Raw genomic sequence first — 1153433 nt, forward strand, 5'->3', positions numbered from 1 at the left:
GAGGCCACTGTTGAGAAAAAGAACATTTCCAGGGTTTTAGGACCCTCACAGGCTTTTCAGGTGGCACTAGTGGTAAAGAACCTGGCTGTCGATGCAGGAGACATAGAGAAACCGGTTTGATCCCAGGGTCAGGAAGATCCCCTGGAGGAGGGCATGGCAACCCATTCCAGTATTCTTGCCTGGGGAATCCCAAGGACAGAGGAGCCTGACTGGCTACAGTTCATGGGTTCACAAAGAATCAGACACTACTGAGCGACTTAGCACACAGCAACATAGGAACCTCGCCATGGTGAAAATTCTGTATGTTCTTATGAAGGAGAGCATTGCAAATTCCATATGAGAGACTTCCAAATGAGTTTTTGGAGCCCAGATCACTTTCAAATGGGAGCTTGCCATTAGAGCTCATACAAAATGGGCTGGAAACAACTCTGTCCCATCTTGGGTTTAAGCACTTTCTGTACAAATGCTCCAAACCTGGAACATTCTCTTGTACAAAATGGCTCTTTTAAACCTTTGCATGATATCTGCCAGCTTACCAAGCCTCCTTCTCTTACCGGGGAAGGATGTGTTCTCTAGACATTTCCACCCATTTCAATATCAACAGTATAAAAGCATAGTGATCCTCACTCCTAGATCTGAAAGGCTATGCTTTCTTGTCTTTTTTTTTTTTTTTTCACTAGTTTTTACACTAATTAGCTTTTGGCTAATAAAAGAATTTCTTACATTTTTCCATATTCATGTTATTGTTGTTTAGTCTGGCTCTTTTGCAACACCATGGACTGTAGTCCACCAGGCTCCTCTGTCCATGGGATTTCCCAGACAAGAGTACTAGAGTGGGTTGCCATTTCCTTTCCCAGGGCATCTTCCCAACCCAGGGATAGAACTGTGCATCTCCTGCATTGGCAGACAAATTCTTTACCACTGAGCCACCTGGGAAGCCTATTCTACCATATCACATATACCCAAACCTTAAAAGTAAGAAGAAACAGGGCATAGCATGGAGCTCATATGGAGATCCATGATAGCTCAGCCCAAGTAAGAATCTGTGTTATTACCCTTGTCCTGGATGCCTGGAGTACTATACGTGCTTAGTACAAATTTGCTGAAGGTTAAAGCATTTTCATCAATAAAGAAAGTGGATAGCAAAGGAAAACTATTTTTCACTTTACCTCCCCAAAACAACTGTACCGTGAGTTATTTTCTCCTCCATCGTCCAACCTACTTCCAGAAATAGCTTGCGCAGGAGGAATGTGACACCATCTCTAAGGGCCTGGAGCTAACAGAAGATCTGTGTCTCCTGGGTCAGCATCTTGGGAGGGGTTTACATACAGAAAAGCGACCAGGTCTTATTCCTGAGTGATGGGCTTTGATGTCTCCTACCATCCAGGGAGGCTCTGGGAGAAGTTAGCATCCACAAACACTGCCTGACCCCGTGCGTTTGTCCAGCTGCCACAGGTTGTTTCGGCCTCCCCGCTGGAGCCCAGCTGCTTCACACTGCCTTCGTGGTGTGCCCGACCTCACTCGCCAGGGCCATCAGTCTCTAAGTCCCAGCCTGTACTTCTCCCTACCCGCAACAACACCATCCACGATACCATTAAAAACTCAAGTCATGCAGCTAAATGCCAGCCTGCATTTATTTTCAGCACACACAGAAAAGACTCCCTTAAAAACAACACTGATAGTGTTAAAGAACATTTCTGTATTGCAACGTGCCCAGCTCTGTGCAGAAAGAGACCACTGCTGGCTCGTCTTTTGGAGGACCGGCACTTGAGTGATGCCTTTGGAAAGATGATGGATTTGCGCTGCTCCATCCCACTCCCAGCTTGCCTGGTCCCCCCTGTGACCAATGGCAGGCATTCGCGAGACAGCTGGCAGGGTGAGGGGTGCAGGCTGAGGCTGTGCTAGAGCTCACTGGCCTCTGCACGGATCAAAGACTCATTAGCATTGCTCTCACCAAACCAACTTATTGGCTCAGACAATCTGTATTGCTTCAAACCTTCAGACAGCTATAAAATTTATTTGTAGACGAGGCAGGGTTAGGAGGTGATTTTTGACAGGTCCCATATGAAGCAAAAGGTACACAATCCCAAAGGCATACATATTGTATGCATACGCTGTAATTCTAGTTTTGTGGCAAATACAAATTAATGATTATTTCCCAAAGTACAATAAAAAATAATGACTTGGGGTTATAAAATATGAAAAAGAGCCCACAAGGAAATTCAGAAAATATCTTGACCAGGAAGATCTGGTGACAAACTACTCAAAATATGACTTTATGGTTTATGATGTTTCAAGAATTTCCTGAAAGATTTATAAGACGGTAGAATGTGCAGTGTGGCAGTGCGTGTTGCCTAGGCTATTGGATGCTATTGTTTTGTGGCTCAATGGACAAAATGAAAGTGGAGAACCGAAAAGGCATTGAGTTCTAATTTAGATTGTACCCCTGACTAATTGTGTGGCTGACAGAAGTTATTTTATTCCTCTGTGTTCTAATTTTGCTGGAAATAAGATGGGAATTACAATAGCCAACTATTTACCTTTCAGGTAAACTGTGACAAGAATAATTTAAAAAAACGAATCGCCTCTTGCTGAAATACAAAGGCCTGCTACAAGATAATGAGATTTGCTTTTGATTATAAGGGAAACTTTATTGTTGATGTAAAAGACTTTGCATTTTGGCTCTGCAAGTTTGCCCATCCTGAGGATTCTCTGTGTAGGCTGTTCAGCCTGCTGGAAATAGCAAAGGTATCAACCTTTCTGCTGTTCGTTTTCCTTTTAAGAATCCTCTAGCTCCCATTACGTTATTGCTTGGAAGGAAAAGAAGGCAGCAGCCTGTTTTGCAGTGGGAGCCTGACGCTGTCTGGGTTCTCAGGTACTCAGAGCCCCAGGAGCCAGGCACAGACTCTTTGACTCCCACCCTCCACTGAGCCTCCAGCGGCAGCGGCGCCATGGAGCTGACTCCGCGGGACAAGCTGCTAGGCCCGTGGCCCCTGGAACTCCCATCCACCTGTCCACTTCATGGAGATATTAAGCTTGTGATGTCCCGATTCTTGGTTTTTATGGTGTCAAGTAAAGTAGCTGGGGAGAAAGAAAGAAGAACATTTAGTTAGATCCTCAAAAAGGAACTCACGGAACGTATATAGACATCTTTAAAAAAGAAAGATTTCAAAGCGTTTCGTGTTGCATGAAGAGCAAGCAGGAAACAGCTGTTGAGTGGAGGGGATAATGGATGGTGGGGCCTGTGAGCAGTGCAGAGGAGATGGCTCTGTGGTCCTGAGCAAGGGCGAGGATGCTCCTGCCAGGGAGAAAGGAGTGTGTCAGGGCAATAAATCAAGTCAGGGATTCCAACCATTGGGTTTGCAGTGAGGATTTGCTTCTCAGTGGGTTGCATTTTCTCACTAATAATTCTCTTCAGTGGAAAAGAGGGGAAAAAAAGAGAGAGAAACTTTAGGATCATTTATATCATGAACCAATTGGGGGTAAACACTGCTCATTTTAAAGTCGACCTCTGATGAAAGGCCTTCTGCCATTTCAGTCTTTGCTAAGCATTTGAATTCCCAACCACGCTACATTTGCCAGAAAATGGGTGTACAGTGTTTATATGACTTAAAGTTAACTTTAAAATTGGAGATGCTCACTCAATGAGTGCTTAGATGTTTTCTGAGCCTATATGCTTTAGATTCCACATCTTAGCATCTTTTATACAGTGGCTCCCTGTATCCTATTTTATGCAAATCAAATGGCTTGTCTACAAGCATATTAGCATTTGTAATAGTTTAAAATCTTTCATTCGAGTATATATAAATTAGATTTTTCAGATGCCCTGCCATGTATTCATACTTATTTATCCAAGGTTAAATTTCTATTAGACCAATAAGCCAGTTCATTTCTTAAATGATAATGAAATATGTATAAGGGTTTTCAGTGAACAACGTGCTTTCACATCCAGATTGAGCATGTTTTTAGTGTGGGGTTGATTTTTTTTATCCTATACATTTTTACTAAAAATAGTTTACCAAAAGCCAAGTCTGCTTTAATTTAATTATACTTTAAAAATCTATCATCTGCCAGCAATTAGTTACAGTAACATTAGAATTTGAAACTGTAGTCAGCAAAAGAGACATCCCCAAATTTAAAAAAATTCACCATCAGGATGCAGAAATGTGTCCATTTATTGGTCTTTTCACCTTCCTCTCCTGTGCTGGATATTTCACAGTTAATGGCAAAAGGGGAGGATTTGGAGGCAACCTGGTGCTTTGCGAGGTGGGGCGGAGGACTCTGCTGGGCGCCGTGGCATGACGGCTTCCTCTTGATGCTGATACAGAAAGAAGGGTCATAGCCATGCCAGGACAGCGACAGCAGGGGCAGCTGCCGCCCCCACTGGCACATGCCACTTGACTCAGTGCCTAAAGATAACAAAACAGAGCCATAGGAAAACAGAAGAATTCCATTAGCCGGAGCAGTCATCCTCCGGGAGGGGCGAGCAGGCTTCAACCTGCCAAAGTTCGATGAGTAATGAACGCGGCCCCAGAAAATTTATGGATTCCACCGTTTCCAACCACCCCACAAGGTTTTTCTATGCCTATCAGCAATTTTAAATGTATGCTTCTCTGTTGCCTCCTCCACTGCCATGCTGAATTGGCAATTTGGAAAGCCCCCCGAATCTCCCCTTTCTTGGAGGGACTGCTTTCCTCAGTGAAGAGAGCTGGTTTAGAGAAAAAGAGAGGAAAAGGGAAAAGGAATTAACGAAAGTAATAATGGCAGTGGGATGCAAAGCGAGAGAGGGTTTAAAACAATACAGTTAGTCTAGTGCAGAGCAAGGAAACAGAGAATAGGCAATAAGAATTGCACCTGCCTTCTTCCAGAGAGCTTCTTGGCTCATGCAGAGAAAAATATGTAAAAGGGAAGTCAAGATGTAGAAAGAAGAAAATCTTCCAAGCAAAGACAAGAATGACTTTGGCACTAAGATAAAAGTGTGAGGTACACAAAAGTCAAAAAATTTGAAGTACCATGGGAAACACCACCGGAAGTGACATCTAGATACCTAGATGTGTAAATTTGGAAGTCAAGGAACAATTTTTTTTTTAAGCATTCAAAAGGAATTTAAATCTTACTCTAAATTATTTGGCAATGTCATCTTTCAGTTACCTGAACTGGATAAGCACAACCTGGAAACCCTCAACTGTCTGCATAAGCACAACTATTTAATAATGCAGTTATTAATGCAGTTAATAATCTCTTTAAAGAAGGAAGAATTCTTGTTGACTTCAAGTTAGCATGAACTTCAATCCTTATTTTTTTGTAAAATCCCATTTTCTTTAGTTGGGTGTAGTATTTAAGAGTTTGGACTCTGGAGTCATACACATTTGAGTTCAGATGCTACCTCTGTGCTTCCTAGTTGTAGGAGTTATGGTTATCTAACTAGTTATGGTTATATAACTAGTCAGAGACAAGTTGCTTAAAATTTGTCTTATAACGGAGACCATGACAGTAACTTATTTATAAGATTGTCATGAGGATGAACTAAGACAATGGATAATTAATACAATAAGCACTTAATAAATCTTAGCTGTTTTATGATTATAATTTCCACTCTATATGAGGGGATATAAGATCTATCCATTAGTCCAAGTATGTTTCCATGTCATTTATTGCTATTATAAACTTATTTTCCTAGAAAGCTCAATAGTCTCTGCCTTTAAAATGGAAAGTATAGGGTGATGGGTTAGATGAGACAGAAGGGGAGGGAGAATTTGACCAGTTCAGGATTAGAGAGAGATAGGTTAATTTTCTTTGATATTTCCAACATGACCAAATAGAGCATATTTAGGCACAAAGTCATATATGCTTTATATGACTTTATATGTACTTATATTTGAACATCTTTTGTAATTATCCTAACATAAAATGGAAATCCATGACCACTTTCTATTTTATGTCTGTCTCTCAACACTGAGGTTCTAGTTTTTAAAATAATTCCACATGTGGCCTGTTAACTCAAACAAAGTATGAAATTTTCAAATTATTTTTAAAATATTGTTTAGCCCATATTACTTTCTAAAAAATAATACAAAAACAAGGTAGACAAAGAAAGTTGTAAAGCACACAGCCTAACTTTTGTGGGCCACCATCTCAGGGCAGCTCCAGATCAGCTGACTGCCCCCTGAGAATGGAGGTGAGCATGTTCGTGCTCAGTAGGGCCAGGGAAGCAGCGTCATGGAGTTAACAGTGGAAAGGAAGTTTTCTGTGGAATCAGGGACTTGGGCAAAGTGCAAGTGTTTTTAGTTGCTCAGTCGTGTCTGACTCCGCAACAGCTTGTACTGCAGCCCACCAGGCTACAATTTCCCAGGCCAGAATACTGGAGTGGGTACCCATTCCCTTCTCCAGGGGATCTTCCCCACTCAGTGACTGAACCCGGGTCTCCTGCACTGCAGGCGGATTCTTCACCATCTGAGGCACCGGGGAAGCCCAAGACTGGGGTAAACTAAGTGTAAACACCTGTGGGATAGGAAGCTGACTTCCCAGGTTAAATACGATCTTGAGCAAATCTGCTGGGTGAGTCTTAGGAAACAGGTTTGCAGTCTCCGTCTTACGTTTCTTTTAGAAAATGGCATGTAATGGCCCAGAGATTTCACTCATGATGCGGGAGCATGCTCCCTCTGTGTCCTTCAGGTACATCTTTCTTCCCCAGGACCGACCCTACCTCGCACCAGAAAGTTGACAAAAATCACAGCCCAAGATGGTATGACAGCAGCTTGATTAATAACGATTATCACAACAGATGGAAAACTGTAGAGAAAACCTTCCATAGAACGAGTCTTCCACAAAATCTCTTGATGAGACAGAAGGATGGTTAGCTTACACAGAATGATTCCTTACTTCACAAAATAAAACTGCTGAATTTCTACCCACCCCTTTTGATAATTTTCACAAAATTTCCAGTAACTTACGAGGCAGGCGTGTGCTACTTCTGAGGGCAGCAGGCCGCTGTGCACCTTTGGAAATGCCTCCCTTCGCCTGTGTGTCCCTGACAAAAAGTGACTACATGGGGCTTCTCTTCAGCAATTCATCTTCCCAGTGGGTCTGCACAACGTGGACCTCTGCTGCTGACAGAAAGTGAGTTTTACACCCATCACCAGAATGTTTCTTGATCATTTGGGCTTTTTTGCTTCATCCCTGCTTTTTGCTGTTTGCTGTTGTTTTCAGTGCAAATAGCCTCAGCAGACGCTAACCATTAATTCTGGAAAGCGGAGCCAGAGTCTCTTTTTCTATTCCTTCCCTCCCCGCATGACCTGGCTCAGCATGGGATAGGAAGGACCTGGGCCCTCCTCCTTCTGCCACTGCTGGAAAGAGAAAGGACAGAAGGCCCAGAAGGCCCCAGAGAACCAGCTTTGAGACAGAGGGACGGCAGCCCAGGCGGCAAGATGCGAGAAGGGCTCGCTCCTCTTTCCATCCGAAGAGCCTTCCAGAGCTGGGCAAGGATGCCAGTCTGCATCTGAGTCTGCAGACACTGCTCTGCGTTCCTTCTCCCAGACCAAGGGAAGTGCCCTCCAGCAACTCTGCTTAATTACCCGGTTCTTCCGAGAATCTAGAGAACTCCCTTAGTCGAGCAGTCCACAAATTGAGCCTGAATTGCCAGCAGATTCCTGTCAGGCAGACTATTCGGAGTATTAATTATACTACTAACATTCTGCCTCACTATTAAAGAACTGAATCGAAAGAATGCATTTGCTGCAAAACCTGAACTCAGGCGCCCTGTCAGAGAGGGGCTGCCAGTGGGAAAGATGGAGAGCCGCTGAGCTTTAAACTGCTCACCACCTGACAGTCCTGGGCAAGGACGATGGGGCTGAGCTGGGGACCAGAAGACCTGGATTCCAGCCTCTGCCCCCCCTCCTCACCTGCGCCGGGGGCAGGTCAGTCGTCTCTCTTCACTGTTTCCCTGACTGTCAAGTTTGAGGAAGGAATTCACGAGACTGGTACGAGAACACAGGAGATAACAAAGGTGAAACACCTTGTAAACTCTAAGGGGCTGCGCACAGCTAGGTCTTCATCCTTGGAGTGAAAACCTACAGGATGTAGGAAGTCCGGGAAAGAGGTACCCTCTCAGGCTCCGTCATCCCTTCTATAATTGGTGTCTGCTTACTGCGTCCCTCCGGGGCTGAGATTGTCAAGGAAGTCTGTGAAAAACAGGGCAATGGATTGTTGTTGTCATTATTCAGTCACTAAGTCAGGTCTGACTCATTGAGACCCCGTGAACTGCAGCATGCCAGGCCTCCCTGTGCCCTGCCATCTCCCGGAGTGATGGATATTTCACAGTAAATGAGGAAATGTTATGGTTCAGATTAGGTGTAGGAGTTTGGGAACCAGAGAGGCTGGGTTCAAAATCTTTCTCGGCTCCTTCCATGCAATGCTGGGCAATTTATTTAAATTCATTTAGCCTCCCCCGAGGGCTTCCCTGATAGCTCAGTTGGTAAGGAATCTGCCTATAGTGCAGGAGACCCTGGTTCGATTCCTGGGTGGGGAAGAGCCGCTGCAGAAGGGAAAGGCTACCCACTCCCATATTCTGACCTGGAGAATTCCATGGACTGTACAGCCCATGGGGTTACAAAGAGTTGGACATAACTGAGTCACTTTCACTTTCACTTTCAAGCCTCCCTTTCCTCAACTGTAAGATGAGGGATGATAAAGACATTGCCCCTCATGGAGTCATGGTGATGATTAAATGAGGGAATGCCTGTTGGTCATGGGGCACACACCTGGCACAGGGTCACAGTCAATAAATGTTACCCAGTCTTTGTCCTGTGGAGTCTGACTGCTCTGTTTGTAAATACAGTAGGCATTAGGTGAACTGGTAGTATTCGGTTATTTACTGAGCCACTTTTACAAGCCATCCAAGGCTCATCTCAAGTGCTACCACCATTGTAAAGCTCCTCTTGGTCCATTCCCAAGCCCTGCTCCCCAGCCTGTAGTAATCTCCGTGTTACGTTCAGGGCCAGCTTCGTGGGCATAGGACCTGTACAACTGGAAAGGGCCCCATGCTCACAAAGGCCCCTCACTTGGCTTAATGCTTGGTCTAATGTTGCTGCTGTCTTTTTGAGCAAGGAATCCTGTATTTTCTTCCTGAATTGGGCCTTAGAAGTTATACAGCTGGCCCTGGTTATATTTTGCTTTTGCCTTAATTCTGCCTTGAAAATTTTGTAATTTGCTGTTAACATGCCTTTAAGAAACACAGTCGATCCTTATTATTCATGGATTCCATAACTGCAAATTTGCCTACTCGATGAATTTATTTGTAATCCCAAATCCATACTCATAGCACTGGCCCAGTCATTCACAGACATGCATGAAGTGGCCCAACATAACACATTTCCAGCTGAAGTGGGACAGGGGACTCCCTGACTTCTTGTTTCAGCTCACACTGTAAGCAAGCACCCTTTTCTCACAGCCTATTTGGTGACATGTTTGTCTAATTTTTCTGATTTTTGTTGGTGATTCCACTGTTTAAAATGGCCCAAAAGGTGGTACTAGAGTGCTGTCTAGTGTCCTAAGAGCAAGAATGCTGTGATGTGCCTTTGTGGAGGAAAAATGTGCGTCAGACCAGCATCATTTAGGTGTAAGTTACAGTGTTGTTGGCCATGAGTTCAGTGTTAATAACTCAACAATAGCTATTAAATTAGGTGTCTTTGAGGCTTCCCCAGTGTCTCAGTGGTTTAAATAAAAAAAAAATCCACTTATAATGCAGGAGCTGCAGGAGACCAAGCTTTGATCCCTGGGTCGGGAAGAGCCCCCTGGGGAAGGAAATGGCGACCCACTCCAGTACTCTTGCCTAGGGAATCCCATGGACAGAGGAGCCTGTCAGGCTACAGTCCCTAGGGTCGCAAAGAGTCGGACACTATTGAAGCAGCTTATAATGTTTAATGGTGTCTTTAAACAAAAACACACATAAAACATGATTTTTGTATTGGCTGATGGACAAAAATGTTGTGACCAAAGGCTCACAAGAACCTGACCCTCTATTCCCTTTGGAGAAATGGTTCAGTATTCGCTTAATTCAGTTTTTGCTGTGGCTTTGTAGAATATAAGTACTGCTAATAAAGAGAATTGTCTCTAACTGATGCTTTTGAATTGTGGTGCTGTAGAAGACTCTTGAGAGTCCCTTGAACTGCAAAGAGATCAAACCAGTCAATCCTACAGGAAATCAATCCTGAATATTCATTGGGAAGACTGATACTGAAGCTGAAGCTCCAATACTTTGGCCGCCTGATGCAAAGAGCTGACTTATTGGAAAATACCTTCATGCTGGGAAAGATTAAGGGCAGGAGGAGAAGGGGACGACATAGGATGAGATGGTTGGATAGCATCATTGACTCAATGGACACAAGTTTGAGCAAACTCCAGGAGATAGTGAAGGGCAGGGAGGCCTGGCGTGCTGAAGTCCATGGGGTTGCAAAGAATAGGACACACTGAACAACAGAACAACATCACCCTTTAAAGTAAGTGACCCTATTTTATTCATTTTCTCATTTTCCATTGTCATGTTTGCCCTTCCCCCACCAGCGCCTAGTACAGTGGTATTCAAAAAAGCGAACTGAATTAAGTTATGGTCTTGACTTTGAAGAAACATTAACAGCCAATTGTCAACTCTGAGGTTTTACTGCTGGTCCCCTGTGAAATCAAATTCTCCTTGGGATATTGTGGTTACATGAAAGACTATCCCACGCAGTGAAAGTTATCAATTACTCTCAATTTTTTTCCTTGGTGAAATGAAAGAGTACAGCAGTGAATGATCATCGATGAAAACACCTAAATTCTTCATAATCTTCAGACAGAATATTGAGGACATAAACTTGAAATTTGTCAAGAAAGAAGTTGTCATAGAGTTCTAAAGGGATGCATAACAAAGTAAGGAGTTTCTATTCTCAGAAAAACAATTTTGGATATAGTGAACTGTTTATAAGAGATTAGCTGAAATAAATAAAGGGCTTTCCTGGTGGTCCAGATGGCAAAGAATCTGCCTGCAATGCAGGAGAACCAGGTTCAATCCCTGGGTTGGGAAGATTACCCTGGAGAAGGGAGTGGCTACCCACTCCAGTATTCTTGCTTATAGAATCTCATGGACAGATGAGCCTGGTGGGCTACAGTCCATGGGGTTGCAAAGAGTCATACATGAATGAGATTTAAGCTCACATACACAGCCGAAACAGACTGGCAAGAATGGCACACACTATTTGGTTAAAGACTTCTAGAATAAGTGATATAAGACCATCCCCATGGAAAAGAAATGCAAAAAAGCAAAATGGCTGTCTGGGGAGGCCTTACAAATAGCTGTGAAAAGAAGAGAGGCGAAAAGCCAAGGAGAAAAGGAAAGATATAAGCATCTGAATGCAGAGTTCCAAAGAATAGCAAGAAGAGATAAGAAAGCCTTCTTCAGCAATCAATGCAAAGAAATAGAGGAAAGCAACAGAATGGGAAAGACTAGAGCTCTCTTCAAGAAAATCAGAGATACCAAGGGAACATTTCATGCAAAGATGGGCTCGATAAAGGACAGAAATGGTATGGACCTAACAGAAGCAGAAGATATTAAGAAGGGGTGGCAAGAATACATGGAAGAACTGTACAAAAAAGATCTTCATGACCCAGATAATCATGATGATGTGATCACTAATCTCGAGCCAGACATCTTGGAATGTGAAGTCAAGTGGGCCTTAGAAAGCATCACTACAAACAAAGCCAGTGGAGGTGATGGAATTCCAGTTGAGCTGTTTCAAATCCTGAAAGATGATGCTGTGAAAGTGCTGCACTCAATATGCCAGCAAATTTGGAAACCTCAGCAGTGGCCACAGGACTGGAAAAGGTCAGTTTTCATTCCAATCCCAAAGAAAGGCAATGCAAAGAATGCTCAGACTACCGCATAATTGCACTCATCTCACATGCTAGTAAAGTCATGCTCAAAATTCTCCAAACCAGGCTTCAGCAATACGTGAACCGTGAATTCCCTGATGTTCAAGCTGGTTTTAGAAAAGGCAGAGGAACCAGAGATCAAATTGCCAACATCCGCTGGATCATGGGAAAAGCAAGAGAGTTCCAGAAAAACATCTATTTCTGCTTTATTGACTATGCCAAAGCCTTTGACTGTGTGGATCACAATCAACTGTGGAAAATTCTGAAAGAGATGGGAATACCAGACCACCTGACCTGCCTCTTGAGAAATCTGTATGCAGCTCAGGAAGCAACAGTTAGAACTGGACATGGAACAACAGACTGGTTCCAAATAGGAAAAGGAGTATGTCAAGGCTGTATATTGTCACCCTGCTTATTTAACTTCTATGCAGAGTACATCATGAGAAATGCTGGACGGGAAGAAGCACAAGCTGGAATCAAGATTGCCAGGAGAAATATCAATAACCTCAGATATGCAGATGACATCACCCTTATGGCAGAAAGTGAAGAGGAACTAAAAAGCCTCTTGATGAAAGGGAAAGAGGAGAGTGAAAAAGTTGGCTTAAAGCTCAACATTCAGAAAACGAAGATCATGGCATCCGGTCCCATCACTTCATGGAAAATAGATAGGGAAACAGTGGAAACAGTGTCAGACTTTATTTTTTGGGGCTCCAAAATCACTGCAGATGGTGACTGCAGCCATGAAATTAAAAGACACTTACTCCTTGGAAGAAAAGTTATGACCAACCTAGACAGCATATTCAAAAGCAGAGACATTACTTTGCCGACTAAGGTCCGTCTAGTCAAGGCTATGGTTTTTCCATAGTCGTGTATGGATGTGAGAGTTGGACTGTGAAGAAGGCTGAGCGCCGAAGAATTGATGCATTTGAACTGTGGTGTTGGAGAAGACTCTTGAGAGTCCCTTGGACTGCAAGGAGATCCAACCAGTCCATTCTGAAGGAGATCAGCCCTGGGTGTTCTTTGGAAGGAATGATGCTAAAGCTGAAACTCCAGTACTTTGGCCACCTCATGCGAAGAGTTGACTCATTGGAAAAGACTTTGATGCCAGGAGGGATTGGGGGCAGGAGGAGAAGGGGACGACCGAGGATGAGATGGCTGGATGGCATCACAGACTCGATGGACGTGAGTCTGAGTGAACTCCGGGAGATGGTGATGGACAGGGAGGCCTGGCGTGCTGCGATTCATGGGGCTGCAAAGAGTCGGACACGACTGAGTGACTGAACTGAACTGATATATTTATCAACTGTTTAAAGAAGATAAGGCTACTGGATTCTGTGTTGGGAGTGCCCTAGAGTCTGCAGAATGCAGAAGTGGATGAAATAATTTGCTTATTTGTCAATGAAGTATAAAGTGAAGTGGCTCAGTCATGTCCAACTCTTTGCGACCCCATGGACTGTAGCCTCCTGGGCTCCTCTGTCCATGGGATTTTCCAGGCAAAAATACTGGAGTGGGTTGCCATTTCCTTCTCCAGGGGATCTTCCCGACCCAGGGATCGAACCCAGGTCTCCCGCATTGTAGGCAGATGCTTTGATGCCTGAGCCACAAGGGAAGCCACTATCAATAGCATAATGGTAATAATGCCTGTTTTATCATAGATGAGCCCATCTCCAAATCTGAAAAACATGCATTTTCAATTGGCTGAGGCCAAAATCTTCTGATATCTATCCTGATTTTCCTTGGGAGGAAAACGATTTGACTTAACCATTTTATTCTTTGTGTTTGAAGAATAATGTGTATCTAAAGCAGTCAAAATAAGTCAACACCTGGTCCCGGGACCCAGTTACTGCTCCCACGCACCCCCTCCCATGCGCTCTGGGTTCTGGGCTCTTGACCCTGGCTGCTAGATCTGGCTCCTCACTTAAATCAGCCTTTCCTTCTTCAGAAGTATGTCCATAGTTTGATAGGCTGCTTCAGAAATAATCAGCACCGACCACTAAGTAAACAAGTATGGCTGAGACAGCCCTGCCCACAAGAAAGATGAGGTTCAGATTTGATTGATAAACTACCAGTGGAACAAGCATAGAAGCACAGCAGGTCATGAAGAAATTATTGATGTGTCCTGACAGTTGGTGAGCATAAGGTGTTAGACAATGTGCCTTTTGAAAAGAGGAATTAAAAGATCTTCACCACCTTTATGACATGTCTCTTTAGTAAACAGCAACAAGGTTACTTGAAATGAAAGTAAGGTGAGAAAGAGGAGGTTCCAGCTGAAGAGAAGAGTAGTCTGAAAGGCCTGGAAGGAAGATGTGAAACTATAAATAGCACACTTGGGTCAGAGTGCAGAGAGTGAAGTTAACTGTGAGAGGAGAGGAGGGAATAAAACCAGAGCCACCCACCATACAACCCAGCAATCCCACTCCTAGGCATATACCCCGAGGAAACCAAAATTGAAAAAGACACATGTATCCCATTGTTCATTGCAGCACCATACACAATAGCTAGAACATGGAAGCAACCTAGATGCCCATCAACAGAGAGAAAATTTGCAGTAAATGCGCACAATGGAATATTATTTAGCCATACTTAGCCATAAAAAGGAACACTTTTGAGTCAGTTCTAATGAGATAGATTAACCTAGAACCTATCATACAGAGTGAAGTAAGTCAGAAAGAGAAAGATAAATATTGGATTCTAATGCATATATACAGAATCTAGAAAAATGGTACTGAAGAATCTATTTACAGGGCAGCAATGGAGAACAGACATAGAAAGTAGACTTACGGACATGGGGGGAGGGGAGGCGAGGGTGAGATGGACTAAAAGAGTAACATGGAAACTTATATTACCATATGTGAAATAGACAGCCAACGGGAATTGGCTGTATGGCTCAGGAAACTCAAAGGGGTCTCTGTATCAACCCAGAGGGGTGGGATGGAGAGGGAGATGAGAGGGAGGTTCAAAAGGGAGGAGATACATGTATACCTATGGCTGATTCATGTTGAGGTTTGACAGAAAACAACAAAATTCTGTAAAGCAATTATCCTTCAATAAGAAAAAACAGCCCCAAGTTACTCGATTGAATCATATGATAAAGGCCCAAGAATTCAAGGAAGAGTATGCACTCCATCAGGCAGTGGGGACCCACTGAGCATCTTCCAGCAGGGGAATAAGTTACTGAGAAGTGCAACTAGAAAATAAGTGCAACAATGATGCATAGATGCTTGGAGAAATACAGGAACAGGGAGCGAGACCAGAGAGGAGGCTTTGGCAACAGCAGGGAGCAATGAGGAACATAGCTCTGGAGAAATGACATGGCAGAGTTTGAGTCTGTGGCCCTGGAGAAGGGGGCCCATGGAGGTGAGGGTAAACAGAGAGAAGGGGGATTGAAAGATGGAGATTGTGAGCCCCAGTGACTGGGAAACAGAGGTATTTGGTGAGTGAGGTGGATAGAAGGTTTTGGCATGTGTGTTTAAGATGCTGGAAGCAATTGAAAATTGGCAGAGTCTAGATATGACTTCATCTGAATTATATTTCAGATATTAATGCACCAACTGTTCTGACTTTATTTCTCTGTTACCCACCAGTATTTCTCCAAGAAAGTGTGTCCAGGCTTGATTTCTCAGACCTGAAGTAATCTAGGCAGAGTTTGGTCTTCCCAGGTGGCTCAGCAGTAAAGTATCCACCTGCGATGCAGGAGACCTGGGTCGGGAAGGTCCCCTGGAGAAGAGAATGGCTTCTCACTCCAGTTTTCTTCCCTGGAGAATCCCATGGAAAGAGGAGCCTGGTGGGCTACAGTCCATGGGATTACAAAAATGTCGGGCATGACAGTGACTGTACAACACCAACAACAGGCAGAGTTTAGCCTGGCTCTGATAACACATACTGGTGTGCATTAAAGATGATCTTTCCCCAAAAGACTCCTAGTGGAGAATGTAACATCTTTAAACTCAGGTTGCTTATAGAATTAGCAAAATCTTGGGCTTTTGTACCCCTTCCCCCAGTCCTTCAAATTAAATAATACAAACACACACATACACACACACACACACACACACACAATTGAGTTTCTATTATTCCAAGTCCAGTGCTAACATTGCAAAAGACAGATACAGAGGTGAATAAGATGCTGAGCTGTCTTCAGAGGAGCTTATGGTCTGGTGAAGACTCCAGTAGTTGGCTACATTGATGGTTACTGAGTACCACTATGCCCTGAATACCAGGTTTGGAAGGCGCTAAGAGGCAATGCTGCCTAATGGTTAAGCACGGATTGTGGTAGCTAATGTGTAGGCCCTGGAGCCTCCTTGCTTGCGTGTTAAGTCACTTCAGTTGTGTCTGACTCTTTGCGACACTATGGACCATAGCCCACAAGGCTCCTCTATCCATGGGATTCTCCAGACAAGAATATTGGAGAGGGTTACCATTCCCTCCACCAGGGGGGTCTTCCTGACCCCGTTAGCGGGACTCAAAGTCCTGCTGCAGTGTCTATGCATCGTGAGAACATCAACCAAAGTCTTAACCATCCCAGTACCTCTGTTTCCCTATTGTAAAATGGGAATAATTCCTTCACAGTGTTGTATGAAGATGAAATAAGTCAATAAATATAATATACCATTATGTGTTAAGAGCTCATACATGTTCCTAGCACATGATGAACACTCAATAAACCTTAGCTATTATTGTTAGACAGTGCTTTCATAAATACAATCTCATTTAATCCCTATGTTAGCTCTACAAAACTTGTATTATTTTTCCTATTCATGAATAAGGACCTCAATACTCAGGAAGAATAGCTGACTTGCCCCAGGCTGCCATTAAATGAAAGAGTTAGGGCATGAATCCAGGTAAGTCCACTGCTCATTCAACAATATTGCGATGCATCTTGTTACACGGTAGAGTGAATTAAAGAAGGATGGTATAAATCTCAACACGATTTAAAACCTTGAAACTGAAGACAAGTTTTAAGTGGCTGATAATGCAATAATCAATAATGATTATATCTGTTAGTATAATTTCCTAATTTAAGGTTATTCCACAAATAACCTTTTAACATCATTTGATTGTGATAATGAATTAGATTGACCAGGTATATTCCTCTTTGATTTCATGAACTATCCCTGGAGACATGGTTTATTGAAAAATTAACTCTTAATTTCCTAAGGGTATAACTAAGTTTGCTAAAATTAATAAATTGATGAATTTTAGAAAATGTCAAGTTACAATCAAGTGTCTGAAGGCCCTATATGAATGCTAACAATATATTTATATATATATATACATGTATTTATGTTTGTACGTATACATACCCATATATGTGGGCTTCCCTGGTAGCTCAGATGGCAAAGAATCTGCTTGCAATGCAGGAGACCCAGGTTTGATTCCTGAGGCAGGAGTATCCCCTGGAGAAGGAAATGGCAACTCCAGTATTCTTGTCTGGAGAAGTCCATGGACAGAGGAGCCTGGCAGGCTACAGTCCATGAGGTCAAAAAGAGTCAGACACGACTGAATGACTGACACATACTTATATGTACATATACATATGCATATACATTATATATATATACATATATACATATATACATATATACGCACACACACACAGAGGCACACAAGGTCAGTTATGAGGCTGCAAGGATGAGCTCTGTGTTGCACAAAATGAACCACACCATAGGGGTTGGCTGCTTCTTGCCCATGAAGCTGATGTGAAGAAGTCCAAGCTATGCTGACTTTCACTTGGGCTCTCTGTGGCACTTTTACATTCCTCCCTTAAGATTCTTTTCAAGCTCTACCTTACATTTGCCATCTGGTCAACCTCTGATGACTAAGCTTGCGTCAGTCTCCTGCTCAGGCCAAATTAGGTAAAATATTTGCCCGAAGTGGCCCCCAACCCACATAATCCAAAGAGAGAACATCAACCCTAGCCAAAAATGAAAGCCGGAGGTCAGTACAAAAAGAGTTGTACCAACTACCAAGGGAAAGAGACAAAGGGGAGACTACAAATGAAAAAGGGGAGAGAAATCTGAAATCAAAAAGATTCAGAATGGTTCAAGAGAATGGTGTGCTATGGAGAAACTATTTTTCACATGCAGGGGAATTCTGGTCTTATTCTTATTGGGTGCTAGCCTAGATCTGGACAAGAGAGTAGCTATTTTAACATATGTCTTCTCTACACTGAGCTGTCAGCCTTCTGATAGCATGATACGATGCGTATCTTGTCATTTTTGTATCTCCCATAGAGTCTGACATATGGCAGACACTTAGCAAGTATTTGTTGAATGAATTAAGGAATGAAGAACAGAGTTAATGATGTACTACCAGCACCACTACCTCAACCAGTAATAACACCCATCACTTTTGGGACATTTGCTATCTGCTAAAAATTGTGCTAAGTACTTGACATATGTATTTTTTAATTCTTACAAAACCTTATAAGGCAGATGCTATTCTTAACCCATTAGAGAAGTTATTTTTTCCAAAACTGCATACCTAACAAATGGCAGAAACAGCATACTAACCCAAGTCTGTTTGACACCTCAGTCCATGAACTTGATCACTCAATTATATTGTTATGGAACCCCACTTTTGTTTTACCTTGAATTGGATTCTAAAAGGTGAATAATCCCCTGTTTTTCCCTTCAACCTCCACTACTCAAACTGAGCTCTGTATTTTGGGGGCAAGTCTCCACCACTATACCCAATACAGTGTCAAATAGTTGTGTTTAGATGGCCATCTTGATAGAGAAACACTTATGTTCCCCTATGGTAAATAGCATAACACCTGGAATACAGTAAGTGTTAAATAAATGTTTATGGAGTTAAATAGCTATTGACTTCTGAATTAATGATGGTGATTAGAAGTCTATGTTTACTAGAAACCATTTTGATTTTGATCCATGGATTTCCTCATGGAGGGACCGAAAGGTCAAGAGATAAGACATACAAGGCTGTTTCAGCACCTCTCAGCAGCTTTCTTTGGGCCTGGATTCATTGCCTTCTTGGTTGAAATGTTAGCTCTCAACTTTGCTGAGATGTCAAGAGCAGTGATTTTAGGTGTAGGGCTGTCAATTGCCCCCACAAACTTACTTTTTAACTCAAAAGTGCCATCTGGCAGTGAGTGGAATGGGAAACCTGTCATGAGGAGTTCACAGGCCCTCTGGACCTCCAAGAAGGAGGGGCAGGGAGGCCATCAGAAACAGGCTACCCTGTTCCCAGCTTTAAAAATTAAAGTAGTAAAATAAAGGAAGAAATTTTAAGCTATAAAAAATGTAAAACTTTCAGTAAAAAATCAGCAGTAATAATGGGCTTCCCTGGTGGCTCAATGGTGAAGAATCCGCCTGCCAGTTCAGGAGACGTGGTTTTGATCCCTGGGTCAGGAAGATCCCCTGGAGAAGGAAATGGCAACCCACTCCAGTATTCTTGCCTGGGAAATTCCATGGACAGAGGAGTCTGGCAGGCTACAGTCCATGGGGTCTCAAAGAGTCAGACATGACTTAGCAACTAAACAACAACAACAATGATAATAAGAGCATCTGAGAGTAGTGGTTAGACAACATGGGCTTTGGAGTTAAACAAGCTTGTTTCCAATTCTAGTTCCTCACTCACTACCTGGGTTATATAGGGCAAGTAACAATCCTGAGCCTCAGTGTTCTTGTCTGTGCGTGTGTGCGAAGTTGCTTCTGTGGTGTCCAACTCTTTGCAACCCTATGGACTGTAGCCTGCCAGGTTCCTCTGTCCATGGGATTCTCCAGGCAAGAATACTGGAGTGGGTTGCCATGTCCTCCTCCAGGGGATCTTCTCAACCCAGGGATTGAACCATGGGTGTCTCTAATGTCCCCTGTATTGGCAGGCCGGTTCTTTATCAGTAGCACCACCTGGGAAGCCCTGTAAAGTGGTACCACTAAAGGCTACCTTATATGATACGCATTAGATTATATATGTGAAATATTTAAATCAGCACCTATTATATAGCAAAGGTCCAATAAAAGATAATTGTTATTCAAGCAGTTAAAACTCATTTATTTACTCAATAAATATCTATTTAGCACCTAGAGCATGCCAGGCACAATGCTTTACCCATCAACATAGAATGGTGAGTAAATACATATAGGGTGTGGGCTCTCACAGAGCTTCATGGAGAATTGTAAAAGTAGCCACAGACACTTTCCCTCCTTGTATCCACACTCCCACCGTGCCCTTTGAGTACCTTCCCTCTTTGATGCTAAACTTGGCCATATGACTTGTTTTGGCCAATGAAATGTTAGCCAACATGATACAAGCAGAATCTTGTAAAAACGCTTGTGCTTCATCCTATCTAGCTGCTCTTAGAACCCCTGTGATCACCACCATGTAAAGAAGCCCAAGCTAGTCTGCTGGATGTTGAGAGACATAGGCCAATTGTTGCTATCTCCTTGTATAACAGCTGCCAGCTTCTAAAGTGTGAGTGAGGCCATCCTAGGATCTTTGCCTCCCATTGACCCACCAACCAACCACAGGGAAACAGGAGTGCAGGCAGAAGTCAGCTGATCAGGAGCAGACCAGAAAAGCCACCCAGCCAGCTCATAGATTTGTGAGCTAAATAAATGGCAGTTGTTTCATTTTTTGTTCAAGTTTTTTTTTTTTTTTTAACATGGGCCATTTTTTAAGTCTCCATTGAGTCTGCCCTGGTGGTTCAGATGGTAAAGAATCCGCCTGCAGTGTGGGAGACCTGGGTTCAATCCCTGGGTTGGGACGATCCCCTGGAGGAGGGCATGGCAACCCATTCCAATATTCTTGCCTAGAGAATCCCCATGGACAGAGGAACCTGGAGGGCTATAGTCCATGAGGTTGCATAGAGTCAGATATGACTGAGCAACTAGGCGCACACACACACTGAATCTGCCATACCACCACCTCTGCTTTATATTTCTAGTTTTTGTTGTTGTTTTTTTCCTGAGAGGCATGGGGTATCCCAGCTCCCCCACACTGGGAGGCAAAGTCTCAACCACTGGACTGCCAGAGAATTCCCAGTGGCAGCTGTTTTAAACAGTTAAGTTTTAGGTTGGCCTCTTGTAGAGCCAGAGCTAACTGATACAAGTTTAGAGCCTAGTGCAGGGCTCACCAGACTTCTTCTGCAGAGGGTTAAATGGTCAATATTTTGGCTTTGCAAGCCACAGGTCATGATGGAAACTACTGAGCTCCACTATTATAACGCAAAACAAGCTACAAACAATATGTAAATAAGTAGTCACGCCTGATTTGGCCTGAGGGCTGTTGTTTGCTGTCCCCTGCATTGGAGAAGGAAACGGCAACCCACTCCAGTGTTCTTGCCTGAAGAATCCCAGGGACAGGGGGAGTCTGGTGGGCTGCCGTCCATGCGATTGCACAGAGTCGGACACAGCTGAAGCGACTTAGCAGCAGCAGCAGCAGCTCTAGCATAAGAAACATTATTCAAATAACCAAAAAATGAAATATGTGCATATAAACTGTGATAGTTAATGCGCAGCCAATGCTCATGATGCTATTAGAAAGGATAAGAACCTGTCCCAAGCTGGTCATTCATTTACAGGGTCTTGGATAGATTTCCCTAGAAGCAAACCCTGAGAAAGGATTTGAGTGTAACAGTCTATTTGGGAGGTTACCCCAGGGAGCATGGTAAGAGAGTAGAGACACATGACAAAGAAAAAAACCATTAGAAAGCCAGTTAATGGACAAGTTACTCCATTGGCCAGTGAGGTTTAGTCTGCTGGGGCCTCTGGGAGATGCCTTAGCTCACTGCAGAGTGAGGAAGCTGAGCTGCCTCTTCTCCAGCTCCCATCCATCAGTGTTGGAGGATGGTTCCTGGAGGGCTTCACTCTCCTATGTTCTGCCCTGCGAGAAGAGCATGTAGGCAGAGAGCAGCAGTTCACAGTTAAGAGTCTGACCTGATCTCGAGGCATGCCAAGGGCTGTTGGGGTGCTCCGAGAGCAACTACTGCAGAAGGCTTCTTGTGGGAGTCAGGTCTGAGCTGAATGCTGAAAGATAGGTAGGAATTACAGACAGAGATGCAACAGCTGAAGTGTAGATGCAAGGAAGGTCACCCAGGGAGGTGGCTACATAGAGAAATAAAAAGAAGCCTAAAACTAAGTGTTTAGGAAAACCTACATCAAACCAAGGAAGAGCCTAAAAGAACACATTAGTTTCTCAGGCTGTTGTAACAAAGTACTACAAACTTAGTGGCTTTAAACAGTAGAAATGTGCTCTCTCTTAGTTCTGTAGGCCAAAAGTCCAAAGTCAAGGTGTCAACAGGGGCATACTTTCTCTGAAGGCTCTAGAGGAGGGTCTCTCCTTGCCTTTTCCTAGCTTCTGGTGACTCCTGGCAATCCTTGGGTTTCCTTGTTTTGTGAAGGCATCACTAACATCTCTCTGCCTCCATCATCACATGGCTATCTTCCCTCTGTTCGTGTCTGGGTCCAAATTTCCCTCTTCGTACAAGGAATCAGGCTTTGGATTAGAAGCCACCCTAATGACTTCATTAATTTGATTACTTGTGTAAAGAACTTATTTCCCAATAAGCTCACATTCTGTGGAAGTTAAGACTTGAACATATCTTCTCAGGGGACATAATTCAACCTCAATAGAGACTGAAAAAAAAAAAAAAAAACAGCCATAGATAAGAAAACCTGAAGACAGCATTGTCATGGACACCTACCTTCCACTCAGAGTGGTGCTTTTAGTAAAAAAAAAAAAAGTATTTATTTATTTATTTATTTGGTTGTGCCAAGCTTTAGTCGTGGTATGTGAACTCTTAGCTGTAGCACGTGGGATCTAGTTTCATGGCAAGGGATGGAACCCAAGCCCCCTGTATCAGGAGCAGGGAATCCTCACCACTAGACCACCAGGGAAGTCCCTCAAAGCAGCGCTCTGAGGAGGAGGAAGTGATCATCATAAATGAAATTAAGACCATGCGTTGGATTTAGAAACGTGGACAATGTGGTTCTCACCAAGAAGCGATTCTGTGCAGAAAAAGAAGCATAACAGCAGTGAATATGAGGTGAGGAAATGGAACTAGTGAGCATTCAACTCTGTCAAGATGCTGGACAGTGAAAGGGAAGAAAGAGAGAGAAGCAAAGGTTTATGGGGTTGAGCGAGGATATTTTTTTAAGATGGCAGAGTTGGGAAAGACTTGGTTTTGAGGGAGGTGTTGAATGTGGAGTTAAGTGAAAGATGTTCAGTCATGTCTGACTCTTTGAAAGCCCATGGATTGTAGTCCAAGGAATTCTCCAGGCCAGTACTGGAGTGGGTAGCCTTTCCCTTCTCCAGGGGATCTTCCCAACCCAGGAATCAAACCCAGGTCTCCAGCATTGCAGGCAGGTTCTTTACCAGCTGAGCCACAAGGGAAGCCCAAGAATATTGGAGTGGGCAGCCTATCCCTTCTCCAGGCGATCTTCCCGACTCAGGAATCCAACCGAGGTCTCCTGCATTGCAGGTGGATTCTTTACCAACTGAGCTACCAGGGAAACCCAAGTGACCAGCAAAATGCAGGATCCTGAGGAGACAGAAAGGAACGGCTTCCTTGGATGAGCTTCTCTGTTGTAAGAGGCAGGAAGGACAAGCAGACGACAGCAGGTCCCACAGTGATTCCTCTGTGCTCTGTGCCCTTGTTCTTCCACTGAATGGTCCCATTTGCCAGTCTCAGGACGGCCACTTGGGAGCCACTACCACCAATCTGCCCCAGGGAGATCTGCGGTTCCACATTTTCCTAGTATTTCCCTTCCATTTGTGACCCTTTGTCAATGTTCATCAATAACTGTCTTTTGTGTCTACACAAAGTGAAAGAGTTAGTCACTTAGTCATATCCAACTCTTTGCGAGCCTGTGGACTGTAGCCTGCCAGCTCCTCTGTCCATGGAATTCTCCAGGCAAGAATACTGGAGTGGGTTGCCATTTCCTTTTCCAGCGGATCTTACTGACCCAGGGATCAAGCCCAGGTCTCCTGCATTACAGGCAGATTCTTTACTGTCTGAGCCACCAGGGATGCCCAGGCTCCATCTAAAAGGATTATCCTGAAAGGAGGGAGCATAAGGGTGTGGGGCTTTGGTAGATGCACGCATTGTTTATTCATCTTGAAAACAGCCTCAACAGGAAAGCAGGACAGCATCATCATCTTCACTTTACACAAGAGGAAACTTAACTCCGAAAAGTCAAGGATTTTAGAAAAGTTCACATGGATTTAAACCCTTCATCCTTAGGCATCTTGTTGGAGAATTTTCCACTACAAAGAGCTGCCTCCCTCCAAGTGACATCAATAGTGGTTTAGAAATTATATGAGAACAGGAATATCACAGCTTCCAGAAGGAAACAGAACATTTCTTTTCTCCAAGATTTGTAGAGTAACAGGAAATATTTACAGCCTTGTTTTCTTAGGAATAATGAAGCAAGCTGTTGTCTTGGGAAATAAATTTGCCTTCCTTGAGAAGGTCATACACCCAAATGACTCAGATGAAAATACACAAGAACTATTTTCCCATCATCTTAAAGCATCATCTCTCCAGTGAACATTAACTGAGCTCCTACTATGTGCCATGGATTGTTCTAGGGAGGTTGTTGCTGTTCAGTTGCTCAATCATGTCCGACTCTTTGTGACTCCATGGACTGCAACATGCCATGCTTCCCTGTCCTTTACCATCTCCCAGAGTTTGCTGAAACTCATGTCCATTGAGTCGGTGATGCCTTCCAACCATCTCGTCCTCTGTTGTCCCCTTCTCCTGCCTTCAATCTTTCCTAGCATCATGGTCTTTTCTAATGAGTCATCTCTTCACATCAGGTGGCCAAAGTATTGCAACTTCAGCTTCAGCATCAGTGCTTCCAATGAATATTCAGGGTTGATTTACTTTAGGATTGAATGGTTTGATCTCCTTGCTCTCCAAGGGACTCTCGAGTCTTCTCCAACACCACGGTTTGAGATGATATGGGGAGAATGGTGGGAGGGGGGTTCAGGATTGGGAACCCGTGGCAGATTCATGTCAATGTATGGCAAAACCAATACAGTATTGTAAAGTAAAAAAAAAAAGTAATAAAATAATGATAATTTTTAAAAAGCATCAATTCTTCAGTGTTCAACCTTTATGGTCCAACTCTCACATCCATACACGACTACTGGAAAAACCATAGGTTTGGCTATACAGGCCTTTGTTGGCAAAGCAATGACTCTGCTTTTTAATATGCTGTCTAGATTAGTCATAGCTTTTCTTCAAGGAGCAAGTGTCTTAATTTCATGGCTGCAGTCACCATCTGCAGTGACTTTGGGGCCCCCCCCCCCCCCAAATAAAGTCTCTCACTGTTTCCATTGTCTCCCTATTTGCCATGAAGTGATGGGACCAGATGCCATGATCTTCATTTTCTCAGTGTTGAGCTTTAAGCCAGCTTTTTCACTCTCCTCTTTCACCTTCATCAAGAGGCTCTTTAGTTCCTCTTCAGTTTCTCCCGTAATGGTGGTATCATCTGCATATCTGAGGATATTGATATTTCTCCAGGAAATCTTGATTCCATCTTGTGCTTCATCCAACCTGGCATTTCCCATAATATACTCTGCATATAAGTTAAATAAGCAGGGTGACAATATGCAGCCTCAATGTACTCCTTGCCCAATTTTGAACCAGTCCATTTGTTCTAGGGACTAAGGGATAAAAATGACTTGGGTATCATCTCTGTTCTCAAAGACCTCAGAATCCAGGGAATAGGCAGGCATGTATGTGGGCAGGCTACCCTGGTCATGAGGAGCAGTGAGCCCTAGAAATACACTCCAGCATTTGAAGAAAGGTGATATTTCAATGAAGTTGGTAGGATATAAATTTACCAGAATAGAGGGAAGGAGGAGAGTGGGCACCAAGAGATCAGACCAGAGGGACAGTAATAATAACAACAATAAAATACACTTGAGAGGCATTGCAGTTTACTAAACACTTTTAAATAATTTTTAAATTTAATCTTCACAGCAACCCTTTGAGAAGTAAACAGTAACACTCTTTCTCCCCACGCAGGTAGCTCTGGGAAATGAGCTCTCTAAACAGCAATATATTCAAAATGAGTAAAGAAATCTTCCCATATTATACTACAAATTCATTAGACTTGTCTTTCTGAGTTTCATTTGACAGGTATTGCTTAATTTGAGGGGTTCTAACTTATTATGTTTAGCCCAGGCAGTGCTCCACACTATTTTTTCTTAGAGGTTCTCGATTCTGCCAGCTAAGCTTTGAAAGTCGGTGGAAGCCTCAGATCCTTGCCTTCTCCACTTTCTGCTTCCTCAGTCAAACATGAGTTATCTTCCAAGACATAGCTGCAGTCCTTCCTGGTCTTTGTTAACTGATCACCAGCGTGAGCACCAAGAATTGACAACTTCAACTGGAAAACTCATTTAGGTGGAGTTCTAGGCAAATCTCCTAATGATGAACTTCCTTCTTAAGGAAGTGATTCATACACCACAGTTTATACATTCATCCATTCATTCAACAAATGTATGGAATGCCCGAGTTACACTGATGGACCTTGTAAAGGACTCAAGCAACAAGACATATATTTGGAGTCTGTTGAGAAGAATAGGGTGAGCATACAAGTAAATAACTAATGTGCAAGTCCAAGTGAGATAAGTGAGAAGACGGAGCTGGGATCATGTTCTTTCATTTCTTCAGCAATCACTTACTGATTCCCAGATACGAGTAAAGAACTATGACAGGTTCTCTCCCACATGTTACCTTATTTAATCTTCACAATAGGGAGATAGATGCTTTTAACTCTGTTTTATAGATGAGGAAACCAGGCTCTCCTTCCTTCCTTCCATGGAAGGGCTTCATGGAAGGAGTTTTCTGTTTCTCTGGGTTTGTTTTGGCTTTTTGTTTGTTTGTTTTTGCTTGTTTTGTTTATTGTTGGTGCTGTTGTTCAAGTTGGAGGTTTACCCATGATTTTAACATTTGAATCTAGGAGAATTTAACAGAAAGCTGAAGAAGCTTGACCTTCAAGGACCCAAGTTTTCATGAGATCTTTTCACAGACTCCTAGGAGGAGCCATAGACAAGTGTTCACGTTTTTGGAAGATTTGCCAATGTAATTTAGCATTATTCTTAAAGAGGGTGTCTCAAATGTGTGCCCTTCAGGTCCCACAAAATCTGGACACACCACAGCATTTAAAAACAGTATGAAGGGCTTGTGGAAAAAAAAAAAGGAAACTGTTGACAAATGCAGTGAGGTGGAGAAAGGTCAGGCACACGTGGGAGGAGTGTGTGTGGCCCTTTCTGGGCAGGGGCAATTCCAGGCAAGTCTAGAAAGGAAGAAATGATGGCTCCACCCAGCCCTGCATCTGCCCCCTCCTGCCCTCCTCTTGACAACAATGAAAGAGGGACCTCTCTTCCCCAGGGCCAGTCTCCACACCCAGGCTCAGAGTCCCTCCCCGACAACTTTCTCTGTGGAGCATTCCCCTCCCTCCAGGGTCTTCACCGGCCCCTGCTCCACTGGTCCCTTCCCAGTAGAATGTGCTCATGGTTCCTACCGAGGGAGGGAGAGAGAACGGAGGAAGGAAAGAAATACCTCTTTAAAAGGCTTTTCCTCTCCAAACTCAGTCCTTTCTTTTTCTCCCCATCCTTGGCCAACGTTCTTGACAGAAATCATCTTCACCTACTGTTTCCATTGTCTCAGCTCAGATGACGTCTCGGCCCACTGCAGTCTGGCTTCTCCCCCACCAGCACCAATTCCTCCTCGGTGGAAAGTGCTCCTGCCAAGCTCATCAACAACCTCCTTGCTGAGACAACAACAAGCGCGCGCTCTTTGGTGCTCATTTCCCTTGGCATTCTGACTCAGGACCAGCTCCCAGGCTTTCTTCCTGCCTCTGGGCCCCCTCCCTCTCCGCCTCTATGGCAGGTTCTCCTTCCCGAGTCCAGCCTTGAACAGTGCTCTTCTGCTTGCCTCCAGTCATGATAAATCTCTCTCCTCTGTGTCACAGGCCTTGACTCTCTGAAGCTGAACTCAGCATCTCACATCCCCATCCAGCCCTACCCAGACCTGAGAGCTGCCCGTCTGATACTCTGGCCCAGGCAAGGCACCATTGTCTATAAGCTGCCCAGGCCAGAAAGCCATGGAAGGGGCTTGTCGCCTACCTCTCTCTGACCCTGCACCTCAGATCATTGTGCAGACTGGCCCTTGGCATCTCAGATCATTCTCACCTTCGATCCCCTTCCATCTACCCCAATACCATGATTCTTGCCTGAATTCCTGGCTCTCCTCACCCCACTAGACCTCCATCCCCTTCCTCACAACCATTTCTCCAAACCACAGACAGAATAGACTTCGTAGAACGCAGATCTATTCACATTACTCTTTTGCTTACATCCCTCAGCAGCCTCCTGCTGCTCTCAGGACTGAGTCTGAACTCCACCAGGGTATTCAGACCTTTCACAGTGGGGATGCCATCTCCTGTCGCCACGTTCCTCTCATGGACTACAGCCCGACTGCACTGCTCATATTCTCTTACCTCTGGCTTTGCACTACCTACGCTCCCTCCATTTTCCTGCTCCACACACTCCCCAGCCTGGGGGTTACCTGACTCTCTCACATGCCTTCTTCCGGTGATGGCAAATGACTTTGGACAGGAAACCTTCACTGACCTCCTGGGACTGGATTAGCACTCAGGCTACGGAGTTCCACAGCACCTGGCTGGTGGACACCAGCACACTCTCAAATCCTTGGGAGAAGGCTCCAGGACTTTGTTCTTTTGTATCCACCGTGGTGAGCCCAGTGCCTGGCACATGGTGAAATAAATATGTGTTGAGGAGGTAATGAATGAAATGGTGGAGGGAGCTAGGTGCCCATGCGCACTGAGTGCCAGGTGGGGGAGTTTGGGTTTTATTTTGTGAGGCACCTGGGGCCAGTGCAGGGTTTGGAACAAGGGAGATTGATGACCTGACCTGTGCTTTAGGAAGTTCACTCTGATGGGTTAGTGGTTGGAGGCTTCATAACAACAGACGACTCCCAAAGCAAGAAGCCCAGTTCCCAAGGCCTTGAGAAGGTCCAGGCAGGAAGTAGCCAAGCATGCGCACAGACAGGGAGAGGGCAGCAAAGAGGAGAAACCATGCAAAGATCACATTAATGGACTCCATCAACTGATCAGCCTGGGGCTGAGGGAATCCGGGTGACCAGGTGACCTGAGACCTATTCTCTTTGTCCTCTGAAGTTTCAGGGTCTGAGACTTCATGTTTCTGCCCTAAACTCTTATATGTAGAGCAGACATTTGCACAGCATTGGGGTTTTATTGTGGGGATTCCCAGGTGGTGCTACTGGTGAAGAATTCACCTGCCAGTGCAGAAGACTTAAGAAACATGAGTTTGATCCCTAGGTTGGGAAGGTCCCCTGGAGGAGGGCATAGCAGCCCACTCCAGTATTCTTGCCTGGAGAATCCCATGGACAGAGGAGCCTGGTGGGTTACAGTCCAAAGAGTCACAAGAGTCAGACACGACTGAAGTGACTTAGCATGCATGCATGGGGTTTCATTGCTGTTTTTCTTGTTATTTATCCAAACTGAACTTGAATTGTGAAATAGACAATGGCTTGTACTGATGTCAGAGAGCATGCCCTCAGCATGCCCTCAGCCCTGCCTGGGCTGTAAAGATTGTCTATGGCAGAGGATTATGGGTTTGGCATTTTATTTTGCTTTTCGATCTTTCAATGCTCTGCTCAGCCCACCTCAGTGGAGCTGTCTCCCTGTTTACCTTTTCTAGGCAGTGGCAGTGGCCATCAGCATGTAGGCCCTAAGCCACAGCCAGAGCTAAGACAGACACCACCATGCCTCCCAGCAACTGGACGGCAGTCAGGAAGCCCCACAGCAGGCTTTCCATCAGGTGGAATTGGCAAGGAGCTCATGTCTTCTCCTCTGTTTCCCACCAAATGCAAACTTCAAGGCATAGGTTAATTTGAACATGAATTGTCATCATCCAGCACAGCCTTGCTGAGGTTTCCATGTTCAACAGATTCACCAAGCTCAGTATTCCTGAAGCACTTATTCCTGCTGGACAAGGCTATTACTGATGAAAGCAGGAAGGCTAAAGACAGCAATGTTTTCACTGAGTTCCACTGCCCTGTGTGTACTTACTGATCACAGCCCAGGACATGCGGGTCTATGATGTTGACAGTGGAGACTGTGGACCTGGAGGTCAGACCACCTGGAATCAAAGCCCAGCTTGGATTTACTGGTATCTGGACCTTGGTAAGTCATTCTCCTACACCTCAGTTTTCCCATCTGTGAAATGGAAGGGAAAAAAGTAACAATGTCCAGGGCTATTGCAAACAATATATGATACTATCTACATAAAGCACGTAGCATTCAGCACTTAGACAGTGACATTTGTCAACATGCTGACCCCTTCAGTAGAATAAATAATCCTATTGGCCATTGGATTCCCTTTCTGGGTCTTTTTGGTTCCCCATCCACAAGGGCTTCTTCTTATTATTATTTTTTTTAATTCATGAATTTATATTCCTTCTTAAAAAGAGCTTCCAAAATGTAATTGCTCCTAGAAGTGATTAGTAATAATATTTCTTTTCTAGTCTTTTTTTATGTTTGGAAAAATTGTGGTAAAATTACAAATATAAAATTTACCACTAGTGACTTTTAGTACATTTACAGTATTTTCAACGGTCACCACTCTCAAGCCCCAGAACATTTCATCACCCAGAAGGAAAGCCCATACACATTAGCCATTCATCACCCCCACTCCAGCGCCTGGTAACCACTAATCTGCTCTCCGTTTCTATGGATTCACTTATTCTGGGCATTTCATATTAAATGGAATGCTTCTTTTATTCCTAAGACAAAGTTTCAATTTCCCCTTGGAAGCAGTAAGTAAGCTCCTTCAGGCAGGGACTTTCGACTGCGAGTCTGTGGACAAGTTACCGAACATTCCTACATCTTGGTTTCCTCCCCTAGAAAGCAAGAATGACAATCACTGGACCCCCCTACCCCAGGGCCGTGTGAAGAATGAATGAGACAGCACATGAACTTGTGCACTGCCAGCAATCACTAATGCTATTTTTCATTTATTTTTATTGAAGGATAATTGCTTTACAGAATTTTGTTGCTTTCTGTCAAACCTCAAATGAATCAACCATAGCTATACATATATCCCCTCCTTTTAAACCTCCCTCCCATCTCCCATCCCATCCTACCCCTCTAGAGAGATACAGGGCCCCTGTTTGAGTTCCCTGAGCCATACAACAAATTCCCATTGGCTGTCGATTTTATATATGGTAATGTAAGTTTCCATGTTACTCTTTCTATACATCTCACCCTCTCCTCCCCCTCCCCATGTCCATAAGTCTGTTCTCTAAGTCTCCTTCTCCATTGCTGCCCTATAAATAAATTCTCCAGTACCATTTTTCTAGATTCCATATATATACATATGTTAGAATACAATATTTATCTTTTTCTTTCTGACTCACTTCACTCTGTATAATAGGCTCCAGGTTCATCCACCTTATCAGAACTGACTCAAAGGCATTCCTTTTTATGGCTGAGTAATATTCAATTCATGATGGTGTGATCACTCATCTAGAGCCAGACATGCTGGAATGTGAAGTCAAGTGGGCCTTAGAAAGCATCACTATGAACAAAGCTAGTGGAGGTGATGGAATTCCAGTAGAGCTATTTCAAATCCTGAAAGATGATGCTGTGAAGGTGCTGCACTCAATATGCCAGCAAATTTGGAAACCTCAGCAGTGGCCACAGGACTGGAAAAGGTCAGTTTTCATTCCAATCCCAAAGAAAGGCAATGCAAAAGAATGCTCAAACTACTGCACAATTGCACTCATCTCACATGCTAGTAAAGTCATGCTCAAAATTCTCCAAACCAGGCTTCAGCAATATGTGAACTGTGAAATTCCTGATATTCAAGCTGTTTTTAGAAAAGACAGAGGAACCAGAGATCAAATTGCCAACATCCGCTGGATCATGGAAAAAGCAAGAGAGTTCCAGAAAAACATCTATTTCTGCTTTATTGACTATGCCAAAGCCTTTGACTGTGTGGATCACAATCAACTGTGGAAAATTCTGAAAGAGATGGGAATACCAGACCACCTGACCTGCCTCTTGAGAAATCTGTATGCAGCTCAGGAAGCAACAGTTAGAACTGGCCATGGAACAACAGACTGGTTCCAAATAGGAAAAGAAGTACGTCAAGGCTGTATATTGTCACCCTGCTTATTTAACTTCTATGCAGAGTACATCATGAGAAATGCTGGACTGGAAGAAACAGAAGCTGGAATCAAGATTTCCGGGAGAAATATCAATAACCTCAGATATGCAGAGGACACCACCCTTATGGCAGAAAGTGAAGAGGAACTAAAAAGCCTCTTGATGAAAGGGAAAGAGGAGGGTGAAAAAGTTAGTCTAAAGCTCAACATTCAGAAAACGAAGATCACGGCATCTGGTCCCACCACTTCATGGGAAATAGATGGGGAAACAGTGGAAACAGTGTCAGACTTTATTTTGGGGGGCTCCAAAATCACTGCAGATGGTGACTGCAGCCATGAAATTAAAAGACGCTTACTCCTTGGAAGAAAAGGTAGGACCAACCTAGACAGCATATTCAAAAGCACAGACATTACTTTGCCGACTAAGGTCCGTCTAGTCAAGGCTATGGTTTTTCCAGTAGTCGTGTATGGATGTGAGAGTTGGACTGTGAAGAAGGCTGAGCGCCGAAGAATTGATGCGTTTGAACTGTGGTGTTGGAGAAGACTCTTGAGAGTCCCTTGGACTGCAAGGAGATCCAACCAGTCCATTCTGAAGGAGATCAGCCCTGGGTGTTCTTTGGAAGGAATGATGCTAAAGCTGAAACTCCAGTACTTTGGCCACCTCATGCAAAGAGTTGACTCATTGGAAAAGACTCTGATGCTGGGAGGGATTGGGGGCAGGAGGAGAAGGGGACTACAGAGGATGAGATGGCTGGATGGTATCACTGACTCTATGGACATGAATCTGAGTGAACTCCAGGAGTTGATGATGGACGGGGAGGCCTGGCGTGGTGTGATTCATGGGGTTGCAAAGAGTCGGACATGACTGAGCGACTGAACTGAACTGAATATTCAATTGTATACATGTACCACAACTTCTTCATTCATTGATCTGTTGATGAATATCTAGGTTGCTTCCATGTTCTAGCTATTGTAAATAATGCTGCAATGTACAATGGGATACATGTGTCTTTTTCAATTTTGGTTCCTCAGGGTATTTGCCTAGGAGTGGGATTGCTGGGTCATATGGTGGTTTTATTGCTAGTTTTTTAAGGAATCTCCATACCGTCTTCCATAGTAGCTGTATCAATTAACATTCCCACCAACAGTGAAAGAGTGTTCCCTTTTCCCCACATCCTCTCCAGCATTTATTGTTTGTAGACTTTCCAATGATGGCTATTCTGACCAGTGTGAGGTGATATCTCTTTGTAGTTTTGATTTGCATTTCTCTAATAATGAGCAATGTTGAGCATCTTTTCATGTGTTTGTTAGCCATCTGTATGTCTTCTTTGGAGAAATGTCTGCTTAAGTCTTTTTCCCACTTTTTGATTGGGTTGTTTGTTTTTCTGGCATTGAGTTGTATGAGCTGCTTGTATGTTTTGGAAATTAATCTTTTGTCAGTTGTTTCATTTGCTATTATTTTCTCCCACTCTGAGGATTGTCTTTTCACCTTGCTTGTAGTTTCCTTTGCTGTGCAAAAGCTTTTAAGTTTAATCAGGACCCACCTGTATACTTTTGTTTTTATTTCTGTTACTCTAGGAAGTGGGTCATAGAAGATCTTGCTTTGATTTATGTCACCAAGTGTTCTGCCTATGTTTTCCACTAACAGTTTTATAGTTTCTGGCCTACATTTAGGTCTTTAATCCATTTTGAGTTTATCATTGTGTATGGTGTTAAGAAGTGTTCTAATTTCATTCTTTTACATGTAGGTGTCCAGTTTTCCCAGCACCATTTATTGAAGAGGCTGTCTTTGCCCCATTGTATATTCTTGCCTCCTTTGTGAAAACTAAGGTACCCATAGGTGCATGATTTATTTCTGGGCTTTCTACCTTGTTCCATTGGTCTATATTTCTGTTTTTGTGCCAGTATCGTACTGTCTTGATGACTGTAACTTTGTAGTATAATCTGAAGTTAGGAAGGTTGATTCCTCCAGCTCCATTCTTCTTTCTCAAGACTGCTTTGGCTGTTCAGGGTCTTTTGTGTTTCCATATGAATTGCGAAATTTTTTGTTCTAGTTCTGTTACAAATGTCATTGGTAATTTGATAGGGATCACATTGAATCTGTAGATTACATTTGGCAGTATAGTCATTTTCACAATATGGATTCTTCCTATCCAGGAACACAGAATATCTCTCCATCAGTTTATGTTGTCTTTGATTTAGTTCATTAGTGTCTTATAATTTTCTGTGTACAGTCCTTTTGTCTCCTTAGGTAAGTTTATTCCTAGATATTTAATTCTTTTTGTTATAATGGTGAATGGATTGGTTTCTTAATTCCTCTTTCTGATTTTTCATTATTAGTATATAGAAATGCAAGTTATTTCTGTGTATTGATTTCGTATCCTGCAACTTTGATAAATTCACTGATTAGCTCTAGTGATTTTCTGATACTATCTTTAGGGTTTTCCATCAACAGTATCATGTCATCTGCAAACAGTGAGAGCTTTACTTCTTTTCTGATCTGGATTCCTTTTATTTCTTTTTCTTCTCTGATTGCTGTAGCTAGGACTTCCAGAACTATGTTGAATAATAGTGGTGAAAGTGGACACCCTTGTCTTGTTCCTGACCTTAGGGAGAATGCTTTCAGTTTTTCACCATTGAGAATAATGTTTGCTGTAGGCTTATCACATATGGCCTTTACTATGTTGAGGTAGGTTCCTTCTATGACCATTTTTTGAAGAGTTTGAATCATAAATGGATGCTGAATTTTGTCAAAGGCTTTTTCTGCATCTATTGAGATGATCATATGGTTTGGTTTTTATCTTTCAATTTGCTAATATAGTGTATCACATTGATTGATTTGCATATATTGAATAATCCTTGCATTCCTAGAATAAACCCAACTTGATCATAGTGTATGAGTTTTTGATGTGTTGCTGAATTCTATTTGCTAAAGTTTTGTTGAGGATTTTGCATCTATGTTCATCAGTGATATTGGCCTGTAGTTTTCTTTTTTGTGTTCTCTTTGTCTGGTTTTCATATCAGGGTTATTGTGGCCTCGTAGAATGAGTTTGTAAGTGTTCCTTCCTCTGCAACTTTTTAAAAGAATTTAGAAGGATAGGCATTAACTCTTCTTTAAATGTTTGACAGAATTCTCCTGTGAAGCCCTCTGGTCCTGGGATTTTGTTTTTTTGGGAGACTTTTTGTCACAGCTTCAATTTGAGTGCTTGTAATTGGGTTGTTCATAATTTCTGTTTCTTCCTGGTTCAGTCTTGGAAGATTGAACTCTTCTAAGAATCTGTCCATTTCTTCCAGGTTATCCCTTTTATTGCCATATAATTGTTCATAATAGTCTCTTATAATCCTTCATATTTCTGCATTGTCTGTTGTAATCTCTCCTTTTTCTTTTCTAATTTTGTTGATTTGATTCTTCTGTTTTTTTTCTTGATGAGTCTGGTGAAAGTTTTGTCAATTTTGTTTATCATCTCAAAGAACCAGCTTTTAGTTTTATTAGTCTTCACTATTGTTTCTTTCATTTCTTTTTCATTTATTTCTGCTCAGCTCTTTATGATCTCTTTCCTTCTACTATTTTTGGGATTTTTTGTTCTTCTTTTTCCAGTTGTTTTAGATGTAAAGTTAGGTTGTCTATTCAATGTTTTTATTCTTTCTTGTGGTAGGATTGTACTGCTATAAACTTCCCTCTTAGAACTGCTTTTGCTGCATCCCATAGGTTTTGAGTTGTGGTATTTTCATTGTCATTTGTTTCTAGAATCTTTTTTATTTCCCTTTTGATTTCTTCAGTAACCCGTTAGTTATTTAGAAATGTGTTGTTTAATCTCCATGTGTTTCTGCTTCTTACAGTTTTTTTTTCCTTGTAATTAATGTCTCATCTCATAACATTGTGGTCAGAGAAGATGCTTCATACGATTTCAATTTTGTTAAATTTATTGAGGTGTGATCTGTGACCCAAGATATGGCCTATCCTGGAGAATGTTCCACGTGCACTTGAGAAGTGCATTCTTCTGCATTTGGATGGAATGTTCTGAAGATATCAGTGAGATCCATCTCATCTAATGTATCATTTAAGACTTGTGTTTCCTTATTAATTTTCTGTTTTGATGATCTGTCCATTGGTGTGTGTGGGGTGTTAAAGTCTCCTACTATTATTGTGTTACTGTCAATTTCTCCTTTTATGTCTGTTAGTGTTGTCTAATGTATTGAGGTGCTCCTATGTTGGGTGCATAGATATTTACAATTGTTATGTCTTCCTCTTGGATTGATCCCTTGATCATTATGTAGCGTTATTCCTTATCTCTTGTAATCATCTTTATTTTAAGGTCTATTTCTGGAAGATCCCCTGGAGAAGGAAATGGCAACCGACTCCAGTATCCTTGCCTGGAGAATCCTATGGACAGAGGAGCCCGGAGGGCTACAGTTCACGGGGTCGCAAAGAGTCGGACACGACTGAGCAACTTTACTTTCACTTTCATTTTGTCTGATATGAGGATTGCTACTCCAGCCTTCTTTTGCTTCCCATTTGCATGAAATATATTTTTCGATCCTCTCACTTTCAGTCTCTCTGTGTCATTAGGTCTGAAGTGGGTTTCTTGAAGACAGCAAATATATGGGTCTTGTTTTTGTATCCATTCAGCTACTTTGTGTCTTTTGGTTGGAGCATTTAATCCATTTACATTTAAAGTAATTATTGACGTATCTGTTCCTATTGCCATTTTCTTAATTGTTTGAGGTTGATTTTGTAGATCTGTTTTCTTCTCTTTATTTCTTGACTATATTAGTCCCTTTAACATTTGTTGTAAAGCTGGTTTGGTGGTACTGAATTCTCTTAACTTTTGCTTGTCTGAAAAGCTTATTTCTCCATCCGTTTTGAATGAGATCCTTGCTGGGTACTGTAATCTTGATTATAGATTTTTCCCTTTCAATACTTTAAATGTATCCTGCCATTCCCTTCCGGCCTGCAGAGTTTCTGCTGAAAGATCAGTTGTTAAGCATATGTTGTATGTATGTTACTTGTTGTAACTTGCTGTAACATAACGTAACGTTGTATGTTACTTGTTGCTTCTCCCTTGTTGCTTTTAATATTCTTTCTTTGTGTTTAGTCTTTGCTAGCTTGATTAGTATGTGTCGTGATGTGTTTCTTCTTGGGTTTATCTTATATGGGACTCTTCCTGCCTCTTGGACTCGATTGACTATTTCCTTTTCCATGTTGGGAAAATTTTCAAATGTAATCTCTTCAAAAATTTTCTCATACCCTTTCTTTTTCTCTTCTTCTTCTGGGACTCCTATAATTTGAATGTTGGTACATTTGTTATTGTCCCAGAAGTCTCTGAGACTATCCTCAATTCTTTTTTTTCTTTTAACTTTATTCTGCACTTCAGAAGTTATTTCCAATATTTTATCTTGCAGCTCACTGACTCATTCTTCTGCTTCAGATATTCTGCTATTGATTCCTTCTAGAGTATTTTTAATTTCAGTAATTGTGTTGTTGGTCTCTGTATGTTTATTCTTTAATTCTTTAATTCTCCTAGGTCTTTGTTAATTGATTCTTGCATTTTGTCCATTTTGTTTTCAAGGTTTTTGATCACTTTACTATCATCATTCTGAATTCTTTTCCAGGTAGTTTTCTTATTTCTTCTTCATTTATTTGGACTTCTGTGTTTCTAGTTTGTTCCTTCATTAGTGTAGTATTTCTCTGCCTTTTCATAATTTTTTTTTTAACTTATTGTGATTGAGGTCTCCTTCTCCCAGGCTTCAAGGTTGAATTCTTTCCTCCTTTTGGTTTCTGCCCTCCTAAGTTGGTCCAGTGGTTTGTGTAAGCTTCATATAGGGTGATATTTGTGCTGAGCTTTTGTTTGTTTGTTTGTTTTCCCTCTGATGAGCAAGGCTGAGAGAGGTGGTAATCCTGTCTGCTGATGACTGGGTTTGTATTTTTGTTTTGTTTGTTGTTTATATGAGTCATCCTGCACAGGGTGCCACTGGTGGTCTTGTATTCAAGTGGGTGTGAGTTCTCACCATTTGATACTCCCAAACTGTGGAAAACTCTGAGAGAGATGGGAATACCAGACCACCTGACCTGCCTCTTGAGAAATCTGTATGCAGGTCAGGAAGCAACAGTTAGAACTGGACATGGAACAACAGACTGGTTCCAAATAGGAAAAGGAGTACATCAAGGCTGTATATTGTCACCCTGCTTATTTAACTTCTATGCAGAGCACACCATGAGAAATGCTGGGCTGGAAGAAACACAAGCTGGAATCAAGATTGCCTGGAGAAATATCAATAACCTCAGATATGCAGATGACACCACCCTTATGGCAGAAAATGAAGAGGAACTAAAAAGCCTCTTGATGAAAGGGAAAGAGGAGAGTGAAAAAGTTAGTCTAAAGCTCAACATTCAGAAAACGAAGATCACGGCATCTGGTCCCACCACTTCATGGGAAATAGATGGGGAAACAGTGGAAACAGTGTCAGACTTTATTTTGGGGGGCTCCAAAATCACTGCAGATGGTGACTGCAGCCATGAAATTAAAAGACGCTTACTCCTTGGAAGAAAAGGTAGGACCAACCTAGATAGCATATTCAAAAGCAGAGACATTACTTTGCCGACTAAGGTCCGTCTAGTCAAGGCTATGGTTTTTCCAGTAGTCGTGTATGGATGTGAGAGTTGGACTGTGAAGAAGGCTGAGCACCGAAGAATTGATGTGTTTGAACTGTGGTGTTGGAGAAGACTCTTGAGAGTCCCTTGGACTGCAAGGAGATCCAACCAGTCCATTCTGAAGGAGATCAACCCTGGGATTTCTTTGGAAGGAATGATGCTAAAGCTGAAACTCCAGTACTTTGGTCACCTCATGCGAAGAGTTGACTCATTGGAAAAGACTCTGATGCTGGGAGGGATTGGGGGCAGGAGGAGAAGGGGACTACAGAGGATGAGATGGCTGGATGGCATCACGGACTCAATGGATGTGAGTCTGAGTGAACTCCGGGAGTTGGTGATGGACAGGGAGGCCTAGTGTGCTGCGATTCATGGGGTCGCAAAGAGTGGGACACGACTGAGCGACTGAACTGGACTGAACTGAGGGTTAGTAGTCTAGGGTCTTGGAGTCAGTGCTCCCACTCCAAAGGCTCAGGGCTTGATCTCTGGTCAGGAACGAAGATTCCACAAGTGGTTTGTTATGGCATTAAGTGAGATTAAAACAAATACCCCAAGCCAAAGATGAACCCCAGACAAATGGTAGTTACAAAATCAGGCAAATAATAATTAAAACAATAGAAATACACATATACATATACACCCATGAGCAAAGTGAAAATAGTTCAACAAAAATAAATTACAGTAGATTGACCCAGTGAACAAAGTAAATCAAAAATTATATTTACCAGTTAAGAGCAAAACTAACTAAAGCATAAACTGGAAAACAAAACTGAAGCAAGGTGCCAATTGTTTAAACATCTATTCACTGTGCAAAGGGAAAAAAGAACATTAGGAAAAGCAAAGAAAGGAATAACTGTAGAAAAGATATAATAGGTTTTTGAAAAAATTTAAAATTAAAATTATAAAAAAGAAAAAAAAAGAAATAAAAAAGGGAAAAAATGAAAACTTCACAGAACTGCAAAAGCCCAGAGTAGAGGCAGAGGTTTATAACAACAATAAAAAGTGTGACTAAATATACACATATACATATACACCCATAAGCAAAACCAGGACAGTCCAACAAAAATAAAGTACCATAGATCGACCCAGCAAACAAAGGAAACCAAAAATTATATCTACCAGAACAAAACTAAACTAAAGCACAAGCTGGAAAACAAAACGAAAGCAAGGTGGCAATTGGGGGATAAAGTAAAGAAAATAAAACCAGCAAATATGTTGAAAGGAAAGGAAAGAAAGAATAGATATGCAAAGTTAAATAGAAGTAGATAAAGAAGATTTATATACATTCAAGATTAACTGCAAGGGGGAAAGAACAGTAGGAAAAGAAAACAAAGGAATAAATGTAGAAAAAATAACAATAGGTTTAAAAAAATTTTTAAGAGAAAAGAAAAATAAGGAAAACTCCACAGATGTGCACAAGCCCAACATAGAAGCAGAGGTTTACAACAGCAATAAAAAATGTGACTGAGGGGGAAAAAAAAGCTCAAAACCTTAATTGGATTTCATAGTGCCAAAAAAATTGACAACTACAACAGGGTGATGGGGGAAGAAAAAAGAAAAGAAAAAATAATGCAAAAGAATCTCTGCTAAGTCACTTCAGTCATGTCCGACTCTGTGCAACCCCGTAGACAGCAGCCCACCAGGCTCCCCCGTCCCTTGGATTCTCCAGACAAGAACGCTGGAGTGGGCTGCCATTTCCTTCTCCAATGCATGAGAGTGAAAAGTGAAAGTGAAGTCGCTCAGTCATGTCCAATTCTTGGCGACCCCATGGACTGCAGTCTACCAGGCTCCTGTGTCCATGGGATTTTTCCAGGCAAGAGTATTGAGAGCAAGTCAAAACATAAGAATAATAAATGTTTGTGTTTTGACTGTTGTGTTTTGCTGTCAGAGTCCTTTCCCTCACTGGGAGTCACAGTCCTCCTCACCTCCCTAGGATGCCCTCCAAAACTGTGCTCATCTCTGGACCTGCTGTGGGGGCAGCTCAGATTCTAATCTGGTCCTACTCCTGTGTTTTCTTGCCTCCAATGTCCGCAGCTATCAGAACTTATGTGTTTTCTTCTGTGCGAGCTCTCACTGACTTTTTATGTATTCCCTAGACACAGAGTCTGTCTAGTTGATTGTGTGGATTGAATCTGCAGCTTGTACAGCTGGTGGGAAGGTTCTGGGTCTTCTTCCTTAGCCACACTGCCCCTGGGTTTCAACTGTGGTTTTATTTCCACTTCTTCATGTGGGTCGCCTATTGGGGTTTGCTCCTGAGTCTGCCCTGGAGGGCTTGGGTTTGCCCCTGTGAGGGCCAGGTATGGAGGTGGTGCAGCTGCTTGGGTTGCAGGGGTTCTGGCAGCATCAGGTACTCAGGGGGGTTGGCGGCTAGGGCAGCAGGAACTATAGTGCTCTAGAAGGGTATGGCAACCAGTATTTGACAATACACTCCAGTATTCTTGTGTGGAGAACCCCCATCTCTGACAGAGAACCTGGCAGGCCACAGTCTACAGGGTCATAAAGAGTCGGACACAACCTTGAGCATGTAGATGCAAGACTTTTTTGCCTATGGCAGCTTTGCCCCAGTGAGAGTTGAGTGTGAAAGTGGTGCAGCCACTTGGCTTGTGGGGACGCTGGTGGCGCCAAGTGTGCAGGGACACGGCTGCCTCTGCTGCAGGAGTTATGGCCTTATCAGAATCTTTCTTTGAGCCTCTTAATAGCTGCCCATCAGAAGGCCTCTTTGGCCAGTCTTTCTCCACAGCTCTGCCCATTCAGGCACTTAGAAGGCTCCCTTGCCTGGGGTCCTTCTCTGTTGTTTGGTGTGTCATGGACATAGAAGGGCCCCCCTGGCTGGGGTCCTACTCTGTAGATGGGTGCATCAGTCACTTAAAGGAACACCCTAGGTGGGGTCCTGCAGGAGTTTCATGGGCCAGCCCCTCTATTGTTCAGCTGCCGATGCTGACATGTGGGGAGAGAGAGGCTATGGTGATGGCTCCACCCCCTACACGTGACTCAGCAGTATCACCTTGCTTCTAAGTCTGCCCAGCTTTCTTTCGCGGGCATTTCCCATCACAATCTCCTCCGTCACCTCCCCTCCATCTGTCTCTCTGCAGTCAACAGCATCCCTCGCCCTGGGATTGCTCCACACTCCCCAAACTCCAGCTCCCAGCCACTGGGCCTACCAGGGGACCCTCGTCCCTGTCTGGAGTATGTACAGCTGTGGCAAGGACAGTCTGATTCTCATTCCATTTAGGCTGCCGCAGCTCAGCTGTTTCACTTTCAGTCTTAAATGTTTCACGTTTGACTCAGACAGTTGCCCCGATGTGGGGACTGGACCCCTGCCTCAGTTCCCCCATCTGCAGAGGGCAGGTCCAGTCCTACTAATCCTCCTGTCTTTCCCCCTAGTTCCTTTGTCCTGTAGAGTTTTGCGTGGCTCTGTGCATTCGTTTCTTCTGGTGAGGTACTCCTGTCCTCTCTCAGCTGGTGTTCTGCGTGCACGTCTGGGTCTGAAGGTGTATTCTTAATGTATCCGTGGAGAGAGATGTTCTCCGCATCCACCTACTCCTCTGCCATCTTGTTCTTCCCTCACTAATGCTATTTTTACTCGCATGAGAAATGCAAGCTCTTTTGAAACAAATTGGAAAAGAGAGAGGTGTTGCTGTTGTTGTTTAGTCTCTAAGTCATGTCCGACTCTTTGCAACCCCGTAGACTGGAAGCACAGCACACTTCCCTGTACATCACCATCTCCTGGAGCTTGCTCAAATCCATGTCCATCGAGTCAATGATGCCATCCAACCATCTCATCCTCTGTCATCCCCTTCTCCTCCTGCCTTCAATCTTTCCCAGCATCAGGGTCTTTTCCAGTGAGTTGGCTCTTCCCATCAGGTGGCCAGAGTACTAGAACTTCAGCTTCAGCATCACTCCTTCAAATGAATATTCAGGACTGATTTCCTTTAGGATGGACTGGTTTGATCTCCTTGCTGTCCTAGGGACTCTCCAGAGTCTTCTCCAGCACCACAGTTTGAAAGCACCAATTCTTCGGCACTCAGCCTTCTCTACAGTTTCAACTCTCAAAACCATACTTGACTATTGGAAAAACCATAGCTTTGCCTATACAGACTTTTGTTAGCAAAGTGATGTTTCTACTTTTAAAACCATCCACATCCCCCCCCCCCCCCCCAGCAGTTAAAGTTCAGTGGCTACATCTTACCTTAGTGTGGGCAGTGGCTGCCCCAATAGCAGATGCTGGGGTAAGTGGACCTGAGCCTGCTTCTCTGCACTGTCATAACATGGGTGACCTTGGACAAGTCACTTAGCTCCTGTGAACCCAATTTCCTCATCTGTCACAATGAGGAAACCTCCACTGCAGGCGGCCGATGTGAGAAGCAAAAGAGATGTTCAGTGCCAAGGGCCTGACTCGTAGGAGGGCTTCAGCAGCCAAGGGCATGGTGTGGCCCCAGAGGAGGCAGCAAGTGAGGAGAGGACTCAGTTACAGGCACTCCACGCATCGGTCGGTGGTGTAGATCTGGGGAGTGGGGGGGCCAGAGGGGCGGTCAGAATCTGCAGAAGCAGAGACATGAGGAAGGATTGTAGAATGCAGGCAGGAGGCGGTGCTGAGCACTGCAGGGCTGGGGGCTGTTTCATTCCCTCCCTAACCTTCACACTCATCACTTGTATCCCTCCCTCCTGTTCACTCAGCGGCGGGCCCCTGTGGTCCCAGGAGAGCGGGCACTGGTTTAGCGCAGAGGATGCAGAAGTCATGAGTGGCAGGGACTGCAGCAGTAGTAAGGGCTGGGTTCATAGGGGGGGTTGCCGTGGGCCAGACACCCAGCCCACTGCCCTTTCCCACATCCTCCTGTACTCCAAGGGAGGGCGGGATGAGGGTGCTGCTGCTCTAACAGACCATGAGCACGGAGACAGAGACAGCAACGGGGCTGTCAAAGTGCTCAAGTGGAAGCACCCAGTCCCCACAGACCTTGTCTCTCCCAGCCACACCTCCTTGAAATCTGAGGAAGTAAAGCTTCTGAGAAGGGAACAAAGAAGGCCAACGCACAGACTTATGTTCAACTCAGAAAGACCCTAGAAAGTAATGGGCCAGTTCCCTCAGGTACTGGAACCTGCCATATGAAACTTCAAGTGCTGGGCCAAAGTCATATGCTTTTTTCAGAAAGCCAGAGCAAGGCCACTCCTGCTCAGAATGTGCCAAACTTCAATTAAACGTAAACTAATCCTTTAATGCAAAGCCAACTTGAAACAGGGCCAAGGTTGCTCACTGGGTTTCACCCATGTGGCACCAGGGAAGCCTAGCTCCTGGCAGAGGGTACATATAGATTGACTGTGGGCATTCCAGAGCATGTAAGCTGTTATAATAATTGCTCTGCAGTTTGCTCCATCAACGGATAGACGACTGCGCTCATTCGCAGCACTTCTATCAGCCACAGACGATTTGGGTAAAGCCGTCTCCTTTACTGTGTCGAGTAGCTCAGATGGCAGAAGGAACACCAGGCAAAACCAAGTTTCATCTCCACACTGCGAACCAGCTGTGTGGCCTTGGGCCAGTCACTTAACCTCTCTGGGTCTCAATTTCCATACTTGAGAGAGAGGGATTTGACTGAAAGAATCAAAGTTCCCTTCTGGCTCTAAATTCTCTTTTTTAGGACTTCTCATATTGACTTTTTGAATCAGCAAATGCCACCTAAAGAAGCTGTGGCAACATAGAGAACAAATGTATGGATACCAGGGGGGAGGGTATGGGAGATGAACTGGGAGACTGGGATTGATATATGCACTATGTATGGAGTAGATGACTATTGAGAACCTACTGTATAGCACAAGGAACTCTACCTGATGCTCTGTGATGACCTAAAGGGAAAGGAAATCCAAAAAAGACTGGATATATGTATACACGTAGCTGATTCACTTTTCTATACAGCAGAAAGTGACACAGCAGTGTAAAGCAATCATACTCCATTAAAATAAAATAAAGACTCTGTGGCTACATAACACTTCCAGACTGAGCAACAAACACCTCTGTCAGCAAGGCCTCATGCAACCCACTTCGGGTGTTCCTAAAACTGTGGTGGTAAGTCAGATGAATAAAAGCTGTATCATGAAAGTTCTAGAAGCACTCAAAATTAAAAAGACTAAAGAACTAAATTCATCTACAAAAGACAGAACATTTCTATAATGCCCCAAATTCCCTTGCATCTGTCTTTTAACTTGAATTTTTACGAAAGGATTTAATGGAATTTGAAGTCACCAGAACTGGGGTGGAACCCTGGTTCCTGAAGGGGTTACTCTCTGAACTTCAGTTTCCTTGTCTGTAAAATGAGTGTTTATACTTTTCTGGAAACACTGTTAGAGAGATTAGCAGGGATTTATATTGGTGATACAGAATCTGTTAAACATGAGGTGTCCATTAAATTCATTATTGTGCCAGTCCTAAAGCAAGACACATGCATGTGTATTTGTTTTTTTTTTTCCTCCCAAATCTCTTTTAGGTTTTTCAGGATAGGGGCAAATTTCTTCTCCTCCTTGGTAAAGCCCACAGTGTTTTGTATGATGCTGAGCAATATAAATGAATTAATCAGTTAATGAAATTATTCTTTGGTTCTTCCCTAAGATTTGGCCTTCTTTCCCAGAATTCATTTCTCCCTTCCTCTTTGAGATGGCAGACTTAAGGTCTCTCATAATATTTGCAAGTCTTAGAGTTGTCATTGTTCAATCGCTAAGTCATGTCCGACTCTTCTGCAACCCCGTGGACTGTAGCTCACCAGACTCCCCAGCCCATGGGATTTCCCAGGCAAGAATACTGGAGTGGGTTGCCATTTCCTTCAGGGGATCTTCTAATACTAATACTTCTAATACTAAGCAAGTATTTCAGGTCCCTTTTCAAGGGAGCTAAGACCACCATTTCATACCTTGTGCTGCTTAGGAAGGGCAAGCAAGAGAATATTTGTTGAAGGTTCCGGGACAGTGGAGAAGGTGGTCATGGGCTGGTCCCTGGGGAGAAGAGTTGCAGGTGGGGGGCCAGCTGCCCAGGAAGTAGATGGGGGAGAAGGGGGTGCAGCTGAAGCCTGGGGGAAGTCCCAGCAGGAAGGGGTGGTCAAGGAGGGGGAGAGGGGGGAATCCGAACATTTGGGGCATCCACGTGGTGTATGTTGTCATCTAGTCACCCCTCCACCACCAGAGCCCTGTGAAGTCAGTATATCATCTCTGTTTTTATTGAGGAGAAAACTTAAGCTCAGAGAAAATAAGAAACATAACAAAGGTGAAGAAGCTGGGGAGTGGAAGTGTTGGGATTTGAACCCAGGTTTGTGCATGTGGGCTGGTTGCTCAGTCGTGTCTCACTTCTTTATCACCCCATGGACTGACGCCCACCAGGCCCCTCTGTTCATGGGGTTTTTCAGGCAAGAATACTGGAATGGTTGCCATTTCCTTCTCCAGGGGATCTTCCCAATCTTCCCAACCCAGGGATTCAATGCAAGTCTCCTGTATCTCCTGTACTGGCAGGCAGGTTCTTTACCACTGAGCCACCTGGGAAAGCCCACTGATTAGCCAATTCCAAAGTCAACATTCCTTCCCTCTTCCAGCGCTGTCTCCTGGAGAAGACAGAGCATAACCGTGCACATTGTCCGTGAGGATCCCTCGGCCTCCATCCTACAGCCAATCAGTCCTCTTGACCTGCTCTCTTGAGTGGATCTAAGATCCATTGTCATCCCTTGCTCAGCCACTGCCTTAGCCCAGCTTCCCTCACTCTCACCTGAACCACAGCAAGTCTCCTGAAGAATGGCCACCAGCTTCAAACACACTGTGCACCCACAGCCCACTCCCAAGGAACAAGCAGTGGCTTTTCCAGAAAACAAATGGAAATATCACTGGTCTGCTCTAGGATGAATCTAGATGAATCTAGGACCTGGCTTTGCCAGTCAGTCCAGAGTATCCCTCCCTACTCCCCGCTCTGTACTGGACTGGATGGCACCACCGCCAAAAAAAAGATACCCCCGCATCCTAACACCCCGATCATGTAAATATTAACATCTTGACAGATGTAATCAAGTTAAGGATCCTGAGATGAGGAGATCAGCCTGGATTACCTAGGTGGGCCATAAACTCAAGGACAAGTGTCCTTATAAGAAGCACAAGAGACGAAGACACGGAGGTGGGGTAGAAAGCCATGTGCAAATAGAGGCAGAGACTGGAGATAGCCACAGGGAATGCCTGGAGCCAGCAGAGGCTGGACTTTAAGACTGAAGGAAGGAGTGAGGCCCCGCTGACATCTTGACTTTGGACTTCCAACCTTCAGAACTATGGAAGAATAAATTTCTGTGGTTTGAAGCCACTTCAGTTCATTTCAGTTCAGTCGCTCAGTCGTGTCTGACTCTTTGCGACCCCATGAATCGCAGCACGCCAGGCTCCCTGTCCATCACCAACTCCTGGAGTTCACTCAAACTCATGTCCATCGAGTCCGTGATGTCATCCAGCCATCTCATCCTCTGTCGTCCCTTTCTCCTCCTGCCCTCAATCCCTCCCGGCATCAGGGTCTGTTCCAGTGAGTCAGCTCTTTGCATGCAGAGGCCAGAGTAAAGCCACCTAGTTCATGGTAACTTGCTTTGGCTGCCCAGGGACAGTCATGTACTTTCCTCCATGGTACTCTAGTCATTTACTCACTGTCCTGAGAAAGAACTAACTAACGCTCCTGAAAGCCGCCTGGTTCTCTTTTTTGGCATTTTTACATGCTGATCCCTCTGCTCCAAACACTCTTCCACCCACTTATTGCATGACTAACTCACTTCTGCCGAAAACTCTTCTGCGACATGTCAGCCGGGCTGGATGGCCCTTACTGTGGGTTTCTACTCACCACACACGCCTCTTTTCATAGCATGTATGATAACTTCACCATAATTTTTTGTTTAGTTGTTCCATTAACCAGTAAGTTCCATGAAGGCAGGTGTACCCTCCCATACATAGTTGTCACTTCGTAAATATTTGCCCTGTCCCGTATCACTTTTTCTTTCCCTCCCTCACCCAACTCAAATTAGCCTTCCTAGGCAGGGACCCATGAATAGAAATTATCTCTATCCTTGGCTCCCTGGTACAGTCTTCCTCTCCTGTGTCTGGGCCCCTCAAGACTTTCTACAGTTCTACTTCCAGCTCTGGGAATGAAGAATTAATGCTTAAACTAATGCTCATAAAGTGGCTATACAGAGTCACTGGGAGTTCCTTGGTGGCCTAGTGGTTATGATTCTGGGCTTTCACTGCCAGTCCCTGGTTGGGGAACTGAGATCCCACAAGCTGTGGGGCATGGCAAAGAAAGCCCTTATCTGGCCCCAAGCCTGCCCAAGCATAGTACCCCCTTCCTTGGGTCACGGTGATTAGCTTGTAGATAAGCACGTAGTCTGGGTAAGGTTTGAGTTCTTTTCTAGAAAGTTAAACACAGATGTTCAGAGGATGCCATCCTCTTCCTTTTGGGGTCACTGGCTGGGACAAGGCCAGCTACCATCTTTGTTCATGTCCGATGCCCTCCATGTGAAGAAAGCCCATTTTCAGGTATAAAAACGGAAGTAAACGCAGGAGTGGGTGGGGAAGGAAAGAGAGCTGAATGTCATTGTCATCTGAGTCCTTGTGCCTGGTCATTCCCGAGGCCACCCCCAGACATCCTCAAATGTTAGTGAATTCCCTTCTTTTGTCAAGCTGGTCTGAGTTCCCTTCCTGTCACCTGAGACGGAAGTGGTCCTGCCAGATGCAATGTCCCTGCCGCCTGAAAGGTTCCATACCACCAGTCCACGCGGCCCTTCTAAGGGGGAGAGGCAGAAACTTCTGTTCGGGAGAGTGAATGCCTGCCCAAGTGTACAGCCACAACACGGCTCTGCCTGCCTTCAAAGTACAAACCCTTCTCCTATCCTTTCTTCCCAGGTGCCTTCACAGGCAGGCAGGAGGACAAGGTCAGGAAAGGCTGGAAATAAGATAATAATATCTTTGTCCATCCCCAAAGTTGCCCCAATGCAAGTCACAATAATTTGAGCAAAAAGAGCGACAACATAACCCAAGGTGCTCTAAAACACTCATATGACACACGAACAAGTCTATGACACCCTGAGTTAATTAGCCTTATGCCTCTCCATCTTGATCTTGAGGACCTAACTCTAACCAGAGGACCTAATTCAAACTCTGATTGTTTCGCATCTTTAGGGAGGAGGTATTGAGTACTCGGGGCTTCCCTGGTGGCTCGGATGGTAAAGAATCCACCTGCAATGCGAGAGATCTGGGTTTGACCCTGGATTGGGAAGATCCCCTGGAGGAGGGCATGGCAACCCACTCCAGTATTCTTGCCTGGAGAATCCCCATGGACAGAGTGACGAGCCATATGTCCAACCTAGGTCTGCCACTTAAAACAATCTGAATGTTTCTGCTACCTCAGGACGAGGAGTCATGTCTCCCTGGGGCTCACTCTTTCCTTCCAACAGGCAGATGGACCTCCCAGCTATGACACTGTGACAGGTGAAGCCCTGAAGCTTTGCTAGAAGACAACACCCAGGCCCAGAGGGCCTCATTCACAGTGGCCAATATTGCCCCCCACTTCCCCCGGCCCCGTTATGCTCTGCACCCATGGATTCCTGTGTCCCTGACTGAGAACACATGACTCTTGCCTACTGTAGAGCTCTTTGTTGCTCCACCTCTTTCCTACATCCTGAGCAAGGAGAAAGGGAGAAGCATCTTCTCTTTCCATTGGGCTCTGTTCCCCAATCCCACCCCCCACCCCCCATGGAACACCTGGATCACTGTTAAATGTCAATAGCTGAGAGGCAAGGCCAGCTAGGAGAAGGAGGCAGCAGAAGATGGGATGGTTAGATAACATCACTGACTCAATGGACATGAGTTTGAGCAAACTCCCTGAGATAGTGGTGGACAGAGGAGCCTGGCCTGCTGCAGTCCTTGGGGTCGAAAAGAATCAGACACAACTTAGTGACTAAACCACAACAAAGGCCAGCAATCAAGTTTTGCGGCCTCACCAGAATGAGTCAGGTAAGGATTTCATTAAAATATGTATGAACATGCTCCAAGATTACAAATGGTAGATAACTGGAGGGACATTAGGTGAATTAAGTTAAATGAAAATTAACTTGTGTTTTATAGTACTGTAAAAAGCATAGATTATTTCCTTTAACTACTTGACCATGGGTTAGACAGAAACTGATGTTAGACCATGAGAAAGAATATATCGTTCTCACTTGCAGATAAATAACATGTTTTCATCGTTTCCCTCTAATTTCAGTAGAGAAATGTAACGGGCCCTGTGATTTTGTCAGTTCAGCAGCAGCCTCATTTCAGGGAACTATCTCCCCGTCCCCCATGCCCTTGTCCTTCCCACAGTCTGTGCTCCCCATGTGCATACGGCCACCACAAGAGACTGCAGATTGGTGCAATGGGCGTGGCCTTGGCATAGCCCATTGGTCCAGCAGTGGGCACCCAACCTAAATAGGCCAATCAGAATTCTTCCCCAGGATCTGGGAACTGCAACTGACAAAAGAAGTCAGCCTTTCCCTGGGTGTCTGAAAATGAAGACATGTAAATGCAGAAGCAGTTGGCAGTCTTGTCCCACCATGTGGACTGAGGAATAGAAAATGCCAATCAGCAGAAAGAGTTCAGAGGCAAGAAAAGGAGAACAAATCCTGACAGCCTCTGAGCTCCCACTTCTTGCTGCTCCCAAGGCCTGTCCATATTCCTCTTTTGGATTTCATTGAATCCATGTAGCCTTATAATAAAATTCTTGCTTGGCTTAAACTAGCTTAAGTTGGATTTCTGTTCCTTGCAACCAAAGAGTTTTAACTAATATAAGAATGCAGTCCTATTTCAGTCTCACTTACATGCTAATCTTGAATTCCTTAACTGTTTTACTTTGTGACTTCAAGGATGAAAAAAATAAAAGTGAAAATATTTGAGTTAGACTCTGGTACAAATTAGTCCGCCATCATTCTCTTGGACTTTTTTTTTTTTTTTCCCCACACAACAGTCTGGTAGTGTTTTCCTCTGTACTGGAATGGATTAATTACAAGCTAGACACACAGGGGAATGAGTAGGTCAATGGTCTAGCTGTCAATGACAAAACATGGGATTTTTATGACAGTCACTAAGAATTTGGTCTTTCCTAATTTGAGTCCATTTGTGAGTACTGTGTGTTCTCTTCTGATGATCTTCCTAACTCAAATGACCTCTGATCTGTAGACCTATCATCAGTCCCCTTGGACACTCCAAATTTGGTGAACCATGCCCACAGCAATGGTCTGTGGTGGGGTCCTTCCTATGGAAGGCAGAATTAGCCTTTACAAGGCCTGTCCTAAGAAGGTGGCAGGGAGCTGTCCAATCAAGACTCTGTAGAGAAGCTGAACAAGCACAAAACCTCTCCAGGACTAACAGCAATGTTGCCTTAGCCAGGAGCCCTCAACGCTTGTGCACTGCTAGTTAAAATAACAAATGTCAACAACGAATCTGATACCATCCCCATTCACTTTCCCAAAGGTGTGTGTAGAACTAAAGAAGCTCTTGCCTGATATCTAACTAGGCTCTCTCAGGGTTCCCCTATGGAAAAAAAAAAAAAAAATTAGTCCCAAACCCACTGGGCTTGACCAAAGACAAGAGGCATGTGTCTGGCATGTGCGTGGGAAAGCATAACCTGATATTCAAAATCCAAAGGCAGGTGGAAGTGCTCACCAGCCTTGCCCATGCCGTCCCTTGTCTAAGTGGGTGTTCCTTGGACCACCATAAGCTTCAGAAACCTGAGTGGCAAATTAGTCACGTCTCTACTCTCATTGGGAAATATTTCCTTGTTATCCGTCCAAGTTTAATCAGCATTTCAGTTAAACAGGTTAAAAATGCCCGAGGAATTCAGAGCTGGAAAGAACCTCAGGGTCATTTGGCCAATAGTTTATTTTAAAGATGAAGAAAAAGAAGCCCAGAGAGATACAGTCACTTGTTTTTCAAGAAGCACAGCCAGGGAGCAGAGGGCTGGAGAGCAGCAGCGCATCAGCCCTGCCGGCTCCAGGCTCTGAGAACCGAACGCCTTCCGCATCGCGCTGCTCGCGGACCGCTCTGCACGCGCCCGAGGCCTAGATGGCCAAGAAAGCAAGGGCACCGCCTCTTCTAAATTCTCCAGGGAGAAAGTTCCAAGGCGCTGGGGGCCGGTGCGGAGGATTTTCAAAGGCCTGCGGCGGAGCCCTGCTCGCAGGGACACGGGCCAGATGTCCTCACGTCCCCTCTGCAGACGCTGGGGCTGCCTGCTGCAGTCCACCCCGCGCGGGCGCACGGCCGCCTCTGCTCCCGCAAGCCCCCGAGCAGCTTCGGAACACACCTAGGGATCCCGCCGGGCGGGCGGGTGGATGATGCAGGGGCGGCAGGATGGCTGCGAAGGTCAGTCGTCTCCCCTGCTGGCCGCCTTCCTTTCCTGGTCGCTCCCTGTGGCGGCGGAGAAAACAATGAACCTGCGGGGCAGACAGAAGACAGACTGACGCATCTACACACTCGGAAGAGAGGGTCCAATGGCTAAGCAGCTCGAGTGGGGTCGTGAGAAAACCGTGGGGTTTTCACAGAGCAGGTGGAGTTCACTGCAAATGTATAGGGTCTTGCCCATCACTGGAGATGGCACCTTTGTTCGGTTCTCAGAAGTGCAATTCCAGGGGCACTTTTTTTCCCCCCTGTAAAAGAGACTGTAAAAACAATATTAATTTGTTTAAGCTCAAGACGTGAAACAAACCGGATGCCATGCTTTCTCAGCTTTCTGAGTTAGTGATGACGGTGTAATTTAGCATCACCTGAAGCCAAAATTCACCTGAGTAGAATTAGGAATTGTCAGTGAATCCCCAACCACACTTCTAGAGATGAGTCTGATTCTTCTAGACACACACACACACACACACACACACACAGAGAAATAGTTATCAGTTTCCTTGGCCCTGATCTCCTATTGAACAATAGATATGTTCCCAGGACAATGTGGGGTTTGGTGCTTCTTTTGGTAGAAGAACTTATAGTATTTCTCCATCCCTATTATTCCCCTCTCTGTGTATGGTTTGTGTGTCAGCTGCTACCTGAACAGAGGTGGCAGTTTCATATAGGTTGGCTTAGAGAAGAAAACTGTTCTCACTCGGGTTCTATAAATTACTCATATTCTCACTTTAATATCAAGTATGATATGTATTAGAGTGCATGGTTTTGGCTAGAATCAATTTGGAAGGCTGTCAAATAAAAAACAAAATAGGAAAATAAATCCAAAGTAAAATTTATGACATGATTTTGCTCCCATTACATTCCACTTAACAAATGCATATGTTTTACAATATCTTTAATAATAATTATTAAACATAGTAAAATACTTCCAAACTTGGCTCATTGCATAATTGTACTTCGAGTGAAAAAAAAAATTATCTGAAGCCTTGTCAATATGCCACTTCCTCCTCCCCCAGCTTTTAACAGAAGCAGCCTCCAGTGGAATAATCCAAGCTGTGTTCAAGAAGTTGGCAAGTAGGTCCAATTAAATGTGGTTTTACTGTATTCTGGCGTTTGCATATCTTGTTTGCCAAGAAGTAATCTTTGACAAAAAAAAAAAAAAAAAGAATCTCTACTGGCCCAGACACAGCCTGGATGGTGCAATGCATCACATAACTTTACCCCATGACTAAGATAATCTTTTTTTTCTTAAATAGCTGTGGAAAACGTATCATATATCCATCATATTCCTATATGAATCACAAAACACCGTGCTTTATGGAGCCTGTTACATTTATACATGACAATCTGAAATTCATCTTAATAGCTCTGCTTATTTTAATTATTAAACTCAAAGGGGGTTACTTTCAGCCACCTGAGCTTGATGTATTTATTCAGGTGTGCTCCAGTTGGATTATCTGAATGAGGCTCCAAAGGACCCTATTGACTATGAAATGCCGGCTGGTCCAAGCTGCAGTCATCCATACTCACAAACCCAGGGACCTGAAACTCAGGGACAGGCATGCTCCTCTGAGTTTTGTTGGGCCGTTCTTTTGCTGATGTTTTATACACTCCCATGCCCTTATGGAGGCGCTGACTCTCGTAGTCCCTTCCAGCTAACCCACGCGCTACGTGAACCATCAGCCGTATCCAAAGTCCAGATGGAAAGCTGTCAACAAAGAGACTCCTTCCGCTCTGCCTACTGCATGATTCATCCCTGGCATGAAGACAGGCCGGAGATGGCCCCACCACCTTGATTCCCATAGGTGAGCCAGCCGAGGAGCACAGGTGCCCATTCCTCAGGTCAGCAGGGAGGGATCGGGTCTGAAAATGCCTCTGAACACACAACTTGGCCTTTGTTATCGACCGTCTCAAGCTCATTAAAAACACATGCAGAAATGGTTAAACAAAATCCTCTAAACCTTTTACAAAATTGCCAGTCTATTAGAAGGACTGAGCTCACAGCAAACTCTCCCTTCCAATGTGTGCAATGGAGCAGCTAATGTCCTTTGGACTCAAGTCTATGGCACCAAGCAGAGAGAGGTTGGGGGGGGGGGGGTTGTTTGTTTTTGGTTCTTGTTGTTGTTTTTTTTAACTTTTTTAAAACCAAACTCTTCAATAGTGCAACCCAAAGGACTGTTTTTACCAAACACGTACTGTTAAAGTCATCGCCTTGTAAAAAAAAAAAATCTACGAAAATTATAAACAGGGAGATCTGTGTCATTGTATCTGGGAGAGCAAGAAGGGAAAGAGAAGCAGATGACCGTGGCACGAATGCTTTTGTGAGTGGCACTGCATCAAAGAGCGAAGTGGACTCTCTGAATGGGGGTTTTGAAGCCTATTACGTGGAAAAGTTGGATTGTAAGCTTGATCTGGGCAATATTTACTCAAAGTCTTCTTATAAGGCACAGAGCACTGCATGCCAGCAAGTCGTGGATTTTCACCAGGTGCATCTTCCTCCTAACGGAAGTAGTCGCAAGGAGGCAGTTTGGCCACAGATTTGCAGTGTACCACAATGTGGCTCTAGCAACACAGAAAATAGCACATCAGGGATGTGAGGCCTGAGACTGAGATGCTCTGAGCTCTGATCTGGCGTGTGCCATCTTCTCCTGGTGAGATCAGTAAATCATTCAACTCTCTGGGGAAATCATTTCAATATGTGTGACTCCCTGGGGAGTTGTACTTGTTCCTTATCATTATATATATTAATCATGCTTTTTTAACATTTTATGATGCAAGATTAAATATAAGCTGAAGCTTTCAGTCTTGGTCTTTCCAGCCTTAAGAGAAAAATACATCTTCAGCTTAGGTTTTTAGATTAATCAGATAGAGAGTTGAAAGGGCTTGGGACATTCGTCCAAAGGAACCAAAAGTATGATGTAAGTTCTACGAGGGTTAGGGCATACCTACCTACCTGAGACTGTAGGATCTTTTTCATTCCTATGGTGCTTGGACTTTCACATATCATGTAGAACTTGCTTTCCTCAGGGCCTGCTTAAAACCAGAACAAAGTTGAGACTGTTAGTGACCAATGAACTTAAATCATAAAAATTCACATTTTAAAAACCCACATTGATAAGAAGGCTTTATGATAAGGAAACTTCACCTTGGCATAAAAAATTATAATCATTATAATAGTGAAGTCACTGCAAATGCATATAGCATATGTTTTTTGAGAGCTTAATACCTTTGCAAATTCATTTGCACACTATTCTAAGGAAGGAGATGATAAGGGTATTATTTTTCTGGTCTTTCTTACACATGGAGAAATCAGGGTGGGGCCAGTATAACTTCATTAACTTTCTCTTAAGCCTTCTTTCTCTAAAGCAGATGATACTGGGAGACAGGGGTGAAAAACATTCCAAGTAACCAAGGCCAGTTTTCAGATACGTGGGAAATTATTCAATTTTCCCCTTTCAGCAGCAAACAAGTTTTGAGGTTCCTGTCTGGCTGCCACCCTCTGTCGCGCATCCAGGTTTCTTCTCTTCCTCTTGCACATCCAGCAACAGTTCTGTCAGCCCTGCATTTACTAGCCTGCAAGTAGCAGCGCCGCGGTTGAACTGGTAACATGTTTGGGAACCTAAGCAACCCCTTTCATGACTGGGAGTAGAGAGGGAGGGTGTGTCAGTGGGAAGAATCCTGCCAGCGTCTCAGTTCTTGGGGAGCCCAAGGTAGAGGTGCCAAGACATGTCCTCCGCACTCTCAGGAGAGAGTGCTCTACTGTGATAATTTTCTGAATGGTTGATAGGATCTAAGTCAGGAAGAGAAATAGCATAATTCCAATCTTAGGTTCAACTTGTAACTATATATAGCAGACAATGGTAAGTGCAATCATGGTAAATATCTATTAACATATTGCAGTTACCATTTGGACATAACCAGAATGTTGAGATCAGATTCAGACTTGATCAAAGATGTGCCCTAAACAAGGAATTCAGCCTCCATGTGCCTCTAACGAGGAAAAAAATTTTAAAAACCCTCATGTCTAAAACGATAGATAACTATCGTTTTAGAATGTATGAAATGTATGGGGAATGTATGAAATGTTTGCAAAGTAGTCTGGACCCTCTTCCCTTCTCTTATGGCCTCACCTGGTACCTGCTCTTCCACTTTTAGGATAAACAAACTGGAAATCACTTTTGCCCTGTCCAGCTCTAAGTTTCTGTGATTTTTAGGAAGGACATGTGATACAGCAGTTTGTAAGGGGAGAATATCAGACACATAACGCAGGTCTTCAAATAATGGGCAATAATTGGGCCATTCTGGCCATTAGATTTTTGCAATTTGAATAACCAAATTAATTCATTATTTTAAAAGCAACCAGTCCAGAATGCAAATTTTAAAATTTAGGATACAGATGTAAGCTGGGAAATGTTTTTGTTTATACGACTTAAGAGTTATGTTATTTTAGGAGAGAGAAAAAATTATACATGTATCATTAAATAAGAATAACAATATGAGGATTGATTGCCTCATACTTTGAGGGCGTTGTTTGACTGACTTTTAAACAGAAACACTTCAATCATTTAAAATTCTTCCATGCTGGTCAAGCCTACAAACCGCCTGTATTTTGACTAAAGTATTATTTTTACTGCAAGATAAGCACCTTTACAAAGCAAATTAAATAGATGACAAACCCATCCTCCCTCCCCATTTTGCACATAAGTGACTCCAGTACTGCTTTGAGGCATCCCTCAAGTCAAATAACATAAATAGAATGTGAGAAATTACGTTTTCTAGACTTCACACTTAGTATGAAAAACAAAACTTCATTGTGCCTCAACATATCCTCTCATTTTTTTCTCTTAACCTAAGGATTTCATAGAGTTCAGTGTGGTTTATTACACTGAGCAACTGAAAATGCCTCAGCCCCTGGGTGCACAGGCTCTGACCTTGGATATATGTCTGTGGGTTGCTGGTGCAGAGAGGTAAATAGGGCCAACCTCATATGTAGTTTTCATTCAAATGTACTTCAATTTTTTCAAAATGGTAGAAATTCACACACAAAAACAACTTGGTTGAAAAAGGTCCATGGCAACGGTGTCCAAAATTACTCAATGCATAAAATTTGCCCTCTTATAATGAATAAAGGACACTGAGAAAAACAGAGCAGACTATAAAATATGAATTTTAGTTTGTATCTCAACAAAAATAAAAACCTAAAGGGTAGTCCATCTGCCAGCCTTTAGTTTCTTTTTCATTTATTCAATTGCAAGATCTTGGGGATACTGAAGAGACCTTAAATTCTGCAATAAAAGCATGTGTATAATGTCTATGCTTTGAATATAAACCTGTACCATTTCTCCCTCCTGTCACACTTAAGAGACCCTCTTTCTCAAAGGCAGTTAGTTATAGAAATAACCTTATAAATTATTTTCTTGGAATACGGCTTTATGCTCAAATTTCTTCTAGTCAATGAGGATTTTAAGTACACAGAGAAACAGCTATAAATGAGAAGAAATGGATTTTTTCCCCCTAAAAATGAATAGATGGCATAAACTTCTGTGGCTATGGTTCACAAACAATAAATGTTTTTCTTAAATGTTTTTAATTGTCTATTATTGTATCATTGTGCTTTTCTAAAACTTACCCAAATAGATACTCTAGGAAGCCTTGTTGCCTGTCTAGTAAACATGCAATAGGCATTTCAGCATTACCAAAGAGCTCGTTTGCACAACACAGTTCCAAATAAATGATCCACAAAAAAAGGTACATATGTACATACATATAATATGCATATAATTTTTCTGTGTTTAAGAGATTTAGATTAAAAGCTTAAATGCTCCTACTTTGATCACAGATCATTTCAGAGCAATAGACATATATAACTAAATGTCAGGGTGTTTTGTAATCCCCTCAAAGGTGAAGTGTACACTGAACCAGGGAATGATTTTTTTTTTAATGAGGTGAATATGCCCTTATTTACACATAGTTTCAAGTAATCTCTTTTAAAATTCTACATGGTTAAGTTTTATTCTCTTAAGCTCTTTCACATCAAAAGTTAGCTCTGATTTGTCACAGCACACATAAATAAGGTTACACTATTCTTTCAAGCTCAGTACCATTGTACTTACATGATTATGTATTCAAGCAACGAGTTACTATAGCCTATAAAAGTTTACAAATATTCAAATACATTTTTCACGTACCACTTCATATTAACTACAAATAAACTTTCTACAAATGTGAATATTTAGGCCAATATGTCTTTTTAAAAATTCCTATATAGTCATGTTAAGCATGCATGTTGACATTGAGTAAAAGCTACTTGATTTAATGATTAACTACAGAGATTATAATAAACTGTAAATAAATCACTTCCGTGAATGGACTCTCTATCTGTGTCACACGGCCTCTCAAAGCCACTCTAAATATCCTCACTGAAACTGTTACTGACTAATGTGCTACATTTTAAAGCCAAATTGGGTTTTTGCTCCTCTCATGCCAAACGAACTAGAGAGAATTGCCTCCTATAGCAAAATTCGAGCTCAACTGCAAACCCATTTCTGAAGACAATTAGAAAGGGTAGGGGGCAGGGACAAGAACCTGAAATTCAAGACAATTTTAGTTTTGACAGAATCATTTTGCAAACTACCCTTCACATAAACCCAGGGATCGTGATTAACAGTAAATGTTCGAATAGAACCAGGAAAGTCAACTAGTTTATTTCTCTCAAAAAAAATCAGCTTTCTTTCAGGTGCTTGAATATTTAGGATTCTATGAGCCTGAATTATCTAGACAATTACATCAACAAATTATTTAGTGTAAGCAGATACTTTTAATTGGGCTTAAAGGAGCAACTTTTCAAGTTTCATTTCTATGACCTCAGTTCCTTGTTACAATGTTTTATATATGGAGTTCAGTTTTTCACAAGGAATTACAAACACTAAGATTTTTAACCGATCAGTTTGCAAAATGTTGACAGTTTCACTTCTAAAATGTCTCTGTAAATAAACTAATATTTCTAAAAACCTTCGGTGTCATCAGTATGATCTGATTGCTTTAGCCCTCCTTTTATATTAAAAAAAATCTGAGTTGGGAAGGCTAGAAACATACAATGCTTCTGTCTACGTAACTACACTGACACAGTCAAAAGATAAGTGGTTCTACATTTTGGACCAAAGGATCACCTACAAAGATATTTTGCCATGTTTCAGCAGGTCAGAGTAGGACGTGTTTAACAAAAGGGACAAAATCCTATCAGTGTAATAAATTTGGGCTATTAGCCACAATGAAACTCCTAAAACTTTATTTGCTTTTAAAAAATAATTGCTTTCTTTTTAAAATAAAAATGGTATTATTTCTAGTGTTTTCATGTCAAATGACATTAAATAAAAGGATCGAGTCTTCCAGTCCAGGATTTCAAAATTCACACTTCCTCGATCACTGCGCCTTATTAGTAAGTTTCAAACATTTAAATAATTACAATGAAAATTTAGATCAGTATCTACAAATTAAAACTAAAATTTGAGTTTCCTATCCAGATGTATGTGAGTTTCCCTCATATTAGAAATGAAAGAATGTTTTAAGCTTTTATAAGAATAAAATGTAGTCATACAATAAATTTTGAGATGGTAAGATTCTTTTAAAAAATTCTTATCTGGTACAATAGGACTTTTAAAGTCAAGTTTTTATGTTTTGTGTTCTATTGATCAAACTTGGGAGATTCAAGATTCTTTAAGTTGTATTACTTCTGAGGTTAAGAAAACCGATTATTTCTTTAATAACAGTTCAAAATTTTTGTTTTACCTGGAAGAAAAGGAGTATTTCAGCCATTTTAATGTGAGCTATTATATAATTTTAATAAAATGTTCACCTTTTCCTAATCTTCCAATACTTGTTTGTAGATCATGTCTATTGGAAAAAAAAAAACTCTATTTGATTCACCTATTAATCTGATAGCATAATTAACTAGAAAGGAAATCCAAAACCAGTATCCTTAACACTGGATAGCTCTGGGATATTCCCTAGGGTACACCTTACACACAAAGCTGGGCCCACATTAATCTAGGGAATAATTATCTGAACGAAACAGATGTTTTCAAAAGTAAATGAAACCCCATATTTAAAGTATACTTATATGTCAGCCCAATGTCAAAGGTGAGATCAATTTGAATGGTTTCCAATGTGATTACATGACCAATTAATTTCCTTTTTTAAAAATGTAGTGAATGAACAACTGATTCCTTCACTTATCAAACATGGTGATTTGTGTAATTTGTCCATGTTGCAAGAAGTGTTTTAAGGAGTTACTTCTTCCAAATTTCATGTCAAAATACTTTTTGTAAGTGCATCCAGCTAAGTTTAAAATAATGCTCATTTAAAATTAGATGCTAGTCTGTGGAACTAAATTATAACTCTCAACATCTTCTGAAAGCTTCGAGACACTCTGACCAGATAGCATAGGAACTGAAGACACAGGTCCTACTCACCCTCCCACCCCGTAACTAACTGCCCAAGAAATTCAAATGTATATTCTCCTTTCATGTCAATGTTTGGTTGGTTAAAACCAAGTGAGTTTCATGTAACTGAAATCCTGTGTCAACCAAAATAAAAGGGAAAGGTAGGATCCCAAGTAGAATAATTACCGATGGTGCTTTATAATCTTTTGGGATTCCCATCCAAAGACAACAGGGAACTTACATATGGTACACTTTCAAGCTCCAGACCTTATATATTATTTCTATTGAAATTAAGAATATTAACCTTACTATGGGTCATTTAATATAAATGTATTTAATTTTGACAATAATCATGTAAAACTGTATTTTCATAGGTACCTTTAAGGATATCCTGGAAGAGTATGGACAATTATAGATTCCAGAATTTGTAAAAACTCTCAGGTTGGTGCCAGCCTTGCTCACACTTAAAGACAACTGGACCCTCAGCATGTGTGAGTTAGTGTTCTGTCGATTCTTTAGGTCAGCCAGCAAATGTTTCTCACCCTGACAAGACCCATCAGGCAAGCATGAAGCTGGGACGATCACAAAAATTAGGGAACAGTTTTTTAAATGGTTGCATGTACTTAATCACATTTTAAAGTTAAACCTTAAGAATTAAAACCTGAGAACTTTTGACTTCTCCCAGCAACAAAGAGGATGTATACAGCTATTCTTGAACAATCAAATGCCTGCTAATTCAATTGCCTAAAATTCCAGTCATTAGCCAAGCAGTTTTCCAAATTAAGACATCCGGTCTCCTACAATTTTCCACTTAAGCCAGAACATAGAAAAATAGATTTGACCAATCAACTTAAGATTACCCATGAAAATATGACTTATGGGGTATGGATTAGTAGTTGTACAGTGTATTATGAAAAATCTATGCTGCCATCTTCACGTTCCTGATCCAGGTTGTAGAAAATGGGTCACATTTTTTTAAATGTGCATTTAGTATCTTCTTAAATGACTAGAAGCAAAATGTCTGAACACTTCTATCTGAGTGATTTAAAGTAATCTAATAATTCATAAACTCTGAATAGAATTAATATTAAAAATAAAGATGCCATGTATGATACATATTTAGGATCTATATAGTACATAATCATAATTTTGAAAACACACAAAAATTCTCAGTTCATATAATTTATTGCAGTTAGCACACAGTTTAAAAATTCACCAACACACCAATAGTACAAAACTAAACAGCATTATAAGTTATTCCCCCCTCAGGAAAATAAAACATACTATGATTGTCAAAGCTAGATGTCAGTCTAAGTTTTAGAACAAAGGAAGAATGTGAAACTAATAAAAGGAAAAAGCAATCACTCACAATGACCACAAAAAGAAAATCCAAAAGAAAGTCCGTTTTCTCACAGACATTGATTGTCTTCTCTAAATTAATAAAAATTATCTTAACATAAACTGTACTTTAAAAAAACTAGAAACTCTTCAAGTAACTAAAGATAATGCTCCAAGGCCATTTTCACAGCTTTTTTTGTTTGTTTGTTTGCTTTAAATGCCATTACAGCCAAATTAACACACATTTGACCAAATATTTCCAAAACAGTCCAGCAACACACAATGGAGTTTTCCATTCAGTATCTTAAGCACAAAAATAGGCTATGTTTACAGTAGTTAAGGCGATCAAATTTTAAACAAAAGCAATTTAAAAAAAAAAAAAAGGGAAAAACAGCAAACGTTTTCCATGCTACTCCCATAGACCTTATTTGTAAGTGCAAGACAGGAAAACAAACACTGTGCAAAATGCTTTTGCCCTGCGTGCAGGTCATTAAAACCACACGTTGGGCTGCAGCCTCTGCTGCCGCGATACACATAGTCTACTAACCCCCTTCCCCGTGTCAATCAAGGCAGTCCAGTCCATTCAGCCTGGGGCTTTTTCAGTCCATAGAATCTTTTCATGAGTTGGGGGTGTGGGGGGGATGGGGGAGGGGATGGGGGGTAAGGGATGGAGGGAGGAAGGGAGGGGAAAGGAAGGAGAGAAAAAGAAAAGGGGAGGAAAAAAAAAAAAAGAATGACCTATTGTCAATTTGTGCAGTAGTTACTCTAAAAACGCTCAACTGGGTAAATGTGTACATCTAAACTTTGAGCTGGCCTGGGTTTTGTGCAATCAGAAGTTTTGTTATAAATGCACACTGCACATGCAGATCTTTAAGCCATTTGTAAACATTTATATTTTCCTTGTTATGTAGCGAAGTTATCAATTTGCAGCTTAAGTTTTTATTCAGCTTAACAGTTTCAACTTAAAGACAGTGGGAAAGTCAATTTAAATTATATAAAATAAAAATAAAAACAGTGCATTAACGTTCTTCATAACACCAGGGTTTTTTTTTTTTTCAAATGGTGCTATTTCTCTAAGGAAATTAAATAATTTTAAACTCACTCGTTAAAGTTATACAATGCAAACAAAGACAAAAAATATATTGAAACTCATGCATTTCTGTAGCGTTAATATTTACTTTTCAAGACTCAACTAAGAGCATCAACACAACCTGTCAAGTCCTTTGACACCCCCCCAGCCCATGTAATCAATTACAGTATACAATAACAGTAATTCACATTTTTCAACACACAGTTCAACACTGCTGAAGCTGCAATATCCTTTTTCATCCCAAGCAAACCTTCACAAAGACAGCGTCCCAGTGATCCCAGTGTACTTTCAGAATTTCTCTCATTGGGAACCGTCAGAAAACCAGAAGTTGCCACAGAAAGTTTTAAGTCAACTGCTTGTTTAAAAATAGATAATCCAGCATTTCAGAAATTTTCCATTTGGGTCTAAAAGCATTCAGGTTTCCAACAGCCAGAAAAGATTCATGCAATTTGAGACATATAAAGAGGCTAATAAAACTGGAGGGAATTTCTCCTTTTAAAAAAAAGAAAAAGTGGGAAAAAGGAGAGAGCTCAAAAGACACCGCAGTGCTGACAAAACAGACCCTATGAAAGCATTTTGTGATAGGACGATTTGTTTCAAAGGTTCTTATTGGCTTACTTCCCCTACCCCCTCGAAAGAAAGGAAGAAAAAAACACCTCTCTATTCTCCGACTTGCTCTAAAGTTTCTTTAATCAGGATGCTAAATTAGTGAGATTCTCATGCTATTCTAAAGTGCAAAAACAAGTTAATATCCCAACCTTTCAGTTCCAGGAAACGAGACTGCTTTTAGACCGTACCACAACTATATAGAGATCTATTTATATATAGGTATATATATATTATTTATATATATATATATAAAATTATTTCCAGAGTTCTTGAGAGCTATCTTCTAAGGTCCAGTCTCTGACCGCGGGCAGGCTCAGCGCCTCGCTTTTGACCGACAAGGAGTTCACCAACTCACAGTGGAACTTGCGGATGTGCCGGTACAGGTCCCCGGACTGCGTGAACCTGCGCTCACACCACTTGCAGGCGTGCGGCTTCTCGCGCGTGTGCACCACGGCGTGGCGGCTCAGGTTGTGCGAGTACTGGAAGCTCTTGCCGCACTGCGTGCACGTGTAGGGCTTCTCGCCCGAGTGAGTCCTCTCGTGGCGCTTCAGGGTGTACATGCAGGAGAATGTCTTCCCGCACAGCGAGCAGGTGGGCACGTTGACGTCGGCGGCCGGCTTGCTGCGCAGGCCGTCCTGCTCGCGGAAGTGCGTGCTCAGGTGGATCTGCAGGATGTGCGGGCTGGGGAAGACCTTGTTGCACAGGGGGCACATGAAGATCTGGCCGGCCGGGCTCAGGATGTTGGAGACATAGGGCAGCAGGCTGCTCTCCATGCCGCCCTCCACCTGGACCCGCTCGCTCTCGGGGGTCATCATCTCATCGTCGCTGGCTTTGTCCTCCCGCTCCAGCTCCCTCAGGACCGAGTCCTCCCTCAGAGGAGCCAGATGGGCCGGCTCATACTGTACCCTGTTATTAGTGCTCACACTCTCTTTCACAGTGCTATGTTCCATGTCATAGTCATTAGTGCCAACATCACTCTCATCACAGGAAGCCTCTTTCTCCACCTTCACCTGCACCAGGTTGCTTCTCAGCACGTCCTGTGAAGAGAAATAAGAGCTGTTCAGATTTTCAACTCCTGAAAGGCTGGACTTGACAGACAGGTCCAGCACACAGTCAACATCTGCCGAATCCCTCACGGAGGTGACAGACCTCTGGGACAAAGACTCTGTTGAGCTGCAGGGGCTGGCTACTGTTTTTCCAGCTGCTGTGGCGTGTGGCTCTGCCTCTCCGCCAGCCTGGGGGATGCCTGCTGAGTCCGAGGGCAATCGCATCCACATGTTCCCAGGCTCGGCCGCCAAGTCCCTTTTGCTGGGCAAGATGTTCAGTTTCTCATCTTCCCCTTCATCTTCATCACTGGGCAAATCGCCTGCCATGTGGCTGCTGCCATCCGAGAGGCTCTCGACTTTGTCCGAACAACTTGAAGCATCTTCTTCCTTTTTGGTGCTGTCTGCCTCCGTGGTGGCTTTCTCTTTCAGCTTCTTTTTGCAGACTTTGACAATGTCATACATGTGGAGATAACTGGCAGCTGCTAGCACGTCTTCAATGGGCAAGTCTTTGAACTGGAGTTTCCCTTCATACATGAATTCAAGCAGGAGAGCGAAGGCTGGGGCTGTAACAATGTCGCTGTTCAGATGAACAATGTCTCTTTTGTCCAGCTGGTCCTTGTAAAAGAGGTGGAAATACATGCTGCATGAAGCCAGTACAGCTCGGTGCGCTCGGAACTGGGCATCTCCCACCAGAACAGTGCAGTCACAAAGAAAACCCTGATGTCTCTGCTCGCTCAGACACTGCAGCAAATGTCTACTATGGTCTGGAAACTCCATACTGTCTTCATAACCTGGGAAGAGAGAAATTTCTCATGAGAGTCTGGTTAGGAACAACTTTTCAATGCTCTAGTCCCCACTTAAAAAAAAAAAATCAGCTTGGGCCTCGGAGGTACATGTCCCTGAATTTTAATCAGGCTTATGACCCAAGCACTACCAAATCACACATACACACACAAAACCAAGTGTGAGAAGAAAAATGTACGCTTTCGAAACTTCTTACTCCAGCCAAACAGTCTCTGATGCGTCTCCACCTTCCCTGAACTTTTAGTCAAGTTTTAAAAGTCTTCATTTCAATACAGTCTTACTGAGAGTACGAATTTAGGTCTCTTTCAGAAGAAATTTAACTAACTCTAATCATCAAATTATGTCCTACAAAACCTACAAAATAGTTTTATTCTCAAAGGGAACAACTCAAATAATGAACAAAGAAAAGTCGCAAACACATTCTGGAAGATTCAGAAAACTTGTTCAACCATCCTTTTTTATTACTTTTGATACCTGACTGCACTTAGAAAGCACGATTTAAACACACACATTTGGCTGAATCAAGGAAAAAAAAAAGAAATCGCATAATTAGTCCAGAAATCAGCAAACAACTTACTTTTAAAGTCAGAGTGTTAAAACAACAAAAGCCTTGTGTATAAAAACAGATGTTAATGCCTTAAGATTTGCAGGTATAGCACACATGTACGAGATCAGAAGGAACTACACGAACAGATGGAAAAGATCATCCTTACTATGAACAAATCCAAAATTTTTTTTATGAATTAAGAAAAGAAATGATTGTATTTCTTTGTAAAATCTGTACATTTAGAATATTAAAAACCAGAAGGGCTTTACTTAACTCTGAAAATTCTCATCTTAACTTTGATCTGTTGCATACCAAAATGAGTTCTATATTAAAATTAATACAAACTTTTAAGTAGAGGCATATTACATTTAAATGAAACTCAAAAGCTGTACAGGTTCGACATACCAAAAAAAGCCTTGCTAGTAAAAGAGAAACTATTTTTTTTTTTTACTCTGCCATACCTCAGTCAACAGAAAATACTTTGTTTCAACATAACTTGATATATTCTGTTTTCCCAATAGCCTTTATTCTTTCAAATGTGCATCGCTGCCCTTAGTTTCTGGTGAAAAAGGGTAAAATGGAGGGTGGGGAGACGCAGATGTACAAAGGGTCAAAATTCAACTGCAAAATTCAACTCCCTAAAAATAAAGAAAGCCCGACTTCCCCTTTCCTATGACTAGAACCAAGGTTCCACATCACCCAGCTCAAAAAGTGCATTTGGGGAATGGATACATATTAATTTAGTATTTAAAAATTACTCCCCTGCTGCTTCTACACTTTGCCCAAGATGGACTAAAACTTTCAGCCTAACCCAATACATTCTGCAAGATGCCACTGCTAGAATAAACCAAGATTTACAATACAATCACTTTAAGTGCCCCACAGCTAACATCAATCCTAATCCTTGAGAGGGCTAAAAATAAAGATTGGAGGGCAGCTCACAAGGTAGCCGTGATCAAATTAGGAGGCTGAGAGGACAGAGAGGGACGAAGAAGGAAGCTTATAAACATCTGATCCAGCTGACTGTGGCCATATGGCAGCTGCTGCCCAGATAAAGAGATTAAGAATAGAGGAGTGCGATTACAGCTGTCTGGCCAATTCAGGCAGCTCAAATCTACAAGTTCTAAATTAGTCGCTAACACAAAAACTCCTGCAAATAATTATCGTTATGCTGAAATAAAAGATCTCTTAAGTATATATTTGAGAGAGAAATGAGGAAACCAGTCAAACTATTCTCTTGGGGACAAAAGTTTTTTTTTTTTTTTTTTCTTTTAAAAAAAACCTTTGGTTTCAAAAGCACTACAGCTGTATGTTTCAGTGAGTAGTGCTGCTGAATGTTTTGAAGAATAAAGTTTCACAGTGGAATTAATTACACAACAATCTAGCTTCTTAACTAGAATAATCTTCTCATATAAGTTTGAATGCTGGATTCCAAACAGTTTACTGTTTCTCTCCCCCCCCACCCCGACTCCAAAAGCAAAAGGAATCTAAATAGCAGTGAACAACAACAAAAAAGCATTTTAATCCGAAGTGATCTCAAAAAGAAGTATTTCAAAGCCTTTCTTAACATCTCAAAACTTGAAATATTCTGTAAAGTTCTTTACCGCTCAAGCAAAATGGGATAAAAATTAAAACTAGACAAGCCCAAGACTTTCAATGCCAATAAGATGTTCATTTAATACTCAATTCCACATTTTACTCCTAAACTGGATTAGAAAAGTAATGTGATTTTTTTTTTAAATTAAATATACAAAACACCAAAACAGAAATATGCTCAATCTAATCTCTTGCTACTCCTACCTTTAGGACACATAAACCTGATTAAGTCTTTTCCTCTGAGTCTCGCTGGCTCCAGGTCTGTTACATCGGTGGAAAAAAAGCAGACTAAGAGAGACAGATGCAAAGTGGAGATGATGTTAGAGAGGAATGAGATACCTTCTCCACCACAGATCCGCACACACTAACTCCCTGTCTGTGTGTTAGAATAAAAGGCTGAGGGATGGCAGGCTGTCAGCTGCTCTGACATCATGTTCAGATGGAAATGCTACCTCCAGCTGTGCTCCTTTTAATGCCATATGCTACTCCTCTACACTCCTGCCACCAGCTTTTTCTTAGGAGAACTTTTCTCTTCTGTTAGTATAAACAAAATACTTCAAAGTCTCCCTTTTTTCCCCCCAAACTTTCTAACAGAAGAAATTGAAAAACTCAGCATATGGAGTTCTACTGTATTTATGGAATAGCAACACTTCTGTCTTAAGTTGGTGGACTGGCTTACATACTGACAGCACACTCTTGCCACGGTGCTATTCAGGAAATCCAGATTCACTTTTATTCAACTCCAACATTTAGTTTCAAAGGCAGCTTAGGGATATTTTTAAACCAACCCATTTGACATCTCCAGTCCCATTTCAACATTATTACGGCACTTTAATTTCTTTTTCTCTGCGGAGAGAATGGTATACATGTCTCAGGATGTTGGAAGACTATTCAGAACTATGACTTCAACCTGGTTCTCATTATTTCACCCTTACATAACTACTTATCTAAAACTACCTTCTCCGTAAAATTTCTCACACTGCCAGTTAATGCAAATTTCAACTCTCAGTATCGACAAGCTGAAACTGCACTTTCTGAAATCCTGGAAAGTACTTCAATGAGACAAATTAATGAACTGATAACCTGCTACAGCCACCTAAAATGAATGCTGCATCTGGGTATCTGATCCGACTTTCCCCTCAGAGCAGAACTTTGTCTTCCCCTTGATCTGTGTCCCATAACAATCTTTTTTTGGGTCACTCTGTAACATTCATGATCACAAGAAAACCTTTCAGGGAGAAAGGGGGAAGGGGTGGGGGAACCTAGGTCTAGCAAGTTAGTAAGTTTTTTAGCTACATGTGCGGGTCTTTTCGAATGGCTGATGAAATTGGAAAGCAACATGGGCTGGCCAGACCGGTGCCCTGAAAGGGGCTGCGACATCTGTGAATGTCAAATACGTCTGCACAGGCTCCTGTGGGGGTGAGGAACAGAAAAGGCTCTGGGGCCTGAGGCGCCAAGTGTCACAGTCCTGGTGATAACCACTCTGTTCTCATTAGAAAAACCATGGCCAAGAGTTAAAGAAAGAGTAACAAAGGCCAAGTTTCTCTCTCCCGTGCTTCTTGCTTTCCCAAAGTCACAAACCCAACTTTCTCTAACTTCGCGATGAATGACATAATTATGAATGCTTATTTCAGGAGGCACTCTTTGGAGATAAAATTCCTCAGCCACACCACCTATTCTGCACAAATGCCCTCGCCTCATTCCCATATATCAGACATTAATCACCCCATTTACCCAGTGGGGTGGTGGGGGGGGAGAGTGACAGTTTAATGAGTCCCGAGCACCGCAATGGGCCAGCGACTCCCACTCCACAAATCAACCTCTTTGCGCCTCGCAGCCGCAGGTCCGGAGAGGGTTTTGTGAGGCCGGGTTTTGTTTTTCAAGGAGGTGGGGGCAGGGGTGCGGAGCAGGGAGGCGGCGGGGGTGGGGGTGGGAAGCAATGCAAATTTTTACGTAGTTGGCTGTGCATAAAACACTAGGGGAAAGAGGAAGGTTAAACCACAGGGAAGGAGGTGGAGGGCGTAGAGCCGGTGCAGCAGGAAAACACCTTAAACAACAGACGAGAAAACAGACCCGGGTCACGGCAACAACAAAAGAAAAGTCGTAAGAAGCCGGGGGAGGGTGGCTGCTACCGCTTCCCTGCCGCCACGGCGAGAGCCCCCGGCAACTGCCCCGGCCCGGGAGGGGCCTCCCCGCGGGCGCCGCCGCAGCTGCAAGGGTCCCCGGAGCCGCGGCCGTCCCGGCGCCGTGCAGCTGCACCGCTCCCAAGCCCCCGCCCCGCGCCCCCCGCCCCCGAGAGGCGCCGCCGCAGCTGCACCGGCCGGAGCGCGCCCCGCGCCGCAGCTGCACCGGCCGCACCCCGCCCGACCCGCAGCTGCGGCGGCCCGGCCCCGCACCCGGCCCCTGCTGCGGCGGTGCCCCCCGCCACCCCTAGCTCCACCCGCACAAACTAACTCCACTCGCGGGGCCCGGTCGCCCTCCCGCCTGCCCGCACTGCCCCGCCGGCCGGGGCCGCACAGCCGGCGCCCCGCCCGCCAGGGCCCCGGGCGCGGAGGGGGCGCCGGGTCGGGGCCGGGGGCCGGCGCCGGGACTCACACGGAGCGGCCCTAAGTCACCGCGTCCCCGCCGCCGCCGTGTCCTCCGCCTCCCGGCCGCCGCTGCCGCCGCTGCCGGACTTGGTGGGCTTCCTCCTCCGCGGGCCCCCCCCTCCCTCCCTCCCGGCCCCCCCGCCCCCCAATCCCGGCTCCGTCGCCCGCTCCCCCTGCCCCCTCCCTCCCTCCCGCCCACCCCCTCTGGCAGTCGGAGGAGCGCGGCGGAGCGAAGAGGCCCCACTCTCAACGGCTCCCCATGGCAGCAGCCCAGCGGCGGCCGCAGCCTGCCAGACACAGCGAGGGAGCGAGCGAGCGCGGAGCGAGCGCGGAGCCCGGGCCGGGGGGCGGGCGGGGGGGGGCCAAGGGGGAGGGGCGGGGGACGCACCACGCACGCACGCGGCGGCGCCGGCCAGATGTTCCCCCCAACCACCCGCGCGCCTCCCTCCCTCCCGGCGCTGGGCTGCTGCGATTGACCGAAAGCGGCCGGACCGGGTTCCCCGCCCGCCTCCAGCACGCAGTCTCCTCCAATAGGAGGGCGGCTTTTCAGGAGGGCGGAGGCAGTGGCGGGCAATCGTCAGACTGGCAAGAGGGCCTAGCCAATGGGAAAGGCGAACTGAAGCTGCCGCTCGCGCGTGCCAATCGCAGACAGAAACTGTTGGGATGGGCGGGTCCGGGCGGGGCTGGTAGCAAGACGGTGCAGGCGGAGTCGTCGGGCGGGCGCAGCGCCGGTGGCGGCAGCGGCGCCCCTCTGGGGGACTTGGCCGTGAGAAAGTGAAAGGAGCCCGCGGGCGGCGGCGACAGCTGCGCTGGGAGGGGCTTGTTTCCAGGCTAGGAGGCCTCGCGCGCTCTGGGCAAGCGGAGCTAGCTTTTCGGTGTGCGCCTTGACAACCGTAAATACACTTTTAAGCGAAGTGGGGCTGGGCTGCTTGAAGTTACGGAGGTATCCGCGGAGGCAGGGCGCCCGGGACACACAGGACCTAAGTCCGGCATTAGGTGGCTTCCTCTACTCTGGCTGCTGTGGGTGGCGACGCCCAGGCCCTCGTGTCCAAGAGCGCAGAGGGTAGAACTAAGGGACGTCCTCGCTCCGTTTGGCGCTGCCCCGTCAGCAGGTGCAGGTGCGCGCCAGGCTCAGCGGACGCCACTGGCTCCGACGTGCAGTTTCTGAGCGTCATTCTCAGGGCATCTTGTCACAGGCACGGCAGAGCGCCTGTATTTCTCGCAGAACCCTCATGTCACGTGTATTGTACTGTTACAAGTAGCCATTCCCAAGTGACCAAATTCTAGAGAACTACAGTGAAAGTAATGCTTGTAGAAGCCATACCCTGATTTCTTAATTTGTACGTCTTCAAGCCACAAAATCAAATTACGGAGGGAAGATGTAAGACTGTTGGATCGTTTACTCCCTTCCTTCAAATAAATTTTTATTTGATTCCCATTCTTTGCAATTCTTTGCAATCTGTTCTTCACGGCCACCAAGAAAAGTAGAAACTTCAAGAAGTTGAAAATCTTCTTGAGGCAAGACTTACAAGTAAAAAGTTGAATAACAGGGCAGAAAATGGTTTACGAATGTAGAAAACTGCAGAGTGAGGAAGTTAGTACCCTTGTAATTGTCAAGGAAATGTGTTTATTCTTTGCTAACTGAACTGAGACTGGCAAGCCTGTTGCTAACCAACTTGCCAGGAGACCTTTCAACTGGGCAAAATGTGCTCTCACTTTGTTCCAGGTCAGATGGGTAAACCAAGTTGAAAGTATTGTTTAGGCAATCAGCCATTGAATTACTAATGAAGTAAAAAACAGGAGCACTCGGGATTCCTGAAGCTGAAATGCTATTGGAATATCCTATTAGAAACAATGGTGATATTCTCTACTCTTTCCTCAACCTTTCATGTGCCCATGAGATTGATAACTGAGGTCAAGGCCATTCTGTGACAACCAGAGTTTTTTATTCCATGAAATGTATTCTATTTGTGCTTTTGCTGACTTCTGGATCTTTTAGTCTGTTGACAAAAGGCCAAATTTCAGTTGACTTGTTAAAAGTTAGGGAGTTTATAAATATTCTTGATAAAGGAAATACACTCAAGAAAAAACAGGTGGAAAGAAGTACGTGCTTTGCCAACAAACTTGGGAAAAAATTGGAAAGAAATATTTGCGTTCTCAGAGTTGTTTCTCACCTACTGAAACTTTAAGGAAAGTAACATCTCTGGATAAAAAGACAAAGTAATTAATAGTGTCAACATATTAAATAATAAGTTCATGAGAAATTAGAACATTAAAATTATCCACAAAAAGTTTGGAAACTCAGCTCTGTAGCATGTAAAGTCACAACTCTTAACAAAAGCCTTTACAAAAGCCACCTACAAGGAGAATAATAGCCCCGGCGATGTGCAGGGGTGGACAATGATGCATGAAAAGTTATGAACATTGTTTTTTAGATATAAGAATCGTCACTAGGATCCATTTTGAGGGCTGAGGACATGTAGATTAAATAGAGATTTAAGGAAGCAAGTTTATAGACCCTCAGTTATTTAAAATATTTTCTAAATTCATGAATTGCATGAAATATTCATACACTCAATTAATAAAGCATTTCTGAAGTATTTATTGTGTTCAAGAAAGATACTCTGATGGGATACAGAAGACAACAAAAAAGCATGTGACACTTTCTCTCCTTAGGGTTTAAAATTAGTTGGGGAAAAAATGGCATACATGTGTAAAAATCAGAACCAATGGAAAAACTAAATAACAATATAATAAGATGTGAATGTCAGAGCTAAATGTGATATTAAATTTTTATAACTGTCTTGTCCCTGGTCTCTGATTGCTGTTGCATTTTCTCTGCCCTTTTTTTATGTTAAAAAAAAAATTTTAGGTGACATTTTTTGAAATGTCTTAAACACTGTAAAAATGATACTTGTAATCATGTTTGGAAAGTCATCAGCATATCAACTGTAAATAAATAGGACTGATTTCAGAGGTATCATAATACAGAGTGATAGCTATTTTTATTGGCCACCAATTGAAACCATAGAAGGTAAGTCACACTATAAAGCACCCTTTCAAGTAAGCCCCTCAAAGTAAGGGACTGTTTACTTCTATACAACAGGTTTAGCAAATTAGCAAGATACAGAGCTACTTGACAGAGTTAGAGAGCCAATAATCTTTTTTTTTTTCTCTCCCACAATGGAAAAAAAAGCAGAAAGTATATACAGTCTCTAAACTATTAGAAAAATATAAAATTGCTTCCCTCTGGGGGAATCCTAGTCCTGTACAATCCCAGTTAATCCACACTTTTCTGGGAGTCCTGAAATTCAAAGTAATACCAGTCAAGCTAACCACTTATGGTTAGACTTCTTGTCAGAGAAAAAGATGTTATGTTTTACTAACGTGCATCTTGACTGATAACAATTTAACACTCTCAAACATTAACATACCAAATAAAATTTAATTTGATGAGCAGCTCCATAAAGTGAATGTCTGATTTTTAAATGTGAACCACAGGTCAAATCTCTGGGCGGGGGGTGGGGGCGGGGGTATGTTCTTATTACACTTTGTGCAATAGGCCATGTTGAAAAGGTTATCTGTGAAGTTAATTTTTGAATATTGACTTTTTATAAGCTTCATGTATAATTGGAATTTTTTCTTAAAAAAAATAGGGAAGCAAGCATTAATAATAAAAGAACAGGTACTCCAACATGTAATGTTTTAAATATCAGAACTATAAAGTGTGACAAAATGTGGGTAGAAATTAACCTGGTTTGGAATCTAGAGAAAAAATACACTACAATGAAAAAGCTGTTGAAGCTTCTGTTAAGCCCACTTTCAATATCATAGTACATGTTAAACTCTGGTAACTTATTTCGAACCTCTCTCTCCTTCTGTCTCTCTTTTCTCTTCTTGCCTTTAGAAATGAACAGGTTGAAATGGCATAAAGAGAAGAGAAGACACAGGCACACCTGAGACGATGGTAAAAAAAAAAAAAAAAAAAAAGGAGAGATGAGCAAACTGCAATACTCACCACTATAATGAAATGAAGGAGCATATTCCCTAAAGCATAGTTTATATACATACACATAGATAAAATAATCCCTAGCACATTATATACCAAATCATTTCTTGGGCTACAGATTCTACAGTACTTAAATCTATTAAATTCCTGAACTATGATAAGTCATAAATAGGAGAGAATACATCCTGATTCTTAGCCCTAATAACAGAAATGTTATCAAAAACACTTGAGAAAACATCCTTAGCAGATTTACGCAGGGCGTTGGGAATAGACCCCCTATACTGGAAGCAGAGTTGAATTACACCAGTAATTCAAACCTGTTTGAGGTCTGTTAAATGGCAAAGAAGAACAAAAGATACAGCCTTCCCAGAACTGTTTTTCCTGTATAGCCAGTTTTCAGTTGCTTACTGTAAATCAGGGCTTTTACATGACCACCATAAATCCAGACAGCATAATGGCTGAAGGAGGCTGATAGCTCTGGCTTGGTTGAGACCAAGACTGGCCACTTCAGAGAACTTAGAAAGCAAGCAGAGTCACCCAAACCACAGCTCTTTCCCTCTTTCTCTCTCTCTCCCTCCATCCCTCCATTAAATACATTATGCCTTATGCATATATGGGAGGGAAAAGGCCTGTAGTGACACTTTTTGTAGTTCACTTAGTGCTAAAATGCATTCATTATTCTATTGGTATATGATCCCAGGTAGTGTTCCAACCCCAGGTTGGCTGTCTTCCTTCCTACACAGAATGCCTTCCTGCCATCCACTGATGTGAGCTCAGTCAGTTAAAAAGTACTTAAATACTATCCTAAACAAAATAAATTTGTATAGACAAGTCTACCACCCTTAAGAAAATCACACAGTTCCTCCAGAATCCAAATGTTAGAATTGTTCTATTGTTTTGGAAGTTATATTAATTAAAAGATGCATTCATTTTATCTGTGGATTTTTTAGATTTAATTTTAAAAAATAATCTGAAGAAACGACATTTCCAGATGAACAGATTCTGTTAAAGAAAGATTGAATGTGAACCCATGATATTCAGGCCCCATTTTTAAAATAACATAAATCTTTGAGTAGTGATTGTTCTCAAATTCTGTAAAATATGTATAAAGTGAGGTAATTTGTTTTTGTCAAAATTAAAGAATAAAACTTCCAGATGTTTAAATGTTCTTGATTATATTCAGTTGCTCAAATTTGGGTGCAAATGAACTCAGAAAAAGTGAAGTAAGAGAGATTACCAGAATTGGCACCATATGCCTACTAGATGACAAGTGTTGTGTTTCTGACCAAAAGACAGAAATTTCTGTCTGCATCCCAAAACAAGGATCAATTTTTCCTTCTTTTTAGGCCTGCTCCACCCTCAAAAGCAGAACATTCTTGGACTTGAAATTGGCAGAAAGAAAATGATATATCCAAATATTATTTACTGAGAACTGACAAATGCATAGGAGAAATATGGAGCTTCCCCCTTCCTATTTAGGACTTCATTATACATAAAAGTCATTCTGAAGCCCCTGGACAAAGATAGCATCTCATTTTTCATTCATGGCTAATAAGTGCATACAAACCCTATCAGAATAATATAAAATTGTCCTAATAAAACCCTTCCTTATAAAAGAATTCTTATGAACTTAACACAAAAGTCTTGATACATACCGAATTCAAACTATTCCTGGTAATAAGAGCAGACAGAAGGTTAAATCTCACTCCAGAAATTTACTTCGCCCTTAGCGATAACATGCAACTCAGGAAGTTACTTCCCTTACAAAGAACTAGCATTTATGCTTAAGACTAAAATGATTATTTTTAAAGTACCCATTTTACAATGCAAATGTGTATCTAAATTAAACTCAGCAGAAAAAAAAAAAAAAGCATTTTGAGTTGAAGCTGCAGTAATGACTTTATGGGAGACAATAGGAAAAGCAGTTCTTGAATATGAACTCAGAAACAGATTTCAAATTCCTTCAAGGTGTCTTAAAGATTTCTTTGTTCCTCTGACTCCATACCTTAATGTTTTGGTGCCTGTTTAACTGAGAACCCATTGCTCTGAAATTGTTTTAGAAAACTAAGGCAGTTCAGTAAGATCAGGGCAAAAGAAAAAAAGAGGGTAAAAACCTGACAGCTGATCTACTTGCCAAACCATGCCTTAGCACTTGGAACGTGGAACAGATGCAGGAACAGAGGCTTCGACTAAAGAAGAACAGCAATAAAAGTCTTTGTAACGAAGACACATGCACAGGAGAGCGTTTTTGACATAGACAAATGACAGACAAGCAATCTAAGGAACAATAACCTTAGAAAGGAGAGGCAGGATGTAAAAGGAAAGTGAGAAGCTGTGGTGGTGGAGAAGCATGATTGAAGAGAGGTAAAGAGAAGGAGCAGTCCCCACAGGAAGTGTGTGATACAGGCCTGGGCGGTGGAGATGGTGCCGGTGGAGGTGGGGGCAGCAGAAATGTGAATACAGCCAAGAGGTCAATATTTCTTCCTGGGCTCTGCTGATCCTATGCCACTATTATTTGTTAAATCATATCTTGCCCATTTTCCTTAAATAATGCTTTATGAAATATCTAGCCCCCAAAATAAAGAGGATAGAATACACTTGGCATTTAACTCTACAGATGTTGAAAGAAAGTATTAGTCACTCAGTCATGTCTGACTCTGTGCGACCCCTTTGGACTGTAGCCCACCAGTGTCCTCTGTCCATGGGATTTCCCAGGCGTGAATACTGGAGTGGGTTGCTATTTCCTTCTCCATGGGATTTTCTCGAGCCAGGGATCGAACCCAGGTCTCCTGTGTTGCAGGCAGATTCTTTACCATCTGAGCCACCAGGGAAGCCCAGACATTGAGCTGCTACAATCAAGGCAGCTGCATGTGTGTGTGTGTGTATGTGTGCACGCATGCTCATGCACCCTCATGTGCATCTAGATCATTGGTTTGGCCTGTTTTTCTGATGAGATACCTGCTTGGTATAAACAAAGTTTTCTTAATACAGGGTTAGAACTTCACAGCACTCTCATTACATAAATTTAGGTTGATCTTATTAAAAAAATTGTGGGAGTGCACAGACATTTCATTGAGAAATGCAACCTATTCATTAACCTAACTAATCATATTTCATTCATTCAACAGTCATAACATACATGGGGCCTGGTACTGGGCATATAAGCCCAGATAGAGCCCATATAAGACATCTGACCTGCATCATAACCAGGTGCAGAAATTAGCAATGGAAAAAAAGAGGGTTGAATGACTTCAACAAAGAAAAAAATTCTCATGATCTACGATACTGACTCTATTTTTGTTTACTATCTTCCTTGACGAGAACACCTCCAGGATGAGAACTTCTTCTATGACATTAATAACTGTACCTTCAAAGCACCTGGAATGGTAGTTGGCACATAATAAGAGTTCAAGAAAGATTTATAGGCAGGAAAGGAGGGATGGAGGGGACAAGGAAAGGAGGAAGGGAGAGATGGAAAGAAATGGCTTATAACTGCATTTTTCCAGAGGCTGGAGGAAATAATAGTGTTCAACTGTTCCCTTCAATGTCAGGAAAAGCTTGTTCCATGGACTACTGGGAAAATGTCCATTTACTTTCTTAGAAGTACACTAACCCAGTATAGAAATAACCCAGGTGGATATGGTAGACCTTACTCTTGGTAGAATCATCCAGCACATGTAAAGACTATTCCCTCTGTAAGGCATTTTAGAAGTGAGTTACTCCTCAACACATCTCTTCCAGACGTGGGATGTGTTGTAATTTTTGTTACTTGAAGGAGAATATTGATACAGAATGGCTTATCGAAGGCCTCAAATTAAGATGGACACATTGCAGGGCTAGTCATCAATTCCTTAGGTCACTTCTCTTCATTGAAACTAAAAGAAAAACCTCCCCTGTTTTTAAACAAATTTAAATCTACTAGCTTTGAAAAAATACAACCTATCAGGTCTTTCTCCTTAATGAAAAAGTCCATGATCCCAATTGAACCACACAGACAAGCTAAAAATATAAGGAACAAAGTTATTTCTGACTTTTCAAGGGTAACTTCAACTAAAGACACATGCCATTGGTGGATATAAATGAAGATGCTTCCAAGGAAGAGATATTTTCCCTTTTGGACATCCTATTAAGATGGTAGGGTCCTAATAACAGTAAATCTGGTGCAGAGATATCTATAAAACTGTTTATATGGGTGCATCCTGTGACTATGAAAGATACAAGATTATATTTTCATTTGCATGGTTTGCTGGCTTTTATTTGGCAGATACAATAACACAGGCTACGCAGAGCCCATAAAACAAAGTGAGAACAGCAGCTCGTTTGGTGGCAGAACGTAATAGTTATGGCTAAAGGGCTTACATAATTCATCTCAAACCCTTATGTCTATATTTACTGTTGTTTAAATGAAAATCAAGCTCTCATGGCCATAAGGAGGGATCTGGTTAGAAACTGGGTTGAGATCCTTTCTCCTTTCACAGCTTCTGAGACAATCAATCATCAACACTTAAAAACAGCTAGAGAAATATCCAAGAATAAGCAATAGGTTACCTAAGCACATTAGTACTTCATGTCTCCGATCCCGCTTCTCTAAACAACTCTAAAACTCCCACAGAATGAAAGTGAGTGGAGAGAGAGGCCCTGTTCTTTATCCTGACTCAGAACTCCTAGTTAGACTCAGGGAAGCCTCAGAGCAATTGTAAGCCATAAGAAATAATATTTAGCTTTCAGATGATGTTTAGTGCAAGATAATACTTTGTGGGGGAGGGGGCCCAGCAAAAGGAGGGCAATATAAAAGCAAGGTTGAGGCATGTGTTGTTTGATATTATTAAAAGTATCTCTATTAGATTACATTTCTAAAATAAGATTTTTAAATTCAGGATTTTTAATCACTTTACTCATGTTTTGTTGTAGGAATGAAAACTTTGGCTCTCAGTTGTGACTGCTCATTGCAAAAGACTGCAGATTTTTCTGTTTTGGGGAATGATGTTTGGATTTGTTCTTTTTTTAAATAGGATCTGAAATATAGTTTGTTAAAGAGAAGTTTTCACTATATTATCAAATGTATTTTAGATAAAATTTTAAAATATCAATGATTATCACACCAATTGAGTGAAAATGGAGCTATATGTCTTAGAACAGCTGTGTAAAATAACATTATAGCTTTGTTCTCTGCAGATCTCATAGAGGTAGTATATATAAATACTGATATGTACACATACATCTTATAGTGTTCATTATAATTACATGCCATCCAATTAGATAGAAATGATTAATATTTCTGGGTTATTGAAATATTTGTAATTTGTATTTGTAATTCTTGAAAATAAAAGAATTAACAATCATTTTAAGCAAATAGCTCACCTTCTCCATGTAAGTTGCAAAAGTATGAAAATAAATAAAAACATGTGGCCTAAATTTTATCCACCATGAGCAAGTAGCTATTTTTGAAACTGGGTTACTCCTCTTGATTTAAAAAATTCTTTGTTATTTTTAAATAAATTAATATGATTATTAAAAGTGATCAGGTCTCACTTTCCAGATTTGAAAATTTTATGCCATTTAGGATGTCACGACATATATACATGCACCAATCTGGAGGGGAAATATGAATTTTTTTAAGTTATTCTAAAACACTACTAAATGCAAGTAAATAATTCATCTTCTATGTAATAAGATAATTGATAGACTTAATCTTGCTTTGGTATAAGCCCACGCAGTTTGTGTGTGTGCGTGTGTGTATGTGTGCATGCACGCACACACATATGCACAAGCATAGATTTAATTGCATATTCTTCAAGTTTAATAGGAAACAACTACAAGGAAAAAAAGAAACATTAAAAACAAGTAAGATATTATACATTTTCATTTGAAGTTAAAATGTCATTGTCATAAATGTATTATAACCTTGTGTATTTACTCTTGTTGGGGAGATGTTTCATCACTAATCTACATTCACCTTTCAATCAGTGGATTTTCATGGCCTTCTAGTGGCTGCAGGGAAAATCTGACAAGTAGAAAGGAAAATAAGTGGTAAGCTAACCCTGATTAAGAGAATTTCAAAAAGAAAGAAAAGATCCAAAGGGGAGAAAAACAAAGGAGAATGGAGAAAACCAAATAAAATTGGGGAAAGTTTTAGGAATAAGACAATTATGCAAGTTTGTGGTTAATTCATTTTTCCCAATATATAATTTTTATTTGAAAAGTTATCCTTTATTATTTTAATCTAAAAGAAAATCTCCCTTTACTAAACTAAAAACAATCACTTAATGCTTGGTACACTAGCGTAGTCAAATTCTAAAATCTTGACAGCTAAAAGGGCTCTGCTGCTCTGGATTGCCACTCCACTGAGAGGTGTGTGGACTTCTGAAACAGGAGAGAAACGAGTAAGAACACAAAACAAAGTTTTCCATTGAAAGGCATTCCAGCATGAAGAAGCATCACTTTCTGAACTGCCTGTTATCAAGGCAACTAGATGTTAGTTTGGTCCAGATTTTGTTATCCTAGGTGGGTGAAAGGATTGATTTGTGCTTTTCTCCCATCTTCATGCTATATGCCTTCAAACTTCACCTCATCACAAATATTTTTCTTTTCAGTCTTTTATTTCTGAATTCTTAGAGCATATTATTATTATTATTTTTAGTATTGCAATCTCCAATAGTCCTTATTTTCACTCAAAATTACAATACAGGGGACTATGGCCAATGCTACACAGATGGCCAAACAGATAATAAAGACTCAGTTCATGAATAATATCCACTCAGAAAGAGGACAAAAGCAACAGGAAAAAAGAGCCCAAATTGGACAAAATGTGCGTGCTATATTTAAAAAAACACACACGCGGTCATTGTCAGAGATCATTAAGGGTGCCCTGTAGTTTTAATAATATGCCAGTGGCACCAATTTGATGTGACTGTTTGCTCTTATAGTCAATAAAAAAAGTCATAACTGCTATCAAATCTAAATTTAATTTATTTTCTACACAGCCTTTTCTGTTTTCCTTGTTTTTTTCTTTTATAACATTAACACTTTTTTTGTTAAAAAATGTGTGAAAGATTAATTTGTAGAATGAGGGGATCTGTGGGTGCACAGCACAGGACAGATGGCGTGGGTGGGACGTGACAGTGTTCGTCTGTGGCATCATTTTGTTGTTGCTATTGCAAGTGAGCAAAATACAGCTACCGCCACCACGATCATTTCTTGGAAGACCCTCTGATAAGGTGTGTTGCTTTTCTTCATGTCCAGGCCTGCCACGTGGGGACTCAGCCACTCTCTACCCTGTAATCAGCCTGCTCATGACCATTGTTAGTCAGCCTGAGAGCCCTGGAATGTTAAAATTGCATTTATATAGAATTCCAGGGCACTTTGGTATACAACAAAATGAAATACACTCTTTCTTGGTGAGCTGACTGTTTTGAAATGAGTTAATGATCTGTCTTCTCTGAGAGCCTGTATTGTAAACCCAAACACATGAGACTATAGATTTAGAAAAAGAACGATTTTTTCTTTTAAGGAGAAAATGTGTTTTGGTTGGGTTTTTTTTTTTTTTTTTTTTTGGTCCCAGTCTAAAATTCACACTCACACACAATTACATTCAAGGGGAGGGAAAAACTGTGCACATTTATAGTCAAAGTTCCGATTTTTATCTTGGAACAGCCCTAATTTACACATAAGTGTTGTAGGAGTTCACTATTGTAAAGGTTCTTATCGAAGAATAAAGCAATTACCACAGAAAATCACTGTCATATGGCACACACAGACATTCTGAGAAAAAGTAAAACTTTGAGAAGGAGGAAAAGGGGAATTCAGGACAGCATGTGGGAGGGAAGATGTGAGTTCTTTTTATGCACAAAGAGATCCATTAACAATATCTTTATCAGTTTCCTTCTTCCTTGTTAACTGAACCGACTTGCAATGCCCAGAATATGTGAATCTGATTGCAATTAAAAGATGGGGGAGTAAATAAGGGAGCGCAAAATGAACATGGTTGGTGGTTAATTCACGGTAAGACAAAATTTGCCTGAAGGAAAATGTTCACAAAACCTTTCCCTCAAACTAGTGCTTCTGTCAGAGGAAGGCAAAATGGTCCACAAAAGGAGGTTAGCAGCCATGGAGTGGAATGTGTCATTCTTCTGCAGTCATGAGGCTGCTTCAGACTTGAGATTAATGTATGCTGATGGGTAGGATACTGATATTCGTGTCATTTTATAGTATTATGTTATTTTCATAATTCAACTGCAAGCTTTCTCAGAGAGATTCCTCCACATCAGACAGCCCTCCACAAGTGCACTTCAGTTAGTGCAGTTAGCACTATGGGGTCAGGGATATGGGGAGGGGCCACAGTGGAGGCAGCATGACAGAGTGGTTACTAGTGTGGGGTTTGGGGGCAGACCATTTGCACCAGATGACTGGCTGCTCCTAGCTATGTAACTGTAACTAAGTTACTTTAATGTGTCCAAGCCTTAGTGTGTTTTAAAAACATGTAATAAGAACAGAGATAATAATAATAATACCATGTACCTTCACTATAGAGCTAGTGAGGGGATTAAAGAGATCTTTGTAAAGCATCTGGACGGTACCTGGCAGGCAGTTAATTAGTCCTCATTTCCTAGGAGTCCCTTTTTGGACTTTCCCAGCACACAAAACTTCAAATCTTTGGTGTGAAACATTTCTTCCTCTGTTTCATCAGGAGGTAGTAGGGAGGAAATAGAATTTTGGAATATACATGGGTGCATGGGGAATGAGGAAGAAGTGGATACAATTTGAAAACCAAATACACAGGGACTTCCCTGGCGGTCCTGTATAGTTAAGACTTCACCTTTCAGTGCAGGGGGTGCAGGTTTGATTCCTGGTCAGGACGCTAAAATCCCACATACCATGTAGCCAAAAAACCAAAACACAGAACAGAAGCAGTATTGTAACAAAGTCAATAAAAACTTAAAAATGGTATGCATTAAAAAAAAAAATCTTAAAAAAAAAACACAAATACACAGTGTTACATGGGGGAAGAGTGTCACCAATGTCACAGGAAATCCGGGGGAAATCTGGTGTGCGTGTCATATGCCTGTAAAATAGAGTACACAGAAAGGAAATGTGATGACAAAAGGTGTCTACTGCATATCGAATTTAAAGAGTTATCTATTTTATATGTATTTGTTCTGCCAGACTTTCTCCACGATTTAATACAGTATCCCACTCCAGTACTCTTGCCTGGAAAATCCCATTGGCGGAGGAGCCTGGTAGGCTGCAGTCCATGGGTCGCTAAGAGTCGGACGTGACTGAGTGACTTCACTTTCACTTTTCACTTTCATGCATTGGAGAAGGAAATGGCAACCCACTCTAGCGTTCTTGCCTTGAGAATCCCAGGAACAGGGGAGCCTGGTAGGCTGCCATCTATGGGGTCGCACAGAGTCGGACACGACTGAAGCGACTTAGCAGCAGTAGCAGCAGCAGTGGGCAATCTAGAAATGGAGGCCAGCAAGCTCTTGTTGTTCCCTCAAACACATGGACAGACATAGACTCAGAAGAGAGAGTTTCTACCCATAAATCAGTATCACAACAATAGCACTGCTGGTATTGAAACAACCGAAACAATTGCAGAGCTTGTTACTTTTATGTGCACGTAATTACTCATTCCAATGCATCTTTATACACAAACGTAAAGAATCCTCATTCCTCCGTTGTTGTCTGATGCAGTTATGTTTCTGTCCAAAATGTTGGAGAATAGTTAACTCACTGACTCCAGAGGAATTCTGATGTGCTGAGATTAGGGTGGAAATGATAAACTATATGAACCTCATATTCTTAAAATATATTGGAAAAATTATGCATATGTCCACAGATGTATATCTAGAATTGCATTTTGTGCAAGTCAATTCCTCCTTCCCAGTAAGAAGCTTGTACTTATTAAAGGTAGTAAAGATTTTTTGAGGTCTATCCCAATAGCTTGTTCTTCCTTTTTTCTTTAGCAATAAAACTCTCAACTTTTACTAGGTACATGGCAGCTCAAAATGAAAACTACACTTTCCAGCATCCTTTGCAGCTAAATCCATCTATGTGATAAGTTTGGGACAATGAAATATAAGTAGAAGTGTTTTGTGGCAGTTTATAAGAAGCCCCTTAGTCATTCTCTCTTCTGACCCCATTCTCCTTTGTCCCTTTCTATTGCTTGGAAAGTGGATGTGATGGCTGGCACTCAGGTTGATATAACGGGCCATGAAAATGAGAGCCACACTACAGGGAGGGTGTAGAGGTGAGCTGGAGAATCTTCTGAATTTAATGATTTGTTAAAGTAAGCATATCAGCCCATGACTGCTTACTTCTCAACTTTGTTTCTATAAGAGAGAAATCATGTTTATCTTGTCTAAGGTCTGGTTATTGAGAGTTTCTTCGCATGTAGCTGGATCTTATTCTCGCTGATGCTTTATGTATGCCTTTTCCTAAGGCACCATGGAAGGTAGGATGTATATTGAAAGAACCAATTCCCCAACTACATTGGCTTAATTTTTTAAAAGTTAATTTCTGACATACTAGGGTACTGTTGACTGGAGGGGTTGGAGGACAGACATGGAACCCCTGTTCCATGCAGGTATTCTGACGCCAAGGCTTTTTCTACCTTAACCACCAAAGCCTGTGCCATTGTGTATACATGATCTCCCTTGACTCAACAGATAGAAAGAGAGTGTGTAGGATCAGACATAGGAAATTTTTAATGGTATAAGCTTGGAGTGGCATTTGGCACGCTCACATTCCATTAGCCAGAACTCAAATGGTCCGAAACTAACTACAAGAGAGCCAGAAATGTAATGTATCTGTGTTCCCAGGAAGAAGAGAAGAAACAAGGGCACTAGCTCTGCCTTTACCTAAAACATACACAGAAAATAATATCCCCACTTTGGACTTACATTCTAGAGACCAAATTAAACAAGGACTGCACAGTTGCTTGTGTAGCAAAATATCCTTCAGAGGTCACTTTGATGCTGAAACATCTAACAGTCAAAGATGTCTTATTATGGAAGATGAGGTCCGCAAACAGTGAAGCTTCATTCACAAGCCCTGGCCACTACTGCTCTTTTGATTCCTTTTATTGAACTGAACTGAACTGATGGCTCTTTCTCCTTCCTTGTTCAAGTGCTTTTCTTCTGATGAGGGGGTAATTCTTTAACATCTATGGAAGACGTTAAGGAAAGTCTCCATAGCCTTTGTATTGCTGGGCAAAACAGTTAAACATGCATTTTAAGTGATGGTCTGGGAATATGATGCTGGAGATAACAATGGATCATTAAGACAGAGCCTCTTCATTTCCTCTTACACTGCTGTTGTATATTTTGTCGGCTTTGTGGTTATGTGCTAACTTGTGTAAAAAAAGATCATTTAGAATACTTTTAATATGATTAGACCCTCCAAAAACATACTGAGAGAGAGATGATAGATAGAGAAATAGGTAGATCGACAGGGCTAGGTGAGTGGGTGGGCAGATGAGTAGACAGATGAGTATGTGGGCAGATGAATAGATATACAGTAAAGAAAAAAAAATCTTTTTCCTTGCAAGATTAATCAAGATGGTTTTACTGAACCAACATTTTCCTCAAATTCTGGGTAATAATTATTTATGATAACCCATTTGAGGGAAATGGTTGGGATAAAGAATAATAGATTCAAGAGGAATAACGTCCAAGATTCCCTTTCTTCAGAATTACTAGTCGTGGCCTGCATAATGGGCTTCCAAAGGTGGCGCTAGTGATAAAGAACCTGCCTGGGTTCGATCCCTGGGTCCGGAAGAGCCCCTGGAGGGGGACATAGCAACCCACTCCAGTATTCTTGCCTGGAGAATCCCATGGACAGAGGAGCCTGGTGGGCTACAGTCCACGGGGTCTCACAGGGTCAGACACAACGGAAGTGACTTAACTTGCAAAGCCTGATTAATAGGAAAAGTTATTTTATTACACTTTATTTTGAAAATCCTTTAAAAAATTTATTCGAAGTTTGAAACTTCCTTTTCTAGAACTGCCCTCAAGATGTTATTACTATTAATCATTACTTCCTTTCATGGTTTGATTTTGTAGTTCAGCTCTCTTCCAGGGGTTGAGGCATTTGATAGGCAGAAAGTAAATTTTAGAGTATCTGTCTATTTCCCAGGTGACATATAAAGAAATTTTAATGGTTTGTTTTCTGGAAACATCAGGGTGAATTTTGAATTTTTGTGTTAACAGAAGAAATCTGAAGCATTGATGTTCATAGAGAATAAGACAGGAAATTGGTATAAAAATGCTTCTGTAAAACCAGGAAGTTAACTTTAAGTTAAAAATGAAAAGACTTTTTATCGATTTCTGCATCTTTCAGGGAAGCCCCAATTTAGGATTGTTGGATTTAGAATAACACATCTAACAAGCCCGGCACATAGTAGGCATGCAAATAGATTTTGAATGAATGTACAATGTATGAATGCCTCTGTCCCCAGAGTTCTAGGAGAATAGAGAAACAAGAGTTGGGGTAGTCTCCGCCTTCAGTGAGAAATGAGAGGACCTCCAAGGATACCCAGTCCTGCAAGCCCAGCAGGAAGCACTCCCAGATAAATGGGACTCCAGCGTCTCTAACATGATGCGGTGAGTCAAGTTTCTGGTGTGAATAGAGTGAGCATTCCACTCTTATCTACCACAAGGAAATCACCAAGCATTTGCCAAGGTTGTGTGGCTTATGGAAGGAGAGATTTCTCGGCTCTAAACCTCTGAGGTTTAGGAAAACCATCAGGAATTCTTCAGCCTTCCGGTTCTTTTTGGTGTGGAGCCAGAACTGAACTAATCCTTTTTCTCCCAAATCCTTTCCCACATATTCAGGTTTAAAAATCTGGCTACAGGCATAGGTCACTAATTCACAATGTTTAGTACTCATTAAACTATCTGGGGGCTTTTCCCAAAATACTGTCACCAGGGTTCTACCTCAGACTTACTTAGTCCAAATCTCCAAGAGGGTCTGGACATGAGATTTGGGTGTGTATGCCTTAAAAAAGCCTTCCCTGTTGAGTCTGTTACTTGTCAAAGACTGCAAAACCCTGGTCTGCCTCACCTCTGTAGTTACATGAAACTCAGCATTAATTGGGGTTTTGAATGCAATTGTCACAGCTTTTGGGCACCAGCTTGGTATACAAGGACTAAATCCATTTTCTTACTCATCAGTGGTTGTGATCATGAGCAAAATTCGAACCTTGTTGCACTCTCTACCTCCACCTATCAGGGGCATCTTCTTGTTGTACCATGTGTGAAACACTTACCACTTACCTATCTAACTCCTAACCATTTGGACTGCGTTCTTATGGACATATGAGCCCTAGAAAAAAGAAAGATTGAATACATCTTTCAATACATCTTTCAATAGTAGGTGAACTATTAACAATTATAAAACCATAACTGACAGTCTGGATACTCAAATTTAATACTATTAAAATAATTAATGCACTTCATCATATGTAAATAAGATACTAGAGTACGATGAAATATGATTTTCTTCATTTAGAAAATCAAGAAAGTAGATTATATCTAGTTAAGAGCAATCTGCTCTATAACCAAAGATACTTTCAAACAAGAAGCCAAAGTCTAAATAGTGGATTTTGATTATGAGAGTATCAAATAACTAAAAAAAAAGGGGGGGAGGGGGAATCTCCATCACCATTTTCCAGGATCCTTTTATTATTGCCAGCACTATAATAAACTGCAGAAAGAAAAGGAAAAGGACTACCTGGGATTATGTTGTAGGGCATTTTTTATTTAGCTTGCTGTCTTTTTGAAACACTGATTGCCATCTATTTTGAGTCTTTTGATATAAATCAGTTAAACTTGAATGAACAGAGTCTTCTTGTGTAGTTTGCCTTATCCTAATGACAAGAATGGAGTGTGCTTTTTTTCCCCTTCAATAGTTTATAAATAGTCCATAGAAAAGGGCCCATTACCTTCTTATACATACTAAGCTCGTTATTGAAAAATTACACCCCCTCAAACCTCCAGGCTTTTTTGCATCTAAAGAAAACTCTTTCATTTAAATACATATGGCAGGAAAAATCAGTAAATACTAATGTTCAAACCCCAAGGGGGCAGCCTGCACACAGATGAAAATATGACCAGGCATGTGTACAGTTTTTGTTGCATGGCACTAGGCTTCGAGGAGAAAACTAAAACCTGCATAAAAGATTTCACTTGGAGAAGTAAAAGAACCCTGTACTTGGGTATATCTAAGCTCATATGTAAACTCAAAAGAGTCGGTAGAAATCCAGGCATTGTTTCAAACCACAGCGTAAGATTAACTGTGCGTAAACCACAGCACATTTTTGCTAAATTCACATTTACTTAATAATACATATCACCAACTTTGCAGTCAGATGTCGAGGCAGCACAAAACAAGTGAATTTTAGGAGTCTAGCCAAGGGCCATTTGCTCATTCATGAGTGGGTTCTAAGAAGGCCAGAGCCAAAATAGCAAGACAGGCCTTTATCTGGGTAGTGGTTGCTGGGCCAAACCACCTCACAAGGCGAGTGCCGTCGACTGCATGGGAAACTAGATGAAAGACAATGTGTGGTTAACACAGGCCCATTACTAGGAGGAGAAAAACAACCACAAGTGTAAAGGCCGGTGGTGGTCAGAGCATTTTTATATTCAAAGAATGGCTTACAGATTGGTTTGGCTAAGACTTGGCTAAGGGGGCTAACCTGCAAAATTTATCTGAAGACTAATTTGTTTCTTAGGAAAGAGATTTAGGTAAGGGGCACACAACAGCAGCCATTACATCTAAAACTGAAATGCAATTTACTGAGTTCCTATTGTTTCATAACTGCTACCAGAGCAGCAAGACCATAGCATCCAGTTCTCATCAAGATGAATTATGGCAAGTCAGAAGCTATTTCAGGCTTATAAGACATTCTATAGCATGCCTTTTCAATGTGATGTAACTTGGGACTGCTGGGAAAGAGTAGCAATAAGAAATGCCGTGTGAAGTTATGTGGAGTGCCTCATTCATGCATTTATTGTTCAATAAAGCTTTGTTGACCTCTTTCCACAAGATGTGTACACACCCTGCCTTTTAGCCTATTTATTCATACTGTCATTGACAAATCACCATCATCATTGTCGTCGTGATGTAAACAAATAGTGCACACAACGACTACCGTTCCTTGAGTCCCCTGAAAGGGGAAGGGAGAAATATCTCCTTATACTTGTCATTGCTAGTTATTTTTGGATAATGATTCTTATTTCAGCGAGTGTAGCAGAAACAGGGTTGATGGCTGTTCTTAGGTGGAACCGTGTGACCAGTTCTGTCTGATCGGCTGTGAATATGTCACTTTTTTGTTGCTGTTGTTCAATCACTCAGTCATTTCTGACTCTTTGTGACCCCATGGACTGCAGCATGCCAGGCTTTCCTGTTCTTCACTATCTCCCGGAGTTTGCTCAAACTCATGTCCACTGAGTCGCTGATGCCATCCAACCGTCTCATCCTCTGTCGTGCCCTTCTCCTCCTGCCCTCAATCTTTCTCAGCACCAGGGTCTTTTCCAGTGAGTCAGCTCTTCGCATCAAGTGGCCAGAGTATTGGAGCTTCAGCTTCAGCATCAGTCCTTCCAATGAGTATTCAGGGTTGATTTCCTTTAGGTCACTCTTACAGGTTGAAACTCAGAAGCAGCCATGCTCAGTCCTCCAGCTGTCTTTTCTCTTACTCAGACAGTCAAGGAGGACTCACAAGGGGATGACAGAGATGCCAGAGCAGCCTTAATTGTCAAGCTATAGCATGTGAACAAACGCCTGAGAGGGTCATCCAGCCCACAGTGGACGTCCTGAGTGAGAAACAGACCTTTTTGAAATTAACTCTGTGTGACTTGGGGGCTGTTTTTCCCTGCAATATAACCCTCTAATAAATGTTTTGCCTAGGATTTAAATTTAGATGAGACAAGAAATCACTGACTCTGTAGAAATGAAAGGAACTTTATGGATTAATAATAGACTCACCTAGGGCAGATAGATCTCCCAAAGGAAAAATAACAATTTCTCCCTATGTGTTTTTCCTACCTTAATCAATCTCAGTCACACTGACACTTCCCAAGATGCTAGATTGTGACAACTGTTGTCTCCCTCATGCCTGGTGTCTTGGGCACCCAGATACCTCCAGGTATTCTAGCCTCAGTGTCTTCGTATCTCTTTTCATCTAAATTTAGTAGAGGTAATAGTGGGCTTTATGTGTGTGTTTGACTCTTTGCCACCCCACGGACTGTAGTTCACCAGGCTCCTCATGCATGGAATTCTCCAGGCAAGAATACTGGAGTGGTTAGCCATTCCCTTCTCCAGGGTATCGTCCCAACAAAGGGATCAAACTTGGGTCTCCAGCATTACAGGCAGATTCTTGACCATCTGAGCCACTAAGGAAGCCTGTACTGGGTTTTGGTAAGTGAAAATTTGTTGCTAAGGAATGAAGATAAATTAAGTTAAAATATATAGAATTAGATGGATTTGCTATTTATTTTTTAATATAATTTTACTTATTTTTGGCTGTGCTGGGTCTTTGTTGCTGTGAGGGCTTTTCTCTAGTTGCAGTGAGCAGAGGCTACTCTCCAGCTTGGTGCTTAGGCTTCTCGTGGTGGCTTCTCTTGTTGCATAGCATGGACTCCAGGCGTGTGGGACTTCGACAGTTGTAGTTTCAGCTCAGTAGCTGTGGCACACAGGCTTAGTTTCTCTGCAGCATGTGGGATCTTCCTAGACCAGGGATCAAATCTGTGTCTCCTGTAGTGGCCCATGGATTCTTTACCACTGAGCCACCGGAGAAGGCCTTGAGTATAGGTTCTTAATCAAAGTGTATTTGATCCTCCAAAGCATTGGTGAGACAGTTTTTGATCCTGTATCCTGAATCCATTTAGATGAAACCAACCTGAAACAGAAAAGGGCAGATCTGAAAGGCCTCATGACTTGGCCAGATGCTAGTTTTATTTATTCACCCCAAATTGTGACAACGTAAGACACGCTCCTTTCTATGGAACAATCATATTCCTTATGAAAAATATAATTTCAAGAGCAATAGTCTCCTTAATAATTAATTTGTGGTTTTAAAGCATTTTGTATGTTCCAAGTAATGACTATAGTATTGGGAACAATAATAGTCATCACCATATTTTAAGCCTATTCATACACAGAGGAGAGTAAGGAAGTTCTTTATAATGTAAATTATTCCTAAGCGCTCAAAATTCAGTTTACCCTTATAAACATTACTTAATTTGAAATTCTTCCATTGAGATATATAATTGTTGGGGCAACAAGCTCTATATTTAATTGATAATTCTTTCAGAATAAAACAATATTGAATCTTACTTTGGGTGAGAGAAAAGTGACCACAGATGGAAAATTAATACTTTCAGGGCATGGTTTAACACCCTGGAAGAAGCAAATCACATGTATTTCTTGTTAAAAAAATTAAATGCCTTTCTTCCTGTGTGTAATATGTTTTAACCCACTATAAGCCCAATATTTAAAGGGGACTGTGGTATAGTGGTTAAGACCATAGACTCTGAAGTTAAAGTAGGTTTTAATTCCTCTTTTGCCACTTAACTATCTGTGTGACTCTGACCAAGTTCTTTAACCCTCCAGCGCCTCATCCTAATTGTAAAATGCAGGTTATAATTGTCCCTACTTTAAAATGGTACCTGATATAGTACATGTAATTACAGGGTTTATTGAATAAAAGCGAATTCATAAACTAGCTGTGAAGTAGAAAAATGGTGAAAATTACCAATCCTTGGTTCTCTATAATAATCCAAATTTGAATGCAGAGAAGTTTCTCATGCTAACATCCGTAATGGCCATCAAAAAGCAAAACGGATAGCAACTGGCTGTTTGGAGAATTCAAATTCAGAGGACTCTCAGACTTTGGGTAATTATATAAGGGTGAATTATTCCCTCAAATATGCCAAAGTTGGACTCAAGACTTCCCAGGGCTAACAGGGGCTACTGGGACACTGGTGGAGGTGAACTCTAAGCCCAGCACGTGGGCTCGTGGGTCCTGGCATTGGGAGTGGAGGTCCACACTCACATACCTGCAGTTACAGAGTCCAGAAAGCTCTGACAACCAAACCTTGTCTATTTGCTTTTTAAATTAATTGATTGACTTTTGGCTGCACTGGGGTCTTCGTACCGTGCACGGGCTTTCTCTAGTTGCGGTTACAGGAGCTTCTCTCTGGTTGCAGAGCGTGGGCTTCTCACTGCTGTGGCTTCTCTTGTAGTGGAGCACAGGCCCTAGGCACAAGGGCTTCAGTGTTGTGGCTCTCAGACTCTAGAGCACAGGCTCAGTAGCTGTGGCACATAGGCATGTTCCTTCCAGATCAGGGATCGAACCCATGTCCCTTACACTGGCAGGTGGATTCTCAACCACTGGACCCCAGGGAAGTCCTGTTTGTGTTTAATAAGCGAAATGCAGAGTCACTTAGCATCAGAACTCATTCTGAATGAAGATGAGGCCCTTTGGAGTCTTTGTATATCCCTTAGTGTGAATCTTCACATGTTTCGCCACAGAAACAATAACACATCTTTTTATGGGTATTTCCCCAGACCTTGCTGAGATGTTATATTACTTATGCACTCTGTTATCTTCCTAAAATCTGAAAAGTCCTGAGTTCCAAGGATCTCAGGTAAGGGATATGGACCCAGACCTTCTCACTGGTGATGCTCTCAGTTTGAAATGGGCCATTCCCATACTACTATAGGCTCTCTCCAGTGCTGAGATGTGAGCACCGTGGGATCTTTTCTCTTGCTTCCTTAAAGCCAGAAGGTGGGAAAAACAATGAGAGAGAGTCTTTGACAAATTATTAAACTCACCCTGGAAGTCTTGTCTCCTGGAACTGATGCAGGGAGTTCTGCTGTAGAGGTTTACAAGGAGTGGCAGGATAAGGATCAGGACATAGAAAGCACAGATATCAGACCCAAGACACTCAGCAGCAGCAGCACTATACCCTCCTTAGGAGGCCATGAGCAGTGAGTCTGCCCAAAGGAGTAAAAGGGCCACTCCGGGGATGTGTTTGAGGGGAATATCAGCAAGACAAAGACCACACGGAGGACTAACAGAAAGGCTCCACTGCAACCCAAGCCTCCTTTGTGTTCCCATCCAATCACTCAGTTCTCCAGTCTTGAGACAGGCTGCGACCTGGGACCTGGACCCTTTGCTGCAGTGCTTATACCTGGACAAATAACTCCTCAAGCAACAAAACACAAAGAAACTATAAGAGACTAAAAATAACTGTGTTCATGCGCAATTGAGGCAAATTAATGGCAATAAGATACAAAAAGACCAAAAAAGCCCAACTGCCACTTCTGAAGAGCTGGGAGCAAAAACAGTGTCCAGAGTAGAAGTGCATGCCCCCTGCACTCAACAGCACCAAAGGGATGGGCAAACCACCCTAGCCACACCTCCAGCCTGAGTCCTGGACACACCCCACCCTCATCCCATATAAGGAACCAACTCACCCCCGCTTGGGGACAAAGCAAGGGAATCTGTTACTTGTTTTTGCTCCCTCCTGCTACAGCAGGGGTCCCAATAAAGCTTTGCCTGAATTCCTTGACTGGCCTCTTATCAATTTCTATTGGTGGAGGAAGGTCAAGAAACACAGTCAGTATCAAGGGCACATCTCAATTCAAGATCACTACATTTCAAGTACTCAGACTTTATTCTTTGGGGCTCCAAAATCACTGCAGATGATGACTGCAGCCATGAAAATAAAAGATGCTTGCTCCTTGGAAGAAAAGCTATGACAGCCGAGATAGCATACTAAAATGCAGAGACATGACTTTGCCGGCAAAGGTCCGTCTAGTCAAAGCTATGGTTTTTCCAGTAGTCATGTATGGTTGTAATAGTTGGGCTATAAAGAAAGCCGAGCACTGAAGAATTGATGCTTTTGAACTATGGTTTGGAGAAGACTCTTGATAGTCCCTTGGACTGCAAGGAGATCAAACCAGTCAATCCTAAGGGACATCAGTCATGAATATTCATTGGGAGGACTGATGCTGAAGCTGAAACTCCAATACTGTGGCCACCTGATGCGAAGAACTGACTCACTGGAAGACTCTGATGCAGGGAAAGATTGCAAGCAGGAGGAGAAGGGGATGACAGAGGATGAGATGGTTGGATGGCATCACCGACTCAATGGACATGAGTTTTAGCAAACTCCAGGAGTTGGTGACGGACCCGGAAGCCTGGCGTGCTGCAGTCCGTGGGGTCACAAAGAGTTGGGCTCAACTAAGGGACTGAAATGAGCTGAACTGACTGATAGTTGTAATGCTGTGTTAGTTTCTGCTGCTGCTAAGTTTCTGCTGTACAGCAAAAAGTGAATCATCAACTTCTATTTCCAAAAAGCCACTTTCCTTAGAAGTCATTTGGGCATTCAATAGTAATTTCTTTTCCCCTCTTCCATTATAGGAACTATTATTATATCACAATCTGAGAGATAGGGAAATTTAAGTCACAAAGCTAGAGATTCATCACAGATGCACTGTAAGACCATGGCAATGCAGGGGAGCCCACAACTCCTGAAAGACTGCCTTTCAGCTTTAGAAGCTAAGAGCAGAAAACCACAGACTAGCAGATTCATCCTCCTTTTTCCTCCTCTGGGTCTGTCCTTGGCTTCTGTTGGGTCTCCAATGTTTCAGTGGGCTCAGTGGGGCTTTTGTGCTTTTCTCTCCCTACTCTCTCTTCTAGCAATCGAATCTTTTCTCCAACCTTCAGCCTACCTCCCCAGCTGTCTGCTGGGGCTCACCTTCCCCTCCCAGCCCTGCCCACCTTTCTAGGTGCCCTCACCTGCTGCTCTGGGGCCATGGTCTCTATTAACGCAGAACCCCGATCTTCTTTGGTCTTGGGCCTCCCAGGCCTACATCCTGCCAGTCACCATGCCCTGCCAACTATAAGTTTAAAAGTAATTTCAAGACTTATACTGGAAATTTTGTGTTTATGTTTGTAAACACTATTCAAATGTCTGATAGAACTTAAAGGTCATAATATTAAAACTCCCAACTTACTAAGTGGAAAAAACTTTAAAATCATTGGAAGGTTTTGCTTGTCAAAGTCAGTAACTTGCTAGGTCAGGTGTTTAAAGTTGCTTAGAAAGAAAAATTAAATGCTAAATTGATTGCTGCATTTTAAGGCCAACTAATAGTTAATGTAAATGGCACTAATAGATTATGGGGAATAGTCCTTTCAACTTGAGTCAGCCAAAAACTAATTAAAGATGTCTCTTTTTATTTTATACAAGAGGTACTAAATCTATAAACAGAAGAACTAGATTTGTACCATAAACTTAAAGGCTTTAGGAAACTGGGCTTTTAAATGTGTAATTTTAGTAAGCTGAATGCTAATTTAACCCCCCAGGTCTATTGTGTTCCTTGAAGAGGACTGGCTAGGCAGCTTCTCAGCGCTCTAAGTATCTATGACAGTTCCCCACTGGGCCTCCACATGGCTGAGTTAATCAAAGAAGGCCTTGGTCAGGAAGTTTCCAGCGTGAATGATGGCTTGGTGATGCCACAGGGAGGAAAGGCAGGGGGCCAGTGGGGCAGGGAGGAGTGGGGAGTGGAGGAAGGTTGGCTATCCAAGCCCAACTCTCCTCAAACTTAAAGGGGGCTGGAGTCCAGAAAACTGAAATGAGCTTTATCAAAAGTGCCCTTTCCACACACACGGAGGCATGGCATTGCCCTCAGAGCTCTTCTGTGGGCACTGTCTCATCTGCGCTCAAGCACTTATTAGCTCCAACCTCACAGCTGTGGCCACTGAAGCTCTGTGAGGCTCAGAACATGCCATTTTTGTCCACTTGACCTGCTGTAACAAAAATATCACAGGCTTCCCTGGTGGCTCAGTACTAAAGAATCCGCCTGCAAGGCAGGAGATGCAGGTTCGATCCCTGTGTTGGGAAGATCCGCTGGAGAAGGAAATGGCAACCCACTTCAGTACTCTTGCCTGGGAAATCCCATAGACAGAGGAGCCTGGCAGGCTACAGTCCATGGGGTTGCAAAAATTTGGACACTACTTGGTGACTAAACAATAGCAACAAAAGCATCATAGCCTGGTGGTTTAACCAACAAGCACTTATGTCTCATGGTTTTGGAAGCTAGGACGTCTCAGGTCCTGGCAATGGCAGCTTTGGTGTCTGGTAAGAGCCCATTTTCTGACTCATGAATGGCCTTCTACTCACTGCATCCTCACATGGCGAAAGAGACAAGGGAGCTCTTTGGAGTCTGTTTTAAAGGGCATTCACTAATCCCACTTATGACGCTTCCACACTCATGATCTAAACATATCTGAAAGGCCTCATCTCAAGGCCCCCATCACATTGGGGATTAGGTTTTAACCTAAGAATTTTGGGGGAACAGAGCGTTCAGTCTATAGCATACACCCAAATCCCAGGATGGGGCAACAGAACCTGAACTAAGTTCTGTGCCTCCTGATTCCTTGTTCTAATGTCACCAGCACATTCCATGGTCTGTAGAATCAAACACAGACTTTAATGGAAAAGCAGAAGGGTCCAAACTAGCAAACTGAATAAATTCCTGAGCACATATTACATTGGTATCCTGAAATAAGGCCTGAAAAGTACTTGTCATAGCTTTAGTGCTTCTATTCAGTGAATGCGACTATTGTCTCTCTCACTGGATTCCATTTTAATGACACAGCACTGTCCCCAGCAGGAGACTGTCTGGTGAGTGCAAGTAGGGCCAACAGTATTTAAATCACATTAGACATCATAGACAGTACAAGACGGAAAGAGAATTCCCTAATTAAAATTTTGTTAGATGGCTGTCTTAACCATTATTAATTTTTATCAAAGCCAGGCTTCTGTAGCATGATTAAGGGCCACCAGTTTCTCAGACAAAATTCTTTTTGAGGGAAATGGGGGCGCACAGCACAGAGTAAAGGATATTCCTGATGCTTCATGAAATAAGAGGCAGAAAAGAAAATAAAGCAGGAAAACATTTAGTCTATTCATATTTTTGTTTGTCTCAAATCAGTTGTAATTAGGAGACAAAATAGAAATGTAATAAGTTAGACTCATTATCGGTTGTCATTGTATTCATTAAGTCATGTGTCCATTGTGCCTCTTTGATAGTAGTTAAACACAAGAACTGGAACAAGAGAGATGAATTGGGATTCTGGGAAAAGTTTTTTCTACCCCATAGAGCTAAACTTTGTCACTTATCTGAATGATTAAAAAACAATGTTAGATGTAGGGTTGTTAGAGTTAGCAAATAAAATACAGGACATTCAGTTAAATTTGAATTACAGATAATAAATGACTTTTTCAGTTAAAGTATATCCAAATTATTGCATGGAATGTAATGTAATATCAGAACATAGTATACTAAAAAGTCTTTAACAATTTTTATTGTTTGTGTTAAATTCAATTTTAACTGTGTATCCTGTATTTTATCTGGCAATCCTGATTGTGTAGTCATTGGGTTGTATATGCCATATATACATTTTTTTGAATTAGCACTCATAGAAAAAGAAAGAAAGAGAGCACAGGCAGTCTTCTTTAGTTCTCATTGCACAGCCAGGTGCAAAGATCCTTCTTAACCTTATGGAGTTCCCATCTTAGGGAAACAGAGTATGGAGAACCAGGGTTACCCTGTCAATATGCAGTGAAGCTAAGATCCAGACCCAGGTCTGCAGTAGTCCAAAGTCTGCACTTCGCCACGACTCTTCATTACTTGTCAGATGCCGAATTAATAATATAGGAAATCATTTTTAAAATTCTGATAAAATATATATAATAAAAAATTTACTTTACTTTTTAAGTATATAGTTCAGTTGTGCTGAGTACATTCACACTGGTGTGCAATCTTCAGAACTCCTCTCATCTTGCAAAAACAAAACTCTGTACCCAGTAAACAATACCTCATTTCTCTCTCCCCCTTCTCCTGGCAACCACAGTTCCCCTTTCTGTCTCTATAAATTTTCTTATTCTAAGTCTTTCCTGTAAATGGAATCGTAATAGTATTTGCCTTATTTCACTTAACATCATGTCCCCAGAATTCATCCATGTTGTAGCATGTGTGAGAATTTTCTTCCTTTTCAAGGCTGTATAATATCCCATTGCATGTTTATATCACATTTCTCTTATCTATTCATCTGTCACTGGACAGTTGGATTGCTTCTACCTTTCCTCTATTGCAAATAATACTCCTATGAACATGAGTGTACAAATATCTCTTTGAATCCCTGCTTTCAATTCTCTTTTATTCAGAAGTGAAGCTGCTGAATCACATGTTAATTCTATTTTAATTTTTTGAGGAACTGCCACAGTGTGTTCCACAATGGCTGCACCATTTTATATTCTCATCAAAAGTGTACAAGAGTTCCACTTTCTCCACATCCTCATCATCACTTGCTATTTTCTGGGGGTTTTGAGGCAATGGCACCCCACTCCAGTACTCTTGCCTGGAAAATCCCATGAACGGAGGAGCCTGGTGGGCTGCAGTCCATGGGGTCGCGAAGAGTCGAACACGACTGAGTGACTTCACTTTCACTTTTCACTTTCATGCACTGGAGAAGGAAATGGCAACCCACTCCAGGGTTCTTGCCTGGAGAATCCCAGGGACGGGGGAGCCTGGTGGGCTGCCGTTCCTGGGGTCACACAGAGTTGGACACGACTGAAGCGACTCAGCAGCAGTAGTAGCAGTTTGTTTGTTTGCTTGCTTTTTACAGCAGCCATCATAATGGATCTGAGGAACCACTGTTTTCTGTGTCCATGAAAAAAAGTCAAATGCAAACCATACAGTTTGATTTTCTAAAAGCTGATTTAACTATTTATTTTGTTGGAATCTGCAGGGACTATCTTACTGAGTTATTGGTTGTATTTGATACTATAATCTATGGTATCATCAGCTACTATAAATAATAACACCTAATGCACTGAGCCCCGACTGGAGGTCAGGCATTGTGTTGAGTGCCACACAACCATTCATGCCTCACAGCAACCCTGCCAGGTGGATACTCAATGTTGTCATTTCCATTAGACAGTTAAGGAAAAGGATGCTTAAAGAGCTTAAATATCTTGCTCAGTGTTATAAAGCCGTAAAGCTAAAATTTAAAGCCAAGTAATCTGACTCCTAGGGCTTCAGATGGTAAAGAATACACCCGCAGTGCAGGAGACTGGATTTCAACCCCTGGGTGGAGGAGATGCTTTGGAGTAGGAAATGGCAACCCACTGCAGTATTCTTGCCTGGGAAATCCCATGAGCAGAGGAACCTGGCAGGCTAGAGTCCATGGGGTCACAAAAGCGACTAAATAACAACAACAATCTGACTCCTACTTGAGCCTACCTTTTGGTGGATCTTGCTAAGAAAAACACCTTCCAAATCAAGTTGACACATTTGAGGAGGATTAAAAATTTGTTGACTAATGGGATCTTTCTAATATGACTCCTTTCAGAGACCTTTAAAGCTTCTTTTTAAAAAAATAGCTTTATTGAGATATAATTTACCTTTCATAAAATTCACCCATTTAAAGTGTACAACTCATTTTAGGACATTCACATATCTGTGTTACCATCATCATAGTCAGTTTTAGAGTATTTTTATAATCTTGTAAAGAAATTTTATACTTTTTAACCATCACCCTGTATCCTCCATTCCCTCCCAGCCCAAAGAAACCTCTAATCTCACTCTGTCTTGATTAATTTCCCTATTATGGACCTTCAAGTAAATGGGATCATGCAGTATGTGGTCTTTTGTCCATAGTTGCTTTCATTTAGCATAAAATGTTCTTGAGGTTTATTCATGTTGTAGCATGCATCAACGCTTCATTCCTTTTTATGGCCATGTTAAAATTCCATTGTATAAGTATACCACATTTTGTTTATTCATTTGTCCATTGATGGGCACCCACCTTTTGATTATTATGAATAATGCTGTTATAAACATTCAGGCACAAATTTTTGTGGGGACATGTTTTTGTTTCTCTTGGTTATATACCAAGGAGTAGAATTGCTGGGTCAGAGATTAAATTGCCAACATCCACTGGATCATCAAAAAAGCAAGAGAGTTCCAGAAAAACGTCTATTTCTGCTTTATTGACTATGCCAAAGCCTTTGACTGTGTGGATCACAACAAACTGTGGAAAATTCTGAAAGAGATGGGAATACCAGACCACCTGACCTGCCTCTTGAGAAACCTATATGTAGGTCAGGAAGCATAGAACAACATGGAACAACAGACTGGTTCCAAATAGGAAAAGGAGTACATCAAGGCTGTATATTGTCACCCTGCTTGTTTAACTTATATGCAGAGTACATCATGAGAAATGCTGGGCTGGAAGAAGCACAAGCTGGAATCAAGATTGCCGGGAGAAATATCAATAAGCTCAGATATGCAGATGATACCACCCTTATGGCAGAAAGTGAAGAGGAACTAAAAGCCTCTTGATGAAAGTGAAAGAGGACAGTGAAAGAGTTGGCTTAAAGCTCAACATTCAGAAAACGAAGATCATGGCATCTGGTCCCATCACTTCATGGGAAATAGATGGAGAAACAGCAGAAACAGTCAGACTTTATTTGGGGGGGGGGGCTCCAAAAGCACTGCAGATGGTGACTGCAGCCATGAAATTAAATGACGCTTACTCCTTGGAAGGAAAGTTGTGACCATTCTAGATAGCATATTGAAAAGCAGAGACGTTACTTTGCCAACAAAGGTCCGTCTAGTCAAGGCTATGGTTTTTCCTGTGGTCATGTATGGATGTGACAGTTGGACTGTGAAGAAAGCTGAGCACCAAAAAATTGATGCTTTTGAACTGTGGTGTTGGAGAAGACTCTTGAGAGTCCCTTGGACTGCAAGGAGATCCAACCAGTCCATTCTAAAGGAGATCAGTCCTGGATGTTCTTTGGAAGGACTGATGCTAAAGCTGAAACTCCAGTACTTTAGCCATTTCATGTGAAGAGTTGACTCATTGGAAAAGACTCTGATGCTGGGAGGGATTGGGGGCAGGAGGAGAAGGGGATGACAGAGGATGAGCTGGCTGGATGGCATCACCGACTCGATGTACATGAGTTTGAGTGAACTCCGGGAATTGGTGATGGACAGGGAGGCCTGGTGTGCTGCGATTCATGGGGTCGCAGAGAATCGGAATGACTGAGTGACTGAACTGAACTGATAGTAACTCTATATTTCAGTCACGTGAAGAAATGCCAGGCAGCTTTCCAAAGCAGCTGAACCATTTTATATTCCCACTAGCAGTATATAAAGTTCTGATTTTTCTACATCTTTCCAACACTTGTTATTGTCTGACTTTTTATTCTAGCCATCTTTATGGGTATGAAGTAGTATCTCAGGGTCATGATTTGCACTTCCCTGATGACTAATGTTGTAGAGCATCTTTTCAAGTGTATATTGACTATTTTTATATCCTCCTTGGAGAAATGTCTATTCAATCCTTTGCCCATTTTGAAATTGGATTGTTAGCCTTTTTATTATTAAACTATATGAGTTATTTATATACTCTAGATACAGATCACTTGATACAAATCAAATATGTGATTTTAATATTTTTTTCCATCTGTAGATTTTCTTCTCATTTTCTTGATGAGGTCCTTTGAGGCATAAAAGTTTTAAATTTTGATAAAGTCCAACTTATCTATTTTTTGTTGTTGTTACTTGTGCTTTTGGTGTTATATCTAAGAATCATTTGCCAAATCCAGAGTCATGAAGATTTCTTCTAAGAGTTTTATAGTTTAGTGCTTACATTTAGGTCTTGGATCTAGTTCTAGTTAATTTTTGTTACCTAATGTGAAGAAAATGTCCAATTTCATTCTTTTTCATGTGCCTATTCAGTTTTTCCAGCACCATTTGTTGAAAAGACTGTTTTTTCCTCATTGAAGAGCCTTGACATACTTGTTTAAAATCAGTTGACCAGAGATGTATGGATTATTTATGGACTTTCAGTTCTCTTCCATTGATCTATATGTCTATCCTTGAGCCAGTACTACACTGTCTTGATTACTGTTGCTTTGTAATAAGTTTTAAAATCAGGAAATGTGAGTCTTTCTACTTTCTCTGTATCAGAATTGTTTTAAGTATTCTAAGTCTCTTGCAATTCCACATAAATTCAGAATTAATTTGTCATTTTTGACAAAGAATTCAGCAAGATGTTGATAAAGATTTCTTTGAATCTACAGATTATTTTGAAGAATATTGTCATTTTAATATTAAGTCCTCTGATTCTTGAATATGGGGGATTTTCCCCATTAATTTAGATCTTTAATTTCTTTCAGATATGTTTTGTAATTTTCAGAGTATGAATTTTGCACTTTTTGTCAAATCTATTCCTAAGTATATTTATTCTCTTAAACACTATTGTGAATTAAATAATTTTCTTAATTGCATTTTTGGACTTTTTTGTCTGTTGCAAGTATATAGATATACAATTGATTTTTGTGTATTGATCTTGTATCCTACAACCTTGCTCAGTTTATTTGTTAGTTCTTTCAATTTATTCTTATTGTGGTCCACACGGTCAAAGGCTTTGGCATAGTCAATAAAGCAGAAGTAGATGTTTTTCTGTAACTCTCTGCTTTTCAATGATCCAATGGATGTTGGCAATTTGATCTCTCATTCCTCTGCCTTTTCTAAAACCAGCTTGGACATCTGGAAGTTCATGGTTCATGTACTGTTGAACCCTAGCTTGGAGAATTTTGAGCATTACTTTACTAGCATGTGAGATGAGTGCAATTGTGTGGTAGTTTGACCATTTTTTGGCATTGCCTTTCTTTGGGATTGGAATGAAAACTGACCTTTTCCAGTCCTGTGGCCACTGCTGAGTTTTCCAAATTTGCTAGCTTATTGAATGTAGCACTTTCACAGCATCATCTTTTAGGAATTGAAATAGCTCAACTGGAATTCTATCACCTCCACTAGCTTTGTTTATAGTGATGCTTCCTAAGGCCCCCTTGACTTCACATTCCAGGACATCTGGCTCTAGGCTGATGATCACACCATCATGATTATCTGGAATGTGAAGATCTTTTTTGTATAGTTCTTCTGTGTATTCTTGCCACCTCTTCTTAATATCTACTGTTATATCTAATATCTTCTGTTAGGTCCATACCATTTCTGTCCTTTATTGAGCCCATCTTTGCGTGAAATGTTCCCTTGGTATCTCTAATTTTCTTGAAGAGATCTCTAGACTTTCCCATTCTATTGTTTTCCTCTATTTCTAAGCATTGATCGCTGAGGAAAGCTTTCTTATCTCTCCTTGCTGTTCTTTGGAACTCTGCATTCAAATGGGTATATCTTTCCTTTTCTCCTTTGCCTTTTGCTTCTCTTCTATTCACAGCTATTTGTAAGGCCTTCTCAGACAACCGTTTTGCCTTTTTGCATTTCTTTTCCTTGGGGATGGTCTTGATCCCTGTCTCCTGTACAATGTCACGAACCTCTGTCCATAGTTCTGCAGGGACTCGGTCTATCAGATCTAATCCCTTAAATCTGTCACTTTCACTATAAAATCATAGGGGATTTGATTGAGATCATACTTGAATGGTCTAGTGGTTTTCCCTACTTTCTTAAATTCAAGTCTGAATTTGGCAATAGGGAATTCATGGTCTGCTCTGTAGTCAGCTCCTTGTCTGGGTTTTGCTGACTGTGTAGAACTTCTCCACCTTTGGCTGCAAAGAATATAATCAATCTGATTTTGGTATTGACTGTCTGGTGATGTCCATGTGTAGAGTCTTCTCTTGTGTTGTTGGAAGAGGATGTTTGCTATGACCAGTGGGTTCTCTTGGAAAAATTATATTGGCCTTTGCCCTGCTTCATTCTGTACTCCAAGGCCAAATTTGCCTGTTACTCCAGGTTTTTCTTGACTTCCTACTTTTGATTCCAATCCCTTATAATGAAAAGGACATCTTTTCTGGGTGTTAGTTCTAGAAGGTCTTGTAGGTCTTCATAGAACCATTCAACTTCAGCTTCTTCAGCATTACTAGTCAGGGCATAGACTTGGATTACTGTAATATTGAATGGTTTGCCTTGGAGACGAACAGAGATCATTCTGTCATTTTTGAGATTGCATCCAAGTACTGCATTTTGGACTCTTTTGTTGACCATGATGGCTACTCCATTTCTTCTAAGGGATTCTTGCCCACAGTAGTAGATATAATGGTCATCTGAGTTAAATTCACCCATTCCAGTCCATTTTAGTTTGCTGATTCCTAAAATGTTGATGTTCACTCTCACCATCTCCTGTTTGACCACCTCCAATTTGCCTTGATTCATGGACCTAACATTCCAGGTTCCTATGCAACATTGCTTTTTACAACATCAGACTGTACTTCCATCACCAGTCACACCCACAACTGGGTGTTGTTTTTGCTTTGGCTGTGTCTCTTCTTTCTTTCTGGAGTTATTTCTCCACTGATCTCCAGTAGCATATTGGGCACCTCCCTACCTGGGGAGTTCATCTTTCAGTGTCCTATCTTTTTGCCTTTTCACACTGTTCATGGGGGTTCAGTCGGACATGACTGAGCGACTGAACTGAACTGAACTACTGTTTACTCAGTTCAGTTACTTAGTCATGTCTGACTCTTTGCAACCCCATGGACTGAAGCATGCCAGGCTTCCCTGTCCATCACCAACTCCCAGAGCTTGCTAAAACTCATGTCCATAGTGTTGGTGATGCCATCCAACCATCCCATCCTCTGTCATCCCCTTCTCCTCCTGCCTTCAATCTTTGCCAGCATCAGCATCTTTTCCAGTAAGTCAGTTCTTCACATCATGTGGCCAAAGTATTGGAGTTTCAGCTTCAGCATCAGTCCTTCCAGTGAATATTCAGGACTGATTTCCTTTAGGATTGATTGGTTTGATCTCATTTCAGTCCAAGAGACTCTCAAGAGTCTTCTCCAACACCACAGTTCAAAAGCATCAATTCTTTGGTGCTCAGATTTCTTTATGGTCCAATTCTCACATCCATACATGACTATTGGAAAAACCATAGCTTTGACTAGATGGACCTTTGCCGGCAAAGTAATGTCTCTGCTTTTTAGTATACGGTCTCAGCTGGTCATAGCTTTTCTTCCAAGGAGCAAGCATCTTTCAATTTCATGGCTGCAGTCATCATCTGCAGTGATTTTGGAGCCCCCCAAAATAAAGTCTGTCACTGTTTCCACTATTTTTCCATCTATTGGCCATGAACTGATGGGACTAGATGTCATGATCTTAGTTTTTTGAATGTTGAGCTTTAAGCCAGCTTTTCACTCTCCTCTTTCACTTTCATCAAGAGGCTCTTTAGTTCCTCTTCGCTTTCTGCCATAAGGGTAGTGTCATCTGCATATCTGAGTTTACTGATATTTCTCCCAGCAGTCTTGATTCCAGCTTGTGCTTCATCCAGTCTGGTACTTTGCATGATGTACTCTGCATATAAGACAAATAAGCAGAGTGACAATATACAGCCTTGATGTACTACTTTCCTAATTTGGAACCAGTTTGTTGTTCCATGTCTGGTTCTAACCATTGCTTCTTGACCTGCATACAGATTTCTCAGGAGGCAGGTAAGGTGGTCTGATATTCCCATCTTTTTAAGAATTTTCCACAGTTTGTTGTGATCCACACAGTCAAAGGCTTTGGCGTAGTCAATAAAGCAGAAGTCGATGCTTTTCTGGAATTCTTTTGCTTTTTCTATGATCCAATGGATGTTGGCAATTTGATTTCTGGTTCTTCTGCCTTTTCTAAATCCAGCTTGAACATCTGGAAGGTCACGGTTCACATGCTGTTGATGCCTAGCTTGGAGAATTTTGAGCATTACTTTGATAGTGTGTGAGATGAGTGCAACTGCAGTATTTTGAACATTCTTTGGCGTTGCCTTTCTTTGGATTATGGGAGGTTTTTTGTTTATCTTTTCATGGATATTTTTGGATAAGAACTTTAAAGCTTCTTGATTTTATAGAAGAATCATTTACTTCATGAAATTTGCTTTAGAAAATAATTGAATGCCTTTGTAGACATGAGACCCAAAATCTATTGAAAAGGTGACAAAAATCTGAAAACCAACAATGCAAACTCTAAGATAAAAACTGATATGTCATGATGGAAGGTGCTCTCCTTTTGAGTAATATTAGGATTGAAGGTGCTGACTGCCATTTAGAAAAGGTAAAATTATGCTTCAAAGCAACACTATTCAATACAACGTCCTATGATAGGTGGAAATGTTTTATATCTGTCTTTTCCAAAATAGTAGGCCCTGGTCATATGTGAATGTTTAAATTTAAAATAATTAAATGAAACTTGAATTTCAGTTCCTCAGTCACACTAGCCACATTTCAAATGCTCATTAGCCATATATGTCTAATACTAGATACCACAAGTATAGAATATTTCCAGCAACACAGAAAGTTCTACTGGACAGAGTTGCTCTAGATTTCTCAGTAAAGCAACCACTAGGTATTTACAGTTGTGGACTGGAGGGAAATAAGACAGGAAAAAAAGATATTTCCACCTTTTTTTCCACTTTTATTTTTTCCCAGTTTTAAATGATTCATAAAAAGAGCAAATTCAGCATATGAGATGATCCAATTAATGTCTATTTCCATAATCATCACAGAGATGTTAGAAGAAAAAAGGAATTCACAGTTTAATGGTCCCTCTGTACTCTCTAAGAAAGATAGAAATGTGAATGAGAGAGTAAAAAGAGTTGTAAATTCTAGAGAAACATGAGGTTGAAAATCTAGTGTTAGCTTCAAGGAAAAGAGAAAAGTCAAAATCCATAGTGTTATAATACATCTTTGTGAAATCCTGCAGACTCTCACTGCAGTGTCTAAGACCTAGGTTCAAGTACAAATTCTGCATTTACAAGCGTGATTTTGGTAAGTTACCTAATCTCTCTGAGTTGAGGTTCTCTCTTCTGTAAAATGAGAAAAGTACTTAGATGTGCGTCTGACAGATAGTAAGCATCCAGTACACAATAACATTAATGTGTAGAGGGTGAGATACTGTACATAAGTATGATTTATGCTTAAAACTCTTGAAACGGCTTCTCATTGTTGTTATTCAGTCACTGTTGTTATTCAGTCCTGTCCAACTTTTTATGACCCCATGGACTATAGCACACCAGGTTTCCCTGTCCTTCACCATCTCCCAGACTTTGCCCAACCCAATGTCCTCAGTGTGGGCCACAGGGCATAAGTCTTGTCTGTATTTAATGCTCAAGTTTTCTCTCTCTGTGATCCCCCTAAGCATCAGCTTCATTAACCCATGCGGTGTGTATGTAGTTTTCCAAACACCATGTTGTTTTGTTTTTCTACAACTTGCTCGTGCCTTTCTGGGCTTCACATTTGGTACTAGTGGTAAAGAACCTGCCGGCCAATGCAGGAGATATAAGAGGCGTGAGTTCTATCCCTGAGTCAGGAAAATCCCCTGGAGAAGGAAATGGCAACCCACTCTAATATTCTTGCCTAAAGAACCCCAAGGACGGAGGAGCCTCACTGGCTACAGTCCATAGGGTCGCAAAGAGTCTGACAGCACTGAAGCGAGTGAGCATGCACGAATGCATGCCTTTTCTTCTGTTGGGAGCCCTCTCCAGTTTTCTTGGCAGGCCAACATGTATTAATCTTTTAGTACTCAAAGGGGTTGGGCTGGAGCCTTCTCCTATGGCCTTTCATTTCTTCTGTACCTACTGTTTTGATTGAAATTATCTGTTTAGGGGTCTGTCTCCACTGATAAGGAGAAAACATGATGTGTGTGATACCATGTTATGCTTTGAGGGCATAAGGAGAAATGACAAAATAATAGTCCCTGCCCCCAATTAAGAAGAATTTGAAAACAGGGAGTAATTATATCTCTAGTGAAAATCCCATGGACGGAGAAGCCAGGTAGGCTGCAGTCCATGGGGTCACGGAGAGTCGGACATGACTGAGCAACTTCAGCTTCACTTTTCACTATCATGCATTGGAGAAGGAAATGGCAACCCACTCCAGTGTTCTTGTCTGGAGAATTCCAGGGAAGGAGGAGCCTGATGGGCTGCCGTCTATGGGGTTGCACAGAGTCGGACACGACTGAAGCGACTTAACAACAGCAGCAGCAGCAGCAGCAGCAGCAGCAGCAGCAGCAGCAGCAGTCTCTTTCACTTCAAAACAGCACATTCTTAACAAATTGTTATTCAGTCCTGTCCAGCTTTTTATGACCCCATGGACTATAGCACACCAGGTTTCCCTGTCCTTAATCCCTGTGATTAAAAATGCCAAACCAGCCAGATTCTAACACATAGAGAAACAACAGCCTAGCCCAGTACCAAACTTCTTACCACGTGTTCTGGTGCGCATTTTAAAGGAGGAATTGGAGCTAAGGAGCAAAGGGAAGATGTTAGCTAGTGTCCCTCAGGCATGCTCCACCCTTTCAGTTTTCTCTAGCACTTTGTGAGGCCTCCAGTCTTCAGATACTTAGCATCGTTCTAGCTACCCAAGGGCTCCTGGCTCCCTCTCCATCACAATATCTTCTCCTTTCTGTTGAAATGATTTTATTAATAAGTTAATTCCTTTCTGATTAAGCAAAAATTAATTTAACATTTTATATCCTAAAATGTAGCCCATGTTCCTTTTTCCATAGCATCATCCTTCCTGCTACAGAAGTTCAAATGTAAAAATTTCCTCTCATATACAAATAAAGAGCTCTTGCTGTCTGGGATACACGGATGATGCTACCTCAGCTAGTGAATTACCCCCTTGCTCAGTACAGAAGCAAAATCTAGACGATAACAAATTTCTAGCAGAAGTATTCGAGAGTCCTGATGACTTAATCTGGTCACTGTAAAGTGAAACTGGTTAAAGACAAAAGCTTCTTGAAGAGGATTCAAGAGGAAATTTTAATGCTGGCAATAAAAATGGTCAGCTGTATAGAGAGACAAGGCTGTATGGAGATAGTTAGGTTGCTCCCTAATGACTGTAGCCACCTGATACCAACTTCTGGGTTGTTTGTTTATTTGTTTTCTAGTACACAGCCTCAGATAATCAGGAGCAGCAAGTGTGTGCCATGTTGGATAAAGATGCACAGCTCTTCCCCACCGCACTGTGAATGGCATGAAGGCAGGGCCTGGGCCTCAGCCCTCTCTGGACCTATGATGCCTAACATGTTTCTTCGCCCAGAGGAAGAATCCAGAACTTGTTGAATAGGAGAAGGAAAAAGCCCAGGAAGGAAGAATGATACAATAGAACCAAGAATTGTCTCAGGGCCAAAGATATTCACTACCCAAGGACTTATAAAGTTAGAAACAGTAAGTGGTATCATCCATGCCAACCAAATACAAATGGAATCTGATTGGTAAAAGGTGCATGCGTGCTCAGTTGCTAAGTCACATCCAACTCCTTGCGACCCCATGGACTGTAGCCCACCAGGCTTCTCTGTCCATGGACTTTTCTACTGGAGTGGGCTGCCATTTCCTCCTCCTCCTCCTTCTTGGCTCAGACGGTAAAGAATCTGCCTACAGTGCAGGAGACCTGGATTCATTCCCTGGTTCAAGGAGCCTGGAGAAGTGACTTTCACTTACTCACTCACCTCCAGGGTAAAAAGGTACAATAGTTGAATTAAATTGGTTTTACCAAAAGCTCCATTGTTACATTTAATTATCTCTTCAGAAGTTGCATAGACTATAGTACATTTTATTGGCTATAGAAGCAATTAACACTTATAATTAAAAAGGTTGTCATAACAACCCTTTTCCAGTTGTTCATAACTTTCTAAAATTACAGCCCTTTGTTTAGCATTTTCTCCATTTGCTATCAATCCAAAGGCAACTTTTGAAAATTTGAGAACAACTCTTCTGTTATTTTTAATCTAATAAAAATTAAATCATATTTTCCCTTTAAAATTCTAAATAGGAGTAAATTATAGAATCAAATATCTTCCCAAGGTGAAACAACAAGAATTTGAGTTTCAAGTTATGAAATATTAATGATTCACTTTTTCAGAATCTTCAAAAATACATTTTCTGTTACAAATTTTACTTTGCCTTTTGACACAGACCTAACAACATTTTCTCTCTGAACTATTCCAAGCTCTAAACTAGTGCTAAGTTGTGTTTTCTTTCAAGGAGGATATAATTTCATATTTAACCAGCACAGCATTTTCAGGCCTATCAATTAGGTCTGTTGAATGAATTATCACCCTTCTAGTTACAGTGTCTTACCTAGCAAAACTGCAGAATCAAACAGCAAGGCCCACACAAACGTTAGGGAAGCAAGCCAGGAAAGAAAAGGAAACTGGATGCTGAATGTTGAGAGCATCATTATTATTTGCTGTGCTTTGCATTAATAATTAGTATTCCTGCCTGGAGAGGAGATATTTCCAAACATGGACTTTGGCAATGATTACATTTGGAGTTTAATTTTGCCCCTTAATCTTTGTTGGCGGTGGCACTGAGCTTGCTCTTTTATGACTAGCTCTGAACAATAAAGTAACCATTTGAGAAGTCAAACGACAGGAGTGGTTTTTAGGAAACCAGCAGCCAAACTGATTCACCACATTGGCCTCCTTCCCAGGGATAAAGCAAGGCTAGGTAGTTGTGGTGGCGGTTGTCCTGGGTGAGAGCAGAATGGTAACACTCAGGATTCTCGACTGCATGGCTGGTCAAGCGAGTTAAAGAATGTCTAGGATGAGAGCAATAATGGAGGTGACCAGCCTAGAGCAAGCCCTGAATTAAGTTGGTACATTCAAAGTTGCCATAGAAACCCCGTCTGAATGTCCTCACTTCTGCAGAACTGATTTGATGGTTAAATGTTAATAAGCCTTCTTACATTGAATGATATATGAAATAGAAAACAGATGAATATGGACAAAAGAAAACATACCCTGATGTCTGAAATACTTAAGAATGGAATACCTCTCTAACACTGAGCTGTCCTTTTAAACCAAGGACCGAAGAAGAGGCAGCGTGGGGAGTCATGGCTGGGAGCTGTGGAGGAAAGCATTTCTGCCTTTGCGTCGAATGCTCAAATGCGGCACTCTGAAAGGCACTGCTGTAATTCAGCTACCCAGCTTGCACTTGAAGCCAAATGAAATGCAAACTTGCCTTTCAATAGCGAACCTCACTGAGGAAATGCCAGTTAGCGATGGTGAGAAGTTTCAGCTACTGTATTTTCACATATTCAGTTTTACCACTAAAAGTCCGTGAGAAAACATTTGGAGGCTCTTTAACGCTGGTTACATTATCAATTAATCCATAGTGTGTTTTAAATAAATATTTCTATTAAATGTAACAAAAACCAACATTTGTATCGCTTGCACCTAAATTATCATCATCATTGCCAAGCAGATGCGGATCGCAAGACGAGGCAGACAATCGGCACTGTAATTTGCCCAGTAACATTGTTTTAGATCTAATTAGTGCTTATGTGGATCCTTTACAAAAATGTGAAAACTGCACCAGGATGTAATTGTTTAATGAATTTAGTGCAAAGCACATCTGCATAAATTCCATTTTCGCTGAAAAAACTAAGTTGAACTGCTATTTGCTCCAGAGCCAAAACATTGTGAATTGTGCCCACTGTGCTTAAGCCCTGCTCTGCTGGCTTGGGTATTTCAAATAAATACTATGAAGTTAAAGCCTCCAGCTGCAGACCAACCCATCTGTAGATGTTTGTTATATTTGGCAGTATTGTAAATGATTGTGCCTTCCTGCTGGGGGAAAAAAAAAGAAGGGAAAAAAACAAGGTTCTGTCAGCAAAAAAAAAAAAAAAGGGGGGGGGGTTAAAGTTTGAAACATGCATCACCCAACAAAAGTGCAGTTTTGCGTCGGAGCCTAGTTTACCTAACAGTGAATTTTAAACACCTGCTCACATTGAGCCTATCATATAAGCTGAATAATATTTCTTTTCTCTCTTCTCCCCGACATTTAATTTCTGTCAAAATCACAGAAGATTAAATTGGACACAAGTTTGATGAAAGTGGAATTTGGGCCTTTCCTTTAAGTTTTCAGAGAGTTTGCTCTAACATCTACAAAAAGAGATGAGTTAGTCATGGATGTTTACGTGACTGGCTGGACAGGTAACACTGCCGTATGCGGGTGTTTTTGGGTTTCATATGTTTGGTTTCTGAGGTTTTGATTGCTTGTTTTATTTCTGTTGCTTTGGTGCAGCATAAGTGAACTGCCAAACCAAAGCTGTTTATTCTGTTAATATTAAATGACTCTTATACACAGGGGGGTGGGTACGGGATGGCAAGGCTGGGGAAAGGGCAGGCGAGAGATGTCTGGGCCTGAGTTAGAAGAATTTTGTCCAGTGTCAAACTACAAATGTCATTCACCTGAATGTTCCAACTTAAGGAGGGACAGCCCTGAAAATCTTACAATGTTCTGATTGAGCCAGCTATGTTTATGATGTTTTTGTTGGTTATCACTTGTAGCCAGTCTCAGGCTGTCTTAGCTTAGGGTTCCTCGGGAAACAGACTCCCAGGAGGCAGAGATGTGCCTGCAAGGAGTTTGTGGGGGTGCGTGGAAGGTGGGGGGCCCATACCTCAGGGAGTGGGGGAGGAATGAGACTGGGCAGAGGGGCTGACTTTGGGTGCAGTCACAACAGAGGCCTCAGCCAACTGCTTGGGGTGCTTGGAAGCTGGGGTGTCCCTTTAGTTGACTGAATTGAGGCAGGAGACCTCAGTTTCCATCCCCATCTCAGGCAGGCATCAGGATCAGGTGTGGGCTGCCCCTGGCGGGAGGCACAGGCCTGGGTGAGGCAACTCCCTTTGGCGGCATGGGGTTTGGGGAGTGGGAGGAGGGAGGTGGGGGTGTTGGGGGTGGGGGAGGGAGCTGAGGGGTTGGGGGGGTGGAGGGGAAGAGGGTGGTGGTTTCCAGGCACTGATTGCAGTCACTGCTCCTGGCGGCTGGAGAGATGAGTGCCTAGGCCCTGAGCAGGGACCTTGGTGGTGAATCAGCACGTGCACTCCTCACACCCTCGGGTCTGCATTCTGTAATATCTTCACTCCCTCTGGGAACCAGGCCTCCAGCAGTCCTATTGGTCTCTTTCTCTGCAGAAACTTCAAGAGGAAGGTGAGTGTGAGGGACAATAGCGGTAGTTGGTCTCCACCTGCCCTCGCTACCCACCCTGTGTTCCCCTCACTGTCAGCCGGCACCTCTGCCAGTGCAGACGGCTAACTGGTGACAACCACCTGCGCCCATGTTTTACCCCCTGCTCGCCCTGCACTTCTCAGGCTGTGCGTGCTGTGCGTGCCTACCGTCGGTATTTGCCAGGGGAGCACTCACACCACCATAGGTCACCTGGATGGTAAGCAAATTCTCCCCCGCTGTCCTGTGTGACAGCAACCCTTCCTCCCCTCGATGACGGGGTTGCTTTCGACCCTTTTCCTTGCCTGATAGTCTCCAGGCATGAAGATCCTGGAAAAGCCCGTGGCAGCGGTACCTTAACGTTTAGTGAGACTCTTGCTGTGCCCCCTGGTGGAAGCATTCCCTTCCTTCGAACCAAAACCTCTAACCCTGAAGAACCCAGCACAGAAGGGATTTGAGGTATCCATTTCCCAACTGGGCCACTGGGAGCTATTTCCTTTCTCTTTATGGTTCCTAGACCTGCATATCCTATCTGCAGGGGACACAATACCATATAACGGTCTTCGACTTAAGGCTCTAAAGTATGGTGTCTGTATTTAAAAGGAATTATCTCCAAGCCAGTGACTGCTCTTTTTACCTGCCAGTGCCATCTCTCTCCCACTCTAGGTGGGCACTTTGATGATGATGACTCAGTGATGTCTGACTCTTTGCAACCGCATAGACTGTTGCCCACCAGACCCCTCTGTCCCTGGGATTTCCCAGGCAAGAATACTGGAGTGGGTTGCCATTTCCTCCTCCAGCGGATCTTCCCGACCCAGGGATCAAGCCTGCATCTCTTATGTCTCCTACATTGGCAGGTGGATTCTTAACCACTGGGCCACCTGGAAGCCCCTGTGGACACATGGTCAGATGCTTCCTGCTGCCTCTCCTTTGCTGTAAAGTGGATTGTTTGGTCAAATGCAATAACCTATGGACACCCGTGTCAGTGGAACAAACACTCTGTAGACCTTCAGGCAGTGGCTTAGGCCTTGTAGGCAGAAAAACTAACCCATACTTGGATTATGTGTCAATTCTAATGAAGATAAATCACTTCCCCTTCTGGGTGGAAAAAGTACCATGTAACTAAGCTCCCAGTAAGTGGCAGTTTTGTCTCTCTGAGGGATGGTGCTCCGTCTAGGGCTCAGCATTTGTCTCTGTGGCTCACAGGTTGGACGCTTGGCAGTGGCAGTGACTGAGCCAGCCTTGATGAGTGAGATGCCCATGCTGCTGAGCCCATACATCGCCTCCATCCCTGAGGTGGTAGCTACTGTGTTTATGCACCAGCTGTGCCAGCCATTGATGCAGGTAGCTAGCATTGACCAGTGACTTATCTTCTTTTAGTCATTTAGGCCCTCCTCTGCAGTGAGCTGATAGGTGTGTTCGGATGGGCATTAAAAGGCGATACAAAGAACTTCACTGTTTGTCCTATTCCCATGCACACATCTTTCCCAGAGTCCTTGCCCCTGATGTTTCCTGTCTTGCTTCTGTCACGCCCCTGGCCTAGCCTTTATCATTGCTATGAGTCTCTGCAGGGGCTACTTCTTTTTCTTCAAAAGTAGATAATCCAGATGACTGTATCCAAAGCTCTTCTTATGATGGAGAATTTCCCCTTCTCTCTGCCTTTCAAGGCCGTTCCCAAGAGAAGCGATTATGCAACCACTGTCTGTTTTTGGCTTGCGTCCACAAGCTAACCTGACTCTTCCATACACTAAGCCTAGCCTGCCTCTTCCTTTCTCAGTTCACTGCTAAGGGCCCAGGGCCCAAGAAATTTTCATGGACATATCAGTGATCATCCCAGATGTGAGCTGAGGGAGAAAAGCTGGTGCGACAGTGGTGGGTGACATGAATGTCTGGGCCACCTGCCTGTGATTCTTCCTCCTGCCCACTTGCCTTGCTCATGTCTCATCCTGGATGCTCTACTTCTATCTTGTGATGAATTGCTCTGAGGTCTGCTGGGTCTTATGACTTGGTGGGTCCGACAGAACCCAGATTCTCATGGGTAGTTTTGGCCACATGGTCACTCAATATCCGATGGTTAGGCACTCCATCTCACCTGGGGCCCATTACCCTGCCAGGAGCTCTTTTTTCAAATGGTATATGATTCTCTGCTGCAGATGGCATGGCCTGGCTCCAGAACCCTAGGGTTCTACATTGTGAATCTCCTACTGGGCTTGTCATAAACTCCACATGGCATCTTTTTCCACCACAGATATCTCTAGTAGCAGAGGGTCTGCTAGTTATATGATCCAAGCAGCATCACAACCTAGACCTGACATAGAGCTCTTTCCTGACATGGGTCCCACTCTAAGCTTATGAGCCTTCCACATGAGTTGGTAAATATGTCAGAATAGCATGTTCAATGGGGGAAATACTGCCTTCAGAAACCAAAGAGGCTTACCAAGTGACAGACTTCCTTTTGGTGGAGGGAGGTACACAATGCAATCTCTCGTCCTTTACTAAATAGTCACGGTATGATGGGCTTTGGAATCCTCATATGCCCCACCCTCCGAGCACATGTTGGTTCCTGCAGCCTCTTCAGCATAGAGTCCCCTTTCTCACTCACCAGGCCGAACACTTCCCTGGTCAAGCTATGTTCTGACTTGGTCACAGCTGTTGACCTGCTAGGGAGCTGATATGGGGGTAGATCCTGAGGTAGGGAGTGGGGCGTAACTTGCCCTGCAAGGTGAGGACCTTTACACCATCCTCATGGAAATAGGAATCCTGTCTTTTAACAGGGAAGCAGGGGTCACTTCTGTGGGACCCGGGACTCAGGACAATCCAGGTGCTTTCAGGGTGCTTGAGTGAGCAACCCAGATGTCCAAATCTTAAGTCTCAAGTTCCCACTTCCTCTCAATCAGGGCCATGATTTGAGCCTAGCAAACTGAATAGGATTGAAAATCCCATCTTCTCTGAAGCTTCATTAACCTTATAATTAATTCCTGGATAAGATCCTCAGCTTTTTTTTTTTTTTTTTTTTGCTTCTGTTCTGACACACAGAGATAAGAACTCTTTACATGTTGTCAAGAAGGTCCTGTAACTCCCACACTTTGCCTTAAATTTGGGATTATTCACTCATAGCCTTTCGCTGTGTTTCTGCAGTATACTGGTAGCACTCAGCAAGAGCTGTTTGATGTCATCGAGCTTTTAATTACTACTTTCCCCGACACCGTAAACTTCTCAGACACCTGAGAACATCCTAACTCACCACTAGTAACTCCACTAGGCATACCAGGGGATTCTGGGTGATTTAATTCACAAATCCCATTTCGGAGTAGGTGCACTTATACCTGAGCTCCTCCAATGACTCAGCAGTAAAGAATTCGCCTGCCAGTGCAGAAGGCGCCGGAGATACAGGTTCAGTCCCTGGGTTGGGAAGATACCCTGGAGGAGGAAATGGCAACCTGCTCCAGTATTCTTGCCTGGCAAATTCCATGGACAGAGGAACCTGAAGGGCTGACTACCATCCATAGGGTCACAAAGAGTTGGACATTACTAAGTGACGGAGCATGCACTCACACTTACACCTGCATCCTGTTCTTAACTGTCTTAGGTCACATAATGCATTCTGAGACATAATGCATTCTGAGACAGGGATTGATGTGCATGGTTTATTAGAGAACCGAGGAATGATGCCTGGAAAGGGTGAGAGGGAAGCAGAATTCTTAGTCTCACCTGTTCCTTGGCAATCAAGCACCTACTGATTCTCAGCATTTCTCACTATTTTAAGTAATCCTTAAAAAAGGGTCTTCATCTCATATCCTTGGTGGAGATGACCCAGGCTCCTGTGGTCTTGAAGTGGATTCTAGTTGAGGTAGGGATCAGGTCACTCCCACCATCAGTGTTTTGTTCAAAACATTCTCCTTTCAAATCAGACAGGGTACAGGTGTCCCTACAGCTTCTCATTCCCATCTTCAAATACATACAGACACACACACACACACACACACACACACACACACACACACATGCACGCACACACACACCTCTCCCAGAACGAATCCCTTCAGGTATCATAAGATTCATGTCCACACCATTGCCTCTCTAGGGATTTGGGTAAGCAAGAGAAGCACAGAAGTCTCAGAAACGATCATTAGACAATCTTTGTTATGTGTTTGTTTTATTCTTTGTCTACATTGAGATAAAGGGGAGAAATAAGAGGTGGGGGGCTGAATGGAAGAAGCAGTTTTACCCCAGTGGCTTCCTGAAGTCCATATTCATTCACCAAATTTAGCTTACACTGTTTGGCAGACAATAGTATGGTTTTCAATGTCTTTCTCTGTTTTGTTTTTTGGGGGTTTTTTCTCCTCTTGAATAAAGTCTCCTATGAATGAAATGCTCTTTCTGAGGAGTATAACCTTCAAGCCTTGGTGAGTGCACGTCACCCTGGAACTCATGACTCTCTACAAGTGTTCTTGTAGGACCTATATCTTCAAGCCACTCTTATTCTCACTCTGATTTCCTACCTTTTCTTGGTTTTAGGAGAGATAGTAGCTGTGGTTTCTGTCAATGTTTGTTCTCCCTTGAATACATGAGACATTTATATATTTTATTTTTAAGGATTTTTCCCCAACTCACATTTGAAAAAAAGACTGTAGGACCCAGATATAATTATAATTATTTACAGATAATTATTTTATAACCTATTAGACACCATTTAGAAAATAGAGCATCTTAGTCACATTTACACCATTCGGAGACACTGATCTTGACAGGATGTGTTAGTAACAGGACTGAGACACTGGAAAGATATCTAGGGATTTTGATGGAGGACCTGTTACAAACAGGTCATTTACAATGTCATTTACATTTCTGATGAAAACCAGGGTGGGGAATATTTTTGCCTTATCACAGCTTATCAGGAAAGCACTGCATATTAGCGCCTCCAAACTAGTCCAGTGCAGGAAACAGAGCCAAGCCGTTTTCCCTGTTCTGTCTAATGGATGAATAGAGTTGTAGTTGAGTGGTAAAGCCATTCAATAGCCACTGAAAAGAAAAGAGGAAAACAATATACTTGCTGTTTAATATAGAATCCTTATAGACTACTCTTCAAATTACTTGCGCAAGTTGGAGAAATGGGCATACAACGAGAATGGGATTAAGAGGGACCAGAGTGGTGTATCCAGCCTGGGGAAACAGATATGGTCATTAGCTTTGCTTTCTCTTGTGAAGGAGCGTAGTCTATTTCTCAGCCTCTTCTTAGGGGCGGGAAGAGCCCAGCTAGTTAAGTGCTCCCACTAGGAGGTCTAGGGGGAGTATGGGTTCCTGTGGCCTCACTGATCATTTTGCGGCTTTCTCAGTGAGTGGCTCAGGAGCAGACATGTCACCCAGTTCTGGCCAGAGGCCTCCACTCTCCACACTTACAAAGAAGCATACTGAAAGCCAGTTCCTTCCTTCTGTCGGCTATTGTGTCTGCCTGCATCACAGCCATCTCACAGCTGTGAGACAGCCTCATGGAGGTCAGCGTATGTCAGGGAAGCAGAGCAGAAAGACACAACAAACCTGAGTTGCTGACGTGTCTGACCTGCTGAATTAGCCAACTCTGCACCATCCTACCTGTCCTCTTTTGCAGGTGAAATGACATTAAAAAAAAAAAAATACACTCTATTTTTTAGAACAGTTCTAGATTTGTGGAACAGTTGGGAAGATGGCAAAGAATTCCTATATATCCTATATATCCCCGTTTTCTCTGGTTTTAATAGCTTGTATCAGTGTAATACCTATGTTACAATTAAGAACCGACACTGATATAAGGTTACTAACTGAAGTCCGTAGTTTATTCAGATTTCTTTAGTTTTTACCTAATGTCTGTGTTGTATCCCAGGATCCCATCCAAGTCACCACATTACATTTTTTTTAAAGCTTTTCATTTTGTATTGGAGTATAACCTATTAATGATGTTGTGATAGTTTCAGGTGGACAGCAAAGGGATTTAGCCATACATATACATGTATCCATTCTCCTCCAAGCCCTGCTCCCATCCAGGCTGCCATATAATATTGAGCGGAGTTACCACATTACATTTTGTTGTCATGTCTCCTTAAGTTCCTCCTGGCTTTGACAGTTTCTCAGATTTTCCTGGGTTTTGGGTTTTAAGGATCTTGACAGTTTTGAGGAGTGCTGGTCAAGTATCTTGCAGGATGCCGCTCTATAGGGATTTTTCTGTTCTCATGATTATACTACACTTATAAATTTTGAGGGGAGGAAGACCACATGGGTAAAGCACTATTTTCATCACATCAATAGGACTTAACACTGTTGATACTAACCTTGACTCCTGTCTAGGGTCTCAAGTTTCTCTACTATAGATGTATAAATGTATTCCCCCACCCCTTTCCACACTGTCCTCTTTGGAAAGACATACTATGAGCAGCCCACACTTAAGAAGTGAGGAGTTAATGTTCCCATCGAGGGTGGAGTAATTACATAAATTATTTGGAATTCTTATGCACAGGAGATTTGTCTCTTCTCCCTCATCGTCTATTTATTTAATTAGTTATTTTTATCAGTATGGACTCATGATACTTATATTATACTTTGTGCTATAATCCAACACTATTTTGTTGCTCAAATTGTTCCAACTTTGGCCATTACAGGAGATAATACAGTTTTTCTATCTATATTCAAGTAGAGTTTCCAGAGGAAGGGGGTTGTATCCAAAAAAGTCATAACTGATATAACTTCTCAAAAGAAGGTCTTGCTAGATCGTAAGTTAACTGCATAGTTTTCTTAAAATGTTAACAAAGTATGCAGATAGGAACATTGCCGAAAAACTTCAAATTTACTTTTCTTTCTGTATTTCTTGGCTTGATTTAATTATTTTTAAAAAATCATACTGCTCAGGAAAAAAATACTGACCTTCTACTAACTGGCTGAGAGACATCATACAAACAGCGGTCAGATGAGTCATACCCAAAATTAACAATGCTATTGGACTCAGCCAGGTGGGTAGATACCAGCGGTAATGAACTACTTTTGTTGAAAAGAGTGAAATCACAGGAAAAGAGATATAATTCACTGAAAATACAGGTCAGCTAATATTTTAATATCTGACATCAGAATTTCTTTGCAGACCTTCCTATTTCTGATCCACGAGCCTGACAAGAGTTTCCCAGTGTATTAAAAGTGGAGGACAATATCTCACTACTGAAGCCACAGGGTTTATTTATAAAGATAAAAATAAAATGACAATTCCAAAGATGCTTTTAAAACCTTAAATACTAAATAAATTCAACCTGCAGTTATTCTGATACAGGTAACATCCAGTTATTCAAGTTAGTGGACTGACTAGGGGGATGGTATAGTTAAGAATATACCACTTCTTTAGTCCATTCACAGCACTGGAAACCTCATACACACTGTGCATTTTTTACAGTGGAGGTCAAATAAATGAATATCAAGAACAGGCGAGAAGAAACAAGTCAGGAAACAGCAGCGATGTGTGTGTGTCTGTGCGTGTCTGTGTCCATGGGTAGAAACAGAGATGAACCTATATCCAGCCTTACCTGGTGTTGGTGAGAGTGAAAGTCGTTCAGTTGTGTCCAACTCTCTTCGACCCCATGGACCATACAGTCCATGGAATTCTCCAGGCCAGAATACTGGAGTGGATAGCTCTTCCCATCTTCAGGGTATCTTCCCAACCCAGGGACCGAACTCAGGCCTCCCACATTGCAGCGGATTCTTTACCGCCTGCGGAGCTATCAGGGAAGCCCCCTGGTGTTGGTAGTGGCAGCAAAAGTGCTGGACTAATAGAGGCTGAAAGGACAGCAACAAGTGAAAAGAAGGGAGAATTGGACAGATGGAGACTAGAGTTCAGCTGCTTTTTTCCTTTCCAGCCTCAGCAGGCAGAGCACCGCTCTCCTAACCAGTGATTGTCGGGAGGCTTGTGGCAAAGTTCAGAGTCCAGGTGCATCTCTGGCTCCTGGAAACAGCTCTGGTCCCAGGGCCTGAAGTGGCCACAGGTTGGGGACGTGCTCTGCCCCTAGATAATTCACCAGTTTACTGCACAAGTCTGATCTGAGTACAGAGGGAGAGAGGGGAGAAGCAAACCCAGTGTAGTATAATCAGATGTTGATGAAAACAAATTGGTTAAAGGGTGGATATAACAAATTTCTAATAGCTTATGGGACATTTATAGGTTTGGGGGAGAAATGATCTTAAAAATTTTTAATAATTGACCATTTCAAAAATTGGAATATTTCACACTAAAATCTAGGTTTCTGGCTTCCCTTGAAAGTGTAAGACCTGGCAAATCTCATGCTGAATTCTCTCATGGGGACTCTTGGAGCTGAATGTTGTCAGCCTTCCCGCAGTCAGGTGTCTCTGCTTTCCCAGGGTCCCCATACAACTGCTATTGTTCCCAACCTATTCACCCATTTCAAATAGCTGCATGACTTCAGGTAGTATTTTGAGCTGACAAACCCCATTCTACCACAGAGGGGAAAAGAAACAGTGATGAGAGGTAAGAAAAAGAGATACTGAGAGACTTGACTAAGGGAACCAGGTTTACAGATATTGATTAAAGATTTTTGAGAAAGAATTTTGGGGAAATCCAAAAACTGCATTTCTGTGGTGTTAAAGCATAGCTACATAGAAAATGAATTAGACGTGCTTGATAAAGGAGGATTTAGTAAAGCACACATTTACAAAGTTTAATTTGGGTTCAAGACTATAACCCACTCCAGTATTCTTGCCCGGAGAATCCCATGGACAGAGGAGCCTGGTGGGTTACAGTCCCTGTGGTCAGGCATGACTGAGCAACTGATCGACAACAGGAATGCAACAGACTCCAAAACAACAACTCCTCCTAGTTTGAGATATTATTTTATATATTTTTTTAAAAAAAACTTTTAAAATTAGCCAGAAATCAGTTTCCTGTGCTCAGTTCAGCAGTAGATTCAAGCCAACTGGGTAGATTTTAATTTCTGAAAAAAGAAAGAATCTACTTGTTGTGTATCTCTTCATTCGAAGGGGAAAAAAAAAAAATTAAATTCCAGTCCTGGATATTAGAATTGTAAAAGAAAGAATGTAAAAGAGGTATCTAAGTAAAATAGCCCAATTTGATTTAAAATATTCCACATATTCCCTGAAAACTCTTAATATTTAGGAATAAAATCACTGCAAATGAACTGGAGCCACATGTGGCCAGAGAGGCTGACAGTGAAATCAGCAAGAAACTGCTTATTCAGCCTCTTCAAACAAAAATGAATTGTTCTGATGAATGAGGAGTCTTTAATGAATTACCATATGACATGCCAGTGATTTTTTTTTTCAATATCAAGCAGAGAAAGTTTTCATTTGTCTTTTGTTCTGCTACAGCTACTTAAAAATAATGGAAGGTCATGGCGGCTGAGACAACACTTGCCATTGTGGCCCTCCAGCGGCAGGATGTGCTTACACTGAGCCCAGGAGAAGGGGCGCGTGGGGTGAGGCGCCCCTCAGATCTCCAAGACCCTGCCTTGTTCTTGTTTTCTCTCCATGGAGATGAATGGAGGCATTTAATGAATCCACTGGATGGCATTTGGATACCAGCAGCGTTCACACATTCTACAGATGTAGCACAGTGATCAGTGGCCACATTTGAAACTCTAGTGCACAGGTCAGGGACAGCGGGTGAAAACTTGGGAGACGTCAAGGGAGAAGAAGGGTGACTGCTGGAGCCGGAGCTGTGGAGAAGAACAGGAGGGCACCTGAGAGCCCCAGCAGGGCCATCAAATAGAACCAAAGAACCATCACAAGCAAAGGTTTGGAGCTGGGATGGCAACCGTCAACCAAGCTGCCCAGCCAGGAGTTCCCGAGAGCTCGAGTGAGCCAGAGCTCAGTGTGGGCACGGCTCTGAGCAGACTCCCTGTGAGCATCCTCTCAGATTTGCCCTTGGGAAGGCTGCAAACCTGGCCCTTACTTAGTGCTCATGTGGACATTAGTGGGTTTTCCTTTCCTGTAGCAATTCCTCTCCCCACTCTCAGTCCATCTGAGTTTTGTGGGACTGGTCCCAGCCCAAACTCCTGAAGTGGTTTGTGAGCCAGGCCAATGGGAACACATGGGGCTCAATTCTAAGACTTTAACTGAAACTGTGGGAGAAGGGAAATTCTGCTGGATGTCCTGAGAAGGTGAGACAAGGTAAGGCCAAACCTACTGACAGTCATTTGCCACCATAAGCGGGTGCTTCCCTACAAGCAAACTGATGCACAGGAAAGGTCAGAGGGAGCTCCTAAGAGACCAGCGGAGCCCTACAGCCATCATACCCAACAACAAGCCCGAATTCCCGTCTCTGCTCCTGTCATTTTGAGTTGGAATTTCACTCATTTGCAACTAAGAGTCCTGAAAGTGTTGTGCACTCAGTCTTGCCCAACTCTTTGAGACCCCATGGACCTTAGCCTGCCAGGCTCCTCTGTCCATGGGATTCTCTAGGCAAGAATACTGGAGTGGATTGCCATTCCCTTCTCCGGGGGATCTTCCTGACCCAGGGATCGAACCCGAGTCCCCTGCATTACAGGCAGATTCTTTACCATCTGAGCCACCAGGGAAGCCCAACATGGTTTATCTTGAAGCTGTGGAGACCTAGCAGTGATTCAGGAAGCAGGGCTGGATAAAAGGAGGGAAATTAGTAGAGAGCTTGGGAGAAAGATGGAAACACACGTCACAGGTGCAAAACTGACATCTCAATGAGTCTGCATCGCTCTCTGTCAGATGTAATCTTCATGACCTAGTCCTTTATAAAACCCTTGCTCTGGATTTTATTATGTTGATAAAATCACTTTAAACCCATCAGGGTTTTTTTTCCCCAAACTTTAAACCTTTTATTTTGTATTGAGGTATACCCAAATAAAATCATGGCATCTGGTCCCATCACTTCATGGGAAATAGATGGGTAGACAGTGGAAACAGTGTCAGACTTTATTTTGGGGGGCTCCAAAATCACTGCAGATGGTGATTGCAGCCATGAAATTAAAAGATGCTTACTCCTTGGAAGAAAAGTTATGACCAATCTAGACAGCATATTGAAAAGCAGAGACATTACTTTGCCAACAAAGGTCCGTCTAGTCAAGGCTATGGTTTTTCCTGTGGTCATGTATGGATGTGACAGTTGGACTGTGAAGAAAGCTGAGCACCGAAGAATTGATGCGTTTGAACTGTGGTGTTGGAGAAGACTCTTGAGAGTCCCTTGGACTGCAAGGAGATCCAACCAGTCCATTCTAAAGGAGATCAGTCCTGGATGTTCTTTGGAAGGACTGATGCTAAAGCTGAAACTCCAGTACTTTAGCCATTTCATGTGAAGAGTTGACTCATTGGAAAAGACTCTGATGCTGGGAGGGATTGGGGGCAGGAGGAGAAGGGGACGACAGAGGATGAGATGGCTGGATGGCATCACCGACTCAATGGACGTGGGTTTGGGTGAACTCCGGGAGTTCATGATGGACAGGGAGGCCTGCTGCTGCTGCTAAGTCACTTCAGTCATGTCCGACTCTGTGACCCCATAGACAGCAGCCCACCAGGCTTCCCCATCCCTGGGATTCTCCAGGCAACAACACTGGAGTGGGTTGCCATTTCCTTCTCCAATGCATGAAAGTGAAAAGTGAAAGGGAAGTCGCTCAGTCGTGTCCGACTCTTCATGACCCCATGGACCACAGCCTACCAGGCTCCTCTGTCCATGGGATTTTCTAGGCAAGAGCACTGGAGTGGGGTGCCATTGCCTTCTCCTCTGGCATGCTGCAATTCATGGGGTCGCAAAGAGTCAGACACGACTGAGCAACTGAACTGAAACTGAGCTGATACCCAATTAACAATGCTGCGGTAGTTTCAGGTAAACGGCAAAGGGAGTCAACCATCCATGTACATGTATCCACTCCCCTTCAAACCTAAAACCCATGAGTTTTAGTAACAGACTTGCATGTTACAAAGGTTAATTAGAAACAGCCGTAATAGAATATAACATATTCACCACTTAGCCATGGATTATTTCTCATTCTTAGAAACTATGTAAGTAACCAGTTTGACATTGTAACTAATAAAATACAATGATTAATAAAAATTTAAAAGTTGTCAGGGACTTCCCTGCTCGTTCAGTGGCCAAGATTCCAGGCTCCCAAGGCAGAGGAGCAGGCAGGGTTCCATCCCTGGTCAGGGAACTAGATCCCACGTGCTGCAACTGAGTCCCCACCACATGCCACAATTAAAGATCTCAAGTGCTGCAACCAAGATTCAGTGCAGCCAAACAAACTCATAAGTAAAAGAAACTAAAAAGTTACCATATCATAAAAAACACTTGAATTGGACTTCAGAAATAGTATCTCTTTGTATCATTTTTTTAGATTTTGCATATAAATGATATCATATGATATTCCATTTTCTCCATCTGACTTACTTCACTCAGTATGACGATTTCTAGTTCCATCCACATTGCTGCAAACGGCACTATTTCATTGTTTTTAATGGCTGTGTAATAAGGAATACTTAGGGAATACGGAATTGACACACACATATTGCTGTATTCAAAATGAATAACCAATAAGGACCTACTGTACAGCACAGGGAATTCTGCTCAGTGTTAGTAACAACCTAAATGGGAAAAGAATTTGAAAAATAGATGCAAGTATATGTATAACTGAATCACTTTACTGTATACCTGAAGCTAACACAACATTGTTAATCAACTATGCTTCAATATAAAACAAAAAACTAAAAAGAAAGAACATGTTTAGTATCCCTTCATTTTTTATTTAAGACTATTACACACTGACTCCAGAGTGACTTGACCGTGTCACTCTTATTCTTAAATCCCTTCAGTACTTCTGATTGTCTCTAATTGCCAAAGTCTGCAGCGCTCCCCACCCCCGGCTCCTGCCTGCCTCTCTAGGCTCATCCTCTTCTGCTACCAGGCTGGAACTGACTCACCTTCACGCCTTGCATGTCTCGCGTTCTTCCCGTTTTCCTAGATATCACAAATCTTAACTTAGTTCTCCCTTTCTCATTCTCAGACAAGATAAACGGTCCCTGTGAATCCCTTTTCTCTCCCTACTGTGGCCGCACTTACGGAACTTTAAATTGCTTTTTCAATGTCGCCTTTCTCTACAGTCTGTAAAAATCCCCAAGGGCAGGACTGTACTTACGTTGTTTGTAGACTGAGTAAAGCAGATTGCTCTCCCTTATACGGGTGGGCCTCATCCAATCTGCTGAAGGCCTGAATTACACCATCAGCTCTCCTGGGTGATCAGCTCACTAACTGCAGATGGTGGAACCTCTCAGCATTCATAACAGCATGAGCCAGTTCCTAATAGCAGCTAGGTCAATGATAAGATAGATAGATGCATGTATGTGTGTGCTCACTCGTTTCCAACTCTAGTGACGCCATGGACTGTAGCCCGCCAGGCTCCTCTCTCCATGGGATTCTCCAGGCCAGAATACTGGAGTGGGTTGCCACTTCCTACTCCAGGGATCTTCCCAACCCAGGAACTGAATGCACATCTCCTGCGTAGGCAGGCAGGTTCTTTACCACTAGCACCACCTGGAAAGCCCAGATAGACAGATAATAAATAGATAGATAGATAACCTCCAGAGAACTTGAAGACACAAAGGAAGCCTGTTACCTCATAAATTGCAGTGACTGTGGAATTTTCCCATAAATTTTCCATTCATGAGGGCAAAGGTGCTGCTCTTACTTTCTGTTGGGACTTTCAGGCCATCATGAATTTTGGTGTGGGTAGCAGGAGAAGACAATGGCAACCCACTCCAGTATTCTTGCCTGGAAAATCCCATGGACGGAGGAGCCTGGTAGGCTGCAGTCCATGGGGTCGCATGGAGTCAGACACGACTGAAGCGACTTAGCAGCAGTAGCAGCAGCAGCTATAAGGAAAGATAATCACTGTATTTCACTTTGGAGCTAAGAATGCAGTCAATTGGAATGATAATAAGAGCAGGATCCAGCTCCCAAGGCGTAGGGTAAGGAGCCAGCAGGAAGCAAGTGATAAGACCTGGGGACGAGGACAGGGACAGGCCTGATCCTGGCCAGCCCTGGAGGGCAGGAGATGGCAACCCCAACTATGGCAAAGGCTTGGGGTCGAATTAAAAGCTCACAAGGGAGCACAGTTATGGCAACATCAGATTTCCTCAGTACAGAGAGCAGTTTCTAATATCCTGCCAAGCTGGGGTTACACAGTTCTGGGTTTGGATGCATCAGAGAATCTGGGAGTAAGGGGCAGTGGAGGACCAGAGGACAGGAGGGGACTGATAGACACTGAAGCAAAAAGGGACCTGCATTAGATGACAAAATTTGAGCTGCATTTCCTTCCCCATCTCCCACTAAATGTATAAATATAAACATAGAGACACATCTTTTGTGGAGAAAATACCATCTTTACTAAATCCCAGAAGAAATTCATCATGTTCCGAATACAAAAAAGCTTTAGACCAAGTTTATTCATAAAGTCTGAACATAGAGCATTAAGTGTTGACATATCAAAGGCATTCTTTAAGGGGATGGAGATATTACAATAGTAGAGCTTTTCTTTATGATTGTCTAATTTCACACAGAAATGGTACTCGGAGAAATAAATACCATTTCTCAAAGTGTAGCCTGTGGATTCCCTGGAAGGGATTTTTAGGAAATGTAGCTTCCCAAGTTGTACCCCCAAAACTACTGAGTCAGAATCTCTGGAAATGGGGCCAAAACATGTATTTAAACAGATTCCCCAGATGACTCTAATGTGCTGTAAAGTTTGTGCACAACAATGCCCCCAAGGACATAAACATGGTTATTAATCTGCCTCTTAAAGATCTGAAGCCTACAGTGCATCTTGGCAGCCCTGGTTTTCATTAATACTTGAATAGATTTCTGACCACAGCCTTAGGGCAAAGATTTGGGACTTTTGGTTAGAGTGAGAACTATATGCTTTAAAACCAGACATGAGGGAGCCAGACTTGTCTTTCTCTTGAGAAAGTTTGGGAATAAGATGTATATTTTCACCAAGGGAGAAGTCCAACCTCCTGCACAAGCTGGAAACCTTGGGAAGAGCCAGTGTCCCTGAGTGAAAAGCACAGATTCATCCTCAAGCACTTCACAGGTTCTTGGTCAGCATCTGCAAGGCACCTTGCAGAAGCGATGTCTGATGTCTTTACTACAATCTTTCTCACTTGGAGGGCACTTTCATCTCCATTGAGACAATAGGGAGTGAGTCCAGGACCGCTAGACCTCTGTCATTTATTGAGTCCTTACCTTCACCTTCAGTCACCAATCCTCACTGTAGGAAACATAGATCTCAGTTCAGTTCAGTTGTTCAGTCATGTCTGATTCTTTGTGATCCCATGAATTGCAGCACACCACGCCTCCCGGTCCATCACCAACTCCCAGAGTTCACTCAGACTCATGTCCATCGAGTCGGTGATGCCATCCAGCCATCTCATCCTCTGTCGTCCCCTTCTCCTCCTGCCCGCAATCCCTCCCAGCATCAGGGTCTTTTCCAATGAGTCAACTCTTTGCATGAAATGGCCAAAGTATTGGAGTTTCAGCTTCAGCATCAATCCTTCCAATGAACACCCAGGACTGGTCTCCTTCAGAATGGACTGGTTGGATCTCCTTGCAGTCCAAGGGACTCTCAAGAGTCTTCTCCAACACCAAAGTTCAAAAGCATCAATTCTTTGGCACTTAGCTTTCTTCACAGTCCAACTCTCACATTCACACATGACCACAGGAAAAACCATATCCTTGACTAGATGGACCTTTGTTGGCTAACTAATATCTCTGCTTTTTAATATGCTATCTAGGTTGGTCATAACTTTCTTTCCAAGGAGTAAGCATCTTTTAATTTCATGGCTGCAGTCACCATCTGCAATGATTTTGGAAACCACCCCCCCCCCAAAAAAAAGTCTAACACTGTTTCCACTGTTTCCCCATCTATTTCCCATGAAGTGATGGGACCATAGGCCATGATCTTTGTTTTCTGAATGTTGAGCTTTAAGCCAACTCTTTCACTCTCCTCTTTCACTTTCACCAAGAGGCTCTTTAGTTCCTCTTCACTCTCTGCCATAAGGGTGGTGTCATCTGAATATCCGAGGTTATTGATATTTCTCCAGCAATCTTGATTCCAGCTTCTGCTTTTTCCAGCCCAGCATTTCTCATGATGTACTCTGCACAGAAGTTAAATAAACAGGGTGACAATATATAGCCTTGACGTACTCCTTTTCCTATTTGGAATCAGTCTGTTGTTCCATGTCCAGTTCTCACTGTTGCTTCCTGACCTGCATATAGGTTTCTCAAGAGGCAGGTCAGGTGGTCTGTATTCCCATCTCTTTCAGAATTTTCCACAGTTTATTGTGATCCACACAGTCAAAGGCTTTGGCATAGTCAATAAAGCAGAAATAGATGTTTTTCTGGAACTCTCTTGCTTTTTCCATGATCAAGGGGATGTTGACAATTTGATCTCTGGTTCCTCTGCCTTTCCTAAAACCAGCTTGAACATCTGGAAGTTCACGGTTCACGTATTGCTGAAGCCTGGCTTGGAGAATTGTGAGCATGACTTTACTAGCATGTGAGATGAGTGCAATTGTGCAGTAGTTTGAGTATTCTTTGGCATTGCCTTTCTCTAGGCAATTTAAAATATGACATCCTGTGTGGCAGGTCCAGACCTGGTCACAGCCTCTGAGAGATCTTCACAATGTCTAGGGCCTCATGTATGAACAAAGGAGGGCATCACACATACGCAGACAGGACAAGAGACAGAGCATAAGGATAAAAAGTGTGGCTTGGGAAAGAGAGGTATAGTGATAAAGCCCTTTGGGAAGAAATCAATTAACTCTCAGTATCCATTTTCTCCTTTGCCTCTTAATAACAAAACTCTCCAAATTTTAGCTGAGCAATGGCTAGTCAGACAGAGATTTTATTTCCCCCACTTCCCTCACAACAGATGTGGTCATACGAACAGATTTTGACCAATAAGATGTGAGTGAAAGTAATGCCTGTAACTTTGGGGTTACATAATTAACAAGAAGCTGTTTGCCCTGTGTTGTGGATTCAATGTTTGTTTCCCCTCAAAGTTTCTCTGCGAAAGTCTTAACCCTCGTGTAATGATATTTGGAGGTAGGACCTTTGGGAGGTAATTACATTTAAATAAGGTCAGGAAGGTAGGGACCCATGATAAGATTACAGTCCTTGTGTGTGTGTGTGTGTGTGTGTGTGTGTGTGTTTGTTAGTTGCCCAGTCGTGTCCAACTCTTTGTGACCGCATGGACTGTAGCCCACCAGGCTCCTCTGTCCATGGAATTTTCCAGGCAGGAATACTGGAGTCGGTAGCCATTCCCTCCTCCAGGGGATCTTCCTGACCCAGGGATCAAATCCAGGTCTCCTGCATTGCAGGTGGACTCTTTGCTCTCTGAGCCACCCAGGGAGGCCCATTATAGCCCGTATAGGACAAAGAGAGAGAGAGAGACCAAAAGCTTGCTCTCTCTGCGATGTGAGGATTGAGCAAGATGGCCCTTCACAAGCCAGGAAGAGAGCCTTCCTCAGAACCTGATCCCACTAGCATTCTGATCTCAAAAGTGCCACCTCCTGACTGAGAGAGATGAATATCTATTGTTTAAGCTGCCCAGTCTGTAGTACATTGCCACAGCAGACCAAGCTGACTCTGCACTCTGCCTCCGCTTTTGCCTCTTCCCAAGGGTTGGAGCACTGTTGTGGCACTGATGAGCCAGTTCTGGTCATGTGGATGGGGGCAGACAACAAGAGAGAAGTGTCCTGGGTCACTGGGGTAACACTGTGGGTACATCTGGTCAGCACACCACGCTGGTTGCCCAGCCAGCTCAGACTTTTTCATGTAAAAGAGAAATAAATCTTCTACCTGATTTAGCCCTCTGTTTTTCATCTCTGCAAAAACAGTCAAGCCAATGTACCAACTAATTAAAAACAAAGTTTCAAGTGACTTTAATGAAAATTCACACAAATCCTTATCTGGTCTTTATCTGGAGCAGGCACTCACCATATTGTGAAAGGCAGCAATGGTCTCCAGATGATGGTCTATGGACTAGCTGCATCAGTATCAGCCAGCGAAGGATATTTTAGAAACTTGGAAGGGCTCTAACGTCTAACACCTATCATTTAATCTGGACGGTCTCCATGTGTGACTCCTGGTCTCAGGTATGTGTCGCTTTCTGTGTTCAACTCCTTTTGCCACAGGCTGCCCTTTAACACCCACATCTCCCCTTCTCCTCTGAGTTAGCACCAGCTGGAAGTCTTTTTTGTTCTGGCACACCGTCTTTGACTCCCTATCTGCTTCTCTGGGGAAGTACACACCTTTCCCAGGTGTGGGATCACAACCCCTTCAAATATGAGGCCCTCCTCCCACCAGCCTCAGCCTGCAGGAGCTCTGGCCAGAGCATCTTGTTCTCCTCCAAGCTGCCAGCTTCTCCACCAGGGAGAGGATGTGAACACGGAGGGGAATGTGACGAGAGCCTCCACCTGGCTGGGTGGCTTTCTGTTCTGCAATGGCAAGGGAGAACCAGCTGGCCTGGTTTATAAGTCCCAGAGAGTCAAGGCCAGATGGCTGGAGAAGGAAGCCTCCAGGAGCTTTTCCCACAGTGCCAGGCACATGCTACAGATGGCAGAGGCCCCCGTGTAGACCCTTAGGAAAGGAGCTGTCACCCATGGAAAGCTGAGCCCTGGAGCACTCTTAGTTACTTCCTTGAGTTGCTCTAGAGTACTTCTTGGAGAGGCCCTGGCAAAGTTCCCCAGGGAATCCCTCCAAGTCACTGGTTTCCTCAGAATCCCCTGGAGGGCTTGTTACAACACAGATGGCTGGGTCCCACCCCAGAGTTTCCTATTCATTAGTTCAGGGGTGGAGCTTGAGAATGTTTACATCTGACAAGTTCCAGGCGATGCCAAGGCTGCTGGTCCAGGGACCACACTCAGAAAGAACCGCTGCTCTAAGTGCCCGGTGCCCTGGGGACAAGGCAGCTGTGGGAACCTTTTATGCAGCTCATAGCCTGAGTAATTCTCTACAGCGTTGGAGAAAACACCAAAGGAGTGGGAAGGGCACCCACAACAAACGACAACACCATGTCATAGACTATGGAATCCAGCAGAACTCTTCTGGGTCTGACTGAGTGGCGCAGTAGTGAAAAATCTGCCTGCAATGCAGAAGACATGGGTTCAACCCCTGGGTCGGGAAGATACCCTGGACAAGGAAATGGCACCCCATTCTAGTATTCTTGCCTGGAAAATTCCATGAACAGAGGATCCTGGTGGGCTATGATCCATGGAGTTGCAAAGAGTCGGACACGACTGAGCGTATATGCATATCCATCCATCCTGTATTAGCTGTGTGACAGTATCACCAAACCTTCATATTCTTTTCTGTAAAAGTGGAGATACAAAATCCATTGATAGGATTGTTGAGAGGACTGTCTGCAGGGCCTGATTCAGGTACTCAACAGGCAGCCAGAAAATGATATTTAAGCCACTCCTTCAGTTTCCCACACTGTTCCCTAAACAGTTTCATGACATTTTTCAGAAACTCCTGAGGCCCTACACCCCGCCATGTGTGGATGGACTCCCTTCTTATTTCTGAGTCTCAAAATGCAGGGAAATGCTTACCCTTTCTTCTTTTACCCTGTAACATTCTCTAAATATTATTTTCCACTTTGATAGTTTTAGGTGGTCGCCTCACACACTAAACAGGGAGAATTAATTCCATTTTCTCGAAAATTACATACAGAGGGTATGTTTTCCAGGAAGATGGGCTTATAACTTTTCATTTACTCCTGGTTGGGAGTTTTAGTGATCCTTTCCAGCAATAAACTGAGAGGACAAGAAACAGCCAAAGTCTATAAAATTCTAGCCTCAATACTCCTGCATAGCTCCAAGCAGCTTGCCAGCATCCACCCCACCCTCAAATAAACCACTAAAACTTGGTCTCCTGCCTCTGCTGAGCTCTTGTCCCGAGGGTCTCCTGGTAATTATCACACTTCCCTTAGTTTCTTAAGAGTTGATTGTACAATTTATGGATTACCTGGTTGTTTTGCTTCTTCTTTTTCTTTTATTGGGAGCCGTTTCTTTCTTACCTCTTCAAAAACTAATAGAGTGTTTTGTACATGGTGGGACCAATAAAATATTGTCTGGCTGAATAAGGTTTTCTGCCTGCCTTTTCAACATTTTCCCATTCATAAGCTCCAGAGCAGTCAGAAAAAAAAAAAAAAAGGCGACAAAGGACACTCAAAACAGGCCATGCTTGTTAACCAACTCAGATGAATGTGTAGGGGAAGGGTTTACCTACAAAAGCCAGAAAGGCGAATGCCAGTGGCTTGGTAACCATATCAAAGAATTTCCCAAACTAAACCATCCAGGTTCTTCCCTTCCCACCATTGCTGGGGTGGGGCTTGGTAATTTCATGTCCCCTCCCAATTATTTTACCTAATGCCTTCCTTTGGTGGTCATCAACTAGTTTAGCAAACAGTTTTCTCCAGAGCATGACCCTGATAATGATGAGTCAGTCCTCTGTGGAGGTAGCCAAAGGGGTCAATGAAGGGACTATGGGGGGAATCAAAGGGTCTGTTAGCGGCATGAGGGGAGCAGAGGTAGCCAGAGCACATGGCTTGACTCTAAGCCTCGTAATTCAGGCTTAACTTCTTCCACTGTTTTCTCTCTCAGTGAATAATGGCACCATCATCTGTTTAGCTAATGAAGCTAGAAGTCTGGGAGTGATTTTGGCATCTCCCTCTCCCTAAAAAGCTCCCCACGGGACTTCCCTGGTGGTCCAGTGGTTAAGAATCTCCCTGCCAACTCAGGGGACTCAGGTTCAATACCTGGTCCAGGAAGATTCCACATGCCGCAGGGCAACTAAGCCCAAGTGCCATGACTACTGAGCCTGTGCTCTAGAGCCCGTGCTTCATAACAAGAGAAGCCACTGCAATGAGAAGCCTGTGCACCACACCTGGACAGTAGCTCCCAGTCACCGCAACTAGAGAAAGCCCAAGTACAGCAAGGAAGACCCAACTCCCCATATTCAATCTAGTATCATGTCCTATCAACGTAATTTTTTCTCTTAACTATCTATCTGTCCATTTCTCGTTACTTCTGTGCACCCAGTCCAAACCATTGCTTCTCATCTGGAAACTGATGGTCTCCCATCTGGCCTGTCTGCAGCCATGCCTGTCCCCTCCAATCTCTCCTTACGCTGCAGGGGAATGGACTTTCAACATGCTCAGATAGTACGTTACTTCAATTCTTAGAATCACTCAGTGACTTCCATTTGCTTTTAGGATAAAAACAAAACTATACCTGGCCGTGGGTGGTTTAGTCCCTGCCTACCTTTCCAGTCTTACATTTATACAATGCCTGCCATACAAGAGGCCCTCAACATTTGTTATGTAATGAATATGTCACGTCTAGCTGCTTGATCAAATGAATAAATCAGTGAGTGAATGGACAAATGAGTATGGCACCTTCCCCTTGCCTGCATGCTTAGTCGCTTCAGTTGTTCTCGACTCTTTTCGACCCTGTGGACTTTAACCCTCCAGGTTCCTCTGTCCATGGGATTCTCCAGGCAAGAATACTGGAGTGGGTTGCCATTTCCTTCTCCAGGGGATCTTCCCAATCCAGTGATCAAACTACATCTCTTATTTCTAGCGACACCTCTGTGTATGTGTGTGTGTGTGTGTGTGTGTGTGTGTGTGTATGTGTGCGTGCGCACGCAGTTGTATCCAATTCTTTGTGCCCCCGAGGACTGCAGCCCCTCAGGCTCCTCTGCCTTTGGGGATTCTCCAGGCAAGAAGATTGGAGTGGGTTGCTATTTCTCCTCCAGGGGATCTTCTCCACCCAGGGATTGAATCCAGGTCTCTTACATTTTTGCAGGCAGATTTTCTTTTTACCATCTGAGCCACCAGGGAAGCCCTTTAGGACTTTGAGAAATAATCTCTCTCTCCACCAGTGGAATCTTGACAGGGTCTTCATGCATCACAACAGACACAAGGTTCTAATTAAAAGTTAAGTTCTACTATGTTTTGGTGCTCTGGATCTTAATTTGCTTTACTCATCCTATACCTAACTCTAGGCTCCCCTTTCACAACACAATGAACTGTGAACAATTCTATCATCACATATGTTTATCTTGAACATAATATTATTTCTCAGAACTTATTAACTCAGCTCTTATGAATGCATTTTAACTAACTAGTATTAATTCATTTTCACTATGACTCCAGTGTCTCTCTATAGTTGCCTGTCCCTTGGGGCCACCCTTTTCTTCTTTCCATGTGAGCAGTTCCCATCTGGTCTGCCCTAGGATCACACACGGAGAAGAGATCCACACATAGACAAGGCCCTAAATTTTTCAGATGTCAGGGCCAGCAACCCTAGAGATACTAGTTCAATATCTCTTGGAAAGATCCTAGAACCCACATTTTAACTAGTTTCCAGATAATTTATTGTGCTACATCTGGGCCAAAACAACCCCAGTATCTGCCTAGGAGTCCCTCTGCTGATTCCCTGCTCTTGGCTCCATGTCTGCAGACCAGGATGCCAAACTTTCCACACCAGAGTCTAAAGGGATAGTCTACAGAAAGAGCCATCTCTCTGATATAGTATTTCTTGAACCGTCAAAGTGTCATTGAACAAAGTTTCTTGAGTAACATAGTCTAACTTTAGCACAGACCAGACTTTTTATAGAACAAGAATAGAACTCTTTCTTCAGACTCTATGTTCAATGTTATGAACTATATGATCAGTTTACACTTTAAAACTCTGGTTATCACTCACATAAAAGACTATCTTGTGAAGATATTAGCATCAAGTCTGGCACACAGTATTGCTGTTGTTCAGTTGCTCAGTCATGTCCGACTCTTTCAACCCCATGGACGCAAGAGCCCCCCAGGCTCCCCTGTCCATGGGATTTCCCAGGCAAGAATACTGGAGTGGGTTGCCATTTCAATAAATATGTTTTGAATGAAGAAATGATTCAAATGTATACTCCCCCTCCAAAACCCACCCTCTCCAATAGTTGTATTAATGGATTGCCTTTGAAAGCAGGGCTGGCAATTGCCCAGACAGATGTCCTTACAAGCATCTTCCCACTTTCTATATTTAGAAATTGAGAGCCAAACACCAACCAACTGAACCCTCTCAGAGTGGAGTTGTTGGTTGAACTCAGTATCTGGGCTTCTATTAAGATGAAATATTAATCAGACCATTGAGTTTTTAAATGATCTCTCTTTTGTAAACAAAGGCTATTAAAACACACTTAAATCCAAGGGCTTGCACATTTTATTCTGAATGCTCTACCAATCAAATGTCAGAATAGCCTTGATTTGAAGTCAAATTAATGTTTCTTTCATATTTTAAAGACAAGAGATAATACTTTAAGGCTGAAAAATGGCAAAGTAGCATGAGATGCTGACTCTCTCCCCTGAATCTAATCCTGTATGAAGACACCACAGAAGAGATGAAGAGGCTGAGATTGGAGGGCTACAAAGCTGAGCTCAAGAAGTACTAAGGGAGAAGTGTGGTCTGGAGGTAAAGGCCAGAGCCACCAGATACCTTCCTTTCTCTTATTCCCCTTCCCTTGTTTGCATTTGCCTGCGAAGATCATTTTGTGCAGCAATATTAAGACAGCACCTAGGAAAGGTAGAACTGGAGAGGAAACAGGAGGGCAGTGTCAGTGCCTGCCAGAACAGGAGACGGAATAAAGGCAGGCAGGCTGACTGGCAGGAGCCCACGCCTCTTCCCCTGTCGCCCACTCACAACCACTTTTCCTGGGACGGAAGTCCTTGGAGCTCCCTGGGGAACAGATGATATCTCAAGTAGGGAAAACAGGGAGTGGATGAGCAGGGATGCGATACAAGGGTCTGCTCACCTTCGGGAGCAGCCCCAACCCTCAAACCTAGACTAGCCTGGAAAGCACAGCAAGGTTTCCTCCCCTCCTCCAAGGCAAACCCTGGCAATCAATGCAGTTGAAAATCTCCATAGAAGAAAAGATAAACTCACAGAGAAACACAAAACAACTCTTTCCCAGGGAAGACAAATTTAATGGGAGAGACAGAACAAGAACTTAAAATGAGCAAAATTGAGAACCCTCAGAATTAAGGAGGGTATTGTACACCTGCAAGAGGAACAAGTGACTATTGTGTACGAGGAATGTTGTGTACAGAAAAATATAATTCTCCAAGTAAAATATTCAATGGGTAGATTAAATATCAGAAGGGATGCAGATGAAGAAAGATTTAATGAACTGGAAAATACAGGTCAAAGAACTCTCAAAGAAAGCATTAAGAAAAGAAAGAATAAGAGAAAAGTTAAAAGGCATGGAAGACAAAAGCAAGACTGTACCATTGACCTCTAAGGGAGAGAAGTAAACAAGGAGAAAAATATTTGGAGAAATACTTTGAACCTAAACATTTCTATTCAGTCAATTTTTATTTAAACATGAGTATAAAATGAAGCTATTCTGAAGCATACTTGGTCTAAGGAAAATTTATACCCCAGATATATGCCTCTCTACAAGACTTTTTAGGAAATAAACTTTAAGAAGGGAAATTAAGTGAGTCAGTTGAACTGAAGTGGATGAACCTAGAGCCTGTTATACGAAGTGAAGTAAATCAGAAACAGGAAAACAAACATATATTTACAACAAACTGTGGAAAATTCTGAGAGAGATGAGAATACCAGACCACCTGACCTGCCTCTTGAGAAACCTATATGCAGGTCAGGAAGCAACAGTTAGAACTGGACATGGAACAACAGACTGGTTCCAAATAGGAAAAGGAGTACGTCAAGGCTGTATATTGTCACTCTGCTTATTTAACTTATATGCAGAGTACATCATGAGAAACGCTGGGCTGGAAGAAACACAAGCTGGAATCAAGATTGCTGGAGAAATATCAATAACCTCAGATATGCAGATGACACCACCCTTATGGCAGAAAGTGAAGAGGAACTAAAGAGCCTCTTGGTGAAAGTGAAAGAAGAGAGCGAAAAAGTTGGCTTAAAGCTCAACATTCAGAAAACGAAGATCATGGCATCTGGTCCCATCACTTCATGGGAAATAGATGGGAAACAGTGGAAACAGTGTCAGACTTTATTTTTTGGGGCTCCAAAAGCACTGCAGATGGTGACTGCAGCCATGAAATTAAAAGACGCTTACTCCTTGGAAGAAAAGTTATGACCAACCCAGATAGCATATTGAAAAGCAGAGATATTAGTTAGCCAACAAAGGTCCATCTAGTCAAGAATATGATTTTTCTAGTGGTCATGTGTGAATGTGAGAGTTGGACTGTGAAGAAAGCTGAGTGCCAAAGAATTGATGCTTTTGAACTGTGGTGTTGGAGAAGACTCTTGAGAGTCCCTTGGACTACAAGGAGATCCAACCAGTCCATCCTAAAGGAGATCAGTCCTGGGTGTTCATTGGAAGGACTGATGCTGAAGCTGAAACTCCAATACTTTGGCCATTTCATGCAAAGAGTTGACTCATTGGAAAAGACTCTGATGCTGGGAGGGATTGGGGGCAGGAGGAGAAGGGGACGACAGAGGATGAGATGGCAGGATGGCATCACCGACTCAATGGACATGAGTCTGAGTGAACTCTGGGAGTTGGTGATGGACAGGGAGGCCTGGTGTCCTGCGATTCATGGGGTCACAAGGAGTCAGACACGACTGAGCGACTGAACTGACTGACTGACTGAATGCATATATATGGAATCTAAAAAAATGGTACTGACGAGCCTATTTGCTGGGCAGGAATAGAGACACAGACATAGAGAACAGACTTGTAGACACAGTGGGAGAAGGAGAGGATAGGATGAATTGAGAAAGTAGCATTGACTTATGTAACTACCATGTGTAAAACAGATAACTACAGGGAAGCTGCTGTGTAACATAGGGAGCCCAGCCTGGTACTCCATGATGACCTAGAGGGGTGGGATGGGAGGAGGGCTCAAGAGGGAGGGGATATATATTTAATTATGACTGATTCATGTTGTTGTACAGCAGAAACCAACACAACATTGTAAAGCAATTATCCTCCAGCTTAAATAAATAAATAAAGGGAGAAAAAGAAAAAGGAAAACTGCTCCAAAAAGAAGCAACAACACACTAGGAAATAAAAAGAAATGAAGTATTGATATATGATATGACAGGATTGAGCCTCGAAAACATGCTAAGTGAAAGACGTTAGTTTAGAAGGCCACATATTATATCCATTTATACAGAATGTTCAGTTCAGTTCAGTCGCTCAGTCGTGTCTGACTCTTTGCGACCCCATGAATCGCAGCAGGCCAGGCCTCCCTGTCCATCACCATCTCCCAGACCTCACTGAGACTCACGTCCATCGAGTCCGTGATGCCATCCAGCCATCTCATCCTCTGTCCTCCCCTTCTCCTCCTGCCCCCAATCCCTCCCAGCATCAGGGTCTTTTCCAGTGAGTCAACTCTTTGCATGAGGTGGCCAAAATACTGGAGTTTCAGCTTTAGCATCATTCCTTCCAAAGAAATCCCAAGGCTGGTCTCCTTCAGAATGGACTGGTTAGATCTCCTTGCAGTCCAAGGGACTCTCAAGAGTCTTCTCCAACACCACAGTTCAAAAGCATCGATTTTTCGGCACTCAGCCTTCTTCATAGTCCAACTCTCACATCCATACATGACTACTGGAAAAACCATATCCTTGACTAGACGGACCTTCATCGGCAGAGTAATATCTGTGCTTTTGAATATGCTATCTAGGTTGGTCCTACCTTTTCTTCCAAGGAGTAAGCATCTTTTAATTTCATGGCTGCAGTCACCATCTGCAGTGCTTTGGAGCTCCAAAAAATAAAGTCTGACACTGTTTCCACTGTTTCCCCATCTATTTCCCATGAAGTGATGGGACCAGATGCCATGATCTTCGTTTTCTGAATGTTGAGCTTTAAGCCAACTTTTTCACTCTCCTCTTTCACTTTCATCAAGAGGCTTTTTAGCTCCTCTTCACTTTCTGCCATAAGGGTGGTGTCATCTACATATCTGAGGTTATTGATATTTCTCCCGGCAATCTTGATTCCAGCTTGTGTTTCTTCCAGCCCAGCGTTTCTCATGATGTACTCAGCATGAGTGACAATAAGCAGAGTGACAATATACAGCCTTGACGTACTCCTTTTCCTATTTGGAACCAGTCTGTTGTTCCATGTCTAGTTTTAACTGTTGCTTCCTAACCTGCATATAGGTTTCTCAAGAGGCAGGTCAGGTAGTCTGGTATTCCCGTCTCTCTCAGAGTTTTCCACAGTTTATTGTGATCCACACAGTCAGAAAAGGAAAATTCACAGAAACAGAAGGCAAATTAGTGATTTCCAAGGGCTGAGGCAGGAGGTGAGGAGTGGCTACTAAGGGATATAGGGTTTCTTTCGGGGGCAATGAAAATATTTTGGATATGTAGTGGTGATAGTTGCACAATCTTGTGAATAAACCAAAAAAACACTGAATTGTACACTTTAAAGATAATTTTGAAATAAAAAAATGATACTAGGAAAGTTTTGATTTAACAAACAATGATCCACCTCCCTCGCCAAAAAATATCTGCACCATTTCAGACTTAAAACTTCAGACAATAGTAATGTGCCAGGAGAAGACGGTAGAGGAAGTTTTTTCCTTATTTGGGGGAAAGACATAAATATGCATGTGTGAAGCACTGATAGGGAAAAATACACATTAGAGGAAATATAACTAAAGCTTGGAGCAACTGCCAGAGAAATAACTATCTAGTGTCGTTGAGTTCATGCATTTGCAATACATATTCTTTTTTGATAAATTATTTTCCTCTTATATTTCCTTTTTATATTTAATAAATATATTTTACATAATTAAAACTTTTTTATCATCTATAGACTAAGTTATTTTATACTCATTTCCTCTGTTTTGAAAGTGTTAGTTTCTCAGTCATGTCCAACTCTTTGTGACGCCGTGGACTGTAGCCCATCAAGCTCCTCTGTCTGATGAGATTTTCCTGGCGAAAATACTGGAGTGGATTGCCACTTCCTTCTCCAGGGAGTCTTTCCGACCCAGGGATCGAACCCAGGTCTCCCGCATTGTGGGCAGTTTCTTTACTGTTTGAGCTATCTGAGAAGCCCGTTTATGTTTCTACATAAAATATATTTATAAAATCAGTTCATACTTATATTTAAAGTGCATTATACTGTGCACTTTAAAATTATATCAATAGATATATTTTCTATGAATTTCACAGCAAGGTTATTGGAGCATTACAAACTTGTTTTAAGAGCATTGTGTTTGATGGAGTTGAAGGTCAATTGCTCTAAACATCCTTGGGTATCACTTTATTAACTGATGTTTTTCTGTTTACTTTTTATTTGTTTGTTTCCCACCTCTACAAAGTAGGCATCACCATGCCTGGGCACATGGGAGATTTTGTGGATAACATTTGTCCCACCACATTCTCCCCCTATGGATACAGGGGCTAAAAAAGCTTCTTCGCAAAGCCAGGAGGTTCAATCCAGAGCCCACACAAAGTAAGAATAAGGGGATTGAAAGCGCTCTAATTCAAAGATCCCTGGCATGTTAGCTAGAGTCCTTCTATCAACTATTACAAGGAAAGCACAGCCCCCTCTACAAATTTACCAATATAGAGGGAACAGTTTTGGAACAAGTGGCTGCTTCAGGAGCTGTGGACCTTGCCAGCTTTTCACTTTGGATAGGATTTCCAGAAAAGCTTCTTCCCAGTAAGCCTGGTCCTTTTGTAGCAAAAGGCATATCAAGATCCCTCACCCCCACACCATCCATGCCAAAGTTCCACGAAAATCCTACTGAGAAGAAAAATAGATGGACACATGGAGGGGAAGGTTCTCAGATCAAGCCCAGTCTCTGGGGTGCTGAGTAACAGAACTTTATCAGCAACCCAAGGCCTGTAGAAGGCCACTTTGGTTACACAGGACAATAATAACTCATCCCTAGGGCTTGCCAAATGGGATGAACAAGAAAGCATACTCAAATGCCTATTGGCGTCTGGTGCACTGTCACAATCAATAAACAACTGAAACAGGGATGGAGAATGAATGTGTCCAGCCGCGTGTCTGACTCATGACCACCATTCAATAAAGGCAGCCCTTAGAGGGAGAGAAAAACAGAAGACCCGGGTTTGAAGGAAGAGTAGCAAGGAGTGCAAGGAACTTCTGAAGGTTTTCTACAATATCCATGAAATACACTTGTTAAAATAAATCCTTTGAGATAAACATCTTTATTTAATAAAATGATTCCTTGCTGATAAATGGGTCTTCCCTGGTGGCTCAGACAGTAAAAAATCTGCTTGCTATGTAGGAGACCTGGGTTTGAACCCTGGGTTGGGAAGATTCCCTAGAGAAAGACATAGCAACACGCTCCAGTATTCTTGCCTGGAGAAACCCATGGACAGAGGAGCCTGATGGGCTACAGTCCATGGGGTTGCAAAGAGTCAGACACAACTGAGTGACTAAGTCATTATCATTTCCTTGCAGATAAATTAATCCATAGATTTGCTTTTAAAAATTAAATATCTTTCAAAACAGCGTTCCCATATCACAAATTTATTTACACCCCACTTTCCCGAGCAAATCAATTGCTTTTACTGGGTCACATCTGTATTAATATTTTGAATATTTTAATAGTATTGAAAAGGTGAATGAGTGCTTGCTACTTCACTGGCGAAAAGTGAGGAGAAATTGGCTTAATCACCATAAGGGGCTTGTGTGCCCGTGGGTTTAGTCGCTTTAGTCGTGTCCAACTCTGCGACTCTGGAATGTAGCACGCCAGGCTCCTCTGTCCATGGGGACTCTCCAGTCAAGAATACTGGAGTAGGTTGCTATGCTCTCCTCCAGGGGATCTTCCCCACTAGGGGATTGAACCCATGTCTCTTACATCTCCTGCATTGGCAGGCGAGTGCTTAATACCACTAGCGCCACCTGGGAAGCCCAGGGGCTTAGTGTAGGCATGAGGAAAAGCATATTGAGGGCAACCAGGACCACAAAGAAATTCTCAGTTGACTTTGTTATGTGAATACCTTCACATAAATCATTAAAGGCACCACATAGACTTCTGACTTCAGTGGTCTATTTTGGAATCAAGTCAGTTAGTGGAGATCCCTTGTTATTGACAATTTCTATATTTTACAGAGTTACTTCCTATCTGGTTATTGCAAATTTGTAGATATGAAAGGACTCTGGTCATTTCATCAAAACTTATCATTTTCATAAATGGAATCTGAGACCCCAGGAAGTGGAGCTGATTTTTCAAAGGTGGCACAACCATATGATATTATTACTACACTTTTCTTCTCTTTCACTGCTGTTTCCCCAAGTCTTTATTTATTCAGTGACATCGACTGAAGTGACTTAGCAGCAGCAGCAGCAGCATACTCCACATTACATCCAAGTTCAACCCGAATACACTTCCTTTTCAAGTGTTCTTGGTCTGCATCAGTGAAACATTCCTTGGTGACTTTTCCGTTATACTTTGTTGCGATCTTAATCTTGCTGGGTGAGGGCTGTATGTCTTCCAATACTACCTTGAAGATAAAATATATTCAACATATTTAATAATAATATTCATGATATTCTGTTACAGTCATGAGGTGTTGCAGGTATAAACTATGACTTTTACCATTGAAATAATAATTTTTAGAAATGGAAAGAGTGGTGTGGGAAAATATTCTCACCACTGGTGAAAAATCACGTTTTCACAGGGTTGGCAAACAGGGAAATATTTGTAGTTTTGTCTCATATGTTTTGCTTTTTTTGGCAAAAGCAAAAGGCAGTTTTCTTTGCAATAAAAACGGCCTTTCGTTTTCGCCAATGCTTCACATCCATTTTTGCCAAGCAAAAAGCTGTTTTCCCAGGAGAAAACAGCTCAAGCTGAAATAAAAGTGAAGCACAATTTATAAAATTTCCCTCTTTGAAAACAAAAATCGCTCCACTAAATGCAAACACCACCTAAGGGGCCTTGCATGGAGAAAGATAACGGGAGTGCCGCGGTTAAAACACACATATAAACAAGCTTTCTAGTAGATACAAAACAAGTCCAAAGTCATATGGATGGAAGGTTTTAAATAGTGCCCAGAATTAACACTGAGAGTCTGGTCTTCACCTCTGTGATCCAAATGTGCCTCGAGAATGACTCCCACACTCCTGATTGGATCCATCTGTGCCATTACTCAGAATGGCTTCTATATTAATTACATCTTCCATCTTATTATCATATCATGATCCGTTTTGATACTTAACAAAATCATACAAATTAGGAGGAACAGGTATCTCTTCTTTATATATAAGTTCATCACACATTTAAAAGAGAGATGGGTGTATTGCTCAGATGATAGCCTAGATAAGTGGACTGAAGCTCGCTAGCATTTCTTTGCCAAGCTGATTAAGTGCCTGAACTAGAATCTAGGTGTTTGACTCTTTGTTTATGCTTTAGTCTGATGTGTTTTAAAATAAACTCTGATTATAAGTTCTGGATGTGGTCATGGAATTTGTTTTTATTTCTGCTCTATTTTGTTTGCTCTGCATTTTCCCAGGTGTGGTGATGTCTGGTATCCTTTGAAGTGTCATGGCATATTTGTCAGTGGGTCATCTCTGCTGTTAGAAAGACAAATTCATTAGAAAATTTTAGTTTTGAAAAAAATCAGAAGTTTCCAGGGCCATGCCAGTTGCATATAGATGATACAGCGACTGTCACCTTTACAGAAGTAGGACATTTATTACTTAGAGAAATTAAAAGATTGAAACCATTTTTCACTGACAGCTTTTTCTTGAGACTTAGCCTCTGGGGAAATATTTTTATTGAAGGTGTTCAAACAAAAGCTGTAATCAGATTGCAAAATGACCCTCAAGTTCTTAATTTGTTTAAAATAAGATTTCTTAATTCTAAACTTCCACACTTATCAGAACTATGAAGTTATAAACTTGTAGTTTCACTTTCAAATGGCCACAAAAGACAAGAATAAACATTTTACATAAACTCTAATTTATATGGAGACATTCAGGTAAATCTTGTTGGTGTGCCACAGACATATTTTCATTGTTCCCCCCTATCTATTCCAGTCCTATCTATCTTTTTTGAATAAGAGCTCAAGTCACATTTACTTTAAAAGCATCAGATTTTTGTAATCTTTCATCTTTTTCAATTCCTCTGTCATTATAGTTTGTGCTACAAATTTTACCATGATGTCACAGAATTGTACCCTTAAAAATGGTAAATTTTTATGATAAATGTTATGTGTAAATTTATCTCAAGAAAAAGTTCAGGGAAAAATACAATTTTATTTTAACCAAGATCATGTTTAAGTCTAAAGAGCTTGAAAAATAAAGCATTTTTAGTTATTGTTTCCTTAAAAATTTACCTCTTAATTGTATACTTCTTAGATTATTTACCATGTATACATTATTTATTATATCTTCCTAACTAGACTTATGGTAAGCTTCCTGAAAGCTTGAGTCATGTCCAAACATTTCTAAATTCTTCTCAAGACTAACAAGCATATTGTGACAGAGAAGATAGTAAGTCAATAACTAATGATTTATTAAGGAGGATTTTGTTGGATACATCTCAATTTGATGTTCTCTCAAAGTTTAAGTAAATATTGGGAAGCTTGTGAGCTCAGTCCCTCAGTCGTGTCCGACTCTTTGCAACCCCAAGGACTGCAGCCCACCAGGCTCCTCTGTCCGTGGGATTTCCCAGGCAAGAATACTGGAGTGGGTTGCCATTTCCTTTAACTAACCGTAGGGTGTGGTACCTTGGACAGCGCCTTGGCAAGTTGTATGCTTCAACAGTCATTTGATGAACTGAGTGGGCTATTTGATTAAGTGAGCCTCTAGAAAGCAAACAACTGAAAAATGAGAAATGGACAGGGGTGGAAGCAGCATGGCAGACAGCAGAACAGTGATGCTCAATTAGTGCATTAGTGCACTTTAGAAACCCCCAGGGCACCACTTGGAGGCTGTGGGCTTCCTGTCTCCTTGTACATCATGGGAGACTGGGGGCTCCCCAGGTTGTACATCAATCAGATGCTGGCAAGACATCTGGAGCAAGTCTGCTGATGCTGAGTCACCCTACCTGACAAGGGGAGAGGAGACTGGGCCAGCTCCAGCCATGAGGCGCTAACGTGTACACACTACTTGCCCTCCAGCAAGCACTGTGGGAAGGCCTTCAATTCAACACAGGCAGGATGGTGCCTGTCACCCTTCCCTCTCCAAAGTGAAAGTTAAGAAGCTGACATTTGTCAGAATGAACAAATACCTGCTGCCAGTAAATCGTGCCCTGAATAAGGGCACATAGAAAAAAGAGCATCTAGAGAGTTTGTGATAACAGCCAGGGGCTCTTGAGACTGAGTGCCTCCGAACACAAGCTTTCCGTCATACTGTGCATGACATTTTATTACAACCAGCTATACTCTTGCAAGAAGGGGATTCTGTGTTCATGATCCTGCTTTGCAGAGACAGAGGAAAGACCATGCAGGTTTCTTCCTGAGATACATCTTAAAGTCCCAGCCTTTTCTTTCTTCTTTCTCATATACAGCAGTTCATTTATATTCCACTGGGTTTCTGCACATAAAATTCATCTCTGTGTGGGTGGAAGTAGCCCCAACTTACTTCCGTGCTGTTCACAGAGTTATTTTCATTATTTTTACAAGACGTGCTATCTCTGTAACTCACTGTACTTGGAGAAACAGGTGTTAGACTCTGGCAGAGTAAACTCCAGTTGATTGCCTTAACTCACCCGTCGAGATCAGGGTAAACGTTATTTTCCATCACCCCTCATCACCTGCCTCTACCACGCAGCCTAGGTCTAAACCTTCAACAAGAAAACCAGTGACTTATAATTCAAGTTGTGCTCAATGCTCTCCATTCCCAGAACATAAACAGAAAATGTAAACTAATTTGCTGTATCGCATATCCCTTGCTGACATACTCACTCTGGCACCACACACGATCTGAAATGTAGTTCTGAGAGTCCACAGGTGAGGATTTGTTCTGGCTTTGGAAGAGTGAAAAGTGTCAGTTGCTCAGTCATGTCTGACTTTTTGTGATCCCATGGACTATAGCCTGCTAGGCTCCTTTGTCCATGAAATTCTCTAGGTAAGAATATGGGAGGGGAAGAGGGAGGTAATGTTTACTGAGTGCCTTCTATGTGCTAGACATTTTCACAGGTCTTATTTCATTGATTATGCTCACAATAGCTCTGAAAAGTGACTAATATTAGCCTCATCTTGTGGATGAGAAAGCTGAGGCAAAGAGAGGTTCAGAAACTTGCCAGCAGTCATGCAGCTAACAAGTGACAGAGCCAGGATTTAAGTCCAGGGTGGCCTCTTCCCAGGGTCCAAGTCCTTTCTGCTCTGCCGTGCTGTCTCTCTGAGTTAGCGCAGGTCCAGTGGGACGTGCGAGGCCATCAGGCACCATTTGGATGCAGCAAAGGAGAAAGCCAAGGGGACCCTGTTCAGACAGTCATAAATGCTCTCCTCTCTTCTCTGCACATAACGCAGGGACACTTGCAGGAAGAAGCAAGCCTCCCTTCCATCAAACCGCTTAGGAGCTTGCTGAGTACAGCAGGATCACAACACATTCTTTCCATCATGTTTCTCAGTCATCATAATGTACCATTAGCTAGCCTTCAGTTACTCCTTAATATCTGGCTCTGGGTTTCCTGTTTCCAGAGACAAGAGGGCTGTAAAAATCCTCCCTACCCAAAACCAAGGTCACAGATTGAAGAGCTTCAGAGCTCTTAGTCTCCACAGGCAGTGGAGCCAGCCTGTCCAAGTTCAAATATGGCTCTGCCACTTACTAGCTGATTAATTGGGGGCAAATTATTTCCCTTTTCTGTGTCTTGGTCTCTTCATATGTAAAACTGAAAATAATAACAGTACACATTACACAGGGTCGTGGTGCAGATATAATGAGGTAATAGACACACAGCATTTAGGTGATACCTGACCCTTAGAAAGGGCTTCTAGCTACTGCTGCCACGAAGGCAGATTTTTGCTTTGCCTGTGACAATGATCCTGGGAGAGATTTCCTTGCTTCCCCTAGAACCACGGCTTGGCTGACCGGGAGCCTTTATGAGAACCTAAGAGATGCAGTTCTTATTTTCTGCTTGATACACCTTGGAAGGAGGCCTGGGTTCCTTCTTTTGTACCCATAGATTTATTCCTCATTTCAGACTTCTGCTTGTTGGGAAAGGCAAGGGGCAGTGCTAGATGCCTTATGCTGGTAATGATCTTTAGTTTGGGAATGTAACCTACCTCACTTCTGATTGCTTACGAGTAATGGTGTCGGTTATCTCCAAAGAAGAAGATTTAGCTTTGGGACCAGGGACCAGACTTGGTCACTCAAGAGCTTTTGTATAGTAGAGTTTGTTTGTTTGTTTTAATTTATTTATTTTAATTGGAGGCTAATTACTTTACAATATTGTAGTGGTTTTTGCCATACATCGGGATGAATCAGCCATAGGTGTACACGTGTTCCCCATCCTGAACCCCCCTCCCACTTCCCTCCCATCCCATCCCTCAGGGTCATCCCAGTGCTCCAGCCCTGAGCACCTTGTCTCATGCATAGCAGAGTTTCGTTAAAGTGAAAAAGGGGCAGAGAAAGCTTCTGACGCAGACATGAGAAGGGGGACAGAGAGTGCCCCCATTGCTAGTCTAAGCGAGGGAGTTAAATACTTTCTTAATCGGTTATTACAATAAATCAAAAGAATGTCTCAAGGTTGTAAAGATCTTACCAGACCCACTCCCATAATTTACATTTTAAGATCACAGGATTAGCCTGAAGTTTTTCAGGAAGGAGAAACTGTCCTCAAGCAAGATGCATTGTTGTTATATAATCCTTCTCGCTGGTTCGCTCAGTTGCAGAGTCCTCAGTCGCTCAGTTGTGTCCAACTCTGAGACCACGTGGACTGTAGCCTACCAGGCTTCTCCATCCATGGGATTTTCCAGGCAAGAGTATTGGAGTGGGTTGCCATTTCCTTCTCCAAGGAGTTCTCCATATAATCCTTAGCACAGAGTTTAAACTGAGTTGTTTGTTGTATAATCATCAGTTCCAGGCTTAAAGAAAAAAACGTTTTATGTGACTAAGACTAAGGAATGTAGAGAAGAAAAAAAATGTTTGTCCTTTCCTCCTCCTTGAGAATTCCAGACCCCTTTCTCCTCTGGGGCCCCGGACTTCTTATCAACCTGCCTAGGAATGGACTCTCTCACTTCCTTTGCACTGGCATCTATTACAACATTCCATTTTATTTCAGCCCATTTCAGGCTGTGGTTGTGTCCTATGTCCCACAATAGTTTCAGAGGAGCCAAACGAATCACTGAAATGAAGGAGCTTGACTTCAAGAACCTTTCAGCCTGATCCTTTCATCAGTCTTCCAGTTTCCTTTACATCTACAAGAATGCCTTTCTGATGGTGGTACCCTAGCATCTGTGTATATATTAGAAGAGTTTGCTGATGTTGGCAACATTTATTATATCCTGATAGCTGTAGTTAAGAGGCATGCCTGAGCATATGTTAAGACAATCATTTTTAATGTTTCTTTTTTTCTCCATTTATACCAGTGAAAAGATTTGAAAATGTGTAATGAAATATTTCTGTAATATCTTGCCCAATATTTAAGAAACATTGACCCACCCTGATGGGCCAAGTGTTGTTCTCAGCACCAGAGGAAAATACAAGTCCTCTGTTCTCATGAAACATGCTTTCTAGGGAAGTAAACAGTCAATAAACAGGCACTAAACAATCGGGACAATGTCAGTAAAGTACTATGAAGAAAAAGGAAGAAGGGGCAGAGGAGGAGAAAGGAGAGGGGCAAAGAGGACCAGGTAATACAACAGAGAGTAAGTTACTAAGTGGTTAAGAATCCACCTGCCAATGCAGGAGATGTGGGTTCAATCCCTGGGTCAGGAAGATCCCCTGGAAAAAGGAAATGGCAATCCACTCCAGTATTCTTGCCTGGGAAATCCCATGGACAGAGGAGCCTGGCGGGCTGCAGACCCTGGGACCGCAAAGAGTCAGACACGACTTAGGGCTGAGCAGCAACAGCAAGTTGTAGAAAAGGTGACAGCGCCAGGGCTATCTGAGGTTGAGGATGAGAGAAAGTCCTTTCTAAAGTGGTGACACTTAAGTTGAGACCTAAAAGAGGAGAGCTAGCTACTTAGACTCGGAGGAAGGGTCTTCTAAGAAGAAGGAGCAGCAAGTGCAAAGTCCCCATGACAGAAAAGGACATGCTCCTCAAGCCACAGAAAGCATGCCATAAAGCAGGAAGAGAGCGGGTCAGCCTAAGAGTGCAGGTGTAGACAGGAACCAGAGCCGCAGGGCCTTGGGGACCATGATAAAGAGTTTGCATTTGACGGTGAAAGTACCTCTGGCATGCTAGGGGCTCGTACCGCACACTAGGCCCCACACAGAGATCTTTCCTTTGATCGGGCATACTCTTCCTCCAACTTTAACAGCCATTTGTTACACCAAATTTTTCAGCAGTGCTAAAGTAAAGAAGAAAAAGCATAGGAAGGAAGCAAGTTTCAGAGAAACTTTGCCAAATCTGGCATGGAAAGGGAAGAAAATAAATCTTTAGTCTGGGTGTGCCTGTGTTTAAAGCTGCAGTGGCTCTCATCTGGTCTGTTGCATAGCCTGGCCAGTGAACAGCAATTTAAGTTCCATTAGGTAACAGTTTCAATTGTTTTAAAGTAAATCACTGGTATCAGAAAGGGCAACGTTTATGTTATAAACCCATTCAAAATCCCAGACATAAGTCATCAATTAAATCAGATAAATAACATAGCTTTCTCCTGGTTCCTGAATCTGAACTTAAAATGAGATAAGAAAAGGGCAGCCAAATTCTTAGTTATGAGCCAAAAAGTCAGAATCCAGTGTTCAGGAAGAAAACCTAACATACAAGTGTAATGTAAATCCCTCAGATAAACTACATATTAAATGATGCTTCAGATAATTGCTCTGTAAAATTTGTTAGTTTAAGCATTAAAAGTTGTTGCACCATTAAGACAATATCTATTTCTTATAGAATGTTGTCCAAACTCTTATTTTAGAGAGCTAACCAAACAATATTTATAAAATTAATGTCATTTACTTTTAAGGCCTTTCCTTGTATTGTTTGCTTTAATTTATCTAAAGCTCTGCTCTGCTCTCTGTAACACTCAAAATACAAAGAATAAGAAAACCTTCTATAGCAAGGTCACATGAGAACTAGCACTCTCCTCACCACAGTGAACAGAAGGGAAACCCCTTGATTTAGGAATAAGAACTTCCTCTTAAATGACAGATTTAATTAAATAGCTAAATGGTAATAAAGCATTTGTCAGTGGACTATGTGATTACTTTGAAAGCAATATACTCCCCACATTCATTTTCTGGATGAGAATGTTAAGACTTACAACAGTTTAGGAAATAATATCCAGAACCATGCACTTTACAATCTCTAGCTGAGAGAAAGTCATCACACCTTCCTCTCTTTTTTGTAAAACGAATGCTATTCATTGTCCTTCCATGTATTTGAAGCCAGGAAGCAAAGATCTCCCCAGATTTAGAGAATAAAATCTCTTTTCTAACAGTTCCTCTTAGAATGGGCTCCAAAGTGCAAAATAAAAAATACAGCATACATCTCTTCTCCATATTTATATCTTCTTTATTTACATCAGAAGTGAATTTTAATTTAGGAAGCACAGTAACTTGTATTTAAAGAACAAATTAGCCTCATTAGCTAGTACAAAATGCTGCTCCTCCAGCAATCATTTCGAGATATTTTTTTAAAAATCAGATTAATCTCTCCTTTGCCTTTAGAACCCAATCTTCAGATGAAGGGACAACCTCCAGCCTTACATACAGAATATGGCAGATCAATTGTCGCTTTCAGTCACTGCCTTTGCAGATAACTAGGAGCACCCAAAAGGATGGAAAAGATAAGCCATCTGCCATAAGCACTTATGTAGGGAGTACACTAAAACCAGATTTAAAAACGATCACCTCTGAGTGGAACTTGGCAGAAGAACAGACATCCAGGGAATTTTCTAGGTTCTGACAGATGAGCAGGTCCACTCAAGTCTTCAGTACTGAAGGGTCACGGCCAGGGTAAATCTAGCCGCTTGGGAATGAAAAGTATGATCACAATGTAACTCATATTTTTCCAGCCGTGCCCTCCTTCTACTCTCCTAAAAAGTTACTTAAATAATCTCATAGCTGTTCTTCCCAAGAATTTTTCCTTCTTGTAAATGGCAGTCCTCCATTTTGTAGTATATACTTTTATGCTAATTACAATTTAATCATTCTTGACTCATAGGTAAAAGGCCCAGGAAAACACCCTTAAAGTAAGTTAAATGCTCCACTGTTGCTACTCTTGTAAGCCAGATCACACAGCCCGTTTTTCTCATAAATCAGCGGATCACTTGTGAATCACTGTTGTTGCTCTATGCTGATTTCCCTCTAGTTCCTCTATAGCTGTCTGCTCCCAGGAACACAATATTCCAGGTGTGTTTCTGTCAAATGCACTAAATTACACCACCTCTCCCTCGTGATGTGACGTCTCCACACACACAGCCCCAAATCACATTAGCTTCCATGGCATATTGCAAACATATCTCATTTGTTGTCCACTCTCTCTTGATCTCTCTGGAATTACTGTTTTCTGGATTTTTCCTCTCTTGCTGCTTACTTCTATAGCTTGTTTTTTTTCCCCTCCAAAGCACTGGGGTTATACCTGTCTGCCTTAATTCTCATTTTATGTGATCCTTTCTCATACTTTAACCTCTGAAACCTTGAGGAGCATTTCACTTTATTCACTCGAGTGTTTCCAGGGCTTCTTGATTTAATTTCAACTGTAAATATAATTAGCATGCTGTTTACATTTTTTTCTGGCTTATGAATGGACCTGCTTAGGGGAAAAAAAAAAAAAACATAGTGTTTGTAGATTTCCTCTACTAGCACCTCTCCTACTGGAACAGCCCCAGAAAGTGCAGTTCACTTTCTCCAGCTCAGGGCATGGCTGCTTCAGGCACTCTGCACCATTTTGACGGACTGCTGGGTCTCTCCACTCATCAGCCAGTTTGGAGCTAGAACAATTGCAAAAGACAGCAATTACTGAACGCAGTGTGTCATTGTGAAGATGGAGGTTGAGAGAAGGAAAAAGAAGAAATGGCCCAAAGCTAGAGTCAGATGATAAAAAAAAGAGACCTCAGCCCTACTGTGGGAGTGGGCATATTCAGGGGAACTCTGAAAAGCAAAGAGACTCCTAGGTTTGAGGAGGCAAAAGTGCAGACCTGCTTTTTCAGCAAGTATCCAGTTCATTTTGTGGTCTAGTCATGATTGCTGAATATCATGATTGCTTTCTGTTGTTGTTCTTACAGATTACAAGAGTTCCTTACAATGATGCTCTGATATTTAAACAATTACTCTTAAGTTACTTCCTTATGTCTTTAACTATTTTTTTTATCATTTAAATATATTTCACTTGGATTTTTAAAGTGAATACAATGACTGACTGGATCTTTTTTACAATGATCACAAACTGTAGAACTTTGAAGAGATGGTCAGTCATGGTGTCTTCTTTGGGCTCAGTAATTCTAAGTTCTTGAAATTTCCCTAACATAATTTTGGCAATTATCTCAAAAGCACCATATACCTTCTTCGTTACCAGTGAAAAGACCTAAAAATAAGACACTAATCAATGAGTGAGTACTGTGTCTCAACTTGAATGGTTACAGTGTTATCATAAAAACATCATAAGAAAAATAATATGTATCTCTATTTACATTTGAATTTAATTAGATTGATATACAATTTAATGTATGTTTTATTACAAGAGCCAGAGAACAAGAAAGGCAATTTTTTAAAACGTGTCGATGGAAGAAATCATGTCAAAAACTAGAGGAGTTTAATAAAGAAATTCTTCCCAGTGCAGGTTGGACATTCACCAGAAAGGAGAAAAAAAATGATCTAAAAGAATGGCTACCCGGAAAAACTTTTTCATATTTGGGGGCAGAAGGGAGAAAAATCTCATTAGAGGATCTGATGAATATTTGACAAAAGTCTTATACCTTATTCCTCTCCAACTTTTTTTCTGTCCTTGTAAAAGAAGGAAAAGGAAGAGGGGACCACATAAAAGTCCAGCTCTCTCTCAGCAAATACAAAAAGGAGGAAAAGGTTTTCAGATGGGAGATGTCCAAGAGAGAGATGAGAATTAGGAAGGCAGTCAAACGTCCTCTGGCAGGCAAACAGAAAATAGATTGTGAATCTTACTGGACCCCTGAAGGAGCATGCTCAAACTGGAAGTTTCCATAACACCTTGCACAGGGCTGCAATTTCACAGGCAGAAGGAAGTTAAATATTTTCTGTCTAAAGCAGAGTGCAATAACTCTAAATTGGATGTAGCAGGGATCCTGATTGCTGGCTTTGTCCTTTTCTGGTTGTGCAGCCCTGCTTAAGTCATTTGATCTCTCCCTGTATCAGCTTTCTCCTCTGTTCAAATATCCTCCCCCACAGGGTAGTAGTAATGATCAAATGAAATCATGGAAGTTAAACATCAAACTTTACACGGAAATTAGATGTTTTTCTTAAGGTTTCATAAAAACTGGAATGTTTTATTGTTACTAAGGGTGTTTATATTTACTGTTAACTGCTCCTGGAAAACATTCTGTTTTATATTCACTAGTCTTAGACCGGTAATATCAAAACTTTTTGTTTTCAAGCGGACCAAAAAACTAGATAAGAATTTAAAATTTTAGGGGCTTCACTGGTGGCTCAGTGGTAAAGAATCTGCCTGTCAATGCTGGAGATCCAGGAGATGTGGGTTTGATCCCTGGGTTGGGAAGATACACTGGAGGAGGGCATGGCAATCCACTCCAGTCTTTTTGCCTGGAGAATCTCATGAACAGAGGAGCTTGGTGGGCTACAGTCCACGGGATCACAAAGGGTTGGATGCAACTGAAGGGACTGAGCATGCACAATAAATGAATATCAAAGAATTTTTGCTAACAATTGAAGGACTCTCTGGAGATTGTACAAAGATAAAGATATATTGATAAATGAAAAGAAGCTTGAGAATAGATGAATACAGTCTAAAGGATCAAGAGTATATACACTATCTTCATTGCAGCACTATTTACAATAGCTAGGACTTGAAAGCAACCTAGACGTCCATCAACAAATGAACGGATAAAGAAGTTGTGGTACATATATTCAATGCAATATTACTCAGCCATAAAAAGTAATGCGTTTGAGTCGGTTCTAGTGAGGTGGATGAACCTAGAGCCTGTTATACAAAGTGGAGTCAGAGAAAAATAAATCTCTTATATTAATACATATATAATATATATTCCATATCAGTTTAGTTCAGTCATTCAGTCATGTCTGAATATTTGTGAACCCATGGACTGCAGCACTCCAGGATTCCCAGTCCATCACCAACTCCTGGAGCTTACTCAAACTCATGTCCATTGAGTCAGTGATGCCATCCAACCATCCCATTGTCTGTCAACCCCTTCTCTTCCGACCTTTAGTCTTTCCTAGCATCAGGGTCTTTTCCAGTGAGTCAGTTCTTCACATCAGGTGGCCAAAGTACTGGAGTTTCAGATTCACATCAGTCCTTCCAATGAATATTCAGGACTTATTTCCTTTAGGATGAACTGGTTGGATCTCCTTGCAGTCCGAGGGACTGTCAAGAGTTTTGTCCACCACCACAGTTCAAAGGCATCAATTCTTCGGCACTCAGCTTTTCTTTATTGTTCAACTTTCACATCCATACATGACTACTGGAGAAACCATAGCTTTGACTAGACGAATCTTTGTTGGCAAAGTAATATCTCTGCTTTTTAGTATGCTATTTAGGCTGGTCATAGCTTTTCTTCCAAGGAGCAAACGTCTTTTAATTTCATGGCTGCAATCACCATCTGCAGTGATTTTGGAGCCCAAAATAATAGTCTGTCACTGTTTCCATTTTTTCCCCATCTATTTGCCATGACGTGATGGGACTGGATGCCATGGTCTTAGTTTTCTGAATGTTGAGCTTTAAGCCGACTTTTTCACTCTCCTCTTTCACTTTCATCAAGAGGCTCATTAGTTCTTCTTTGCTTTCTGCCATAAGGGTGGTGTCATCTGCATATCTGAGGTTATTGATATTTCTCCCGGCAGTCTTGATCCCAGCTTGTGCTTCATCCAGCCCAGCGTATCACCTGATGTACTCTGCATATAAGTTAAATAAGCAGGGTGACAAAATACAGCCTTGATGTACTCCTTTCCCGATTTGGAACCAGTCTGTTGTTCCATACTCAATTCTAACTGTTGCTTCTTGACCTGCATACGGATTTCTCAAGAGGCAAGTAAGATGGTTTGGTATTCTCATCTCCTGAAGAATTTTGCACAGTTGTTGTGATCTACACAGTCAAAGGCTTTGGCGTGGTCAATAAAGAGGAAGTAGATGTTTTGCTGGCACTTTCTTGCTGTTTTGATGATCCAACAGATGTTGGCATTTTGATCTCTGGTTCCTCTGCCTTTTCTAAATCCACCTTGAACATCTGGAAGTTTACAGTTCATGTACGGTTAAAGCCTGGCTTGGAGAATTTTGAGCATCACTTTGCTAGCATGTGTGATGAGTCCAATTGTGCAGTAGTTTTAACATTCTTTGGCATGGCCTTTCTTTGGGATTGGAATGAAAACTGACCTTTTCCAGTCCTGTGGCCACTGCTGAGTTTTCCAAATTTTCTGGCATATTCAGTGCAGCACTTTCACAGAATCATCTTTTAGGATTTGAAATAGCTCAACTGATATTCCACCACCTCCATTAGCTTTGTAGTGATGCTTCCTAAGGCCTGCTTGACTTCACATTCCAGGATGCCTGGCTCTAGGTGAGTGATCACATCATTATGACTATCTGGGTCGTGAGGATCTTTTTTGTATAGTTCTTCTGTGTATTCTTGCCACCTCTTCTTAATATCTTCTGCTTCTGTTAGGTCCCTACCATTTCTGTCCTTAACTGAGCCCATCTTTGCATGAAATGTTCCTTTGGTAACTCTAATTTTCTTAAAGAGATCTCTAGCCTTTCCCATTCTGTTGTTTCCCTCTATTTCTTTGCATTGATTGCTGAGGAAGGCTTTCTTATCTCTCCTTACTATTCTTTGGAACTCTACATTAAAATGGGTATATCTTTCCTTTTCTCCTTTGCCTTTAGCTTCTCTTCTTTTCTCCACTATTTGTAAGGCCTCCTCTGACATTTTGCCATTTTGCACTTCTTTTTCTTGGGGATGTTCTTGATCACTGCCTCCTGTACAATGTCATGAACCTCCATCTTTAGTTCTTCAGGGGCTCTATCGGATCTAATCCCTTGAATCTGTTTGTCACTTCCACTGTACAATCTTAAGGGATTTGATTTAGGTCATAACTGAATGGTGCAGTGGTTTTCCCTACTTTCTTCAATTTAAGTCTGAATTTGGCAATAAGGAGTTCATGATCTCAGCCATAGTCACTCCCGGTCTTGTTTTTGTTGACTATATAGAGCTTCTCCATCTTTGGCCGCAAAGAATATAATCAATCTGATTTTGGTGTTGACCATCTGGTGATGTCCATGTGTAGAGTCTTCTCCTGTGTTATTGGAAGAGGATGTTTGCTATGACCAGCGGATTCTCTTTGCAAAACTCTATTAGCCTTTGCCCTGCTTCATTTGCACTCCAAGGCTAAACTTGCCTGTTACTCCAGGTATCTCTTGACTTCCTATTTTTGCATTCCAGTCCCCTATAATGAAAAGGACATCTTTTTGGGGGGTGTTAGCTCTAGAAAGTCTTGTAGGTCTTCATAGAACTGTTCAACTTCAGCTTCTTCAGCACTACTGGTTGGGGCATCTCTCTCTCTTTAGTTGCTAAGTGGTGTCTGACTCTTGTGATCCCATGGACTGTAGCCTGTCAGGCTCCTCTGTCCATGGGATTCTCCAGGCAAGAATATTGGTGTGGGTTGTCATTTCCTTCATAGACTTAGATTACTGTGGTTGAATGGTTTGCCTTGGAAACGAACACAGATCATTCTGTCATCTTTGAGATTGCACTCAATTGCAATTGGGTGCACTGCATTTCAGAATCTTTTGGTGACTATGAGGGCTACTCCATTTCTTCTAAGGGATTCTTTCCCACAGTAGTAGATATAATGGTCATTTGAATTAAATTCGCCCATTCCAGTCCATTTTAGTTCACTGATTCTTAAAATGTCTATGTTCACTCTTGCCATCTATTGTTTGACCACTTGCGATTTACCTTGATTCATGGACCTAACATTCCAGGTTCTTATGCAATATTGTTCTTTACAGCATTGAACTTTATTTCCATCACCAGTCACACCCACAACTGGGCTCCGTCTCTTCATTCTTTCTGGAGTTATTTCTCGATTCTTCTCCAGTAACATATTGGGCACCTACAGACCTGGGGAGTTCATCTTTCAGTGTCATAGCTTTTGGCCTCTTCATACTGTTCATGGGGTTCTCAAGGCAAGAATACTGAAGTGGTTTGCCATTCCCTTCTCCAGTGGACCACATTTTGTCAGAACTCTCCACCATGACCCATCCATTTTGGGTGGCCCTACACGGCATGGCTCATAGTTTCACTGAGTTAGACAAAGCTGTGCTCCGTGTTATCAGTTTGATTAGTTTTCTGTGATTGTGGTTTTCATTCTGTCTGCCCTCTGACAGATAAGGATAAGAGGGTTATGGGAGCGTCCTGATGGGAGATATTGTGGGGGAAACACAAATTATGAAATGTTCCAAAAACTTGAACCTGAGTCCAATCAAGCTTAGAGCTGTAAACACTAGTTTACAGGAAATACAAAGATAGAGGATACAAATTCAGGCTCAGAACATTCTAAAGACGATTGATCTCGTTTATCTCACTAATCAATGGAATGAAGAGGAGAGAATAAAACAAACTTAAGAGACATAATCAGAACCTTGTTTGGGTCCTTACTGGAATAAACTAACCACATGAACATATCCTTGGCATAAGCAGGAGACCTTAAAGAGACTAGAAATTAGACGATACTGAAGAAATAGCTATTACATGAGGGTCATTGTGTTAAAATTGACAATATTAGTAATTGTTAAGTCCGGGTAATGGGTACCTGAGATCTCAGTATTCTAGACTATTTACTTCTTTTGTATGGGTTATGTTTCTCATATTAAAACATTTTTTAAAAGGAAGTGATCCACACTTCAGTGAATTATTCCGCATAACACAATGATAGATACCAGCACAATAGTTTTGGGGACTAGACTGTAGCTTCTTGGCTGGTCTGAAAGTTCTAGATCACAAATCACTAAAAATAAGCTCATTTCTAAACTGCAATGAAAAAATAGCCCAACAGTCTCCATACAGACCTACTCTTGTGTTCCCCTCAAAAAAAAATTCCACTTAATTTTTATCTGTCTGTCCTTCTCTCCTTTCCCACTTCCAACAGACTGAGCAGAGTGGGTCATTATACAGACGTGTCATTGCATCTTGATCAGTAGAATACAGCCTTCTGTGATGGGGCTAGGGAGAGAAAACACTGTCTTCTCACAAAAAAACCTTGGTAGTGTACTTAGGGCAGCAGTTGATGCTCATGACCCCAGGGAGCAGCTGGGGCTGAGGTCTGGTTGGGGACATGTAGCTGATGCAAGAGGAAAATGAATGCAGGGAAAGTGGAAGAAGGTGATGGTTTAATATAAAAATTTCTCAATTCTTGACATTAATATATAATTTTCTCTGGAATTTCTGTTTAACATCCTAAATGGTTTTTTATTTTAGATGATTTGCTTTATTTTTGTTCACCACCGCTCCAACATAATGAATTTTTTTAAGCCTAGGAAAAAATATATATCCCAGGTTGCCATGTGCAGAAACAAGAAGCTGCCCCAGGGACAGAAGAGAGGCATAATGTAGAGCAACTGTTTGAAGGATGGAATGAAAGCAAGTGCTGATGTCTTGGAGTTAGAGAAGGAAAGGGATATTTACATAAGAGGAGACGCCAGTGAATTGGAAAGTTCAATGTGCTTAGAAATAGATAGTGGCTGGGACAATGATAGAGGAATCACACTGCTGCAGCAGATTGCATTTTTCATGTTTCATTTTCATTTAATTCCTGGGAAAGGCAGAGGCTCAAAAGAATGACTCATCCTCATCTTCATCTTTCAGAAAAACTTTTGCCGACCCCTCAAATGCCAAAGCCTGGAAAGACCCAGGCTTTTGAATTCAAAAATAAGTTGATCACTTTTCATAAAGCATTTACTGACTAAAAACAATGTTCATGTGAGTTTCAGCCACAAAAACCATCTTTTTTGTGTCTTGAAAGAAGAGTAAGCCCTCTTACCTCCTCTTCTATCTCTTCATTGCACTGTCACAAAAGCACAGTTAACAAATTAAGGTACTTCATCAGTTTTAATCAGAAACATCTTTTGTCATCTCAGTTGAAAAAATGAACTAAACGTAAGTGATAGAATTAAAGTTCTGAATAATAAGAATAGTTGAGTTGGGTTCAAAATGAGGTTATAACGAAGTAGAAGTAAAGGAGAAATTGAAATCAAACATTTAAACAAGTTTAAACAGTTTCTTTATTAAATATAGCTGCAATGTGCAGAACCATCTGGAAACAACAACATTATGTTTTAATGGTCAAGAACTTGACATCCAATGAGAAGTAAATAACCCTCATTGTAGTTTTCAAAAGTCTCAAAACACATATAAAGCAGTCACTGCATTATATTGATTATCAATAGAAGCTGATGACACTGATTTTTAGTTCAAGGTAAACTGGGAACCGAAAGGATTTTGGATTTACTTGAGGACACAGAGTGGATGCCATCCAACTAAACTTTTTCATCAATGGTTCACTTTGTGGGAAGGAAGTTGATTAAAATCTACGTGTCAAGTTTGAGGCTTTAGGGAGAACTGAGACCTGATGCTCTTTGTTTCTTCCTAGTAGAAAATTAGTGGTTAATTGGAAGGCAATCATTGATTTCTTAAAAAATTCTGAACATTGCTATTTCGTTTATTCAACATGAATTTAGATGTTCTCAACAAGAACATTCTATAAGAACTTATACTATGTTCAAGAAACTGTTCATATAGATTTAAGAACCCATTTCTTAACCCTTTGTTATTATTTTATAAGTAGATAACAGTTTGTGGCTTTCCCATAATAGGAACAGACCTTTGTTACAATAAAAATATTACAAGAGAACAGTGATTTCTAGCTACCAACAAACAAGTTGTTTTGTTCTCTCAACTTTTTAGCTGATATTAAATGTCATTACCCAAAAGATTCGACTATATTGTATTTTTAATTTGAGTCCAAATTATAGCATTTTAGATGAGATTAGAGCCAAGTCCCATTGGTATTTGAAAGTGGCAATATCATGATTTCTCCATATTATGTATTCCAGCATTTTTTTTTCTCCTTTCCCAACCTGTTCTGTAGACAGTTTTCCAATTCTGTACCATGTCTTCAAGTGTGATTCTGCAGGAAATTTCATATCATTGGGAAATAGTCATTATATTTCAGAAACAAATAACCCTCCAATTTGATAACAAATTTTGGTTTAAATGCAAAGTGCATTTTTATCTCCAAGAATTTGACCTTTATTTCTCACAAAGCTCCTATGAAGAAATTCCATTCATAAATTTTATCTATATCAGAACAACATTTTCTAATTGGCTCTTCTTTGAAATCTGTATTTATCAATTATGGCTTTCTCAGGGAAATTCTAATTTGAAAAAAAAAAGCTGCACATTCCACGCTTTAACAGTTGGAGGCGGATGTCCTTAAGGATGGGGGGGAAAAGTTCTTTTTTAAATGGCACATTTACTAATTATAAAATGCTCTTATCTCTCTGCAGCCAAAGCCAAAATGAACATGTGCCTTGTACTAAGAAATCCCAGGATTGTCACAACTTGTGCCAGCTGTTGAGGTTATGACACCTGTGCCAGCATCGCCAGCTCTGCCCACTGTCATCTGTTCCAACTGTTCCATCTGCACTGTTTGTACCAATTCTCCCATTTCTGCATCTGTACCTTCTGCAGAAACGTTTCCAACAATGCCAGCTGTGTCATTGGTGCCAAATATGCCAGATGTTCTATTTGTCCACCCTGGGCCAAATCAATGCAGTTTTGTGCTCATTAGTTTTAGCTGGTAGATTCTATTTTACAATTTTTTGATATGTATTTAGACTGAATCCAGGCAAAAATCGCCCTTACAATGATTTTTACATCCATCTATCCATCTTTTGCTGCCACAACTTTTTTATCTGACAGCATTCAAGTCGGTCCATGTCGTCTCGATCCTATTAAACCAGTTTGTGATAACCAGTTCAGCATTAATTGTGGTAGGGCCTTTCCCACACATGGTAAAGCCATGTAGAAGAAAATGTTGCAAAAGCCATGGAAAACAACAGTAAACTGGCAAAGTCATTAAAAAAGAATCAACTTCGTCCTGAGAAACAAATTGAGAATGCTCGAAAACCAATATGTTGTGCCGATTAGAGTCATCTGCGGCATAGTGTTCTATCAGGCTGCCTGTTAGTGCTCTTATAACTGACAGTTACACGTGCGGATTAATGTGAATGTCATACACTCCCAGTCTGTGGGTTCTGCTCTGCAGACTACTAACCAAGGGTACACATGGGTGGTAGGGCCAGAAATACTGCGCTTACTCCTTCCTGGTAGAACTAAGCAAGCTCAGGAGCTTGTCCTCTGACCAGAAGCTAGTTTCTCCTCCCTCTCTCGAAGGTCAGTCAGTTCTACCAGTACCAACAGAAACCATTCAATGAATAAGAATGCTCTTTCAGCTTTAAAGTTGAAAAAAGAAGTGTCTTCAAATTCACAAAATCATTATTCTGTATCACCACAAATCAAAAAGTAATGTTTTTCTCTTTTCCCATTCAGGAAAGCCTTTTTTAAGGAGCACAAACGCTCTATCTCTGAATGTTAACCCACGTTCGTGCCTCTCAAATCATTTTCGAGTGAGAAGGATGAGCCTAGATGTTGTCATTTGAAAACTGGTGCTTTACCAGAAATGTGAGGTCCAGATAACACGATGCTACCTCCTCTTTTTTCAGCCTGGATTATTTAACTCACACTTTGCAGCAATGAAAGTTCCATCTATGCACTAATGCTTGAAAGAATTAATGATGATGTTCTCGACAATGGAGATGTCAGTTCATGATTACCTCCAAATATGTATACACATGATGAGGTGCAGTGAGGAAATGTCCCAATAGATTTATTAGGTTTTCAGAATCCCTGCAGAAAAATACTAAGCTTTCATGGTGAATCACCAAATCATCCTAAAATAGAAGAATTTATCTAGGTCATAGGCTGAAAATCCTGGTGACATCATTTCTTCCCAAAGGTCTGGATACTAAGGCTCTTAGACCCACATGGACAATGGTGTCAGAGTAGGCCAGTGATCCTATAGTGGGAGACACCCTCCATTCCATAACATTTCTCCCTCCTAAGGTCACTGATTGTTTCTCAGTAGCTCAAGCCCTTCACACTTCTACCCAAATTTCACCTGTTTCTGACCTTTTCACTCTCTGCTGCTGCTGCTGCTAAGTCACTTCAGTCGTGTCCAGCTCTGTGTGACCCCATAGACAGTAGCCCACCGGGCTCCCCCGTCCCTGGGATTCTCCAGGCAAGAACACTGGAGTGGGTTGCCATTTCCTTCTCCAGTGCATGAAAGTGAAAGTGAAGTCCCTTAGTCGTGTCCGACTCCTAGGAACCCCATGGACTGCAGCCTACTCTCTACCTTTCCCTAATCATCTCTGAACATGGAAAGAAGGTTAAATAAACATCAATTAATAAGATAGTGGTTTTCTATCAAAATATGCCCTGTTCCTAGCTTGGGGGGATTCAGCTTAAATCCACTGACTCTACTTCTAGATATGCCGTAGACTTTTTTATTCTAATTTCCCATGTTACTAGACGCCAGCAGGGAACATCCTTAATTAGGATTAAAATAGTTTCATGACTCGTTGGGAGTGTACCCTGTACCTTCTCAGAACATTTTAATTAATATAACTTCTGCTCCCTGCTGACAAAGATGTTTCCGATGTTTTGGCCCAACATATTTACCACCTTCATTGATGTGAGTCATTGGAATACTCGGAGGAATCCTTAAACTTCATAGTTTCATGGAGAATAGAATGTTAGAAGTGCCAGATAGACATACACAGCTGAGAATATTTTCCACTATCTATCTGTCCTCTTTTTCATAAATTTTTAATACATGGCCATGAGAACACCCAGATTTGCAGATAGAGAATAGAAAATCATACATTTCAAGGTTCCAATGGTAAAGCAGAAAAAAGACCTGAATGATTCTAAAATTGGCTTTCATTGCATATAGCCTCCCCTTTAGGATGTTGTTTCTCTGGAATGAGTAAGTCACCCCAGAGAAGAATACTGCCCGTTAATCCTCTAGCCATTTGGAGTAAAAGAGTGTACTTCAGTCCTCTTAAGTTCCTTGGGTATTTTAACTACCTACATCTCAATCTCACTGTCCACACTTGCAAGTTTGAAAGGAGAATGGAAAGTCTTAACTATGTAGCTGTGTCATTGTCAGATGTATTAGCATAAGTATCGTTCTTTGAATCATAAGTATACTAGCAGTTGTTTGATCAGTATTTATGAAATATTACAAAAGATAGCAATTATGTACCCTGAGGTGCCATGGCTCAACTGATACTACTACCGGCATTTTCATCATTTTCTCACTCATTTCTACACTATGCAAGGGTAGAAAGAATAAATCACTGCACCAAATTAGGAATTTATAACTCACGAAGTTACTGAACCATCAAGCAGAAAGGAGCCGTAGAGATTCACTAATCCAATCAGAAAACAGAACCTCATAGATGAAGTAACATAACCAAACTCACACAGCTAATTAGTGGTGAAGTCAAGTCTAGAACAAACCTATTCCCAAGTTCCTCACCTGTAAAATGGAGATGTAAATGATAGCGTCTAACCCATAGAGGTGCTGTGAAGGTTAAATGCGTTAATGGGTAAAAAGCACTTAGAACAGGGTCTGAGAGATAGTAAACATCATCATTATCTTCACTAGAATGTTTGAGCCTGTATGATTTTTACTTCTCTAGGATCATACTTGTAGAAGACAGTGGCACCCCACTCCAGTACTCTTGCCTGGAGAATCCCATGGATGGAGGAGCCTGGTAGGCTGCAGTCCATGGGGTCGTTACGAGTAGGACACGACTGAGCAGCTTCACTTTCACTTTTCACTTTCATGCGTTGGAGAGGGAAATGGCAACCCACTCCAGTGTTCTTGCCTGGAGAATCCCAGGGACGGGGGAGCCTGGTGGGCTGCTGTCTATGGGGTCGCACAGAGTCGTACATGACTGACGTGTCTTAGCAGGATCATACTAACCAATCTTGCAAATCTCAGCAAGTCACACTTTTATCCTTGGCTACAAATCATCTTATTCCCATGTTTTTATTGGCTAACAAGTTTGTCTTAAGAAATAAACAGTTGTAAATGAGTCTGGAATTAAACAATGGCCCAACTACTTGATTTCTATATCTACCTTGTACTCAGTGCAGACACTCAGTCAATGCAAAGAAGTCTGAGATGCCCACGTTAATGGAAGGAAGAAAATCTATGATTAATCGAGACCAATAAATGACACAAAACAACATTATTTGGCTTGTGAGAGAAAGCACACTTTTAATCAGTAGCACGCTCACATATACTCATGGTGTTACTCTCTCGTTACCTCTTTTGTGCCAACCAAGGGCATGTGGGTCTTTGCCAGGCACTAGAAAGAATAAGGCCACAGGGATTCCAGAAAAAAATAGAGCAAATCTACTCCAAATACACTGCATTAACCATGTTGGGAAATTGGGAGAAGACAGAAAGGAAAGTATTGTAGTTACATAATAAAGCTAATGTCTCATATTTGTAAAATACTTTACCTTTCTCAGTTTTTTGTTGCTGTTCAGTGGCTAAGTCATATCCAACTCTTTGCAACTCTGTGGACTATAGCCCACCAGGCTCCTCTGTCCAGGGGATTTCCCATACAAGAATACTGGAGTGGGTTGCCATTTCCTTCTCCAGGGGATCTTCCCAACCCAGGGATCAAACCCATGTCTCCTGAACTGGCAGGCAGATTCTTTACCACTGAGCCACCGGGGAAGCCCACTCAGTTTTTTTACCATCATCTTGATTCTAGGCATCAGTATTTGGTGGCACATTAGAATCACCTGGGTGAAAAGGGTTTGAAAAATAGGCTGCCAGACCAATCGAAATAGAATCTCTTGAGGATGAAAATCATGCATCTTTTTCTGAGTCATCAGGCACCAGGATGGTTAAGAAACTAGTTTTATAAAGTTAGTTAGTACACATCCCCCTTCATTAAACTTTAAACACAAAATATTACTTCATTAGCAAGGTTTGAGGGAGAAGGCAATGGCACCCCACTCCAGTACTCTTCCCTGGAAAATCCCATGGGAGGAGCTTGGTAGGCTGCAGTCCATGGGGTTGCCAAGAGTCGGACACGAATGAGCGGCTTCACTTTGACTTTTCACTTTCATGCATTGGAGAAGGAAATGGCAACCCACTCCAGGGTTCTTGCCTGGAGAATCCCAGGGATGGGGGAGCCTGGTAGGCTGCCGTCTGTGGGGTCGCACAGAGTCGGACGCGACTGAAGCGACTTAGCAGCAAGGTTTGAATTAAGCTGGGCTAACTTTTCCTTTCTGGGCTTCTGTTTTCAGATTCATTTCTTGCCTATCTCAATCCATTTAAGCTGGACTGAATCACAAAGCCGGAGACAGAACATTAGCCCCTGAGTTTGCTCCATATGCTCCTGTAGGAGTTTGCCTCGTTGTTAACCTTGTTACAACTCAAGATCCATCATAACAAGTGTTGCAATGAGTGATGATACAGATGGAAGCGTGTTAGAGAGATAGGTCACAGCGCCGGTATTTAGTGCTATCACAAATATGCAGTGAAACCTCAACCTCATTCATAGTATCATAAGTACGAATCCACAGTGTGTGGGACATGCACTAGCCAGCGTTTCTCAAGCAAACTTTTCAAGTCATGTCTAAAACAGTCCATAGAACTTTTGTGCATCAAAGCAGAGTTTCCCAATCTGTGGTCAATGGTACACTTGTGTGCCCAGATGGCTCATGGGTGTGCCAAGACAGTGGCCCCTTTATCCTGGGGGTAGCCAGAGTTTCTACACTTGTCGTCTTCAGACATTGGCAGCCTCATCCCATTGGCCATGTGAATATTACCATTTTCTGCATGTGTCATACATGAAGAATGCTGGAGACCTCTGAATAGCACAAACCATGCACTGGGGCACTCTCTAGACAAATTTTTTTTTATTTATTTTCTTTAATATCCCAATTTTTTATTTTGGAAATTAATACAAAGCAGCTATCACCTATGACTATCATTTCGTAAAGGAAGGGGGATTGTTGAGCTGCGTGTTTCTAACATACTTTCATATTAAAGTATTTACATCATGCAAGGGAGTACAGTCCAAACTTATGGTACCAATAAAATATCAGGATACAGGATGCTTGGGGCTGGTGCACTGGGATGACCCAGAGGGATGATATGGGGAGGGAGGTAGGAGAGGGGTTCAGGATGGGGAACATGTGTATACCCATGGCAAATTCATGTTGATGTATGGCAAAACCAATACAATATTGTAAAGTAAAAATAAATAAATAAATAAATAAAGTGACTAGAAAAAAAAAGTCAAAAAAAAAGAAAAATTGAACCTTACTTTCTGATTTTTAGTTTGAAATATTTCAGTCCTATTAAAAAACTGAAATAATATCACAGTGAATATCCATATTCCCTTTACCCATTTTCACAAATTGTTTACATTTGGCCACATTTGCTTGGTTTCTTGACTTCCCAGTTGGCGCTGGTGATAAAGAACCCATCTCCCAATGCAGGAGACAAAAGAGACATAGGTCCAATCCCTGCGTCGGAAAGACCCCTGGAGGAGGGCATGACAACCTTCTCCTGTATTCTTGCCTGGAGAATCCCATGGACAGAGAAACCTGGCTGGTTATGGTCCACAGGGTTGCAAAGAGTTGGACATGACTGAAGTGACTTGGCATGCATGCTAACTTTTCTTCCTGTGGAACCATTTGAAAGTTGCAGATGCCATGACACTTCACCCCTAAATACTCTGTTATGCTCCTCTAAGAAGAAATTTTCCAAAACAACCACACTTTCTCCACAACCTCAGCTTAAGAACCATGGAAACTTCACGCTTGAGGCAGACCAGATGGTGCATGACTTTTTCAGAGTACGATTGGTAGATATGGTAGGTAGGCTTGATACCATTGTTCCACCTAAGAAAATAGCCTGAGTTCAATATCATCTAATAAGCAATTCATATTCAAATTTTCCCAGTTGTTTCCAAAATCTCCTTTATATAAAAAGACTTTTTTTTCCCCCTATCCAAGATTCAATCCTATCCCATACATTGCGTCTAATTGTTACATCTCTCTGGTATTTTTTAAATCTGGAACAATCCCCCCCACGATGTGTTTTTAAAAAGTTATTTGTTTTTCACTATGTTGACTCTTTTGAAGAATCCAGGCAGGTTGTCTTGTAGAATGTTCCATATTCTGGATTTGTCTGTTTACTCACACTTAGATTCAGTTAGAAAGGGCATTTTCAAACTCCTGAACATATACAAAAGATATAACCTAGACTAAGTGAATACATTGACCTTAAAGGAGAAACCCTCTTCACAGTCTCTATTTTAGTCTCCATGGAGTGTCAGTAACTTAGTTGCAGGATGGGACTTTCCACAGGCCAGCATTAGGTAACCATTATCCTATAGAATAAAAATGATTCCACTATAGGCCATCTGCCAACATATGGTACCACTGGGAAGAGATGCCGTGTCTTCAAAAGAGTGGCTTAAGGGTCCACTGAGGTTCACTTATAGGCTTTAGAGCAGTTGCTCATTCCAATAAAAGTGTTAGGCTGAAATGGTCTTATCTCAGCCCGGATATTCTCTGCGAAATATGCTGCAGCCCAACGTCTATTGAACAGTTAATAAAAAGAGATGAATTCAGCACCTACTGACCTGCAGAGGCGCCCCACACCGTACTGATGTTCCAGACCACCTAAGGTAGGGTTGGAGCCAGGCTGGCCTCACCCATCTGCCTGCTCCCTGAGCTAGCTTGGTGAACTCGCTTGGTGCCAGGAATGTCCCAAGTCTGCTGTGCCCCATCTGTTACAGAACTTTTCAGTCATGGATGATACAATAGAAGCTCACTCAAGCTTGAGCATCACCAACTCAATGGACATGAGTTTGAGCAAACTCCAGGAGATGGTGAAGGACAGGGAAGCCTGGGTACTGCAGTCCGTGGGGTCACAAAGACAGGGACACAGCTTAGTGATGGAACAACAAACAAGTTTGAGCAAAAAGTGCTACAGTGGGCACCTCGACTTTTATCAAGGCTTCCCCTAGTTATGCTGACTAGGATTATACTGTGTGACCACAGAGTCCAGGCCAGACCCCAGGCAGGGCCACTGTTTCCTCCTGGGGGCAGAGAATGCCTCCACTTACCAGGCCTTGTGGGGCTCTCCTCGCAGGGGAGCCATCTTTCACTCCATCGGGTGTTCCCCCTCCACCATACAAGGTGCATTGAGCATGGGAGCAGGGAGCTGCACTTGTTCCTCTCTTTGTGGCTGGGTGGTCCACTCCCCTCCCGAGTCCTCCAAGTCTAGCCCTCCCCTCCACCTGGGCCCAGGGGCATAGAACAGACGCAAGAGCACTGTGCACACAGTGTCACAAGGCCGATGCCAACTTGCTTCATTTTTTTTTTCTGCTTTCTGTAGTTTCTTTAATCAACTTATTTTCAAGTAGTCACATGCACAACATCCAAATTTAAAAGGTTAAAAAATAGTTGTTGTTGTTGTTTAGTCACTAAGTCATATCTGACTCTTTTGTGACCCCATGAACTGTAGTCCATCAGGCTCCTCTGTCCACGGGATTTCCCAGACAAGAATCCTGGAGTGGGCTGCCATTTCCTCCTCCAGGGGATCTTCCCAACCCAGGGACTGAACCCATGTCTCCTGCATCAGCAGGCGGGTTCTTTACCACTGAGCCATGGGTACACGGTAAAAAGCAAGTTCTCTATGGGCCTGCCCCTTCGATACCCAATTTTTTTTTTCAGAAGATGATTATTTCAAATATCTATCTGTCTAGATACATGCTATAAAATACACAGGTTAGAACATTTGTGTGTGTGCCTGTAAATACCACTTGTAAACATGTGTGTGTTTGCATGTATACATGTTTTGGTAGAACAGCATAGACACGGCCTTACATCTTTTCGCTTCACACTAGATTTTGGAGATTCTGCCACATCTGTGCATTTGGATCTGCCAATTATTTTCCGTAGCTGTATAATATTCTTTTGTATGCTTGCATCATCCTTCTTCTATCAATGTCAAGCCAATGTGTGTTCAGGTTGCTTTAATCTTTTGCTATCACAGACAATTCTGCCATGAAAAACTTTTTATGTGTGTCATTTCTTACAAGCACTAGTTGTATTAGTCATAGGATATTCCTGGAAGCTAAATTGCTGACTTAAAGTCCATGAACATTTTACATTTTGAAAAATATCTCACATTTTGAATGTTGTTGTTTTGTCTAGTTGCTAAGTCTTAGCTGACTTAGCGACCCCACGGAGTGTAATCTACCAGGCTCTTCTGTCCATGGGATTTCCCAGGCAAGAATTCTGGAGTGGGTTACCATTTCATTCTCCATGACCAGCTTACTTTAAATGGACACTCATCTGCTTCTAAAAAGGATTTGCCCATGACTTAAAATAACAAACTCTTCTTTCCTCAGTTACTCCGCTTCAGGCTGACTGCTCCAGCATCTGTTTCGGGCCATTCTAGAATTCGCTTCTTCCACATTACCTCGACTTAGGAACCACAGAGCCATCACTCTTGAGGCAGATCAGATGGTGTGTGCCTTTTCCAGGGAAGGGTTGGTAGATGTGGTAGGTAGGCTTGATATGGTGATCATTTAGACGGGAGCAGTGTCAGAGGGGAGAATCAGTTGCTCTAAAAGTTTCTAGCTTGACAACTCGAACTAACGGTTGCTGCTATTAAATAATAAAGAGTTCTGAGAGATTAGGTTCGGGATGGGGCAGATGAGCCAGTTATTCACCTATCTTTCACTTTACCTTTTACAGGTTAAAAAAATAGAGTCAAGATTGAGACTTAAATAAGTGGATAATTCTTGGGAATTCATTATACGAAAAGGTCAAATTTAGGGGAGCTTATTTTCTCAGATCCTACTGTAAGATTGTCCACTCTGCTATTTTATAATCAGCATTTGTATCTGTTTTAATAATGACTAACTTGGGGAAAATTAAAATAAAATATGGTTATAATATAAACCTTGAACAAAACACATGGTTTATTATTTCAACTGTGAGACAAGGAACCACCTGCAATCTAGTGATAGCCTGCCCTAACTTCCCACCTGATGAAACTTACAAACCACAAATTATAAACAATAAAACCATATCAAATGTCACCATCTTCTTTACAGAACATATGAAACCGTGGTCAAATCAAGGAGACACATTTGTTGGTGTCACTTACTTGAACTTGCATCCTTCACAGATTTCTCACACTGATCAGATTCCTTGTAGTGGAAATCCCCAAGTTATTAACAACACAGCAGCACAAGTCTGGGAGACTGAGTTCTGAATCTGTTATAATAAACAACATCGCACTCCTCTCTAGCCCACTCTTTAGGCTGTTTCACTGAAGCCCCAAAACTGAGACTTCTGGCTGCTGATCTCTGGAATTCTGTGCATCCCATGTGATAAGATGTTACTTATACAAGTCAACTTACCTGACTCAGAAATAAGCATAGGTATTCACAAGCCCTTCGAAGGCAAACACTGTATTAGAGACCCAACACCTAATATACGAGTGTCAGACAAGGAAGATGTATCAGGTCCTAGGGCTGCCACAATAAAGTACCACAAGCTGGATGGCTTGAAACAATATAAATGTGTTCTCTTACAGTTCTGGAGGCTTGCAGTTCCAATTCAAGGTGTCTGTACAGTTATGCTCCCTTAGAAGTTTCTAGAGGAGGATCTTTCCTTGCCTTTGTAGCTTCCAGGGGTTGCCAGCGACTTTGACATCCCTTGATTTGTGGCAGCACACCACCAATCCTGTCTTCGTTGTCTCAGGTGGTTCTTCTTGTGAGTCTGTGTGTCTATCCACACGTCCTTCTTCTTATAAGAACACCATGAGACTTCCCTGGTGGTCTAGTGGTTAAGAATCTCCCTTCCAATGCAGGGGATGTGGGTTCGATCCCTGGTCGGGGAACTAAATCCCACAGGCTGTGGGGCAACTAAGCCCATGCTTCACAAAAATAGAAGCCCAAAGACCCAGTGCAACAAAAAAACAAAGAAAAGAATACCAGTCATTGGTCTAGAGTCTGCCCCTAATCTAGTATGACCTCATCTTAACTTGATTACATTTGCCAAGACCCACTTTCTAAATAAGGTCACATTCACAGGTAACAAGGACTCAAAAACATTTTTTTTGGAAGACATAATTCATGACAGAAGGAAACTGCAGCTTTTTTACTTCTTTATAGTAAAAGAAGACAGAAATGGTTTTTCATAAACTCAGAATGCTACAAATTTTCTTAAGAAAAAAAATTTTAAGTTATATGTAATAGAGATTTTATTATAATTTTAAGATACACCCTAAAATTAAAATATATAAAAATCTAAAAATGTTATTAGCAGTATTTGATTTTATTTTGAACTTTTAACACAAGTCAAACGTGTTAATCAGATTGATGAAGACTTGCAGAGACAGAAACACCATATGGTGACACTTAGGTAGATAACTGTGCAGACACGAAAGTGGGAGTGAAAACAATTCTTTGGGCCCCCCAAGATTAGATATTGGCAGTAATGCTTTTAGCACCTCCAGAGATTATCAGTCATTTCCAACATGTGAGACTCCCATTGCAGAAACACAGCACCTAGAGTCAGAAACCCAAGGTTATACAGATATTTGCAATCTTGTGAACTGTCCTCATGTCAAGCCTGAGAAGTGCCTCATGTAACCAGACATTCGTTCTGGATGCCCAGACCAGATCTGTGATCTACATGAGCAAAGACAGCACTCCGAGCTGCTTTGAAAAGAATTACCATAGGTGTTAGCTTTCACACAATCACCTCTTTCAGCAAAACCAAATTGCTCTATCACCTTTCAATCTGGATCATCATGGTAAAATGCTTTCAAAGCAATTTGCAGTGTTTTGCATCTTGAGACCGCACCCTGCCTAGATAGTCACTTTTACAACCATCATTTTCTCACAGAGCTGAAAGGGTGAGGATTAGCCCCAGGATACTGGGATCTTGAACAAATGGATTTGTGTGTGTGTGTGTGTGTGTGTGTGTGTGTGTGTGTGTGTCATTGCTTCAGTCACATCCTACTCTTTGCAACCCCACGGACTGTAGCCCACCAGGCTCCTCCGTCCATGTGATTTTCCAGGCAAGAATACTTGAGTGGGTTGCCATGCCCTCCTCTAAAGGATCTTCCCAACCCAGGGATCGAATCCTTATAGCCCCTCTAAAATTGCAGGTATTGCTAGCCTTCAGACTTCCCCAGTGACTCAGGGGTAAAGAACCCACCTGCAGTGCAGGAGACACTGGAGATGTGAGTTCAATCCCTGGGTCAGGAACATCCCCCACAGAAGGGCATGGCAACCCACTCCAGTTTTCTTGCCTGGAGAATCCCATGGACAGAGGAACCTGGTAGGCTATAGTCCATAGGGTCGCAGAGTCGTACACACCTGAACACACACGCATGCTCAGTTCAGTTCAGTTCAGTCCAGTCGCTCAGTCGTGTCCACTCTTGGCAATACCGTGAATCGCAGCACGCCAGGCCGCCCTGTCCATCACCAGCTCCCGCTAATACACATATTACTGCAGGTCTAAAGGGAAACAGGATTGTCAGAAAGTGAATCTTTGTCAGTATCAAGTCAAGTCTGTCTTTGGCTTTCTCAAATCCAGCCTCACCATGCAGTTTTCCAGCAAGGTAGGGCTCAAGTTTAAATTGATGGTCACTTTTTCTGCCATTCATCTAGGATCCTGTGAAATATTTCCAATCTAGCTTATACCCAGCTGGGAGCAGGAAGAGACCAGCAATCACCTGGTCCCAGGCAGAAAATACTAAAGACTTGTGAGCCAAGCCTCCCAAGACATTGGTCATCACCTTGATTGGTCAGGTAGACTTTTTACAGGTTGCCTTCTTTTTTTTTTAATTTTTTTACTATTATTTTTTAAGTTAAATTTATTTATTTTAATTGGAGGTTAATTACTTTACAATATTGTATCGGTTTTGCCATACATCAACATGAATCCCTCACAGGTTCCCCATCCTGAACCCCCCTCCTACCTCCCTCCCCATACCATCCCTCTGGGTCAGACCAGTGGACCAGCCCCAAGCATCCTGTATCATGCATCGAACCTGGACTGGCGATTCGTTTCTTATATGATATTATACATGTTTCAATGCCATTTTCCCAAATCATCCCACCCTCTCCCTCTCCCACAGAGTCCAAAGGACTGTTCTATACATCTGTGTCTCTTTTGCTGTCTCGCATACAGGGTTATCGTCACCATCTTTCTAAATTCCATATATATGCGTTAGTATACTGTATTGCTGTTTCAGTCTTCTAATGGATATGCTAAGATTTCTTTATCCTATTGGATTTCCTGTGCCAGCTGGAGCCAGCATGTAAGATTCTCAACTTTTAAGCCACTCCTTGCTTTCTCCCAGCTCCTTCTTCCAAATACTCTGTGCACTGACTAGTACTAATTGTACTAAGTGTCTTTTCCCACTGGGTGAGGGGTCTCTTCCAGGCAGGGGTCCTCTCTTAGCCATCCTTGCCCCCCAGGGTCTAACTCAGTGTCTGGCACATAGTAAATACTCGAAGAGTTTTTCCTCAATGAGAAAATATTTCTAGAAAGACAAGTACATGAGGCCTGCCCTTACTATCTGAGTATAAATTCATTGAATTGAAGTTTATCAAAGTAGTTATTTCATAAGTTACTAAAGGCAGGAGATGTGATTTGGGTGCTTATGTTTGCATAGGGACAGCAGGATGATTGGAGTTAGACTTCAGGGACCTATTTAGGAAAAGTAAAGTTTTAACAGCAAATTCCAATTGTCAACAGGGTAGGATGAAGGACTGGGATGGGGTAACTAAGAGCTAGGGCTGCCTGAGAGCACTGAGGACTTTAGAAGGTAGGCAGAGAATTCAAGGCTAAGGAAGCGAGGGCCTGGACATAAGCATTTCTCCACTTTCCAAACTGACTTAAGGCTGTTCCTACTATTGTTCTTTCAAGCAGGTCAGTCTGGTTCAAGCATGAAGGGATTCAACATGCATTGTACTTTGTGGAGTCTAAGGTATACCTGTCACATACTAATTCCCAACAGTGATAACAAGCCCCTTCTATGGTTGAAGTTAATTTTAAGCCAAGGCCCTGAGTCAAGAGAGTATCCTGCTGTCTACAGTAGAGGAGACAGAAGACCCACTGCTTATACGGTTGGTATTCTCTCTTCATGAACATCAGCCGTGATTTTTCCAGCAGTCATGTATAGATGTGAGAGCTGGACCTAAAGAAGGCTGAGTGCCAAAGAATTGATGTTTTGAAACTGTGGTGCTGGTAAAGACTCCTGAGAGTCCCTTGTATAGCAAGGAGATTCAACCAGTCAATAATAAAGGAATTCAACACTGAATATTCATTGGAAGGACTGATGCCGAAGCTGAAGCTGCAATACTTGGGTCACCTGATGCAAAGAGCTCACTCACTGGAAAAGACCCTAATGCTGGGAAAGATTGAAGGCAGGAGAAGAAGAGGGGCGACAGAGGATGAGACGGTTGGATGGCATCATCAGCTCAATGGACTTGAGTTTGAGCAAACTCCAGGAGATGGTGAAGGACAGGGAAGCCTGGTGTGCTGCAGTCCCTGGGGTCACGAGTAAGCGACAAAACAACAACTTCAACCTGTCCCTGTGCAGAAGCCTATTGCGGTTTCATCCTGTAGCTTTTCTGACAGCTGACCCTGACTCACCTGCTTCTGTCTCCTCCCTCTCCCTCTCCCACAGCAGGGACTCAATGTAGGAGACAAGTCTGGTGTCTCTTTCCTTTGTTAAGTCAGACCCTAACTTGCATGAGGGGATGTGCACACAGGCAAAGGTGCCATGAAGTGAATACGGCTTAAAATTCAGGGCCTTTCTCTTGCCCATGTTTCTTCTGAGGCTCTTGGAGGGTTGTCAGAAATTTTGCATTTGTCTTTGTCAAATGTCTGTATGTGTGCACACGTACACACCCATACATACAGAGACTTATGTTCCTTAAACTTCGGGCGCCATACCAGGATCCTTCCCTGGTTTCACATGAAAGCCCTGCACAAGCACAGCCCTTCTCAGACGACTACACTCTCAGGCAGCCTGACTTGGCCCGGAAAATCCCATGCCCCAAATGCAATCCCTTAGGCTCTTCCTAGGTCTCTTCACCAACCACAGTCCTCCATGTCTCCCCATCTGTTCATCACAGATTACGACTTGTCTCTGATCTCTCTGAGCTTTTCTTGACCAGAATCTGGGGTTGTACAGATAAGAGCTTTGTCTCTGCCTTAGCTTAATTCTTTGTTTTTGTTTTTCCTAAGACTTTCCCTTTCTGGTCATTTTTCCGCTACTGAGAATACAGTTCTCTCCTGCTTGTAAAGGCACATGTCATGGTATAAAATAGAATTCTATTTGGCAGTAAAAATCACCCTACTGAAAGTCTTCATATAAAACTAGGAGCAGAATTCAAGGTCAGACAGATTTCCTGAGCATGTTTACTGCCCTTTGAAATAATAACTGGAATTAAATTCCAGATTACTAGTTAACTCCAGCTATTCGGTTAGTTCAGCTTCACTTGGGCATTTCTCCCTGCCCTTGGGTGATGTTAGAGAAGCAGCTCTCACAACCTCATCTCCTTAAAAAGCCTTCTTTAAATTCATCAAAGGAGCAAACTCTTTCCTGCCACAAAACATCTGAACCCACTTTTCACCTCAGCTCAAAGCACTCTTACCCACACTCATGAGTAGGCTAATTGCTTCTCATCCTTCATAACTCAGTAATAAAGATGACTGTATCTTCCGCAAGTCCACGGTCCCTCTCTCCTAGCACATTTTGCTTCCTTATCAGAAAATGGAATTCTGTGTTTGTTTACTTCTCTCTCTCTCTTTTTTTCCCTGTACCTTCCTTCAAGCTATAAGCTCCATGAAGGTAAACACCACGTCAGCGTTGTCTCTGCTGCATTTGTAGCACAAAACCCTGTCTGAAGACAGATGCCATTGTTACAGCAGGTTAGATCATCTAGCTTGTCCTGGCCTTTCTCACGGTCCAGACAAGAGAGCTATAGAACATTGTCCCAATCTCCTGGGAGAATTCTTCCAAAATGGCAGGAACCAGGGAAATCTGTTACTGTTACTGCCTCTCTTGGAGCTCAGGCGTTGTCCTCTGAGGTGTTACTGTGATGGGATGGTATACCCTGGGTCTCTCTTCTCTCCTGTCCGTGACTCCCCCAGTCAGCTGGCTCTCCTGTGCTCACTCGCTGACTCAGAAAGGGTGGCCCAGGAGCAATGAAAGGGCTTCCCTGGTGGATCAGTCTGCCTGCAATGAGGGAGACCAGGGTTCAATCCCTAGGTTGGGAAGATCCCCTGGGAAAGGAAATAGCAATCCACTACAGTATTCTTGCCTGGAGAATGCCATGGACAGAGGAGCCTGGTGGGCTACAGTCCATGGGGGGTGACAAGGAGTCAGACACGACTGAGTTACTAACACTTTCTCTTTCAGGAGTAATGAACTCCATATCACAACTGAATGGCCTCACCAAATTCCAGCTAGGACTTCCCTCCACTTAGGACCATGGAGTTTCAGGAGACACAGGCATTATTTATATAAGGCTCCCCCACAGCAGAGATGGTTGCCAATGGTCTGTTTCAAAAACAAGGATAGCTGCCCTGGGCCTGAGGGTGGGCTCTGGTGCTAAACAAGCTTTCTGGGATTCAGCCCCCTGCCCCTCCTGCGCTTTGTTACAGCTTTGAGCCACTCTTCCTCTGCAATAACTTCGGAGGTTCAGAGAGTCATCAGAAAGTTATATTGAATTCAAGGCAAGGCTTCACTTAGACCCAGAACTCAGGGATTTTCCCTTGGAATCCAGTATCTCAGATTTACACCTGGGTATGTTGGGAATGTAGTGGGATGGGGGTGGGTAGGAACAGGTTCAGAATATCAGCTTCTTCCATCAAGAATTTATAGTCTGATCAAATCTGAGTTAGTTTTGGCAAATATTAACTTAGAAATTGTCTGTTCTGCCCTTTACTTCTATTTATTTCTACAGAATGGGACAGTTATGTGGATGCTGACTGTGAATATCTCAGAAACTTTGTGGCAACTGCATCATATTTAGAGGTTCAGGGGTCAGCACAACTCTGTAGTCAACATGCCTGAAGATAACAATGGAGCTAGCTCAGCACGCCTCCACCCTGACGCCCCCTACCCAAAGTATCTGACAGGAAAAGCCACCAGCTAGAGCTCACATTTGAGGCAGAATGAAGCGCTGTGGGGAGTTCTGTCCTGCAGTCAGAGTACTGCAACCCAGAGGAGTTAGCAGAGCGGAGAGAGCAGGTGAGTGCAGCAGAGAGGGCTTTTGCAACTGCAAAAGAGGGCTTTCTTTGACTTCAGCATCTTACTGTGTTGTATTGCTGGTATCCAATGATTTTAGAAGATACATAATGACAAAAGATGCTATGAATTCAGTGGCATTTTTAAATGGATTTATGTCTAACAAAATCATACATAGAAGGACCTGCACACACTTTAAAAACATAATGTATGTATTCACCTAAGACACTCCACATTCAGTTTACATTCAATCTACATTCAGTCCACGATGGATACATGGACTCCTGAACCCTCGGAACATCTCCCGCCCTCTAGGCTTTACAATGCTCATCTTTCGACTGTCAGTCAAGACACAGTGTCAAATGGCCCAGACAGGAATCAACAGGGTTTGTTTAACAAATGACAAACCCAGGCAGTAGTCATACCCTTCAGAATCAGTAACTAGGTAGATTCTGAGACTGCTGACCAAATGCAGGGAGGCATGGATCAGAACCAGGGAGGAAGGAGCCTCATATGACATGAAGAACTCCATCCTGCAAACTAAGGCTCAGGGCAGGACTCTGCTTGGTAGAGACTATTGGAGATAGGGGCTGCTAGAACAAGGCAGACATCTGACAGGTGGAACATCACAGGATATTGGGGCGTGCAACAACTCTGGGGGCATACAAGAGGTCAGGACCTACCCTTGGGGCTGGTTGCCAGCAAAGGACATTGGCAAGTGTGAAAGTTAGCACATGTGGCATAGCAATGGTGTCCTCTGTCTGCAGGGCGCTTACTTCAGTTCTCAGAGGTATTGCATAGTAGATAGGGCTGAAATTGCAGATACATTCCTACTGTCAGCACTGGCTCAGGACTTGGGGCTGGACTGAGCCCGCCAGTTAAGACAACAGAACATTCAGCTGGACAGACCAAAGGAAATGGCTTCAGGAGCCACAATTCTCTGCTGACAAGCCTGAGAGAATGACAGAAACTCCCAGCCTCGTAAACCAGTATTGCCAGACTCAGAACACATCAGCACACTCTCCCCAAGATTCTGAGAACTCAAGTAAGTTATTTAGGAAAAACAGAGAGAGGTGGAATAATTTCTGAGTCTCCCCTCTTTTTTGCACTCCACATGCATAATTGCATTCGGTGGGGGAAAACATTAATACTTAGGGCCTCACTTCTAAAAAGAGAAAAACAAGAGTGAAACAGCTTTATGGGCAGAATCTTTGTGGGCTCCCTCGATTCAAATCCTTATTGTGATTCAGGAGCCAAAAGCTTTTCCACACCGCCCCCACAGCTCAGACTGAAGCTGCCTCTCCAGACTGGAAGAAACAGCTCCTAGAAACAGTCCCCAAGCCCTACAGAAACTGTTTCACATCTTTTGTCTAGGCATCAAAAACAGGATGATTAATGTAGATGGTGGTGATGCTTAAAAAAGGATTCCTGAGACCCAGGGATGTTATCTAACTGCAAGTGTCTCAAAAATGCTTTTCACAAGCCACAAAGCACTCTCCATCAAACACAGCCAACGGAGCAGCCACGAATGGCCAGGACAATAAATTGAGATGAGTAGTGCTCAGAATAGTAAAAAGTTCCAGGAATGGCCTAAAGTCAAAACAATGCATCGTGGTGGGGAGGGAATTCTACCCTGTGACTAACATTCATGGATGGTAATAAATAGAAACTTCAGAAAGAAGGAAAGAGCCCAACATAGGAACAGGGCAAGCACAGGGATGGTTGGGAGCCCCGTAAGGCTGTTGGGTGACACCCAATACCAACCCCACCTCAAAAGGATCATTTTTTAGCACGAGATGATTATAGTAAATTCAAGAGGAAATTTTCATAGGAAGCCTTAAATTTTCTTTCTGTTTTATGCTAGTTCAAATCCTTTGGAGGCAGCAAGGATCCCTACGTGGACTGAAGTTTCCACTTGGCTCATGTATCTTAAGGTAGGACCCTGACCCAAGCACCCCCTCTACAAACCAGATGGGGTAGCCTCCTCAAAGCATGAAGGAAAGCCTGTTTTCTGTCCTCTAGCCATTCACATCACAGGACACAGTTTCCATGGGCAGGAACAGGCATGCCTTCTTCTCTTCCAACTTAATCATCTCCCTCCGCAACACAGATATAGTTCATCCCCCATGTCACAGGCTGTAATAAACAGTAAGAAGAGCCGCATCAAGAGCTGGTCATTTACTGTCTCCCGATTGTGAGCTCCATGCCCTGTGCTACCCATGTGGCAGTCACTGCCTAAAGTTTTCCTGCATAAGAGATGCTTCCAGTTGTCTACACAACTCCTCCCTCCTTTCCTTCTAAGGGAAACCTGATTAAGCTCTCCCCCAAGATGCTTAAGCAATACATGAGACATTGACCCCGACACTATCTCCAGAGGTAGATGCTGATGTATGTAGGGTCGTAATGAATCATGGCAAGCCCATTCACCTTGCCGGAGAATGGCTCAGGAACACAGACAGAAACTCACAGCCTTCTTCTAGCAACTATTAGTAGTCTAGGGGTGCACGTGTGACCTAAGTTGGCGCAACCAGCATGACGGCAAGGTCTTCTGATTTATACTCTGTCCCTTTCCCTCTCCCTCCGTCATTCTCCCTCTCTCTCTGTCTTTCCCTCTGGGTGTGAATATGGAACCGCATTGCCCCTGTTGCTGCTAGGAAACCATTCTGAGAACAAAGCCAACACAGGGAGACAGGTTAGGTCAGGAATCACTGAGAAATGGAGCCAGAACTCTAATCTTAGAAGTCCTGGAGCCTTCCCACCTCAGGACTTCTTGCTGTGTGACACGATAAATGCCTTTATTATTTAAGTTAACTTGACTCAAATATTCTGTTCCTTGCAGCCAAAAACATCCTAACTGATATATCTGAAATAAAATTGTTTCATTTCTTTTGCTCCCATCCTGCCTCTCTTTTTTTTTTTTTTTTCTTTCCTTCCTTCCATTCTAAGGAGGCAGTCTAGCTCTCCTGCTCTTCTGGCTGTGTGGCTTTACTTAGCCAAATTCTTCACTCTCCCTGGTCTTCAGGGTCCTCATATTTAATGAAGGAGTTGGCTAGAAGGATCTGTAAGATCCCTTCAAACTCTAATATTATAGTACAAACATTAAACAGTATAATACCTCCACTAAAAAGACATGTCATATCAAGTACGTAAACCACTGAGTTCAGTTCAAACCAGTTTAAGCTTAAGGCGGAGAGTTGCCAAGACAATAAAAAAAAAGATGGCTTGAGAAGACATGAAGCAACCTCCCGTACACAGCAGGCTTCAAGTCAATGAACACAGAAGATCAATGAGGCGAACACCATGTACCCCTGAGAACGAACGAGGTGAAAATAAATTGACCACAAAATTGTATGTTCCCTTTTATACTCAGCCAAATATATTCTATATTCCCAGTCACTCTCTGTGCCTCCTGGCTCTGACAACCCCAAGAAGAGAAGGAGAAAGGGACTCAGTGCCTCATTCATGAGAAGGACAGCAGAAAGCGCTGGAATGATTGAAGAAAGAAGGAATTTTATATAGGCCCAGAGGCTCTGAGAGTCAATCTCTACAGCATTGTTTTCCTTCTATATTCACGTGGGTATTTCGTTCATTTTGAGTCTCCAGTTACTGTATACTGCATGGACCAAAGACTGTTTCAGTTCAGAGGAGATTTGCCCCAGTAAAGGGCTGTTTGGGAAGGCTTGCTGCCCCTATTAACCCATCGCCTCCAGCAAGACAGAGATGCAGTGAAGGTTAAAGGAACACACGTAATTGGGTAGCAGACTATTTGTGAGTAAGAGCAGGACAATACTATGCTTAAGGTTCCAGGGACAAGCGAGGCATTCTATGTTCCAGGGAGTGATGGTGGTGACATCCTGGGAGCAATGCCTTTGGAATCCAAGTCAGGAAAGGAAGAGGACACTATTTACACTGTTATTGAACCCCAACAGTGCAGACATGCCACCATTTAGCATGTATATGTGTGTTAATCGCTCAGTTGTGTCCAACTGTTTGTGATCCCATGGACTGTAGCCCAGCAGGCTCCTCTGTCCATGGAATTCTCCAGGGTGTCCAGGCTAACTCTCCAGAATACTGGAGTGGGTTCCCATTCCCTTTTCCAGGGGATCTTCCTGACCCAGAGATCAAACTCAGGTCTCCCACATTGTAGGCAGATTCTTTACCATCTGAGCTACTAGAGAAGCCCTCATTTAGCTTGGTCCTGGCATAAAAAGTTCCACGAATATTTATTGCATTGATAATTAAAAGGAGTAATATTACAACCAAGTCAATGAAGAAACTTTACAGCAACAAAGTACAGGAGAAATTGAACAAAGGGAGGAGCAGTTGGAATTGTACCCAGAAAGAAAAATGGATAGGCGACCAGTGTAGCAGAAAAGTGTCTACATTAGTGGTCATCAACCCTGATTGCACCTGCAGACATTGAAAAGTAACAGTCATGAGAAAAGGGAACCCTCTTACACTGTTGGTGGGAATGCAAACTAGTACAGCCACTATGGAGAACAGTGTGGAGATTCCTTAAAAAACTGGAAATAGAACTGTCTTATGACCCAGCAATCCCTCTGCTGGGCATACACACCATGGACTGCAGCCCACCAGATGCCCCTCTTCTGTAAGATTCTTCAGGCAAGAAAACTAGAGTGGATTGTCATTTCCTTTTCCAGGGGAACTTCCCGACCTGGAGATCAAACCTGGGTCTCCACACGGCAGGCAGACTCTTTCTCATCTAGCCACCAGGGGAAGCCCCAGACCAGGGATCAAACCTAGGTCCCCTGCATTGGAAGGTGGATTCTTAACCACTGGACCACAGGGGATTCCCAGTCCACAGGGTTTTGATGAGCAGTTGTGGGGTGCTTTTTACAGTATAAATGTGTGCTTTTGGCATACACACCACCACCTTCCCAAAGCACTCTCCTCCAGAACCTCAGTGGTTCCCCCACTTACTTGCAGGTTAAAAATCTGGGACAAATTAATGACTTTCTCATGCCTTCTTTTCCTTGCGATCATCAACAGCAGTGTCTCTTTACACTAAACCAAGTCTGAACTCCAAAAATGAAAATTAAAAATAAAAAAAATTCAGAAACTGAGTTGTGAGCACTTGCTTCAAAAGAAGAGTTCAGAAACAGACCAGTTCAGAGATTCCTTTCTTGGCTTCTCTGGTGGCTCAGATGGTAAAGAATCTGCCTGTAAGGCAGGAAACCCAGGTTCAATCCTTGGGTCAGGAAGATCCCCTGGAGGAGGAAATGGCTACTCACTCTAGTATCCTTGTCTGGGAAATCCCATGGACAGAGGAGCCTGGCAGGCTATAGTCCATAGGGTCGCAAAGAGGTGGACACAACTAAATGACTGAGCGCCCATGCAAAGACACATTAATAGGGAGAAAATGAGGGACTAGAGCAGAAGCCCTGGTTAAAGATCATTAGATTCTTGACTGACAGTCAGCTGAGCTGGGAGGAAACTAATCTCCCAGAGGCAGGCTCTCTTTAAGCTCATTAAAGTTTATTTTTAAATTACTTAAGTATTTTATCAGGTATATTAATTTCCTCCCAGAAGGAACTTGAGAAACACATCATGTGAGAAGTTCAATCTGGACTAGGTTTGGGACAATTTCTCATTTCCAGTGAAAATCTTACAATTCTCAGAGCATACTCCTCCTTTACAGCAAAAAAAAAAAAAAAAAAAAAAATCATCCTGGCACCATCCCTGGTGGATCAGTGGTAAAGAATCCACCTGCCAGTGCGGGAGACCCTGGTTCAATCCCTGGGTCAGGAGGATCCCACCTGCCTCGAGGCATCTAAGCCCAAACTCCACAACTATTGGGCTTACCTTGTAGTTCAGACAGTAAAGAATGTGCCTACAGTGCAGGAACAGAGGTTCAGTCCCTCAGTAGGGAAGATCCCCTGGAGAAAGGAATGGTCACCCACTCTTGCCTGGAGAATTCCATGGACAAAGGAGCCTGGTGGGCTATAGTCCATGGGGTCTCAAAGAGTCGGACATGACTGAGCGACTGAACTGAACTGATACAGGTAAGTGGTCCACGAGTCTTCTGCCTGGTGGTCTAAATTTTTTTTTTTTTTTTTTGCATACTGATGTTAATTGACAGCAAAATGCTTCCTTCCTCCAGCAGCACCAAAGACTGAGATGCTTCAACTCATTCCCAAACATGGCATTCCTTAGGAACAGCCTTAAAAAGACATTTAATAAATAAAGCAAGAGGGTATAGTAAGGAAAGTATGAAAGTGACAAGCATATTAGAGTTTTGCCTCTTCTAATCCCAAAGCACAAAACAAAGCTCAAGTCCTCCAAAATGTCTTCCACAGAAAGGTTACAAGAGGAATTGTCTGGCAGAGACTAGGTAATCCATACATGCTTTGTTTGAATGGACAGAGAAGCCTGGAGAGCTACAGTCCGTGGGGTCAGAAGAGTCAACATTTCTGAGCCGCTAACACATATACACACACAAATATACAAAACCAGGTTAGCTGATTTACCCTTCCACTGCAGTCATCAGTGTGCTTCCCAGGTGGGGCTCGTGGTAAAGAACCCACCTGCCAGTGCAGGCAGACCTGAGAGACATAGGTTTGATCCCTGAGTCAGGAAGATCCCCTGGAGGAGGGCATGGCAACCTGCTCCAGTATTCTTGCCTGGAGAATCCCATGGACAGAGGAGCCTGGCAGGCTATAGTCCATGGGGCCACAAAAAGCTGGACGTGACTGAAGCGACTTAGCACGCAAGCAGTCATTAGTAAAGACACATTTGGCAGGTAATGTGCAACCACAGTAAGACACTGCAAAGATTCTTACTCACCTGATTGGTCAGATGTCAAATCGAGGTTAGAACCCCAACTACTTTTAGTAGGAGTGCTCTACACATTACCTGTAAGCTTAGAGCAGAGATGTTTGGGTGGGGTGAGCCAGTAGGAGGGGTTGTGAACACCCACAGCATGGGGTGGGAGAGGCCACCTGCCCAGCCACACACTGTTCTGTCTCAGCCTGGCTCGGCCATACCGTTGGAGCTACTCCCTACTGCCCACAGCCTACAATCTCCTGCCCTACCCTTTATGTCCAGCTCAAGGGAATTTTAAGGTAAAAGGATCCACTGAAACACGTTACCGACTTATCTAATTGTGATGTGAAGAATCACACCACTCACAGGCCTTGAAATTGTTAAGCGAAGAACTTCATTCCTTACACACACACATCCCTTCTCTCTCTCCCACCCACCCAAACACAATAGTCCATTCCAGCATTCTGAATAACCAAAGTCTGCACTGAACCAAATGTGACCTGAACTCACACAGCTCCCAGCAACCAACTTTCACCTTCAGTATTTTAGTAGGCGGCATCATCGACTCAACGGACATGAGTGTGAGCAAGCTCCGGGAGATAGAGAAGGACAAGGAGGCCTGGCGTGCTGCATCCACGGGGTTCCAAAGAGTCGGACAGCACTGAGCGACTGAACAACAACAAATAGAAAGTCAGAGACCCAGTTCTAATCCCACTCCTGTTTGTAACTTCTCATCCTCCCATCTGTAAAATTATAGATAAGCCTGCTTTCCTGCTAAGATGAGCCATTGAAACGACTGCAGAAGAAACCAATCCCCTCAGATCAGAATCTGCGTGTTCAGAGAACTGAAGCGTGCGCTTGGAATTTTCTCTTTTGCACGCCTTCATCCACCTTTTTCACATAGTTTCCTTTAAACCTCCAGCTTCTCAACCCGGGTGCTGTGTAACCAGAGGGCGTAAGGCGAGCTCAAAGTGAGCGCCGCGCTCCGTCCCGCCCGCGCTGCGGGCGCAGGGAGGGCGCCTGGAGTCCGGGCTGCCCCACGGCTTCCCCCGCTCGCACCGTGGCGATCGCGGCAGGAACGAGAGGAAAGAGCCCCGGGTGACAGCCCCCCGTTATCAACCTCCCGCCCCCCTTGCACCAGCGGGGCCGTGTGATCCCCGCTTTGTGCCCTCGCCGCCGGGCACTGAGCCGTCTGTGACTCTGTCCCTTTGTGGGTCCCAGCCCCGCTCCTGAAGCCCCTTCGGGCGCCAGTGGCTGGGCGGGCGGCGGAGAGGCCGGCGCGCCCCTGGTCCACCCTCCCAGCCCGGGGGGGCGACGGGCTCCCAGGAGACGGAGGAAGTGGGCTGGCAGCATCCCGGGCCTGATGGAGAAGGGGGCTGGGGCCCGAGCCCGGACAGGAAAACACGTTGGGGGCCCCTTGAAAGTGAAAGTGGCTCTGCTTTTCAAAACAAACAACCAAAACCCACACCTAAATCCGTGCTGAGAGGGCCCCGGCGCGGGGGGAGGGAGGTGGGAGGGGCAGGAGGGTTACCATTCAGTTCAGTTCAGTTCGGTCGCTCAGTCGTGTCCGACACTTTGCGACCCCATGAATCGCAGCACGCCAGGCCTCCCTGTTCATCACCATACCATTAGCTCTCCTTTTCATTTTTACTGATTGCTCAAGATGAAAAGAATTGGTCCCAACATCCGGGGACAGGAGTAGAATAGGGGAGGTATGATTGAACTTTCTGCCCCGAGATGACTGTCGGTCTGTGACGTGCTGCAGGGTAAAATTTGGGCTTAAAAAAAAAAAAAAAAAAAGGCCTGTAGGAGAGAAAGGAAAAGTAAGAAATCCACAGGAGGGTAGAGAAAAACAACCAGGGAGTAAAAATGATAAACCATCAAGGAACACTCCCCATATAAAGTGCTCAAGCTCGGTCCATTATTTATTCTCACCAGAACTCCACCTGCCTAACATAGATAATGTCCTTATTCCCATTTTGCACATGAAGACACCAAAGCAAAGGGGCATTAAACACACTTTTGACTGAAAGGAGATTTGAGCCTGAGTCTGGCTCCAGAGCTGAAATGACCTTCCCTTAGCATTGTTCCTTTTCTATTTTGCAAAAACAGGCTAGTGGGCAGGGCCTGGAGAATTTACCTGGTTTTAGGCAAACTGTGACTCCAGATAGACAAATCACTTAATCTCTGAGTCCTAGTATTTTTCTCAGGAATGGTGACTTTTCAGGAATCTTGTGAAACTCAAATGAGATCATGTGTTTGCATATACATGCAAAATAGTGAAAGTGAAGTGAAAGTCTCTCAGTCATGTCCGACTTTTTGCCACCCCATGGACTGTATAGTCCATGGGCTTCTCCAGGCCAGAATACTGGAGTGGGTAGCCTTTCCCTTCTCCAGGGGATCTTCCCAACCCAGGGGTCAAACCCAGGTCTCCCCCACTGCAGGTGGATTCTTTACCAGCTGAGTCACAAGGGAAGCTCTTGCGAAATAGAAGGTACTTGAAAGTGAAAGTGTTGGTCACTCAGTCGTGTCCCACTCTTTGCCACCCCATGGACTGGATGACTCCCTGGACTATACTAAGCTCCTCTGTCCATGGAATTCTCTAGGCAAGAATACTGAAGTGGGTAGCTGTGCCTTCCTCCAGGAGATCTTCCCCACCTAGGGATGGAACCCAAGTCTCTTATGTCTCCTGCATTGGCAGGCAAGTTCTTTACTGTCTGAGCCACCAGGGAAGTACAGAAGGCAGTTAGAAAATGTAAAATAATTTCATATAGTCCTAGCCCATCCCTGGAGTAGAGGCCTTAAAAATATCTCCTGAGAAGGGTACCCGAGTGCATTCATTAGCTCTCCGAGGAACTTCTACATCCACAATTTGTTACACATTGAAAATGCCCCTCTTTCAAGTAGGCCTCCTTCCCCTCTGTGCTTGCTGTGCTAAGTCGGTTCAGTTGTGTCCGACTCTTTGCAGCCCCATGGACTGTGGCTCGTTAGGGCTCCTCTGTCCATGGGGATTCTCCAGGCAAGAATACTGGAGTGGGTTGCCATTTCTTTCTCCAGGGGATCTTCCTGATCCAGAAATCAAACCCAAGTCTCTTAAGTCTCCTGCATTGGCAAGTGGGTTCTTTACCACTAACGCTACCTGGGAAGCCCTCCTTCCCCTCTAATCCACTTCTTTGTTCAGTGTGTTGACTATACTACTGAATTTAGGTTGGTCCCCCCCACCCCCAGGTATTCCCTTGTAACTTAGAAATGAACTACTAAACATCATATGGACTGCAGGGCTTCTCTGGTGGCTCAGACGGTAAAGAATCTCCCTGCAATGTGGGAGACCTAGGTTAAATCCTTGGGTAGGAAAGAGCCTCTGGAGGAGAGCATGGCAACCCACTCCAGTATTCTTGCCTAGAGAATCCTCATGGACAGAGGAGCCTGGTTGGCTACAGACCACAGGGTCGCAAAGAGTCAGACATGACTGAGCGACTAAGCATAGCACATATGGACTCCATGGTTAATATCCTGGTTGGGAGTGGGGAGAAATCTGTTTTGTTTTTTTTTTAAGGGTTGGGCCTGAATTTAGGAAGCCACCAACTACCTCTTTATTCACTGCCTTGGTCTCACTTCCACAGCTACTGTGAGAGGGGGTGGGATTCTCAGGCTCACCCCTGCTTTTTAAAAAATTTTAATTTATTTTTAGTTGGAAGATAATTGCTTACAATTGTGTTGGTGTCTGCCATACATTAACATGAATCAGCCATAAGTATACACATATCCCCTCCCTCCTGAACCTTCCTCCCACCTGTCCCACCCCTTTAGGTTGTCACAGAGCACCGGGTTTGAGCTCCTTGCCTCATACAGAAAATTCCCACTGGCTATCTGTTTTACATATGATAATATATATGTTTCAGTGCTGCTCTCTCAATTCGTCCCACCCTCTCCTTCCCCACTGAGTCCACAAGTCAGTTCTCCATGTCCGCATTTCCATTGCTGCCCTGCAGATAGGTGCATCAGAACCATCTTTCTAAATTCCATATATATGCCTTAATATATGGTATTTGTTCTTCTCTTTCAGACTTATTTCACTCTGTATCATAGGTTCCAGGTTTATCCACCTCATTAGAACTGGCTCAAATGTGTTCCCTTTTATGGCCGAGTAATATTCCATTGTATACATGTACCACAACTTCTTTATCCATTCATCTGTCGATGGACATCCAGGTTGCTTCCATGTCTTAGCTATTGTAAGAAGTGCTTCGATGAACATTGGGGTACATGTGTCTTTTTCAATTATGGTTTCCTCAGTCACCCTTGCTTTTTAAAATGCTCTATGAGGCAGTGTCTGAGAAAAAGTCAGGAGAGCTCAGCAGAGATCCTTCAGAAAAGGAAAAAAGGAGCTAACACAGTTCTGTACATGGCTGGAACTGTAATTTCCAGAGTTCCATCTTGGCCACAGTTTGCTAGGGTGGCCATAACAATGGACCCTAGACTGAGTGGTTTCAACAACAGAAATTTGTTTTTATTCATTTACTTCAGAACGTTTAAGACCTGAAAGTTAGGAGGAAACTATATCTTTTTTAAAAGTAACATGCTGTTTACCACAAACATGTGAATTCTGAAAAGGAGAATATTTTACCTATCTCCTTTTGGATCTGAATGAGGAAACTCGCTTTCAAATTTGTCAGTCTTGCTAGCAGTGTCAGATTTTATGACCTGTATATCTCCATGCTATCTTGGATTATGGTCTTCCAGTACTATCCATGTTTTCTCTAGCTCTGATTTCTCTATTTATTTTTTCTCCCTTATACAATATATAGTATACAATATATAGTATAGATGCTCAATCCAACCCATTGTGGGATGGGGTAAGGAATATAAAAGAATGATTAATGAATTAATGTTTCCATAACTGTCTAACTGGAATCAATAATAAACATCACCCAAGAAGAGCTGCTTGTGCTGTGTGCCTGGCTGTTTTATTTGCCTGTGAAACACTGACTTACAAGTATGCAAGAAGAATTAATAATATAGCTGCTCTGGAGACCACCTGATGGAAGGGTCTTTAGAAAAGACTCTGATCCTGGGGAAGATTAAGGGCAGGAGAAGGGGATGACAGAGGATGAGATGGTTGGATGGCATCATCGACTCAGTGGACATGAGTTTGAGCTAACTCCGGGAGATAGTGAAGAACAGGGAAGCCTGGCATGCTGCAGTCCATGAAGTCACAGAGAGTCAGATAAGACTGAGCAACTGAACAACAACAGAGAAGTTTAAGCTACTTCTGAAGCAGAGAATTTATCAGTAAAACCACAGCAACCAAAATAGATAATATTTTTCTGACATCAAGAAACTGTCTAGCTCTTGATGTCTTCCCTCAACTCCTGCCCTACTCTGCTCCTTCCTCCCACCTCAGCCCAAGTGCTCCTGTGGCTTTATTTTCACAAGGTTTTTGTTGTTTGTTCCCCCACCCCACCCCATAACTGACAAATTTACCCCCGGGACTTTAAATCCAGAATAGCTAGTTGGCAAAGCAAAATCCAAATGGTCAGAAGCAACGATCATTATTAGATGCACTGAAGAGTCTGCTTTTGTCTCACAATGGAATACAAGAAAGTAAGGTATGGCTGTCCAAACATTTTCCATTAAGATGGCAGGAGATCAGACAGCACGAGGCTAGTGCCACCTGAAGCTAAATTATCACTTAATATACATAGTGAGCAGCTGATGTCCAGAAGTCAGCATCAAGCTTCTTGCTAACATGATGAGCAATGACCATCTGTCCCCACAAAGCCAGGCTGCGTGACCTTCAGTCGCAGGCGTTGCTAGCAGAGCTCTTTCCCATGATGAAGGATGAGAAAAAGAGCTGCTTTACTAATCTTCTGTTAGTAGCAACAATGACAAACAAAGTGCATTCCTATTTTTATTACATATTTTCTACTAAAAAAATAAAAAAAAATAAAGAATCAAAAGGAACCTGGACAGCAAGTTAAAGCTTAGAGATATGTGGTTCTCTTTTCTTAGAAGGAAGATATATGCATATAATTAATATGCAACCAAAGAGCAAAGCAGAGCACATGCATTCTATCAGAAATTCCCTCATGTTTTATTAATCTAAACTACACGAAAATATCTAGCTGGAACAAAAATCACAGCTCAAAACTTCAGGCCACTAAATCTCTATGACAAACAATAAGTCACTCTAAACTGTGACTATTGTTGCTGGAGAAAGTAAACAATAATCGAGATAGGTGAGAACAAATCACTACAAAGATATAACCTTGCCAGAGAGGGGTTTGTAATCTAGATTGACTCATTAAATCCTTATGTGAATTGAATGCATTCCCCCATTTGTCTCCAGCATTCTTTTCTGTGTCTGTCATCCAAGGGTTCGTTAGCATCATCAGAACAAAAAGAGAGAGGGGAAAAAAGTAAGCGGCTGCTTCTCAGTGGGAATCCATCAGTTGACAGAGAGTAAGATAACCATGTCCAAGATCAACAAAACCAGACATTATAAAATGTTTCTTTAAGCCTGAGTGGTTCTCACAATATCAAGCAAATATGTGTGCAGTGTGTTATTTTTGTAAAGAATTCCATCTTTCCATAACCTTTTGCTTAACTCTCAGGATTAAAAAAAAAAAAAGTTGTTGGTTGTTTTTTTTTAATGTAAGTCATTTCCTAAGAATTTGGCTTAATAGATCACTTAAAGGAATAGGAAACACATGAGAATTGTTGGTGTATTCCTCAGCATGGGTTAGAGCATGAGGAAAAAAGCAATCAGCCATGGCTCAATTGTTGGTCTCACAAGAGTCCGATGGGTGGGTGGTTTCAAGGAAGTTCAGCAGCTCAAAGGTGCCCTCAAGGACCCAAGCTCTTTCCATTCTTCTGTTCCAGTTATCCTCTATGTATCGGCTTTTCATTCTGGTATTTGTCAGCTAAAGTCCAAAGTTGGCTAGCAAAACTTCAGGTATCATGTTCCCTCACTGGCATCCCAGCAAAGAAGAAAAGGCAGAGGCACAAGTTTTGTCCTTTGTCTTTACTCAGGAAGGGAAGCCCTCGATAGATTTCCCATTGGATCTTACTGGTAGAACTGGGTCTCTTGTCTATTTGTAGATCAATCACTAGTGAAAATGAAAACAGGCCAATCATGATTCATGCCTTGAATGAAATCTATGATCAATACTTGCGATGGACAGGTGGGGGACGAGGTAGAGGCGAGAGCTAGGCAAATGGCTACTGGGAAAGCAAGGAACACAGTCTGTTCCAGTGGGCCAGATCCCAGCTTCCTCCCCATTCTCCAAAACCTCCATCAAGAAGGCCTTAGATCTCATCAAGAATGGCCTTTGAGACTTCCCAGGTGGTCCAATGGTTAAGCCTTCATCTTCCAGTGTAGGGGGTTCGATCCCTGATCAGGAAGCTAAGATCCCACATGTCTCAGAGTCAAAAAACCAAACCATAAAATAGAAGAAGCATTGTAACAAATTGAATAAAGACTTTTTAAAAAATGGTCCACATCAAAAAAAATCTTAAAAAAAAAAAAAAAGAAGAATGGCCCATGTAAAATAGCTGCAGAAAATCTGTTCCTTTCCTGTATTTCCAAGCATTTTCCTACTGTTTTCTATTCTTCTATTAGTATAGCTATATAATTTCTTTTCTCTGCCAGCATCTATCTGTCCCTCTTCTGTTTGTCTCTGAGCCTTCTCTCCTATCACTTCCCATGTCTGAATAGCCTTCCCCTTGTACATCTACTGATCCACATCTATTTCACTAAAAAAAAAACAAAAAAAAAAAAAACAAAAAAAAAAGACACAGGTATGGCGACTTGTAGTTCCTTTGTTCGGGTTTATACTGTTGAAGCTGTGACTTCAGTCTCCAGGATCAGGGCTGACAACAGCAAGGCAGCTTCCCTCAATGGCAACAGACATGAAGACCAAAGGCAGAGTTCAGGATTCACTGAGGGGTTTTGCTACTGGGCTGTACAGATCTGGTTACGAGTGTCCCTTGCTTGTTTATCTTCCATGACCAACTATTAGATGTGTGTAGTTGGGGAAGAAAACAAGTCTTCTTTGAAAGAATGGTTCCTGTCTGACTGTGTAGCCACCAACAGCTGCTTTCTGCCACCCCATGGCAGGACCCAGCTCTCCACCAGGTCTCCACGACAAACCTGACCTAAGGCAGGACAAACTCAGTCAGCTCTGCTTCACACTCTGTGGCTCTTGTTGCTTCTCCAGTCCTCATAGAACATTATCAGAAAACTGTCACTTTGCGGGGAGAAAAAAAAGACAGGAAGGAAGTCGTGTCTGTCAAAGGGAGACTTTCCTTGTAGGGAGAACAGCAGGATCTTGAAGCCTAGAGTTCTGTTCTCTGTGAATGCTCTGAGGACCAGCCTCACCACAGCCCACCCTGGCTTTGCTGGGGAAGATCAGGGGAGGCAGCTGTACTCCCTCCCCAAGGCCCAAATGACACCTCTCTCAGTTTCCTCTGGGTGTCCACTGCCACAGTGAGGCTGCAAGATATCAGTAAGGCTTTTCTAAAGAGGCAGAAAAAGGGGAAATAAACAGAAAGGATTACAACAGATGACTTAGATTACTACACATGTGGTTATTTGTTGCTTTTGGGGGGTCCACTTTCAGCCTGGCTCTAGGATCACTTTTGATATCAGAAGCCATCTGCTACCAAATGCAAGATGAGGGCTCTCTGGGGGGCCATAGGCCAAGAGCAACACAAGACTCTAAAGAAGTGCTTCTCAGCTGAGGGTGGTTTTGCACCACCACCACCCCGTCCCCAGGGACATTTGGCAATGCTAGAGCCATTTTTGGTCATTACAGCTGGAGTGGTGCTACTGACATCTCATAAGCAGAGGCCAGGGATGCTACTCAGACCCTGCCATGCACAGGACAGGCCTCACAGCAGAGAACCATCTGGCCCCAAATGGCAACAGTGCTGAGGCTGAGAAAACCTACCCTAGAGACAGACACTAGCCCACCTTCGCAGGAAAGCCTGGGAGACTGTGGCCCTGATTCTGCCACATTAGCTCCTCATCTCCCTGCAGGCTTATCAGGGAGGCAGAGGAGGTGCAAAGACTGTATTAGAAAGTAATTGGTGATTACTGCAGCTCATGGGCGAGGAAGGGAGTGCCTTCCCTTCACTTGAAGCCTGAGGAAGAGGAGATTTCAAGAAACCTATCCCACCAGCTTGATGTGGGTCCTCTGAAATTTAGGGGTAATGGGACCTGGCATCTGGCTTTTCTAGAGTAAAAAAAAAAAAAAAAGAAAATCTAAACAGAAGAGACTGACTCAGGCTGGCAGCAGGGCAAAGAGAGGACCAGCTGCACTGAGAGCAAGTTACACTTCTACCAACAGCAAAGAAGACCAGCCTGGGGTTGTCTGAAAAAAAAAAAAGATCCTGCTGACAACAACCTCCTGGCCTCTTCCTCTAGCACAGGGGTAAATGGCTAGAATCCCAGGGGATATGGCACACAAAAGGTGAATGGTAGGATGGGCACAATTCCCTGGGGCTGAAGAGAGAGCCACCACTTTCTCTCCCCCAGCAGAAAGTGAACACAGTGGAACACAGATTCATAAGAGCAGAGACAGCCTTGAATCTGCTCTTGTGCATTCCATTTTAATTGGGTGCTTGGCTATTGGTAATAAATGTAGATATATACTTTACAACAAATATTAATAATCTGACACTTGAGAACCAGTATCATCTCTTGAAGAGAGCTTTGACATGTATTCAAATCCTGGCTCTGCCACTTACTAACAGGGCCTTGCCCTTGTTGTTTCAGATTATTTATCGGTAAAAGAGTTCTACAGTTGTTATATGGGTTGATAAGCACTTTGCATAGAATAAGTGTTCAATAAACGGCAGACTTCTGTGCATGTTGGTGTGGCCTAAAATGGAGCCCAGGGAACCGCAAAACATAGAACTTTGCATTAACTCTGCCTGGGCTTTTATTGTAGGAAAAAATTATGAGACTCTGTTCCTGTTGCCAAACTAATGTACATGTCACTGTGCTTCCCAGGGCTACATGGATCTACTAGGATGCTTTCAGTTACAAGTACAGAAACCAAACTAAATGTACCTTAAACCAAACAGCATTTAGCATCTCACATAAGAAGACTATATAGGTAGAAGAGTTCTAGGGTTAATCTGCAACCTGATATATGCAACCAAGAATCTTTCTACTCTCCCATTCCCAGCCCTGTGGCTTTTGTTCTCAGGTTTATGGTTCTGGGGTCTTAAGAAAGCTGTAGTAGCTTACAGCATTTTCAGTTCAGTAAAGTTGCTCAGTTCCGACTCTTTGCGACCCCATCCATGGACTGCAGCACATCAGGCTTCCCTGTCCATCAGCAACCCCCAGAGCTTGCTCAAACTCCTGTCCATTGCATCGGTGATGCCAGCCAACCATCTCATCCTCTGTCATCCCCTTCTCTTCCCACCTTCAACCTTTCCCAGCATCAGGGTCTTTTCCAGTGAGTCAGTTCTTCGTATCAGGTGGCTAAACTATTGGAGTTTCAGCTTCAGCATCCATCCTTCCAATGAATATTCAGGACTGATTTCCTTTAGGATTGACTGGTTTGATATTCTTGCAGTCCAAGGGACTCTCAAGAGTCTTCTCCAGCACCACAGGCCAAAAGCATCAGTTCAGAGCACTTTACCCTTACACATTTTATTCAGTAACTTAAAGAGGTAGGAAAATGAGGACATTTCTTGGTGTTTTCTTTTGAAAAGCAAAAAACCCTGTTTCATAGAAGATCACTACTCAGAAATCTTCTTCTCACATTGAATTGGTTGCAGTTGTATCACACTCTCATGTTTAGCCAGTCACTGGCAAACAGAAATAAGCCCACCAGAAATGGGTCAGTACCGCTTCCCTGAGTACAAGGACAATGGAGAATAACGTAGACACACAACTGTGGTTGTTACATCACTCAAAATATTTCCAGGCGAAGACTCTGTGAGAGCCCCATCAATTATATTGCCCGTGCTGTGTAATAAATGTCTAGCATATTGTCTACATATAGCAATGGGGTGGGAAGGTGTGAGCTTGGAGTTTTTACCAGCAAATTGCCATTAGAAAAATTCATTTCATTCGTCTCTTTTAGGTTTCTGTCTCATTTGGCCAGATATATGTTGTTGCTGTTTTTTTAAGTAGTGACTTAATTGTTTTCATCAAAATGATATATGCTCATTACTTTTTCAAATGAGCAATACAGAAAAGTACAAAGCAAAAAGAGCGATAAATCATCCCCAAACCCACTGCCCAGAACTAACCACTGTTAACATTTGTTGATCGTAATTGAACACATCACTATGAATGTGAGATGGATTTGGAAATGGAGAGCTAGATAGAAATAATTGAATGAGGCTACATTGTACTTATTCTCTTAATAATTAAAAGTATTAAGTTTAATTTTACTTGATTTTAATCAGCAAGAAAAATAACTTGAAGTGAAACTTCTGAATTTTAGACAAGCATTTCTTGACCATAAGAGACATTATTTCCTAAAATATCTATGATTTTTTCAAACAGAGAATAAAATGTTTAAGAAGCTAGACTATTTTAATTTTTAAAATACAGGTTTTAGATAATAAAGATTGATAGGTGGAATCATTAACCTCCTCCCATCTCTATTCTTGAATTTCTATTGGTGATGATATTATTTTCATTTCGTCAAGTTTTGTGATGTCTTCACTCTGCTCAGTAACCATGATTCTGGGGCCAGAGGTTTGAACAGGTCTCCCCTTCTTCCTTCAGGACTTTGTGAAGCGAAGTGCCTTCAGGCAGAGCCTCCCACCCAGACTTCACCAGTTGGGCACACAGCCACCTCACTCACGTCCAGCTACAAACTGTCATTCCTTCCTCTGAGATTTTCTATACTACCCCTTTCTCCCTGACTAAGTCCTATCTATTCTTCAAAGACTATTTTAACTTCCACATCCCTAATATTTCACGACTTAATTTTTACCTTTTCTCTGAAGCCCTCGTAAATTTCTTGTCCATACCATTCATTTTATTGTGCATTCTTCTGCTTATTTTGATATCTATGTATCATTTCCTCAGGTAAATAATAAGCTCCTTGCAGGCAGGGACCAAATCTAATGTCGCATTTTTTGACCAGCAGGGTGCTGAGCTCTCAGTATATACCAAATAGATAACTATTCAGTTGAAAGAGCCACATACAGAGTAACACAAAAGCAAAAGACTCTGGTATAAAAAAACTTAAAAAGTACAGATATACTCCTGCTTGCTGATTACAGAAAGCAAATGGCTGCCAAGCTCCCGATACCCTTTGGGAGAACACACAGAAGTGCCATTTCCTGGCCTCTTGAACAATGATGATCCGTCACAGGAAACTATAAGTTGATTGAATTATTGTGAAGAAATTCAGAAATTATAATGCTGAAAGTTCTTGGTCAACGGAAGGATGGTATTTTCAATCTAGGAAAATCCATATTTATTCACTAACTTGACAAGTATTATTGAACAATTACTAGGTGCTAGATTCTGACATTGTTGAATTTGAAATATACGTGCTAGAGTTGGTGGTGTTGTGCCCGATATATACGGTCTCTGTCTGCAAGGAGAACAAGGGAGTGAAAAAGACAGACATTAAACAAAAAAGAAACAACATGGTGGGTAATTCAAAACAATTGCAAATGCTGACTGAGGGTGGGAACTAAGGGATCCAAAAGGCTTCCTGGAAGAAAGGCTTCAAAACCAAGAGCTGAAGAGGGAGTGCAAGTACCCTTAATTTAATTAGAAAAGCTCCACCTGGAAGTTTAGATTTAAGGACATCTTTGCATGCAGGTGTGGCATTAAATGTTAATACAGACAGAAGGACTGACTTCTTTAAACCTTAAGCAATGAATTAAGGATAACGAAGTGAAAATAACCAGAGGTGACGTGTTGCGTTAGTATCTGTCAGAAGGCTTGAAGTTTTAATTATGAAGCAGAAAATCAACCTCGAATATCTCCTTCGTTGAGAACATTAATAAATCCTTTCATTCTTTTATTTCAACACTCTATATCATTGGCTACCTACAAGGCTTAGAGGGTCAGTTGCTTATAATTCAGCTCTGTAAAATAAGTTTTCCCCAGAAGCATCTTGGAAGCTTTTTCTATGACCGCTAGTGTATGAAAAGCCTTTATGAATACATTTTAAGTGTTGTAGATGCAAAATAAATTTATTTATAAACAAACATTCACATATTAGTCTATTTTTTTTAAATAAGAAATTACCTATTATCTAAGTTTATAAAGGGAGATGGGAGGGAAGTTCAAAAGGGAGGGGATATATGTTATACCTATGGCTGATTCAGGTTGAGGTTTGACAGAAAACAAAATTCTGTAAAGCAATCATCCTTCAATAAAAAAATAAAAAATGACACTTTGTATATACTTTATATAGGTGCTTCACAAGCCCCATAAAAACAGGTATCTCTCATTATACTAACTAGATACATTCCAGCCCTGTGTGCAGGTTGTTGTTGCTGCATTACTGCTGTTGCTGTTGCTGTTGGAGTGGGGCCCTAAATCAAGTACTATGTGTTTTTCCCCCACTGATCTCTACTAGGGTAATAAAAATATCAGGCTAAAGGAACAAATAGAAATAAAAGCTTTCCACAGAGTTGTTACAGAAACAAATGGTTTAGCTACACATCACTGACCAAATAAGGTCTTTCTCACCTCTGCTCTACTTACACATGCTATTACATCAGTTTCAAACCACAATCTGCCCACCCCCCACCCCGAAGTCACTCTGCTTTAAATGAGATGGAAGGCTCAACTGACCCGCACAGAGTCAGCTAATGCACTTGCTAAATTTTATACAGGTTCCCTGCACACCCCACCTTCAGAAATTCTAATTCAGTAGGGAAGGGAATATGAATTTTTGGTCACCCCTCCCCAAGGCATTCCAAAGTAGACAAATTGGGGAACCATCCCAACTCCCTAAAGCAGGATCTCCATCACATTACTCTTCCCAGTCTTAACATAAGACTCAGAATATTGTAATCCTTCGTTTATGTTTGCGAAATGAATCAAACCTGCCGATCAGGAAAACTGCTTCACTATCCGTGAAGATGAAAGGCTAAAACGGGTTTGGTCCTTGGGGCACTCAGGTATCTGCTGGGAGCCTCCATGTTCCTCATCACAGATGACCTTGCATTCCTGCCCTGCAGCCCCACAGAAATGGCCCTTCTTCTAGAAGCCCTGGCTTTGGGCTCAATTCCCAGGTTGATCTTATCTCCTTTTGACCAGGAGTGGGGTTGCAACACTTAAACTTCACCAAAAATGCCTGAAATGGCAGACTTGAGATTCCAGGTCCTGAAACGTATCACATTTGAATGAAAGAGAAACACGTGTAATTTGGGTGGAGATTCTGAGTAAATTTTGATAGTGTTATACCAATAAATTTATCTCCTGATTTCCATAAACACCATAATCCAGTTGTCATTTTCTGAGAATTCACTGTTAAATGAGACTTGTATGGACAGTTAGGTACTAAAAATCTTCTGAAATCCAATAACAGGGAAGCAAAGGGGCTGCCTGAAGAAAGAAGAAATAGAGAGAGAGAGAGGACGGCGTAAACAAGAGCATTACTCTTTCCCAGAACGAAACGGGGTTTCGGTGGGCAGAAGGGCAGCGGCTGCTGCAAGGTTGTCTGTGAGGGGACAGTGTCCCTTCCGGAAAAAAAAAGAAAAATGTGAAAGCACCCCGAGGACGTAGCTGTTCAAGAATGCCCGCATCGTGATTCTTTATTTAACACTGCAGGGTTTAAGCCGGGCTGCGTACGCGCTCACAATATAAACAGGAAGGATTAGAGTGACCCCGCGTCCCGAAAGACTGCAGCAGTCCGGGAAAAGGCTCTGGTTACCTCGCGTCCCGAGCAGCCTGCCCCTGGATGACAAACATCCCGGATGCGGGCGTTCTTTTGTGGTTCATGGGAAAGGACGGCTAATCCGAGCGGCCCCGCGCGCTCGCACAGCGCCCATTCAGAGCGGCTCACAAAGCGCCCGAGCCCGCTCCGCGCCGCCGCCCCCGCGCCCCCGCGCCCCCGCGCGGAAGGGGGAGGCCCGGGAAAGCGCTGCAGGAAAGGGCTGCCTCTCCACGTCCTCCGCAGTGAGGCTTCGGCGGAAAGAGGAAAAGACTTGATCACGCTGGTCTTTTTCCTTGTTCCATCTGGGATTTACCCCCACTTTTTAAACCCTCCACCCTCTGTTCCCCTCTGCTTTTCCATCCTCTTGGTTCACTGAGCACTTTCAAAGCTCCAGGCTCTAAGAGCCCTACAGGAAGTGACTGATCTAACAATCATAATCGTCAAACACCACTGCGAGGCTGATCTGTTTTACCAATGAGGAAACTGAGGCACAGGGTAACCCTTGGGGGCGCTGCACGCGAAGTCGAATTTTCAGTATACATGTTCTTCATCACTTAAGTTACACGCTGCGGCGGCTGTCACTAGCGCAGAACTTTCTGTAACCTGCAACTGAGAGTCACCTTGACATAAACACATCTATGTTTCCATATCAACTGTCTCATTTGGAGAGAGCGAGGAGTTCACACGCCAGTCAAGTGGAGCAGATGAGGTGGGAGAAGCGGGAAAGACGGCTCACAGTTTTCACGAGCACAGCGCGACCGTGATGGGAGCTGCCTGGTTTCTGTAAAGGCGCAGGTTCAATGAAAGTGTCCACTTCCAGCTGCTCCAGCTTCTGCACTAAAGGGAATGGGAAAAGTCTGTCTCTCTAGGAAGGCGGCTTAAAAACCAAGCTGTAAAAACATGAACCCTCTGTCCCAGCCATGTTCAGTGAGATGGATGAAAGGAGGGTAGTCTACAGAGGTTTCTTGTTTGCTGACAAGTGATCTGTTTGTCATTCAGGAAAATGCCCGCGATAGTTAGCTATGTTCCTGGGAATCATTGAATAATTCAGAAAACAAAAAGGCGATGAATCAAGTTTACAAAGTCCAGCAGATTTATTAAGGTTTGGGGACATATTAATCAGAAAATTGTGCCGCATGGGTGGGGAGAAAGTTTCAACTTCACTAGTAATAAGAGAAATGAAATTAAACAGCAAAGAGATACTGAATTTTAACCTGCCCCTCCTTCCAAAAAATACCTAATGAGATAGAATGTGCCATCTTATGTACTGGTGGTGGGAGAGAAAATTGGAGTAAGCTTTTAAGAGATAATGTGGAAATGCTTAGCAGAAGCCTTTAAATATATGTATTTTTGATCTAGCAGTTCTAGTAACAGAGTTTAATCCTAAGGTAATAAATTTAAATATGCCAAATAATTTTAATAGAGGAAGACTCAAAACAGCACTCTTCAAAATAATGAAAGAATGGAAACAGATTTAGATGTCCATTAGTAGGGGACTGTTTAAATATGTTGCATAATCCATACAAAGGAAAACTGCTTATGAGGTATTGCTAAAAGCAAAAAAGCAGATGTTAAGAGTCTGCATATCACAAAGCCTTTTTTTGGGAAAAATTTTCTTTAGAAATATATCTGGGAGGGCATGCAAAACGTTAGTGCCCAATGATTGTGAATTTTATTTTCTGCTTTCTGTTTCTAATATATCTTTTTTTTTAAAAGATTTTTTTATGTGGACCATTTTTAAAGTCTTTATTGAATTTGTTACATTATTGTTTCTGTTTTCTATTTTTTGGCCACAAGGCATGTGGGATCCTACTCCTCGGCCAGGGATTGAACCTGCACCCCCAGCATTGGAAAGCAAAGTCTTAACTGTTGGACCACCAGAGAAGTCCCTGTTTCTAATATATCTTTAGCTACTATGCATTTTGAATAAGAAAGAAAAACAAAATGTTTATTTTTAAGAAAGAAAAACCAAATCTCTCTGTTTCCCCCATAATGATTAGATGAGGGCAACCTTTGAGTTCAAAGTGGGATAGTCTTCAATTTGGGTGAGTATACTCTTCAGGCTCTATGACTTTCATAATGGAACATATATCTTGCCACATGGGTGTCTGGTACCCAGGCATAAGGATGTCCTTCAATCAGCAACACAAAGTTCAGACATGGATCTTAGACTCTCATCAGGGAATTTAAGTGGAAAGTGATTGTTGTCTGATGCTTGACAAATGCGCATCCAGAAGCAGCGAAATTCAGAAAAGATCATCTAAGGAGCCTACTGTCCACTGCTGCTGTAGGTATCAGCACAGTACTACTCCACGCCAGTAAGACCATTAGCTCTGCACACAGACCTCATTAAATTAGTACTCTGCAGAAAAGCCTTTGCTGAGTTACGCTATCATGTTACACTCTTGGCTTTATGTTATCATATTACACCCCAGGCTTCTATCTGGGTTTAAAATGAAATGGTCATTTGATGGATTCTTTTTTTTTCAATCCTGCACTGCGGATGTTTTTCATGTCTCCGAATAGCTCTGTGTATTGACTCTCCTGATCAAATTCCTTCAGAGTAGTAGTGCTTAAACTGGCTCCCAGGAGATACTGAGCGGCTGAGGGACCACACATCTCTACCACTTTGGGACTCTGCTTTTCCTTACTCTGTCACAGATGCCAAATATAAGGCAGTTTCACCTCCTCCCAAAATTAACCTTCAGAAAAGAGGAATTCCTCTTACATATGTGCCCTTAAAAACTCTCCTATTACTGGGTATGAACCAATTATTTTTAGCCATAAAGTATTATTTAGGAAAGACAAAAAAAATGTAAAACAGATTTAAGTAGCTATTTCTGGAGGTATGACCTCACACTTAAAAGTTTATGGATGTCACTGAAATCAGCCTTTTAAAGATCATTTGTTAAAAAGAAAAAAAAATGTGATTGTGTTGTAAGATCACAAATACATACTACATTTGTTTCCTAGGACTGTTGTAACAAAGTGTCACAAACTGGTGACTTAAACAGAAATTGCTCACTCTTCTGGAGGCTAGAAATCTGAAACTAGGGTGTTGGTGGGCCATGCTTCACCTGAAGCCGTAGGGGGACCCTGCCCCGCCTCTGCTAGTTTCTGGCATTTGCTGGCAGGTTTTGGTTTTTTCCTGGCTTACACATGCAGCCGTCTGACCTCTGCCCCCATAGCCACATGGCTATCTTTTCCTTTTGTGTTTCTCCCCTGTTCTCCTTGGATATCGGATCGAGGGCATATTTTATTCCAATGTGACCGCATCTTAACTAATTACATCAACAAGGACCCTTTACTGAATAAAGTCACATTCTGAGGCACTAATGGTTAGAACATCAACCTGTCTTTTGGGGAGACTCAATTTAACCCACAATATATACCTACAGAACAAATTTTAAAAAAAAAACTATCTAGTGTTATGTAAATTATATTTGTGTCTTGAGATAAAGTTCCAGTGAAAGTCAGTGAAAATGTTAGCCACTCAGTCATGTCCTACTATTTGCAACCCCATGATCTGTAGCCCACCAGGCTCCTCTGTCGATGGGATTCTCCAGGCAAGAGTATTCGATTGGGTGACCATTCACTTCTCTCCTGGGGATCTTCCTGACCCAGGTATCAAACCTAGGTCTCCAGCATTGCAGGTGTATTCTTTACCATCTGAACTACAACCTATTGGTTCTGTTTTCGGGAGAACCCTAATATACACTGATATTAAACACAGAACATATTTGTGGTTGCCAGGGATGGGCAGTATAGGCCAAATGGGTGAAGGCGTCAAAAGTTAGGAACTCCCAGGTATAAAGTAAGTCATAGGGATGTAATATACATCATGGTGACTATATTTAATAATATTATATTGCATACTTGAACGTTGCTATGAGAGAAACTTTGAAAGTTTTTATGTAAGAAAAAGATTCTATAACCACATAGAATTCCATATAGAAATTCTATAACTATGTATGGTGATGCATGTTAACTAAACAATGTGGTGATAATTTTTCAATGTATACAGATATTGAATCGTTATGATGTATACCTAAAACTAATGTAATGTTTTAAGTCCATTCTATCTCAATTAAAAAGAAAGAAAATTGCCATTAATTCTGTTTAGAAGTGGAGAAAGTAATGCATTTGGGACAATAAGAGAGAAATAATAAGAGATTATGAAAAGAAGGGACAGTTAAATGAGGGATTTTTGGTAAACAATCCTTGGTGCCCCAAACTATTAATCTTTAGGATTCAGTGGTTGTTGCCTTCATTTGCACCTCCAGATGCTCACACAGCTTTCATTTTCACATCCTTCAGGTTGAAGCTCAAATATCTTCGACAGCGTATTTGACCACTTGTAACTTGTGTTTCCTGCAGGAGACCTGGGTTCGATCCCTGGGTTGGGAAGATCCCCTGGAGAAGGAAATGGCAACCCACTCCAGTACTCTTGCCTAGAAAATTCCATGGATGGAGAAGCCTGGTGGGCTACAGTCCATGGGGTCACAAAGAGTCGGACACGACTGAGCGACTTCACGACTTGTGTTTCCATGTATCTTGCTTGTTTCTTGTCTGTCTCCTCTTTAGATCATGAGCTCCTTGAGAGCAAGGATCTCATCTGTTCCATTTACTGTTGAATCCCCAGAGCCTGGATATGGACCACACAATAGATCAATAGCAGTGTATTGAAAGAATGAATATTCCATCAATGAATTAATATGTGGCTATTCTGAAGATTAACTGAAGTAGTGCAAATTCTTCCCTCAGCACTGTCTCATCACATGGAGAGTGCTCCATCACTTTTCCGCAGTGAGACTTCACTTTCTCACCTAAGATTGGTTTGACAAATGCATTCCCCTGATGGAACAAACTTAAAGTTGGAATTCAGTTTCAATCATGGGAAAAGACACTGTAGGCACAGATGAAAATCCCTTTGGGCCAAAGTAAAATAAATGCAGGATCAATTTATTAAAATAAATGTAGGCCAGAAACAGTACGGATTTTGGAGGGAGGTTGTCCTGCATTCAAGTCCTTGTTCTTTTCTTTCCCAGATTTGCAGGATGGCAATTTCTCCAAGGTCTTCAAGCCTCAGTGTTCTTAGCTGTACCCAAGGATAACAATATCTATATTATAGGTTGTGAGAGCCGAGTGACCTGGCAGACTGTCACTCACAGCAGAGCCCTCCACAGTATCATTTTCATTTGCCAAAGAAGCAAGTCCCATTTAAAAAGCAAGCACTTAGAGTAGCAAGTAACCTAATAGAGCTCCTCTTTTGCCTCATTTTTGAGATTTAATGTCAAGCATAATGATAAAGAATCCTCCTTTAATGCAGGAGCTGTCGGAGACTCGGATTCAATCCCTGAATCCAGAAAATCCCCTGGAGGAGACCATGGAAACCCACTCCAGTATTCTTGCCTGCAGAATCCCACGGACAGAGGAGCCTGGCGGGCTATAGTTCATGGAGTCCCAAAGAGTTGGACATGAATGAACCGACTTAGTACACAGGCACACACACAAGCATAATGAAGTTACTTGTTTTTTTCCCTAACCCACACTTCAATAGGCTATTGCAAGCAAGGAGAACTTACCAAGTATTTTTTAAAGCCATAATTTTTTCTTTCTTGCCAGCATTGCATTTGAATGCATCTTTTCCCCAGTAACCATGCTGACAAGGATTCATGTCTCTATTCAGCTTAGACTCCCACTGTTCTTTAAGGGTAATTTTCAAATATTTCTACACAAGTTGACATATATTTCCCATTGATAAATAATAGCCTCCATACTTTTACCACCTGCATACTATTTTGACAGATCACCACCCTGAAAAAGTTTTTGTGTTTAAGGAAAGTAATTTGTCTAAAGGAAGAGAATATTTTCAAACTACACTTCTAAAAATGTCAAATAACAGGAATAAAGGGGGGGAAATGAGCCTTGGAGTAAAAGAGATAGCAGCTGAGTAAAAGAAATCTCAAGATAAAAAGAATGGAAAAGATCAAGAGATAATACAAAAAGGAAACTAGGAATCTAAACATTGTTAAAAGTAGAAAGTGAAAGTAGAAAATGAAACTGTATTCTTATCCAGTTGTGAGTTTTAAATGCCATGACAATGTAGGTGAAAAGGAAAAGAGATATTTCAAACCAGTGACTTCACCTTTTGAAAAACTGTCTTTTTTTTTCTTTTAGAATTTAGGATACTGAGTACCACTTGCTAGAATGAATACACAGACACAAGTCTTTGTAGGTGGTTTTCCTTTAGTAAATTTAATGAAACTTATAACTTCAAATAAATAGAGATAAGAATCTGTATGTATGTGTTGTTTAAATATTAAGCTGAAATTAAAAATTCAATTATTCTGATGTATTCTCTTTTGGAGATTTTTTTAAAAACATAAATAATCTAAAAACCTCATTTAATGCTCTGAACACAAAAAGAAATTAAAATTTCTTTAAATTTAAAGCTTACCTACCTCCTTATAGCTCAATCATATTCTCAATAGCTGAGAATAATTTGAATTAGGCCATTGTCTTTCATGTTTGAATAGCATATGGTGTAGTCCAGAGCTTCACTCACAATTTTTGCCTCATGCCATCATTTAATTTTTTATATGAGTTAATAGGAGCTAACATATATTGTGTTAACATCTTCTGTGTTCTACATATTGGACAATAAACCCTTTATGTATATTCTTTCACCTGCTATAATTTTCATGTTAAACTTAAAAAGTTTGAGGCTTATGGAGAAGCCTCACTTGCCCAAAATCACCCAGGTTTCAAGTATGGATTTGGATTTGAGTCTCTGGTGAGGCCATCAAGGTATGTAACTACAGAAATAGAAACTGACTAGCTACCCACTCCAGTATTCATGGGCTTCCCTGGTGGTTCAGACAATAAAGAATCCGCCTGCAATGCAGGAGACCTGGGTTCCATCCCTGGGTTGGGAAGAACCCCTGGAGGAGAGCATGGCAACCCACTCTAGTATTCTTGCCTGGAGAAACCCCATGGTCAGAGGAGCCTGGTGGGCTACAGTCCGTGGGGTCCAAAGAGTCAGAAATGACTGAGTGACTAAGCAACTGAGCACACGTAGCTGGTTTTAGCAAAAAGAAAGGTTTGTTAAATGAATAATAGATTCCTTATAGAACTTCCAGGAGGGCTACAGAAACAACCATAGGAAAATGGACAAGAACAAGGGAAGTTATGCATCTGGCCAATTCTGCTGTGCTGTCTCATTATGTATGAGTCATAGTAACTTGCAGCCCCAACAGGGCCAGCACTGGGCACTATACATTGATGTCACCACCACCATTCTTAGAACTCTGGAAACTGTACGCTTCAGCTACCACTACTATCACCAGAAAGATATATACTTTTTTTGGATCACCAGATGCAATCAAAAGTCTGGGGCAGGTTAATCTAATTGACTGAGTCTAGGTCATGTGCCTTGGCCTCAACTGCAAGAAAGATTGAAATGTGAGTAGTCTGGCCCTTTTAGCACCAATAATGGGAGGCAGGCTACAACCTGCACCCAGATTCCTCCAGTGAGAAATTTCCTCCAAAGAGTAAAAGGGTCATTTCCTTTTTCTCATTAGTCAAGCATTTAACACAGCACTGACACTAAGCAGATAGATGTTCAATAAACATGTGTGAAATGAAGAAACAAAAGTATAATCCAGCTGTCTCTGAGAGAGGCTCAAGGAAGCACAATCAGTAGCTGATAACAGTATTGAAATGACCAAACAGGTAATCCTCACTCAACTGAAGCTCTGGGCAGTGAATGAGGAAAACTGGAGGCCCTACTTCAGAACATAAGACTGAAACTGATGAAGCTGGGACTGGGGTGCTTCTGTACTTCCTAGGTAAGAAATTTTCCTGGAAAAGAATGCCTGAAAGAGCCCCCAAATCCTCAGTACTGGTCACTATGTGCTGTGCTTAGTTGGTCAGTCGTGTCTGACCCTTTGCAACCCCATTGACTGTAGCCTCCCAGGCTCCTCTGTCCATGGGGATTTTCCAGGCAAGAATACTGGAGTGGGTTGTCATGCTCGCCTCCAGGGGATCTTCCCAACCCAGGAATCGAACTGGGGTCTCCTGCATGGCAGGCAGATTCTTTACCAGCTGAACTACCAGGGGACCCCACTTGTCACTATAGCTGTTGTCAACTAGGTCAGAAACAATTCACTTAAAAGTATGGAGAAAGCAGTCAGTGCTTGGTGTGTGCTACAGGCTTTACATGCATTATCTTGTGTAGTCCTGAGAACGCCCTGTGAAATAGCTACTGCTTGTAGTTCCATTTTACAGAAGACAAGAGGTAAGGCTTAGGGGAATTGCCTAAGGGTGCATAACCAGGAACTGGCAGAACCCGTCTTATTGATTCCAAACCTACCCCCTTAATAACTATGCAACAGGATACAACAGAAACTTAAACTGTAAAAACAGGTTATGGTGGAAGGCATTTCTGCTACAAAATTTACTCATTTCAGTGTCAACTTGTACCATTATTTCTTATTTCACATTTTTACAGAAGAAATCAGCCTACACTTGAGCTGGCTCCAGAGAGGGAAATAGAGGGCTGAGCTCGGTGCTCTCCAAGGTTCTGAAAGCCAGTGTTTGAAATTTAAAATGTAACTGCCAGAGTAAAGGTAGCATCATTTTATATTGGCTCTTCAATTTTTACACCCAGGGCAAAGCCATCTGTGAGCGGAGGAAAATGAAATAATTATGAAATTTAGGCAGTTCTTAAGAAACTAAAGTTTTCAACACACCCACATCCATTCACTAAAATTAAGGGATATGAACTCTGAAAACAGACTTCCTTTATACATTTTTGGCTTTCCTCCACAGTTATGAAAGTCAATCCATGCCAGCAATGTCGAAAATCACGATGGGAATTTTCTGAGTGCTGCAGTAAATATATTCTCTTGGTTATGCATCATCAGTCCTGGAACGTTGCTGAGGCCAGGGTAAGCATCTGGAACTGGAGTACCTGGTGGCATAGGCAAGAAACAGCCAGTGGGGTGAGGATCAGAGTCAGAATTGGCAGCAAGAGAGTCTGGAAGAAGAAAGGAAATCAAAAGGAAAGGAGGGGAGTAAAGATCTGAAATAAAGAGAAAAAAAAATCTGAAAGCTTGAATGGGGCCAGACAGAAAGGAGCTGAGGCTGTGGCCAGTGGCAAGTCGTGGCTTTCAATTCATGGGGAGAAAGGTATCATCTGCTCTCTCTTTACTCCTAATACCAACTGCAGTGATGCTGTTTCTTTCCAAGTCTTTCTACACAGCTCCACGGGGGTTGACATTGGGCTGGACTGACATCTGCTGCTACTTCTTGCTGCATTCTGTGCTATTTGGAGATACTCTATTGATATCATCCTTCATTGACCTTGCTTCACTCTGCCCCTCCCACCCCTCCTTCCGCTGTCCTATTTGTAGCAGCCGCTTTAGTCCACTAACAAGGGCTCATTTATCTATTGGTCCTGCTCTTGCTTTTGTTTCTCTTGTCTATTTGGAGTTTAGCTTTTTGATATAAAGCCAGTACAAATTCTCGCTTGTCCTTGAGAATCGGTTCAACATAACTGACTTGCTACAACCAGCAGGTAAAAGCCTAAGCTAATTCAACATTTCATAGTTGTCTGCTTAGCAGCGTAAAACTTTAGCTAAGCAAATAACCATTCTCCTTCACCGATATTGTCATCCTGCCCTTATAATCATGATCCCAAGCCACTGAGATGCAGAGACCACGTGTGTTTAGAATAAATAAATAAAAAGAACTGAGCTCCTGTCATATGGTTCTGGCTTGGACAGTTTGAACCCTGCCATTGCAGCTGAAGATGGGTTGCTGCTTACAGAATACTAATTGCTATTACTATTCTGAACCAATCTCTCTTGTGGAAGAAAAAAATACGAGAGAAAAGCTTAGTTTGGGTTGGTCACTCAAAATCATAAGCTGAGTTGGGAGAAATTCTATGTACCAAATATATATAGATATATATTCTATGTTTTATATATATACATTGTACAATAGATATACTGTGCATAGAAAATATATATACACACATACATTGTATGTACACAGAAAAAAAATGTACATATATATATATATATATCTCCAGGACTTTTTACTGAAATGCCATTGGGCTTGTACCAAGTCAGAAGTATCATGACTTTTTAGCTCTCATTTAATTTTTTGTGCTAACTTTGTCACAGCAGTCTGTCAACAATATTTACTGAGGGCTCGTATGTACACAGAATAGTAGAAGACTAGTCTTACTGTTTGTTTGAGTCTATTTAGATAGAACAAATTGATCTAAAAGTCTGTTTACCTGAGATTCACCATTGATCATGTATTCTTTGATGTGCCTTCTTTTTGTGGATTTAGCATCAGACGCTGTGTTGAAAACTTGAAAATAAGAGGAAGAGTATTAATCCATGGACTCAGATACAGGTTTTCCTGGTTTGGTGGGAAAGTTATGGATTTGGGATCAGAGGACCTAGGATCAAAACCTGGCCCTATTATTTACAAGGTCCTTGAACTTGGGCAAGTGACTTACTATTTTTGTTCCCTAGTTTCCCATCTCACAGGATTATCATAAGGAATAAGTGAGACTGTGATATGAACCAGCTTTGTAAACTGTAAAAAAAAAAACCTTACCACATAAGGGATTAGAAACTCTGATAATCTAACACAGTGACTATGAAATGTACAAGTTGTCAGGATTAAAGATCACATTTCAGAGGATAGCCACTCTATATTGTCAACCTATCCCCCCATGTACAAGTTAATACTGTTATTATAATAACTTCAAAATATGCTTCAATTTTCTCCTTCTAGGGTTTCATTCCATTGGATGAATTAAAACTGGAAACTTCACTAGTAGGGAATGGAAGTAATTTGGTTCAACAAAGCTCTTTTCATTTTAACAATATTCTTTATAATGTATGGTGAAGGGAACCATTAAAATCATTTTGAATATATCTGAAAGTGTCTCACCAAGAAATGAAGCAGTTCTAGACAGTTTCTGATTAGTTGCCTCCCCCCAGGCAACGGATGTCAAATGAGACCATTAGGGCAACTTTTAGACAGACGCAACCTCAATGAAGAGAGATCTGAGAGGCATTAGAGAGCATTCTAAGAACATTGTTTTCAGACGCATGTTCTTCAGGAGACAGTACCTTCCCTCTTTCTGGCAGTGATCTAGCAAAGGCTTAGTAAAATTACCAGGGAAGAACTGAGGAAGAGATTTGAATGCCAGCTGGAGTCTAGACTAGATCAGTAGTTCCTAGCTTAGGGTCACTACCCTTTTCCCAATATTTAGGGGGAAAAAGTCAATTATTACCATAATTTTACTTTCTTTAAAAAGGGATTATCTTCACATAAAAAAGTAAGATAGTTATAATTACAGAATAAAGAACAATCCTGCATTTCTTTTATTGAAAAACATTATTCTACTGTCCTTAGATTTTCCTTTTATTGCAAACCGAAAAAACTTCCCCTGCACCTAGCACCAGTTGTTGGGCCAAGTTTTGGTAGTGCTTTAGGAATCTGTTCAATCTTGAAATATTATGATCACAAAAACATACTAAAACAAAATTACTTATTATTCCTCAAGCACAAAATGATACTTTTTGGTCAGAGTGTGTGAGCAGCTATTTGTTATGCTATGGATAATTTCAAATTTTGAGAGCCTCTGCTATCATTTAGTTTTGATGAAAAATGGTTTGATACTTTGATCATTTAATTCTGGTTACTCCTCCTTATACAATGAATTCACTTAAATAGCTAACAGGAAAAGAGGAAGAGAAAAATAAACTAGACAAAAATCTATTGCAGATTTTTCTATTCTAAAGTTGCACAAGCTGTTCAGATATTGTAAAGGAGGACATTTGACATTTTCCCTCAGGTGGAAGGTTCAATTTCTCAGGACGTTGCACCAGTGATTTCAGTTGCTCTTTGCCAGGAGTGTGGGATTCATCTGCCGTTTTCTATTTCTATTAGCTGTGAGTTTCTCTGCATTCAAGTTCCATCTGAGAAGACTACTAAACTTAGCTCATTTCAAGGAGAACAACTCCCATTGGGAAGGTGTCACTGGCTAAAGCCTCATGACCCAGGTACCCGAGAAATACAAAGCTCGGCATTTTATTCATCATAAAAGAGAAAAATATGTTAAGATATCTGTCTTTATTTTTCTTAGCCATAATCAGATATTTACTAGACTGGACTATTTTACATGGAAGCTCAAGAATCAGGATAAATTGTTTTTTAACAGAACAAAGACTTTTTTTAAAAAAACAACTGATGTATTTCCCATAAATTGAATGAAAAAGATTGTGACTGTGCAAGAATATTTGCAATCACATGATATATAGCATTTTTCATTTAGTGTTTCAGATATTCTCTGCCTCAGAGAATAATTGTTTCTGTCCAAATCAAGTTTCCTTTTTTAAAGCTCCTGGAGGGACCAAGTTGATTTCCTGTCCTTATTTTCTCCCCATATCAGCCTATCCTGAACATCAGAAAATGTAGGATAATGAGTTCATGGAAAATTAACCCATACTACATTAATGCTCACACACGCATCTACTATTTGCTTGATGTGTACCCCATGCAAAGCACTGTGCTAAATTCTAGGATTACCAAAATGTAAAAAGAGTTCACAGGGGTCTAAGTTAGCACATATCAACCCAAAAGGGGTCAGGACAATGTTTCTCAAAAGAAAAGCTTTTTTTTTTTTAAACTACAATCCACTGTAAGAAGTCAACTTTTTATCCCGATCCTGTACTCATAAACACACATAGACACACCTTCGTGCACACACGTACAATCAATACTCAACTGAAATGAAATTTTCAGTTAAGTCAAACTTATCCTTTCTACATGTGACACACTGTAATATTTTCTGTTCCATTTCCTTTAATTTTTTTAAAGACTGATATGACTCACTAAACTGATTTCACAGCTCACTTGCTACAACCTGCATTTCAAAAAATAGTGGTCTGGGATAAGTCAGTATGCAGCTAATAATACCAAAAGAAGTTGTCAAGAAGTATATTGGAAATCAAAACAAGAGAAAGTACTAAAATAATATTAGAGTGTTTAGGCTGATGTACCTTAACAAAGATATTAACCACAGAAGCACATGAAACAGTCTTTGCCCTGGAAGTGATAAGCTTATATCTAATGAAGTATCATTTCACAAAGGGCATTAACTCAAGGGCAGTAAACCAAACACCTTGATTACACTGCAAGTGGTAGTAAATATAGAAAAAAAAATGAACAGCTAAACACTACTTGAATTTAATCTCTTGTTCTACATCTGCTTACACTTGCACACCACAAGCTATATCTTTAGCAGCCTAAAAAGAAGATGAAGGTGATGTAAATATCTGATACAGTGGTAGCTTTCAGACATTCAGCCCAATCTTGCTAGAAGCAGAAGAAAGAAAAATGAGATGTAAATATAATTTTTATTAAGTACACTTGGGAGACTCATTGATAAATTAGCTGACAAATGTCTAAAATACTAGTGCTTTGCTTCTCGGCATGGAACTGCCTGGTTACTTCATCTCAGTCTGCATCAGCTTACCTGTCTGAGGGTGCTCCTCAGATTGCTTTTCTTTCATTCTGAGTGCTCTCCTCAAGTGATCCATCCGTTTTCTTGCTTTGAACCTTCCCGAATGCACTGACTGGATAGTTACCCCAGACGTTCCCCAGACACAGTCAGCTGCCTATTGGGTCAATCAATCCAGGGGTCCAATAGATGCTTAAAAAGCAGACATATCTAAAGCCCAACTCCCTTCCTCCCTCGTGGCAAGTCAGTTTCTTCTCCTATGCTTTCCAATACACTAAATAGTGCTAGTTGGAAGCCACCCATTTCTACTAGGAGTCTTGTTTTCTCATGCCCCTAACCCAATCATTCAAGTCACCAAGTTCTGCCAGGTCTTCCTCCTCAATGTATATTTTAATTCACCCTTTCCTCATACACATTGCCTCTATCTTTGTGTTGGTCCTCACCATCTCTCACTGGTACAAAAGTTTTTAAGCTGATCTCCTATCTCTGGCCCAGGCCCTGTAGCACAGGCCCAGGAGAGGGACTTCTTAGCATCACTCTCTTCTCTAAGTAGTCTTAGAGTGACTGCCATGCTTACAGCACCCTTCTTGGAAGTTTCTTTAATCAAACTGTTTATGTGTTATACCACATCTCCACAGCTGAAGAAAGAAGTTGACCCAAAGGCAGCCAATTGCAAGTCTAGGAGGAGGTCCAGCATCAGAGTCTTGCCCAAACTGGGAAAGGGGGTGAGAGGTGGGAGTGGTCCACACTGGATTATAATTGGCTGCTATTCACATCCTCCCTCTTGGAGACAGGAGACTCACAGAGAGGCTGCGGACACACAGATGCACAGGGAAGCACCAGAACGAGCCTAAAGCCAGATGGGCAACAGGAGAGCACAGGCACCCAAGCACACAATATTGTTCTGATTTTCACAAGGTCTCGCTGTGCAATGGTTGACATGGTTACGTCTTCCCTACTTTCTCCACAAATCCCTCAATGGTCCCCCACGAACTAAGTGAAGTTCTATCACTTAAAACTTTGAAGAGCCTAAAACTGCTCATTTGCATCTTCTACGTGGCTGCAATGATTCTCCAAAATGAAATGTGAGGGCGCAGTCCTGCCTCACACCTCCTTATAGCTTCTCCTTCCATGCAGGAAAAATATTTCAAATCCTGAGCATATCAGGACATCCAGTCCTGCCTTTTCTACCTGGATCTCAGCTCTGCCTCCAAGCACAGGTGAATTCTCACCTACGCTGTGGTCTCTCATGCCCATGATGTCACAGACCCTCTTCCCTCTGTCTTGATCCCAGCAGGTAGATTTACTCATTTGTCAAGTCTCAGCTTCCACACCTTTCCTCAGGAACTCTTTTCCTTTCTCCCAGACAGTGCCTTCTATAAAAGCTCCATGAAAGCAATCATGAGCTGCACTGTTACCATGAACAAATCTGTATCTACTCTGTCCCCAGCTAGGATAGGGGGGCGGGGTGGGCAGGTAGGGTTTTATTTTGTAATTTCTGAAGGTGTTAGTTGCTCAGTCATGTCCTACTCTTTGCGACCCCATGGACTGTAGCCCACCAGGCTCCTCTGCCCATGGGATTCTCCAGGAAAGAATACTCTAGTGGGTTGCCATTCCCTTCTCCAGGGGATTTTCCCAACCCAGGAGTCAAACACAGGCCTCCTGCATTGCAGTCATATTCTTTACTGTCTGAGCCACCAGGGAAGCCCATTTGTAATTCCTAACAGTCTTTAATTATGTCCCTTACTAAGCAAATACTTATTGAGCCCCCTATGCAGACTCTGAAAATATACAATAAACCAAACAGGGGCAGACTTCATCATCTCAGAGTTTGGCAGGAAGATCAGCATTAAGTAGCAAAAGGCGGTGGTGTTGTGTCGAGAGTGAAACAGGGCACCATGGGAGGCGACAGCACTGGTGAGAAAGACTTCTCGACCTGGTGATATTCACAGGAGACCCCAGTAGGGAGCAGAGCTCCGTGGAAAGCGTTTTGCAGGAAGCAGAAAAGAGGGAAAGATAAAGGAAAATGTTAGAGGAAAAGGAGGCAGCGTATATAAACCAGTAAGGTAAGAGGAATCTTGGTGCATTCATAGAAAAAGGAAGTTCGCTGGAGGTCAGAGGGCCCACAGCCGGGGGCTGTAACCAGGTGGGAGTGGCCGCAGTGGTCAACTCACTGCGGCCTGTCTCAGTCGTGATATTAATGCAGCATTTTATCCTAAGTGCAGGGAAGGCTTTTAAGCAGGACATCAGATTCTATTTTTAATAACCAATTAGCCTGAGCATCAGTTACAGAAGAGAAGCAACAAGGTAAGTTGGAGGGCCATTAGAATAGCTTAGGTGAGCTATGGTGACAGTGGAGGTGAAAGAAGCGAATATAACTGGGAGATTAAGAGGGTGAATGGGACTTTACTGGTGGTCCAGTGATTAAGACTCTGCCTTCCAATGCAGGGGATACAGGTTTGATCCCTGGTCAGGGAGCTAAGATCACATAGGCTTTGGGGCCAAAAAAACACATATAACGTAAAACAGAAGCAATATTGTACCAAATCCAATAAAGACTTCAAAAATGGTCCACATTACAAAATCTTTAAAAAAAAAGGGGGGTGGGAGGGTGGTGAATGATGAGGACTTGGTGACTGATTCAGTGTAGGGGTGGTGGCTTTGTAATGTGTCAGCCTGAACTACCTTTCCTAGAATTCCTTTTCTTGTATGTGTCCTGTCCTGTGAGCTGTAAGAGACATCCTTGTGCGAGAGCTGGAAGAGGGAAGGTGTGAAACTGATTAAACAAGGAGGCCATTAGACTGAGGTGGCTCTAATGCTTTCATGATCGATATAAGCAAACCCAAATCTAAGCCTGTAAATGCCTCAAGGTTATGAAATCAAGACACTAAGGACAGCCAATCACAAACAGCCAAATAGGCCATGAGCCATAGCCAACCAAAAAATTGTCCTTTCTTTGCTTTCAGTGTTTTCTAATATCTTTCCCTGGGCTCCTGTTGGCAAAGTGTTCCTAATCACTGCCTGGTTAGAACTGATACATGCTCAAATACACTCTCAACATATTCGGTATGCCTCACTTTATCTTTTAGCAAAGTGAAGCAACAACCGTTTTGTAGATCACACACCTTGTCGTTTACCTGCAGGCTCATCACCTCATTGTGTGAGGCAGTGACTGCTCCACCCTCCCCTGGACACCCTTCAGCTCCTCCCACTCCTGGTCCAGCTATGGGTGGCAGCATGCTGGCTTGGGCAGATACCCATACCAACAAGGTCAGAGGTGATGAAATCTGATATGGGTTTCCGTATGTCCTAAGGGGCTCCATCTCGTCCTTCTGAGCTCCAGGTTGCTCTTATTCTTCCTTTACATTCATATCTCCTTCTTGGCTGCCCACTTCATAAACACTAAGCTCCAACATCAGAAGCAAAAAGAATATAGCCTTTCAAAGAGAGACTGAGGCTATGTGCTGTGCTAAGATGCTCAGTCGTGTCTGACTCTTGCAACCCAGTGGAGTGTAGCCTGCCAGGCTGCTCTGTCCATGGGGATTCTCCAGGCAAGAATACTGGAGTGAGTTGCCATGCCCTCCTCCAAGGGATTTTCCCAAACCCAGAGACTGAACCCAGGTCTTTCACATTGCAGGCATATTTTTTACCACCTGAGCCACCAGGGAAGCCCATAGAATATATGCATAATGGAATATTACTCAGCCACAAAAAAGAATGAAATAATGCCATTTGCAGCAATATGGACGGACCTCATGATTATCATACTAAGTCAGACAGAGACAAATACATGATATCACTTATACGTGGAATCTAAAAAAATTATACAACTGAACTTATTTATAGAACAGAAACAGACTCATAGTCACAGAGAACATGCTTGTAGTTGCCAAAATAGGGAGGGAGTGGGGGAAAGATGGATTGGGAGTTTGGGATTAGTGGATACAAACTAGTATATATAAGATGGTTAAACAACAAGGTCCAACAGTACAGCACAGGGAACTATATTCAGTATCTTATAATAACCTATAATGGAAAAGAATCTGAACAACTATAGACATATATATAAAAATATATAACTGAATCCCTTTACTATACACTAGAATCTAAGGCAACATGTATTTACTTCAATAAAAAATTCTATAATATAGACTATAATATAATAATTATTATATAATTTTTATTCTTAGTATATAGTTATATTTTAAAACATTGAATATTTGAGAAACTAATTTAGTGTTTCAGATCACAACAATAGCACTTACTTTGCTAGTTTATTGATAACCCAGCTGTCTAACAATTTTCATAATTTACTAGAACATATAAGTTTTATTGAGCCTACAAAAATTATATGAACTTTTATGTTTTATAAAGATAATATTCTTCTATCTAGCGCCAATTAGGCATTTGATATTCTTGGCGCATCCTCTCTCCACGCCACCAGATTAAGAGAACATAAGAATCTGCTTTTACAAATGTCCACTAAAGATCCCTCCTAAGAGATGTGCTCATGAAAATAAACAAATGGAATATGAAAAGAAGGAAAATATGTGTCTTAATTTCATTACATCCATTAACCTATTTTCATCATGTGTCTGGTATTAAATTTTTTAAAATTGTGTCCTGAATTATTTTAAATCTCAGGTTTTTGGACTACAGTTCTCCATTTTTCAAATGAGAGCAATAAGCCTAGCAACCTGTCCAAATTGTTATCTCTTTCAAAATGTGTTTGGTATTCTGAGGGGGTAGTATATACTTGGAGTTTCTGTCTTATTACAACAATGCTTTTGAGATTTCCTTTACTGAATAAATAGTTGCATGGTTTACATTTGTACATACCCACTTTCAATATCAGAATTCCAATATAAAAAGAACCCACCCCAAAGCTCTTTTAATAAATTTGAAGAATTCTGTATAATAAAAATCTTAAGCCTTAGATTTTTTCCCCCACAATCTTTTGTTAGTGAAAATGCTATACGGTCTCAACATCCTTTATAATAGACACTTAGTTCACACTCCCTGTTCTGCCTGAGTAGCTCAGTATTCAATTCTCATGTTTTCCAGGGAGAAAGAAATACTCAGAAGTTAAGTGACATGAGGTAACACAGAAAATGGCTGAGTCAAAACTAGAATTTATAATTTTTAATTCTAATACCCAGAGTATTCAAGTCATAGTCCTGAAAATTATTCTTTCCCAGTAATAAATGTCAACTTTACTATATATCTGAAGTGTAAAATGAAATCTGCTATAGAATTCCATTAACCATTTTAACTGGAAAATTGGAAACCACAATCCGGGAGGACATGAATATCAGAACTGTAGATAATCTTTTTACAAACTGCAAACAGCTTAATCAAACCAACAGGGCAGGTAAGGCAATTCTGTTATTTAATAACAATCCTCAGCTGTTTAAAATAACCATCTTAATAATCAATACCATGTTGAGACTTTCACCTAGCATTTATTTTAAGGAGCGTCTTGTTTTGAACAATCATTTTAAATCCTAGTAAACTGAAGAATTAATTAGCAAGCACTGAGGCTCAGCAAACTAATGCTTTAGTCTGTCCAACCATCTGCTCAGGAGCACCCTTCTCAAATCTTGGCATTACAGAGAATGGGGGAACGCAGAACTCTCAGTGCTTATGGTGGTAGACAAGTTGCTCCTCAGTACTTAACCATCCATCTTCCAAATAATCACGAACAAACCCATCTCAGGAATAAGCTCTTAAAAGTTCTGCCTCCTTTTGCACTTATGCTCAGAATGTCAGGGGCTTCTCCGGTGGCTCAGACAGTAAAGAATCTGCCTGCAATGCAGGAGATCCAGATTCAATTCTTGGGTCGGGAAGATTTCCTGAAGAAGGGAATGGCTACCCACTCCAGTATTTTGCATGGAGAATTCCATGGACAGAGGAGCCCATGGGGTCGCAGAGAGTTGGACACGACTGAGTGGCTAACACTTTCACTTTCACTTCTTCAGAGCATCAGGAAGGCCAACGTTTCTTTAAGGGTAAGGAACTGGTTAAAAATGACTTCAATACTCAATCAGTAATGTTCCTTTCAAAACAGGTACTGTAGGAAGTTCTAGTCTTAATCCAATGATTCTTCCATTCAGATCACTTTTTAAATTCCATTTTTTGGAATTTTGTTTTGCATATCCCCAAACAGTGGGAAGGGGCTTCCCTGGTGGCTCAGAGGTTAAAGTGTCTGCCTGCAATGTGGGAGACCGGGGTTCGATCCCTGGGTCGGGAAGATCCCCTGGAGAAGGAAATGGCAACCCACTCCAGTACTCTTGCCTGGAGAATCCCATGGAGGGAGGAGCCTGGTAGGCTACAATCCACAGGGTCGCAAAGAGTCTGACACGACTGAGTGACTTCACTTCACTTCAAACAGTGGGAAAGAATGCTAATCTCTTCAATATTGTTAGACATTTCCAGTAAAAGTTATATAATTATAAACCAAAGTCTATTTTATAGTTTTATAGTTTGTAAATTGACTCAGGAGGCTCAAAATTGGAGTTAAAAAAATTGGTTCAGGGATGGGCCCCAGACTCAAGTCTGAGACTCAATTCCAGGACTTCAGCTGAAACTGCTTTTTTTTTTTTAAAGGGTTATTAAGTTAAAATCATAAATCTGTAACTGCTAGGAACCATTATATGGGGAGATATTCCTGAGTATGAAGTCAGTGCAGAGTAAGGCAGAGCTGAAAGATGGAGAAAGAATCCTGATGACCTTTGAGCAGCTAGATCCAGCTCCACCCAAAGCCAGGCTCCTGGAGTTTTCAGTTATATGAGCCATTAATTCTTTTTTCTTTTTTTAAACCCACTTAAGTGTGTCTCCTTATGTAATGGATTCAGTCAAGAAAAAAAAAAAAAAAGAAATAAGAAATGTAACAGCTTATACATACATAAACATGTGACTTCTGTTCTGCCCACTTATGTCATTAGTTTTAGTTTGACATCTTTAATCGTGTATATTTCATTTTTCAATTTCATAGCTACACAAAGTATTTTTAATTTCAGGTCTACTTTACAAAACTGGAGACTCAGTGGTAGGGGTAGGGAGGAAAAGGTAGGTAATCATGAAGATATATCCAAGTCAGCAATGTTACCATCAGATGCTAAGAAAATTTAAACCAGAAATCAGCCTGACATCTTTTATCTTCCCTCTGTGTTATGGCCTTCCCTTTGCCAATCAAGTTAACAGCTCTTTGAGTCTTTCTGGCAGGATATTTCCTGGGCTATCATGAAAAAACACTCCTAGTCTATCATATCTCAGCACAGTAAGCCCATTGCAGGCTGTTTTTCTCTAAAAATCTGATCAATACATCTGTTTCCCCAGGGGTAGAGAAAGAACAAACAGCAAGTCCTGATAAAGCTTCTCTGGCATTGCTCATTTCCTCAAAGGCTATACATGGCACACACTTATTGCTTTCGTCCTTTGCTATTAATAAGACTTCTTGAGGAAACACTAAAAGCTCTAATTCCATCCAGATGCAAGCAGTATGCAGCACCAGCACCTCACCCCTGATGTTCTGGCAAAATTACCGAGCGCACTTCATGACTCATACAATCTTAAGCACCCCTTTCTGTCCTCAAGTGAGACCAGGAAATTTTGGAGCAGGTTGCTTTTTGGAAACTGACTTTTCAGCTACTGTAACTCATATCATGGCTCTGCAATATATTTTCTCTCCTCGCAGAGAAAAGTAGCTAGCATTAAAGAATTAGCTCTGGAGTTCAGTTCCACATTCTTAAAAGTCTCTCCAGTGCCACTCATTACAAACACGGAGCTTTTTCAAAAGATTTGCAAACAAGTCCTTTGCTCCAGATTCTGAAGTACCACCACTTCACACATTGTTGTTGTTGTTGTTTAGCTGCTAAGTAGTGTCCGACTCTTTTGCAACCCCATGGGTTGTAGCCGGTCACGCTCCTCTGCCCATGGGATTCTCCAGGCAAGATATACTGGAGTGGGTCGTCATTTCCGCCCGCAAGGGGATCTTCCCAACCTAGGAATGGAACCCTTGTCTCCTGTGTCTCCTGCATTGGCAGGCAGATTCTTTACCACTGAGAGAAGAGTCGAAAAAGCATTATTCTGTCAGGCTTGATGCAGAGAAATGAGCATGTGTCAGGCAGTGTCTTTTGTGTTGAACCAAATCCTCAAGATGCAATGCAATGATGAGCCTATGATTTCCATCTGTTCCTTTTTCGGCAGGAAACTGTCTCCTGGTGCCCAGCGGCTCAGTGAAACTTGCCCCCTGTCATTTCTCCCACTGTTCCATTTCACAGTCATATTCTGGAGGGGACGTGCTTCTGAGAGGCAAGAGCATTGGCAGCTTTACTAAAATTTCCAAGAAATGTATTCTGGGATATCTGTGATAGAAAGTTTAGGAACAACTATTTCAACCTTTGGAACGTCTTATATGAAGAGCTAACTACATCCCACTCCGCCTGCTCCAAGTAAGGCTACTTAAAGAGAAATAGCTATTCAGAGGTAAAATAAGTGTATGAGAAACTACTTCTTCTGCTTCAGAGTAATCACGGGCTATTTGAACAAGACTATGGACAGAGGAACCTGGTGGGATACAGTCCATAGGGTCAAAAAGAGTTGAACACGACTGAAGCGACTTAGCAGGAACACACACACACAGAGCTACCAGAAGGAGACAGAAACCCCTGGAAAGTTTGAAAAGGTCAGGGCTTTTCCAGAACAGCCTTTTCCCTACTAAGTATATTTTGAGGAGGGTAAGTAAGAGATGGGGAAAGGTAAAAGTTTTACTAAAAGATGTTGATACAAAATGTTCTTAAAGAAAGCATTGCTTAGTCAAAAAGCTGCTGCTGCTTCTTGAATTCATTTCAAATAAAGCTCTCGGTTTAAAAGCTTTGAAAGTCAACTATACATATCCCACGAATAGTTGGTTTGAGTTTCCTTTTGTCATTATATAATTTCCAACTTTGAGGAAAATAATAGTATTTATAGATAGCATTCATGAATTATGCAAATCAAAAATATAATAGACCTTTAGTTGCAATGTTCATATCACCACATACAGTGACTAATTTTTCAAATTAGTAAAGGAAGTTAGAACTGTGAGTCAGTGAGTGGATCACCCTAATGAATGAAAATAAAATTTATGCTTCTCCCAGATGGGCTGTATTTTATTTTAAAAATATTTATTAAGATTTATTAGTTTTGTGCTAAATTTTGTTAATAGTTATTCCCCATATGTGTTTCAACTATTCAGTATGTTATAGTGTTTCTACACGCACAATCTAATATTGAGTCAGAGAAGAAATGGACCTTAACAGATCATAACGATATGCAAACAGTACAGTATATTCTGATCCACTCAGTAGTACAGGTAGTTCACGAGCCTTGAGAACCATTTCAATATTTAACACAACCTTCAAGGCAGAAAAATAGTTCTGCACTCCTAATCTAATTACCAATGTGGTTGTTCAGTTGCTAAGTCGTGTGCAGCTCTTTGTGACACTACGGACTGTAGCCCACCAGGCTCCTCTGTCCATGGGATTTTCCAAGCAAGAATACTGGAGTAGGTTGCCATTTCCTTCTCCAGGGGATCATCCTAGTCCATGGATCGAACCCCTGTCTCCTGCTTTGGCAGGCGAATTCTTTACCAGTGAGCCAACAGGGAAGCCTAATTACCACCTAGGCTTCAACAATACGTGAACCGTGAACTTCCAGATGTTCAAGCTGGTTTTAGAAAAGGCAGGGGAACCAGAGATCAAATTGCCAACATCCGCTGGATCATGGAAAAAGCAAGAGAGTTCCAGAAAAACATCTATTTCTGCTTTATTGACTATGCCAAAGCCTTTGACTGTGTGGATCACAAGAAACTGTGGAAAATTCTGAAAGAGATGGGAATACAGACCACCTGACCTGCCTCTTGAGAAACCTATACGCAGGTCAGGAAGCAACAGTTAGAACTGGACATGGAACAACAGACTGGTTCCAAATAGGAAAAGGAGTACGTCAAGGCTGTATATTGTCATCCTGCTTATTTAACTTATATGCAGAGTACATCATGAGAAACGCTGGACTGGAAGAAACACGAGCTGGAATCAAGATTGCCGGGAGAAATATCAATAACCTCAGATATGTAGATGACACTACCCTTACGGCAGAAAGTGAAGAGGAGCTAAAAGCCTCTTGATGAAAGTGAAAGAGGAGAGTGAAAAAGTTGGCTTAAAGCTCAACATTCAGAAAACGAAGATCATGGCATCTGGTCCCATTACTTCATGGGAAATAGATGGGAAACAGTGGAAACAGTGTCAGACTTTATTTTTGGGGGCTCCAAAATCACTGCAGATGGTGACTGCAGCCATGAAATTGAAAGACACTTACTCCTTGGAAGGAAAGTTATGACCAACCTAGATAGCATATTGAAAAGCAGAGACATTAAAAAAAAAAAATAAAAAAATAAAAAAATAAAAAAAAAAAAAGAAAAGCAGAGACATTACTTTGCCAACAAAGGTCCATCTAGTCAAGGCTAGGGTTTTTCCAGTGGTCATGTATGGATGTGAGAGTTGGACTGTGAAGAAAGCTGAGCACCAAAGAATTAATGCTTTTGAACTGTGGTATTGGAGAAGGCTCTTGAGAGTCCCTTGGACTGCAAGGAGATCCAACCAGTCCATTCTGAAGGAGATCAACCCTGGGATTTCTTTGGAGGGAATGATGCTGAAGCTGAAACTCTAGTACTTTGGCCACCTCATGCAAAGAGTTGACTCATTAGAAAAGACTCTGATGCTGGGAGGGATTGAGGGCATGAGGAGAAGGGGATGACAGAGGATGAGATGGCTGGATGGCATCACTGACTCGATGGACGTGAGTCTGAGTGAACTTCAGGAGTCGGTGATGGACAGGAAGGCCTGGAGTGCTGCGATTCATGGGGTCGCAAAGAGTCGGACACGACTGAGCGACTGAACTAAACTGAAACTACTAAAACAGTGATGAAATCGTTTATATGTCTATTTTCTTAGACCTTGTCAAATTTTACACATAATTAGATTTGTGTAACCAGGTCTTGCTCTATGTAAAATAAATAATCGTATTGCAGACTGCGGCAAGTGTTTGACATATTTAAGCATTGTTTGTTTATTCAGCAAACATCCTGAAGCACCTACTATGTGCTGGCACTATTCTAGGTGCTATGATGACTAAAGAAAAAGGCACAGTCTCTGTGTTCAGGGAGGCCCATCTAGTATGAACTGACCATGAAGACAGATATAATACAGAAGCATCATGACACGGTTTGTAAAAGCATAAAAAATGGCTGCTGAGTGAACTGTGCACAAATTAGAAATTATAAAACTTTAGTTTCAAAGAGCTAAGATCAAGAGAAGGAACTGGGCTGAAGATAAATGTCCTTTATAGTAAAAATAAAAAAACAGGTAGCAAAAAAATATTATAACCAACATATGGAGATTAATAGCAACAATGTGGCCTCAATCTTTCTTGAAAAGTTGAGGTCTGAAGGGAAAGATGCTAAGAATCCATAGGGATTCATTTTAGTAGCAAAGCAGAGACTGAGAGCATTATAGTGTGTTCTATGAAGGAGTCTTCAGGGACTTAACACCAAAGTTCAGGAGCTATGTAAGAAGCCCAGGTAGGTTTAATACAAATCTAAGCAGATGAATAGTGAAATCAGAATAATAAAGTCACTTTTTAAATAGGGCAGCTGAGGACTGTAGCCTGGAAACCCTGTAATGACAACCTGGTTTAAAGTGATTGAAACAGCTAATGTTGCTGATTTTTGCTATATGCCAAGTACTCTATTAATTATTTTGAATGTGGTATTTTAGTTAATCCTCTCAACTACTTTAGGACATAGGAATCAAAATCACTACCATCTTACACATAAGGAAATTGAGAAGAAATTTGCATGTTCACACAGTTGGTAAGTGGAGAAAGAAGAATTCCAGGCCAGAGTAGATTGGACTCCAAAACCCAAAGGGCAAATGCAAGTCCTTTTTTAAGGTATAAGCAGCAGGTAGGTACCTGCCTCTGAGTAAAAAAGAGAGAAAATTGATAGTGGGTAGGAGAGTGAAAATGGAAGAGGAAGGAAAGTCATAAAGAGCAGACAGACAAAGAGCAGAGGCCAAATAAAGGAACAAAGCAAAAAATGTTGTCACTGAAGTAATTGTAGGGCTTCCCTGGTGACTCAAACAGTAAAGAATCTGCCTGCAATGCAAGAGACCCAGGTTTGACCCCTGAGTTGGGAAGACCCCCTCAAGAAGGAAATGGCTACCCATTTTTGCCTGGAGAATCCCATGGACAGAAAAGCCTGACAGGCTACAGTCCATGCAGTCGCAAAGAGTTGGACATGACTGAGCTGCTAAGCTTTCACTTTCTTTTTTTCACAATTACCTTATCCCACAACCAAACTCGCTTCAAAACGTTTACTGCAATCTGTAGTTTTCCTTCATTTTTAATCTTGATTAACTCCCACACTAGAAGGTCTGTTTTCCCATAATGTACATACAGCACAAAGCACTGCCCAGCACATAATCAGTGAGCAAGAATCACTTATTGAATTCATTAAATCAATCCATTAAGTCATAATTTTCAGAATTGGAGGCTAAGCTACCAGTAGGATTTTCCCCCATCAGCTAAGAATTATGTCTGCTCTTCTCTAACAAGAGAGACATTACTTGGAGCATAGTCTTTGTTTCTGCCCTTTGGCCAGTTAATTCTTACTTGCTCAGCGGTGAAGACTCAAGGACACATGGAAAGGAGGGGAGGAGGGGATCATGTATGGATCTCCTTGAGATCAAAGATGGATTTTTTTGATTAGTAGATTCTGTGCTACTTAAATTTGTCATGAAAGTCACTTTAGAGTTGCCTTCTTTGAAGAGGTAAGTTTTGTTGGAAGAGTATGTAGGAGAAAGGTGATATCAAATGCAGAAGAGGATTTCACTTCCACCATACAGGGCCATGTGGAGGCTCATGAGGAGGTGGTGGTATTCAGGGAGAGTGGGAGTGGTGAGCAGTGTGATTTGAGAGTGGAGGTAGCAAATGTGGGAAGAGGAGGAAATGACAGCACTTAGCTGAACAGTGGGCTTAACAATCTGGCAGTGAACAGGGAGCTAACAAGGCCCACCTGGAGCGGTTAGCGACAAAAAAGACATTTGTAGCTCACCAAGAAGACTTAATTGAGGAGAAAATAATATGATGTTTGGCTAGCATGAGACTCATGCTGTATCTTGGACCCAAGTTCTCTTGGAATTTTGAAGTGGGCAAGAAATGACTGACATGTTTGTGCTTCTGGACTGAAAACGTCTTTCTTTGGTGATATTTTAGCATCCATGCCAGCATCATTGTTATTTGCTCCATAGCGATTTTGTCTTGAGGTGCGTGTTTCTTAATGTGAGATGTTTTGTTACTACTATCTTCCTTATTAAAATTATTTTATTTTCTGCTTTGATAAACTTTTTGGCACAGATGTACTTTTTGATGCTAATCATAGATTTGTTCCTTTTCACTTTTTATTTTCAATCTTTTCTATGATAGTTCAACTTTGCTTGGTTATTCTTTTTGCTGTATGCTTACAGAAAACCTGTCTTCCGTTTTTAGTCATAAAGGATCTGTTCACCTTAGAGATTCCAACATGCTTTTTTTTTTTTTTTTTAAGCCTACAGTCCATCTGTTACCATCTCCTCTGATATTAAATTGTATTACCCTTTGTTGTTTCCTCCAACTTTTGGCAGAAGAGACTGTTTTCCAATAAGCCCACTTATCGCATATGACAAGAAATGTATCAAGTTTTTTATCAGCTTTCAATGTAGACGAATCATTAAGCATGCCCCCAAATGTTTAGATTTACCGTTTGTTTATGTCACTGATGCAGTGGGTAGGATGGGGGAGTTATCTACTGAACTATAACAAATTACCCCAAATTTAGCAGCTTTAAATGGCATATATTCATTATCTCACAGTTTCGGCGGGTTAGGAGTCTGGATCCAGTTTAGCTGGGCCTTCTCCTCAGGGTCTCACTAAGCTGCAATCAAGGTGTCGCCCAGGCTTCTTCCTTTCTGGAGCTCAAGGCCCTTCTCCAAGCTCTTGTGGTTCCTGGCAGAATTCCATCTCTTGCAGCTATAGGACTAACATCCACACCTTTGCTGGCTGTTAGCAGGGCTGCTTCATGTATAGTTCCTTGCCACGTGTCCCTCTCGCATGACAACTTTCACCTGTTCCAGGGCAGCAGGAGAGCCTCGCTCCATTCTGATAAGGCAGAGTCTTACACAACCTAAGGTAATCACAAGAGTGGCTATCCCCATCCCCTTTGTGACACATCACTTTCTCTGTGTCAGTAAGAACTATTCCTTTCAGTAGTAACGTGCGGCTTCTCCCTCTCCCCTCTGGGTTGGGTCACAAGAGGCCTATAAGAGATACAAGACTTCCATAACCATCGTCATTCTTTGGACTGAACTGTATCCCCCTAAAATCCTATGTCAAAGCCCTCATCCCTAAATGTGACCATACTTGGGGATAGGGATGAGGTCGTAAGTGTGGGGCCCTGATATAACATAACTAGCCTCCTTATGAGAACGGACCCAGAGAACATGTCCTCTCTCAGTCCCTCCCCCTTCTCTCTTTCCCATGTGAGGGCACAGCAAGGAAGTAGCCATCTGCAAGCTGGAAAAAGAGCTCCCACCAGGAACAAGTCCTGCAGGAAGCTTGAACTTACGGGCTCTAGAACTGGGAGAAAATAAATGTTTGTTGTTTAGGCCAACTAATCTATGGTATTCTTATTATGGCCGCCTGAGCAAACTAAAATGTGTCAGTAACAGGGCCAACCTCCCCCCACCTCAGTGGCAGTGGAGGCAGGTGGGGAGCAATATTGAGGCACAGCTGTTCCATCTAGTCCTGGGGCATCAGAAGAGGACTCATAGGAAGCCAGAACTCCCAATCCCACTCAGCGGTAATGAGAAATCCTTCCACCATAAAGTGAAAAAAAGAAAATAGAAAGTTTCAACAAAGGAGTTAAAAATCTTGGCAAAAAATAGGTAAGTAAGAAACAAATGGAGATTATCAAGCCAAAGAATATTACAACAAGTGGGAAAAAAGACTCCAGAGATGGAGTCAACAGTAAATCAGAGAGGACAGAGAAAAGAATCAGTGAACTTGAATGTAGAGTCATATAAATAATCAATCTGAACTGCTAGAAGACTATACTGAAAATTTTTCAAGTGAACAGAGCCTCAAAGATCTGTGAGACACTAAAAAAATATTTAGTATTCATATTATTCAAGTTCTGAAGAAGGAAAGAAAATGAGGATTTCCAACAATAATGCTGAAACATTTCCAAATTTTGGCAAAATACTTAAACCTACAGGAAGCTGAACAACCCCCAAACAAACAAACAGAACCCCCCCCCAAAAAAAAATCGGTGTAAAGACACTTGATAGTCAAGCTTTTGAAAACTAAAAGGAAATAAAAACTCTTGAAAGCAATGAGACAACGTTATGCATAGGAAAAAAAGCATTTTAAAAGACAGAGAATTCTCACGAGAAACCACGAAGGCATAAAAAGTGGCCTAATATTTTTCAAGCTGTGAAACCAAAATGCTATGCTTAGCAAAAATTTTCTTCTGGAAAGAAGGGAAAGGGACTTCCTTTGTGGCCCAGGGGTTAAGAATCTGCCTGCCAATGTAGCGGACATGGTTCGATCCCTGGCTTAGGAACTAAGATCCCACAAGCCACAGGGCAACAAAACCCGTGTGCCACAACTAGAGAAGTCTGCACGCCACAATAAATACCCATCACAGCCAAAAAAAGAAAAATACAAGAAATGAAGGGAAAATCAAAACATTTTCAGAATAAGGAAAATAAAAGAACTTGTCACAGGAAGATTTGCTCTAATAAATGGCTGAAGGAAGCTCTTTAAACAAAAGAAATGGTAAAAGAAAGAATATTAGAACTTCAGAAAGGAGGAATCATGGAAAGAGTAAAGATATGGTAAATATAATAGATTTTCCTTCTCCTTTTGGGTCTTCTAAATTATAGCTGATGGAAGAAGCTAAACTTATAACACTGCCTGACTTGTTTCTCAGTGTATGCAGAGGAAATATTTTAAAAAGTTACCGTATAAGGAATAAGAAATGTAAAGGGAAAGTAAGATTTCTACACTTCATTCAAACTAGTACAACGTCAAGACCAATAGGCCATGATAAATTATGTATATACAGTCCGACTTCCTATTTCACAGGTTATACATCTATGTCCTCCATTTTATATTAGGGACTTGAGCATCCACAAATTTTGATGCCTGTGAGGTTCTGGGACTGATATCTTATGGATGATGAGGGTGAATGTATATATAATGTAATACATAGTGCTGTGATGTGCTTAGTCACTCAGTTGTGTTTGACTCTTTGTGACCCCAAGGAGCCTGCCAGGCTCCTTTGTCCATGGGGATTCTCCAGGTAAGAACACTGGAGTGGGTTACCATGCCCTCTTCCAGGGGATCTTCCCAACCCAGGGACTGAACCCAGGTCTCCCTCATTGGTGGATTCTTTATGGTCTGAGCCACCAGGGAAGCCCATAGAGCAATCACTGAAAAAGCTACACGTAAAGATACATTTTTTTTCCCAGGTGACGCTAGTGGTAAAGAACCTGCATGTCAATGCAGGAGATGTAAGAGTCACAAGTTCAATCCCTGGTGGGGAAGATCCCCTGGAGGCGGGCATGGCAAATCACTCCAGCTGGACATGACTAAAGTAACCTAGCAGGCAAAGCGTCACTAAAAAATACTACAGATAAATCAAAATGGAATTCATTTGCAATAACCTGGATAGACCTTGAGGTTCTCATGCTAAGTGAAATAAGTCAGATGAAGCTAATCTCAAAAGGTCACATACTGCATAATTCCATTTATATAGCATTCTCAAAATGAAAAAAAATTGTCAAGATGGAGAACAGGTTAATGACTGACAGGGGTTATGAATGGTGGGATGGGATGTGTGTGACTATAAACAGCACAAAGGAGATCTTGGTGGTGATGGAATATCTCTGTTATCTTGATTGTGATGGTGGCTATACAGATCTATACATGGGATAAAATGACATACAAATATATAAGCATATTATGATAGTGTCAGTTTCCTGGTTTCGATATTGTACTATAATTATATAAGAGATAACCAGTGGGGAAAATTGGGTAAAGGATATAGTAGAGCTCCATGTATTGTTATTATACTGTACATATACATATAAACTTACTATATTGTGTATGTATAGACTCCTTGCTAGCAATTTGCTGTGACCCTGCAATTTTTCGAAATAAAAAGTTTTTTGTTTTTTTAAGATTATTTATTTTTGGCTGTGCTAGATCTTTGTTGCTGCATGCAGGCTTTGCCCTAGTTGTGGAGAGCAGGGGCTACTCTCCAGTGTGGTGCCCAGCTTTCTCATTGTGGTGGCTTCTCTGGTTTCACAGCCCAGGCTCTGGGGTGTGCAGGCTTCAGTTGCACATGGCTCAGTAGCTGTGGCTTGCAAGATAGTTACTCCATGGTATTTGGGATTTTAGGGACTGAACTTGAGTAACCTGCATTGGCAGGCAGATTCTCAACCACTGGACCACCAGGGAAGGCCCCAGATAAAAATTTTAAAAACTGAATATAGATGTGTGTGTGTTTGTGTATCTGTGGGTGTCTGCATGTGTGCATGCTCAGTCGTGTCTGACTCTTTGCAGCCCCATGGATAGCAGCCCACCAGGCTCCTCTGTCCATGGGATTTTCTAGGCAAAAATATTGGAGTGGTTGCCCTCCCCTTCTCCAGGGGATCTTCCCAACACAGGGATCAAACCCGTGTCTCCTGCATCGGCAGGCGGATTCTTCACAGCTGAGCCACCTGGGAATCGGCCCCTGTGTGTGTCTACTTCCTGGTAAAATAGCTGCATCTATCAGGTACTCTGTTTAGTTTGTTTCTTTTTTTAGCAAATTTTAAAGCCATTAACTTAGGATAAGAATATTTACATATTGCTGTTAAAATACCGAATCTATGTACTGGTGGCATGATCTTGAGTAAACTCCCTGAACTTTTTTTTAGTTGTAAAATTGGGATAATCATACTTACTTCACATGCCTACAGGATTTTTCCAAGGGTCAAATAAGGTTACATATGCAAAACCACTGAACCCTCTATCTGATAAATGACAGACACTCAAGAAGCAACTTCTTTCCTTCCTTCTTGCTTTCCTTTCACTTATTCCACTACTTTTTAAGTTTTTATTTCCAAGGGGGTTTCAATTACTATTCTTACTCCAATAGATGGATATATTTAAAATAAAAAATATGGATAAAAGAAATTAAAGACCTTTGTAGAAACAATGATTCCAAGTCCGAGACAAGAAATGACTGGAATATCTTTTTGTACCATAAAGTAAGAGAACTCTCAAGGACTAATAGGATCGTCTCAAAAAAGGAAAAAAAAAAAAACAAAAACACGGAAGCCTAATTGAAAGCACTTTCACTGGCTTAAAATGGCACCGATTGTGAAGGAAAAAAGATAGACTAAGATGATAGCAGCAGAGGCAACATAGTTTTAATCTCCCTAAATTCCTCTAAAAACGTAAAGGGCAACTATAATAGCAAAACAAAAGACCAATGGATAGTATCTACAATAAGTCCAAATGACCAGGTATTCCTATGATCCCTCAAGTACTCAACACCTTCAGCTACAAGGCTTGAGCAATATCAGCATTTGTGCTGGAGAAAAAGAGCATGGACAAATGAGCTTCTAATGGCTCTGGGACCAAGAACCCCCAAATCACCATGTGGTGATCACAACAAAGCATTAGCCAATCTGAGAGCAACAGCTGAAACTAGGAGGAGAAAAATTCATTGGTAAATTCAAGAGGATTGTGCTGTAATAAAGTCTGATGGAGCAGCCTGGGTCCAATAAGCTCTCAAAATTATTAAAACAGATCTCCTCTACAAGACATAGCCCCACCTGAGGACAAGCTGCTGAAAGGAGAATTCAAATGGAGCGAACTAAAAGGGCAAATAAAGAAAAAAGCCAGTTAAAAGTTAGGAGGGGGAGAAAGCAAGTTAGGAAACAAACAGCAGAAATTATTTTTAGTCACTTTGGGGAAAAAAAAATACAGAAGCAAGAAATCTAGAACTATAAAGCAAGAAAAAATCTTCTGCCCCTCTCCTGAATGGACAGGAAAGGTCATTTCATTTAAAAGTGAGCATCAGAAAAAAGATTATAGCTGACTGTCATACAAGTAATTATTATAAGAAATTATAAGAAAAAACAGAATGAGTAGAATAAGATTCTTACAGACCAAAAGAGTCATGACATGAAGAGTATAAAATTGAAAACTATAATTTTATACTTAAAAACTAAAAAATTAAAATGATAGAAATTATGTGAAAAAACATCTATCAGAATTAGAAAAATTCAGGAATCAAGTGATTGTTGAAAACAAATATTTAAAAAGACAGGTGAGGGAACTCAAGAAAGAATTTAAAAATATATATATTTTCCAAAACAAAGCTAGAATAACACACAATAGATAATGCTTTAAGAAAAGTAGAGTATGAAAAATAGAAAGCTTTGAAAAATAAAAAACAAATTAAGAAAAGAATCATGAAGACTTGAAAGAAACAGATATAGAAGATAGACCCAAAATGCCGACATACAAATGACAGGAAACCAAAGCAGTGAAAGAGAACAAATGTTACAACTTGTAACATTATAATATACTATAACAACCCTAAAAGACTATGCTGTGAAAGTGCTGCACTCAGTATGCCAGCAAATTTGGAAAACTCAGCAGTGGCCACAGGACTGGAAAAGGTCAGTTTTATTCCAATCCCAAAGAAGGACAATGCCAAAGAATATTCAAACTACCGTACAATTGTGCTCATTTCACATGCTAGCAAGGTAATGCTCAAAATCCTTCAAGCTAGGCTTCAACAGTATATGAACCAAGAACTTCCAGATGTACAAGTTGGATTTAGAAAAGGCAGAGGGACCAGAGATCAAATTGCCAACATCCATTGGATCATAGAAAAAGCAAGGGAATTCCAGAAAAACATCTGCTTCACTGACTATGCTAAAGCTTTTGACTGTGTGGATCACGACAAATGACGGAAAATACTTAAAGAGAGGGGAATATCAGACCACTTTACCTGCCTCCTGAGAAACCTGAATGCAAGTCAAGAAGCAACAGTTAGAACTGGACATGGAACAACAGACTGGTTCCAAACTGGGAAAGGAGTACATCAAGGCTGTATATTGTCACCCTGCTTATTTAATTTCCATGCAGAGTACATCATGCAAAATGCTGGGTTGGATAAAGCATAGGGTGGAATCAAGATTGCTGGAAGAAATATCAATAACCTCAGATATACAGGTGACACCACCCTAATGACAGGAAACGAAGAGGAACTAAAGAGCCTCTGGATGAAGGTGAAAGAAGGGAGTGAAAAAACTGGCTTAAAACCCAGCATTCAAAAAACTAAGATTATGGCATCCAGTGCCATCACTTCATGGCAAATATATGGGGAAACAATGGAAACAGTGACAGACTTTATTTTCTTGGACTCCAAAATCACTGTGGATGGTGACTGAAGGCATGAAATTAAAAGACAATTGTTCCTTGGAAGAAAAGCTATGACCAACCTAGACAGCATATTAAAAAGCAGAGATATCACTTGGCTGACAAAGGTCTGTCTAGTCAAAACTATGGTTTTTCTAGTAGTCATTTATTATGGATGTGAGAGTTGGACCATTAAGAAAGCTGAGTGCCAAAGAATTGATGCTTTTGAACTGTGGTGTTGAAGAAGACTCTTGAGAGTCCCTCAGACTGCAAGGAGATCAAATCAGTCAGTCCTAAAGGAAATTTTAATGTTCATTGGAAGGATTGATGTTGAATGAAGCTCCAATACTTTGGCCACCTTATGCAAAGAGCTGACTCACTGGAAAAGACCCCAATGCTGGGAAAGATTGAGGGCAAGAGGAGAAGGGGGCAACAGAGAATAAGACGGTTGGATGGCATCATCGACTCAATGGATATGAGTTTGAGCAAACTCCAGATGATGAAGGACAGGGAAGCCTGGCATGCTGCCGTTCAGGGGATCTCAGAGTCAGATACGACTGAGCAACTGAACTAAATCTGCATACGTGCGTATGTACTCGGTTGCTCCAGGCTTGTCTGACTCTGTGAGATGCTATGGACGGCAGCCTCAGTCCATGGAACTGGCCAGGCAAGAATACTGGAGTTGGTTGCCATGCCCTCCTGCAAGGGATCTTCCTGACCCAAGGATCAAACCTGCGTCTCCTGTGTCTCCTGCATTGCAGGCGGGTTCTTTAACCACTGAACCACCGGGGAAGCCCATATACTAAATCTACCTTGTATTAAAACTGTAAAAGTCATTTCTAAACCCTAAAGAAGAATTCAAGCAATAGAGATTCCACCTGTCATGGCTGCAATTTAGCAGAGAAATAGGACAAATATATTGGTGATTTAATACCACCATTATTATTCTCATTTCTAAACCAACATTGGTATAAGACTCTACAGCAGAGTATCCAAATTACGTTACCTACAGGAGATATCAAGTAACATACATGAGTGAAGGACTGTATCATGAAGGAGGAACCATGCCCCTTCTGATGCAGACAGCCATTTGCCCTATTCCAAGGGGTAAACATCATTCGAAAACAATGAGGTATAAATAATAAAGCGACAGTGGAGAAGAAAGAAGATACTAAAAATTCACAGGTAACAATTTTAAAAAAGACAGAATGAACAGAGGAACCAAAAAACTGACAATAAGAAAAAGTACAAAAAAAAAAAAAAAAGAAAAAGTATGGTGGTAATCTTAAACCCAACCATATGGATAATCATACAAACTTAAGTCAAAACTAGCAATTACCAAACTTGTAGCCTTAAGAAACTTTGCCCTAATAAAAGATTATTGAGGACTCCAGAGAGCTTTTATCCATGTGCGATACACACATACACACACATTATATATATAAAAAATCAAAAAATATTATATTTATATATAATACATATACCATGTAAAAATGCCATATTAGTTGCTAAAATTGAGAAATGTTTAACATATTTACATATTAACTCATCTAAAATAGCATAATGTGCTTTTATGATAGATAACTGTATTTTCTAAAACAAAGACAATAAGAAGAGTAACACTGTTTTACATTTTTGGAAACATCTTTAATGCTTGGCTTGACAGAAGGCAGTTGGATACTCTTGTTTTTACATTCACTCTTCTGTAATAGGTTCTTTTGGTTGATGTATATGAAGAAAATCTGGCCTCACATGGATATGTAGATGGAAAAGTTATGTTAATATCTTTTGCATATAATTGTAGACATTCATCTTTGATCCTACATCAAAACTCGAAAAGTGGTAGTTGCTTAAAAGTTATGGAAAATGAAGTCATTTCAATAAACTTTCACTGTCAAGTACATTAAAATCCCTTTGTCTATCTAGCACCTTGAATAGTTCTTTACCCACATACAATCATGTGTTAATCATTTGGAACATATTGGTTCACTGAGCTTTGCAAATGTTGGCACATTTCAATATACAACATTGCAAAACTTACAGTTGTTCATATCATTACTGATCTCATCTACTGGTAAACTATTAAGTTCACAGCGGCAAGTACAAGTTTTCCAAATTCTAACTTTTACTTGAAAGCATAAATGTTATTATCGGTTTAAAAAAAAAAAAAAAGGCAAAAAAACTTCAGTAGTCTTCCTTAACGTGATTGGATAGCTAGACTTATTTTGGGGAGAATTGCTGCCATATATTCAAGTTTGAATTACCATATTTTGTGAGTTGTTCTTTCAAGTAAAAACAGTGCTTTATTTAAAAAGTGCTGTTTGTTCACTTTGCAACTCAAACAATCCCACAAGTGCTTTTACTCAGGGCATCATATTTCAATATGTAGATGAAGTACCTTATATGTACTTTTAAACAATATATACTTAATAAAATTGATACTTTGTAGTCCTTGATAAAGGAGTTTCTAAGTGAAACTTTTTTTTTTCAAGTACATGCTGAATATCAATGACTGTACTGCATTTGATGCCACTGCCTTGATTCATGCTAAGGCAGTTCTACCCACTATGGTTTTTGCATAATCAATACAAATGTCCCATAGTGAACAAAACATCATCCTAGTATTATTATGAAAACCATTTTGATCCTACAGACACACCCTGAAAGGCCTTAAGTACCTCCAGGGGTCCATAGACTATACGTTGGTCTAAATTCTCCAATGAAAAGTCAGACAGTTTTCAGAATGGGTAAAAAAGCAAGACCAAACAATATGGTATCTAAAAAAAAACTAACACTCAAACACTGATCCTAAGACAGCTGGAGTGGGTATTCTTGCCTGGAGAATCCCATGGACAGAGGAGCCTGGCAGGCTACAGTCCACGGGATCGCAAGAGTTGGACATGACTTAATGACTAAACCACCATCAGACATCATGAAAAAGCATGAATAAAAGGGACATTTTATCATGGTATCAATTTGTCAAGAAGACATTATAGTCCTAAATATACACAAAGATACTAAAAATGTCCAGAAAAAGTGGCAGAACTAAGAGAAGAAATGAACAAATCCACAATTATATTTAGAAATTTCAGCACTCCCCCTCATCAATTGATAAAACAAATAGACTTCTAGTTTCCAGTTCTGTGTGCAAGGAACTTGACGTCACCACTCCATTTTAACAAGAAAAAACACTGAGGAGACTGAAAAATCAACAGCTTTTATTAGATCTATAAGAGTGGTAAGGATTTAGAGCAAGCCGCTGTTCCCAAAATTCGGGAGACAGTCAGAGTTACTGGAGCAGAGACGAAGGAGCAGAAACTGGCTTACGGATAGGGAAAGCTGAACTGTAACTGACAAGTTGCCAGATCCTCAGTGTGGGCAAATCTGGGGCTTAAAAACTTTAGGAAGACCCAGTCACATTGTAAAACATCATGAAATCAACCTCCAGGAGCTTGACCTAGTTCCCACAGTCAATATCAGGGAAAATCCTCTTGGGCTTCTAGCCGCGGGAGGAGAAAAGGAACCATTTTGAAATACATCAAACACTCCGTTCTCAACACGGTTTGCCCTCAGGGGAAACTAGTTAACCAGAGCCTAATCTGCTAGGGTTTTATCAGGGCTTAAGAGGCTCCCCTGGTGGCGCAGAGGTTAAAGCATCTGCCTGCAATGTGGGAGACCTGGGTTCGATCCCTGGGTCGGGAAGGTCCCCTGGAGAAGGAAATGGAAACCCACTCCAGTATTCTTGCCTGGAGAAGCCCATGGATGGAGGAGGTTGGTGGGCTACAGTCCGCGGGTCACAAAGAGTCAGACACGACTGAGTGACTTCACTTTCACTTTCAAGAGTCTGCCTGCAATGCAGGAGACCCCGGTTTGATCTCTGGGTCAGGAAGATCCCCTGGAGAAGGAAATGACAACCTACTCCAGTATGCTTACCTGGAAAATCCCATGGACAGAGGAGCCTGGTGGGCTATACCCCATAGGGTTGCAAAGACTAGGACACAACTGAGCAACTAACACAAACACATTATCAGAGCCAACCTGAGTTGGGAAGGGAAATACCCAACTCCAGCCCATGTTTAGACATTCTATCCAACCCAATGGGAGAAAGAAAAGCTGCGAAACACTTGTGAAGTTCACAGTCCAGAGTTGCAGACTCACTAAAAGACCGATATCTACTTATAGGACTATAAAACGCTTCCCCTCTCCTCATAATTCATCAGCACATTACCAAGCTGCCACTTCACAATTCCTTTCACCAGTACATCATGTTCCAAATACGAATGAAAAAATTACAAAGCATACTAAAAGGCCAAAAATACAATTTAAAGAAACAGAGCAATCATCAGAATCATACATGACAGGGATCTTAAAATTAGTCAATCAGAAATTTAAAACAACTGTGATTAATATGTTAATATGTTATAGATAAAGTAGACAGGACGCAAGAACAGATGGGCAATGTAAGCAGAAACATAGAAATTCTAAGAAAGAATCAAAAAGCAATGCTGGAGATAAACACTGTAATAGAAATAAACAATGCTTTTGATGGGCTTATTAGTAGATTAGACATAACTGAGGAAAGAATCTGAGCTTGAGAATATCAATAAAACAAGTAGATGGAAAATCTGTAAAGATGTAAGACTTGAACATTAGCAATAACACTGATTTAATTGACATTTATAAAGCACTATATCCAGCAACAGCAAAATATGCATTCTTCTCAAATTATTATGGAACATTCAACAAGATAGATTAATATACTGAATCAAAAGTCACTATTAGTCACTCAGTTGTGTCTGACTCATTGTAATTCCATGGACTGCAGCCTGACAAGCTCTTCTATCCATGAGACTTCCCAGGCAAGAACACTGAGGTGAGTTGCCATTTCCTCATCCAGGGAATCTTCCCAACCCCAGATTGAACACAGGTCTCCCGCATTGCAGGTAGACTCTTTCCTGTTTGAGCAACCAATTGTCAATACTTTTATAAGGACTATAAGCATACAAAGTGTGATCTCTACTCGTAATGGATTTAAATTGCAAATCAATGAAAAGATGTCTAGAAAATCCCCAAATATGTGGAAATTAAACAATATACATCTAAAGAAACCATGGTCAAAAAGAAAACTATGCAGAATTATAAAATATTTTGATGATAATGAAAATCTTTGTGACGCCTCTAAAGCAGTGCTTGCAGAGAAATGTAAACACTTGTTTTACAAAAAGAAAGGTCTAAATCAATAATTTACACTTACATTTTAAGAACTATAGTAATTAGAAGGAAATTATAATACCAGAAATCAATAAAATAGGAAACATGTAAGCATCAGAGAACTATTAAGATAAAAAATTACTTTTATGAAAAGATCAATAAAGTTAATAAATTTCTAGCTTTATTGATGAAAAAACAAGACTCAGATTATCAATATCAAGAACAAAGGAAAAGCTATGTCTATAAACCTACAGATATAAAAGAATATTATGATTAAATTTATGCCAATAATTTATATGAAATAGAAAAATTCATTAAAATTATATAAGCTGAAACTTACACAAGATGAAAGAGAAAATATGAATACTCCCATATCCATTAAACATATTGAATTTTTAAAAAAAACTCACAGAGAAAACTCCAGGCCCAAATAGCTTCACTGCTGAATTTTAATCGAACAGTTAAGACAGAAATAATACCAATTCTACAGAAGGAAACAGAGGAAAAGAAAATATTTTCTAATTCATTTTATGAGTAGTATAATATAACCCTGACAACCAAAATAAGTAATGCCACTTCTCCAAGAACTAGAACAAATAATTCTAAAATTTGTATGGAACCATATAAGACCCTGAAAAGCCAAAAGAATCTCAAGATAGAAGAGCTGAAGGTGCCATGCGCCCTGACTTCAGACCATCCTGCAAAGCTACAATAATCAAAACAGAATGGTACTGGCACATAGATCAACAGGACAGAATAGAGAGGCCAGAAATAAGCCTATGCACTTATGGTCAATTAATCTACTACTAAGGAGACATGAATATACAGTGGAGAAAAGACAGTCTCTTCAATAAGTGGTGCTGGGAAAACTAGACAGTTACATACAAAAGTGCATTTAGAACTTTTTATAACACCATATTGGAGAAGGCAATGGCAACCCACTCCATATGAAGATAAACTCAAGATGTATTAAAGACCTAAATCTAAGACTGAAAAGCATAAAGCTTCTAGGAGGAAAACACAGGCAGAACACTCTGACATAAATCATAGGAATATTTTTTGGGGGGGTCTGTCTTCTAAAACAAAAGAAACAAAGGCAAAAAGGAAATAAATGGAAATAGCTTTTGCACTGGAAAGGAAATCATTTACAAAATGAAAAGACAACCTGCTGAATGGGAGAAAATGTTTACAAATGATATGACCAATAGTCAACACATATAAACAGCTCATCCAACTCAATATCAAGAAAACAAGCCTTAAATGACAGGCAGAACTGAATAGACAATTTTCCCAAGAAGAAATGCAGATGACCGACAAGCATGTGAAAAGATGCTCAGCATTCTAGTTATGAGGGAAATGCAAATCAAAACCACAATGAGATATCACCTCACATGTGTCAGAATGGTTGTCATCAAAAGGAACACAACAACTGTGGCAAGGATGTGGAGAAAAGCAAATGCTCATACACTGTTGGTGGGAATGTAAATTGGTGCGGACTGTGGAAAATAGCATGGATTTCTCAAAAAACCTTTAAGAAAACTATCGTATGACCCAACAATTCCACACGTGGGTGTATTTCTAAAAAACCAATAAACAAAAACTGATTTGAAAAGATACATGCATCCCAGTTTTCACACAAGCATTATTTATAACTGTCAAGACATGAAAGCAGCCCAAGGGTCCCTCAACAGGTAAAGCAGATGCGGTACACAGACACACACACACACACACAGTGGGATACTACTCAGCCATGAAAGAAAACAATTGTGTCATTTGCAACACCGTGAATGGACTTGGAGGGTATTAAATGAAGTGAAATAAGTCAGACAAAGAAAGACAAATCCTGCATATCACTTATATGTAGAATCTAAAAATTGCAACAATCTAGTGAATATAACAAAAAGGAAGTGGGCTCACAGATAAAAGAGAACAAACTAGCGGTTACCAGTGGGCAGAGATAAGGGGGAGGGGCAGTATAGGGGGAGGGGATTAAAAAGTACAAACTACTATCAATAAAATAAGCTACTAGGATATGTTGAACAACACAGGGAATACAGCCAATATTTTATAATAACTATAAATGGAGTAAAACCTTTAAGAATTGTGAATCTTTATATTGTACCTGTAATATATAATATACATCAACTCTACTTCAATTTAAAAAAGATTACAAAAATACTACAGACCAATATCCTTATGAACAGAGATTCAAAGTTTTTCCTAAAAATTTAGAAATTAATTTCAGCTATATGTAAAAAGGTTGACACAATATGACCAAGTGGGATTTGTCCAAGAAATACAAGGTGAGTTTAACATTAAAAAAAATAAAATAAACAAATGTAATTCACCATATTAATAGAGCAAAGGTGAGAAGGCAAACAAGTACATCAATAGATGCAGAAAAAGCTTTCAACAAAGTTCACAGAAATTTATGATAAAAATTCTGAACAAACTAAGAATAGAAAGGAATTTTCTCAGTCTTATAAAGGGCAGCAATTAAAAACTTGTACCTAACATTTTCCTTAATAGAGAAATACTAAATTTTCCCCACAACCCACATCCTTTTACTACTTATATTTGATATTACAGTGAAAGTCCTAACCAGTATAATAAAGCAATAAAAAGAAATAAAAAGTATACAGGTTTGAATTAAAAAGTAATCTTTATGTATAGATGACATCATCATACACATATGGAGCTTACACAAAAGTTGTTAGAAATCAATAGGCTAATTTAGCAAAGTCCTAAGATACAAGGTCAATATGTAAATATCAATCATATCTCTGCATGCTAGCAACAAATAATCAAATTTATGAAAAAGAACCATTTATAATAATTTTGACGACCATGAAACATGTAAGGATAAAATTAACAAATATATGCAAGATTTGTACATTGAAATTTTTAAAAATTGTTGAGAAAAAATTTAAATACCTAAATCAGTGGTGAGATATGCCAGGTTTGTGAATGGAAATTCAGTGTTTTTAAGATGTTAATTCTCCACAACTTCATCTAGAGGTTCAACAAAATTCCAATCAAGAATCCAAAGTATTACTTTATTGGCAGGAATTGACAAGCTGACTCTAAAATTTTTATGTAAGAAATAACCTAGAATAGACAAGATAGTTTTTAAAAAGAGGAGCAATGTTCCTTCAAACTACTTGTTTTTGAAACTTACTAGTAAACTTTGGAGAAGGCAATGGCACCCCGCTCCAGTACTCTCGCCTGGAAAATCCCATGGACAGAGGAGCCTGGTAGGCTGCAGTCCATGGGGTCGCTAAGAGTCCGGTACGACTGAGCGACTTCACTTTCACTTTTCACTTTCATGCATTGGAGAAGGAAATGGCAACCCACTCCAGTGTTCTTGCCTGGAGAATCGCAGGGACGGGGGAGCCTGGTGGGCTGCCGTCTCTGGGGTCGCACAAAGTCGGACACAACTGAAGTGACTTAGCAGCAGCAGCAGCAGTAAACTACTATGATCAATAGAGTATGATGTTGACATAATTAAAGAATGTAAGTCAATGGTATAGAATAGAGAATTCAGAACTAAATGCACATGTATATGGACATGATTTTGCTGTTGAAAAGATAATAGACTTTTCAGCAAAAGATACTGGAATAACTAGATATCAATACTAGGAAAAGAATGAGCCTCAATCCTTGCCTCACATCATACACAAAAATTTTCCCCAAATAGCTCATAGACCTAGTTGCAATTGACAAAATTATAAAATGTTTAGAAGAAAACAGGAAGAAATTTTTGCAAAGATTTGTTAAATATCCTACATGAGACGCATAAAAATATTGACAAATTGGATTTCATCAAAATTAAGAAATTCTCCTCTTCAAAAAATATTGCTACAATATATAAAAATGGGGCTTCCCTGAGGCTCATCAGGCAGAGGATCTGCCTGTAATGCAGGAAACGTAGGAGATGCAGGTTCTATCCCTGGGTCCAGAAGATTATATAAAATAGATAAACAACAAGTATTTACTGTATAGCACAGGGAACAATATTCAACATCTTATAATAATGTATAGTTGAAAAGAATCTGAAAAATATATACATTATAAATATATATAACTGAATCATTTTGCTGTACACTTAAAACTAATATAATATTGTAAACCAACTATAATTCAATAAAAAATAAAAATAAAGAACACATTAAGAAAATAAAAGGAAGGCCACCAGCTGGAAAACAGTAGTGGAATTTCATATGTCTAACAGAGGATTTATACCCAGAATATGTAATGAACTTTACAACTTAATAACAAGAAGACAAACATTCTAATCAAAACAGAGAAATGATATAAGAAGACATTTCACAAAGGCAGATACATTCATAGCCAACAAATACATGAAAAGATGATCAACATCATTAAATTTAAACTAAAACCTCCATGAGATCACACAATACACTCCCTAGAATGGTAAAAATTAATATGACTGATAATATATTCTTTATTGGTGTGCATGTGGAGGAATTGGAATTCTCATACATTGCTAGTGGAAGTATAAAGATGGTACAATTGCTTTGGAAAAGTTTGGAGTTTTTTTTTTTTTTTAAATAAAGTTAAACATCTTATGCACACGACCCAGCTATTCCATTCCTAGATATTTACCAGAAAGAAATGAAAACATATGTCCATCCAAAGATTTATATAGGAATGTACACATTCATAACAGTCAAAATCTGGAAACAACTACAATATCAGTCAACAGATGAATAAACAAATCATGCTATAGCCGTACAATGGGTAATCATCTAGCCGTATTACAGGACAAACAATCAATATACTCAACATAGGTGATTCAAAAGCAATATGGTGAGCATAAGAAGCTGGATACAAAAGAGTGCATATTGTATCATTCCATTTATGTGAAATTCTAGAAAAGAGCATAACAAAGCAGTAATTACCGAAAGTAGATAGTTACCTGAGACGGCGGAAATGTGGTGGGGAGGCTGACCGCCAAGAGGCACAAAGGAAACTTGCACAGTGATGGAAATAATCTTTATTTTGACTATAGTGCTTGAAATGAAGTTGCTCAGTGGGGTCCAACTCTTTGCGACCCCATGGGCTGTAGCCTACCATGCTCCTCCATCCATGGGATTTTCCAGGCAAGAGTACTGGAGTGGGTAGCCATTTCCTTCTCCAGGGGATCTTCGTGACCCAGAGATCAAACCGGGGTCTCCTGCATTGTAGGCAGACGCTTTACCATCTGAGCCACCGGGGTGTAAGTCTCTTGAAACTGCAAACTTAAAACAGAGAATTGTATTTTATATAAATCATACTTGAATAAACTTGATAAAAAAAAAACTAGAAATTAAAAATTTAAAATACGACAGCTAGTTAAAACTTTTAGAATAGTACGTATATGAAAGTAAGGCGATACATCTGTAACCCAGAATTCTGCCCTGTAATTTACCAAGTACAGACTGACAAGTCCCTCTTGTCAACCATTGACGTTAAGTATCGTTGAGTTTTGAATAGCTCAGAGCTTAGGGGCATCCACCTTCCTCACAGTCAAAAATCCACATGTAACTTTATAGTTGGTCCTCCTAATCCGTGGTCCTGCATTCCAGAATTCAACCAACCACAGATCATGTAGTACTGCAGTATGTATTCAGTGAAAAAAAATCTGTGTATAAGTGGACTTGCCCAATTCACACGTGTTACTATCATCTTCATTTTACAGATTGCAAAATGGAAGTCTCATTACATATTTGCCCAATTTTACATGGCTGGTACATAGTAAAACTGCAACTCAAACCAAAATTCCAAGTCTTCAATCCTTTGTCCATATATATTAATATATATACATACATTTATTTGCAGGCTTTTCTAGAAGACTTACTAATAATCCTAAGCCTCTCCTTCCTTAATGCTCTGAAGAAATTAATAAGCAAGTGATCTCAAACTGCATATATTTGTTTCCTTTGTTGGACAAGAGCAGTCTTAGAATTGTACATGGTCAGCGTTCTCCCCTTGAGTTCTTTGTATTTACTGTCTTTGTAATGGTTCCTTGCATTAAAGCCTCTCCTCAATCCAAGTTTCTGTCTAGGTATTTCTTAATGATTTCCCTCGCTTTGCACTCCCAGGATTAGTCTTTTACACTTTATATCACATACTATTAACAAGCGTAACACGGCAGCCAAGGTTCTAACCTCCATATGTAACTAAAGGATAAAGAAGAATCAAATGTTATACAGTTAATTAATAGTTTATCTTCAGAACAAACTCTCCTTTTCCGTACTATCCATTGGAAGGTGGGTCACTGGAAAAGGAGTTACTTATAAAATGGCAAAATAATGCAAAATTATACTCATTAATAAGACAAATATAACAATTTATCTGTAAATTGTTATGCTCATAAATATGCATACACATATGTGCTGCAGATTTACTGAACTGAAAACAAACTTGGAACTCACTAAAAGATTATATTAAAGTTCTGAATATATTTCTCAGCTAGAAGTATTAATCAACCTAGAAGAAGTAAAAAAAAATCTTGATATAAAAAAAGCCAGGACACAAAACAAGTCTCAATAACTTTTAAAGAATTGAAATCATACAAAGTATGTTCCCATATTTTGGAGAATTAAGAAACAAACGTCTAAGAAAAACCAGAACACAAATAAAAATTATTTTGAACTAAAAGATTATGAAAAGATCACATCTCAAACACGATATACCACTAAAGAAGTCTTTAGAGAAAAGTGTATAGCCTTATACACATAACTAGAAAAAAAGAAAGGTTAGAAATGAATTACTTCATCATCGATCTCAAGAAGTTAGAATAAGAACCACGAAATAAAACTTGCAAAACACTAGGAGATAGAAAATTAGAAAGAGAGCAGCATCTAATGAATTTAAAATGTTGGTAAAATTGACAAACTTCTGGTAAGAATCAATCAAGAAAGAAACAGAAAAAAAAAAAAAAAACCCAGAAATGAAAAAGGTGACATTAGAGATTCTTCAGACATTAAAAAGAAAGTAAGACGGTATTGTCTTTAAAAACCTCATGTCATTAAATTTGGAAAGTTTAGATGAAAAAAAACTCCTTAAAAAATCATGATATATTCATATAGTGGAATCTATAAGAATGAAAAATACAGCTACTCACAACAATATGTATGGATTTTAAACACATAATACTGAGAATAAGGAGAAACTCAAACAAAACAATCTTAGTTGTGGATTGACAAATTGGAGGAAATAATGAAAACCAAGGAAATGATTACTCAGAAAGACAGGATAGTGTTTATTCTTGAGGGAGGAGGCTCCAGCTGGGGAAGCGCACACTGGATTTAAGGTTGCTGCTCATGGAATCTATACATATGCTTTAAGTACCTTCTGCAAAAACAGTGTTTCACAATTTTAAAAATTAAATTAATACATAATGAAAAAGAAAGTGCCATGAATACTCTTCATTTTGCACATATTAGTTCAATCTCTTTCTCTACTTCTCAAGAAAATATAGTATGTTGTACACTGACTATTAAAAAAAATACATTCTTTTCTGAGTGAAGCACTGAGCTGATTTTGTCTCCTCTTGGAACTAAAATTTTGATTGCTATAACAAGGTTGCTGCTGCTGCTTATTTGCCTCTGACTCTTTGTGACCCCATGGATACTGGAGTGGGTTGGCATGTCCTCCTCCAAGGAATCTTCCTGACCCAGAGATTGAACCCATGACTCCTGCATCTCCTGCATTGCAGGTGAATTCTTTACTGCTGGGGAAACCCTGTAACAAGGCTGCATATATCCTATGTGTATATTTATCTCAGCAGTCTTTTTAGTTAAGAATTTTTGAAAACAGTAATAGATTCAAATGTTGACTTAAGCAGATTTAAATAGTCCTATAAATATTGGGTTGGCAAAAAAGTTTGTTTGGTGTTTTCCATAAGCTGGCTCTAGTAGTGTTCAGTTGCCTTTAACTTCATTCAAAACAACTGTATTGTGACAACTGTCATAAAAGAGTGCTTAAAAAAAAAAACTTGTCAAAATTGGTGAATTTTTGTGTAGACATTTTAATATAGAAGACGGAAGAAAAAAGCAATATTTTTGGCATGGTATGTTTTATTATTTCAAGAAAGGTAAAAAATACAACTGAAATGCAGAAAAGGATTTGTGCAGTGTAGTTGCTGTGATGGACCCAAGGTGTCCAAAGTGGTTTGTGAAGTTTTGTGGTGGAGATTTCTTGCTGAATCCATGGTCAACGGTCTGGTAGTCCCAGTTGAAGTTGATAGCTATCAAGTTGAGATATTAATTGCGAAAAATCAATGTGGGAGATAGCCAACATACTCTAAATATCCAAATTAAGCTTTGAAAATCATTTGCACCAGCTTAGTTATGTTAATTGCTTGGATGTTTGGGTTGCACATAAATTAAGTGGGAAAAATCTTCTTTTTCTGATCATACTTCTGCATGTGATTCTCAACTTAAACATAACAAAAATGTTCCCTTTTTAAAAAACAAATTGTGATGGGAGATGAAAAGTGGATACTGTACAATAAAGTGGAATGCAACAGATTGTGGGACAAGCTAAAAGAAGCCCCACCAACCACACCAAAGGCCAATCTTCATCCAAAGAAGGTGATGATGTTGTGTTTATGGTGGGATCGGAAGGGAGTCCTCTATTATGACCTTCTTCTGGAAAACCAGATAATTAATTCCAACAAGTACTGCTCCCAATGAGCCCAACTGAAGGCAGCACTCGATGAAAATCATCCAGAATTACTCAAAAGAAAATGCATAATCTTCCATCAGGATACTACCAGATGCATATTTCTTTGATGACCAGGCAAAAACTGTTACAGCTTGGCTGGAAGATTCTGATTCATCTGCTATACTCACCAGACATTGCACCTTCGGATTTCCATTTATTTCAGTCTTACAATATTATTTTAGTGGAAAAAATTTCAATTCCCTCAAAGACTGTAAAAGGCACCTGGAACAGTTCTTTGCTCAAAAAGACAAAAAGTTTTGAGAAGACGGAATTATGAAGTTGCCTGAAAAAAATGGCAGAAGGTAGTGGAACAAAACAGTGAACACATTGTTCAGTAAAGTTCTTGCTGAAAAATGTGTCTTTTATTTTACTTAAAAATTGAAGGAACCTTTTGGCCTATCCAATATAGACAGAGTTTTGAGGTTAAATTTGGATTTTTCCTCACTAAGGAGCCAGGGAAAACTCTTAGTCAATAGTGCTAAACTAAGTTAGTTTTTAAGTACAATCCACATAACTCTTCTCTCTTTGTCAAAGTTCTGAGAATGCTCTTCTATTTCTCACACTCTTGTTGGACACCACTGCTCTGTTACTTGCTTAGGTTTGGGTCTTTATGACTCTCTGTGGGAAAGGCTTGCTATTTTTGTAACTGCTTAAAGTTCACTTATTTTAAAAATCTTTTTTGGCAGGAAAAGATAACTACTAACTGAGGGTTAGAAATGGTTTTCTATTGCATGTAAATGTGGTCACTTTGACACCCTGGCTCATTGTTATCCACCCCCTCTGGGCCTCCTACGTAACCTTTTTTTTTTTTTTTTCAATTTCTTATATTTTTTCCCTTTTTATGTTTTTTAAATTTTATAAACTTGACTTATTACACCGTGTGAATTTAAGGCATATAATGTGTTACTTTGATACATTTATATGCTGTAATATGCTCGCCCTTGTAGTAATATTTACCGCATTACATAAAGATAGTACAATATTGTTGTCTATATTCATTACACTGTGCACTAGATCTTTAGGACTTTTCTGCAAGTTTGTACCCTTAAATAATATTTGTCTTATCCCCCCATCCTCTAACCCCTAGGAATAAACATTTACTCTAATTTTTTTTTTCAGGTTTAACTTTTTTATTTCCACTGTGCTGCAGGCTCTACCATAGCATAATTCGACAACTTGAGACCTGTTTTCATGTGAAAAGTGTGGCTTCCTTGGTGGCTCAGATGGTAAAGAATCCACCTGCAATGCAGGAGGTTCAGGTTCAATCCCTGGATTGGAAAGATCCCTTGGAGAAAGGAATGGCTTACCCACTCCAGAATTCTTGTCTGGAAAGTCCCATGGAAAGAGGACACTGGCTAGCTATAGCTGGTGGGGCTGCAGAGAGTTAGACATGACTGAGCGACTGAACACACACACACAAGGTACTTAATGAGAAGCAGACTTACCTCCTGTTCTGTTTCCCACAGCTTGGGATATTCAATTAAGAATAATTGGCAATAGGATAATTATTTAATTTTTAATGACTTTCTTATGGTGATTTGGGTTGATAAGTAGCTTGTATATTTTAAGCAATTACCTCTTCCTATTTCTGAGGTTATATCATCATTTGAAAACACATTGGTCGAATTGGGAAAAGTACTCAGACGTAACCAGATTCAAATGCTGAATAGATGGGTTGACAAATGAGGACACTGTTACCAGTTTAATCCCCATATGGGCCAATTAGTTTCACATAGAGAAGAACTCTGTTCCAAAGCCACAGATTGCACCATTAACCCCAGTCAGCCGTCTCCAAATTGTGTGTCATTGATCACGAGAGGCCCAGGTATGAGTGTCAATAGCTCAGAGCAAACCCATCATCACCTCTGAGAGCAGAGCCATTCTGTTATCTTACACGTTCTTCACCTCACAGGTGAAGGAATATTACAGTAAGACAGAAAAGCTGAAGACCTCTCTGCTCCATTTCCCGCACTCCACAATCCTATTATAAAGGGTGAAAAATTACAACTGCATAGCTTCCATTTTGGTAAAAAATCATCATGCTTTAGAGGGAACTGGTAATAGCATTATTGATAAGCAATACAACTGGCAAGCAACAAACAGCTTGTGGATTCACTTCACCAATGACTAACTCCATGACTAAAGGTATCTTGGAAATCCTAACATTGACCCAAACAGAGAAGAAAAGCTAAATACATACTTTTCTGAAAACCTTGTTACTCCTGGTTAGTTTGTAGAGTAACAAAAACGAATATCAAAAGTACAATTATATCAAATACGAAATCTATCACATGTGACTCCTGAAACAGTCTAAAATGTAAAGGTTTGTTAATCTTGGATTTTTCTGGCAAGAATACTGAAGTGGGTGGCCATGCCTTCCTCGAGGGCATCTTCCCCACCTACGATCAAACCCATGTTTCCTGCATTGTAGGCAGATTCTTTACTGCTGAGCCACCCAGGAAACCCCTTGTTAATCTTACTCATCCTCAAAACAAACAAAATCTTACCTAATTTAATTCCTTGCTATGAAGAAAGTTTCAGAGCCATCCTTAACTTGGGACTAAGCCTGAAAAATTATCTCAAAAGGTAATTTGGGGTAAAATGGGGTCAAATTAAAGTAATTTTAGAATAGGCATTAATTAAAATAATGTCATCCTTACCATCACTTTGGCAAACCTATAATAGATGTTTTGATATGTGTATCCATTTAGCATACTTATCTTTTGGTAATAGAATGCAATTAAGTTAAAGATAAAACTGATTTTAGCAAAAAGCGGATGCAGTTCTACTTTGTAACAGCGCCAACATTCTTGGTTCTTCATGAACCTTTTGAATTAAGCCCAAAATTTAGAGGATAAAAAAACGATGATTTAAATCTAATGACTGGGAGCCTGGATAGATATCCTTTGTGAGTCATTTCTTCTCTTAGGTAGGAACTACTTTGCAAACAGGTTTGGAGTTCATGGACATTTTCTATCCTATGTTCCACATGATGTTTATTTTTCCCATTCCTTGTCATTCTTGCTGTTCCTTACCCTGCAAAGCCACCTGAACACTAGAAAAAAAATAAAGTTTCTTTATCACCGGTTTCAGAGAGTAAAATAACTCCTTTTTCTCCTCCTGAGTTTGGATCCCAACTGAAGAATGCATACAAAAGGTAGGTATTGGAGAAGAAAACAGCAACTTTACATTAGCACAAGTCAGAAATGTGCATTTAAGCCTGCAGACAAGTGAGCTTGCTCATAATTCACACCAGAACCAGAAAACCACAGGCTACATCGGGAGAGTAGTTCTCTGTTGGCACAAGGGGAGCAGGCATGCACCCCAAACACAAGGACCTGAGAATGGGTTAAGTGCCTGTAGGAAGTCTGGGGGGAATTCCTATGCGGGCATGAAGGAAGCAGGATTTGGCATAGTGAAGCACAGCACGACCACAATGCAGACTTCAGCTAATCCTCCGCGTGTGTGTGTGTGTGTGTGTGTGTGTGTGTGTGTTGCGGGGGGCAGGGGGTGGGTAGTGCTGTGCTGCGGGAGCAGTAGAGAGATCTGGGGATATGGATGGGCCTATAGGCTTGTTCTAAATTGAGGCAAGGGGCTAGCCCTTACATCCCAGACGGTAGTCATTGGGAAGGGAGTGTGATCTAGGATAAAGCTGCTCTCAGTAGAGGACAATTCCTAGGAAGGGGACTTAATTAAGAAGTGTCAATGACCAACATTCTGAGCAGCTGGAGAAATGTCTGCTTCAGTCCTCAAAGGAGGGGTTGCAGATCTGGGCATGGTGCCACTACAGTGTTGAAGGAACTCAATCAAATGCATGACATATACCGCCTTCTGTTCAAGGCACTAAAATGCAAGTTATGATTCAGTTTTCGTCCTACATGCATCCTACAAGTATTGCGCTTGGCCTTTCCTCCTCTATGTCATGGAGCACTGATGCCAGCAAAATTTCCCCACCTGTCTACAAAACTTTTTCTATCCATGCAAATACTTTCCATGTTCACTCTCATCTTGGAGAAGTATCTACCTTCCATTCAAGGTAGGTACTATTATCTTTATTCACCTCCCATATCCTTTTGAAACATTCTTCAATAATCCCCTCTTTCCTTCATTTTCAATCTCTCTCTCTCAATTAGCTCTTTTTTCCTTTTCCCATTTATATTGTCTGATTTCTCTCCTTCTTAAAAAAAGGAAGTCTCATCACCCTGGATCCCCTTCTGGCTATTATTTCACTTCTCTGTCCAACTTTTTGAAAAACATGAAATGATCTGACGGATCACTGGCTTCAGTGTAAAGCAGACCTCAGTGTGAGCCCCCGTTCTGCCCCTTGCTAGGCTAGAAGAATTTCTTAATTTTGTTTTGAAATTTGTCATTTATCTCTGAATTTACTTCATCACTTGTAATGTGGGAATGGCAATTCCTACTTAATGAAGTTGTAATGAAGGTTAAGATTAGAGTACGGTAGAATAGAAATGGTGGGTGTGAATTTAATTTCCCAAATTCAAGGGTTTCTAGAACGAACTATATTTCAATTTTGGGTCTCCATTAGGGTGAGTAATTAGAAACTTCCTTTCTGCCTGGGGTTGTCAAGAAGTCCTGGAGGAAAGGCACTGGGGAGACTGGCTTCCATGGTATCAGTTCACGAGAAGAGAAAGGGCTATTGGTCTTGGCTGTACACACTGGCATCCTCTGAGATGTCAGTTATCTCAATTGCCCTTTGCTGCTGAGCTATCCCTTAGTCCCCTCAGTGTCATTTGCTGATGTGCGGGAACTGCAGTGCTAATCTTACCTCATAGTTGAGCGTGGGGATCTCGTATGTCCTCTTAAACCTCAGAAATCCCGGTCACACAGGAATTGTGTTGCTGCCCAAGTTAAGCTGCGCACCTGGAAGCTCTGTGGGGACTGATCGCGTACATTAATCATAGGGACGAGACAACCCCTGGCCTTTCCATCCATCTGGAATCTCACAAGGAAAGAAACACAACTCCTGTCTTTGGAGTCCTGAAGACTGTCAGGTTATTTACTCATTTTCCCACTTGGGCTGGCCCTTCCCCAGAAACCCACCCATCTCCTCCTGCTAGCCTGAGGAGCATTTTAGAGGTGGCACAGTGAGTGAGGCCTTGTTCTAGGCATTGCATAGTCTCCCAAGCCTGCTGTTTAAAGCCCTAGAGTTTCCATTTCTGCCGAAAGGCTGCTGCTGCTGCTGTTGCTGCTGCTGCTGCTGCTGCTGTTGCTGCTGCTAAGTCACTTCAGTTGTGTCCGGCTCTGTGCAACCCCATAGACAGCAGCCTACCAGGCTCCTCTGTCCCTGGGATTCTCCAGGAAAGAACACTGGAGTGGGTTGCCATTTCCCTCTCCAAGGCATGAAAGTGAAAAGTGAAAGTGAAGTCACTCAGTCGTGTCCGACTCATAGGGACCCCATGGACTGCAGCCTACCAGGCTCCTCTGTTCGTGGGATTTTCCAGGCAAGAGTACTGGAGTGGGTTGCCATTTCCTTCTCCACAGAAACTAAAAAGCCAGGAAAGGATGCCTTTCCTTGTCAATCTGTTCTACCGTCTCTTTCCTGAGGCAATGATCTAGCACTGTAAATGTTGAGAAAGAGCTAGGGGAGTCATAACCCAGAAAACAAAGGTGAATATTTCAAAACAGCGTCCTGCTACACTTAAGCAAAATGCCAGAGGGGAACTTACTCAGTTCTCAGTTGTTGTTGTTGTTTAGTTGCTAAGTTGTGTCCGATTCTTTTGCAACCCCAGGGATTGTAGCCCGCTGGGCTTCTCTCTGTCCATGGAATTTTCCAGGCACAGAGCACTGGAGTGGATTGTCAGTTCCTTCTCCAGGGGATCTTCCCAACCCAGGAATTGAACCCTCACCTCCTGCACTGGCAGGCAGATTCTTTACCACTGAGCCACCAGGGAAGTCCAGCTCATAGTAGGTTTCAATAAATATTAGTATCTATTTCCACTACTCCACTATCCCCTCTTCCTCAATTGGCCATTTCCTCATTAACTCTTTGAAGCTATCATTCCCATTATACCATGAAATTGCTTCCATAAAAATAACCAATGATGTCCCAGTTGTAAAATTCAATAGAGACTTATCAAATTTTCTCTTTTATTTGCCCTTCCTTGACAGCATTTCCACTGGCAAATACATCTCCCTCCCCCTTGTCGAAACTTTCTCAACCTTGGCTTTTACAACTTCTGTTTCTCTCCTTACTCATTTGGCTATTTATTTTTCCCTCCGTTCTTTTTTTTTTTTTTTCTGCCCTCAAGAATTAGCGTTTGCCAAGGTTCACTTTTTAGGATCACACTGCTGCCTGCTGTCATTTACCCCATGCTCTGATGCAGACCCATAGCTTCAGACCAAGTCTTCTAGTCTGACCACCATATTTTCATATTCTCAAATGCCTCTAATATTAAATTAGCTAATTCCTACAGAGTGCTTAACACAATCATGTTAGCCACTGTATTTATTACCACATCTAACTGAAAGTCTGAAAAGTGTACATTAAATTTAATATTAAAAATGGTCCATTTTCTCTTCTCTCTCTCATAACCTTGCCTCTTAACAACCCTCCTCCCCAAAATAAGCACTAACAACCATAGTGTGTACATGCTCACACACACACAAACACACACACACACACACACACACACACACACACTCCTCATCCCAGGGCCAGGAGGGCAGAATTCTGGACATCATCCTTCATTCCTCTTTTTCATACTATCCCTTTGCCCACCATCTAATCACTCTGCCCTGATGGTTCTACATCAGAAATTAATCAGGAGATTCTTCTTTCTTCTACCTCTCCAGTGCTCTTACATAAATATAGACTCACGTTTTCTCATGATTATTCTTCAAGCCCAGCTCAAATGTTTTCATGTCACTGAAATTTTCCCTGCACCATTTTTTTCCCCCTTGGAGTTCCTGATGGTACCCTCTATTGCTTTTGTGTTCCTTTCACTGCCTGGAATGTTTCCTTCTGCCTTGTCAATTTCTGGACCTCATTTTATTTTACTTATTTTTTATTGTTTTGGTCAGGCTATGTGGCTTGTGGGAACTTAATTTTCTGACCAGGGATCAAACCTGGGCCTTTGGCAAAGAAATGCAGTCCAGTCCTATCCACTGGTCTGCCAAGGAATCCCTAACCTCATCTTAAAGCTCAATTAAAATGTCATTAACCTCTCTTTAGGAGAAGGCAATGGCACCCCACTCCAGTACTCTTGCCTGGAGAATCCCATGGATGGAGGAGCCTGGTGGGCTGCAGTCCATGGGGTCGCTAGGAGTCAGACATGACTGAGCGACTTCACTTTCATGCCTTGAACACCTATTAACCTCAATACATTTTTTTTTTTTTTTGGTAACAGCTGATAATTTTTTATACACCCCTATAGCTCGAATGGTAAAGAATCTGCCTGCTAGGCAGGAGATCAGGGTTCAGTCCCTGGGTTGGGAAGTTCCTTTGGAGAAGGGGATGGCAATCCACTCCGGTATTCTTGCCTGGAGAATTCCATGGACAGAGAAGCCTGGCGGGCTACAGTCTGTGGGGTCGCAAAGAGTTGGACACAACTGAATGGCTAACACACATGTAAGTAGGAAACAGCAGATATTTATCCTACAAAGAGAATATGCTTTTCAATAGGCATTTAAAACTGAAATTTTAACTGAGAGCCCCAAATACAAAAAAAAGAGAAGTGAGATTTCAAGTTAGGTAACTATTAAGAAGAAAATAATTCAAAACCTATTTTATAACTCAGATATTCTTGTTCACTTTAAGAATATCAAATAGTTGAGACAGAGGTGATCTGTGTATGGACTATACTGGGGAAGGTTGAACTCACCATCTCCAGTGGGGAAGGGATGGAGAATGCTTCTTCAGCTCATGCCAGAGGGGCAGCCATGGGCTTCCGTGGGATCAAGTGTAGAGCTTGGGATATGTTCATTCCCTGCATTGAGGGGATCCATCGAAACTGGGAATCAGGTTGCCCAACTGTTTCTATGGCAGAACTACAAGGGAGAGAATGGTCAACAGGTGAGTATTTCCCAAGGCCCAGATGAAGCACCACAGGAGAGAAGGAGTGGGCTGGAGCCATCTTGAGTCTGCCTAGGAGACCTCCGCAGAGGCTGGGAGGACCCCAACAGGGAGACTTCAATAGGGCTGAAGAAACTGAAGCTGAAGAGTGAGTAGGAATAGGCAGCTAAAAGAAAAGGTGCATTGCCCACATTGTAGGGGTTGCAGTTAGAGAAGTCTGGAAGAAACTCTCCAAAGAGCCCCTGGAGAGCCAACCTGAAACACAAACAGGTCATGGGCCGGTGATCTTCGTAGTCCTGTGCACACAGACTATGCTTGGTTTAATGCTCTTCTTTGCTCTTTTAAAATTCTTCATTCTTGTTCCACAGTGGCGCCAGAATTTCCGTTTTGCACTGGGTCCTGCAAGTCCTAGTGGGTAGGGGGGTTATGTATGTCAGGCCAAGAGAGTGCAAAACTGGATTACAACAGACAAGCTAGATAAGAACTGTTTTGCTCTTCACCCTGAGACTGCCTTGTGGGGTGCAAGAGGAAAACGAGATGGAGAAATAGAGAAGCAGAACTGTTTTTCCCATACAGGCTTTCAACCTAAAAAAAGGCTTGAATTCTAAATTAAATTCAGGGTTTTGATTAAAATCTAATTTTTGACTGAGAAGTATTTGCAACTGAGAGTGGCCATAGTTTTACTTAGGAACTAAAGGTGAATAGAAAAATTCTGATACTGAATTACCTCTTACCATAAAAAAAGCAAACTAGGATTATTTAATGAAATAGTGCAAATACAGCAATTGAAGGGCTTTGTAGTGGGTATAGATTTGAATCATTCCAGTTGATCCAGAAAGTATTTTCATTAGCAGAAGTTGTGTTTTAAAATAGATGGGGAAACTTTCTGGAACAGAACTGTATTTACATGAGATAACTAAGGAAGGGGTTGAGGTGATTACCTAGGTGAAGGTTGGGAATTTACTGTCATTATTTCACTGCTAGCTGTTGTGTTAAAAAGTTCAGTCCTCTCAAAGCAGGTTCTGAAACAGCTAAAAAGGCGCATCATCTCAGGAAGTCAAAATTATATCCTAAAATGAGGTTGTGGGATTAAAATATGGCATTATTGGTATTACTGCATACCTTTATTTAGCTGCCATCCGAATAATAATATGTATGCTCTTGCTTTGGAATCAGAACCTGGATTCTAGGTCAACGCCCCACAAGCAGTTATTTGATTGTGGTCAATAACTTTCTGTGGGCTCTCTTGATGGCTCAGTGGGTAAAGAATCTTCCTGTAATGCAGGTGAGACAGGAGATTTGGGTTCCATCCTTGGGTCAGGAAGATCCCTGAAGGGGGAAATGGTAACCCACTTCAGTATTCCCGCCTGAAAAATACCATGGACAGAGGAGCATGGCGGGTTACAATCCATGGGGTCACAGGGAGTCAGACACGACTGAGCGACCAAGTCCACACACACACCATGACACATATAAAAAAAATTAAAAACTTTGTGTTCAGACCCAAGGGTTCTTAAATATAAGTATTAGGTTGCTAACAGACTTAGCTGTCTAAGAGAGAGCATGATAATATCAATGCAAAAATTTTCATTCACCCTCTAGTAACATAGTAGGGAAAAAAAGTCTGCTAATAAAACAAGGGGGAGGTTTCCAGAGAACTTTAAGTATCCCCTTTGCACGTGGCATCAGATTAGTGACATACTTAACCCTCGGGTATTCTCATGTGTTACTAATCTAGCCCCATGTCTTATAAAGACAGTATCTGTGAAAAAGAGAAAAGACAATTAGTATTGATAACTATTGTAACTTACTCTTCTGCTACTTATACCTGGACTTAAACTATGCTCTTCTGAAAATTGCTCTATTATCATCTAGGATATTCATTAGTTATAGTTATAGACTTAGCATGGTTATTTCAGAAACCAACTGTGGCAGAGACTGGCTGGCTGTTCATCAAACCAATTTCTTTTTCTTTATGGGCTAGACTCCTTTTCATGGGTTGCCTTGTAGTTTGCTGGCTTTGGAGTGTTCTAGCCAGTGGAATGTGAATAGAATTGAAATGCACAAAACTTCTCTTGAGTGATCCTCCATGTTTTGCCCCTTTCAGCCAGCTTGCTGTCATGATTACGTGTTGAACATGTCATAACTCAAACATGGAAGAAACTTTATTCTTATAAATGCTTGCCCGCCATTCTGAACTTTACGTGGATGAGAAATACATTTCTACTGTTGTATGCAGGACAGATTTTCACATTTGTTTGTTTTACCAGTTAGTGTTAACAGATATATTTATGTTTATGGTAAAGGAATTTTAGCTTGCTGATCAGTCACTATGTTTTAGATACCATCTAATATTTCGTCACATTGAATTCTCATAATACGCTGTTGAAGTAGTTGTAACCATCCTTGCACCAACGAAGAAATTAAGGCTTAGAAGAGTTCAGAAACTTGCCTGAGACCTAAACTCTGCAGAGAGAGGATTTGAACTCAGATTTCCAAGTATGCAATGTGTGTTCATGATCTTTCCAACAAGCCATCCCAAGAGAAGAGTACAGCATAAACTGCACACAGGACACAGATTTATTTGTCCATCAAACATATTTTGTGCATACTGTGTGTCATGTTATATTCTAGATACTGGAGACAAGATATCTTTGTTATTAAAGCACAGAAACAGTAACTTAACTTTTGTTACCTGATGTCCTGCAATTCTCTATGTGCCTTCTAGTTTAAGTTACTCCCAAGCAATGCTTGGAGGAAGGCATGGCAATCCACTCCACTATTCTTGCCTGGAGAATCCCCATGGGCAGAGGAGCCTGGCGGGCTGCAATCCATGGGATTGCAAAGAGTCGGACAAGACTGAGCGACTAAGCACAAGCAACGGTAGAAGTACTAACAAATAGCTCTCAGTATCTTATTTACTCATTGACAGTCAAGAAGAGTAAATATTTTTCTTAAGATATATAAATAACTAGTATTGAGAGATGTTAGTTTTAAGAATTTCTGGCTTAGTAAAGAATGAGGGTATGTCTCTAAAATTTAGGAGGGATATTCCCATAGATAAACATACTCCTGTTGCCCATATTATTGGAAAGTGATGACAGTGAAGAGGAGAAATCTAGAAAACAGTCTATATGGAGTACCATCATCTCACAATCAGCAGATTCTCCAAAACTCACGATGGCACAGTCTAAGAGAAAGAACAATGCTAGTTAAATGACAGTGCTATAATCAATTCCTACGTAATAAAAGCTGACATGCTTTTATTACAGAAATGGATGAAACTACCATAGTAGAAGAACAAAACACAGAAGAAATAAAACTACAGCTTTTCAAATACATGAAGCCTAGGGTACATAATCCATGGCAGTTTATACAATATTTACTTGTATGTTGTAATCCGGTTAAGATTTAATCCAATCTGAAGAGACTGAGAAAAAATTTGAGGCAATATGGCTAGCTTTCCTCATAGCTCAGTTGTTAAAGAATCTGCCTGCAATGCAGGAGACCTGAGTTTGATTCCTGGGTCAGGAAGGTCCCCTGGAGAAGGAACTGGCAACCCACTGCAGTATTCTTGCCTAGAGAATCCCCATGGACAGAGGAGGCTGGCAGGCTACAGTCCACCGGGTTGCAAGAGTCGGACACAACTCAGCGACTAAACCACTTAGCGACTAAACCACCACCATGGCTCATAAGACAAATTTGATTCTCAGAAATATGTCGACGTTAAAACTGGAAATAAAATTGCAGTTGATCAGAGATATCTGGTAATTCAGAATATCACAAGTCTCAGAGTTAAGTATTTAACAGAGCTTTCAAAATACTCTTTTTAACACTGGTGTCATAGGGACTATTTTCTTATAAAGTGACTTGGGTTATTATAGAATAAAAATCTGACTCATTTTTGTTACTCTTAAGCAAGAAATTTTTAATGAAATCACTTTACCAGTAGGGACTGTTAGAGGTCTGATAATTACGGCAATAAATTATATACTTTTAATACACAGATAAGCTGAATAGAGAGGCTTCCCAGGTGGCTCAGTGGTAAAGAATCTGCCTGCCAAGGAGGGAGATGCAATTGAGAGATTCAGGTTCCATCCCTGAGTCAGGAAGCTCCTCTGGAGAAGAAAATGACAACCCAGTATTTTTCCCTGGAAAATTTTATGGACAGAAGAGCCTAAAGGATAGAGTGTATATTTATTATCAGTTCACCATGTGCTGGGAAATATGGGAAAAGGAGAAAGGAAGCAATTGGGGACTTTTACTTTTGGGTGGACTGTACATCTTAAAAAAGCATATTTTATTCTGAAACTGTCAAGTGTAGTGTTTCCTTTGCAAATGGAGAAAATTGATTTTAAAAGCCCTTTCTTTTCTTATTAGGTTAGGTTCCATACTCCTTCCTGTCCACAATCCCAATAGATGTGCCTTTCACAACAGATGTCGACACAGATGTATAAATACAACTCCCTATGTAAATACCAGGGGTATAGTGTAAAAGAATGATTACCAACCCAGTGTTGTCAGGAAATGGAAAAAGCACAGTAGGAAGTGCCCTTCAGAAGCAGTAAGTCTTCTACAGAAAGAGCCCAAAAGCACTACCAAGAACCTTGCATTGGAAGAAATAGCAGGTACATCAACAAGGCTAGAATTACATGGTGAAATGATATGATTTTTTCAAAGTGTTCCAGAAGCAACAATACGTGGTGTCAGAAAAAGTAAACTTTCATAACTTTCTGGAGTATGATGTATGGGTAAAAAAAAAAAAAGGCCATTTTGCGAAAAAACAAACAAAAAAACCCAAAACAAAACCATCTCCTTTATAAACATTCTCAGGAGCCATGAACTTCAAAAGAAAGCAATGCTGTCTTCGTAGTGAATGCAATACATCATGGCCTCCTCAAAGTCAATGAAAACTGTATACTATCTCTAAAAAATGTGAAATTTTAAGGTTGAATTACGATGCTACTGTAAGGTGTACACTATTATGTGGCGGTTACTGCTTACAGGAAGCGCTGGGATGGCTCTTCCGAGAGAGGTTCTAGGACTGGACAGTAAGGTCTCCCCTCTGTACTGACCCCAGAGGTGCAGAGGGGTGGGGTCGCTTCTCGCCCCGCTGCTAGTTTTCGGGGGCGCGCCCCTACAGGGAACGGCCCATCTCGGGGGCCTCAGGTCCCGGCCCTCTAGCTCCCGGCCCGACCCCCCCCGAGCTGCGGCGGGCGGGAGGAGAAGCCCCGGGCTCGGCTGCTCGCGGAGGGCAGAAGAGCCTCCACTCCCGGGCCTCGGGTGCCTGCCGCACGCCACGAGGGCGCGGGGGAAACCCACAACTTCCCGCCCAGGAACGACGCCCCGCTACTGGCTCCGGCTGGGGGGTGTTCTCGCGAGAGGAGAGGGGGCGCTGGCCGCCGCGGGCTCGGGGGCTCGGGGAAGCCCGCGGATGGGGGCCCGCGGGGAGGGGGCAGAGGCGGCGGGCCGGCTGGGGACGCGGGGAAGCCGCTCCCGCCAGTCGCCGTGCGCCAGCCCCTGACGTCAGGAGTTTTCCTCAAAGTCAACAACAAGCCCGCGGCGGCGGCGAGAGCTGATCGCGGCCGCCCCAGCGGGAGGAGGGGGCGGGGAGGCGGCGGCGGCCCCCCCACCCCCCAGCGGGGCGCGGCCCTAGAGGAGGCCGCAGACCCCCGACCCGCGCCTGGCCGCCAGGGCCTCTCAGAGCCTCCCCCCGCCGCCGCCTCGCCTCGCCGGCGCGAGCCGGCCCCCGCCCGAGCGGAGTTTTCTGGTGATGAATTGAATTTGTAGCCGAGATCCGATTCCCACGTAGAGTCTCCGCCCCCTCCCCCCCGCCGCCTCCCTCCTCCCGCCGCCGCCGCCGCCGCCGCCGCCGCCTCCCGCTCCAGCTCCGCGGCCCGGCCGGCTCCCTCCCTCCCTCCCCTGCAGCCCGCCGCCTGCCCTCCCGCCGGCCACACCGGGCTCCAGGGGGGCCAGAGGCTCTGCGGGGTGGGGGGAGGACAGGAGGGGAGGAGGAGGGAGGGGGACCCCCGAGTCGCCCCCTCTCCTCCCCCCGCCCCCCGGCTCCATCCTCCGCCGCCGCCCGAGCAGCTGCGGGGCCGCCGCCGCCGCCTTTGCAGGTAACAGCCACCGCCCCCCCACCCCCACCCCACTCTCGCCCTCTCCCCGCCGCGCCTGCACTCCCTCCGGGGCCCCCTTCGGGCGGGGATGGCGGTGGGTGAATGAGGTGGGGGCGTCCGGCTTGTCACCGCGCCGGGGGCGTGGGCGTGGGGCTGGATCGCCGGGGGCTGGGGTGAGGGATGCGGGTGCGGAGGCCGGGGATGCCCGGCGCGGGCGGACCGCACCCCTCACTTTGCGGGGGAAGCCGGGGCGGCGGTGCGCGGGGGCCGGGGAGGGTGTTCCCGGCCTAGCGGTGCGGTCCGGGTCTGGGCCGCCCTGGCCCGGCGCCTCCGGTCTCGCTCGCTCTGCGCCACTCTCGCTCCCGCCCCTCACCCTCCCCGCCGGCCGGCGGCGTGGGGAGGGGGCCCGGCTCGGCCTGGGGTGGCGGCGGGGTTATGTAACGCGGGGAGCGCCGGTGTCAGGGCGTTTGGGTGGGGGGAGGGGGCTGTCTGCGCGTGGGTGGGGGAAGGCAGGGATGCGACGGCTCCCCGGGGTCTTGTTCGCCACCCCACCCCCCCGCCGCCGCTGCCGCCGGCGCACAGGAAGAGACGGCGCTGGTGGGGTGGGGGGTGTGTGGGAGGTGGGGAACGTGCTTGTCTGTGTTTTTAATAGTAGTGGGTTTTGATCCGCTCGGGAGTTGTGTACTAAGAATAGAAATGTGCGGAAGATGCTGGCTTTGGCGGATCCAGTGATGCTGTCGCTGCTGGCGGCGGCGGCGGCTCTGGCTGCAAGTAAACAAACCAGCCTCTTCCTCGTCCACCTCCTCCTCCTGCGCATCGGTTTGCATCAGCCATGATGCTGGTGGGGCCGTTTTGAGCCCAGAGTTGAAGCGGAGCCGGTTGCTGTGTGCACCCAGACTCCTAGGCGGGGTCACCCCTTGTTTGGGATTTCCCGGGAATCTGCAGTTAGGCTCGATTGAATTTCTTTGGGGCCAGGGTTTCGATACCGGTATTTACTGTTTATCTTCTGAAAGTAAAGGAAATGCTTACCCATAAGTCAAGGCTGGGATACTCATGTTACTTGCATCAAAATAATGTTATGAAAGTGACACCAACACGTTCCACCAGTGTGGTAATTGATCGAAAGCCCAGTAGTTTGTAATTGATAACGTTTCCAAATAGAAATTCAACAGTGAAACCTATGTATCTGTAATAATTACTAGTGTTGATAAAACGTTCACTTTTTTAGTTCATCGTGACGCGAAAGAATGTGAAATAATGACTTTTTTTTGTAGTTAATACGTTGTCAGCTGTCTGACATCAATTTAGATGTATGTTTCATCTTTGGTAAAGTATGGTCTTATAATTAATATCTTTTAGTGCACTATAAATCATTAAACAACTGTTGGACTTTGGTTTTGGTGAAAAGTCATTAAATTAGGTTATAGATTGTTGGAAAACAGTTGAAAAAGCCGAAGGAGAAAGAATCCTATAAAGATGGTCTAGGAAACTCCTGTCTTCAGAACTTGTTATTGTGAAATATGTAAAAATGAATAAGAATATTCCAGGAGGTAGTTGTCTATAACGTGAAGACAACTTTTATTGGCGTATCTACTTACTAGTATTACTAGTTTTCCAAAGTATACGACAATGCACAATTATTTGTAAGGTATATGTCGGGACTGTAGGTGTTTTTTTTCTTCCGCCCATGCATAATCTAGACTTCGAAAGTTTACCAGTGAGACTGTATTTGACGGTCTGCTTTATGTTTTTCTCACTAAAGTTTACCCCACTATCTTTGGTTAGTTTGAGCTTTTAATTTTGTAGTGAGGAAAGTGGATATATCACATGATTGAGACAACATTGGAAGTTAGAGACCAATAAAGAGTTTTGGCTTTGTGTTTGTATTGTGTATTTGCAGTATGTAGTATGTTTTCTTAGAGTGTTTTAAAAATAATATCGTGTCTAAAGTCATTCTGGAAAAAAATTTACGAAACTATTACTTGTATTCATCTTGTCCCATACTCCTAGCCTTTCTGTAATGATTACTTTAGTGAATTGTTTTCCAACCTAAAATTAATTTTTACTTTGACTCTTGAAGTTGTGTGTTTAAAAATATTACTTTGGGTGTTTTTGTTTATGTGATTCTAATGGCTGTAAAGTATTTTAAATAAGATTTTCATTCATTCATTGAACAAGTACTGGAGTGTTGACTGTGTAGTAGGGACTGATTTGATCGAAAACTTTTACTACTTACATTTCATCCAGAAGATCACTACTATTAGTGAATTTGTTTTCAGAATCACTGCAAATCTAAACATGTTTTGGTTAAACATATGGAGCAAATGTACTTAGTATAGAGTCTTGTGAAAAGTAAGGATTTAAGGTTTTTTAAATTCTAGCTCTCTAAACATGAGACCTTCTTACAAAAAAACTCAATGGAAAATTTCAACTATTTAGGTTTCTTTAGAAAGAGGAACTGGTTTTACAAATTGATTTTGTGGAAGTTTAGAATTTACTTAAACTTTGCATAGTTTATGAAAAGATGGTTAGACTTTGTTGTTACAGCTTTTAGTACTAGACTTCACCCTTGTGAAGATAAGGCAGTTATTGTTAATGATGTGTTAATTGGATTTTTTAGCATGATTTGATAGGATCTAGTCTTTATACTGTGATTAAGTTTCAAGCACTAAAAAATACTTAATTTAGAACCATTAGCTTTGAATAACGTAAAATGCAGGGCATTTAATTTAGACCAAATCTGTCCTGTAGTTTGACTTGATTTTTATTTTTAATATAAAATATAATTAATGCACATGATCAATTTTTGTAGATTTGTATTTATTTAAATTACTTAAAATTTCTGTTTTCCCCTCTGGGTTTTAGAGTGTGCATCAGTGTTCTAAGTCTCGGTTTCATGCAGCATGTACTTTTCTGTAGTTTCCTGAATCATTTTATGATAACTTAAATATTTCATCATGGTCTTTTATGTGTGATAAGAGCTGGATTCAATTGAGAGTTAACAGGAGCCAGTGCCTTATGAGTGCTTACATGTTCCAGGCACTGTTTTATGTGCTTAACATGTATAAATGCATTTAATCATCTAATAGCTGGTTACACTTCTGAAAGAGATTTTCACAGGAGAAAACACTTTTCCTTGCATTGTAAAATTTTTGTTTCATTTGAACTTTCTTAGTTTTGAAACACTTCTTTTAGTGTTTTCCTAACCTGTTTATACCTATTATTAGAGTTCATAGTGACAATGATAAATTTCACTAATGTATTACAATAAAATTTACACAGAAATCAAGATAATATGATTTGATTATCATCTTATATCATGTCATATGTAAAAAAGACATATTGACTGATCCACAACATTTTTTTTCATTTTTTTCAAATGCCAAATTAAATGCCTCAGATGTTTACATGTTTCAGTCTAAGCACTATAGTCTTTGAACATGTAAACATTTCCTTTACCAGAAAATCTTCAAATAATAGTCAGTAGGTAAATAAATGTATGCTCCTTGACCTGTAGATTTCTTAGTTCTTTTTCTTTTCAATTCTCTGGTTATATTTGTTTATCACCAGTTACAGATATTGCACATTTTTATATGGGTATATGTTTCTAATATTCAGAGAGAAAAGTAAAAAAAAAAATACTGGAAGAAATAACTTAGAGATTTTCAAATGAGAATTTTTCTATATATTAATTGAAAAAGTCTCTGACTATATTTGGGAGTCTAGGGGATGAGAGAGGGAGAAAGATATTTTTGCCAGTATTGGCATTTAGTCCAAATTTTGTCTGAGTGAAATTGATGTTTGAATGTTTTATTAACCTTTTGAGGACTGGAACTGTGTATAATCAGGATACTGTCACCTGAGATGGCATCTATAAGTGAAATAGGTACTCAGTAGCTTTGAATCTGAAGAACTATAAATAAGAGCTGTTTACATCTAGTGCTACACTTTTGTTTTTATGGCTAAGGAAACTGAGGCACAGAGAATTAAAGGACCTTATACTCTGAGCGGGGCAGAGTTGGGAACAGGGACCCAAGTTTGCTACCCTGCCCTGTGCTCTTTCTAATGCACCACTGAGATGAACTTTGTTACAGGATTCCATACCTACTGGTTAATTCTCAGTTTAATCAGGAGTAAAATCTGTCAGGCTGATTAATGGCATTTTTGTGTGTGTGTTTGGGTGGGTGCTTTTTGTTTTATAATCAGGAAGGTTCCCAAGTCAGAATTTAGAAGGATTTTACATGTATATTAAAAAAATATGGCCAACCATGCAACTGCGATTCTTTTAGTAACAACCTTCATCCTGTCCATTGGTCATTATATAAGTGCTTTCATATAGAGACAAGCCACATTTTATATTAAAAATGTAGGGGTGACTTTGTCAGTAGCTTGTTCAGTGGTTTAGGAGAACCAAAGGAATTCAATAAGCATTTTCTTAGTTGTTTAAAATTAAAATATTGACTGTTTACCCAGTACAGGTTGCTGTTTTTAATTTGATTAATAATGGATATGTTGGTTGAAATGACACTCAAATGCCCTGAACAGGGATAAGGAAGAGGGCAGAAATGGTTTATGGTTTTGTATACATATTTCAAAGTTTATAAAGTTGATTATTAAGAATTGGCAATTTAAAATAACTGATATTTTGTGTGAAAGTTAGAAATCTTGCCTATGCTTATTCAGATATTTCCCCATAGTGTGAAACAGTGAAGATATCTATATAGAAAGAGTTTAAAGAAAATCCACAGAGTATATTATAATCTGAAAAGAAGAAAGGTATCCAAAGTATATAGTTTGTATTGTTCATTTCCCTATATGATATATTTTTAGCAGGATAGCAACTCATAAAAGGACAGACTGGTTTAGAGTTTTTTGAAAAGGACATCAGGTTACCTTGAATTTCCTTTCTACTCCAGTATTTTTCCTTTCCCTCTAATCCTTATGAATATTTCATGTAGTCTTATGTATTTATTACAGCATATATTAGTTTCACCTATTTCTTAGAATCAGTAAATACTATAGAAATATATTGTGGTTACCCTTGACCATCATTTGTTTTTCAAAGTAGAAACTTTCTATTGTGTTTGGACATCAATTCTTAATTAGTTTAATTTGGCTAGCATATCTAAAGTATATTAAAAATGTGGGTACAGAGCAAGTATATTCTGGATAGTATTAATTATATCCAAATGTATAGTAGCTTTAGGGCTTCTCTGATGGCTCAGTGAGTGAAGAATCCACTTGCGATGCAGGAGACACAGGAGATGCGGGTTCGATCCCTGGATCAGGAAGATCCTCTGCAGAAGGGAATGGGAACCCACTCCAGCATTCTTGCCTGGAGAATCCCATGCGGGCTACGGTCCATAGGGTCACAGAGAGTCGACATGACTGAGCATGCCCAAGCACAATGATATAGTAGTTTGTAGAAGGTTGTGTTACAACCTATTAACCTGTGAATTTTATTCTTTATAAAGAAGAATTGCTAGGGGTGCTTTTTAACTTTATGTTAACCTACTCTTTGTCTTCTGTTATAATCTGTGATGCAGTAGTTATATTTAATTTTTAATTTATTTGTAAACATCATGCTTTATTGGACTTCTGAAATAGTTATAGAAAAAATGTTCAGAACTATTCACAAACATTGCACATATTTTTGAGAGTTCATATTTTGTTACTTTATAGAAAGTATACCAAACTGATAGAAGACTTGAATTGCTTCTTGTTACTTGTCATTAATTTGTTATGGTAACTGTGAAGAAATAATGTTATCATTATTGGTTGGTTATGGTCTTAAGTTCAAAATTGTAGATGTGGTAACTACTGCACATATTCGTTTTTAGAGTTAATTGAGAAAATGTATGTGAAAGCACTTTGATAACAAATTATTATAGGTTTGGAAAACATTTTTAAAATATTCTGTTAATATTCTGTTTAGCTTGGCCCTTGTATACTCAGCTTCGTTCTTGTCACAGAGTAGATAATCAATACATATTTATTGGCTGAATAAACATAGGGGTGTGTGTTTATTATGTGTTATACACACACACACACACACACACAATTTCTTGAGTCTTTCCCAGCATTAGGGTCTTTTCCAGTGAGTCAGTTCTTTGCATCAGGTGGCCAAAATACTGGAGTTTCACCTTCAGCATCAATCCTTCCAATGATTATTAATGAAGAGGGAAGAAATTTATTATAACTTTAATCATTTTTATGTAGGTTCTTCTATAATGTTTAAGTTCAGGTTTGTTTTCATGGTGGCTTCATACCATTCTGTTTGTCAGCTTAGAATTTTAGCTTGCTTCATGTTAATTTGTTATCTAAAGCTGCATCTTTTTTCTTTCACTCATCCATCCATTCATTCATTTATTCCATATTTGTTAAGCATCTCTTATGTGCCAGGAAGCATCAAATTGCTTTACTAAATAATAATGCTATTGAATGAGATAAAAGATGTGAAAATGTTTTGTAAATTGTAGAATGAATTTAAAATATCATTATCAAAATCTCAGATAATTTTTTATGAAAATGCTTCTAGTATAACTATATGTGTAACTTCTGAATTGAATCTACCAAGAATTTTGAATGAAATTTTTCATAAGAATGGGAAAAATTAGATATGCAGTATGTTTAAAAGAAAAATAAGCCAAATTTTGTTGCAATAGCTCATTGGATAGAACAGATTGCTAGAGAGGTAGTTACTGTAAGAGGAGGTGAAGTTCACTCTACCTTAGGAAACAGATTACAAACCTAAAGTACAGCCCAGCATTTAGCAGATTAGTATTTTTAATAACATGTAAGACTTGAGTGGGAGAGCGTTTTGGACTTGGTGCAAGAGTGTTGCCAGTGCAGGGAAAGTAAATCAAAGAATATGGTGAAGTGCATGAGAGTCAGTAGCACTGGTTCTGTATTAAAGACAGGGTTTGTTTATATCTTATTGATCATAATTCTAGAGTAATATACCTTTAAAAGAGTTTTAAATTGTTTTTGAAGTATGTGTCATTATAGCCAGGAGAGACCCAGGAGCTGTGTTAAAGCTGAAAATTATGATTTTGGGTAGAAGCTGGTGGTAATATTTTAAGATGTAGTATGGATGAAGCCATGTGTGTATTGCCTGGGTTGACTGGCCCTGTTGAAGATGATAAATTTTGTCCTATTAATTTAATATACATTTAAAAAGTTTAACTATATAGGCAGTGGTAAACATCTTTATTTAGAAAACTCGTTTTGGGAAGCAATTTCTGTATAAAACTAAATTCATTAATTTGGGCTTGATCTGAGTATTTCAGTCTATTTTTTTGTCCTGATGAGGTTGTGCTAGTGGAAAGTGTGTGCCTGTTTCTGTCGTCTTGATTCTCATAAAGTAGCTGTGTGATGTTGGGCAAGATGCTTCATTTGTCTTGACTTCTTTTTTCTTAGCTGTGAAATGAAGGTGCCTTCTAGCTTAGAGTCTAACAATAAAATGTACACCTAAGAAAACAGAATCAATTTTGAATTTACTTTTGTTTTTCTAGTGTTTTATGTAAGGGTATGACAATGCAGATTATTCTAATAGGAAAATATTTATGTTTATTGATGTGTCTTATTTGTTTATTGCTAAGTGTTGGTCATAGATCTCTTCTTTTCCAATCCCAAGGATATTAAGATATGAATTTTCGTTTACCCAGAGTATGTAGTTTAATAGTTAGAAACCAAGGATCATTAATAGATGTGATGCCCCTTGTTATAAGTATGACCAAATAAGGTCTAAGTGCAGTTCTTCTAAAGACATCATTTTGCATTAGTGTCCCTAATATTTAACTTCCTTATACAGTTGACCCTTGACCAGTGCTGGGGTGGGGGAAGCGCCCCACCCCGAAGCGCCCCACCCCAACCCCAGTGTCAAAAATCTGCCTACTGCTATCTCTGCCTCAAAAACAAAGGAATTGATAAATGACTCATCCAGGGGCAGGAAGCTGACAGTTTGGATAAAATAAGGACTCTTAGTTGTTTTAATTCCACATATTGTGATCTCTAATTGAACACAAACTTTTCTTCACAGTTGGGTAACTTGAAGATCTGTAAAATGGAGATGGAAGTAGTATATTTTTTGAAAAAAATGTACATATAAGTGGACCTGCACAGTTCAAACCCATGTTGTTCAAGGGTTAATCGTAATTATTTATGTTGTATAAGGAGTTAACCCTTTCAGTTATCTAGCTCCATATTAAGTAGCCAGCTGGTCATGTTGAGTTCTTAAGGAAGTTATGGAAATCAAATTAAAATGATGTTTTGATTCTTTACCAAAAGCTTTTTTGTTTTTTTTTTTGCCTGTTTTTAATGGTGAAATCTGTCTTGTCTTGAATTATGTGGTCATTTCCTATGGCTGTTTGTCACACTGTGTTCCCTTGGATTTCAATGAATGTTACTAAAGGAAAAAAAAAGCCTTGTGTGTTCAAATAAGTTTAGGATTTGCTGAGATAAATAAGATTATACATGATATATTTTATACCTTTAATATGGTAATAGTGATGTTTCAAGAGAATGACATGGTTTATAGAATTTCCCAAACTTGTTTGACCAAATAATTTTTTTTTTTCTTCTTTTAACCCTCTTTTTCTTCTTATTTTTCTGGAATTTCCCTTTTATTCTGTCAGACATGTTTTGGAAAAATACACCAAGATTCTGATATTCCTTTTGACTTTGTGCAGTAGTTAGACGGGAATGATTTTGAGGACAGTCTTGGTCCAGCCTGACATGACAGGAGTGGTCTTCTGTTCAGCCACACAAACTTTGTCAGGCTCTCTTGAGAGAATGGTAGTCTTAATTCCTGACTGCTAAATGATTAGGCTCTGTAGTTAATGTGCATTGGAAAAAGAACTATAATTCATTTCAGTACTAGCTAGGAAGTCTAACCTTGAACTTATTCCTATGCACTATTTGTCAAAGTCATATTTTAGAAAATATTGGGTTGACCAGAAAATTTGTTTGGGTTTTTCCCTTAGATGTTACAGAAAAACTCAAACTTTTTGGCCAATCCAATAGTATAATCCTATACTCCATCCATTTTTTCTGGTTATCTAAAATGTATACCTTGGTTCCTGTATCATGTTTCTTGGTCCCTTTTTGTGGAGCTGCTTTAACTCAAATTATATCTTGACATTTTCCCTTTTAGATTGAGAGAGACAAGAACTAGCCTGTAAAACTCATTGCTGTATGTATGTGAGGATATTTTTGAGGACTTTTGTTTATTATACTACAAGGTCTCTTATAAAGATCCATGGGTTAAATTTCAGATTTTTGTCCCAGGAAAAATTTTCTTCTGAACAACATTTTTTCTTCTAAAAAATATTTATGGATACTGTAAATGATGAAACTGATTTTATTTCCTTATTTGCATTGCTTCCTAAAAGCTTCATGTTAAATTTGTGGTCCATCTTTCACAAATATGTAGATTTTTACCCTGGTGGCTTTTTATCTTTGCGAAAGTCAAAGAATGTGGGCTTCAGAATCAGATTGCGTTCAGATCTTGGTGCCACCATTCATTAGTTGTTTTTAAATCTGGGAATCAGCTTAATCTTTGTAAGCCTCAATTTCCCCATCTTCGAAATGTAATCGTGCCCTCATAGTGTTGCTGTGAAGATTACCAGGGAATAATTGATGTTGCAGTTCTTGACATGTCTTTAATACTCCATACTTTTTCCCACTTTCATATTCCCTGTGTTTCAATTCACCTACTTTAAAAAAAATTGATTTTATATTATTTATAATATTTTATGTATTGTAATCTACCTAAGATATTTCTTGGAACAAGGCAGAGTAAGCATACAGAAGTGTTGGTTTCTTAGCACATTGTTTTTTACATAAAATCTAGCAATTAAAAACTTTCACAATTGCTTTGCCATAACTATTTCAAAATTCACTGAGATTTTGAAACTAAACATAGGTGAAGATTTACTTTTAGTCTGTCTCACTTTCATTTTCTTCCCCTTTCACCTCAAACACCCATCATCAAGTCAATTTTCTGTACTCTTTGAGTAGATATGACAGTGGTTAAGATACATTTTTTTTTTTTGTTGAAACCTCTTAGGTTAAAAGTTTCGCTATCATTTGAAATCTGTCACAAGACCAGAGAAGTGCATTCATTGTAAAACTACTTAATAAATAGGTTCCGCAGTTTGAAGAGCTAGACTTTTATGTGAGGTCAGGTCAGTTGAAGACATTTACAAAGAATTAGTTGTTTGTTATTGCTATGTGAGTTGCAAGAATGGAAAAAAAAGAAATTCTTTCTTCAATACTTCCTTCCAGGCTGAGTCATCACTAGAGAGTGGGAAGGGCAGCAGCAGCAGCAGAGAATCCAAACCCCAAAGCTGGTATCACAAAGTACCGTTTCTCCAAGTTGGGGGCTCAGAGGGGAGCCATCATGAGCGATGTTACCATTGTGAAAGAAGGTTGGGTTCAGAAGAGGGGTAAGTGTTCAACAAAACTGAAAACAGTATGGTTGGTAAGTGTGCTAACACTTAGTTGTGTCCTGGAAGTCAGTATCTTTTTTTCTAATGTTGGAAACAAAGTAAACTGTGGCATACTATGTCCACTAAGATCTAGAAACCATATTTAACATGTGTTAGGAGTTTGCTTGTTATTTCGGAATTCTTTGTAATACTTGATTTTGATCATTTATAATCAAATTAAGAAGGTTTGGTTTATCTGGTATGTTGTGTGCACATATGTTACAGAAAGTTTGTGTTGTATTTTTCTGTATTGTCCACAGATTCTACAATCCAGAGAGATGTCTTTAGATGTCTAGAAAAATGTCTAACTTGTATTAAAGACAAGTAAATAAAAGTACTCAGTTACATTAAGCCATTTTTGGGTGGTGGCAGGGAAAAGGATTAAAGTAGTAGAGGCAGTATTCTCTCACAAACTCATGGATTCAGTAACCCTATAGTTAGATAAGTAAAGTCCTAAAGTAAAAGACCATTGTGCCCGCCCATGTATGTTTAATTTTGTATTTTAATTTTTCATGACCCACTTTTATTATTTTTTATTCACTCGTATTTTAGATAAATAATTCAAATGCATTATTATTGCTTTTTAATACTAAAAAAAGCCTCTTGAATGTAAAGCTTAGTTTATCCTCCATGAGATCACCTACTAATGAGGTTAATGTGCTTATTTTGAAATCTAGACTAGAGTTTAGACTGGTTGCCAGGCAACTACTGTTTATCCACATGGCCAAATTCAGTAGGATGAAGATGGCTCCATTTTCAGAGCTTTAACTTCTTGTATATCTGTTTTCTAGTTAAAGGTTTCCTCTTAATAATTTTGTAATTTTTAATATTCTTTGAAGCTTTGTAGTTACTATTTAGGCTTAAAAGATGTTGTCAGTAGTTAAATATGATTACATATTAATGAGTTTTTTAAAAATAAGCCTTACTGAGTTGTAATTTACGTATAATAAACTTCACCTGTTTTAAGTGATAAATTCTGCTAAATTTGTACACTAGTGTAACAAATGCTACAACCATGATGTGGAACATTCCTGTTATACCGGAAAGTTCCCTCATTCCCCTATGCAGTCAGTCTTCGTCCTTGAACCGTGGCAACCACTGATTTGCTGTTACTGTAATTCTGCTTTTCTGGAAATTCATATAGGTAGAATCATAACAATATGTAGTCCTTTGGGTCTGGTTACTTTTACGTAGTATAATACTTTACAGATCCATCTGTGTTGTTGTATATATCATTAGTTTATTCCTTTTTATTGTTGAGTAGTATATCACCATCTAGACATAACACAGTTTTTCTGTTTACCGGTTGGTGGGTTGTTTCGAGTCTTTGGCTGTTATGAATAAAGCTGCTGTGATCATTTGAGTACATATCTTTGTGTGATGTGTTTTCATTTTTCTTGAGTATTAACTTAAGAATGAGATTGCAGAGTCATATGGTAAGTATATGTTTAACTTTATAAAAACTGTTTCCCAAAGTGGCTATTTGTATTGTTAAAGTTTAATTTTTCCCATGTTATTCTCATAGTATAAATTTGGAAAGCATTTTCATATTTCAGTGCTGTATGAAAATTATTTAAAATTTTTTTAACTTGTCTGTTACATTTATATATTTTTTCCTTTTTTTGGATGGGGGGATGGCAAATCACTTAGACCTTTTGGAGTTTTATTTTATTAATCTCAAATATCTGCTCTCACAAGATAGTTGTGAGGGTTAAGTGAGTTAGTGGATGTGGATGTGTTCTGACAATTCTTAAGGTATTACTATCACCGCATTTTATCAAGGTATTAGGAGTGGTTCTTGAGTCTTATTTAATTGTGTCTTGTCTGAAATACTAAAATAGAAGTTTGGTATGTTGTGCATGGTGTACAGAATAAAGAAAAAATGAAAGTGAATTCTCAGTGTTTTTCCTGTATTGTTTAGTGAATACGATTGTAACGAGTGTGTGTGTGTGTGTGTTTATTTTGGGAAATAATGGTCATAGAAACATAAGAATTTGAGGTACACAAGGTATAGAATGAAAAGTAACTCTGACTCTTCCAACTAGTTTCTCGCTTTAGAGAGAACTTTTTTATTTTTAATTCTGCTGATTATTATCCCAGTTTTATATATAATATGCTAAACCTTATTTTTGGTAAATCTTAAGTAATCTACTATATCTTCATTGAGAAAAATAAAAAATTTTAACTTTTAATACTTATTTTCTCCCATCCGTTTTTTTAATTTTTTGGTGTTTGTGGTTAAACTTCTAGCTTTTGCACTACTAATTCTAGAAAGTTTTTAGACGTTGACTCTAAACTTGCCACTTTATAAGTTGAGAAAAAGTGATACCCCTCCCAATCTTTTCCTTTGAATTCCATATTCCCTTCCCATTTTATGTCAACTGTAACATTGATTTTATATTTTTAAGGTTTATAATAGTTGCTGCTTCTAAAAAGCAGTAATCTATATTATGATTATGTATATATTACTGCTAAACAAAGTAGTATGATGGGATCCTTAGAGAAGAGGTGGATTTTTGTACTCTATTGATATTCAGGATCATCCCATACTTTAGTTTGGCTTCTAGTATGGCATATCACTTTTTTCTGGATTTTCCAGTGACCACATTTCCCCCCTGTTGGTAGAAGAGCCGTCTTCATCATATCACTTGGTTATCAAGCTTTTTAATCATGCTATTTGTGGAAGTTCTAAGATAAACTGACTTTTCTGGGAATGATGCTTAGCTAGTGTCACATTATTTAATTGCATTCCTGGATAAATTCTTTGCTTTCTTAGCTCTCGTGTCTGTCTTCTTTTTGTTTTGGATTTATTTTCAGCTTTCTGGAGTATTTCCTGAAGTCACTTTTTCAGAAAGAATGTGTGTGGGTACTTGCCAACACCGTGTTTGAAATGTCCTTTTCATTTTTGCACCTGTACATGCCTTGGCTGGGTGTAAAATTAGGTTTAAAATAATTGTCCTTCAGCATTTTGAAGGTTGTGTTTCATTACCTTTTAGTAATGTTTTACTGATAAGAGATTTGATGCTATTATAGAACAGTATTTTTGTAGGTAACCTGATTTGTATTTTGGAAGCTTTTTGTGTTGATGCCTTTTTATCCTTGGCATTATAAAATTTGAAGAGGATGAGTATAGTCCTTTTAAATTTTTTCCGTAAAGCATTTGTTAGACCCTTTGAAAATGAGCTGTGTCTTTAGTTCTGAGAAATCTTCTGTATTTCTTTCATTATTTTTCCTTTCTATGTTCTTTGTGTTCTTTCCACATTGTTTCCCCTAGAACTTCCATACCAAAGTCTGTTTTAAAGTTTATTTTGTTTTACATCTCTTTGTTTCTTTTTGTCTATTTGTTCTGAGAGATTTTCTTGACTGTTCTATAACTCTTTATTGAATTACTTATCTCAGCTCAAGTTGAAGTTCAGCTTATCCCTCCAACTCTTTGCGACCCCATGGACTACAGTACATCAGGCCTTCCTGTCCATCACCAAATGTTGCTCAAACTCCTGTCCATTGAGTCGGTGATGCCATCCACCCATCTCATCCTCTGTCATCCCCTTCTCCTCCCACCTTCAATCTTTCCCAGCGTCAGGGTCTTTTCAGATGAGTCAGTTCTTTGCATCAGGTGGTCAAAGTATTGGAGTTTCAGCTTTAGCATCAGTCCTTCCGATGAATATTCAGGACTGATTTCCTTTAGGATGGACTGGTTGGCTCTCCTTGCAATCCAAGGGACTCTCAAGAGTCTTCTCCAACACCACAGTTCAAAAGTATCAATTCTTCAGCGCTCAGCTTGCTTTATAGTCCAAGTCAGCTATTACTTTATATTTCTGGGAATTTTGTCTCATTCATGGTCACTTGCTCTTATTTTATATATAAATATAATGCAAATTTTAATCTTAGGACACTAAGTAGGTTGTAAATTTTTTCTCCTCATCGAATAACTCTTCCAATTTGTTTATTCTGGTTCTTTTTGATGGTGGTAGTTGTTTCTTCAGGTGTCTGGTCATCCTTATTTGTCTGTATATACTTCTGAATTGAAGACCAGAATTACAGATAGTGCCCTCTCTTTTTACACAGTGGGGATTAGTGATGTTGGTGTTTAACTGTGCTCTTAAAAGGTTTAGTTGAAACATTAGAAAAAACCAAATTAGGCATATTTTTCTTCTACCCTTAATTTATTCATTTAGACATTTTCAGTGTTATCTTAATAATAATGTTTTGTTTTAGTCAGGCAAATGTCATGTAGTCTGTTGTTGTTTGGCTATATTTTGGTTCAGAGAATTTATTCTAAAGGATTGTTAGGATTTGCTGCTTGCTTATTACCCTGGGTAGATTATTATCACCTGAACTTCGGTGTACTCATTTGAAAATAAATGTGATCTGCCTTCTTTACCTTACAGTGTGATTGTAGGCATTACAAAATAATTTATTTAGAGGAGTGGTTTCAGACTCTTAAACTATAAATAGATATAGAAAAAGTTGTAATATAGTTCTTTCTTTGTCAGTCCCTTTTCTTAAGTTTGTATTTATGAATCAGTTATTAGCTCCTGTCCAGGTATAGTCTCATTGTATTTGTACTTTTTAATGTGAACAAGCTAATAAGCTAATATTGCTCTTTAGCTAATATCTTAGAATAGGGAAAGAAAGACTTAAAGGTAATTATTGATATTATGTAGGATAAATGCTTTTCTGACTGTGGCTATAAGTGATATATCAGTAGTGAAAACTTTTTTCCTCTACTTATCCAAAATCATGAGTATTGAGATAACACATTAATTTAGTATTGTTGGTGTTAGAAATTACAATGAAAGAAACATCAGTTGCAAACTGGAGTATTACCTGCATTTTCCTTCTTAGTGGTCCTAGGAGAGTACCTAGCAGTTTGGCTGCACATCAGAATAAGAGGTATTTGCATATATATCAGACACTTCTTAAATTACTTTTTCAAAGATCAGCCTGTGGGTATACTCTGGGTAACTTAAAATCTTTAAACTAGGTGTCAAAAGTTTTGCTTTCTTAGTTTCCATTACAGCTAGTAGTAATATTGGCTCTGAAGAAACTTAACTGTATTAATAAAATGGGAAATTTTAACCTGCTTAAAAGGTTTAAATTCTAGAAATATGTATATTTTAATAATGTTGCATAAGGGCTTATTGTAGTTTATAAAATTTTGTTTGGTTAATAGTACTGTTTCTTAAAAACTTAAATAGTCTATTAATGTGGAGAGCCAGTTCCTTTGATAGCAAGTTAAAATTTGTAATGTGTTTTTAGTCAATTCATCATCTTACTGTTCTGAAATTAGTACAAATATAAGAGGTCGTTTTAAAGCATTTTGATTGATGAAAATGCTGCATGATGTGTTAATTCCTTACACTTTTTGTTGTTTTAGTATCTAACAAATTGAACTTCATGTTATGTTCTGTGTGTGTAACCAGCTTGTGTTTTCAAAGAACTTTTTCCCTAGTTGCCTTGTGATTATTATAGTTTCCATTCAGGGATGTCCATTGTCCATAAACTGGGTACTTTGAATGATATTTGTCTTACACTGTATGAAATGGTTTGCGTAGATGAACTAGAATGTTAGTATTTGGTGATTCTTAGCTAAAACTTTATATGTTTATGAGTTTTTTTACAAAACAGCTTAATCCCCACTGTGCAAAGTATACCTCTGTAGCAAAGATTGTAAGATAGGTTATGGTTTAATGTGTGCTGTGATCTAGTTAATTTTAAGTTATTACAGAGAAAACAAAAGTGCCTTTTTGGGGGTGCTTTTCTAAGTCCAGGGGCCTTTCCTTCTCTTTTAATTTGTATATACTTATGTACATTTTGTTCATATCTTATTCACAAAGTGACTTTTGAAATAAATTATGAAGTGATTAAGAAAAGAGAAGACGACAGCATGATTTCCTGTTTACTAGTCAGTAGCAAGCATTTTCCATAGAGAGTGAAGAGCTGTGGTAGTGACTACATAAACCACATGGTAGATTAGAGAAGCTCACTTTGACTATTGACATTACAGGAGGAGCAGAAACATGGACAAGTTAAATTTATTTTCTAATTGCATTAAACTTGGAGATTTAATGTATCTACAGTGATGTGAGATTTGTTCTTCCTCTTGTTTCAGTGTGTTTGTTTTGAAAGTGTTAACCACGTCAACCAAATGGAGAGAAACCAAATGGAGAGAACGATTGGATAGTTCATACACATTCTAGAGTGTAAAATTGCTGTTACCTGCCTTCCCAATCCACAATTGAGTTTGTATATTGACTTTGTATTCTACAGTCTCATTAAATTCACTTTTTAATATTAGTTGACTTTAAAGGTTTTGTGTTGTTAGTCAAGTCATCTGCAAAGAGCTACAGTTCTGTTTCTCCCTTTCCAGGCTTTATGCCTTTAATTAATTTTTCTAGTCTTATTTCACTGGTTAGGACCTTTAGTACACTGTTGAGTGTAATTGGTGAGAGTGGACATTTTTGCCTTAATTCTTAAATTTCATATTAGCCTTAGGATTTCACTGCTTTTTTTTATTGAGTTGAGAAAGTTCCCTTCTATTCCTAGTTTGCTGAGAACTTTTATCATGAGTGGGTATTCAGTTTTTTCAAGAGATTTTCCAGCACCTGTTGAAATGACCATTTAACTTTTCTCATTACTGTTTTAATATGTTAATATGGCATACTACTTTGATTGCTGGAATAAACCCTTTTGGTCATGATGTACTGTCTTTAATATATTAACAATTTTGATTCACTAATATTTTGTTAAGGATCCTTTTATACATTTATCAAAATATTGATCTATAAAAGTTTTGCATAATAGTTATGCTAGACTAATAAAATAGGTTGAGAATCCCCTCCTTGATATTTGAAGGAATTTGCAAAAGATGAGTTTTATTTCTTCCTTATATGTTTGCTAAACTGCAGTCAGTGAAGCCATCTGGGTTGGAGCTTTTTAAAATAATACATTCAGTTTATTTAATAGATACAGGAATATTCAGATTTTGTTTCATCTTGTGAAGTTTGACTAAATTGTGTATTTTAAGGAATTTGTTCATTTTCTCTAAATTGATTTATTGTCTGTTAACCTGACTTTAGGATTTTCCTGGAGTTGATTTCTGTTGACAGCTCTTCTTCTTTGTCTGTGATTGTATTTTCTTGTTACTTCACATGTCTGATATATAGTTCATTGTGTTGATGTGTTATACAGACTCTTGATCTCTTATTTCCTACTGAAGACTGCTGCTTTTTGTTTTAATTGATACTTACCTCAATTTTATTGTTTCTTTACTTCATTTTCTCTGTTGTGAAAAGCAGTTAAAATCTCTGCTTTTTGCCTCAATATTTTGCTTTCTGTGTTTTGGCTCTTTTTTTTTTTTTAAATGCATGTATTATTCAGGGGTTAGCTAGAATTTGGGCAGAGTTTACATGTAGGTGTTGGGGCTCCTCCTCTGTGTCTTCCTGTCTTGTGGGGTATTCTCATTTTCTAGTCATGAAAAGTTTTTGGCAGCTCTGAGCTCCAATCTGACTCCTTTAAGCAACATGACTGTGATTTTTTGTCGAAGTTTTATCTACACTAATCTCAAGAAATGGAGGAGCCTCTCAAGCAACAAGTCATATAAAAATGTAAATCTCATCCAGTGCAGTCAATTCTCTTCTTTCAGGGGTAACTGTCCCCAGTTTCTGCTTGCTTTTGGTGCTTTCCACTGCCTTCAGATAGTTTTTATTTTAGTATTTTGTACAGGATTTATAACTTTTAAGTATGGGAAAGTTAGCTTAATATAAGTCACCCTACAGTCAATGAAAGTGGAACTCTGTTAGACGTATGTTTTAATTTATAGATGTAAAGTTTAAGCTTTGTAAGTCACTAAGTTTTGTTATTTGTTAATTTAATTACTCATAACAAATTAAGAGGAGTAGAAACTTCATCTATCTGTATAACTGAGGAAACTAATGGTTTAAACCATCTGAGCTCCAGTCACCTGGAAACATAGCTAAACCTTTTCTCCAGTAAATTTGTAGAATTTTAAACTAGAGGAGTCTTTGGAAGTTGTCTAGTCTTAACACCTGTTTATCTTGCAGTTTCAAGAACAGGTCAGTTTTGGAGTTGAGGCAGAGCAGGGCCAGTAGTGGAACCACTGTATTGCCAGTTTTATGATACTTCATATTTTGTTCCTTTCCTGTCACTTAGGAATATACTGGAGTTCTTTTTAAAAAAGCTATTATTAGTACTCGGTGAGGGAGTAGGTAAGAACTGTAGAACAGGAGGCTTTAAAAATCTCTAAGAATGGAAAAGGGAGTAGCTTCCATCTGTTGGAAACCTCATGTCCCTGTGGGGAGCGCAGGGACGCTGTCTCTGTTGAACTCACCTATGTTAGCTGCCTTGGGGAACTTGGCACTGATGTGATGGCCGTGCACCGACTACTGTATCTTCTTAAAGATATGTTTTTACTTATGCCGGTTTTTCTGCTTGGCATTTTCTTCCCTTCTGTCTTTGTTAGATATTTTGATTCTAATATCGTCCTGATGTTTTGCCCGATCACAGTCTTAGAGAGTGAGAATGACTTCTCTTGTCTCTAACACATTCCTGCCTTGTCTTGCTTTAGGCTTCTGATTGACTAGTTACTACATAGATACACTATTTTACCTTCTCCAAAATAAATTCCCTGAGGGCAGGACCCTTGTCCAGTACAACTACATTTCTTCCCCCGTAGGGTCTACCAGTACCTTGAACATAGCTCTTAATCTTTCTTTGACAAATGAATAAGGAAGAGGAAAAAACAATTCTAGATGTTCAAATATCAGTATGTCACAGATACCAGGGCTTAGAACTCAATTTGGGACAGCTGAGGCAGGGCAGGGAATACAGAATAGACAGTCACAGTTACGGAAGTAGCCTGTGCCTAGGATGTGCTTCCCAGGCGGCACAGTGGTAGAGTCTGCCTGCCAGTGCAGGAGACACAAGAGGTGAGGAGTCGATCCCTGGGTCACGTGGGGCCCCTGGAGTAGGAAACGGAACCTGCTCCAGTGTCTTGCCTGGAAAATTCCGTGGACAGAGGAGCTGCTCCCCCCGCCCCCCCACCCCTCACACGCACGCACCCTACACAAACACGTCCCCCCCACACACAGACACACACTCCTAGAATAGGATTTTGGGATTCCAGATCAGTTCATACATTAAATCATTGTATTGTGCTTTTGTGTATAGGGACTGCTGCTGCTGCTAAGTCACTTTAGTCGTGTCTAACTCTGTGTGACCCCGTAGATGATGGCAGCCCACCAGGCTCCCCAGTCCCTGGGATTCTCCAGGCAAGAACACTGGAGTGGGTTGCCATTTCCTTCTCCAATGCATGAAAGTGAAAAGTGAAAGTGAAGTAGCTCAGCTGTGTCTGACTCGTAGCGACCCCGTGGACTGCAGCCCACCAGCTTCCTCCATCCATGGGGTTTTCCAGGCAAGAGTACTGGAGTGGGTCGCCAGTGCCTTCTCCAGTATAGGGACTAATGGAGTAGAAATTAGAACTGACTGAATGGTTATTTCTGGCAGAGGTGGCTGGGAAGATCCCTCATAGTCCCAGAATAGGTGAGTATATAAGTTATCTTAACCAGGTAAGTGAGACACTGTAGTGAAAAATGCAGTAGTGATCACAGTTCTGAAAGATTTGTTCATATTAAGGTATAATTTTTGCTCTACTCATAGAACTGAGAAGTGCTTCCACATTCATGAAACTTAACTTTTCAAGCCTATGAGGAGAATCTTTTCTGATATGTTTCTGATGGATCATTTATTGAAACTAAAATCTCATTGTATAAGGCATAGCTGTTTCATTATGTAATAGCTCTGAGCACTAGTAGTCTTTATTTTGCCTTCCTGAGCAGTAAAAAAAAAACAAAGTTCTGTTTTCCCTGTGATAGGCCTTCAGATTGGAGAAGGAAATGGCAACCCACTCAAGTATTCTTGTCTGGGAAATCCTGTAAACAGGAGCTTGGCGGGCTACTGTCCATGGTGTTGGCAAAAGAACTTAAGGCAACAAATAAGGCCTTCAGATATTCAAGATCACTGTAATGTCTTCCCTAAAATCTTCTTTCTAAGCAAAAAGTTCTGTTCTCTTTAGTTTGTTTATTGTACGACGTGGCTTCTAGCTCTCTCGTGCATGATCTTCGGTGTCCTCTTACGGAGATATGTTTGTCCTGAAATGTGGTGTTATAGATGATCTTATTTGCAAAACAGAGACAGAGACACAGATGTGGAGAACAGATGGATGGATACCAAGGAGGAAGCAGAGGGTGAGACGAATTGGGAGATTGACACGAGTATATACACGCACGCACACACGCACGCGCGCGCACGCACACACACACACACACACACACTAGTATATACAAAGTAGATAAGTAATGGGACCCTGCTGTATAGCACAGGGAACTCTTACTCAGTACTCTGTGGTAACCTAAATGGAAAGACGATCCACCAAACGGGAAATATGTATACGTATGGCTGATTCACTTTATGTACAGCAGAAACTGACGCAGCAGTGTAAACAGCTATACTCCAATTAAAAACAAACAACAAAAGAGAGAGAATGTATTTTTTTCCCCATTGCTAGTTTGTAAACGTTTGTGTTGCCTCATGCCATGGCCATCATTGGGTATTATTTTGATTTTTAACCTTTTTATTGGTTATTTGTTTTATATATACTAGTGTGTATATGTCAATCCCAGTCTCTCCGTTTATCCCTCCTCCACCAACATTCCTCTTTTTTAGTTTTTGCCATTTTATTGCTGTCTTATTTTACATCTCTTTGTTACTGAGGTTTAAATTTGTTATTTCTTTTAGCCGTTCCTCCCCCCTCCCCCAATAAATTGCTTGTTCTTATCCTTAGTCAGTTTTTATATATGAAACTTGCATCTTTAGTCAAGTTCGTAAATGGTGTATATTATTTGTTTGTAAGGACATTTTATATATTCCGAATAGCATTATTTTGGTGATCTTTTTGTTGCTGCTGCAGATCTTTTCCTGATTCGTTTGTGCCTTTTAACTTTAGTTTTGTCATGTAAAGGTTTTTAACTGCTATGTATTCTATTAATACTGTATCAAGCTTTTTTTAAGGATGCCATTGAGGTCATACTTGGAAACTTTTGCTTGTTTTCTTTGAGCATCATTATGATTTTAAAAAATTGTGTTATAGAAGTAATATATGAGTTCTTTTTGTAAGAAGGCTAAAGCAACAGATAGAGTTGCACTATTATTTTTCTTCTCAGAAATATTGCTATCAAGTATGTTGTGCCAATATAAAGTCAGATTTTTTCCTCAAATATTTAAGAACCAGAAAGATACATGCCAAACTATAAGTAATATTTGTCTCGTCAAAAGGTTTGGATTCAAGGAATTGAGCAGGGCACAGGAATAGGGATAATGAAAAAAATGAGACCTTCTGTGCTTTATTCTGTATAAATATTTGAATCTTACTGTTTTGTCTCATTTTACATAAATGGTGTCATAGTCACTTAACAGCATGTCTTAGAGATTTGTTTATGTTGTTGCAACATGTAGTCAGAAAAGAATGACTCCTCTGACAGAACTTGCTTTTAGTGAACCTATTCTCATTCGTCTGCTTGTCTCACTGTCAAGTACTCTCATACTGTCAGCTTAGTCCAGTGGTTAAGAGAGTGGAGCTTCAAGTCTTTGCCTTGCCTTTTGCTAGTGGCTGTGGGTAAAATACTCAGCATGCCTAAATTTAGCATCTGTAAGATGGAGATGACAATAATTTCTCTCATACGGTGGTGGTGGTTTTGTCACTAAGTCACGTCTGAATCTTTGTGACCCAGTGGACTGTATAGTCCACCAGGCTCCGCTATCTGTAGGATTTTGTGGGGAAGAATACTGGAGTGGGTTGCTATTTCCTTCTCCAGGGAATCTTCCCGACCCAGGAGTCGAGCCTGCGTCTGCTGCACTGCAGGCAGGTTCCTTACTGCTGAGCTTCCAGAGGAACTCTGTGCTTAGTCTCTCTGTTGTGTCCTCATGTCTGACTCTTTGCAACCCCATGGACTGTAGCCCACCAGGCTCCTCTGTCCATGGGATTCTCCAGGCAAGAATACTGGAGTGGGTTGCCATGTCTTCCGCCAGGGGATCTTCCCAACCCAGGGATTGAACCCAGGTCTCCTGCATTGCAGGCAGATTCTTTACCGTCTGAGCCACAGGGAAGACCATATAAAACATCATAATGTCTGATTAGTTTTTATCACAGTACATGGGATATTCTAAGTAGTTAGTAAGCAATAGCTGCTATTATTATTATATATTATTACTATTATAGAATAGCTGCTATTATTAGTAATTTGTTATATGACATTGCTAAATTTGACATCAGTTTTACTGATATTTAATATTAAGCCTCACCCACTGTTTTCTTCTATAAAAACAATAAGGATCTTTGCCTGTACAAGGCTTTGTTTTGTTTTTAATACCTTTCTGATGCTCTGTATTTCTCAAAAATTATTGATGCTACCTGGAACTCAGTGATAACTATCTTCTCAGCACCTTTGGGCATTATAGAAGTGTGAAAGAGGAGTTCCTCAGTATACCTTTTCTGTTTGACCTGAATGTTGTGCTGCTCTCTTCCTCCATCTTTATCTTTTATCACTTTAAAGTTTCTGTTTATTTGTAACCATTTTTTAAAATTTGTTTTTCTGTATTTATTCTGTTATGATACTGCTGTCTTTTCACTTTTTCTAAATAGTGCTACAGCAACAAGTATAAACATTTTTTTCCTTCTGTACTCAGGAGTGGGTAAGGCCAAATGATAGGTGCATTTTAATCTTGTGGTTGACAAAAAATGTTTGTTATTTAAGAACACTAATTTCCTTTTTGTCCACATTTGCAAACTAAAACATTCTATCTAAAATTCATGTGTCAAGAGAGGCATAATTATATTTTTTAATGTTGTGATAGCAACAATTGATAAATGAAAATGAAAAAAGAAAGTAAAAGTTGGGAAAGAAGGTGAAGGGGAACAGTTTTTCTCCTTCATAGTGGGAAGTCAGTTGAAATCAAGAAAGAGAGCCATAATGCCAGAAGTGTTAAAAGCGGCTGTATTTCACAAGTAGAGTGGTGAGGGTGTGAGGTGTATGTATGAATGGGAGAAGAGACACTACTGTTTTTTAAATCTTAAGTACTTTCATATGTTACTGAATTATTATTACATTCTGCAGGTATTAATAGTAAACTGTATCCCACATGATCCTAGTTTATGAAGATAAAAAGCATAGTTTTATATATTGATATAGGTATAAAAATTGATTGGAAGGAAATATATACCACAGTGTTAAAAGTGGTTATCCCTGGGTAGTGTTTTTTTTCCCATCATTATATTTTTCTATATTTTATAAAATTTCTAAAGTGAGTTTATTACTTTTATAATCAGAAAAATATTAAGGGAAAATACATAGGACTGTCTGCATTTAATTTGTCATATCTGGCATCAGAATGACATTTTTATTTATATAAGTACTATAACTTTTTTAAATTAAAGAAGTTAGAGAACCATTTGGGAAGATCCCCTGGAAAAGGGAAAGGCTCCCCACTCCAGTATTCTGGCCTGGAGAATTCCATGGACAGTATAGTCCATGGAGTCACAAAGAGTCAGACACGCGACTTTCACTTTCAGTTTTCACTTTCATTTTCTCCATGTTTTAAATGTATTAGTAAGACAAGTATTCTGCTAAAAATAACAGAATAGATAGCCAAGAGTAACAAACAAAGACATGTTTATTTTTTCCCGTAAGACGGATAAAGGTCGGCAGGGACTGGTTGTTTATCAGATAAGGATAAAATCACCAAAGATTCCAGCTCTCTCTGCTTGTGCACCTTTAGCTTACTGGCTTTTCATTCCTACACTTGTTGATTCAAGCTTTCAAGATATCTTTCAGTCTCTAGTGGGAGGCGGCCAGGGTTAAGGGGACTGGGAAAAGATACTGCTTTAAAGAACCAACAGTGTGTGACGCAAAATGTTTTCTTTTATGTGTGTGTGTTTGTGTGTAGTTATAATGTCGGTACTGAAGTTCTTAGATTTCCGGCAGAAACAATTTCCAACCTTTGTACAGGTCAGATTGAAAGTTTGGCACGTAGCATTCTCTAAAATTTATCCCTGTTATTATTCTAAAGGATAGCTAATCTGTCTGTTTGTAGGACTTCTAGGCTTGTGCTCCCTTCTTAAAAAAGATAGTTTGTTATTCTGAGGTGATAGTGACTTAGGAAGTATGTTTGTAAAATGATCCTCATTTTTTTTTTTAATGATCCTCAGTTTGATTTGACTTTCCTTATAGAATCCAAATTTTAGTTTCCAGCCAGTTTTCTGAGGATTGTGAGTTTTTAGTGTATCAAATGAATTATATAAAGGTTTTCATTTTTGTTTTTGAGTCAGAGTATGCAGTGAAATTGGTAGTCACAGGTTTTATAGCTGATGATTCCAGCTCTTTTGTTGTTTAGTTGCTCAGTTGTGTCCAACACTTTTGAGACTCCATGGACTGTAGCCCGCCAGGTTCCTCTGTCTGTGGGATTTTCTAGGCAAAAATAAGTGAGTGAGTTGCCATTTCCTTCTCCAAGGGATCTTCCAGACCCAGGGATCGAGCCTGAGTCTCCTGCATTGCAGGTGAATTCTTTACCACTGAGCCACCTGGGAAGCCGATTTCCAACTCTACCATCTGGATCAGCTGAAAAGATCCAGATTACATCCTTCAAAATGTTAGGGGTTATATTTACTTGGATTTTTTCATCCATATATTTTACTGAATATTACTCCTTATTTTCTTACTCCTCTTGTGACTGACTTCTTAAAAATTTTTTTTAAATGCACGTTTATATAGCTTTCAGTGTTATATTTATGGCTTTCAGCATTAAAATGGTGCTGAATAAAAATACATTACTATCAAATTAGACTCATTTGTAAAAGTTTAGATCTTTATAGTTGTGTTTATCAATGAATTGATAAACTTATTTTTTTGGTTAATTTTTCTTAGCAGTTACCCACAGATACTTATTTATCCTCAAGCAATTTTTTGTTAGTCTAGAAAGCTGTTACTACTATATGCTTTTGAGGAGTGACAAATTCTTCTTGTAAAATAAATAAGCATATTTATTTCTAGTATTTGGATAACTAATATCTTTAATCAAATTAGAGAAATATTTTTTGGAGATTGGGAAGAATATGAAGATACAGGTCACCTGCCTTCATGGAGTTTACAAATTAGTAGGGGAAAGAGGCTCTTTAAGATGAGTCAGTTTCCTCATCTGTAACATGGCATCATATAGTTCTTCCCTACTTCATGAGAGTTGTGAGGATTAAGTGAGTTAAATCATGTAAAAGGCTTTGAACTATGCCAGGGACATAGTAAGTGCTTCCTAAATGTTAGCTGCTGTTACCATTGTTATTAACAAATAGAGATTTGCACAAAGTGCTTTGGGAGCACAGACTAGGTAGGCAAGATGGACTTCCGGAAAAGGGAGGAAGTGATAAAATTTGTACCTGAGGTCAGTTCCGCTTCATAGTTTCCTTGTTTATCATTGCCATTTGAGTGCCTAGTGGCATAGTCAGTCCTCAAAGGAAGAACTCAGAGAAGTTGCAACAGTGAACTTTTCTTAAAACATTTTAAACGTCCAGTTCAGTTCAGTCGCTCAGTCGTGTCTGACTCTTTGCAACCCCATGAATTGCAGCACGCCAGGCCTCCCTGTCATCACCATCTCCCGGAGTTCACTCAGACTCACGTCCATCGAGTCCGTGATGCCATCCAGCCATCTCATTCTCTGTCCTCCCCTTCTCCTCCTGCCCCCAATCCCTCCCAGCATCAGAGTCTTTTCCAGTGAGTCAACTCTTCGCATGAGGTGGCCAAAGTACTGGAGTTTCAGCTTCAGCATCATTCCCTCCAAAGAAATCCCAGGGCTGATCTCCTTCAGAATGGACTGGTTGGATCTCCTTGCAGTCCAAGGGACTCTTCAGAGTCTTCTCCAACACCACAGTTCAAAAGCATCAATTCTTCGGCGCTCAGCCTTCTTCACAGTCCAACTCTCACATCCATACATGACCACTTGAAAAACCATAGCCTTGACTAGATGGACCTTAGTCAGCAAAGTAATATCTCTGCTTTTGAATATACTATCTAGGTTGGTCATAACTTTTCTTCCAAGGAGTAAGCGTCTTTTAATTTCATGGCTGCAGTCACCATCTGCAGTGATTTTGGAGCCCCCCAAAATAAAGTCTGACACTGTTTCCACTGTTTCCCCATCTATTTCCCATGAAGTGATGGGACCGGATGCCATGATCTTCGTTTTCTGAATGTTGAGCTTTAAGCCAACTTCTTCACTCTCCTCTTTCACTTTCATCAAGAGGCGTTTTAGTTCCTCTTCAGTTTCTTTCATAAGGGTGGTGTCATCTACATATCTGAGGTTATTGATATTTCTCCCGGCAATCTTGATTCCAGCTTGTGCTTCTTCCAGTCCAGCGTTTCTCATGATGTACTCTGCATAGAAGTTAAATAAGCAGGGTGACAATATACAGCCTTGACGTACTCGTTTTCCTATTTGGAACCAGTCTGTTGTTCCATGTCCAGTTCTAACTGTTGCTTCCTGAGCTGCATACAGATTTCTCAAGAGGCAGGTGAGGTGGTCTGGTATTCCCATCTCTTTCAGAATTTTCCACAGTTTATTGTGAGCCACACAGTCAAAGGCTTTGCCATAGTCAATAAAGCAGAAGTAGATGTTTTTCTGGAACTCTCTTGCTTTTTCCATGATCCAGCGGATGTTGGCAATTTGATCTGTGGTTCCTCTACCTTTTCTAAAACCAGCTTGAACATCAGGGAATTCATGGTTCACGTATTGCTGAAGCCTGGCTTGGAGAATTTTGAGCATTACTTTATTAGCAGTAAAGGCAGGCAAATTTGGCCTTGGAATGCGGAATGAAGCAGGGCAAAGACAGAGTTTTGCCAAGAAAATGCACTGGTCATAGCAAACACAAGAGAACTCTACACATGGACATCACCAGATGGTCAACACCGAAATCAGATTGATTATATTCTTTGCAGCCAAAGATGGAGAAGCTCTATACAGTCAACAAAAACAAGACCAGGAGCTGACTGTGGCTCAGATCATGAACTCCTTATTACCAAATTCAGACTCAAATTGAAGAAAATAGGGAAAACCGCTGGACCATTCAGGTATGACCTAAATCAGATCCCTTATGATTTTACAGTGGAAGTGAGAAATAGATTTAAGGGCCTAGATCTGATAGATAGAGTGCCTGGTGAACTATGGAATGAGGTTCGTGACATTGTACAGGAGACAGGGATCAAGACCATCCCTATGGAAAAAAATGCAAAAAAGCAAAATGGCTGTCTGGGGAGGCCTTATAAATATCTGTGAAAAGAAGAGAGGTGAAAAGCAAAGGAGAAAAGGAAAAATATAAGCATCTGAATGCAGAGTTCCAAAGAATAGCAAGGAGAGATAAGAAAGCCTTCTTCAGCGATCAATGCAAAGAAATAGAGGAAAACAACAGAATGGGAAAGACGAGATCTCTTTAAGAAAATTAGAGGTACCAAGGGAACATTTCATGCAAAGATGGGCTCAATAAAGGACAGAAATGGTATGGATCTAACAGAAGCAGAAGATGTTAAAAAGAGGTGGCAAGAATACATGGAAGAACTGTACAAAAAAGATCTTCACGACCCAGATAATCATGATTATGTGATCACTAATCTAGAGCCAGACATCCTGGAATGTGAAGTCAAGTGGGCCTTAGAAAGCATCACTACAAACAAAGCTAGTGGAGGTGATGGAATTTCAGTTGAGCTGTTTCAAATCCTGAAAGATGATGCTGTGAAAGTGCTGCACTCAATATGCCAGCAAATTTGGAAAACTCAGCAGTGGCCACAGGACTGGAAAAGGTCAGTTTTCATTCCAATTCCAAAGAGAGGCAATGCAAAAGAATGCTCAAACTACTGCACAATTTTAAATGCGAAGTTGCTCAGTCGTGTCCGACTCTTTGCAAACCCATGAACTGTAGCCTACCAGGCTCCTCAGTCCATGGAATTTTCCAGACAAGAATACTGGAGTGGGTTGCCATTTCCTTCTCCAGGGGATCTTCCCAACCCAGGGATGGAACCCTGGTCTTCCACATTGTAGGCAGATGCTTTACCATAAATTGGAAAATGTAGTGTTAAAATTTGTCACCCAGTCTTCTATGCCTGACTTAGTCCTGGCATAGACTTTAGAGTATTTTTGCAAGTAAGTAAGTAATAGAGGATAATTTTAGAAATAGAAAAGCTATTATTTTCAACCAGGCTTTTGAAACAATCTGGGTTTTCAAATAGTTTAAGATAATGCTTTCTAGCAAGGACTTGAGATGCAAGAATCATATACTTCAGACTAGACTCATACAACAGACTAGACTCAAAACAACAGTGCTGTGTTGTTTTAGGTCAGTATAACAACATTGATTTTTATCTGCTGCTGTATAACAGATTACCCAACACTTGGTGGCTTAAAACAGTGATTTATTATTTGTCATGATTCTGTGGTTTGACTCAGTGGTTCTTCTGGTGATCTCAATTGGGGTCACTCATCTGGCTAGACTTAGAGTGTAACGAGGCAAAGCTGGAAAATCCCAGAAGGACTTGCTCCCGTATTTGGTTCCTTGGTGCTGAATGTTGAATGGGAGTACCTCAGTTCTCCTTCCTGTTGCCTTTTTTCAGCAGGACAGCCTGAACTTCAGAGCATGTGACTGGCTACTGAGAGTGAATACTGCCGGCCCTCCTAAAGGCTAGAACCAGAGCTGGCACAGCATTTCTTATAATTCATATTTTTGGTCAGACAAGTCAGAAGACTAGCTTGGATTCAAGAGGAAACAGAGTCCCGCTCTTGATGGAAAGAGTGGCAAAGGGTTTGTGGCCCCTTAATCTACAATAGATAGCGTCGTGCCTTTATTTTCATTGGGTGTTTGCTTTCTGCCCTCCCTAGTTATCCCTTACGTTTCTTTCTTTATGTTTTACCTTTTTCTGCTTTACTGATTTAGATTTCTGTTCTTTTGATGGTGTGGATTTTAGTTCTGCCTTTGTTTTTACTTTGCCTATATGTATTTCTTTTCTAGTTTTCTTTTAATATATCCTATGTTTTAACCTTCTCACTTTTCTTTGTCTTTTATCTTTAATTTTATGGAACTTAAATCTTTATTCCCACTGTGAGGCATAGGTGTGGTATTTGTGTTAGAGGAAGTGTTAGAAAAACACGGGGTGGACACGGGGGTGGTGTCCACCAGGTTATTTTATTGACAGTACGACACTGAATCTTTGGTTTAGGGATCTGGTGAAAGATGATGAGATAGCCGCTATTGATTGAGACAACTTTCAGCTTTTGATAATTACTACTGAGTTTTTATATGTTGTAAATATGGTTTCAACTGGTTACCCATAAAATTGTAGTGAAATTACAGATTTCTTAAGTTTTGTGATTTCAAATAGGTAAGATAAGCTGTTGATATGCTAGTTCAGAAAGCAGTTCAACCTGTGCATAACTTAAGTAAACTCAAAGCCTTTAAAAAATTTTTTTAGTAATACATTTTATTTAGCCTACATGTACAATGTGACATTTCAATGTGTGTCAATATGAAAAGTTATTAATAGTGTATTTTATATTCTTTTTCAATCTGAAGTCTTCAGAATGAGGTGTGTATTTTGTACTTTGAGAACCTCTCAGTTAATTCTGGTCACATTTCAAGTGCTCACTAGCCACGTGTGAGCACTGGATAGCATATTGGACAGTGAAGTCTTCCAGAGTCAAGTGGAGCCTTTTGACAACTACAGCTGTGGTCAGCATGTTGCCTGCAATCTCAGGAGTGATCCTGGTCCAGAACTGAGCTAAGCCCATCCTGCCCCATTGACATGGGACTGAAGTTTACTGTACTGGAAAAGCTAGCATTTGGGGTAATTTGTTACATAAAAATTGTACAGATTTTGGTATCACAGTGGTTTTATTTTGCCATAACAACTTAAAATGGAGGTCTGTCATTGGAACTCAGTGGTGGACACAAGCTAGAAAGATTTTGAGGCATCAGTGAAAGCCTGAAAAGCCAGATTAGACTGTTAGTAGAAGTTTGATGGCCTTTGAGAAGACTGTGGGTGAGAGCTTAGAGAAAAATGAGAAAAATGTCATCAGCAAATTGAGGAAGAGATTCTTGTTCCCTAGCGGCAGAAGTTTAGGAACTCTGTCACCTGCAGTAAAATAGGAAGTAGAAGAATATGTACAGTAAACTAGGTGATCTAGCTAAGGAGATTTTGTAAGCAGAACATTAAGGATACTCTTGGTTTCTTCTTGCTGCTTGTATATAAAATGTAAAAGGAGAGAGACCAATCAAAGAAGGTACTGTTAAACAGAAAGCATGTGTGAGTCTGAAAATTCGTAGCCTCTTCATTTGACCGGTGTTGCTAAAATGAGGAACATTCTGGAAAACAGCAAATCCAAAACACTCTCAGGAAAATATCTTCTACAAATGAAGCTGAGGATGTGACTTTAAAATCCTATAAAACCTCAGAAAGATCCAAGGTGTTGCCTCGAAGACCTCTTGAATCAAACAATAGGGTTTCTAAGAACATTTAGAGAGTTGTCCTCCAGCAGTCTTCAGCAGGGGCTCAAGAAACGAAAGAAGGGCTTGTCTTGAAGAGATTTATGGGTATGGCCTTGGTCTCACAATGGAGTAAACCAGAAGATTGTCAGGAGGCCCATGAAGTTTCTTCTCTCCGCTCTTCTTCCCTTTTACCTCTTTTTCTTCTAATGAGAATGAATCGGCACTGTCAGCATGAACTGGACTTGGGACAGAGATAGTGCACATGAAAAGCAGGCTTTGAGTCTCTGAACCTCTGCATGTAGGAAGCATGTTTGAGAAAACTACACGGCTGTCAACATGGGCTACCCTTTAAGGAAAAGAAAGCATGATTTGGAAAGCAGGACCAAGAGCCTGGAGGACAAAAACAGGCCTTGGATTCTGATCAGAAATTGACTCTATTGCCCTGGATTTCAGACTCCCCTTTACCTCCTGCTTTATCTGTTTCGAGCACCAGTGCTTTAGTAGTTTCCCTGTGCCTTTTGTGCCTTTGGTCCTGAGTTCCTGACCCACAGAAGCTGGAAGATGTGAAAGGTTTATTGTTATTTGAAAGCTTTAAGTTTTGTGGTAATCTGTTACTCAGTGATAGATAACTAATGCAGTGACAGGTTGAAATTGGAAGGCTGAGGAGAGGACCCCACCAGCATTTCAGGCAGTGGGAGTGAGGAAAACAGGAACACAGAGGGAGAATAAGACCTCTGATTTCAAAGGTCTTCATCGGTTAGAACCATGGACTGACTGCTTGTCACTGGAAAAGATGTAAAGTCAAGAATATTCATTAATGTGTGTTCTGTTAAATATTGGAGAAAGAAATTCTAATTATTGCTAAGAACTTGAACTTTATGTGTAAAATGGGGAAGAACTCTGCTTATTTTATGTGTAGTGTCACCGTTTGGCCCTGTTTCTTAGTAAGCAAGGTTGATTATATAGTGTATATTCTCAGAGGTCTCAGAGGTCAGAATTATTTGGTGTAAAAGTATTTAAGATAAATAAATGTAAGATAGAGTTGGGCTCTAAACTCAGCTCTTGTCAGTTTACTTTAAAATGACTGAAAAGAAGAGGAAATGACTTTGACTCTTCACTTGAAGATTTTGAAAATTTTCATTATGTACAAAAGCTAAAAGTTTTAATACAGAGCTAATAAGCATATAAATCTTTAGTGTTTCACCATATTTTCTTTATGTATTCCACCACCACCCCCAGCTTTGAGGTGCACTTGCTGAAACGTGTATATATTTGACGTGTACAATACAGTGTTTTGGTGTATGTATACATTATGGGCTTCCCATGTGGCTCTAGTGGTAAAGAACCTGCCTTGCCAGTGCAGGAGACATAAGAGATGAGGGCCAATCCCTGGGTTGGGAAGATCCCCTGGAGGAGGGCATGGCATCCCACTCCAGTGTTCTTGCCTGGAGAATCCCATGGACAGAGGAGCCTGGCAGGCTGCAGTCCAGTGGGTCTGAAAGAGTCAGACACGACTGAAATGACGTAGCATGTGGGCATACATTGTGAAATGATTGCCACAATTAAGCTGATTTAATATTGTCATTAACACTCATAGTTACAATGTTACTTTGGGGTTATTTTTTTTTGTTGTTGTTGTTGAATCATTTGAAAGCAAGATGCAGATTTTGGTCCATCCCTAAGTTCTGTTAGTCCAAATCTCCAAGAGTAAGGTTTTTATGGTTACCATTAATCCAACCAAGAAAAGTAATACATTGAATAATCACATCTAATATGGCAGTCCAGAAAAGCTTTTATAATTTTAAAAAATCTAGAATCTATATGGTATATTTGGTTATGTCTCTAGCCCATGCAGCCATGAAATTAAAAGACGCTTATTCTTTGGAAGAAAAGTTATGACCAACCTAGATAGCATATTCAAAAGCAGAGACATTACTTTGCTGACTAAGGTCCGTCTAGTCAAGGCTGTGGTTTTTCCTGTGGTCATGTATGGATATGAGAGTTGGACTGTGAAGAAGGCTGAGCGCCGAAGAATTGATGCTTTTGAACTGTGGTGTTGGAGAAGACTCTGGAGAGTCCCTTGGACTGCAAGGAGATCCAACCAGTCCATTCTGAAGGAGATCAGCCCTGGGATTTCTTTGGAAGGACTGATGCTAAAGCTGAAACTCCAGTACTTTGGCCCCGTCATGCGAAGAGTTGACTCATTGGAAAATACTCTGATGCTGGGAGGGATTGAGGGCAGGAAGAGAAGGGGAGGACAGAGGATGAGATGGCTGGATGGCATCACTGACTCGATGGACATGAGTCTGAGTGAACTCCGGGAGATGGTGATGGACAGGGAGGCCTGGCATGCTGCGATTCATGGGGTCGCAAAGAGTCGGACACGACTGAGCGACTGAACTGACTGAATGACTAGTCCATTTTATTCTGGAATAATAAAAATGTGACATTATATTGCTTTCTGTGATATTGAATCTGATTTTCTTTGAGGATTTTATGCCTCCAGTTGCCTCTGTAGAATGTTCCACATTCTGGATTTGTCTAAATTTTTGTTTATTAGTAGATCCAGGTTGATCCTTTTTTGGTGAAAATACTATATAGATGACGTATACTTGATCAAAAAAGTGACTTCTGGAACTCTTCACTATAAATATTTTTTTTCCATTTACAAACCTGTGTGGTCATAATTCTTAACAACCTTTCACTTTGGTTTTAAACTTCCATTGAGCCTGAATCAATTTTAACCTTGTGAATTGTAGGAAAATTCCTTTGAAATGGCCATATATAATTGATCCATGTTTGCAGTTCCCTGCAAAAAAAAAAAAGAAATGCCTTGTCACCACTGAAAGAATCCACTGTTTTTTCTTGTTAAAAATAAATATATTATTTGGACTGTGGATTTGAATGCATTTATTGTCTGAGTTCCATGTATGTTTATTTTCCATAATGAATAATTTTGAAAAGCTTTACCTTAAAACAATAAGTTAATAGATCTCTTAGGATAGTTTTAGAATTCCTAACAGTGAGGCTTATTGAACAGTTGTGTGATACTTTTTGAATACCAGGTACAGTATTAGGAATCACACCAGATAGTATAATGTATTTAACATTAAAAATGTAGCCCTCAAGTACTTACCAGAAAATTGAAAAGATAAGATACACATGCATGTAGAAGACTATTTACAGCAAGAAAGCATATATGCTGAATCACTGGAATAGTCAATAGATGATTTTTGTGTTCAGGAAACTGTCACTTTGAACTTTGACATGTGTACAAGCCGTGCAGGTATATGAAATGTCTTAGGATGTTGTTGACATTCTGAACCTGGATTTTTGAAACATGCTTTGCAATAATAATCTAGTGCCTACCGTATAATAGCAACCAAAGAAACAAAAAGAATAAAACATATCCATTGTCCTTGAAATTCTGTTGTGTGAGATGAAAAACACAGGGACCAATGCTACATAAGATCATAAAAAATGCTATAATAAAGGTATCTACTTAGTGCCAAGGTTGTATAGGAGAGAGAACTAGGAGTTCACATTGCTCCAGAGATGGATGTGTGACAGGAAAGTCTTTCCCAGAGTAAATGGCCTTTGAGTCTGGGAGGAAGTTTTTCGACTGAGAATGGAAGAGTATTCTAGGCAGTAGAAGATGGGCCCAAATACCCAGAGGCGTGATTGTGTGTGGCATATTTTAGAGCCTGGTGATACCATTTCAGGAAATTCAGAAATGGTTCTGATTTGGAAGAGATTGATAGAAGTGATTATTCAGCCTTTTTTGAGTTTAATTTTTTCACATACAGGAGAACAACACAGTTGAATTTTAATGTTACATGTACTTTTTCAGAAAGGTATATGGCAAGCAGTAGATTGAAGGATGAATCCAGGAAACACTTACTCTACCAACAGTTGAGGAATGAGAGGAAAAGGAGTCTTCCTTAGGAATGTACTAAAAGCATTTATTAGAAAGGAAGAAAGCTACAATAGTAATGTCATTAGAACAGATGAGATTTTACAAGAGGATGGTTAGTATCACATACAACAGAGTGTACAAAGGAAGTGACAATTTTTAAAAAGGCTGTTGGATTTGACAATCATTTTGTGAATTCAGTATCAGTGATTTGGGGAAGGGGATTGGAAGCCACTTTTCTTGGGGACAAAGGAGAGTGATTAATGCTTAAATACTGGGTTTAAACTATTTGGAAAATCTTACAGTGAAAAGTAGAGTAGCAACAGCACGCATACAATTTGGTCAAGAGAAACTGTTTTTAAAAGTTAGAGAAAGCCTGTACATACATGATGGCCGAGTGGAACATGCTAGTGGGACAGGAGATGCTACAGGTTGTCAGAGCATAATTGATGGAGCAAAGGGTTGGGAAGGGATGAAACACAGGAGAGAGGATTAGCTTTGGAAAGGAGGAGAGGCGAGCCTCCAGCTGATCCAGAGGGAATGAAGTGATCATGAAGGAAGAACAGAAAGGGAAGGCTATTAAGGGAGAGGATTGTGAAAAGGAACTGAGGTGATGCTACTACATTCTCTGTGAATTTGGGTAGAGCAAACATTTTGGTTTTTGAACTTTCTCTGTGATTTATGTATTCCAGGAGCATTGATGGATAAAGTACCCATCCAACATAACCTAAAGTTGGAGAGTGGCATGGCAGAAAACTAAAGGGCAAGGAGTAGACACCTGAGTTTTCTATCATTAGAAAAATTTTAGTACAAAGAAAATACTGAACATCAGAATGCTCTAATATTGTTTAAAAATGCAATCATTGTTTAAACCTTGTTTAGGAACATTAAATATTATTGTGTTAAAAAAAGCTTTGGTATATAAATTTCAAAGTATGTTTTATATTGATAAAACTATTAATCATTTTTAATTGTTTAAAATTTTGCTGCATTTTTTAAAAAAGGAGGACTTTTCTCTATGAGAATAATTAGGACTTCGCAGATTTTAAGCAACAGCAACTCAACACAAGCTTAAGCAGTGAAGGATAAATTTAGAAGAAGGGATGGATTTATTAGATTATGTAAATGAGGAATCCAGAATGGACCTATTTCAGTGATACCTGAATCCAGGAACCCTAGTGATGATGTCAAACATTCTTCTGCTCCATTCTGCTGTTTTCATCTGTAATGTTCTCATTTCCAAGCAGGATTCTGCTCTGTAGTGAGCATGTGGTTACTGGAAGCCTCAGGGCAATATCATGGCTCACTATTCAAAAGTAAGGTAGGCCTTTTCCCATCACCCATATAGCAGATACCAGAGTTCATCTAGATTGTGTCATTTTTCCATCCCTAATTATCACCGAAGCCAGGGATATATGTACTCTGAGCTTGGGTTGTGTAATCACCTCTTGAAGGAGGTCACAGTAACTATGAGTTAGAGGGATGGTGGCTCAAAAATTGGCACATTTCCTTCTATTTGTATGTATGTGTGTATCTGCCTGTTGGCTCTGTAACAAACCAAGTAGTTTAGTGAATGCCTTGTGTCAAATTTCTTAGGAAAGAATCAGCCTTTGATTATATAAATAAGTCTTAACAGCTTTTTTAGTTTATGATTTCATAAGAGATACTGTAGAAGCCTTTTCTTTTTTTTACAAGTAAAAGTGTTTTCTGTGGTGTGTATCACAATATTTTCAGGCCTTCACAAAAATGGGGCAGCCGTCCATGAGTTGACTTCAGTAGTAGTGGAAATAAACATCTTGTGATGCTGAAAAGAACTGGATGTGAGTCTCACAGAAGTCCCGAGTTTTAGTCTTAACACTTTCAGTAATCAATTCTGTGTAAATAACACACAAAACTACTTGACGCCACTGAGCCTGTAAAAATAGGTGAATTGGAGATCTTGTGAAGCTCTAAATTTCTTCTGCTTTTAATGGAATAATTCAGGTTATACAAAAATGTAAAATAGGAATCTTAGTATACTGTAAAGAAAATTAATGATTCTAGTTTTCACTTGGGTTAGATTTGGGTTTGAATTCAAACTCTTCTACTCACCAGCTATGTAAACTTGGACAAATTGCTAAACCTTGTCTCCTCATGTAAAGAATGGCAATAATAATAATAATAATACCTGATTTGAAGTTTAAGGATAGAAATCCATTTGATTTATGCCCAATAAAATTTTGATTAGTTTCTGTAAAGTTGCTTACAGCTCCAAAATTTGATATTTGGAATTATTTTTTGCTACGTGAATATTCATTTCTCCCATTATAACTTTAATAACTTTATCTAGGAAAATAATGTAAATTGCAAATGTATGGTTATAAATGTATGTTTATAACAGTTACGTTATGCCTGTGACATGCTTCCCTTTGAGCCATGTAGTGTAGAGAACTCACATGGACCCTTTCATAACAGAATTTGAACACTTAATTTAGTTATCTTGCCAAGAGTTAGGCTTAGTAGTAGATTGTATTGGAATATACCTCGTAAAGGGCAAATTATGATAGCAAAAATGGGACATACACATTTAAAAAAAAGAACATTCTGATTAGGCAGTTGGAAATGAGCTGTGGACTTGAGATCTAAGATTCCCGAAATCAAGCTAAATAGATATCACTCAAGACTGAACTGAACTGAACTGAAGCTTGTTGTAAACAGCCAAGGAACTAAAGTTCGTAAGTCCTTTATGCATAGTATTTTTCATATACATTAGTTACTACTATTGTTGTTTTTAGCTTCTAAGAGTACTTTTTCCTCATGATCAGCAAGCCATATTTAGTTGAGAGCAAAAGCAATGCAAAAATCCAGTGCCATTTTTATCTAAGAATTCTACTGGAACCTTCAATAGAAAAAAACAAACCCACAAAACTGAAGAAGTGCATCCAAAATCCCAAACTAGGATTTTATTTTTTTCTGATTTTGCTTTAGATTCCTGAAATAATTTTTCATGAGAAAATTTTTAATAATCTTCATTCAACAGATATTTATTTAGTACTCATTATGAGCTAGGTAGGGGCTTCCCAGGTGGCACTAGTGGTAAAGAACCTGCCTGCTGATACAGGAGATATAAGCGACACAGGTTCAATCCCTGGGTTGGGAAGATCCCCTGGAGAAGGGAATGGCTATCCACTCCAGTATTCTTGCCTGGGAAATCCTGTGGACAGAGGAGCCTGGTGGGGTCACAGTTCATGGGGTCACAAAGAGTCGGATATGACTGGAGTGACTTAGCATGCACACACATGGGCTAGATACTGAAGAAAATAACAGTGAGCATAGATAACATACTTTATTAAGAAAAGAGTGGCTTATTTAAATTTTATTTTATAATAGCTTTCTAGTTGCAAAATAAAATTAATTGCAACTATAAGATCAATTAAGGTGTTAGTACACCAGTGACTTTTAAGTAGTCTAGATAGTAAAGAAGCTTCTTCAACTTTGTTTAATTTGGTGTTTCTGAAACTTGTTACCTATTTTATCCCTTTTTCTCCCTTACTGAACCCAGTTTTGGAGATAATAGTATATTAGTAGGTTTGTTTAATTGGAAGTGAACAATATTAGGTTAACCGTGTGATGTTTGTAGGGCAGAAACGCATATCAGCATTTTATAGTTCATCTTATACTAATTGGACTGCTGTGTCCTGGTTCGGCTAGGACAGTTTCTGGTTTATGCCCTGTTGCTCCAGTGGTGTTATTTATAGTCTCTCAGAAGTGCCCTGGTTTGGATGATAAATTATATGGTGCCCCTCTAGCTGACACTTTTGAACCACTTAAATGCTAGACAGCATTCTAATCATTTGATATATATTAACTCAGTCCTCACGACAACCCTGTGAGGTTGGTACTGTATTATCTTTCTTTTTTAAAGATGAATAAGATGAGGTACAGAGGATTTTAAGATTACACACCTAGTAAGTGATGGGCTCAGAATTCAGATGCAGGCACACTGGTCCTAAGCACCAGCCATTATGCTTTGTTGTGACACAAGCATGCTCTGTGAAGATGCTTAAGGGAAGAGAGGGGAGGGCAGAGCTCTGGAGAATACTGCCAGTTAAAAGCAAGAAAAGGAATAGAAGCTTGGAGGTATGGCAGATAAGAGACTGAAAGGAAGTAACTTTAAGTCATACAAAACACAATTTGGTGAATTTGATTTATTTCCTCTAATTATCCTCATCCCCTTTTAACCAGAAAGAGATATGTTCCTTTTCATTGTTTAGTAAGTACACCAAAGTACTAGTCTGAGAATCTCAGGATTCTCATTCAAGAGGTCTTGTGTTGGGACCCAGAAACCAATTAGTTTAATTATCCATCAAATGCTTATTGACTGCTTTCCTAACATTTTCTTATGACCACAGTGTGTCAGTGATGTCAAAAGGTGATTCTGTTGCCTACTCTCTAATTGAAGGACAGAGATAATAAATAAGTAAATAAATAGAATAATTTAATCAGCAGTAAGTGCTACAAAGAAAGTAAATTATGGTATGTACTAGAGAGTTACCCTGGTAGGGGAGAGAGATGACTGCAGATCATGATCTTGGAAGGGATCTTTCAGGAAGTAACTTTTAAAACCTTGCTTTTAAAAAATTATATTTTAAAACAGTGGCAAAATCTACATAAGATAAAATTGACCATTATAAGCATACAGTTGAGTGGCATTAAGTGCATTCACATTGCTGTACAACTATAACCACTATCTATCTCCAGAACTTTTATGAAACTGAAACTTTGTACAGTTGGCCCCTTCCGTATCCAGAGGTCCATGTATTTGCCCAATTGCAGGCTGAAAATTTTTGGAAAAAAAAAGATTTCAGAAGGTTCCTAAAAGTAAAGCTTGAATTTGCCTTGTGGTGGCAGCTGTTTGCGTAGCATGTATGTTGTTTTAAATATTGTAAGTAATATGCAGATGATTTTAAATAAATGGGAGGGTGTGTATGGGTTGTATGCAAGTACTTTGTCATTTTATATAAGGGGTTGAACATCCGCAAACTTTGGTATCTGTGAGGGTCCTGGAACCCTGTGGATACCAAGGGAGGACTGTACTCTTTAAAACAGTAACTCCATTTCCCCCTGAATGACAGATACAGCAGGAATCAGAAGTAGCTGACTTTTTGAAATCAGAAAGCAGATGGACAGGCAGTAACTGATTAGCAGAAAGGAAAGCTTACAGTACCCGCAAGTGCACAATACGTGTAAGAGGTGTAATGCAGTTGACCCTTTAACAGCACGGGGGACCCGCAGGCAGTCACAGTTTCACAGGTAAGTTTACAATCTTGCCCTCCATATCTGGTGTTCTATATCCACATAGTCTACCAACTATGGGTCATGTAGTACAAAATGGATCTATGCAGTTCAGCTCATGTGATTCAAGGGTCATCTGTACGGTATCTCTCTGAAGCTCCCAAAAGGCTCAGCCTTGCGAAGCTCCAGACATTAAGAAAATCGAGATCAGAAGTGGAGAAGAAAACAGGGAGATTGGTCAGAAAATATGTATGCTTATAGGTGGAATCCTTAGGTTCTCTCCCTTTGTATCCTGTTGGTAAGTGACTCCCTTCACCACTAATCCTGGTCTCAGTAGACCAAGATATATTGTTTATAACATTGAAGAAGTACTTGCATTTTAAAACCAGGGGCAGTGGATGGCTGATTATTTAAAACAGGACCGTTAAGGGAAATCTGAATCCAAACTCTGAAACTCTTAACTTGGCTTCCCTTCGTCTATCCAGCTCATATTCTGCAGCTGTCTTCAGGTACTGGTAGCCTCACCCACAATAAATTCCATCTGTTGACAAGCCCTGTTCCCTCACATAGATCTTTCAGTTTTGTTTTTTCAGAACCTTATTCTTAACTATGAACTAATAATCCAAGACCATTGGACATTTGGGGAAAACCTCTATTAAAAAAAAAGGTCAAAATAAGCAAACAAGTTAAGAAGTGGAGGAGGGAAATGATACTTGGAGTATTGGGAGAAAACAGACACCATAGGGATCAAAAGAAAACCTTAAAAAAAAAAAATCCTCTAATAGTATTATCAGAGAAGATACGCATCTCTCTTCCCACTAAAATGATGGAGAAAATGAAAGAAAAATCCATGAGAATAAAGAGAGGGTAATGAGGGTGAAGAGAACTGGATGAAAGATGACAGCAGACAGAGGATATCCGCTGTTGGAAGCTGAGAACCTGATGCAGATTTAGCAGAACTGGAAAAGCAGAAACGTAGTCCTGTGGTATGGATAGTTGTGCAATTAGAAATCGGTCTTTCAGTTATGTCCTTTGCTTTATTTGCACTACTGGTTCTTATTTTTTGAGTAGGATACTCTCTCTTGATGGAAGCTGTTCATGGGTTAACCACCAGGGGAAAAATCAGAATTCTCAAAGTATAGTTTTTGTTTTCATGTGGTTCTCTTAAGTGGTCATGCATTGCACCCTTCTCCCTATTGTTTGTGAATCATAATTTTATAGGAATGGATAGCTGATGCTTTTTTGGGTGCCATTGACATGGGATTGAAAAGGATGCTCAAAAGAAAATACAAACAATATTCAGCTAAGAATGTGTTCTAAAGTTTGCTCATAAAGTAGTTATTTAAAACTTGGTACTTTCTTTTAAAATGATGTAATAAATGGTCATTAGGTTCTCAGACTAAACTTTAATCAACAATTAAATGGGCATTGGTGAGTGCTCCAGGAGACTGAACTGCTTTGTGTAATATTTTCCTACAAAAAATTATTTTTTTGTGGCTAAGGTGGCTATATGGATTTGGAATCATGAAGACTTGAATTCAAATCCTGCCTCTGCCATTTTTATGCTTTGTAACCTTGAATAAGTTATTGTTTCCTAATCTAAAAAGTGAAAGTGAAAGTGAAGTGGCTCAGTCCTGTCCCACTCTTTGTGACCCCATGGGCTGTAACCTGCCAGGCTCCTCCGTCCATGGGATTCTCCAGGCAAGACTACTGGAGTGGGTTGCCATTTCCTAATCTAAGTAGAATCTAAATCAGTAAAATGAGATTAATAATATACTGCTCAGAGGGTAGTTGTAATGATTCAATGAAATTAAAATAGATAACTCACTCAACCTAGTTCCTGGACCCTATAGAGTCAGTGAATATTAGTAGTTTCCTTCACTTTTCCCCTTCTGTGCTATGTAGTAGATGGAACATTAAGGAGGGACTTAAGGGAAGTGTGTGTCGAGTGAAGGTATATTAACATTTTTTAAAAAGAATTCCTATGTTTTTAAAATTTTGCCTTATTTATTTGCTACACATGTTTTCCTTGTCACTTGATATACTTGTTATTTTAATACTGTAGAAAGAGCATAGGAATGGGACTCAGGAAATCCAAGGTCTAGTCTGCTTCCTTACGGACTAGATGAATGATGGCTGTGTATGTTACTTCCCTGCTTTGGGTCTCATGTCTGATTTGAAAAGTGAAAGTGTTTTTTTATAAGATGACATCTAGAAATCTGTTTCTGCTCTAACATTATATGACCTTGTGATCTGTGAGGCTGAAGTTATCTTTTTTGCCACCTGTGTTTTATGGGGTGTTAAGGCTTGGGAAACGTGTTGTTGTAAACTCAATATAATGTGTTTGGAAGACTTGAGATTATTTGAAAGTAACCAGACTTATAGCTGATGTTTGGCTTTTTCTTTGGAAAATAGTTCTGGCTATGAAACCTATTTTTGATTGGAAATGTACCAGGAGTAGCCACTGTTTTTCTTCCTACAGAGATAAGTGATCTCTCTTAGTGCTGTTTACATGAAGCTATCGCCCTTATGTTTTTCAAAGTCATATGGATTTTACCATTGCTCTTGTAAACCCTTTCCTCCTGACAGTTGTGGACATTCTTATTCCTAGCATGATTTGGGAGATGTGTGTGTATGTGTGTGTTTTAAATTGTATTTAATGTTTGTTATGCTAATTTTAGTTCGGCTCCCACCCGAGGTTAGATCTTGTTTCCATGGTGTTTTTTTCATAGTCTGAATATATATATACTTCTGACTTTATATCTTTTTTTCCCAATTGGATTGAAAGCTCTTTAAGGGTAGTGACCACATTTTTTTTGCTGACTTTCATCTCTAATGTCTGGCACATAATTGACATTCAGGATGTATTTTTTGAGGAAATGAATAAATCCATGTTTCTCAACAAATATTAAATGAGTAGAAATATAGTGGTAAATAAAAACTCAAAATACTTAATAGAATTAACTGCAGCCTTTGCTCTTACAAAGCAGTGAATCTAAAAGGAAAGGAAAAAATCAAGGTGATTGTATAAATGACTTGTTATTGTTTGTGCAAGAACAGTGAACATTCCCTAGTACAGGAAGCAACTTTTAAAAACTGTTGGCAGAACTAAGAAGTCAGACTGTCCTTGACCCTTAGATCAAATGTTTTAGAGCCCAAGTTTCGTAAATCTTTGTCAGTTTGGAATAAACATTTTGACACAATGAAAGATTTATTCTGTAATTCTGGTCTTTATAAACAAAGAGGTTAACTAAATTTGCAGAAACAAAAAGCAAAAACTTTCTAATTTGTATTAGTTTCATTTTTAAAAAGTTCTTTTCCTTTCGAGTGCATAATACTGTAAAGGGAGGGCAGCTGTGTTAGTAGATAAACATGGTGATTCATTTGGCCCTGAGCTACCTAGTGAAGCCTGGAGGGGCCGTTTTGTTCTTTCCCCCACCCAGTGGCATAATGTTTTTCTTCCTCTTCTTCTTATTGTGGGAAGGGGACTGGAATAAGGGACTATTTAGCTTTACCTGATTTGATTAAGAGGTAAGGGGAAAGATTTCACTGATCACTTCTTTTTCTTCATCATTAGCATGCTATGCTGTACTCCTCAGTCTCCTAAGTCATATCTGACTTTTTGTGACCCCATGGACTGCGGCATACCTGGCTTCCCCGTCCTTCACCACCTCCTGGAATTTGCTCAGATTCCTGTCCATTGAGTCAGTGATGCTATCTAACCATCTCGTCCTCCGTTGCCCACTTCTCCTTTTGGCTTCAATCTTTACTAGCATCTGGGTCTTTTCTACTGAGTTGGCTCTTGGCATCAAATGGCCAAAGTATTGGAGCTTCAGCTTTAGCATTAGTCCTTACATGAATGAATATTTATGGTTGATTTTCTTTAGGATTGACTGGTTTGATCTCCTTGCTGTCCAAGGGACTCTCAGGAGTCTTCTCCAGCACCACAGTTCAAAAGCCTTAGTTCTCCGCTCAGCCATCTTTATGGTCTAATTCTCACATACTTAACTACTGGAAAAACCGTAGCTTTGACTGTGTGAACTTTTGTTGGCAAAATGATCTCTGCTTTTTAATATGCTGTGTAGGTTTGTCATGGCTTTCCTTCCAAGGAGCAGGCATCTTTTAATTTCATGGCTACAGTCACAGTCCACAGTGGGTTTGGAGCCCAAGAAAATAAAATCTGTCACTGTTTCCGCTTTTTCCCCTTCTATTTGCATAAAGCATATGCTTTTCATCCGGTGCACATACTTTACTGAGTATGTGGAATAATAGTTTGCTGTTGTATATTATTTCACAGTTTTTACAAAGCCCTTTTACTTGATGCTCTGTTTTGAATACTTTATTGTTATGAGTCAAAGGTGTCTTCAGGTGTGTTGAGGATGGACTTAAATTTGGAAGCAAAGTATACTTTTATCCAGTGGTATTGGGATAATATACTCATGATTAATTTATGGTAGAGATTTTATGAACTGTATGAAGAAATTTTATAAGAAACATAGGATGATCCTTCATATTTTTGAATATATTTTAGAAAACGACCAATGTATGTGACTTTTATATAAATCCTCTACGTAGTTGTGTATTTCAGCATACATTGTTTTCTGTGTGTTTCATATCACTTTCAATTCAGTTCAGTCGCTCAGTCGTGTCCAACTCTTTGTGACCCCATGAATCACAGCATGCCAGGCCTCTCTGTCCATCACCAACTCCTGGAGTTCACCCAAACTCATGTCCATTGAGTCGATGATGTCGTCCAGCCAGCTCATCCTCTGTCGTCCCCTTCTTCTGCCCCCAATCCCTCCCAGCATCAGAGTCTTTTTCCAATGAGTCAACTCTTCGCATGAGGTGGCCAAAGTATTGGAGTTTCAGCTTTAGCATCAGTCCTTCCAATGAACACCCAGCACTGATCTCCTTTAGAGTGGACTGGTAGGATCTCCTTGCAGTCCAAGGGACTCTTAAGAGTCTTCTCCAACACCACAGTTCAAAAGCATCAATTCTTCGGCACTCAGCTTTCTTCACAGTCCAACTCTCACATCCATACATGACCACTGGAAAAACCATAGCTTTGACTAGACGGACCTTTGTTGGCAAAGTAATGTTTCTGCTTTTGAATATGCTATCTAGGTTGGTCATAACTTTCCTTCTAAGGAGTAAGCGTCTTTTAATTTCATGGCTGCAGTCACCATCTGCAGTGATTTTGGAGCTCCAAAAAATAAAGTCTGACACTGTTTCCACTGTTTCCCCATCTATTTCCCATGAACTGATGGGACCAGATGCCATGATCTTCGTTTTCTGAATGTTGAGCTTTAAGCCAACTGTTTCACTCTCCTCTTTCACTTTCATCAAAAGGCTGTTTAGTTCCTCTTCACTTAGTGCAGGGATTCATTGCTGAGCTTTTCTTTTGTTTCTCTGTCCTTTTCATTTGATCTCTATGTCTGTTTTTGTGTCAGTACCATACTGTTTTGATGAGTGTGGCTTTATAGTGTAGTCCAAAGTCAGGGAGCCTGATTCCTCCAGCTCAGTTCTTCTTTCTCAAGATTGTTTTGGCTATTTAGGGTCTTTTGTGTTTCCATACAAAATTGAACATCATTTGTTCTAATTCTTTGAAAATTGCCATTGGTAATTTGATAGGGATTACATTGAATCTGTAGATTTCCTTGGATAATGTAATCTTTTTAACAATTATTGATTCTTCCAATCTGAAAACATGCTATCTTTCCCTGTGTTTGTGTCATCTTCAGTTTCTTTCACTAGTGTCTATAATGGGGGCATGGGTCTTTTGGCTCCTTAGGAAGATTTATTCCTAGCTATTTTTTTCTTTTGGATGTGATGGTAAATGGGATTGTTTCTTTCATTTCTCATTCTGATATTTCATTGTTAGGGTATAGAAATGCAACAGATTTCTGTATATTAATTTGTATCTTGCAACTTTACCTAATTTATTGATATGTTGTAGTGGGTTGCTTCTTGAGGATTTTCTATTGATATGCATAGTATTATGTCATCTGTAAACAGTGACAGTCTTACTTCTTTTCCAATTTGATTGATTATGTTTTTATACTCATCTGATTGCTGTGGCTAGGAATTCCAGGACTGTGTTGAATAAAAATGGCAAGAACAGTGTGTACATGTCAACCCCAAATTCCTTTTCCCCCTTCTTCCCCTCCCTGGTAAGCATAAGTTCATTCTCTAAATCTGTGAATTTGTTTCTGTATTGTAGATAAGATAATCTTTATCATTTTTTTAAAGATACTGCATGTAAGCAATATCATATGATACTTATTTTTCTCTGTTTGACTTACTTTACTTAAGATGATAATCCCCAGGTTCATCCATGTTGCTACAAATGGCATTCTTTCTTTCTTTTTAATAGCTGATTAACATTCCATTACATATACGTACCACATCTTTTTCCATTCCTCCGTTGATGGATATTTAGGTTGCTTCCTTCTTCAGTTTTGTTAATGTGGTATATTACATTGACTGATTTGCTGATATTGAAAAATTCTTGCATCCCTGGGACAAATGCAACTTGATCATGGTGTGTAATGTTTTAAAGGTACAATAAATTCTGTGCATGCGAAACTTCAAGTTGAGAACTTTCAAAATTGTGAACCTGTGTTCCATCAACATCAAGTGTGAGTGAAATTGCAGCTAGCTCTCCATTTTCTAATGCTGATGGTCCTTCACCTCTACCATCTCCCACCTCCTCTACTTCCTCTAGTCAGTAATTCTCCTTGCCTATTCACTTGATACCAGCCCCTGTGTGCCAGCTGTTGTACTGTGCTACTGTACTTTTCGAGGTATTGTACTGTAAGATTAAAAATGCTTTCTATATTTTTTGGTTTTGTTTTTATATACTATTTGGTTGAAAAACATTGTAAATCTATTATAGTACAGTACGGGATAACACATTGTGTTCGTTGGGTACCTAGGCCAGCTTTGTTGGACTTAGGAACAAATTGGACTTCCTTAACTATGTGCTCTCAGAACTGAACTCATTTGTGTGCAGTGGATTTGCTGTCTTGTTGGATTATGTTTGCCAGTATTTTGTTGAGAATTTTTGCATCTGTGTTCATTAGTGACGCTGACCTGTAATTTTCTTTTTCTGTGATATCTGGTTTTAGTATCAGGGTTATGATAGCTTCATGGAATGGGGGTAAAAGTTTTCCTTTTTCTGTGAATTTTTGGAATAGTTTCAGAAGGATAAGTGTTAATGCTTCTCTCAGTGTTTGGTAGAATTTACTTGTGAAGCCATCTGGTTCTGGACTTTTGTTAGGTGTTTTTAGATTACTGATTGAACTGTATTACTGGTAATTGATCTGTTCATATTTTCTGTTCCTTCCTGATTCATTCTTGGGAGAGTATACCTTTCTAATAATTTGTCCGTTTCTTCTAGATTGTCCATTTTATTGGTGTATAGTTGCTTGTAGTCGTCTCTTAATGGTCCTTTGTGTTTCTGTGGTGTCGTTTGTAGCTTCTCCTTTTTCATTTCTGCCTTGTTTGATGTGGGCTCACTCTCATTTTTTCTTAATGACTCTGGCTGAAGGTTTATTGGTACTGTTTGTCCTTTCAGAGAACTGGCTTTTGGTTTTGTTGATTTTTTCTGTTTTTGCAGTCTCCATTTCATTTATTTCTGCTCTTTATGATTTTTTTCCCTCCCTTTGGGTTTTGTTTTCCTTTCTCTAGTTGCTTCAGGTTAGGTTGTTTATTTGTGACTTCTCTTGTTTCCTGAGGTAAACTTGTATTACTATGAATGTTCTTAAAACTGCTTTTTCTGTGTCCCATTGGTTTTGGGTTGTTGTGTTTGTATTTGTATCTAGGTGTTTTGATTTCCTCTTTGATTTCTCCAATGACTCATTGGTTGTGTAGTAACGTACTGTTTAGCCTCCATGCATTTGTGGGTTTTTTTGCAGTTTTTTCTTGTTGATTTCTAGTCTTATAGTGTTGTGGTCAGGAAAGGTGCTTGATTTGATTACTGTTTCTTTAAAGCCACTACAGCTTGTTTTGTGGCCTAGTATGTGATCCATCCTAGAAAAAGTTCATGTGCAATTTAAAAGAATGTGTATTCTGCCGCTTTTGGGTTGTATGGTGTTTCTGGATATCAGTTAAGTCCATTTGGTTTACTGTGTTATCTAAATAGGTGGTTCCTTACCGTTTTTCTGTCTGGATGATCTGTCTACTGATATAAGTGGGGGTGTTAAAGTCTTTTACTATTATTGTATTATTGTTGATTTCTCCTTTTATGTCTGTTAATATTTCCCTCATATATTGAGATACTCCTATGTTGGGTGCATGTATATTTATAATTATTATATCTTCTTGGATTATCCCTTGGTCATCAAAGTGTCCATTTTGTTTATAATAATAATCTTTAATAGTCTTTGTCTCTTTAAAATAATAGTGTTTGTTTGAGAGTCTATTTTGTCTCATATGAGTGCTGCTGCTCCAGCTTTCTTTTGATTTCTCTTTGCCTGGAATACCTTTCTCCATCCTCTCACTTTTAGTCTCCGTGTTTCTAGATCTGAAGTGAGTCTTTTGTAGGGAGCACATATATGGGTCTTAATTTTGTATCCATTCAGCCAATCTGAATCTTTTGGCTAGAGCATTTAGTTCATTTACATTTAAGGTAGTTATCAATGTTGTGTTGGTTTCTGCCATACAACAACGTGACTCATCCATGAGTATACATATGTACCCTTCCTCTTGAGCCATTCTCCCACCCTGCCCCCTTCCCACCTCTCTTTGTTGTCACAGAGCACAAGGTTGACCTCCGTGTGTTATATAGTAACTTCCACTAGCTAGCTGTTTTACATAGAGTAACGTATATATTTCAGTGCTAGTCCGGATTCATCCCGTTCTCTCCTTCCCCTGCTGTGTCCACAGGTCTGTTTTCTCTGTCTGCATCTCTGTTCCTGCCCTGCAGATAGGTTCATCGGAACCGTTTTTCTAGATTCCACATTTATGAGTTACTATATGGTGTTTGTTCTTCTCTTTCTTACTTGCTTCAGTCTGTATAACAGGCTCTAGGTTCATCTGAAGTGGTTGCTCAGTCGTGTCCAACTCTTTGCGACCACATGGACTGTAGCCTACCAGGCTCCTCCATCCATGGGATTTTCCAGGCAAGAGTACTGGAGTGGGCTGCCATTTCCTTCTCTAGGGGATCTTCCCGACCCAGGAATCGAACCCAGGTCTCCCGCATTGTAGGCAGACGCTTTACCGTCTGAGCCACCAGGGAAGCGGAGCTAGGTTCACCTTCCTCAGTTCAACTGACTCGTTAGTTGTTTTGAATTTGTTTTTATAGGCCCCCCCCTTTCTTTTTTGTTCTCTTATGATTTGATGACTATCTGTAGTGTTATGTTTGGATTCCCTTTTCTTATATATATATATATATATATCTGTGATAGACTTTTGGTTTGCAGTTTGCATGAGGTTTTTGTATAGCAGTCTGTGTATATACATGGTTATCTTAAGTTACTCATCTCTCGCTTCCAAATGTATTTTAACAACCCTGCATTTGTACTCTTCTCCCCTAACAGTTGTTGTTTTTGACATTATATTTACATCTAATTGTTCTGTGTGTCCCTTATTATGGACAGAGATGATTTTAATACTTTTTCTCTTTTAACTTCCCTACTAGCTTTGTGTGTATCCTTGACTTCCTACCTTTACTGCATGTTTCCCTTTGAAAGTGAAAGTGAAGTCACTCAGTCGTGTCTGACTCTTTGTGACCCCAGGCAGGACTACTGGAGAGGGTTGCCATTTCCTTCTCCAGAGAATCTTCCCAACCCAGGGATCGAACCCAGGTCTCCCACATTGTAGGCAGATGCTTTACTGTCTGAGCCACCAGGGAAGCCTCATATTTCCTTTTAGTAGTGACATACTTCATGTCATAATTTTCTCATTTCTAGTTGTGGCCTTTTCTTTTTCGCCTAGGGAAGTTCCTTTAACATTTTGCTGTTAAGCTGGTTTGGTGGTGCTAAATTCCTACAGCTTACTTGTCTTCAAAGGTTTTGATTTCTTCATCGAATCTGAATGAGAGCCTTGCTGAGTAGAGCACTTGGTTGTTGGTATTCTCCTGGAATCATTCTAAATATATTGTGCCACTTTTTTTCTGGCCTGCAGTTTCTGCTGAAAAATCAGTTGGTAGCCTTTACAGCCTGGTTTATTTTTTTAGTGTTACGTTTTTAAGGTGTATTTATATTGATACATGGAGTTGTGATTTTTTTCATTTTCACTGCTATGTGGTTTTGCATGAATAAACCACCCTTTAAAAAACTGTTCTGTTGAAGAGCTTTAAGTGGTTGCCAATTTTTTCCCTATTACAAGCAGTAACAAATGTTTTTGTACATGCCCTGTGTATATGTGAAATTTTTATTGCAAGTAGAAAATTGCTAGATCTTAGGATAGATCCCCTGGAGAAGAAATAGGCTACTCACTCCAGTATTAATAGGCTTCCCTGGTGACTCAGATGGCAAAGAATCCACCTGCAGTGTGGGAGACCTGGGTTTGATCCTTGGGTTGGGAAGATCCTCTGGAGGAGGGCATGGCAATTCACTCCAGTATTCTTTACTGGAGAATCCCTATGGACAGAGGGATTCTCTGCCCCTGGTGGGCTATAGTCCATGGGGTTGCAGAGAGTCACACACGGCTGAGTGACTAAGCACAGCACAGCACAGGGTATGCTCAGCCTTCACCTTTACTAGATTTTCTATACTTTGTAAAGTTAGCATTTTATTTCCACCAGCAGTTTCCACCAAGACTAGTCATCTTGTCAAACATAATTTTTGTCATTCTGATGTATGAGAAATGGTATTTGGTATTTTAAATTTGATTTTTTCTGGTTATTAATGGCAGTCCTAGTTCTTTTTATATGTTAATTCCTGTTTTTCTTTTGAATTGCCTTTTCTACTCTTTGCTCCATCCCCCTTGTTCCTTTTGGTTTGTGGCTTGTCCTTCTAGTTGTTGTGTAGTAAAATTTTTTTGTACCAAAAATTTTCGTTTTCAATACAGATATATTTGACAATCTTTTACTTTATAATTTGCTCCTAGTATCATATTTAGGAAGTTCTTTTCCTACACTGAGGTTATAATAATAGTCTTTTTATTAATACACTGTTGCTCTATAACAAATTGGGGTTCCCTAGGTGGTGCTACTGGTAAAGAATCTGCCTGCCAATGCAGGAGACAGAAAAGATGCAGGTTCGATTCCTGGGTTGGGAATATCCCCGTGAATAGGAAATGCCACCCCACTCCAGTATTCTTCCCTGGAAAATTCCGTGGGCAGAGGAGCCTGGCAGGTTACAGTCCATCAGGCTGCAGAGAGTTGGGCACGACTGAATGACTGAGCACACATATACATACACATACTATAACAAATCACCAGCAAAACCTATTTGCCAAAAAGAATAAATATTTATTATTCCTTTTCACTTCTGAAGCAGTGTGTCTGGGTGATTCTGATCTTGGTCTCCTGTGAGATTGTAGTCAAGGTATCGGTCAGGGTTTCAGTCATCTGAAGGCTTAATTACACCTGGAGGACTTGCTTTTAAAGATAGCCTACTCAGATGGCCAGTGAGTTGGTGTAGGCTTTTGGTGGGAGGCCTCAGTTCCTCTTGATGTGATCCTTTACCAGGGTCACTTGAGAGTTATAATTTGGAGGCTGACTTTCCCTGCATGAGTGAGCCAGGAGATAACAGTGGGACTTAAGTCTTTTATGATCTATCCTTTGAAGTCACAGACATCACTCAGCTTGTTCTCTGTGGGAGGAGACTATACTGAGATTGGAACACCAAGGGGAGAGTATCACCAAAGGCTGTCCTGGAGCCTTGCTAGCAGAGTGTCTTGTGTGTGTGTTTAGTCACTTAGTTGTGTCCGACTCTTCGCAACCCCACGGACTGTGACCCACCAGGCTCCTTTCTCCATGGGGATTCTCCAGGAAAGAATACTGGGGTGGGTTTCCATGTTCTCCTCCAGGGGGTCTTCCCAACCCAGGTCTTTCTCATTGCAGGCCGATTCTTTACCGTCTGAGCTATCAGGGAAGCTCAGAGTGTCTTATGCTTTAAAATAAAATACCTAATAGTTATTTCACATTTAGGCTTTTTTTAAGTCTACCTTGAGGATGTTGTGGTGTATGTGTGTGTGTTTAGAAGGGGACCTAATCTTATTATTCTTCTAAAAGTATAGTAATTGTCTCATTTGTTGAATAATCCATCATATTGTTCTTTTTATATGTGGGTTTGTTCAGGGCTCTGTATTCTCTTTCAGCTTGTGTTTTATAATTCCTATGCCAATACCACTTTACAGTACCATAGATCAATACCGCCTGATCTAAGGCAAGTCTCAAACTCTTTACTCTTCTGATTGGCTTAGTTCTTGTCTCCAAAGGCTGTTAAGAGAGAAACTGTTGAGTAAATCCGTTTGACTTTTAGAATCAGATTCTATGAACATATCTTTTGGGATTTTACTTATTTTAAGGAATATAAACATATAATCCTTTTTTCATTATAAAAATAATAGTTGCTTAGTGAATATTTGTAAAATAAAGGTAAGCTGAAAAACTTCAAAAAAATAAAGTGTCCATAACCCCATCCTCCAAACATGGCCATTATTGTAGCATTAAGAATTTCTTAAGTATACATGTCGGTGTACGGCAAAAAGCACCACAATATTGAAAGGTAATTAGCCTCCAATTAAAATGAATAAATTAACTAAAAAATTAAATCTGTAACAAAAGACATCACATATTGGGAAAAATAAGGATTAACGCTGTTATTGTAGTGTGTGTCCATACAACATTAAGAAAAATATAAATAGAAAAATGGACAAAGAATATGAACAGGTGTTTGACAGAGGTGGATGTACAGAGAAATCCATACACTCTTTGCTCAAATGTTAATGTTTTTCCGCATTTGCATTGTTTTCCTTTTTTCTCTCCTCCTCCGTCTCATTTCCTCTCTGTCCCAGTGCTTTGTCCCTCATTCCACGTCGATATATTTATTAGAAATACTTAAAATATTTTAAAGATACTTAGGTTCAAATACATGTTTATTTTCTGAACCATTTGAGACATGATGACCCTTTTATTTTCTAAAACTAGAACACGATCTTACATAATTAAAGTGCAGTTATCAAAATGAAGAAACTAAGATTGACACAATGCTATTATCATCCAAATATTGCCAGTGATAATATTCATAGCCCTCCGTCTCCAGAAAATTCTTGGATCATTATGTAAGAGTCATGTGACTTCATGATGTTTAGTCATGCAGGGGAAGCACATGGTACTGATTTGTCCCAGTACTGGTGATGTTAACTTTGATCACTGGTTACAGTGGTGTCTACCAAGACTGTTCTCCATTGTAAGGTTTTTATTTTTCCCTCTGTAATTAAAAAGAATCTTGTGGTGTGATACTTTGTGACAGTATAAATATCTAGGTATTCCTCAAACTTTGGCCCACCAGTTTCAGAATTCAATTATGGCTCTTGTTTGGGTCAGCTATTTATGATATATGGTGATTTTCGAATTTACTGTTCCTTTTTCATTTTAATTGACTTTATTTCAGAAAACTTTTCTATTATGGGTGTGATTTTACTCAATGGATTATAGTCTTTTACTGTCATTATTAATTCTGAATTCTCAAATTATCCTAGATTTGGCCCATGTAAGCCCCCGAAAAGCTAGGTCTATATTATTTTGACATGTTCCCATCAATTTGTGAAGTCACAATAAAATATTCCAGGCTTATCATATAGTTTCCCAGGTCTGGAATCAACCATTTTCCCAAGGAGTTCTGATTCCTTTTCATGGGAAATAGTATTGTCTGTCTTTTATTCTTCATTACTGTTTGTTTTTATACTTTCTTGATTTGTTCTACTTCTCCATGACTTACCATACTGCTTTAATTAAGTTTTGTAGTTTAGTTATTTATTTAATTATTAGATCTCCCTGGTATATATTTCACCCTAGAGAAGAATCATCTGTTTTTACTTGTCCTCCAGAACCTCATAATTCTTGTTTTTTTCTTTTGACCTGTTTGATTATTTATCTCATGCTTCATCTGGATTCTTCTTCCTTGATTGTAATTTTAAAGGGTAGATTTCCCTAGGATCCTTCCTTCCCCTGAGGAACCAGTCAGTGTCATTGGTCATCTTTGTTGGTAGGAAATCTATACTAGTTCCTTCTCTCTAGGGACAGTTTGATAATATATATCAAAGTTACAGATTTATATTCCCATTTCAGAGAGAGTGTCCTTCAGGTATATTTTCACATTTTGTGATGATATATATACAGGGTTGTTCATACAGATGTTGTATGTAATAGCAAAAGATTTGGAGATTATCCACAATAATCTGAAAGAAAATCTTGTTATTGTTTTTCTTCCCTTTTCTGCTCATATATGTGTAAGGTTTGATTTTTTTTCGTATATGTCAACCAAAACAATATATTGTAATAGAGTGGAACAAAAGCTCAAATGTCCATAAATAGTGGATAGGTTAATGATGATGCCATAGTACAGTGGAACATTATGCAGTTGAAAAGGAATAGGAAGAATAATATTTACATGGGAAATCATGGGAAAATCACTGCAGTTAAAAAGAAAAAGAGTAAGATGCAGAACTTATATAGAGTACTTTCTGTGTAAAGGGGGGAAATAGATTGTGCAGTTTTATTTGCTCTGTTGGTATAAAGGAACTCTGGAAGGAAAAATAAGAAGCTAACAGTTTTCCCCAAGAAGAAGGATATGACCCAGGCAGGTCCCAGAGGTATGAAGAGACTCTTTACTATATATCTTTTTATCTGTTTGATTTTTGACATGTGAAAATACTACCTGTTGAATTCAGCTGTCTTCCAATGTAACTTAAACCTGGTTTTGGTGCAGTACAAATTCAGAGTTTTTACTAAACCACTGGCCCACAGCATAAAATGTTTTTCAGCACACTGTAAAGCCTTTTTCCTCTGTAGCTTTATACTTTGCCACTTCTGGCTCCATATTTTACACCCTGGCAACATTGAATGTCCTGTAGTTCTTACAAGTGGCACTGTTTCATAACTGTGTCTGTTTTACCTATGTCTCCTCATATTTATCATTGGAGAATCAGTTTGTTTTCTTCTCTGGAAAGCTGTTGTGCACCTTTGCAGGCTGAGTTAGGTAGTTGTGTAATACTCTGTGTTTGTCTAGTATTACCCTAACCATATTGCCTTTTAACGATTAGCTCCTTATATAGTACCCACACACAGAGACACAAAGATTTGCTTCGATTTTTTTTTTTCCTGATAACTCTGCATGTAGGGTAGAGGCCATCTCTCAGATGGCTTGTAGTCGTCAGTGGAGACCTTCATGCAGGAATGTAACTGACATATGACAGAGGGTAATGAATGAGACAACAGGCAAGATTGTACTTCCAGAGAAGTTCTTTTACAGGGGTCTTAAGATGCACCACAGTCCGGATGGAGACCTTGTAATAGGGCCTGTTCAAGAGCAGCAGATAATCAAGTATAGCTTCAGTGTAGAGGAATCATGACTCAAGGTGAATTGGGAAGGAAAGTTAAAAAAAAAAAAACAGGGACAGATTGTGAGAGGCCTAACATTCTAGTCTGAGGAATTTAAATAGTATCTTGTAGGCAGAGTAGGACTATCGAATGTTTTTGAACAAGGAGCCAATCTGATATATGTTTTAGGATTATTACTTTTATACTTTCTGTAGAGTGGTTTGAAAAAGGAAGCAATGAGAGATAGGGGCATCTGTTAGGATATTTTATACTGTAAACTACAGTGTTGAATATGGAATTGAAAAGCAACAGTCCCAGCTATATTTTCAAACTCTGTTTTTCTGTCCATCTAGTCCATTCAACTTAGAACAGTCTTTTATTTCAAAAGTGAGATTCTATTAATCTTTGGAGAGACAGGTTATATGTAATATCTACTAGTTACCTCTGAAAAATTCCCTCCAAATGTATTAACTGTACCCTGTTCTGACTGCATTTCACTTATTTATGACTTTTTATCCATACTCTGTCTCGTAGTAGTTGTCTTACTCACCCCTGAAATTGTTTCCTTCTGGAAACCTTTGGGTTACTTTATTTGACTTTATTCATCTAACACTTGTCATATTGTATTATTGTTGTTTGTTTCAGTAAACATTTCTTGGGTATCAAACCTGGAAGAATTCATACTTTTGGCAGTCCATATGTTATAATATATGATTAGATGTATGAGTTTTTTAGGGCCACTTTATTTTTATTTCTTGCACATAACATATTTGATGATACATATTATGAACTCAGTATTATGGAGATATCAGAGGAACAGTGTTAGTTAAAAGCCCAATTTACATCCTGGTTCTACCACTGTAGCCTGAGTCCTCTGTAGAGAAGTTATTTAGCCTATTTAAGCCATAGTTTTCTCAACTTAGGCTTCTCGGATAGCTCAGTTGGTAAAGAATCCACCTGCAATGCAGGAGACCCCAATTCAATTCCTGGTTGGGAAGATCTGCTGGAGAAGGGATAGGCTATACACTCCAGTATTCTTGGACTTTACTTGTGGCTCAGCTGGTAAAGAATCTGCCTGCAGTGTGGGAGACCTGGGTTGATCCCTGGGTTGGAAAGATCCCCTGGAGAAGGGAATGCCTACCCACTCCAGTATTCTGGCCTGGATAATTCCATGGACTATATAGTCCATGGGGTCGCAAAGTAAAATGGGAAATTGTCTTGGGCTGCCATGAAAAAATATCATAGACTGGGCAGCTTCAATGGCAGAAATCTATTTCTCACAGTTCTGGAGGCTATGAAGTATGAGTATAGTGTCACCATTTTTGGGTTCTGGTGAGAACTCTTCCTGGCTTGCAGGCAATACCTACCTTCTCCTTGTGTCTCACAGGTGGAAAGAGACAGGACAAACTCTCTGATGTCTCTTATAAGGGAACTAATTCCATCATGAGGTCTCCACCCTTGTGACCCTGTCTAAACTCAGTTTATTCCCAAAGACCTCATCACATTTGGGGTTAGGTTTTCAACATGAAGTTTTTGGGGGGGTAGTCTATCTTATGCAGTGGTTTTGAACATTAAATAATTAATGGAGAGCGTTTAGCACTGTGCTTCTAGCATAAAAGGTGATGTGTCTGTTCATTCTGTTGTCATCAGTATCATTTTGACTTGGCCTAATTTTACGTATTATGTAATGGAGGAAAACTAGAAATGGTGATTTTGCTCTTCATTGATGGAGAATATGTGATGGTATTAGTCATGAAGAGAAATGTAGGAAGAAGGGTAGGGTTGCAGGCTTGCTGATGAGAGGTGCTTTATTCACTCTATCAAGAGGCAAGGAGAAGAGGAGAAGAGGCAGGTTTATAGATGTAGCACAGAATACCAAGCGTAGAAGAAAAGAGAACCTTTAAAATTCTTTGTATGTGTATGACCTTTAAATACAGTTGTTAATTGTTTTTATTCAAATCTTTGTTTCTTTTCTCTGATTTCATTGATAAGGATAAATTTTTGTGTGAGCCCAGGAAGGCAGAAGTATCCTTTTTATCTTTATCCACAAATACCACTAAATTTGTTTTGCTGGATTTTCCAAAGTTCTGTTTCAAACATTTTGAATCTTTGACATATTTTGACAGTTTAGAATTGGGCTATAATCTCCTATCCTCTAGCTTGTGGGATTAACTTTTTCCTCTCTAAGTCAATGAATCAAGGGCTTATTAGCCTTTCTAGAACTATTAAGAATCTCTCAATCTTTCACCTTTGGCAATAATTGTCTCCACATTTACTTTATAGAGTCCCCTTTGGTGGAGCCCTCAGGTGGAGAGGAAGCACAGGATTCATAAGATGGCGGGCGGGTGAGTGACTGAGAATTTGGGCTGAAATTGGGAAAAAAAAAGTGGCAGTGGTTGCACCTTAATGACAGGAATGAGTTTGAAGTCTGAGTTGGGACATTACATTGTCTTGGTCAGGTCTGTAAAGAATGGAATGGTTTTAAGGTTTACTTTTTCAATACAAAGTTTATTAATGCTTTATATAGCATAGCTATCATGCCATATTGTATGATTTTATCAAACTTCACTCTGCGACTCAACACATAGTCAGCAGTTTGAGGGAACATAGAAATATTTATCCCAGACTACATCTTTTTTTGTGGTAGTAGTGGTTAAAAATACATCATTAAATTGTGGTTTGGGGCTTATCTTTTTTGTTTTAAAAACAGACATTTCACCTCTTAATAATATAACCTTGAGTTGGCATACTGGTTCACTGATGAATATATGAATTTTCTGTGAGTGTATGTAGTGGTATGTAGCTAGGTGAGGCTGACTGCACAATTTACAAAGGAGAAAAAGTTTGTTTCCAGGACCCTTTCACCGCTATTTGCTTACTCCTTCAGCCTCTGTGTTTAGTTGCAGGAGTTCTCCACAGGGCCTACACAGGCTGTCTTTGTTTCTTTTGTTTTTGTTTTCTTTCCTTTTATTTTTTGACAGGTCATCTTTGAAAGATTGAATAGCAGATTATTTTATGTTTAAATGAGGCTTTTGAAAATCCAAACAGAATTTCCTTATGATGAAACTAGAAACATTGACATCTATTAGGAGAAAGATTTTTAGTAAATAGAGTTTTTTGACTCTGCTTCTTGAGTCACACCCTGTTGCCAGGTAGGAATGGAATGGACACTGTTACAGATCTCAAACATGCTAGTGTCTGAGCATCCATGCTAGGTCTCTTAAATATTCGTTTGATCCTCACAGGGAGCTTGTGAGACAGGCATTCTGACTCACATTTTATAGTAGAGGTACTGAAAGAGGCACAGAGACGTGAAGTCACCTTCCTAAAGAGGTCGTAGTGGAGGCGCATCTTAGAATCACATCTTAGGGCTCTCAGACTCCAAACCTTTCACATTTACTAGAACACCAGTATTTGATGATCATTTTATCTTATTGCTTAACCTGTAGTTCTTTTTGGTGAACGTAAGATATCATGCACTCAAGAATTTCCTTTACATGCTTCTATAGGGATGGTTCCCATCTCCTCTGTATGTCACCATACTAGATCATGCTGCTTGTAGTGGACGAGTCTTGAACTTTTTGTGTGTTTCTTGCTAGGAGTATAAAATTGCCTTACTAGTAGAGATAGCTAGCAACTGCAGCATTCAGCGGTAAACGTATCAAGTTAGGTTTGTTTGTTTTCTAGCAGATTGGCCAGCTGTGACATTTGTATAGGGATGTATACATGAGAACTGAGTATATGTGTGACGTGTATGTGTGAACTGTAATGTTTGGGAATTATCACAGCAAGAATGAGTAAATTTCTTGTTACTGATGCTTTTGAACAGGTATATCAGGATTATAAAACATTTTAAAAATGTTCATTCAACAAAGCTTTATAAAGTGCTAGATTCTATACTGAACACAACACGAAAAACACATGGTTTCAACCCTCAATGCAATGATAGTTTACAAGGGAGACAAAGGTATGAGGTAACTATTAAGATACACTGTAGTCATTATCGTGATGGATATGTGTAGGACAAGGAGTGGGCATACCATGAAAGGTCAGGTTAACTGTAGTTTAAACTGAAGGCCAAATGTATTCTTGACTGCAAGACAATTCGTGGTCTGCTTATACATACTCCATACACAGCATTTGCACAGACAGCATTTTCCTTCCTTGTACCTGTACATGTAGTGTTAGACTTGAACACTTAAGTGTTTTCCTTTTACCTCAAATCATACATCCCCGCATATATCTTTCAGAAGGCTTCTCCTGTAATGGTTTCTTTGTTTTTCTTTATTTTTCTGTTCTACAGCTCCGAAAATTTCTCTGTTTTTTTTGGAAAGAGGCAGACTAATTTCTGGATAGTAACGGAAAGTTAACTTTATGATGATCACTCTCTTTCTGCATTCTTTACAGCACTTAGTAGTGAGTGAAGCATCACAGTGATGGTGGAAATGGTAAAGAGAGCAGGGTATTGGAACTAGTCACCTGATTGCTTTATAATTTTTACTGTCACACAAACAGTTTTCTTCTGCCTAAAATAATCTAAGGACTGAAAGTGTGACTAGCTGTGTTCTTGAGCTGAGAGTGAAATAGAGGACAGTCGCCTAGAGGGAAACACTGCATTCAGTGGTATATTAATTATTTCCTGCCCCATTTTGATTGCAAGGCTTTTTGGTGAATTATGCTTATGAAGCATTCCCCTATGATTAAGGATTAGGATACATACCTATCTCTGTCTCTAATATATGCTGGTTTTTATAGGCTGACACATTGGCATATGTTTAGGCAGTTCAGTTTAGTTGAGAAGCCACTTCCCATGGCATTATGGAAACAGCCCTGCACCAAAAGTTAGGAAAACTAAATTCTGATCCTGCCCCTGCCTCTTAAGTAATTTTTTTTCTCCTTTAATCTCATCAGGTAACCTCTCTTAGGTCTCAGTTTCTTGCTTTTTAAATACTGGGGTAGGATAATGCTCCTTAAGGTACTGTTCAGCTCACACTTTAATTACTTTATTGTTGACAAAAGGCTATTTATTCACCTACTAAATCTTTATTGCATGCTTCCATATTTCAGGTTCTGTGTTAGGTGCAGTCAAAGACACATGGAGGATAGACGTATGGTCAATGAGAGGGAATTGAGAGTTGAGAAGTAAACTTATACAACTATGGTAAATTTTTGACAATGGTAGCAAGACCATTCACTGCGGGAGGATAGTCTTCAACAAATGATGCTGGGAGAACTGGACTTTCACATACAGAAGAATCAGTTTAGATCCCCACTTCATACTGTATACAAAAAATAACTCAAAATTGATTAAAGACATAAACATGAAAGCTACAACTATATATCTCTTGGGCTTCCCTCATAGCTCAGTTGGTAAAGAATCTGCCTGCAATGCAGGAGACCCGGGTTCAATTCCTGGGTTGGGAAAATCCCCTGAAGAAGGAACTGGCAACCCATTCCAGTATTTCTCTCTGGAGAATTCCGTGGACAGAGGAGCTCGGCAGGCTACAGTCCATGAAGTCAAAAGAGTTGGACACAACTTAGCAACTAAACCATACATCTCTTAGAAGGAAATGAGTACATCTTTGTGATCCTGAGCTGGGCAATAGTTTTTTAGAATTGGTATCAAATTCACAAGCAACCAGTGAAAAACCGAAAAACTGGAACTCATCAAAATTAAAAACGTGTCAAATGACTGTCTTAAGAAAGTGAAAAGATGATCCACAGGATGGGGGAAAATATTTGAAAATCATATACCTGATAAAGCACCCAGAGTATATCAAGAATTTTTATAAATCATCTATAGTCCAAATTAAAAGTGGCCCAAAGATAGAAATTGACATTTTTTTCAAAGAAGATACACAAATGGCCGGTAATACATGACGAAATGCTCAACGTCAGTAGCCAGCAGAGAAATGCAAAATCATGGGAGATACCACTTCACACCCATTAGGATGACACTAGTCAAAAATATGGACAGTGAAAAGTGTTGGTGAGAATGTGAAGACATGTTAACCCTCATACCCTGCTTGTGGGTTTGTAAAATGGTGCAGCTGTTCTGGAAAACAGTTTGGCAGTTCCTTGAAAACTTAAACCGAGTTACTGTGTGACCCAGCAGTTTCATATCTAGGTATATACCCCAGAAAATTGAAATCATATGTTTATACAAAACTTGTCTATGAATGTTCATGGTAGCTTTATTCATAGAAGCCCCCAAAGTGGAAATAACCCAAAGTCCAGTAACTTACATGAATAAATAAAATGTGGGATAATCCATAAAATGGAATATTATTTAGTTGGAAAAGTAATGAAATACACATGCTATTACCATGGATATACCTTGAAAACCTTCTGCTAAGTGAAAAAAGTCAGATGCAAAAGGCCATGTATTATATGATTCCATTTATATGAGATGTCCAGAATGGGCAAATCCATAAAAGACAGAAAGCAGATTGTTAGGGCGAGGAGGAAGAGGGAATTGAGAGCTAAAGGCTGCTAATGGGTTCAGGCTTTCCCTTTTGGAAGATGAAAAAGTTCTGAAGTTAGTACTGATGGTTACACAACCTTGTGAATATACTAAAAACAAAACATGTATTCTTTAAAATGGTAATTTTTATGGTATATGAATTGTATCTCAATAATTTTTTTTTTTAAAGACATGATCCTTTCCTTCATGGTGCTAAAATGAACTGCTTAATATGATAGGGATAACAAAAGGTTCTGTGGGAGGCTACAGTATGACATTCTGTCCTGCTGTGTGGAGTTGGGGTCAGACTCCTGGAATAAGTAACATTGAAATGAACTGAAACTATTTGGATGGAAAAACTGGTACAGTGGAAATTAGGAAACAGGAAAGAATATATCAGAATTAATGACTTGAAGCAAATTTAGGTATAGTCTCCTCCCTCTGTCACTATGTAAGATTGTCACAGATCTTTTACCTTAAGTAATTTAATTATCCTGTAATATGTATTGTGAAAAAAATATCTTAACCTTCTGGAGGAAACAGGATTTATTTTTCATGATTTAATTCTAAATATTTAAAAATTTCAGTGTATAGCATTTTAAAATTTAAATTTTCATGAAATCAGAGCTAGATTCTGTAAGTTGTTCAAGCTGGATTTTGTCTCCGCTTTCCCTTTTATATATTTTATAAGCCAAGTTTCCAACCTTCCTCCATAAAAAATTGTATTTTCATTCCTTTTGACAGTCTGAGGTTAATTTCAGAACCTTGTAAAAATTATTTGTTGTGCGGTTGGGATGAATACAAATGTTTGTTTTTGTTTGCTCTTAGGTAGTAAAATATTTTTATTAAGAAGAAACTTTAAGCATGTACAAAAGGAGTAATAGTCACACCCATGCAATCAATACCAGCTTTAAAAATTTGCAACTCATAGCCAATTTTATTTTATTATACACTCACCTATTCCTTTACTTTCTAAATTATTTGGGAGCCGATCTCAGAAGTCACATCATTCTTTATGCATGTTCATGCATCTCTTAATGAAAAGAACTCTTTTCTTTTTAATATGTATTATTGAGACATTTTTAACTTGGAATGTTTTCATATGAAAATAAATTATTTGAAAGTTATCTGTTGCTGAAAATGAATAGTTAATTTTTACTCTTTTATACAGTGCTTTATTCACTTATATACAGTGTTCATTTCTTCTAATAAATAGTAGGCATGGTTCCAAAATCATAAAATTGATGGTATGAGAATGTGGTTCATAGTCTTTATGTTCCTTGTGGTGATTATTTATGATTAACTAGGGCTTAGAAATGATAAAACTTTTCTCTACAGCTGATGATGTCCTTTTTCCATATTCAGCGGGCTTTACTACTTTGCACAGAAGTGTGTATCATTTAACATGATGAGCTACCAGCCCTTGAGGAATGCACATCTTTAGGCCTCCTTGACGTTTGACTTTCTTGGTTCATGCCCGTATTGAAGTGTTCTTTTACTGGCACATTGTCTTTTGATTTCCACCACATGTGACTGTATCTCATCCCTACTCTGTTCTTAACCCTCTTTTATTCTCTCTGCAGACTCTCAGTTCTGCTGTCATGCTGTGCCGTGCCTACGTGCTTAGTTGTGTCCGACTCTTTGTGACCCTTTGGACTGTAGCCCGCCAGGCTCTTCTGTCAGTGGGGTTTTCCAGGCAGGAATATTGGAGCAGGTTGCCATTTCCTTCTCCAGGGGATCTTCCTGACCGAGGGATTGAACCCCCATCTCCTGTGTCTCCTGCACTGCAGGTGAATTTTGTACCTGCTGAGCCATCAAGGAGGCCCGTCCGTGGCTGTCAGGTTAACGTGACATTATTACTTACATTATGTATGTGTTCAGTTCAGTTGCTCAGTCGTGTCCGACTCTTTGCGACCCCATGAATCGCAGCACGACAGGCCTCCCTGTCCATCACCATCTCCCGGAGTTCACCCAAACTCACGTCCATTGAGTCGGTGATGCCATCCAGCCATCTTATCCTCTGTCATCCCTTTCTCCTCCTGCCCCCAATCCCTCCCAGCATCAGAGTCTTTTCCAATGAGTCAACTCTTTGCATGAGGTGGCCACAGTACTGGAGTTTCAGCTTTAGCATTATTCCTTCCAAAGAAATCCCAGGGCTGATTTCCTTTAGAATGGACTGGTTGGATCTCCTTGCAGTCCAAGGGACTCTCAAGAGTCTTCTGCAACACCACAGTTCAAAAGCATCAATTTTTTTGGCTCTCAGCTTTCTTCACAGTCCAACTCTCACATCCATACATGACCACTGGAAAAACCATAGCCTTGACTAGACGGACCTTTGTTGGCAAAGTAATGTCTCTGCTTTTCAATATGCTATCTCGGTTGGTCATAACTTTCCTTCCAAGGAGTAAGTGTCTTTTAATTTCATGGCTGCAGTCACCATCTGCAGTGATTTGGAGCCCCAAAAATAATGTCTGACAGTGTTTCCACTGTTTCCCATCTATTTCCCAGGAAGTGCTGGGACCAGATGCCATGATCTTCGTTTTCTGAATGTTGAGCTTTAAGCCAACCTTTTCACTCTTCTCTTGAGAAACATATATGCAGGTCAGGAAGCAACAGTTAGAACTGGACATGGAACAACAGACTGGTTCCAAATAGGAAAAGGAGTACATCAAGGCTGTATATTGGCACCCTGCTTATTTAACTTATATGCAGAGTATATCATGAGAAACACTGGGCTTGAAGAAGCACAAGCTGGAATCAAAATTGCCGGGAGAAATATCAATAACCTCAGATATGCAGATGACACCACCCTTATGGCAGAAAGTGAAGAGGAACTAAAAAGCCTCTTGATGAAAGTGAAAGAGGAGAGTGAAACATTTGGCTTAAAGCTCAACATTCAGAAAACGTATGTATTAGTGAATCACAAATATTTGCTACTAGTGAATGAAAACACCTATCTTTAATATTTTAGTTAATTATTTAAAATGTTCCCATGGATATATATCTTCCTCCTCTTTCAGTCTTCTGTGCACCTATTATCTTGTTCTGTTGGCTCTTCAAAATGTATGTTTTTTTGTATTTTCATTATTACCTATTCTATGCTGAACTACTTTTAGGTCATCTGAGTGCTCCTCTCTGTGATTCCATAAACCTTGTGTGTTCTCCATAGGCAGAGCAGTGTATGTTGCTCCTTTATTAGAGCTCAGGCTCTTTGGGGCTGAGATTGGATTTTATTTATGCTAGGACCATAGTACATGAGACACAGAAATATTCATTGTTAATTGAAATCTAATCTGTTTACCTACTGTATTCTAGCAATATCTACCTAAGGTCTAGTCTTAATACATCCTATGTAAAGTACTCCTTGAGAATCCAGTAAAAGTGGTACAGTCTCTATCAACGTGCCCTGTAAATATCTGTCATAGAACTTATTGAAATCTAAAATTATTGTTTATTTTCTTTTTTATTACTTTTCTCCCCCTTTGAATGTATTTCCTGTGATAGTAGGGACCATGACAGTTCCATACATTTTATGTATGTATTTTGACATAACATTGCACATGGTAGGACCTTAATAAATACTTAGCGAATACAAATGAATGTGCTTCCTCCTTGGTTGAGAGCAGTGTACTTATCCATAATACAAGTAATTTCACAACAATTATAAACCTTCGACTTGAATCTCTGTTTTATTGTTATTGGACTGATTGTCTTTTTCTTTTTTTTTTTTTTTTTTTGCCCCTCTGTGCTGTGAAGGATTGGGAAGCCTGGCATGCTGCAGTCCATGGAGTCAGAAACAGTTGGACAAGTCTTGAACAACAACTGTGTTGCTTGTAGGATCTTAGCTCCTTGACTAGGGATTGAACCCAGTAGTGAGAGCACCGGATCCTAACCACTAGGTTGCCAGGGGATTCCCAGACTAAACAGTACTTTCACTGGTGAAATGTCTGCTGCTGCTGCTGCTAAGTCGCTTCAGTTGTGTCCGACTCTGTGCGACCCCAGAGATGGCAGCCTACCAAGCTCTTCTGTCCCTGGGATTCTCCAGGCAAGAACATCGGAGTGGGTTGCCATTTCCTTCTCCAGCGCATGAGAGTGAAAAGTGAAGTTGCTCAATCGTGTCCGACTTCGTGATCCCATGGACTGCAGCCCACCAGGCTCCTGCATCCATGGGATTTTCCAAGCAAGAATACTGGAGTGGGGTGCCATTGAAATGTCTATTCAAACTCTTTTGCCAGATCTGAGATAGGTTCTGGGAATACAAAGATAAGTAAGAACTTTGTTCCTTACTTTTATGAGATTTTGGAATAAAGAGAAAGAAATGCTTAAATCCTCTTGAGGTCAAGGAAAGCTCCCTAGAGGACTTCTGATATCTCTAAGGTTTTTTAAGCTCAAAAATTGTATAATTCATAGGAGTCATTTTCCCTGGCAGTAGCAAAAAATTTCAGTAATCACTAAGAAAAGACTTATTGCTACCAGCAGGAAATTGTTGGCTGTTCCTATGGCTGCCCTCATTCTGATTGACTTGAATATTTATTTCGACCTAGAAGTAGTGACTTTGGAATTTAAATGTAGTTCCTTACTAGATAGAGATGATTTTTAGGTTATCCATTATTTTGCTAGCTGAGATAACTAAAAGGAGAATTCAGCATTGTTGTATGTAGCTTTACTGAACCCAGTGCAAGCTTTCCTTATTTGTGGTTGGTTTGATTTTTGTTTGGTTAACAAAGGAATTAGGAAATTACTTGCCCTTGCCACTATTAATACACCATTTTTTTGACTTATTTATACGACTAATTTATTTATTTTTGTTTTCTCTTTCATTCCTGTTAGAAGGTAAGCTCTGTGAAAACAGAATTTTTGTCTGTGGTGTTCATTGCTCTATAAATATTTGTGGAATGGGTACTTATGAAATCCATTGGTAGCCTTAATGGAGTAGTTTAAATAAAATAGTGGGGATGGAAACTGGTTTATATGGTTGAGGATAGCATGAACTGATAGTGATCTAAAAATCAAACAGGAATAGATTTTTTTTCTCCTTTTAAAACAGTTGATAAAGAATATTTATGAAAATTCCCTTCTTAGCCACTTTCTTTTTACTACTGATAGATTATAAAATCTATAAAATTAACATGTTCTATTAGATTTTTTTTGTAATTTATATATAAACTTTCTAATCACTTAATTCATTTATTACCATAAGTCATATGCCCTCAACTTGTTAAGACTTTTTAGATTTTTGAAAAAAATGAAAATTTTAGGTATTTTCTTCTTTAACCTAAACATAGATGTGAAGTGATGTATCGGTAAATAGTTTTAGAACTTAGATTAATTTTATTTTTTAAAGTTAACTAAGCAAATGTGTACCAAAAGTAAATATGTATATAAATGACTTTACATTATTCAGAATTGTAAAATTAGACATCTGTCTAATGAATGTGGTTCTGCATGTTGCTAAATAATTAATAGTAATTAAAAGGTTAAATATAAGCTGAAGAAAGCTTTGAATTTTGAAATGTTTGTAACAGCTAGTAATCTGACTGATGCAGACGTTTTTGTCAAAGTTGAAAAAGTTAGAGCTAATTAATTTCTTGGGAGACATATGATGGAATTGTAGGTGTGATAACATATTTGGGTAACATATGGTAGTTATGGGGCACCTTTCTAATGATTGAGCAGCCAGTTAAATATAGACTTTTTGGGTTGTTTTTCTTTTATTATCATTCTTTGTTAATGTGTATTTTTAAAGTAAGTTTGCTTTCTGGAAGTCAGTACTCAGGATTTAATGATTTATATTTAAAATATTATCATGAATACTTTTTTCTAAATTGACATATATTTAGTAAAAATTTTCCTTAAAAGTACAGCCATTTTTTTCCCCTCAGCATATGTATGTATTATATTTAACATGATTAAAGTAATCCAGAGTTTAGGGGATTATACTCTCAGTACACATTGTTTAACTCAGATTACCCTTGAATGAAGATTTCCCCCAAATATTTTATGGTTACTTTTGATATATTAATATAAACAGCACATATCTGGAGGAGGGCATGGTAACCCATTCCAGTATTCTTGCCTAGGGAATCTCCATAGACAGAGGAGCCCGGTGGACTACAGTCCATGGGGTCGCAAAGAGTTGGAGACGACTGAATGACTAAGCACAGCACAGCACATATAGATATGTGTTTTTTTACTTTAGCTGTGTTTTTCTCTCATAAGGATTCAGTGTTTGCATTTTGACTAATTTCCTTCCTTCCAGTCTTACTCTCTGAATACTGCTTGATTATGATAGCAGATTAAAAAAAGAACTAACCATTCTGTTACTAAAATAGTGTCTTACACCTTGGTAGAGGAAATTTTGAGTTAAGAATTTTGCAAATAGAGACAAGTAATGACTTAGAGATTTTTGTTTTCCCTCTTTTAAAAGTTGGATTTTTCCCAACATTTGTATGATTATAATCTAATGTCTAAATCTAAAATTTTCTATCATTCAGAAATCTGCAGAGTAAAACAAATTCAGGATGGAAATGCTTCTGTTGTGCTGCAGAGCCAGCCGCTGGAGAGTGTTCAAATTAATTTCTCTTGGTCTCAGTATTCTGCTGATTTGTTAGGTTAATGGAATGAAATATAAATGTGAAGGCTGTGCACTCTTTTTAAACTTTTTATTTTTTACTGGAGTATAGTCGATTAACAATGTTACGATAGTTTCAGAAGAATAGAGAAGGTACTCAGCCATATTCCCCCAAACTCCCTTCCCATCAGATGGTGATATAACATTGAACAAAGTTCCATGTGCTATACAATAAGTCCTTGTGGTTATCCATTTTAAATATAGCAGTCACACACAATTTTAAGAGACAACTAATAACTGGGTTCCTAAAACACTATGGTACTTCGGAGACAAAACTGTATGCATTAAAATCTATTTCCCAAGCGAGTTCCTTGGCAGTTGTCAACTAAGAAAAGATGCACGATGTGAGAGTTGCAAAAGTTTTATTTGGGGCAAAATGAGGCTGCAAGAGTTGACTCATTGCAAAAGACTCTGATGCTGGGAGGGATTGGGGGCAGGAGGAGAAGGGGACGACAGAGGATGAGATGGCTGGATGGCATCACCGACTCAATGGACGTGAGTCTGAGTAAACTCCGGGAGTTGGTGATGGACAGGGAGGCCTGGCGTGCTGTGATTCATGGGGTCGCAAAGAGTCAGACACCACTGAGCGACTGAACTGAACTGAACTGAGGCTGCAGCCTGGGAGATAGCACCTCAGATAGCTCTGAGACGCTGCTCCAAGGCTCTGCTTTTTTATGTCATCTGATACTAAATGAAAAGTGGTATTTGCATCTAAAATGAAACAAATTGAGAGGGAATATGATTTTAAACCTTAAAGGAAAGTGAATTGAAAGTCGCTTAGTCCTGTCTGACTCTTTGTGACCACCATGGACTATACAGTCCGTGGAATTCTCTAGGCCAGAATATTGGAGTGAGTGTCCTTCCCCTTCTGCAGGGGGTCTTTCCAACCCAGGGATCAAACCCAGGTCTCCTGCATTGCAGGCGGTTCTTTACCAGCTGAGCCACAAGGGAAGCCCAAGAATACTGGAGTGGGTAGCCTATTCCTTCTCCAGCAGATCTTCCTTACCCAGGAATCGATCTGGGGTCTCCTCATTGCAGGCGGATTCTCTACCAACTGAGCTATGGTGATGTGTAAATTCTAGAATTATAAAGGAGGTAAATATAATATTCCTTAGGATTCTCATCTAGAAATTATTCAGAATATTACTTTATATATATATATATATTTGTGCATGCCAAGTCAGTTTAATATCATACAACTTATAGCTCAGTAAAGCTGAAAAAGTCTTTGAAATATGTTGAAAATTGTATGATACGCAGTTGGCAGTTTGTCATTTCATGTATATAGGAAACTTTCCCTTTAATTCTTCTTTTAATAATCTTACTTTAAAATTTGCATAGAGTTAGAGGATCTAGCATTTCTAGAAGCCTCCCAACTTGATTTACTGAACATTTTTTATATTACCACAGTTGTTTTTATTTAAACTTGAATATTCTACAAAGAATTTTGGTATGGACATCTGTTCTATGAATTCTTCCTTATTCTGCTGCTGCTGCTGCTAAGTCGCTTCAGTTGTGTCCAACTCTGTGCTGAATCTATTGCAGTTTTCCTTGTCAGTTGACTTGCTTTTTAGCCCATGGTGACAAAGACAGATACTCATGAGGGGACTGCTGGAGAATTTTGCTCCAGCTGGGCTCTGAACTTAAGCCTTAAGTTAATAAGGTGAACTTTCAAGTGACTTACAATAAACTTCTTACTTTCTCATTAATTTAATTAAATTTTTGTAAAATTTGAATTATTATTTAGTTACCTGTGAATACTGAGTCTTAAAGATAGCAGGATTTTCTGTGTATAGCTTACCAGTTTGAAAAATGAATTTAGAGGTTTATTTTGGGCCTGTGAACTTTAAATAATTTAATTGGCAGGATTGTTAATGGTGATTAGAATCTCCAGAAACAAAATCCTAGTGAATAAACGCTTCACTTTTGAGAACTAGCAGTAAAATGATGATATAGAAATTAACTGTTTGTTTTGTTAATTATCAACATAATAAAATAAACATTAAGTTGGATAATTTAAAAAATACATAGTTATCCATATAATTCTAGTAAACAATAGGCAGTATTAAATGACAGATGGAAAGATGATAGTTTTTCATTCAGTAGGAAAATTTGATATTTAATTCATTTCATAATTGAATAATTTTTTTGCTTTCATAAGTTGTTAAAATATTTTCTATTCAGATAAGTCTGTCTCTATGTCATAAAGAAAGTAAATGACAGATATCTGTAAGCCAACATTGAATTTCACTGTAAATCTTGGCTCCAAACCTGAAAGCTATGGTTCATTCTAGAAATATTTCTGGAACAGTAAGTGAATGATTTTGGAAGATGAGATTTACATTTTAAATACAGTGTTAACAGTCTTTACCTTGCCATGCATAATTTTTGTTGCCAGATGTGCTGAGGTCAGCGTTTTAGCCATTCCTGTCTTACTTATTTTCTGAAATTACTAAGTAACTGTTGAGAAGACTTAACAATCAAAAAGACATTTTTGGAGGAAAATACATTAAGAACCTTATTAATAGTGTGGAAAATAGTCCATTTTGTGGAGCATAATATGCTCTGTTAACATGGAAATATTTTTTTGGATGCTTTGATAGCCATCTGTAGAGGTGAATCTTTGATTATACATAAGTCAGATAAAAAAGATAATTTTGACATTGTCTTTCCATCCTGAAATACCTTGCTTCTGTGAAATAGTGTGTTAGCTTGATCACATCATTACAAAGGAGTTTCATAGTCAGCAATTAAAAGTATGCATAGTAAATTCATTGTTTATGGTTTTTAGTATTTTCTGTTGACATGAAAAAATTTTAAGAACAGATGATCATCAATCTAGCCTGAGAATAAATGATTTTCTTTTGCCTCTGGAATGAAAGACTAATTTTAATAAACATATTTAAAATCTATCCATTTCACAATATGTGCCAGAACATTTTAGAAACTCAGAATTACTATGAAGCTACTACACTTAACTCTTTTGAAAGTTGGGAGAAACTGTAGATGCTTTATTCACTTCCAGTTATCAGGTGTACTGACAAACATCTATTATTTTGACTTTAAGAAATTATCTTAACATCATAATTTCTTATGAGACGTTGAATTGGACCAATTCAGGCAGCAGGAAAGATTCTGAGATAAAGGAACTAAAATTTTGTGCGCTTTGTCTTCAATAATAAAATACCATGTTTCTTAAATGAATATATATTACTCCATTCCTTAAGATGCATTCATATTATTTGCCTTGAAAAAACTGTCTCTAGATTAGATGGTATCTCTGTGGCTACCGTTAAATCCTTCCTATGTGTCAGGCATGGTGAGGTGTACCTTGCATGCAGTAAGCCATTTTATGTGTTTAAATGTTAAGGATCAAGTGGAGCAAGATCATTAGACCTCTGACTAAAGTCACGGGGTGATCTGTGTTATTTAGGCCTATGTAGGTAACTGGGACTGTTCCTTCATAGGTACATATTGATAGTGCAGCTGACTGACACATGATCCCCAGGGTTTTAGGAAATCTTTCCAAACTTTCGTTCCTTGCTTGACTGAATTTTCAGTAGCCAGGGAAGATTTTTTTGTCAATTCTGAGTTTTGATGTTTGGGATTCAGTAAGTACTTAGAGTAAGTAAAGGGGAAGTGCTTACCAAAGTGGGAGCTGAGGCTTGCCTCAGTCAGCTGTTCTCCATCTGTTCATTTTTTAAATTCAGTCAAATATTTATTGAGTACCTGTATGTTCATGGAGCTCATATACAAGTGAGGGAAATAACCAATAAAGAAGATAAATACATAAAACGTGATATGTTAGACAATAGAGAAAAATCAAGTTTAACCATGAGCCTTCATATCTGAGGATGCATATTGCTAGGTTAGAAGCTATTGCCTCTATTAATCAGGTGTTTTCTCAACTAACAGGATGGGCCTCCTTAAGTGTAAAACCATATCATGTAGCTACAGTGCAGTTTGGGAGTATCAGGGTAAATTATTTAGAAGTATCATGATATAAACGTGAGGTGCCTTCATTAATGTAGGAGATGCATTCTAACCACACTATTTATTGTCTAAAGAAATAATATTTAATCCATAGAGGTTTGTTCCTTAATATCTTAGAAGTCTAGCTACCTTGCTGATAGGTGTGATTATAAAATAGCAACTGATTCTCTTAAGATACACATAAAATTGAGCATCTTTATATAGAGACTTATGGTTATTGGTTAACGTTTACTTCATTTCCCTCTCATCTCTTAACATACTTTTCCTCATTTAAAAATATATTGTGTTTGAAGTGAAGTGAAGTGAAAGTCACCCAGTTGTGTCCAACTCTTTGTGACCCCATGGACTATACAGTCCATGGCATTCTCCAGGCCAGAATACTTGAGTGGGCAGCCTCTCCAGGGGATTTTCCCAACCCAGGGATCAAATCCAGGTCTCCTGCATTACAGGCAGATTCTTTACCAGCTGAGCCACAAGGGAAGCCCAAGAATACTAGAGTGGGTAGCCTATACTTTCTCCAGCATATTTTCTGGACTCAGGAACTGAACCAGGGTCTCCTGCATTGCAGGCAGATTCTTTACCAACTGAGCTATCAGGGAAGCCCATGTTGTGTTTAAAAATGTAATATTTCAATCAGAGCAGTGCTTAAAACATGAATTTACAGAAAGATGGAAGATTATGAATTGATTTTGTATCTGCCAGTTGTTTCAGAGGCCTTAGCAGTTCAAGGAGCACCTTAATTTAACTGTGTTCCCATCTCGAAGGCTTATTGTTCTCTATGTCAAGAAAACTGTTCCCCTATATATCTCCATCTAGCTTCCTCATATCTTTTCAATTTTCCTTAAAAATCACCTTCGCAATGGCAGCCATCCTGATTTACCTTATCTAAAACTTTAGCTCCCCTATCCTCTCCAAACTCTTTATATTCCTTCCTTGACTGTTTTGTGTTTTTCTTCTTAGCACTTATCAGTACTTAACATTTTATGTATTCTTTTCTCCTCCATTAAAATATAGAGCTCATGAGCAGTGATTTTTGTTCATTTTTCTTTCCTATTATATTCCCAGTGCCTGTCATAGAATGGAGTACTCAGTATTTATTGAGTTTTAGCAAATGAATACAATTTATCACTAGAACTATTAAGAGCTTTAGTTGTCCAATAAATCTGTATCAAAATGCAAATAGGGAATACAAATATAAAAACCTTCACATTTAATTTATTTTTTAATTTACATTTTGAAGTAATTTTAAACAGAAAAGTTGTAAGAATATTTCAGAGAATTAGAATAATTCAGAAGAATATTTCTTTCCTGATCCATTTGAGTATAGGATACCTTATTATCTCTGCATACTTTGATGAATTTTTCTTAGAATCAAGGACATTCTCATACATAAAAGAGTTGAACTATTAAGAAATTAATATTGATACATCAGTCACTACCATCTAATCCTCACATTGTCTCCATTGTTCTTTGAGCACATGCTTACTATCTGCACAAGATACTCTAAGATCATCTTGCTGTATCCCCACCATAGCTCTAGAATCATTATGCTCCAAGGAGTCATATTTGTGTGTATTTAGAGCTGAAAATGTTTTGTACTAGTTGTTTTTGTTCATTGTATTGGGTGCCACTGTTCTCAAGCCCTTTAAGTACATAGTTAGGAAGTATCTGTGTCTGTGTGTGTATATATATATGTATATGTATGTGTATATATACATTTATATGTATATTTGTGTGTGTGTGCGTGGTGTACTGTCATTTCAGTCATGTCTGACTGTTTGTGACCCCATGGACTATAGTGCCTCTCTCTGTGGAATTTCCCAGGCAAAAATATTGGAGTGGGTTGCCTGCCATTCCCTTTTCCAGGGGATCTTCCTGACCCAGGGATCAAACCCAGATCTCCTGCATTGCAGGCAGATCCTTTATGGTCTGAGCCACCAGGGAAGTTCTCTAGCTGTTGTCAAATATCCACCAGGGATGAGGAGCAAAATCGCCACTCCTGGTTGAGTGCTGCTGATCACGGAACTTAAAATCAAATATAGACACAGGTATTAAACAGCTAGTCATGTAAATATACTTATTTATGATAAATATATTCAGTTTATATATACAGTTATCCATTGTGATAAATGCTAATTACGATAAGTACAAAGAGCCAAGAAAAATGAAAACTCCATATTGAAAACTAGTGAAAGTTTTTATACATTATATATTAGGTACTCGATGTAAGTAAGTAAATTTTAGACATGGTCTTTAGATGTAGGATGACTCTACAATGTATTATACAAAATAGGATTTTAGGAGTATCAGAGTATACTGTTAGTAACCAGGATGAAACAATAAGTAGAAATGAGGCAAATCCTACATAAGGACTTCATAATCTACTTCCAAGCTTCTGTAATCTACTCAGGAAAGAGACCAATATATGAAACATGTAGAGAATAATTCAAGGAAATAGGAAATAAGCACTAACCTTTTTCAGATATTGGACTTTCCTGGTGGCTCAGATGGTTAAGAACCTGCTTGCAATGCAGGAGACCTGGGTTCAGTCCCTGGGTTGGGAACATCTGGAGAAGAGAATGGCTACCCACTCCAGTATTCTTGCCTGGAGAATTCCATGGACAGAGGAACCTGGTGGGCTATAGTCCACAGGGTTGCAGAGTTGGACATGACTGAGTGACTAACACCACCTTGTTTTATATTAGTATAAGAAGTGGTTTGTTGTTATTTCTCCATTTGACTTTATAGAAGGCTTCATGAAGAAAGATGGGATTCTAGGGGTAAAGTTCTTGCTGTCCTCTCTAATATGTCTCAACTGTTCCTGTTCAGCTCTGCTACATAATTTTCTAATCTGTTGAAGTTTGAATTTGATGTAGCAAAAAGAGACCTGCTGGGGAGTCTTGATGAGGAATGTAACATGATGAAATGGTTATCTGTTCTGGGAGAAACCATTCCTTTGTATACCAGCCTTCACAGGATCAAAATTGGGTTTTAAGAGAACAATATTATGTGAACTACCAAGTATATATACTGAAAGAAAAAATTTTTCTTAAGCCAATATGTAAGTCTCTTTACAAAAAGCAAATCTCCAAGGATTATTCTTATATCAGCTTATCTTCATATTCCCTGTTTTTTTAATTAAACATTGCTTATATTTTAATTTCATATACTACTTAAGGCCCTATAAGTTATTACTATAACTTTAAGCTAGTAGCCAAGATATTTACTGTGTTGGCCAAAAAGTTTCTTTGGTTTTTAAGTGAAAATAAAAGATACATTTTTTTCATTTTCACCAGGACCACCATTGAATAATGTATTGACCATTTTGTTTCACTGCCTTCTGGTATTTTTCAGGCAACTTCGTAATTCCATCCTCCCAAAACAGTTTATCTTTTTGAGCTAAGAATTATTCCAAGTGCCTTTTACAGTCTTCGAAGGAGTTGAAATTTTTTCAGTTAAGGGAATTTTGTAAAGACCAAGATAAGTGGAAATATGAAGGTTTAATGTCTGATGAATATGGCAGATGAATCAGAACTTCCCAGCCAAGCTGGAAGAGTTTTTGCTTGGCCACCAAAGAAACATGTGATCTTGCATTATCCTGTTGGAAGAGTATGCATTTTCTGTTGACTAATTCTGGACACTTTTTGTCCTGTGCTGCCTTCAACTGGTCTAACTGGGAGCAGTACTTGGAACTGATCGTTTGGTTTTCCAGAAGGAGCTCATAATAGAGGACTCCCTTCCAGTCCTACTATAAACACAGCATCATCTTCTTTGGCCGAACACTGACCTTTGTTGTGGTTGGCGGTGGTTCATTTCCCTTGTCCCGTGATCTCTTCCATTTTGTGTTATTATACAGTATCCACTTCTCATTGCCTGTCATAATTTGTGTTAAAAACGGAATGTTTTTGTTGCTGTAAGTAGAGAATCTCACGCAGAAATACGGTCAAGGTTTTTTTTTTCACTTACGTGGAACCCAAACATCCAAGCAATTAACACAACAAAGCTTGAGGAAGGTGATTTTCAATGCTTGATTTGAATATTTTGAGTATATTGATTACCTCCTATGTGGTATAATGTGGATTGTTTTCAATTAAAGTATCAATTTGATCACTGTCAACTTCAACTGGTCCATAGCCTGACTATGGAGCATTGTCCGACTAGGAATCTCCCACACAAAACTTCACAAACCAGTTTTGACACTTTGATCAGTGGCAGCACCTTCTCTATACACTGCACAAATCTTTTTTTTTTTTTTTTTTTGCTTTTCAGTTGCATTTTTACCTTTCTTGAGATAATAAAGCATAATATGCCAAAATGTTGCTTTATTCTTCTATCTTTAATATTAAAATGGCTCTCAAAAATTCACTAATTTTGATTTTTAAACAGATGTACAGTGAGATGACAGCTATCACAATACAATCTAACAAAATTGTGTTGACTGAAATTAAAGACACCTGAACTTTGACTGTGTGGATCACCATAAACTGGAAAATTCTGAAAGAGATGGGAATACAGACCACCTGACCTGCCTCTTGAGAAACCTATATGCAGGTCAGGAAGCAACAGTTAGAACTGGACATGGAACAACAGACTGGTTCCAGATAGGAAAAGGAGTACGTCAAGGCTGTATATTGTCACCCAGCTTATTTAACTTATATGCAGAGTATATCACGAGAAACGTTGGGCTGGAGGAAGCACAAGCTGGAATCAAGATTGCCGGGAGAAATATCAATAACCTCAGATATGCAGATGACACCACCCTTATGGCAGAAAGTGAAGAGGAGCTAAAAGCCTCTTGATGAAAGTGAAAGAGGAGAGTGAAAAAGTTGGCTTAAAGCTCAACATTCAGAAAACGAAGATCATGGCATCTGGTCCCATCACTTCATGGCAAATAGATGGGGAAACAGTGGAAACAGTGTCAAACGTTATTTTGGGGGGCTCCAAAATCACTGCAGATGGTGATTGCAGCCATGAAATTAAAAGATGCTTACTCCTTGGAAGGAAAGTTATGACCAACCTAGATAGCATATTGAAAAGCAGAGACTTTACTTTGCCAACAAAGGTCCGTCTAGTCAAGGCTATGGTTTTTCCAGTGGTCTTGTATGGATGTGAGAGTTGGACTGTGAAGAAAGCTGAGTGCCGAAGAATTGATGCTTTTGAACTGTGGTGTTGGAGAAGACTCTTGAGAGCCCTTCGGACTGCAAGGAGATCCAACCAGTCCATTCTGTAGAAGATCAGCCCTGGGTGTTCATTGGAAGGACTGATGCTAAAGCTGAAACTCCAATCCTTTGGCCACCTCATGCAAAGAGTTGACTCATTGGAAAAGACCCTGATGCTGGGAGGGATTGGGGGCAGGAGGAGAAGGGGACGACAGAGGATGAGATGGCTGGATGGCATCACTGACTCGATGGACGTGAGTCTGAGTGAGGTCTGGGAGTTGGTGATGGACAGGGAGGCCTGGCGTGCTGCGATTCATGGGTTGCAAATAGTCGGACACGACTGATCGACTGAACTAAACTGAACTGAATGCTACTAGAGCCATTTTGTGGGAAAAAACCCCAAATTTCTGGACAACTCAGTAAAAATTTAAAAGGTTTAGGCATAGCTTTTCACTTATTCCTTTGACTGTTTGTATGCTTCTTGCCTTGCTGACATCAGGTGCTGGTAAAGGGAAGATCATCAACTTTGAAATATGGAGCATTTGGGGAAGTTACAGCAGATCGAGATGGTACAACGTGATGGAAGAGGCAGGAATTTCTTGAAACTGATAGAAAAAATATCTGAATGTCGGAGAAAAAATGTGTATTGGAAAAGATTGCAGGAAAATATGCCAAAGGTACACTTAACCATTTCAGATATTTGCTTTCTGCCAATTTTGTGCCTGAGAAGAGGGATGGAAACTTTAACTTCCTTTTTCCCATCGTTGGTTCCAAGGATCTTTATTTAAGGCTGCTTTAGTTGGTACAGGGCTTCCCTGGTAATGTACTGGTAAAGAATCTGCAGTGTGGGAGACTTTAGTTCTATTCATGGGTTGGGAAGATCCCCTGGAGAAGGCATAGGCTACCCATGCCAGTAGTTTTGCCTGGAGAACCCCCATGGACAGAGGAGCCTGGTGGGCTACAGTCCATGGGGTCTCAAAGAGTCGGACAAGACTGAGCTACTAAGCACAGCACAGCACAGTATCTCAAGAGGGGCTGAAACACAAGAATAAAACTCTTGGGACTTCCCTGGTGACTCAGGTGGTAAAGAATCTGCCTGCAACGCGGAAGGCCCAGTTTCGATCCCTGGGTCTGATTAGGATTATTTAACAACGTTAAATATACCTTTGTGATGACACCCTTAAATTTAATAACAGCATTATTCTCTGGAACAAAGCAGTCAGGGTACCCAAAGGCTACCCCTGAAGTTAAAGTGTAAAAGACCAGTTAGAAACCTGCAAAGTGTTTTTATTATTTTAAAGTTTAAAATCTATTGAGTTTGAAAAAATAAAAGTTGAAAACACCAAATCTAATATTGTGTATAATTGGAATGAGGTTTTTTAGAAAATTACATTTGGCAAATAATTAATCCTTACTAAGGATTAATTATTTTATCTATTTTAGGGAAAAATTAACAAACCTATTATGTGAAATTCGTGTAATGAACATGGGCAGTACATAATTTCTGTAATATTTATAGCATCAACTACAAGAAAAGGCTGAATTAGTATTATCAATTGCAAAGAACATTCGTTTCAGAATCAAAGCTATTTGTAAAGCACAGCTCATGGTCACTATAATTAATTCAACATTACAGGGCTGTTTAAAATGCCATACCATATCACTTTACTAGATATACCTTTTAGGTGCTTATATGCTTCATTTTGGATAAATATCACCTTTTTTTGTACCTTCTGATATTGAGTAGATTTTTTTCTTAGTTGAAAATGTTCGTTCGTATGCTGACTTCTGGCTTTGTACCAAAAGTAAAGAAGCTCATAGTTATTAGATTAAAAAGAGGTCACCGGCAAGCAGTTACAAGACCCCAAAACAGTGTTAGCCCTTGCTCAGCAGCTGATTGTGATTAGTGAACCAGGCTTCTATAAGTAAGTTCTTTCCCTTTTTCCTGGAGCCAGTGGAGTTTTGGTTGGGTGGAATATCATTGTGGATAGCAGATTGGCTTGGCAGTTGAAGATCCCCTTGGCTGAAGTTTCTAGAGGCTAGGCGACCTCCTTGACACCTAGGAGCTTAGCCCATACTGCCCGTCTCAGTCCTGCTTTTCTGTCTCCCATATCCTTTTCTTCCCAGCCCCGTTCCCTGTGGGCTGGATCCTGTTTCAGTTGTTCCGTGTGTATCTCAAGCCTGTTCCTGTAGACAAAAGTTCATTCTGCAGTGAATGTTCCTGCTTTCTCCGTTTGGCATTTCTGAGTTGGAGCCCTGATATACCTCTCAGATTAGGGCACCACTCACCCTTTGACAGTGAGGCGCATAGCAGAATATCCCGTCTTTGTCTTCATTAGGCTAAGGCGGAAAACAGCAAAACAAAAACAAGGACTGTATCATTTTAAAAGATGAATACAGCACTGTCCTCTCCAAAAGCAATTAAGAATGTATTATATATGTAAAATTTAGAGAAGGCAATGGCAACCCACTCCAGTACTCTTGCCTGGAAAATCCCATGGACGGAGGAGCCTGGTAGGCTACAGTCCATGGGGTAGCGAGGAGTCGGACATGACTGAGCGACTTCACTTTCACTTTTCACTTTCATGCATTGGAGAAGGAAATGGCAACCCACTCTAGTGTTCTTGCCTGGAGAATCCCAGGGACGGAGGAGCCCTTGGGCTGCTGTCTATGGGGTCGCACAGAGTTGGACACGACTGAAGCGACTTAGCAGCAGCAGCAGGTATATTTCTTAGACTATTAATCATTTAAGCTTTCTTTATACTTAAATCCAAACATTTGGTAGACAAGTCAGACTTATCACTGCCTTAGATGCACTTTAAAAATTCTGTAACATGAGTGGTCTTTGTACTTGCCTTGTGGAAAGTATCTTCACATTATAGAAGTTGCATAGATACTTAAAATGTGTTGTTCTTTGTGATTCTGTAGTAATAATTTTCTAGAATTTCTTTTTTTCCTTTAGTAGGCTATCTTTGAGAAGCATTTAAAAAAATATGTCTCGCTTGATGTAATTTAGAGTTATGACATGTAATTTTCACAGGTAAATTGGGTCAGAGAATTCCAAATTAATAATTTTTTCCCCCAAAATATTAACTCATTTCCTATGTGTGTTTATAACCTAATATTGTGAGTACCTAATTTATAACCAGCAACTAAGACAAAAGGAAGTTTTCTTTAAAAAAAAAATTATCTAAAAATATGATTTTATTATTTCCTAGTAGTAAATTGACTGTTAAGGCTGTCTAGCCTTAATTAATAATATGTATTAAGAACCTAGTGTGTGCATGAAAAATACAATATATTTAGAAATAACCTCAATTGGAGGATAAGGGCATTAAGCTCGCTATTCTTGTAAAATACTGTGTGTATCTGTGTGATCAGGAGAGAGGGTAAGAAAGGGAGGGGTGGAAGAAAGGAGAGTGGCAGGATAGGGGTGCATATAGTAGTTGCAAGTAACTTGTGTGAAATAAGGAAGACTTAGGACACATCTAAAGATGACATAAAATATATGTTAGTATCAGTAGCGTGTAAAGTTTGGATTATTAGAGATAATGAAATTATGATTGGAAGTTATTGGGATAAATTTAAATGAAAGAGGTTTAAAGTAGTATTTTGAAGAAGTGGGGCAGATCAGCAGAGTGTAAATTTGGGCTGAGTTCGTAGGCAGATTAATTTCCGTTTAGTAACTGAACCGCTTTATTCATAGAAATACTTCTTTGCCTCTTTCTATTGAAATAAATGGAAGTCCATATTGCATTTAGACAATCTGAGGAGTGTAGGCAGGGAGAGTTATGAAGGAGGTTGGAAAAGCTAGAAAGATTGCTGTGCCATAGAAGCTAAGCAATAGCAGTTATCCACATGTATGGATTTATGAATGAGGCCTGAAAAGAGGTCATTAATGACAGTTTCAATAATGACCTTGTAGAGACCAGTTTCAGTAGAATAGTGATGATAAATTACAGAGAGTTGAAGGTGGATATGGAAGAAATGGAGAAAGTCATTATACATTGTTACTTTTGAGTTATTTTTGATATAAGTAAAGAAAACATTGTAGCAGGTCAAGAAAGATGATGCTTGAATGGGGTGAGCATGTTCATAGGTTAGGGAAAGAGTCAGAATACAGAGGGAAATTCTGACGATTCAAGGGAGATATAATCATTGATATAAGATTTTTATAGGTAACAGAAGAACAGAGGATAGCCCTTGAAAAGGAGAATATATACATCCTCCTTTGAAATACAGCATTCCAAATAAAGAGACTCTTTCAAATGGAAAGTTGAGACCCTATGGACTGCAGCCCACCAGGCTCCTCTGTCCATGGGGTTTCTCCAAAAGGGCTACTTGAGTGGTTTGCCATGCCCTCCTCCAAGGCATCTTCCCAGACTAGGGATCGAACCCAGGTATTCCGCATTGCAGGCAGATCTTTACCAACTGAGCCACCAGGGAAGCCCTGAGATTATTTGCATTCAGCAGTTTCCATATTTTCTAGGAAGTAAGGTCATTACAGGATGAGAGAGTTGGCATTTAGAGGAGACAGTTTTGAATAGGGTAAAGAAGATGTCTGCTTTTTTGTAAATAATCATTATCTATTTGACTTGATAGATGGTCCAGTCAGAAAGAGATGAGTTAATTTCCCAGGGTTACATGAATTATAGTGTAGTTTTTTTTGTTTTTGGCTTAGTTTCATGATTTAATATATCATTGCTCAGAACAGTTACATGGAAAATAGATTGAATAGCACACTGAGAGTGATATAATGTGTGCAGTGAAAGAAAAACTAGATGAGAAAAATAGAGACTGACCAAGGATTCTATAGAGAAGGAGACACGTGAATAAGGATAGAAGGGAACTTGCAGACAGAAAACTGGAGATTGCAGGACTGGAAATGGTAAGTAAAAGGAAGGAGGAAGTTCAGTGGGAGTAGGAAAATTGAAATATTCGCTTAAAATACTAACGACAGAGTAGTTCATTCCTTCAGCAGTATTTGAGTGCAGCGCCCCCCCCCCCCCCCCGCCCCATTTTGCTGGGCACTGTTCTTTGCTGTTTCTTAGAAAATGAAGTACCAAATGGGTACTGTTCAACAGAGTTGCCACTAGATGTCACTGTGATTCACATGGCAAATTTAAACTACTCTCCTCAAGATACAGAGCTTTGAAAGTCAGATGTGCCTAAATAAATAGGCAGTCTTTACAGAGTTTACACAGATTAATTAGTTCTAATCCAGGTATCTTAGTTGTACAGCTACGTCCAGAGAAAACCTCTTTTAGGACAAAAGCAAACCGTGAAAATTCCATGTGATTAATACTGTCTTTGCATTATTGATTCATTTTTACTATGTTGCTGCTGCTGCTGCTAAGTCACTTCAGTCGTGTCCGACTCTGTGTGACCCGATAGACGGCAGCCCACCAGGCTCCCCTGTCCCTGGGATTCTCCAGGCAAGAACACTGGAGTGGGTTGCTATACCCTCTGCCAGGGGATCTCTCCAGCCCAGGGATCAAACCCAGGTTTCCCTCATTGCAGGCTGATTCTTTACTGTCTGAGCCACCAGGGAAGCCCAAGAACACTGGAGTGGGTAGCTTAGCCCTTCTCCAGGGGATTTTCCCGACCCAGGAATGAAACTGGGATTTCTGGCATTGCAGGCAGGTTCTTTACTGTCTGAGCCACCAGGAAGTATTTCTCTAGTGAGCTTTAAATTTTTCTGAAATCCTATATTGGATTTTTGCAGGCATTTTCTTTTCTTAATACTATATTAGTTGTTTGCCAGGTTGGTTGTGGTTTTATAGGGACTAATGAGTTTTCAAGAGGACTAACAAAGCTGCTTGTTACTAAGTGCTCAAGATTGTGCATGTCTATACCATACTGTGACTTGAAGTTTTGCTTGTGTGGCCTTTCTGTTCTCAACTCTAAGGAATGGTTAGTATCTATTCAGCTTAAAAAAAAAAAAAATCTCATTCTTGTTCCCTATCCCAGATAGGATCACCAAGTAGTTCTGCTTCTTTATCTTCTTGTTCAAAGAAAGGAGTCATGTTCAGGAAGCTTATCAGACTTCTGCCTTCCCACAGGGCTTTTCAACTTGGTTCTTTCAAAACCTCTGAACAATTTTGAGCAACTTTGCAATATAATTATTTAACAAGCATGCGGGAAAACAGACAAACTGACAAACCATGTTGACTTTCTCAGAAACATGTAAACAATACCCAGGCACACTATATATGTTTCAGGATCTGTTTATAATCTTATGTTTTCATTTATGTTAGTTTTTCTTCATTAGACTGAGGAGCCTGAGGAGTGTTTAATATAAACAATTTGAAAACCATTATAGTAGAAAAAGTGTAGTCATGCTTTCTGCATGTGATAATGCCTAACAATATAACACAATGCTTTTTATATAACTTTTTATTGCTGACCCTTAAGTTAGCTTGTGATCTGTTATGATCTTAAATGATTTTTAGCCATGTTTGCAAAAATCTATACACTATTTTAAATTTATCTCTTGAATTTCATTGTGTTTATGGACAAAGTCAGTTTATATTTTAAGGTGATTTTCTGTGGTACTTCCCCTTGTAATATTAATACTTTCCTTTGGAAAGGCACCTGTTTGCTAGCATCATCATAATCTATAAACAAGTAGTAATCAGGAGAGCCCTTTGCATCAAGATGCTAGGAACAGAACCTCTGGCATAGAGTTGGTAAGCTGCAAAGAAGGAAACAAGCACATTATTTGGAATAACTGGAAATAGGCTGAAGATGCAAATGCAGTTTGCTTTGAGAATTTTACAAAAGATTTTTCCTTGATTGGAAAAACACTTATTTTTTTCATGGATTCTTAAGACCAGATGTTTTTAGGTAATATTTTGGTCTATTAATTGAAGATATCTTCCTTTTCTTGAAAAAAAATTATTTTGCTTTTTAGACAGGTAAACATGAACATTGCACTTACTGAGGTGTACTAGGTAGGATGGTAAACAGGAAAGGAGGTCTGTAAAAACTTCCCAGCAGTTGCATCATAATTTCACTTTCTCAAAATTGTATGGAACTAGTCATGGTTATAACCTCTGTAATAAAAAAAGCATTCAACTGTGATGCAGCAATGTTCCATTAATGAAATTCTGGGAATTTTCCAGTAGTCACTTTTTAATTCTTAAATTCACTTTCATAATAATTGTCAAAATGAAACTTTTTTCTGACATTTCATTTCTTTGAAGCTTTACAGTGAAAATGCTATATATTCCTTTTTAGGAATATACTCCTCTGTTGTACTGGGAATAATAAGTTTATTTAGATAATGGCCATCTACACTCTCTAGCTCTAATCCCTAAAGGCCTTAACCTCCATTAGAAACAAATGTAGATTTTTGTTTGCTTAAAATAGCTTCTTGGGCATGTAAAAACTCTTTTGACATCATTATTTAGGGGCTCCCATCCTCCCAGTGGAATCACAGCCTAATACAAAAACTTTGCAGCTGGTGAGCTCCCAAAGCCCCTTTTGATGATTGTTTGTAAGCTCAGCATGGCAGCTTGCAGTTGTGCCTTTCCTGTCCTGGTACCCCGCCTCATCCCACCCCTATGCTCATGGTCTTCTAGACAGTAAGAATTCTCCAGTGGTAAAATATAGGGCTGAAAATTTCTGGTGCCTTTTTCATCCTCTGTTCCTCCTAATTCTTTTTCGTTCTAAACATATCCATAAAGTTTAATGGAGATTATCAAGGGAGAGATACTGTGACCTCTCTCACTCTCTCGATCTCTCTTACTCTCTCTGTCTTCTGTGATGCCTTACTCGCTTTAACTCATTTATTAAATTTAAAAATGTCTATATCAACAGGCAGTAAGTATCCAGAGGTTACTTATGGGATTCCTTTGCTTCTCAGTAAAGTGTTCGGAATCAGAGATTGAATCTGCAGGTCTAACTATGGTCTAGTTATCAAACCTTGAAGTTTCTTCAGCTCTTATTATGTTCTCTATTTAAAAAAGTAAGTACAGGTAACCCAAGCAAGTGGCAGTTAATGACTTAACGCCCTGATAAACTGGTTGACAAGAAATTGTCTCTAAAAGTTTTTTTTTTTTGCTTTGCTTTAACCAGCTTATCATCTATAGGCTTGTATTGGTAATTTTTAGACCGGAAAAAAAATCACTCAAGATAAATCATGTTTATCCATTGAAATACAAAGATAGAATATATTTAATTGATTAAATAGGATATGATTCACATATTATGAAAATATTTTGAAAATACATAACATAGCTATAATTGTGTGTGGTAGTCTCTCAGTCATGTCTGACTCTTTGCGAACCCACAGACGGTAGCCTGCCAGGCTTCTCTGTCCAGCTGTAATTGGGAAGCTCTAAAAAGACATGGAACTGATAGGCGAGTAGTAGTAATTTAACATTCAACTGATGAATGTTAAAATATGGGAAAAAAGATACAGAGAGAAATATGTTTGAATATAAAGTACTACCTGTGTTTGAATTTAATAAAATAAATGTTGAACTAGGAAAATAGAAGTAAAGCAAAGTGAAAAATTGTTCAGTGAAAGATCTTTTCAGTTTGGTTCCACATTGGGAATTTGTGCTTTTGCAGTTTGTTGATAACATGTATTAAAGTTATATTCCAGAGTTGGTGCAGATTTTGCTAAGTTAGTTTTTTGCAGGCCTACATAATGGGTTTTTAAATTGAGATATAATTGACATAACATTGTATTAATGTCAGGTGTAGGACATAATGATTTAATATTTGTATATATTGTGAAATGATCACACAGTAAGTTTAATGCATTGATTTTTGAAAGTTGTTTTCAAGATAAATACTCTAAGTACTGTTGATACTCATTTTATATAATTATTATATGCCTTGAACTCACTGAATCCAACTTGAAAGGCATCATTTAGGAAATCCCTGGAAGTGTTAAATAGTAAAGTCTCCATTCCTCGTACCAGTGAGATGGGCAGGAAGACAGTGCAGCAGTAAAATGAGCAATCTCTCATCCTGGAGAGCTGACTGCTAGTATCTGTTGCCACCTGGTTTTCAACCTTGAGCAAATTGCCTGTTTTTGTTTTTTTTTTATATAATAGGAATTGACCTAGGTCATCTCGAAAATTCCTACATGTGTTACCATAGTGTAATATTTTAAAATCAGTGTTTTTGGTGTCTTATTTTATGGTATAGATATGCCCTAAACTTCTGTTTTATTTATTTTTTACTTTTTTTCTGAATCAAATTAAATTTAAAAAATTTTATTTATTTTTACTTTACAATAAAGTAAAGTATTGGTTTTGCCAATGTATTGGTTTTGCCATACGTTGACATGAATCTGCCATGGGTGTACATGTGTTCCCCTTCCTGAACCCCCCTCCCACCTCCCTTCCCATCCCATCCCTCAGGGTCATTCCAGTGCACCAGCCCTGAGCACCCTGTATCATGCATCGAACCGGGACTGGTGGTTTGTTTCACATATGATAATTTACATGTTTCAATGCCATTCTCCCAAATCATCCCATCCTCGCCCTCTCCCACAGAGTCCAAAAGACTGTTCTATACATCCGTGTCTCTTTTGCTGTCTCGCATACAGGGTTATCATCACTATCTTTCTAAATTCCATGTATATATGTGTTAGTATACTGTATTAGTGTTTTTCTTTCTGGCTTACTTCACTCTGTATAATCAGCTCCAGTTTCATCCACCTCATTAGAACTGATTCAAATATATTCTTTTTAATGGCTGAGTAATATTCCATTGTGTATATGTACCACAGCTTTCTTATCCATTCGTCTGCTGATGGACATCTAGGTTGCTTCCATGTCCTGGCTATTATAAACAGTGCTGCAGTGAACATTGGGGTACACGTGTCTCTTTCAATTCTGGTTTCCTCGGTTTGTATGCCCAGCAGTAGAATTGCTGGGTCGAAAGGCAGTTCTATTTCCAGTTTTTAAAGGAATCTCCACACTGTTCTCCATAGTGGCTGTACTAGTTTGCATTCCCACCAACAGTGTAAGAGGGTTCCCTTTTGTCCACACCCTCTCCAGCATTTATTGCTTGAAGACTTTTGGATAGCAGCCATTCTGACTGGCGTGAAATGGTACGTCATTGTGGTTTTAACTTGCATTTCTCTGATAATGAGTGCTGTTGAGCATCTTTTCATGTGCCAAACTTCTGTTTTAGAACTGAAATCTTTAATAGGATTATCACAAGAAATTGAAAAAGCTCTCCCATTACTTGCAAGGAAACATTTTTTTTGAGAGAATAACAAACATATATTTTAATTCATAAGGACTAATATATATAGTTATCAAAAATGAGATGCTCACATGGCAACAAGAATAGCCATTTCAAAAATTACCATTAAACATAGTAAGGAATACTGGAACTAATACATAATGGTGTAAAATATAGTAAGTTAAGAGATTCTGTTTCTTTACTGGTAACAATTTTCTAAATTCTTTACTAAATTCTTTATTAATTTAAAGGTAAGTTTTTTATTAGGGTATGAGATACATACAGAAAAGTGAAAGAATGATTAAGAGCACCCCCTATGAATTTTCACAGAGTGAGCATATCATGTAACTGTCATCTGTGTAAAAACACAGATCATTACCAGTTCCTTCTGCGTTTTCGCCTCCTATCGCTCTAGTCACTGTCCTCCAGTAAGCTAGTAGGATGGCTTCTGCACCGTAGATTTTGTTAGTTACTTGCCTGAAGTTTTTTTGTTTGTTTGATTGTTTTTTACATTTGCACCAGCAGATTATGAGTTCATTTATTCTATATCTTCACCAGCACTTGAAATTGCCTTTTTAATTTTAGTCATTCTGCTAGATGTATAGTGACATGGCATTGTGTTTTTAATTTGTTTTCCCCTGATGACTACTGAAGTTAAACGCTTTTCTTATGTGTTTGCTATTCATGTGGAGTACTAAAATAATTTTTTGACACTGTATCATAAAATACACTTCTTTACATTAAGAAGAGACATTGTAAATTAGGTATTATATAAAACATTTGGCATAATCCCTTTTTCTATCTCTAGTTGATAAATTGTGAGGTGCTTTAAAAATCTTTTCTAACTTAATAAAACATTGTCTGCATTTCAAACCATAAAACTAATTTCAAAGGCTTATCTTTTAAGTGTTCTTAAGACTAATTATTGATAGTATTTTTTGGAAAAAACTGTCAAAATGAAGTAGTTTAAACAAGCAGTATAGACCTTTTTTTTTTTTTTTTAAACACCAGAAGAAAAATACTAGACTTTGTAGAGAGTGTAATTTAAAGTTGATCTGTCTAACTAATTTTAGTTTTAGTGGCCAGTCACAACCTGATGTTCTAACACAGAAAGTTTGGAATTTCTCTGAGCAGTACTTTAGAGTTATGTGTCTGAGGTAGAGACCAACTTTTCCATGTGCTTCTGCATTTCCTACCTTTCTGTGTGATTGTGTTGGACACTTATAATTCCTTTCTGGTCAGTAGACTGTGTGGAAAAATATTCTGTGTCACTTCTGGGCTGAGGCAGTGTACCTCCTCCCTTGATCCTTTCTCTCACGCTCTGGTGACTTAGAAGGCTGCCTACTCCAGAGTCTCTGTCATAAGCCAGCCAGCTCTTGTTTGTTGTAGCAGTCAGTGTTAAGTAACCTAATGCAGTTTCAATTCAGTAAGCGATGCATTGAATAAATATGCTTAGAAGCCCCTGAAGTGTTTTTACGTCCATGGTTTTTGTCAACAGAATGCTCTCTTCCTTAAATAGTACTGAGAATATGTTTATGCAGAGGAATAGATTTCTGATGGAAAAATAAAAAAGACTGAAAAGTTTGTTTTTGTTTCTCTGTCCCACCAAATAAGAAGAAAACATAAAGACAGATGTTTGTTTCTGATTGTCAGAGTCATATTTATCATTTACATGGAATCTCATTCTTTCTGTGTGATTTTTATCTAGTTTTGGGTTTTTTTTTTTTTTCCAATTTAGGAAGGTGACAGCTCTCATAAAAGGTCTATGTCAGAGTATATTGAAGGATTGTGAAAAAAATATTGTAGTCTTTTGCTGAACATTGGGAATGCAAAGAAGCATCCTAATTGAGATTATAAAATACATTATTTAGGAAAATAAATCCTTTTTAGCTTCTGTTATTTAAAACTTTTTTACACAAAAGTGATTTCCTTGAAGAGCTCTGATTTATTTCTTACTCTTTTGTTTTAACAAGAATTTCCAACAACCCAAAATAAGCCTTAGTAATAGGTAAAGAAGTATTTTATATACCATAATGTGTTTGCTAATATTCTTGTATTAAATTACTTAAGCAACTTTAGTAGAAAACTTTGGAAATGTGAGATGTGTAGTACCAGAGAAATGATCTTAAATTGGACAAAATTGGTTAAGAAATTGAAATGAATAAGGAGCATGTGATAAAAATATGTAGCACTCATATTGGGCTATTTAAATATCTTATTTGTGATTATTATTGGACTATGTTGATGGCTCATCCTCATGGCAGAAAGTGAAGAACTAAAGAACCTCTTGATGAAAGTGAAAGAGAAAAGTGAAGAAGTTTGCTTAAAACTCAACATTCAGAAAACTAAAATCATGGCATCCAGTCCCATCACTTCATGGCAAATAGATGGGGAAACAATGGAAACAGTGACAGACTTTATATTTTTGAGCTCCAAGATCACTGCAGATGGTGACTGCAGCCATGAAATTAAAAGACGCTTGCTCCTTGGAATAAAAGCTATGATCAACCTAGACAGCATATTAAATAGCAGAGACATTACTTTGCCAACAAAAGCCCGTCTAGTCAAAGCTATGGTTTTTCCAGTAGTCATATGTGGATGTGAGAGTTGAACTATAAAGAAAGCTGAGTGCTGAAGAATAGATGCTTTTGAACTGTGGTGCTGGAGAAGACTGTTGAGTGTTGGACTGCAAGGAAATCCAACCAGTCCATCCTAAAGGAAATCAGACCTGAATATTCACTGGAAGGGCTGATGCTGAGGCTGAAACTCCCAATGCTTTGGCCACCTGATGCGAAGAACTGACTCATTGGAAAAGCCCCTGATGCTGGGAAAGATTGAAGGCGGGAGAAGGGAACGACAGAGGATGAGATGGTTGAATGACATCACCAATTCGATGGACATGAGTTTGAGCAAGCTCCAGAAGTTGGTGATGGACAGGGAAGCCTGGTGTGCTGCTGTCCATGGAGTCACAAAGAGTTGGACACGACTGAGCGACTGAACTGTTGTTGGTGGCCCAGTGGTAAAGAATCCACCTGCCAAACAGGAGATGTGACTTCAATTGCTGGGTTGGGAAGATCCCCTGGAGAAAAAACTGACAACCCACTCCAGTATTCCTGCCCGGAAAATCTCACGGACAGAGGACCCTGGCAGGCTACGGTCCATGGGGTCGCAAAGGGTCGGACATGACTGAGTAAACAGCAACAACACAGTGTTCTGTAAACGTGCAAGAAAGTAAAAGTGAAAGTTGCTGTGTCCAGCTCTTTGTGACCCTGTGGACTATACAGTCCATGGAATTCTCCATACCAGAATACTGGGGTGGGTAGCCTTTCCCTTCTCCAGGGGATCTTCCCAACCCAGGAGTCAAACCCAGGTCTCCTGCATTGCAGGCAGATTCTTTACCTGCTGAGCCACAAGGGAAGCCCAAACTTAGGAAAATATTAATTCCCTCTGTTTAACCTCTTAGCAATATTGTCAAGTTTAATATTCTTACAGGTAAAGTTTCGCAAGGAAGTATAATAGAATTGTCACTAGCCATAAGGTTTTAACTAGCATCAGTACGAGAAAAAAAGATAAATGCTCCTCAGTAAATTATTGGAGTAGTTTTTTCACTAATGTTAACTGGAAATAGGTGATCTACTGCTACTTTCTGTGTAATATTGATTTGTTTTGAGAGACAGAAACATTCAAAGAAACAAGAATCAATAATGTCCAAAGACTAACAAACTTTTTACAGAAAATACAAGTATAAATTTCTATAAAATGAAAGACCTAACATAAGTTTCCCAGATGTAAAACCATTATTTCCTTTGAGAAGCAGGTTCCAGGTACTTCATAGCTTGAATAAGTACTTGTCTGAGTCCTTCCCCTCCACTTTCATATTTGAATATAATAAATATGCTTAGGAAATTTACATCAGTGAAGTTTTCACTGCTTTTAGAGGGCACAATATAAAGAATTACTCTTTCCTATTTGGCTCTCTGTACACAATTAGATATAAAATGAAGTGTAAAGATGGAGGTCAAAATATACTACTGATGAAGATTAAATTGGAGATTTATCATGAGGGCCAAATGGCTTGCTGACTGAATTACAGAATTAAGCAGAGTTTCCAAGCACATTTTAAGCAGTATAAATGAGACAGCACCGTAGAACCTGGATCTTTTTCTTTTTCTTTTTTTTATAAAGGATCAAAGAGTAAATACCTTTGCAAGTTGCATGGTTTCTGTCACACCTGTAGCTACTCAACTCTGATTGTAGTGCAGGAAAGCAGCCAGACACAATACCAAACTATTGGGCACGGCTGTGTTCTGTAAAACTTTATTTATTTAGAGAAAAAGACTGCAGGCCTTGTGTAGTCAGTGCGCTGATCTCTTCTTATACATAGGAACAGAGACAGCAGACTAGCTTCAAAAGGAAGAAAAAGGACTGAGCTTAAATTTTGCATACCAGTTTATCCACCAGATAAATTACTCCAGAATTAGTGAGTAAAGGGAGAGAAAGAATTCTGGAATTATGTTAAGGAGCATCTCTGATAGGAAATGAAGGGCACGTGCTCCTTGGATCTTCAGGCTACTACCCTTCCAGTGAACACACAAGAATCTGTTTGGCACAAAGTGTTACTTCATACTGAATATTTCAGCTCTGAGAGTCTTGCTGCTTAGTCAGTGTTAATTTTGGCATAGTTTCTCACAGTCAGTCTATTTCTGGCTAGTGATAGTAAAACCGTGTTAATGAACTCACAGGAGGACTCTTATCTTCCTGCCACATGTGTTGACACGAGGGCATTCTTTAAGATAGCTCAGATTACTCTGTTGACTGATTCATATTTATTGAGTGCTTAGAAAGTGCCAGGCATTTTGATAGATGCTAGGGATGTAACAGTGAACACGAGTGACATGGTTCCTGCCTCGACAAGAGTTTGTGTTAGGTAGCCGGGAGGGATCTGAGGAGAGAAAATGACCTCTAAGTTGAAACCTAAACTTTGAGCTGGAGGTGGCCATGCTCATTGATAGGCATGGGAAGGAAAAGAGTGTTCAGTAGAACTACTAACAACTTCAGCCCAGAGGAAAGAAGCATTGAGTAGAGATGGATGAGGTTGGAAAAGGAAGAGGAAGCCACTGTTGCAGGGCCTCTGTAAGAGTTGGGTTTATCCGAAGATCACTGAGAAGTTGTCAAAGGGCTTTAAGACAGAAGGTCTTAAAAGTTTGCACTTATGCGTACACTGGGTTTGGATCAGAAGAGACGAAGGCTGAAACCCTATTGCTGCGCTGCCCCACACTGTAGGCAGGAGGTACTTGTTGAGGCACTTGAAATGTGGCTCCTTTGGCTGTGGAACTGAATTTTAAATTTAATTTAATTTAATTAAAAATGGGAGCAGTAAAAGTATTTAACTTTGTTACTGGATTGTGTGATTGTTTTGGTGGGATTTACATTTTACTTAAACTGTTGAAAATAGAGCATCTGAACTGAATTGTGTTGTACGTGTAAAACACATACTGGATTTTTAATTCATGCTTTGGAAAAAAAATTAAAATATCTTGATGTTTTTACTGATTGCTTATTGAAATGATAGTATCTTGGATAATATTTAGTTGATTAAAATATATTATTTTAAATAATTTTACCTGTTTACTTTTTAAAATGTGGTTTTAGAAATATTAAAATTGGATATGTGGCTTGCATTATGTATCTGTTGAATTATTTTGTCCTGAGATCAGTTAGGAGACTTCTTAGGAAAATTCAGGTGAGACATCATGATGATCCTGAATCAGGGTAGGGTGGATAAATCTGAGAACTCTCTAGGAGATAAAACTGATAGGATTTGGCATTTGAGTAAGAGAGGTGGCAAACTAGTTGTAAAGAGAAAAAGGGAGCCTCCAAGTACTTAAGATATAGGAAATGGTATAGTAATACTACGTGGCAAGTGAGGCACAGGTTTTTACATAATTTTGAGTGTGTAATGTTTCTTAACACCCTCCAGTTTGATGTCATTTATTTGCATGTTTTCTTTAAGATTAAACTTATTTCTATTTAAAAGACTAAACACTTTAATTACATGTGAAGGTTACCGAGATCCGTCTTTAAAGTTGAAGCCCTAAAGTATCTGATGAATGTTAAACATTTAATGCTTTTTCCTATTGACCTTCTAAGGAAAAAGATGCATTTTTAGCTTCATTTTCCAGTCTCTTAAGCTTATGAAAGTAGTCGAGACAGTTTGTTGACCCCAGAGAGACCTTTCAGTCTCTGACTTGTTAGACAGCCGGGTCTGTAGTCGTCATTGGCATTCAGGTCACAGGCAGCCACTGGGCTCAGTGCAAAGCCAAGCACAGCTTTAGGATTTAGACAAAGCCAGTCTGGCAGAGGAACCCAGTTGTCAGGGAAGCTGGCTGTATTGTAAAGAACTGTTGCATAATGGGGAGACCAAGTAGAACCATTAGGATGCAAATGTGAAAAAAATGGTGAAGCTAACCTGCAAAAACAAACATTTCTTTTTTGGTGAAGAGTCTATTCACTGTTGCTTTCTTCTGTTTAACTTTGCTGGGCTATAGATGTAGTTGGTGCAATTTGAGTATATTAGTTTATCTTAATCTCTGGTCAGAATGCTACTCTATATTGTTTTTAAGTAAACAGCTAATTTGTATTAAAAGACTAAAGTACTACAGTATTTTGAAATCTTTTCATAATTTTCAACTATGTTCTGCTTCAGCATTGATTAGTTTTTATGTGTGATTTTAATTCCCAGGTTTTTGATGAGGAATCTTTTTGACCTTTATTTCATCTGGTTTATAGCAAAATATTATTCTCATAATTGACACCCAATTACTTCCCATACTTGACTCTTAAACTGTTAATTTAATGTAAAGCCTTCATAGGTACAAGAGCAAAGGTATGTAAAGTCTTAAAACAGGAGTTCAGTTTTGTTTTACTAATGTCCTCTTAAGGGAATCTGCTGTTTCTCTTGCCCTTCACTCCGTTCATCCCTGCCTCGAGTGCCCATTTTTCCTTTTGCTTTCTACTTCTTTCTTATTTTCATTTTTCTCTTTCTCCTGTCATCTTCTTCAGTTAAATATGACTGAATCCACACCCTGGTAAGTGCTGGGAGAATGACTTGTGCATGCTTATACATCTTGTGCATGATAGGTCGAGAAGGGTTTTCTAGAGGTGGTGAAGGTAAAATTGAGATGGGAAGGAAGAGTATGTTGCCTGTGCAGTGTGAGGGGAGTCAGGTTACTGGAAGCAGACCAAGGAAAAGGCTGACAGAATGGAACCTGGCACTTTGCTGGAAGTGAAAGTAGGTCTGTGGGGCAGGGTGGTCTATAAGGGAGGGACTGGTGAGAATGAGTCACTCTGCATTTGGATAACATTTTTCACATGCTGTTTAAGTATGCCACAGTTCATTTATTCAACACATAAGAATTCACAAAGTTGCCAGTTACATGGGTACTATCCATCCATGGGAAATTGGAAAGAAAGTTAAAAAATATGGGTAGTATCCATCTGAATGAAATCAGATGGTCTTTGAGGTTTTTAAAGGAGACAAATCTTGAGCAAAGTCTTTGTACCGCTCTGTTTTGTTGTAAACTGGTATATGCTTTGACTTTCTCATTTTGTAGTTAGGCTTCCATTTTTTTTTTAATCTTAGCACTTTGCAAGTTTCCTAGTTTCTTTAAGATTCTATTACTGTCTTCTCCATTCTTGTTTTGTTTTTGTTTTGAAATATAAGAACAAAATTGCTCTACACCTGGTGTTTTCCTGACTTTTAAACCTCTTATCTGTAGAGTCATTTTCTTCTGAATGCTTTTTTTTGTTTTCTTTCATGACTATACTTCATTCAGCCTCCTCTAATACCTTTCTTTCCTAGTAAATTTCATTAACATTGGGCATCAAGCTTAGCCATTTGAGACCTTTTTTGCTTGACCTCAGTTTTTTTGTTTTTTAAATTTGAATGCTGATTATTGTATCTAATAATGGTTAGTGATTGTAATTTCTGACATTTATCAGTCACAGTATAGTATATACCAGGCACTATGCTGATTGCTTTATATATCAGTTAAGTCGCTCAGTCGTGTCCTACTCTTTGCGACCCCATGGACTGCAGCACGCCAGGCTTCTCTGTCCATTACCAACTCCTGGAGCCTACTCAAACTCATGTCCATCATGTCAGTGATGCCATCCAACCATCTCATCCTCTGTTGTCCCCTTTCCCTCCTGCCTTTGATCTTTCCCAGTATCGGGGTCTTCACCAGTGAGTCAGTTCTTTGCATTAGGTGGCCTAAGTATTGGAGTTTCAGCTTCAGCATCAGTCCTTCCAATGAATATTCAGGACTGATTTCCTTTAGGATTGATTGATTTCCTTTAGGATTGACTGGTTGGATCTCCTTGCAGTCCAAGTCCTGGAATGCTTTATATATAGTATGTAATTTAAGCCTTGGAACAACTTTATTTGGTAGGCACTGTTATTGTCCAGCACAATACTGAAAGAAATAGATCTTCAGAGAGATTAATTTTTTTTTTTTATGATACACTGATAGTAAGTTGGAGAGCCAGGATTTGAACCCAAATATCTGGACACTTTTTACCTATCTGAAGCTTTCTGTCTGGTATTTACATTTTCCTTTGTTTACAGATTTGTATTTTAAAGAATAAATATTTGGCAGATGGTTTAGACTAAATATAACCACAGCTAAATGTGTTTCCCCCTAAATTACCATTATACTTAATATTTACCTAGGACATATTTTGCATTTACCACTAGCAAAGGGAAGTAATTTCAATTTGAATTATTAATTTTCAACTTCAAATTCCTTCTGCCATTCTGTTTAATTTCCCATGGCACTATCTCACATACCCATCATTTTCTTCCTTTCTGGTGCTTCTGAAATGTGACCCTTTTATTGGACTGAATTTTGTTTTCTACATATGACTGTGTCAAGCGTGTTTACTTCAGCTCAGTCTAATTAAAAAGGATAGAAATAGCTGGAAAAACTAGTAATAATGACAGTGATGACCACAAATAAGATGATGATAGAAAGACTTAGCCACTCAGATGCTAAAGTTTGTTTCTGGGCATGCTATAATTGTGTCTAATAATGAAGGAACATGTTATGAGGGGATATAGAATAATCTTTTCTTGCTGTAAAATCATATTACTAATTATTTTCAGTATGATTAGCCTGTAGTTAAAGATTTAAATATCTTACAAAAGTGGCATTTAAAAAATACTTTAAAATAATGTAATAGTATGATCTACTTTTGCTTTTCAAAGCTCAGTTTTTAAAAACAATATTCTAACATTTTAGTTTATATGTGAACATTATACATGTGTTCACTCACTCATATTCTTTCATTTATGAGTTCTGTTTGTGGTCAGGTACTTAGCTTTTACTGGAAGTGCTAGCTAGGTACAGGAGATAGAGTGACCACAGGGCTGATGCAGTCTCTGCTGTCATAGACTTCAAGTATATCTATACTGAATTGGATTTTAGGAGGAGCAGACTAGTTATATATTTTTCTTGTTCAGAGGTCCTGCTATATTTGACTTGTGTGGATATTAGGCTTTGTGTTAATATATTTGAAAATCTTGACGTTAGACTATAACTTTTAGTTATAGTTATTGATTGGTTTTATATATATATATATATAATGATTTGGTTACTGGATATTTTTATGATGGTTAGCTTTTACTTCTTTGCATTCTGAAATTTTCTTTTTTTCACTCAGTATTTGTATTTTTGTGCTGTATCCATACCTATGTAGTATAGCTGTTGGTAGGTCTTTTAACTACTGTATAGTACTCCAGTTGAATAATTAGCACTATAGTTTGCTTGTTCTTTAACTGACAAACTTTTAGAATATTTCCATCTTTCCACTTCTATTTAATCAATGCTATAATAATTTGGGTCTCTTTCCAGTCAAAACTTTAGATAGCTTTTGAAAAAGAACCATCCTTTGTGTCATTAACGTGTGCTTGAAAACAGAAGTTTTGAATTTTGCCTTTGGTATTTTTGACTGGTCGTTTTGCCAAAGGTTCCAGTTAAATTAGCTTAAATTGCCTGTAGTGTGTCCTCTGTCTATACCTTAAGAGTGAAAGCCTCAAATTGGTCATTTTACTTAGAGCATATTGAGTTGGCATTGCATGGTACTGAACAGGTAAAAGGAAACAAAGTGTAGGAAAGCAGCTAATTATAGTAATTGCAGCTGGTTTCAAAGTACTTCTGACAGTTTGTGCATAATGCTTACTTGAAAGCATCAAATGGGTGCTAGTTGTGAAATAGAACACCTGTTTGTTGTTGAGCCTGTGTTTATGCAGATGATTGTTGTTGTCAAAGCACCTTGATGTAGAGTAGTCCTGTTTACATTTACATTCTCCCCAAAGGATTAACAGTGTTCTCTCAATAAATTTGCAGTCTATTCTCCTCTCAAAGGCTGCTGTTTGGAGGGTGGTGTGAAAGAGGCAACAAGTGCTTGCTAATCGCTTGAATATACATAATTAGCTACAGTCTGCTGCACTGGATTCTTTGTAGAACCATAACAATACTGATTGGAAAAAGCTCATAACAGTAGATGTGTTACCACATAGTTTTTGAGGGTACTTGTTTATTCATTGGTATTTAGTTCTCATTTTTTAGAACTTAAGTTTTACTTAAAAGTATACAAATTCGTGTTCTTTTTAATGAACTAGTGCCAGTTATGTAGCAGCTCTTTAAAGTCAACCCTAAATAGCAAATTTCTACTTCTAAAAAGACCAACGAGAGTCTGAGGTTATTATTTAACACATTAGACATACTTAATAATTCCAGAGATTGCAAAACATTTAAGCTTATTGGGCAGCTAAACTCAATCCACAGTGGAGGATTTTTAGACCAATTAAAAAAAACAAAACAAAGTTTCAGATGACTAGATCTATATGCAGGGAAACAAAATATATTCTCTTATTTCCTAATGTTATAGCTTTGTATCATTTTGTTGAATAGCTTTGTTGTGGGAATATTTAGACCTCAAATTTTATATCTTGAAATTCAAAGGGTCATAGGCATTTCAGGTAGCCTTCCATGAAACCTGTAACGCTGTGGTAATTGTTTTCCTTTCCCATTCTCTTTTACACTGACATCCATTCTGTCTTCCATTTCTGATTCCTATAAAGTTGTAGACAGATGGTCACTCACTAACTTAGCGTTCTATAGGTCTCAGTGTGCTTTTCCTCCCTGCGTAAAAATTCTGATAGTACCCTTGGACTTCACCAGTTCTGATACAGAAGTGTTAATAAAGAGAAGTCGCATAGAGGAGAAGCTTGTTCATATAGGAGCGCAGAAAAGAAGCTTGTTTATTGTCTTCTTACACGATTATGAGGAGGTTACAGTGTTGGCCTATTCGGGAGATTCCTACAGTGTCTCCTGCCCAGGACCCCGGTACAGTGAGCTGTTTAGGTGGTACATGGGGGAGCATTTTACATTTGGTTACTGAAGTATTTATTTTATATATTGAAGACTACGGTTGGCTTATCAGCTGTGTAAACTTTTGGTGTGGAAATCAACACAGACTTCTCCTGAAACTGAGTAGAGGCTATTTACTCAGAATTTGAGCAGCAAGAGAGTCAGCGACTTTCACTTTGCCTGATATTCCAAGGCAGACAGGAGTGGGAAAGCTTTACAGTAAAAGCAGGGAGGCTCCAGGTGTGCCCTGATTGGAGATTACTGGCATGGGGAATCTAGAGGCGGGGATCTTATGTGATTGGTTTGGGGAGCATATTTAGCTTTCTCTGGTTAGTCACAAGTTAGAAGCAGGGGCAAAATTAACAAGGCTAGTCATTGTCCAGGTTCTGACTGTTCCGGGCTGTAGAGGTTGTGGTTTGGCTTTCTGGGCTGGTTGCAGAGGTCAGAGTTCTCGTCATATATTGTCTGGTCATTGTCTGTTTTCAGTTCAGCCTCTTAGTAGGTAGTATTGGTGAGACCAAATGTATTAAGGAAAAATATATTCTTGTAATTTTAAGGATATGTACCTTCAACTCATTAATGTTAGAAAGCTTTAAGATTTTAGTGTTTTGAAGTTTTCTTTCAACTGGTTATCCTTTGAAACCTTGAAGAATTGAAAGTATATGACAGAAGTTTTTAAGAACGTTGTGATTGCCTCTCTATCTTTGTTTCATAAGGTTTTAGGTAAAGTAAACTTTATAATCAAAATTCACAATTGCTAGTATGATGCATTAAGAAGCTGAAAGTTCCCAAGAACTCTCTCTAAACTTTTTCCTGATAATTATTAAAATTTATAATCGTGTCAAATGCTTACTTCACAGATATCTCCCTCCTGAAGTGCTGATAGGAGAGCTAAGTTTATCGCTTGCTGCAGTGAGAATACCACCTGGTCAGCTTTGGCAGTGTCTTAGAGGGGAAAAGGCCAGGTTGTTACATATTGAGGACCGAAGTTTGGTTTAAGGTGGGCCAGTATAGGGGGTGTCTGTATGTGTTCATGCGCGTGCATGTGGTTTGATTAGAATTGTATAAGAGCCGTGATACAACAATCAGGGATTCAAAGAATCTTAACAAACTCTCTGTTGGTACTTTCTGTTAAATAACTTAATGTCATAGGACTGCAACATTGTACTTTAAGCTGTCGAAATGGTGATTTTTCACTTACGTTAAAGAGATACAGCCGAAGTCCTTATGGTTAGATCAATTCTTACAAAATATCCACATTCTACTATGGGTAATTATCAAATCAGTATTACAATTCTATTATAAAATTCATGTCAGCATCAGATCTATTAAATTTTTGAGGGTCTCTAAAATATTTATGATGCTTCATTTTCTTGGCTTTAATTTTTTTTCTTTACTAGAAATACTTTGAAATATGAGGGTGGAGGTTCCTCTTCTGTAGACTGAGGATGTGAAACTTCATTTCTTGAGTTCTAAATTCCCCTAAAGGCATTGTTTCAAGAATAGGGCTTCAACTTTCCATGTTTCAACCTATAAATTGCAGTTAACGGCAAGAATCCTTATAATAATAAACCTTTGGTATTGTAGGTTGATCTATGAAGACTGACCCTATGGTTAAATGTTGTCTGTTGTCTGCCCTTTCTTTTTATTCCTTTAGCAAATGTCAGGTTGGCCTGCCTTGTCCCAGTTTTGACCAGTAGTATGTATATTCAGCCTGCGTATATTATCTAGATTGGGCTCCTTTTGAATGGTAATTCATTCACATTAACCAAAAAAATCTATACTGTGTGGATTGCTCATATTCTGTCATGACCTGGGGGTGTGGAAGTCATCTGTAGAAGACCGAGTGGGCCCACACTGGGGCAGGTTTTAGCACAGCATTGGCGTTTTCTCCTCAGCTCAGCCAGGGGCCTTGCTCAGGCCACCTGTGCAGTCACCTAGACAGGGTAGGGCTGGCAGAACCTTACCTGCATTGCTTTGATTTAATGTGGCTGTATTTGTGGAAGGATGCTAGGTGTTTGGGTAAAATGAATTCCTCTTTGCGCTGTACCCCTGTCATTGCCAAATTACCTGCTTTTTCATGAGGACACATTGGCTTTTAAGGGCTGTGAGAACCGTAAGAGAGGACAAGCTTGATTCTCAGCTGGAGCATTTTGACCCGCCTGGAACCTCTTGTCTTTGGTCCATGCTTTTTTCATGTTGTTTTGACAACTCTGTTAGGGCTGTGGGACTGGTGACTTTTCCACGGAGAAAGAACTTTCTCTTGGGTTGAGAAAGAGACTACTGTGGTTGCTAAGTTGAGCAAATACAAACTTTTCCAGGAAAATTGTTTTCTGGTATTTTGAGAAGTTACTTTTGTAAGTTATAGAGACTGAATTTAGGTATTACTAAAAGACTGTATTAAATATTTACTATAGTTTTAGGTCATTATCTGCTTTAGTTGAATTCACTTTGTGTGTAAAATATTTTTATATCTAGTTGGTAGGTCAAATGATATTAACACAACTGTTTTTGATAGATTAGAAAAACTAAACTTTTTCATCCAGGGAATTTTTCCAGATGTTACTACTAGAATTTATTTAAGCATACTCTAATACATATAAAATCCTACTCATTTTTTCATATACTTTTCATGAATATATGAAGTAGGTTTAGCAAACAAATAGGTTATCCCCCAGTTTGAACTCCAGATTCAGCAAACTAAAGATCTGTTACAATGCCCAGCGACAGAGTAATCAGAACAGACTAGGAAAGGCCAACTGTCTTCTCCCAGTAGAAATGTAGCAGTAAGTTAGTATTCCTTAAAGTATGGGTTATAGTCCCTGTGTATTAGAATCCTTGGGATGCTTATTTAAAGTGCAGTTTTCCAGAAACTGTAATTAGAATGTCTGGTTTTGGGATCCTGCTTGATAGGTATATTTATACTAAGTACCCCTGCTAGTTCATATTTTCACTAAAATTAAGGATTCTTTGTCTTAAATTATGATGAAAATCAATAAGAAAAATATATTTCAGATTGTAGATGTTTATTTAATACATAATTTTGTCAAAAATATAACTAATTTTTAAGATATAGTAAGTTTCATAATGTAGAGCATTTTTCCATGTTTTTGTATTTGAAGAAATTGTCTTTGGAAACTAACTTCCTTGTTGATTCTCAGTTTTTCATATTGACTACTGATTTGTTCACTTAATAGTTCTCTAATTAGGCTTAAAAGTATTTAGGCTTAAAAACCTTAAAACCAGATGTATAATCAACCTGTTTTGTTGCTATGTAAATATTAAAAAAGCAGAGATATTACTTTGCCAACAAAGGTCCGGTTAGTCAAGGCTATGGTTTTTCCAGTAGTCATGTATGGATGTGAGAGTTGGACTGTGAAGAAGGCTGAGCACTGAAGAATTGATGCTTTTGAACTGTGGTGTTGGAGAAGACTCTTGAGAGTCCCTTGGACTGCAAGGAGATCCAACCAGTCCATTCTGAAGGAGATCAGCCCTGGGATTTCTTTGGAAGGAATGATGCTAAAGCTGAAACTCCAGTACTTTGGCTACCTCATGCGAAGAGTTGAATCATTGGAAAAGACTCTGATGCTGGGAGGGATTGGAGGCAGGAAGAGAAGGGGACGACCGAGGATGAGATGGCTGGATGGCATCACTGACTTGATGGACATGAGTCTGAGTGAACTGCGGGAGTTGGTGATGGACAGGGAGGCCTGGTGTGCTGAGATTCATGGGGTCGCAAAGAGTCAGACACGACTGAGCGACTGAACTGAACTGAAAGTAGAAAATACTAGTCTTACCTTTCTCTGAATTCTTGGTGTTTTTTCCCCTTCTGTCTTGATTCTTGTCCACTTTCTCAGTTATTTCCTGGGTATAGACTTTTTCTTTGGAAGACCTCAGGGACAAGGGTACTGTCTTCTCCAGCAGTCTCACACAGCATTTGTACAATGGCACAGAAAAACAATTTTTTAAAAATTGAAGTACAGTTGATTTACAGTATTAGTTTCAGGTGTACAGCATAGTGATTTGATATTTTATAGGTTCCACTTCATTTAAAGTTATTATAAAATATTGACTATATTGCCTGTGTTGTATGTAATCATCCTTGTGTCTTATTTCTTTTATACCTTGTTGTTTGTACCTCCTCTTCCTCTTCCCCTATGTTGCCCCTTCCCCCATTCTTCTCCCAACTAGTAGCCGCTGATTTGTCCTCCGTATCTGTGAGTTTGTTTCTGTTATGTTCATCCCTTTGTTTTATTTTTTAGATTTGACATATATAAGTGAAAATGTTTAGTATCTACCTTTTTCTGTCTGAATTATTTCACTAAGGATAATACTCTCCAGACCCCTCTGTGTTAAGGCAAATAGCAACATTTCATTCTCTTTGTATAGCTGAGTGGTATTCCACTGAATGTGTAGTAACACCATATGTTCTTTATCTATTTACGGACACTTAGGTTGCTTTTGTATCTTGGCAGCTGTAAGTAATGCTATTGTGAACATTGGGGTACATATATCTTACTGAATTAGTGTTGTTGTTTTCTTCTAATGAATGCCCAAAAGTGGGGATTTTGGGATCATGCAGTAGTTCTATTTTTAACTTTTTAAGGAACCTTTTGAGGAACCTCCATACTGTTTTCCATACTGGCTGTACCTGTTTACATTCCCACTAACAGTGTACTGGGATCCACATCTTCCACCAGTGCTCATTATTTCTTGTCTTTTTTACTATAGCCATTTAAACTGGTTATCTCATTTTGTTTTGACTTGCATTTTCCTAATGATTAGTGATGTTGAACATCTTTTCGTGTGCCAGTTGGCCATCTGTATGTCTTGTTTGGAAAAATATCTATTCCAGTCTTCTGCCCATTTTTTAATTGTTATTTGGTTTTTGGATATTGAGTTATATGAGCTATTTATATATTTTGGATATTAACCTTTTATCAGATATACTATTTGCAAATATTTTCTCCCACTTAGCAAGTTGCCTTTTCATTTTGTTGGTTCTTTCCCTAACTGTGAAAAAATTTAAAGTTTCATTATTTCCCATTTATTTTTGTTTTTTTCCCTTGCCTGAGGAGACATATTTTAAAAAGTTATCTTTTCATAACTTGTGTCATCTATAGCTTCCTTCATTGGTGTCTTATAGTGTTTGGAGTATAGGTCTTTCACCTCCTTGGTTAAGCTTATTCCTAGGTTTTTTATTCTTCTTGACGTGATTGTTACTGGGGTTGCTTTCATGTTTTCTCATTTTGCTAGTTTATTATTAGTGTATAGAAAAGCAACAGATTTCTGTACATCTTGTATCCTGCAACTTTACTGAATTCACTTGTTAGTTATAAGAGTATTTTGGTGGAGACTTTAGAGTTTTCTATTAACAGTATCATGTATCCTGCAAGTAGTGACAGTTTAATTGTCACATCTGATTTAGATGTCTTTTATTTCTTTTTCTTGTCTTATTTCTGTGGCTAGGACTTACAATGTTAAATAGAAATGGCAAGTGTGGGCATCCTTGTCTTATTTCTGATTTTGGAGGAAAAGCTTTCATTTTTTTTCAGAGTTGAGCATGATGTTAGCTGTGGGTTTGTCACAAATGACTTTTTCTTGTTGAGACATGTTTCCTATATACCAGTTTTGTTAAATTTTTAATCATGAGTGAGTATACATTTTTATCAAATGATTTTTCTGCATCTGTTGATCATGTGGGGATTTTGTTTTGTTAATATATTGTGTTACATTGATTGGTTTGTGGATATTTAACTATCCTTGCATCCCTGAAGTAAATCCCACTTGATCATGATATATGATCCTTTTTATATATTGTTGAATTACATTTGCTAATGTTCTGTTGAGGATTTTTGCATCTATATTTTTCAGAGGTAATGGCTTGTAATTTTCTTTTTTTGTCAGACACTTAACCTGGTTTTGGTATTAGGATAATGGTGGCCTCATAGATGAATATGGGAATATTCCTTCCTCTTCATTCTTTGGAATAGTTTGAGAAGGATAGGTATTAACTTTTTTTTTTTTAAAATATATTTGCTTGAATTTCCCAGTGAAGCTGACCAGTCATGGACTTTTGTTTGCTGGGAGTTTTTTGATTACTGATTTAATTTTAGTACTACTAATGTATTTGTTCAGATTATCTTTTTCTTCCTAATTCAGTCTTGGAGGATTGTATGTTTCTAGAAATTCATCCATTTTTCTGTTTTGTACAGTTTGTTACATATTTTTTTTTAGTATCCTTTTAAGATTATTTTTCTGTAATATTGGTTAGAATTTCTCTTATTTTTACTTTTGTTTATTTGGGTCTCTCTTTTTTTTCTTACTGAGCCTGGATAAAGGGTTGATTATCAGTTTTGTTTATCTTTACTAAAAAAACAGCTTTTTGTTTCATTGATATTTTCTGTTGTTTTTAGTTTTTGTTTTGTGATAGAATTATGATTGTGTATGATAAATTTAGATAATTTCTATTTCAGATCTCTTTCTCTAAAGTTTTACATTATAGCATATTTCTCTTTTATGGTAACAAGTTCAAATGTAAGCCTAATAAAACAATAAAAACTTAAGCCAGCAATCTAGTACTTGCAGTATGAATTTAGCAGATGTGTCAAAATGTATGAATTGTTTTTAATGTGAAACATTTTGTTTGTGAGAATAACATAACACCTGCTGTGACCTTTTAAGCTATGTAAATTTTAGTGACTGTAAAATTAGAATTTATTCCTTTCCAAAATGTGTTAGGAAATTATTTAGAATGTTTTAAGCTTGGCTCTTTTAGAGATTTTATTATGTAGTATGAAGACATTCAAATTTGATATGAAAACTGAAACATATCATAATTCCTAGTCTTAAAAGTCTTTTTAAAAAAGTTATCAGTAGGATGTTATCCAGGAGCAACAGAAAGTGTTATCTAATAACTACACTAATAGCTGTTTCCTTTTAGCACTAACCATGTTGGGATCTATGGCTATATCAATACCTTGTTAAAGTACCAAATAGATAGGATTATACTGGAATAATAAATTTTCCAGTTATTAATTCCCCTTTCTCTCCATGATATAAAAAATAGTAAGAAAACATAACAATTGTAAGAGTACTTGAGATATGGGTTTGATCCCTGGGTTGGGAAGATCCCCTGGAAAAGGAAATGGCAATCCACTCCAGTATTCTTGCCTGGGAAATCCCACAGACAGAGAAACCTGGCAGGCTACAGTCCATGGGGTCACGAGAGTCTGATCTGACTTAGTGACTAAGCAACAACAACTTATTTTTATAACTCTGTTTGCCAATGGAATGTGTTGCAGTAGCTATTTTAAAAGAATGGTTTACCTGATTTTTTTCTGAGAGATATACTGTGAGCTTGGAAGACGTTTAAAAGAAAATGGTGTTTTACATTTTGATTTGATGCAAATTGCGTTAATTCACAATGTTTATTGCGTTTAAAATTCTGAAAGATAATTCTGTTTCAAGAGAGCACCTCTTTAACTGGTTAAACTCTTGAATTAAGGCAATATTGTGGTATTACCAAGTCTGCTTTTTTCTCCTCACATCTTTTAGACCATATGATTAACTAGGGTCAGTCAGGTTGAGACCCTATTTGGATAAAAATCATAGAGCTCTATGTAGTATGTGTGGTAAAGCAATTGAAGACTGTAGTTGACACTTGCTCATATTTGACTTAATGCTTTTTGTATTAAAACATGTTTTTAACTGTTTTGTGTGTGTGTGTATGTGTGTGAACAGAAAAAAATTTTAAGCTCCTTAGTGGCACAGACTGCTTTCATCCCTCTTATTTCTTTTAATACCACTTTAATTTTTAGTTGTACATTTGCTTCCTTTTTTTGTGTATCCCTTGTAATATGAAGTAGTTAAGAATTTATTGAGAATATATACTAGATGTTCAGTATAGCAGAGATGGGCTTGTTCACTAAATTCATTTGGATATCACTCTCACCCCCACCCTACACAGCCAGACTCTCTTTTTGTCTGTCTGATACTAGGTGTGGCCATAGTCTTAAGTACTGGTTCCTAAAATATGGGCAGCGTTAAGTTTTGTTGCTTCCAGGCATAGCTTGTAAACGTCCCGGTTTGACAACGCCCCTCTTTCTCTTGTCTCTTCTATTGGCAATCAAGAAGCCAAGGAGATGAGATGGGTGAGACTCTAGAAGGAAGAAGTCTGGGCCCTTGCATTACTGCCTGGAGGAGAGCCACACACGGATCAGGAATATTTGTTTGACTTTACATAGCCCCAAATAAAATTTTGGTTGTGTTAAGCCCATAAGATCCCATGGTTTATCTCTTTAAGTAGCTTATAACACACTTGTTAAAGTGAATAATTTAGTTTACTCAATTTAATTCACTTTGTCAGGAATTGGAAGTGGGAGTCGAGAAAATAAAGTGGAACTGTGAGTGAGAAATTGAGTTTGTCTCCAGTTGGAGGAGGAGTCAATGTGGAACTAACTCAGAGATGAGAGATGAATAAAGGATAGTGAGAAGAATTTAGAATGATGTGTTAGGGACCTGATGAAAACGGAGAGAGCAGGAAGTTATAGTGTGAGCACATTAGGAGAGCAGTCCTGGGAGCTGGAGGGGTAGGGGACATTGTGAAAAAAGAAAACCAAATCTCAGAGTTGGATGAGATTTTAAACACTTATTGGTTTTAAAAATGAGAATTTTGTCTCATTCTGTACGCAGTTTGCAAATGTGTTTCTTTGCTTATTGCAAATTTAGTTTATGAATATCTTGACAAAATACGATATTCACAGAAAAGTGTAATGATTAAGTGAACAGAGTTGCAAACCTACATGTGTATGCTACAATTTAGATTCATTAGTTAGATTACTTTTGAAATGAGTCGTCATGTCTGAAATGAGTCATTCATTCTCTTAGGTACATGAAAAGAAAAGAATTGAATTATGGCTATGTTTTAGGCATATATAAAATACAGTATGTCATATTTTTACTATGCCTAAATGTAGGTGAAATTTACTCTGTGTTTTAGGCATGTAAGATCCTGCACAGAACGTTTGAAAAGTGGAACATTTATCAATTCAGTTAACATTTACATTTTTTGTATTTTAATTTGATACCATGTAACCTTTTTGTGCCACAAAACTAGGTTTTTATCACTCAATTAAAAAAAGCAGATTGGTTGAATATTGTGACTTAGATAGCTTTTTTTAAAAAGCTTTAAAATTGTAGAGTTAATAACACATACAAGTTAAAAGTATACTTCATAACTGACCTGATGTTTCCAGTTTTTATCTCCTGTGTAAATAACAAGGAGAATATGTGCCTTCATTGGCTTATGAATACCAACATCCCAAGTCTTGTGTTTGTGGCTGTAAGATGTGAGGATTTTCTTGCCCACTGTTCACAGCAGCTCAGCTGCAGATGAAATTACCTTTTATCCATGTGGTAGGAGAGTATCTAACCTCTTTGGGTGGTGTTGAGGAAGCAGTGGCAACCTTTGACTGAAGGAATCCTCTCTCTTCCTGAGCGTAGCATCCAGCAAGAAAAGAATGGAGCTCTGTTCTTCCACCCTACACGTAGTCCCATGCAAGTTGAAGATCATAGACGCGTTGTATATTCAGTGTCCTGAATTCATTATAATGTTTGTAAAATAGAAATGCTATCAAAGGTGATTTGAGTTTCCAAAATTTCTTATAAGTATAATGTGAACGTATGCTGTATAATCTGACAGTTAGCTGGAACCGCATTGGACTTGTTTTCAGAAGAACTGGTCAATGGACAAGTCTCTTCACAGCTGTAAATCTCGGTTTCCTAATCTGTAAAATAATAATATCCTCAAATTTTAATGTTATAAACGACCGAAGGAGCAACCTTTCACTCAGGTTTCTTTTATTATATTTTTGGTACATGGCCATCCAATGATAGGAAGCCTCAACATCATTCTCTTCTCCTGTCAAACAGTTTTCAAACTCTTGAGCAAAATGTCTCCTCATTCTTTGTGGGCCATTCATAGGAGCAGAAAATACTGATTGGAATATTAATACAGGACCTGTCTATCTCACAAGGTAAGGGGAGGATCACATGAAATAATGGGAGTGAAGGCAAAGTAAAGCACTGCAAAAATCTCAAGTCTTGTGATTCATACTGTATAGTGCTTTTTCAACTAATGACGTATAGGAATTAACTGTCATTTGTAGTAGTAAAATTATTTCTATGATAAGCGAAGTTTTCAGTCTGAAAAATTAAGTAAGCTTTTGGAACCCTGTCTGTCAGATGGAGTCTGTTAGTGCCGTCATGTTTTTGATGCTGCCTAACCTCTGAAAATTAAGAATCTTGACCCACAATTTAAAAACTATTGGATGAGAATCTTTGGGAGGGGTTTAGATTCCCAGTGCACAGTAGTAGTAACCTAAAGATTATAATACAAACTGAAGCTGTAGTCATGTGGAGTCACATACACTTTCGCCACATGATTGGTATTATTCTTGAATACACTGGGTAAAAACCACTTGCATAAAAACATGGCTGTTTCATGTACTAACAGCAGATGACAGACTCAAGTGAGTTCTGCCTGGGTGTGTTAATAGTTCCAGCTAGTAGTCATTCAAAACATTAAGCGGCTTGGGGTAGGTTACTGTTTTTTACTGTGTTCATTGACTAATTCCTGAAAGCTTATAATTAACTAATTTTTCCAGTTACTAAAACTAATCCAGTAAGTTATAAATATGTTTTTTGAGGTACACACGTACACATAGCTCGAATGGCTAAATGTCCTAGAGAGGCTGATGATTTACTGCTCTCTCTAGTCCTTTGTAAGGAAAGCTGCTCTACCTTCACTTCCCGTTATTTGGGATAGACACTCCTGCCCCAGTCAAGCTGATTAGTGGACATCTGACCCAAGAACTCCTTCAAGGAGTTGGAGAGGTGAAAGACTGAAATAGTTAAGAGATGGAGAGATGAAGCCATAACATTATGTTGGGGTTAGAATTGCTAGTCGGACAAGGCAGTGGCACCCCACTCCAGCACTCTTGCCTGGAAAATCCCATGGACGGAGGAGCCTGGTAGGCTGCAGTCCATGGGGTCGCTAAGAGTCCCGTACGACTGAGCGACTTCACTTTCGCTTTTCACTTTCATACATTAGTGAAGGAAATGGCAACCCACTCCAGTGTTCTTGCCTGGAGAATCCCAGGGACGGCGGAGCCTAGTAAGCTGCCGTCTGTGGGGTCGCACAGAGTCGGACACAACTGAAGCGACTCAGCAGCAGCAGCAGCAGCAGCAGCAGCAGCAGAATTGCTAGTAACTTAGAAGGGAGCTGACCGTCTAACTCTAAGCAAGGTGAAGAGCTAGTGGGTAGAGAGAAGGTAGTAGACATTTGGAGAGGGAGGCAGTGGAGTCCTGGGGGAAATGGGAGCAAGAAAGAAGAAAGACCAGAAATGGAAACAGAACCAGACCACCCACAATCCCCGAACAAGACAAAGGAGAGTGATGTTTGTCATTTTCCGGATCTAATTTGCCTTAAGTTCTGCCTTTACAGCTCTTTTCCTTGGATGATATTTTTGTATTCTTAAAACAAATAACCCTTTACTTGTATTAGCTTAAGTGTGTTTTTGTTCCTTGCCACTGAAAGAACCTTAAAAGAGCGCTCAGTGTAGAGACAAAATATCAAGGGGTGTTTGGCCGAGGCCTGCCTGCTTCTGACTGCTACTGTAGAAGTACCCTCTTTTTTTTTTTTTTCCAATTCTTTCTCTACGTAATTGTAATAAAGTATTAAGGAATCATTGCTTTTTAACTTCTAGGCCCTCTTGATTTGAAATTCTGTGGTAGGCATTCTCAGTGCTTGATTTGCTTTTTATTATAGACGTGAGAAGTTTGTTGTAAACTGATGCATTGCTTTTGTTTCTGCTGAAGAAGTCTGTATGAACGTTAGTCTTGAATCTTTTTAAGTCTTGGAGTGGTTTTGCCATCATTGTTAGGGAGTCAGCAGACCCCTAGTGGTGTGTCACTGACTTTGGCCAAATACATGCAGGTATTTAAGGGTATCCTATATAATACAGATTGTATTTGGTACCTGTTATAGGGATTTTGGTTATTCACATTTAATAAGAAAACATCAGCTTTTTACTTCTGTGGCATACACGAGCTCTTAAAAAGATATATGTTAGGTAAACCAAAATGAAAATGCTTATTGGACATAGTAATATCATTTGGTTCTGTAATTCTAATTTTTAAACATTTTCTTGACAGTTTAGTTCAGACTGAATTTTATTCTTCCCACTGCCATCCATTCCCCCCTTAGGTAAAAAGTCTTCAAAATTGTGACTACACAAAGCATTCTTCTTAAATTATTGTTTTTAGTCAACAAATACTTCTTATTAAAAGAGACTTTTAAAATAGTCTTAATTTACCCCTTGGACAATCAGATTTTTTGCATTAGCATTGCATAGTGCAAAAATGGTTTCAGATAGATTAGAAGTTGTTGGTAGAGTTAGCTAAGGAAAATTGATGATGAAATACTGTAGCACATTTTTTTGAAGTCAGGCCAATCTTTAATATTTGGGAATGTTTAGAAAACTATAAAGCAAAATATAAAAATGAAACATTTTAATTTTAGGGTAAATTGGTTTTGTGGCCCAATGCTAGTAGCATAAAGGGAAGCCACAGTATCAGTAGTTAGTGATAAAGATTTTATTTTCTAAGTTTATATCTTCCAAGGTAGAGATTTATTGTAGGAATTTACTGGTGCAACTTTTGGATGGACTGGTCCTTCTGAATGTAATTAGGCCTGTCTGCCTTGGTGGGAGCACAGTCTTCTAGGATAATGTTGGGATATCATTACCACTGATATCAACATTATTTACTATCATGTAAGACACCAGTTTAAAGCTTTAGTAGGGACTCCTGAGTTCTACGTTGAACTGAAAGTTTCTAAAAATATATTATTTTTTTGTGTCCCCAGAATACTGATCGGAACAGTACTTGTGGGTACATGTAAATGGTAGAAATTCAGACCTGTGATTTCATTTCACTTTACTGGAAATTTCAGTGATTCATATGAGTTCTAGTTGAATAGTTCAGTGTTTAAAATATAGTTCATGGAAGATAAACACTTTACGTTTTTTATCTAGCGAGACACACAGCTGTTATTAAAATGAATTTACTTCCAATTAGGGAAAAACTAATTTATGTTTTTTTTCTACTCATATTTCTTTGTCAGAAAAATGTTGCTGTCATATATTGGATTTATAAGCAATGTCCTAATGTGATTAAACACTTTAAAAAAAAATGGTAGGTAGGTTTTTATAGATTTCAAAGTGGACAAACAAAAATTTATGTTCAAATTTTAATTTAGAAAACTTTAATTTTGAAAACTTGTGGATATATCCTTCTTGTGCCTTTCATAGTCCTTGGCACACAGTACTTAAGCTATTTAATTGACAGATTTTCTGGAAGAAAATTTTAGGACACATACAAGGAAATTCTGTTGTCTAGATTTACTGATACATATGGAGAAGAGTTATATCTGCATCAATGAAATACAGACTTGAATGACATGATCTTAATGGAAGGTCATTTAGTGATTTGCTATATTGAAATGTGTCTGTTCAAATCTTTCTAACAGCCATAGCTTATTCTTTTGGAATTTTCAAAAATATACTGTACCTTAACAGCAACACTCCTGTGAACCTGTATTCATTCTTTTTTTTTTTTTTTCAGTTAAAAAACATTTTACAAAGTGGACACATTGTTTAATTTTGTTTTGCATTTTCTAGATTGGAGTGCAAGGCCAATAAATTAAGCCCAGGCAGTTCTGTTGCTAATTACACACAACTTCTCTTGAGTATCAGATATTCAAATCCATTTTATGAATATGGTGGAGAGAATAACAACTGTAAAACAAAGCAGTGTGCATGTAAGTGACTGTTAGCGTGCATTTCAGAAAGGATAAATGCTCACCATATGGTACAATTACTGTGTCCAAGTTTTCAAATTAGCTTCTCTCATCCTCCTTATTACTGTCTTTAAAAAGAGAGGAAAAAACCCAACATGATTTATCTACTCTGCAGCAGAACTCTTGACGCAAAACAGCAGCCCAGTTCTGTCCAGTTTTTTTTTCCTTTAGCATAATAGAGGCTGTCGGACTTTTTTATACTAATTACTGTGTGAGCCTCAGATGAACCCCCTTCAATTCACAGGGCTTTGTTAAGGGAGGAGCTGTCAATGTGTCTGCCCGTTTGCAGCTGTGCTGTGGCTTTAGCTTGCTTAACATTATGCTGCTTTTTAGACTTGACAGAAGGGATTTTTTTTTTTTTTTTTTTTTTATTAAGGCAAAGCAGCCTTGTAGCGAAATGGTTTAAGCAGCTGCATTGTAGGGAAGCACAAAGAAGTTATTATTGTGTCTGTTTAGGGGGGTGGAATGGAGGGGGGGATATTCGGCTGCTGTTGATGCCGATTGTTGACTTGCCATCTGCCAGATAGGGAGAAGAAAAAAATGACAGCTCCAGCAGGGTGTTCAAGAGGTTGTTTGGAGAGACGCATAAACATGTGCAGATGTCGAACTGAATAATGGCTAGAACTTGAGACGGTTTATGATGCTGCTGATGTTTGTGCATATACAGAATGAATGTATGTGTGGATTTGGTTAACCAAGGCTACATACTAATTATCATTGTTTTCCTGCATGCCCCTTCCCCTTAGTTCGTTAATTAGTTTAGGGGCTTAGTACTTCCTCTTCCTTCTGTTATTCACGTCTAGTTTTAGAAAACAGCTTCTCTTAAAATGGCAATAAAACCTTCCTTATTTCTCCATACAGATGATAGCTAATCTGTTTGGTTAGGATTAGGTGTGAGCTGCTAACTGATAACAGGAGATTTTGATTAGGAAATAAGTCAGGTGAATCACCTTGCTCTTAATGCGCACATATATTAAGTTTGACACTATTCACTGAATTGATTTTATAGCCTACCACTAGGGGTGAGATACTACCAAATTCACTTTACTAAGTAAGTGATTCCATCATACTTAGGATACAAGTTGTGAAACAAAGTTGTATAACAGTCTGGTCTTCTTGGTTACCCTTTCTCTTGGTTGTCTTTGATTCTGGAAATGACAGTTAATGCATTTTCTTTATGGAGTAATGCATTGGTTGTCTGTTTCCTTCTGATTCATTCTTGTCATTAGATATTAGAGATTTGATATGTCTGAAATCTTTTTCAATACTATGGTAACACTTTAGGGTGCACTAAGTATGTTTAGTTAACTTTTTTTCATTACTTTGACCTTAAATAATTGAAAAGGAATAGTGATGCTAGGTAAAATTTCCGAAAGGTGTTTATGTTGTAGAACACCTCAAAGTTTTGCAAAACTTTAAGACCAATCATATATGAGTTTATTAGAAAATGGAAAGAGAAGCTCTGACTTCTCTATTTCGTTTTTTCTCTATTTCTATCACCAAAAAAAAAAAAAAAAAAGTGTGGGGAATTAGAGGGTTTTTATTTTGGCTTTTGGTAAACTCATGCTTTCCTAAAACATTTAGGGTTTTATTGCCTAATTATTAAGAAAAAAGCCTTAAATGTGGTTGAAAGGCAAACAGACTGACAGAGCTTTATGTCCACAGTAATGTCTTTCTGAAAGGACTAAAGGGAGATTATCTGTTATTTTCTACTCTTCAGAAAGAAATAGAGGTCAGGTCTATTTAGAAAAACTTTTTATCTTGAATGTCAGTTTTTCCCCAAGTGACTAATCCGTATTTGCTGAAAAGGCTAGAGGACCTCTCCTTTGTCTTGTATATTTAGTTTTTTCTTTGATTTGGAAAGCCACACATATGTCCATATTTTTGTATGTAGAATTATGTACATATGTTTATAGTTTTATATAGTCAGTCTTGATATCCGTGCTAAGCTTGGGAGGAAGCAGCAAATCATTTTCCAGGTAGAGGTGTTAAACTGAGAGTGTGGTTTGACAGTGGCCGGGATGTTAGTGAGAGGCTGAGCAAAAGCAAGCTTGTATAAAAGCGGACTTGCAGTTCCGTGCTTTATTCTTCATATCGTGTTACCCCAGAACCGTTTGTAAAATCTTTAGGCAGGCAAATATACTTACCAAGGTGTTTGAAATATTCAAGGCAGAGTGTCTTTGAAGTTACTCACACCAGATGTAAACATCAGTTAACTTAAATGAGTGACTTTATGAAAGTTCCTTTAACATGTCTGAATTTCTTTATGTGTTGAAAGAAGGAAACGACCACTGATATTTAAGGATCTTGTAAGAACTAAATGAGATAGTAGTATCTTTGGAATGTCTGGAACATGTGCAATAGTAGCTGTTACTCATATTTTATTTTTGTTGATGTGTAAGTCTAAAGACCTGAAACTTGTAATTGAAGTGCTTTTATAATGCCTACTTGCTGCAAAATGAGCTCAAAGTTCTAGGGAACCATCTAAGATATATAAGGTTGTTTTTTTATAACCTAACGTTTATTTGGTGATTTATATGATTGCTTCATAAATCTGAAGGGAAATCAGTTATTTCAAGAGAATATCAATAAAGTTGTTGAATGTTGTACCTATTTTGGGGGTGTGAGGTCAGTGGTCATTTAGTAATGATGATTTTATGTTGTATCCTATAAAATTATTTTCCTTCTTCAAAAATTTAGCACAGGGTTGCAGAAAATTGTATGCATTCCCTTAATTCAAGATTAATCACATTATTTTGGAACCATATTTTTCTCTGCTATGGGTGCATGTTCAGTTGTCTCAGTCGTAGCTGACTCTTTGCCACCCCATAGACTGTAGTCTGCCAGGCTCCTTTGCCCATGGGATTCTCCAGGTAAGAGTACTGGGCTCGGTTGCCATTTCCTTCTCCAGGGGATCTTCCCAACCTGGGATCAAACCTGCATCTCTTACGTCTCCTGCATTGGCAGGCGGGCTCTTTACCACTAGTGCCACTTGGGAAGCCTTTTCTCTGCTATAGTCAGTACTTAAGCTGTAATGGGGTTATAATTATTTTTAAGATAAAGGTGTTTGAACACTTTACAGTTAATAAATGTAATAACTGTAGTGAACAAACAACATTAAAAAGAATATTTTATCTCCTCAGGGCATTATAAAGCATTATTTGATTGTTCTAATTCTATTTTGCAGACAAAGAAACTGAATAGGCTCATATAGTGAATATAGTGATGAAAGTTCTGGGATAAGCAGAAGTGTTTTTTTTAAGAGGAGTAAAGAGGAAATGGCTTTCATTGACCTTCAGGAATCAATAAATTCAGTATAGGATGGTTATCACTCAGATGTTGATGGTTCTTTAAGGTTTTTTTTTTTTTTTTAATTGTTTCTGTCATGTATTCTCTCTTCACTAAATATTACTAAGTAATTTTGGATGAAAGGCAAGGGATGTTGGGACAGCTGCCTGATCCTGTTTCTAAGAGTGGTTAATAGGACTGGGTATAGTCACTAATGGAGAAGGAAATGGCAACTCATTCCTTGCCTGGAGAATCCTATGGACAGAGGAGCCTGGTGGGCTACTGTTCATGGCGTCACAGAGAGTTGGACACGACTGAGTGACTAAGCACATGGTCAGTAAGCTCTTCTACTTTAGTTTTGAAGAATAAATTGGTTATAGTTTTTAAATGAACTGCAGTTTGAGCAATACTAGCTTCGTACTATGCTATTTTAATATTAAATAGCACCTGGGTGTGAATTAGCAAGATGCGTTAAAGAATGACGCCTCTATTCACTCTTTTAAGATAGCTGTTTGTACTTTCTGCTTTAGTAAAATAAGACTTGGAATTCAGATACAGGTAATTAAGTATTATACTCTGATTTTTTTTAAAAAATGATGTTTACCAAGAACAACTTATAATGCTAAAGAAGTGGAAATATCTCCTAGTCTATGAAATGTATCACAGATTAGGATGAATTTATTTCACATATGAGTCAAACTGTACTTGGTGGTCTTCAGGATAACTTTAAGAAAACGTTAGGAACTTTAATGGTATATAGATGTATTTGAATTGTGCCTCAGAAAAATCCTGCATGAATAGTAATTTTTAAAAACATTGGCCAGTCTGTTGAAAACAGAAGAATATTTTAGTCTGACATTCTTTAAGGCATCTTGCTAAATGTTTTGGCTTAAAATTTTTAATGTGTTTAGTTTTAAGAAAATCTGATTAAAGATGTTGGTAAACTTGGTAGCACTTTTTAGAACAGAAGATGATTAAGATACAAAGGCAAAGGCATAAACCGTGAAGTTCATGTGCTTTTTGGCTAGACAAGTCACTTATTTGCTTTTAGACTGGAACACAGCATCAGAGTTCATAATTTTATACTTTTAAGTGAAAGCACATAGAACAGCAGCTGTTGTTTCCTGGCATCTTTCTGAGGAGATATTTAAACTTAAGTATATATATATATATTTATTATAGAAAAAAATTTTATAAAATGACCTTCTTTCCCAACTCTTCATTTGCATTGTTTTCAATTCACTCTTTGAAGATAGCTGTTTGTACTTTCTGTTTTAGTAAAATAAGACATGGAATTTAGTTAAAAAAAATTTTTTTAACCTTAAAAATCAGTATGAAAATTAAGTGGGTGCTTTGACCTTTTAGTGCCAGTTTGTCATTTGAATTGTATTTTATTAATAAATGAATGGTTCATAACAGTTGAACCTATTGGCTATTAACTGCTTATAGGAAGAAAATGGAACCCCTATATAGTTTGGGGCTGAATGTTAATTGATTTGAAGTGCTTCACTGAAAGATTTATATGTTCTCATGTCCTGCAGTGTTTAAGAAACAAATTATTCTACAGAGATCATTATAATATAGATTTAATAAACAGTGCGCAATCATTTATATAATTTTTCATTTTACTATGTTTTGAATAACTTCCATGATATTGAGTCTTCAAGTTATTTTCCTTCATGATGCCTTAGTTTTAAGAAAACCATTCCTCTCAAACTTACTGGAAACGTTTGGAAATGTTATTGTGCTTATAGAAGTATGCATAATGACAATAAAAGAAACCCTTACGTACAGTGAGCAGATACACAGGTTGTTTCATTAGAATTTATTTATTTTTGAATGGTAGGTAAAGATTGTTTTTGAATTTTCTGCCTATGTGTTAGGTAATACTGCCCTCAGAGGGCCAAGGTAAGTAAATTCATTTTTAACATTGAGAAACAGCTTTACGGCTGTTTATCTGATCTTTAAACTTGCTCGGGGAGGAGCAATGGACTTCTTTGAATCATGGAATAGTGTTTGATTTATGGTTGTGTCTCTTGGATTTGTTCTGTTCGTTAAATGTGCTAGCTGTATCTGTGTACTTCACTTTGATGGCAGCTTCTAAGCATGTTCAGTTCTTTTCTCAGAAGATTGTGACAGACGACTGGCCACATACTGCCGAATTAGATTGGTTTACAATGGGGATTAGAAAATTACCTAGAAAAGAAAGTTAAGATGATTTTCCTGGGTATGTGGGTGTGTTTTACTTTTTGTTTCTTTAATAGTGAATATTCTGGTATTCAAAATTATGTGAACCACACTTTTGACTGTATAGTAGCATTCATTGAAATGGAAGCATTATATTCCCCTCAGTTTTATAAATTGAAGCATAATCACAACTTTAAAATATAGTAAATCAAAAATAATACACTTTACTAGAAATGCAATTGTTATATGTAAATATAAATATACCAAAAGTTGAAATATACTATTATTCCATTTATAAAAGCCTAACACTGATGTATGTTTTAACATGTCTCTGAATTCAGAATGTTTAAGGTTAAGTGATAATTAACTCATGCAATAAAAAGGTGAAGTGGGAAAGGCCTGATGTCAAAATACTGAGTTGCATGCTTTTGCCTTTTGCTTTTTTTTGTATGTCTTAACTTTCTTAGGTGATAATTTGAAAGAAACATTGAGATGTTTAGTAGTAAATCCAATGAACTGCTTGATTTTTTCCCCCCTAGAATTAACTTGATACTAAATTAAGAAAGACTATTTCTGTAACAGAATTATTGGGTTTTAACGGGAGATTTCAGTTGGTAAAGAATAAATGACATGTAATTCATTATTATCAATAACAATAGGGGATGAAAATAAGATATAAGCAAGGTGAAAAACAAAAATTGAAACTTTATCCACTAAAAAACAGCACCTGCTTTTCTCAGTTGTGGAACAGTGATAGTATGTAAATGAAATTAACAAACTGCATTGAAATTTGTTTGTTTTTTATCTGTTTTGTTTTTTGAGGGAGGGGATGTTGGTGGCCCATACAGGGAAAAAACCCTACATTTGGCTTTTTAAAATCATTTCCAGTTGTATAGCATTATAATTCAGTATCTGAATACACTATACCATTTTGTCCACTCCCCAAGCCCCCACTTCCCCTCCGGTAATGGCCAATCTGTTCTGTTTATGTATAAGTTTATTTTTGTTTTATTTTGTTTGTTTGTTTCTCTTTATAGTTTGTTTTTTACATTCCACATATGAATGAAATCATATGGTATTTGCCTTTCTTATTGCACTTATTGCACTTCAACGTCATACCTTCAAGGTCTATCCATGTTGTTGATAATAGCAGGATTTCATTTTTTATTTATGGCTGAGTATTAGATTGAAGGCAAAAGGAGAAGAGGGTGGCAGAGGATGAGATAGGTGGATAGCATCGTGACTCAATGGACATGAACTTGGGTAAATTCTGGGAGAGTTAGGGATAGGGAGGCCTGGCATTTTGCAGTCCATGGGGTTGCAAAGAGTCAGATACAACTTGGCAACTGAACAACAACAACAAATCGTTCCACTGTGGGCTTCCTTGGTGGCACAGTGGTAACGAATCCACCTGCCAATGCAGGAGACATAAGAGATGCAGATTTGATCCCTGGGTCAGAAAGGTTGAGCGACTGAGCATTATTCCATTGTAGATATTGTGATACACACACATGCCTGCTTGCTAAGTTGCTTCAGTTGTGTCCAACTCTTTGTGACCCCATGGACCATAGCCTGTCCGGCTCCTTTGTCCATGGGATTCTCCAGGCAAGAATACTGAAATGGGTGCCACTCCCTTCTCCAGGGGCTCTTCCCAACCCAGGGATCAAACCTGGGTCTCCTGCATTGGCCGGCAGATTCCTTACCACTGAGCCATCAGGGATGCCCTGTGCGTGCGTGCGTGCTCTGTCGCTTCAGTCATGTCTGATTCTTTGTGACCCCATGGACCATAGCCCACCAGGCTCCTCTGTCCGTGGGATTCTCCAGGCAAGAATACTGGAGTGCGTTGCCATGCCCTCCTCCAGGGGATCTTCCCAACCCAGGGATCGAACCAGCGACTCACGTGTCTCCTGATTGTAGGTGGATTCTTTACTACTGAGCCACTGAGGAGGCCCCCAGGAAAGCCCTACAATGAGCCAGATGTTCTGTGTGCATTACAAATAGCAATTTATTTCTTCTTCACTACTGTTGTCCCCACTTTCGTAAAGAGGAAGCTGAGACACAGAGAGATTAAACAGCATGCCCAAAGGCACACAACTAGAGTGACAGAGTTGGCATTTGAACTCCTGTGTGTACTCTGTAGAGTGTTGGCCTCAGTTTTGAAAGCTTGAGTAGCAGGGCAGAGTAGAATTTTGTTGATTGCATTAGATATTTATTCAAATCTCAACTTTGTCCTGTACTTGTTACTAGTGTCACAGAGCCTCAGCATGGCTATCTGTGTCAGGTTAGGATGCCGTCACAACAGTCTGTGCTTGCCTATAGGAACAGGTCTCTTGTGCCTAATACCTGAGCACAGTGGTTGGCTCAGGATATTCAACCTGAGCACAGTGCTTGGCCCAGGATATTCAAGTGTCCTTGCCTACCTTACACTCACCACTTAGAACTGTGATATGAGTCTTAGTAAGTATATCGCCTAGGGAAAGCAAAGGAGAGAAGAGAGAACTTTAAAAAGCCCATGGATTCACCCTCAGAATAATAGTTTGTGATTTGATGCAGTGCAGTTTTTGGGTCCCATGCTATTGGAAGTAGGCTCTTAAGGTGGCTCAGTGGTAAAGAATCTGCCTGCCAGTGCCAGAGACGTAAGAGATGCAGGTTCAATTCTTGGGTCAGGAAGATTCCCTGGAGAAGGAAAGGACAACCCACTCCAGTTTGCTTGCCTGGAAAATTCCATGGGCAGAGGAGCCTGCCAGGCTACAGTCCATGGGGTTGCAAAGAGTCAGATCCAACTGAGTGACTGAGCTCACATGTGTGTAGGTTTTAGGTTACATGCTATGCTATTGGAAAGTTCCTGTAGCAGTCTCTCCATTGCCGAGAGTCTAAGATAAAACCTGATTCCATTTTGTTGAGTTTTGTTCTATAAGGCAGTGATTTTAATACAGGGGTGGGAAAGTTGAATCACATGAGGGTTTTTTCAGATGATACAGCCCTCCTCCTGATGAGCAAGCATGACCACCTTCTCTGCCATCTCCCTATCCCTGCCACAGTGAGACACTGTTATTGTTGTCTGTTCTATCCATCAGGTGTATTACCACAGAAAAATGGATTGAGCTATGCAAGGTTGTGTTATAGTGGGATTTCCATTTGAACGAGCTCTTGTGACATGAATGTAGTCCCTGTTCTGCATAGTGGTAGGTTTATTCATCCATTCAGTTAGTGGAAAACGCCAGCCTTCTCCGTGGTAGGTGCCAGTGGTACATGTAAGTAGGTTTGCAAATAGGCTCAGTCCTTCCATGTTTGAAATTCATTACAGTTATTCACTGCAGTGCAAGATATAACATTGATTTTAATACAGAGAAAATATGATGTGGTGAAATAGAAAATACATACAGTAAGAAAATTGTAAAAATTTCCAATGAAGCCTTTTTTAAATTGGTCCATTTCTTTGAAATAGTTAAAAATTCTGTTGGCCCTCATTACTCTGTTAAAATACTGCAGGAATGACTGTATGTTTAATGTAGTGTGTGGAGTTGGAGTCTTTTTCCTATAATGCAGAAAGCAGATTAAAAAGAAAGCTTTTTTTTTGCTTTTGCAATCTACACGGGTGTAAATGTAAGCAAAATAATAATTTAGCTCACATTTAACCCAGCAGGAAGCTGAGTACAGATTGAGTAATTCTCTACAACATATCTACTGCTATGTAAACTAATCTCACGGTTTATTCTTCATTAAATTGCCAAGATGCTGTTTTTCTGTTGGCTAGTTCGTATATGTGGTTTGTTTTCTCTCTCCTCCCCATTTTCCTTGCTTTTATCTCACATTAAATCTTTATACTATAACTCTATTAAGATATTCTTACATTTATAAGAATAATAAGCATCACATTTTTGGCTTACAGTGTAATGTTTCCTAAAAACAAAGGGAGCCAGGATTTGATTAACTAATTTATAGAATACTATGAAACAAGTACCAGACTGTTAAAGGTAGATGGTAATTGTGCAATTTTCTGGATAACAAAAGAAAATTATAAAGTAGACGAAGTAGTGGCAGACTTGGCATTCTGAGAGCTGAGAGAAGCTCGCATCCCAACATCTTGCGGCATTCAGTGCTTAGGGACTTTCCTCATGATTGCTTCAGCTTCAAAGCAAAACATGGACCCCAGCCTTCTTTAGGAAGTAGATATGAAAACTACGCTTAATATAAAAATGACAAGTTCATGCATTATGCAGTGGAAGAAAAATTTCTTGACTATAATATACTTTGAAAATAATCATGAAGGAGCATATGTGGTAAAACAGGAATGTGGGTACATCTGGAAAGCATTTAAGGCATCTTGGAAGCAGGATGCAGAATCACCAAAATTGTAAACATCCTCCATCTGGCCAGTTACAGTGGTGATGTTGACCGGTACCAGAGCAGACAAATCTCTCATGTGACCTCGTGAGATAGTCAGGCAGCCTGGGTGAGATGATCATAAAGATATGAATGCTTTGCAATACGACCTCATTAGTCAATACCATACAGAAAATTATGAGAGAAAAAGATACTGCATCGATCAATACTATACAGAAAATAATGAGAGAAAAAGACAAGCCTTGAAATGTGCAAGACTAAGGTGTTGTTATAGGTTATGCTGGATGGAGGTTGTATCAATAATTATATAACTGTGCTTCTCTGCTTGTATTGTCATGAGGCTTCAAAGAGGAAGGGGCCTCATTTTGAATTGACACAGCTGCAAACCTGGATTAGCACAGTTCTTTTGCGAAATGTTCAGGGACCATATGCTGCTCCCAGTCTCTTCCCCATAGTAATGCTTCAAACAGCAAATACTGAGCACTTTTTTGAATGGGCACTTAGGTTTCTATTTGGAAATAACCAAGACATAGCAGGTATTACCATCCCTCACTATGACCTGCTGGAGTCTTAAAAATAATTATAGAAATGGAAGAAGTTTTCATTTTGAATTTTAATTGCTCAGTCATCTGCTTTTCTCTAGCTCTTCCCACAGCTGCCTACTAAAAGCCACATGCAGGCAGGCACTGTGCCTGTATCATTCATTGCTGCATTCTCAGTGCTTTTGTTTTTAGTAAGTATTTTGACACTAAGTATTTCTAAATGAGTTGATCTATTAGAAGCCCATTTCCCCCAGTGTTAAATAAAAATGTTTAAAGAACCTTATTCTTTGATTTGGGATGCTCATTGGCCAGTAGCTTTAAACTCAGAACAACTGAGCTGGGCAGGAGTTGTCAATTTCTTCCCAAATGGCCCAGTGGTAAAGAATCTGCCTGCCAAGCAGGAGCCATAGGAGACAGGGGTTTGATCCCTGGGTCGGGAAGATTCCCCTGGAGGAGGAAGTGGCAAACCCACTCCATTATTTTTGCCAGGATAATCTCATGGACAGAGGAGCCTGACGGGCTACAGGCCATGGGTTCACAAAGAGTCTGATGCGACTGAGCACAGACAGATGCAGACAGAGGCACATTTTGCAGATATCACCTAATTTCCAGAGTCTGACAACATCCAGAGCTGGTTAATGGCTGTGTTTTGAAGAGAGTGCATAGAGACACCATAGAATCTTAAGTTTTAATTTGCTCAAGGGCAAAAAGAAAGAACATCCTTGGAAAGGACTTAATGAAAAGGGGAAAGATAACCTAAAAATTTAGGTTTGCAGGAGAAGGAAATAAGTCAACATATATAAGTGCAAGAGCGTTTTCATTTATTAACATTTCAGATTATCCCTTGTTGAAAAATTGTTATGCTAGCTCATTGCAGTGTAGGTAATATTAAAAATTCTTTAAGATTATTTTCAAGACATCTATGAAATGGGATGGTGATAATTTCAGTGAGGGAAATATTTCTTCTACTCCCTCAGGGATAGAAATAGGGCTTTTTCTTAGAACTAATTGGAATGTGATACTTGGATCTGCTATGTAAAAACGTAACAGGCAATTTTAAGAACTGCAAATATTGTATTATGTTTATCATCATGCGTTTCTTCAGTAACTATATTTAGTTATAAGATATTTATAATATAGCACACTATTATGAATTATATATTAAGTATTTGTTTGTTTATAGTGCTAATATTTATTTATGAAAATCCACTAGTGGAAAAAATTCTGCTGTGTTTTCTTTTAGGTAGTTCATATGTGTAAATTTGGTTGGCATCTGTCAACAAGCAGCAGAATATTTATAATATTGTGAACCATAAAATTAAATAAATTTTATTCTGAAATAAACATTAAACTTCTTTTGGTCTTAGGTAAAAACTGACTCATGAAGACTTTTATCTAAGACTAATAGTTTCTTAAAGTTATGTACATTTATTTTTATTGAAAGCTATCATTTTTTGGCTTAAAGCACTTCTTTGAAATTCTTAAACTATTTGTATTTTCATGGTACTCTGCCCTATGTTTGTCATTTAATAAAAATAATTCAGAGAGACCTAAGACTTTGGCTTTTTTCTTTGGAAGAGTAGTTACTTCTGTGATATCCTATCCCTATCTTAAAAAAGAAGTGAAAGTATTAAATCAGTGTTGTGTTTTGACACTGGATAAACTTTTTTATTTCTTGCTAGGATTTGTTTTATATACCTGAAACTAAGGAGACTTTTTTCTGTTGATGAAGTAAATTTATTGCCGATTGCTCCCTGCTGCCTCGGTTATGTAAATACTCCTGGATAAGCGCTATATTGATTAGTAGACTATTTAATGTGAGGTTGTAGCTGAATTGTAAATGATACTACAATAAATGATTGTGGCTTCATTTAATAATAACAATAATAATCTAACACTTGCCATATATCAGGGAATGTTATAAGTCCTTCTTATGTCCTTCCAAACCCTTTAGGTAGGCACTGATTCTCATTTTTCAGGTTAGGAAACTAAGCTTTATGATGAGTCAAAACAGTAATGCCTCCTTCCTGATATTCATGTGAGAATGCCTTGAGCCTCTTTGTTATTAGTAGCAAATGACTAGCTTTTGAAGCTTCTGTTATAACAAGCACTAGTGACCATTGGTATTTTTAAAACCTCTATCACCTATATCTATTACAGAAACCAGAATTTCAATTTTTTTAAAGAGATTACAAGAAGTAAATTATTAAGTAAGATAAGAACGTTGGCAAAAGTCCAGAATCTAAAATCATAGCTAAGTAAAACTAAACTCCTGTAAACAGCTTCTTCCAACCCTGCATTTCATAAGTAGGATTCTGTTTTTATCAGAGTGGTGTGGATTTTCCCCTCTGTATGTGTAAAGTGTTACTAACTTTGAGTCTCTGTAACACTTATGCCAATAACTTAATCAGTAGGGTTTTTGTTGTTGTTTCAGTTTTCGTTTTTTTGTTTGTTTCTGTAAACAAGCCTTTGGTTGTAGTGTTGAGAAGCTTCATTTGTTTTTTAGGTGTGCTGTAACAAATTACAGAAAGTTGGGTGGCTTTAAACAACAGACATTTATTTTCTGACTGTTCTGGAGGCCAGAAGTTAGAATTACTATATCGGCAGGTGTAAGCAGTGGTTATAAGTTAGAATCTAGGTGTAAACCTTCCTGCAAAGGCTTTAGAGGAGAGTCCATTTCTTGCCTCTTCCAGCTTCTGTGTCTTCAGTTAGTCCTTTACTTGTGGTGCATCTTTCCAATCTCTGTCTCTTTTTTTCACACTGCCTCTTCCGCTTCTCTGTGTGTCAAACCTTCTTCTGCTTCACTGTGAGAGATACTTGTAATTGGATTTAGGGCTCACCTGGATAGTCTAGGATGGACCTTCCCAGGTGGCTCAGTGGTAAAGAATCTGCCTGCCAATGCAGGAGATATGGGAGATGCAGGTTTGATCCCTTGGCCAGGAAGATCTCCTTGAGGAGGAAATGGAAATCCACTCCAGTATTCTTGCCTGGGGAATTCCATGGACAGAGGAGCCTGGCTGGCGGAAAAGTTGGACGTGATTGACCACGCATGCACAGATTGTCCAGGATGAGTTTCTCTTTTGAAAAGCCCCTCTTCTCACATCCTTACCTTCATAACCTCTTTTGCCAAAGAAAGTAATATTCCCAGTTTCCAGGGATTGTTGTTGTTGATCAGTCACAGTTGTGTCTGACTCTGCGATGCCATGGACTGCAGCACACCAGGCCTCTCTGTCCCTCACCATCTCTGGAGTTTGCCCAAGTTCATGTTCATTGCATCAGTGATGCCATCCAGCCATCTCACCCTCTGATGCCTTCTTCTCCTTCTGCCCTTGATCTTTCCCAGCATCAGGGGCTTTTCTGTTGAGTTGTCTGTTCTCATCAAATGACCAAAATAGTAGAGCTGGAACTTCAGCTTCAGCATCAGTCCTTCCAGTGAATATTCAGGGTTGATCTCCCTTAAGATTGACTGGTTTGATCTCCTTGCTCTCCAAGGGACTTTCAGGAGTCTTCTCCAGCACCACAGTTTGAAGGCATCAGTCTTTGGCATTCTGCCTTCTTTACTCGCCAGCTCTCAAAACCATATATGTGACCATTGGGAAGACCATAGCCTTGACTCTGTGGACATTTGTCAGCAGAGTAATGTCTCTGCTTTTCAACACATGGTCTAGGTTTGTCATCACTTCCCTTCCAAGAAGCAGTCATCTTCTGATTTTATGGCTACTCACCGTCTGCAGTGATTTTGGAGCCCAACAAGAGGAAATCTGTCACTACTTCCACCTTTTTTTAAAATATTGAGTTTTAAGCCGGCTCTTTCACTCTCCTTCACCCTCAAGAGGCTCTTTGGTTCCTCTTCGCTTTCTGCCATTAGAGTGGTATCATCAACATATCTGAAGTTGTTGATGTTTCTCTCGCCTATCGTGATTCTGGCTTTTAACTCATCCAGCCCGGTGTTTCTCATGATGTACCCAGAGTATAAATTAAGCAAACACAGTGACAGTAGTCAGCCCTGTTGTACTCCTTTCTCAGTCTTGAACCAATCAGTTGTTCATACAGGGTTCTAACTGTTGCTTCTTGACCCGCATACGGGTTTCTCAGGAGACAGGTAAGATGGTCTGGTATTCCCAGATAAGAGCTTTGCACTGTGTGTCATGATCAATACAGTCAAAGGCTTTGGTGTAGTTAATGAAACAGATAGCTGTTTTTCCGGGGATTAGGGTGTATACATATATTTTGGGGTCACCATTCAGTCTACTACAGAAGTCAAAATATCAGAAACTTTGTTAGAAAATATGTTTTGGTATTGGTAACAGCATACTTCAAAATATACAAAGCCTCCAGCCAATGAGTATGAATGAATTGGAAACACCCATTAAGGCAGATAGAAAGTTATGATAGACATCTTGTGTAGGTGTGACTGTGGTGCTTGCTAAAAGGTTAATCATGACAGTGCATACACATTTTGAATCTATATTGATGGGTATCTATCTGTTGAACAGTCTCTTCAGAAAACTTGGTACTCCATAAATGCTGCTGCTTTATTTAATAAGACTTTCTCCCCATTATAACCAGGCTGTCTTTTAAATTAGTTGAAATCTATGGGCTATGAATTTAAAAAGTATGATGCAACTTCATTCTAATGCAGGAGGTACAAACTTAGGTGTAAATGCTATGCTTAAAAGATAAGATGTGATTAACTTTTGTTGTTGTTTAGTCACCAAGATGTGTCCAACTCTTTTGTGATCGCATGGATTGTACCCCACCAGGTTCCTCTGTCCATGCAATTTCCCAGGCAAGAATACTGAAATGGGCAGCCATTTCTTTCTCCAGGGGATCTTCCTGACTCAAGGATGGAGCCCCCGTCTCCTGCATTGGCAGGTGGATGCTTTACCACTGAGCCACCAGAGAAGCCTTTTATCTTAGTCTGTCTAAAAAAGAATGGTGGCAGAGAGGGTAACTTCGTTCTAGGAACTTAGCCGCTATGAAAGCCAGGACTTTTTGGCCATATTTTTAGAGCAGACTTAGTTGTGCCTTATTTGAACTGCCTAAGCTGAGTCAGTTAAGAAGGTGTTCCATGAGCAGCTGGTTTTCTTGGGAGTCCCAAGGCTGCAGGAAGAATTCTGCTTTGCTGTCAGTGTGCACAGTGTCTTTCCAAACTATTGGGAAAAGTAACTGTAACTTTTAACAATTCTTTTAAGCTAGGAATATTATCCTTCTTTTGTACTGGGTTTAGTACATAGCAATAAGCTTACTTTTTTGTTTTATTGATACCTTATGAGTTTGTGTCCTCTGTAAGGCCCATTTCTCAAAAATGAATATTTAATTAGACCAACACATCATGCTATTACATGAGCTTTAGTTAAGAATGTTTATAGGAGCCTATAATAAAGGATTCACTTTCAGGAAATACTTATAACCCTTCTCCAGATTTTAGTGGGCACCAGAAATCTGGTATAATACTGGAACATAAGCTTTATGAGTTAGAGGCCATTATTTCTGGTCTGCTACTGTGTTCCTAGCACCTAGGGTAATTTCTCAGAAAGTCGATTCATATTATAGATAGAAAATGATAAAATGAAAACTACATTCAGGAGTCTTTATTGAAAGTTTGGGAAACACTGTTAGCTTAGCGTGACAGTACAGTTGTTGGTTAACGGAATCAATTTAAAATTAGTAATAAAGTTTTGTCAGAAATACTTAATGTTTATCTAATGAAGAAGGGAAATTTTGACTTCAGTTTTTCTTCTGGGTAAATGACTATCACACTCTTCGAGTAATAAGTGTCAGGGATGCATAATAGACTTATTTTTAAGAAATTTTTGTTAATCAAGTTCAGTTCAGTTGCTCAGTCGTGTCCGACTCTTTGCGACCCCATGAATTGCAGCACGCCAGGCCTCCCTGTCCCTCACCAACTTCTGGAGTTCATTCAGACTCGCATCTGAGTCCGTGATGCTATCCAGCCATCTCATCCTCTGTCGTCCCCTTCTTCTCCTGCCCCCAATCCTTCCCAGCATCAGAGTCTTTTCCAATGAGTCAACTCTTCACATGAGGTGGCCAAAGTACTGGAGTTTCAGCTTTAGCATCATTCCTTCCAAAGAAATCCCAGGGTTGATCTCCTTCAGAATGGACCGGTTGGATCTCCTTGCAGTCCAAGGGACTCTCAAGAGTCTTCAACACCACAGTTCAAAAGCATCAATTCTTTGGTGCTCAGCCTTCTTCACAGTCCAATTCTCACATCCGTACATGACTACTGGAAAACCATAGCCTTGACTAGACGGACCTTAGTCGGCAAAGTAATGTCTCTGCTTTTCAATATGCTATCTCGGTTGGTCATAACTTTTCTTCCAAGGAGTAAGCATCTTTTAATTTCATGGCTGCAGTCACCATCTGCAGTGATTTTGGAGCCCAAAAAATAAAGTCTGACACTGTTTCCACTCTTTCCCCATCTCTTTGCCGTGAAGTGATGGGACCAGATGCCATGATCTTCGTTTTCTGAATGTTGAGCTTTAAGCCAACTTTTTCACTCTCCTCTTTCACTTTCATCAAGAGGCTTTTTAGTTCCTCTTCACTTTCTGCCATAAGGGTGGTGTCATCTGCATATCTGAGGTTATTGATATTTCTCCCGGCAATCTTGATTCCAGCTTGTGTTTCTTCCAGTCCAGAGTTTCTCATGATGTACTCTGCATATAAGTTAAATAAGCAGGGTGACAATATACAGCCTTGACGTACTCGTTTTCCTATTTGGAACCAGTCTGTTGTTCCATGTCCAGTTCTAACTGTTGCTTCCTGACCTGCATACACATTTCCCAAGAGGCAGGTCAGGTGGTCTGGTATTCTTATCTCTCTCAGAATTTTCCACAGTTTATTGTGATCCTCACAGTAAAAGGCTTTGGCATAGTCAATAAAGCAGAAATAGATGGTTTTCTGGAACTCTCTTGCTTTTTCCATGATCCAGCGGATGTTGGCAATTTGATCTCTGGTTCCTCTGCCTTTTCTAAAACCAGCTTGAACATCAGGAGCTTCACGGTTCATGTACTGCTGAAGCCTGGCTTGGAGAATTTTGAGCATTACTTTACTAGCATGTGAGATGAGTGCAATTGTGTGGTAGTTTGAGCATTCTTTGGCATTGCCTTTCTTTGGGATTGGAATGAAAACTGACCTTTTCCAGTCCTGTGGCCACTGCTGCGTTTTCCAAATTTGCTGGCATATTGAGTGCAGCACTTTCACAGCATCATGTTTCAGGATTTGACATAGCTCAACTGGAATTCCATCACCTCCACTAGCTTTGTTCATAGTGAGGCTGTCTAAGGCCCACTTGACTTCACATTCCAGGATGTCTGGCTCTAGGTGGGTGATCACACCATTGTGATTATCTGGGTCCTAAAACTCTTTTTTGTACAGTTCTTCTGTGTATTCTTGCCACCTCTTCTTAATATCTTCTGCTTCTGTTAGGTCCATACCATTTCTGTCCTTTATCGAGCCCATCTTTGCATGAAATATTCCCTTGGTATCTCTAATTTTCTTGAAGAGATCTCTAGTCTTTCCCAATCTGTTGTTTCCTCTATTTCTTTGCATTGATTGCTGAAGAAGGCTTTCTTATCTCTTCTTGCTATTCTTTGGAACTCTGCATTCAGATGCTTATATCTTTCCTTTTCTCCTTAAAAAGCCCTGCTATAAGCCACATAAATATTTTTAATTTCTTAAGATTCGTTTAACAAGGTGATAAAAATTTTTGTGGTGATATTTAGTGTCTTTCATCTACACATGGAAATTCTTAGTGGTTGATAGGAAATTATTCTTAGAATTGAAAACTTGACATTTCTTTTAATTACACATTTTTAAAAGAATGTATTTAGTACTCTTAAAAGATAAGGAGAAATGTTGTGTAAGAAAAAATGATGTTTTCCTGATTTTTTTCTTCTTTAAAATTTACAAAATGGATTTATTTCATTTTATCTTTGGTATAGTTATTAAACTGTTACTATTTAGCTTATCAAAGTTATAGCATTTTGTACCAGTACAAGCTATTGTTTTAAAATAACATTTGAAATATAAATATAACATCACTGATTAGAAAACATCTCATGATTTTAATTTTTATATAGGAATACTTAAATATGAATAGAAAAATAAAACAATAAGTACAATTAAGAAAGGATCTGTTTGCTTTTTTTAATGAGAACTGTGGGTTTATCATTCTGGTTTTATAAATCTGGCCTGTGTTTATTCACATTAGGGCCATATTTTTGAGTAAGTTAAAGTTATGAGTGGTGTCAGGTTTCCCTTTTCTTTCCCTTAATTTTTTCTCGTATGCTTATACACTTGGGGGGGAAGATGTTTGTATATACACTTATTCATTTAGTAAGTTATTTTTGAGCATCATCAAGTGGCAGGCACTCAATTGGGCCCTTGGAGTGTATCACTTTAAGAAAAATGAAGTGACAGTATTTATTTCCATTGGTTAAAACTGAATTTTAAAGCAAAGAGTATAATTTTGGAGAACATATCTGCTGTCATGAGCTGCAGAGCTTCCCACTGCTTACTTTCCTGATAGGATTTGTAGTGGTACTGAATGTATTGTGTAGTGAATTGTGTCAGTAATTTGCAAGATCAATATAACTTGGTGGACCAGTGTTTCCTAAATGAACAGTGTGTGCTGTTAGAAAATCATGCAGTGTGTAAAAGATTCATTCAGTGTGAAATACAGACCCAGGGATTTCATATAGCAAAGTACAGAAAGTTCATTGATAGTGGTTTCAAATTCCACATTGCAGGCAACCTTTTAGAAAATGACTGCTTGTCAAATGCTGGTGTAGTATCAAAGAAAGACATCCATAACTATCTGAATACTCATCCCTTTTCCAACTACCTGTCTGTTTGGGCTAGATTTTTAAAAAATATTTCAATCAAAAATATATTACTTTAACAGTTTAGATGTAGGAACAGATAATGAAACTCTGTCTTCTTTAAAGGCAAACATTAAAAAGATTTGCAAAGATGTAAAGCAATTCAGCTCTTCACCTTATTTTTTTTGTTTTAGAAAATAAAACTATTGTCATAAAAATATTACTGTTGCATGCAATGAGTTTATTTTTTTACTGTTAAAGGAGGTAATAAAAATCTAAATTTTCTCCTTTTCAGTTTCTTACAGTAAATATTATAGTTGTAATCTACATACAGAAAAATTCATTGGCTATATTTAAGTATGAAAAATATTTAAGGGTGTAAAGAGGTCTGAGGTGAGAATTTGGAGAATTGCCAACCCAGAGGAATGATTCCACATCTGAAATACATGTCAGGGGTGAGGTTATGGGAAAACTCATATTTTATACAAATAGACTGATACTAAACAGTAAGGAAAATATTTTTGAGCATAAACGTGATATCATCAAAGCAGTACATAAGGACATTAGAATTATCTGGAGATGATAGATGCATTATGATGGAAGAGGGGTGAGTAGAATGGGAGAAAAGTCACAGTGCATTAGCAGAAGGGCAGATGTAAAGTGTTAGGGCATCTTAGGTTGTCTAAATAAGAGAGACTTGTGAAGTCAGTACTGACTTAGCTACTGATGAGAGGGAACAGTCAAATGTTAGGTTTGAGCTTAGATAGCTGATGTCAGGAGAAACTGATTTGAAGGGAAAGCTGAACTGCTTTCAGAGTTTTGTAGTACTGTGATTAACCACTTGAGATTGAAAAGCCAGATAGAAATATTTAGTAGAGAAGTGAAAATTGAGACCAGGGAGCCTTCCAGCTCTTAATGTATCATGGAGCGCGTCTGTTGCTTAAAATTAAAAAGAAGTGTAAAGTAAGCAAATGGTGATCTTGATGCTAAAAATTTATATTTTGGTAGCTAGTTGATAGCTTGTATCAAAATCTGATAGAATATACATTTATTGACTATTGTGTGCTTGGGACTAACCACATGTTCTTAGTTCTTACATTTATGTGTATGAATGTGTGTGTGGTTTTTAAGCTCTATTAACCCATGTTCTTTCATTTCCTTGACTTGTTTACAGCATTTGTGCAGTTATTTTCCTTTTAATAATAGAATGTTGTTTAAACAAGTTATGCTCAAGGTTTAACAATGAAAATAGACGTTTTCCCTTTCTTTTTAAAAAATGACACGATTAGTTGTGGTACATGGAAGAGAAACATCTATTTCGTGTCTCTCTTATGATAAGTGTTTTTCATCGAAATTCCTTGATACTGTGTGTATGATTTATTTACCAAGGCTTTTTAAGATGACTGAAAATATGCTCTAACAACCATCTGATATGAAAAACTGAACAAAATGTGTACTCAGTTGAATGATTCTCTGAAGAAATAATGGTGCAAATGAATTATCAAAGTGTGAAATCATTAGAAACAAAACATGTTTGGGTTTTTATTGAATCTTAATTGCAGGCTTATGTATTTCCTTTTGTAAGCTAAGTTAAAAGAAAATTGCCTATCTAAATTTTTGGAGGCCAGTGTTGTAGGACGTATATTGTACCATAATTTATTTTTTCACATAAAAGCTGCTGTTCATTTTTCCCCCAGCATTAACATGCATGCTTTCCTCATGTAGGAGAATATATAAAAAACTGGAGGCCAAGATATTTCCTTTTGAAGACAGATGGCTCATTCATAGGATATAAAGAGAAACCCCAAGATGTGGATTTACCTTATCCCCTCAACAACTTTTCAGTAGCAAGTAAGTTAATTACAATTGTTGATTCACCTTGTATTTATTTATTTGTATGGCTGTATGTGTCAGATACTTTGAGATATGTGAAAAGCCTATGAAAAAGTTTAGGTTTGTTCTTAATTGCAGATAAATTTTCAGTTTATATAGAATTTCAGTTCCTTAGCATTGGAACTGAAAGATTCCATGGATTATTATAATGTGTGGTCTTATATAATCCAAAATAGTACAATTTTTTCATAGTTAGAACTTTGTGATAAAAACTGTTCCCCAGGTACATACCTCAAGTTTTTCTTTAAAATGAAAACAGAGACCTTTGAACTTGGCTGCTGGATTGAACTTGGTTGTAAGATATTGCAGTCCTTAGTGCACCTCTAATTGAAGTTTCCTGTCATAATCTTAACCGTTTTGATTGATTGTATGATAAGAAACAAGTGATTTACCTTAAACATTATTTTCTGAGAAGATTTTGTTTGTGGTAAATTTTTCTTCCTTACAAATATCTAACACTATTTCTTCCTTACAAATTTCTAAATAAGTTTGTAATTTAAACTTATTTAGGAATTATATGTTTTCTTGAAAATAGCCAAAAATAAACTGAAAGATGATGATGATGATGATAATGGTGATTATAATTGTTATAACAAGGCTTTCAGATTGTTTTAACTGCTGATTAATCAATGAAAGGGGTTTTCTGTGTTAATTCAGGAGTAAAACATTTTAAAGCATAATATTAAGTTAAAATAACCTTGCATAAGAGATAGAGTTTGTGATAACATCTTTAACTAGACACACCATTCTTAATTTTGATTTTGATTGTATGCTGCTGCTACTGCTAAGTCGCTTCAGTCGTGTCGGACTCTGTGCGACCCCATAGGCAGCAGCCCACCAGGCTCACCTGTTCCTGGGATTCTCCAGGCAAGAACACTGGAGCGGGTTGCCATTTCCTTCTCCAGTGCATAAAAGTGAAAAATGAAAGTGAAGTCGCTCCGTTGTGTCCGACTCTTCGCGACCCCATGGACTGCAGCCTACCAGGCTCCTCTGTCCATGGGATTTTCCAGGCAAGAGTACTGGCGTGGGGTGCCATTGCCTTCTCCATTGATTGTATGCAGTTATCTGTTAGTCACGATTTGGAAAGATATGAGGGAAAATTGAAGCAAAAATCAGTTAAAAAATATAGCAGCATCAGAAAATTGAAAATGATAAAAATCCTCAAATGCTATACGTGTGATTTTATCATTATATAGCGCCACAGTCTTTTTGGGGGGGATACTTTCAGTTTTTTTTAAACAATACGATAGGACAATAAACCAGAAAGTTTGTGAAATCATTTTAACTTAAAAAAATCTCTTGTTTATGTAAGTGGATTTTTCCATAGGGAGTGTCATTTTTTTAAAAGTGAGGATACTGTTATATTTGTGTATTAAGAAAATACTTTTGTCTCTACCAAATGGCTCATTAGACACAGCTTTCTCTCAGTAGAAAATTATTTTAAAAATCCTGTTGTCAATTGAAATAATACCTTATATTTTGTATTGACTTACGAATACATTTTCTTTCTAAAGACATTTTGGGCAAGCGTTTACTTTAAAGTGATAGAAATCGGCTTTTAAAACACTAGCAGTGTACATTATCATATCTGACCTAAAGCCAGTGTGGTTTCTTAGTTTGTCTATTTTACTAGCAAATGCTATTATTGGTTTGTCTGAAATAATTTATAAAGTACAGAACTCCTGTATATGCTGATCAAAATGCAGCATTTTTTGACCTTATGAAATTTCACACCCCAACAAGTTTTAAAGACATACTGTATGTCACAGTCTGCCAACATCTGCTCCGACACTTCCACTGGCAGAGGCTGAAATAAATGCTACACTCTTGAGGAGAGAGCCTATTTAGTGACTGACAGTCAGCTTATCCATGAAATCAATATTAGTTGGCATCTGTAATCTTGAATAATCAAGTAGTTGTGGATAGTTAAATTAATAAGTGAAGTTATAGACCAGCTCCTTAATTTTGGGAAACATATGAATAACATGGATCTTAAAACAAACAACTGTTTTAAACTGATTGGTTTTAACGCCTGACTTATTGCAGTCATAAGTTTGCAATAATTTGTTTTTGTCAAAGTCGTGTCTGACTCTTTGCAACCCCATGGACTGTAGAGTCCATGGAATTCTCCAGGCCAGAATACTGGAGTGGGTAGCTTTTCCCTTCTCCAGGGGATCTTCCCAATCCAGGGATCGAACCCAGGTCTCCTGCACTGCAGGCAGATTCTTTAGCAGCTGAGCCACAAGGGAAGACCAAGAATACTAGAGTGGGTAGCCTATCCCTTCTCCAGCGGATCTTCCCGACCCAGGAATCTAACCGGGGTCTCCTGCGTTGCAGGCGGATTCTTTACCAACTGAGCTATCAGGGAAGCCTCCTTGCAATAATTACCTGAGATAGTAATGTGTAGTGAAAAGGGCCCTAGCTGAAGAAGTAGTTCAAATTTAAGCTCTACCCAAAACCATGAGTATGACCTTGGGCAGGTCGTTCTCACACTCTCTGGTCTTTAGTCCCTTCATCAGCATGGTGAGGACCCCTGAATGAATTTGTAAGGTCCCCTTTGTCTCTAGCTTTCTGTGATTCTGTGAGGGAAGTTTGAGCAGGCTATTGAAGGGTGAATGGTAGTGAAATTAGTATAAAATAGAGGACAAGAATACTTCAGGCAGAGGGTAACGAGGAATGCTTTCGTGAGGTGTTAAGGAGCAGTAAGAGCAGGGAGAGATACCCAGTAGTCTCCCACTGGTTCTAGCTGTCTTCGACATATGACAGAAAGGTGCCAGGAGTACCGGGTGCCGCACGCTCAGGTTTGTTGGGAGATGTGATATGTACATACGTGTTCCATTCATGGCTACCGTGTGCCCCTATCTTTCTAGATAATTAAAATATGGTACTTCAAGATTAATCTTTGTGAGTTTTAATGGAACTTTACTAAAATAGGCTTTTTATTTGTATGAAAATAATAAAGTAAGAGAACTAGATGGGACTTGATATTGATCTTTCCATTCTTCATTAAGTTTCAGATTCCTTTTCTTCTAGTTTAAAATTTCCCCAAAGATGTCTTTATACTAGTTGTTTCTACTTTTCAGTCCACCACAGTCTAACTTTTTCATTTGCGTGATAAAACCACTTTTAGTAAGTTCTCCAGTGACCCCTTAATTGCTCAGACTAGGAGACATTTTTTTTTTTTAGTTCTTTCCCTGGCTTTACATTTGGGGAACATTTTATAGTTTTGATCTTGGGATGATCTCTCATTGTTTTCTAAGATGCTTTTCTTTCCTGGTTTTCTTGGTTGACTTATTGCATGCATTTGGTTATCGGGCTGGGTTCATTCTCACTTTGTACTCTCTTCCTGGATGGTCACGTTCACATTAGGGTTTCAGTTACTCCTAGTATACAGCTTGCTCTCACACTTATGTATCTTCAGGGCAAGCCTCTTTTCTGAGCATTAGATTGCTGTCTTTACTATATTCAACTGACTGTAGACATCTCTACCTAGATGTTTTTGGAGGCAACAAATCTTAAGCTGAACCAAAGATAATTTGATTAACTTTCCCCCCCGTATTCACTGCCTCAGTTCTGTCTTGAGCAGAAACCTGGGTGTATTTCATGCCTTTTTCCCCCTCGTGTCTTCATCTTACTCCCAATTTATTTCTAATGTTTCTGGTCTTGCTTCTTATTCCTTGAAAGTATTTCCTTCTCTCTCATCTCTAGAATAGGCCCTCATCATCTCTGCTGTACATTTTTACCTATAGATCTCTGCCTGTAGTTTCTACCACTCATGTTCTTCCTTCCCATGAATGTCAAAGTGATCTTTCTAAAATTAAATCCTAACTATGCTGCTAACCTGTGAAAGCCTGGCCCTAGATCTTCATTTTATCCTGCTGGATAAAGTCCAGATTCCTTAATATATCACGCAAAGATCTCATCCTGGCCTCTGCTTTCAGCTCTCTCCTTGTCTGTCTTCTGCTGTCCATTTACACTTTGGCAGTACTGAACTGTTTGTAATTTCCTGTATAAACTATTATAGCATTTCTACTCTGAGCCTTTATGCTGTTCCCTCTGTCTTCTATTTGCTGGAATAATTTTTTTTTTTTTTTGTCCTTTAAGACAATTCAGATTTAAGTCCCCAGCCTCATTCCTTGCTAAATTCTTCCTTTCTATTCTTCACAAAGCTGTTATCTTTTGTTGTTAATCATGTTTCTTGGTTGTCTTGTTCATGTGTATGTCTTATCCAGTAAACTGTGAGTTATTTTAGGGGAAACAGCCTAGTATTATAAGATCTTTATATCTCACATATCTTAGTGCCTATATCTTAGGCACTAATAATGGGTTTTGAATGCATTTCTGAAAATATCTAGTCCAGATTTTTCCTTTTGAGATGAGAAAAAAATGAAGCCTTTGAAAATTCAGTGATTTTTAAAAAAAATTAATTGATTTTAATTGGAGGCTAATTACTTTACAGTATTGTAGTGGTTTTTGCCAAACATCGACATGAATCAGCCACAGGTGCACATGTGTTTCCTCATCCAGAACCCCCCTTCCACCTCCCTCCCCATCCCATCCCCCAGGGTCATCCCAGTGCACTAGCCCTGAGCACCCTGTCTCATGCATCGAACCTGGACTGGCGATCTGCTTCACATATGATAATATACACGTTTCAACGCTGCACTCTCAAATCATCCTATTCTCGCCTTCTCCCACAGAGTCCAAAAGACTGTTCTTTACGTCTGTGTCTCTTTTGCTGTCTTGCATACAGGGTCATTGTTACCTTCTTTCTAAATTCCATATATATGCATAGTATACTGTATGGGTGTTTTTCTTTCTGACTTCTTCACTCTGTATAATGGGGTCCAGTTTCATCCACCTCATTAGAACGGATTCAAATGCATTCTTTTTAATGGCTGAGTAATACTCCATTGTGTATATGTACCACAGCTTTCTTATCCATTCATCTGCTGATGGACATCTAGGTTGCTTCCATGTCCTGGCTGTTGTAAACAGTGCTGCGATGAACATTGGGGTACATGTGTCTCTTTCAATTCTGGTTTCCTCGGTGTGTATGCCCAGCAATGGGATTGCTGGGCTGTATGGCAGTTCTGTTTCCAGTTTTTTAAGGAATTTCCACACAGTTCTCCATAGTGGCTGTATTAGTTTGCATTCCCACCAACAGTGTAAGAGGGTTCCTTTTCCTCCGCACCCTCTCCAGCATTTATTGTTTGTAGACTTTTTGATAGCAGCCATTCTGACTGGTGTGAGATGGCACCTCATTGTGGTTTTGATTTGCATTTCTCTGATAATGAGTGATGTTGAGCATTTTTTCATGTGCTTGTTAGCCATCTGTGTGTCTTCTTTGCAGAAATGTCTGTTTAGTTCTTTGGCCCATTTTTTGATTGGGTTGTTTATTTTTCTGGAATTGAGCTGCAGGAGCTGCTTGTATATTTTTGAGATTAATTCTGTGTCAGTTGCTTCATTTGCTATTATTTTCTTCCATTCTGAAGGCTGTTTTTTCACCTTGCTTATAGTTTCCTTTGTTGTGCAAAAGCTTTTAAGTTTAATTAGGTCCCATTTGTTTATTTTTGCTTTTATTTCCATTACTCTGGGAGGTGGGTCATAGAGGATCCTGCTGTGATTTATGTCAGAGAGTGTTTTGCCTATGTTTTCCTCTAGGAGTTTTATAGTTTCTGGTCTTACTTTAGATCTTTGATCCATTTTGAGTTTATTTTTTGTGTATGGTATTAGAAAGTGTTCTAGTTTCATTCTTTTATAAGTGGTTGACCAGTTTCCCCAGCACCACTTGTTAAAGAGATTGTCTTTTCTCCATTGTATATTCTTGCCTCCTTTGTCAAAGATAAGGTGTCCATAGGTGCGTGGATTTATCTCTGGGTTTTCTAGAAAATTCAGTGATCTTTTTAAGGTTGCTTTACTAGGTGGTGGTAATTAAGTGTGTGTCAGTCACTCAGTTGTGTCCAACTTTTTGTGACCCCATGGACTGTAGCCAGCCAGGCTCTGTCCATGGGATTCTCTGGGCAAGAATACTGAAGTGGGTTGCCATTTCTTTTCCAGGTAGTTAAGCATCAAGATTAAAATTCATATTTCTCTGCTGTCACTTAAGTGTTATCTCCCACTCCGTGCTACCCCAGTTCAGTTCAGTCGCTCAGTCATGTCCGACTCTTTGCAACCCCATGGACTGCAGCACACCAGGCTTTCCTGGCCATGGGTTGTTCCTCCAACCCCTCTTCCATTTCCCACCTCCGTTCTGTGACATTTTCCCTACCTAGAGCTTTGAGATCTGATTTTGGGTCAGAATTCCAACTGTTAAATTGCTAGATATCCTTTGGCATGCATAATGTAACTTCTCCAAGGCCTATAAAATGTGGATAACAGTATTTGACCTTTATCCCTTTTTGGATGGATCAAATATGAACTATATTGGAAATTTTCTTCTAAATATAATACTGTAGAAATGTAAGTAAAATAATATTTTCTCCAAGAAAACTGTATCCTATCAGAAATATGGTTAGGTAAATTACTAACTCCCAGTATTCAAAACACCAAGATCATGGCACCTGGTCCCATCACTTTATGGTAAACAGAAGGGGAAAAAGTGGAAGCAGTAACAGATTTTATTTTGGGGGGCTCCAAAATCAAATCATTACATACAGTGACTGCAGCCATGAAATTAAAAAACACTTGCTCCTTGGAAGGAAAGCTATGACAAACCTAGACAGCATATTCAAAAGCAGAGACATCACTTTGCCAACAAAGGTCCGTATAGTCAAAGCTGTTTTTCCAATAGTCATGCACAGATGTGAGAGCTGGACCATAAAGAAGGCTGAGTGCCAAAGAATTGATGCTTTCAACTTGTGGTATTGGAGAAGACTCTGAGAGTCCTTGGAAAGCAAGGAGATCAAACCAGTCAACCCTAAAAGAAAATAACCCTCAGTATTCACTGGAAGGACGGTTGCTGAAGCTGAAGCTCCAATACTTTTGCCATCTGATGCGATGAGCTGACTCATTGGAAAAGACTCTAATGCTGGGAACAATTGAAAGCAAAAGAAGGGGTAGCAGAGGATGAGATGGTTACATAGCATCACTGACTCAATGGACCTGAATCTGAACAAACTCTGGGAGATAGTGGAGGACAGGGAAGCCTGGCCTGCTGCAGTCCACGGAGTTGCACAAGAGTCAGACACTACTTAGCAACTGAACAACAGTAGCAAATTACTAATTATAGATTGAAATTTATCTTTGCATAGGAAACATTGCATTTTGACTGAAAAATAATATAGGATACATACAAGACTTGTTGCAAAGCTCTTTTCAAAGTACATTGAGCACAATAGCTTGTCTACCCAGATAGTAGTCGTGATTCCTGACATGTTGACAGTTATTAGCTCAACTCAAAAGTGGATGCAGTTGCTTAGTGGAGAACTTGAACATTGCCCATGTCTTGAGACTGATCATACTTTTGACCTAGTCCTTCCTCCTCACCATGGTGGGAAGGGAAAAGTGCCAGCCTGTGTCCCCAGGAGTATCTACTAGAATTCTGCCTTATTCTGTGATGCAGATACTGGCCCACTCTGACAATATCCCTTTCCTCTCTGAAACTTTTCTTCTGTCTCTTTTAGAAAAAGAAATTGGTCAGCATTTCTTAGGCCAATTTTAGAAGTGCAATGACCTGTTTACTCACTAACCTAATCTATTTCTGCTGCTTGAAAGAAAGTAAGGGTGTTAGGGGACTTACAGACTCTGAGATTTTAAATAAATGTGTAGAAAAATCAATTGATTCCTACTAATGCTTTCATTGTGTTTGTTCATGGGGATAAAGACTTAGCTTATGACTTGATTCTTAGTCTTATATATGATAAAAAATTGTCTGTAGAAAGCAACTCTAACCCTATAATATATAAATACACAAGGATTATTGGAGATAAGAAAATTAATGCTGTAGAAGTTGAGAGACTAGATAGAAGTAAGGGAGGATGACTAGAAAAGAGCTTATGCATAAGGCAAAGTTAACATGCGCCTAGAAGGACAGGTGATATTTAGGTTTTTGGAAGGAAGAAGGCTTTCTCAGTGAGGTTAACAACCTAAGCAAAAGTGGAGTCTGGAATTAAAGAGTAGCTTGTTTGTAAATAGTGTAAACAATATGCTAGATGGATAGAAAGTTTTTATTGAAGGAAAAAACTCTTAAGGTTGGATAAGCTATAATCAGACTGTGAAAGATCTTGAATATCTGTTTGATTTTTTAATGGAAACCCATTGGAAACCATTGGAGGCTTGAGCATTGAGCATTAGGTATCCATATCAGTATTTGAGTTAAAAAGAACCTATATGGGGTTCAGGATTGGGAACTCATGTACACCCGTGGCAGATTCATGTTGATGTATGGCAAAACCAATACAGTATTGTAAAGTAAAATAAGGTAAAATTAAAAAAAAAAAATTCTAGTCAAGAAAATGAGAAGACAAGTCACAGACAGGGAGAAAATATTTGCCAAAGATATTACCTGGTATAGAACTGTTAGAGAACACTCAACAATAAAAGAATAAACTACCTGATTTAAAAAAAAAAAAAAAAGAACCTGTATGGTTACAGTTCTCTTCCTCTTCTGCATAGTCCTCTTCCTCTTCCCACCATACGTGAGCCAGTCAGCAAGGCACTTACATGTTTTCCGTACTTTTCAGTCGTAACTGCTGCCTTCCTAGTCCAGTTGGATTATTATGATCATAATGATTATCTCTTGCCTTCAAGTATTCTCTGGAGTATTTGGAAGCAATACATAGGATCTTCAAAAAGAATCTTCTTTGGCAAATGCCATTTTGCTCAGGAGAATCTTAAGTTCTCTCCATTTTCACAAGAGGAAGATGAATTTTTTTCTTATTTATGTTTATACGTGTATATGTAAGTATTCCTGTTTTTCTTCTATTACTCCTCAATGTTCCACATGTTTTTTGGAAACAAATTAGTAGATTTTATTAAGTTCAACTGGATGTGAAATTCCTAATCCTGTTTTTGTTTTGAGTGATTTTTTAGACTATTTTGTGTTCTTGATCACTGGAAGACTTGTTTTCTCTGATTGTGTTCAGATTTTTAAGAAAATAGAAAGTTATATCTGGTACTTGGATTATCTATCTCTCTATGAGGAATGCCTTGAAAGAAAGTGAAAGTCACTCAGTCGTGTCCAGCTCTTTGGGACCTCATGGACTATATAGTCCATGGAATTCTCCAGACAAGACTACTGGAGCTAGTATCTGTTTCCTTCTCCAGGGGACCTTCCCAACCCGGTGATTGAACCTAGGTCTCCTGTATTGCAAGTGGATTCTTTACTGTCTGAGACATCAGGGAAGCCCAAGAATGTTGGAGTGTGTAGCCTATCCCTTCTCCAGCAGATCTTCCTGACCCAGGACTTGAACCAGGGTCTCCTGCATTGCAGGCAGATTCTTTTACCAACTGAGCTACCAGGGAAACCTGGTATGACTTACTTAAAAATTAATTACTGTAAATTTAATAAAAATTTCTTCCTGTCTTTCATTTTTATGAATACTGTATTCATATATTTACAAACATTAACCCGTAAACCAAGTTTAGAATTAGGAATGTCAAGAACCTTTTTAAAAAATCACTTTAAAAGGATATAGTTTTTAGAAAAATTTGAAGAATAATAATGCCATATTTAGTCACATATTTCCTCCTCCTCATTGAAATCACACTTCAATCTGATTTTAAAAAATTTTCCACAGAATTTCTACTCTTTCGTTCTTTTTTCTACACTGTACAACAAATGTGCACAAAAGAAAATGTGTAATTCCATTTTAATGGATGTGATTGTGGCAGTTTAGAATGTCAAATCCAGCTCCTGACATATGAGAACTGTCTGTATCACTGAAATATCTCATCAGTTATATGTCCTTTATAAATGTAAATTTGTGTATCATTTGAGCTTCCTGTTAAATAATCTCATGATTTTACTACTTCCTTCATTATAATACTGCAGGTGAACTGCTCAGAGTTTGCTTAGAGCATGTGTTTTTCCTGGTAGCAGCTCTCATGATTTCTCACTCCTCTTTTCTGATTTAATCTGGGGCTTCTCTGGTGGCTCAGAGGGTAAAGTGTCTGCCTGCAATGCAGGAGACCTAGGTTTGATCCCTGGGTCAGGAAGATCCCCTGGAGAAGGAAATGGCAACCCACTCCAGTATTCTTGCTTGGAGAATCCCATGGATGGAGGAGCCTGGTGTAAGGGTCACAAACAGTTGGACACGACTGAGCAACTTCACTTTGAGAGCTAATCTATTTAGTTGTAGTCTTTACCTTCTCAGTTTCATTCATCAGAATATAACTTAGTATGGGGTCTTATGTAGAATCGAGGGAAATGATAAACTTCCACAGCATAATCACTGTGTATACTCATTTAAAAAATGTCCTCCAGTGTTTATTATAAGATCTGATATGTTAGAAGATCACAGGACTTGGAATCAGAAGACCTAAGTTTGAGTCTTGATTCTGCTGTTTTACTAACTCTGTGACCTTGGGCACATCACAAAACTCTCCTGATCTTCATTTTTCTCAGCTTTAAACATGAGGTTATATGCTGTTCAGGATTAGGGTGGGGTTAAATGAGATGATATATGTGACAACACTTTGTAAATTATAAATGCTAAAATAAAAATAAAAGTAATAACATAAGATAGAAAGAATATGCTCAGTAATATTTGCTTCACTTCAGTCGCTCAGTCATGTCCGACTCTTTGTGACCTCATGAACCGCAGCACACCAGGCCTCCCTGTCCATCACCAATTCCCGGAGTCCACCCAAACCCATGTCCGTTGAGTCAGTGATGCCATCCAACCATCTCATCCTCTGTCATCCCCTTCTCCTCCTGCCCTTAATCCCTCCCAGCATCAGGGTCTTTTCAAATGAGTCAACTCTTCTCATCAGGTGGCCAAAGGATTGGAGTTTCAGCTTCAACATCAGTCCTTCCAGTGAACACCCAGGACTGATCTCCTTTAGGATGGACTGGTTGGATCTCCTTGCAGTCCAAGGGACTCTCAAGAATCTTCTCCAACACCACAGTTCAAAAGCATCAATTCTTCGGCCATCAGCTTTCTTTATAGTCCAACTCTCACATCCATACAAGACCACTGGAAAAACCATAGCCTTGACTAGACAGACCTTTGTTGACAAAGTGATGTCTCTGTTTTTTAGTATGCTGTCTAGGTTGGTCATAGCTTTCCTTCCAAAGAGTAAGCGTCTTTTAATTTCATGGCTGCAATCACCATCTGCAGTTATTTGCTTAATTGAGTTAAATGGCAGCCATTCCCCCCTTTCCAGTTAAATTATATTGGAGTAAGGTGGAAACTACTCTATTGGGTTTTCTTTAAAGATGTTGCAAGTTTTAAGTAGAACCTATGTACAACTAGCATCACTGACTCAATGGACATGAATCTGAGCAAACTCCAGGAGATAGTGAAGGACAGGGAAGCCTGGCATGCTGCAGTCCATGCGGTCTCAAAGAGTTGAACATGGCTTAGCAACTGAACATACACATCTACAATAAGATTGAAATTGAGAATGACTCCTCTTATTTGGTTTTGGGGAAAAGTCTCAATTGTATTTAATGCCAAGGAGTTTGTCTGTAGAGATTGGTCTGTCTTATAACTAAATAACATGTGCTAGACCCCTGAACCATGCACATGGTCTCCTTCTGGAAAATGAAGAACATCACTGCAGCTGAAAAGGCAGCACCACTGGACTGACCTCAGAGGACCTGGCTGCAGACCAAATTCTTTAATTAGAAGGTCTAGTCAGAATTGTTTTGTTTCTTTAATAAAGATAGTAACATCCCCAAATGTCTTTCTGACTGTTCTAAGAGGATCCTTTGGTTACTATTCAGTGGGGGAAATTTTCACATTAATTTGGTTCTTCCGTTAGATAATTACTTTTTTGTAAGATGGAGTGTGCAGTGACACTTGTTTTTAATGGAAGGTAGTCAAGGAGTGGTCACCTTCAATAGCCTGTATCAATGTGAGGACATCAAAGAGGTCCCAGGGGAACCAAGTTTCCTTCCTCCCTTCCTGCATCCTTTTCTTTTCCCCCTCCTCCCTTCTCTTCTTCCTCTTTCTCTCTGCCTTGCTCTTTTCCTCCTTCCCTCCTTCCTTCTCTCATTCAACTTCCTCTTAGGTCAGCAGTCAACTCTTGCTTATCCAGAGATACTTGTGTGAAAAATACTATGTGTGCAATAATTTTCACTGAATTGTTCTTACGTACTATTTCCTCTGTCTCCTTTTTTTACTTCCTTTTCTCATCTTTTTACGTAGCAGCGTCACACACTTGTTCTGTTTTGTGATTTCCTACTTTGTTTGCATATGATTTAAAGTAACACAACTCGGATACATAGGCGTTATCACTTAATATTTAAACATATTTTTAGGAAATCTAAGTTCAAATGAATATTTAGAAAGTTTTTATTGAGGGTTTATTGTGTTCTCAACATTGTACCAGGTAGTGAGGGAAAAGAGAAGGAAAAAAGGAAGGAAACCAACCTTTCTTTGAGCCTTACTATGTGCCAGGCCCTTTCACATATGTTATCTCATTTAATCTTCACAACAACATTCTGAGGTAAGTATCATGTTCTCCATTTTAAAGAGACTGAGAGATTATGTGACCTAACTGGCAAGTGGCAGAGCCAGAATTTCAGCCCATGCCTAACAGAATGCTAACCTTGAAGTCTGCGTTCCTTTCACTCATCCACAGATATAGCCCTTGGATTTGAAGAATTTATAATCTGCTAGCAAAATATGCCACAAACCCTTGGAATTAGTATTTTTTGAGATTGGTATTTTGACGGTTCAGTTCTGAAGTAGGTTTATAATTAATATATTCAGTAAGAGTTTTAGGAAAAGGAGGTATCATTGAGGAGTAGATCATCAAGAAAAGCTTCGTTGGAAATTGAGATTGTTTGGAAAAATAGTAAGATTTCAAAAGATGACATATATTCCAGGTAACAGATCACCATAATTTGAAAAAATTATTTCTGAGAAACTTTGGTTGCATCTCTTATTGTTAATTTAAATGGGTTTGAAATCCTCAGAATATGGATGAAACCTCCAGATGGTGTGTTATTTCTTTGTCCCTGTATAGACTGAAAGATATCGAAGGAGAAAGAAACACAAGTGATAGGAATAAACACGGCACCTGAAATATCTAGCAGACTGCCGTCACCGTACCAGACGCTCTGTGTGGTTTCTCAGTGCCAGGGTTAGGCGTCATGTCCCGTTTGCCGCCTTGGCTTTTACATGGAGTTTCTGTCGTCACATTGCTATTCATCTTCTCTCCTAGTAGAACATAAAATTATTTTACTGATGCAAATAAATAATTCTATTTTAAAATACCATCTTAAAGTCAATATTTTTTCTTTAGCCGAAAATATTTTGAACTGCAGGTTTTAGCTCGGAAAGGGGCACACCATCTGTTTACTGTTGTTTAACCTGACTGACTTTAGGTAGGAGAGCCGAGGTGGTGTGACTGGGGAGTGAATAGTGGGTGTCGGGTATGAGGACCACCACCTGCAGCCTGTGTATGATAAGCAGCTACGACGGGGTTTTGCGTAGTTTTTAATATTAAGTTAATTACTGTTAGGTCAGTATACTTCCGTTTTTCAGCTATAGTTTTGCTAAGTGCGTAACACTCAGGTAGCCTTCGGTGCTAAGGATCCTTGTACTGTTGGTTTCTCTTATTACTGATCCTGGAATTTTCCTCTGTGATACCGTTCCATATCTGAAGAGTGACAGTAATCCTTTTTATACACTTTTCTGTGTATACTCATTTATGGCCTAATCAAATCTATAGATTGTTTTTGGTTAAGTTAAATATAGATAAAACCTACCTGATTTACATGTTTAATATTTATTTTTAAACTTAGTTTCTTTTCTAGAAAGTAGAGGCTTATTTGTAATTACTTTCTAAAATTTTAAATTAGGGAATACCCTGGCAGTCCAGTGGTTAGGACTCTGTTCTTTCACTGCTGAGGGCTCAAGTCAAATCCCTAGTCAGGGAACTAAGATCCCACCAGCCATGCACGGCAGCCAAAAAAAAAAAAAAAAAATCCCCCAAAATTGTAAATTAAAAAATGATTATATGCCCATTACTTGCTCCTTTAATCCCATCTTACTTATAATTGGGCTTCCCAGGTGGCTCACTGGTAAAGAATCTACTTCCCTACTTATAATTAATACATGTGAAATTAATAGAGACTTAAGGAAGTAAGAGGAAGAGAAGTAACATTGTTTAAGCTCCTATGTATATGGTGCCTTATTTACAGCAACATGACAAGAAAAACATGAGATAAATATTACCTTTAAAAAAAAAAACTAGTAAAGCTGGGGCCTTGAGAGATTAAGAAATTTTCCTAGACTCTCAAAGCAAGTACTTGGGAAAACTAACAATGATTTGGACCGGACTGTCTAATATCTGGGGCTTCCACAGTGGCTCAGTGGTAAAGAATCCGGCTGCAACGTGGGTTCGATCCCTGGGTCAGGAAGATCCCCTGGAGAAGGAAATGGCTAACCACTCCAGTATTGTTGCCTGGAAATTCCCATGGACAGAGGAGCCTAGCGGGTCACAGTCCATAGGCTTGCCAAGAATCGGACACATCTGAAGCAACTGAACAAGCATGCATTTCTCACACCTGGCTTGAGTGTATTTAATCATAAATGGAGTTCAGAGATAACTCTTCTTCAAGTAATGCTTATTCAGCACCACAGAAACTTTGTGGTATGTCAAGTATTATTAACAGTAGGTTAGTAGCAGACTCTTGTTTTTGAGAGGTATATTGTATGTAACCTTGATACTTATTTATGCTTTAGCAGAGGGACAAGCATGGAGGTGGTAGCCAGGTGGCTGGCTATTTGATAGAAATTTATTTGATAGAAATTTATTATGTAATATTGGGCCAGTCACTTCACCATCCCTGGTGTTTTATTATCTGTGATATGAAGGAGTTGGCATGAAGAATCTCCAAAGTCTTCTAGAAGTCAATGATTTGCCTATGAGCCACAGACAATAATTTCTTAGAACATTCAGTCTTTTGAGAATTAATGCAAATAATAATTTACCACTCATTGAGCATCTGTGAGCTATGCATTTTGTATGTGTATTATTAGTCACGCTGATATTTTTGCAGGATACGTAATGTCTCTTTTATAGCTGGGGAAACTGGGCCCATAGAATGGCCCATGGTCATGCATTTGATGAACTTTGGGACTTAAAGCAAACCCCACAGCTTTCAGGGGTCAAGGCCAATGCTTTTTACACATCACTGCTTAACTAAAGTTATCTCTGGCTGCTGTAGGGTCTTGAGGTAAAACGTTTTCTAGCATAGGAAACATAGGCAGAAGGTGTGGGCTTTCCTTGCCTCTAGATTATATGTCAGTGTCATGGATCAAGTCTTGTCATTTTCAACTAGTTTGTGAAAATATGTTTCAGAGCTTTTGGATGTTCCCATTTAGGGAAACTGAAGCTAAATGCAGAAAATTTACTTTAATAAGTGAAGATTTCAGCCTTTCTCTTCTATCAAAGAAGGTATAAGAGTTTTAGAGACAGAATCATCTGGATATTAGTATGAATTATATGATCATTGTGTTTTTAATAAGTTAGGCTTGAGGGACACATTTTTTTTAAATCTTGCAGCAACTATGTACTGAATCACTGCCTTTCTGTTTTTTTCCCCTATATTTTTGTTATTTTAAACCTTTTGTTATATTTTGAGTAAAGTTAAATGAGGCTCAAGGCCACAGTGAGGGGAAGGACCTTTAAGCCTTGGAATTTAGGAAGGATAGAGAAGCATTCTTTCGGGTTGGAAATAATACATAATCAAGCAGATGCTAATGAAAAAATGAAATGCAGAGAATGAAAAAAGAGGCAAGGGTGCCTGTTTGAAAGTTTTATGGAGGAGAGTACATTGCCCCTTTATTACAATAATGTTTCTGCACTATAATAAGGTCTTTCATTGCAAGTTCAGCTTTTTTCATTCATTTGTTTTGTGCTCTGCTTCCTGTTACTAATTGTCAGCACAATGGTCTTCCAGCTATGAAGTCTCAGTGTCCTTTTGGACCAATTTGTCATTGTCTTTCTCCCTCACCCCCAACCCGTGCACTATTACTATGGTTGCATTTTTAGACATTTTTTATGTTTTAAAATGGCAATGCTTTTGAAACATGCCAGAATAGTTCATGCTAATTGAATCATCCATCCAGCAACAGTTATTGCTTCCAAAAGCACACTGATAAAGTTTCTTTCTCTATATGATATTCTTATAAAGTAATTAAAATGTATGACTTTCTTCATAGCACTATTTCATATGAATTGTTTCCTTTGAGCTTTACAGTTGTGCTATGGAAATAGGATATTTTGTTAAAATATTTTTGTTAAACTATATTATTTACAGTTCTGCTGTTACCTCCTAAATTCTTTGGGATTTCTGTGCCTTTAGGAACTTATATTTCTGTTGTATTCCTTCTAATGGCTCTGTACTCTAATAGATAGATTATCTTATCATTAAGGAATCAACAAGATTGACTTAGATTGACAAACCTGAACAAGTTCCCATTCCAGCAACTCTAGTTACATGTTAATTTGTGTTAGTTTTAATATTTGGGCCAATAAGTATTTCAAATGTGCTCTCAGCTTTGTATCAGCAATCTAATATTGACAGAAAGACACTTTTTCCAATGAAAGTTTGGTCAGTTTTCTCTAAAACTGTGTCAGTATTCTGCATGTCACCTGTTTCTGTCACTTTAGTATTGCAGAAAACTTGAAAATAAAATATAAATAAATCTGGTTATAAATAAAAAATAAAACATTTCTTCCTCTCTTGTAAGAAGCTAACATTCCTAAAGCAGTATGTGACATACAAGAAAATCCAAAAACTTAGAGCTAGAAATCTGGATTTAGAGACTCGGCTCTACAACCTTAATGACTTGATGATTTTGAACAATCTTCATTTTCTTATTTGAGAAATCAGACAATCTTCATTTTCTTATTTGTGAAATGGAAATGATGAAAATAGTTTAGAACTTTATCAGGAGAATTAAGTGAGAAATCATAATGTAATATCTTAATCTTATGGTTAAGCTGCTAATAACATGTTAAAATAAAGACTTAGTAGTTAATTATTGAAAAAGAATGAATTTTGGAGAAATATATAATGGAAAACAGTTTTCCTATTGACTTAAATTGGCAAAGATAAAAGTTTTTTCAATTCTGCTAGAGATGAATGAGCTGATTCTTCCAACATATGCTGTTCCTTTGGCTTACCAGTTAAACTAGATTATAAATTAAGTATTTTTATACTGCTGCAAGGACTTCCCTGGTGGCTCTGACGGTAAAGCATCTGCCTCCAATGCGGGAGACCCAGGTTTGATCCCTGGGTCGGGAAGATCCCATGGAGAAGGAAATGGCAACTCACTCCAGTATTCTTGCATGGAGAATTCCATGGATGGAGGAGCCTGCCAGGCTACAGTCCATGGGGTTGCAAAGAGTTGGACACTACAGAGTGACTTTACTATACTGCTGCAAATACTCAGAGACTTGTTTGTGGTTGCGGTTTAAGCTTTTTAAATAAAAGTTTGAGTAAGACTAATCAGGCTGATAGTATGTAGGACAACTCAGACAGGAGAGAAGACTGGAGAAAGGGAGACCATCTGGGAAACCGCATTAGGGTCCAGATTTTGGTAAATTCTCTGGTTGGATATAGCAGTGAAAAGAAGGGATGGGGTTCAAAAGACAGTATAAAAGAACTGTTTCAGTGTGTGTTGTAGGCTTAGCCATGGGTTGAAAGACAGTCAAAGATGACTGAGGATGAGTTTCTTGGATGATTAAGAAGATTATATAGTTTTAGATGTCCATCAGCAGATGAATGGATAAGAAAGCTGTGGTACATATACACAATGGAGTATTACACAGCCATTAAAAAGAATACATTTGAATCAGTTCTAATGAGGTGGAGGAAACTGGAGCTGATTATACAGAGTGAAGTAAGCCAGAAAGAAAAACACCAATACAGTATACTAACACACATATATGGAATTTAGAAAGATGGTAACGATAACCCTGTATGCGAGCCAGCAAAAGAGACATAGATGTATAGAACAGTCTTTTGGACTCTGTGGGAGAGGGAGAGGGTGGGATGATTTGGGAGAATGACATTGAAACATGTATAATATCATATAAGAAACGAATCGCCAGTCCAGGTTCTATGCAGGATACAGGATGCTTGGGGCTGGTCCACTGGGATGACCCAGAGGGATGGTATGGGGAGGGAGGTTGGAGGGGGGTTCAAGATGGGGGACACCTGTACACCCGTGGCGGATTCATGTTGATGTATGGCAAAACCAATACAATATTATAAAGTAAAAATAATAATAATAAAAGATTATATAGTTTTAAAAGGAATAGAAACATTGTGTTGATGTGCTAATTTTCAGTTTGGAAGATTAGGGAAAAATACCCATTTAGATACGTTGAGAGTGAAGAAATAATAGGTCCTCAAAAGAGCTGCCAGTTTTGCTGTAAAGAAATGGAGCTTGATGGAAAGGCTAACACTAGAGGTGCAGGTTTGTCATTGAATGTCATGTCTTAATTTTGGCAGAGTCATGTGAGAGACTCTCCAGAGTGACATCCAGAGTCCTTATCAGGTCACTGAACGTCTTTTAGATCTCTTCTCCTAACATGCTTACTTTAGTCACACTGCACTTGCAGTTTCTGACATGTCTGAGCTCTCTCCAGCTGTGGGTCTTTGTTCTTACTGTTCCTTCAGCCCAGATCACTCTTCCCACAGATGTCTGCATTGGTTGTCCATTTGACTAAGAGATACCCTTTCTAACTAGTCTTTCTAAAATAATACTACTTTACCTGTTTTTCTAACTTGTTGCCCTATGTAGTTTTTCTTCACAGTACTAATTAGCACCTATTGTGTTATAAACTAATTGTTTTTCATGTTTATTGTTTGATCACTTATCTTCTCAGTAAAAGATAAGCTTTATGAAAAATAGGGACTTTGTTTTGTTCACTGCTCTATCTTCAGTGCCTGGGTTGTTGTCAGGCATACTGTAAGCGCACAATAAATATTTGTTTAATGAATGTCTAAATTTACTAAGGATAAACCTATCATAAAAGAAAAGTGTAGCACAAAGTTCTCAGCATAAGGGAGCAGCTCAGTTCTAAGGAAGAGGCCCTAAGAAAGATTAATGAATGGTCAGAGTTGCAGGTAAAATCAGAAGTCTGTGTCACAGGACCCTGGGGGAGTGCCTCATGGATAGGGAGCCAAGCGCATCAGATGGCAGCAAAGAAATGAAAATGAGAAAAACAAAAATATATCTGATGAGAAGAGATTTCAGGAGACCAGTAGGAACCACAGCTTAGGTAAATGGTTAAGGAATATGTAACAAAGGCCATTTTTGTAAATAATGGTTTTTAAAGGGAGGGAAAGGAGCATTTAGTACATATGCATCTTGCTCTATATGTATATTTATTATTTGTTCACCCTGGTATGCATTGATAAGCAACTATGAAAATGAGTAGAAATGGTCACATTGATACATGGAAGCTTGAGGTATTTAAGTTGTAAATTAGAGTTAATAGAATGTAAATTGATTTTTCTAATAGTGATACCTTTCCCTGGTGGCTCAGATGGTAAAGAATCTGCCTGCAGTGTGGGAGACCTCGGTTCACTTCCTGGGTTGGGAAGATCCCTTGGAGAAGGGAATGGCTACCCACTGTAGTATTCTGGCCTGGAGAATTCCATGAACAGAGGAATCTGGTGGGCTACAGTCCATGGGCTCACAGAGAGTCGAACGTGACTGAGCAACTTTCACTTCACTTAAACTTCAATGCTGAAGTGAAATATTTTGAAGTTTAATTTATGTTCAGTGAGTTTCATTTACTAGTCTTTGTTTTATATATTAAAATGCACATTTTGTTTAAAAAAATAATTTCCTTGGACATTTGGATACATATTTGTGAAAAGAATCTAATATTATTTTGGAAGGAGTTTCTATTTTTGACTTTTTATCATAAACATTTTCAGATATACAGATAAGTAGAGAAAATAGCTTATTGAACTCTTATGACTATTGTATGCCTAACAAACAACAGAACCAAAAAAAAAACAGAAACAAAACTAGCTTGCCTAATGGTATATTAGATGTTTGCATGACTATTACAACTCTTTTAGGAAATGCCTCTTGTTATTTTCATTATCTTAATCATTGTCCCACAGTGACCACAATGTGTTTTTACCTGAAATTTCAAGTATGCACAGGGTGTGCAGAGAACAGTTGTTCTAGAAGACTCTTGAAGTGTTTGTTTATTTGTTTAATTAGAAGCGGGATATGGTGGACCAACAAAATTGAAATATGTTGATGGGGAAAATATTGACTCTAAAATGTATTATTGGTAAATGGTGGTGTCTATGGTGACCATATTCATTAAAGAACAATGAATTGGGAGAGGTCCACTGTAACATGTTGTGATTTCAAATACAATTTAACTTCACAAGTAGTATTCCATGTTACAACCAGTGTTCCATGTTACAAAGCAGTGAAGTTTATGATAATGAAAATGTCAGGATTTGATATATGTATCATAAAGTGAAAACCTCTTATAGAGTAGAATATAATGTTAGTAACCTAGTCTTATTCCTGTCTTTTATAGAATTTTGTATGTTATAAAATAAAATGTGAGAACAACTTTCTTTTTTTCCTCTTTTGTTTCCTTATGTGGAGAAAGGTTTGTTGATTCCGGGTGATAGGTAAATGATTCAGACCCAAACAGCTAGAACCAGGCAACTGGACCAGTGCAAGTTTGGGAATCACTTTTTATCATAAGTAGTTGAAAAATTTAGATAGCTAGCGTTATTGGTATTGTAATGTGTAAAATCCATCAGTGAAAAGATCCAGAGGCTCTGCTGCCTTCTTGGCTACGTTCTTTCCCTTCTGCTTCTCATCTGAATCCACCTTTCCCCTACATGCCTGCTTGGGGAAACAAAAAATGCCAGGACCAGTGTCCTACTAAGAGTAGTTATCATCCCTGACCATCTCATGCCCATGGTGTGCTCAGATTCACGAGCAGACACATTGGGGCCTACCTCCCTCTCTAGACATTGTTACCAGTGAACATTATCCTGGTTTTCTTTTTAGGAGAAAAGATGTCACACAAGGGAGAGCAGTCAAGCTTAGCAAGGTATGGGGAAGGCGCAGAGGAGGGAACAGCCAGGCCTTCCTTCTGCAGATGATTAGTAACCTTTTTACAGGCAGTTTTCCTAACAGTATATTCTTTCCAGATAAGAATGGAATGTGGTTTCAGACAGACCTGGGGGTAAAGCCTTATATAGCTACTTAAAACAAGCTAAACCAGCTGTGTGTTTGTGAGCAAGTTATTTAGCTAGTTTCAGTCTCGGTCTGCTCATTTATAACCTGGAGGATAAAAACAGCTCTTAGGTTTGGCCTTCAGGTGAAATTAATATTTAGAAACCTCTAATGAGTACAGTGCTTGGCACATAGTGATCTCAGTATATATATCCTCTACTGATCTTGCTGTCTACAATGGTACCTGCCACACCTAAGGTATTTTCCTCTTAGTGGAATGAATAAATCTCTTTAAGGTTGATGAGTTGAATCTTAATTGGGTGCTATGATTTTCTGCTCCCTGGACAGTAAAAGCTTTACATAAAAGAAAGAAATATTCTTTTCCCTCTTATAAAGAATATCTGTAATAGTATTATAAAATGGGGCTTTAAAAATAAACTCTCTTTATGGTCATTATAACTCATAGTTAGCATTATTTAATTTTGTGATTTAATAATTAAATAGAATATATTATTACTCCTTTGTTTTCCACACCATATGTTAGTATAATTATTTTTAAAAGAAGATAGTTAGCATTTAAATGGTTAAAACCCTTGAAATAAGACCTAATCTTTGAAATAAAATCTGAACAGGTGATATCCAAAAACTTTTTTTTGGTATGTATATTTTTTATATGGGATCTTGTAGTTCCTCTATTTATTTGGCTTTCAAGTTTACAGAATAATTACAGCTTTGAATTTAAACTTGGTCACCTGTGGTTCAGAGTGGTTCTAAAAGTAGATAGAACATTTGAGGTTCAGCTTAGTTTAACTTGGTCAAGCTGGTTCTTTGAAAAGGTAAGCAAAATTAATAAAGCCTTAGCCAGACTCTTTGGGAAAAGAACGGAGAGGGCTAAAATCAATAAAATTAGAAATGAAGAAGTAGTTACAGCAGACACCACAAAAATATAAGACACAGGATCATGAGAGACTAAGCAACTATATGCCAGTAGAATGGAGAACCTAGAAGAAAACGACAAATTCTTGGAATGTACAATATCCTAAGACTGAACCAGGAAAAAATAAAAAATGTAAACAAACCAATCGTAAATAGGGAAATTGAAAGTGCGATTAGAAAACTCCCAACAAAAGTCCAGAACTAGATGGCCTCACAGACGAACTCTATCGGAAGAGTTAATACTTATCTTTCTGAAACTTCCAAAAAATTGCAGACCAAAAACTTGCAGAGGAAGGCGCACTCTCAAACTCATTCTACGAGGCCACTGTCATCTTGATATGAAAACCAGATAGACAACAAAAAAAGAAAATTGGAGGCCAGTATCACTGATGAACATAGACACAGAAGTCCTCAGCAAAATACTAGCAATCTGAGTCCAATGGTGCATTAAAAGGGTCATACATCATGATCAAATGGAATTTATCCCATGGATGCAAAGGTATTTCAGTATCCACAAATCAATTAGTCTGATACACTACATCAGTAAACTGAGGAATAAATTCATATGATTATCTCAGTAGATGCAGAAAAGCTTTTGACAAAATCATCCATTTATGATAACTCTGGAAAGTGGGCATAGAGGGAACATACCTCAACATAAAAAAGAGTATATATGACAAACCCATACCTCACATCATACTAAGCAGTGAAAAGCTAAAAGCATTTTGTCTGTGATCAAGAACAAGACAAGTTCACTCTTGCTGCTTTTATTAACATATTTTTGGAAGTTTTAGCCACAGCTGTAAGAGAAGAAAAAGATTTAAGGGAATCCAACTTGGAGAAGAAGAAGTAAAACTGTCACTGTTTACATGTAACATGATACTATACATAGAATATCCTAAAGATGCTACCAGGAATACATTTTACTAGAGCTCATCAATTCAGTAAAGTTTCAGGATATAAAATCAATACTCAGAAATCTGTAGCATTTCTATACAGTGAATTTAAAATAGGTAACCATTTTGGGGGGCTCTAAAATCACTGCAGATGGTGATTGCACCCATGAAATTAAAAGACGCTTACTCCTTGGAAGAAACGTTTTGACCAACCTAGATAGCATATTGAAAAGCAGAGACATTACTTTGCTAACAAAGGTCCATCTAGTCAAGCCTATGGTTTTTCCTGTGGTCATGTATGGATATGAGAGTTGGACTGTGAAGAAAGCTGAGCACTGAAGAATTGATGCTTTTGAACTGTGGTGTTGGAGAAGACTCTTGAGAGTCCCTTGGACTGCAAGATCCAACCAGTCCATTCTAAAGGAGATCAGTCCTGGGTGTTCATTGGAAGGACTGATGCTGAAGCTGAAACTCCAATACTTTGGCCACTTCATGTGAAGAGTTGCCTCATTGGAAAAGACCCTGATGCTGGGAGGGATTGGGGGTAGGAGGAGAAGGGGACGACCGAGGATGAGATGGCTGGATGGCACCACTAACTCAATGGACATGAGTTTGAGTGAACTCCAGGAGTTGGTGATGGACAGGGAGGCCTGGCGTGCTGTGATTCATGGAGTTGGACACGACTGAGCGACTGCACTGAACTGAACCAATAAGGACTAGATCCTAATGCTGGGAAAGATTGAGAGGAGATGGGGACGACAATAGATGAGATGGTTGGATAACATCACCAACTCAATGGATATGAGTTTGAGCAAACTCCTGGAGATAATGAAGGACAGGGAAGCCTTGTGTGCTGCAGTTCATGGCTTCATGAAGAGTTGGACACAACCAAGGGACTGAGCAACAACAAACCAATAAGGACCTACTGTGTAGCACAGGGAACTTGGCTCAATGTTCCTTAATAATCTAAATGGGAAAAGAATTTGAAAAAGAATGGATACTTATGGGTCTAACTGAATCACTTTGCTGTATGCCTGCAACTAACACATCATTGTTAATCAACTCTCATATAAACATTTTTTGAAAAAAAGAAAAATGTCATAGGTTATGATATAATAAAAGTTAGCTACCTGACATTTTATCTAAGAATGCTTGTCTATTTCTCTGTATTAAATTGTTCAGCAGTCACAGATAATCATTTGGTTAATACCTTTTTATACTCTCTATCCGAAATTTCTTCCTCAAAAAAAAAAAAATTGTTCTACCTTGAGTTAAGAATCTTTACTAAAAGGAAAATATTCTTCTAAGTATTGATTAACCAGTTTACTTGTTAGCCCTTTCCCTTTTAAGAATCCTCTTTAAAAGAGTAAGTGTTTTCAGACATGCACTGTGTTCTGAAAACTTTCATGGCTTGTTTTTCTTCATTGTAGAGAGAATCGTGTGATGTGTTCATGTTTCCATATTACGGCTAACATAAGAGAACCCAAAGTGTTTCTACTTACTGGCTCACTTGTTTTGGTATGGTAATTTAAAGCTTCAAGTGTTTTAAGTTTGGAGTCAGTTGTTTAATTACATTTATGTTTCAGTTCAGTTCAGTCGCTCAGTCGTGTCCAACTCTTTGCGACCCCATGAATTGCAGCACGTCAGGCTTCCCTGTCGATCACCAGCTCCCAGAGCTCACTCAAACGCACGTTCATCGAGTCTGTGATGCCATCCAGCCATCTCATCCTCTGTTGTCCCCTTCTCCTCCTGCCCCCCAATCCCTTCCAGCATCAGAGTCTTTTCCAATGAGTCGACTCTTCGCATGAGGTGGCCAAAGTACTGGAGTTTCAGCCTCAGCATCAGTCCTTCCAAAGAACACCCAGGACTGACCTCCTTCAGAATGGACTGGTTGGATCTCCTTGCAGTCCAAGGGACTCTCAAGAGTCTTCTCCAACACCACAGTTCAAAAGCATCAATTCTTCGGCACTCAGCTTTCTTCACAGTCCAACTCTCACATCCATACATGACCACAGGAACAACCATAGCCTTGACTAGACAGACCTTTGTAGGCAAAGTAATGTCTCTGCTTTTGAATATGCTATCTAGGTTGGTCATAACTTTCCTTCCAAGGAGTAAGCGTCTTTTAATTTCATAGCTGCAGTCGCCATCTGCAGTGATTTTGGAGCCCAAAAAATAAAGAGTGACGCTGTTTCCACTGTTTCCCCATCCATTTCCCATAAAGTGATGGGACCAGATGCCATGATCTTCATTTTCTGAATGTTGAGCTTTAAGCCAACTTTTTTCACTCTCCTCTTTCACTTTCATCAAGAGGCTTTTAGTTCCTCTTCACTTTCTGCCATAAGGGTGGTGTCATCTGCATATCTGAGGTTACTGCTATTTCTCCCAGCAATCTTGATTCCAGCTTGTGCTTCTTCCAGCCCAGCGTTTCTCATGATGTACTCTGCATATAAGTTAAATAAGTAGGGTGACAATATACAGCCTTGACGTACTCCTTTTCCTATTTGGAACCAGTCTGTTGTTCCATGTCCAGTTCTAACTGTTGCTTCCTGACCTGCATATACGTTTCTCAAGAGGCAGGTTAGGTGGTCTGGTATTCCCATCTCTTTCAAAATTTTCCACAAACCCTGAAGTGTGGTAAAATATTCTCTTCTCCAGATGTTGACCTGTCACTTGAATATTGTGGACTGGTTCTTGGTAGCCACTTCTTTTATAGTTTCAGTCTAATGGATAATATTTAGAAGCTTGATTCATTTGTAGAGTATTTAATACTGAGACCTATAACATAGATTTATTTCTGTAACTCCATAACTACATGTAACATTTTTGTTGAACTAGAGGTCTCAAGAAGACCTGAATAAAACCTTTTTACTATTAGTGAAATATTACTTTACAGTTGCACAGAATGATTAAAAATAGAGCTTGGTATGTGCTGTAAGCTTGTAGAGTTTCTTACTCATTTTTCTACTTACTGTGCCCAGAATCTTGCATAGCGATTGGCCCATAATTGGCATTTCATATATATTGTTGAGTCCATAAATACTTAGCGTATTTAGTCAAAACAACTTGTGTATAACTACTTATGTCATTATATTATTATTTTAATATTTTTCCAAAACCATCCTATACATAAATACAAATGTTTCAGTCTTTCCTAAACAATTATTTTTTACTGGTCTGCTTGGGAATGGTATTTAATCACTTCTCTTATCCTTTTCATAAATTGCAGTAGTTTGTAACCACTTAGAATGTCATATGTAGTATTTTAAATAGCATTTACATATATAGCCTTAAAAAGTTCTTTAGATTGTAGCATTTAAACTTCATTTAGGTGTAGTGTTGAAAATATGCTTCCTCTAAAGTTTAATTCCTCATAGTGCTTTTAAAGATAGAAAACCTTGGGACTGAGAGAAATAATATACTTTGCCTAGGATAACACTGCTGATAGTGGGTGATGAGCCTGGATTTGAATCTGGCATTCTAATTTTCAGGTCTGTTATCTTAGTTACCTTGACATCACTACAATGGAAAACAAAACAGAAACTGAAATAGGTAACCCTTAGACTGGACATTCTTTCTTTTCTGTTCTTCCTCTCTCCCTTTACTCCTTAGTTCACTCTTGAGTTTTCCATCAGGACTGTCCCTCTTTTTAGGAGTCTGTTCTGCATTCTTTACATTAAAAGCCAGTTGGTCAAAATCACCAGGTATTTACTATGTACCCTTATGTGCTGTCACTGTTGTAGATGCTGCAAGGAAGAGTTGTGCACTCAATTCCAACCTTTTATTTAATCCATCCAACTGGAACATCAAGTTAACATTACTTAAACATCTCTAAGATAGTACAGTAAATCATTGGCTGGAAGACTGAAAGAAATTTTATAAAGAAGGAAAGAGGAAGGAGCAAAGAGAATCAAATTGAGTCTGTACCTTATAGGCAGAGTAAATTGGGCGAAATTGTGTGGTTCTTTATTGTTATAAATTGTATGATATCTTTGGTGTTTTAAAACTTTTGTATTTCAGACAAAAAAATAAATTAGCACACTGATATTTTAACATTCTTATTTCAGAAAGTATTTAACATTGTTATTAATTATTTAACTGTGAGATAATAGATTTTATGATCTGTTGATTCTGCTGCCTTTTTATTGTTTTACACACCACCAAGTTTTCACTTCCCTCCTTTTAGTTCCTTAGTTGATACTTGCAACCATTCCCTTGTCTTGCATCCTGTATTCTGTTTCACTTTCCGGCATTCTCAAACTTACTTAAATTATGGCTTTGCTTACATCCGATCCTCTGTGTTCCCCATACCCGTGGAGTTGAATGTATCCGGGGAAAAATATGATCCCCGGTGATACTTTAAATTCCAAGAGATCTTCCTGACCAAGAAATGGAACCTGCATCTCCTACATTGCCAGGTGGGTTCTTTATCACTAGCACCATCTGGGAAGCCCCATTAGGTTCCATTGGACCCTTAATGCCATTTAGCAGTCATGGGTATTTATTTACCTGTCTATTTGCTTCTAGAAGGCTATTACATATCTTCGATTTTCTCAAAGATCCAGTGTATCCTCACCCAACCTAATTCTTAAGGATGGCTTTACATCCTGATTCATTGGAAAAAATGGAAGCAAGGAGCAGGTAATTTCTACTAGCTCCTACTTTCATCTATACCCCTAACTGCATTTGGACTCCTTTACCCAATCTTCTCTCCAATTCCACCACTAAATTCTCTGTGCTCCTGACTACAGCCAGCCCCATACTTGTCCAGGGAATCCTTTCCCTTCTTGACTATATAAGGAAGTTGCACCAGAAATTTTCTCCTCTTTCCTGTATCATCAAAATTACCTTCTTGTTGGATTATTACTGTCAGAATTCACTCACTTGGAAAATATTTACTGAGTGTCTGCTATATGTTAGGCACAGTTCTAGGTACTAAGAATACATTCTAGTTGAAGAAACAAACATAAAAAATAAGTTAGTCATCTCACATGAACAAAGATGGAAACATGCTATGAAAAATAAAAAGTAGAGCAGGTGAGAGGGGTTGGAGAATCCTGGGAAAAGGATACATATTTCAGCATTGAACATCATGGTTGAGGCAGGCGTCCCTGTGAAGGTTTTTAGATTTAAGACTTGAAGGAAATGGGGGAGTAGGCTAGGGGGTTGTGTGAGGGAAAGAATACCCAGCAGAGGCATGACTAAATGAAAAACCCTAAAGACAGAGCCTGCAGTGCATTGTGGAGGATTGCAGGGTGGCAGCGTAGTTGGCAGAGTGACCGGAAAGAGAGTACTAGGGGAAGAGGTGAGAAACTTTGGTTAGATGGTTTGGAGGTCCAGATCGTGTAGGACCCTTGCTGATCATCTGAGGGCCTTTGTCTTCTGTTTTCAGTGAATTGAAAACATTGCAGTTTTTATTTTTATTTTTTTTGCAGTTGTTCATTTTAAGGTTTCTGACTGTAGGTCTCTGCAGAGAAGGGCAGAGGAGAACTGTTCTAGGGTTTTGGGAATATTCATGTCAGAGACAATGATGGCTTGTTCCAAGGTAGTGGAGGAAGTGTGAAGTGATACTAATATATCTTGAAAGCAGAGTCAACAGGATTTCCAGAGAGAGATGTGAGAGAAGAAGGGACTTAAAGATGATCCCAAGGTTTTTGACTTGAGCAGCTGTAAGGCTGGAAGTGCCATCGTCTGAGATAGAGAAAGCTACAGTGAGGAGGTTGGCAAGGGGAGCAAGAGTGCGAGAAATCAGGAGTTTAATTTTGAATGAGTTCAGATGTCTCTCAGAATACAGTTTCTATATTTAAGTGACTTATCTGACCTTTCCACATCTCTCAGTAGGAAGATCCAGTTTTATGGCACCTGAGGAGGTTTAGGCATTGGGTGGTGAGAGCCTGAAGCACAGTAGCATCAGTGGAAAAGTAATGGCATATGCTCCCAGTATCAAAAAGGAAGGTCACCCGTGTTTTCAGTTTGAATGATGGAAAAATTAGGAAAGCCAGGTCTAAGAACAGATTTAGAGGGAAAGATAGTAGGTTGGGTTTTAGGTGTGGTTCCAATAATTCAACCAGGTAGAAATAACCATTGTATAGTTAGACATGTGTATCATAAAATAGAGATTCAAGATGGAAAGAAATTTGGCTGAGACCATAAAAACTTGTTAGAAAAGAGAGGAAAAAAAAAAAGGAAGCAGAGACCCTCGATGAATTAGCTCTTTTAGTGTGAAGAGTAAAGAATTGTCCAGTGTGATTAATGACTTTATCCTATAAAGACCCGTGTAGTTGATAGTTGCTAATGATGAAACTAGCGCAAAACAGATAAGCACTGAGAAAACACTGTTGAGTTTGTCAACTAGGGCTGAATTAGTTTCTTTTAAGAGAAAAATGTCAGTGGACAACCCTATCCTATTCACTTGTGTTGTCCAATACCAGATGGTAGCCCACCAGACTTCTCTGTCCATGGGATTCTTTAGGCAGAATACTGGAGTGGGTAGCCATTAGGGGATCTTCCCGAACCAAGGGTCGAACCTGGGTGTCCTTCACTGCAGACAGATTTTTTACTGTATGAGTCACCAGAGAAGTTCAGGTGTATACATAATAATAGCGGCTAACATTCATTGAAAACTTAGTATGTGTCATACACTACACTATTATATATACTCACTATTAATCCCCTGATGCCCCAGACGGTAAAGAACCAACCTGCCAATGCAGGAGACCCTAGTTTGATCCCTGGCGTGGGAAGATCCCCTGGAGAAGGGAATGGCTGCCCACTCCAGTATTGTTACCTGAAGAATTCCATAGATAGAGATTATAACTCCATGGGTTATAATCCATGGAGTCACAAACAGTTGGACATGACGGAGCAACCAACATTTTCATTATTAATCCCCACATCACTTTTATGATGTAGGTACTCTTATTGTTTCCCCATTTAATACTTAAAGACCAGACAAATTAATCAACTTGTCTAAAGTTGCATAGTTAAGGGTAGGAAAAAAAGATCATATCCAGGCTCTGTAGTGTTAAAAATCCATGCTTTTAGCCCCTACACTATGCTCCTTTTCTTTGAAGTCTTCATAGATAATCCTTGACAGAACTTATCACTCTTTGACTGACTGACCCAAGATGACTTTAGAGTTTTACTGTCAAAGGCTTATAATCTAGGTAGGCATAAGGATATCATCTTAAAAATTACAATATTAGATACTCTATGCTAAGTGAAAATGAGAGGTACAGTAATAAGTAATGAGAATATAGGGTGGGGAATGTAGTGATAATGTTATAAGAATATAGGGTGGGGAGTGGTCAGTCTAGACTAGGTTTTTCTAAAAGGCTTCATGGAAGGAGTATAATTTGATACCTTAGAGGACAAGTATTTAGACAGTTGGATATACCTAGGGGTAAAATAAATAGGAAACATTCCAAATAATAGTATTAGCTGGAGCAATGGTGTAGATACAGGAAAGAGCAAGATGTATTTAGGGAGAGTTTAATAGTCCAGTTTAGCTGGGCATGTGACCAGAATGGGCAAAGGATTAGAAAGAAATACTGAAGTCAGGTTTTGAACAACCTTGAGTGAGTGAGTGAGATTCATTAGAGTGAGATTCATAGAAATCTGTGAAGTTGCAATGGTTTGTTTAGAATGGAACTCTGTAGTTCTCAACTGTTTACTTGTTTAAATATAAGTATATTCAAAGAGACATTTTATTTTATTTCTAGAATGCCAGTTAATGAAAACAGAACGACCAAAGCCAAACACATTTATTATCAGATGTCTCCAGTGGACCACTGTCATAGAGAGAACATTTCACGTAGATACTCCAGAGGAAAGGTAAGAAACTCATTTTTTCTATTTTGTGAAACAGCAGCAGTCAGTCTAAAGATGTATGCGTATCTGACTTGACCACTTGTAAATATATTGGTAAGATGGTTTTCAATTCAGTTCAGTCGTGTCTGACTCTTTGCGACCCCATGAACCACAGCACACTAGGCCTCCCTGTCCATCACCAACTCATGGAGTTTACCCAAACTCATGTCCATTGAGTCGGTGATGCCATCCAGCCATCTCATACTCTGTTGTTCCCTTCTCCTCCTGCCCTCAATCTTTCCAGCATCACGGTCTTCTCAAATGAGTCAGCTCTTCGCATCTGGTGGCCAAAGTATTGGAGTTTCAGCTTCAGCATCAGTCCTTCCAGTGAACACCCAGGACTGATCTCCTCTAGGATGGACTGGTTGGATCTCCTTGCAGTCCAAGGGACTCTCAAGAGTCTTCTGCAACACTGCAGTTCAAAACCATCAATTCTTCAGTGCTCAGCTTTCTTTATAGTCCCAACTCTCACATCCATACATGACCACTGGAAAAACCATAGCCTTGACTAGACAGACCTTTGTTGACAAAGGAATGTCTCTGCTTTTGAATATGCTATCTAGGTTGGTCATAACTTTCCTTCCAAGGAGTAAAGCGTCTTTTAATTTCATGGCTGCAGTCACCATCTGCAGTGATTTTTGAGCCCCCAAAAATAAAGTCTGACACTGTTTCCCCATCTCTTTGCCATGAAGTGATGGGACCAGATGCCATGATCTTCGTTTTCTGAATGTTGAGCTTTAAGCCAACTTTTTCACTCTCCTCTTTCACTTTCAACAAGAGGCGCTTTAGTTCTTCTTCACTTTCTGCCATAAGGGTGGTGTCATCTGCATATCTGAGGTTATTGATACTTCTCCCAGCAATCTTGATTCCAGTTTGTGCTTCCTCCAGCCTAGCATTTCTCATGATGTACTCTGCATATAAGTTCAATAAGCAGGGTGACAATATACAGCCTTGACGTACTCCTTTTCCTATTTGGAACCAGTCTGTTGTTCCATGTCCAGTTCTAACTGTTGCTTCCTGACCTGCATATACGTTTCTCAAGAGGCAGATCAGGTGGTCTGGTATTCCCATCTCTCTGAGAATTTTCCAGTTTATTGTGATCCACAGAGTCTGTAGTCCATTAATTATTCTGTTTCTGGTATAATAAATAATTGACAGGGTTACAAAGATATTAAATCAAAACCTATAGAAGTGCTGTAAGATATACTTTTAAACAGAAGACCAAACACTTAAAATATAAATTAAAGAGGTCACCAAACTACATTTTAAAAATTATGTCATTGATTGTGGTTTTATTTGGAATTCTAGAGCTGGTGATGGCAAAAGGTTTCAAATAATGTGCCATTATGCAAGTGGCTTCCCAGAATGTTATGCTGAGAAGGATTCTGAGACTGGGGCTAAGCTCCGTGAGGGAAAACATCAGGTGTGATTGATATTAAATGTCATCATTGCTAAAGAGAGGGATATTAGTAACTAGCATACCAACACCAGGGTTGCTTGTCATCCTCCCGATCTACTATCCTTGAATTCTATCTTAATATTCTTTTATCTTGTAGCTTTGATACTGAGTTAAGTCCAACAACCACAAAATAATTTTTCTACGCATTACCATATTTGATCCAAATCAGAAACTTTGTGAAGTTAAATGTTATTAGCCTTATTTTTCAAGTGAACAAATTAGGTCCTAAGAGACTTGTTTAAAATTTAAAACAAAACTCTTCCTCAGATGTGGTGAAGTATTATTTTAGTAACACTTTTTTGTCGATAAATAGTAATAAAGTATGAGTGATTACTTTAGGAAATATAGAAAAGAATGAAAAATTACTCAGAATTCTAATTCAATAACCAGACTCAGAGTCTGATAATATTTTCTTTAATATACTTTCCATCTGACCCATTGCATATGTGCAGAGGTCTTTGGTATACATAAAATTTGATATGCCCTCCCTTTCCACATACCCCTGTCTTCCCTGTGCATTGCTATATGTTGGATCCTCAGTTTTTCTTATATCTCTACTCATAATCATGGTTGAGCCCATTACCTTGTACCTTTCAGATCTGAGCTTAAAATGTCACATTTCTTACAAAACCCTCCCTGTTGCATGCTTACATATCTCCTTGTATCCTCTGTATCAAGTTTGTCTCCATTGTAATCTTTGATTGCCTTTTTCTCTCTTGATTATAAGATTCTTGACTAGCAAGTAACATATCTTCCTTGCTCATTGTTTTATCTTTAGCATGTAGTCAAAGATCTGACACAATGTTTGTTGACTGGCTGAATGAATGGAACTTTTCCCATGTCAACACATAGTCTTTGGAAATATTATTCTTAGTGGATTGTATGTAACATCCCATTGAAACAGTGATTGATTTTGACGTTTATGTTGGCAAAGCTGGACTTAAGCCATATCTTAATGGTTTAGAATATCTAGTTTGCCATTCTTCCAATAATATCACACTGCTTTTTACAAAACTAGGAATAGAAGAATAAAGAATAAACAGAACCTGAAGTTAGTAGAAAGAGACAATAAAAACTGGAGTATAAATGAATAAATTAGAGACTAAAAAAAAAACTAGAAAATATCAATGAAACTAAAAGCTGGTTCCTTGAAAAGGTAAACAAAATTGAAAGTCCTTTAGACAGACTCATCAAGAAAAAAAGAGAAAAGGCCAAAATAAAACTTGAAATGAAAGGGGAGACATTACAACCAAATCCAAAGTAAAAGAAAGGATCATAAGAGCTACTATGAACAATTTTACACCAGTAAAATGAATAACCCAGAAGAAATGGATCAATTAATAAAAATGTGCACTCTTCCAAGACTGAACCAACCAGAAAGGAGTTTCTGGTTGGAACTCAACAGACCAGTTACCAGTGATTGAAATTGAATCAGTTAAAAACAAAGTAAGAAAAACAAAACCTTTCCAACAAACCAAACTCCAGGCCAGGTAGAAAATATTTGCAAACAATGTAATCAATAAGGGCTTAATTTCCAAAATAAAGAAACAACTCATATAGCTCAACAACAGAGAAACAACCGTCCAATTGGAGAATGAGCAGAAGACATAAATAGACATTTCTCCAAAGAAGAAATACAGATGACCAATTGGCACTTGAGAAGATGCTCAATATCACTAGAGAAACAACAAATCGAAACTACAGTGAGTTACCTCCCTCAAGTCAGAACAGCTATCATTAAAAGTGTACAAATAACAAATGCTGGAGAGAGTGTGGAGAAAAGGGAGCCCTCCTCTACTATTAGTAGGAATGTAAGTTGTTGCAGCCTCTGTGGAAAACAGTATGGAGATTCCTCAGAAGTCTAAAAATAGAATTAGCATATGATATAGCAATCTCACTCCTGGGCATATATACATAACAAAACTATAATTCAAAAAGATGCATACACCTCTATGTTCATAACAGCTCTATTCAAAGCAGCTAAAACAGAGAAACAGCTAAATGTCCATTGACATATGAATGCATAAAGAAGATGTGGTGTGGTTTTGCAGTGGAATATAACTCACCCATGAAAAAGAATGAAATAATGCCATTTGCAGCAGCATGGGTATAACTAGAGATTGTCATACTAAGTGAAGTAAGTCAGAAAGAGAAAGACGAATGCTTTATGATGTCACTTATGTGTGAAATCTAAAATAGGACACAAATGAACCTGTCTGTGAAACAAAAACAGAATCGTGAACCTAGAGAACAGCCTGTTGGTTGCCAAAGGGGATGAAGTTGGGGAAGGGATAGGATGGGAGGTTAGAGGTAGCAGATGTCAGCTTATATATATATAATGGCCTTACTGTACAATGTAGAGAAGTGGGTTCAATATCCTATGATAAACCATGATGGAAAAGAATATATTGAAAAAGAACGTGTGTATATAAATACATATATAAATATATATATATAAAACTGAAGCAACTTTGCTGTATGGTAATAATTAGTATTGTAAATCAGCTATACTTCAATAAAAATATTGATCGAAAATGAAGAAAGGGCTATAGCCCAGTATACTTGTCAATAGTGAAAGCAAAATTTCTTAACAAAATTTTGACAAACCAGATTCAAGAAAATATGTAAAAAAGGTCATACGTTATGACTAAATGGAGTTTATCATATAATTCAGTTGTATTAAATCTGAAAATCAACTAAATTCACTATATTAGAAAAGAGAAACGACATGGTCATTTCAACAGGTGCAGAAAAAGCGTTTGAAAACTCCCAACACCCTTTCATAACAAAAACACTCAACTGGTTAGGAATGGAAGGGAACTTAATCAACTTGATTAAGTGTATCTACAAACAAACTACAACTTATATAATATTCAGAGGTAAAAGACTTGATACTTTCTCCCTTAAGATCTGGAACAAAATAAGAATGTCTGCGCTCTCCACTTTTATCTAATGTTGTACTTACTGGTGGTCTGCTCTAGACCATTACAGGGCAAGAAAAAGAAAGAAAAGGGAAACACATTGGAAAGGAGAAAGTAAATTGCTCTTCTTTGTAGACTATGTGGTTGCATGTGTGGAATATCCAAAAAAATAAAAGCTATTAGAACTAGTAAATGAATTTATTAAGGCTATAGAATATATGGTCATCATACCAAAAGCAATTGTATTTCTAAATACTAACCAAACAGTTTGAAAATAAAAAAAACTTAAACCTCCACAATAGCATAAAATAATACTTAGAAATAAATTTAGTTCATGGTTTGCAAGACATTTTCACAGAAATTTACAAACACTGCATTGGATAATTAAAGATCTAAATAAATGGAGAGCTATACCATGTTCATGGATTAGAAGACTTAATTTATTAAGCTACCAGTTTCCTCCAGATTGATCTATAGATTTAATGTTGTTCCACTTAGAATTCTAGCAAAATTTGTCGTGAAATCTATAGACTGATTTTATACAAATTGTATATGGAAGTGAATGATCCTTTATCTGATAGCACAACTGTCAAAAAGTAAAAGCCTCATGTTACTGCTACTAAATCCTATTATTTAAGCTACAAACTGCCTATCAGTTTTTTAAAATGAAACTTACCTATGATCTGGGAATAGATTTTGCCTTTGAAAAGTTTTTCGAACTTTTTTTAAAATTTATTTTAATTGGGGGGAAAATTCCTTTATAATGTTGTATTGGTTTCTGCTGTCCAACAATACACAGTAGCCATAATTATACATCTATCACTTCCCTCTATTGGACCTTAATAGAGAAACTGAGTATGTCAGTGATGGACTTACAGATGTGTACAGATAATTAAGATTTAATCATACTTTTAAATAATTTTTACTTAGTTTTCTTACAATCATCATCTTCTCCTCTTCCTCCTCTTCTTCTTTTTACCTCCAAATAAATGCTAGTATTGATAAAAACTTTAGGCCTGTAATGTAAAATACTTCTAGGATCAACTTCATCTTGGAGTTATGGTGGGAGATATGTATTATTTTGAAATAGACTTTGTGTTGACTTTATACTTTATAGAAGAGAAATATTTGCATTATTTATGATTCTTCATTAATAGGGATTTTTTTCTCGTTTTTATAGGGAAGAATGGACAGAAGCTATCCAGGCTGTAGCAGACAGACTCCAGAGGCAAGAAGAAGAGAGAATGAATTGTAGTCCAACTTCACAAATTGATAATATAGGAGAGGAAGAGATGGATGCTTCTACAACCCATCATAAGAGAAAGGTAGAAAAGAACATGTATTCCCCTCTTCAGCACGGCATTTATGTGTGTGGAAGAAATATGTCAACAGTTGCCATTTGCAAAAATTGTTAGCCAGTTATCTTATGATATGCCATTACATTGGTGTGAATGGTTTTTAATCAGGTGGATCTTAAACCTGTCATTGTTTAAAACCACATAATTGAAACATCACTTTATTTCAGTGTTTCAGCAATTAGCACTGAATGCTGAAAGGGCTGATTAGGATGCGGTGACTGATGTACCGTCATACTACTTTATAATTTGCATTTTTCCCTTACTGTTTTTAATACTATTTCAGAAACTTGGAAATAAAATGTTTTCCCTAATGATTTGGTCTTTTTCCATTTGGCATTCTCTGTTCTCCTGAAAGCAGAAGCTTAAATGGCTCTGTGAACTTCCTGCTTGGTGCCCCAGCCTCACTAATATCAGCAGGAAAGTGAGCAGTCTTGGAAATTATAGCTTTTTATTTTAATGGCTGCTTCTAAGCCAGTGAGGGAAACAGACTTTTCCTACCCTCCGTGCTCTAGAATAATAAACACCAATTTATGTATTTATGGGAACTGTAAATTATGTTTTTCATTACTATAGAATATTGAAAAGCATCTTCCTATGCAAAAAGGGGTATTTTAAGATTAAGGGTATAAGTGTTCAAAATAGATGAACATGCCATTTTTTTATGTTTAGAATATATTTATTATATTAGATTTTAAATTAATCTTCAGGTTGAAAAATGCTAATTCTTAAGGTAATTATCCATGTAATTTTGTATTAGCACAGTGATTAAGAACTCTTTGGTGTTAGACTGCCTGAGTTCAAATCTCTTTTTCCTATGTGCTAAAGATGTGAAGGTAAGCTTTGCAATTACAATTTAGATTTAGTTAATTATCCTTTCCTTATCTGAAATTTCTGTTCTAATTAGAATTACATTCTATGCTTGATCTTAACCAAATGTTTGAGAACCCTGTGTAACTTCCTTGAAGACTTATCCTCTGCTTGTTAGCTGTACTGTATCCCTCTTTTCTTTTGAGTCACCTTATCTACCCTGTGCCCTTGTTCCTTAGTTATTGCCAAGAGAAAAACACAGTCTAGCTTTACCTCCTTCTCAGAGAGAAAGAAGTCATTTTGCTCGTGTATGTTCACATGTACACAATTAATTTGAAATTTGACTGTGCTCATAAATTTAAAGTCATATCCTGATTAGTCTCATCCTTTGAGTAATAAACTACTTCATTCAATAGCAAACTATACCAGCTGTAGAATTTCTGAGTAACAGAGATTAATAATAAGATGTTGTATAAATAGCTAGAGGTTGAAATTGGGAAGTTTATAACATTCTTAACTTTGAGTGAACTCCGGGAGATGGGGATGGACAGGGAGGTGTCCTGGCGTGGTGATGGCCTGGTGTGTTGCGATTCATGGGGTCGCAAAGGGTTGGACATGACTGAGTGACTGAACTGAACTGACTGAACTAGAAATACTGTTACTGGTGTAAAAATTTTGGAAATGAAAATGGAAATTTACAGAACTTTTGAGTGAAGAGAGACAAACACTTTGATACAAAAACGGAAAATACTACTTTTTCTGTTAAGGCTGGTTGTAAATGATTTTTAAAGCATAATACATTTTCCTGTTTTCAGTTACCAGTGTCAGTTGTCTTAGAGTTTCTCGCCTTTACTAGTTATCACTTGTAAGCATTTATTATATGCTTATTTCATGCCAGGCTCTGAGCTGTACTTTCGTATGTATTATCTCATTTGATCCTTATAGGAATCATACAGGGATAGGCACGTTATTATTCCGTTTCACACTTGAGTCGTCTGATATTTAGAGAAGTTAAATGTCTTGTTCAAGAATGGAGTGACTTTACACACTGTGCAGCTTCAGTTTGCAGTCTGCTTTTTATTGATTCTCATGTCTTAAGCTTCCGCAACCTCTGTATTGTTATAACCTAGTCAAGCTATATTAGAAAATTATACAGACAGACTCTCATTTTGTACTTTGTTTCTCGAAATAGTATGTTGTACTGTTGCTTCTACACAGTGGTTGGATATTAGTTAATTTCATTTTGTATTAGAGCACTTTTGGAAAAATCAGTCGAATTTCAGTATTATAGAATACTGGTGGAAAGGGAAACTTTTGTTGTCCTGCTTGTATTCAAGTCCTGGATCTACCATGAGTATTATGGTGGGGGAAGTTTCTAAACAGTGGTATTTACGTCGTAGAGTTGTGAGGATTAAAATATAGTTGGGAGTATATGTAAATTGTTTATATACTAAGTGCTCAGTGGATATTAGCTAGTATTAGATAGTATTTTACTTTATCCACTTAAAGATAATTAAACATTCACATATTTTTAAAACGGAGTCTCTTAGAATTCTCTTGTTGAAACTTAAGTCTCCAAAATGAAAAATTGATAGTCAGAAGTATTATTTTGAATTTTGGAATGGGGTCCATTTTCTTACTTGGCCTGTATCTTATTTCCTTGTAATTTTAATACTTCATTTAAAATGAAATTATATAAAATAGTTTGAGATAACAGAGTACAGAAAAGAACATTTGTATCACTAACTGTGCTGCTGCTGCTGCTGCTAAGTTGCTTCAGTCGTGTCTGACTCTGTGCAACCCCGTAGACAGCAGCCCACCAGGCTCTGCCGTCCTTGGGATTCTCCAGGCAAGAACACTGGAGTGGCTTGCCATATCCTTCTCCAGTGCATCAAAGTGAAGAGTGAAAGTGAAGTTGCTCAGTCGTGTCCAACTCTTCGCAACCCCATGGATTGCAGCCTACCAGGCTCCTCTGTCCATGGGATTTTCCAGGCAGGAGTACTGGAGTGGGGTGCCATTGCCTTCTCCGACTAACTGTGCCAGAACAATCCTAATAACTTGCTTCAAAAGGGTGAAATATTACTATCACTTCCTTAAGATAAATGACTCTAAAACTATAGTTGACACTTGAACAATACAGAGGCTTGGTGAGCCCACCCTCTGTACAGTTAACAATCTGCCTTTAATTTATAGTTGACTCTCTGTGTCTGGGTTCTTCTCTATCTGTGGTTCCTCTGAAGCAGCAGTACCTCCATATCCACAGTTGCTTTGTATCTATCTGTGGCAGTGCATCTGAAGATTCAATCAATAGTGGATCCCAAAAAAAAAAAAAAAAAAATCAATTGAAAAAAACCCACAAATAAGTGGACCCATGCAGCCCAAACCCATGTTGGTCAAGAGGCAACTGTATATCTTTTGTGAATGTTACTTATAAGAAGAATTGTATAAATTCAGATTATTTATAATTTTAGATTGTAAACCGAAATATTCTGTGATAAGAATATCCTTCTCATGATTTATGGAATACAGTTTCTTTGTTCACTTTTTGACAAATGGATACTAGGAGGAAGAGAATAGCTACTGATAATGATAGCTGTGCTGAGAACTGTCCTGACTGTTCTCTCTTGTTTGGGTCAGATAGATGGTTATTTTCCTTAGTGGTAGAATACTGCCCCAGTGTCTGCTCTTCAGATTGAGATTTTTGGAGAGGGAAAGATAATGGTGGTAGAGAGAAGAGGCAGCAGCCTTGCAACCAGATTCAAGTGCTGATCCTTGTTTAAATTAAAAGATGATGTTTCAAAGGAATTTGATTAGAAGACTCGGAAATGTCTAACCTTGGTCTGCCCAACTGCCACTTTCTGGACCCTGTTATGTAGGTAAAGGGCCACAGTAAATAGCCAAATGGAAAAAAAATTTTTGCTTAGTTTTTAAGTGATCAATATAGACTTCTCTGGACATACTTGGTTATCATCTCATGACTTAGGAAGTATAATCAGTAAAGTATAAATAGTTCAGTTACTCAGTAGTCTGCGATTCCTTGCGACCCTATGGACTACAGTACTAAAGTATAGTTAGTTAGTTCAGTTGCTCAGTCGTGTCTGACTCTTTGCGACTCCATGAATTGCAGCACGCCAGGCCTCCCTGTCCATCACCATCTCCCGGAGTTCACTCAGACTCACGTCCATTGAGTCGGTGATGCCATCCAACCATCTCATCCTCTGTCATCCCCTTCTCCTCCTGCCCCCAATCCCTTCCAGCATCAGGGTCTTTTCCAGTGAGTCAGCTCTTCGCATGAGGTGGCCAAAGTATTGGAGTTTCAGGCTCAGCATCAGTCCTTCTAAAGAACACCCAGGACTGATCTCCTTTAGAATGGACTGATTGGATCTCCTTGCAGTCCAAGGGACTCTCAAGAATCTTCTCCAACACCACAGTTCAAAAGCATCAATTCTTCGGTGCTCAGCTTTCTTCACAGTCCAACTCTCACATCCATACATGACCACTGGAAAAACTATAGCCTTGACTAGATGGACCTTTGTTGGCAAAGTAATATGTCTGCTTTTCAATATACTATCTAGGTTGGTCATAACTTTCCTTCCAAGAAGTAAGCGTCTTTTAATTTCATGGCTGCAATTACCATCTGCAATGATTTTCAGTTCAGTTCAGTTCAGTCGCTCAGTCGTGTCCGACTCTTTGCGACCCCATGAATTGCAGCACGCCAGGCCTCCCTGTCCATCACCATCTCCCGGAGTTCACTCAGACTCAGGTCCATCGAGTCCATGATGCCATCCAGCCATCTCATCCTGGGTCGTCCCCTTCTCCTCCTGCCCCCAATCTCTCCCAGCATCAGAGTCTTTTCCAATGAGTCAGCTCTTCGCATGAGGTGTCCAAAGTACTGGAGCTTAAGCTTTAGCATCATTCCTTCCAAAGAAATCCCAGGGTTGATCTCCTTCAGAATGGACTGGTTGGATCGCCTTGCAGTCCAAGGGACCCTCAAGAGTCTTCTCCAGCACCACAGTTCAAACGCATCAATTCTTCAGTGCTCAGCCTTCTTCACAGTCCAACTCTCACATCCATACACGACCACTGGAAAAACCATAGCCTTGACTAGATGGACCTTAGTCGGCAAAGTAATATCTCTGCTTTTGAATATACTATCTAGGTTGGTCATAACTTTCCTTCCAAGGAGTAAGCGTCTTTTAATTTCATAGCTGCAGTCACCATCTACAGTGATTTTGGAGCCCAAAAAAATAAAGTCTGACACTGTTGCTACTGTTTCCCCATCTATTTCCCATGAAGTGATGGGACCGGATGCCATGTTCTTCGTTTTCTGAATGTTGAGCTTTAAGCCAACTTTTTCACTCTCTTCTTTCACTTTCATCAAGAGTTTTTAACTCCTCTTCACTTTCTGCCATAGGGGTGGTGTCATCTGCGTATCTGAGGTTATTGATATTTCTCCTGGCAGTCTTGATTCCAGCTTGTGTTTCTTCCAGTCCAGAGTTTCTTATGATGTACTCTGCATATAAGTTAAATAAGCAGGGTGACAATATACAGCCTTGACGTACTCCTTTTCCTATTTGGAACCAGTCTGTTGTTCCATGTCCAGTTCTAACTGTTGCTTCCTGAACTGCATACAGATTTCTCAAGAGGCAGGTTAGGTGGTCTGGTATTCCCATCTCTTTCAGAATTTTCCACAGTTTATTGTGATCCACACAGTCAAAGGCTTTGGCATAGTCAATAAAGCAGAAATAGATGTTTTTCTGGAACTCTCTTCATTTTTTGATAATCCAGCGGATGTTGGCAATTTGATCTCTGGTTCCTCTGCCTTTTCTAAAACCAGCTTGAACATCTGGAAGTTCACGGTTCATGTACTGCTGAAGCCTGGCTTGGAGAATTTTGAGCATTACTTTACTAGCATGTGAGATGAGTGCAATTGTGTGGTAGTTAGTACCTCCTATATTCCCATTATGTCTGATTCCAGTTCTTGGAATTTTATTATTTAATCCCTGACTACCATAACTCACAGCAGTCACTAGCATACAGAGAAGGAGAGAAAGAAAAGAACAGACCTGAAATCAAGTGATTTCTCACTTCCTACCTAGAGGGAGGAGCAGCATAATCAGTGTTGTAGAAACTGACTCGATAAGATTAGAGCTTCTCCTTATGTTGGGGAAAAAGCACTGGAGGAATGGAGGAGAGATGTGGGTAGAGAGGTTTACTTCTTGAAAGACTCCTTTTCACTCCTTGGACCTTATTTGGTGTATCTCTTACATTGTAAATCTATGTGGAATTGATCTTTCGGGCCAAACTTGCTAAAACCACTGTATCCTTTTCCTTGTATTCCTCTTCATTTATATATATTTGTAACCTAATTTAGGGGTTTGGGGGACAGTTATTTTTCTTATAATCTAGTGTGTGATTTGAATATACTTTAAAAATTTATTTATTTATTTATTTTAATTAGAGGCTAATTATAATATTGTAGTGGTTTTTGCCATACATTGACATTAATCAGCCATGGGTGTACATGTGTCCCCCATCCTGAACCCCCCTCCCACTTCCCTCCCATCCCATCCCTCAGGGTTGTCCCAGTGCACCAACTTTGAGCTCCCTGTTTCATGCATCAAACTTGGACTGGTGATGTATTTCACGTATGGTAATATACATGTTTCAATGCTATTCTCTCAAGTCATCCCACGCTCGCTTAGTGTATGCACATGCATCTTTTAGCCTGAAACAGCCACATTGATATGTTACAGAGATTATGTACAGGAAAGAGTATAATTCTATAAAAATATTTTCTAATAAATTCTTAGGTTTAGGTTTTGGAGGATTACTTTTCTATAGAGTATCTAATGCCCATATTTAAAAAAAAATTTTATTGAAGTATTTTTATAGAAGTTTCAGCTATTAAAATTTTTTTATTGAAATATAGTTGATATACGAAATTATGTTAGTTGATTTACAATATTGTGTTGATTTCTCCTTTGGTAAACCATAGTTTGTTTTCTGTCTGTAAAGAATTCATTTGTGCTGGTTTTTAAATTTCCACGTATAAATGATATTTATTATCTTTCTCTATCTGAATTACTTCACTTCACTTCTCTAGGTCCATTCATGTTGCTGCAGATGGTTTTATTTCATTCTTTTCTATGGCTGAGTAATATTTCATTGTATGCATGTGTGTGTGTATATGTATACATATACACACACATATGTACATATACACATATATACATAAACACATATTGTTTTACTTGCTAAATTGTGTCCAACTCTTGTGACCTCATGGATTATATAGCCTGCTAGGCTCCTCTGTCCATTGAATTTTCCAAGCAGGAATACTGGAAAGGAAAGTGAAAGACAGTGAAGTCGCTCAGTTGTGTCCGACTCTTTGCGACCCCATGGACTATAGCCTTCCAGGCTTCTCCGTCCATGGGATTTTCCAGGCAAGAATATTGGAGTGGGTTACCATTTCCTTCTCCAGGGGATCTTCTCGACCCAGGGATCGAACCTGGGTCTCCCGTATGGGAGGCAGACACTTTAACCTCTGAGCCACCACTGGAATGGGTTGCCATTTCCTACTCCAGGGGATCTTCCCGACCCGGAGATCAAACCCACGTTTCTGGTGTCTCCTGCATTGGGAGGCAGATTCTTTACCACTGAGCTACCTGGGAAGACCAGATATTAATACATACCACATATTTATCCATTCATCTGTTGATGGAGAGTTAGATTTCTTCCATATTTTGGCTGTTGTAAATAGTATGTCATGCTCTTAATTTTAAATAAAATCTTATTGTATCTTTGCCCTTAACACTATCCAAAGAAAGGAAAATAAGTTGCATTTTTTTTTGGTAAAGAATAGATAATCACTGTGTATACTCCACTGAAGATGAGCATTTGCTATCATGGATACTTTTTAATTTTTCTAAAGTTTTATCAAACTGGATCTGATACAACCTAGATATCTTTGAGAGATGCGTAGATAAAGAAGTTGTGGAATATTTTCAGCCGTAAAAAGGAACACATTTGAATCAGTCCTAATGAGGTGGATGAACCTAGAGTCTTTTATACAGAATGAAGTAAGTCAGAAAGAGAAAAACAGATTTCGTATATTAACGCATTATATGGAATCTGGAAAGATGGTATGATGAACTATTGGTAGGGCAGTAGTAGAGACGCAGACATAGAGAACAGAATTGTGGACACAGCGGGGGAAGGAGAGGGTGGGGAGAATTGAGAGGGTAGCCTGGAAATGCATATATTACCATATGCAAATTAGATAACCAGTGGAAATTTACTGTGTGATGTAGGCAGGGAGCTCAAATCAGGTGCTCTATGACAACCTATAGGGGTCGGAGGGGGTAGGAGAGGGGAAAGAGTTTCAAGAGGGAAGGGACATATGCATACCTATGACTGATTCATGTTGATGTCTGGCAGGGACCAACACATTACTGTAAAGCAATTATCCTCCAATTAAAAAGAAATTTAAAAAACCCTAAGAATAAAAAAAAAAAATCCCCCCTAAAAATAGATATGATAAATGTTTCTGATTTAATCATGTAGAATGCTTTGTTAGTAACATAAATTTCCATGTAAATTCTTCTTTTAAAAAAGATTGACAAACTGACAGAAGCTGTGAAGTTTGGTGTTAAAGCTGTCATCCCGTTTTTTAACCTCCTTGTCCCTAGGAATTACAGTCCTTAAAGAAGATAGTACTATTTCATTATTATATATTGCTTTTCGGGTGAAAATGTCATAAAGCAGTTTATAAATTCTTTTCTAATCTTTATCCCCAGAATTCAGTTTCAGTTTATATGATGTTTAGTATTTAATAATGGAACATGGTATCATTTTCCAGTATTTTTATATAAAGTGAGAGAAGGTACTGTTCAGATGAAGCTTTGAGCAATAACATAACATATGGCTTAGTTACAAGACGTGGATCAAAAACCACAATTTGATTGCTGCAGTTTATGTCAGAGAATGTTCTGCCTGTTTTCCTCCCAAGAGTTTAATAGTATGCAGTCTTACATTTAGGTCTTTAATCTATTTTGACTATATTGTTGTGTGTAGTTTTAGTGAATGTTCTAATTTTTTTGTTTACCTGTAGCTGTCCAGTTTTCCCAGCACCACTTACTGAAGAGACTGTCTTTTCTCCATTGTGTAGTCTTGCCTCCTTTATAATAGATTAAGTGACCATAGGTACATGGCTTTATCGCTGGACTGTTTATCCAGTTCCATTGATCTGTGTTTCTGTTTTTGTGACAGCACCCTGCTGTTTTAATGCCTATAGCATTGTAATATGGTCTGAGGTCTCGGCTTCCGATTCCTCTAGTGTCATTGTCTTTCTCTGGATTGTTTTTGGCCATTCAGGGTCTTTTGTGTTTCCATACGAATTAAAATTTTTTTGTTCTACTTCTGTGAAAAATAAAGTTGCATAATAATAAATACCCCTCACTTTCAGTCTGTATGTGTCTCTAGGTCTGAAGTGGGTCTCTTCTAGACAGCATAAATTTGGGTCTTGGTTTTGTATCCATTTAGCCTGTCTGTGACTTTTGGTTGGAGCATTTAATCCATTTACATTTAAGGTAATTATAGATATGTGGGTTCCTATAGCCATTTTATTCTTTGTTTTGGATTTGTTGTTTTTTTCTGATTTGGTGATACTGAATTCTCTTATTTTTGCTTTTCTGTAAAGCTTTTCTCTGTCAAATGTAAATGAGAGCCTTGCTGAATGTTCTTTTTTCTTTCATCACTTTAAGTGTATCATAACACTTAATTCTGGCCTGCAGAGTTTCTGCTGGAAAATCGGCTGAGAACTTTTTGAGGATTCTCATATATGCTGTTTGTTGTGTTTCCCTTATGGCTTTTAATGTTTATTTGCCTTTAATTTTTGTCAGTTTGATTAATGTTCCTCCTTGGGTTCACCTTGTGCAGAACTGTCTGTGATTCCTAGCCAAGTGACTGTTTCTTTTTTCATGTTAGGGAAGTTTTTAGCTATAATCTCTTTGAATTCTTCAAACATTTTCTCAGGCCCTTTCTGTTTCTTGTCCCACTGGGACTCCTATAATTGAATGTTAGTGCATTTAACTGTCCTAGAGGTCTCTGATACTGTAATTTCTTTTCATTCATTTTTATTCTGTTCTGTGGTAGTGATTTCCACCACTGTGTCTTCCACCTCACTTTTGTTCTTCAGCCTCAGATATTCTGCTGTTGATTCCTTCTAGCGTCTTTTTTGTTTTAGTTATTGTCTTGTTCACCTCCATTTACTCACTCTTTAAATCGTCTAGCTCCTTATTAAACATTTCTTGTGTCTTCTCAGTTTGTGTCCCCAACTCTGTTTTGAGATTTTGGATCATCTTTCCTATCGTTAATCTCGTGTCTTTTTCATGGTGATTTTCTGTCTCCTGTTCAGTTAGCTGTTCTTGTGGGTTTTTGTCTTGTATCTTTGTTTGAAGCACATTTCTGTTGTCTCATTTTGTCTTTCTGTGTTTGTGGCCTCCGTTCCCATAGGCCACAGGACCATGGTTCCTCCTCTTTCTGACGTCCGCTTCCTGGTGAGAATGTAGGTCCACGGGCTTGTGTAGGCTTCTTGGCGAGTGGGATTGGTGCCTTCCCTCTTGTAGGTGAAGCTGGGCTTTGTCCCTCTGATGGACAGGGTCGTGTCAAGGGGTGTGTTTTGATGTGGCTGTGAGCTCAGTATGCATTAGGCCATCTGTCCTGGTGGTTGTGTGGCCTGAGGCTTTGCAGCTCTGGCGCTCGCAGGTTGTTGGATGGGGTCAAGTCTTGGTGCCAAAATACGGACCTCCAGGAGATCTCACATTGGTTGATACTCCCTGAGACTGCTGTTACCAGTGTTCTTTCCCTCACAGTGAGCGATGGTTGACCTTCACCTACCCAGGAATCTCTCTAAGACTCATAGGTGGGTTTAATCCAGGTTTCCACGGAGCTGTCACTTTGTGCTGGGTGCCAGCATGCATGAGACCTGTGTACATCCTCCAAGATGTTTCCCCCAGCCCAGTGGAGCTCCTGCACTCAAGCGCTGCCCTGGGTGTTCTTCTGTCCGACACCATACCCTCAGATTGTCTTGGAGGGCTGTTTTGCGTGGTAACATCTCTGAGTAGCCTGTGTGGGTTTAATGTTTTTTTGTGTGAGGGTTGTATTTAGAGTAGACAGCCGCCACTTCTTTTCTCTGTTGGCCATTATCACATTGATAGGAGTCTGACTGATGTTTTGGTGACCAGAGCCTACACTGGGTATTGAGCAGGGCCTCCTCATTGCTCTGTGATTGTCACTGCCCTGTCACAGATGGGATCTGCTTTCTAACTGTTGGTGTAGAGGGCCCCAGGTCTGTTCCTTAGCTTTTGTGCTTATGATCTGCAGTGCAAGGTAGGAGGGATTGGAGCACTCCTGCTGGAAGGGAAGACACTGTAGCTGTTCACCTGTGAGTGTGCTCTGTTGTGTCACCTGTCACCCCTTGTGCCAGCTTACACTGTCAGATTACACTGTCGGCGGCACTGCTCTTGACCCCGCCTCAACTGTGGGTATGCCATCTGTTGGTCCTGGTGTCTCTAAGATTGTTTTCACCAGGCCACCAGCATAGGTCCACTGATGTCAGGTCGCAGGAATGCAGTAATCATGGGTATGGACCCATTGTGGGCACTATGGAGCAGCTCCGACTCCAGCCTGGCCCAGTCCCCACATGTATGTGCTGAGAAAGTCTACAGCTGCAAAAGCTTGGCTGCGGGAGCACTCACTGTTTGTCTGTTCAGATGTTCTATAGGTGCAGGGTTTATAAGGTTGGCCTCGAGAGAGTCAGTTCGCCTTTTGGGCACCTGAGAGGAGAGATTCTAGCTTTTCTTCCTTAGTTGCATGTCCCCTCGGGCTTAGCTATGGCTTTGGCCTCAGCCTCTTCTTGTGGACCATCCGAAGGGGTCTACTCCCGAGGTGGCCCTGGAACACACGAGTTGGCCTGGATGAGAAGGGGGTACAGAGCTGCAAGGCAGCTGGGGTCGTGGAGCTCTGGTGGCAAGGATGTGTGGGGGCTCTGGCAGCCACAGGCACGGGAGAGTCAGAGTGCTGGGGGCCCTTCCCAGCACCTTGCTTCATGCAGGAGAGTGCATGCTGAGGCGTTGATGAGGTGTGTGGGGAAGCTGGCTCTACCTAGTGCCCAGGGTAGCGACAGCTGCGAGTGTGACAGAGTCTGCCCCTGCAGAGGTTCCTCCCAGCGCCCGGCCGCAGGTGTGAAAGAGCCAGCCCCACCAGCGCCTTACAACTGGTGTGAGAGAGCCACCCAGCAGGGACCCTTCCTAGTGCCTGGGCGTGGGAGAGCCAGCCCCAGTGGGGTCTCTTCCTGGTTGCTAGGGAGGTGAGGGCAGCAGTGGAGAGAGGATGCAGTGGCAGCTCCACTTCTGACACATAACAATGACCCTTCTATGGCAGTCGAGTTTCCTCTGCACACACTCCTACTTGTGGATTTCCTCACTTCCGACCCCTCAGGCTGTCTCCTTGCAGCAACCGACAGCAGACCTCTCCCCAGTTTGCTCCCCAGACCCCATGTTCTTGCCTGCAGCCCCCGTCTGCACCAGGAACACAAGTCTCAAGCTGGAGCCCCAGGGCTGTGGCATGGACTATCTGTGTAGGTCTCACTTTGTCCTGCCTACCACAGACCTGTTGTGGTCCTTTTGTGATAGCCTCCTAACTCCCCAGCTCTGCCAACTGATCTCTCCACTGGTGAGGGGCTTCCTGAGATGTGGGACCTCTCCTCTTCTTTTCTCTCTTCTTTCTTTCATTATAGCCGGTTTTGCAGGGATCTTTCTTGTCCTTCTGTGTGTCCAAGGTCCTCTGCTAGCATTCAGCCTTTTCTCTGAGAATTGTTCTTTTGTGAATGTATTCTTGATGCTCTTGTAGGGAGTGGTGAACCCACATCCTCCTAACTCCTCCACCATCTTGACCTCCCCGCCTTTTCTTTCTTTTTAAAATTTAATTGATTTTTTTTTTTTTTTTCGCCACACCATGCCATGCTATATAGCAAGTGGAATTCCAGTTCCTTGATCAGGGATTGAACCCATGCTCCCTGCAGTGGAAGTGCAGATTCTTAACCACTGGAGAGACTGCCAGGGACATCCCTAATTGATTTCTGCCCTGATCTTTTTTTTTCCTAGTTCTTTTGAGTTTAATTTGGTCTTTTTGTAGTTTCTTAAGGTAGAAGCTGAAGTTATTGCTTTGAGACATTTCTGACATTTACTTCAAACGGGTGGTAAAGAGGAAAGAAATACTTCTAAAAAGACACAAAAATTTTCAATAACCTTTGATTGTTAGTAGGATAAAACCCTACCTTCCTAAATTGTTTTTGTTATTGTTCTGGTCATGCTGTGTGACATGCAGGATCTTAGTTCCCAGACCAGAGAGCAAACCGGCACCTGCAGTGGGGTGTGGAGTCTTAACCACTGGGCTGCCAGGGAAGTCCAATTTGTTATTTTAATATGTGGAAAATTCTGAGAGAGATGGGAATACCAGACCACCTAACCTGCCTCTTGAGAAACTTATATGCAGGTCAGGAAGCAACAGTTAGAACTGGACATGGAACAACAGACTGGTTCCAAATAGGAAAAGGAGTACGTCAAGGCTGTATATTGTCACCCTGCTTATTTAACTTATATGCAGAGTACATCCTGAGAAACGCTGGACTGGAAGAAACACAAGCTGGAATCAAGATTGCCGGGAGAAATATCAATTACCTCAGATATGCAGATGACACCACCCTTATGGCAGAAAGTGAAGAGGAACTAAAAAGCCTCTTGATGAAAGTGAAAGAGGAGAGTGAAAAAGTTGGCTTAAAGCTCAGCATTCAGAAAACAAAGATCATGGCATCTGGTCCCATCACTTCATGGGAAATAGATGGGGAAACAGTGGAAACAGTGTCAGACTTTATTTTTGGGGGCTCCAAAATCACTGTGGATGGTGACTGCAGCTATGAAATTACAAGACGCTTACTCCTTGGAAGAAAAGTTATGACCAACCTAGATAGTATATTCAAAAGCAGAGACATTACTTTGCCGACTAAGGTCTGTCTAGTCAAGGCTATGGTTTTTCCTGTGGTCATATATGGATGTGAGAGTTGGACTGTGAAGAAGGCTGAGTGCCGAAGAATTGATGCTTTTGAACTGTGGTGTTGGAGAAGACTCTTGAGAATCCCTTGGACTGCAAGGAGATCCAACCAGTCCATTCTGAAGGAGATCAACCCTGGGATTTCTTTGTAAAGAATAATGCTAAAGCTTAAGCTCCAGTACTTTGGCCACCTCATGTGAAGAGTTGACTCATTGGAAAAGACTTTGATGCTGGGAGGGATTGGGGGCAGGAGGAGAAGGGGACAACAGAGGATGAGATGGCTGGATGGCATCACTGACTCGATGGATGTGAGTCTGAGTGAACTCTGGGAGTTAGTGATGGACAGGGAGGCCTGGCGTGCTGCAATTCATGGGGTCGCAAAGAGTCGGACACGACTGAGCGACTGAACTGAACTGAAATGGAATTTAAATTTAAGATTGTAAACTAAGCATACCTCCTCTTTCATCTAAAGCCTATTAAAATGGTAGTAAAGGAATTTTTAAAAGGGAAAAGTTCACAGAAAGAACAAGCTGGATGGGGGAAAGGCCTTAGTGAACAAACATCATCAAATTTTTGGAAGTTTATTGATAAATAAAGCAGAGCAGGATATGCATTCATAGAGGAAGCTGTAGAGAGCAAGTAGTAATTCTCCTTAGTAAAATCCTGGTAATCACCTTACTTAGAGATGGGAATGAGAAATGAAATTGAAAACGGGCAGATTAGAGACGTTTTTAGAGTTTCATGACTTCGTATGTTGAATTGGACCACTTGTGTTCTCAGCAGATGTACTGCTGTTCTTTCTTTGAACTGAGCTGCAGAATTCTTTTCAGTGTTTCTTATACACGTATCTTTCTTTTTCTTGGAGTCCATCCTTATTTTGATAGAGTACATTCTCAAAAACTCCATTCAAAAGTACCTTTCTTTTGGATATATTTGGAAATGTTTGTGGAGGACATTTTTGATTGACTCATCATGTAGGGGAGTGGCACTACTAAATCCTTAGAAACTTGAATACTTGGAAGTGAGTAAAGTTGGTTTTATTTTTCCCTTTGCCCTTATACTTTACTAATAATTAATAGTTGAGACATTCTCTGCTCAAAATTATTATCTCCACTATCTGAAAATTGTTTAAATTATTTCCAGCATCCATGGTTATGGATGGGAAAGCCGATGCCAGGCTGATTCTGATTAACTTAAGCATTCTTAGAAATGGATAAAATTTGATTTTGAGTATATAATGCCAAATATATACATAGATGTTTACAAATAAATTTCATCAGATGTTTCATATTATATATTTTAATTTGTATTTTTCAGACAATGAATGATTTTGACTATTTGAAACTACTAGGTAAAGGCACTTTTGGGAAAGTTATTTTGGTTCGAGAGAAGGCAAGTGGAAAATATTATGCTATGAAGATTCTGAAGAAAGAAGTTATTATTGCCAAGGTAATAATACAAGAGTTGATTACTAAGTTTTTGTTTATGTTGTCCACATGTGTGTGTGCTCATGCACTCACATGACTAGACTATAGAAATTCCATTAAATGAGCAAAATGTTGATTATAGGCTATAGCTGCATAATATCTGTATATTGATATTTATAGTATTAAATTTTTCAAAAGTTTATAATATTGTCTATTACGTACAGTCTTTTATTCTTTTCAGAGGAAATTTTAGTCTGTGTTCATTTGGGAGAATATTTTCACTATACATTTGGGACCTGTGTCACTAATTATACTAGTGATTTTTTGGATATTCCCCTAACAGTTTGAATTTTTTATTAAAGTCGTGAATAGTATAGATTATTAACATAGATTATTTGTACTGATAAATTTTATATAACTGTTGAATGGAAAAGCATCCTTAGTAGATTTGAAACTAAAATGATGACTACTGTATGTCTGCTTAAAATTTATCACTACCCATGGTTACAAACTTTATTTCTTGTCATGAGAACTTTTAAGATTTATTTTCTTAGCATCTTTCCAATACACATTATAGTATTATTAACTATTTATCATTCTGTACATTAAATCCCCAGGAATTCTTTATTTCACAACTAGAATTTTGCAGTGTTTTTAAAAGTGTTTACTAAATTGTCTTAGTTTCAGGTGTATAGCTTAGTGATTCAGTTATTTTTTGTGATTATATATCATATTAAGATTATATTCCATGTTAAGTATAATTCTCTGAGATACACAATAAATCCTTGTTACTTATCTATTTTATGTATAGTGGTTTGAATCTGTTAATCCCATATGCCTAATTAGCCCATCACTTCTGGTAATAAGTTTATTTCCTGTGTTTGTGAGTCTTTCTGTTTTGTTTATAGAATTCATTTAATTTTTTTTAGATTCCTCATAAAAAGTGATACAGTATTTGTGTTTCTGTGTCTGACTTACGTCACTAGCTATAATGATCTCTAGGTCCTTTCGTGTTCCTGCAAATGGCATCGTCTCATTCTCTCTATGGCTGAGTAATATTTCATTGTGTATATGCACTCGCATGTCTTTATATACATCTGCATCTTGTTACGTTAATCATCTACTGATGGGTACTTGACTTGTTTCCACGTCTTGCCTGTTGTGAATACTACTGCTGTGAACATTGAGGTTCATGTTTTTTTTTTTTTTAAACTGGAGAACAATTGCTTTATCGTATTATGTTAGTTTCTGCCATATATCAATATGAACCAGCCATAGTTAAATGTAGTTTTTGGTTTTCCTGAATATATGCCCAGGAGTGGGATTGGTGGATCATATGGTAGTTCTGCTTTTAGTTTTTTAAGGAACCTCCATACTGTTTGCCATAGTGGCTACACCAGTTTACATTCTCACCAACAGTATAGGAGAGTTCCCTTTTCTCCATATCTTCTCTAGCATTTATTATTTGTAGCCTTTTTGATGATAGTCATTTTGACAAGCGTGAAATGGTACTGAAGTGACAGTGTGCTTTGCTGTGATTTTTATTTCCTTTTCTCTAATAATTAGTGAGGGCTTCTTCAGCGGTAAAGAATCTGTATACCAATGCAGGAGACCCAGGTTCAATCCCTGCGTCACAAAGATCCCCTGGAGGAGGCCATGGCAATCCACTCCAGTATTCTTGCCTGGAAACTCCTGTGGACAGAGGAGTCTGGTGGGCTATAGTCCATGGGGTTGCAAAAGAGTTGGATATGACTTAGCAGCTAAACAACGGCAAAAATAATTAGTGATGCTGAGCATCTTCTTTGGAGGAATGTCTGTTTAGTGCTTCTGCCCATTTTTTAAGGTGTTTTTTTTTAAATTAAGTTCTATGAGCTTCTTGTATATTTTAGATATTAATTCCTTGTCAGTAGCATCATTTGAAAATATTTTTCTCCCACTCCATAGGTTTTTTGTTTTGTTTTGTTGATGGTTTCCTTTGCTGTGCAAAAAAATGTTTTAAGTTTGTTTAGGTCCCATTTTTTGTTTTATTTTTGCTTATACTTCTTTTGTTTTCAGAGACTGACCTAAGAAAATATTGCATTAATTTATGTCCAAGAATATTTTGCCTGTGTTCTGTTCAAGGAGTTTTGTTGTGTCAGGTCTTATATTTAGGTCTTTAAAGCATTTTGAGTTTATTTTTGTATATGGTGTTAGGGAGTGTTCTAATTTTATCCATCTACATGCAGCTGTTTAACTCTCCCACCACCATTTGTTGAAGAAGCTGTCTTTTCTCCATTTTATATACTTGCCTCCTTTGTCATGGATTGACTATAGGTGCATGGGTTTATTTATGGGCTCTCTATTCTGTACCATTGGGCTATAAATCTGTTTTTGTGCCAGTACCATGCTGTTTTGATTACTGTAGCTCTGTAATATAGTCTGATGTCAGGGAGCATATTTCCAGCTCTGTTCTTCCGTCTCAAGATTGCTTTGGCAATTCAGGGTCTTTTGTGGTTCCATATGAATTTTAAGAATATTTGTTCCAGTTCTATGAATAAAGTCATAGGTATTTGGATAAAAATTGCATTAAATCTGTAAATTGCTTTGGGTAGTATGGCCATTTTAATGATATTAATTGTTCCTCTCCAAGGGCATGGGATCTTTCCCTTTCATTTTTGAATTGTCTTCAGTTTCCTTTATCAGTGTTTTATAGTTTTCAATGTATAGATTTTTCACCTCCTTGGTATTTTATTTTCTTGATGCGATTTCAAACAGGACTTTTTTTAACTTCCTCTTGTTGATATGTCATTGTTAGTGTAGTGAAAGAGATTTGTGTATGTTGGTGTTTTATCCTGCTATCTTGCTGAATTCATTTAGTGGTTCCACTAGTTTTTGTGTAGTATTAGTGATTTTTGTGGGTTTTGCTGTCTTAAATGATCACAGAAGAACTCATTGAGAAAGTGAAATTTCAGTGAACATTTGAAGGAAATGAGGAAGCAAACCATTCAGGTATTTGGGAGGAAGAATATTCCTGATAGAGGAAATCACAACCAAAAAAAGCACTGAGGAAGCAGCATATTTTAAAAATAGCTAGGAATCTAGTCTAGCATGGCCTGCATAGAGTGAAACAGTGGAGAGTTGTTTTTGATGGTGGTAGATGCTGTAAGGATATTGCTTTTACTCATTGTGCTGGTCAGCCTTTGGAAGTTTTTATACTTTTTTTTTTTTTTTACTATATCATGTATAGTTTACTATATCATGATATAGTTTTCATTTTAATATCATCACCTTGGCTGTAGTGTTGAGAATAGACTGTGGAAGCAGGGAGCTTGTTAGGAGTTAACTGCAATAATCCAGATAATTGATTATAGTGGCTTGCATCAGGGTATTAGCAGTGGAGGTGGTAAGACGTATTCAGTCTGGGGCATATTTTGATGAAAAGCCATCAGGATTGCATGACAGATTGAATGATAGTATGGTGGCTCAGTTGGTAAAGAATTCACCTGCAATGCAGGAGACATAGATTCAATCCCTGGGTTGGGAAGATCTCCTGCAGAAGGAAATGGTAACCCACTCCATTATTTTTGCCTGGGAAATCCCATGGACAGAGGAGCCTGGCGGGCTACAGTCCATGGGGTTGCAAGCATCAGATACAACTTAACGACCAAACAACACCAAGTCCGACATCCTTTCTATGGGGAAAAATATATAGATTTCTGACATATGGCTTGTCAAAACAGAGCAAGTACATAATGATCACTTGTAGTCATTGTGGTTGATTAAGAGGAAAGATACCAAGGTAAAATCTTTTCTTCCCTCTTCTCCCTCCTTCCCCACCTCCGTCATCTCCTCCTCTAGGCCTCATTTATAGGTCTGGATTATTTTTGTTTAAATGCTTTAGATGTCATGTATCTTGATTTCAACCAGCTTCCTGAAGTCAGATTTTAGAGTCTTATAGTCAAAATGGAGAAAATAATGTGAACAGAGTTAAAGTGTACCTGGTTAAGTTGCTACTGAGTTGTTGGAGATGACCATTGATGTTGGACTTAGATGAGATCAGTCTTGACCTTTTCACCTGCAATCCGAGCAGTTTAACTTCTGTGAACCTCAGTTACCTCATATAAAATAGGAATCATCAAAGACACGTGCTCAGTTACTACAAGGATTGAAGGAGGTGACACCTGTGGTGTCCACAGTGATAGAGATGTTCTCTTCCATTTCTCAGTCTTCATTTGCTCCTTGTCCACCTCCCGCCAAGAACAACTACCAAAAAGCAATAAGTGGGGGGCATGAAAAGGAGAAGTTTAGACCATGTTTGGTGAAGGGTAGTGATAAATTAGAGAGGACTGGAAAAATGAGTATGAGGAAGACTATTCTGCGTCATGTTTGCAAAAAACCGTGAAAAATTCCATTCTCCCTAAGCTGCTTTCTATGAAAGAAATTAGATTTTAAAATTCATTAGTCTTTTGCCATGGATGAATATATATGAACCTAAATTTTGAAAGCTTTTTCACGGAAACATTTTACTTATATACCCAAGCACTCTTTATTTGTAATCACGATCAACAAATGGATTTTTAGAAAAGCATCATATTGTTTTAGCCCCTAAGTTTTATCACTGTTATTTATAACTTTTTGTTTTGACATGTTGTTTTTAACTGTAATTAAAAATTATTGACATCTGTGTTTACTTTTTAGCTTGTGCATACCTTATCTTCATAGCAGATACTAATTAGTATGTGAAATACTGTACCATTAAATTTGCATTAAGGAGAAAATTTTAATTTGATCAGATGTAAAGTGTGGTAGAAAATACATTTTAATACATAAAATGTATGTGCATGGTATTAATTCTGGTTTCATTCTTATAACAAAGAAATACTGTTGTATCTTTTGCCTACCTACATCTTTACTTGACTCCTTTAATGTGGTTAGGCAGATTACAGAATATAGGAAAAAAAATAAACTTTCATGGAACTTACTAAGTGATTCAGAAAAATAACTATTACATATAATGAGCTTGTTTCAACAAAATAGAATGAAAGAGCTGCCAGAAATATTAACTGAAGTGCTAGGATATCTTTTCCAAATAGGTTTCATACTTCTCTTTTTTTAGTCTTTTCCTAGTTTACTGCCTCAGATCACTTAAAATCCTAAAGCATAACTGGTAAATATTGCCTTCTCTGACTGCATATAAAGTAATACTTCCACTTAATCCTCTGTTGAAAGCATATAGCTGTTAGTTTTTCACTGTTAATTTTATATCTCAAAAATATTTCAAATGCTTTATCTAGCTCTGGTGCCCCTGCAGTCATCCTAGCCATCCTAATTTCACTCTTACACTGCAGTTGTCTCCTAATTGATCACTCCTGTTTTTGTTGTCCTTCTGAGAGGAACCTGAGCAAATTTAAAAACAGAAATCAGTTGTGTGCCCCAATCCCCCAATCCTACACTATCATATTACTCAACCTGTGATCTTGCAGTAGCATTAATTTTCCTTCTTTACCCCATTTTCTCATAAGATCACTTATCAGAATTCGTAATTATTTCTTAAATTGGATTTGTACCAATTTGATATGCACCAGTGTCTTCTCCACTAGCATGTCAACTCCATAAGCAAAAGAATCATGTCTTTTAAAAAAATGATTTTATACTTACACTGTTATTATTTAGTAAATGCATGTCAAGGATTTCATCTTTTAATCAATGAATTCAGTTTTATAGCCCATAAAATAGCCACTTGTATAATCCTTAATCATGTATTTTGTCTCCATTGTATGATTCTTATAAACTTTAGCCTTCCCTTGTCTTCTTGGTTTTTTCCATTAATGCTGACCAACTGGAATGATAGCTCTAGGAGGACAGGACTTTTGTCTGTGGTGTTCAGTATCCTGTCTTCAGTGGATAGAACAATACCCAGAGTGTATTTGTTTCATATTTATTGAAAGAATAAATGATTGAATGAAAGTCCCACATATATGACATTTTGTAATTAATTCCTATGATAAACTGTTAAGTTCAACAAAACATTTAACAACTACCTACTGTATACTAATCATTATGGTAAGCATTGTGGGTATAGAAATTAGTTCTGATATCATTTATATTTATTATTTTTTATTAAGATGTTTGGTGTTCTAATTAACTTAAAATTTATGGTATGATATGATCGTGGTTTTCATGTTGTTTGAGCATTTAAACCTGGTTCTTATTAACCAAATAAGACTTGAATGTTTTCTTACCCATACTTTATTTCACTGGTTTTAAATACTATGTCATTACACTTTATTTAATTGAAAAAGACACATGTACCTAGAGCCTATTATACAGAGTGAAGTAAGTCAGAAAGAGAAAGACAAACACCGTATATTAATGCATACATATGGAACCAAGAAAGATGGTACCGATGATCTTATGTACAGAGCAGCAAAAGAGACACAGACGTAAAGAACAGACTTTTGGACTCAATGGGAGAAGGAGAGGATGGGATGATTTGAGAGAATAGCATTGAAACATATACATTACCATATGTCAATGCAAGTTTGACATATGAAGCAGGGCATCTAAAGCTGGTGCTCTTTGACAACCTGGAGGAGATAGGGTGGGGAGAGAGAGAGGAGGGGAGTTCAGGATGGAGGGGACGCATGTATACCTATGGCCAATTCATACTGATGTGTGACAGAAACCATGACAATATTGTAAAGTAATTATCCTCCAAGTAAAATTAATTAATTAAAAAAAAAAGAATTGGTCTCACTCTCTTGGAATGGCTTTTGGATTTTAGCATCTTTGATCATTCTGTTGCTTGTTTATCTTCTAAGTCTAAATAAGGTCAGATGCTTTTGTAAAGATTAATACAGTGTCCTAAAGTTTCCACTTCTTACTTATAATCTTGATTTGCTGGCAGTGTTAATAAATTGATCCAGCAAGGGCTTCGTTCAGGATCTTGGCAGAAGCAGAGACCAGAGATGTTGTGTTAGTTTCAGCATTTATCTTCCTTTCGTTTATTCTTTAAAATAGTGTCATTTTTGAGATATGAAACATTTTTCCAGTTCTCCATGTTGAAGAAAATCTTCCCTAGTTCACTTTTGATGTCAAGATGAAATTTATGTACAAAATTGGGGATATACAGTCTTAGTGTATTTTTGGCTTTAGATATATCCAGATCTAGAAAGTGTCCTAGAATAAGCTATGATCTTTTTTTTTTTTTTTTAAGAAAAGCATGCTAAAAAGCCACAAAACAAAAATATACAGTTTTATACTATTTTTATTTCTGAAATGTATAATTTAGAATTAAACCTCTTAATGTGTACTGTGTTCCTCTTTTCAATAACTTATTTTTCTTTTAGGCAGAAGACTTACCAATTCTATGATCTTTACTGAAATATATTCTTTGTATCCCCTGAATACAATGTAACACAAACATGGAAATATTAACTACTCCATGCCTAGCTGTTAACTTACAGCACATTCTCTTCAAGGGGAAAGGCTTACTATTTCATTTTCTGTATCCCTGGTAATTTTTGCTTATTATTATATCATTATTGATATACTTTGATAAAGTATGACTGCATTTATACATGATAGCCATCTGATTTAAATCACTAATTTGATTTTTTTTTTTTGTTTGGTAGACGAGAAGCTAAGCAATAAAGGAGCATGTGTTTAAAATCTTTTTATGTATCTGGGTTTAATCTCTTCTGGTCTTAGAGAAATAGCGAAATTTTTATATTATTTGTGCTCAGAACATATATTAAAAGTTTATTTGCCTTTTTCTTTCGTAGGATGAAGTGGCACACACTTTAACTGAAAGCAGAGTATTAAAGAACACTAGACATCCCTTTTTAACAGTAAGTGACTAGGGGAAAGATGTTATAATCATAACATTTTATATTTAAGGGAGTTTTATTGTAGCAATTAAGTATGAAAAATAACATTTTCAGTCACATTTATTTAGGTATGCCATTTTCTTTGATTTGCAAAGTTCTTGTATGTTCCTGGTCCCAATGAAGTGTTTTAAGATTAAGGACAACAGATAGACTTTCAAGAGGAAGAAACTTTTAAGAGTTAGGATTGTTTACTAATAATTATAATTTTACTTTTTCCTGAAATTATGCCCACTGCTGATCTTCACAAAATGTGTTTTATAGTTCTCATAAATATTTATTTAAGTGTTCTTAAAGGAATAAATAGACTCTTAAGGAACATGAACAATTTATCAATCACACTTACTGTTTCTAAGTGTTCTGTTTTTGATACTGTTGTAAAAATGTAGGATTATAATATAACATGTTTTCTTTTTCATTTCAAGTCCCTGAAATATTCCTTCCAGACAAAAGACCGTTTGTGTTTTGTGATGGAATATGTTAATGGGGGAGAGGTGAGTCAAGTATAACCAACACTTGCATTTGCATGGTAGTATTGTTGTTTTTCTAAATTATTTACAAGTTATAATGTAGTAATTCTCTACTTTTTGATAGAGATTTGATAGCTCTCTACTGTTTTAGTAAATGAGAGCTGAATAATTTTTAATGAAATATAATGATCATTTATTTTTTTAACTAGCAATACTTTATGTATAGGGACGCATAATCAACTCTTTTCTAAATTGTTTAAATGTACATTTTACTACAGATAGTGATTTTTAAAATCACGGGTTTTAATTTTGAAAACGAGACATACAGGGTTGGCAATGCTTTACATAGTTCTTCTGCAGGTTTTTGTGAAACTTGTGAAAAATTGTGTCACCCATTCTAAACTCGGTTTAACAGTAGGCCACAGGTACATTACAGTTGAGTTGTCTCTTCTACATAGTAGTTAAGAGTAACCTTGACTGAATTTAGATGGTTTTTCTAGTTTTGAAGACAAATTCAATCATTTTAGTAGTATATTTCACCTTTTCCTTTATTCTTTATCCTTTTCCCCATTTTTCATCAAAGTCAGTGCAAGGGGAAAATGTAGTTTACTGGACATATTTCATATTGTGAGTATTCTGAAATTTAATTCTTAAATAGGGGCCTGTATCTCACAGACTTTAAAATAATCTTATTCCCTGAAAGAAAAGAAGGAGGGAGAGGGAAGGAAGAAAGGAGGAAAAGAGGGAAGGAAGGAAAGAGAGGAAGGAAGGAAAGAGGGAAAGAGGTAAGGAAAGAGGAAGCAATTATCCTCTATAGCATGTTTCCTCCTATTGAATTATCTGACTTACAGGAATTAGTGCATTGCAAAAAATTCATTTATTCATTTGGTAAACACATTTTGAGTGCCTTGGCAGTGTGAGTTTATCAAAATGTGTTAAGAGTTTATAATTTATCTTATAACTATTATAAATTAGAATATAGTGAAAGACCTAAGTGTTAATAAATTAATAAAAGAAAATTTGTTATGAATGGATCTAGTGTTTAGATTAGGCTTAATGAAATTCCAACAGGGGAACTGATTTGAGAGGCTATTTCAGGCAGAGAGGATGATGTGAGCAAAATCACTGGTAGACAAGCAGAGAGGAACAAGTTGGGTAGTTAGAATTTAGTAATCCAGGCATTCTGAACTGAACCCTTGTCAGTCAGATGTTGTCTGAGAAAAAGAAGATGGGTGTCATAGAATTATATAGGATTGATCTGTCTTAATTGAGTTCATTTATTGAATGTGGGTAGAAAAGCGTTTGGTTGGGATCATGGAGAATTAATATGTGTAGTGAACTTAGGAAGAGTGTGTCAAGAGTAAAATTATAAAGTTGGTTTTAAAAAGCTTTTTCCTAAGGTTCCAAGAAATATGTATATGGAAATACCACAGAGAATAAATATGGGTCAGAATATGGATACAGATTTGGGAGCCATTCCCATAAAGGTTGTAATTTAAGTTATGGAGGTGAATATTTCCTATTTTATAGGAAATTTAAATTGGTGAAATCTCTCTGTTAGTATCTATCAAAATTAAAAAAGCACATATTCTGGGACCCAGCAATTTCACTTCCAGGAGGTCTACTTAGATATTCATGCAGTGAAATACTTTATATTCATTAAAAAGAATGATGTCACCCAATATGGGCTGAGACAATGCATTTTCTAAGATATGTTATGAAATAAGAAAGGCAAGATGTAGACAGAATATAAAGTATGCTACTATCATGTTAAAGTAAGACCATATATGTGTGCATATACGTCTGTGTCTACATTGACTATCTCTGAATTATGTACTGGACATTAGTGCTTACCTTCAGGAAGGCAAACTGAATCAATCACTGGGGAAAAGATGGGAGTAAGTCTGATTTTTCACTTTATTCTTGGGCATCTTTTGTATTTTGTATCAAAGGTGTATATTAAAGTTGAAGGAAGAAAGATAGGTAGGCGGATGGATGGATGACCAGTGGAGGGAATATTATATAGAGAAATGATAAACTGCAGGCAGAAAGTTGGAGAAGCACTCTTAAATTATAGAAGTACTCTTAAACAGCATCATGTGTTTGTATCTATCATAAAAATTAGCACATAGCTTTATAATTATTTACTTATCTGTCCTTCCTGCTAGGCTCAAAGCTCCCTAAAGACTTACCCACTGGTGTAACCCTGGCACCTAGCACACTACCTGACACATAGTAGGAACTTGACACTTACTGGATGTTTTGAATGAGCAAATAAGCGAATAGATGAAAAGTTTCCCTCCAGGAACAGGGGTAAAATAAGTTAGCAAAAGTGGTGAATTAGAGGACGTCCCTGGTAGCCCAGTGGTTAAGACTCTGTCTTCCAATTAAGGGACACAGGTTCAATTCCTTCTTGGGGAACTAAGATCCCACATACCATAGGGCAACTAAACCCACATGCACCAACTGAGACTTGAAGCAGCCAAATAAATGAATTTTTTTTAAAAACTGGTAAAATAGGAACTACTGAGAATTAGGAAGAAAAACAGAAAGTAATGTGGTACATAGGTTCTTTAGAAGAAATGCTAAAAATGTGTTTTCAGGAGAACCTATCTTGTTGTAAGTACGGATAGTCCTCCAAAGAAACTAGTATTTCAGTGCTAAAGGAAAAACTGTGCTAGCTTAACTATGTTGAGACAGCAAATTGGTCTTCAGTGTAATGCCTTCCTAAGGAATTTCCAAGGGTGGTTTTGGTTTACTTGATGGTTTATATGTTAAGTTCAGAACCCACTCCAGTATAATCCATTTGCCTATTAAATATTTAATGAGCAATTACAATGAGTTGGACACCAGAGGATGTAGAAATAAGGGAAATATGGTACTTTCCTTGAGAAGATGAGTATCTAATTGCAGACAAGAAAATATGCATATTCGGTGTCATTATTGCTATGAAAACACTAGTTGTTGTGGGATACAGAGAATGTAGATTTGAATCAGTCCAAAAGGAAGAGAAAGGAAGGGGGAGAATGGCATGGTCAGAAACACTTCTTCAAGTAGTTGGCTGAGCTAAGTATTAACGCTGACTGTAAGTTACATAAGTAAGGATGAGAGGGAGAGCATTCCTACGCAGAGAAAATAGAATGCTTAGAATGTGGGAGCTCATGCAAGCTCTCCTCTACCTCCCCGGATGTAGCATGGTATGAATGACGCGCAGAGTCCTGCAGAGAGAAGCCAGAAGCATGCGACCAGGTAGTTAGGGTCGTGTTAGGCCAGATCTCTCCCAAGCAGTTTAGATTGTATCCTGGATGCAGTGAAGCAACATGGAAGAATTTCTGTATGAATGTTTTAGAAGGGAGACTTTGGTAACGGTATGAGACTTGTATTGGAAAAGATAAAATTGGATGCAGAGAAATGGCTTAGAAGCTACTGCAGGTGGAAGGTTTAGGTAACTTGTTCAAAAAATGATAAGTAGTTAATTGAGGCAATATTAGTGAGAAGGAATCACATTCTAAATGCTGTTCAGGTATAGGTTTTCTGGGATTTAATGACTGAAAGGAGAGAAAGGAAAACATCACACAGTTTCCTATTTGCTACTTGGAGAATTTGTGTGGGTACTGGGCTATTTGTAAAATCAGGGAACAGTAAAAGGAATGATTTCTGAGTTTATCATCCTGTATGTGAGGTGCCGCAAGGGAACCTGAAGGAGGTGGGAGAGTTAGGTTAGAGATACAAATAGAGTTCAGCAGCAATGCTGAAACCAAGGAAGGGAAGGTGTCCGGTGTGAGAATAGTGTGTAGTTCAAAAGATAAGTGGCTAAGAATGGTGCTTGAAGGTACCAACATTGGACACATTGGTGATAAGAGAAGCCTAAGGAGAATACTGGGTAGAAGCAGCCAGACAAGAGAAGCCTTAGAAGTTCGGTTCAGTTCAGTTGCTCGGTCATGTCCGACTCTCTGCAACTCCATGGACTTGGACTGCAGCACGTCAGGCTTCCCTGTCCATCACCAACTCCTGCAGCTTACTCAAACTTACGTTCATCAAGTCTGTGATGCCATCCAACCATCTCGTCCTCTGTCGTCCTTTTCTCCTCCCACCTAAAATCTTTCCCAGCATCAGGGTCTTCCCAGTGAGTTGGTTCTTTGAATCAGGTGGCCAAAGTATTGGAGTTTCAGCTTCAGCATCAGTCTTTACAGTGAATATTCAGGACTGATTTCCTTGAAGATAGACTGGTTGGATCTCCCTGCAGTCTAAGAGACTCTCAAGAGTCTTCTCCAACACCACAGTCCCCACAGTTCAAAAGCATTACAGTTTTGAACAGCACCGTTCAAAAGCATCAATTCTTCGGTGTTCAGCTGTCTTTATATAAAGCCTTAGAAGTTAAGGGAAGTATATTGAGTGTAAGAGTAAAGATACACAACTGAAAGATAGCAATTGAATTCATTGGATTTGACATCTACTACTAGTTCTGCTGGAGAAGGGATAGGCTGCCCACTCTAGTATTCTTGGGCTTCCCTTGCGGCTTAGCTGGTAAAGAATCTGCCTGCAAAGCAGGAGACCTGGGTTTGATCTCTGGGTTGGGAAGATCCCCTAGAGAAGAGAAAGGCTACCCACTCAAGTATTCTGGCCTAGAGAATTGCATGGACTGTATAGTTATGGGGTCACAAAGAGTCGGACACGACTGAGGGACTTTCACTTTCACTAGTTCGTAAGCAGAATACCATGAATTCTTCTTTTCTTATGGCTTGATGAATGATACGTACCTTGACTACACAAGGGTTGGTTTGGAGCTCAGTAGAACAAGGTTGTGAAGGTTCAGTAGAATCTTTGGTAGACAGTAAATCAGCACATGGAGAACTGATTATAAAAGCGCTCTAATAATGTGACCCATCCCCCTGCTGCTAGCATATCCAAACCACTCTCTTTTTGTAGATTGTGTGGATGTGTGTGTACATGCACTCAATCATGTCTGACTCTCTGCAAACCCATGGGCCATAGCCCACCAGGCTCCTCTGTCCATGGGCTTCTCCAGGCAAGAATACTGGGGTGGGTTGCCATTTCCTTCTCCAGGGGATCTTCCCGACCCAGAGATCAAACCCACATCTCTTGCATCTCCTGCACTGCCAGATGGGTTCTTTACCAGCTGTAACTTCAGTTCAGTCCAGTCATGTCCGACTCTGCGACACCATGAATGACAGCATGCCAGGCCTGCCTGTCCATCACCAACTCTCAGAGTCTCAAATTTATATGCTGCTAAGTCGCTTCAGTTGTGTCCGACTCTGTGCGACCCCATAGACGGCAGCCCGCCAGGCTCCCCCATCCCTGGGATTCTCCAGGCAAGAACACTGGAGTGGGTTGCCACCTCCCTCGAGAAGCAGAAAAATATTGGCGGGGGAGGGGTGGGGTGGGAGGCAAGGAGGGGAGTAAACTGAAAACTGTATAGTTTGATTTAGAATGTCTTTACTTAAGACTCTTTACCAAAATCCTTACTCATGACCTTATTTCTTTCAGGTCTGTAAAACAAACCTCTATAATATATCAAACCTCTATAAATCCTTCTCCAGGCTGTAATCTCTTGGAGATTGATAAGAGATTGATTAGTGGGGAAAGGAAAATGATTACATAGAAGTGTTAGTCATCTGATAAATTTTTCACATTCTTCTATATTCTATATATATCTGGGTACAAATAAGGCTAACATTTTCAGTTGTTTACTATTTTTGTCCATATTTTAGTTCATTGTACACTCTATAGTAAGTCCTTTGATAAAATTCATTTTAGTTTTTGCATATGACTTCTAGTTTCATGCCAATCTTGAGAGTCTCTCATACTTATTTTAGATTCTCATTATCTTGCTGGCGTTTTGTCTTCAATGATCTCATTTTAAATTCACATGAGACAGAAGTGCCGGCAGTCAGCATTCTAGATCCACTTACTAATTTATGGAGGTGTGATTTGGGTGACTTTTAAATTAAAATATCATTTCATATTCATAGTGATTTTTAAAATTTTACTAAGTTTACAGATGTACAACTATCTTTATTGTCAGAAGTCTGACAAGTGACTTCTTTGCTAACCATTTTAGTTATTAGGATATTACATAGGTTTTAGCAGAGTTCTGTTGTCTTCACCCAGAGCTTTTCTACAAAGTGTCAAGCCAAGAAGGATGCATTATAATATCCACATTAATACATACAGTTCAAGGCAAAATACATTTGGGAATGTCTTTACTATGTAATTTTATATTTCAGGGCTGCTGTGCTGTGCTTAGTTGCTTAGTCGTGTCTGACTCTTTGTGGCCCAATGAATTGTAGCCCACCAGGCTCCTCTGTCCATGAAACTCTCCAGGCAAGAATACTGGAGTAGGTTGCCATGGCCGCCTCCAGGGGATCTTCCCAACCCAGGGATTGAACCTAGGTCTCCCGCATTGCAGGAGGATTCTTTACCATCTGAACCACCAGGGAAGCCCATATTTCAATGCTAAATTCCCCAACTTCAGTAAACCAATATATCTCTGCTTGTGAAGTAATAATCCAAAGACTCATCTAGACTCAACATCTAAGTTGCTTACTTTTATATCTAGAACATCAGATGAAGTAGCTGAAGCTTGAGGAGCTGACTGGGCATTTATCTGTTCTCACAATTTTTTTCCTTGTGGTTATGGCACAGGATGGCAATTTCAGAGTAGTCACACTTTTTGCACAAAGACTGGATTACCCCAGAGTGAACATTTCAAGAGAGTAAAAATGGAAGGCACAATATGTGTATAAATTGGAAACTTTGAAGGAGGGAAAAAAAAAGGATAGTGTAGCAAAATAATATTTAAATATTTAAAACTATAATATCAAAACACAGTATATAGTCATTTGTGTTCCGTATCTTACACTTAATAGTTTAAAAAGTCATCAATATTGTTGCATACATCAGGAGTTTATTCTTCTTATGGTCTTATGTGGATATATTATAACATATCTATATAATCTTTAGTAGATATTTGATTTTCTTGCAGTTTGGGGCTATTATGAAAAAATTTCATGTGAATATTCCAGTACACATCTTTGTGTGGATGTATAGTTTTAGTTGCCTTCGGTGAATATCTAGGAATACAATTTCTGTGTCATTTGGTATGTTCAGCTTCATAAGAAACTGCCGAATTGTACCATTTTGCATTTCTAGGATATTATTTAACATCATTGCCTCACTTGGCGTGGTTAGTCTTTCTTATTTACCTCGTCTTTTGGATGTGTAATGGCATCTTACAGTTTTAATTTGAATTTCCTGAATTATTAATGGTATTGAACATGCTTTCCTGTGCTGATTTGCCATGTTGTGTCTTCTTTATTGAAGTATCTGTTAAAATCTTTGGTCCATGTTTTGATTGGGTTGTTTGTTTTCTTAATATTGAGTAGTCAGACTTCTTTATACAGTTTGCAAGTACTTATCGTATATATGTTTTGCAAATAGTTTCTCCCAGTCTGTGTTCTGCCATTTCATTTTTTAGTGGGGAATTTTTTCCCTGTGTTTATTTTTGCTTAAATCCATTGTTTAGAAGTCATATTGTTCATATGTAATTTATATTCAGTAAAATTTACCACTTTTAAGTGTACAAATTAGTGAGTTTTGACAAATGTGTTGTTTACCAATACCACAATCACGATATAGAACAGGTCTGTCATTGTAACAAGTCTTTCATACTCCTTTACAGTTTCCACCATCACCTCCTATCCTTCTAACGACTGGTGTGCTTTCTTACTTCAGTTCAGTTTAGTTCAGTTCATCGCTCAGTCGTGTCCAACTCTTTGTGACCCCATGAATCGCAGCACGCCAGGCCTCCCTGTCCATCGCCAACTCTTGGAGTTCACTCAAACTCATGTCCATCGAGTCGGTGATGCCATTCAGCCATCTCATCCTCTGTTTTGAAGCACAAAACTTTTAAATTAGATGAAATACAATTTATCAGTGTTTTTCTTTTGTAGTTTACAGATATGGGATTTAATTTAAAACATCTTTTCCTAACCCAACGTTGTTAAGATTTACTCCTATGTTTCTTCTAGAAATGTTAATAGTTTTTAGAATTATATTTAGTCTGTAATCCACTTCAAGTTAATTTTCTTTATGGTATTAAAGAATCAAGGTTCATTTTTTTTTGGAATTGGATATTTAACTGAAAAAATATTTGTTGAAAATACGACAGCATAAGGCAGTATGTGATTTTACGGGAACAGATCTTGTGGGGCAAAATATAACCTTGTAGTTTATCCAGTAAATAAGCCTGTATCGGATTAGGATGGGTGATTTCAGACATACAAACAGATAAGCACAGATTTTTTTTTTTGTCCTTTTAAAGTTAAGAGTATATAAATATTCTGGACAGTTTGCAAAGTCCAATAAAATTACATGTAAACAAATCAGACACGGTTTCATTCAGTAGCATCATGATTTCAAATACTTGAGCATGAAGTGACTTCTCATGACTTGACCCCCAGATATTTACTACAGTTTTATTCCTAAACTCAAAATTTAAAGTACTAACTATCTGCCCTTTAAAATAAATTGGGGCTGTTGACTTGTAGTTTTTCTCTCATGGTTAAAATTCATTTAAAAAAATTTAGTGAGTCTAGAAATTCTTTTTACTTGTAGCAGTATCTTGCCTGCCTAATATTTTTCCTGATTAACTTTTTCATAATTCTCAGTAAAGAGGCAAAAGAGAAAAGACTTCAGGGACTGATCCTTTCTGCTGGTGCAGATGGGTGACTTAGTGCATCAACTCAGGTGTTCTGGCCTTTCTTGGTATGTTGTTACGTATTGGCAAGAACTTTAGGTCTTGAAAGACTTCTATAAGTCTACAATAAACCTTGGTTTAGGGATAGAGTAAACGAAAAAGTTTGCTTCCCTGGTGGTCCAGTGGTAAAGAACCTGCCTGCCAGTGCAAGAGTCATAGGTTGGATCCCTGAGTCGGGAAGATCCCCTGGAGAAGGAAATGGCAACCCACTCCAGTATTCTTGCCTGGGAAATCTCAGGGACTGAGGAGCCTGGTGGACTACAGTTCATGGGGTCTCAAAAAGTCTGATAAGACTTAGCGACTAAAATAACAACAAAAATTTTTTTAAAAGTATTTGTTGAAAAAACTATTTTTCTCTCATTGAATTACCCTGACACCTCTGATCTATGTCCATCAATCCATTTATCTCACTGTCTTTAGTACTTTTGCCTTAGAGTATTGGAATGAGGCAGTTTTGAGTCTTCCAATTTTACCCTTCTTTTTAAAAATTATCTTGGCAACTGTATTTGCTTAACATTTTATATTAATTGTAGAGTGTTGATTTCTACATGAAGGTCTGCTGCTAAGTTGCTTCAATCGTGTCCAACTCTGTCTGACCCCATAGATGGCAGCCCACCAGGCTCCCCCGTCCCTGCGATTCTCCAGGCAAGAACACTGGAGTGGGTTGCCATTTCCTTTTCCAATGCATGAAAGTGAAAAGTGAAAGTGAAGTCACTCCCTCGCGTCCGACTCTTAGCGACCCCATGGACTGCAGCCTACCAGGCTCCTCTGTCCATGGGATTTTCCAGGCAAGAGTACTGGAATGGGGTGCATTGCGTTCTCCGTCATGAAGGTCTACTAGACTTTAATTAATATTGTAATCTGTTGATCAATTTAGGGAGAATTGACATGTTAACAGTATTGTCTTCTGATCCATGAACATGGTATATCGTTCCAATTATTTAGATCTTCTTTAATTTTTCAACAATATTATGTAGTTTTTAGTGAACAGGACCCCTACATTTCTTGTTATATTTATCCTTATTTATCTTCTGTGTTCTCTTATACTATAAATGATTTGTTTGAAGTCTCAGAAATGAGTTGTTTGTTGCATTTAGAAATACAGTTGATATTTACTTATAGCCTTGAATCCTAAATCCTTTCTCAAAGTTTAGTTGCTTGTTCATAAATATGTTGAGATTCTCTTTGGGATAATCACATCATATGAAAACAAAGACAGTTTTACTTCCACTTTTTTCAACCTCGATAGGTTTTCTCTCTTTTTCTTATCTTATTAAGCTAAGACCTACAGAACAGTGTTAAATAGGAAAGTAAGAGCAATCATCTTTACCTTATACCAGATCTTAAGGCAAATACATTTATACCCTCACTGTTAAGACTTTATATTAAAGTATTATGAATAGTTGAACAAGTTCCTTTTTATTCCTGTTTTCCTGAGGGTTTTTTTTTTTAATGATAGAATGTAAAGTTTTGCCAGATTATTTTTCTACATCTGTTGGAATGATCATGTGGTTTTTCTTCTGTATTCTGGTAATATCTTGAATTTCTTTTTTTGTTTGTTTGCTTTTTAATGTTAACATTGCATTTCTTAGGGCTTGAGGTAATTTAGCTGGAAATTTTTAACCAAATAACTATTTCAGAGTCCAGCCATCTGACCTTAGATCGCTTTTAGTTCTCTTGTAGCATCCTAAGTGCTTAATGTAAATTTTAAGAAATGTAATACTGAACTATTTATTAAAATGACATTTTATATTTTTGTCTATATCACTATCTTTTCTGAAAAAAACTCTTCAAGCACTAAATATGAATTTACATTACATTAAATTTTCTTTTCTTTTTTAAAAAATTTTTTAAAAATTTAAATTTATTTATTTTAATTGGAGGCTAATGACTTTACAATATTGGATTGGTTTTGCCATACATTGGCATGAATCCGCCATGGGTGTACACGTGTTCCCCATCCTGAACCCCCCTCCCACCTCCCTCCCCATACCATCCCTCTGGGTCATCCCAGTGCACCAGCCCCAAGCATCCTGTATCCTGCATCGAACCTGGACTGGCGATTCATTTCTTATATGATATACATGTTTCAGTGCCATTCTCCCAAATCATCCCACCTCTCCCTCTCCCACAGAGTCCAAAAGACTGTTCTGTACATCTATGTCTCTTTTGCTGTCTCGCATACAGGATTATTGTTACCATCTTTCTAAATTCCATATGTATGCGGAATGGGCTGCTGTCTATGGGGTTGCACAGAGTCGAACACGACTGAAGTGACCTGGCAGCAGCAGCAGCATACTGTATTGGTGTTTTTTTTCCTGGCTTACTTCACTCTGTATAATAGGCTCCAGTTTCATCCATCTCATCAGAACTGATTCAAATGTATTCTTTCTAATGGCTGAGTAATACTCCATCGTGTATATGTAGCACAGCTTTCTTATCCATTCATCTGCTGATGGACATCTAGGTTGCTTCCATGTCCTAGCTATTATAAACAGTGCTACAGTGAACATTGGTGTACATGTGTCTCTTTCAATTCTGGTTTCTCCAGCAGTGGGATTGCTGGGTCGAAAGGCAATTCTATTTCCAGTTTTTAAGGAATCTCCACACTGTTCTCCATAGTGGCTGTACTAGTTTGCATTCCCACCAACAGTGTAAGAGGGTTCCCTTTTCTCCACATCCTCTCCAGCATTTATGGCTTATAGACTTTTGGATCGCAGCCATTCTGACTGGCGTGAAATGGTACCTCATTGTGGCTTTGACTTGCACTTCTCTAATAATGAGGGATGTTGAGCATTTTTTCGTGTGTTTGTTAGCCATCTGTATGTCTTCTTTGGAGAAATGTCTGAGTTCTTTGGCCCATTTTTTGATTGGGTTGTTTATTTTTCTGGAATTGAGCTGTAGGAGTTGCTTGTATATTTTTGAGATTAGTTGTTAGTCAGTTGCTTCACTTGCTATTATTTTCTCCCATTCTGAAGGCTGTCTTTTCACCTTGCTTATAGTTTCCTTTGTTGTGCAGAAGTTTTTAAGTTTAATTAGGTCCCATTTGTTTATGTTTGTTTTTATTTCCAGTATTCTGGGAGGTGGGTCATAGAGGATCCTGCTGTGATTTATGTCGGAGAGTGTTTTGCCTATGTTCTCTTGTAGGAGTTTTATAGTTTCTGGTCTTAAGTTTAGATCTTTAATCCATTTTGAGTTTATTTTTGTGTATGGTATTGTTAGAAAGTGTTCTAGTTTCATTCTTTTACAAGTCGTTGACCAGTTTTCCCAGCACCACATGTTAAAGAGATTGTCTTTTCTCCATTGTATATTCTTGCCTCCTTTGTCAAAGATAAGGTGTCCATTGATGCATGGGTTTATCTCTGGGCTTTCTATTTTGTTCCATTGATCTATATTTCTGTCTTTGTGCCAGTACCATACTGTCTTGATGACTGTGGCTTTGTAGTAGAGCCTGAATTCAGGCAGGTTGATTCCTCCAGTTCCAGTCTTCTTTCTCAAGATTGCTTTGGCTATTCAAGGTTTTTTGTATTTCCATACAAATTGTGAAATTATTTGTTCTAGCTTTGTGATAAATACCATTGGTAGTTTGATAGGGATTGCATTGAATCTATAGATTGCTTTGGGCAGTATACTCATTTTCACTATATTGATTCTTCTGATCCATGAACATGGTATATTTCTCCATCTCTTAGTGTCCTTTTTGATTTCTTTCACCAGTGTTTTATAGTTTTCTATGTATAGGTCTTTAGTTTCTTTAGGTAGATACATTCCTAAGTATTTTATTCTTTTTGGTGCAATGATGAATGGAATTGTTTCCTTAATTTCTCTTTCTGTTTTCTCATTGTTAGTATATAGGAATGCAAGGGGTTTCTGTGTGTTGATTGTATATCCTGCAACTTTAGTATATTCATTGATTAGCTCTAGTAATTTTCTGGTGGAGTCTTTAGGGTTTTCTATGTAGAGGATCATGTCATCTGCAAATGGTGAGAGTTTTACTTCTTCTTTTCCAATTTGGATTCCTTTTATTTCTTTTTCTGCTCTGATTGCTGTGGCCAAAACTTCCAAAACTATGTTGAATAGTAGTGGTGAAAGTGGGCACCCTTGTCTTGTTCCTAACTTTAGGGGAAATGCTTTCACATTTTCACCATTGAGGATAATGTTTGCTGTGGGTTTGTCATACATAGTAAGGACCGGGCCTGAATGCCCCGAGGGCAATACATTAAATTTTCTATGCAAAATACATAGAAACTATGGAGTTTAGCTTGTGAAAAGAATAGACATGATCTAGAAAACAAATCTATTACCTATTAAATGTAGGTGTACTTATATTTGATCCTATAAAAGTACATGTTTAAATGTCTTATTGTATAACTAATACCATTCTAGTTGTGATTGTAGTATTTACTACAGACTGAATCTTTCCCTCCCAAACTAATAAGTGAAAACCTAATCCTCTTTGTGATGGCACTTGAAACAAGTCTTTGGACTGATTAGGTCATGAAGGTGGAACCCTCATGAATGGAATTAGTGCTCCTGTAATGGACAGCTCAGGGATACCCTGATAGCTCAGCTGGTAAAGAATCCACGTGCAATGCAGGAGACCCTGGTTTGATGCCTGGGTCAGGAAGATCTGCTGGAGAAGGGGTAGACTACCCACTTCAGTATTCTTGGGCTTTCCTTGTGGCTCAGCTGGTAAAGAATCTGCCTGCAACGCAGGAAACCTGGGTTCGATCCCTGGGTTGGGAAGATCCCCTGGAGAACAGAAAGGCTACCCACTCCAGTATTCTGGCCTGAAGAATTCCATAGACTATACGTCCTTGGGGTTGCAAAGAGTCGGACACGACTGAGCAACTTTCACTTTCACTTTCATAAAGGACAGCTCAGAGAGTTCAGTTGCTCCTTCCCCAGTCTGAGGACACAGTGAAAAGACAGCTGTCTATGAACCAGGAAATAAACACTCAATCTGCCATTGCATTGATCTTATATTTCTCAGCCTCCAGAATTATGAGAAATAAATTTGTGTGGCCCAGTGTTCTGGCCTGGAGAATTCCATGGACTGTACAGTCCATGGGGTCTCAAAGAGTCGGACATACTGAGTGACTTTAACTTTCACTTTTATAATCCACCCAGTCTATGGTAATCTGTTATGGCAGCCCAAATGGACTAGGACAGTATTGTTGATGAGTTGTCCTGTATGTGAGCTTGAGACATTCTTTTCATCTGAGGTTTTTTGTAAACTCAAGGGATGTGTTAATCAGCATTATTGCACAGACTGCCACATCTTGTTGCTAATTAATTAATTGTTTAGAGTATTCGGGTTCTGAGCTCATCAATATTATGATTAATGAATGTAATAATTGAAATTATTGACTTGTATTGAACATATTTTCTCTATTAACCAACATTTGCCATTACAAAAGAATGACTAAAGTTTGTATATACAGATAAGAGTTGCAAGAAAAATATAGTTTGGTTTAAAGTCTTAGATTGCATTGATAATTCTCAGAATATTGTTTAAGTTCAGATGTTTATTTTTTGAAAGTTTTTTGCATAGTTTTCAAAATATAGTAATTTGTTTTCAAGATAAGCATTTTGGGTTTGTTATGAAATCTTGACTTATTTATTTAAATCATTAAAACAGTCTATTTGCATTATTGTATTTTCACAGCATTATTAAGCACAAAACACAACAAAAAAAAAAACATGTGGTCATTGCTGAGGAAAGCAAACTTCTGAAGATGTGTTCCTTGCTTGAAGAGCAAACAATTCATTTTTTTTAAAAAACAGAAAAAAGATTATTTAGTTGTGGTCTTTTTAATGTTTCTGATGAAAAACACTTTACCTTTAAGACTTTAAGCCTTATTTTTCTTACAAATAATTCTTTGGAAAGGATTTTTGAATTTAACTTTATTCTCTGCAGTACATTTATTAAGCATATAATGTGCCCACATACTAGGCTTGTTGCTGAAGATGCAAAACTATATAGTACTTGTATAGTCTTCATCTTTGTCCTAAGCTTCTGCCAACAAAAAATTGTCAAAAGCCTAAATTGCTAAAAGAATCAATAGAATTTTAATTGTAATCTATATAATTTTCCCCATTATGAAAGTAACAATAATGCATATTCATTGTAGAAAAGTCAGAAAGTTATTTCAATTCAATTGATAAAATGTTTTATTTATTTATTTATTGCTATTTACTGACTGCATGCTACAAGCTACTGTGCTATGTAATTAGTAAATGGCATGAAGAAGATAAACAGTGTCACATTTAAGGAAATCATAGACTGTACCTTGCCTTTTCATTGTTTCAGTGATATTTTTGAGCAATACGAGTTTTAAATTTTGAAATCCAGTTTATCAATTTGTTTTTTTTTTTAATATTGTTTAAGAAATCTTTGTCTATCCTGGATCACAAATATTTTCTCCTGTATTTCCTTTTATAACTTTTATAGTTGTACCTACCACATTTAGTTTTATGATCTGTTTTATTTTTATGAATGCTGTAAGCTAAGAATTGAGGTTCTTTTTTTTTTTTTTTTTTAATCTCCTGTGGATATCTACTTATTCCAGCATCTTTTGTTGAAAAGTCCCATTGAATGATCTTGACACCTTTGTCAAAAATCAGTTTGACACATGTGTGTGGCCTTTCCTCTAACACTAACACTGCTGCACTACAGAGGCAGTGTGTTCAAGGACTCCACTGGGTGCCACATTTCTTAAGCAGTTTTTCCATTTTGCCTGGTGAAAACAAAAAGTATTTTTAGCTCTGTGAGCTATGATTTTTTTTCACCTGATTCTTTCCAATGGCTCTTTCCTGACCTCGGAATTTTCCTTATATACATGTGCTGATTAGTAAGACTCAAGGCAATTCATTGCAGGTCTCTGGAGCTCTCCTTTCTGTGGTTCTCTGTCTCATGAATCATAGCTCCTTTGGTCTCCCCAGTCTCTGAACTCTCTATTCATAATTCAAGGATACCACAAGTTCTTTTTGATTTTCCCTCCCTGTGTTACATTCTATATGGTCTCTCAAACAAGCATTAATTGTTTCCTTTTTCTTTGGGGTCAGTGTACCTTGAAGTGTGATACTTAATGTATGGATATCCTTGTTTTATTTTTTTAAATATGTTTTCCTAATTGTTGAAGAAGGGAGTATAAGTCTGTTATCTGTTACTCAGTCATGGTCAAAACAAACTCTCCAACCTTTATACTTTATAGATATTTCCACTGGATGCAGGATTTTAGGATATGGGATTTTTTTTTTTTTCTTTTACCAATTTGAACATGTTTTTCCATTGTTCTTCTGTTTATATAGTTTCTGAGGAGAAGTCTCCTATTTGCTGTGTGTATTGTTTGTTTCCCCTTCAGAATTTTTTAAAGATTTTCTGTTTATCACTAGTTTTTCAGCAATTTTACTGTGATCTGACTGGTTATGTTGGTTATGTTCTTAGCTTTCATGCATGATTGTGAGTTTTCATCTCACTGGGTTTCATTGGAATACTTAGTCTGTACATTTATCTTTTTTTTCCCTAGTTTAGAAAAATTCAGGCTTTATTTTGCAGATGTCTCCCTCTCTCTTTCAGGATCTGGTGTTATTCACATGTTAGACTGCTTGACCAACAGGTCACTACAATTCTTTTTTTTTTTTTTTTTAGGTACAGTTCATATAGTTTTCTTCTGCTATAATTTCATGTTCATTGGTCTTTTCTCTTGCAGTGTCTAATCTGTTGTTTATCCCATCTAATAACATTTTTATTCAGGTATTACATGTTTCATCTTTAAAAGTCCTATTTATTTCTATTTCCCATTATCTCTTATAATGTTCATATGCTTCTTTAAAGTTGCTGTATGTTAATTCCATCATCTCTTGTTATTTTTTAGTCTGTGTCTAGTGACTAGTTTTTTGTTGGTGATGCATCATATTTTCCTGCATCTTCTCATGTCTAGTAACTGTTGATTGGATACTAGATACTTTGAATTTTACATTAAGTGTTTAGATCATGTTGTCTTCCTTCAAAGAGTATTATATCTTACTCTGGAGAGTAGTTTTTTACAAATATGATGTTCTACAGTCTTGTTTGTTAGTTTTGTTAATGTAGGTTTAGCTTTTACTCTGACTTCTTTGAAATCTACTGAATGCCTCTGTGTTCAATAAAGACATTCTAATGACTGATTAGAAATGGAATGTCTCTCGGGTCTGGAAATTATTTGGCATACAGATCCCTACTCCTCTGCTTATTCTTGTACGTGTGTAACTTGGTTTCAGATGCAGACAACTATGTAAATTGTGCAGCTTCTTCCTCACTGGCATTCTGTCCTACTAATGCTACCCACCTCACCCATCTCACCCACCTCAAAATCTGATATTTATTCCTGCAACAGTGAGACATCTGTATTATGCTTGGTATGTTTTTTACTGTATAACATTCTAGAAAATGCCTTCAGACAGAAAGCAGGAGATTTTAGGACTCACCTCGTTTGTTTTCACAGGGATCATCGTCTTACACTGCCTGTTGTCCACTATCTAAAAAGAGTTCTGTTGTATATTCTTCTCAGTTTTCATTTATTCCTTCTAATATTTGTGTTTAGTTGCTTCAGGCAGAAGGGTAAGTCTAGTCCCATGAACTTTTTATTTTTGTTTTCTGCTTTTTACAGTTAGTTTCATATTTTAAATTTAGCTGTCAGTTACATCTAAAATTTATTTTGTTGTGGTGTTAGATAAAAAAAATCTAATTTAAAAAATGTTCAACATGATTCAAAGTCTGTTTTCACATTTTGTCATATATACTGTGCAAGAATATCCTTGTGTAGGAGATTTCTACATTGCCCTTTTTTTTTAAGGAAATTTTAAAGAGGAACAACTGTATTTTAAAAATTAGTTTGATATCTATTGCCAGTTGTCCTACAAAGGGTTTATGTTTACATTCTAGCTACCAGTGTGTATCTCTTCACACTTTCACTGATAATATTTCTCGAAGTGTTGCATTGTTTCACATATGTTTTATCTCTACTTCATTGATTATTATAAGGTGGTATATTTTCACATACTGTAATAATGTGTATTCCTCTTATGTTGTCTTTGCCCTTTCTCTTTTTTCCCCTTGTGTTTTAGTGCTGTTTAATATGATTTCTCTCTATGTTATGCATATATACTGTAATATTTGTCATAAATACTCAGTTTACATTTTTTGCTATTTCATGTAGTTAATTCTACCAGTTCCTCCTTTTATGATTCTGTTTGCTCTTGTGTCCTGAGATCAGGAAACTATTGGTTCATATTCTAGTTTATAAATTACATGAAATTAATTTTGTTATGATGTGAAGTGAAAATCAAATGTTACTTTTCTACAAAGTTAAGTGACTATTGTGGGCACCATTTATTAAATGGTCATTTTTCCCATATACTTTATCATATATAATTATCAACTTCACCATATTTTAACTTTTTATGAAGTAACCTGTTCTGGCTGCCTGATATCATTGGTAATTCTTTTTTCCCCCAAACCTTAACCTCTTATTTATATTGAGGTGGAGCCCATTAACAATGTTGTGATAGTTTCAGGTGAACAGCGGAGGGACTCAGCCACACATATACATGTACCCATTCTCCCCCAAACCTGACTCCCATCCAGGCTGGCACATAACATTGGGCAGACATGTGTATACAATAGGTCCTTGTTGGTTATCCATTTTAAATATAGCAGTGTGTACATGACCTTCCCAAAGTCCCTAACTATCCCTTCCCCCCAGCAATCTACAGTTCATTTGCTAAGTCTGTGAGTCTTCTTGTTGTGTGAGTGAATGCACCTGTACCATTTCCTTTTAGATTCCGCATATGTGGGGTGTCATGCAGTGCCTGTTCTTCACTGACTGACTGGCTTCACTTGGTATGACAGCCCCTAGGTCTGTCTGTGTTGCCGCGAATGGCGTTGTTTCACCCTCTTTAATGGCTGGGCCGTGCTCCACGTCTTCGTTACCCACTCCTCAGTCAGTGGACGCTGAGATTGCTCCCGCGTCTTGGCTGCTGTCAGCAGTGCTGCGGTGAGCATAGGGGTGCGTGCATCCTTTCAGATCCCGCTTTTCTCCAGATAAGTGCCTGTTCCATATGAATTGTAGCCTTATAGCATCTGTCATTTCTTCAGGCAAAAGTTTTCTCGAAAGCATTTATATGTATTGAGAAAAAATCTGTTCCAGTTACACCTTGGCTCATCTCATTCATTTTTTCTAGAGGAGTCATGTACCATTTCTAGTTTATGTTCTCTTCTTGGCCCACCTAAGTGTGACATCCCTTTCCTGAAAGATAACAGATGACCCAATTCCTTTGTCTGGTAAATGTTAATTTTCTTGGTGAAACTTTTGTATCCTTTATTCTTCAAGTATCATATATTTTTTTCTTTTATATTTCTTTTAGGACTCTATCTTAATATCCTATTCTGCCTCTTTTCCCTGTCCTTATCCCTGTAGTGATACCCTAAAATTCTGACCTTAACTCTGTTTCAGTGCCTACTAAATTTCTAGGCTATATCTTGCTTCCCAGCATCAGACTGTCATCAGCAATTCAATGGACATGAACTTGGGCAAACTCTAGGAGATCCTGAGAAACAGGGAGGCCTGGCATGCTGCAGTCCATGGGGTTGCAAAGAGTCCAACATGACTTGGCGACTGAACAATTTTGCTTCCTTGATGTTAACAGTATCCTGACTCTTATTTATCTCTATACCATTTGGTCCCATAGTACTGAACTGTGCTATAGTTCTTGTTTAAATGTCAACAGGTCAAGATAAAATCCGTTGCTCCTCTGTTCCCAACCCCATTCTTTTCCTTTACACTATGGGCAACAACGCAACACACCGCAACACACGGCTGGAACCTCGAAACACTTCCTGCCTTTGCCCAAAGGGTGCATGCTAATCCCCCCTGGGATATTGACTTTGTTGAAATGTCTGTTACTGCTGCTCTAGTTAAGGTTCCTCAGAAGCTCTTACTGGCTCAAAGGTAACTTCTTATACTACCAAAGATACTTACTCACTTCTTAAAGTGTGCTATTTTAAAACTATGTATTTTTAATGTAATTGCATATGTCTGGTTTTTCAACCAAATAGTTACATTCTTTCAGATTGATACAATTTCCTCCATTGTGTCTGCAGCTTTTTACAACACTGAATTGGTGTTTAGTAATTTTTGTTGCACTTTGTGAATTGTTTACCTGATTACTCTAGTCTGTTTTTTTTTTTTTTTCCTTTCTTTTTAAAATATTTGTTTATTTGTTTGGCTGTGCTGGGTCTTAGTTGCAGTGTTTGGGTCTTTCGTTGTGATGTGTGGCATCTAGTTCCCTGGCCAGAGAATGAACTCAGTCTCCCTGCATTGGGAGTGCACAGCCTTAGCCACTGAACCCCGAGGGAAGTCCCTCAGATTTTAAATGGATTCTCTCCTTGCTGCCAGAGTTGTCTGTTTAAAATTATGCTAATTTTTGACCCAAATGTCTTTGACACTCTATCTACAGAATTAATCTCTAAACTGTATCATGGAAATCCAGGTCCTAAACAGTCTGACCTCTTTTTTTTTTTTTTTTTTGCGTAAGCTCTGTCATTATCATGAATGGGTATCTTCGTTCTTCAGCTCTGTGCACTCCCTGCATGCTGTTTCTTTGCCATTACTGTTTTTTTCTATGGAGTTAATTCCTTCTATATGCATTTATTAATTCCCTACTATGTGTGCTTACTATTCTAGGTTGTGGTCAGAACATTAAGATGGGTATAACTTGCATGGCACCCTTTTGTATGCTTCCCTTATATTCTCCATTTGTGAAAAATCCCATCCTTCAAAATATAAGTGAGATACTTCCTTGTCCATGAATTCTTCTCAGATCATTCCAGTAAAGATTGATCATCCTTTGCCTCCAAAGTATTTTTAATATCAGAATTACAAAATTTCTCATAGCTCTCTCATTTGTTATCTATACATCTAATTATGTCTTAATCACCATTGTATGCCCTCTTTTTCTCGTCTCAGTGACCTTAAAGTAATTGATGCTCATTAAATGGAAAGTTGGTTCAAAGCCAAGGTAGAAACTTAGAAGGAATATTCAAGGAAAATCAGGAAAGTTGCAGTATCAAACCTAAGGAATGTTTATAAGAAGAAGGGGATAATAATTGATATTCTAAGCTCCAGAATAAAAGGTCTTTGGTTATGTTAACAAGTTCAGTTCAGTCGCTCAGCAATATCGTACTCTTTGTTACCCCATGGACTGCAGCATGCCAGGCTGCCCTGTCTATCACCAACTCCTGGAGCTTACTCAAACTCATGTCCATCACATCGGTGATGCCATCTAACCATTTCATCCTCTGTTGTCCCCTTCTCCTCCCACCTTCATTCTTTCCTATCATCAGGGTCTTTTCCAATGAGTCAATTATTCGCATCAAGTGGCCAAAATATTGGAGTTTCAGCTTAAGCATCAGTCCTTCCAATGAATATTCAGGACTGATTTCCTTTAGGATGGACTGGTTGGATCTCCTTGCAGCCCAAAGGACTCTCAAGAGAATTCTCTAACACCACAGTACAAAAGCACCAATTCTTCAGTACTCATCTTTCTTTATGGTCTAACTCTCACATCCTTACATGACTACTGGAAAAGAGTAAGGTCCATAAAGTAACAAGGATGGACATCCGAGGACAGCAGATTGAGAAATAAATAGGATTCTTCTCCTTAAGTAGCTTTTTTTTAGCTGATATTTTTACAGAAATTGGCTAGGAGACAAATTGAAGATTTATGATCTAAATAAAGATCTAGAAGCCTGCATATATTATGTTGATTTAGGGAGGATCTATATATTTTGTATAGAAGATGAGTGGGTACTAGGCTTGACATTATATGAAGGAAGTTTAGAAATCTAACCACTATTTTAATCTCATTAGAAGACTGCCATAAATCACCGTAGAGATCACAGGGGTTTCTTCATCAAAATTAGTCATATTTTGTATTAAAGGATGAAAGAAATTATTTTGCCCTAGAAGGATTTCAGAATGGTTTTACTGATGATCCATGCTGCTTTCTGCTTCCTGTCTTTGTTTGAATAGTAGTGTATTAATAGCGTGAAGTGAAAAGTGCAAGTGTTAGTGGCTCAGTCATGTCTGACTCTTTGTGACCCCATGGACTGTAGCCTGCTAGGCTTCTCTGTCCATGGAATCCTCCAGGCCCAACTGCTGGAGTGGGTATCCATTCTCTTCTCCAGGGGATCTTCCTGACCCAGGGATCAAATCTGGGTCTTCAGCATTGCAGGCAGATTCATTATCATCTGAGCCACCAGGGAAACCCCGTTAATAGCATATATAAGATGAATCAATTTTGAAGCATATCCCTTATATGCATACCCTTATAAACATACCAATTTTAGATTGGTATGATTTTGGACACAGTATATTTGGTCATTTATAAGACACATTGAATAATTTCTTCAATCAGAAGGCCTTTTATATTTGGTGATATGTTATAGTTTTAATTCATATCATTTTTTTTCTTTGTTGATCTTTATATAAAATGTGAGTGAAGTTACAATCAGTGGCATCTTAAATTTGATGAAATATGACAGTATAGTAGAGAACATTAAAGTTTAGAGACTATCTGCCAGATATTTTAGTTTTACTGTAATTAACATTGAACGAGTCTTTTTTGGCAATAGTTATATGATATTAACTTCTCTTTATTGGGAGAATGGGTTATGCATTAATTTTGATCTTAGTGATAGTGGGAAAGGGGAAAGTGAAAAGAAAGTGAAGTTGCTCAGTCGTGTCTGACTCTTTGTGATCCCATGGCCTGTAGCCTACCAGGATCCTCTGTCCATGGGATTTTCCAGGCAAAAGTACTGGAGTGGGTTGCCATTTTCTTCTCTGGGCAAAGGGAAGAAGGAATCTATAAGGAACCTACTTTCTGTTACCTAAATTATGATTTGGTGTGTGAGAAAAAAATCTTAGTTAACCATAATTATCGTAAATTTGTAGAAGCAGTTTGTAGAAGTAATCCCTGTGAAGTTATAGTTCATTTCTGATCTTGCAATCAAGGATACATTGACCAGTTCATCACTTTCAATCAAAGACATGTGTTAAGTACCTGTTGTGATACTGATAGTATACTCAGCTCTGCAAACACTCTTTGCTTGTTCATGACGGATTTCTTAATACAGTGAAACAGTACAACAGAAAGGTTGGTAATCAATTCATAGTGCATGGGACTGGCTCCTTTCTCATATACATGGTTGAACTGAGAGATGAGACAGGCAGTTCCTTAAACAAACAGCTTGTCTAAATGGAGAGCTGGATGCTTGATCACAATGAGAACTCAGTAAATACTTGTTGACTGATGACTGGAAGTATCTTTTTAGATGATTGACAGGAAATGGATGGGCTTATCGTTTTAAGTGATTACATGTGAAAAGATTGGTGTCATAGGTAATTATTGTTGAAATTGGAAGACTATACATTGAGAATTATTAAGGGAATAATGGGAACTTCTCAGTACATTTTGGGCATTACTAAAATAAATTGAAAATGTAAAGCCTCGCAATTTCTCATTGTAGAAAGCATTGATTTAAACATTGAAATCATTCCTAGAGATATCATGGTGAATCAAGAGTTGTAGAATTTAACAAATTCATATAAATAAGGTTCCACAAACCTGCAGTCCTTTCTTTGAAATCAAGTGTGAATCAGATAATTAAGTAGAAATGTTGCATCTCTGCTTATGTTCATTCATTTTAATAAAGTCTCAGTACCTAATCCTTGAAAGAGTTGAAGCAACAGTATATGGAGGAGGAGATGTACTCTGATGATGCATACTTTTTCCTCTGGTAACTGAAGGTTAAATGGGTAGCAAACAGAATGCCTTAAACAAGATTGGTATATTGATTAAAGCGGTGATTTAACAGCTCTCAGTCTCCCCTCGGAAACCTGGAAAAGATAAGCCAGCTGCTGTCTAAGAGTGCTCAGTGTCCACTGAGAGTACACTATCTATCATCACAATATGGTGATGAGAGGTGTTTTATGTTTGTGTTAATTTCCCCCACTAAATCAGTAATTATTACAGTCCTGTCCCTGCTGTTTACCCTGCAGCTGTTTTTCCATTTGTCGAGAGAGCGGGTGTTCTCCGAGGACCGCACACGTTTCTATGGTGCAGAAATTGTCTCTGCCTTGGACTATCTACATTCTGGAAAGATTGTGTACCGTGATCTCAAGGTAAAAAAGAAAAGTAATCAGAGTTTGTTTCTGCAGAGGCTATAGGGACAAACACAAAGTAATTACAGAGTTACACAGTTTGAAGAAAAGAAGATCTAGTTGGGGAAAAAAAAAAACCAAGAGTTTAAGAATGTGGTTCACTGTATCTGACAGGAAATTTCATTCACTGGTAAATGTGTAGTTCTTTTTATGTCCAAGTCTTTGACATGCAGAATGAGTTCTGTTTGACTGCTCTGATCAAAACGACCTACCAGTAATAGTTCCACTCCTCTGTTAGTGTAACGAGTAATGTTAAACATTTGATTCAATGTCTAGTCACTTTGCAAATGATATTTTAAAATCAATTTCATTATTATATTCTAGCATCCTGTGATATATTATGATAAACTTTTATAGTAGATAAGATTATTTGGGTAAGGAAAATATTTGATTTTCACTTTAAATTTTTAGTGGGCTTAAAGAGCTGAAGCACTTTAATATAGCCTTTTATCAATTTATTTAGTTTCCATTCTAAAAAGCACTGTGTTTGTCTTATCAGTGATAGTGACTTTATGTCTGTTAAGTTTCTTTCTGACAAGACCCTCAGAATAGCTCAGGAGGAGCAAACTTTCATGAAGGCCAGGTAGTAACTGTTCTAGGCCTTGCTGCTCTTGCAACTCCTCAGTGCTACTGTTGTAGGCTGAAAGCAGCCAGGGACAGTATGTAAAGGAGCATGTCTGGCTGTGTTCCAGTAAAACCTTAATTACAAAAACAGGCAGTAGCCAAGATTTCGCCCCCACGCCATATTTTGCTGACCCTTGGAGTAGCTCATAAAAGATAGTAGTAATTCTCACGACACTGTTTTCATTTAGATTGGCCACATTAAGGAGATTTGTACCCTGACACACTCTGAACAGGTTCTAAATGTGACCATCTTACTTTCTTAAAAAGTAAATCATATGATAATCTTGACTTACTAAAGTCTGACACAGAATTGCTTTATTTATCAAATATGAGTTTATTTAAAGTATAATTCTACTTGCAGAAATAGAAGTTACATTAGTCTTTTATGAACTGCTGTTTGTGTGAAATGGAGTGTGTGCGTTAGTTGCTCACGCATCCAACTCTTTGTGACCCCATGGACTGTAGTCTGCCAGACTCCTCTGTCCATGGAATTCTCCAGGCAAGAATACTGGAGTGGGTAGCCGTTTCCTTCTCCAGGGGATCTTTCCAACCCGGAGATCGAACCCGGGTCTCCCACATTGCAGGCAGATTCTTTTACCATCTGAACCACCAGGGAACGAGGTGAAAGTGAAGTTGCTCAGTCGTGTCTGACTCTTTGCGACCCCAAGGACTGTAGCCCACCAGGCTCCTCAGTCCATGGAATTTTCCAGGCAAGATTACTGGAGTGGGTTGCCATTTCCTTCTCCAGTGGATCCTCCCAACCCAGGGATCGAACCCGGGTCTCCCGCATGGCTACATATTACAGCACATGAGAGAAGTCACACTTACCCCTCACTCCCATTCACTTGCTTTCAAATACCTGTGATTCTTAAATTATCTAATTAACCAATTGTCTAAGTTATTTCAAGATGTTGCTATCATATACCTCTGTATTATGAATGATCCCTAAGAAGTAACTATCTCAAAAAATATTACTTTACATGATGACAGTGAAATACAGTGTGTATGTCTATATAACATCATACAGTTTTTATATTATTTTCTCATTTTAACATGTTATTTATGAAACAAGATATGAAATTCTATTTTTAGAAAAAATTATGATACTGTATCTATATCAGAGATGATCAGCTAAGTGCCAAAATAGATCAGAGATGAATATAAATCAACAGTATGATTGTCTTTAGCCTGCAGGTTTTATAGCCAGGAGCGGCAGAATTCAGCATCCCTGTATCTGATGTCTGCATGACCAAATAATCCTATAATGTTTAAATGTCTTGAATCTGAATTTTTAAAAACTAATTTAATTATATGGTATGACAGAACTTATGTTGTATGTTATTTCCATATTTACTTAGAAGTAGTTAGCTCTTTTCTGCCTGATCTTCCCCCTCTTCCCCGCCACTTTATATTTTATGAATCCTATTATGCAGATAAGGGGGAAGACTTCCTGGATTTAAGAAAAGGAGAATAATATTGAAGTACTTAGTAATATATCCAAAATGCTTAAAGCTCAAAGAGTTAGTCTAAAGAAACAAAGAAAAGAATGCTCACTTGATTGATAGCATTGAAAAGGAATGATATAATTGGGATGATTTTGGTCAGTATCTCCATTGGTCATTTCTCATTAATCAACTTATCAGTACATTGACACTCATTTAATGAGTTTTGTTGCTCTGTCCTTTCTGATAATGAAATTAGACTAAATTTATTAACCTGCCAATAGGAATACCAGTCATGTAGTTAGCATATAAATAGGCCATAAACTACTAGACAATTAAGTGACCTCTCCTCTCTTAATTTATTTCTATTTTAATATAGCCTTAACGTAAAGGTCTAAGTAAATGTGTCGCATTGGACAGGATCCATGGAATTTACACCAAGAAAAATGGATAACATAAAAAGTCAGACATTCAAAATTTATACAAGTGTTATTTATGTCCATATTGTTTCATGATAGAATGAGATCTTTAGGTACAGTTGTACAAATTTAGAGCTGACCCATAATTTACAGCTGAGGTCACTGAAGATTAGAAACGTAGTAAGTGATTTACTTGAAGTAATGGACTGAATTGGTGACATGGGCAAGATTGTTGGATTCCATGATTCCTAGCTCCAGGTATAATGTTCTTTTTATTACACAAGTCGGCCTTTCTAGAAATGAGATGAACTTTAGGTGGGGGTATGCATTGGATTAACTCTAAGAGATCTTTGTAAATCTAAAATTTGAATAAAGCTGCCAAAAATAAGGAATATTTTAAGTATATTCAAGACACATCCCCTAACTCCCACTTCTAACTACTCTGGATTCCCTCTTTTATGAAAATGTTCAGCCATTGCTGCAATGAATCCCTTCCACCTCTAACATTCACATGTGCTATTGGGCTGTATTCCTAAAGTGTAGGAAATTCTTAAATGTAGTAACTCTGAAACCCCAGTCTAGGTGTGATCTCTGCTGTTGTATATTGTGAATTCTTTTTCCAGTTTAGGAAGGTTCAAAGATTTCCTTTTGGCATTTTAATGCACTGTCCTAATCCATGATCATTAAGTTCATAAGACCCATATGAACATTTGGCACTTTGATGCCTGTAAACCTGAATATGCAGGGTGCGGGGGAGGAATTTTTCACTGTATTCTTGGGTCTGAGGCAGTCTTGGTACTGATGTAGCTGTGCTAAAGTGGGATTGTAAGAGTGAGTGAAGGGACATGTTTGTGTTGCTACAATAGTTGTCAGAGCCCTTGAAGTGAAGTGAAGTGAAGTCGCTCAGACATGTCTGACTCTTTGCAACCCCATGGACTGTAGCCTACCAGGCTCCTCCATCCATGGCATTTTCCAGGCAAGAGTGCTGGAGTGGATTGCCATTTCCTTTTCCAGGGGATCTTCCTGACCCAGGGATCGAACCCAGGTCTCCCGCATTGTAGGCAGACACTTTACTGTATGAGCCACCATGGAAGCCCCGTCAGAGCCCTTAGGAATTGCTATTATAATTCCTTTGCTTAATCACAAAATGTCAGCCATTTAATTAAAATGAGACCTAAAATACATATAAATATGTGTGTGTATTTTACATAGCTAGATATTAGAATATATGATATATGAATTGTATATTAGATTTTAAAAACGTAGAAGTTAAAAACTTGTAAACTCTCTAATAGCAAGAGTTTAATTTTATTCTAGGCACCAGCAAGAGCAGAAAGAGCATAGTATTTTCTTGCCGTCATTTCTTGTTCACGAAGCACAGAGGAAAGATTTCAAAACCTACTGAATCAAGATCCTCTGTCAAATAATTCTTGTCCAGTTTAACTCGATAAAAAATGTTGCCTTTTTAAAATGGAAACTCTGGGATGTATATGTCTAATATATTTGTTTCCTCAAAGTATGAACTATTAGATAACAGACAACCCTCTGATACAAATAGTAAGCAATACCCAGATTTTGAATGTGTAATCTTTTCTTTCACACTTCGTATTTAACTTCATACATTGCTTTTGCCAGTGGATGTATCCAATAAGTTTCATCATAAATGCCCTAACCTCAATCCTAGACGCTAAGACTGACAGTGGAGAAAAAACAGATGCATTTGATGTTTTATAATAGAGAGTACCTGAACAGGCAGTTATGGTGTACATTTTCCTTTTTATGGTTTAAAAAAAAGGAGGAAGGAAAGCATTCGATTTAGGAGCGCGAACCAAAGAAGGACCATTTGTAAACATTTTTATTCCTCCTCTACGCAGTGGAGAGATTCCTAAAAATAACTTGACTTAAATCTTATGTTAATATCACGTGCACTAAGGAAGTGATTTCCAGGTGTTTTTTGATATCTCTAAGCAATTGATCTGCTTTTGAAAGATTTCCAGGTAATTCTGTGATTCCTTCACCTTTGTGAATCGCAGCACTAATGGTTCTTATATTTAATGAAATCTTTGTTATGCATCTTCATAAAATTACTTATGTTTTTAACCAGACAGGGTATTTAATTACCCCTGATTTATCTCTATATAAGATTAGATTTGGGGATATAATTTTTTTAAGGTGATGCATTTCTGACTATTTTTTTAATACGGATAGAAAATGACATGCTCAGCAAAATGACATTTCAGGATAGTGAGAGAAGAACAGTAATTGGTGGAAGAAAGTGGACACCATTATAAAGTAACTGGCTCAAAAATTGTAAAATATTTGTTTTGTTGTTTATTCAAAAGAAATTGATGCATATTAAAAACTGTTTTTAATGAGGTCATTAGAGCTGATAAAAGTGTTTTATAGGGTTCCATTTCTGAACTTTGTTCTTTCCTTTAACATAGAGTGTTGTCTAGAAGAACACATACCATGTTGATAAAGTATAAATCAGCCATTAAACTCTCCATGTTTAATAAATGATCAGTACATTTGTTGATTAAATTCTCCATTCAGTATCATTTAATTCTCAAAACAGCCGCATTGGATTGTTACTGTGTGGGTTGTACCTGTGTGTCATAGATCAAGTTGAGATGCATAGATATCAATAGCATACCCGAGCTTACACAGTGAGGGATGGAACTTGAATTTACGCTTAAGTTCTCTGACTTGATTCCATAATCTTACCCACATTGCTCTCAACTGCCCCCTATACAGTATGCTGCCTTGTCCCCGTTATCGTGCCTTTACCCCATCTCTCACAGTCCTCCTGTAGGCTGACCGTATTTCTGACTGTATCATTGTAGTAACGCCGATTAATAAAACAAAGGAATGATTAGCTGTCATGGTTTGCCTGGAACTTCCCCAGTTATAGAACTTTTATTAAAAATCCTTCATCCTGGGTAAACCTCCTCAGTTATAGGCAGACTGAGAATTCTTGGTCACTTTCATCCTATTCCTGTTCTTCACTCAAATCCTACCCCTGAATCTTATTTCATTCCTCATCCCTCTACCCTTGGTATCTTGGAGATGAGATTAGCTAATTAGGTATGGATCAAGATTTTAAAATATATATATATACTTCTTTTTAAAAACAGTATATATTCTGATATTTTGTATCTATGCTTTTCAAGATAGTCTTGTCAAAATGTGGATGGTTAGCACATTAGTGCATGCTGAGTTTTATTTTGCAGTGCATAGAAAGCATATAAAGTGAATTGGCGTGATACAAATTAAACTGCATATTTTATTCAATATTTTTATATATTATTTGAAGTCTCTATAAGAATTCTTATGTATTATAAAAGATCTTTATAGCATTTTAAGGTTTTGTTTTTATATTGTAATGTATTTCTATGTTAGAACAATAAGCATATTTTTAAAAATTAAGAACAGAGCATATATTTAACACAGCAGACATTCCATTATATACTTCTCTTTCTCATTATGGCAAGATAGAAGTAGGAGGAAGAAGAGAGTGTTGTTTGCAAGAGAAAGGGAAAAGGGAGAAAATCAGAAGCATGAAGAAGAAAAGAAAAGAGGAAAGAGAAGTAGACAAATTATTTTTTGACATTTCTGATCAGTTTTACTATTTAGGACATATTGCCATTTGTGCACATTGGGTTTGATTTTCAGGTTCCAGTTAGTAGAGAATCAGTCTAGCTAAATTTAGATAAAATAAGAGAATATTCATTTTTAAAAGGTTTAACAGTGTATTTAGGGTTCATTCAGTTCTTTGTAGCCAAGTCAAAACAGACTCACTTCTCTAAAGTCTATGCAGTGCATGAAACATGTATTGAGCATTGAGTTCAGTTGGGCAGCATATTTAAGTACTATACTGAGGATAGCTTGCTTAACTGTATTTAGTTTCTGGTTTATAAGACACTGGATAATATATAACAGTATAACATTTTATAAAATTGGTATTTATGTTCTTATATGGAGTTCTATTTTGAATTTGATATTGACTTCAGAGTTTGAGTAGGCACTTTCATACATTATCATGTTAAGGAGTAGAATAATTACCTACTCTTTAAATAAGTTAATTATCATTCATCCTGCTAGTATAATTTTTTCACATGTGTTTTTTTGTGAATGCATTTCTTATGTATTCCCTTAGGTATATGTACATGACTGAGCAGGGGTAGGGGCCCCATCAATATACATGACTATAAAGTGGCAATTCAGAACTCACGTGTATCTCTGTATGGTGATAATCAAGTTTAGGTTCAAATTAGAAGAATAAGATCAGTTATTGTTACTATTTTAAATTGCATTAGCTTTGCACAGCTCTTTTCTCCCTTATATTGCTTAACTTTTCACTTGAGGCTATTTGGTTATCTCTTTTAAGATTGTTGTTTTTGTATTAATGGGTTTAAAGAGGTTCCAACTTTAAAAGGGTTGGTATTTCTTTATTACAAATAACTGCAATATTGCCTTACCTTACAAAATAAGATTTAGGTTTGATTTACAGCCACCACCAAAGAAAGATTTCTGTAAATAAATATTTTATAATAGCAATAGACTCCCAAGAGAAATTGCTGAAAACCATCTGTACATATCTAGAAGAAGATACTTGTCTCTTTGAAATTGTTTAGATCAAACTTTATTTTAAAAAGGGAAAAAGAAGATTGATGTTTGCTTTCGAAAGTTAATTTAGGCTTTAGTTCTTAGCACATAGACAATAATGGTTCTTACTCCCATGGGTTTAAAAATCAGTTTATTATTGTAGACTTTGATAAAATGTTTCTTTTTACACATGAATTAGGCAGCTATAGGGTTTGTAAGTATCAAAAGTTCTTTGACTAATTATGTCCTCTTTCCAGAATATCTTACTCAGCATTCAGTTATTTTTCAGAACAGTATTTTCCTATTTTTGAAGACTATTTTCTTATTATGCAGTTGGAGAATTTGATGCTGGATAAAGATGGCCACATAAAAATCACAGATTTTGGACTTTGCAAAGAAGGGATCACTGATGCAGCCACCATGAAGACTTTCTGTGGTACACCAGAGTATCTGGCACCAGAGGTAGGCTATGTTTCCATCTGCAGAAAAATAAAAATAACCCTGACGTTTTGCAAAGTAAACCATTTAAGCATTTAAAAAACTGCAGTGTCTACTACTCTGACCTGGATTTCAACATGAATCAAATCTATTTTACTCCCACTTGTTTACCATGGTATTCTAGGGCAAAAATATATATAAATCAGCACAAAGATACAGGTAACTGCAATCAAATTAAGTCAGTTTTTACTTGTTGGCCATGTGTTTTTTTTTTCTTTGACTGTGCCTATTTTTATTCACTTATTAAAATTAAATATTTCAGTGACTTCAGCAAGAATGTTAACAGTTTTATAAACCATTTTGGATTTTCCTTAGAAACAAACAATAATAATTTGTATTTGTAATTTTGTGGGTTTTCATAGTTAATTATTAGAAAGGATTTCACTGGAAAACTTAATGAAATGACAGCGGCTACATTTTGGAAATCATGCTAAACCAAAACAAGCTTCAGCCAGTGCCCTCCCATGCTGAGAATTCCATAGTGATTCATTGATTTGTTTGCTCAACAAATATACATTATTCATCTTCTATATATTGGATATTTTTCTGGGTGTGTGGTTATAGAAACAAGACACAAAGGACCCTGCTCTCAGGGAACTCACTTCTGGTAGAGGGAGACAGAATAAAAATAAATATATAGCATAAAGACATGCAATGAATATGTGTCATGAAGGGAAAGAAGCTAGATAAAAGGAGGTTGTGGTGGCTGTGGTACATAGTGTCCTCATTATTATTACTGCAAAACAGACCACTGCAAAACCTAACCATTTCATGTGATCGAAGGTTCTGAGTCAGGATAGCAGGAATGACCACTCTGTGATACATGGGGCACGGCGGTGGGTGACTGTGTGGCTGGAGGCCGGAATCTGGAAACTCCCCACTTTAGGCGTCTGACAGTTGATGCTGACTGTGAACTGGTGCCTTACAGAGCTCTCAAAAGCCTCAGCTTCCCCATATGGCCTGGCTTCCTCATAACCTTGTGGCTTCAGAGTAGCCAGACTGTTTGGCTTTGGGTTCTAAAATGTCCTAGGAAACAGTTTAGAAACTGCTTCAATGTTTTTTTTTTTATGTAGCAAACCATGAAGAAATGTTTTATTAATTTTTAAAAAATTTCTCTTCATAGTATATTTTTTAAACTTTATGATTATTTACCATAAAATTCAGCCTTCTCAAGTGTGTAGTAGTGGTTTGTAGTATGTTCAGAGTTGTGCAATGCAACCATCACCACTATCTAATTCCAGAATATTTTCATCACTCCAACAAAGAAATTCCATACATATTAGCTCCTGCCTAACCTCCCCTCCTGCTAGACAACTACTAATCTACTTTGTCACTATAGGTGTGTCTATCCTAAACATTTCATACAAATGGAATCATGCAATACATGGCCTCTTGTGTCTGGCCTCTTTTACTTAGTTTATTTTCAAGGTTTATCCATGCTTTAGCATGTTTTTGGTACTTCATTCCTTTTTATGGCCGAAATAATATTCTGTTGTATGAATATAATACCTTTTGTCTATCCATTCAGCAGCTGATGGACATTTGGATTGCTTTCAGGTTTTGGCCAATAATGCTGCTATAAACATTTCTCTGTGAATCCCCTTTTCTGACTTTGTGTCAGGAATTGCACATCATTTCTGCATATGCTGAAACATTCCTCAGCCTGCACATATTTAAGAGGGTAGTGACATAGATCCCACCTCTCCATGGTAAAAACGTGTGACATGGGAGATACTGTTGCCGCCCTCTTTGGAAAATATAATCTTCTACAGATAGGATGTTCAGGGAAAGTGATGTTTAACCAGGGACCTGAATGCTAAGAGGCAACTATTGCAAAAATACAGGGGAGGAGTTTTCCAAACACAGGGAGCAGCTAGTATAAAACCTGTGAGGCACAAGTTCAGTTTTTCCCTCAAACTCTTAACAGGGTTAGTGTGACTAGAGCAAAGGAGGGAGGCATTTATGTTTGATGGATGATGATAACTATTTATTGAACATGTATTATGTACCGCATGCTATATATGTACATTGCAAATTTGGAATAACCTTTTGAGATAGCAAACCTGTTTATTTTTTAAAGGTAAGGGAACTGAGGATCAGAATTTTTTAATGTAATCTGTACACAGGTAGGAGGTGGTAGAGATAGAAACAGGATTCTAACAAGGTTCATCTTATAAAGACTATTTTTACTTTTTAAATCACATAACATGGTAGCCAAAAAAAGTCACTGTTTCAAGGCCACTATAGATGTAAGTAATGCCATTTTTAAAATGGATGCTTTGTAAATGCTCAACAGGAAAAGTAATCAAAAAAATTAGGAAATGGGAATATATTCAGAATGATACTAGCATTCCTTATATGTATAGTAATTAATGCCAGTTTATTACTACAATAGCTCTTTTCAATTAAAGATTAAAATTACATTTCAAGAATTTTAAGTTTTTGTAAATAAATGCTAGTAATTTGAAATATTAGCAGTATTTTTCACAGTAAATTTCCAAATATTATTTTATCAAGGTCTGCCAAAAGTAACATTTTTTTCTGTTATAAAATCTGGAGTTTAAAAATTTCCATTTTTGTAGCTGAATTTGGTAAAAGTTTAGAATAATGTTTCTTATTTATTCAAATACAAGATCACATTTTCTAGAATAGGATTATTTTTGTCAATGTCATGAAAAACAAAATCTTTGTTTCTCTGGAGTTCCAATTGCCCCTGCTATACATTTGCCATGGATGATGATATCCCATATTTAGAATAACAAAATTAGTTGTTTCACAATTAGGGGAAATTATTTCTGTAGAAGATAAATACATCTCATTTCAGAAGCAGATGATCTCCTAAGAAACAAAGATATTGTTTTTATATGCAAATGTCATCAACTGAAGAACAAAACCAGGACTTTAATCCAAGAAGAGTCCAGTTGTTTCTAAATAGAAAGTTTATAGTTCACAGGGAATTATCAATTTCTTCTTAAATACAGGTAAACCCTTTCTGTATACCTTTTAAAAAAATGTTGCAGAAGGGTTTAAAAGCAGTTTATATACCCGATGGCTGAGAGATGTCAGTTCATAATTAACATCTTGACCTTATTTTCACAGGGGAGAGTGATCATTGTGGTTACTATTTGAGGATGACAAAACTTGAAACAACTAAACTTCTCATGCAGTTTCAATTTTTATATTTTAAGCATTTGTGTCAAACTGCATTTTGTTAAATCAGGGTAACTGTTTTATATGCTTACTTTTAAAAACAGGAATTTAAGTTCTTTCTTCTGGTCTCTGGTATAGACCATTTCACTGAAGAACACTGATTCATTCATTAAAGAAATATTTGTTGAGTATTAGGTGCCATGCATTCTGTTAGGTGCTGGGAATACAAAGATCATAGAAATGTTTTTTGTCGTCCGAATCCCAGGGATGGGGGAGCCTGGTGGGCTGCCGTCTATGGGGTCGCACAGAGTTGGACACGACTGAAGCGACTTAGCAGCAGCAGCCTGCTGTATTTACTAAGGTGATAGGATGTGGAGAATAATCATTACTGTCCAAGAAAATAATTGCTTTACTAGAGTTATGTACAGTACAGTGAAAGGAAAGGTGGTGGGAGGGTCTGGTGGCAGTAAAGAGGGAGCAGACTGAGAGGAGCCTGGATGTGTAGATCAGGATCAGAATGGGAAAGAGTTTAAATTTGACCTCATGGACAAGGGAAAATCATGTGAGCTGAGAGCAGGGCAATAATATGATCCAGATATGCATGGTCAGAATTAGAGAGGGATTGGCAAGAGCTTAAACTCGCCTCTTCCCTTCACTGCAGATGGTATCTCTCACTTTCTTTGAACCTTGACATTTCTGGTACATACCATTATTGATGCCAGACTTTTTTTGGTAGTTTGTCAGTAGTAGCTGTTTATCAGACCTGGAGTATGTGCCTGAGTACTGCTTCTCTTTTGAAGGGCTGCTTGTTAGTATATTACCTTTTCCTCACATGGGAAACCTGTTTACACATTATGGAGACATCTTTCTGCAGCCTCTCATTCGTCTAGCAGTGGCCATTCTTTACCTTTTCAGCTAGTTTTGAAGGGGTTTTGTTTGCTTGTTTGTTCTGTTTTTTTGGCCATGCCACAAGAGATGTAGGATCTTGGTTCCCTGACGAGGGATTGAACTTGTGCCCCTTACAGTAGAAGCTGGGAGTCCTAATCACTGGGCCTCCAGGGAATTCTCTTAACTGTTTTAACTTGGTCAGAATGCTTTGCTACTTAAAGATAGTTGCAGGATATTTTAAAAAATACTCCAAAAATACTGTTAGAAATCAGTTCAAAACCGATGTATTAACTGTACTGTATCTCAGACTTACACCTGATTTTTAAATGAACTGAAGTTTTAAATGAACTTAGATTTCTTCTTAAAGATCACCAGGAAAAAAAATTATAATATGAAAATGCCATTTGTTAAAAAAAGGATATTTTTTTAAGTATTTTTTCTCTTCTTTTGATGAAGAACTGTGTACCTTTTTTATTAAAGGGGGAAAAAGTATCTTTTTAAAAAGATGTTGCAGAGATACAGTCCTAATGGCCATATAAACTATATGTTTAGTGTGCTGCATCTCTAAAGCTGCATTAGTATAGATAGTTTTAAACTGGTTTTGCTCTTTCTTTTATTAGAAAGAAATAAATTTGACCTGCCATATATTATGGACTATGGTGTTTTGAGGGGATTTTGTTTTCATCATCTCTACTGTATTCTCATGCCTAGAAATATAAAGAAATTAGAAATCATATATAAAATCTTACTGTTAAATTTTATTATTTGATTTGGCTCTCATTGAATCCAAACCATCCTTTTATGCAGTGCTAATTATTTAGAGTCTCAGCTTTGCTCTTGAGTTAGCAGTACCTGATCAACTTTCCAACTGTAAAACAGTTTGAAAATCAAATGTAGCTTACATGCAAGACCCAACAAAATTAAAAGTGTTAAGTACGTTTTGGCAGTTCACTTTTATTATGCCCAGTCCTCAAATGTACCAGCAGATAATCATCTGAATGTTAGTTATTTTTCACATGCTTATGTGATCACACAAAAAGTACATGCTAAAAAGAAGCAGATGGTGACAGATGGGGAAGGTTGAATAAGGTGGTTTTGGAAACCTAGAGAAATGCACTTCTGTAATAGTGTAAAAATAAAAATTATTTGATAATCAAGTTAGAACTAACAAAACGATTGCAAAAAATGACTTGATTGTTGGAAAATACATAGTATCTAGTTGTGGTTGCTATTCAGAAAAAAAATGTGTATAATTTCGTTTCATATGTGTAAAATGCTATGTTTCTCAGTGGCTAAAGATGCATTTTTAATGTATTTCTAGTTTTTGGAAACTCATTTTTAGAAAATAGTCACTGCGTATCATTTTATTCACTTTTCTTTTGAAGCCTACTAGCTTCAATATCTTTTATAATATGTATTTTGATAGTATCTGAAATAGATGAAAATATTTTGATAACTATTTTAATACAAAGATTTGCTTAAAGTCATTGTGATTCTTTATAGATAATAGCACAAATGAAAGGCCAAAAGTATACATTAACTTCTTCAGAAGGGTGGAGAGAACCGTATTAATTAAGGGTGAAGATATTGGTAGCCTGGAGTATAGTGTACATAGGTGAAGTAGGTAGAACCAAACTTGATTTTAAGTGTACTAAGTGGAATTTTGTTTATTTTAAATACAACAAAGAATAAATAAAAAAGACATCATTTTATAGGCCTTAGCAGTATTATCTTGAGATCTTAAAAATGAATGCAATCAAAGTTGTGTGTATATATATATATATATATATATATTTGTACATTTAATCTGTAGATAAAAATAGTAGCATACATAGTTACATTTTGCCTACCCTTGAACAAAATTCTACTAGTTCTAACAGATTATGAAACTAAATCTTAAAACTTCAAAGCTTTTGTAAAACTTAAAAGTCATTTTAGTAGCTTTTCCCAAACTGTATACATCCCTGATATTTTATTTAATTCTTAATGATGCATGTAGCACTTGTCCTCTTGAAGTACTTTTGAAAGCCTTCACTTCTTGATGGTTCTAAAACGGTCTCACCACCAATATTAAGGGGAAAATTAAGTGAATGAGCACAGTGATTAGTTCATACAGAAGTTGTCTGTTTTATTGTTAGAATTTTAATTTAAGCACGTCTGTCATGAGTTGGCTATTTATACTGTTCCTGGATAATATTAAAACCATCCCATTTTGCTGTACATCTGAAACTAACACAATATTGTAAATCAACTATAGTTCAATAAAAAACTGCTTAGTTAAAAAAATTCCCACTTGGTCCCCAAATTAGATATTGTTTAAATATAAACAAAAATGATATTTTTAGTTCAATGTTAATGTCTCTCAACATTTATAAGTAGCAGCTTTTACTTCCCTAGAGTTCTGTCAGGTTTTTTTGTAGCTATTTTTCAACTAAAGTTCTTTTGAGTGTTATCTGGTCTTTTGATTTTAACAATCAGAATATTTGCATTCAGTACTTTGGAATGATTCTAATTTAAGCAGAGTTTAATTTTAAATTCTCTGAGACATAACATATACAAAACCAACCCTAACTGGGAACACTAGTGATTGCCTATAGTGTTTTATAATGGCCATTTTTACTTTGGTTACAAAGACCCAGTTTCTTAGAACCCCATAATGTCTGTTGCTTCAGGATAAAAAGGAAGTATAGGAATCTCTGGGAAGATACCTGTGAGTATGATTGAATCACCACTATTGTATCCATTTAGCTTTGCCTGTTCTAGCCAGAGAATGCTTCTGAAAGTAGGATATTAACTGCATGCAAGTACTTGTATTTGCATGCTAGGAGGTAGCTGTAAAACTTGCAGCATCTTAATTCAGAGCAAATGGCACAGTGTCAGTCTCTTTAGAATCATTAGAGCAGTTGAAAACTGGATATAAAGTATATATCTATGAAGAAAATAGTAGTAAACCATGGAATTCATTATTCTTGTGAAATGTATGTAATAGTTCTGTAGCTGCAATACATTTTAGAATCTGAATTAGAAGATTTATAGGTTATCTTTTACCAACATTTCCTTGATGTTAGGAATATTAAAGGATTTCTGTAGATTATATAACATATAACTATGTGTTTATATATAAAACACACATTATCCGTTACCTGAAATATAAGGTTACCAGAGGAAAAAAATTTTTGAATTAGCGGTAAATTGGTTCATCCAAGTTCGCAGTTTACTTTCACAACATAGGTGTGCAGACAGTTTGTTTAGATGTTTAATTTTTCCCCCATCTGTTCTGTCAGGATTATTGATTGAGCAGTAAGCCACTCCAGGGTATACATAACCTCCTCATAGCTACTTGCCTTGAGTGCTTTGTGTGGCCTGGCAAACAAGCTGAGAAAGGTATTCCTTCAGCCTCCCAGTAAATCTTAATTGGTAAAAGAATATTGAAATGAATATGCCTTTTGAAAGTACCAAAATGAAATAAATATTTACTTTAGGAACTTTAATTGATGGTATCATTTTAAAATAGAAAATTTATTATTTAATATCATTCTTTGAAATTAGTAACCATTCAAGAGCTGTTCATAGTGACTTTTTAAAACTCAGCTGGTTTTTGATAAGTGAAAGTGTGTATATCAAATGTAACCAAATATTAATCAGGTATTACCAGATCATTTAAAAGTAATTGATAACCTGCAGTGACTTCCTTGAATCTTGGATTTTGTTATATTAGAAAGTGAAGCAATCTCTGGGTCCTAGTGGAAAAATTGAAACTACACCGTGTTTCCTAGAGCTTGGGCTCTGCTTGGGGTTTATCGATGTGACCTCTCACCATTTTTTAACATTTACATTCTTTTAGTGTTTCAGATCCCCACTTGTTCTTCGTCTCTGGGCATTTGTGTTAAATGTTCTCATAAAACATGAAGCTACATCTAGGTTTACAGAAGACAATAGGTGTAGAAGGAAATACCAGATATCTTCCTTCATATTTTAACTTGATTTTAGTTTAAGCATTAATGACATTGATTTCATGGAAAAAAAACACTGTCTTTAGTTTGGTTCTTCAAGATAAGTCTTTCAGTGAATTATTTCTTTAGAAGCAGATTTTGATCTGCATATATATTCAGATTATATCATAAATTGCATTGTAATGAGTTTGAAATGTATTAACATTGTTGTACCTCTACATTACCATATATCTTACTCTTTGGATCAGTCCTGGTGCTAACCATGAAGTTAATTAGCCTTTTTGCTAGGAGGGGAAAAAATCATCAGAGGTAATCAGAAGGAATTGCAACTCTCAGGCTAAAGAATGTAAATTTTATATATTATAGGCTGTGGGTGTTAATTTCAGTTAGAATTTCTACGTTATTTCAAAGTATTATATTTTGATTTAGATGTAAGGAGAAAGGATACTGTATGAACAGTGGTAATGTATTTTATAGTATATCCACATGTAGAATATTATAATCAGTTTTAGTTTTATTTTCTGTGTATTTCATCTTCCAGCTGTCTTGAGGTAGGAGTTGAACAGAAATCTTTCTTTTTAATTGATGACAAAGCCTCCCAGATAAAGAGGACTGGCTGAGTTGTTCGGATATTTTCTCCTCAACATTGCCTAAGTTTTACATGTCACTGAGATAATATGTTAGTTACATCACATTTGTTCAGTACAGAGTAATACAGCAAACAGTTCTGATTGTAGCATTATGGATGTATGTTTCAATTAAAGCTCATATATTCAGAAGCAAAACCACTTATCTTGAGAATCAGTGTTCATTTTACGAAGCTAGATAAAATATACTTTATTTTATCAAACAGATTTTTTTACAATACAGTTTTATTTTTCAGTTGCTTATTTCTCTTCAAAAATAAAACCTTTTTTTATGTACTCTCTTTCCATTCTGGCTGCAAACCAGGTATTTAAACAAAAATAAAGGATTGCCAGTTTTGCCAGCTGGGGATGAGAACCCGGCTGGTGAAATGTGGGTTCAGGAGGCAGTTAATCCAGCTTTTATGCTTTTTATGGTTTTATGAAAAAAGAGGTAAAAAACCACATTTGGCTCTTTTTTGTGTGTACCACTGTTTTGTTGGTGTTGTAGGAGTGCAGTAAGAGTTTACTTAGACTTTAAAATTTTTGTTATTAGGTAAAATCCAGCATCTATTAGATAAAGGCCTACAGACAGCACATTCTGCTAATTGGCCATGGGATAGATTAAAAAGTCACTGGTGTTTAAAAATTACACTGCTATACAAATACAGTATCTTGAAATAAAATACTGAAAGATCCAAATGATTAATTTCCACTGATTGAAGAACATACCTTGTGGAAAGGTAATCATATTTTTCCTGGTACAAACGGCAAGTGATGTTTCCGTTTGAACAGGTTGCTCTAGCACAGCAAAACTGATTCTTGCATATTGTTTCTTACTAAATATATTTTGCATGTAATGTGTTTCCAGAAATAAATCTAAGGGCATATACCAGACAGATATTGAGTCCATGATTTTTATTGTTTGTGTTTAATAGAAATTGTTGCGAGGTTCTGAAACTTTGGATACTAAAGTTTATTACAACTCAGTCAATCAATCTTTATATTCACTCTGTTGCCTAAATATTTCCTGCAAGAGTTTCAATGTGTAGGGTCCTCCAAAAGGTTTCATATGTATTTTCATGATTGTCATGCCCTGGATGCTTCTTTAATACAATGCATCTGTTTATTCCTATCTGTCACTGATTTGTATTAGTTAGTTCTTCTCAGTGCAAGAAGGTATTAGACACATTATGTTCTCTATAATCAACACAGTTTAGCTCTTAGTTGTTACTGACCACCTTAGTGGGGCCAAAATGAAAAATTAAGTAGGCCTAAATGAAAATGTGTAAGTATCCTTAGGGCACTCATGTATTCCTTTACTTTGCTTTGCTGTTCAGTGGCTACGTTATGTCCGACACTTTGCGACCTGACCTTGTGGACTGCAGCATGCATGCTAGGCTCCTCTGTTCTCCACTTAATTCATTTACTTAGAATCTTGCAGTAGGCTGCAAAAAAGGTTGCAATACCTCTTTTTTTTTCACCCCTTATATCTGGCTATATATTGAACATTTCACATATTTGATGTGATTTATATCTTTTGTAAGATTTATGTCTTTTGTAAGATTCTTCATAGTTTAAATGTCAAGATCTCAGAATCACCTACTTAGGTTTTGAAAGTTATGATTCACTTTTGTGTAAAAATCTTGTTTTATAAATAATGCTTTAAAGGTTAACATGTAAAAATTAATCTTTTACTGGTTTCACTTTTAGGTGTTAGAAGATAATGACTATGGCCGAGCTGTGGATTGGTGGGGCCTTGGGGTTGTCATGTATGAAATGATGTGTGGGAGATTACCTTTCTATAACCAGGATCATGAGAAACTTTTTGAACTAATTCTAATGGAAGATATTAAATTTCCTCGAACACTCTCTTCAGATGCAAAATCATTGCTTTCAGGGCTCTTGATAAAGGATCCAAATAAACGGTAAGCCACAAATAACACGCAGTGAGTTACTGATGAATGTGGTTAGAAATTGTGATATGGAAATTAATTCACGTATAACTAACTCCAAGAAGCAATGTATTTGATGCAGACATCTTCCCACTGAGACACTGACTTATTTTTAACTGCATAATATAGAACATTTAAAATTTTTTCTCAACTCTTCCCTAACTTGGAAATTTTATACAGATTTTACCAAATAAGGATTTTGAGAGTGTTACGAGCAAACAATTTCCTAATTTGCATGGTGCTTGCTATTGTGGGGATAGGAGGATCCCTTTTTTTCCCTTTCAATCTCTGGGCTTTATATTTCTGCTCATTTACATTGTAAAACGGATAGAACTGTCTCTATACTCTGCTCCCACACTAACCTATGTTAACATATCCAGCTACTTTTTTTGTTTGTCGTTTGAAGCTAATTCTTTTTCATGCATGGCTGAAAGGACTAGTGGGAAAAATGTCTTTATACACTTTGTATTTCTATTTTTATAGCTACAGCTATGACCTGAAAAATCCTATAGTTCTTTGCTTAATGAGCTATAGTATTCTTTGTTCATGCTTATATATTTATTTATACATACATTTTATAAGTCACACATGAAATGACTACTAATTATAAAATGTCTCTGAATCTATGTGTTTGTGTATACATGTAAATTCATTGTTCCATTAGATATATACACACACACACACACACACACACACACATTCTTTGAAAATCTCTCAGGCCTCAAGTGTCTTAAGGGTAGACCATTTCATAATTTAATTTTCTATAACACCTCACATAATTTTCAAAATGTTGTGTTAGTGGTTGATGCTCAGTGTGTATTTGTGACAGACTGAATTAATGAGTGAAGGAATAAGTGAGTTCTAAAATGTGGGCTTTGTTTACCTTGGAGAAGGTTTCCATCACACACTTACAGCTTTTAAATTTGTGAGGAACATGATTTTCCCTTCGGCAGAAATAAGCAAACATGATAAAAGAGGTACCATCTTTTTGCTTAGTGAAGAACCATTCAAAAATGTTTCTGAATCCTGTAACTGAGACTTTACCTTGTATTTATAAAGTAATTTTGTGTTCTTTGCTGGGACATTCACACATCTCTTATTTCCTTTGCTTTTTAGTAGCCTGTGGAATAGAAAGGATAGATATAATTCTCATTTCCATTTGACTGGGAGAAAATGAGGCCCAGGGAGGTTTAAGTGATTTATCCTAGTTCTCACAGAAAATTCATGTAGAACAAGAATAGAGATCAAGTTTTTATGTACCTATTTGATATTTATCTTGTATCTTCTTTACAGTGCACCATGTTCTTGGTTTAGGTTTTAAAATGTATTCCATTTGATGTGATTGTTTCACAGCTGTTGTAACAAAGAGGTACTTGGCTATAGGTAATCTTATAAACGGAGCTAGGATTTCTATTTTATCTACTTGAGTTTTGGGTCTAATATTTGCCTTAGGGCAGTGAATTTTTAACCCATCTTTTTTGACTTCTCCTTCTGGTTTTCATGTCTCCTTTATTTTTTTATTGTCATTTCCCTACCATCCACCCTCACCCCACCCTCTGAGAACAGCCCTTGGTAATTGTTGAATACATGTGAGGGGAATTTCTAGAATGTTAGTGGCCTGGTATGTAGGACAGCTCTTAAAGTTTTGTCTACCCAGAGGTTGACACTGTCTAAAGAGAAGGTGTGCTATTTTAAACTATCTGTTTTTTCCTTTTTAAGGTACATAAGTCAAGCCCCTCCCCTGCTACGTTAAAACATTAGGAATGCAAGGATGAATAAGATGGATAATCTCTGCTCTAGGGATTCATAGAATAACGTGGGGTACAAAACATATTCACAGATGCTCAGGCTAAACTACAGACAAATGCTATTGAAATTATTAGCTATCTAGGGGATTGGAAAACTTGAGCTGGCTTATGAAGGGGTTGGAATTTGCAGTGATTTTCATGCAGAGAATTTTACATGTAAAGAACAGCTCGAATTACAGGTGAACATAGCATTTGAGAAGTTCATCAGCTGGAGCGTAGAGTATGAGTTGGGTGACATTGGGAGATGCTCATGTGTTAGATTCTAAGGACCTTATGCTTCTTAGAAAATATTTAATCTTCATTCAGAAGGAGATGAGAAGCCACTGAATTATTAATAGTAAGGGATGGTGTAATCAGATTTGTGTTATGAAAAGATAACTCAGGCAGCTTTGTCATGGATAGATTAGAACAGTGAAGGGCCAGGGGCAAGTAGGCAGAGTAATGAAGAATACATATGGAATTGTCCACATCAAGAGATGGAATCCATCCCAAAACTGGTAAATAGGGCTAAGTAGACTTTGTGAATGATTAAATAGAAATGATGAGAAAGTGGAAGGACTTTGGGATGCCTCTGAGGTTTCCAACTGGGATGACTAGTCTGGAGAATGGAGTTATTACTGACAGAGTGGGAGTATAGGCAAAGGAGGAGGCTTGATGGGGTAGATGCTGATACTAGTTTTGCTGTACTGAGTCTGAGGTTTCTGTAGAAAACCTAGATGTCAAGCAGGCAGCTGAAAAGAGTACCAGTGCTTACTATAGAAACACAATAGCTGATTTCCTCCAGGTATATAGCCAGGAATGGGATTGCTGGGTCATACGATAGTTCTAGTTTTAGTTTTTTAAGGAACCTCCATACTCTTCATAGGGAACCTCCCAATTTACACTCCTTCCAACAGTGTAGGGGGGTTCCCTTTTCTCTGCATCCTCTCCAGTATTTATTGTTTTTAGATTTTCTGATGATGGACATTCTGGTCAGTGTGAGGTGATACATCATTGTAGTTTTTAATTTGCGTTTCTCTAATAAGTTATGTTGAGCACCCTTTCATCTGTTTGTTGGCCATCCGTATGTCTGGAGAGAAGTCTGTTTAGGTCTTCTGCTAATTTTTTCACTGAGTTGGTTGGTTCATTGTTTGTTTTTTTATTAGCTGCGTGAGTTGTTTGTATATTTTGGAGATTAATCCCTTGTCAGTTGCTTCCTTTGCAAATATTTTCTCCATTCTGAGGGTCTTTTTGTTTTGTTTATGGTTTCCTTTGCTGTGCAAAAGCTTTGAAGTTTAACTAAATCCCATTTGTTCATTTTTTCTTTTATTTTTGTTATTCTGAGGTGGGTCAGAAAAGATCTTGCTGCAATTTATGTCAGAGAATGTTCTGCCTATGTTTTCCTCTAAGAGTTTTATAGTGTCTGTGCTTACATTTAGGTCTTTAATCCATTTTGAGTTTATTTTTGTCTGTGGTGTTAGAGAGTGTTCTAATTTCCTCCTTTTACATGTAGCTGTCCAGTTGTCCTATCTAAGGTGAGCTTATTTGCAAAGCAGAAATAAAGACACAGATGTAGGGAACAAACTTATGGATACCAAGGCAGGGTAGGGAGGTAAGATGAACTGGGAGATGGGGAATGACATATATGCAATGGTATGTATGAAATGGGTAACTAATGAGAACGTGCTGTATAGCACAGAGAACCCTAGTCAGTGCTCTGTGTGACCTAAATGGGAAGGAAATCAAAAAAGAGAAAACGAAGATCATGGCATCTGGCCCCATCACTTCTTGGCAAATAGATGGGGAAACAGTGGAAACAGTGGCTGACTTTATTTTTCTGGGCTCCAAAATCACTGCAGATGGTGATTGCAGCCATGAAATTAAAAGACACTTCCTCCTTGGAAGGAAAGTTATGACCAACCTAGACAATGTAAGAAAAAGCAGAGGCATTACTTTGCCAACAAAGGTCCATCAAGTCAAGGCTATGGTTTTTCCATTAGTCATGTACGGATGTGAAAGTTGGACTATAAAGAAAGCTGAGCGCCGAAGAATTGATGCTTTTGAACTGGGGTGTTGGAGAATTCTCTTGAGTGTCCCTTGGACTGCAAGGAGTTCCAACCAGTCCATCCTAAAGGAGATCAGTCCTAGGTGTTCATTGGAAGGACTGATGTTGAAGCTGAAACTCTTAATACTTTGGCCACCTGATGTGAAGAGCTGACTCATTTGAAAAGACCCTGATGCTGGGAAAGATTGAGGGCAGGAGGAGAAGGGGACAACAGAGGATGAGATGGTTAGGATGGCATCACCGACCCAACGGACATGGATTTGGGTGGACTCTGGGATTTGGTGATGGACAGGGAGGCCTGGCGTACTGTGGTTCATGGGGTCACAAAGAGTCAGACACAACTGAGCGACTGAACTGAACTGAACTGCTATGCATATATATAACTGATTGATTCTTCTGAACAGTAGAAACTAACACAGCATTGCAAAGCAACTATACTCCAGTAAAAATTAATTCTAAAAACCAGAAACACAGGAGCTGAATATGTGGATTTTGGGTCTGTACGTATCTAATGGCTGGAGCCATGCCAACAGCGAGAAGAGTCGAATATAAAGAGAAGACACCCCAGGGCAGAGACTTGGGGAGTGCCAAAAGTTTAGGAGGTAGAAGGAAGAGAAAGAGCCAACAAAGGACCTGAAAAGTCTTTGGAAACATGATCAGAGATAGTATACCTCTTTATTGTTCCTATTCAGTTGTTTAAATAGTGCTTCAGTTTTTCTGATACTCCTTGCTGAATTGCTCTCAGTTCTGTCAAAGAGTCAGCTCTCAGTTTGCTTTTATTTCTTATTCTTCATTACTTAGTGATTATTCTGTTAGTATCTCTCGTAAGGTCCTATGCAAATTTTGTAGGAACATCATAACCTCATGTTGCATTCAGTAACACAAGGAAAATGTAAATCCCATGTTGCTTCTAGTTATGAAGAATCCATAATGGCTGAGGATTTTAGATTGGCTTTCTGATATGGGAATTTGGTATTCTTAGACAAAAATATCTTAATGTAAGTCATATTTTGATATTATTTTGAAGTCTTAAATTGTATATTAGGGAGTCATTGACATTGAAATTTTTGACAGTTTCACACTTTGAAGAAGCTTGTGTTAGAGAATCTCTACCAACTTCTAAAACGGCAGTCTAAGATTATATTCTTAGTCTTTGTATAGTATTCATGGCTGATACTTTAGTTATATATGTATTGGATAAATGTAGATTAAATGCTGGCTATGTCCAAAGCCAAATATTGCTTGAGAACTAAGGAGTGACATAAAAATGAATGACTGAAGCTGAATTAAAACCTTTTATTTCTAAAAATGATTTTAGTTTTCCATTTTAACTGCTACTTCACTCACCATCTTGTCTATATTTTAGGTTGAAAACAGTATTGAACTAAATAATACCATAGATAGAAGGAAATACAATGAACTTCTGATTTTTCTTATGCATACTACTTTGATGCATACTTTGAAATGTTAAATAGTTCTTTCAGAAGCAAGTATTTTGGTGTTTCTGCTTTTCTGGCTTCCTAAGCACAGGCTTAAAACACTTTTTGGATAATCTAGTACTGAACTCTCCCCTGAAACGAATTTGCATTCTACCAGGGGAGAGGCATACATAACTTGAAATAGAATGAAAAAGAATGAGGCCAGAAGTCCAGTGCTGAGTGTTAACTAAATATAGAGTTGCCAGTCTGAGAGTTCCAAATATGAACATAACTATTATGATCTGATCCAATCTAAAAGTTCCAGTCAGAGGTGTGATTTATTCTGTATGGATCTTAGGATATAAAAGACCTGGATACAAAAAAAAAAAGACCTGGATACTGGGAACTATAGGATCATCACTACAGATATTCAGAAATCTGCTAATTGTTTTGTTTTTCCATTCTGACAGTGTGTCAGAGGATCCTGGATTCTTCCTAGTGATATATTCCTTATACCTAATAATAACCAGAATTCATAAAAATTGTAGAATTGCTTATTTTCTATGACATAATTGCTTTTCTTCCTACCCAGTGGTGTGTTGGGAGTTGACATGTACCAGTTTAGAATAGCCAGTTGTTAAATATCAAGAATTTTGTGAGCTGGTTGTTGAAAACAACCATTATTAAAAATTAAATTATATGAACTTAAAATTAAACCAGGAACATTAAAATCAAGGATAGAAAATACTCAAAACTCTTCACTCTTTGATAATGTTGTTAAATGTTACTCTTCTCTGTACTTTTGAGGATACTTATATATTTTGAGGTTGGAAACACTGTATAATGTTTTGCTTCTGCACATCTTCTGTTGATAAATCTAATAATACATGTATGTATTATATATTTATAATTTCCCAAGATAGCTGATTATTAAGCATTTACCAGCATGTATCATTCCTAACAATGAGTAAAATCAAATAAAACTTGCTCTATCAAATTCAGATTTAAAAATAGATTTCCTTTGTTTTATTTTCCTCCTTGTTTCCCTGTCCTTTCTTTATTTCTCTCTTTTCCCTCTTTTCCCCCCATCTTACTTCCTCCTCTGTTGTTTTCTGTTTCTCTCATCCTTTCTTCAGAGTGGCTAGTATGTACTGTATGAAACTGAGAAATCTAGAAAACACCTGAATTTCAGATTGTGTCAGGTATCAGTTGAATAAGAGTATCTTCAAAGAAGGGGACATAAATTTTTAATTTATATTGAAACCTGTATAGCAGATTCCATTACAGTGATAGTTCATATATTAACTTTCTCACTTCTCTGAAAATTCATTTGAAATATGAAAGCGATTTATTGGCTTCTATTAGCAATGCTCTCTAAATTGTTTTTTCTAACCAGTTATGTAGTTTTTTCAGAATTTATGTTGACAAGGGTGCATTTTGACTAAAGTCATTCTAAAATAATTTTGGTTTGAGAATTGACAATAGCTGTTATTTATTGTGCTAGGTACTTGTTATTTCTAAATGCTTAGCAGTAAGCTACTGTAAGCAGTAAGATTAATCTTACTGTAATTAAGATTACTTAACAGTAATCTTCCATGCTGGTATTATTATTCCCACAATACAGATGAGAAAACTGAGATTAAGTAAGTTTTCATTGTCATACACCTCATAAGTTCTAGAGCTGCTTGCTAGCTCTGGTTTGTCTCCAAAACTTGTGCTTTTTTCAAATACCGTACTGTCCCAAGCCAAATTCTTATTAATAGTGTATTAGGAAAACTAGATCTTACAACAAAAGCTTTTTATTTTTATTGCTATTTATCGCAAAAACTATTTACACACAGAAAGTTACATTTCACAAAAGCTTTGTAGTTATGCATTCAGCTTATGCAAATGTTCTATAATCATTTAATTTTATTTATGTTCTCACAGCCTTGGTGGAGGACCAGATGATGCAAAAGAAATTATGAGACACAGTTTCTTTTCTGGAGTAAACTGGCAAGATGTGTATGATAAAAAGGTCAGTTATCTTCATGGTATTGTATTTTTACTCTATTATTTAATTGAATATTGAACGTCTTAGCACAAACCATTATTGGTAGTTTTTACATCTGAAATGCATTTTGAAATTTTATTCAATGTGATGTTTTCTCTTTATTATCACAATAATTTGTTAGTTTACTTCTCATCATTTCATTGATTCAGAAAAAATAAAGGCACCAATGTTATGATTCTTCAGGAAAACTAGCAAAGCAATCACAATTTTGAAACTTTGTCTCTATACCTTTCATTTTAAAGTGAATGCTTCATATTTATTTATACAGTTCCTGATTTTTAAAAGGAATTTAAAGCAGTTTAGTTTTAATATTTAACAAAATAATACGTTTATTTGTCTTCTTTGGGGCTTCTCTTTTACTTGAAATAGAACTTCAAGACTTACAAGATGGATGCTACAAATCATATAATTTTATTTTTAATCTATACTTGTTTCTAATACTGCAGTGTTTACTTAAGTTTAGAAATAGGAAATTACTGTGTCTGTCTTATCTTTTAAATCTTTTTAATTTTAGTTTTACTACTTTAGATACTGTTAGTACAGTCAATGATTTTGATATTTTGATTTTCAAATGCTCACATGAAAATTTTACTATGAAATTTTTATGTTATTCAGCATTTGCTTGTAATTCTTACCTAGTCAGTTTATGTACTCAGTCCTTCCATTTCAGTTTATTCTAGGTTTTCATGTTTTTCTCTAAAATGTATTTATCAGCAACATTTATGCAGTGTCTTAATTTTTGCCAAATACTCTTCTCTGTTAATCCCCAAAGCAAAGATAGAGTGATATCATAGAGTTATGAGGAAGTAAGACAAGTGCATCATTTTTGTATTATGTTACAGTAATAGAGAATGTGATGATTTTAAGCATTTCTTATAACTAGGTGTTTAAAATAGAGGCACCATGTTACGGTACCTCTATTCAAACTTCAATTAAACTTACATTTCTTGAGTTCCTACCATGTATAAAGCACTAAGGTATGGATCCTTCTCAAACCTTGTGAGAAGTTTGTGATCATTCTTAAGTATCTCAATGTTTATTAACTTCAGGTAGACAGTTATATATCTACTTTATAATACTGATGAAATTCTTCATGAGTGGCATCCATATATAGCCTGTAAAGTACCACTTGCTGTTTATCATGTGAGTGCACTGCAAAAGAACCTAGAAATAATATATGATCAAAGGTTTCCTTTGGCACACAAAGTTATAAGCCACAACTAAATATTCCTTTGGTATATACGCTGTCCAAAGAGGACTCCACCACCACTAACAACAACCAAACAGAAAGAAAAATTTCCTTAAGAGACTAAATGTGGGGCATTGGTATGGCACTGCTAACTTTAAAGAAGGGGTAAAATATGGATTTTCTTCAGTCCTATTCAGAGAGTCAGATAGGCTAATAAGATTGGAGTTTGGCATCACCTAAGGGTGAACTCCAGGAGTTGGTGGTGGACAGGGAGGCCTGGCATGCTGCGATTCATGGGGTCGCTAAGAGTCGGACACGACGAGCGACTGAACTGAACTAAACTAAAAGGAATGCACTGAGAACCCAGCCAGCACACAGTGAAGAAACAAGGCTTATCCTGTCTGTGCCCCATGGGCTCAGCATGCCCAGAGTGAAGGTACTGTTAAGATACCCAGGCAGCTCCCTTGTGGTGAATGAAACTGGAGAAGCCAGCAAGAAGGGCAGTATAAGGAGCTGCCAAAACATAGCTTTAGATGATGCGTGTGAAGAAATGAATTTAAATTGTTAGAGTTTACATTAAAATAGTTGCTGCTTAACTTGAGCAAAAATGTTAAGTATCCTGCATAAAGAAGCACAGCTGCAAAAATCGCAAGTTTCTGCTCGTCGACACTTGCTGCAGGTTTGCTGGAGGCTGGGGTGGTATCTGGGCTGTCGCATGGCCCTGATGTTTTCAGTCACCTTCATATGCCCGAAGAAGAGCAGTGTCATAGCAGCATGCGTAAATTTTGACACTCTTTCTAAAAGGTGGTGGAAGTAAGATTGGGTTTATTTGGGTTTGTATTGTATTACAACAAACAAGGAATTAATTATAGGAATGCTAATACAGTAGCTATTTTCATGAATTTACCTGTGTTTTCAAACATTTTTGAGGGGTCTTATATCTTTAAAATGCATAACTTATTCTTCATCTCTAAGGTCAGGTGCTTTTCAGTTTTACTAATGTGCTTTGGGAGAATTGCTGTTTCTATGCATTTATGACATGATTGCTGGCTATCTTCCTATTGCTGTGTATCATGGGAAACTCTCCAGATGAAGGTGCATGTGAAGATGCTGGTATGTTTAGCGGAAGGGCTTCCCCAGTGGCTCAGTGGTAAAGAATCCGCCCGCCAGTGCAGAAGATGCAGGAGACACGGGTTTGAGCTCTGGGTTGGGAAGATCCTCTGGAGGAAGAAATGGCGCTCCATGCCAGCATTCTTGCCTGGAAAATCCCATGACCAGGGGAGCCTGGCAGGCTACAGTCCAGGGGGTCACAGAAGAGTCAGACAGGACTGAGCGCCTGAGCATGAGCACCTTTAGGGGAAAGTGAAACCTCTTCCTAGGGAAAGTTAAAAATGAATTGAGCTTACCTGTGAGTATCATCATGTACCACTGTAGATAACTCAGTGCTGGAAGGTGGAGGTGCTCATCCTAGGTCTGCTGCTTCTCTCCTGTGTGGAAATGGACAAGTTGTTTTATACCCACAGGAAATTATGATCTTTGAAGTGTCTTCAGGCTTTCAGATTCTCTGGTAGGATGTTTTATATGAATTTATCTAGGTAAATTTCTATGTTTTATACTCAAGTTTGTCAACTTTATACAAAAAAGTCTGCTGGGAGTTTTCTGTGAGACTGTGTTCAATTTATAGAAGAATTTGGGGAGGATTGGCATTTATTTAGGCCTTCTTTAATTACTCTCAGTAATGTTTCATAATTTTCAGTGTTTAGTTCTTATTCATATTTTGTTAAATTTATCCATAAGTATTTCATGTCTTCTGATGTGAATGATACTTTAAAATTTTATTTTCATATTGTTTGCTACCAGTAGAAATAGGATTGATTTTTGTATGGGGATCTTGTATCCTACAAGCTATTAGTTTTAGTAGTTTTTTTGTACATGATGTAGGGTTATCTAAATAGATGACCATATTTTATAAAAATAAAAAGCTTTACTTCATTTTCAATCTGTATGTATTTTATTTCTTTTCCTTTATTATATTGCCTGGGACCTTTCTACAATGTGGAATAGAAATGATGAGAGTTAACATCCTGGTTTTGTTTCTAAGGAGAGAAAACATTGTTTCTAGGGAGAAAACACTGTTTACCATTAAATAGGACATTAATCACATCTAACACTGAAATATTCATTACTAAATACCGTTCTCCAGTAAAAAGAATCAAAGTTATTTGGAGAAGTAGTTGATCTCACAGCTGGGATGGGGAAGGTAAAAGAAGAGCCCAAGGAATTTTGTGGTGCCAGAAAGTAAAAAAAACAACAACAAGGAAGGTAGATGGAAAGGTTCATGTTAATAGAACACAGGAACCAACCTTAAGTAATTTCCAGTGGAGAAAGCTGGAACAATTTTAGTAGCAAAACAAATATTGTATGTGACCCAAAGAATGAGATACATGTCCGTTAGTCTATACTGCAAAATTAGTGATTGAACAAATAGATAAAATATTGAGAAGAGACAGGTCTTCATTAAAATAGTAGCAGTATTGTTGCTCAGTCATGTCTGACTCTTTGAGACCTCGTGGACTATATCCTGCCAAGCTCCTCTATCCATGGGATTCTCTAGGCAAGAATACCGGAGTGGGTTGCCATTCCCTTCTCCAGGGGATCTTCCTGACTCAGGGATTGTACCCAGGTCTCCCACGTTGCAGGCAGATTCTTTGTCACCTGAGACACCAGGGAAGCCCCATCTTCATTATAGGTGAATTCGAATTAATAAAGGTAGAAGGAATCAGGGAAATAGAAAATTATCATTAAAACCCCAGAATAAAAATTGCTGTATGCATTTCACCAGTGAATGCTAAAATTAGTGGGTAAAAGTAAAGAAACAGAATATTTGCATGTCTACATATCTCTCTTAAAATATATATTTACAAAGATTTAAAAGAGTAATTTTAGAGTTAAAAAAAAAACAAACCTTGGCAAACGTTGCAAAATCCTTGTAACCCATGATATGATAACATGAGAAGGCTGTATCACTTTTGTAGTATTCTTCAAAATGAATAACCTCAGTATGATCGTGAGAAAACCTGAAGAAGCCTGCATGGAGAGACCTATACCTCAGAATAATTGGTCAGATAGGTTTAAAGGTGTCAGCTTCATGAAATGCAAAGAATGACTGTGGAGCTTTCACAAACTGAAGAGACTAAGGTGGCATGACTAAATGTCGTATGGAATTCTAGATTGGATCTTGGAATAGGAAAGGGCCCTAAGTGGCAAAACTGGTGAAATCTAACTAAAGTTGGTAGCTGAGGAAAAGTGAAAGTGTTAGTTGCTAAGTCATGTCTAACCCTATGCGACCCCATGGACTGTAGCCTGCCAGGCTCCTCTGTCCATGGAATTCTCCAAGCAAGAATACTGGAGTGGGTTACCATTTCCTTCTCCAAGGCATCCTCCCTATCCAGGGTCGAACCTTGAGTCTCCTGCATTACAGGCAGATTCTTCAGTGTCTGAGGCTCCAGGGAAGTTTTGCTTAATTTATTTTTATCTCTTTCTGAAGTATATGTGCTACAATCTTTGAAGAGTGGCTACAGTAATACCTGTCTCATCTACATCCCTCACTGAATCGTCTCCCTCATCTCCACCTGTTCCCTGGGTGTAACAGGTATTGTCTGCTTCCTCCTTGTTATCATCAGCCAGCTCAGGACAAAATTTATACATTTCACAACCACTGAAAACTAGTGCCTACCCTGTTTTGAAGTCTTTCTTTCCATTTCTTGCTCAAGCTTATCCATCTTTTCTTATTTTTTCCTTCCATATAAGGAAAGATTCTGGACTTATTTTGGCAGTATTTGGACCTAGGGCAAAACACTCTATTAGATCTTTTAAGGACATTTTCTGTTCATTCTTTTCTTTCTTTAAAAGAAACAACACAGTACAAATCCAGAAGGAGATGTGTCATGATGCATGCAGATATCTACCCCTCCATGGCATACCCACAGCCAGCCACGTTTGTTGTTTCTAGTAGTTCAAGAAAGTATTTGCACAGTCTCAGTTTTGGAGTTTTTCTTTTCGGCCTTGTTGTGCTTCTCACTGCTTGTGGTTTATTCACTATAGCATATTTTTCAAGTTCTTCACTGCTTACGTCCTATTTTCTCACTGCAGTCTAGTCAAGAGAGAGCTCACACTTAGCTCCCTTAGTGCTCCACCCATGCGTGTACCACAGATTCGCAGTCTGTACCTTTACTTAGTTTTTGAGCAGCAACTACAGGTTTGAATAGCTCATTTAGCTCTTATAATTCTTACTGCTTGTCATCCAGTAATCTTTTTCTACTCCACCTTTTGGCTTCTCTAAGTCTTAGCAGGTTTGGGGGAGGCGGAAGGTGGATTATGGAGAGAGCTGGCACCAGCCAGCACATCATGGGGTCTCTCTCCATGGTAGGAGGAGAAAGAGGAACACACAAGCTTACTCACTGCACCATACTTTGACTTTTTCCTTATTCATTAGATAATATATGTCTTCTAATGGAATGTGCAGCCCATTTTAATTTAATTCAATTATTAACATAGTTGGGTTTAAATCTGCCATCTTGCAGTTTTATTCCCTTTTTATCTACCTTCTTGTGAATATTTTTGTTTTGATTTTATCTTAGCTATTGTCTCATTAGCTATTCTCCTTTGTTTTTTCGTCGTGAAGTTGTTTTAGAGTTTTCTGTGTATACCACTTACCACACTGTGCCTTCAGTTAATATTATATATCACTTTGAAAAGCATATTTCTGTTTCCTCTTCCATTCTTCACTTTCATATATTCTACTTTCACATATTATAAGCCATCACAATATATCGTAATTCTGTTTAGCTTTAGACAATTATATTTTAATGTGCTAACAATGCTTTATATTTACTACTAGTAGCATTCCCCATTGCCTTATGGAGATCCATGCTTCCATCTGGTATCTTTTTCTTTGTGTGGTGAAATAGTATTAAAGTTACACTGGCACTTTTCATGACTGAATCATGACTTCCTATTTTCCGATTGAAAAATTCAGCATGAAGACTTTGGTGATTCATGGCAGTTATGCCACTGTTAGTGATTGTTGTTGTTTTCTTAAGTCAAGTAAGGTTAGACAAGTACAACATGAATACTCAACAGAGAAAAGAAAGAGGCTAAACAGATGCATCTAGGTAGCTTCATATTGACGTTTTCCTTATCGTACTCAAATGGTGGTCCAGTCTAAGACTTCAGATCAGAGAAAAACGAGCCACAAATATCTACCAAATGTTCTGACAGTTTAACTTTAAAATTACTCTCTTCTGTTGATTGTGAGGCGTTGCACTGAGGATATAAAAGAACACAGACAGCTGTCAAAACCATGTTAGTTACGATATGAAATGCAAATGGTTTAAGCTTTAAAACCCTCAAGTAGGTTAAAAACAAAATGTAACTAGATGTTCTGTATAAGAATCGCACATAAAACAAAATTACGCAGAATAAATGGATAAAATAAGAGGATAAACAGAGGTGTAACAGTCAAATGTCACAAAAAGTAAACAGACAGTAGTAATTTTGAGCTCAGTAGAGTTCAACATATAAATATTAAATGTGAGAAGTCATTTTTGGCATGATGAGCAATAGTATAATCTTCAATATAAAAATTAAAATTTTTGCACCAAATAGGTTTTGTATACACAAAACACTCTTATAAATGCCAGAAGGCCTGATAGAACACAATTTCTTTTTAATGTGGCAGAGGTTCATCAATTTTCTTGATCTTTTCAAAAAGGCAGCTTGTGATTTTGGTGATTTTCTCTATCAGTTTTCAATTTTAAAATTTATGGATTTCTACTCATTTATTTTCTTATTATTTCAGATTTTATTTGCTCTTCTATTTCTGACTTCCTAAACTGGAAGCATAGATGGTTGCTTTTAGAACTTTCTTTTTGAATGTGTGATTCAGTGCTGTAAGTTGTCCTATGTAGGCTATTTTTACTGCATCCCACAAACTTTGATGAGTTGTATTTATTTTTATTTACTGTAAAATATATTTAAAATTTTCTTGAAATGTCTTATTTGACCCATGTGTTATTTGGAACTATATTATTTGATATTTGCCGCCGCTGCTGCTGCTAAGTCACTTAAGTCGTGTCCGACTCTGTGCAACCCCGTAGACAGCAGCCCACCAGGCTCCTCTGTCCCTGGGATTCTCCAGGCAAGAACACTGGAGTGGGCTGCCATTTCCTTCTCCAATGCATGAAAGTGAAGTCGCTCAGTCGTGTCCAACTCTTTGCGACCCCATGAACTGCAGCCTACCAGGCTCCTCCATCCATGGGATTTTCCAGGCAAGAGTACTGGAGTGGGGTGCCATTGCCTTCTCCAATTTGATCTCTGTTTGGAATTTTTCCGGATATATTTATCTTACTGATTGCGAGTTTAATTTTTTTGTGGTCTGAGAGCATACCTTTGTATGATTTCTGTTCTTTTAAATTTAAGATGTGTTTTATGACCTGGAATATGGTTTCTCTTGGTAAATGTTCTGTGAGCTTAAGTAGAATATGTATTCTGCCATTGTTGGAGGAGGTAGTCTATAAATATCAACTCATCCAGTTGGCTGATGGTGCTTTTCAGTCCTTCTAATTTTCCACCTTCTAAATCTGTCAATTACTGATAAAAGGATGTTAAAAGTCTCCAACTATCATAGTGAATTAAATCTATTTCTCCTTACAGTTCTATCAGTTTTTGGCTATTGTATTTCAAAACTCTCGTTAGATGCATACACATTAAGCATTGTTATGTCTTTCTGGAGAATTAACCCCTTTATCATTATGTAATGTTTCTTTCTGTATGATAACTTTCAATCCTCTAAAGTTGGCTCTGTCTGAAGTTAATATGGCTATTCCAAGTTTCTTTTCATAAGGTGTTACCATGGTTTCACCTTATTTTTTTTTTAACCTACAATTAATACAGTCTTAGATCACATTAGATTTTTTTTTAATCGAAGTATAGTGGATTTACAATATCCTGTTAGTATTGGGTGTATAGCACAGCGATTCAGTTGTACGTATATGTATATTTTTCTTTGTATTCAGATTCTCTTCCCTTATAGGTTATTACAAGATACGGTGTATAGTTCCCTGTGTTCTACAGTAGATCCTTCTTGGTTATCTATTTTATATATAGCAGTGTGTATGTTAATACCAACCTCATAATTTATCTCTCTCCTACTGCTTCTCTCATTTGGTAACTGTAAGTTTGTTTTCTATGCCTGCGAGTCTTCTTTCTGTTTGGAAATAAGTTCATTTGTATCTTCTTTTAGGTTTTTCATATAAGCGATACCATTTGATATTTATCTTTCACTGTCCGGCTTGTTTCACTTAGTGTGATAATCTCTAGGTCCGTCTATGTTGCTGCGAATGGCGTTGTTTTATGTCTGAGCAATATTCTGCCGTATATATGTATGCTACATCTTTTTTCTCCATTCCTCTGTCATTGGACATTCAGGTTGCTTCCATATCTTGGATATTGTAAATGGTGATGCTCTGAAAAGTGGAGTGCGTGTACCTTTTTAGACGGTGATTTTCCCCAGATACATGCCCAGGAGTGGGATTGCAGAATCATATGTAGTTCTATTTTTAGTATTTCAAGAAACCTCCATACTGTTCTGCACAGTGGTTGTACCATTTTACATCCCTGCCAACAGTGAGGGAGGGTTCCTTCCCCCCAACCCCACATCCTCTCTAGCATTTATCACTTGTAGACTTTTAATGCTGGCCATTCTGATCAATGTGAGGTGATACCTCATTGTGGTTTTGAGTCAGATTTCTCTAATAATTAGCGATGTTGAGCATCTCTTCATGTGCCTTTCGGCCATTTGTATGTCTTCCTTGGACAGTTACATGTAATGGAATGAAATTAGAACATTCTCTAACTCTATACACGAAAACAAATTCAAAATGTGTTAGAGGCCTAACTGCAAGGCCAAGTGGTCTGTAATACGGCGTCTAGCGCCGGCTTTGGGGTGCCGCTCTTGCCTCAAGCGTTCCTCTGCGCCTTCCTGTCCCTTCTCTTCTCTTGGTCCCGTTACATGTACATTGCATCTTTTGCAGTTGTCTCAGAATGCTTGGATGTTCTGCTCTCTTTTATTCTTGTTTCTCTTTGTGTTTCAGTTTGGAAAGTTTCTTCAAGCTCACCAGTTATTTCCTTGACTGTGTTCTGACTATTGGTGAACCTGTCAAAGGCATTTTGTGGTGGTGTTTTTGATTGCTAGCATTTCCTTTGATGCTTTCTTAGAGATTCCATTTATCTACTTATAATACTCACCTATTCTTGCTCGTAGTTCACTTTTTCTACTAAAGCCTGTAGTATAATAATCATAGCTGCTTCAAATTCCTGGTCTCATAATTCCAACATCTATCTCTCTCTGTCATATCTGAGGCTTGCTTTATATCTTGAAAATACACATTTTTATCCCTTTATGTCTTGCAATTTTTTTGTTGAAAGTCAGACATTGTACTGAGTAAAAGAAATTGAGGAAATTGGGGTAAATAGGTCTTTAGTGGAGGTGTTACATGTATCTATCTCACTAGTTTACCAGGTTTGAACATACTTATTAGTTTTAGTGCCATTTTTTTAAGGTGATAGTCTATATAATATAGATGATTGTGTCATCTGTTTCCAACTTGTATGCCTTTCATCTCTTTTTTTCTTGCCTCCTTGCATTGACTAAGCTTGCCAGAACAATGTTGTATAGAGATGGTGAGAATAGACATTTAATTATTACTGATTTGGGGGAGGTGGTATTTACATTTCCCCTTCTGATTATGATATTAGGTATAGGTTTTTTTACGCTTGCCATCTCTCAGGTTAAAATTATCTGCTGTTATTTCCTGAGCACTTTTGTTATAAACAGATGCTGGATTTTGTCAGATACGTTTTTCTGCATTCATAGAGATAATTGTGTAATGTTTCTACTTTAGTTTATTAATATAGTGAATCACATAGATTTTCAAATATTACACCTATATTGCATGCCTAGAATAAACTTCTAAACAATCATGGTATATTATCTTTTTTATATATTGCTAGATTTTTGTTAGTATTTTTATTTTAGGATTTTGCATTGATATTCATAGGAAGCATTGGGCTATACTTTTCTTTTCATGTACTATCTGGTTTTAGAATCAGGATAATAATACTAGACACTGAAAATAAATGGTGTTACCTTTTTTATTTTATGGAAGAGTTTGCATAGAGTTACATTTCCTCTCTCAGTGTTGATAGAATGTCCTGTGAAGTCATCTGAGCCTAGACTAAAGTAATTCAATTTATTCAGTGTATGTTCAGCATTTCTAATTATCTGTTTTTTTTTTTTTTCAAAAAGATTTTGTAGTTCATATGTGTTTCAAGGAATTTTAATACTTTATCTTATTATTGAATTCATTGACACTTGAGTTGATGGATTATTTGCTTTATTTTTCTATTCCTCTTACCTTGTTTTATAAATTAGCCCTTTCTTTTAGCTAGTTACATTGAAAAGTTAATACATTTGAATCCTTTCCTCTTTTATAATATTATCTTGTAGTGTAGTATTTTTACTACCTCTAAGCGTTGCTATAGCTGCATCATGTAAGTTTTTTTGGTCATATTATGGTTTAATTTTTACTTCAAGATGCTTTTTAATTTTCCCTATGATATCTTCTTTTACTCTATAGATTATTGAAGTATGTTGTTTGATTTATAATATTTGGAGATTTATTAACTATTTTTCTGTTTAGGTTTCTAGTCTAATTCTGTTGTTAAGGAACATACTTTTATAATTCTAAATACTTTAAATTTTGAGGTTTATTTTATGAAAAATGATTTATGTTGATGAGTGTTTTATATACATTGAAAATAATGTGTATCTTTGTTATATACAGTGTTTTATAAATGTCAATTAGATCAAGTGGGCTAATAGTTTTAAGTATTCTGCATCCTTACTGATTGACTGCTTGCTTTTATCAGTTAATAAGAGAGGATAAGTAAAGTCCTGACCTATAATTGTGGTGTTGACTAATTCTCTTTTAGTTCTGTCACTTTTGCTTTAAACTTGCTGTTCTGTTCTTAGGTGTACCCGGTTTTAAGACTGTTATAACTTCTTTCAGTGAATTTCATCACCTCATCTAAGTTAGCCAGCTTTATGCATAAAGATTGCAGTGGCTGTACATGAAAATATTAGAATAGAGAAAGTCAGTAAAACCAAAAATAGTTGATTGTTTGAAAAGATCATAATTGACAAGTTTTTAACTAGATTGGCTAAGAAAATGAGAAAAAATATTAAAATCACAGGTAGAAAAACATGAATATTGATTTTACAGAAATAAAAAGGATTGTTAAGAGGATAATGTGAACAGCTATATACTAATAAAGTGGATAAACCTGTATGCAGTGGAAAAATTCCTGGAAACACACAAACTGCCAAAATGACTCAAGTAGAAGTGTGTGTGTTAGTCACTCCGTCATGTTCAACTCTGCGACTCCACGGACTTCAGCCCACTAGGCTCCTCTGCTCTGTCCATTGAATTGTCCAGGCCAGAGTACTGGAGTGGGTTGCCATGCCGTTCTCCAGGGGATCTTCCCAACCCAGGGATTGACCCTGGGTCTCCTGCATTGCAGGCATATTCTTTACCAGCTGAGCTACATGGGAAGCCCCCCCAAGTAGCAGCAGAAAATTTGAATAGACATAAACACTAATAAGGACTGGTGGGGACAAAGTAAACCGAAAACTCCAATAAAGAAAAGCCCACACAAGGTCAGATGGCATCACTAGAGAATTATTCAAGCGTTGAAAGGAGAAATGATGCCACCCCTTCTCAGATTCTTCAAAGAAATTGAAGAGTAGTGAATGCTTGCTGACTCTGTTAGGATAGCATTACCCTGATTCCAAAGTTATGCAGACACACAGCAACAAAACTACACAGCCGTATCCCCAGTTAATTCCCACGAAAGTACTAGCAAACCAATCAGTGGCATATTAAAGGGCTTATACATCCTGATGAAGTGAGTTTTATTCCAGGAATGCAAAAATTCAGCATACTAAAATCAATCAAAGTAATACCCTACTTTAATAGAATAAAGAAAAAAAAATGTGATCTCAATTGGTACAGAAAAAACTTTTGACAAAGTTCAACACTCTTTTCATGGTAAAAGAACCAAAACAAACAAACAAAATTATACTTAGAAAACTAGAAATAGAAAGAAACTTCCTCATCATAATATAAACCATTTGTGAACCCACCATTTGTCACACACTCAAATGATGAAACTTGGAAAGCTTTTCCCCAAAGATAAGGAAGAAGACAAGCATGCCTACTTTCAGCATATCAACATAGCAACAAAAAAGATGCTCTTCTCTTCAACATAATACTAGAAATTGTTGTCAGAGTATTTAGAAAGAATAGGCAATAAAATGCAATCAGATGGAAAAGGAAGTAGTAAAACTACTTCTGTTAACAGATGACATGATCTTATATGTGGGAAACACTAAGGAATACACCAAAAAACCTCTTAAAGCTAATAAAATCACACACAAAATATATTTCTATACATTAGATAAAAACAATTTGAAAAGCAATTTAAGAAAATTCCATGTTAAATAACATCATAAATAAGAAAATAGGGATAAATTTAGTTATTATATAATAATGTATATTATTATATATAACTACATAAGAATAATTATTATGTGTAATAATTTATTAGACCAGATGGACTTGAGTTATATATATAATATAAAATTTTATAAAGTTATGTACATATACATACATGCATATATAAATGAATAAGTCCATCTGGTCTAATGCATCATTTTAAGCCTTACTGATCTTCTCTCTGGATGATCTGTCCATTGATGTAAGTGGTGTGTTAAAATCCACCTCTATTATTGTGTTCCTGGCAATTTCTACTTCTATTTGCCTTATATATTGGGCTTCCCTGATAGCTCAGTTGATAAAGAATCTGCCTGCAGTGCAGGAGATCCCAGTTTGATTCCTGGCTCAGGAAGATCCGCTGGAGAAGAAATAGGCTATCCACTCCAGTATTCTTGGGCTTCCCTTGTGGCTCAGCTGGTAAAGAATCTGCCTGCAATGTGGGAGACCTGGGTTCCATCCCTGGGTTGGGAAGATCCCTAGAGAAGGGAAAGGCTACCCACTCCAGTATTCTGACCTGGAGAATTCCATGGACTGTGTAGTCCATGGGGTCACAAAGAGTCGGACACGACTGAGTGACTTTCACTATGTATGTGTTCACTATATATTGAAGGCCTCCTATGTTGGGTGCATACATATATAGTACAGTTACGATATCTTCTTGGGTTGATTCCTTGATCATTGTGCAGTGTCCTTTGTCTCTGGCATTGGTCTTTAAAGTCTGTTTTGTCTAGGTATTTGTACTCCAGCTTTCTGTTGATTTTCATGTTCATGCAGTACGTTTTCCATTCCCATCATTTTCTATGTCATTACATCTGAGGTGAGTCTGTAGGCTGCATATATATATGGGTCTTGTTTTTGTATCTGTCAGCCACTCTCTGTCTTTTGAATTGAGGATTTAGTCTATTTACATTTAAGATAATTATCAATAAGTATATTCTTTTTGCTATTTTTAAGAATTGTTTTGGGGGTGTTTGTGTAGGTCTTTTCTTCCCCCCCTTCTTGTTTTGTTCTCATGGTTTGATGACTATAGTGTTAAGTCTGGATTTATTTTTTGTATGTGTATCTCTTACAGATTATTTGTGGTTATCAGGAGATTACTATCATACATATACATATATAGTTGTTTTAAGTTGCTGATCTCTGACTTTCAAATGTACTTTAATAATCCTGCATTTGTACTCTCCTCCCCTCGTGACTACTGTTTTTGATACCATATTTTACATCTAAATGTTGTATATACCTATTACCTGCTTATGGTGGATATAGATGGCTTTACCACTTTTGTCTTTTAATTTTTCCACTAGGTTTGTACATGGACATTATCCTTTCTTTACTCTGTTGGGTTGGCCAAAAAGTTCATTTTTGGTTTTTCAACGCAAATATTTTATAGTTCAATTAAAATGCATTAATAAGTGATCCTCCAAACATACTTCTTTGTCCTTCTTAAGGAATACATGCAGATCTTGTTTTATTGCACTTCACTTTATTGTTCTTCACAGATAATGCATGTTTTTGCAAATTGAAGGTTTGTGGCAACCCTGTGCCTATCAAGTCTATCAGTGCAGCTTTTCCAAAAACGTTTACTCACCTCATGTATCTATCACATTTTTGATAATTCTTAAAAACATTTCAGACTCTTTCTTTTTGTATTTATTATGGTGATCTGTGGTCAGTGATTTTTAGCATTACTACTTTAATTGTCTGGAGGCTTCATGAGCCACACTTAATGGATGCACAGTAGATGCTGTGTGTTCTGACTGCTTCACAGACCGGGCGTTCCACCGTTTTTCTCCTCCTCCTCGAGTCTCCTTGTTCCCCTGAGACACAGCATTATTGAAAGAAGGCTGATTGACAACCCTACAGTGGCCTACCAGTGTTCAAGGGAAAGGAAGAATTGCATGTCTCCCAGTTTAAATCAAAAGCTAGAAATGATTAAGCTTAGTGGAGAAGATATGTTGCAAGCCAAGATAAGCCCAAAACGAGGCTTCTTCTCCATTTAGCCAAGTTGTGAATGCAAAGGAAAAGTTCTTGAAGGAAATTAAAAGTGCTACTCAATGAACACACAAATGGTAAGAATGCAAAACAGCAGTATTGCTAATGTAGAGAAAGTTTGAATTGTCTGGATAGAAGATCAAAGCAGCCACAGCATTCCCATAGGCCACAGCCTGATCTGGCGCCACACCCTGATACTTGCATTCTTTGAAGGCCAAGAGAGGTAAGGAAAGTTCTGAAGAAAATCTCGAAACTAGATGTTGCTTCACAAGGTTTAAGGAAAGAAACTGTCTCCGTACATAACATAAAAGTTCAAAGTGAAAGAGCAAGTGTTGTGTAAGAAGCTGCAGCAAATTATCCAGCTAAGATCATTAATAAAGGTGGCTATAGTAAACAACAGATTTTCAATGAAGTTAAAACAGCCTTCTTTTGGAAGAAGATGCCATCAAGGACTTCCATAGCTAGAGAGGAGAAGTCAGTGCCTGGCTTCAAAGCTTCAAAGAACAGACTGACTCTTTTGAGTTAGGGGCTAATGCAGCTAGTGAGGCTTCCCAGGTGGCTTGGTGGTAAAAAATCTGCCTGCCAGTGCAGGAGACACAGGAGTCGTGGGTTCGATCCCTGGGCCAGAGAGATCCCCTGGAAGAGGAAATTGGTAACCCACTCCAGTATTCTTGCCTGGAGAATCCCATGGACGGAGGAGCTTGATGGGCTGTAGTCCATGGGGTCACAAAGAAGTAGACACAATTGAGCAACTGAGCATGCATGCACAGTGCAACTGGTGATTTTAAATTGAAGCCAGTATTCATTTTATCATTCCAAACATCCTGAGGCTCTTAAGAATTATACTGTCTACTCTGCCTGTGCTTTAAAAATGGAGCAACAAAGCCTGGATGACAGCACATCTGTTTACAACATAGTTTACTGAATATTCTAAGCCTACTGTTGAGACCTACTGCTCAGATAAAAAGATTCCTTTCAAAATATTTCTATTGCTCATTGCCATGCACCTAGTCATCTGGTGGGAATGTACAGCAAAGTTAATGTTTTCCTGCCTGCTAAGACACATCCATTGCAGTCCATTTTAGTTCACAGATTCCTAAAATGTTGATGTTCACTCTTGACATCTCCTGTTTGACCACTTCCAATTTGCCTTGATTCATGGACCTAACATTCCAGGTTCCTATGCAATATTGCTCTTTACAGCATCGGACTTTACTTCCATCACCAGTTACATACACAACTGGGTATTGTTTTTGCTTTGGCTGCATCTCTTCATTCTTTCTGGAGTTATTTCTCCACTGATCTCCAGTAGCATATTGGGCACCTACTGACCTGGGGAGTTCATCTTTCAGTGTCCTATCTTTTTGCCTTTAAATGCTGGACTGGATGAAGCACAAGCTGGAATCAAGATTGCTGGGAGAAATATCAATAACCTCAGATATGCAGATGATACAACACTTACGGCAGAAAGCAAAGAAGAACTAAACAGCCTCTTGATGAAAGTGAAAGAGGAGAGTGAAAAACTTGGCTTAAAACTCAACATTTAGAAAACTAAAATCATAGCATCTGGTCCCATCACTTCATGGCAAATAGATGGGGAAACAATGGAAACAGTGACAGACTTTATTTTGGGATGCTCCAAAATCACTGCAGATGGTGACTGCAGCCATGAAATTAAAAGATGCTTGCTCCTTGGAAGAAAAGTTATGACCAACCTAGACAGCATATTAAAAAGCAGAGACATAATTTTACCAACAAAGGTCCATGTAGTCAAAGCTGTGGTTTTTCTGGTAGTCATGTATAGATCTGAGAGTTGGACTATAAAGAAAGCTGAGTGCCAAATAATTGATGCTTTTGAACTGTGGTGTTGGAAAAGATTCCTGAGAGTCCCTTGGACAACAAGGAGATCCAACCGGTCTATCCTAAAGGAAATCAGTCCTGAATATTCATTCGAGGGACTGGTGCTGAGGCTGAAACTCCCAATACTTTGGCCACCTGATGCAAAGAACTGACTCATTTGAAAAGACCCTGATGCTGGGAAAGATTGAAGACAGGAGGAGAAGGGAACAACAGAGGATGAGATGGTTGGATGGCATCACCAGCTCAATGGACATGAGTTTGAGTAAACTCCAGGAGTTGGTGATGGACAGGAAGGCCTGACGTGCTGCAGACCATGGGGTTGCGAAGAGTCGGACACAACTGAGCGAATGAACTGAAGACACATCCATTGTGAAGCCCTTGAATTAAGGAATCATTTCAATTTTCAAGTTTTATTAGTTAAATTCATTTTTTTTAAGAGTGCAGCTGCTGTACAGATTTCTCTGTTGGACCTGGCAAAGTAAGTTGAAAGCCTTCTGGAAAAGATACACCATTGTAGATGCTATTAACAACATATCATGAAGAAGTTAAAAGTTCATCATTAATAGGAATTTGGAAGAAGTTAATTCCAGCCTTCATGGATGACTTTGAGAAGTTCAAGACTTCCATGGAAGAAGTAACTGCAGATGTGGTGAAAATAGAAGGAGACCTAGAATTAGAAGTGGAACCTGAAGATAGGACTGAATTGCTGTAACCTCATTTTAAAACTTGAACACGTGAGGAGTTACTTCTTGTGGATGAACAAAGAAAGTCGTTTCTTGAGATGGCGTTTACTCCATCTCAGGAAGATGCTATAAAGATTGTTGAAATGAAAACATAGTGTTTAGAATATTGCATAAATGTGATCGATAAAGCAGCAGTAAGATTTGAGAGGATTGTTTTCAATTTTGAAAGATGGTCTACCGTGGGTAAAATGCTATTAAACAGCATTGCGTGCTACAGAGAAGTCATTTGTGAAAAGAAGAGTCAATTGATGCAACAAACTTCATAATTATTTTAAGAAATGGCCACAGCCACCCCACCCTTCAGCAACCACCACACTGATCAGTCAGCAGCAGACATAAGCCCACATGGACACAAAAGCCTCTACCAGCAAAAAGATTAGAACTCGCTGATGGTTCAGATGATACTTAATATTTTTTTAGGAGTGTTATTTAGACATGATGTTATTGCACACATTAGAGACTACAGTACAGTGAAAACATAACTTTTATACACCCTGGGGAACCAAAAAGTTCTCGTGGCTCTCCTTACCGCTCTTTTAGCTTTATTGCGGTGGTCTGTTCCAGAGTCAGTAGTATCTCCACAGTATGCCTGTGGAGTCATTCAGATCATTTAAAGTCCTGTTTAACTAAAAGCTTCCCAGGTTAGGTGGTACTGCTGCTTCTTATTTCTTTTAATTTTACCATTCTGCTGTTCAACTGCTAGTGTACATCTACAAGGAGAAGCTTGAATATATAACTTAGGAAAGACAAGTATGTGTCCACCTGTGACCTCTCTCATAGGTGCTGCCCTCTCTGCCTCTCTTCCACAAATTAAAGACTTCATCTTTTCATGCTCAACTTTTAAATCCGCTACTTATCTTTCTTCATTTCTCACCAAAACCTTGTCCCCCTCAACCTAGGAGTTCTCTTATCACTGCCTCTTTTCTAAGGAGTTGATCTGGTGTGATAATGAGAGAGTGTGGTTGTCATTACAGGAACTTGAGCAAAGGAGCTAAGTTCTTGGTCATCTTCATAGAAATATAAATGAATTTTTCTATGAACATATTATGATTAATGGTTGGTAGCCTTATTAACATTGCTTTCTTGTATTTTAGGTTGAATAGACTTTAATATTACTGCCTGGGAGCCACATTGTATAGGATTTTTTAATTTGCTTTTCTTTTCTGTCTGTTGAAATAAGTCTTAGGTTTTCTCCAGTGTCCATATAGGCTGGTTTATAAGTTGAAAATTGCCTATATATATAAAATTTCTTCCCAGTTTACATATTCATTTAACTTTTGCCCATGTTCTTGAACATTTCTAATCAGAAATAGTAATGAGTGGCTGCCACACTGCTGCTGCCGGACAATACCTATGAAATCTCCTGGAGGAGGGATAAAGAATACATTGTTTCAGCAGGCTCTTGGTGAACCCTGAATTTATAATGCGTGCAGTTTGCCTGTCCTCACTATCACAGAAGCATTCAGTAAGGCCCTCTTCATTTCACTAATGAGAACACTTTTACCTTTATAAGCAGCTCTTCTCCAAGTATTACTGAAATCTTCAAATATACCTTGTACCTGTGGATGCTTGTGAATAGTATCACCTGTCCACAGACCCACAGTTAAAAGCCCTTCTAAGTTCCAGATGTATTGATTAAATATTTAACGTGTGTTATAGCTAAAATATAATATGACTCGCAAAGAGTCATAGCTAAAATAGTCATTTTGTTGGGGTCAATTTATGATATAATAATTGTATATTAGTGTGATATATACCTTGGATCCCTTGGTGCATTTTTTTATGAAATCAAAGTAAACATTATGGACATGAATTACTATTGTATAGTAATTTTGCAAAAATGAAAAAATAGTTATTGAGTTTCTGGTCATCTGTAAGGATAATTGGCATGGAGAAGCTTGGCAGATAATATAATTAAATCTTATTTGTCATAGATCTGTTAGTTTTGTCTGAAATAAATCCTCTTTCCATATTCCCACTTTTCCAATACCTGTGTATATTGGAATACACAGGTGTGCACGCACACACTCACAAACCATAAAATCAGCTTTTCAGAAGAATTAGAGATTAAATAAATCAGGATCTTGGCCCAATTTTAGTTACTCTCGAGTTATTTTAAAGAGGCAGAGCTATAGCACCAGATTAGTACCTATGGCAAATCTAAGCATTTAGTAGGTGACAGTTTTTACTATCAGGGTCTGTGTTCCCAGTACTTTTGATCCATGTATGTCGTTACAGAATGCTGTATGAGATAACCACATTTATTTAATTAAAATGGCAATTAAAGTTCCATAATCTATGTCACCTTTAAGTCGGCAAAAATAAGACTAGGAGCTGATTGTGGCTCAAGATCATGAATTCCTTATTGCAAAATTCAGATTTAAATTGAAGAAAGTAGGGAAAACCCTTAGGCCATTCTAGATTCAAGGGATTAGATCTGATAGACAGTGTGCCTGAAGAACTATGGACGAAGGTTTGTAACATTATACAGGAAGTGGTGACCGAACCCATCCCCAAGAAAAAGAAATGCAACAAGGCAAAATGATTGTCTGAGGAGGCTTCATACACTGGATTTAGAAAAGGCTGAGGAACCAGAGATCAAATTGCCAACATCAGTTGGATCATAGAAGAAATAAGCGAATTCCAGAAAAACATCTATTTCTGCTTCATTGACTACCTTAAAGCCTTTGACTGTGTGGATCACAACAAACTGTGGAAAATTCTTCAAGAAATGGGAATACATCTTACCTGCCTCCTGAGAAACCTGTATGCAGATCAAGAAGCAACAGTTAGAACCGGACATGGAACAACAGACTGGTTCCAAATTGCGAAAGGAGTACATCAAGGCTGTATATTGTCACCCTGCTTGTTTAATTTATATGCAGAGTATATCATGTGAAATGCCGGGCTGGATGAATCACAAACTGGAATCAAGATTGCTTGGAAAAATATCAGTAACTTAGATACGCAATTGATATCATTCTATCATATCTTCGCTATCTGCCGAAAGCGAAGAGGAGCTAAAGAGTCTCTTCATGAAGGTGAAAAAGGAGAGTGAAAAAGCTGGCTTGAAACTCAACATTCACAAAACGAAGATCATGGCATCCAGTCCTATCACTTCATGGCAAATAGATGGGGGGAAAATGGAAACAGTGACAGATTTTATTTTCTTAGGCTCCCAAAATCACTGCAGATGGTGACTGCAGCCATGAAATTAAAAGACGCTTGCTCCTTGAAAGAAAAACAGTGACCAACCTAAACAGCGTATTAAAAAGCAGAGCCGTTACTTTGCCAACAAAGATCCGTCTAGTCAAAGCTATGGTTTTTCCAGTAGTCGTGTATGGATGTGAGAGTTGGGAGTATAAAGAATGCTGAGCACCGAAGAATTGATGCTTTCGAACTGTGGTGCTGGAGAAGACTCTTGAGAGTCACTTGGACTGCAAGGAGATCAAACCAGTCACTCCTAAAGGAAATCAGTCCTGAATATTCATTGGAAGCACTCACTGATGCTAAAGCTGAAACTCCAGTACTTTGCTTACTTAATGTGAAGAACTGACTCATTGGAAAAACCCTGATGCTAGGAAAGATTGAGGGCAGGAGGAGAAGGGGTCGACAGAGAATGAGATGGTTGCAAGGCGGAATGAGATGGTTGCAAGGCATCATCGACTCAATGGATGTTAGTTTGAGCAGATTCAAGAATATAGTGAAGGACAGGGAAGCCTGGCTTGCTGCAGTCCATGGGATTGCAAAGAGTAGGACATGACTGAGAGACTGAACAACAACAATAATTACCCAGCAGTAAAATGGATGAGCTGTCAATACATGCAGTGACGTGGATGAGTGTCAAAATAATCATGCTAAGTGAAAACAACCAGATGAAGAATACATACTATTCGATTCCAGATACTTAGATGTCGAGAAAATATACACAAATCATTCATGACAGAAAGCAAATCAGCTATTGTCTGCAGGTGAATAGAAAAGAGGAGGGGATTACACAGGGTTATAAGAAAACATGTACAAGTGATGAGTAAGTTCATTATCTTTATTGCATGGGTGTAGACATATGTCAAAACATGAAATTGTATACTTTTTTGTATAGTCTTATATTAAGATATATTTACAATTTATGTCAACCATACCTCAGTAAATCTTTTTTATAAGGACTTGCTCTCATGGAACTTGTATTTTATTGGGGAGGAGACACAATTATGATGACAATAAGCCTGTATTTTTTCTGTGTGTATATATAGGTAGATATGCATCGGATGTTGAAAAGTTTTTTGAAGAGAAAGCAGTGTGAGGATAGAAAGTGATGGGCAGGGGAGGGCAGGTGTTTGAGAGAGGTGGTCAGGTAATGCGGTATCACGATATTTGAATGAAGACTAGTTTGAGCTCCCTGTAGTAGTGTGAAAACTGCATAAAGTTCGTTTCAGTTTTTTTTTAAAGTCTCAGGTGGCCATTCTCTCTCTCATCTAAAAAGATAACATGTTTCCCTTAACGTGAAGGCAGATTTAAGTTTCTGCCATCAGAAGGAAACAGATGGGAAGGGTGGGCAGAGATAAGCAAAACCTAGTCTGCATTCTCAGTAGAAGCCGTTTCTGCTCTAAGAATTTCTTGTGCTTAATTTCTTATTAGAAGGGTGAGACCTATTTTTGGAACATTTGTAGAATGGTGAATCAGAAAGAAAGTTACAGCCAAAATCCCTGTCTTCTAGTTGCCTGCAAGAAAGGCAGATATCCCCTCTGTTTTCTTGAAGGAAAACCCCCAATTCTGCAGTCACTGTCACCACTGGTGTTCTTGTATGTATGTCTGTGATGCCATTGAGGGATTTGTAGAATCATGTTCTCGGGGAACTTTTATTTTATTGAGGAGGAGGTGTAATGGTGATGCACGTGTGTATGTGTGAGATGTTGAAAAGTCTTTTGAAGGAGGATAAAGCAGTGTGAGATTGCACTTTTGAATGAATAGAGGAGGGACGATTTCCATCAGTGGTGTGAACTGCTTGCTTGTGTCCAGTCATCCTAACAGAGCAGCTGGAAATGTGTTGTTATCTTAGCAACATCTTAGCAACAGCTGATCAGTGCAACCTGAATTTGATTCAGTCCCCCCAAGAAAGAGTGCTTGCTAGTGATAGAAACTTTAGAATATCTCTGTATTGGGGGCATAGAGAAAGAATGTTCGAAAGAAAAGAAATTTCAAATGCTTTATAACATGTGCTATAAACTGAAATGCGGTCCTTTATTTTGAAAACATGCTTTTAACTTTGCTTACCCCTTGGTTTATTAAAGCATAGTCCATCTAGAGAATAATTTAAAGATCTTTGTCTTACTTTAACATAAATTTGGTGACAGTAAGTGTGGAAAGTGCATTGAGTGATGCCAGTTGGGTATTTGTTTCTGTAAAATTTTTATAAAACATAGTAATTTCTGTCATTCTGTTTTTCATCTTTCTGTCTTCATGGTATGAATCAGAGCATCAGAATGAATACCACCATTCATCAGAGTGGTATTCGTCAAAGAGTATGCTCTGGGGCTGGGCTCCCTGTGTTGAAGAAACCTGTAGACTCTCGCCTGTGAGGCTGGGAGCCCTGAGAAGCAGGAGCCCCCTCCTGGCTCCAGTCCCACTGGCCAGTGGAGGCTACTGACGCAGAGATTTACAGGGCTCGGGATTCTGTAACCTTCAGCAGCCCAGGACTTTTCCCCCACTGCGTGCCTGCTGCAGGTTGGAGGCAAATGAGTCAGTTCTTTCAACCCTTAGAGTAGTTCCTCCTAATCTTTTGGGTCATGGTTCCCTTTGAGGAGCTGATCAAATCTATGAAATGTTTGCACATCACTTCAGGGGCTGCCACAAGCCCCTTTGCCAGGTCCAGAGGTGGTGTGCTATTTTTGACCTAGGTAATAACTGTGTTATTAAGTTGCATTTTTAATAATAACCTGTTCAGCCAGGCACCTGGAAGAGCTAGAGAAAGCCAGCAAGTGCTTTTCCTGTAGCAGGAAGACCCTATGTTCTGTGACAGCAGTCCAGATCCATTGGTTTTGTATGTACTTTCCTAGGGAAAAATATTGGGACAGACTTTTCAATATCCTCTTCCCATTTTTTTCTTTGACTTTCATTTGTTCTATTTCACATGACCCTTCAAATGTTACATAGAACAACCAAGTATCTACTGTTCTGTTTAGACTTAACCATGAAGCCAAATACCTCTGACCATGAAGGCAAAGACACATCTGCCTTGTACAGTGACTGAGAAGTCTAACCTCATACGCTATTCATTCAGTACTCGCTCTCTAATTTTATCTTAGAAATGTATTTCCCTAAATTAAAGTCTCTTAATAGTACCCTTTTGCTTCTTACAGCTTGTACCTCCTTTTAAGCCTCAAGTAACATCTGAGACAGACACCAGATATTTTGATGAAGAATTTACAGCTCAGACTATTACAATAACACCACCTGAAAAATGTAAGTAAATCTAGAAGGCAGTTGATAATGTTCCAATATAATTGAAGAAAACAGCCATTTAAAACTGATAATTTTCTCATTCAAATTCCATAGTGATGTAACTCTATTCCTTTTAAGAACATGGGCTCTCAGTGGAAATACTTAAAGACAGGTAGCTAAGAGAGAAGTTTTTTTGAGTAAAAATTATATATGGAAAAATTGTAGACTTGAGAATTATAGGCTAAATTTTAGACTAGCTAGCTCTTTTCTGCGTGCACGTGTGCTGAGTCGCTAAGTTGTGTCCCACTCTTTGCAACCCTAAGGACTGGCCCGCCAGGCTCCTCTGTCCATGGGATTTCCTGGGCAAGAATACTGGAGGAGGCTGCCATTTCCTTCTCGAGGAGATCTTCCAGACCCAGGGATCGAACTTGCATCTGCTGCATTGGCAGGTGGATTCTTTACCAGTGAGCCACCAGGGAAGCTAATTCTTCCCTACCATTCTCCAATAAATTATTTTGACCTCAACTAAAAGGATGCTGAAATGAAGACCCCCCTTATTTCCCACTGCTCATTCAGACACTGCCTTCAGGATTTTGGTGATTCTGGTCTTGTGCTTACTTAGCGGTTTTTTAAAATCCACTTTAAACTGAATCACCCTTTTTTGCTTAGCTTTGTCTTAAGCATTAATATCTGTGAAGAAATCATTTAGTTTGCTAATAGTTTTTGATAAGTTAAATTACAAATTTATTGAAACTATACGTTCATGCACCACTTAAAATGATTCCACAGGTACTAGTGTGTACCCCACATTTTAATGAATACCTTTCCCTTAATGGGAAGAAAAGTTTATAAAATGTAATTTATAAGCATTCTTGCCTGTTGACAAAGGCCTGTATCTGTCATCATTAGTTTAGGAGTGAGGACAAAATTGAGTTTCAGGGACAAATTTGGATAGCTAGAAGATTTCCTCAAATCACACATCTTGTGGCTTACACAATAACATCATATTAGTTTTTCCTCCTTTTTTTTTCTTTTATATCCTTCTCTACATGTCCTCTCCTCTCTTTTCCTTTTTAAAAAGCAAACTAGCTGATAGTGCTGATTTACACTGAGCGTCCATGAGAGGGAAGATTGAAGTACTGTTGCCACGGTGGATGTGGTCAATTGATTGCAGCTTTGAAAGGCAAAATAGGAGTAGTCTAGGCTGGGTTTTTAATCTGAGACCTATGGCTGACAAAAAAGCGGGATCATAAATACTATGAAATGAAAAATGTAATTATGTGTGCATATATACTTTTCTTTCTTTAGACTTCCAAGAATTTAAGAGCCTCTTAAGTTTCATTTTATAAGGGAAAAAATTAAAACCCAGAGAGAAGAGGAGCTTTTCCAAGTCCCACAGTCACAGCTTAGCCAGTGGTAAAGTTGGTCAAAGTGTGAAATGGCAGTATATTGAGGCCCTGCTCGTAGTTTGTCACCAATGGTGGGTGAAGGGCTTCGTTGCTAGAATCAGAATCTCTGAGAGCTGAAGATGTTAGAAGGCCTGTGGAGTGGTGGGCGGTCAGCTAAGGACCAGCTGAAGGGGAGCAGTGGGCACAGCCACGGCAAGGTTTTCCCTGGCCCAGTGTAGGCTGTTGGTGGTACAATTTAATTGTCTGAAATTCTGGGCAACACCGTTGAGTTGTTGGACTAGCCTAGAAGTGCTTCCCACCAGAGAGCATTTTGGGGGCCTCCTCGTTTGTATATAACCTTAGTTGTAGTCAGACTGCATCCTCCTGCTTCAAGCCCTCCAGGAGCCTCCCAGCTGCACTGTAAACCCAGCCGCCGACACTGGCTGCACAGCTGTCAGATCTGGCCCTGCCCCCTCTCTGGCCTCATCCTGTCTGTCTTCCCTGCAGTCCCTGGGTTCCAGCCCCACTATGAACACACAGTGTGCCTCAGGGCTGTGTGTTTACCGTGCTCGGCCTGGAATTCTCTTTTCCCAGATACACGCACGAATGATTCTCACTTGTCCTTCAGACCTCTACGTGTCACTGTATCAGAGCACTTTCTTTAGCCTCCTTACCTTAAAAACAGTGCAGCCCCTCAGACCCCATCACCCCACCCCCTAATTCTGTACATTGACACCTTTACTTGCTGGAATCCTTCTGGTTAATTTGTTAGTTTATTTTACTGTCTCTTTCTCCAGCTTGAACAACGGTAGCTCTGAGAAGAATTTGGTTTGTCTTATTCGCTGCTAGCCCCAGCTCTGAGTTAGGTACCTGGCTCAGCATACGTATTCAATGAATACGTGTTAAGTGAGTAAAGAAACAGACTCTAGTGAGGCCTGGGCCGGGAGGAGGCCTGGCTCGCTCCAGACAGTGCTGCTGCCTATCCCAGCCCAGAATTTGTGTTTGGCTGACATCCTCATGCAATTTTACATGGAGCTTGGTGAGGTTAAATAGACCTTTTGGTATTCGTGGACTCTAACTCTTAGGACAAGCTAAATGTGCTATTTTGAGAGTCATAGAGATAGGTAGGCCATGTAAATGCAAAACTATGAGTGCAAATTTTATTCCAGAAAGCAAGGAAAATATCAGTGTGGAAGAGAAAGGTGGGTTGAAAAAGCCCTGGACTTGGGCCCTGCTTTGTCTCCCAGCACCCCACACTAGTTCTGGAATGTGGCAGGTCACTCACTGTGTGTGCCTGAGAAGCCATCTCTTTAGGAAAGGCACCCCGAGTTCTATAGGTTTAAATAACCGTATTTTTCATTTTATTGAAGCATCAGGTTAACCACAACCATAGTGTCCTTTGATACGTGACCCACTATGTGAAGAGTGATGATAGGTAAAACCCTAGCAAAAAAGAGCAAGCATGAGTGGAGGGGCATGGGGAAGGGGCTGCTGAACTGTGATGCTGGCTGTGAGGCAGGACCCTTCCCTGACGCTGAGCCCTAGGTGGCCCCAGAACATGCCTCCAGCAGCATCTGGACTGACAAGAGTGTACCCCAGTCTAGGGGCAGGACGGCCCCATGCACCTGCTTGTCTTAGTTTCTGATTCAAGGTTTCTAGAGAGAGAAGTCAGATGAGAGAGTTCAGTGGGGTGGGCTGTGGCCAAGGGGTGGGCACCAGCCAGGCTGTCCTCTGCGGCTCAGCCCAGCGTGGCTCCCAGGGCCAGGCCGTGGGGCTGGATCCCTGCCTCAGGGCGTGGCCTCAGTGCTTGCAGTCTGCAGCAGCTGGCTTCTTCTGGGCACAAGGGCAGTGTTTTCACTTGGGTGATCCGTGGGTGTATCCTAAATCCCCTTAAGAGGCGGATCAAAGGAAAATCTGTGAAGCCGTGAACTGTGATTACATTTAACATAATCTTTTCTTCTTGCAGCTTTGAATAGTGTTGCTGGTGAGAGACCAGTGCAGCTCTGAAGCTGCTAAAAGCACAGAGGTTTTGTTCACAAAAGGCCACAGTAGGACCATTAAGTTAGCGATTGTCTCCCCACTTGCCACCTTGCTTTTGTAGAACAGAATGGAGTTATTTTTTAGAACAAATCAGCAGTTAGAGAGGCAAATGTTCCTTTTTTACAAACAGCTGCAGTAATATGCCAGATTGTCCTCGCTGGTGTTAATTAATTGAGCAGATTTTGGAATGTGTCTTCTTGCTTTACATCCATTAATGGTCCTCTGCCTTCCTCTTAGAGAAAAAGGGGATTTCTTTGAGCTTTTGCTGCCATATAATTACTTTAGTTAATGTTCTAAGGAAATCAGGCAACTAATGCTGCCTGGATCCAGGGATTCGGTTGCATAATATAGGGTTGATCACACTGTTTCTTTTTCCCAGGGGTGTGCTATTTGGATTTTTTGCACAGTTCATGTCCATTATCATCACTGTTCCCTCTGAACCTGCTTCCTGAGTGTGAATGCATTTATATGCGTTGACTGGGTGTGAAGGCCTGGCTGGGGCAGCTGGCTGCCCTGTCAGCTGGCACTTCCCTGGAGCGCTTCTTCTTCCTCAGCCCCCCACTAGCGTGCACAGTACCAAGGGCTCAGGGGAACCCCTCATTCCTGTCCCAGCACTTCCCTGACTCACGGTTCCTCTTGGGGCCATGATCAGAGACTTGCCTCTCACTAATGCCACGTTCAAAAGAAAAGGAGGGAAATGGAGAAGGTGATGTAACTGACTTTAAAGAAGATCCAAATGTGGGGCCCTCGCAAGGTTATCCATGAGATTTATGCTAATGTTCAGAAATGGGATTAACTTGTTCCTAAAGTGTCAGAATGAAAAGTTTCTCTTAACTTTGCTGCCTCATAGCAATAATAATCCTCGAAAAGGAAATCCAACCCCTCCTCCTGTCAGGAGCCTGACTGCCCTGGTCTCCAGTCCTTCCCACCTTGGTGCAAATCCTGGTTGCAACCCAGGGAGCCGGGCAAGTCCTTCTGAGTCCGAGGCCAGACAGCATCAGGCTTCCCACACATGCTGTCTGTTCACTGTGCCAAAACACACCCAGCAAAACAAAGCTGCTAGTGGGGAGAACTGTTCTTTGCAATGTGATTGGCAGAGTCTGAATGTTAAGGTTTCAGCTGCCTTTCTGCTAGAGCAGGGGATCCCCAACCTCCAGGCTACAGACCAGGACCTCCTGTCGGATCAGTGGCGTCATAAGATTAGAAATAAGGTGCATAGTAAATGCACTTGAATCATCTCGAAACCATCCCCCACTGCCTGGTCCATGGAAAAATTATCTTCCACGAAACTGGCCCCTGGTGCCAAAGAGGTTGGGGACCACTGCTTTAGAGAGTTTTTATAGTTCATGACTCAAAACAGATATGCCATCCCGTGTCTTCCGTCTTTAGTATATCTGAAAATACTGTGGAAGGTATTTGATCTAAAAGATGCCTGTGGTTTGCTTGGTACCTAACCAGTTATTTTATAAGGATGCAGAGATTTCCTTAAATCACAGTGCTATCTGGAAATGCTGAGTTTAAAAGGTCTGTTTGCAGGAGGAGGGTTTACAAGGAGCAGGAAACCATAACTGCTTCTTGATGGATTGTGTCCTACCTAATAAAATTATATTTTCTGGGATATTCAAGGCTACAAATTTTGGTTAGCAACTTGATCCCATTTCTGATGATGTGAAAGTCACTCAGTTGTGTCCAACTCTTTGTGACCCTGAGATCAGAATACTGGAGTGGGTAGTTGTTCCCTTCTCCAGGGGATCGTCCCAACCCAGGGATCGAACCCAGCTCCAGAATCTTCTGTTAAAAATAGAGTGCTGGGTTTTCCCTGGTGGCTCAGAAGTGAAGAATCTGCCTGCCAGTGGAGGAGATGGGTTCAATCCCTGGTCCAGGAGGATCCCCATGCCTCGGAGCAACTAAGCCCGTGCGCCACAACTGCTGAGCCTGGGGGCCACCACTGCTGAGCCCACAACCCCCGGAGCCCACGCTCTGCAACAAGAGAAGCCGCTACACTGTAGCTGACAAGCAGCCCCCACTCGCCGCAACTAGAGTGAAGCTTGCTCAGCAGCCGAGACCCAGGACAGCCAAGAATAAGTAAATAGAATTTTAAAGAATCTTTTAGTTAAAAAAAATAGGATTCTGAAAAGAACGGTGAGGAAAGGAAAGGGCAGCAGTGTTCGTTACTCTTGAGAGGAGTGCAGAGCAACATCCTTCTTGTGTGACAGGGTCAGTGCCCACGATACAGCAGGGTCTGGCCTGGGTTCCTTCTCCCGTTCTGTGGAGAGGCCAGAAAATTAAAAGAATTGGTAACACGTATTTCCTATATATATTTGAGGAAAGGGAATTATTTTGCTCAAAGGAAAGAAGGTTGGGTATTTGAAAGACTCTCACTTATTTTATATAGGATAGCATATGACCAAAGGCATTTTGAGTGGACAGAGGGATTTAATGGGGCACCTCCCCTACAGACAGTGAGCCCCGAGGACAGGAGGGACTTTGTTCAGAGCCCAGAGCAGATCACAGGGAACGTTGTGGGCCAAGTGACTGAATTCATGACCCAGAGAAGGAAGAGCATTTTGACACTGCAAGATTTTAATCATCAGATAGTTATGGGAAAAGGTTGGGTGAGCCTTTGTAATCTGCAAATGCAAGAAAAAGAGAGGAGCAGAGGGAGGAACTGCTTAAAACAGTCTCTCCATGCCTTTCAAATCTTCCAGTCTGTTTCCTGACGAACTAGTGCCTACGATGCTGACATCTTTTCCTCTCTTTCCTTGACCCACTCTCTTTATTCTGTCTAGTCTAAGGTTTTATCATAGAAAAATTAGGACCGGTGAGTTAGAGCAGGTATTAGATGTAAAGAATGTAAAATCTTAACCATGTAATCAGGGGCTCAGATGAAATGGAATCACAAATAAACTTAATTTTGCAATCACACCGAAAGTGCCATGAAGAAGAAATACAAGCATTTCAAGACACTGATATTGAAAATATTAGCAGATAACTTTGAGTGCCATTGGATTCTTTGACTTTATAATTTTGACCAGCATGATATCATGAAATTAAAGGTAACTGAAGATCGTCTGTTCCTTTTTATTTAAAAAAATTTTTTCCATTTATTTAATTGGAGGCTAATTACACTATTGTGGTAGTTTTTGCCATACATTGACATGAATCTTTTCTTCCATAGTTTTTCACGGTTTTGAGTCTTGAAATGTTAGTGTCACGAAGGAAATGATTTGATAGTATTATTTCTTCATAGATTATATGTTTGAAAATGAGATGGTTTTTGAGGTAAGTGTATCCATTGTATGTTCTATTGAGAGACACAAGTTTCTGGGAGCATTAGCCTCTGTTAATCTTTATTATATTTGGAGTTAGAGCTACATAGACCAGAGATTATGTTGCAAAAAATTAACATAAAATTAAAATAGCTATTTCCTGCCCACAGATGATGAGGACGGTATGGACTGCATGGACAATGAGAGGCGGCCGCACTTCCCTCAATTTTCCTACTCTGCAAGTGGACGAGAATAAGTCTCTTTACTTCTGCTACTTCACTGTCATCTTAGGTTTATTACTGAAAATGATTCCTGGACATCACAGCAGTCCTAACTCTTACAAATGCAGGAGCACCTTCAGACATCCCAGACCAGTCCAAGGTCTTCACCCCTCGCCGCCTTTCACCCACATGAGAATACACATATACGCAGACACCCTCGACATTTTTGTTTTTGCATGAAATTGTATCTCAGTCTTAAGGTCTCATGCTGTTGCTGCTACTGTCTTACTATTATAGCAACTTTAAGAGGTAATTTTACAATCTTTGAAAGTCATGAGCCCACCATTGTTCATTTGTGCACCAACTGTCATCTTTTGATCTTTTAATTTTTGTTTTTCCCTAACAGTGAAGGCTAAATGATTCTAGGTACATTTTTTAACTTTCTAGACGATAAATCAAAAACTAATTAGACTAAGAAGATTTAGTTTTTAATTCAGAACAAGCAACTGTGGAAGCGTGGTGATGTGCATATGCAGAATCTTAGTAAAGCATTTCAGCTGAGTGCATAAACTAGGTATGTATCAGTAAGATCCGGCTGGAATTCATTAGGAAGCATTTGAGAGAAGGACTGAACAACTGTTAAGATAGGCAGATACATTTATAAATTTAAATTCCTGTTCAGTACTGCAGAGGAAGCCTGGTGTTCCACGTGGATGTCCAGATTTCACAGGCTCTTATTGGCAAAGGAACATTGTTCTGCCAAGGAAGGAGGCATGTGCACAGCAGAGTAGATGACTTAAGGGTCTCCGATATGATTTGCACCAGAGAGCATTTTATTTCCCCTGTGCTTGGAAACCTCTTCCCCTTCCTGATATTATCACCTCTGATGGCTGAAGAATGTAGACAGGTGTAACGATCCTGTTTTTCACCAAAATCTGTATACCGAGGTGAACAGGTGTTCACCTCATTTGTTTCGATTTGTTTTACTTTCAGTTTTACGTGAAATAGCTTTTTCTCAGATGTTAAAACTTCGAATGTCCTTTTATGATTTTGTTTATATTGCAGTAGTATTTATTTTGTAGTGATGAGAACTGTATGTCATGTCAGCAAATGCAGCTCCAACTTACATAACATAGACTTACTGCAGTTTCTTTTGACCCATGTGCAAGGAATGTACACGCTGGTGAGACTCATGCACTTTTTCTCCTGTGTAAAAAAATTTTTGATGAGGCTCTGAAATTGTACATATAGATTAGAATTTGGCTTTGGGAGAAGAGATGCTGTCATTCAACCCCTTGGTGCTAAAAATGAGAAACCTTCAACTATCTATGCCAAGGGGTGGAAACAAATGGATGTTATATTTGCTATTTTGAGAACTGAAAGGTTATGATGGCCTGGCAACATAATATAATGAAGAAAATTGAGACCTGGATGATGAGAAGTGGACTTTATTTTGCAAAATGAACACATCTCAAGTATTTACAAAGTGGGTAGTAAAGGATAAGGACCTGGTGTGTTTATTCTGATCATGGTACATTTATCACTGAATTAAGCCATCAGGGAGAAAAACAAAACAAAAAAGAACACCTCTGACTTTTCTTTTTCTGTATATACTCATGTCCTCAAATTCCAACACTTCTCACTGAAAGGGGACATGTATGCAAACCTCATCTTTCTCTTTCATTAATGATGATCTTCAGATTAAACCCTTTGGTGCTAGGAGCTGACATTTTCCAAAGCAGCCTATGAAGTCCAGGGGGCAGGGGGCCCTTGTGGCAAGCTGGAGGCCTCCTGACTCCATGGAGCCATCGTGGAGATGTATTTTAGTTAAACTATCTGACAGCTCCCAAATGGAAGACTACAGCGTGCCGTAGTGTTATGATTGCATTGTATGAAAGAGCAAGTGACTTTCTAAGTGGGATGAATCATATTCATATGCAGATGTCTTAGCCTCTTGATGCTGGAAGTGTGGGTTTATAGACATGAAACCACTGCTGGCGGTGGGTGGACCACTGGGACTGACAGGGGGTTAAAGGGCATTTTACTAAGGCAGCTAAGACATATTCAAACATAGATTTTATCCTAATTTTTCATATCTCTATCTGAGTAAAGTTCATCCTTAGTACTGAGTAGGAAGTTACAGTCAATGATAGTTCACTCTTACTTACACATATAGCTCAACTTTTTTTTTTTTCCACTTGGAATTATGTTGAATGTTTCACTTTGACAAGGAAGTAGACTAGAAGGTATGTCCTGTAAGTTGTCTTGCATCCAGTATATAAAAAAGAAACAGGCGAGAGGAAGAGAGGAAAGCTGAGACTGGCTGGCATTCAGAGCATTCATTTCTTCAGAGGGAACGTATAATACCATACACTAAGCACACAGATGGTTCTGGTTTTTGGTTGTTTTGTTTTTTTTCCCCCCAAATCGTAAGGTGATTGCCGTGACCTTGGCCAAGGACACTTCCTACGGACTAATGACAGCGTCGACTGTGCTCCAGGGTGGGCACTCTGTACAGCCGGCTCTCCGGGCCCAGCTGGTGTCTGGGGCTTAGTCTCGTATCCCCTGTGAGATTCCGTTAGTGTCACATAAGGTGTTTTCTTGGCTTCGATTTTGAGAATCCCTTACTTTCATTCCCTGATCTCAGTCAGCTGACATGGAAATACAAGAGACAAATAGAAACTGCATATAGGAGATTCTAAAACTTCCCTCATCTGCCCATAGTTGAAGTTTTGGATTCTGGCAGATGGAAAGGCCTGAACCTGGAGTCACTCTGTTGGAATAGCGGGAGTTCAGGCTTTGCAGACTCATTCCTGTACCGACTCTCACGAAGTCTGCCTCTTGGCCGTAATGCAGCCATCTTGGAGAAAAATTGGCTGTTTCTGCGTGGATTTCTGGCAGGGCTGCTCAGAGCTTTGCTTTCCACACTAACTTCATAGCATTATTCCAGTGTTTCCCATTTCCCATACCCGATCTCCAGCTTCTCAAAGCTGACTGTTCTTGCAGGGGCCACTTGCTTCTCTTAGAGTCCATAGTAAGGGCCTTCCTTACTAACTGCAGGGTCTTTCTCTTACACGTCAGTGTACACACTTTGCTGCTACTGTTTGTACTGTCTACAGTAGAATTTCCTTATCTTGCTCCTGGTAGTGCATTACAGGCAAGCATGAAATGTAAAGTATTTATTTAAATAAAAAGAAAAGCCTCTAAATTGGTAATGGAATTACCTCCCTGTAGCTTTACAGTTTGTGACATTTCTCGACCTTGCTAGTTCTTTCATTAGATCCGCACAAGATCTAGTCATCTGGGTAAGGATTTTAAGCAGACGCAACTACGAACCCAAGAAACTGTATTTACTCTTACTGTTGGTCATACTAAAACTGTTTCTTTCCTTAAGTATATGACCCACAAGGATGTGAAATAACTACAAGAAACTGTTTTTGTACACTGTACATCCTTAGTATTTTTACACGTATATGATAGGGACGCACATTATTTTCCTTCGTACAGACAGCTTAAATAAAGCACTATGTCAATCTGCTACTTCTCTGTTTCTTGTCGTTGGATGTGGTTCTGTAATCTCAGAAAATTAAATATCCTTCTTTTCTGAAAAGATGTAGTAGGTCCACCTGGTATTACCGCATTCTAGGAAACAGGAAAGTATGTAAATTTCTTGTAGGTCAGAAAACACACAGGATTATTTTACTACTTCAATAAAATGGCAATAGTGCAACTGTACAAAAAGGCTGCTTCCAAAGGGGGGATGCTGACTTCTCAGCAGTGGGTCTAGAAGAGATCTGTGAAGCTGGAGGTTGATCTTTGTGGAGATTTGTTAAGCCCCTAATAGTCCTCACATCAGGTGGTTTGACCCCAGAATTCTTAAGGAGTGTAGCTCATCAGCAGTGTCTTCCTAATAATGTGTTGCTCTGCATACTTCCTTTCTTAAGAGTATATTTTTAAAACTTCATGGCAGATTAACCAACATAGAAATGGATAATAGATGGGTAGGATGGTTGGACTACAGTCTGATTTACCTAGGGTCATTTTGGATGGGGCCTTTTTCTGATTTTACCTCATAAACCTACTATTGATGAAACTTGGCTTTGCTCCTGTGACTAAGCCAGATAGAGGAACGGCTTTGGGACCAAAGTTGGTCAAGCATGTATGTGTGTGTCACACAGCCAAACTGGAGGGCATTCTAACATGTGCTCTTCTCTCAAAACCACTGGGGTTGACAGATCCAGGAGGCTTACATAAAGTGACCTCTATAATTCTTTAAAGGTGCTATATTTTTAGAATATTGTATAATTTATTTACTGTCCCTGAAACAGAATTAGGGACAATTAATATATCTTACGTGACAACCTTTATGTCTAGCACAGTTGATGAAATCAAGAAAACTTCTGAATCTGAATAGAAGTTCTGTTCTTTCAGGCTTGAACCTTGTCCATGCTCAACAGACTCGGATGGTCTTTGCGGGTGTATCATCCCACCGCCTCCGGAGCCTAGTCCACATCCATCTGAGAGGCCATGATGGTGATGTGATGACGGTGATGATAGATCTGTGCCAGGGAGAACGGCCCGAGGTTAGGGACTTGTCCCGACTGCAGCCTTGTCATCCTCAAGGACAACATAACACTTTCAGTGCCCATTTTTATTACTTTGAAGCATTCGAGGGCTTAATTGTGTATAGTAGAAATACTATTTTAAACTAAAATAATGATCTGTGTACAGATGTTTGATAGAACTTAAGTAAATTTTGTAATTTCACTGAGTACGTTTTTAGGCTCCTCTCAGTTACTCATATTGAAGGAAAAACATGACACCACCAAGCCAAAGATGCTTTTTGTCTGTTTTTGTTGTTAACAGAGTGGAGAGGATAATGCTTAGTGCTTCCTGGTGTCTTCTGATTGTGCACAAATGAGCACGATGATAAACAGTGGAGTCTTATGAGATGTTGATCAAGAGGAAATAAAGTTGAAGGATAATATGTATAGATCACCAAGAGGGAAAGAAACATGTATGGTAGGAAAAAGGTTTGGTCCTTAATACCCTTTAGCCTAGTTAAAAATATGTGCCTTTTTTTGGTGTGTTTTTTCCATATAAAGGAAACATTTCAATTCGAGTCTTCAAAAAATTCATTTATTGAAATTCGTATGTGTAACAGAGCATACAAATGAGCAGATATAAAAACATAGTAACTTCAAGCCTTTTCTGAAAACATACACCGGGAGGTCTCCTCATCTAGTGTCAGACTTCAGCTCCAGCCCGTCCATCCTGCAGGGACCACTTGGCAACGAATGTGGCGGCGACGACGCAGCCCACCACAGTCTGAGGTGGGGTCCACTGGGAAGGTCGCGGTGCATTGTGGCATATTACGTACAAATCAGATGAATGTAAATATCTCTTTGTAAATCATTTATTTCACTCTGTTTCATCCAGGTCAGCAATCAGATTGTGGCATGCTGGGTAACTGGAAAAAAATGATAATAAAAAGTAAGTTTAAATAGATCATGTTCTTCAATGTGATTTGTCTTCTTGCTGATTTAGTGACCTCTTTCCAAGTTTTTGGAGAAAATCCTTTTGCAAAAAAATACAGTTATATGTAACCAGTCGTATGAAAAGTCTATAGGTGTGTAAGGTGGACCCTTATTTTAATGTTCTAAATGTGAAAACAAGCTATATTCCAGACAATTGTGTGTCTGAAGACAGGAAATAGGCAAAGATCCATCTCTTCCCCTGTGAACAGGAGAAAGGAGACACGGATTTGTGCCAGGAACTGTTTACTGAAAACTGCTCAGAATTAGAGGAAAACTAGACCAAAAAAATCCCAGGGTGTAGACTAAGTGTCCCAAAGAAATTCCTGGTGAAATGATACAAGCTAACACCTCCAAATGTTTAAATGCAGTGTGTTTTATCACATATAAAGGCATTTTCATATGGAAACCACCTCCCACATGCTGGAAGAAGGAACTTGGTAGATGTGGTCTCTTGGTTTTAAACAGGAATAAATGTTTCAAAACTAGCTCATGAGGGTTGGGTTGAGGGAGTCGCAGGTTAGTGAAGTACTGAACACTGCTGCCTGTCCTGGCTGACTTGGCTGTTCAGATAAGTTTAAACCATGTCAGAAACCACTGGAAATAATTAACATCGCACAAGACATGTATGCCTTGTGTGGGAAGATGACTTGCCCTCTAGGAGTGTGAAGTCACCAGGATGATGGGGACTAGATAGAGGGCTAAGATGATAACTACCGAATCCCAGTTTTCACTTCAAGAGACAAATGGGAAGGTAATGCAGGGATCTGGGCCCATCTGGTCTCTGTGTGGCTGCGTGAGAGTCATCTCCAAGAGAAGCAAGTGGGCTCTACACTCCCCAACAAAGATTGCCTGCGCTGGACAGGGTTCCTGCCTACCCAGCTTAAGCCACTATTACTTGTGGAGGATTTCCAAGATAGGACAGTGAGTGAAACCAAGATTAGTTTGCACAAGAAAAATACGAAAAATAATCAGTTGCCTTTTTAAAAAAAAAAGAGAAAATGTTCACTTGTCAAGTAGATTTCCCAGGGTGAGACACTCGTGATTTTTTAACGAGCAGGTCTAATGCTCAAGTTTATAAATTTTGACACGGTGATTAGAGCGTCAGGTGTGCACCCCCAGCCACACACAGCGGCAGGCCCCAGGCATGGTGGGGAAGTGTGTGGGGTCTGTATGTGGCTCTCTGGGGGCTGGGGAAGTGGATGGGCCCTCTTCTGTGGTGCACACAGGGCTCCTGGAGGGCCACAGGGAGGCCAGGGAGCCCCAAAGCCCTGCCACTGCAGAAAGAGTGCCCATTTGCATCAAACACATGATCTCCATGAGCCAACTGGCCTTCTAGTCCTGACAGAAATGATCAGTGAATGATGGGCTTGAATGGCTCACCTGTCCCCTAGCTAGGCAGACTGCCTGCCCACCATGTGCTCTGGAGAGGGTGGCTTACTTTCTAACTTTAGAGATTCAAGGACATCGTTGACTACAAGGATAAGTATAAACCACAACAGACACATTTCAAAAAAAAAATTTCAAACTTGAGGTAGAAAACACAACACCTATAATGGGAACAACACAGGACAGTAAAGACCTTAAGTAGAAGGCAACCATGCTGCAGAATTTTTTCAAACCCAGGTTCCAGGAAACAGGTGTTTCTCACATGAGTCTCTTCAGTTCCCGCCAGGAACTGACCGCCACCCGGCCCATTCCTGCTAGTGCTCCTGCAGGGGTCAACCTGAGATTCCTGGGAGCAATCAAAGGTTTTCTCTTTCATTTGGTTTTGCAAAGCCCTGTATTCCTCCCCACTTTCATATCACAGAACTTCCTGTTCACTGCCTGATGCATCACGAGCACTCGGCAAATGTGACTGAATGAATAATTTACCCTGTAATGTCATTGTCTTCCTGCTAACCAGCTCTTGGTGTCACCCTCAGATGGCTGGATGGCTGGATCTTTAGCAAAGAATGTTTCTTGGTTCTTCCCCCTAACCGTGACCATGTCCAGAGAGAGAGAAGCTTTAGTTACTGCCAACATCTGGCTCCTCCCTGCTTGGCTCAGGTGGTAAAGAATCTGCCTGCAATGCAAGAGACCCAGGTTCAATCCCTGGGTTGGGAATATACCCTGGAGAAGGAAATGGCAACCCACTCCAGTATTCTTGCCTGGAGAATTCCTGTGAACGGAAGAGCCCTACAGTCCGTGGGGTCACAAAGAGTTGGATACGACTGAGCAGCTAACACTGCACTACCAACAGCCACTCATCTGCCATCACTTAGGATGTCAGCCGTGCCTAGTTCCAGAAAGGGGGCTCATCGTCCACACCACAGTGGTCATGGTCTGGCTGTGTGTTCCAGTGGGACACAGCCAGCGTGAACTGTGGCTGGGGCCCTCAGCCACCCTCTTCCCATCACGGTGCCTTCAGACTTGTCGCCAGGGCCCCTTGCCGTGGCCCCGGGGTGCTGCGGCCACACCTGCAGTTGTTGATGGCTGCCCCCTAGAGGGCAGAGGGCTGACAGCCCCCTGGCAGCTGCTCCTCTGAAGGGTTGTCCACAGATGACATAAATGCCCCCCAACCGCAAGCCCAGTATCACTGACTCATTTTTCTTTTTAAACACGAATGGAGCCTTCTCTCCACAAACCCTGACTTGTGTGTCTAATTTTTTACTGAAGTTTAACTTAAATCAGAGTTTAAAAAATGAGTCTCTCTGGGTGATCTGAACTGTTTCCCAATCAACACCCACACCTGGGGTCCAACCCAGCCTTCTCTGTTTTCCTCCCAAGCCTGTGGCTCAGGGATGCTGCAGCACCAGCGAGGCCTCACAGGGATGCTCAGAGCTCGGCCTGCCCCGTGTTTCCATCTGTCTCTTCTCTACGCGTCTCCATGTGGCCTCTTAGCAGCCCCTCCAAGTGGAATATCTCCCCTTCTGGCTCCCTCCTTTGCTCATGTGTACATCTTCTGTCTCTGTTTGACCAGGATTTAAAAAAAAAAAAAAAAACCTGTTCCTCAAGCCTCTGGGCGGAAAAGCATCTATTTTTAACTCAAGAGGACAGAACCCCTCCCTCCCCCAGCCTCCATGTTGGGTATTTCAGAGCTCGGCCTCAGTTGACAGAGCTCCAGGGAAGCCTCCAGTACCTGCCTCGTGCTGCCCCCACTTTGGGAGCCAGGCTACAGCTCTGTAGCTGCTCAGCTGGGGTTGAGCTCCAGGGCGCTGCCTGGGAGAGAAGACCCCCATCTCCCTCTTGCATGCAGCCCAAGGCCCAGGGAATGAACACCAGTCTCTGGAAGTTTGTTCTCCTGCCCATTCATTTCCCAGCTCTACTCACTCCACCTCTCTGGGCCTGATTTTTCCACCTGTGCAGAAAGATGTTAAATGATTTCTCTAAGTGGCATCTTCAAGCGTACAGTGACCTCAGTGCCACCCCGGTAGGTGCTCTCTTCTGGGCTCTGGTAATGCAGAGAGCTCCCTTTTTAAAGGAAGCTGGTTCTATTACTGATTTTTTTTTTTTTTTAACCAGAAATTGACTGATGGACTGATGTGGAAGCTAAAAACTTAACTGAAGTGGTCCAGAACTGAGATTTGAATGCAGGCAGTTTGACCTCAAAGTCCAGGCTCTTTTTAATGTTATTCCAACCAACTTAATGAAAGAGCCACCAAGTTTGGTGTTTGTGGGATTAAGCAGCAGTCAAATATATCAGGCAACCTGGACTATATAAGCCACGTGACCTATGGATGGTCATTAACTTGTCCTCCCTGGTCCTTCTGTGGAACTCTGTGGACACGCAGCTCAGACGTGACCACTGACCTGTTAGAAGGCAGTTCTCTGCCAACACAGGGCTCACGGTTGCAGACTCCAGGTTAAGAGGGGCCTGCCTCTGCCCTGCACAAGTCACCGAAGCTCTGGCTGAACTGCCTTCCCCTCCGGCTGGCGCAGCTGCCAGATGGGCAGGAGTTCACAGCAAGGTCGCCGCAGACCCTCATTTTATTCTTCCCCCATGGCTGCCCGGCTGGGCCCCAGACAATGAAAGCTCTGTGGCAGTCAGAGTTCAAGCTCCATTTTCCCTGAACTCTGGGGCCTGGGTTTGCTGCCTGTGGGCTCCAACATAGGAAAAGAACTAGAGAAGCTAGAAGATGGCACCAGTAGAGGCAGGACAGACTTTCTTGCAGAAAGAAGGTGAAGACAGTGATTCCTTAGCTTCCTGGAAAATAGCACCTCGACGTGGACTTGGGACTTGAGACATGAGGGGAAGGCAGGGGACCCCATGCGCAGACAGGAGTGGTCAGGTGGGAGGACCCACTGGCCAATGGCTAGCATCTGCTCGCCATCTCTTCCCCAGAGCACACTCGAACACGTGCGACGGATCCTGCCACAGTCCATGGGATCCCGACTTTGTCATCTTCCAGCTTTCTTGAATCCCATGAGTCACGAGAAACTTCCCCTGCACATGGGCAGGGGTCTGTGTTTTGTACGAACCGTGTTTCCATGGTAAATAGATTTTTAAGAATTTCCCAAAGGACAGACAGTGTCACCAACAGCAGAGAGTGGAGCCTCTGGCTGCCTCATGTTTGAAAGCGTTAAAAATAAAGACAACATTGACATTTGGGGTTGTAATGTGACGGAATTACAGTCTTTTAAAGGCAAGAACCACTTATCTACACTACATGTAATATTCAGTGTTTTGTTCACTTGTCTAATTGGATTAAAATATTTAGCTCCCTTTAAAATCTTGATTGTGAATTTATATTGCAAAATGTAATGTCTGACTCGGGAAGCAATAAGTGGAGCAAATGTATCTGAAGCAATGTTAAATTCAATGTATTTTTCTTCCATAAGTCTTATTCTGAAATTATTCACTCTTGGACAAAGTGAACTGTTAGCAGAAGAGCAAGTTTGGCTTCAATAAAGCTGTATGCACTTTTCAATATTAATTACACACAGGGCCTTCAGTTGAAAAAAAGAAAAAGTTAAACTATGCTATCTGAGTTGCTTGAGGAAGCTTCCCTGAGGGTCACAAGACCCCTATGTTAGAAATGTGGCACCAGGGGGTCTTACGTCATTCTTTTACAACACTCAGGCAGCAGGGAGTTAATGACATTTTAGCTGCATATGTTCAAGTTTATTTAAAAAAATATGCAAGTCACTTCGGTTGACAGTGTCTTGTACACAGTTTTGAAAGAATCAGGGCAAACTTTAACAGAGTCAGTTTTTATTTGAAAAATATTTTCTGGGAATGTATCAGTGTTTATTTTTGAGACTGACAATTCGGGTGAAAATCAGGATAAAAACAAAAAAACAACAATTTGGTTGAAATCAAATTGTTTGTTTTCATCTATTTAGAATTCTTTCCAAAAAAATCTTGGTTCAGGAGGAGGCTTTTTAATTTATTTTATTCAGTGTATTTGCTGTTCTATCAAGCACCATCTGTCCTGCAGGTAGCTAGCTTCATGAAAGTGCCGACTTAACTGGGTGAAGCCCCCCCGGGCTCAAGGAAGGCCCACCACAGATTCTGTGGACACCTCCAAGTCTCTGCCGGGTGACCCTACAGCTTGCTTTGCAGGCACTCGAGGGAGCTGAGCCGAGCTCCCTGGAGCTCACGTTTCTGAAGGCTCCCCCCTCCCTTTCCTTCAGGTCACAAACGGGCCTTTCCTTCCTTTGTCATCTGCTGTCTTTGTTTCTTGTGCTTGTTTTCAGCTCTCTTTATGAATCCTTTGGTGTAGCGAGATAATGTCCGTGATTTTGAATATAATCACATATGTCTGCTGGATCCATACACAAGTTTAAATCAAATTAGAAAGTAAATTCACTGCCAAAAATGCTCAAAAGTCATAGGGCCAACTGATTAATCACCCATCAGTCAGCTTCAGATGCTGTTTTCTAAACTGTGTAAGTGACGCATCTAAAGGGACTACAAAGACATCCCTCCCAGACTGAACACTGAGGATGGAGTCAAGCAGTCTGTTGGGACAGAGCTATCAGAGAATGCAAATCAGCTGAAACCATATCCACCACCAGAGAAATATACAAATAAAATAATCTTGGTATAAATGACATCCTCTAAGTGGACAGATAATTTCCATCCTCTCCCATCTCTCAGATGCCATTCTCCCCAAGAAAAGACTCTAATTTCCTTACCAGCTGGAGCCACCCTTCCTGGCCAGATGTTAGAGCCCCAGGCCCTGGGTCACAGACCTCTGACCCGGCTCCCAGCTGTCAGCCCTTACCAAAACTCCTCTGGGACCCAAGTTCCACATACTAGACACCCCCACAACCCCCACCGACCACAGGCACTACCACAGAGCCAGTCCTCTACTGGTCCCTGAAAAGAACAGAGGAGAATCGTGTTTGCAGTGTAAAGCTGGGTTAGTGCTTTCACGTCTCTTATTTCTCCCGAAGAACTAACATAGCATTTCATGATGTTTTAAAAGCTACTTTTCCAGAAATTTTTTCTCCAAGAGGGAAGCAGGAGATTCATAAAGCCCTTGTTTTTCATCAGTCCTAAACTGAGAACAAGTCAGAAAAGCAGCCTTGAACTTGGTGGTCAGCAGACTGAGCCATGTCCACTGGTCCTAGCTCTCGCTGGACCGGCCACCACAAGCCAGCAGTGCTTCAGAGGAGATAGGAGCTCTCACGGCCAGAAAACGTCACAGCCGCAGTTAGGACTGTGACCATCGGCCAGGCGTGTTGTTGTGCATCTTCCAGAAGTTCAGCAGAAACAATTCAGAATAATAAAGCCTTCTGAACAGGCTAGATGTTTCCTGTCGGAGGCCACAGGCCAACCCGAACTTGTCATCTGCCTCGGCACAGGACCGAGGCATAGGAGCAAATTGGAGGGATGTGACTCAGCTTTAGAGCAGCTGCCCAGGCCAGAAAATATCCATTCTCTTGTGAGAATTCAATGGATAGAGATTTTTAGAGGCTGACGTGCAAAATTAAGTTATCGTGCTTAATTCATCCAGGCTGGGAAAATGGAAGCCTTTAGCTAAACCACCCTGGAACCAGAGATAAACCAGAGGACTCTCTCTGGGAGAAAGGTGAGTGTGGACGTGGCGTGTCTGGTCACTCCAGAACCCTCAGGAGGCAGCAGGCACCCTCTGAATACCTGCTGTGGACAAACAGCATCCTCAAGGCCTCATCGGAAGCTAAATACAACAGTTCAAGTTCATTTTGGGGCAAAAATAGGTCCAAACACCACACTCGGGTACAAAGGGTAGGCTTTGATTTAGAGAGTAGAAGCCTGCCTGGGCTTCTGCCTCGTCTTTGAACACTAGGACTTGCTACTGAAAGCCAGGATTTTCTTGACCAAATTTCCTTTGTCATGCCCACGTTAAAATGACTCCAAATGTAATATCTGAATCTGAAAGATCCCTTTACAGACGAGCCAGATGGGCCAGTATCAGATAGCATAGGATGTCAAATCATTTCTGTTGCTTCAGGCAAAGGGAGAAAAAAAAGCTTTGCTGATTTTTCTGAAGAATTTTGAAGAATTTATCTTTTTTTCTTTTTTAAAATGCATTTTACAGAAATTTCACAATCCATTTGGCAATTATTGGGTTTTTTTAAAGCCCTGGATGAGATTTCTAAGCATCGATGATCCGTGTTAAGTTCTAAGTGGACTGTAAGGTAGGCAGATGGGGAGTTAAAAAGGCAAACCCCAGAGGATAACGATCTGGCCCAGAGTGGAGAGGAGGCTGCCACATGCTTGGAGCTTGTGTGCAAGACTCTCCACAGCCCACATTCTGAAGTCCTTCTCGGCTCTCAGAGGCCAGGAGCTCCACTCATGCCCTGAGTTTCTCCAGCTGCCTGGAGGCCCGATGGCCCCAACCTGTGGCTGGCACCACCCAGGCCCCCCCTCCTTTGAGGGCCAGCCAGCACTCCCCGACCCCACCATGAGGACCTGCCCAGAAAGCTGAGTTCTGGTCGTGGTCGGGCCACACAAGTGCAGGACGAGGTACCCGGGCACGTCGGAGGGGCAGGGTGACAGGAGTGCACATCATTCCATGGCCGCCGCCCCACAGGATCTCTGTCCGACCTGTGCTTCTCCCGGGACCTTCTCCAGTTTGAGAAAGAGAGAGGAAAAGAAAACCCCTGACATTTCTTCGCCTGCAATCCGCCAGAGAGCCTGCCACGCACCTCACAGCCGCCCTCGTTGGCTTTCCAGTGTCCCTTTGAGTTAGGCTGGTAGGCAGAGGTGGACACTGAGGCTTAGAAGAGACTTCAACTTGTCCAGGCCCTAGTGACAGGGATGCACTCTGGACTCGTTCTCTGTTCTTTCTGCCTCCCAACACTTTCAGAGGCTCTCAATCCCTAGTGTCTTCCAGAATTCTCCAAACAGCTTGTTACAATGCAGATTCCTGGGCCCTGCTCCCAGAGATGCTGTCTGGTGTGTGTGGGGAGAGGCCCTGGGACCCATGTTCCTGGATGACCGTGTGACTGTAGGGCGTGTAGAACAGCCTCTTGGGAGCAGACAGTGCAGGTGTGTCTCCAGCCCAGGGCCTGAGCTCAGTGACTGGTTCCTGGAGGTGCTCACTCACTCTGTGGAACCACTGAGGACTTTGCAGGTGGGGTCTGGTGAGCTGAGTGGGAAAAATCACTCAGAGGACAGTGGCTCCTCAATACCCTGCCCAGAAAGGGTACGGTAAGGGTAAGGTAATACCCAGAAAGGGTATTTGGGCTCATGGTCATTTTGGAAATAGAATGAGACGACTTCTCATCATTTTCACTTCCAGATGCATTTTCCCCATTGATTATTCCGAGCACTTCCTGCATGGCATCCCACAGGCACTCGTGGAGCACCCCGGCGCACTCCTGATTAGAGGCTGAGGCCTCGGCCAGCCCGTGGACCACCTCCTCATCCTAACTGACTACTCAATGGGGTAAAAAGCCCAGCCTCTTAGACAGGAAGAGAAGCAATGTGGGAAAAGATGGTTTCATTCCATCCTCCAACTCCATTGCCCCTGCCGCTGGCCACAGACCTAACCTGAACAGGGAAAGTCTGGATCATGGAGTCAGACTTCAGCTCCGTTTTCAGTGTCCCTACTTGCTAGCTGTATGCGTTTGTTTGAGTCTCAGTTTCCCTATCTGTAAGACAGAGACAATAATCAATCTTGCAGGCGTGTTCAAGGATAGAGGGAGTTAATGTGTGTTATCTACGTAACATTTCCACACCCTCTGCAAGCACTCCAGGCATTAGCTCAATTACCAATCAGCTGTTTTAAAACAAGACTCCTACATTCTGTTCACAAGGACTCCCCTAATTGGGAGCATGCCTTTCCTCCACCACTACCATATGTAAAAGAGATCGCCAGTGGAAATTAGCTGGGTGACTTGGGGAACTCAAACCGAGGTTCTGTAACAACCTAGAGGTGTGGGAAAGGGTGGGAGGTGGGAGGTTCAAGAGGGAAGGGACATACGTGTAGTTAGTTAGTGTTAGTCGCTCAATCGTGTCCAGCTCTTTTGCAACCCCATGGACTGTAGCCTGTCAGGCTCCTCCGTCCACGGAGTTCTCCAGGCAAGAATACTGGAGTGGGTAGCCATTCTCTTCTCCAGGGGAGCTTCCCAACCCAGGGATTGAACCCAGGTCTCTTACGTTGCAGACAGATTTTTTTTTTTTACCATCTGAGCCACCAGGGAAGCCCAGTATACATATGTATACTTATGGTTAATTCATGCCGAATTATGGCAGAAACCAAAGCAATATTGTAAAACAATTATCCTCCCATTAAAAATAAAAATCTTAAAAAAGGATAAGGAAAAGACCACGTGCACCCCAGTGAGTCCTCCGGTGGGTGAGGTGCCATGCACGGTACCTGGGATCTCAGATGTCCCACCTCTTCCGATAGGCTCTGTCTCTCCAGCAGAAGCTGGTTCTGCTTGTTGAGGAGCTGCACCAGCTGCTGGGCCGTGGCCTGGCTGTGCTTGTCTAGCTGCTTCAGCCTGGAGAAAAATCCAGCACAGAATTAGAGACGGGTTCTGAGAACTTGGGGACAAAGACATTCACTGGCTCCCTGTATTCCCCTGATTTGGGTGTGGGAGGGAAGCTCCTGACAGTGAACTAGAAGCTGGAGGTCAGAGGCACCTGGACGCCCTCCTGCAGGGGAATGGAATTTTATCAAATGTGGAAGGGAATTGCGAGTCTTTTCAGTGAGTTGTTATTTAGGGAGCACACAGATAAAACTGAAGAAAAACTCAAACCTTAAACTCACAGAGCTCAAAGATGAGGGGGCCTGAGTGCCTCCATTGTTCAGTGGGAAACGTCTCTGGCAGGCTGGAGCAGACGGCCGGCCCCGGCTGGGGATGTGGGCGAGGGAAGGCGGAAACACTGAACTAAGGGTTTTCCATTATTAATCACTCAGTCAATCACGAGCTCCGGCATCGCTGACCAGATGTCTTTAAAGATCCTATATTTGTCATTCTGCTGATGGACTCTCCCCTCCAGACTTGCTAATTCACTCAAACTATTATCCACATTTGTCCAAAGACGGCTTCCTACAACCAGTAGCACACTCACCCGTGGAAATGCAGGCCTTGGATTAAATTTAGACTTGAACAACTACCGAGAACTGGTCTGTGAAGAAGTTGGGTAGGTCATATGCCCTTCCTCATGGTCCTCATGGACCATGCAGCAGTGAAATTAAGCACCAGCAGTGAAATTAAGTTCTATTTTCACAGGAAAACTCCAGGCTACATATCCCACAGTGAGTCAAGAAATTCGAAGTCTGTTCTGCAGACACTGGGCTCAACCCACCCTCAGTTCAAGCTCTCTGATGGCTGCGTTTTGGGGGGTGTGGTGCTTTGAGCACAACTGAATATCTGCGAGGACAGACATTTAGGACTCAGGGAGCAATGGGTAGACTTGTTTGCTAAAAGTGATTCAGCATCTGGAGACAGGTAAACCTAAAACTGCACCCTGGGCAACCTAACAGTGGTCTAGCACTTGACTCACACTGGCCTCAGATTCCTCTGCTGCCTGCAACCCTCCCCACTTCCCAGGTGGCACCTACTGCCTGACCCGCCCCCTTCTCGAGCTCCGGGTGGTTGTTCAAGCTGCCCCTCCAGGCACACTTACTGCAACCCAGGCCACATCCCTGCACTCTCCTAAGAACTCTCCGTGCCGCTCCTCTGAATTCCACGTTGCAAGGATGAGAGGTCTGAACTGAAGATACTGGGGCAGGCATCTAGCAGGCACCGCACATGCTCTTCTGGTAGGAGCCAGCTCTGGCTATGCCCACAAGCCTATGCCCCACCCCCTGCCCACGGCTGCTTCTGGAGAGAGCAAGGACCAAGGACAAGGCTTAGTTACTCCTTCCTGTGTTTGTAGCTGCCTAGGACCAGGTTCCCCTGATGGCTCGGATGGTAAAGAATCTGCCTGCAATGGAGGAGACCTGGGTTTGATCCCTGGGTCATGAAGATCCTTTGGAGAAGGGAATGACAACCCATTCCAGTATTCTTGCCTGGAGAATCCCATGGACAGAGGAGCCTGGCAGGCTGCAGTCTATAGGGTCACAAAGAGCCAGATACGACTGAGCAAGGAACACACAAAATACTTAAAAGGGGCTTCCCAGGTGGCGCTAGTGGTAAAGAACCCACCTGCCCATGCAGGAGATGCAAGAGATGTGGGTTCGATCTCCGGGTCGGGAAGATCCCCTGGAGCAGGCATGGCAACCCACTCCGGTATTCTTGCCTGGAGAATTCCATGGACAGAGGAGCCTGGCAGGCTATAGCCTGTGGGGTTGAAAAGGGTAAGACACGACTGAGCGACTAACACTTTCACTTTTACTTTAGGACCAGATTCAGGGTCTCCCTCTCCCAGAGCCTGGGCTACGGTCTGGTCCTGTCCATCCATGTATGAGCACTTTCTTGCATCTGTACTATATAGATTAAAATGCCCACCTCCCTTGCATCCATTACTCTCCCTCTAATATGGGAGGAGAGAAAAATAAGTTCCCATGGCATTGCAACTTTGGGAAGCCCAGTCTGCCCCTACTGCCACCGACCATGCTCTTATGTGGAGCATTTTTTCCTGAGAACACAGTCTCAAAACTACCCCATTGGCATCAGACCAAACAGAAGTTTTCCTCTACAGCATCCTCAGCATGGGGAGGCTGGGAGAAGCAAGAACATTCAGGAAGCAGAGAAGCCAGGCCAGCTGGCTTCAGTGGGTGGGGAGCCTGGGAAAGGGGGGCACTATGCCCAGGCTCATCCAGCAGCTGATCTGAGTGGTGACTCTGCTCTCCAGCACTGAAGTGGGCACCATTGAAGATACAGAGATGTTGAGAACAGCCTTTGCCTTGAGAAGCAAACAATCTAATGCTTTGAGATTTAACTCAGACAAGCAAAAAACCTCCTCATTTGCAGGGAAGCTCTGTAAACCACCAGGTGTAGGTGACTTTCCCCTTCCAATCAAGTCTTGGGTGTAGAGAGAGCCACAGATTAAGAGTTACTGAGGTAGTAGCCCATGGCTTCATGTTTGCTTAGAACAAATGAAACAGAAACATGTGATAAAGAGATGATACCATCAAGGCTTAAAGTCAAGAAGGTTCCAGGAGTGGTCACCCTCCATGAGGTCCTTGCTCTGTGAATTGATCAATGAGATAATATTCGGGCTAATAGATGGGTTTGGTGTGTAGTTTTGGGCTCCTGAAAAGAGTGGCTACCTGATCCAGGGCTCTGGGCTGAGCCAAAGCCTGTTTTCACAGCACAAACAGCCAGCCATGGGCTGGCCACACCACTCACAGCCAGAAATGGGATTGGTTCCTGCCTAGACCCTCCTCCAAAGGAGCCCCAGAAGAACCTAGATGAGGCTCAGCTGGCCGTGTTCTGCAAACTGTGGGCCTTGGATCCTTGCAGCAGTTATGCAGGAGCCCAGGCCCCACCCAGACCAGATCAATCAAGTCCCAGGAGTGAGCCTTTCATCAGCACGAAACCAGCTGCCCAGGGTTTTCCTGCAGGGAAGTGAAAGTGTTACTGACTCAGTCATGTCCGACTCTTTGTGACCCCAAGGACTGTAGCCCACCAGGCTCCTCTGTCTGTGGAATTCTCCAGTCAAGAATACAGGAGTGGGTTGCTATTTCCTTCTCCAGGGGATCTTCCCAACCCAGGGATTGAATGTGGGTCTCCTGCACTGCAGGCAGACTCGTGAGTGAATGAACCACCAGGGAAGACCTTCCTTCCTGCAGAAGCACAATTGATAAAAGGAGTAAGACCCACGGGGAAGTCCTGCCTTCCCTCCGGGAAGCTGAAGCTTCACTAGTCTCACAGCTAAAGAGCCAAAGATGGATTCACTGTGACTCAACTCGAACTCCTCTAAGGAAGCCCTTTAAAAAATATGCTCCCTCTTTTTTCAGAGTCAGCCTCTATCATGCCACTTTACTACAGCAATAAAGTCAATCACAAGCTCAGAAAAAGTAAAAACAACAACAAACCCAAACTCACATTTGTTGAAAAAAAAAAAAAAAAGCCACAATCCAGATTTTACATAAAAAGGACTTTGTTAAGGAAATATATTAATATTTCAATGGTAGCCCTCTCAAGGCCTATTTTGAATATTGGGAAAACAGATTTTTTTTTTTAAGTTAAATAGTTCTTTTTTGCAACTGCTTTCCCCAAACACTGTATAAGCCAGCCTACACTATTCACAAATGCTTTATTACTGTCAGTTAGAAGAGATTTTTGGGGGTGTCCTACTGGCATCATACACTGTCTTTTATTTTCTGTGGTGGTTGCTGCTCTCATTTTTGTTGTCCTTCGAAGTTCACGTCTTCATCCAAAATCCCAGCTGCAGCCACCACCACTAACAACAGCTAACATGTGCTGAGCCTCTGAGCTCATCCCTCCGTTAAAACTCACTACAGTCCTAAGAGGTACGGCCAGGATTATTATCCTATTTTACAGGTGAGAAAACTGAAACTGACAGGTTCAGTTAACTGGCACGAAGTCACACAATGAATAAACGGCAGACTGCGGAGGCAAAGCGAGGCCTAGTGTAGGTGTTCGGAACCACCACTAAAGGTTGGTTAATTCAGTGAGTTAAATTCAGCAAACCAACCAACCCTTGGTAAACAGTTCTCATGACACATCAAGAGTTTCAAAATATTCCTTGCCTTAGCAGTTTCCCCACTAATTTTGGAGACAGAACAGGTGCTGCACTGAGGGGACCACCAAGGCATAAAAGCACAGGGTCAGCAGAGGCAAGGGTGAGACCCAGGAAGGCTTGTGTCCACTTAGGAGAAAGATCACCATCATCACCATCGTCTACTGAGTGCTTACTGCCTGCTAAGCGGTTATTATTTATTAACTTCTTAGTGCTCGTGACAACTTCATGAAACAGGAACCGTTGTTATCTCCACTTTAAGGATGAGGAAACTGAGTTATATAGGACTAGTCCAAGGTCACTTGGATAGGAAATAGGATATAGGACTCTATCAGGATATAGTCCTGGATATAGGACAAGAAATAGGACCGGTCCAAGGTCACTCGGCTGGCAAGCTGGGATGTGCAAAGATGAACAGTGTTGGTCTGGCAGAGGCCAGGGCAGGGCCTTCCACATGGGAGGTGGTGCTGCCAAGACAAGGGTGGGCAGTGTGGCTTGACCACAGGCTGTGGTCTGCTCGGAGGGAGGGAATGCTGGACCTAGTAACACTCTGACCTAAACTAACAAATACTGATGCTGTGCTCCAGACAACGGCATTGCCATTTACCAAAAGAGAAGGAGGCAAGGAGGCGCAGGGTCAGGGTGAGGTCCTGTGAGACACCCACTCACCCACCCAGCAGTGATTCAGCTTGGGGTCTGAGAAAGGGTCTGGCTGGATGTTTAGCCGTGCCAATCAAACCCACCGAGAGGTGAGGCCATAAATGTGCTGGGAAAGCCTGGTGTTCAAGTTTGTTAAAGGATCATCATCCCATTTTACAGATGAGAAAACTGAAAATGGCAGGTTCAACTGACCTGCACAAAGTCACCAGGGAATAAGTGGTAGGGCATGGAGGCAAAGTTTGGCCGAGTACAGGTGTTCCTAACCACCGTTAGTGGTTGGTTAATTCAGTGAGTTGACTCAGCAAACCAACCAACCCTTGGGATGCAGTTCTCATGATGTCAATAGTTTCAGTGGGTTGGGCCCCTACTGCCTACTGGCCGAGAACCTCTGCTGCAGAGAGAGGAAACATGGCCAGGCCCAGGTCTTGGGGAACAGCCTCCTGTCAAGGCTGAGGGCAGGGAGCCAGAGGACTCTGATGGGTGCTGGGAGAGAGGATGAAGGCTGGGAGATGGGAGAGGCTCATCTCCCAGGAGGGGCAGGGCAGCTGGTAAGTGTCCCCTCCCTTCAGAAGGAGGCTGTGGCAGAAGCCGGTTACAGGCACGGGAGAGTGGTGATTATCCTAGACAGGAGCTAGGCTGAGCATAAGGTAGCAAGAGTGTGAGCTGGGGATGGAGAGACCTGAGCCAGTGGGCAGGATGTGCTGGAGGAGAGAAAAGACGTCTTCAGCACAAAAGAAGCTGGGCTTTTGGAGGCAGGAAGGCACCCAGTGAAGCAGGCAGCCCTCCTCCTGGAGGCAGAGGAAACAGGCAAGGTGAGCCTGAGCCTGAGAGACCGGCTCAGTGGCCTCCTTATTCCACCCCAGGTAAAGTGCTGAGAGAAGAGGCAGCTCAATGGGAGATGCTCTGCAGGGTGGGGGAGCTGGTTGGGGCGGGGCCGCCTGAAGGGTGCCTCCTCAGGTGGACACAGGCACGCTGGCCTACCCTCTGGGTGGTCCCACCCCCTCTCTAGCCTCTGCGGTCAGCGGCCCCCAGGCACCCTCTGCTCCTTCCACCCACGAGCTGGGGGCCCCTCTGCCTGGACTATGGCTCCTCAAAGTCGTCAGAGGACTTCGATCTCAAAGGGTTGGAAATGCCTGGTTTTCAATGTTCAAGTCTCAGCATAATTGTCCTGAGAGTTTGCAATTTCATGTTCTGTTTAGGCCCCTTGTTTTGAGCTATTCCCTCTACCAGGCGTAATTAAAGGAGAGAGGGGGGCTGCCCTCAGGGACCTGCAGAGGAGCCTTTCAGCCAGAAGCCCCCTCCTCCAAGGAGAAGCCAACAGCTTGCCAACCACGCAGAAGTTTCACACAGTAGGAAAGAGAGCGGCACCTTCAGCTTTCCAAGCTCAACCCCTAAGTTGGATGCTCCTTTCTCAAGGCTTGGCCTTTCCAGGTACCTCAGTGATAAGGAATCCACCTGCAATTCAGGAGGCATGGGTTCAACCCCTGGGTAGGGAAGATCCCCTGAAGAAGGAAATGGCAACCCACTCCAATATTCTTGCCTGGGAAATTCCATGGACAGAGAAACCTGGCAGGCTACAGTCCATAGGGTCACAAAGGGTAGGACACGACTGACCAAGTAAACAATTCCCATTGCCTATACCTCATCTCCAGGACAGGCAGGAATCCCCTCCTCTCCCAGAGACCTCCAGGATGTGCCCATGTCTGTGCAGTACTGACCCAGTGCCCAGTGGAGCTGCAGCCAGGCCAAGCTATCCCTTCCCTCGAAGCCCTGGAGCTTCCCTTGCCTCAGAGGGCAGGGTGACCACAAGGCAGGACACTTCCAGGCTACTCTGCACCCAGGCCAGGGTCACCATCCTAATCTTGGGCACAGGGTCCATTTCCTTAAGGACCTGCCACCGCTGGGTAGACTGGGGCCTCTCGGAGGAGAAGAGCAGTTGTGCGCATGCTGGGGTAGAGTGCTCAGCATGCACCTGCCTGGGCAAAGGCTCCCCGGGAATTACTGGGGAGGAGGGAAAGGGGCCACAGTTGGGCTTCCCAGGTGGCGTTAGTGGTAAGAACCTGCCTGCCAATGCAGGGGACATAAGAGATGAGGATTTGATCCCTCGGCAGGGAAGATCCAGTATTCTTGCCTGGAGAATCCCATGGACAGAGGAGCCTGGTAGGCTACTGTCTGTAGGGTCGCAAAAAGTCAGACACGACTAAGAGACGTAGCCTGCATATTGCAGGGGCAATAGTTACGATGGGAACAAGAAGGCCCAGGATGCAGATACGATGAAAGGAGCCTGGGACATGAGCTAGGCCCAAGCACGCTTCTGTTGGTCCAACAGTGGTGCTCTCTGCCACACCCTGCAGGCATGACCAGAACGAACATTTAAAAGAAAAATATGCACGACTTTAAGATAAGATGGAGCAAGTGGTGAAATACAAAACAACTTTATGGAGCTGAGTGGGCTGGGAAAAATATCTTATGCAAAACAGAAGCAGTGCAAGCTGCCAGCTCTGGTCCTATGCTTCAGACACTCATTTGCTATGAATACTGTGAAAGCAAGTGAATACATATATTTAAATTTTTGTATGTTGTATGTGATACATACAAAATATATGCAGTGTCTAAATAAGTTATGAGGCATAATAATCAAATGAACACTTGTGAGCGTGGTGCCAGTGCTATGGGGCCACCCTCTACATGTTTTTCTCCAGCCCAGCTCCCTACTTACCCCAGAGGTGGCCAGTAACTTCATGCATGCATGTTTTTTGATCAGAGGTTTGAGTTTCACTCAACATTTAACCTGGGAGCTCCCTCCAAACTACAGTGGGTAGTTTTTTGTTTGTTTTCGGTGGTGGTCATGGTAAAATGTCTTTTGTCCTGAAATGTTTTCAGACCAGAGATGAGTGTTTTCAAAAGGCTCAGACCCACAGTTTCCCTGGGAGAGGGGCTTCCTCATGTAAATGAAGAGCAATTTTTCAACTAACAGATGAATTTCAAAGGTGCACGTACTGTGACTGTAAAATGTGACTCGGTTCTCTACTCATCCCAGTTGTTGTTTAGGCATTATCTTGTCTGGCTCTTTGTGACCCCATGGACTGTAGCCCGCCAGGCTTCTCTGTAAATGGGATTTTTTCAGGCAGGAACACTGGAGTGGGTTGCCATTTCCTTCTCCAGGCGATCTTCCCAACCCAGGGACTGAACTCATGTCTCCTGCATTGGCAGGAGGAATCTTTACAACTGAACCACCTGGGAAGCCCCAGTAGAGTGCTCTAATATTTACTGTACTCAAGGAGTACTGTACTCATTAGCTAAATTAATTCTCATAACAATCCTATACAGTACGCATTATTGTTGTCTGTATTTTGTGCATGAGAAAAGCAAGGCACAGTGAAGTTAGTCATTTGCCCAAGTTCAGACAACCAGAGTGCTTCCCTCATAGCTCAGTTGGTAAAGAATCTGCCTGCAGTGCAGGAGACCAGGGTTTGATTCCTGGGTTGGGAAGATCCCCTGGAGAAGGAAATGGCAACCGACTCCAGTATTCTTGCCTGGAGAACCCCATGGACAGTGGAAGGCTACTGTCCATGGGGGTCACAAGAGCTGGACATGACTTAGTGACTAAACCACCACCACTAGACAACCAGAAGCGGGCAGAGTCAGGATTAATGAGCCACAAATGACATGCTCTTCCCTCTGCGCTCCCTCACATGGATGGGACCACCCCTCCTCACCTGTCTCTGAGTCTTTCTTGCCTCCTTCCTCTCTGCCCACATTGATTCTGATCAGTCCCTAACCTTCTAAATTCCTCCACAACTTGTTCTATCCCATGCAGCTTATCCCCACTTACTACAGTCATTGCTGGTCTGCCTCTCCCACTGAACAATGAATATCTTCAAGGACAGGAACAGGATCTTATTCAGCTCTCTAACTCCAGCACTTAGCAAGGTGCTGGATACATGTGTCAGAAGCAAACCACTTACCAGTAGAAAATGTTTATGCCAAATGTAATAACTGTAATGTCATCTACAGTGTGAGTACACTTTAATATTTAATAACTTTGTTGCCGTAAGAACATCACATGTCAATCAAATAATTTTAGGCATGCTATTGAAATTTGTCACTTAAAGGAATCCTAGAAGAGATGAATGAGGACTTGACTTGGAAACAGGAGGCAGAGGTTCAAAATCCCATCACAAACTACCGATTTTACTTGGGCACGAGGCTTGTCCTCTCTCAACCTCAGGTTCTCCACTTTCAAAACTGAGCAAAGAATACCTCCTGATCTCCTGAATCACAAACACTGGGGATGCAGCCAAGCAATATATGTTTCAATAAGCCTTCTGGGTGATTCTGATCAATTCTCAAGTTTAAGAACCACAGGTATGCTATAATTCACAGTATCAATCACATACAAAATGACTTCTGGAGAATAATTTTTTTTGTGAGGCTCCAATTTTAATCATCAAATCAGCCCATGAAAACTATCCTAGTCTACTCCTAAGTTTTGCTGCCAGTCATACAAACTTAGGGAAATCGTGTGATCACTTTGGATCTCAATTTCCTCGCATATGCAATGACAGCATAAGCTAGAAATAGATCAGCAAACTTCACACCACAGGCCAAGTCCAGCCTGGTCCACTGTTTTTGTACAACCCGTACGTTAAGAATATTTTTAATATATATTTTTTAAATGACTGAAAAAATAAAAAGAAAAACAATGTTTTGTGACATGAACATCCAATGAAATTCAACTTCCAGTTCCCCTAAATAAACTTTCGCTGAACCACAGCCACGCTCCACTCGCGTACTGTCTACAGCTGCTTCTGCACAGGAGCAGCAGAGCTGGGGACTTGCGACAGAAGCCATATGGCCATAGAGCCTAAAATATTTATCACTTGACCCTCTAGAAAAAAAGTTTGCCAGCCCCTGGGCTAGAAGATGACTAAGTTCTCTTTGAACTCCCAAACTTCTATGATCCTATGACTTTACAGAATTTTACTGTGTTCCTGTCTTCAAATACTGCCAGCTATGTAGTTGGAACAGTACACCTAGGTTGCCCAAGTCAAAGTTTTGAAAACCCAATTACCCTAATTACTGCTCTAGGTAATTAATTTGGTGAATAAACCATATTAATTTAAAGTTGTACACTTTGTTCCAGTGCTTAAAAATTGCTGCCACATTTTATGAAATTCTCTTTCATTACTGTGGCCGTACAGAATCAGTGAGAATAAGCCGTGTGCTCAGCAAGCTGGAACACACTCTAGCCAGTTATCCTCACTTAGAAAATTCAGGCAGTTTCTATGGCTGGTTTGCTGTTTAAATATCCTTTGCTCAAATCTACCCTTTTCAATAACGGTTTCAATGGAGAAATTCATTCTAATGGTCATGCAATTCTGGAGAGAGTTTACATTTCTGATAAAGACAATTTACATTCCTGTGAGGACCCCCACTTATTGGTTTTGTTGGTGGCTCTGTGGTAAAGAACCTGCCTGCCAGGGCAGGAGACACGAGTTGGATCCCTAGGTTGAGAAGTTCCCCTAGAATAGGAAATGGCAACGCACTCCATGGGGTGGAGAATCCCATGGACAGAGGAACCTAGCGGAATACTGTCCATGGAGCCTCGAAAGAGTCAGGCATGACTTAGCAACTGAACAACAACAGGCACTTTAATTTTTCATTCTCTCTAATTTCCAGTGAGCCTTCGGTGCCTGTGGAGTAAAGCAGGTGGTGGCTTAGGAGAGCAGTGAGGAAAAGACCCCTGCTCTTCTCTTCAAAAGGGTCAGGTCGTGTTAGACTTGAGAGGCGCCTTAGAGGCCATTCAGTCCTGCCCATTACGGTGAATCTGGGGCCCAGAGAGTACAGGTGACTTATCCAAGGTCACACGGACTGTCCAGAGCCAATCTGGGACTGAAACCCATATCTCTTGACTCCAGATCTAGTGCTCGGCAGCATTTCAAAACCCATTTCAGCATTTTCTGAAAGGCCCGACTTCTATTCCATACTGAAAAATAAGGATTTTAGGCAAGGACCTTAGGAAGGTGACACACTGGACAATGTACTGAGAAACGGCTGCCACAACCATTTTTTAACACCGGGGTGGGAAAAGAAGGCATTCTCTAGCTTAGTGCTTCCTTAACTAGCTCAGTGAAGAGAACTGAGAACATTGGGGTTTGCAGTTGTTTTTTCACTTCCCCTCGATTGCAGACTGATAGTTCTGTGAAAGACAAATAAAACGCCGGTGTACTACCTAATCGTGATTACAGTTTCTAAACACTCTCAACCTCTGTTCTTTAATCCTTGGTCTGGGACCCACACTGACCTAGTCCACAGCCTGGCACTGGCATGAAGGGGGCAGGAACCAGAGGCTGAAGGCCCCAAAACCAGCCTGGAAAACTCCTTGGAGGCCGCTCTGGTGCCACAGGACCCTGGGCAAGCCGGAGAAGAGCACTCGAAGGGCCCTGGCATTGCCCTGGAGCCCCTGACAGTGTTGCCAGCTCTCTACTGCACCAACTGCTGAGAACACAGTTGCCTCTGCAAAGGAGGCAGAGTTTCCCCTCAGGTCAGCTAGGAATATCTGCTGGGTGGCTACCCTGCAGTCTTAAAGTGCATGTGCTATCTGACCAGCTAAGCTTGTAATTCCCTTGGAGGACTGAGCCTCATAAGGAATCCACATCAGAGAAACAGCGGGCATAGGAGCTGACATGGCAAGAATCTCAGACTCTGATGAACCAACACCGTTTGCCTTAAGTCTCAGATATCCTTAATCAGTTCTTTATAAAGCAAGAGCAGGGTCATGGTAAGCATCACCCCACTGTGCAAAGAAAAACAGGACAGGGGATTGAAAACTGTTGAAAATCACAATCTTTGCAGAGTAGAATCCAGGCGGGCCACTTAAAAGTAACAGCAGAAAAGCCCACACCACCTGTCCTGCCACACCTGGCCTAAACCCAAGCCTGAGCACTCTCTTCAAAAACTAGTTATTTAGAAATCATTCCATACTTATGAAAACTTGCACTTTATGGCATTTTCAGGAAGAGTCTGTTCTGAGGGGATCCTCCTGGGGCCGAGTGGTCCTGGAGTGTTAGATTCCACACTGCAGTGAGGATCCTTCTGATCCCTTCCGCTGGAGAGCCCCACCCTTGAGGTAGTCAGACTGGTCACAGAGGTATGATGAAATGAGAGTGAGCCCCTGGCGGGTAAGTAACCGGATTCAGTCACCACTTAGTGGCACACGTTTAATTAGGTTTTAATGCAAGTAATTCGATAACTACTCCTGGCCATCCACTACAGAACTGTCAATGCTAAGAGCTTTTTTATTTAGCATCTCTCCCATCTATACTGAGGCAGCCTCCCCGCTGACCCTTGTCAAAGAACCCCATCTGCTGGTTGCCACGGTAACTGAAGGCGACCAATTGAGCTGAACAGAGTGACTCAGAAATAAAATGTGCGGCCAAAGGAATTCTGCTAAGAGTAATAAATCATTTAGTAAAAGGGGATCCTCCATACAGTGAAGAGTGTTGGGATAATATGATGGCATAACTCTTCCAGCTAGAAGGTCCATGGCAGATCAGAGTGATTAGGCTTGCCGGAGGGTTCATGTGGTTGCTAGTGGGCTCAAACAGCACAGAAGTCAGATCCTGCCCATTTATGCACCATCGTGGGAGAGAAGGAACCAACTACATCAACTGTTTCGTGTTCAGGCTGCAAAATTCTGAATTTTAAGAAGTGGCAAGAGAACCAGTCCAGGCTTCTAACACTCCATACTCTTTTTTTTTTTTTTTTAAGTAGCACAAGTAAACAAAATGCCCCATGTAGCTCGTGTGGCCTTGAGGAAGATGGCAGAGAGAACAGACACTGAGATTGCTTTGGAATAAAAATGTCTAGCACCATCTCTTTGTCATCAATCAACTTTTAGGTGCTCCAAGCAGAAGTCATCTGTGTGAACAAAACATGCAGTCTTTGAAATAGCAAGGGAGATGGGATTCAACTCAGAGGGTTGAGGGTATCACCACAGGATGGTCTCAGAGAGGGTGGGGGCCCTGAATAAGATGGGCGGAAGAAAAGGGAAAGGAGAGGCCTTGGGGTGGGGGTGGGGGGGAGAAGTACTCTGCGTGACAAAAGGCAGCACACTGCAGGCCCCTTGCAGTGGGCACAGAGTTGTACCTGAGTCCCACGAGGAATCTCTACACCCCACAGTACCCAGATTTTAAGAGAAAACCCCAGACATGCTAAATCGTCCATCCAGCATTTAATCTTTAGATGGCAGTTCCTTAGTGGTTGCGGTGGGGGAAGCAAGGTTAAGGGCAGTAGACATCACTGCCCTGACAGCCAGTGACCAGAGGGGATGAAGGGCTCCAGGACACAGAGACAGCAGGGCTGTGTGCTGGGGGGTGCAGGTGGGGGTGGTCCTGCAGCCTTACTCTGCTGCTCTGCTCAGGCTGTATCCCACCCCTAAGTGGGCAGGATACTGACATCTTTCCAAACCCTAACCCCCAGAGTGATGGGAGGACTCTGTATCCCAAGTCGTGAACCCCAGAGATAATTTCCTCCTTTAGAAAAGAGCAACTGCCAAAGAGAAGGTAGGTCCCCCTACCCCCCCTCCCATCCTAGATGCCACCAATAAAAGGCTTCATCTTAGAGAGTTTTAGTGAGATTCTGTAGATGGCTTCAGGAGCGGCTGTGCATGCCCAGGACGAGTCTTTTCCCGTGCCTCGCCCGTCCCAAGAGCCCAGGCAAAGCCTTCCGGGGCCACGGCGCTTCAGGGAGCCGTCTGCTCGGGTCCCACCCAGTGCCGGGCAATGATATCTCTGCGGGTTGAAGGGTCGGCCGGGCTCCACGAGTGCCTCTGGCGCCCCACACCTGCGCTCAGGCGCCCGCAGAGGGCAGGGCGGCCTGCCGCTCTGGCTCCCGCCGCCGCCGCCGCCGCAGTGGGCCCCGCGCAGCCTAGCGGCTCGCCCTCCCTGCGGCTCGGCCGGGTCCGGCGGTGGGGCGCCGCGTGCTCGGGCGGGCCGGCCGCGGGCGGGGCGGGGCGGGGCGGGGGAGACCCACTGGCCGGCATCTGGCTCCGGAGGCTCCGCGGGGGCTCGCAAGGCCTCTGGACTTTGGCAGAAGGAGAGGATTAAGCTGAGATGGCAGTTGAAGGAGGGAAACGGATGAAAGCTTCATTAACTCCAAGCTCACGTCCCAATTTATTTCCCTTGAGAAGCAATGTGGAAAAAGTTTCCTTGTGATGGGAAAGTGCTGAGTGATTGTTTGCTTTTCTTACATTCAATTCCTTATTTGTAAACAATAACAAAAATTAATCAGTTTGCTGATCATGGGGGACTCAAATTTTAATTGAACAAACAAAAAAAACACTTGCTAATAGAGACGCTGAAGAAATATTACAACCCATTTTAATATCTATGTTAGTGATTAAGCTTCTCACGTGACTTAACTGAAACTGGCAAATATCTTAAAGAAATGGAAATTTAAAAGGTGCTGGGTATGATATGTCTTTAATTTTCCCCTGTTCTCATCCAATAACTAAACTGACTTTTATGATCAACCCTAAAATGTCCTGCTTGATGACACAGTTGTTCATGCCTGAATTCCCTCTCCCTTCTTGCAAAGTTACCACTAGTTTCACTTCTAAAACCCTACTTCCAATTCTTTGTCTCTGCTCACTCTCCCGAATTCTCCTCCATATTTCAGTTCCCAGACACTCTTGAACTTTGCACACGCTGCCAGTTTGAGCCTGCACAGAATAATCAGTATATTAATTCCACTCAGAGACAGTGAGATTTTTCTAACACAATCTGCCCAACCTGAACTCTTTCCTTCAGAAACACTTTGCCTTTAAAAAGAAACTCCCAGCATGAACCTCATAAGAAGCGACATGTAACAGACAGTGCATGTGGCGCTGGGCGTGCAGCTCAGAATTAAAAGAGAATTTTTTACTTTGTTTCTTTGGTGCCATGTGCATAATGTACATGTGGACGAAACTGACATCAGACATTTAAAAGCAAAAAAGAGTGGGGGGAGGGGGATGTGATGGTGGAGGGAAAGAAAGAAAATATGTTGATAAAAACAGTAACTTCTGTTAATCTACATTTTCCAGTTACTGTCTTAATTAAGAATGTTAGGAAATATGTTGCAGTTTAATTGCATTGTTTCAAGAAATTCTAATGCTGACAAATTTGGGACCAGGGTACACTTGGATGGTAAAAGGAACTGAAGTGGCAGTTTCTTCCAATTGGTAGATAATCAAAATTATGCTTTCCACAGACAACCCCCATGCCCTTGATCCTAAATTCAGATGACAGAGTAAGAATAGCCTAATACTGTGTTCAGTATGAAATGAGTTATGAAAAAAAAAAGAATGTTTTTAATCTATGTATATGAGATAGGAATAATTTTTTAGTATAAATGAAAAAAATTCACACAAAAAATGAAATAGCACTTCATCTGAAATTTCTGGGTAACATTATTATCCCTATGCAAAACAGCTATTTAGGAAAAAGTTGGTAACTATCTTCAAATTATTCCCTGATGACCTCGAGACATTAAAAATCAAATGCCTCAGCCACAAGTACGTAAACATAATGACAGTTTGAAAACATTCAGATGTCAGATCGCTGCGTCCTCTTCTTCTACTGCAGCCCAGTCACACAAGCTCTAGGCTTCATTGCTTTTGGAGTGGGGGGAAGACTACATCATCACAAAGCAAAATAAGTTAGAATGTGTCTTCCTTGCTCAGTGTTCCCGTGATAGAAGTCGTAGAAGGAAGGTAGCCTCCCATTTCCTACAGTATACCACGGCCAACTCATTTTTAACCTGGATGTTAATGTTTCTTGCTTGACCCCACTTTCTGGGACCTGTGCAGTTGAGCTCACTGCCCCTGAGAAGGGGAGCGGGGTCTCAAAGCCTAAGGGAAGGCATTGCTGTTCAGTGCCCTCTGGTTCCCAGGGTGCAGCACCAACCAGCACCAACCAGACCAGCAACCTCCACTGACCCAGCTACTTCATTCAAACCGGTCTGATGATTTGGTCAGACAAACTGACCAGTTCTTTGACTGGATCGACTATTCATTTCACCTTCCATTAACCATGACACACCTAGAGCCTCAGGGTTCAGAGCCCCCTTGGAGGAGGCGGGCCTAACTTTTCTAGCAGCTAAAGATACTGCACCCTATGTGCAATGGCCCTGGAATGAGAATCAAATAAGATCTGTTTGCCCTAAAACGTAGCTGAAATGTCCAAAGAGCTTGGGGAAGAGAACCAACTGGAAAGCTCTGCTCTCACTGGGAGGTCTCATGGCTCCTTGTGCCTCAGGCTCTCAGAACAAGAATGGTCAGAGCACTTGTCCACGGCTGAAATCCTGCCAACAGGCTGCCATTCCGAGTGTCTCAATTCTTAAACTTTCCTTTACTCTTTGTATGACAGAATAGAACCCTAAGGTCCCAAAGTGCAGGGTAAATGGCATGTGTGACCTCAAATTTCATTGAGTCTTCAATGCTATGGAATTAATATAATTTTTTTTTTCTTGTCTCACAGGAAGGCCAAAATAGTGAAGGACGCATCTCTGGTGTGTTCAACACCTGCAGCTGCCTGACCAAGAAATGAAACATTTTCCATCTTTGGGGGTTTCTGGAAATTCTGGTGGTCGAAAACATTCCCCCCAGTAGCTGGGCAACCTTCCCAGAGAGGCCTTTGTCGGGCAGCACTGGAGGCTGGTGTGCGGCGCCCGGACTCCTGCGGAGGGCGGCGGCGGAGGACGCTGCGCTGAGCAGCCCCCAAGCATCGAGCATCGTTAATCACCAGATCAGAGAGCGAGAAGAAAGTTCAGGCAGGACACAGAGGCGAGGAGAACTCACGAGTGTAATTAGACACTGAAAAGTTCTGAGTCAATTCTCAGAGTTTAGAGCACATTAAAAGAAGAATACACAATACTGGGGTGGGGGTGGGGGAGGGCTGGAGATAGGGAAGCAGTACGCGCCCGAGGGCCAATTGCCTCTCCAGCAGCGGCAAGGCTGTTCCTGGGCTCGCAGGACCATTTGTTCCATTACACAATCTCCTGAAGCCATTTAGAGAGAGCTCAAACAACTGCCTGTACCAACACGACACATGGCTTCCCATCCCGACTCTTTGCTAATCCAGACGCTCCAACCATCTTTCTTTAAGATGCCATATGGTTGGCAGAAGCCTGTAGATCAACAGCACATCTGCTTGCGCGTTTCTTCTTCCCTCCATCCCCCCAACAAAAGAAGGATAGAGAGGCAGACCAAGAGGAGGGCATGCGTGTGTACCTCTGCCTGTGTCCTTATTTCCTTTTATGGACTCTAACTAAATAAAACTATCATGGGGATGACTGCAGTTATTCAGGGCTGAATCAGGTTTTACTAGACAACATGGCGATCTCTTTGCTTGTCAATGATTTAAATCGAGATTAGAAAAACAAAGGAGGGATGATCCACTTTCTCCAAAAGAGTGATTATTGGAAAAACCACTTCAAAGCTCTCCCTCCTGGAATCCTTGCGAAGCTTTCTTGTCGAGAGAGAGGGACAGCACCCTTGCCTGAAGCAATTTCTCCTCTTCTTTTCGGTCAAGGAAGACAGACAAGCTGAGAAACTAGCAGATACCCGGAGCCTGCTTTGTTAGCAAGCACGCGCGGCTGTATGCTAATGAGTCGGCACCGACACACGCTGCTTTTTTGGTATGATGAGCAAAGATTGTTGACACTGTTGAAATCCTGGCTCTCCTGGCCTGTGAGCACACGGGCTGCCTCCTTGGAATCTGGCCCCCAGTAAGACAGGCTGCAAAAAAATAATACATTTTCTACTCTCCTGATGACTGAAATCTGGCCATTTGCAACTTAGAGCAGTTGGGCAGGGGGGAGGGGATGTTAGAAAAACATTCTAAAAGATTCTATCAAGCTGGGAATCACAAAGACACAGGTGAAATTTATGGGTTTCTTTTCAACTAAAAGTGAAACCTTGTAGACACATGTTGAGTGATCAAGGCCAGGGTGCTGGCTTCAGGAGCAAACCCCTGAAAAGTGAGGGTGAGGGGCTGTTACTGTAGCCTTGGCCGCATGGGGTGGCTGGGACATTCCCACCACACTGGGCGGAGGGCACTCTGCATTTGAGACCACACTGCTAAGGGCGCCATCTCAGTTACAGGAGAAAAGCTAAGGGTCTGTTTTTCTTGTAAATCTCTCTGACCCATTTGTCAGTTGCCCATACATTGTTTTCCAAGTCTGTGTAAATATAAGGCAGGAAAAAAGCAAAGCAGATATTCCATTGTTGCAGAAGTACAACTTTTTTTTTAAGTCAAGGAAGAGTGGGGTAACTACATCTTTTGATTGCTGAGCATGAAATAGCCCTTTGCCTGCCAAGAAACTCTCAGGGGTAGGTATTATTATTGCAGTTTAGCTAGATAAGGAGACTAACACTTAGAATTACACAAAAAGAAGCAAAAGATCCCAAAACTTCAGCAAAGCTATGCAGCTAGGAATTGCCAAACTCAAAAGACCACGCCTGTCTCACTTACAGACCAATAGGGCCCACGTGTGCAAATACAGTTATACACCCAAGCATTACCTCATGGATATGCCCACGGTCAAGTATGCCAGTCTAAGCAGATCATTCTTAGCTGGTGAGCAAAACGCCAGTTAGTTATTCAGGCAATTAGTATTCAGGCAGGGGGACCAAACAGTAAATTCCATTTACTTGTAATTTACAACATGAATATAGATTCATGTAACGGAAATGCAAAAACATACGACATTACTAAAAAAAAATTCGAACATTTTAATAAAAATATTAGAATTTATCTAGTCAAAAAGTATGCTTTTTAAATTATTCACCTTGAGGACAGCACATACATTTCAGCACTGCCATCATCTAGGACCTGCTGCTATGTTCCTTCATAGGTATGTGTCACTAAGGCCTAGGGCTTAGTGGATACACATGTAGGTGAGTCCATATTGGATGAACTAATGTATGTGAAGGCAGTTTCTATATGCTCTGAAACAATAACAATAATGATTGTATTTTCATTTCTTGAGAATCTACAAAGTGATTGTAAGTGAGTGCATATTAAGTACATTTCATCAAAATCATTTGTTTTAATAAAATACATGCAGTCTATGAAGCTTGGCATGCTGCAGTCCACAGGGTCACAAAGAATCAGACATGACTTCGCGACTAAACAACATGCTGTACTAATTAATGATGACACAACAGCTCAGAGAAGATAGTGAGCCTAATTCTACTACCAACAGGGACAGCAAACTATCATTACAATTCAATTACTATCATTGAGATATGGCTATGTAGAAAGATGGGTTTAAATTTTTTAAAAATATATGTTGAAATCTGAACACGATCCAAGGTGAATTCTTCTAAGCCTGTTTCATGTCTAATATACACTGATACTGCCTACCTCACAGGATTGTGGTGAGAATTAGAGATAGCCTGTAAAGTGTCTGGTACTTTGTAGATTCTCAAGAAATGAAAATACAATCATTATTGTTATTGTTTCAGAGCATATAGAAACTGCTTTCACATACATTAGTTCATCCAACTCTGAAAACACCCCTGGAATGTAAGAAGTTTTTCTTCTGTCAGTGAATGAGATAGCCGAAATTTGAAAATAAAATAACTAAAGCAATAAAGTGAGCTATTATTAATTATTTGTTGAGCCCTTTCTGTATGCAGTTACCGTGATAAGTGCTTTTCTAGCCATTTTCAATCATAACAGCAATGCTTTGAGGAAGATATTACTGGTACTTTTATAATTCGCATTTTATAGACAAGAAAGTGAGGCTAAGAGATGCTGCCAATATCTTGCCTGGTAAGTGGCAGAGCTGGAACACAATCCCAGGTCTGTCTTCTAAACCCATGATACTAACAATAGCTGTAAAACACTGAAGGCATGACTAAAAACCAGATTTCTCTGTTTAAAACCCAGTGGCCCTTTTGTCTGTAATCATATTGTCCTTGGGTGGGGCTTACCTAAAGCCACTGCACATGTGACAAGGAAATTCCCTAGTACCAAATTCCTTGTCCTTACCAAATTTCCCTGTACGCTAACAAATTCTATACGGTCCATGGTTCAAGTGTCATAAACAATGCACACTCACACAGAGCCTGAAGGCTGGGGCTCCCTACAGCACCGTGAAACATTAAAGCAGTGTTCTTTTATAAGATGGCAGGACATGACATGTGCATTTGAATGCATCACACACATAAACACACGCCAACAAAGCTGTCATTATATATTTGGAAACTAATTTAATATCACTGAAATTGTCAGAAAATTTTTTATCAAGATAATAGTCTTTCAATAAAAATAAGCTATCAACAGAAGCCTTCCAAATCAAAATTACGTGCTAGGGGTACTGGATATTCTGAGGTTTCTGACCAGATACTTACATGAAGAAACGGGAACTGATGCAACTAAAATCTGGATTTACGGTTCCCATATGTGCTTTACCAGACAACCCTCTTCAAATAAAGCCATGGAGCTGCTCTCGTGAAGCCCCTCCTTGTTTCTGATGGAGTGAGAAAGGGGCTGTCACCTCACGTAGGCTCATCTTGATCCCTCTGCTCTCTTCCTCCTTGTGTCCCCTTTATCTCACTGGACATGAACTGATTTCTGTAAGTCAAGTTTCCCCACTGGTTCTCTCCTCTGTTACCAGAGCTCCCAGGCTCCTAATTTCAAGACTGACTTCAACTCAGTTCAAAGTGGAAAAGGATTAAAAAAAAAAACAAAACAAAACACAAATTATTTGATCACATTTTTAGTTGATGGTCGGTGGCAGTTTCCGGGAGGGTTCCAGCACATGGGTTGTAAACGGAGATGTGTTACTTGGAATTTAGAGTCTTCTAAGTACAATGTCAGAGAAGGCAATGGCAACCCACTCCCGTACTCTTGCCTGGAAAATCTCATGGACGGAGGAGCCTGGTAGGCTGCAGTCCATGGGGTCGCAAAGAGTCGGACACGGCTGAGCGACTTCACTTTCACTTTTCACTCTCATGCATTGGAGAAGGAAATGGCAACCCACTCCAGTGTTCTTGCCTGGAGAATCCCAGGGACGGAGGAGCCTGGTGGGCTGCTATCTATGGGGTCGCACAGAGTTGGACATGACTGAAGCGACTTAGCAGCAGCAGCAGCAGCAAGTACAAGGTGCCCCACAGGTTATAAATCTCAAAGGCTTCTCAAGAGTGTTCTCGAATGCATTATTATGAGGCAGCACTCGGGTCTACCAAGAACAGAGACCTGCATATTAACTGTCCCACAAGAGTGAGACCAGGGGCCCCAGAAGCAGACATTTTAAATAATATGTCCTTCATTAATTTCATATAATTCCATAGGCTCCAGTAGCCCTGGATTGTAGCATGAGAACAAAAATATCATTTTATTCTAACTTTGCTAAAGATATGGGTAGGATGGACTTCCCCTGTCATACGTCAGTGTGATTTCCTGAGCCACTTACCCACTCTGAACAGGAACAATAGAACTTGCATCCCCTGGTGCACAACATAAGCTCAATTTCCCGTTACAGCTTGTTCCTTGTGCTGAACACTTTAGCAACTCACATACCTCGTGTTTGCTGAAAACGTCCTATACTCCACGCACTGTTCTGAACATTTCTGCATAATAACTCATTCAATTCTCTTAACCAATTCTCATAATTTAATAGCCTCACATTAAGTGCTGCTGTCGTTTAGTCACTCAGTCATATCCGACTCTTTGCAACCCACGGGCTGTTGCCTGCCAGGTTTCTCTGTCCATGGGATTTCCCAGGCAAGAATGCTAGAGTGGGTTTCCATTTCCTTCTCTAGGGGATCTTCCCAACCCAGGGATCGAACCCGCATCTCCTGCTTGGCAGGCAGATTCTTAACCACTGAGCCACCTGGGAAGCCATCACATTAAGTACCATGCCCCAGATCACACAGCACAGAAGTAGTAGAGCCTGTATTTGATGCTAAGCCACCTGCGTTCAGGATACACAATCTTAACTACCCTTCGCTCAAAGTGACTCTCAAAGACATTATGTAGGAAACGGTATGATGCCTACCTAGCCTACCAGTCATGGGAATTTGGTGACATTTAGCCTCTTTTGACTCTGAGTTTCTTCAAAGTAAAACATAATTTAAACAATACTTGTCCTACCTATCTATGTCACAAGGATATGTATTATATTCTTTCCCATGTTTACTGCTTTTTTTTAACCCTATATCTAGAGGTCTTTTCTAGGCCCAAATCAGTTGTGACCACCTTGAGGGGAGAGGCCAAATATATATCTAATATATTTTGATAACTACCATGACCAGAACCCAAATTTAGTCAACACCATCTTCATCTTAGCCTCATAAGTTGCCACGTTGGCTGCTATTAATAACTGGGCCCCCCCAAAATGAAAAACCAAGAATCCCTTGCTTTGCTAAAGATAGGGGCAAAGACTTGTTCATACTGCATGTGGTATTTAAATGCCTTTTCCAAAACAGTCTCAGGTGAACTGACAAGCAGTGAAATTAGCCAGCCCCACTAAGACACGAAGTGATGGTATGACCTGGACTAAGGGAGAGCTTCCTTTCCGGAAGCCCCTGAGGTCAGTTTGTCACTTGCCATGGTCCACATGGATATTAAAAACAATACTACAACAATTGATTGAACACAGCTAACATGATGAGAAGGATGATGAGATTATATACCTAAAAAGAAACACTGCCTTTCTGGAGACAGAGAAAATTGTTAATACAAATGAACAGCTGTTTGGGAAGAAAACATTATTTCCAAAACCCAGACAAAGCTCTATTTATTACATTTCAGAGACACTTAAATTATAGTGTCTGAAAGCTATCTTGTCATGGGTATCTGTGACACCTAAATTATCCAAAAATCTGAAAGGTTAAGCCATAGTAAAGATTCTAAGTGAGAAAGACTTAGAAAAAGTTCTTTTTGTCTCAAAGGATCAGGTGAGTAAATCTGCTGTGTAGCATAACCTGATGAGTACTAAGCTCCAGGACTAAACCTTTTGGAAATCCAATAGCATATGCAACTCAAAATTCATTCAGAGATGTTAATATGTGCTATTTTAAAATCTAAATGCAAAATTCACTGTTCCCATGGTCTGTGATCTTCTTGTTCACAGTGGTTCTCTGGGCACTTCATTGCCTGAAGCTCCAGGCCTGACCCAGGTGCTTCACAGGAGTCCTGGATGTTCTCTGTGCTGACTGTCCTGGGCCAGGCCTGCAGAGGAGATGCTGGGCACGGCGGCCACTGAGGGGCCTTGGGCTCAGACTTGTCACCATCAACCCTGACCCTCCCAGAAGAAACCAGGGCTTACCAATGCCTCTCCCACTGACTAGCATGTGTCTGACTGCCTCTAGACATTTCCAGAGAATCGACTGTCACACACTGGCTAAGGAAAAATAAAGGAAATCTTACTTAGTTGCATCTAGGAAAAGTTAATGGCACCCCACTCTAGTACTCTTGCCTGGAAAATCCCGTGGATGGAGAAGCCTGGTAGGCTGCAGTCCATAGGGTCGCTAGGAGTCGGACACGACTGAGCAACTTCACTTTCACTTTTCACTTTCATGCATTGGAGAAGGAAATGGCAACCCACTCCAGTGTTCTTGCCTGGAGAATCCCAGGGATGGAGGAGCCTGGTGGGCTGCTATCTATGGGGTCGCACAGAGTCGGACACGACTGAAGCGACTTAGCAGCAGTAGCAGCAGCAGGAAAAGTTAAACGGTGGATCAAGTGACCACACTGGAGTCACTGTCACAGTCTACTGTAGATGTTAACTCTAAATCTTTTCAGTTCATCATTCCAGCTGATTCAAGTAAAATACGGACTTCAATCCAGATCGGAAAGACAACCAAAACAACAGCGTAAAGAATTAAACTGAAATCCATTATCGCTTGTTATTTACAGGTGCTTTCAATCTATGTTTCCTTGCCCATGGGGGTGACCTGACCTTGAATGCCAGGGGTGGCCAATAGGAATCTTTATCACTCTGTGCAAGAGCACTTGCCTTCCTCCCTTCATCCATTTCTTGTTTATTGTTCTACCTTACTTCCTACACACCTCACGGGGTGTTGTGCAGCTTAGTAAGTTAGCAAAGGCTTGCAATTTTCCTAGTGAAAGGTGTTATGGTGTTATGTAAATACACAGTATTATTTTGTCTTTATTCCAGCACTGCCTGGTTCGAAATAGTTCAGTGTGTGTAAATATGTTGAATAATGTGTATTAATTGGATTTTTTTTTTAGCAATTCCCTGGCATCCCAGTTACTAAGTGGAAGCAAGCTTACTTTCACAATGAAATATTAAGTATAGGCTCAGACAACTATTCATAATTCTTTGTGCCTTTCAAATCAAATTCTAGCTAGATGAATCCACCAAGCATGATGCATTATTTGCTTGAATACTAGACAGAATCACTACGTTGTGACTTCTTATGAAAATAAATAGAGGCAGATGCAAAGGTTAAAGTTCACAACACAGCAAGTAGCCCACTCCAGAAGATGGGAACAAGTATGTAAACTCTCTTAATTGTAAACAATTAGCATAACTGAAGAGCCAAAGCGTACAACATTCAGAAAAGTATTTCAAAGTACCAATGCCACCACATGTTTCAAGTTGGAATTTTCAAAAATAAATATCATTCTGAGGATCAAGTGTCATCAGGGCCATGTTAGCTCTTGATGCCCACTTCTGTTGCCCTTGTGAGCATCGTTTCAGTTAACCATGTCAGCAATCTAGGGTCAAGGGGACCGGACAGTGGCAGCCTAACCTTCTTCCATGAGGTTCTGAATAGACGACTATTTCCAAACTTCTCTCTAGACAACAGCCCCCCTACAGACTGCTGGCTGTCATGGGGACACCGAGAATTCACGTCAATTACAAGTCTTTCCAGGAGTGAGCACTATTTACATACATAGCCTGTGTAGGCATGTGCCCATTTGGCAGAGTAGTCTCGTTATAGGCCCTATCACAGATGACAAACAGTGCCTCCCACACAAAGAGAGTCAAAAGTATAAGCTCTAGAATAATCATAAAGATGGGGAGAAAGTGTCAACAGATTGCTGAAAAGTGTGCGAAACTCATAAACTGGTGAGTTTAATGAGTGACATGACTGTAGATAACTTTTTTGTAACGTAGATTACTTTTCCTCCCAAAATAAAAATTTGCCTATAAATTCATACTGTAATTGGATTATAGGCATTATAGGAATTGGTCTGAGTCAGGACGGTCTTGGGGTTGAAAAGCCACAGGAACATTCCTGCTTCGCTGGCTGAGTCACCAGGTGGTCCAGGAAGGTGAAGAACCATGCCACGGTACTGGGGACAGAAGGGCAGTCAGCCAGAAGCGATGTGCTGCTTCTCATCTTGGGCCTTGAGTCTCAAATGATCGTCCACAGAAGATCATAATCCAAGAACGTCATTAGAGCAGGTACCTTACTCTCTTCTCTGCCCAAGAACGTCATTAGAGCAGGTACCTTACTCTCTTCTCTGTATATGCCCTGCATCCCCTTAGGAGTCAAGTATCACTCTGCTGTGGAGCATTTTCTGGTTTCCTCATACCTTTCCCTTCTTCTGTGTTCCCCACGATGGCTCTTATCACAGTGCATCGCAACTGCCTGTCTCCAGCACTGAAACGTTAGCTCCTTGCGAGCAGGGATTGAATCTTACTGGTGCCAACTGCACCCAGCCCAGTACCTGACGCATGTGAGTGTCGAGTAAAAGAATGAATTGTAACGACAGCGCCATAGAGGACCTGAGTCTGCTTCCAAAGCCCCAGTTGGCCCGGGATCAGATGATATCATGCTGTAAATGCAAAGCTTTGTTTATCCTTTTAATATAGATGGTTTCAAAGAACCACTGGCAAAACCGCCATGGCTACCTTTGGTTGAAGTAGAGAGCTGGTGGCATTTGTGGCAGTCACATTACTTTTGCCTTCTAAAGAGCCCAGACTTCTATTTTCCTAAAAGAAAACTAGATGAAAGAGGGCAATGTCTTGGTGTAGAGAAAGCCTTGGGGACTTTCTAGGAAAACAATTTCATTGGCAGCAGTCCTATGCTTTTTCTAAGGCTGTTTAAATGCCATACACACTATTATTATTGTTGCTGTTCAGTTGCTCAGACATGTCTGACTCTTTGCGACCTCATGGACCACAAATGATAGATGCTGGTGTTTTCTAGCCGACTAAAAGGCAGGGGCTTTAAGGCAACGTGAAGAAAACATCACAATACTCATTTGTTCCATTATTCACTCGTTCATTTGTTCAACAACTATTTAGTGATCTCCTATAATGTCTTCTCTCCTGGATATTTGGAAATAGTGGAAAACAAGACAGACAAGATTTCATCCCAAGGAGGTTGTGTAGTTGTTAACAGGATGGCACATTTGTGGGAATTTTGCAAAGTGCTTCAAGGAAAGTGCTAGGGGAGAAACCTCACTGGTGGAAAGCAGGCTAGTTGAATCTAAACTTAAGATTAAGGAATTCCTTAATGGTCTCATCCCAGAGATGAAGGGTTTCAGTTACCTTTGTCTAAACAGAAGTCCAAATACATTTTCTGAGCTCTGGCCTTAGTGCCTACCAAAATATGTGATACTGGCCCCTCCTCTCGAAGAGGTCACAATCTATTTGGACCTAGAAGAGACCTTTATATGTCAGAAAAAGAAAGCAGTAAACGTGTGAGGAGGGAATGGTCCAAGCGTCAGTGAGTGGTCTTAGAATTCAGAAGAGGAATTCATTCAAGAAAGCTTCTCCATCGATTCTAAGGACTGTATATTACTGATTTTAAAACAGTGCATTTATATATATCAATAACCCAGAAATAAGCATGGGGATGGAAATGAAATAGACAGTCTTGCTGGTAACAAAGGCTTCAGGGCAATAAATTTCAAAATAAAGTAGAATGGTAATGTAGCTCGAATCCGACTGGATGTGCCAGAAAGAAAAAAATGTTTCCCACAAATGCAAACTTTTTTGGAGGCTAAGAAAGTGGACTTGTAAAGCTTCTCAAAGACTGCAAGTCATGCCACAGACGGTTAGAAGGAACGGGTGACTCCTGAAAGCCATTCTGCAGATTGCTAAGACTTAGGATGCCACTCACTCCAGCCAGAATTCATGGCCTCCCGAGGTCAGGGACGCCTTACAGAGCACACACTAGAACAGTCAGGCTGACCCAACACACTTTCTCTTTGATCAACCTTATATTTGACTGTATTTTAGTAAATTATCCATGTAGTTGTATTTTGACAGCTCTCTTTACAGCAGTAAAACAAAATGTGTGCATCGCAAATGGCAAAGATTCAAATTTCAGCTATGTTTATCCAAAATAGCACTGAACTGCTTCTGTACTTATGCTATACTGCCTACAGCTTTACGGAAGGGAAGACAGATGGGATGAATTTAGCAGGGAAACAGCTGTGGCTTGAAGAAGAGACAAGCAAAAGTTTTGCTATCAGGCTTCATTATGTATCAAGGTACCAGTAAAATGTGTATCCGTAAGGCAGCCAAAAAAGTGTTTTTCATCTGACTAGTGATAATTACCTTTTCTCAACAGCTGACAATGTTCTAAGTGGCATTAAATAGGTAGAGTAATTAAGCAGTAAGATACAACAGGCAGTGCCTTGCTGGGAATCATGGTTCCTCTTAAGTGTGTTGGGAGGTAGAAGCTAGAGAGCAATGCAGCGAGCCCAAGGATTTGCCGGTGGGAGTGCACACAAACAGGAAAAAGGGGGGAAAGCCATCCATGGAGACTGGCAGTTGGGAGCTTAACTGTGCGGCAAAGACACAGCTAAAGGAAGTTAGGTAAGCTCCCACCTCTAACCTCTCCACCCGCCTCTTAGTGATGACTGTGCATCATTCATACTTTGTGGCAATCAACTGGACCTTGAAATGGGAGAGCTTGGGCTATTTATTTTCCAGATCATCTTTGCCTATTTTTAAATGTCCAATTAGATGTTCTTCAAGACTAATATGCTTCAACTTCTGAAAACAGGAAATCTCCAGTTTTTACACTGTTGAGGGGGTGATCAATTACTTTGTGAGTTAAGCCTGTGCAGAGAGACCATTTCTGTGGACACCAATCCCATCCTCTCCAGCAGCCTCAGGAAAAACTAACACGTGCGCTACTGAAAATCCTATAGGTCCTTCTATACAATGTACTGCACCCTGCCCAAACTTTGTGTTTACAATAATAAACCATACCTTCTGTGAAAAAATTTCACCCCTGTGTTAATTACCTTAAGTGAAAGAAAGTGAAAGTGAAGTTGCTCAGTGGTGTCCGACTCTTTGCGACCCCGTGGACTATAGCCTACCAGGTTCCTCCAGCCACGGGATTTTCCAGGCAAGAATACTGGGTTGCCATTTCCTTCTCCATGAGATCTTCCTGACCGAGGGATTGAATCTGGGTCTCCCGCATTGTAGGCAGATGCTTTACCATCTGAGCCACTAGGGAAGTCAATATTAATTACCTTAAGTAGAAGACTATATTGGGAGCCCCCCCAAATCATATATAATGTGCACTTTATTAACCTCTGATAAACTGTATTTTACTAACCTCTGATAAAGTGTATTTTATTAACCTCTGATAAACTGTTTTATGGAATAGTTTTCTTCTAATAAATCTAATTTATGTCACAGTGGTAAGTAACATCATATTCCACCCAGATTAATAACATTATCATTGTCATGGTAACAGACAGGAGAAAATCAGAGAAAGCCTTAAAAAGAAACCTACAAAATGCAGCACTTCTCTGGTGGTCCAGTGGTTAAGACTCCATGTTTCCAGGGCAAGGGGTACGGGTTCAAACCCTGGTCAGGAAACTAAGATCCCACATGCTGCATTGTGTGACTACTATTTGGTGGCACACACTTTTCCGAAAAAGCTGGAATTATCACATCACCACTGAATGGCAATAAATGAAAAGCATTCACATACTCAAAAAAGCATGTTCACTGTTTTAGACACAATAACTTTCTCAGTATTTTACCATCACTTTCCACTTCCATTCTTTCAAAAGGTGGTATGTTTTATTTCCTTTTATGTGAAACTCTCTCCCGTCCCCCAGCCCACTGTAAGCTTACTGTAAAGCTCCTCTGCCTTTTCAGTGACTTCTGCTCCCGGCAACACTTTTCAGGCCTCTATCCACCTCATCTTGACAACCCCCCAACAGCCACTGATTTTCTGGGTCTGTTTAGCAGCAAAAAGACAGTGGGTTACTGTGCGACAAGCATAGGCTTTGGAGTCCGGCAAACCTGGCAGGCTACAGTCTGTGGGATAGCAAGAGCCAGACATGACTTGGCGACTGAACTACTACTACTGAAATTCACACTGGAGAAGGAAATGGCAGCCCACTCCAGTATTCTTGCCTGGAGAATCCCATGGGCAGAGGCACCTGACGGGCTGCAGTCCATGGGGTCACAGAGAGTCAGACACGACTGAGTGACTAACACACACACACACACACACACACACAAGCCTGTTTAAATTCTAGCTTCTCCTTTTATGGGCTATGCAACTATGGTCACATTTCCTTCTTCTGAGCCTCAGCTTCTTGACCTGTGAACTGACAGTAAACCTTGCAGGGTTGCTGCAGAGCACCTAGTGTAATGGCAGAGTCAACTGTCAGCAAGTAGGAATGACATTATGGCAAGAAAATATTTTACTGAACTGCCCTTCTGCCATCGTCTTATTTCAAACTATTGCTTCTCCTCTCTTTCTGCTCACTATTCATTGATTTGCCTTCAAGGTAACATAAACGTATTTGCAATTGTTAACGTTTTACTCTCTCTCTCTACCACACTTTCTTCCATGTATCAGAACATAAGTTTTCACATATAGAAGAGGACACTCATGCTTAAGATATATATGCAATAGCTTAAGACAGGTATGTTGGCACTCAATGCAGAAACTGGTCAGATGCTCCTTATGGGACAATTGTAGTAGTTTAATGGGGAAACCAGCTCATAAAGCAGAGAAAGGGAACATAAAACAATACTGAATTTTTTTGAATAACAGGAGGAATTTCTTAAAAATTGTTATTATGGGAGCTAAAGTATTTCTAAGACTCGTCAGCATCCCTTCTTCACAGGCTTGGGAGCAATACTGCCTGGGATCAACTTCAGACTCTGTCATGTAGGAGCTGGGTGACCTTGAGTCAGTTACTTAACCTCATTATGCCTCAATTTCCTCACTGGTAAGATGGGGACAATGCTAGTATTTGCCTCACAGGATTGTTATAAAAATTAAGCATGTTAATGAAGGGAAGGGCTTAGAGTAAGAATAATGGCTGGTACATAGTAAGGACTATCTACATTAGTTGCTGCAATGATAACAATTATGACAAATATGACAGATATTATGTATTTATTACCTATTGTGAATTATACACTGTATAATAATCATTATTGTAAGGGGTGTCAGGAAATCTGTACATCATAGCAAGTGGCTTAATACCGTGTTCAATGGCTATCAAACTGTAGAAACTAGGGAATCAAGGAGAGGGTCATGAAGCACAAAACGAGAGTAGATACAGGGCCCTGGAGCAGGGAGATGAAAGGTGTGGATGAATTTATCTTATATAAGCAATGGTCTTCATATCGTCCTTGGTGAATAATCAAACTTCTTTATAAGGAGTAAGGTCCTAAAATTAGCAACCTGCTCAGACCCACACAAAAGTCAAGATCAAATAGAACTGTGTTTTGTGTATCCCGAGTGTTCACTCTGGGATGGATCCTGAAGGTTCCTACAGGGAGCTGTCTATCCATACCAGAATACTGTACTTGCCAATTTTATTTCTGACACAGAGAGATACGTTGGATACTGTAGAGGGCAAGAGAAGAGCACACACTGCAACAGTCTAGCATCAATGCTGTCTTACAGTGTAAGTAAAAAAAAATTGCTGTCTCTTGGTTTCCTTGTATTGTAAATGATAATAACCACCCATGGTAACCACTTAACAGGGTTGGAGAGTGCCAGCTGAAATCCAAAAGGGACACTTTGCTGTTGCAATTATGTGAACACAGGGATAATCTCTCTTTTAAGAATCAGTTTTGAATGACTTCAGATCCATGTGTTAAGGACAAAAGCTTTATAAAACTAATGAAAAATTGGACTTACACACTGTACTTTGACATCAAGCATCAACATTTCAAATTTCAGGTTTGCACAAGGACTGCTATCAGCAGACAGTTAAATAAATACACTGTATTTGAAAAACTGTTTCTTAATGTAGTGAAGCCACTCAACAACGGGAAGCTGTCACAAATAAGGATACTGAGAGGCCAACTACAGCAAATATAGTTTTATCTAAAAGGGTGGATTCTGTCTCTATATTTTCTATAGGTCTCCTATATTACATTTAAAATGATCAGCTATAAATGGTCAATTTTAAAGGAAAGAACTATGTCATGGGTCCAAAACCAACTATAAAATAATGTAGGCATGTAAATAAATTATTTTTAGCTTTATGATAACTTTCACCATTGATGTGACACTGAGAATAAAATTTCTTTCATGTCTTTGGTGTTCAGGACAAACAGAATAAACACATGCTGAATTTAAATATTTATAAGATTCTTTCCAGAAAGGAACATTATGAAACAATCAATAAACTAAGTTTTACAAAGCAGAATTAGCCAAAAAAGAATAGAAGATCCATTTGTTACTCACAAAGCATTAATGTTTTCTAACATGTGTGATAAATACCTATGATTCTTCCATCTATTTTCCTTTTGGGAGGTTCATCACTATATATTCTGAGACAATCTGCTCCCCTAGAGTATGGAGTTTGAATAAAGCATATTTGGTTGTTTTTTTTTTCCTTAGATGAATACACAAAGACCCTTAAAAAACAAGTGTTGTTTAAAATAAGGCATGATGAGTACATTTAGTATTTATTAAAAATACAACATCTACCAAAAGACTTTGAAACTGAACTCTAGCTCTTCCAGCCCAATTTTGCAAGAGAGAGTTAAGTAAGATCAGAACAAAGGGTTTAGGAAAAGCACTAAAAAAGAAGGGATAAAGACAGAAGACTGCCTCCCCAAATAAAAAGAAACAAACAAGTAAACTGCTTCCCCTACATTCTTTTAAATGCTGGGAATGAGCCACTTTGACCTACGCCTATTAGTGTAAAAAAAGAAGCTAAAAGACTGGTTTTCCTTATGTATTTTCAATAAAATAATTAAAGACACAGCTGACAGCTCATTTGAATTTCCTTTATTGCTTTTTTAAAGTAGATTCTCCGTTCTAGTTTCATTAGACATGGAGGCATCCATTTTTTAAGATGAATATTATTTTGCCACTATAGTCCCAAACTTGTCATGTGACTATTTCTGCAGGTTCATTAAACTAATCCCCTGAAATGCCTCATATCTTTTAACTTTGAATAACATGAATGGCTCAGTGGCCTTGGGTCACCCAGGCCAGCCACAGAGTTAATAAGAGAATTTCCCCACTGGCCAGGGAAGCATCAAGGATAAAAACAGAATCTGACCACTCTTCTGACCTAATTACATCAGGCTTTCCCTTTCAGTGAACCAAACCAACAGGGGAAGCAGAGGAGCAGGGCTTTCAATCAAGATAAACTGTGTGCTCCTGGTTCACTCAATGGAGAAGTGGTTGGAGGAGATAGAAATCTAAGATGCTGCTGCTGCTGCTGCTAAGTCGCTTCAGTTGTGTCTGACTCTGTGCGACCCCATAGACGGCAGGCCACCAGGCTCCCCCCATCCCTGGGATTCTCCAGGCAAGAACACTGGAGTGGGTTGCCATTTCCTTCTCCAATGCATGAAAGTAAAAGGTGAAAGTGAAGTCACTGAGTCGTTTCTGACTCATAACGACCCCATGGACTGCAGCCTACCAGGCTCCTCCGTCCATGGGATTTTCCAGGCAAGAGTACTGGAGTGGGGTGCCATTGCATTCTCTGAATCTAAGATGATGAAGACCAAAATAGGAGCAGTGCTCTGAGGCCCCCAACACCCTAGCATGGCCATCAGCCCACTCTACTGGTCCTTGCTCCCGGAACACACATGCCTGGAATGCAGAGACCATTCTGCCTCATTTTTGTTTGTTTCCTCAGGACCCAGGACAATGCCGAACCAAATACTCTGACAAATTTGAAACTGCTAATGTTTTGGGTAACATTATCAAATACACTCTGCCCTTGATATGTTGCAGAAATGGAGGGGTCTAAAAAACTGAATCACATTTACAAACATTACAAGCAGAACTTACTACAACGAACTACGTTAAGTGAAGAATGTCCACTTAAGTAATCAATTTTGCAAAATTAAATGTAATATATTGGGTGTGCCTAAAAAGAGATATAATGACAATAGCTTGGTTTTCTATCAAGCTGAATTTGGAGGAAGATATTTTGAATTAGGGTCATTTATTGAGTTTCAGAGCCTCCAGTCTCTTTTCATAATTGAGTGTGACCAAGATAGATAGAGGGCTTCCCTGGTGGCTCAGACAGTAAAGAATCAGCTTGCAAAGCAGGAGAGCCAGGTTCGATCCCTGGTAGGGAAGATCCCCTGGAGAAGGAAATGGCAACCCACTCCAGTATTCTTGCCTGGAGAATTCCATGGACAGAGGAGCCTGGTGGGCTACAGTCCATGGGGTCACAAAGAGTCGTACATGACTGAGTGACTGACACTTTTGCTTACTTCATTTTCAAGACAGATAGAAGTAAACCAATTAAGTATTTAGCAATTGGCCTACTTTTTTTATGTCAGGATAAAACAGAACCTCAAAATTCCCTAGGAATTTTTTTTGCTATAATTTAAAAAACTTTTCATTTCTTCATTCTGAAATAGATTCCCTTTTTTAAAAAAAATTGTTGTACTATTTTTTTAGAAATGTGCCCCAGATTTTTCTTGTCTGAGAAATTATGAAATTTTTATTCTAAGTAGTGTACATAACTTTAAAACTAATATTTATTTTGGTTATTGAAACTAAAATAAACAGTGTTACAAATATGTGGTGGATTCTATTTGTTATCTCCACACCCTTTGGCAAGTTTTCTCTGACCAACCGAGATGCCCAGCAGGGTGGATGGTACACTTGTCAGGTTTATTGAAATCTCGACCAGATCAATGGCCCATCCAGTAGGAAGTGCTATGTTGCTCACTACACAAGATGGAAAAACATAACACTTTCTCAAATGCAAATCAAAACTATAATGAGGTATCACCTCATAATGACCATCACCAAAAAGTCTACAAATAAAAAATGCTGGAGAAGGTTTGGAGAAAAAGGAACCCTCACAGCTGGTAGAAAGAGAAATTGGTACAATTACTGTGGAGAACAGTATGACAGTTCCTTTAAAAACTAAAAATAGAACTACCATATGACCCAGCAATCCCACTTCTGTGATATCACTTATATGTGGAATAAAAAAAAAATGATATAAATGAACTTATATACAAAATAGAAATAGACCCAGAGGCATAGAAAACAAACTTACTGGTGATCAAAGGAAAAATGAGGCGGAGGAATAAATTAGGAGTTTGGGGATTAACATAAACAAACTACTATATATAAAATAGGTAACTAACCAGGACTTACTGTACAGCATAGGGATCCATAGCCAATATTTTGTAAAAATTTGCTATATATCTAAAACTAACCCAATATTTTAAATCAACTATGCTTCAATTAAAAAAAAAAAAAAGAATATTTCTCTCAAGGAGTTCACCATCCGGTGGGGAACAGAAGTCTATGTAACCAGGAAGATAGTGCAGGTCACAGAAAGAGCATGGGTTTTAGAAATCCCAGTTACTGAATAATTAAACACCAAATGAAGAGTCTCTCCTTGACCAAACTTTAGTCAGGTTGCTCTAAGTCCTCTTTTCAATTAGGCTTTGATCTTGGGCTTCACTGTCTGCCCTTGCCAGGCCTGCACTGCCAGTTTTAGCAAGAATATTATCAGTTTAGAGAGAATCTCCGACCCTTGATAACTAATCAACCTAAATATCTGATCAAATTTCCTTACCCTTCACCACCCACAGCGTGATGTCTGGTCATCTTGGCCTGCCTTCAGGAAGAATCCTGTCAGATCCATTTAGCCAGAGTCCTCCCTTGTCTCTGGTGTTTCTTCTGAGTATTTTCTGTCAACCGACTCCACAATCCCACCCCCACCAGCATCCTGCCCCTTGACTATGAGCCCCTGCTCTTCCTTGTATATGAAACTGAGTCAAGTTCTATACTAAGCTCTCCCCCCCATTACAATGATGCCTCCATAAAATCTATTCTTGCCCCTCTAGGTCCTGCAAGGCTCTGGTTTCTTTGATACCTCTCTAGGACTTATTTTGCTCCTTTGGAGAGTAATATTACTATTATCAATATTAAAAATGAAATAAAATATTGCTTTAGTTGAGGCAAAATCCCTCTTAGTCATTCAGAAAATACTATTTCTTTTCTTGTGTATGTGTGTCTGTGTGTTAGTCACTCAGTCGTGTCCGACCTCTTGTGACCCTGTGGACTCTAGCCTGCCAGACTCCTCTGTCTATGGAATTCTCTAGGCAAGAATACTGGAGTGGGTGGCCATTCCCTTCTCCAGGGGATCTTCCCGACCCAGGGATTGAACCTGGGTCTCCTGCATTGCAAGCTGATTCTTTACTGCCTAAGCCACCAGGGAAGTGGACTTTGTTTCTTACTTACAGTTAAAATATATGTTCTAACACCCCCGAACACATAAAATAACATAGTCTGTGGTATACTGGGACTGCAGGGCAAGAAGAAGTACATTCAGGGTGGATGCGTTGTCTCCTACAGCTCCAAGAAAACCAAACATGAAAGAGGTCTCTCTGCCCAGATGACTATGACTATGTGTGAGCCCATGAAGAGGAAACTATGAATTTTAGCCGAGTTACAATTAGTTCCCAGATGCTCAACTTGGCCTCTATGTCTCAGACTCATTGTCTCAAAGGGAAGACAATACTAATGATCCATATTGCACGGTATATATGAAAAAAAAAATCTATTTCATGTTTTAAAGGTCACTGAATATATAACAGCTAGATAGTTAAAGCAAAATACCATATTCATCAGTGAAATAGAAAAGTTTAGCAGCATTCATCTGTTCTCATTTTAAATTTACCACAGTATGTAAATTAGAGGATTTAAAAAAGCATCAGGCACAAATCTGAGCTAGGTGCGAATGAAAAGCACAATCAGAAGCAAATTTGTGACTGCTTGAAGTGTAAGAGTTTGCCAAATGGGCTGGTACTTAGATTTTACTACTAATCTGAGTTTATATAAAGCCAATAGAAAGATCCCAATTATTGTTAAATACCCAGAGCAGAAATTTGCTGCTAAACTGCTGTATAGTATTGGTCTCAGGTTGGTTTTTGAAAGCATCTTATTTTAGGTACTGAAATTATCACAGGAATACCACACACAGAGCTGAACTTTAAATACACAGTCCCAGGCATATATATAGTCTGAGGAAAATAAACTCAATACAATTTGGATTAGAGGCTGAATTACCTGATTTTAAAAAATATTCTGCAATAGTAGAGAGAATCTACTTAGCCAATAACACTAGTTATCCTACCAACTTAACATGACAAGATACAACTGATGGCAAAATGAGATAACCTGATCATTCTTAACAGGATTTTCTTACATCCAAAACATTCACACTATATCAGAAAAGTACAGAGGCGGGTTTGTGATTCACACTCTTGTAGATCTCAGTGGGCCAATATGTTACATTGAGACATCAGCCTACTATTTAAACAGCACCTTATCTGGTTTCCATGGAATGAATTATCTTCAAAAACAAAATGAACTAGATTAAGTTGAAGCCCAGAGAAGGTCAAACTCAGGAATGCTGCACATTCTTGGGAGACCCTTGGGAGCCCTGCTGACTTGGGCTGGGGCCTTGAGCCAGCCAAGAGTGAAATTTCGAGTCAGAAACAGCTTAAGTGACTACTAGTCCAGCTGGAGAGACAAGGAGATGGATGTCCAGTGAGGTGCCAAGACCACCCCTGCTTCAAGACCATTCTTGTGACAAGACAGCATAAACCTCAGTCTCAGAATGCTTTCAATTATTTCCCACTTTCTCAAGTCACATCATGATATTTAATCAACTCTGAAGAGTGGGGATAATAAAATAAATGTCTTTTCTACCTCATAACGCCTAATCATTCAAAACGTTGCACTTTTTGAGTGTCTGCTGTCTTCTAAACACTGTTCTGCTGTGATGCTTTGTCACTGAGTCGTGTCCAGCTCCTTGAGACCCTGTGGACTGTAGCCCGCCGGGCTCCTCTGTCCATGGGATTTCCCAGGCAAGAGTACTGGAGTGGGTTGCCACTTCCTCCTCCAGGGGATTTTCTTGACCCAGGGATTGAATCTGGGTCTTCTGAACTGCAGGCAGATTCTTTACCACTAAGCCACCTGGGAAGCCCCTGTAGCTTTGTACACCCTCTAAAGTGAAGTCTTGGCATTCCATCCCTATAAAGAGTTTCCCAACATTTTCCAGACTGGACTTGCACCTTTCTTCAGTGATCCTGTACTGTTCCATGCCTATCTCTACTATAGTCTTTACCATACGGGGCTTGTGAGGACTTTGCACCTCCTTCTCCAGAGAACAAGAGAGAGGTCAGTGATTACTCAATATATCTTACATATCTCCAAGGCCTGTGGCTCCTATCACGGAATCATGTTTGTTTGTGTTGGTTTATTTTTGTTTTGAATGGACCAAACCATTCTGTAGTTTTAAAAGGTTATGTGCGTATGTTAGTTGCTCAGTTGTGTCTGACTCTTTGTGACCCTGTGGACACACCAGGAGCCCACCAGGCTCCTCTGTCCATAGAATTCTCCAGGCAAGAATACTGGAGTGGGTTGCCATTCTCTTCTCCAGGGGATCTTCCCGACTCAGGGATCAAACCCAGGTCTCCTGCATTGCAGGCAGATTCTTTACCACTCAGTCACCTGGGAAGCCCTAGGTTTAAAATAGCTAATTAAGCCATTTCCTTCTCCAGGGGATCTCCCAATCCAGGGATTGAACCAGGGTCTCTGGCACTGCAGGCAGATTCTTTACTTTCTGAATCCCCAGGGAAGGTCCCTAATAAAGCCAGGTGTGTTCAAATCCTAATGGACTGGTGGGAAAAAAAGAGGACACAAATGGACTCAGCATATGTTAACCCTAACCATTAGGCTAACAGCCTTTAAACAACAAAAAAGATCAGTTTCTAGATAATTATTCATTAATTCAACATAGCTTTATACACCAAGACTTCAGAGACCAACTCATGATTCACACTGAAGACTTCACAATCTAGTAAGACAGAAGAACATAAAACACCATGAAACAGTGCTCTCAGAGCTAGGAAATAGAAACAGTTACTGCGGACATAAGAGGGAGTGACTGCCTAGAACTGAGAAATGCTGGCTGGCTTCTAGGGAGAGCTCAACTTTCTATTCATCCTGCCCCTAGCCACCCCCAAATTCTTCCCTGAAAGCTGTTTTATATGAGATATCCGCAGATCAGGCCCAGACATATTTTTCAGCCTATCCTTGTGGTCATTTAGTCTCCACATTGAAGAGTGGGAGATCCAGGACCCCAAGATGGGAATGCAGACATGAGTGAAGGGAGGCTGTCTGGGCCACTTCATTTGCAGTCATTCAAGCCTCTCTGTTCTAGGCAAAAAGCCAAAAGGAGTTCAGGCTGCTATGACCCAGCCAGGCCTAGCAGGAGTTAACCTTGCAGGTAAACACAGTGGCATAATTCTAAATGAGAACTGTGGGCTTCCCAGAAGTTCAGACGGTAAAGATTCTGCCTGCAATGCGGGAGACCACAGTTCGATCCCTGGGTTGGGAAGATCCCCTGGAGAAGGGAATGGCAACCCACTCCAGTATTCTTGCCTGAAAATCCATGGACAGAGAAGCCTAGTGGGCTACAGTTGAGGGTCACAAAGAGTCAGACATGACTGAGTGAATAAGTATTGTGACATTGTGAAATGCAAAACTATGTTCTAAGAGCCATGTGGGAAAACTGGAGCACTGCAAGATATAGGTCACAAAAATGATTATTTAAATGTAGGACAGATAGAGAAGTTAAGTATATTTGGTATGAGCCAGAAATGATCACTTCTTTCCAAGGATCAGCTTCTAAGGGCCCTTCTGCCTGGCCATGTAAAAAGAAGAAAAGTGTTTCTCAGCCTCAACTCTACATTGTCACCTTCATCTATGATACAGAAATCACTAGCGTTATGTGAAATGTTAATTTTTTTAGCTTATTAAAAAAAACTGTCACAAAAGTTGCATCTTAATAATCATTCTGTAATGTATCAGGCCATTTGTGGAAAACAAAAGCTTGGAAAATGTATATAACCCATTCCAAATAACTGTCATAAAATTTATAAAGTCAAAGTCATTTGTTTAACTGCTAACAACCTTAACAAGTAGCTTCATTAAGCATGACCTATAAACCTTGCAAAATAAGGACCAACTAATAACACAATGTAGTTAAATGGCCTAAACAGAGTGAGAGCTCCATTTGTTTTAATGAGATCAAAGCATACTTAATAGTTGTGATTAATATTTACTGAGTGCTCACTGGTTGTGCATCAGTATGCAGTAAAAATTTAGACTTATATTACCTAATGATAGTAATTAGATGCACATAGCTTGAGCAGTTTTTCCACATGTGGGGATGTGGATAAGAGGTTATAAATTATTTTTAAGTTGTACATACACATCAAACTCTGCTTTTGTCTCTTTTTTTTTTTTTTCCCCTCCTACAGTTTTGGGAGACTGAAAAAGGTGAGTTAGAAGACAAAAATGACTGTGGATTCATTTAGTGAGTGACTTCTGAGGGCCTGGCCCTTGGCTATGTACTAGAGAAACAGCGATAACTAGGACATTGTTCCTGTTCTTAAGGAACTCCTTCTCATGAGTTAGACATTCAGGGATACGTGGTAATAGAGATAATCAAGACTTCCAGGAACTATCCTTTTCCAAATCCATTCCTTGATATGGCCTCTGTAACCTGGAATAACCACACCTCAACTTTCACCTGTGGATAACAGACTCCCACTGTGCGGCAGTGTGGCTGTGTGCAACAGCGACACACAGCTCTTCCTACCTAGGGGTTGGAAAGCATGGACGTGGTATTCACGCCGCACACTAGAGTCTAGAAGGGAAAAGTGAAAATAAAACCCGTGTCTGGAGTAGGAAAAGTAAGGGACAAAAGATGATTAAAGGGCCATGAAAAAGTTACACAGGTCCTCCATGAAGTGCTATAGTGGGTCATTTTCAACTGTAGATTAACATGTCTCCAAAAACAGCCCTACAGAGCAGTTTATGCCACACCCTCAAACCCCCATCTGCAAAGTTTTAAATTTTGGCAAAGTATTTTAATTTATAATATTATTTTAAACCAACTTAAACTTTAAAAATGATTAATAATTTCTCAGATTTATGAAGACTTTTTAATACACTAATGTGTATTTTGACTTTTCAGAGAAAAAAGAGTCCTTGCAATATATCCCAGACTAAAACATACAGCATTCCTTTTTTCAAAAACCATTTTGTACAACTGATTGTCCATAGAAAACATATTGAAAAATGCTGCTCTATCCCTCTGTGCTGCAACAAATGTAGCAAGGGAGTGCAGAGGCAGTTACATAGCACATCTGTGTGTTTTGTGAAGTGGGTGTGTAATATAATCATCATCTTGATAAAGACTGATTTAATTAGGAAAGGAAAGTGGAATGGATGCACAAACCAAAAAAAATCGACAAAAGGAGAAGCTGACGGATTACATTCATAACCCAATTTAGAAAAAGGATAGTTGTTAATTACTTGTTGATTTGTTCATTCATTATTTAGGAATGAGACTTACTGCATTCATAGTACCCTTTAAAATCCAGACATAGGTTCTTAATAAAAAAATTTATTGAAACCACTTTTGAAATCACTTGTTATTTTCAGCTGTGCAACTTCCTAGGAGAGTAATTCTTCCAGGATTTTATACAGAAAGAGTAGATCAGTTCCCTAAAGAAAGCAGGGCTACATCCCCAAGAATCCCCAAGTGAGTAGCAAATCACTTGAAAATCTGTACATGAGGGGTAATTCTCTAGGCTAAACAGTGGCCACTGCTTTTACTGCCAAGAAGTTGTGGAACATTCACTGAGTATAAGAGTGCTCCATTTGCCCATCTTTTGGGCAATGTGAAGCTGGCCTAAGACTCAGGGGGAAGAGAAAGAAAAAGAGAGCGGAGAAAGTTAACTTTCTTCTGCCTCCAGGTTGGTTGCCTCTTCTTTGGTATTAATACAAAGGGGAAAACTGTGCATGAAGAATGCAATGCAGCTTCTCCTATAAGACTAGTCTGGTGTATATCTTCACTTGTCTGACTCTAGTTGTTCCTTCCAAAGTATAGCAGAAACTCTCTGAATGGAAGGCCACTTACCCTGACCACCTGATGAACCAACACTCTCCCTTCCTCTCTATTAAATGTACTGAATGATGTCCAGGGCTCCCTCAGTACTCACAGCCATTGGCTCCTACCCTACTGTACAACTGGGTGTTTGTGTTCTCACCAGTTGTGTTATATTCCCCAAAGTCTGTTGTGTTTCTTCCCAAATCTGTACATGCTGCTAACATAGGTATAACTTGACGTCTAGTGAACTCAGAAATATGATTATTAAAAAATGAGTTTGCTGATTCTATGAAAACAAAGTAGAATGATTTAGAAAGAATCACAAAGCTGAGTTTAAAAGAAGCCGGTCAAATTCAGTGTGCACGAAATAAATGTAAAAGACAAGGTAGGGGAGCAAGAGGGTCATTAAAATAGCAAATTCTGCATGGAAGTTGCTTCTCAAGTATCTTCATGTCCTCAGTTGTTTCAGTGAAGTCAAAACTGGGTGAATCAAAAGAGGCAATTTTGGTATGATTTATCCAGGGAAATGATATGGAACTCCAAATAGGGCAGTTCATACACGAAGAAGATGTCTTGGCCTAAACATAGTGTCACTTGCTATGACTTCCTGACTTTTCAATTAATCATCCAACTTCTGGTCTCCAGCTTACTGGATGAGCCACTTTCTGCCAACATCTGTTTATCTGCACTTAATATTTTCCTTTTGATTTTTAGTACCAAGCCGTTGCCTTACTTCTGGGAACACATGAATTATTGAGAGGGTACAGCAGAACACACAGAAGCAGAAAACATAGATTCTAGTCATTACCTGAACTGTAGTCTTAGAAATCACTATCTCTCTGGGCCACCTTCCTCATCTATAAAGTGTCCTCCGTCCTTGTAGGGATGGAGGATGAGAGGTAGGTTATAAGAGAAGGAGTTGGACTGGATAATCTTTCAGGTCTCTTCTGCTTATTTAAAATGCCATTCTATGCAAGTCAGCCCAAATTTTGAAGAACAAGCAGAGTTCTTCAAAACATCTGCTAATCTTTATTTGGAATATAACTAATATTTGGGAAAAAATACATAAATTCTTTGTTAATGTCACGAGTAAGTAAATAAAGTTACTTGAGAAAACAAATATTATTTAGAATTTTTAGAAGTTTTAATTACAAAAAAGAAAATACAAATTTATTCAAATAAGATCTAAGTTGCCAATATAAAATTAATAATTAACGTCCTTATAATTTGAGAATGGGGGAAATGCCTTTAAGATGTTATACTTCAAGTATCCATGCTCTCTATAATAAAAAACTTTAGCAGAAACTATCCTTATTAATTGATATTTCCAAAGTGGACTACAAAGCTATAGTTCTGGGAATAGCATGTACTGTAAACTTGTTTCAGTAATTCCCAGTGTTAATTTTAATTTGACAAATGCAAAACCACAATCACTGACTGGAAAAAAATAAAACACCGAAAGAAACAAATGCTGCCTTCTTTAAACTCATTAGTTCTGCAACAGAACTAAAATGAAAAATTAAGCTCAAGACTCAATTTATATCAAAACTGAGTTTCTTTAACAGCAGTGAGTCTTGTCAAAAATGTGTTTCTAGATAAAAAGAAAATTGCTAGAGAGTTCTGCCTAACATATTGTTTTAGTATTTCTTTCATTTTAATTAGAATGATGCCTGAATCAATTTTTGTGCAACAAAAATAATACAAACTAGACTCATATACAAAGATAAGAGATTTAAATCTGTGTACACATCATCTTTTAAAATAACCATTTGCCATTTGTGAGTGGGAAAAGAAACTGTAATATTCAGTTTATATGTTCCTTTGGAGTCTATATCAATTTCAAGTTTTCTTTTATGATTCAGCTATTCTAAGAATATAAAATATTTTATTAAGAATTAATGTGTTATCCACACAAATGGCAAATATTGAAAATAGGAATGTAAATAAGAAAATAATAAAAATAGTAAGTCTACTAATGCTGAAGAGGAAGGAAGACAGGAGGGGGAGGAGAGCATGTGAAAGGGAGAGAGATTTTAAACATCCGGTTTCTATTCTGGACCGTTTATAGAAACAGACAGACACAGCGAGCAGAAGCCAAATATATTCTCAGGCTCTGACAGGATTTGTTTCCTATCTTGTCATTATTTTTACTGTATTCTTCCTAATAAGATTTCTCCAGTGTTCTAGATTTCCAGACCAATAATACCAGTCTTACTGAGAGCTTAAAAATGAGTCTCGGAGGATTTGGGCATGTTCATGGAGTCTGGCTGTCTGTGAGCCTACTCGCTTAGGGTTTACAGGTTTTCCAGGAACTTTTCAGCACAAAGGTACACAATCATGGGAACATTCATCGCCCATCATATACATCCTTCCCAAATTTCACTGAATGATTTTCTTAGGATCTAATATTCAATCCTGGCAGAGCAATAGATACCTGGTCTGCTGCAGAAAGGTAAAGAGAGATGCATGATGCGCATTCCGCTACTGCTGGCACAAGGGCAATGGACTCACTCAACATGCCTGCTCTTTGTATGCTCTCTTTATGAGAGCAATTTCAAGACACACTAATAGCTCAAGCAAGTACCTATCTACCTCAACCCTTTAAATTCCACTGCCACTGAGAGAAAGTCACAGTGCCCACTAAACATGCAGCTAGCTTGTCTCTACATCAAAATAAAACACAATAGAGTTCCTCTACTCCACAGATAATGAGGGAACTATTTTGAAAATTTGAATGATCTGTTTATGCCGACTATAAAAACATCCCTTTGCATCAAAATAAGTGTCCTTCTTTATTGCACACAGATTATTTTCTATAGAATTTAAATTGTACATGAAATTATAATTGTGTCTTGTTTAATGTAAATTGATTGTCTCAATTATTGGGAAAGCATTTGAATTTTAATGGACTACTTTGCTGGACATGTGCCAAACAAATCATCAAAAAACTCTAATAGCTCTAACTGTGGAGGTACACAGCCAAACATTTATATAAATCAGGAGGGACTGCTTGGTTGCAAGAATTAATCCTAAAGTGGTCCAGAACAGTTAGTAAGCTATTCGCCATGAAGAGGAAATCAGCTGTTGATTTTCAGTGTTAGAAGATGCTGGATAGCGAGGCTATAATTTGGTCTCTCTCTCTGAAAAAAAGATGAGTAGAAAGGACTCATTGCCCTATTAGTAGAAAGGACTTTTATGGATATACTTTTTTTTTTTTTTAATGGTTTTCCTTCTACAGATTAGACTATCCATGAAAAATCAAGGCTTTGTCCTGAAGGTAGCACCAACAGAGGACCTAGCCGTACTGGGTCACCGGGCACTACAACACACTGGAACGTGAACCTTGGGCGTCTGAGAGAAGGCCGCCCCAGGAAGCTGGCTGTAGGCAGACACATCTCAGCAGTATGCCACATAGTCACTTCTTGACATTTCTCCATTTATAAATTTAGTGTCTATGTGGCCAAATATGTACACTCCACACTTAAAATCATAGGCAGACCTCATCCAGTTTGCTACCTAGATAGCTGCAACATTTTCACAGTTAAATTATAACCAGTTGTGCTGGAGGTATAAATACATATCTGCCCAAAACTGTCAGCTTTATAAGATCTTTTTCTTACACCCTCAGCCTTAAGAAGCACTGTTGCTAGGTATAAATATCACCCCTGGGTATAATATGATGAACTTCTTACTACACAGCCAAAGCTATAGCTCAGCATCAGGCACAGAAGAGATGATGAAGCAGCAGCAGATAAGCAGCACTTGCACGTTAGAGAACAGCTCAGCATGACCTGCACGTTTGGAGCCTCAATACCCCTCCACCGCCCTGGCCCCACATTTGCAGGGGATTGGTCAAGCTTCACTTAGCAGTCAGAGTCAGCAATGCATCAGCTACATGGATGTCACCTTTCTTTCAATGACATTTGCCTAACATATATACATTAAAATTTGCATTAAAAGGAAATGAGTGATTCAAAAGACCTTTTAATGCTGCTTTTCTGTATTTCTACAAAATACTTTAAAAATATATGCTCTTTAAATTGCTGCATATTTTCCATAGGCAATATTGAGAAAATGGTTCTGCCCCTATTGACACATACAGACACACACAGACATCAACAGACACACACACATACAATTTCATGTACTAGTAATTTTTAAAACCAATTACTCTACAGAAAACAAAAACCCAGAAAATATCACTATCATCAAGATACTATAAAACCAAATTTTCTCTCTAGTCTTACTAAATTTCCATCCCCAGCAGTCTGCATGTTATACATGGCAAAAAACAAACAAACAAAAAAATGCATGAAATTGCCCTCCTCAGCCCCACTCTTGAAATGTTTAACTAAACAAAGGAAAACACTTTAAAAAGGACTGAAGGCATTATATTCCTTATGTAATCACCTTAGAAGTTATTTTGTTCAAAATGATCAAAGAAATGTCAAAAACAACATGGACTCCCACAGTTAGGGTGCTATTGATTCTAGATGTTGATCTTCAGAGCAACATGAAAGAACTAAAAGAACACGAAGAGGAATACTACCTACAGGGCTGCAAATGCAGCCTCAGCTCCAAGTGCCCAGCTGGTCAGAGCTGAAAACCCGGCAGCTCTTCTTTGAGTTGAGAGGTCATGGGCTCTGTAGGGACGGCCCCTCCCAGGTCACATGGAAAACGTCTGCCTCCGAACAAAATTCCACTAAAGCAGCCTAAAACAGAGAGTTTTCTCGGAGAAGAGTGAGCTATTTTTGCAGTCCTAGCTATCAGTGCAGCTTATTTTGTTTTAAAGGAAGACCTGCTATGAATATTGTGTTTCTGTTTTGTTTTATTTAATGATGATACCCTATTAAGTCTGAATTGCAAAATAAAATCCAAGAGCTTATTATTTAACAAAAGTATACATTGTTTCCTATGTGACTAGCAGACACTAAACTCACTTCAATCTCAGAATAACCCTAGGCAATGGGAACAATTTTCCCTCCTTTTATAGCTGAGGAGACTGAATCACCAAGAAATGAGGAGACCTGCCTAACATCCACAGCCTGTTCGTTGGTGGGGCTGGGCTTAGAATCCAGGCAAGAAGCTCCAGAAACTGCATGTTTTTAACCACTATGTACCACATGCTCTATTAGTAATTTAAGAATCTTCTTAAAAGCTCATTTAGTCTTGCCATAACCTGGGGAGATTTCTAAAGCACATGAGCCTGAAAAGCCACTAGTGGAGACGTTGACTCTTAGACGCCACACTGTCTCTCATGACTTAGAATGGGAAAATCTGCTGGGGGGCTTCTGTGACCTGGGACTCTGGAGACCTGGAGCCCAGGGCCGGCTCAGATGCTGGCTTCCCGGGGAAACTTGGAGAGGTACTGAAGCACACTGATGGGAACACGGGCTCCAGCATTAGATAACCTTGCATTTTTAGACTGGAGATGCAACATATTAGGGAAGTGTCTGTGGATAAGTCACATAATCTCTTGGAGACTCAGTCTCCCCCTCTAAAAATATAGGAGATGAATATTATCTCAATGAGATGGATGAGATGGTTGGATGGCATCACTGACTCAGTAGATGTGAGTCTGAGCAAACTCTGGGAGACAGTGAAGAACAGGGAACCCTGGAGTCCATGGGGTTGCAAAGAGTCAGATATGAGTTAGTGACTGAACAACATTATCTTAATAGAATTGATCTGATGCTTCAATTACTCAATGCCTCTCTGCTACAGATTCTTTTATTATAAAAATGCAGTGCTGTGTTAGAGATCACAGTCCCATCTACCTAAGAAATACTGCGATTTCATAATACCGTGATTACAAGACAGTTGACTGGGCTTCGCAGGTGGCACAGTGGTAAAGAATCTGCCTGCCAATGCAGGAGACACAAGAGATGTGGGTTTGATCCCTGGGGCAGGAAGATCCCGTAGAGGAGGAAATGGCAACCCACTCCAATATTGTTGCCTGGAAAATTCCAAGGACCAAGGAGCCTGACAGGCTACAGTCCATGGGGTTGCAAAAAGCTGGGCACAAAGAGCATACGTACACAGGTATGAGAGTTGACTGTACTAATACAGTACTATATATAGTGCTTATGATTTCCAAATATTTTCACATCTACGTTCTGATTAGATCCTCATTACTAATCTGCATAGTATTCAACCCTCATTTTATGGATGAAGAAATTGAAGCTGAGAGAATTTATTTGGCTTGGCCATGATCATACATTGTCAGGTGACATGGCTGGCCCACAAACCGTGAGCTTTTGCTCCTTATCCAGGGTTCTTTTCCTTACAATTTGCTGGGTTTCCACAGAAGACACGAGGCCTGCTTGCAATAAGTAGCACAAATGGGGAAAATAAAAGAACCTGAAGAAGTAGAAATGAATACTAATTGCTCCAAGATCCTGGAGAGGATGGAGCAGCTGTCTCTGGTTTGTGTGTCAGTTAGCATGTACTGAGGGGCCTCTTACGCATCCAGTGGAAATGTGAAGCCCAGGCTTGCTTGGAGAGCAGAAGCCAAGGCAGAGTTTCCATAAGGAGAATGAAGCAAAGGAAATGAGAGACGTTTAACGCAGACACAGTTGCAAGAATGCTCATAACCAGAGAATGGTAACTGATGGCTCTGGAAGGGAATAGAAGTGACGCAGTTGAAGTGATTGGAGATGCACATAAAGAAGGTTTTCTCAAGGGCTGGCCTTGAGGTTGACATTATTTGATGTTATTAATGTTCTCCATGACAGATATATCAGATTCGCTCAGGGCCATCCTTTCCTGGGCTCAATCCCTTGCTACGGCTACTGAGTTATTTGAGTTCCTGGAACCCTCTTGGTTCTGCCACCCAAGGCTCCCTGCATATAACTCAAGTCTCAGGTTCCTCCTGTCACTTGAGAGTCCAATGACATGCCAACTTCTAGAATTTAGGATTTGACTTCTGAAGCAACAGCTAAAAGGACTGATGAATGTAATATGAAGTACAGGGGACTTGCCTCCCATGAGGAAAATTCTGGACCCATGGGAAACATGAGATGAAAGTGGGACAGATAAATTCCCTCTCCTTTCCTCCTTCCAGTGAGCTATTTGGAGGAACAGTTTCTCTGTACAGCCTTCCCAGAAACAGCCTGTGTGGCTGTGACTCTGTGGCTTATTATAAGGCAGTTGCCGGTATAGTAGCATCGCCTTACATGATTTTGCATTCTTCCATGCCTCACCTTCCTTCCTTTCCCTCACTCTCACTGTCCTAGGTTTCAACTAAAATATACATTAGCATTTAATCCTTGCTCAAGTTCTGGGACAGCAGAAGTGAAGGTATTGGCAAAGTCATAGTTGAAATTACCCAGTTAATTAAAACATCCAAAAACAGGTATGAAAAGATATACTAAGTCATGGAAATGTAAGTAGTCTGATTATGTAAGAAAAATGACTGGTGAAAAAGTCAATAAACTCAGAAATCAGATGGGAACTGATAAGCAGAAAGCTTTGAAGGAGCCATTCTAGCTCACCAAAAAAGAGATAAATATCACGATGTTTAAAAGGCTAACATCACAGAAATTCCAATCCTCACTCTCCTACCTGCTTAAAATCCTTCAGCGGCTCCTCATGGTGCCCAGGATAAGTTTCAAACATTTGTACATAACTCAAGAGAAAGGCCCTTCCAGGTCTAATTTCTGAGAGTCTCACTTTCTCTAAATACGTTGTTGTTTAGTCGCTGAGTCGTGTCTGACTATTTGTGACCCCATGGACTGTAGCCCACCAGGTTCCTCTGTTCTTGGGATGTTCTGGGCAAGTATACTGAAGTGGGCTGCCATTTCCTCTTCCAGGAGATCTTCCTGACCCAGGGATTGAGCCTGTGTCTCCTGCATTGGCAGGTGGATTCTCCACCAGCCCTCTTAATACGCAGAAAGTGACACACACAAAAATGTTACTCCCACCCTAACAATGAGAGAAAAAAGTCAGATAATCAACAAAGGCATATTTATTCTCGAGCCAGTCAGAGAGCTGAGGTTGGACAATAAGTAGGTGAACTAAATTCCAAAAAGCAGTGTGCCTCTCTGAGAAGAGGCAGAAACACTTGAATTGTTTTACCTTTGACAGAGTATGGGAAGAGAAACCACCACTATAAAAGGAGGGAAGGTGAAAGCAGGCAACATTTTAACCAGTTTTTAAGAGGGTGGTCATCTAGTGTGATTGTCTAGAACTCCTGGGAGCCCCAGACACAAGAGGACAAGAAGAGCTCACGTTCATTCTTTAGCACTTTTCCAGAGGCTTCTTTCCACTGGATGCTCACAAGAAAAACTGGGAGCAGGAGAGGAGACATGTACCCATACCATGCAGGGCACAAGAAAAAACCCTGCCCTCTGCCCACATACTGGACCCCAGTTTTTCATATGAAGCAAAAGCCTCAAGCCTCTGGGGAAGTGAAAAGAAACCTTCCCAGGAGAGGGTTCAGTGCCTCCGGGGAAATATTAGAAGCAAAAGCCATCTTCTCCTGGGAGGGGTGGAAGCCTCTTTACCTGGCCCTAGGAATAGCTAAGCTTTCACTGAGGAACAGGCCAAAGCAAAATCCATCATCAATATGATGGTAGATGTTTGAAATCCAGCTCTCAGGGAGAAAACAAAGTCCTGATTTGTGGTGTCTGCTCATCTCTGTGATGTGACTCCTTCTCTGGGTGTATCTATGTATGTGCTAAGTTGTGTCTGACTCTTTTGCAATTCTGTGGACTGTAGCCTGCCTGGGTCCTCTATCCATGAGATTTTCCCAGGCAAGAATACTGGAACAGGTTGCCATTTCCTTCTCCAGGGGATCTTCCAACCCAGGGATAGAGCCTGTGTCTCCTGCATCTCCTACATTGCAGGAGGATTCTTTACTGCTGAGCCACCAGGTAAATATTTCTACCTTGGCCAATTTAAAACTACCAGCATGATGTTAGATGACTCACACATTTATAAAAATTTAACAATCAGCTCAAGCACACAGTTGCATCTGACCCTGAGGAGGCATCGGGCTTCCCTTGTAGCTCAGCTAGTAAAGACTCTGCCTGCTGTGCAGGAGACCCAGGCTCGATTCCTGGGTCAGGAAGATCCCCTGGAGAAGGAAAATGGCAACCCACTCCAGTATTCTTGCCTAGAGAATCCCATGGACAGAGGAGCCTGGCAGGCTATAGTCCATGGTGTCATAAGAGTTGGACACAACTTAGTGACCAGCACCCCCTTCCCCGACCCAAGGAAGCATCAGAAAACCCCATCCTCATCCTAGTGCCCATTACAAAACCACAATGAGAGTCAAATGGAAAAGACCAGAAATAAAAAACAAACAGAAACCCAGCATCAACACTACAGAATTTCTTTGATGGGCCTATGAACAGAATGGATTCAACACAGGGAAGGAAAATCATGAAGTCTGAGATTGGCCAATAGACATTATCCAAACTAAACACAAAGAAGAGAGAAAGGAGCTGGCGGGGAGGCAGGGGGTAGTATGGGCAGAGAAGAGACTCGAATGGTGCATCTAAGAGCTACGGGACATCAGATGATCTGAGCAATGTACAACTGGAATCCCAGAAGAGGGAGAGAGAGAAAGTGGGATGGGAAGATCTAACTCCCGCGCACTGCCTCGCCTTGTCTACTGTCAATCTCCCTTTTTAAAGCCACCGTGAAGCTATTGAAGAGGCCGTGTCTTCGTTGACTCTCAGGACCTTCAAACAGTTATTCCTTTTTCTCTGTTAAGATTACTTCTACTTCTCAGGATTCAGTTAGGTATTATTTCTCTAAGGAATTGTACAGTGGGGTCTCTAAACCTGAATTGGCTGCCAGTCTGGTGGGACCCAGAACATCTGATTCACTCTCATCATAGTATGTTACACCCCTGTGATTACCTTGTGCTCCTGGCAGAACTGAAAACTCCTTAAGGGTAGAGATCATGCCTTTTTTCTTTTGTATGCTCAGTTCAGTTCAGTTCATTTGCTCAGTCGTATCCAACTCTTTGTGACCCCATCAACCACAGCACGTCAGCCCTCCCTGTTCATCATCAACTCCCGGAGTCTACCCAAACCCATGTCCATCGAGTCAGTGATGCCATCCAACCATCTCATCCTCTGTCGTCCCCTTCTCCTGTTGCCCTCAAACTTTCCCAGCATCAGGGTCTTTTCAAATGAGTCAGCTATTCACATCAGGTGGCCAAAGTATTGGTGTTTCAGCTTCAACATCAGTCCTTCCAATGAACACCCAGGACTGATCTCCTTTAGGATGGACTGGTAGGATCTCCTTGCAGTCCAAGGGATTCTCAAGAGTCTTCTGCAACACCACAGTTCAAAAGCATCAATTCTTCAGTGCTCAGCTTTCTTTATACTCCAACTCTCACATCCATATATGACCACTGGAAAAGCCATAGCCTTGACTTGAGGGACCTTTGTGGGCAAAGTAATGTCTGTGCTTTTTAATATGCTGTCTAGGTTGGTCATAAGTTTCCTTCCAAGGAGTAAGCGTCTTTTAATTTCATTGCTGCAATCACAATCTGCAGTGATTTTGGAGCCCAGAAAAATAAAGTCAGCCACTGTTTCCACTGTTTCCCCATCTATTTCCCATGAAGTGATGGGACCAGATGCCATGATCTTAGTTTTCTAAATGTTGAGCTTTAAGCCAACTTTTTCACTCTCCTCTTTCACTTTCATCAAAGGCTCTTTATTCTTCACTTTCTGCCATAAGGGTGGTGTCATCTGTATATCTGAGGTTATTGATGTTTCCAAGCAATCTTGATTTCAGCTTGTGCTTCCTCCAGCCCAGAGTTTCTCATGATGTACTCTGCATATAAGTTAAATAAGCAAGGTGACAATATACAGCCTTGATATATTCCTTTTTCTATTTGGAACCAGTCTGCTGTTCCATGTCCTACTTCTGACCTGCATACAGGTTTCTCAAAAGGCAGGTCAGGTGGTGTGGTATGCCCATCTCTTTCAGAATTTTCCACAAGAGAAGACTCTACACATGGACATCACCAGATGGTCAACACCGAAATCAGATTGATTATATTCTTTGCAGCCAAAGATGGATAAGCTCTATACAGTCAGCAAAAATAAGACTGGGAGCTGATTGGCTCAGATCATGAACTCCTTATTGCCAAATTCAGACTGAAATTGAATAAAGTGGAGAAAACCACTAGACCATTCAGGTACGACCTAAATCAAATCCCCTATGACTATACAGTGGAAATGAGAAATAGATTTAAGGGACTAGATGTGATAGACAGAGTGCTTGATGAACTATGGATGGAGGTTCATGACATTGTACAGGAGACAGGGATCAAGACCATCCCCAAGAAAAAGAAATGCAAAAAAAGCAAAATGGCTGTCTGAGGAGGCCTTACAAATAAGCTGGGCAAAGAGGAGAAGTGAAAAGCAAAGGAGAAAGGAAAGGTATACCCATTTGAATGCAGAGTTCCAAAGAATAGCAAGGAGAGATAAAAAAGCCTTTCTCAGTGATCAGTGCAAAGAAATAGAGGGAAACAATAGAATGGGAAAGATTAGAAATCTCTTCAAGAAAATTAGAGATACCAAGGTAACATTTCATGCAAAGATGGGCTCAATAAAGGACAGAAATGGTATGGGTCTAACAGAAGCAGAAGATATTAAGAAGAGGTGGCAAGAATACACGGAAGAACTGTACAAAAAGATCTTCACAACCAAGATAATCACGATGGTGTGATCACAAACCTAGAGCCAGACATCCTGGAATGTGAAGTCAAGTGGGCCTTAGGAAGCATCACTACAAACAAAGCTAGTGGAGGTGATGGGATTCCAGTTGAGCTATTTCAAATCCTGGAAGATGATGCTGTGAAAGTGCTGCACTCAATATGCCAGCAAATTTGGAAAACTCAGCAGTGGCCACAGGACTGGAAAAGGTCAGTTTTCATTCCAATCTCAAAGAAAGGTAATGCCAAAGAATGCTCAAACTACCACACAATTGCACTCATCTCACACGGTAGTAAAGTAATGCTTAAAATTCTCCAAGCCAGGCTTCAGCAATATGTGAACCATGAACTTCCAGATGTTCAAGCTGGTTTTAGAAAAGGCAGAGGAACCAGAGATCAAATTGCCAACATCCATTGGATCATTGAAGAAGCAAGAGTTCCAGAAAAAAACATCTATTTCTGCTTGATTGACTATGCCAAAGCCTTTGTACACTCAATGCTTAATAAATGTTAATAAATACAGGGATATAGTAATAAGCTAGAAAATACAAAATATTGCACAAACCAAGCAATCTAGTTTAAGTTTTCACATTGAACATGCAAAGTTCAAAATTACTGGAAATTTAAAAAGCAATACAACAAATGGGATCACAGAAGAGAAAAATGAATCGTATTTAACTTGAAAGCATAAATCACAATTTAAATCATAAGAGTTAGGATAACAAAAATGCTAATCAAAAGTTCTCAATCTACCTAAAAGATAAAACCAAAATGATAAATTTGTCTTTAATGAAGGAATTGACTCAGGGAGGCTTACACTGGATACATGGAAGACATTTTTGGGGATCTTAAGCATGGAGATACATTCTTTTTTTCTAAACAAACACACACATACATTCATATGCTCACAAACACTTGGAATATCATAGGTATATCACAAGTATGGTCTGAAATGTTGTTCTGTAAACCAGCTGTTGAAAACTCAGAAGGCATTTATCCTTAGAAATAACATCATGTAAACATGGTATTTTGTTTTACAGACTGCTTTCACAATAGCCTATTTAACCCATAATATAAATAAACTACCTTCTAGAACTTTTGCCTCTCAAGTTTCTGTTGGATGTCCAAAATCTAGAACAGAACCTGGTGTATATGTTAAGGTGTTGGTAAGGATGCTGAACGATTAATAGTGGGAAACATTTGTTGTGGACACAGACCCTGTTCTAAAGAGTTTTCAGGGGTTGTTTTAGGCCATTATCACAGCCTTATAAGGTAGCGTTTCTCAGATAATGAAAGTGATAAAGTGAGGAAATAAAGATTAAATTTATGATTTAAGGGATTTGCTTTTGACCTCACATCTAGGAAGAAAGCCTTCTTCTAGGGTGCATGCTCTTAACCACTGTACATACTGTGAAAATTAGTAAATAGAAATCTTATTTAAAATGGAGTTGGGAGGCCAGTAGGGGGAACTCTCAAGCCCCACCACTCCAGTATAAGGTTACTACTTTAACCGAGCAAGAGAAAGAAAGAAAGAAAGAAAGAAAGAAAAAAAAAAAAGACTCCTTGCCAGGCAACAACCTGGCCCTTTAGAGACTAGCACAACTCAGCCGATGAAAAGCCACTAGTTCAAATTCCCAGTTTCCTCTAATGAACTCTTTGTTTAATAACAGCTCCACCAACTCCTTTTCTAGAAAAGAACATTCTTCTCCTTTGTTATTTGGACTTGCCTGTGGTGTGCTACCGATTACATATTCTGAATTGTATATCCTTGCTGTTCTCAACTTAACCTATTTTGTTAGTAAAATAACTGGCTGTTTTATTGTTTTAGGTCGACAATACTGTTTCTCTACTTTCAGTTTTAGGTCTTAAAAAGCATAGGACTAGAACCAGAATGTTGTTAAACGAATGGAAGCTCCATAAGGGCAGGATGTCCTCAGGACAAGCAGATTTATCCAAGCACATCAGTGCTATATAATAAACGCTCAATAAATATTTGACAGCCTACTCCAGTGTTCCTGCCAGGAGAATTCCATGGACAGAGGAGCTTGGCAGGCTATAGTCCACAGGTCACAAAAAGCTGGAAATGACTGAGCCCCACTCTATTTTTGCCTGAAAAATCCCATGGACAGAGGAGCCTGGCAGGTTACAATCCAAAGGGTTGCAAAGAGTGAGACATGACTGAACATGCATGCACACACAAATAAGTGGAAGAGTTATTTTCCCTTTCCTTGGATATTGGGCCTATTCTAAGCATCAGTTATACCAGAAAGTCTGACGTTTCCCTCCTTCTCTTTTGTTGGGTATATTTCTCATTTAATTTTCTCCCAGGTGATCAGTTACGATACTGTCTGTTTTGTTCTAGCTATAGCAACTGCACAGCCTGCTTTATATAATTTATTCACCCTCAGATCAAAATCTAACTCCTATAGCTAGAACTTCCTCTGTTACTGAGGGAAAGCATCTGATTTCAGGTGTTCCCAACAAAATGTAACTGAAAATGCCTTCCAGTCCGCTTAGGGATTTGCCAAGAATGCATAGAATAATTGGATTTTAAAGAAATTGCTTGCTGACCCCAACTGACATAAATTTGGTACAATCTGGGGGGCGGGGAAGGGTCACACTTTCTAAGCTGTTTCTGGTTTGTGTAGCTTCCTTTTTCCCTCTACACAATATTCTCAGATTGTTTGTCTTTAGACCCCTTAGGGGAGGCAGGCTACCTAATCCATGGTCTAGCAAAATGAAAGCTAGTGATAACAAAGAAATATTTCAAAAAGAGTTGAAATGAGCTTCTTTCCTAGCAACATATGGACTACATACCAGTGATTACAATTTGATATTATAAAATAACGGCATATAAATCTAAAATAACACAGCAATTATGCTAATTTACTTTTAAAAGTATGTTGTCAGTTATTTAAACACACAGATTCCCAAGCAGTTCATCACCAAAGGAGTACTTCTCTAAAGAAAACTGGTGGTGGTGATGGACAGATAGGAGGTGGGGATTATACACACATTTGCTTTAGCAAGAGAGATGACGGATGATTCACTTCTGAATTACAACTCATACAGGACGTGAAGCATATTTCTTGAGAAAATAATACACTGCTGTTGCAAATATGAAGTATTGCATTATAAGAGGTTAGCAAACAACAAGTGAAATCAATTATCCTGAAACTAAACTGAGATTATTTTATAGCCAAAATTAAGAAGAGCAGTATTTGAAGAGCAAGATGAAGTCAAGTGCAACACTGGTAATGCAATATGAACTAAATGTCCTTCCCCCAGATCACGGGAAGCCAAACTACTGGTGCTTGTGCAGCATCATAGGAGCTCTGCGAGGCGTGGAAGCCCGTGAAATATGCATCGGCATTCTCAGGAAGCTGTTTTGACTTCTAAAACCACCCTGCAGTACTTCTAAAACCACCCTGCAGTACTTCTAAAACATTCACTTAATAGATTTTGACATTGTCCATAAGAACTGCAGAAATGACTTATAATTTTCTGTCAGTTTTCCTGACCATCACTACCCTGGGAACTTTGGTGTATATTTTGATTACTCTTCTTAATGAGGAAAGATCAAGTCAAGAAATTACCTTGGGAATGGGTAAAGTTTGATCACTATACATCCCAGATTTAATATCAACAAACTTTTAGTTTATGCAAAACCAAGAAAACAGGAGATCAAAACAAACGAATGAAAACAACCCTTCAGGCCACCAACTCCTGCTCAGGCTGCCAAGGGTGGCTGTCCTCCAGAACATCCCTCCTTTCTGCTTCTGGGGTTTCAGGAGGCACAGGGCAGCCACAAGTCACCTCCCCCAGATGGCAGGTGGCATCACAGCTGCCCTGGACTCTGGGCTCATATATCCTTGACCAGCTCAAATAGAGGGGGAGCCTGCAACTGTGGGAAAGAGGCAGAGGTGAAGACCCTTTTTATTTTTCTATCACCTGGCCAACTACAGTGACTTGGTACAAAATAGTTGACGAATAAATACACAACAAACAAATTCTGGCTTCAGCTTACTTTACCAGCACCATATCCATAAACCTGCACTCAACAGTTCACATGCTTTTTCAACCACACATACAGCAGTGTAGGAAGTAACTCTTTCCTGTCCAAAATTAGTTCCTGATCAATGCTTGATGTCCCAACCTTCCTCTACACTCAGGACACCTACACTGCCTCTGTGTCTGCTTTAGTATCTCCAGATTTATTTTGATTCTAAAAATCCCCTTCACAGAAGTACAGAGTTTTTTGAAACCCCTTAGAAATTTTAAAATTATTTCATTATTCTATATAATATGATTAAAAGGGGAATTTTAACTAAAAGCATTTAATTTGAAATAAATATATATTTGCTTTCCTGGTAGCTCAGTAGTAAAGAATCTGCCTGCCAATGGAGAAGATGTAGGTTTGATCCTGAGGTCAGGAAGATCCCCTGGAGAATGAAAAGGCAATCTGCTCCAGTGTTCTTACCTGGGAAATTCCATGCACAGAGGAGCCTGGCGGGCTAAGTCCATGGGGTCGCAAAAGACTTGGACACAACTTAGCGACTAAACAACAATAGCAACTACCTCTGATTAAGACACCTAATTTTCTTAGGTTATTACATCCTTTATCTTACAAAAAAACATACAAAACCTAATCTCTAGAAGAGAATTTTGAAATTTCTGCATATTACTTTACCAAGTCCACCTTAAAGGTAGACAGTTTTCCTACAGTATTCTATATTAAATATACTTCTATGTCTTTAGAGAATAGTAGAGAGGGAATGTGCTCTCTTCTGTGTGTATAATAAGAACAACCTAAATTGAGACAATATAAATATATAAAGTATTAGATTTTGAGCATGCTCCTTGAGTACCACAGTAACCATGAATTCTATTTATTTATTCCAGAACAATTCCCATTCTGTTTCTGAACCAAACACATTCACTATGTGGCACATTAGTTGATGATAAAATATTTATTACCTTTGCTTCATTATCTCATGTAGTCTCCCATGCTGGACACACTGCTCCTCTAATTCATCATTTCTTCTCTGTAACTTTTCCAGTTTGTCATATGTATACCTCTTTTCTTGACTGAGCTGAGCTATTTCAGATCTAAAGAGATGTAAACAGAAATAACAGATGTTAAGCAAGAATACTGGAGTGGGTTGCCATTTCCTTCTCCAGGGGATCGTTCCGACCCAGGGATTGAACCCGGGTCTCCCGCATTGTAGGCAGACGCTTTACCGTCTAAGCCATGAGGGAAGTCCCCTTTCAAACAGAAATAACAGATGTTAAAGGTTTTTATTACCATAGCATGTTTTTATTGTATAACCTCATCATTTCCTTGAACTCTACACTTAAACATGGGTCAATAAAATTATTTTATATAAAATAAAATATTGCAGAAATTACAGAATGTCTAGTAGACAGATATACACGCTGCAGAGACTCAAGTGGTAGCACATGAAAGAATAACAACTTGCTCTAATAGAGAGATTTTTCAAGGTACAAGGCAAAAATAATAATCAAATCCCATTTTTATTTTTTTTTTCGTTTTTTTTTTTTTTTTAGTTTTTTATTTTTTAAATTTTAAAATCTTTAATTCTTACATGCATTCCCAAACATGAACCCCCCTCCCACCTCCCCTCCCCATAACATCTTTCTGGGTCATCCCCATGCGCCAGCCCCAAGCATGCTGCATCCTGCGTCAGACATAGACTGGCGATTCAATTCACATGATAGTATACATGTTAGAATGTCATTCTCCCAAATCATCCCACCCTCTCCCTCTCCCTCTGAGTCCAAAAGTCCGTTATACACATCTGTGTCTCTTTCCCTGTCTTGCATACAGGGTCGTCATTGCCATCTTCCTAAATTCCATATATATGTGTTAGTATACTGTATTGGTGTTTTTCTTTCTGGCTTACTTCACTCTGTATAATCGGCTCCAGTTTCATCCATCTCATCAGAACTGCAAATCCCATTTTTAAAAAGACTACATTAAGTTACCAAATATTTACTGAGTACCTATTACAGGCAAGCTATCATGCTGTTATAGGAACAACCCTGGGCCTAGTTTCTATGAAAAAGAGTTGTTTCTTTTAACTGACATAACTAATTTAATGGCACAAGATTAAAATAATGTAGTTTTTTTAAATGGTGGTTCTCTGCTCCCTGACCCTATGTCTAGATTGTCAATGTAATTACTATTTCAATTGTAGTTAAAGCAGTACCAGTTTTCTGTTATAACAACTACTTAAATATCGGTCCTTGTTATCTAAGAAGTATACTATACATGTGTACATGCAATGCAGCCCACTCCAGTACTCTTGCCTGGAAAATCCCATGGACGGAGGAGCCTGGTAGGCTGCAGTCCATGGGGTCGCTAACAAGGCGACTTCACTTTCACTTTTCACTTTCATGCACTGGAGAAGGAAATGGCAACCCACTCCAGTGTTCTTGCCTGGAGAATCCCAGGGACAGAAGAGCCTGGTAGGCTGCCATCTCTGGGGTCGCACAGAATCGGACACGACTGAAGCAACTTAGCAGCAGTAGCAGCAGCAAGTGGCATGAGTGGTAAAGAATCTGCCTGCCAATGCAGGAGACACAAAAGACATGAGTTCGATCTCTGGGTTGGGAAGATCTCCTGGAGAAGGAAATGGCAACCCACTCCAGTATTCTTACCTGGAAAATTCCATGGACAAAGGTGCCTAATGGGCTACAGTCTAAGGGGTCGCAAAGAGTTGAACACGATTGAGCATGTATATACATACATATTTTCCCTAAATGAATGGGCATTAGTGTGGAGTGATTGAGCGGTGAGCCATCTTTTCTGATGGGAGATTCCCAATAGTATCTGTATCTGTAATTCTTTCCCCCGTGGCCATTCTGTTTCTCAAAGGAAGGATTCTCCAGTTTTCTACCTGTTGTGTACAACACTAACCATCAGTGGTCTAGGAGCTGATTTGAAATAGACGGCTGGTGTTCTCACCTTTCAGAATACAACCATGCTTGTATGCACTCAGTCACTCAGTCTTGTCAGATGCTTTGAGACCATGTGGACTGTGGGCCTCCAGGCTCCTCTCTCCCTGGGATTCTCCAGGTAAGAATACTGGAGTGGGTTGCCATTTCCTACTCCAGGAGATCGTCCCCACTCAGAGATCAAACTCAAGTTTCCTTCAGAATATAGACTTTCAATTAATTCCTCTATTCTAACTTTAGTACAGCTATTTAAACCAGTGCTTGCTGGTTTAATCTCTTCAGAGAGGAAGCCCATAATTTTCTGGGTGGAGGAGTGATGGTCCCCTGGCTGCATGGGGTGGGAGGCAGAATTTTCAACTTCGGTTTCAGTCCTATGTTCCACTCCTGCCTTCTAAGGTTTTCTGGGATCCTCAGAGCAGATCAGCTTGCCTCACGTACAAGTAACCTTGTCTGCAGACATTTAAGGTTCCTCTTCCTCCATCTGCTAAGTCAGGTACCATTCCCGCAATTTTCTTTTAGTCTTCACCAATTTCATTTGGGATTACAGATATCTACTTTGATGATGGTTGATGTCTGTCAGGAGATATGCTACCTCTTCTGTGCCTTGGATGGCTATTTCAAGTCTCAAAATCTGAAGATATGAAAGACATCTATCCAAGAAAAATTATATCCTTGCTTTTGCTTTAATTAAACATTACTTCTCGCTACACCGTTTCCTCATACTGCACTGCCTCATAGGTTAGAACTGAAAGCTTAAAACTCTTGCATATTAAAATATGAGTAGTTAACAACTGGTTTGTTTCTTGAAGTTTAAATATAGAGTTGGCCAAAAGGCTCGTTTGGAAAAACCCAAACAAACTTTTTGGCCAACCCATAAGACACTTGATGTAAAATTACTTCCCTCCAAAGAAAGAATTCCTCCATTAGGAGCAATAGCCTTTCTAATTTTCTTCCTTTTTTTTTTTTTTTCCTGGAAAAGACTGGGATTTGCTAAGGGAGTTTACTTCAAGGACCAAACTGCTTCACGTGGAAAAAAGCAATTTCTCACTTGAGTTCAACTTATTCCTCATTTTGTTTTTACTTTGGTTCAAGTTTCATCGCAAAGGAAGCTTGTTCTGATTAATACGTGTAGTTCTCAATATGTCAGCATGTTTTTTGAAACCTCTAGCTTTTATGCATACATTAACTTATAATTTATTCCTGTGAACTGTGCTCTCTGCCTTATCCTTCTTGCTAGATTACGCATGAGGGCAAGGATTATCTCATTTTCAAGCTCAGATCAGGAACTCAATCTACATTTACTTTTTCTAATAACAATTTACTTATATTTGAAATGTCTAAATAAGTAAATAATCACTTGTCTCTCCTTTTCCTTTCAAAATCACATATAATATAAAAGAATTTAGAAGCAGTTATATAAAGCTGTTAATTTAGTATTCTTCCAAGGTTAGCATTTTCTATCACAATATGCACTATGCACTAAAATTCCTAAAGGACCAAAAATACCCTTAAACCAGATTAGAAAAAAATGTAGAAGAATGTTTATCTATTCTCAGGTACTTTCCCAGGGGGAAAAAAAAAAAACAGTCACTAAAAGAAAAATCAGGAAGGAAGCATAGATTTTACAATATAAAAATATAAAGCTTTTATACACAAATAACATGTTTTCATGAGAATGTTCCTTGTAACCCTGTTTCTAGATGCAACCTTGTTCTGCAACCTAGTATAATAAAACTTAATCCAGAAATGTATCAGCAGATGATTAGTTATATTACATGAAAAAAGAACTATCAAGATGCTGTTCTGATAATATGGCTATCTACTGGTGTTATATATTGAGCTAAAACAGGACATACTGGTAAAAAAGGAAAATATTAAAAATCAGCATAAAGTAATTCTATCTTATAAAATAAAAAATAATATCTCTTGGTGTCCTGATTAGAAATTTCTTTTTTCCTTTTTCTTTATTTTCTGAATTTTTACAATGAACATGTATTTAACACAAAAAATAAAGTCACTTTGATTCTGAAAAGGTTGTTAAGAAACAAAAAGAAGTGGGGACAAATTTTCTAAAGTAAAAAAAAAAAAGGGGGATATAAACAATGAGATGAATGAATATTAGAAGCATTATATAATAAATCACTATTCCCCACTCTTCATCAAAATTCCAATTAAAAAAGTACAAGGGATATGAAAAATACTCACAGAAGAATAAACATAAATGGTCTATAAACATTTAGAAAATATTCAATTTCCCTATTATTCAAAGAAATGCCTAATAAAAGCAGATAAATTTGGCTTTCATAAAAGTCAAACATTTATTCTATGCCTATACTATACCAGGTTGTGGAATTCATCCTTCACATTATGATCTCAATTAATCCTACAAGGTAACTGTTTATTCCCTTTTCTCTGTGGGGTAAATATGAAATTTAATGATTTGCCTAAGGTCACCCAAATGGTTATTAGCCAAGCCCAGACACAAACACTGTTCTGGCCAACTCTAAAGGGGTCGCCCCACCCACTGTGCAACACTGCCTCTCACTTCTTTTTATAAAAATCTCTGACTTCTTTTTGTCACATACTGGTATGCACATAGATATACCGAGCAGAATGTAGTGTAGTACTTAAGCAAGGTCATACACATTAGCAGCCTTAAAAGGGTGCATAGTCTTGGACCAGCAATCCTTTCAGACATCTCAACTAAAAAGAGCATGAAAAAATTCAGATTTAGGTATAAAATTATTATTAGATTATTCATTACATTTAAAAATACTTTAAAATTATGATAAATTACTATGCACACAAATGATTCAGTTGAAACTATGTTTCCACAGTATTTACTGATGTAGAAAAGTATACATTAGATAATATCAAATAAAAAAGCAAGATGCAACTATACACACACACACACACACACACACTATGATGTCATAATAAAAATGTATGGTAACATACACATATACCTACACATGGAAAAGGACTGAAAAGAAATACGTCCAAAGTTAATAATAGTTAGCTGGATGGTAATGTCACAGGAAAATAAATGCCTGATATTGAGTTTATCTTATGTATATAATTTCAAAAATATAGATGTTAATTGTAAAGTACATATCAGGTATTTTATTTCTACAGTATTTTTCTGCTTTGCATATTTTATGTGTATGTTTTCTTGTTTGTTTATAGTAGTAATTTGCCTACCAACTTCCAATGTTCAATAAAAATTTGGTACATGTATATGCTCATTATCTTTTATCTGTCTTTAGTCCATGACATATTGAAAGAACTAACCATTTGCAAAGTTTAGAGTAAACTTATGAGCTTCTATGTTAGCTTGAGATTACATTTGTGGCATGACTATCCTAGCGTCATATAAAAAGAAAATTGACTCTAATCCATTTTCATAGAAAATTTAGGTAATTTCTGGCTTTACGGAAGCATGAACTTCTCTCTGCATTTTTATATAGCAGTTATATTGTGTAATTACATTTGCATGAAGTATAATATTTTACTACTATAATTAGTATTACAGTGATTGCTTTTTAAGGAAAAACATGACCCCTTAATTTTTTATTCTTTTAGAGACTCATTCAACTTTTGGTAATAATTAACAGAGGCCAATATCAGTTTCTTCCTGTATAATATAATTTTGTAGCATCCCAAACTAACATCATCTAAACATGCACGGAAAAAAAAAAATAGTTCAACCGGGTGTGTGTTCTTTACTTCAATTAAACTCACACAGTTGGATACCTACTGTTGCCAAAACAGTAATATAATTTATACATTATAGTCCACACAGTAAAACTACACTAAAAGTCATTTAACAATATTTATAACACCATAAAATACAGTGTTAAAATATATGAACTGCAATATGTACCAAAATTGTAAAATTTGTTTCTCATCATCAGTGATTAAAACCAGGATCATTGCTTTAGCCTCAAAACCCACAACCCTGGTGACAGATTAGAATTCAAATCTTAATGATCAATTTACAATTAACAAGATAGAAGTGAAACAAATTAAACCAACCATTATATATAACGAGACCCAGTGGACTCCCATTGTTCCTCTTAATTACAAAACGCAAATCACAAATACACAGTGGGTACTGTTAGACATCAATCCACAAGCCTAGCAACCCAGAAAGTGACAATGATAGAAAAGAAAGAGAAGCAAAACCACGTAGACAGTTCTATGCTCTATGTCTTATTCTTTTCAGTGGGGCCAAAGTGCTGAGAGGTGAAAACCTAGCACATGCTGGATCCCCAGTCTGCAGCTGGCAGAGGGTCCCGTCTAGCCGGTGCCCAACCTTTCTGAGCTCTTCCCAAGGCATGTTGTAGATTTCACTGCAAACTGCACTGCAAACATTTTAGTGCTGATTCATCCAAGCGCTTTGGGAGAGGGAACACATCCTTCTCTTTAATAGAAAAAAAAAAAAAATCACAGTTGCACCAAAGATATTTAAATATATCCATGTACCAACTTTGAAAACAAGCCTATCACTGTAATAAGCTCTCAGAGTCCTAGGTAATAAAGACAAAGGGAGCTAAAGTTTATGTGAGTTTCATCTAAAATCAGCCAGAATGTCTGCCTGGTGCCAATTAAAAGCAAAAAGGAATTAGTGTTCTTGTCTGATAGTCAAAAACAAGCTACATAAAATGCTGAAATTGGCGGTTCACTTTTAGCTTTAAAATGAGATGTGCCATTCACAAAACCTGGGGTTACAGACACCACTAGAGCAGTGCGGAAGGCATAGTGTGTAGGAAGTACTGGCTTGTCACTGTGGAGGGCTTGCAGACAGCAGAAGCAATAAGCACAGCCATAATGCGACTTACGTCTACTTCGGAAAAAACACATTTAACATACACACAGGCGGAGGAACCATTTCTAAACGCTTTCACAAAGCAGCTTAGCATGTGGACGGGGTAAAGAGTAGGAGTGTCTGGGAGTGGTTCCCCTGCGTTTTCAGCTAACAGTGATTCTACAGGGGCTCTAGTCAAAGGACTAGATCTATGATTTTTTTTTTTAAAGGCTTAAATAAATGGCATGAATCCATATATTTAGTATGGGATTTTGAATAACATAAAATTCTCAGACCAAAAAAAATGTTTAAATTGTTCATCAACATGAAATAAATACACTTACTTTCAGGAAAAAGTTTTACTGCGGTACTCTGAGGAAAACCTGGATTTAAATTACCCTATGGTTTAAATAATGATTTTGGAGATGGCACTTTCACAAGGACAACAGCTTAGAAAAGTCAAAAAACTTCAAGATTTCCTCATCTCAAAGCACAGGGCGGGGATTATTTATCCCAAAAGTTTAGGAGAAGGTAAGTAGAGGCTCACTCCTGAAGAGCTTCTACAGGGCTTCATAAATTCATAGTTTTATTTTAAAAGAAATACTCGGAGCCCTACAAGTTTTATAGATGTTTTCAAAACAAAGATAGTATCAAAAGATGGAGTGTCTTTCATGTAGGAAGCCAGAGTGAGATGAGAAATTAAGAGTAAACATACAAATAAGAAACCTCCAAACACAACTGATCCTATCTACTAATTTCTTGTGAGACACACAAAACATATATTTTGTAAATTTTAGGGGCCTTAAAACGTTGTAATGATAATAAGTTACAACTTGTTTAGCCTTTATTATTCGGTAGGTTTTAGTTTGGAATCAACTTATAAAGTTACAATAGATGCGTATTTTAACTCTTCAGACTTACAAGACAAAGTTCAGAGCAGGACCTGAAACACAACCAGATCTACAATTTCCTGATCCTGCATTGCCTTCAAAAAGGTTTTCCATTGTGGTATAGACTTTATGTCTGTCAGCAAATTATGGCACTCAGACCCTGGCAAAGGCAATAATTGTTAGTGAAGGGATATCCTCATTGCCAGTCAAGACCCTTAAAATGATGCCATCAGTGACACCTAATGTATATTTTTATGTGTCAAACATGATGTTAGGTGCTATGTGTATACCTATATCTCCCTCTCTAAATTTCTAATTCCCACCAAAATCCTGTATCATAGTTTTTAAAAGGTTTTTACAAATGGAGAAGCTGAGGTTTGGAGAAATTAAGCGAAAGACCCAAGGTTATGAAGCTAAGTGGCAACGGAAGATTCAAACCTTATTCTTTCTGAATTCCCAAGTGTTTTTTTTTACTGCACACTGCCCATCATCAATAAAGAAATAGTATGGAACCAGAGTCAGATCATGATACAAAGGGTAACACCATGCTTGTTTGTTTCATTCATTCATTCATTCAATATATATTGGGTACCAGATCAGATGGTAAAGAATCCACCTGCAATGCAGGAGACCTGGGTTTGATCCCTGGGCTGGGAATATCCCCTGGAGGAGGACACAGCAACTCAATCCAGCACTCTTGCCTGGAGAATCCCCATGGACAGAGGAGCCTGGCAGGCTACAGTCCATAGCGTCGCAAAGAGTCAGACATGACTGAGCGACTAAGCACAGCACAGCACCAGCTCTGTATCAGACATAAAGGAATACATTCAATTTACAAAGTAGTGGTCAGGACCTAGAATCAGAAGTGAGAGGAGTTGAAGAGGAGAGAGGCTGAGGTTCAGGTTCACTAGAGCGGGGTAAACTGCTAGACCTAGAGCAGGGAAAAGAAGGCCTTAACACACACGGCACAGGTTAACCCAGGCTCACAGTCAACCCTCACATATGCAAGTATGCTCCACGGAAATTTAAAGATTAATTTTTCCCTCCTAATTACTTTGGTCTGGATTTTCTTTTGTGGTGGATGTAAGATATTATTCTTATGAAAGGTCATATGTAGGCTTTGGAACCAGAAATATCTAAGTTAGAATTCTAGTGTGCCTACTTATCAGCTATTTAAATGCTCTGAGTATTGGTTTCCTCATCCATAAAAGAAGATAATTCACGCCTCAAGCTGTTGTGAGAATTAAATAATATAAAGCAAGCATATAGCTTCTCTTTCTCTTTTATATACTTCAATTTCCTGAATTATACCTGAATTAGACAGCAAGATAATTAATCAGTAATCAATCCCGAAGCAATCTTAAGCTAACACAATCTTTTAAGGTCCAATTTTTTCTTAAATTATTAATGTGTTTGTATTTATGTGAAGTAAGTCAAATATTTCTAGTTAGAATACTTTCTGTTGATACGAGGATCTCCTTCAGGGCAAAATTATTTGGGTTTCCTTGTCAAATTTCCTGGAAATATTGGGTGTTTTGGCACTCTGAGCCTTTTCCCTTCCCAAATAAGATATCTAATTAGTATTCGCTAAGAAGGTGCATGCTCAGAGCACCTTCTGGGTGGTTATAGGAGTTTCTGCCTTCCTGTGAGCAGAATGAATTGGATTCATAAGTGCTCTGATTTTCCAAAAGATTCAGGGATGGGGATTCCACAAGCTAGGCCAGATTATTGATGCAGGAACCCAAGATGGGGCTCAGAGTGATTAGATACGCTCTGATCCTCCTAGAAATTCATTCTGAATGACATACCTAAGCCAGTAGTTGGTTTGCTGAGCCCTACTGCTTGCTGTTTGATAATATAAGCAAGTTTCAAAACAGTATAAAAGAGAAGATACACTATTTTCCCATTAGGTTATATTGTAACTGATACTTTAGCTAGTTAACTGAATGATTTCTTTCGAGTTCAAGTCAAAGCGATTCTGTGCAACATCATTCATTTGCAAGAGGAAACCACAGTTCAAACAGGCCAAATAAATTTGTCTAAGATTACAGTTACTGTCAGAGCTAAGATGAGAACTCAGACTTCTTAGAATTTAGAATAGAAATAATTCATTTATTGTGATAATATGATTGAACAATGTACAGAAAAAATTCAGTAAGATCTCAATCAATGGGTTGATAAAAGAGCATATACCTATAAAATGAATGATGGCTGTTCTATTAAAATAAAACGATTTTAGGAGAAAAGATGGTTTTGGTTTATTTCAAAGTGTCATCTATTTAATTTTTATACATACATATTTTATTTATTATCATTTGACTTAAAGATAGCTTTTATGTGTTCATGGAGAACTATAATAGACTAAAACATGTTGACTATATTAAAATAAGACTTTAGAAATGCTTGACCCACCTGTATGTTTTATTAGAATAATTGCCATTTTGACCCTTGTGTTCTAACATTTTATAGTTTTCAATTCTGAACATTAATAAGGTCAAATAATAGTATGTATACCTAACTATAAAAAAACACTGAGGTGTCTATATGGACAATTAAGAAGATTTTCATAGAGAGAAAATATTTTTTACAGGGAATTTGTCAATACCTATCTAATTTTGACATTAGACTATAAAATAGTGGAAATGCTGTCTTAGGAAAAAAATTACAGCATTCACATAAACAGTGCTCTGAAAGTACTGCATAAATAATATTACCCACCTGCTTTTCTGAGAGATTTGTTCCAGTTTCTTGGCTAACATGCAGCACTCTTCCTTCAACTTTGTCAAAAATGAATTCTGGGAGGTCAGCAATGAATACTGTTCATTTTCTAGAAATAACAATAAACCCTCCTGTAAACATCAGATGTTTATGGCTGTAACTCTGCAGGGCAATGCACAGTGGTAAAAGCAATAAGACTGACTACCACGTTTCCTGTAGATCACTTTTAGGGTCCTAGGTCAAAGGAATGCTCATCTGGCAAGACACTGAATCTTGTGAGACATTTACTTCCCTAATAATTACACACCAGAAACATTTCTGTTCATACCAGCTTTGTGTAAATTTTAACATGTTAATAACTGTCAAGTACCTCAAGTGGAGTCATAGATTTTTTTAATCTTTGTAATTTTCAATGTACTCTTCTTTTGAAAATTTTATTCTAAACAGAATGTCAAATTTATCACAATCAGATAATTCAAAACTAAAATAATTGAGGAACTCTTTCTATACTGTAATTCATGCTTTATGTTTCATATTTGCTCATATATTTCACTACCCCCACCTTGCATATACTTCTCTGTTTATAAAAGAAAAACACATAATTTTCCTTATATTTCCATCAACAGCGTGAGCTTCAGTACAGATCTGACCAAAGAAACTGAAGAGAGTCTGTATTTTTGTGCAAAATACAAGGAAGTATTCTTATGGTGGCTCAGTTAATACTCTTATCTAGTATTCAGAGATACTGCCAAAGACTCCTTGATCACTAGGATCCTCCTAGTAGTGGGGACAAACAATAATTTATCCTATAATTTCCTCCTTTTGTTTTTAGTGGAAAAACAACTAGTAAGCCTTGTAAATTTCCATTTCTTCTGGCCAAACGCTGTGAGAAGAAAATCTCTCCTGAAAGTGAATTATGCAGATCAATATGACATTTGCCTATTAGCAAATAAATAATTTAATGAATTTTATGTTAGCAATTTTTCACTTATAAGATAAGCAACACTTTTTTTTTTAACCAGGTTATCAAATACAGTATACATTAAATTACATGAAAATTATCTTTAGGTGAAAGGTTTAACAGGCCCTTTCTTTCTCTTCAGTTTTCGATAGTGACTGGCAAAAAAGCATATAGCATACAAAGCAAAATAAATCAAGACACTAAAAATTAAGCAACATTTTTCTGGAAGAGACAGGATCAATTAAACTTTCGTTTTAATAGTACGATCAGCTTGGAATATGTGGTGTGGAATTATAATGACTGACACTGTCTTGTTTTGACTAACACTGTCTGTGAACACACAACTCAAAAGTGAAAGGAACTACAGAATGCTCTGACTGAACAAACCAAACTGCCTATTTTCAAAGTGCATTTTACTTTCAAATTAAAGGTAAAGAGTTACTGGCCAACTCAGCCTGCAGAATAGCGCCAATGTGATGAAAGATGGCAATTTTTAGCCAAGCTGCCAGCTGTGGTCAATGCCTTGTATTAGCGAATTTTAACAGCAGTTGTGAGAACTTGAAGAATGCAAAGGATTAAACATCACTTTAGACTGGGTTGGGGGAGGTGGGATAATCATACAAATGCTAAAAATGTTCGAAGCTGCAAAGATTAAATAAAGGAACATATCAATTTGGAGCCACTGAATTACATCCAGCTGCGACAGTGAATTAAGAACCGATTAATGGCTAAAGCTTTTCTCCAGTTTGGATGCTGAAGCAAACTCATTAGGCTTTTAGAGTAGCTATAATGTGTGTACTGTGGGAACTGTTCAGTGCTATTCAGGAGACTCTAACTGTAAGCTCAGAGCATTTCCCGCAGAGCTTCTGATGCTATTTTCTTTATATAACATGTGTGCCTGAAAACCCAGCCAAAAACAAGCCCTTTGTTTTTCTACTTTGTTGTGGTCTCTCTCAGCTTTACGTTTCTTGAACACAGGTAAATAAACTCATAATCCAGATGGTGCAACAGATGTGAGAGCAGCACTCTGAAATCAACAGACAGTGGGCAATACTTTCCATTTTCTCTTTTAAACGCTAACTAATATGTAATTCGGAATCTCCGGTGTAGTTAGCATCTGCTCCCTTCGGCCAGCCAAAGGTTACAGGTGTTCCTGATGTCATTTCACAGTAAGGCGTGGGCCTGGCTTGTGAGCAAGTGCCCAGGCTCTAATCTTTCCCTACCACCTACCAGTTTTGTCATGCTGGGCTTCCATTTGCTGTATCTTCTGTGTCAGCTCCTGCTCTCTTTGCTGGGCCTGAAGGGCTTGGGCCTTTGCTTCATTGCTAAAGCTCTGCTGAATGCTATCTTTTTCCAGTCTACAAGGCAGAGAGGAGAGAGAAATTTAATCTACAGATGCACTAACCCCCATCATTTCCCCTACAGACCTCAGAGAGCTGATATGGAGTAAACTGTTCAGCATAAGCAGACAACAATCTTTCCACAGACTCTCAATTTTCAGGGGAGAATTCAAAGGACCTTTCAAGCAAGGTTTAATACCTGCCATAAATCCAAATGGACTAAGGTAAGCAACTTTAAAAATCAAAATACCATGACAACTGAATTAATGGTGTTTTGTAACTTTAAAACACAAACATCATTTTTTATAACATTCTCATTGTTGCCGGCTGTCAATTCATCTTTTTTCTCCTGAATGGTCAATCTTTCCTAAAGATCCTGAAGTTAGAGGATCAATACAGAGTGACTCAATACACCCCAAAACTTAAATTCTTGAAACTAAGTTTTGTGGATCACCTCTTGCTTTTCCTCCCAAACTTAATATGGAATCTCAAATATAATGTAGGAGGTTCTATCTAGAGGCAGAAATGCATGCTTTCATTAAATATTTTCATACATTAGGCCATGTAATGTGAATATAAATATGAAAATGAAAAATGTCTCCTAGAACTTCATAATAAAATCCCTTTTGGGTCACACTGAAAGAATTGCAGGATGAGAAGCTTCTGTAGTCAAAGACGAGAGCTCATCCCACTGTGATTGGATATTGACCAGTGGATAGGTCTATATCCAATCACTGCTGCTGCTAAGTCGCTTCAGTCGTGTCCGACTCTGTGCGACCCCATGGACGGCAGCCCATCAGGCTCCCCCGTCCCTGGGATTCTCCAGGCAAGAACACTGGAGTGGGTTGCCATTTCCTTCTCCAATGCATGAAAGTGAAAAGTGAAAGTGAAGTCGCTCAGTTGTGTCCAACTCTTCGCGACCCCATGGACTGCAGCCTACCAGGCTCCTCTGTCCATGGGATTTTCCAGGCAAGAGTACTGGAGTGGGGTGCCATTGCCTTCTCCTATCCAATCACAGTGACTCCTAAAGAGATAAACTTCCTAAACAGAACCTGAAGAATGCAAAGGATCTCATCTCGGGCACCACTGTGGATACTGACGCTGAGTGCAAGCGCACGCACGCACACACACACACACCACACACGCTCATGCAAACACACACATTAGGTGGGTTCTTTATACTCTAAATACGGGTAGGTGATATGAAAGTTTTCTTCCATTAACTGGCTTAGTTATTTCTAACTCCTAATCTCCTTGTGGGCATTTCTCATCCATGCTGCTTTAGTTTACTAATTGAGAGATTTACTGTCTTGTCTTTGCCAAACTAAAAATAAACAATCCCATAAACCTATCACTACTAGTCTATGTACCGCTGTGGAACTTCGAATCACTGGCTTCTAATTATAAAGCAACATAAGGAAAGTCTGTATTGAAATCGGTCAATGCATGTTGGTAATGTTGTAGTATAAAATTCCAGAATGAAAATACACCCACACCTCACTCAAATGGATCATCAGGGGGCCACGCTAAATGTGAAATAAGGTCCCTTCTGGTACTTTTAGTAACAACATCCCTTGGACCGGCTCCAAGGTCTTGCCTCATACTCAGTTCCAAACTGGCATATTGCAGCAAGCGGAGTCGGGCTAGGCCGCTTTTTGCCTCTCCAGTCATACCACATATTTTTTGGCCGTGGAAAACTGCATGTCTCTGTGTTTTGCTGGGATGTCTCCACACCCTCCTCACCCTTCTCTGCCCTCCACCAACTCCTGTCACCCTTGCCCAAGGTATGCTCCTCCTTTAGGACCTGCTCAATATTCCCCTCCTCTTCTCCCTCTTCTCCTAAATTGGCTATTCTTTCCCCAAGGTGACATCAGCATGAAAGAAAGGGAAAGTGTTATTCACTCAGTGTCACATCCAACTCTTTGCGACCCCATGGACTGTAGCCTGCCAGGCTCCTCTGTCCATGGGGTTTCCCAGGCAGGGATATAAGAGTGGATTGGCATTTCCTCCTCTAGGGGAGCTTGCTGCCCCAGGGATAGAACCCGTGTCTCCTGCCATGGCAGGTGACTTCTTGACTGCTGAGCCACCTGGGAAGCCCTGTGTACACATGCATCCCACTAAGATAACATTTCTCACAGTTCGGTGTTGGTTTACTTGTCTGTCTCTTCTTGGCCTATTTGTCTATACATACTCTGAGCCCAGTTCAGTATGTGGCATATAGGAAGTGGCCAGTGAACAATTAATGAATGGATGTTCTTACATACTTGCCATGGGGGAAAGAAGGCTGCAGTCTTTAAGTGAAGCTGCAGAATCTGCTCAGGTCTTACATGAGGAGGCAAAAACTTTCCAAACATGTTAAAAGAGAGAGAGAGAGAAGAGCACAGAAGAGGATGGTTCTAATGGTGTTGCCAGCTAGAGCTGCTGCTGCCCAAAGAGTCAGCTTAAAAAGGGTACCTTGGATTCTTTCATTGAGCAACCATCCCCAAGACAGAGACTTAGGATTCTGAGACTCCCAATACTGGGTGACCAAAAAATGCAGTGTTTAAAACCAATACCCACTGGAGAGCAAAAACGGGCAGTAAAAAAAAGTATTAATTATTATTAATTAGTAATTAATACTAAATTATACTAAAGCAGTCATAACTGGGACTACTGTTTGTAGACTGGGGCTTATGGTTCACTTACACAAAGGAGTTGTCAATCTCACCAGTCATTTTCAGAATGAGGAATTACCTGATTATTGATCTCCTAGAGAAAAGAATCACTTTCTTATTGCAGTTCTCCTCACAGAACAATTTAAAAGGATGCTCTACCAACAATGTTGTTACACATCAATTTTTGTTTCTTGACTCCTTCTCCAACTTTTACTCTTTTTAAGAAACTACACATTTTACTTTCAATTACATTTTTTAAAAAAAGGCATATTCTTGCTTTCTTACCTCCTTTATATACTCCTCTCTTTCTATGTTGCCCCTTTCCCCTGGAGGTTCTTTCTTTCTTCTTTTTTAAACACAACTTTAAAATGTTAGAAATGTGAAGGAATCTCAAATTTGTTTAATCAAACCCTTTCACATTATAGCTGGGGAAAAGAAGAGGGCCATAAAGCGTTAGAAATCTGCTCAAAGGTTACTGTAAATGCTATAAAGGCAGAGGTGGGATTTGATATATTTTGATTTAGATAATGCAATAGTGGCTTGAAAGAATTTTTAAAAGTTATCTGGGCATTCAAGGACGTGATCAGAGAAGAATCCAAAACAATTCATTTAATATTTAACATGACTCTATTATGTGAAAGACATTCTGCTAGGCACAGGTCAAATGAAGATAGGTAAATATAGCATAGTCCTTACACTAATAAGAAATTCAAAACGGCCAGAATAAAAGCTGAAATACATCATAAAAAAGGGAATAAAACTATCAAAGCATAGCAAGGCATCAATTCCAGCTGGGTGTGAGAGCCTCAGGAAAGATAGCTAGGCCAGTCCTTCCCTACTGGTTTTCATTCAGTCCTTACTCAAAATACTGATAATCTCATTTAACCAAACTTATAGTTAGACATATTTTACAAATTGGAATAAAAGTAACGGCAGTAGAGAAGAATTTCTTGGTTGTTATTAAAATAATACTGAAAGATTTATTCACAATAACTAAAACCTAGAAATAACCTAAATGTCCATGAACTGCTTAATAGATAAACTGTGTTATAGCTTTACAATGGAATGCTAGGAGTGGTAGTAACAAAAAAGTAATAAAAGGGAACTGTTACATAGAACACCTGGGTGAATCTCAAAGACAGTATGCTTAAAGAGGCACAAAAAGCATATACTATGATTTCATTCACATGAAATTCCAGAAAATTAATCTACAGTGTGACTGATGAGTGTTTCAAGGACCTGGAGGTAGGGGATGGGCATAAGGGAATCTTGGGGGTTGATAGAAACGTTCTCAATCATGGTTATGATAGTTCCGTAACTGTGCACATTTATCAAAACACATTTAATTTCAAACTTAAAATTGGTGATTTTGATTATATTTAAATTAACCTCAATAGAGCTGACTTTAAAAAGGAGCGAATGTACTAGAATTGGAACATCCACATTTTCTCCAAGTTACCCACATCACCCGTGGCAGCACGTGCCCGTGCGGGTCATGTCGATGCTTACTTGATAAGAAGTGAGAGTTATTAGTAAAAGGAGGGAGCAGTACTCTGGAGTCTCAGATATGACTAAGTACACACAGAGGTTTAGGCACTCCTTCTATGCAATTATAATTCTGGTTGATTATATCTTCTCAAAATGTCATTTGCTATCCCATTTTAAAAAATAGATTGAATCAAATGGAACTGAAGGACTAACTATATGTTTCTAATCCACAGCTTTTCCATGTTGTTTATTTTAAACATTGCTATTTTAAAAAAATCCATGTTACAGAACAAAGATGATTTATTAGATAGATTTTTAAAAAAATTTCACTAGTTACATTAAAGGACTAAAAGCTTCTGATGATCCTACAGTTCACCGGTGAGTGTGGGTCACGAATCATGAAAGCCTTGAGTATAACCTGAGGAGAAGGATGTGCTGGTGGCAGTGATTTGGGGCCCCAATCCTGTCTGCCATGTCTATTCTCATCTTTCTATGAGTGACTGAAATTCTAGTATCAGACATATAACCCTTTTTGGTTAAAAGGTGTTTTTCCCTTTTAGAGTAAAACATAGCTTCGTAACAGTAGCATATTGGTATAATAAAATGTATGAGACCATTTACAACATGCCTATTAGATGAGAGCCATTCTTGATGGACTTAGAGAGAGAAGTAGCAGGGAGCTAAGATACATGATGTCCTTTTGTCCCAATAATGGTGATAACATCTTTGATCACTTGGTTGATGTTGTTGGGTCCTGGAAAATGTTTAATAATTGATTCGGGGTGGGGACATCTCTCATTTGCAATGCTTACCAATTTTCAGTGTAAATACTTCTACTGGGGCCTATTTTAATAATATGATATTATCTTATTCTTGGGCACTTGTTGGCTTTCTATTCCATAAGATGTTCCAGGTTAATCTTGTACTGTCCTTTACCAGGCTTGGAATCAGCATTTGCTCAAGGAGCTCTTGTGTCTTTTAGTGGAGAATCCAAGAGGTGTCACTAGGTGGTGATCATTGCTACTGACTCTTGGCTTCTAGGTCACCTTAGTAGACAGAGCCGGTATATGAATATGAAAGTACATATGAATGTATAGATATGAATATTTGTCTATGGGTCTTTATATGAATATAAACATAACACATTCAAACTGATGTCTCTAATTCCAATCCAGTAACATAGATAGAACCTAGTTTTCCCTCTTTCTCTAAGTGTAACATTCTTCTCAATAGTGAGAGGCTTGGAATCCGTTATCTTCAACATATTCATTTCCTTGAACTTTGTATACACAGAAAGTGCTTTCAAAGTTGCAAATCTACCATAGAAAGCAAATCTATGAGTAACTAAAATTAAATATTTCCTTATAGTTTTGCTTTATCCAAAAAAGTTGAATAATAATTGATTTATGATATTGTGTTAGTTTCAGGGGTACAGCTAAGTGATTTAGATTCTTTTCCATTATAAGTCACTATAGTATATTGAATATAGTTTCCCGTGTGATACAGTGAATCATTGTTTTTTATTTTATATACAGTGGTATCTACCTATTGATGCTTCTTTTAAAAAAAAAAGCGTACACACCATTTTTCAATTGATTCTCTGTATTCTGGGAAAAGCACATCTTAAGAGGCAATGGAATACAGCAGAAAACTCACAGAGCTAGAGGATTTTATTGCCTCCTTATTACCTATGTGACCATGAACAAGTAACCTAATTCTTTAAATCTGAAGATTCTTCATGGAAATAGGACAGGAAAAATTCTGTCTTTAAAGGTTAATAATAGTTTTAGTAACATGTTATTTATTAATATTTAGCATAAGCTAAGTTCTTTATGCATTCTTTTATTAATCTCACACAACTCTAAGAGGTAGGTTCTCTTATTAGCCTCACTTTATAAATGAGGAAATTGAGGCCTGGAGAGGGTGTACAATTTTTTCAGAGTCACCTAGTTATTAAGGGACACAGCCAGGAAACTCAGGCCTACCTACATCTAGAGTGCACATATGAATCTCTAAGTTTCAGTATCTGACTCTGTCAGCAATGCAGAGAAATGAGATAAAGGGTGACAGACAAGAGTCTTACTTCAATTATCCATATATGTGTGTGTGTCATTTAATACCCACAGTACATCCACCTTGATAGCCCAGTTCCAAGCTAGTTCTCCTTCTTTCCCATTTGCCCATATGCGACTGGATCACTTCTTCCTACAATGACACCATCAATTAGTTGTATCCTTCTTAAAGAAATAAATGGACCTGTGCAAAAACATTAAAAGGCACATAAATACATCTCTTGCCTCAAGTTGGTCACAGACCTCTAGGATAGATAAGACATGCACATCTTAATTGGAATGTAAGTACCTGAAGAATAGAGACCTCTGTTTTGCTCACTCATTTATACCAAGAGCCTAGAATAGTGCGTGGAATACAGTTGTGTAGAACAAACATTTGATGAATGATTAATGAGTGAATGAATGAATGAACAACTGTTAAGGAGCATAAAATACTAAGTATCCTCAAGGGTTTAAGGATCCTCCTGTCTATTGATCAGAAGAAGAAAATGGGATAAAATAATCCCTATTTTAGCCAATCATTTAATTTGGTTTTGTTATTATTATTGACAATAACAATAAAAACAATAGTAAAATTAGTAGACAGCCTGTTATCTTCCATTTTTGTGAAGAACCAAAATCCTTTACCTTGTTAGTTTACCACTAACAAGGACTATGTTCTCATACTGGAGCAAATGGAGAAATCCTGGTGTAGAACAAATAGGGAAAGGAAAATGCAAAAGAACCATTGCTGCTGCTGCTGCTACTGCTGCTAAGTCGCTTCAGCCGTGTCCGACTCTGTGCAACCCCATGGATGGCAGCCTACCAGGCTCCCCCGTCCCTGGGATTCTCCAGGCAAGAACACTGGAGTGGGTTGCCATTTCCTTCTCCAATGCATGAAAGTAAAAAGTGAAAGTGAAGTCGCTCAGTCGTGTCCGACTCTTAGTGACCCCATGGACCACAGCCTACCAGGCTCCTCCGTCCATGGGATTTTCCAGGCAAGAGTACTGGAGTGGGGTGCCACTGCCTTCTCTGATGCAAAAGGACTAGGATTCAGTAATCCCTATTTCCTATGCTGTGCTCAGTCATTTCAGTTGTGTCTGACTCATTGCGACTCTATGGACTGTAGCCCACCAGGCTCCTCTGCCCATGGATTCTCCAGGCAAGAATACTGGAGTGGGTTGCCAGGCCCTCCTTCAGGGGATCTTCCCAACCCAGGGATTGAACCTGTATCTCTTTTATCTCCTGCATCGGCAGGTGTGTTCTTTACCACTTGCACCACCTGGGAAGCCCCAATCCCTACTTCCTCAAATATGCATCATGCATGTTTCTGAGAGAAAATTATTTATATTTTCTTCACTGCAAAGTATATCACAATTTTCAGTACAACACTGAAAGATCAATTATCAGATCAGAGCATGAGTTACTTCTAGGAAAGGAAGCAGAAACAAAAGAGGTCAATTTCTTTCAAAGGAAGAAACACAAGAGGGAGGAAATAATTAACAGAAACTTTCCTTAAAATATTTTTGCCTCCAAAAATATTCTCTTTTAGTCTCTCCAAAATAATTTGAAAACTCTAACCTTCAAGGCCAAGGAGGGTATGGTAGACTCGATATTGCCTGCTTCTATTACACCTTCCATATCATTCACATTTACTTAAGACAAAACCACAGACTCTTCCCATCTCATCATCTTACAGTGTCTGTGCTTTCTGTTTTACAAAGCAGAGTCTGATGCATTGACTTCTTTATTCTTCATAATAATTTTCTAAGGCAAGGTGATGGAGCAGATATCCTTGTTTGACAGATGAAGCATCTCAAGCTCAGATAATTGAGAGATTTGCTCAACATCACACAGCTAGCAGTAAGTTTGGTGTCCTTTCCATTCCATGGCATTGCCCTACATGAGGAATATTCAACAAATACTTAAATAACTACTTCGTGCCAGGCACAAAAGTGTGGGGGTGCATCGCTATACAAGATAGAGACCACGACCATCCCTTCAAAGAGATCATGGTCTAGTGATGAACACAAACAAGAAACAGCAACTAAAATGGTGGTGGTGGTGGTGGTTTAGTCGCCAAGTCACGTGCGACCCCATGAACTGTAGCCTGCCAGGCTCCTCTGTCCATGGGATTCTTCAGGCAAGAATACTGGAGTGGGTTGCCATTTTCTTCTCCAAGAGATCTTCCCGACTCAGGAATCGAACCTGGGTCTCCTGCCTTTCAGGCAGATTCTTTACCAACTAAAATAGTAAGGTAAATAATAAAAGGGGGCTAAATTCCTGCTATCCTACAGTGGATAGGACTAGAGTTGGGGAGTGGCTAGGCACAGTGAGGACAGATTTCAGGCAGCTTAAAATATTAGAGGCTTAAAATGGGTAACAATTAGCCATATAAAGAAAGACAGGGATCTTGTTACAAGTGAAGTGGACAACTGGTGCAAAGGCCCAGGGATGAGAGAGAGGATCAGGTGCCTTTGGAAAACTGCAAGCAGTCCTGGCACAAGTGGAGGGTGGAATATATGGGCTGTGGGGTAGAAGCGAGCAGTTGGTGGAGGGGAGACTGAAGGAAGATGAGACTGGAGATGTAGGCAGGAGCCAGAACATGAAGCTATTTTTAAGGACTCCATCCTCAGGGAAATAGGGAGCCAATGTAGGGTTTTAAGCAGGGGAGTGTTGTGATCACACTCAAGCTTTAGAAAGATCACTCTGGCGGCAGTGTGGGGAACAGATGGGGAAGGGACAACATTAGAAGCAGGGAGAGCACTTATTACTACAGCAATAGCAAGAGCAATTCCTGTAATGGTTTCTTAGATATAGTAGATATCACAGGTGGATAAAGAGACTGAACAGCCCTCAAATGCACACTGTGGGATTTTCAGCCTTGACATTTTTTTAGTAGCACAGAGGTCTCAAATGCATTAAGTGCTTGCACTGATCAGAGTTCCTGGGAAAATGTCAGGCCCTCCTATGCTCTGTTTTACAATACCAGGGGCCCAGTTCTAAAGACTAAAGAATAAGAACAAATACATGCTTGCATGGAAGAATTTAGACCATGATTTTCCCTTGGCATTTTCATACTGTTAAAATGTTCACATTTCTATCTCTGGCTTTTCTGTGTAAATGATTGTATTGGCCCACTCTTGCCTTTCCTCCTTGAAAAGTATCAGTTTATCTACATATTCCCAATAATTAACCCTTCTGATGAGTAACTTCAAATTAGATATCAGAAGGATCAATCTATATTATAATTGCATTTATGTAACCTGTCAATGGATATGCATCACTGTCAAATTCTAGAACAACTGACGGAAAATAGTTTCTATTCTATTGTGAAAATGTTTTTGAATTAATTTTCAGGAAACATTTTTAAATGGGGAGCATACTGGTTACTCTGTGTCTATTAAATTTACTCAGAAGTATAATAGCAAGGGTCAGAAATATTAAATATGTTTCATAATGTCATTTCTCAAGCCTAATAGAGTAATACTTCATTTATCTAGAATATTGGGAGAGTTACACAAGAGAGACTTTTCCAGGTATTAGACCCACAGAATTCTGACCATTGCAGTAGAAATATGTCTAAAATATATTACATCTCTGCTTCCTTAAGAAAACTACACCAAATATAACAAAGTCTCCGTAATCAACCATGCCTGCTTGCTGCAACGTTCCCTCTGCTCGGAAGCTCCTAGGAACCACTGTTTGGTGCTGAATCTTCAGGTGTCTAACACAGTGACTGGAAATAGCAGGCACTCGATACTATTTGTTGCATGGAAGGTCTCAGATGCTATTCTAAGGAAGCAGAAAGTATACGGAAGGACTGATCTGCTTCTTATAATTTTTTTTATTGGTTGGTTTGCTATGAATGCTGCCATGCTTTTTGTTTTGTTATGTTTCAAAATTCTTTTAACATTAAAACTGATGTTTAAGATAGTTCCACTGATCCTACGCAGAAAACTACGAGGGCTTTGTGATAGTTACTTGCTTCTTAGAAGTACTTTAAAATTTATATCTCAGTTCATGGCTCTATATCAAATGGCTGAATTTACCAGAAGTCTACACTTGAGGAAGTGGGGGAGTTCTGTAATAAAAATAGCAGGATTTTCATTTTTCTAACACGGTGGCCTTTGGTCAAACACCCAGTATGTTTGTACACAGAAATAAGGATTGTGATCTACTGACTGACCTTGGCTTGGTAACAAAAACGCAGTTCATTTTTAAAGTTGGACTGAGAGCTCTAAAACCTCTCCATTGTTGCACAAAGCTCTGGAGCTGAAAAATACTGCACTTATAGAAGAAAGAAACTGACCCAAGGCCAAGTTTTCAGATTCTTACTCCAGTATAATTCTCACTCTTCTCGATAAGAAAACCATTGTTCTTGTCATAGCAATTAGGTCATTTTTCTCATCAAAACATTTTTCTTTTCAGTGATTTTGTGATTTAACCTTATTTCTATTTGGTTCATAACACTTGCTTACAACTGTTCTTATCTACATCCTGAATGGTTTTCTCTGCTTCAGTAACATAAAGTGTTTGTTGGGTTTTCTTCTTCCTCAAGCCATCTCTAAGCCATCATCTTCATCATTCCTATAGTAACAGAACTGCCTTTTCTATTTCTGTAAACCTGCTTTTATCTTTATTCTAAATCTATATTCAAATTCATTTCTAGGAGGCAGCCTGTTTTGAGCATACCCAAACCAGCAGAATTTGTACCCTGAGAAAAGGAACATAAGCAGCTAAAATCCTAAAATATATCTAAAAACAATGTTTCACTTTTGACCTTTACCCCTTAGTACATAAACTTCACTGCCAGCAGGGCTGGGTTGGCTGTTATTCTTTTTGCGCAAGGAAGTAGGGATGAGGGAACAGACTTTGGTGTCCGCCCAATTGGCATCAGAGTCTCAGTACCTTCACTTACTAGCCTGTACCCTAAGTGAGTGAGTTACTTACGCTGACATTCAGTTTTCTTGAATGTGAAATGGGGTTAGTAACAGCACCTCTCCTTATAAGACTAGGAAAGTTAGCAGAGCACCTACACATTGTTAAATGTTCAAAAATATCAATTAGTGCCATTATTATTATCTGACTCCTTGTGACCCCAGGGACTGTAGCCCGCCAGGCTCCTCAGTCCATGGGATTCTTCAGGCAAGAATACTGGAGTGGATTGCCATTCCCTTCTCCACAGGATCTTCCCAACCCAGGGATGAACCCAGCTCTCCTGCATTGGCAGGCAGATTCTTTACTAATCTGAGCCACCAGGGAAGTCTTATTATCATTATTATTTCCTAAAAGATGATTCCTCAGTGTAACAATCAATATGATTACCTCAAAGACAAAAAAACATTGGGGAAAGAATTAAAAAATTCCTCAATTTACTGATAAAACCCACATGGAGGGAGGTGGTACAGCGGATATGAGCTTGGACTTTGGACATATAGTGTCTAGATCTGAACCCTGGCTCTACCACGCACTAGTTGTGTGACAACAGAGTGGAGTTTCAGCCTAAGTTTCATTCCATCATTTAATAAAATGACAGTATCAGAATATGTGAGGTAGTCTACATAAAATGACCAGCAATGTCCAGCCCAGATCACCATTTGAAAGGTGCCTAAATTCACATAACTGGCTGGCATCGAATTATTTGTCAAGTTTAACTTCCACAGCTCTTCACATGTAAAGGTAAGATATGGAAGAAATTATTGAAACGTGCTGCTGCTGCAGCTGTTGTTCAGCTGCTTTCCCTCTCTTCCTCCTCCCCTCAAAGTGACAGTTCTTCAGAGAAAAATTAACCAAAGTTAGTCTTAGCTACTGGTTTCAACTGTGTTTTTGAAAAGCTGACATGATTTTCTCACTTTACAGAATGATTCCAACTATTGTAGCCACAGACTCTAGGGTTCACGGCTGCACCTACAGCGGGCATTGTGGGGAAGCCAGGAGAAGCGAGGAACAACAGGTCAAGGGCTACAGTGGTTAGGACGACAGCCGCTGGCCACACGTGGCTACTGAGCGCTTGAACGGTGGCTAGTTTGAAGAGAGACCTGCTGGAAGTCTGGACCTCTGTGAAGAATTAAGGATAAAAAAGAGTAAGATATATCTAATTAGTTTATATTGGTTACACGTTGATACTATTTTGTACATTGGGTTAAGTAAACTATGTTATTAAAACTAGCTTTCCCTGTTTCTTTTAAAATATGACTATTTGAAAAGTTCAAATATGTGGTTTGCATTTTGTGGCTCCCTTATTTCTACTGAAGTGTGCTGATTTGAACAAAACTCCTTTCCTTCTCCCCTAAAGCAAAGCATCATATTTAATCTTGATGTTCCATAAATCAAACAAACCATGTTACCACATACTAACTTAAGCACATCATGCAGATATAAAATCTCATTTTTATAAAAATAAAAAATTATTAAAATAACATTTTCTTATCTTGATAAATTGATCTGTGTCATCCAGTCATCATTGCTTGAAAGGAGAAACAAAGAAGAACTCTGATAGAAAACTAAGAGCTAAAGCTGAAGTAGTCACTGTATTATACAAATGTAAGCAATATAAGCTTTCTAAATTTTTTTTTTTTGTAAATCAGATTTGGTTTGAGGCAACTCCCAAAATACATATTCATATTTAAAATTAAATTATGAAGCATATTAAAAATTATTCCATACAGCCAAGTTGGCAAATCATAGAAAAATGTCCAGTTATATACATGGATTACAAGCTCCTCATAAGTTAATGTGTGTATAATTGGAAAATCTTTATCATTTAATAGCCTTTGTATAATTGTTAAATGGGAAATAGCAGATTCTCTAAGATCAGCTCTCTCACAGATTTTTTTTACTGAATCTTCGGCAATCATCCTCATATCATTCATTCTTTACTTGTCCATAGTAAGAAACTAACAGTTTCAAAGTCTATCAAGAGTGTTAGTCAGTCAGTCATCTATCAGCCCGTGTAATACTGTCCTTCTGCCTGGTGAGTTTATCCGTTGCCTTAAAGTTTTTACTTATTGCAAAACATTATCTCCATTTTGTGAAATACAAATAAGCCGCTGAATGGCTTCAAATCTCTACCGACACTGGTGGGGTTTATTTGTTGGAAGAAATACTATTTGAGAACCCGGAAAGCAGAGTGAGTGGGAACGCCAGGACCACATATAAGCCCTCATGAGAATCATAATTCCAATCATCAATATCATTACAAGATCATTATTTATAGAAAATCTCACTTGAAATATTTATGAATTCTAGGCACTTTCAAGTGTATTTATAGAAACGTTAACACATTATGAGTGCTAAGCTTCTCAACTCTTAGAGCGTACTGCCCATGAGTTTGCTGCCTTTCTTCTGAATACGGGAAAGCATACACACAGAAAGAAGGAATATCAGTATGCCAAGAACTGAGGGGGAATGAAATCTATTGCAGAATTTGACTTAGGGTCCCAGACTTTAAATACATGCCAATAATTCCCAGAAGAAAATTGCTTAAAATAATTTATACCCAAAAGAACCCATCATGTTTTACTCTATGAAATCTTATTCTAAGAGTCAAGCTTTGAAAGGTACATCAACTCAATTAGCTGACTGGCATCAAATTATTTGTCAAATTTATTTTATTTTCTAGAACCGTTGACATATATAAAGGCAAAGTTGGAAGAGCAAATATGGAAGGACTTGTTATAATGTGACTCCGGCACAGCTAACCGTTTAAGTGACGGTCAAAGACGTCTCCCCTCTCTCACCTCCATTTCAGAGCACTGATTACACCTGACGGGAAAGTTACCCACCGCCCTGCTCTCTTCATGAACGAGAGTGGGAGGTGGGGACAGAGAGGGAAGTTCCAGAGGCACGGATGAGATAAGAAAACAATTCCCACGTGATAATTCTCAGATGTCCTGCTACAAAGTGATTTAGATTATTTTGTGTATTTCCCCAAACCTGTTTTCTGGGAGATATGTGGAGATTTAAAAGAAAAGTTTCCCTAAGTCATATAAATTTGGGAAATAGGGAAAACAAAATTCCTTTCTAAAGAGAGTCATACTATGTGTTAGCATATTAAAAGCTCTGAGAAGCCCTACTGTCAGGAATCCTATTTAATTCAACTTTCCAAAAGGAATATTTTCATACCACCCACTACCATCAGAGGCAAATAGCATGATGGATAAAATCTTATTCTGGAGCCTAATTGCCTAAGCTTGAATCCCACCTCCACCACTTGGTGGTGCTGTGACCTTGGTCAAGGTATTAACCTGCAGACACCTCAGCTTTCTTATCTGTAAAATGGGACTCATGGCAGAATCAACCTGGAAGGGTTGCATGGAGATTGAGTTCATGTGAGTAATGTGCTCATCTAAGCAGTGTGTCCAGGGAGCTATCTTTACCATCACTCCTAGGAGGAGTTCCAAGAAGCTGTAATTTTTGTTTGTAAGCTAAAACTCCTTGCTTTTTTGTTTCAAGAACCAATAATCATATGCCTGAGCCCCCAAAGAAAATTAGTTTCCCTTTCAGCCACAGGTCATCTGAGATTTCTACAGAAAGATTTTAATGTGTTTATTCAGACAAGCTATATTATCAATTAATACAAAAGAGCAGTATGTGGAAAGCAGGGGAAAACACTAGATTAGAAGCAAAGAAATGGAGATTCTATTTCTAGCTTCCACTAAATGACTGTTGACCTTGGACATGTCACTGAACTTCTGTGCATCTCAGGTTTCACATAATGAGTATTGGCCTACATGGGTAGTTTCATTAATTCATTCATTCAAGATGATCTTGAGTTCAGGACAGTTCATAAATCTAAATATGCTGTTTTCTAGCTTTTACACACACACACACACACACACACACACACACACACACACACGGTATGTAGTTAGATAAACCTTGTCCACTAGGTTGTAGGATATCTGTAAAGAAGAATCACGTTCTTTTCATTTAAAAATTTTACAGTGCTTAAATGTTCCCTCTATAGCTGTAATAGAATATGCACTCAATAAGTTTTCAATGAGGGCCTTCCCTGGTGGTCCGGGATCTAAGACTCTGCTCTCCCAGTGCAGGGGGCCTGAGTTCGATCCCTGGGCAGGGAACTAGAGCTCACATGCCTCCATTAAGAGTTTGCATGCCACAACTGAAGATCCCATGTGCTGCAACTAAGACCCAGTGCAGCCAAATAAATACACAAATATTTTAAAATGAATAAATGTTGAATGAATGACTCTTTAACAGCAATCAACCCTTTACCCTTCATTCAAAAAAAATTTCAAGACCCCTATGATGTAAAACACTCTGCTAGGTACAACTAAGTTCACATATTTCTGGAAAGTTATTAGTTCTACCTATAAAGAGCTTGCAAATTGATTTGCAGTATGCATATCAAATGATGACACTAATTGTTGCAGTTTTTGTTCACTATTTTTCAATTTGAATTCCGTAATTCAAGTGAGTTTTATGGTATTATTTTACACAGCAGCACCATGCTAGTAACATTACTATCAAAAGGTATTTAGTCACTATGATAGAAGAGTTGGCAAAATCAGTATGTTATAATGAAAGCAAGTAGCTTCTAATCGATTTTATGTAAAATTTTAGATTAATAAGAATATCTATTGGATGAAAACTTCTTGATGAGTTGGAAGAAAGAAGTACATTTTAGAGTTGGTTTTAAAAAATCACAGAGGTTATCAATTCCCTTTTATTAGAAGAAATCACTATTTTCCCTTCAAATGGATAGTTGTATATAGCCTCATCCAGTCTCAAAAGTGACAAAAAGTGTTGATCTCTACAAACAATATAAACGTAAGTAAACATCTTCTATAACTGCTAATCAAATTTCATTTCTCTTCACTGACAAAAGCATGTCATAGATTATAGACAATTTCTCTAAAACCAGTGTCCCAAAATACCCTGAGCTAATCAGATGTAATCTATCTGATCCAGGTGGCTCTGAGGTAGGGAATGTGAACACAGTGCTCACTGAATTTACTCTGAGTATTTAATCTTTGTGAGAAGAATGCAGAAACTTTTGTGGATAAATTATTAGATCTTTAAGATCCCCAAATAATTGTGCATTTTCACTGTTTTTCCTGGTGATTGCTTTCTCAAGGCTGCTCTTCTATTGGCATCTTTTTATCAATAATGTAACATAGGAACTTTTCAAGGACAAGAGTGGAAGACATGGGCCCACATAAATGGAAGGCATGATGTGACCAGACAGATGATCAGCAAGATGTCTTTAGTTTGCAGAGAGAAGGTTTCGTTTTCACAGGTCTAAGAAAAATTGTTTAAAAGTCTCTTAGCTCCACTGTAAACTGTTCCGATTGTAAATGATACTTAGTTTGCAGGTGTCTGCCTGAAGGCAGGTCACTGAAAGTCAATGAAAATCAGGACAATCTCAGCAACAGAAATTAACCTGCAGATTGTGGCAGGCAAACATATATTTCAGAGAGCATTATTCTGACTGAAACAATCAAACCGGACTTCACAAAATGAACAGAGACTTACAACAACAAAAGCAACGGCATCTATTTTAACATTGCAAATTTCTTAGATATTACAGATGCCACCCAACAGTGCGTGCATTCGCTTCCCATATGTGAACAAAACTGAGGCATCACAAGATAAATTTGAATGGAATGTTAATCTTCACTTTGAATTTTTTTTTTTCTTTTCCTAGCTGACGACACAATTTTAGTATTATCATAACGGAGCTTCTGGCTGGAAGAAATTAAATTAATGGATGGATAAAAAAAGCTTAGAAACTTAAAAAAAATAAACAACTTTCAGATATCTATACTTGATGGTGTCAAGAGCCAAGATGAATGTATTTCAATTGCAACTTCCAAACTAAACTCACAAATTACTACCATTATGCTAAGTGTTAGCTACCCCACTGTGCAGTTTTGCTTTGTGAATTTTTACCTTCCTCTATGAACACTTTTAGCCACTGATCGCACAGCCTTGCAATGTTTTCTGCCTTTTCCTTTAAATAAACTGGCTCTGGCTCCTTCCATCTGGTTCCCCTTCCGTCAGCAACCCTGCACCTGTTCACACCTCCTCTCCTGTTGGATTCCACTGAACATTTCCTCCTCTGCCAGGGCTATTCTGGCACTCGCAACCTTTCTGTCATTCAATCCATCTGTCAGAAGTGAACTTTGTTTACCGCAAGCTTCTGCTTTCTTCTTCAAGAAGCAAAGCCCCTCAAGGTCATTGTCAAATGAACTGTCGGCATGGATTTAAATCCTCTACTGCTAACCAGCAGAAGATGAAGTTCTGTTGTGTAATGTACTTGTGAAAATTACTTTTGGGTTCGGAAAGACAATAATTTGGAGTCAAAGTAGTAAGACATAGTGTTTTAATGATCATTTGTAAAACCAGACAGCTGATATGTATCTCCTTCATGTGTGTCTGCACTTCTTATTATATCGAGTATGAACTATATGTATAAGAAGCAAAATAAAAGTTTTAAAGTGAAATCAAAATATCATAAACAAGTTTACACTATGTAAAAATTGCTTCATACTATATAGCATTAACTTGAGGAATAAATATTTTCACTAATGAATTAGCCAAGGGAAAGAGTATTCCAATTAAGAAATTTTACACTGAAATGCTTAAAATGTACAAATATGTACCATTTCAATTATAAGCTATATATTAACACACAGCTCCATTACTGCTTTGAAAACTTTAACCTATGATATACAAATCAATTCATGGATATTTTAAACTCCATCATGTAAAAAAATAAACAACTCTGCTTAAATAATACTCAAATACATGCTGCCAAACATATCATCTATCTAAAGAATGTAAGTTGTATCAATAGGCAGGTTTTGTGAAAGAAATAAACTCATGGAAATTAGGTGATTAGATGAAAATGATACTCTCAATTAAATTTATTCTGTGTCATCTACAGCTATCAAAGACTTATCCTACCTTCACAAATTGAATATGAAATCACTTTATGTTGAATTATTCACCAGTATTTTAGACAACCATAGTCTTTAGCAAAAGACAAATCAATGACTTGACTCAAATTTCTTATAAGAAAAAGAGAGATCACTTTTTAGGAGAAAATATATTTTAACCAAAGCATTTTTACAAATATAATGCTAAATGACACCTTGCTCATAATGTTGCTTTTACAATTTGGGAGAATTATTCCAAGATTTAATCTTATTACGTGTGCTTTTATGAAGTAAAATTAATCAAACCTATAAAATTCACTAAATTATTTTTAGAAAAGATAAAAATTAAATTCTTTTCATTGCTATATAATTGAAAGCAGGTTTTATTAATAAAAACATTCTAAAAAATGTAATTAAAATTTGGAATCTTAAGGTTTTCACTGATTAAATGTAATTTACTTCAAAAGACTTTATCAGAGCAATTTTTATATGTCTTTTAAGAAAATTATTTTAATACCAAACGTTAAAGTAAAAATGAAAACCAAAAATGATAGCTTAAAATCCAAGTGCAGAGCCATTCTTTTTAGCTCTTATTTCAATTTTATTACTAATATCCAAAATACTCCATATCTATAAATCACTCTTCTGTGATATATATATATAATATAATTTAACATATGGATTTTGAACACAAAATATGAATTCTTAGAGGTGCTTTCTCTTTCATCTTCCTAAAAGATAATTTCTAAATAATTCCTTTTCATGTGGAAAAAATTTCAAAAATAGTATCTAATTTACCCAGCAAATTTGCTAACATTATTTTGGCTACTTTTTCCCTTGAGTGTAATCTGTGCTTTATGGTAGTTTGGTTCCCTGGGTCCCTGCTTCTGAATCACATGGAAAGAATACTGGCAATTTAATCACTTCTGTGGTCTGATTTGCTATGTGATAGAAATAAGTATTAGCAAAATGTTAGTTTAATAGAGGTTGCTTAAATTACCGTGAAGAAACTCTTCATTTTTAGCAAATTGCATTTGAAAAACACACTAGTAGGGCTCTTTTGGAAAATTTGTATAAGAACATAAACAAATAAAACCACTCAGTTTAACATCACTTATAGTCACACACAGATGTATGAATGTGCATACACACAAATACACACACTATTCCCCTCCACAAACACGTAAGAAAAAGAACAGGGAAAGAATGCTATGATTACTTCTACAAATGGGCTACTTTAAGAAATTCAAAGACTACTGTCAATGTTAATATGCCTAATACATAACATGCTTATTTTATCTTCTAAATAGAAAACACTTAGGAAGAAGTTTCAGACAGTTTGCTACCAACACCTGAAACACAAATGTCACAGAAAAAATAAAGAGACTTTGAAGCATGCTGCCGGGTTGCATTAGAGAACAGGAAAGCCGTTTCTAAGGGCACTGCCAGGTAAAGACCAAGAGCTGATGTCGTTCACGTTCCTTAACGTCAGTTTTCCTAAAGCAGCATATGGACATAGGATGGAAGGTAAAATATTTAAACTCCTTAACGAAGAACTGACCTTAATTTACCTACATTCTGAAGGAGATGTAGTTCTGTTTTTCTAAGAATTGAAAGTGATTAAAATACTATTATTTTTCTCTGGTTTGTTGATTTTTCTACCTTTATATTCACGAAGTCTTTTAACACCGGAGGATATCCATTCTGCCACCCCCTTCCTCAATTACCTTAAGGCAAGACCTTCTTTCAGATGTGGAAATATTTGCAGGACTGCAGGACAAAGAACTGAGACATTTTCATAGAGTTGATTAAGGGGGAGAAACGGATTTGCAAGATTCTGTTAAGTAAGAAGAGACTAAATGACAACTTTAAATCTGCCACAATCATTTACTAATGTGCTGCTATATCAAATAAGTCTAATTTTTTGACAGCACCAAATTAGATTTATTGCAGAAACTGCTGCATAAATAGCATATGGCTATGTTATACCACCTATTTCAAATCCTGGTAATGTTTCCCCCTCCCCCTTCAAAATGAATAAATTGAGCCAAGCTACAAACCTTCTGCAAAGAAAGAAATATACTAGCTCAAAAACAGATGTAGGCGATCTGGATTTCTTTGTTAAAGTAATAGTTTTAACATGAATGTCCCACTTCTATATTTAAAAAATAATGGGCTCCTTAGTCAGTTATGAAATTTACCAGGTCAGTTTTCTCTTTCATTTCTTTCAGAATGACTTACTTTGATTTTTGTTTTAAGGTTTTAGGTTTTGAATGATGCTTACATTTTAAGGTTCAATCCACAATTACACAGGGGAAAAAAGAAGGGCAAGTGGCTCTGAGTCAAACATGGCTTAAATCAGGTTATAAGAAATTATTAAGCACAAGGGCATGGATCTTACGGTTGTTTTTGGTTTGCATTAGTGAAAGACATGTAATAGAAATCATCAAAAAGTCTTTTCTAATTTTAACTATAGCCTTGATACTGTAAACTCTTTGGTATATAAAATATATATGGTGATTGTTCCACGTGCCACACTATACACACGAGGATGGCAGAACCATACAAACTGCAAAAATTAAAGTTCTGTGAAACCTGGGATTGAAAACTCACACAACCATTCTGAGATGGACAATTCTTCCTTTCTCAATCTCTGCCCAATACTCACCCCACCCCCAATTGTGATGCAATTCAATTCAATTTTTCTTTTTGAACAAAAGTTTCAGTTCTTCCTTAGATGGGAAAGACATTGCAAGGTCTTATCTCAGACCAATGGGCACACCACTGCAAACATCATGGCACTCGGCTACCCCGCAGATTCTCTCTCTGTGGTCAGTCTTCCCAGCTGCCCTATCTGTTACTGTCTGATTAGTTCTGCTAAGGAGCCCCTCCCCTGCCAGCTTTCGGTGCCATCTGTTCTACACAAGATGGCTGCTGCCCAGCAACCTAACACTGCCCTCCTACCTGGCACCCGGCTACCATCCTTACCCCAAAGTGCTAACACAGGTTCTCACTGCTGGCAGAGTCAGGATTTCATTACTACTACTTTGACAAGTGCAGGGTTGTTTGTAATTTCTCTTTTATCCTGATTTTGATTGTACAACAACCTCCCACTGATTCAGTTTGCTTCAGTTTTGTTGCTCACAGATTTTACTCTCCACATTAATCTCCCTCTGGCATGTTACTGCATCTGTTCCCTTTTTTATTATTAATTTTCAAATTCCCACCATTTTTGACAAAAAGGAGGTAATCTACACTCTGTTTCTGCCCATTTCATTTTCTTTAATTTGGAAGATAAGTATGAAAGCATGCCAAAGAAGTTAATTCTCCGTTAACAGTTTATTTTCTGGCATCCCTAAGCCTTTGTATATGAAAAACAGATAGGAATAAATGTTGACTGAATCACAACAACAGAGTTGCAATCGTCCCTGAATTTAATGAAAAGCAAACATATGAAACAGCATTTAAAAAGTTTATTAGTTACATGAGTTGCCTCATGCTGTCATTCTTTCTTCCACTTTTAACAGATAATTCTTCAGATAATTCTTTGTGCGAATTAGCCGGAGTACAGGATCTGAGTCTAGGTTCACCTACCGTTCCACCATGAGCTCTATTTTCACTGTAGATGAATTTTATTCCTTAATATAATTATCATCTCTCCTCAACCCAAACATTGATGATTACGTCAATTGTGAATGATTGTGAATAAATGCCTTATTTCAGAAATAGGCTAAGAATAGAGAACTACCATCAGTGCAAAAAAGCAGAGCTTGAAGATCCCCTACGTTGAGAGACTGTTTCCACTAGATCTTGTTTAACAAACAGTTAATATCAGGAATGGCAAGATGGTTTTTCCTCTAAAGACGAAGAGGGCTACCTAAAATTCAGAAAATAGGTAGTCGTATTATTTAACAATGTACTCTCTTTGTATCCCTAATTTGTCAACACCACCACCTTGCAACAAAGGACTTGAGTAATGAGATCATTGCCCTAATATTTTCTAGATTGAGCAACACACTGTGACTGATAATTCATTTATTTTACATGAATTCATACTTACAGCATTTGAGTCCCTGAATGGATAAGCAACGCCTCAGATTTACAGAAACCTGTATTAGTTTAGATGATTTTCATACTCATATATATCCTCATAAAATCACAGTTAAGATCTGTAGGAAATAAAGTGTGGTAAGAGACTTCCCAAGGGTGTTGGAAGATAATCAGAAACAGAACTATGTCCAGGCAGGTGAACCACACTTCAGATCTGCTATTGAAACAGCAGAAAATCTTGAACACTGCTAAAACCCACTTTTAAAGTCCTGTCTTGAACAGCTCCCTACCTCTCTCTCTTGCATATATTCCAAAAGTGAATTGTTACTTTATTTTATATAATTCTTTTGTGGGTACAGTTATATTTATAACTACTCTCTCAACACAGGGTGCCTTGTTTTGCTAAGTCCCCTGGTCTACAATATGCTCCTTGGAGGTAGTCACACATTGGTTTCAAAGGAATGAGTTTAAAAGACACTGGTGCCTTCCCTGTGCTCCACCTCTCCACCACCTGGTCAGGGAGGGGCACGCTCAGCCCTCCCACAGGTGACCTGAGCTTGCTGGGTGGAGAGCGGTGACAGAGAGCCAAGGTGAAGCAGTCTTTGCTCAGCTGGACATCTGCTCTACATGCTGCTTCTACACATTTTCTGACCTCTCTGGTTCCCATGCTGAGTCCCTGAGTTCAGGGCACTGTCTCCTCTGCTTGGCCTGTCTAATGGAGTGGTAGTTTAATAAAAGTTTGTTTACTGAAACTGGGCTTCCCGGTGGCTCAGATGGTAAAAAGTCTGTGTGCAGTGTGGGAGACCCGGGTTCAATCCCTGGGTCAGGAAGATCCTCTGGAGAAGGAAATGACAACCCACGTCAGTATTCTTGTCTGGAAAACCTTATGGACGGAGGAGCCTGGCAGGCTACAGTCCATGGGGATGCAGAGTCGGACACAACTGAGCGACTTGACTTTCTTTCTTTTCTTACTTGAACTGGGCCCTTGTCCTCCATGAGACAAGGCCCAAGACAGGCACTGGGGAGACTGATTGTACTCCAAGCCTCGTCTTTCCTCAGGATCCTTAAAAGGGGCTTTGATTCCAGGATTTACCAACCAATATTCACCCTTACCTGGGGTATAGTGGGTATACATTCACCCACTCTGTGGGTATCAGGGAGATGTTAAATAACAAGTGGCTTATGGCTAATATTAAGTTGGTGATTTTTTAAATATTTCTTTTACCTTAAATTAGTTTTAGACAGCAGATCTTTCCTGCAGAGACATATTTAGACTGAGGGCTACTAGGATAACAATTCTGCTCTTGCTTTTTCTTCCTCCTATTTTCACTGAGGTTGATGTTCAGTGTTTTGAGTCAGGCAAGTGGTGTGGGTAATACTTTCTCGGTTTCCTCTGGGCTTCCTCAGAAAATGAATTGGCAGCCACCGCCACCATGCTCCAGGCTGTGGGCCTGTGTGGCAGGGAGAAGAGTACATCCCCAGTGTGGATGTTCATTGCACGCACATTTGGGCTTCACAAACGTTAAGCAGAACCTGCAGAGACCATTCTCTGGTAGCCTCGGACTCTAACCTCTCTTGCCCTGGGCTACACCTAGACGAGGGTTCTTAGCCGGTCAGACAGGTGGAGCAGAGTGGACTCAGGCAATGTGGCATCCAGCACAATGAAATGCAGTGTCTTTCCAGGCTCCCTGACAGCCTGCTCCCTCTGATACTGGGGAGGGGGGTGGTGGGGGGTGGGGAGGAGGGAAGGAAAGGAGGACGCAATTTAAAACAGTACCAAGGCCGTCTATTTCAAGACTTAAAGATGTTGGTTGCACATATATCCATTTAAAATTATTTTTGACACGTTCTCTGCTTAATTTATTCATGAAAGGAGTATAAGAAAAAAAATGAGCTTAACTTTTAAATGGAAACTTTAGGCTAAAAATTCCTCAATAATCTGGGAAAAAAAGATACAGTTCACTATGGAATAGCAAGAATACATGTCAATGTTATACCATTCCCTTCAAAAGAAGAGATATTGAAAGCCTGGTCTTTTGACCTAAGCTTGTTGTCACCTGAAAAAGAGTGCTAGTCCTTCCAAATTTTCACTAACAATAGAGAGGAAAGGTATGTTAATCCAGCATTTACAGAGATCTTGTCAAACAACCTACTGCCCAACTGGGTGCTAAAGACACAGAGAGGAAAAAGGCCTGCTTCCTGGCCCATGAACTGACACTTTACAGTCCCCAAAGTATTCCTATTTAGCTCTCAAATATGTTTTTACACTTATTTGTGAATACAAATTCCAGATCTCAGGTTCTAGAGTTTGATGGATCCAATGAAAACTCTGCCTCCTTTATTCTCACTCCCTCTTCCCGCTGTGTGACTTTTTGGTTCCCTTTTCCAAGACTCAGCTTCTTCAGGCTTGTTGTTCTCACTGAGAAAGCAGGGTGTTTCAAACTTCTTATGTAAAATATCATTTTTATAAATAATACCTAATCTTTCGCAAAGCATTAACTTTGTAAAATGAAAAAAAAGAAACACTAGGAAAAAAATAAAGATACAAAAAAAAAAAAAAAAGAGGGAGAGAGCATACTGATCTTGCACGTGGATGTAGTGGCAATTTAAAATTATAAAAATATTTCCAAACACTCTCATCTTGGATTTATCTTGCCACAGAGTAGTAACACACAGCCCACCATGGACCACATTTACTAAACCACTGTTATCTGAAGCCAGGCACAGTGCTTGGCACGTGCTAGACATTCATCTATGCATCCTTTTCATCTCTCTTTTTATATTCTAAGAGTTCTCTAAATAGAACCACAGAGCATCCCTGTGGAGAACTGATCATGCCTCCTTAGACTTATGTTGAAAGTGGAGAATATCATTCTCAAGCCAACATGACAGAGAGGTACTTTTCTTTCTCTTCTTTCCACTCCCAATCATCCCTTAGCCAAAGGAAAAAGTCGAGACTGCTAAAAAGACAGTAGAGGACATAGAAGGGACCTCTGTTCTTACATTTAGTCAAGATCTCTGACAACCTCCCCCTTGCTTAGTGCAACTCTCTTCCCTTACTCTTGGGGTTTTGCTGAGGCTGCCAGCCCCAGGACCCAAAATGGTGTGTGTGCACACGACTCAGTTTTGAAATTTGAACTGAAGGTTTCAAATTGGAAGTGGAGGAGCCAAGAAATCATGTCCTTACAGTTTGAAAACAAGGCATCTCCTTTATCTTTAGTTCAGATTGAGGGATGTGGCCCCATAGTATGGAAGCACCTGAAAGAATGAACCAGCATTCAGACAGGAGTCGAGCCCTGCGACTGACAGGAAATGACTGCATTCCGGTGCTGCTGAGTCCCTGGTCCAAGAAAGCCTGAGGCCCCAGCCACACCTGGGTTTTACACGGTCTGGTCATCAAACTAATCAATTCCCCCTTTTGGGGTTTCTGTTTACCTCAACCAAAGAGTCCTCACTCATACTGGCAATCTGAGAAGTCAAACCACTAAATTCAGGAAGGTACTTGTGCTCAGTTGTGTCCGACTCTTTGAGACCCTAGGGACTGTAGCCCTCCAGGGTCCTCTGTCCGTGGAATTTTCCAGGCAAGAGTATTGGAGTGAGTTGCTATGCCCTCCTCCAGGGGAATCTTCTTGACCCAAGGATCGAACTCACATCTCCTGTGTCTCTTGGATTGCAGGCGGATTCCTTACCACTGAGCCACTGGGGAAAGCCCAACCAACGGTTACTACCTGGAAGCTAAAGGCTCTGGAATGGAAGACTTAATCATCCTCCCAAAGTTAAAGCACCCATCATAACTGGATAACCTGGTGACTCCTCTCTTACACTCTTTTTCACACTCAAAAAGACACAAATTCTAAAGTTCAAGTTTCTACATCTCACGGTCATAAGGTTAAACTGTCCCATCTAGATCACAAAAGTATGTCATCGCATAATTACCCACATCATGAATTGCCCTTAGATTCCTGCTCTGAGAAGTTCTTCGAAGTACATATCCTTGAAAACATTATTTATGTAAAAGGGGAAATATACATTTTAAAGGAAGCTCTGCTGATATAAGCTGGAACCTGCAGGATTACTGGCAGTTTGGCCCCCCTTTTGCATTTCTTGCAATTCAGTTTCTAAATTCTATGGAAAATAAACAGGGAAGACTTCCTGTAGTAATTTCCCTCCAGATTAGATCTAAGAAAAAGACACAGGATTCAAAAGAATGTGTTTCAATACATGCATGATAGTTATGGAGAAGAGTGGTTGCCTCAATCAGAATTCAATAACAATTACACAAGCATTCAGAAATGGTTGTTTTAATATGTAATATCACTTTATATAATCTGCCCACTATGTATGTAAGTGGTAGTCTTGTGAGAGGGACTTAAATTCTATAGCTTTTTAAAGATGTTTAGAATGTCAAAAACAAATATGTGAAGGAATTTCCACTTTTTAATAAAAGCCTCTCTTTTCTCTTGGGTACAAAAGAAATGAAAAAGTAGCGTGATAGCTTTATTATAATACATTAAATGACTAAGGTGAATGATGCACCAAAGGACACTGTTTCTTAGGAAAATCACAAGCTAAGATGACAATTCATCAACAGGTATTTTTATCAGTGTATAAGGGAGCATATTAAAAAGCAGAGACATTACTTTGCCAACAAAGGTCCATCTAGTCAAAGCTATAGTTTTTCCAGTAGTCATGTATGGATGTGAGAGTTGGATTATAAAAAAAGCTGAGTGCCAAAGAATTGATGCTTTTGAACTGTGGTGTTGGAGAAGACTCTTGAGAGTCTCTTAGACTGCAAGGAGATCCAACCAGTCAATTCTAAATGAAATCACCCCTGAATATTCATTGGAAGGACTGATGATGAAGCTGAAACTCTAATACTTTGGCCACCTGATGTGAAGAACTGACTCATTTGAAAAGACCCTGATGCTGGGAAAGACTGAAGGCAGCAGAAGGGGATGACAGAGGATGAGATGGTTGGATGGCATCACCGACTCAATGGACATGAGTTTGAGTAAGCTCTGGGAGTTGGCGATGGACAGGGAGGCCTGGTGTGCTGCAGTCCATGGGGTCGCAAAGAGTCAGACATGACTGAGCGACTGAGCTGAACTGATAAGAGAGCAGCTAACACTTATCTCTATTATAAATTTATGTTATTGGTTTTCTTGGTTGTCTTTTGGAAATGATCGCATTAATCCATTTCCCTACTAACTCACATAGAAAACCTACTCACAGAGAACTACAGCCTGATGGATAACTATATAGGCTTTGCAGGCAAATTTCTGGGTTTCAAAGATATACCAGTTGTGTGACCTTAGATGAATCATTTTACTTCTTTATGCCTTAGTTGCATCCACTGTAAAACAAGGAAATAATAGCCTTCACCTTAAACGGTTATTGTGAGAGCTCAATGAAAAGCATTCAGCTCAGTTCCCAGAACACAGTAGAGGTTCAGTAAGTGATGGCCACTTGTCTTTAGCTAACACCTCTGTTATTATTTTTTTAAAAGCCACTGCATGTGGCATGGTACCACGCAGACCCAAAATGAACGTATTCTTAACCTCAGAGACTGATGAAAATGAAAGTGAAAGTGAAGTGAAAGTCACTCAGTCATGTCTGACTCTTTGTGACCCCATGGACTATACAAGCCATACACAGAATTCTCTAGCCAGAATACTGGAGTGGGTAGCCTTTCCCTTTTCCAGGGGATCGTCCCAACCCAGGGATTGAACCCAGGTTTCCCGCATTGCAGGTGAATTCTTTACCAGCTGAGCCACAAGGGAAGCCCAAGAATACTGGAGTGGGTAGCCTATCCCTTCTCCAAGGGATCTTCCTGACCCAGGAATCAAACTGGGGTCTCCTGCATTGCAGGCAGATTCTTTACCAACTGAGCTATCATGGAAGCTGACTGCTACTTGTATGTATTTAACTTTCTCATGTATACATGTACCTTCCAAATGCCAGTTTGGCCCCTGGAATTTCCCATGAAATGTCCTTCATTTCCATTTTCCTATATTCAAATGCTACCAAGGATAATAAGAAATTATCTGTCCCTCTGTTTGCATAAAATCTGAAAAATCCTTTCTGGATCTTATCATTTATCTTACCAACTCTTTGTGTATTTTCTTTTTGCCCCCATTAGCCTATAAGCTTCTGAAGGGCAGCATCTGAAGCTATTTTATATTTATGTCTCCCACCATCCCTAGGATAGTGTCTTGTAACAGGAAATGTTCCATGGAGAGTGAGCAAATACATGAACATGTATTTTTAAACATAGCTGGAGGTTTGTTATGGAAAAGAAAGAAGTTATTTGATTACTATTAGCAAAGACATAAGTGGGAAGGGAGTACCCTTGCTTTTGTTTTCATGTATACTAGGCTATGTATGTTTAATGATCATGTTTATCAGGCACTGGTTTCAAACACTCTCAGAGGGACTATCTTTTAATTATAGAGATCTCCAGTTTGAAATTCTGTGTGTATGTGAGGTTTTCAAGTAAGGTGAGAGGCACTTTACCAAACCTACTGAGTTGTTAGAAGGGTTATCATTTGATTTGACTATACTTAAACATATATGTGCATACTAAGTTAAAAATGAAAAAAAGTTATAAAATCATAACATAGTATAATATGTACAAGAAAAAAATTCCCAAGAAAATTTTTCATCTTTGTTCCATCTCATATTTTTTACCTGATATATCTGAGAATACATAGATATACATATATTCACACACATCAATACTGGGCTTGAATAAACAGTCACAAACTTGTATTAAGCATTCTTATAATAATGACTTACTGAACTCCAACTCTTTGCAAAGAGCTAAGTTAGGTGCCTGAGAACTATAATATTATAAGATCTCTCCTCCCACTTGAAGAACAATACATCACAGAAGAGAAGACAAGCAGATACATATAAATCTTTAGAGTATGAATTTATTTTTTCTGATGTTCATTTTCCCTGTTTTGAGGAATTTGTGTAGTAGTAGCAAGTGCCTTCAGCTCTAAGCGGGAAGGAGGATTCAGAGGGAGATGTGCTCCCTCTAGCATGGGTCCTCAGGGAGGACTACAGTGGAAAAATTAAGATTTCAGGGAAACCTGGTAAATAAGATTATAACAGGGCTGAAGAAGCTCAAAGGGGTATTCTGGGTTTACAGAGTAGTAAATGGAGAGGAGAGACCAAAAGTCAAAGGAGGTCTGCATCTGCTTAAATCACACGCTGGGAAGCAGCCTGTGAGAGGATGGAACTGATAGCAGGGAAATAAGATTAGAAGGCTGGGAGCCGGTCATGTGTGCATGCGCGCTCAGTCGCTCAGTCAGGCCTGACTTTTTGCGACCGCATGGACTGTAGCCCTCCAGGCTCCTCTGTTCATGGGATTCCGTGACTGAGTCAAGACAGTGCTTATGAATATACACAGCAGTGGCTGGCAAAAGAGACTGGAAGGATGTTAGGAGAGCATTTTCATAACCCTTAAGAGAAGTCACCAGAGCCTAAATTATGATGAATGTAAATGGGGGTAGGAAGGGCATTTCTATGAAATCTCTCTGAACTTCACAAACTAAGGAAACATTTTGAGCAAAGGATACTCCAAGCAATTTAAGCACCTAATGCCCAGAAACAGGAATTTAATAATGCATTGTCTTAACTCATGTTGTTTGACTATCAGAGTTGGAAGATAACCTAGAAATCATTTCGTCTAACCTAACTTTACAGGTGATTATGCACGTTCAAAGAATTAAGTAATTAAGTAATTTGTCAAAAGTTGCAAAGACAGTGAGAAGATACCAAAACTCAGTTTCCTCAATCCTAGGATACCTGCCCCCCAACCCTTGTTAGCTGGTGTATGGTTTTAATCGTTTCTTCACCAAAAGTATACCTGAACCACACTTTATTCTCTTCTTACACACTGAAGGCCCCATTTCATTTCCTTGGCTATTCTTCCACAGTTCTTGAAAACATGGTTCCCTCTATGTGCTTCTACCCACTCCTTTGGCTACAATATCTTTATGTAAAAGCATCCAGGTCTAAACCTCTGTCCTGATCTTTCTCCTCACACTGGATCTACACTGGACATCTCCATCAGAGCTCCAAAATAAAGCATAGTCTTTCCTCTGCTACTCCTTTAACATTCCCTAGTTGAATTAATGGATCATCCACTTAACACAGGCTGGAAGCTTTGGGATCATCTTTTTAAACTTTTTTAATTGGAAAATTGCTTTGCAATTTTATGTTGGTTTCTGCAGTACAAAACCACAAATCAGTCATAATTATACACATATCCCTTCCCTCCTCCCCCCTCCCCATCCCAGTCTTCTAGGTCAGGAATCATCTCTAATTCTCTTATCATTGCCCTAAATGCCTCCTGAAGACACTGTATCCTTCCCATTTTCCTGGTGCACACACAGCTGAGGACTACTACTGTACTTACATTCTGATTGAAGCCCCTGCCAATCATCTCTTCCACAATCTGTTTTCACAGTGCCTTTCAATTACCTTCCTTAAATATACATTTGATCCTAGCATAGTTCAAGCTCTCTTGACTTCTTGAGTTAAACAAGCCTCCCAACTGAGGGGCTGTAAACTTTTTCTATGAAGGGCCAGATAATAAATATTTTAGGCTTTGAGGATCATACTCAATTCTGCCATGGAAATGCTACACATAATACACAAAGGATAATCACGGCTCTGTCCAGTACAATTTTATTTATGATATTTGTGTGTCATAAAATATTATTTTTCTTTTTTCCTCCCAGTCATTTAAAAATATATATATATATAAAAATTCTTAGCTCAGGGATCACTTTAGAAACAGATGATGCACCAGATTTGGCCTATGGGCTGTAGTTACCAACTCTGTCCTAACTGGTTTTCTCGTCTCCTGCATCAGCTCTCCAAGTTCACCCTACAGCTGTCTGAGTCGGGATCCTAACCCCAAAAGCTGACCATGTTAGAAGCCCTTAATATTACATTAAGAGTAATCCCTTATTCTCAGAATGGCCAAAATTCCAGAATATGGCCCACAACACCCTTCCTCTGGTCCAAACACCTAAAGTAACCGTAGAGTCTACATTCTCTCCCAACCTTACGTCTTTGCATACATTGTTCCCTCTACTTGGGGTGTTTGCCCCACCTTTCTCTACTTTGAGGACTCCTAGTCATGAACTCAGAAAGCTTTCCCTATCCCCTTCACCTCCAATTAATAGAATGAGGCAGTTCTCTTTCCTGTGTGCTTCTGCGGCAGTCTTAATTTCTCTCAGCACACTGCTGTCACACTCTACTCTAATTGCATATATAGATCTGGCTCCTTTGTAGAATGTGAACAACCTAAGGACAGGACCTGAGATTTTTTTCTCTCGATGTCCGGGGCCAACCGATGCACGTAAAAGATAGTAGGTGCTCAATAAATACTCATTAAATAAGGGGATGGTATATTTACTAATTGAGGCCTTCAAAAAATGTTGAATTTCTATTTTCTGTTTTTAAGTCTAATTAGATAAAAAAGGGAAATTCCAAAAGAAGTGACAGATTGACCTATAAATTTCTACTCATTTTTAAAATTTTATTTGCCCTAGAAAATTTGAAATCCTTATTTTATCACTATTTTATAGCATCTTTTTCATATTTAATCTTAAACTTTGTTTAGAATATGACATTCAAAATATTTAAATTAAGGCTAAATGAACTGTTACCTGTGTTAGATTTTTTCATTCCAGCTAAAAAGAAATAGATGAAATTTCTCAGCCACACACTTGAGTATATAAATCAATAAAGAATGGTGAAGGGAAGCAAATGCTAAAAAAAAAACCCAAATTGTGTATCAGAAATATTTAGTCCAACAAGCAAGTCATTTTCTGTGCAAAACAGAGATATGTACAGTTCCTTTCATTTTTATTGTCATCTTTAAATTTATGAAGGTGGATTTCATAAAACATGAACATAAACTTAGTGTAAAATGCTTACGAAAGAGTACTGCATTTAGAAAATGGATAATTAAGCTTTATTTTCTATAAAACTAAGTTAAATTTCTGTAGACTTGTAGTAAATAAAGCTCAATAGAAAAAGCTTTCTATGGAACCAAGCAAAACCGTTTTTCTTAAGAACAAAGGAATTAGTTACCACCAGTCCATTTTCAGCAGTTGCTGCATCTTAATATGCTCTACTTGCAAGAAATGGATCTTGTCAGACAGCACAAACTGATACAGCACAGGAAAACTATGGACTTTGACTTCAGAAATTCACTCTCTGAATAAGACAGAACGGCAAAGTGGGCAAAACCAGCATTAATATTTATTTATTGAAGTTCAGCCACACTGACACATTAAAAGCTGTCCTATTTCTGTGGGTTAGTAGTACTTAGCACACAAATGGTCGGTTCTCAGTGAAAGTCTGACAGAGAAGAAAAACTATTAAATATCATGATCCAGCTAAATTCTGAAACTTCTAAGATTAAATAACCATAGGAACTATGTTAACATTATGTTCTCACTTCTATAGTGAAATAATTTAAATGGGCATTAAAAGAATGGCTATTATTCTGCAGTATTAAGCAATTTTTTTTTCTCAATAAAGTGTTTCAACTATTGGGATTTTTCCAGACATCACACGTGTATAAATAATGTATTCTCTTCCTTTCATTTTTTTCCTTTCTCTTTTTTTCCTCCTTTCTTCTCTTTTCTTTCATTGTTTAAAAGGGAAGTTGGCAAACCATTTGGAATATTATCATAACAAAATGTTTTTTAACAAAGTTTGATTTTAACAGAACTAGAGGCATCTTAACACTAACCAAAAACTTTGGGAGGTTCAACAACCTCTAGAATATTTTTTTTCTCCAAATGCAGGCTGTTCAAGTGGTGCTTTTCTCCATCTGTTATCATACCGTGCTCAGAATTACATTGTCATATTTAATGTAAAAGGGATCAGTCCCCTTTCATAGTTTAAATTCAACATTTTACTATGATTAGAAGACCAGTGTTTTTCTAATTTATGAATAAACCAAATTTTATAAACTTATGTAGGTATTTAGACAAAGTTCTCTCTAGAAACTGAAAAACTCTAAGAATTGAACAAACCCAAAGGCTTGATCTGAAAACTGAAAAATTGTACTAAAACTTGAAAGGAAAAGAAACCATCTATATGGTACTGTGAAACACCTACAATCTCAGTTTGAATTTTTCTCTGTGTCTGTATATTTATGCATATTGTATGTGTTTTCAATATAACAAATTTCTCAATGTTTACAACCTAAAATGTATTTTTTAATTTAGGGCTGAGCTATGTATTCACTAAAGTTTTATGACAATGATGCTCTCACATCAAAATATCTCATGATGGAAGTGATGTAATTTGAAACCACGATGGTATAAGCAGGGTTATAGTAATGGTTTAAACATGAACAGCGTCAATCAGTTTCATCTCTAACTTTTACACCTCCTTAGGACTCAGGTTGCTTATTCTGTAGCACTTCCACCTCAGTTTGCATCTTAGGATATCTTTGTTTTGTCTCTTTCACCACTGACAGTATCTCACTATTTCCCTAAATATATTCCTCAGATACTTCAGTTCAACATTTTTATTAGACATAAAATTAACAGGAGAGGTAGTGGCTGTGGTAGAAGAAATATGTCATTTTGCTTATATTGATAGAGAGTCACCTAAATATTTGAGCATTGTAGATGAAAGGTTTTGTAATCTATCAGTAATTCCCTGCCACACTTATCATTCACATGTCTGGGTGTTTTGCTTACCACATCTCCACTTTTCTTAATATGCCTAAAAACTGTGTGTGAATTGAATGACTAAGACTTAACTCTAACAACTGTTTGGAAGCCTGTGGCAAAAATCCGAGGAATGAAATTGGTGCTATGGTGCATAATGGGATTAGGCAGTACCTGGTGAGGTGCAGTTGGTGCTCGGATTCGCCCAGCAGTTCTGTCAGTTTCAGGCACTCCTCTCTGGCCCGGGTTGCCTTCTCCTGCTGCTGTTCCAAGCGCTGCTTGCTTTCACTCAGTTCTAAACTCAATTTCTCTATTTCCTTAGGCAGAGAGAAGAGGGTGAAGAGTATCACTATAAAATATATGCACTTGAATTCAAAATTACCTCATTTTTATTTTTGCCATGAATTTCAATATGATGAAAAATTATTAGAAAATTTAGGCTAGCTTCCACTTTATGACAAAGGGAATTAACCCAGCCAGAAATGCACATTAGTGAGGATTTTTTGGATCGTAAGATGCAGTCTAATTTTAAAAATGAAATGATTAAATGAGGATAGACAAAATGGATAATCTGTGCTTTGAATCTAAGGCTCAGTCTCTTTAAAAAATAATACGAACTTAAAAAGTCACTACTTTTTAAAATATAACAGTTTTGTTTGTGAGATAAGATCAGACATGTGCAGTGATTTACATCAAATGTGAGACTTGATTTTAAAAGACATGTATGGTTTAATTTGGATGTTTTGAAAATCAAATTAAATGGTAAAATAATTTAAGATATCTTTTAGAAAAATATGAGGTATAAAAGAAGACATCACTATGATGCACAGTATTATTTGGAAAAAAATACTTTAGGAAAAAATCAAATGAGAAATTTCAAGCATTTTGAATGTATGACATTGCTGAGCTAAAATAATATTGCATTAAAATGGCAATAAAACCACTCTGAGATTAACAAATATAAACATCAAAATATATAAAAATCTATAATAGCTTATTCTTTGGTTTCAGTATGAAATTATACTTTCTTATTGAAACTCAAATATTTCAAAGCAAAAATACTTTACACAGAACATGGTTTAAATAATTTACACATTACAGTACAAATATTTATTTATTATAGGACATCCATAAATTAAAAAAAAAAGAAAATAGAGATAAATATTCAGGCCATTAAAACAAGAAAAACAAAATAGGGGAAGTAAAGAGTGAAATATTTTCAATTCAGAAGAAAGCAAGAAGCAATTTTTATAAGCAAAAATACAGTCCACTCTTAGAAAACAAAACCATGTCTAAGTGAGCTTTAAACTTAGTATTTAAGTACATTTCAAATTTTCTCATGTTATTACTCAGTATTCTGAACAATCTACAACTACACTGAATATATCAGGCAGGATAAATTGTTTATTTTTCTACATTTATTGCACTACAAATATTCAGTTTATCTCCATCAAAACTGTACATTACCATATAATAAAACAACATATAAGCTATTTTTAAAAAATTATGTAATAATGAGCATATTGCTTTCATTCAGATTTTCTATATCTTTCAGATTAGATTACTAAGTGAAACTAATTTGTTTAAAATACTTTAAATTGTTAAAGTTTTATCAGTACATTCCTATCTCATTATGCAATATAATTAAAAAGATAGAAAAACATAAGAGAAAAGCCTAGCCTACTAAGTTCGGTCTAACATTTACAAAATTAACAAAAAAGCAAAGTAGAACTGGAATTATATGTTAATTTTAAAATTATAAAAATGTATCCATTAATTTTCTTTTTGCTCCTGCTCATGCTCAGTCACTTCAGTTGAGTCTGACTCTTTGCAACCCTATGGACTACAGCCCACCAGGCTCCCCTGTCCATGGGATTCTCCAGGCGAGAACACTGGAGTGAATTGCCATGCCCTCCTCCAGGGGATCTTCTTGACCCAAGGATCGAACCTAAGTCTCCTACATCTCCTGTGTTGCAGGCGAATTCTTTACCACTGAACCACCAGGAAATTACAAAAATTTATCCATTAATATTTTTACACAGTGCTATGTGCAAGAAACTATGCTAAATATTATGATGGACTCAGAGTTTTCACATCCACACTCAGGACTTAGCAATTCAGTTGAATAAATGAGACAAACACACACACACAAACAACCAAAATATCAAGCATGTAAAAAACAACAAATGAGTCTTAGAGAAAATCTGTGCTTCAATAGGCCAGATTAAGGATACACTAGCATGGGCAAGAAAAGTGGGAAAGAAGGTAAGGCCACATAAACTCATGGAATGATAGATTAGACCAATTATCAAACATTTTAAATTCTAGATTTATAAAGCTGTATTTTTCCTTATAGATAATGAGGAAATAATGATTTAAACAGGTATGCAACATGAGAGAAGCTGAGCTTCAAAATACTGGATTAATGTGTATGCTCATTAAGACAGTTGAGACTGGCAGTAATAGTAGGCCACAAAAAGATGGTTGCAATACTCCAAATATAAGAAGTAGTGATAAAACAGAAACATAAAGAGAACACGATGAGTACATGTAAATAAAAGGATAGATATCGGAAGATAACAAAGATGACTCCAGAATTTTGAGTTGAGAGGACACTACACAGTGACAGAAATAGAAGATGTATAAAATTCTAAACTTCTTTCAAAAGAAAAGGTGTAACAATTTTTATAAGCACCATCCAACAACAATAATGTATGTAACCTTATATTGGTAATCAGGTTTTATGTATAAAGTAGCTGCTTTCTTAGTCTCATATAATAAAAAGTCAGACGCTGTGCTGAATTCCAGTCAAACATAGAGATAAAGAACATGGGCCCAAGAATCAACAGAAATCAGGGCTCAGACACAGCTCTGGCACTCTCCAGCTCTGTCACCTTGGACAAGTCACTCAACCCTTACCAGCTTCTTCAGTCTAAAATGGGAGTGCTGGCACTTCCCTGGTAGTCCAGTGGCTAGGACTCTGAGCTCCCAGTGCAGGGGGCCCAGATTCGATCCCTGGTCAGGGAGCTGGATCCCACATGCTACAACTAAGACCCAGAGCAGCCAAATAGATTAAAAAAATAAATAAATAAAATAAAATGGAAGTGCTAACTCTAGAAAGCTCTAAAACTATTGGGAAGACAAAAATGAGATGGCAAATACTTACCAGAGTGCCCAGGATATAGCAAGAGCTGAATAAAAAACAGGTGGTATCATTACTGCTGATTTTTCTCTACCTTTCAAGAAGAGCAAAAATATAAGTAAAGGAAAAAGACCTGCCTAAGGATTCATGGTTATCCCTGAGCACTAAAGAGTTCTTAATTTAATTCAATAAAATTTCTGGATAAGCACTCTTTTGGAGGACACTGAATAAAACTTTATTATAACTTCAAAATGCAAAAAGCATTTTTGTTAGGAAGATGGAAAGTTACTGCCTGATTCTGATTATCTGTGCCAGAGAAACAGCTTATTGGTGCAGATAATCAAAATCAACAAATAATCGAACCAGCTGGACCAGGGCTCAACACTTACTCCCCGAGTCAGGAAAATCTGCCATGGCACCAACTCCAACAGTTAGAAGAGGAATCTCTTGCCAGAAATGCCATACTCCCATTGGCAGGATAACCCTTTGCTTTGCCCAACTAGGTCAGGGCTGATTCCTTGGCTGTATACAGTAGCTCAGGGATGAAAGACCACAACAGTCATAGGCCAATTGTACACCACTCTCAAAGTACTCTATTAGCCTGCAATGTACGGTGCAGTTTGATATGGACATCTGCTGGCTAACTCGGCAAAGACGAGTCTGGATAGCTTTATGCTTTATCAAAAGGTATATTTCAAGTCATGAATGTAACCGCCAGAAGAACTAGAAGTTGTTCAATTGTCAAGTCATGTCTGACTCTTTGTGACCCCATGGACTGCAGTACACCAGCCCTCCCTGTCCCTCACTATCTCCAGGAGTTTGACGAAGTGCATGTTCATTGAATCAGTGATGTCATCCAAAAATCTGAATAACTAAAAGTAGAAATGGTTAAAAGTGGCTACCTCAGGAGAACACTACCAAGGAGGGACATGGAGAAACAGAGACTACTGTTCATTTATAATCTATAATGCACAGAATTTTCTTATTAATCATTTCTTTTCATTATTTATTAGATTTTCTTATCAAAGCAATGTGCCTAATTTAAGTCAAATAGTACTCAGTGGCTCCTAACAAGGAAAGGTAGTGCCTGTGCTCTTCCCCTCCCCCATCTCTAAGCCAAATCCTCAATGGCACATAGTATCCATCCCTGATACTTATATTCCTACTTTAAAATAACATACTTGCTTCCCTGGTGGTTCACATGGTAAAGAATCTACCTGCAATGTGGGAGACCTGGGTTCAGTCCCTGGGTTGGGAAGATACCCTGGAGAAGGGAACGGTTACCCACTGCAGTATTCTGGCCTGGAGAATTCCATGGACAGAGGAGCCTGGTGGGCTACAGTCCATGCGGTCACAAAGAGTCAGATACAACTGGGCGACTTTCACTTTTATCATGCTATCCTTTGATTTTCCTACATAAACTTAATCTATTGATTTCCTATGTGGCACTATTGGTAAAGAATCCACCTGCCAATGCAGGAGATGGAAGAGACGAGGATTTCATCTGTGGGTGGGGAAGATCCCCTGGAGAAGGAAATGGCAACCAGCTCCAGTATTCTTGCCTGGGAAATCTCATGAATAGAAGAGCCTGACGGGCTACAGTCCATGGGATTGCAAAGAGTTGGACACGACTGAGTGATTAAGAACTCAACCGTGTTGATTTCCTATATTAAAAAAGGTAGTGATTTATCTCTCTTACACCACCCAATATACCCACCTCATCCTCCTCTGTAACAATTTTGGTTAAATCATTAGTCGATAGTTCATTTACATTATAATGATTATAGAAATACTGTTCATTACTGAGACAAGCATCATTCTGCTTAAATTAATTTTCTTGTAAAAATCTTTTATTATTTATAAAATTAATTGCTTGCTTTTTAATAGTTTATTTTTCTAGGTAAGTAACATTTTTTCCCCCAAATGTTCAAACAGTTCTGTCAAATACCCATTAATAATATTTTTTCAACAGTGAAACATATCAGTAAATCATTAGTTCCTTTAAATTATTTTCCTAGATATATGCTGCTTGGTGACATGTCTAGCCTGGTTGATCTCTGATTTGGTTGATTTTCTTACACATGCTCCTATTAGAGTTTCTTGTTTTATGTGTTTTAAATCATCCTGTTTCTCAGTTTACCCTCTTCTGTAGTTGAATTACATTCTCCAGGTAACTTTCACAAGAAAGGGTACACAAATAATGCATTTTCAAAAAGTATCTGTATGCCTGAGTATGTTGTTATTCCATGCATATCCTTGACAGTTTAAAGTGAAAGTCACTCAGTTGTGTCTGACTCTTTGCAACCCCATGGATTGTACAGTCCATGGAATTCTCCAGGCCAGAATACTGGAGTGGGTAGCCTTTCCCTTCTCCAGGGGATCTTCCCAACCCAGGGATCAAACCCAGGTCTCACGCATTGCAGGTGGATTCTTTAGCAGCTGAGCCACAAGGGAAGTCCAAGAATACTGGAGTGGGTAGCCTATCCCTTCTCCAGCAGATCTTCCTGACCCAGGAATCGAACTGGGGTCTCCTGCATTATAGGCAGATTCTTTACCAACTGAGTTATCAGGGAAGCCCACTTGATAGTTTGGCTAGGTATAATACCTATGCTGAAATTAACTTTCATTCAGGATTTTTTTTTTTTTCATTCAGGATTTTTAAGGGACAGTAACACTGTCTTCAAGATTGTAATATTACAATTAAAAAGCCCTATGCTATTATGATTCCTAATAGTCTGTGATTTCTTTTTTGTTGCTAAAAGCCTTTATAATAATTTTCCTCTGGAATTTTGCAACTTTACAATGCTAGACCTTGGAATGGGTCTTTTTTCATACATTGTGCTGGGTTTTCAGTAGGCCCTTTTTAATCCGGAGGTTTTCTTTTGTTTGAATAATTTTTCTTACATTCTTATTTTAAAATATTCTGATGCCATATATTTTAATAATTCCTTTTCCTGGCACTCATGGACATTGGTTTTTGGCTCTGTTGCACTGATCACCTAATTTTATCTATTTGTCTTCTGATTCTAACTTCCAAGATAGAACCTTGACATCATGTTCCAAAACTTCTACTGAATTAAAAAAAATTTTTAGCACATCTTTCATTCCAGTAGATATTTCTTTTTTCATTGTTTTTATATAGCATGCTGTTTTTATCATATGAATATAATATTGTATGCCTCCATTAAAATATTAAAGTATTTTAGATGTTCTCCTCTGCAATACTGCATCAGTTTCCTTTTTTACTATTTGTTTTAGACACTCTGTTATTAAGAGGCTCTCCTCCAATATGTAGTGATACTCAGCTGTCTTTTTATATTTGAGAATGAAGTATTTAGCAAAGATTTGGTGTAACGGTTTTTAGGTAATGTAAAAAGTTTATATTATTCTTCAGCAAATATTCACTTCTATCTCCTTCCACTGGTAGTGAGATACACTATATCTCCCCAGTGACTTTGGGCTTTGTCATCTCATTTCAATTAGCCAATAGAATTTTCATGTTGATAATGAAAGCAGAAGTCATAAACATGTTTTTGTAGTTTGACTTTGTTTCTGGTGATTCTCCATGAGAAAAGCATGCCTTGAATAGCTGCTGTCTCTTTTGCCTGGACCACATAATAAATACATGTGGATCAGAACCAAACCCAAACCATAGCTCAAACAATCACAACCTGAAGCAGAACCACCAGTCAAATGCAGCACAAATCAGTCAAATTCCAGATGACCTGAAGATTCATAAACATGAGCATAAATGATTGCTATTGTAAGCCATGAGTTTTTTCAACATAAAATAACTGACAAACCATTCTAAAGGAACAAAAGGAACACTCTAAAGGATTCTAAAGAAACTAAGGGTCAAAAACATTGAATAATTGTCCAAAGAGTAAATCTAAGTCTTGAACCAGATCTTCTGATTTTGCTCTTCTATACTATACCATAAATTAGCCAACAGCTTTTAATTTCTTTTTAACCAAGATCCATAGTAAGAAATACATTTTATACCACAGTTTAGAAACATATACACTCTCCCACACATATGTATAAATGTAACTATTATATCATAAAATAATACTAACCCTAATTATATTTGAAGCACTCAGATATTTCCTATTCCTTCTAATTCTATTCCCCTTAAAAAAAAGAAAAACTTTTGGTTTCACCCCATAAAACTGATTTTATGATAGTACAACTTAAAAAGTAGTGAAGAAGTCAAGATGGCGGAGAAGGAGGAAGTGAAGTTCACCTCTCCCCACAAATGCATCAAGAATGCATCTACAAATGGAACAGTTCTCAAAGGGCACTGGCTGAACATTAGCAGAGGTCTCAGGCCCCTAAAAGGACAAGAAAGGCCCAGGCCTAACCAGATGGGATGAAAGAAAGAAGAAGGGAGAAAGAAAAGGAGAGGAAGAGGGATGGGAACGGCATCAATGGCGGGGGAGCTGAAGGACAGAAGAGGTTTTACAAGGGAGGCAGCCTCCTCAACAGAGGGGAGATCAGTTGGGACAGAGTGTGAGCAGTGGGGACTATCAGAGGAGAGCACAACAACTGGTCAATGGGGCAGAACAGAGTGAGACCTTTACAGCTGGTCTGTGCCCCAGCCTAAGATGTGTGCCCACTGGTACAGATGGGGGCTAGGTTCTGAAACATGGGTTTGGAAACATATCCGGAAAGGGGACTGCTGTTAGCTGTGAAGAGACAGCCTGAGCGGACAGGAGTAAGGAAACCCATAACCCTGAATGCTTGTGGAGCAAACCTGGACTCCACAGACGCAAAGCGCCATTGCTGCGATGTCCAAGGGCCACATTTGCAGCCTGTCACCATGCACTGGCCTCTGCCTCATTGCGCATTAGGGAGACTCCCATCAGGGCTGACTTTCACATGCCCATGGCCACTGGCCAAAGCACCTCATTCCAGTCTAGGCTGGCTCTCTTGTGAATGCAGCTGCAGACTTCCCCAAGCACCTGTCCCCACCCCTGCAGCCCCAGTGGCTGGCATCTCATCCTCCTCACTCTATCTCCTCAATAGTAGGCACTCTTGCAACCACAGCCACCACCACTTCTGTACCCCTTTCTTGCTGGGGCAGACTCGTGTGATCTGCGGCAATCTTGAGAGCAGATCCCTGTGGGGCTGAAACCACAGCTAAACTCCAGAGGCCATGCAACTAAGGAAGAAAAGGTAAAATCTCTCCTTGCAGCTACACAAACCATGAATTGACATTGCCATGATTGGCTTTGTAAACTCAGTGCCTACAAAACCCCTGAATGGACAAGCTCCCCAGGTAAGACAGATCTAGCTTTAACAGCTGGAAACTTTGTGAGCACACACATGTCAGGGTTGGGCCAGGCCAGAGTTTGAGCTGCCTCCATAGTGCCTACAGGGGGTCCAGATCCAGGATTACTACAGTCCTGGGACCTGACTTCAGTGGACCTACCTGAGACTAATACAATATTGTAAGTCAATTATACTCTGCTGCTGCTGCTGCTGCTGCTGCTAAGTCTCTTCAGTCACGTCTGACTGTGCGACCCCATAGACGGCAGCCCGCCAGGCTCCCCCCGTCCCTGAGGTTCTCCAGGCAAGAACACTGGAGTGGGTTGCCATTTCCTTCTCCAGTGCATGAAAGTGAAGTCGCTCAGTCATATCTGACTCTTAGTGATCCCGTGGACTACAGCCTACCAGGCTCCTCCGTCCATGGGATTTTCCAGGCAAGAGTACTGGAGTGGGTTGCCATCGCTAGAATCACAGGTGTAGAAACACTTATGGTTACCAGAGGGTAAGAGGGGGAGGGATAAATTGGGAGCTTGAGATTGAAATAAATACACTACTATATATAAAATATATAACTAATAAGAATCTACTGTATAGCCCAGGTTACTCTAGTCAGTATTCTGTAATGTCCTATATGAGAAAAGAATCTAAAAAAGAGTGGATGTATGTATATGTATAACTGATTCACTGTGCTGCTGAACAGAAACTAATACAACATTGTAAGTCAGCTATACTCCAATAAAAATTAATTTTAAAAATTAGGGTATATTTATGATTATTAAAAACTATATTTTTAATACAAATTAAATAGAATGAAATAAAGAATTTCATTAAGATAAGTTCAATATATACTTCTCCTGACTTCCTGAGTAAAAAAAGACTTAAGAAATGAATGTAAAACCCATTTTAAAAATTATGTCATCTTAGTTCCAAAGAATAACTTTACTTGGAATGAAAAAGTAGCATATAGGAACAATTTTAATCCAATGGTAGTGATTTATCCCTACTAATAAATACGTGAATTAAAAATTATTTAATAATCATTAATCTAGGGTAATTTATTTATACACATAAGAAAATGAGGAGAAAAAAAATACTACAGAACACTAGGAAGACTGGAACTCTTGCACAATGAGAAAGAAGAACCTGTGGTTTTGAAGTGGTCAAAATTTGAAAATGTGAATTTATCACTCAGAGCCCAATGGATGAATTCATAGAATATATTTAGAAAAATAAAGTGGCACATGATATTGAAAAATAAAACATAACAATATATCATTTGAAAGAAAACAATTGTTTCTATCAAGTTCTGTGTGGATAAAAAGAATGTACTCATCTGAAATTGAGTATTCACCCATTGACACTTTTATTAACTTGTTGATGTTAAGAATGACTTTACCAAACCATTAATAAGGTTGTCTGTAGCTGCACTAGCTACCTATGGGTATATAAAATTAATTTAATTAAAATAGAGAACATAGCTCCTCAACTGCATTAATCACATAGTACTCAGTAGCCACAGATAGATCATGGCTCCCATAGTGAACAGTGCAGGTATAAAATATCTCATCATCACAGAAAATTCTACTTGATAGCACTGGTCTAGAAAATAGCCAAATGTATTACCAAGACTCACCCTCCAAACTAGACTCTTGCCTATGTAAATAAAAAGATATTATAAGCAATATCAAAGTCATTTTAGAAATGGACAAAAATGGTTGTCTTTACTGTAGTAGATGTGGAAGTGTAAGCAGCTCCTTTGCCCCTTTTCTGTTCATTCCTCTTTCCTTCTGGTCTTAACCATAAAGACGAGATCATGACACAGCGTTTAACCTAACTTCTGATTTCTGCTTTAATGAAGGTACACAATGCCTTGCCTCATCTGTTGATGCCTTTTCTGCATTAGAAGGTGTAAGAATGAAGAATTAAGTAGCTAAAGAATGATTGGTTCTCTGCCCCTAGGTTCCCCTTAGTAAATCTGCAGGCAGAGCCCACAGGTGCAGTCGCACTATGTGGGTAAGACAGCATCCAACTGCACAGGCAGATCGCACGAGCAAGACAGCATCCTAAGGAAGATTAGAAGTCAGAAGGTTTGCATGAAATGGAAGAATGAAGAATCTTACCTCCTATTTTAATGATTAACTATGATTTTTTTCCCTTTAAACACTCATAGCTAAGCAGAATCTTCAGAGTTGGTCCCTGGACAGAAGTGCTGGCTTTTCTGAATAAAGCAGCTTTCCTTTCTTCCCTGGTGGCTCAGAGGTTAAAGCATCTGCCTCCAATGTGGGAGACCCAGGTTCAATCCCTGGGTCGGGAAGATCCCCTGGAGAAGGAAATGGTAACCCACTCCAGTATTCTTGCCTGGAGAATCCAATGGACGGAGAAGCCTGGTAGGCTACAGTCCACGGGGTGGCAAAGAGTCAGATACAACTGGGCGACACTTTCACTTTCCTTTCTACTGACACTTGCCCCTGAATTTATTGGCTTCGAGTGGCAAGCAAACTGAACAAACCTGAGTTCGATAACCGAACGTTGCTGATACCATCCTAGAAGTTCTGTTCATGCTTATCATCATTGAGGGCACACAATATCGATTTAACATGCTTTTACTTCAGGCCTAACAGTAACACTGACACCAGCCATCATTTCTCATGTGTCAGGCACTGTGTTAGTATTTTATACTATTAGATTTTTTACTTTTAATCTCATTTTGTGTTCATGGCAATCTTGTAAACATAAATATCCTATCCTTGTTTTATGATGAGAAGACAGACACAGATATTTAGTGACTTATACAAAATGATATAGTGGCAGAAATGGGATTCAAAACGGGATTAATCTGATTTCAAGTCCTATACTCTTTATACTATACTGTATATCGTCTTCCTAAACAAACTTCGGAAAATAAAAAGAAAAATGACAAAATGTGCATTCTAAAACCTCTTGAACTACAACTTGGCATGGGTAAAAGACAATGACAGACACTGAGAGAAGATTACCTTGAGATGTCTGGGATCAAATGTCACACTAGCTAACACAAGGCTCTCAATTTGCAAAGCCCTGGCTGAGATTCACTTTGAAGAAGCATTTCCCCAAGAGATTTTAGGGGTAGCCTTGAGGGTGCGGAATTTGAATGTGCTTAGCCTTAGGTCCCAAAGTTTATATCTTTTATGACACAAAGACTCCACATAGCAGGAGAGTCAAAGTGGCATTTGACCTTTCAGCCTTCCCAATATAATATGTAACAGTTGGTAAAACTTTTCAGTTTTCTAATCATTTCTGACTCCTAAATCAATTCTTACTCTAAGCAAATATTCTATAAATAGTTTTATTAAAAGTTTTTTTTTTCTCTTTCCATAATGATAAAAGAAGTGGTATCAATGGATCACTTATACTCAGGAGCACTTCCTTGGAAAGGAGCTCTCAAAACAAGTTTTCAAAACAGATGAGATGGATCTATGGCAAAAAAAAAAAACAAAACTTTCTACAAGAGCGGATCTCAAGAGAAGAATTTAAGACATCTGGTACAAAGCTGATTCTGTTACACTGTGACAATACAGCAGCCTTTTTTGTCAAGCAAAGCTCACACTGCTGTTAGGCGATGCCAGAAAATTCATGGGCAAGAATAAGAATCATCACAGCCCTGTGGTCAGTTTACAAAAAAGAGCTCAGGTGAAGATAGTATTACTTTTGCGGGCTGGTTTCCTCCTTGTCTTCATTCATATCTGGTCACTGTCTGAGTAAATAGTAATCTATCCCAACATCAGAAGTAAATGATATGAATTAAAGTTTTTAAGGGAATGCCCTGGTGGTCCAATGGTTAGATCTCTGCAGTCTCACTGCCAAGGGCCCAGGTTTGATTGTTAGTTGGAGAACTAAGTTCCCATAAGACCTGCAACATGGCCAAAAAAAAAAAAAAAAAGTTTTTGAGAAACTGTAGTAGGAATACATGGTTCTAAACACATATAAATCAATATATATAGAAATCCATGTAGACTATGTACATTTGAATGCTTCAAAAGGTTTTCAAAATTAAGTTTGACCATATGGAATATTTTACCTTACAAATTAAATTCAGAACATAACCCTCTCCTGAAATGTCATTATGTTATAGTGAAATATAGTTTATTTCAGTAGTAGGATTTATTTCAGTGGGCTCACAAATAATTTTAGTTCTATATTTACAAACATTCTAGAGGGTGAATGGGTCAGTTAAATACATTAATATATTTAATAGCAGGAATTAATTGCCTTTGCTATCATTAGCAAAGACCCTGGGATTTGTCCCTATAAATGTCAAGGGACTGTAACTTCAAAGACTTGAAAACAGCTTCCTAACACTGTCTCCTAATCTCCTCCCCACCCCCACCCCCCCACTCCCAGTTGCAAGTTGATTGAATCAGTAATGCCTGACTACTGGATAACTATAAAGTTTAATGTATCTATAAGTACTGGGCTGGCCAAAAAGTTTGCTTGGGTTTTTCCACAAGATGCTATGGAAAAACCCCAGTGAAAATTTTCTCCAATCTAATAAAAACTTCCTTGGAATGACTGCTTAATTATTTACAAATTCACCTAATTGAATTATCATCCAAGAGAATATTTCTGTTTTACTCATAGCAGTACCTTAAGAGCTATATTAATGGAGTTGATAAACGCAAAACATGTTAAATCTTTGGCAGTTTCTTGCTTTACAAAGCTGGTAATCCTATGGTATCTATCTATTCTACTGCACATGTCTTAAAATGTTTATTTTTTAATTGGAGGATAATTGCTTACAATGTTGGTGTTGGTTTCTGCTGTACAACAACGTGAATCAGCTATAAGGAAATATATATGCCCTCCATCTTGAGCCTCCTTCCCCCTCTCCCCCTCATTTCACCCCTCTAGGTCGTCACAGAGTGCCAGGCTGGGCTCCCTGTGTTATACAGCAGCTTCTGTGTGCGTGTGTACTAAGTCGCTTCAGTCGTGTCCAACGCTCCGTGAGCCTATGGACTGTAGCCCGCCAGGCTCCTCTGTCCATGGGATTCTCCAGGCAGAACACCGGAGTGCGATGCCATGCCCTCCTCCAGGGGCTCTTCCTAATGCAGGACAGCAGCTTCTAAGAGCTATGTATTTGACACGTGGCAGTGTACCTACGTCGGTGCTACTTTCTCAATTCAGCCTGCCCTCTCCTTCCCCTGCTCTGCCCACAAGGCCATTCTCTGCAACTGTGTCTCTATTGCTCTCTAAATAGGTTCATCAGTACCATTTTTCTAGATTATGGAACCAGATATATGCGTTGACATTTGTTTTTCTCTTTCTGACTTAACTTCACTCTGTGTAACAGGCTCTAGGTTCATCCACCTTAGTTCAACTGATTCATATTCATTCCTTTTTGTGGCTGAGTAACATTCCATTGTATATATACACCACAACTTCTTTATTTCATCTGTCGATGGACATCTAGGTTGCTTCCACGTCCTGGCTATTGAAAATAATGCTGCAATGAACACTGGGGCACATGTGTCTTTTTAAAAAATTTAAACATATTTATTTTTATTTGGAGGACAATTGGTTTACAGTACTGTATTGGTTTCTGCTTATGGAAATCAGTTGTAGGTATATGTATGCCCCCTTTCTCTTGAACTTCCCTCCCACCTCCCATACTATCCCACCCCTAGAGGTTGTCACAAGCACTGGATTTGAGCTCCCTGAATCATATTGCAAATTCCCACCGGCTATCTAATTTTACATACGGTGGCTCAGACGGTCTGAGCACAATGCTTCTGCCTACAATGCGGGAGACCTAGGTTCGTTCAACCCCTGGGTCGGGAAGATCTCCTGGAGAAGGAAATGACAACCCACTCCAGTATTCTTGCCTGGAAAATCCCATGGATGGAGGAACCTGGTAGGCTACAGTCCATGGGGTCGCAAAGAGTTGGACATGACTGAGCGACTTCACTTCACTTCAATATAGGTATATGTCTCAATGCTACTCTCTCAATTCATCCCACTCTTCCCTTCCTCCACTGTGTCTACAAGTCTGTTTTCTATGTATGCATCTCCATTGCTGCCCTGCAGATAGATTCATCAGTATCATAATTCTATATTCCATATATGTGCATTAATATATGATATTTGCTTTCCTCTTTCTGACTTACTTCACTCTGTAAAATAGGCTCTAGGTTCATCCACCTTATTAGAACTGAGTCAAAAGTCTTCCTTTACATGGCTGAGTAATACTCCATTGTGTATATGTACCACAGCTTCTCTATCCACCTGTTGATGGACAGCTATGCTGCTTCCATGTCCTGGCTACTGTGAATAGTGCTGCAATGAACACTGGGGTACCTGTGCCTTTTTGAAGTATGGTTTTCTCAAGGTATATGCCCAGTAGTGGGATTAGTGGGTTACGTGATAGATTTATTCCTAGTTTTTTAAGACTTAACAGTTTTTTCATACTGTTCTCCATAGGCTGTATCAATTTACATTTCCATCAATAGTGCAAGAGGGTTCCTTTTCCCTCACATCCTCTCCAGCACTTACTGTTTATAGACTTTTTGATGATGGCCATTCTGACTGGTGTGAGGTGATACCTCATTGTAGTTTTGATTTGCATTTTTATAATAATGAGCAATGTTGAGCACATTTTTATGTGTTTACTGGCCATTTTTATGTCTTCTTTGAAGAATTAAAATGTTACACTGGAACATTTAAACAGTCTTATAATGTTTTTGTTGAGAGAATATAACTAAAAAGACCAATGCAGGTCTAAATTCTGTGTACACATGAAGGAAATCCTTTAATATGCTGTAACCATCCTTGTTCAGAAAAGGCAATGGCACCCCACTCCAGTACTCTTGCCTGGAAAATCCCATGGACAGAGGAGCCAAGTAGGCTGCAGTCCACGGGGTCATGAAGAGTCAGACACGACTGAGCGACTTCACTTTCACTTTTCACTTTCATGCACTGGAGAAGGAAATGGCAACCCACTCCAGTGTTCTTGCCTGCAGAATCCCAGGGATGAGGGAGCCTGGTGGGCTGCTGTCTATGGGGTCGCACAGAGTCGGACACGACTGAAGTGACTTAGCAGCAGCAGCAACAGCAGCAGCAACCATCCTTGTTAGAACGTTTTTTGCTTTAACTTTTAAAACAAAGTAAAGCTCAAAAAATAATGGTTTGGCTTCTTATTTTCTAGAAGGAAATTTTGTCAGCAATGTACTTAACATTCTAATTTGATAAAAAGAGAAACCATTTTACATTTAAAATGTTAATATATAAAACTGACTTTAGGGGAACATTATTAATGAATTGGTGCAACCACTATGGAAAACAGTATGGAGTGTCCTCAAAAAATTAAAAATAGAACTATCATACAACTGAGCAATTTCACATCTGAGTATTTATCTGAAGGTAATGAACTACTATCTTGAAAAGATATCTGCATTCTTATGTTTGTCACAGCATTATTTACAACAGCCAAAATACAAAAACAACCTAAGAATCCACTGACAGATGAATGGACAAAGAGAATGTCGCGCGCGCGCACGCACACACACACACACACACACACACACACACGATGAAATATTACACAGCAGTAAGAAAGGAAATTCTGCCTTTTGTGACAATATGGATGGATCTGAGACCATTATCCTAAGTAAAATAAGTCAGACAGAGAAAGACAAATACTGGATGACCTCATTTTTATGTGGAACCTAAAAAAAGTGAACTCAGACACATAAAAGATAGGTTGTTGCTAGAGCTGGGGAACAGGGAGGTGGGCAAAATGGGTGAAGGTGGGCAAAAGGTAAAAACTTCCAGTTATAAGATAAATAAGACGTTAACTTTTTAAAGGCCAATAATAAATTATGAACCATGATCCCTTCCATTCTTCCCTGAGAACTGGGGCCATGATTCTTTGGCTGAGGAATAAGAAGGCGGTCAGTGAAGATAATCCGAGGTAAGAGTCACCAATGCACCAATGCAAGTTTCACTTGAACTTCCTAACAAATTCACATAGTTCTTTTTCACAGTCATAATTTATGTGAAAAAAGCTAGACCTAACTCTAACCCAATCCTTTTGAAGGTACTTCAAAAGTATTTTGCTTGCTATAGTCAGTACATTCAAAAGATAATAAGCCTGGAGTTTTCTCTCAAAATAAACTGTAATAAAAACAGGAAGGTCTCTTTTCTGATGGACCATCTTTATATAAAAAGATTGGTGTTTTCAAAGACCAAAGAATTATTTGGTATGCTTTTCTCTCTGACAAAACAGGAACGATCTAATAAGTACAAAATCTGGAAGATATATAAAAAATGACTAAAGGAGAAATATCTACAGATAGTTACTCCAAACTCGAATGTTCACGCAGTTGACTTTAATCACCATTTGAAAATTGTTTTATTGCCAGTTTGGAAAATCACCCACAGTAAAAATAAAATAAAATAATTCCAGTTTAGGAAAACTGTTACTTTATTCCCCCTTAAACAATTTCTCCCTAACTCCTCAGTTCAATACAATAAATATTTCTGAGTACCTATGTGCCTACCATGTGCCAGATATTTATAGTATGTGTATTTTATATTACATATATAACACAGATTTTATATATGTATATATATATAATCCAGATGACCAGAAAATTACAAACATATATCCAATCTGTCTACTCTTCATCTCACTGTCTTTCTTGTACTTTCATTACTATTAAAATAAAATTTTCCTATCATTTTGATAAAAAGGCAAACCCAATGATACATCTAAACTATTATATCATTTTCTCCTCAAATTTATAATAATCTCAGCTATGGTAAATAAGAGAAATTACTGCCATATTCTTGCTTAGTTCTTATAAAACTTTACAGCAGAAAATGTTTTATAAGCATTAATATTAAGGCTCCAGGATTCACATTAAATGAAGTCTAACCATAATTTTCAGATTATATTACTACATTTTGGCTATAATTTGTTCCTTACAGCTCTGTATATTAAAGTTATGAACATTTTCCAATAGAATAATTTGATTTAAAATACATTAGAATATATGACTATAATAACTGGCTATATTGCCCAATACTAATTACAGAGTTCTTGTTACTGCAGCATTCTTTATGTGTAGAAATATGGCTAAACACAAACAAAAAATAAGACTAAAACAATTATAATAAACAAGAGAATGAAAGGCATTTTCAAGTAAGATTCTTTATATCTTTATTATATTTATCTATCTACTGGGCTTCTGTGGTGGTTCAGATGGTAGAAAATCTGCCTTCTATGCAGGAGACCCAGGTTTGATCTCTGGGTCAGGAAAATCCCCTGCAGAAGGGAATGGCTACCCACTCCAGTGTCCTAAGGGTGTCCCTCATGGCTCAGAGGGTAAAGAATCTGCCAGCAATGTAGGATATGCAATTCAGGATATCAGTAAGACATTCTTATATCTTTATTATGCTTATCTGTCTATAAAGATAAATAAATTTAAGTGAACTGAAAATACTACTAATCCTAAAGTTATATTTGATTTTGCCATAGGACATTTTACATAAATTTAAGTATGTGAAGTTAATTATGTATTCATTATTTATAAAAAATATTTTTATTACTAAATGTATTTACAATGATGTCAGCTTCTCATTATGAGATTAAAAATATTTAAATGACATCAAAGATGTCATTTATAACCAAATTAAATAGTTTTTGAGTTTTTTTTCCCTTCAAAATTGAGACTGTTACTTTAAATGAACTGTAGCATAAAGTTCAGTGCATTGTGAAATTTCAATAATATCCTATATTTCCCATTAATGCATCAAATGTAATGTTTTTTTTTGGATACTATAGTTATAGGAATAGCAATATAATATTCAAGTATGCTTTCAAAGCCCCATACCTTTTAGAACAGATATAAAAGTACTGGGAACTATAAAACTACAATTTCCAAAAACAACTACTTAATAAAGCAGCTCCTATTCTAATAGTAGCATGATTATCCAGTTATTTTTTTCAGCTATTAAAAACTATACAAGAATAAATTATCCCATTTAGTCTTATCTAGAAAAACAGGGAATGCTAGCATAATTGCTTTGTCTTTTAGATAATGTACACATTTTTATTATTTTACAACAAGAACAAATTAAAATTCTTATACTCAATGTAGCTTTTATAGGAGCTGTCAGAAGAATATTGGTTAAATATTCTGCTTCCTAAAGGGAAAATACAAGAAAAGTTTTGGGTTATTTTCTCCTAACTATCAAGACGTCAGTGTACATTTTAAATTTATTAAATATAATTCCTTTTTCTTAAATATTATACTGGCTATATTTCTTCTAAAAAAATGTGTTCCCACCAAAAGGACCCTAAAACATTTGGGAAGTTTAACTCCTCTGTTTACACCATGATTTTCTTTCATAAAAACACAGGCCTTTAAAAATGGACACAGTTAAATATAGAAGTCTTACTTATCATCTTTTTTTAAAAAATATAAATTTATTTATTTTAATTGGAGGTTAATTACAATATTGTATTGGTTTTGCCATATATCAACATGAATCCACCACGGGTATCATCTTCATCTATTCCCTCTCTTTACAGATAAGAACACTGGGGTCCAGTGAAGTTAAATGACCCACTGAGGCCCACTAAACTGGACTAGAATCCAGGCTTCATGCTCTCTACCAATACCTAGTTCCCTTCAAATGTGGAATAATGCCAAACCACAAAGCTAAGTCAGTTATGAGTACAAACAAGCTTCTATTGCAATAATTAATTTTTAAATGTAATAAAGAAAACACATCATCTGTTTCCTTTCTGACAACTACCATTCAACAAAAAGCTTTTCTTTTTGTTCTGTGAATCTCTGATGAGTTAAATCCTGTCTATCTCTGGCAATCAGAACAAATTTGAGACTCAGCCCCCTTTTGTAAAAAGCTAAGTTGTATAAGACCGAATATGCCATTTCTCAATTGAGGGAAAAATATATTTTATTAGATTTTATTTTTATCAACATTATTGTTTAGTACAAAATATTTCTCTTCTCTCAAACAAAGAAAAGCTCAAACCTGTTCAAGATCTCCCCGCCTTTCACTTTAAGTGGAATAATTTTATGTTACAGGAAATCATATTTTAATTCTGTGCTAATAAATCAGTTTCAAATAACTGAGAAAAGGAAATATCAGTGTAAGGAGTCTGGACACTTAGCAGTATGGATGCTAGAATACACTCCTCTTCTTTCTCATGTAAGTACACTGGACCTCTGTGAGGTCCCCTCTTTTCTACCCACCCAGTTTCTACTACTCCTTAGTGTATCTGATTACAGAGAATGTCGCTATCGATACTCTGGCTCTAAAATTCTGAAGAAAGAAAGAGAAGTGGTATATTACTGAAAGCATACCTAGAAATTCAGACCTACAGGTTCTTCCCTGAACACTTCTGCTTGGATACAAAATATTCCATGTTTATCTTCAACTCACCTCTTTGCTGCTACTCTGCTCGTGACACAAAATGGATCCTCTTCCACTGGAAAACTGGACAATTTAACCTTATCTTGTTGGAGGAGTTTCACCAAAATTAATGAGATGTTCTTATGTGAAGAGGAAACAGCAATTTTTAACAACAAAACTAGGTTTATTTTTAGAGACACAACTGATTGAAAAAAAAAAAAAATCCTTCTGTACTGAGACATGGCATACGTGATCTCACCTTATGGGGAGTTTTTAGAAAACTCACTTTAGCTGTGAATTATATAAATGTTTCTGTAAAATACTATTTGGGGAACTTAAGAATGTGTTGTTCTTAGCTTTAACTATAAAATCACCTATATTTTCTAACTAATTTTGGCAAGAAGCTTTTGATGTAAAGTAGACGCCTTTGTGAATAAATGTTTTCAGTATGCTTCTTTCAAATTAACACCATCCGCATACAAAGGAGTAAATTCATCTATTCAATTTATTGACCGTCTATTCCATCATAAAAGCTCCATTCTACACAGCTTTTCATAGTTTATGAAACACACTTATATGCAGTACTGAATTTATATGGGCCTCCCTGATGGCTCAGTGGTAAAGAATCAGCCTGTAACGCAGAAGACAAGGGTTCAGTCCCTGGGTTAGGAAGATCTCCTGTAGAAGGAAATGGCAACCCACTCCAGTATTCTTTCCTGGGAAATCCCATGGACAGAGGAGCCTGGCAGGCCACAGTCCTTTGGGGTCTCAAGAGTTAGAATAGACTTAGTGACTAAACCACCACCAATGTATATGAATTTATATGCTATGACAATTAGAAAATGCACAATTCTTGCTTTTATTCCTTTTCATAGAGAAAGATGAAACAGGTATAGAACAGATAAATATAGGGTAATGATTCAGACAGAACACTTTTTTTATTGAGATATAATTGACACATAACATTGTATTACTTTCAGGTATACAACATAATGATTTGATATATGTGTATGGACATAATAAGCCTTATAAGATGAGAGTAGGTCAATAGAATCAATACGATCTCAAAAAAAGTGTTTTTGTAGACTCTAACTCCTCAAATTTCCAATTTAATCCATTTATCCAGATTATTTAAATGAAGAAATTAGAATTCCATTCCTCTTCCATTGGGAGAGTCCTAACATAGGTTTGAATCCTGCCAACTAGAAATCTGCTCCATATTTATAAAAAAAAACTTTGATTTCTTAGCTACCCATGCCTAATTTTTCACTATTAGCCATTATTATATTCTTCTGTCAATGGCACCTAATGGTACCTAATAGTTCAGCAGTACCTAAGCAGACCAACTGTAAATAGTAGGTATGAAAGTAAATATCTTTTGGTTGACTAGAGTTACTTTGAAGAAGGTAAATGGTTTGGTTCTTAAACAGGAAAACAAACACATCATACAGAAGACAGAATGGAAAATATCAATCTACAAGGAGGTCGTCAGCTACAGGCTGCAGGGCTGTGCCCTGCCATTCATGTTATACTGTTTAAACCACTGATTTTAATGAAGGCACCAATGATATGATGATCAAATCTGCCTGCGGCATAAATCTGAGAGGACTAATTTATTACAGTGAAATGTGAAAACCAGAATCCAAAAGGGTTCAGACAAGCTGACACCATTCATCCAAACTAAAATGATCAAATTCCAAAGAGACAAATGCAAATAATCTGTACATACTGCCCAACTGTAGGGCAGGACACTTATGCTATTAGGGGTTTTAATTGAATTTAAACTCACAAAAGTTCACTATGAGACACATTTGATAAACACATAACCCAAATGATAACTGGCTCTGAAGCTAGATTAATATAAGCTTAGATGATAGCTCCAATTCTATGTACTGCTGAGGTCATACTCAAAGTATCATATTTAGTTACCATCATGGCTCTGTAAAGCAACTAGATAAAAAAGAATAACAAGGGCCTACTGCATAGCACAGAAAACTCTGCTTAATGTTATGTGGCAGCCTGGATGGGAGGGGAATGTGGGGAAGAATGGATGCATGTATCCATTTGCTGTCCACCTGAAACTATCACAGCATTATTAGTTGGCTATGGACGTGCTAAGTTGCTTCAGTCGTTTCTGGCTCTGTGTGACCCTATGGGCTGTAGCCCTCCAGGTATCTTTGTCCATGGGGATTCTCCAGGCAAGAATACTGGAGTGGGTTGCCATGTCCTCCTACTTAATTGGCTATACTCCAATATAAAATAAAAAGTTTAAAAAAAAAGACATGATTTTTTTTTTATTTTTTTTAAAATTTATTTCTTATTTTATTTTTTATTTTTTTTTAAATTTTAAAATCTTTAATTCTTACATGTATTAAAATAGAATACACAGTCAGGAGGCAGAACTGACAATAGAGAATGTGAATAATAATAGTAACATCAGTATAAAAATAATAATTATTAATATCTAGAGATCACTTTAAGAGCTTCCCTGGTGGCTCAGTGGTACATCTGCCTGCCAATACAGGAGACAAAGGACACTTGGGTTCAATCCCTTGGTCAGGACGATCCCCTGGAGAAGGAAATGGCAACCCACTCCAGTATTCTTGCCAGGAGAATCCCATGGACAGAGGAGGCTGGCAGCCTACAATCCATGGGGTTGCAAAGAGTCGGACACAACTTAGCAACTAAACAACAACCATAGATCATTTACTAATGTCATGTCCTGGGCTATGAGATTACCTCAAGGGTTTTACAAAACCCCCCAAAGTGGTAATTTTATCTATCCTCATTTTACAGATAAGACAAAAAGGCTTGGACAGAGTAAGTATTAATAATTTGACCAAGTTCACCAGATAGTATTATAGATATTAAAGTAAGACTTTGACTTTAGGCTATCTACTTTCAGGGTCTGAACTTCTGGCTACCTAACCACCCACCTATCCAGTTACAGTGACCCTAACTGCATGCTAGGCACTGACCCACCAGAATACAAAAGAGGATGTGACAAGTAAGAGAATCTGACTTTAAACTTACATTCCAATGAAAGAGAAAGATTTTTTTAAGTAGAAAAAAAAATTATAAAAAGTTGTAAGTTTCATGAAGGAAACAAACAAGGTACTATGAGAGAATAATGGGGTGGTGTGCAACAGGATATATGTTAATAGAGAAGTGAAGACATTTAAATGGGAACCAAAGAAAGAGAAAGAGTTGGTTAAGCACAGAAAGAGTGAAAAAGAACAGAAAAGGTCAACATTTGTCCAAAGGCCTTGACATCTTTGAGAAACTAAAAGAAAACTATGAGGCTCGAGTGAATGGAGACAGGAAGAATAGATAAGGGTAGGTATTAAGACAGTTGGTGATCAGATTACACAGGGTCTGGTAAACTATTAAAAAAAAAGAGTTTGGAATTATGTTTCTAAATGCAAATGGGAAAATATCTCAATCTGTTAAATGGAAGAACACTGATTTAATTCACAGTTTGTCTTTGCTAATGTGTTATATATATATTGAAAGGGAATGACTTCATAAAACTAATATTGTGGCAAGGAAAAAACAGATAACAAACACAATAAATAAGATATAGAGTACAATAAAGCAAAAAGGGGAAAGAGAGTACTGGGGGAATGGTATACAATTTAAAATAAGGTGGTCAGGGATGGGCTTACAGAGGAGATGATATCAGAGCAATTATTTGCTGGGCAGTGATTAAGCTAGTGATCCATAAGGTCATCAGGCAGAACAGTGGTCCAGGCAAAGGGAATAGGAAGACAAAGGCCCTGAATGGGATTGTGTATCTGATGTGTCTGAGGAACAGCAAGGAAGCCAGCGTGACTAGAGCAGAGCAATGGAGGAGAAAAATAGGAGATGAGGGGCAGAGGGGTTAACTGGAGGGATGGACTTGCAGCATCTTATAGATCAAATGTGGAAACTTTGCCTTTCCATATCTGAGGTAGGGAATCACTGGTAGTTGCAATCAGAAGAGGGACAATATTTGACACAGATTTTAACAGATCTCTCTGTCCATAAAGGGACTACAATGAGTTGAAGCAGGAAAAAAAGGAAGCCGATTAGGACATTACTTCAATAACACCTGTAAAGATGGACATGGAACAACAAACTGGTTACAAATTGGGAAAGGAGTACGTCAAGGGTGTATATTGTCACCCTGCTTATTTAACTTATATGCAGAGCATATCATGTGAAATGCCAGGCTGGATGAAGCACAAGTTGGAATCAAGACTGCCAGGAGAAATATCAATAACCTCAGATATGCAGATGATACCACCGTTATGGCAGAAAGTGATGAGGAACTAAAAAGCCTCTTGATGAAAGTGAAAGAGGAGAGTGAAAAAGGTGGCTTAAAGCTCAACATTCAGAAAACTAAGATCATAGCACCTGGTCCCATCACATCATGGGAAGTAGATGGGGAAACAGTGGAAACAGTGTCAGACTTTATTTTTGGGGCTCCAAAATCACTGCAGATGGTGATTGTAGCCATGAAATTAAAAGACGGTTACTCCTTGGAGTAATACAAATACAATACAAAAAAGATCTCGATGACCCAGATAACCACAGTATTCTTGCCTGGAGAATATCATGGACAGAGGAGCCTGGCAGGCTACAATTCATGAGGTCACAAGACTTGGACATGACTTAGCAAAAGTTATGACCAACCTAGATAGCATATTCAAAAGCAGAGACATTACTTTGCCAACAAAGGTCCATCTAGTCAAGGCTATGGTTTTTCCAGTAGTCATGTATGGATGTGAGAATTGGACTGTGAAGAAAGCTGAGTGCCGAAGAATTGATGCTTTTGAACTGTGGTATTGGAGAAGACTCTTGAGAGTTCCTTGGACTGCAAGGAGATCCAACCAGTCCATTCTAAAGAAGATCAGTCCTGGGTGTTCTTTGGAAGGAATGATGCTAAAGCTGAAACTCCAGTACTTTGGCCACCTCATGTGAAGAGTTGACTCACTGGAAAAGACTGATGCTGGGAGGGATTGGGGGCAGGAGGAGAAGGGGATGACAGAGGATGAGATGGCTGGATGGCATCACTGTCTCGATGGACGTGAGTTTGAGTTGAACTCTGGGAGTTGGTGATGGACAGGGAGGCCTGGCATGCTCCAGTTCATGGGGTTGCAAAGAGTTGGACACTACTGAGCAACTGAACTGAACTGAACTGAATTAAACTTATCTCTTCAAGAAAATTAGAGATACCAAGGGAACATATCATGCAAAGATGGGCACAATACAGGACAGAAACAGTATGGAACTACCATAAGCAGAAGATATATTAAGAAGAGATGGCAAGAATACACAGAAGAACAATACAAAAAAGATCTCAATGACCCAGATAACCACAGTATTCTTGCCTGGAGAATATCATGGACAGAGGAGCCTGGCAGGCTACAATCCATGAGGTCACAAGACTTGTACATGACTTAGCGACTAAACCACCACTAATCACGCTGGTGTGATCACTCACCTAGAGCTAGACATTCTGGAGTGCAAATTCAAATGGGCCTTAGGAAGCATCACTACAAACAAAACTAGTGGAGGTGATGGAATTCCAGTGGAGCTATTTCAAATCCTAAAAGGTGATGCTGGAAAAGTGCAGCATTTGATATGCCAGCAAATTTGGAAAAGTTAGCAGTGGCCACAAGACTACAATGGTCAGTTTTCATTCCAATCCCAAAGAAAGAAAATGCCAAAGAATGTTCCAACTACTATACAGTAGTACTCATTTTACATGCCAGCAAAGTAAAGCTCAAAATTCTCCAAGCCAGGCTTCAATAGTACGTACATGAAGTAAGAACTTCCAGATGTTCAAGCTGGATTTAGAAAAGGCTGAGGAACCAGAGATCAAATTGCCAACATCCGTTGGATCATAGAAAAAGCAAGAGAATTTCAGAAAAACATCTACTTGTTTCATTGAGTATGACTTTGACTGTGTGGATCACAACAAACTGTGGAAAATTCTTCAAGAGATGGGAATACCAGACCACCTTACCAGCCTCCTGAGAAACCTGTATGCAGCTCAAGAAGAAACAGTTAGAACCAGACATGGAACCACGGACTGGCTTCAAATTGGGAAAGGAATACCTTAAGGCTGCATATTATCTCCCTGCTTATTTAACTTATATGCAGATTGCATCATGGGAAAATGCTGGGCTGGATAAAGCACGAGCTAGAATCAAGATTTCTAGGAGAAATATCAATAACCTCAGGTATGAAGATGATATCACCCTTATGATAGAAAGCAAAGAGGAACTGAAGGACCTCTTGGTGAAAGTGAAAGAGGAGCATGAAAAAGCTGGCTTAAAACTCAACATTCAAAACACTTAGATCATGGCACCTGGTCCCATCACTTCATAGCAAATAGATGGGGAAACAAAGGAAACATTGAGAGACTTTATTTTCTTGGGCTCCAAAATCACTGCAGACAGTGATTGCAGCCATGAAATTAAAAGATGCTTGTTCCTTGGAAGAAAAGGTATGACAATGTAGACAGTTTATTAAAAAGTAGAGACATTACTTTGCTGACAAAAGTCCATATAGTCAAAGCTATGGTTTTTCCAGTAGTCATGTATGGATGTGAGAGTTGGACCATAAAGAAAGCTGAGTGCCAAAAAATTGATGGTTTTGAACTGCAGTGTTGAGAAGACTCTTGAGAGTCCCTTGGACTGCAAGCAGATCAAACCTGTCAGTCTTAAAGGTAATCAATCCTGAATATCATCAGAAGGACTGATGCTGAAGCTCTAATACTTTGTTCACCAGATACAAAAAGCCAGCTCATTAGAAAAGACCCTGACGCTGGGAAAGATTGAAGGAAGGAGAAGGGGATGACAGAGGACAAGATGGTTGGATGGCATCACCGACTCGATGGACATGAATGAGCAAGCTCTGGGAGTTGGTGATGGACAGGGAAGCCTGGTGTGCTGCAGTCATGGGGTTGCAAAGAGTTGGACACGACTGAGCAACTGGACACAATTAAACTTAAAAGCTTTTGAAAAGCAAAAGAAATCATTGACAAAATGAAAAGACAAGCTACTGAATATTTGGAAATGGTATGACAAATATGACATTAATATCCAACATATACAAATAGTTCACACAACTCAACGTCAAAACAAAGAGACAACAGAATTAAAAAATGGGCAGAACCTAATAGACATTTTCCAGAGAGGAAATGCAGATGGCCAAGAAGCACATGAAAAGATGCTCAACATTGCTAATCATCATGGAAATGCAAATCAAAACCACCATGAGATATCACCTTACACCTGTCAGAATGGCTATAATCAAAAAGTCTACAAATAGCAAATACTACCAATCATATGGAGCAAAGGGAACCCTTGTATACTGGATGGTGGGAGTGTAAGTTGGCAGAGGCACTAAGGAAAACAGTATGGAGGTTTCTCAAAAAGCTTAAGCTGGAACTACCATATGATTCAGCAACTCCACTCCTGAGTATATATCCAAAAAATAAGAATAGAAACACACTAACTTGAAAAGATATATGTACCCCAACATCCACAGAAGCATTATTTACAATTGCCAAGACATGAGAACAACTTAAGTGTCCATTAATAGATGAAAAGATAGAGAAGATGTGGTGTACATATACAATGGAATACTACTCAGTCATAAAAAAGAATGAAATTTGATGGACTCTCTCTATAGAGCACTATGCTAAGTAAAATAACATAGAGAAGACAAGTACTGTATGATATCACTTATATGTGGAATCTGAAAAATATAACTAATGAGTATAACATAAAAGGATCAGACTCACAGACAATACACCACTAGAGAATAAAAAAGTGGTTGCCAGTAGTGGGGAGCAACATAGGAATAGGGGAGTGGGAGGTACAAACTACTGAATGTAAGATAGGCTCAAGGAAGTGTTGTACAACATGGGAAATGAAGCCAGTATTTTGTGATAACTGTAAATGGGAAGCAACCTTTTGAAATTGTATTAAAAAAACTTTTTGCCTGATATAGCACAACAAAGATGAACTAGGAGTTAGAGGATCTGTCAACTAGTTTAGGGACAATTATTAATTATTTGGGCTTCCCAGGTGGCGCTGGTCGTAAAGAAACTGCCTGCCAATGCAGGAGACATGAAACGTGGGTTTGATACCTGGGTCAGGAAGATCCCCTGGAGGCGGGCATGGCAACCCACTTGAGTATTTTTGCATGGAGTAGCCCATGGACAGAGGAGCCTGGTGGGCTACAGACCATAGGGTGGCAAAGACCCAGACACGACTGAAGTGATTTAGCATGCACACATTAATTATTTAAAATTCTTTAGCTCATTTAGGCATTAATTTATTCAATCATTCAACTAACAGATAAAACTTGTAGTAGGCCCTCTTTGTGCTGGATACTAGAGATACAATGATGAATAAGACATGGACTCTGACTTTGTAGTTTACAGACATTTCTGGCAATTGATAGTTTTCCAGGACTCAATGTTCTCTCCTCATCTCTTATGGCCCCGTTTGCCCTCAGGTATATATAGGACAAACAGTGTCTTTGCACGTTCTATCCATTTTGCTGAATGGCCTTCCATTCCCACCCTCTTTTTTTCTCCTCCAGACTATGTTAAAATATGAATTTTATGGTAGAATCTCTATTATAACAAGTTTATTGACATAATTCACATATAATTCCTCCATTAAAGTATATCATTGAATGTGTTTTAGTGTATTCATAGAGGTGGGCAACCATCACCTTGACCAATTTTAGAACATTTTTTCACACCAAAAGAAAGTCCATACCCATTAACAGTACTCCCCATCTGCCCTCAATCCAAGCATCTACTAATCTTTCTCTATAGATGTGCCTATTCTGAACATTTTGGGGAAATGGAATCATACAATATGCTGTCTTTTGTGACTAACTTCTTCTACTAAGTGGAATATTTTCAGGGTTCAACCATGTTATAGAATGTATCAGCACCTCATTCTTTTTTATTGCTAACATATAGCTGTATAGATATAGATAATCATATTTTATTTATCCCTTTATTAGTTGAAAAACATTTGGGTTATTAGTTTGTGGCTATTATGAGTAATGCTACTATGAACACTCATGAATATGTTTTGTCTGGACATGTTTCATTTCTATGGGGTATATACGTAGTAGCAGAATTACTGGTCATATGGAAACTTTAAGTTGAAACTTTTGAGAAACCATCAGACTATTTCCCAAAGCACCTGCATAGCTTATAGTCCTGCCAGTAATATACGATGCTCCAATTTGTCCACATCCTTGTTGACACTTGTTATTATCTGTCTTTTTGATTATGGCCATCCTAGCAAGTGTGAAGTAGTATCTCACTTTTGGTTTGATTTGCATTTCTCTGACAGCTAATGATGATGAGCATCTTTTCATGTGTTTATTTGCCATTTGTCCATCTTCTTTGGAAAAATATCTATTAAGATGCTTTGCCTGATTTTGAATTGGGTTTTTATTATTAAATTGTAAGCCTGCTTTATACATTCTAGAAACAAGTCTCTTATCAGATTAGGTGATTTGTAAAAATTTTCTCCCATTCTGTGGGTTTTCTTGCCACTATCTTGATGATGTCCTCTGAAGCACAGAAGCTTTTAATTTTGATGATATACAGTTTATCTATTTTTTTCTGCTGTTGCTTATGTTTTTAGTGTCCTATCCAAAAAGTCATTGCCTAGTCCAAGTTCACAAAGATTTACGTCAATGTCTTCTTGCAAGAATTTTATAAGTTTAGCTCTTACATTCAGGTTTTTCATCTACTTTGAATTTGCTTTTACATATAATAAAAGGTAAGGCTTCCCTGGTGGCTCAGACAGTAAAGCATCTGCCTGCAGTGCAAGAGACCCAGGTTAGATCCCTGGGTTGGGAAGATCCCCTGGAGAAGGAAATGACAACCCACTCCATTACTCTTGCCTGGAAAATTCCGTGGACTGAGGAGCCTAGTAGGCTACAGTCCATGGGGTCGCAAAGAGGCAGACACGACTATAATAAAAGGTAGGGGCCCAAACGTTTTCTTTTACATCTGGATATCCAGTTTTCCCAGCATCATTTATTGTTTCATCCATTGAATTTTTGTATTATCCATGTTGAAAACTGACTGACTATTGTGTAAAATATTTTTGAACCCTCTCCCACCACAGTAAGCTACCCTTCCACTCGGCCCTTATCTCATCACATTTAATGGTCTCACCAGACTATAAGAGTTGTGTGAATAATAAATATATTTTGTTTTTCAATTCAACCCCAGTGCCTATTTGTTAGTGACACCTAATAGGTTACTAGTAACTAATAGTTAAATAAATGGATTCATTAAAATGAGGCATTCACTCTCAGCTCACTCACAGCCTAATCATTTATGAAATGAAGGGGCCAGACTAAGTCATTGATTCTCAGTGCTCATCAAACTATTGCCCTTTATTATCTGATGTCCTCCCTTTGATCCTTCATATGTAGCCACTGAAACAAGGGAGACAAAAGATAAAAAATACCTTCATGAATTTTATTGCTACGTGGTTAGAAAGCATGGTCTGAAAAATGCCAATCTATATGAACTTACTCTCAACAATCAGCAATGGTTGAGGGAGATGCGGGTGGAGAAGAACTATAGCAGTTACAGTTTTAAAAAATCCATGATTTGGATCCCTCCTGAAAATACTGATGGAATATAATGATGGATCTGTGCTCATGTTGGCCCCTTCTGAGTTATAGTTGAATGTGAAACTAAGTAGAGGTAAGTAAGTAGAGGTGAAGCCCAGTTACTCTTAGTATGACTTTAGAATGCCTTGTAAAATCCTTCTCATTTTCTCTTCCTGCTTAGTTTTTCTTTTCCTCTTTTCTTCTTGTTTTTATAACTGGAACAACTCAAGGTTCCTTTGTTCTTTCCTGGCTGATGAGGTAAGTCAAAGATATCCTAAATTCAGCATTTAGAGACTTCAGGCTCTGCTCAAGAAAACCCTGTTTATCAGCAAGTCATACTTCCTGTATTACATATTAGTGATAAATATATATATAATGTATATATATAATAGACACATATACTCGTACATGTACCTATACACACACACAAGAAAACCCTGTTTATCAGCAAGTCATACTTCCTGTATTACATATTAGTGATAAATATATATATATATAATATATATATATAATAGACACATATACTCATACATGTACCTATACACACACACAAAGATATATATTTATAGATTTTTAATACATAAATAGATATTTGATCCATTCATTTACCTTAACTCCCCTTTTAAATCAAAATATATCTGGCTCTTGATATATAAACCCTTAAACAGCTTCAATTACTATGTACATAGCGGACTTTCAGTTATTTAGGGAAGAAATACTGACCCAGCCCTATTTTTCTGTGATAAACTTAAGCGTAGAGATAAGTTGAAAATGACAGCCTGAATTTTCTCATTCAAATTAGGATATGACAGTTACCTCTCAGTATGAGATTACTACATTAAGTAAGTCAGACAGAGAAAGATAAATATTATACCATTTAAACATGGAATTTAAAAACATGATACAAGTGAACTTATTTACAAAATAGATTCATGGACATAGAAAACAAATTTATAATTGCCAAAGGGGAAAGGTGAGTGTGTGCTCACTGGTTTAGTTGTATCCGACTCTTTGTGACCTTTTGGACTGTAGCCCGCCAAGCTCCTCCGTCCATGGGATTTTTCAGGTAAGAATACTTCAGTGGGTTCAAAGAAGACTTCGAACCCATGTCTCTTATATCTCCTGCATTGCAAGTAGATTCTTTACCTGCTAAGCCATCAGGGAAGCCCCAATGGGAAATGACATAGGGATAAATTTGGCATTTGGAATAAAAATGTAGATACTACTACATATAAAACAGATGACCGACAAAAATCACTGTGATGCATAGGAAACTATACACAATATCTTGTATAATAACCTATAATGGAAAGACTCTATACATATCTATATATAGATATAACTGAATCACTTTGCTAGGGACCTGAAACTATCGTAACATTGTAAATCAACTAATTTCAATAATTTTTTTAAAATGGGTATTTTCAGATTTCTATGCAGAAAATTCTGAGCAAGTGAAAGAAGGGCCCAAAAGAAAAGGTAGTACTTGCAATGATGGGACAAACTTTCATGTCAAGCAATTCAGTAATTCTTTCTCCTCCATCTTCTTAAAATTTCGCTAAAAGCTTCTACATCCCTGTCTTCCTTGGTTGCCACTCTCTCTAAGATAGGAGCATTGCCTTGCATTTTATGGGGACCTTTCAACCACAACTTGATTCATGATTTCTGAAGCCAGGTTAATGCTATTACTTGCATTTTTATTACCACCGGATGGGGGAAGAAGAGAGCAAGAGAGAGAGGATGAGTATGAATGAATATCAGAACTTCAGTTGTGAGTGGAGACAGTCTTACACAAAAGAATTTTCTATTTCCCACAGGGAATGCCAAAAATTCCCAGGGAAGTATAAAGCAGGCTAGAAATTAGGACACTTCTGTTTTCTTGTCTGTTCCCTAAAATCTGAATGTCAGTGTAAGTGATCCACTTAAATACAGATCATAACAACAAAAAAAGGTTAAATTACCTTGACCATCTCCTTAGAATAGCAACATGAAAATCTAAACACCTTGCAGTGTATAAATAGTCATGAGCACTCTGCAGTTAGTTACATTTAGGATCTCTGTCTAGGGCAGTCTCTCAGGCTGGACTCTAATAAGGGTCAGGGAAACATGCTAGGGATATGTGAATTCTCTAACAGAATTAAAAATCTGTTCTTGTTCTGATGATTAAAAAATCAAAGTACAAAAAATATCATATTCTAGGTCATCAAGATCCAGTGATACCACATTTCATTCCAGGGCTCTGTTTACGAGACAGCACCAAGGAAAAACTGAAACTTAAGGCATCAACTATTACTGCCGTGTCTCAAGGAGTCACCAATTCATTTCTGAGGATCAGGGGTTCACATAGATACAAAGCCCTGGCTGAGAGTATTTAATTCTGCGGGCTTCCTGAAGAGTGACTTCTCTGCCAAAAGACTGTTGAGAAGTTTGCTATTGCCTAATATCTTTCCTATAGAACTTCATTCTTAATTCAGAGTAGATCTTTAATTCTTATCGCAGGTTAACTGATGTCTATCTTGTAACTTAATTCAACTGTTTAAAGGCTAGACATTTTATTGCTCTAGCATTCACCATAATGAAAAGAATATAACCTGAGGCCGATAGTAGTAAAAGTTCATTCTTATTGTAACAGAAATGTCATTTTTATAAATCAGAGAGAATGGCAAGTTTGGAATAACACTTGAGACTGCACATAATTTTATTGATTTTATTAATACTTAATTCATAATTAAGAATAGCAGAAATATATTTATGTTTCTGGAAACATGGGCATTCAAGACACAAAGAAAATTTAACTTTCACTTAGCCAAGCTTCTTACTTTACTGGGAAAGAAAACGAGTCTCTCAGAGGTTTGCTCAGGAAGCTAGCTGAAAAGTTAAATCAAGAAGTCAATCAAGTCTTTGGACTCACACTCCATAGCTAAAGTAATGTGCTGCACACTCTGTGTTTCGCCTTCCATTATCAGTCATGTGGAAATGTTCTACAAATCATTAAGGTAACTGCCAGTTCTCTTATTTCTAGACAACTCATCCTACTCAGGTCTAACACTTTATTTTTAAAGTAGGAATATACTTTGATTTTAAAAAAATACTTTTTATTTATTTATATTTGGCTGTAGTAAAGTGAACTGAAAGTCGCTCAGTCATGTCTGACCCTTTGCAACCCCATGGACTACAGAGTCCATGGAATTCTCCAGGTCAGAATACTGGAGTGGATTGCCGTTTCCTTCTCCAATATTTGGCTGTGCCAGGTATTAATTGCAGCATGCAGGATATTTAGTTACAGCATACAAATTCTATTATCCAAAACACTATCTTGAGAAGTTTGCTGTGGCCTAAAATCTTTCCAATAGAACTTCATTCTTAATTCAGAGTAGGACTTTAGTCCTCATTGCAGATTCAGTTCAGTTCAGTCGCTCAGTAGTGTCTGACTCTATGACCCCATGGACTGTAGCACACCAGGCTTCCCTGTCCATCACCAACTCCCGGAGCCTGCTCAACCCACATCCATTGAGTCGATGATACCATCCAGTCATCTCATCCTCTGTTGTCCCCCTCTCCTTCCACCTTCAATCTTTCCCAGCATCAGAGTCTTTCCAAATGAGTCAGTTCTTTGCATCAGGTGGCCAAGGTATTGGAGTTTCAGCTTTAGAATTAGTCCTTCCAATGAATGTTCAGGACTGATTTCCTTTACGATTGACTGGTTGGATCTCCTTGCTGTCCAAGGGACTCTTAAGAGTCTTCTCCAACACCACAGTTCAAAAGTATCAATTATTCGGATCATTAACTAGTATTTAATCAGCATGTGGGCTCTAGTTCCCTGACCAGGGATGGAACCCAGGCCACTGGCATTGGGAGCATGGAATCTTAGCCATTGAACCACCAGGGAAGTGCCCAAACACTTAAATAAAATGTCATTTTGTTGTAGGTCCTCTGAAGTTTGAAAATCATAAAATTGTCTCATTACATAGAAAACACTGAAAAAGAAATGAAAAACTCATACAAATATTCCCAAAATAAAACATGACTTCCGTGCCTGGTAGTAGGACATGCAGAATATTGTAAGCAGGCAATTACACGGGGATTCTGAGACTGATATAAGCCTTTTTTTCTATGGGCAATCTTTTAGAACAGGGACGTGGCACTTGAAATACTGAGGTCAGTGATACAAGTATGCTATGGAATCAAAAGATACATATATTCCTTGAATACTTACTTCCTCTTTCCCCTACAGGCCCATCTCCATTTCTTTGTTCAATCTGCCTTATTTCAACCTACATGCCTTCATCTTCCGCCCATGGTGGGCAACATCCTTACCATCCTTCAACTCTGTCCTCTCTCCTTCTAAGTCTGCATACCCTTTTGTGGTTTGCTAATGACAGTTATTATGGTCTTTGACATATACTTATTTGGAAACCTATCTTATTGATACATACTCCCCTTTTTAAGAACAGAAGTTCACTGCTGAATAGGGAGCTCAGCTTGGTGCTCTAGAGGTGACCTAGAGGGGTGGGGTGAGAGAGTAGGAGGAAGGGGATATATGCATAGAGCTGGTTCACTTCCTTGTGTAGCAGAAACTAACATAACATTGTAATGCTACTACACCCCAAAAAACAACAAAAAAGAACAGAAGGTTATTCTAGGTCAGGATAGTGCATGCAATATATGGTTGCTGAATTAAAGAAACAAGTGAAGTCTAGGGCAAAAGGATTCTAAATTTATAACAGCATCTGTTCTCTTCAAAATATGACGTATCACTTTTCTTTTGAAAGCACTGGGTTGACCAGAAAGTTCATTTGGGTTTTGAATCCAAATGAACTTTCTGGCTAATCCAATCCATGTAAATGACCACAGTAAAGTGATCTATGAAGAGAAGGCAGCAAAACATAAAAAGCTTAAGACACTGTTAAGTGAAAAAAGTAAAAAACAAAATTATATCTAGGCTGTATTTACTACTTGAAAATAATATATATGCATATGGACAAAAAGCGGAAGGTAAAACAGAAAAATGAAAACAATTTGCTCTATTGAGTGATAGAATCATTGGCTTCTGTGAATGTGCTTCTGTTTATACAGTAAATATTGTTTTTAAATGTATACATATGTAGTAATTAGTAGTATTTATACTGGATATTGGTACTAATATTTCTGGACTATAAATAAAGCGGCTGTAGCTGTCCTATGTCTAATATCATCCAGTTTGCCAGCACACATGCAAACACATTCAAAGAGCTGCTGCACCTGGTAGTCACCAGAATTTTTGACTTTGTAGCTAGAGCAGATAATCTATAATGTTAGAAGGTTGGATCAACTTTTAAAGTCAAAATAAGTATGCCCCAAATTTTTAAGGACCAAAATATGTATCATTCACTGAAACTGAAATACCGCAAAAATTACATTTCTTTAGAATCAATATTTTGATGAATCAATCTTATGACTTCCTTAAACACAAAAATGTTTTTTGACTTCTCTTTACAGTTTTATATTCCTTTCCAGAGGTAAGCATTTATCTAAATGTTTATCCCTTAACACAGATTATTTCTAAAAGGGCTTGTTTTGTTTCTTATTTGTACCATTACTGCTAAATAGCCCTGAATTGTTACTTTCATATACATTGTTTCTGCTTACACATTTGATTTTTTTAAAGATGTATTATTATGGTGAATAGCATTATCATCTTTTCTAGAAAATCAAATGACTTTTATGACTGTATGAATTTCTGTAGTGTTTTTATGAATGAGATATACATATATTGCCACGTAAAACCACTGCCCAAATCATTATTAAAGTTATTCATGCTAAATGCCCCAAGGACCTGCAACTTGATATTCTTCCCTGGATTGATGTCGAACTGTTTCTTTGTTCAAAATTCAAACTTACTTTTTTTATTGCTAATTTTCTGATCTTATGAATGTAATTATGATTTTAAATGAAGAAATTAACTTTATCTGGTATTTCAGAAAAATAACAAATTGGTAATATTTTATTAAATGGAGATATTTTAAATTATTCACATTAATCCTATTTATCCCATTCAAGCATCCCACAGCACAAGAACAAAAGAAGCCGATTTATTAGACATACACCAGGGTGAAAATTTTTCTCAGAATTCTTGGTTGGGCTGTGATAAGAACACAAATTTATCTAAGTATACTGAACAATGCTTTAGGGCATACTTAGGGAAGATGCTATTTAAAAAAATAAGAAAGCTTTATTGCATCACACACATGGAACCAGATTCTCCTCTCATGGGCTGTAGCCAGCATGAAGTTCACACTACATTAATTTGCACTTGTCGATATGCTACTTTACAAGTATTTTTTAGGCATGTTCAAATGTGTACTCTGGCTCTTAAACTAGAATATAAACCCCCTAAGGGCAGGACCTGGGTCTTCCAGTTATCACCCCACAGTGTCTGGTGTAGCTGGTGTGGGCAGGCCAAGCCCTCTGGAATGGCTACAGTCTAAGTGAGGAGCAGGGAGGGGAATGTGCTAAACCTCCATCACTGAAAGAGGGTGTGAAGAACACTGGAGAGCAACTCTGTCATCACCAGGACCAAGTGATTACATGTACGAACGGCGTGCCCAAGTGGCCCCTCCCAGTCATTTTTCAGAGCTAGAAGTGAGGCTGCAGGTGGTAGGTGGATAGTCTCTGAAGCCTAGCTCTCAGAAGCCATCCATTATCTCAGTATATTCCCCAAAAGCCCCCTAAAGAGAGTATATAGCATTACAGACACATAAGAGAGAATAGAGCCGAACAGGATTTTATTTTAATCTGTAAGTGCTAAATTATGAATGATAGTGTAAGTGTTAGTCACTCAGTCATGTATGACCCTTTGAGACCCCAGGAACAGTAGCCCCTCAGGTTCCTCTGTCCATGGAACTCTCCAGGCAAGAATACTGGAGTGGGTTGCCATTTCCTTCTCCAGGGGATCTTCATCACCCAGGGATCAAACCTGGGTCTCCTGCATTGCAGGCAGATTCTTTACCATCTGAGCCACTAGGGAAGCCCTAAATTATAGAAAAGACAAATATTAATACCCTTAGTAGCCACATTAATACAGACAATGAAATGTTCCTAGGATGTTTCCAGAATCAAATAAGAGACAATGGACCTCAGAGATCCTTTAGTGTCTGTTTAAAGCTAAAAGTTCCATGATCTGTTACAGCAATCTATTTCAATCATCTTGCTGTCAGAAAATTCTTATTTTGGGCTACTATAATTTCCAGTTGCTGTGATTAAATCTCTTTGTTCTTATTCTTTCCTTACTAAAGATCAAGAACAAGTGTTTAGCTTTCTCCTTAAAATTATGTCAAGTCCAGAAAGACAAGTGAAGCAGTTTTAGTCTTCTCTAAGTAGAAAGGTACAATTCTTCAACTTTCCTTTATTGCTTTTATTTCTCAGGCCTTAAGTAGGTCGTACTTTAGGACACATAGGGCTTCCTCTCTACACAGCCATACAAAACAGATGTACTACTCCCAACAATCTAATGAATTCAACTGAACTTATAACTCTTGTGTTGACACAGTCTACGTTTTTTAATGTCAGCATTAAAGTGTGGAGTCGTGCTGCTGTAGATATAAACAACCCTCAAATCCTTTTTTTTGCCCTAATTTTCTAGTAAAAATTTGCAGATTTACTTCTTTTGTATATGTGCTTTATCCTTAAATATTTTCTTTGATTACCCCACTCAGGTAATTTTGAACTTCAACACTTCCTATGCAATGTTAGCCACAACTCCAGAATTCTAACTTACACCATACTGATAAGAAAGTCTTATCTTTGACAGAAATTAAACTAACCTAAACATTTTGTACTATTATTACAAAACAATTTATGTATTTATATTTGTACCCCCATCCAAGCCATTATTAAGTCACATGCCTCTAATCAGACCCTAACACAGTGACCAGTCCTTTACCCATCTGCTGATACCGCTAGATGACTAAGAGCTCAGGCATCAGGCACATTTCCTATACTGCGAAATGCTCTAAAGCTGTTACGTTATACTTCAAGATTGGTGAGTCTTCAATCTCAAAGCTCCACATTCTAGAGGGCAGGGGAAACAAAAGTTTTATCTTTTCCTCAGGGCAGGGGTTGGCAAGCATTTTCAGTAGAGGCTCAGAGAGCAAGTATTTCAGTTGTGGTGGGCTATGCCACAGCTTCTCAACTCTGCCTCGTGGCAGGAAAGCAGCCATAGGCAGTACAGTAACAAGCGAGTGTCACCGTGCTCTGTGACAATCTGATTTCTAACAACTGCCTGCAGGTCAGAGCTGCCCGTGGGCGGTCATTTGCTAGCCCTCTTCTACAGCTACAGGGCACCTGTGCGTAAACATATGCTCATATCTCTATAAGTAGGCATGTATCTATGTGCATTAGCACGGTGGCCCCAAACCTTTTTGGCACCATGGACAGTTTTGTGGAAGACGATTTTTAAATTTATTTTTTATTTTTTAATTGGAGGAAAATTGCTTTACAGTGTTGTGCTGGTGGCAGACAGTTTTTCCACGGAAGGAAGTGGTGGGGCGATGGTTCCGGAGATAATGCAGCCAATAGGGAGTGGCAGATGAAGCTTCCCACACTCGCCCGCTGCTCACCTCTTGCTGTGTGGCCAGTTCCCGAAGGCCTGGGACCACTACCAGTCCCAGGGATTGGGGACCCCTGCATTAGCATACCAAATCTCTGTCTGCTTATCCCCATAGCTATGGTGGCTTCATGGGCGTGTGATCAGTGTGCTCACATAGGGACCTGTGTTTAGAAGGGCTCTGCACTTGCAGTTTAATGCTCTGTGGTCAACGTTTTAAAATTCTTCTCAATGATTTTATGTTGGAATCTGGGTTTTACTGGTGAAGTCTGATGGCACCAATGGAAGCCCCACTTACATCTGTGGTCTTGTCTGTCTACTGCCTCACGGCTTGGACACTTGTTCCCTTTTAGTTTCCTCTTCCTGGCCCCTGCCTTGGGACCGTGCTGCCCTCCACCATGGATGGGACCAGGTCACAGCAGTATTAGGGGGAGGAACATGTTCTGCTGGGCTTCACTGGTGGCTGAGAATCCACCTGTAATGCAGGAGACCCAGTTTCGATCCCTGGGTCAGGAAGATCTCCTGGAGGAGGGCATGACAATCCACTCCAGCATTCTTGCCTGGAGAATCCCATGGACTGAGGAGCCTGGCAGGCTACAGTCCATAGTGTCGCAAAGTGTTGGACACAACTGAAGCAACTGAGCATGCAGGCATGCACCCGAGTTCTGCTATTATCCTTTACATCTGGTGGGAGCCTGGATTTGAGTCTGAGAAAGGCTGGGTTGAGTATGTACATCCCTGACATCTGAGGGTGGGACATGGAGTTGACGACCCCTGCTCCTGCCTGACGGCACTACAGCACACTCAGTGGACTCAGCGTGGAGCCTCTGCCCACCCTGATCCCAGCACGTGGAGGCTGCCCAGCTGACCCACCCTGGGATGAAGACTGACTGTCTCTCTTCCCCAATGGGGCGTGGTATTACAGGTTTTTTAGCTGGTGGCATGGGAAACCTGGAAACTGGACCCATCTGTATAACCAGTCATGGGGCACCTATGGGGGTCTGCAGCTCCCACCATGAGTCTCCCATGCTGGAGGGGGTCCAACACTAAATAGCAAATAAATGACATGCAGGAGGATGGAGGAAGAGGGAAAGGAGAAAGGGGAGAGAGAGGAGAGAAGCCGACTGCAGGAGAAAGGAAAATGTTTCATAATTTATTCCCTTTAACATCACTTTTTTCCTGTTCTGAGGAACAAAGAACTTTGTATTTTTCATTTTGTATTAGGCCCTAATCAAAGATTCAGGGCTGTAAAGAATCACCTCTGAGACTCATCCCCCCAAATGGAAGCTAATACAGAAAACTTCACTATATATCGCTCATTTCAGAGTCAGCTACCCTTCGTGCTGCCAGGGCTTCCTGCCACCTTCCTAAATCCTAAATGTAAGGCTCTGAAATTAATTATATATTTTGAATGTCAGACTAACAGGCTCCTTTCAGAATATGATGATGGGGGTTGCTGCAAGGTAGCCATTTCCTTCAGATAGTTTGCTACAGGATTAATTCATATTTCCTTCGAAGTACCTTACAAATATAAAGCACTATTCAAGACATTATGCTTGAAACTTACTGATAACAACAGACAGGGAAAAGCAAAATTTTTCTAAGATTTCCCTTTATTTTCTATTAAAGAAGATAACACCACAACATTCTAACATACAAAAATATAACTATCTTCCTGATTTGAATAAGCTGACTACAGTCATTGTAGAGATGGTCAGAAAAAATCGAATATGGGTTGTGCATTATAGGATATTAAAGAATTACTGTTAATATTGTTAGGTGTGATGACATAGTGACTGTGAAAAAATTCTTCATAGATGTATACAGAGTTTACATCTGTGTACATCTGCATTTATTATGGGTAAAATGACATGACTTTATATATTTCAAAAGCAGAAGAGAAGGAAAACGACAGGAGAGGAAGAGAAGGTGAAGAAGAAAAGGATGATAAAGGTGACAAGGAAGGTGAAGATGACAATGAAGACGGGAAGATAAAATGTGAAGTCGAAGGAACAGAATTGCAAAATGAGGAACCTGTGTGATGGAGATGTGGGATTTCATTGTAATAGTCTCTTTACCTTCACAAATATTTTAAAATCCCCATAGTGGAGTGTGTGTATGTGTCTAACTGTTGCCTATAAAAATTTTCTAATAAAAAATCAGGGCACAGATTTTTCATTCTTCTACATACCAAATGTCCTTTTTTTTTTTTTTTTTGGTGCTAGAAGCATCCTCTGAGGCTGGCAGGAGCTCTAACTGAAGAGATACAAACGAGTTAGTTGATGGGAAGGATAATCTGCCCATCAGTTCCTGACACAATAAAAAAAGAGAAAAGGAGAAAATGGGAGGAAGAGATGGTCATTGTTTTTCTCCTAACCTTCCCTTCTAATTATGCCAGAGTCAAGGCTTGGGTCACAAGGAAAATGACTTTGGTGCTCAACCATTTGCCCTGTTTTGTATACATCAAAAAAGCTCTTGTTCTCACCACATTCCAATCTGACAGTTTCCCACCTACTTTAAAAATGTATCAAGAGGCCAGATTAACAAAAATATAAATAAAAGGACCATATTACAAGGAACATCTTGTTTGTAAACATAGAGATAGCCTTCCTGTTTTTCCGAATTGCATGATATGTAACACTTTAAAAGTTAAATCGTTGTATATTATTTTATAGGTATTTTAGATATATGTTCAACAGCCCAGCTTTTAAAAGTTAAATGTAAATTTCTCTCCTGAGTGCAGATGGTGGCCAAGCAAAGTAGCTTCTTCAGTCCTAAAGACAGAAGGTCAGGTCATGGCTGAAAGACCAAAGAACAATTGCTGCCTTGCTACTCCAGACCATCCATGGAATGAGACACCACTACTTTCTTGTTTGGCAACTGTCTGTTCAATTCAGAATAGTTACACAGAGTACCTAGAAGATGCCCTCAAATTCTGTCTGAGAAAAAAACAGTATGCACATCACATTAGAAACATCTTGGAAAACTATTAGGAGAGTTTATTCCTAACTCTGACTTCCTAAAAAGGCATACCTCTATCTAAAAACAACATTGAAATCATTATAAAAACTATTCATGTTTTACTATTTAGCAGGTAATATTTACAAATGAAAACTGCTCCTTTTAAAAATCCTGCAGAATTTAGCCTCCACATCATTAGTAGTTAATTAAACTGAGATATAGTGAGAAAAGAAAAATATTACAAATACTTCTGCATGTTATTCATTTTTAAGATATATTATAATCTTATTGCTCCTATAGTATTTTTTTCTCTCTAGAACATTAAAATGTAATTTTTAAATAGCTTGGAGACTCTACCTTATTTCAGTTAGTCTAAAATGTTATGCTAGCAGATGCTACAGAATAATAGGAAAGGCATATAATAATGCTAGGGAACATGACAATATGATACCTTTTTAAAAAAGCTATGATACATCAGAAAAGGAAAGTTCCATGTTGGTTGGTAATACTAGACCTTCAGTTTCTGATATAAAGGATTTTTAATTCCACTATCAGGCACGCCCCCAACTGGATAGAATAAAATAGCGTCATTATTTGAACATAATGAAATGTATGTTACTTGTTAATAATGAAAATTCTTTTGAAAATGTAAAACTCATTATAACACTATGAATGTAGTGGTGCAAAAGCAGAATTTGATTTTGGCTGTTTGGATTTTATTTCAGTACTAGGAATTTCAGCCACCACCTGAAAAACTTTTTGTACTAAATTTCATTATCACTTTCATTTTCAATACTTTTCCCGATTGTCTTTGCATTATTTGCATAGAGAGCTGATTGGGCTGAAAAACAAATATGTTGTAAAATTTGGTAAAAATGTTGAACTAAAACATATTTCAAAAAATTTACTTTGGGCTACCCCCTTTTAAACCATAGTGATTTCTTTAAAATAATGACACTGAGAATTCAGTTTTATTTTAATTGAATAGATTTATCAACCTGCTTTCACTGAATATAAAGAATGAAAGCTTTCAATGTTCTGTCACACAAAACTAAGAAAATCAAAAGTCAGTATATTTGGAACTGCCTCACTAAAAACTTTATCCATGTTGTCAATTAAAATTGAAGTATCTACATGATCTCAACAAAGATATAATGTAAAACATCTGTTCAAACTTAAATTGAAGTAAGTAACATTTTTTTCCCTAACATTTCCAGTTTTACTGTATTTAGGTTTCCTGAACAAACGTATTCATGATAGTCTTAGCTAAAACTGGTTCCACTCTGCCAACAATCAATTTGATTGACATGTTTACATATCAACTCATCTCATCTCACAAATTTTAAACTTTTTCACTTAAAATTGGATTCAAGTTGGCATATTTCAAGAACTTTATTTACATATATTTTAGGTTCAAAATGTGCATTAGAACATTTTTTTTAACTTTTTTAAGTAATAGATACATATACCCAAATGTATATTTATGACCCGTCAGAGTGGAATTTCATATGCATGCAGTTGTATTCTTACAACTTCATGTGAATAATTTTAGGCAACTGTATATGAAATTCTTTTAATAGTATAAATTGGATCATTCCATTAATTAGAAAGAATATAATAGAAATAAATGACTTAGGAATAAAATCACAAAGATTTCAGGAAAAAAACATTAGTTATATCTTTAATTGCTGCAGGTACTACATTTGTATCAAATCTTACCTGATCTTTAATTTCAAGATCCCTTTTAGTTTTTGTTCTGTACTCTCTGTGCTCCTTTTCGGCCTCATCCTTCTCCATTTTGGTTTTATTCAATTGATAGCGCATTTCTCCACACACCTGTTAGATTACAAAAACTAGATCAATAGCTACTGGAATCTACTATTCAATGCCTGCAATTAGATCTTTTGGTGCCCCCTAGAGGTCATATGAATAAATAAAACAAGTTTTCTAGGAATGGCATTTGCTATTTGCGTATTCAATATATTGTTAAGATGTGGAGGCAATATCAGCTATTATTGAGTCTTGCAACTTCAAATTACAGATAAAGCAAAGCATAACCAGGGAACTCTGGTAATATACACAAGAATTTTTCACGTAAAATAAGAGCTTCAATTGCATATGATCTTCTAAAATGCACTATCATCTCACTGTGAATAGGTAAAATTTTTAATTAAAATATTAAGCTATGTTATTTTAAAAAATATATTAAAAATTAATATAGTTTTTTCTATATTAAAACTTACCTTGAAACTATTTCTCAGTTAGGCTCTTATTTAAGGAAATTAATAAAGGAATTCTTCTCTCTGTTAATAGACTATATTATTAATATTTATGTTTAGAGTAGAACCCAGCCAGTATTTACTGTAGGCTTTGTAGATAGTGTCAGTCTTACCATGCAGAATACTATGTATTCAAGTTAATAAAATTAAAAATCATAGACTGCAACTAAGTCCACTCTGCTTTTAAAATAACTATGGCATTTAACATTAAAGGAAAATATACATGTAAGTGAAATGATTTTAATACAGTATTAAATAATAAACACATGTAGTATCTAAAAATTATGTATCATCCTTTACATATTCTTTCAATCCAGGGTATCTCCATACAGACAAATACATTTAGAAAATGCAACTAGCAGACAAATCTAAATAAAGAAGTTACAAACTTCTGAGACAACTGAGAACTTGTAGGGAGATCAAATAATACATGTCTGCTAAGTCAGTTTCTAAGTTACAAATATGAGATTTTAAAAATTAGGTATCATCCAATGACTATTCTACCTGAAACTTTTTAATTTTGGTAGTTCTCCAAAGTGATTATTAGAATTTTAGAGATTAGTTTCATCATTATTGAAGCTTTAGAATCTTGTAAAATCTATATGCATTTCCTATGTTTAAATAAAAAATACCTTAAGACTAAACTAGTCTGTGTTTGAAAATTATAGTGACAAGATAGAAGAAAAACTAAGTTTCTACCCAGTGGCCCTCAAAGAGTTTTTAAAAAATGAATAAAATTACTAAAAACTGTATTTGAAATTCAGATATCTTCAATATGTGAGAGCTGATCCTTTCAATTTAAAAAATATTAATAATGCACAAAATTACTAGTCAAAGCTAAGTAAAATTTAAAAATCAAGAACTACAGAAAAACATGAGAGGAGCCCTAATTGTCTTCCTTCACTATTTGAATCTATTTGATTTACATATAAGAATATAATTTAAAAATCCAAATTATAATACCAACACATAACAACTACACAGCCATGGTGCTTAAAACTCAGTATCAGTACAAAATTATTATATATAATAACTATCTAAGCATTAAGTCCTATTTAAAATAATTGTATCCCTTAAGTTTATTTTTAAAGTTTCCCTGCCTCACTAATTTCGGTTTAAAATGCATTTGTTAAATTTATTTGTAACACTTCAGTTTCATCTAAAATAAATCAGCAAATTAAATTTAACTAGGATTATATTATCACAGAGTTGGAAGCAATCACAAGGCACTCCCCTGATGTTTGAGTCCTTTTGAACAGTTCTAAAGACAGAGTAATCATTCTTTACTGTCCATATTTCAACAGAAAGTTCTCTCCTTATAATGAACTACAAATCCTCATGTAGCTCTCACCTATCATCCAGGTCAACCATTTCTATCCCTCTGCACCAATTCTCTTACTTCTACCCCCCACTTCCACACAAACACATCAATCATACTGGCAAATATGATATTTTAAGCTTTGCATGAACTAGCTGGAATTTTAGAAAGCAAATGAAGAACTATATAAATTCAAGGGAAAAAAAGAAAAATTAGGCTTCCTTTCCTAGTATATATTAAAGATAATTCAAATTACTGAGTTATAAAGCAATAATGGCATTAAAAATGTGTCAGAATTTGGGAAAATATGTTGAGAAATAAAATACAATATGAAATGAGTGTGCATTTTAACAAAATTATCTGGTATGTGTTGATGAAAAACAAATTGATTTAATTTATTACACCATGCATTTCCCTATTGAGTTACTTCATCTTAAACCAATGATTACTGAAGTCTACATAGACCTCTAGTGTTTCTTAAACAGGTACCTTAGCCACTTAATGACCATTAAACATTTCAGTTCCTGGTTCACAAGTGTGCGGATGCCCACAGCGCAGACATTGTGATAGCATAGTGTAAAGCATAAATTTAAGGACCAATAGAATAAGAAGTTGTAGTATTAGAATCTTGATTTTAAAGAACAGGTCTGAAACGAATGAGAGGTAGAGAATTTTTTTATGTTAAACGCACCTTTATGTTGTAAATAAATGTATGTCTTTTAGTATTATTGAGAAGACCAAACTTACACCATCTCTGGGGAAAAAATTACCCCTAACTGACTAATTTAGAAATACAAGTTTTATCAAATACTTAATAATTAAAGTAATAAAATTTGCCTATTTACAAGTTTGTCTCAACAACTTAACCCTTAAGTTCTTTGAGGACATTGTTTGTGTCTAACCCATCTTCATATTTGCAGCACCTAGCAAAGGGCCTGATGCTAATAAATAAATGCTTGCTGAATGACCATTATGTGGATCTTTACTGTTTCAAAACAACAAAAAAAATTTTCTACTCCAGACTTCTTCCTGAGATTTACAGACTAGGAAAAAATTTTCAGAGAAAAGATTTACATAATTAGTAAATAAAATCTCTCTTTGTACCTCTGTGACATCCATTTCCCGGGAAGCAAGCTGGTTTTGAATTTCCTCAAGTTGATGAACAGCTGATATCTTCTCTCTTGTAATCTTTTCCACCTCAGCCTCCAGTTGGGCAATATTCTGAGATAGGGTCAACATCTATAATAGGAAATAAAAGTAGGACTTTTATTTTATTTTATCATTTAGGAATGATAATGTCATTTGACAAAATAAATATTTAAAACATCTTGAGTTAACAGTCTCAGCATGGCCACTGGACTCAAGTCATTTCCCTGTGGATAGGGTATCTCCATGACTCTGCATTCTCAATTCATCAATCTCCCTTGACTATAACCTCACATAATTACTTTTTTCCCCTAAACTTTTAAGATTTACTCTCTTAGCAGCTTTCAAATATACAATGCAGTATTGTTACTTAGAGTCACCATGTTTTTTACTTTTAAAAGATATGTATGTACGTATTTATGTGGTTGTACCAGGTCTTAGTTACAGCATGCTGGATCTTTGGTTACAGCATGTGGCATCTATTTACCTGATCAGGAATGGAACCCTGTCCTCCTGTATTGGGAACACCAGAGTCTTAGCCATTGGATCACCAGGGAAGCCCCACCATGCTTTTTAAATATTAAAAATAGAATCAGTGAGCAGACATTTTTTGAGAAACTTCCATATGCTACACTAAGTCTCTAATACCAGAGTTTATGAATTTCTAAGCACTTTAGAAAGACATATCTAATATCCGAAAAATTCAATAAGAATTAGTATTTTTTAAAAACACTAAGTATTTTAGTAATTTTGTATTAAGGCAGACACAAGAATAAAGGTGCTGAATTTATCCTCCATGTTAAACTATATTTAAAATTTTATTGATATATTCTTTATCAACTAAAATTATTTACATGCATAGTGCTTAAGACGTCATATTTTTTGCTGTCTGTTTCTTCATTAGTCTAGAAGTTCCTCAACAACATATTCCTTAAGAGGCATATGATTAATGTTTGATGAATTTGAATCATTAGAATAAATGGCTTTTCTGAGGGACTCTATGATAGCAGGTGCTTAGTTTTTCTTCTAAGGGTTAGAAATGCCTTCCAGACCTTAGATTTAACCTTTATAGTTTTCAGTTTGCAATTACATTTTAACTTCTGCTCTGGTGAGTCAAACTTTTCTAGGCAATCAGTTTCTCATTTGTATTAGCACTTTTAAAGTGATGAAGAAATGCTACCTTGCCCCCAGATCAAAACATAGTTATTCGTTTTTAATCAGCCAAAACAAAAACTGACAACAATTTTGACATAATATTTGATATAATATTTAAAATCTACCACTGTACACTAACATGGGTGTGAATTCAGTTTTACAACAGAAATCAGTACCTATAAAGTTTGTAATAAAAGTCAAGATTGCCTTTGGCAACTAACTAAAATTGAAAATATCAAAATAATGAGCTCAGGTAGCTATTTTCTAATTTAGACAGTAGAGGTATTATTTAACTTGTCTCGGGATTGTGGGGAATTGTACATTTATCATCAAGAAATTGGCTACAAATCTAAATTGCACGTAAAATTTCTTTTATTAATACCAAGCTATGAACTATCCTTATGCAGATTACAATCTGAAACAAAAATTAAAGGTCAAAAGAAGTTAACTGTAACAAATCAAAAATACTAACAAAATTTCCTTAATTTAAAAATTCAAGTGCATGAGGAAGCATATTATGAATATGTAATTATAGCTTTTCTGGAACCTTACAATAACAACAAACTTTAATTACCAGCTACTAAAAAATTCATGTATTATTTATGTGAATCTTATGGCAAATGTATTAACATTGTGTGGCTTTTTTGAAGTAAATATGCAGACATTTATTTTGCTAGTGGAAAATTCCGAGTCAGTTTCTATAGCATGTGACAAATCGTGCACGTTCCACATGATTCCCTCCCTCTGCCACCCATCACTTGTTTCCTCTACCCACTACCTGTCTGCTCCCTTCTGTCACCCACTTCCCGGAGCCTCCCCTCCTATTGACACACCTTCTTTTTCCCCATGCCCACCATCTGGAAGTCAACATTACACTGCAGGAACTTCTCCACCCACATCTGTTGCAGAGGCAGAAGTAACACAGACAGCTGCAACACTGTTGGAGGGCCAGGGTGTTGACATCAGGAAAGTCCTTTAAACTTTGACAGGGGCAAGCAAGAGACAAGGACACCCAGGACGGGAGAGCTTGATAGAAATTTCTACAATGAAGCAGTCCCTGGTGAATTGAACACAGTATAAAATGGCATTCCTCATAAAAAAAGGCACAAGCATTAGGGACTCTAGCAACGGGCTATTATCAAGAAACCAACTGAGAAAAGTCACAAACCACAGGGGCATTCAATAAATAGAAGACTGAAGAACTGATTGAACTAATAAACTTGGTGTCTTAGGGCAACCAAAGACCATTACTGATGCCAACAGGCAAACTCACAGCAAGAACTGTTCATGGAGGAATGATTCAAAATCTGTCTAGGTGGAAGGCATCTGCTCTTCTAGAGCTTCCCACATAAATGAAATTTTTAAAGCAGTAGGAAGACAGGGAAGAAGAAAAACAATAAAAAGAGAGAAAGAATATACAAGTCTCAGAAGCAAGCCCACCACAAGGAAAGCAGGGACACTTGCTCCAACACTAACCATGAGAACTTAAAATGTTGTGGTTGTTGAGACTTCCTACTAAAGTAACTTCTCGTGCTAGGCAGTGTGATAATATTCTTTTTTAATCCCCTTGGAAAAGGAATGTATTGGATTAACTTTCTATTGAAAAAAATGAAAACTAAGAATTTTCCCAAATTCATTTAAGCTAATAAATAAAAAAATAGAGCTGGACTTTATAATAAAATGTGTCAGCTTTTACTAACACAAAGGTCCAAGAAAGCTACCCAATAGACCTAACTCTTTCACTAGAGAAGGATAATAGCCACAAACTAAAATTTTTGTAATGTCCACCCTAAGCCAGGTAGTTTGTTAGGTACTTCAAAACGTTATTTTATTTAATTCTATCAATTCTTTAAGTAGATCAAATCTGTCATTTACTACTCTGAAATTTGGAGAGTAAATGAATTATTCAAGGTCACAAAAAGGTCAAATTGGATTCAACACTAAAGCCTTTTACTTCAAAGATTCTGCCATTTCCTGTGAGAGTACTGCCTTCACTGCTAGGATTGCTTTCAACTCTTTACTCATACATCTTTATTTGGGGGCAGGATCTTGAGATTGTCAAATAAGGCTTAATGGGGACAAAAAAAATCAGAAATGCACTGTATTTCTGTGGCCACTTTTGTTTATAAAATAATTACCAGTTTAAGAAAATTATACATAAAAGCACCTGGAATATTGCCTGGCACATTTCAGACTTCATTTCTTCTTTTCAGGAATTCTCATCAACATATTTTTACATAGTAAAAGTACTCAGCAAGGCAAAAGTTGCCACTAAACAACCCAGGAAAAAAGTTTCCTAGGCATAATTAGTGGCTGATCTTTGTTCTTGATGCCATTCTCTCTCTCACATAAGCTCAGCTCACAACTTTACCTTCCTCCACACCTTACTCACATTGGTATATCTGCCCCTCATACTGCATTTCTAAATCCTGCCTTTTTTTTTGACGCTCAGTTAAAATGCCATCTTCTCCACAAAGTTTTCCATGATCTCTTGCAGACAGAAATCTGTTCTGATTCTCTGAACTCTTAGCATTTTAGTTATACCTTTCCCGGAGAGGGAAATGGCAACCCACTCCAGTGTTCTTCTTGCCTGGGGAATCCTATGGACAGAGAAGCCTGGAGGGCTACTGTCCATAGGGTCACTAGAGTTGGACACAATTGAGCAGGCATGCACGCATGCCTTTCCAATGGCCTGGGGCCTTCTTTCTTCCACTTGTATTCCCCTTGTATTCATTCAATAAATATATATTGAGCACATTTTATGTGGGAGGAATGTGTCAAGCAATTAGGATGTTAACAAACCATACATGCAGGGGAATCACAGTAAATTAGGGGAGATAATTCAATAAGATTTTGCAATAAATTGAGATATAGAAGCCCATAGGAGGGGCTCCCAAAAATTCATCATTGGGAGACTATGAGAAGATATGGTGTCAAGAACTCTAAACCATCAGTCAGAGAGGCTGGAAGAAGAGTCCTCTAGGCAATGGTGGGTAAGGGGTGCAGGGATGGGAGAGGAGGGGCAAAGCCCTGCAAAATTCTGAAATGAAGAATTGGTACGGCAGACTAGCAAGTCTGCACATTTGAGAAGGTGCAAGTAGGTTAGTATGGCGGTAATGTAAGACAGAAAAAAGAAGGGAGATGAGACTGAAGAAACAGAGAGGGGGAAAAAATGTACAATCTTTACATTATAGTGAAAGAGCTTAAAAAGATGCCACAGAAAAAAAACTACAGGCAAATATCACTGATGAACACAGATGCAAAAATTTTTAACAAAATTCTAACAAACAGAATACTACAACAACATATTAAAAAGATCATACATCATGACCAAATAGGCTTTATCCCAGGGATGCCAGGATTCTTTAATACCCACAAATCAATCAATGTGATACACCACACTAACAAGTTGAAAGATTAAAACCATATGATTATCTCAGTAGATGCAGAGAAAGCCTTTGATGAAATTTAACATCCATTTATGATAAAAACCCTCCAGAAAGCAGCCATAGAAGGATTCTCCAGGCAAGAACACTGGAGTGGGTTGCCATTTCCTTCTCCAATGCCGGAAAGTGAAAAGTGAAAGTGAAGTTGCTCAGTCATGTCCAACTCTTAGCGACCCCATGGACTGCAGCCTACTAGGCTCCTCCATCCATGGGATTTTTCAGGCAAGAGTACTGGAGTGGGTTGCCATTGCCTTCTCCGTAGAAGAAACATACCTCAACATAATAAAAGCCATATATGATAAACCATAGCAAACATTATCCTCAATGGTGAAAAATTGAAAGCATTTCCCCTAAAATCAGGAACAGGACAGGGGTGACCACTCTCACCACTACTAGTCAACATAATTTTGGAAGTTTTAGCCACAGCAATCAGAGAAGAAAAAGAAATAAAAGGAATCCAGATTGGAAAAGAAGTAAAACTCTCACTGTTTGCAGCTAACATGATCCTCTACATAGAAAACCCTATAGATTCCACCAGAAAATTACTAGAGCTAATCAACGAATATAGTAAAGTTGCAGGATATAAAATTAACACATAGAAATCCCTTGCATTCCTACACACTAACAATGAGAAAACAGAAAGAGAAATTAAGGAAACAATTCCATTCATCATTGCAATGAAAAGAATAAAATACTTAGGAATAAATCTACCTAAAGAAACAAAAGACCTATATATAGAAAACTATAAAACACTGATAAAAGAAATCAAAGATGACACAGATAGATGGAGAAATATACTATGTTCATGGAATGGAAGAATCAATATAGTGAAAATAAGTATACTACCCAAAGCAATAAATAAATAATTTCACAATTTGTATGGAAATATAAAAAAACCTTGAACAGCCAACCCAATCTCGAGAAAGAAGAATGGAACTGGAGGAATCAACCCACTGACTTCAGGCTATTCTACAAAGCTACAGTCATCAAGGCAGGATGGTACTGGCACAAAGACAGAAATATAGATCAATGGAACAAACTAGAAAGCCCAGAGATAAATCCACACACCTACTGACATCTTATCTTTGACAAAGGAGGCAAGAATACACAATGGAAAAAAGACAATCTCTTTAACAAGTGGTGCTGGGAAAACTGGTCAACCACCTGTAAAGAATGAAACTAGAATACTTTTTAACACCATACATAAAAATAAACTCAAAATGGATTAAAGATCTAAACATAAGACCAGAAACTATAAAACTCCTAGAGGAAAACATAGGCAAAACACTCTGACATAAATCACAGCAGGATCCTCTATGACCCACCTCCCAGAGTAGTGGAAATAAAAGCAAAAATAAACAAGTGGGACCTAATTACACTTAAAAGCTTTTGCACAATGAAGGAAACTATAAGCAAGATGAAAAGACAGCCTTCAGAATGGGAGAAAATAATAGCAAATGAAGCAACTGACAAACAACTAATCTCAAAAATATATAAGCAGCTCTTGCAGCTCAATTTCAGAAAAATAAATGACCCAATCAAAATATGGGCCAAAGAACTAAACAGACATTTCTCCAAAGAAGACACACACATGGCTAACAAACACATGAAAAGATGCTCAACATCACTCATTATCAGAGAAATGCAAATCAAAACCACAATGAGGTACCATCTCACGCTGGTCAGAATGGCTGCTATCAAAAAGTCTACAAACAATAAATACTGGAGAGGGTGGGGAGAAAGGGGAGTCCTGTTACACTGTTGGTGGGAATGCAAACTAGTACAGCCACTATGGAGAACAGTGTGGAAATTCCTTTAAAAAATGTAAATAGAACTGCCTTATGACCCAGCAATCCCACTGCTAGGCATACCCACCAAGGAAACCAGAACTGAAAGAGACACATGTACCCCAATGTTCATTGTAGCACTGTTTACAATAGCCAGGACAAGGAAGCAATCTAGATGTCCATCGGCAGATGAATAGATAAGAAAGCTGTGGTACATATACACAATGGAATATTACTCAGCCATTAAATAGAATGTATTTGAATCAGTTCTAATGAGGTGGATGAAACTAGAGCCTATTATACAGAGTGAAGTAAGTCAGAAAGAAAAACACCAATACAGTATACTAATGCATATATATGGAATTTAGAAAGATGGTAATGATGACCCTATATGCGAGACAGCAAATGCTATTCTGTGAGAGAATAGCATTGAAACATGTACATTATCATATGTAAAACAGATCTCCAGTCCAGGTTCAATGCATGTGACAGGGTGCTCAGGGCTGGTGCACTGGAATGACCCTGAGAGATGGGATGGGGAGGGAAGGGGGAGGGGGGTTGAGGATGGGGAACACATGTACACCCATGGCTGATTCATGTCAGTGTATGGCAAAAACCACTACAATATTGTAAAGTAATTAGCCTCCAATTAAAATACATAAATTAATCTTAAAAAAAGAGAGAGAGCTTAACTTTCATCCATGGGGTTAACGAGAGACATGAAAGGATTTTAAAGAAAGAGACTGATTTATTGATGGATTCATTTTAGAAATAGCATCCTTGGATCTTTGGGTAAGAGAACAAATGAGAAGGAGGTGAGACTGGAAGCAAAGAGACCACGTGGGGCTGTAGGAATCATCCAAGGGTAAGATATGGAGAGCAGTGGGATGGAGAGACAGGGCAACATTGGTAGGGATCTGAATCTCTGGAACTGGGTAACTTAATGATCTACAGGGTGAGGGAGAAGGAGGAGACAAGGATGACAGCAAGATTTCTGAGTTGGGCAGCTGTATGAATGAACAGTAGTTCTACTATGAAAGGGAAGGTAGGAAGTGAAGCTGGTTTGGGAGCTCACTAGAGAGCTAAAGATTTAGGAATCAATACCATATATATGGGGCTTCCCAGGTGGCTCAGTGGTAAAAGAATCCATCTGCCGATACAGGAGAGACAGGTTCAAGCCTCGAGTCAGGAAGATCCCCTGAAGAAGGAAATGGCAGCCCATTCCAGTATTCATGCTTGGAAAATCTTATGGACAGAGGACCCTGGTGGACTACAGTCCATGGGGTTGCAAAGAGTTGGACATGACTGAGCGTGCACTCATGCACAATGTATATGAAATTAAAGCCACAGTAGTTCTGCTGTTGCTGCTGCTAAGTCGCTTCAGTTGTGTCCGACTCTGTGCGACCCCAGAGACAACAGCCCACCAGTGCTACAGTACAGTAACGAAGATCCAGCACAACCAAAATAATAAGTAGATAAATTTTAAAAAATTTTAAGCCACAGTAGTGCTAGAGACATCTAAGTCTAAACCTCTCTGCTAAACTCTAGAACCTCCTATTAAGGTGCTTTCTGGATGTGTCTCTTTCATTACCTCAAAGGCACCTTAAACTCAGACTAACCTAAAAGGCACACATCATCATTTTACCAAATCAAGAATATTGAGTCAGAGAAATCACAGAAAGAGAAACTTTTAAAGAGAATAAGAATAAAAAAATAATTCATGAAAAATAGCATTAGGAGGTCTCCAGTGAACATAGAAATGGTAATTTCACTGACTATGGGCACAGAAGCTGAAATGCAGTGGACTGATGAGTGGTGAGAAAAAGGCAATGCATGCTTAGTCGTGTCTGACTCTTTGCATCCCCCTGGACTGTAGTCCACCAGGATCCTCTGTCCATGGGATTTTCCAGGCAAGAATACTGGAGTGGGTTGCCATTTCTTACTCCAGGAGATCTTCCTGACCCAGGGATCAAACCTGCATCTCCTGTGTCTCCTGCACTGGCAGGTGGGTTCTTTACCACTAAGCCATAGAGGAAGCCCCCAAAAGACAATATGTATGGACAAATCTTTCAAGAAATTTGACTGTTAAAGGAAAGAGTAAGGAGGGATATGGAATTACTAAGGTGGTTTCCAGCCTTGGCTGCACACTGGAACCACCTGGACAATTTTTTAAAATACTGACACCTGGATCCTACCCTCAACTATTCTCCCATAATTCATCTGAGATTCAGCCTGGGTGAATGAGAGTTTTGGAACTTCTACGTAGCTAAGATTGAGAATGACTGGATTAGAAGAAAGAGACTATTTTCCTGATGATAAGGAAAAGGCTATAGTGAAGTAAAGGCTGAAGATTCAGAAGAGAGTGGGGAACAAATGGAAGTAGGTCCCTGAGGTGGTTGAGGGGCCTGGGATCCAGAGCAAGAGGAAAGGATGAAGTCACTCCCATCTGGCAGGGTTGCAGTGCAGGTGAAATTTTACTTTAGGCTGTAGTGAGGGGAAAAATAAATAAGTTGAAGTGGTTCCCATCTAATGGTGCCAACTTTCTTTGTCAGTTAGGTAAGTAGAGGCTCTCCGCTGAGAATGAGGGGAAGGGTAGTATGGTAGAGAACCTGAGAAGAATTAAAGTGATTTGAAATAGTCCTTGAAAAATGGGTCTTAGATACCATCATTTCACACCTGGACTACTGTAATTAGTTCCCACTTGGTCTAAGAGGTTTATTCTGGTCCCCCTTCAAATCTATGGACAGATGATTTTTCTCAAATATAAATGGCATCATGACCTGCCCAATTTAAAGCCATTCAATGGTTTGTTATTGTTGTTGCTCAGTTGCTAAGTTATGTCGGACATTTTGCGACTCCATGGCTGCAGCATGCCAGGTTTCCTTGTCATTCACTATCTCCCAAAGTTTGCTCAAGCTCATGTCCATTGAGTTGGTGATGCCATCCAGCCATCTCATCCTCTGTCCCCCACTTCTCCCCCTGCCCTCAATCTTTCCCAGCATCGGAGTCTTTTCCAATGAGTCAGCTCTTTGCATCAGGTGGCCAGAGTATTGGAGCTTCAGCTTTAGCATCAGCCCTTCCAATGAATACTCAGGGTTGATTTCCTTTAGGAATGACTGGTATGATCTCCTTTCTGTCCACGGGACTCTCAAGAGTCTTCTTCAGCACCACAATTTGGAAGCACCAATTCTTCAATGGTTTACCATCACTTTTTGGATAACATTTAAAATCTTTCACATGGATTTTAAGACCATTCATGATTTGGTCCCTGCATATTTCTTCAAACTCATCTTCCATTACTCTGTCTCTTACTGCCTATGCTCCAGTCACTTAAACTCTCTCTAAATTCCCAAAAAGGGTTATGCTTTGTAGCTTCCGAGCCTTGGGAGTATTGTTTTTCTGGGTCTGAAACTTCCCCTCAACTCTTCCCCTGACCACTTCCTACTCAACTGCTTTGAGTCTCACTTGTAAAATCTCATGCTTAGGAAAATCTTTCATGACTGTGTAGACTAAGTTATACTTGCCTGTTATGCATTTTCATGGTAGCTCTATACTGTACCTTCATGCTTTTATCGCAGTGGTAAAAACTCATTTGTGGAAGTATGTGCTTAATGTCTACCTCTCCCACTAGCCTATAAACTCCATGGGGGGAGTGCACTGGTCCTGTGATGATGACATTCCCAGGGCCTCCAGTTAGTACCTGCTGAATCCCTGAATGAACAGGAGAGAGAGGAATGTATAGGAGGACTGCTAGAAAGCACCGAAAGAACCATGGACACCAAAGACCATAAGGGTATGGTGGTGTCATCTGCAAGATTGTAGCATTTTTCTTCACCAGCTGAGATCATCAATCCAAGTCATAGAAGGGAGACAGTTAGACTGACCTTTAAGTTAAGTTTTGACAGGTACAATTCTTTTAAAAACAGGTAAGAAAACAAGGGAGTTTACATTGCCTCACATACCTGTATGACTTAAAACTCACTGGGCAGAATTTGTGATTTTTCTCTTTATATAGCCTCAGGCTTACATGTTGCCGTGCACACAGCAGATAATCAGTAGATATCTGCTGAATGAGTTAATTTTCAAATCTTGGAATATTATAAGACAGAACTTACAGTATAAGCTGTGAGGCTGCTTTGAACAAACAGAACATGTAACCACTGTTTGGGTTACTTCAAGGGCCACATCTTGTTCAGTTTTGCTCTACTATAGCAATTTTAAAACTAGATTCCACTAAACTCTATATTCCAGTTTGTTACTGTTTTTCAAACACTGCCCATCTCATATTATCTGTTCCTTTTGCCTCTAATTTCCCTCTTCCACTTATTCATCATGTAATTTGTTCAGTTCAGTTCAGTTCAGTTCAGTCACTCAATCATGTCTGACTCTTTGCGACCCCGTGGACTGCAGCACGCCAGACTTCCCTGTCCATTGCAAACTCCTGGAGCTTGCTCAAATTCATGTCCATCGAGTTGGTGATGATATCCAACCATCTCATTTTTTTGTAATTTGTTAGAACCTATTTTATACAAAGCATATCATCACTTTTTTGGCTACTTGATTTCTTACAAGCAGTTTATCTTCTCAATGTCTAATTTGGGAGTGGGGGGATGAAATGAAAGGGTAATCTCTCCTTAATTTAACCAAGGTTGAACTAAAATATGGATATCTGCAGGGCACCTGCTCTCCTCTGACAAACAGAGAGGGACTCAAACAGAATGACAGCATTAGAGTATATTTCACAATTTCCTATCATGACATCTAATTATTTTCTTTGGAAAGGTCAGAGAATATAACTTTTATTTAGAAATACATTGAGAATAGATAAATTTTATGAACTCGAATTAATAAGCAACTTGAATACTTAAAAGATTTAAATATTTAAAGATCATTCAAGAATTGCAGACTGCAGACTCATCACTTACATCACAAAAACATTTCCTCTGCAATGTGGATAACAAATTGAACTCTTAAGTACCTTTGAGCCCATCTCTTCTCTTTCTTTTGTTATTTCTTTTTTCAGCATCTCTTTCTCAAAGGCTCTTTTTTCTTGCTGAGATGCAAGTTCTTTCTCAAGTCGGTCTGTCTGCCTCTCCAGCTCATTCTTCAACTGTTTGCATTGGATCAAAGCCTGCCAGAATAAGACAGTGAAATGGAACCATCTAATTTAGAAGAAATATGGGGGAAATGAGACAATTAAGCTTTAATAATACTTAAAATAGTTACAACTTAATGCAAAGTCAAAGAAAAGAATATTTTTATATTTGTTTGTCAATACCACTTGGTGATTCAAATATTATATAAATTCAAAAGTTACAGTTATTCACATATTTGTTTTCACAATTAAGGCTATATTAACTAATCAACTAAGAAAATCCAAGCAACAAACCATGATAAAGGCCACAGAGGAGTTTGAATTTTATAAAAGGGGATCAGAAAATGTTCTAGTATTTTCAATTATATATCATGTTTATACTCTAAAAATATATAAGTATCTAATTTAACTGATTTTTCATTTGGACATGGTTAAAAATTATTTGTACTTTAAATGATAACATCAAAATTTTAAGATGAGATGTGTTTGTCATTACATAAAGGCATCTATTATTTAACATATAGTATTCAAGTTTCCTTAAATATACGTAAGATAAGATTTGGTTCACTCTCCTTACACAAATAGCTAAAGTAAAAATTAGATAATAATCAAATTTCGGTAAGGAAAGACTCAAAACAGCAGTTACTACCTAGTTTTACAAAATGAGAAGTCTCATATTTCATTTTGCCAATTTAAAAGTTGGTAATTGTCCTTTAGACTAAATTTCCAGAATTTATACTAAATTCTGTGTTTCCAGAAATAAAAACTCTCTAATTTCCTTCTGGCTATATTCAGAATATGTTTATGTATAACACTCAATAATAAATTGAGTTCAAACTCTCAAGAAAAAAAAATACAATTACGGTGCTTGACTTATTAAGAGAAAAACCTAAGTCATACTATGGTTTCTTAGTCTTACCTCATGTCTCCTCACACTATCCTCCTCTCTCAACCTCTATGTTGTCCCTTGAATTGAGAGAAAGAAACTGAAGCTTTATATGACTTATATACTGTATGCTTATAATTTGATAGTCACAGTTATTAATGGAGATGGAAGTAGTCTCAGTAAGCACTGCAGTTTTATGCATTGTTATGCTTCCCTCTGGTGAAAGCTATAGTAAATACAGACAATAAATACCTAGGATATGTGAATTTTCTTCCTTGTATCATGAACTCATTAAACTCTAACTTCTTTCAAACTCTTCTGGAAATGTTCAATACTCCTAGGCATAAAATATGAGGATAAAATGCAATTGTCTCAGATTAATTGATAAGCAAATACAATGCCTAAAAACAGATTCTCCTAGGGCATTAGTCCCAAATCCAATTCTAGCTGAAAATGTTTGAAGATGAAATTTTACATTAGATTTTCAAGGAAATGGAAAAGCATATTTTTTCTATAATTTAAACCATTGGAGCTTGAAATATTACTAATTAGAGATTTGTGTGCTTTGGAACACAATTGCTCTGGTGTAAAGTATTTTTTAAGAACCTAATCAAAACATTCATAATGTTCACTGGCACATGACTATCATGAAAGAATAAAATGATTATGGAATATAAACTAGTGTATCTAATTAGAAGGTTTTTCCTTGAATAAGAACTCAGGAATCAATCTTAGTAGGTACAGGAACAGTGGAAGGAACTGCTGAAGATTAGGCTAACATGAAGAACAAAGAAAGAGTCAATTCAGAGAATTTAATCAGTTCAGCAACAAGGAACAGTAAATGATCCTGACAGGTAAAAGGCCTAGAGCCAGAATGATATAAACACAAGTGGGAAGCTGTAAATCACATAAACAAAATATGTTGCTGGAGACTTGGTTTTGTGGATAGCCTTCTATGAGAAGTAGCTACCACTGAAAGGTGATGATGAGTATGAAAGCAGTAATGAAACACTGAATAAAAATAGTAGGTTAAAAACTGGCTATTGATCACTCTTGGTTTGTAACCAATGATCCCATATAAAAATAGCTTTTAGTTTTATTGTTTTCATTTTAATATATATTCCTGGTCACAGTGAAGGATATATTAACTAACACTTGGAACTAGAAAAGTCATTTAATCCTGCAACAGACCTCATATACAAGATTTGGTTCTACTAAATAAACGTATACATTCTTTCCATTAGGGCTTCCCTCATAGCTCAGTTGGTTAAGAATCTGCCTGCAATGCAGGAGACCCTGGATTGATTCCTGGGTTGGGAAGATCCCCTGGAGAAGGGATAGGCTACCCACTCCAGTATTCTTGGGTTTCCCTTGTGGCTCAGCTGGTAAAGAATCTGCCTGCAATGAGGGAAACCTGGGTACGATCTCTGGGTTGGGAAGATCCCCTGGAGAAGGGAAAGGCTACCCACTCCAGTATTCTGGCCTGAAGAATTCCATGGACTGTATGGTTCACGGGGTTGCAAAGAGTCAGACGCGACTGAGCGACTTTCACTTTCACTTTTTTCTTTCCATTAAAGCTTTGTCTTTAAATTCTAAGACTCCTGTACTAGTTTTCAGAATCCTAGATGATTCAGTACTCCTTGATTATACTTTATATAACCATTTAGTAAAGGCATATAACTGAATCCTCAATGACTAGGTCAAGGAATGGCCAGCTACAATTAACTGATAGATCTTCACAGGTGACCATGTTAATTTAGGATCTGCAGCTGCCATTTCTCTTAGTAGTTCCCAAGGTCATAGCTCCTTCTTTCCCCTGAGCACAACCCCTTTCTTGGTGGAAATGGCTGTAGGTCTTGGGGAGCTGGGGACTTAGACAACCCTCTTCCTTTTGCACCCTTGGTTTGAGGTATTCAAAATTCAAATAAAGGCTAATGCATCTTATTTCAGTTTTTGTTAAAAATGACCTAAAATGCAGTGACCTAGATGGGAAACCTGTGTGCATGCCAAGTCACTTCAGTCGTGTCTGACTCTGCAACCCCATAGACTGTAGCCTGCCAGGCTCCTCTGTCAACGGGGAGTCTCCAGGCAAGAATACTGGAGTGGGTGCCATGCCCTCCTCCAGAGGATCTTCTGACTCAGGGATCAAACCTCCATCTCCTGAGGCTCCTGCATTGCAGGTGGATTCTTTACAACTGAGTCACTTCCTACCGGGGGAAACCCACACAGAAACTCTGGGAGATAGTGAAGGACAAGGAAGTCTGGTGTGCTGCAGTCCATGGGGCTGAAAAGAGTCTGACACAACTTAGTGACTGAACAACAACAACAACAACAACAACAACTATATAGACACACATACATCCTTTATTCACATTCTTTTCGGGCAATCACAAAGTCTGTTCTCTATGTCTGCGAGTCTATTTCTGTTTTGTAGATAAGTTCATTTGTGTCGTTTTAGATTCCACATACAAGTGATATCATATGGTATTTGCCTTTTTTCTTAAACTTATTATTTTGTATTGAGGTATAGCCGATTAACAATGCTGTAATAGTTTCAGGTGAACAGTGAAGGGACTCAGCCATATATATACACATACCCATTCTCCCTCCAACTCCCTTCCCATCTAGGCTACCACATAACACTGAGGAAAGTTCCGTCGAACACTGACATAGTATTTATGAAATGTAATTGCTTCCACTTATTTAGCATGCAATATGCAAAATATAACACTAGATGGCAACAAATGTTAAGAAACTATAAGAACAAAGTAACCATTTCATAACGCAGTAATAAAGTAGTTGATTTTAAAATTAAAGTATATATGCTGTTTTGATTTTTACTCTCAAAAAGCAAATTTCCTAATATGTTTCACTATATCTTGAAAATAATAACGATTATACTTGCACTGCATTTTGTAAACTGCTTAGAAATCAATCCTGGCATAAATACTAACTCAGTGAAAAATAGATTCACGATACACAATAGCCTTTCCAGTTCTTAACTACTGAAATATTACATCAAAAAAATTATTTATAAAAATTCATACTAATATTTAAAGTTAATAGCTAACTTTATTTCAACTCAACAAACATTTATGGTACAATTAATATGTAAATAGCCATTGTGAAGAATACAGTGATAGATGTCACAGGCCTGGTTTTTAAGGTCTTTTCATGGAGAGAACTATGTACATATCCACAAAAATTATACACAGCTCATTAGGAATACAGAAAAGGAAGAGATTAATTGAAACAAGAAGGGGTTGGAAAAAACTCTGGGGAAGACTGCCACCTGAGCTAACTCTCATAGATTGAATAGGTATTTCACAGATGAATACAGTGCAGAAAAGTACAACATGAGCAAATTCATGGAAAGAGTTGATATAGGTCACATTACAGAAACAGCACAAGTTATATTAAATGTGTAGTAAAAGATAAGGCTAGAAAAGTTAGAGTGGGACCACATTGTGAAAGATCTGGAAGGTTATGCTAAGGATTTGTCTTTTATTCTACTGCAAGGGGAGAGCTGCCCAAACAGGCAGATTTACAATTTAGGAAGACTTTGGCAGCAAAGTGAAAGATATACTGGGGAATCATGAACTCCTTATTGCCAAATTCAGACTTAAATTGAAGAAAGTAGGGAAAACCACTAGACCATTTAGTTCAGTTCAGTCCAGTTCAGGTCAGTCACTCAGTCATGTCCGACTCTTTGTGACCCCATGAATCACAGCACACCAGGCCTCCCTGTTTATCACCAACTCCCGGAGTTCACTCAGACTCATGTCCATCGAGTCAGTGATGCCATCCACCCATCTCATCCTCTGCCGTCCCCTTCTCCTCCTGCCCCCAATCCTTCCCAGCATCAGAGTCTTTTCCAATGAGTCAACTCTTTGCATGAGGTAGCCAAAGTACTGGAGTTTCAGCTTTAGCATCAGTCCTTCCAAAGAAATCCCAAGGCTGATCTCCTTTAGAATGGACTGGTTGGATCTCCTTGCAGTCCAAGGGACTCTCAAGAGTCTTCTCCAACACCACAGTTCAAAAGCATCGATTCTTTGGTGCTCAGCTTTCTTCACAGTCCAACTCTCACATCCATACATGACCACTGGAAAACCATAGCCTTGACTAGATGGACGTTTGTTGGCAAAGTAATGTCTCTGCTTTTGAATATGCTATCTAGGTTGGTCATAACTTTTCTTCCAAGGAGTAAGCGTCTTTTAATTTCATGGCTGCAGTCACCATCTGCAGTGATTTTGGAGCCCCCAAAAATAAAGTCTGATACTGTTCCCACTGTTTCCCCATCTATTTCCCATGAATTGATGGGACCAGATGCCATGATCTTCATTTTCTGAATGTTGAGCTTTAAGCTAATTTTTTCACTCTCCACTTTCACTTTCATCAAGAGGCTTTTTAGTTTCTCTTCACTTTCTGCCATAAGGGTGATATCATCTGCATATCTATTTCTGCTTTATTGACTATGCCAAAGCCTTTGACTTTGTGGATCATAATCAACTGTGGAAAATTCTGAAAGAGATGGGAATACAGACCACCTGACCTGCCTCTTGAGAAACTTATATGCAGGTCAGGAAGCAACAGTTAGAACTGGACGTGGAACAACAGACTGGTTCCAAATAGAAAAAGGAGTATGTCAAGGCTGTATATTGTCACCCTGCTTATTTAACTTATATGCAGAGTACATCGTGAGAAACGCTGGGCTGGAAGAAACACAAGCTGGAATCAAGATTGCCGGAAGAAATGTCAATAACCTCAGATATGCAGATGATACCACCCTTATGGCAGAAAGTGAAGAGGGAACTAAAAAGCCTCTTGATAAAAGTGAAAGAGGAGAGGGAAAAAGTTGGCTTAAAGCTCAACATTCAGAAAATGAAGATCATGGCATCTGGTCCCATCACTTCATGGGAAATACATGGGGAAACAGTGGGAGCAGTATCAGACTTTATTTTTTTGGGCTCCAAAATCACTGAAGATGGTGATTGCAGCCATGAAATTAAAAGACGCTTACTCCTTGGAAGGAAAGTTATGACCAACCTAGATAGCATATTCAAAAGTAGAGACATTACTTTGCCAACAAAGGTCTGTCTGATCAAGGCTATGGTTTTCCAGTTGTCATGTATGGATGTGAAAGTTGGACTGTGAAGAAGGCTGAGCACCGAAGAATTGATGCTTTTGAACTATGGTGTTGGAGAAGACTCTTGAGAGTCCCTTGGACTGCAAGGAGATCCAACCAGTCCATTCTAAAGGAGATCAGCCCTGGGATTTCTTTGGAAGGACTGATGCTAAAGCTGAAACCCCAGTACTTTGGCCACCTCATGCAAAGAGTCGATTCACTGGATAAGACTCTGATGCTGGGAGGGATTGGGGGCAGGAGGAGAAGGGGATGACAGAGGATGAGATGGCTGGATGGCATCACCAACTCGATGGACATGAGTTTGGGTGAACTCTGGGAGATGGTGATGGACAGGGAGGCCTGGTGTGCTGGGATTCATGGGGTCGCAAAGAGTCGGACACGACTGAGCGACTGAACTGAACTGAAAGAGACCTGAGGCAAGGCTATTCCAAAAGGCCACAAAGGTTGCATAAGAGTATGTGAAGACTTGAACCAGGGCAAAGTTACACCAATGGAAGTTGCCGGGATAACTTAGGGTCTTTGAGGAGAAGGTGCAAGTTTGGTAACTGATTGGATGTTGAGAGTGACGAATGGGGAGGAGCCAAAGTATCTTAAAGGATCTAGGCCAGAACTGTTGGTAAGATGATAATACCATTATCTGAAAGAAGATAATATGGAAAATTGTAGAAGGAAAAGGAGTGACAGACAGTAAGGAGGAGAGAATTAACATTTTGGTAGTGTGGAGTTTCAGATGCTAATGGCATATCATCCATATAAAGAGATCTAGCAGCAGCTACAAATGTAGGTCTGGGGCACAGCAGAGCTGTTAGAGCTAAAGACACAATGTAGAAGTGTTCAGTGAGAGGAAGACACAAAGGCCTGGAAATTAGGGCAACATGGGTGGAAGTCTAGAAAGAAAGATGCATTCTAGGCTTGTGGAAAACAAGTTAAAAGGCATGTGGAAGAGTAGAGAAGAGCAATGCAAAGATGACCCACAGAGTGAAATACCAAACTAATCAAGGAGAAAATATAATGTTATACTAGGACAATTAATGGCTTCCTGAGTTGAGTCACATGAGGACTAAGATGTTTCACTGGGTTTAGTAAACAGGATGTGGCTGGTGACCATAAAGTGACCAATTCAGTAGTATGAAATCAGACTACAATTTGTTAAAAGCTTGACTGCAATGTGTTCAGAAGTGAATGGAAAGCTACAAAGGTAAAAACAATGGAGAAGGAAGGATGGAAGATATAAGAAAGATATGATAACAAATGGTTTAGGGTCCCTGAAACCTTGGGAGTAGGAGATATCAAGAACTTGGAGAGATTCATCTTGGAAAGTAAGAGGACCAGATAAGCAAGAAAAAAATGAGAAGACACGTTTGAGAGATGCTAAGGTTTGAAGAGCCTCTTGTCTGTTGGTTGTGATCTCAGTATAGGAGGTCAGCTATGAAAGTGAGGTGCTAAGCTGGGAAAATGAAGAAAGTAGAAATTGTTTGTTAAGTCAACAAATAAATCTTTAATGAAAAAACTTGCAATTAGTGATTGATTGGAAGCCAGGTATAAAAGAGAGGATGACATCCAGGTTTCCAATTAGGACAAGGCAGTGGACAAAAGTGCCATTCAGTAGGTAAAGAACACAGCTATCTTGATGGAGTGAATATAATGAGTTTAGCTTGAAATTGTAAAATTCACATCTAAATGGAAAGGGAAGAGGGAGAGCCTGGAGATAATAGAGAAAATGAGGTATGCGAGGAGGTAGAAGAGAACACTGAATAGATTTAACTGAGATAGGGAAGAAGAGAAAAGGCTCTGGTCAGAGAGATCAGTTTTAGAGTTTGAGATTTCATGGACACTTCAGTTCCTGTGGGAGTTACAGCAGAATAGAAAAAAATCTTAGAGTTAAGGAAGACAAAGTGCGTTGGACAAAGATGTTGCATATGTTAACAGCATGAATGTTGAAACCTTTCAGAATGATGAAAGGAGAGAGTGGAGGATGCTATGAACTGAATGTTTGTGCTTTTCCAAAATTCATATGTTGAAACCTAACCCTAATATGATGGGCTTAGATAGTGGGCCCCATGGGAGGTGATGAAAGGACTTTCTCTCATGAAAGCAGAGTCCTCATGAATGGGATTAGTGCCCTTAGAAAATAGATGCGAAAGAGTTCTCTTGCCCCTTCCACCATGTGAAGACACAGTGAGAAGACAGACAGTGAGCGCTGACCAAACACCGAACCTGCTGGTGCCACGATCTTGAACTTCCAGAACTGTGAGAAATAAATGTTTGTTGTTTTAGCCACCGTGTCTATGGTATTTTCGTTATGGCAGCCTGAAAAGACTTGGACAAGAGACAAAAAGGGTCAGAGGTTAAAGCTGTTAAAAAGTGTCAAAGATCTTACAACTATTTTATAAATCCAAGTATAAAATGGATGATTTTTTAAAAAAATGTGTCAAATAGTGTCTTCTATACTGAGTCAATTAAAAAGAAAAACACCAATACAGTATACTAACACATATATATGGAATTTAGAAAGATGGCAATGATGACCCTGTATGCAAGACAGCAAAAAAGATACAGATGTGTATAGCGGACTTTTGGACTCTGAGGGAGAGGGAGAGGGTGGGATGATTTGGGAGAAGGGCACTGAAACATGTATACTATCATGTAAGAATCGAATCGCCAGTCTATGTCCAATGCAGGATACAGCATGCTTGAGGTTGGTGCACGGGGATGACCCAGAGGGATGTTGTGGGGAGGGCGGTGGGAGGGGGGTTCATGTTTGGGATCGCATGTACACCCATGGTGGATTCACGTCAATGTATGGCAAAACCAATACAGTATTGTAAAAGTAAAATAAAGTAAAAATAAAAATTAAAAAAAAAGACACAGGAAAATGAAGAGACAGTAAGAAAATGTTTGCAAATCATATATGCAATAAAAGATTTGTATTAAAAAAAAAACAATAAAACTAGAGAGGGGAGAATCAATGGTGATTCAAAGAGAAGTGGTAACCTAATTTCAAAAGAAGTAAGCAGGACTTCCTGGTAGTTTAGTAGATAATACTCCACACTCCCAATACAGGGGGCCTGGGTTTGATCCCTGGCCAGGGAACTAAGATTCCCACATAGTGCAATTAAGCCTGTCTGCTGCAACTACCAAGCCCACCCAGTCTAGAGCACACACACCACCACTAGAGAAGACCATGAGCCACAGTAAAGAGTCTGTGTACCACAGCAAGCACAGGCAAAAGAAGTTATATATATACATATATATATATACATAGATATATATATATGAAGATATATATAATAAAAGTAGAAAAAAACCTATTTTTTAAAAAAGAGGAATAAGGTGTAGGTGCATCTGGTCCCATCACTTCCTGGGAAATACATGGGGAAACAGCGGAAACAGTGTCAGACTTTAATTTTGGGGGCCCCAAAATCACTGCAGATGGTGACTGCAGCCATGAGATTAAAAGACGCTTACAAGGCTATGGTTTTTCCAGTGGTCATATATGGATGTGAGAGTTGGACTGTGAAGAAAGCTGAGCACTGAAGAATTGAAGCTTTTGAACTGCGGTGTTGGAGAAGACTCTTTGAGAGTCCCTTGGACTGCAAGGAGATCCAACCAGTCCATTCTGAAGGAGATAAGCCCTGGGATTTCTTTGGAAGGAATGATGCTGAAGCTGAAGCTCCAGTACTTTGGCCACCTCATGAGAAGAGTTGACTCATTGGAAAAGACTCTGATGCTGGGAGGGATTGGGGGCAGAAGGAGAAGGGGATGACAGAGGATGAGATGGCTGGATGGCATCACTGACTCGATGGATGTGAGTCTGAGTGAACTCCAGGAGTTGGTGATGGACAGGGAGGCCTGGCGTGCTGTGATTCATGGGGTTGCAAAGAGTTGGACACGACTGAGTGACTGAACTGAATTGAACTGAACTCCTTGGAAGGAAAGTTATGACCAACCTAGATAGCATATTCAAAAGCAGAGACGTTACTTTGCCAACAAAGGTCCATCTAGTCAAGGCTATGGTTTTTCCAGTGGTCATGTATGGATATGAAAGTTGGACTGTAAAGAAAGCTGAGCACCAAAGAATTGATGCTTTTGAACTGTGGTGTTGGAAGACTCTTGAGAGTCCGTTGGACTGCAAGGAGATCCAACCAGTCCATTCTAAAGGAGATCACTCCTGGGTGTTCACTGGTAGGACTGATGCTGAAGCTGAAACTGCAATACTTTGGCCACCTCATGCGAAGAGTTGACTCATTGGAAGAGACTCTGATGCTGGGAGGGGTTGGGGGCAGGAGGAGAAGGGGACGACAGAGGATGAGATGGCTGGATGGCATCACTGACTTGATGGACATGAGTTTAGGTGAACTCCGGGAGTTGGTGATGGACAGGGAGGCCTGGCATGCTGCGATTCATGGGGTCGCAAAGAGTTGGACACGAGTGAGTGACTGAACTGAACTGAACCATAACAGGGGCCTGGAAATGGCAATATGGAGTGATATGAATGCTAACCTCCTCCATCATAGCCAAATGAGATGAGATGAATAGCAAAGGGCTTCACTGGGGGTTTTGAGGGTGATAATACCAGCAAGGGGCAGCAAGAGTTCATTACAAATGAAGAAGTAAGAGTGTTTGAAGAAACAATAAAATATATTAGGGCATTTGGTCAGAATGAACATTACTTTCAAAAGGTACAGGGGCACTATGAAGGTCAAATGGTCTAGGAAGAGTTAAAGATGAACTGGACAGAGAAAAATGGATAAAGCAATGACTGAGGAGGAGTTTAATATGAAGTTGGTTAGCCCAATAAAATAGTGATGCTACTATATGGCTTAGACCAATGCCATCTAAGAGCATTTTTTGTGATAATGGAAATGTCCTATATTGCACTGACTAATACAGTAATCACCAGCTACATGTGGCTACTAGGTACTTCAAGTGTGGCTAGTGTGTCTACAGAAAACACACAGCAACTTGAATGGTTTAAGGTGTGGCCCCCAAAAGCAATGAATCAACAGTAACCTCCTACTATTCAAAGTGCTTAGAACACTGCCTAATCACTGTGTTAACTATTACTGACATTATCATTACCATTAAATGTGTTTGACTTAAGCACACAAAGGATACCAATTCACAGCTAAAGATGCTATTAAATACACATATATTATTATTGTGGTATATTTGAACGTTCTCAAAATTTCCCAGGGACAGAGAAAAAATATCTGTCTTCAGTCATATATGAACATACAAAAATGGGTCACTATGGGTGTTAATAGTTTCACTTAGCATTAAAAACTATCGGCAAATGAAAAGGTTAAGCATACAGCTCTCTCAAAGTACCATATTACATCGTACTGTTCTTTCAATAGTGATATAGCAAGAGAATTTGCAGAGGAATAAGAATTCTCCAAAGAGCAAATTTGTTTAATTTAGAAATTCAATACTAACAAGTTGGTTTCCACTTTGTGTGTTTGGAAAAAAAGTTTAGTTATGGAGAATAACCAAATAAGTATTCAGAAAAGAAAAAAAAAAGGAATTAAGGCATGCTTTCATTTTAATCTTATTAGACTTGCCTTGGTTTTTTCAAAACTGGCTTCTTCAGTCATTTTCACAGCTTGTTTCACCTGCTTATAAGCACTTGCTTCTCTTTGCTGCACCTCTGTCAAGCTGTTCCTCACGGAAACTAGTGCAGACATTAAGTCGTCTCTTTCTCTGTCAGCACAAAAAGAACATTGAAAACAAGATATGATCAAATGGTCAAGTATTCATAAGTCAGGGAGGAAAAAGCATTGATACGTATTAGAAGAAGAGCCAGGGCAGGCCGGCCCAGCCCAGCACATGTGCAAGCACACCCCAGAGAAAGACTCTCTGTTCTCACTTGGCGAGGGGCAGGCAGAACGGCCAGAGAGCAGGGAGCATTCATGGCAGGACTGCATCCGCGTGGGATAACAACCTACTGTGGAGAGGACTGGCACACTAGGGCTGCAGAGGAAAGCCCAGAAAAGAGGAAATTAAGTTAAAAAGCTAAGTGTAGGTGGCAGAAAAGGAGAAAAAACTGATAAAGTTGTGGAAGTGTGAATGAAGGTCACTCAGTTGTGTCAGACTGTGACCCTATGGATGATACCATCCATGGAATTTTCCAGGCCAGAATACTGCAGTGGGTAGCCTATCCCCTCTCAAGTGGATCTTCCCCACTCAGGAATTGAACTGGGGTCTCCTGCATTGCAAGTAGATTCTCTACCAACTGAGCTGTCAGGGAAGGTGGGAATCGTACCTCAAAGTAGAAGTAACCATGGTAAGAAGGGACTACTGAGGTTTTGTTTGCACTATTTGCTCTCTGCTCTACTAGAACGAACTTGTTTTTTTTTTCTTTTCGTCTTCCTTCACAACGCTCTTTTTGATACTTCTTGGCTTCCCTGGTGGCTCAGATGGTAAAGCGTTTGCCTGCAATTCAGGAGACTCGGGTCTGATCCCTGGGTCAGGAAGATTCCCTGGAAAAGGAAATAGCAACCCACTCCAGTATTCTTGCCTGGAAAATCCCATGGTCAGAGGAGCCTGGTAGGTTCAGCCCATGGATTCTCAGAGTCGGACATGACTAAGCGGCTTCACTTACAAATGAAAAACTTTCACCTACTTGTGAAAGTATTTCTTCTTTCAATGTGTAGTACTGTTGGATTACTCAAATGCCTTGATTACACATAATACTCGTTATTTTACAAAATCTTACCCCCCTAGGTTTGATCATTGCCTAGCTCTACCCCCTTCTCAGCAATTCTCATAAAGCTAAGCTATTTCTTGGGGACAGAACTGAACTGAATGCCAAAATGCTTTGGCATGTAAAACAGCACCAAGGTTCCAATCTCATGGATTAATTTAAGCAAATTCCACATAAAAGATTTCAGGATATCTGGAACTCATCCACTGGATAAAAATGATCAATAGATCCCCCCAAAAGTGAGGTGGGAAACTTTCTATTAACACAAAACAAACAAAAAAAGTAAGTTGGACTGTTACTTATGCTATTCCATACTTTGTTAAAGAGCTCAAGTTTTAAACTGTGATTTCAAATTCAGTTGAAGTAACTGCTGTAGCTTCCTTTTCATTGCCAAGTTCTGAACCATTGCTAGTCAACTGTGTAAACTATTAATAAAGAGTAAATTTTAAGGAGTCCTAACTTAAAAGATTAAATCTCTGAGTTTGAATTACTTTCAAAATTGACCAGTGTCTTGATTAAAAAATTTTCTTAAAAATAAAGTAATTTAAACTATTTGTGGCATTTGGAAAATAGTCATATTTTTAAAAATATGTAATACTGAACAAAGTTACATTATTAATAGTTTCATAAAAGCTCTTTTTGTTAAAAAAATAAATTGCTGGAAGTATCATAAAACTTGTGGGAGCATAGTGATCTTCATTTTAGAATTTCCTGATTCACTTATTTTCAATTGAGAAAAATAATTTTTTTGTCTAAAGGAAATGAAAAAGGAATGAATTATTTTGATCAAATATAATCAAACACAATAATTATGTGAAAACGTGGAAGAAACAAAGCAAGATTATTCTGGTTGAGTAAAAAATATTAAGTAAAATGCAAACAAAATCAAATTCATATTTATTTGCATTTCAGAAAAGGCTCTAACATAAAAGGGACTAGCTTCATTGAGAATATGCAACCCAACTAGAACCTATGTCTCCAAGTAGAAAATAAAATTTCACTCTTAAGGATAACAGGTCAACATCATATAGCTACCTTTCCTAAAGTTCTAGACCTACTAAGAAACCAAAGTCTCTATTCAATGATACTCTTACCTGTTCCTAATACTATACCACCATCAAACCTGAAGTTACAAATAAAAAGATTAACAAAAAACCTCAGAATATATAGTAACAAACAGGCCACAATAGGATCAAGTTTCTAACAAATTTGCTTCTTACAGAAGACTTACACTTAATATATTTAAACCATTTCTAGTATATCCTCTTGCTAAGAGTAGTCTGTCACACAGTACATACTCAATGAAACAAATGACAAAAGAACAAATGAATGAATAATGACTTTGCTACAGAAGGGCCTCAAAGAGGTTAAGCAAAATTCTGTCCCAGTTCTAATATTTTACAGTTAAAATGTTTATAGTTCCCCCACCAGGGATCGAACCCATGTCCCCTTTGGGGAACGTGTGGAGTCTTAACCACAGGACTACCAGGGAAGTCTCCTATGTCTAAATTTAAAAAGTCACTAGACTATTTAGAGAGCTTCCCTGGTGGCTCAGATGGTAAAGCATCTGCCTGCAATGTGGGAGACCTGGGTTCGATCCCTGGGTTGGGAAGATCTCCTGGAGAAGGAAATGGCAACCCACTCCAGTATTCTTGCCTGGAGAATCCCACGGATGGAGGAGCATGGTAGGCTACAGTCCATGGAGTTGCAAAGAGTCGGACACGACTGAGCGAGCTTCACAGCTTCACAGACTATATTTAGAACTGGAAACAAAAGAGTTTAATTGCTCTGGATCAAAAAATTTTCAGGACATAAGCTCACCAATTTCAGACTACTGAATGACAAAAAATCATCAGAGATAAACCCTCAAAAACTGTGGTGACTCAGACAAACAATCTGCTTGCAATGCAGGAGAACCAGGTTCAATCACTGGGTCAGGAAGATCTCCTGGAGAAGGAAATGGTAACCCACTCCAGTATTCTTGCCTGGGAAATTCCATGGACAGAGGCACCTGCAGGGCTGTGCTCCATGGGGTCACAAAGAGTCAGACACGACTGAGCAACACACACACACACACACACACACACACACACACACACTGATGTTTTGTTAAGGTCACCATTCAACAGTGAATCTGTAAAAGAACTGTACTAAAAATTCGTGCAACCACTGGACTGACACATTCCAATTTTCTGTAAAAGAAATGTAATATATGCTTCAAGATGGTCCTCAGACCATCTGAAAAGTTCAGGAGAGATACTTAAATTACACATATGCTTACAGGTGCCACTAGCAATTTTGGCAATTTAGGACTATCTAAATTTGGCAACTTAGGGCTTCCCTGGTGGCTCAGATGGTAAAGAATCTGCCTGCAATGTGGGAGACCTGGGTTCAATCCCTGGATCTGGAAGATTCCCCTGGAGAAGGGAATGCCTACCTGCTCACAGTATTCTTGCCTGGATAATTCCATGGACGGAGGAGCCTGGCACGCTATATAGTCCATGGGGTTGCAAAAGAGTGGGACATGACTGAGAGACTAACACACAGGACCATCTACTCAGTCACTGCATTTTTTATTTGTTTTGTTTCAACTTAGCCAGCCCACATATCAAATAGCAAGCACTTGAAAAAACAACTCTGGGTATATTAGCCCTGTCCTCAATATAAGGCTTCCCATGGGGCTCACTAGGTAAAGAATCTGCCTGTAACATACAAGATGCAGGAGAGGAAGATCTGATCCCTGGGGTGGGAAGATCCCCTGGAGAAGAGCATGGCAACTAAATCCAGTATTCTTGCCTGGAGAATTCCATGGACAGAGAAGACTAGCAGGCTACAGTCCATGGGGTTGCAGAGAGCTGGACCTGACTGAAGTGAATGAACATGCGGGCAACATAAGGCCCTGCTTCCTGTCCCATTTCTATATGTCTATATTTCTATATTCTGGCTGACATCTTCTTGAGTTTTTTTCTCCTCTACTTCAGCCCCATGCTACTACTCATTATCTGTCCTTCAGAAATGGTCAATTCTGGCTACCCAGATTAACTACTCAGTCAGCTGCAGTGCAGCTCCTAGTCCACAGTGCCAGCCCAAAGCCAGGCCTGAGCAAGCGTCTTACAATGGGAAGTCGTACAAACTCACATGATACATCAGTGTGAGAGTGAGAGGGCCATCTCCCGTGGCAAAAGTTCTTTAACTGCTTAAAAACACCATGGGAATGTTTTGATGAGTGTGATCAAGGAGTTTTTTCAAACAAAGCAAGCAATACAGCATTAATCCTGCAACATGCCACGATGCAGATGATAGAGCAGCTGAGGCAGAAAATGAAGTAAGAAGCAGGGGTGTCGTTCTAGGATGAACTAATAATCATGTAGTATTTAAGGAAACTAGTATTTAAGGAACCTAGAGCAACAATCAGCGCAAAAAGGACTGAGAAAGTCTCTGACTAATCTTGGCCAATGTTTATAATAAGGAAAAGAGACAAGTTGCTCTGATATATACATGAGCTTCATCTTGAAATATGGCGTACTCCATATTTAATTCCTTCAATTCCTAAGCTATTCCACAGTTATTAGCAGTTTTAAGATTTATTAAACATCACTGTTTTTAAAAGAAAGTCTAGAAGGCTGACTACAACATTTCCTTGTTCCTCATTTCTGGGAAGTTCCCACTACAGTCTTTCTTTTTCTTTTGGTTTTCTGTGTATGTGTGTAAGAGAGATAATGAATTCTCTTTTATTCTTAAGCAGTTAGTCTTAGTTTATTAATTTTCTTTTTTAAAAACTGAAATATAGTTGCAAAGCAAGCTACACAGAAGATTGCCAATCACCCATTCCCAAATCACAAGCTGGACTGAAGTCCCGGGATCAGTACAGTAGTAATCATTTCTGAAAAATACACTGAGGTTCCTTCAAGGCACTGTGAGCTACAGACAGGAATTTAATACAAAGCAGTTCCATCTTGATTCCCATTTGTAAATACTTTGATCATTAAGAAAGAAAGGTTATTGTTGTTCTTACCTACTTCATGACATACTGAGGACTAAGTGAAAGGCAGAAATTAAGAAATACTATAAGGACTTCAAGCTATCTTTTAAAATATATCCAATGAACTCAAAAGCTGTTAAATTTTCTCTCCAAAAAGTTTCAAGGGTCCTAATAAAACACTGTAAACACGGGCAGTCTGGTCTTCAAGTTGTGCCTGATCCTCTCCTTTTCAGCTATCCAATGTTGTATCATGGGGGCCTCCCTGGTGGCTCAGATAGTAAAGAATCTGCCTGCAATGCAGGAGACCTGGGTTTGATTCCTGGGTTTGGAAGATCCCCTGGAGAAGGAAATGGCAATACATTCCAGTATTCTTGCCTAGAAAACTTCATGGACAGAGAAGCCTGGTGGGCTACAGTCCATGGGGTCACAAAGAGTCAGACACGACTGAGCAACTAACACTTTCACTATTTTCACTAGTGTTGTGTCATATATATCATATATTACATATATATATCATATATTACACATATATATATATCATATATTACATATATATATCATATATTACAAGCTAAAAAATCAACAAAGTAGCTTGAAATTGGTACCACAATACTACAGTTTTCAATAGAGACCAAGACACACTTTTAATTTATCATATTTGGGATACAACTTCAAAAATTTCACACTAGAGTCATGCAGGAAATACTACAGTACAGTTCATTGAGGGTTCAGGCTTCTTAATTATGCTTAAAACTAGAAATCAAACCTAAAAAGTTTTGGCCACTCTTCAAAGTCAGCATAACATTCAATATTTAGCTTTCTGCATTAGTAAATTGAAAGAAACTGAATACCAGCTTAGGCCATGGGAATAATACAGACAATGATTTTCATTGACAGTAAAAGTAGAAGCCTTCCACAGTATACTGTTATTAAAGTAGAATATGAGTCAATGACATGCTGACAAAGCTGAAAATTGAACTGAAAAGGTTGACATTTATTCTAAGAGACTAAGAGCTGAAATAGAGGATAGAGACAAAGGAATATGTAACTGGGCAAGAATCTAATTTCTAAATGACTGCCAGGCTTGGAATCAATGTAAACATTGTAGCTTCCTTTTAAGACATTTTACTTATAACCCAGATGGATAATATGAAATCAGTATAATAGGAAAAAGAAACACTGCTTTTTATTTGCTGACTTGTTTTGTCTGACTAGTTTATCTTAGAATATCCGCTTCATCTGCATGACTTTGAATACGCTTTTTCCATTTTAAAATTAATCTTTCATTACATTCTTCTCATAATAAATTAATTACCAATATGGTTAAAATTGGTAATTAAAATTTCAATGTATTAAAAAGCAGAGACATCACTTTGCCAACAAAGTCCATATAGTAAAGCTATGGCTTTTCCAGGAGTTATGTACAGATGTGAGAGCTGGACCATAAAGAAGGCTGAGTGCCAAAGAATTGATGCTTTGAATTGTGGTGCTAGGGAATACTCTTAAGAGTCTCTTGGACTGCAAAGAGATCAAACCAGTCAATCCTAAAGGAAATCAATCCTGAGTATTCATTGGAAGGACTGACGCTGAAGCTCCAAAAATTTGGCCACCTGATGTGGAGAGCTGACTCAGTGGAAAAGACCCTGATGCTGGGAAAGACTGAGTGCAGGAGGAGAAGAGGGCAGCAGAGGACGAGATGGTTAGAAAGCATTACAGACTCAATGGGCAGGAATCTGAGCACACTGTGGGAGATAGTGAAGGACGGGAGAGCCTGGCGTGCTGCAGTCCATTGGGTCACAAATAGTCAGACACAACTTAGCAACTGAACAACAACAGTGGTTAGAGACTGCTTAACAAACACTGTCAGTTTCAATGCCTTCTTCTACTTCTCCAGTGGTACACTGTTAAATATTGTGATTATTCTTTTACATCTTTTTCTATGCACATGTATTCACCTGGTTGTGAGTGAGCCTCTAAAAAAATACAAATAGTTTCCTGCCAGGTATGTCTTTCTCATCTTTTTTCATTTTTTTCTTCAATAACATATTTTAGAGCTTAGTTGAACATCAGTACATACAGATCTACTTCATTCTTTTTTTTCTTTTTTGTACATAAAATTTCTTACTTTATCTAAACTGAAGTCCCCTTATTCTTCTTTGAGGGATATTTAGGTTGTTTACATCTAAAAGGAAAACCTATCGTTTTCTTCTATAGTTTCTATACTCACAATACTTCTGCTACCACATTTGTAGATTTTCCACACACAGCAATTCTCTAATTCTGAGTGGCTACTAACTCCATTCTGATACTAACTGCCTGGAATTGACACAAACCCTGCAGGTTATGGCTCAGTCCCACAAAACAATCTCAACTTTAGGTTCCAATTGTAAGTCCCAGGTACCTTGTATCTCTTCTGACCCAAAACCATAGATTTCCATGATCCTTTCCAGTACAAAATAATTTACTAAAACAGCTCACGGAACTCAGGAAAGTGTTTTCCTTAAATATTGCTCACTTATAAAAAATTCAACTCATGAACAGATAATAGAAGAGATCACTAGACAAAGGTATGTGGGAAGGTGTGTGGAGCTTCCACATCCTGTCTGGTGTCACATTCTAGTACTCAATGTGTTGACCAATCCAGAAGCTCCCTAAACTCCATTGTTTAGAGTTTGTATAGAAGTTCCATAGGCATGATTGATTAAATCATTGGCCACTGATGCCTGGACTCCATCTCCAGCTCTTTCCCTTCCTAAAGGTTGGGAAGTAGAGACTGAAAATTCCAGTCTTCTAATTACATGTACGGTTTCTGTGGCAATCAGCATTCTCATCCTTAGTTAAAAGTCATCTACTTAATATAAACTCATGGGCTTAACAATAACAACCTATCGCAGAAGCAGAGGACAAAACACAAATGTTAGTATAAAATACATACTTATTGCTTTTACCACTTAGAAAAATACAGAAGTTTCAGGAGTTCTATGCAAAGAATGGGAAATAAAGACAAAAATATGTATTTCTTATCAAATGACAGTATCACAACAGCATTACAAATAATGCTGCAAATAGAGTTTCCTACAAATGCCCTATTATTATACACAAACATTCTCTAGTGTAGATTTTGAAACATGTAATACACAATTTAAATATTAATGAACAGTACTAAATCACCCTCAAAAGCAGTGTCAATCTATAGTTCCACTAGCAGTGTATGAAAATACAGACTTATTCATAGCCTCATCAATTCTTGAGACCACTAGTCTTTTTAAAATTTTCACCAGTTTGATAGTTGGCATTTTTAAACTGGTATTTTTAAACTTGTATTTTCAGTATTTGAATGAGGCTTTGTTGGTGACTCAGCAGTAAAGAATTCACGTGTAATACAGGAGATGCAGGTTTGATCCCTGTGTCAGGAAGATCCTCTGGAGAAGGAGATGGCAACAGATTCTAGTATTCTTGCCTGAAAAATCCCATGGACAGAGGAGCCTGGTGGATTATAGTCCATGGGGTTGCAAAAGTTGGACACAACTTAGCGACCACCATTTTCTTAAATAATACCACCACCACCATTTTCTTGAATAATAACAGAATGAATAGCTTAAATGGCAAAATGACAACAAATAACAAATGTTGGCAAAGATGGAAGAAAAGGCAACTCTAGAGCACTGTTGGGAGAAATGTAAATTAGTAAGCTGTTAGGTAAAACAGTATGAAAGTTCCTCGAAAAATTAAAATTATCAAAAGAACTACCATACAATCCAGAAAATCCACTTCTGGGTAGTTTTCAGAAGAAAACAGAAACAGAAATCCAGAAGGATGTAGACGCCCCTATGTTCACTGCAGCCTTATTTCGAATAGCCATTATACAGAAGCAACATACATGTCCATCAAATAACGGATTAAAGAGGATGAGGTATATGTGTATAAATACACATGCATAAACAATGAAATATCGCTCAGCAATACAATGGCTGAATGAAATGAAATGAAATCTTGCCATATGCAACAACATGGATGGACTTAGAAGGTATTATGCTAAGTAAAATTAGTCAGACAATAAAATATGATTTCATTTATGTTTGGAGAATCTGAATAACAAAACAAATGAACTAATGTAACAGAACAGAAACAGAATCAGATACAAACAAGGGGTTGCCAGAGGGGAGGGTTTTGGGAAGATGAGTAAAATAAGTAAATGAGATTAAGATTATTTATTTTGTAACTTAAAACAAGTCAAAAGGATGAAATGTAGAGCGTGGGAAATACAGTTAATAATACTGTAATAATTTTACATGGTGACAGGTATAACTAGATTTATTGTGGTGATCATTTCGTAATGTATAGAATTATCAAATCACTATGTTGTACACCTGGGACTAAAATGGTATTGTGGGTCAATTACACTTCAATAAAAAAAAAATGAATGAACACTTAACTTGTGCATTATCATCCTCTTTTATTGCTTACCAATTCCTAACCTATACCTACTTTGCAACTGGGAAGTTTCTCTTTTCTGTTTCTTTTCAAAGAAATTATTTATACATTGTACCAAAAATTTATTTTTATAAAATATAAATATTTTCCTATCTTTTAGTTTAGTTTGCAATATTGTATCATAAGTAAGTTTTTGTGTTAGTGGAGTCAAATGTAACATTTTATTTCCCCTTTTGGCTTACTTTCCTCATCATGCTCAGAACTTTAATTAGCCCAAGCCCATAAAGAGGTTTTTCTATATTTTCTCCTAATACTTTTGTAGTCTAGAAGTCATATCTAGGTCTTTAAACCATCTTGAATCTACTTTTGTGAAGTATGATTCCATTCTTTTTTCAAATATAAACAAGCAAATTTTTAACTTCTCTGAGTCTCAGTTTCCTTAGTTGTAGAATGATGGCAATCTACTTACCTCATCAATGTTTTACTAAGATTAAAAGACATTACATTTTAAATTTCCTGGTACAATCCTAGGTATATTAGAAATGTTTTTACACATCAGTTGTATCTGAAAATATATTTAACATACATTTAATAAATTGTCACTATATGAAATACTAGTGTGCATGCTCAGTCACGTCTGATCCTTTGCAACCCCATGGACTGTAGCCTGCCAGGCTCCTTTGTCCATGGAATTTTCCAGGCAAGAATACTGGAGTGGGTTGCCATTTCCTCCTCTAGGGGATCTTTCTGACCCAACCTGCATCTCCTGCATTGGCAGGTGGATTCTTTATCACTAAGCCACCTGGGAAGCCGATATGTAATAAATAGGAATAAGTTAATACTATATTTAATAATTAGTATAATATTTAACGAAAAGCAAGGCCATCAGTGCAGATCATGAAAAGTACCAGTGGAGAAATTTAGTTTTTATATAACAACCAATAAATTAGTCACATGTAGAAACCATAGCTGTGGGACATTTTTACTACTTCCAAGTATAGGAGGTACAGATGGGTTTTAATATTTATAGAGCATTTATAATATGGCAGGAAAGGTTTGAAGCAATATGTAGGTATGCATTCGATGTTCCCTCAAAAATAATACTATTAGGCACTTTTACCTCCATTTTTAAGTCAGGGAATTGAGGCATGAGAGGATTGAACCCAGGTCTCCTGCATTGCAGGTGGTCTCCTGTACTACAGTCAGATTCTTTACCAACTGAGCCACCAGGAAAGCCTTAAACAAAGTAAGCTGTTAGTAGAACCAAAGTACGGATCCAGGCAGTTTGACTCAAAAGCTAACACTCGAGTCACAAGGCTAAGCTGCATCCATAATATTCCAAGAGGTGGTATTGAATATCATTCACCAAAACAAAGGAAGACTTCAAACTCAGGGAAGTAAATTCTTTCATCCAAAGGTCAAAACTGACTTTAATGACCAAGTCTTTTCATTCTTGACACCAGTTCCAATTAGAGGATCTCTGATGTTAACAAAGTTATGACCAACCTAGACAACGTATTAAAAAGCAGAGACATTACTTTGCCAACAAAGGTCTGTCTAGTCAAGGTTTTTCCGGTAGTCATGTATGGATGTGAGAGTTGGACTATTAAGAAAGCTGAGCTCCGAAGAATTGATGCTTTTGAACTGTGGTGATGGAGAAGACTCTTGAGAATCCCTCGGACTGCAAGGAGATCCAACCAGTCCATCCTAAGGGAAATCAGTCCAGAATATTCATTGGACGGACTGATGCTGAAGCTGAAACTCCAATACTTTGGCCACCTGATTCAAAGAACTGACTCATTTGAAAAGACCCTGATGCTGGGAAAGATTGAAGGTGGGAGGAGGAGGGGATGACAGAGGATGAGATGGTTGGATGGTATCACCAACTTAATGGACATGAGTTTGAGCAAACTCTGGGAGCTGATGATGGACAGGGAGGCCTGGTGTGCTGCAGTCCATGGGATCACAAAGAGTCAGACACGATTGAGTGACTGAACTGAACTGATATTAACAATAAACACCCATATAAACAGCAATTCACTGAGTGTCTGCTACAGCCCAGGTACTCTTCTAGAAGTCAGGGATATAGAAATAAAACACAGTTGCTACCTGCAAGTATACACAATACATTATAAAGTTACAGAAGGAAGGAGGCTAAGTCAATTGAGGACAAAATGGGGTAAGGCTGGTGAGAGAATATTTCTATGAGGAAGTGATGTTTGGGCTATTTAAATGAACCCAAGAAGACAGAAAAAGGTGACCCTGAGCACAGAAAAAAGCAGAGGGCATGTGAGAGAGAATACCAACTATAAATCATCACTGGATACTATATTAAATAATAATCCTAAACTTCTACAGAATAAAATTTTCATAGGAAAAGGCTTCCTCTGGAATTGTGAAAACAAAACAAAAAAGATGTACCCAGAAAACTGTAATATTTCAGCCTAGATGAAAACTTTGGCTCCATAAAAACTCACTTGTAATTTGTCCCTGATCAATCCTCAAATATTAACAAATGGGATACAGTGGATCCTTCTTCCAGTGTACTCATAATATTCTTCATGATAAGCACATATTAAAGACTTGAAAAAAAAAAGCTCACTTTATACTACAGCAGGGAAATCTGAAATCGGCCAAAATCAAGAGAATTTCTCTCAAACTCAGTGCTGTTATGAATAGTGCTGGATCTTCAATTACAGAGTCATAGAAATGAACAGAATTATAAAGGCTATCTACTTCAATCCTCTCATTTAAAGATGAGACTGAAACCAACAATGATAAAATTATTTGTCTAAAATGACTAGATTATACACAGTTGGCAGAACCTACATATTCTCTCTTTAATATAGCTACAATGAAGGGACCTTAGAAAATTCATTTTATTTGAAGCTTAACATTAATCACATGTGATTTAGCATGGAGATAAAAAAAAACTATAATGCCCATTTAAAGATGTGGGTTTCCCTGTTACCAACAACCCCACATACAGAAGCATACTTACTTAGTCAGTCTTTCAATGGTTTGTACGTGAACGTTATTATGGGTTTGGGAAAGAACAGCTTCATGCTGAGCACATTTCAAACAAAGACCACCAACACGGTTAGAAATATTAGCAGCAAGAAGAGACTCTTTATGCTTTAGTCGCTCTTTAAGATCTTCACAGTTTTTCTGATATTCAGCTAAGTCTTTCCTAAAAAGAAGGGAAAAAAGCTTTAGCAAGTGGACATAGCAGGGGACGAAGTTAGCATAAACTGAAAAAGTAGCACTGACATATATATACTATGATGGCAAGAGTACTGGAGTGGTTTACCATTTCCTTCTCCAGGGGATCTTCCCGACCCAGGGATTGAACCCGGGTCTCCCTCATTGGAGGCAGACACTTTAACCTCTGAGCCACCAGGGAAGCCCGACATATATATACTATCATGTGTAAAATAGAAAATAGATAGATAGTGGAAAGCTGCTATCTAACACAGGGAGCCCAACCTAGAGCTCTGTGACAACCTAGAGGGGTGGGATTGGGGACGGGGAGACTCAAGAGGAAGGAAGGGGAGACTCGATGTGAATGATTCACATTGTTGTGAGGCAGAAACCAATATAACATAGTAAAGCAATTATCATCTGATTAAAATTTTTTAAAAATGTCCCGGTAAAAGTATACTACTTGTAAATGTATCATCACAGTGATAACTACTATCATTTACTGGTATTTACCTTATTTAGGTGCTTTTTATACAATACCTTATTAATTCTTACCACAACCCAGAGATGTAGATGTGATTATCCGAATTGACCCTTTGAATAAAGTGAGACTTGAAAATATTAAAGTTGTTTTAAGATTTTAACACAGACTAGTGTGCCTCCAATACTGGCTCTCTTTTCAAGGGATCCCATCTCTTCCCAAAATACAAATCCTAAATAATTTTTCTCAATAAAGGGATAACACAATATCCTTAAATTGAGGGAAATATCCTATTTCAAGTGTTAACTTTTTAAAATCTATAAAGAGAACCTTAAAAGATTGCAAAAAGGATATGGATTTTATGCATGTGTAATTTATTGCTGCCCATTTTTCTTCAGTAAAAAAATCAACTAACCACAAAGTTCTACAAAGGACTGAGAGTGGGCTACAGAAAGAAGTCAGAATTTGACAGACATATGATTTCACAAGCAGCAGCTATTGGCTGGAAATATACAGCTTGATAATGAAAGGGCAGAGGAACTGTATGTTTGTGTTCTTCGTTTGTTTGTTTGTTTTAATGGGTTAGTTCCTGGATAAGGTTTTTCTCTATGTTGATCTGTTAAGGATTAAATGACCAGTATATGGATTGTATTTTCCTTCCCCATCCCTAAAATGCTTTGGTAAAGTCAACTTAGGTAACTGAGCTTCCTTGCACACGTATCCCTTTCATATTGTATTTTTTTTTTAAGTCCTAACTTAAAGAAATTGTTCTTAAATTCTTAAGACTGCAGAAGGCAGGCACTTTATCTTTGGCTCAGGCTACTCTCTATAGATAAATTCAGGGATCTATAGCCATCCTAATTTGCTCCCTATCACAAAGGAGAAGCCAACAGTCAAACATCTGGCTGTTACACACTTCGTCGACTCTTGGGATTTGGGGGGCTTTCAGACAGGCTGGAAGAGATGGAAAGATCTACGGGCCATCTAAAAGTTAAAAAAAAAAAGGCAAGTCTAATGACACTCTGAAGCAGAAAAAAAGGAGCTGTTTATATCTTTTTCCCAAGATAATATCTACAATATAATGTTTCCTTTTAAGTATCATGTAGAAAAAGTCTGATGGTTGGATGGCATCACCAACTCAATGGACATGAGTCAGAGCCAACTATGGGACATGGTGAAGGACAGAGAAGCCTGGCACACTGCAGTCCAAGGGGTCACCAAGAGCTGGACACGACTTAGTGACTGAACAACAACACAGTCTGACTTTCGAAAGCTTTATAAAAAGAACTTCAGAAGTAGATTCCAAAGTCAGAGTCTCCACTACTATTTCTGTCAGCTTCAAAATCAAAACACTCAAGTAGATTTAGTTACATGAAGAGGCAAACAGAAAATTTAAAAAATAGGTAACATAAAACTAGAGTTTCCAAGAGCAGTGATTTTATTTCTTTCTTTAAGAAAATGTTTCTTTAAATAATCTTAAGTTATGCTAAAAAAAAAAATGAAGAAACAGAAGAATGCAGGGAACAAAGTCTGGTCCATTGCAAGGTGATATTTTAGTGCAATGCAAGACTGCAGAGTTGAATTGTGAATGGAACAAAATAAGTCATATTCCCATAAAATAGTGAGCTAGAAATATATCACTAAATACTGAAGAACCAAAACACAATAGAAATCAAACTATAGCAAAGCAAGAAAGCAAAAAATAGACCATTTTATAAAAGTTTAGGTTTCTTCATGAAAAATCAAGAGTCTCTACAGAAATCCTCAACCTTATAAGGCATGAAAGGCCTAAGAATATATTAAAATAAATGAATAACTACATTTGTAGCAAAAAGCCATGAGTTCTGGTTCTTGGTAGTACTTTAGTTACAGCTCTAGACAATACATGGCCTGAAAAATTTAATGTTAAATTTTATTTCAAAAATAAAATTCACTAAAATAAAATTCGAAAAATATTTTAAACGTTATTTCGTTAGAAAAGATTTCATTACCACTATTTCAATTAACCCTTAACTTAAAAAATTAATTCCTGTATCTTTTCCTACTCGTAATATAGAACAAATCACTAATGGTTAATCTATAATATATAGGGTCTATTGGGATTTTTGAAAACATATCAAAAAGTACATGAAAATTTGTATATACTCAAATCTGCCAAGGATATAAAAACTCAAACTATTATACTACTGTTGCAATTTTAAAATTAGATGAAGACCTCCTACAGAAGAAAAAAAAAATACTTGCTTGTAATTTGAAAATTACAGTGCTTTATTTATATTATTTTATTTTAAAAGTATAATTTCTATAAGATGAGCTACTAATTCCTTTTTCTATACGAAAACATAATATTTTATAACTGATGAAGGGATAGATAAATTTTATAATTTAGCTCACATTTCTTTGACACAGGATTTGAAAAAGGAGCTCACAAATCCCTTTAGCCTTCACTAATCTGAGGAAATTTCATGTAGTGTATATAAAATAATATCAAGCAATTTCTATATTGACTAAAACTGAAATTTCAGTAAACATTCAAACATATTTTTAAGATCATTATGATTTTGCCAATGACTTTAAGTAGATGATAATACTTTACCTCAAAAACGTCAATTGAGATTCCAGGATTTCACTCTTTTCCTCATAAGTAAGTTTTAGTCTCTCCTTTAGAAAAGAAAAAAAAAATGTGCATTTTTTCCATGTCCTGTGTTTTAATTATTAATATTAAAATCAGTTATTTCTTTTTATCCAGGAGGAAAATCAATGTGCTCTCTCTGGAATCACTTTCCTTTATCCACTCCAAACACTTTATTTTTATTGAGTGAAAGCCTGCAAAGAACTACTGAGTCATAAAATGGTGATTACTAATAAAAAAGTTTTTTTTCCAAACTGCATAAACCAGTTCTTATTTTTAAAAGTATGACTCTGGGCAAAACCAATTATAGCCCAAAAAGTCCATGAGGGCAAGGATCAAATCTTCCTGGAATCTCCCATTGTGATTGCTGCATAGCTGAAGCACCAAAAAATATTAATATGTGTTGGATGAATGATAAAAGTTATAAATCATAGTATGATAGACCAAAGTGATATATAATCCACAAGCCTCAGCTGATATCCAGTTTTTCTTTAATTCTAAGATAAAAACACTGCTACCTCCAAGAGCTTATATTCTAGCAGAAATAGCAAGACAGATGAACAAATATAATTATATACAGTTTACACTAGTGAAAATACAGAAGGTAAAATGAAATAGAAAAGGCAGGAACTTATAATTTAGCTGAAGAGAAGTAGAGAAGGCTTCATTAGAAGAGATGCTAAGACTTGGATAATTTCCAATAGAGCAAAAGGATCAGTGACTGGAGAAAGTGTGCTATATATCTGGTCAATAAGTAGTTCGGTATCACTAGAAGGTAGAATGCTACATGGGAGAGTAGATAGAGATGAGCTGATTAGGTAAGGTGGTCAGTGAGAAGAATGAATATATGAAGACTTTTATTTAGTACCTACAACTAAATAAAAGCCTCTACATAGCTGAAGCACTGGATGAATATTGAAATCTTTTTATCAGCACTGAATCTTATATTACACTGAAGGATATGTAAAAGAGATCATCACAAATGAAGACATTGCAAATAGATAGCAGATAAGCTGATGAACAAGAGTCATGAAGTAGCTACTTACAAAACAGAAACAGACTCACAGACTTAGAGAATGAACTAATGTTTGCCATTAGGGGGAAGAATGGGGGGAAAGATATAGAGCTTGGACCGACATGTGCACACTGTTATTTTTAAAATGGATAACCTACAAGGACCTACTGCGTAGCACAGGGAACTCTGCTCAACATTATGCGGCCACCTGGATGAAGACTCTCAAGAGCCTTCTCCAACATCACAGTTCAAAAGCATCAATTCTTTGCTGCTCGGATTTCTTTATAGTACAACTCTACATCCATTCATGACTACTGGAAAAACCCTAGCTTTGACAAGATGGACCTTTGTCAGCAAAGTAATGTCTCTGCTTTTTAATATGTATATACTGCTTTTATATATACATATATATATATATATATATATATATATATATATATATATATATATATATATATATATATATACTGTCTAGGTTGGTCATAGCTTTTCTTCCAAGGAGCAAACGTCTTTGAATTTCATGGCTGAGGTCACTATCTGCAGTGATTTTGGAGTCCAAGAAAATAAAGTCTGTCACTGTTTCCATTGTTTCCCCATCTATTTGTCATGAAGTGGTGGGACCAGATGCCATGATCTTCTTTTTTTGAATGCTGAGTTTTAAGCCAGCTTTTTCACTCTTCCCTTACAATTTCATCAGAGGCTCTTTAGTTCCTCTTCACTTTCTGCCATGAAAGTGGTGTCATCTGCATATCTGAGGTTATTGATATTTCTCCCGGCAGTCTTGATTCCAGCTTGTGCTTCTTCCAGCCCAGCATTCCGATGATGTACTCTGTATATAAGTTAAATAATCAGGGTGACAGTATACAGCCTTGATGTACTCCTTTCCTGATTAGGAACCAGTCTGTTGTTCCATGTCCAGTTCTAACTGTTGCTTCTTGACCTGCATACAGATTTCTCAGGAGGCAGGTAAGGTGGTCTGGTATTCCCATCTCTTGAAGAATTTTCCAGATTGTTGTGATCTACACAGTCAAAAGCTTTGGTTTAATCAATAAAGCAGAAATAAATGTTTTTCTGGAATTCTCTTGCTTTTTCAGTGATCCAGCATATGTTGGCAATTTGATCGCTGGTTCCTCTGCCTTTTCTAAATCCAGCTTGAACATCTGGAAGTTCATGGTTCACGCACTGCTGAAGCAGTGCTTGGAGAATTTTGAGCATTACTTTGCTAGCATATGAAACGAGTGCAATTATGCAGTAGTTTGAACATTTTTTGGCATTGCCCTCTTTTGGGATTGGAATGAAAACTGACTTTTTCCATTCCTGTGACCACTGCTGAGTTTTCCAAATATGTTCCATTATAGGTTATTATTAGATACTGAATATAATTCCCTGTGTTACACAGTAAATCCTTGTTGCCTATTTTATGCATAGTAGCTTGTATCTGTTAATCCCATACTCCTAATTTGTCCCTCCTTCACTCCCTCTCTCCTTTGTCAACCATAATTTGTTTTCTATGTCTGTGAGTCTGTTTCTGTTTTGTATATAGATTTATTTGTATTATTTTTTAGATTTCATGTAAAAGTGATATCATATAGAATTTGTATTTTTCTTTCTTCACTAAGTATTATATTTTATCGGCCCATCCACGTTGCTACAAATGACAATATTTCCTTCTTTTTATGGCAGAGTAATATTCCATCATATATATATAAACAATATATTTTAAGGCAATTGTCTGCTGATGGACACGAGTTGCTTCCATGTCTTGGCTATTGTAAATAATGATGCTATGGACACTGGGGGGCATGAGTCTTCTCTAATAGGAGGTTTCATGTTTTGGGAGGATAAATACTCAGGAGCGGGTATCATATGGTAGCTCTATTTTGAGTTTTTCAGGGAACCTCCATATTATTTCCCATAGAGGCTGCACCTATGTACATTCCAACTAACAGGGCACAAGGGTTCCCATCTCTCCACATCTCTCTAGCATTTATTATTTGTATAGTTTTTGATGATAGCCATTCTGACTAGTATGAACTGATACCTCACTAAGGCTTTGATTTGCATTTCTCTAATAATCTCTTTTTATGTGCCTGTTGGTCATCTATATATCTTCTTTGGAAAAGTGTCTATCTGGGTCCTCTGTCCATTTTTTATTGGGTTGTCTGTTTTTGTCTGGTATTGAGTTATGGGATATTTCTATCTTTGGATATTAACCCTTTGTTGGTCACATAGTTTGCTGATATTTTCTACTATGCTATAGGTTTTGTTGTTGGTTTCCTTTGCATAGCAAAAGTTTTTAGGTCCCACTTATTTATTTTCACTTTTATTTCTTTTGCCTTGTGATACCAATCTAAGACAATATCACTAAGATTTATGTCAGAGAATGATTTGCTTATGTTCCTCTATAGGAGTTCTATCTACTCATGTAAAACTGACTGAATTTTATGACTGAATAGATGTGGGGAAGAAAAAGACATTAAAAATAACCCTGGGTTGTTGGCTTGAATAAAACCAGGTGAATGCTGGTGCTAAAGATTTTTCCAGAGTGAGAAAAGGAAATAAAATGGAACCATTAAAATGTTCAACTAATTCAAAAGAAGGCAGGAAAGGAAAAAAAAGAAAAGGTGAAGAAATAGCAGAAGGGAAAAAAAAGACATAACAAGATAGTAGATTTAAAGCCAAGTATACACATAATCACGTTTAAAGGACAGATATTGTCAGATTGGATAAAGAAAGCAAAACTCAACTATCTGCTGTCCATAAGAAACCCATATTAAATATGAAGACATAAGTATGTTAAAAGTAAAACAATAGGGAAAAAATACAATGATAACACTAATCAAAAGCAAGTAGGAGTCAGGCAAAATACAAAAACCATGGGCTTTTCTCTATACTAGCACTGAAGAATAAGAAAATGAAAATTTTAAATATGTATATTGCTTATGATAATACCATAAAAAATCTAGAGGTTAATTCTAAAGAACGATGTGTAAGGCATTTATTCAGAAACTATAAAAAACTGACAAAAATTAAAGATGACCTAAATAAAGTGATCGGAGAAGGCAATGGCAACGCACTCCAGTACTCTTGCCTGGAAAGTCCCATGGATGGAGGAGCCTGGTAGGCTGCAGTCCATGGGGTCGCTAAGTTGGATATGACTGAGCGGCTTCACTTTCGCTTTTCATTTTCATGCATTGGAGAAGGAAATGGCAACCCACTCCAGTGTTCTTGCCTGGAGGATCCCAGGGATGGGGAAGCCTGGTGGGCTGCCATCTATGGGGTCACACAGAGTTAGACATGACTGAAGTGACTCAGCAACAAAATAGAGTGATATGTAATTTTACTATTGGACAATATATTATCATAAGATATCAATTTTCCCCTCACAAATGACCTATACCTTTAATGTAATCTCAATCAAAACTACTTAATGGCTTTTTGAAAGCTAACTAATTATAAATGTATTTGGAAATACAAAAGGCAAGAAATAGGACATGCTTTAGCTCTAAGAAAAATGTTGGAAGACTTGGTCTACCAGATACAAGGTTATAAGAATCAAGACAGAATGGTGATAGCACAAAGAAGTAGTAACACAGACACCAAGGAATTAAAACACAAAGCCCAGAAACAGACTCACACATATATGTACACTTGATTTATAACAAAGGTGTCAGGCAAATGATTGTCTTCTCAACAGATGATGCTGGGATATATAAATAACCTGATAAGAAAAGTAACCCCCTACACTTCCCATCAGATACAAAAACAAATTCCATGTACACTGTAGTTCTAAATGTAAAAAGAAAGATTATAAGGTTTCTGAAAGATAACATAGGAGAATATCTTCAGAGTATCTAATGGCCTTGGGGGTAGGGAAACACTTTTTTATATAGGACACAAAAGATACTAAAAAATAAAGGGAAAACACTGGTAAATTGGACCACATTAAAATTAAGAAATTCTAATCAAGAAAGAAAGAGAAAAAAGAAACTATCAAGAGAGTTCCAAGACAAACCACAAAATATAGGAAAATATGTTCCAACAGAGGTTACCAATAATGGCCTTATACTCATATTAAGAGCTTTAAAAAAACAGTCAGATAATTCAAAAAAATAAGTAGGACATTTGAACAGGCATGTCACAAAAAAGGACATCAAATGGCCAATAGATATATGAGAAAATACTCAATCACATGAGAAATCAGAGAAATGAAAATAAAAATCACAATGAGAACACTCCAAGACCACCAGAAAAACAGAATATCAAGTGCTGGCAAGGAAATGGAGCTATGGTATCACTCATGCTGCTGTCAGAAGTGTCAACTAGTAAAAAAATCACCTTGGAAAAGTTTGCCCTTATGTACTCACATTGAGCATATACATACACTATGACCAACAATGACACTCCAAGGTACATACCCAACATAAACGTGTACAATGCACACCAACAGACATGTAAAAGAATGCTCATAGCAGCAAGAATCACAATATCCCCAAACTGGAAAAATACAAATATCTGTCAACAATACATAAATACATAATTATGTTATATTCATATGGTAGTTCTATCAATGAAAATGAATAAATTTCTAACACATGCAACTAAAAATCTATATGACTCTATCAAATATAATACTGAAAAATAGCTACACAAAAAAGAATAAGTACTATGTGATTCAATTTATGTAATATTGTAAAAACCAGGCAGAAATCAATTTGAGTGTTTGGGGATCATGCTTAGGGATCAATTTTCATAAAAGTCAAGCTAGTGTTTAGCTTTAAGAGAATGAGAGGTGGTGATTGGGAGTGGGCATGGAGAGGGCTCGTGGGACATGGTAATGTTAGACATCTTACAGGGACAGTTACATGGTTGTTCCTTTGGAGATAAGTCCTAAAGCTGTACATTTTTGTTTTGCATACTTTTCTGAATTTATGTTAAATTGTGTCATTAGAAATATCAAAGGATGACATGACCAACTAATGTACATATTATAGAATGCTGCTCTGAGATGAGGAAGGAAGATGAAGACTGATACGTGGAGGTTATTAATGACCTTGAAAAGAAATGGTTTAGGGGGATATGGCGGGGGGAAGCTCAAATAAAGTATGCTGAAGAGAGAATGGGCGGTGAGGAGCAGAGGCGTGAGTATAGACAACTGCTTTGAAAGCCTTTGGTATGAAGGGGAGTAGCTGGGTGATAGTTCAAAGGGAATGTAAGATGAAGAGAATATATTTTGTGTTTATTTGCTTTAAGACAGTAGCTAGTATAGTACATATTTTGCTAAAAACCCAGTTAAGAGGGATAAAAGGTACAAGAGCAAGAGGAGATATGTACAAGAGTGAAATCCTTGAAAGAAGTGAGGAAGACTTGGAACATAAAGCTCACAGAAGCAGAGACTGACCTTTGACATAAACAGGATAAACAAGTGAATCTATAACAGTTATAAATGGAACACTAAGAGAAGACATAAGAGGGAAACTAATTCTAATGTGGGAAAAGGAGGAATGGAAGCATGTAATTAGGGAAGGTAGGATGGGATGGGACATTTGAACTAAGTTTGGTAGGTAAACATTTCAATAGGTAGAGGATAAGAAGGAAGCATTTTAGGCAGGGATTATTGCATAAGCCAAAGTCAATTCTTCAAAGAGAAATGGAACTGGGAAATAAGCTTATGAAGTAGCAAGGAGTGGTGTGCGTGCTTATAGCCAATACTTGTGAGAAAGACAGAAGAATGAGAAGCGAGTCTGGAAATGCAGTTTGAAGAAAATAGCAGATGGCTTGGGAGACTGGTCTTAATCCTATGGGTATTAAGCAGCTATCATAGCTTATTTAATTGGAAAAAACCGTATAATTTACTTAGTCTTTCTGATTTTTTTTAAAGAAAGGAACTCTTTCCTAAATATTAGAAAAAAGCTTGGATTAGAGAATGAGAAGGAGCAAGGAAATTTGGGCCAGAAAGAGCCTTTAGAAAAATTTAACAACAAAACCTGTGGATAATAATGAGAGTGGAACTATGATTCATTATATCTTCCCCTGGAACATTCCATTTTTGGTTCCATCATTCCATTATTTTCACCCAGATCAAAGTATTTAAAAGTATCATTTGATCTTAAAATATAATTATTTTAGACTCCTCAGGAAATTGGGACATTCAGACGCATCTCTGTATATGGGGAGTTTAGAAAGCCACAAACATGCCCAGGGAAAATGCATTCTCAGAAAAGTCCTAAGAAGACCTGAAGCTTTCACTTCAGGCTGATCTCTAGGCTCAGAGCAGGCCTAACTGTAAGGTAAAGTTCAGCACAGTCAAAGTGCAAAGACTTGGAGAGTTGGTTGTTCTATATTTGGGGGGCTTTTTGCTGTTCTTGTTCTTTGTTTCAGCTGCTGGCAGTCAAGGAAATGTCTCAAACATCAGCTGTAAATGAGCTAATGGAACAGAGATCTCAGTGATCACACACAAGGAATAGTTTTTACAGAAATCGTTTGGAAAATTCTTTAAAGGACTATGACAGCCTTCAACAATAAAAAAGATATCAAACCTTAAAAAAATAGGGTATCTGATTTCCAGAGTTATCATATATAACAGTTTAATGCCCAGTTTTCAACAACAAAAAATCAGTAGGCATACAAAGAAAGAGGAAAACATGGCTCACTCAATTAAACAGAATAAACTGGCAGGAACCATGCTTATGAAACTGCAGACATCAGACTTCCTAGACAAAAACTTTAAAAGGACTGCCTAGGAACACTCAGAATGCTAAGAGAAAATATGAACAAAGAAAAAAAGGGAGTCAGGAAAACAAATTATAGAAAAGAACCAAACAAATTCTGGAGCTGAAAACGACAAAAACTGAAATAAAAAATTCACTAAAGAGATTTTAGAGATTTGGGCAGCAGAAGAAAGAATCTGAAAATTTGAAGATAGAACAATTGAAATAATTGAATCTGAGAAGCAGAAAAAAAAAATGAAGAATTACCAAATGATCCAACAATTGCTTTTCTAATTATATTTGAAAGTAGGACCTCAAACAGATACTTGTACATCAATATTCATATCAGCCTTACTCACAACAGCCAATAGGTTGAAACTCCCCCAAAATCTATTAACAGATAAAAGGAAAACCAAAGTGTGGCATATATGTACAGGGGAATATTATTCACCCTTATAAAGACATGAAATTATGATACACATTACAACATGGATGAAACTTGAAAACTCTATGCTCAATGAAATAAGCCAGACAAAATGAGAAACACTTAAGTGAAATATCTGGAATAGACAAACTCATATAAAGACATAAAGCAGAAAATGTTACCCAGGGTTGTGGGAAGAGGGGAATGGAAGTTATTATTTAATTGGTAGAGTTTTTGTTTGGGACTATGAAAATGTTCTGGAAATGAGTACTGTTTATGGTTGAACAACACTGTGAATGTACTTAGTGTAAATAATTGTACACTTAAAATTTTAAATAGTTAAAATAGAAAATTTTGTGCTATATATATTTACCACAATAAAAAAGTACCAAAAATGTAGATGCATATAAGTACCCAAATACTCACCAGTTCTAGTTTCCATTTTTCAGCCTCACCAGCAGAAGCAACTTTGATAGTATCGGCATTGCCACATGAAAATGATCTCTTTGCAGCTTCATCCACCCTAGAGTCTTCACCTGTTGTAATCCAAGAATTCTGCATGTTTCCCTAAAATAAAATGTGAAAGTACTTGCAATCGACTTTTAACTTCTAAATCAATATACAGATTTTACAAATGGAATACTGATTATCTGTGATGAAAGGAATAAGAAAAATAGCAGATGCTTCTATATACAAATCAACAATTATTTTGCATTTTCAAGCTGTTAGGGGCATATTCCAAACATGTGTTACAAAGTTGAACTCCTACAGGTACAGGCAATAATGTAAATGAACAAAGAGGGCCGTATATCAGTGTATTGAACAAATGAAATTCTCTCTTTACCTCTTTGGAGACATATACTCTTGAAGCACATAAACCTCTCTTGGTTTGTTTTCCATTTTCCACATTTCATAAAGATATGACTAATAATAAGAATTACTACATATAAGGTTTACTATGTGCCAGACACTCTTTTACATCCTCCACATATATTAACTTAGCTAATCATTACAATAATCCTATGGGACAAGTTTCACTGTTATCTCCATTTTATAGATGAGGAAACTGCGTTACGGAGAGTAACTGCAAAAAGTCACAGAGGTAGAAAGTGACTAATGAGTGGCAAAGCTAGGATCTGAACCCTGGCAATCTAGCTCCCGAGTCCTAAACCACTATGCTCTTCTGCCTTTTTGGAAAATTATTTATCTTCAATGTGAAAAACAGTGCACGGTGATAAACAGAACTGACATGCAGCTTGCCTGTCAAGGATCCAAAAAGTAGTCATAGGGATCAAGACAGAGCAACCCAAGAAAGAAGCCACTACTCAGTTCCAGTCAACTGCTGCCATGTGTGAATGCCATCTCATATTACCCCCAAAAATCTTTAGATTTTTAAAAAGATCAGGCAGATATCTGGCTCTTCAACTGAAACACTGTTAAATACCGAGTCAGTTTTTCAAACAGACAAAACATGTCTATAGACTGAATTTGGGGCACCCATTGACAGTTGGCAAACTTTGGCATTCTCTCAGCATTCAGTGTAATAAGCAGCTCAAAATCTGGGTGATTTATGTGTGAATCAAGAACTAAATTACTTATTTAATTTATCCAACAAGTAATTAATGAACTCGTATTAAGGGCCAAGGGACACAGTAGTATTCATAAGCAAGGATATGTCCCCAAACACAGAACTATACTGTGGTGTCATATCATGTTAGAATGCGGTAAATTGTATTCATTCAAAGTAGTATTCTGAGATTCTATTCCATATTCTTTGGGACGTTCAAAGAACTTGTATAATACTGACTATGTTCATGCATTGTGCTAAAAGCTTGGTGGCCAGTGGTAGGCGGTAAAAATGACCAAGACCAATCTTAACGTTGAGGAGTGTATAGGCTAATGAAGAAGAGAAAAACCTAAGCAGGTAATTTCCATTTAGTAAAGCCATAAGTGTGCGTGTCAGGACAAGGCCAGACAGAAGAGGTATACTAAGAGCAACTGAAGATTCAAGGAAAGTTTCTGGAGAAGTTTTGACACTGGTGTGATATCTTGAAGGATGAAAAAAAATAAGTTAGATGCCAAGAAGAGAGAACACCACACCATGAGAAAACTCACAGAGATGAGAAATAACATGGTGCTTCCCAGAGGCTTTTAGGAAATTCAGTATTATTAAAGGTTGATGTACAAGGCAATAATGTCAGAAGATGAAAGTAGAACTGTTTATGATAGCCAAAGCATGGAAACAACCTAAACGTCCACTTGCAGATGAATAAATAAAGAAGACGTGGTACACATACACAATGGAATACTACTCAGTCATGAAAAATGAAATAATGCCATTTGCAGCAACATGGATGCAACTAAAGAAGATCATACTAAGTGAAGTAGGTCAGAAAGAGAAAGACAAATACCATAGGATATCACTTTTCATGTGCCATATTTGTACCTAAAATATGGCAGAAATTAATCTACATACAAAACAGAAACTGGCTCATAGACATAAAGAACAGATTTGCAGTTGGCAAGGGGTAAGGGAGAAGAGAGAAGGATAAACTGGGAGCTTGCTGTTGGTAGATGTAAACTATTACACTTAGAATCAATAAACTAGGTCTTAATGTATAACACAGGGAACTATTTGATATATTCAATATCTTGTGATAAACCATAAGGGAAAAGAATATAAAAAAGAATGCAAATATGTGTATAACTGAGCTATTTTGCTGTACAGCAGAGATTGGCATGGCATTGTAAATCAATTATGAAAGTGTGTGTGTTAGTTGCTTGCTGCTGCTACTGCTAAGTCGCTTCAGTCGTGTCCGACTCTGTGCAACCCCATAGACGGCAGCCCACCAGGCTTCCCCGTCCCTGGGATTCTCTAAGCAAGAACACTGGAGTGGGTTGCCATTTCCTTCTCCAATGCATGAAAAGGAAAAGTGAAAGTGAAGTTGCTCAGTCGTGTCCGACTCTTAGCGACCTCATGGACTGCAGCCTACCAGGCTCCTCCGTCCATGGGATTTTCCAGGCAAGAGTACTGGAGCGGGGTGCCATTGCCTTCTCCGGTTAGTTGCTTAGTCATGTCTAATTCTATGTGACCCTCATGGACTGTAGCCCACCAGCCTCCTCTGTCTATGGAATTCTCCAGGCAAGAATACTGGAGTGGGTAGCCATTCCCTTCTTCAGGGGATCTTCCTGACTCAGGAATGGAACCCAGATCTCCCACACTTCAGGCAGATTCTTTATTGTCTGAGCCACCAGGGAAAGTGGGGGAAAAAAACCAAGGAGAAGCCAGAGAATTAAACAAGGATCTGGAAAGTAAAGTATGCCATGCTAATAAGCTTGAACTTGATTCTGTAAGTAGGGAAAAATCTTCTAAGATTTGATTGTATTACAAACAGTCTTGCAGAGCAACGAAGGAAAGTGGTACAAATTTCCTATGGAGAAATTGGAGGATGTATGTAGACTATAGATCACTGATTTATGATATATTGTTTGGAAATAAGTGCTACTCTGATTGACATGTTCTTTCACAGATAGCTTGCAAAAAACTTGAATGATATTTGATCAAGATATAAAAAGTCAAATTACATTTATATCCCTGAAGATCACTGAAGACCTCTGATTTCTTAATTGAGGGGAGGGGTTGGAATGGAAGGGATGAACAGACATGGAAAGAAATAGCTCAGAAATTTTCCACCTAAAAAAAAATCCTAATAAAAAGAGTATTTTAATACAATTTTTGAACTCTCAAGAAAAGCCCCCTGAGAAGGAATATGATAAAAAATGAAGATGCAAATGAAATATTCTTTAAATGGTTTTAGTTATTTAAAAATAATCTGCTTGCTTCTTCAACTGTTAAGTCAAAAACTAAGCTAAAAGCTATAAGTTGTGTAGGCTACCATCAAAGTTCCAGTCCATGGCAAAGATGGTTTGGTTCAATATTGATAAGCTATTCCTAATCTACTCAGAAAGGCAGCATAATTCAAGGCCAGGTGGATGGATCAAGGGAGTCAGACAGTGCTGTGTTTGAGTTCTAGCTTTGTAGGTTACTTAATTGCTGTATATCTTAATTTAATCATCTGAAAGTTGATGTAACAACACCTGCCTTATGCAGCTATCATAAGACTGAAATGATATAATGTAAACAAAGTATTTGATACAATACCTGGAACATCATAACCATGCAGTCATCAATAGCTATTAATTATTACTATATACATATTTCAGTTGTTTTTCCAAAGAAGGCATTGAGAAACACTGAAAATATATAGTCAAATCTGCCAATAGCTTTGGCAAGATTTACCATCAACATGGTAATAGGCTCATTAAAAAGAGTTTAGGAAAAAAGGAAGATGATATCTCTCGATCTGTTTATATTTAAGATATTCTAAATAGCTTTATTTACATCAAAACTCTCAATACAACACTATTCATAGGTTTGCCAAAATGCCTCAATTCACCTCCACAAGTAGCAAGTGGGAGAAATAACTCTGTAACAACAAAATAACACAGAAGACTAACATTAAAACAGGTATCAAGGTCACCTGACATACCTAACAACCATTTTAATATCTGCATTATGTTTTAGCTCATGTGAATTTTTTTTTTTTAAAAAAGCTCTCTACAACTCTATCCTTTCTATAATCTGTCTATCTGCAGTTTTCTTAAGCAAGTTTCCTTTGTTCATAAGGCAAAGCATGTGTGCTTTTACCATCATTTCCTTCCCCTTTTGCATTACTCACTTCTCTTGCCCCCTGATTCACTTGTCTGCCTTATTTCCTTTCTCATTTCACTTCCCCATCTTCCACTTCTTTGCATTGTATAAATATCAAAGACTATGAATAACTGAGTCACTGTTCACTGCATATTTGGAGGAAAATCAAAAGAATATTTTAAAAATGAGCTTACTTGTAAGTACTTTTTATGAATCATTTTCAAATTGACCCAAAATAATAGGAACTAAGACAAAAAATTTTAAACACTAATATTAATAATACAATACTATAAACATTCAGAAAAAGTTATATAATGAAGAAAATAGCTGATCACAAAGTGATGTGTAATTGCAGAAAAATAAACTAAAATGCTAATCAGCTCACTTTATTATTCAGACTTAACATATCTAGATACAATAGCAAATTCTAACACATAGAACTCTAGGATTACAAATGAAACATCAGGTCAGGTTAAGAAAAAAAACTTCAAAAATTAGAGGACACTTAGGTAAAACATTAAAACAGCTGTGTTTTTTCCTAAACAGAACTTACTTACTAATAATGACTAAGTCAAAAGCACCAAAATACACTGCAAAGTAAAGCCAAAACAGGCAAGTACCAAAACTTTCCCACAGAAAATTGAGTTTTGTCTCGAAAAGCAGAACAACTATTATCAACTACCCCATAGCAAAAGAGTAAAAACTATTTTGAAGGCAAAAGTATCTCTGACAACTCATAAGGAGAAATTAAATTTAAACTATTTAAATATCATCATAAAAATTTTATGTCACAGAATTATAGAGATCATACAATTCTCTGTTCCTCAAAATGTATTCCACCGATATTAGATTCACTCTGGCAACTTGCTCAAAGACTAACCCAGACCAGTTCTCAGGGATAAAGCCCAGGATCTGCACTGTCAGTAAGTATCCCAAACCCCATTCACATTAAAGACTAAGGACAGCTAATATTGGTGAATTTCTCAAATTTCCAATAAACAGAGGACCTACAAGGTGAAGCCAAGCCTGAAAGTCCTATAAAATTACTTGCCAAACATCCAGCTTGTTAGGGACAATGGGAAGATAAACATGTTGAATCTTGGACACACATGTCAGTGTTCTTTCTCCTGCTACTGCTGCTGCTGCTAAGTCACTTCAGTTGTGTCCGACTCTGTGTGACCCCATAGACGGCAGCCCACCAGGCTCCCCTGTCCCTGGGATTCTCCAGGCAAGAACACTGGAGTGGGTTGCCATTTCCTTCTCCAATGCATGAAAGTGAAAAGTGAAAGGGAAGTCGCTCAGCGTGCTCAGTCGTGTCCGACTCTTAGCGACCCCATGGACTGCAGCCTACTCCTACACCATGCTAATTAGACTTATTGGAACTCAAAGTTCAAAGACGATTTAGAGAAATACAACAGAAATCTAAACTACAATTCTGAACAGTTGCTGGATTTAACAAAGTCCAGCTCTGTTAACATACTTCCTATATGACATACTTCCTGCTTTCAGGCTTGCTCTTTCGTATGGAAAAAACACAAATGGTAATGCTCAGAGAGGAAACTGGAGTGGCTGCTAGGCACCACTACATCGTTTAATTTGAGGATTCATACCACCACAGCAAATTTTAATTTCTGCAGCCCCAAGTAAATACCAGAACAGCACTTCTGCCAAACTTCAAGAAAAAAATTGAAGCAGTTGAGAAGGCTGAGGGAGAGGGTAGGAAGCAACATTCAGACTATATATATTTTAGTTTAATGATTTAAATAAATGCTCACAGATGCATCCAGAAGTGTTTGCTCCCTCATTTCTTCTTGTCCTCGAGATTTCAGCTCTTGTTGGAGCCTTTCATTTTCAAGCACAACTACTTGTACCCTATTTTTCATTCCAGAGAGTTCCTCCTATAAAAAGCAGAAACAAATACCAAATACATTAAGCATTTTTTCTTTCCTTTTTTTTTCTTTTTAAGAAATGCCACTTGCAGACTGCATACATTAAGCAATCTTAAGTAGTGCTTTTATTTTGTTGATTACTAGACGATCCAACATGATATGAAGCATGGAAGATTGATGCTCTCTATCCATTTTCTGAAATATTATAATCATATTTTGACAAACAAGAAACTCAAGCATTAGCTAACAAAGAGAAGGCTGGGGGAAGACAGTAGATGGCCTGCTAATGGCCATACCACAGGACTGTGTGGTTTCTGACAATTTTATTCAACAGACTTATATAAATTCTTTAATTAAAGGGCTTATCTAAAAGACTTTTAAACATGAGGTAGATACACCCCTAAACAAATAAAGTAAGATATATTATTACTCATGCTCAAATGCCAATAACATTGAAAACTGACAGAGGTCTATATAGATAATAAAGGACACTGAGGCAGAAAGGTGAGGAAAGTTACAATGACTATGAACTGGTAGCCAGATGGAAGGAAATTATGAGTGAAAAAAGTCTGATGGATAGTTCTTAAAGAGTGTTTCCTTGGCTGCGCAGGGAGTAATATAAAGAATTATAGGTATATAACAATTTGTATAGCTATTAAGTAGCATCTCCCCCTGAAAAAATATAAAAAATACTGATATATTGAGGGTATAATACTTAATCTTCATTACTGTTATAATAAACAACTATTGCACAGCGTATAAAAATTCCACCCCATTCATTTTATTCAGAAAAAAATCAAAGCTGTAATTGAAAACCATAATTAAACAAATATTGCAGACTTCCAATTTCTGGTCTGACATATAAGAAGCTTGGAAGACATCACTCCCATCTTCATAACTAGAAAAAGAGCTGAACAAGCTTAAAAATAAACTACTCTTCTTAGACCCATCAGAGAATTAAGGTCACAGGGAGAACTATTATCCCTAAGAATGGAAAGAAAGACAAGTACTCCTGAGAACCTCAACCCAGCAGAGCAGAAACTTCTGGAGGACCCAGTGGTGTGGTAGAAAAAGATAAAAATAATTGATGAAATGCTGGAAGCTTAGTATAGACCAGTTTGAGTTAAAAACTCCAGAAGAACCCAGTCTCTGGAGGGGAAGGTGTCTCCTACACTTTTATGAGCTTTATCTCCAGGACACGAGCAGATTCTAATAGCAAAGACTAGAGGAAAGCCCACTCCTGTTTCCTCCAGTAGGAGAGGAAAAGTAACCCAAAAGCATTCTGTTCTTTTTAACCAGGGCTGCCTCAAGAGAAACTATTTTACCAGAGCCTAAGAAACTGGTGTTTGCTTTTTTCCCCAGAACCTAAGTGACCTGGGGGAAGCGAGCAGAAACCCAACTCCAGCTTCCTAGCCTTCTCGTCTCACTTAAGGGGAGAGGGAGACTGAGAAACACTTCTGAAGGATATACAGAGTCACTAGAAGACTGCGACATGATCATAGGATTGCTAAATGCTCCCCCTACTCCCATACCCTACCACCACATCAAAAGTACTCTTGTATCATAACAAGGGAAGACACTGAAATAACTGCACATCTCAGTATATATTTAAGAATTCTTGAGGGAAATCCAAAGACAACAATAGAGACAAAACCAGAACTCTAGAGGAAATTTTAGCCTCTGACACATACAGTAACAGCAAATAATAAACAGTCTAACTTCTACAACAAATAAAAAAACCTTACACTAAATGTATATTTCCCTCAGTTCCTTTTATTCAATCCATCATGTCCAGAATTCAACAAAAAATTAGAAGGCATCCTAAAAAACTTAAAACACAGTTGCAAGAAACTAAGCAAACACAGAACCAGACTTAGATATAGCAAAGATGCTGGAATTATCAGATGGAGAGTTTAAAATAATTATGATTAGCATGTTAAAGGGTCAAATGGGAAAAAGTGGTTCACATGCAAGAACAGATGGATAATATAAGCAGAGATAGAAACTAAGAAAAAAAGCAAAATGCTGGAAATCAAAAACACTGCAGAGGAAATGAAGATTGCCTTTGAAGGGGTCATTAATAGACTGGACACATACAAAGAATTAGTAAGCTTGAATAAGTGTTAACAGAAACTTCTCTAACTGAAATGCAAAGAACAAAAAGAATGATACAGACAGAACAGAATATCCAAGAATTGTGGAACAATAATAAAGATGAAGAAAGACAGAAAGGAGGAGAAGAAATATTTAAAAGAATAATGATTGAGAATTGCCCCAAATTAATTATAAGTGCCAAACCACAGATCCAAGAAGCTCAGAGAACACCAGGCAAGATAAAACTGAAAAAATCTACACCCAGGTATAGCATATTCAGACTGCAGAAAATCAAAGACAAAGAGAAAAAAAAATTTTTTTAAGACGTCAAAGGAAAAAACCTTATCTATAGAGAAGCAATGATAAGAATTACATGAGGTACTCTTTAGAAATCATGCAGGCATGGACAAAGTATAACAGAATATTTAAAGTTTTGAATGAAAAGAGCCTCAACAAGCTAGAATTCTGTAGTCAGTGATACCAACCTTCAAAAGTGAGGGAAAAACAAAGACTTTTTCAGATAACCAAAATTAGAAAATCTGTTTCTGGTAGACCTGCCTTACGAGAAATGTTAAAAGGAAGTTCTTCAAGAAGTAGGAAATTTATTTAGGTTATAAACTCAGATCTACATAAAGAAAGAAAAAGCAGTCTAAGGAGGCATATAGAGATGAGTATAATCTTTTATTTTTCTTAATGTTAGCTGATATAACAGATAACAATTTGCTCAGTATCATATTAGCAATAGTGTATATAGATTCAACAAGTATATCCTAAAGGAAATCAGTCCTGAATATTCATTGGAAGGACAGATGCTGAAGCTGAAACTCCAATACTTTGGCCACCTAATACAAAAAGCTGACTCATTTGAAAAGACCCTGATGCTGGGAAAGATTGAAGGCAGGAGAAGGGGACAACAGAGGAAGAGATGGTTGGAAGGCATCACAATGGACATGAGTTTGAGTAAACTCCAGGAGTTGGTGATGGACAGGGAGGTCTGGCGTGCTGCAGTCCATGGGGTCACAGAGTCGGACACGACTGAGCGACTGAACTTAACTGATATAGTGATCATAGCTTGTGGATAACTGAAATGAATGACAAAAATGCATCAGGGTCAGGAGGGAGGAACTGGGAACACTCTGTTTAAAGGAATTTTTCCAACCCCTGAAGTGTTTATTGAAAATACACTTAGGTTAGTTGTAAAGGTAACTGTAAACTCAAGGACAACCACTTACAAGTTTTTTTTTTTTTTTAAGAAATTCAATTGACATGCTAAGAGAGGAGAAAATTACAATCAAATAACCTGCTAACTCAAAACCGGAGATGGTATAAAAAAAGAAAAAAAAAAGCAGAAAGAACAAGGGCAATGAATAGAAAACAGTAAAAAATATGGCAGGTATCATAGATAGCCGACTGTGTCAATAACCACTTTAAACATCCATGCTCTGACTATATCAATTAAAAGACAGACTGCCAGAGTAAATAAACGACAAGACCCAAGTACACACTGTCTACAAGAAGCCTTCTTTAAATCTAAAGACACACAAAGTAATGGAGAAACATATGCCATGCTAACATAAATCAAAAGAAAGCTACTGAGCATTTGCATATTCTTTTCTCCAGAGCTCCAGATATGTTTCTAATGAGCAATCAATCATGTTTAAAAACAACTGGATTATATGATGATCTTTTACTTTTATCTAGTTTGTTTCACTTTTTCTATCTCATATTCAGTGCTCATTTCATTTAGTTTATGTTCTTCAATTTCTTCATCTCTTTTTTTTTTGATGTTCTTTCTCAGCCTTTATCAAGTGTAGCAGAAAAGCTTTTGTATACATATATATAAATATGTGCAATATATACATTTTAGAAAGCTTATGAATTTATGCATAACTAAAAATTATGACAGTATTATTTCACTTGTTTGATTTAATATGAATAGAATGCTAGATTTCTAATTAAACAAATAGATATGCAATAAGCAACAAAGGTTTACTGTATAGCATAGGGAACTATAGTCAATATCTTGTAATAATCTATGATGGAAAATAATTTCAAAAATAATATATGTGTATTTGTATAACTAAATTACCCTGCTATGCACCTGAAACACTGTAAGTCAACCATACTTCAATAAAATATAGATATTTTTAAAAAGAAAGACATAAGAACAATTAAAAAAAGAAAATTAGAGTAGCTATATTAATTTCAGATTTCATAGTAAGGAAAAAAACATCAGGCATAATAAAGAGGCATGACATGATAAAAAGTTCAATTTTCCAAGAAGACATAATAATCCTAATGTATATGTGCCTAAAAACAGAGCATTAAAATATATGAAGTAAAAACTGATAGAACTGCAAGGAGAAATAGATGTATCTACTACTTCAGTTAGAGATTTCAACATCCCTCTATCAGTCATTGACTGATCTCGCAGACTGGCAAAATATCAGTATGCACATAGCTGAACTGAACACCACCGTTAATCACTTGGGTCTAATTGACATTATATACTACTTCATCCAACAACAACAAAATATACACTCTTCTCAAGCTAACACATAACATTCACCAAAACACATCATATTCTGTGGTCTAAAACCATATATCAACAAATTAAAAAGAATGAAAATCACAAAAAGTATGTTCAGTTCAGTTGCTCAGTCATGTCTGACTATTTGCGACCCCATGAATCGCAGCTCGCCAGGCCTCCCTGTCTATCACCATCTCCCGGAGTTCACTCAAACTCACATCCATCGAGTCAGACCACAATGAAATTAAACTATAAATCAATAACAGAAAGATAGCTGGAATACTTCTAAAATATGTGGTGATTAAATAATACTCTTCTAAATATATACAGGTCAAGGATAAGTTTTAAGAAAAGAATTTAAATTATTTTGAACTAAACAAAAATGAAAATACCACATCAAAATTTGTGAGATGCAACTAAATCAGGGGAAACATTAAAAAGAACACAGATTTCAAGACAATAATTTCAGGAAACTAAAACAAACAACAAAAGAAATTAAATCAATAGTAAGTAAAAGAAAAGATGATAAAAATTAGGGTAGAAACACATGAAATTAAAAACAGAAAATCAAGACAGAAAAGCAACAAAACCAAAAGATTGGTCTTTGAAATGATCAATGAAATTGATTAGAGTCTAGCCAGGCTAATCAAGACAAAAAGAGAGTAGACACAGATGACTAATCTCAGAAATGATACCACTACAGATTCTATGGGGCTTTCCAGGTGGCGCTAGTGGTAAAGAACTCGCCTGCCAGTGTAGGAGACACAAGAGATGCAGGCTTGATCCCTAGGTCAGGAAGATTCCCCTGGAGAAGGGCATGGCAACCCACTCCAGTATTCTTACCTGGAGAATCATGGACAGAGGAGTTCATAGGGTTGCACAAAAACAGACATGACTGAAGCAGCTTAGCACACATGCACAGACTCTATGGACATTAAAAGGATAATAAAGGAATACTATGAGCAAAGCCCATAATTTGATCACCCTAGAGGAAATGAACCAGTCCCTTGAAAGACACAATCTACCAAAACCCCTTAAGGGAAAGGCAGTTAATCTGAATAGGCCTAGTGAAGTCACTTAGTTGTGTCCGACTCTGAGACCCCAGGGACTGTAGCCTGCCAGGCTCCTCTGTCCATGCGATTTTCCAGGTAAGAATACTAGAGTGAGTTGCCATTTCCTTCTTCAGGGGATCTTCCCAACCCAGAGACTGAACCCAGGTCTCCAGTATTGCAGGCAGACTCTTTATTGTCTGAGCCATTAGGGAAGTCCTGAATAGGCCTACTTGTATTAAAGAAATTGAATAAATAATTGATCCTCTTTTAAAACAGGAAGTACCAGTCCTAATATTGGTTCACTGGTGAATTTTGATAAACATCTTAAGAAGAAATTAGATCAATTCTCTAAAATATATTTTATAAAATACCAGAGAGAATACTTTATAGCTCATTCTAGGAAGTCCACTTTATCCTAACCTAACTAGATGAAGCGACTACAGGGCTGAAAAATGGCAGATCAATATATCCCATGAATATAGATGAAAAATCAAAACATTAGTGAATCAAATCCCACAATGTATAAAAAGAATCATACAACAGGACCAAATGGAATTTAATCTACCTATGCAAGTCTGGCTCAATATTTCAAAATCAAAATAATTCAACATGCTAGAAAAAAATAAAATGATCCTATCAATAGATGTAAAAAAAAGCAAGAGACAAAATCCAGGAGCCATTCAAGGTAAAAACCTCAATGAACTAGGAATAAAGAAAAAAATCTTCAGTTTAGTAAAAAAAAACATCTACAAATAACCTATAGCTAACACTGTACTTCACTGTGAGACAACAGGTAGTTTCCCACTAAGATTAAGACAAGGAGGTCACCTCTTATCGCTTCTATTCAACATTATATTAAAAGTCCTAACTAAAACAATAAGGCAAGAAACAGAAATAAAAGCTATAAAAGAAGAAATTCTTTAAAAGATAGCTATATTTGTCATAGATGACATGATTGTCTATGAAGAAAACCTCAAAGAATCAAAAAAAGCTGCTAAAATAAATCATTAAGCAAGGTTGCACATTACAAGGTTAATATACAAAAGTCAATTATTTTCCTATATATTAGCAATAAGTAATTGGTATTTGAAATTAAGAACACAGTACCATTTACATTAACACCAACAAAATTAAATACTCAGGTATAAATTACATAAAATATGCATCAGATCTGTAAGAACAAAATTGCAAAACGCTGATGAAGACATCAAGGAATATCTAAATAAATGGAGAGATATTCCATGTACATGGATAGGAAGATTCAATATTGTCAAAATATCAGTTCCTCCTAACTTGAGAGATTCAACACAACCTCAGTCAAAATTCCAGCATGTTACCTTGTAGATATTTACAAACTGCTTTGGAGCTTATATAAAGAGGCAAAAGATCTAAAATCATCAATATGATACTGAAGGAAAAGACCAAAATTGGAAGATCGACAATGACAGACTTTAAGACCTACTATAAAGCTCCAATAATCAAGACAGTGTGATGTTTGTGACAGAACTGACCAACATATCAATGAAACAGAATAGTGAGCCCAGAAACAGACGCACACAAATACAGTCAACGGATCTTTAACAATGGATAGAGAACAAACATATGGATACCAAGGATGGAAGGAGGAGGGGGATAAATTGAGAGATTGGGATTGACAAATGCACACTACTGATACTATGTATAAAATAGACAACTAATGGGAGTCTACTGTATAGCTCAGCAAACTCTATTCAATGCTTTGTGGTGACCTAAATGGAAAGGAAATAAAAAAGAGGGGATATATATATACATATAGCTGATTCACTTTGCTGTACAGTAGAAACTAACACAACATTTTAAAGGAGCTATACTCCAATAAAATTAATTAAAAAATGGAATAAGGGTAACTCAATGTTGATAGTCTTTTCAACAAGTGGTGTTGAACAAATGGATATCGATATGCAAAAAAAATTTTAATGTCTAGATACAGATCCTATACCTTCAAAAATATTAACTAAAAATGGAGCACAGACCTAAATGCAAAACACAAAACTATCGAAAAGCTAGAAAAAGAATTGGAGAAAATATTGGTGAGCTTGGGTTGGGTAATATTTTAAGATTTAATGCCAAAGGCATAGTCCATGGAAGAAAAAAATTAATAAGCTGGACTTGATTAAAATTAGAAGCTTCTGCTCTATGATGCTGTAAGACAAGCCAAAATTGAGAAAAAAGAATTACAAAAGATATATGTGATAAATGACTGGTATCCAAAATATATAAAGAAATTTTGAATTTCAACAATTAGAAAATGTACAACTCAATTAAAAAATGGGCAAGAGACCCGAACAGACACCTCATTAAAGACAGTATATAAGTGGAAAATAAGCATATGAAAAAATACTCAACATTGTATGTCATCGGGGAATTGAAATTAAAACAAGATAGCATCACATATTTCTAATACAATAAAATTCAAAACACTGACAATACCAAATTCTCACAAGGACTGTTCCACGTCATAAGCTTTCATTCACTGCTGGAGGGAAAGTAAAATGGCACAGCCATTCTGGAAGACAGTATGCCAGTTATAAAAATAAACATACTCTTACAGGTGATCCAGCAATTTTGCTTCATGGTACTTACCCAAATGAGTGAAAAAAACCCCAGTAGATTTATTTCTAGTTGCCACAACTTGGAGGCAAGTGGGATTTCCTTCAATTGGTGAGTAGTTAAAAAAAAAATCCTATATCCAGACAATGGAATATTACTCAATGATAGAAATAAGCTATTGAGCCATGAAAAAACATTAAGGAGGCTTAAATGTATATTGTTAAGGCAATAAAGCTAATCTGAAAAGGCTACAAACAGTATGACTCTAACTATACAACACTCTGGAAAAGGCAAAACTACGGAGACAGTAAAAAGACCAGTGGTTGCCAGGGGTTTAGTGGATAGGAAAAGAAGGATAAATAAGCAGAGCACAGAAGATTTTTAAAGCAGTGAAACTATTCTCTATGATACTGTAATGGTAGATATATACCATTTCACATTTTAAAAAACTTACAGAATGTAAAACAGAGTGAAGGCTAATGTAAACTGAGGAATTTACTAAATAATAATGTAACAGTGTTAGCTCAAAAACTGTAACAAACATACTACAGTGATGCATGATGTAAACAGCAGGGAAGCTGCTGGGGAACTATAAAGTACATGGGAATACAGGATAATTCTATGTATTTTCCATCCACTTTTTCTGTAAACCTAAAGCTGATCTAAAAAACAAAATCTGTTAATTAAGCAAACTGATCAGGTTTCTAAACCCTCAAACATTACTTTCAATATCCTGCTTCCTTGTTAACATGTATCAAATGTATACTCTGTCTGACTTTCAAGGATTTTGTAATCTTCTATTTAACCAGTTCAGCGTTATTTTAAAAATTTCTAAGAGATATCTTCCATTGAAGGAATGTAGACTAGATGCCTCATGACCCCCATAAATAAATCATATTCATCCTGAATATTTTCTTCCACTGTTGCTGTTTTTCCTTTAAATTCTTTCATCTCCCTTCTGCTGATCTAACCATCCTACACCTTAAGATTTTTCTCTCCCATGAAAACATCCTCAAAGACAGTGAGCTTTTAGTAACCTTCTTCTCTTATTATGACTATAGTTCATACCACAAAATAAAGGAACACACTGTATCTTTACTATCGTGTTGCTGTGATTCTCACAGGTAATAGTGCTCTCAACTAGACGGTAAGTTTATTACGATTTTTATTACACAGTGGAAGAACCTGCCATCTCAAAATATGCCACTCTGGAAGAATTATCTTGAGCTAAGGGCTCGTGAAAAACAGCAGGCACAAGTCTGCTCTGACTTCCCCTTTTCTTCCAGAAAGCAGGACTAAAACTCCCATGTGAACGATGTCCTCCCTACACCAGGAAGAAAGAACAGTCTTATCACCAGAGACAGGGAGTAGAGACTGAGAGAAATCTGTACAAACAGACCCTGTTAAAAGAACTCATCTTCTTTAGCCTCCCCACATATTCGGTACATTTCCACAGCTGCTTCTCTTTGTTCAACCAAGTACAAAAGCACTTAGGTTTCACCACTTCTTCAGGTCTTCATTTCCTTACGAAGGCTCCCATGTCACATAAATCTTACATTAAATAAATGTGTATCCTTTTATCCTGTTAATCTAGCTTATGTCAGTTTAATTCAAAGGCCCAAACAAAGACACTAAAAGGGCAGAGCCAATGTTTTATCTCCCCTACAATATCTTTCAGGTTTTACTCACAGCATTTTAGCGATTAATAAAAGCTTATTAATGGAATGAGTCCTAGGACACTATTTCAGCTTTTCTAGTAATCCAAGAACACCTGTATAATAATGAATGTATCCTCTAAGAACAAGGAGCAATGACATGCTAAGATCAGGAAACTCCCTTGAAAAGCTGACAATGAAATATTTAAAGGTTTCTTAAGCTACATATCAGACTTACACTTTGGGAACCATAAGTTGAAAAGATAATACATGATACAAAAGATATCACTAAGTTCTATAAAAATGTCACATAATCTGATGTATTAATATTAAAAAAAAAAAAGAAGACACTAACATACTTTGGGAAGGCATTAAAAACATTACTAAACCTCATACAGTCATGCAATATATAACATCTAGTGTTATAAGCCATAAGTGACAACATTTGGTTTCTTGATTTTAAGTATCAGTACTCCCATGAGTTATCTTCATTCAAAGTTACAGTACGAATCTTTATACTGACAAGGGGTAGATATAGTCTACCAGCTTAGAATCCCTGTTTGCTGCACTACAGTTTCAACAGGTTGACAAGAGTGGGAGAATGACTGGTATTACTATTCCAAAGCATTTGCCATAAGCTGGGCTAAAGCACAGAGAAGGCAATGGCACCCCACTCCAGTACTCTTGCCTGGAAACTCCTATGGACGGAAGAGCCTGGTAGGCTGCAGTCCATGGGGTCGCTGAGAGTTGGACACGACTCAGTGACTTCACTTTCACTTTCATGCATTGGAGAAGGAAATGGCAACCCACTCCAGTGTTCTTGCCTAGAGAATCCCAGGGATGGCAGAGCCTGGTGGGCTGCCGTCTATGGGGTCACAGAGTCGGACACGACTGAAGCGACTTAGCAGCAGCAGCAGCTGGGCTAAAGCAAACAGAGTAGAAAGGAAAAATTCCAAAACATCAGAGAATATTATCAAAATATAATAGACTACTATATAACTGTAAACTACTGGGAAATTAAGTACTCAGAAATGGCATGGTCAGGAGTACCATTCCCGAGCTTGAGAAGCTCTGATTACACATCAGACTTTTCAATCACAGAAAGATGGCAACCATCAAGGTGTTGCTATAAACATGAAGACTAATTAATAGCAATTTTTCAACAAGATATTATTATTAATAACAATATAGTCTGGCTTAAATTTTTAATGGGATACTTACCTTCCAGAACTTGACTTCTGCCTCTAAATGATAAATGTACTGAGACTGGTCATTGATGATAGGAACAAGATTGTGGACAGTAGGCATATTGGTTTCCTCACATTCTGATGACCTCTAAGGCAAAAATGAAAACAAATGAAGCATGTTTGGATTTAGCAAAGAATCAGTTAATACTATCTCCATACTCGATTTAGCACTTATGTCATATAAACACAGAATAAAAATAGACTAAATCACAGTGCGGCTAACAGTATTATTTCATCTTATAAATTCTATAAATAGATAAGATTCAGGAATATGAAAACTATTTTTTAAAGAGGGAAAAGGAAAATGGTTGTAAAAAGCACACAGCAATGGAAAAATGCTCAAGTAGTATAACTTGGCTTAGGATGAACCACCCATTTGAGCCATCTGGAAATGTGACGTGCTATTCAGTAATTTTGAGATGAAAGGACAGCTTTTTAAGAAATCACCATAGAAGAGGGCTGCTAGCTAAAACTGCAGAACAGCTGCCTGAAGAAAGGATTCTTTAGACAAGTGTCTGATGCCAAATGTGTGTCACTGAGGTAAAATTTTATCTAAAAGAAGTACATTAGCAAAACCTGGTTTTTCATTTTTGACCCTAATACTTAAGGCAAATGGAGGCTATGCTGTTCTGGAGCCTCCAGTACTAGAGTGCTAAAGCAGATATACATGAAAGTGAGACATTGCACTGAGGACTTTAGAAAACAAATGTTAATTCTCTTTACTATTGCAGCAGTCCTATAATTGATTTTTAATATCCATCTGACCTTATCCTAAAATGATTATAAAATGGTTTATAAATCATATATCATCCATTCCAGTATTCTTGCCTGGAGAATCCCATGGACAGTACAGTCTGGTGGGCCACAGTCCACGGGGTCGCAAAAAGTCAGACATGACTGAGCAACTAACACTACTACTACAACTATTACTATTACCATGGTATTATTTAAAGAAGAGAGAGAGTTAGGGAAAGGGAGAATGAGGGTCTACCAGTTAGATGAATCCAGAGGAAAGTTTGAGATGAGACACACAATCATTTTGTTTTTCAATTTAATAGAAATTCCTACAAATGGTGAAGTACCAGCTCTCGTGGCAGAATAATTAAGTAGAGCTTTGCTTCTGGCCACATTTAATAAATTTAAAACCAAAAGACATGTTAATTAAATGAATTATCTGTGGTAAGTAGAAAGCAACTAATTATAATGATTAACATTAATGGAAAGGGGTTTGGTGCATAGAGAAATATAAATTATTACTATGTGTATACATAGGGCAAAATCAATGTGGAAATTAAAAACAAGCTAGTATCATGTAGAAAATGTTCATATACAATCACTTGTATGTTTATCATAGTTTGAATGTTCATATTTTAAAATAACAAGTAATAATGTTTAGACATATTTTCTACCTCAACACTGCCTCATTTCACTCTTAATACAGCCACATATTTCTCATATGTCATACTGGCTATGAAACTGCATTCTAAGGGTACAGTCTTCAAAAGCTACTTATTATTATGGCTTATAATCATCATATGTAGGTTGTATACATTAAGGGACTAAGTTCCATTCTTTCACAGAGAGCCAATATAAATAGACCTATGTATTGGTATATACTGTATATATTGAACTGATCATCATGATGAGTCTTCTTGCTCATCTAAAGTTAATCAGTTTTGCAATATCACTGCTCAGTATTAACTTAAAAATGCTAAGAAGCATGTCAGAGCATTCAACAGATATAGCAACTTAATCTACTAGACTTAAAAGTACTCCACCCATATATGCTTAAGAGCATTCTAGAAACTAGGTGTAAACAGTAATAAATTCACTGAATGATGAAATATTTTATCAAAATTATAGTTTATATCTATAAACATTGAATAGGAACATGTAGTCCATTTCTCTAAAGTGGAAATTGAGCATGAAAGTCTGTGTCAGGCTGGAATGAAGTGTTAATATGGGGGTACTCTTAGGACATTTCAGCTGTGAGTAAAGGAAACTGACATGTCTTCAAGTTTTCAGCATGTAGCCTGGGTATCCAACAGTCACAGACATTGAAAATGCAAGGTGGTTATTGTTGCCATGACATTTTCTATTTGTGCCATACTTCATAGGTTTCCAAAGAATTTTGAATATGTGATCTTACCTTATTACTATAAAAACCTGGTGAGAGAGCGGGTGAGAGAGTACATGATAGGCCCTAGATCACCCTAAAGCATAGACTATCATTTTGCCCATTTAAACCTGGCCCAGTCCTTGCTTCACAGTACCCTTTCTCTATAGCACTCTTTCCTCCAACCCATCTTCTCCTCACATATACGCTTCCCTCACAGTACGCTCCCTCACTTCCACCCTTCCTTCACACCTGTCTCAGGCTTTATATCACACTGCTTCACTCAGAAATAATATGCTCCATTAAAGCAACAGCAGTAGAAAACAGCTGCAGAAGAAACAGAGTACAGTTTCTCATACAATTTTATAACTATATATTTTTAAATGTAGAAAAAGATTACATACTTCAAATTTAACATTTAACATAAATGAAAGACGGCTAGAATTAGAAAGTAAATTCTAAAAATAATAAAAATACAGATATGCCCCTCTATAAAAGCAATGGTTAGGGACTTGGTGGTCCAGTGGTTAAGAATCCGTCCTTCTTTCTTTCTTTCTTTCTTTCTTTCTTTCTTTCTTTAAAAACGTATTTATTTATTTTAATTGAAGGATAATTACTTGACAATACTGTGATGGCTTTTGCCATACATCAACATGAATCAGCCATAGCTATACATATGTTCCCCTCATCCTGAAACCCCCTCCCACCTACCTCACCAGCCCACTCCTCCAGGTCGTCACAGAACCCCGGGCCTGCTTCATGCGTTGAACTCACACTGGTCATCCATTCTGCATCTGGCATTCGGTAATGCACATGTCTCAGTGCTGTTCTCTCAAACCCTCCCGCCCTCCTCTTCTCTCACTGAGTCCAGAAATCTGCTTTTTATGTCTGTGTCTCCTTTGCTCCTGTATGCAGGATCATTGGTACCGGATTCTAGGAGAATCTGCCTTTCAATACAAAGGATGCTAGTTCGATCCCTGGAAGGGGAACTAAGATCCCACATGGCCCTGGGCAGCTAAGCCCACGTGCCACAAATACTGAGCCCTCACACGCCACAACTAGAAAGAAGCCTGCACACCGAATGAAAGATCCTGCTTACTTCAGCAAAGACCCTGCATGCCACAGCTAAGACCCGAAGCAGCCAAAAATAAATAATAATAATAATAATAATAAATTCTAAAAAAGGCAATGGTTAATCTTTTCCATATATTGTTCCTTTTTAAAAAAATATTTGCTAACAGTTGCAAAGTAAATTCCCAAACTAGTTACTCACTCACATTTTTCAAGTGAATAATAAATTTAAAAAACTCAGAATCCCCTCTGCTATGGAAGTCTCTTCTTCGGCCAAAATAATTATCAGAGGGAAGACCATTTCTTTTAATGCTTTCCACTATTAGCATGCCCAGCTCAAAATCTGTTTAACACATGTACTACTAAAATGATACACAAAATTAAAACATAGAAAAATAATGCTTTTGTCGGGTTGTAAATGGCAATACTTACCGAAGGGGATGTTTCTTGTCTTCTTAGAGATACCTCACTTTCCTTAGCTGCTTGTTGGCACAACAAAGCTTTGAGTTGATTAACTATGGAGCAAAAGCAATGGGTTTATTCACCTTATTTTAAATCCATAGTTTATCATCACTCATCTATCCTTGCATCAGTCCAAGAAATATTTGTGTATTATGCATCACAAAATGTGCTATTGATAGACACAAAAACAAACATGAGAAAATCTCTATCATTTAAGAGATAAGAATCCACTGAGCAAGAGCTATAGAACTAACAGATATAAAACAAGACTATAAGCTCTAAGTCTACCTAAAGAAGCTCTAGGTCTGCCTATAATGCTCTAAGAAGAGGAAGCAAGTAACTGTGCCTGTTTTCACAGAGAAGAGAGTGTGAAGGATGTATAGGAGATCACCATGCAGAAAAGGGTGAGAAAACACCAGTTGGAACACATGGCTCGTGCAAAGCAGAGAAGCACGGCCATAGGGTGGCATGAGTAGAACATGGCTTGAGGAAGATAGAAGAATGAGGCTGGAGAGGCAGCTTGGAATTACCTTAAGAAATCACTGCTTTGACATCCTATAGGCATAGGAAAGTCAAAGGGGGTAAAAAAAAAGAAATGGAACTAGATTAGCTGCTTTGTGTTTCTTGGCTAAAATCCTAGCACTAGAGGACAGACTGGCGTTGTTACTAGATGGAGTTTTAAGAATTCACTGTGTGTCATTTGGGTTAGGACTGACATTCACACTCACCGGCGCGGCTGTGTTGTAGTCCACACCAGGCATTTCCAGCATCCTCATTTCCTACACTGGTATTAAAAGAAGGATCTGGCATATCTTCTCCAACAGTGACGCCACCTTCTCTCAGGGCACATTTCAACTGGTGAATGCTTCTATTCGCACATTCTGCAATAGCATGATGAAAATCAGAGCCAGTGAAATCTGGGTGACCAAATGAACATGGACTTGAGAAGACTAAAGGAAAAGCAAGCATTTTTCTAAAGGAAAAGCAAGCATTTCTGATACTTTGTGGGAGAAAAAAAAGCACAGCTTTACTTCTAGCTTGGTGAGGAACATGCCAGAGGAAACGTGAGATTAAGTTCATGGGGTAGAGGTTAGACTTAATGATCTCTAAGCTCCCTGACACCACTGTGATTGACATTCACTGCACATAGCTCTACTGCCAAGGAGGACTGAATGGGAGAGCTTTTCCCCTCTTCACATTCCCAAACAATAATCTCACAGAGGAGGCACTATCCTGACTCCTCAATGCCTAAAGACTCCCCTACAACTTTTGGCACGGTGTAGATAGGCAAGACTGGCAAAAGGGATTCCACCACATCAAGTTCCTACCCAAAGAAGCCTCCTTGTCTCTGTGGGCCACATGGCCCTCTAGCATTAAGAGACAGCTGACCACCTGGCCTAGTTCTGATCAAGATTTGAATAGCTGATGTGCTTAGAGCAGTATAGTTGTATTTATATACTGTACTTAGTATAGTTGTACTTATATACTGCTGGCTGACTACATCTTACGTAGAAATTCTTGGTTACTATGCTTAATTACCCTTAGAATTGAAGTTTAAACTCACTACCACAGACTTAACATAATAAGTCTTAAATTAAGTATTTTAAGGTCTATTACTCTAGTAGTTCATCTCTAAAAACAGCCCCCAAAGAACCCACCCTTACATCCTTGTACTCTCCCAGGTTGAAACTTAGTGGATCTGTAACCTACACTCACCAAGAGAATGCACTGGAAGGAACACAATGCCTGACCCGTCACATCCTTAAAATGTTTGGTAGCTGCTGCTTCTACCCTCTTGGAATGTTGGCTTTTGTGAGCCTCAAGCCACTAAGTAGGAAGTCTGGCTACCCTGCTAGAGAGACTAAGAGGCCATATGGAAAGGAGAGCCCCTGAGATGACCACAAGGAGAAGGAAAGAAGCCCAACCCCACTAAAAGTCTGGCAGAGTTTCCTGATGACTCCAGTGCCAGAGGTCATCTACCCACAATGCATGAAAGAGACTTGAAAACTGCCCAGCTGGAGTCTGGTAAAACCACAGATCTGTGAGAGACACTAAAAATGCTTTTGGTTGTTGGTTTCTGCCATCAAGCTTTAGAGTGACTTGTGTGTGTGTGTATATGTGTGTATGTGTGTGCTTAATCACTCAGTCATGTCCAACTCTTTGCGATCCCATGGACTGTAGCCTCCAGGCTCCTCTGTCCATGGAAATTCTCTGGGCAAGAATACTGGAGTGGGTTGTGCTTGATAAGCAACAAAAGGTAACTGAAATAACTATTCAGTGAAATACTCACCCAAACACATCTTTAGCAAAGGATCCAAGTCTTACATTAATACTAATATAGTAATGATACTGTGCATGCATGCTCAGCCGCTACAGTCGTGTCTCTTCCGTGACCCTATGGACCATAGCCCTCCAGGCTCCTCTGTCCATGGAATTCTCCAGGCAAGAATACTGGAGTGGGTTGCCATGCCCTCCTCCAGGGGATCTTCCCCACCCAAGACCAAACTTGCATCTACTGCATTGCAGGCAGATTCTTACAGCTGAGCCGCTGGGGAAACCCCAGTAATGATACTGCGTTATATGTTAATACTATAATATACTAACGACACTAGACATGACATTACTAATAACTCTATCCTGTTTCATGGAATTTTTTTACATGTATGACAACTGGAGAATCAGGCAATATAGGTAATTTCATTCGTTAAAGACCAGACACTTTTTCAGGTTTAAACTTGTTACTTCTGCTAATCTCTTATAATTAAGTCTCCAGTTCCAATCTAGAAACATTAACTGTAACAAAAAATGTTCCTTTTACATTAGAGCTGAGACCCAGGTTTCAGTCATCATTTTTAAATGTTGCCATCTGTATTTGAAAGTTATTGTTAATTCATGTATTTATTAAATATTTATATATAGCTAACATAGAAATTTATGTTAGAAAAAGGTGAATTCTCATGCAAGTTCATGTACTGCTATTATCTATCTCAAATGGATTCCATCAAAATAATTCTTAACATCTTCAGAGGAGACCTTTCTAAGTAAAATCTTTTCTTAATTCAGAGCAATGCATAATAATAACACCAATGAAGTTCTTTGTTCTGATCTAGGCCCTTTCTTGACAAGTTAGACCTACTTCTTCTTCTGTATTCAGGAGAAAAGCTCCTCTTCTTTAATACCTATAAGAGAATCCTAAGAAACCTATAAAAATGAAAAATCTTTCCATTACCAATCATGGATGAAAATATATTTATAAATATGTATTCTGCAGGACCTTGAATAATAGATTCTATTTCCTTTAAGCTCATTAATTTGAATGTGTGAAACAGACAAAAATAACCATACCTTAATGGAAAAAAATACTCTCTATCTTACAAAATCTCTAATATAGGTCCTTCACTTACAGCAACTCATTTTCCCCTTGAGTAAACTAACAAAAATAGGTCTTTTAGGTCAGGGTTCGATAATCTACACAAGAGACCCAATAAATTTATCACTGCAGTTTTCTCCACACCAATCCTATTTCCACACAGACCTTTCTCTGACAGGAATTTGGTATTGATAACTAACCAAGCCTGGCCTCCATTTATTCCTCATGAGTTTTAAAACGTCTAGATAAGATGTATTCCTGGTTCCAGTAAAATGAGAAGCAGCAATAGTTTTTTTTTAAATAACTCAGTATTTTCTAAAGAGACTCGTTAAAGGAAAAGGAAATATCCAAGTGTTACAGTTTTAGACTTCTGCACTGATACCTATGAATAAAGCACTTATCTTTACTGCATCCATTAAAAGGAAACAGAGGGTTTGAATTACTCTAAAAGTAGGCTCTGTGGAGCCATCAAATGACTTCATCTATAAGACAAAGGATAATTACTTATTTATACTTAATCTAACTAAAAGCTAACAAGCTATATTAGGAAAAGGAAAGCTGAAAAAAAAGATGTGTACTTGAAAATTCCTACAGGTAGAGTTCTTTCATTAGCTTACAATAATGGGAGAGTTTTATGAGACCATTTAATCCCTTTCCTGATATTCCTGTTTAATCTTTTAGAATTTTTATCATTTAAAGACTATGTGTTAAACTGTACTATGAAAATAGTATTATGTGAAATACTAATACATTGAGCTCAACAACTATCCCACTTTTCTTAGTGATTACACAAGGTCTGGGTTTTTTTTGCAATGAATGACTTCAGTTGCTAGGATCAGAGACGAAGAGAAGGAATTTTCAAGAAATGTATCCTGAAACAAACTAAGGAGGTAAGGGATATTTTAAAGTCATTTCAAGAGTACATTTTAAAACATGCTAAACGCTTTTCAAATACATACATACTAATGTAATTATATACACTGCAACAGACAAACAGAATTAATCCCTTGGAATAACAACACTCAGATCTTTCAAGACAGACGAAACCCCACTGCTTTTCAACTGGAGCCATTGCAACTGGTCTCACAACCCTTATTAAGAACACTACTCCCCAGATGCCATTAACTGCTGCTTCTTGTTGTTGTTTAGTTGCCAAGTCATTTCTAACTCTTTTGCGACCCCATGGACAGTAGCCTTCCAAGGATGGGATTTCCCAGGGAAGAATAGTGGAGTGGGTTGCCATGTCCTTCACCAGGGGATCTTCCTGACCCAAAATAGAACCTGCATCTCCTGCATTGGCAGGCGCATTCTTTACCACTGAGCCACCAGGGAAGCCCTAACCCCATTCTGCTTACATGTAAGGAAACCAGATTAGATAGGAGGTTCCAGTTAGGGTTTCCTATCCCACTGTTAATAGGCATAGCTTTATCTATCTATAACCAAGAGTGGGGAAGAATACTCAGTTCCTCTTCTCTCCTGGGACAATAGTAACAGATTTCACAATACATCCTGATTTCTTCTTCCCAGCATCAACCACAGGCTGAATACCAACTTAATTACAAATACAAACAGAAATACAACCTCTGAGTCCTACAAAATCGCATGAATATAAATGCAAGTAAATAATATTTCTGCTAGTCCACTATCCAAATATCAGTCAATACAATGAGCACTGAAAAGGTTTTTAAGCTGCTGACTGCCAACAAATTTGTCTGTTTCATTCATTTTTATAATCTAGTTGCTCTACTTGCCAACTCCTAGTTCAACACCGAGCCTCTCTTCAAGATGTTTTTGAACAATAAGGAAAATACGTCCCTCTGTACCAAGGATCATCACTTACATACATACTGTGAATTATTAATGTCTACATTCTCCATCTGTACTGGGAGATGTGAATGAGAATTATCCTGGTGACAAGGAGGCAGAACCACACCCAATGAAGTGCCCAGCTGTCTCTGAGAAGACATGCAATGAACCATACTTCCCCAGGCTAAGCATGAAGCGAGCTGCAATTCTCAAAACAAGCTTAGATCGGGGCAGACAAGCAGAAAATGAAACCACAGCCAGATAAGAGATGCGTGTGTCCATCCACACTTGATGGGGCCTCAGCTAGTTCATGGGACTGCTGTCACTGTCTATTGGGGGACTGACAATTAGTGTGACCAAGATGAAAACAGCATTAATCCAAAATTAGAAAAACCAGTTTTGTAATTGGCAGTTACAATGATTAAAGAGACTAAAAGTTGTATGCAGAAACTACAAAATCACAAAAAAAATTACTATCGCAAGACTCTAATAGCTGAAAAAATGTGTTAAAACTGGTTGGTATCAGAAGTGAAAGATAATCCAAATAAGAATGTAAACATCTTTACGAGCAGTGTCTGGAAGATCATTAATGATGAATGGATGTTGGGAAATCAAGAAGATTGACTATACGCATTACGAGGGATACACCTGGTTCTTTTCTTTTTTGTACCAACTGAGAAGACTTATGCATCTGTCACTTTCCTATTAAAGAAGTTATCCTAGCCAGACTGGCAGAACTTAGGTACAATTATCAGCCAAAACAATCTGTATCCTTAATTGTAATTAGTCTCAAGCACGGTTCTCACAAAACAAATGCTGTGAGTAATAACCTTTCTACTTCTAGATCGTGGTTCTCAGTCTCAGCACTATTGATATTTGGACTTGGTAATTCTTAACTGTAAGGGGATATGTTGCGTTTGTACAGCAGCATCCCGGGCCTCTACCCACTAGATACTGGTAAAACTCTCCCTGCCAGTTATGACAATCTAAAGTGCCTCCAGACATTACCAAATGTCTTCTGGATGGAAAAAAAAAGTAACCCTGATTGCTAACTGCTGGCTGATAGTAAGAAAACAAGATAGGCAGTGCTTAGTTTTGAGGAGAGACTACCCACACTGCTACACCGGAACCACAGGCACAACTTGATGAAAAGAGGTCAGGACATTGAGCTATTCTACCACTGTGGTAGGCAGCACACACAACCCATTGCCATCACCACCAACATGAGGCACTTCTGATCCAGGTGTCAGGAGCTGTTATACCTACTGTGATCAAGAACTTGAAATTCATCTTTAGTTCCATTTTGTTTCCAGGCCTAATACATGAAGCAATAGTCATACTCTAAGGCTATTTTTTAGAGCTTCTTTAGTAATCATGTCTTTAAATGTTCCAGTGGGCTTTGATGAAGCTCTCCAAAAAAAGGCTGCTTTAGCAAGCACACAAGCATGTTTCAAGCTACCTTTCCTCCCTTTTGTCTCTCAGAGGAGTATCACTAAGTGAAAACTTGGAAAACCTTAGCATAAACTGGTGAAATGATCAGAGGTTAAGTCTCTTAAAAAAAAATCTCAAAAGCTTGAGAAACAAACTGGTCTCTTCTTTTCTGCACAAACATGTCTAAGAAGTGAAAATGCCCTTATAATCTTGTAGCACCAAACCACTGTTTTGGTTCTGCATTATTTCATGGATGATTATTTACTTATAAAACATGCTTTGGGGGCTGCGAAATCTTGTGTTTTGTTTATTTTACCTCATTAGTTTTAGGGAGGAGAAAATGGAAATGCTACTACTTTTTGGTATTCTGGTAAAAGAAAGAGTCATAAAAGTTAAAACTACTAAGAACAGCCATATAAGTATATAAAACAAAAAATGAATATACGTAATTTAAATTTTATTAGCAAAAATGTCAATTTAAATGTTTGAAAATTTTCATTTGCATTACCAATCCTTACTTATTAATAGCCAAATCATTGTATTTCTTTATTTTCATAATGAATGCTTCCAGGGCCTTTCTTACATTGTTGCCTGTCTTGGTCTCAGTGAAGCTGATAGTTAAATAAGCAAACATTAGCCATAGACAATGTGTGTGAGTGTGTGCCTAAAGGATGGAAAAAAAAGTAACCCTGATTGATAACTGCTGGCTTATAGTAGTCACACTATTTTAAAATTTTAGAACACATTTAAGAACAGCAAAAACAAAAAAGAAGAAGAAATACAAGTTTGATGAGTAAAACAGAAAAAGAGGAACTTTTACTTAAGTTATATACATGTTTCCTTAAGTATGCCAAAGGTCCAGATGATATCACTACTGGTTAATTCAGTGACCAAATTATGGACTAATAAGATTAACATCAGCTTTCTACATATGTATCCTTCTTTGGAATGAAAAAAAAAAACCAAACACTTGTTTATATTTTACTTATGTAAAATTGGCACATCAGTATTATTTTCAGTTTTATCAAACTAAATCAACTTACAAGGAAAAGATCATCCCCCCCAGATTTTATATTTTCTTCCCATATTCAACTTCTCACTTTCCATGAACCTAGTTCCTTAATCTCATAAGGAAACACAACTTTTTATCATTCATGTGGTCCAATCCAGTGTTGATAAAAGGGACATTACAGATCTAGAGATCTGAGATAGTGGCTGAAGGGGAACCAAGCTTTCTATGTGCTTGACCCACATAGAATAGGATGAAGGGAAAAGAATAAAAGAAAGGGAAGGAAGAAAAGAGGGAAAGAGCAAGAAAGTAATTGCAATGTTTTCAGAAAAAGCATAAACTGCCCAGTTTGGCCATAGCCTCACTATTCCCCAGTGTCTTCCACTGACTTCATCACATATTTTGTCATCTCCTTGGTTCCTACTGGCAATAATCCTACCTCCTAGTCCAAACTTTTCATATTCCAGATGAGGAAACAAGAATCCAAGAACAGTTTATTAACTTGCCTAAGGTAACACAGATGGTTATTAGAAAAGCAACAGTTAGAATTGGAACTTGGATCCTAGTTTCGCATTCTTTTCTCTGACTCCATCATATTCTTCCATAAATTCAATCTAGAGCCTAAAATAACAAAACGTTGAAAGAAAAAGGAGGAATTACCATATAAAATGCATACAGAAAGTAAATGATGCATTTCTGTTTCAGTACGTTTGTTCCATTTCTTTATGCCCACTCAATCAAAGGTGGCCAGGAAGTTGGAGAGTAGGTGAGTAATGTATACAGGCATAAAACTGAATCACAGCTAACACTGCAGCAACATTCGAAACATGATTCAGTTGTTAAGGCTGGGACACTGAATTTCTGACAAGTTCTTGCCTTCTTTCTAACATCATATTCCTACATTCAAGCGTACAGAATTTAAACAGCCTGAATCTTCTGTTATACTATAACAGAACTAGTTTATTTTACACCTCATGACCTTGTACTATGATGTGTTAAATTTAGAGGAGGGGTATTTGCTATACTTCACAATTAGCAATATAATTCTGTGGGTCTCGAATTTTAGATGCCTGAAGAGTGAATGAACACCTAACCATACTTGGGCAAGTCACTTTTTGCTCTAGATTAAACTGTGACTCCCAGGATACCTAGGATATGCTCACCACTGAAAACAAACTTTGAGATCATCTCCTATGTAGGCGCACATTACAGATCTGCAGGGCAATGAAGCTTTCTAGCTTGTCTGCCAGAACTGTTACGTTGAAGAAGAGTCTTTATACCATTCCAATTCTCAGTGAGGGCACAGACAATCCAAAGCAAGAGTTACGCCCAGAGGGTGACCCCATGTGAAAGGCGTCAGGGAAAGAATGAGTGGTGAGTATGGAGTCTGTAGATGGCTCTATTTCCACGGCTGCCATGGGGTCATTAGACTCAAGAGAGGCAAGAATTCACTGAAGTTTCAAAAGCAAGAAAGCAACACTGACTCTGCTTTTTACATCAGAACTTCAGATTCTTCATATACTATTAACAATAGTTCAAAAAATTATATTTAAAGTAAAGAAATGAGGGAAAGCTATAAAAACAAGAAACTATCATGGGGAAATTGTAAAACCATTTTGCATTTTTACATGTCTACTTCCTGGCTAGATACAAAGGAAAGAATTAGTAATGATTACATGTATAGTTATTGAGTTAACCAGAGAAATAACTTGTGAGGAAAGATCAAGAACATCTATGACCTTTTCTTTAAGAATGAACTAGACAAGACATTTTGGGAAAGTAATGGTGAGTAGGAAAAAACAAAAGAACTTTACATTTTGCATTTTATCTGATTGTATAGCAACACAATTCTAGAGTTGTCAGACACAAATGCTTAAAATAACGAAGTTTCATATACAAAATAATGCCATCATACTGTGTTTATTCAGAAACACACATTTTAACTTTAAACGGGAATTATTCTATCTAAAAATGGTCATTGATAATGTGTGAAGTGAAGAACTTCTGATTGTGCTTCTCTTCAGTATTAGTTCTGTTTTGTTTCCTTCCATAAGCTGTTATATAAACTATTTCATAAATAAACATAAAAATTAAAATGCTACTAAATAAATGATAAGTGCTGAAAACCGATGAAAATTTCCTAGTTGCATTTCTCAATTTATTGTTAAAACTATCACTAAAAATTAATAACAAACTTTTCTCTGCTTTGTTTGCTCTTGATTATGTTTTCACTATCTTATATTGTTATAACACTAAATTTTTATTTCATTTTAAAATATCTTATCTTTGAATAAGAACTCTTCACTCTATAATTACTGAAAGCAGTATTGTGGGTATTAAATACATGAATTCCCTGGTGGCTCAGACGGTAAAGTGTCTGTCTACAATGCAGGAGAGCCGGGTTCAATCCCCTGGAGAAGGAAATGGCAATCCACTCCAGTACTATTGCCTGGAAAATCTCATGGACAGAGGAGCCTGGTAGGCTACAGCCCATGGGGTCGCAAATAGTCGGACACGACTACAACAGTTTGAAATTAACTGCATCAAAATGCCTAATATTAAATAGTCTCAAATGTTTAAATAAAGGTTCATACTAAGGTTAAAGGAGAAGAACTAGGAGGAACATAATGGAAAACAGAATTTTTTTTTAACCAACCTCAAAAATTAAATGCCACTGGTACTATCATTCTGCACAGTATTTTCTTGTTTTCAAATGAAAAGTTAGAAGTGGTTATTTCTGTATCTAACACCTCTTGAAACATCAGTAGGCTGATGAAGATGTTCATCCAGACTAGTGATTTTACTCTTGCAGTTAGAATACTGAGAATGTTGACAGTTTATAACACTGCTGACAGATGGAAACAATAGGTAATAACCTTTCAAAGTCTAGACTCACTAGATTCAAGTCTCTTATCCCCTCAAAAAATCTTCACTTTGCCACAAGTACCAATTATAAATTACAGCTAACATTTAACAAGGGCTTATGTGTCAAGTACTGATCTTTACCCTTCTTCTTTTTTTAATCGTGATAATCTGTAGCTATTTTACTGTCCTTCACTGCATTAATCCAAAATCTTCCTGAGGACAGTCACTTTGTGTAGTTCCTTATGATATTCTCAGCATGTGGTATGTCTAATGCATAGTAGGCACTAAATTAATGAATGAGTCAACGTTTTAAATGCTTTAAATATTTGTAAAGCTGTTGGTCATGACCTAAAGGGTTAAGAAAAGGCAAAGGAACAGAAAGTGGAGTGAATTACTTCTAGTAGAATAAATATTCTTTAATGAAACTTTTGTTTTAGTCTGTATGCATGCGCGCATGCTCAGTGGTTAAGTCGTGGCCAACTCTTTGCGACTGTATGGATTGTAGCCCGCCAAACTCCTCTGTCCTTGAGATTTCCCAGGCAAGAAAACTGGGTTGCCATTTCCTCCTCCAGGGAACCATTCCCACCCAGGTATTGAACTCCTGTCTCCTGTGTATTATGCATTGGCAGGCAAGTTCTTTACCACTAAGTCACCTGGGAAGCCCCTAGCCTATATATATGACTCATATAAAATATATTTTTACTTACGGCTAAGAGTTAACAAAAAGTCTGAAGAATCACTGCTTTATTTGAATTATTTCATTTGCTCCTCACAAGAACCATGTAGATAATATCATAACTTCTACCTTAAAATAAGAGAAATGAGGTTTTCTAGATGTTATATGGGATGTTCAAGATGATAGACTATCTACGTCACTTTTATTAATGATATCACGATTACTATTAGTGAAACTTTAGTTAATTCAGATTTTCTTATGCTACTCATTGGGTACTATAGTAAGAAAATCTGAATTAACTAAATAAAGTTTCAGTAATAGTAACTGAGACATGATTAATAAAGACAAACAGGGTTTCAAGGCAGACAAGTCTAACTGAATTTAATACCTGGCTCTTCCACTAACCAGCTATGTTGGCTTTGGCCTAACTTAACCTTTTCGACCTCTATTTCCCCATGTGTAGAAGGACAGTCATAAGGTTGTAAGTTTTAAGTGATTTAATATATGTAAATAGCCTAGACCACTAAATAGAAGCTGTTGCGATTAAAATAATTATTAGTGGTCACCCGACCCCCCTCCCCTGCCCCGGGTCCAATAAACCACATTCAATTTTACACATAATATGAATGTGTAAAGAGAGCATCAGGAATTTACTGGATTATAAAGAGAGGTATGAGAGCTGGACAGAACAGGCATATAGCCATCCAAGAGTTTCTGCGGGCCTCGGGTAAAAAAGATGCCCAAGACAATCAGGGAGTTGGTTCAGGTCACTATGGGAATCAAGGGAAACAACGCTGCTTAAACGTAAAAACAAACACAACTATTTAATCCTTCCACAGCAACATCCATCTTCTTTCTCTGCAGTCTGGCAAAGGCTGGACCAAGGTGTCAAGAATCGCACCAGGTCAACTCCCAGCCACGAGGTCCCGGTATCAAGGAGCTAGGGCACAGAGGTTCGGAGAAACTCACCCCGGAGACTACGTTGACACTGCCCCAGAATCTCCTCCAGGGTAGAGTTCTCCGGGGACTTCGCCATGCACACACTCGGGGGCCAGAGATGGGTGTTGCGTGCGGAAGTGTCCAGTGTCCTCCCCTCCAAGAATAAGAGGCCTCAGCCCCTAGGATGCGCCCGCCTGCTTCCTGCAGCTGCTGTCACAGGGGATCAAGGAATCCCGGAGATTTCGGGCCTTTTTCCACCCTCGGGGCCTCGTGGTGGACGTCGGAAGCTGTAGTCCTCAGTGTCTAAGTCTACAGTCTCGAAGTTCCTACGAACCCGCCCAAAGACTACAATTCCCAGAGGGCAACGCGCTCGAAGCTCACGCTCTGGCGGTTTGGCGACCAGATCCGGTTGCCAAGAGACTGCTTGGAGGCTCCGCCCATTTCTGTAGCCTAGTCAGGCTTAGTCCTGCCTTCATCCCATCCTACTGTCTGGACCACCTAACTGACAGAAAGGGCTCGTTGAAAGGCTTTATTTATTCTTCTAAATTCACTAATATGCAGTTGATTCTTGAGGATTCTCAAGAACGCAAATAACGAGCTCCTACACCCTTCAGCCTCAACATCTCTCAACACTGCTAAATAAATTTTCAGGAAAAAGAAGCTCTGAATTTCCCAAACGGCGTAGATCGTGAAAGCGGCTGACACGCAATCTTATCAAGCCCAGCGACCCGACAGCAGCTTAGTGTTGGCGCACTGCCCGCTGGGAACTGTAGTCCCAGCCCGTTGCGGTCCCAGCTAAAGCCCGGGTCCTGTTCATTGTTGAAGCAGGTCTTCGGCGTACGCCTGCGCAGTCAGCAGCTGGAAAGGCCTGTGGTTGAGACCCTCCGCACAACTCCTTTTCATTGTCTGTGCTCGGCGCCTGCGCAGTAGGAGTTCGCCGGGACTGGGCCGGAGAAGGGGTAGGGCCGGGCTCCTCGCCCTCTCCCCAGGCGCCTGCGCACTGAGCGGCCGCTCCTTGCCGTTACCGCTATGTGCGGAGCGTGTGTGGAATAACGTTATTGCCCAGCAGCGCCGAGGGGCCCAGAGCTCGACAGCGGCGGCGGCGGCGACGACGACAGGGTGGGGGAGGACGCTTGCGAAAGACTCACGGGACGCGGCGCGCCCCGCCCCCCCGTCCGGTGCCTCTCAGCAGTGAGGGGTAAGTGATGCGCTCTGATGCCGTCGCCGCCGCCTTTCCACACCCTGCTCCTCGGGTTTGCAGCGGGGGCTCGGGCGCGGCCCGCAGCGGGCGAGGGTGAGGGCCAGCGGCGAGGGGCGCTTCCCCGAGGCTCCGCGCGCCGCCCCCTCCCCCGGACCTGGGACTCGGCGGGGACGCCCATCCCCCCAGAGTCCCCCCCCACCCCCCACCCCAACCCCGCGTCCCCTGGTCCAGCGGCCCGGCTTCCCCTGCTAGTGTCCACGTATTGAGTCGTCTTTGGCTGTCCTGGCTTTGTGCAGCCCCCTCCGCCCGAGCTGTTTGCAGGGGTGCGGGCGGAGCAGTGGAGGGAATGGCTGCGCTGCAGCTGGAGAAGGGGTTTTTCCCGGTCTGAGCAGCTCCCGGTGTCGACCCTTTTTGTGTGGTTGGTTTTGGGGTGTGGGGCGGTATGGAGAGGTCTGGCGAAGAGCGTTTTGGACGTGGTGGGAGGGCGTGGAAGATGTGGTGTCACTCAGCCCGCCGGGCCACAGCACCCGCGCAGGCTGTGGCTCCGTAGTAACCCGGGGGAGGAGAGAGTGGCTTCCTGTCGACTTCATTGTCCTGAGATTCAAATGTGGGCTTTGGTATGGGTCCCCTCATTGCCAGGGGAAGAAGAATTAGCAGCTGCCTAACCAGGGGCGGGAAGATGTGGGATTTGGATCCTAAGTCATAAAATCTCTGGGCTTTTGTTTTTTTTTTTAGTGTTTAGCGGAGTTTTTTTTTTTGAAAATGTAAGCTCCAGGAAGACAGGGACAGTGCCTGTCCAAGCATTGCCAAGGTGATCCATGTAAAATTACTAGATCACGATGAAGAAAGGACTAGGAAGGGCCTGACGACAAAGCTGTTTGTGTAGCAGGAAGATGAACAAGCAGAATGTTTTTTCATTGGGTGGGTAACGCATTCACGTTCCTAAGGGAATAGGGTAGGATACATCTTTCCGTTTTGTTTTTTAAGCACTCAGAATTAAAAATAGGCCTGGTACATTTCTGTTTCTGAATTTTTAAATGCATGTTTTTATTCTCTTAATGAAAATTTACCCGCTTGGGAGAAATTTAGTGAAGTAGATGATGCACTTGATTGAAAATGCATTGCTTAAAATGATTTTATTGTTAAGCTTACAGTGCATACAGTCGTTTGCTGGCATTAAAACCAGCAAAAGAGATTGAAGCAGGAAGGGGAGGACCCGGTGGAGGAATGATGTGAAAGGAGAGAGTTACATTATGAATACAGTATCCAGATCTTCACTAATATAACCTTAGCGGGGCATGTGCAATGATATAGGAATTCTACTCTGGAAATACTACATTGCACGTTACAAACCATTTTGTATTTTTCTGCAGTTTCTTTAAATAGTAAAACCAGTGCTGCTTTTACTTTTTCCTAACTTTATAAATTTTGTAGAATTTTTTTTTTGTTTTAAAACTGAAAAATCTAAATGCACTTGACAGAGACAGAGGAAGATATTAAAACTTGGAAAGTCAACTGATTTGTCTGTCCAAGCCCAACTGCTAATGAAAGGCAGAGTCAGATAAAACCAAGGTCTTTTTTCCAATGTGCTATTTCATCTGTGTCCCTTAGTCCCCCTACCCTGTCAAAATTGTGGAATGCTTTTCTGCATGCTCTTTGTCTGTGACAGTCAAGTTTATTAATACCTCATAGTCGTATTATCTAGTCTTTTTCTTTTGATGTAAAAGCAATACTAATGAAGAGGAACTTTAGTTTTATAAGTTAACTTTCTGATACAGGAAAAGATGCCTTAAAGTGGGCTTTTCGTAAAAACAGAAACTGTTGGAATTTTCCCCCTACTTCATATTAGTAACCATATTTTAATGTTATCTTTTGCTATTCAATACTATTTTATAGTATGATCAACTCTATAAACTGTTATAGGAGCTCATGAAGTTCATCGTTCTTAAATTCAGTGAATTTTGTTATATTCAAGTTAAACAAGAGCTTACTGTTTGAGGGAAGAAAATTCACATTGAACTTTTTAATTAAAATTATGCTCTTTTATTCAGTTGATTTTGCCAGAAAGTGGTTTTATTGTCTTATACTTTTTAATCCTTTAGTTCTACATTGTATTTTGATAGACTTTTAAAAGAGAATTAGTATGTCTCTTAAATTTCGTCTTACTTAAAAATAATCTGTAATTAAATTCATCATGTGGAATTAAATCAAACTTGAAATGTATTCTACTTTTAAATTTAATGATGTGCTAAAATTACTTTATTATGGAAGTAAATAACTCTGCATGCTTTTCAAATTTACGCTATAAAATTATCATACATAGTGTCAATTAGTATGAATATCTAGGTGATTTAAAAAACCCTATTGCTTAAGGATTTGTTTTATTTGTTCCAAGTATCAGTTTCTTGTTTCCTTTTATCTCTTAAAAAAAACCCAAAAGCCTCCCGAAACTAGTTTTATTGTTGCATCTGATAGTGACCAGCTGTCACTCATCTAGTACTAAATACTGTAAATGTTTAAACTTGTTGTCAGTATGGTTTTTACTCAACAAAATTCTGTCCCTGAAAAATAACTTGGTAAATAACTTGGTATTTTAATTAATGTGTAGTGATTTTCTTTTCTTCTTTATCATGAACATTGGGGGGATAACCAGTATACTGTCCTTATAAATATCTTAACAGACAGCATGATATTAAACTGCCAACTGAAATATCTGTATAGTTGTGAATTATTCTGCAAGTATATAAAAAAGAATTGCATACTGTCTGAAAAAAATTTGGTGGATAAATATTATTGACTGAAGCATTAAGTGTTATGTGTTTCAGTAAAAAATGAGTTTCCTCTAATGGGGAGAAACCTCAGACTATTTATATTTCATAAACTTTTGTTAATAACTAAGATTTCTAATAACTACCCTTGGTGAAATGGGTCTTTATTTACTCAAATATTTCTCGAGGGAAGTGCTCAGCAATGAGTAGCCAGTGTAGGCCGTCTAAAAGAGTAAGAAAACATCTGTCAGTAGTTGTTGTTTGGTTGCTAAGTCATGTCTGACTCTTTGAGACTGTATGGACTGCAGCATGCCAGGCTTCCCTGTCCTTCACTATCTCCCGGAGTTTGTTCAAACTCATGTCCATTGAGTTGGTGATGCCATCCAACCATCTCATCCTCTGTCGGCCTCTTCTCCTCCTGCCCTCCATCTTTCCCAGCATCAGAGTCTTTTCCAATGATTTAGCTCTTCGAATCAGGTATCCAGAGTATTGGAACTTCAATTTCAGCATCAGTCCTTCTAGTGAGTATTCAGAACTGATTTCCTTTAGGATTGACTGGTTTGATCTCCTTGCCCTCTAGTATGCTTGATTAAATTGGATATATAGTCCAGTTTAGTTGAAATGATTGTGCAACAGTATATTATATTTCTTGGGCAAAATGAATGACATAGCTGGTATGTACTAAAGTAAACCCCACTCCTATTCAGAGGTAGAAAGGAAACCAACAAAACCAAGGTTATAGAAATTTCTTTCATCCAATAGAGGTTATTCGAGGCATAGACATAGAATTGAATTCCAAGCATGCATTGCATAGGTTTGAAAAACAGAAAACAAAACACAGCAGAGAACAAGTTATTATTTAAGTGTATTGGTGGCTAACAAATAATATAGAAAATACTACCCTTTGGAACATAATATTTACTGAATACATGAGTAACGTATGTGTGTGCTTAGCTGTTCAGTTGTGTCCTGACTCTGCAACCCGTGGACTATAGCCTGCCAGGCTCCTCTTTTCATGGGATTCTCCAGGCAATGAGTAATACTTACTGTGTATTGAGTACCTACGAAGTGCCAGGCATTTTGTGTGTCTCTGTGTAATTCATGCAACCTTGTATAAGTAAGGTATTATTTTATACTTAAAGTTGAAAATACTTGAGGTCCTGAGTTAGTGAATAATTTTGCCTCTGTGTGATTCATTACTCAGTGGTAAAGCCTATTAACTGAACCTTTGTCTTTTTGACTGAAGCCAAAATTGTTTTCATTCATCTTTTTTCAGTAAGTTTAAAAAAATAACATTCATTTCCTCCTAATTCACATTATTTTAGAATCAGAGGAGACTTTAGAAGTCATCTCAAACGATGTGCCATTTATTACTAATCCCTGAGATCTTACTGAGCCCACCTTCTCCATGAGCAACACTTCCAAGAACAAACAGCCATAGGATGGCTAATTTGGCTTTTGAAAATTATAATAGAAAGCCCTTATTTAAACTGAGCTAGCATCTGCTTTCCTATGTAAGTTATTCTATTGGGTATAGTTCTTTTGTGAGATACAGTAAGGTTTTTCTCAATATAGTGGTTCTCTGCCAGGTTTTCCCTTTTCTAAGTTAAATCTGCAACCTCTGCAACTTCACATGATGCAGTTTCCTTTACCTTCCTCATCTCTATCACTAGATAGCTGTCAGTCAGTTTCGTCAGTGCTGTTCTTTTCTGTTCTGATTCTGCTTCCACATTTAGTTCTGCAGTTGTGGTCTGAACGCAGTGTAGTGAAATTATCCCTTTCCTTAATTCCAGCCATTCAGTTGTGTTTACAGTCTAAAATTGTGTTAACTCCAGCAACAGTAATATCTTACCAGTTCTAAGCAGAAAAATGCTATGTGGCTTTTCAAGTTATATTTATCCAATTCAAGGGATTATTTTCTTTTTTATATTCTGTATTTCTATTTTTCTGGTGTTAAAATGACCTTTTTTTATGAAATGATAATGTTGATAGGTAGTAAGTTTCTTTTGATATTAATCTTTCGGTTTTGTTTTCGTGTTCTTAAATAAACAATAAAAAGTTGGCCTTCTGTTATTTCCCATTCTGTTTCTTAGAAAAATTTGTCTGGAAATCACTGATGTGGTCAATATAAACATGCACCTTTTTTATGTTAGGATCTTTCCCATTCTGAATATACATGTAGATAATGTTTTTAAACAATGTTTACCTTTAGCCCTTTTAAATATCATCTAATTGAAGGTAGTTAAAACTTGAGATCTTCTTGAATAATGATTCTGTCATCCAAGGGATTAGCTTCTCTTCCTGGCTTTTTGACATTAATAAATTTAACAAGCAAGCCCTCTTATATCTTTATCCTGTGCATGTATTGGATATAGCCAAGGACGTACCATGCAAATTTATAAATAGAAAAAAAGTTACATAAAGTGTGCTGGAGGAAGAAGGTCACCTTTGTCTGTGTGTCAACAAGGATTATGAAAACCATTTGAATGTTTTGTTTGTTTGTTTTTAATTAAAGAGAAAATCATTATATCCTCCAATACTAAGGGAGTTGGTTGAAGCTTACTGTCTGGTATGGATATGGATAATTATATAATTATATAAAGTTAAGCATAGATGCTGTGAATAAAAGTAAATCAGAGTAAAAGGATAGAGACTGATGGACTGCTATTTTTAATTTATTCTTAAGTAGTCATTCACATGGCACATTAAAATGGTCCAAAAAAGTCAAACTATTAGAAAAATAATGTGAAAAATCCTCTCACCCATCCGCCTTATCTGCTGACTTAACCACTTCTGCCAATCTAATAGGTAACTTTTTAATGTATCCTTGCAGTGAATTTTTTTCAATTTAAGTAAATACTGTGTATGTTTTTATACTATTTACCCTCTTTTACACAAAGATAGTGTCTTTATACAATATTCTGCATCTTGAGAGCTACTATTTTAGAGACTGTTTAGGTAATATCATTCTTTGAGAAAGTAACTGCAGCCATGAAGTTAAAAGATGCTTGCTCCTTGGAAGGAAAGCAATGACAAACCTGTCCTAAGTCATTTCAGTCATGTCTCTCTGTGACTCTGTGGACTGTAGCCCACTAGGCTCCTCTGTCCATGGGATTCCCCAGGCAAAAATATTGGCGAGGGTTGCCACGCCCTCCTGCAGGGGATCTTCCCTACTTAGGGACAGAACCTGGCTCTCTTATGTCTCTTGCATTTGCGGATCTTTACCATTAGTGCCACCTGGGAAGCCCCTGTCAAAACTAGACAGTGTATTAAAAAGCAGAGTCATCACTTTGCCAACAAAGGTCCATATAGCAAAGTGGTTTTCCAGTAGTCATATATAGATGTGAGAGTTGGACCATAAAGAAGGCTAAGCCGAAGAATTGATGCTTTTGAATTGTGGTACTGGACTAGACTCTTGAGAGTCCTTTGGACTGCAAGGAGTTCAAACCAGTCAATCTTAGAGGAAATCAACCCTGAATATTCATTAAAAGGACTGTTGCTGAACCTAAAACTCCAATACTAGGCCTCCTGATGCGAAGAGCTGACTCATTGCAAAAGACCCTGATGCTGGAAAAGATTGAAGGCAAAAGGAGAAGGAAATAGCAGAGGATGAGATGGTTAGATAGCGTCATCAACTCGATGGACGTGAATTTGAGCAAACTCCGAGAGATAGTGTAGTCTCGGCTTGCTGCTGTCCATGGGGTTGCAAAGAGCCAGACACGACTTAGAGACTGAACAACAGCAAGATCTTTCCTAGGTGGATGGATGTGACCACTGCTGCTACTGAGGTTTGAACAGGAGAGACAGTTGCAGTGAGAAGAATGTGTTATCAGGAATTGCCTCAGAGGCATTACTTGCGTGATCTTGAGCTTGTCACGACTTAGTGACTAAACAGCCACAGGAACAAGGTATGTCACTTAATTTCAGAAGTTCAGTTTCTTTGTTTATAAAATAAAGCTGGCAAATAGTCCAGCTACCTCAGAGGTTTATTTTGAAAAACTCATTAGATATAAAAGACATGAAAGCTGTAATTACATTTAGTGATCCACTTCCCAGCGCCACAAGTGTGGTATCATTTGATAATATTAGATTTGAAGAAATGTTTCGGTTCAAGTTCCATCAAGCCCAAAATATCTGTAATGAATGAAAAAAAAAATCTGCCAAGGGTTTTAGTACTTTTTAAGGAATGAACTTTTTTCATCTGTTATTTTTATTTTAATGTTTTAAATTTATTATTTTAAAAAAATCTTTAATATTTATCTCTACTAATTATTGAATGATCTGTTTATTTTTTTAGTTCAGAGAAAACACAAGCCTGTAAATATTTTTATCAGTACACCTTTGGTTACATTCCTTAGATTTTATATATACTGGTCTCAGAGTTTCTACTTTTTAAATTATTCATTTTATTCATTTTCACCAGAGTAAATTCATGAGATAAGTTTTTGTTGTAAAATACAGAGCCTGTGTGTATGTGATTTATTATCGTTCTTCTGGATTTTTTCCTATTATTTTTAATGGAAATTATTAAAGATATACAAGGGAACTGAAATAGTTTCATAGTGACTACTCACATACCTACCATCTTGATTCTGCCATCGACATTATGGCAGAATTAGTTAGTTTTATCACGTATCTGGCCATAAACCTTTGTCTGTTCACCAGTCCCTCTTACATTGATCCATTTCAGAGTAAACTGTAGAGGTATGTCTTTCACAAAAGCGTTCTTAAATAATTTGAAATTGTTTCAGATTTAAGTTTTCTGAATATACTTTTGAAATATCTTGTAGTAACCACTGTCATATTAAACAGTTTAAAAATGAAGTACACTGTTTTCTATTCCAGTGGTATTACTGAGGGCTTCCCTGGTGGCTCAGCTGGTAAAAATCCACCTGTAATGCAGGAGACCCCTGTTTGATTCCTGGGTCGGGAAGATCCCTGGAGAAGGGATAGGCTACCCACTCCAGTATCCATGGGGATACACAGTATTCCCTGGTGGCTCAAATGGTAAAGAATCTGCCTGCAATATGGGAGACCTGGGTTCTATCCCTGGGCTAGAAAGGTCCCCTGGAGGAGGGCATGGCAGCCCACTCCAGTCTTAGGGCTTCCTGGGTAGCTCAGCTGGTAAAGAATCTGCCTACAATGCTGGAGATCCCAGTTTGATTCCTAGGTTGAGAGGTCTTCCTGGAGAAGGGATAGGCTACCCACTCTAGTATTCTTGTGCTTCCCTCGTGGCTCAGACTGTAAAGAATCCACCTGCAGTACGGGAGACCTGGGTTCAATCCCTGGGTTGGGAAGATCCCCTGGAGGAGGGCATGGCAACCCATTCCAGTATTCTAGCCTGGAGAATCCCCATGGACAGAGGAGCCTGGCGGGGTACAGTGCATGGGGTCTCAAACAGTCGGATACGACTGAGCGACTAAGCAGAGTGTTACTGAATTCAGTTTTTCTATAAATAGCTAGCTGACAAAATTGACACCAGTCATACAGGAAGACAAGATATTCATTGTTTGTGTGTTCATGTGTGTGTGTGCTTTTGAAGAGGAATGGTAGATAGTTTGGTTTTTGTTTTTGTTTAAGCTGAAGAGCTATTGAAGGAAACATATACTGTTTCTCCCATCCAAGTACTAACAATGTCCGACCCTGCTTAGCTTCTGAGATCAAATGAGATTGGGCATATTCAGGGTGCTATGGCCGTAGAATACACTGATTCTCTAATCCAGTGATTCTACTATTTCCTTCAGTCACAAATCCAGAAATGAAATGAAATATTTCTTCTCAGTTCAGTACCTTACTACCTTGCACTTCCACTATTCCCCTACCCTTCTTTTATGTGAAAAATTCTGTTGGGCCATTCACTAAATATAAGAGCCTTTGCTTGTGGTGAAAGAGCACGGTTCCACATTAAGATTTTAAGTGGTTCCTGTAACAGATTCCAGAATGTTAAGGATCTACTATATGGAATAAAGAATTTAAAATTTGTAAATTGGAGAGGTGGGAACAAATAGAATGCAATTAAATGAACGGTAAACAAAGTAAAATTTAGACATTTATTTGGGGAGGGTGGCCTGAGGACAAGAGAATGGGCTTTTAAGTTTATTGTTAATAACATTCAGAACATAATTCATTAATAGAATCTGGCACTGTTTTGCTAATGGATTTTAGGTTAATTACAAGTTCATAAGTGTTGTTCACCAAAGATATGATGCAGTTTGTATAAGATGGATGTTTCATCAAAGGATACTATCCGACGACCATTTCTTTTTTTAAATTTTCAAGTGTCTAGTTTTGTCACTAGGATTTCTAATCTCTGACTTGCTCTTCCTGTTCTCTCTTTTTTCCTGGGTGCAATTTGTAGTTTTTTCCTCCAGTCTCAGCATTCTAAATCAAAACATGGTGTATTTCCTGTGTGCTAAGTTTCAGTTCAGTCACTCAGTCGTGTCTGACTCTTTGCAACCCCATGGAATGCAGCACGCCAGGCTTCCCTGTCCATCACCAACTCCAGGAGCTTGCTCAAACTCATGTCCATCCAGTTGGTGATACCATCCATCTCATCCTCTGTTGTCCCCTTCTTCTCCTGCCTTCAGTCTTTCCCATCATCAGAGTCTTTTCCAGTGAGTCAGTTCTTCACATCAGGTGGCCAAAGTATTGGAGTTTCAGCTTCAACATCAGTCCTTCCAGTGAATATTCAGGACTGATTTCTTTTAGGATGGACTGGTTTGAAGTCCTTGCAGTCCAAGGGACTCTCCAAAGTCTTCTCCAACACCACAGTTCAAAAGGCATCTATTCTTAAAAAATTCTTGTGCACTAGTACTTTGTAAATTTCTTTCTCTTTATTAAATTACAGCCCATTCCCTTCTCTGCCATGTTGTCAGTCCAGTCAATCCAAGTTGAAGGGGTCTTTTTGAAGTACTAGAAAATACATGTTTTCGTGTACACATATGATTTATCTAAATAAAGGAAGATTGGGAGAGAGAGTACCTGGGTGGTTGATACTGCCATTTATCAAGATAGAACAGAAGGAAAGGCAGATTTTGTCAGAGGATGGAAAGATGACAGGTTTGTTTTTTTTTTCCAGATTAATTCTGACAGGTGGATGGGGACTTGGAAATGGAAATGAAAATGATTTACAAGTACTTAGAGATCAGGTCTATATCTTATAAGAGAGGTTTTGGCTTGAAATTTAGATGTGTCACTTAATAAATTGTATTTGAAGTCCAGTGCATCTGTCCCCAATCTTTTTGGCACCAAGGACTGTTTTCATGAAAGGCAATTTTAGACAATTTTTGTGTGGCAACCTAGATCCCTCACAGTGGGGTTTCCCATCCTGTGAGAATCTAGTGCTTCTGCTGACCTGACAGGAGGCAGTAATGTGAGCAGTGGGGAGCGGCTGTAAATACAGATGAAGCGTCATCATTCCTGCACTGCTCACTTCCTGCTGCGCTGCCCGGTTCCTAACATGCTACAGACAGTACCTGTCCATTGGCCAGGGGTTTGGGATCCTGGGGTTCCAGTGGCTTCATTGAAGTCTCAAACAGAACATATACTGGGAACTAACCTCCTAAAAAATAAAGATTTAAAGAGAAAGTAGAGACTGACCACAGAAGTCTGAGAAGCCAAGTAATGTTTCCAGAAGGTAAGAATGGTCAGAGATATTACGAGGTGATGTAATAGGGACGTTAAAGATCATTGGGTTTAGAGTTATAAGGATATTTTTGACCATGATTCAGTAAGGCAGTTGAGAGGAAGAGAGAGGACAGAAATTCAGTAAACTGTCAGAAGATATTCAAGAATGTTTGAAAGGTAAGGAAGTTGGTTAGCTAAAACAGACTGTTTTTTAAAGCCTAGCACCAGAAACAAGGAAGGAAAGCACTCTTAGGTGAACTATATACTGTTTGTACTTTATTTTCTTTTTCAAGGTTTTTAAATTTTTTTTCATACTTTCTAATCATTTTTAAACAATTTTTTTGTACAACAAATTTTCAAGATGTAAAAACTTACATTTAAAAAAGAATAAGCTCTTAGGACATATGATAATATATTTATCCCTTTATTTGAAAGTTAATTTTAGGACATAGGTTCTGAAAGGTAAGATATTCTTAGATTCACTTATATTCCAGCTTTGCTAGTATATAAGAAGCTAGTTGTCAGAACTAGATTTTTAAAATAAGCTGCTGTCTAAGGGTATCATGCTCAAAATCCAAAAGTTACTTTGGCCTTGGAAATCCAAATTTACTAATATACATACTGAGTTCTGCTATAAAACTGCTTTCTATCTTTTTTTTTTGATATGTATATATACCATATGCTCTTACAAAGTAAGTTTACCATTTGATAGTGTTCAAATATAATGATCAAAATCACTCTTTAAAATGTATTAAATGTATTCTTTGAAATGATATTCTGATAATGAAAAACCTAATTTTGTAAGCATCAATTGTTTAATGAATTATAATATGTGAAAGAACAAACTTATGGACATAGTAACAGTTGAAGCAACTATTGACAATTTTTGGTCAAAGATAGGCTTCATTGCTTATATAATTTACCAATTTGTATGAATGAATTCTATATATCTTTATCATTGAAAATACCATGCTCATTTGATCAGACCAGAATTTTCTCTTTCCAACATAAATTATTTTCCTCCTCCCATTCTGTGTGCTTCTATTCTAAAGGTATGAAGTATTTAAGTGAAGTCATCCTTAATGTAAATAATCTGTGATTCCTGTGTATATAAAGCTGATCTAGCTAGGGTACCCACTAGCAGTAGGTGAATATTTGCATTTAAATTAATAAAAATTAAACAAAAAATCTTCTCAAATACATTTGCCATATTTTAAGTGCTTAGTAGTTCCCATTGTGGCCTGTGGCTCAGGTATTGGACAGTGTAGACGTTAATACAGAACTCTTCTATCATCATAGTTCTTTTGCACAGTACTGGTATATTTATTAGCATTATAATTTAACATGAAGGTAAAAAGAAATACTGCATAATTCAGGCTAGCAAGTAGCAACTTATTAAATAGTGAGTGTCTCTCTGATGCATTCACGAAATGTATCCTTGTCTAAAACCTATTTTGAAACTTTTAAATAATTTTTTTGATTTCAGTTTTCATCTATTGTACTGATACTATTATACCACCTCCCAAACAGTTTATTTATAGTGAATTAGAGGAGAAAAGGTAGTGATGATAAGCAGAAAAAGTTGTTTGTTTGTTTTTTTAATTGAAGTATAGTTGATTTACAATGTTGTGTTAGTTTCTGGTGTATAGAAAAGTAATTCAGTTATACACATATATACTGTTTTTCATATTCTTTTTCATCATGATTTATCACAGAATATTGAATATAGTGCTCTGTGTTGTATAATAGACCTTGTTGTTTATCTGCTTTATACATAATAGTATGAATCTGCTAACTCCAGCTTCCTAATTTATCCCTCCTCCACCACCTTTCCCCTTTGGTAACGATACATTTCTCTTCTGTTTGTGAGTCTGTTTCTGTTTCATAAATGTTTATTTGTATCATATTTTAGATTATACATATAATAGATATCATATGGTATTTGTCATTCTGACTGACTTCACTCACTATGCTAATCCTTAAATCCATCCATGTTGCTGCAGATAGCATTATTTCATTCTTTTTTATGACTGAGTAGTATTCCTGTGTGTGTGTGTGTGTGTGTGTGTGTGTGTGTGTGTGTGTGTGTGTGTGTGTAATATCTATATACACCACATCTTTATCCATTCCTCTGTTGATGGGCGTTTAGGTTGGTTCCATGTCTTGGCTGTTGTAAATAGTGCTGCTGTGAATGAACATTAGGGTTTTTGTGTTTTTTTGAATTAGAGTAGAAGTCATTTTTAAAGGGCATATTACAGTTAGGCGGTTACATGCTGAAATTCATTACAGAAGAATGACAGAAACAAGAGAAGTTGTTGTCATAGAGTGAACTAAAAAAGATGAATCAAAAACATTTGGGCTCCAGGCTCTTATAAAGCCTTAACTCAAGCTGCTTTCTTCATCACTCCGTCCTGTAGGTTCTGTTTTCAGTTCTCTGAGACAACTTGGTGCACCTTTTTCTGCTTCTAGTGATATTTGACAAAGGTTTTCAGATTCACAGTTATGCATTGAGCACTAGAATAGTTTACTGTCCTTTCTAATTCTGGATTTCTGATCTGTGTTAGTTTATTGAATTTATACCATTCCTCTAGATGGGTCAGTTGATTTCTGGTCTCTGATTTTAAGATAAATTGACTGATTCTTTCTTGTCTATGGACTTCTTAGGGAGAAAAGGTTGGAACCTACTGGTAGCCAGCAGGAAGGTAAGAGGTAGATTAAAAATAGATTGAATTTTGCATGACCTGTCAGTGTTTATTGTGCAAAAACAGTGTCACAAAACATGTTAGTAGGTAAAAATACATTCTTTCAGTCATATTCAAACTCTTCAGCCAAATCTTAAGCTGTAGGAATTGACATCACTAGCATCATTTTAAGGAATACTTGAGAAAAATACAAAGAGAGTAGTTGTGGAAGAAACTTGGTATGTGAAAGTCCAGGTTTGAATTCAGATAGCTTCTGTCTGCTACTGTTAGATTTGTGACCTTGCTTAAGTCACTTAGCTTCAACTTTCTTCCAGGGAAACATGTTTCTCGCGTGCTTGTTTTGTTTCACTCATGCTGGTGTGAAAGCATAAGCACCTAGAACAGTTACTGGAACAAAGGACATACCTGATAAATCTTTGAATCTGAGTCTTAATTGATTTGTTGGTGTGAAACAAAATTATGTTTTAACAAAGTCGTACAGTTCTACAAAAGCAAGCAAATCAGCCTTTACATTTTTCATAAACTGGCAGAGAAAACTTAGCAGTAACCTTTACTGCCGAGACAATGTATAGAAAAGTCTGTCATCAAATCTAAGTCTTTTGAAGATATATAGTAAACTCAGATATAGAATATATGACTATTGATATTTGAAATGTCATCTTCATTTTTCTTAATGAAAAGTTTTTTACTCTTTAATGCTGTTTTAGGCAAAAGTTGTATTATAAATTGGGTTTTTTTCCAACATGTATTTGCTTGTTGTTTTTCAAGGTTTAATTAATAGTGTATATGGCAGATTATAAAGTAAAATTTGGAGTAGTTGTTCCAAAATAATCAAGAGTATATGAAAGCAAAAGTTTTTCCAGTACAGATTTTGTTCACATGATCATGGAACAAGTATCTTGGTAGGTATCCAAAATAAGCACAGCTGTGGATTTAATTTTTTGGATTAACTGTACTATTTCAAATGAGGTTGGGGATTTTAAAAGGAATACATTTTTCCCAGGAGTGTATTTCATTATCTCCCTCATCTCAAGTTAATTATACAGCAAAGCTGAATTTTTGAATATGTTCTTTCTTGAATATATCACTTTTTCAGAGATGTTTCCCAGACCACCCAGCCTAAACAGCACCACCCTAACACATTATGCTAGTCTTGTTTTTCACGTTCCTATCTTCCCACTGTCACTGAAATTGTCTTATTCTTTTACTTAGCTTTTGTTTGTCTATTTTTGCTTCTGTGAGGTTGTGAACTCTTTCTGTCTTAACACTCTCTCCCTCTTATTAGTGGGTCATACTTAAGTAACTTTATGAATGAAGAAAAATAGATTAATTCATTTTATAGTACTCGGTAAAATGGGAGTTCTCCAGTGTAACTGTTGTATGTTTGTACACTTCCTAAACCTTCCGTCATTTTTGTTGTTAAAAACAACTATGTGAATGTGTGTGTATGAAGTTCTTAAAACTGTCTGGCATGTGCTTTCCTGGTGACTCAGACAATAAAGAATCCACCCGCAATGCGGGAGACCTGGGTTCAATCCCAGGTTGGGAAAGAGGAGGAGGGCATGGCAACCCACTCCAGTATCCTTGCCGGGAGAATCTCCATGGACAGAGGTGCTCTGGCAGGCTACAGTCCATGGGGTCGCAAAAAGTCAGACATGACTGAGCAGCTAAGCACAGCACAGCATACATAGCACATCTATTATTGTAAGTAAAAGATTATAGAAAAGTATGTGTTTGCCTTTGTAACAAATGGTCAATCATGTCTGCCCCTTATTTGATCCTGGGTCCTTAGCTGAAATGCAGCCCTAATGTTTTCCTCATTTTCAGAAATATAAGGTGGCAGAGGCAGAGGCAGAGCTTGCAGTATTGAGGATATTTTCAATTAGGGTTTTAGTAGGGGGGAAATGTGAAGTAGTAGTCCTGAATTTATACATTTATTTAAAATTTAGCCGCTTATCTTTTAGGTACTTGATATGATAGAATAAAAAGACATGATATTTATAGCAGCTTTATTCATAACTTTCAAAACTTGGAAACAATTAAGATGTCCTTTCACAAGTGGATGAATAAACTGTCACTCATCCAGAGAACGGAATATTATTCAGCGTTAAAAAGAAATGAGCTATCAAGCTGTGAAAAGATGTGGAGGAACTTAAATGCCTATCACTAAATGAAGGAAGCCAGTCTGAAAGACTTCTAATTCTATGACATTGTAGGAAAGTGTAGACACAGTAAAAAGAGCAGTGGTTGCCAGGTTTGGTGCAAGAGGGTTGAGTAAGAGGAGCCCAGAGGATACATGCAGTCGTATATATGTCAAAACCCACAGAATGTGGAATACCAAGGGTGAACCCTAATATAAGCTAGGTACTTTGATACTGATGTGTCAGTGTAGGTTCAAGAATTGTTAAAAAAAAAAAAAGTATCACTCTTGGTGGGGGATGCTGATAATGGGGGAAGCTCTACATGTTTGGTGGTTGGGAGTATTGGGAAATCTCTGTACCTTCCCCACTCAGTTTCATTGTGAACCTTAAAGTGTTCTAAAATAGTGTCTTAATTAAAAGTAATTTTTAAAGACATAGTACAAGTTATAAAGGCCTAGTTGAGCAGCTGATGCATCGATTTAGTTCATTTAATTTACAGGCTTTACTGCTCATTCAGATGACAGTTTCAGGAGGTGAACTTAATCACGTTTTTTTGTTGTAAGTTTTCTTTTTCCTTTCTCCTACTGTTTATTCATTCAGGAAACAGCTGGATACTGGACCAAGCCCATGGAGACCATTGTCACCCTTTCATGCCTGCTAATACCAGAAGAAAAGTTGTCACATGGGTGATAGGGTTTTATTAAAATAAGGATTATATCAGTTGAGGAAAGCATTTTCAGCTGTGTAGATTGATAGTGCTGATGTTTCCTACAGCAGTTATTTCTTACTGTAGGAATTGAGGGTTATGAGAGGAAGTTCATTCTCTATAAAGCCATCTGGTGATAATCAGCCAAGTGATTGCCAGAGCATAAGGATAGACTTTCCTGAACATGTTTTTTTAGCTCAAGTAGTTGAATACACTGATGATCATTTGTGTAATAGTTTTATTTTTCCGCTCAAACCTAATAATCCAACTAAACTAGTTCTTCACTGTGGGTTATGTGATGCATTGTTTCAAATTTCTTTCGTAATGTTATTGTATATCAGGTATACTGTTTTTACCTATCACAAGGCTCTATCGTTACAGTACTTAAAAATCACATTCTCTTCTTGCTGTCGGTCCTCAATTTGAACTGTGACAGGCAACTTTTTTTAAAAAAATATATAAACAAAAGCAGTAAAATGTATATAATGTTGAAACTTAAAAGTGTAATGAGAATGTGTTCTGTGGTGAACATTTGCAGAGTTTCTGTTTTTTTTTTTTTTTAATATTTAAAGCTGTATACCACATTTGTAACCCATTAGATCCTGAAATGAGCTCTGATCTAATAGGAGAGTCAGTTTTTAAAGCTGACTGTAGCTACCAGGAACTTGGAAATGGGACTGTGGCTAGGTCAGTGTTTACCTCCTCCCTGTGACCTCCAAATGTCAGAGCTTTAAACTTTGGCAGCTGGTGCCAAAACACCTTATCTGACAAGACAGAGAATAAGAGGGAGACAATTGAAGGCAGGGAGGTGGTGGAGATGGGGGCAGTTAACCAGGATTTAAAGGCTAGATTTAATTGTAGCAAAGGTTAAATGATTAATTTCTCACCCATTATGCTTGCAGATTTCCAGATTATTCTCAACTCAAGAAGAGTTGTAGCAGCTCTATAGAGCTACTCATTCATTCATTAGAAATATCTTGGCACTCACACTAGAGGCAAAATACTGTACTCAGCTCTGGGAATACAGAGATGATGGAAAGCCTCTCAGCTCCGTACTGACTGCAGTCCTACTCCCCTCAGTGTTCCCATCCCAGCCTGGGGTAATGGCTTGTTTGTTCTAGTATCACTTTAGGCTTATCTCTGTATTGGCATCTACTGACCAGCATTCCCTATGGATTCAGTTCCTGGGGCAGGTTTTTCTTTTTGTTTTTTTCTTTGTGCACCTTGAATTCTCAGAGTGCCTGAATTTGGTAGGTTTCTTATGAGCATTTCCTGAAAGAAGGCGTGTAGAGGAGTATAGACTTTGCCTACCTTCAAAGAGGTCACCAACTAGAAACATACGGTAACATTGCAATATAGAGAACATAATCATATAATAATATCGCAGATATCAGTAACGCTGTAAGTTATAGTTTAAATGATAGCATGATAGATGTTTGAACTAAGTTTTGTAGGGCTGTAGAGTACAGTGTATTATTCCGCCATGGGGAAAGACTTATAGACAGGCAGCATCTGTTAATACCACTCTTTATCATGCTGTGGTATATCTTAAATGCTGAAATTAAGAAGCACAGAAAGTAGAGACTAATACAGTTTTGTATTATGTGTGAAGTGAAGTTGCTCAGTCGTGTCTGACTCTTGCGACCCCATGGACTGTAGCCTACCAGGCTCCTCTGTCCATGGGATTTTCCAGGCAAGAGTGCTGGAGTGGATTGCCATTTCCTTCTCCAGGGGATCTTGCTGACCCAGGGATTGAACCCAGGTCTCCCACATTGTAGACAGACGCTTAACCATCTGAGCCACCAGGGAAGTCAGTCTGCAACATATCTAAGATTGCAGGCTTCTTAACTTCTTAATAAACTTCTTTAACTAAGTTATTCCAGTGTTAGAAATTGATGCTATGGGAAATGGAAGTTTGGGGTTGTATTTTAGTTATATTGTTAATCACTTTAAATGAAGCAAGAAAACGTGTTCATTTCTCAATAATAGGCTTTAATATTTGTAATTCTTGAGTTACTTTTTTTTTTTTTTTACATTTTGTGGTTAAAGCCCTTACCTCTTCTCATACCCAAAACACACAACACACACACACACACACACACACACACACACACAAGTATATATTTAAGAGTTTTTTTCATTTTTCTTTTTAAGAATGATGTATAAAACTCTAGGGACCCGGAATCTGTATAGCTTGTTAAATTTAAACTTAAGCCATACACATGTTAATTATATGTTCGTGACTAATGGGTGAGCATATTCCATATGGTCTAATCTCTGAAACTATATTAGTAAGTTTCTGAGCTAATATTTTAATCTGTTAAATTCCTCTTTATTTATTTTTAATTTAAATTTATTTATTTTAATTAGAGGCTAAATATTCTACAATATTGTATTGGTTTTGCCATACATTGACATGAATCTGCCATGGGTGTACATGTGTTCCCCATCCTGAACCACCCTCCCACCTCCCTCCCCGTACCATCCCTCTGGTTCATCCCAGTGCACCAGCCCCAAGCATCCTGTATCATGCATCTAATCTGGACTGGTGATTCGTTTTACGTATGATAATATACATGTTTCAATGCCATTCTCCCAAATCATCCCATCCTCACCCTCTCCCACAGAGTCCAAAAGACTGTTCTATACATCTGTGTCTCTTTTGCTGTCTCGCATACAGGGTTATCGTCACCATCTTTCTAAATTACATATATTGCGTTAGTATACTGTATTGGTGTTTTTCTTTCTGGCTTACTTCACTCTGTATAATCGGCTCCAGTTTCATCCACCTCATTAGAACTGATTCAAATGTATTCTTTTTAATGACTGAGTAATACTCCATTGTGTATACGTTCCACAGCTTTCTTATCCATTCGTCTGCTGATGGACATCTAGGTTGCTTCCATGTCCTGGCTATTATAAACAGTGCTGTGATGAACATTGGGGTACACGTGTCTCTCAGTTCTGGTTTCCTTGGTGTGTATGCCCAGCAGTGGGATTGCTGGGTCATAAGGCAGTTCTATTTCCAGTTTTTTAAGGAATCTCCACACTATTCTCCATAGTGGCTGTACTAGTTTGCATTCCCACCAACAGTGTAAGAGGGTTCCCTTTTGTCCACACCCTCTCTAGCATTTATTGCTTGTACATTTTTGCATAGCCACTATTCTAACTGGCGTGAAATGGTACCTCACTGTGGTTTTGATATGCATTTCTCTGATAATGAGTGATGTTGAGCATCTTTTCATGTGTTTGTTAACCATCTGTATGTCTTCTTTGGAGAAATGTCTGTTTAGTTCTTTGGCCCATTTTTGATTGGGTCATTTATATTTCTGGATAAATTCCTCTTTAGATAAAATAAAATTCTTCCAGTTTATCAGATAATATGTATTAATGCCCTGGATGTATCAGATTCCTTTCTTTTTAACTCAAAGAACTTATCACGAGAGGATTTTGCGTGTTGTCAAATAGTTTTTTTGCATCAATCTGCATAATTAGTTAACTGATGCCTTTCTGATGACTTTTTCTTTCATTTTAGTATTAAACTCTATTACAGTGATACATCCTTATATGTCGACCCATCTTTTAATTCCAGGAATAAATCCTGTGTAGCCTTGGTATATAATCTTTTTGATATGCTGGTGAATTCAGTTTGCCAGTATTTTGTTGAAGATAGTTACATCAAATAATATATTAGTTTTGTTTTCTTGTAGTTACTTTGTTTACCTTTGGCATCATAATGCTGCCCACATGGAATGGATTAGGATGTCTTCCCTCTTCAATTTTTGTAAGAGTCTGTAAAGAATTAGTATTAATTCTTTTTTGTAAATTGAGGTATAGTTGATTTGTGGTAAGTTGCTTTGGTTGTGTCCGACTCTGTGTGACCCCATGGACTGTAGCCCGCCAGATTCCTATGTCCATGGCATTCTCCAAACAAGAATGCTGGCATGGGTCACCGTGCCCTCCTCCAGGGGATCATCCTCGAGTAGTTGATTTACAGTTAGTTTCAGCTGTACAACATAATGATTCAGAATTTTTATAGATTATACATTATTTTGTATAATATTCCTGATGTGTACAGTATATCCTTGAGACGTGTTTATATTATACATAGTAGTTCATGCTTCTTAATCCCCTCCCCATTTCCTACCCTTCCCTCTTTCTTCCCTCTCACTGGTAACTACTATATCTGTGAGTCTCTTTTCTGTTATATTCACTAGTTTGTTTTGTATTTAGATTATATATATATGTGATATCATACAGTATGCAGATGTCTTTCACTGACTTATTTCACTTCGCATAATATCTTCCAGGTCCATCCATGCTGGTGAAAATGGCAAAATTTTATTCTTTGTAATGGCTCAAGTAATATTTCATTCTATATAAGTATATATCCCACATCTTTTATTCGTTCATCTATTGATGGATGGACTCTTAGATTACTTCCATATCTGAAGCACTATAAGTAATGCTGCTCTGAACATTGAGGTATATATTTAATATATCTTTTGGAATTAGTGTTTTTATTTCCTTCTGATATATACTCAGGAATGGGATTGCTGGAGCCTATGGTAGTTCTCCACAGTTTATTGTGATCCACACAATCAAAGGCTTTGGCATAGTCAATAAAGCAGAAATAGAAGTTTTTTTAGAACTCTCTTGCTTTTTCGATGATCCAGCGAATGTTGGCAATTTCATCTCTGCTTCCTCTGCCTTTTCTAAAACCAGCTTGAACATCTGGAAGCTCACAGTTCATGTATTGCTGAAGCCTGGCTTGGAGAATTTTGAGCATTACTTTACTAGCGTGTGAGATGAGTGCAATTGTGCGGTAGTTTGAGCATTCTTTGCCTTTGCCTTTCTTTGGGATTTGAATGAAAACTGACCTTTTCCAGTCCTGTGGCCACTGCTGAGTTTTCCAAATTTGCTGGCATATTGAGTGCAGCACTTTCACAGCATCATCTTTTAGAATTTGAAACAGCTCCACTGGAATCCCATCACCTCCACTAGCTTTGTTCGTAGTGATGTTTTCTAAGGCCCACTTGACTTCACATTCCAGGATGTCTGGCTCTAGGTGAGTGATCATGCCATCATGATTATCTTGGTCGTGAAGATGCCTCTTGAGAAACCTATATGCAGGTCAGGAAGCAACAGTTAGAACTGGACTTGGAACAACAGACTGGTTCCAAATAGGAAAAGGAGTACGTCAAGGCTGTATATTGTCACCCTGCTGATTTAACTTATATGCAGAGTACATCATGAGAAACGCTGGGCTGGAAGAAGCATGAACTGGAATCAAGATTGCCAGGAGAAATATCAATAACCTCAGATATGCAGATGACACCACCCTTATGGCAGAAAGTGAAGAGAAACTAAAAAGCCTCTTGATGAAAGTAAAAGAGGAGAGTGAAAAAGTTGGCTTAAAGCTCAACATTCAGAAAACGAAGATCATGGCATCTGGTCCCATCGCTTCATGGGAAATAGATGGGGAAACAGTGGAAACAGTGTCAGACTTTATTTTTTGGGGCTCCAAAATCACTGCAGATGGTAACTGCAGCCATGAAATTAAAAGACGCTTACTCTTTGGAAGAAAAGTTATGACCAACCTAGACAGCATATTCAAAAGCAGAGACATTACTTTGATGACAAAGGTCCATCTAGTCGAGGCTAGGGTTTTCGAGGCTAGTGGTCATGTATGGATGTGAGAGTTGGAGTGTGAAGAAAGCTGAGCACCGAAGAATTGATGCTTTTGAACTGTGGTGTTGGAGAAGACTCTTGCGAGTCCCTTGGACTGCAAGGAGATCCAACCAGTCCGTTCTAAAGGAGATCAGCTCTGGGATTTCTTTGGAAGGAATGATGCTGAAGCTGAAGCTCCAGTACTTTGGCCACCTCATGCAAAGAGTTGACTCATTGGAAAAGACTCTGATGTTGGAGGGATTGGGGGCAGGAGGAGAAGGGGACGACAGAGGATGAGATGGCTGGATGGCATCACTGACTCGATGGACGTGAGTCTGAGTGAACTCCAGGAGTTGGTGATGGACAGGGAGGCCTGGCGTGCTGCGATTCATGGGGTCGCAAAGCGTCAGACACAACTCAGCGACTGAACTGAACTAAGTGTGAACAATATTATGCAAATAAAATGGACAACCCAGAAGAAATGGACAAATTCCCAGAAATACACAGTCGTCTCAATACTGAACTGGGAAGAAACAGAAAACAGTATCGGACCAATTACTAGATGAAACTGAATCAGTAATTTAAACAAACAAACAAACTCCAAACAAACAAAAGTTCAGGCCCAGATGGCTTCACAGGTGAATTCTAACAAATATTTAGAGGAGAGTTAACATATTCTTAAAGTATTCCAAAAAAGTGCAGAGGAAGGAGCTCTTCAAACCCATTTTATGAAGCCACAACACCGCAATAGCAAAACTAGACAAAGACAATCCAAAATAAAGAAAACTGCAGGCCAGTATCACTGATGAACCGGGATGCAAAACTTTTAAACAAGTTAGTAGCAAACCAAACTCAACAATATATCAAAAAGATTTTCAATGATTAAATGGGATTCACCCCAAGGGATGCAAGACTTTTCAATATCTGACAATCAGTTGTTTATGATAAAGGCCCTTCAGGAGGTGGGCACAGAAGGAAAATACCTCATCATAATGAAGGCCATATACGATAAACCTACAGCTAACATCATACTCAATGGAGAAAAGCAAAATGCATTTCTGTTAAGATCAGGAATAATACAAAGGTTCCCACTCTCAACACTTTTACCTAACATAGTATTGAAAGTCTTAGCCACAGCCATCAGGGAAGAAAAAGAAATACAGGGAACACAAACCAGAAAGGGAGAAGTAAAACTGTCACTGTTTGTAGATAAAGTGATAGTACACACAGAAAATCCTAAAGATGTCACCAGAAAACTACTGAAGTTTATTACTGAATTTGGTGAAACTGCAGTATACAAAATCAGTATACAGAAATCTGCAACATTTCTATATACTAATGATGAACGATCAGAAAGACAAGTTAAGAAAACAAGCTTATTTTTCATTGTATCAAAAAGAATTAAGTACTTTGGAATAAATTTAAGGAGGTGAAAGACTGATAATCAGAAAACTATAAAATATGGAAGAAAGAAATTGAAAATGGAAATACATGCTGTGTTCATGGATTGTAAGAATTAATACTATTAAAGTGTCCATAACACCAAAAGAAAATAATAACTAGAACAAATCTAAAAATTGTGTGGAAACACAAAGGACACTCAATAGCCCAAAAAAAATACTGGTAAAGAACAAAGCGGGCAGTCCTCATTTTCAGATCATACTATAAGGCTGCAGTAATCAAAACAGTATGGCACTGGCCTAAAGAGAGACACATACATCAGTGGAAAACGATAAAGAGTCCAGAAATTAGCCCACGTTTATATGGTGAATTAATCTATGACAAAGTAGGCAACAATGTACACGAGAGAAAAATTCCCTCTTCAATAAATGTTGATAACCTGGATGGCTACATGCAAAGCATTCAAATTGGATTACTCTCTCACATCATATACAAAAATAAACTGCAAATGGATTAAAGACTTAATTGTAAAGACTGAAGCCATAAAATCCCTGGAAAACATACGTATTACACTGTGACATGGACTTAGCAATGTCTTTTTGGATATCTCTCCTCAAGTAAGGGAAGCAAAACAAAAAAATAAACAAGTGTGATTATATCAAACTAAAATGTTGTTGCACTATGAAGAAAGCTATCAACAAAAAGAAAAGGCAGCCTGCTGAATGGGACAAGATATTTGCAAATTATGTACATGATAAAGGTTTAATATCCAAATTATGTATGTGATAATAGGCAAAAACACTCTAAGATTTCATGCAATTCGACATCAACAGGAACATGAAAGATGCTGAACGCTGCTAACCACCAAAAAAAAAAAAAAGGGAAAGTGAAACCACAATAAGATACCTCACACCTGTCAGCCTCACACCAGACTATCCTCAGGGGACCTTCCTGGTGGTCCACTGGTGAAGACTCCATGCTCCCAGTGCAGTGCACACAGGTTTGATCCCTGGTTGGGAACTAAGATTCCAAGCCACACACACACACAAAAGAATGGCTCTTATCAAAAAGACCAAAAATAGCAAATGATGGCAAAGATGTTAAGAAAAGGGAACTCAGCACAGACATTGAGAAAAGGGAACTGTTTTACTTGGTAAAACAGTATGGAAGTTCCTCTAAAAACTCAAAATAGAACTACCATTCAGTGCAGTTAAATCGCTCAGTCGTGTCCAACTTTTGCGACCCCATGAATCGCAGCACGCCAGACCTCCCTGTCCATCACCATCTGGAGTTCACTCAAACTCATGTCCATCGAGTCAGTGATGCCATCCAGCCATCTCACCCTCTGTTGTCCCCTTCTCCTCCTGCCCTCAATCCCTCCCAGCATCAGAGTCTTTTCCGATGAGTCAACTCTTTGCATGAGGTGGCCAAAGTACTGGAGCTTCAGCTTCAGCATCATTCCTTCCAAAGAAATCCCAGGGCTGATCTCCTTCAGAATGGACTGGTTGGATCTCCTTGCAGTCCAAGGGACTCTCAAGAGTCTTCTCCAACACCACAGTTCAAAAGCATCAATTCTTTGGTGCTCAGCTTTCTTCACAGTCCAACTTTCACATCCATACATGACCACTGGAAAAACCTTAGCCTTGATTAGACGGACCTTTGTTGGTTTCTCAAGAGGTCAGTCAGGTGGTCTGGTATTCCCATCTCTTTCAGAATTTTCCACAGTTTATTGTGATCCACACAGTCAAAGGCTTTGGCATAGTCAAGAAAGCAGAAGTAGATGTTTTTCTGGAACTCTCTTGCTTTTTCCATGATCCAGCGGATACTGGCAATTTGATCTCTGGTTCCTCTGCCTTTTCTAAAACCATCTTGAACATCTGGAAGCTCACGTTTCACGTATTGCTGAAGCCTGGTTTGGAGAATTTTGAGCATTACTTTACTAGCGTGTGAGGTGAGTGCAATTGTGTGGTAGTTTGAGCATTCTTTGGCATTCCCTTTCTTTGGGATTTGAATGAAAATGGACCTTTTCCAGTCCTGTGGCCACTGCTGAGTTTTCCAAATTTGCTGGCATATTGAGTGCAGCACTTTCATAGCATCATCTTCCAGGATTTGAAATAGCTCCACTGGAATTCCATCACCTCCACTAGCTTTGTTCATAGTGATGTTTTCTAAGGCCCACTTGACTTCACATTCCAGGATGTCTGGCTCTAGGTGAGTGATCACACCATGGTGATTATCCAGGTTGTGAAGATCTTTTTTGTACAGTTCTGTGTATTCTTGCCACCTCTTCTTAATATCTTCTGCTTCTGTTAGGTCCATACCATTTCTGTCCTTTATTGAGCCCATTTTGCATGAAATGTTCCCTTGGTATCTCTAATTTTCTTGAAGAGATCTCTTGTCTTTCCCATTCTGTTGTTTTCTTCTATTTCTTTGCATTGATCGATGAGGAAGGCTGTCTTATCTCTTCTTGCTATTTTTTGGAACTCTGGATTCAGATGCTTACATCTTTTTCCTTTTCTCCTTTGCTTTTGGCTTCTCTTCTTTACACAGCCATTTGTAAGGCCTCCTCAGACAGTCATTTTCCTTTTTTGCATTTCTTTTTCTTGGGGATGGTCTTGATCCCTGTCCCCTGTACAATGTCACGAACCTCCATCCATAGTTCATCAGGCACTCTATCCAATGTAGTCCCTTAAATCTATTTCTCACTTCCACTGTATAATCATAACGGATTTGATATATGTCATACCTGAATGGTCTAGTTGTTTTCCCTACTTTCTTCAATTTAAGTCTGAATTGTTCACAGTAATCTCTTATAATTCTTTGAGTTTCTGCATTATTGACTGTAACTTCTTTCTCATTTCTGATTTTATAATTCATGCCCTCTTTTTTCTTGATGAGTTTGGTTATAGGTTTATCAATTTTGTTTATCTTTTCAAAGAACTAGCTTTTAGTTTCATTAATCTTTTCTTTTCTTTTTTTTTTTTTAAAGTCTCTTTTTGTTTCTGCTGTGATCTTTATGATTTCTTTTCTTCTCCTAACTTTGGGTTTTGTTTTGCTGGCTTTTTTTTTTTTTGATAGTTGCTTTAGGCATAACGTTAGGTTGTTTGAGATCTTTTGTGTTTCCTGAGATAAACTTGTGTCACTATAAATTCCCATCTTTGAACTGCTTTTGCTGCAACTGAAACATTTTGGATCATTGTGTTTTCATTCTCACTGTCTGCAGGTATTTGGGGGTTTCTTCTTTAATTTTTTCAGTGATCCGTTGGTTGTTCAGTAGCACTTTGTGAAACCTCCATTAATTTGGGTTCTGTATATTTTTTCCCCCTTGTAGTTGATCCCTAATACGATATTGTTTTGGTGGAAAAGTGGCTTCATATGGTTTCCATTTCCTCAGAATTACTGAATCTTGTTTTGTGGCCTAGCATGTGATCTATCCTGAAGTATATTCCATATATACTTGAAAAGAATCTGTATTCTGTTGCTTTTGGATGGAGTGTTTCATATGTTGCTATTAAGTTCACCCAGTCTAATATATCGTTTAAGGTTAATATCTCCTTATTGATTTGTTGAGTGAATGACTGTTCATTGATTTAAGTGGAGTGATTAGTAAAAAATTAGAAAATATAAAAAAAAGAAACACAGCTGAAGTATGTATAACTGAAAATTTAAAATCCATTAGAACAACTTGGCAGCAGGTTATATGATACAGAGGAATAGTCAGCATACTGGCAGACAGAGTAGTGGCAGTCACACAAGATTAACAGAAAATAATTTAAATTTAAATTGAGGATAGTTTAAGAGACCACTGGCACAAAGTCAGGTGTAAAGACATTCACATTATAGGCTTCTTAAAAGGAGAAGAGAGAAAGGGACAAAGAACATATTTGAAGATACTGTAGCAGAAAACTTCCCTAACCTGGGAAAGGAAGCAGACATCTAGGTCCAGGACATACAGTGTTTCCAAAGAGGATCACCCAAAGTGGCCTACATCAATATATATTGTAATTAAAACAGCAAAAATTTAAAAATAAAGAGACTATTAAAAGCAGCAAGGGGATCAACAACAGTTACATACAAGGAACTGAGCTTCTGCAGGTGAGAAGAAAGTGACACAGTACATTTAAAGGGATGAAAGGGAAAAATCTACAACTCAGAAAAATCTACCAGACAAGATTCTAATTGAGATTTGATAGATCAAAATTTTACAAACAAGCAAAAGCTAAAAGAATTGAGCACCACCAAACCAGCTTTACAAGAACTTAAGTGATTCCTTTAAGCAAAAAAGAAAAGGCCACAGTTGGAAATAGTAATCTTTATTGTCTTCTTCTCTTCAGTTAGCTTTGGTTTTGGTTTCCTTAAAGTGTGCACTTAGATTATTGATTTGAGATCTTTTTTTTTTTGCTTTTTACAGTGGTTACAGCTATAACTGTAATTGTAACCTTCCTTATTAGGACTAGTTTTGAACAAATCTTATTCGCTTTTTATTCTGTGGTGTTTTCATTTGCTTTTTCTTTTTAATTCTTTTATGATTGCTGCTTTACTACGCATTGTCAAAGTGTGTCATTTAATTTTTGCCTATTGAGAATTTTCCAGTTTTACTTCCACTACTGATGAATGATTCCATTCGACTGTGATTAGACAAGTTGTTTCATACGTTTTCCATCTCTTTAAGTTCATTAAGACTTGTTGTACTCCTAACATTGTGTCCTGAAAATGTTCTTCGTGCACTTGAGAAAATGTGAAGAGTGAAGTGCTGCATCAGATTGGTTTCTGGTGTTGTAAAATCCTTTCTTCTGTCTAGTTGTTTTCCATGGTTGAAAGTGGAGTATTGTAGTCTTCAGCTGTTATTGTTCTACTGTCTATTTTTTCTTTTAATTTTATCTGTTTTTGCTTCATCTATTTCAGTGTTCTGTTGTTAGGTGTGTATGCTTCCAGTTTTTATATCCTATTGATATATTGAACCTTTTATCAATATATAATGTTCTTATCTGACATTGACATAGTCCTCTCAGCTTTGTTTTGATTACTATTTGCATGTAATTTCTTTATTGTGTGTTCCTTACACTGGCAGATTCTCTCATAGAAGGCATGAAGATGGACCCTTTTATTTTATCCAGTCTACTATTTTCTTCATTTTTGTAGGAGAATTTAATACATAGGTTTTATTAGGAAACACTTTGAAATACATATGTGTTTGAAGTTTTCCTTGTAGTAGCTTCTTTCCAAATTCATAAAGTTACAAAGAATATTTTTTAGCCATTTCGTTTAAGAGTACGGAAATATATTAGCATATCATATGTTGTTGGGAGGGATTGGGGGCAGGAGAAGAAGGAGACGACTGAGAATGAGATGGCTGGATGGCATCACTGACTCAATGGACGCGAGTCTGAGTGAACTCTGGGAGTTGGTGATGGATAGGGAGGCCTGGTGTGCTGCGATTCATGGGGTCGCAAAGAGTCGGACACAAATGAGCGATTGAACTGAACTGAACTGATTATATGTTGTTTGATGAACTATTATCCTCATTTGTCTAGGGATTGTCTGGAGGCATATCCACAGTTAAATTAACATAGTCGTGGAGTCTTTTCCCTCTTACTTTTTAGCTTCTATTGAATCACAGCTATTACTTGTAATAGTAATAGTACCTAACTTGAAATCTGAACTCAGTGCAATTAGAATGAAATAACCAAACTACAGATATGGAGAACAGATATTTTCATGGGAAATTCACTTAAGAGTAGCTAAATTTCTCGAGTCAATCTGCAGTTGAGTGTTATTTCAAAATTGTATGCTAAAAGAAACAGTTTTCAAGAAGTATTTTGAATAGGACCCCTGAAATTTTCTCACTTCCCATCCTCACTAATACAAAGAGGAGAGGAAGAGAAGTTGAGAAAGTTTTGGAAGAAGGGGAACTGTGGGAGGAAGAACTAAATAAACAAATGAATTCTTTTAGAATCTTGGAAAGGCTGGGGAATGTGACCTGCCTTGTATCTTAGTAGGCAGGGTGGACTGAAAACAAGGAAATTTGTTGAAAGTTCATATAAAAAACTATCAGGGCTTATTGCCCAAACCCCCATTCCCTTAGAAGTTGAGAGGTTTATTATCTCAAGATACTGTATCAGAGAGACTCCAAACATGTGACCATCAGGCATATTCAAGGGTAGGGTAAAGTGCTGTGCTTAAACAGGCAGATAACACAGACACTCTTCACACAGAATGGTGAGATTCTTCCCCCTCATTTCTGTCAACTTGACTTCTGCAACATCATCAGTGTGTTTTTGCCCACTATGAGAGGAGATTGGATGATTCTCCTGTGGGTAAACCGAACTGTTCCAGATGGTGGAAAAGTAAACTGTAGATGTTGACCCTTTCCACCCAAAAAAGTGAGCTTCAGTTCAGTTCAGTTCAGTTCAGTTGCTCAGTCATGTCTGACTCTTTGTGACCCCATGAATCGCAGCACGCCAGGCCTCCCTGTCCATCACCATCTCCCGGAGTTCACTCAGACTCACGTCCATCGAGTCAGTGATGCCATCCAGCCATCTCATCCTCGGTCGTCCCCTTCTCCTCCTGCCTCCAATCCCTTCCAGCATCAGAGTCTTTCCCAATGAGTCAACTCTTCGCATGAGGTGGCCAAAGTACTGGAGCTTCAGCTTCAGCATCATTCTTTCCAAAGAAATCCCAGGGCTGATCTCCTTCAGAATGGACTGGTTGGATCTCCTTGCAGTCCAAGGGACTCTCAAGAGTCTTCTCCAACACCACGGTTCAAAAGCATCAGTTCTTCAGTGCTCAGCCTTCTTCACAGTCCAGCTCTCACATCCATACACGACCACAGGAAAAACCATAGCCTTGACTAGACGGACCTTAGTTGGCAAAGTAATGTCTCTGCTTTTGAATATGCTATCTAGGTTGGTCATAGCTTTTCTCCCAAGGAGTAAGCGTCTTTCTTCTTCTATTTCTGGATTCTCTCATTTTTGTATTTTTGTTAAAATAAGCTCCCTTTACCTACAGTTTGTAGTTCTGTAATACATCACAGCCTTAGGTTTAATTATACAAATAGATGTTACCATTCTGAGATGAAGAAACTGGGGAAAGGGAACAACTTCAACAAAAATTTCATTTGCGTATTTTTAGAAATAAATGTATTGGGTTGTCATTCTACTGTTGAAAGACCTTTTATTTCAGTAAATTATACTCATCTTTTGTGCATTATAGTCAATCTGCAAATGTCTCAATGACTCAAAACGACAGTAATTTTAGTATTGTTCATGTATCTGCTCTTGGTGGTTGAATGATACACTTGAGGGCGTGCTTCAAGTTCCGTGTTGGATCTGTATCTGTTCTACATGTCTTTCATTCTTCCTGAACCAATGGGCTAGCCAGGGCATGTTCTTTTTCTGGTGAAGGCAGAGGTACAAGAGATCAAATCCAGTTGCCCACGCATATTTTAGTCTTCATTTGCATCACAGCTGTTAACATCACCCCATTGGCCAAAACAAGTTATGAAGCATAGCCCAGAGTTATAGAGAGGGAAATTATAACTGAAACAGTGCACCTCAGATTAGGCCTTGAACCCACATGCTGGGACTCAAATTCCCAGGCAAAACCCTAATAAAAACTTGAACCCATGGTCAGTTAATCAGAATCAGTCACCTTGCATCTGGACTTACTGAGGCTCAGGTTCATTGTGTCTCAGCACACAAGTGATAGGCAAGAAGTAGTTTTATTAACATAAAGCACTTGTGAGAGATACAAGTGGGCAGGTGAGGAAGCTCTGTCCCGAGGATCAAGAAGACTAAAATTTTATAATCAAAGGAAAGTTAAAGAGAGGACAAAGACCACCTTCTTCAAGAAGATATCAGACTCACATCACCAGCGCCTCCTTCATTTTGGGCAGGAGAGGGTCTGACCCTGTGAGCTCAGCTAGGATTATCACAGCATTTATTCGGATCAGTAGAAGAGTGGTGACATTTTTCTCTCACCTGATGGCCTGGGCACATCTTGTGCTTTTATTTATGGCTTTATAGTTAAGTAAGGCTGCTTCCTCCCATGATGTTCCAGTAGCTTTCTTGAGTGATCATTAACGTACAGTGGTCTCCCAAAGTTTCCTAGGTTTCCCTCTCTGTCTGTAGTCCTTTGCTGGGACTTCAGTAAGTACCTGTGTATCTATCCTATTCTATCCTTATCACCACCTTTAACTGGAGGAATTATAAAGTCATAGAGCAAAGGTTATAGTTTATGGTTGGACTTGAGTATGTAAGAAGGTCTGGGACTATAATCTTTGTGAAGGTCAGTGGTCCTCCATACTATTGAGTCTTTAGATTTCCAGTATGACCTAAAGACTGTGCTTTGAGAAAGTGTTTCAGGAAGTTTAATCAGTGATCCATTAAATGGACTCTTCAGAATTGAAATATGTATGAATTAAAGGTTGTAGTATTTTTGATTTTATGAATAAGTTACAAGGCATTTTATATTGCCATAATTTTTCCCTAAAATGTTTCTTTAAGTGAGTAATTTTAGAGCATTGACATGAAAGATATGCAATGTATGATTATTGTTTAGTTGATGTATTTTGATAATGGGTGGATCTGATGATGGGTCTGGCTGATACCAGACCACCATACCTGCCTCCTGAGAAATATGTATGCAGGTCAAGCATCAACAGTTAAAACCAGACATGGAACAATGGACTAGTTCAAAATTGGTAAAGGAGTATGTCAAGGCTGTATATTGTAACTCCGCTTATTTAACTTATATGCAGAGTATATAATGAGAAATGCTATGGTGTATGAGAGGCACAAGATGGAATCAAGATTGCTGGGAGAAATATCAATAACCTCAGATATGCAGATGACACCACCCTTATGGTAGAACGTGAAGAGGAACTAAAGAGCCTCTTGATGAAAGTGAAAGAGGAGAGTGACAAAGCTGCCTTAAAGCTCAACATTCAAAAAACAAAGATCATGGTATCTGGTCCCATCACTTCATGGCAAATAGATGGAGAAACAATGGAAATAGGAGAGACTTTATTTTATTGGGCTCCAAAATCACTGCACATGGTGACTGCAGCTATGAAATGAAAAGACGCTTGCTCCTTGGGAGAAAAAGTATGATCAATGTAAACAGCATATTTAAAAAGCAGAGACATTACTTTGCTGACGAAGGTCTGTCTAGTCAAAGCTACGGTTTTCCCAGTAGTCATGTATGGATGTGAGAGTTGGATCATAAAGAAGAGAGCACTGAAGAATTGATCGTTTTGAACTGTGGTGTTGGAGAAGACTCTTGAGAGTCCCTTGGACTGCAAGGAGATCCAGTTAGTCCATCCTAAAGGAAATCAATCCTGAATATTCATTGAAAGGACTGAATGTGAAGCTGAAACTCCTATACTTTGGCCAGCTGATGAGAAGAACTGACTCGTTGAAAAAGACCTTGCTGCTGGAAAGGATTGAAGGCAGGAAGAGAAGGGGATGACAGAGGATAAGATGGTTTATGGCATCACCAACTTGATGGACATGAGTTTGAGTAAGCTTCAGGAGTTGGTGATGGACAGGAAAGCCTGGCGTGCTGCCGTCCATGAGGTCACAAAGAGTCGGACATGACTGAGCAACTGAACCGAACTGAACTGATCACATCTATACGCGACTACTGGAAAAACCATAGATTTGATTATACGGACTTTTGTCAGCAAAGTAGTGTTTCTGCTTTTTAATACACTATCTAGGTTTGTCGTAGCTTTTCTTCCAAGAAGTAAGCATCTTTTAGTTTCATGGCTGCAGTCACTGTGTACAGTGATTTTGGAGCCCAAGAAAGAAGTCTGTCACTGTTGCCATTGGTTCCCCACCTATTTGCCATGAATTGATGGGACCAGATGCCATAATCTTCTTTTTTTGAATGTCACGGTTTAAGCCAGCTTTTTCACTCTCTCCTTTCACCTTTACCAAGAGGCTCTTTAGTTCCTCTTCGCTTTCTGCCATAAGGGTGGTGTCATCTGCATATCTGAGGTTATTGATATTTCTCCTGGCAATCTTATTTCCAGCTTGTGCTCTTTTCAGCCTGGCATTATGCATGATGTACTCTGCATATAAGTTAAATAAAGCAGGGTAACAATATACACCCTGCTTGAAGTACTTGTTCCCAATTTTGAACCAGTCCATTGTTCCATGTCCAGTTCTAACTGTTGCTTCTTGACCTGCATACATTTTTCTCAGGAGGCAGGTTAGATGGCCTGGTAGTCCCATCTCTTTAAGAATTTTCCGTAGTTTGTTGTGATCCACACAGCCAAAGTCTTTTGCATAGTCAATGAAGCAGAAGTAGATGTTTTTCTGGAATTCCCTTGCTTTTTCTATGACCCAGTGGATGCTGGCAATTTGATCTCTAGTTCCTCTGCCTTTTCTAAATCCAGCTTGTACATCTGGAAGTTCTTTTTCACATTCTGTTGAAGCCTGGCTTGAAGGATTTTGGGTGTTACCTTGCTAGCATGTGAAATGAATGTGATTGTGCGGTAGTTTGGACATTCTTTGGCATTACTCTTCTTTGGGATTGAAATGAAAACTGACCTTTTGCAATCCTGTGGCCACTGCTGAGTTTTTCAGATTTATATAAAATTTTATTTTATATAGTTATGTACTTACCTGGGCTTCCCCAGTGGCTCAGGCAGTAGAGAATCTGCCTTCAATTCAGGAGACCGAGGTTCAGTCCTTGGGTTGGGAACATCCCCTTGAGAAGGGAATGGCAACCCACTCCAGTGTTCTTGCCTGGGAAATCCCATGGACCAAGGAGCCTGGTGGGCTGCAGTCTATGAAGTCGCAAGAGTTGGACACGACTAGTGACTAACGCTTGACATATGAAATGCTAAAAACCATTTTGAGAGAAAGTACACAGATGAATGCTTCCTGCTGGCTCAGTGGTAAAGAACCTGCCTGCCAATGCAGGAGATGCAGGTGTGATACCTGGATCAGCAGGATCTCTTGGAGAAGGAAATGGCAGCCCACTCTGGTATTCTTGCCTGGGAAATTCCATGGACAGAGGGTCCTGAGGGCTACAGTTCATGGAATCACAAAGAGTTGGCCACAACTTGACAGCTGAGCTTGCACGCATGCAGACAGATGAATAGAAGACTACCAGCAACATCTGCATCAAGGAGTTAGGGGAATGGAAGGTTTAAGAATCCACATAAATTGACCATATTAATTTAATAAACTCAAAGGAGAATAGGACTTAATAGTTTTCACTTTGCAGAAAATTGTTTGCTTATTTTGATGAAACGCATGGTTTCATGTATGAGTAGACAAATTCATAACATAACAAGGTTTTTACTTTAACATAAAAGTCCACATTTTAAAGGATTTTCTTTTAATATATAGATGCGTTTCTTATTGCAGAATGTTTCATTTCATTGTTTTGTGGTATAAAGTGAAAGTAAAAGTCACTCAGTTGGGTCCAACTCTTTGCGACCCCATGAACTGTAAGGTCAGAATACTAGAGTGGGTAGCCTTTCCCTTCTGCAGGGAATCTTCCCAACCCAGGGATCGAACCAGGTCTCCCTCATTGTAGGCGGATTCTTTACCAGCTGAGCCATAAGGTTTGTTGCTCATTAAATCGTGAATCTGAGTGAACTCCGGGAGTTGGTGTTGGACAGGGAGGCCTGGCGTGCTGCGATTCATGGGGTCACAAAGAGTCGGACACGACTGAGTGACTGAACTGAACTGAAATTATACGAGAATGTATCATTTCACAGGAAAAATATTTATAAGTAGTAGTCTTTGATCCATAAGAAAAAAGCTGTCATGTAGACACTATCCTTGTTTCAATTTTACGCAAGAGGAAACTAAGGGACACGGAGTAAGTAACTTGCCCAAGGTCATGCAGAAATAACTGTAGAACCAGGAGTGTCTGACTCTGAAATTTATGCTCTTAATGACATAGTCACATCCTCCAAGACAGTAGTTACTGAAGCTCAGTCAATAGGCCTCTGGGAGTCCCTGAAACCATTTCAAGGGTCGTGAAGTCAAAACTGTTTTCTTAATATTATCAAAGCATTATTTGCCTTTTTTATTGTATGGACCTTTGAATTGATATGAAAAACAATGCTGGCTAAGGCTGCTACTTCCTTAGTGAAGGCATTGGCATCCTACTGTGCTAATAGCAGTCATATTCTTCACTGCCATGCACTGGAAAGTAAGAAAAAAAAGCCGGTTTCACTAAAGAAAGTCCTGGATAAAGTGTTAAAAAATATCAAGTCTAATAAATCTTGACCTTTGAATCATCATCTTTTTAATGTTCTGTGTGACTGAATGGAACTACACGTAAAGCACTTTTTTTCTGTGTACCAAGTGCCATGGTTGTCCCAAGAAAAGCATTTGTGTTATTGTCTGAGTTGTGAGCTGAACTAGCCAGTTGTTTCACAGAACACTAGTTTTACTTGAAATAATGACTGGCAGACAAATTACGGTTTTGCAGACTTGAGTATTTGGTAGACAGTATAAACCTGTCACTTTAAGGAGAAGAATTAAGTGGTTTTTGACAGGAAAATTAGGCTTTCAAGAGAAAATTAGATTTTTAGGAACTTGATTCTGCTGCTTCACAACTGCCCAGAACCTAGGGACTTTTCTGATGAGATGAATGATGATATTAAACGAATGTGATATTTTTAAATAGTATAGTAAAATGTATCATCACTTGGAAGATCTGTGTAACTTAGGGAACCAGTGTTTTTCAAGTGATCAATGCATGAAGTTACAAAATCCCTTCAAAGCAGAAAATGGATTCTCATGTTAAAATGTATGGGCAGTTTCAGATTCCATATTGTAAATAACATTCAAGAAATTACCACCTGGGAAGTTTTGTTGTAGTATTGAAGAAAACCGTCTTCAGTTATTTAGAAAGACTATTAAATTTACCATTTCCCACTAGTTATCTGGGATTAAGTATGAAGTTAAGTTTTTAAATATTTCAAGTTAAACAGATTGAATTCAGAGCAGATATGAAAATCTTCTATTAAATCAGACCTTAAAGATTTGATTTTAAAAAATGTATAATGGTATTATTCTCACTAATTTGGGGGGAAGTATAATTAGTCTTCATAAAATATTAGCTATTGTTCTGTAAAATTGATTTATCAGTAATTTTAAAATGAATTAATTCATACCAGTTTCTCCATTTTTATTTCTAATATGATGAATATTAATATATCTAATCCATGTAAACAAAATGTTCTTTAGGGTCTTTTTTTTTTCCTGAGTGTAGAAGAATCTCAAGGACAAAAAGTTTAGGAACTGCTGCTCTAGGAAAAATGTTTAGAAAGTTGTTTTTCAGTCACCATGGACTGAAGCATACCAAGCTGCTTTGTCCTCCACTGTCTCTTAGAGTTTGCTCAAACTCATGTCCTTTGAGTAGGTGATGCTGTCTAATCATCTCATCCTCTGCCACCCCCTTCTCCTGTTGCCTTTAGTCTTTCCCAGCATCAGGTTCTTTTCCAAAGAGTCAGCTCTTTGCATCAGGTGGCCAAAGTATTGGAGTTTCAGTTTCAGCATCAGTCCTTCCAGTGAATATTCAGAGTTGATTTCCTTTAAGATTGACTGGTTTGATCTTGCAGTCCAAGGGACTCTCAATAGTCTTCTCCAGCACTACAATTCAAAACCATCAATTCTTTAATGTTCAACCTTCTCTTTATGGTCCAGCTTTCACATCTGTACATGACTACTGGAATAAACCATAGTTTTTACTATATGGACCTTTGTTGGCAAAGTGATGTCTCTGCTTTTTAGTATGCTATCTAGGGCTTCTTTGGTGGCTCAGATGGTAAAAAAATCTGCCTGCAGTACAGGAGACCTGGGTTTTATCCCTTTGGGGGAAGATCCTCTGGAGGAGGGCAGCCCCCTCCAGTATTCTTGCTTGGAGAATCCCATGGACAGAGGAGCCTGGCGGCCTGCAGTCCATGGGGTTGCAAAGAGTTGGAGCGACTAAGCACAGCACAGGTTTGTCATAGCTTTCCTTCCAAGGAGCAAACATCTTTGAATTTCATGGATGTAGCCACTGTCCACAGTGATTTCAGAGCCCAAGAAAATAAAATCTGTCATTGTTTCTACTTTTCCCCCTTCTGTTTGCTATGAAATGATTGGACCAGATGCCATCATCTTTAGTTTTTTAATGTTAAGCTTCAAGCTAGCTTTTTCACTCTCCTCTTTCACCCTCATCAAGAGGCTTTTTGGTTCCTCTTCTCTTTCTGCCATTAGAGTGGTAAAAATACAGTACATAAATTGCATACTTTTGAAAGAGCATTGAATGGTCTACACTGATAGTGAAGCAGTTTCTTTGTTGTCCCTTGTTAGCTCTTAGTTATCAAATATATTCATTTGAATTGAGTCTGTCTTTCTCAAATCATTTGTAATTTAGACACTTATTTGTATAATATTGTAATATTGCTAGCATTTACTGAGGTTAACATTATACAAATGTGATCATTTACTTGAGAATTGTAGACCTTTATAAGCTATGCTCAAAGCCTTTCAGACGTATGATAAATGTTACTAGTTTACTGCCTAATTGACTGTTGTTGTTTTTTTTAACTGACCTCTTATTGGAGTTTGTGGACTTTTGAGAATATATTAGATATGTTTTCTTCCTGGGAACTGTGGACTGTCTATTTATTTAGTCAGGTGTAAATGTTGAGTGCAATTCTATTCCAAGGCCTACTTACAGGGTTTGGTGAATAGATACCGAAATCAAAAATATCTGAATGTGTGCTTTTCTAAATCTCTCTCTTCAGGATGACGTAGCTTTCCCAAAGACTTAGAAGCTAAACAGAAAATGAGCTTAACATCCTGGTTTTTGGTGAGCAGTGGAGGCACTCGCCACAGGCTGCCACGAGAAATGATTTTTGTTGGAAGAGATGACTGTGAGCTCATGTTGCAGGTAATTGCATCCACCTTCTATGTCTACTCAAAACCTGAAATTGTTATGAAGTATTTTTCTACTCCTTTGAACAGCAACACTACTTTCCTACTTTGAACTTCGAACTTTCCAACTCTCCCTCTTTAAACTCTAGCTACTAGTTTAATTTTCTTCCTCTTGTACCATTTAAAAATAAGTTCTAAGTCTTGGAGATTATATATTAAAAAATGAGAACTTTTATTTTTAAGAAGTTTCACATTATGCACTCTTAACACGCAAGTGATAATTTTATCTCCATGTAAGTGTACTAATTCATAAAATTAGCATAGCGTGAAGTAAAACTGAATTTTATTCCTGGGTAGTTGATTGATACTGGAAGTAATCTGTTTCTTTTAGAGATATTCATGTTTATTCATTATATCTTCTAGTAGTTTGAGCATGCAGGTTGTTGGTATTTAAAACTGAATTATGTTTAAAGGTGTGCGCATGCTCAGTCATGTCCCAACTCTGCAACCCCATAGACTATAGCCCACCAGACTCCTCTGTCCATGGAAATTTTCCGGGCAAGAATACTGGAGTGGGTTGCCATTTCCTTTTCCAAGGGATCTTCCCGACGCAGGAATCAAAAACATGTCTCTTAGGTCTCCTGCATTGTCAGACAGATTCTTTACCACTGTGACACTTGGGGAGCCCCATTTTAAAGCAGTTACTTTTCAAACACATTTTTAAGATATTTTTGAGCAAAGTAATTAGCGAAAATGATCCCCAAGTTTTTGAGAACTTTGTTAATTTAATAGATCCTGACAGTCTAGAATAAAGTCTTATCCAATTGCTCTCCCTGCTTTTATGGATTAAAAACTGTAAACAAGTGCTTAGAATAGAGATGTTTATTGTGTTAACCCAGTGGTTCTCAATTGGGATGATCCTGCCTCTCCTAACTTTTCCAAAAGATATTCGCAATATTTGGAGACATTTTGATTGTCATCCATGGTGGAGGATTGGAAGTGATCGCTGCTGACATTCAGTAGGCAAAGGTCAAGGGGGTTTGCTAAACATCCTACAGTATATGAAGTACTTCTTCATACCTCCTCTGTTACCACTGAACACACACAACAAAAAATTATTTGCTCAAAAATATCAGTAGTGCTGAGACTGAGAAAACCTTCATTATCCCCAGAAAAGTCAGATTTGCATATATTTATATACATTTTTATGTATACATTTTTACTTTAAGAATTTATTTTATAGTTTTGAGACAGTAAAAGTAAAGGCACTATAGAGCTATATGAATCACATGTTTAATGATACCTTAATTAAACAAATTTAGTGAGAGAAATAGAACAGTACAAAGATTTTCTGGGCTTCTCAGTGCGATGGAGTGGTGAGACTAGCAACTAAGAAGAAGGCAGTAATGATTCTGTTTGGATATAGGCCACTTGTAACTGAAACATACTTAAGGTTCAAATTGGGTAGAACTCATTCTTTAGAGAGTGGAAGAGGTTGTTTCTATGTGGCATTTGTCTTGAACCAGCATAGCAATATCTTAAGAAATATGGGAATCGCTGTTTAGGAACGTACAGGATAAATCTCTTCTTACACTTACATGGAGATAAGATTAAAAGACATGACTGGTGAGGTGTCTGTGTCTTGGTTTACATGTAACAAATGTAGGTTATCTGACAATTAGTCAGGTGGAGGGAGGAAACTGAGAGTCCAAGGAGACCAAGGCACGATCCAGTATCAGAGAGGAAAGAGCCACACAGAGAAAGAACTCTGCAGAGAATTACCCTTGAGTGTGTGATTGAGTGGGACTTCTCTGATGGCTCACTGGGTGAAGAATCCGCCTGCAGTACAGGAGACACAGGAGACATAGGTTCATTCCCTGGGTCAGGAAGATCCCCTGGAGGAAGAAATGGCAACCCACTCCAGTATTCTTGCCTGAGAAATTCCATGGATAGAGGAGCCTGGTAGACTGCAGTCCAAAGGGTCACAAATCAGACAGGACTGAGCGACTAAACGCACACACATGTGATTGAGTACTGATCAGCACACATGTGTGAAGAAACTCCCCAAGGGCAGGGGAAACAAAACTCAAAAAGTTTAGAGTTAACAGTAGTTGGCACTAACAGGGTTAGAAATGATTCCTATTTCTAACAGCCAGATTGGAGATCCTCATAATTCACAGGGCATTGGTCTCTACCCCTCTGTATTGGGGAAATAATTAATGTTAGTCTGAGTTCTACTCTTATCTAAAAATATTAAAAACAACTAATCTCAAAAATATACAAGCAACTTATGCAGCTCAATTCCAGAAAAATAAACGACCCAATCAAAAAATGGGCCAAAGAACTAAATAGACATTTCTCCAAAGAAGACATACGGATGGCTAACAAACACATGAAAAGATGCTCAACATCACTCATTATTAGAGAAATGCAAATCAAAACCACAATGAGGTACCACTTCACACCAGTCAGAATGGCTGCGATCCAAAAATCTGCAAGCAATAAATGCTGGAGAGGGTGTGGAGAAAAGGGAACCCTCCTACACTGTTGGTGGGAATGCAAACTAGTACAGCCAGTATGGAGAAAAGTGTGGAGATTCCTTAAAAATTGCAAATAGAGCTGCCTTATGACCCAGCAATCCCACTTCTGGGCATACACACCGAGGAAACCAGAATTGAAAGAGACACATGTACCCCAATGTTCATCGCAGCACTGTTTATAATAGCCAGGACATGGAAACAACCTAGATGTCCATCAGCAGATGAATGGATAAGAAAGCTGTGGTACATATACACAATGGAGTATTACTCAGCCGTTAAAAAAGAATTCATTTGAATCAGTTCTGATGAGATGGATGAAACTGGAGCCGATTATACAGAGTGAAGTAAGCCAGAAAGAAAAACACCAATACAGTATACTAACACATATATATGGAATTTAGGAAGATGGCAATGACGACCCTGTATGCAAGACAGGGAAAGAGACACAGATGTGTATAACGGACTTTTAGACTCAGAGGGAGAGGGAGAGGGTGGGATGATTTGGGAGAATGACATTCTAACATGTATACTATCATGTAAGAATTGAATCGCCAGTCTATGTCTGACGCAGGATGCAGCATGCTTGGGGCTGGTGCATGGGGATGACCCAGAGAGATGTTATGGGGAGGGAGGTGGGAGGGGGGTTCATGTTTGGGAACGCATGTAAGAATTAAAGATTTTAAAATTTAAAAATAAAAAACTAAAAAAAATAAATAAAAAAATAAAAATATTAAAAACAAAAGGGTCACTTTTTAAAAGAAGTAATTTAGCTGTGTCTCAGAGCAAAGTTCAAGAATATTTATAGGAATATAGAAATATCCATCATCCAAAAAGGTAAAATTCCCAGTGTCTGGTAACCAGTAAAAAATTACTAGGCCTGTAAAGAATCAGGAAAATGGAACCCATAAAAAAGATTGATTAAAGAGTATTTGTTTCTAAATAGTTTGGCAAAGTTGGCAAAATTTAAAAATGGCAAAGCAACCTTCAAAAAGAAGAATAAAGTTGAATGACTCACGCTTCTCAAGTTTCAAATTTATTATAAAGCTAGCAATACCGGAATAAGGGTAGACATACAGACAAATGGAACAGAATGGAGAGTTCAGAAATAAGCCCATATACCTATGGCTGTTATGTTTTGAATTGTGTTCCCCCAAAAGATGTATAAAAGTCTTAATACCCCATACTTACGAATGTGACCCTATTTGGAAATAGGGTCTTTCAAGATGGAGTTATAGGGCGGATTCTAAGCCAGTATAACTGATGTCATCAGATGAGGAAAAGACAGACCCAGAGAGAAGACAGCCATGTAAAAATAGAAGCAGAGATTGGAGATACGCTGCCAGAGCTCAGGAAACATGGGTTATGAGAAACTGGAAGAGACAAGGGAAGATTTTTCCCTAAAAGTTTTAGAGTAAACAGAGTCCTAGCAACTCCTTGAATTTGGACTTCCGGAGTCTAGAACTTTGAGAGAAGAAACTTGTATTATTTTTAACTGATTCTACCGACTGATTTATGGTGCTTTGTTGTGGCAGCCCGAGGACACTGGGTGTTTGAGAAGGGAGCCGAGTCCTTTCAGTAAAGAATGGTCTTTCCAGCAGATAAAACTGGGACAACTGTACTTCCACATTAAAAAAAAAAAACAGTGAGTTTGGTCCCCTACTTCACAACATACATAAAAATTAACTCAAAATGGATCAATGACCTGAATATAAAAGCTAAAGCCATAAAACCTTTAGAATAAATCATAGGGATAAATCTTTCTGACCTTGGATTTGGCAGTAGATTCGTGATACCAGTAGTACAAACAGAGAAAGCAGAAAGTAGATAAATTGGACTTCATGAAGATGAAAACCTTGTGCATCTAAGGATACTATCAAGAGAATGAAAGGACAACTCATAGAATGGGAGAAAATATTTATAAAACCTTGTATATCTTATAAGAATTTAATATCCGACATATGTAAAGAACTCCTACAACTCCACAGCAGATACACAAATAACCCCCTTTAAAAAAGTGGACAAAAGACACATTTCTCCAAAGAAGATATAAATATGGCTGATAAGCATGTGAAAGATGCTTAACATCATTTGTCATTTAAAAAAGCAAATCAAGGGGCTTCTCTGTGGTGGTCAGTGGTTAAGAGCCCACCTTGTGATGCCTGAAACAGGAGTTTGATCCCTAATCCAGGATGATTCCACATGCCATGGGGCAGCTAAGCCCATGTGCTACAGTGACTGAGTCTGTGCCCTGGAGTCCTCACCCACAACTGTTGAGCACATGCACCAGAACTACTGAAGCCCATGTTCCCTATAGCCTGTGTTCACAAGAGGAGCCACCGCCAAGAGAACCCTATGCCCCAGGGCTAGAGAGTAGCCCCGCTTTCCGCAACTAGAGAAGGCCTGAGTACAGCAACAAAGACCCAGTGTAGCCAAAATAAAAGGAAAAAAATGCACATCTATAAGTATATATTCTGGACATGAAATATCTAAAACAGGCAAATTCACAGAGATGCAGAGTAGATTGGTGATTACCAGTGGCTGGGGGAAGGAGACTTGGGAGTTACTGCTTTACAGTAACAGAGTTCTGTTTGGGGTGACGAAGAGGTTTTAGAATCCAGTATCGTGCAACAGTGATGTTTGCACAACATTGTAAATTTAATTAATGCCACTGAATCATACTCTTAAAAAGTTTAAAATGATAGATGATACGTTACATATATTTTACCACAGTAAATAAATAAGTGGCAACAAAATTTTAAAATATCTTTGATTCAGGTATTATAATTGAAACAATGCCTCTATAACAAATTTAAAACAAAATCAATAATTTTTAAAGAGCTGAAAGCAATTTTACCAGTGTAAGAAGTCAAAAATCAACAGATGTATTTAAAGTTCATCACCGTGTCTAATGGAGAAGGCAATGGCACCCCACTCCAGTACTCTTGCCTGGAAAATCCCATGGATGGAGGAGTCTGGTAGGCTTCAGTCCATGGGGTTGCTAAGACTTGGACATGACTGAGCAACTTCACTTTCACTTTTCATTTTCATGCATTGGAGAAGGAAATGGCAACCCACTCCAGTGTTCTTGCCTGAAGAATCCCAGGGACAGGGGAGCCTGGTGGGCTGCCATCTCTAGGGTCGCACAGAGTCGGATACGACTGAAGCAACTTAGCAGCAGCAGCAGCAGCAACGTGTCTAATGTGGACACCTCTTCTACTCATGGCTATTTTGTAAATGTATGCTTTATTTTAAAACTATAAAGTTGATGAGAAAACTCAGTGATCAAGTGAGAAAAAACCCAGTTTTTACCTATTCCTCAGACTCCACCTCTAAAGATACATACTTATGCCATTTATCTAATGGGAGCATACTCTTTTTAGCACTGGGCTAGACACAGTGTATTCTCTGAAAAAAGCCCATGAGTTGATCAGCATAATGCTTATCTGGTAATCAGAATCAGTGCTATAAATTAATGGAACTTCTTAGTACAGAGAGACACATCTTGCGTATGAAACTAAGAACAAGTATTTTTACAAATTGTGTTTAGTTTTTAAGTGATTTAATCTTTCATAGTATATTAGTAAAATAAATGGATTATTTAAAACTTTTTTTATATTATTTCTGAAAAGTGAACTAAGCTCATATATGGCTTATACTTTTGAAAAGTGAATACTTGCAAGTATATAAATATGAGCTATATTTGTATTGGAAAATGAGAGCTCTTGAGTTTATGAAGTTATGTTTTCATCTTAAGATATTACATAAATGTTTCTGCATTGGTTAGATCAGTTGGTTTGATAATTGAAATTATTAGAAATAAAAGTAGTACTATTTGATTGCTTTTTAATGAGTAAAAGATCTTTTCAGATTTTGTTAGCCTAATTAGCATCTATGGTTTAAAAACCCTTCATTTTTAACCTACAGGAAATAACTGGTTAGTTGCTAGGTTTTAGAATCTCTGCTAGATAGTTGCAACAGTTTCTTACCTGTAATTAGATTTACTCGCAACAATACTTTGATGACAACGTAGCTTAAAACCTACTGCAAAAAGGGACCAAATGATCCCATGAGGTTATATGATCTGTTTGGTTACAGTTAATTTTGTTGTTGTTGTTGTTGTTAATTATGACCAAAAAAACGTTTGGTTGGGTTTTTTTTTGAGGGGGGTTCATCTCACTCCAAAAAAGGTAGTATAAAACATGTGGTCCTTAAGAAGAAAGTGTGCTTGGATGTTAATGAGTAGGTGATTTTGAAATGAACAATTCTGTTTCTACCACTTAATCTTGGAAGCCTTTAACAAATTAATTTGCTGTGCTTGTCTTGAAGGATGATTATACTATGTTCCCTAAGACATGTTATGTAAAACAAATCTTAAAGAGCCATGAATGCAAGGTATAAAGTATGATTAAGGATAAAGATTATATTTGCTTTGCTTTGAGTGACAGACAGTATTACTGTTAAAAGCACTATGCCGTTGAATAACACTTTCTCTTGTTATCATTATTCATTTATGTTGTTTCAGTTGTTCCTCAACAATTTTTGAAAGATGTAATTACCTGCACTTTGCAAATGATAAAATTAAGATTTAGAAAGATTTAGTGACTGGGTTTTATTGTAATGTATTAGATTCCTCTGTATGCAAATGAGTTGCCTTTTGAAAAGAGTTTTCAAAATTCTGATTTTTATCTTCATAAAATTTTTTAATTGCCCCAAATGCATGAAGTTTTCTCTGTTTGGAGAATCATCATCATATTAATTAAACATTTTTTTCCAATGCATAATAGTAAATATAATAAAATTATATTTGATTCACTATTTAATAATTTTATATGATGTATTAATGATGAAATATATTTTGAAGCTCATAGTTTACTAATTTTCATCTATTCTTTGGAGCAAAGGATAGCAAAGGATAAATCACTATTACTGTGATTTAAAAAATGCAACTGGATGTTTAAAGAACCTTTCAACTACAATATGTTTTAAATTTTTTAAGTGATGGTGACATACAGTGTCAGTCTTTTCTCTTTTTAGTTTTTTCTTAGCATGTTTTCCATGTATTTCTCTGTCTCTTTTGCTGTCTTAGATTTTAGTGAGAAAAATAATAATGTGGATCAATAGCTGTTTCGTACCCAAAGCATGTATGACATATATCGAGTAGTCATTTGTACCATTTCATATGTTGGTTTTTAGTTACAGATTAGTCAGTGTGAGTCTCTGATGCTTTTTTGTTGTGCCTGGCCTGAAATTGTTTTTTATGTTTTGACTTTATTCAATGGCAGGCTTTTTCTTATTTGTTTATTGCATGAAAGGAAGTATTTCTTTTTAAGAAAAGTATTATTGCTTCATCTTGATACTCTTATTTTCCAAAATTTTCTAGTTTTATAATTATCTGAGAGCCAGAATTGTTTTGTTTTGGTGTGTTGTGTTGTTTCAAGCCATCTTGTTTGTCGGCTTCTTAAAATTTGGCCTGAACTTTGTAACTTCTGTGAAGTTGAAGTGAAGTCACTCAGTCATGTCTGACTCTTTGCGATCCCATGGACTGTAGCCCACCAGGCTCCTCTGTCCATGGGATTCTCCAGGCAAGAATACTGGAGTGGATTGCTATTTCCTTCTCCAGGGGATCTTTCTGACCCAGGGATCGAACCAAGGTCTCTGAGCCACCAGGGAAGCACCTGTAACTTCTATACTTCATAAATTTTATATGTAAGAAAACGTCTCTACCTCCATCATTTATGAAATGAGATTGGCCAAATAGCGTGGATTTTCTTTCCATCAAACCTTTTAAAACATATTCTAGGTAGGCCCTACGCTGCATGCTGGTGTTTCCCTGGTGGTTCAGACAGTAAGGAATCAGGTGACCTGGGTTCAATCCCTGAGTCAGAAAGATCCCTTGGAGAAGAGAATGGCAACCTACTCTAGTATTCTTGCCTGAAGAATCCCATAGACAGAGGAGCCTGGAAGGCTACAATCCTTGGGGCTGCACATAGTTGGACATGACTGAAGCCGACTTAGCACACATGCTGAGTGCTGAGGTATCATTGTGTGTACAGATGGGGTTCCTCTGTCCTTAGGGTGTAGCTCTAGTAGAAGGAGATGTGTATGTAAATAAGTAAGTATAACACAAGACAGTGATGGGAGTTGGTGTGGGGTACACAAAAAAGAGATTGGTCACTTCTGCCTGTGAGAAAATGTGGGGATGAGGAATCTGGAAAGACTTCTTAGAGGAGATGGCTTGAGCTGAATTATCTTAAAAGATGAATAAGTGGTTTCTGGAAAGTTAGAATGTGGTTGAGTGTGTGGCATTGAAGATAGAGTGGCATTCGGTATCTGTTTTTAATAGTTCCTTGTAGTTTGTATATAGGATGTGAACACAAGCATTTAGAGAGAGAAAGCCTTAGGCATTAGAAGACACCAGATCTTGGCAGACCCTGTGTACTGTATTAAAGATTTGGTGTCTTTTAACTTAGCCAGTAAGAGGATTGAGGACTTTTCAAGCAGGGCAGTATTACCTTTACAAATGTCTCCCATGTGTTTAGTCATCACACACACAAAAAAATATGAGCTAGGTGAACTTTTTGATAGAATGATTAATACGAAGATGAGTAATTTTACCAGGGTTCCACAATAGGCAGTTGGCAACCAGTTCTTTTTGACTCCAGAATCTGTACTTTAAACCAGGGGTCCTCAACTCCCAGACCACAGACTGCTACCAGTCCATGGCCTTCTAGGAACCTGGCCACATTGGAGGAGGTGAGTGGCAGGCCAGCGAACCTTTATCCGTATTTACAGATGCTTCCTGTCGCTGGTGTTACTACCTGAGCTCCACCTCCTGTCAAATCAGTGGCGGCATTAGATTCTTATAGGAGCTGAAACCCTACTATGAACTGTGCGTGTGAGGGATCTGTAATAGAGTGTGTTCTCCTTTTGAGAATCTAATGCCTGATGATCTGAGGTGGAACCCAGGCAGTGATGCTAGCTCTAGCTCCAGTGGGGAGTGGCTGCAAATACAGATTAACATTAACACAAGAAATGAGTGCCCTTGAATCGTCCTGAAACCACACTCTCCCTCTGGTCATGGAAAAACTATCTTTCTCAAAACCAGTTCCTGGTGCCAGAAAAGTTGGGGACTGCTGCTTTAAACCACTAGGATTAGAGATCAGAATTGATATAAGCAGTTAGACTTAATGACTTCCAAACTGTGTGCATCAGTTCAGTTGCTCAGTTGTGTCTGACTCTTTGCAACCCCATGGACTGCAGCATGCCAGGCTTCCCTGTCCATCACAACTCCCGGAGCCCACTCAAACCTATGTCCGTTATGTCAGTGACTTGTACATGCTGGACTGAAAACTGAAAATGATACCTCCTCCCCATTTTGGATGGTTCCTTTGCTTTCAATATTCCAAGGATAACATAATAACCCAGTAGTAAATGGTTGTTGAGTTCATATTCAGTGGTTCTCAGATTATTTCTTCATGTGGGTGTACTGTTATTTCCTTTGGGTGCAAATTTCCAAAGGCTTATAGTTCATCTCTGAGTTACTTTCATCTATAGATAACTCACTAAGCTCTAAGAGAAAGAGTGTGTGTGTGTACTTTAAAAGAGACTCAAGAGCAATTTTCATAAATCTGTTTGCCATTCTAATTCCTTTCATTTTTTTTAACTTTCTCTTTCTTAGAACCCTCCCATGAGTTTAGAACCCATATTCTAAGGGAGGATACTTTTATATTCAGGAACATATCACATGAAAGATGAAAATCCTGTATGGTGGTTTTTCTTGCAGTGAGGTACATAACTTATGAAGTTGTACATGATTTCCATTTAAGAGTTTCATATTATTTTTTAAAAAGTATGGTCATTTGATACATTCAACACAGTCAGCTGATTTAAATTCTCAAAAGTAGAACGTGTGAGTTTGGTAGAAAAGAATGTCTTAAAATTGTGGCAGCTTTCCTCTTTGAAAAGTGATGCCAAATTTCTATTGGATAGTAACAGTTTAAATCTCATTTAATCTAGTTTTACTTTGGTATTTTCCTATATTTACAATCTTATTAAAGTATTTAGCCAAAAATCATTGTTTTGGTTATTTATTCTGGCATTTTCTTGCGTTTCTTTTTTTAACTTAAAATTTTTTCTTTCAGTCTCGTAGTGTGGATAAGCAACATGCTGTAATCAATTATGATGCCTCTACTGATGAACATTTGGTGAAAGATTTGGGCAGTCTAAATGGGGTAAGTTAAGAGTTTGCTTTTTGTCTTATTTGAATTTTTGTTTAATAATGTAAGAAGTCAGATAAAAACACAAAATCCTGTTTGTGTTTTATTTCCTCTTCTTCAGTATGCACCTGCTTTTAAGTGCTTACTAGGTACATAGCACTTTGAGGACCTTATGCTAGAATATGAATGTGACTTGTGTTCCCAAGAAACCCTCTTGGTGGTTAATACTTAAAGGAATTCAGATGGTTGTTGGTTGTTATTATCTAATGGTTAAAAAAAAAAAAAAGGCTTCTTGAAGGAAGTAAGAGGAAGGCTTGTCTTTACTGAATAACTTGAATTTATGTGTGAGAAAAGAGTGGTAAGTCATGATAGTAAGAATTCAGAAAAGCAGTCTTTGAGAGACATAATCGTCATGCGTGTTGTGGGTTAACTTTAGGCGAAAGAAGAAAGATGCAAATATGGTTCAGTGTTAGGTCGTTGAAGAATCTTCTATGTTAGAGTAAAAAGAAGTGAAACACATTCGTTCACCTTAACAAGTGTGGTGTGTTGTCTAGACTCTAGTGTCTGTTGCTGCTTCTTTGCACTCCTACATTGAACATTTTTGTGTTATTACAGTGAATTTTTTCCCCTAATTCTTCAATTGATTTTTCCACATTGGCAGAATGTAAGTAGCTACAGAGTAAGAGAATGCTGAGATGTTGAATAATTTATCTTATTTCTTCTCAGTTTTCTCATGGCTTTAGTAACAAAAATATAATTTTGTTGAGATCTGTGCTTTGAAATTCTTTGAAAGAATTTCACAGAATTAAATGTGTCTATACTTCTTCTAATTGGTACTGCTTTTCAAAATATACCATTAAACATTATGTGGAAAAATATGCAGAAATTTGGCAAATATGGTACTTTTTTTTCTTTTCTGAATTGGCCTGCTCCTGAAGGACTTTTATGTTTATTCATTGAGATACATTTTTGGAAGCATATTTTTCTCTTAGTTTTATTCACACCTTTCTTTGTTTCCTATGACACATAAATAATTAAGTGTTAATTCCTCATGTTTGAACTGAAACACCTCATATTCGGCGTCACCCACTTTTCCAGATTTATGGTCCATCACGTTTTCCTTACCATGCCTCCAAAATAGTAGTTTTCCTACGATGCTGTCTCCTTCTGCAAATAATTTGTTAGATTTTCTGCAGCCTAGTCATTCTTGCATGTGCCTTGTCATATGTCGTATTTTCTTTCTTTCTTTCTTTCTTTTTAAATTTTAATTGGAGGCAGATTACTTTACAATATTGTGGTGGTTTTTACCATACATTCCACATCCTCCTGAAGGCAGCAAAAAAAGGTATTGAAGAATATTAAGTCGTTGATGTAGTTAACATGTTGAATGATTAAGACAGAGGAAATAGGCAGATGAGGTAGAAATTGTTCTAACACAGGGCATGTAAGTACGCAATTTGGATTCTGAGGTGCTGTTTACAGTTATTCTCTTCCTTGTCCACAGCTGCAGACTTCTGTTTTAATCTCTGTCTTAGGTGCTTTATCAGCCTTGCTTATGCAAGGTTTAATAATCTACTTGTGAATATCTGCCACCGTGCTAGACTTTGTGTTCTTCTGAACAGTTCATGGGCCTTTTGCTTCGGTAAACACACCACAGTGCCTCGCACAAGGCTCTGTACAGTGCCTGAACCCAGTAAATCTTTTTGAATGGAATTGAATGAATTTTCTATATGAAAGACTTTATAGAGAAATGTTTAATCCACTTCCATATGTGGAATGTTTTTAAAATGTTATATTCTGCTTTTAAAACTAGAAAATTTCATCTTGACCACAGCACTCACCTTAGGTGTCTTTACAATATATCTTGGAAAATAGTAAGTGAGAATTACATTCGTGTTTTAGTCTTTTAAAACATTGTGACCAAATATAAAAATTATTGATGTAGGTTATAAAAAATCAGGTGAAATATTAACTTCTAAGTTTACCAAGGCTGACCTTTCTTGTAATTTGATTGTATTCAGTAATTTTCTGAAATACAGTAACTCATAGAGAGTTACATCTTCATTTTGAACTTGAAATCAGGACCTAGATTTGAATCTCAATCTGTAACTTATGAGCATTATAACATTGAACAAATTACTTAAACCCTCTGAAATTCCATTTCCTCATATATATTCAGAGTTGTACCAATGCAGTGAGTTGTGGTTCATGAGGTCACAAAGAGTCAGACACTTCTGGGCAAAGGAACTGAATGAGTTGAAGTTTATGAATGTGAAGACTCAACACAAAATTTAGTTACCTGCCTTCATTTTTAGGATAGTGACACCATAGTTCTTGCTTTATAGTAGTGTTGTGAAGATTAAGTGTGACGATATATGTGAGCATGTGTCTGTTAGAGAACTTTAAGACATTACACAAATAATAAGTGCACTGTTACCCTGATGAATAGCCTAGGAAATATGCCAGAATGGACTCAGGTAGCCAAAGTCTGTGAGCTACCAGCTGTCATGCTGCATTTGATTCATAGAAACTTGGCTATCAGAGGTGCAGGTGCTCCAGAGCACGGAGGAAGCAGGAAGAACTAGAGGCAAACAAGGGCTCTCATAGAAAAGAGAAGCCTCAAGGAGCTTGCAGGGAAACAGCCCACTAACATAAGCTACAGAAACAGTTCCAGCTTCCTAAGCAGAACAGCTTCATTTATGGTAGTAATAACGTTAAGTATGGACCTAGGTAACTTAACATTCATAGAATTCTGGAAATGTGAGCATCAGGTTAAAAGTAGTAATTTCAGAGAAGGCGCAGTGTAGTGGTATGAGCCCAGCTTGAATTCTCACTAGTGGTGTGATGCTGGACACGTCGCTTAATTTTTCTGTTCCTCAATTTTTAAAAAATAGAAGTAGTAAAGTGGTACTCCTCTCAGTTTGCTGTGAATAAGTTAATAGTTTTAAACACCTAGAACAGTATGTAATAAGCATTCAGTAAGTGTTAGTTACTGGAGTTCCCCAGTGATTCAGTGGTAAAGAATCTGCCTGCCAATGCAGGAGACGGCAAATTCTATCCCTGAGTTAGGACGATCCTCTGGAGGAGAAAACAGCAACCCACTCCAGTATTCTTGCCTGCAGAATCCCATGGACAGAGGAGCCTGGTAGGCTCCAGTCCATGGGGTCACAAAGAGTTGGACATGACTGAGCACACACACACACACATACACAAGTGTTAGTTACTGTTGTTATGATAAGAAAAGCAGTTAAAACAAGTTTGGCATCCTGTAGGCTACCTACTTGTTAGTGAATACATATGTAGTTAAATTTTTTTTAAAGCACTATCAACTTAATTCATAAATAACTACCTGTGACTACTTTCACTTCTACTTCCTTTCACCCGACCCTAAAATACACTTCCAAGTTACCTAGGTCCACACTTAATGTTATTACTACCAGAAATGAGGCTGTTCCACTTGAGGAAGCTGGAACTGCTTCTGTAGCTTATGTTCAGTTCAGTTCAGTTCAGTCACTCACTCAGTCATGTCCGACTCTTTGCGACCCCATGAATCACAGCATGCCAGGCCTCCCTGTCCATCACCAACTCCCGGAGTTCACTCAGGCTCACGTCCATCGAGTCAGTGATGCCATCCAGCCATCTCATCCTCTGTCGTCCCCTTCTCCTCTTGCCCACAATCCCTCCCAGCATCAGAGTCTTTTCCAGTGAGTCAACTCCTCGCATGAGGTGGCCAAAGTACTGGAGTTTCAGCTTTAGCATCATTCCTTCCAAAGAAATCCCAGGGTTGATCTCCTTCAGAATGGACTGGTTGGACCTCCTTGCTGTCCAAGGGACTCAAGAGTCTTCTCCAACACCACAGTTCAAAAGCATCAATTCTTTGGCGCTCTGCCTTCTTCACAGTCCAACTCTCACATCCATACACGACCACAGGAAAAACCATAGCCTTGACTAGAGGGACCTTAGTCGGCAAAGTAATGTCTCTGCTTTTGAATGTGCTATCTAAGTTGGTCATAACTTTTCTTCCAAGGAGTAAGTGTCTTTTAATTTCATGGCTACAGTCACCATCTGCAGTGATTTTGGAGCCCCCCCAAAATAAAGTCTGACACTGTCTCCACTGTTTCTCCATCTATTTCCCATGAAGTGATGGGACCAGATGCCATGATCTTCGTTTTCTGAATGTTGAGCCTTAAGCCAACTTTTTCACTCTCCTCTTTTACTTTCATCAAGAGGCTTTTTAGTTCCTCTTCACTTTCTGCCATAAGGGAAAGTGCATATCACCATCTGCATATCTGAGGTTATTGATATTTCTCCTGGCAATCTTGATTCCAGCTTGTGTTTCTTCCAGCCCAGCGTTTCTCATGATGTACTCTGCATAGAAGTTAAATCAGCAGGGTGACAATATACAGCCTTGACATACCCCTTTCCCTATTTGGAACCAGTCTGTTGTTCCATGTCCAGTTCTAACTGTTGCTTCCTGGCCTGCATACAGATTTCTCAAGAGGCAGGTCAGGTGGTCTGGTGTTCCCATCTCTTTCAGAATTTTCCACAGTTTATTGTGATCCACACAGTCAAAGGCTTTGGCATAGTCAATAAAGCAGAAATAGATGTTTTTCTGGAACTCTCTTGCTTTTTCCATGATCCAGTGGATGTTGGCAATTTGATAGTGAGCTGTTTCCCTGCAAGCTCCTTGAGGCTTCTCTTTTCTGTGAGAGCCCTTGTTTGCCTCCAGTTCTTGCTGCTTCCTCAGTGCTCTGGAGCACCTGCACCTCTGATAGCCACCATTGGCTTTTGCCATACCACTCCCATCCCATTCTGCCTCAGCTCCCTGTGTCCCAGCCCTTGCTGTGTCCTCTTTCACCCTGTATATGCTGCAGCATCAGACCAGTATAGCACAGAATGAGCAAGTAGGAAAGTAGTTAGGGAGGAAGAGGACACCTTACTCGCTGGCAACATGATTGAGGTGTTGTGCTGCTGGCCACTTCCTTCAGATTTCCCAGAGCATTACTGCAGTACCTGGTCATTATATGATTTCATACTGTCAGTTATGTAATATATTCACATTTAAATTAAACAGATGTTTATCTGGATCAGTTGGCTTCTCTAAGGGTAGTGGTTTGGATGGCAGAGTTTGGGGAGCTGACTTGGCTTGATCACCCAAGCTTTCTTGATGTGCAGTGAATGTGGGATTTGTAGTTCAGAGACCTGATTTTGAATCCCAGTAGTTCTACTTCTGAACTCAAATCTTGATTGTTACTTCATGCTGTGTGCCTCGTTGTCCTCACCTGTCCTGCCTACCAGGTAGAGGTATGATCAAATGATGTTGGCATAAGAAAAAAAACCTGTTTTTCTTTCCATATCTAATTTGTTAAAATGCTTCATAGTTGATTTATATAAATGATTTTTTTTCCTTTTGCTCTTTGAAATTTTTCTCCCCTTTTATAATTTTAAACCATCAGAAGACTTTTTGCTCCCCAGGTGTTCTCAATTACATTTTGTGAGATGAAACTTTGTGTCTGGCTCATATTTCCTCAGCCTGTTTTTAGACCTTAGGGAATATTTCTGTCATAAATGCTAGCATGTTAAAATTATGTTTTTTAATCTCGGAAAGTTCCTAGTACATTTGTCAAAAACAATAAGGGTTTAATATTTAAGAGAGTTAAGCAGTGAGCTTTGAGCAGATCTTATAGGTCATCTTAGGTCTTTTAAGTAAATATGGTATTTTAGGATGAGATGGTTTTAAATAAAATTGGTTTAGAGCTGAGGCATTTCTCTTATACTGTGTATCTTCTGCATATCAGACATCTGTTAATTAATATTTTCTTTTATTCTTTTCTCCTTCATCATGCTCCTCAGCTTTTCTCTTTTGTAATTAATATAGAATATGTTGGTAAACTCAAAATATAATTCTTAAGACACTCTAAAATGTGCATATTGGAAATGAGCCTGAAATTAGAGTTTATAAATGCCTGAACCTTTGAATTTTCTTTGAATTAAATTTTCCTCCTTTCCGTGAAACATGTTAGAAGCTTACTGTCTAGGATTATTCATAAGTCATACTAATATGTGATCTTGAGTTTAGCAGTATTCTGCTGTCTCCTTATATCAGGAATAAGATTGCAGCTTCTATTTTTGTTTGTTTGTTTTTGGTAGACTTAGAAACTGGTATTCTGTGACATACTACAAAGTGCCAGCTATGGAAAGGAATTTGAGAATATGATCATAATAACACAACCCCTTTATGTATTTTACTTTCTAACATTCTAAACTTATTCATTATGGAGGGAACCTTCACAAGCAAGGTATGATGGCCATCTCAAATCCAATAAAATAAAGAACAGGAAAAATAAGATTCAAACAGAAAGAGTAAGTTTTAGTTTCAGCTTATCAAAGGAAAGCATTGGGCACTTATACGATGTCCGCATTCCAGGCAGTTAAGTATAACATTGTTCTGTGTTTTATAAATCAGGTGGATTCTAGGTCTTTAACTAACTTCTAGTTTGTCAGGAAAAATAATCATCACCATTTACCATCTTGTGTCCAGTGGACCCTTTGAGTCTTTTTACAAATAGTTTACACAAGTAAGAATTAAAAGATGAGAGAACAACTAGAACTTTTATTAAAAAATGAGACGTGTGTGTGCGTTGTAAGTCGCTTCAGTCGTGTCCAACTCTTGTGGCCCATGGACTGTAACCCGTCAGGCTCCTCTGTCCATGGGATTCTCCAGGCAAGAATACTGGAGTGGGTTGCCATTTCCTTCTCCAGGGGATCTTCTCGACTCAGGGATCAAACCCACATGTCTTTTGTCTCCTGCGTTGGCAGGTGAGTTCTTTACCCCTAGTGCCACCTGACAAACTACAATTTTTATTCCATATTTTCCTGGTTTTGAAAGATATGTAACACACAGAATGAGTATTGTTCTTTGAGAGCCAGGAATGCGTCAGTTGTCATGCATTCTGTGGGATATATATCCATTTTATAGATGCTGACTCAGATTTCAAGTACATCTTTCGCTAGTTCTAGTTTACTGTTATTTCTGCTTTTTCTTGCTCTTGAATTATCAAAATGCATTATTTATAAGATTTTTGACAGTTTAAAATTTTCTTCTTTGCCTTTATGGATGTTAAATAAAAAATGCTGAATTCTCAATTTTGCTGTTTAATAGCTTTTTGTAAAAGGGCAGAGGTGCTGTCTTCAGATGTCTTTTACATCTTCCTGGGAAAATGATGCAATATTTTGGATAATGTAGTAAGAAACCGAAAGGTTGTACAATATTTCATGATTGCATCATCCATCTAGCTCTGTTTGATATTCACCCCACTATCCATGTGTGGCTATTGAGCACTTGAAATGTGACTAGTCTAAAAAACCAGGTACAAAAGAAAGAATGTAAAATTCCTTCTTAATTTTTATATTCATTATTTGTTAAAATGTACTATTTTGGATGTGTATGTTAACTAAAATATTTTATGAAAATTAATTTCACCTCTTTTCACCTGCTAGAAAATTTAATAGTATACCTAGTATGTGTTCTAGGTAATTCTATTCTTCTGTTACTATTTTGGTCATTTCCACAGTAAGAAATAATTGGTAAAATGAAATAATTATGGGATGATGATGTTGATGAAACAGTATTTTGAGATACAGGAAAAATAATGCTTCTATAATGTATCTTAGATTCATGTAAGGGTCTTGTTATGTATCTTAAGTTCTTAAAAGCATCCAAAGGACTCATATGGCAATTGTAAAATAGAATGAGTTTTACTCAGTTTTTTAAGTAAATTTTCTTTTTCTTCTTTAAAAGACTTCTAGGAAGAACCTCAACCCTTTACCAATAATTAAAACTGTCCAGAAAAGTTAAAATTGAGTCCAGTGGACCCTGATATTATATCTAGAGCTAAATATTTGACCCTTTACAATTTCTAACTTCAAGTAGGATCTTTTCTTGGCACCATTTTTAGATGCCTGAATTTGCCTTGGCAGCATAGTAGACTTAGAGGAACTGCAAGTTGGTTCTTTGTGTGTTACTTGTAATAGTAATAAAGGGCTTAGTATGAAATCATTTATTACAAGATGCATTTTATGATGGTACACAAGCTCTATTAGCCACCTTTCGATCTATACAGTATAAGGTTTGAATATTTGCTTGTCTAAAATACAATAATTCTTCAAATATTAACATCTTTTTTTTCTCTTGTAGACTTTTGTGAATGATGTTAGAATTCCAGAACAGACTTACATCACCTTGAAACTTGAAGATAAGTTGAGATTTGGATATGATATCCTTATATGATTTTGTGCATTTATTAAATTTATTCAAAAATCTTTATTCTGGTATAAATTAAACATTTCTTCAGACATAAGAATTCATAATATAAGCATGCTGGAAGTCTCTTTGCCCTTCCAAATTAAAATACATGTTTAAAAGTAATACATTTTCTTTCTGCTTATTATGCCTGTTCCTAAAAACAATGCTGGAAAAGTTGATGGACTCTTTTTTTTTCCTCCTCACTCTGTATTATACTTTCAGCAGAAATATTCCTGCAGTGCCATTACATATGCACTTTGGGTATGAAAGAATGTAACTGGGTAGAAGACAGAGTGTGTAATAATAGCCAAGTCTAGGGATTTATTTTTCCTGGTTACATGATAATGGCCAGGTCAACCTCCAGGAGGCATGGAAAGAAATTAATGCTGTCTTTCCTTCTGTCTCCATTTTTACTCCATTTTATACATTCCATCTCTGTTGCCTGTTTAATTCAAATTTTTCCATATCCTATGTCTTTTGAGACCTATGCTCCGTGATTAAGTACAGTATGCATTTAGCATATATGTAAAATTCTTTTGTTTGAAAATAGGATTCTAAGAACTGAATAAGGACATGATGGTCTTCTCCCAGTAAAGAATCACTAGTGAAGAGAAGGGACCTAACTGGATGAACAAGAATAAAATCAATTATATTAATACAGGGTGGAAAGCTTTGTAAAAGTAATTTAATTAATTTAGAATTAATTAAAGAATTTGATTTATTTAATTAAAATACAGATATTACATATTATACTGAATTTTTTTTAATCTGCACATTGATATTAAGGACTATATCAAATGTACTGGCAACTGGATGGACTTTTATCACTCTAGCAGAGAAAATGTTTCAGCTAAGGAGAGTTGATACTTAAATGTACTAACACTTTAAAATTGTTCCTAGAGCATAATTAGTTTTTTAAATTTAACTTAAAATTTATGAAAAAAATAATTCTGTAGCATATCATATATAATCTTTATACTTGTGTAGCCAAACCAGCATTAATCATTAATACTTTTGAGTTGTATGTTTTAAATCCTTAAAAATGTATACATATATATTGAGCACAATGATTAGGAATTAACATTAAAGCCTTGATTGATGGTTTGTTTTCCACCAACATAAGTTTCATCCAAAAATAAATACAAATATATTTTGAATTTAAATAGCTCCTTCATTCATTTGACATTAGCTGTTTGAAAACATGAGAAAACAGTAGGAAATGGGTTTCAATAAAACTCTATAAAGTTTACTTTGAATTTTAAATTAAGAAACTATTGAGAAGCTACTCATGCTTTTATAGATTGTATAATCGTTTCTTAATAGTGAGCTAATATTTCCTTATATACTTGCTCACAGTATGTCTGTCAAAAATTTCTGGGACAAATGTTTTGTTCCAAAGGACTTTTTCATTGTTGTAAATCAGTGTTAAGCCAGACTATCCAGTCCCTCAGGTTAAACTCAGTTGATTTCATTATTTAAAAATAACATCTCATATTGCTCATGATTTTGGAGCACAATCTATGAATGAGCACTGTGCTGTTACAGTGGCAGAAATTGTATTATATAGGATGAAATTTTTAAAACAAATTTTTGCGTATTCCATATACCAGACTGAAGCCATTATTGTGCCTTATTCATAGTAAAATTAAGTTTAATAGTTAACTAGTCTGCAGATTGTTATACCTTGTAGTTGAAAATTGTTTAATTAATATGCCACAGCAACAGAAAGAACATTTACTGTGAATTAAGACTGGAAAGAACATTTACCATGAGTTGAAACTGGAATACAATTTATCTGCCAAAAGTATTTTTTTCCCCTAATCAGAGTAATTAAGTGATTTGGAAAAGCAAGTAGTGAAATATCCAAGTTTAAGAAATGACTGTAAACTCAGAAAGTATAGTGAAATGCTACACTTTAGAAACAGGTACTGTATCTCCAGGTGGCTAGCTATGTAGCAGATAAGTAAGCCTAAGTTTATTTATTTTATAATTATTTATTGAATGTCTCCCATGTGCCAGACACAGTCCCCACAGTATGGGGATGTTTTATTGTTGTTTAGTCATGAAGTTGTATTCAACTCTTTTGTAACCCCATGGACTGTAGCCTGCCAGGCTCCTTCTGCCAGGCTCCTTCCATAGGATTTCCTGGACAAGAATACTGGAATGAGTAGCCATTCCCTCTCCAAGGGTTTTTCCCGACCCAAGTATCGAACCCACGTCTCCTGCATTATAGGTGAGTTCTTTACCACTGAGCCACCAGAGAGCCCCAGTCTAGGGATACAGTACTAATAAAACAGACCACAGTCTCTGTCCTCCTAGAGCTTACACTTTAATGGGGTTGGAGGTAGCTGACAGCACACACAAAAAGAACGATAGAGGGTGATAAATTCTAACGAGAAAAAATGTGAATGGGATACAGAGAGCTAGTGGTGGTGCATGAGAAAGGCACTTTAAAAAGGCTGTTCCTGAAGTCTTCACTGAGAAGCCAACATTGGAGCAAAGATAGGGAGAAGGTGAAGATGCTGACCTTATGGATATATCTGGAGAAATTGCTCTTCAGGCAGATAGAGAGTTAAATGCAAGATTTAAACCAAAAACCTGTTTGCCATATTTGAGGAACAGCCTTGAAAAAAAGTCAGTGTGGCTGGAGCCAGTGAAAGGTCAGAGCATATGGGGAACCAGAATGTATCACCTTTAATAGGCCACTGTAAGAATTTTGGCTTTTAAGTGAAACAGGGAGTGATTTAGGGGGTTTGATCAGAGGAGTGAGGTGATAATGACTTACGTGTTTAAAAGAATCCTCTGGTTACTCTTGTTCAAAGACTTAAGGATGGGAGTGGGCAGGAGTGGTAAGAGGGAGACCAGTTAGAAGGTTGTTATGGTAGTTGCAATAGCTCCAGGTGAGAAATAATGGAGGTTTGGACCAGGGTGATAGCAGAGGTAGTGAGAAATGATAGGATCTGTACATGTCTTGTAGATGGAGCCAGTAATATTCCTGATTAGACTGGATATGGACTAAGAGAGAGAAAAGAGTCAGGGATGAATCCAAAATTGTACAGTTGATGTAAACAATTAGAAAAATGGAGTCGCCATTAACTGACAGCATATTCTGTAGGTAGAGCAGATACTGTGGAGAAAATGGGAAGAATCTTCCCCCCAGATCCATTAAAATTTGATATAATTGAATTTGGTTTAATTGAATTTTTCAATTGTTAATGTTTTCTGTTTGACTTCTACTGTCATTATTAACTTCTTCCAGTGAAAGCTGAGATCATTTGAGACCTTTCTTTTCTAATATAGGCATTTAGTGCTATAAAATCCATACCCCTGCCCCCCGCCCCCGCCCAGTACAAACATACCTTACAGATATTGTGCATTCAGTTCCGGACCACTGTAGCATTGTAAGAAGCCAGCCACACAAATTTTTTGGTTTCCCAGTGCATACGAAAGTTAATGTTTAAATGACATTGTAGTCTATTAGGTGTGTGATAGCATTATGTCTAAAAAAATTTGTATATACCTTGATCAAAAAAATGCTTTATTACTAAAAACTGCTAGCTATCATCTGAGCATTCTATGAGTCATAATCTTATTAAAGATGCAGGATCTTGCCTCAGTGTTGATGGCTGCTGACTGACCAGGGAGGTGGTTGCTGGAAGTTGGCGTGGCTGTGGCTGTTTCTTAAAATAACACAACAGTGAAGTTTGCCACATCAATTGACTCTTCCTTTCATGAGTGATTTCTCTGTAACACACAGTGCTCTTTGATTGCATCTTATCCAAAGCAGAACTTCTTTCAGTACTAGAGTCAGTCTCTCAAACCTTACTGCTGCTTTATCAGCTAAGTTTATGCAATGCTCTAGATCCTTTGTTGTCATGCCAACAGTCTTCACAGCATCTTTACCAGGAGTAGATTCCATTTCAAGAAACTGCTTTCTTTGCTCATTTGTAAGAAACTTCTTATTCATTATAGTTTTATCATGAGATTGCAGCAGTTTAACCACATCTTCAGGCTCCGCTTTTAATTCTAGTTCTCTTGCTATTTCTACTATCTCAGCAGTTACTTCCCGCACTGAAGTCTTGAACCCCTCAATGTCATTCATGAGGTTTGGAATCAACTTTTTCCAAACTCCTGTTACTATTGATAGTTGACCTTTCCGTAAATCTTGAATGTTCTAATGGCAACTAGAGTGGTGAATCTTTTCCAGAAGGTTTTCAAATAACTTCCCAGATCCAGCTGAAGAATCACTGTGGCAGCTGTAATCTTATGAAATGTATTTGTTCAGTAATAAGACTTGAGGTACTTCCCTGGTGGTCCAGTGGCTAGGCCTTCACACTCCCAATATTGGGGGTGCAGACTCAATCTTTGGTCAGGGAAATAGATCCCACATGCTGCAACGAAGTCCTGGCACAGCCAAATAAATAAAACGTTTTTTTTTTTTTTTAAATAATAAGTCTTTAAAGTCAAAATGTCTCCTCAATTCATGGGTTGCAGAATGGATGTTGTTGTTGTTAGCAGGCATTAATTTTGTACATCTCCATCAGAGCTCATGGGTGACAAGGTGCATGGTCAGTGAGCAGAAATACTTTGAAAAGAATCTTTTTTTCTGAGCGTACGTGCATGCTAAGTCTCTTCAGTCGTGTCCCACTCTTTGCAACCTCATGGACTGTAACGTGCCAGGCAGTAGGTCTCAAACAGTGGGCTTAAAATATTTAGTAAAAACAGTGTTGTGAACAGATGTCCAGTCACTCAGGCTTTATTATTTCATTGGCAGAGTACAGGCAGAGTAGATTTATCGTAATTCCTAAGGGCCCTAAGATATTCAGAATGGTAAGTAAGCATTGGCTTCAACTTAAAAGTCACTACCTGTATTATCCCCCCTAACAAAAGATTCAGCTTGCCCTTTGAAGTGAGGTCATTGACTTCTCTTCTCTAGCTATGAAAGGGTGTCTTCTTCCAAAGAAGACTGTTTTTTCTACATTGAAAATCTGTTGTTTAGTGTAGTCACCTTCATTATAATTATCTTAGCTAGGTCTTCTGGATAATTTGCTATAGCTTCTGCATCAGTAATTGCTGCTTCACTTCGCACTTTTATGTTATGGAAATGGCTTCCTTTCCTGAGCTTCATAAACCATTCTCTGTAAGCTTCAGGCGTTTCTTTTGCAGCTTCCTCAGCTCTCTCAGCCTTCATTGAAGAGAGGGCCTTGCTCTGCATTAGGCTTTGGCTTAAGGGAATGTTGCGGCTGGTTTGGTCTTCTATTCAGATCACTAAACTAGCTCTGCGTTTACATTAAATCTGTTTAGCTTTCTTACCATGCATGTGTCACTAAAATAGCACTTTTAATTTCCCTCAAGAACTTTTTCTTTCCATTCACAATTTGGCTGTCAAATAAGGCCTATCTTTGGTCCCGTCTTGGCTTTTTTTTTTCCTCAAATGTCCCTCCATCTCTCTCTCTCTCTCTTTTTTTAACACCAAAAATATTTTGCCATCTTGGCTTTTGACATGCCTTCCTCACTAAGTTTAGTCATTTCTATCTTTTAACTTGAAGTACAAGATGTGTGACTCCTCATCTCACTTAAATGTTTAGAGGCTGTTGTGGGGTTATTAATTGGCCTAACATTAACGTCGTCATGTTTTAGGGAATAGGTAGGCCAGAGGAGAGAGAGAGAAAGAACGGCCAGTTGGTAGGCCAGTCAGAACGTGCACAACATCTATCAGTTAAGTTCATCGACATACATGGGTGAAGTTCATGGTGACCCAGAACAATTACAATAGTAACATCAGAGGTCACCGATCAGGGACTTCCCTGGTGGCCCGGTGGTTAAGAGTTCACCTTCCAATGCAGGGGACTCAGAGTCGATCCCTGGCTGGGAACCGTGCATCACAGCTACTGAGTCTGGGCACCTCAATAGAGAGCCCATGTGCCACAAACCCACGGACCACAACAAAAGATCCCACATACTGTAGCAAAGACCCCGCGTGCTGCAGCTAAGACCCGACACAGCCAAAAATAACTTTTTAAAAAGATCACTGATCACAGATCCCCATAACAAATATAAAAATAATGAAAACGTTTGAAATGTGCAAATTACCGTACAGAGACACAAAGTGAGCAAATGACATTGGAAAACTGGCTCCGATAGACTTGCTAGGTGCAGGGTTGCCACAAACCTTCAATTTGTATGAAACACAGTGTCTGCAGAGTACAGTAAAGGGAAGTACAATCAGTATGCCTGTGCTGCTTTAACATGGAAGATACTTTCTAGTTTCTCTTTTGATCTTTGTTTGAGTTGTCTTTGTTACTTAGTTTCTAAATATTTGGAATTTTTCCAAGGGACCTCCTGTTATTACTTTCCAATTTATCCATAGTGGTCAGAAGCATACTTCGTGTATTTCAAATCCTGTCCTGTCACGCATGGTGTATCTACTCTGTCTCGGTAAATATGCTCTGTGTACTTGAAAAGAATGTGCATTCTTCTGGTTTGGGGTGGAGTATTCTATTAGGTCAACTTAGTTGTAGTGTTGCTCACATTTTCTGTATTTACTGATTTGTTGTCCAGTTGTTGTGTCAGTTATTGAGAAAGCAGTATCAAAATTTCAGACTCTGGGTTGGTTTCTCCTTGCAGAAGTATTGGCTTCATGTAATTTGAAACACTGTTTCTAGAAGTGTAAACATTTAGGATTATTGTGTCTTCTTGATGAATTGACCCCCTTTATAGTTATAAAATGCTTTGCTTTATCTGTGATAACATTTTTTATGCTGAAATCTGGTTTGTCTGGACATTAGTTTTGGATTGGTGTTAGCATGGTATATCACTTGCATTCTTTTACTTTTAGCTTATTATTGTCTTTACATTTGAAGTAGGCAGCACATAGTTGGTCTTAGTTTTTATTCAGTTTGATCATTTCTGCCTTCAACTGGGGATTTAGAGCATTCATTTGATGATGTGGTTATTAAATCTGTCGTATTGATATTCATGCTGTATTTGCCCCATCAGTTTTTTCTCTTTTTCTCCTAATTTATTTTGGATTATTGAGCTTTTTTATGATTTCATTTTGTCTTCTTTGTTATTTTATTACTGTTACCCTTTTTATAAAAATAGTGGTTAAGATTTTATAATTTTATCTTTAATTTTAAGCTGTATCTTCAAATTATGCTACTTCACATACAGTATAAGAATGTTACAGTGGTATACTTTCATTTTTTTCTGTCCTGATCATTGTGTTGTGATTGTCATACATTTTATTTCTATATATGTTACAAATTGCATTCTACATTGATATCAGTAAAGCATCAGTTATCTTTTAAAGAGGTTTAAATAATAAGAAAAATAGATTTTTATGGCCATTGTATTCATATCTTAAACCACTGTAATTACCATGTCTTGTACTTTTCATCCTTTTTTATATTGATAGATCTACATTTTCATCTAGTTTCATTTTCTTATTGTGTAAAGAATTTCTTTTAATATTTCTTATAGTACAGCTCTGCTAATGATAATTCTTTCAGCTTTCGTGTGTCTGGAAAAGCATTTCAGGTTAGTTATTAGAAGTTATTGTTGCTGGACATAGAATTCTAGATGACGTTTCTTTTAAGTACTTTAAATTTGTTGTTCTCACTTGCATTGGTTCCCTTTTCCTCTGGTTTTGAGCAGTTTGATTTTAATGTGCCTTTATGCAGTTTTCTTCATGTCTCTTGTGCTTAGGGGTTTTTGAGCATGTTGGATCTGTGGGTTTATACTTTTAATCAGATTTAGAAAAAAATTCAGCCATTATTTTTTTAAATTCTTTTTTCTGTTTTCCCCACTTTTTATCCAAGGACTTCATTTAAATGTATATTAGGCTACTTGAAGTCATCTCCTAGCTTACTGAGGCTCTATTTATCATTTTTTTAATGAGTATCTGTTCTCTGTGGGTTTCACTTTGGGTTGTTATTATTGTTGCATTGTCTTCAGGTTTACGAAACTTTTCTTTGGCTGTGTCTAACATGCAGTTTCCCTATCCAGTAGAGTTTTCAGCTCTAAAATTTGGATTTTGTCTTTTATATCTTTCAAGTCTTTACATATTTTTTAAACATATGAAATACAGTGATATTAACTGTGTTAAAATGTTTGTTGACAATTGTGTCAGTTCTGGGTGAGTTTTGATTGATTTTTACATTCAATGTTTTGACTGAATGACAGACATTGTGAATTTTTTTACCTTGTTGAGTATTGTATGCATACTTTTGGATTCCTATAAATATTTTTGAGCTTGGTTCTGGGACACAGGTTACTTTGAAATAGTTTTATCATGTTGAGTCTTGCTTTCCTAAAATTTTTTGAACTTCTAAGATTAGTCTGGGGCTAATTAATTCCCCATTACAGAAGCAAGACCTTTCTGTATACTCTGCTTTAGGGGTCAGCAAGCCCCCTGATAAATCTGGCTCTCAGCCTGTGTTTATAAATAAAGTTTTATTCGTACACAGGCATATCTACTCATTTACATCTTTCTTTAGCTGCTTTTGCACTATCATAGCAGAGCTGAGTGGTTTAAACAGAAATCATATGGCTTCTAAAACCTAAAAAGTTTACTGTCTGGCCCTCAATAGATAAACAATTTGCCGACCCCTGCTTTATCCAGTGGCCCGTTATACATGAGGTTTTCCAGCTTGGCTGTTGTGATTAGACACTATTCCTGGCCCTCTCTGAGTAAGGGGCACTATTACCTCGAATTCTTTCAGGTGGGTCTTGTCCCAGCCATAGGTATAAGTTTTCTCAAATTAATGTACTGATCAGTAGCCAGCTGAATACTTGAGCCAGCCCCTGTAACAATCTCCGGAATACTGTTTCTGTGCAGCTTTCTGAACTGTGGTCATCTTGGTCTGCCCAGACTCAACCCTCTTTTCCTCACAGCTTAGAGTCTGGCAGGTTTGGCCTTGCTTACCCCTCCCTCCAGTGTGACTTGGAAGCTCTCTAAATATACTGAGTTAGGGCAGTGATTACGCTCCCCTTGATTTGTTCCTCTTCGCTCAGGAATCACTGTCTTTTGCTACCTGGTATTGATTGTCTTTGCAAACCATTGTTTCACCTATTTTTTTCTGTTTTTCAGTTGTTTCTTATTCAAAGAAGTGTGGAAATAATTTATAAATATTAATGATTTTTAGTAAATAAGATTTAAGTAAGCATATAACTTTTTCTAAACTTTTTTGAGATATAATTGACATACAGCTGTAGTTAATATGACTGTATTGTGTATTTTGTAACTTGACATCATAAGTAATTGTACCTTAGATTGTCACTTTTCTGAATTAAGCAAGCTAAAAACAGTTACCTGGGTCTGTACCACCAGCAAGATAGTAGCTTTGAAGGTGAAAGCTGGAGTCAGAGCAGTCTCAAAAATCTCATAGTCATACTAGAATTCTCAGGTAAATTCATAACTTAAATAAGAGAAATCTTGAATTCTTTGGTCTCCCACACAAAAGGTTTTTGGTAAGGCAAAGTATGTGAATCTTGAGTTATACCCTCTTTATAAGTTTTCCTTGATCCTAAAAAAGTGTAAGAGGATGCCCTAGACTAACTTTGAGGAATAGACTTAATTAAAGCACTCCCAGGAGAAACTTGAAGCAGCAGAAAGCACTCACAGCAGGCTAAAATCATTTGTTTCCCATTGAAAAATAGAAATGACTTTCAGTATTTTTAAGATGGTGTTTTCCACTGTAAATGTAGGAATGCAGTGAATCTTCTGCAGCTGTTAATGAGTTTTTTGGGAGTAAAACAAAAGCTTACTAGAATTTTTACTTAATTAAGTACTTAACTGTGAACTATATATAGTCATATATACCAGTAATCAGCATATATACATAATAAAAAAGGAAATTTTTTATTATTTCACAGTTACTGGAAGCAATGTAAAGTGATAAGAAAGCCCTGGACTAATATTCAGTTGACTAGATTATTATCTTGGGTTCTGCCTCTCTAGTCCTCAAGTTCCACGTGGATAGAATGGGAAGGTGGTTTAATGGAATTGAATAGGTATTCCCAAAGCACTTTACAATTCTAGAAAATTCTGAGTTTTTATTATTTTAATGAGTAGAACTATAGATCAAATACTTGTAAACAAGTTTACTGCTTGTTATGCATGGGAAGTCTATTTTTCTCCCAAGTGGTCATGATAATTATAGCTTTTTACCCTTGAAGTCATGGGTGCTCTGAACTGATAAAGACGACTAGAATTTACTGTGTGGTTACAAAAGTCCTTTCATTAAGGGGTTAAGTAATGGTGAGAAATGTGACCTCTGTTGTTTAGTGAAAGATCTTTTTAACATACAGAGCCATTGTTCTTTTAGGCATAATAATGAAAGCATTCATTATATCTAGCACTTGGTTCTAATCTGTATAGAATCAGTTGTTTGATAATGTAATTTGACCCTGATTGCAATTCATGGGGGAAGGAGTGGTTGCAGTTGCTGTAAAGACCCTAATTATAGCATTTCTTTTGCACTTTCAAGATGAATTTCATTTTTATCAGTGCTTGTGAAGTAGGAATAATTGAATTTCTTCAGGATTTACTGTTTGGTAATCCCTGATGGAGAAGGCAATGGCACCCCACCCCAGTACTCTTGCCTGGAAAATCCCATGGATGGAGGAGCCTGGTAGGCTGCAGTCCATGGGGTCTCGAAGAGTCAGACACGACTGAGCGACTTCACTTTCACTTTTCACTTTCCTGCATTGGAGAAGGAAATGGCAACCCACTCCAGTGTTCTTGCCTGGAGAATCCCAGGGACGGGGGAGCCTGGTGGGCTGCCGGCTATGGGATCGCACAGAGTCAGACACAACTGAAGCAACTTAGCAGCAGCAATCCCTGATGACACTTCTTTTTAGATTTTTGTGATTAGCTGTCAATATCATTTGACCCAGGTGCTTTTCTTCTTTGTGGTCATGTTACTGTTAGAACTGAAAATGTCTTTTGTGCTTAGGTTAATCACACAGTTGTTTGCTTCTTGAAGGCCATGATTATTACCTAAGTTTGGAATTACTTGCTAGACTTTTTAAGATTTTGTTTAGTATTAAAAAGTTTTATATTTGTGAACATAATTTAACATTTAAACTTTTTTTAACATTTAACTCTTAAGGGAAATATGGTCATTCTCTTATTATAATTGCTTCTTGAAAATAGGACAATTTATGTATTATCTTTGGTTATTTTAAGCTTATCAGAGTTTTGAAATTATATTCTTCCTTAGCCCTGTTTACATACAAATCTTTTCACTGTAGTACGAGGAGAAATGAGGGTCCCTGAAGAAGCTCTCAAGGTAAACATTTTTACTTACTTCTTTTGTAAACCTGCCATTTAGTAGGGTTGATTTCACTCATGGATATTTCACTTCCATTTTAAACTGTTTTGTAGCATGAGAAATTTACCATTCAGCTTCAGTTGTCCCAAAAATCTTCAGAATCAGAATTATCAAAATCTGCATGTGCCAAAAGCATAGATTCAAAGGTAGCAGATTCTGCAACAGAAGTGCAGCACAAACCTACAGAAGCACTAAAATCTGAGGAGAAAGTTGTTGGTAAGTTAACTTCTTTGAAAATACCATGTTTATTCTTGATTAGGAAGAAATTGCATGCTTTGTTCTCAGAAAATTGTCCATGTCCTTATAAAAATAGTTAATGATAATGACAATTTCAGAGTGGGTTTTAATGCAGCCAGTGCTTCTTAGAAAGCAGTGTAGAACATAATTGTATGGCAGTTGTATGTAGGTGTATTTAGTATATTTATTTGAGGAAAGTAAATATAATTTACCTTATAGTATTTTTATTATTTCATGTTTGTCTGCTTTTTTCCACCTAGATTATAACTGAAATGAATGAAAAGGAAATGTCCAATAATGGCTACATTATCATAATTATTATGATATGTATCATATTATAGTAGGAGCTTTAAGAATATTTTATATACATAATCCCAGTCATACAAAAGCAATTTTTAAAACTGCTAGGAATTACCAAATTGCTCAGATATAAGCTTTTTAGTCCAGTTAACAACTAGTTTAAATTTAGTTACTGTGCAGTGTCCTTAGGCTTTGAAATTTTTTTAAAACAGTCACTTACACCAAAATTTAGTTTTGTCTTTTATGTTTAGGCTTATGAGACATTTCTGTGTGCCAGCGAACAAGTTGCGCTTTAACTAAAAGCTACTGGACTCTAGCAGTTTATATTACTTAGATATTAGCCAGTGCAAAATTCGTTTCTCGTGTTCAATATTGAATGAGATCCACAAATACTATTCAACTTAGAGTATTTTCTGCTATCTAGACTATGCAGTTAACCCTTGAACAAACTGGTTTGAACCGTTGAGCAGCTGCTGCTGCTGCTGCTAAGTCGCTTCAGTCGTGTCCGACTCTGTGCCACCCCATAGATGGCAGCCCACCAGGCTCCCCCATCCCCAGGATTCTTCCAGGCAAGAACACCCGAGTGGGTTGCCATTTCCTTCTCCAGTGCATGAAGTGAAAAGTGAAAGTGAAGTTGCAGTCGCATCTGACTCTTACCAACCCCATGGACTACAGGCTACCAGGCTCCTCCATCCATGGGATTTTCCAGGCAAGAGTACTGGAGTGGGTTGCCATTGCCTTCTCCGTGTTGAGCAGCACTATTTTTTAAAAAATGCAGATTTTTTTCAATAGTTAATACTACCACATTAGTTGAATCCATGAATACAAAACTGCTTCCCTTGTGATTCAAATGGTAAAGAGTCTGCCTGCAATGTGGGAGACCCAGGTTCGATCCCTGGGTCAGAAAGATCCCCTGGAAAAGCAACTGGCAACCCACTCCAGTATTCTTGCCTGAAGAATCCCATGGACAGATGACCCTGGTGGGCTAGAGTCCATGGAGTCACAAAGAGTTGGACATGACTGAGTGATTAACACACAGGAACCGTGGATTTGGAAGTGAAAGTTGTTGAATAAGTGTTCTGCTCTAGGGATCGAACCTGGGTCTTCCGCATTGCAGGCAGATTCTCTACCATTTGAGCCACCAGGGGAGCAGGCTGACTATAAGTTACACTGTGCTTGAGGTGAGAAGAGAAGGTGGAGGCTCCTAAACTCTGCGTTGTTCAAGGGTCACCTGTACTTTGTTTTCTCATTAAATCAACTGGACAATTCTAGCATTCTCCAAAAGCATGTTTGTTTGTTTGTTTTCCTGTTTCATGTGCTTTAGACAGATTTTCCCCACTTCTTTACAGATACTTCTGCCATGCCCCGTGGTACTCCATTATATGGGCAGCCTTCATGGTGGGGGGATGATGAGGCAGATGAACAAAGACCTTTCAAGTCAAATGGCAAACCCGAAGAGAAAAATCACGAAACTGGAACATCAGGTAAAAAAATCTCAGACTATGACATTAAATGGTTTTAAGGAAGAACATGCTATCAAAACAAAAATCTATTTATTCTTAAAAGTGGTATCTCCTATTATTTAAATGATGTAGTTTAATAATATGGTTGGGCATTTTGAAATAATTATTAAAATGTTCTAACTAGACCAAAATAGTAAATGCAGACTAACTTTGTGTGTTTTTACTAGATTGACAAGCATATAATCATATTTTTAAATGAAAAATTTTTATTATGTTCAAAATGTATGAGGTTAAAACTTCTTTAGAATCTCAGTGTGCCTAATTTTGGGGGGTATGATTGCAACAAGATTAGCTGTTAAGCAGCGAGAGTGAAGAAATAATTCTGAATCACATATTCAGATTAATAGTCAAGGAACATATTCTTTTGTTGCTGGAGAAATTTAGTAATAAACTAAGTCAAAAGCCAGAAAATCAAGATTTCCAGGAAATAAATGGAGGTATCAGTTGCCTGTTACATAAGGACTTGGCATGGACATCAACACTGGTGGATGGAGCAGCCGGTTTCCTTGATAATGGCAGATAAGGATCAGAACTGAAGGAATTAAATAGAGGCACCAGGGAGCAGTATGTAAAGCCAACTGTGACTCTGAGCCAAGGATAGATTTCATCAGCACTCATGTCAACTTTCTACCTTTCACTATAATTCTACAAGATAAATAAGACATTTTTCTTAGCTGGAGAATAAGAACACTGGTTCTTATTCATAAATATACTCTAATTTTACCAGGATACAGGTCTAAGAAAGCTGGCCTTATCAACTTGCTCTTAAAGTGCCCCAAACTAAAGTTGTCAACTCTGCAAATGAAGTCCCATCTCAGTTTTCTTATTTCTGTGGCCAGCACAACTTTTTCTTCATGTTCAAGCTCAGAAGCTTAATATTATTTATCATACCCTCAGATGCAAATAACAGAAATGCCACCTGATAACCAAACAGGACGGAAATGTACCAGCTTAAATAATGAACCTCTTTAGAATTGGTTAATGCAGCATCTCAGTGGCATCATCAGCTAGTGTTTTCTCTCGGACTCTCAGCCCTTCTGTTCAGTGGCTGCATACTAAGGAAGTTTCCCCTAATACTCAGAGGCTGTTTGCCAGTAGCAGTTGGGGTGCATGCTGCTTTGATTACATCCAGTCAGAAGTAGCAAAGGTTGCTTCTAAAAGACCCCCTGGAAACTTTCCCCAAAGTTTTTAATGCATCTGTCATTTCATTGATCTCTCATGGGTTCAGGAGTAGATCACATGCTTATTTCTGAACCAATCCCTGGCAAGGGTTTTGAGATTATCCTTAAGCCAGTCTTCCCCATCCTGAAGCTGAATGTGGGGTTAATTTTCCCTCAAGGCACATGAGTTGTATCAGGGATGAGCAGATACCTGGGAACGTTGGAGTTCTTTTTGGAGGGAGAAATAGGAAATGGATTTTGGAAGACAGTCAAGAATGTCTGCTTTATTTGAAATTTTTGTGTCTTCCCTTCCTTTCACTTCATCTGTTATATTGCCTACTTCTCTTGTCCTTTTTTCCCCCATTGAATCATAACTGAACTATTTCCAGTTTCAACCTTTCTGCAGTTCAATTTGTGCAATAAATCTAAGCTGTCCTTTATTTCCTTTGCTTAACAAAGACTTTATGTGAAGATTTTATATTTTCACATAGATTTTATGTCAGAGTTTCTAACTGTATCCCACTTTCCTTGGCCTTGTATCCCACTACAGTTGTTTAGTGCTCTCCCAGTTCATTCCCACAAAAATTAGACTAATTACTGCCTTCTCTTCTCCCACAGGAGTATATACACATAAATCCAGTAGTATAAAATTCTAAAGGATATATCTGTGTATGTGTATCGTAACACTTTTATTTAGTATTTTGTGTGTATTCCTTATCTTAACTGCACATTTCTTACTTCAAGGATCACATGTTATATTATCATGTGTACTAGAGCAACCTAGGAGAGAGAGAGGGAGGGAGAAAAGGAGGAAGGAAAAGAGAGAAGAGTGAGAAAAAAATGTACTAATTATTAGGGAGCTAAATGAAATATAGCATAATTTAATGTTCCCAGATTCTGAAAATAATTGTGATAGTGAGTTTATCTAGCCATTAAAGATCCTTCTACCCAAAACAATGTCTGAAATCTGAAATAAATATCTTGTGGAACACAGTGAAGTATAATTGTAATTTTTGTACTGGAGACAGAACTATGATTTATTAACAGTAGATAATACTTCAGTGGTGCTTACTTTATCCAGACACTCTTCTGAGTGCCCTGTGTATATTTAATCATTTAATCCTCACAGCTGTACCTGAAAGTAGTTACTGTTATCATACCCATTTTATAGATAAGGAAGTGGCAGCGCAGTGATGTGAGTTTTATTCACAAGGTCACTCAGCTAGCAAAAAGTGTAGCTGCGATTCTAAGCCAGGTGACCTAACTTATAGAGTCCATGCTGTTACCCACAGTTAACTTTTCAGCGGTCATTACACACCCACCCACACACATTCAAAATCATTCCAAAAGAATATACTTTGTAGAGTATAAAGTCTAAAACAAACACCCCAAAAACAAATTGACATAAAAATCAATCCCTCATGCCTCAGCATAATAAAATGAATTTCAAGCTGTGAAGTGTCCGGTAGTAATTTCATCTATGTGAATGAAAGTAAATTCTTAAATGATTACCAGCTTGTGTGGCCTATCTCATTGAGTATCTTTTCTGCCAGATGACAAAAGCTGCTTCATAATCGTGGGATTATTTTTGAGTTGGAAGGAATTTAGTGATTTACATCTTTTGTTAAGAAGCTTAAAGCACTCTGTCAGATTCAGCTGATTAAAAGCTTTAATGAGAGTCTCATTTACTTTCATATATTAGCATCAGGATGTGATTGTTTCAGATTCATCATTTGTAGTTTTTTAAACTACTATAGAATGAGGGAAACAGTTTACAAGTCTGATATAATTTATGATGCCAGCACGTATAGTAGAGTGAAGTTTGAAAATTAAATGCTATTTCATTCGGTCATTGTGAAATTAAGTTTTCTTTTTTAATGTTTAAAATTGTGAAATATAAATGATTAGTTTATTTGTGCTCTAAGTATGCTTTTCTGGTAAAAACAGAAAGTGATTTGCTTCTTCATTACCAGTTTTTAGAATGTAGAATCTTCGTTATTGTCCTTTAGTTCCTAAGTCATGTCCGACTCTTTGTAACCCCATGGACTGCAGCGCACCAGACTCCCCTGTCCTTCATTGTCTCCCAGAGTTTGCTCAAACTCACGTCCACTGAATCAGTGATTCCATCCAACCATCTCATCCTCTGTCACCCCCTTCTCCTTCTGCCCTCCTGCCCTCAATCTTTGCCAGCATTAGGGTCTTTCTTTTCCAGTGAGTTCGCTCTCTATATCAGGTGGCCAAAGTATTGGGGTTTCAGCTTCAACATCAGTCCATCCAAATATTTAAGGTTGATTTTCTTTAAAATTGCCTTGTCTGATCTCCTTACTGTCCAAGGGACTCTCAAGAGTCCAGTACTTATTTTGAAAAGTGAGCATTCCAGAAAGGAGACTAGAGTATCTGCTCCCTAGTAACTTATGTCCCTTTCTGTGGGTCCATGTGTATCCAGAATCTCCTACCGATTTACCTTAAATTCCCCAAAACCCTGGAAGCAAATATTAGAGCAGTCAAGTTCTCCTGAAGTAGTGTGAATATTTTGAGTCCTATTAAAAGAGAACTTGTCCTCTATTTAGTTCAGATGTGTTCTCCAACCTGCTAACATGGTTTAAACATTTTTTAAGTTACAATTAAAGGCTTTAAAGTGTTGCATACATTTTGAAAAGGTTGCATACAACTGTGAAGAGTAGATTTTTGGCTCTTTTTCACTGATTTTTTAATCTAATTGAACTAAATTTAAAAACTTTAGAGTTGTAATTCCTTTTTGGTAAAAGGAGTTTCCCAGTCTTTGTAATTTGAAGTACTTGAATGTACTAGGTTGGATGGATATCTTAAGTAGAATTTGCCTTCATAATTAAAGTCTTTGTAAGCACCTTGAAATAGCTTAATATTTCATGTAATTAATTTAGTACAGAAAAAGGAAGGGAACATTTTTTTCTAGATTATGTATATCATGAGATTCCCTGGAAAGTGACACAATCATAAAATGCCTTAAGAACTTAAGGATATTGCTCTTCTGGTTTAGATAACCATAATTGATTCAACCATGATCATTTATTAAATACTCTTAGTTGAGATTAATAATTAAGTATTAGTATGAATTAAAATTATTTTAATAATATTTTATTCATACCAATGTTTCATTATTAATCTCATTAAGAGTATTTAGGGTTTCCCTTATAGCTGAAATGGGAAAAGAACCTGCCAGCAATGCAGGAGACCTGGGTTCAATCCCTGGGTTGGGAGGGTCCCTGGAGAAGGGAATGGCTACCCACTCCAGTATTCTTGTCTGGGGAATTCCATGGTCGGAGGAGCCTGGAGGGCTACAGTCCTTAGGGGTCACAAAGAGTTGGGCATGACTGAGTTTACTTTAGTATAAATAAAACAGGTTTTGAAGGCAAATTCATGTTAAATTCATAAATTTCAGAATGATTTTTACCAGTACTGAGAAAGGAAAGCTCCTTTATTTTTCTATATTAATTTAGAAGACCCTTAATAATTTCTCTAGTGGGCCTACAATCCCAAGTATAGTAGGCCCACCCTTGATCTGGTTTTATCATCTTTGGCAAAATGATTTCCTCTACTAATGAATTTTCCAGATGACCGAACTTCACTTTTACAATTGCAATTTTGTTTTTTTTTTAAGTTTAACCCTTCCCTAAATTTCTATTTACTCATGTTATTTCCTTAAGCAAAGAAGGCTGAATATAATTAAAATGTTTACTTTATGACTCAGAAGCCTCATTATGAATATCAGTAATTGAACTATATGTTACAGTAATGTCCTTGGGAGACTTGATGTAAGACTGTTTCCCTGTATACTGAATGGTTCTGAACTGCTGTGTTTTTGAGCCACATGTCTGCTCTTTATTGTTTTTTGACTTATCTCAACCAGTTGACTCGTTTTCTTAGTGTAGTATATCTGACATTAATCCTTGCTTTTACATACCCTCCAGATTTGTCACATGTAAGCTGAGTAAATAGTCAAAAAAAAAAAAAAAAGGGTTCTCAATGAGGGACTTTGCTCGTAGTAAAGATCACAGATATGAGGATATGGGTATTGCCATATCTGTCTTGGGTTTTTTAGAGTTAGATGTTTGGTTTTAGTTTCTTGTTTTCCTAGTTAGCTGTGTTGGAGAGTTGGGGGAGAAAAAGTAAGAGAAACATTTATTTGTGTGCCTACTTTGTGGCCGACTTTTTCTGGGTGACTTACGCTATCTCAGTTAATACATACCTCACTGAATCTTCACAACAATCTTATGGATGGGTATTATTTTCTCATTTTACAATGAGAAAAATGAGAATTAAGAACTGTGATAGAGGTAGGACTTAGCTGATTTGAAATCTTCTTCCTGCTTTCTGCTGAACCAGGCTGTTTGACTGTAATCATCGGATCATAAATGCTGTCTGTCTTTCTACTCTGTTGTGCTACTTGACATTGTTAGATAACTGATTACTGGATAAATTGGGTGTTAGCCTATAGAAGTCTCAGATTCTAATCTTTAGAGGAAACTCAGTTTTGAAGTAGGAATAACTTAGGAAATAATAACCTTAAAAATAGTTACGTGCAGTTGGTGACCTCTGCTTTTTAATGTGTTAAAAAGTGAAAGCATGTTAAAAGTATGTAAAGTTTTTCTTCTCAAGGGAGGAAAATTGAGAACATATTCATTTGAATCATTAGTGACAAGTAGATGGTAAATGCTATACCCCTGGGCCAGCTTGTTGCAGTTATTGCTTTATAGTTTAGTCACGTCTTTGAGCATTCAGGTAGTGGGGGTAGGAGACTGCCGCTTTCTGTCTTCAGTGTTTCTCTGTTACCTGTGAGGATGCAGAAAACGAATGAATGAGGTCAGGTAGATAGGAAGGATAGTTCTATATGAAATTGATCAGGCACAGTACATTATTACATTAGTAAATAAACCAGTGTATGGAAAAATAAAAACATCAGTGATTTTATCAATATATAGAGAGCAGACAATGCGTTTTACTCATGGTAATTCTTATTGACAGGCCTTCAAAGTAAACATTCAAGTGGACATTTTAATATTAAGGAAAAAAATAAATAAGCTCTTTAATAAAGAAGTTTTTGGAACATTACTTAGCTTATTAAGAATCTTGTATATCCTCTTCTGGGTAGTGTGTAGAATTACTGCTTTGACAGTATAGAGTTTTTCTGATACAGTTTTTAAATTTTCATTGGTGAGGAAAAACTAAGTAGACTTGACAAGGATAATTTTTCTGTTAAAAATTGTTTTTGTTATATATTCTGTTTACTGTCTGTATAATATTTTTCACTTTTTTTTAAAATTTCTGGAAGTGGAGCTTGGGGTCTTTAATGCGCTGTGCCCTCCTCCAGGGATCTTCACAACCCAGGGATCGAACCCAGGTCTCCCACATTGCAGGTGGACTCTTTACCATCTGAGCCACCAGGAAAGCCCTAAATACTGGAGTGGGTAGCCTATCACTTCTCCAGGGGATCTTCCCAACCCAGGAATCAAACCGGGTTCACCTGCATTGCAGGTGAATTGTTTGCCCTCCTTGTTGGTTGTGTTTTACACTGGAGGTGATTCTTAATTTAGAACTTCTCAGGTGGCGCTAATGGTAAAGAACCCGCCTGCCAATGCAGGAGACATAAGAGACGTGAGTTTGATTCCTGTGTCGGGAAGATCCCCTAGAGAAGGGAAAGGCAACCCTCTCTTGGATCACAAAAAGTCAGACATGACTGAAGTGACTTAGCACGCATGCAATACCTTGTGCCATACACTGGACTGTAGAGATGTTGCTATTCCGTTCTTGTATAATCTAAAAGCAAACAGTTTTATGACTGTTTCATATTCAGAGTGTTGCTAAGAAACTGATTATAGCACCTGAAGAATTCCATCAGTATTTAATATTTGGAAAAATGTTTCAAGAGACAAAATGCTTTACTTAATTAGAAAATTACTATAAACAACTTTGTCCCTCATATATTCTTTCCTAATAAATTATCTGTAAATGATTTTTCTATCAGTGTGTTTTTAAAAGGAATGCTCTTTTGAGCTTTAGGGAAAGAGTTTTTATTTGAATTCATTCTTTACCATCTTTATAATAGTTCTTTTGCTTCCTGAAAACCAAAGCAGTTTAATCTTAATTTTTTTTGCATTTATAATATCTGATAACAGATTTAAAACATTTCAGTTATCATTTTCATTTATATGCTTTCACATATTTTATATAGAGATGCATTTATTTTCATACCTTCTTATTTGTCTCTGAGGCAGCAGAGGAATAGTGTTCCAGAGTTACTTGCTTATGCCAACTCTTGTTGGTGATCTGAGATTTATAATTCACCTTTCCTCTAAGGATTTTTGACAGTTGGGCATATTCTGCTGTATAGAAATGTACATGAATTTTCTTTTGGAATTAATTGGCTGGCAACTGAATTTTCTATTTTTAACTTACTTCTTTCACACTGCTGCTTGGATTGCATTTTACAAGCAAACCACATGTCTTTACTCATTCTTTTCTTTATAAAATGTTATCTGTCTTCTTGTAAGGATCACACATTAGTAATATTATTTTTGTCATTCTGAAAGTAATGACTCTGAATTGTGATGGTGAAGAATGGTAAGTAAAATCATCCTGTCCAGAATGTTGCTTATGTATTAACCTCATGTTTCTTTCTTCATTTGAACACTTGTTCTCCTTTAGGAATTTGCTTGTTTTTGCAATATTTCATCCTCCTTACTTGATAAGGAAATTCATATTTTTTCTGTCTCTCTAGATATGTACATTGAACATGCATCTCCATCTACATTTGATTTCATTTCTTTGTACTTTTGATGATTTCTGAATCCACATTGGAGACAATGTAGACCTAGTCATGCAAAATCCCATCTCTTAACTGCTTTGCTATCCTTTGCACTGCTGCTTCTCTTGCATCTCCTATTGGTAACAGGAATGCCATGTTTATAATCAAAATTATTTCTCTTTTAAGACATTTGTCATTCTTTTTCATCTAAGCAGCGATCTGCCTTCTGATTCCCATGGAGTAATGGAAGTGGCCATTACTATACTCCTTCAAGTTCTAGAAGCTCCCAAATATTTTGAATTTTCTCTTATTTTTCTTATTAGGGTGCAGCATAGATGCCAAGCAAGTTGAAGAACAATCTGCAGCTGCAAGTGAAGAAGTACTTTTTCCTTTCTGTAGGGAACCAAGTTATTTTGAAATCCCTACAAAAGAATTTCAGCAACCATCACAAATAACAGAGAGCACTATTCATGAAATCCCAACAAAAGACACACCAAGTTCTCATACAACAGGTGCAGGGCATGCTTCATTTACCATTGAATTTGATGACAGTACCCCAGGGAAAGTAACTATTAGAGATCACGTGACAAAATTTACTTCTGATCAGCGCCACAAGTCAAAGAAGTCTTCTCCTGGAACTCAAGACCTGCCAGGGATTCAAACTGGAATGATGGCACCTGAAAACAAAGTAGCTGACTGGCTAGCACAGAACAACCCTCCTCAGATGGTATGGGAAAGAACAGAAGAGGATTCCAAAAGTATTAAAAGTGATGTTCCAGTTTACTTGAAAAGGTTGAAAGGTAACTTTTCAGAACTTCCTTTTTTATGGTTAATTTCAGTCTTCAGTTACCAAACTATGATTAGAAAAATAATTATATGATATAAAGATGCTGCTTCTGCTTTTTTGAAGGTTTATTTGATCTTAAAGTTCAAAAGCCAGCCATTCTGCCCATATCCAGCTTACTCATTCAAAACAGTCTGCCTTCATTTTCTTGCCAAAACCAAATTGGTTTCGTAAATTTATATGTATGCCATTGAGACTTCCTGGTGGCTCAGACGGTAAAGTGTCTGCCTACAATGCGGGAGAGCCAAGTTCGATCCCTGGGTCAAGAAGAACCTCTGGAGAAGGAAATGACAACCCACTCCAGTATTCTTGCCTGGAAAATGTGTGCCATTACATATGTTTCTTTTTCCTGTGGAAATATTCATTCATTTCACCAGTGGAATTCCTTAGAAGACAGTTCTCATCATTTTCCTGATTTAAGGAAAATACATGTTTAATTCTATTCTCTACTGTGTGCTTCCTGTAAAATGTCAACATGTAGATTTTAAACATTTTAAGTTACTGAATTATGGGCTTAGAGTTCTACTTTGGCAGTATAGTCACATTGTTGGTGGAGTGTTTCAGACTGTTCTCAAGATACTCATATCATGAAACAAATTTTATTTAGAGATACTAGGAATTCATTGAATTAAGAATTTTTTCACTAGTGAAAATTGCAGTTAAATGTTTATTTTTGAAATAATTTTCAATGTTTTATTAAAAATACTTGACCAAATACATCAGAGTATCAACTAATCATTTTCCCCCCATTGGTTTTGCTAGTTAAATTTTAATTTAGAATTTGCTGAATACAGATTTATGTTACTATATCTTGATTTTATATAACAAGCTTACTGTAAGGGAAATGATTACATGTTAATCTGATCATTCTGTTACTATACAAAAAGTTAAAGAGCTTTAAAAGAATACTTGTTGAGGTGAGAGTGTATATTACCTTATATCTCTAGCTCTTTCCTGGGACTTGAGTATGTGATAGGTACTCAGTAATTTGAATAATCAATGAATGACTTCATTATCATTGACAAAACTGACCCTGGTTTAACCTGTACTTTTATGGTTTGGGATTCTCTTCACCTAATGGAAAAAATACCTATTTCCTATTTGCTTCTAAGGCATTTCAAGATTGTGAGATGGTGTGATTACCTAATTCTTTGTCAGGGCCTATTACCGTATTTAATTATCATAAGACCTGGCATATGAACTTTTGACATATAATTGTTAACTTTACTCCTGCTAGATAATAACATAAATTGAGACCTATATGTATATTGATATATATATATATAGGTTAAAGCTTACATATAAAAGCTACCCATTTGTAAACTGATCATTTTTTATGGATTGGGTAAAATAAGACTGATATCCTAGTATAATGTAAAAAGTAGTGTAAACTTTGAAAATTTAGAAATAACATGTTCTTTAGACCATCCTTAATAAATGTACACAAATGAGCTAAGATGTAAATCACCATTAAAAAATACCTTTATGGAACTTTCCTGACATTCCAGTGATTAAGACTCTGCTTCCACTGCAAGAGGCACAGGTTTCACCTCTAATTAGGGAACTAAGATCCTCCATACCATGTGGTATGGCCAAAAAAAAAAAAAAAAACTTTACTACACCCTTTTATTGTAACTATAATTTTACTTATAATGACTATTTTCTGTTTTAGCTGTTATTTTGATTCCTGTTAGAGGCATTAATGTTCACATTCAGACTGTATTCATATATTATGTTAGATTTTGAAAATCCTTACCAGAAATTATGCAAATTATTATTATCCATCAGAGTTGATTTATAGGTAGATATACATTCTGGTATGTTGCCATTGCATAGAACCCTACTTTTAAATTTGCCTTCAAGACATTTTACAAACCATCTAAGAAAATGTCTTTGTGAATATGCCTCATTTTTGATCCAATATTTATCCATTTTATTTTTTCAGATGTATTTACAAATGACATTTTACTTTCCCCCAAAGTTAGAGCTGCCATTATTAGATAAAGATTTTCCACAATTTAAGAGATCAAAAGTATATACCCAGTCTCTAAATAAATGTCAGTATAGCAAATAGAAACTATTTTACAATAATTAGACATTCAGCAACTGCTTAGATCAGTAAAAAACTTGAAAGTAGGCAAAACAAAACAACTTTGCTCCTGCAAGAGTGAAATGCATGTGCTTTGGGACAGTGAAGATAATAATGTTCACAAAGTCCGTACACTTTACTCATTAGGAGAGTTGAAGCTTCTTTTGGCCACAGCTACTGATTAGTTATAGTCATATCTATCCTAAAAAATACTAGAAGAACTTCAATATATTAATGCATGATTAATGATAGACAAAACAGAAAAAATCTTAACAGTTCCTAATGTTGTTTCTGTTAACTAAAAACAAAAATTGCAGTTTTTTCATCTGATCAGATATGTTATCTTGTATAACACTGGGAAATGAAAAAGAAGAATAATTTTCTACAAAGAAAATAGCTAATCTATACTCTTTTAACCTGTAACTTAAAAGATACTGAAAAGACCTGACACCAGATAAGCACCAAATTTTATATGTTGTTACAAGAATTATTGTATAAGTATGTCATAACATATGACTATATGTTATATATGTGTTATAACATATATAACTATGTTATATAACTTGTTATAAGAAATAATATAACTAACACTGACTCTATGGACATGAGTTTGAGAAAGTTCCGGGAGTTGGTGATGGACAGGGAAGCCTGGCATGTTGCAGTCCATGGGGTGGCAGAGTCAGGCACAACTGAGCCACTGAACTGAACAAGAACTGAAGTCTGTAAAGGTCGTGTTTTCATTAAGTCACTCAGTCATGTCCGACTCTTTGCGAGTCCCCATGGACTGTAGCCTACCAGGCTCTTCTGTCCATGAGATTTTCCAGGCAATAGTACTGGAGTGGATTGCCATTTCCTTCTCCAAGGGATCTTCCCAACCCAGGGATCGAACCTGGGTCTCCTGCATCATAGACAGACGCTTTACCATCTGAGCCACCAGGGAAGTCCGTCATATTGTGTATGTTTGTAATATGGGTTATCTGGTCCCATTACACATGAAATATGGGAGTTTAGTTATTTACAGCTCTTACAAACTGGATTTCTTTGCAGTATATCCAGTGCAATATGAAATAGGTTGTACAATGTCCAATTTTCCTGAGTTTTGTATTTGAACTAGTGGTTTTGTTTGCTTCTGCATTCCATCTGCCTATCCTTTATCCCTAGATTAATTACCCAGGCAGGAATTCCATTAATTAAACTAAACACCATTTTATTTTTTTTTCTTTTCGTATTGTATTTTCAGTAGTTGCTAATTTGAAGGAAGATTTTCAGATTTAGTTTTGGAAGTATTGACATACACCTGGTTGACTAGATTCATTTAAGCTTTCTTCTAAATAACTATCTTTTAAGCCTTCATTTGTGACTCAGTCTAAAACACACATAGAATAACTCAACTTCCCATTAAATTCATGCTATAAGAATATAATAATTGCCATTTGATTATTTCCTCTAATGTACTTAATGTTTACATGATAAGAATTCTAAATCAGTGAAAAATCAAGTAGTTTTAATAAAGTTTCACACTTAGTCCTTAATAGAGCCATGAAGAGTAACAAAAAGCCTGTTAGGAAGCTGATGTTTTCAAAATTCAACTGCAGTATTCTGTCTTGACTCTATATGCTTAATAGAGAAAATATATTTTTATCTCGTTATATTTAGCAACATGCCATTTGTCTGGTAGGTTTATATAGGATTTCATAGTCTATGCTTTTTCCATGCTAGACCTTTTAGCATGCTTTATTTAACTTGAAGCCACCAGAGTTTAACTGAGCACACATACAAAATTGCAAAAATTATAGCTAGAAAGATGTTTGTAAAGAATTGTATAGTAATTGGTGGAAACTGCAAATTTGCATTTTCATATATTAAAAAGGAAAGGAATGGGGTACTTTTGAAAGTTTTGAACATCACTGAAATTAATGATTCATTACACTTTTTTATTGCATTTGCATTCTCTTCTCCTGTGTAATGATAAGCATTTTGGTGGGATCACACTTTTTTCTGTCTTTTCCCTTCTAATGCTAAAGATAAGTTTTTGATTGTTTAAATAAGGTATAAGGTTTAAAGGCAGGATTAATATTTAATGTTACAAATACAGACTATCATAGATGTAGCACTGCTTATCTTTTAAGGCACTGATGAACCATTATAAAGTCAAAATTTGGAGAAAGAAAAGTAATCCTATTCAAGTGTTTATAAAGGACTCATTGTTGGTTGATGAAATTTGAATGTAAGCATTGCAATTGAGGGAAGTTTGCAGAGCCTGTTACTGAAAAGAACATATGACTTTGGATTGAAAGGGGGGAGGGGCAGAACAAGCAGCACTTTTGTATATGCTTTGATTTTCTACATAGGATTTTTTCCCGTCTCTATTATGCGGTTTCTTTTCTGTGTCCAGGAAACAAACATGATGATGGTACACAAAGCGACTCAGAAAATGCTGGGGCTCACAGGCGCTGTAGCAAGCGTGCAACTCTTGAGGAACACTTAAGGCGCCACCATTCAGAACAGAAAAAACTACAGAAGGCCCAGGCTACTGAAAAGCATCAAGACCAAGCTGTTGTAAGTCAAACTGCTTTTATGATTGCATTCTTTGATGAAGACAATCCCAGAAAAAGAAGGTCATATTCTTTCACTCAGAGTACGGGAATCTTGTGTCAGGAAACTACTTATTCAGCACCACATACAAAACTTGAAAAAACAAAATCTCCAACAGCAGATGCCAAAGTGGTTTCTTTGTCTTTACAGACTAGCTCTGCGCACCACAGAGGGGGGCATGGTGTTCCACATGGGAAATTGTTAAAACAGAAATCAGAGGAGCCATCGGTGTCAATTCCCTTCCTACAAACTGCATTATTAAGAAGTTCAGGGAGTCTTGGGCACAGACCAAGCCAGGAGATGGATAAAATGTTAAAAAATCAAGCTACTTCCGCTGCTTCTGAAAAGGATAATGATGATGACCAAAGTGACAAGGGTACTTATACCATTGAGTTAGAGAATCCCAACAGTGAGGAAGTGGAAGCAAGAAAAATGATTGACAAGGTAAATAATTGGTATTAGTTTTCTCGTGGTATATTTAACTGTTGGAAATTATTAGAGGATATCAAATGTTTTCATGTAGGTAGTGTATTAAAACTTTAGGATTTTATTAGGGAACTGGAAACCTAACAATAAGACCAAAATGCTTTCTGATTTTGTTCTACTATATTCTGAATTTGCCTGAGTTTCATATGTAAAGTTCTATACATATAAGCTGTTTGGACCTGTTAAAGTTGTAATAATTTAAGTTTGACTTTTTAAATGCTACATCTTGACCATGCTCACTTTGCATTTAAAAACTAAAAATCAAAGAAAACCAGATTACTGTTGACTCCATTAATATAAACATGAGCTTCAGTTAAAAATAGTTAAACAGAGTTTTTATTTTTTTAATTTTATTTTTGAAGCAGATGAAAAGACATGTTTTAATCCATTTTATTCTTTCTCCTTAGTTTCTTCTCTTAATTTCTATTCACTGCTGTCTGTGGTGATAGAAAAGAAATGTATAAAAACAAAATCAGTGTGTTTATGATACTCTGAGTTTAAGCAAGGGTATACCTAGTTATGATAGTTATTTACATTACAGATTTTATTTTTGATGTTTTTGATTAATGTGTATAATGATTGTTATATGGTTTAAAAAGTAGTTTTGCCCCCAGTAATGAAAGATTGACTTTAGAATCTGCTGTATATTTTATCCCCTGGAAGACAGAAACATAAATTTGGCTAAGCATTAATCTCTTGTTTCGGTTCTTGTTACTTAGCATGTGAGCAGCATTAGCATCACTAGAGAGCCTGTTAGAAATACAAAATCTCCAGTCCACCTTAAATATAGTGAAAAGGAATCTGCCTTAAAAGTAGGGCTCATATGCAGATTAACATTTGAGATACACTAGTTCAGATGATGAGCTTAAACAGTGGTCTTTTAGAGAATAGACAAGGTAACCCTTTGGGAAGCAGGAGATTATTAGGACTTATATTTATTTTTAATTTCATAGTTTTTATTTCTGTTTAAGAGTGTGTTCTATAGTGTATACAGTGTGTGTATGTATATATATATAAAATTTCTAACATCCGTCAGTTGAGGAGCAAATGCTCAGAATTTTTCAGTGTTGGGGTATAGCACTCCAGACTTTCGGAAACCCATTAATTTAGGAAATAGATATTATGATAGTTGTTAATAAGAGAAGTAAATAAAAAAAAGAGAAGTTTTTAAAAATTAACAAACAGATAAAGTAATATTTCTAATAATAGTAAAGGAAAGCTAAGAACACAGTTGTAGCAATAGAAAATGACTCAGTCATTTCTAATTATTTTCATCACTGAATCAATAATGACATTACTTTCAGATTAAAGTTAGTATATTGCTATTTAAGATACTGTCAAGTAGAAAATAAAAGGATAGATTTTGGGGAAAAAAAGCTATTAAGTGTTAAAATTCAGATTAATTTTATTCTAGTGTAGTTTTGTTTGATTTATGTATATTTCATTTGTAGTTTATTGGTGTTTCTCTATTAAAAGATCTTTCAGTGGGAGATTATATTGTAATAGTTTAAAAACATGAACACTTGTAGACAGACAGATCTGTACTAGATGTACCAGATATAAGTACACTGAGTGAACACTAGATTGCAAAAAGAATTCAATAAAATATATGAGGCTTATTATTATAATGCTATCTTATGATAAAAGGTCTATAAATATTAGCTGTGTTATTAACCTTGTGAGTAGTTTCCATGTATGAATCTCTACACTAGGTTTTGATAAATCCTGAAAAGTTCTTCAGCATTGAAAAGGTCAAATCTGAAACTCAAATGGAAGTTAAAAGTGCAAGGAAATAGCCTGGCCACAACAACAGAAAGTCAAGAAGGAAGTCATTGTTGGCAGTTGAGACTCTTGAAAAGTAAACTGCTGGATGAAGAGAAGGACCATAAAACCTCGTGTATACCTGCTGTCCATAATAAGCATCCTTTTTTTCATTTTCAAAAAGAGTCCCAATTTCAGTGACAAATTATTTGGTCACACTATGGATAAAGAAAACCAAGAATCTAAACCAGGATTCATTTAAGGGAATAATGTCAGAATGTGACTGAGTAGATAATTCAGTCATTCTTAGTTTGTATAAACCAGAAAACAAAGCTAAGGCCATAACTGTAGGGAAAAACAGGAGTCACTACATTATGTTGTGAATGCCAAAGAAAAAGTGCTGAGATTCTACTGGCTGTGGTTAAAGCTAGAGGTCAGATTCAGGCTGACTAAAGTCAGGCTCTGGGGAAACAAATGTCTGAAGAAAATGAAGTAACCTGTGAGCATGAAGAAAACAAAGACCCCAAATAGTCAGAATCAGAGTGTAAGAAGGACTTTGGGCGGATGGGAGGAGATTCAGACATCATATCAAGTTGTTGGGTAAGCTTTGTCATCCGTTTTCTCCCTTTTAAAGTTGGGGTGTGTGGGATGGAAGTGGGGACCATCAGCTGTTGTCCATCTGAATTTAATTGTTATTTGGGCCTGAAAACTTCAGTGTGGTCTCTTTCCTTTTTTACTCCCTCATTTGAGAGCTGGTTTATTTCATTAATTTTTTTCTCAACCTTTATTCAGCATCTGCCATGTGCCCAGCTTTGTGTTAGGAGAGAGATTGAAATGGGAAAGAGAGCATTCTTCCCCTCAGGAACTAAGTATATGGAGGCATGGAAATACACAAGTGAAAACATATGCATTAAAAATAGTATGGTGGATGTTTTGATGAGCAAACTATTCAAGTAAGGGTACCAATAGCTTCCATGAGATCTCAGGTTAAATATCTTTTCGTCAGAGAAGTCTTTAGCTGTCCAATCTAAGGAAACACCCCTCCTCCACCCCCGTACTGTCAAATCAGCTTGTTTCATTTTAATCATAAGCTTTTTCACCATTTGATAGTTTCCTATTTATTTATTTGCCTCTCCGCTCCCCTATAATACACACACAAATACACACATGTGCAAGAATATAAACTCCATGACTGTAGGAACTTAGTGCCTGGCATATAAAATGTCCTTAGTAAATACCGAACTTAATTGCCAACCGAGCTCGTTTTGAAACATATGGGATTACTCCCATAATAGGCATGGTCAAGGAGAGTTTTTCAAAAATATGGAGCAATCTTTTCAAAAGCCCAGGAGGGTAGAGGCCTTGTTCAGAGGACCACAGTTACTTTCAGAGAGATGAGGTTGGACTAGACATTGACGGCCTCTCCATATCGTATTAAGGACTTTAGTGTTTTTGTTATTCTTTTAATGCTGAATGCAGTTGTGAATCATTGAACACTTTTAAATCTGGCAGTGACATGCAAATCAACTGTAGTAAGTGTGAAGAATGCATTGAAACTTGGAAAGGCTGGAAGCAGAAAAGGTGATTAAAAAGCTACTGACATGTCCAGTAGTCAGTTAAATATAAATGTCTGGATCTTAGGTAAGAGATCTGGGCTAAAATAACATTTTGGGGATTATGAGAGGGTAGCTGTGAATGCAAAATACAGACGAGATCATCTGGAAAGAGTATAAAAGTGAGAAGAGGCAAAGTACGAAATTCTTAGCAACACCAGTATAGGTGGACAAAGGAAGAAAAGTGAGTAAAGGAGAATCAAACGTAAGAGTAAGAGAAAACCAAAAGAACAATAGCACCTTGGAATCAAAGACAGAATAATAAAAGTGAGTAAGCAGCAGTTTCATATGATACACTGGCATTAAATATGATAAGCGCTAGAATGCCTTTTCAGTTTTTCCCCAAAGTACATTGTATTTCTGTGTCTAGAGACGATAAAGCAGAACGTATACTTGCCTGGCAACTCAGGAGAAGTTGCATACTGTCAAAGTAGGATCTCTTTAAAGAGATGATCAAGCTATAATGCCATTATCTTTTTCTGTGTCAGTTGTACTATTACGTAGTTCAAGGGCACTGAGATATCTCTGCCCCAACCTCCAAGTTACGGGATGACAGCATTTTGGTTTATACTTCTGTGTCGTGTGTTTGTCAGTAGATAACACTTATTGTATGCTTTGTCCCCAAATTTACTTTTTATAATATTAACGCACATGTCTGTTATTCATGAAGAACTCTTAAGTTTTACATCTAAGCTTACATGGAGATGTGCTATAATAAGAAAGTGCTGGTAACTGCCTGGATTAAAGGTAATTATCTTCCGCTGCAATGATAGCCTCCCCTAGACCTCCCTCCTTTGACTTCCCTATAATAACCTAGAGAACCCATCATAGTACCAGTTTCTTTTCCCCACTCCTTCGTCCAAAACACTGCTAAGGGAAGAGGAGGATACTGTCAGGGCTACTTTATAGACTTTTAGGCTAAATGAGAAAGACTGGTAGTGAAAACAGAAAGCCAAATATTAAATGAAAAGAAAAATTATTGGCCTTTGTAGAGGGCTGAAGTTTCTTTTGAAAAAAGTATTTTTCTTCTCCATAAATTTCATACCATGGACCAGTTCTACCAGATACTTCTTTCCTGAGTTTTGATTCCCCCAATGTGTCTTGTTAGCATATCGTCTCCCTTCATGGGGCTTTGTATCTATCAGTGCTGATTCTGTAGGCAACAGGTGGTAGGGAAGAATCCAGAACCAGGAGAACTATACAGGACTGGAAACACAAAATGAGGAACATTGACAGCAGTGAGACATCCCAAAGGAAGTCAGTGCTGAGAACTTGGATCCAGGTATAAGCAATTTGGAATGAAGATATTCCAAACTCTATGACATTCACAGCAAGATTCTAGACTAGGTTCAAGTCAGAGCCAGGGAACTGTGATAAAGTGGAGTCAAAATCTAGGTAAAGAGAGCCTGTTAGAACAGAGGAGGGAGGTATGTGCAGAGTCCACTCATATACCCAGTCAGGTGTCTGGGAACTAAAGGAAAAGAGATCAGACAAGAGCCTTGAGTAGTAGAAGAGGACCTTGATAATAGAGGCTGCATTTGGAATTTGACTTAATATTTTTTTTTCTAATTGCTATTAATCCAGAAATAATCTGAGTTAATAAAAGGGCTGAAGCAAATAGTGGTTCTTAACAGGTAAATTCTGACAGCTTGATTTTTTTTCTTTTATGTTAATCTTCTTTCCTGCTGTCTCTTCACTGAACAATTTAAAAAACAATTTTGTATCAGGAGAATTCAGTTTTGGTCACTCTGTTGATGCTCCTCTCCCCCTTTTAACACTCCATGTCCTTCTTAGGTACAAGAAACTCTTTACTGCTGTATTAACCCCCAAAGCTTCATAAGGAAACCCTCACCTTTTTTTCAGTTAAAAGCTTAAGATTTATTAGGTTTGCCCCGATTTTCCTTTTTCTACCACTGTAAGAGATCTTACTTATTTTCCTGGTTTTTAGGGGATTTTCACTTACTGTGCCCTAGTCTAATAAGCTCTTCCCTGTGTGGTTTTTTGGTTTAGTTTTGCATGCCTACCTCCTTCTTATAATTTACTTTCAGAGGCTTTCTTTAACCACTCGATCTATAAAATAGCCCCAGCATTACCCTCCTGTAATACTACCGTGATTTCTTTATAGAACTTACCTCTAGCTAGTTTATTTTCTCTCTGTCCTTTCTAGAATGATCTCATTTGTATTCATCATGTTTGTATTTCTTGTGACTAGAGCAGTGCCTGGTATGTAGTAGACACTCAGTAATTATCTTGTGAATGGATAAATGAGAAAGAAAAAATATTGACTTGATTTTTATGTTTATCAATATTTATATGTGGTTAGTTATATGTTAGCTAATTTATTTCAGTGAATTTATAGATTGATTAAATGCAGTAAGGCCTCCACAGATATTCCTATATTTTATGTGCTTAAATTTGTTTATATCTTGAGTCCAAAATAACTTGTTAAAATGTATAATTTAAAATCTGTGTTTTGTAAGTTTTTCTTTGTAATGAGAAATATGAAAGCTGCAAAAGACTTGGTTGCATCAGAAGAAATGTGTGAGTTTCAGGGGGATTGCTTTGATTAATAGAAATCTAGAAATACTTTTCAGTTTCTATTAATACCCACTTAGGCACTTAATGCTTAAAAATCTGTTTGGCAAAGAAAGCATAAGATAGTAATTGATGAGCAGCCAGATTTTAGGTATGAAAGAAAAGAATGCATGACAATGAATTAAGCTATTAAAAGGAGAGAAACTGGATATTTTAACTATAGAAGCATTAGATAAGAACTGAGTGTGATTTGAATATACAAAAAGAGGAACTAATAAAGAGAGAATGCTAAACAGTGATGAAAAAGGAAAAGAAGGTGGCTATAAGAGTCCAAAAGAATAGGAAGACTCAAGGATGTAGGATAGGTTCTGGGAAAGGACAGAGATTTACCCAGACAGATGAAAAGGAAGAAGGTAAGGTCAGATGGTTCCTTTGAGTTCAGTTCAGTCACTCGGTCGTGTCCGACTCTTTGTGACCCCATGAACCAAGCATGCCAGGCTTCCCTGTCTATCACCAACTGCCAGAGTCCACCCAAACCCATGTCCGTTGAGTCTGATGTCATCCAGCCATCTCATCCTCTGTCGTCCCCTTCTCCTCCTGCCCTCAGTCTTTCCCAGCATCAGGGTCTTTTCAAAGGAGTCAGCTCTTTGCATCAGGTGGCCAAAATATTGGAGTTTCAGCTTCAACATCGGTGCTTCAAATGAACACCCAGGACTGATCTCCTTTAGGATGGACTGGTTGGATCTCCTTGCAGTCCAAGGGACTCTCGAGAGTCTTCTCCAACACCACAGTTCAAAAGCATCAATTCTTCAGTGCTCGGCTTTCTTTATAGTCCAACTCTCACATCCATACATGACCACTGGAAAAACCATAGCCTTGACTAGACAGACCTTTGTTGACAAAGTAATGTCTGTGCTTTTTAATATGCTGTCTAGGTTGGTCACAACTTTTCCTTCCAAGGATTGAGCGTCTTTTAATTTCATGGCTTCAGTCACCATCTGCAGTGATTTAGGAGCCCAGAAAAATAAAGTCAGCCACTACTTCCACTGTTTCCCCATCTACTTCCCATGAAGTGATGGGACCAGATGCCATGATCTTCGTTTTCTGAATGTTGAGCTTTAAGCCAACTTTTTCACTCTCCTCTTTCACTTTCATCAAGAAGCTTTTTAGTTCTTCTTCACTTTCTGCCATAAGGGTGGTATCATCTGCATGTCTGAGGTTATTGATATTTCTCCCTGCAATCTTGATTCCAGCTTGTACTTCTTCCAGTCCAGCATTTCTCATGCTGTACTCTGCATAGAAGTTAAATAAGCAGGGTGACAATATACAGCCTTGATCTACTCCTTTTCCTATTTGGAACCAGTCTGTTGTTCCATGTCCGGTTGTGACTGTTGCTTCCTGGCCTGCATACACGTTTCTCAAGAGGCAGGTCATGTGGTCTGGTATTCCATCTCTTTCAGAATTGTCCAAGTTTGTTGTGATCTACACAGTCAAAGACTTTGACATAGTCAGTAAAGCAGAAATAGATGTTTTTCTGGAACTCTAGATGGTGCCTTTAAAAATAAACAGGTAGGTGGCTCAGTGGTAAAGAATTCACCTGCCAATGCAGGAGATGTGGGTTCGATCTCTGGGTTGGGAAGGTTCCCTGGAGAAGGAAGTGGCAACCCACTCCAGTATTCTTGCCTGGAAAATCCCATGGACAGAGGAGCCTGACAGGCTGCAGTTCATTGAGTCACAAAAGAGTCAGACACGACTTAGTGACTAAACAACAAAGTTCACGTAACATTTACTGTATTAGCCATTTGAAGTGTACAGTTTATTGATTTTAGTAAATTCACGCTGTTGTGCAACCATCAACACTCTGTAGCTCCAGGACATTTTCATCACCTGATGCAGAAATCCCATGCCTATTAAGCAGTCACTCTGTCCTCAGGCTCCTGGCAGCCACCAGTCTGATTCCTGCATCTGTGGCTTTGCTGCTTCTGGCCGTGTCATATAAATGGGATCTCATAGCATGTGGCCTTCTATGACTTGCTACTTTTCTCTTTGTATAGTCTTTTCAGTGTTGTCCATGCTGTAGCATGCATCAATACTTCATTCCTTTTTTTGACTGAATAATAAAAAAATAATAATGATGTGTGGATATACCAAATTTTTTAATCTGTTCACTCATTAATGGACATTTGGGTTGTTTCTACCTTTCGGCTATTGTGAATAACGCTCCATGAACATGCATGTACTTGTGTTTATTTGTATATCATGCTGAATTATAATATATATCTCGTATCCCCATTCTGAGCTCTTCCTTTATAACTTTGTCTGATTTTAAATTTTAAAATTGGTTAAAAATATGTAATAGAAATAACAGTGTTAAATGTTTAGAACCGTTTATTCCACTGAATTTGTCAGCTTTTGCATTTTAAAAATGAAATTAGATTTTCTTGGAAAACTGCAAGTTCACCTTCTATTAAATTTTCCTGATTTTGTTCCCTGATGTTAGTGGCGAGCATTCTGCATAATTCTTGAACTGTTATGTGTCAAGTGATTTCCATAACCCATGCGAAACTACTGTTGATTTGGACTAGTAGAGACTGGCAGATTCTTTACCGTCTGAGCCACTAGGGAAGCCTCATTTCCATTTCTGTGGGAGAATAAATTACGAATTTCAACTGATTTGGAAAAATTTTAAACTAATACATTGAGGACTATTGCTATTTTGCTCTGTATTAGTATTATCACGTTTGTATGCCTAAGTCTTCTCCTTTCCTCTACCCCTTTTCACTCTTCTCTCAGCTTTCTGTCACAAGAAGTGAGCAACCTATGTCTGAGGTTACCAAATGTAATTTGATCCCTCTTTCAAGTATTCAGTAGGTGTAATATTTACCCCCATGAAAGTTAATCTTGGGTTTGATATACCGTTATTCCCCCTTCTCCAACTTCCAATTTCAGAATTAGACACTGGACATTCTCAATATAGTCTGAACCTTTAACTAATTATGACTATAGTGATAATATGGTGGTGAAAAATCTAGGTCAAACTTTTCACAGGCTCACTTTGTGTTATACATGCTAGTCTTTTATCATCCCGAAGAATGTTTAGTTTATTTAAATTTAAAACTAAAATCTAAAAATATTGCCTAGTTCTTTTTTGTTTTAATTACAGAATACCTCTGCTTAGTTCAGATGGCATTCTGTTTTTTTTGTTTTTCTTTTCCCCTAAGCTCCTGATTTAAACCTCAGCTCCTTGAGAGCAAGGACAACAACAACAACAACAACAACAACTATATATATATATATATATATATATATATATATATATATATATATATATATATGAGTAGGAGGTGGCAACCCACTCCAATATTCTTGCCAGGATAATACCATGGAAGAGGGACCTAGTGGGCTAAAGTCCAGGGGGTCGCAAAGAGTTGGACACAACTGAGCAACTGAGCTTATATACAGTTTGTTTGTTTATTTCTTAAATGCCCTATGGTGAACCCACAACCTACAAATAATGTTACCATACCTCAGTAGCAGGTTGTTAAGACTATTTAAAGTAACCAATGAGATATAGCTGTGAAATCCCAAAGTGAGATGCTACATATCACATATATGTATTCAAAGGAAAAGATTGAGAACATGTTCCCTAATTCTATCTTCCTACCCTAAACCTAGAGGCTCCTAGAGGAGTCACAGGTCACTCCCCCATATAGAGATGCATCTGTCTGGATCAAGGGAATTATAGGGAAGAATACATGAAAACACTCCCAGCCCCTAAGGTAAATAAATAATTTTTAAACTGCCAGTACCAGAGAGCACAGAGAGTACAAGTTCAGAAAGAAAATTTCTGTTCCCATACCACTCCTGCTCCTTCCGCATGCCCTTTGGAAAAATTAAAAACTGACGAACTTAGGAGGAGGATTCTACTTAGGAAATATACAAGTTGGACAGATATCTGCTCTTTCTTTCTCACTTTAAACTTCTAATCTAAAGTTTCTAGCTGAATGAGAGGCACCCTGATTTTGTACTTTATCAAGTTTGGGGGTTTAATTGAGCCCTGCATAGTGGGGAAGAGAAAAGATTAATGAGCCTAGGTTAGCATAGTATGTGTGTAATATCACTGAGCCATCTAGGAGGAGGAAGTACAGATAGGTTGAATAACTGTTTGCAGTTAGTGATTTCAGTGACGATCACTTGGGGACAAAATCTAGAATGAAAAGATGAGAAAATCTAGCAAGCTTGGTCTCTGCTTTGAAGAGCCTTCAAATTGTGTTTAACTTATTGTATGCATGTCAGATTGTATGTACTTTTTTAGATGTGCAAAGTACTATAGCTTTAAAGTACACAGAGTATAGCTGTTTCTGTCTGCTTTGTTTTCACATGAAAGTTGTAGATTTTTTATACTGAGACATGAAAATGACAATTTAGATTTCAAGCTGAACTAGTTATTCGTATCATTAATTTTTCAAAAGTTATCAAAAATGTAGGTATGAACTTTGAAGGCTTCCTTGCTCATATGGCAAGCACTACTTCAGGCTGTATTACTTGTTGGGAAAATATCAATACATTGCTACTTCTCTGACAGATATGTGTATAGCTGTTAATAGCTCTGATGTTTTAAGAGGAATCTGTAGGAAGTCATGTGACTACACTTTCTGTACAGTTTCAGTCCCCTTCCCTAAAAACATTAGTTCTCTGTGTGTGTGTGTGTCTTTCATTATTATTTCAAAATAGCGTCAGAAGCAATTTCAAGAGATTTAATAGATTCAGAACTGCTGATGCTTAGATATTTAAGGAAATCAAAGTTTTGGAAGTCCATTTCGAGTATGGAATAGAATTAAATATCATCAAATCAGAAATTAACTGAAGGTAAATTTTATATTAATGTGCCAGAGAGATACAACATACAAGTAATCACATGTGATTATTTTTATCTTTTTCTCAAAAACTTGAGTTGTAATTTTTTGTGTGTGATTATGCACATAAGGAAATAAGCTTCAGTAAATGTGGAGTTCAGTGACTTGAGTTAGAGATAATTTTAAAATTTTAAGGTAGTCACGCATAACTTAGTAGTTCTGATTTCTTTCTTTACAAGTGAAGTTGAAGGCAGAGCACATGGAAAGATATATTTAGTATGTCTTACTGCTGTTCTTGTTAAACTTGCTAATTCTACTCTTTGGCAAAATGAAATGGGTTTGTTTTTCCCTTCTGTATACTAAAAAAAAAATCATATTTGATTTAATAGTCAAACAATAATACCCAGCTTTCTCTTAAAGCAAAGAATATTTGAATATTTGAATACTGAGTGGTTCAACAGAATATTAAATCATAATTCTTGAGAACTGTACAGTCATATTTGAATTAAATATTAAGTAATGACATCTAGTGGTAACATTTCCAAGTTCAGTGAATTTTGAAAATTTGATATTTGCTTTACTAAATGTAGACTTCAGAGTTTATCAGCTATCATTAAAAAGTACCATATCATTAAAAAGTTTTCTAGAAAATAGTTTAACTTAAAGATTTTTTCCACTTTTGTAGAAAATGAAGGCTCTTTGATTTTATTCTAAAGCTCTCTTCTACAAAGTGCTAATTCAAGCACATGTTACCATTCTTCATTTTAATAATTAGAACCACAACTAATACCTATAAATAATAACCATTGGCAACCAAGTAGACTTAAGAGTAAAACAGTGTTAAAGTTTATATAAACTTTTCCCAGTCAATTCAAAGCCTTAGTTATGCCAATAAATGAGTAAGACTCAGGTAACTGCCCTTAAAGGTTCATGATTGATTGTTGGTCTCTATGTTTAGAATATTTCAGAAGTGTTGACTACAGACAGCCTTCTTATTGAAAATGCTAACCTGTGTGAACAGACTCAGGAATCTGCATTTCAAACAAAGGCCTTTAAGTTTAAAAATTATGTTCTACTCTACACAAAGTTTAAGAATTATAGTATATTTTATACAAAGATCACACAATAAAGTCTGTTATTTAGTACCTGAGAAAATTATATGTATAAATTTAAATCATGTATGTAAATATTAAGCACTTGTTAGGGAAGGAACAGATAAAGTCAACCATAAGCTTTAAGCTTCCAGCATGCTTCTCAAAAGCAGAGACAAGCTGAAGCGGTATGGTACTCCATCCTAACACTTGGCATCTTAAAATGCTTGACATTATTAACATCTTCTAACAAAGCAAATGTAATATCCTGAATATCTCTTATTTATCAAATGGTGCATTTGCTAAATGTTTAAAAAGGTTAGTTACATTTACATGAGCTACCACTGCTCTGTTTTCATCTCCAGCTGTTACTCCTATTGGATGTTATCCTGTCATTAAACAGGTTTCCCTCATTGTTGAACTTACCTATGAAATTAAAATCCTGTTTTTTGCCTCTGAAGTTACTGACAGTGCTCACATATTAATCTGCTACTCAGAATCTCATTTATAAAATAATTTTCTCCTCCTAGGTATTTGGAGTAGATGACAATCAAGATTATAATAGGCCTATTATCAATGAAAAACATAAAGATCTGATAAAAGATTGGGCTCTCAGTTCTGCTGCAGTAGTCATGGAAGAAAGAAAACCACTGAGTACACCTGGATTTCACATCTCAGAGGTATACACATCTTCCTCACATTTTTTACATGCGCAAAATATAAATTTTTATCATTTGTTAATTACAGCTGACCCCTGAACCACACGGGTTTGAACTGCGCAGTTCCACTGTCACACAGATTTGATTTTTCACTAAATACATACTACAGTAGTACACGATCCATGGTTGAATCCAAGGATTGGGAACCATGGATACCGAGGGCCACCTGCAAAATTATATATGGAGTTTTGACTTCACAGTGGGTTGGAGCTCTCATTCCCCCTCGGCCTTCACTTTTTTCAAGGGTCAGCTGTATAGTATTTTAAGCAGTTAATATATCCTCTTTTAAAACACTGTAATATTTCTTTTGGCAGTCAGTGAAAATGTTAAATTTCAGTTAGCAGTTAATGAGCTATATGCTCACTATCTCTGACATTGAGATAAAGTGTGTGTATGTGTGTGTATATATATATATACACACTGCATACACTTTCTAGAAGGTCATGTATTCAGAATGAAAAGATCTATCATGCAAGGTTGTGCCTGATACATACAGCTTAAAAACCTAAATAAGTGCCCTGGTAGTGCATCCCAGGATGCAACTAGAAAGGGTGGCTTGGTTGATAGTTAGAGTCAGTGTAGCATAGTAGAGCTTCTAAGACCTGAGTGCAAATCCTAGAACTGCCACATCTAACAGGGTACCTTTGAATCAATCGTTTCCTCTCTTCTCATCTTCAGTTTTCTTATCTATGCAAGTGGTATTTTTCTAAAACCTATTTACAGGGAAGGATATGAAGGATAGAAAGTACCCAGCAGAGTAATTGTCTTAGATTTCTGTAGTCAACAAATGTTTATCCCTTTTCTAGAAATGTTCTTAGAATTTCATTGTACACTAATATATTGGAAGAAATGTAAAAAAATATATATATGACTGATAAGTATTATAATTTATTCAACTAACAAGATCTAACATTCAGTAGAAGCTTTCTGCATACCATTTTACAAATAATGAAACTGAAGTCTGTAGAAATTAACTTGGTCAAGGTCTTGAAACTCATACCTTGTAAGGCCAGAATTTGAACCTTAAAGAGCTTTGATGTGTTAACCCTTTCTCTTATTCATTATATTACCTTTCATTATCATTCAGGTAATTCATTATATTACCAAAAAATGAGTTAATTTAAAATATACAAATAGTAAATATATATTAAATATAAATTAAATCCTAAGGTATAAATAAATATAAATGAAGTATTTGTGTGAAATGTATTCTTTATAGTCAACTAAATTCAGATATATATTTGCTTATTAATATAAAATTTTTCCCTTTATGGTCTGCTATTTCCTGAAAACTCAAAACAATTTCATTTTGATATTTGTCAAGATGCTTAATTTACTTATTGAAAACAAGTGATACTTACTCAAAGCAGTGTTTTGGTATTCTGATTAATTTAGAAAGGGTGCTGGTGACTGTGAACTTGTTGGACTCCCTCTTCTCCTCTTTATCCCCTCAGCCCATGCCAAGTAAATTTATATATAGCCCAAGTATGTACCTGCCTTTGAAGGAACTACCTAAACTAGCCATTAGAACAGTCTTCACAGAATGGGTCTACATAAATGTGTGTCTTTGAAACCCCTTCTGTTGTGGGTATTCCTAGAATGATGTGAATGGCTCTGGTACCTCCTTCAGTCTCAGAACTGTGAACAACTCCCACAAAATCTTGGCAAGAATTCAGAGATTCAGCAGGCTTTGGTATTTTTAGGCTTTATTGTATGTACGTCACTTGTATGCAACTTACTATTTTAATCCATTGTTTTTGAAATCATATAGTATGTAGTCTTATGAAATATTTATCAGTTTTTAGACTGTCATTTGACACTTTTAATAAAATGCTTTCTGAAATAATTCAGAATAAAATTTGATCAGAGCTTTCCAATTCTTAGTTATTATTACAGATTCAGTACTGAGCATTGACTTAAGTTTCTAGTGAGGAAACATTTTTTTTTATACACCTAGATCTTCCATCTTAAATACATAGACTGACCTGGGCTTAAGGATTACCGATAAATAATCCATATATATGGAACCATATCACAAATTAAATTCTGTTTCACACTTGACTAATCATTTGCCTTAAAGACAGATTTAGATCGGAGAGGTCTATGTTCAGACTGGTTATACAAAAGTTCTTAAAGATTTGAGTGATTTCTAGCTTCTTCTGAAAACACTTAAGTATTGTAGAAAGAAGCCTAAAGCTTTGGGCTTGTACTTGAAATCCCTGAAGACATGACCTGGTAGATTTTAATATGCCCTGAGAGTGTAGAACCAGTCTGATTTATGGAATCATTTAACGGACCAAAGAACAACTTAGAAATAGGTCTTAGACTCTCTGTTCTATAGAATGGAGTAGGACTAACTTTTCTGTGGTAGCCATGAAGCTATTGTAGTACACATGAGTTTATTTAGCAGCAGTAAATTTTAAGCTCTAAGAGTTTATTTTAGTACCATTGTTAGTACTTAATAAGTACAGAAAATTTTACTACATTCACAGTAATAATCTTGTAGTTAAAAGAGATGCCCTAGAAAATCTTTATATATAAGGAAATATAACAAATGATAATATATCAATGTGAGGTTTAAATATTGCTTTATATGATATGTTAAAGGGAATTTAATGACTAAATGAAATTCTCTGAACATGAGAACAGACTTGACAGACTAGCATTTCATTCTTTTATTTCTCTCCTTTAGGAAGGTACATCTTCGTCTGGAAACAAGCGTTGGGTTTCACAATGGGCTAGTTTGGCTGCCAATCATACAAGGCATGATCAAGAAGAAAGAATAATGGAGTTGTCTGTACCTGTTCCTTTAGAGCATGGTATTTTCTTTCCTTCTTTTTTTTTTCTTTTGTGAACCATACATCAGTTTTTAAAATACTATAAGCTAAGTCTGTGTAGTGAGAAGTGAATTAAACCTAAATAAATATATTCACATAGTCTCAAGCTACTATATATAGATTTTATTTTCACTAAAACTGCAGATGTCATTAATGTAACCCTAACTGGAAATAGAGGTAATTTGTAGATGAAGCATGTGTGTGTGTGTACTCACAAAAACTTATATATGACTATATGTATATAACATATATACATGTGAAAATTTAAAAATAAGACTAATATAGTTCCAAACTCTCCCATTCACTAACACATCAAGTATTTAAATGCCACTTTTTTCCATATGTTCAATGGAGAAAATTTATGTAATACAACTTAATTTACTAAATACATCTTTTGCAAATGTATAATATGATTTTTATTACTACCTTTTTACTACTGTGAACTGAAATATAGAATCTCTTTGAAAAAACAGAAATTATGATGCCTCTTAATGATTTTATTATTAGATTCAGTTCATTACATTTTCTTCATTAAAGAATAAAACCCTCAGGAGAATTTGTATGTGGTTTTTTAATCTATTTTCTTAGATGTGTTATTGCTGGAAGTTGAAATCGAAATTTATTTTGTGTTTATTGTGGCAACCAAAAATCTTTTTAGGAATTTCGTAAACATTAGTCAGCAAGTATTTGAGCAAGGTACACAGCAGTGTACTAGAAAAGCTGTATAATTTGTCATAAAAATTATAAGTAATTTTTAATATTACCAAAAATCTTTGGAAAGATAGCATAATTTTCAGATTGGTTCACATAAACTGATTACTGTTTGGGGAACAAAAAAGCAAGTCAGGCTAGAGAAATTTATAAAGAATCATTATAAAAGTATTATTAGCTGTGGAAAGCAAAATTCTACCCTTGTTATAAAAATTAATAATACTTGGCTTTCATTATTTTATTCCTGTTTCATCATGTTCTAAATGAGCTTACTTAGATAAGCTGATAAATCTACTTAAAATGTTCTTGTCAAATATTCATTGAGTGTGTGTTACGAGCCAGGACAGTGTGAGAAATGCTAGAAAAGTACAAAAAGATAAAATAGCTATAACTAAATAAGTTTAGTGCTTCAAGTAGTACTGTGGAGATAAGACATAACCAAATAACACGATCATTTGCTAAATTAAAGTTACATTAGTAAGTCATTAAGTATTTTTCTACATTATAGCCGTAGTATAGCTATGAAATTTAGATGCTAAAATTTTAGAATTATAAAGGGATGACCACAGAAGCTATATCTAGTATCTTTTTTCCACTTATACCCAAAAGGTTTAAATGCTTTATATGTCAATTTATATTTCCCTAAAAAGATCCCTTTTCTCAGAAATACATTTCATTTATAAACAGGAAAGTACTCCTTAAGTAATATTCTCAAAGTCTCTCACATGGAAACGTTGAAGTTTTATATTTTCCCATCAACTTCTCAGTTTGAGGCTTTAATATACCAGAAGATCATAATTTAAAAATAACTCAGTTTGTGAAATTATGACAAGTCCTGTCACCTTTTTCCTTTCTTACAATTATTAAAAATCTTTTAATTAACTTTGAATTTTTTCTTTTAGAAAACATTGTTTAAAAAAAATTAAATAAAGAGAAAACATTGTTAAAGTTCTACGTTTTCTGTTTTATTAGGAAATCCAGACTTGTCATTGTTTCAGTAGATAATATGCTTGTTAAAATTTAGGTATATTATTATTCTTTACTATGTAATTCAAAGTATAGCATATAAACTGTTTATTAGACATTATTTTTACACTTCTGTATATACTATGCAGAGTCCATTTTTTGTGAGTGAAATTCACAGATGGGACAAGTCACAAAAGCAAGAATGTGAACTTCTCTTCCATTAATGACATTAAAAGAAAAAGAGAGCAACAGATGTAGGTTTAAGATAAGATGACCCTAATTTTCATCTCATAAAATTTGCTCTCCTATTTGTGCATCTCAGTGTTGCATTTTCTTTTTCAATTATACTGTCAAAATGTTGGCTTATTTCTTCAAAGTTTTACTTTATACTTAAGCCATTTCTTAACTTCAAAATCTAAGGTAATATGACATTTGTTTTATTTTCACATTTTTGCCCCAGTAAGTTCCTTTTTTGTTGTTTTCTTTTATAGATACAGACATCAGTGAATCTGGCATTTCACTGAGAAGTACTGGCTCAGCAGCTTCCTTGGCTAGTCAGGGAGAGAGAAGGAGACGAACCCTTCCCCAGCTTCCAAGTGAAGAAAAGTCTCTTGAGAGCTCCAGAACAAAGGTTATAGCACAGAGGTCAGAGATAGGAGAAAAGCAAGACACGGAGCTTCAGGAGAAAGAAGCACCTGCCCAGGTATACCAGAAAGATAAACAAGACACTGACAGAGCCTTGAGTAAAATGAACAGGGCAGTAAATGGTGAGACTCTTAAAAATGGTGGAGATAGTAAAGCCCTGCTTCACTTAGGCAGCTCTTACTCTGGGAAGGAGAAAAGTGAAACTGATAAGGAAGCTTCTTTGGTAAAGCAAACATTAGCTAAAATCCAGCAACAAGAACAAAAGGAACAGGCACAGTGGACACCTACTAAATTATCTTCTTCAAAAACCATTGCGGGTCAGATAGATAGATGTAGGGAGGAGTCTTTTAAGCAGGAGTCACAGCCTCAAGAAAAAATTCCAGGACTTTCTGCAGGCAAAGGAGAAAGAGCAATACAAAATGAGGGTAAGAGAAGAAAAGCTGAGGAAATTCTGAAAAGTCAGACCTCAAAGGGAGGAGACAAGAAGGAATCCTCCAAGTCGTTAGTGCGACAAGGAAGCTTCACTATAGAAAAACCTAGCCCCAACATACCCATAGAACTTATCCCCCATATAAATAAACAGCCTTTATCAACACCCCCTTCCTTAGCATTAACAACAGCCAGCAGAATAAGAGAAAGAAGTGATTCTATGGATACTGATTCTAGTATGGACACGACCCTTATTCTAAAAGACACAGAAGCAGTAATGGCTTTTCTAGAAGCTAAACTGCGTGAAGATACTAAAACTGATGAAGGCCCAGATACTCCCAGTTATAACAGAGACAACTCCATTTCACCCGAATCTGATGTGGACACAGCTAGTACCATCAGTCTGGTTACTGGAGAGACTGAAAGAAAGTCAACCCAAAAGCGAAAGAGTTTCACTAGTCTCTATAAAGATAGGTGTTCCACAGGTTCTCCTTCCAAAGATGTTACAAAGTCGTCATCGTCGGGTGCTAGGGAGAAAATTGAAAAAAAAACAAAAAGTCGTTCTGCAGATATAGGTTCTCGGGCAGAGGGTCGTAAATTTGTGCAGTCCAGTGGAAGAATAAGGCAGCCTTCAGTAGATTTAACAGATGATGACCAAACCTCTAGTGTACCTCACTCGGCCATCTCTGATGTTATGTCATCTGACCAGGAAACTTACTCTTGTAAATCTCATGGAAGGACTCCACTTACCTCAACTGATGAGCACGCACATTCCAAACTAGAAGGAAGTAAAGTAACTAAATCCAAGACTTCTCCTGGAGCACCTGGTTCGTCCAGTAAATCCACCACTCTACCAAGGCCACGACCTACCAGGACTTCCCTCTTGCGCAGAGCCCGACTCGGTGAAGCTTCGGACAGTGAACTTGCTGATGCTGACAAAGCATCTGTTGCTTCTGAAGTGTCCACAACAAGTTCGACATCCAAACCTCCCACAGGAAGGCGTAACATTTCTAGGATTGATTTGTTGGCTCAGCCTCGTAGAACAAGGCTTGGCTCATTATCGGCTCGCAGTGACTCTGAAGCAACGATCTCTAGAAGTAGTGCCTCTTCACGGACCGCAGAAGCCATCATTAGAAGTGGAGCCAGATTAGTACCTTCAGATAAATTTTCTCCTAGAATTAGAGCTAACAGTATCTCTCGACTATCCGACTCCAAGGTCAAAAGTATGACCTCAGCACATGGCTCTCCTTCAGGTAAATTGGATCCAGACTTTTTATATTAGTGTATTTCTTTTATGTTTTGGGACTTCTTCTTTGAAAAATTGTTAGTGTCGATTCCCAAAATTTTCAGCAGAAAGATCATACTGTAGAGGGTTTTGTTCCTTAAAAAGTCACCTTAGTTAGCTTGAAAGTGAAGTGAAAGTGTCAGTTGCTCAGTTGTGTCCAACTCTCTGCGATCCCATGGACTGTAGCCCACCAGGCTCCTCTATCCATAGAATTCTCCAGGCAAGAATACTGGAGTGGGTTGCCGTTCCCTTCTCCAGGGGATTTCCTGACCCAGGGATCAAACTCGGGTCTCCTGCAATACAGGTAGATTTTTTACCTTCTGGGCCACCAGGAGGAAAATTCAGAAGTTATATACACTTCCATTTAAAGTCCTGGTACAAAATAGTGAATTCAAAATTTGAAGTATATTGAACCAATTTGAGAATTTTAATTGTCTACTTGGTGAGATATTTTGTTTTGTGTGTCAGAATTAGATTAGGAATTATCTGGTCTATATAATAAAAATGAATATTGTGCTTCTGAAAACATGTTCAACTTTTAAATATCCTAACATAATTCTAAGTTCTTATGAATCTGAAGAACAGTAGTATACTTTTTGTTGCTCCTTTCAGAACTAAATGAAAAATGAGTTTTACTCTTTTCCTGTTTATTTTGAAACGTCTAATTTTTATTAAGTTAAATCGATTTATGATTGGGGTGGGCGGAAACTAATACTTGAATTTATTTCAGTGGAAGAAGATGGATTTGTGAGACAGTCACTAAGCACATGGGCAAAATTGGGCTATAGAAATTTAACTGGTTATGGGCATTACCTCATAATGTGCCATCCTGTCATTTAACTGTAGTAATTAGCTGTCACTGATTGTGATCATTACAAGAGCTACTTTCTTCCCACCAGAATTAACTGCCTCAGTCATATTCGTCTGTGTATATACTTCATTTTCAGAGTTGTAGCCTGTGAGAATACGTGTGGGACCAAAGAGTAGCAAGACAGATATTTGTGTGTATCCTGTAAACGTGGTCTTGTTGCTTCATAATCAGCCTTATGTGGGTGTGGCTGAAAAAGGACAGTTGAGGGGAAACCAGCTGTCAAAGGACTTAAAGATTCATTTTTGTCGGTTACCTAAGTGAGCCCTAAGTCTTGAGTGGAGAGTAAAGGGAAAGCTGGTATGCAGTCTTTTCTTTTAAACTTTTTACTTCGGTCACAATTCAGCCTACAAAACCCCAAACCAGTGGTACTTTGGATGTGTTATTTTTTTCATTTTCTGTTCCTACTCTCTTCACGGCTGCTTTCCTCCACTCCATTCACATTCCCATCTCCTGGTCTGTGGGTGAGGTGATGGTAATCATCATGGGTGTAGCTGAGGATAGATAACATAAAGTCTAGATTTCAAAAGAATAGGTGACATTTCCTTTATTACTCCTGTTCTCCTTGTTTCTACACTTCAGACTTTGGTTGGTGGATAATGGGTCTGTTGCCAAGTATTTAAAACTACTCTCACTTGATTTATGCTAACCCACTGTTACCTGCTGTTCCACGTGGCTCTGCTTATTCAGTTCACATTTCCTTTGTGCTGTATTCTGCCGTGTGTACTCTGATTCGGTGTCTTCTGCCACAGTGCTTGTTTCCTCACCGCAAGTCTATTTAAGTACATGAAAATGTCTACGTGCTCTCCTGTCTTAACATAAGTTGCACATTACCATGTAGCATGAAACTCTTGATAACTTTTCCTTCTATACTAGTTGTCTAGCTCTTAACACATGAGTAATCTGATTTTATTCTCAATGTTTAACAGAGGGACTTATTTGAGATGCAAACCAAATGATTATTTCTAGTAAGTCTAAGAAACAGCTATAAGATGCTATATATATATATATAATATATATGTCCTTATATATATGTGTATATGTCTTTAAATATGTCTTCAAATTCTATATTTTAGCCTATTTTTTGTTTTCTTCTTCTTTGAATACAGAACTTGATAAACATGCATCTTTCTGTGTCCAAAAAGTACCTTGAATTACTTAATGAAATTTCCTAGGGCAAATTGAGGTATGTGACTTTGGCCTTCTTCAAACTTACTAGCAGTATATTAAATAATTAACATCATTGAATTTAATAGTTTGAAGGGTTATTCAGTTTAGAGAACTAAAGCCAAGAGATGGAATAACCTGCCTGGTCACATAGATATATCAAGAACAGGTTGTGAATCCAAGGCATTTAATTCCCAGCCTATTGCTTTTTCTACCACAATCAGTCTGGCTCTGAGAAACAGACTCCACTTACATGCAGACTTCCAGAGGACAGCTAAACTATTGGATTATTATCAGGAGTATATATACAACCAATATACAATATAAATATTTTGGTATTATTCACTATAATCTTTTAATTATGACGTTTTACCAAGTTCATGTTCTCTCACCCACCTTTTTGAGCCTAAAGCCACATTGTGGTCCTGGATTGTATATTCAGATTCCTTTAAGATGCCTATTTCCAGTTTTATATTCTAGGACAATGACATGGATCTTTCAGTCAGTGGTAACATACTAAAATAGTTACATGTGGTAAATAGTAATTACATACAACATTTCTACATAGTACAATTATAAATCTTAAATGGAGAAAGGAAATAAAAATTCCTAGCTTTTGAAATATTTAAAAGAATGTGAAACCATCCTTGTCAGTGTTGCTAAGCATACTTTAAACTTTTAAAAATCTTAAAAATGCCTGACCCTGGAACCTGTGAAATTATCCAAACTATAATACATAAAAATAATTCTGTAGAGCTTCAAATTATATATTTTAGTCTGTGTTAGGAAAAGCTTTTCCAAGAAATGAATATGATAAAAATAGAATGGAAATCTCGTATTTGGCAAAATTAATATTAAGATTTCTTCTATGCTTCTTTAATTCTGATGTAATATGCTTTTAGGAGTTTAGTCCACCCCTCCACCCAACCCTTCAAAATTTTTTTCAATGATCCTTCAATATGAAGTTATATTAAAATATCCAGATTTATTTTAATAAGATATATTTAAAACTAAGTACCCTGAATTACCAAAGTAAGGCTTCCCCAATGGCTCAGTAGGTAAAGAATCTGCCTGCAGTACAGGAGACCTGTATTGATCCCTTGGTCAGGAAGATCCACTGGAGAAGCAAATGACAACCCACTGCAGTATTCTTGACTGGAGAATTTCATGGACAGAGGAGCTGGGCAGGCTACAGTCCATGGGGTTGCAAATAGTTGAACACAACTGTGTGACTGATTTTCACTTTCACCCTGAACTGTCAAAGTAAGGCAGTTGGTTTTCATTATGTTTTAAGTATACATTCTAAAATTTTCAAAAATCATGTTAATGTCCTTAAAAATTTTTTAGACTCTTTGCTTTCCCATTTTTATTCTAATCCTCAAAATTTATAGATGATGATGTTAACTCTTGGACATGCATGGGTTGAGTTAATTTCTTCTCAAGTCAAAGACCAGTTCAGAACACCACGATCTTATTGTTACATGCTCATACATATTAAACGTGTTTGTGTCTTAATTTCCCACAAAAATATTTTTATCTAGGTATAAAAATGTAGTGTTTTGTCTTCTGAAATTTGTTACATCTGTAGATAATGATGTGTTTTGATGTCAGCAAAGTTTTGGTTAACAGTAAAAGAAATCAAAGCACTCCCAGATAAGTGATCCTAATAACTCTTTTTCCCCTTTTAAATTATTTAGACATCATGAATATTATATTTTCTTGATGAATGTAGTAGTTTATTACTTCCACAAGAGGGAGTGTTGTATAATTTTATAGCTAAAATGAGCCTGTTTAACTAACATAACTAGAATAATTTTCAAGTTAGCTACAAAATAATTAAGCCCATCTTAGAACTTTTTCTCGTTTTATTATATGTGCTGTCCAGCACCTCATCAACCCAAGAAGCTTCTTAAAGATTGGCAGTTTAGATACCTTCAACACAGATTTTCAATTTAAACATTTATCTGAAATGCCTTATTAGTACCAGTATATCAAATGAGCCTAATAATATAAAGCTACATTTGATTTTCTAAATAATTTTATCTAAGCAGGGTAAAATTCAAGAAGAAAGTAAAAAAATTTTTCAGCCCTGTAAAAATCATAAAACAATCATTCTATGAGAATTCTAGGATGTCTTTTTTTTTTTTAATTAGTCTAACTTGAAATTTTTTTAAGTAAAATATTTATTTAATTTTAAAACAATTGGAATGAGCTTTGCACTCTGAGAGTCTGTAGATCTGTCTTAAACTTTGATTTAAGCAAGTCACAGGACCTTTCTGGGCCCAATTTTTATGTATAGATTGAAGAATTTAAACTAGCTCATGTCCAAAGTCATTTTATTCTAAAATTCTATGAAATAAGTAGGCACTGGGGAAAGTTAAAAACATTTTTACTTGAGGTTTCCTCTACAAAAGCTAGTTAGATTACAGGGATTTTTTTCTTCAGATAAAATATATTGCTGCTATAGTTTGGAAGCAAAGATTAAAAACACAAAGGTATTGAGAGAACTTCTTCGACAAATAATAGGTTAGAGGTCCTGGCTTTAACTCCCATTCACAGTCCCTTTTTCACCAATAGTCATCATTTCCTGTCTCATTTTTCATTCAGAGATTAAATTAAGCTTTGCTTCATAGCACACCATGTATGATATACTTCCCACTGGTAGAGATAACCTTTAGTTATTTGAAGACTTAGTAATCATATTTTTATTTTCTGCCATGTCCTATCTATTTTATATTTTCCTTCTCTCCTTCCTTATATTTTTCATTTTTTATGCAATTTTAAAGGTTACTTTTTAGTTATAGTTATTCCAAAATATTGGCTGTCTCCCCGATCCTTGAGCTCATCTTACACCCGTGATAGTGTACCTCCCACCTGGCTCCAATATTGCTTCTCCTCTTATAAAAGTTACTCTTAGAAACTTCAGTGTTTTTGTTGGATTCTAGATAGACTTATAAAAAACAGGTGGAAAGTTTATGAATTTCATTTGAAAAAGAAGTTTTTCTTTTATCCTTTTCTCCAAAAGGTAATGATTTTCTGACCTGGAGACTTAGATTGCACAATTTAAATTCTAACGGGGCTCAGCTAATATATTGTCACCTGGTAACTTACGTCACCTGACATTTAGCCCTTGTTTCTCACTTTCTCATTCTGCTTTCATGTGCTCTGCCATTCAAGGAATCTCTCAGTTATTGATGCCATTCTCTCTAAATTACCTCCATATTAACAACCTGAGTTCTATAATACCTGTTTTCATACCTTCTGCAGTTTGTTAAAACTCTTTGTTACTGGTTTTGTCTCCTCTCCAATTTTCAGTTATAGGTATGGTTACATAGTTTTCAAGTCAAAAATCAGGAAATTTAATCTAACAAAAGATCTTTTTTATTTATGGATTTCCTTTTATGAATCATATTCTAGGGTAGCAAAATAAAAACATTTAGCATTTAATGAAATACCTTTATTAAAAGGTACTGATTTGTTTGCTGTATATCTAATTGCCTTGCTGTGTTTCTTTAAAAAAAAAACAAAAACTTATTTACTCTTGTTCCTTAACTTTTCCTAAAGCTGTTTTCAAGTCTCAAGGTCAGTTCAAATGTCTAGAAATTAGTAAATTTCCACCATGGTAAAAGTATTATTTTGTGTTAATAAATTATCTTCTAATGTTAAAATCAGAAATTATTTTTAATAACCCCTTCAAAAAAAACTGATTAATTACCTGGAGTTCCACATATGTGTTTGTGTATACTTTTACAGAAAGCCATGAAGTTTTGGCCTGTTTTTTCATTCTCTCAAATAAGAGTTTAAATCCAGATGAATGGGTAGGCACTGATTTATGATATAGTCCTGATTATAGATTTTTCTGTTCTTAAAGCAGTTCTGGGAACAATGATTATCAATCTTATTTGAATGCCAGCTCAGCCTTACAGAGCCTTACGTAGAAATGAAGTTTATGAAAGAAAAGAAAAACAAGAAAGGCATAAAATTCAAGTGGAGTAGGATAAGGGAATTCTAGACTTCACCAATACCCAGCCTAGAGTCAGCTTCTGTTTTATAAAAGAGAAAGATAAAGAAAGCTCTTGATAGTAACAGCAGTTGGAACTTATAACAGAAGCTAAGGTTTAGCCACCAAAAATGTCTCATACCTTTTTATTAGGTTTTCCTATTTTGAGGAAGGAAATGGTCAGTATCTAGGAATTAATTCATTTATTTAAACATATTTATTAAACATTTGTTAGCCACATACTGCTAAGTGCTAGGAACCTGTTAATGGATTAAGCAGGCATAATTCCTGCCCTTGTGAAGTTTTCCATAGATTAGCCATTTTTCCCCTATTTTTTACCTCTTTATGCTTCACACTTTATTTGCATGTTTAATTATTAACAGTAGTAGTGATCTGTCTACATTAATTTGTCTTCTAATTTTCAAATGTGTCTGCAAAACCATTTTTAAAATCTTTTACTAACCTTAAATAAGAAAGTGATTACCACTTTCTTTAATGTGACTATTGTCAGTATCTCCTGTGCCATAAATGTTAATGGTTGTGAGAATACCTTTGTAGGTTTTCACTCCTTGTAGGTTTTATTGCCATTGTCTATTTTCACCTGTATGCTTTCAATGTCAAAGCAGCAGAGTTGTACTGAAGATGCTTTGTTGTGTTTTTACCGTGTAAAAAGATTTTTTCCAATCATAGCATAACAGGATGTTGAATGACAGAGGTAATGTTTTTTTTTTCTGCCGTAAAGGCATAATTTCCACAGTAGGAATTATGCATATTTGTTTGTTGGGAAAAGAGGGTTTTTACCATCTCCATGTTAAAAAGTCCATGTGGCATGAGGAAATCTTTTCCCTTATTTTGTTTTTTTTGTTGTTGTTGCTGTCATTAAAAAAAAAATCCATAACGTCACTTAAATGAGAAATATTTGCAATTAAATAGTACCTGAGTTAAACATTTATGAATAGAGCTTGCTTAGTTGTTTGTCATTAGTCAGTTTTTCATCTGAATGTTTGTTTACTCACCATGCTACAGAAAATGTGATCTTTCTATTGTTCTTAATTCTTCATTGTTTTTAATTCACCAAAGTATGATGTTTCTATCTTTAAGGAGTAGTAGACTTAATGGTTTTGTAAACTATGTGTATGTCAGTTTTTGAAAATTGTGCTGTGTGTGGTCTCATGGTGTTTTTGAAATCATGATTTTTATTTTCTCTCTTTTAAAAGATAACATAATAATTCTTTTTTTAATAATTAAACTAATTTAGTAAATTCAAGATGGAGGCGCTTTCCTACTGATTATGCTTCCACCTCAGAAGATGAATTTGGATCAAACCGTAATTCCCCTAAACATACCCGTCTACGTACTTCTCCAGCCCTGAAAACGACTCGATTGCAGAGCTCTGGGTCAGCAATGCCTACTAGTTCTTCATTCAAACACCGGATAAAAGAACAGGAAGACTACATCCGAGATTGGACTGCCCATCGAGAAGAAATAGCCAGGTTGGTTTTAATCTGTTATCTCTAAGAGTTGAAATTATTTGTTAGTTTCAACTTGATAATAAATTTAGCTTTTACTTTGTTTGTACCAAGAAATGAAATCCACAGAGAACTAAGAACTTTAGTTTTGTTGATAGTATTACTCATTACCCTTTTTTTTTTATGCAAGTGTTACTTACATATTAAAGAATTTATTTTGGTAAACTCCCCTTTCTTATTTCCAGTAGAAACGCTGATGAATTAATATAATTTTGAAAGGTAGTCAGTATCAGCTCTACATAATTGAGAATTGTGCAGATACATTTTTTATTTTTTTACCTTCCAAAGAGATGTACTTGCTAGAGATGTTGCTAATGTTCTCTAGGGAGAATTAGAGTAGGCAGATTATTACTTGTACTTTTATGAGTTCATTAGATTGAGTTAGTACAGTCCTTTAATAATTAAATGAGAATATTATTTTAAATATTAAATATGTTTATAATAAACTTAAGATTACATAATTAAAAGTATAATTCATGCTGCAGATGTGAGTTTTAACCCCTAACATTGCAGTTGACCATTAAATAGAGGCTCTATTCAAATATATGCTATAGTAGTTAAGGGTTTTTTGGTAAGTTTGTAAGTTATTAAATTTTACTGCAGTATGCCACATGTTACCTAAACATTTTCACTGTGTACATGCTAAAATTATTTCTGCCTTTAGTTAGAGGTTCTAATTTTCTTATACTTGACAACATTTATTAAAGAAATTAATTCATAAATTCCTTAAAAATTTTTTATGATGATTTTATGATGTTTATCTTTTTTTACTTTGTGGACTTCTGTGAATTGTTTCTTTTTTTCCTGGATCATTAGTTTATTGTTTAGTTTTTTGTTGTTGTTCAATGACTATGCACTTGTGGTTGCTTTTAGTTCTTGCAGAACATGCACTTCTAATCTCATTGTGTTGCTTAAACATTACTTTTTGGCCATGTAAATGACAATAATTGTTGAAGCATTGTAAGCCAGTTCTGATTAGAGTATGGGCATGTATGTGCTTTGGGATCCACGCATTAGTGTGCGTTGTGCTAAGTCGCTTCAGTCATGTCCGACTCTGTGCAACCGCATGGACTGTAGCCCACCAGGCTTCTCTGTCCATGGGATTCTCCAGGCAAGAATACTGGAGTGCATTGCCATCCCCTCATCCAGGGGACTTTCCCGACCTAGGGATCAAACCTGCATCTCTTATGTGTCCTGCATTGGCGGGCAGATTCTTTACCACTAGCCTCACCTGGGAAGCCACTCCACGTATTATTATGGGCCCACAAAACTCCTGCAATGAGACAATCTTGATACTACATTTTTTTCTTGTGGGCACAGCTGGCAACAACAGGCCTTGCTCTTGTCTCATTTTTTTTCTTCCCCATGGAGAAGTCTCACCACATGAACACAAGGGGTACACGAGGGAACTAGAGTGTTCTGCTTTTTCTTAGGAGGCTTTGCCTCTTAAGCTCTCTACCCTAAACTAGAACACTGAACACCTTCTCTGGGCCAAACCCACTTCCCTGTCCCTAAACAGAAAAAAATTATGATACAAAGGGGAAAGTGACTAAGAACTGTCTGTTATGTTTTCACTTGGTTTTATTTTGTTAGTATGTGTATTTTATTACCCTTGTAATGTGTATATTGTCTGTATATATTTTATTATCTATAGTAGTATTCTCAGGCTAGCCTATTTAACACCTAATGATTCTATGCCTTTTTCCTCCAGTTTGTTAGTAGCATTATGTTAATAAAACTTGCTGTTGGGATTTAATTTTTCAAGGTATATTTTCCACCCATACATCTCACAGGAAGAGAAAGTATTTTTATTTTTGTTTATTAAGATATTAAAAAAAGTAAGAGGGAAGGATAGGAAGTATAGGAGGAAAGAAAGTTAATGTTGATGTTTAATGTTCCTATAGAATACTGACCTTTTCTTAATGTACAGAAATTTATTTTCAAATAACTAAATAGAATGTGAGAAGTACATGTTTTATTTCTGTAAATTGGCTACCACTTTCACTTAAGAAATTTGAACAGCATAATAGTGGTTTTAGTTGATTACAAAATGTTTTATGCTTTGTCATACTCTTTTTGCTTAGATTTTAGAGCTATATTACTAAACCAGCACCTTTACACCTCTGCAGTTTTGTTTTGGATCAAGTTTATGTTTGCATAAGTTTTTTTCATGTATTGTATAATCCCCCTCCACATGTAATTCCCATCCACTCAACAAAGAACTCCTAAGCTACTCGTATGAGTAGAACGTAGTATTTAGCATGAGTGAAGTGTAAAGACGACTTAGACATGAGTGTCCTCAGAGAGTTCAGAGTCAGAGGAAAGAAGCAAAGGTGTTGCATGAGCTGCTATCAGGCAGAGTGGTAGAAGGGTTGTAGAAAGGGTGAAGTTTGAACTTCCCTGGTAGTCCAGTGGCTAGGACTCCATGCTTCCAGTGCAGGGGGCCTGGGTTTGATCCTTGGTCAGGGAACTAGATCCCAACACTGCAACTGGAAGAACCTGCTTACTGTACCTAAGGCCTGACACAGCCAAATAAATAAATAAATAAATAATTTTTTAAAGGGTGTCTGCAACAGGAATTTACTGGAGGTTGAAAAGAGAAAAGAAATAGCATGAAAAAAAAAAAAGGGGTGGGTTAAGTTTGTCTGAGTCTAAGATATAAAAGTATATAGTTAATGGATGACCAAATTGAAGATAATCCTAAGCCAGCTAAAAAATAGGAGACGTTGAATGCCAGCTAAGAAGTGTACATATTATTTTATATATAAGACTTATGTTTTAGATTTTTGAAAAGGATAAGATCTATATTAAAAGAAGATTACCTTAAGGGCAATTTGTAGAATTGTTTGAGAGAGCAGAGAACCTAGAGATTAACTAGTGATCTGTTCTAGAAGTTAATGTGCAAGGCATTGAAGGCCTAAGTTAAGATAGTGTTAGTGACGGTATAAATGGAGATATGGACGTGTACCATTTGACAGAGTCTGACGATTGCCAGAATAACTCCATGGTTGTTCAAATGAATATTGTTAAGAATTCCCATGAGCAGAATATAGTTTTTAGCATGAGTGACTGGTAAAGGTGACTTACAAATGGATGTCTTCAGAAAGAAAAGACAAAAAGAAAGATAAGCTCTGTTTAGGCATGCTGACTTAGGTATCGGTAGGTACTTTTGGAACAGACATGTGAAGGAGTATAGCTCTGCAGCATAGGAAGCTCATGAGAGTTAGAATCATCGTTTTGGAAGTCAGACAAAAAGAAAATAATTGAAGCTGTGATCATAGACATTGCCAGGAAGTATTGAACTCTGAGGGATAACCTAAATTATAAGGATTCAGTATAGCTGAATGATCAAAATCATGGACTCTGGGATCAGACCTTCTCAATTCAAACCCAATTCTGCCATGTGGTCTGTAAGACCCTAGACAAGTTAAGTAAGTAACTGTGCACTAGTTTTATGTATAAAATGGACAAAATAATAGTGTCACCTTGAAAGAGTTGACAAACCAAGGCATGTGCATAACCTAGGACTTGACATATAGTAAGCTATCAAATGTTAGTTATATTTAAATGGAGTGCAGAGAAAACAGTGGTGTGTGTATATACTCAAACATGATTGTATTTATAACTTAATTGTGAGCATTCAGTTTTCTGTATATTTGATAAATATTAAATTTATGAGACTCCAGATATAATTGGAGTTTCAGAATCAATGTTATATTCTTCAGTTCAGTTCAGTCGCTCAGTCGTGTCTGACTCTTTGCGACCCCATGAACTGCAGCATGCCAGGCCTCCCTGTCCATTATCAGCTCCGGGAGTTTACCCAAACTCATGTCCTTTGAGTCAGTGATGCCATCCAACCATCTCATCATCTCTTGTCCCCTTCTCCTCCTGCCCTCAATCTTTCCTAGCATCAGGGTCTTTTCCAATGAGTCAGCTCTTTGCATCAGGTGGCCAAAGTATTGGAGTTTCAGCTTCAACATCAGTCCTTCCAATGAACACCCGGGACTGATCTCCTTTAGGATGGACTGGTTGGATCTCCTTGCAGTCCAATGGACTCTCAAGAGTCTTCTCCAACACCACAGTTCAAAAGCATCAATTCTTTGGCGCTCAGCTTTCTTTATAGTCCAACTCTCATATCCATACATGACCATTGGAAAAAGCATAGCCTTGACTAGACAGACCTTTGTTGGCAAAGTAATGCTAAAATATTTTATTAAGGCTTATCCTGTACTAATAGGAAACCTAAGAATCTCAACCAAAGTTTCATTCAGATTTTCATTTCAAACATTGTTTTAAAATGTTCTTTTTTCCTAAGAATAATAATTCTGATATATAAGTAGTCTATTTTTAATACTGAAATGATCATTAAATAAATGTGTCATAGAACACCTACCTAATGAGTCTTATTCCCTGATTTGATTGACCCCAATGGCAACCCACTCCAGTATTCTTGCCTGGAGAATCCCAGGGATGGGGGAGCCTGGTGGGCTGCCATCTGTGGGATCGCACAGAGTCAGACATGACTGAAGCGACTTAGCAGCAGCAGCAGCAAAGTAGTCATCTGACACTTCGGGTCAAGAGGAAAGAGGCTTTATTACTGAATCTTTTACATATAGTATTTTTAATTAGAGAAATTCAAATAAGTATACCTGTATTTTTTTAATATTTTAAAATACAATGATGGTTTATATTTTTCAAGGCTCAATATTTGTAATTAAAATTACAAATGCATAGTAATCTTAATGGCAAAAAAACAAATTATAATTTTAGTACATTTTATTACAACTTTTTTTATATTTTTGGGAAGAGCCAATTTAATTTAGTGGCCAGAATTAAGTGATATGGGTTTCCTTTTAATATGCACGCTTAGTTTTTTCACTCATGTCTGACTCTTTGCAGACAAACCTGAAGTCTGTCCATACACACTATGGTCTATAGCCTGCCAGGCTTCTCTGTCCATGGGATTTTCCAAGCAAGAATACTGGAGTAGGTTGCCATGCCCTAATCTTCCCTATCCAGGAACTGAATGCATGTCTCCAGCATTGAAGGTGGATTCTTTACCCCTGAGCAACTGGGGAAGTCCTTATAATATATAAAGCAATGTAATGAATCATTGCAAAAGTAGGAAGTCAAGAGATACCTAGAGTAACAGGCAAATTTGGCCTTGGAGTACAAAACAAAGCAGGTCAAAAGCTACCAGAGTTTTGCCATGACAATGCACTGGTCGTAACAAACACTTTCTTCCAACAACACAAGAGAAGACTCTGCACATGGACATCACCAGATGGTCAACACTGAAATCAGATTGATTATATTCTTTGCAGCCAGAGGTGGAGAAGCTCTATACAGGCAGCAATAACAAGACCAGGAGCTGACTGTGGTTCAGATCATGAACTCCTTATTGCCAAGTTCAGACTTAAATTGAAGAAAGTAGGGGAAACCACTAGACCATTCAGATGTACCTAAATCAAATCCCTTATGATCATACAGTGGAAGTGAGAAATAGATTCAAGGCATTAGATCTGATAAACAGAATGGCTGAAGAACTATGGACGGAAGTTTGTGACATTGTGTAAGAGGCAGTGATCAAGACCATCCCCATGGAAAAGAAATGCAAGAAAGCAAAATGGTTGTCAGAGGAGACCTTAATGCAAAGTCAAGTGGACCTTAGGAAACATCACTGCAAACAAAGCTAGTGGAGGCGATAGAATTCCAGTTGAGCTATTTCAAATCCTAAAAGATGATGCTGTGAAAGTGCTGCACTCAATATGCCAGCAAATTTGGAAAACTCAGCAGTGGCCACAGGACTGGAAAAGGTCCGTTTTCATTCCAGTCCCAAAGAAAGGCAATGCCAAAGAATGTTCAAACTACCGCCCAGTTGCACTCATCTCACATGCTAGCAAAGTAATGCTCAAAGTTCTCCAAGCTAGGCTTCAACAGTATGTAAATCTTGAACTTCCAGATGTTCAAACTGGATTTAGAAAAGGCAGAGGAACCAGAGATCAAATTTCCAACATCTGTTGAATCATAGAAAAAGCAAGAGAGTTCCAGAAAAACCTCTACTTCTGCTTTGTTGATTATGCCAAAGCCTTTGACTGTGTGAATCACAATAAACTGTGCAAATTCTTTAAGAGATGGGAATACAAACCACTGACCTGCCTACTGAGAAATCTGTACACAGGTCAAGAAGCAACAGTTAGAACTGGACATGGAACAATAGACTGGTTCCAAATAGGGGAAGGAGTACATCAAGGCTATATTGTCACCCTGCTTCTTTAACTTATATGCAGAGTACATCATGCAAAATGCCAGGCTGGATGAAGCACAAGTTGGAATCAAGACTGCTGGGAGAAATATCAATAACCTCAGATATACAGATGACCCAACCCTTATGGCAGAAAGTGAAAACAGGAACTAAACTCTTGATGAAAGTGAAAGAGCAGAGTGAAAAAGTTGGCTTAAAACTCAACATTCAGAAAATGATGATCGGGGCATCTGGTCCCATCACTTCATGGCAAATACATGGGGGGAAAATGGAAGCAGTTTAAGACTTCATTTTCTTAGGCTCCAAAATCACTGCAGATGGTGACCTGGAGCCATGTAAAAGATTTGCTCCTTAGAAGGAAACCTATTACCAACCTAGACAGCATATTAAAAAGCAGAGACATTACTTTGCCAACAAAGGTCTGTCTAGTCAAAGCTATGGTGTTTCCAGTAGTCATGTATGGATGTGAGAGTTGAACTATAAAGAAAGCTGAGCACCAAAGAATTGATACTTTTGAACTGTGGTGTTGGAGAAGACTCTTGAGAGTCCCTTGGACTGAAAGGAGTTCCAAGCAGTCAATCCTAAAGGAAATCAGTTCTGAATATTCATTGGAAGGACTGATGCTGAAACTGAAACTCCAGTACTTTGGCCACCTGATACAAAGAACTGACTCCTTGGAAAAGACCCTGATGCTGGGAAAGATTGAAGGTGGGAAGAGAAGGGGTGACAGAGGATGAGATGGTTGGATGGTATCACCAACCTGATGGACATGAGTTTGAGTGAACTGTGGGAGTTGATGATGGACGTGTTGCAGTTCATTGGGTCACAAAGTGTCGGACACGACTGAGCGACTGAACTGAAATAGCCTGTTAATGTTGTGATAGGTTCTGCTTCTTCACCATTGCAGCCCTTAGGACCTAGCACAGTGACCAGATCATTAAGTATTTACTGGTAAATAAAAAGAAATTGACAGTCGATTGCTTCTGTTGGGCCATAAGCTTCAAGTTAGCTTCTCTTTTTAAATCTGTGGTTAAGTTTCTATGCAGTTACTCCATTCTGTGAAAGCCTTTCAAGCTCACATTTTGCATAAGTTAAAAAGTTGCTGTTACTTTGCTCTTTGGATTTTAGAGTTGGAAAGCCTATTCAGGTACTTTACAAATATTCTGTCATGCCAAAGCTTTTGTTTACTGTAGAAGTAACCAAATTGAGATCCTGTGCAGTGGCTGCATAACTTAGCAAATGTTCAGTTATCACTGATAACAGTTACTTAGTTCTTCAGTCCGTGTGGCTGAAAATACAAATAAATGACTTTAGGGACATGAACTGAAAACATGGAATCTGGCCCTGTCTCAGCTACTTTTAAGTTGTGTGGTCATGAGCAAGCCAGTAATTTTCTCTTAAAATGCATCTCTCTTCATAATCAATCAGTTAGATAAGTCTACTTCTACCTTGTGACCCTGAAATGACATGTGATGTACTATAAAGTATGGTAGATAGCATAAAATGCTATTCTGTGTCAGAGCTCCTCACTTCTTTGGTACCATACACCCCTTGGGCCATCTGGAGAAGCTTAGGGAGCTCCTGTCAGAAATGTATAAACATTAGAAACAATTATATTGAAATACAGTTTTTAAAATATTTTTAAAATGATATAGTAGTATATGATTCTTCGTTAACATAGTAAGTGTAATGTTATTGCTGTGGGTATAATGAAGTCGTTTTGAAGTCAGTCCAGTCGCTCAGTCATGTCCCACTCTTTGCGACGCCATGAATTGCAGCACACCAGGCCTCCCTGTCCATCACCATCTCCCGGAGTTCACTCAGACTCACGTCCATCGAGTCAGTGATGCCATCCAGCCATCTCATCCTCTGTCGTCTCCTTCTCCTGCCCCCAGTCCCTCCCAGCATCAGGGTCTTTTCCAGTGAGTCAGCTCTTCACGTGAGGTGGCCAAAGTATTGGAGTTTCAGCTTTAGCATCAGTCCCTCCAGTGAACACCCTTTGAAGTAGTGATGACTAAATGTTTTGATATACTCATAGAAACTAGAATGTGATTTGTTTTGCTGACAGAAATCACCAGTACTGCTAATACCACTGTTGTTTGTTGCTTATCTTTGTAATTCAAAGAAATGCTAGTTTCATTTAGAGGGTTAATGAAAATAAAGCTATAATTGCTTTTCTCATTCAAGTTCACAGGCCTTTGAATTGTTTACCGTGCCCAAATTTAAGAACTGCTGTAATATATTAATGCTAGTAATTACCATTAACAGTGTGTTTTTAAAAGATACATATCACTACTTCAGGCATTTAACACATCTGTTTGAAAGTGACAACTTGTAAATTATGTGTGGTTTAGTTTGATTCATATTGGAATTAACATTTAAATTCTTCCAATATCAAAATAGTTAATGGCACGTGTAGAAAATCTGAAGTTTTGAGGACAAATCTTTAAATATACAACTTATAAAACTGATTCTATCGAAATGATTGTCTGTAGACCTGTTGTGTGAAAGAATTAAACTTCTTTTCTAAAATTATCGCCAGGATCAGCCAAGATCTCGCTCTCATTGCTCGGGAAATCAACGATGTAGCAGGAGAGATAGATTCAGTGACCTCCTCAGGCACTGCCCCTAGTACCACAGTAAGCACTGCCGCCACCACCCCCGGCTCTGCCATAGACACTAGAGAAGAGGTAGGAGATCTTCATGGAGAGATGCATAAGGTTCTTTCTTTTCTTTATTTCTTTTGCTTTTAGCTTTTTGCTTAGTTTTTTTTTTTTTTTTTGTTACATCCATCCTCCCTATTTGCATGAAGCTCTGCATTTTCCAACTTTGCTTTAACAAATTTCTTTTCTTGTAACAAAACTAGTAAAGGCTAACATTTGGTCTACTATTAGCATGAAGCTGTAAAATTATTTAAAATAAGTACTTTGTAAAATACAAAAATAAATGGTACCTAAAAAGCACATCCAAATTTGGTAAATAATTATATAAATAATAAATCATTATATAAAATTTCTGTAAATCTTACATAGGTTCTTAACTAGAAATTATCTCTAGTAGCAAGAAAAAGTCTATAGTTTTTACTACTTTAATTCTGTTGATGAATATATACATATATATATATGTGCACAAAGATTCTTCAAAAATTGAAATATACATACATATACATACTCATTCAAATATATGTATTGTTTTAAAACATTCTTGTGAACTGTGTGATGTAAGTTAGCATATACAGACTATTGCCCCAAACCAGAGCCTCCTGCTCTCCCCCTCCAGGGGACACCACGAACATAGATGGCTCTAGAAGTTAACTTTATTTTATTTTTTTTTTCAGAAGTTAACTTTAAAATATAATATAAAAATAATGGTATTCTGGCCATGTTGGGTTTCTTGATTTGGTGCAGAGATACCAAAAAAAGACATTTTGAAAGAATGAGTTACAGTTTTATTAGGACAAAGCCACACTGGTTTGTTTTATTATCCTCTGACTATTTTATGCTATAATGTCAGAATTGAGTAGTTGAACAGATATTGTAAGACTGCACAGCCTAAAATATTTATCATTTGGCCCGTTACAGCAAAAATTTGCCAGCCCCTAATATTGATGATTCATTTTACTTCCTTAGTTTTATAAAGTAATGTTCTCAATAGTAGCCGAAAATGGGTAGCCTTTTTGACACATTTAATTCTGGTAAGCTCTTCTACTAAAATTTTCTTCAGTTGCTTTTTGTCACAGTTATAATTTTATTCTTTAATGGTCATAATTTCGTTGTATTTTTCCCCGTTATGTGTCCTCTAATTTGGTATATAATGTTTCATCAGTCTGTGTAGTTTTGTTACCACACTGATCAATTGTAAATGTGTATAAAAATTCATCCTTATTGGTGAAAAACAAAAGGATCTTCTTGGTGGCAAGACATACACAATTCTTCCTGATACATTTTGAATGATGAAGATATTATTTTCTCAGCTGTCTAACTAAATTATACCTAACGTGATTGTACATTCACTCAGACTCAGTAAAGTTTTCAAACATTTCATTAAGTAGAATTCCATTTTTTCTTTTTGGCTTCCTTTCTTATTACTATACTAGAGTTTATTCCTTCTTCAGTAAACCTGAGTTACTTTGTACTATATGTGCATAATTTGCACTGCAGATGGCAGTATATCACTCGTACTGGAATATGTCATTTCTGTAGCATTACTGCTAAAAGTTTATCTAAGATAAAAATACTTTGTGAATTAAAAACATTTTTTTTCTTTTGTAAACTTAATTATAATTTGTAATTTATGTATCTGTGAAGAAATTTGGCACCTGGATTTGGGGAGAAAAAAAGGAAAAAACAAGATAGGAAACTAAAAGAAAAAGAAACATTATTTTACACTGGTAAGGCAATGTGAGTAAAATGAATGCCTTGTCCATCTACATGGCTCAGCTTTTTCTATTTACCATCTGTGTTTTCCATTGGGGGAAACTATCCATGGGAGAATCAAATTTAACATAGTTATTATATATATTTTGGATTTTGAAAATAAAATCTATGTAGATGAACATCTATTTTATAAAATGGACATCTTTGAAGTACTTATAAAAAGAGAGAGTAATTGGTTTATTGAAGATACCATGCTTCTGTTACTACCTGAGAATGGAATAACTTCTAACTATAAAAACTATAATGCCAGTATCTGTGTTTTTCCAAATTACTCTATGCTCATGAGGATTTGCTTTTGTCCTGTTAGTTAGTTGATCGTGTTTTTGATGAAAGCCTCAACTTCCGAAAGATCCCTCCATTAGTTCATTCTAAAACACCAGAAGGAAACAACTGTCGGTCTAGTGACCCAAGACCTCAACCAGCAGAGCCTCCTGATCACTTAACAATTACAAGGCGGAGAACCTGGAGCAGGGATGAAGTGAGTAAACTATAAACTTCAACAAATGGCAGAGGATGCATGCCCCATTGGTCGGAAAAAGAGGAGGAGAACTGTTCCATACATGTGTGTGCTGAGTCGTGTCTCTTTGCAATGCCATGAACTGTATGTAGCCTGCCAGGCTCCTCTGTCCATAGGGTTTTCCTGTTGAGAATACTGGAGTGACTTTCCATTCCTCCTCCGGAGGATCTTCCCGACCCAAGGATTGAACTTGTGTCTCCTGCATTGGAGAGTCTTTACCACTCACACCACCTGAGAACTCCCTTGTTTAATACTTACAAGTCTCTTAAGATAAACAGGGAAGATTTGGGGAATGGTAGAAGATTGGTGAGTTTTGTATTATTTTTGGAGCCACACTGCAGGTCCTGTAAAGACTACATTTGTAAAACAAGGACAATTTTATATGGTTTTGTTCAGTATATAGGGCTGGGAAAAAAGTGCTTGTCCTTATGGGTAGAATAGAATTTCATCCTGACATCACATCAATTACAAATAATTAACTCGAATTCACTTAAATTTAGTTCCTAAAGAACAAAAGCAAAACTTTAAAGTTTTTAGTATAATATAGGTAAATATCTTTCAGCACTGCAGCAGGGAATGATTTAAAAGACACAAAAAGTTTTGACTTATAAATAAAAGATTGATAAACTTGAGTGTATTAAAGGACTATGTGAAACATACAGGCAACGAGATTAGAATACAGAATATATCAGAGCTCCTACAATCAGTTTAAAAAGGCAAACAGCCCAAAAGAAAAATCTGCAAAAAACATTTGCAGCATTTCACTGAAAATATCCAAGGCCTATGAAGAGATGTTCAGCTTCATGAGTATTCAGAGAAGTAGTTTTCAAGGCTACAGTGAGATTATTTTATATTCATTCAATTGGCAACAAATTAAAAAGTCTTAAAACATTAAATATAGGAGATGTGAATACATAGGTTTTCTTATTGTTGCTAGTAAGGTTAAATTGGTGGAGTCACTTTGGCAAACAGTTTGATATTATTTCCTAAAATTGAACATACATGTAGGCCATTATCTAGCAGTTTTGCTGCTCATGTATACCCTTTCTCATTGACAGCAAAAGTCATGAATGAAGATATTCCTAGTAGCACTGTGGGCAGTAACAAAACTTGGGAACAGTCTTTAAGTGTTTGTATCTGAAGAAAAATGAATGTATAAACTGGTATGTGCACAAATTGAAAAATCAATGAAGGGATCGAAACTAATGAACTACTGTATGCCACAATGTGGATGGATTTTAGCAATAGAACATGAAATGAAGAAAGTTACTCTCAAAAGATCGGATAAAATGTGTTTTGTCACAAATTAATAATGTTATATACTTAGGACAGAAATAGATCTAGCAAATTATATAAAAAGAAAACCAAGGGAATGATGAATGGGATTCAGAATGTTGTTTACCTTGGGTGGAGGGAGACAGGGAGATGGGATGGAAAAAAAAACACGTGACTAGAGGCAGATTATATTAGTCAGCTGTTTCTTTCTGTTGTTGTTCAGTTGCTCAGTTTTGTCAGACTCTTTGCAACCCCATGGACTGCAGCACGCCAGGCCTCCCTGTCCTTCACTCTCTCCTGGAGTTTGCTCAACTCATGTCTATTGAGTTGATAAAGCCATCCAACCATCTCATCCTCTGTTGCCCCCTTCTTCTCCTGTCCTAAGTCTTTCCCATCATCAGGGTCTTTTCCAGTGAGTCAGCTGTTTGCATCAGGTGGCCAAAGTATTGGAGCTTTAGCTTCAGCATCAGTCCTTCCAGTGGTTATTCAGGGTTGATTTCCTTTAGGATTGACTGGGTTGATCTCATTGCAGTCCAAGAGATTCTCAAGGGTCTTCTTGAGCACCACAGTTTGAAAGCTTCAATTCATTGGTGTGCAGCCTTCTTTATGGTCCAAATCTCACATCCAGACATGACTACTAGAAAAACCATAACTTTGACTGTATGCACCTTTGTCAACAAAGTGATGTCTCTGCTTTTTAATACACCGTCTTAAGTTTTTCATAGCTTCCCTTCCAAGGAACAGAGTCTTTTAATTTATGGCTGCATTGACTTTGGAGTCCAAGAAAATAAAATATGTCAGTTTCCATTTTTCCCCACCTATTTGCCACGAAGTGTTGAGACCCGATGCCATGAGCTTAGTTTTTTGAATGTTGAGTTTTAAGTCAGCTTTTTCACTCTTCTCTTTTACCTTCATCAAAAGGCTCCTTAGTTCCACTTCGCTTTCTGCCATCAGGGTGGTGTCATCTCCGTATCTGAGGTTGTTGATATTTCTCCTGGCGCTCTCGATTCTAGCTTATGATTCATCCAGCCCATCATTTCTCATGATGTACTCTGCATGTAAGTTAAATAAGCAGGGTGACAGTATCCATCCTTGTTGTACTCCTTTTCCCAATTTGGAACCAGTCTGTTGTTCCATGTCTGGTTCTAGCTGTTGCTTCTTGACCTGCATACAGGTTTCTCAGGAGACAGGTAAGGTGGTCTGGTATTTCATGTCTTTAAGAATTTTCCACAGTTTGTTATGATCCACACAGCCAAAGGTTTTAGCATAGTTAATGAAGCAAAAGTAAATGTTTTTCTGAAATCCCCTTGCTTTCTTTATGATCCAGCAGATGTTGGCAATTTGATCTCTGTTTCCTCTGCCTCTTCTAAATGGAGCTTGTCCATCTAGAACTTCTTGGTTCATGTACTGCTGAAGCCTAGCTTGAAGGATTTCAATTATAACCTTGCCTGCATGTGAAATGAGTGCAATTGTACAGTAATTTGAACATCCTTTGTCATAGCCCTTCTTTGGGATTAGAATGAAAACTGACCTCTTCCAGTCCTGTGGCCGCTGAGGAATTTTACAAATTTGCTGACATATTGAGTGCAGCACTTTAAAGGCATCATCTTTTAGGATTTTAAATAGCTCAGCTGAAATTCCATTTTTTCCACTAGCTTTGTTCATATTAATGCTTCCTAAGGCCCACTCGACTTCACACTCCAGGATGTTTGGCTTCTAGGTGAGTGACCACAGCATCCCGGTTATTCCAGTCATAAGCGTTTTTTGTATAGTTCTTCTGTGTATCCTTGCCACTTCTTTATCGCTTCTGTTTCTCTTAGATTCTTTCTGTTTCTGTCCTTTATCATGCCCATCCTTGCATGAAATGTTCCCTTGATAATCTCCAGTTTTCTTGAAGCCGTCTCCACTATTTCCTATTCTTTTGTTTTCCTCTATTTATTTACATTGTTCATTTACGAAGGCCTTCTTATCTTTCCTTGCTAATCTCTGGAACTCTGCATTCAGTTGGGTATATCTTTCCCTTTCTCTCTTACCTTTTGCTTCTTTTCTTTCCTCTGCTATTTGTAAAGCCTCCTCAGACAACCACTTTGCCTTGTATTTCTTTTTCTTTGTGATGGTTTTGGTCACCACCTCCTGTACAGTGTTACTAACCTCCATCTGGTAGATAATTCTTCAGGCACTCTATTTACCAAATCTAATCCCTTCAATCTATTTGTCACCTCCACTGTATAATCATAAGAAATTTGATTTAGGTAATACCTGAATGGCCTAATGGTTTTCCCTAGTTTCTTTAATTTAAGCCTGAATTTTGCAGTAAGGAGCTTATGATCTGAGCCGCAGTCAGCTCCAAGTCTTGTTTTTGCTGACTGTCTAGAGCTTCTCCATCATTTGCTGCAAAGAATATAATTAGTCCATTTTCAGTACTGACCATTTAGTGATGTCCTTGTGTAGAGACATCTCTTGTGTTGTTAGAAGAGGGTGTTTGCTGTGACCAGTGTGTTCTTTTGACAAAACTCTGTTGACTTTTGCCCTGCTTCATTTTTGTACTCCAAGGCCAAACTTGCTTGTATTCCAGATATCTTTTAACTTCCTACTTTTGCATACCAGTCAGCTATGATAAAAAGGAGGTTAGTTCTAGAAGATCTTATAGGTCTTCATAGAATGATTCAACTTCAGCTTCTTCAGCATTAGTGGTTGGGGCGTAGACTTGTATTACTGTGATGCTGAATGGTTTGCCTTGGAAACTGAGATTATTCTGTCATTTTTGAGATTGCACCCAAATACTCCATTTCAGACTCTTGCTGACTTTGAGGCTACTCCATTTCTTCTAAGGGATTCTTGCCCACAGTAGTAGATTTAATGACCATCTAAATTAAATATGCCCATTCTCATCCATTTTAGTTCACTGATTGCTAAGATTTAAATATTCACTCTTGCCATCTCCTGCTTAACCATGTCCAATTTACCTTGATTCATGGACCTAACATTCCAAATTCCTACGGGGTTTTGTTCTTTACCTCATTGTACTTTACTTTCACCACCGTTACTGACAATCATGGAACTGATTTTGGAACCGTATCTAGTCTTAGGATGTAGGCTAGATTCAGCCTCCCACCTGATTTTGTAAATAGAGTTTTATTAGCTACAGCTCCTTTTGCTATAATATAGCCTCTCTTGCCATAGTGAGAGAGGTAAGTAGTTGTAACAGAGACCACATTGGCCCCAGCCTTTACTCTCTTGCCCTTTACAGAGGTTTGCCAACCCCTGCTTTTGCCCATAAAGTTCAACTGGAATGATAACAACCTCCAACATAAAAACTTATTCTTGGGGACTTCCCTAGTGGTCTAGTGGTTAAGACTTCACCTTCCAGTACAGGGCGGGGTGTGGGTTTGATCCCTGGTTGGGGAGCTAGGATCCCACATGCCTCATGTCCAGAAAACCAAAGCATAAAACAGAAGCAGTAGTCTTTAACAAATTCAATAAAGACTATTAAAAAAAATGGTCCACATTAAAAAAAAATCATAAAAAAAAACCCTTACTATTTTGAATACATTTAAAAAACTTACCTGTCCCAATGTGGAGAACAAGGATTGTAATCTTGATCTCTTTGTTCATCTTATTTGTTGAAAAAATAGATAACAGATATATCGTTCTAAGTTACTTATATTCTCCCAATTATGATAATTTGAATTGGAAGCATGAGAGACAGGATTATGATAGTAATTAAAAATTAGATAACATGGATTGTCTTTTGAAAGTTATATGATGAAAATAATATGGAAATGTAACAAGTTACTTAACAAAAAAGAGTTCCTTTCTTAATTTTTATTTCTCGTTCTCAATGTAGTTACATAGTACTCTTAATTACACCCTTTATCGAGTTTTATTAAAATCAGCATAAATATGAAATGCCCTTAAGCATAATGAATTGTGACCATTCTTGGTGGTTATCTGATACAGTGGTAGTATTTTAATGTCTTTTCTTCCCTTTCCATGTTTCAGGTCATGGGAGATAATCTGTTGCTCTCATCCGTCTTTCAGTTCTCTAAGAAGATAAGACAGTCTATAGATAAAACAGCTGGAAAGATCAGGTACTGTGTCGTTACTCAGACATCCTTGCTTCTATAAAAGCAGGTTACTTTCCTTTCTAGTAAATTTTGAAGGATGACCTATATACCTAAATTTTACATGGCAGTAGTCAAAAAGTTGGTGAAGTGAGCGGGCTAGAGGATAATGAGAAATGACATTGGAGAGAGAAGGAAGGACCAGTTTGGGCAGAACTTGCTTAAGGAGTTTGGACTTTATTGTAAAAAAGCCATAGGAAGTTAATACATCAAATGCATATCTTTAAAAAATATACATATATGTGTATATATATATAGAGTTTTAATATTTTACCATTTCCCTGATTATCTTGCCTCTCACTCAGGATATACACATACCACTTAGGAAAACATAAAATTAAGGAGGAGAAAACCTGATGTGGCTGATAATAGTACTTGGCCTGGGATTTAATTATCAAATTATATCAATTTCATTGGTTTGGGGGGATTGGTTTGTTTAGTACACCAGTATTATCCATAAAGCCACCATGTAAGTCTCTTCATGTGGTCATGTGACCTAGCAACAGGAAAAGCTTGCAGCCTCCTTACCTATAAATGGGAATCCCATATTACTTCATCCTACCTGCTGAAATACGTGCCTTTTTTCCCCAGTAACTGAGCCCTCATCCAGTCTCATGTATTCATTCAGTAGATCTTCATAGAGTACCTGCCTTATACCATTCTCTTCTATTGATAATTCCTTACCACAGAATATCTTCCTCAGTCTGCACTGAATTAACTCATCCCTAGTTTCCTCTAGAAAAAAAATTTGTAGCTTAGACATTTAATTAAAATTGTGACCATTGAACACATTGATGGTTAATTGGCTGGTTGATGTTGTTGTCTCAGAAATTCGACAGAATTTAGAAAGTATAAAAAACAAATATTTTCTTAATGTTAATTTGTTGCCTTCAGTTTGAGTGTTGAGTTTTGCTGTGTGTAAAGCACTGTGGCAGGCTCTGTGGAGGACAATAAGAAAGATAAAACATGCTCCCTACTGTTAAGGTTTTATAATCTGGTTGGTGAGGGACAGTGTATATACAGGTAACTATGGTACAAGACAGCATGGGATAGATTAGTGCCCAGTTAGAGGTAAGAACAGAGAAAGGATCACCTTCACCCTGGACTGTCAGGGAAGGCTTTGTGGAGGAAGTAATATTCAAAGCTAGATATAATTTTTGGTAAGCAAAATCTGAGGGATAGAGGCCTGAGCCTTTTACACAGATAGTACTAGAATAGTTTGAGCAATAACTGATCTTTAGGTCTGTACCAGGAGTTATAAACTGAAATGCCTACCCAGACCTGTCTAAAACTATCCTGTAAGTTATTCTAATACTTGCTATAGACTCAATTAAAAATACTTACACAACTGTTTTGTGGTGTTTTCACTGGGCTCCATGTGAAAGTGCCCCTCAGGGTGTGCCGTGTGGCCCTGCATTGGTCAACTCCGAGTTTCCAGCCCCTGATTTGCATGGATTGAGGGCCAGTGCTAGAGATTAGATTGTGGGGGCCTTAGAATATGTGCCTAAGACTCTTTTTTACCTAAACTACTTTATCAAAAAGGAGTTTTAGCTTCATAGTTAAATTATTGAATGAAATTAGCTTTGAAATTCAGTATATTTTCATGCTGCTGTTTAGTGTGACTACTCTTTTGAATTCATTATGTGATATGAAGATCAGTTAAAACCCTGATTGTTTCTGAAAGATCTGTAATGACCTTTGCACAAAACCATTTAAATTCTAACCATTATGATCTGGCCTGATTTCTTGATATAGTTTTCTGCTTCCTTAGTGTTTAAGTGTTACACTTCACTCCATGGAGCCAAAATTATGATTGGCTTTATAAACCTGCAGCACAGTATTTACAAATTGTCTTTAAGTTTTTTATCCCTTTAGTGGCTTAGAATTTCAGAGACGCGCGTGTGTGTGTGTGTGTGTGTGTGTGTGTGTGTGTGAGATTTACGAATCTCAGGTAGCATTTCTAAGCCATTTTGAGAAAGCACTAACATTGTACTCAGTAACCATCTTCTGGCAAAATTCACTGAGTTTTCAGGATGGCTAAGCACAGACTCATGAAATAGTCATTGTTTTCTTACTTTCACCAATCCTAATGCTCTAAGGACTCTTTTAGAGAGCACACCATAATTTCTCAGTCTTCGGGGTGTAGAAATTTTAACAGTAAATCAGAAGAATATTCTCTTCTAGGATTCTGGATCTATTGTTGCCTTTTTAAGCATGATTATTTGTAATTGTAGGTGTTCCAGACTTGGGATTTGACATTGATGAATTTGATACTAGCTTGATATTGATGAATTTCATATTTTTAAATAAGTTGAACCTATTGAATTTTGAAGAAATACAAATAAAAATGTAATTTAATTTACTACTTAAATACTGATCAACTTCTAATAGTAATGCTTTACTTTCTTGTACAGTACTGGTTATTGTATAATGCAGTTAAACTAGATTTCCAGCCCAATGAAGAAATTCAAATAGAAACTAAAAAGGTACCTAGTATTTACAGCTCTCTAAAGCTGCTGATCATGTCGTCTAGATTGAAGAGAGAGATACCACATTTGAAAGACAAGTCAGAATTTTGTGACACTTTATTTTATAAGATGCCTGAAATTAATTTCAAGCATAGAATCTTTATTGACAGTTGTTTTTGTCAAAGGATAGTTTCTTAATTCTCAACAGGTTATTATATAAAATATACTAACATGAATTAGTATTTTTAAAGAAAAGCAGCATAAGTACTCTATTATAATTTTCAACCTTTGAAATTGCATACACACTTTGATCAATTCTAAGAAGCCTTTTCCTGTTTAAAGAGGTCCTAACAGACTCAATTGCTTATACTTAATTCAACCTGTTTTCATCTTATATTTATACTGCATATGTTCTATATGAAACAAGTTGTATTTTTGTTATAAAAGGTGGTTATATAAAAATATTAGATAAAATTTGGGGGTTATATTATCATCTACATTTGTTTTATATTTGGTTCTCAATAAAGAATGAGATAAATACTAAAGGGTTTCTATGTGTCTATTTGTAGCTAGCTAGTCAGTTACTTTTTTAGTACAGATCTCTCACATAAATGAGTTTATTGTTAATATTGACTCAGTGTTTAATTCACAGTTCATGTAACACTTAATGGTATTTTAAATTCTTATTCAGCTTTGAAAAGATACATTGTTTTGTATTATCATTAAAAATGTGATATTTTTATTTTTTTTGTTTTGTTTTATTCTTTTTTTTAGTTTTTTATTTTTTAAATTTTAATATCTTTAATTCTTACATGCATTCCCAAAGATGAACCCCCCTCCCACCTCCCTCCCCATAATATCTCTCTGGGTCATCCCCATGCACCAGCCCCAAGCATGTGATATTTTTAAAATATGAAAAGTAAAGAGCTTATTTTTTATTTATAGAATATTATTTAAAGACAAAGATCGGAATTGGGATGAAATAGAAAGCAAGTTAAGAGCTGAAAGTGAAGTCCCTATTGTGAAAACCTCAAGCATGGTATGGTAATTTTTCTTGAATATTAAAACATTTTTTAAAAGGTTTTATGTTCAAGGAATGATATGCTGATTTTTAAACTGTTCATTTGTAAAAGAAGATATAAGAGCACAAATTTGGGAAACTTTATGGTTTCACTTGTCTGTCACAGGGTTTTAAAGTATTGACTGCTTCAAACTTGTAAAGGGTGTGGGGGAACCTTTTATGTTTCTCACTATTAATATACTCTTGTTCTTATAATAATTGTATGTTGTAAATAAGCAATTTTGAAATAAGAGCAAACTCAAATATAAGTTGACATGAGTCATTTCTGTTTACTTAACAGATAGCTTGTCTCCTCCAGAATTTGTACAGGTTTTTATTATTCAGGAAATCATCCTAAAATTGAGGTTTCAGTTTGTACATTTTCCCTAGAAAATCCTGAAGTGCTTTTTACAGTTGTTGCAAGATTGATCAATATATCTTTGCATATACAGTATTATTGTCTAACTTTTCATCTTCTATTACTATCTCACTGAAAAGAATTATTTCAGTATTAAAGATTTTAAAATTCTAGTCTTTTTACTGAATATCATAATTATTTCATATCCTGTTGCTACAGATTGGAGCCATGTCAGTAATATTAAGGATATCAAATAAAATTAGTATAAGGTTCGTTGCTTATCAAATGAAAATGTTTTAATTAAAGTAAGCTAATTCTTGTCATTGCTTTCCCTACAGGAGATTTCTTCTATCTTACAAGAGCTAAAAAGAGTTGAAAAGCAGCTACAAGGTGAATTTACTACTGATTAAGTATAAAAAGCTACCAATTTTAGAACAAGTACATCCTAAGTGATATTTCTAAAATACTGTTAATTATTTGAACACTATTTGGTTAAGTGTAGTGATGTATGAATAAAGATATAAAGTTCTACATATTCAAATTACTCATAAAAAGAAAGCATAAATAATTAAAAATATAATTCGTAGTATTATATAGTATCTATTATTTGTTTCTATATAATAGATACAATATAGATTATATTGTATCTCTATACAATATAGTATCTATTATTTATATATATTCATAAATTATAGTATATGAAAAATATGTAAAATAATATATTAAAATATGTATATGCCACTGAAAATTCTTTTTGACAATTAGCTTTGTTTACTTGATTTGATAATTCTTAAATTATATTTGTGGTACAACCCATATGAACTAATAACGATTTTATAAGTCATAATAATCATTTGGATGTACAAGAAATGAGTGCACATTGGACACAGGGACCAGAAGAGGGAGTAGGGAAGAAAAAGAGACTGTTGGCCTCCTAAACTTTAACAGGGACATTGTTTTTGGTTGTGTCAGACCTTTAATTATGCACTTATGCCTATGTGTGTTTTGACCTAGAAGTCCCCAGTGGTAAAACAGGCAGATTCCAGAGTCGGTTGCTAATTTTACTCAGTATTTGAATTATCATAGGCATGATGTGTTGGTCCTGGCTCAGGGGTTCTGAATCTTAGCCTCAGCACACCGAAGCGTATACCCCCATGAGGCAAAGTGGCTTGTTTACATGATTGTTAGCTGGCAGGAGGGAGTATGCTTTTAAAAGGACCTCTTAAATAATTCTTCTGTCTGTGAGGCTTCTTTTCCTCAACTCTCCACTCTACCCAATACCACGTTGAAAATCACTGCTGAAGACTTTCCCTTGTCCACTCAAGGATCTTTTGGATTGAAAGCTGGTCTTTATCTGGCCCTTGCCATGGAGAATGCAAGGTCTATTTGGCCTGCTGGGGTTGCCATAGAATATGAATATCTAGACTGTGAAGGATTTTTATGGCTCAGTGGTCCACAAATATATACTTGTGCATGGCAGATACCCTAGCATCCTCACCAGGATGAATGACAACATGCTATGATAGCTTCAGAGTGTGCTTGCTATTTGCCTCCTCAACTTTCATGTTACTCTGAACCCCATCTTAGCAACTAATCCCAATTATCTGAGTAATAACTGCTACTGCTAAGTTGCTTCAGTCGTGTCCGACTCTGTGCGACCCCATAGACGGCAGCCCACTAGGCTCCCCTGTCCCTGGGATTCTCCAGGCAAGAACACTGGAGTGGGTTGCCATTTCCTTCTCCATTGCATGAAAGTGAAAAGTGAAAGTGAAGTCGCTCAGTCGTGTCTGACTCTTCACGACCCCATGGACTGCAGCCTACCAGGCTCCTCCGTCCATGGGATTCTCCAGGCAAGAATACTGGAGTGGGGTGCCATCGCCTTCTCCAATCTGAGTAATAAAGCCAGGAGTAATTTCTTTCAGTCCTAACCGGTATTTTCATCATCCTCTTGTAATGATTAAAGCATATTTCAAAGAGACCTTTCCTGAATGCCACATCTCCAAATCCTTATCTTCCAGCAGGTTCAGATGCCTGTAAGTAGCCTACTCAAGGGACCATAGAAAGCTTTGAGGTTTTTATAATCTATGATATAGATGAGCCCCAGAATTACTGAAAGTGGGGTTTTAAATCCAGAATTGGAAGGATTAACCAAATTAAAGCTCATATAAGCATTAGTAATTGAAATATTATCCAAATCATAAGCAATATTCATATCCAAATTTAGCTGCATCTGTAGTTATGTCTTTTTCCCTCTATTCCTTTCCTTTCTTTCAGCTATCAATGCTATGATTGACCCGGATGGAACTTTGGAGGCTCTGAACAACATGGGATTTCCCAGTGCTATCTTGCCATCTCCACCAAAACAGAAGTCCAGTCCTGTGAATGACCACAGCAGCCCGGGTCAGACACCGGCACTTTGCCAACCAGAAGCTAGGGTTCTTCATCCTGCTGCTGGTGCGGTCTCAGCTGAATTTGAGAATGCCGAGTCTGAGGCTGATTTCAGTATACATTTCAATAGGTTCAACCCCGATGGGGAAGAGGAGGACGTTACAGTACAGGAATGACTTTCTCTTGCTTGTTAAAATATTTACCTGTGGAATGACTAGAATTATTGGAAACAGCGTAGTGTTGACTTTTAGAGAAAATAAGACAGCTTGGTCAACTGCAATCTTGTTATCTCTGTCTTCTTAATTTTATTTATTTATTTTTTATCTATAACATGGAGCCATAGTAATCCTTTCGAACCATTGAGATGACCATTTGATGCACATAGAGGAAAATCTAGATTGTGAAACTTTCACATTTTGTGGTTTTTATGATTTTCAAATTGAATTAGATAATTGCATCCTTTCCCTTCATAGATCTTTGTTTTTTTTTTTCTTTAAGCCATGCTGTGACCTACAAGCAAACTAAAAACCCAACCTTTCTGACCCCCATGTCTCCTGTGCCAAGCTGCTCCCTGAAATGGACTTGCTGTTCGTCTGTACAGATTTGTTAAACACTTATATTTGCTTCTTAATAATAGGATTTATATTAGTATTCATTACCATTGGATACAATGACATTGCTCTCCACAGTCAAACTGACCTTTCAGAACAGTCCTTCTTGTGTTCTAAAATTTTCCAACATATATGTGATTTATATAACTTTGTTGCTGCGTAAATTGTCTTAGGGTTTATGGAAATGAACTATTATGTTTGCACTAAGATTTGCTGGGAGTGGTAGGTGGACATATCTATATATCAATAAGGACTAACCATCGGTTTTTGTATATAGGAGATTGATAATTGTATTTGTTTTAACCCCACAGTGTTTTACTCCACTTTCAAAAAGATCAATTTGGCACTTTTTTCCCTTTTTTTTTTTTTTTTTTTTTAGTGAAAGTAAGATTTTGTCTCATTTTAGGGCAAATGATAAGTAGAAGGATTAAACTAGACAGATAGGTTATAGGTGGAGTCTATTTTTAAAACTAAGAACATGTATACAGGTCCTGTGTTACCAAGTTTGTATGTGACAGTTGAAAAAATTTTTCCCTTGAAATGATCATGAGATTAAAATTTGGGGCATTAGGAAACTTGGAGAACCAGTAGTCATAAGATTAGTAGATAGTTTCACTCCCAAGCAATGAATTGCTTCTGTGTGTTTCCCTGTAGGACCCAATAGTAAATCCTGTCTCAGTCGTATACATTTATAAGGACCCTACAAGATAACGACCAAGGCTTTGGGCCTATGCTAAACAGGAAGCTTACGAAAAGTATCTTCTATTAACTTGTTTTTTCTCTTTTCAGTAAGTTCACATTTGGATAAGTTTAAAAAGAAAGTAATTATCTTTATGTTTCCAGAACACTATAATTTTGGGTAATTCTTAATTCAATTAAATATTATTAGTAGACTGGATTTTTGAAACCCTTGATCCATCAGTTTATAAAGGTTAAAGCTGCAACTTTTGCAAGTTTCATGAAATAGTCTTTAATATTTCAGCAATAATCCTTTGCTACATTTATTTTAAGAAAGTAACTCTGTTCAACTCAAAAATTTACAGGATTTTTTAAAATCCTGCAATGTTGGGCCAGTTAATAAAGATGCAAAAAAAAACCCAAAAAACCAAAACCTGTTTTTAGAGACATAGAAACAAAAGTCTGTTGTATAATGGATCTCATTATTTTTCTTTAAATTAAAAAAAAAAGAGCAAATGAACTGTTCTCCTTGTAAAGCTAAATTCCCCATTCTGTCTAATAAAGGAAGACTGCAAAAATGGTTTTAACGAGCATGAATGGAAAGATACCAATGCTTTGAAGGAATAAATGAAATGTTAAAACATGGTTGATCCATTTGAAGAAAGAGTAGAAAAAATTAATCACCACTGTTTCATCTTTGTTTAATGTTTGGGTACTGATGATATCAATATGGAAGTCGAAGGTAAGGAGTTGTTTAGGAAAATATTAGCATCTATTCTACTTACATTATCATTTAAGTGTTTACACAGTTTTGTTCAATTACAAACATTTGGCCTTTTACTATGTTATTTTTATTTTGTATGAATACATTATTCTCCTTATTTATTTTTGTTACCTTTATTACTTATGTTATTTTGTTATGCATTTACAACTCCATTTTTAAATAAAGTGTTTCTGGAACTTTATGCAATTGATTGTACATTTTATGCTACTACTTCATCAGTTTATCAAATAACTATATCATTTTCCAAGGTTAAGCAAAAATAGTTCTTCAGTTTACTTAATATGTGATAACTGTAAAACTCGTACTCTTTTGAGCGAAAGAAGAAAATATTTTCTTAGCAAATTATAGTAAATACAATTCTCTTAGCTTAATAATCTAATGTATATATAGAAAGATATTTATATTTGTATTTGATTCCTGGGTCAGGAAGATCCCCTGGGAAAGGGAATGGCAACTCCAGTATTCTTGCCTGGAGAATTCCATCGACAGAGAAGCCTGGTCGACTCTTTGCGACCCCATGGACAGTAGCCCAGGGCACCCGATGGGTGACATTAGCGGTGAAGAACGGGTCTGCCAACACAGGAGACATGAGGCATGAGTTTGATATCTGGGTCAGAAAGATCCCCCGGAGGAGGGCATGACAATTCTATGGACAGAGGAGTCTGATAGGCTACAGTCCATAGGGTCACAAAGAGTCCGACATGACTTAAGCAACTTAGCACACACGCACACATAGATATTTATACACATGCAGCCTTTCTTTGTTGCTGGCATGGAATCATCAGGAAGCTTTATAACTGATATATTTGGGGAACAAAGAAGAAATTTAAAATACATCTTAAATTTAAGAACTGTCTATTTGTACTCAATTGTACCCAAGAGTCTTAAATATCTCCCTGTTACTATTACTCTGTTTCTCACCTTTTTTAGGCTTTCCATAATCTGGCTCTTTCCTTGTGTGTCTGTGTACAGCTAATACAGACTCTCCACCCTGAGACAGTCTGGAGCTGCTTCATCCCCTTCCTTCCTGCTTAGGCACATTCCCTTCCGTTCTTCAGAGTTTCACTAACTCTTCATAAAGCTTCCCTCACTTGACTGGGCCATAGTAAAGGGTTGTGTCATACTTACATTTTCCCCTTCCCTTTCCCATTATATACACACAGTTTTCTTCCTTCTAAATTAATAATCTTTATTTCCTGGATAAACTGTACTTTAAAATGTCTGTGTGTTTTGCTTTGTCTGTCTTTGGTTTTGCTTGTCATCTATGTCTCTGCCTGACAGGATCCTGACTTTTGAAAGGAAAAGAGAAGCTTAGGATCCAGACCCTTTCCTCACTAGCTAAAAATGTGTTCCTCTGTCTTCTGATCTGCAGGAGGAAAGCGTCTTAATATCCCAAGAAATCTCTTCCAACCCAAGTGGTCTATGACTTCAAAATAGTTATCCATCCTGTTTTTCTTCAGAAAAATACTCCAGGTCATATTTATTCAACAACTGTGTACTAGGCACTGAGGTTACTGTAGGTAAACAAATAAATGATTGCCTTCACAGACCTATTCTGGAGTAGGGGAACAGATAGTAGGAACTAAAAATTAGTTAATGATATCAGATGGAGTAATCACATTCTCCTTTATCCTCCCAGTGGATTATTTATATTGCTCTCTCCCTAGTTTCTTAAAATTGCATGCTGCTCAACAAATGATTTAGTTAAATACTTTTTGTTTTGGGGAAGATTTTGTGATATGACTTTCACCCTCCATGTTTTTCCTTAGTTCCCCTTTTGCTGTAGTAAGACCCATAGTCTCTCTTTTACTGAAGTATATTTGATTTACAGTGTTGTGTTACTTTCAAGTGTACAGTAAAGTGAATCAGTTGTACACATACATATCCCACTGTTTTTCTTTTTTTTTAAATATTTTATTTTTTTAATTTTTTTAATTTTTTTTTTAGTTTTTTATTTTTTAAATTTTAAAATCTTTAATTCTTACATGCGTTCCTAAGACTCTTTTCCCATATAGGCCATTACCGAGTATGGAGTAGAGATCCCTGTGCTATATAGTAGGTTCTCAGGTATCTATGTTATGTACAGAAATGTGTCTGTCCTCCCCAGCCTCCCGGTTTCTCTGTCCCCCTCCTTATCCCCTAGTAACCATAAGTTTGTTCTCTACATCTGTGACTCTGCTTGTTTTGTGAATTAAGTTCTTTTGTACCTTTTTTTTTGATTTTACATACAAGTGATATCGTATGATATTTTCTTTCTGTGTCTGATTTCACTCAATTTTATTATCTCTGGGTCCATCAGTGTTGCTGCAAATGGCATTATTTTGTTCTTTTTTTGTGGCTGAGTAATATTTCATTGTCTGTATATACCACATCTTTATCCATTCCTCGGTCAATGGACATTTAGTTTGCTTCCATGTTCTGGCTGTTGTAAATCATGCGGCAGTGAACACTGGGATGCATGTATCTTTCTGAATTATGGTTTTTTCCAGGCATATGCCTACTAGTGGGATTGCTGAGTCATATCATATGGTAGTTCTGTTTTTAGTTTTTTAAGGAACCTCTGTACTGTTCTGCATAGAGGCTGTAGCAATTTACGTTTTCACCAACAGTGTAGGGAGGGTTCTCTTTTCTCCATATCCCCTCCAGGATTTATTGTTTGTAGATTTTTTTTCTTGAACTGTGTGACTCCACAAAAATCCTAAGGCACTACAAAACAGCCAAACCATCCTCATGGTGCCCTGAGGGAAGACATGTCAGCTTAGATATATGATGGATTGTAATACCACCACCTAAGACTCCATGCAGTGAAAGGAACAGCCGTGAAATGTTTGGATACTTTTTGATGATGGCATTCTGACCAATGTGAGGTGATAGCTCATTTGATTTATAATTTTCTAATAGTAATGTGGAGTATCTTTTCATGTGATTTGGGGGTATGAGTATGTCTTCTTTGGAGAAATATCTATCTAGATGTTCCACCCATTATTTGATTGGGTTGTTTTTTGTCTGTATTGAGCTACATGAGCTGTTTGTATATTTTGGAGATTAATCCTTTGTCAGTTGCTTCATTTGCAAATATTTTCTCCCATTTTGAGGGTTGTTTTTCTGTTATGGTTTCATTTGCTGTGCAAAATCTTTTATGTTTAACTAGACCCAATGTCAACCCACTCCAGTACTCTTGCCTGGAAAATCCCATGGATGGAGGAGCCTGGTAGGCTGCAGTCCATGGAGTCGCAAAGAGTCGGACTTGACTGAGCAACTTCACTTTCACTTTTCACTTTCACGCATTGGAGAAGGAAATGGCAACCCGCTCCAGTGTTCTTGCCTGGAGAATCCCAGGGACGATGGAGCCTGTTGGGCTGCCGTCTATGGGGTCGCACAGAGTTGGACACGACTAAAGCGACTTAGCAGCAGCAGCAGCAGACCCCATTTGTTTATTTTATTTTTAATTTTTATTCTAGGAAGTGGATCAAAAAAAAAAAAGATCTTGCTGCAGTTTATGTTAGTGTTCTACCCATGTTTTCCTCTGAGAGTTTTATAGATGATCTGTGAAAATGTATCTGATCTTACATTTAGGTCTTTAGTCCATTTTGAGTTTATTTTTCCTTGTGGTGTTGAGGAGTGTTCTAATTTCATTATTTTACATGTAGCTGTCCAGTTTTTCATAAAAGAAACTATCTTTTCTCCATTGTATAGTTACACCTTCTTTGTCACAGATTAATTGACCATAGGTGAATGGGTTTATTTCTTGGCTTTCTATATAGTTCCACTGATCTATATTTCTGATTTTGTGCCAGTATCATACTGTTTTAATGACTGTAGCTCTGTAGTATAGTCTGAAGCCAAGGAGCTTATTTTCCCCCAGCTCATTTTTTTATTTCTGAAGATTGCTTGGGCTGTTCATGGTCGTTTGTGTTTCCATAAAATTGTAAAATTTTGTTCTAATTCTATGAAAAATGCCACTGGTAATTTGATAGGGTTTGCATTGAAACTGTAGATTGCTTTGGGTAGTTTAGTCATTTTCGCAGTGTTCTTCCAGTCCAATAACATGGTATATTTCTCTGTTTGTGTCATCTTTTATTTCTTTCATCAGTATCTTATAATTTTCTGAGTACAGGTCTTTTATCTCCTTAGGTAGGTTTACTCCTTAGTATTTCATTCTGTTTGTTGCAATGGTAAATGAAGTAGTTTGCATAATTTCTCTTTCTGACCTTTCATTGCTGGTATATAGGAATGCAGGAGATTTCTGTCCATTAATTTTGTATTCTGCAGCTTTACCAGATTCATTGATGAGCTCTAGTAGTTTTCTGGTGGCATCATCATACATAGAAAATCCTAAAAATGCTCGCTCCCAGAGGCCCAGAAAGTCTTAATTTACATGAAAGTCACTTTCATTATATCACACAATTTAACACTGGATTTTGGATAGGTGTGAGGCAGCTTCTTCAGTGCTGTGCTTTTGCTGCTGGATCCCAGAGGGACCCCATTCAGTTCAGTTCAGTTCAGTCGCTCAGTCGTGTCCAACTCTTTGCGACCCCATGGATCGCAGCACGCCAGGCCTCCCTGTCCATCACCATCTCCCGGAGTTCACTCAGACTCAGTCCGTTAAGTCCCTGATGCCATCCAGCCATCTCATCCTCTGTCATCCCCTTCTCCTCCTGCCCCCAATCCCTCCCAGCATCAGGGTCTTTTCCAATGAGACAACTCTTCGCATGAGGTGGCCAAAGTACTGGAGCTTCAGCTTCAGCATCATTCCTTCCAAAGAAATCCCAGGGTTAATCTCCTTCAGAATGGACTGGTTAGATCTCTTTGCAGTTCAAGGGATTCTCAAGAGTCTTCAAAAGCATCAATTCTTCGGTGCTCAGCTTTCTTCACAGTCCAACTCTCACATCCATACATGACCACAGGAAAAACCATAGCCTTGACTAGACGGACATTTGTCGTCAAAGTAATGTCTCTGCTTTTGAATATGCTATCTAGGTTGGTCATAACTTTTCTTCCAAGGAGTAAGCGTCTTTTAATTTCATGGCTGCAGTCACCATCTGCAGTGATTTTGGAGCCCCCCAAAAATAAAGTCTGACACTGTTTCCACTGTTTCCCCATCTATTTCCCATGAAGTGATGGGACCAGATGCCATGATCTTCGTTTTCTGAATGTTGAGCTTTAAGCCAACTTTTTCGCTCTCCACTTACACTGTCATCAAGAGGCTTTTTAGCTCCTCTTCACTTTCTGCCATAAGGGTGGTGTCATCTGCATATCTGAGGTTATTGATATTTCTCCCGGCAATTTTGATTCTAGCTTGTGCTTCTTCCAGCCCAGCGTTTCTCATGATGTACTCTGCATAGAAGTTAAATCAGCAGGGTGACAATATACAGCCTTGATGTACTCCTTTTCCTATTTGGAGCCAGTCTGTTGTTCCATGTCCAGTTCTAACTGTTGTTTCCTGACCTGCATACAGATTTCTCAAGAGGCAGGTCAGGTGTTCTGGTATTCCCATCTCTTTCAGAGTTTTCCACAGTTTCTTGTGATCCACACAGTCAAAGGCTTTGGCATAGTCAATAAAGCAGAAATAGATGTTTTTCTGGAACTCTCTTGCTTTTTCCATGCAGATGTTGGCAATTTGATCTCTGGTTCCTCTGCCTTTTCCAAAACCAGCTTGAACATCTGGAAGTTCACGGTTCATGTATTGCTGAAGCCTGGCTTGGAGAATTTTGAGCGTGACTTTACTAGCATGTGAGATGAGTGCAATTGTGTGGTAGTTTGAGCATTCTTTGGCATTGCCTTTCTTTGAGATTGGAATGAAAACGGACCTTTTCCAGTCCTGTAGCCACTGCTGAGTTTTCCAAATTTGCTGGCATATTGAGTGCAGCACTTTCACAGCATCCTCTTTCAGGATTTGAAACAGCTCAACTGAAATTCCGTCACCTCCACTAGCTTTGTTCGTAGTGATGCTTTCTAAGGCCCACTTGACTTCAGTTTCCAAGATGTCTGGCTCTAGATTAGTGATCACATCATCATGATTATCTGGGTCGTGAAGATCTTTTTGTACAGTTCTTCCATGTATTCTTGCCATCTCTTCTTAATATCTTCTGCTTCTGTTAGGTCCTTACCATTTTGCATGAAATGTTCCCTTGGTATCTCTAATTTTCTTGAAGAGATCTCTAGTCTTTCCCATTCTGTTGTTTTCCTCTGTTTCTTTGCATTGATCGCTGAAGAAGGCTTTCTTACAGCTGATGAATTCTAGCTGAAGTTGCAGGCAAGTTCTTGAAGAAATTATTTCAAGGCACTTCCTCAATTTAGAGAAATCCACGTTTGCTTTATTTGGATGTTGGATTGACCAGAACATTGGCAGTCCAGTAAAGGAATATCAGAACTCTCTTGTCCTCAATTCAGACTTGGTTAACATGTTTCTGGCCTTTCTGTTCCCTACTCCCTCCCTTTCTTCCAGGTGTGGTGTGTTAGCTTCATACCTCCCTTTTCTTGCATCTTCACCATAAGGAAAAGCTGCATGCTGGCCCCACTCACTCTGTCTAGCACATTTCACTACCTGGAACTGATTTTTGTTGAATATTTGGCATTCTTTTTTTGGTATCCGTATACACACTAAAATGTTCAACAAGCTTTTGTTAATTGATTGTGGTCTTTTCAGAGTTATTACTATTACAACTTTATTTCTCTTACTACTACTATGAGGTCTAATCTTAAACTGAAGTATGAAAATTCTTTGAATTTTCAGGCATGGTATAATTAGATCTCAAAATGTTAGACATTATGTAGCTCAACTACCTCATCCATATTTGAAGTTTGAGGCTGAAACAAATAACTCGTGCTGAGTGAGGGATTATTATGTTTCGAGCCAGTATATTAAATACTTACATGTATTATATCTTTTAATCCTCAAAAAAAAGAACCACATAATAAGAAAACATTATTCATATGTTAAAGGAACTGAGGCTTCCGGAGGTTAAGAAGTGTATTCAGCAGCCCAGTTGGGATGTAATCAAGATCTCTTTAACTTGAAAACAGAGGACAAGATGGTTGGATGGCATCACCAACTCAATGAACATGAGTCTGAGCAGGTTCTGGGAGATGGTGATGGACAGGGAAGCCTGGCGTGCTGCAGTCCATGTGGTCACAAAGAGACACAACTGAGTGAACAACAGCAACAACTTTAACTTGAAAATCCAAATTCTTTTTGACCACCCTCTGCTGGCTCTTTACCCAGCAAACAACTTGTACAGCCTGGATAAGCTAGTGCCCTGTTCCTTTTCTTCAGTGCTTTGTCTCAGGACAGTGACCACAAGTTTGAGGAGGTCATTGGGTCCTTCCTGTACTTTGGCGTAGAATTCATTGAGCTGAGAATCCTAATAAACTTCTTCAATGGTAACAAGCAATGACCAAATGTCATTTGAATGCCTTCCTTACCTGGAACACACATCCCTTGAAAGAGATTATGAACTGTCTCCTAGAAATCTGGATATTGAGTTCTTTAGGAAGAATGCTATTCAAGAACCATGCCAAGTTATGAGATGACTCTTGCTCTACTCTTGGTTTTAAAGATATAAAACCCAGGGATGCAAATATGGAATTGCTGTCTCTAGTGAGTCCATATCAGACCTGTGGCTAGAGAGCTGCCTCAAGCTATTCATTACAATACTTCAAGGCAAACTGGTGAGAAGGAAATACCCTTTGAACCAACAGGGAATGACCCTGGAGCTTTATTAGAGACAAAACATGAATGAAGTGCAGCAAGAGCTGCTCTTTCCTCCCAGAAAAAGATAACACAGTCTAAACCTTATAATCAATTATAAGAGGGCCTCCTATGCCAACTATGAGGGTAGGGGCTGTTGGATTTTCTCTGAATAAGAAAATTTCTGCCAAATTTGAAAGGAAGAAATGTGTAAATGTTTTAATTTTATATATATGCACAAATATATACACATAATATATATATGTATACATAGACATAATGCATATATAAAAATTTTAGATCTTATATATTATCTATACATATCTCTCTGTGTGTGTGTGTGGTGTTCACCAGACATTGCACCTTTGGTTATGCGTTTGTTTTGACCTTCAAGAATTCTTAATGGAAAAAATTTCAATTCCCTGGAAGATTGTAAAAGGCACCTGGAAAAGTTCTTCGCTCAAAATGATAAAAAGTTTTGGGAAGATGGAATTATGAAGTTGCCTGGGAAATGTCAGAAGACAGTGGGACAAAACAGTCATTACATTGTTCAATAAAGTTCTCAGTGAAGATGAAAAGTGTGTCTCTTATTTTTATTTAAAACTGAAGGGACTTTTTGGCCAACCCAATAATCAACAGAATTAAGACTAGTTGAAGAGATGTAAATGTGGGAAGATGATATAATATTTTTTAGAGTTTTGAATGTTAAACAGTGAGTGAGTGCTGGCTAAAAAGATGGAAATTCTTGAAAGAGTTCAGGCATTGATAGGAGTCTATTCACAAAGATTTCTGGGAGGAAGGTGTGAGCACAGGTCAGAGCTAGTAGGAAGAAATGGTAAAAAGAGTGGATTTTTAGAATTTGGTGGGCGTGTGTCTCAATTTGTTCTCGGGACTTCCCTGGTGTTTCAGTGTCGAAGACTCCACGCCCCCAGTGCAGGAGGCCCAAGTTTGATCCCTGGTTAGGGAACTAAATCCCACATGCTGCCGCTAGGAGTTTGTATGCCATAACTAAAGATCCCACATGCCACAACTAAGATTCAGAGAAGCCAAAAAAAAAAAAAAGAAAATCTCTAGTTACTACATATGAAATCTTAAGCAAGTTGGGTAGTCTTTCTGAGATTGAGTTTTTCATTCCTCTAAGGTGCAGCTAGTAACACCCAGTTCATAGGGCTAATGAATAAATTATAATGTACATAAAACCTTAACACACTAGTACATGTTATGCTATCTGTATTATGCAGGTAGAAACATCTCCAAAGCAGATAGAAGCAAGAGAAGGACTGAGTAGTGAGTAGGACTAAGAATTTTACGACAGCTTACAGTCAACAGTGCCTAGGTGATCATTAGTAATCTTTGATAGAACAATCAAGTGAAAATAGTAAAGTTGGAATAGTTCCTTTTTTAAACTGGAACTATTTCAGATACATTATGTAAGTCAGGCCACATTGCTTCAGGTTCAACTTTATTTGGGTGGTGGTGAAGAAATGGAGGCAGAAAGTTAAAAGTGTGGAAAGAATTGGAATATTTTACTTGGAGAGGAAATATGGCTCTTCACTTTTTTATTTCCAAACAACTAACAGTAGTGAGAATACCTAAAAGACTCAAATAATGTTTGTCTTAACTAAAACAAAAATACATGTTATGATCATGTGGATTATAACATGTTTCTTAGCAGCTTTTTTAAGACTCCAGACATACCCTGGGTACCAGGCCTTTGCATCACTGTTTCTTCATCTGAGACCATTCTTGCCCAGTTATCATGCTTTGGTGCATTCTTTCATTACATTCAGCTCAGATTTCGGTTCCTCAGATAGACCTTCTCTGAACACCCTCTGAGATAGCCACTCATGCCCTATTACTTTTCAGGGATTGACATTAACATTCTTTATAGTATTTATCATCCCCTGACATGCACTTATTTATTTACTTACTAGTATATTGTCTGGGCTTCCCTGGTGTCTAGGAAAATAATCCACCTGCAATATGGGAGACCAGGATTTGATCCCTGGGTTGGAAAGATGCCCTGGAGAAGGACAAGGCAACCCACTCCAGTATTCATGCCTGGAGAATCCCATGGACAGAGGAGCCTGGTGGGTTACAGTCCATGGGGTCACAAAGAGTCAGATATGACTGAGAGACTAAGCATAGCACAGTATATGGTCTATAATCTCTCCCTCAACTAAAATGCATGCTCCAAGAGAACACAATTTTTGTTCGATTCACTGCTGTGTGTCTAGTGCCTGTAACAGTAATTAGTGCATTGGCAGTTAATGCACACAGAGCACAGAGAGAGAGAAATGAATGAACTGAGTTTTTGTGTTTCTGAGTAGCTGAAGGAGAAAGTGTTATTTTCCTCTCATGATTGTTACTGATCCATTAAAAAAAAACCACTGTATTATTTTGGAAGAGTTTTAGAATTATTTTAAAAGGTACAAAGATAGTACAGATAATTCTTAGCCTCCTCACTTCGTTTCCTCTGTTGTTAGTGAAGTTTCAGAGTTTACTTGGATTTCGCCAGCTTTTCCATTCATGACTTCTTTCTGTTCCGGGCCAGGAAGAAATCTTGATCCTGAGTCACAGCCTCTTAGCTGGCTCAGGTCTTCAGCAGTGCCTTGGTCTTTGCTTCTTTTTCATGACCTTGACGGTTTCCGTGCTGATCCATTTTTGAAAATGTTGACAGAACTTCTACTCTCCATCAAGCTATCCCTCTCTTGCCTCTGAACAATTTATTCGGTTTTAGTGAAAGTCTGGGCTCTTGCCATGGATGACCTATTTCCATCTGTCTTGTGGAGCCTTATTTCACATATTGGTGAGCATTCTATAAAGAATGCTTATGAAAATTTAACTATAATAGGTTAGCAAAGAAAATACATATTTTATATAATAGTGGATTCTTTCTGTATTAGTGAGAAAGTTTTGCTTGCCTGTTAAGTCCCGTTTAGTCAATGCTTCTCATTTTTCCTGTAAAGGGGATACATTTCTCAAAGAATAGCATGCTGCTGCTGCTGCTGCTAAGTCGCTTCATTCATGTCCGACTCTGTGTGACCCCATAGACGGCAGCATGAGGTTTAAAATTAAGGTAGTTTTTCTCTAACTTGTGGAAAAAAATTTTGACTTAAAAAAAAAGTTACCTGACAGGACAAAGAAAAAGTGTGTTTTTAGTCACATGTTTGAATGTAGTAAATATGTTAAGTATCCTAAAACCACAACATAGGATAATGACAACTTTGACTCACAGGTTATTTACATCAGTGTGGGTTCACTGCTACAAAGCTCAAAACAGAAGGAGGAAACCTGTGATTCTTTTTCTAATAAGTGTACTTAATTTTCCCAACAGACCCTTGCACTGTCATGTATATGTTACAGATTTATTCCCTGTATTGTACTTATATGTTTATTTGCTTCTCTCCTGACTGGGATGTGAGTTTTGCAAGGGCAGAGATTGTGAATAATTTATATTTATACACCAGCTTAACTTATAAGGGCTGGCCCATAGTTGGTGCTCAAATACATGGGAAAGCCCTTATAAGTTAACGACTTTATTTAAATTACAAAATTCAAGACACATCCCTCCTAATTCTTTTGTTTTTGTATTCTTGAAAAGGTTTGAAATATTTTTATTTTCAAAGAAGTAATAAGTTCACTTAAGAAACACAGCTCCAATCAGAATCACTTTTACTCATGTCTGTTAATTCTCACCTTGGTCCCAGGAGTTTAACAACATCAGGTGCCATGAGACTTCCAGTCTGGCTTCAGAGATGGTTACTAAACTGATGATCAACTCCCACCTGATCAGACCATTAACTGTGTCAGACCACTGTCTCTCCTCTTCTGCATTTCCTACTATGGAAAAGTAAAAACCACAGAGGGCACACTTGAGACCCCCAGGAATATCCCCGATGGATCCCTGGGGTCCTCTGTCATAGTTTTTAATGTTTGTGAAAATGCCAAATAATATAAATATTTTATTGTCCTAAAAATTGCACTATATTTGTCTGCACTTCTAGGCTGGCACAGAAAGGTAAAAATTGTTACTGCTTATTAAAAAACTCCCACGTAGGATAGCTATGGTGATTGCTAGCCCTTGTTATAAATGAGAAAATGAGACTCAGAGACAGGAGTTCACTTCACCAATGTCAATCAACTTGAAGTGGCAGAACCATGGTTTGAAAACAAACTTTGAACCAAAATAGACCTTAAAGAAGATTACAAGAGATAAGGAAGGACACTACATAGTGATCAAGGGATCAATCCAAGAGGAAGACATAACAATTGTAAATATCTATGCACCCAACATAGGAGCACCTCAATACATAAGACAAACACTGACAGACATAAAAGGAGAAATTGACAGTAACACAATAAAAGCAGGAGACATTAACACCCCACTCACACCAATGGACAGATCATCAAAACAGAAAATTGATAAGAACAAGCCTTAAATGATCCATTAGATGAGATGGATCTCATTGATATCTTCAGGACATTCCATTCAAATGCAGAAGAATACACTTTCTTCTCAAGTGCACATGGAACATTCTCCAGGAGAGTCCACATCTTGGGTCACAAGTCAAAACAGTAAATTTAAGAAAATTGAAACCATATCAAGCATCTTCTCTGACCCCAACACCATGAGATGAGATATCAATTACAAGAAAAAAACTGTAAGAAACACAAACACATGGAGACAAAACCACACATTTCTAAATAACCAACAGGTTCCTGAAGAAGTCAAAAGGGAAATAAAAAGTTTCTAGAAACAAGTGACAATGAAAACACGACAACTCAAAACCTATGGGATGCAGCAAAAGCAGTTCTAAGAGGGAAATTTATAGCAATACAATCCTACCTCAAGAAATAAGAAAAGCATCAAATAGACAGCCTAACTTTACACCTAAAACAACTGGAAAAAGAAGAAAAAAAAATTAATAGAAAGAAATCATAAAGATCTGAACAGAAATAAATGAAAAAGAGAGAATAGTAAAGATTAATAAAACTGAAAGCTGGTTCTTCGAGAAGATAAAAAAAATTGACAAACCTTTAGCCCAACTCATCAAGAAAAAAAGAGAAGAATCAACAAAATTAGAAATAAAAGAGGAGAGGTTACAACAGACAATGCAGAAATATGAAGGATTATAAGAGACGATTGTGAACAACTATATGGCAAAAAAGGGATAACCTGGAAGAAATGGACAGGTTCTTAGAAAAGTTCAGTCTTCCAAGACTGAACCCGGAAGAAACAGAAAGTATGAACAACCCAATTACAAGCACTGAAACTGAAGCTGTGATAAAAAATCTCCCAAAAAGCAAAAGCCCAGGACCTTTCACAGGAGAATTCTGTCAAACATTTAGAGACGAGCTAATGCCTATCCTTCTAAAACTCTTTCAAAAATATTGCAGAGGAAGGAACACTTCTAAACTTATTCTACGAGGCCAACGTCACCCTGATATCAACACCAGACAAAGACAACACAAAAAAAGAAAACTACGGGCCAATATCACTCATAAACATAGATGCAAAAATCCTGAACAAAATTTTAGCAAACAGAATTCAGCAAAACATCAAAAAGCTCATACACCATGATCAAGTTGGGTTTATTCCAGGAATGCAAAGGATTCTTCAATATACACACATCAATCAATGTGATACACCATATTAGCAAATTGAAAGATAAAAACCATATGATCATCTCAATAGATGCAGAAAAAGCCTTTGACAAAATTCAGCACCCATTTATGATTGAAACTCTTCAAAAAATGGGAATAGAAAGAACCTACCTCAACATAGTAAAGGCCATATATGATAAGCCTACAGCAAAGATTATTCTCAATGGTGAAAAACTGAAAACATTCCCCCTAAGATCAGGAACAAGACAAGGGTGTCCACTTTCACCACTATTACTCAACATAGTTCTGGAAGGCCTAGTTGTAGCAATCAGAGAAGAAAAAGAAATAACAGGAATCTAGATCGGAAAAAAAGTAAAACTCTCACTGTTTGCAGATGACATGATACTGTCCATAGAAAACCCTAAAGATAGTATCAGAAAATTACTAGAGCTAATCAGTGAATTTAGCAAAGTTGCAGGATACAAAATCAATACCCAGAAATCACTTGCATTTCTATATACTAACAGTGAAAAATCAGAAATAGAAATTAAGGAATCAATCCCATTCCCCACTGCAACAAAAAGAATTAAATATCTAGGAATAAACTTAACTAAGGAGACAAAAGAACTGTACACAGAAAATTATGACACTGATGAAAGAAATCAAAGATGACATAAACAGATGGAGAGATATTTCAAGTTCTTGGGTAAGAAGAATCAATATTGTGAAGATGACTATTCTACCAAATGCAGTCTACAGATTCAATGCAATCCCTATCAAATTACCAATGACATTTTTCACAGAACTAGAACAAAAGATTTCACAATTCATATGGAAACACAAAAGACCCCAAATTAGCCAAAGCAATCCTGAGAAAGAAGAATGGAGCTGAAGGAATCAACCTTCCTGACTTCAGATTATCCTACAAAGCTCCAGTCATCAAGACAGTATGCTGGTGGCACAAAAACAGAAATACAGACCAATGGAACAAGACAGAAAACCGAAAAATAAACCCATGCCCCTATGGGTACTATATTTTTGACAAAGGAGGCAAGAATATACAATGGGGCAAAGACAATCTCTTCAATAAATAGTGCTGGGAAAACTGGACAGATACATGTAAATGAATGAAATTAGAACACTTCCTAACACCACACACAAAGATAAACTCAAAATGGATTAAAGACCTAAATGTAAGACCAGAAACTATAAAACTCTTAGAAGAAAACATAGGCAGAACACTCGATGACATAAATCAAAGCAAGATCCTGTATGACCCACTTCCTAGAATAAAGAAAATAAAAACCAAAGTAAACAAGTGGGACCTGATTAAACTTAAAAGATTTGCACAGCAAAGGAAGCTATAAGCAAGGTAAAAACACAAATCTCAGAATAGGAGAAAATAGTAGCAAATGAAACAGCTGACAAAGGATTAATTTCCAAAATATACAAGCAGCTCATACAACTCAATGCCAGAAAAACAAGCAACCCAATCAAAAAGTGGGGAAAAGATGTAAACAGACATTTCTCCAAAGAAGACATACAGTTGGCTAACAAACCCATGAAAAGATGCTCAATAGCGCTAATTATTAGAGAAATGCAAATCAATACTGCAATGAGATATCACCTCATACCAGTCAGAATGGCAATCATAAAAAGTCTACCAACAATAAATGCTGGAGAGGGTGTGAAGAAAAGGGAATGCTCTTGCACTGTTGGTGGGAATGTAAATTGATACAGCCACCTTGGAAGACTGTATGGAGACTTCTTCAAAAACTAGGAATAAAACCACCATATGACCCAGCAATCCCACTCCTAGGCATATACCCTGAGGAAATCAAAACTGAAAAAGACACATGTATCCCACTGCAGCACTATTTACAATAGCTAGAACACGGAAGCAGCCTAGATGCCCATTGACAGATGAATGGATAAAGAAGTTGTGGTACATATACACAATGGAATACTACTCAGTCATAACAATGATGAAAAGGGCGTCCCTTGTGGCTCAGCTGGTAAAGACTCTTCCTGCAATGTAGGAGACCTGGGTTCGATTCCTGGGTTGGGAAGATCCCCTGGAGAAGGGAAAGGCTACCCACTCCAGTATTCTGGCCTGGAGAATTCCATGGACAGTTCATGTGGTTGCAAAGAGTCAGACATGACTGACCGACTTTCACTTTCTTTTTTTTTCACTTTCAGTGACGAAAAACACATAAGAGAATAGACTTATGGACATGGGAAGAGGGAAGGAGAGGGTGAGATGTATGGAAAGAGTAACATGGAAACATATTATCATATGTAAAATAGATAGCCAACGGGAATTTGCTGTATGGCTGAGGAAACTCAAACAGGCTCTCTGTATCAATCTAGAGGGGTGGGATGAGGAAGGAAATGGGAGGGAGGTTCAAAAGGGAGGGGATATGTGTATACTTATGGCTGATTCATGCTGAGGTTTGACAGAAAACAACAAAATTCTGTAAAGCAATTATCCTTCAATTAAAAAAATTAAAAGAAAACTGTAGAAAGGTATAGAAAAGTGTTCTGGGCATTCATATGAAATTCCACCAAAAAATATAAAGAATAACTATCGTTTATATGTTATTAAAGGATTTTTGGTTTTACAAAAGAATTTGCCATAGGATTCCTCTGCATGGTAGTGTGCTTCATTGAATTAAAACTTTCATTTGATCTCCTACAACTGAATTTACAAGCAACTCTTTGGCCATGTATTTATTGGGTAAAATATATCACCTTATAACTTTTTTAAATTTGTCCTCAAACTGAGTTTAATAATTAATGTTAAGTAGCATTAAAAACGGAGAAGGCAATGGCACCCTACTCCAGTACTCTTGCCTGGAAAATCCCATGGACGGAGGAGCCTGGTAGGCTGCAGTCCATGGGGTTGCACAGAGCCAGACATGACTGAGCGACTTCACTTTCACTTTTCCCTTTCATGCATTAGAGAAGGAAATGGGAACCCACTCCAGTATTTTTGCCTGGAGAATCCCAGGGACAGAGGAGCCTAGTGGGCTGTCATCTGTGGGGTCGCACAGAGTCGGACACGACTGAAGTGACTTAGCAGCAGCAGCAGCAGCAGCATTAAAAAGTCAGAATCCCAGGGCTGGGGGGTTACTAAAGAATTCCAGTTATAAAAACAAACAAACAAACAAACAAAAAAAAACAAAACAAATTCCTCTCCTAAGTCTGAGAAAAACAGGCAAGCCGAACTTGAATCTCTTTCTCAAGTATTTTTTTTTTAAATTTTTTCATGCTCTGGGATATTGTGAAATGATTTTAAAACAGGCAAGGGAGAAATATAATTACCTCAGGTAGCTGGTTTCTCATCAGCCTGTGAATACCAAGTTCCAGATGGCAATGCAGTTTTAATTTTGCTAGATGCTGGAATTATTTATTGATCTCTATTAAACAGCCAGCAGCTCCATATTCTGGATTGCTCTTCAATAATTCTAAATGACTTAGATCTGTATTGTAAACATGTCTGCAGCACTGAAACTGGTGACATTTCTGAAATGACATTTGATTCTGCTTTGTCTTGGCCTATTCACAGGTGGCCAGTCATTTACAGGCATAAATCAGTTTTCAGCTTCCTTCACCCCTCTTCCTACTGAAGATGTGTTGAATCTGTGAAAGTTCAGACCAGTCTCATAAGAGAAAGGGTCTGGTCTGGGGTCTGATCGTTCTCTGGCTTTAGATCCTATTTAACAAAAAGTTCAAGGTGCCATCCCTGAGTGTTCGTGGACCATAGAAGAGCACATGATGGGAGAGGAGGAGCATGAGGGAGCAAAGAGGATTCAGAGCGTAGATATGGATAGATAAGAGTAGGTTGCTCACATCATCAGGCCAGAGCTCAGATCCATCCACAGGAGTCAGCTGAGCAAGGAGCTGCAGTCAGGGGTCTGTATCCAGGCAGATGGCGAGCACATGGTTCATTAAAAAAAAAAAAAAAATTGATGGAAGATCTACTAAGTGCAAAACAGTGTCCAGAGTCCAGGTTGCTCAGATCATGAGGCAGGGATCAGGAAACACGATGGGATGACAGAAAGCATGGAGCAAGTTAGCTCCTAGAAGTTTAGGAACTGGCTGGAGATCTGCCAATAAGACACTTAAGGTCCATGTAGATTCATGTCCAATTACCCCTTATTCATTTTGTCTTTTTTTAAAAACATGATTATGGGCACCTCCCAGATAAAGCAGCCCATGTTGCTAGTGGCTGACCTATTGGGGGAGGTGGAGAAGGAAGGAAAAACAGGCTTTATTTCCAGGACTTGGTGAAGGATGGTATTATCAGCCTCAGAAGGTTTTCCTTATCCAGCGTGTTTGTTTAATCACTCAGTGATGTCTGACTCTTTGTGACCCTTTGAGCTGTAGCCTACCAAGCTCTTCTGTCCATGGAATTGTCCAGGGAAGAATACTGGAGTGGGTAGCCAATTCCTTCTCCAGGAGATCTTCCCCACTCAGGGATCAAACCTGAGTCTCCTGTGTCTCCTGCATTGCAGGCAGATTCTTTGCCCACTGAACCATGGGGCAAGCCCAGACCAAGACCAATCATCAATTCTGAAAGAATTGGACGACAAACTCTAATGAGGCTCAGATGCTGTCATCCTTTCAGACTGGCATAGCAACCTAGATTTCTGGCACCCAGAAAAGCAGATCACTTGGGGTCTGCAAGGAAGGAACTAAAAACTCATTTATGGGACTAAGTGAAAGTTTAACTGGGAGATAAGACCTCTGTGCATAGCAGCCAGGGAGTCCCTGAATTTGTAAACTTCTGGGGTGCATCCTGGAGCTTTATAAAGGGGTCTGGGACTGCCCAGAGCTCTAGATGGCTGCCCAGCCCATCTGGCATCCCCTCCCCTAACTAGCGCCTGTGTCCCTGATGTCCCTGCCCTGCAGGGCAGGCTGACTACATGGTGCTCTTCGTGGCCACTGGTGTGGGTAAGTTCGAGGTGAGCATCTCCAAGAACTGGCAGACCTGTGAGCGGGCCTGCTGGCCTCCGTCCTGGGTGTGAAGTAGATGATCGTGGCCATCAGCAAAATGGACAGGACTGAGCCTGCCTACAGCACCGGGCTTCTAGACCACCAAGATATGAGCATCTGCTTCAGGAAGACCTGCTCCAAGCTGGCTTCCAGGGCCTTCACGCCCATATTGGGCTGTCACAGTGACACTGTGCTAGAGTTCCCTACCTACATGAGAGCAGGGTGGACTCATTGGCCAGCAGCGTGGGTCCTGGGATGGACACGTGGCAAGCCACATTCCACACCTATGTCATGCTTCCCTTCAGATGCCCTGATGCAAGGGCAGTGAGGGCAAGAAGAGAAACACGTCTCCCTGCGGTTTCCTCAATCTCCAGTATATAAAAATTCTATGTATTTACTGAATAAAATTAATAAAAGTTAACTGGCTGTCTTGGTTTCTTCCAAGGGGAGAGCATGAGGTAAATGGGGAACTTTACAGAGATTACAACTAATTTAAGGCCCACAGGCTTCAGGGTGTTTGTGCCTTAGGTTGTGACCATGATTTATGGTCTTACCTCACTCTCCTACCCAAGGCTGTATCCCACTCCACTATTTCCCTCAAACCTAATCACCTCTGGCCAGTCCTCCACTTGAAGATTGGTTTGGGATGTGAAAATATATTCACAGCGGTATAGGGCAGGATCTCAGTGTCAATATGTTAGTCCAACACAGCCTCAAATTACCCTTTCAATGTCTCCAAGAAGCATGCAGTTTGAGCAGGGTTTTTCAAATAGTGGCTTGTAGATTCACAGCATCCTAAATTGGGCTTCCCTGGTGGCTCAGTGGTAAAGAATCCACCTGCCAGGTAGAAGACGTGGGTTCAATCCCTAGATCAGAAAGAGTCCCTGGAGAAGGAAATGGCAACCTACTCCAATATTCTTACCCAGGAAATCTCATGGACAGAGAAGCCTGGTGGGCTACAGTCCATTGGGTCACAAAGAGTCGGACATGACCGAGCCACCAAACACAGACACAATTTCAAGGGCCAAAGGAATGGGGGATATGAAAAATATATATCCAGGTGTCCTGTCACAGATACAGTGAATCAGAATCTTTGAGGATTATGAATTTTAGAAGAAAATAAAAATCACATTTCTAATTGTGAATCTTATGCAACCTTTTGAGAACTGCCCATTTAAAGGGATATTTTAGGTGAACTTTTGTTGTTAAGTTTTAAAAATTAAAAGTATGTATGTATATATATAAACATTATTGCTAAAGTTAGAACTAAAGCTCATACTTTAGTAAGAATTACTGTAAGTCTTTCACTAGATTTCTCTGTTTTCACTATGGCAGTCACTGTTTACATTTATTACTACTGGATGCTTGAAATGAGTCAGGAACTGATACTGGAGTCTGAGAGCCGGGGACTCGGTAATCTCCTCCCAGTCAGAAGTATCTCATTGTGAAGTAACAGGGCCCTCAGGTGAGACTGGACCTTTCTTGAGGGCAAGGATTATGCTGTCAACAAATTGAAAAGACTGTCTACTGAATGCGAGGAAGCACTTGCAAATGCTATGCTCAGTAAGGGGTTAATGACCAAAATATAGGAATAGCTTATACAAAATCAAGAAAACAAAGAACCTGGTTAGAAAATGAGTCAAACACTTGATCAAACCTTTTTCCAAAGATGTACAGATGGGCAACAGGCATATGAAAAGATGTTCAGCATCATTAATCATCAGAGAAATGCAAATCAAAACCGCCATAAGATATCACCTCCACCTGCTGAAAGAGTTATCATCTAAAAAGACCACAAATAACAAATGTTGGTGAGGATATGGAGAAAAGGGAACTTTCCTACACTGTTGGTGGTAAATTGTTAAATTAGGACTACCAAGTTGTTGTGTGTCTGACTCTTTGTGACCCCATGGACTGTAGCCCACCAGACTCTTCTGTTCATGGGACTTCCCAGGTAAGGATACTGGGGTGGGTTGCCATTTCCTATTCCAGGGATCTTCCTAACCCAGGGACTGAAGCTGCATCTCTTGGGTTTCCTACATTGACAGGTGGATTCTTTAGCACTGCATCACCGGGAAGCTGAGAACTACCTTGCGATCCAGCAATTTCACTCCTGCATATGTATCTGAAGAAAATTTAAAAAGATACATGTATCCCGTTGTTCACAGCAGCATTATTTACAATCATGGAGATATGAAAGCAAGCTAAGTGTCCATCAACAAATGAATGGATAAAGAAGGTGTAAGATATGTATATATATATATATATACACAATGGAATAATACTTAGCCAAAAAAGAATAACATTTTGCCATTTGCAACAACACGAATGAACTTTGAGACTATGTGTTCAGTTAAATAAGTCGTGTCCAACTCTTTATGACCCCATGGACTGCAGTGTGCCGGGCTTCCCTGTCCTTCACTATTTCCCAGAGTTTGCTCAGATTCATGTCCATCATGAGATGCTATCCAACCATCTCATCCTCTGTTGCCCCCTTTCTACTTTTGCCTTCAGTCTTTCTCAACATCAGGGTCTTTTCCAATGAGTTCTTCACATCAGGTAACCAAAGTATTGGAGCTTCAGCTTCAGCAACAGTCCATCCAATGAACAGTCAGGGTTGATTTCCTTTAGGATTAACTCGTTTGATCTCCTTGCCGTCCAAAGAATTCTCAAGAGTGTTCTCCAGCAATACAATTAGACAGCATCAGTTCTTCAGCACTCAGCTTTCTTTTTGGATCAACTTTCACATCCATACATGACTACTGGAAAAAACCCACAGCTTTGACTATATGAATCTTTGTTGGCAAAGTGATATATCTGCTTTCTAATATGTTCACTGTCTAGGTTTGTGGCTCAGTGGTAAAGAATCTGCCTGCAAATGCAGGCAACGGAGGTTTGATCCCTGGGTTGGGAAGATCCCCTGGAGAAGAAAATAGTAACCCACTTCAGTATTCTTGCCTGGGAAATCCCATGAACAGAGGACTCTGCCAGGCTAGTGCAGGCTATAGTCCATGGAGTCACAAAGAGTTGGATGAGACTTAGTGAATAAGCAACAACAACAACTAGGTTCGTCATAGCTTTCCTTTCAAGAAGCAAGTGTCTTTTAATTTCACGGCTGCAGGTAGTAGGTTGGGGCAATTGTAGGACTCATTCTTTTCCTATACTGCCTGATGTCTGATTTCTGAATTTTCACCTAGTTTCAAGTTGTTTAGGAAGGATAAATCTAGTCTCTGTTAGCGTATCTTGGCTGGAAGTGGAAACCTCAAATTTGTAGGCCAATTTTGAAATAATTTTTTTTTCTGTTAAGTCTGTTTAGCCTAAGAGTATCTTGTCAAGCAAGTCAGCTACTAAAAAAATTAAAATACACAAAAAACCCTATTACCAATATAATTAGTTATGTGGATAAGTCATGACTTATTAATACTTTTACAACCAGAAAAAAACACAAAAGTCAGCTAAATGCCAGGAATTATAATAATGTGAGATGGACATTAATATCCATTTAGCCCCCAATTTGAAATTTGATTTTATTATCAGTTATATTAATTATTTTGACAAATCAATGTAGATGTATATGTCTAAAACACACTTTACACTAATGAGATACTACTTTTATCTGTTATATGGAGAGACTATAGTGTTTTTCTATAAGAATTCATTTTGAAAGCATGCTCCTATGCTTAAAAGAGGTTAAAAAACAACTGTCTTAGTTTCTGTCATGGAAACTGTTTCATAGCAAAAGTCATTAAAGAATACAGAGTAGGGCAGCTGAGGAACAAGGAATGAGGTAAGCACAGTGACAGCTCAAGGACATCAACTCAAAATAATGAATCGTTGTACCAAGTTGTAACACTGTGTCTGGACACAGGCACGTTTCAGAAGCAGGGCTCTGTAGGTCCAAGATCTTGATTTTACCGGGTCCCTTTTCTCCACAGTGGGATTTTCTAAACAGTGTTTCAGGTGTTAATTGGGCAAAATTGATTTGGGGAACAAATAAGTTTGGAAGAAACTTTGATAAAGCCTGCATCAGTCAGTCAGTCAGTGCTAGCTGCTCAGACATTTCTGGCTCTCTGTGACCCCATGGACTGTAGTCCTCCAAGCTCCTCTGTCTGTGGAATTCTCCAGGCAAGAATACTAGAGTGGGTTGCCATTCCCTCTTCCAGGGGATCCTCCTGACCCGGGGATCAAACCCATGTCTCCTGTGTTGCAGGCATGTTCTTTACCATCTGAGCCACCAGGGAAGTGCAAAGCCTGCATACAATGTCCTATTCCTGGCCATGTACAGTATGTATTAACATGAAAGGATCTGACGAATATTATTTACTTTTGTTTAATTAAGCATTTTACTAAACAATATTTCCTGAGAGAAAAGTGTTATTTGCAAAATCAATTCTGGAAGCTCTGATGGAAAAATGTTTATGTAATAAGCACCATGATTGTTACTATAATTAGGGTCTTACTTTAAATGTTGACTGTTTCTATTTTATCATTGTTGTAATGCTGCCCTGTGAAATATGTGGCCACCAGCTATATGTGGTTATTTAAATTTAAATTAGTTAAAATTAAGCACAGTTCAAAATTCAATTCTTTAGTCATACTAGTTACATTTTAAGTGCTCAATATCCACAGGTGGCAGGAAATTACCTTTATGTTCTTTTGTTTTGGTTTCTTTGGGGGGAGTGGGTGCTCTATTTGTTAAAAGTAAATATTAATGCAAATCTTCATAAATTTCTAAAACATGCAGTGTAGACACTATTATTCAGAGTGCTCTAACACCTTTGAAAACAACAATTTATTAATTTTCAGAAAAGCTTTGTGAAGTATTAAGCATGATTCTTTCCTGGGGAGAAGACCTCTGGTGTTTTCATGTAAGGGAAATTTTACTTGCTGCATTTAACTTAATTGCTCAGTTAGTCATTTGTGAAATTCCCTGGGGTCCTCTAAATGTGCCATCAGCAAAAGCACTGTGTGTACAAAACCAGAGGCCAAATCCTCACCATTTTATGATAGAAAGTGGGGAAGTCGCATGTGACTGAGTACCCTAACAGGTACAAGTAGGAATTAGTGTGTGGCACTTGCCCCAGTCTTGAAGTGTAACTTGAATTTTTGTTGGAGGAAACACTGACCAAAATTGCCCACCCTGGCCAGGCCCCATAGTAATCACTTCATGAGTCATGTTACAATAGGAGGTCCTGGTAAGGAATGTGGAACTAACAAGTTACCATCTACTGGAGGAATTTAGGAAAATTCGAAATGAGAGAGGAGGTTGTCCTACCAACCTCCCAGAATCCTCTTCCTGGAACCCATCTTGGCTGAGCAATGTGTGTGCCCCCAGGAAGAACCCTGAGTTAGGGTCCTTTGGACAATGATTGGCCAAAGACTACTGGGAAACTAATCCCATTACCATAAAAGCTGTGGCTGTGAGCTCTAGGTTGGCAGAGCAGTTCTCCTGGGTTCCCTTACCCTGCTGCTCTCCATCCAGGCACCCCTTCCCGATAGTCTCTTGCTTTGCCAGCACATGTGTCTCCTCGAACATTTCTCAGTGTTAGACAAGAGCCCACTCTTGGGCTCTGGAAGGGGTCCCCCTTCCTGCAACACTTCAAGCTCTTCTCTCAGGGTGCTAAATTTGGCCCTTGGTGCTAGAAATTGTCCATCTGCCTATATTCCAAACATCTGCTGGAGTAGCAGGGTCAAAACTTTAACACTCACACTGTTTAGAAGTGCAAAGAAAAACATAGCTTATTTTAAAATATTAATAACTAATTAATCTTTTACAAAGGTCTCTCCCTGTAGGAGGGATGGGAACAACAACTTTAAATCTGGTAAGTGAAGATAACAAAATCTCTTTCAGTTTGGGTGATCCTGTTTGGGTCACGCTGGCATTTTGGTTTCTGCTCCATCTGCCTCCTGGAGGGAGTCTGATGTGTGTTTCTGAGACATCCATGATGAAGAGCACAAGGAGGATCAGGGTCCATGCATAAGGAAGCCTTGGATCCTTATTGATCTCTGCCTTGAGGGGTTGCTCTGTTTTACCCTCTGGCCTTTCAAAGACTGAGGGTATCTTCTCGGTTGAGGTGGTCAGAATCAGCAAACAAAAATACAGGACACCCAGTTAGATCTTAATTTCACGTAAACAACAATTTAGACTTATTACAGGGCTTCCCTAGTGGCTCAGATGCTAAGAATCTGCCTGCAACTCAGGAGACCGGGTTCCATCCCTGGGTTGGGAAGATCCCCTGGAGAAGGGAATGGCTACCCACTTTAGTATTCTTGCTCAACTCCAATATTCTTGCCTGGAGAATCTCATGGACAGAGGAGCCTGGTGGCTACAGTCCATGGCGTTGCAAATAGTCAGACACGGCTGAGCAACTAACACTTTCACTCTCATTTCCAGACTTTTTGTAAGTATGGGACTAAAAAATTTTGTAAAAATTATTTGTAATTTATGTGAAATTTAAGCTTAACCAGGCCTCCTGTATTTCAGCTGGCAATCCCACAGCACTGCACATACCCTCGTGGGGGTACAGGGAATTCTGGGTCCCTTGCTCACCATGCACAGATGGAACACCATTCTCCCCCTCCCAGTAGCACTCCCTAACATCTTTGAGAAACTGAGCTTGGGATTTCCAAGAGAGTCATGGGTCTCTCCACCCTATGAGCTGGTATGCTTGAGTGCTTTCATACCTGCCTCACTTATTTTTCAGCTCCATCCCCTCATTAGGCTTAATCCGTCTCCTTTATCTTTTCCCTTTTTCACCAAGGGAAAAGGGCAAGGTTCATTTTCTCTTTTCCTGGTAGCTCAGTGGGTAAGGACTCTGCTGCAATGCAAGAGACCCCAGTTTGATTCCTGGATCAGGAAAGTCCCCTGGAGAAGGGATAGGCTACCCACTCCAGTATTCTTAGGCTTCCCTAGTGGCTCAGTTATTAAAGAATCCACCTGCAAGGCAGGAGATCTGGGTTCGATCCCTGGGTTGGGAAGATCCCCTGGAGAAGGGCATGGCAACCCACTCCAGTATTCTTGCCTGGAGAATCCCCATGGACAGAGGAGCCTGGCTGCAGTCTATGAGGTCACAAGGAGTCAGACAAGACGGAACAACTAAGCACAGCACTTTCTCTACTTCATCTTGTCCTTCTTCCCAGATACAGAAGTTTTACAGCAGAGTGCCTACTCCCCATGATACTAGGAAGAAATGATGATGTGGGTGGGTCAGGTATAACTCTTTTAATGGGGCAATTTGAAACTAGAGATAATCAAGGATGCAAATAATTGGTTTTAAGCAAGAATAATGTCGTGATTCTCATTCAAATATAAAATGAGCACACAGCAAAGACTTTCTTTAAGTTATTAATGCATGAGGGAAAAAGAAAGTTGTTATAAATGATTCAAAAGAGAATCAAAAGAGCAGACACAATTATAGACCATTAAAAATGTTGAAATGTATTTACATTAGGCAAATTTAAAAAAATGAACTGGCTTCTTCCAAAATAAGGGAAGGGAAGCCAACTGAACTTCCTCGGGACAGAAATTATTTGCTTACTATTAGGTTTCTACAGTTAATTTCTGGACATCACCAGACTGTCAGTATAGAAATAAAATTGACTATATTCTTTGCAGCCAAAGATGGAGAAACTATACAGTCAGCAAAAACAAGACCAGGAGCTGACTGTGGCTCAGATCATAATCCCCTTATTGCCAAAATCAGACTTAAATTAAAGAAAGTAGGGGAAACCACTAGACCAATCACTCAGTTCAGTTCAGTCGCTCAGTCGTGTCCAACTCTTTGCGACCCCGTGAATTGCAGCACGCCAGGCCTCCCTGTCCATCACCAACTCCCGAAGTTCACTCAGGCTCACGTCCATCGAGTCAGTGATGCCATCCAGCCATCTCATCCTCTGTCGTCTGCCGGGGTCCAGCCCCGGTGGATCCAGGGAATTCGAAGGGTGGACGGCGTTGACGTGGAAAGACTTGTTTATTGATTGATAAAAGATTAGATTAAGAAACTATAGTGTAGTAAGAAGATTAAGTGGAGGAAGAGGGCTGAATAGCTTGGTTTACACGGAAGGCCAATAAAATTCCAGACAAGGAATTTGCATCATCTACGTTGGGCCACCGGCACCCGCTTGAATATCTAAGGGTGCCTCGCCTTAAGCTCCCTTTCGTGCGGGTCTTAACAGCCAGGGCAAATAAGTAGACCTGGCGAGCCTCCGCGCCCGGGTGGAGATTCAGCCTGAAATTAAAGTAAAGAGCAGAGAGAGGGAAAGGGAGAGAAGAAGAGAGAGAGAAAGACACGGGGGGAGCCAGATTCCCAAGAAACCAGGCTGAGAGACTAGTTCGAGAAACTGGTCCGAGAAGCTGGCCCCATCCTTTATCGTTCAGAAGGCCTTTTATACTTTTGATAAAACATGGAGATCAATGGGTAACACAAAATTATGTAGTGTTCACAACCCAGATTCTTTCCGTATATCATTTTGTATACAAAAGGTCTCAGGTGATTTACATTATCTCCTGGCCAAGAGGCTTGTTAACACTTTTTGGCTCTCTTCCTTAATGAATGTTAATTTTGTTTCCCCTGAAGTGTTTTTCTTTAATCTACATCTCCTTAAAGCATTAAAGTTACATCTCTATAGAACAAAGGTGCAGTGGGATATAACAAAGAAGGTACTTAAAGATCTAATGTTGCTAATACCAGGTCTACTACTTGCATTTCTATATACCAACTGTATCTAAAAATAAAGGATATGAAAATTTGGCAGCAAGCATTGACTCAACAAATGAAACTTTTAATCAGTCCTATTCTAAAGATTTTGACTCCTCGGAAGCTCCTACATTCTTAGGATGTTTTAAGCTTCCTGTGCCTCCTGCGGTCAGGAGGCCTCAATCACACCTGCAGCTGTGCGAGTCCTGCAGGCAGGCTAGAAAGCCATCAGAGGGGTTTTTGGATTGAAACACTCTTTCAAATGCAGAAGACTAAAGCCCTGAATTGACTTTTTCTAGAAAATGTCAAAAGAGTGGAAAAGCAGAGCACAAAAGCCAGCAGATTTTTATTGGGGTACATGCTTAGGAATTTCCAGAGGGTCCCTGAAGTCTGAGCACGCCTTGCGTATGTCAGCTTCCTTCCTCATGACCTTGTCACGGGCGGGATTCCTCACACTGGCTCCCGGCAGTCGTCCCATTCTCCTCCTGCCCCCAATCCCTCCCAGCATCAGAGTCTTTTCCAATGAGTCAACTCTTCGCATGAGGTGGCCAAAGTACTGGAGTTTCAGCTTCAGCATCATTCCTTCCAAAGAGATCCCAGGACTGATCTCCTTCAGAATGGACCGGTTGGATCTCCTTGCAGTCCAAGGGACTCTCAAGAGTCTTCTCCAACACCACAGTTCAAAAGCATCTGTTCTTCAGTGCTCAGCTTTCTTCACAGTCCAACTCTCACATCCATACATGGCCACTGGAAAAACCATAGCCTTGACTAGACGGACATTTGTTGGCAAAGTAATGTCTCTGCTTTTGAATATGCTGTCTAGGTTGGTCATAACTTTTCTTCCAAGGAGTAAGCGTCTTTTAATTTCATGGCTGCAGTCACCATCTGCAGTGATTTTGGAGCCCCCAAAATAAAGTCTGACACTGTTTCTACTGTTTCCCCATCTATTTGCCATGAAGTGATGGGACCAGATGCCATGATTTTCCTTTTCTGAATGTTGAGCTGTAAGCCAACTTTTTCACTCTCCACTTTCACTTTCATCAAGAAGCTTGTTAGTTCCTCTTCACTGTCTGCCATAAAGGTGGTGTCATCTGCATATCTGAGGTTATTGATATTTCTCCCGGCAATCTTGATTCCAGCTTGTGCTTCATCCTGCCCAGAGTTTCTCATGATGTACTCTGCATATAAGTTAAATCAGCAGGGTGACAATATACAGCCTTGATGTACTCCTTTCCCAATTTGGAACCAGTCTGTTGTTCCATGTCCAGTTCTAACTGTTGCTTCCTTACCTGCATATAGGTTTCTCAAGAAGCAGGTCAGGTGGTCTGGTATTCCCATCTCTTGAAGAATTTTCCACAGTTTCTTGTGATCCACACAGTCAAAGGCTTTGGCATAGTCAATAAAGCAGAAATACATGTTTTTTTGGAACTCTCTTGCTTTTTCCATGATTCAGAGGATGTTGGCAATTTGATCTCTGGTTCCTCTGCCTTTTCTAAAACCAGCTTGAACATCTGGAAGTTCATGGTTCACGTATTGCTGAAGCCTGGCTTGGAGAATTTTGAGCATGACTTTACTAGCATGTGAGATGAGTGCAATTGTGCGGTAGTTTGAGCATTCTTTGGCATTGCCTTTCTTTGAGATTGGAATGAAAACGGACATTTTCCAGTCCTGTAGCCACCGCTGAGTTTTCCAAATTTGCTGGCATATTGAGTGCAGCACTTTCACAGCATCATTTTTCAGGATTTGAAAGAGCTCAACTGGAATTCCATCACCTCCACTAGCTTTGTTCATAGTGATGTTTTCTAAGGCCCACTTGACTTCACATTCCAGGATGTCTGGCTCTAGGTGATCTTGATTTTGAAGATCATTTTTGTACAGTTCTTCTATGTATTCTTGCCACTTCTTCTTAATATCTTTTGCTTCTGTCAAGTCCATACAATTTCTGTCCTTTATCGAGCCCATCTTTGCATGAAATGTACTCTTTGTGTGTCTAATTTTCTTGAAGAGATCTCTAGTCTTTCCCATTCTTTTGTTTTCCTCTATTTCTTTGCATTGATCGCTGAGGAAGGCTTTCTTATCTCTTCTTGCTATTCTTTGGAACTCTGCATTCAGATGCTTATATCTCTCCTTTTCTCCTTTGCTTTTCGCTTCTCTTCTTTTCACAGCTGTTTGTAAGGATTCCCCAGACAGCCATTTTGCTTTTTTGCATTTTTTTCCATGGGGATGGTCTTGATCCCTGTCTCCTGTACAATGTCATGAAGCTCCGTTCATAGTTCATCAGGCACTCTATCTATCAGATCTAGTCCCTTAAATCTATTTCTCACTTCCACACTATAATCATTAGGGATTTGATTTAGGTCATACCTGAATGGTCTAGTTGTTTTCCCTACTTTCTTCAATTTCAGTCTGAATTTGGCAATAAGACCAAATTTAGACCAATCAGGTATGACCTAAGTAAAATCCCTTATGATTATACAGTGGAAGTGACAAACATTCAAGGGATTAGATCTGATAGACAAGAGTGCCTGAAGAATTATGGATGGAAGTTTGTGACATTGTACAGGAGGCAGTAATCAAAACCATCTCCAAGAAAAAGAAATGCAAAAAGGCAAAATGGTTGTCTGAGGAGGCCTTACTAATAACTGAGAAAAGAAGAGGCATGAAAGGCAAAGGGGAAAAGGAAAGCTATACCCATTTGAATGCAGAGTTCCAAAGAATAGCAAGGAGAGATAAAAAAATGCCTTCCTTAGTGATCAATGCAAAAATAGAGTAAAACAATAGAATGGGAAAGATTAGAGATCTCTTTGAGAAAATTAGATATAGCAACTGTTCCCTAATACCAAAATTATGGAATATTTCATGCCAAGATGGGCACAATAAAGGGCAGAAATGGTATGGACCTAACAGAAGCAGAAGATATTAAGACGAGGTGGCAAGAATATACAAAAGAACTATACAAAAAACATCTCATGACCCAGAAAACTACGATGGTGTGATCAGTCACTTAGAGCCAGACATCCTGGAATGCAAAGTCAAATGGGCCTTAGGAAGCATCACTACAAACAAAGCTAGTGGAAGTGATGGAATTCCAGTTGAGCTGTTTCAAATCCTGAAAGATGATGCTGTGAAAGTGCTGCACTCAATATGCCAGCAAATTTGGAAAACTCAGCAGTGGCTACAGGACTGGAAAATGTCCGTTTTCATTCCAATCTCAAAGAAAGGCAATGCCAAAGAATGCTCAAACTACCGCACAATTGCACGCATCTCACATGCTAGTAAAGTCATGCTCAAAATTCTCCAAGCCAGGCTTCAGCAATACGTGAACCATGAACTTCCAGATGTTCAAGCTGGTTTTAGAAAAGGCAGAGGAACCAGAGATCAAATTGCCAACATCCTCTGAATCATGGAAAAAGCAAGAGAGTTCCAAAAAAACATGTATTTCTGCTTTATTGACTATGCCAAAGCCTTTGACTGTGTGGATCACAAGAAACTGTGGAAAATTCTTCAAGAGATGGGAATACCAGACCACCTGACCTGCTTCTTGAGAAACCTATATGCAGGTAAGGAAGCAACAGTTAGAACTGGACATGGAACAACAGACTGGTTCCAAATTGGGAAAGGAGTACATCAAGGCTGTATATTGTCACCCTGCTGATTTAACTTATATGCAGAGTACATCATGAGAAACTTTGGGCTGGATGAAGCACAAGCTGGAATCAAGATTGCCGGGAGAAATATCAATAACCTCAGATATGCACATGATACTACCCTTATGGCAGAAATCAATGAAAAACTAAAGAGCCTCTTGATGAAAATGAAAGAGGAGAGTGAAAAATTTAGCTTAAAACTCAACATTCAGGAAATGAAGATCATGGCATCCGGTCTCATCACTTCATGGCAAATAGATGGGGAAACAATCGAAGCAGTGAGAGACTTTATTTTCCTGGGCTCCAAAATCACTGCAGATAGTGACTGCAGCCATGAAATTAAAAGACGCTTACTCCTTGGAAGAAAAGTTATGACCAACTTAGACAGCATATTAAAAAGCAGAGATATTACCTTGTCAACAAAGGTCCATCTAGTCAAAGCTATTGTTTTTCCAGTAGTTATATATGAATGTGAGTTGGACTCTAAAGAAAACTGAGGACAGAAGAATTGATGCTTTTGAGCTGTGGTGTTGGAGAAGACTCTTGAAAGTCCCTTGGACTGCAAGGAGATCTGATCAGTCAATCCTAAAGAAATCAGTCCTGAATATTCATTGGGAGGACTGATGCTGAAGCTGAAACTCCAATACTTTGGCCACCTGATGCAAAGAACTGACTCATTGGAAAAGCCCCTGATGCTGGGAAAGATTGAAGGGAGGAGGAGAAGGGGATATCAGAGGATGAGATGGTCGGATGGTATCACTGACTTGATAGACATGAGTCTGAGTAAGCTCCGGGAGTTGGTGATGGACAGGGAAGCCTGGCGTGCTGCAGTTCATTGGGTAGCAAAGAGTCATACATGACTGAGCAACTGAACTGAACTGACTGACATAACACATAAAACGAACTTTGTAGGGTGCTTGGCACAGAATAGTTGCTAAATAAATATAATACTATTGTATGATCGTATAGCCAAAAGATATATGACACCTAGTGAATGCTGATATAGGAATTGCTTTTTTTAAATTTTCCTTCCTTCTCAGTGTTATGCTTCCTTTTTAAAAAATGGCATCATTTAAAAAATAATTGTATTTATTTATTCATGCCTGTGCTAGATCTTTGTAGCTATGCAGGTTTTTCTTTAATTGCAGCGAGCAGGGGCTACTTTCTAATTGCAGAATGCAGGCTTCTCATTGTGGTGGCTTCTCTTGTTGCTGAGCAGTGGCTCCTGGGCATGTGGGCTTCAGTTCCTGGGCAGTTCCTGGGCTCTAGAGCACAGGCTCAATAGTTGTGGTGCACAGGCTTAGTTGCTCCGCAGCATATGGGATCTTCCTGGATCAGGGATCAAACCCATGTCTCCTTCATTGGCAGGATGATTCTTTACCATTGAGCCACCAGGGAAGCCCTATTTGTTTTCTAGTATGAGGTGATAGAAGAGTGGAAGGCAGGAAGAAGACCTGTTTGCACTCTGGAATCAGGATCCCAGAAGAATCTAGATCTCATACCTGCTGTCAATATGATAAGGAGGAAAGAATATGACTTCACTGTACTGTCTGACTCCACTGCACACAGAGATACTGAGCACTGCATTCCAGCTGTAATGGGCTGCCAGCAGGAATGATGTGAGCATGAGGACAGAGAGGAAAATAAAATGAAATAAAATGTGGAAAAATAGCCTTGTCTTTTGAGTTCTCTGAATGTCATGAACACCCCAAAACAGAAGTTTCCATATTTCAAAGTGAACTTAGATTTCCTCAGTAATTTGCAAGTGAGAAATTCTCAGAGTATCTTCAGTAGACCAGGAACAAATGGAGAGCTTGAGAGACATTTGATTAATGAAGTGGCCTATGATGGCCAATGCATCTCAGAACATTAATTTAGAATTATCAGGTTAAGCCTGTGACATGGGAGTAATGCCAGCCCATAAAGAGTGCCCATCCACCCTGTTTTTATTGGCCTTGGAGAGGATTTCCTGGGGCGGGGGTGGTGTCAGGCTTTGAATTCAAAGTCCTCTGCACTTCTGACATTTCAGTGTTTCATAGAGAGGGTGTAACTGTTGCCTGGGACAATGATTTCAGCTCAAAGAAATGTAAGAACTTGCCTAAGGCAAATTAACTAACTATACCTAAGTCAGAGTATCTTTTAAAAATGTTGTGCATGTGCTTCTGTGTGCATATATGTGTCTGGGAATATACAACATATGGGGGAGGAAGGTCATTGTCTGTATTTATTTCCTTAGTGTGAAAGAGTTGTTCCCTTTTTCTAATGGATATTTTAGCAAAGACTCAACAAGCAACATCAAATGTATGAAATCAAATGACAAAGCAAAGCAACTCAATTCTATCCTGATGCAGTTTCATATGTGCTTAGTATATTGCTGCTGCTGCTGCTAAGTCACGTTATCCGTGTCCGACTCTGTGCGACCCCGTAGATGGCAGCCCACCAGGCTCCACTGTCCCTGGGATTCTGCAGGCAAGAATACTGGAGTGGGCTGCCATTTCCTCCTCCAGTGCATGAAAGTGAAACGTGAAAGTGAAGTCACTCAGTCGTGTTTGACTCCCAGCGACCCCATGGACTGCAGCCTACCAGGCTCCTCCGTCCATGGGATTTTCCAGGCAAGAGTACTGGAGTGGGGTGCCATTGCCTTCAGCAACCACTAGCAATTCTCAAGATATTATATTTGTGAAATAATGTACTTAGTTGAGAATGAGATTTTTAAAAAATTCATGTGACTGCCATTTAGGAGTTTCTATCAGTGTTCTGAACCAAAACAGGAGAATTTGCTTCATCTTTGGGAAAGCTTTTTTTTTTTTTTTGAAGAATAGGTTCTGTTTAGTATCCTAAGCTGGATATATTCATATTCTTGGTACAAATAGTAGAAACCAAGTCTTGTGAGCATCAGAAGAAAAGAAATTAGAACATCAAATGGCTCATGGAATTGATGAAAATATTGGAGAGCTGGACTGAGGCTATAAATACCCAAGAGCTAAGGAAAGTTTTTACAGTTGACAACAGACACAGGTCATGACACAGAACACCCTGCCTGGGAAACCATGGCTCCCAGTGAACCCAAGCACTTCTGCCCCCACTACTCTGGATGGTAGTCACTGGAAGTCACCATTCACCCCCAGAATTAGGTCTGCTAACGCTTCCTTGTCATTAGCTTCTGATTCGAAGCTCTGGAAAGCACTCTAGAATGTCCAAGTTTAGGTCATGAGCACAGTTGACTGCCTATGTCCTGTTTTCCTCTAAGACCCACAGGATCGTGGCTTTCCCAGATATGACAACTTACCAACCAGCCAATGAACTTAAAATATCAAGCATCTACTACATACATATGCAAAATTCTGAAAGAGATGGGAATACAGACCACCTGACCTGCCTCTTGAGAAACCTATATGCAGGTCAGGAAGCAACAGTTAGAACTGGACATGGAATAACAGACTGGTTCCAAATAGGAAAAGGAGTACGTCAAGGCTGTATATTGTCACCCTGCTTATTGAACTTCTATCCAGAGTATATCATGAGAAACTTTGGGCTGGATGAAGCACAAGCTGGAATCAAGATTGCTGGGAGAAATATCAATAACCTCAGATATGCAGATGACACCACCCTTATGGCAGAAAGTGAAAAAGAACTAAAAAGCCTCTTGATGAAAGTGAAAGTGGAGAGTGAAAAAGTTGGCTTAAAGCTCAACATTCAGAAAACGAAGATCATGGCATCTGGTCCCATCACTTCATGGGAAATAGATGGGGAAACAGTGGAAACAGTTTCAGACTTTATTTTGGGAGGCTCCAAAATCACTGCAGATGGTGACTGCAGCCATGAAATTAAAAGACACTTACTCCTTGGAAGAAAAGTTATGACCAACCTAGATAGCACATTGAGAAGCAGAGACATTACTTTGCCAACAAATGTCTGTCTAGTCAAGGCTATGGTTTTTTCAGTGGTCATCTATGTATTTGAGAGTTGGACTGTGAAGAAAGCTGAGCGCCGAAGAATTGATGCTTTTGAACTGTGGTGTTGGAAAAGACTCTTGAGAGTCCCTTGGACTGCAAGGAGATCCAACCAGTCCATTCTGAAGGAGATCAGCCCTGGGATTTCTTTGGAAGGAATGATGCTAAAGCTGAAACTCCAGTACTGGCCACCTCATGCAAAGAGTTGACTCATTGGAAAAGACCCTGGTGCTGGGAGGGATTGGGGGCAGGAGGAGAAGGGGACAACAGAGGATGAGATGGCTGGATGGCATCACTGACTCAATGGACGTGAGTCTGAGTGAACTCCAGGAGTTGGTGATGGACAGGGAGGCCTGGCGCGCTGTGATTCATGGGGTCGCAAAGAGTCAGACATGACTGAGCGACTGAACTGAACTGAACTACATACAGAATTTTCCCTCAAAGTTTTGTTTTAATCTACACTGTCCCCAATTTACAGTCCAAATCAAGGCCACTTTGAGAATGAAAGGTGGTGCTGGGATAACACAGGTGCAAATTAGAAGTGTCCTGGGCAAACTGAGATAAATGATTGTCTTACCTGTATCTGAGTTGGTATTACTTGGGTGTCAGTTTAAGGGCCATGCCTTTGTCTAACCTACAAATTTGCTCATGGTGCACAACAAGTTGAAACATAGCAAGAAGGTCTGATCTTCTCTTTAACTTAAGAGGAGGGGCGGAAACCCTGTGATAAAGAATGGAATTGAATTTGGTGCAGCTCTGTATACTGGGAGTCATAAAGGAAGAAATGTTGGAGACCCTACCTGCCCCCCAGCCTTTGGACCTCTACAGCGTACTTCTGTGACTGAGTTGTCTGGATCTCAGGACTGTAGGCTAGGAGGTACCCTGAATAAAATGGATGTGCTGTCCATTAAAACTCTGAAGCAACTAAGGAAGAAGGCTTTGGTAAGGGGTAGGGAAGTATATTTTTCTACTGACAGAGTGAAATGTTTCATTGGAGCTGCACTCTAAGGTGCAGAAACATTTGGTGATTCCTGTTAGTGGTAGGGTGGGGAAAATGACTTCTGGGAGCTCAGAAGGGACTTGAGGTCAGATTTCATTATGATATATCCAAGTGTGCTTTCTATGTACTCATCATGCTTTTTATAGCTTTTTTAAAAATCTGTGGCTTGATGATATCTTTCATTTGTTTTGAAAAATTCTCACTTTTTGGGAAACAAACTCAAACGTACAGAAATTTTCAATAATCATAAAAAGTTTTTTTTTCTCTCAGTTGTGAAGATTGAGCTGCCAACATGATGCTCCATAACTCTTGGATAGTTTAATATGTACTACCTGCGAACAAGAATATTCTATGAAACCACAGTGCAATCATCACAATCAGGAAATTAACTGTAGCTTACTACTACCATTTAAACCTCAGATTCCATTCAAAGTTCATCAGTAGTCCCAATCATGTCTTCTATATCAGAAAGATCGAGCCCAGAACCCTGCACTTAAATGTCATGTGTCTTTAGTCTCCTTTGCTGCTCTCGTTGTTCAGTCGCCCAGTCATGTCCAATGCTTTGTGACCCCATGGACTGCAGCATGCCAGGACCCCCTGTCCCTCACCATCTCCCAGAGCTTGCCCAAGTTCGTGTTCATTGCATCGGTGATGCCATCCAGCCATCTCATCCTCTGACGCCCTCTTATCCTTCTGCTGTCAATCTTTCCCAGCACCAGGGACTTTTCCAGTGAGTTGTCTGTTCACATCAGATGACCAAAATACTGGAACTTCAGCTTCAGCATGAGTCCTTTCAGTGAATATTCAGGGTTAATCTCCCTTAAGTTTGACGGGCTTGATCTCCTTGCTGTCCAGGGGACTTTCAGGAGTCTCCTTTAGTCTAGGACAACTTTCCATCCATTGAATTTTCCCTTGGTTTTCGCAAGTTTGACACTTCAGAGGATTACAAGCATTGCTTTGTGGAATGTCTCTCAGTTTGCGTTTGTCTAATGTTTTCTCATTGGATTCAGAGTATGTATCTTTGGTAGGGGTGTCACAAGAGCAATCCTTCATTTTCTCATTGTCTCCTGTCTTGATCTCCTGGTTAAGGTAATCCTCCCAGTCTTCCCACCTATAAAGCTGCACTTTCTCCTGAGTAGTTAGTACATAATTTGTCAGTGGGTACCAAAAGACTTCCCTGGTGGCACAGAAGTAAATAAGTCACTTGCCAGTGTCAGAGGCTTGGGTTCAATCCCTCACTCGGGAAAATCTGTGGAGAAGGAAATGGCAACCCACTCTTGCCTGGAAAATCTCATGGACAGAGGAGTCTGGTGGGCTACAGTCCACAGGGTGATAAAAGATTTAGACACAACAACAACAACCACCCAAAGACTATGTAAATATTTCATTCCCCCTCAAAATTTCAATGTATTCGTTTATTATTTATGTTATCATGGTGTCATGAATCCCTACTTTGTTCAAGGTGTCATAATGTGTTATCGTCATTAACGATGACCCCCCTAAACAAGATCCAACTGTATAGCACAGAGAGCTGTATTCAGTATCCTATGATGAACCATAATGGAAAGGAATATTAAACAGAATACATACATAAGTATAACTAAATCACTTTGCTGTATAATAGTAATTAACGCAACATTGTAAATCAACTGTACTTCAATAAAGAATAAATGCTGACCCTCTAGATGAGAGAGATCCTTAAAGAAGAAGATTACCTGGATGTCCCTCACAACACTTCTACTTACATGTCATTAGTCAGAACTTATTCAAATGACCTCACCTACCACTAAAGGATCTTGGGAAAGTCTTTAATTCCAGGTGTCAGTGTGCGAAGGTGAGTGTTCTGTTAGCAGGAAAAACGGACAGAATGGATATTGGGAGGCAAGTAGCAGCTTTTGCCACTGTGGTTTAAAAAGTAAAAATTCACATGAGGATTTCTTGATGCATTCTGGAATATTATTTCTTTGCAACATTTATGAATTAGACAAGATATGTCTATTAATCACAGTTTTAAGGCACTATATCCAAAAGTCTTTTTTAATAGTTGCATACTTCTCAAATAAATAGTACTCCTTTGAATGCTTGCAAAACAGGGTAAAATGTAAAGAAATGTGCATTGTGTTCCAATTTTGGCTGTTGATCTGCTTTGTAACATTTGGGAAAGTCATTTGAAATGTCTATATGACTGTCTCTTTATTGGTAATTGAAAAAAATTGACTATATTAAGAGGAGTTTCTAAGTCTAGAAAGTGAATAAGACAATTTCTCTCTAGGACTAAAGATAAACAAATAAACAAAAATATAAAAAACCAAATAAACACATCATCATTTTTGAGGGGTACTAACAGTGGAAACAGTGTCAGACTTTATTTTTGGGGGCTCCAAAATCACTGCAGATGGTGACTGCAGCCATGAAATTAAAAGACGCTTACTCCTTGGAAGAAAAGTTATGACCAACCTAGACAGCATATTCAAAAGCAGAGACATTACTTTGCCAACAAAGGTCCGTCTAGTCAAGGCTATGGTTTTTCCTGTGGTCATGTATGGATGTGAGAGTTGGACTGTGAAGAAGGCTGAGTGCCGAAGAATTGACGCTTTTGAACTGTGGTGTTGGAGAAGACTCTTGAGAGTCCCTTGGACTGCAAAGAGATCCAACCAATCCATTCTGAAGGAGATCAACCCTGGGATTTCTTTGGAAGGAATGATGCTAAAGCTGAAGCTCCAGTACTTTGGCCACCTCATGTGAAGAGTTGACTCACTGGAAAAGACTTTGATGCTGGGAGGGATTGTGGGCAGGAGGAGAAGGGGACGACAGAGGATGAGATGGCTGGATGGCATCACTGACTTGATGGACGTGAGTCTGAGAGAACTCTGGGAGTTGGTGATGGACAGGGAGGCCTGGCGTGCTGCGATTCATGGGGTCGCAAAGAGTCGGACATGACTGAGCGACTGAACTGAACTGAACTGAGTCCACTCCATTCTTGCCTGGAGAATCCCATGGGCAGAGGAGCCTGGTGGGCTCTAGTCCATGGGGTTGCTAGGAGTCGACACAACTGAATGACTTCACTTTCACTTTTCATTTTCATGCATTGGGGAAGGAAATGGCAACCCACTCCAGTGTTCTTGCCTGGAGAATCCCAGGGACGGGGGAGCCTGGTGGGCTGCCGTCTATGGGGTCGCACAGAGTCGGACACAACTGAAGCGACTTAGCAGCAGCAGCAGCAGTCTATGTCTACTTTGTCAGATTATATAAAATAGGTTTAATGGTAGACATTTTGGACGTAAAGGAAATATTAACTTTTATTGTTAAAGTGTGTTCCCTTGGATAGAAGGGCCTCATTTTTCTCATCCATTAAATGACTCAATGATCTTTACCTCCCAGAATTATTGTGAGACAAATATGATAGCATATAAAATGTGGTTATCACAGTGTCTGGCCCATAGTATGTAGCTAATAAGTAGTACTTATTAATTTTATAGTAGTTACATTTTTATGATTAGAGTGTATCTGTACTTGTCTGTGTAAAGGGATATAGTAGTGTCAAAACAGAGATGAGGCTTTTGTCACTAATGTTAATTGATTTACTTCTTGGATAAAAATTCACAAAAATGAAACTGTACTAAACATAATAGTTTGAGGAAAATTTTAGAGTTCCCACTCCACTAGCAGTTTTCATAAATAAGCTAAGCTGAGAGAGGCATGACAGAGCCCTAGAGGTCTCTGCTAGCACACCTCTTGGCAACACTTTCCCTACTTCCTGGTGATACATTGGATCCCGAGGCATTTCAGCTCATCATCTACAGAAAATACTGGAAGAAAAGATACTATAACAGTTTATTTTTAAAAAGATTTTTAAAAATGTATCTAGTTCTGACTGTGCTGTGCCTTTGTGCCTGTGCTGGGGTTTTCTCCAGTTGCAGTGAGCGAGGGCCACTCTCTAGCGCTGGCTTCTTACTGTGGGGCTTCGCTTGTTGCAGGGCACACGCTCTAGGGTGCATGGGCTCAGAAGTTGTGGAGCACGGGCTTAGTTGCTCTGCGACATGTGGGATCTTCCTGGACCAGGAATGGAACCCATGTCTCCTGCTTTGGTAGGTGGATTCTTAACCACTGGACTACCAGGGAAGTCCAAAATTTATTTTTAAAATGAGTTAAAACCAGGTCCAGTGAAACTCAGATTCTAGCATTTTTAATGCCTCGGTCTTTCCCATTGCTATTTGCGTAATGTTGGAATTCTGGAGTTGATACAAGTCTATAAATCAAAAATACTCTCTTCTGTCTCAATTTCACTGTGACTAAAATAAAATAAATCTGGTTGAACTAAAACAAAAAGATTATAGTAATATAATTTCTCTTTTAGTTTACTTCCTCTGTACCTGGGATTCAAACTTACCTGCAAAGAGTTTCAGAACTACAACTATTATATGAATAAAAACTGAAAGTGCACACTTTTGAAGGTATTTCAATTCTTGTGAAATTTGTAGGCGTATTAACCTCACACAATTGGGGGTGTTATAGAGCAAGTGCTTAGCACTGCATTATCAAGGTGACAATTTTTACGCCATAAAAATATAAGACACCTGGAAGACAATATACAGCATGTATGCATGCATGCTCAGTCGTGTCTGACTATTTGCAGCCCCACGGACTATAGCCCGCCAGGCTGTCCATGGAATTTTCAAGGCAAGAATAATGGAGCGGGTTGCCATTGCCTACTCCAGGGGATCTTCCTGACCCAGGGATAGAATCCATGTCTCTTGTGTCTCGTGCATTGATAGACAAATTCTTAATCACTGAGCCACAAAGTGCAAAAGGTAGGGTGGCATTGCTGGTGCATGAAAAAACCATAAATCTCCATGAAAGTGAAAGTTGCTCAGTCGTGTCCTTCTTTGAGACCCCATGAACTATACATTCCATGGAATTCTCCAGGCCAGAGTACTGGAGTGGGTAGCCTTTCCCTTCTCCAGGGGATCTTCACAATCTAGGGATTAAACCCAGGTCTCCCGCATTGCAGGCAGATTCTTTACCAACTGAGCTATCAGGGAAGCCCAAGAATACTGGAGTGGGTAACCTATTCCTTCTCCAGTGGATCTTCCTGACCCAGAAATTGAACCAGGGTCTCCTGCATTGCAGGTGGATTCTTTATGCTGATGCACAGTGATTTTTATAGGCAGACACTTTTTTAGTTAGTTTTACTAATGTTTTTACATTCTCTACTTTTTGGGGCTCTGAAATCACTGCAGATGGTGATTGCAGCCATGAAATTAAAAAACGCTTACTCCTTGGAAGGAAAGTTATGACCAACCTAGATAGCATATTCAAAAGCAGAGACATTACTTTGCCAACAAAAGTCATTTAATCAAGGGCTATGGTTTTTCCAGTGGTCATGTATGGATGTGAGAGTTGGGCTCTGAAGAAGGCTGAGTGCCGAAGAATTGATGCTTTTGAAGTGTGGTATTGGAGAAGACTCTTGAGAGTCCCTTGGACTGCAAGGAGATCCAACCAGTCCATTCTGAAGGAGATCAGCCCTGGGATTTCTTTGGAAGGAATGATGCTAAAGCTGAAGCTCCAGTACTTTGGCCACCTCATGCGAAGAGTTGACTCATTGGAAAAGACTGTGATGCTGGGAGGGACTGGGGGCAGGAGGAGAAGGGGATGACAGAGGATGAGATGGCTGGATGGCATCATGGACTCGATGGGTGTGAGTCTGAGTGAACTCCGGGAGTTGGTGATGGACAGGGAGGCCTGGCATGCTGCGATTCATGGGGTCGCAAAGAGTCAGACACGACTGAGCGACTGATCTGAACTGAGCTGAACATTCTCTACAGGCAATGCCTTCTTGCTTCCAGGGGACTGACCATTCCCTCCAGTCTGTCCTTAGTATGTCACTGAAGACCTTGGAGTTTTATAAAATAAGTCATTTAAAATTACTCTTACATAAGGGATTTTGGGGAGCAGAGTGGATTGCAGCTTAATTCCCAAAGGCAATTAACTGTGCTTTTTAAAGGCCACTGCTTTCCCTTACTTGCTCTTTGATCTGTGTCATCTGTTTTGGATCACTTGTACAGTCCGCTTTTCAGGATGTTTATTGCTGAAGTCACTTCTGCAGTTCATGATCCATGAAAATATGTTAGCAGTGAAACAACATACCCATCCAGTGTTCAAAGCAAATTTTCATGTCCCCTCTAGGTCAGAATCCAAACTATGGGAGAAATAGGAATATATCAACTTTACAAGTTAGTCAAGTCTTCTAAAAGTCTACCTAGCTAAGTAATTACATAGTTCCCCCCCACCCTCCCCATTAAAGGGCTTCCCTGGTGGCTCAGAGGTTAAAGCATCTGCCAGCAATGTGGGAGATCTGGGTTCGATCCCTGGGTGGGGAAGATCCCTTGGAGAAGGAAATGGCAACCCACTCCAGTATTCTTGCCTGGAGAATCCCATGGATGGAGGAGCCTGGTGAGCTATAGTCCATGGGGTCGCAAAGAGTTGGACCGACTGAGCGACTTCGCTTTCACTTTCCCATCTATTAAACAAAGAAAATAAAAAAGCACAACACAAAGTATTTTTTCCCTAGACTTATCTGTTTATTATGGGAAAATACAGCAAGCCCCAAAGAAGAAAACAGAAGGCAACTCTTAATTCCACTACTTAGAGACAGCTATTATTTCTTCAGGTGTATGTATACTTTCAGCTCTGTATAGACTGCATACATCTATACACATACACACACACAGTTGTTACTGCTGTTGAGTCACTAAGCTGTATCTGACTCTGCAGCCTCAAGGACTGTAGCCCGCCAGGCTCCTCTGTCCATGGGATTCCCAGGCAAGGATACTGGAGTGGGTTGCCATTTCCTTTCTCAGAGGCTCTTCCCAACCCAGGGATTGAACCAGAGTTTCCTGCATTGGCAGACAAATTCTTAACCATTGAGCTACCAGGGAAGACCATATACACGCAGAGTACATTTATATATATACATATTTAGATATATATTAATACTTACATAAACTGTTATATAACCTTTTCCTCACTGAATAGATTATGAACAGTTACCTATGTTATTACTGTAGATTTTTCCTGAAGACTTAGAATCAGGCCCTTTCTCCTCTATCTGGAGACCCTATACTTTCAACAGGCCTTTATTCTGTTGGGAAGATCTGTTTGAATGTAGTTATGACAAAGAAAGGGGATATAAGATGATGCCTAATGTTAAGTGCAGAACTGCTCTGTTTTGGCATTTTATTCTTTTGAGATGATTTAGAAGCATGATATTTCAAGATATACACTATTTCGTTATCATCCCTTAGCCTCTCCAAGAAGTGACAAAACTCAAAAGATTGTTTATGGAAGGACTGATAATTTAATGCCTACATTTCAGTAGCAGGAAAGACATCAGCACAAATTCAGATTTACCTATATTATCCTTAGTGTGAAGGATAATCATTTATTTCAGTAGGACTAACTAGAGTGTTTAGTGCTGGCATCAAGTTTAAGTCAGAATTTTGCCAAGTGCAGAATCCCTTCTACAGCAGCCCCAGCAGCAGATGGCAGCCTAGACTAGGATTGAATTTCATAAAGGATTACTCTGCCAGTTGCAATCCAAGTCATTAATGAATAGTTCTAGAGAAGAGGAATTTATTGCTTATGTTAAACAAGTTTCTGCTTCTTAATAACTCTCCTGCCTGTATCTAACATCTACTCTCTTGACCACAAATTGGTCTATTCTGCATTAGTCTTCACACTTGTCTCCCCTGAGTCTTTTTCACCCTAACGTGAACATCCTACCTGATGTAACGGTTGACATGCCAGCTGGCTTTCTTAGGATGCCCTCCTGGTACATTTCTACTCTCTGAGTCATTCAGATTGAAGGTGATCTCCAAGTTCTGGTCTGTGTAGCAGAGGTCTCAGTAGCACCGGGAACTCTTATGATCAAGACCTAGCATATATAGACTGAGACTAAAGTCCCCTTTTCTGTTGTTTTGGCATCGGTGTCACTCTGTGGGATGAGAATAAGTGTGAATATGCTGCTTATTCTGTTTGCTTCCCCAACAGGTAGTTTCTCCACTTGGTCCTCCCTGAAAGATTCCCTAAGAGTCTGACCTCTACTGAATGTACCTCTCAGCTGGCCCGGCTCTCTAGCTTCTGATTGGACTTGGCCTCAGCAGGAATTTTGAGGGTAAGAGTAAGAAGGTATTGAACCATTTTTTAAAAGAACAATGAATGTGTCTTACCTATGGCCTCACCTCCTGCTGGGCATTACGGTGCCAGTCCTTGGGTGATCCACTGTTACTAGTTAGTTGCCTTAATCCTGTAAACAGTTCCTTTATTAAACTCTTCTCAGTTAAACTCTTTGACAGTGCCACCATTTTCTGCTGGGATACAGATGGTATGGGCTTCCCTAGTAGCTCAGCTGGGAAAGAATCTGCCTGCAATGCAGGAGACCTTAGTTCAATTCCTGGGTCAGGAAGGTATTCTTGGGCTTCCCTGGGGGCTTCCCTGGTAAAGAATACACCTGCAGTGCAGGAGACCTGGGTTCGATCCTTGGATTGGGAAGATCCCCTGGAGAAGGGAATGGCTATCCACTTCAGTACTCTGACCTGGAGAATTCCGTGGACTGTATAGTCCATGGGGGTCACAAAGAGTCAGACATTCCCTGATGGCTCAGTGGGTAAAGAATCTTCCTGGAATGCAGAAGACACAGGAGATGTGGGTTTGTTCCCTGGGTCAGAAAGATCCCCTGGAGGAAATGGCAACCCACTCCAGTATTCTTGCCTGGAAAACCCCATGGACAGAGGAGCCTGACAGGCTACAGTCCAAAGGTGGCGAAGAGTTGGACATGACTAAGCATGCTGGCACAGTACACAGGGTATAAGGAGCATGCTGCTGCTGCTAACTCACTTCAGGCATGTCCGACTCTGTGTGACCCCATAGACGGCAGCCCACCAGGCTCCTCTGTCCCTGGGATTCTCCAGACAAGAATACTGGAGTGGGTTGCCATTTCTTTCTCAATGCATTAAGTGAAGTGAAGTGCAATCGGTCAGTCATGTCCGACTCTTTGCGACGCTGTGGACTGTAGCCTACCAGGCTCCTCCATCCATGGGATTTTCCAGGCAAGAGTTCTGGAGTGGAGTGCCATTGCCTTCTCCAGGGGATCTTCCCAACCCAGGAATTGAACCCAGGTCTCCCGCATTGCGGGCAGATGCTTCACCATTTGAGCCACCAGGGAAGCCAACACATGCATGCATACTAAGTTGCTTCAGTTGTGTCCGACTCTTTGTGACCCCATGGACAGCAGCCCACCAGGCTCCTCTGTCCACGGAATTCTCTAGGCAAGAATACTGGAGTGGGATGCCATTTCCTTCTCCCGCAAGGAGCATACAGGCACTAAAATACTGGGACATTTTTCAAATGAACTGCACCAGAACAGATCTTCCTGATTCTGTTTTGTGTAGAACTTTTTTTTAGCTCCCAAATATAGTATTTTGAACTTAGCTCTCAAGGAGTTCTTTATGTTGGGGTCAGCCAATCATTTCAGATGATTGAGATCATTTGGATCTTGATTTTGTTAGTGATCTTAGCCTTTCCTCACAACAATTTGCTAATTGTGTACGTTTTATTACTATGTGATCTCTCTTGCTATCCATGGAGAGGCAGTAGAGCATCATGAGGAAAAATCAACTTTGGGGTTGAGTTAGGCTGGAATTACTGTGTGAACTTCATTTCTTAATCTATAAGATAAACATAATACCTGAAAAATTTGGTGTGAATTTAACTAAAAAAGTCTTTAAAGCTCTTATGTCTTACTTGGTCCATGATAAGCCTTCAATAAATGATAGCTTTGTATGCAGGAGAGAAAGGTAAGCTAACCCCCAAAGAAATAAGCCAACTAAGAATACCATTCAAGATCTAAGTATAGAATGGGAGGAATATGGATCGTGTGTGTATGTGTATGTGTGTGGGGGAGGGGGAGGGGAGGGCAGTATAGTAGACAAATGAACTGACCCTCAAACTTCCTGCAGAGACGACAATAATTTCATTGGGAACATTAGTCATCTGAAAAGATGGTTAATTGAACATCTCGCTTTGGGTTTCTGCTTTGCTTCTCCTGTTGTCTTTATTCATTGGGCTCTCTCTGCCTTCTCTAGTCTCTGTCCCAACCATCTCCTCCCTCCCCTAATTCAAAATTTTTCCTCCCTCTTACCAAGAGATATACTTTATTAATTAGTTCTATGTTTCTGTTTTCTAATATGCTGTTTTCTTGTTTCTTGTTTACTAATGCATTATTTCTGCTTTCCTAGGAGTAATTATTCCTCTTTTACTATTTTTTTCTAATACTTAGTGTTTTTATTTTCATTCTGCTCTATTTTTCATATTTACTATTTTTATTTATCACTATTTTCTAGATAGTCTACAAATGTTATTAGGTTTCTTTTTGACAAAAGAATTATTTGAGAAAACTTTTATGTTCCCATGTTGTGATTTCTAGTTTTATTGCATTATAATCAGAGAATATTATCTGTATTTGTAATAGCATTTGTACCACATTTATACCTTTTTACTTCACTCAGATTTTTTTCAGATGGCCTAACATGTTCTCTTTTGTAAATATATCATTGACACATAACAATTCAACAATTCCGTGTACGTTTTCTGGTTATAGGCTATACAATTTGCTAATACAATTTAATGTGCTTGTATTAAGGCCTTTATATATTTTCTTTGTTGTCTTCTTTCTTTATCATGAGATGAGAGGGTAAGCTAAAGTCTCACCACCATTTTTCTTTCTGTATCTCTTTGCATTTCCTGAAGTTTTCTCTTCATGAAAATTTTATCCATAAAACAGTGCACATACAGTTTTTGTGTATAATATTTGGATTTTACCTTTTATAAAGAGATCTTTTCTCCCCCTTGATTTTGCTTGGCCTGGTGTTAATGGCACAGGTTTAACATTTTTGTTGTTGTTTAATCACTAGGTCATGTAGACTCTTTTGTGATCCCATGAACTGTGGCCCACCAGACTCCTCTGTCCAGGCTCCTCTGTCCATGGGATTTCCCAGGCAAATATACTGGACTGCATTGCCATTTCCTTCTCTAGGGGATCTTCCCGACCCAGGGATTGAAACTGCGTCTCCTGCATTGGCAGGTGGATTCTTAATCACTGATCCACCTGGGAAGCCCACAGGTTTAATATTTTAGAGATAAAATTGATTAGGAATCAGAAGGATCTCAGGGTTGCTGATAGTGGTTCAGAACCACGGACAGCTATCCCTCTAGGAACCATCTTCCTCATTTCAGGGTCTTAAACCTTTGTGAGTCACAGAGTTAGAGAAGAGATACAGAAAGTCACCTTAAAATGATAAGTTGATTTCTAGTCTTCCATGAAACCTAAGAGAAGGCTAATGGACTGTGCAAATTCAGAAACCATTCAAAGTAGGGTCGCCATTCCTAGTGTATTCAATCTTACCACTTCACTGGGCTAGATTATTCCCATCGTGAGGGAGACTGCCTCAAGCTATTTTGGCTGAGGCATGTTTCTAAAAATGCATCCAATTAACTTCCTTTGTTGTGGTTTCTTGCTCACCAAACATTATTCTGATTATGATTCAACATCCCATAAAATTCCATCTGCAGGGAGAAAATATATTAGGCATGACAATGCTAAACACTCCAACCCATGTCACTACAAACATTGCAACATAATTTGGTAACTTGGCACCTTGGTTCTATACATTATTTTGTGTGCTTAACTAGCATAATGAATTCACTTTCAGAAACACTCATCCTATCTCAATTGTGAGTAAATTGGCTTTTGTATATATATATACATATATATATGGTTGAGAGAATGTAAAACTATGAATTCACTAAGACAACTCTTATGATGGTAATCTGCCAACTTGCTCTTTTTCATTACTGTGCACGTTCCATTAAAAGCATGGACCATGTGTAAGCAAGGGGAGAACCCTGTGGCACTCCACCAAATTCCCCACTTCAAGTTCATATTGGCTTATTAACCAATGCTCACTATCATATGAAAGTCTGTAACTGAATCTGGGTGCTGACACGACGAAATGGTGTGATATTCAAGCAGCAATGCAGATATTCAAACATCTGTTTATTTCCTGGGAGAAAAATTTTAAAGAAAAGTATATTTAAACAACTGTTTATATATGACTAAAGAAAAGCAAGCAAGCACTTAATTTATGAATTTGCTAACTGCTCATCTCAGCTGAGAACGCTGGTGTTGAAGATATGCCATTTTTTCAGATTTTGCACAGAAAATAATTTCAAAGACTAAATGACATAATGCCTACATGGAGCCTGAGGAACGGCTATAAAAGCAATCCTGGGGCTACTGAGGCTGCCACAGCGGCACTTAGCTTTTCTGTTTGGACCTTGGGGCCATTTTTCTCAAAGTAAAGTAAAATAAAATAAACAAGTCTTAATTATAAGACATAGACAGATACACAGAAGCTCATTTATATCTGAATTTTAGAAAGTCTATTACTATCAATTAATACTAATAGGAAGGCACATCAGGGTGTTTTTCTTATGCTGATAGTGATTCAGTTCAGTTCCTCAGCTGTATCCGACTCTGCGACCGCATGGACTGCAGCACACCAGGCTTCCCTGTCCATCACCAACTCCCGGAGCTTGTTCAAACTCATGTCCATTGATTGGTGATGCTACCCAACCATCTCATCCTCTGTCGTCCACTTCTCCTCCTGCCTTCAATTTTCCCAGCATCAGGGTCTTTTCCAGTGAATCAGTCTTTCGCATCAGGTGGCCAAAGTATTCGAGCTTCAGCTTCAGCATCAGTCCTTCTAATGAATATTTAGGACTGATTTACTTTAGGATTAACTGGTTTGATCTCCTTGCAGTCCAAGGGACTCTCAAGAGTCTTCTCCAGCACCACAGTTCAAAAGCATCAATTCTTCAGTGCTCTACTTTCTTTATGGTCCAACTCTCACCTCCATACGTGACTACTGGAAAAACCATAGCCTTGACTAGATGGACCTTTGTTGGCAAAGTAATGTCTCTGCTTTTTAATATGTCTAGGTTGGTCCTAGCTTTTCTTCAAAGGAGCAAGCATCTTTGAATTTCATGGCTGCAGTCACCATCTGCAGTGATTTTGGAGCCCAAGAAAACAAAGTCTGTCACTGTTTCCATTGTTTCCCCATCTGTTTGCCATGAAGTGATGGGACCGGATGCCATGGTCTTAGTTTTTTGAATGTTGAGTTTTAAGACAGCTTTTTCACTCTCCTCTTTCACTTTTATCAAGAGAGATTAAGACAGCTCTGCCTTAAGGTATTTTCTTATGCCAGAGATGCCAGAAATAGAACCTCTCTCAGCTTTGGAGATCCTTTGTTTATGAGGGCTTCCCTGGTGGCTCAGAAGGTAAAGACTCTCTCTGCAGTGCAGGAGACCCAGGCTCAATCCTGGGGTTGACAAGAACCTCTGGAGGAGGGTATGACAACCCACTCCAGTACTCTTGCCTGCAGAATCCCATGGACAGAGGAGCCCAGTGGGCTACAGTCCATGAGCACAGCTACATTTAGTCAAATTCAGTCAATGATATTCACTAAATGCCACTAGAGCAGAAGTAAATACCAACAGAAAATCACATTTTACGAAGACAATCACCTCAGTATCCTAACCTGCCACTTCTTAATAACTGAAATTCCTCTCTTCTGCTGCAGTCAGTCTCCTGATTGTGGCTGGAAGAATACAGATGGCCACGTAGCCTTCCAAGAGCACTCGCATCACCTTTCCAGAGAGGAGATTCTTGGATAGTGAGTAATTTTTGAAAGCTGGAATGAGTTAGCAGCAATAACAGAAGGAAACAAAAATGAGTGTGGCCAATTCAAGAAGCTGTTTGGTAGGATAAGGGTTCTGAGGGAAACCCCTGGTTCAGGGAGCAACTCAGGAGTTTCTTCTGTCATAGAAGGGTGGGATAGTAGGAGATCAGCAGTCTTGGGGATTTAGTTGCCTAAATTCTTGCCTAAATGCTAGTGCAAGTGATGCAAAGCACTCCAAGGGCTTCTGCTTCTGCCACTGTAGAGCATATTTGTTGCATTTTGGCTGTGAAGCATCCACACATTTCCTATTAGCACCACAGTGTCCCTTCGTTAGGAATTCTTCACTGTAGACAGTTTCACTGGTATGGGTGACAGCACGTGACTTAGTTTTGTCTTCTTTGAGAGTTTTTATGGGACTTTGAACAGTGAATGGGAGATGGACAGTCTTGCTCCACAGGTGCAAGTAGACTAGAATGTTCCTGAAAGTGAAAGTGAAGTCTCTCAGTCGTGTCCGACTCTTTGTGACCCCATAGACTGTAGCCTACCAGGCTCCTCTGTCCATGGGATTTTCCAGGCAAGAATACTGGAGTGGATTTCCATTCCCTTCTCCAGGGGAATCTTCCCAACCCAGGGCTCGAACCCGGGTCTCCCACATTGGAGACAGACGCTTTACCATCTGAGCCAGCCCTGAGGGGAAATCCTTTTGTTTTGACTTGTTCTCCAATTTTTTGTCACTTCTTTGGGCATCCCCACTCGTACATTAAAACAAATCCCTTTCTGTCAAATCTATCTAGAATACTCCCATGATCCTGACTAACTTCAAGGATGGTATAGAAGTGTAATCCCACCATGTTTCTGGAAGAAGAGCTAGCCCTGTCAATTCCACAATCACATGTGCCACACATTTATATTAATCACTTGTCTTATAAAGATCACTGCATTCCCTTTGCGTGATTTTCTGATATGCCCACCTCAGAAAGGAAGCACTTGAGTGGAAAGAAATTTTCTTAAAAAGGTTTACTTTGGAATCATGACATGATGGGAATGTGGAGTTCTTACTGATGAACTCAATTTCCTCAATAAATAAAACGAAACGCTGAGAAGTAAGGTTAAAATTTGAAGAAGAGATGGATTAAAGGAAAAATTTTATTTACATTTTAGATAACTGAGACAAAGACATTTGAGGTGTCAACACAATTCTATTTAATTCTGTATTAAATAATTTGTAGGAAAATTGGAAACAAGTTGTTAGTGAAATCAATATGTCTCTAAACAAGGATATGGTCTAATTTTTTGCTAAATTGACTAAATAAGGCAGTAGTTTAAGTATCATCTATATACAGTCATGTTCCTTCAGAAAACAACTTGTAGTTGGCATTATTCCTGAAAATTGTGACATGTAGTTAGCACTTGTGGGTTTTTAGCCTGGAGGAACCTAAAAGGTGACACGAAGCAAAGGGGTCATTAGAAAAATATAACTTTCCCCCCACATTTTGGCCATGCTATGTGTCCTGTAGGCTCTTAGTTCCCCAATCAGGGATTGAACCCCAGGCCAGGGCAATGAAGGTGCTGAGGCCTAACCACTGGACTGCCAGGAATTCACTGCCAACACTAGTCTTCCTTATAACTTACCATCTGTTCAGCAGATGGCCTTGGACTGAGCGTTCTTACTTTTTTATTGCCCCTTATCACCTTGTCCTGACACACATATGCACACCACCCTGCACTCCCCAGCCCTACTCCCAGCTCAGGAAGTGTCACTCATGTTGGCAACTTTGCTTTCTTCAGGGTTTGGTCTACCAACCTACTTTCTCTTTAGAGAGATGAAGTAAAAGCAAACTCATCTCTACCCTCTTAGCCTTTGGAATCTTTAACTGCTGTGATGTTTAAAAAATTAAAGTGGTAATAACTAAAACAAACTCATTTATTCCTTAAGTCTGTAGTTTCATGTCAGTCTTTTGAAATATATGCTCTGAGCCCAGTGTGGTGACTTTGGTGGGTCATGCTCAACCCATTGTGAACAGGAGTGCTGACCTGCACCCTGAAGTGTGAAGTCCCTTTCTGCCCTTCAGAACGGCTGCTTGAACTAATTTATCACTCAGTTTGAAAAGCCATTTTTTATAACTCACTGTGGTTATACCTTGCTTGTTTCTCCAACTGCTCTATATAAAGTATTGATTTCTCATACTAGCAGTGACTAAGGAAGTCACCTCTTCATTACTACCTAGTGGGGGCAAAGTGGACACGCTCTGAAGCCCAGCACCCATCTCCTGGCACACATGCCTCATGCTCCTCCTTTCTCCAGCGAGTGCAGCGCTGTCTTCAGGGGCTCTCTCCCTTTTACCTTCATCAATCTGATGACCATATCGTCTCCATGGAAATCTCAATTTCCAGTCAGCAAAGGACGCACATGAAAGATCACCGTGAGTTATTTTTTTTCTCCTCACTGGCAGTTTGCATTTTCCTGGGGCTTATAAATCTCCTGGCATTTATTACACTTTCTGGTTTGATGTCAGCTTATTTGTGAAGCTGTCTGTCATTGTGCTCAAAACTGAGGGGGGCCACAGTCTAGCCAGGAGAAGTGACTAATTCCCACTGTCCTCCCCGCTAGCTTTTGAGCAGTAGGAAGCTCTGAGGCTCTGCAGACAAGCCCTCTCTGGCATTTGGGATGCTCTCCCACCATGCCTCCCCATTAATTAACCGAGCAACTAACAGAACCGTGACTGGTGTTCATGCCTCCTGTGAATTTGCTTGCTTGATATGTCCTTGAGTCACCTTGGAAGAGTTGCTCACCCCTTGTCCTCTGGGTTTTGGACCCTCCATCCTTGAGACTGGCTCCAAGTTGACTTTGGTGTTGACTTAGGGCAGATACTATAGGCCAAGAAACCCACAGCCCTGGCAAAGCTAGAGATGCTGGATGTTTCCTGTTGGGACACAGGAAGACTGAGAACCTCTAATGAACCTGGACTACAAGTTAAAATCATGCCAGACTCTTTAGAGTGGTTAGCCCTGGACTATGGGATTAAGAGGGACATTTATTTTCTTTTTTAGATTCAGCTGCACTTTCTGCAATGGGCATGTATCAATAAAATACATGATGCTGTTCAGAAGTTGCCCCTCCTTGTCATGTTGCTGGTGTTATTAGGGGTGCTTTTGTATCTGATGAGTAAAAGTCTAGGCTGAATACTCCAAGCAAAAAGTGTTTACTCAGTCACTAAGTCATATCAGACCCTTGGACAGTCTCCTGGGTTGGCAGGTGATTCTTTACCACTGAGTCAACCAGGAAAAGTGAAAAGTAGTGAAAGTGTTAGTCACTCAGTTGTGTCCAACTCTTTGGGACTCCATGGACTATAGCCAGCCAGGCTTCTCTCTCCATGGAATTCTCCAAGCAAGAATACTGAAGTGGATAGCCATTCCCTTTTCCAGGGTATCTTCCTGACCCAGGGATTCAGCCCAGGTCTCCTATATTGCAGATTCTCTACTGTCTGAGCTACCAGGAAAGCCCACCACCTCAGGCAAATAAAATGGAGTTAATTTTGACATGTGTTCTCACTTCTTAACCCTTGGGAATTTTAAACACAAAAGTATTCCATGTGATCAAATAAACAAGTTCAGAGAATGGATGGGTGTCCTGTTTACTGCCTTTTTACCACTCCTAGCAGCTGCCTTGGCTCATAAAGTTCTGAGAATGGTGGGTATAAAGGTAACCGTGTACCTCTCATAAGTGGAACATTCAGCTCCCTCTTCTCCAGCAACTGACCCTCTCTCTGATCAGGCTAGCTTCGCTCCTAGGCCTCCTGGGGTTTCATCAGGGCCAGTGAAGAGGTCAAGTTTCCTTTTGTTTCTCCTTGTACCTCCAGAAGAAAACATTTATGTACACTTATGTACATGTCACTGACTGCAAAATACAGTCACTTAATCCTCTTATCTGGTCTGCATGTCCCATTGCAGGGGCACATAATGTGACTTCACCACTCCATCCTAATAGAGGCGACTTAGTAGAGGAGACTATTTAGTGGAATCTGGACAGACCCTGCAATTTGTTTTGCCAGTAAAATATGGAGAAAACAATATTGTGGGACTTTCAAGGTTGGATTATAAGAGGCCTTGGAACTTCTGCTTTTACTGTCTTTGAATGCTTCTCTGATACCACTAACCTACTGGAAGATGAGAGGTCATTGGAAGAGAATCAAGATTCTCAGTCATTTGCCAGTAATATGAATGAGGCCATCTTGGACCTGATGGCCCAGTAAATGCTTCCACTGTACACAGTCAAAACAATGAGGGAAACCAGACAAAAAATAATGTGGTGAGTTTGGGGATATCAATTGTACAGCAATAGATAGTTGAAAAGCTTAATGCCTTTTAGAGACAGAAACACCTAAATCCTATTCATGTTAGTACTTGGTTAGTACAGTATAGATGTTGAACTGGTATTGGTTACAAATAAAGCCTAAATAGGCAGTGACCAGAACATAAGCCTTTATGGTCCATGGTCAAGAGTTTAGACTTAATCCTATGAACAGCTATAGAAGGATTTAGGCAAGAACATAACCTGGTCAAATTTTCATTTCATAAAGTGATATTAGCATCCATACGGGTTTCCCTGGTGGCTCAGTGGTAAAGAACATGGGCCAGGAAGATCCCCTGGAGGAGGAAATGGCAACCCACTCCAGTATTCATACCTGGAAATCCCATGGACTGAGCAGCCTGGAGGGATACAGTCCATGGGGTTGCAAAGAATGGGACACAACTTAGCTCCTCAACAACAACAATTTGCATCCATGTGGAGAATGGATTTAAAAATGGCAATTCTGGAGGCAGGAAACCCATTTGGAAGGCTAATATAGTGATTATTTAAAGTTGAAGGTAAGCTTAGAAATGTGGCAAGTGGCAAAAGAAAATAGTTTCAAAGATTTTAGAGATATTAAAAAGGCAAAATTGGAAGGACCTGATTGCATGAGGAAACTGGGTGGAGAGTGGTGTCGGTCCTAGGGATGAAGAATTCTGGGGCAGAGGAAATTAAATTTGGAATGAAAGATAATGAGTTTGGTTCTTTAAATGTTCATGCAGGAGGCATTCATATGGAGAATTCTGATGGGCAATTTTGCATAGAGGGCTGCATCTAAAGATGTCAGGAGTGGACTTAAAATTGAAACCACCAATAATTTTGAGTTTTAAATAAATATTATTTTCTGGTTGAAGGTAGCACACATATAAGTCAGAGAGCCATAAGTTTATTTTTTTCTGGCCAACCTACAGAACAGAACACAACTTATACAACAGAAGGTAAACATGAATTTTGAGGATTAACTGGAAAGCTCATAAGAGAACAAGAAAGATTCTGTTTCATGATTCATGAGGGATGATATTTTAGAGTTGATTTCATAAGGGAATTCATTATGCCAGTATAGAGCCATGCCATTTTAACTGTAATGTTTAGGGGTCTTTAGCTCTGATTTTTTTAATTAGAAGAAGCAAATAAAGAGAGCTTCGTTTTAACTGTGGGAAATCACTCTTCTGTATTTCCAGTGACTTCAAATTTGTCCTGATGCTGCCATCTAGATAATCCTAGTGGTTACTAAGATAATTATTGAGGGGCTTCCTTCATAGCTCAGTTGGTAAATAATCTGCCTGCAATGCAGGAGACCCCAGTTTGATCCCTGGGTTGGGAAGATCCCCTGGAGAAGGGAATGGCTACCCACTCCAGTATTCTTGCCTGGAGAATTCCATGGACTGTGTAGTTCCTGGGGTCACAAAGAATCAGATACGACTGAGTGACTTTCATTGAGTCCTAAGTCCTTACTTTGTCTCAGTTTCTTTCCTACAAGATTGGTTAGGAAAATGGGCATAGGACCTACGAATAGGCCTTATTGATAGCCTCTGATAGCCTCCTCTGAGGAGTCAGACAGTATATGTAATACATTTTTTTAATGCCGGAAGAGACTTTAGAGGTTGTTCGCCTATCCCCCCCTCTCACTTTCACTCTCTCACTCTGTCTCACACACGCACACACCACCCCACACACTCAGATTCAGGCACAAAGAATATTAATAAAAGTATTTTTTGAGAAGTTTTTATATATCAGGCACTGCTCTAAACAGTTCACATATATTAGTTTGTTAAGTAGATACTATTTCTTTTTCTTCACCAGATGAGGGAGCAAGGTACAGAGAGGTTAAGTAACTTGCTCAGCATTACTAACCTAGCAGGTGATGTGGCTGAAACTCAAAGGAGAGTGTCTGGCTCTGGGATCAACCCAACCCAAAGAACATAGATGCTGACAACATGGCAGGAAGTTAAAAAGGATAAACTGAGTTCAAACTGAGCTTCCCTCTAACCTTAGCCTCACTCCCAAACAAGCAGAACGCCAGATCCAGAAGCAATTATGCCTTATATTCTCATTTTAATCGTATCCTTGTACTTGAAAACTGCCCCCAGACGAGCCTCCTTCCCCAGGCGTGGCGCCTGCCCGAGCCCGCCCCCAGAGGGCAGTGCCGCGCTGTCCACCAGGCAGGCAGCCCGCGCTTTCTTCCTTCAGCCTCTCCTGCTTGCTTCTCCTTCTCTCCATTCGGGTTGCTCAGTACAAACAAGTAGCCTGCCTGTAAAACCTTGCCCTGAGCACCCTACAGCAACCCCGGCTCCATTTTTTAAGTCTTCATTACTACCTGACATTATAGTCTCATTTTAATTGTGTCCCCCTACTTGAAAAGAATCCTGTGAGGACAGGGACTTTTCCTGTCGCATCTGTTACAGTTCCCACAACTACCATAATGCCTGGCATATAGTAGGGGCTCATTAAATATTGAGTGCTTCTGGAGCTCAGGGCAGGCTGCCTCCAAATATGCCAAAGTGGCATATTGATTATTTTCAATTAAACTTACTTGAGAAATGGCCAGTGCAAGAAGAGCAGTCTGACCCTTCTCTCTGTTCACTGCCCTACTGCCCACCCTGAAAGAAGGAACAAAGTTTCCCGTCTGAAAGGTACTTCCCTGCACCAAGAGACAGAGAGAAAAGCATTCCTAACACCCCAGGTAGGGAATTCAGGGCCAAGAAGTCTGACAACCAACTTTGTTATTTCTTTACAAATTTTTTATTACACTTTAGATTCTTCACTAATCAAGCACCCAAGGCCTAAGTTCCTTTATCCTGTCAGTTGCTCACAAATGTATTGTCTAAAAAGTATAAAAGCTATCAGCCTTGGCTATTTCTATGAGATCTTTGTATGTACCAATTAAATTAGCTTTTTTCTCCTGTTAATCTGTCTTTCATTGGTTTAGTTATAAGACCAGCCCAAGAACTCAGGAAGGGTGGGGGGAAATGTCTCTCAGCAGTGCATGATGAAGACTGGCAAGTTCAGCTTCCCCTGGTCAGAAGGACAGGGAAACAGAGACTTTGGTATAAATACAATGAGCGTTTAAGAATTCAGCAGTTCTAAGCAAGGCCCTGAGCCAGGCTGTGTACTGAAATCTCCGGGCCTCACTTGCAGCTTGGGTGTGTTGATTTGATCCCCATCACGGCACAGAGGCCAGTTTAAGTCTTTTGTTTGTTTCTCACTGGCAAGGAGCTGACCGTGGTTCCTGACTGTGGACTGACCACGAGACGGGGAATTGTGGGAAGACTTGGGGGCTCCTAGGCTCCGCTTTGCCTGGATATCCATGAGGGCTCCCGTCTGTCTGTATTCCACAGCTCTCCTGGGATGAAGGCACTGCCAGGCTTTCCAAGGAAGAGCTATTCTCTTGGACAAGGGAGGGTCTGGTCCAACAGGGAGAGTTGGACAACAGTATAGCCTTTAAGAGCTTAAGCTTTGAGCTTACATTAAAAAGTTTGATTCTGTTCCCTTCCTTGAATGAGTAGCATGACCTTGAATGAGTTCCTTAACCTGAGTCTCTTCTCACCCGTTTAATGAAAAGAACTATGCCTATTTTGTGAGCTAGTTCTCAGGACTCAGAAGTACTGACTGAACAGTAGTCTATTAGAAAAGGATCACCTTATTTCTGAAGTGGGCACTTCAACATATTCTTATGAGCTTTTGGTGGGATTTCAGATATTTAGTGGGATTTTGTGAATGGGTTTATTGCAAATAGCTTTCATGTTTCAGAATTTTCTTTAACAACAGGTTTTCCCAAAGTGCATTATATAAACTACCCATTACCAGCACGTTAGTACATATCACAAAAACAGACCAATATTGCAGTGTTCATACAGTCTGTAATAATCTGAGTGGCTACTATTGCAAATATCTAAGAGAAGTATTTTCTAATTTTACAAATTCATTAGATCACATAATTTTCTTTTTATGGAGTGCTTAGTAGAACTTACATTCCATGCAAAGCAGTTTGAGAGAAAATACCTTCAAAGAAAAAGGACTCAGTTTTATATCAGAAATATCTGTCACCTTATTGTATTAAACGATCAAGTCTCATTCTAGAAAAAATTCTTAACTTTTGTCCATTTTGGTTTAGGTAAGAGAGTTAAAGGAAAAAACACCATTTTGAATGTTCCATACTTAGGGCAGCAGGCATCCAAAGTCCTGTTTGGCAATCAAAAGTGAAGAGAATAGATATCCAGCAGGGCCCTGTTGGCTTCCTGGGCACAAAAGCCTTTCCGTATCCTGCATTTCTTTGGTTATAGGAAATAGTCCTCACTCAGCTTCAACGACCTTCCCTGAGGTCCAGTGGGTAGGTTCAAGCAGTTGTTAATTAGGAAAGGGAGGGGATGAGGGCCAAGGGAGGAACAAATCCTTAAGAGAAACAATAGTGTTACCTGGGGGCAAGGTCCTGGTTCCCTGTCTAGGGATACACACAGCAATATCTCTGAGCTGTTTTGTAGATACTGAAACCCTCAACAGGTGGGAGAAGTTAACAGTTAACTGGTTAATGATGGTACACTGCCCACAAACACGTAGACCCCAGGCTGGAAGGTTAGAACCAGATTGATGTTGCTGACTCCCACTTTCCTCATCACCAGACCATCAGAAGAATGCCATGAGCTGATCATGCCCTTTTTAACCATTATTATCCAGCTCCTCACTACCCCCTCCAGATCAGGACACAGTTTTGAGAGCATTAGTCCACTGTGGCCCCCTTTGCCTGGCCAAGCAATAAAGCTCTTCTTTTCTACTTTACCCAAAACTCTGTCTCAGAAATTTAATTTGGTGTCAGTGTTACAGAGGCCATATTTGGCTTCAATACGATTAAGTGCACTTCTATTGCTAAGACATCCTGAGGAGGATTTGTAAAGTATCTTGTGAATGGGCAGTATGCTTTAAATTCAAGCGTCCCGTGTCACAGCTATGGTAACAGCTACTCTTTAGGCTGCAGGGAAGCTTTAGGTAGAAGCAATTTCATACCTCGGCCACACTGATTTTAAATATAATATTGCAAACCATCTTAAAATCATGTAGAGGTTACTAGACAACAGGTGAGATTTGAACGCCTATCACTTTCCTTGAACTGAGTCTCTGTAATGTTCTATTTGCAAAATTTGTTTTTCGCTCAGACAGTTGTTATTCAGTTACTAAGTCATGTCTGACTCTTTGCAACTGCATGAACTGCAGCACGCCAAGCTTCCCTGTTGTTCACTATCTCCCAGAGTTTGCTCAAATTCATGTCCATTGAGTTGGTAATACTATCTAACCATTTTATCTTCTGCAGCCCTATTCTTTTGCCTTCAATCTTTCTCTATTAGTCAAAAAGTATGTCTTGGTTTTTACTTAAGTTCTTCTTTTCTTAGAATGACTTCTAAGTCATTCATTAAGAAGTAAAGAGAATTCAAAGATTTCATCCATAGCCACAAACCAGATTTCTTAAAAGTCCTGCTGCATATTTTGTAGACAAGAATGTCTTTCCTCTTCTTTCGCATCCCCTCAGTCCTATTTGTTTCAGGCCTGCATGCAAATACCAGCTCTATAGACCATATATTGACTGAAGCACACTTGAGCTTGAAATAACCTTAACCTCTATGCCTTGGTTTTCTCACCTGAACATAGGGATATTTATGCCTGTCTCAAGAAACTATTATGAGGATGGAGGGACAGGAAGTGCAGTTGGTGGCCGACGAATAGCATCTGTTATTTTGAGTGTCTTTGCAGCTTTGGGTTTCAGCTTACTGAAGAGTGTGAGATGACCCTTTCTTGCTGTGCTGTGCTTAGTTGCTCAGTCATGTCCGACTCTTTGCAACCCCGTGGACTGTAGCCTGCCAAGTTCCTCTGTTCATGGGGATTCTCCAGGCAAGAATACTGGATTGGGTTGCCCTCTTCCAGGAGATCTTCCCAACCCCAGGATTGAACCCAGGTCTCCCACATTGCAGGGCAGATTCTTTCCTGTCTGAGCCACTTTCTTAGTGCAGTGGTTAAAAAAGACAATGAAAATATCAGCACTCCTTTCCTTAATGAAGTCATAGGTGTTGTTGTTCAGTCACTAAGCCATGTCTGATTCTTCATGACCCCATGGATTGCAGCATACCAGGTTTCCCTGTCCCTCATCATCTCCTGGAGCTTGCCCAAGTTCATGTCCATTGAATAAGTGAAGCCATCCAACCATGCCATCCTCGGTCACCATCTTCTCCTCTGCCTTCAAACTTCCCCAGCATCAGGGTCTTTCCAAGGAGTCAGCTCTTCACATCAGGTGGCCAAAGCATTGGAGCTTATAAGATAGGAGTTGGGGCTCCCCAGATGGTGCTATGGTAAAAGAACCTGCCTGCCAATGCAGGAGATGTAAGAGACTTGGTTTGATTCCTGGGTTGGAAAGATCCCCCTGGAGGAGGACATGGAAACCCACTCCAGTATTCTTGTGGAGAATGCCATGGATAGTGGAGCCTAATGGGCTATAGGCCACAGGGTTGCATGACTGAATCGACTTAGCATGCCCACATGCAAGATAAGAGTTGTCATGCCTGAAAAAGTGGACTGGGCTGTGGAGAGGGGCTTGGTCACAAGCTGTGCTGCTCCTCAGAGGTACTTAGGCCTCTTTGGAACAGTATTTGAAAACATGGCTGTAGCAACTCATATTTGAAAATCAAATGGCAACTTAGGGCAGGAGCTGATCAGTCTTGGAAGAAGGATGTGTTTATTGCCAGCTGAGTCAGCAGCCCCTGGGTCTGCTCTCTCCAAGCTCAGCCCTACTCTGCCTGCAGCCAGGCCAGCTCAAGGAGGGCCTGAAGAAGTCGTCCACCCTTTTGTTGTGTCCAGTCTGTAGAGCCAAGGGGAAAGGTAGCATTCTCTGGGAGTTTGATTTTGCATTCAGGTGGGCAAAGAGTTCTACTGGTTGGGACCTGCATCTCCTTCTTCATACATTCCCTACCTTTCTTTGTTCATTTATTCAACAAATATTTACTACCTGGTAATAAACATTATCCAGATACTAAGCTGGAAACTGGGGAGAGAAGATGAATAAAACACTATCCCGTCCTCTGAGAGCTCTTAATCTAATAGGAGGACACATCTCTATCCCTGTTCCTGTTATTTAGTCAGTCAGTCATGTCCTTCTCATGGACTGTAGCCCTCCAGGCTCTTCTGTCCCAGGCAAGAATACTGGAGTGGGTTTCCATTTCCTTCTCCAGGGGATCTTCCCAACCCAGGGATCAAACCTTGTCTCCTACGTTGGCAGGTGGATTCTTTTACCACTGAGCCACTGGGGAAGCCCCCACCTATATCTTAGTAAACACCTCATGAGCATAGTGTATCTCATAAATACTGCCAGTGGTATGTACAGAATGATCGGAGTATAAAGTGGACAACAAGTCCAAGTTTAAATTATTGAAATGGGAAAAAACAGACACAGAGTGTTAGAAGACCTGTGTTATTTCATGCTCCCTCTCATTTTTTTCCTTGTCTCTTGCATCATCCTTCCCTCAAATCACAATTAAGGAATTTGGAAAGATGGTAGACTGAGAGTAGCCCTTTCCACAAAATTCTTCTTGGGGATGAACATTTGCTGTCCCCTTAGAGGCTGACTCTAGAGATAGCCACCATTTATTAACTGTTTATTATCCACTTGGTTCTTGATAAGTCCTTTAGGTGTATTATGTCATTTAATTTCACTGGATCTTTATGGTAACATCTCAACACAGATGTTTTTTTATATAAGGAATAGGGAGACTTAAAGTAATTAAGCAAGTTTCTCCCACAGCTAGTAAATGGTAGAATCTGTATGTGAGCTCAGGTTTGACTGTCCCTAAACCCTTAGGTCTTGGGATGGATTGTCAGGTTGACTGGATTAAGGGCTGTCTACCTAAAACATTTCCATGTGGGTCCTTGAGGGTGTTTCTGAAGGAGATTAACGTTTGATTCAGTAGGCTGAGTAAAGCCATCCATCCTCCTCAATGTGGGTTGGCACTATCCAATCCACTGACTGCCCTAATAAAACAAAAAGGCAAAGGGAGGAAAATTCTCCCTCTCTCTTCTTGAGCTGGGACACCCATGTTTTCATGCCGTCAGACATGGGAGCTCCTGTTCTTGGGCCTTAGGGTTCCAGGACTTATGCCAGTGGCCTTGAAGTTCTCAGGTCTTTGACCTCAGACTAGGGTTTATACCAATGGCTTCCTTGGTTCTCAGGCCTTCAGATTCAGACTGAATTATATCACTAGATTTTCGGATTCTCTAGTTTACATATGGCATACCTTGAGACTTCTCAACCCTTATAACCTCATGAGCCAATTTCTGTAATAAATCCCCTCTTATACATATCCCTATATATATTGGTTCTATTACTTTGGAGGACTCTGACTAACACAGGTCTTCTCCACTTTACTACTGCCTCTCCCATGCCATTTCTGACCTGCAAAGAGCTTGTATCTCAGAACAGCATAGAGGTGAGGAATGGGTGAGGTGGTCATCCATTTTATATACATTGATATCAGAAATGGCAGATACTTTGAAAATGAGTTGCATGGATTAAGTGATATCTCGCTAAATAAGAAAGAACTCTCATGGGAATTAAACCATCTTCTCCTTTTGCTTTGAGTTCTTTTTGTGGTTCTATTTTGTGTGTTGACCACAAGGCATTCAAGTTTACTCAGCTTTTCTTTGATATTGAACTTGAGACCGGTTGTCATTGTCCTAGTCTCATCTCATAGTGCTTCGTTTCTTCTATTTAGCAACTGGAAATGATGCACCCTCCTCATCAGGGGACTCCAGGGTCTAGATGATGACTTGTATCAGTAATCCAGAAGGGGGCCTAGGAACAGTACTGGTGGCTCTTCATTTGTACTAGAAGTGACACTTTCCTCACAGAAAGCTCATATACTGTCGCTGTGAATGATGTGCTGATTGAAGATAATGGTGACAATGATAATTCTTTAATTATGCTTTGTACCTCTCATCTCCTTGGACTCTCAAAAGGCTTCATACATATCCTTACTCAAAATAGATCCATTAGCTATACTAGAATAAAAAGGCTACTGGTAAAGTGCTGGACACTGAGGCTCACAGGGGACAGAGCCAAATGGATGTAACTGTATTCACTGCTCTTTCCCCAAATATCCTTTTTCTTATAATCCTCTCAATGGTGGTTTCCACATCAGGTCTATAAGACGTCGTGGTGATGAGCCTACAGGATCAGGCACATAAGGATTCTCACTTAGGTGAACTCACTTACTCTGCCACACTGGGCAGATGGAGGCCAACCTGCCCCTGTGAGTGCCAAGAAGCACAAAGAAGGCTCTTCAAGGCTCTCTGTCCACTCAGCTCACACATGTCCTCTCCTGGACAAATTTGAGGAGGAGGAGTCTTTAAAACGGGGCTCTCTCAAGACTAGGCAGTTCTCTTTCTTTTATAGCTTGTTTTCTTCCCTCTGTCTTTGCACTATCTCTATTCCAGTCTGTTCATCTTCTTGGAGAAGCTGCTTTATCACCAGCAGAGCAGGAACCCAAGATCTCACCATGCAGCTTCTCCCTCCATCTCACTATCCATCTTTAATCTCTTTTTTCTCTGTGCTTCCTTTTTTCTCTCTCTCTCTTTTTTTTTTTCTTTCTGCAGTCTGATTTCTTTTTAGGGCCCTCAAAGTTCTTCTAAAATGGCAGTCCAATCACTTGAGTCAGCAGAATCTTCCAGCTCAACTCCCCAGTCTCCCAACTCCTAACAGCCAGAAGAGGGTATCTGCCTCTCCAGTTCAGATGTGTATCCCTGGCCCAGGCAGGCTTTCTCTAGTTGGGGTGAGTGGCTACTCTTTGTTGCAGCACGGGCTTCTCACTGCAGTGGCTTCTCTTGTTGGCGAGCACAGGGTCTAGATGCACGGGCTCAGTAGTTTGGTGCATGGGCTTAGATGCCCTCCAGCGTGTGAAATCTTCCTGGACCAGGGATCAAACCCCTGTCCCCTGCATTGGCAGGTGGATTCTTTACCACTGGACCACCAGGGAAGTCTTACATTTTAATTTTATTCTGGTAGACATGCAAATGATTTCTTTTTTAAAAAATGATTTTATTGCCCTCTAAGACTTAAACCAATTTGGTCTCTAAATTAGCAAACTTATTTCAGTATTCCATTCCGGATGGTCTATATAAATCTTTGTTCTTCAAATTCTCCTTTGAAAGAGCTTACTATTCTTTGATTCTGTCTTCTGTGAAGAGCATAAATCTTTGACACATATTCAGTCTGTGTTTATATGATAATTGTGTTTTAATTTTATGAAAATTATACTTTGACAACTTAACCAAACAGGCTGCAGAAAGTTCTATGAGAACTGTCAGATCAGTCACCTGGTCAGAAGCACAAAGGATAGAATCAGGCTTTTGTTTATCATGATTGACTTAAAGTTCATTCCCAGATGTAAGTGTCCTTGACCAGGGCCTGATGTGGGGGTGGGGAGATACCCATATTATAAGGAAGGTTGGGATCCATAGTAGAGGAGACAAAGTAGGAATGATGAGAGTGACTAAAAGAATGAAAATTTTCACTAAATTTGGAAAACAGAAGAGTATGGCTGGATAAAAGGCGACCTTAACACAACAAGCAGAGGCAAAAATGGGAATATCCCTTATCCAATAAGCTCTGACTAGGGGCCTATAGTCATATCTTTATTCATGTTCAGAAATTTACTTAAAAGTAGTAATAATATTACAAACAATCTAAGTATATAATTGATTCCAATGTTTTGGTTTCCTAATAGTGCCAGCAGGCTTATACATGGTATTCTTGATCTTTAACCCCATTCTGCTAATTGGTATTGTGTTGAAGAGAGGGACATGAAGAAAGGAAATAACCCACCCGTGTGTTTTGCACAGTTAGAATTGCTACAGAAAGGATTTAAACCTAGGTTGATCTAATTCCATGGTCTACATGCTCACCCTTTCCTTCCTGCCTATCTCCTCTCTCCCTGTCTATCTCAAACATTTATTGAGTACCTACCCTGTGCCAGACTCTTTGAACACAAAGAAACAAAGTCCTTGTTTTCAGGGAGTTTATATTCCAGCGGGAGGGACATAGAAAGTAATAATTAAAAAAATACATCTCCTGTGGCAGCAGTGGCTATGAAGAAGACACAGCTTTCATATTTTGTTTGATGTCTATCAGCTGTGCAATCTCTCACACTACATCACTCATCCACATGCAGTGCTTAACTCTGTCCTGGAGAATCAGGAGGACTTCACAGAAACACCTGCACTCTCTTTGTCTCAAGGTCTTTGGCAAAGAGCAGAGGACACAGTGACAGACAAAGCTGCTGGAAGAAGTGGTGCTGGAGGCAGCCAATAGCTTAATCATGCATCCAGAGGCAGTGAATGTGACATCACAACTCTGGTCCTGCAAGGGAATCCGAGGGCAACTCCCAGGAAGTCATCGCGGCCCCTCGCCTCTCACAGAGGCACCTACTTGGCTTCCGAACTGTGACTGCAGACTCAAAAGGGTTCGCTAACTCTGAAAGGAATCAGTAATAATTGTTGTTCAGATAAAATTCATGCTAAGAAATCAGCATTTATAAGTGAGAATCTCAATGGAGACAGCATGACAGTAATTAAAATATGTGTCACACCTGAGTGATTAGACCATGCTACGGTTGTGTTGGAGAAGTAAAAGCTTGCCTCTACCCTTCTAGGTTCTTCTGGTTGGTCTAGGATTTAAATTGACATAAGACAGGCTAACAGTAGAAAATAAAATTTAGCTTCATACAATGTTAATCCCATATACATGAGAGGTTCAGAGACAGAAATGTAAAATGAGGTGTAGATGCCCTCCTGAGCTAAGAAATGGGGCAGGGGCCTGGGGTTCCCAAGGACAGGAGGGTCATTTATTGGACAATACAGAGAAAAGCAGATATTTGGTAATTAGATGCTTGCCTTGCCGTATAGATGGGGCCATTTGGACAAAATTTATTTCCAATAATAACTCTTTTCTGGGAAAACCTTCCAAGTTAAATTATTCTAGGTAGTTAAGGCAGGGGCAGTAGTTTCTCTTGACACTGCAGAGTCTTGATTAGATTCAGTTCAAAATAATTCTCATGCAAAAGTGGCACATTTTGGGAAAGCTCTTTCTGAACTCCTGCAGTTGCTGTTTCACCTGTTGGCAGGGCTTCTGGTTGCAAAGCAGTTTAAAAAATGACAAGGAGGTTTCCCCTGGGGACCCAGTGGTCCTTGTCCAAGCTCATTTCCTATGTTTGTTGGTAGAATTCATTTCCTGTAGTTATAGGACTGAGAAAATTTATTTCTGGCTGTCAACCAAGGATTGCTCTCAGCTCTATCAAAAAAACTAATAAACAGAAACTTCAATTAAATAGAGTCAGGGGGCCAGGGAAGGAGCTTTCACATCTGTGACAGCAGTGGAGCCGAACGGGAAGAAGAAGATTTCTCTTCTTTCCTGGCAAAGACTCAGCCAATGAAAAGTCATGGACTCTTCGCTTAATTTGCCCTCCCAAGTGCTTTTTCTTCTCAATGAAAGCATTCTCCTTCACTTACCATGTGGGGACTTGAATGTTAGTTCACCATGGTTGCAGAAAATTGAATTTCAATTCTCTGCTCATTCTGAATAAACCTGTCCTTTTTTTGGGGGGGGGCGGTGCTGGAGAAATAACTGGAAATCTGTTTGACTTAGGTCAATGTTTTGGTGGCCTGTATGGGGATGAGAAGACTCAACAACTCTGGTGAGCAAATAGGTGCTTGCATCCACAAGCTGAACCTGTGCGCTCACTGATTTTTTGACTGACCCTGGAGTTTGAAGTTACCCCAAGGTCATGTCCTCTTTGCATCTGAATCCTTTCCAGGCTTTATTCAGGATCTAGTTAAAGGTTTTGTCTTTCTGGTTAAGGTCTTGTTCTGTATACAGGTGTCCATTTGGTACTTGGTTTGATTTTGGGAATTAGAGTGTTTCACTGAAATTGGCTGAGAAGCCTCTAGCCCTTCCCTTTGGGAACAGAGGCTGCTTCACTAAAACTGTGCCAGTTTAGCCATCAGCCCATTCATTTGTCATAACAACTGTTCTATGGGAACTCGTTGGAAACTTGTGGCCTGTCTCCTCCAGGATCAAGCTTTTCCCTTAAAACTGGCTGTTATTAGGCCTGCTGGCTATTGAGTTGCAAGCCGTTTGAGATATTTGAACTGTTTAGACTGTTCGAATTGCTAGCTGCTTGAGCTGTTTGAAAACTGTTCTTTTACTGTACAGAAAATCTTCTGGGAAACAAGATCTCAGTTATCTAAATAGTTTGAGGACTGCTGTCTCCTGCAAAAGAGGCCCCAGCAGATTTTTTTATGTTTAAAAACTGTTGTCCTTCCTCATATGTATTTCTAATTAAATGAGCTGACCCAACCAAAGGCATTTTTAGATAATCAGTTGCCATTATGGGGAAATTTTGAAACACCCAAACTCAATTTTCTGAAAGCTAAATTGGACTACAATAGCTCCAAATTTTCCAGAAAAAAAAATGGACTGCTTATTTTGGTTTATATTTGGGGCTTCTAAACATTATCCAGAGCCTAAAGTGACTTTTTTCTTGCAGAATAAGATTTTAAGATTGACTGAAGCAAATACATGATTAAGGAAAGATGAAATGGCTCTTCTTCCTTGGCTTCTTTGTCTCAGACTCCACCTCCCTGCTTTCTATGCAGCCTATAGCTCCCATATACCGACCCTCAGTTCTCCCACCCTAAAGCTCTCACCAAACTTTCCTTTTTCTCTGAACCTCTCTCTAGTTCATTTCCTCTGAACTTATCAGAACCTGTCCCTGTAAAGTTAAGCCTTCTGAGAATCCAAGAGGTGAAACAATTTCTTATAGTCTCTAGACATAACTGAACTGTAAGCCGTTGTCAAAGATGTTCCCACAGTAATCAAAGATCCTCACAGATTTGCTGAGGCATTAAGTATAGTTAATCAAACTTATCAACCTAGTTTCTCTGACTTATATCAGTTAGTTTATATTCTTGTTGGTGAAGGCCGGGATGTTGTTGGATGAAAACCACTAACTGGAATCTTGAAATGTCTCTAGACTAAAAACTGGGAGACCAGTCTGCTAATTTATTAGGTGGTCAGTCTCAGGCAATTGCTTGGAGAATTCATCAAGCAATTCCTAGGGCATTTTTTAAAGCTTGTTGATGGGAACAAAATTCAGACTTGCACACAAAAATCTGATGAATTGCTCAAGGCAACTTGATTATTTTTTAAAGAAAATTCTGGTCTTCCTTCAGAAGTTGATTCTTTCTGGGTAGCCTTTAATTCTATGCTTATTAATGGACTGAACTGGGACCCTTACATTCTAGTAATTGGCTCAGCTGGTAAAGAATTCACCTGCAATGCGGGAGACCTGGGTTCGATCCCTGGGTTTTGCTGATCGCCTAGAGAAGGGAACAGCTACCCACTCCAGTATTCTGGCCTGGATAATTCCAAGGACTGTATAGTCCATGGGGTTGCAAAGAATTGGACACAACTGAGCAACTTCCACTTTCACTTTCACCTGGTAGCTCAGCTGGTAAAGAATCTGCCTGCAATGCAGGAGACACCAGTTCAATTTCTGCATCAGGAAGATCCCCTGGAGAAGAGATAGGCTACCCACGCCAGTATTTTTGGGCTTTCTTCATGGCTTACCCGGTAAAGAATCTGCCTGCAACGTGGGAGACCTGGGTTCAATCCCCAGGTTGGGAAGATGGCCTGGAGAAGGGAATGGCTACCCACTCCAGTATTCTGGCCAGGAGAATTCCATGGACTATAGTCTATGGGGTTGCAAAGAGTCGGACACAACTGAGAGACTTTCACTTTCAAAGAGGACGGTAAATGAGAAACTATATCTACTCTAGATTTACTTAATTTGGCAAACCAGCTCTCTTGTACTCTAGATGAGTGACTCAAAGGAAGACCTCCCAAATTCTTAATTTTCAACTACAGCAAAGCTCCTAAATTGAAAGCTCCTAAACAAAACCAAAGCCCTCCTGGTTTCTGCCACTATTGCAAATGGCCAGGATATTGGGAAAGAGACTGATACGAATTGAAGCACGTTAGGTGCCTCCAGCCCTCTAACCAGCCTTTCCAACAACCCCACAATTCTCAGTGATGGGCTCTTTCCAATCCTCCCTCTTAATTGGCTTGGAAAAACATTTCTCCAGATTGGAAATGACTTTCTCAGTGTTCAATCCCACTACTACAAAACATCCTCTGCCTTGGAGTACTAAAATAGTTCAAGTAGTGGAGATCTCTGATGAACATGAAGAGATCTCTGCCTCTGAACCTCTTCCCTTTTGTTTAGGCTCTTTGAGAGATACTCTTTTCCCCTTAGTTCCTTTGTCTCTACCCATTTGCTAGGCTGAGACTTCTTAGAAAAGTGTCATGTCAGACTTTCTTTCTCCCAAATAATTCTAGAATTTGACAGTAGTCATCAAGTAACCCATCAGGTGAATTAAATGACCCTCTAACATCTTTTGTTAAGTTATTGGCATCAATCATTTGTCCCTATTGAAACAGCTACCACTTTCCTTATGGGCTAAATAAATCTCCCACTGATGCCAGCAAAAGTCAAGCATGCTTCCCATCAAGACTCAAATAGAAACCCCCAAACCTCTTCCCAGAGTCGATCAATATCCTGTAGGTAAAGAAACTCTTCAAGGCATAAAGCCCATAACAGGATTTTTTTTTTATTAATTAACTAATCTTTGGTTGTGCTGGGTCTTTGTTGCCGTGGGGGCTTTTTCTGGTTGGGTGAGTGGGGGCCACTCTTCATTGTGGTGTGTGGGCTTCTTAGTGTGGTGGCTCCTCTTGTTGCTGAGCATGGGCTGTAGGCACCCAGGCTTCAGTACATGTGGGCTCAGGGGTCGCGGCTCCCAGGCTGTAGAGTGCAGGCTCAGTAGTTATGGCACATGGGCTTAGTTACTTGGCAGCATGTGGATTCTTCCTGCACCAGGGATCAAACCCATGTCCCTGCCTTGGCAGGCAGATTCTTATCTGTTCTTATGATGCACCACCAGGGAAGTCTCCACAATAGAATGTTACAAGACTCAATACCTCATTATCCTTTGTGCTAGCTCCTGAATTACTCCTATTTTACCAGGGAGAGAACACTGAGTTTCATCCAGGACAACTGAGCAATTAATGCCCCAAGGTTTTACTGAAATGTCTTCCTGTTTCTCACAAATCCTGAAGGCTGATCTGGATGATGTAAGATTCCCTGGGAGTTCCACTTTGTTGCAATATCCGGATGATTCTATTTGCTTCTTTCTCCTCTTCTCAAGCTTCCTCACAGGAAAACAGAATCCACTTACTAAAGCTTTTTGCAATAAAGGGACACAGCGTTGCCAAAGAAAAATTGCAGTTTGCTCAAACCCAGGTTTCATATGTAGGGTATCTGATACAGAAAAAGGACTATACCTAGGCCCAGACGGAGTTCAGAGTCCTGAGTTTTTCAAAACTTAAAGCTAAGTGCTGACTATGAGCTTTACTAAGGCCAGTTGGTTACTGCTGAAACTGGATTCCAAATGTTTCTCTTATGGCCAAACCTCTGTATTCTTTACTCAATATTAACCACCTTGCCTCAGTTTTTAAAAAATTTTTATTTTGTATTGGAGTACAGCCAATTAACAATGTTGTGACAGTTTCAGGTGAATAGTGAAGGGACTCAGTTGTACATATACATGTATCCATTCCCTTCCTAACCCCCCTCTCATCAGGTTGCCACATAATATTGAGTAGAGTTCCATGTGCTGTACAGTAGGTCTTTGTTGGTTATCCATTTAAAATATAGCAGTATGTGCATGACCATCCCAAACTCCCAAACCATCCCTTCCCCCTGGCAACCATAAGTTTGTTTTATAAGTCTGTGAGTCTTTCTGTTTTTTACATAAATTAATTTATGTTCTTTCTTTTTAGATTCCACATGTAATAAGGATGTCATGCAATATTTCTCCTTCTCTGTCTGACTTACTTTACTCAGTAGGACACTCTCTAGGTTCATCCGTGTTGCTGCAAATGGCATTATTTTGTTCTGTTTAATGACTGAGTAATATCCCATTGTGTATGTATGCCACATTTGTTTTATCCATCCCTCTGACCTTGACCCAGTTTTATAGGAAGAACCAGACAACATAGGGTTCATGGCCTTAAAGGAGAGTCTGATGAATCCATTTGTTCTTGGGATCCCAATGATCAGATCCCCTTTTTCTTTTTTATATATGGGAAGGGATGGAATGGTCTTAGGGTACTTACTCCCAAATATGGGGATTGCCTCTGACCCATAGGGTATTACAGCCAGCAACTGGACCCTATGGCACAGGTTCACCCTCATTGCCTAAGAGTCATTACAGCCACTGCCCTTTAGGTTAAGGCCTCTGAGAAAATTACTGTGGGATTCTCTTTAGCCATTTTTATACCTCATGCAGTAGGAGCTCTCCTATATTCTCATCATACCCAGCGGCCTCACCTCCTGTGAAGTCCTTTTATTAACTGCCCCTCACATAACTCTTATTATGTAATAATTGGGAAGATCCCCTGGAGAAGGGAAAGGCTACCCACTCCAGTATTCTGGCCTGGAAAATTCCATGGACTGTATAGTCCATGGGGTCACAAAGAGTCAGACATGACTGAGCAACTTTCGCTTTCACTTTCTTAGCCTAACTACTCTTCTCCTCTCCATCACTGATGAAGTACCTCACAACTGATGAATGCTGATGGACCACCTCCTGATTCCCCATAACAATCTACAGGAAATTCCACTAGGTAATATTGACTTCTCATGGTCCTTATCTAAAAGACAACAGTGACAGATATTATGCTGGGTGTGTTATTACAACTTCTTTTGATGTTATTGAGGCAGCATCTTTACCTATGGTTACTTTAGCCTAACGATGCTGAATAATACACAGGCTTGCGCTTTAGCCAAGGACAAAACTGCCAATATTTAGATAAGCATATATACTTTCAGAGTAGCTCATGATTTTGGAATGTTGTTGAAGTAATGTGGCTTTCTTACTTCCATTGGAAATAAAATTAAAAATGACTCCAATGTTTAGGAATTATTGAATGTAATACTTTAACCAGACAATTAAGTATTATTAAGATTCTAGCACATTATAATCTTGACTCTCTAAAAATTAAAGAAATCACCTTGCCGACAGTTCTACAAGGAATGCTGCCCTTAAAGGATGAACAGCAGCCAAACTTCTGTCATGGCCCAAAGGGATATTTCTCCAAATGATAATTTAGAAAAGCTGACTAGATAGACCCAGTAATTGGCCTCAGGAAAAACAAGGAAAAACAAGTTGGGAAATCCAATAAGTTTTGGTTTGATAAAAACAACAAGCTTACCACCCTCAATCATCTGGTATGGACTAAGTAACAACCCAATCTTAACAGAGACCCTAAAATTCCCATTCCTTACCACTATACATGTATTACCATCAATCTATTGACAAAATGATAGCTTCCATGAATCAATATTGGTGGGAAAGCATTACTGTACTGTTGTGTGCTTAGTTGCTCGGTCGTGTCCGACTCTTTGCAACCCCATGGACTGTAGCCCGCCAGTCTCCTCTGTCCATGGGATTCTCCAGGCAAGAATACTAGAGTAGGTTGCCGTGCCCTCCTCCAATGGATATTCCCAGCCCAGGGATTGAACCCAGCACTTTCACAAGTCTGTGTTGTTTGCCAGTTTTATAGCACTTTCACTGTACTTACTATCCCAATCCTCTGATTTAGTTAGATTCAGTAATGGCATTATTAATACTCAATTAGCAAAATTTGTAGAGGGTCTGCAAACACTTTTGCTTAAAATCATTGTCATTGGTCCTTATAAACTTCCTGGGTAGCCCTTTTGGAACTCATGAACTCTTACCCATTGTGACAGTCACAGGATGCCCAATACACTTGACTCCTGATTCTTTTGACCCATTATTAATAAAAGGAGAGATATTCTAATATTTAAAAGGTTTAATTGCTTCTATTGAAATAACTATGTTTTGGGAGGGCCATCATATTGCATTGCATGCGTAGGAGATGAAGACCTCAAGCATCACACCTTGCACCTTTGTCTGTTGGGAAGGACACATCCAGAAGGAATCTCTTCAACCTCAGTGGAAAGGCCCCTATCAAATACTGCTAACCAACCCTTGCACCACTAGGCTGTAAGGAATAGACTCTTTGACTCACATGACACACCTAAAGAAAGCATAGAAACATGCCTGGATCTACAAATCATCTGAGAACCCGAAATAACAATTTTTGAATTAAAGAGACAGCATCTGATGAGACAGCTTTCCCAGGATATCTGGACAAGACCTGTTGGAAGTCTGTTTCCAAACCGTTGATGATGACATAACACTTCAGATGATCTCTAATGTCTGTGATCTTGATAATATATGAACTTTATTTGAACATTTTTTCAACTTTTATTTAAAAAAATTTTACTGGAATATAGTTGCTTTACAATATTGTGCTAGTTTCTGCTAACTAGCAAATTAAATGTAATAAATATACATATATCTCTTCCTTTTTAGAGTTCCTTCCCATTTTGTTGCTCAGTTGCTCAGTCGTGTCCGAGTCTTTGTGACCCCATGGATTGCAGCATGCCAGGCTTCCTGTCCTTCACCATCTCCCGGAGTGTGCTCCTTTAGGTCACCATAGACCATTGAGTAGAGTTCCCTTGCTATATGGTAGGTTCTCATTAGTTATCTATTTCATACATAGTAGCGTATATATGTGAATTCCAGTGTCCCAATTCATCCTGCCCCCCCATAACCTCTTTGGTATCCATAAATTTGTTCTCTACAACTTTGTGTGTTTCTATTTCTGAAAATAAGTTCATTTTTCTAGATTCCACATACAAGAGATTTTTTTTGCAAATAAGTTCATCTGTACCATTTTTCTAGATATTGTCTGATCCTTGTTTTTCTCTTTCTGACTCAATTCTCTCTGTATGACAGTCTCTAGGTCTATCCATACCTCTGCAAATGGCACGGTTTTGTTCTTTTTTATAGCTGAGTAATATTCTATTGTGTATGCGTACCACACTTTCTTCATCCATTTCACTGTTGATGGAAATTTAGGTTGCTTACATGTCCTGGCTATTGTAAATAGTGCTGCAATGAACATTGATAAGCTCTAGTAGTTTTCTAGTGGCTTCTTTAGGTTAAAAGCACCTGAGAGTTCCTCTTACTCCTCCTTGTTACTTGAATATGACCTCAGTAGGTTTCCAATCTGTTCACTTTCCTTTTGGCAAGAGGCCAATGTAGTCATCCAGATCCATCTGATATTTAGAGACATTTAGAGACAAAATGCCCCTGAAACCAGAAAACCTGACTTGATCAGGTATACTTTCAGAGAGAGATCTTGATCAAAATGTAAAAATTTTAATAAACAGAAACCTCAGTTGCATAGAGTTGGGAGATGATAAAGGGGAGTTTTCATTCCTTGTAACATTAGTAGACTCCTCTTTTTTCCTGGTAAGAACCCAACCAATGAAAAACCATGAACTCTTTGTTTGCTGTATCTCTCCCAACTTCCTTTTTTCTCTGTAAAAGAATTCTCTCCTTGTTATGCAGGCACTTACATGTGGCTCACGGTGGTTACAGACTTCTAATTGCAATTTTCTGCTTTCCCCAAATAAACCCTTTTCAGCTGGAGAAATAACTGGCAAAGTACTTAAGTCAATAGCTCCTAAGGGCCACTCTCAGATTCTTACCGTAAGAGCCCATCCATCTTCAAAGGCAGCAGGAGAATGTCTCTTGAATTGAATTGCTCTCAGGTTTGCACAAATGTCTCTGGTCTCTCACATCTAGGCTTAGATTTAAAGGACTCACGTGATTAGGTCAGACCCATCCAGGAAAATCTCTTTTGCCATAGTGAAACCTGTGATTGTTCCATAGGTTCTTGGTGGAGTTTAGTCTCTAAGTTGTGTCTGAATATTTTGTGACCCCATGGACTGTAGCCCTCCAGGCTCCTCTGTCCACGGAATTCTCCAGGCAAGAACACTGGAGTGGGTCTCTATTTCCTTCTCCAGGGGATCTTCCCAACCCAGGGATTGAACCCACGTCTCCTGCATTGGCAGGCGGATTCCCACTGAGCCACCTGGGAAGCCTACATAGGTTCTTGCCACACTCAAAAAACAGGAGGTTATATTGTATAGCAGATGGAATTCCACTCAACGTTACGTGCCAGCCTGGACGGGAGGGGGGTTTTGGGGAAAATGAATACATGTATATGTATGGCTAAGTTATTTTGCTGTTCACCTGAAACTGTCACAATTGTTAATAGGCTATTTCAGTTTAGTCACTCAGTTGTGTCTGCCTCTTTGTGACCCCATGGACTGCAGCATGCCAGGCTTCCCTGTTCATCACCAACTCCCAGAGCTTACTCAAACTCATTTCCATCGAGTTGGTGATGCCATCCAACCGTGGCTACAGTCCATTGTTTCCTCATCTATTTGCCATGAAGTGATGGGACCAGATGTCATGATCTTCGTTTTCTGAATGTTGAGCTTTAAGCCAACTTTTTCACTCTCCTCTTTCACTTTCACCAAGAGGCTCTTCAGTTCTTCTTCTCTTTCTGCCAAAGGGTGGTGTCATCTGCATGTCTGAGGTTATTAATATTTCTCCCAGCAATCTTGATTCCAGCTTGTACTTCATCTAGCCTGGCATTTCGCATGATGTACTTTGCATATAAGTTAAAGAAGCAGGGTAACAATATACAGCCTTTCCCAATTTGGAACCAGTCTGTTGTTCCATGTCCAGTTCTAACTGTTGTTTCTTGACCTGCATACAGATTTCTCAAGAGGCAGGTCAGGTGGTCTGGTGTTCCCATCTCTTGAAGAATTTTCCACAGTTTGTTGTGATCTACACAGTCAAAGGCTTTGGTGTAGTCAATAAAGCAAAAGTAGATGTTATTCTAGAACACTTTTGCTTTTTTGATGGTCCAGCAGATGTTGGAAATTTGATCTCTGGTTCCTCTGCCTACAGTCCATGGTGTTGAAAAGAGCTGGACATGACTGAGGGGCTAACACTTTCACTTTTTGTGCATGTGCGTATATGTGCCTTTTTGCTGGGAAGAGGATCTATCGTTTCCGTTAGATTCTCAAACATCCTGAAAGTGTTCACTTATCACAGACACCCCCGAGTGAATTAAGTCGGAGTCACTGCTGATATTAAATCCAAATGGTAGCCTAAGTGGAAAACCACCATTCACAAAGAAACTGGGCTTGAAAGATAAGTGAACTTGGTTTTTATCTCATTACCAGTGTCTCTTGACCGTGAGATCTTAGAGAAATCACTCAACTTCTTGGGGCCTCATTTGCAAAGAGGATTATAATACTAAGTCCTATTTCTCACAGGTGTTAGGAGAATTAAAAATATGTAAGTGTTTTACAAAAAAATAAAAAACTTGTTTTGCAAAGTGTGAAGTGTTAGCATTTACCGACTGTCTTATCTGTGTGAAGAGACAGTGAGTAGGAGACAATATTTTGAGTGAAAAAGAAAATAAAAGTTCACATCTATCAAAGTTCAATATTAAATACTCTCTATTTCCCAGAGTTTTCTGCTGTTGAGAACAGGTAAATTGCCATAACCTTTCTGGAAAACAATTTCCCAATCTTTCTGAAAGCAATTTCCCAATCTTTCTGAAAGCAATTTCCCAATATATATCAGGATTGTAAAAAATGTCCAAGCCAGTTGACCCCAGGATAACATTTCTAGGGATTTCTTTTAAGGATTAATTTCTTTTTAAGGATTTAATTAATGTACAAAGATAATGGGCAATCTAAAATTGGAAATAATCTAAATATTTAACAATAAGGGATTGTTTAATGATAAATGAGGTATTATTCAAGCATTAATGTTCTTTTGCATTCAATATTTAACATGGAAATACGCTTATAGTGGATGCTAAGTTGCTTCAGTCATGTTCAACTCTTTGCAACCCTATGGACTTGCAGCCTGCAAATCTCTGTCCATGGGATTCTCCAGGTAGGAACACTGGAGTGGGTTGCTATGCCCTCCTCCAGGGGATCTTCTCAACCCAAGGATATAAACCTACATCTCTTATGTGTCCTGCATTCGCAGGCAGGTAATTCACCACTAGTGCCACCTGTGAAGCCCAGCATCCTTATAGTAAATAATCTGAAAGGCAATTTATAAATATGGTTCATATGATATATTTGCATTTTTAAGGATTCTGGAAGGATTTATACCAAAATATTGACAGTAGTTCAGGGGATGAAATTTTTGAAAATATTATTATTTCTTTCTAATGTTGAATCTGCATTTTTTTTTTTTGTATTTTCCATCTCAAAAAAGAAAGCTATAAGTACTCAGTGTTGTTAAGGACTGGGATGGCCTCCAACCCTACCAAGGGCAGAATCCATTTTTCTTATCTCAAGGGAATAGTCAGAACAAGGGGGCTCAGCCCAATGTGAGGGGCTGACTCAGAGTGATAAAATAATCACCTGCTTTTCTCCAAAAGGCTGGCTATCCTGCCTTCCCCCATTCTTCATCCCCAAGCTGGGCCAGGATATTTTGAGCATGATTCGATGAAACCTCCAACATGAAAACTGTCCCTCCTTAAGCTGGGTTCTCTCAATCTGATCTTCTCACTGATCACCACCCTCTGCGCCCCTTTGTTCTCACAGCTGGGAGGCTGACCTTTCTTGAGCACCAGCTGAAGTAGTGTGGGGGCTGGCGTGGAACTCAGGTCTAGGCTACCAGGCTAATTAGCTGTGCCGCTTTGTGCATGAAGTTTACACACTCTGAGTTTTGGTTTCCTAATCTCTGGCTGCCAGAGAGCTTGGATGAACCCACAGGAGCATTTGCAAACTTGGACGTGCTCATGTGATACTGCTGATCAAACCTTTGTTCCTGCTTCTCTAACTAGTGCTGATGTTCCAGCTCCAAAATTGTGGCTCACTGCATGCCACAAGTCACCCACTGAGATGCTGCTGCCATACTTGTGTCCACAGTCCTGTTCTAAGCTGTGGCCTAATACTATTCTTCTCCTCTATGTGGCTCCGGTCACTGCCTCACACCAGGATCGGAACCCTTTTTTAAAAATTTTATTTTTAAATGGAAGACAATTACTTTACAATATTGTGTTGGTTTCTGCCACACCATCTGTGAACCAGCTATAAGTATATAAATGTCCGTTCTCTTTTGAACCTCCCTCACACCCGCCACTCCATGCCACCCCTCTAGGTTGTCACAGAGTACTGGGTTGAGTTCCCTGTGTTATCAGTAGCTTTCCATTAGCTATCTGTTTTATGTATGGTAATGTATATGTTTCAACGCTACTCTCTTCATTCACCCCACCCTCTTCTTCCTCCGCTGTGCCCACAAATCTGTTCTCTATGTCTGCGTCTCTGTTCTTGCCCTGAAAATAGGTTCATCGGTACCATTTTTTCTAGATTGCAAGTGAGGAGAATAGCCTAGTGAGGAGATAGAGGAAAAACAGAGCATGTACCCATATATGTGTGTTAATGTATGATATTCATTTTTCTTTTTCTGACTTACTTCACTCTGTATAACAGGCTCTAGCTTTATCCACCTCACTAGAACTAACTCAAATGGATTCCTTTTAATGGCTGAATAATATTCTATTGTATATATGTACAGTCCCTTCTTTATCCATTCATCTGTTGATGAACATTTAGATTGCTTCCATGTCCTGGTTATTGTAAATAGTGCTACAATGAATACTGGGGTACATGTGTCTTTTTCAATTATGGTTTTCTCAGGGTTTATGCCCAGGAGTGGGATTTCTGGGTCATATGGTAGTTTTATTCCTAATTTTTAAAGGACTCTCCATACTGTTCTCCATAGTGGCTATATCAATTTACATTCTCACCAACAGTCCCAGCCCAAAGTGTAAAGTAATGTTTCTCAAAGTGTGTTCCCTGCATCACTGGCCTCCAGTGTGCCTGGATCCTGGTTAGAAATCAGATCTCTGGGTCAAACTACTTATGGATGAGAATTGGCTGTTGGAATGCTTGGGAATCTACGCTGTTTTAAGTTCTCCAAGTGATTCTTCTGCACATTCACGTTTGAGCACCACTGATCCAGGGCTTGAATACTGAATGCAGACCTCTCAGGTGCTGCCTCTTTCCTTCCCTAGCTGGCCTGGACTCTGGTACTGGGAACTCCCTATTTCTAAGGCTCTGAAACTTATCTTGCATTTCTTATATGATTAGTGAGTGCACTTTTACTTACAAAGGAACAAAAACTCAACCCAAAATAATTTAAACAAAAACAAAGTTGTAGAAGTTCAGGAATCTACTGCCTTCAGGTATGGCTTGATCCAGGGCACATGTCCTGTTTTTCTCTATCTCCTCACTTGTTTACTCTATGTTGGTTTCATTCTCAGGAAGGATTGATCCTGTGTTCACAGAATGGCTGCAGAGGCTCTAGGTCTTATACCCTATCAGATAGAAACCCAGTAGAAAGCTCAAGGCTGAAATTAGGCTGTCTCTGGCTCTAATGGGGTCACCTGTGCATCCTTGAGGCAATCTCAAGTTTCAGGGGAATGGGTGCTTCTGATTGACAATGGTGTAGTGGTGGTTAGCTTTCAAGAACATGGACTAAGGTGGGAATGGGGCAGGGAGCGCTTGCGTTTCCAAATGAAAATTGTAGGCTTTTCTCAGAAGTAAGATAAATGGATGCTCAGTGACCCCAGGCAGCAAATGTCCACTTATTTTTCTTGTGAAATTTGGGCTCTCCCCGAAACTGTTATGACTCAAGCCCACAGTACTCTGTCTGATGTTCCGACCTTGTGGGTCAGCTCCTGCAGCTGTGATAAGGTGCCTTGTTTGCGCAATCCCTGTGGCTTCCCCACACCATGCCCTGTCTCACTGTAGCCGTATCAGCCATGCACCTCTGAGTGCCCAGCTGTTGCAACAGGCCCAGTTTCCTCTAACCACCTGCAATTACCACCTATATCCAAACCCAGAGCAAAACAGAAATTTCTTTTGAAATCCAAAGTCGAAGTGAGCAGTTGCATTCAGACCCAACCGAGGGTAAGGGAGCCTCTTTTATTAAAGCCCTTTCCCTCTGTCAGAGGTCATTTCACTCAAACTCTTAAAAGCTCAAGATAATCCACCCCCAACCAGGCTGCACAAAGCGAATAGCCAGCGAGCCTGAAGCACAGGGGTTGATGGCAGATGAGAGGCTGTGCTTTGTTTCCCAGGAGAGAGAGCTGCAGGTTGAGACCATTCCAGTCCTGCAGGGGCGATGATGCAGCTGGCTGTCCGGGGGCTGACACTGAGGTTAGACTTTATGAAAAGGATTAAGCAGAAGTAACCTGACCGCGAGGAGCCTTTGTTCTCTGGGCCACATGCTGGAGCTGGAATAGACCACAGTAGCCCGAAGCCCACAGTGCTGTGTGCTCTTTCGGTTCAGGAGGGGATTCCAACAGGGGTCTAACCATCTGCATCTCATTGCATAGAGAGAGATTAGTCTCTCACCTTCTCTCACCTTTATTTGAGCTGAGACAAATTTCCAGAGAGAGTAAACCTACAGGACAGAGGCTATTTCTACTGGGTAAATGTAATTAGATGAGACAAAAATGAAGCTCTGAAACCCTAATTAGGGGCAACCTCCTAAGTGGTGATCAGACTTTATATACATCTAAACAGCCAGGAAATGGGGGGTTGAAACTGTCCTTGACAGCCTGGGACAGAGCTAACGCTGGGAGTGAAAGCTATACCACTGATTCCGTGTGAGGCTTTGAAGCTCCTTCCATTTAGCAGCCGTGAAGCCTGCACTTTGGAAATTGTTTTTGGTGTTTCCACGGAGGAAGGTCTGTCAGTGCTTGAAACTGGATTGTTTCAAATAACCATCGTGTGGAATGACAGTGAGGAAGGCAAAATATGGATGCTTCCCCCTAAACTTTAGGGCCTAAAGGGAATTTTGAGGAGGGGAGAGTAGGTTTATGTAATGTACTTTTTTTTTTCTTCATTTTTTTATGTAAGTGTAGTTGATTTACAATATTGTGTTAGTTTCAAGTGTAAAGCAAAGTGATTCAGATCTATCTATATCTTCTTTTCAGAGTCTTTCCATTATATGATATCGCAAGACATTGAATATAGTTACTTGTGCTCTACAGTAGGTCCTTGTTGTTTATCTGTTTTATGTACAGTAGTGTATATCTGTTAATCCCAAACTTTTAATTTACCCCTCCCACTTTTTCCCTTTGGTAACTATAAGTTTGTTTCCTATGTCTGTAAGTCTATTTCTCTTTTGTAAATAAGTTCATTGATATAATATTTTTAGATTGCCCATATAAGTGAAATCATATAGTATTTGTCTTTGACTTGCTTCACTTAGTACGATAATCTCTAGGTCCATACATGTTGCTGCAAATGGCATTATTTCATTCTTGAAATAATGAATGTGACTGAGTAATCTTCCATTCTTTCTCTCCCTATAAAATCACATCTTCTTTATCTATTCATCTGTTGATGGACATTTAGGTTGCTCCCATGTCTTGGCTGCTATGAGCGTACAGATGCTTGTGTCTCTTCAAATTAAAAATTTTCATCCCCTTCCCAGATATATGCCGAGGAGTGAGCTTGCTGGATCATATGGTAACTCTATTTTTAGTTTTGTAAGAAACCTCCATACTGTCTTCTATACTGGCTGGACCAATTTGCATTCCCACCGACAGTGTAGAGCATTTCCCTTTTCTCCACATCCTCTCTGGCATTTATTATTTGTAGACTTTTTGATGATGGCCACCTGACCAGTGTGAGATGGTATCTCATCGTGGTTTTGATTTGCATCTCTCTAATAATTAGCGATGTTGAACATATTTTCATGTGCCTGTTGGCCATCTGTATGTCTTCTTTGGAGAAGTGTTGATTTAGGTCTTCTGCCCATTTTTGGACTGAACTGTTTGTTTTTGATACTGAGTTGTATGGGCAGTTTGTATATTTTGGAAATTAAGCCCTTGTCAGTAGGACCTAAAGGAACTTGTCATCACCAGCTGACAGTTTTTCTACTCTCTAGGATGGAGGCAGTCGGGAGGTGATTGAACCCGGACTGGAATCTCTCAAGATACAGGAGATTTTACCCAGGGACACATGGGATGGGAGCAGTAGGAACATTGGAAGAAAGAAGGCCTCAACACTGAGATCTGGAGATTTTCCTAGTCTTTCCTAGGAAAGACAGTGCCTGTGATAGCACCTAGTTCTGGGTGTAGGGTCACAGATCTGCTTTTTATTCAAATCTTTCTGGCTGCTGAAAAATATAAGACAATCAGTGAGGAATAGCTTATAGAGCTGCCGTTGGTCTTCTTGCCAGAGAACCAGTATTGGTTGTGAACAATAGGGTTACATCAGGGGTCCAAAAGTATGAATTTTTCAATGATGTTTCAAGGAATATTGGAATCTTATCAAAAGCTATGTATCAAATTATTGATTCAGTTACTTAAAGTGCATTACAGAGGATGCCTATCAGACTCAGACATCTCAGTGTCTAATCCAGTGAAAAGAGCACCTGTAGGGAGCATATGCTAAAGTTCTTTGCATCTCTATGTGAGCATAGTGTATGACATGTGACATCAATATTATTTCTTGTGTGTGTGTGTTTGGTTGGGTGATGAGGTGAACAAGGGATTAAAATTCCATGTTTGCTTCCACTGACCTACCTTGCCCATTTGGGAAATAATTTGTTTTCATGAACACATCATCTGACTTCTTTTGTGTTCAGTCAATAGAATGGATTTTATAAAATGAACTGAAAAAATTCCAGTAAGGCCAGGCCACAGGGATATTTCCACAAATGTCAGGTCATTGCTGCACTTTCTCCTCAGTTGTGGGTACAAAAAGTTCAGATACCCTCAGAAACTCTTGCCCACACAAAAAGTATAGCTTAGAAATGAAGCAGCACTTAGCTTAAATGTAACTGTCTTAAGCTTTTTTGACATCAAAGCATACAGATCAACATTTGCATAACCAAGTCAGTCATCAAAATGCTTGGTTTGCATCATGTAGGATAATCATCTCTATTGAGTTTTCAAAGATCTAAGCAGTTGAATGTCATGTTAGCACAGTCTTTATTGAGTCCTTTTATTAAATCTTGTGAATTAAAAGACCCCCAATTTTGAAATACCTGGGAGAGTTGGTCTCATCATGTTTCCCTTAGGGATTTGGGATGTGGTCCAAGAGAGCAAAGCCTATTCTTGGAAGAATCCTCTAATTCTGATCCACAAAGGAAGGCCAGGAGAGAAGAGAATATATTCCCGTTTGTTGTTTACAGGGTTATTTGTTTGTGTTGCTTTGGAAATAGGATGACTCTATGTCTGGTTATAGTTGAAAGAATAAAATATTATTTTATACCATATCTGAGAAATAAATAACTTTTGAAGCTGTATAAAAATATTATAGTGGGTCAGCTCCCTTTGAGAACATTCTCTGTCTGTGCCTAGAATTCTGCTTCCATTGTTTTATATCGATAATACCTGACATTTGTTTATAGCTATGTGCCTGTCAACTCTGTATTTATTAATATGTCCCAAGGCTTTCTTGTACTTCCATAAGGTAAGGAAAACAGTGATGCTGTATATCCAGTTGGAGGTAGATTTAAAAAACAAAAGACTCTCTGCTGAATTGTAAGCTGCTTCATAAGGCAGAGGCTATTTGGGAGGGCTATCCTAGAATCCAGGCTCAGCCAAGTACAGGGCTGTCTAGTCTCGTGATTCCTATGAAACCAAGTTTGGATGACTATGGACTAATCCTGGATTTCAGGGTCACATCTATGGTGCTGATTTAGTTCTTGCCTGCCCACTTCTGTCATTCTTTTTCTTTATGACTTGGAGATAAATTTATTTCCTGAATCCTTGATCCCTGATTGCAAAAAAAGAATAAACTAACCAAGACCACCTTGTACCTTAAATAAATGGTATATTAACAAATGGTTTATTAATAAATATTTAATATTTATTTTGTGCTAACCACTGTTGCCAGCACCTTACATGTTTTAATTCTTGTCATCTGCACAGCAACCCCAATGAGGCAGGTCCTGTCACTATTCCTATATTGCATGTGGGGGAGGTAAGATACCAAGAGGATAGGTCACATGCCCCAAAGCGCATGGTCAAGACAACAGTTCGAGTGTCTACCAGAACTATGCTCCTCACAAGACCCTGCCTTCCTTTGTACAGTTGCTTATATGTGCTGGGGATTTGGAAGCTTGGGGAGGCATTGGGTCAAGGATGCTTCATGGGTTATGTTGTTACATCACCTTTCTGGAACTCCTTCAAACAGCAATTTCATTCATTACAAGAACAAACAAGCAAAAGAATCGGAAAGTAGCCCACTGAGAGAGAGCCCCTAGAGTTCTCTACTTGTTTTACATCAGTTAAATTAAACCTCGGCTGCTTCACACACTGTTGCTGAGCAGAGGACCTTAGAAAGCACTAGTGGTTTATTTTGGTGGAGAGACAGAACAACTTCTCCAAGCTCAGACAGCTTTCCTGGACCCATGAGGGCCCTCCGTACCTGATATCTGAAACACAATTGGAAGCTCTGAGATCCTAAACAAAATATGAGAAATGTGAGGGTAGATTTTGGTAACGGGTTTCCCCTTTCTCATCTCCAGGCTGGTTACTCAAGTTCTAACTGTATAAAATCTTTAAGAAGGAGGAATCCCCACAAGATCATTCAGTTGTACTTCTAATCCAAGCATGGAAATCCTGCCTGCAGAGCTAGAGTGCTTGCCTGGGCCCACATCCTGGCACCACCACTCAGCAGCAGGATGACTTTCAGGAAGTATTTAACTTCTGTAAGCACTGATTTCCTTATCTGTAAAATGGGGATAATTCTGATAACCAGCTTTTCATATTCTTAAGAGGAAATATGTTAACAGGTACTTAGTACACTGCCAGGAACATAGTAAGCATTCAATAAAGGCACCTATTATTGTTATTGGACTTCCCTGTAGCTCAAATGGTAAAGAGCCTGCCTGCGATGCAAGAGACCAGGGTTCGATCCCTGGGTTGGGAAGTTCCTCTGGAGAAGAGAATGGCAACCTACTCCAGTATTCTTGCCTGGAGAGTCCCATGGACAGAAAAGCCTGGCAGGCCACAGTCCATGGGGTCACAAAGAGTCAGACACGACTGAGTGACTAACACACACATTATTGTTATTATTTGTCATCTTTGTTCAAATACTTGCAGTGATGAGGAGCTAACTACCTCATAAGTCATCTTGAGGGGAAGCTTTAGTTCAAGGAATCCAAAAATTTGAAATATAAGAGCACAGTTAGTTCAGTCTCATTATCACACAGCAAGGAATCTAAGGCACAGAAAGATTAAATGATCTACCCAAGGATATACCAGTAGTCAAGGGTAGAACCCGCAGTAGAACTTCTGAGCACATGGCATTAATTCCAGGGTCTTTTTCCTTTCTTAATCATGTCAAAGGCCACCTCCCTGTGAATCTAACTTTCTCTCTGGCATGGCCTCAGCAATAAATACTGGATCCTTTAAAAACATGTGTGTTGAAATGAGAGTTCACATTGTCCATTATCAGACTTTAATAAATAATAGAATTCCTGTCTGTTTCTTAGCACTTCTAAGTACTCCACAGATAGGTTAAAGAACCAGAAATGCTGCCCTTTATAAACACGGCATGGAGGTATTTCTATTTCCTTTTCACATTTGGTTAAAGAGTGGTCACCACATACAGCCATCTTTACGCTTTTACTCCATCTAATTATGAGTAACATTTTATTCATTCTTCAATCTACCCACTTATTGCTCAAAACGAATCCCTATTCTTTGCCAGATACTGTGGACGCACAAACAAAAAGACATGTTCTCTGCTCTCCAGATGCTAATGAAGTGAAAGGACAGATCCACGAACAGTGGAAACTGGGCGATAATTAATACAGTAGAGACAGATGCTCGGTTCTCTAGAGGCACAGAGGAAGGAGGTTTAAGCTATCTTGCACTGGATGTTCAGTTAAAGTTGTGCGTAGACCTAGGAAGAGAGTCAGCTAAGGAAGTGATCTGCGGCTATGCAAAGGTAAGTGGTACCATTAGTTACTGTGACAGACAGTGGCTGGTTGTTCAAGAACTTTTCTCTCCTCCTTCCTGGGCACACCAGCCCTACTTGCGGTCAGGAGGCCATATGACTGAATTTCAGCCAATAAAATATGAACAGAAGTCATGAGTGTTACTTTCAGGCCCAGACCACTAATGCTCTGACATGCAACTCTTCGTGTGCTTCCTCCATCTGTGGGCTAGATACAGACACAGGCAGTGAACTGGAAGCCACGTGTTGGCAGATGTAGCCACAGGATGGAAGAGGTGGGGTCCCGGGTCAGAAGAAAGCCTCTGGTTGTTCAGGAACATGTATTTCAGACTTCATGAATGTGAGAGATAAGTTTCTATTATGTTTAAGCCATTACACATTTTGAGGTTAATTTTTTGTTGTTGAATCAGTTGGACTTACTACTGCTGCAATGAACTCAGAAGTTGGGATTTATTTACAGTACGTTGATGCCAACCAAACTAGCCAAACCAGACTGATAAAAGTACAACCAGTAATCCTGGCTTCTTAGTCTGCTAGACAATCACTTGGGAGCTAGACTCACAATATGTTCCTCTCTTGGAAAATTCCATTTGAAATATATTTGGCTCCTTATCCTTGAAGAAATCATTTTAGCCTTGATTGAAATGTTCCTGTTTCTCTTAGATAACATGGCTTACTCTACAGCTGGTTGCTGCTGTTAAAAATCTACAGCTTGATTTTTCTTTTTTTTTGTAAGCAAAAAGAGGATCAGGAAGCAACTTTACTCCTAACGCAGAGAAGGGAAAGAGGACTAGAAGCTTCCGTATGAGTATGGAAAAGACAAAGAAGGAAAAGTGTTTCGTCTGTGTTCAGTGTGATTTTTCAGGGCTTTTTATCCAGTTAGCTTGGCTTTCCACATCCCTAACTTGATCTTTATCACATCATGTTTCATTATAGTTTTATTGTCACTTTTGACATTCCTGACACAAAATAACCCACAGATTTCAGTCAAATCAAAGAAAAACAAAATCAAATAAGGCATAAATTGGAGAATTCAAAAGAGGAAAAGAAAGATGTCTGAATATTGACATGTCTCTGGTTCGTATACATGCAACACATTTGCTATTCATTCAATTTAAGCATCTGTATTAGTTACCTAATACTAAATAACAAATTATTCTAAAAATTGGAGAATAAGTTGGAGAATTCAAAAGAAAAAAGAGAGATGTCTGAATATTGACATGTCTCTGATTCATATATATACAACACTGCTGCTGCTGCTGCTGCTGCTAAGTCGCTTCAGTCGTGTCCGACTCTGTGAGACCCCATAGACGGCAGCCCACCAGGCTCCCCCGTCCCTGGGATTCTCCAGGCAAGAACACTGGAGTGGGTTGCCATTTCCTTCTCCAGTGCATGAAAGTGAAAAGTGATATATACAACACACTTGTTATTTATTTAATTTAAGCATCTGTATTAGTTACCTAATACTAAGTAACAAATTATTCTAAAACTTGGTGGCTTACAACACCAGTCACTCATTATCTCACTGTTTCTGAAGGTCAGGAATCTGGGACTGGCTTAGCAGAGTGATTCTGGCTCAGGGTCTCTCATGAGGTTGCAGACAAGATATTGGCTGGGGCCTACAGTCATGTGAAGGCTTGACTGTGGTTGGAGGATCTGATTTCAAGATCACACAGTCACATGACTGCTGTCTGAAGGCCTCAGTTCCTCATCATGTGGCTCTTGCCATAGGGCTACTCATGACATGTCAGCTCATTTCACCCAGAGTGAGTGAGTCAATGGAAAATGAGTGAGGAGGAAGCATGGCTCTTTTATGATCTGAAATTAAATGTTTGATTTATTCTTTTCATTAGAAGTGGCTATACAATTTTGCATTCTCACCCATAATAAGTGAAAGTTTCTGTTGTTCCACAACCTTGGTAATATATGGTGGTGTCAGTGTTCTGGATTTTGGCCATTCTAATAGGTATATAGTGAGACTTTATTATTTTAACTGCCATTTCCCTGATACATGAATTGGAACATCTTTTCATATGCTTATTTGTCATTTGCATATCTTCTTTGGTGCAGTGACTGTAAAGGTCTTTGGACCACTTTTTAATTGAGTGTTTTTAGTTTTTTGCTTGTTAAGTTTTAAGAATTCTTTGCAGGTTTTGGATAACAGTCTTCTGATAGAGGTATCTTTTACAAATATTTTCTCCCAGTCTCTGACTTGTCTTCTCATTCTCTTGACATTGTTTTTTTTTTTTTATGAAGCAGAAATTTTAAATTTTGATGAAGTACAGTTTATCAGTTATTTCTTTCACGAATCATACCTTAGGTATTGTATCGAAAAAGGTATCACTATGCCAAAGTTCATCTAGTTTGCTCCTGTTATCTTCCAGGAGTTTTATAGTTTTGTGTTTTACTTTTAGGCTTAAAATTGATTTTGAGTTAATTTTTTTGAAGCGTGTAAAGTCTGTGTCTAGATTCATTTTTTTGCATGCAAATATCCAGCCTCATAGCTCACTCAGTAGAGTCTGACTGCAATGCAGGAGATCTGGGTTCAATTCCTGGGTTGGGAAGATCCCCTGGAGAAGGAAATGGAAACCCACTCCAGTATTCTTGCCTGGAGAATCCCATGCACAGAGGAACATGGCAGGCTAGTCTATGGGGTCATAAGAATGGGACACGACTGAGTGATTAAGCGCACAGTGCGTACCTCCAGTTGTTCCAGCACCATTTGTTAAAATGACTATCTTTGCTCCATTGTATTGCTTTTGCTCCTTTGTCAAAGGTCAGTTGGCTATATATTTATATGTGTCTACTTTGGGGCTCTCTATTCTATTCCACTGATACATGTCTGGTTTATCACAAATACCACACTGTCTTGATTACTATAGCTTTATAGTAAGTATTTAAGTTGAGTAGAATTAATCCTCCAATTTTGCTCTTCTTCTTCAATAGTGTGTTCATTATTCTTGGTCTTTTGCTTCGTGAGTTCAATCCCTGGTCAGAAAGATCCTCTGGAGCAGGGCATGGCAACCCACTCTTGCCTGGAGAATCCCATGGACAGAGGAGACTGGTGGGCTACTGTTCATGGGCTCACAGAGAGTCAGATATGACTGAAGCGACTTAGCATGCACATGAATTTTAGAATTGGTTTGCTAACATCCACAAAATAACTTGCTATGATTTTAACTGGGATTTCATTGAATCTATAAATCAAGTTAGGAAGAACTGATAATATTGAGTCTTTTTATCTATGAACATGAAATATGTCTCCATTTATTTAGTTCTTTGATTTCATTCATCAGAGTTTAATAGTTTTCCTCATATACATCATATATGTTTTGTTAGATTTATACTTAAGTATTTCTTTTTGGGGGAGTAATAATGTAAATAATGGTTTTTTTTTTTAATTTCAAATTCCACTTGTCCCATTGCTGATATATAGGAAAGCAACAGATTTTTGTGTGTTAAAACTCAATGTCCTGCAACTTTGCTATAATTGCTTATTAGTTCCAGGAGGGTTTTTTGCTGTTGTCATTGTTGCTAATTCTCTTGGCTTTTCTATATAGATTACTACATCATTAGAAAACAAAAACAGTTTTATTTCTTCCTTCCCAGTCTGTGTACTTTTTATTCCCTTTCCTTATTTCATTACCTATGGTTTCTAGTACAACAGTAAAAAGGGAATGTTGAGAGGGAACATTCTTGTCTTGTTCCCAAAACATTTAATATTTTAAGGAACTGCTAGACTGTTTTCCTAAGTGGTTGCACCATCTTACATTCCCACAAGCAAGGTATGAAAATAGGAAGTTTTGTCTAACATGTTCGGTCAAACTTTAGGCTTAACTTTCAATTTAGAGCAAACATTGACAGATAAAAAAGTTAATGGATACCATGAGGAAACAATCAGAAAAATCCAAAAAGTGAGACATTCTCTAATTGATCTCTTCAAAACTTCAATGAGTCAATGTCCTGAGAAAAGGTTAATGGAGGATATTTTAGATTAAAAGATACTTAAAAAAAATAACCACCAAATCTAATGGGTAAATCTTAATTAGACTGGACTTAGAATGAAACAAAACAGCTCTAGAAGACACTTTTGAAATAAGTTGGGATATTTGAATATACACTGGATTTTAGATAGTATTAGGAAATTATTACAAAATTTCTTAGATATAATATTCATATTGTAGTTAAATAGAGGAGAATGTTCTCATTTTTAAGAGCTGCAGCTGAATTATTTAGGGACTTTAAGTCTCATGATACCCCCAAATTCTTTCAAGTTGTTCAACAATCTCTTTCTTGCACATATATACACACAAAGACAACACAAATAATGTAATGGAAGATGCTAGTTTTTAAATACAGGTGATAAATATGTGTGCGGATGCTCAGTCTGTATTACTATTCCAGTTTCTGTGACTGTTGACATTTTTCATTATAAAAAACTTGGAAAGAAAAGGGATTAAAAGCTCTGTGATTTAAAATTCTAACTTTGTCTCTGCAATTAGACTGCAAACGCTGAAGGTCTAGGGCTTAATTTGTACCTGTCAGGCTCCTGTACCAAGCCCAGTGCCCAGAACCTTGAAGGTTTCTGGCAGTGATGCCTCAATACAGATGTCTAATCATTCACCAGGAGGCAATAAAGGAATTCACACAGACTAGCAGCTCTGAAAATGTTGCTAAAGTGGAAGGAAATATGACATCCTTCACTCTTTATAGCTCTAGCTTGGAAAATGAGTGGGTGGTAATTGCAGCCATGTTCCTGATGACTAACAGAAAAACAAACTTTTTTAACTTTGCTCCCAGAGTCCTCAGTGCAAAAGAAAACAGGAATCAACCAGCATCCCTGTTAGCATTACTCAGTATGTTGATTACTGCTTCTGCCTAAGCTGAAGTATGTCAGCTAAGTAACATCCTGAAACAAAACATAACCCCTGGGGTGCTGAATTTTTTTCGTTCTAAAAGACACAGATTTTGGGGGGAAAGTTTCTTGGCATATATGCACCATTCAAATACATAAGGGGCATTTCTTACACTAGCCTAGGTGGAGGGTGAGTTCCTGGGGATTTTACAAAAACATCAGGGTCACCTGGGCCAACTAAGAGCAATCCTAATCTAAAATTCTTCTAAATTTTTCATTCTTTTCTTGATACCTGATGCCAGGAGAAGGAAAAGAATGGTCCCTCTGTCAGTGTAGCTTTCTTCACCTGGAAACAAGAGTCTTGTTTTTTTCTGTACGATATTGTTTTTAGGACTATGGAGTGAATGCTAGAAATATAATGTGTACCTTAAGAGAAACAGAAAAGTAAGTGCTTGGCCTAGACAAATCTATGCAGTCTTCCTTCATTCATAGATAGATGGCATGTCTCAAATCTCTTAGAAACTCCTAATTTCAAAGGTACTGTGTTATTATTTCTGTAAACTGATTAAATGTCCTGGTTTTTTTTTTTTTGTCTCCAATTTGAATCTGTTTTTCTCAGATATTGTCACTGTTCAGTAGCTAAGTCGTGTCTGACTCTGCAATGCCATGGACTGCAACACGCCTGTCCTTCACTGTCTTCCAGAGTTTGCTCAGACTCATGCCCATTGAGTCATTGATGCCATCCTACCATTTCATCCTCTGTTGCCCCCTTCTCTTACTCTCAATCTTTTCCAGCATCAGGGTCTTTTCTAATGAGTTGGCTCTTTGCATCAGGTGGCCAAAGTGTTGGAGCTTCAGCTTCAGCCTAAGTCCTTCCAATGAATATTCAGGGTTGATTTCCTTTAGGATTGACTGATTTAATTTCCTTGCTGTCCAAGAGACTCTCAAGAGTTTTCTCCAGCATCACAATTCAAAGGCGTTAGTTCTTTGGTGTTCAGCCTTCTTTATGGTCCAACTCTCAGATTCTTACACACTAGGTTCTATTAGTTTTTGAAAAGTCTTGTCACTATGAACACTGTTGCAAAGCAGGAATAGATTGCTTTCCTGATATAAAACAGCTTTGATTTTTCAGAGTCTGACTTCATGCTCTGAGTTCCCAGAAGAGTGTTGGTTTACATTTTATACACCTTTGCTAGCCCTTGTATTTTGACCCTTGATCAGTTCAGCACATATTAAATTTTTGTTTCCAAACATGTGGTGGCCATTGCTGCACCCACATGAGACCTCTCTTAATAACCATAGTTAATAACCATAGTCTTGAAATTCATTTTATTAACAGAATTTAGGCTTTGAAGGGACCATGTTGATCCTCATTAAGATTTCTGGGAGTCCAATACCAAGTCCGTTAAATTTGACACAGGGGAAAGAATATTGACACAAAAAATTAAGTAACTTACTTCTGGTAGTGTTTCCTAAGATGTGTATCAGAGAAAAGAGATCAGTATTCCAACAGATTTGAGAAAACTACACATTAGATCCTTCTTTTTGAAGGCCTCAATGCACAGTAACATACTGAAGGTTTAGAAAGGCCCTGAAGTAAAGAAATCTGTTTAACTTTGTTTAATTCAGTGTTAGCTAAATTTATTGGCCCACAAAATGTCTTTTATTTATTTATTTATTTTTCTTTTCTTAATTTATTTTTATTTTACTTTACAATACTATATTGGTTTTGGCATACATTGACATGAATCCGCCACGGGTGTACACGAGTTCCCAATCCTGAACCCCCCTCCCACCTCTCTCATATATCATCTCTCTGGGTCATCCCAGTGCACCAGCCCCAAGCCTCCTGTATCCTGTATTGAACCTAGACTGGCAATTTGTTTCTTACATGATAGTATACATGTTTCAATGCCATTCTCCCAAATCATCCCACCCTCTCCCTCTCCCACAGAGTCCAAAAGTCTGTTCTATACATCTGTGTCTCTTTTACTGTCTCGCATACAGGGTTATCATTACCATCTTTCTAAATCCCATATATATGTGTTAGTATACTATATTGGTGTTTTCCTTCCTGGCTCAAAATATCTTTTAAAAGCTATATAACATCAGAGTCTCAGGGAAGGTAATTTGGAAAATTATGATTTATAATTACTACAAAGAAAAATGTTATTCAAACCAACTATTAAAAATTAGGAGTCAATCAGAGAAAATTGAATATTGATTGAATATTTGATGACATTAATAAGCTATTATTAAGTGTGATAATGAGATTCAGTCTGCGGGTTTTTTTCTTGACTCATTATCACATGCTGAAAGACTTACAAGTAAAATGATTTAGTATCTTAAATTTGCTTCAAAATGATCAAGGCCAGGGCAGCTTAAAGTAAGTGAGGATATGAACTGACATCAGACATCAGTTGGTAACTATTTAACTTTTTTATTTTAAAGAACGTTTTCATGTTTTCTTGAATGCTTTTCTGACATTGGTGATCTGAGTACTTGATTACTGTTTGATGGCATGAAGATTCTTCAGCAAGTATCTCCAAGTAACTTCCCATTTGCAAGATAATAGTAAGATGGTTACCCAGTCCAGTACTCTTGCCTGGAAAATCCCATGGGCAGAGGAGCCTGGTAGGCTGCAGTCCATGGGGTCGCTAAGAGTCGGATACGACTGAGCGACTTCACTTAAGCTTTTCACTTTCATGCACTGGAGAAGGAAATGGCAACCCACTCCAGTGCTCTTGCCTGGAGAACCCCAGGGACGGGGGAGCCTGGTGGGCTGCTATCTATGGGGTTGTACAGAGTCGGACACGACTGAAGCGACTTAGCAGCAGCAGCAGCAGCAACAGTAAGATGGTTTGGCTTCCCAAGTGGCTCAGTGGTAAAGAATCTACCTGTCAATGCAGGAGACACGGGTTTGATCCCTGGGCCAGGAAGATCCTCTGGAGAAAGAAATGGCAACCCACGCCAGTGTTCTTGCCTGGGAAATCCAATGGACAGAGGAGCTTGGCAGGCCTATAGTCCACGAAGTTGCAAAAGAGTCAGACATAACTTAGTGACTAAACAAGAACAACAACAAAAGTAAGATGGTTATTTCTAAGCAGATGCTAAATACCTGGATCAGGAGCATTCCCCAAGACCCAGCTCAAGGCTGTCACCATGCAATAAGTACTTGTTAATCAATGGATTGACTGGGTGGAGGACCCAGGAGTATTCCAATTCTAATGCATCTCACCTATTCATATACTTTATTTTTATGATGGAACATTGCTAGGATTCCAGATCCTTTAGCCAGTCCAAGGATCTCATTTGACAGCTTAAGACAAGGAATTCCAGAGATTGTATCCATCATGGTGAGCTCTGGTGGCTCAGAGACATAGCAAAGGAAAGACATGGCTTCAGAACCTGAATTGGGTTTGCCTTCTGGATCATCACTTTCTAATTGTGAGATCTTAAGCGAATCATTTAGGTTCTTTTGGCTCTGTTTCTTCACCTGTAAAATTGGAATAGTAACAATAATAATGCTGTGGTTGTTTAGTCACTAAGTCACGTCCTACTCTTTTGAGACCTTGTGGACTGTAGCCAGGCTCATCTGTCCATGGGATTTCCCAGGCAAGAACACTGCAGTGGGATGCCATTGCCTTCTCCAGAGGATCTTCCCTACCCAAGGATCAAACTGTCGTCTCCTGCATTGGCAGGTGGATTTTTTTTTCTTTTCTTTTTTTTTACCATCACCAGGGAAGTCCAAGAACATTAGAATGGGTAGCCTACCCCTTCTCCAGTGGATCTTCCTGACCCAGGAATTGAATCAGGGTTTCCTGCATTGCAGCTGGATTCTTTACCAACTGAGCTATCAGGGAAGCTCCCCTGAACCACCAGGGAAGCCATAATAATAATACCTCTCATAAAGCCATTGTGACTATTAAATCAGAAGTTCTGTTAATAATTATCAATGATCATGTTCATTACCATCAATATAATCTTTCTTGTCAGTGGTGGGGAATGCTCGTATTATGAGTAACTCCCAGTCAAGTCGTATGAGTCCTTGATTTCCAATAAACAATGGGAAATAGTTATTAAACTAATGGAAATAGGTAGCTGCTAGGCAATCACAATAATTCAAAAGAGGCACAAAATGAGCATTATGTATATACATTACGAAATATTTTTTCTCTTTTTGAATAGTTTTACAATAGTTTAAGTGAGAAAGGCAGGAAATACCACTCTGATCTTTACTAAAACAGAAATTTAGTTAAATCCTAAATATTCAAATTTTATCAGTGATGTGTTGCTGGTACCATTGCTATTATAGGTTATTCTTGTGATAAATATTTGTAATATTCCTGAAAAATGCATGCATGGAGTGAATACTTACATTTTGACTTCTACCTACTTTAATAATGGGCTTCCTAGGTGGTGCTAGTGGTAAAGAATCTGCCTGCCAATGCAGGAGACAAAAGAGACTTGGGTTTGATCCCTGGGTTGGGAAGATTCCCTGAAATAGGAAATGGCAAACCACTCCAGTATTCTTGCCTGGAAAATCCCATGGACAGAGGAGCCTGGTGGGCTACAGTCCATGTGGCTGCAAAGAATCAGACATGACAGAGTGAACACACACACACACACACACACTTTAATAATAGTTAGAAATATATCACCTCAGGAAAAAAAGATGAAAGCGATGATGCAATAAGCAGCTTAGGCATCCAAATGTTCATTTTAAGGAAAGTTTAGTCTTCATGTATCTTTAATTTCCCTGCACTATTCCTTTAAGAGCTCAAATAATTGGTTCAGATGATTTTAGACAGTTAACAAATACATATTTTATTTTATTTTTATTTATTTATTTTTATTTTACTTTACAATACTGTATTGGTTTTGCCATACATTGACATGAATCCGCCACGGGTGTACATGAGTTCCCAATCCTGAACCCCCCTCCCACCTCTCTCCCCATATCATCTCTCTGGGTCATCCCAGTGCACCAACCCCAAGCATCCTGTATCCTGTATCGAACCTAGACTGGCAATTCAGAATGGCATTGAAACATGGATACTATCATGTAAGAAACGAACCGCCAAATACATATTTTAAAAACCTTCATTTTTTTTCATTCTTCTCAGATTGTCACAATGATTTCTTAGAACTTAAAAGAATATATGCTACAGATATTCAGAAAATTTTAGCAATATAAACCACCTCTGATTTTCATTCTGTTCATAAGCACCAAGGGGAGAGTGTTATGATCCAAAGACTCAGGCACTGTAGAACAGCAGACCTGGATTCCACTGTGAGAATTATTTCACTTACAAATTTTTTACTATGTTGATTTATTTAGCTGTTCTGGGTCTTCATTTCTTCAGGGGCTGCTCTCTAGTTTCAGTGCATCGGCTTCTCTCTGCAGTCATTCCTCTTCTTGCAGCTCCTGGGCTCTCACATGCAGGCTCAGTAGTTATGGGGCATAGGTTTAGTTATCCCACAGCACGTGGAATCTTCCTGGACCAGGGATCGAACCTATGTCCTCTGCATTGGCAGGTGGGTTCTTTACCACTGAGCCATCAGGGAAGTCCCAAGAATGATTTCACTTTTGCCAAGCTTTGATTTCCTGTCTATAAAACAGCTTTGCTTACTGATTAATTCAAGAATCGAAAGGTAAAAAGCAGACAAACTTTGGCACATAAGCTGCCAAACATTAACTATTTTCAGTGAACAAATGTCAAATGACTATAGACATTTTAAAAATCTTGATCAGAATTAAAAATATCTTGATGACGTCTACCAGATTATCCTCTTCACTTCTCTGTTGATTGTCTCTACTTCTGGCCTGCCAACCAGAAGTGAAAGAATTGTATGCCCTTCTCCCCTTACAGAAGCAAGATTTTCATTTACAATCTCTACTCTCTGAGAGGCTGAAAAATGTTATTCTTGTGTAGACTCTATGACCTGTTGTGGTTGTTGGAGTGGGAGTGACATTCTCTTGTGAGTTTGCACTTACAAATCAGAGGGGAAGTCCCTGAAGGGCTCCCTTAACGTCACTGAATGCTACTACTCTGACCACCGCTGAAAGATGGTTCATGGAAAAAGATATTAAACAGCTAAATTGGACCATTACCTAGAACTGAGTATCTTTCAAGAGACTTTTTTTTTTTAAGGTACCTTGAAAATAGGGGCTTCCCAGGTGGCTCAGTGGTAAAGAATCTGCCTACCAAGGCAGAAGATACAGGTTCAGTCCCTGGGTCAGGAAGATCCCCTAGAGCAGGAAATGGCATACCACTCTAGCATTCTTGCCTGCGAAATTCCATGGACAGAGGAGCCTGGTGAGCTACAGTCCACGGATCACAAAGAGTCAGACACGACAGAGCAAATGAACATGCATGTACCTTGAAAATACATGGGTCAGGTTTTTAACCATTTATTCTATGCTTTCTGGTTAGTGAACAAGTTGTTGGATACATTTCCTAATAAAGTCCAAACTCAGGAGTACTTCCTTGTATAAAAATATATTTATCCAAGGGAAAAAATCATTCCTAGGGTCCTATGATCTCTCAAAGGGTCTTGGACTTTGCTTTACTTCCTTTCTCTTTTCTTTGAGATTAAAACAATGATGCAAAATAAAAACAAAATCCTGAAAACTAATCAGCGACTCTCCTGAGAGCTTCCATTTCACTCAAAAAGGCAAATACAAGTAGATTTATTTTCCCAGTTTTACCCTGCATCCAGCATGTATGTACAGTCTATTTTCTCAGTGTATAAGTAAACCATTCTAGTCATAATAAAATGTACATGAGTGCCCAAGTTCATAGACATGTTACCAACTCCAAAGGGAATTTCTCAAGCTAGTTGAGATTGCTAGTTGTCCTTCTAGATTTTAAATACCAGGGAGTTTCACTGTTTCATTTCCTTATTAGGATGGTATGGTATAATCTTAGCCACATATATTCTCTCTATCTCTTGAATCCCATTATTTTCCTGAGCCCACACTCAGATATATAGAGCCCACAGTTTATTTTCTTGGGCTCCAAAATCATTGCAGATGGGGACTGCAGCCATGAGATTAAAAGACACATGCTCCTTGGAAGAAAGGCTATGACAAACCTAGACAGCATATTAAAAAGCGGAGACATTACTTTGCTGACAAAGATCCATATAGTCAAAGCTATGGTTTTTCCAGGAGTCATGTATGGATGTGAGAGTTGGGCCATAAGGAAAGCTGAGTGCTGAAGAATTGATGGTTTTGAACTGTGGTGTTGGAGAAGACTCTTGAGTCACTTGGACTCTCAGTCCTAAAGAAAATCAGTCCTGACTCTTCATTGGAAGGGCTGATGCTGAAGCTGAAAGCTCCAATACTTTGGCCGCCTGATGTGAAGGACTGATTCACTGGAAAAGACCCTGATGCTGGGAAAGACTGAAGGCAGGAGGAGAAGGGGATGACAGAGAATGAGATGGTTGGATAGCATCACCAACTTGAAGGACATGAGTTTGAGCAAGCTCTGGGAACTGGTGATGGAGAGGGAAGCCTGGCATGCTGCATTCATGAAGTTGCAAAGAGTCTCACACAACTGAGAGAATGAACTGAACACTCAGATAATGAAAGGAACACTTAAGTTAAAAATAAATAATTATAACTAGTAATTGTGTTCTGCACATTATTAATCCTCCATTTCATACCTTATGAGGACAGCTCTTTATTATTGAAATTCATTGTTGAGAGTCATGGTCTACAAAGAGTAAGTAGGAGTTTAAAGTGGTTGGTACCTGATGATAGGTTTTTGTCAAAGATTGCTGGAATAAATTGAAAGCAAATGTCCTGGCTTATCTGAAGGACCCAATTCTCCCCCCCAGATGTGAGAAAGTAGCATGCATTCAACTGAACTAGAGCATGAAAGTATTTGAATTAAATTAGGGTTGGAAAGAGACTGAACCTCTCTCTCATTGACAACACAGTGGGATATGATCTTCAGTAAATGACAATCACATGCATATTCCTCCAAGCTCTAATAACCCACTATTTTCTGGCCCATTGAGGGTCCAAAAACAAAGAACTCTTGATCAAGGCACAGACAGACCTTAGCATTTCTGTTGTTTACTTCTGATCATCTGGAGTCATTGGTTTAAGGTTACATAGATTTAAGAGGGGAAGGGATTTAGTCATATAAGTAAAAGGGGTCCATATAGTCAAAGCTATGGTTTCTCCTGTAGTAGTATAGAGATGTGAGATTTGGACCATATAGAAAGCTGAGCGCCAAAGAATTGATGTTTTCAAACTGTGGTGCTGGAGAAGACTCTTGAGAGTCCCTTGAACAGAAAGGAGATCAAACTAGTCAATCCTAAAGGAAATCAACCCTGAATATTCACTGGAAGGATTTGTGCTGAAGCTGAAGCTCCAATACTTTGGCCGCTTGATGTGAAGACCCAACTTACTGGAAAGGATCCTCATTCTGGGAAAAATTAAGAGCAGGAGAAGGGGGTGACCGAATATGAGATTGTTGGATGGCATAGGGATGGAGCCAAAGCAAAACCAATACCAGTTGTGGATGTGACTGGTGATAGAAGCAAGATCCGATGCTGTAAAGAGCAATATTGCATAGGAACCTGGAATGTCAGTTCCATGAATCAAGGCAAATTGGAAGTGGTCAAACAAGAGAAGGCAAGAGTGAACATCAACATTCTAGGAATCAGCGAACTCAAATGGACTGGAATGGGTGAATTTAACTCAGATGACCATTATATCTGCTACTGCGGGCAGGAATCCCTCAGAAGAAAAGGAGTAGCCATCATGGTCAACAAAAGAGTCTGAAATGCAGTACTTGGATGCAATCTCAAAAATGACAGAATGATCTCTGTTCGTCTCCAAGGCAAACCATTCAATATCACAGTTATCCAAGGCTATGCCCCAACCAGTAACACTGAAGAAACTGAAGTTGAACGGTTTTATGAAGACCTACAAGACCTTTTAGAACTAATGCCCCAAAAAGATGTCCTTTTCATTATAGGGGACTAGAATGCAAAAGTAGGAAGTCAAGAAACACCTGGAGTAACAGGCCAATTTGGCCTTGGAATACGGAATGAAGCAGGGCAAAGGCTACTAGAGTTTTGCCAAGAGAATGCACTGGTCATAGCAAAAACTCTCTTCCAACAACACAAGAGAAGACTCTACACGTGGATATCACCAGATGGTCAACACTGAAATCAGATTGATTATTCTTTGCAGCCAAAGATGGAGAAGCTCTATACAGTCAGCAAAAACAAGATCAGGAGCGGACTGTGGCTCAGATCATGAACTCCTTATTAACAAATTCAGACTGAAATTGAAGAAAGTAGGGAAAACCACTAGACCATTCAGGTATGACCTAAATCAAATCCCTTATGATTATACAGTGGAAGTGAGAAATAGATTTAAGGGACTAGATCTGATAGATAGAGTGCCTGATGAACTATGGAATGAGGTTCGTGACATTGTACAGGAGACAGGGATCAAGACCATCCCCATGGAAAAGAAATGCAAAAAAGCAAAATGGCTGTCTGGGGAGGCCTTACAAGTAGCTGTGAAAAGAAGAGAGGTGAAAAGCCAAGGAGAAAAGGAGATATAAGCATCTGAATGCAGAGTTCCAAAGAATAGCAAGGAGAGATAAGAAAGCCTTCTTCAGTGATCAATGCAAAGAAATAGAGGAAAAGAACAGAATGGGAAAGACTAGAGATCTCTTCAAGAAAATTAGAGATACCAAGGGAACATTTCATGCAAAGATGAGCTCGATAAAGGACAGAAATGGTATGGACCTAACAGAAGCAGAAGATATTAAGAAGAGGTGGCAAGAATACACAGAAGAACTGTACAAAAAGATCTTCACGACCAAGATAATCATGATGATGTGATCACTAATCTAAAGCCAGACATCGTGGAAAGTGAAGTCAAGTGGGCCTTAGAAAGCATCACTATGAACAAAGCTAGTGGAGGTGATGGAATTCCAGTTGAGCTCTTTCAAATCCTGAATGATGATGCTATGAAAGTGCTGCACTCAGTATGCCAGCAAATTTGGAAAACTCAGAGGTGGCCACAGGACTGGAAAAGATCAGTTTTCATTCCAATCCCAAAGAAAGGCAATGCCAAAGAATGCTCAAACTACCGCACAATTGCACTCATCTCACATGCTGGTAAAGTAATGCTCAAAATTCTCCAAGCCAGGCTTCAGCAATACATGAACCATGAACTTCCAGATGTTCAAGCTGGTTTTAGAAAAGGCAGAGGAACCAGAGATCAAATTACTAACATCTGCTGGATCATGGAAATAGCAAGTGAGTTCCAGAAAAACATCTATTTCTGCTTTATTGACTATGCCAAAGCCTTTGACTGTGTGGATCACAATTAACTGTGGGAAAATTCTGAAAGAGATGGGAATACCAGACCACCTGACCTGCTCTTGAGAAATCTGTATGCAGGTCAGGAAGCAACAGTTAGAACTGGACATGGAACAACAGACTGGTTCCAAATAGGAAAAGGAGTACATCAAGACTGTATATTGTCACCCTGCTTATTTAACTTCTATGCAGAGTACATCATGGGAAACACTGGACTGGAAGAAACACAAGCTGGAATCAAGATTGCCAGGAGAAATATCAATAACCAGATATGCAGATGACACCACCCTTATGGCAGAAAGTGAAGAGGAGCTAAAAATCCTCTTGATGAAAGTGAAAGAGGAGAGTAGAAAAGTTGGCTTACAGCTCAACATTCGGAAAATGAAGATCATGGCATCCGGTCCCATCACTTCAAGGGAAATAGATGGGGAAACAGTGGAAACAGTGTCAGACATTTTTTGGGGGGGGGGCTCCAAAATCACTGCAGATGGTGACTGCAGCCATGAAATTAAAAGACGCTTACTCCTTGGAAGAAAAGTTATGACCAACCTAGATAGCATATTCAAAAGCAGAGACATTACTTTGCCAACTAAGGTCTGTCTAGTCAAGGCTATGGTTTTTCCCATGGTCATGTATGGATGTGAGAGTTGGACTGTGAAGAAGGCTGAGCGCCGAAGAATTGATGCTTTTGAACTGTGGTGTTGGAGAAGACTCTTGAGAGTCCCTTGGACTGCAAAGAGATCCAACCAGTCCATTCTGAAGGAGATCAGCCCTGGGATTTCTTTGGAAGGAATGATGCTAAAGCTGAAACTCCAGTACTTTGGCCACCTCATGCAGAGTTGACTCATTGGAAAAGACTCTGATGCTGGGAGGGATTGAGGGCAGGAGGAGAAGGGGACAACCGAGGATGAGATGGCTGGATGGCATCACTGATTCAGTGGATGTGAGTCAGTCAACTCCGGGAGATGGTGATGAACAGGGAGGCCTGGAGTGCTGCGATTCATGGGGATGCAGAGTCGGACACGACTGAGCAGCTGAACTGACTGATAGTTGATTCAATGGACATGAGTTGAATCAATGAACACGAATTTGAGCAAGCCCCAGGAGACAGAGAATTGCAGGGAAGCCTGGAATGCTGCAGTCCATGGGATTGAAAACAGGTGGACACAACTTAGTAACTGAACAACAACAATGTTAAAGAGGCAAGAAAAACAATATTGCAAGGAGTGGAGGGGAAGACAAGAGACTAGGCAAGTTCCAAAGCAGAGGCAATTTGGGATTCAGTTCAGTTCAGTTCAGTCCCTCAGTCGTGTCCGACTCTTTGCGACCCCATGAATCGCAGCACGCCAGGCCTCCCTGTCCATCACCAACTCCCGGAGTTCACTCAGACTCACGTCCATTGAGACAGAGATGCCATCCAGCCATCTCATCCTCTATCGTCCCCTTCTCCTCCTGCCCCCAATCCCTCCCAGCATCAGAGTCTTTCCATTGAGTCAACTCTGCATGAGGTGGCCAAAGTACTGGAGTTTCAGCTTTAGCATCATTCCTTCCAAAGAAATCCCAGGGCTGATCTCCTTCAGAATGGACTGGTTGGATCTCTTTGCAGTCCAAGGGACTCTCAAGAGTCTTCTCCAACACCACAGTTCAAAAGCATCAATTCTTTAGCGCTCAGCCTTCTTCACAGTCCAACTCTCACATCCATACATGACCATGGGAAAAACCATAGCCTTGACTAGACAGACCTTAGCTGGCAAAGTAATGTCTCTGCTTTTGAATATGCTAACTAGGTTGGTCATAACTTTTCTCCCAAGGAGTAAGCGTCTTTTAATTTCATGGCTGCAGTCACCATCTGCAGTAATTTTGGAGCCCCCCAAAATAAAGTCTGACATTGTTTCCACGGTTTCCCAATCTATTTCCCATGAAGTGATGGGACCGGATGCCATGATCTTTGTTTTCTGAATGTTGAGCTGTAAGCCAACTTTTTTACTCTCCACTTTCACTTTCATCAAGAGGCTTTTAGCTCCTCTTCACTTTCTGCCATAAGGGTGGTGTCATCTGCATATCTGAGCTTATTGATATTTCTCCTGGCAATCTTGATTCCAGCTTGTGTTTCTTCCAGTCCAGCGTTTCCCATGATGTACTCTGCATAGAAGTTAAATAAGCAGGGTGACAATATACAGCCTTGAGGTACTCCTTTTCCTATTTGGAACCAGTCTGTTGTTTCCCATGTCCAGTTCTAACTGTTGCTTCCTGACCTGCATATAGGTTTCTCAAGAGGCAGGTCAGGTGGTCTGGTATTCCCATCTCTTTCAGAATTTTCCCACAGTTAATTGTGATCCACACAGTCAAAGGCTTTAGCATAGTCAATAAAGCAGAAATAGATCTTTTTTTCTGGAACTCTCTTTGTTTTTCCATGATCCAGCGAATGTTGGCACTTGATCTCTGGTCCCTCTGCCTTTTCTAAAACCAGCTTGAACATCTGGAATTTTATGATTCATGTATCGCTGAAGCGTACCCTCACAGCATCATCTTTCAGGATTTGAAAGAGCTCAACTGGAATTCCATCACCTCCACTAGGTGAGTGATCACACCATCCTGATTATCTGGGTTGTGAAGATCTTTTTTGTACAGTTCTTCTGTGTATTCTTGCCACCTCTTCTTAATATCTTCTACTTCTGTTAGGTCCATACCATTTCTGTCCTTTATCGAGCTCATCTTTGCATGAAATGTTCCCTTGGTATCTCTAATTTTCTTGAAGAGATCTCTAGTCTTTCCCATTCTGTTCTTTTCCTCTATTTCTTTGCATTGATCGCTGAGGAAGGCTTTCTTATCTCTCCTTGCTATTCTTTGGAACTCTGCATTCAGATGTTTATATCTTTCCTTTTCTCCTTTGGTTTTTGCTTCTCTTCTTTTCACAGCTATTTGTATGGCCTCCTCAGACATCCATTTTGCTTTTTTGCATTTCTTTTCCATGGGGATGGTCTTGATCCCTGTCTTCTGTACAATGTCACGAACCTCATTCCATAGTTCATCAGGCACTCTATCTATCAGATCTAGTCCCTTAAATCTATTTCTCACTTCCACTGTATAATCATAAGGGATTTGATTTAGGTCATACCTGAATGGTCTAGTGGTTTTCCTACTTTCTTCAATTTAAGTCTGAAGTTGGCAACAAGGAGTTCATGATCTGAGCCACAGTCCGCTCCTGGTCTTGTTTTTGCTGACTGTATAGAGCTTCTCCATCCTTGGCTGCAAAGAATATAATCAATCTGATTTCGGTGTTGACCATCTGGTGATATCCACGTGTAGAGTCTTCTCTTGTGTTGTTGGAAGAGAGTTTTTGCTATGACCAGTGCATTCTCTTGGCAAAACTCTAGTAGCCTTTGCCCTGCTTCATTCTGTATTCCAAGGCCAAATTTACCTGTTACTCCAGGTGTTTCTTACCTTCCTACTTTTGCATTCCAATCCCCTATAATGAATAGGACATCTTTTGGGGGTGTCATTTCTAAAAGGTCTTGTAGGTCTTCATAGAACCGTTCAACTTCAGCTTCTTCAGCGTTACTGGCTATGGGAGGCCAGGGGTGGCAGCCAGGAGGTGCAACCCCAGTCCAGGGAGCGTTTGCTGCGTGCGCGCAAGAGGGCCGAGAGGAGCTACTCCATGTTCAAGGTCAGGAGGGGTGGTGGTGAGGAGATTCCCTTCGTCCAAGGTAAGGAGCAGCGCTTGCACTTTGCTTGAGCAGCCATGAAGAGATACCCCACTTCCAAGGTAAGAGAAACCCAAGTAAGACGGTAGGTGTTGCAAGAGGGCATCAGAGGGCAGACACACTGAAACCATACTCACAGAAAATTAGTCAATCTAATCACACTAGGACCACAGCCTTATCTAAATCAATGAAACTAAGCCATGCCCTGTGGGGCCACCCAAGACAGGCAGGTCATGGTGGAGAGGTCTGACAGAATGTGGTCCACTGGAGAAGGGAATGGCAAACCACTTCAGTATTCTTGCCTTGAGAACTCCATGAACAGTATGAAAAGGCGAAATGATAGGATACTGAAAGATGAACTCCCCAGGTCGGTAGGTGCCCAATATGCTACTGGAGATCGGTGGAGAAATAACTCCAGAAAGAATGAAGGGATGGGGCCAAAGCAAAAATAATACCCAGCTGTGGATGTGACTGCTGATAGAAGCAAGGTCTGATGCTGTAAAGAGCAATATTGCATAGGAACCTGGAATGTCAAATCCATGAATCAAGCCAAATGGGAAGTGGTCAAACAGGAGATGGCAACAGTGAAGGTTGACATTCTAGGAATCAGCGAACTCAAATGGACTGGAATGGGTGAATTTAACTCAGATGACCATTATATCTACTACTGCAGGCAGGAATCCCTGAGAAGAAATGGAGTTTGCTAGGTAAATACAATCAACTTATCAACAAATTCCCATCTGTATTATCATGGATCTTCTAGTCTAAATGCTTCCTCTAGGAATGTACTTTAACAAGGTACTCTTGAGATGAGGAACATTATCTCATTTATTCAACAGTTAGTGAGGTACAAGACATGTTGAAGATGCTCAACAAATCTTGTTTCTAGAATCAAAGTGATTGTTTTGCTTCCTTTTAGACACGTCAGGTGACTGAGAGCTCATTACTTATAGACATGATAATTTCTTAGTGTAAAGATACATATTTAGGAAATGCACTTATAATTAGCATTTTATGAATATAATTTAGATTAAAATTATAAAAAGGAAATAAACATTTCTTATTTATAGCTTTGGAATAATATTCTTTCAATTGGATTTAGCTCTGATATATGAAAATAATTTAATTTCTCTTAGACTTCAAACCTATTATTTAATCATCAGATATCTTTTGACACCCTACTGCATATTATAGGTACTGGCACAGAGTGCTGAACAGACCACAGCTAGAGAAAGTCTGTGTGCATCAGTGAAGATCCAGCACAGTCAGAAAATAAATAAAATACCGAAAAAGAAAATCTTAAAAAAAAGAGAAAGAGATTATCATTAACATTGCAGGATGCTTTTCCTGTTTGATAAACTATAATTCTACCTATTCCTCTCTAGAGGATATGTTTTCTGGTCTAGGTGTCCTTCATGAACCTCTTCCCTGCCAAGATTGTGTCTGGCTTGAATTTCAGATGGTGCAATTCTTCCAACATCCCTAAGAATATGTGTGTATATTCCTGAGTGGCTAATATTGTATATCCTAACATCTTTTTTTTTCTTATAGCCTTTTCACATATGAGATGGGATTCTCAAATAATAAGAGCACATTCGCGACTCTATGAAAATCCATCTTTTAGGAGAAGGAAAATCCATCAAGAGGAGAAGGGAGTGACAAGGATGAGATAGTTGGCTGATCCAAAGGACATGAGTTTGAGCAAATTCAGGGGGATAGTGAAAGACAGAGAAGACTGACTTGCTGTGGTTCACAGGGTCACAAAGAGTCACACATGACTTAGCAACTGAACAACAACAACAACATTTCTTATATCTTCCTTTGTTAGTTCCCAGCCCTAATAGAGCTTACTCAGCACTTGACTTTCAACCTAAACTGTTATTTGATTATGGCTATATCTTCACTCCCATCCTAGATTGTAAGCTCCTAGGGTCACTATTCAGGATTGAAGCATCGTACACATCACCCAAGACTGAGACCTCTTCATTTAGCTGTTTTTCTTGGTCTTTCCAAACCCTCAGCATTTCCAAACCCGCACCATCACCACAGGGTAAGTACATGGTAAATGTTAGGACAAATGGTCTAAGTCAGGGGAGAAACAACAACAATAAAAATAAGTATATGTTTTGGCCCAAAGGGGGATTTATTTTACATTATTTTCTGCCTTATTATAAAATATTGAATGGCTTGTGCTACAGGGATCTGGAGAAGATGTCTTTCTAATCATGCTTTAGGTTAAAAAAGAAACAGATCGATCAAGAGAGTCATCTGACACTTGGTTTGGGGAATGCCAGAGACCTAGAGTCTCTAAAGAACACTGTTAATTAGTAAGTTGTACCTTGCATGAGGTTTTGAGTGTTTTATAACAGTCGTGGCTTTTGTTTACAGTTTTCTTTAGCTCTTTTAGAAGTTGATCGCTTTTGACAGGCTACTTATTTGGCTACTGAATTGCATTCATTCCATTCTAAAGAAATGGATTGGGCTTCCCTGGTGGTTCAGATGGTAAAGAATCTGACTGCAATGCAGGAGATCCAGATTCTATCTCTGGGTTGGGAAGATTCCCTGGAGAAGGGAATGGCTACCTACTCTAGAACTCTTGCCTGGAAAGTCCTATGGATAGAGGAACCTTGTGGGCTAGAGTCCAAGGGTTTACAAAGGGTCGGACATGACTGAGTGACTAACACACACACACACAAGGAAAGGGATCCTGTCTTGTTTAATGTTGTATTCCAACACTTGGCACAGTGCTTGGCACATAGAGGTGCTCACGGATATTTATTCAGTTTATTATGGAATTCCAGAGTATATAGATATTTCCTGGAAATGTTTCTGCTTATAGTCTTACATTGGTCACATTGTATTGAAGCTTGAAAAGTGTCTCATAACTTTGGGCCATTTTAAGGGTTTCTAGAAGATTCTCAAGTTGCCCAAGGGGTTTAATCTAGGAGCAAGCACCCTGTCCTACACACTCTATGGGACTAGGAGTTCCTGACCAAGTCTTGACTCTCGGAGAAAAAGAATCTCTTCTAAGCTTATTTTTTAAATAATTATTTGGCATAGTACATAAAATTAAGTGGTCAAAATATGTTTGTGGGTGAGTGAAGTGAAGTCATTCAGTCGTGTCCAACTTTGCAACCCCATGGACTGCAGCCTACCAGGCTCCTCCCTCCATGGGATTCTCCAGGCAAGAATACTGGAGTGGGTTGCCATTTCCTTTTCCAGGGGATCTTCCCAACCCAGGGATCGAACCCAGGTCTCCCACATTGCAGGCAGATGCTTTAACCTCTGAGCCACTTGTGGGTGGCAAGGAATAAATGTATTATGAGAAAAGGAATTATGCCAGTTCTATGACTGTGAACACTAGAGACCTGAGTAGTCAAAGCTTTAAAGATTTGCTCCTTGTTCAGAGCTAACTTCTGAAGATTCAGCTATTAGTACTATTGTTAGATACTGATGATAATACCAGCTGGTATAGACTTGACTTACAGCATTAACTATCTGTTGAAGAGGATCATGTGGCATTTGGGGACTGAACTCACTTCTATTTCTTGCTGTTGTTTTCAACTGTTTAGTTGTCTCCAACTCTTTGTGACCCCATGGTCTGTAGCCCACCAGGCTTCTCTCTCCAGGGGATTTCCCAGGCAAGAATACTGGAGTGGGTTGCCACTTCCTTATCCAGGGGATCTTCCTGACCCAGATTGAATCTGCATCTGCTCCAGTGACAGGCAAGTTCTTTACTACTGAGCCACCAGGGAAGCTATCCTGTTTTCAGGTCAGTTCAGTTCAGTTCAGTCACTCAGTCACAACTGACTCTTCGTGACCCCGTGGACTGCAGCAGGCCAGGCTTCCCTGTCCATCACCAACTCCCAGAATTACTCAAACTTATGTCCATTAGTCAGTGATGCCATCCAACCATCTCATCCTCTGTCGTCCCCTTCTCCTCCCACCATCAATCTTTCCTAGCATCAGGGTCTTTTCAAATGAGTCAGTTCTTTGCATCAGGTAGACAAATTATTGGACTTTCAGCTTCAGCATCAGTCATCCAATGAATATTCTGGACTGATTTCCTTAGGATGGACTGGTTCTATCTCCTTGCTCTCCAAGGGACTCTCAAGAGTCTTCTCCAACACCACAGTTCAAAAGCACCAATTCTTCAGCACTCAGCTTTATAGTCCAACTCTCACACCCATACATGACTACTGGAAAAATTGACTAGATGGATCTTTGTTGGCAAAGTCATGTCTCTGCTTTTTAATATGCTGTCTAGGTTGGTCATAACTTTTCTTCCAAGGAGAAAGCATCTTTTAATTTCATGGCTGCAGTTACCATCTGCAGTGATTTTAGAGCCCCCCAAAATAAAGTCTCTCACTGTTTTCATTGTTTCCCGATCCATTTCCCATGAAGTGATGGGACCAGATGCCATGATCTTAGTTTTCTGAATGTTGAGTTTTAAGCCAACTTTTTCACTCTCCTCTTTCACTTTCATCAAGAGGCTCTTCAGTTTTTCTTCACTTTCTTCCATAAGGGTGGGATCATCTGCATATCTGAGGTTATTGATATTTCTCCTGGCAATCTTGATTCCAGCTTGTGCTTAATCCAGCCCAGAGTTTCTCATGATGTATTCTGCATATAAGTTAAATAAGCAGGGTGACAATATACAGCCTTGACGTACTCCTTTTCCAATTTGGAACCAGTTTGTTGTTCCATGTCCAGTTCTAACTGTTGCTTCCTGACCTGCATACAGATTCCTCAAGAGACAGGTCAAGTGGTCTGGTATTCCCATCTCTTGAAGAATTTTCCACAGTTTGTTGTGATCCACACAATCAAAGGTTTGGCATAGTCAATAAAGCAGAAGTATATGTTTTTCTGGAACTCTCTCGTTTTTTTTTTTTTTTTTTTTGATGATCCAGTGGAAGTTTGCAATTTGATCTCTGGTTCCTCTGCCTTTTCTAAAACCAGCTTGTACATCTGGAAGTTCTCAGTTCACATACTATTGAAGCCTGGCTTGGAGAATTTTGAGCATTACTTTGCTAGCGTGTGAGATGAGTGCAATTGTGCGGTAGTTTGAGCATTCTTTGGCATTGCCTTTCTTTGGGATTGGAATGAAAATGGACCTTTTCCAGTCCTGTGGCCACTGCTGAGTTTTCCAAATTTGCTGGCATAATGAATGCAGCACTTTCACAGCATCATCTTTTAGGATTTGAAATAGTTCAACTGGAATTCCATCATCTCCAGTAGCTTTATTTGTAGCAATGCTTCCTAAGGCCCACTTGACTTTGCATTCCAGGATGTCTGGCTCTAGGTGAATGATCACACCATCATGATTATCTGGGTCATGAAGATCTTTTTTTGTATAGTTCTTTTGTGTATTCTTGCCACCTCTTCTTTTTATCTTTTGCTTCTCTTAGGTCCATACCATTTCTGTCCTTTATTGTGCCCTTCTTTACATGAAATGTTTCCTTGGTATCTCTAATTTTCTTGAAGAGATACCTAGTCTTTCCAATTCTATTCTTTTCCTCTATTTCTTTGCACAGATTACTGAGGAAGTCTTTCTTATCTCTCCTTGCTCTTCTTTGGAACTCTGCATTCAAATGGATATATCTTTCCTTTTCTGCTTTGCCTTTCACTTCTCTTCTTTTCACAGCTATTTGTAAGGCCTCCTGAGACAACCATTTTGCCTTTTTACCTTTCTTTTTCTTGGGGATGATCTTGATCACTGCCTCCTGTAGAATGTCATAAACCTCTGTCCATAGTTCTTCAGGCACTCTGTCAGATCTAATCCCTTGAATCTATTTGTCACGTCCACTGTATAATCATAAAAGATTTGATTTAGGTCATTTGCTGGTCAAAATGCAGTAATTAAAGTGATAGGGAAAGCCCTTGACACTCTCCACAGACCCAAGAATACTTACCCTGTGCCACAGAGACTGCAGTTCTCAACACTTCTCAAAGCTGAGACATTTAAAGAAGAAGACACATTTGCTAGTTTACACAGTAGTAGGGATTATTTTAGAAAATGTACCCATATTTTTTAGAATTCTGTATTAGATTCAAAGAGTAGGTATCAATAGGGCAGTAGGGTAAGGGATCATGGGCATAGTTTAAAGAGAAGAGAGAGAGAAAGGGAGAGAAGAAGAAAGTATGAGTGTGTGTGAGGGGGTCATTTTTTACTACATGCTAAATCAAGCCCACAGGAACCAGAGTACAAAATTTGCATATGTTCCTGTAAGTGAAGTGTTAGTCGCTCAGTTGGGTCTAACTCTTTATGACCCCATCAACCATAGCCTGCCAGGCTCATCTGTCCATGGTATTCTCCAGGCAAGAATACTGGAGTGAGTGCTGCTGCTGCTAAGTCACTTCAGTCATGCCCGACTCTGTGCGACCCCATAGACAGCAGCCCACCAGGCTCCCCCATCCCTGGGATTCTCTAGGCAAGAACACTGGAGTGGGTTGCCATTTCCTTCTCCAATGTATGAATGAGCAAATTACTCATAAGTGTTATAGCATGAATGAGCAATGGAAACATCATGCTAAGTGTAAGATATAAGTCATGGAGGACTACATATTATGGTTGCTCTTATATGAAATGTCCAGAATAGCTATTAATAAATTTGTAGAGACAAAAAGTAGATTTGTGGTTGCCTGTGGGTAAGGGCAATGGGGGAGTTTTGGAGTGATAACTTAAGAGTCTGGTTTTCTTTCTAGAGTAACAAAAATGTCCTAAAACTGGGGTGATAGTTGCCCAACTCTGAAAATCAACTAAAAATGATTCAGTTGTACACTCGAAATTAATGGTATGTGAATTTTATCTCAATAAAACTGTTACCCAAAAAGGGAGAATGAATTGATAACTTGAGAGCTTGAGGATTAGAATAAAGCCTATTACATAAATAAATAAATAGATAAAGTATATACCCAAGTTTTAAATTAACCAATGAAACCGTTAGAAATCACAGACGTTTTTCTCCTTCAATTAAAAAAATAAGTCAAATCTATAGGACTAGATTAGATTTCCTTGAAAATGTTGCCAAATGCTTGGATTCTATGGAAATAATATTTAAGGAGGAGCTTCTTTTTAGCCAGTGTTGAGACAAGTAAAACTGCATGGTGCATTTAAATACATTTTCAACTGGTAGCATAGATTTACATAAAACTGTAACAACCTATTTAATTCATATAAAGCCGAGCTCCCTGGTGGCCCAGGCTCAGTGCAGTGTGGTGTTCAAGGGAACATTAGGCTGACATCCAACAATAGTTGAAAAGCAATTTAAAAATTATGAATAATTTCTCAAAGCATTCTTAATACCAACCAAGCTTATTAAAATCTCTTTCCCTCTTGCCTCTCTTTCTCAGCAACTCAAGAACATGACAACTACCCAAATAACTCCCTCTTCTCTTATCTGAACTCATCCCTCCTTACCTCCTAAAATTCTCTTTCTAATCCCCTCTGGTGGCTCCTGTTTTTTCCCTCTCGTCTCATCTTCTGTGTGTAGTCTGTACTCATTTTAATAACTTTTAATTCAGCTCAGCTCATTTTAATTACTTTTAATTCTCCTTTTCGCACATCACCCTGCTTCTATGCAAGAAAGATCACAAAAACATAATTACCTTTAACAACAAAAGAAGGTATGAGGTTATAATTTTTTCTGGTCATCTTGCTCAACATATTTAAACATTTAGAAGATAATTTTATTTATTTATTTATTTTAGGCTGTGCTGGGATCTTCATTGCTGTGTGGACTTTCCTCTAGTTGAGGCAAGTGGGGGCTACTCTCTAGTTGTGGTGGGCAGGCTTTTCATTGCAGCGGCTTTCCTTGTTGTGGAGCACAGGCTCTCGGGCATGCAGGCTTCACTAGTTGCAGCTCCTGGGCTCTAGAGCACGGGCACAGTAGTTGTATGGGCTTAGCTACTCCACGGCATGTGAGATCTTCCTGACTCAGGGATTGAACCTGTGTCTCCTGCATTGGCAGGCGGATTCTTTACCCCTGAGTCACCAGGGAAGGCCTTCAGAATATATTTAAAGATTAGAGGTGACAGGTTAAGTCTTGTGGGAAGAGAAAGTGAGCACCACTCTGTGCTTTCTGGAATCTTCCACTTACCAGTGCAGCCAAAATATCAGTTGGAAGTAGGGAAAGGGGAGTTTAGTTATCTGTATACTTTGTGATGACTTTCACTGCAATTTGAAGAAGAATTGTTTAAGTCTTAGAAGGCATGACTCCTTCATTTACGTTAGTCATCTTAAGTGGACTAACCCCAAGCATTTGAGATCAATAAAATTATGAAGCATATTAAGGATCTAAAAGAATCCATAATGACTCAATTCTTTAAAACAGAAACACTGACAATGATGCTTCAAGTGCTAAGCTGAAGATAGTATAAAAAGGTTTAAGAAACTGTCAATTCCATGAGTTTTTCAAGTTATCTTCCTATCAGAAGATATCTGTTATCTCAGACTGTTTTTCAAGTTATCTTCCCATCAGCCAGTCAATGCTATTTATTGAGTGATTGTCTTCTGTGTCTCAAGCACCAAATTAGCCTTCAAATTGCAAGTTCTGTAAAGAGAACTCTTTTTCCCCCTTGGCCAAAGTAAATATATCTTTCTCTACAAACAAACTCCTTCTGGGCATTCCGTGACATTCTGGATGCCTCTGCATAGCAGTTAGAGGTTGGGGCTTTAATTTCACATAAACAGAGGAGGCAGACTGCTCTCCCTAGTTTCCCTGCTTATTCTCCTCAAAGTGGGTAAGAAAACTTCAGTCCAAGTTGAAATCCACATTAGGAGAGCCTAGGCCAATTTTAGAAAGCTCACTTGATTGAAGATGATTTTCTGACCTGCCATCTCTTGCTTATGGTCAAATTTCTCTGACTGGGGATCTTTCCCTGAGAAAGAGCAGCAGTAGGAATCCAGCATAGATCTGTGCAGATCACAGATTGAAATGTCAGTTGAGGTCTCCTAAGGAAGATGACAAGGAAGGAGCAGTCAGTTCATGAGTGTGAAGTCATGTAGTGAAAGTGAAAGTGTTAGTTGCTCAGTCATGTCTGACTCTTTGCGACCCCATGGACTGTAGCCTGCCATGCTCCTCTGTCCATGGGATTCTTTAGGCCAGAATATGCAGTGGGTTGCCATTCCCTTCTCCAGGGGATCTTCCCACCCCTGGGTTCAAACCTGGATCTCCTGCGTTGCAGGCGGATTCTTTATCGATCAAGCCTCCAGGGAGGCTGCTATGTGCATTCTGCCTCGTTTATTTCTCCTAGTCATTTAGTGTTTACATTCATTGAGAGTAAATTTTTAGAGGAACCAAAACCAGCTACTCTCATTTGAACTTTCCCCCCCTCTATTTCCTTCTACCAGCCCACCTTTGGGCTCTTTTTGAATTTGCTAGCACCAGTGAGGAAAAGTTGAGGGAGAGGAAAAGAATGCCACATCTTGCTTAGTCAAGCTAGGTGAAATGTTCTGGGGAGTAGAACTGGAAACACGTGCCAGAGTTCTGACAGAAGTATTGCTGACTTCCATGCTTCATGTGTGTGGATGAAGAGCAGTAACAAGCAGCAGGACTAGAGAAGTCTGGCTCCCCACATGGGTGTGAGCTGCTGTGTGCACGCTGCCTCACTTACTTCTCCTAGGGAAACTTGCACACCGAGAGGCTCTACTTCTACTCTGTGTAAGCTGAAATGTGCCAGGCTTGGCCTGGACAGACTTTAGGAAACACATGAGCTGGAAGGTGTGCTCTGAAGTCTACACCATTGCTCTTCTGGTTCAAGTCTAGTGATCTTATTTTCCTGTCAAAATAGAAGGCAAAGCCTTATCGGCAATACAGAAGAGACTGTCTTTACACACAGAATCTGTACCTGGAGACTGGATATCAAATTAAATCATTCCTTTGAAAGTTCTCAGCTGCCTGAACCAGATAAGATTTGTAAACTCCAGGCTCAAGGTAGGAGCTGATATGTCCCAAACTGTACTTTTCTAACATTCCCATGGATTTCCAGTTTGATTGCATGTCACCTAATGATGGATGGCATTGAACCTTCAAGTCTGCGAAAGTGCCTTAGAAACAGTAAGTAGTTGGGAAAATAGGGCATTCTTTTTGAATAACTATCAGCAATTTCTTTGTGAAATGTGCAGATTCTAAAATGAGAAACTTCTCAAATTTTTAAAATGGAAAACATTTTTACTTCTGGCAACTGAAGAAAGTATGCCCTGAATTAGGAGTTACCAGGGAGAAGGGTGCACATTAACTCGTTTGCCATTAAGTGGGACACGAGCAGCACAGGAGCCATGAACAGCACAACGATTGCCCAACACTTGATGTAGCCAAAGTGAGGATTATCTCTTCTAATTAGTTTGTGTGTTGTGTGGGGAAGGGGGAGCTAGGAAGAGATCACAAAATAATTGCAGGCCTTCCAAACGTGTGACTGTTTGTTGTTGTTTAGTTGCTAAGTCGTGTCAGACTCTTTTGTGACCCATGGACTGCAGCCCGCCAGGCTCCTCTGTCCACAGGATTTCCCAGGTAAGAATACTGGAGTGGGTTGTCATTTCATTCTCCAGGGAATCTTCACAACCCAGGGATAGAACCCTTGTCTCTTCCATTGGCAGGTGGATTCCTCTGAACCAACAGGGAGACCCATGTTGCTGTTTACTGTGGTTCAAATGTGTGTGGGACTACCACTGGGGAGGCTGATACAGCAGAGCAGAACCTCAGTGAATTCATGGCTGTCCCAGTATTTTTTTCCAATCTCATGTTCACTAGTAGTTCTGAAAGTTCTAAAGCAATTTTTAATAAAATGCACTGTATGTTATTTCAATTTCCCATTCTGTGCCTAGCACAAGACTGCTAAAATTGCTTAAAAGCTACCTATTATTGCTAAAAATGAATAAAATAGTTGACTCTGTTTACTGCTTTTTTATTTCCAGATAGCCCAGAGTTTTATTTTCCCTAGTTTTATGATGATTAGTGCCTGGGTTCATTTTGGCAGTTGATTATTAATGAATTCTGAAACATTTACTTGGGACATGACAATGAATAAGGCACAGCCTGTGTCCTCAGGGGCTCACTGTCTAGTGTGGGAGACAAAGGAATAGACAACTAACCACAGAGTGCTGGAATAAATTCTGAGGATAGAGTGCTGGTCAAGGGAGAAGGCACAGGAGGTACTTCCCTGTGCCTTTTTCCCTGGTAGACTTGAAGAACTTGAACCTCCTGTAGAAAACAGACATGGTCATACCTGGGTCATCAGGAAAGAATATTTCCACATCAGAGAATATAATGCTAGAATGTGGGCTTCCTTGGTGGCTCAGTGATAAGGAACCTACCTGCCAAAGCAGGAGGTGTGACTTCAATCCCTGAGTTAGGAAGATGCCCTGGAGAAACAAAAAGGGAGACCACTCCAATATTTCTGGGAAGTTCCATGGACAGAGGAGCCTGGCAGGCTACATTCCATTGCAAAAAGGTTGCAAAGAATCAGACTTAGCTACTGAAAAACAACAAGGCAAAATAAAAATTAAAATATGCCCAAGAAAGAAAGTAACTATGGTACACTTCATGGCTTAGTAGTTAGCAGTGTTTACTGCTTCTCAGGAGGGCTTCTTAATACCTTAGGCATTGTTGTGAAGCCATGTCCTGCCCGTTGCAGGACTTCTAGCATCCACTGGCCCTCATCCACTAAATGCCACTGGCCCATCCCCTCCCACCCACCCTCGAACACTGACAAATCAAATGCTGTCCCACATTTCAAATTTCCTTTTAAAGGGTATTACTGAGCCAGTTGAAAATCACCAAAATACAGAGTTGTAATGATGTAAATGTAAAATAATGTAAATGTTAATTATAAATCAGACAAAAATTGAAACCAAATTCAATTGAAAATTTAATTGCAAAGACTGAGTGTCTACAGAATGTGTAGACAAAGGAAGGGAGCATATGAGAACCACATCTTCATTCTCCACCTTGGAAAGTCAGTAGTTAATGCCTAAAACTGACCAATCATGATCTATTTAGAGATTTGAAGGTAAAGACAACAGATCAAGATAGTTGTTGTCGTTCAGTTTCTAAGTCCTGTCCAGCTCTTTGCGACCCCAAGGACTGCAGCACACCGGGCTTCTCTGTCCTTAACTGTCTCCCTGAGTTTGCTCAAACTCATGGCCATTGAGTCTGTGATGCCATCCAACCTTCTTATCTTCTTTCACCCCCTTCTCCTGCTCTCAATCTTTCCCAGCATCAGGATCTTTTCCAGTGAGTCAGCTCTTTGCATAAGGTGGCCAAAGTATTAGAGCTTCAGCTTCAGCATCAGTCTTTCAAATGAATATTCAGAGTCGATTTCCTTTAGGATTGACTGGTTTGATCTCCTTGCTGTCCAAGGGACTCTCAAGAGTCTTCTCCAGCACCACAATTTGAAAGCATCAATTATTTGGCACACAGCCTTCCTTATGGTCCAAAACTCACAACTATATATGACTACTGGACCAACCATATTTTGACCATATGGATCTTTGTCAGCAAAGTTATGTCTTTGCTTTTGAATACATTGTCTAGGTTTGTCATAGCTTTCCTTCTAAGGAGCAAGTGTTTTTTAATTTCATGGCTGCACTCAATGCCCACAGTAATTTTGAAGCCCAAGAAAATGTGCAAGAATAGTTTTGATAAAATTTAAAATGAGCTTAAAGATAGCAGTTGGAGGCATGGATACTAACTAGGAGTAAGTTTGGAATATATTTTTATCTGTCAGTCTATCCATCTACTCATACGTCCATTTTACAGAAGGTGACAATGAGGCTTAGGAGACTTAGAGAGGTTAATAAGCCATCGAGGTCACAAAGCCAGCAGAGAAAGGAGCCAGAAAGCAGTCTGACTCTAACCCCAGAGCCCCTGATCACTCCTCTTTGCTGCCTCTAAAAGAGCAAGTGAGAGAAAAGAGTGAAGGGAGTGGGCCACAGACAAGAGGGAGCCCATGAGATGCTCTCTGAAGGTTGCTTCTACCTTCTGACCCTCTAGGTGTTGCCTACGGGGTTATTGCGGCTGATGTGATTCATACAGCTCTGCTCTCAGATTGCTGTAAGAGGGCAGATGGATGCAGGGAGCCACCGCTAAGAGAAGAGAGGGAACTAAGACTGAGTCTCTGGCTTCAGATGCTGTTCTCAGGGCGAAGAAAGAGGCCTGAAGAATTGTATGTTTCATATGGCTGATCCCGGGGCACTGTGTCAAACAGGAATGGCCTGTTTATTTAGAACTTCCACCCTAGTCATTTTTGCTTGGGTGACTTTAGGACCCACCTGTGGAGTGATTCTCTGTGAATACATTTGACAGTCATGTTATCCACAAAGTAGTTTGGTTTAGATGTTTCAGCTTTTATTTTTTTCTTGGCACAAGGAAATCTAATTTCTTTCCCCAAACACTTGTTTCTTACCTCTGTCATATACCTTGTATATCATGTTTTATATAGACATTAATGCTATTTTAATCACAGCGTAATCTTTTCTCCTTGGAGAAAGTTGGAAAAAAAATTAGAAAATTACAAATAAGAAAATGAAAGCCTCCATAATTTCACCGCAAAAAGACAGCCACTGATTGTACCTGAGGGGTGCCGTCTCCTGCATACACCTAAGACATTAAGCATGTGATGAAAACTTTCATCTATGAATCTCCAGCCCTCATCAGGGCACCTGGCACAGCTGACACTCAGTAAATGCTTGGTAAAGCTTTAGTTAGGCATCTGGTACTTAAGTAAAAGATGCATCTGAAAATGCAAGAAGTAGCTAGCTAGTCCACTTGGGCAGAGAGGTGAGGAATCTTTGAAAACTCTACACATCAGCTTTAAATCACCAAGAACACTTTCAACATTTTCAAAAATCCTTTCTGCTATCTTGCTCCTTTTCTAAAATTTGTCCTCTACAATGGAGCAATATTCTCTTCAACTTTCACTGAGTAGTTCTCATAGCCTCATGAACTCCTTGGGCTCATTTCCGTCTTCATGTCTCCCTGTCTCCTAGCAGGGTCTTTTCTCTTGCTGTTCTGCTTCCCAGGTGGTGCTGGTAGTAAAGAGCCCTGCTGGCCAGTTCAAGAGACATAAGAGACACGGATTCCATCCCTGGGTCGGGGAGATCCCTGGGAGGAGGGAATGGCAACCCACTCTAGTAGCCTTACCTGGAGAATCCCATGGACAGAAGAACCTGGTGGGCTACAGTCCATGGGGTTGCAAAGAGTCAGACATGACTGAAGCCACTTAGCTCGCAGGCACACATGCTGTTCTGTTGTCTATTGCTTATCCATCCTTCCAGTTCCAGCTTGAGTCCGCTCTTCCACCCGTGTGCCTGACTACTTGACTTCATTTATTTCCCTTTCTTGACTAAAGTCTGCAGCCCCTAGAGCCTGCCGCTTAGTGCTTCTTATGGCTGATTTGAACCATATACCATAATTACACCTGGCTTTGCTTTCTTTCTCCTTAGTAGAAGACTTGACGCAAGGTAGATACTGGTATCTTAGACTGATTACTCAAGACTGCTGCAAATGCAGGAAAATCCCCTCAGTACAGGCAGGCCTTGGAGATATTGTGGCTTTGGTTCCAGACCACTGCAATAGAGCTGATATCACAAAAAAGCAAGTCACATCTTTTTGTTTGTTTGTTTGTTTCCTGGTGCATGTGGAAGCTCTGTTTATACTATACTATAGTCTCTTAAGTATAGCATTATCTAAAAAATGTACATACCCTAATTTAAAAACGCTTTATCACTAAAAAATGCCAACTATCATCTGAGCATTCTATGAGTCATAATCTTACTAAGAGTGTAGGGTTGTCTCAGTGTTGATGGCTGCTGACTGATCACAGAGGTGGTTGCTGGAAGCTGGGGTGGCTGTGACAATTTCTTAGAATAAGACAACAGTGAAGTTTGCCACATCGATTGACTATTCCTTTAACGAATGATTTCTCTGTAGCACACAGTGCTCTTTGATTGCATTTTACCAAAGCCGAACTTCTTTCAAAATTGGAGTCAATGCTCTCAAGCCCTTCTGCTGGTGTATCAACTAAGTTTACGTGATATTCTAAATTGTTGTGTCAACAGTCTTTATAGCATCTTTACCAAGAGTAGATTCCATCTCAAGAAGCCACTTTTTTTGCCTATTCATAAAAAGCAACTTCTTAATTCATTCAAGTTTTACCATGAGATTGCAGCAATTTAACCACAGCCTCAGCTTCCACTTTTAATTCTCATTTTCTTGGAACTTCCACCACATCTACAGCTACTTCCCTTGCTGAAGTCTTGAACCTCTCAAAGTCATCCATGAAGTGTGCAATCAGTTTCCTTCAAACTTCTGTTAGTGTTAATATTTTCACCTCTTCCCATGAATCACAAACATTTTAATGGCATCTAGAATGGAGGGTCTCTTCCAGAAGAGCTTCAGATAACTTTTCCCAGATCCAGCAGAGGAATCACTGAGGCATTTGTAGCCTTATGAAATGTATTTATTCAATAATAAGACTTGAAAGTTGAAATAACTCCTTGATCTATGGGCTACAGAATGGATGTTGTTGTTAGTAGGCATGAAAAAATCTTTAATCTTGTACATCTCTATTAGAGCTCCTGGGTGGCCAGGTGTGCTGTCAGGGAGGTGAAATACTTTGAAAACAATTTTTTTTTTTTTTTTCTGAGCAGTAAGTCTCAAAAAGTGAGCTTAAAATATTTAGTAAACCATACTGTAAACGGACGTGCTGTCACCCAGCCTTTATTGTTCCGCTGACAGAGCACAGGCAGATATGAATTTGTATAACTCTTATGGGTTTGACTAACTAAGCACTGGCTTCTACTGAAAGTTATCTGCTGCATTAGGCCCTAACAGGAGAGTCAGCCTGCCCTTTGAAGCTTTGAAGCCAAGGCATTGACTTCTTCTCTCTAGCTATGAAAGTCCTAGAGGGCATCTTCTTCCAATAGAAGGTTGTTTCATTTTACACTGAAAATCTGTTGTTTAGCGTGGTCACATTCATTATAATTGCCTTAGCTAGATCTTCTGGTTAACTCGCTCTAGTTTCTACATCAGCAACTGCTGTTATGCAAACAGCTTATTTCCTTAAACATCATGAATCACCTCTTAGCTACAAACTTTTCTTCTTCACCTTCTTTACCTCTCTTAGCCTTTGTAGAATTAAAGAGTGTTAGAGCCTTGATCTGGATTAGGCTTTGTCTTAAGGTAATGTTGGTGTTGGCTAATCTTCCGTTCAGATCGCTAAAACTTACCCTGTATCAGAAGTAAGGCTGTTTTGCTTTTGTATCCTTTGTGTGTTCACTGAAGTAGCACTTTTAATTTCCTTCAAGAACTTTTCCTTTACATTCACAACTTGACTTAACTGTTTGGCACACAAGCTGTAGCTTTCAGACTATCTTGGCTTTCTGTACGCCTTCTTCACTAAGCATAATCATTTCTAGTTTTTGATTTAAAGTGAGAGACGTGTGACTCTTCTTTTACTTGGAGGCCATCGTGTTTGTAAAGTGGCTTAATTCTTACATTGTTGTGTCTCAGGAGATAGGAAGGCTGGAGGAGCAGGAGAGAGTCCCAGGAATAGCCAGTCACTGAAGCAGTTGGAACACATACAATATCTCAAGTTAATCACTTTAATGCATGAGTTTCATAGTCTTGAGAACAATTACAGTAGCAACATCGAAGACCATGGATCACAGATCACTATAACAAATATAATGAAAAAGCTCAAAATATTGCTGCAATTACCAAATGTGACACAAAAATCTGAAGTGAGAAAATACAGTTATAAAAATGGTGGCAATAGACTTGTTGGAGGCAGTGTTGCCACAAAGCTTCAATTTGCATAAAACAGTATCAGCAAAGTACAATACAGTGAAGCATAATAAAATGAGGTCTGCCTGTAGCTAATCTTAAATTTGAGAGATTGTTTCTTGATAATGCTGAGAGTAGGCTATGAAAAATGCTCTTTCAAAGAAGTGAAGGATCAGATACTGGGCCTTTGGGTGATTTTTCTTTTTTTTGGGTAGAGCTCAAAAGAGATATGAAATACAGAGTTGTTTTATTTGGAATCTGTGGATTAATAGATTAACAACCATGCGGGTTTCCCTGGTGGCTCAGAGGTAAAGAATGTTCCTGTGATGCAAAAGACGTGGTCCAGGTAGATCCCCTGGAGAAGGAAATGGCAACCCACTCCAGTATTCTTGCCTGGAAAATCCCATAGACAGAGGAGCCGGGGGGGGGGGGGGGGGGGGGGGGGGCGGGGCACAGTCCATGGGGTCGCAAAGAGTCAAACACAACTTAGCGAATAAACAACAACAAGCAGTCACATGAGTTGAAGAGGGCAGCTTATCTTCTGAAATCTCTAAGCACGTAAAAGCACAAGGGTTTAATCTCTGCAGTAAATCTGCCTCCACCAGATATGAAATAAGTGGGAGGAAAGTGAAATAATAGAATCCGTCTGAAGACCCTTGAGCCCAGAAATGTTTCATTAAAGCTCTCAGAAAATAACAACCCCAACAACAACAGATACTTCAGTTTAGTCTGTGGGCTAGGGAGATTTGCAGAGGAGGAAGGATAAGCTCACCCAACCATTTTGACTTTCCCCTGGATACTGTTGCCCTTGTAAAAACCCAGCCCCGGCCACCAGGGAGAAGGCTCACACCACTTCCTTGCTGCCTCTTGCTTTGCAGTTTTGCAATCACCCCCCACAAATGGGCATGTGAACCGAACAGCAGCACAGGTAAAGGTGCAAACTGAGGCTGAGGTCGCTCCCACGCTGGTCGTTCAGGCTAGTGGGACAGACTCTCTGAGACACGGCATTGGCAGCTCATCAACGAGAATTTCTGGTGGTCTGAGTTAAGCTTTATGGTGTAGTCTTCCTCCACACTCCTTTTGTGAGATATTTTACTTCCAAACTAGGAAGATTGCTCACGTCTGAGGCTCAAGAGTGTGGCACACTGAGAAGCTGCAGTAACATCCTGCCGCGGCTATGGAGCTGCTTCCCAGGGTGGCCAGGAAGGGGAGCTGGGTACTGACAACCGCAGGCCCTGAGCTGGGAGGCATGTGAAATTCTTAAAGTATTGCTATTGCTTAGTTTTTGTCGTTTAGTTGCTAAACTGTGTTGGACTCTTTGCAGTTCCACGGACTGTGGCCTGCCAGGCTCCTCTGTCCACGGGATTCTCCTGGCAAGAATACTGGAGTGGGTTGCCATTTTCTTCTCCAGGGGATCTTCCTACCCAGGGATCAAACCAGCGTTTCCTGCTTTGGCAGGAGGATTCTTTACTGCTAAGCCACCTGGGAAGCCCATTCTGAACGTATTTCCTGCACCAAATTGGCACTGGAGTAAATGTGGTAAATTCTATTGATTCCACTTGGGGATCACAGATCCTGTTTTCCTTTGAATTTCTTTCTTTCTTTTTTGCATTTAAATTAGATAACAAATTATCTCTTCCTGTATGGATTTAGCAGATGACTTATTTATATGACACCATATCCCCATTTTTGGAAGAAGCTTTCTCAAACTGATTGACTCAAACACTCAAGCTGGCCTTTCAGCCTGAAGGATGGGCTTAGAGCAGATACTCACTGCTGACATTTTCTCTGAGGCTCTGTTGTGTTTGTTGTTGTTTGAATCCTCTGAATGTCTGCCTCCTGCAATACATATTTCTTTCTTTCCCCCAGCTTTATTGAGGTATAACTGACTTCAACAAATAAAGTAAATAAAAATTGCATTTCAGATATGCATGATGATTTGATATATGTCTACACTGTGAAATGATTACCACAGCCAATAAGCTTTTATTTGTTTGTGGTGAGCACACTTAACATCTACTTACTCTCTTTAGCAAATTTCAAGTATATAATATGCTGTTAGTACCTGTGGGCTTCCCTGGTGGCTCAATGGTAAAGAATCTGCCTGCCAATGCAGAAGACATGGGTTTGATCCCTGAGTTGAGAGGTTACCTTGAAGAAGGAAATAGGAACCCACCCCAATAAGCTTGCCTGGGAAATCCCATGGACAGAGGAGACTAAGGGGCTGTAGTCCATGGGGTGGCAAAGAGTCAGATATGACTTAGCAACTAAACAGCAACAAAGTGGAACTTATAGTCATCACGCTGTACATTGGATCCTCAGAACTTATTCATGATGCATATTACTTGAGTGCTCCTGCAAGGTAATATCCTGATTGGATGGAATAGGGGAAAGCAGATGACGTATAAAATACCTCTGGCCTTGAGGTCCTCAATTAGTGGAAGAGATTGGACATGCCTACCCAGCTTTCATGCCAGACAGAATCCATTTTGTATGTATATATAGGTAAAGTGCTCTGGGTGATCAGGAAGAGAGAATACCAAGGCTGTTGAGGCTAGGAGAAGCTTAGCATGGAAAGAGATGACATTTATGTCGGGCTTTGAAGGCTGAGCCTGGTTTCTGAATGAGGCTTTGGGAATGGATATGAACAAGTGCAGTCCAAGAAAAACCCCAAACCGTATAAAACCTAGAAGAATCTGTAATTCTATACAGCAAGAGAAGACACAATATGAAGTAAGGGGATAAGAGCATGTGTCCCCAGAATCTGACAGCCAGGGTTCCTCTTCTGCCTCTGCCCCTCCTGCTTGGTGATTTTGAGCAGATTACTTTGCTTCTCTCAGCTGAAGTGTCCTCATTTGTACGGAAACCCTCAGCACTGCTCACATCATCTCCTAGGTCCTGCGCATTCATGACCATCTTGGCTTTAGCTGATGGCAGCTACTCCAGCATCCAGACAATGCCCCTGTTTTCCTCACTGAGTCCCCAGGTTGGGCTTGCGCAGTGTTGGGCAGCCCCTTCTCTCCCTGAAACCTGCCCCACCCTCTTCTCTTATCCTCCATCCCCTCCATCCATTTCAGTGCCCCCTCTCCCTCAGGTGGTTGCCTCCAGTCTGAGCACTGGAGCAGTGTTTCTAGCTTTAGATACCCTAGGTGTGCGTGGCTCTAGGGGTTGTCGCATTCTGTAAATTGTAGCATCTGCAAGACAAGACAACTTTTTTCTCGCTGACATTGGTCAGCTCCTCAGACAGTAACATATTCAGAAGCTCTGGCTATTTACACTGTCAGATCTTCCTTCTTCTCAGGGGTGAGGAAGAGGAAGGGGAGGGATATGAAATGAGCTAGAACTGCATCCTTCCACAGGTACAATAAAGACAATGAAAGTGTTTGTCTCACAGGTAATTCCCCAAGATCAGATGGAAATAATGTAAACAAAGCCCATGGCACAGTGCCAGGCACAGGGCAGTCTTTCAACGACTATTAGCAGTGATAGCGTTGTATCTATATTCCAGGGGCTGGTTGACCTGGATAGCTGAGATAAAACTATAAAGTCCTGAGAAGCTGAATTTTATCCATCTTCTCCCCATACGGTTACCTCTCTGCATCTTAGTTTCCTCCTCTGTTAAATGGAGGTGATAATAGTATAATACGTGTGCACAGATTGGTTCTGAGGATGTAAACATATGTAGAGAGAGCTTAGAACAGTGTCATGTACACAGTAAACCCCATCTGTGTTTGCTTTATCATTATTATTACCAGAGACTTCCAGGTTTCTATGTCTTTGTGCAAACATCGATTTCCAAGGAAGAGAACTGAGCTGCCTATATTGAGCTGGGTGTCACTCTGGGATAAGTTGGTTGGGGCAGAGGTGAGAAGATTATTTGGTACAGACAATGGAACCCATATCGCTGTCTTGACAGAGAAGACAGACCCCATAGGAGCTGCCTACTGTAGTCAGTATCCCCGTTTTACAGACGAGGCAACTAAGTAAACCTCAGATATATTAGATTATGTGTTCAAGGTCACATTGAGTCATCAGTGAGATGTAGAACTTAGATTAAAATAGAAATTTCTGTTCCTTTTCAAGCCTACAATCTCTCCATCTACAGTCTGTTGTGTTCCCTCGTGCTCCTCTGAGCATGTATAAACAGCTACCTTTAAACCAATCACTGTGATGTGGCAGGTTCTTCTTATTGGAAGAAAGCCTAAGTGATAAATGATAGCAAAGGGCAGTAATATGCTAATGCTTACTTCACAGTAAACTGAAGAGAGAAAACCTGAAGTTCACTTTCTCATTTTAAATTAGGTTACACAGGCTATTAAGTCAAGACATAATGTATTTTTAGATTTTTGGATGGAGTGTACAATAACCAGAACTTATTGCTATGCAAATGAAAACCAGACATTCAAGGTTAAATACCAAGCATCGCACTTAAAACTAACCTTACCACCAACATCAGCCTTGCAAGAGAGGATGGAAAGTCTATCAGGCATTTATCTTGACTTTTTTCACCATATCATTACCTTCTAGATGCTTTCTATCTGTAAGGAAACTATCTATTTAGTATCTTTAAAAAATTGTCAGGAAGTAGAAGTTGTCTTGCATTTGGAACTGTTACTGATTGTAAGTCTTCTTATTATGAAGATCATTATCTCAGTGTAACTTTGTCTCTTTCTTTTAATTAAATAAACACAGCTCATCCAGTCTGAGGGTGTAGCATTGAATAGATGTGAAGAGGCTGTGTAGAAAACTCTGCAAGTTCTGCATGTTCATAGATTAAAAAAAAAAAATTTCTCGGCTTTGCCAATGAATGTTCTTGAATAAGAAAGGACAACAGAAATGCATACATTTTATAGATTTTAATTCTCTAGGCACTCTTTGTTTCTACCAGTAGACTGAATGTTCTTTATGGGCAGAGACCTTGCCTGTTTGTTCATTATTGTAGTGCCAGTGCCTTGCAAAAAGGTTTTCTGCTCAACCAGTATTTCTCAAGGTGAGTTGGATTCCAAGAACTTTGGCTTGTATTCCCATTGTAATCACTATTTACAAATAAATGGCCGGATAGGGCAGGTACAACTATCAATGTGATTGAGGGTAGGAGGAGAAGAGGTGACAAAGGATGAGATTGCTGGATGGCATCACCAACTCAATGGACATGAGTTTGAGCAAACTCTGCGAGACAGTGAAGGACAGGAAAGCCTGGTGTGCTGCAGTCCATGGGGTTCAAAGAGTCAACACAACTTAGCAACTGAGCAACAACAACAAACTGAGGCAGGAAAAAGTCAACTAACCTAAAGTTAAAAAGCCAGTAAGTGAAAAGCAGAGGCTGGAACCCAGAGCTCATGTATCTGAACCTGACCTATTCTACAAGACAGGACAGGAGCTGCAGCTGTGGCAGCTTGTTCCTACTCCCACACCTATGGGGACTGATGTGAATAGTTTCAGAGAATTATTGTCTTTAGCTGCTGTTAAATCATTGTATGAATGTTCCAATATGAAAATATTTTAAAATTGATAATGAATTAAAAGATACCTGGAGTTGACTTGATATCTTTCTATTCCCCAAAACCAAGCCAAACGTTTCCTAAATCCAGACTAATAGCATTCATTATTGTCTTCTTTCCTTTTTTAAGATGTCATCAGGCTCACACTTTGCTAAAAACTTCACAGTAATCAATAAGCACACATGGTTTCCCCTAATCATTTTATCTATTGAACCAAGTCTGAGACTCATGACAAATGTGCCTGAACTCCAAACATTATCATATTAGTTCAGTTCAGTTCAGTTGCTCAGTTGTGTTCGACTGTTTGCGACCGCATGGACTGCAGCACACCAGGCCTCCCTGTCCATCACCAACTCCCAGAGTTTACTCAAACTCATGTCCATTGAGTTGGTGATGCTATCCAACCATCTCAACTTGTCGTCCCCTTCTCCTCCTGCCTTCAGTCTTTCCCAGCATCAGGGTCTTTTCCAGTGAATCAGTCCTTCACATCAGGTGGCCAAAGTATTGAAATTTCAGCTTCAGCATCAGTCCTTCCAATGAATATTCAGGACCGATCTCCTTTAGGGTGGGTTGGTTGCATCTCCTTGCTGTCCAAGGGACTCTCAAGAGTCTTCTCCAACACTACACTTCAAAAGCATTAATTCTTTGGTGCTCAGCTTTCTTTATAGTCCAACTCTCACATCCATACATGACCACTGGAAAAACCATAGCCTTGACTAGATGGACCTTTGTTGGCAAAGTAATGTCTCTGCTTTTTAATATGCTGTCTAGGTTATCATATTATTTAACAGCAAATGCTTGCCTTCCCCAATCTCCAGAACTATAAGAAACCTCAGCTTCTTGAATTTTTTAACTTTCACCATGGAACACATTTCTGATTTTCTTTTCATCTTGATCTATTTCTTTCCCTAGTTTCTTTAAGTCTGGGTTATATTTAAGGTATACTTAAGAAGCAATTGTATGTGTCTCAGAGGGAGTTCATACTGGCTTGCTGGACTCACCTGTTAAATTTTGAAGAATTTTGCAAGCTAGGTATTAAATCAATCATTATTAAAACTTAAATTATTGGTGTGAGATGATACTTCATTATAGTTTTGATTCACATTTCTCTAATGATAAGCGATCTGAGCATTTTTTCATGTGTTTATTAGCCATCTGTATGTCTTCTTCGGAGAAATGTCTGTTTAGGTCTTTTGCCCATGTTTTGATTGGGTTGTTTGTTTTTCTGCTATTGAGCTGCATGAGCTGCTTGTATATTTTAGAGATTAATTCTTGTCAGTTGTTTCATTTGCTATTATCTTCTCCCATTCTGAGGGCTGTCTTTTCACCTTGCTTATAGTTTCTTTTGTTTTGCAAAAGCTGTTAAGTTTAACTAGGTCCCATTTGTTTATTTTTGTTTTTATTTCCATTACTCTGGGAGGTGGGTCATAGAGGATCTTGCTGTGATTTATGTTAGAGAGTGTCTGGATGGAGGGGACACATGTATACCTACGGTTGATTCATATTAATGTATGGCAAAAACCATTACAATATTGTAATTATTCTTCAATTAAAATTAATTAATTAATTTCAAAACTTAAATTATTTAAATTACAATGAAATAGTATATTTAAAACAGGTAATAAATATGTAAAACATCACTTCATAATTATTACCTTTTACTACTCTTATCTGTGCTCTTGAAATTATTGGTCCATTGGTAGAATTACTATAGAGTCGTATCCTCTTCCCAACTCTGTATCCAGTGATGTTATATTAGCTTGAAGTCAGCCTTGGTGGGAGTATTTTCACCATGGAAATTGGTAAGCCGTACAAAGCAGAGATTTTTTTCCTGTAGATCCACTCATTAAGTGGGCTGCCATCTTTGGGGTCACACAGAGTTGGACACGGCTGAAGCGACTTAGCAGCAGCAGCAGCAGCATAGGTTTAGCCACAGGAAAACGATACGGCAGGCTCTGAGCCTCTGATTAATAACTATCTCACCTTGGGTGAGATGCCCAATCTCCCTGCACTTTAGTTTCCTTGTCTTTAGAATAGGCTTGCTGTAGGAATTAAATAGTGGTATGCATCTAAACCACTTATCATAATTCTTAGCTCATCACATGGAATACACTTTAAAAATATGGCTAACATAATTATTAATAATGCCAGCCTTCTCTTCTTTCTTTATGTAGTAGGAAGAGAAAATATCTTTTCAAAGACAGCTGTTGTTGCTTTTGTTATCTACAAGAATAGCATACTTTGTCTTATGGGTAGATTTTTCCCTATGTAAGAATATACCTTGATGGAGCTTGAGGAAACTTTTATGGGTGGAAAAGGAAGCCACCTTTACCATAGACTGTTTGGGCAACATTAAGTACAAGTTAAGACTGAATTTATTTGCACAGTGAAGGAATAAAACGTTTGAGATTCGGTGGGTAATCCAGAAAAGAGGAGTGAAAAAACAGCAGGATATGCAAAGAATGGCAGAGCTCTGACTGGAGTCTGTAGGTGGAGGTGGAAGAGCAAGCTAGCAACAGGGAACCAGACAAGGTTGAAGAACAACCCACCCACAGGAAAATTCCCTGTGATGGAGGTGGGGTGGAATGTACAATTTACAAGATGAAGTTGCTTCTGGTCTTGACTTTATTTTCCTCCATTACTGCCACATGCAGTAAAAGTATGGAACATTGTGTTAGTGGTGCTTTGGGAAATCAGAAGGAGCTAATTATGTGGGTCATAGAAAATCCAATGGAAAGTAAAGGTATAATAAAAAATGTAATCTGCACCCCACCAACCCTCATTTCTTGGGAACCTACAGAAATCTGAGTGCTTCCTGAGTCCACAGTATATGAGATGGAAACTTGAGTTATTTTCCTTAACTATTACAGGTGGATTTAGAAGACATCTAGACAGCAGACTTGCGGGTACAAATAACAGTCTTAATCCAAATTCTACACAGATATTGACCCCTACACCTATATTTTTATCCTTAATCTCTCTCAAGCTGCAGTCTGCCTGTCTGAATGCCTGGTTAGCCTCTCTTCCTGTACTTCAAAATTAACAGATGAAACTTGAAGTCTGGGCTTCCCTGGTGGTTCAGTGGTAAAGAATCTGCCTGCCAATGCAGGAGATGAGGGTTCGATCCCTGATCCTGGAAGGTCCTACATGCCACTGAGCAAGTAAGCCCATGTGCCACTACTGAACCCATTCTCTTGAACCCAGGAGCTGAAACTACTGAGACCACACACCACAACTAACGCCTGCCCACCCTAGAGCGACGCCCTGCAACAAGAGAAGCCACCACAATAAGAAACCTGCACAGCACAGCTAGAGAAAAGCCTGCCCAGCAACAAAGACCCAGCAGAGCCACAGAGAAATAAATAAATAACATTATATATATATGAAAATTGAAGTCTAACTGCCTCTGTGAACGTGTTCCTCTGCATTGATCATTTTTATTAGTGGACCATTTCCTTCCAAGATGTTTGAAGTAAACAACTGCTAGAATAGGAACATGATAATTAATGTCCCCCAAACCCAATACACAAATTAAAAGAGTTGCTACTGATGAACAGCCTTCCCTTTTCTCTAAAGGATTCTTGACAGTGTTAAAGGATTTATACCCAACCTATCACCCATGAGTCAGACTAAAATATTGTGAACCATCAGGGTTTTCCCATTTTACAGATCAGGAAACCGGTGTTCAGTAGCAGAGAGGAAGAATCTAGTCATTCTCAGTCCATGAGCAATGGGTTGCTGGTCTTTTCACCCCAGGGCCAGCAATCTTTGAGGCCAGTAGTTCCCCACTTGCCTGAGGACCAGCTTTCTCACCTTAAGACCCTGGTTTCCATTGCTCTGCAATGTCAGTTCTTTCAGTGAAGAGCTCCCTGGGTGGTTTATTGTGGAGTCAGTGTTGAGAACTGTTGTCTTAGAATTTGACTCCCTGGTCATGGGTGGTCTCCTGTATGATATTAGTTGGTTACTGAACCTGTACTAGTGATTCTGAACAAAAAGAGAAGATCATATTAATTACATTTAAATGTCGCTTATTTTTGCCTGAGCTAGTGTGATTACTGCTGTGAGAGTAATGGCTCACACGTATCACTGACTGAGATGATGTTTCTGTTGTTTCCTATAAATCTTTGGTGTTTGGGTGATTGTCTTTCAACAAGGGAAATTGTATAGTGAAGAACATGATGCTTTCAGAACAGCTTTGTTTTATTTTGAGCTAGAAGAGGGAAGAACTAAAACCAAATAGCCTGGTGGCCTTGTGGGTGAGGCAGGACTCTTTTGCTTAACTAAGGGATTTCCTGAAAAGCCAGATGTGTGATTCTTAATGAACAGAGAATAAGCCAAGTGCAGACCCTTGATGGGGAGCACGTGGAGCTTGGTCTAATGCTGGAATTGAGGGGGGTGCGAATGCCTAGGGCCCTATATTGACAGTTAGCAGTCAGTGCTTGTTCCCTTTCCATCTCTGTATTTCCACCTGGTAAACGTCTATGCTTTCCTCAGTCCCACAGTTAGAGCCACCCTCTCTTACCACCTTCCCTGAGGGGATTTTCTTGACTTACCCACACTGAATTGATTTCTCCTTTAGCATGTTCCCATGACCATGAAGATGAATCATCTCTGCCCACCAGAAGCTCATGGTCAACTGGGAACGGACTGAAACTACCAAATTGACACAGCATCACCTGAAAGAAGGAGGTGCCATGGGAACAAGCTGAAGACAGTACAATTTTAACCCGCTCTCCCTACACTGGAAGGCAAAGTCTCAACCACTGGACCGCCATGGGTGTCTCACTCTTCCAGTATTCTGCAGATGCCATCAAGTTTTATACATATCATCATGTGAACCCACTGGAGAATCACTACTGGTATCACTGTGTATTATTTTTTCCAAAGCATTTATGACTATCTGAAATTAACAAATTTGTTTACTGGTTTATCTCATCTTCCTTCACTAGAATATAGCAGACTTTAACATATTCTATTCATCCTTGTATATCCTACAGTGTCTAAAATAGTACCTGCCACATAGTAGGTATCCAATACATATTTGTTAAAAGAATGAGCCCTCTTTATTGCCCAGAAAGCAATAGTAAGTTTAGGAAACTGGAAGAGGATTTGGGGTAACATTCAAGCACTGAGTAGGTGAAAAAATCTAACAGCTGTTGGCAGGATAATAAAATAAATCCTTAATTAATTTGAGCTGCTACTATAAGCCCAGAAATAGAGTTAATGTAGTTACGTAACATTATGCTCCAAAAGAACAAATTCATAGCAAAACCAGCTGATTTGATTAATACAAGCTAAGAATGAGGCTGTGGAAGATTCTGCCAAAATCAGTATTTGCAAATTCATAATATTTATTTAATATTTAATACTAAAACCAAACTGCAGAAATTTACTGAGATAATAACTTTCATTCTTTGGGGGAGTGTAGGAAAATCATGCTGTAAAAAATAAGCTTCTCTTTTTATGGTGAGTTTCTGCTTCCCATTAATTTCAGTTCTAAGTCAGTAGATAGGTGAAAGAAGGTCAAATCTTATAGCATAATGAGCAAAATTATGGCTAGAATTTTGACAGCCAACTACTGATTTCCTCTTCTCCAAGAACAAGCACAGAGGTGCAAAAGAAGTCACTATTCTACCTAAAAATGTAAACCTGTGCTAATAGTAACATAAAAAAACATTTCATGAATAATTGTTTCTCTGGCCCACTACACAATTTTATCATCAAAGCAAAGAAAAAAAGTTTACCTGAGGTTTTTTTTTTTTTTTTCTTCCCCTGTCTGAACTCCAAACTTCCTTGGGCTTCCCTGGTGGCTCAGAGGAAAAGAATCCTCTGCAAGGAGGGTCTGACCCCTAGGTGGGGAAGATCCCTTGGAAAAGGAAATGGCAACTCACTCCAATATTCTTGTCTGGGAAATTCCATGGACAGAGGAGCCTGGAGGTCTACAGCCCATAGGGTCATGAAGAGTCAAACACCACTTAGTCTCTGAACACGCCAAACACAAATTTTCTTATGCCCTGCTCACCCCACCTTTAACTCCCATAGCACATACTTGGCAGACAGCATAGCTCTCTTTCATTTAAAGAATAAAACTGCCAATCTTTGTTGCCAAATTGGTAGGAAGTATTCTTACAGTGGTCTCTCCCATGACTTCAGAAAGAATCATTATCTAGGGAAGCTGAGTGGCCAAAGATACTCTTTAAGAAGATGATCAAATTTCAAGTCTACCTTCCCTCTGATCAGGAGCTGTGTGAGGGGAATGCATTCTGCTCTTTTCAGTTTTCAATACTGATTTCTTAGAAGCAGGTTTTAGTATTCTGGAGGCATTGCCAGCCAAGAGGGATATTAGCAAAGGACAATCTTCAGCTGTGTCTACATGAGGTCTCTACAATTAGTATAAATGTGAACCATGCAGTTGATCAGCCTTTGTCATGAAAGGAGGGACCCAAACAACCCACCTTACTGACTTAGTGCCACTGAAGAGCTTAAGTTTTGCATGAATTAACTAATGGTTTAAGACCGAGCAACTTTTGCTCACACTGCAAATCAAAGGAGAAAAGACATTTATTTAGTGATTAGATTGTGTAGCAGGTTTACTTGGAAGAAACTTCACTTGAACATTGTTTTGATTGAAACTATATACTTTGGGGGCTTCCCTGGTGACTCAGTGGTAAAGAATGCTTGCAATGCAGGAGGCACAGTTTCGATCCTTGGATGGAGATGATCCCCTGGAAAAGGAAATGGCAACCCACTCCAGTATTCTTGCCTGCGAAATCCTGGGGACAGAGAAACCTGGTAGGATACAGTCCATGGGGTCATAAGATTCAGACACGACTTAGTGATGAAACCACCACCACCACCACACTTTTCAGGTTCTGATGCTGCTGATGCCAGAGACTAATTTGAGCAGCAGCATTGTTTTGTATTTTCTTTGCGATCCACAGTCAGGCTAGCCTGGTGTCTGAATCTTGAGCTTCTAACACAGCACTTGCTCCCTGGAAGGGGTAACAAAGGGCAGTGGGCTGCAAAGGGGGCAGGAAGACAGAGGCATGAGTTCCTCCTCAGGCTTGACAATGTCACTCTGGCTTCTACAAGAAAAGTCTGTGCAACAGCTTTACCTTGGTCTCCATGGAAACTGGTAATATATTAAAAAATGAAAAGTTAAAACACCTTTCCACGTGCTCTCCCTCTAGGAAGGAATCTCCTGTGCCTAAAATATGTTAATAGATGCAGCCTCCTGCTGGCTTCTGCCAGACCTCAGGTGACAGAGTTCCGTCCTTTCAAGCACAGGCCTCCGTGAAGCAATTACCTTTCTTTTCACTCTTTCAGTCCAGTGAACAAGAGAAGGGAGAATCCAAAGCAATCCATTGTATTCCAATGAGCGTGAGCTTAGGGTTTCTCCTCAGACACACAGAATGGAGCTCCTTGGTCTCCTAAGCTTTCTGTTCGGTTGCAGTTCTTGATTTTCTTAGACCTAAAAGCAGACATCTTTTGTTTATAGTTTGGTCTGAGTTAAACTTGGAAACTCTTTCCCAGCATTGGGTTTACTGTGGGGGAAGGTAGTGAATTTCAACATCTCCCCACCTTGAGCTTCAGAGGCATCTTCTGTGACCGAAGAAGGAGGCAGCCCAGGGTAAGGAGTGGTGGACTCTGTGTGGCCACTTTGTGGGTGCTAGTTCTGGAAGCTTTCTTCTCCTCTCTGGCTGTGACTGGGAGACTTTGCAAATGGCCCTCAAAAGAGAACAGAAAAGAATGGCCAATATTGACCCAACACCTGTCAAAGAAATCCTTAAAGAGTCCAACCTTGGCTAAAGACTAGCAGGGGGGGCACTCTTTCTGCCCTTTCCTCTGATGTCTATGTTAGAAGCTTTCTCTATCTCTTTTGTGCTTTAATAAAACTTTATTAATCATACACACACACACACATACACACACACACACACACACACACACACCCCAAAAAGAGCCCAACCTCATGAATGTCCTCAGGCTGGCATCTAATTTTCAGGAATGATAAGGACTCTATAGTAGAAATGGAGGTTGCTTAGCATATTCACAGGGGGTTCTCAAACCACAGAAGGCCTACCCCTGACATGCAGATAGCACCTCATCCCCTCCCACCCAAACTCCTTTTGGGGTGCCTGCACGCTCAGTCAGATCCCATTCTTTGTGACCCCATGAACTGTAGCCCACCAGACTCCTCTGTCCATGGGATTCTTCAGGCAAGAATACTGGAGGGGGTTGCATTTCCTCCTCCAGGGGATTTTCCTGACCCAGGGATTGAACCCATGTCTCCTGCATTGGCAGGTGGATTCTTTACCACTGAGCCATTTAGGAAGCCCTTCTTTTGGGGTGGAAAGATGTAAATGAAGAGCAGCATCAGGCTGGGCTGCAAATGGACTGTGTGCTCTCTGCCCACAGCATAAGCAGTAACACACAACAAAGCAAAACAGAAGAAGATAAAATGCCCTTGTTCCCGAGTCCTCCCAAAACAACAACAACACACACACACACACACACACACACACACACACATCACTGCTGCACCAAGCGCATGGGGAGCCAGCCCTGCAGGACCCCTAGCACACAGACTCACCTGTGTTGCTTACTCAATGGGAAAAGAAACAAGTCTGCTAATGGTGCATTTCTGTGCAGAGGAGATAAGTGTCCTAATTGGGAAAGTTTCGAAAATGAATGATTGAGGCATTGCTTGATCTGATTTGTGTATTGCTTCAGTCTGAAGCCTGCACATGTTAAGCAGCAGTGAATTAGAGTAACAGGGGAGCCTAGGCAGAAAGAAGGAAATGGAAAAGGTCTGTTGGGAAAGAAAATCCTTAATGCGTTTTCTATTGAAATTATCTATAAATGGCTTGTGAGAAATAGGTCAAGGAAAAAATATATTTATATATTCACTCTCTATCCTTCCTTCGTGTCCAGCTTGTCATCCAGAAAACTTTAACTCTGCGATTTATTACCATTAGAGCATTAACACAAATAACACTGATGTTTGTAGATAATGGCTTTCAACTTGACAGAAATGTTTGGAAGTGTTGTGTGCTGGGAATCAGGCTAATATCTATGTGGGAATTCTTACATCTGACTTCAAATCTTGCTGAAAAGTTAGCTCCTCTGTGAAGACTTCCAGGCTGTCCCACCGTCCACCATACACACTACCCTAACAGGTTAAAACACACACACGCACACACACACACACACACACACACACACACTTAAAAAATGGATAACCAACAAGGACCTACTGTACAGCACAGGGAACTCTGCTCAATGTTACGTGGCAGCCGGGATGGGAGGGGGGTTTGGGGGACAATGCATACATGTATATGTATGGCTGTGTCCGTTCACTCTCCACCCGAAACTATCACAATATTGTCAATCGACTCTACCCCAATACAAAATAAAGAGTTAAAAAATTTAAAAAAATTATTACTTTTTGCCCTTGCTTCTATTATTGTAGTCATACCGTGCAGTAGAAAAGGCACAGGGATAAGGAGGCAAGCTGGCCTGCATGCAAAGACCAGCTATCTGACATAGAAGCCACCTGATTTAGGGCAAGCTGAAGCTCTTGGTTTTTCCCACTGTAAAGTAGAGATGATGGTTATTCTGACTTGGAATTGTTATAAGATTTGAATGATATAAGGAAGTACAGAATGTGCATTATTGAAGAATAAATGTCCAAGATAATTATTCAGGTACTATCAGCTGCACTAGGGGAAGGCAATGGCACCCCACCCCAGCAATCTTGCCTGGAAAATCCAATGGACGGAGGAGCCTGGTGGGCGGCAGTCCATGGGGTCGCTAAGAGTCGGACACGACTGAGCGACTTCACTTTCACTTTTCACTTTCATGCCTTGGAAAAGGAAATGGCAGCCCACTCCGGTGTTCTTGCCTGGAGAATCCCAGGGACAGGGGAGCTTGGTGGGCTGCCGTCTATGGGGTCGCACAGAGTCAGACACGACTGAAGCGACTTAGCAGCAGCAGCAGCAGCAGCAGCTGCACTATTGTATGTAATAGCTTATAATCCTTAGAGTTTATGAATATGTTACCTTTTACCTATGGCAAAAGGGATCCAGCAGATGTGACAAGTTGAGGATCTTGAGATGGGGAGATTTTTCTGGATTATTTGGGTGGGTCTCATGTAATCACATGGGTCCTTAAAAGTGGAAGAGGGAGACAGAGGAAGGGTTGGAACCATGAGATGTCAGGATTCTACCTACTATTGCTGTCTCTGAAGATGGAGGAGGAGCACTGGGAGCTAAGAAATTCGGTAGCCTGTAGAAGCCAGTAAAGGAAGAAAATGGATTGCCCCCTAGAACTCTTCATAAAGGAATGCAGTACTGCCTGCACCTTGATTTTAAACCAGTGAGACCTGTGTTGAAATTTTTGCTGACAGAACTATAAGATGAAGAATTCTTGTTGTCTTAAGCCACTAAGTTTTGGGTAATGTGTTAGAGCAGCAGTAAACTAAAACACTCATCTTAGGGCCTCCCAGGTAGTACAATGGTACAGAATCCACCTGCCAATGCAGGTTGAATTCCTGGGTCGGAAAGATTCCCTGGAGAAGGAAATGATAACCCTCTCCAGTATTCTTGCCTGAGCAGTCCCTTGGATGGAGGAGCCTGGTTGGCTACAGTCCATGGACTTGCAAAAAGTTGGACACGCCTGAAAACGCACACGCACTGTGAGTATTTTCCACCTGACAGCCAGAGGGGACTTTTGCAAAGCTTGGATAGGTCATGATGCATTTCTGCACAAAACCCTCAATGGCCTCAGTCTCACTCTGAGTACTCCAGAGACTGATAGTGTCCTCAGGACCCTACAGTTCCTGGCCCTGCCATCGCCCTGATTTTAGCTCTGGAAAGCTTCCCTCTCTTACTCTACGGCTGTTCCTAGAATATGGCCAGCCTTCTCCTCACCACAGTCTTTGCTTCCACTCAGGTCCCCTCTTCTTGAAATCCCATGTCCTCAGAGTGGTGTGGTCTGGAGTGTTAGCACATGGCCTTGAGGAGCTTGCCTGGGTTCTATCCATACTGCTACCACTTGCTAGATAGTGGCAAGTTATTTAGCTTTTAGTTAAAAGGTAGTTGTAATTTAGCACTTGTTTCCTTATCTGCAAAATGAAGATCATGACAGCTCCTACAGCATGTGATATTCATGAGGATTTAGGACTGTACCTGATTCAGCTGGGCTTCCCTAGTGGCTTAGATGGTAAAGCGTCTGTCTGCAATGCGGGAGACCCAGGTTCGATCCCTGGGTTGGAAAGATCCCCTGGAGAAGGAAATGGCAGTCCACTCCAGTAGTCTTGCCTGGAAAATCCTACGGATCGCGGAGCCTCATAGGTTACCTTCCATGGGGTCGCAAAGACTCGGACTCGACTGAGCGACTTCACTTTCACGGATTCAGCTAGACCCTCTTGATAACTATTTCAGCAAGTCTTTGTGGCTCAATTCCTTTTCCTGTCTTGGCTCAGCTTACTGATTCCTATCATTCTGTCAATTCAAAATATTTTTCCTCCCTGCACTCATCATCTCTTGAGATGCATGTATTTTCTTACTCTCATTATCTCCCCTACTAGACTGTAAGGGGCTCAGTGGTAAAGACTCCTCCTGCCAATACAGGAGAGGCAGATGCGATCCCTGGGAGGGAAAGATCTCCTGGAGAAGGAAATGGCAGCCCACTCAGTATTCTTGCCTGGGAAATCCCATGGACAGAGGAGCCTGGAGGGTTAGCCTGGGATCCCAAAAGATTCGACTGAGCAACTGTAGATAACAACTAGACTGTAAGCTCCATGAGAGCAGGGATTTTCTTTTGTTCATTGTGGAATCCTCAGCCCCTGGAAGAGTGTGTGGCTCCAGTAGGCTCCCAGTGTTTTTTGAGAATGTGTATATTCCTTTCGGGAAGGCAGGAGAGGAGATATCCACAGTGAATCTGAGGTTGAAGCATGAGACCTCTAAAGTTTTTTGTTCCAAAAGTTGAAGATGTTGGTCATGTTCACAGCACTAAGTCCTGGTTGTTTATTCGGTATCTCAGGCAAAATTTTGTCTTAATACTTTCCCATTTCCTTTCTAGCTTATGCCTTTCCCATAGGGGCCCTCCCCTGGGGCTTCTTGGTTCTTCCATGTTCCTACCTCTAGGAAACATATTTTACTTGCCTGAATCCTTAGGTCCCTACCTGGTGCCATGCAATAGTTGATATTAATGCCTAAATAGAACAATTTATATACAGTGAGAGAACATGAGGTCCTAACATAACTAAAAATGCCCATGACCCCAGAGTACTTCTAAAGGTACAAAGTGTTGACCATGAGGCAGACAGGAGGCAATAGTTTTAAGAGAGACTCCTTAAAATCATGTCACATAAAGAACTGGCATTTGTAACTCTTACAGTTGGGTGAGTTGGGCTGTAATTTGTCAATGGTACTGTGAAAACTGCTAAAAAAAAAAAAAAAAGAATGTGGCCTATTTGGATATTTAAGCCTTACAGGGGCATAAGGTCATTTAGAGTAATCTTATTAAAGAATTTTTTGAATATTGATGGCATCTCACTGGTACATGCAGACTTTGTGTACCCAGAAATACAAGAGCAGTAATGGGTTATTCAGGCCATTGATAGAGTTAAAAAGATGAAATGAATGATGGTTTATTTGACTGAATTAAGATAATCAACTAGTTGATTTGTATAGCACTCAAGGTTTAGGTACAAGTAATAAACCCTCCATGGGTTCTTTTTTCTTGTAGTAAAATTAGTAAAATACATAAAATTCACCATTTTAACTGCCAACTGTACAATGTCAGTGACATTAAGTATATTTAAAATTATCTGCAACTATCACCACTATCCTTTTCATTTGAAACAGAAACACTATACGCAATAAACAATATAACTCCCCATTCATTTCAACCTGAAGGACTCTCATAACCTTTCTTGTAGGGCAGGTCTAATATAACACTAACAAGCTCTCTCAGTTTTTGTTTGACTGAGAATGTCTTAATCTCTCCCTCATTTTTGAAGGGCAGTTTTGCAGATATGAAGTTCTTGTTTGACAGTTTTCTTCTTTCAATGCTTTAAATATATCAGTTTTGCTGAAAGGTTTCTGCTGAGAAATCCAGTGATAGCTGTGTTGAGGATCACTCATAGGTGATGAGTCACACCACCATCAATTATTCCCCGATCCCAAGTTCCTTTCTGCTAATCTCCATGTGCAAACCAAGTCCTCTAGACTTACCACTTTTATATTTCTTAAATGTATTCTTTTTCTCTCTATCTTCACTGCCACGAACATAGTTCATCTCTTGTTAGGATTACCATTTGCCTCCTACTGTGTTTTTCTAAGTGTGTCTTTGAATTTCTCTGGTACATTCTCTGGGTTCTACAAATTTTACCTGAGACACTTATGACCATGATGTTTCTTTTTCAAGTTGTTGGTTGGTTCCTCATGGCCATTGGCTAAGTCCAAACTTCTGGCCATGACATTGAAGACCTCCTGCTGCAATCTTTCTTTGCCCAGTTTTCTCAGGCTTACTCAGCTACTGGTGATTTCATGAGCACTGTGGGTATCTTTTGTAACGATATACCTGGAAAGTACTCTTTTTCATTTTGCATGAATAACTTCCACCTACCCCTTAACACTTGGCCTAGGACACACTTTATCTGGAAGTCTCATCTCATTGCTTTCCCACCACCACAGATTAAATATTTTTCATGCTCTTAGAATATCTTATATGTTATATATTTTTATCATGCCACTTGGCACTCTGTATTGTTCAGTCTTCTGATTGGGTATTTTCCTGCTGTACAGCAAGGAAGGGACATTTTTTTACTTAGCTTTATGTTTTTAATGCCTAGCAAATGCAGGTTCTATAAATCCATGTGGTATGAATAAATGAATTGGTCACCACCATCCTTAGCATAGGAAAGTATTTTTAAAAAGCTGTCAGCATTCCTCTTTCTCTAGAGAAAAATTTTAAAATTTCATTATTATTAATACTTTACAAATACCCAATAATGAATGGAAATAATTCAGCCAATTTTTATGTCTTTCAAGAGAAAGAGAATTAACGTACTACAAGTAGAATCTTTTCAGATTTTTTTTCATGATGCAGCCCATTCACATGTCTCAGTTGCTATCATTTCCCAAGCAGCTTTTTAAAACTGTTTTCCATTTTCGTATTACCTCCCCAGTTCTATTACTGAAGCAGTAATTTCCCCCTCTATTAAGGGAAGCCTCACTGTTTGTGTGGGACTAGTGTTCTTCATAGAGAAGGAAATGGTAACCCATTCCAGTATTCTTGCCTGGAGAATCCCAGGGACAGAGGAGCCTGGTGGGCTGCCATCTTTGGGGTCGCACAGAGTCGACCCCATGACTGAAGCGACTTAGCAGAAGCAGCAGCAGCAGCGTTCTTCAAGTGCATACTTTGTGCTCACACTGAATAATATTTTATGAATATTTCCACAGGTCAGCCTGCACCATCACTCTTCCTTATGACTGGTCTGTTTTTTAATTTTTGTTGTGAGGGCAGTTAATAATGTAATCATTCTGGAGTTCAGCTCTGCATATTGCATTATCTCCTCTAAAGGGGTCAATTTAATCCATCAGAGTTGGAGAGTGACCAAAGAAGAGTGCTAAATTAAATTAAGTCAAGTCCATTGAGTGAGAGTGAGTCACACAGCATCCTTACAAGCTGACCGATCATTTCCACAGTTGTCATTTCTTTTGAAGAATATAAAAATTAGACCCTGGAAAAGTGGCACTGTTTAGATAAAGGGCAAAAGTAGCTTAGAATTCCCATGGGACCAACTGCCTAACTGTATTCCTTGGAAGGTGTAGAAAACAGACCACTGCAAAATTTTTGCTATATTCCTTTCATTGTTTTTCTTTTTCCCAATGATCTCCCTATACTTTAGCTAAGCCAGGCTGCTCATCCTTTCTCAGTCACATCCTGAGAATTCTCACTTTTATACTTCCTTGGAAAACATCCATCAATGTTCTATTTCTCTGAGTCCTTCCTAATCTAAAATAGAGCTTCCTACATGGAAGTTCACTGTTTCCCCATGCGCTGATCTCTTTCTTTTTCTATGAGCCCAGAGTAGTTTCTTTAACCATCTCTTCATTATCCACTTTATGTGGAGATTATTCCTTTTTTGCCTATTTTGCACCTTAAAATTCCTAGCACTGCCTTGTGTCTAGCAGGTGTTCAATAAGAGAATGTGACAAGAATGCTACGAATGTGCATGGTCCCAGAGGTGTGGCAACATCAAGGGACACACTCCTTGGCTGTGGGAGACAGACAACAGGGACCAAGGGTGTGAGCACAAACATGGGTGATGTCAAAACTGAGGCAGTGTTTCCACAACTAACAATGGAAGAAAAGGCACTGAGTCAAAGGCGCATTAGAAATGTCAGAACGTTGACACAATCCTGCCCTTTGGGAGGGAGGAAAAGGTGTGAGAAAGCAAGCCAAAGCCAGATCCCTATGTCCTGCTCTGTTCTGCCCTGTTAACTCTTGAGCAGAGTTATTCTGGGAAGAAAGAGAAGGTGACCCTGAGTCTCAAGGAGGATGAAGACGCTCAGAAAGAAGGGGGCTTTTACATTTCTGACGCTGAACACAGTGACAAAAATGACCTAAGCTTTTTTATAAGGAGTTATTTTGGCACCTCCCCAGGTGGCCATTGGTATTTAGAGAGGGGGTTCAGGTAAAAATAATGTCAGCCATATGCACTCAGCTCTCTCAGGGGGCTTGGGGTCTATGTAACGTTTGCTATTGCTGATGGAAGTTTGATTTGCAAAGCTCTGGTTCCAACCCTGGGCTCTGGGGTCCAGGGCTGTTTTTCATATCTCAATAGTCCTGAAGGAACTTACATGTTTACCCTTGTCAGACTGTGCAGGCTAACTAAAATGTCAGGTGTTTTTTTCCTTTAAATTGAAATCAGATCCACATAAGGTAGGAACACTTATGCTAATTCGAACTTGACTGGTAAACTGTGAGCTAATTTTAAAAATACAGTTTCTTCGTAGATAAGCTCTTTCAAACATAGGTTTTCGACACTATTGGTACGAAGATGCCTGAGTATTTTCGCCCTTTTGCTCTGTGAGGAGATGGAGGAATACTTCAGTTCCCCAGCTCTCTGAGGTTTCTGTATTCCTGTGTGTTGTTGCTGTTGAGGCAGGTCCAATTTCCCTTCTATTCCTCCATTTCACCCACCTTCTGCATGTTTAAATAGCTAAATTAGCATCAAACTGGGAGTTATTCTTGGTGGCTCAGATGAAAGAATCTGCTTGCAATGCAGGAGACCCAGGTTCAATTCCTGGGTTGGGAAGATCTCTTGAAGAGAATGGCAACCCACTCCAGTATTCTTGCCTGGAGAATCTGGTGGACAGAGGTGCCTGGCGGCCTACAGTCCATAGGGTTGCAGAGTCGGACATGACTGAGCGACTTTCACATAAGCATCAAATTACTTTTTGAGGTGCAAGTTTACCAGCAGTGATAGGCTTTTTTTTTTTTTTTTTTTTTAATGATTTTATTTAATTTTGGCTGTGTAGGGTGTTCATCGCTACATGGGCTTTTCTCTAGCTAAGGCGAGCAGGGGCTACTCTCTAGTTGTGGTGTCCAGGCTTCTGATTTCAGTGGCTTCTCTTATAGGGCATGGGCTCTAGGGTGCGGCCTCAGGCATATTTTAGATTCTAGTTTTCTCCATGTGTATCTGGTGAGAGAGGCCAGGATCAAGAGGCCTGGGAGCTGGGAGTCCTCAGCCACAGTTCCAGGTCCGCCATCAAAATCTCTGGGGTCTTTGGTGAGCACCTCAACTTTCTGGGACTATTTCCTTCCCTTAGTCATGTCCCACTCTTTGCGACCCCATGGACTGTAACCCACCAGGCCCCTATGTCCACCAGATTTCCCAGGCAAGAATACTGGAGACTATTGCTATTTCCTTCTCCATATTAGGCTTTTTATAATCTACTAAAGCCTTCATCTAAAGAGATTGTTTCCTATTTTGTTTTGAAATTTTAAAACACTTCAGAAAACAATACAATATACAAAATGTAAAAAGTTTTGTAATATATTTTTATTACCACATATATAAGACTATATTGCTGTGTTTGTTGTTTCTTTTTAGTGTTTTGATTGAAATGATGAGGTGGCAAAGAACAATTCTAGGGAGGAATTGTTGTACATAATCCCACAACACTAAGGTAAAATATTTTCATTTTTGTGTCTTATTCTTTAGTCCTTGTTCATGTGATCTGTAAGTATTTTTCCTGGTACTGTGGAAAGCATCGTACGAATGCCATTTTGCTTTTCATAATTTTTAACTAAAAACCACATATTGTCAAAATAATAGTCTACTTAAAACAAAATGAGTAAGAAGTAAAAAAGATAGCAACAAAACACAAAATGCTGAGAACTGGGGAGGGTCCTGGTAGAAGAAAAAGCAAGAAAGGTAGAGAAAGTTGATACTTATGAATCTTTAGTTTTAAAATAATATTTGGTGTATACATGACAATATAAAAAATATATGTAAGCCATAAAGCATAAAAACACAATGGTAACACCACCGACGTTAGGTCTTGATCACATATTCATATTTTGTATCTATATTCTCCATTCTGATTCCATCCTATTGCCTACCTCACAAAGACAATTGCTCTCCTGAATTTTGTGTTTAATATTTCTTGTTTCTTTTCTTCTATTAGAAGTGGAGGCACTGAGTCACATAGCTTCAGGCATATAATTTAAAATTGTAAAGCTAAACCCATGTAGAATCCAAGGCAGAATATAACTTCAAAATCTAAATAAAAAATCAAAGACTATATAAAATACTATAAACAAAAATAAAATACTAACAAAAAGACATTAGAATAAATAAATGTAAACTATAAAATAAAACCAAATCTAAGCATATTTGTTTGAACAGCAGAAGGGAGTGAACTTAACTGTTGAAAGATAAAAGCTCTTAGAATGGATTTAAAAACACACATTTAGCAATATGTTGTCTAAAAGAGACATAGCTAATTCCCTTCTCCAGGAAATCTTCCTGACCCAGGGATCAAACCTGGGTCTCCTGCATTGCAGGCAGATTTTTTACCATCTGAGCTACCAGTAAAACCCAAGTTAAATAAGCAGGGAGACAATATATAGCTTTGTCATACTCCTTTCCCAATTTTGAACTAGTCAATTGTTTCATGTAAGGTTCTAACTGTTGCTTCTTGACCTGCATACAGATTTCTCAGGAGACAGGTAAAGTGATCTGGTATTCCCATCACTTTAAGAATTTTCCACAGTTTGTTGTGATCCACACAGTCAAAGGCTTTAGAGTACTCACTAAAGCAGAAGTAGTTGTTTTTCTGGACTTCCCTCGCTTTCTCTATGATCCCAGGAATTGTTGGCAAATTGGTCTCTGGTTTCTCTGCGCTTCCTAAATTCAGCTTGCACCTCTGGAAGTTCTTGGTTCATGTACTGCTGAAGGCCAGTTTGAAGGATTTTGAGCATAATTTTACTATTGTCAACTACAAATTGGCACTTACCAATGACTGAACAACAAAGGCATTTGCTGTCTGCCTCTAAGGAGACTGAACGCCGTGCTGCTATAGCTGCTGACCTGTAACAATCCCTGAGGGAGTTCAGGGTGGAGCGAGGCACCCTGTGCTCTAGGGAATCTGGTGGGACAGGTCTTTAGACAGTTGGATGCTTTAAGAAACAGATTTTATGATCTCAATCCTTGCATCTCCTCATGTCTAAAGAAGCACTAAATCCCTTCATGGTAACATCAGACCCTCATGACTAACAAAAACCTTTTGTAAAATGGGTGCTTCATGGTATTGAACTCCCCCTTCACCAAAACCTTATATATTGCCGTTCTACCACTGCCGCTTTGGAGCAGTCTCTCAGAGCTATCTGAGATGCTGCCTCCCAGGCTGCAGTCCTCATTTTGCCCCAAATGAAACTTAACTCACAACTCTCAAATTGTACATCTTTTTTCAGTCGATGCTATCCTGGAGAATCCCAGGGGCGGCGGAGTCTGGTGGGCTGATGTCTATGGGGTCGCACAGAGTCGGACACGATTGAAGTGACTTAGCAGCAGCAGCAGCAGCATGCGAAATGAGTTCAATTGTGTGGTAGTTTTTAACATTCTTTGGCATTGCCTTTCTTTGGAATTGGAATGAAAACTGACCATCTCCAGTCCTGTGGCCATTACTGAGTTTTCCAAATTTACTGACAAATTGAGTGCAGTTCTTTATCAGCATCACCTTTTAGGATTTTAAATAGCTCTGTGCTGTGCTATGCTTAGTCACTCAGTTGTGTCTGAAGCTTTGCGACCCTGTGGATTGTAGCCGGCCAGGCTCCTCTGTCTGTGGGGTTCTCCAGGCAAGCATACTGGAGTGGGTTGCCATGCCCTCCTCCAGGGGATCTTCCCAAACCAGGGATTAAACCCAGGTTTCCCCCATTGCAGTTGGATTCTTTAGCATCTGAGCCACCAGGGAAGCCCTTTTCAGAGGATGCCAAATTTTGTCTCAGAGACAGAGTTTTGGGTGAAGTAAGAAAGAATAGCTTTATTACTTTACCAGGTGAAGGGGGACACAGTGGGCTCATTCCCTTGAAAACTGTGTGTCCCAACATGGGAGGATTGGTGAGGAGTTTTTAGAGCAATGACTGAAGGACAGGGTTGCTGACAAGATAGGATGTATGCAGGACCTGCACTCCTAGAATTGGGCTTCAGGTGGTCTAATCTTTATGAGCTCCTCCAGTTTCTCTCATAGCTCAGTTGGTAAAGAATCTGCCTGCAATGCAGGAGACCTGGGTTCGATTCCTGAGTTGGGAAGATCCCCTGGAGGAGGAACTGGCAACCCAATCCAGTATTCTTGCCTAGAGAATCCCCATGGACGGAGGAGGCTGGCAGGCTACAGCCCACGGAGTCGCAAGAGTCGGACCGAACTTAGCAACTAAACCACAACCACCACTGGTTCCCCTAATCTGGAATGAAGATTTGTTGGTTTTTTTTTTTAGTTTTGTAAAGTGTTCAAAGATATTGTTATTAATATGTGTATCCCTTGAGGCAGAACCAGAATCCTGCCCAAGGCTGCACTATTGTTTCCTGACTGCTCCTTCCTTCTTTCCCTCCTGTCCCCTCCCTTTCCTGATTAGCAACTGTTCAGATTTGCCCTTTGGCATTCAGGGACATGGAAACTGGAGGCAGGAGTCTTGCTCTGTTTGAAGACTGACAAATGTAAGTAAAACAGAAAAATGCAGAAATTAATGAATTAAAAAACAAACAGACAAGTCCAAAGATTTTAGACGTAATCCTAAGAGCAAAATGGAGCAACCATAAAAGTTAAATGGCAACCTACTCCAGTACTCTTGCCTGGAAAATCCCATGGACGGAGGAGCCTGGTAGGCTGCAGTCCATGGAGTTGCTAACAGTCAGATAGGACTGAGCATCTTCACTTTCACTTTTCACTTTCATGCATTGGAGAAGGAAATGGCAACCCACTCCAGTGCTCTCGCCTGGAGAATCCCAGGGACGGGGCAGCCTGGTGGGCTGCCTTCTGTGGGGTCGCACAGAGTCGGACACAACTGAAGCAACTCAGCAGCAGCAGCAGCAGAGTTTAAAAAAAAAAAAAAGTGCTGCCTTTGGATAGGAGGAACTGGAGAAACTACTATGTCTCAAACTTAGATTAGCCAATGAATAAAAGACCATAGTAGTGACATCTTTTTAGTTCCACAGATTATGAAGCCAAACCAAAGTAACCTGGTAGAATTACAGTGCTATCGACTTAATGTGCGTGTCGCCCAGAGAACCTCTTATGTTCTTTTTTTTTCGTACTTTGGGTAATTCCAAACCTCTAGTGACTGTGCAAAATTAGTAAATCATATCTGATCTGCAAACCAGAAGTAATCATTTGAGGATGGATAGCGTATTCCTGGATAATACATGTTTTCTTATCTTAAAGTGTAAAATCAACTTTTGTTTAACTTACAGGTGGCTAGAACTGTTGCTTTCATCTTTAGAAAATCATTGAATGAAAAGTAAACCTAGATTTGGGGCTTTGAACTGATGCTATAATGGGATAAGAGTCCAGAACGTTGGCAGGAAGTGACTGTATTTTGTAAAAGATAAATCACTGGACCAGAGGATAGGCCATAAGAGGCAGGATTTTACTCTGGTCCCTCAAACTTCCACCTCTTTTTGTGCCACAGTGTCTAGTCTTCTTGTCTTGCGTGAAGCTGGAGCTAGAGAATATGACGGGACATTACTCCCGTGATTAGGTTACTAATCAGTTGACTGAGTTAATAAAAAAAGGAGATTATCTTTGCTGGGCCTGACCTAACCAGGTGACTCCTTAAAAGGCATGGTGCTAGGCATCTGCTGATGTCAGAAAGAGTCATAGTAGTAGAGACATTCTCTCGCTGGCTTTGAAGAGGCAAGTTGCCATGAGTCCTGCAACCACAATGAATTGAACTCTCTCAATAATCTGAATGAACTTGGAAAGGGCCCCGAGGTCCAGATAAGAACACAGCCTGACCGACCCTGAGACACAAGACTGCAGCCTTGTGACGTCTGAGCTGAGAAGTCGGTCGGGGTAGCACCAGAATTTCTGACCTATGGAACAGTGAGATAATCAGTGAGAGCTGTTTTAAGCTCCTGTTTGTGTTAATTTGCTATGCAGTAGTAGAAAACGAAATCTCCACAGCCTTCTAGTGGAAGAATCATGGGAAGTGGCAGGGGCTTTGTTTGCTTTGTTTTGTTCCTTTAAAACAGTAAACTTCGTGTTAGTTTTTTGCATCCTTGTCTGCATTCGGTTCCTCTTTCCCCTACTCTCTCCCTTCGTTTCTCTCCGGTCTCTTCCTCCCTCTATAAATCTTCCTTTGAAGTTTCTCTGCCTAGTAAGACTTGATCTCTCCTTCTGTCATGATGTGTTCCTGTATTATAGCCATGTGCATTTATAATCAGTGGAGTTGAAAGGGTCATAAAGATGTCATAAAGGACTCCACCGTTAGTTGGCCCCGGTGGACTTGAATAATTTACATAACTCATTTGCAAATGAGAAAATGTCTGAAGGTTCGTACTTGTACAAACGTTCAACAATTCTATGAACTGCCCACTTCTGTGTGCAAAATTGGAGATAATGGTGTCACTGTTTCTGGGGTGCTTTGAAGGGTGACAGGAATGGGCAGAGTCAATAATTTATCTTGAACAGCTGCCTCCCCTGGAAAGGCTCGTGATGTTCCTAAATCACCAGAGCCTCATTTGAGAGCCTCACGAAGTCTTTAAGGATTGGGCTTTCATCCCAGGCAGGCTCTGATTTATCTTTCCTGTAATATCGCTTCAATTTCCTTACCAACAGTATAGAAGAGATCTAAAGGAACAGATGCCAAAAAAAAAAAAAAAAAAAAGGCAAGAATTCAGTCTTAGAGTGATCCTCCCTTCTGATGCTCTATAAATTCGACTGATATGTAATCAGCATTTCTCTTCTAAGTGAGTGGGTACTAGTCGCTCAGTCATGTCCGACTCTTTGTGACCCCATGGACTATAACCTGCCAGGCTCCTCTGTCCACAGAATTCTCCAGCAAAAATACTGGAGTGGGTTGTCGTTTACTTCCTCCTACTATTCTAAGAACTGGGGATTAAAAGATGAATAAATCAGACCTTGAAGTAGCTCACATTCTTGTTGGTCAGGTTTTGTATGTGACCATATGGCCATGAACAACTGTAAGCAAATAATATCACAAAATCATAATAAGAATATAATCAACATCAACATATTATATATATATAAAATATAGGACATCAATATATGATAATCAACATCAATATATAATAAAGGAGTTCAAAAGAGACAGATTTGAAGGTTGAGGATTATGGTGTTCTTAAATCCCTCCCCCTGGTGGCTCAGTGGTAAAGAACCTGCCTGCCAATGCAGGAAACACAGATTTGATCCCTTTTTCTGGATGATCCCCTGGAGAAGGAAATGGCAGCTCACTCCAGTATTTTTGCCTGGCAAATACTGCCATGGACAGAGGGGCCTGCTGGGTTACAGTCCATGGGGTTGCAAAAGAGTTGGACATGACTTAGCGACTGAACAACAACAATGAATAATATTTTTATATGGATAGAAGATATTTTCTAAAATAGAAAACCAATTTAGAGAGGAGAGTGGTGCTGTTTTACAATTTTGCAAATCCCTTTAATGTCTGGTTTAATGGAAGACTACAGGATTCTGCTTTGGCATTTGGTCTGTGGTTCTGCATTTAGCGTTGTTTTGGTTGAAGTAAGAGAAGAAAGTTCAACCTCACGCAGATGTGCACTAGTTGGAAAAGGGAGGAATATCCAAATAGCCTTCTCACATAATTATGAATACATACTATAGCCTCTTTAAAACATACTGTACACCCGTGGGAGAAAGAAAGTGAAAAAGGTACAGCACATCTTAGTATCATGATGAAAGTTGTTTTCGCCTTGCAGCCTCCCTGAAAGGGTCCCAAGAATTCTCTGGGATCCCTGGACCCGCCTTGAGAAGTGCTGTGCTCAAGAAAGGAGTAAGCAACCAGTCAGAGAAGCATTGTTCTTGTCTCCATGGAGAGGCTCTGGCTGATACTGGTAGTCTCTGAAGATACAAGGATGAAGTCCAGAAAACACTGTTTAGGTAGCAACTTTTCTGTTCCCCTCATCTCTTCTCTGTCCTCCATCTCGTACACTGGAAGCATTGGAAATACAGGGAATCGATGTGGAGGAGGAAGGATAGGAAAAGGAGAAAGAGAATCATCCAACCAGATTTCCTCTCCTCTGTGGCAGCCTTCCTGCTTGCAGTAGTCCTGAGGTGGGGAAAGACAGCCTGGGTTTAAGACTGATCCTTTTAATCTAGCATTTTTCAGAGGATCTTTTGCTGCCAAAATGATTAGCTAAGAAAATGTGACTGCCTGAATTTTCATTTGGGGTGAAGAAAAGGACCTCCATAGAATAAGTGCCATGAAAACTGAAAGAGTTAATCTCTCAGTCGTGTTCGACTCTTTGTGACCCCATGGACTGTAGACCACCAGGCTCCTCTGTTTATGGGATTCTTTAGGCAAGAATGTTGGAGTGGGTTGCCATACCTTCCTCCAGGGGATCTTTCTGACCCAGGAGACAAACCCCCATCTTCTGCATTGGCAGGTGGATTCTTTACCACTGAGCTAACTGGGAAGCCCTGAATAAATGTAAGTGGGTAGAAAAGAAAATAAATTTGCCTGATCAGCATTTGGTTAAATACTTTTTAAACAAACCATTGCACAAAGAATGTGTAATGTCTGTGAAAGAAAATCACAGGTATTTTCAGTTCAGTTCAGTTCAGTTGCTCAGTCGTGTCTGACTCTTTGTGACCCCATGGACTGCAGCACACAGTGCCTCCCTGTCCATCACCAACTCCCGGAGTTCACTCAAACTCATGTCCATAGAGTCAGTGACGCCATTCAACCATCTCATCCTCTGCCGTCCCCTTCTCTTCCCGCCTTCAGTCTTTCCCAGTATCAGAGTCTTTTCCAATAAGTCAGTTCTTCAAATCAGGTGGCCAAAGTATTGGAGTTTCAGCTTCAGCATCAGTCCTTCCAATGAATATTCAGGACCGATTTCCTATACGATGGACTGGTTGGATCTCCTGGCAGTCCAAGGGACTTTAGAGGTAAATTTTATTTACAGGTATTTAGAGGTAAATAAAATGTCCCAGTTTGGTCTCGGGAAGAGGATCTTGATGGGAGACCAAATTGAAAATATGGAATTGGAGTCAGATTGGACAAGGGTTTGACTGCCACTTGGAGCCACTTGTGCTCAACTTGCTGAGCAGGTAGGAGAGACTGGAGCCCTAGAGCTCTTTGAGAGGAATCTGATTTTTTTTTTTTAGCCTTGCCTCCAGGCATGTGGAATCTGAGTTCCCCATCAGGATCAAACCAGTGCCTACCCCCCTCACTCCCTGCAGTGGAAGCAGCATGGAGTCTTAACTACTGGACCACCAAGGAAGCCCCAAGAAAGGAGCCTGCTTTAGACAGAGCAGCTTTTCTCCTTTTCCTGGAGAGTAGAGCCATGCACAGCTGAGTGGGTCAAACAGTCATGTTTAAAAGCTTTTTATCCTTTTCTCCAGGAGTATTTCTGAGACTTTTGAGCATATATAAAATTTGTCTTTCTTCCCTCCTTTCAGATAGCAGGGCTTACTCTCTTCAATTCTGCTCATGGCAAACCTTGCAGGATATGAAAACTGCTGTCAGAAGGAAAATCGACTTTGTGTTGAGTTACACCCTGGGGAAGGCGGCCTCTAATCACCTTGGCAGATTGCTTCCTTGCTTTTTCTGTTTTCTCTGAATCTGACCTCTCCTCTCCCAGTCCCTGTGCCTGCTCACCGCTCCTTAGCCCACCCTTTGTGTCCCTGTCTTCAGAGTTGCTTCAGGGACCATCAGATCAGAGAAAACAAACAGGCCCAGAGCCGAGCAAGTTAGAGGCTTGTGAGGGAGTCAGGAGACAGTGTATGCATGCCACCCTTAAGGAAGAGAGACTCCTGGTTACTACCATAAAACTGGTCATCACACTGGTGGAATAAACTCATCTTGGCTCATTTGCAGAGAAGGGCTCACGTGGAAAGTGCTGCACCTGAAAATCACCTGAAGAGCTCAGCTCAGACAGACAAAGCTTCCTTCTTAAACTGGTTTGGTTGTGAAAGATGGGTGGGCAGGAAGGTTTACTAATGGCTGCTATCTTATACCAGGCATCTAAATCATCTCATTTAGTCCTAAGAAAACGCTAGGAGCTAAGTTTTCTTATCCTCATAATGCAGATAAGAAAGGTAAGGTGCTGAGAGGTTGAATAATCTGCCCAACCCGCACCACTCGTAAATGAAAGAGTGGCAGATTCAATAGAGATAATTTTGGTGCCAATGGAGGTTCACATACTGCCCCAGTGCACAGTATTTCCCACTGCTTGTTGTCAGTCATTTCATTGTTCCTAAAGAATAAGACTATCAGGTCAAAGTATTCTTAAAGTTCAAGGTTTTTTCAAGTTTATTACTCTGTGGTTGGTGAGGATGTTGCTCTTCATAGTTGTTTTAAAATGTGGTAGGTAGAACAGAAGGAAAAGCTGGGGATGACTATTTTTATAAATTGCTTCTGAACAAGAGAATCTGCGTGTAGGAAAATGAATTCTCTTTCTTTACTTTTCTTTCTCCTTCCCTCCATCCCCTTTTCTTTCTTTCTGGATTTCTCTAAAAAATTCTTTTGCTTTAAAAGTTTGAAAAAAAATACAGGAAAGTAGGAATAATAATATAATAAATACCCATGTATCTAAAAATTATTCTTTCTGGATTCAAAACAAGTCATCTCTAAAAATACTTCCTAGTGCCCTTTCGTTCATGCTCCCCAAAGGGAGACATCATCTCCTGACTACAGCTCTGAATTAAGATCTGATTTTAGCTCCTTCATAGCAGACACACTTAGTTTCTAATAAAACGGCTCTTCCTAAAGTTTTGAGTTCTATTTTTTCCATCTACTTAGGGCTCCTTCGTTCTGAAACAAGAAAGCTCCTTGGTAGCCATCCTCATAGGAATGTTTCTAGAGTTAATGAGCTGAGAGAGATGCCATTTTGAGCTTCTTTAGAAAAAAAATTAATGCGCAGCCTCTTTCTCCTGCTTCAATATATTTTTAGAATAAGGGGTTGTCTTATCATTCTTTTACACATACATATATTTAACAGACACCACTCCAGGATTTATTGAAGGATAGAAACTGGGGCATCGTTTCTAATTGAATATTGATAATAAGAAAAGATTCAGGGCCATTCTGAAACATGAACATATGAAGAGTAATTAACTGATAATAAAAATGATAAAGCTACACTAGTTCTTCGCTTATCAATCAGCAAGCAAACACAAAGCATGACAAAGTTATTTCTTCTATTAACATGAGTTTGCTCATTTATCTTTGGCTTTGTAGCTAGATTTTAATTATTTCATGTGATGCTACAAAATAATGAGAGCAAAGGTGTTCTAGCTCTGCGTTTATTAGCCGCATGACCCTGAGCCAGCAATTTCCCTTTTGCAAGCCTCCTTCTCCTCAAGTGCAACATAGAGATTATGAGGGTAATCGCGTCACTGGACTGTGTGAGGATCAAGTGAAATCACTCACACTCAGAACCTGGTTCCTAACACGTGCCCAGTGAACGGCCCCCGCTGCTTTTGGGCTGGTCACTATAGTTTCAGTAGTTGTTAATGAGAGTTATATCACTCCCAGAAATTCGCTGGATGACTTGTCCTTTCTGTCCTTGTAACTCTGCAGTCCACTGTGTGAGAGGTTCCCTTTGGGCATACTTTGCTGAGGGCCACAGCGAGATTCCTATTGAATTATAAAATGTGGCCACCACCTGAGTGGTCTAGGCAACTTGTGTCATGGGCAGGAAAGAAGAGGTGTTATTGCCTTGACCCTGAGTCCAGAGAAGTTAAACCTGCTGTTGTGTAATGGGGAGAAGGAGGACTATGTATTGAACCCAGATGATCCACTTGGGTCCTTCTTGGTACTCTCTTCTATAATTGTGACTATAAATGGGTAGACACAACAATGCCCACAATCTCAGCCTGAGAATTCTTTTTTTTTTTTCAACAATGAGATTCTTTTTTTTTTTCTTTAATTATTATTTTAGAGAGAGAAAGTAGGATGAAAGTCATAGAGATTAATAATCCATGTTGCCAAGCTTCTGGGAGTAAAATTTCGCTGCTAAGAGGACTATCTCCCACAGTTTCTGTTTTATAGTAAATATAAAGCATCTGCTCCTTCCCCGGCAAGACCTATACTCAGAAAGAACTAAGCCAAGTCTTGGAGAACAACCATTTCAAGTGGAGAGGCTGAAGCTTCCAAACACAGCCATTATTTCTGCCTTGCATCTTTATCTCGGTGGGGCGTGGTCGCTGCCCAGCGAAGCTGCTGCAGGAAGCCCAGGGTGAAGCTGCAGCAGCTGTGTGTGTGGTGACAGCAGCCCCTGGACTCATGGCTCTGCACGATGCGCTTTTGCCTTCAACAACTGCTATGTAAGGCCAGCAGAGATGAAGCTAATGCTGATGGTAATCTCAAATAGCTGGTGAAGGAGGGAGATGATGAGTATCAGCTGCAGCCTGAGATTGACTGCAGGAGAGGAGAGGTAATTCTTCCCACCAACTAACCTTCTTCTTCTAAGTTTCCCACTGGAAACTGGGAGGAGATGCTCCCTGATTGTATATGGAGAAGTGGGTCCAAATGACACCAAGGGTGGACTCTGATAGACACAGAGACGTGCTGCTCACGTCTCCCTTTACGGTACGACTTGCTGTGGGGGGTGACAAGAAGGTGGCCTCCAGGGGTCTGCTCATCCCAAGGGCTGCTTCAGCGTCTGGTTCCTGGGCTCCTGACTGCAAGGAGTTTCTGGATGGGCACCACAGTTCAATTTTCTTCTCTGTTCCATTTGCAGGTGTTGATTCCTTGTGAACATCTTGCACCCAAACTCTTTCTCAGCATTTGCTTCTAGATAACTAGGCTTGTGACAATTCCTATTTTCATTTGGAGCCATGATAATTCCATATACCACCACCCTCCATTCTTGTTCTCCCTTTCTAATTTCATTGTATATGATTATATTTCTTACTGATAATCAAGGCTAATTTTTTTCCCTCTTGTATCTCTTAGTGTTATTTGTAAGAATCTTATGCAGGGACTCATATGTGTATTATAAGTTAAGAAATAGAAATCAATTCTGGCCAAGTAAAGGAAAAAGAGGGTGGGAAAAAAGGAAAATTTAGAAGACTTGTGCAGCCCACATAATCCAAGAAAAAGATAATCAAGCTGGATCCAGGGAAGAGATGATCCTGTGAGAGCTTCAGCGTATTCAGGAGTAAAAGTTCACAGACCTCTTTGTCCCCTAAAGCACAATTTCCAGCTTGATGATTCTTCATTCTAAGTTTCAGATTCACAAGAAAGGGAATATGAGTAACCAGCTGTGCCTGCTTCAGAATAGGGGAGATAGAAGAAGCTATTGGAGGTCGATAGCTAAGGGGCTGCCCCCATAGAAGAGGAAATCTGGGGTGGCCATCCCAAGAGGCATTTATTGCTTTAAGTATTAAGACAAAGGCCCATATAGTCAACACTATTCTCCAGTAGTCATGTACATGTGTGAGAGTTGGACGATAAAGATGGCTGAGCACCAAAGAATTGATGCTTTCAAAATGTTGTGTTGGAGAAGACTCTTGAGAGTCCTTTGAACAACAAGGAGATCAAACTAGTCAATCCTAAAGGAAATCAACCCTGAATATTCATTGGAAGGACGAATGCTGAAGCTCCTATATTTTAGCCACCTGATGGGAAGAGCCCACTCAATGGAAAAGATCCTGATGCTGGGAAAGATTGAAGGCAGCAGAAAAAGGGGGAGACAAAGGAAGAGATGGTTGGATAGCATCATCGACTCAATGGACATGAGTTTGAGCAAGTTCTGGGAGATATTGAGGAACAGGGAAGAGTAGCATGCTGCAGTCGATGTAGCCGTAAAGAGTCGGACACGACTGAGACTGAACAACAGCAAGTCAACAGGTAGAGAAGGTGCATTTCAGTGACTCATTGGGTTGCCAGTACTTTCTTAATAGAGTTGGAAAAAAAATCTAGGAAGCCTAGCTTGTGTTTTTTGATGTTTCTCCTCTATTGAGGCTCTGCTCATCTTTCTCTTCTCTTTTTGGTTTTGGTGACCTGGGCCACAAGCCCTCTGGCTCTTTGGAAGCCTAGAGACGGTGACTTCCTCAGTGACTTGGTGGCCATTCATTGTGGAAAACTGGCATTTCTTCCCCTTTCCCTGGGAGATCTGGCTCTGCTGAGTCAGTGAGTGAAAGAGAGCTTACAGGGGACACCCCTATGTTAGTTCTCACTGCGGAAGTGATTCAAAGAATCTGCGATCTTCTGTATCAAGTAACTTAGATGGAGGGAAGTGCTGTTTTCTGAAGGGATCTCTGTTGTCTCAAGAATAATTGCATTAAAAAATTAGTTTTATTTATTTATTTGTTTTTGGCTGTGTTGGGTCTCTGTTGCTCCATGGGCTACTCTCTAGCTGTGGTGCTCAGGCTCCTTCTTGTGGTGGTTTCTCATGGAGCACAGGCTCTGGGTGCACACGTTTCAGTAGTTGCGGCACACAGGCTTAGTTGGATCTTCCTGATCCAGGGATTGAACCTGTATCTCCTGCACTGGCAGCCCATTCTTCATCACTGAGCCACCAGGGAAGCTCTGAATAATTGCATTTCTGAAATTTACGAACTGTGTGATGTTATAAAACCAAAGCAGATAAACACAACATTATTTCCCTCTCACCTTTCTTCAGTTCCCCCACCAGCCGAGGGCAGGTCCAGTCCTACTGACACTCCTGTTCTTCCCCCTAGTTCCTTTGTCCTACTGAGTTTTGTGTGGTTCTATATATTCTTTTCCACTGGTCGGTACTCCTGTCCGCTCTCAGCTGGTGTTCTGCATGCGCTTCTGTGTCAGAAGGTGTATAACTGATGTATCCGTGGAGAGAGATGTACTCCGTGTCCACCCACTCCTCCACCATCTTGTTCTCTTCCTCTCTCTTGCCTTACTAGCTAGAAATGTTAGATCCATAATAATTTCCCAAGTGTAGAAATTTATTCAGCTGTTCATTGACTAACACCAACTCTTTCTCTTTCATGGATTCCTTTTTGCTCTAATTGTCCTATTGTGCCTTTGTGCTATGTGTCAAATGTGTGAGCTGGCCCAGGTCCTTTTGGAAGCACATTTATAAAGATAAGTCATCTTTCCTGTTCCTTCCTCCAAAATAGAAAATAGCCATAATGGATTATTTCGAAGATAAGGAAACTGAAATGTTTTGATGAAAGAGAAGTGACCAAATTGAAGATAACTGCTAGGGCTTCCGGAGAACAAGATCAGTGTTTACAGATAATACACTGGCTCTTGGCACCAAGTTTCAAAACACACAGCCTTTGCCAGAGTTGCCTGTGGAACAGAGGCACCACCATTTTTTCCTGACATAAAGGGGTGCCCATGTCTCCTCTCTGTTTTTCTTAATCAGTTGAGCAAAAGATTTGTCAGTACATACTCTGCATTCACTTCATTGAATTTGACAGTTAAATCCCTGAAAAGGGGATATTTTGGGTTAACTATCTCCTCTGGCAGAAATTGGAGTTGTAGCCATACGTAACATGAAGTAATGTAATTTTGGACTAAATCAGCTGTTGGCTAAAAGCAAGAGTTTGCTGATATATTTCTTCCTTTCCACCTTCTTCAGGGGAGTTCAAAGTGATTAAAACATTTCTAGCTCATTTTCAAGACACTACCTTAAACTTTGGTCAGTTTCTCTTCCCTTCTTTGATTTTAATTTGTTTCTCCCATGCCACACTCCTTTCTGGATTTGGACCTCTTTATGGCTTTCTACAGGATTCCCTGGTAGCTCAGCTGGGAATGAATCCACCTGCAACGCAGGAGACCCCAGTTTGATTCCTGGGTCAGGAAGATCCACTGGAGAAGGGATAGGTTATTCACTCCAGTGTTCTTGGGCTTCCCTGGTGGTTCAGCTGGTAAAGAATCTGCCTGCAATCCAGGAGACCTAAGTTCAGTCCCTGGGTTGGGAAGTACAAAAGTTTCCTGTGGCTTTATATTCTGGTATCTTAGAAAATTTCTTAAATGCCACACTCAACCTCTTTTCTAAGCTTAATTTGTGTTATGGTTTCTTTAGACTCCTTTTGTCTAGTTTCATGGTTTCTGTTTTCCTTTCCAGTTGTTTTGAATTAATGCTTCTTATTCTTGAGTCTTGCTATAACTTTGCTTCTAGATACCAACTCTGATTCTCTCTAGGGTGCATTCTCCACAGCCCTCTGCCTAGTGGAGTCCTAAGTTCAGCCCTGTGCCAAAACCTCTGCCAAGGTCGGTACTGACAGCTCCCACTTATACCAGAATGGTTTAGAAATTTTAACCTGCATTTTACTCTCAATTCACTATAAAATAGAAACAGAGAAGCTAACTCTCACCAAGCAACATGACTGGAAAAGACACAGCATATAATCTACATCAGGGAGATCACCTTTTAACAGAAGCTAAAGAAGGACTGGTGCTGAAGCTGAAGCTCCAATACTTTGACTACCTGATGTGAAGAGCTGACTCATTGGAAAAGACTCTGATGCTGGGAAAGCTCGAAGGCAGGAGAAGAAGGAAATGAAAGGATGAGATGGTTGGATGACATTGCTGATTCAATGGGCAAGAGTTTGAGCAAACTCCAGGAGATGGTGAAGGACCGGAAAGAGTGACGTGCTGCAGTCCATGGAGCTGCAAAGAGCTGGACATGACATAGCAACTGAACAACAACAAGAAGCACCTTAAATCAATGCGGTAAATGCTTGACATTTGAATTTCAGATAATATGAGAAATTAACAGAAGGAATATTTAGTGCAAGTTGGTTATGTTATTCCAGAAGGGGTCACAACAGGAATATCTCTCCTTTTGAACATAGACTTGGACATAATTTTGAAATTACTTTCTTTTCTATAGGCATGCTAGAAAATTTTCAGTCACCCATTCACATTTCTAACAACCAGGACATACTGAAGAATTCAGTCATTCAAAAAGATACATTTTAACCATGCAAATTAGAGTACTATGGATGTTGACTCACTGAATTGGATTAAAAGCTATATTTTTGTGATGGGGAAACTGCTTGAGTGGGTATATGTGTGTGTGAAGGTACATATGTGTGTAGCAAGGTGAGGAGAATGATAGGAGCTGGATGTGGTGAAAATACTAGGCCGATGCAGCCGTACCCCAGAGTATACTCATATGGACGCACCTCCTGTTCTGCTCCATCAGGCCCTTCAGTGGTCAAGGCTGTACCTTGTCATCTGTGATCTCTCCAGCCCCTGGGACAAGCCCTGGCACAAACTCAGAATTTAGTACATGTGTAAGGATTGAATGAAGTGGTGAGAATTTTAGAAATGTCAAAGAATCATATGGAAGTGGGTAGCCGTTCCCTTCTTCAAAGGATCTTCCCAACCCAGGGATTGAACTTAGGTCTCCCACATGGCAGGTGGATTCTTTACCAACTGAGCCACCAGAGAAGCCCAAGAATACTGGAGTGGGTAGCCTACCCCTTTTCTAGTGCATCTTCCCAACCCGGGAATCGAATCAGGGTCTCCTGCCTTGCAGGCGGATTCTTTACAAGCTGAGCTACAAGGGAAGCATATGGAAGCTAAAAGATCTTTCTTGCAAATAGGAGAGTACAGCCAATAACTACGCACCCATCATAGCTTGTTGATGGTATATCAAGTATCAACCCTAGATATTCTGACTCTGAGCTCAGTATTCTTTATGCTTCCTCACACTGCTCTGGGTGTGAAAAGTTTTTAAAAAGTAGTTTGTAAAATTGTTCATCAGATAACATGTAATATAATGAGGTTTTATTTTTGCTTAATCCTTTGAGCTTAAAATTTGAAGAGTTTTAAGTCATTGAAAACAAATGCAGTATTTAAAATTACCCATTTTCTTCTAACAAAGATATTTCCTTAGGGAAGAACACAAGAAATAGCAGTGTAGTCTACCTGAAATTGTTTCCTGGTAACATCACATATTGCTTCTTCAGCCCTGAAAGGTAGATTAATGGATCTGGAATGACTTGACATTAACAATTTTCTGTGACCCACTTTTATGTAAAAGATCATATTTGAGAATGAAGAAAGAAGCAGACATATAATGGAAGTAATATCTATTAATGGAAAAAGAAGATTTGAACTTCTTCAATTTAAAATACCTTAAGAAAATTGCAAAACAAAATGAAACAATGTGAAGTATTCTAAAGAAGAAAGCTGAATATAAATGAAAGTTAACCTGAGCGATATTTCATACATTTTCTGTCCTTGCTCCAGTTTGGTGGAGTGACTTGAAATCATGATCCAGTAACATTTTTGTTGAACTAAGTGATATCTTTATGCAGATGTGAAAGGTGGATATAAGAGTGATGAATTGTGTGTGGGGGGGACTCCCCTGGTGGTTCAGTTGGTAAAGTATCCACCTGCAATGCAGAAGACCCAGGTTTGATCTATGGGACAGGAAGATCCCCTGGAGTAGGAAATAGCAATCCACTCCAGTAGTCTTGCCTGGGAAGTCCCATGGACAGAGGACACTGGTGGGCTACAGTCCATGGGGTCACAAGAGTTGGACATGACTTAGTGGCTAAACCACCACCACCACCAATTGTGTGTGTCTGTGTTCATGTGTGTGACTGAGGACTGGAGTTAAATTTTGTTACCAGGAATCTTCTTTTGAAAAATGTTAACACCCTTTGGAGGAGTATAATGTTGAATTCTGGCCACCAAATCACTGTGTGACACTGTGAATGTAACTATCCCATAAAATGTCATTAAATGTGAGGATTTAAACCAAAATGATCCAAAATACTAATTAGAAAACAAACATTTGGGCTTCCTATCATTTACTCATTATAGTCTGTATAGTCTAGATATTCTTTTGGAGCATTTATCATCCCAGTTAACTAATAACAAATCACCACATTCTGATCCAAGATGAAAATGATGGTGAAAATTATTTTTCTAAGGAATGTAATGGTTATGGCATTGAATCATTATTATCCATCCAGTGAATAGAAATGCTATTATCTTCTGATTTATGAATTTTCTAAATTCATGGATTGGACTGAAAAATAATAACTTCATGTTTATGCTCCAAAATAATTTTTAATGAGCTTTGCTTTTCAGTAACTTAAAAATGGATCTTCTATTTGTCTATTGATTCTCCCAGACAGATGCAGTGTACATGATTTCGGATTCTCACCACTCAGAACAGCACTCAGTGAAATCTGCCATTTAGGCTCTGTTCAAATCCAATTACATTTTTGTCAACATTAATGAATGTTTTATACATGAAGGATGACGTGCTCTAACTTTTACTTTCTAGAAAAATTGTCTCTCTGATCACTAGGATTTTTGAAGTTGCTGACTCTAGTGGTTGGTTGACAAGATGCCACTGGTTGAAGTAAGAGAGGAATACATTTTTGAATGTGTTATGTGTTTAAGATAAGACACTAGTTTGGGAAAGACTAAAATCATTCCTGGAAATTTGTCTTAACCAGAAATCTATTTTCCCATTTGATTGAACACTGAAGCAGTTCATGGGTTCACAAAAAGGAAGAAGGGGACAAAAAGGAACATCAAGGCAATCATAAACCCCTTCCTTTCTATATCAGGAAACTTAAAGATTTATGTTAAATAACTTGTGCAATATCCTAAACCTAATAAGTAGCTGGGACAAGAAATTAAGTCTCCTACCTTCAGACTAATTGTTTTCCTATAGTTTTGTATTCTTCACTTAAAATAATTAGATCTGTCTCTATATGAACTTCAGTAAACTCCACTCTCCCATTTATACATTGTTTGACATACCTAAGCCTATGTTTATGGACAGGATGCAAAGGGGAAAAAACTCAAAAGGCCAGATTTGTCTGACTTGACATTTCCTTATCAACAGTATTTTAGGCAAGGTTGCTGCATAAATAGATCCAAAAGAGACAAGAACTAAAAGGTGGCAAGGGTGTAATGCTGGGAAAGGAGTGGGGAGAATGAATTAATAAAGTTTCGAGTTATATATTTAAAGCTGAATAAAGTCTTGGACAGTTCGGTTCAGTTCAGTTGCTCAGTCACGTCGACTCTTTGCAACCCCGTGAACCGCAGCACCCCAGGCCTCCCTGTCCATCACCAACTCCTGGAGTTCACCCGAACCCATGTCCATTTAGTCGGTGATGCCATCCAACCATCTCATCTTCTGTTGTCCCCTTCTTTTTCCACCCTCAATCTTTCCCACCATCAGGGTCTTTTCAAATGAGTCAGCTCTTTGCATCAGGTGGCCAAAGTATTGGAGTTTCAGCTTCAGCATCAGTCCTTCCAATGAACACCCAGGACTGATCAACAGCATTCAAATTTTCAGCACTGAACAGCACCCCTACTCAAAAATAGATCTTCAGAAAAGGAGTCACCCTGCTGAAGCCTGAATTGGAACTTTCTCTTTTTGGAATGCCAAAAAGAAAGATTATTTTCAGGGCAGGGTTTTTATAAGTCTTAGTATTTAAGCAAGAATGCAAGATAACACAGTTTAGTAATGTTTTTAATAACATAGCTTGGAAAAAAAGAAATTCTTTGTTTAATCCTGAGTTAATCAGAACACTAAATTAGCTAAAAGACCCTGAGCATCTGGATTAATTAAATTTTTAGTAGAAGAGAGATGCACACAAACTGAATGGGCCATTTGGATACACAGTGGGATTAAAGCAGGATGTGTTGTGTCCTGAATTGGTAACTAGAAAACAATCTGTCAGGTGCTGAATGTCAGAAAAGTCTTTATCACTGGGAAAGATATTACTGGGGCTAAAAGAAGGTACATTCGTACATCATGATCATCAGCAAATCTATTGATCTAAGAACAGAACATCATACCTGCCATTAGTTAATATGAAGAATAGTAAGTTAGTTATCATCTACATGGAACAAAATAATCAATTTGGCTTTTATTTTCAATCTTTTTGTTTGAATTAATTAATGTGCTGATGCTAGGTAGATATAACAGAGCTCTATGCCCCCAAATTGCCTGGCACTCCATATCCTAAAGCTGTAACCAAGTCGAGGCTTCGTTCTTAGGTTGATGCTGAGTTGTTTTCTTGTTTTAATTAGTTTGTATTGGCGGTTAGTTGATTTACAATGTTGTGTTACTTTCAGATGTACAGGAAAGTGAGTCAGTTATACATATTTTTAGATTCTTTTCTCATGCAAGCCATTACAGAGTTTTGATTAAAGTTCCCTATGCTATAGAGTAGGTTCTTATCAGTTATTTTATATGTAGTATTGTGTATATGTCAATCCCAGTCTTCCCAATTCATCCTTTGTTGCCCTTGTTTCCCCCAGGAACCATAAGTTTGTTTTCTACACCTGTGATTCTGTTTCTGTTTCATAAATAGGTTCATTCAGACCATTTTTTTTAGCTTCCACATATAAGCATACCATACGATATTTGTCTTTGTTTGACTTGACGATGAACTTCTGCTCACTAAACTTACTTTGGGAAGAACTAAACTTTCCCCTTGAACTGTATGTAAAAAGTCATGACGGCCTCATTACTGAATTATCAAAAATCTTTGGGCCAACACCATTTTTCTTTTAAAGTTTTCATTAAAAATACCAAAACTTGAGTTATACAGATTTTCTTTCAATTAAACAGTTATGTTATGAAAGAATGAAACCTATAATGCTTGTTATTAACCTTGGACATGGAGGTAAAGAAACTAATTCCTTTTAAGCAAAGAACTATTCATTGGGGCTCTTTCTGCTCCTATAGAAGTTCTAAGCTAGAAAAATCAGAAGTATATGTATGTAGATTACAAATCATGATGTTTTCAAAAGCCTTGGTTGCCTGAGTAAATTTTTCCTTTAATCACTCATCCTTCTTACTGATATGTAAGAGTGCCACAGATGATAAATTTCATGACAACTTTTTAATTCCCAGACATCTGCCCTGTATATGCTTCTCCACCCTGAGAGTTAAAAAGATTCTATCTCACAATCCTTACAGCAGACTGGCTAAAAGATGGTCTTTAAGACCAGCTCTAAGAACTGGTACCAAGTCTATGAGGCCAAATCCTGCTTTGTGAATGTCTGGCAGCAAGTACACAAATTGATCAATGTGATACACTATATTAACAAATTAAATAATAAAAACCACATAATCATTTCGATAGATGCAGAAAAACTTTTGATGAAATTGAACACAATTCATGACGAAAACTCTCCAGAAAATGGGCATAGAGGGAAATCACCGCCACATAATAAAGGCCATATATGACAAGGCACAGCAGGCATTATTCTCAATGTTGAAAAACTAAAATCATTTCCTCTAATATCAGGAACAAGAGAAGGGTGTCCACTCTCACCACTATTAGTCAACATAGTCTTGGAAGTTCTAGCCACAGCAATCAGAGAAGAAAAAGAAATAAAAGGAATCTAATTTGGAAAAGAAGAGTTAAAACTATCACTGTTTGCAGATGACATACTATACATAGAAAATCATAAAAATGCCACTAGAAAAGCACTAGAGCTAATTGATAAATATGGTAAAGTTGCATATTACAAAATTAATACACAAAAATCTCTTGCATTTCTATACCCTCACAATGAAAGATCAGAAAGCGAAATAAGGAACAATTTCATTTACTATTGTGAAAAAAAAAAAGAATTAAATACCTAGGAGTAAACCTACCTAAGGAGGCAAGATATCTGTATACAGAAAACTATAAGATACTGATGAAAGAAATCAAAGATGACACAAACAGATGGAGAGATCTACCATGTTTTTGGATTGAAAGAATCAATACTGTGGAAAAGACTATACTATCCAAAACAATCTACAGATTAAATGGAATTCCTATCAAATTACCAATGGCATTTTTCACAGAACTAGAATGGAACATCTTACAATTTGTATAGAAACACAAAAGACCTCAAATAGTGAAAGCAATCTTAAGACAGGAAAAGGTAGCTGGAGGAATCAGGCTCCCTGAGCTCAGACTACATTGGAAAACTACAGTAATCAAGGCAGTATGTTACTGGCAGAAAACCAGAAGTATAGATCAATGGGACAGAATAGAAAGCCCAGAGATAAACGCATGGACCTATGGTCACCTAATCTATGACAAAGGAGTCACGAATATACAGTGGAGAAGAGACAGTCTCCTCAATAAGGGTGCTGGGAAGACTGGACAGCTACAGTAAAATAATTAAATTAGAATGTTCCCTGATACCATACACAGAAATAAACTCAAAATGGATTAAGGAATGTAAGGCTTGACACTTATGCAAATCAAAACTACTATGAGGTATTATCTCACACAGGTCAGGACAGCCAACATCAAAAAATCTATAAACAATAAATGCTAAAGAAAGTGTGGAGAAAAGGGAACCCTCTTGCACTGTTGGCAGGAATGTAAATTGATACAGCCACTATGGAGAACAGTTTGGAAGTTCCTTAAAAAACTAAAAATAGAACTAACATATGACCCAGCAATCCCATTACTGGGCATGTACCCAGAGAAGGCAATGATTCAAAAAGGCATTTGTGCCCAAATTTTCACTGCAACAATATTTACAATAGCTAGGACATGGAAGTAATCTAAATGTTCATCAATAGAGGAATGGATAAAGAAGATATGGTTCATATATATACACAATAGACTATTAGGCATAAAAAGGAATGAAGTTGGATCATTTGCAGAGCCATGGATGGACCTAGAGGCTGTCATACAGAATGAAGTAAGTCAGAAAGAGAAAACTGGTTATCATATATTAATGTATATATAAGAAATTTAGAAAAATGGTATATTGCAAAATAGAAATAAAGATGTAGAGAACAAAGATATGGATACCAAAGGGGGAAAAGGGGAATGGAATAAATTGGGAGATTGGGATTGACATATATACACTATTGGTGCTATGCATAAAATAGATAACTAATGGACAGATAACTTCTCTGTCCATGGGATTCTCCAGGCAAGAATACTGGAGTTGATTGCCATGCCCTTCTCCAGAGGATCTTCCTGACCCAGGGATCGAACCCACATCTCTTAAATGGCTACCTGCTTTGGCAGGTGGATTTTTACCACTAGGGCCTCCTGAGAACTCAATTAATGAGAACCTTCTGTATAGCCCAGGAAACTCTACTCAGTGCTGTGTGGTGACCTAAATGGGAAGCAAAACCAAAAAATGGGGGATATATGTACACATAGTACATGTATAGTTGATTACCAGGTGGCACTAGTGGCAAAGAACCCACTTACAATGCAGGAGACATAGGAGACCTGGGTTTGATCCCTGGGATGGGAAGATCTCCTGGAGGAGGGCATGGCAACCCACTCTTGCCTGGAGAATCCCAGGGACAGAGGAGCCTGGCCAGCTGCAGTTCCTAATGTCGTAAAGAGTTGGACCAGCTGAAGCAACTTATCTCACACACATAGCTGATTCACTTTGCTGTACAGTAGAAATTAACAGAATGTTGTAAAGCAACTCTACTCCAACAAAAATTAATTAAAAAAGAAAAAGGAATCACAGGGGGAAAATGGTATTATTTCTATAACTTGCGTCCTTCATATATATGTCCAAGATTTACTTTTTCAATAGTTGTGAAATACAGATTGTATAAAGAGTACAAAGTAAAGCTTAAAGACCAATAATAAAATGAACAGCATGTGCCCAACAGTCATGCCAGAAAAAGAATTTTCATACCCTAGGAGCTCTGTGTGCCTTCTCCAGTCACATTATATTCAGTATCTGTTAAAAGTAGTTATTTAGCTGAATTTTGTTCCCTTGTTTTTCTTCACTGTTATTAGACATTTTTATACCCCTATATAAGTACTGATTAATTCTCACTGTATTATAGAATTGCAGTCATAACTATGTCTTCTATTATGACTGATTAAAATTATGTTTTGAAAAGTTATATTGATTTTTATAGCTGTAATTCACTCATTTTCATTTTTATATATTATTCAGATTATGGATGTAGCTATTTATTTATTTCAACCTACAACTGATAAGTATTTAGATTGACTCCCATTTTTTCCTGCAACAATTCTATTAAAAATACTTGTATATATTTCTCTGATGAATAGGTACAGGAATTTTTCACATATGTATATACAAATACATATGTATATATAATATAAATTGATGTATCGTAGGATATGATACATACTAACTACAGGTCTGTGTGATGGAGTTTTTACTTCATGCTGTCCTTTATACCAGGGCTTTCATTCCAAAATTTTCACTACCTGGAAAGTTACTTTCAACCTGGAAGATAAAAAGAAAGGTGAAAAATTGTGCTTTGGCTCATTAAATTTTAGTATCTGGAAATAACACATATCTAGTCTGCTCACATTTCACTGGCTTAAAGAAAGTTACATAATTTCACAGCTAGTTTCATGGAAGCAGGGAAGTATCATCCAACTGTTTGGTTGGAAGATAACTGGAAGTATCTTTGCTTAAATACTAGGATCTCTAATGTCTACCATATTCCACCATTCTAGACATCAAAATATTTGGTTCACTGTCTTTCCTCCTTGTACAATACATAAATACCCTTCCCAAGGAAGTCAGCATAAAATTACCAATCAGTGATAGCAGTGAGGTAAAAATTCATGACTTCTGGGAAATGGGTAACTCTGTCTATAGGAGGGTTTTGGAGAGGTAAATGGTTTTATTGGTTGAGTTGTGTTCTCCTAAAAATATGTGTTGGAGCCCTAACCTCTGGTGCCTGTGAATATAACCTTACTTGGAAATAGGATCTTTACAGATAGAATCAAACTAAGATAAGACCACACTGGATTAAGGTGGACCTGAAACCAATATGACTGGTGTCTCTTTAAGAAAAGGAGAAGAAGCAGATGTGAGAGGAGAGTGCCATGTGATGGCATGAAACAGAGGCAGCAACAGAAGTGCTCTCTGCTGCAAGCCAAGGAACGTTCTGGATCACTGGCAAACCACCAGAAGCTATGAAGAGGCAAAAAAAGGTTCTCCCCTATAGGTTTCAGAGAGAACAGGACTCTGCTGACACTGTCACTTCACGGTCTATTGTCCAAAACTGTGAGACAATAAACATCTGTTGCTTTGAGCACATCAGTGCTCCCTTATCTCCATATTAGAAATGCAAGTAAATCCTTGCTAGAATGATCTCTGTTCGTTTCCAAGGCAAACCATTCAATATCACAGTTATCCAAGTTTATGCCCCAACCAGTAATGCTGAAGAAACTGAAGTTGAACAGTTTTATGAAGACCTACAAGGTCTTTTAGAAGTAACACCCAAAAGAGATGTCTTTTTCATTATAGGGGACTGGAATGCAAAAGTAGGAAGTCAAGAAACACCTGGAGTAACAGGCAAATTTGGCCTTGGAATGCGGAATGAAGCAGGGCAAAGACTAATAGAGTTTTGCCAAGAAAATGCACTGGTCATAGCAAACACCCTCTTCCAACAACACAAGAGAAGACTCTACACATGGACATCACCAGATGGTCAACACCAAAATCAGATTGATTACATTCTTTGCAGCCAAAGATGGAGAAGCTCTATACAGTCAACAAAAACAAGACTGGGAGCTGACTGTGGCTCAGATCATGAACTCCTTATTGTCAAATTCAGACTTAAATTGAAGAAAGTAGGGAAAACCACTAGACCATTCAGGTATGACCCAAATCAAATCCCTTATGATTATACAGTGGAAGTGAGAAATAGATTTAAGGGTCTAGATCTGATAGATAGCGTGCCTGATGAACTATGGAATGAGGTTCGTGACACTGTACAGGAGACAGGGATCAAGACCATCCCCATGGAAATGAAATGCAAAAAAGCAAAATGGATGTCTGAGGAGGCCTTACAAATAGCTGTGAAAAGAAGAGAGGTGAAAAGCAAAGGAGTAAAAGAAAGATATAAGCATCTGAATGCAGAGTTCCAAAGAATAGCAAGGAGAGATAAGAAAGCCTTCTTCAGTGATAAGTGCAAAGAAATAGAGGAAAAGAACAGAATGAGAAAGACTAGAGATCTCTTCAAGAAAATTAGAGATACCAAGGGAACATTTCATGCAAAGATGAGCTCGATAAAGGACAGAAATGGTCTGGACCTAACAGAAGCAGAAGATATTAAGAAGAGGTGGCAAGAATACACGGAAGAACTGTACAAAAAGGATCTTCGCGACCAAGATAATCATGATGATGTGATCACTAATCTAGAGCCAGACATCTTGGAATGTGAAGTCAAGTAGGCCTTAGCAAGCATCACTACGAAAAAAGCTAGTGGAGGTGATGGAATTCCAGTTGAGCTGTTTCAAATCCTGAAAGATGATGCTGTAAAAGTGCTGCACTCAATATGCCAGCAAATTTGGAAAACTCAGCAGTGGCCACAGGACTGGAAAAGGTCAGTTTTCATTCCAATTCCAAAGAAAGGCAATGCAAAAGAATGTTCAAACTACCACACAATTGCACTCATCTCACATGCTAGTAAAGTAATGCTCAAAATTCTCCAAGCCAGGCTTCAGCAATTCGTGAACTGTGAACTCCCTGATGTTCAAGCTGGTTTTAGAAAAGGCAGAGGAACCAGAGATCAAATTAACAACATCCGCTGGATCATGGAAAAAGCAAGAGAGTTTCAGAAAAACATCTATTTCTGCTTTATTGACTATTGCCAAAGCCTTTGACTGTGTGGATCACAATAAACTGTGGAAAATTCTGAAAGAAATGGGAATACCAGACCACCTGACCTGCCTCTTGAGAAATCTGTATACAGGTCAGGAAGCAACAGTTAGAATTGGACATGGAACAACAGACTGCATCCAAATAGGGAAAGGAGTGTGTCAAGGCTGTATATTGTCACCCTGCTTATTTAACTTCTATGCATAGTACATCATGAGAAACGCTGGGCTGGAAGAAACACAAGCTGGAATCAAGATTGCCGGGAGAAATATCAAGAACCTCAGATATGCAGATGATACCACCCTTATGGCAGAAAGTAAAGAGGAGCTAAAAAGCCTCTTGATGAAAGTGAAAGTGGAGAGTGAAAAAGTTGGCTTAAAGCTCAACATTCAGAAAATGAAGATTATGGCATCTGGTCCCATCACTTCATGGCAAATAGATGGGGAAACAGTGGAAACAGTGTCAGACTTTATTTTTTGGGGCTCCAGGATCACTGCAGATGGTGATTGCAGACATGAAATTAAAAGACACTTACTCCTTGGAAGAAAAGTTATGACCGATCTAGATAGTATATTCAAAAGCAGAGACATTACTTTGCCGACTAAGGTCCATCTCGTCAAGGCTATGGTTTTTCCTGTGGTCATGTATGGATGTGAGAGTTGGACTGTGAAGAAGGCTGAGTGCCGAAGAATTGATGCTTTTGAACTGTGGTGTTGGAGAAGACTCTTGAGAGTCTCTTGGACTGCAAGGAGATCCAACCAGTCCATTCTGAAGGAGATCAGCCCTGGGATTTCTTTGGAAGGAATGATGCTAAAGCTGAAGCTCCAGTACTTTGGCCACCTCATGTGAAGAGTTGACTCATTGGAAAAGACTTTGATTCTGGGAGGGATTGGGGGCAGGAGGAGAAGGGGACAACCGAGGATGAGATGGCTGGATGCCATCACAGACTCAATGGACGTGAGTCTGAGTGAACTCCAGGAGATGGTGATGGACAGGGAGGCCTGGTGTGCTGCGATTCATGGGGTCGCAAAGAGTCGGACATGACTGAGCGACTGAACTGAACTGAACTGAACTTAAGCCACTGAGGTCTGGGATTTGTCATCACAGCATAATCCTGCTGATCCTGACAGATCAACAAAAATTAATTTAAAAAGAATCATTCACATATTTATTGCTCATTCATATATTTATTTGGAAAAGGCAACTCACTCTAGTGTTCTTGCCTGGAAAACCCCATGGACGGAGGAGCCTGGTAGGCTGTAGTCGATGTGGTTGCACAGAGTCGACATGACTGAGCGACTTCACTTTCACTTTTCACTTTCATGCATTGGAGAAGAAAATGGCAACCCACTCCGATGTTCTTACCTGGAGAATCCCAGGGATGGCAGAGCCTGGTGGGCTGCCGTCTCTGGGGTTGCACAGAGTCAGACACGACTAAAGCGACTTAGCAGCATCAGCAGCATATATTTATTAAATGCCAAGTCTATATCAGCCTTACTTAGGCATCAGCAATTAAAGAAAAAAAGACAATTCCTCACCTGGAGTAATACACAATTTAAAGAGGCAGTCAAACATGTAAGCTACTTACACCATTTCACTGTGAGAAGTTCTATGTAAATCTTTCTAGTGTTTGGTCCTCCTGGGGGACTGGGTCATGCCTGCTGTGAGCTGTCTTTGGGGGCAGAATCCTGGTGTAGGTCACCTAAGACCCTGGACTGAGGTGGAAAATGAGGAGGGGTCCTAAGATCTAATTCATTAGTCTGTGGAGAGACGTATCTTTGGAGACCCTGGTGGCTCAATTGATAAAGAACCTGCTTGATAATGCAGGAGATGCAAGAGATGAGGGTTCGACGTCTGAGTCAGGAGGATCCTCTGCAGAAGGAAATGGCAACCCACTACAGTATTCTTGCCTGGAAAATTCCCTGGACAGAGGACCCTGGAAGTCTGCAATTCCTGGGGTCGCAAAAAGTTGGACACGACCGAGCACACACACACGTAAAGAAAGAAAAGACAGGTGTGAAAATCTGGAAATCAAAAGTCTGAGTTTTGAAGAGGGGCACAATCAGGATGAGAGAAGTGGAAGGCCAAATTTGGAATCAAGGGCAAGGCCTAAACTGTGGAAGAGGCTGATGAGGTTATATGTGGGGAGGCGGACTGCAGACTGACGGAGGTGATTAAAGGACCAAGGTAGGTCCATGCTTGGTGATGTTTGAATTGCTTTTGAAGGATGACTAGGAGTTGCCCAATAATCAAACAGACAGGATTTATTGTCAGGTAATGTGCGTGTTTACGTGCTTAGTCACTCAGTTGTGTTTGACTCTTTCACGATCCCATGGACTGTAGCCCACCAGGCTCCTTTGTCCATGGGATTTCCCAAGCAAGAATACTTGAGTGGGTTGCCATGCTCTCTTCCAGGGGATCTTCCTGAACCAGGGATTGACACTCCATCTCCTGTGTCTCCTGCATTGGCAGGCGGGTTCTTTACCCCTAGTGCCACCTGGGAAGTCCCTTGCCAGATGATAAGGAACATTAAAAGTCATTTTGGGCAGAAGAAAGTGATGTCTAATAGTCCCTGGGACTAAAGTAGAGTTGATGGGATTAGGATGTGGGGAGATAGGACTCCAAACAATTACAAAAAAACTTTGTACCCGAGGGTGAAGAGCTTGGGTTTGATTTCAGAAACAACAGGAAGCCAATGCAAGCTGGTGGGAGGGTAGCAGAACAGCTGGACAGAAGGACCATCTAGCAGTCCAGGCAGGAGACAGCGAGAGGCCGGATCAAGACAGGGACAAGTGAATGCAGAGGAGAGACCAGAAAATGAAGAAATTTCTAAGGTCAAAGCCTGGGATTTGGTGTCTGACTGGATGCAGGGATAAAGAAGACATAGGTAAACTATGCAGATAGTGACTTCAGAAGATAGTGATGAAAACCAGGGCTGGCTGACTAGCAGGGACTTCCATTCCAACTTCAGTGCTGCAATGAACTGGCTTCTGGACTCCAGGAAAATAATTTATCCCTAGTTTCCTTGTGAAAGGAGAAGATTAACTAGAAAATTTCAAGTTTCTTCCAGCTTGAGTATTCTATTATTCTAAGCTATTCCCCTTCATACTGAGAGTGAGAGTGAATTTGCCCAGTCATGTCCGACCCTTTGTGACCCCATGGACTGTAGCCTACCAGGCTCCTCCATCCATGGGATTTTCCAGCCAAGAATAATGGAGTGGGTTGCCATTTCCTTCTCCAGAAGATCTTCCCGACTCAGGGATTGAACCCAGGTCTCCTGCATTGTAGGCAGACACTTTACCGTCTGAGCCACCAGGGAAGTCCTACTTAGTTCTAAAATTAGTAGTACATGAAACTCTTGCAAGTTTTCTCTAAAGTAAACTTAGAAAAATATATGTTGCGTTTCTCTTAAGAACCTAAGTGTCCAATATTTATTGAAAATATTAAGAGGCAGGTGAATAGCATTTGGGATTTGACCTTGATGAAACAGTGCATCAGAAACAGACTCAGAGGGAGAAGATGAGGGGAACGCAGAGATAAGCCTGAAAATTTGAATTGAACAGTTTAATTGAAAATTGAAAACATTGTTCCTCATTGGCTACGTTTGTTAAAAGTTCATGAGTTCTACAAATATTGAACTTCAGCTCTTGAGCTACACATGAAACGAACCCAGTTGATTTGTAGGTTATTTGGTCATTCATATCTCCTTGATCATTAAGGAAACTTCTGGAAGTTTCTATTTCTTTGTAGTGAATAGTTTACGAGCTCTTTGGATGTAGCTTCCATTACATGAAGTAAGTTCCAGAATGCAGTAGAGTAAAAATGGTCACGAGCCACACATTTAATGGAAATTATTAGAAAAAAAAAAATTGGCCATTTTCCTCTACATTGTGACAGACCTCCTGATGAATGTTTTATGTTAATGTGCAGGTGTTCTTTTTCGTCTGCCTTAATTTAGTGAAGAAGCTTGAAAATATTTCATCTCACATTTCAAATATTTTGTTCCAAGGATACTGAGTAATAAAGTGTACTCCCCAACATCTTGAATAATAAATCCATTTATTCATGAGGCAGCTAATTTTGTAAATTTCATGTAATTTAGGTTTTTCTGATCTGATCTAAGATTTTTCCAAGAAAGAGGAAGGATGTAGACTAAGTGAAATCTGGTCTATTGCTTTTTATTTTTCTAAGTGTAATTTAAACCCAAATATGCCACCTCTTAAAACTGAAAAACTGGATGTTTTGCTCACAGGCTGTTAGGCTTTAGGCTTTGCTATCCTTAAAATGGACAATGGGCTTATGTCAGTGGTAGAAGACAAATAGGTAATGACTTCCAGAGAAATAGCATTCTACCTTCAGTTGTGGAAGAATGCATTTTAAAGCTTTCAGTGTTCTGACAGCCTTTGGGATTGCTAAAGGAGAAATAGGCAAAAGCTGTGGGGAATGCCTCTGATGGCTCTGAAAGGAGGAAAAGAGAGAATCTGTAACTACCATCTAGGAGTCACTGGGTAGGGGGCTAACCACCAATTTGCTTTGGCCTGGAGTTTGATTAGGGTTAGGTAGTGGGTGGTAAGATCTGGAGTAGGATAGTTGTAGCTGGTGAAAGTGAGGTAAGGGGAAAATCATTGCATTCATTCATTCATTCACTCACTTATTTATCCATCCATTTAGTCATTCAATAAATATTTATTGAGATGTAGTGTGTTCTAGGCATTGCTGGGGACAGAGCACTGAACAATACAGACAGAAACTCTTGCCTTCATGGAGCATGTATTTTAGTGAAAAGTAGTTAGAGAGTAAACAAGCAAGCAAAAAAGACATACCTATCAGAATGTGATGAGTTGTAGAGAAAAAAAAGCAGGAAAGCAGGATAAAAAGTGCTAATGGTTCAAATGCTATTTTAAGTAGAGTCTTAGAGAAAGTCTTACTGATTCAGTTCAGTTCCGTTCAGTCGCTCAGTCGTGTCCGACTCTTTGCGACACCATGAATCACAGCACGCCAGGCCTCCCTGTCCATCACCAACTTCCGGAGTTCACTCAGACTCGCGTCCATCGAGTCAGTGATGCCATCCAGCCATCTCATCCTCTGTCGTCCCCTTCTCCTCCTGCCCCCAATCCCTCCCAGCATCAGAGTTTTTTCCAATGAGTCAACTCTTTGCCTGAGGTGGCCAAAGTGCTGGAGTTTCAGTCTCACTGATTAGATGATATTTAAGGAGTAAAGGAGGTGAGGGAAAGCCTGCCATTTGGGAAGAGGGGATATTCTCAGAAAAGAGCTTCATCCCAGATAGAGGACAAAGGCCCTGGGACAGGAGGATTCTGACTTGTTGATGGAAGTAGGTGGGAGTGGACACGAGGCAGATTGTGGGAAAGGAAATGGACAGTGCAGTGTGAGGTCTGGGGGTCTGTCCGGAGCATGGCATGCCTTGTAGATGCTCACTCTGCCTGACATAGAAGCTGCTGCAGAGTGTTCAGCTGAAGAGTAATGTGATCTGACATGGATTTTCAAATAATCACTCTGCTGTGCTGTGAATAGACTGTGGGTGGAGATGCGGGCAAGGGCAAAAGCAAGGATACAGATACGTGGACCTTTCTGTCATCAAGATGAAAGATGACAGTGGCTTGCACCTGGGTGAAAGGAGTAGAGATGGGAAGCAGTTGGATTCTGTATGCGTTTTGCAGGTAGAACCAACAGAATTTACTGATAGATTGGATAGGTGCTACAAGAGAAAGAGAGGAGTCAGAAGTGACCGAAATAATTTTGTCCGAGCCACTAGAAGGATGATACTGTGAGACTGTGAAGACTGTGGGAGGTGCGAGGTCAGGAGTTTCCATCTGCACCTGTTAAATTTGGAATGTGTCAAAATATGGAGGGAAAACTAAGGGAAACATGATCTTCCCCAGATTTTAGTATGTTTTGCTTAAGAATACAGATATATATGATTAAAGTTTATAAAGTAAAATAAAATAATGCACACAAAATTTAAGGAAGTGGCCTCTCCATTTGGGGGAGAAAGGGCAGAGTGATAGCACAGAGGAAGAACATGTAGGCTGATGCAGTGAAGCTGGAAACGTTCCGGTTTTCAAGAGGAGTAGAGGTTTCACTGGTGTTCAGCTTTTAATGTTTTGTAACTTACATGTATTTTCACTAATGAAATATTTCATGATAAAAAATTGAGAATGAGATGAATTGGAAACAAGTAGTCCAGACAACAATTTGGGGAGCTGCTTCTATGAAAAGGAACAGAAAAATATAGCTGAAGTGGGGTTAAGAAAGGGTGTTTTTAAAACTGAATAATGAAAAAAAGGATGTGCATACGCTGATGGGAATGATACCACTGAGAGGGAAACATTGATAGTACCAGAGGGAAAAGGTATCCATGCCGCAGAGATGCTCTTGACTAGGTGAGAGAATGTGTGGGGTTGCTGCCGGCTGCTTGTTGATTTGATGGAGTTGCTTTCTTATTTCCAGGTAGTGCAGTGGTAAAGAATCCACCTGCCAATGCCGGAGACACAAGAAATGTGGGCTTGATCCCTGGGCTGAGAAGAGCTCTCGGAGAAGAAAATGGCAACCCTCTCCAGTATCTTTGCCTGGGAAATCCCATCGACAGAGGAGCCCGGCAGGCTACAGTCCACAGTCCATGACACCCAAGAGTCGGATGTGACTGAGCTCAGACAAGCCACCACCGCTTTCTGTATTCTGAACATAAATGCATTGGTTCTACATGTTGGAAATACCTTCTCTCATTCTGTTACCAGTCCTTAACATTCTTCATTCTTGAAGAATTCCTATTTTTTGAAAGTTCTGCATATGGCATTGTTTCTGAATTTTGTTTACAAAGGTCCTTTCATGCCTCTAGATCATGGAGATAGTCTCCTATTATATTAAAATTATACCTTCCCCTTCCAATTTTAGGCTTTTAATCCTTTTAGCATTTCCTTTATTTGTAGCATTAAGTAGTGATTCAAGTTCAAATTCTCAAAACCCTAAGTAGATTTTTTCCAACATAATGTACTAAACAATCCACCCTTTCCCCCTTCAGCTGGTGGAAAAACAACTGTTTGCAAGTGTTCCCCCTGCATGTCATTTTCTCAAATTGCCTGCACACTTTTACTGTGTTTGGCTTCTGCCTTTCCTATTAGAAGTTTTTACTCTAACATATGGTGAGTCTCTGCTGTGTACTCATGCATTTTAAGACTGGAGGCTCTGTGTGTGGAGGAGCATCGCCTACTTGTATGTACTTTGTGGGCTTCCCTGGTGGCTCAGTGGTAAAGAACCCACCTGCCAATGCAAGAGACATGGGTTGGATCCCAGAGTCAGGAAGATCCTCTGGAGAAGGAAATGGCAACCCACTCCAGTACTCTTGCCTGGAAGATCCCATGGATGGAGAGCATGGTAGGCTATATAGTCCATGGGGTCGCAAAGAGTCAGACATGTCTGAGCGACCTCACTTCTGTACGATGATTGGTGATCTGTGTCACTGAGTAGTGCTCCATGTTAGCATCTGAAAATTTCTTCACTTGGGAAATCAGATTCTCCCAAGAAGTCATTTCAAGTATCTTGCCTGGAGGATATCAATCAGCTGCTTGCTTTCAGAAAAGGGGAGGAAAAGTGCAGGGGAAGTGTTGAGGGAAGTTTTCCAAATAGAATAAGCAAAATTTTCACATAAGCCCCCATAAGTTTTTATTATGGGACCCCAACCTATACCATTGCCTGTGTGTCCCTAAGTCCAGAGACTCTTAGTTTTACACTATCAGAGAAGAAATGTCTGGTGGTTTTTCTGAATTCAGGAGGGGCCCCAGGTTAGCCTGGCTAACCAGAGTTGGGGGAATACATGAGGTTCTAGATTTTTGCAGAGACCTTGGCCCTCTTGCTTCAGCCTCACAATCACCACACTCGACATACTCAGAGCTGCCAATTCCTGAGCTCTGCAGAGCTCATGCAGTAAATCCTGTGGCTTCTTTGCTTTCTCCTCTTCAGCTTTCTCAAGACTTCTACATCATCACCATTCATCCATCTGTTTCCCAGCTTTCAGATTTTGGTACGGTTTCTTCTCCTTTTCTATGTCCTTCAATGGGGCCAGAGAATTTCAGTTTCCTACTGTCAGTCTTTCTTGGGAAAGAGCCATTTTTGCTTTGCTCGGAGATGAGGCGTCTGGGCTAAAGCTTCACTAGGCTGCTCAGCTGAGTGCTTGAGCTACACAATGTGTATATGTGCTTAGCTACTCAGTCATGTCCGACTCTTTGTGACCCCATGGACTGTAGTCTGCCAGGCTCCTCTATCCATGGGATTCTCCAGGCAAGAATACCGGAGTGGGTTGCCATGCCCTCCTCCAGGGAATCTTTCTAACCCAGGAATGGAACCCAGGTCTCTTGCATTGGAGGTGGATTCTTTACCAGCTGAGCTACTAGGGAAGCCCTGTGTGAAATGCCAGGTCTACTGATGAGAGGAACTCACTTCACCTGGCTGTGGTGGTCAACAGAACAGAACTCATAGCCACAGAGCGGCAGGAGTCCCCACTCCCTCTCACTCTGCCCCTCTGCTCTTAGTGTCCCTCTTGGCCCGCAAACATGCTTTTGCCTGATGCAAACTGAGCAAACTCTTTCAGAACTGAGCCATGGTGAAAGTGGAGAATGTTATCGTGTCCAGACGACCTGTTCTTAAGGGACACGATCCCTGGATCCTATAAAATAATGAACCCAGGAAGCACGGCTGTGCAGCACACTCACACCTTAGCCCAGTATGTGTGCACACACTGGTGTGCAGAGCTCTCTCACAGACCTGTGGGCCAAGGCAGCTGCTTGGAAAACAAAAGGCCATTGTCTCCTGCTATGTGACTGCACAAGAGCCTTGCCGTTCAGTCTCTCAGTTGTGTCTGTCTCTTCCTCCACCCCATGGACTATAGCCTCCCAGGCTCCTCTGTTCATGGGATTTTCCAGACCAGAATACTGGAATGGGTTGCCGTTTCCTTTACCAGAGGATCTTTCCAACCCAGGGATATGACTTATGCCTCTTGCATTGGCAGGCAGATTCTTTACCACTAAGCCACCTGGGAAGTATGCTGCTGCTGCTGCTAAGTCACGTCAGTCGTGTCCAACTCTGTGTGACCGCATAGACAGCAGCCCACTAGGCTCCCCCATCCCTGGGATTCTCGAGGCAAGAACACTGGAGTGGGTTGCCATTTCCTTCTCTAATGCATGAAAGTGAAAAGTGAAAGTGAAGTCACTCAGTCGCATCCGACTCTTAGCGACCCCATGGACTACAGCCTACCAGGGCTCCTCCATCCATGGGAGTTTCCAGGCAAGGGTACTGGAGTGGGGTGCCATTGCCTTCTCCAGGGAAGTATGATAGATGAGAAATAAATGGCTGGTCATGTGTTTAATGCTTTTTTTTTGAGAAGGCAAAACTGGGATATTTGGGGTCGCTGCTAAGAGGAAGACTATCCTCCCTGACTTTGTGCTGAGGCTTTAGCAGCATCCTGCCTTTGGACTATGAGATGATCTCTAGGTTTGTAACATTTTCCCTCCAAAGAGCTCTGAAACAGACCCACAATTCAATTCAGTTCAGTGGCTCAGTTGTGTCTGACTCTCTGCAACCCCCATGGACTGCAGCACGCTAGTTTTCCCTGCTCATCACCAACTCCTGGAGCCTGCTCAAACTCATGTCCATAGGGTCGGTGATGCCATCCAACCATCTTATCCTCTGTTGTCCCTTTCTCCTGCCTCCAATCTTTCCCAGTGTCAGGGTCTTTTCCAATGAGTCAATTCTTCGCATCAGGTGGCAAAAGTATTGGAGTTTCAGCTTCAGCATCAGTCCTTCCAATGAATATTCAGGACTAATTTCCACATATTTAAATCCCACCCCATAACCTACTTTGTAAATACAGAACCAGAGGAGCAGAGACTTAAGCAGCTATAAAGTCACAAGTCAGGGTCGGGTTCTGGAACAATGTTTAGGCCCTTTGTCTCAGCTGACTCTCCTAGAGATCCTGACTTTGCTAGGAAAACTGTGCAACTGAGTAGATAATTTTCAAAATGCCCTAACCATTTCTTGGCATTTTTGATTTTTTTTTTTATTAAACTTTCTGACTGGAGGCCATGGTAATAGACTTCTAGGATTTCTTTTTTATTAACAAAATTATAAATTTTTAAAGAGAAAAATAACATTATTTAAAAAGTTCATGAATTTTTTTAAAGTTAAAAAAGCACTGAATATTTCATTGGCAAAGCTGACTCTGCATAGGCTTTATCATTAGAGTATAATCTGTCATGAAGGGACAGTTTGGATGATGAATTAGTAATGAACAAAGGATATTAACTCTCTAGGATGGAAATTGGATCCATTGCATGTGCACAGGGAAAGCTGTAGAAGGTGAATGAATCAATTATCTGTGATCTCACACAGAATTCTGATTAGTACATTTCTTTCCAATAGTCATAACAAAACACCTAACTACTCAATCAAAGATGCCTTAAAAACGTGGCAGGCACAGTAAAATCATTGCAAATTGCCTTGGATTAGTATATTTTACAAAATGAGAGCTGGGATAACCAGGGCCTAAAGAGGACCGATAGCTTTGATCATGCTAAGTTCTAATCATGTACTTCCAACCTCTGGTTTTTTCAAACTGCTGTTTAATGATTTTTCCCCCCCTAATTAAAGATGCTCTTTGAAGCTGAGTTCTCACTGTTGCATTTCTCAACCAGTCAGTCAGTTCAGTCGCTCAGCTGTGTCTGACTCTCTGCAGGCCCCATGGACTGCAGCACGCCAGGCTTCCCTGTCCATCACCAACTCCTGGAGCTCGCTCAAATGCATGTCCATTGAGTAGGTGTTACATCCAACCATTTCATCCTCTCTTGTCCTCTTCTCCTCTTGGCTTCAATCTTTCCCAGCATCAGGGTCTTTCCCAATGAGTCAGTTATTTGCATCAGGTGGCCAAAGTATTGGAGTTTCAGCTTCAACATCAGTCCTTGAATATTCAGGATTGATTTCCTTTAGGATTGAATGGTTTGATCTCCTTGCAGTCCAAGGGACTCCCAAAAGTCTTCTCCAACGCCACAGTTCAAAACCATCAATTCTTCTATGCTCAGCTTTCCTAATGGCCCAACTCTCGCATCCATACATGACCACTGGAAAAACGATAGCTTTGACTAGAAGGACCTTTCTTGGCAAAGTAATATCTCTGCTTTTTAATATGCTCTCTAGTTTGGTCATAACTTTTCTTCCAAGGAGCAAGCATCTTTTAATTTCATGGCTGCAGTCACGATTTGCTGTGATTTTGAAGCGCAAGAAAATAAAGTCTGTCCCTGTTGCCACTGTTTCCCCATCTGTCTGCCATGAAGTGATGGGACTGAATGCCATGATCCTAGTTTTTTGAATGTTGAGTTTTAAGCCAGCTTTTCCACTCTCCTCTTTCACTTTCATCAAGAGGCTTTTAAAATTCCTCTTTGCTTTCTGCTATAAGAGTGGTGTCATCTGCATATCTGAGGTTATTGATATTTCTCCTGGCAATCTTGACTTCAGCTTGTGTTTCATCCTGCCCAGCATTTTTGCATGATATATACTCTTGCATATAAGTTAAATAAGCAGGGTGAGGATATATAGCCTTGTCTTACTCCTTTCGCAATTTTGAACCAGCCCTTTGTTCCACATCCAGGTCAGCAAATATCAGGAAAAAAATGAAGGCTGACATAAGAACCACTGCCTGGCAGACTGAACCGTAATTCACAGCTCTCCCCTCCCCTGTAGTGTGGTTCTGTTTTCACAACACTGGCCCCACGGAGAGCAGAGTGTTCCCTTGTTTTGGGCCTCAACCACATGATACCCTTTAGTGAAAGGTATGGTTGGATTTGCTTTTTCGCTTCTATGCCATTGTCTTGGGAAGATCATATCTCAATAGCCCAGTAGTGCCACGTCCAGCACAGTGGGTAACAAAGACCTGAAACGGGGTGGCAGGGGAGCCGGTGTGAGCACGTAATGAAAAGACAGACACATATATAATTTGGCAAGTGGGGAGTCAGGGGGCCCTCCTGCTCTCCATGGCAGGAAAAAAAATGGCTCCTTTCAGCCCGCACTTTTGTCGCCAGAAGTCACGTGAGATTGTAGGAAACAGCTATACTGGGGAGTTTGATCAGCAAACCACAAAGAGGGAGTAAAGTTAAGGCTCTGCTGTTGATTAGGAACATTTTGTTTTGTTTCCATGGTGACCGACGCAGGGGTGGGCAGTGAAGCGGTGCAGAGAGCATGCCCGGCCCCAGGTATGTCTGTTTGGCATGCTTACTAGGACAATCACAAAGGCGCAGTTGCTGTACCCTCGAGTCATGGGGAAGGTTCTGGTCTCTGCTCTGGCAGGCTGCAACAGAGTAGCCCCAGGAAAATGAAGGACACCTGCAGCAGAGCCACCCCAGCCAATCTTAGACAGGTGAAAGTGAAAATGTTAGTGGCTCAGTTGTGTCCAACTGGGTGTGACCTCATGGGCTGTAGCCTGCCCGGCTCCTTTCCATGGAATTCTCCAGGCAAGAATATTGGAGTGAGTTGTCGTTTCATTCTTGAGGGGATCTTCTTGACCCAGATCAAATCCCAGTCTTCCACACTGCAGGAAGATTCTTTAACATCTGAGCCATAAGGGAAGCCCTTCAGACAGGTGTCCAAGAAACAAATGCTTATTTCTACTTGTCACTGAGTTTTGGGATAGCCTGTTACATAGAATTATTGTGCTTACAACTGAAAGATCTAGTCAACATTTTCTTTTATTTATCAAACAAGGACAGCAAAGTTCTTGTTATTATTATCATCATCTTATACTAGATATAACATCTTATTACTAAAAACAGAAAAAATACATTTTATAATAAAGGGCATTTCTTTAAGCTGAAATATTTAAATCTATGGAAAATAAATTGCTGACTTCTTATTTTCCTCATTCATTAATGGTACCTGTGAAAATGTCATTGACTTTGACAGTCTGAGGAATAACTAGAAAAAGTCTTCACTTAAGAAAAGGGTCTAGGCGTGGTTCCTGAGAAGACTTAGCTCATCTCCTCAGCTATGTATGGTTTACCTGGTGGCTCAGATGGTAAAGAATCTGCTTGCAATGCAGGTGACCCGGGGTTGGGAAGATCCCCTGGAGAGGGGAATGGCTACCAACTCCAGTATTCTTGCTTGGAGAATTCCATGGAGACAAGAGCGTGGATGGTTACAGGCCATGAGGTCATGAAGAGTTGGATCAGTTGCACTACTAACACATACACACACACATACATCTTTCATAAAAATTTCCTTTTATTAACTCTTTGAAAGGCAAGCAATACTACTTCCATTGAAAGTGTTTCAAGAGGCTGAAATAGCCTGATAGAGGTCCTACAAGTGGGGATGTGAGTCTCTAAATGGAACAAGTTATTTCCTGGCTTCATTTGGTAGTTTTGGCTGCTGATGCCCAGTGTGGATCCAGCCAGTAGTCCTGAAAGCCACATGATTAGCATGGCACAGGCAGTATGGGGTTTGATTTGTTTCCCCCACATCACTTTTCTTTCTTATTTTTAGCACTGCTGTTCACAAAGAAAATAAAGATAATCACCCAAAAGATTGAATATCAAATCGATAGTTGCAGAATATAAATTATAGCCCAAAAGAAGGAATTAGGCTCTCTTGTTATAAAGCATGAAACTGGCTATTCACAGAGGAAATCATGGTCTAGGGACAATAAGAAACAAAGGAAATTCAAGCGGAAGACCTTTCCCAGGTAGATGGAGAGCTAATTGAGACCTCTATAATAGAGCAAAACCAAACCCATTGATTTCTTCCACTTCTGCTGCTCATAGCCTGTTAACTCAGCCAGGCTGTTGGGCGAGCCACCAGCTCCATGGCAAACCAGGCAGTGACTAGTCACAGCTGTGCTGGGTTCTGCTTTGCAAAGTCCTCAGATTCTTTTGGTTCTTGTTTTTGAAATTTGGGAAAAAAAAAAGCAAGCTATGTGTTCACATACAAATGAATATATATTGTAAATGGTGAAAACGGAATAGAACCTAGTTTTCAGCATTGTTCCAGAGTCAGTTTCCCAGCTATGATATCATATTTAGGATTGTCATGTTTTGTAAGTAAAAATACAGAATATTAAGTTGAATTTGAATTTCAGATAAACAGAAAATTTTATTTTGTGTGTGTGTGTGTGTGTGTATTAAGTCACTTCAGTTGTGTCCAACTCTTTGTGACCCTATGGACTGTACCTCACCAGGCTCCTCTGTCCATGGGATTCTTCAGGTAACACTATTCTCCCCTATCTACCATACATATAGAAATATAGGCATCCTCAGATAACCTTTGAATGAAATAGATTTTCTACCTTGGCGGATAATAGGTTATTCATCGAGCTACACTCAGAAGAGGCTAGATATATTTCTCTCAACTGTGGGGGAAAAGCAGTTAAGAAAATTGGTCAATATAGGTTGGCTGTGACAAGTTTCTCTTCCTATTCTGTTAAAGTCTTGAATGCTTCTCATCTGCTGGCAGTTGGATAGAAAGTAACATTTTCACTCTGAGTGTTTGGAGGTAAGCTCTCTGATGTTCTACATGACAAATTATCATGGCTGCTTAAGTGATTTGGATAAACTCTATGACCAAGAGTCAGGAAAAACAGAAATTGGGAGCTGCCTTTCTATTTCTTACCCTCAAAAAGTTACCTTTAAGACCACTAAATACGTTAGGATGCACTGAAAATCAGTATCCTCAAACTCCCAAATTCTAAGGGACCAAACCTGATGCAAAGAGCTGACTCATTAGAAAAGACCCTGATGCTGGGAAAGATTAAAGGCAGGAGGAGAAGGGGATGACAGAGGATGAGATGGTTGGATGGCATCACCTACTCAATGGACATGCATTTGAGCAAACTCCAGGAGTTGGTAACAGACAGGGAAGCCTAGTGTGCTGCAGTCCATGGGTTACAAAGAGTTGGACCTGACTGAGAGATTTAACTGACACACTACAGTGACACACCAAGAGAACATACATTGTCCCCCTGGTTTGGTCCTGAATCTGGCTTGATGGTCTAGCCTCTGCTCTCAGTTCACAGGGCTCTAGGCTCTCAGTGAAATGGGAATTGATGGTGGCCTGTGAAAGTTAGATGTCAGTTCCTCACTTGGCATGTATCTTCAATTTGCTTTGATGTGTTTGAATCCTATCATGATATGGGGACAACCTAAGAAAGGAACTCCTCTCTGAGTACCAAATGGGGAGCTAGAGACAGGAGAACCAATTTTATCCTCAAAAGTATTATACATCTCTCCCTTTCCTTGTCCAGAGGGAAATGCTGAGACAATGTTTGCTGACTTTGATCCCTTGAATCCCTTTCCTTGGATAAAGATTTCTTTGACATTTGCCTTCCATTACTGTTTGTCTGGTTTTTTTTGCTTGTCATGGCTTTATAATCATAGGAAAACATTCTACTTTTTCTGTCCAAAAGAACACTAATCCTATTTGCATGTTAGAAGTTAACTATCACTACATTCTTTTTCCAAGATAAAAATATAATTTCTATCCCTTCCTGCCCTTTATCAATTAGTATAAAGATCATGCACCAAATGATTTTCAAAACATTCTTCTATTGAAAATGTCCTTATAATAACTGCAAATAAGTTTGTCTCTATTTATTCTTCTTATCTTAGTACACTAGCCAGGATTCCTAGAACAATTTTGAATAATAAGATTGATAGAAGCTTTGCCTTATTCTGACTTTTATGAAGTTTCTTTTATGTTTTGCCTCATGTTATGATGTTTTCTGGCAGATGCACTTAAAAATGAGAAAAAATTCCTTCTATTTTTGGTTAATTTATAATTTACTCTGTGCATAATGATATTTATAGGTTTCTTCACATATTCAGTAAGTTTTGACTACTTATACTTTTATGAAAAATTATACATTTCCTGAAGATTGTCAAAATGTAGTTTTATAAATTTTTATTTAATATTTTCCCATACTTGAAAAATTCCTTCCTACTTGTAGTTCATGCATTTTCTCCATTTTAAACCCTGCTTTTTTGTTTTTGTTTCTTTCTTCCTAGACAGATCTGTCATAAGGTTTTTTTATTTACTGGCCTTTACAAAGAAACTGCTTTTGCTTTTAATGATGTGTTTTTTAATTAAATGAGTTCATTTATCTCCCTGTTATCTTCATTGATCCTTTCCTTCTACTTTCTTGAAGGGCTATTTTGTGGTTCACTTTCTAGCTTCTTGAGTTGAATATCAATTCATTCATTTTTATTATATTTCCTTAAAAAACATTTTATGATAATATTTAGTCCTACAAATACTTCTTTGGCTGTTTTTCATAGGATTTTCTAAATAAAATTTTATGACATTTTGATTCTACTTGCTTGCCTTAGTATGAATACAATGCTAGATTTCTAATTCAAAAAAATAAATATGAAACAAGCAACAAAGGTTTACTGTATACTCAGTATCTTGTAATAACCTATAATGGAAAATAATCTGAAAAATAATGTGTGTGTATATGAGTAACTGAATCACCTTGCTGTGCACCTGAAACATTGTAAGTCAACTATACTTCAATAAATTATATATTAAGAAAAAATGGTATATAATTTATACTTTTATTTCTTGTTTTGGTAGTGTTTAAAAATTTCAAAGTATATGGCTTTCTTCCCTTAAACTTTTCTGTTACTGAATTTTAATGTCATTGCTCAGCAGTCAGTGAGTCTGGCCTGTTTTTGTTCTACTTTTTAAAATTTATTGAGATGTGTATATTGGGATAAACGAGTAACCAAATAATACAGGCAGAGGTAGCCAAAACATAATCCCCCAGTTATGATTATGGCTAAAAGACTTATAAGAAAATGCATATCTAACACTGTTTGTTATTTGTTTTCATTATGTTTTTGCTTTGCCAGGGTGTATCATTTTGCTCACTCTTCAGTTCAGTTCAGTTTAGTCGCTCAGTTGTGTCCAACTCTTTGCGACACCATGGATTGCAGCACACCAGGCCTCCCTGTCCATCACCAACTCCCAGAGTTCACTCAGACTCACGCCCATTGAGTCCCTGATGCCATCCAGCCATCTCATCCTCGGTCATCCCCTTCTCCTCCTGCCCCCAATCCCTCCCAGCATCAGAGTCTTTTCCAATGAGTCAACTCTTTGCATGAGGTGGCCAAAGTACTGGAGTTTCAGCTTTAGCATCATTCCTTCCAAAGAACACCCAGGGCTGATCTCCTTTAGGATGGACTGGTTGGATCTCCTTGCAGTCCAAGGGACTCTCAAGAGTCTTCTCCAACACCACAGTTCAAAAGCATCAATTCTTCGGCACTCAGCCTTCTTCACAGTCCAACTCTCACATCCATACATGACCACAGGAAAACCATAGCCTTGACTAGACGGACCTTAGTCTGCAAAGTAATGTCTCTGCTTTTGAATATGCTATCTAGGTTGGTCATAACTTTTCTTCCAAGGAGTAAGTGTCTTTTAATTTCATGTCTGCAATCACCATCTGCAGTGATTTTGGAGCCCCCCCCAAAATAAAGTCTGACACTGTTTCTACTGTTTCTCCATCTATTTCCCATGAAGTGATGGGACCGGATGCCATGATCTTCGTTTCCTGAATGTTGAGCTTTAAGCCAACGTTTCCACTCTCCTCTTTCACTTTCATCAGGAGGCTTTTGAGTTCCTCTTCACTTTCTGCCATAAGGGTGGTGTCATCTGCATATCTGAGTTTATTGATATTTCTCCCGACAATCTTGATTCCAGCTTGTGTTTCTTCCAGTCCAGCATTTCCCATGATGTACTCTGCATATAAGTTAAATAAGCAGGGTGATAATATACAGCCTTGACATACTCCTTTTCCTATTTGGAACCAGTCTGTTGTTCCATGTCCAGTTCTAACTGTTGCTTCCTGACCTGCATATAGGTTTCTCAAGAGGCAGGTTAGGTGGTCTGGTATTCCCATCTCTTTCAGAATTTTCCACAGTTTATTGTGATCCACACAGTCAAAGGCTTTAGCATAGTCAATAAAGCAGAAATAGATGTTTTTCTGGAACTCTCTTGCTTTTTCCATGATCCAGTGGATGTTGGCAATTTGACCTCTGGTTTCTCTGCCTTTTCTAAAACCAGCTTGAACATCAGGAAGTTCACGGTTCACATAATGCTGAAGCCGGGCTTGGAGAATTTTGAGCATTACTTTACTAGCATGTGAGATGAGTGCAATTGTGCGGTAGTTTGAGTATTCTTTGGCGTTGCCTTTCTTTGGGATTGGAATGAAAACTGACCTTTTCCAGTCCTGTGGCCACTGCTGAGTTTTCCAAATTTGCTGGCATATTGAGTGCAGCACTTTCACAGCATATCTTTCAGGATTTGAAATAGCTCAACTGGAATTTTATCACCTCCACTAGCTTTGTTTGTAGTGATGCTTTCTAAGGCCCACTTGACTTCACATTCCAAGATGTCTAGCTCTAGATTAGTGATCACATCATCATGAATATCTGGGTCGTGAAGATCTTTTTTTGTACAGTTATTCTGTGTATTCTTGCCACCTCTTCTTCAAGCCCATTAACTCAAGTCTTTTGAAATGTACGCTGTGCACACACAGATTTGGGCTGATGGCAGTTTGGGCCATGAAGTGACTGGGGCAATAGCCTGTGTTTGTGGCTGGTGTATCAATGTGGGCTTCCTTGGTGGCTCAGTGGTAAAGAATCTACTTGCCAAGCAGGAGACACCGGTTTGATCCCTGGGTTAGGAAGATACTCTGGAGAAGGAAATGGTGACCCACTCCAGTATTCTTACCTGGAAAACCCCATGGACAGGGCAGGCTGGCAAGCTGCAGTCCATGGGGTCGCAAAGAATCAGATATGACTTAGTGACTGAGCAGGAATGCAATCAGTGTGGCACAGAATAGAAACTGCACATGCTGGAGTGGGGCTGAGGTGAAGTTTTTAGAGAGAGCTGGGTGGGGTGGTATATTATTAGCCCGTGTTCTCTAGAAAAGAACCAATATGATATTGACACATGTAGAGAGATTTAAGTAATAGACTCACATAACTGGGACTGGTGAATCTGAAATCTGCAGTCAGCCAGCAGGGTGAAGACTATTATGTTCGTGTTCATGTTGCAGTTTGAATTTGAGGGCCATCTTGAGGCAGAATTTCCTCTTCTTCAAGGGACCTGGCAGTTTTAAGGCCTTCGATTGGCTTAATGATACCCTTTCATATGGTAGTGGATAATCTGCTTTATCCAAAGTCTACTGATTTAAATGTTAATCTCATCTGAAAATACCTTCACAGAGACATATAGACTAGTATTGACCAACTTTTGGGCACCATGGCCTAGCCAAATAAAATTAACCATCGCAAGTCCACCCCTTGTCACTTTGGCATCCATACATATCTCCTTAAACTACACTTAATCTCCAAATAAAGACAATAACAAGACCATCCTTCCTCCTAACTTGATACAACAATTTTACATTCAATGGAAAATGTACTAACCATTTTCCCAAAAGAGAATTCCAAGTCCTTTGTGATGTTTCTCTTCTTTTTGATATCCTGTGGTGCATAAATATCTGGGAGCAACATCTCTCACTCAGTCTTCCATCTTTCCCAAATCTTGTGGATATTGAAATGGATGCTGACTTTAAGCCATGTTTTCCTTAGAAATAAAGGACAAGCTTCCCAAGAGCTGACTTCTGAGCTTCACAGACTTTGCCTACTCCACAGTTTTGCTGAAGACCAGCCATTCTTTGTCCATTCTTAGTACCTATATCCCAGATCAAGGTCTGGAAATGAGTAAGCAAATTAGGAGCATTTCAAGCCACTCCAGAATTGGTTAAATTCTTTTGATACAATTCCTCTATTTTATCGCATATCATAAAATATTACCAATCACAAAATCTTAAAGTTGGAAGGATTCTTATAAACCATCTAGTCTATCATTTTCTAAATCCTAGTCTATCCTTAGGATTTCATGGAGAAGATTTTATGTGAATGGTTTTTTCCATCCTAAGAATATTTGAGAAGGTTCCTGGATCTTCTCTTCATTGTTCAATCAAATGGTCAGTGTTTTGGAAGGCAGCCTATATAGTCTCTAGGCAGTGGATTCCACTTTTCTATGACTTTTTATACACACTCTATAACTTAACCAATTACAAGCATTACTTCGTTTTTGACTGCCCAAATAAAGCAGAACATTAGCATTCATAAATTTAACATCAGCAATTTCCATTTCTATTGCCACAGTCCTCAAATATTCATGAAATGACTGAACTCATAATTTTATTAGACCATCAACTTGAGTAATATTTTCCGCTAGGCTGGTCTGTAGAATTGATTCTCTTAAGTAGTAAGTGGGCATATCCAGAAAGTCAGCATTCACTTGATTTTTTTCTCCTGTTTATGTTCACAGTAAGTCTTATAAAAAGAGTAAATAGCCTTATACATGACTTCGGCCCTATTTTTATTAAGTATTAAAGGATTGAAAAGAATCATTTAAATTTTTCAATAATTCATTATTAAATTTTGTAGGGAAATATATGATTTAGTGTTATTTATGTATTTAGGATTTTTGAAGGCCTTGGCAAGTATTCCTAGTGAATGTCAATGGCCTACCATATAATCTGTTTCCACAGGGCATTTCTCCAAGATCTGAGCACTACTTTAGTGTTTCTTTACTACCAGGAAGGAGGTGGGAAGGGAGATATATACTGAAGCCCATAAAGATTTTGACATGTTGAAATTAAACAGCATTTTTAAAAGAAACTAAAAGAATAGCACCTGATTTGACACTAGCAGGGAGCAAGACAGAGGCATGCTATGACCAATGTGTGCCTCAGTTTTGTTGATGGAAATCTTCAAGATGAATATCTGTGCACAAAATTTACATGATGGGAACTTTAAATTTAGTGACTCTTCTTCACAGAATGAATCTACTTATAGTATTTTATTTATATTCCCCTTTGCTCAAGAACTAATTTGAGTTGCCTTATAAGCCTATTGAACTGATGATATCATATGAGCAAAAGGGTAGGAATAATGTGTGTGACTTTCTAAAAGTCTGTTTTATAAGAAAAAGGAAACTGTATTTAAAAAGACTACCAAAGGATATCATGCATATCCAAGGTCAGCAAACAATGGCTCACAGGCCAGATCTGGCCCTGTTTATGTACAGTATGCAATGGACATGAGTTTGAGCAAACTCTGGGAAATGGTGAAGGACAGGAAAGCCTGGTGTGCTGCAGTCCATGGGGTCACAAAGAGTCTGTGCTGAAGCTTCAGAGTGTGTATTGAGGTGTAGCAATGCAATTAGCTCAATTAGCAATCCAAAGTTCTCTCTTTGGGAGAACAAAGAACAAAAGAAAGAAAAGAGGATTGTAAAAAGGAAGTATGGGATGAGGAAGAAAAGAAGTGAACACTGAAGGGAATCATTGAATCTGGCTCAGTTTCCTTTCTCATCTCTGCATTATTAATGAAAGGGGAGGTTAGAAGAAGCAAGAAGAAAATATGCAGTGTTTAAAAATATTCTTCTGTTTCAGTCAATTTCAGTTTATATCCATTTATTTCAGTCAATTTCTGCTTAGCCTGACCTGTTCAAATGATGAAATATCATGCAGTCAGATATGCTGACCACAATTTGGGAGATAATAACAGAGTACCAAAAAGGTTTCGTGATACTGTGATTAAGGACTGTAAATAGCTCAAACCTTGGCTAGCTAGTGATTGCTACTCTACCCCCCTGCCCCTCACTGCCCCTCCCTGCCCCTCCCTGCCCCTCTCTGCCTCTCCTCATCCACACTTGCTGCAGCTCCCTGGGCTTAGGACTTATACTTAAGAAACAGCAACCAAGTACGAAGCAAGGCGCTAAGGTGCAAGGTGCTAAGTCAGCACCCAGTGCTTCTGGTGATGACTGGTAAGAGCTGGGTTACAGAATGAAGTTTAAATTGTGACCTTCTTTGCCTTATGGCTGAACAGAAACTGAGATCTTACTATCCTCAGGTTCCCATAGTAAAGGAAGCCTTTATACTGCCTGCAGTCAGGTAGGCACACAGGCCATACCAGCTCATAAATCAAGTTCATGATCAAGTTCATGATCAAGTTCATGTTCAAGTTCATGAACACATAGCTTCATCAGAAAAAAAAGTTCAAAGAAGAGACAGAAGAGATAGTCTCTTGACCTAATTTATTGGTTCAGAGTTCACAGTGGCTATTAATGACTTGTTAATAACACTATACTCTAATGAAGAGGCCATATCAGTGACTTGGAGAATGGCAAAGTAAAGCTGTGAGAAAGCTGTAGAATGTTCTTTATAATGATTATTCCCCATTTTTTTTTTTTTTGGTGTGTAAAAAAAGATGGACTAAGTGATTTCTAAGGCATCTTCCCACTTTAAAATTCTATATTCATAACTTCTACAAGTGAAGAAACTGTCTCAAATTCTATCACTTACTGTTCTGATAATCTTTCCAGAAATGCTGCTGATCGAAAGCTTGAAACAGACAAATGTGACCCCAAATTATCTCATAAATCTTACCCTAATGAGTTCAGAAATAGCATACTTCACACAGACTTAGTGATGCCTACATGTTGAAATATTTGCAATTCAAAATTTCAAGCTATTGATTTAAAATACACTTCATGGTTCCAGTCCAAGAAGGGAATATTGGAGTCTCCTTAACTCCCCTCCTCCCATGGACACACAATCTACACTGCACATAGAGCATTTCCTCTGAAAGTAATCCAGAAACTAGACATGGATTCCTATATATTGGGCAAATGAGAAAATACCCCCATAGAAATGGGTAAGAAGGACTGAGACACACTCTATCTATAAACCACACCCCAGGTCAGATGCCATATAATCAGGAGGGAACTCCCACTCCCAGTTTTTCCCCAAGGAGCAAAGGGTTTAAACCTCACATCTAGCACTCCAACCTTTAAGACTCTTACCTGAGGAGCTTTCAAACGGTGAGCTCTGAAAGCCAGTAAGACTTGCCTCTATAAGATGCATAAAGCTATTTCAGTCTAAGAAATAGTTCTTAATTGGCTCACAAGGACTCACTGTGGCTAGGACCCAGGACTTAGCAGAGAGGGAGCAGTCACAAAATGCCAGTCTCCCAGTCTTTCCTGGAGAGATGTCTGTTTGCATATTTTAAAAGCTGGTGCCTGAGTCAAGCTTCTAATTTAGCATGCAACTAGAGGTTTGACAGTGATCTTCAGAGGCAGGGAAGACAGCAGACAACCCCTCAGTTGTCTCCCACTAGCCCACTGCAAATTGCCATCTCTCTCTAGTAGAAGCTTTTATACATATCAAGTAGTTTAACTTTTGCAGCTGCCACCCAAAGGATGGGTCCCTGGATCATCTGACTCTGAGAGCAAATGGGGCTTGGGTTCAGAAGTCCCTCAAGACTTTAGCACATAAAAAAGCAAATCAGTTCTTAATGGGCACAGGAGCATCCCCATGCCCTGTGGCTTTACATCCTAATCCAGTGCGGAGGGAACGGGCCAAAACGCCCACCTCCCAGTCCCTCCCACCCCCAAGGACCCTAGCCACACTCTCTCAGCTGTCACCTGAGGGTCTGCTTCCAGTCATCTTGCATCTAGATGCTAACTGCAGTCCTCCCCTGACACTCCTCCAGAGCATCTTCCCAACCCAGGGATCAAACCCAGGTCTCCCTTATTGCAGGCAATTCTTTACCATCTGAGACACCACGGAAGCCCCTGACACTGACAGGTCGTGGCATACCTTCAATTACTGGGAGCCACTTAGAATAAGCAAGGTATTCTAGACAACCACAGACCAAAGGAAAACCACTGTTTTCCACTGTGGCTGCAGCAGTTGTAAAACAGTATTAAAAAATTAAAAATAGAGCTACCATACAACTTAGCAACCTCCCTTCTAAGTTCATTAAAAAAAGGAAATGAAAACAGATATTTAAGAGATAATCTGAACTTGCATATTTATTACAAGACTATTCACAATAGCCAAGATATGGAAGCAACATAAGTATCAATCAACAAATTAATGGTTAAAGAAGTTGTTATATATACATATGTGTGTGTGTGTGTTGCATACATGTATACACACTTGCATATATGTGTATATATGTAGGTGTGCATGCTAAGTTGCTTCATTTGTGTCCGGCTCTTTGTGACCCTATGGACTGTGGCCCACCAGGCTCCTCTGTTCATGAGATTCTCCAGACAAGAATACCGGAGTGGGTTGCCATGTCCTCTTCCAGGGGATCTTCCCGACCCAGAGATCAAACCCATGTCTCTTATGCCTCCTGCATTGGCAGGCAGGTTCTTTACCACTAGCGCCACCTGGAAAGCACTATATAGGTGCACAAATATATGTGTGTGTGTGTGCACACGTGCAACAGTATCTACAGCTTGAGGACATTATGCAAAGTGAAATAAGCTAGACAGAGAAAGACAAATACTTCAAGGTATCACTTGCATGTAGAATCTGAAAAAAATTCTTTTAAATCAACCCATAGAAACAGAGAATAGAACAGTGGTTTCATTGATTAAGGGCACAAACTTTCAGCTATAAGATAAGACCTGAGAGTCTAATGTAAAACATGGTGATTATAGTTGATAACGTTGTAGAGTTGATAACTAAAATTTGCTAAAATACTAGAACGTAGATGTTACCACTGAAAAAGACAAATATATGAGATAGACGTGATGACAATTAAGTAGATGGAGGGCGGGAGGAGTCCTCTCACAATGTACATGTGTATCATGTTATCACAGTGTATACCTTCAATGTCTTACAACTTTGTTTTGTCAGTTATAACTCAATAAGCTGAAAAAATACATTTCATAATGAACCATACATTGTCTCAGGTTCTCACTTGGAGGATCAAAAATAATAACGAGCCAAACTACTACTTTCCCCCTACAGCTCTGTAAATGATTATATCAGTAAGATTATATTTAGCTGCATAAAAATATTAACAGAAGCTTACATGTATGAAAAGTGCATTTCTCTCACACACAAAATAAATCCTGACGTAGGTCATCTAGTCTGCCATGGTGGCTTCACAGTCAGGGATGACCAGTCAATAGGCACCATGCTGTTTTACCATCCTCAGCACACCATTTCCAACCTCAAGGCCACCGCGTCATTCAGAATGGCTGCTGGGGTGCCAGTCACCAGGCCTGCTTCTTGGTATGATACAACAGGGTGCTCTTTAAGTAGCTTCCCTGGGACACATTCATCACACTTATTTCATGATCAGAACTTAATGAAATATCTTCACCTTGATATAAGGAAAGCTGCGATTAATATATTTTCCTACAAGAGTGCATTGCTACGTGAATAAAAATTGAAGAAGATGGAGAATAGATGTTGAATGGGAAATAAGCAGCCCCTGATGCAATGCTGAAAAAAGAAAGTTGCGTCAATACTTACTTCTGGACCAGAGCTGAAAGCACTTGGTCTTTCAGTGCACTCTCAGTTTAGTAGATGTTGTCAAAGCACAGGCTCCTTCAGCATCCCAGGTGTACTCTCTCTAAAGTCTGATTCATTAGAAAGAATGTGGAATAGGGACTGAGAAGGTTTTCGTTCCCATCTGGCCTCCACTTGTTACAAGTGGTGTGTCTTGGGCAAGTAACATGCCCTCTGACTGTATTTCCTTACTTGAAAATTGAGAAGTTATATGATACCTTCCTTATGTATTTCCCAGGGATTATGTAAGGCAGTAAGTTAACATTTTTTGAGGATTCACTATTCTCCAGTTTGTGGACTGAAATGTTCTATGTACAGTAGTTAATTTCATTGAAAGTTTGGGCTCATACTCAAGATTGCCCTAAATATTGATGGTGTCTATTATGTGAAAAGTATTTGGATTCAGTGGTAAATAAGAGAGAGATGTCTCTGCCTTTCAGGGATTACATTCTGTCAGAGAGCCAGACATTAAGCAACACACTTACAGGATTAATTGCTCCATGACAAATATCCTCAGTGCCACGAAGGTAACGTGCAGAGGCCAAACGTGACTTATAGTGAAAAGTCAAGAAAGGCTTTCTTGAAATGGGTCTTGGAAGAGACACAGAATCTATGCTGTAGAAGGATTAGAAATTAGGCAAATTGATGGAAGATTTCCAAAAATGAAGTTTCCACATATGAAAAACTACAAATGTTAGAAATAAAAATGAAAATTTTCTCCTTCTAAGACAGAGTAAAGACTGTAAAGATCTGTATTTGGAAGGTGAGGCAGAAATGTTTTAAATTGCTTATTTCTCTTTTTTCCCCAAGTGTGTACATGTATACATTCTCCACATATGGAAGAAAATTGGGCTAAAAGTTGTATAACATTTGATTTAACTGTAATTACTTTTATTGACAAACTGAAATTCTTCAATCCCAGTCAATTCTGTCCTGCCAAATTCCCACTGAAGTTGAACTAATAAATGATCTGAGAAATAAACACCTTGTACCATTTCCACACAGTTGGAAGTCTGTGATGCTTGCTGGTGCTTTGTAAAACTGGAAGATATCCAGGAACAGCATTCTCTGCAATTCTCTCTTACTCATGAAGCCAAGTCCTAGGAAACGCCTTTGTCAGAAAATATACTAGAGCTGCCATTTGGTAATTTTCATTATCAGCAAACTTTCATGGTTGGCTTGCCCAAAATTACTGCCTCAGCCAAAAAAAGGATGGTAAAAAAGAATAGATGCTAAGTGGGAAGCCAACCAAAATACCAACATTCTTCATTTGCTGATGCTTTTATTGCCAGACTGGAGAGAAAATAACTGACCTTGAACTTTTTTTGAGGATTAAAAACTTCTCAAGGGCATGGTACAGGCCATCAATATCTTTAAAACACTTGGTGTCAGATCCTTTCAAGTGACATTTCCCTTGTCTTCAATATCTAGTAAAAAAACTTCATATATCTGATTTTACCTTCTCAGAGGTGAATCTGTGCTATGTCACTTCAGCCCTGTTGACTCTTTGTGACCCTATGAATTATAACCTGCCAGCTCCTCTGTCCATGGGTTTCTCCAGACAAGAATACTGAAGTGGATTCCCATGCCCTCCTCCAGAGGATCTTCCTGACCCCGGGATTGAATCTGAGTCTCTTAAATCTCCTACACTGGCAGGCAGGTTCTTTTACCACTAGTGCCACCTGGAAAGTCCCAGACATTAAGCTATTACCTTAATACTATCTTTTTGCTCTTTAACACACAGATCTGTTTCAGTGACAAACTAAAGAATGAACAATTACAGGTTTAATTTCAGAACTTGAATTTTATCATTGGCAGCAAATACTATCAGTTGTTTTCCTTGAAGGCCCTGGTGTACTTTGTTGATTTTAAATAAATAGTCCTTAAATATCCAAGTCTGAACAATATAGTTTGCCTATTTTCTGTCAGTTGTTCTTTCAGGTAAAAATAGTATTCAGTGAGAAAAGTGGGTAGATTGGCTCACAATGAAACAATTCACTGGTGCTTTTCTGCAAGACAACTGTGAAATTACACTGTGCCTCAGAAGTACACTATGTGTAGTTCCCATTTCATCACAAGAAATATTAAAGAAATATGTTTTCACGAGTTAACAAAATTAGCATGATTTTACTGCTTTTTTAAAATAGATATTCCTAAGGGACACTGACCTTTCTTCTTCTGTGTGTGCTTGGGAGGGAAGAAGAGTAACTGCTGGGATGGTGTGGAGACATCACCTTGGTTCATCCTAAGGTACCGGCAGTTTTGCCTACCATCAGTGCAAATGTCGGCACAGTGAAAAAGGTGAATATGTTATAGAAAATACCATAAAAATAATTTTGACCTCACAGACCTCCTGAAGGATCGTGGGGATCACTAGGCATCCATCAATCACACTTTGAGAACTGCTGTTAGATGTAATTGCTTTCATCTTTTTAAGAAATTCAATCTCATCTCTGTTCTTTTAGGATAATTATAAGCTTCTAGAATTTGATTATTTATTTGTCAAATATCAAATTCCATACTGGCTTCCTTGGTGGCTCAGTAGTAAAGAATCCGCCTGCATTGCAGGAGACACAGATTCGATCCTTGGGTCAGGAAGATCTCCTGCAGAAGGAAATAGCAACCCACTCCAGTAGTCTTACCTGGGAAATCCCATGGACAGAGGAACTGGGCAGGCTACAGTCCATGGGGTTGCAAAGTCAGACATGACTTAGCTACTGAACAACAACAACAACACAATTCCATACCATCTCCTGCTCTTAACCAATGTAGGTAAAACTAGAGAAAAATAGAGTTTGAATAGTTGTCTGATGCACACTATTTGAAATACATGGAAAAAAATAGGCAATATTTTAGTGTGAAAAATAAAACAAAAGCATAAGATTTGGAGCCTGAAAATCATGGTTTGAATTTAGTGATACTGTGACCTCAAGTAATTAACTTAACTTCCCTGGATATCTATTTACTCATCAGGTAGAGCAAGAACGAGAGTCATAACAATGCTCATAAAGGGGATAATACTAACTTCATATTGCATTTGTGTGAATTAATTGCAAAGAAAATAAAAAGCCTCATATGATGCCTGTTTCTGACAAAACAGATCAGCTTCCTTTTCTTCCTCCTCACACTTTTGTCCTGCTCTTGTTCTGTTAAGACAAAAATGGGATTTGCGTTTTATCCCTCAGCAGACATCTTTTACAACTTCCGTGTTCCAATGGATTAACAAGATATTTGTTAAGCACACATTATGTAAAAAGCAGTCTTTTATGTGATGTGGAAATGCAAGGAAATATGGGCTTGAACTCAATGTATTTGCACATTACTATGCAAACTTATTAAATAGCTTAATTTCATAGGAAGACAATATTTACAAAAATTCTCTGAATTAAAGATATGAATAGTGTGTGGTCTTAAAGCTTCCAGGAGGTTTGCCCTCATTTCAACATGGTAAAATTAGGGCGACATATTTTATTCTTTAACATTTGGACAAAAACCTATTTTTCTCCAACACAAAAATGTCCAAGATTGGATGGGCTTATATATATGCAGAATCAATTGACATATGAGACAAACATTTCACTGGAAAAATGAATAACTTACTCTTAGCTCCCACTGATTCTGTACATTGCATGGTTTCCATAGCTGCCAAGAAACTATGTGGATGGTCTGCTTTTTCCTTCAAGTCTTGTGGGCTCTAAGGTTGCTTGGGTTATGGCCTGTTTTTCTGGCCAAGGGCAACATGGTAATAATTATGGAATCCAGGTTTAATGTGGATGGGAGGTTTGGGGTAAAGTTTACTCAATTTTCCCTCAAGAAATACACAGATTAAAATATTTTAAATTAGACTTTTGCTAAAGTTGGTGTATTTTAAATGGTAGGTAATCTTTTTAAATGGTTGGTAATCTTCCTTAAATGGCTATGTGCTGGGTTAAGAATGTGTGTGAGATTTAGAAAGCCTGCCTGCCCATCCACAGAGGATATGTGAAGCATACGGGAGGAAACTGAAACTCAATAGTCCTTGCAGAGTCCACTGGGTTCGGCCACTGGAGTGCTTTTCCTTATGTGGTCTGCAGTGTAGCCTTGTTATAACTCCCTCTGCATCAATTCCAGAGCAAGATCATTTATAAAAGGATGTGTACTGTAGACGACTTTTATTTTAAGATGAAAAAGTTTTCCTTTCAGAGAAAGTCACTTTTGAGCTCATAATTCTCAAATGATACTGAAATTTTAACATAATTTTTGGATTTCTTTTTACAGCAGTCACATCCTTAGAGTGAAGAATTAAGTGGCAATGGATCTACCATTAATGAACATAGTAAAAAAAAGTCCAAATTATAGATTAACTTCAGAATCAATTTTCTTTTCATTGTATCATGAAATATTTGATGCGAAAAGAATATGGTATGAATATATACACACGTGAAAATTTGCCAGTCTATAAACTTGAGATTTGAGATCTGCAGTTACTATATGTAAATTATACCTAGAAAGTAAGCATCATGGAATATAATAAATATCCCAACTATTAAGCATTATAATTGAACAAAAAATTCTATTCTCAACACCCAACTTGAGCTATGACATTATCAATACTGTGAAGGGTCTTTTTCTTGGTCTACATAAATGCATCCTTTTCTCTGCCTTCCCCAGTCTCTTTACTGGATTCTATCTTTATTGTTTACTTTTAATTTTTAAAAATTTTAATACCATGTAATTATACCAAATGGTATGGTTTACTTTTGTCTGGTTTTGAACTTCATGTAAATGACATTGTCAAGCTCTTCGGCAACTTTTTTTTTTTTTCTCTCTTAACATTGTGCTTTGAAATTTATCCATGTCGATTTATAGAGGTATTATCCTGGAACTCAGAGAATATGGAGTATTTCAATGCTGCATTAGGATAAAGAAGCCAGAGATTACTTCTCCTGTGGTCTTCTACTTGTCAGCAATTATGTAACCATTTCTTTTGGGGAGGACAGGAGGAACTTGATTTCTTTTGCCTTCAACTTCTAATATTACATGATTAATTTGGGAAACATGGCAGGAGAAAACAGCCATTGAGTCTGCATTAGCCAAAGAATTGATCAGGAATGCTCTCAAAGGCTGTTACAAATTATCAGCTGCCTCTTTTATATTTAAAATTTACTTACAACTAAACCACATATAAAGACATGTGAGATGCAAATTATGAAATAATAGAAAATATGTATTGGTTTCTGCCACCAGTTCCTGGCACAGAACTACTGTGACTCTTGGAATTTCCTGAGTGACAAGAGTACTGTTAGCATCTTGTTCTAATATTAGCATTTTGTTCTAATATCTTGTCTTTGACACTGATTCCTGACACCCTTTAGAAATCCTTGGAATTTCTTGGATGATAGGGTGTCCTTTGCTCTAATGAGGCAACTCTGGGTGGGCTGCTGCATGGCTCCTGGGTGAGAGTTGGTCACCAGAAAGACCAGGCCATGATTAGAAGCTTGGAATTTTCAGGCTTCCTATCCCCTTTCTCTTGAGAAGGGAAAAGGGCTGAAAATAGAGTCAGCGATGCGTCAGGCCTTGGCCATGAAGCCTCCACAAAATTCTAAAAGTTTGCAGAACTTCCGGGTTGGTGAAGAAATGTAAATGCTGGGCGTGACATGCCCAGAGAGGGCTTGGAAGCCCCACACATCTTCTCACATTCAGGTCCTAAACATCTCTTCCATCTGGATGTTCATCTGTAGCCTTTAGCACATCCTTTCATAGTAAACTGGTAAATGTAAGGAAATGTTTCCCTGAGTTCTATGAGCTCCTTTAACAAATTCAAGAACCAGAAAAGGCATCATGGAGTCCCCCAATTTATAGCCAAGTAGGACAGAAGCTCCAGGAGTTGGTGATGGATGGGGAAGCCTGGCGTACTGCAGCCCATGGGGTTGCAAAGAGTTGAACATGCCTGAGCGACCGGACTGAACTGAGCACAGAAGTTATGGATAACCTGGGGACCTACCACTTGTGATTGACGTCTGACTTGAGATGCAGTGTAGTGCTGAGCCATGTTGGGGCCTGAGGCAGAAGGAAAAATCAGTAACGCTGATCGGTCTTCATTTAAAGTGTTGATATTTTATTCAAGATGCATTTGAGGGGATGTTAATTTTGTTTTTTTTTAAAATATTATTCATCAAAATATTGAATATAAAATATTAATAGTAAATATTATTTATCACTATCCCTTATATTTTAAGCTTCAGGCCAGTGCTTCACTTGCCTTACCCTAGTCCTGACTCTTTGGGACTCAATACCATGTTGACAGTATTTAAAATTAGATGACAGAGGGAAGGTGGGTAGAGAAGTCAGAAAGAGAATACTCAGCAAAGGAGCCGGTAGGGTCAGGGCCAGTGAGTTGGAAAGAAAACAGGGAGAGGAGGTCACAGGACGTTCAAGGTGTTCAATGTTTACTGAGGAGATAGTTGTCAACTGGGTCTAATGCCCAGGCAAGAGCCGGTGACTAGCCACAGAGGACTGATGGACCAGGGGCTTTGTTTGGGTGGGGTGACATAGGAAAATTCATTCAGAGAGCTGGGGTGGGCCGAGGAGAAATCAGAAGGTGAAGAGCACAAGCATCATCAACGATTTCAAGGAACATTTTTCTCAAAGGGAGCAGAGAAATAAGAGTGGTAGCTTGAAGGGGAAACAATCCACAGAGGGCTTTTTCTTTAAAGATAGGTGAGGAGAAGGCATATTTACATGCCAGTAGGAGCGATCTGGTGACAAGAAGACACTGATGGTGCAGGAGAGAGGGCGGGAGGTTTGTCAGAGCAGCCTCCTGGGGCAGATGGAGGTGTGTGTGCTGAGCACACATCAGGGAGTTGACCTGGAAAGGACAGGAGGTTTTCTTCTCTGGGACGGGAGAAAAGTCAGAATATGTGGCTACAGATGAGGTGGCTTGCCAAGTTATTCAGAATGTGAGGCTCTTCAGGTGTGATTGTGAGGTGAGTCATCAGTTGGAAGTGGGGGAAGGGCCTGGGAGATTTAAAGAGAAAGGAAATCATGTGAACTGTCATTTTGTGTAGTGAGGAAGTGGGTTTCTCTGGGCAGGCTGTCTTTTATCCATCCACTTTATAGAGCTCATCAAATTCAGCTATACTTCTGTTTTTTTCCAGATAAATAATAACAATTTACCATTTTCTCTTTTCTGTTTCATGACTTGTGACCTTGGAGAGAACGTCTGGAGTTAAGGTGATAGTGGACATCTTTGCTTTCCTTCTCATTTTAATAGATATTATCTTTTCATCTTATGTTGCCAATTATGATATCATCTCTTGTTTAGAAATATATTTTATTTATTAAGAGATAATAATATCATTCTACAGCCAATGTATTAAAATGTTTCAGTAGAAACGATTGATTGTTGAATGTCCATTAGTTTCTGATCATTACATAAAAGCTTTTTCTTTTCTTGTTTTAAAGATTTAATGTTAGTGTTTCAAACCCCAGTGGGTGACTTCTCTTTATCTCCCTCATGTTTTTCAGCTTAAATTTGACTTTAATTTAGACTTACCTAATATCTGTTCGGGCTTCCCTGGTGGCTCAGTAGTAAAGAATATATCTGCAGTGCAAGAGATTTTGGTTTGATCCTTAGGTTGGGAAGATCCCCTGGAGAAGAAAATGGCATCTCACTCCAGTATTCTTGCCTGGGAAATCCCATGGACAGAGGAGCCTGGCAAGCTACAGTGCAGAGGATTGCAAGGGTTGGACACGGCTTAGTGACTAAATAACAACATCTGGTTAGGAGCTTCTCTTAAATATTCCCCATTCCAGCCCTATCTTAGCACTTACCGCATTGTCTTATTAATTTATCTTTTTTGATAAACTTAAAACTACCTTAAGAATTTATTTATTAATACCATCATATCATCAGCTCCTAACATAATGTTTATTGGATGAATTAATGCTGTAGTCATCTGTGTGCTAGTTCTCCTTGCCGTCAATCCTCCAATTACGCTTGCCCTAACTTTGGGGCAAGGAATGTTCTTTTATGAATATTAACAATAATCGTTTAGTTGCTCAGTTGTGTCCAACTCTTTGAGACCCTACAGACTGTAGCCCACCAGGCTCCTCTGTCCATGAGATTTTCCAGGCAAGAATACTGGAGTGGGTTGCCATTTCCTTCTCCAGTTAACAATAACAACCACCAGTGTAACAAATGCATTGTATTTATCATCTCATCCATTCATTATAAAAAATTTATAGAGGTAAGTGCTATTATTATCCCCATTTTATAGATGTAGGAAATAGAAACCTAAAAAAGCTGAGTTGTCCAATTTCAATATGACCCAGAATCCACTATATGTATATGCTTCTGGCTAATATATTCTCTTGTTTTCTTTTATTTATATCCACATTCATGCTCAGTCACTTCAGTCATATCTGACTATGTGTGGCCCTATGGACTGTAGCCTGATAGCCTCCTCCGTTCATGGGATTCTCCAAGGCAAGAATACTGGAGTGGGTTGCCATGCCCTCCTCCAGGGGATCTTCCCGATCCAGGGGTAGAATCTGTGGTGTCTCCTGAGTCTTCTGAATCACAGGTAGATTCTTTACCATTGAGCTACCCGGGAAGTCCATTTATATCCCATCTCCCTCTTTATTGAGTTCTCTACAGTTTTTGAGACAACAACTTAGGGAGAGTTGGAATATGATTGCTACTAAAACATGAATTAGATGATAAGAAGGGCACCTGACTTGAGGGAACTCTATGTCATTGAAATACAGTTGATAATATGGACACTTACTGAATCAAAAACTCTGCAGTACATTTTGTTCTCATTTCTTAAAAAATCTTTCTCTTGCTTGTATTGCATGTTATTTACCTTTCTGTCTTGGCCTTGATGTCTTCTAGCACAAACAAACATTTTCCTTAACGAATCTTAGATAAAGCATTTGTCTACACTTCTCCTGTACATGGATGTCACAATTTGCTGTGATGTGCTTGGAACTGCTCTGTGAGATTGTTACTAAACTGGATAATAATCTCATTAGACTTAGCATTACATGGACACAACTAAGCAACTGAATGACAACAACAAATACTTAGCATATATTGAACATTTACTCTGAGCCAGTAACTGTGCTAAGAACTGTTATATATTAACTCATTTCTTTTTTAAAACAATCCTATGAACAAAGTATGATGACCATCAACCTTCTCTAGATGAGTAACCTGAGAGATGCAGTGAATAGATCTTTTAACCAATACTCTACAGCCAATAAGTCACAGCCTGAATTAAACTCACCAAGTCTGAGTTCTTCAGCAGATTTTACTACCTCTCTTGTTATAACCTGTCCCTATTGTCACTGGAAAAATTAGTGTACTAGACAGTTATGGAAAATAAATGACTTATTCATTTTCTGGTGTGTTTCTCATATTATTTAATCCCTCTAAAATTGTGTATCCCCATTCATAATAGCCTGAAGTGGCCAATACTGATAACTCCAGGGTTAATACTTTCTCTGCAGTGACAACACCTGTTTATTTTTTTCAAATGCTGCTGGCATTCAGCTTTCCTCTTTTAGACACTATTAAGTCAGCACTCTGTACCACACCATTTTCTCAAATTGACCTGGCCCTTCTGATAACCTGGTAGTTTGAAGTATATACTTGGAGTCAGAAAAAATATTTCCCAACTTCAACTGGCAGCGAGTGAAAAGCTGCTTATCTTCTGTTTTCTCAATGGTATTCACCATTAACAATAAGCCCAGTAAGGCAGAAGAACCATAGGTATGGTAAGCGTTTCATGACTTCTGAATACCGAGGAAGGAAATTGCTTCATAGAGAGGAAAGCATTTGTCTTTAATCTCAAACGGGACAAATTTTCTGTGCTTTCCTTAGATATTTTGACTCTTGTTCAGTATCTTTTAAGTTGTTTTCCAGCGGTAATTGTCCTTTCCACCGTTGGCAAATGATTTCATATTTTCCCCTTTGTGGAAATTTGGCCAACTTTCTTAGCCTTTATTGGTATTGTACTGATTTTTTTTCTCTCCAGCCCTGAAGAAATTTGTGTGCTCCAATAACCAAAGATTGTATTTCCTAGAATAAGTAAGCTGGTCAGTAGGTCCTACTCTCTTGTTTCCCTCTTCTTGGAATGCTTTCTTGATCACCTGAGCCCCAAGTGATCGTATCCTTTTATGAGCACTCGGATATTCGATTCCTCTCAACGGTTCCCACATGTCCTTTTTAGGACACGCTCTCTCAGAATCAATTTGGTCTCTTATGAAAACTATAGACTGTCAGGTCATATCCCAGATCTATGGAATCAGATTCTCTAAGTTTGACTCAATAATTTATATTTTTAATAGACTCTCCAGGTGATTCATTTTGATATAAAGCATCCTGCTCTCTGACTGCTATCACTTAACCACTCTGCCCACATTCTCTAGGATCCCTGCCCCAGACCTCTCTCAAGCATGGGGACCTCCAGTCCATTGACACCACTGCTTTTCCCCCCACTTCTCTCTCCTCACATCTTTACTTCGCATCTTGCCCTGTGAGACACTACAGCTTAGCCACATCAATTTCTGACATCTGTTCTCTATTCCTTTGTCTCTTTCTCCCTCCAAGTGAAAAAAAAAAAACGAGAATTTGGAAAATTTCCAATTCTGATTTTGTATAACTATCCACCCACCCAGTGGGTGTACCTGTTGTTGTTTAGTCACTAAGTCATGTCCAACTCTTTGTAATATCATGCACTGTAGCCTGCCAGGCTCCTCTGGGAGCCCAGAAATCCATGGGATTTCCATGGGATTTCCCTGCCAAGAACACTGGTGTGAGATCCCATTTCCTCTTCCACGGGATCTTCCCAGCCCAGGGATTGAATCCACATCTCCTGTGTTGACAGGTGGATTTTGAACAGCTAAAGATTTCAGAAGAAAATTAAAAAGTTTTAATTTATTGTCATAAATTTCATAAAGATGTTCAATGCTGTCAGAAAATCCTAGCATACCTTCCTCATTCAACTTTCTGTAATTTTTTTTCTCTGAGTCTCTAAGCCTCTCGCTCAGTTCTCAAAATAGAAGTACTCAAATTTTAATCCTGCATCTTGCCACCAAACAGTCCAGCAGCTCACCAGCATCTGTGCCCTTTGCTTTGCTTTTAAATCAGTTGCACTGGAAGATGCATCTTATTTTTACCGAAAGCCAGCCTCTTCATTTGTACTTTGGATCCTACTTACCTTCCATTCTCAAGAATTTTATTCTCCAATTTACCCCACAGTTCCCCTTCTGCAATATTATGTTTTTCCTTTCTTCGTGAACATTTCTGTTATTAGATAAATACACCTTCATATCTTCCTTTTTTAAAAAAAAACAGACTTTGAATCCATATGTTTCTCCACCTATTACCCATTTTTTTCTGCTCATTTTACAGTAAAACTTTTTGTGAGATTTGACTGTCAGCTGTCTTATCTTTTTCATAGCCCTGTCTCATTTCACCCCAATAGAGCTGTTGATCCCAACCACCGTTTCATTGAAATTTCATCTAACAAGGTATCTAATAATTATGTTCCATCTTAACAGACTCCACTGTCAAATCTTTGTTCTTCCCTTTATTCTGTATCTAATTTGACTAATAGCCTCTGCAAAATATCCAGAAGAGGAGAGGGGAGACCCATGGACTGTCTGAGGGGAAGAGGACCCAGGAATCCTGCTGCGGGCATAGATCTGTGGTGGGGTTAATAAATGGCCAGGAGGCCAGTGTTCTCTAGAAAGGAGAGTGGGCAAGGGGGCAGTTGTGGAACATAAGTCAGAGTTGTAACCCACAAGTGAGAAATAGAAAATGTAGGACATTGTCAGTTATGTTAGAACACTGGCTTTTAATCTGAGTAAGATGGAAAAGTATTAGAAGATTTTGAGCAGAAATGACTAATATTTTAACAGGATCATAGTGGGGCCTCTATATAAAGAATAGACTGCAAAGGGCAAGGACATATTCTAGGAGATCAATTAGAAGATTGTTGCAATAATTCCCCTGAGAGATGCACGTGGCTTGGATCAGAGTAGTAGTAGGGGAGGTGGTGAAAGGTGGTCAGATGCTGGGTACATTTTGAAGGTGGAGTCATCGGGATTTGGTCATAGATTGAATGAAGGGTATAAAAGAAAGGGAGGAGTCAAAGATAACTCCAACATGTTTGGTCAGAGTAATTATAATCAACTGTAATGGGGAAGATGCAGAAAGAGCAGCTGATTAGGGGAGAGGAGCAGTTAAATTTCAATTGTATTATTTCAGGGATGTATAACTGTCCAACTCTTTGATTAAATCATGATCCCAGTGACACCTTGGTTGCAGCCTTTGTGGGTCTCTGTAGTAGGAGGCCTACCTAATCTGTGCCCAGATTCATGGCTCACAGAAACTGTAAAATAATAAATGGTATTGTTTGAAATCACTAAATTTTGTAATACTGTTAACGGTCATAGATAATCAATCCCATGATAGTGTGCTGTGATTGGTTTGGTTTCCTAAGTATTCATTGTTTTGACTAAGCCCTCCAGGTTCCTCTGTCCATGGAATTCACCAGGCAAGAATGCTGGAGTGGGTTGCCATTTCTTCCTCCAGGGCATCGTTTGACCCAGGAATTGATCCCTGGTCTCTGCATTGAAGGCAGATTCTTTACCATCTGAGCCAACAGGGAAGCCCTGTTCGTTAAAGGGTGATATCTCTTGAACGTTCAAAATAAGATTTTATCAAAATTAAATTTAAAATTTATTCAGTAACATATATAAATAGATAGATAAATATAAGGTGAGGTTACTTGTCTTAAGATCTAAACATTAGGATTTTCAGAGCTTTAAAAAATATTTTTCTTTGGAAACTTCTATTTTATTTATATTTCCCAAGAGCCTTTTGTGAATATAAGCACAGGTTCTTTAATCTGGCATATCTCATACTGGTTTCATCAAGGGTGGCTAAAAACAAAGGATGGAAATGGTATACAGTCCTGGAGAAGTCATTTCATCTGACCATTTGGGGAAATGAAGATTTGAATTCTTCTGACATTGAAATATTTTGCAAAATAAATACAAAATGCAGGTAAATCCATCAGACTGCAACTTACATGTGCTGGACGATTCAAGGGGAGCAAGTGGGTGGAAAATGTGGCTGTTTTGAAATTGCAGGAACCCTGGTGCTCTTAGCCCTCCTGGTAACAAAAGAGCTATGAGAAGAAATGATGCTCACGCAGCATGCTGGGTATTGCCAGAGAGCAGGTGCTGCAGTGCCAGCATTACCAGAGATAATGGAGGCTGGCAAGGTAAGGCTTGCTTTTTGCTTATTTGTTTGTCTCAATGTACTTTTCACCATACCAAGAAATTATTTTTAAGCATACAATTAGATCCCAAAGCCATCAGCTACCATAAGTCAGTATGTTTTGCCTTGATTACAATTAACCATTTAGTTGACAAAATTCACGGATTTTGCCAATACTGTAAGATCTCCTTCTCCTCCCCCTGAATTTTATTTTTTCACAAATTGGTGGCACTATTTATCTTCTAAAAGGGAAATAACTGAAAATTCTGTTTTCAGATGGGGGTATACAATTATGGCTAAAAGCAGGAAGTTAGAGGCATTAGTTTGACTACAGGAGGAATGTGCAAGATCATACTTGGTCAGGTATCATCAGGGGAGCTCCCCACGGCTCACCTGCAAATGAGAGCACCCCTGAACCGCTCCAGAGAATCAATAGTCATGGTAGAAGCTGATACAGAAGACTTTCATTTTTGTGGGGATGCCATGTAAGAACCTATTGCACTGATGGCATCAAACCCATAGTACAAAAATTTAATAATGTTAATTTAGAATAAAATACCTGCAAGTGAAAATGGTAGATGTAGGTTAGACAATCCAATAAGAAGTAGCATTAAATAAACATTTTAAAAAGTGTTTTGAAGCTTCCAATAAAGTCAGCTGCAGCACTTATCTCTAGATTCCACTCACCTAAAAGGAGACCATTGGAGGAAACCTTGAATCTGTGTTGGGTCTGAAATGGCTACCTAGGTTAATGGAGGCAATTATTAAGCGACACTTTCGTATGATACACTTTAATGTGTTCAACAGACATATTGAAACAGCTATTTGGTGATTGCAGTTGATCTTGTCCCTTCCATTACAGATATCTGAAGACTTAGGCATGAATAATATGCTTGTTCTATAGGCTTCCCAAGTGTGCTAGTGGTAAAGGTTTCTGCCTGCCAGAGGAGATGCGGGTTCTATCCCTGGGTCAGGAGGATCCCCTGGAGTAGGAAATAGTAACCAGCTCCAGTATTCCTTGCCTGGGAAATTCCATGGACAGTGGAGCCTGGCGGGCTACAGTCTATGGGTCTCACAGAGTTTGGACACAACTGAGTAACTGAACACTATTTGCCACAGGTTACCCTATTTACAGTTATGTTGTCCTTGAAGGTGTTCATTTAAAAAGGACTTTTGGCAAAATAACTGGTGAAGACATTCTCAACAAGATGTATGAGGTATTTAGCAGGCACTGTATCATTTATGAAAAAATAAAAATAAAAGCTTGGCCATGTGCACAGATGGAGTAAATCTGGAAAGGCAAAGCTGAGAAGAGGAATGCCTCACACTAAGACTGTTAGTACACCCAGGAAAAGATCAGCATCCACTGGATCTTTTACCAAGACCTCAGAAACTGCCACTTTCTCAGAGTGTTCAGTGGGGGTGGAGGCTATAAAATTATGACTTTTCTAAAAAGTCATAAATTGATTAAAATTCTCAACTTTTAAAAATGAATTTTTCAGTACAGCTGGCTGTACTGCACAGACATAAGCTGGCTTAGCCAAGAGAAAGTATGTATCAGAGTTTATTTTTCCTAAATGGACCTCAAGGGTGCAATATTGGTGAATTATCTGCCTGTTTCATGTCATACTGTTATCTTTAATTTACCCATAAACCACTTTTATGTGATTTATTATAAAATATTTTAAATAATGTGAACACCTATAAACTCATCACCATTTAAAGAACCAGAACCTTATTAATGTCCTACTTATACCAATGAGCTCTTATCTATTCCTTCTTGAATTCAGGGGTTATTCAGTCCTTGCTTTAAAAATACATACAAAAAAAAAAAAACAAAAAAACAAAAAAACAAAAAAACAAAAACAAAAATAAAACAAAAAACAAACAAAAAAAAATACATACAAGTGCATTGTTTCAGGTAGCTGTAGTTCATTTTCACTGCAACATAATATTTCATTGAGTGAATATACCAGATAAGTTAAATCCAACATGTTCAGGACATACCGTCTTCTTTACACACTATTGGATTTGGTTTTATGTATGGATTTATGCATAGTCTTGTGTTAAATGTACCAATGGACTCTATAACTATAGAACATCTTGCTGGGATTTTGATGGGTATTTATTTATCTATTTATTTATGTTATGTTTGGGAAGTATACTGTCTTTATTTATTTGAGTACTTATTCAGTCCTGCCCCACTTCTCTCTTTCCTCAGATACTACTGACATAAATGTTAGATTTTGAAAATATTTCTGCATATCTCTGAGCCCCAAATATGAGACATTTGAAGCAAACAAATAAAAAATAAACAAAACAACCCCAGGAAACTCACCACTGTGTTATTCCTTGGACACTGAGGTCCTAGCAAGTCTGTCTCACAATCTTCTTATGTTTGCTTTAAGTATACTACCCAGGGCTTCTATTTGCACTGAGCACAAGGAATAAAAAGCAGTACATCAAATCCATCTTCTCTAAAACACTTATTTCTATTCTTAAAAAAAAAAATGGTAGGGAACACATTTTATTCTATAAGTATCATTTATTCTTTTTTTTTTTTTTAGTTTTTTATTTTTTAAAATTTTAAAATCTTTAATTCTTACATGCGTTCCCAAACATTATACATTCATTATTTAGAATAAGTATTATTCATTCTCAGTTCAGTTCAGTTCATTTCAGTTGCTCAGTCGTGTCCGACTCTTTGCGACCCCATGAATCGCAGCATGCCAGGCCTCCCTGTCCATCACCAACTCCCGGAGTTCACTCAGACTCACGTCCATCGAGTCAGTGATGCCATCCAGCCATCTCATCCTCGGTTGTCCCCTTCTCCTCCTGCCCCCAGTCCCTTCCAGCATCAGAGTCTTTTCCAATGAGTCAACTCTTTGCGTGAGGTGGCCAAAGTACTGGAGTTTCAGCTTCAGCATCATTTCTTCCAAAGAAATCCCAGGGCTGATCTCCTTCAGAATGGACTAGTTGGATCTCCTTGCAGTCCAAGGGACTCTCAAGAGTCTTCTCCAACACCACAGTTCAAAAGCATCAATTCTTTGGCGCTCAGTCTTCTTCACAGTCCAACTCTCACATCCATACATGACCACTGGAAAAACCAGAGCCTTGACTAGACGGACCTTAGTCGGCAAAGTGATGTCTCTGCTTTTGAATATACTATCTAGGTTGGTCATAACTTTTCTTCCAAGGAGTAAGCATCTTTTAATTTCATGGCTGCAATCACCATCTGCAGTGATTTTGGAGACCCCCAAAATAAAGTCTGACACCATTTCCACTGTTTCCCCATCTATTTCCCAGGAAGTGTTGGGACCGGATGCCATGATTTTCATTTTCTGAATGTTGAGCTTTAAGCCAACTTTTTCCTTCTCCACTTTCACTTTCATCAAGAGGCTTTTTAGCTCCTCTTCACTTTCTGCCATAAGGGTGGTGTCATCTGCATATCTGAGCTTATTGATATTTCTCCCAGCAATCTTGATTCCAGCTTGTGTTTCTTCCAGTCCAGTGTTTCTCATGATGTATTCTGCATATAAGTTAAATAAGCAGGGTGACAATATACAGCCTTGATGTACTCCTTTTCCTATTTAGAGCCAGTCTGTTGTTCCATGTCCAGTTCTAACTCTTGCTTCCTGACCTGCATACAGATTTCTCAAGAGGCAGGTTAGGTGGTCTGGTATTCCCATCTCTTTCAGAATTTTCCACAGTTTATTGTGATCCACACGGTCAAAGGCTTTGGCATAGTCAAGAAAGCAGAAATAGATGTTTTTCTGGAACTCTCTTGCTTTTTCCATGATCCAGCGGATGTTGGCAATTTGATCTCTGGTTTCTCTGCCTTTTCTAAAGCCAGCTTGAACATCAGGAAGTTCACGGTTCATGTATTGCTAAAGCCTGGCTTGGAAAATTTTGAGCATTACTTTACTAGCATGTGAGATGAGTGCAATTGTGCGGTAGTCTGAGCATCCTTTGGCATTGCCTTTCTTTGGGATTGGAATGAAAACTGACCTTTTCCAGTCCTGTGGCCACTGCTGAGTTTTCCACATTTGCTGGCATATTGAATGCAGCACTTTCACAGCATCATCTTTCAGGATTTGAAATAGCTCAATTGGAATTCCATCACCTCCACTAGCTTTGTTTGTAGTGATGCTTTCTAAGGCCCACTTGACTTCACATTCCAGGATGTCTGACTCTAGATTAGTGATCACACCATCATGAATGTCTGGGTCATGAAGATCTTTTTGTACAGTTCTTCTGTGTATTCTTGCCACCTCTTCTTAATATCTTCTGCTTCTGTTAGGTCCATACCATTTCTGTCTTTTATCGAGCCCATCTTTGCATGAAATGTTCCCTTATTCCTTCTAGTATTCTCCTAATACAAAAACTGTGCAAAGACATCACAACCAAAGAAAACTAGAGATGAGTTTATCTGTTATGAATATAAATGAAGAAGTCCTCAATACAGTACTATCAAACCAAGACCAGTAATATATAAAAATGATTATACACAATGACTGAGTGAATTTATCTTGGCAGTACAAGGTTGTTTCAACATCTGAAAATCAACCACTATAATAAACCATATTAACAGAAAAAAAAAAAACCCTCTATAATAGTCTTAATAGACCCAAAGAAAGCATTTGAAAAACGTTAACATCTTCTTGAGTTTGAGCATTCTTTGCTGGATTTGAAATAGCTCAACTGGAATTCCATCACTGTTTTATTGGGCTTCAAAATCACTGCAGATGGTGATTGCAGACATGAAATTAAAAGACGCTTACTCCTTGGAAGGAAAGTTATGACCAACCTAGATAGCATATCAAAAAGCAGAGATATTACTTTGCCAACAAAAGTCTGTCTAGTCAAGGCTATGGTTTTTCCTGTGGTCATGTATGGATGTGAGAGTTGGACTGTGAAGAAGGCTGAGCACTGAAGAATTGATGCTTTTGAACTGTGGTGTTGGAGAAGACTCTTGAGAGTCCCTTGGAATACAGGGAGATCCAACCAGTTCATTCTAAAGGAGATCAGTCCTGGGTGTTCATTGGAAGGACTGATGCTAAAGTTGAAACTCCAATACTTTGGCCACCTCATGTGAAGAGTTGACTCATTGGAAAAGACCCTGATGCTGGGAGGGATTGGGGACAGGAGGAGAAGGGGATGACAAAGGATGAGATGGCTGGATGGTATCACTGACTCGATGGACATGAGTTTGAGTGAACTCTGGGAGTTGGTGATGGACAGGGAGGTGTGGTGTGCTGCGATTCATGGGGTCACAAAGAGTCAGACACGACTGACCAACTGAACTGAGCTGAACTGAACACCTTCTTATGAGAAAATTCTTCAAAATATAAGAAATAGAAGAGGACTTTTCTCACCTGATAAAGGATCTCAATGAAAAACTCAGAGCTAGCATCTTACTTAATGGTAAAAGATTAAAAGTTTTCCTTCTGACATCAGGAACAAGACAATTATTGCCACTTACATCAACTATTACCATTTTTATTCAACATTTTATTGGAGGTTCTAACCGGCACATTGTGACAATAAAATGAAATAAAGGAGTTCCAGACTGGAAAGGAGAAAGTAAAACTTTTTATTTGCTGATAACATGATCATGTACATAGAAAATCCTAGTGATAAACAGGTTCAGCAAGGTTGTGGGTATAAAAATCAATATACATAAACTGGTTGTGTTTCTATACACTAGAAATGAACAATCCAAAAATTAAATAAGAAGAAAATCCCATACAAAAGTATCAAAATTAAAAAATAGATAGGAATAAATTTAAGAAAAGAAGTGAAAAACTTGAACATCACTGAAGGAAAATGCATAATAAATGGGAAGATATTTATTTCTTGTTTTTCTGAATTGGAAGATTTAAGATTGTCAGGATGGCAATATTCCCCAAATTTTGACTATCAAAATCCTGTTTTTCCTTTTTTTGAAGAAATTGATGAGCTGATCCTAAAAGTAAAATGAAATGCAAGGCATCAAAAATAGCCAAATAATCTCAGAAAATAAGAACAAAGCTGAAGGACTCACACTTCTTAATACCATAATTCATTACAAAACTATAGTAGTAAAGGCTGTGTGCTACTGATATAAGAGCAGACATGTTACTGAATGGAATAGAATTGAGAATTCATAAATAAACCCATATATCCCTAATTCACATTACTGTATGGCAGAAACCAAGACAAAATTGAAAAAATTTTAAAACAAAAATTTTTTTAAAATGAGAGGACAAACACCAAGAAGAGTTAAGTGAAAAGTGTGAGCCACAGATAATTATGGAAATCAGGGTCAGCAAGTATTTTCTTTAAAGTACCAAATAGTAAATGTTATAGATTTTACAGTCTGCAGTTAGTTGCAACTACTCAAACTTGTCCTTGCACCATGAAAGCAGCAATAGACAATATGTAAACAAACTGGGACAATTATTTACCAACAAAAGTTTATTTATAAAAACTAGAAAAAAGTAAACCCATATATCCAGGGTTAATTTGTCTTCAGCAAGGATACTGAGACAACCTGGGGAGACAATAGTTTTTTCAACAAATAGTACTGGAACAATTGTATCTCCAAATAGAATGAATTTGGACTTTATACTATATACAAAAACTAACTCAAAATGGATCATAAACCTAAATGTAAAAACTAAAATTATATAAATCTTAGAAGAAAAGATATGTGTATATCTTTGATCCCTTGGATTGGGCAATTATTTCTTAGTTATGACACCAAAGGCATAAGCTACCGAGGGGAAAAAGTGGGTAAACTGGACTTCATCAAAATTTAAAATTTTTGTACTACAAAGGACACCACTGGTAAGGTGAAAAGACAATGCACAGAATGGGAGAAAATATTTGAAAATCAAATCTGATAAGGACTGAGCATACAGAGTTGAAAGGACATTTACAATTCAATGATAAAAAGACAAACATCCAATTTAAACAAGGAAAAAAGATCTGAATAGACTGTTTTCCAAGAAAGATATATAAATAACCAGTAAACACATAAAAAAACCCTCAACATTATTAAAACCACAATGAAATACACCTCACACCCACTAGAACGGGTAATCTAAGGGACAGTAAAAAGTGTTGACAAAGATATGAAGAAATCGGAGCCCTAATACATTGTTGGTAAGAATTTGAAATGGTTTATCCACTTCAGAAAAAGCCTGGCAGTTTCTCAAAGAATTAAAGATAAAGTTGACATGTATTCCAGCAATTCTATTCCTTAAGTATATACCTAAGAAAACTGAAAACATATCCACATAAAAACGTACGAATATTAACAATGCCATTTTTTATAATAGTAAGAAATGGAGACAACTCAAATGTTGAATGAGTAAATAATGTGGTATATCCATACAATGGAATATCATTCATCCATATAAAAGGGATGAGTGCAGATACATGCTGTAACATGGATGAACTTTGAAAACATAAGGTTAAGTGAATGAAAGAAGCCAGACAGAAAAGGCTGCATATTACTTGATTCCACTCATATGGAATGTCCAGAATAAGAAATTCATAGAGACAGAATTGGGTGCCAGGGATTGTGGGAGGAGGAGATGAGGAGTGACTGCTAATGGATGAGTTTTCTCTGCGTAGGGGGAGGGAATAATGAAAACATTCTGGAAAAAGATAGAGTTAATTGCTGCACAACTTTGTGAACATGCTAAAAACCACTGAACTGTACACTTTAAAAGGGTGATTTTATTGTATGTGAGTTATCCATTCAGTTCAGTTGCTCAGTTGTGTCTGACTCTTTACAACCCCATGGGCTGCAGCACCCCAGGCCTCCCTGTCCATCACCAACTCCCAGAGTTTACTCAAACTCATGTCCATTGAGTTGGTGATGCCATCCAGCCATCTCATCATCTGTCATCCCCTTCTCCTCCCACCTTCAATCTTTCCCAGCATTAGGGTTTTTTTCAAATGAGTCAGTTCTTTGCATCAGGTGGCCAAAGTATTGGAGTTTCAGCTTCAACATCAGTCCTTCCAATGAACACTCAGGACTGATCGCCTTTAGGATGGACTGGTTGGATCTCCTTGCAGTCCAAGGGACTCTCAAGAGTCTTCTCCAACACCACACTTTAAAAACATCAATTCTTTGGTGCTCAGCTTTCTTTATGGCACAACTCTCACATCCATACAAGACTACTGGAGAAACCATAGTTTTGATTAGATGGACTTTTGTTGGCAAAGTAATGTCTCTGCTTTTTAATATGTTGTCTAGGTTGGTCATAGCTTTTCTTACAAGGAGCAAGTGTCTTTCAATTTCATGGCTGCATTCACCATCTGCAGTGATTTTGGAGCCCAGAAAAATAAAGTCTCTCATTGTTTCCATTGCTTCCCCATCCATTTGCCATGAAGTGATGGGACTAGATGCCATAATCTTAGTTTTCTGTATGTTGAGTTTTAAGTCAACTTTTTCACGCTTCTGTTTCACTTTCATCAAAAGTCTCTTTAAGTTCTTCACTTTCTGCCATAAGTGTTGTGTCATCTGCATATCTGAGGTTATTGATATTTCTCCCAGCATTCTTGATTCTAACTTGTGCTTCATCCAGCCCAGCATTTCTCATGATGTACTCTGCATATATGTGAGTTATAGTTCCAAAAAATTGGATGAGGAAAAAAAAATGGCATCTATATCTTCCAACTGTTAAATATTGGCATATTCTCATGTCCTTTGATTTTCATCCTTTTGCTTGGTTTTGATAGATTGTCTAGACATTTAATGTGGAATTTTCTATGGACATATCTTTTTGTTTTCTAAAGTCTTAGCCCAATCCCGCATATGCATGTTTCCTTAAGGGTAATGCATACTGGGGAAGAACTCAAGACAAAGTATAATTAGTGAGTGTGTCTCATCTCTGTTTAGACACCAAAAGAACCCACAATTATCACCACTTTCACTCTCATCACACCATGCGACTCCTAAAGTCAGGGCTTTACCTACAAAGTCCCAGGGAGATATGCACTGGAAGGAATGATCTCCTTAGTTTGAATCCATGAACTGTGGGACTTTCAGGTAGAATAGGTGAAAAAGTGACTGGAGGCCAATTGGACCTAAATGGTTGTCATTACCTCTTTGCTCAGAGGGATTTTTAAAGGAGAAAGGTACTATTTGATCTTGGTATTTAGATGGTTGTACATTCTCAAAATCTGTGACACCACATCAGAGTTATTTTAACCATAATGCAGATTTAGGGCTCTTGGATGCAATTCAATTTTTGAAGTTTGATAGATCCACTGTTACATATCTTTCATTATTTAACCAGTGAGCCTTAAAGAAATTTGTTTCTTTTCCCTGATGGTAATTGAAAATGGTATTTTTATATTAAACCACTTGGATATATTATGAAATAAAATACAAAAATTATGAATTTTGTCAATAAAGCACCTAACTTGCAGTCAACCAGGTCAGTATAAACTGATATCAGATTAATTGAAGTCCTTTTCACTCTGTCTAAAAGAATATTTTTAGTAAAAATGTTTGAGAATCATTATTCTAATTTAATTATCTACCATCCTTTACTTAAAGGTGCGTAGTATCATGTTTAAACAAGATTCTAAACTCCTGTGCCCTGACTTCTGAAAACCACACTGTAGTTTTAGAAACACACTGTACTTTTGATAAACATAACTTGATCTTTCATACTCTTACAGTTAATGTTTAAAAATGATTGTTTCCTCATTTACAGTGGCTCCTTGGTGTTTTTCTCAATGCAGTCTTTGACACAAGGACCTCATTGAAGAATTCATTTTGGTTTTCAAATGTGGGAAATTTTCATAATAGAGTTTACAGTGTGATTTTTGAAGAGCTCCAATTCCTTTAACAGTATTTGGAAATATTAGTGCTGGTGTTTGGCTTTATCACATTGAAAGTATTATTGTAGGAGGCAAATAGCATAGAAATTGAAATGGGGTTTTGACATATTTTTTCAAGGAGGGAGCTAAAGGGTTTGGTAGCAGATTTGGTGGCCAGCATCTCCAGGGAATCCACTAACTAAAATGAAAAATGATTCTCCAGCTTTCCCATCTGCTACACATTGGAGCTCTCTTGCAAATACCAAGTCTAATGAACTATACATCCTGAATCTAAAATACATTGAAGGGGGAATAACAATCACCAACTCCTGCCTGCTTAAATGTTTACTCTAATAAATGAATTGCCTGCACAGCTGTTCAGTTTTACAGTTTCTCATGGTGACTCGTCCTCATTTCCATCTTTGAACTACTTTTTAAAAATCTTGGAAAGAACATTTAGTTTTAAACTCAGCAGATTAGTGATAATCTTATTAACAATCTGGATGGCAATTTCCCTTTAGTAGGTGACTTCTCTGTGAATCTTTGGCAATTTTATTATTCATTGCTCCTAAACTTTCTGCTCAAAAATTTCTTACCTAAGTAGGAAAGTCTGTGTCATGCATGTTATTGTAAATCTCAGCTCCTAGAGGAATTGGCAGCCTTGATAGATACCCTGAAAGTGATGAGGTGGAATGTATAGGTCAGTTTTGGACATGGTAATGCTTCATAACAAACCACAAAATACAGCAAAAAGTATCTATTTCTAGCTCATGAATACATGACTCAACTTGTCTGGGCTCAGCTGGGTTTGACTCAAGGCCATGGGTTCAATTTAGATCTGTTACAAATATCTCATTTTTCTAGGACAGTTAGACTAACCCCATGTTCTTCTTGTGGTAATGCCAAGGGCCAGAGCATGAGCCTAATCATGCTAACATCAAGTCATATCCCATTGCCCAAAGCAGACATGCTACCAAACCCAAGTCATGGGCAGGGAAGAACATTCTGCCTCTAGTGGGAGGAACTGTTAAAACATAGGGCAACAGATATGGATACAGAAAAGTCTGAAGTAGCGAAGCTGTTTGTACAATCTACCAGATGCAGGTTTTCTTAAAGTGTGTCAAATTATAATAAAGTAAAATTTAAAATTTCTTACCCTGAAGTTATAGCATATGTACACACTTCTCTTTTCCTAAATACCTAGAGATAGGGACTTCCCTGGTGGTCCAGTTCAGTCTTTGAGAGTCCACCTGTCAATGCAGGGGGCACAGGTTTGATTCCTGGTCTGGGAAGATCCCACTTGCCCAGAGAAACTAAGTCCATGTGCCAGAACTACTGAAGCCCCTGAGCTCTAGATCTTGTGCTTTGCAACAAGAGAAGCTCGAGCATCAAAATGAAGAGTAGCCCCGACTCACTGCAACTAGAGACAGCCAGCAACAAAGACCTAGTGCAGCCAAAAATAAATAAATAAATAAAAATAAAATAAAATTTTTAAAAATACTCAGAGATAAACTCATTTGTCAGAGTGTACTGGTGATTTTCATCTATTCCCTCACTTAAATATTTTTTTTTTTTTTCATCTTGCTTAATTTATTGTCCCTTCAGGATTTTCCTTAAAAATATTACAGTGATTTGGCCAACATGCGTTAAAACCATCGCATTCAAACTTGTATTTCTTTTTTTTTTTTTTTAAATTTTAAAATCTTTAATTCTTACATGCATTCCCAAACATGAACCCTCTCCCACCTCCCTCCCCATAACATCTTTCTGGGTCATCCCCATGCACCAGCCCCAAGCATGCTGCATCCTGCGTCAGACATAGACTGGCGATTCAATTCACATGATAGTATACATGTTAGAATGTCATTCTCCCAAATCATCCCACCTCTCCCTCTCCTCTGTGTCCAAAAGTCCGTTATACACATCTGTGTCTCTTTCCTGTCTTGCATACAGGGTCGTCATTGCCATCTTTCTAAATTCCATATATATGTGTTAGTATACTGTATTGGTGTTTTTCTTTCTGGCTTACTTCACTCTGTATAATCGGCTCCAGTTTCATCCATCTCATCAGAACTGATTCAAATGAATTCTTTTAACGGCTGAGTAATACTCCATTGTGTATATGTACCACAGCTTTCTTATCCATTCATCTGCTGATGGACATCTAGGTTGTTTCCATGTCCTGGCTATTATAAACAGTGCTGCGATGAACATTGGGGTACATGTGTCTCTTTCAATTCTGGTTTCCTCGGTGTGTATGCCCAGAAGTGGGATTGCTGGGTCATAAGGTAGTTCTATTTGCAATTTTTAAGGAATCTCCACACTGTTCTCCATAGTGGCTGTACTAGTTTGCATTCCCACCAACAGTGTAGGAGGGTTCCCTTTCTCCACACCCTCTCCAGCATTTATTGCTTGCAGATTTTTGGATCGCAGCCATTCTGACTGGTGTGAAGTGGTACCTCATTGTGGTTTTGATTTGCATTTCTCTAATAATGAGTGATGGTGAGCATCTTTTCATGTGTTTGTTAGCCATCCGTATGTCTTCTTCGGAGAAACGTCTATTAAAATTAAAAGCTTCTGCACAACAAAGGAAAATATAAGCAAGGTGAAAAGACAGCCTTCTGAATGGGAGAAAATAACTTAAATATTTTTAAAGGCTCAAAACCCCCTTGAAAGCAATTTTATGTAGAACTTCAGTTTATGAAATGGATAATGGATGCTGCTCCAGTGCGAGGGCAGAGAAAAGCGGAAGTTAGGGTGCCAGGTCAAATAAGGATGTCCAGCTAAATTTGAATTTCAGATAAACAATGATTTTTTTTAAGTATAAGTATGTCCAATGGTGTCCTTTTCTTTGTATTTCCCTTTTATTATTTTCTTTTTCCTTCCTTTCCCACCATCTTTCTTCCCTCCTTCCTAACTTTTTTGCTTTCTTTTTGCTAAATCTGGCAAAGCTGGTTGAGAACAACACACAGCTGTGCCCTCTCTACCTCTTTCTTTATTACCTGCTCTACTAAAATGTTCCTTGTAGCCCCAGGCCTGTTTGAACAAGGCCTTGCTTCTCTCCTGGCTTTCCCAGTGGCTCAGGGGTAAAGAATATGCCTGCAACACAGTAGACACAAATTTGATCAAGTCAGGAAGAGCCCCTGGAGAAGGAAATGGTAACCCACTCCAGTATTCTTGCCTGGGAAATCCCATGGACAGAGGAGCCTGGCAAAGAGTTGGACATGACATGACTTAGCGACTAAACAACAACAACCACCTCAGCAGGTTTCTAGGCTCAAATCTGTATTCGCAGTGTTCCTCAATGGGAAACACAGTTCAAGAATGCCTCTATCCCATAGTGCCTCCTAGTCATTTCTTGTGTTCTTTAATAAAAAGTTGTCGAGGAGCAAAACTGAAGCTGGACTGAAGAATGAGCATAGAAAAGCAAAGCAGAGACATATCGGAAGTCTTTCAGTAGTCACCAATGCTAGATTATGGATTAAGCGCTGAAAAAATAAGCAACATATATTGCTTGGAAAAAGTTCCAGTGCTTAAAAAAACTAAAGAAGGGAATGGTTAACAATCCTGTGCCATTAGAGTTTCTGACCAGTGTAGTGACTGCTTCCTCACTGAGCACCTGAAAGATTCATTTTCACTCAAGGCAGAGGTATGGCTGTCTTCCCCCTCCTCCTGCCATGGCCCAGTCCTCTGCCACAAAGCAACTCCACGCAACACATCTCATATACTGATCTTCCTCAACTTATGATGCAGTTACAACCTAATAATACCCTCTGAAATTTAAAAAAAATATACCATGTTAAAATTGCATTTAATACACCTAACCTACTGAACATCATAGCTCAGTCGAACCATTCCTTAACTGTGTTCAGAGCAATTACATTAGCCTGCAGTTGAGCAAAATCATCTAATGCAGAGTCTATTTTGTGGTAAACTGCTGACTATCTCATGTAATTTACAACATACTGGACTGAAAGTGAAACACAGGATGGTTGTGTGGGTATGGAATGGTTGTAAGTGTATCAGTTGTTTACACTTGTAGTCACAAGGCTAACTGAGATAAAGGATCAAAGACATAGCACTCACCCAGGAAAAGATCAAAATTCAAAATCTGAAGTAGGATTTCTATTGAATGTGTATCTCTTTTGCACCCACGTAAAGTCAAAAATTGCAAGTCAAACCCTCATAAGACCAGGACCATCTGTGTTAAGGTTCTGAATAAACCATTTCAGAGGACCACAGGTTCCTGGTGGAGAAGGCAAACACTGAGGTAACTCTTCTTGCTTTTCAGAAGTTTAGTTTCTTTGACCCTCTGACCACAATATTTTTGCAGAACAATGAGCACTTAAAACAAAGAAAATCAGCACTGTTAAAACTGACATGATTGAGTCTCTTCCTTAGGGCAGGAGTTTAAATTGCAGGAGGTTGAGGGTGGTGGGAAACTTCAGGCCACCGTAAAATGGAAGTTGCCTTAGATCTGTGTCTCTGAAGATCATAAACAGATGGGCATAGAAGAGCCTGAAGACTTGTATTAAATATTCCTCCTTCAACAGCATGCCAGTCTTCCCAAAGATTGTAATGAGTAGGAAATGTTTATCTACTTGCTGACATCAGGAGTGAGCTCAAACGTTCTGAAAAAGGCTACCTAGGAGCAGTCCAACAAAAGTTACTTTTGTTGGTTTAACTTTCCATATTCAAAGTGTTGGGGGGAGTTTGTAATTTCCTTGGTTCTGTCTCACCACAGCAAAAAATTTAAGCGATGGACAGACCAGTGTTATAACTCAGTTTTATTGGCAAGTAAAGGAAAATACATCCTTGAGGTGTGAGGGCTGGCCAACCCAAAAGACAGAGAGAAGAGAGGCCCCAATCCTTCTAGGCTTCCTCCTTTTATACTTTTGTCTCCTCCTCCCCCAACCCCAAGCCTGCCCTATGTAAACTGGGCTATCCAGGAAGGCTGTTTGTTATACCTGAGGTCCTCACTCCAGTCCTTGGACCTTCCTTTGTTTTACTTTCTCAGGCTTTCCCTTTCTTTGTCTTTTAGCCACTGCCATTTTGGACTCTGTTTTCCAATTCTAACTACCTAACTTTCCTCTCTCAAGAGATGGGAGGCCCAATTCTTTGGGAGTAGGGGCATCGAGTTCTCTCTGGCTACTTCCTGCTGTACTGGGATGGTGAGGGGCATTGGGCCTTCCCTTTTTGCTAAGGGACTCCCTCAGAGTCCTTACAGTGGTGTCCATCTAAGGGGAGTGATATTTTCTGTGGTCAGCTGTAGTTTTATATATCCTTGTTGAACTGGCACTGCATGTTGTAGCCTGTTGACCTGGGCAGAGACAAAACAGGTTAGATAATTGATAATACATGGAGCAATCATAAGCAGCATCAATATGGTGATAACAAGGATTAGTAGGGGCATTAACCAACTCCAAACTCCCCCTCGCCAGGAGAAAGATCCCCCAAAGAGAGATTGTAGCCACCCTGAGAACTCTCTAGCTTGTTCTTTGAGATCCTGTAGGATCTGAATGTTTCTAGACTTTCTTTAACTTAGCTAGAGGTATTTACCCAGAAACAACAAGTCTCATTCAAGATGGCTCATATAGTGCCATTTCTCGAATTTAACCCAGCTGAAACAACCTCTGCTTGGGCCCTGCAAGGCAGAGGCCAAGTGCAGCAGAAGCCCAACTCGGTGAAAGTTCCCATGGTGGAAGAACAATGCAAAGAAAACCCAGCGCAGTGGAAGTGACAAGAAGCCTACTGTGCTGGAAACTGGGACAGCAGAAAGAAACTCAGCAGAAAGCTCACGTGGCTCAGTCTCAGATTCTAGGAGACCTTCAGTTAGGGTAGGAAGGCCTCACTCCTATGGCTAACAAAATCATAATTTCTTTACAAACTCCAAACCCCCTGTGAACAGGCAAGCAGCAGTGGGTGACCTAGTGTGTCCCAAAGGCTCCACCATCTGCAGTGCCCTAGTAGCTGTTGCCCAAGCGGGTGGGGGTCCTTCTGTCCTTAATCTTCTTTATGGTAAGGATCAGGTCAATGAAAACTGTGAGCACAGGTCAGGCATTTAGCAGATTTTCTGGCAGGTTATGAAGGGGATTCCTTGGCACGTTTTTCTCACTACTTTTTCCTCCCATCCTTCAGCTCCTCCCTCCTGGGACTTGGGCCTGGCCAGAACCCCTGGTGCCTGGCTTCAGGACCTAATGAAGCTCAGGTTCTTGATGTCTCATTGAAAACCATTCAGTGAGAGACACAGCAACAGGTAAGAGGTGGATTTGTTCTGATTCAGAGAGAAGCACATTCCACCCGGTGTAGGCCATTGCAGAGGGTGAGTTTGGCAGCCATGGAATGTGATGTGGTTAGTTTTTGTGAGCTGGGTGACTTCATATGCTAATGAGTGGGAGGATCATCCCAACAATTGGGGAACCACCCACTCCTTGGTGCCTTGGAACTGTCCTGGCACCTCTGGGTGTGTCGTTTAGCTTAAAGATTGAGGATCAAGGTTTAATTGAATTTGACTTGTCATCTTGGACCCATTTGATTTGAATAGGCTCATGTTATGCCCTTGGGCTATGTCATTCTTTTAAAAGTTGTGCTCAGGCTCTTCTCCTGAGCCCCTTCCAGGTCCACAGTGTTGCCTCTACAATCTTCTGGAGGGACAACCAGAAAATAGCTGGCCTTTGGGAGAGAAATGCTGTATAATATCCAGTCCCTCTAGATATTCAGGCCTTTTCCATGTTTCCTACAACATGTGCAACAACAGCATCTCTCAGTGAACCTGCTAGGACAGGTGACAGGCACACAATGCCTGCTAGAACTCCATCTGTTGGCATCCCTTCAAGGGCAATTGGGCTTGCAAAGATAATGTTTGCCACTTTGGGAGTTAGCCTTGCAGGCTGTTTGGGCCCAAACCCTTACCACCCTTCTCCTAAAGTTATGAACATACCCCTGGATCAAATCTCCACTCCACTTTCATGGAACATCTGGTTTGTTGCCTCTTACCAATTTGTTCTTGAGCCACTTACTAACTCCTACAACCAGGACCCTCCTCTCTTGTAGGCAACATCGCTCCACCCTGCTTATTATTAAAATACTGTTAAAGCCCCTAATAGGACCAGATAACCCACTTCTTTGTCATTACTTCCATTATTACCTAAAGTGGATCTATGACAATGAGCTGTCTACCATTGGAAACACCCTAAACTGCTCTTATGGAGGACTTGGGGAGGAAATCAGTAACTTACATTCCCTCAGAGCAATAAGAGGATAAGGCTTATGCTATTTCACCAGGTTCCCAGTCTCAGGGCACAGATTTGGATTGCTTTACATCATGGTATCTAATCCCATCCACGGTGGACAAACCAGCAATGAATTAAGATTACAATACCTTAATCCTACCCAGCACTGATCATGCTGGAGACCAGGGGGACACCCAACTCCAGCCTGGGGATGCCAGGAAGTCGACCTGCCTTTAGGGATCCAGTCCCTGGCAGGTTGTCACACCTCAGTCTGCTCAGGGATCCATCAGTCCAGGAGTCCCAGGAGGTTGACATGCCTTGACCTGCCCAGGGATTCCATCTCCAGGAGGCTGTCACACCTCAGCCTGCCTGGGGATCTTCACCCTGACCTGGGGATGCCCAGCTCTCAGGTTGCAACAGTACTGGGTAGGATAAGCTTCAGAAAGACTCACCCCTAAGGAAGTCCACCCATGGAAATAGAAGGAAGCCTATTAGCTGTGGGACTGTGCCCAGTCTCAGCAATAACTCAGGAGTCTAATGAGAGCCCCATTGCCTTTCTGGAAAGGCTAAGAGGCCCTCCAAAAGTTTACCAATCTGGACTTAGACTCTTACAAGGGACAGGTGATTTTAAAGGACAAATTCCTGTCCTAGTGTGCGTCAGACATCAGGATAAAATTACAACAGCTACAGCAGCAGGACTCTGCTTCCCCTTCAGATGAGATGGTCCAGACAGCTACCAATAACTTTCATAGCAGAGAGCAGGAGAGGGAGGCCAAGGCCCAGGAAAGGGAGAAAAGGAAAGAGACAAGTCATGTCCAGATGCTGGCCGCCCTCCAGGGAAGCCCTATGGCAAACCCCAAGTCTTTAAAGGACAAGGCACAAACCAAATGCCTAATCTGTAGACAGGTGGGATATTGGGCCAAAGAGTGTTCAAACTGTGACAAGTCTCCTCAAATGGCTTGCTACAAATGCCATCAATTGGGACATTGGGTGGCACCCTGCCCTCAGGACTCAAGAGCCTCAAGGTCAAGCACCTAACCTTCTCTCACAATGGTTCAACAGGACTGAAGTGGCCCACTCATGCCAGCCCACCTGTCACAGATAAACATCACGGGGCTGGAGCCAAGGGTGCAAATGGATGTGGCAGGTAGGGCCAGGAATTTCTTTGTTGACATAGGGGCTACGTACTCTGTTGTGGCCTTCTCCTCTGGAGCCTTCTCCTCTGGAGCCTTCTCCCCCCAAACCTGTACTATTTTGGGTGCTACAGGAAGAACTACAAAAATTTTCACCTGAGCACTTCTTTGTTTCTGGGATGGGCAAATATTTTCCCACCAGTTTCAGGTGGTCCCTGAGTGTCCTACTTCCTTATTGGGAAAAGATCTTTCCCTGCCTATGAAATCTTGCAGCTATTGCAGTGATAAGAGAAGATGCTTTAAAACGCTTCCTTAGGGGCAAACGTATTTTACCAGCGACCAAATGAAACAACTCCTAAATGGAAGAGGCCATTTATGGATGTCTGATCAAAGGATCCTCAGATATCAAGTAGTACTGATGGAAAACCCAGGCCTGACTATAACCGTTTGTGAGGTTCTTAACCCAGCTACCCTCCTGTTTACCTCCGAGGGCTCTTTGCCCTTTCAATCTTGCCTAGAAACCTTGGACCACTGAACAAAACCCTGAGAGGGATTGTCAGAAGATCCTCTTACTAATCCTGAGTAAATCTGGTACACTGATGGAAGCAGCTTTGTCTTGATGGATAAAGAAGAGCTGGGTATTGCTGTAGTCTCCAATTTTGAGACCATAGCGGCTAAACTTCTGCCCCCAGGTACTTCAGCCCAATTAGCTGAGCTCATAGTCCTGACTCAAGCTAGGAAAAGGAAAAGAGTAGCCATTTACACTGACTCCTTGTATGCCTTTCTGGTGCTACAGGCACATGTTACTATTTGGAAAGAAAGAGGCCACTTAACCACCCGAGGGTCCCCAATCGCATATGGTGATCAAATCCTTAGGCTCTTGGAAGCAGTTCATCTGCCCACTGAGGTTCCAGTCTCCCATTGTAAAGGACACCAAAAAGGGAGCATGGAAATGGCAGTTGATCAGGCAGTTAAGAGAGCAGCATTACAGAACAATGACCTAACAGGGGTTGCCACCTTAGTCCCACAGACTAATTGTCAGAAACTCCTTCATATACTGAAGGTGAGACTATTAAAGCTAAGAGTGAGGGCTTTCAAGAAGATCATATGGGGTGGTTCCAAAAGGAGGGACTCCCTTTTCTGCCTGGGAACCTCCAGTGGAAGTTGATTAACTCCTTACATGCCGCTACTCATTTAAGGAAGAAAGCCTTCCAAAGATTACTAAAAAGGTCCTTCAGAGGAACAGGTCTCCAAACGACTATAAGGCAAGTGGTCTCCTCTTGTCCCTTGCCAATTAAACAACCCCCAAGGAGCTCAAAGACCCCAGTCGGCTCAACCCGTCCAATGACATGGGACCTACTCAGGAGAGGATTGGCAGATGAACTTCACCCAGATGCCAGTTTCTCAAGGGTATAAATATCTATTAGTCATGATAGATACATTCACAGGATAGATGGTAGTCTTTCCCACCAGGACTGAAAAGGCTGAGGAGGTGGTAAAAAAAAAAACAACAACAAAAAACTGCTCCATGAAGTCATTCTGAGATTTGGTCTACGCAGGTCATTACAAAGTGACAATGGTACGTCATTTACTTCTAAGGTCACCCAAGGGGTCTCTAAAGCATTGTGCCTGGAGGCCTCAGTCTTCAGGAAAAGTAGAAAGAGTCAACCAATTCTTAAAATCAGTGGTAAAAAAGATAATCCAGGAGACCACCCTGGGACAGAAGGAGGCTTTACCAATAGCTCTCCTCTGCATCCATATTGGGAAAAGGCAATGACACCCCACTCCAGTACTCTTGCCTGGAAAAACCCATAGATGGAGGATCCTGGTGGGCTCCTCCATGGGGTCACTAAGAGTCGGATATGACTGAGCGACTTCACTTTCACTTTTCACTTTCATGCATTGGAGAAGGAAATGGCAACGCACTCCAGTGTTCTTGCCTGGAGAATCCCAGGGACGGGGAGTCTGGTGGGCTGCCATCTATGGGGTCACACAGAGTCGGACATGACTGAAGCGATTTAGCAGCAGCAGCAGCAGCACCTGTATTGCCCCTAAGAAACAGGTTGGTCTTAGTCCTTACGAGATCTTACATGGAAGACCTTTTGTTTATGTCAATGACCTCTTCCTAGGTCCAGAGGCTCAGACCCTTCGTTCTTATACCATGGCCATTGGGCAATTCCAACAGGACATATCTTTGTGGGGTGTCAACCGGGAGCCAAAAGATTCTGAAGAGCCACCACTATATGCTCCAGGACTCAAGTCGTAATTGAAGTCTGGAAAGATGGGTCCCTAAACACTCAACTCCAGGCTGCATGGAAGGGCCTCTACCCTGTAATACTTTCTACCCACAGCAGTCAAGGTTCCAGGACATGAGTCCTGGATTCACTACTCACAAGTAAAGCTGTGGGAGAAAACAGAAGAGGACACTCAATCCACCTGTGAGCCCCTGGGAGATCTCAGATGCCTATTCAGAACTACAGATGAGTGCCATTCTAATGAACACCCCCAAAATTAAGTTTCTGGGGATAAGATTTCTCAAGATAGCTCTAAAGAGCCAACACAGCTTGGCAGGGGTTGTACTTCAAAACAGATAAGAGATAGTTCTGATCCTGAACAAGGAGAGACTTGAGCCATCTTGAATGAGATGTTTTGGTTCCAGGTAAATACCTCCAGCTAAGTTAAAGAAAATCTCACAGTCCTCAAGGAAAGCATTCCAGTTCCTACAGGATCTCAAAGAACCAGCTGGAGAGTTCTCAGGGTAGCTACAATCTCTCTTTGGGGGATCCTTCTCCTGGCAAGGGGGAATTTGGAGTTGGCTAATGCCCCTACTAATCCCTATATTCACCATATTGATGCTGCTTATGATTGCTCCATGTATTATCAATTATCTAGCCTGTTTTGTCTCTGCCCAGGTCAACAGGCTACAACATGCAGTGCCAGTTCAACAAGGATGTATAAAGCTACTGCTGACCACAGAAAATATCACTCCCCACTGTAAGGACTCTGAGGCTTGAGACTAGCCCAATGCCTCTCACCATCCCAGTTCAGCAGGAAGTAGCCAGAGAGAACTCGATGCCCCTACTCCCAAAGAATTGGGCCTCCCATCTCTTGAGAGAGGAAAGTTAGGTAGTTAGAATT

At 39.2% G+C, this 1153433-nt stretch overlaps 4 protein-coding genes, 2 long non-coding RNA genes and 2 other non-coding genes across 80 annotated transcripts; 2 read left to right on the forward strand and 6 right to left on the reverse strand.

The window, feature by feature from the left end:
• Positions 1–51617: 51617 nt before the first annotated feature.
• LOC121820772 (uncharacterized) lies at positions 51618–56806 on the reverse strand. Its single transcript, XR_006061458.2, has 2 exons — positions 55111–56806; positions 51618–52192 (listed from the first exon to the last, which is right to left on the reverse strand). It is a non-coding gene; the product is annotated as an uncharacterized LOC121820772 (long non-coding RNA).
• Positions 56807–61764: 4958 nt separating this feature from the next.
• On the reverse strand, positions 61765–70690 carry ZBTB18 (zinc finger and BTB domain containing 18). Of its 6 annotated transcripts, none has more exons than XM_027975572.3 (3): positions 70224–70331; positions 67833–67916; positions 61765–65472 (listed from the first exon to the last, which is right to left on the reverse strand). In XM_027975572.3, exons 2-3 carry the CDS (start codon positions 67843–67845, stop codon positions 63890–63892), a joined length of 1596 nt encoding a protein of 531 aa, XP_027831373.1. In that variant the 5' UTR covers positions 67846–67916; positions 70224–70331; the 3' UTR covers positions 61765–63889. The 6 variants fall into 6 exon arrangements, with proteins under 6 accessions (XP_027831373.1, XP_042113113.1, XP_060252056.1 ...); XM_042257179.2 differs by lacking the exon at positions 70224–70331 and adding an exon at positions 69363–69894; XM_060396073.1 differs by lacking the exon at positions 70224–70331 and having other exon boundaries at positions 61765–64672; positions 64785–65472; positions 67833–67994.
• Positions 70691–248064: 177374 nt separating this feature from the next.
• LOC121820773 (uncharacterized) lies at positions 248065–262314 on the reverse strand. The gene is made up of 4 exons (XR_009595811.1): positions 256995–262314; positions 256549–256703; positions 253494–253606; positions 248065–248990 (listed from the first exon to the last, which is right to left on the reverse strand). It is a non-coding gene; the product is annotated as an uncharacterized LOC121820773 (long non-coding RNA).
• AKT3 (AKT serine/threonine kinase 3) lies at positions 262281–543857 on the forward strand. 5 transcript variants are annotated; one of them, XR_009595810.1, is made up of 16 exons: positions 262281–262858; positions 273146–273306; positions 328838–341541; positions 397359–397484; positions 428439–428550; positions 434147–434291; positions 449562–449693; positions 457435–457500; positions 457962–458030; positions 481890–482012; positions 489475–489603; positions 499967–500181; positions 507408–507495; positions 531350–531452; positions 538299–538658; positions 542781–543857. XR_009595810.1 is itself a non-coding variant. In XM_060396454.1 (15 exons), exons 3-15 carry the CDS (start codon positions 341490–341492, stop codon positions 538382–538384), a joined length of 1446 nt encoding a protein of 481 aa, XP_060252437.1. In that variant the 5' UTR covers positions 262281–262858; positions 273146–273306; positions 328838–341489; the 3' UTR covers positions 538385–543857. The 5 variants fall into 5 exon arrangements, 4 of the variants coding, with proteins under 4 accessions (XP_060252437.1, XP_042113130.1, XP_042113131.1 ...); XM_060396454.1 differs by having other exon boundaries at positions 538299–543857; XM_042257196.1 differs by lacking the exon at positions 328838–341541 and having other exon boundaries at positions 538299–543857.
• On the reverse strand, positions 543467–785840 carry SDCCAG8 (SHH signaling and ciliogenesis regulator SDCCAG8). Of its 15 annotated transcripts, none has more exons than XM_060396442.1 (19): positions 785646–785840; positions 774248–774400; positions 773490–773572; positions 769845–769958; positions 758590–758712; positions 752530–752670; positions 743919–743983; positions 740642–740830; positions 728083–728221; positions 716370–716522; positions 704962–705096; positions 701980–702096; positions 658409–658551; positions 624265–624392; positions 622074–622182; positions 611658–611789; positions 581855–582062; positions 553678–553804; positions 543467–543819 (listed from the first exon to the last, which is right to left on the reverse strand). In XM_060396442.1, exons 1-19 carry the CDS (start codon positions 785710–785712, stop codon positions 543797–543799), a joined length of 2349 nt encoding a protein of 782 aa, XP_060252425.1. In that variant the 5' UTR covers positions 785713–785840; the 3' UTR covers positions 543467–543796. The 15 variants fall into 15 exon arrangements, 14 of the variants coding, with proteins under 14 accessions (XP_060252425.1, XP_060252429.1, XP_060252428.1 ...); XM_060396446.1 differs by lacking the exon at positions 581855–582062 and adding an exon at positions 661401–661466 and having other exon boundaries at positions 553699–553804; XM_060396445.1 differs by lacking the exon at positions 581855–582062 and adding an exon at positions 661401–661466.
• Positions 785841–786538: 698 nt separating this feature from the next.
• On the forward strand, positions 786539–923296 carry CEP170 (centrosomal protein 170). 50 transcript variants are annotated; one of them, XM_060396414.1, is made up of 21 exons: positions 786539–786813; positions 824595–824740; positions 835406–835495; positions 843678–843756; positions 855021–855079; positions 855175–855337; positions 857008–857142; positions 865449–865925; positions 870454–870617; positions 870804–871097; positions 883526–883675; positions 886407–886533; positions 888720–890555; positions 897881–898115; positions 906959–907136; positions 909160–909330; positions 914647–914735; positions 918182–918275; positions 918993–919044; positions 920929–921108; positions 921541–923296. In XM_060396414.1, the coding sequence occupies exons 2-21, from the start codon at positions 824636–824638 to the stop codon at positions 921549–921551; spliced, it is 4689 nt and encodes a 1562-aa protein (XP_060252397.1). In that variant the 5' UTR covers positions 786539–786813; positions 824595–824635; the 3' UTR covers positions 921552–923296. The 50 variants fall into 50 exon arrangements, with proteins under 50 accessions (XP_060252397.1, XP_060252403.1, XP_060252401.1 ...); XM_060396420.1 differs by having other exon boundaries at positions 920929–921054; XM_060396418.1 differs by having other exon boundaries at positions 906959–907106.
• TRNAH-AUG (transfer RNA histidin (anticodon AUG)) lies at positions 868927–868998 on the reverse strand. The gene has a single exon. It is a non-coding gene; the product is annotated as a tRNA-His (tRNA).
• Positions 923297–925790: 2494 nt separating the features above from the next.
• On the reverse strand, positions 925791–925938 carry LOC114117377 (small nucleolar RNA SNORA79). The gene has a single exon (XR_003591080.2). It is a non-coding gene; the product is annotated as a small nucleolar RNA SNORA79 (small nucleolar RNA).
• Between the last annotated feature and the right edge of the window lie 227495 nt (positions 925939–1153433).

Source organism: Ovis aries, chromosome 12, assembly GCF_016772045.2.
Source record: "Ovis aries strain OAR_USU_Benz2616 breed Rambouillet chromosome 12, ARS-UI_Ramb_v3.0, whole genome shotgun sequence".
NCBI lineage: Eukaryota > Metazoa > Chordata > Mammalia > Artiodactyla > Bovidae > Ovis > Ovis aries.

Excerpts from the sequence above, each read along its gene's own strand:
- AKT3 (XM_060396454.1), top strand. The coding sequence starts at position 341,490 with ATGTCGGAGAAAAAATGTGTATTGGAAAAGATTGCAGGAAAATATGCC. Across the intron at positions 434,292-449,561 it reads CAACCCATCATAAGAGAAAG|ACAATGAATGATTTTGACTA; the intron begins GTAGAAAAGAAC and ends TGTATTTTTCAG. Across the intron at positions 500,182-507,407 it reads ATAAAGGATCCAAATAAACG|CCTTGGTGGAGGACCAGATG; the intron begins GTAAGCCACAAA and ends ATGTTCTCACAG.
- CEP170 (XM_060396395.1), top strand. The coding sequence starts at position 824,636 with ATGAGCTTAACATCCTGGTTTTTGGTGAGCAGTGGAGGCACTCGCCAC. Across the intron at positions 857,143-865,448 it reads TCACGAAACTGGAACATCAG|GGTGCAGCATAGATGCCAAG; the intron begins GTAAAAAAATCT and ends TTTTCTTATTAG. Across the intron at positions 883,676-886,406 it reads CTGGATTTCACATCTCAGAG|GAAGGTACATCTTCGTCTGG; the intron begins GTATACACATCT and ends TCTCTCCTTTAG.
- SDCCAG8 (XM_060396442.1), bottom strand. The coding sequence starts at position 785,712 with ATGGCGAAGTCCCCGGAGAACTCTACCCTGGAGGAGATTCTGGGGCAG. Across the intron at positions 773,573-774,247 it reads ACTACAACACAGCCGCGCCG|TTAATCAACTCAAAGCTTTG; the intron begins GTGAGTGTGAAT and ends TTTGCTCCATAG. Across the intron at positions 553,805-581,854 it reads TTCACTTTCTTTCACTTAAG|GCTGAAGCAGCTAGACAAGC; the intron begins GTAATTAACACA and ends ATTTTTCTCCAG.